Source organism: Rousettus aegyptiacus, unplaced genomic scaffold (genome assembly GCF_014176215.1).
Source record: "Rousettus aegyptiacus isolate mRouAeg1 unplaced genomic scaffold, mRouAeg1.p scaffold_m13_p_16, whole genome shotgun sequence".
In the NCBI taxonomy this organism is placed as follows: domain Eukaryota; kingdom Metazoa; phylum Chordata; class Mammalia; order Chiroptera; family Pteropodidae; genus Rousettus; species Rousettus aegyptiacus.
The window spans coordinates 3,253,318-4,406,750 of record NW_023416291.1 but is presented as its reverse complement, the minus strand read 5'-3'; the positions used below and the strand labels follow the sequence as shown (position 1 = coordinate 4,406,750).

General features: G+C 40.0%; 2 protein-coding genes, 4 long non-coding RNA genes and 3 pseudogenes across 10 annotated transcripts; 4 read left to right on the top strand and 5 right to left on the bottom strand.

The window, feature by feature from the left end:
* The first annotated feature begins 45,442 nt into the window (after positions 1 to 45,442).
* Positions 45,443 to 45,561, top strand: LOC118612789 (annotated as a pseudogene).
* Positions 45,562 to 138,321: 92,760 nt separating this feature from the next.
* On the bottom strand, positions 138,322 to 267,859 carry FAT4 (FAT atypical cadherin 4). The gene is made up of 17 exons (XM_016160221.2): positions 262,159 to 267,859; positions 206,302 to 206,433; positions 198,731 to 198,992; positions 197,350 to 197,700; positions 190,627 to 191,549; positions 189,840 to 190,014; positions 175,354 to 175,534; positions 172,829 to 173,079; positions 166,492 to 170,841; positions 158,253 to 158,357; positions 156,220 to 156,527; positions 153,229 to 153,314; positions 152,244 to 152,423; positions 149,237 to 149,361; positions 147,382 to 147,599; positions 143,090 to 143,351; positions 138,322 to 141,188 (listed from the first exon to the last, which is right to left on the bottom strand). Exons 1-17 carry the CDS (start codon positions 267,331 to 267,333, stop codon positions 139,396 to 139,398), a joined length of 14,877 nt encoding a protein of 4,958 aa, XP_016015707.2. The 5' UTR covers positions 267,334 to 267,859; the 3' UTR covers positions 138,322 to 139,395.
* Positions 244,247 to 244,365, bottom strand: LOC118612690 (annotated as a pseudogene).
* Positions 267,860 to 334,813: 66,954 nt separating the features above from the next.
* On the bottom strand, positions 334,814 to 894,030 carry LOC107518505. The gene is made up of 15 exons (XR_004954837.1): positions 891,946 to 894,030; positions 891,211 to 891,292; positions 890,863 to 891,081; positions 886,703 to 887,094; positions 880,310 to 880,382; positions 879,793 to 879,888; positions 833,089 to 833,140; positions 614,044 to 614,180; positions 550,817 to 551,005; positions 545,602 to 546,008; positions 525,106 to 525,188; positions 521,064 to 521,212; positions 491,218 to 491,301; positions 433,839 to 433,930; positions 334,814 to 334,871 (listed from the first exon to the last, which is right to left on the bottom strand). It is a non-coding gene; the product is annotated as an uncharacterized LOC107518505 (long non-coding RNA).
* Positions 537,237 to 566,779, top strand: ANKRD50 (ankyrin repeat domain 50). 3 transcript variants are annotated; one of them, XM_016160225.2, is made up of 5 exons: positions 537,237 to 537,431; positions 538,910 to 539,844; positions 552,531 to 552,760; positions 558,736 to 562,286; positions 563,782 to 566,779. In XM_016160225.2, exons 2-4 carry the CDS (start codon positions 539,333 to 539,335, stop codon positions 562,281 to 562,283), a joined length of 4,290 nt encoding a protein of 1,429 aa, XP_016015711.1. In that variant the 5' UTR covers positions 537,237 to 537,431; positions 538,910 to 539,332; the 3' UTR covers positions 562,284 to 562,286; positions 563,782 to 566,779. The 3 variants fall into 3 exon arrangements, with proteins under 3 accessions (XP_016015711.1, XP_036089369.1, XP_016015710.1); XM_036233476.1 differs by lacking the exon at positions 563,782 to 566,779 and having other exon boundaries at positions 558,736 to 563,111; XM_016160224.2 differs by lacking the exon at positions 537,237 to 537,431 and having other exon boundaries at positions 537,631 to 539,844.
* On the top strand, positions 821,501 to 821,617 carry LOC118612771 (annotated as a pseudogene).
* Positions 894,031 to 908,662: 14,632 nt separating the features above from the next.
* LOC118612411 lies at positions 908,663 to 945,624 on the bottom strand. Its single transcript, XR_004954836.1, has 6 exons — positions 926,511 to 945,624; positions 924,297 to 924,378; positions 919,977 to 920,246; positions 918,703 to 918,901; positions 911,596 to 913,203; positions 908,663 to 908,990 (listed from the first exon to the last, which is right to left on the bottom strand). It is a non-coding gene; the product is annotated as an uncharacterized LOC118612411 (long non-coding RNA).
* A 9,739-nt stretch (positions 945,625 to 955,363) lies between these two features.
* Positions 955,364 to 1,152,591, bottom strand: LOC118612410. 3 transcript variants are annotated; one of them, XR_004954833.1, is made up of 14 exons: positions 1,151,834 to 1,152,591; positions 1,086,498 to 1,086,608; positions 1,082,353 to 1,082,432; positions 980,455 to 980,670; positions 978,645 to 978,833; positions 978,355 to 978,452; positions 975,920 to 977,383; positions 974,690 to 974,905; positions 973,971 to 974,063; positions 971,845 to 972,659; positions 968,951 to 969,128; positions 967,415 to 967,521; positions 960,472 to 961,297; positions 955,364 to 959,880 (listed from the first exon to the last, which is right to left on the bottom strand). It is a non-coding gene; the product is annotated as an uncharacterized LOC118612410 (long non-coding RNA). The 3 variants fall into 3 exon arrangements; XR_004954832.1 differs by lacking the exon at positions 980,455 to 980,670 and having other exon boundaries at positions 971,845 to 974,905; XR_004954834.1 differs by lacking the exons at positions 1,086,498 to 1,086,608; positions 1,151,834 to 1,152,591 and adding an exon at positions 1,085,580 to 1,085,688 and having other exon boundaries at positions 971,845 to 974,905.
* Positions 1,147,173 to 1,149,643, top strand: LOC107518511. Its single transcript, XR_004954835.1, has 3 exons — positions 1,147,173 to 1,147,760; positions 1,147,914 to 1,148,026; positions 1,149,121 to 1,149,643. It is a non-coding gene; the product is annotated as an uncharacterized LOC107518511 (long non-coding RNA).
* Positions 1,152,592 to 1,153,433: the final 842 nt, after the last annotated feature.

The window sequence follows — 1,153,433 nt, the reverse complement described above, 5'->3', positions numbered from 1 at the left end:
CGTATCATAGAATTGAAATTAGAGACTTTCCAGTAAAAGAGACATGACTCCAAGAGCCTTTCTTTTTTTTTTTTTACTTGTGATTTTTAATAAAGTTAATTGCTCCTTGTTATTTAAAGGGTCATTAAGTAGATTGAGTGGGACAGTGGCCTAAGGTGCTTAGCACATGGCCTGGTACTCGGCGGCCCTCTTGTTAGATCCCATTACTGTTTTCTTATTACACAGAGTTTATTCTACACACATATTTTAAAAAGGATATTTTAATAATGCCGAGAGTAACAGGCCTGTTTCTCTAATAGTTCTGTTAGCAGAGGGACATCTCAGCTTATCAAAGACTGCAAACGCATGTGCCCTTGATACTGATTTAAGCCTTGCTCCAATGAAGGCTCCGGGAGCCACATGGAAGTTAAAAGGTGGACTCTAGAAGGTGATTCCTAACGGGACCACGAAGTGTGAATCCCACTGTCTTTCTTTTGTTGGTTCTTGGGAGCCGGTCTCCAGAAGAAGCAACAGTATGGAGGAGACTGTTGTTCTCTGCAGTCTGAGACTGAGTGGACATGAGGGAAGGCTTTGAAAGCCAGGCAGTAAGCCTCCATGATGGCGTCAGAGCTGCAGCAGTTGTGGGAGGTGTTTGTACTCACACACATGTTTGGGGGTAGCAAACACTAGCTAGACACTTGAGTTTACTTGCTTTCATTCTAAGGTTGCAGCAATGAACACGTAGTTTCTACTTTCTATGTCTTTAGTTCGGTCGGCAAGAAGACAGTATATCATAAAACTTAACAAATGGCACCCAAAGTTAACGTTGAAAAAGTATTTTTAAAAAAGAATTGGTCATCTTAATGTTGAGTGTATTCCAGTATGTAAGTTTAAAAAAAAAAAATCTAACTGAAATATTGTATTTTCCAAAAATCTATGCAAGAATATAATTAGTATTTATGCCAACTTAATTAAAGAGAATTATTTGTTTGTCTGTTTAGAAAAGTCTGTCCTGGCATCCTGATGTGTCAATTTTCAGTGCCAAGACAGAATTAATTTGCCTGATTGGGAGACCAGACACCTTCCTCTCTGGCGAACCTTAATTACTTGAAGGCAAAAAAGCAGGTGTTCTCATCTTGAGCCTATAGTCTCCCAGAATTTATTAGCTAAATGATGGAAACATTTGTGTAAACATTTTTGGGATAGAGAATCATAACTCTTACCAGATTTTCAAAATACTGACTGACCAAAAATAAAAATAAAAAACTAACATTTACTTAAGGATAATGCAAAGCTAAATACCAAAACTTAAAATTCTTTTTTAGTGATAAAAACATCACAATGACTCATATTAGTTTTGCTAACCTTTTGTCCCTAAGGTCATTTTTTCACTATTCTAAAATAAGATCAACTTTCCCTCATCTTTATTCCTGGCATTCACTTTTCTTAACTAAAACAGTTGTATTTTCCGTAATGTCTGCCTATTTCCCAGAATATCAAAGTAATGTTTCATTTCAGCACTATTCTCTAAATTTAATTTCCATCACATTCTATTTTATAATATTCTGGCTAGAATCACTAACACATTTTAACAATACTGTTTATTCCAAAATGCAACTACAACCATTATTCATTTCTCTCCTAAAAAAAGAGCTAAGAAAAAATTTTTAGGTATATTAATTTATTTTACAAATTTTTTATTATATCTTGCATAAAATACATTAAATTACAAGATGGCATTTATTTTTCTATTGTTAGATTTTATAAATTAACTCATTTAAATTTTGATCTCTGTCTTTGGCATAAGCCACTGTCATCCCAAGCATCTCTTTTTAAAATATAAGACACACTATTTTAGTGTGCTTTGACTTCATTTTCTCCTAAAATATTTGGGATGTGATAATTTTTAAGTCTGTGCATAACGTAATTATAAATTTTATCCCACATCACAAGTAGCTATTTATATTAGTGAAGTCCATCACATTTTCACTGCATGGCTTTTTAAAATGAATGTTAAAAGACTTGTTTACAGTATTCAACACTTGAAAATAATTTTTACATCTGTCCTGAATTTATTTTATTACTTTTTAAAGATGTGATCATTCCCTCAGGCCACTCTATAGATATCTAAATATATAATTAATATCCGAATTTCTATATATACTTGTAATATAAATCTCAAATATGAATATTACATAAATATAGAGATCTATTAAATACCTAGGGACTTACAACAGTAAGAGTCATTTTAGGCTAATGTATCTTCCCTGAATAGTACTTTTGTACTTATTAAAAAAATAATAATAATAATGAGAACACCCAGGAATTTAAGAGATTTGTAGAGACCTAAAAATGTAATTTTCTAAGAATAATTGTGGGAAAATGCAACTTTGTTTATTTCATCATGTATAAGATATATTACATATGGCAATTACTTTATTTACAGTATAATACTCTACTAGTTGTAAAACTATTTCCAACAAATGGTTCTTCCTTAGTTTTCACACACACAGGTAAATAATAATAAACTATAAATTTATAGAAACTGATCTACTCAGCATTCCAGAACTGACTTGACTGACATCCAGTTGTTCAAGTAGCACTGATGGAAAGGAGGCCACAGAGTAATTTTAAGTATAACAACGTTAGTTACCCATGGTGCATTGCTCTGTGTAGCTAAGATTTCTTATTATGCCTCTTTCGTAGGAGCAAAATTCACCTCAGTTTTTTTTTTCCTACTTATTCTCTTGTTTTTTTTCGCTCCATTTAGAATTTGTTAGGATGTTAGAACCAATTGTAGTTTTTCCTTTCCTTTTCTATGGTTCCTCACGACTTCACATGATTTATTTTTTTTTCAAGGAAGTTATTTAATGGTGATAATCACTAGGTATACCAGACTATAGTTGACGCTAATATTAATCAATTTGAATCTCAATCATATAGAACATCGATTAAGCAATACATTTTTTGCTAGCCAGTAACGTTAAACAATTACAGACAATGCTTTCACTTTTCTTAAAATCACAAAATTAGATACAACTTGACATAATCTGAAGAATTCTTCATACTGCAGAAAGGATTACATAGTAATATGATATGTAAAATCACAATCAAGGATGAAGTGATTTAAAAGCCATAATTAAACATTATATTCAGTGATGTTGGTGAAGATACAATAAGCTTATTGTCCTGCTTGTAAATTTCACCTAGAGCAGTTCCCCCCGCCCCTCCAGATGTAGGACATTTTCATATTAAAATGTTTTCTAATTTTCCTTCAGGTCATCATTTGTGTCATCAGAATAAGACACCAAGAATGAGTCAGAGACGAGGAAATGCAGACAATTGCACAGTTTATATGTCAGATCTGTAGTGCCAAAGGCTTTGCAAATCTTTTATGGGAGCTCTGGTTCTCTGCTAATGCAGCTACGACACCTCCAGGGTCTTCAACATCCTTTTTCATCTCACAAGTGGCACATAAATGATGGTTAAGAGAACATAGAATTAAAGAAAAAAGAAATAAAATAACCCGAGGGTTTTCTTGTCAGTCTTTCCAGTTTTATCATTTGAAACTAATTCTTTTTTCCTTTTCATTGGTTCTGCTTATTTGAGAGAAACAGTTTATTTAATGGAAACTTAGAGGCTAACCGGAGATCTAAGAAAGTTCCACTCTCTTTTCTTGTGTTGACAGTGATTTTTACGGACCTGCAGGTATAGGCAATGATATTCTTGTGCTGGGTGTTTTATGAGCAAGTGGAATATAAGCTTCACTCTTTCCCATCAGCAATGAAAATGAGCCTGGAAATGGACTCGAGTTCAATTAGGGATCGTCTAACTGACCTTCTGTTGAGTCAGTCCTAGTTTTCTTCTCACAGATTTTAGCTACAAAATGTATAGTGTCTGAAAATGTTGCTTTTCACACTGAATGTGAAAACCCTGTGAGACATGTCCCTCCAGAACTGCCGAAATCATGCAGAGTGAGCGTGAAGTTTACCTCTTTCAGCAAAAGGAATTTCCCTCCAATGCTTGGTCTACCTACTCTTAAACATCAAAACAGTTGCATTCTGTATCTTTTTTTTTTTTTTTTTACCTTTGTATGTTATGGTGGAAATAACTATAATTAAGCACCGCCATGTGAACATTAACATCCAAAGGTCCTTGGACACCTATAAGTCAGTAATGAAAATCAATATATAGATTCTATTTTTTTTCAAATGAGGATATAAGTTTCAAGACCTGGGATACTATGCATGATATATATGGTCTAGTTTCACTGATGAGACTTAGTCGCTCCATTAGACTAGATTTTTAAAAAATCCTGTCCAGTGTACCGCCGTCACGTAGGAATAAAGTATTTCCTTAGTTTACAAAGCTATAAATAATTTTTATAATACACAGCCTTTACAAATCTGATTACCAGTCATTATTAACCTTAACTGTAAATATATCGTAACATAAGAAATATTTCAATGTAGTTTGTTCGTTTGTTTTTAAATTAAGGCCCCTACAACAAAAATGCTAGTATACACAAAATAATGGAACTTTCTGTATCAGCTACCTCTTACTGTACAACAGATCACCCCATGAGTTCGTGGCCTAAGAAGTGAGTATATATATTTTTGATCAGGAGTCTGCAGGTCAGTGGGGTGCTTGTCCCAGCCTGGCCCAGCTCGCTTCTCAGCTGCGGCTCCCCGTCAATCATCACCTGGGCACCAGTGAATCACCTGAGCACCTACCTCTCTCATAGGAGGAGTTGGCTGGATGTTGAGTGGATGCCCTCTTTCTCTCCCCAGCTTAGGTTAGCTTTATTCGTCTGCTAGCTGAATGGGATTCGAGAGAGTGAAATTCCCTGGAAAGTATAACTTAAAAACTTTGTAGGCTTCCCTTGAATCTGACTCAAGTCCTGACTGGGAGACACTCGTCTCTCTCTGGGCTTCCGCGTAGCTGCGTTGACCATGGTTTGAGATTCTTGAGTTTCTTAGAAGCTCTTTTATCTAGCCGAAAGGGAACCCCCGGCACTGATGTAAGTTTTAGTAAAGGGTCCATAGTAACACACTTGATTTGATCTGATTCTCGCTACTCGTTTTCTATTGGGACTCTTACTGGTGGGGAGGACAGAAGATGAAGAACCATTTTGTGTTTATCCATTTATTTCATATCCCTCTATGTTCTCCTTGAAAACTGGCCATTTTTTTGTCTGGTTCAGAGATTGGCACACTAAGACCTATAGGCCAAATCCAGCCCGCCTCCTGTTTTTGTATGGTCCATGAACTATGATTAGTTTTTAGATATTTTTATGGTTCAAAAGAATCAAAAGAAGGATAATATTTTGTGAGACAATCCAATTATGTTGCATTCACATTTCCGTGCTCATAAATAGAGGTTTTGGATACACAGCCATACTCGCTCATTTACATGGTGGCTCTGGCCGCCTTTGTGCTAAAACAGCAGAGTTGAACCATCGACACAGAAACTGCATAGTTGCAAAGCCAAAAATAGTTACTCTCTGGCACTGTATAGGAGAAGTTTGTCCACCCCTGCTCTCACTCACATTGTTCTTACACTGCCTTATCATCTTAGCTAAAAGAGGCCAACTGACACTTTCAACATTTTGTCTGGAAGTCGTTTTGCCAAAGTCCAACAACTTATTAGAAACTTCTCTGTTGGTATAGTCTTGTCAATTGTTTTGTTATGTTATAAGGAGGCTCTGTGTTTTCCAGCCTCCAATAGCAATTTCTCACCATTTCCCAGCCTCTTCTAAATATTTGCTATGTTTCTATTCCTTGCTCACGGCTTCAGTCTCAAAGGGTCATATTGTAAGCTAACAGCATTCCACATCTAAGTCCTAGTTTGCATATCAGTTACCTCTGGCAGTATGAGAAACACAAAACTCTGTGGCTTAAAACAACAAGGATTTATTATTTCTCCTGAGTTTATGGGTCAATTAGGCAATAGTTCTGATCTTGCTTGCACTGCTCATGTATTCGAAATTAACTTGTAGGCTGGCTGGTCTAGAATGATCTCTTTCATGGATCTGTTTTTTGGCTCACTGTTGTCTAGAGCAGCAGCAGTGACTGGCTTCTGGTCCTCGGGCAGGTGGCCCTGGGCCTGTCCATGTGATGGTGGTGGAGTGATTCAAAAGAAGTGAACACATGCGATGGTTCTTGGGGTATGGTTAGGAACCGGCGCTCCACGACTTCCTCTGCTGTATGTTACCAAAAGCAACCCTCCCAGGCTTAGTGAGCGAGGAGAGAGACCCCGCCTCTTGTTGAGATCATCATGAAACCCATGCTATTGTTTTGCAAAGCTTTTGGCGTACAGAGCATACAGGCATACAGAGCATACAAGCAAATTTGTATTTGCTAATAGTCTTCAATTTTGAATATCTTATGCATGAAAGAATTGCTCTGACTTCCCAACTTCACATGTAATGAGTCATGAGACACTCAGCAAGCTATTAGTGTTGGTGAAGATCTTGTCTCAGATAGAGATTGGGGAAAGGATATGTAAAATAACCAAAGAAATATAAATTTAGGCAACTCAAAGATCATCTTTCTCTATTGTATATTTGAGAGGAAGGATTATTATTTTATTATTATTATTTTTAAATCCTTAAGTGATCCACCTAGAAGCTATTTCTCTAAATTTGAGATTCTCTTGTCTGCTCTTAGTTCCTCTGTGGGACACTCCTCATTCTGTTGATGGTTATCCCATAAATGTCTTTGCTATACCCCCTTCCCTTGAGATTCTATTTTCTTTTGGTGAGTGTCACTGGAATAACGCCTACTAGGTCACACAATTTTACTCTCTTGTCTCTTTAGTCTCCATAATTTCATGTACAAGTACTAAGGTAAAGGGATTAGTCTTTGCTGATTGGCACAAGTAATTACTCAGAGGAGGGCCTGAGAAATTGAACAAAAGAGAAGAAATATCGAGTGCAGGCTTTGTGGCCAAGAAACGAGCAATCTACAAGTCTCCTATTTATGCATTTTTACTATTTTCATACTAACAAAGTTTAAGAGGAGGAGGGGTGTGACTTGATTTTTATCACTTGTGGTGATCAGATAGGTGAAGATGAGGCAAAAAATATATACATTTGATGTCAGCCTTGTGAGGCTCAGGCAAACTTCCTCCTGAGGTGATAGGACACCTCTTGGTTAGGAAAATGAACCAGCGCATCAGGGACCTAGGGTCTAATAGCATGTGGGTCTGATGGGATTTCTTAATTGGGTTTCTTAAAGGGCCCTGGAGTTCATTCTGTTAGCTTCCGACGGTGCTGTGTTCTTCAAGCAGAGAGCTGTCACCAAGCTGGAAAGATTCCTTTTCCTTTCCTTGACACTTATGGGGAGCTCTCTCCAGGCTTTGTAGGGTGGCTGCAGAGTCACTTGTGACTGAGAGAGAATCTTTCCCTCTAGACAGAAGGAAAGTATCCAAAGAATTAGATGTTTTTCAAGGGGGTGTTTTCATGGAGAGCCTTATTCATAACTGGCTTCTTTGTAATTGGGGCTTTAGCTCTTTAAAAACAGAAGCTCACTTTGGGACATCTCTACGTGTGGGGTGAAAGGTGGTCTTGCCCTTTGTTCAGTTGCTAAGTCCTCCTCGTTTTCAGAGGTGCCCAAAGTATCACTTCCTCAGAGACTTCTTCCTACTTCCTGATTAAAAAAAAAAAAAAAAGTGTATTTACATCTTTATTTTTTAAGATTTGATTTTTTAAGAGCAGACTTAGTGACCCCGTGTGTGTTTGTGTGGAGCAACTCCCAGAGCCACGCTGGCTGTTCGTTGGTCACTTTCAAAAGACCCAGCAGACACGTTCACAGTTTCCAATATCTAAGGCCAAATCACCTCTCTATGAAGAGTGTTTCCAGACTAGACTTTGCAAATCGAATGGAAACAGTGAGAGGATTTATAATTCCCGTTGGTGAGATGCCTCAAACATGGGACATGGGCATGTGAATTGATCTTCCCCTTGAACCCGTATATTCTCTCCTCCGAGTGTAATTCAGTCACATGTGTATTTAATTAACTGTTCTGTCTCCCCCCTCCCCGCCCCCCGCCGCCACATCTCCCTCCCCATCCCCACGATACAAGCCTTAATCTGCAAGGTCATCTAACTCTTGAAAATATTTCTGTGAATAACTCACTTATCATTTCTAGGTCCAATTCATCCAGTCTACTGGAATCCTGAAAATTTTAATGTGATTTATGATCTTTCTTTTATTCATCAAATTTTTCAGGTTCTTCAAATATGTACTAGTAGGTAAAGTGCCACATTCATTTTTACCTACTCTTTATTGTTAATCTTTAAGTAGCCAAGAACCTGAAATTTGGTAGCATCATTATATAGAGAACTTTAAAACTTAGAAGAGAGGGATTACCAAATTAGATCAATTTTTAGCTGAAAATATGCTGACGACTAACTGACTCTACTAAGCTAAACATTTTAAGATAAATTTAAAGCTAGACAAAGAAAACAGCAATAGAAGCATTAGTTTATTTTCTTTAATTTCTAACTATTTAAAAATGTGTTAACTTTTTTGATATGTAGTTGTACATGTATGAACATGCACATTTCATAGGTGAATAGCTTGATCAATTTTCACAAACCAAACACACCTGTGTAACCAGCATCCAGATCAATAAACAGAACACTACCAGCAGCAGGAACACCTCCTGCTCATGCTTCCTTCAGAGGTTAGTACTTTTGAAGGAAAAAAATCTAATGCGGGAGCCAATGTAGGGGCACCTAACGCCCATCCCAGTTGTATTTTCTTTGCAAAATGAGTGGAACAACAAACATGCAGGAAGACGGCTCTAATAAATGTGATCTGCTCTGTGAAAACATGTCTCAGACCACAGCAAGCTGCACAAATAGACAATATTATCTTAATTTTCTGTAACTACAAAGTACCCATTGCCGAGTTCACCTTGGAAAAATGACCGCACTTGGCTCCAGCCACAAAGAAGAGGGAGCGTTGCTAGGGAACCCAGTGGGCTGCCTTCCAGCGGTCCTCTTAGTGTCTCATGACCTTAGTTAGGTTGAGTCTGGTCCTCAGCCTTTCCACACTCTGAAACCGAGTTGTCTCTTTCTAAAGGGCCTCATGATATTAAATAAGCTCAAGGGACTGATTATAAAAATCAAAGCCCGGATTTATTAGTTTACAATGAGGGAACCAGGCATTTGAGTCCCCTAGCCAGAACATTCTCTCCCCGCTGATACTCCCTTGGGGAAGCCACGCCGTACTCATTAGCTGGCTGGGTGAGCCAGGATTCAGGATCAGAATGAGGGACCAGAAGCCACTCCCGTCCTGTGACCCGGGTGCCGCTCTGCACTTTGCCTTTTCTCTTCATTCTGACGCAGCTGCCAGTCCAATGAGAAAGCACTCTGAAGTATCCAGCTTCCAAGAAACGAGTTTCATGAACCTTTTCGCAGGAGGAAAATCCTGTGCAGAGAGTGTTATTATCACAGAGAGCATGAGGATGAAGCCCTGACAGCATTTTGGGCTCTCAAATTAAAGATCAATCAATAAATAAAGCGATTTCTGGGCCTCGTGTGGGCTCACCAGCTGCGCAGCCTCTCTGACTTGGTGCCTGCCCTGCCCTCCTGCTGGTTCCAGCTGGGGCACCCAAAGCCTGTCCGGGCTCCCTTGCTTCCTCTGTGTGGGGTTACAGCGTTTCCCACGCCCAGCACGTAGAAGAATAACCGCCATCACCTTCTCTTGCCTCCGACCTTTTCTATTTCAGTGATTTCCTACCCTTATTCCCAGCCCCAACTGAATGAGCAGTCTTTTCTTTAATCATGTCAATATATTCACGCAAGAAACTCGCATACTTCTGAAGACATTCTTCTTGGCCCTTTGATAAAGCGATGTTTGTTTTAATGTGTGCATTGTAAATGTGTGCATCCATTGCGTGTTCCTGAGTTCATAATCGAAAATATCGATGGCACTTTTCATCTATTCGGGGTCAACCTCAGGCTTCTGTGAACTTCGTTTAGGCCATTTGTAAAATGGGGCTGTTTGAGGCTTTATTGAAATAATAAATGCAAAGCACTTAGGATGGCACCTGACACTATTTATGGATATGCTCCAAAACCACATTTTTGACCAGATACAAAATGGTTAATGTTAAAAATTCAGCATTTATTATTTGTGATTTGGAACTTTTTCCCTTTACATGAAATTTTGAGGCATTAAAAGTCATATTTTGCTTTAAATTTATCCTCACAATATATGAAAGATTCCAAAATAGGATTGTTCTTGAGAAATTTATGATGGTAAAAGTATTAAATGATAAATTATTAAAAGCATACTTTATAGGTTATTTTCCTACCTATGAAGCTATTGTAGCAAATACTTCTAAAAGATTGGAATGATAAGACATATTTTGTACTATACTACTGTATGATTTATATTAAAACGAGTCCCACAGACCATGTTTTAATATTTAACATTTAAATTAGTTTCCTAAAACAGTTATTTTCTCATGAAATAGTCAAAATTATTAAGATAAAAGAAAAAATTTAAATTAGTAAATATTAAAAATTTCTTTTCTTTAGATGAACCAACTCTTGGTTGATCTCACAGATAGCAAGGATCTTGTCAGCTTACAATCCCTTATTTTTAATTTTTACTTTTTTTTTTACGCCTACAGCAACTGGTCTTCCTAGGTAGTCTCCCATCCAAGGACTAACCAGGTCCAACCCTCCTTAGCTTCTGGGATCAGACAGGATCAGACTTGTTCGGGGTGGCATGGCCATAGACTAAAAATTTAGATCAAAGTTATTCTACTAAAGCTAAAATTTTTAATTAAAAAAAAAAAAACATTTAGTGGCTCAAAAGTATTGAAATACCCTCCTTAATTTCCAAGCTAATATACTGTCAATACATCAAGTGTTAAAATCTCTATTTTATTTCAAGTTGTTAAAGTTCTTAAAACAAAATTTATAGCATTGCAATCACCATCAAATATGACACTATTTTTTTCTTTTGTAAAAACAAAAATATTAGTCTACTTTAAGATGACTGTTTAAATTTTAACATAAAATACAGAAATTTTTACTTTATACCGATTGCTTTAAATATTTGAAAATACATTTTCAATTTTTAATAAAAAAACAAATAACATAGTAAATTACTACTAATAATAATTAGGCATGATAATGATCACAATCATCATTAATTATGAACAAGTCCAGAGTTTTCAGCAAGGACAGGACAAGTTGGCACTTGACTGTTTGGCAATCCACAGGCCAAAGCAAAAGCTGTGGGCAATGGTGGCTTTTTGCTACTTTCCTTTCATTTTTTATAAATTTTATCCACAGAGCCAAAGTTTAGGGAATTCCTGCTTTTTATAAATTTTATCCACAGAGCCAAAGTTTAGGGAGTTCCTGCTTAATAAGAATTCAGTAAGCTCTCACAATTATTAGTCTCGTGTGTGTGTGTGTGTGTGTGTGTGTGTGTGTGTGTGTGTGTAATTTTCCAATGATACTTAACAATTAAACAATAAACATGCATTTTAAAGAACTATGATATTTCTGTTTTGTTGGTTTAAAGTCTAGATTCAAAAGAAAGAATTTCACAAATAGAAAACAAAAAACAAACAATTCTGAATGTGGAGATGAGTATTTTAACATGCTATTAGTTATAAAGAACTGAAGCGTTTCAGAAAGGATTATTTGCAGACAGCATATTACTAATTTTAGTTGACACATTTTAAATGTTTGAATCTCAGAGAATAATATAACTGACTTAATGTTTAATCATCTGAGCATTTCCTTCCATTCTCCATTCCTTTTATTTGGAAACAGAATGTCACTCTTAGTATATTTTGATAAATGTTATGTCAGCAATTTAAAAAAGAGTCTTCTGTTTTTATAAAAACTGGCAGACACTAAACAGACAAAGTCTCAGAATAATTGATATGGACAACAGAAGAATTTCTCTCCCAGTAGGCAAACCACCTGTACAAACAACACTTCTAACTTTAATTTGAATTGCTGGCTTCTGAACACTCAATTATTTAGGACATTCAAAGGATTTCACTAATGGAAGAAATATCTACAAACCTGAATTACAAAGGTTTATTATTATTATCATTATTGTTAAAGATTAGGTTTCAATAATAAGTATTGGTATTGTTATATTGATAGCAAATGCCTTTTTCCATCAGAATTAGAACACTTTTATTTTAATATTTTGTTAACATGTTCATTGTTCAGAATGTTTTAATGCTATTTTGCTTTAAAATCTTTTGTCAGACATTTTTTAGAGGCAGAATATAAAAGACAGAAAATGACCATCCAGATGTTTCCACATTCCAAGGTTGTCACTGCATTGCCATCCAGACAGTCTGTTCTGGATTCTTAAGAAATTAGTTTGGGTTAGAGGGGTTAACTACTTGTACGGTGTTCTCTTTTAGCATTAATATGCATTGCACAGCTTGTTATTACAATGACTTGACTTAGAGCTCATGACATATTTAAAGGGATAATAATATGTTGTTTTATTGAGGAGTGGGGATTTAGATTATTTTTAAATAAACTTTTTTGATTATAGGACAGTTTTTGACTTATGGTAAATTGTGATCATAGCAGAGTTCTAGTATTTCTGTACCCATTTTCCCTTATTAGTGGCATGTTACATTAGTACAGTACATGTGATATATATCAATTAATGAACCAATATTGATATGTTATTAACTAAAATCCATAGCTTGTTCAGATTTCCTTCATTTTTGCCTAATATTCTTGTTTTTTGTTTGTTTCGTTTTGTGTTCTAATGCTCCTGGATCCCACCTAGGACACCACGTTTCATTTATCCATCCTAGACCCTTAGGCTTCTCATGGTTGTGGCAGCTTCTCAGACTCCCGCTGTGTTTAGTGACCTTGACAGTTCTGAGGGGTACTGGTCAGGTGTTTTGAAGAATGGTCCTCAATAGGAATTTGTCCAATTTTTTTTCTTCTTCTTGTGATTCTACTGAGGTTATGGAGTTTGAGGATACAGACCACAGAAGTAAAGCACTATTTCATCATGCCTTACAAGTGCTCATGTTGACCCTAACACATAGCTGAGGCAGGGTTTTTTAGGTTTCTTCACTGAAAACTTACTCTTTCTCCCCTTTCCATATTGTCTTTTTGGGAAGGAACTCACTATGTGCAGTCCACAGGTAAGGAGTGTGGAGACACGCTAAAAATCATTGAGGGCGCAATATCTACACAAATTATTTGTAATTCTGCATAGGACATTTATTTGTCTCTTCTCTCAATGCATGTATGTATGTAGGTAGGTAGGTAGGTATTTAATCATTTATTTATATTGGTATAGACTCATCAGTATGTGCTTTATACACTGGGTTACAGTTCAATGCTACTTTGTTTATTTTGTTGCTCAAATTGTTCCGGCTTTGGTGGCTGGGAGCGCTTCAGCTGACTCCTGTACCTCTTTAATATAGCTCCTCTTACAGGTGTGCGTGTGCATGCATATGTGCGCATGCACGTGTGTGTGTATGTGTGTGTGTTGAGCATTGCTTTAGTTTCTGGCTTTACAAAATACTGCAGACTCATCATGCGTATTTCCTGTCCCAGCCGTAGAATCAGCCATTCTCCAAGGAGTCTGGTTCCCTCTATTGGAGAACAGTATTAGAACCTGAATTCCAGGTGCTCACTGCGCACGCCACTATTAGTTCTCTAGTGATTCTAGGCCCTCTCAGCCCACAGTGCAAGGAAATGTATTTACGTGTGTGTGCTAACCTCCGAGTTTATCCATATCTGTGTTTGGATATGTAAATATCTGTGTCTGTATTTCCTAAATCTGAATTCATTCTGATGACTCCCATGCTAATTCATTATTAAATGGAACATTTTAGCCTCCTCCTTTAACTATCTGCAAAGTACCCCTTCAACGGTAAGAAATCTGGATTCAACCAAGCTTCACCCATTGACTAATTAATCAATCTCAGTGTACATATATGGAGGTTCTAGAATTGTTAACCTGTACACCCATAAGAAACAAGTTTATCAACTAGAACATAGTGATAATGTATAGTACCTTTTGACTTTAATCTCATAAACACTCATTTCCAAAGTTACTTAGATCAGCAACATTTTTGAAGTTGTTTCATATATTTGTAATACGCGAGATTCTTTTATTACTTTCTACATTTCACCTTGGGATCCCCCAATCTCCTAAACACACACACACACACACACACACACACACACACACACATACATACACATACATACACACACACATATATATATTTTTAATTTGCACACATTAAGGTTTACTTTTTGTTACATGGATTTTAACAAATGCACAATTTCATCTGCCTGCCGTTCCTGTATTAGGAATACTTTCACTGCCCTAAGAACTTCCCAGCACTCCCCCTCTCTTCTTTCCTCCCCAGATTCCTGGCAACCCCTTGATCTTTCACCATTGTCACAATTTTGCCTTTTCCATGGGTCATATAGCTGGAATTATAGATTACGTAGCCTTTTCTAACTGACTTTCGTCACAACGATATGCAGTTAAGATTCACCCATTGCTCTCCATGGCTCAATACCATTTGTTCTTATTGCTGGATAATATTCCATTGTATGAATAGCACAGTGTATCCATGCACCGATGAAGGATATCTTGGTTGCTTTCAGTTTTTGACAATTATGAATAAAGCATACAAGATTTTGGGTGGACAAATGTTTTCAAACCAGTAAGGTAAATAATCTAGGACCAGGGCTGCTGGATCAGATGGTACGATTATGTTTAGATTTGTAAGAAACTGCCAAATTTTCTCCCGAAGTGACTGTATCGTTTTGAATTCCCATCAGACATGAATGAGTCTTTAGCTGCTCTGCATTCTTGCCGGTAATTGATATTGCCAGCATTTTGGATTTTAGCCATCCTAATACATGTGTCGTACTAGCTTGTTATTTTAACCTGCAGTGCTCTGATGGCAGTGATGTCGAGCATCTTATATGTGCTTATTTGTCACCTGCATATCTTCTTTGGTGAAGTGTCTGTTCTGATCGTTTGCTCACTTTTTAAAAACGTTTATTTATTTTAGTCTTGTATTTTAAGAGGGCTTTGTATATATTGGATACGAGTCCTTTAAAAAATAAGTATTTTGCTACTATTACTTCCCAGTCTGTGGCTTGTCTTTTTATTCTTTTAACAGTGTCTTTTATGAAGCAAAAATTCTAATTTTCATAAAGCATGACTTGCCTATGGTTTTCCATGGGTTATACTTTTGGGTCGTGCATTTTTTATGTTTAATCAAAAAACTCACCACCAAGAAAATGTCATTAATAGGTATGTATCTGTTTTTGAATACCAGATGCTTTGAAATAGTAGCTTTCAAATGCCTTTCTCTTTCTCCTCTGTTTATCCATTCTCCTTTTTCTTACTCTTTTTTGATTTCTTTTTCAGTTCTTTTTTTTTTTCTTGCTATAAAGAGGCTAGAATTAAAAAAAAGTGTGGTTCAGATAAGGTGGGAAGTCAAGGGTGGCTTTAATTTACCCATTTATTTTCCTATGGATTATCACTTAAATGTTAGAAATACTCTTTTTTGATTTAGAGATTATATTCTATATGGTTGATAATAAAATGTCGTTAGCAGTAATTAGAAGAGACCCTAGTAATGCGCCAGTTAATCAAAATAAATATTTTAAAAATACTATAAATTAATTATCAGTAGAATAAATAAATGTTGTTATCCTATCAATTTTAACCCATCTCCGCTTTATCCCAAGAACACTCACTGGCAGCTCTTGTGGCTGCATCACTAACCCCGAGATAATTCACAGGTTACAGTCCTAACCTTACCCCCAAAGTTTGCCAGGAAATATCTCACTTTTATTATTATGCTCATATTGCTCTGCTATATTGATAGTCTTTGGAAACAAATGACATCATTCTATTTGTAGCACTCTGTTTCTAGTAGTGTTAGTTTCATTTACAAAATACAGTAATTTTTGATTGCCGAAAATGTCAAATCCTAGAAAACATAGTACTCCTACGCATGCTGTTAAATTGATGCTGGTAGCGAGCTGCATTTTTTTCTCCTAAGCTAGAAGTGGGTTAAATACTTATTCAAAGACAAATATCTTCTCAGTAAGGATTCCCTATGAATGAATGCAGTTAAGTTTTGTCACGTTTCCTCCTCTCAGTTTTGGTTCTCGAAATCTCATTGAGGAAGATAAATACAGTGCAATCAGTGGATTTTAAAAACTGTGTCCCATCGCGTGTAGTTGGGTGTGAAGGCACCGTGCCAAGGCTGTACACATGTAATAGTTGATGAATGTAGAGAATGGTGAAGGTTTTGTGTAGGAGAAAGGCTTGTGCTTGCCATAGGGGATGCGTGTAATATAGACGGTCCTCATTTAAAGAGGAAGAGATGCTGCAAATGAGGGAAACCATGAACACAAGTATTGGTGTGGCCATCGATTTGGCACTCGGGGCAGACCCGACACAACTCTGATTCACCAGATGGCTTTCAAAATCAAGATGTCAGGTAGACTGGTAGATTACATGTGGTTATCTAGAGGCCTTAAGTTTTTGAATAGATGGTTGATACAACCAAAAGAACATTTAAAACAGATTGTGAACCTTGAAGCTTCCCTTATGACCTAGGACACTCGGAAGCCCTTTCAGCATGTGGCATTCTCCTGTCCCTTGTGGTTGGGTCAGACAAAGATACATAATCTGATTGGATCTCACAGGGGGAAATGTATGGTTTTAATTCGATAGTATTTGAAGAAAAGTTCTCCCTTCTGAATAGTATGATGGAGAGATGGGACTCTTGAATTTCTGCAGTCACTTCAGTTTTGTGAAGGGCCTGACAAAAGAGGATGATGAACCACAGGACTGAGCAGAGGGTGCTTGGAGCCCAGCCTCCTTCCAGGCTATTATGTTCATCGAGCCAGTGCATCCCTACTATGTGCCTCCTTCCAGGTACACAGGAAATCCTTTCTCTTTCCCTCACAGCCTAAGTACAGCCTCACGTGAAGAAATTATTTCATTCTACCTTCAGAACATATTTACACCCTCCTACTTCTCCGCAGACCTGTGCAGTGGCCTGTTAGGACCTGGGCCGCACAGCAGGAGGTGAGCGAGCAAAGCTTCACCTGTATCTGCAGCCGCTCCCCAGCGCTAGGGTCCCCGCCTCAGCTCCACCTCAGAGCATCAGGCACTGGATTCTCATAGGAGCACCAGTCCCTGGGGCCAAAATGGTGGGGGAGCTCTGCCCTAACTGGTTTCCCTTCTCACTCTTGTTCTTTCACAGACAATTAACTACACAAATGCAGTGATTTTTAAATGCGAATAAGATCTAACTACTTCTCTGCTCGGCAATCTCTAAAAGCTGCCCACATGGGACAAAATCTAAAGCCCAGTCGATGGCCTGCCGGGCCCTGCGTGACGCGGGCCCCGCTGTTTCTTCAGCATCATCCCTTAATACTCTCCCCTCCTGGCCCCCCGCCACACGACTTTTTTTTTTTTCCTGCTTCTCAAACACATAAAACACGTTTTCACCTGAGGGCCTGTGCCCTTGTGTTTCCTCTGCTTGAAACATTATTTCGTTGAATATCGTTATTCTTACTTCGTTTTTTACATCAGAAAGGATTTGGCTTCCGTTTATGCCCACACTCTGGCCTCACTGGTACCACATCATATTTTCGTCATCCAGCTTATTTTTCTTTAAAGCGCCTGTTGCTACTCGAGACGCTGTTGACTTTGCTGATCTCCCGTCTCCCATCACTACTGGAATGTAAGAGTCACAGGAACAAGCCGTTCTGTTTGCTTTATTGACATCTCTTGAACCCGGAGCAGGGCAGGAGATACGTACTCAGTGTTCTTAAATTGAATCAAGCTATTCTTTGACTATTAAGAGTTCTTCTTATTTCTGTTAGTGTGTCATTTTTGCTCCTAAACTCACTTTTATTAGATAAATGCTAATCTAATTAGTTTTTGCTAAAATTTAGAAAAGAGAATACACCATAGCCAGATTGAAAAATATGTCGTAAATTACATAACAGTGCTTTACAGTGAGCTCTTTAAATGTAATATTTTTTTTATTAAAAGGAGTATATTATACAGCTAAGACAATTGAAATAGTTTATGGAAATCTTTTGTATTAGGAAAAGAAAAACAGCCAAGAATGAAACACTTTCCATTGTAAAAATGTGGCAGTTTTTACTAAAACAAGCAAATAAAACATCACATTATGAGAGTACTATAGTATAGTTTTATGTTTCGCAACAAAAAATTACAGTGGTGTGATTCAGGAGGGATTCAGTTACATAAAAGGTAGGAACAGAGGGATTATAAATTTATGGAGCTCATCTTAAGTGTCAAGCCCTTTGCTGGGCACTTTACAAATATTATCTTATCTAATATTTTCAAAACTCTTTCGGGTGAATATTAGTTATTATCTCGTAGAAGGAAAAAAGTGAAATTCAGGAAGACAAAAATTGTCCCCAGGGCCACAATTCACAATTGACATCTAAATCTAAAGCTTCGATCATCAAAGTTCATTAAAAAATAATGCTTTTTAAAATAAATATATAAAGGTATCGATACACATTAGCATTGCTAAAGTATTGTTTGCAAAGCCCTTGTTTGGAAAAATATTAAAAATCGTTTTGTAGTTTATCAATCTGTCAAGTAAAATTTTAATAGGTTACAAAGAAAAATAGCTCATTGATGTTTACAGATAACTTAAAAAAATTATGTAATTATATGACCAAGGAGACTAATAATAGATAATGATAGATAATGATACTTGCATATAAAATTTCATTAGCAAGTGCTAGAGCCACTTTAAAAAAAAAAAATATGTGTGCGCTGAGCTTTCGGATACAAACCTGCCCCCAGGTTCACACTAGGACAGGAACAGCAGGACCTTCGGAGTTAGCCCTGGCATGGCCCCCACGAGCTCTGAGGCTCCAGCAGACTGCAGCTCAGCGCCCGGCCGGCGCCACTCACCGCCCCCCACGTCTGCTCAGCGCCTCTCTGCGGTGAGCTCAACTCCAGGAGCATCCATGGGGTTCACTCCCAAAAAGCAAATCTATAACCGCATCAACATCCGTTCTCTGGGTACCTACACTCAGACTTAGCTGGTCTTCGAGGCTGGCTTTTCCAAAGCACAAACGCAACGTTAAAACTTGGACAGCAGGCTTGAGGCTCAATTTCGGGGCTGCCGCGGCTTCTCCCACTGTGGCCAGAGACCAGCGTGGTGCAGGTTTGCGCAGCTGGTAACATAAAAAGAGTGATAAAAGACGGATGTGATAAGAGGATGAGAAAGCCCCGGATGATGAAAATCTTCCTCGTGTTCTTTGCCAAGATATGGAAAATCTTCAGAAATTCGTGAAAGATGAAAAATAGATACAAAAAGAAAATTTTAAAGCAATGATTAAAGTATAAAATGATATTAGGGCTTTAAAGCAAGTTCTGCAATCGGCTGCCCGTGGATGAGTGAAAAGTCTCCTCAGCATCAACATACAAACAGAAATGTTTGCATAGTTTTCCGAAACTAGAAACGACTCCCCAGGTATCAAAACGAAAACAGCTCCGCGGACGACTTCGCAGTCATGGCTCGGCAGTTTCCAGCGTCCCTGCAGCAAAGCAGCCAGCAGATGCAAGAGCTCGAGACAGATCCCGCCCCTCAAGCAGAGTTACACGTGACCTTTCAAGGTTCGTCAAGGCTGCTGCAGAACACATCAGCATTTGTAGCTCTGGCTGGACAACGTCAGTCCGTCATGAGAACTGTAAAGGCACTCAGAGAACAATAATAAGAAAAATGTTGGGAGCTGCTGTAGGTATGTTTGAAGTCAGGCCAGTGGAAGCCAAGAAGTGGCCGAACTCACCTGGAGTTAGCAGCAGAGCCACCCTTCTGAGCAATATACAAATGACACAGCCATCACCGTGTCCCTGGGGCACAATTCGGTACAGATTCAGCGTGGGTATTGGCACTGACTTGTAAGCAAGTGTCTTGGGACCAGTTCTTGTTTTAGAAACAGTGCTAACAGGGTCACATTTGGATTCGGGAAAATAAATCAACCTCCAGTAATCCTAGTGCAAGCTTTGGCCGGTCAAGTGAACCTGCATTTAGCTTCGGCAATTCCAGCATCACAGAGCTGGAGGGCGGACAGACAGGGTGCCCCGTCCCGGCTCTGCAGATGTCGGACCAGGCGGGCGGCTCGCTCAGTTGAAGGAAACCTCCAAATGGAAACAAAATGAGAAAAATTGTAAATATATGAGTCGATGTGTTAGGAGACACCACGGCAGCGTTGTTCATTCTGTGAGTCTGCTTTTTCTAAAATCGATGCAGAAATTAAACGGCCCTTCCGGAGAGTTATAACATTTTGCTGTTTTTTCCTGGTTCTGGAACTCGAACTCTGTTCCCGTTTGCCGTGCCGGACAGCTCTTTCTGTGAATATAAAACATGGCTGTATATTTTCATTTATTTTGTGAACGCTGTGGTGATCACATCTCTGACCAGTAAAGCCTATCATTCAGACGCGCATTAGTAGCTGAGTTTTATTGAGAAGGTGGACGCTACATCAATAGATGCACGTTTGTTTCTCATACAGGTGCAATGGACTCATATTTAGAATAGAATTGTTTTGCTGTTTGACAAAGGCCCTTGAGCTGCACTGAATGACATCTTTTACACAGAATACCATACACATCCGTGCACGTGCATGCAATATGAATTATAGAAAGAAACTCTTGTCTCAAAGTGTTTTCCTTTATTAAGGATATTCCGTTCATCACAGTTTAAACTTGACAGCTTCAGCACATGAGAATGAAGAGCTAGAGGCACCAAGTCATTGAAATCGGTTACTTAAAAGCTTGTCAAAATAGCTACTGGCCTAAATGTTTGGCCAACTCAATTTTATTGTCTCTAGTCTTTTCCATTTTCACATCTGCTGTGATCTTTGCAGGCTGTCCTGAAGGAAGAAAGTGGTGAATCTTGTCAAACAAGCATTTATTATCCCATATTGATCATCTTTAGGATATTTATGTGAAGTGGCTTTTTTTTTTTTTTTCCATATCTAAGATGAACCTTCAGGAGCTTATTTGAACTCGTCAGATTGATTGCATGCAGGTAAAAGATGAACCGTCGCCTTAATGAAAACTTTATCATCTCTTTCAATGTGGAGTTATATTTTACATGGCTATTAATATTGACCCGAGATGGAGTGGCTCATAATATCTTGATTAATATAAAACAACATATTTAAAGGACATTCTTTGTAGCGACTATAAATTTCCCAGTCTTCCCACTGACCAGAGAGCCAGATAATAAGGTGCAGGTCGACCAGGCAGCATCTGGGTCAGATGCCTGTGAGAGCATATCTTAGGAGGAAGGGAGCAGGTAAAAGGGAGAGATGTTGTCAGAGGCTGCCTGCCTCAGCCCTGGCGTAAGGGAGGAGCAATTAGATCCACCCGTTTACCTGTCAAGTGCAATTTTCAGATGTCTTTCGAACATGGATCGTCATATAAAGGGTTTTTTTTTTTTATATATACTGAGTGCTTTCAGAATTATTTTCAACCAGGCATTATTTTGCTAGATATTGCGCATATGGATATAATTTTTAGTAAATGTTAGCTACTTTTGATTCTAGCTGTTGTAAAACACGGTTTTATTTATCTGCTAATACCAATGATTGGTTTTTCTGAATTAGATTTTGCACCCACTACATTAAAACTGTTTTTATTTTTTATACTACTCTACCACGACTGTCCCCAAGTCCAGGTTGTGGAAAAAGGCATAAAAAGTGTGATTTCGTGTTTGCGAATTACTATCATAATGAAGTGTACAGTCACGTCAGTATTTTTTAAAAAGGACGTCGCATCAGTCTGCAAAAAATCCAAATATACATCTTACTTTTTAAAATAGCATTTGCATTTTAATATGTTCAGGCACTAGAAGTTCCGTGATATAGTCAGTCATGGTAGGAGTTTACCTGGGTCATCGTCGTCCTCACGGGCTTCGCCCTGTCCGAGTCTGCCGTTATGTACACTATAAAATCTAGTATGTCAGTTGTTGCTAAAAATTAAATCCATATACTCAAAGCACACATATTAGAGAATTTGAAGGTTATTGAGTTAAATTGCGCCGTGTCAAGATGGCTTTACAACCTTACTTTCCTGGCACCTGGAACTCATGATAACGACCCCACGGCCAGACGACCCGGGCATCTGATGTCAAGGCCACCGTAATACCTATGGCCAGCACCACGGTCGCTTCATGGTCCCTGTGGGCTTATAGCACAGCCCACCACAGGGAAGTCAACCAGGGGTGGCGTTCAAAAAATTTCACTTGTCTCGGAGTGGCACGGCGTTTCACATGGAAGGACCACTCTTCCCTCACAAATTCTATAGCCCTCGAGGGCACTTGGCATCTTGTGACATTTACTGTGACACCCGCTCCAGAGGAAAGTGCTCCATTTTTTTTTATGTCAAAAATCACATAACTCCTCTAATGGGCTGAGAAGTTGGAAATAATCTGTGACAAAACGAGTATGGCTTATCAAGGGATGTCCCTACCCCCACCCCTGCTTAGCAGATAACGACTTGCAAGGTGACAGAAAACCGTAAGGGGACTGGCTCTGCATAATCACAAAGAGAAAATTACCCGGAGTGGCTTGGCCCCCAAAGCCCTGCTGTCTGGACAGCGTTCCCGTTTCCACCCAAAGTCACTCTCGATAAATGCAAAGTTTCTCTTTCGATGAGGAATGATCAAGGGAACATCATGAAGCAGCGCCCCGCACAGCCTCCTCTGCTACATCCTGACAGTGCAGCCTACAGTGAGGCTTTCTGTGGCCGAGGCATCAAGACCCAGATGCACAAATAAGACTCAACTGGAGAAACGGAGGGACTTTGCAGCCGGTCTTCCAGGGGGAGTGAAGCAGGTGGTCTGAGGCCGGGGGTCTGCGTCAGGGCTGGGCAGACACACCTGGCAGCAGGGGGCATCGCTTCCTACCTCACGCCCTCCACGGATTCTCCCGAACCAGCCTGCTTTTCGTTTGTTCATTAGTTTTTTTCTGCAAATTTTTTTTTTTTTAATTTTTAAATCTTTTAAAAACATTTATGTTAAGGCCTGGGCATCAGGACTGTTGAACATGTCACCGAGTAATTTATAATAAATGTTTTTGCTCTTGCCAAAGAATTTTTAAATTCGATACCATCACATTATCTTTTGTTATATAAATCATCTCTTAGTGATTCTCAAATTTTAATGTGTAGGACTCATACGAAGATCTTACTTACGTATAAATTCTGATTCAGTAGGTTTTGGGGGTGAAGGAGGTAGGTCTAAGTTTCTACAGTTTTAATGAGCTCCCCGTCTGCCGTGGCAGGTTGTCTGTAGATCATATTTTGCATAGCAAAGATTAAATGATCATTTTTCCCTCTTACAGTTTTTGAGTTTAGTACCACTTTCATCCCAAGACTGAACACCTCACTGTGCTCCTTGGAAAGGTTCATCTTGTGCTTCACATATCCTGTTAGACCCCAAACTTGCCGTCCTTCCTTAACGATGCCTTGTATGCCTGTGGTTTCCGTAACACTACGTTCTCCTAATTCATGGTCCTTTATGTAATAAATGTTTCTTGATCATCTACTATTTCTCAGCCACTGAAGCTGTATCAGTGTCTCAGTTATTTCAAGTTTCAATCTTCCTGTTCTAATTTCTAGTCTACCTCTAATTTCTTTCTTTCATTTATGTTGCTCTACCATTATTTTCTCTTTTGCTCACTTCAAACAGCTTCATAACTTCTTCTCCACCACTCCGTAACACACGTAGAGATGCAATGAGTAGAAATTGAGACTATATTTCATAATCAAATGTACATTATGGCTAATGGCCAATATTAGCAAGAGTCAGGGTGTTTGGTCTTATCTCCTCTACTCTAAAGAATCTGAAAGACTTCTAGTCTCTTCCTAAGATATAACCAACGTGGCATTTGAAGCATACTGAACTGGACTTTGGTTGTGCAGGTTAGAGACGGGACTAGTACGCAGGAAGAGAGGGTATTGGAAGGAAAACAACAACAATAGAAACAGATGAAAAGAGTTTCATAGAAATAGTTAAGGAGGAAAGAGTTAGGCAAGCAGAAACAAAGTATTTCTGAATTCTTGCAAAAAGCAGATTCTAGCAAAATAAAACTTAGAGTTAACTTCATGGAATAAATCGAGGAATATCATGCATAACCCTCTGGATTACCTGTGTGTCTGTGATGAGCAATTTTGAAAGATGTTCTACTGCAAAGTAATATAGTAATTCACTGATATAATAATGAAAATGTTTTAGATTCATATAGATAGCCCTAGATTTGAAGAGATGATGTATTTTCTAATAGGGATATCAAGAGAAAGTACCCAGGCTGCATTCTAATTGAAGTTCTATCTTCCTCGTTCAGTCTCTGTCAAGTAGAAATTATTTTATCTTAACACAGTTTTCAAAGAAAATAGAAGAGAATGAAATATGTTCCAGCTCCTTTTATTAGGGTCCTATTTCTATAGCAGTAAAAGTACAAAAGATGAAAACAATAGACCAAGATCTTCTATGAACTTCGATTCAGAAATCCCTCAACAAAATATTAACAGATCTATTTTAAAAATGTATTAACAATTATAAACGATGGCCAAGCGTAATTTTTCTTAGGAGTAGAAAGCTGGTTCAGCCTTTGAAGACCATCAGTGTAATTCACCATGTCGACAGCCTGAAAAAGTCCTGGATAGGGTCCACAGTGTCTTTTTGATAAACCTCAGATCTCTTGTTGATATTTTCAGATGCTTCAAACCAAAAATGCCGCTGTCTTCACTTTTCATACACTCGTTCTTTTTACATGTAGCTATGGCTAAATAGACAGATGCATATTCAGAGCTTCTTTTTCACGTATTTCCACATGTTTACAGCTCAGACAATGAGCATTGTGAAAATGTCTGGCTAACACTACTTCATCTCTGTAATGCAAACATACTCCTTTGCTTATGGTCAAATGCTGTTTTAAAACTCAGTTCAAGTCAAGTTTATGAATGGAGAGTGAAGGCATGAAAATTTGTACAAAACGATAGGATAATTTACACAGAGCTAATACAGAGTTACAACTGTTTGGTAACACAGGAATAGAACGTCTAACTCTGAAGTTCGATTTAAGTCTCGGTATAAGCAGCGTCTGCTTGCGTAACTCCATGATCCCTGCGGCGGAGACTGTACTGTGCCACCCGGCTACCTCTAGAGAATAAAGGACTTATCCCCTAATTGCTGGGAACATTACTGCACAACTGTCCTCTTTCTTTGGGGCACCAGCATGCTGGGGAGATCAAGCTCAGTGCCCTTGCCAGATCTGACGGTCGGAGGCCATGCCAGGTCAAGGACACCCCCACCCCGCCGTGTCTGCCGAGGCCTTTGGGGCTGCGTCGCAGCTCAGCGTTGCCTGTTGGCGCTTCTTCTCCCTTCCTTCGCCCATCTCGCTCCTGTCTCCTCCCTTCCACAGGCGCCGATCCCAAGCGCGCTTTCTAATGCCACGCCTGCAAACCTCCATATCAGAGGGCTAGGAAACAGAACCTGCCGTAACCTTAATATCCCTACCTGCGAAATGGGGCTAATCATACGATTAGCTGTTTTACTGGTTTCGTTTCTCAAATGAGAAAGCAAAAATACTTTACGGGGGAAGTGTTATTCAAAATGAAATTAAACCCATTTTTATAATTAGTTTCATCCAGTTTTTTGTTTGTTTGTTTGTTTGCCTAAACCAACAAATCTCATTAAGCCTTTAGTCAATTTAAAAGAAATTCCATAGTAATGCTAATGAAAAAAAATGTACAGCTACACCATCTCCGAATGACACTTCCTATCGACATCATTGTGCCTGTGTGAACACTCAAATATCCTTCGGGTGTGTATAGTATAGTGTTTCCCCTACTAATGAGTTAATTCTCAAAACACAGTAAGTATTTATTTTGCATCATTTTGCAGCACAGAGAACATATCTTGCTATAGGCTATCTGACACAGTTCCAGCACCACAGAGTAAAAATTACAATTTTAAGGTAGAGCCAGTGTGTGATTTTCAGGGAACTTTTACCCCCTTCGCTCTTTTAAATAAACTCTCTCAGATGCAGGCCACAACTCTTCAGCTGATTAGTCTTTAGCGCCTTCATGCAGGCGATTCAGTGCTTTGAGCAGTGTTACCTGGAATCTCTCCCTGATACCTGCTGGGTTCTGGAGGATGCTTCTCAAGAAGAGAAGGTTTTTCTGTGTGTGTATATGCTCTTGGGTAAAATATTCAGCTTTAAAAATACAATCTCAGATCTCCAAGTAAACCATTTAGAAGGTCATTCTCAGAGCTTACTCTTCTGTGAGCAATTATGTTCAAGCTATAAGCCAGGAAATTTTTTTCAATATGCAGTTCAATCAGCCTCTTTCTGTTGCTATGGTAATTGATGAATTAATGTTCATTAGCATCTGCTTAATAATGAAGAAATTGAAATGAAGCACTGGAAAAGAAATATTCATAAGCCTTCAATTAGCACAAAATGAATTAAAAGTGTAGATATTTTGACTGAAATGAAAACCTGATACTTAAAAGTATCTTTAAAATCGCTTTGTACAGAAAATAGGCCACAAAGTCCGGACAGCATCCCAGTTAGTGAACTGCTTTCAGGCTCAAATTAGCCACACAAAGATAAAATTCAAACACGGCGAGAATAGAAGTGATCCGCTCAAGTGTTGTATTCACACGAGCATACAGGTCCTTCGAACCACTGTGGGAGGGGTCCATGCTCGAAGGTCCCTTCCTCTCGGTGGCAGATGCTCGTTCCAAACGACCCGAGCATCTTCACGGTCTTGGGCCTGGGCGTGGTGACCAGCATGCCCACATCAATCCCATTTGCCTGGACTGGTCCGCAGCGAAAGCTTTATGAAAAAGTTTTCAAATATGAAGTTCTGTACTGACTGCATTAAAAATGTTATGGTGTCAAAACAATGATGAACTGAGAGCAATATTAAAATATTAATTTTAGTTTAATGTTAACTAGTATTAAAAAACTAACATTAAACATTAGTTTAAAATGTTCAACAATTGAGAGTCGATAAAATACCCAACCTATGGTCAGTTGCTTGTTCTGAAAGATGTGATTATACTTGAAGAAATATGACCACAACAATATTAATATTTTTAGTACCACAACATACAAGAGCATTATGGTATTACATAATGTGCTTTAATGTGGATTAATATATAATTATAATGAAGATACTATGGTTTTTATATAAGATTTTAAAGTTCATGAAGAGCTTTGAAAATGCTTCATTTTGGTTTCAATATCTCTAGAATTTAATGGGTAAATGAATAGAGTCCAAGAGAAGAATAATTACAGATGAGCAATGTCTTTAACACTTGACCGAACCTCTCAGTAAGATGGAAAAATGTGCATGGCCTAGAAATGGGGGCCAGCAGCTGCAGGGCACAGAGCAGGATGGGACTGGACAAGTCTCAGCCTTTGACACAGAGGGACTGAAGGGACCGCCAAACTGACTGGGCCCTGCCCAGAACCAGCTAGTCAGATGTCACGCAGAAGCGCTGCTTCTGCACCTGACAGTGACGAGCCGTTTCCCAGGTCTGAGTTGCACAGCGAAAGAGAACAGTTTAGCTCGAAGAAGTGACAGGTTTGGCAGAACAGACTTCAGGAGTAGCTTGTGAGAGTTTAGATTTTCAGTAACTGCCTTGGATGATGAATGACTAAGGATGTGAGAATTCGTAGGATTTAAAACAGTCGTTAAAGTGTTAAAGAAAACTTTTTAAGATCACATTGATCAATTAATCAGTTGGATGCTAGTTTTTATGCGAGAATTCAGTTGGTCTTTTCTTTCTGTAAGTTAGACTCAAACACGTGGAAAAGTTGATAGTAGAGCAGGGTAAAAAGTACAAGGCGAGGAAAGATGAGGTTGACTTTCCCCTCTGGTTCTGTCATAGCCTGTGTGACATTGGTAAGGTCATATGATACAACGAAACATTTGTTTCCTAATCTTCAAAATGGAGATAAAATTATACACCCCACAGGAGTTATATAACTCATACATTTGAAGCATCAGGTAAATTACAGTTAAATTATAATCAGGGAATTATTCTTAACTACAGTGTTTAAATAATGAACTTCATTCGCCTGTTAGTTAATGATACATATCTGACCACATGGTGACTGGTTTTGGTCTTTCTTTCCTACCGAACAAGTTTTTCTGCACTGGAGCCAAAGATGCACCACACCCCCTCTGAGACACAGAGGCCGAAATCTCTGTTTCACGGACTCCCTTAAAGATGGACTTAAATTGAGATGACATGCCCAAGGGCTATTTTTTTCAGACTCCCCGGGAGTTGTTACCTAGTTAGTTTTTTTTTTTTTTTTTTGGTATGCATTTTCCTAGGACCATAAGTCGACTGCACTCAAATTCAATTAAATGATAATGTTAAAAAAATTAGAGACTGTAACAAATATAGCATTCAAGTTGATTTCCCTTGTCAAATGAGAAAGAGTATATAGAAAGAGAATGGAATTTTTTAACCGGATAATGGTATGTACAAGAAAGCATTAACAAGCATTGTACTCCACAGCAACCTGTTGAAAATATTCCCTTTAAAGTCAATAACAATTTAAAGGTGCCAGTCACTGTCATTTTTATAAAGTGTCATACTGGATGTTCAAAATGTTATATAATTCAAAGAGATAAACGAATCTAAAGATTTATGGGGTAAACAGAAGAAACAAATGTCATTATTTACAAATAATATGTCTTCACTAAAAAAAGTCTACCTATACAGTTCATCAATATCATTAACATTTACAAATCAATGTCATTTCTGTACACAATCAACTATCCATGTGTTTAAATATATCTGTAAAGTCAGATACATTTTAAATCATATGTAAAGTGTGTGCGACTATGTATAACGAAGCTTAATATCTTCTTAATAACAAAAATTATAAAACTACTCAGCAAAAAAATGCCTACCTAAATCAAAAGCTATACCATGTTCTTTTGTATATTTTACAAAATACTATAAAGATGTCAGTTTTGCCCAAATAATATAATCGATGTACTTCAAATCAAAATCTCAAATATGTATTTTTACTCCAATTTATGCTGAAGGTACTTCTCTGAAATCATCTGAAGAGAATCAATTCTTAATTAGAAAATAATTCCCTAGGGAATTCACTTAAAAAGCATTATAGTCATCATAAATTGCTTGAAATATTGACAGTGGAAGAGAAACAATTTGCTGGGTTACTATAACATGAGCACTGCTACAGGATCTTCCTAGTAAACTCCTAATATTAATACATAATAATATTTTTAGAGTCTGCTGAAATAATTAAACCCTCTAAATTTGAAGACATGATCTGTTGGAAATCAATACAAAAACAAACAAACAAACAAACAAACCAAAACCAAACAAGGTGTCTCCATGTAGTTGAAGAACAGATAGAATGTGTTAAAATTTGAAAAAATTTTCATCCAACATAACCAGTCAGCAAAGCCAAGACCTCAAAGAGGATATGGACTAACTCTTCCCTTATGCAGTGTAGGTTGGTCTGCAAAGTATTTAAAAATATGTGGCAAAATGATTTCTTTTTCCCTTTTCTCTGCTCTATACTTCTCTCTCTTCTCCTCTTTTCTCCTCTCTTTATCTTTATGGGGAAAAAAATGAATAAGGAAATGAGTCATTAGCCTTCATACTCTTTCATCCTTTTGAACTTTCCTGGGCCTATCTCCAACAGCTAGAGTAAAACAAATTTAATTGTCAGTCCTCCCAGCCAATCACATGCTATACATTTATCAGCTAGAGGCAATTAATAAGATTCTAGTATCTATGACTATATGAGATAATGTCCGTCAAACACGCAACACAATCCCTGGCATGTTGTAGGTGCTCCATTAATCTTTCATTTCTCACTTTTTGTTGTTATTCTTTCTGAATTCGATCCAATACCTTGAATACATCTCAGGGCTTTGGTCTAGAAATTTATCAATTTCTAAAGAAACTCTGAAGATAATGTGAGTGGAGTTTCTACTTATTATTTATTAATTTTTAAATAGGCCGTAAAAGTCTCTATTATTCAATGGGGCATGATAACTTTCTTTTTGGACAAACAAAAACATCTAGAATGAAAACAGATTACCGCCACACACAAATCGTGGAGTTCGTAGAAGTGTGGACTGCAGCCCCAGGCTGAGCCTCCTGACCCGTCTTTGCACAAGGCTCTCTCCACGCGTAGCGGTAATAAGCGGAAGGGGGTCTTTTCCTTGTCAGCTGCCTTTGCTGAGCGTCCCCTTGGTCCTGAGTTCTCATCTCCCTCCTTCTGGCTTTCGAGAGACCGAGGCAAAGTGAGCGCCAGGTGTCTCCTGCGGAGGGGCCCTGACCACCCAAGTCAGTTCCACTTGGGATCATGTTTCTAACGAGTCATTGCATTGACAGCAAGAAACTGTCTCTTTAGGAAAATCTAGCAATGCTGGAAAAAAATGCTAGTTTTGGAGAATCGCGTTCCCTTTTCACTGCAGTCCTTCACATGGGTCGTGTAATGAATGAAAAGCGTGTGACGGGCAGCCGAGGAGGTCTGCGCCGGTCATTAGCTTGTGAAGGAAGTCTCCCTGAGTCTGCGTGAGTAATTTGTAAATGAGACAGTACCAAGCGATACGTCTACCCCCAGCTTTGTTTTTATTCCAAATGGCTGGAAGCCCCTTGGTTTAGGCATCAGTTTGGAAGTAGTTGTGGAATTGGACTTACGCCGCATCCAGTGAAGGATTGACCCTGTAGGTGTGAGACTGGGCAGCTGAGCTACGTGGAAAACACATAAGTAGTCGAAGAGAAAACCTGCACACAAGCAGGGGTAGGTGCCCGTGGGTCCTTCCCACCCGCGGCAGCCACCAAGGGCTGGGTGCTTGGGGTAGAAAACAAGGCATCGGGCACTGACTGCACACCCCGCACACCGGCAGGCACGTGTCCCGTGGAACCCCGACGTGGGATGTGAGGGGTCTTTTTTCTCTAAAGACTTTGCCAGGGATAAAAGATGACTCTCGGGGCAGTGGTCTGTCATGCTACTTAGTTGATATACTGACGCTTTGAAATAGAGGGTAAAACAGGAAATCAGGGAACCATAAATAAAATTTCACAATGGATCGCTACCTTCACAACGTTAATCACACCGCCTTCCAAATGTAGGTACTCAATAAATATTTGTTGAATTAAGCTGAATTCCAAAACAAACAGTTCTGCAATTTTTATTCAGGCTAAGGACTACTCAGGCTTAGTCCCAAGGATAATAAAAGGGAATACTTTTGAATTTTTCCTATACAAATGAGAATCATCTGAGTAATTTAACTTTTAACAAGCTGAGAACCTGACAGTTTGCGAGTGGTTACCTACTCTAAGTAGAGACTGTGGCGTGAGTCCTAGGTGTTAATTCCATCACATTACTGTCCTTTTAATCTGAATGCTATGATGTTGGCAAAAGAACAGCATGGTTATCTGCTAAAGTCAGAGGTAAATGGTGATAAACATGTTAGGTACTAGAATATACTGGTATTTACGTTTGTAGTTGAGAAGACGCTGGGGGGACTGTGTACCCCTCCCTTTTCAGACGAGGGATCTGAACTTGATCATGAAGAAGGGACCCAAGCACTTCACTTACCATCATACAAGTGCGTCTCTCAGTACATCAGGCAAATACATCAGGCAAATACGATGTATTTCGATGCACTGAGGGCAAAGGGAACCTGGAAACCAGGGGAGCTGAAGAACAGTATCAGGCAGGTGGCTCAACAAAGTGGGTTCTAAAAGCGTGCCATTTGAAAGTAAACACTTGCCATCTATAAATTGCATAATTTTTGACAGATTCATTATCTGAGTGTTAGTTTCTTTGTCATGCTAAGTTGTTACTGGAAACAATTTGTGAAGCAGCTTGCTGTGCCCTCAGGTATAGACCCAGTATGACTACTGAATATCATTGTTATTCTCCCAGAATACCTATGGTGACAAGGTCTTATGGATGGAATGTTTGTTTCCCCCCCAAAAAAAATGCATATGATAAGGGCCAATCCCCACTGTGACAGCATTTGGAGGCAGGACTTTTGAGAGATAATTAGGTCATGAGAGTGGAGCCCTCATGGCTAATATCACTGTCTCTGCCTCGTGAGGGCACGAGAAGTCTGCCATCTGGACTGGAAGAGGGGTCAACAGATCTGCCCATGCTGGCGTGTCTGTCTTGGACTTCGAGCCACCAGAGCTGTGAGAAATAAATCTCTATGGTTCATAGGCCACCCAGTCTATGGTACATCATCACAGCAGCCTGAGCTGACTAAAACAAGAGAAACTGCAAAGTTTCAATCTCATCACCTACTAAGGCCCTTTATGATCCATGCTGCCAGAATATATCTGGAATCTATCTTTTGTAACATTGAAGGAATTTAAGATTTGGAGGTACAGACGGTGTTGACATCACTTCTTACAATTGACATGATGATGTTAAAAGCAAGTACTTTTATATTGGGAGTGAAAGGCTGAGTAGAAATTTTCATTTGCTTCGCTCTTCTGTGTAATGAGCCTCTTCTTGACAGAAAAGACTGAGGCCACCAGATGTGGTTCCCAGGACTCTCTGTCCTATCTGTGTTCCTGTCCCCTGCGCCAGCATCTGCCCTTAACTGTTCAGCAGCTCACCCTCTGCTTGTGACCTTCAGCACGTCCTCCACAAGGTCCTTCAGAACCGGGTTCCACGGAGACTCGTCCTCTCCTCGTGTTAGTCACTGCACGTCCACCGAAATATATTCCTTCACCCATTCCTCTTATTTCTGTCACCAAAGATACTTCTGAAAAGATGGTCGGCTGTTACAGGTCCTCAAGTCCTGGTCACCACTCGTTACACTGTCACTTCCGTGCCAACCATCAAATGGCTTGAGGAAGATTATTTGGGAAATAGTATTGTAAATACAATACAATACAATACAATACAATACAATACAATACAATACAATACAATACAATAGTAAGAAGGAAAGAAAAAGAAGAAAGGCTCTTCCTGAGACAGTAACTGTTACTTTTAACCACGTTCCTATGTGGTCTTTTTGCAGCGCTAGACACTATTGGCAATCCTATATATTTCTTCTGTAGCCTTGGCTTCTTAGAAACAATTTATCTGTGTTTTCCTATTATTTTTCTCCAGGTTTTCAGGGGTTTTTTAGTATCATTTAAAAAAAATCGATTGCCTTGTTAAGCAATTTTAGAGAGTCCATGAACACACTAGTTATGGTGCTCATTTTTCACGGGAGATGGTCCGTAAATTTGATGAGTGTATCAAAAGACTTAGGAAACTACATACGTCCGAGGCTTTCTCGATGTGCTCTTTATGGATAACCTCATACTTTGGTGTCAAATTCTCTCCTGAGCCACATTCCCATCTGGCATCTCTTCCCCGTGCGCCACGGTTATCAGAAATCAGATACCCTCAGCTCTGCTATCTCCTGCCCCTTGCCAAAAAGTGGAAAACGAAAACAAAAACTAACCAGTTTTTCAATGTCTCATTTCAGTTTATGGTGCTGGCAATTCTAAACTTGAAAATGTGTGCTAACATTTGACTCTTGCCTATTTTCCTCCTGCATTTCTTTCTTTTTTTTCAAGCATTCAGTAGTTCAATGGTCTTTTTATTCCGTTGTGCAACTATTGCCACAATTATAGAGCATTTTTGTCATTCGTCTCCCACAGACAGCCTGGACCCGTTCGCAGTCACTCTCCTGCCGCTTCTCCCTCCCTGCCCACCAGCCCTAAACGACCACGAGTCCTTCTGTGTCTATAGATCTGCCGATTCTGGACTTTTCATATAAATGGAATCGTGCATTATATGGTCTTTCGTGTCTGGCTTCTTCCTCTTCGTGTAGTGTTTTCAAGGTTTACCCGTATTGTAGGATGTATCAGCACCTTATTCCTTTCGATGGCGCTCCTGCGTTTCTAACCAGTCATGAAGTCATAAAATTGCTCCCTCAGAGACATCTTTAAAATACATTTTCTTTTTTTCTATCATCGTGAATCATTTTTATTCCTATCCATTCTGCGTTCAGAATCATTGTTATATTTTCTTTAAAAATGGGAGGGATGAGAAAGAGGTAGAAAGATGAATAAGAGAGAAAGAAATCAATGACAGTACCCCTCCCCTTATTTAAAAATCATCTGGCTCCAATCTGCTTTCACGATGGCTTAGTTTGTTTGGCCTGCTATAACAAAGTACCACGGACTGGGTGGCTTATAGACAACAGGAATCTATTTCTCACAGCTCGTGACCGATGCCTTCTGTGTCCTCATATGGTGGGAGGAGCCAGCAAGCTCTCTGGGCTTTCTGCAAAGCGCACCAACCCCACGCAGACTCCAACTCACATGCCACCACCAGACCAAGTCCCGCAGACTCATCCAGGTGCCCAGATTCTGGGCAAATGCACTGTCCTGAAGAGCCAGAGGGAGGGATTGGGCAATGGCAAGGGCTCGCAGCCCACAGGGCTCACTGCCACCACATGCGCGCAAGCTCAGGACTATTCTAATACGAATGCCATGTTATAAGAACTCTTCAGGTGATAGCTGCCCTTTCTCAACATCATCTTGAAGCTAATTTTTATATACAAGTATTTTTTTAATTATCCACGGTTGAATAGTAAAGTTTAACACAATATTCATCTAAAAAAAGAATCATAAGTGTAACTTATAAAGATGAATTTATATTTTGTCCATGTTGCCCATAACAAAAAATTATAGTGAACCAGCTAATATATACTAATATATGCATGGTTATACCAAAATGTTATTTTATTCCAGACAATATGGGTCATTTATTTTATTGAGTTAGAGGCTATTTTCCACAAAATAGAGACCACACAAAACCTCAAGTAACATTTTCAATTTCTGTTAGCTTCAGAACAAAGCAATGTATAAATGCATATTTTTGCCAAAAAAAAAAAGTTGATTTCTCTAGTTTCCATAGATTCAGTAGGTGTGAAGCATAAAAAATAACAGATGGAAAAGTCAGAGAAAGAAAAAAAACTGGGAAATGTTGCAGATAATTTTATTTACTATAATAAAACAGTGTTAAAGAGTGGCCTGTTTATTTTTACTTTTCTCACTGAAATAATTAACACAGAGCAGAGCTCATAGCATTTTCTGGGACCTGAGAAAAAGAAACTATTCTATCTTGAAAAAAATTTCATTTCACTTCGCACAGTTTTGAATGCCGACAGAACAGAATTTTTAAAATATATCTGTTACATAGAGTAATGAACAAATATTTATGCCTGCAATTTAGTCATTTAACAAATGATAACTTTATATTTTAAACTTTTTTAAGCTTTATTGCAGTATACTTGACAAATAAAATTGTAAGATATTTCAAGTGTATATCGTGATGATGGACAAATGACAACTTTAAATGTTTCTTTCACTATATGTTTCTTTCCAATATTGGTAAAACAAACATTTAAAACAATGTTTTCATTTATTCATCAAAAATCGGATAGTTTCATTGACAACTGCATAATTTAGCTACATCAATTTCTTTCTAATCGCCAAAACAGAGAAATTGATTGTTCAGAAATGCACATCATTTTTTTTTCATATAACTTTATTTTTTAAAAACTTATTTTGAGAATGGCACTGGCGCACTTCCAGAGACCTAGATTAGGAGACTGAAGAGTTACAATTAGTTGCCCCTTCTTATGTTTGTTCTGCATCCGGTCATTCCGTGCCTTGTTGCTTTTTACCTAAAAATATCTCTTGCACTCACTTTTTTCTTTCCACTCCAGTTATCCTAACTTACTTGCTTTTTTTTTTAATAGTATGCCTTGATCATGGAATATCCTTGAATGACCTCTTGACTTAGATTTGGTCCTGAGTAACTGACACTTTACGTGCATTCCAGAAATATATTTTTAAATTGTTGGCTATTTAACTTACTTGAACAGTTTACATGACAGGTAGTCTACAAGAAAGTAAAAATTCCATTAAATATCTTCCAAAATCTACTCAGTGTATTTCCAGATTTTTCTCCGTTTCCTCAATACAAATGATCTGGTCTCCAAACACCGTTCACATTTTCCGAGCATCTTCCTGATCCCCTTTGCATGAGCCCAGTATCCCAAAGACGTGAGACTTCCTTGCACAATCTCAGCTCTGGGAAGCGGCTCCCACCAAACCTCCCCCTTAGGATGCTACTCAAAACCCACGTTATTAGCGTGTTACTCTTCTAGTACCTTATTCCGATATTATGACTTTTGTAAAGTCTTCCCTTACAGCTCAGACACAAACATTTTTCTTCCTTCTTAAATCTCCCCTTGTACTTTATTTATGGTATTCATGTAGCACATTACAGACAACTTTGAGTGTGGATAAAGTATCTCAGCATATCCCCCCTAAGAAATTCTCAAAAACTATTACTATGTCCTTTACATCATCACTTACTATCCCTTACATATAATAAGCACAAATATTATTTTAATATTGTTATAATGCCTAATCCCGTTTGTCTACTCACACACGTATGAAAACTTTCTAAAATAAACTACCGTTTTGCAGACACAATTAGCAGAAATGGACACTGGCAGTATTAGTCTCTTTAACACTGTGCGGGTTGGATTATATGGTAGAGGAAAAATTTGGGAAAACAATTTGGCAATAGATACTTTGAGCTTTAAAACCCAGTGCCTGGAAATTCAAGTTTAAAATGGCATCTGGCCAGCATTCACTGGCTCTCTTTTCTAAATTCCTACCAAAATAACAGCCAAGACAGAATTTAAAAAGGAACACGCGTGTGTGCCCACGCATGAGCACACGCTGAAAATTGGGGTCAACATTCAACCAATTTTCTTTATCTAGAAAAAATTTAGACTAACAGCAAGACTGGTAAAAGTGAATAAAAATAATTTTAATTAATTCCAATTGATTCATTATATTATGCTCTAGCGACAAGAGTACCAGCCTACAGCAAAGTGTGTAGGGAGAACCTGGATCTTTTTCCAACTGTCTTCTCTCTGATTTAGAAACACAAGATGTACAGTAAGCTGAGAATTATTCAACTTCCCAATCATTTTATGGGTGTTCTTTAAATACTGTCCAAATTCTACAGGAACTTCTTTATATGTAGACAAAATGTCACTTTCAGAATAAACTCGGGAGAAATAGGGTCATGGGGGCAGGCCTCGAAAGCATGGCAGTCTTCTCAATATAAGGTAAGCATGAGTACTCAAAGACTCCAGGCATACCAGTGTATGTGCGGTCTGTGTATTTCCAGGGCCTTGATGTACTCTGTCTTATATACCTGTGAACTAGGGGAAAAAACAAAGTAGATTACCTGATTTTACCAACAGTAATAGATTCTAGCATTGGAAATCTGATTAGATGCGTCTGCCCAACTGTATATCCAAGAAAAGGGTTTGACTTAAATGAAGGGAATAAGGGAGGGAGGGAGGAGGAAAAATCCTGACAGCATATTTCTTAATAAACAAACATCAAATCTAAATAATGTCTTCATTCATGGATGAGTAACAGAAAAATAAGAATTCAATAAAAAAATGATTTTCAGAAAAAATATGAATTATCAAAGTTTCCTTGAGAAAAAATAAAACTATGTCTTGAATAGAACAATGACCACAGAAAGATATACACCCAAATGTCGGCAGGGATTTTGGTAGATGCCAAGAAGGAAATGAATAGAGAACTGTGGCAGAGAATACAGGGAAAGAGACCTATTTTAGGTAAAGTGTTTAGGGAAGTTCTCACTGAGGTTAGCAGCTGGTGACAGAATTATAGCGTTCTAGATAAAGTGTATTTTCTTATTCTAATAAAAATGTTATATTATTTCAAATTTATATAATGGACAATAGACAATACATACTATTATTTTAAGGTTCAATCCCTTTGATAGAGTAATCCCATTTTCTAAACTCTAATCTTGGAAAATGACACAAAAGGTTTAAACATTTTTTTTCAAAGTTGAATTTATTACTTTTTGATAGAAAAATAATAATGGTAATAAAGGTTATTAATAATTTAACAATACTATAAGTTGTATAAAAATTAGTTGGAAAATCTTACTATTCATTATCGAATGATAGAAACATGGGTTATTTTCTTATTTTACTCTTTCGTAGTTCCCTATATACTACAAAAAGTATTAATATAGTCAGAAAATATTAATATAAACTTTATTTTTGAAAAACAAAAATTGTCAATTAAAAACGGAAATATCCATCTAAAAAACTGTAGTTGTTCAAGCTATCCAAAACCGTTCCATTTTCCTCCAGTTCATCTTTCATTAAATAAGTCTATGCTTTCTAAATCATCTATAGATGTATTTTCTGGAAAAGAACAATGAAATATTTTAGAGAAGTCCATCCACAGATATCAGAAGATAACAACAGCGTTGCACTTTATCTTAACCCTATGTTCCTGAAAGCAGCGATGATAGAGAATTTCCCATCTTTTTTTGTGTTTCTAGAGACGCTGGCTGCACAGGACAACCAGGCTTTCACACGTTGAGATAGGACCCATCCCTGCCCAGCCCCCGTGACTCAGGTACGGCCATCTCCATCCTTCCTCATCACTCCCATGAGATCGGCTGATGAAGCCGTTGGTTACCTGCTTCTAGAAAACCCGAGATCTCCCTCCTGTTTTGGCATATCCCTCATGAATGGACATTTTTTTTTTTCCTATTGCAATTGCCTGAATAAAAGAGTATCTTTAAACATCCAGAACATAGGTTTTCACAGTTTTTGTGCCATGATTGGAATGGTACATATTGGACCTCACCCTCCGGCCTCTGCTTACTCCATCCAGGTACTCCATCCATTCCTGACGAGCCATCGGGGACTAGTGGCAAGTCCAGCTGCTGACCCTGCATTCCACGCCTGGGTAGCACGGTAAGGGTTTGATTTTGATTATTTTTCAGTACTCACTTGATTTCAGGCGCCAATTTTGTTTCCATATTCTAATTATTGTTCGATCTCTGTAAATGGATTGATGGTTTAGGCAGCTCTTGTCTCTGCTGGGTAATGGATGACAGAGGATATGATTCGTTAGAGTTTTCTGTTTGTCTATCTGTCTATTTTGGCTCAAATCAATTAAGAATTTCCTCTTCACTGGGAGGCGGATCTCTGGACTGGTAAGTTTTGTATTTGTTTTTATGTTTTCTGGGCTGAAATTTTAGAATCAAAGCTACAAACTTCGCTCTGTCTGTGCCTTTATCGTTCATCGTACGAGCGTGTAGTACGGTGCGCCTCCAGATTGTGTTGCTAAGGGAGATTATAAAATCTCTCAAATGGGATATATTCTGATGGCCTTTGAGATAAAGACGTGCTTGCTTAAATGTTCCTAAAGAAATTCAGAAAATAAAACTGAACTAATATTTTTAATGTACTAAAAAAAAAACATTCCGTGGGATCTGAATTCAGAAAGATTTTAACAATTTACATTTGCATAATTTAGCATATGTTTAGCAAACAAAACCACATTCATATTTATGGTTTACTAAAAACAGCTATGTTTGCTCTGACATAATAGTATTAAATATTAAAAATAATACAAGTGCACATTTTTATTCAAGAGGGGTATGTTCTCCCTAAACTTATGCAGATTTACTGATTGAATAAGCTAGCATTAATTCAGTTCAATGATAATATTAATGTTAATTTGTATTGAATAATGTAAAGTTGTGTTTAATAAGATGGAATCATTATTTTGAAGAACTTTATTTCACCAATTATTAAGTTTTGTAGTATGTCACCTTGAACATAATTTCCAAATTCTCTTAAAATAAGCGGATGATTCTTGGTTTGTCTGGCTTTATAAAACCCCAAGCCTCTTACTTTTCTTTGAGGTGTTACTCATTAGTGAATGAAAATCAGCGCACTAGTCCAAACTACTAAATTTGAATCCAAAATCGATTACGTTTTTTAGCCGATTCTGAGCAACATAAATTCTGCAGCTTTGGAGACGGGTAGGCAGACTCTTAGTAGGGGTGAGGCGGGAAGTCCCTTCGCCACGCCTCCATTTTTATTGTGTGATTCACCTGGACCGAAGGAATAGGAATGACAATAGGGGTAACAAAGGAACGCTACTCTGTTGCGCCTCTTAAAGGAGCTCTTAGAATGAGGTGACCCTGTTACGTATACTGAGGACGCACCGGGGTTTGGGTGATGGTGCAGCGAGGGGACAGGATCGGAGAACACGCTAAGCGCCCTTTTTCCAAAAAAGACACACAACGTTATTTCAGCGATTCACCACTTTTTTACTCTGCATGGGCCAATGATAGGAGTGTGTGATGAAAAGCGAATTAGGAAGAACCCAATTCTGCGTGAGGTACAACTGAGAAAAGGCAGAAACGAGTTTGGGTATAAATTCCTCACCCCTCCTCCTGCGAACTCTCTCCTAGCATAGTCAGTTTCTCTTTAGCTAAACTTATAAGGCAAACGTGCCAGGCAGTTTCCCTTGGTGGTAGTTGAATAATTCGGGCCATTCTTTTTCTACAGAGAGATGAGGGAAAAAGGGGAGACTTAATAGCTTAATGATACCTCCCTCTAGAGTCTTTTTCAAAAGGGTCACAACTGGCCGAATTTCTATTGGAATTGAATCTGTGGGACCACAGCACAGAGTTTTCCCGTCATGTAGACTTAAAGTCCGGTATATTAATTCAGTAATTTTCTCGGTCATAAAACTGAAAACTCACTGATACCTCGACCATTACACGAGATTTTATTCTGCGCAGGTGGGACAGTGGTGTAGAGCCCCATTGTCCAGCTCAGTCATCCCAAGCCACAGGTGGCATCATGCACTAATCTGAAATAGGATGTACAGGAAGTTTAAAACACCCATCTGTTTGCAAGGACAGCATGCAGGAAAGAATGTAAACATTTCATCAATGATTTTTATTATCAATTTACATTATATTAAACAAAATGCAGTATTAAAGTTAATTGCACTTATTTCTTTTTTAAATATGGCTACTAGAAATTTAAATTTTCATCTGAAGTTCACATTCTATTTTTACTGAATGTCACTCATGTAAATAGGTCAACATTCCTGTAACTAGTGAGCCTTCTTCAGTTATTAACTTTCTACTCCACTGAGTGAGGAAACTAGAAAAAACAGACAATTTTGTTTTCAAATTCTAAATTGCCAAAGCAATCCTTTCATGGAGAAAACTGAAAATCATTCCTAAAAGGCTATTTTTAGGGACAGAGGGTCTGTCTGGTGATTGCAACTGATCACTCCAGAGAGACCAATGGGCCTTAATAGAACAAACTAGAAGAAAACATTTTCACCCATCTTTCATTGTTTGCAGGCGAAAAATAACCTCTAATGTTGTTTCAATCTAAAATGATTTTTCATTTCTTTTTGCTTCCAACACTTTCTTCGTTAAATGATTCATTGATTCTAGTTCTCTGTCTTATTGTGTATTCCTTCAGTGGGCTAGATAACGTTAAATCTTACTCTTCTCAACGATGTTACACAATTTGAAACTGCTCTAACTTTCAATTGGAAGATAAAGATATCTTTGGCTCTTGGAGAAACTTGATCAAAATACAGTGTTCGTAAATTTTCGAGACTCTCTTCTAATAAAAGAGATTCTCTCACATCAAAACTTTCCCATTCTGTTGTGAAAAAACCTAGATGAGTTGCCATCTTTTGTTTATTAATTAGCATTTGTTCAGTTTCGTGTACAAATCTTAGATGATCGCCAGCAAGACCTAGGCTCACAGCAATGTAATTTCTCAGAGACTATTTCTCCAGGATTTCTCTTTGTAGCAATTTTCCAGCCCTTCTCCTTTTAAGATTTTTTTTTTCTTCTTTTTTTTTTCTTGTCCCACAAAAAATTTTTACATCCAGTGTTAAACAATATTGCATTTCATGCTTGCTTGCTGCTTCAGGTCTAGTGACCACATTTTCTCTGAACCGTGTAATAGTAAAAGTCAGATTGGTTATTTGCTTTTTGATGTGAAATGGTTATTGCACATGACTGAGGTGGCACAAATTATTTCGCCTCTGATCATATCACACATAATAAAACAGGAAACACTCAGCCCAGAACACAGAGTGACCTACAGTTTATGGAGGGTTGCCTTTGTATGTAAAATTTACTACTAATGTAGAAAACTAAGAATGGAGAATTACTTGTTCTCCCCCAAATCTTACAATTTAAAAACAAATAGAACCAGTTTAAATATATATCCGTACATGTGAACACACACAACACACACACACACACACACACACACACACACACACACAATCCAGGCTTAATATTAACAGTGTGTTTACTGTTGAAAATACAGAGTTCAACCAAATCTCGGTACTTAGGGAAGACGTATTGTGAAGCTAACCCAAATAGAGTAATGGGAATAGCGTGTTAGTGGAACAGAATAAGATGATAAAGGAGTAATGTATTTAAGAAAACACGAATCAATAATATTTAATTGATACAGGGAAATGAAAAAAGTGCAAACGGGGAAATTGAATAAATACACATACACACAAAGACACTTTTTTTTTTTTTACCGTGAAGACTGCATATTTTCTGTTTTTATTTGTTTGTTTTTGAGGAGAAAATATGTATTACCGCCACAATGAGAGTATACTTTTGCAAAACCTGAGAAGAAACTGGCATACTTTGAAATGAAAGATTTTATAAGAATAAATTATTTTTAAATAAAGAATAGCCAATTATAAATAGACTAAAATGTCCACAGCACAACCATCATATAGACTAGGGAAACCCCAGCTAAAGGAAATTCTCCGATATAGGGATTACTGATATTATTCAGGACAATCAACCAAATTTTGCTCCCTCCCCCAATACTTTGGGTAATAATGTAATTGTGATACTTCTTTTCTACACACCCTGATGTGAATATAGGGCTCATTACAGTTCTGAGAATCCACCTAGGTGTTTTACATCAACAAAACTAGAATAAAAAGAGCAGGGTTTACCTGACTAGAGGCATCCCCTGTCCATACGAGACACACAGTTGTGTCTTCTCTTTCTTGAAAAAGTCACAGAAAGGAGATACTTTGCCTTGGGAGTTGAAACAGAGTTGGAAGAACATTTAGTCCAAATTCTTTGTGTGCGAATCCCCTGTACAGTAACTCACCGAAGTAATCACAGACGCTTCCTGGACTCGTCCGGATAAAGAGAATGCTCTTCTCACTGGATAAACGTATCTTTTACATACTTGCTATTGTCATCAAGTTTTTTTCCCAAAAGAGTCAAAGTGTGTCTTCTAAAAAATATTAGAAGTCAGCTTTTTTCCTCCCAGAAGCAGTATATCTAATGTAGTTGACTTCCAGAGTGGGTCATTTTTAATGCCCTGCCTTTATGTAACAAATTATATTTAATAGTCATCAGAAAGTGGTAAAAAAAAAAAAAAAAGTAATAGCCAGAAAAGAAATGCAGTCATTGAAAATTTTCTTTTATTGGCCTTTACATATGGAATTATATAGAAATTTAAATTTTACGTTAAAAAAGGGATTTGACTAATATATTTTAATTACATTAATGTATGTTTTGAAAAAAGGGAAAAAACATAACTGCATATTGGTCAGTTACATTAATGAAAGAAAACAACACAGTTCCTGTTTTTAGTTTTAACACGTGCAAATGTGTCACTATACTTGTTAAAATGGATCTTCTCACATTCTGGATAAAATAGAAAGTATGGACAAATTTTCTAACCTATCATCACTCACAGAGATAAAAGAATAATTTTAATTAATTTCAAATTTGAAAAGTTCCTTTTTCATGCATCCTCAGATGTACAAATACTTAGGAAAAATCTTAAACGTAAGGATAACTTTGGCAGAGATTTTTGAAAACCTAACTTCATGGTGAATTCCAGAAATTAAAATACTATCCATGCTTTTCTTTTTTCTTTAGGTTTATTCTAGCAGCTTTCATATGTCCAAAACTTTTAAAGGCTAATAACAACTCCAGGTTATCATATGGAATGACACTTTTGAAGGCACTCGACTTCTGTTTCTTAGTTTTAAATTCTAGTGCTATCATTACCTATATGAAATTACTATTTAAAAGCAAGTATGGTGATTGGAGACACTGTCCTGGATTCACTATTCAACTATTCTGAACCCCTAACAGTGTATTTGCAAAGAAAAAAAAAAAAAGAGGCATATATATTGCTGAATCTGTGCTTTTCAGGATGATGATAAAACCGGGAATTTTCAAAATTAGCTTTGATGTAGCATACAATGTATCTTAAAGGATAAGTAATAAAAAATATGCTATTTTGAAGTGCAGTATTATCAAAACTCAGCAGTAATGACAAGAAATAGTTAGAATTTAGACTAACAAAATTTCTTTGGGGAGCGTACTTTATTATTGGCATTGCTTGGAATTGCCAACGTACAGTGATAATGGAAGTTAGGACCACCTTTTAGTTTTATTACCGTTTTTAAATTGTCTACCAACTCTTCACCCCATCTCTGCTGGTACCGAATAGTGAGTGCTCCCACCTTTTTCTTCAAATATCTTTGCTGTCGAGTTTCTGTGGGCAGGCTGAAGATTCTCTTTGTCTTAGGCATTCCTTCTTCCTTTACTCGTGTATCAGGTAATAGTACCCCAAGTCTTTACCATCCCAGTCCTGTCTTTTCAGTGTCGTTTGATAATCAGATTAGTGATAACTTAAGCTGATAGTGAACTTCTTTTTCTGTTATAAACCGAAAGGAACAACACATTAAATGCATTCTTCGAGCATGGGATATTACGTCTATAAAGTTCCGTGTGGTTTTCACTGTTATCTCTGTTACCACTAATATCAGCAGCTCCAGCTCAAGTTATTTTATGAACTGAAACCACCTCACCATATTTATACCTAATGAAGCAAATCATCACAGGGAAGTAAACGGAATCTACATTCTTGTGCAATTAACGTTCAACAGATCCATTCTCGTGTTCATTATGCCCCATTTCTCTGCTCTATTTCTCACATAAACTGAGTTAATCGGCATTTTATATCTCTTCTCCTTTTGCCATAATTTTGCATCCACCTAATCGTAAATTCCCTGTTGACATCAATGAGGTGAAACATTACAGCTATAAGAGAGTATTAAAAATTAATGTCTGATGTATTATAGGCTAATATCTGGGCTTTATCTGCAAAATCATTTCTAAATGAAATACTGTTGTGTGAATTAGTCCTAATATTAAGGTTGAAATTTTAACAAAGAACATTCTGTGATATCAAAACACAGACCTCTAGAACTGGACAAAATCTTAAATGTAATCTAACCCAATTTCCTAAATTTAAAGAAAAACTGAGAATGATAGATATTAAGTGGTTTTGAAGACAACCACTCGGAGTCATGAACTCCAACCATTTACTGAACGTGTAATTGGCAAAGGAGTGATCCTCCCATCTGCAATACTGTCTACGGCCACACCACCCTGAACAAGCCCGATCCCGTCTGATCTCGGCTGCTAAGCAGGGTCGGGCCTGGTTAATACTTGAATGGGAGACCACCTAGGAAGACCAGGTGCTGTAGGTGTAAAAAATAAATAAATAAATAATAAATTACATAAAGAGATTGTAAGCTGACAAGGTCCTTACAATCAGTGAGGTCAATCAAGGGTTGCCTCACCTAAAAAAAAAAAAAAAGAGAGAGAGAAAAGAAAAAGAAAGAAAGAAAAGAAAATAGCAATACCTTCCTTGTGCAGCTGTCGTAAGGGCCAAACAACACATACAACACATTTTCCCACAATGCCTGGCATCATTATTTTCTATTGAGATGAAGCTTAACAGAGTGAAAGGCTCGATGGAGGATTCATTGCCCTTTGATTCTGGAGCCGGAACGGAGTGTTCCAGGTTTGAATCTTGGTGCCTCTGGCTCGTCCCTTACTCTTCAGTTTTCTTATTTGTAAAATGAGGAAATAATAGTACTTTGTAGCTTTATTGTGAGGGATAAATAAGTTAATATGTGAAAAATAGAGCAATACACATTATCTGAACGCTAGTGTTACATATGTGTTTATATTCCAGTTATATACGTACATATATATGACTACGATTAACCACCACTGCGATTCCCTAAAATGTGACCTCCTTTAAAAATGCCTAATTCTGTGAATGAGTGAAGTGTTGTTGTTGTTGTTGTTGTTGTTGTTGTTATCATCTTGCTATTTAAAGCTAGGGGAAAAAATATTACTGCTGCGTGTTTCCGCATCCACAGAGAACCGTATGCCGAGGGTCCTGCAGATGGTGTTGGCACGAGTTCCACACGGTCTGCAGACATAGCTCGGGGGAGAGGGAGGCAAAGATCTATTCTTTTTCTTTATTTCTAAACTCACTTTTCTTCTTAAGGTAAAAAAAATAATAATAATGACAACTCGAATACAATAGCGAAGTCTTTCTCTATCTTCTTTTATAACCATCTGGAAATTAGCAGCTGGTTAAAAGAGGAAAATGAGGAAAAGCTTAATGTCTAAATTGCGGTCAAGAAGCGCCTCAGGCGTGGGCAGACCGGGGTGCAAGACAATTAGGGGGTGCAAGACAATTAGAGGGTGTCTCGCAGGCTCCGATCAATGGCCCTCACCCCGGGGCCATCTGGCAAAGTCTGGAGCGATTCCTGGTGGCCACAGCGTGGCAGGCACTACTGCCGTCGGCGGGCGGAGGCCAGGGATGCTGTTCCACCGTGCGAGGGGTGGGCAAGCGCCCCCACAGCAAAGGGCTGTCTGATCCCAAATGTCGGTCCTGGCCAGTCCTGCTCGGGGTGAGAACCCTGCTGCGGACGCCGGCGTGAATGTCTCCGCGTCCTTCATTTCAGGGAGTGTCTGGGGCAGTGTGACCCCATGCACACGTAATAAGCAGCCTTGATCTGGTTGAGCCGAGATTTCTAATGTCAGCCGCCACTGATGAGGAGACACTTCCTGGGATGCTAAAAATAGTCTGTTGACAACAGTAATGTGACTTTAGTACTGTTATTTTTATCAGACCCCAGTTGCCAGGAAATGTTCTTTCTGTAGATTATTACCGCATATTTATGCACATTCCGCTTGTGAAAATTATGCGCTTACTTTTAAAACACTGCAAATATTTGCTCTAAATATATATGCGTGTGCGCCTGTATATGTAATCTTATCTTTATAACATAATTATGCTCTGTACCTCTTCTAATGTGAGTTATTATGATTATTAAAATAATATATTTATGGCCAATGAAAATTCACATGCTCTCCCATCCTTTCCTCCTTTCGACAAGTCCTACCCCTTCACGTTCACTATTTAGTGTTTGCTTCATTTTTGTAAATCCGCCGCCTGTCCTCTCCCTTGAATGCGTCTGTCACCTGCATGGGGCGACTTCCCATCAGAATACACAGCAGGAGGCAGGCTGGTGGATTTCATCACTGCACATCACAGCTTCCAGGTGAAAAATAAGACAGGCTGCAGGACTTGGGCCTCAGCCCTTAGGAAGACTGGTGGGGTTAAGAACAGGGCTCCGCTTGCCGTTAGCTTAGGAGCAGTAGCTCGTTGCCGGTGGCTTCGCAATCACAGGCAGGGGAGGGGAGCTGGGTAGTGAATGACCGACCCCTTCCCTAGTCTCTCTTAAGTCTCAAGGAAATTCTGGTTTCTACTCTCCTTCCCAAGTATGGCCTTTAGTGTGCAGATTCCAAGTTTAGAGTCTCTATCGAGAAAGAGTGAGTCCCATCTCTAATCTCAGTTTTCCCCAATGGGGTGGGTCTCTTTTTTTCTTATTTATATGTAATTCAATTCCAGTTCTTTTCACTTTTAGAAAACGATAAGATACTTGGCCGTATGCTAGATACATACACTATATAAAATATCTTCTTACCCTGAATCGAGCCATCATATCTTGGAAAGATAAAGAACATGAAAGAGAACTATCGTTTTTATAGATTTCTGAAACACGACTTTCTTAAGTCCTTAGAATTATGAAGAATGAAAAAGTAATTTAAAATAGCTGTTGTATATTATTCTCTCTAAAACTTTCAAGAATGCCATCAAATTCATAGTTTTTAGTTTTGAACCATCGTAAAACCTGCAGTAAAGTTGAATAAAAGGCAACATGGGAATTCCCTCAGAGAAGCCTCTGAATCTGGGCTGTGGTTTCTTACTTTTGCGTTCTGGTGTGTGTTACGGAAAGTGCATTATGGAAAGGCCCGGTTCATTGGTTCTAAACGACACTTCATATATAATTCATAATTGCGCCTAAAACATAAATATGGAAAATGACATTATATCTGACACACAATATAATTTGCTTTATTTTATGATCTGGAAGGAAACTCCACGGGAACATTAAAGTGATTTTGCATGTATATATGCACAAGGAGTCAACGAGGAAGGTAGCACTGTGCTAAAATTCATGACTTATTGATCAAAATGGATTAGGTAAATAATGTATGATTCAGTTTTACAATTTACATTTAGAAAAAAATTACATTACACATAGAAAAGGGCATAGTTTATCACTAAAGAATTACCAAAGTAGAAATAAAAATGAAAATCTGAAAACTTTTGTTGAAACTTGTTAATGGATTAGAAAATAATTTTATAAGTGTATCTCAATTATTTTTATCCTTATTTTCAAAAACAAGGATTGTTCTAAAGAAAAGTATAAATAGAGAAAATAAAATTGGGTTAAATAAGCAGTGTAATTTGGGTTCCATGCTCTGGGAAGAAGTTCCATCTTAGGAACAACAAAGTTACGTCACCTGTTAGATTTTAGGGGATTCAGCAAGGAATATAGGATTTTTAAACATCATCACCTATTGATCCAAACAGTAACAGTGTATCTTATATTATCAGTTTTTATTTTTCAGAATAATCTTAATAAGTTTAGCCATCTCAATACTTTAGATAAGAATCTTCACATCTCTGAAATATATAAAACTTAGGTAGCAAGTTGGTTATTCCGATATATCTGGTTAAATAAGATGAGACGTGTCAGCAGAACTGTCAGCAGTTATTTCCTTTCTTAGAAATGTGCAATGTCGATGTCCATGAATATGTTCTGACAGTTAAAAGACATTTCACAACTAGTAGCGACCGCCGCCTGAAGAATTACTTCCTGTGATGAAGCCCGTGTTCTTTGTTCTCCACAATTACTCTTGATAACTGGTTTTCTAGGACGTCAACTATAAATAAGAAAAATAAAAGCATCCTAATTAATTTTAAAAATATATCTTAATATTTGAATTTATATTACCAAATATGTGTTATCACTTCTATTCAATAAAAACTCAGACATTATGTGGGAAGTGAGCTTGTTTATATGTGAATAGTTATTAACTAATGGACCCCATGCTTAAAATTAAACAACATAAAATCCTTTAAACATGCAGGCGCACGCGCACACGCACATACACACACACACACACACACTCACACACCTACACATAGAAAATGGCTTTAATGACAATTGGGGAAAATTCCCTGAGTGTCAACTTAGTATAATGACTATCTGTTGATGACCATTAATTATATAGACTTGCTTCTACTCTACTGCTATTAGATACAACCACTTTAATTGTGTGTCCATGTGTGAAGAGATATATATCTATACATATATATGTATTTTGCTTCTGTACATTTAATTGTGTCTCTGACCTACCTTATACTTGTTCCTGGAAAAGCATGATAATGTAAAGAAGAAAATTGGACTAAGATTTAGGAGATACAATTCTAGGTTTTTCTCCATCACTCGAAGCCTTGAAAAGGTCTAGATGAACTCAGATGTTCCTATCATTTCTTACATTGTACAGCTTTAGGTACAATTGTGACAAAGCACAGATATCCTCTCTGAATTTTTCTAAATTCTTTAAAAACCATTACTGAAAACTCCTTTTTTTTTTTTTTTGAGTTTTAATCTACATTCTATTAAATTTAAAGATTCTTTCCAGGATTTTTTTGTCCAAAAAGTATATGTACAAAAAGCAAATTAACAACCATTAATTTTTGATAGAAATAGAGTGATAGCTCAGTATCATAAAGGTAGCATCATTATTTAAAAATATATATAACCATATAGTCAAATATACATAGCCATAAAGATATTTTATTTTATGCCATATTTTTATACCCTATGTTTTTGTTGTTGTTGTTATAATATTTATTGTGTCAGAAACCAAGCAGTGAAGCAATTTATTTTTAGCTAAATGAAGCCAAAAAAAACACCCCACACTTCTGTTAAAGATAAATAAATAAATAAAAGAATATATATGTAAGAAGATAATGTCTAGAAACCGAACTGCTTGGTGGGGAGGCTGCAGAGAAATAAATGGACCTTAAGAAGGAGCAGAGCAAAGGGGCCTCCTTCTCTGACTTGGCCAGCGTCCCTTCCTATGCCTCATTGCAATGACAATTTCTACTGCGCTGTCCTTGGAGAGACTCGCAGCATCTCTCGCGGGAAGCCCTGTCTCACTCACTTTTCCTCGATCGTTCTCACTAGCTGCCCCTATTAGCTTAAGGCCTCAGATTTTAATTTATTCTCAGGAATGTCGTTTTGCCCAGATCTTCCCCCTCCCCCTCCACCCCCATTGAGTCTCAATGTAGTCTTCATTCTTCCTTGCATTCTTCATCAGGGGTTAAGCCACCAGATTATGGTTTCTTGGTCAAAATCAGAAACCCAAAGTGGACCGTCACAAGAATACTGAGGCTTTTTGCCTTTGACATTCATTTTGGAGGAAATAGAGATCGAAACCTTAGCAGGAGAATCTCTTCAGAAAATCTGATTTTTCTTTAAAAGGAAGCAATTCTAAATTAAAATAAAAGCCTACTTCAGATGAGGCAATGGTGAGTTAGCAAAGAGCACAAGCCTTTGCTTCTGCGAAGGTCTGCAATCATCATGATTAGAAAGAGCTTAGGGCTCATTTGCTTTTGATTTACAACTTTCTTATGGTGATCGCCCTACAAGTGTCTCCACTCAGGGCGTCTGGATGAGGATTCTGCTGTGGCTGAGAAAATCCTCTCCAGTTATACTCAGGAATTGGTGGGAATATGGCCAGGCTATTTTGAAGTCTCACTGGACCTATCTGCAAGTCAGATTATGGTTAAAAGCCCAATATCTCTTCTGACCGTGTCTGTATCATAGGAGCATTTCAAGTCTTGACAAATCGAGGTTAGCACAGAGCTATTTTCAATAACCCCCAAAGGAATGGGACTTTAACTTTCCACATGACTGCAGCTCACTGAATGAGCCATTTACTGAGATGCACTTCAGGGACGTGCATGAATAAAGCTGAAATTGCTGATAAAAAGCCTGGAAGGACCTTTTCTTAAAGTTCAAGTATTTGTGTTTGCAGTATTTTCAGTTCTGAGTTTAGTTTTGCACGTCGTTGGGGGTCTTCGAGATCAGAGCACGCTTCAATAAGCATTATTCTTCTATAAACAGTTTCTCTCCGGTAGTGATGAGGTGCCCAGGGAGGTTTCTCAAATTTATTAAGCCACTAGGTAACCATTTCGAAGATATTAAACAGTATTAATAATAATAAAAACATAGGATCGGTGGGTGGGTAAGACCGTACAAATATAATAAGGTAAGATGCCTAGGGGATCAAAGCAACAAGATTGTAAAACCACAGTTAAAGAAAATTAGTATTTTATCTGTGATGATAAAAGTTGCAGCATAATTGAATTTAAAATTCAATTCAGGATAGCTTAAGATAATTCTATGAGCATCCCTGATGGACTGCAACAATAATGCACTAAATGGCTTCATCATATCGTGGAAGACACAGTGATATTGTTCAGTATCTAATAAATTAGATGAAAACTGGAAGACTATTTCTGTACATATTAGAGTGTGACGTTTTGCTGCACTTTAAAATACCACCATTTGGGAAATTATCTGAGTAACTTGGGTCTATAACTCTTGACTGAAATTATCGAGTAATCAAGAGCAGTACACTGTCTCGAATGATCTGTTTGGATTTGCATCTGCTTTTCCCTTTTGCCACAGAAAAGCACAAGCTTCAGCACGAGAAAGGATGCTCTCTCATGATTAGTATAGGATTCGTGACCCATAATGCCCCACTGAACTAAAAAGCACAAAAAAATGTATAGAATGTATGTAAAGGGGGTCTAGTAAATGTGAATCAAATATAACTTATCAAGGTGAGGAATGAAAGCTATGCATTAATTGCTTAATATATGGGTCATTTTATTAATGGTAAATTAGAGGAAATTAAAATATTATTTTCTACCCAAAACGTGAAGTGAACCATGAAAAATATGAAGGAAGCAGGGTGTAAATATATTTAAAAAATCTTTTGGGAATTTACAAACTAATTATCAAATGAAGGAGGTTTCTGCACAATGGGAGAAATGTGGGACAAAAATGGATGTGCTGTTAAGTTTTAGGCTATTTATAAGTTTACGAAGGGTGTGGGAGAGAGGCCAACCAAAGAGGCCAACTAGAGTCAAGTGGAACCCAGAATAGTGCATGTCAGCAGAGTTAAAACACAAAGTCCACTTGCAAAGTTTAAAACAGTGATGTCCTTCACATCCTTTTAAGTCAAACTCGAGTCATGTCTTCCAAGCCTTGACACATATCTCCAGTCAAAATGATCTTTTCTTCCCATGTTCTGTCTTGCAATTGGTCTTTAATTCCATATTAATTCTTACCGTGACCTGTATTGGATGACATCTCTGTGCATACATAGGTTTTCATTTTCCAAGCCGTCGTGTGAGCTGCCAGAAGGTAGGGCGCGCTTTACTCTTCACAGTAACAGTTGGTGGAGCAGGATTAACTGACTTGATGAGAGTGTGAGTGTGATCTGGCCTGGGCGACTGTCACTCCATTTCCTTCCAGAGCTGATTGAGCTGATCTGGCAGCCCGGGCTGGACTCCTGTGGCTTCCACATAGCCCTTTGTTGTATGATGCAGACTTTTCGGAGAGAAAGTATATACTTTAATAGTTTATTTCATCTGAATGACAGTGATGGCCCAACCCGTAACTCGTTTGGAGGTGAGAGTTAGAGGATATATATATATATACCCTGCGGTGTACCAAGATATTGTCATGACACGAAGTCATGGGACAGCGAAAAGCAGCACAGAGACAGGCTTCATTCCCTGCGTATGAGTGTGCACATGGTATGTCAGATACTCACAAGTATGCAAGCTATGTCTAAAACCCGCATATGCAAAGCATAATTTTTAACTAATGAATTTTATGCTTATGGTGCAAAACGCTATATTATTACGTGCCATCTAGATGAGTAATTGAGAGAGTATGATGGATTCAGAATATGGAATTAAGATCTTGTTACAATCAACTGAAGCAATTTAAATTGAACTATGACTATTGCGCATCAAATCATAAGGGGTTTCTGGAATCCTGAATAGAGGAGCAATATTCTAGGCCTGTTTCAAATGAAATAACATTTTAAAAAATGTCTACTATGTTCAGTACTTGATTCATTGGTAATCTGTATTGTTTAAGGGGTTTTAATGGACTGGGACTAGTTCAAATTCCCGAGCAAGAATATCTGCTTGGCCCAGCTAATCGTCATAATCCCTGTTTGAGTAGATCTTAAATACCAGACAGCTTAGAGATCCCTGGTCACCCCCTGTGTTACTTGTCATCGGGTCAGGAGCCCATAGCAGACCTGCTAGCGTAGGTCTTCGGGTGGACTGAGGTGTCGAACAGGGGCCACTCTGAGGCTTTGCTCATCCAGGGAGGGGATGGAACGGTCCCACAGGGGGATGACGATATGGCAGAAACCAAGATCGATTTGTCCAGTAAACATATTTTTATGCACATATTCAAATGCGGCCAAGCTATGCACAAGCCAAACTGGAAAACCATCTTCGAATCTGTAAAACATATGAAAATCTGAAAGCTAAGTACCCAGTGGAATTTAAGGAGAAAATAATACATCCCATTAAAAAAGCTATTTTTCTTAATTGGCAATATTTCCCAGTGTGTTTCTTTTTATCCTTTCCAACAAAGCATAAGTAAAGCAATTGACACCTGGAATGTTTGGCAAATGCATCAGCCATGGCACAAAGAGAGGTGGATACTTGGCAGGCACATACTGAAGTCTGGCATGTCCCCAAACCAAGAGATGCCTTGATGCTTGCGATATGACTGCTTTCCTTTCTTACCTAAACCAGGCTTTGTATTTAACTGCATTTAAATAAGAACAGTGATCTTATAATTTTAGGAAGCTGCAGGGGTATAGAACTCAGCATTAGATAAAGCCTTCTCAGTAAACAGATGTACTGTATTATTGAAAACAACTGTCTTCAGCTGAAAAAGGAGTAGCCCCGTTTCACTGGGAGATTTGATAAGGAGATTTGAGAAATTCAACAACCAGCAGGATGTCGCTCTGTCTGTGTAGCACAGGAGATGGCCGCTCACGCTAGGTATATCAGAAGCAGTGAGTATATATAGTAAGTAACACAAGCACATTAAAAGGTACTTAAAGGTACATAAAAGTTGTTGTGATCCAATCAATAACCATTGGATCACAACAACTGCCCCTCACACCGTGACACTGGTGACAGGCCAGTCCTCATGGCCCCGGCTGCCGCAGAGCCCGGAGTCTCTGCGACCTGCCTGCCACGAAATGGCCTTCATCTCACTTTCATCTGCCAAGTCTTGCACAAGCGAATGTAATTGTATCCAGAACTTTCTCCCTGGGGAAACCAGGAGACGTGCTTGCTGGAAGAGGCACGGAGTAGAGGTGGGAAGGCGCGTTCCCCGCACAGGGCACCATTTCTTCCTCTGATACCGGCGCTTTCGTCTCCCGTTCTTACATTTACATCTTTCATCCACATCTTACTTACTTATTTATTTATTTATTTATTTATCTTGTACTCACTATTCGTTTGCTTCAGGTTTTCAGTAATTATAAGTTCAAGAAGTGTCTCTTTTAGTTTAATTTTATGACAAATTTTTATAATTAATGAGTATTAAATTTATCCATCCATACTTGTGCTGGTTCCATTGAAATAAGCACGATTCTTTCCTCTTTAATATGCTTATTATGAAAAGTTATATTAGTAATCAAAGTACTTGGTTGGAAGATCTTGGTTAAGAGAACTTGATACAGTTTTGGTGTTAAGGTTTTACCAATTCGTTTAACAAATTTGAAAAGCATGCCATTGCTTTCTGTTTCCTTTCTACCTCTTAATATTTTGACAGACTCTTCAAAATATTCTTAATATTTTGACAGACTCTGATAGGCTGTTTCTGTTTTGTTTTGTTTTTCCTCCCATGGAAGAATTTTAAATGAATGGCTCGATCACTCCTTTTTCCAGTATGGAAATAGCCAGTTCAGTTTCTTCTTGTTTAGGTTTTCTAAGAATATTTGTCTTATAATTTTTAAATTGAATCTAATAAATGTATTCACATCTTTTCAGATTACCTTTTTATATTAAAGATGGATATTTTTATTTTAATAGTTTTCTTAGCTTAGTTTTTCACTAAATGGAAGGTGAGGGAAAGCGTGTGTTCAGGTAGTTGGTTTTAGAATTCGGCCCAAGTACCAGGAATGAAGAATCGGGGAGACTGATAAAGGGGCGGCAGGCATGTGAGTGGAAGCGTAAATCTTCCGCATCACTACCTGGGTTTATAGGAAACAGTTCTTTCTGCTAAAAGCCTCCTGATAGCTGTGGAGCCTGTACCAAAGCTTATATGAAAACCTCAGCAAGGGATCCCCCGAAACGAGAGACACCAAGCCATTGACTGCAGGCGCTAGGGACGTTTACACAGATTCAGGATTGGGTTTGGCAGTTTAGCATCTCACAGATGGGCAAGTGCAGTGCAACAAGATATTTTGAGCGAGCGAGAGAGAGAGAGAGAAAGAGAGAGAGAGAGAGAGAGAGAGGAAAGGAGAAAGAGGGGGGAGAGAGAGAGCGCGCGCGAGCACATTCATATAACTCATTATAGTATGTTGTTATAATTGTTCCATTTTATTATTAGCCATTGTTGTTCATCTCACTATTTCTAATTTATAAATTAAACTTTATCATAGGTATGTACATATAGAAAAACTATATATGTACATATATAGGGTTTGGTACTATCTGCGGCTTGAGGCATCCCCTGGAGATCTTGGAACAGATCCTCTGAGGACAAGTGGGGGACTAACTAATGTATTGAGTTTTATTATTTTTGGAATCAATTTTATTTTTTATTTTGGCAAGTTTTTTGTCATTATTTTTGTAAATAATATCTGTCATTCTCTCTTCTCTCCTGTATCTCCAGCTAGAGATATGTAGATTAAAAAAAAAAATTGTTCTCTCTATTCGCAGCACTTCTGACACCAAATATGTGTGTTTCTTGTTTTGTTTTGTTTTGTTTTGTTTTTACCACACCAACCAGTTCTCCAGGTTTCTGCTAATACTGGCTGGGTGTCCTATAATTTAATTCAATTCTGACACTAACAGCCTGAAGTTAGCACAGACCCCACAGGTTAGAGGCTCAGGCCCACCTGACTGCACCCCACTTCAGATGCCTGGTGCAAGTAATGGATCCCTTGGGTACTGACTCTTCTGTCCAGCTTGACTACACCCAAACACCCCACCTTGGTTTGATAATTTTGCTAGGATGGCTCACAAAATTCAAGGAAACCTTTACTGCCATTTTCTGGGTGTTGTAAAGGCCACAGGTAGAGAGCCAGGTGAAGAGGTACATAGGGTGACATGAGGAAAGATTTGAGTGCAGGAACCCCTGCCCCCCTGGAGCTGAGTGTAGGGCTCATAAGGAGGGTTTAGTAGGCGTGTTTGATTAAATCATTGCCCCACTCTCCCCCGCCCCCCAGTACCGGAGGTCGGGACTATGGCAGAAAGGTCCAGCCTCTATTCACATAGTTGTCTTTCTGGTGACTAGCTCCCGTCCTGAATTGGTATAGGGGCCCTCAGCCACCAGTCATTTCATTAGCATAAAAAAGACACCTGTCGCTCAAAGATTCCAAGGGTCTCAGACGCTCTTATGGGGAACCAGGGACGAAAAGCAAATATTTTAACAGGAGATGTTCTTATCACTTTATCACTGAGAACTTTACAAAACTTTTAGTTATCTCTATGCCAGGAACCAGGGAGGAAGATCAAATATACTGTACTTATTACATCAAATCATCACGGTAGACTTTGTCATTCTGTACTTCATGTGACAACATTTCTTTCATGTTTCCTGTTCCTTTATCTTTCTGTGCTGAATTCTGGGAAATACCTTCAGCTTTAAATTCTAGGTTATTCTTTCTTTAGCTGTATATCATTTGTTCTTTCTCCCATTCTTTGCAGGTTCCTGACCCCCCCCCCCCCCAATTCTCTTTGACTAATTTTTTATTGTTGCTGGTCACTTTGGTTTTGTTTACAATGTTTATTGACTTAATCTTTTCTCTTTTTAAATTGCTTCATATAGATCCAGTTGACATTCTTTATCCAATAATTTGATTTTCTACCAAGGATGTTTAAATAGGTTTCTTCTTTTTTCTATTGATTTTTTATTCTCATGGTCGCCTGTTATTTTTTTGTCTTATATATATTTTGCTGCTGTTGTTCATATGTAATTGACCTAAATCTTAATTATTGAAAACTTAACTTGTGACAGTCCCAAGGGGCCACAGGAATGCTTTAGTTTGTTTCTTCCTAGCATTGAGGGACTCTGCCAACCTAGAAACACTTCAGTATTATTTCCCCAAGGCGTGGTGGTAAGGTGGATAATATAATTAGACGTCCTGATCAATCTTAGAGCAGACCGATGGTGAGAAAATTTGGAACATGGTGATAAATTAGGATGATGATGATGATGATGGTGGTGGTGGTGATGGTGATGGTGGTGGTGACAAGGTTCACCACTCAGAGAGCCAACATAGAAAGACAGGGTTTTCATTCTTGACAATAAGTAGGTAACTCCTAGCTCCCCATTTACTGAGGACGTAATATATTCAATGATCCGAGCTTTATACAGTTAGTTACTGATGTGCTTCTCTTTCCCTCACATTAATAGTGTCGCCATATTTAAACGCTGGAATTCCAGTGCGCACGCGACTGTTACTTTCCGGTTGCAGTCACATGTCTTTCACCATGCGCTTTACCGGGCATCACCTGTAGCATCTTAGTTCTTCATTTGCCTTATCATTTCCTATCTTTACATTTTCATAACACACAAATGATTGCTTTATGGTTAAAAAGAAGAAAACATATGTATTCTAAATTGCCTAGTACATTATTCTGTGTACTGTTGCAGACAAGCACAGAACAGCAACATAAACAAGGGAGTTCAAACATTTTCACTGTCTGAGATTTAAATGCCGCACTTTGGAGTCAGGTTTTCATGTGTGTAATATGACCATCATGTCCAAAATTTCATTATTTTGTAAATGTTTTAATGACATAAAAGGACATCTAAGAATAAAACAGCATAAATTTTCAGATATTAACAAGAGACACTGTTACTACGTGGTTCAAAATATTACTGGTATTCTTTAAAGGAAATAGTTTTTTTTATGAAATGTCTTATTAACAACCTATACCAACACAATTTTTTTGAGTACAGCGCAACAAATTTCAAATATAAAATTTTTAGAAATTGCATTTGTATTCAATAAGAATTTTTTTTCCGTTTCGTAAAATATTCTTCTCTTCTTTCATGAACACTTCAGTGCTTTTAAACAATTAGTAAATGAGACCTTGGTTCCAAGGTAATTTTGTTAAGTATCATGATGTATATGAATATAACCTTATCTGAAAAAATAACTTACTCTCTTGACATACAAATGGCCGACAAATATATGAAAAGATGCTCAACATCGCTAGCTATTAGAGAAATGCAAATCAAAACCACAATGAGATACCATCTCACACCTGTCAGAATAGCTATAATGAACAGGACAAGCAGTAACAAGTGTTGGAGGGGATGTGGAAAAAAAGAAACCCTCATACACTGCTGGTGGGACTACAAATTGCTACAGCCATATGGAAAACAGTATGGAGGTTCCTCAAAAAACTAAGACTCGATCTACCATATGGTCCAGCAATCCCTCTACTGGGTATTTACCCCAAAGACTTGAAAACTCATATCTGAAAAGATATTTGCACACCAATGTTTATAGCAGCATTATTCACAGTGCCCAGGATATGGAAGCAACCAAAGTTTCCTACAATAGATGAATGGCTAAAGAATCTGTGGTACATCTATACAATGGAATATTACTCAGCCATAAGAAGAGCTAAAATACTACCATTTGTGACAACATAGACAGATCTCAAGATACTCATGCTAAGCGAAATAAGCCGAACAGAAAAAGTTGAGATTCACATGATATCACTTGTATGCGGGATATAAACCTAAAAGCAACAAAGGAACAGGACAAACAAACAGAGACTCATGGACATGGACAATGGACTAGTGGTTACTAGAGGGTAAGGGGTGGGGGAGGAGGGGGAAGGTACACGGGGTAAAGAGGTTCAAATATAGAGGCTAGGGGAAGAAAAAAGTGGGCGAAGAGGATCAAATATGTGGTAGTGGAGGAAATTGGACTTCGGGTGGTAAACACACAATAGAATTGACAGATGTCAAATTATAACATACACCTGAAAATTATATAATTGTATTAACCAATGTTACCCCAAAAAACTTAATTTGAAAAAGTTTAAAAAAATAATAATTTGCTCACTTATCATCTGAAAATTAGTCTTAAAATCTAAAACGTCCCCATTATACTTTAGTTATATACAATGATATAAGCAGTAGTGACATAGTTCTAAGATCAATTTTTCCTGCTGTTCTTTAGAGTTAATCCTCACCAATTTTTCTGTGAAAGAAAATCATTGAAATAGTGTTTTTCAATTAATCACTTAGATATTAGAGAATGGATTTTGATATGTATGGATCAACTTGCCTCTACAAAAGTTTTTTTTTTTTTTTAATATATATATTCCTGGAGGCAAGACTGTTTAAATGTTAGATTTTTATTAACCTCCTTAGGAAAACTTAATAGATTATTTTTATTTCTTTAAAATTATGTAAACTCAGATTGAAATATATAGTGAGTTTTCTTTTCTTTCACTCCTTTCTTCCTCTTTTTTTCTCTTGATTTTTTAAATCTTCAAAAAAAGAAAAAAAAACTGAAATGTAATTTCTTCTGCAGTATTTTGTGTTGACACTGAAAATTTGGCCAGAAACAATTCTGCTTTAAACATTCAAGAGTGTGGGTCTGTTTTCAATATGAACTGAAACGTTGGGGAAAACATTTTAGACTTGCACAGTCTTAAATGGTTGCCTGCCAGGAACTCTGAGCAGCTGCAAAACTCACTAATGAACATTGGGACCACTCTTAACAGAAGTAGCTATCGAATATCCTTACACGTAAAAAATAGAGGTGAACAAAGTTAACAAACTCTATCGTGAAATAATGTGTATTTCTGTGACTCTCTCTCATTCTTTCCATCTCGACAAAGAGAAGGTGAGTTAATTTTGCAACCGTCACAATGATGGGTGGCAGAGATTAGTCACCTCTCACTCATGTCACTCACACTCAGACCTGTTCCAGTTCGCATCTGGAAAGAGATTGAAGAGATTTTAAAGTCAGGATATCCAAAGCTGAGAATACAGCTTTTTTTCTTTGGATTACACAGAACTGATCAAAGAGTGGGGAATTATACTACATCACAGTGCTGTGCATTGAGGATTACGAAAGGGTTTAAGGTGAACATTTATTTGGTCTCCCACCCATACGGAACTCCACTTCTGTGACTAGAAAAATATGTTACCAAAGGACAATAATAATATTTCATCTTTTGGGGGAATTGTGCATATGCCTCAGAGTGGAGGCTGCAGGGCTGGGGTCAGAATGAACATAATAAAAATATAAAGGACATGATACTCCATATTTCTCCCAGTTAGTGCCTTTCCACAATCACCTAGTTGTACAGCTGTCTTACGTAATTGCAGAAAGATAACAAACAATAAGTTTGAAACTGCTTTTATCTAAGATTCTGAATGTTCTTCAAAAATTTTATCTCATAATACTTCAGTGCACTATACTGTAGAAATGCTTGAAAGATTATTTGTGTTTCTCAAACTCCAAATGTGAAAAAAACGAGAGCCAAATAATATAGAAAACATTTTCCAAGCTGAATAGTATGTAAGATTGAGAAAGCAGTTAAGTAGTAAGACGTATGCCGGAATTAAATGACTTAGCTCTAAGAAATGACTTATTTCCAGCAATTATATTTAAAACGCACGTTTATTATGCTTTTTTTTTTAATTATCCCAACCAAATTGCATCTTACTGCTACCACTGTGATCTCCATGGTGGCTTCTCACACTTAATGTCCATTCAGACCTCTAGAGGATCTTGTTAAAATTCATATTCTGCTTTATTCTCTGAATGGGGACCCAATGTTTTGCATTTAGAATGAGCTCCCAGGTGACCCTGACACCGCCGGCATTTCTATACTTTGGATAAAAGTATCTTCAAATCCTCAAATGACTTAACTGGGATTGAAAAGGAAAATATTAGATATTAGATAATTAGATAGCAGAGTTTGTGTTAGTTTGCAAGATCAAATATGGATTATTTTTAATTCAAAGAAATAAATTGAGTTTTCATAATAATTAGTGTTTTTCACATCTTCTGCATTGTAAGAAAAATGCTTCCTCCAATCAGATAAAAATACACAGTTATATTGTCGTCTGGGTATCTGTGTTCGAATGAGCTGTAAATATTTGCATCTCTATTTCGAATGGATACTCTGTTAGAACATTTACATGGCTCTGGATCTGAGAGTGTTTCTGAAAAATTGGTTATAAGATATCCTCCTAAAACCAAGAACCCACAAAAGGCATTTCTTTGCTATTAAATGACAAGTTAAAAAGTTGATAATCTTCAATAGTGACAGTCTGAGACTTCCCTGACACAAAATACTATGAAAATAGAAACATAGTATCTTCTTAATTTTTGGCTTCTTATTCAGAATCTCATTCCATAGAGGAATTATTTATATTTTTTTCTCTTGCCATGGAAACAGTGCCCTCAGCACCATTTTATTGATGCTGTTACCATATTTTTAAATAGAAATAAAGCTGTAGGTGTAACATTTACCTAAAACTGTGGTGGTCTTGCTTTATCCGGGTCTGCCATCCAATGCAATGCCAGCTTCCTCGGGAGTAAACATTCATGTCCTTCCCTTCTCCTACCTGCCCACAGTTATGTGTCCTTTGCACCTGAAATTCTGTATAACTGGGCACCGGAAAGGTTTCAATTTCTAAAGTTACCTGCACCAAAGGAGCAAGGTTTTATAAATATATATTAGATTTTTGGGGTTTTGTTGTTGTTGTTGTTGTTGTTTAGAATTTTAAACCCTGACAAGGCAAGACTTACTTGTGTTGCCAGCAGAGAGAGAGCCTATTGAACTTTAGATGTTTTATTTGTGATTATTTTCAAAATGAAAATGTCTACTGGTTAATTGAACACACAAGACAGCACACCAAGGGTGGGATTACAGCTAGACATGTTAAACTGTTGCGTCAAGGCTGAGGTTCATGGTCAAGCGGCTGGCCTGAGATTAAAGGCCCCAGTGAGACAGATTAGGGGGCAGAGATGGGAAAGTAAGAACCTTGCTTGTACATTCATGTCTCTATTTTCGAAGTCCCTATTTCACTTATGTTTGATGAAATATTAATCTTTGGATCAACTAATATATTTCAAATGCAAATATTTCTTATTAGAATTTTTTTAAAAACAATACACCATAATATAGTTTAAATTTTGGCAAATACCATCTTAAAGCTAAACACTTGTGTTTTTGCAGTTGTTAGAATGAGTTAATTAGTAATAAAATTTTTTCCTAATGTTCTTTCTAAAAGTTCTATTTAATTAATACCCAATTTTAATCATTCATTTTAAGATTTGAGGTTTAAAATCTTGACAATGAAAAAAATAAAATTCAGAATGTTAATATTTATTTAACTTTTGTGGATGCCCTATATTTAAGAAATACATTTCTAATTAATTAAATTGTTTTATTTTGGTTGCTGTAAAATATCCAAAAATCTAATTTTGTACAATTATCCAAAGACTAGTCAACTTATACAGCAAATGTTCCTTCACAATTTTACATTTTAATCAGAAATATTAATGATTTCTTTAATGTACAATAGAGAAACTAATCAAAGTTTTGTGTTTCAATAGTTCAAGAAACTATTAGTAAATTATCATAGCAAGATACTCCTGCTAAAATGATAAAATATTGTGTAAGAATTAAGAAGTTTCTAGTGTAAGTACTAAAAATATAAATGATACTGGGATAGGAATTCTGCATCGTTTTCTAAAATCTCTTATTGTTTTCCTTTTCTTTCCTTTTGCATTCATTCCTAAAGTTTCTTAAGGAATTTCTGCCTCCATGTAGACACAAAGATAGGAGAACAATCACGCACTTAGTTCAGACTGAGTACGGAAATGCTACAGTGTCACCAAGGCTCTGTTGTTTGATAAGAGAAGACATTTTTTTCCTGGCGTCATTCCCAGGATGTAGAACGTGCCATATCCATGTAAACGTAAACTTGATAAATATGAGGTTGTTGATAGGCTTTTTGCAAAACCCAATAGGCATTCCTTCTTTCTATACCATCATCTTACATTCAGTTCTAATGGTATCTATGGTCAGTCAAGCTTAATTTATCAATAACTCAAATATTTCAACTCACATCTTTTCTCATCCTACTTTAATTATGGATTTCAACATCAGGTTTAGTCAAAATAAATTATTGTTGGGAAAAGAACAGCATAATTAATATCAAAATTTTAGCAACTAAATAATATCTTACATAAATATATTTGGAGGAAATTCAGAAACTTAGCACTGTAACCTTGTAAAGTATGTGTCCTGTAACTTATGCCTTCAAAAATATTTCTCTAGTTTTGTGTAATTTGAAGATATGACTCTCAGAAATTCTAAGTTAAGGGAAAGTCAATTATGTAATGGAATAATGGAAGAGGAATTTTGTGGGAATTGCTGGTTGTAATTACCTCAAAATACAATGTGATCATCAATGCCGTTTTTAGATTAAAGTTCATTATAATGACCAAGAACCTCAAATTTCACTCTAAATGATAACTACATCTTTCTCCTTTTCAAGTCTCAGAGAAGGACTATCTGCCACTGAATGTAAACTTCAGTAAACTCAATTCTAATTGTAATCGCTAATGATGAAATTGTCCTTATGATAACTTCAAATTCTTCTCATCAGTTCATTCCTTTAATTGCTAATGAGCAACAAGTATTCAAGTTCTGACTTACCTAATTTCTCAATATTCTTTCAATAATCTCATTTTATTCTTTATTGTGCTTTTTCTTATTTTGTGATAAAAATTCTTGATTAATCATCTGTTTTCTCTGTCATATCATCCTAATCCAGAACATGAACATATCTTTTTTTCTATTTCTCCACTCCACTTAATACTTTCATTGAAGTCACATGGTACCTCTTTTGTTCAATCCAAAGGCTTCTCTTCTAATGGTTTTCAGTCACGTTCCTGTCATTTAGGCTCTTGATCATATTCTTCTTAATGCATTTTTTCTTGATATTTGTTTTATGATTCTCTGGGCATTAGGTACGTATTAACTCATTGATCTGTCTTCACCTTTGAAAGGCATCTTAATTCTTTGCATCATTAACTACACATTTCAAGATTTATTGCACCCTTTCGGCTGTTCAGTGGTCATAAAGCCGTATTGAATATGATTCCTGTTCTCAGACCATTGCGGTGTAATAAAGAAAGTAAAATCATGTATAAAAGTGTGGATACTAATACAAGGCTACAGATAAACCTAAGTGAATGGGTCAGTTCTGTGGTACCAGCATATTTTCCTCCGTTTCTTGTTTTCATATTAAGCAATCCTGTAGAGGCAGTTTGTTGGCCTTAATCGATTTAGGAAAATATGTTTACTCTATACATTTTGCTTATGATTAAATCTTTCCACGGAGTCTTGTGAAAAAGGACCTGAGATATCCAGGTAAGATCAGCTTCAGAACAGCAATCCCCCTGTGAAACTATGAAAGAATCAGCATGGCCCGTGACTGTGGGCTTTTGCCACCAAATATTGTGATCGGGGCAGCTGTGTGACTCAGCTGAGGTCATAACAGTCCCCCAACTGTCATTTCAACTTCTTGAATGATGCGAAACCAGCCTTCTTACTGCTATTTAAAGTAATTTCCCAAGGCGTGCTAGGGCAGGGCACACCCACAGTTACTTAATTTATAAATCTAATTGTAGTAGCATATTTCTTATCCTGCAAAGGGAAGAAGTCTTCCAGTTCCCCTTAGAAATATAATTTTCAGGAAACATTCTCCACTAGCTTCTTTTTGCTTCTATGAAGCAAAGCTTTAAAAAAAAAAAAAAAAAGTAAAAAATCATAGGACTTCAGAATTAGAACTTTCCAAACAATCCAGTATATACTGATAGCAAACTAAACATAGGACATAAACTAGGATACCTGACAATATGACTGTTAAAGATATCAGAGAAAAGATAGTTCTGAGGAGCGTAACTTGGATTTCACAGGCTGAGCAGCCAATCGGGAGAGGAAGAGACCTGCAAACACACGGAAGTCAGGTTTTGAAGCAGCATGCAGGTGAGCTGGGTAGTGAGTCCCGGGAAGCACGGCCAGTCCCTCAAGCACTACTGACCAGGTGATCCCAGGGGCCAAAGAGTGTGCACATGTATGCAGGGAAGGGCGGCCAAATCGTTCTGGAATTTCTGGGTTAAAAAAAAAAAAAAAAAAAGTTGTGTTTTGTAGCAGGACTTCTCAGGGACTTCACTTACTTGGAAATGTAAAGAAATAAGTGTAGCTGACCACTACTGTTTTTTAAAAAGCAAATTTAAAAGCCTATTGCAAGGCAAAACAGAACTGCAGAGAAGTCTTGTTTATGACACGAGGACAGAGTTGTTTGAGAAGCACTTCTCCCAGCGCCCGTCACGGAGCCCCGCGGGCAATTAGCTTCAACTCCCCTCTTCTTTCAGAATCCACAGATCTCAGCCTCAGAATCCAGTGGCCACTGCTAAACTCTGGCTTAGCCTGCCCTTGTCCCACCTTTTGACTCATTTCCGACGGGAAGCTCTGAGCTTTCCTCTTAAATCAATCAAAGCTTGTGGATGTGTTCAACGTGTTCTCTCAACCCCATTGTCTGAACCTCACAAGGTTCACACATTTTAAAAAAGAAAAGAAAAAAAGAAACTTGGCTTCTTTTTAGCTGATCAGAGAGAGACGAATTTAGTTCATTAACATCTTATATCTAGGTCTTATATATACGTAAAACATCCACTCCGAGCTTGGCGATGCTGAAAGTCCATGAGTAACAACCGTTGCCTCGATTAATGAGGGAGGGACGGCATGAAGGGTGGAGAGACTGGACCGACCCATTTTTGGGAAAAAGCCCAGAAGTTAATATTTTGTGTATGGAAATCTGAACTAAACTATCTCTTGAAAAAACAAAATTTTATTATTGAGAATGTAGATAGAAGTGAGTAGAGAGACTAGTACAATCCAATGTGCTCATCATTGTAATTCAGTAATTGTTGAATATGACCGATGTTGTTTGAGTTACACCAGAACTTCTAGCTTATTTTATCCCAGATCCTATATTTTTTCATCAGTAAATACTTTAGTATGCATCTCTAAAAGATATGGATACTTTATGTAAAACTACACTTATTACATCTAGATGATCATTTATTATTCATTAATACCATTAAATATCCTGTGTTTTCAAATTTCCCCCCACATTTCATAAAAGTTTTTGGCAGATTTTGCTTTATTATTTTTATTATATTTTGCAGTGGAACACAGGGCAAGAGCCTTACAAGTTTTAAAACAGAATTCGAGTTATCAGTGCTCTCGGAGATCATTTTGATTGTAATCCATGCCGTGTAAACCGATCCAGCCTGATTAAAATGGAATTTAGCATTTGTTTCTGGGTATGTGGAAAAGTTTTGGTTCACATAAAAAGTGTGCCATTTTTTCAATTACTTGATTCGGTTGAGTGGTTCTTTAAAAGCGATAAAGAAAAGAAAAAGAACATTTTCAACTTGACACTTTCCTGTTCAAAAAAACAAAACACCTCAGTTGACTAAAACGATAGGATCCACAGAATTATTCCTAAGGGAACAAAAATGATGAATTCTCTGGTCTTTTGGTGGTGACCTCTTCGAATTTCAACAGATTTTCCATGTTAAAAAGAAGAGCGAAAATTCTAAATCTATTGAGAAACGGTCTACTCAGGGCCGCTGGTCACTCACCGAGTGACTTGATGCATAACTTTCTCAGTACAATCACATGGCGTTGGAATGAAACAGCAACACTTTTATATTGAAACCAAACAGACAGAAAGAGCCCTGAAGGATTATAATCTGTGCACAATTTTTGACCAGAACACTGTCCTTAAAACTGAATTTCCTGATTACATTAATCTGAAAGAAAACATTCCGAAGTCATTTTTCCTGTTTGTTTTCGTTATTATTTACTTGTTTTTGATTGCTGCTTCAACTTTATTTCCGAAAGTCATGAAACAACTTTCAACTTCCCTCCCAGTACTGAGACTCTGATCCTTATTTCCAGCTTTTATTTTTAAAATGTCGTATTACCTGAGAAAGAGCAATTAGCTTAACTAAGTCTGTCTGTCACATTACCCTCCGGGAAGAGAACTTGATTGTGTTTTCCAAATAAGGACGAATGAGATATGCTTTCCTCTTCCCCTTGAGCAAGGCTGGGCAGGGCTTAGCTCCAGGAGGCCAGAGGATATTCTGATTTGGGGGGAGACCTCTAGCTTATGCTTCCCAAGATCCATGCTCATGATGGAAGAACTGGATTGTGGGGAGGAGACAGGGGCTTGAAGCTTCACCAGAGCAGCTGCCCGGCCTGTTTCCGAAGGCAGCATCCCTGAGAGAGCACGGAGACAGGTATCTATCTGTAAGGTGTCGCAGGGAAGAGGCACCTCCTACATGCAGCACCCTGGATTGACTGTGGTTTAGCTCTGGGCGTATTTGAGAAGCTACAGTTTCAGTTGAGAAGACACCAGCAATGCCCCCCACACTGTGGAAGACCAGCGCCTGTCAGTGGCAAATTAGCCACAGAGCGATGAGTCTCTCACCGTGAGGTTCAAGGCCAACGATCCCCCCCACTCTCCCGTGAGAACCCCCAGGAGTCTTATCTGTGAAGGAAACAGAAGAGACCTCCTGTCAGGACCTAAGAAGTATTTCCTCACCCACCCTGGCAGGGCAGGCTTAACTTGATTAGAGTATTTGAATCTCCTGGAGCAAACCCAGAAGATTTACATAAATTATCTTTCAGCTAGGCCTGCCATTTTTCAAGAACTGCTGAAATGTTCAGTTCTCTTATCTATTCTTTCCATCTGAAAAAATAAAGTAGAGTTTAAACCTAGTATATATTCCAAGTTTTGTTTCTTAGCTAAGAAGTCTAAGGACAATCTCAAATTTTAGATGCATCAATAATTAAGAAATTCTGTTTGGTTACTTCATTCTTTTGTGTTCTGTCTCCAAATTCTTGTGTTACCTAAGTCTTATTTTGGAAATAGCTGTCATTAATCAAACATTTCTGTAGCTGTCTTTTTTTTGTCATGTGTACTTTGGATAATGTTCTAATTTGTTCTGAATTTATTCTACTTGTTTTTTTGTTTTGTTTTTTCTGGGTTTTTTTTGTGTGTGTGTGTGAAATCTCTTCCAAAATATGTTGACATTAGTGATTGTAATCCTTGCTTGTGATTTATGGTTAGAAGTTAAACTTACATATTTGAGTAAGTATTCAAGTATCCACATTAAAACACACAAGAACGAAATTAGCTGGTAACGTGTTTATCCGTCACTGGATCATGATCTCATAATCGTCGTATCCTAAATACTAGCCCTCGGCCTGGTAGGTGGCACTGTGTGTGATAACTCTCGTTACATCGAATGGCTGAATGAATGAGTGTACTGAGGCATGTTCCAACTTTTTATACATAAAACTACATCGTTTACAAAGATTCACTGAGAAAGTATGTATTCTCCTGTTTCACATAATTTAATAGCCAGAAAACCAGTTTAACGCTGTCCTCATACTAATTAACTAAGCTATTAAATTTTGGAAAACAAAAAGGAGAAGAAAATAGCCATTCTGAACATTGGAGAATATTAAACAAATACAACTATTTTCCAACAGATTTAAATTTTCTTCCCTTTAATTTCATGTCTAGGAAACGACCACGTCCTTCTCTTTTCAAAGTCTGTGTCCAAACGTTCCGTTTTTAGAAAGCGTGCCTAGTGACATGCTCAGTGCACTGGACCACGTATGGCCCTTGTAACTAACAGGTACTCAAGCCAGAGGTTTTGCGTCTTGTTCCTCTGCAGGTCACAGTCCATGGAATGGTGATTATAAGCTCGTGGGTCATTAATGGAAAGCTTTTAATGTATATGGGACACATGGTAACAATCCTATCTTCAAGAATGGCTTAGAAATTTTTTTTGACTGTTTCTTTGGCTCTCCTGGAATCAGGATACAATGAAATCACTCATGTCAGGGACAAATAGAGAAGGTCATTGCAGGCTCCTAAAGGAAACTCAACAACTCTGCAGCGATGTGGAGCAATTCTCAGGACTCGGCAGAGGCTACCAGGCAATTGCCAAACGCCAAGTCTGTTCACACCGTCTCTGGGCTTCCTCGTCACCCTGACTCAGTCACCCTGATCCAAAGAGGGAAGAAGACCACAAGGCAATGAGCCAGCTGAAAAAGCCAGATAACTTCTGCATTTACTCCATAAAACAAGCATTTCAAACAATGTCAAAGTAGCGTTTATTCTTATTCAACATTTAGATCCATTTGTTCCTTCTGACTTTTAAGTATTTAATGAAAATTTCAGAAATAAGCAATTGATAAGTTTTAGACGTGGCCGTTCCCGCTGTTCAGTGCCCCGTGCTGCGCATGCTGCCCACCCGTTAGCTGCTCAGCCGTCGCGATGCTCAGGTGGTCTGTCTCGGCCTTGCAGTGCCGGTGTTCGAGTGGCCTGCCTTTTACTTAAGGCCACGTTCACACAACGTTTATTTCAGTTTTTTGTTTTAATGGTTCTATTTTTTTATTAGTCCTGGCATTAATCTCTTACTCTGCCTAATTTACAAGGTAAACTTTATCGTCGTCATCTATGTATAAGAAGAATCATAGTACGCATGAGGCTCGGTGTTACCTGCGGTTTTAGGCGTCCCAGGGGGGGCTGGGATGTGTCCTCAGCAAGTAAGGGGCGGCAGCTGCATCTTCATGTATGAGGCTCACGAGTGATAGCATCACGTATACATACATGAACCTATATATATGTAACCATTTCAAACCAAACTCTACGTAACACAAATCGTTCTAGTTACATTTCTTTGCCATATTCTAAATGCTTCTTTATATACTATTTTGACTTCATTTAATGGAAATCAACTCTATTTACAGTTTACTCAGAGTTTATACATCTTACATCCTGTGCCAGAGTTAAAGCTCATAAAACCTCTTTTATGCTCAAAATTCAAATTTGTGGAGGTGAAACGGCATACTTGATCAAAGAAATTATCTCGAGACTATGTAGAGAACAGTTGGATTAATAAATTTAATGAACATGTTTCCTGTTTCAGACCCAACCCACACTCTTCCTCTCCATTTTCATAAAGGCATGATCCTAGTCTCTATGGTAGATAAGTCAGATGATAACCTAGTAAGTATTTTGGTATATATACACATAAAAATGTGGCCTATCTCTTTCCAAAGTAAACAGCTGCAAGATTATGTGAAGTTGCGCCCACAATATTTCAAAAGTTAAGAAAGGAAGAAGATATCTATCATTCAATTTTTTCCTGTTTCCTTATATTCAGAACAGCAGTAGACATGAACGCACTCACGCACGCACACTTAGTCTCACAAACACCTTTAAAATGAAGGAGCATTTCAACAGGAACCCCTAACTGAAAGTCTTTAAGATTACTCTAAAGAATAATATGTTAGAGAACATACAGGCTGTTGTGATTAGAAAATACAGAACAAGTTAGAACTGAGAATGTCAAAAAATATGAAAACAAAGCATGCTGGTGGAATCCTGCTCTCTGCTGTTTAAAAACTTTGGCCACCTTGATAATGAAACTGGCTTTTATTCCTTTTCAAATTTTCTTTTTCATTACCTACTTCCCTTCCTCTCTCCCTCTCTTTCTCCTTCCCTCTGCATTCCTCTCTTGCAGCCTCTCTCCCGTCTCCCTCTCTCTCTCTTTCTTCCTCCTTCCCTCCCTTCCTCCCTCCCCTCCCCCACCCCGGTCGAATACCATGTGTTAAAAAGCATTAAAAGAAACACTTATTCAGTTGATCCTTGGCAGTATGAATCCAGAGGCCACATTCTTAGCCCCTAACACATAACTGCCTCAGGAGTTTCATTTTTTTCCATCTATGGCTTCAAAGAAATAGAGCATAATATATATATATTTTTACTTTCATGCCATGTAGTGCCTTTAATCTAATTTAAACCAATGTGCATGTGTGTGTGTAATTTTTAGGACTTTAATTTTCCTATAGGCTTGTATATAGGCATGTATACACGTATATGTATATCACAAGTGTGTTATGCATATATATATATAGGTGTACGCATTTCTTTTTCTTCCTAAATTTGATTTGGGGTTCTAGTTGTTTTCATTGTCCTGGGCTGGTGGCAGGCCCCCGCCGTAAACTGTGATCTCAGTCCCAGCTCTCTGCCTTTCCCTCGAGGCCACGTCTCCTGTTCTGGGTGGCGCTGCCGCCTCAGGCCTTGGCCCTTAGGTGTCCTTTCCTGCCCTGATGCCCTTCTACCCAGCGGTCCCCAGACTTTCTGGAGCTAGGGGCCGGTGCTCCCATGAGCATCTAATGCCCGATGACCTGAGGCGGAGCCGAGGTGGTGATGCCGATGCTGGAGAGCGGCTGCAACACCGATGAAGCTTCTCGAGCTTGCCCGCTGCTCCCCTCCGGCTGTGCGGCCCGGCTCCTAACAGGGCACTGACTGGTACCTGCCCGCGGCCCTGGGTTGGGGACCCCTGCTCATAGGCACCGTTGCTGTATTGGTATAAAAACACACTGCAAGCTTATTGCAAGTTTATTGCTCTAATTTTAAGTTTCCTCTTCATCTTGGCTTCTGGGGACTTCTGAGATTTTGTGTTTGTGAAAAATGACAATTCGTAGGTGTTTGTGCTGGAGCCCGGCCGTTTATATGAGCTCAATCCATTATACACTGTCGGCTGCTGTGCTGTCGAACTCCCCCGAGTGTCCTGAGTCATTTGAGCCTTCTTCCCATGGGCTTCTTCACATTTCAGTTTTCATTTACGATTTTAGTGTTTCTCACTATCTAATATTGAAGAAAGATCTTCTTTGTGGGTAAGCCTCTAGCTCTTCCATACTTAGAACAGAAACATTTCATAAAAATTTAAGAATTACTTCTCCAATAATGCAGTTCATTATGCTATTGCTGTTATATTAAGAAAGATTCTTTAATTTTTTTTCTCCCCTCTGGTATTTTATTTCTCTGCTCTTTTCTCTTCTTACAAATTTAAATACTAGGCCATTTGGCCCTCTTTTATTTAAAGAGGAAGGTCACACTATCAAGGAGAAAAGGGGGCTCTCTCCCCAACTCCAGAGTCTGAAAGCTAAAGCCCTTTAGAGAAGACAGAGTGGCTTCCAACCTGGATGAAGATCTGAACAAAACATCACAAACTAGAGCCTGGCGTCGGCGCCCCACCACTCAGCCAAGGATGTAGGACAGACACCCCGAGCCAGGGCTGGTGGAGAAATGTCAGTCATGTGGATGAAGGCGGGTCTCATGGAGGGAGAGACCCCGCCCCTGAGTGCGGGGATGAAGCCCGGGACAGAACAACATGCGCAGATAGGTTTGTGGGTGCTGACAGCCGCTCTGGACAGCTCGCCAGAGATGCCGGAGAAGCAGAGCCACTTCCGTGTGTCCACGAGGCCCAGAAAATAGTGGGCAGAAGCAGAAGCCATACAGAGAAACGGAAACATTGCCGCAGCATGGACCAAGGGCTGACATCCAGAACGTTCTATGGTTGTCTCAGCAGATGCCGAAGAGGACAAAGGACACAGACGATGCGGTCCCACTACTGATGCCTTATTATTCCGTAAGCCGTCCTAACATTATGTGTCTCTTGAGAAAGAGGGTTGATCCTGACTCGAGCGAGGTTCATTTCCAGGACTGCAGAAGCTCCGACGACGTGAAAGGACGTGAAGCTGAGTTACAGAAAGTCCCGGCAGGCGGGGCTACTCCTGTGACCTGAGCGTAAACCGGCACCAGATGCAATGCCTCGCTCACCCCACGCTTCCCTTGTACATTTGTTTATTCGATTCGAAACATTTTACCTGAAAACACCCAATGTTTTTCTTTTAACAGCAAAAACATGTGACACTTGCTATCTACGTGTTCTAAAGCACCGATTGCAAACCCGAATCTGAGGCCAGAGCCCAACACATTCCCTCGCTCACCTCACAACGGGAGGCTGGAGGCTCATCGGACTTGCTCCCGACACTCGAGATGCGTTGCACATTTCTTCCCAGCTCCATGTTTGGTGATGTCTTTCTTCCAGGTGGCTCAACACTGGCCTCAGTGGGAGCGTTTACACCATAGGAAGCAGCAAGCGCTATCCATCAGCGCCTCCCCCTCCCCGAGAGCCGCTGCTAAGTGTTTACCAACGGGCCACTGATCCCGCATCGTTAGCACTGGAGGGCCATTTTTACACTTCGCGTGTTTCTGCTACAACTAAATTTATTTTTAGTTTTCGAGCAGAGACTCCCCAGTCATACAGGACATTTTTCATGAATCCTGGGACTTCCAGGTTTCTAATTTGGTAAGAGTTGTGTTTCCTGTTTAAAAAGACTTCAAGTACTGGATTTATGAAATGACTTCCGTGGGGCTGGGATCCAGTTGCCAACCCAGAATCTTACACAGATCTCTCTCTCACACACACACACACACATACACATCTGGCCACAGCAGCAGCCTCAGAACCAGGGGCCGCTGGTCAGGGACAGACCACCAGCCCAGAGGGTCGGTTTTATATTTTTATATTCTCATGGAGAATAGTGTACAAGAGATCATGTCATGTAGATGTTCTGTGGGTAGATATACAGTTATAATTTTTCTTATCCTTTTTTGAATACTGACCCATGTCAGACTTTTAAAGAAATTAGTGACCAGGAAATTAAAGGAAGGAAATGAAATGTACTGAGACACTATGTCTACTTTATCTAGCCTCAGAGAATTCAGAGATAAAGGATGAAAGACTTGTTCTGGAAGCAAAGGGTGGGAGTTGCTTTTATCAAGTGAAATGAGTATTAGTGAATTAAAAGATCACTCAGAAATGACTTTGTTTATCATCCAGCTCTCCTGTGTTTTATCTTTTACAGAAAATAACAGTTTGTGAATACTCTGCAGAATTTCCTATATGACAAGGGGAAAGGCAGTGGTGTGAGGAGTGAGGCTAAAGACAGGAAAACAGAAAGTCAAGGAAAAAAATAGCCTGAGGGTTGCCTGGGGGTGTGGGGAGGAGGGTAAGGCTTGCAGAAAAGTGGGCGCTTTTCAGACCCCCCACCCCCCACACACACACTTCCTTCAACATTCAACAACAGGGAGAAAGCCTCAGGATTTCATAGGCTCAAAGATTTAGACAACGTGAGAGAAACTGAGGACTGCTGGCTCAGAAACCACGTTGACTGTCTCGACTCTGTAGTTGATAACAGTCGTTATATTAGCCCCGATGCCAAAAAATAATAAATGCGAGATATTTCCCTAAATTATAATCCATTTTCGTTAGCAAAGGGTCTATCTTATAATATTTTCCTCTCAGACTGATATTTTTATTCAATGTTTGAAGCTATTTCCCAATATTTTTTTAGTCCAGACATACAGAAAGCATACTAAAACATGAGAATGTTCAAAATAAAGTACAACTATTATTTTTATGTACTTTATAATTTATAAATTAAGAAATCTACATGATTCTAGAAACTGCCTATGCTAGACTGAAAAAAAATATATGCTAATTGACATGTACTGGCTGAAAATGTTTTAGTTAATAATATATTAACTTTTTTTAAGGAAAATATAGAATGAAATATTGCAGAAACACACACATGAGTAAATTGTAGCTATGCACGGGAAGTCAAGATTTGATCCACTTCCCTTCAAGAATATATAAAATAACTCAAGTGAAACTTGATTGAGTAACGATTCATATTAATAGTAATTCAAATTAAGAACAAGTGCAATGAGTAGAGGATGAGAGATTTTAAGACACGATATAATGAGAAGGAAAAAAAAAATCCCACGTGGTAAATTCTCTTCCTTACAATCAGTTAAATGCAAAAATTGTTTCAGATTAAAGATTTTATTCACTCATTCGACAAATATTCCTTGGAGCCTAATATGTGGCAGGTACTCTTTTAGGCATGGGAAATACAGGAGGGAAAAACAGACAGGAAAGGAAAAAAAAAAAGATAACGTCAGATTATTTCCCTCGGTGTTTGACCTGCTAGGCCCCGGAAGAAGGTAGAAGGCCCCCCACTGCGTTAGGCACAGGGCGTGCCAGCATCTGGAGAGCACGAGGGAGCTCGTTCGGTCCTCCTCTCTGTACTGTCTGATTTCCTGGAGGAATATGTGGGCCCCACAGCTGAGAAAGGTCTGTTTTTCTTTTCTCCCTCAATGTGCAGAGCAAAACCTTTTAAAATCCCAAAGCATGGAGTCAGAGGTGGATGTCTCTCTTTTCTTCCTAAACCTCTGATATTAGCTCATGGCTTGATATTTGCCTGAAAAGACATCCCATCAAAACTCTCATATGAGAAAGTTGGGAAATTGGTTCAACTCTCTTTAACAGAGTTCTATTTGAAGAATTCTGCTTCCATCGGCGTCCTTAAAAATTAGCCTCAACGTCACAAGTGATCTGGATACAAGCTGAATGCATTAATCCCCGCATGCTTTAACCATTTGTCATTCAGACCCAGAATACCTTTGGCTCTTGAGTTATCCTCTAATTGCCTTAGAATCTAATATTCTATTTTATTTATTTACTTTCTTTTGTTTTCACTTTTTATTTTATCAAATGTAAATGAGACAAGACTGGAGGCATGGATTTCATGCTCCCTTCAGACCAGGGAGACTGGCTTCAGCTCCGCACTTGGCATCACGAAATGCCAACTGAAATGTATGTATGCCTTGACGGTTTTAATGATCAAATCTGTTGCGTTTGGAACTTTATAATAAAATCTATTTCCAGAGCGTTAGCCATCCTGGTCTCCTTTTTCGTCCCGCGATTATGCTAGCCTCTGGCCTGCTCCCAAGCCGTTCCTATGCCGAGTGTCTCCTAAAACCCCGGCCGTGGCGCCCGCGGGCTCCAATGTGCCCCGCCCATCAAGCTTTCCGTAAGCGTCACCGTCCCCTTCAGTGCAGGCTTGATTTGTTTTGTCATATATTTTCAGAGATTCACGTAGCTTTCCTGTCTAGCATTTAACAACGTATAGTCTTTCACTCATTAATAATAGAAACTTGTAGAGAGAACAGTAGGAAGAATTCCCAGGTATCATCTATCACCTTCAGTTTCAACAACAGCCATCCATGGACGATTCTTTTTTTCTTAAAAATTTAATAATTTTTAGCAATTTTAAATTTAAAAGTTGACTAATTTTGTCTAATGCGTATAGTTGTATCATCATCACCACTATGATCATGATGTGGAACATATCCATCGTCCTAAAATGTCCCTCTAGCCCCTTTGATATCAATGTTATACCATCTTCTCTTCAAGTTGTTTTATGACTTATTATTATAAGTGGTAAAATCCTTTATACATTCTGGATTTAACTCCTTAGTCAGATATATTTTGCAGATATTTTGTCCCAGACTGTGGCTTGTGTTTCATTTTTAACAGTTATTTTGGAAGATCAAAAGGTTCTAACATTTTGAAGTCCAACTTATTAATATATTTTTAGTGTTTACGCTTTTTGTGTGCTATCCAAGAAATCTGTTCTGACAAACCCAAAATCATACAATTTTTTTCCCCAGTACTTTTTCTAGAAGTTTTCTAATTTTAGGTCTAACCTTTAAGTCTATGATCAGTTTTGAGTTAATTTTGATATACGATATGAAGTAAGGGCCAGGGTTTCATTTTATATGAGGATATTCAATTGTTTCAGCATCGTCTGTTGAAAAGAATTCTTTCCAAGTCAAATACCTTGATCTTTGTGGAAAATCGATTTACCATGTACATGTGGGTCTATTTCTAGATGTGCGAGTTTTTTCTTTTGACATGCAAGTCAATGCCACATTGGCTCAGTTACTATAGCTTTAGGAAGTTACATCCATTTCAATTAGTATAGTAAATCTTGTCATTAGATAGTATTTATCCTTCAACTTTAACCTCCCTTTTCAAAGCAATTTTAGCTATGTCCGGTTCTTTGCATTTTCATTTGAGTATTGAAATCAGCTCGTTGATTTCTTCCAACAACAGCACAAAAAGAATCCACTGCAGTTTTGATTGGGATAACATTAAATATTTTGATCCATTTTTATAAAATTGACATTTTAACAATATCGAATCTTCTAATCCATGGGCATATATCGCTCTCCATTGACTTAGATCTTCTTTAATTTCTCTCAGAAATGTTTCACAAGTTCCAGTGTGTGGGTCTTGCACATACTCTGTTAAATCTTCCATTCAGCGAACATTCACCAGATGTCAGAACCCGTGGCGAGAGGAAGGCTTTCGTGCACCTCATTTCCTCGTGTCTTCTTGGCACCTCTGTGAGGCAATCATTGCCGTCGTTATTTCGCACATGGATTAATTATCTGAGGGCTTTGGAAGAAGTTGCATAGCTTGATCCATGACACAGAGTTAGTAAATAGATCAATAAAAATCAGATCTGGACCACAGAATGCTAGAAGCCAAGCTGGCCATCTTCCTCTTCCTCTCATATATCTCTCTGCTCACATATCCCACCAGTGACCATGACAGGGTAGCAAACTCTCTATTGACAATATCCTCCCTTTCCGCGCCCTGAAGCGGCAGGCTCGCCCCGACCTCAGGACCCCCGCGCTGGTGCTCCCCTTCGCCTGAGAAACGTTTGTTTCCTCTTGACCTTCCTGAAATGCAACTGTATTTGAATTTTCTGTTTTGTACCCGGATATATCTCTGGTGTTTGGGAAAATGGCAAGCAAAAAGCAGGTGCTACGTAAATACTTGTGCAATAAATGAAGGAGTATTTAGCTAGAAAATGGCAGTGGGGATGCAGAGATGGATTTTTTCAACCGATGCCCCAGGCAGCACTGTAGTTAGTCCTGTTTATTATTGATAATATCACAAGTGAAATCATACTGAAAACCGATATACTTGCATAGTTTATTTCATATGAAAAAAAAAAATAGAAGGAACTCTGGAGTTGGATAAGCCCGTCGGAACAGATAGCTAGGGAACTTGAAAGCCACACGACCTAACGCAAGTTATAAATGTCTTTGTCAGCTGCCTCCTGTGTGAAAATTAGAACGATTGTGGTCTGTCTACGGCACGCAACTTTTTTCTGTCATACACCTATTCTGTTATAGGATTCTTATTTCTCTTTGGTTTGATGTGGACGACTGACAAGTCGTGGGAAGAAAGAAAAGCACAAAGATGACTATTTTGAGATATAACCTCGCTGTGTGTGTATGCGTGCACGTGACACATAGGAATGTTCTGTATTTATAAGTGGAGATTAGGGCTCACTTGTAGTCAAGTATGCATTTAAAACGTCTATTAACCTCATTCACATTCACTTTTCCGGAGAGCTTTAAAATCATTCCTATTCCAGATTTCCAGGGCCAAACCTCGTCAAGTCTTCAGTTACGTGTACGTGTTATACAATTCTCCCAAGCCAGCCACTGTCGTTTAAGAATGCCCGGTATTGAGGAAGATTTAGGCAAACAAAATATTTTTCTTAGCTCCCTTCTTACTATATTACTAATTCTTTCCACACAACATATGTTCCCACACTTGTCCCAGTTTTTCCGTTGAACTGTTGTGAATCTTCATTCAAACAGCAATAACGAAACACATGAAAAAAATGCAAATCTTGTTCTTGTTCTTAGAAATGGTTCATCTTCTAATCCCACCCCATGTCAACTAACACTCCTTTTGTCAAAAGGCATGAGGACTTTCAACATCTTTTCTTGGTCATTATATTTTTTAAATGATTCGTGGATGGGAGGATTGAGGGACAGGGTACATGAAAAGGGAAGCTTATTATTTTTAGTGAAGTGCAAGATACATAACCTGAAAATTTAAATAAAAATGATGTGTTTTTGTTAAATGCTCGATATGGAGGTTCTTTGATTATTCATGATTATAACTGCATCTGAGTCTTTCCTTAAAAGTAAATATAACAGTATCAATTTAGCATATAAATTGGTGTAGCCAGTAATTTCTCATCTTTTTATTTTATTTTTTTTCAGTTGTATCTTCTGTTAATAAAGCTATTCAGTCATTCAAACCCCTGTAAATTACTTGCTGATGAGTGATTACGCAGCATTTTTAAAACCGTCACGGTAGACCCTCCGACCCAAGGTCCAAGCACACCATACAAGGACAGCATCTTGGCGGGAATTCACTCCACCCAGGTCCAATTTCAAAGTGTTGACGCGTACATATAAGTTTTGAATCTCAGAAGATTTCTCATTTCTTTGTACAGGACTTTTGGCTTGTTCACATTTTGCTACTAAAGTTATATGCCATGTGACCAATTTAAAAAAAGAAAAATAGGGCTGAAAACCTTAAACTTGAAGTAATTTGCTTTCTGTAAAACTAGGATTTCTGTAAACAAAGCCCAGGAGAAAGGTGAGCTAAAAAAAATCCTTTTAAATCTTTCTGCCTTATACCAGAATAGGATGTTTTGGGTCCATGAATATGTTTCACAGAATTCTTAAGGGTCAGAGAGTGCAGCCATCCAACTTCCGGAACTTGAGGTTCTGTGATTTCAAGGTTGCATATTTTCTAATGACATCAGGACCAGATAACTCACCTGGGCCAGATAGCTTAGTTTAAAAGTTCCTAGTTGTCAAAAGATTGGGAGGAGGGTGAGACAAAGAAGAATTCCTTTCTAATCATTTATCAATAAACTTCCCCATTGTAGGAAATAATAAATGATTCCCAACAGAATATTTGGAATAGCCAAAAGCAGAAAGGAAAGAAAAAGAAAATATTATCCATAGTCTTCAACGCAGACACATACTCTTGGTATTTTGGACATTTCATCATGTGTTTTTTAGAGTGTAGTTGTATTTATATAATATAATCAAAATTAATACTGATTAAACTTCATTTTGGTTTAATTTGCTGGCATAGCCATATTACTAAGTGCTGATTTTAAAAAATTAATATATTGCATGTCATTTTGTATTTAGCTTTTGTAAATATAATTATATATATATCTATATCTTTATATTTTTTCTGATGAAAAATGTAATAGAAATTCTTCAAGGGCCCAGAACTTCTAATTCTTCTTGAAAACAGCAAAATTTTTAGAAAGTAATTTTTAAAAATACACAAGTGATACTTGTCTTAATTTTGCATAACTAAAGATATGTGTATCGTATTCATATGAAATTTCTAGCTCACACACTTTTTTCCACAACATTATCTAGATACTAATATGTCTCATTCTGTCATTTATGGTTGCACAGGGCAGGTACGATGCTAGCTTGTTTCTAGCAGTAAAACTTTGTTTCTGTTTTCACACCTGAATAATATTCTTCCTTTCCCTTGTCAGCAAACATATTTTGCTAGCATGTGTCTCATTATGCGTTTTTACATCTTAATGTCCCTTGAAAGATGGCCTAGCTTTTTGGGTTGATACGTTGTGTTAAGTCAGCTAAGGAAAGGTTTTCTGTTGTTTCAAGGTTCCTTGCTTCCATGCTTTCTGCTCTTCATAAAACATGAGGTATCTTTATTCTGTTTCCTCCAAATCTATCAAACCCTATCTTACTGTTTAATCTACTGGACATTGTTCTGTGTTTTAGGTTTCTCAATCTTGCTTTTACATCTATCAGTATATATTTTTATTCGATTTTATTTACTTTAGATTTTTAAAAATACCTCTTTTGCTTATTCATTTTCCCTTTTTATTTCATCCTATTGACTTTTTGTCTCAGATAGTCTCTTTACAACTTTTTTAATTCCATAATCATTAGCTTATTAGAAGATATTTTATATAAAATTCTTGTTCTTCTGAAGACTCAAAGACCAATTTTAGTTAATGGGTTATATCTCATAGAGTTGTTGACGTCCATTGAAAGTATTAAACATTTTTCCAAAATTTGTTTTGGTACTAAAATAGATGATACTCAGCGGCAGTATACAGAAGTGATTTGAAATACATAATAGGAGAATGCTGGGTCAAATTTGCTTCCATTACTTAACAGCAGAGTGACTTTGGTCAAGTTACTTATGCCCTATTTCCTCACTGGCAAAATGGAGATGATGCTAATTTTCATGTCATGTAAAGCACTTGACACTATACATATCAATTGTTCGTCAACTGTTAGCCCTTAATGTCATTAATTACTCTGGCTTTCTAAAAATGTCAGGACTCAATCAAACAAGAGTATCAGAATGGATGCCAAATATTTCGGTTAACACGGAATTCCTTTAAAAGTGGGGCAAATTATAAAGAGAATGTGTTTCTTCTTTTAGGCTAAAACCTAAGATAGTTTTTCTCAGTCTAACTCCAACTCTCCAATTCTGGCATTACTTTATTTAAGAGACCTGTTTTCTGATAATGTCATTTTGTACATTTCCATTTTATTTGTAGATATTTTGAGGGAAATGTGGTAGAAACTGCTATTTTAAATCATGATGCAAACCAAGCCTGTGGAGTATTTATCATGATCTTTTTATTCAGCTACGGAGTTCTGCAACAGTTATCCCGGGCTTCTAAGAGACTGAGTCTGATATTCTCCTGGGGGGAAACTTCAGCCTTTATTTTTGCCAGGGGACCAGAAATGGTGATTTTAGATATGAGGTTTTTAAGCCTTCCTGGCAGATTGTAACGGGATGAGCTAGGATCCAAGGGCAACTCGTGTGGACTACAGAGCCTCTGAACTTCTACACAGTGTAGATTCATCAAACTTTTGACCATGCCCTAAAGAAGCAGATGCATTTTACCCAGTGCGCACACACACATAGACTGAAACTGAATTTTCCTAAAGCCTTATGCACTTTTATGACATGATGTACTTTTTTTTTTTACTATTTGATTCTATTTCATAAAATAATTCATAAGCTATTGATTTGAGTCTGTTGCCTCTAAAGATTTGTGGCATTTAACTCAAAAAAAATTTCAAAAATTATTATATTAGAGCTTGAAGTTCTTAGGACTTGCTCCCCTCAAATTGATTCTTTTAATCTCTATTGAAAATAATCAAAGATGAGATGTGTATAAATGATATAAAAGGAGATTAAAACAGATGTCATGATTGCATAAACAGAAAAATATCTTTCCTCTATATTACTTTCCATACCCAATTAAACCCCCCAGAAAAAAAAAAAAAAGAAATATTGCCGATAAAGAATAAAAAATTGTCATATTTCTTACCAAGCGAAATAAATAGAAAAATTATTAAATATAAAAAGTAAATATGCCTTGAAATCTTGCTCATACTTCTTATATGTAGATTTATTTTCTGCAGTTGGACAACTGTGGTCCCATAGACTAGAATCTGAAAAGAAGAAAGATCAACTAAAACAAATACATTCACTTTATTCACAGGGACTGACAGACAGAATCTTCCAGAGGCATCAGAGTTTGTAGACTCATGGTAATGAAGGTTTTCTAAACATTTATTCTTTCCACTTTTAATTTAAGAATAAAGAATCATCTGCCATTAAATTTTTAGGAATAAATAAAAGTAAAGGAAAATAATAACCAGACACCAAATGTATCTGGCATTCCTGCTTCCGTTTTCTTTTATGGGCAAATAAATTATTATAGCTGAAAACTGGCATTTTGCTCAGTGTCATGACATGTCACTGCTCTGAGATTTATATAGAGTTCTAAATTCAACTTTAGCTGCGTTAAAAGCAATATAGGGCTTATATTTTGTTCTTAATTTTATGAGCTAAAAAATTGACATGCGTGTTATTATAGCTGCCCGTTCTTGCACAGCAGGATTTACTGTGCCTGCCTGAGGAGACAGCTGAGAGTGCCATGAAGGAATCTTCAGGCGTCTCTAAGTAGTTTATTTAGCAAGTCTTTTCTAGTTATTTAGCTTTGCGAAGGCTGCTGATATAAGGGCAGTGAGTATCAGTTTTCAAGTTTAACATTGGCTCATGGTCAAAAAATAAAAAGAGAGAGAAAGATTATTTCTTTGTCAAATTAAGTCATTTTTCAAGGATCCCTGGGGGTGGATACACTTACTAGCTTCATATAACAGAATTTGGTAGGGAGGTTAGGTCAAAAATATTGTTCCGAACTGAAGCGAGAAGTAACAGCTGAGAAACGTATGTTTAAAACGGAGGTTCACATGAAGTGTCAGAAGTTCAAAGTCAGCCTTTGTTTCCATTTCTATGTTTTCATCTCTATTGAACTAAATGACAGAAGTAGTTGACTATTTCGAGTAATTTGTACTCCGTGTCAGGGCGGGGGGTGGTGATTAAGAAGGGGCCTCTCACGGACACTGCGGCGAAGCGGGCAGCTCTTTGCAAGCTGATAAGCCCCTTTTCCGCTTCCTGGTCTGTCTGCTTCCAGCCACCGGCGCAGCCGATCAAATGAGTTTTGCAGGTTAGTCCCAAAGGCCGTCTCCTATAGGCAGACACTCTAAGATTTTTTAAATTTAAAGTTTATGTACATTTGTGCTCATTTTGGTCAAGGTAATTTTCTTTTATACTATAAAATTTGACAAGACTACTTGAGCAATTTTCTTTAGGGTCTTTTTCCATAGCAACTCATGACATTGAATTTGACTATTTCTAGAATGAGAAAAATACATGGTCTGTTATACTTCAAAGATATCAAAAAATTTTTAAAGAAATGAGCAATTAATGTGTGAATATTTTTGAGGGCATAGAATTAAATTATTTTGAATTTTTCCTTCTGCCTTAAAGGAGAAAAAAATGAGTATTATAGAAAAATAATTATTTGTCTCCATTTATTTTTCTCCTCTTGGGTCAGCTGAACAATACTCTTATTTATGAAATAAAACACTCCAGGATTAGATTTAAAAGAACAGGGGGAAAAAAGGATAAACTTTTATAAGTTATCATCACATATATCGGGTGCTCTATACTTCCTTTCTTTAAGACATTTCTTTAGCGTCACTATTCATTGTTTTTCTTTTTTATGTAATTTTTTAATCCATGTAGCAAACTCTTAGCATTTCCTCATATCTATTCTCCCCTTTTCCCACATTCATAACGTTTTCGCTGGGTACATGGTTACCACGCCAAAGCCTATATTTCCCAGCTTCCTTTGAGACTAGTTATGGCCCCTCAAACATTTTGTGCCTATTGTTCTCATCTGTGAAATCCTATAATGGCTTAAAACAATGCCTATACCTAGTTCATGATACATTTTAGGAAGAGGGAAAATGTTCATTTAAAAAAAAAAAAAGCAAAAGAAAGAAACACTATTTCCTGGTCTTGCTCTAAAACAGGTAGGCATCGAACCCCAAGTTTCTTACTCTCTTCACTAACTTGAATGCTGGAACCAAAGCAAACATCATGGGCTCCCATGTCAGCCATGGAAAAAGACAGGACCAGCCACTGTCCAGGCCCCAGGGGCCTGTCTACCCCAGGTGACTGTGAGCCTGACACAAGTCAGTAGTGCAACATGGCTGTGTAAAGCTCAGAAGAGTAGCAGTCCCCCTGTATTATCACGTGTTACCAGGCTGAGTAACACATGAAAATATGGTTAGTTAAACAGCCAAGCCTTTGAGACTATTTAAAGGCAATCGAACAGGATAGCCAGTTTGGAGACCCTTCCATACTTAGTTTTGAAGAAGAATGCACGTGTGTGTGTGTGTGTGTGTGTGTGTGTGTGTGTGTGTGTGTGTGTGTGTGTAGCGGGGGAGGTATGGGGGTTAGATTAGAAGTTATGGCATCCTACTGCAGGTGTGAAAAGAAGGAATTTTAAAATATTTGAAAGGATACCATTTTCACTGATTCCGCCTAGCTCCAGAAAAGAGACCTGGGACTGGTGGATAGAGGCTGCAAATAGATGGGTTTGGACTCAATAAAATAAAGAAATTTCATCTGTACTAAATTGAAATGAGCGAAACTTTGGCAGACTCTTGATCGCCTCTTTAGGGTTGTTGTGTATGTCATCTCTGCTTTATATCAAAAACCACATGACCCTTTTAGGATGCTCTGGAGTGAAATCGAAAGCAGTAAATTCTGACTGAAATAGAAGCCACATCTTGGTTGAAATCTTCTGAAAGTAAACGTATTCCCATAGTATATCTTAGCTAACACATTCTCTAAACCTCATTCTGCCAACTCCTGTCACTGGGATATAATACATGGAGTGAGAAGTTGTACAATTTTAACTTCAAATAGTCTTCCAATACTAAGATTTTGTCTTGTTTGTTCTTTTGTTATTTATCAACATCATCATCAATAACACTTTGCTAAATCTTGGAAATTGGAATACAGCTAAAGCAGGGAGTATCAGGCCCCCACCATTTCCGGAGGATGGGAATTTAGGGCAGTCAAGGGGGATGAAAGCTACCAGGTCTGCTAACTGCCCGGTCCAGTTGAGATGCTGGAGTTTATATATATATATATATATATATATATATATATATATATATATATATATATATATATATATATATATATATATATATAAAGCAGAGAGAGCAAGTACCTGGACACACTGGCACACCGCCTTGCTTCTCGTTACTGGTAGCCTGGGCTTGCTGTCTGCCCAGCCTGTTTTTGGCTTATATTTCAACAGGAACATCCAGCTTCATTTCCTTCTGCGCGGCTGTCTCTTGGTCCCTGTACTAGTTGCCTGACTGCAGGATTCTGGGCTTCACTTGCTGGTCTTGACCTCAGCGCGCCTGTGATCTTTGTAGCTCCGCCTCCTCCCTTCTAAGCACTGACCTATACAGAACATTTGGCTTCCTCTCCACTCCCATCCTTTTCTGCTTTTTTTCAAGTTTTCTTGAATTTCCAGGGTCCACCAAGGGATATAGAGATAGGATAGTGTATTCAAAAGTCATAAGCAATACACTTCTTCCAGAATATATATATACACACACAAACTCCCCATACTCGGCCACCCTGGGATGTAGTCCCAACCTCAACATGCTGCATCTTTTCCAGCATATTAAACTTCTGCATTTAATAATTTTTAAATTATCAAAGCTAAATTATAAGCAAAAGATGCTTTGAGGAAAAAAATAAAACTATGGTATCGATTACTTGCCATCCGTAGGCTTTTCAGCTTGCATGGACAAATAAAATGCGCGTATGTGATGAACTGAGTATTTTGCACAAAATACTATTTTCACAAAAATATTCATACTACGAGAGTTATTTATCTTACTATTAACCTATTATTAGATTAAAAATTATAACATAACATAAGTCTGTTTAAAGGTCATGATGACATTTAAAACAATGGAAAAGTGATTTTTTATCTGCTCAATTTCTATTATTTTTACTCTAAAAATCTAGTTTTTAAATTGTGCATCTTTCCCTGGAAATCAGTAATATTCTATATGCACCGACTGGAGTGACAAGTAATTGTATTTTTATTTAATGTACGGCCCCAGAAAGCAAACAATTGAAAGCAGGGGGAGAAAAGTGTATTCGTATATACACATGCGCAAATATGCACACGTGTATCCGTACACATACACGGAGAGACAGACGAACACAGGGCCAAAGACAGAGACAAGCGCAGGGAGCAGGAGGGAGAAGATCCTAAAAACTTTACTCAGGCAAATTGTAGTCATTGCAGCTCAATACGGAAAGCAGTGTTTTATATTTGGAAAATAATTGGGTGATTTCTCTTGACATGCGAAGATTAGAATAATTAACTAACTTCCAGTTATTCATTAAGTCAAAAGATACCCTGCACAAAAGATTGAGTTTTTTTTCCAGTGTGTTTCGTACGCATGAAAATTTGTCTAAGATTGATGATCGTCAGTCTTTTTTTTTAAAGAGATTTCGATATACTCTAAAACCTTGGTAAGTTTTTCTTTGTCATTTCTTCTACTCTTTTCATTTAACCTTTTTAAGTAATGTAAATTTTAGTGGTTGGACATGGCTTAGGGGGTATGAGAGCTGATCCACAGGCAGGGAGATGACCAGATGGAAATAGATGTGTTTACGTGGCACGGCTTGTGAACTCGAAAACCACTCATCGTTCCCTTTCTTTGTACTTTTTTATCTGCTGATAGTTAATGCGTTGTTTATACTTTATAAATGGAAGGAAGAATAGATTTTGGTTTTCTTTAAGTAGTTTCAGTTAAAATTTGGGAGAATATTGATTCCTCATGCATAAACATGCAAAAAATTCTGACTCAATAATCAGGAAGCTGTTTGCGTCGTTGTTAACAGGTAGTGATTACAGGGAAAAATCTCATGAAGGAACAACCTTACTCAAAGGTTGGTTTCCTCGGGTGAGGTTCAAAGGCCAACCAGGTCAACCCCACTCCTTACACGTCTCTAAATCACCAACCAGGCAACTGTATAGTTCCCGCCGCAGCTCTGGTCTCTATCTGTCTGACCTTTTCACATACGTTTTCACTCACCCACTAATTCCCCCAGTGCCGCCGCCACACCGTGGGCCATCACGACCTAACGTGTGGAGCAGAACGGCATGTATGGCATTCATTAGCCCTGCGCTTCAGAGTCAGGTCATTGGTACCGCTGCTGCTGCTCTGATTTGGGACACACATCATTCACTAAGGTTCGTTTTCTGAGGCTCAGGCCCCGTACTCTCTAGATTTCGCTAGGGGATCCCTGCCCTTGAAGCCAGGGATTATGATGATGACAACAGGGAGAGGAAAACAATAACCTTTTTCCCACTTTGCCACTGTCCCAAATTCTACATCAAACCTAATTCAGGAAGCTGTCGGATAAGACTAATAAAAGAAATATAGTACACTTTGCCAAGGTTCACTTAAATTGAAACAAAAATGCTGCACCTGGAGTTCAAAGAATATAGGGATACTGAAGATAATAAAAAGTAAGGAAAGTGATGATTATGAGAATTTATAGTGACAGTGAATTCTCAGCAAACAAGAAAAAGAAGTCATAATGGAAGAAAGTCTAAAGGAAATCCAAGGACTCATGAAAATTAGAAATACTTATCAGATGATGCTTGCATATGTGTAACAAACACTCTGCCTATAATTCTGGGAGGAGAATTGCCTAAAAATCCCAGTTATACTCCTCCTGATATATTTTAGAGAGTGGAGGGTCTCACCCAGGCCGCTTCCTCTGGGCAGCCAGCAGCCTTTTCTTTCGTCAGCTTCCCATCCGCACCCTGCGCCTTCTGTTATCACCTTGTAGGTGGGCCCCGAAGAGGAAACGATGGCGAGAGCATCGTTGCGTTGCGAACCTCTCTGTTTCGCTTCATTATAAATGTTATGAAACGGTTTCGTCAGATATGGAGTCTCCTTTTTGGTAACTGAATTTTCAAAGCAAAATATTATTTAGAAATAATAAATTAAGACAAGACCTTGTAATAAGTTATGTGCAATGTCTTTGTGCCCTTCAAAGCCCAGAAGTGTACATTATATTACCATCAGTAAATTTCAGATTTTCATTATTATGAAATGAAAGAGCATAACTACCCATTTATGGGGCTGGACATTTTATTTCCCATTTCCGTCACCCCATATTGAGATTTCCTCCAATCAAAGCTCATACCTAATACACACACACACACACACACACACACACACACACACACACGTATGTATATAATTTTCCATCAGGATGGCAAGTTAGTTTTACAAAGATATATAGTAAGTTAAATAGAAGAAGCAGTAACATATTAAAAGAATCTTGTTCTCTTAAAGAAAATTAAAAACTTGCTAAAGATGTGAACCCTTTGATAAATCACTTGAAATTACGTTTACTGTCAGTTTTTTTTTAAAAAAAGAATATGCAATTTAATTGTCTTATTAAGGAAAAAAATAAACAAATGCTGTGAACTGACCCACCAATACTAGAAATATGTTTAGCACCTGTACTGAGCGTAATTCAACAGAATATAGTAAAACCAGAAATTGGCATTGTAATGAAGAAAGAAAAAATGCTATATTGATTTATAGGAAAAAGTCTGTTTGTTATTTTATTTTATTTTTTATTTTTTTGGTAAGGAAATAAAAGCACCTGTTACTAGAATAGAATGGAAATGCCAAAGGGAATAGTTCTGTCCATATAGTTTTCTACTTAGAACTACAAAACTCAACTCAGTAAATCAAAATTGTATACAATAAAAGAAAAGCCAAGAACAAGTTTTATTGTGAAAATAGTGTTTTAAAGGCTCACTAGACCATCAATTCTATCACCAGTTTACTATCCAATTGGCCTTTTCTTCCAGAACAAATTTTAAATTGGATTCAAATATCATTTATATATAATATCCTACTGAGGTTGACATTTGCCGTATAAACTTCCTGGTTGCTACTCAAATATTCGCTGCCTGCCTCTTCTCTTCACGTCTCTATTTTTCCCTTCTTCTCTAACCCCTTTCTATTAAACACCAACTACGTGTGTGACCCTGATAAGTCTTGGGAGAAATCAGTTAAACGCTAGCCAGGGTCGCAGCAATGGAGACACCGGTACATCACGCCCAAGGTGGAGTCTCCATTTGGTTAGTAGGATCTGGACAGGAGAATGTCACCGGCCCCTCCCAGCCGCTGGCCTGGGCCTGAGCCTGGGCAGCAGGTTAGCTGGGGAAGGAGGAGGGAGGCTGGTCACGCTCCTGCCAGGACGGAGGCCCTCTGACTAGGAGCCAGGCAGGGCCGCCTCTGAAGGGGAGTCGGCCTGCAGAGCAGGCCACGGGAGGCAGAGGGTGTCTCTGTTCAAACATCACGGTGTTTTGCTTTTCTTACGAAATTTTCACAGATTTTCTTGAAGTTTTTTTTATTTGTTGTTTGCCCTCAGGACCACTTTCACGGGCTCTGAGTGGTTGGGTTTTTAAAATAAGCTTCACCATTTTCTCTAGTGAGCAGGTCAGTGGACATCCTCAGGTTATCTTGCAGGAATGCAATCTTCTCCTCATTTTAAACTGCAAATTTTCAGTCAGTGGGTGAAATAGACAACTTTCTGAAGAGCTGTTAATACCCTTTGTCTGTTTTTCAAATGAGTTACAAACCTTCCTCTAATGATACATCAAAACTCTTTAATGAAGGAGATTATGCTTTTGTTTTGTATTTTGCTTCTTTCCATTTTTCTTTCATCTTTGACTTTATTTGTAATTGTTTGTATATTTTTGCCTCAGTGAATTTTAAATGCTGCCTAATTGATAATCCTTTTTGTTTATTGATTCTGAGTGTCAAATTAATTGACTTGTTTATTATATATTTAACTCTACTTTTTTTGTTGTTCAAAACCCCCAGTTTTTCTGTTATAAATCCGGGCAAAATCTTTATTATCACACTCCCTACAAATCGGTGTTCTGCTTAACCACTGAAGTTAAAGCCACTATGTTTGTGACAACATAATTTTTTTAATCTAGGATTTCCAGCTAACCTTGCATGGCCAGGCCTCTAAATATTTATAGCTCCGTGGCCATCCAAAGTTTTTACATTCTACAGCCCCTTTGTTGGGATAGCACCAATATATGGAGCATTACTCGATGTCCTTTATAATTCCTGAGCCCACCTCTGACAACAGGGCATTTCTTTCGGCTCAAGGTCACCTCCAGGTAAATATTCTCAGGACTCCAGTGACAGTCATCAGCTCTTCTCTTGGGTTTAACCGTCCTTTTCCTGGTGTTTTCTGGTGTTCCTGGTCAGGTGACTAGGCCACTAATTCCAACATCACCATCAGAATTCTTCCCACATGACCTGTAGCAGTTATGTAAGTAAGAGCCTGCTTGCCAGTCTGGCGACTCTATATTTCCCAAAGATCTCTGGCTGTAAATGTAATGACTTCAAGAAATCTTAGGTTCATTTTGTAGGCACTCAATGTCCTTCTGAAAAACAAACAAATAGAAAGAGGGGGAGAGAGAAAAATGGAAAGAGAGGGTGAGAAAGGAAAATGAGGGAAAGAAAGAGAGACACAAAACTTAGTGAACGACAAATTAGACTCGTGCAGGTACTTTTGCTGTGCACACTAAGCCCTTTCTTGGGTAAATTAATACATAATATGCATGTTTTATATACATAGTTTTGTCATGTATTAAAAATAACATGCATATGAATGATTTATTTTATTTAAATATTCTTAATTCAGTGCCTCCAAGGCTGTAATCTCCTGCAAAATATTTAAGTAGTCCCCAGCAGTTAACAGGTGCTCAATACATACTTAATGAATTTTGAATTTTTTTGAACGTATTTTAACAATAAATGAATAACTCCATTATGGCCACCACACACTTTGAGCAAACTTCTTTGACTTGGTACCACTCGCCCTAAAGAAAAAAATCTAGAGCAACGTCGAGGAAGTAAATGTTTTAGAAAAAAAAAATTTACTGATCCAGAAGCATTTAGTTAATGCTAATTAACAGCTATCAATTTAATTTAACTCTTTTTTTATGATATTGCTATTATTGGTCACCATCTGGTCTAATTAATAAAAGTTCTTCTTCCACTAGTTCTGATCATCAGCCAAATTTCATTTTCCCCAATCTGGCTTTATTAAAAAATATTGTCACTCCATCTGTAAGAGCCTTACTTTTTAAAATAAGCCAGAAGCATGACTGCTGGTTATAACAATGAAGCCAACTCTGGCATCTCTACTGAGTCTCCATCTTGCCATTTGAAAAGGTATGCGAGAGTCAGAAATGCCTTGAGATGCCTTTTTCAGAAAAAAAGATCTCTACATGATATAAATGTAATTTTAGAGGTTGAAAACTAAACATGCATTCTCTAGAAGTCAGTAACGATATTGAAACATGCATATCAATTAAGCATAGAAATTCTAAATCATCAACAGGCACAATACTGTCGAATGAATAATATCTTTTAGGTTGTAGAGACAAAGGCATACTTTTCATGGGGACATGTGACATTTATCTATACGTGTACTCACAACAATAAATATTCTTGTAAGGAATTTCCAACAATACAGTTTTTTTCAGAATGAGGTTTACATTATAGTAATCTAACACCTGACATTATATATATATATATATATATATATATATATATATATATATATATATATATATATCGTATTTAGCTGCAGATCCGTTTCTGCAGTCTGTTCGGTCTGAGCGTACTCATGGCCAGGTTGGCCATACTGTGGATTGCATGACCACTGTGATTATTACCTGCTCTCTCAGTGCGATATTGGTGCCTTGCGTATCAGAAGAATTAGTTTTGACAATAAATCATATAATCACTTAACATACAGCAATTATTGTCATTGTATTCACCAAACATGGCCCAAAACAACTAAATTACAAACAAAAGGTCATGAATAAAACCTCAATTTCAAAATTTCAATAATTTTCATCATTTTAAACTAAATTAATTGGCACTAATCCAAAGTTACTTTAAATGAAAATAAACCTATATTGATTACTGATGTCTGGAATTCAAACAATTGGTGCCTGTCCTATTTGCAAAGAAGTTTTAGAAAATCTTTCACTGGCCAAAGAAAGAAGGCAGCCCATTTCAAGAAAATCACTAATAAAACGACTTTATTTCAGTTATGGCGATTAAGGCCATCGTTTTCTCCTTTTTGTGATTTGCCTTTTTTATTCCAGCAGGTTTGGGTTGACAGTACAGTGAGGGGAAGGCACAGGGATTTCTCTTACACCCCCTGACTCCACACAGTCACAGCCTCCTCCGTCACCAGCACCACCCACCAGGCTCGAACACGTGTCTCCGAGGATGAACCTGACACATCACAGTCACCCCAAATCCACAGTTTACCTTAGGGTGCACTCTTTACGTTGTTTAATGGCTCAGCTCCGTCACGATTACGTCATACAGAGTATTTTCACTGCCCTAAAAATGTTCTGCGCTCTTCTTACTCAGCTCTCCCCTCTGCCCCTGGAAGCCACTGCCTTGTTGCTGCTGCACGGTTTTGTCATGTCCTCGGGATCGTGCAGCGTGCATAGCCTTTTCACACTAGCTTCTTTCGCTTCGTAACGTACATTTGTGTTTCCGTCCTGTCCTTGCGTGGCTTACGAGCTCATGTCTTTTTCGTGCTGAATAATATTCCATCGTCCAGGTGTCCCATGGTTTGTTCATCCAGTCACTTGCTGAAGGACATTGTGTTGCTTCCAATTGCTAACAATCACGAATAAAGCCGTGATATGCATCCGTGTGCAGATTTTTGTGTAGACATAAGTTTTTAACTCATTTGGGTAAATACCAAGGCGTGCAATTTCTGGATCGTATGGTAAGCATATGTTTCATTTTGTAAGAAACCAAATTACCTTCCAAAGTGGCTGTGCCATTTTGCATTCTCATCGGAAGGGAACAAGAGTTCTTACTGCTCCATGTCCTTGCCAGCACCTGGTGTCGTCAGGGTCCCTGATTTTTGCCATTCTAAAACGGGCACAGGGGTATCTCATTGTTTCAATGTGTATTCCTCTCATCACATATGATGTTTGGCATCTCTTCGTTTGCTCACTTACCATCCGTATTATTCTTTGCTGATATACCCATTAAAGTATTTGATTCATTTTCATTAGGCTGTTTTCTTATTGTAGAATTGAAAAAGTTCTTTGTATATTTTGGATGACGGTTCTTTATCAGATATGTCATTTGTAAATGTTTTCTCCCAGTCTGCGTCTGGTCTTCTAAATCATTTGATAGTGTCTTTCACTGAGTAGAATGTAGTCTATCTTGTAAAGGTCCATTTGAGTTTGAGAAAAATGTGTATCTGCTGTTGTTGGATGAAGGAGTCTATACACGTCATTAGATCAAGTTGATCGACAGTGTTGCTCAGCTCTTTCCTTACTGATTTCTTTATATTGAGTAGTAGGTTTTATTGGCGTTTTCTATTTTTTAGCTAATCACAATCAAATTACTGGGTTTTACCATGTAGCCCAATTAACTTATTAACAGAAAGTAATTAACATAAGAACATTTGATGAAGAGAGAGACATTTAATTTTCATCCATTACCCCTTTGATGGAAATACAAAGGAAAGGTGAGATCTGTTCTAGGAAATACACCCATATATATACTATAAATATATATATATATATGGAAATATCCCTTATATGCCTATTAGCTTTGATCCTTACGGCATCAGAGGATACGGAGGTGCCGATCGCGAAGCATCGGTGTACACACGGACTCCTGCTTCCTACCCCACCCACACCCTCTCAGAATCGTGTCCCTATTGGCAGCCCCGTGCTTGTGCCAGAACCCTTGGAATCATATCGATTTCTGTCTTTTTCTCACACATCACATCCAATCTGTCAGCAAATTCAGTTGGATTTACTGTTAAAATTTACCAGGACTCTGACAGCTGCTCATCACCCTTCCCTGCCAATCTGGTCCAAGCTACCATCTCTGTCCTCACGTCTTCAGCATGACGGTCTCGCTCTGTCCATTTGTAAACCACAGTTTGTTCTCACAGGACAGTCGCTTCACAGTGTATACCAAACTCCGTCCCTGTACTGACCGGAGTCATTTGATGGCTTTACGCCTCACCCGCAGTGTAACCAGACGCCCTCACCAAATAGACCTACATCGTCTGGTCCCCGCTCTGCCTCGACTTCAGCTTTTACCACTCCCCGCCCCTTCCCCTTCCCTCCTGTCTCGGCACATTGGCCTCAAACGGAACGGGGACTCTTGTTCTTAGGGGACTTAGCATTTTCCTCTACTTGGAATACGCTTCCTCGGGTGATCTTGTGACTTTCTTCCCTCCCGCGAGTCTCTGTTCAAATGGACTGTTATTGAGAGGCCTTTCCTTAACAGAGTCGAAAGCTCCCCTCCCAGAGTCACTTAAAACAAATTGTATACTACTTCTCCGTCTCTCTCTGTGTGTGTCTCTCTCTCCATCTCTATCTCTCTCATAAATTATTCGTTTCCTACCATCAGAATGGAAGCTCCATGGTTAGGGGAAGACTGATTCGTTTACTGCCGTATCCCTAATTTTTAGAACAACGAGTGCCATAGAGTAGGCAGCCAATAAACATTGGCTGAGTGAGTCTGTCTCTACTCTCAGCCTGGTCAGGATGCAGCGGTCCCCTGCTGACTCAGCCCCACCTGGATTCCGGGTGGCGGTACAGCCCATTCCCGAGGTGGCCCTGTGATTCTGCTCAGCTCCCCCTGCACCGCTCAGGCCCTCTCTGTCGCACCGTTCACTCCAGCCGCTTGGCCCTCCCTGGCAAACTCGCCAGCCCCCTCTGTCAGCCACCAGCCCAGCACACACGTGTGGACTTTTGACTTTCCCATGCCACTCAGGAGTCTGTGTGTGCAGGACGTGGGGTTTGGGGGGCGGGGAAGAGTTAGGAAATAAGCATATGCTGTCCATCTGCTCAGTCGCATCAACTCTAAACTTGACTCACTTGTTTCTAAATTGAAGATCTGCGAGGTAACTCTTGCCTCGCCTTTCCCAGACACAGCTCTAGGGGTCCGACCAAGATGCAGGGGCACCTGGGAGCCCCGTTCCGGGGGACACACACTTGTTCTCTTCCGGCCCCTACTTTCGTCTTCTGTCCCATTTCCCTTCCCATAATTCCCTTGGACTAGAAGTTTGGGTTTTTCAGCTTCCTTCCTATTGAAACCTGAGTTTTCTCTCATACAGTGGAATTCTAGCTCAGCTTTTGATATGTTAAATAGAATGAAAGTAATATTGAAAAACCTTTGTCTTTTCAATAAAACCTGGAAACTATTTTCATTTTATGGACTTCACAAAGTCAGTTTGGGGACCCCAAGACGATCAGCGATTCTTTTTTTTCCCCAGGTGAGACCTTCCTCTACATTTCTGAGCAAATAAAATGCTTAGATCAGCCTTAATAATCAAAGGCCATAAAGGGATATGATTCAAAGAAGGAAAGGAATTATATGTTTATGCCTAAACTATTATCCCCATTATGTCTATTTAATAGTAGTGCAAAAATTCTAACTAGTACTCCGGTTTCTTTCTTATTTCCTGAAGTGCATGCATCTGACATCTATAAAAATTAATTATCTGAAGAACAACCTCAGATGATAACTACAAAAATACAGTCAGGATGAGAAATCCAAATTGTGATGTTCTGTAAACTTGGAAATATGCATGTATTTAGTGCATCTTCTATTTCAGTAAACTTTAGACCTGGTGTAAAACGCCTCAGGAAGTGTCCCCGCTGCCACGCTAGACGGCCCTTCCAGCTCCGATGTCCTTTCAGTCCTACTTGTTGAGTCAGCAAGCACCTCCGTGCAAATCCCGCCACCTCTGTTTCTGCCGTCTCTTAGCCACTGGCATACTCGTGCGCCTGTCGCGAGTGAAGGAGCATTTTCACAATTCCTGTAATAACCTGCACCCCACCCTTGCCTTCTCAGACATGCCGTCTTTACCCATTTGCTTTTCCTTTTCGAGTCAAGGGAAGAAGCGGCCTTCTTTCTCAGGGTCGTCTTTGCAGTGAGCACTAGATCCGCCTCTCGTCCCCTAGCATGGTCTTCTCTCTGCCCCTCCTTCTGTCTGTACGCCTTTCCCTGGCACTGTGCACTCATCTTCAGGGTATTTTGCCGCGACATCATTCCCATCATTCTCTACTTGAGTGGACTGTGTCTTTATGACAGCATTCCCTCTTTCTCTGATTTTTCACTGACTTCCACATCCAAAGATCTCAGAGATCTCTGACAGCTGACAGCTCGGCCATCCATTTGCTTCCTGGGCTCACGCTGGTGTTTCCGCTGCACTTCTGCCCTGGGCTCGGTCCCTCTGACCAGTGGTCCTTCGGCGTCGTGGAACACACCTCTCGGAAAGTTAATAAGGAGCTCAGAGGCCCGGGTTCTTCAACGGGACAGGGCTAGTGCCTCTGTATTTGTGTACGGCCCCCAACATGGCTCTAAGACACATCAAAGTTTGAGAACTATTGTGTTTGTGATTTTTAGCATAACAACTTAGTCTGTAAAAGTACATGATTTTTTTTTTTTTCCACTCACTTCTCTAGCAGAGAAGTCCTGGATCCGACTCCACTTGGGCAGTCTTACCCCCAGCAGACTCTCAGGAAATGTTTGTTGAAAGGAACTGTGTAAACAGAGCCTTTATGAAAAATCTGGTCTTTAGTCTGCTTTGCTCTAACTCAAATTTAATTTCCTTTAGAAATTAGCCTAAGGTTATTGCTTTTGCAGAATAACAACACAGATTTTGCTCTTCAGTTTTATAAGCAAATCATTTAAAATAAAACTCCAAATACCAATAGAATTCTTTTCCCTACCAGGCCATGTTCATATTGGCATTTAGAAAGGGCAACTTACATGATGACAAATTTGCCTAAGGAAAAATTGATTTAATATAATTTTATAATGCTTTATTGCTACTTTGCTGGTAAAGAGATGGAGAATGCAGCCTGTGGCTCTGACTCACAAATTATGTTTCTAATTCAAGGGCATATTCAACCAATGAAATGGAGTTTTTAGTTTAAATTTCAGAACATATTGAAATATTTGATAGAAAATTGAGTTTTGGGGGCCTATGGCTCTGTTCCCCTCAGAGGATCCTAATTGAAGCCAAATTTTAATGAAGCTAATAAAAATTTAGTAGATTGACATTTGATTGCAAGAATACGTTTGTTGCCAACTTACTAAAATTAATCTGTTCCATATGTAAAAACAGCATATGAGGCTATTCTTCTTCTCCTGAACTCATGTTATTTTAGCTTTAATACCTACGTTAGGATCCAAGCGTCCTCACAAGGTTCTCTTCCCTGAAATTGCTGGTGGTAATCCACACGTGGATTTCCATGGCTACGCAGGGCTGCGTGTGCCTTTTAGGCGTCCTGTGTACGTGAGTCCACACCTACGTATTCACACACACATGCTCCCATTAACAGATCACATGCATGGACGTCTAAATGTAGCAAAGTTTTATCAGCGTTAAGCCTGCATAAATCAAGACATTCAGAAGCTGGGTTCTCACAGCAACTTGAAACTAGCAGTGCTGTTCTGTGCTGTGACAGGGTTTTTCCATTACACAATCAGATAACCCTGTAATGTGACATAAATATTTGGCAGATCTTCACTTTGCAAGCATACATTTACTATGTCATGTTGTACAAAAGGCTTCCATGATGTGGATGATACTGAAAAAGAAAGTTCTTGGTTTTATACATTATATGTAAATATTTTGCTTATGAGACACACATTAATTTTGGAATCATAACAATATACAGAATTGCTCTTTGAAAGACAGCATTTTGTTTAACTGTGTATTTCTAATGTCAACAAAAAGAACAAATGTTGAAAGATTAAATAATAATCACAAATGGTAAATGAAGCATGCATTTGGTAAACATAAGATAAACAATATCTCTTTGCTCATAAAAAAGTTTGATTTTAGTTCATAATCTTATAAAAAGTTAGATGCTTAGGAATACAATAAGCCTAAGGACAAAATTTTAAATGTGGGGACGGAAAATAAATGTGAAACCTTAAACATCAACTTATTAAAATTCTTATTCTGTATACGTCAAATATATATTTGAAATAAATGACATAAATAACATTTTATTATTTCACATATATTTTATAATGAAAATATAAATATTTACCAAAAAAATAAAATATTCATTGAATATAACTTTTTAAACATCTCTAGTTTATCATCAACTTGCATAAGAAAAAATGGCACTGAAATGTAGTTATTTGCATTTTGGGGTGTTTACAGTCTTAATAAGACTAAATTGAAGCATAGAAAACTACTCTTAAATTACTAACCCCCAATTTAACTAAAGTTAATTAAACATAGGACGAGTTACATATCACACAACATGTAATACTCGCCCGGAGTCACAGCAAGTGAGAGGCAGCTGCTTACTCATCATTCTGTCATCTTACACCAGCCAGCCTGGTCTTTAACCGTTCGCTGACTCCGCGAATGTCCTTAGGGGTCCCCCCCACCAGTTCTGTGCCAGGAGACCTCAGGGTGACATAAGTAGACAAGAGTGGCTTCTCTCACAGTGTCTTCTGTCCGGCTGGGAAAACATAGTAAGAATCTTCATACATGTTTGAAGACACTTTTTTATCATTCATATTAGAATTTGTAATAACAGTTAATATGTGTTAAAAGTTTATATCCCAAGAATCACATTGAGGATTTTACTGATATTAATTTGCTTATTCCTCACAATGATGCAATGGGGTAGGCGATATTAATCACATAGGATAGCGGAGAACTCAGTGGAACAGAGGTCCACTGTGGAATGCTTAAGATCACAAAAATTATCTGGCATTTATTTATATGCAATACACAGAAATGCAAATTAATTGTGGATGCAGAAACCATAAATTACAAAAAAATGATAACACTAATGTTTTATACATATATGTGTGTGTGCATATATGTGTGTGAATTATATATATGTGTGTATATGTATACACATACATATGCACACATGTGTGTGTGTATGTATATATATATATATATATCATGAACTACTGGAGGCTTTTTAACTATTAAAGATTCACCAAAAAAAATTAACAAAGGGCTAACTTCTCCAATTTAGAATGACCACTAAGGTATAGAAAATTCAATTTTTAAATGACCAAAATTATGCTTTCTGAATTTAAATGTTTAAATTTGTATTCTATGAGAACTGCAAACTAGTTTTTACCTATTTTTACTTTTTGTGCTATAACTAATAGTATATAATTATCAACCTTCAGACTGATCCTGTAGATTTAAGTTCAAAAATAATAAATTCTAAGGAAATGATTATTTTTAGGCATTAACTACTATAAAATATTACACAAGAAAAATCATTTGACTCAGTTTCCCCCACAACAGGTTTCCTTCATGTAGTTCAGACATTCATTTAATTACTTGTTTATATTCAACTCTATATTTCATTTCAAAAATAATATACAGAATCATAATTTTTTTTCTGGTAATTGCATACCCTGTAAACATAAGTGCAAACTATAAGGAAACATTTCTATTCTTAAATGGCATTGGAAAAAAAGAAAGACAACACCTAAATTTTTTTACAGACCTATTACAGAACCAAGTTACCATGGAAGTGTCAGTAGAAAGATCTTTTCCATGGATGGAAAATTACCTACACTATATGAAACCAAGAATAGAAATAAACAAGAACCATTTTTAAAACATACTCCTCAAATGCCTTCTACTCTTAGATGCTAGGTCTCACTTAATTTAAGATTTTTACAAGGAATATGGAAGAAAGGGCCTTCAGAAAATCTTCGCATCTGTAGAAGGTGCATCTCCGGGTAGTTAAATGTATGTCGAGCCAGTCGAGGGTTCTATGAGAGGGACCATTTAGATAGGAGAATAAGGGTGGATAAAAACCTGACCAATGCCCAACTTCATGGTCAAAGAGAGGAAAGAACAGCCAAATGCTATGAAGAGCAGACGACTGCTTAGAACTGAGCCAAGAATGTTGACATTTGAAAGAGCAAGTTCATTCGCCAGAGGGAAAAGTCATTAAAAGGTGGTAGAAGTAATGATATACTTTCCCCAAACATTCAGGAATGCCTGTATACTTTGAAGTCCAAACTTCTTGAATATTTTAGGACTTTATTATCTAGACTTAAAATACACATCCATACTTACATCCAGTTAGTCTCAAGTATCACATGAGCGTGATGACTTTAAATTCCTAAAACTCTCCCAATAACCTATCGGCGAAATTCCTTTCCTCAATGTCTTCTCATGCATTTATAAAGCTCATTACAAAAAAAAAAAAAAAAAATTGACTGCATGTTATCTCTTTTCCCTTTTAACTTAATTTCTATTTGTATAATTAATAAATAAATAGGTATGGCATCATATCATTTTAGTCATAAATACATGTTTAATGGATATGGTTTTTAAAGATTGCCTTACCCACCTAAACTAAAAATAGTTCCTCAATAACATTACACAGCTATTCTGTTTTTTCCACAATTATCTCAAAAATCCCTTTGTACGGTAACCTTTTTGAAGCATAATCTCAACAAGTTCTATTTTGCAATTGATGGGTATATCTCCAAAATCTATTTTAAGGTTTTCATGGGTTTCTTTTGTAATCCGAATCATTTGTTCTGGAAATTTTCAACATTGTGCATTTTTATTTGGCTGAATGTGTCCCTGGTGTCATTTAATATATTTTTCCGTCACCTGTATTTCCTGCACATTGGTAGTTAGCTCTAAAGCCTTGACCATATTTAAGGCTTTTTCCTTTTTCTGGCTGCGAACCTTCTCTTCCCCGCTCTTGCTACTCGTCACATCTCCTCGAGCCCCCACCCAAGCCCTTCTCCTGTCTGGTTCTTTCTCTTTTCCTTCCAGCAGAACTCTCACTCCCTCAGGGAGCTGTTCCATTACTGCCGTCTCCAAATGCCTAACCCCCACCTCGGCCCTCACTCCCCACCCCAGCATTCTCAGGTCCCCTCAGGACACAAACCCCGGTCTGTGTATTTAATGACTTCTTGGTTTACTTGCTTGTGGATCTTACTCATTTCTCTGTATCGATATTACTAGCGGAATTCCAAAGCTAACATCTTTCTTCTTCATTTCTGCCCTTTCCGGTCCCCCACTCCCTGACCCCTCCCGCAAGGAGGTCTGCACTTGCTGTTTGCTGTAGCTCGTTTTCTCTGTTCCTGCCCAGCCTGCCGTCCCTTCCTCCCGGTCCCTTCCCCCCGTGAGGTGGAGTCACCGGCGGCTCCAGAGAATAAAAGTGACAATGAGGAGGGAACTAGGACAACTAGAGGTCGAAGTTGTGTAGACGCTGTGTTTCTTGCAAATTCATGGCTCTCTTTCAACATCTGAGGTTTCACTGTTTTCGCTGAGAAGAAGTAGACACATATCAAATGTAGCATGCATATTTTTAATTGTAACAGTTTTGATAAAATTAGCATAATGTCCATTTATTGATTTCAAGTGAAATATCATTATGGGTTGGGTATTTAAGGGGAAAAATATAAAAGCCACATGCTATTTAAAGATTTCCTGATTACCCAATTATCATCATGTTGACTGAAGATAAAATGAGAGCGATTAATCTCAGTGATGAGAGGAATTCGATGATTAATACTATAGGCTTCAGAAGAATTAACCACAAGCACCTAACCCTCACAAATGCTCCTCGCCTCTCGGCTCACAGTAGCCACAAGCTAGCTTAAATTTTGACGAAGACCATTTTTCACCATTTTTCAAAGAATAATACTCAGGCAAAGAATAATACTACTTTCTGGGTCTGTAACCTTTGACTATGGTTACAGACCCAGAAAGTAGTAATCCCGGAAACTCTGAACATAGAGAATTTGACTCCAAAGCTCCAAACCAACCATGATAGTCTGCACACGATGTCTGAGGTAAACGTATCCCTCCCCCAAACGCACACACAGACATGCATGTGCACGCACACATGCACACACACATACACAGACACACGTGCACACACAGGCACACACAGGCACGTGCTCTCAGTTGTTTTCAATAGCATGATTGCCACTAAACTTGCCGCTATGTATACATTGTATTTTTTATCTTCCTAATAACACTGCAAATAGGTATTATTCTCATTCCCATTTACAGTTGAGGAAACCGATATGCAGAGGGGTCAATTAATTCATCTAGACAGACGCTGAGCGAGCGAACAGCAGAGTCAGGACCCGAGCCCAGCACTTTCTCTCAGGTGCCGAGGCCTCATTCCTGACCAGACGCTGGAGCTGTCTCTGGTGATTTTTAAATAAAAATCTATGCAAGACTCCACTTGAAAGATTTCAAAAACTGGAATGCTGGAGTATAATCATATCATTCTAATCCATTCTATATCATTTTTTTGTGTGTGGCTGATATAGCAAATTACCGTAAATGTTGTGTCTCGTAAAAGAACAGAAATGGGTCCTGGAGGCTGGAGGGCCGGCGGCTCTCCCCGCAGAGACCCCCTTCCTCGCCTCCTCCAGCTTCTGGTGGCTGTCAGCACCGCTTGGCTTGTGGCTTCATCACTCCGATCTTTAGGGCCACCCTCCTCAGATCTCTCTGTCCTGTCTGCACATTGCCTGCTCCTCTGCGCGAAGTCTCCCTCGTGCTTATCAGAATACACGTGAGTGCATGTGTCAGCGTAATGTCACTGGGCCCACCTGCGTGATCTAGAGGAAGCTCATCACTTGAGAGTCCCTGATCACAGCTGCCAAGACTCTTTTTTTTGTCATATAAACTAACAGTCATAGGAGCCAGGGATTGGAAAACGGATTCGTTTTTCAGCCTATCGTATATTTCGATTCAAATTTATTAATAGTTTGGCCACAGTTACCACCTTCGTTTGGACTCCTAGAAGAGCATGCTTATTTCTTTGCAAGACTAATCCTTCCACCTGTACTAGTGACCCCATTCCCTTTGGTCTCACCCCAGGATATCTAGTGATCTCTCCTCCATGTATGCCCCTACCCTAAAACCTCAAATCATGTGTGAAGCTGCCCTACCGTTAAAGACAAACAAACAACAAAAACCTGTCAACCTTCATTCAGATTTACCTTTTCATCAAGGCTCTGCCCCCTGTCTTACCCCTTTCACCATCAAATTTCTTAATTATGTCAACATTTATAATTCTCTGATGACATCGGACGCTTCCTTATTGCTCTCAGGATTAAACTTCAAGCTCTTTTTTACAACATTCAAAACTGCTGCACTTACGATTCCCACCTGTTGTCCTTGGCTCATCTCATGTGCATGTGTGGATTAAGTAGGGATGCTAATTCCTTTAGCAATACATACGCACACGCGCACACATGCATGCGCGCACACACACACGTGCATGTGCATCTTTAATCTAGATAAGCTATGCTGATTATTTTTATCAACGCAAAATGATGAGGCGACCCTGTGCCCGGGCTGAGGCCCTAACAGAGGGGCGGCTTCCGTACCCGCCTCTGGGAACTGTCTTCCCAGCAGTCCCCAGCCACGTGCACGCAGCCCGCCCGCCTCGCAGCCGTGCTTGAAGGCCATGCGCCGGTGCCGTGGGCAGTGGCCCCAGCCGAGTCTGCCTCCGCTGCTGTCTTTGACGAGGAGTCAGACATACGAGCAAAGCCACTCGGGCCCCACCAGCCGCGGCTGGCACCCAGCCGGACACCGCGGCATGGCCTCAGTCAAGGCCACATGGAGCAGGAGATTTGCCTAGATGGTCCCTGCTTGTATTTCTGACTCATGAAATCATGAGATAAAATACAATTCTTACTGCTTTAAACCTCTAATTCTGGAGGTAATTTGTTGAGCCACAAAAGATGGAATTTGTAATCTGGGAATATTACTGACTTTTGGACCACGTGGCAAGCAAATTTGGATGGAACTACAAGAGATTCTTAATAAAAATCTGGAAGGTTCTCTCTAAGGTTATTGGTGACGGCTGAGAGGAATTCGTAGTCGGTGGTTAGAGAAAATGATACCCTTGCAACGTGTGGCCGGAAATTTGGCATTGATGTGGAAAATAGAAAGGGTCCTAGTTCACCTATGAGCCTGGCCCTGAAGATGTTCAAGCAGAAGGCGGAAAGAGCCAACTCATTTCTCTCAAATGCCTGTAAGGAAATATGAAAGACATTTATGAGCTAAAGCAGGAACTACACAGCTTTTGAGCACAACATACAGGACATACAAATGAGCAAGGACTTCCTGGGCTGCAAGATCAATGTATTTCTCATTGGTATTCTCTACCAGCTAAAGATCGTCAGAGTAAGAAATGGCTTTTGGATAAATATCGAGTCCAGAACGGGGCTGAGAGAGCCTTCACTAAGATCTTAGAGATGTGCAGTGTGCACCGTTTCTGTGAGCCGAGGGCCTCCTTCTCTTCTGCACCAGACCACTGCTGAGAATCCTAGAGACAGGTCTGTCTGTCTAGCAGAGTGACCTAATGATATTCATTAGAAACTGGTACCACTTTTAGGAGAATTAGATCATCAGAAGCAACAATAGCTTGAACTGAAAGGGACAGAGATAGTATGAAATGAAGAGATGCTACAGCCCCATTGTTGTCTAATCAGGCACAGAAAGCCATGAGCTTGCAAACATGGGCCGAAAAAGAAAACTCAGAGAGCAGAACCAAGGGCCCACGGGGTAGAGCTGAGAGCCAGAGGAAATACCCCCAGGGAGCAGGACCCAGCCCCAGCCAAGGCACCGATGGCGTCTCCCAGACTGAATTTGAGTGTTTCTATGCAACAGTGACTGCCACATGCCTAAAAGTTTTCTTCTTCTTGACTATGAACGTCTGTTGTGGTTATTCTGCCTCCGTCTCATCCTCATGTAGTGGTGTATCAGGGAGATGGGGTACAGCAGACCTACCGAATTAGTTCACACCATTTTAAAACAAGTAGAACCATACTCGAGAAATGATCATAACACCGGGATCTGACACACGTGATGAGACCCGGAATTTTGAGCTAATGAATTGGAACGGAACTTTAATGGTCTTGGAATGGCGTGGATGCACACTTTTGGGGGAAGGAGGGCAGCATGTAAATAGCACGTGACCAGAGGGAGAACGATGGTGCGTTAGAGATGACCAAGCATTTCTGGGCTCTCCTCCCATCAAGACGCAGGCCTTGCTTCCCCACTCCTTAGCCTGGGGCAGTTCTCACCGCCTCGACCCACCGAGTAAGGCAGAGGGAGACTGCGCCAGGTTCGTCGCCTCAGCCCTGAGGACACCGACAGCACACCCGCCCCACCCTTCGAAAGCCTGGCTTTTAGGTTCCAGTGCCCTGCGGAAGGAAGGCACAGCCACGCGGGACCGCCACGTGCAGGCGCTCACGGAGACGTCCCCGAGTCCCCACAGGGCAGCCAGAACTGACCACCAGCCCTGCGAGGGAGCCGTCCGGGCACCCAGCCCAGGTGAGCTGTCCGAAGTTTTCAGCTCTGATCACTAATCATAACCGTGAAAGACTCCAAGTAAGAAAGAGCCATCTGCCCCTAGACAGCCCCCGTGCCGTGAGAAATAATTACAAATTCCAGTTCTGAGCCACTGTGCTTGGCGGAGGTATAGTACACAGCAGTAGGCAAATGAAAAAATAAACCGATTCCGTTGCCATCAAACAGTCTCCGCAGTCTCCAACACCGTGTCGTTTTTGTGCAGCCATCGGCTACATCGTGTAGACTTTCTCTTATTCAGGGATGTCCATGAGATGATGTGAATGTCAGCAGAAACGAATGACCGTATTCGCCATATCTCTGCTCAAAATTTAAAGTCCACTAGAATAGCTCATTATCATTTTCTTGCCTACACAAACATTCCTTTTTTTTTTCTTTTTTTCTTTTTTTTTAAGAATCAGTTGAAATTCCACCTTCTTCTAGAAGACCCATTCTTCCGCAGAGTAGGATGTCACAACTTTTTCGTACCTCGGGATCAGTGCGTCTTTCTCTGTGTTCTCATCACAACTTAATATCATGATTTTTAGTTACCTCGTCATAAGTAGTTGAGTTAATCTCCCCATTGTTGTTTCAGCCTGTCTAGACTGCTGCAAATAACATAATATCACAGACCGGGGGCTTTAAAAATCACAGACATTCATTTCTCGCAATTCTGGAGGCCGGGAAGTTCAAGATCAGGGTGCCAGCCTGGTCAGATAAGGGCCTAATTTACATCCTCACAACTGAAAGGGGCCAGAAAGCGATCAGGGGTCTAATCTACTTGTGAGGGTGGAGCCTCCCAAAGGCCCCATGTCTCAGTTAGGCTTTTGACATGAATTTTGGGGGAGTTACAAACATTCAGACTATAGTGAAAATGTTAACATCTTGACATCAAAGAATTAACTTTCTAATATTACTTATCCCAGAGCTCAGATACATAGTAAGGATTATAAACATGTTGAATAAAAGAAGAATACATTAATTAGCTACAGTCTTCATTTAAATCTCTTAAACTCTTTTAGGTTAAACTTTAAAAACCAAAATTTAGATACTACATTTTATATATATTTTTTAACACTAAAATAAGTAAAACATTTTAAGAAATACATTGGTGTTTTCTTCTATAACATAAGGTCTGAAACAAATTTACACATTATTGCTTTGGGAAGATGCAAGTGAAAAAGATGGTGAAACATATTGAAAAAATTACTTGTAAATAAATTCACTTCAATAATCTCCTTCCAAAAAAAAAATCACCAAAATTGTAAAAAATTTAAAATCATACCAACAAGTTAATAATATTATATTTGAACTCATATCAACCATACTGCTGTCAGTTTTAAGATTTAAAAGATATTGATATTTTTAACACTATTAGAAAAGAATCTCCATCTTTTTATTTCATTTTTTTTTTTTTTTTTTTAGGCAAGGCAACCCTTGGTTGACCTCACAGATTGCCAGGACCTTGTCAGTTTACAATCCCTTATTTTCTGTATGCCTACAGCACCTAGTCTTCCTAGGTGGTCTCCCATCCAAATACTAACCAGGCCTGACCTTGCTTAGCTTTCAAGATCAGACAGGATCAGGCTTGTTCAGGGCGGCCTGGTCATAGACCGTCTCCATCTTTTTTTATCACAACTTCTGGCTGAATAAACTTCACTTCTTCAGAACTAACTAGATCTCTTTCATCTACTTTAAAAGTATCAGTACTATTTTAGATAGAAAACAGAGAAAGAAAAATTTAAGCTTGAAATAAATTATTTATTTTATATTTATCATAGAGAAACCATTCATCAGTTTAGTCCATATTAGCATGTGTCCTTAAGGTTTTTATTAAAAAAAAGAAAACATACACTAATTTGAAATGTTTCTTCCTTAAAGCTGTACATGAATAACATATATATGAGAAAACTCAGTGTTAGGATAATAACTTCAAATGAGAGACACAATTTATTTAGTCTCGTTAGTTACCTTACAAGGCTTCACTGTTCCACTACACCACGGAATGTGGACACAGATTATCACTATTTCCCAAAGTAGACTCTAGAGCCTCAGACCTTTCCATCTGAATGGTAACCCTGTATCATTTCAAGTCAACACTTGGGACCAAGGCAAGGAAGGAAGATCTTGTCAGCACCCTGAACTTGAAGTTAGATGAGGGGAACCAGTCGCAAAAAAAAACTCTTTACATATTTTTTTTCTTTCCAAAGTTTCTTTACATTTCAACATTGTTAGTTTTTAGAAAAGTAATGTTGCACTCTGACCTATAAAAGATAAAACAGTACTCTTTTGACTAACAACAAAGCACTGCTTTTAAAAATATAATATTAATGTGGTATTCTCTAATGTGACGTGTACGTGAATATATACCTAATTATTTATCCACCAGGCTGTGTAAGATGCTTACGCAAGTAAAGTGATTAAATGAAAATGTGCCTAGAGGTAGAGTTGATACTTTTATACTTTTATTTTCTGATACTTAATAGATATAACTAATTCTACTTTGAAATTCTCCTCTTATGAAATTTAGTTTGGATACCTTACTATTATACAGAGCTAAAGAATCTAAACTCACTTCCCTATACTTTATTTCATGGAGCATATTTTTCTTTCTTTCTTTTATTCCTCATCAAGTCTTAATATATTCTTAATATGTAATTCTATTGTCAACATTTTCATACATGCCTTATGTACACATATATATGTTCATTTATTTGGGAGTAAAGGAGTAATGTATCTCCTATGGGTCTTAAGATATGTATATTACCAAATGAAACAGATCCAGGCAAATAATGTCCCATGTGGTTACACCTATTTATACTCCCACTGGCAGTGATGACAAAATTAGGTCATGGCAGTCTTTTTTAATTTTAGCTATTCTGTGTATGTAAGAATATCTCACTCTAGTTCTAAGTGATATCTCCCTAATTATTAATGAAGTCAAACACCTTTTTCTTGTTTTATTTTTTCAAGTAGGTAACTTTAGTGAATGCTGAGTAGAGTCCCATGGCCATTATTTATGGATTTTTTTTCTTTCTTTTTTTTTTTCTCATTGATTTGTAGATTATATGAGTTGTTTTGTTGTTATATGTCCTATAGTTTACAGTCCATTTTTATTTTGTTAATGCTGTTTTTGAAGTACAGAATCTCTAATCTTTAATGTAGTCTATTTTATCTTTTTTTATTGCCAATGAATACGTTTTGAATTCTAAAAAATATTTTCCTACTTAGAGTTAATGAAAATATTCTCCCTTGTTAATTTTTAGGAGTTAATTGTTATATCATCTGTGTTACTCTATAATCCAACATAAATGATTTGCAGTACAGTGTGAAAGATGCGACCAAATGTTATTTATTTTTCATACCTATACTCTTTATTCTGGGAGTATTATTGAAAATATAATCCTTCCCACTGTTTTTCAGTACCAGTATTGTCAAAAATTAAATGCCCCGGTCTGAGTGTGTCAGTTTCTGGATTCTGTTCTGAAATTTTACTCTTATCATGCCAGTGTTGCAGCACCATAATTTGCATTACTTTCTAAATCGTTGTGATACTCAGTAGAGTCAGCTCTCCCATCTTGCAGTTCTTAAAAAGTCTTCTCTGATTTTGACGCTTTGAACTTCTATATACGATTTAGAAATAATTAATTTTACAACTGGAAGAGCAGTTTCCAGACTGAGCCAGACTCTAAAAGGAGGAATTGGTGCTCCTTCAGTAATACTCTTAAATTCTCTTTCTACTGCTAATGAGAAAGGAAGACTATGAACAGTGACTTGAATGGCAGCTCAAGAGGCCAGAGAATCACACAGGCAGCGAACTCAAGGGTGTAATTATATATCATGCGCTAAATACCAGTTGAAGCAAAAGAAAAAGACAGTTGCATGACACTTTATAATTGTTTTTTAAATATGTGGTTTGAGTAGATAGCCGATAGATACATTCATGTGTCAATCATTTGTAATCTTCTCTGGTTTCAAAGAAAAAGGATAATGTGCACAGAGTTGTTGCTTTGGAAATATCTCAACTTTTACATCTTGCTAGAACTGTGGAGTAGTGCCCAGAACCTCAAGTAAAAACAAAACAAAATACAACAAAAGCAAAGCAAAACAAAATAAAATCAACAACAACAATAAAATCTAATTTAATTAAGAAGACAATTGTTAAATATCGGTATTGTTTCAGGGTTTACCAGGCGTTGGATAAATTACCTAAGAAGCTTTTTCCTAAAAAAAAGTTCAAGTTGCATAACATTTTAAAATATAAAATGAATGGAGGATATTTATTTGTCTCCTAAGCAAGTTGTTAGAGTTAAACATAAGTGGAAAACCTTTACCTAGTTGGAAGCAGCAGTTGAAAAATTATAAGGTTTCTACTAACTTTCAAATCCAAGTTTTTTATTATATACTGAGAGATAATCTAGTTTGAAACAGTTATTCCCCACAGTGTAATGTTGAATCGGCAGGCCTTGATTACTCACTCAGTAGGATGCCTTTGAATTGGTTAAATCAAATAACTGTCATGTTGGACAATTCATAGAGGACTAATGAAGTGTATGGAAATGGGAAGAAAGCCAAGATAGACTTTTGAAAAGGAAAAACGATGACCATGAAAATTATATATCATTCAGTTTAGGTATAAACATCCATCTCTCTCTATTATGTTGTAATAGTTTATCATTCAAATGCATACTTTAAGAAAGAATCTCAACTGATAAACAATTGGTTTAGATTCTAATAAACACCAAAGAAAAAAGATAATCATTTCAGTCTTATGCAAACCATCTGTGTTTGATTAAACTGAAAAATTGGAGTGAAGAAACTTATAAGAAAGAATAAGCTTCTGTTAAAATTTTCCATTCATAATAAGGAATGACCAGTCTCCCAAACAAAAGTTCATTTTACATTTAATTACTTGCTACTGGCGATAAACATCAATTAAAAGTAAAATTTTAAAATATGTTGAGCATTATAAAATTTTTGCACAAATAATATTAAGAGTACATGAATTTATAGGAAATGTTTATGCTAATCAAAAAGAAGAATGATTTCTTTATGACAGGGAAAGCCATTTCTGGATTAAATTAGTGAACTCAATAATTTAATTTACCCTCTCAAAATCAAATTAATGGATTTGATTCAACTGACTATTCCATATAACATTATTTTATTTTATTTTATTTTTTACTTTTTAAATTTACATTGAAGTTTAGTGAAATTTTCTTAATGGTCTATGGGCTTTTTGTTATTGTTGCTGTTTTGATTATAAGCTGTTAAGTAAAAAGACATTGATCACTCTAATCTACTATAGTTAAAAATGACTCAAAATTTCAGCAGAGGAAAAAGTTAAAGATGCTTCATATTTTAAGTCAAAGTTATTGAAATTTAAAAAGTAAAAGAAAAATTAGATCTTGAATTTTTGTCAATTCCTTTATCATATTTTCATTTTTTTCACTTTCAAACATTTTTATTATTAGTAACTCAATACCATTTCACCAAATACTTGGGCAATTGTTGTAAATTCTTAACAGACTCTATCTTCTTTCGTTATCCTTCTATTCCAATACAAATTACATAGTCTTTGGACAATAAACCTTTAAAAGTTTTTAGTAACACTAGCAAAACATTTTAATAATCTAGCAGATCAAGCCATAGCTGTTAGCCAGGTATTAAACTATTTCTCAAATTAGCCTCAGTTTGTGTAATTAAACTTATTTTGAATTTTTTTTTCTGAACAAACACTTCGTTCTTAGACTTTATTTGACCCCTGTATATATGTTCCACAATTTTAAGCCTCTTGATAGCTGTGGTCAATTTTTTTTCCCCCTAAGTATAGTAGCAAATAGTATTCTTGCCAGCAATAGTGACGTTTTTGTACATTGTTGCCAAAACTGCATAATTCTGTCTGTTTTCAATAATGTCATCTTCTAATTATGGATTTATATTACGATTGTCCTCAGAAACTGCTTGGTTTGAAGACTGTTAATAATAAAATTAAATAATAGAGAATAGATGTAAAATATTAATATAATTAAAAGATAGTTTGTTATTTCAGAACAACTAAGCTCAGCAGTCTCCATGTATTCATGCAACGACTATGCTCAATAACTGTTTTAGTGTTCAAAAGAGATAAATGAGATCTACGAATGTAAATGATATGCCCAAATTCACAGAACTGGAGAGTGATGTAGATGTAGCTCAAGCCTGTGCTTAGTGCACATTATACTATTGAGACTATGAAATGGGACTTCATAAGTAACTGAAATAGTTCCATTCCTAGAATGAATGAAATACCTACAAAATAGTAGCTGAAAAAATATAAATTCTGAACCAGTTGTGCAAAGAAGTGTAGCTTATTAATTCTCATATCTGTCACCTCAAATCAAAAAACTAAAACCAAAAGTGTTTGATAAATATGGATGTCATTGAAGTATTTTTCTGTCTTATATCCATATACATACATATTTTTTTCTTTTTTTAATTTCCCAATTCTCTCCCCCAAACTGAAAAACAGAGCATTTATTTTCAACAATAAGAGTATATGCTTATATCAACAGTTGTCTGGATTTATTGTAGGAAGTTGGATCCATTATTCTTAACTTGTTCATTATTTAATAAATATTTATCAAACATGTATTATAGCTCAGACACTGTTCTAGATGCTGGGGAGACAGGAGTTCATAAAAAAAAAAAAAAAAATCCTTGGCCCGATGGATTCTAGATTCCAACACAGGACACAGACAATAAAGCCTCACTAAGCAAAACGCATACTGTCTTAAGGAACGATAGTGACAAATGCTAAGAAGAAAAGCGGAGGAGGGAGAAAGCTGAGCAAGCGTGTGGCGGTCGGTGGCGGTGTGGAGTTTTAGATTTGGTGGCCAGCGGAGAATGCACCGAGATCATCTAGCAAAGACCTGAAGGGCGAGAGAGATCCAGTCTCGTGAACTTTTTCAGACAGAGAAGGAAATACCAAAGACTAAGATGGGATGTACCTAGACTGTGCAAGAAACAGTAAGAGCCCAGAGCAGTGAAAGTGGGAGGAGAGGGGGGTCCAGGCAGGAGCGGCGATGGGCAGATCACGTGGCGCCTTGGAGCCCATCCCCAGTGAGGTGGGACGCGGGGCTTTGAGGAAGGGACCCATGCAACCCGATGTGTCTAGATGGCGCTCTCTCATTTCTCCGTATTTTTTTTTTTAATTGAAAAAATGTTAAAGAGGGAAACATGGAGGAAGAGTGACCCATTCAGGTGTTTTTTGTTTTTGTTTTTAATAATGTAGGCAGAAACATAATGGCAGCTTAGACTCAGGAGCCGGGAGGACGATGGGCAGGAGGGGATGTGATCCTCCCGTAAGCGTGACACACGGGGATAGAGAAGGAAAGCAGTCAAGGGCGATTTCCAGATATTTGAACTAAACAATGAAAAGAATGGAGTCCTCATTTTCTGAGAGGGGAAAGATCATTAAGGGCGTTACCAGGAGGGAAGGGAGTGGGAGGCATGAGAAACTCCATCTGGGGCCTTTTGATTAAAGTAGTAAACCCTGCTAGAATCCAGTCACTCCCCCGCCCTCCTCTATCATCTTTCCATGGATTACTGCAGTAATTCCTCTCTTGCAAACTCGAACTAATTAACATATAAAGGCCCTCAATTCCCCAAGTTGCAATATGCATATTTTCAAGCACATTTAAAACATAAGCAAAACAATGATCATGAGCCAATTCTAAAGCTCATTTCAGTAAATTTCAAAATTATAATTGTATGGATTTAACCTGACAGTATAATAAAGCAAGAAATCAGAAGGAAAAATTAACTACACAAATACCATATGTTCTTCAATATGATAACAGCTTCCTAAATAACTCAAAAATCAGATAAGAAATCAGTTGATGTTGGAAAATATTCATAAACAGATAATAAGACATAAAATGCTTTCATCATGCTTAAAGAGAATTATTGCCTTACATATGTGTACTAGGAAAGAAGAAACCATAAAAGTCAATTCAAAATTTAGAAATAAACTAACAGCAATTTAAATTCAAAAAAAGTGAAAGAAAAACTATAATGAAAATAAGAACAGGAGTTAGTGAAATAGAAAACGACCATTTACTAAAGTAATTGACAAAGGCAAAGTTGTTTTATGAAAAGATTTCAAAAATGTTAAACCCCTAAAAAACTGTTAAAAGAATAAAAGAAAAAGGTGCAAGTAACAAATGCCAGTGATGGGAGAGAGCACTGCAAATCCCAATGACAGTAAAATGGTAATATATTCTCATAATAATTATTATGTTATTATAGCATTGATATATACATTATATATAATAGATAAAAATATATTTACAATAACGTGGATAATCTTATGCAAGTCAGTCTGCAGATTTAGATGAAATTGAACAATTCTAAAAACAAAACTAAACTAATAGTGATAAAATAAAAATGAAAACATGAATATTTCCATTGAAATTAAAATATTTGAATGCCTTATTAATAGCTAGTCACAAAGAAAACTCTGTGCTTAAATAACTTCGCCAAAATTTGCTACTAAAATCTTAAAAAAATAAATAATGCCTTTTTTTTCACAAACTCTTTCAGACAATAGAAAAAGAGAGAACAGTCTCCAAGTCATGTTTATGGAGCCAGGTTTTCATAGCAAAACATGAAAAATAGTATAAAAAACGTTGACACAATATTCCATTCATCAATTGGATGCAAATAATTTAGATAAATGTATAAAATCAAACCCAGTAGATATTTTTAAAGGATACTATTGTTTTACTCTTGGGGATTTATTTTAGAAAAACAAATTTATTTCAAAATTTTTTAAAAAATGAAATTAATTGCATTAAGATAACAGAAGAGAAAGTCATGCAATTAAAAAAAAAGTTTTGATTAATTCAACAACTGTTCACAATAAAGAAAAAGTTACAAAAATAATATGCAGAAACTTATTTTTTATGATAAAGTCATTTAAAACATTTTTTATGCATCACATTTTTTATGATAAAGTCATTTAAAACATTTTTTATGCATCACATTTAATGGTAAGGATGACCAAGAAAGCACACATATATATATATTTCCTTTGAGAAGAGCAAAAAGACCAGCATGTCATTTGTCACCCTTTCTCCATTCACAGATGTAACAAATGTTCTTGCCAGTGCAGTATGGCAAGAAAAGGAAATAAAATGTATTTAAGTGGAAGAAAAAAAAGTATCATTATTTTAAGATTTTATAGATGTGTGGCTTGAAAATTTGAAAGTCTACCAATAAATTAGAATTAACATTAAATTTGCAAAACTTGGCTCAATATAAAGGATTTATTGTATTTCTAAATATAATTGATGAATATTTAGAAAATGAAATATTTATTTATATATACCTTTACGATAATTTTGAAATATTTCAACTAAGAATGTAATAGATGTGGAAGATTTCTCACAGCTCTATGCAAGAGAATGAAATGTTGTTAATAGAAATGTTAAAAGACCTAAAGAAAAAAGGAGAGAGACAACATATTCATCTTTCAAAGGACTCGGTGGTGTAAAGGTGTCACTCCCCATGCTTACATAATCCATGCAGTCCCGATGCAAACTTCATAAGCTGATCTAAAATGACATAGCAAAGTACTAAGGATGACCAAGAAAGCACACATATATATATTTTTTAATTGAAAGGATTTAGCCTAATCAACTTTAAGACTTATTATTTAGGTTCCAGTGAGAAAGCAGTTGTTGAGGAGGGACTTCAAAAATGAGCAGGGAACCAGCAACCGAGAGTAGATTTCAATAATGCCCAAGATGGGGAATGAGGGTCTGAACAGGAGGGCGGAAGGAGAAACAGGCAGAAAACCATCGCAGAGATGTTTAGGGAAATAAACAGGCAAGCCTTGATGACTGACTAAAGGTAGGAGAGGCCAGAGGGAAGAATTTATTTAGAATGATTCGTGGGTCTTGAGTGCATGGCTGGGCTGGCCAATAACAGGTCGATGGCTAGAAATAGTAATAGATAAAATGTATGTCCTGGTACAGAAAGAGAACCGGAGGCACGGGTAGAAATTCAAAAATCCTACATTTCCTTCACCAACTGTTGAAAATTAAGCATAAGGCTCAAGTATGAGAACAGAACTCCTCGACCAGAAACACCCTGTGAACTGGGCTGGGGGAAACAGAAGGCCCGGCCCCACCGCGGTCGAGACATTCCAAGGCAGCTTGCAACGTGGCTCCGATCAATAATCACGTTTCTTTACACTACTCGTAAAAAGAGAGCACAAAAGGGGTAAAAATGATTCTTCTTGGAGGCAGTTGTGTCTAATTAGCTCTTTATAAGCGGCGTAATAATTGGCAGCATTCAAATCGCTGACAGCTCTGCTTTCCCCTTCCTCTCTTTCTCTCCCTTCGTTTTATTCCCTGAGATTCTTTCAAAGAAAGATCAAAGCCTTCAGAGCCGAGTGAATGCTAATGGTGCATACATTTATTTGAAAAGCTTTAAGCCCTCGAAAATCTGCACATAACATTTTTTATTCCCAAATGTCTGCCTGTAAGTGTTTTTGATACTATTCAACAATTTATCTCTACTGCCTCCCCCCCCCCCCCGCTGTCCTTTTAAAAGAAAACATGCCTCCTTTAACATTTCGGAAAAAATGATTAAAATGAGAGTTACATAACCTTTTCCGACCCTTCGCTAAATAGATACTTTGACCCCCAGACTTGCGGTAGAGTTAACGAGTCTCTTCTTCATGCACATGTGATTCTTGCCACATCATAGGAAGGGCCTGTGCCCACCACACAGCTTGGGAAATGATTAAACCCCTTGTTGGGTGGGTGGGTGTGTGTGTAAACTCCGACAGGTGGGAGGTGTTGCTGCTTAAATTTGCAAAGAAAGAATAGAATTGTTCAGTTGGACAAAAACATTTCCCGGATTCTTAAGAGAACAAAATGCCTTTTCACTCTTCTCAAAGTAGGAATTACCCCTGGCAGCTTTCGTAGTAGTGGCCCAGAGCTCCTTCAGAAAATGAGAACTGATAAATGCTCGTGCTGGTAGGATGGATGGTTTCAGAGGAATCAACTTTTCTGAAGCTTTAGCTAAAATTTACAATGTTTGATTTTTGGTTTCAATCTCTGGATATTCATCATAATAAAATACTTAGAGTTGTCAGGGGGTTATGCTTAGCCGAATTTCAGGGGTACTATGTGTACCTGGACTCTTTGAAATACAAAAAGTTTTACTTTAGTTGCTCTTGTTACTTTTGTTTAAAAAAAAAAAAGAAAGAGGAGGAAGATGGGGGAGATAAACAGGGTAAAATAATAAAAGTATATTATACATTAAGATTGCTTGGAGGATTAGAATCACAAGAGGGAATTTTATTATCTGAGAGTATCCAGAAACAAATCTCTTACTTGTATTCAGAAAGGTTGACAAGAATTATCCCTCAGAAAATGTCTATCATTAGAGAAGAAAATATAATTTCTGATTACACCCAATGAGTCCCACTTATTCAACGTACTGATTATACTGTATTTCAAGGACCAAAATTTGCTTTATAATTAAACCTGCACCATCCTCCATGTGTTTTACTCTCTTTCATGCCCATTTTCTGGCAAAATTAAATCTAATTCAGGAATTGAAACAGGAGTGTCTTGTCCTCAATTCTATTCTTATTGAGTAATGTTTGTTATTGAATACGTGAATATCTCTATAGGTCTCTATGGTAACAAAGAAGTGTTTTGGCAGTGACTGGAGTGGTTCAGATGATTGAAAGGGCGATAAGAATTATTATTTTTAAAAATTCCAGGCCCCCTGCCAACATTTTAGAAACTGCCCCTTTCCAAGCTTATGATATTATTTGACTAAAAATGTTTTAAAAGGAAGAGCTTCCTCAGTGGAAGGCTACTTTGTCATGAGGACAGTTGTGAAGCATTTTGTGACATGCTGGCGAAGAATTAGTGTTAAGGTGTTTATACTTTTGTTAAGCTGAGATTGAGACCCAATGGACAGAAGGTGGAATGACGGATCCGTACTGACTGTTTACAGCGCGCCAGGCTCTGAGCTCAGCTTTCCACCCGGACCCTCTCACTTACCCTCACAGCCATGCGGGAGTTTCCCCCATCATCAGCCTCTTTACTTAACTGAGGAAACTGGAGGGCGAGAGTTGGGCGAGTCCGTCAAGGTCGTCCAGAATTAGAGTGGCGCTTGGTCTGCTCCTCGGTCCCGCAGTCATCGTCGGGTTGTGCTGGCGCTCTCATTTTCCCGTGTCTCAAACACAGCTTGGTAGGAGCATCCAGGAATCCTGATGAAATGAACGGGCGCTCTTTCCATGGGGTTGAGTGTGAGGCGCGTGATGTGTCTCGCATAACTGTGACCATAATGCACGTACGCAACCGAATCCGTCCCGTTAGGAGCCCGTAGGATCATGTTTCTTCTTCATGACTCTGTCCAAAGCAAAAGTAGCCGTCTCAAACAGCGATCCCTTCAGCGTGGGGTCCGCTGCTTCTGTTAACAGGATGATGATCGCAGCGGGCCCGCCGCGCCGTGAGATGGAGCCCCAGCTCCTGCTGTCACGGCGGAGCGGGAGGGTGTGTGAGCTCGGTCCTTGCCTTGCCGTGGTGGCGTGGTCCTCGCTCAGCCCACGCTGGCCTTGGACTTCAGGGGTGGCTGCGATGCGGGCGTGGGGGCCCAGGACCGGGGCGGGCGGGGCGCCTTCTCTGGTCAGCCTGGTACCTGATCTGCAGCACGACGCCCGCCTTTGTCCTGGGCGCCCCGCTGTCCTGTGCAGTTCGAACAGGGTGGCCTCACTCTGGGCGGACAAGGCCGGCACCCGCAGGCGGCCCGCCGCGGGGGGCCCAGGTCCGGTCCCGCCCCCAGGCGGGCGTCCTGTGCACAGACGCATGCAGCCGCCGCGCCTGCAGACCGACGCAGCTCCCCGAAACGGGGCCCCCGTGTCTCGGGTGCTTTAGCTTCTGGCGACCGACAACGCTCCGCAGTCGCGCCTCAAGGTCAAAGAACCCGAAGTGGGACATATGCAGCCAAGCCGGATGGTGGAAACAGTTTGGGGGAGAAAACAGAATTTGCTCCCTTCTGTTCCCCCTGCGCATTTCCAGCCCACGTCCTCCATGCCCCCTTTGGGTGTTTCACGCTTCCTCTCCAGCGTCCTCGGCTTGGGCCGGTGTCAGAATCACCCGGAGCACGTGGAGAGCAGCGTGTCCTCGGGCGTGGCCCAGACGGGTTGGCGGGAAACGCCCTGGGGAGGACCCAGGCATCTGTACTGTCAAGTGCGTCAAGCGGTTCCCGCTGACGTGAATACACCGCGGAGATGCCACGTAGTGTAAGGCTGACACTCCGCCACCTGCCCACCGCGTCCAGGCTGTAATGAGCGCGTGCGACTTAAGTCGTGTATAGTGGACCTTTAAATTATATAGCAAGGTCCATTTTAGTATTTCAGAATTTGTAACTATAAGGTTCAAGTCAATTTTATCCTTCCTCGGCAAGGTCGTCAAAATGGCTTACTCCACAATGTTGCCAGTTAATGAAATAACACGTCAGGGGCATCACAGTTTTCTTGCTACAAAGTCCTAGCAGAGGAGCAGCAAATGAACGTTACCCGGCTGTGAATGAAAACAGCTTTCCACAACGTGAATATTTCTGAAGAAATTATTCATCCTAGAATAGTCTTGTTCCTAGCCTTTAACTGTAATAATTAGCAGAAAGGAAGGAGAGCATGTAGCAGCACTGAGTTGATGGTTCTCTTAGGAAGTAGCCCTTTACGTAACTCGTAAGCGACCCGTCTGCAGAAGACAGGACGGCACAAACAGCGGCCGTCCCCAGCCCTCGGGACTCACCGCAGCGTATCAGCAAACCACAATTAGCAGAGCAAACATTTCTGGCTGTAGAGAGGTAGCTCTTCAAACACACATTAATCTCCTTAATGGGTTTTCCTTACCTTCATGAAAAATGCATTATGGGCTCTCAAGTCACACTCAACACATTGTTAGGGTTTTTATATGATGTGGAGTTGGCACACAGATGATTTTCCTTTCACACTGTGGGTAACAAAAACAATGAGCTGGGTGGTTTGGAGCCAGGCCGTTGAATCACTGAGACTGGTCACCAAGAGAAGCTGCCTTATTCATCTCTAAGCTCCCCTCTTCTGCAAGAGCCCCTTAAAGTTCGTTGAGAGGTAAAAACAAATTGCATTAACGGCTTAATACTTGTCGAATTTGGAAAGTGTCAAAAAACTTGCCCCAGTTGACCTTTTTATTAATCGTTCTGATTTTCTTAAAAGCTGATTAAGGGAAAAGAGCCCCAACCTGACAACAATGGCTTCTGCCATGCCCAGCCGTCCTTTCGTAATGACAGTTATTTCTAAGCACCGTTTCCTGCGCGTGTGACGTAGGTGTAACACGTAGATGGAACCGCCAGGTCAGGGGCATCAAGGAGCTGGGTTTTTACTGCCTCAGATGCACCATGAAGGGCAAAGGACCTCGGTCGCCATGACCCTCAGGTCTGGGGCAGCCAGCCGCGGAGCTCGGCGAGACCTTCGGAAGACAGACGGGTGGCGCTCAGGGAGCTGAAGGACACGTGTGAGTTCCGTGGCAGGATGCACCTTGCCTTTTCCTCAGTTTCTCAGTGTCGGTGGCGTAAAGCTGTTTTAAAGCCACCGGGTTTTTGTTTTCTTTCAAGAATTGGTCAACAATCAGCCTTCGCACGCTCAACAGAGATACTTTAGAAGCAGTTAAAAAAGACGGCTGGTGTGTGTAGAGGGGTGAGTGCCATCGGATTTCAGTGAGGTGTACAAGATCATTTTCAAATGACACGAGATTGGAACCAAAAAAAAACAGAGGAACCTGCACCTCGGGATATTTAAGCAGGTTAACAAAGTTTCTGGACTTGCAGAAGTGAGGAATTAGTCACCATAGTCAACACGAGGTGACCCTAGGAGTGACCATAACCTCTCCTGGGAGAACCCCCTTGGTGGCAGAGCTGCAAGGGAGAGAACTGTGACCACGTGGGGAGCGTCCCTCGGGAGTGACAGGAGCCGCATCAAGTGCCCGGCACGATGTCTTTCGGAACTGTCACCACGGCCAGCGGTGCCACTTACGGGATCTAGATGCGAAGCCCGTCGGCAAAGCCAAGGACGCGTCAGGTCGCCCAGTCTCAGACAAAGCGCTTTCCGATCGCATCCCACAAGGAAATTATGTGGCCTCAACGTTTCGAGTCGCCCACCTGAAGTAGGTCTGTGTTTCATCTACAAAACCAAGAGAAGATTTGTTAGGAGGGCGTTTCACAGTTGTATGAGCATCGATTAAATAACGGTGCTGGCACAATCTCATTTCGCTTAAAGAGGCGCTTTAAATTATGACGCAGCACTGCTGCCGTCACTGTTGTGTCTTAAATTAATGGGCTTTCGTTGCATAATGTTGAAACTTTTTTTTTCAATTAATTGTGTGCAGCAACCCATGCATTTTCTGAGAGTTTACAACTGAACTCTAAACTCACGTGAAATCTAACGTGTAGCATGACTTTAATTTCCCAAATTTCACAATTAATGACTTTTCTAGTATAGAGGCTAAAAATCAATGTTCTCTTTTACAGTGAGCTAAGTTAGTAAAAGCATTTTATCTCACAAACACCAGCCTAATTGTTACTTGTTTAATTTTCCAAAGGAATATGTGAGAATGTAGAAAACAAGTCTTTATTTTTTATCTTCCTCCACTCCAACCATGTTCATGGAACAATTGAGATAAATTAGGTCATGCAGATTTCTTCCTGAAAAAAAAAGAAAAAGTCAAGGATTTGTCTTGGTGTCAATAATAAATTCAAGCTTTACACGGGAGCCTAGGAGCCTACACAACTCAGAGCAGATTTCTTCCTAGTTCATCAAGCTCTGCAATCTCAATCTCAGATCACCGGTCCCTGCAGCGAGCCCAACAGTGGTGCCCCAAATGCCCACACACCTTGCTCCCAAACCTGTGAGTGTATTACCTTACCTGTAATAAGCACTTTGCCAAGTTGAGCAGAGATCATCCTACAGTCTAGTTCTATCTGATCAAATAACTTTCTCTTGGCTCCAGCAGACAAAATATTGGCCTTCTTTATTAATTTTCATACAAAATTCTTCTTAGAAACACTCTAGCATATGCTATCACTCTCAGAGGCGATGAGTTTGAGCTCGTCTAATTTTACGAAGCGCATTTTCACATATCCACATATGAGCACCTATATGAAAACGCATAGGCTGTTATTTTCTGTGTAAAGCATTAAGAAGAGCCATGTTTAAATACCTTGACATGTAATTTATGTTGCTGTTGTTTTTTAAACTATGATTTTAAAGATTCGCATGGTTATTTTTAAAATGTCAACTATACTTTGTGTGAAGAAACAATTTTAATATTTATATATATTTTTGATCAATGTACGAACATAGGCTATATTATTTTATTTGACGAATAATACTTATACCAGGTTCAAAAGTGTAAGGTTGTAAGGTTTTTCTCTTTCACAATGATGTTTGAAAAATATGGACTCTTTTGAAAGGAATACTTATATTAACCTAAATTTTTACAAACAAATACTATTTCCCTCTAGCTTTAAAAACTTTATATTTATTAAAGTCATACTGTAGTATTTCTTATGAACTAAAAGTGAGAGGTCATTTTCTTTGGGATTATTTATGGAAACTCTTGCAAAATTATTTTAAAATCCCAGACCTTCTTTTAGTTCAATCTAGTTTTACAAAAGAAAAGTTTATAGAAATATCTTACCTAAAAATTAGGTAACATAATCTTTAAGATATATTTTATTAAGAGTTCATGGGAGCTTATACTGACTTCTTGATAAGGGAGAATGACTATAAAACAAAAAATAATAAAAATACAAAATAAAACAACAAAAAAACTTAAATCCAGACTTTTCTAAGAAGGGAAATGATAATAGTGATCAAACGTTTTCTTTGAGTAGCTTAATGCGAGTCACAAGAACACAGAGAACTATTTAACCATTAAAAATACTCATCCCCAGAAAATCTTAATGGAAAAATTTCTGCTGAGCATTTAAGACTGGCAATACTTATCTCCCGGGATGCAGAACATCTAATGATTTTCGGTTTTGTACTCAAGTTTTTTCTCTGCCCCATCAGAGTGGCGCAAAATGTCAGCTTTTCTTCTACCTTCTTTACTTTTTTCCTCAGAAACTCTTGGCCTTTGTAAATTGTTGAGAGGAAAAGATTACATCTCTGTACAAGAAACCCAGTTTAGTTAAAGATCATATCAAATGTACAACTGTGCATTTAAAAAATTATCTGGTTTGCTACCAAACTACACAACTTCTGCTTGCTCAGATTACATCTGCGTCTTGGAAACGAAATAGTCGGGAGATCAGTTTGCCACTAAATTGAGGGCGGGGGAGGCAGGAGTCAGCCAGCGCCAGGATGAAAATCATCTTTTATTCCAAATACTCCCTTTTTTTAAAAGGTAAGCAGAGACCAGTTCATCAAAACATTTTGAAGGCACCGTTTTGGGACGTTTTCTTTTGAGCCTTTTGGTTTTTAATGTCTTCATGTCCCTGACTTTTTAAATAACAAAATTAATCACCAGTTTTTAATTCTATTTTATCGAAACCGCGATATCTGCTAAGATTTCTGGAGCGTTGCTGATTGTCCTCCCTTTCCGGGAGAGCCACTGGGGAACTTTACATATCGTCCAAAGAAAATTCTGTAATTTTGATCCCCTTATTGATGAGAAGACTGAGCAATACGAGAGTCAGGAGGAAACAGAAATGTCTGCCGGGGACCGTAAGCCGCTCGCTTTGCCTGAATTAAGTGTGAACTTCAGACAACCAGCCCGAGTGCCCTCGCTAAATCGAGGAGTCATTTCGAGCGTTATTACTGCGTATACAACACAGGCAGCTAATCGCCCTCTGTTGAATATTTTAATGCGTTCCTCTGTAATACGATTTTTAATGAGAGAGAATAAATTAAACTTATATTACAGGAAGAAAGAGAATCTACAGACTGGTGCATCTTAATTGTCACCGAAGGAAAAGCAGTAACAAAGCACGGATTCAGGGAGAGCATTAATAATTCAATCAACAGATGGCTAAGTGCACCTCCGAAAAGTGCCGGCAAATGAGCTCTCATTCGCTCTCATCTGTTGGGAGATGGCAGCAGAGTTATGACCTTCTATCTCAATGCATTTACCTTGCTTATATGCCAAGGTGTCTGAGCGAAACAGCCTGATATGAGGAATAAACGAGTGTAAAAGGTTATTCTGCTGTTTTATGCCACACGTCATCTCCATTGCCATTTAGTTCTAAGAATGTCTTACATCATCGAACTTGAAGTTCAGAACTATTCAAGCCTTTGTTTTTTGAGCCGATCTAGATCAGTAAGCTTTCAGTCACCTATGCTGCAGCCACAGATCACCCCACATTTCGGTGGCCCGCAGCAAGAAAGGCTGCTTTCTCACCCTCAGCGATGCTCAGGGCAGTTCTGCCCCGTACGCTCAGGACTCCAGTCCCCGGGTGGAAGGTGCGGCCTCCATCTCCCGAAGGCTGTCCTGGTGGATGGCAGATCCCAAAGATGCTTTTACAACATTTACTCGGAAGTGTCATTCATCATTTCCCTTCATATTTAATTGGCAAATGGAAGTCACAGAGCCCAGCGTCAATAAGATGAGAAATAAATTATTCCTATGGGGTAAATCCCGCAAAAAGGTACAGCAGAATTTTTGAGGGTAATACATCAATCCCATAATTATTTCCCTAAAAACAATTTATAAAACTTCTCCCCAGTCCTGAAACTAAGTTCTCGAGGCTTTCAGAAAGACTCAGAAAAGCGAGGAATTATTACGACCGATTATAAAATACGCGGCCATTTATTTACATGATCCCAGATTGGCTAAAAGTCCAGAGAACCTGATATTGTCATTCAAATATCTTCCAAGAATGGTAAGCACTCTTATTATTTTCTGCATATAGGTTTGGTCTAACGCTTATCTTTCCATATCAAAGGTTGTAATGAGAATCAGTTCACTTCCTATTCTGAATTTTTAATCGGTAACATGGACAAATATATAAATAAATGTATGTATCATGTATTAACAGGCTGAAAAATTTTGGAAATAGGGACAGTGATGTGGCTACCCTATACTTGCAAATAAAGAGATAAAGATATGAAATCTATATGTTAAACCTATATTTTAATCCCAGGAGTGGGCTCCTCTATAAGCGTTGGCAATATTTGAAGAACAGCTTACAGTTTACTAAATACCAAAGCACTGTCAGAGCAGGAAGACGTTGCTCCAACTATGAAGTCATCCACAGAGCCTACAAATTCATCACCCAAAGCAATCAAGACTCGCTCCAAGCCGAAGAAGTGAGGCTGGCAACCGACTGCGGCTGAAGTCAGGACCGGCCCCAGGAGCTTGCTCCCAATACTCATAAAGAGAGTGAAATTTATTGGTGTTTTAATTGCTATCACATCGTGACCAACAAAGTTAGTTTAATACCCCAGCAAATCTTGGTCTCCATACTATCTCTCCGTCTGCCTTATTTCTTGTCTGAGAACCCTAATCATCTATATAAGCCAAAAACGTAAAGAAAAAAAAAATACAGTAACTACACCTCAAAATACCTTCTTTCTTTTGCATTTAGAGACCACGCATTATGTAACTTGATAGGTAGAATTCACTAAGAATTATATTGTACATTTTCTGCCTTAGCCTTCATTTCTCACCAAGGAAAATCCAAAATAGGAAAATATAACTTACTACTTTGAAGCAAATTCTAATTAGATGTCTTAAATTATTCTCTTTCACTCTGAGACATGATTTATCCAGTCTTCAGAAAGATTTAGAAGGAAGAATTCACATGTGCAAGAACAGGGTGCTGCGAGGCAGTTCTAAGTGTATTTGCACTCGTGCTTTCCTAGATCCTGTTTCATCAGAGTCTCTCGGTCATTGGGAGGCTTGGAGATCCCGTCACCCAGAACACGGGCAGCTAGATTCAGTGGCGAGGCACCTTCCTAAAGGAAGATGCTGCGTGACAGTGAAATCGGGCTGGGGGTTCGCTCCTCGCCCCAGCCCCACAAGGCTGGGCTGGGTGTAGAGGGTTCGGTAGGTAGCGTCCGGGGAGCACACCTGAGCCCTGCCAGTCCTGTTACACACGAGGTACAAGCTTCGTCAGGAGACGCCCCGGCGTGTTAGTGTGCTTTATATACAGCATTCGAAACAAATGTTTTTCTTCCTTCCCCAAAGGCGGGCTTTTCAGGTGTATTCGTAATCACTGGAAATATCCTTTCACTAAACTATAAATCAGCACAATGAGCGCAAAACGTGCCACTAAACGAGGGAGGGGGCATTCTGGTGCGGCGTTTTCATAGCATCGTAAGAATCTGTGGAAGATCGGTGCCATTTTGTATTTAGAAATCCCAGCTTCCGCCGATGTTAGTATGTGATGTTAGTATATCTGTAAAGCACAGATTTTGGACATGAGAAAATTCTGGATTGTTTAGTAATACAGTTTCCTAAATAAGTGTGCTCTTTGAAAGTAAAGCTCTTTTGTTGGTTTATTATCACTGTAATACCCTATGACCCTTAAGGGAAAGTAGGTTTCACAAAGTAACTCATAGGACTCACAGAAACAGGAAAAATATTAATCTACAACAGCAGCCAGCTAATGCTAATCTAATATTTAATGCCAGTTATCTTGGATAATGTGCCTAGCGAAGAGCAGTTACTAATGTGGGCATCATTACTATAATCTAACATCACTTAAGTAAGAACTAAATCAAAATAAGCACTTTTGAGCCAAGTGTGAAAAGTGTTTAATCCCTATAAATTTTTATTTCCGCAACTTGCTTGAAAGTGTATGCTCTCTTTGTTCAGGATATTTCTTTTCTTTAGAATTTATTTGTAAAATACGAAACGTCATAAGAAGAAAACTACTTTGGAAAATTGAAACCACCTTTTCCAAGGCATTGTCATTTCCCTAGCTATTGTAAAGAGCATCAGGGAGACTTTCTGTCTTGAGAGTGCCTCTACTTTGTTGTTACAATGGCACCTTTCAGCAGCATGTTTTAAAAATCGGCGCTTTTAGGTTTCAATGTTTAAATGAACAGCTGTATTTTTGAGTGATGACTGTCTACATAAAATCCTTTAAGGAAAAGGTAAAATATCTATACGTTTATGAGTAATTATTTTTTTAATCTAAGAAAGGGCTTATAAACATGTCAGCAAAGATTCATTTGTAGTTTTTTATTTGTTTTACCCAAGCATTGCATTATTGCTTTTTCTCTAGTTTTATAAGATATAATTGACATATAACATTCTGTTTGTTTAAGGTGTACAACATAATGATTTGATTTACTTATAGATTGGAAACTGACGACCACAAAATTTAGTTAACATCCGTTAGCTCAGGTAGCCACAAATATTTTTTTTCTTGTGACGAGAACTTTTAAGATCTACGCTCTAAGCAACTTTCAAATATCCGATACAGCACAGTTAACTGCAGTCACGTGCCGTGCCTTACATGTCCAGCGCTTACTCATTCCATGACTGGAAGTTCCTACTTCCAACTCTATCCTCATCCTCCCACGCACCCCACCTCCGTCTCCGGCAGTTACTAATCTGTTCTCGATTTCTATGAGTCTTTTTTTTTTTTATGACTCCACATATAAGTGAGATCATACCCTCTTTGCCTTTGTCTGTCTGACTTATTTCATTTGAAACTTTAAGTATTCTATTATTTCACAATAAAAACTGATGAGCAGTCATATTAAACACACGGTTTCCCTTCGCAAAAACAGCGCCTCTCCCAGAGACCGTAGGATGATTTATAACTCTGGTACTTGAGAAAGATGCAAAACTGGCTGCTCTCGAGATCATTATTCAACGGAACTGGCTTCCATTTGTGCCTGGCGTGCAACTTCTCTGGCTGCAAACTGCAAGGGAAACAATCTCCTTGCAATACAAGAAAAACCTCAGTGTTAGGAAGGTAAAACGGTGTGTCTAGAAGTGGCTTTCTGAAAAGAATACACTTCGACAAGAACTATTTGAAAATTCGAAGTCATTACCTCGAGTCTAATGGAGAGGACTGGCGTAGCGGTCCATCGCAGTCGCTCGGGCTGGTCCACATGCACACCCCTGAGCCGTTCCACTGAGAACCTTGTATATCAGCTGTCGTGGAGGCTCATAAAGATGTCAGAAAGATCTTTCAAATTTGTTTGCCTCTGTTATGGAGTAAAAATCCTCGACTTACAAACAGGCATAGTAGAGGATTAGTTTAGTACCTCTCTACTCATTTGACTAGAGGCCAGATCATATTCTACTAGTCTGATGATGGGCTCTGCAGCCTTGGGATTAACATCATTGTACGTGCTCATGAGAAGATTGAAATGATCAGCTTCATCCTTCCAGTTGTGGATGGAGTTCTAAGTATGTGTGAGGCACTTATGTTCTAGGCACTTTACCTGAATTTATCCGCTTAATCTTTGCAGTACTTATGAGTAGCTATTGTTGTCACTTCGATTATGCACATAGAGGAACAGTAAAGAGGAAGTAATGGCAGATTCACACCAGTTCAGGGTCAGCCTCTTAAGTAAGAAGAAAGGGGAAAGAGCCGGATATGTCTGCCACGCGGGGGTGGGGGGGGTGGGCACCCAGTAAGGACACACCCTGCGAAGAACTGCAGGCAGAGGTCTGGGCACAGCCACGGGAGGGGGCCGTGACTACCGTGAAAGCTATCGATGTGCTCACGAGTGACGTCGACTCTGAACGCAGAGAGACCCGGGTCTAAATTCCAGGTCTACTCCCTGTCAGTTAGACAACCCAAGCCCTAACCCTTGATTTCCTCACAGGCAAATCAGAGAATCAAATTACTACTTCTTCTGGTAGTCGTAAGACCTACGCAAAATCAGTTTGTTAAATTAGAGAAACGTGCATCAGGTGCTTTGCAAGTTCTGAAGATCTTCCCTACACATTGCTCTTATTTTTAGCTTTTTGATGTCATAGTTTCTCTGTGGCTTCTTTAATATTGATTTCTAATCTTCAAAGCCGTTCGCTGCTGCCAGATTAATATTCCAACATCATTATTTTTAGCATGACAGTTCCTGGCCCAGTGTTCCTCAGATGCCTGCTGTCTAATGTCAAAGATGTCATACTGGCATTTCACTCTTCCCCCATTTATTATATTATTATATCATAATTTATTATTATAGTATATGATTATGTCATAACATGCTGGGGAAAAGACTCCAAATGGGGTTAATAAGTCTATTTAGAGAGAAGCGTTAATTCCACCAGTTACTAACTACAACTTTGAGCAAGTTCTTTTAAGTCTGTATTCTCCTCCTGGTAAAAGGTGATACTCACTTTTGTCTGATCCACCCCACAGGTGTGATATAATGTTCAGATCAGATAACTCATTTGATAACTCTTCGAAAACCAAAGAGACATGTATAAGTTCAAGGGAGTCAGAGAGAAAGAATGAGCTTTGAAATCTAGTTTGAGCGTAGTTCGAATCCTAGTTCTGGCCATATCGACCTTGTGGTAATTAAAAGTCATTCGCTGTCTTTGATCCTCAGTATTTATAACTCAAATTGAGAAAAGTACTATCTGCTTTCAGAGGACTCAGTCTTGTTGCCAAATACTGTTCTGTTTGTGAATTTGCATCAGAAGGATATGTGACCCACCAGTCCAGTTGTCCCTAGGACGTGGATGTTTGTTGTTTTAAAACATCTTCATGGTCTCTGTGACCAGCACGAGCCGGCAAATGCCAACAAAAACCATAACCACCAAACCCGAACGAAACTGGTAGAATAGCGATCATTATTCTTTAAATGTTTAGTCAGCACCTACCCCGATTCTTGTACATTCCTGCTTCTGAAGGAACCCGATTCATTGGTGTCTTAGAAGAAATATGAAAGGGAAGTTTCTGTTTGTTTGGTGGTCCGCGACGATGTAGTTATGGAGCACAACTCTAAGGACTGACAGTGTGTTTACCATGACACGATTTCATTGCGTTCGAATGGTCTAGGCAGCCATCAGGAGATGGGGTGAGAGGGGCTGGGGGCCAGCGGCAGGGGCCGGCACCAAACGCCGGCAGAGCCCTGGACCTCAGAGGAGTGAAGGGAGCCAACAGCCCGGCCTGCTTTGAAGCAGGAAGGTTTCAGTTTAAACCAAAGAATCAGTAAGGACGCTGAACGCCGAAGGCAGGGCCACGGACGGTGATGGCAATGACAGTAAAATGACGGGCTCGGAGAGGAATGGCTGACGATCGCATATCAAAGGAGTATGTCAAGGTGAATTGTGTGAGGACTCCCATCTTGGCTCATTTAGTGCAGGTACTGAGAAGATTAATTTCAATGGTTGAAAAAGCTAGATTACAAAAGTGAATTAATAATGGCATGTCATCTCATAGGTATTTGGATCTCGCGTGCGTGCTGACTAATCAGCCCTCGGTCGGTCTGTGGTTTGATGCCGTGGCTTTCACGGGGCGCGCAGCGACAGCTCGGTGGGCGTGGGGAAGGGTGGCCAGGCCTGCGGGCATGGCTCCCGGTGCGCGTGCTTCCAAAAGGACGCGCATAAGTAGCTCTCACTCGTGAATCGCCTCCTCCTCGCCACTCTTTTTTGCAAGGCTGATGCCAAAGGTCACTGTCATCAACACCTTATATGTATCTTCTAAGATTAAAATAATAATAATAATAATAATAATGATTGTTACTTTGAGCAACTAAAGAGTAGTTGAGAGTAACGGGTCTGTTTGGCCAGGAATCGTTAAGGTAGTTTAGAATCGAATCCAAATGCACAAACGCACGGGACAGACTCCTCCTCTAAATCTCAGCCTCAGTAACCACGCCTTCCAGCCCATCACAGTCTTTCAGAACTAAGGGACGCGCCGTACACTCGCTGCACATTTATTCTCTTTAAATCCTTCTTTTGAGCAGATCGGAGTATTTCCTCCAGTCTCAATAGTATCAAACTGCCAAAAACGCTCAGGTAGCTTCAGTTTGAAAACAGGTCAGATTCCCTTTGGCAGGTGCATGTGAGTAAGGGTCTGTGTCGGAGTTGCCGCCACATGATACCACATCTAAACCGTCAGATCCGATGCTGTCTTTCACTTCTGTGATGGACTAGTCTGGTCTGTATAGTAATATTTTAAAAAATTATATTAGGAGCAATGTCGAAAAGGTCATCTTAGCTTAGTGGACCTTAAAATTAATATTTTTGTACTTGTCTTTGAAATCTCTCCAAAATTCTCAGTTATCTCAAAAGTTAAAAGACTTTACTAGGGCACATCGTGAGAGCCAATGTTTTAAGTACTTCAAAAATGTTTTCAGTGTTGGATATTATATAGAAAACGTTTTCTTACTTTAGGTCACTCAGGAACACCCCATTCATTCATTATTCTGTGTTGTCTTTGTTACAGAGAGTTATTACGAAAACTATGATAGTATTTTATTGGCCTTTGCTACTTTTAACAAACTGTAACTAATGTTGGTAGAGCCAGAAAATAAAGCTAGGTTCTCTATCAGTTTTAAAAATAGAGCAATGACTTTAGTTATTCTAAAATGCATTCGTAGTAAAGTTCACTATAAAAAGATACATTTTGATTTGTGATATGAATGATAATAATAGCATTTATTCCCTGACCATATTAGATTCTACTTTTCGATGAACTCACAATGATTACAAAAGCTATAAAAATATATTTGCAGCGCCTTCTAGGAGATATGACTCCGCTTAAATAAGTCTTAATATGTAATATGAAATTATGTTGGATACTCCAAAGGAAATTTTCAGGAAAAAAAGAGGACACAGTGGTATTTTATTCAGTTTCACCAGAACAATTAGAAAGAAGATATATGGTTGGAAAAATAAAAGTGTCAGGAGAAAAAAAAGAATCATTTGGTTACTCCTTTTTTCTTCAGTTTTTAATGTCTTCTTTCTGCAGAATAAGCCACACATATAACCTATAACAATATGAAAGGGACCTAGAGAAATAAAAATGGAAAATTAAAAGCACTGGAATTAGAAGACAATGAAACTTTGAGACAGCTAGACAACTTGCCAGAGATAATTATTCAGTAATTTTACCCAAATTATATATTGGCCCTATTTACCACAAACTCAGCAAAATGTGGTGAATCTGGAAAACCTTATAGACTTATTACCAAATTCTGTGAAAATCTCATCCTGAAATCAGATGAACCAGCTTCACAATGAGTCATATCTGACAGGATGAAGCTGATGATAGTTCAGGGCAGTAGCTTTCAGATATCACGATTTTAAGTAAGGCTTACATAATTCGACAGCACAGCTAGGAAACTGCCTAACATGTCCTTTAAAACTCGCTAAATCCATTACTTTGTTACTTTGAAAATGCAATATATGACTAAAAGCTTAGGAAGTTGTTGATTATACGTGGGAGCCCGCATTGTGGAGCCCACATGAATACACGCAGAATTTTCTTTGGAAATATTGAAGTAATTCTCTGAAAACAGCTATGCAGATTTTGAAGTGTTTTGGAAAAGCGTCTCGTTGCCCCAAATTGCAAGCTCTCTGAAGGCAAGAGATGTCTTCATCGCTTGGTTTCCCCCAGGGCTTGGCACACCCTGCCCAGCAAATTAAAAAACGAATGGATGCCGCCAAGACCCAGTTACAGGCTGACTGACGGGGAATAGCGATGCTTTTAATCCGATGTCCCACAAACCTCTACTCGAAGGCGGCCGTTAAATGCAGAGTGGCCAGGAACTGTGCTTTAATCTGGATAGAAAGCCATCTATCTGTAAACTATAGATAATTGCTGTGGCTTCTTTAAAGTCCATTGAGCATTTCTCGGACTCATTCGGTTCTCGATCTGAAGCTGCGTAAATGAAGACAATTAAACTGCACGTTTGCTTGTTTCTGTCGCATGGTACCGACAGCCCAAACCTTCCTCTTTAAAGGGAATACCGTCCTATGCTCGCTGTCCATAAAGCTTACCAGAAAAAAAAAAAAAAAAAAGAAAAGCTGGTTGGGATTCGCTCTGCAGACCCGTGCGTGGGTGTGCGCAGCACGTGCTGTCGTAAGCCTTTCACATGGGTTACATATTTTTAAGACATGAATGGTTTCCTGTTAGATAGTAGACGATTGCCAACTCGAGCTACTTGATGACAGTTCCTCCGGGGTGAAGGAGGGCAGTCCTCTTTTCATTTTCTATTTATTGAAAGCCGTTTCCCAAATTTACGTCCCCCGTGGACGAGCCTTTCTCCAGATGCGGTGCAGGACACCGTTTCCCTCCCTCAGACCCAGCCGTCAGGGAACCCGCACGTTCCGGGGGCCGGCCATGCCTCACTCCCTTGTCTTAGCCATGCCGTTTTTCCGAAGAAGCATTTCTCTAGAATGTTTCACCTTTCGACCTCAAAGCGCAGTATCGGTAACTGGTGTCGGCAGCATTCTGGCCACGCGTGTGGTTGTATGGTAAGAAGAGGATGGCTTGAGCGAGCAGACAGAATCTTATTTTGATCAGCATCTGTACCCCAGACAATGTGTTTTTAATTTGGAATGGGGAACTCAGCGACCTTGCCAAAGAACTTTGTGCGTTGTTGGTTGTTTTGTTTGGGCTAGAATGGTATTATTCAGTAATTTTAAGATCTGAACTTTCTTCCAGAAATCCATGATGACTGCACTTTGTACTCTGCCACTTGATTTGGGGGGGTTGGCATATTAATTCGTAAACTAAAAAAATTGGAAGTATCCAAATGGGTCACCTGGAAATTATCTGCTGTTATGCAGCACGTTTTAAATGCTCTGTGGGCTTTTCCATTTTAATTATATGTCTTCGGATATGGAGACTCTCTCACAAATGTTTTTAGTATGTCTACCTTGACTGTATCACAGGTTATATGAGGATCTGATGAGTCTGTTATTCAGTATATTCCTTTAATAAGTTCAAAGAGTCCTCAGGTTACCTGTATGATGTCAATTACACATTGGTTAGAATTGCCTACGTGAATTCGAACATGATTATGTGTCTGACATATGCACACTGTACAGAACATAAAAAGATTTCCTCCAAGCGTTTTCATGATAAATGCCAAAAGTATGTCCTAATATCTTAATCCCAGTTCACCACACTCTGGATCCTTTCTGAAATGTGAGCATATTTTGACAATGGTTTATTAGTGATGCAAAGACGAGGGTTAACTATACTCATTATGAACGAATCAACAAAATCTCATTAAAATGTATTTGGACAGCCTTAGCTGCCTTGAATTCATGCGTAGATTTACTGTTGTGTCTTAGGGACCTTTTTTTTTTTGCCATCTCTCTTTCCCACCAATACGCATCTCTCATTCCATCTGAAAATTTCTCTCTTCAGATGACCCATTTCATTTAAAAAAAAAAAAAAGTTGATTTTTTAAATGAGAATTTCTGCAGTCTTCTAGCGCGTAGGTATTTTGTGCATTGGATCTGTGAATGCCTCAGCCATGAGGAATGGACTGCTTTGCTATCCTCTGTCTCAACCTGCTGCTTATCAATGCGCCTGCAGGTCTGGCTTGGTCGTAGAGGGTTGTGGGACCCCGTCCGCGTTAGCACAGACATTCATCTCCATTACGCAGGTCTCCTTCTGTCCTCTGGGTCTCGGGCCCTGGTGCAGAGGGAGTGCAGAGCCACTTTCTCAGGGTTTACTTTGCATATGGAGATGCTCTTTATTTTGCAAGATAACAGACATGCATTGGCTTCAACAATGATGCGGCGTCTGGGCCTGTTCCGAATTACTGTTCCGACTCTTTATCCTCCCGTTCCTTCATCCCCAAGGCTTTTGTGGTGCAGCGTTTGCGAATGTGCTGACATCGGCCTGGCTTGTTGAGTCTCTCCCTGTCCCTCCAAGAGAGTGTGCTTCCCCTCCACGCCTGCCTGTGCCACTGCCGCTGCCTGCGACAGAGCCACCCATGCGTGTCCACGGCTCGCTCTGCTGCTCATTCAGCAGCCTGCTCAGATGTCACCTCCCCAGGAAGGTCTTCCCTGATTAACCCACCTAAAACTGTGCTTGCACTCCCCAGTCGCCATCTGCCCCTCCCCCCCGCCACCCCCCTCCCCGCCCTGCTTGCTAGCACTTGGCTCCCTAGATACCGCGGGCTCCCTAGATACCGCGGTACATAACGCACGTCTTCGTAGTTACTGACTGTGTCCTCTGCTGGAATGTGAGCTGCATGGAGGGACTGTCTCTTCTCTTCGCTGTTTCAGTGCATGATCTAGAAGAGTGCTCAGCGTGTAGCGGGCACTAATTATTGTCGCCGACAGTAACGGGGATTCACCAGGCCACTGAGCTTCTTCATAGCTCAGTTAATTTCTCTGCTGGGGGATAACAGTGTACTTTATGGTCTTTAGTCAGTGATACATTTGGTTGCAATGGTGGTGTAGGTGCGTAGGCCATGTTAGGGTCGACTCACGGGTATGTATCTATTAGAACTGTGCGCCTTTCCCCCTCATTAACTATAAATGAAAATACTGGATTCCTTTATAACACTGGCCTATAACTCTTGGACTGATAAACCATTAAAACTACTAGCTGGTTCAGTACTGGTAACCATATAGATTATTAATCGTGTGGCATTTCACTCCAGTTGTCTTGAAGAATTATATAGTAATCATAAACTCTAATGTTTTATATCATATCTAACAAACGTATGCTGAGATACATTTCTAGGCTTAATTTTTCTTAAGGAAATGTAAATTTAGTCCTCTAGAAAAGTTAGGTCTTTTAAATTGGATCTATGACATAAAGTGAAAAAATTTAAAAATATATATTTTCACCTTCAACAGATTAATTTTACCGTAATGTGGAATTCAAGTTAGTAAAAATGCATTTTCGTGACAAAAATGATTTGTTCTTATATGGAGTGTCTGGAAGTAATAAAGCCACCTAGGGATATATTTCATTTGCCTTATAAATGAAGTATGTATAAAGGACGTAACTTTCAATAGTTTGTCAGTTCTCTCACCAGCCTTGACATTGGTAAATATTTTGATAACAACATGTAAATGAGAAGAGGTCTGGGCCCTCCCGATGGCTCCATTTTCTTAAAATGATTTCATCTGAAGACACTATCGATGAAATCAGCTAATTTAGAAAATTGCAGACGTGATCAACGTGCCGCTTCTTCAGCACTGTGTGATCTGAGTCCCGTGCCACGTAGCCAGTCCAGGCCACAGCTCTGCGTGACACATGGCCACCGAGGTGCTGTCAGTGGCCATGGGAGCTAGTGAGATTGTTCACAGCAGAGACGCAGGGCAGGCCCCACAGTAACCGTATTCCGGGCAATCCTGTAAACCCTTCCGGGGGCTGGAATAAAATTCTGAGCTCGTGGTTTTATGTGCAAACACGTAAGTCACTATTAACCGTTTCTTTGAGCGAATCGTGACCTTGTCAGTTTGCCCATAACCACTCGCAGCCACAGCACATGCCGTATCACTCCATTTCCCTACGTGTTGGGAAATCTCCGCGTTAAGTGAGATTTTCATTCCATACATTTTTGATTTGTTTTGGTATGAGTATTGTTCTCATTTCAATGAAAAAAGATTTCCAAGGAAAGCCAAAGATGAGAAATCGTCCTATAAAAACTCTTGTCTTATGCCTAAACTGGGATTGATTAATCAAGGAAATTGAGTTTCTCTATCTCACAAAAATTCTTAGAGAATTAGAATACAGAATCTTGGCATTGGGTTCTTTCCCCTTAACCCTTAGCTATAATCATGTTTATCATTTCACGTTCAGCTCTGTTCTCAATTAGAGTGTTGATATCTTTGAAGACAATGAGATGCTTCAGTTTCTAGAGAAAAAAAAAATGTATTCTGTTTTGAGTTATGTGAAACAATCAACATGTTCCCATATCTGGCTCATAAATTTATACTACTAAAATGCAGAGGGAAATACTAAAATGTGTTGCCTTATCACAGGTGACAAAAAATTTTAGTGTCTTATATTCAGTCTCTAAACCACAATATAGGAATGTTATAATTTAGATTAAACCCACATTTTCTTTCTTATTCTGAAAAAAAAAATAATCATCTCAACATTATTAAATGACAAAATAATTCTGACCGATATTTCAATTTGCTGGTATTAATTTTAAAAGTGTTCTATTTACTAAGCTATTTTATTTATTAAAACTTTTACACATTGTTAAAATCGCTATTTGTTGTGGGACAGTGGCACAGTGAGAGCATATTTTCAGCAAATATTAGGTGTGAGAAGATAGTTACAGAAAATTCTGAGATTGTGCGGTAATTCGCATAAATCCTGTTGTTTCAGATGTGACTGTTATTACGCAAACGGATCCTGTCCTGGGCCAGTCTCCTCTGCTGAATCCTTCCACCCTTGGGTGAGTACCTGATAACAGATGTTTGTCTTGGCTAAGGTAGCATGTAAAATACGTTTGGAATTTGTGCAACAGGATGATCAAGCAGTGACAGGTGTCCGTTGCAGAGCATACACTGTGATTCTTCCTACACCATTGGAGTTTTAGAAAATTTTGGAGAAAATGAGACCCAAGCATGTTTTCTTAATCAGCTTTAATTCATTGCTGTTCTTAAAACTATAATCCTGGCCTTTGGTAAACATACTTTACTGGGGACATCAAAACGATTATTGCCAGGATGCTTAAACCAGATTCATAACAAAGTTAGACCCCTAAGACAAGGGTCCCAAACCCTGGGTGGCCTGTTAGGAGCCAGGCCGCACAGGAGGTGAGCGGCAGGCGATCCAGCGAAGCTCGTTCTGCATTTGCAGCTGCTCCCCAGCACCAGCATCCATGCCTCAGCTCCACCTCAGATCATCCAGGGTTAGATTCTCATCGGAGCACCGGTCCCTGGTGCGAAACAGGTTGGGGACCACTGTCCTAAGACCCAGCCGAGTCGAGACTCATTATGCTCTACGGTAAAATCCAAGGACTGAGACAGGTAGACAGACATGCACTAAAGCAACCTCAAAATATGTTCTGGCAATTACCCAGACTCATGTTTTTTGAAAGAAAACCGTGTTGCCCACCGGTAGTTCAACTCGCCACACCCTACTGACAAGAAGAGAGTATTCACGATTGGGCATGAAGATAGCATAGAGAGATGAAAATCTAGTATCACACTATGAATGCAACATATTTTAAATAAATATTTTAATTCTATTGTTGGCATTTACAAGTAGAAAGCATACAGTATGTTACAAATATCAAAATGTGAAAAATATGAATGTTACATAAGTAACAAATGTAAAAAAAGTATTTTCTTACCTTCCCTGAAAGTAAGAAAACTATTCAGCATAGGAAAATATCAGTATCAAAAACACAGCTTAGGTGTAAAAAAACGTTTTTACACGATATTAAAAAAATGACCTACAAAACGACAAAGTGTTGAAATTGGACTTTATATAAATTATAAAAACTGGGTACTCGAAGTAAATGTTAAATGGTTGGGAAAAAAAGGTCCAATCGTAGGCTTTGCTTAGGTCAATTCTTTAAAAATTTTAAAAGCATAGAACATTTTTCAATAAATAATTCATTTTTTAAAGTGTCTCTGAGAAGCGCTGCTGAGATCATTGTTCCACAGTCGGTAGGTGGCAGTGTTCCGCGGACAACACACAATCACTTGTCTTCCCAAGCGGAAGCCTGGTGAGAGTCAGGAGACCGTCATTGTTCACAAAAAAAAAAAACTCCTAAGTTTTAAAACAATTTGTAAGAAAGTTTTAAAGTGCTGAACAAAATGACTTACTTTTAGTACCCACTGTCATGTAAAACTTATGCAAATATTCAGACGTTTCTGAGCAACGCTGAATATGGACTCCACAAGTCTGAGAAGTGTTAATAATACTTAGTCTTTCATTCCAGGGACAGGAGGGCTCTTCTTCTACACTTTACAAGGATCCGGCAATGCAAACGCGACAATAATGGTACAACGATACACACCCTGCTGGGAAAGCACAAGTTCGTGTCTGCAATGGCAACGGTATGGATTCGAAAACACACACGCCGCACATCGGTACAGAGGGGACTCTCCCGGCGCCGCGTGCCAGGTACGGTACACAACACGATGCATGCAGGACGAGAAGTCCAGCCAAGCGCTTTTAAATTAGGGTCGTTTTGAGTCGGTTTCAGCAGCATTGTGGTTATTATTTTTTAAAGTTTCCCTCCGACACCGGTCGGCAGGGGCCGGGTCCGCGGAGGGGACCCGCGGCGCTCACACGTACTGCTCCGCCTCCCCGTCTTTGGGGGCCGGCTGAGGCGCCCCGCTTTTGCCGTCCTCGTTCGCTGCTGCTTTTTCTGGGAGAGATGCCAGATCTTTGAACACGTCCACGTAATGGCCGAAGCCGGGGCCCCAGTTCAGGAGGTGGTCCCAGTTGAACGTCCCCGCGGGCGGCGCGAGCTTCAGGGGCGGCGCGCCGTCGGCCGTCGCCTGCGCCCCCGCGGGGCCGCCCTCGGCGCGGCGGCCGTGCGGCCGGCGCGGCTTCAGCCGCGCGCCGTAGTTGTCCTCGTCGTCCGCGTCCGACTCGTTGACCTGCGACAGCTTGGGCATCCGGGACGTGTAGACCATCGGCTTGTCGCGGTCGTACTCCATCTCCGAGCACGTGAAGGACTCGTGCGAGTCGCTGTCGGAGGACGACTCGGGCGCCGGGATGCCGTCGGCGGGGTTGCGGGTGCGCGACAGCGGCCGGCGGCAGTCCTCCTCCGACGACGAGCGCCCGTGGTCGGCGCTGCAGATGCTGGCGTGGCGCGCGCGCGGCGCGTTCAGCCGCTCCACCTCCTCCAGCGACAGCCCGACGGGCGGCGCGGCGTCGGGCGCCACGGGCGCCGCCGGCTGCTTCAGGCGGCTGCCGGGCCGCGAGGCGGGCGCGCCCAGGCCCTGCGGGCTCTTGCTCCGGCGGCCCAGGCGCGCGGCGTAGGCGAAGGCGCCGCCATCGCCCAGCGCGTCGCCGTCGCGCGCAGCCAGGTGCAGCTCGCGCGCCGGGCTGCCGCGGTAGAGCGCGGGCGGCCGGCCGAGCGGCGCGGGGCCCAGCGCGCCGGGCCGCAGGCCGGGCCCGAACGGCGCCGCGTAGGCCAGGCCGCCGGCGCCCAGCGGCAGCGGCGACTGGCGCGCGAAGCCCAGCGGGCTGCGCCGCTGGATGGAGAACTTGGGCGTGTGGCTGCGGAACTGCTTGTAGTGCTGGATGATGTCGGCGTCCGACGGCGCGATGCTGCTGGCGTTGTCGATGTCGTAGTGCTCCGGCTCCTGCTCCGGGGCCGCCAGCGGCGCGCTGGGCACGGCCTCGGGGCCGCGCGGCAGGTCCGCCTCGTCGTAGATCAGGTACGGGTTCTCTCGCTCGATGATGTCCGGCTTCGGGTTGCCCTCCGGCTGCTTCCGCACCGTCAGGTCGTCCGCGAACGGCGGCAGGTGGTCCGGGTCGTCGAAGGCCACGTTCTCGCTGCCCTTCTTCTTCTTCTCCTTCGGCTTCTTGGGCTCCGCGGGCTCCGCTGCCTTCCGGGCCCGGCACTGGTTGCAGAGGATCAGGCTGAGCACGAGCAGCGCCAGGACGGTGGCACAGCTGCCCACGATGGCGGGCACGGCCCACAGCGGCAGCGACAGCTCCTCGGGGCCCTGGCTCGGGACGCACACGTGCCCTCCGGGGCTGCCCGCTCTGCACACCCTGCCCTGCGGACAGAGGACGCCGAGGCAGGCCACCACCGTCTCGCAGGTGCGGCCCGTGTGCGACTCCGGGCAGCTGCAGGTGAAGCCGGAGTGCAGGCCGGGCTCGCAGCTGCCGCCGTTCTGGCAGGGGCGCGACGCGCAGTCCCCCGGCGGCACGCACTTGTACGCGTGCCACTGGTTGACACACAGCAGGTCGCCCCAGCACGGGTTGCTGGCGCAGATGTTGGGGCCGCGGCATCCGGTCTTCACCGACGGGTCTGTCTTGGAGATGGAGGCCAGGCTGTGCCTCCCACTGAAGGGCAGGCTCTGCCCGCCGTACAGCACGGACGCGATGCAGCCGTCGAAACCTGCGGGGCAGAGGGGCAGAGACGCGTGTCACTCACCTTCCTCTTCGTTTCCATCTGTTTAATCTACATTGGAAGAATTGCATGTAGAAATAACTTTTTAAAAATACAGAGTTAAAGAAAAAAAACGGGCCAAGAGCTTCAGTCACTAGACCATGACGTCTCACTGGATTTTCTCCCAGGGACTTGGAAGTCAATTTTTAGGGAGCAATGGAAAAACCTTGGTGTTTGGGTCTCCCAGGGCAGATAGAGCGTAACTGTGGCAGTGACGTTTCATGAGGTGGGCACAGCAGGGCTCAGGAAAAAAGATCTAAAATGGCTCCTTACAGGGAGGTGATTACCATTTTGAAGCTGAGAAACACTTTGTTAGACGTCATGTGCCAGCGTCACTAAAGCTCCGGTCCCAGAGCCCCAGAACGGACCGCGACACTGACCACGACGCATGCTGCACACGCACGTGCTTTCCCAAACGCCCCGCGATCTGTCATCCACATCCTAAAGCTAGCTAAATGCGCACAGACTTGACCTGCACTTTGACCTCTGCGCCCCAACTCCATCGCCCTTCCACACACTTTTCATTTTACTGCCGCATCGTTCCATCCTAGTGACCTCCCTGTCCCCGACCCACACTTCCTCGTCAGCTGTGACGCCTCCTGCTCCTTCCCCTCGAAGCCAGCACTAACTCAGGTGCCCTGGCTTTTTGCACGGTGCACCCTCGGGCTAGGGTGTGGGATCCGTGCCCGGGGCTTCCTTGCCCTATCGGGCAGCGGGTCCCTCCCGACCATGTTCCCAGCTGAAGTCCACTCCTGATTCTGCCCCATCTGGGCAAAGGCCTTACTCAGAGGTGTCCTACACCCTAAATGTCGCAAACCCGAATCACAAAATCCCCCAAGGCATGCTGCTTTTTGCCCTGTTCCACAGTTTCCTTTCTCAGTGGCGGCACCCTCGTCCTAGATGAAAAGTCAGAAACCTCCCTGAATTTTACCAAAATCACCAACAGTTCAGTTGAGTTTAGTTTTTAAACTCCTTCTTCCCTATAAACGTCTTTACCTCTCCTCTGCCGCCACGCCAGCCGTCCTCCTGCATTCTCCATGCTGCAGCCCGAAGAGCTTCGCTATTACCGTGTGTCTAATCTGGACCCTCCTGTGACTGTGTTTGGTTTTGTTTTGTTTTTTAGTGACTTCGCATTGTTCTGAGAGTAAGACCAAACCTACAGCCAGTGTAGACGGCCCTGCTTCATTCTCCAACTCCACCTTTCACCTGTGACATCAGCTTCCAATGTGCCAGGTCCTGCGATCCTGACATAACCTACCTTTTTTTTTTTTTAGTTCCTATCAATATAAATTAATTTTTCATCTTCTCCCATCCTTATCTCCCTATCTTCATAGTTCAGATTTAACAATAAATGTCAATTTTTCCTGGAAAGTTTCTCTTTCTCTTTTTTTTTTGAGCAGTCTCTTAAAATTCTACATTCTTCCTTCACATCATTAATCATAGCTCAAAATAATCTATTTACATGGTTAATGATGCAATTACCATTTGCCTCCCTTAATGGGCTGTATGTTCTAGGAGGAGAGGGGCTGCTCAGCCCACTGTCACACTCCCAGTGCCCAGGACGGGGCTCAGTAACACCTGCTGTGTGAAGGAACACACGAGTAGGTGAATAAACATATAAACAGATGATGCCTGGTGGACAAGAAAAGCATCGAACCCCCATGATCAGAATTATGCACCCAGCAGAACGAATGCAAGTGGTGAAAGCCAGCGATGGCTAATAATTCATCACACGCTTTCTAAGGAGAGTGATGCTGGGCTTAGAACAATCAGATTATCAGAGACCAAACTACCTTTAAATGAACAATTTGACCTTCCTTTCTTTGTGACTGCCGAACACAAGCACTTACCTGTTTGAGCATCTCGATGAGCCTGGTTGGGCGGAATTCCTCCAAGGGATATAGTGAGCACCTCGAGGCCACCAAAATCCTGAGTAGGGTGGACGATGTCTCTGTTATAGATTCTGTCGACGGACAGCAGTGTGGCTGTTCCATTTTTTCCAATGAGAACAGCATGCCAGTGGCCATCTGCGACGTACACTTCAGGAATATTTCTCTCCACCTTCCCAGCAATCCCTGCATCTGATGTAAAATGGACTTTGCCGTTCTTAATCTACAAACATAGTGAAATAATGCAGAATTAAACCACGCCATGCTGGAATAAAATATTTTTAAAAATTAAATAAAACCTTAACATATTGACCAATTTAAAGTACACAGAATAAATAAAGAGAATATATTTATCCATCTGCCTCTATGACTTTAGGGACTATATTCTTTCAAACATAATAGTTTTAATAGTTTCAATAATTCCCAAGGTGTTACACTTAATTTTTCAAGATGCAGAGAATTATTTTCCAGAACACAACTAAGATAATGCATGATTATCCATTTTAAGATAAGTACAAGTTTTTTGTGATTCCTTATTATTTAATGGCAATGGCAAGTCTAAAAAAATTAGTTTAATAAATAGTCCATAGTGATCAAAAATGTTAAAACTGCCTGCTAAAAGAAAAAAAAAAAATCAGTGCTTACCTAAAAATGAAGCGTAGTTGGAAAAATAAAGACAAAAGTAAATTGTTTTATTTGTCACTACACACTGGAATTTTAGAAAAAAATCTTGCCTGTTATTCGTATCATCTATTGAGATAAAAACTCCGATGAATACAGGGTGAGTTGTTAATAACGAGGTGTCCGGCCAAGCCCTCACTTCGGCTCGCTGCCCAGTTCGTCTGAGGGCACTCGGCGTCTGTTACTTGGCCCAGCGGGGCCCTGGGGATGGCTGCGCCTGCGCCAGTCTCCAGCTGCCCGTCTCCAGGACTCTGAGGAGACGCGCTAGTGTGTACGATAACTGACCAGGCGGGATGCACATTTGGGTCAGGGAGCGTAACCCCATCAGACCGCCACACAGAGCAGGGGCCACGGCAGCAGCTGAAGCGACACTGAGTCTCCAATGGCAGGAGTGACGGGATGGGTCGCTTTTTGTTCCTTCCCAGATCAAATGCTATTTCTACATGCAACAAACACATCTGGCAAAACTGAAAATCGGTTCTTTTCTACTGGGGAAAATATGCCTAACACATTTACATATGTTCTTCATATTCTGATATTTTATTAAAGCAATGTTTCTAGATAATAATATATTTCAGTATCAGACTCAGAGGTAGGGGGGAGAAAGCTGTAGTTAAATGACAGTAACATTTCACCAATGGGCATCATCTCATGGCATAGTAAAAACAGCTGCTCTTCCTTGGTCTAAGCAGGGTTCTCTGGGGAAAGAAGCCTTAGGAAGGGACTTCCCAGCTCCGCATTTCCCTCTGCCTGGTCACAGCACGTCAACCTTTCATCTGCACAATTCTGATGGGACAGTCTTTAGAATACACCATGGACAGGACTGATAAGAACGTAAGTTTCCTTTTCCTGAGCAATACTCTACTGGACTCCTGAATTCTTCCTAACTTTCAAAATACCATGCTCTTTTTTTTAAATTTTTTTTATTCTATAGCGATCTGAATCCCTCATCTCAACACTGTACGATAAAGCCCAGCCTCACTTAAAAACAAAACCAACCAGAAAACTCAGCCCCCAAAACAACAGAACTGATCTAGAGTAGCGAGTCCATCACCTATCATACAGAACTTCTCATCTTCATAGAGCAGATCACAATACGCCACGAAAGAAGATGTGTGCGCAACGCTCTACCTGTGGTGTGAGCACACTTGCACGCGAGCATGCTTTCTTTTCGCTTTCCTCTCTGAAATTTCTCTCCTTAACTTCTTCTTTATCTGAACAGACCCCGTCTACTGTATATGCTCGCCTCTCCTCACAGTGCTGTCGCTACCCAGTGCTGGCCCTCTCTCCTAGGACCACATAGCACCCTGTTTACACAACCTTTCTTTTCATTTTCACAAAATGTGTGTGTGTGTGTGTGTGCGTGCGCGCGCGCGAGAAAGAGAGGGGTGGGGGGGGGGGGGGAAGCTGACCAAATCAGAGTATGTAAAAAAAGAGAAAGAAAAAAAGAAACTGTCAGAAAGTGAGCCAAAAGAAGGAAAGAGGAAAACCAGGGCCCTGGGGCACTGATAAGCCGGCTGATAAGTCACTGTACTTGAGCTAGACTTCCTAGCCGTAGGAGCACACCGTGTTCCTGTCATCCACGTAACGTACGTGCCTGCTCACAACGGCCACTCTCTTCCCTGACTGGTTTTTTTTTTTTAAATCTACTTACTTGACCTACCAAGCCCCTTAATCTCCTAAAAGCTGCTTTTCAAAATTTCATTCAAAAGAAAGAAATGTGCATTTTGGTCTGCATTAGTCATTATTTTTATTCATTAGCATTTACTTTTCTAAGTGTTTGCTACCAACGTAACAAAATGAGAAGCTGAATGCTTCCATGCTATTGGAAATGCAAGAATTTACGGTGACAAAAATGGATCCTGACATTCACCTTCTTCCTTAAGGAAGGAAAAATTCTGTCTCTGATTTCTTCAACCACATTGCATTTTGTATCTCTTGGCTTACAGAAATACTGTCCAGAGATATTTCATATGTCACTTAAATGGCACGAAGACTTGGAAGCAGCCTGACAGACAATGCGCAGACCTCAGTGTCAGAGCCTCTCAGTGCGTATAAAGCATGTTCCTTGTAGACCATGAAGGTCTACTTCTCTCTGTATGCCTTTATTTTCTTGGCTTCTAAGACACTTTTTGATGAGAATTATAAACACTGACTGATAACAGTACACAACGGTTTCTGTGCTGTCTTTGCGGCTGCTTTACTAACGCCGGAACGAGGCCGTCCGCATCCACGGGGGAGCGGCGGCCACAAGCCGACCATGTCTCCAGCACGGGGCTCGGGCAGCGTTTCCCAAGCTCAGCACCACTCGCGCTGTGGACTGAGTCCTTTTCCCGGGTGCTGTGCCGTGCGCCGCGGGACGGTTAGGGACCCGCGGTCCCTCCCTCCACACCGAGCCGGGACAGCAACACAGTGTCTCCAGACACTGCCAAATGTCCCGGCAGGGTGAAGTCTCCCTCAGTTGGGGGTTATGATATGAGAATTTTAAAAAGGTTTTTTACTACTTATTAAAGATAAGTGCATGAAATATAACCAGAGTTGGCTTAGATAGAGAGAAATTTTGAGAATAAGCAGGCTGAAGTTTAGAGGAGAACATCTGTTTTTGTTTTTAGTATCAGAAGTGAATTAAACCTAGCAATTTTCTATGTATATTATATTTTTCTTTATTAACTAAAGTTTTAGTAATTTTCAAAGTACTGACTTATAGGTGAAAAATAAGGAAATCTAGATTTGTTTTCTCAAGAATTCACCGAAATTTGTATAAAATTATGAGTTAAATTATAATATACAAAATAATATTGAAACCAGTCAATATAACTAAAGAAAATGATGATCTAAGAGCTAAGATCTTATTTGTGGGAAAGAAAGCCAAATAATAGTTTTAGAAATTAAAAAACCATTAAGAGCTAATGAGAATTGTGTATTCAACGAAATTATTCACTAGTTTGGCATCTCATGTACAGTCGAGAAAAAAAATTATGTAAAAGCCTAATGATAAACCAATCCATTGTTCTCTGAGCAGAATTTAGCTGTACTTTTGCCTACAATAATTCCAAGATACTTAATTTCACAGTGTTTACCTGTGATGGCTAAGTACATTGACTACGTGCTACAGACTAAAGCTAGATAATTTCAAAATGTTTTCCCTTATTTTAGTCCTGCCAGTTACTATATACGCAGTGTTAGAAAAAATTCTTGGAGGAAATGTTGTTTCCATTTCAAAGACACATTATAATCTTTGTTTTACTTTGTTTAAAAGTAAGGGGACAAGCAATATAAGTTTTTATCAGACAAAATGGATCACGACAAATTCTTTCTATGCCGGCCTACCTAGCTGTGGCCTCTAAACCAAGACAGAAAGAAGTGTTTAGAAACCAAACCATTCAGACCTTGTTCGTCTGGCCAACGCCTGGGAAATAGTCAGGATAAGATGATATAGGAATCGTGCCCAGCATTAGTCAGAACTCAAACGGATTGTAAAACAAAAGGGGAGAAATTGTGGGAGAAGCGATTTAAACCATGGCGCAGCAGGCGGTCTGACCAAGTGACATCACCGTGAACTTGCATCTTACCTTCACAGTAGTGTAATTGCTGCTCTCTTGGATATGGATTAAAATGCCATTCTCGCTTCTCGTCCTGAATTTCACCTCCAGGCTGTTCACACCAGCAGGCTCGGGCGGGGCCCCACGCATGCTCTGTCTCAGCAGATACTCCCGCTTCTCATTCTGGCTCATGTGGTAGTCCAGGCGCCCCCTGCCTTCCAGGGACAGGGCAGTGTCAGGGGTGACGGCTGCATGCCGCCCCGGGAGGGGAGAGAGAAACAACCGTCATTCCTTAAAGCGGCCACAGGTGACAAACGGCATAAAAAGAGGCCTTAAAACTCCTAAGGTTTTGCAAATAATGCCCCCCAATCCTCCTCTTGAAAAACAAATTTCCACTTGTGAATTACTGTATGAGTTGATTTCAAATACTTAAATCCATCTCAGAACCATGAACTAAAAAACATTTAAAAACAGGCATTAATCATTTGGGAAATAGTCATTAAATATTTGGTACCTGATATAAAATATGAATACCGGAAAAGATAACTATCTTTAAAACGTTTGAAAACAGTATTTGTTTACGATTTTCACTGTTTCCAAAATTCATTAATGAATGTTTTCACAGTTAAAATTGTTTCTCATCTTTAAAGTATAGCACATTAGAAATTTGAACAAAAAGTGACCAATCTAATATTTGTAACTAACTTTATGATTAGTAATAATCCTGTATAATTTAATTCATCATCATGTATGATTACAATTTATCTTAACCTGATAAAATGTCCACATTCCTGAAGTACAGAAGTTTGCTGTAGCAAACTATCTAAAGAAGAGACACAAAAAGAAATGAGCTCAAGAGAGCACCAGCACCAGATGGCACACTTTGAAAAGGAAAATTTTATTGTATGTGAATTGTACCTGTTTCCTTTAAAGACATTTCTCAAGCCAATGAGTCATTTCATATTCCAGATGTAACTGGGTTCTTACCAAATACTTACTACTTTAAAAAAAATCATACAACAGGGAGCTTTTCCTGCTTTGATTTTCTCCTAAACAAACACCTCTGCACCTAATGTCTTCTGTATTAAATTGTATCCTTAATTTAATCATGAATTTACTCATTCTCATGTTATAACAGAATCAGATGCCTCTTTCAAAAGCAGTCAGTTAAGTGCAATGATTTAAGGTTTCAAAAGCAGTCAGTTAAGTGCAATGATTTAAGGAGTAACTGCTAATTTGAAAGTGAAGCTTTTTTATAACAGAGACCTCATTAGGGTTAGGTAGTTGAATATACAGCTTGAAATTAGAGGACTCCATGCTCTAATGAAGGTTCAGAAACCATTAGTGCCTTATTAACAACAATATCGGGGTTTATAAACAAGTAACCAATAAAAGGATTTAAAAAGTAACATTCAAAACCGATTCTGTTAATTGCAAATTAAAATTCAAGTATCATCTTAAATGTAAAAGATTATAATTCAATTATATAATGTTTTGAGCTCCATGCTCAGTAATTTATTATTTATACTTTTCTACCAAATACAAAATATTCACCAGAGAAAGATCCTCTAAATGTAGATAATATTAAGCCAAAGCCTGAATATAGCCCCTGGCCTTGTAAATTGCCTAGCATTCCTATAGGTAAACCAAAAATAAATGATATATTTATATAGTGGAAATCAATGATTTATTTAATTAATAATTCTAGCAGGATGTCACTCTTCCCCAGGTAAAAAATAGAATTTAACAATATCACTATATTTTCCAGTTTTTGTCCATTTGATATTTTCAATGAAAACATGATTCAATTACATATTTAGGTGCATATATTTATACTTTTCACGGTTAATATAACTTGCAGTGGAAGATGAAATGGCTTGCATACATTTTTCACAGTATTTCCCAGTCAGCCCTTCTTTGCAGTGACATTGCTGCCATGACCAGTAGTCTGTACACGTGCCACCATGCTGGCAGGGGCTGCGGGTGCAGGCGCCTTCTAGTCTAGGGCACCTAAAATAAAATCACAGCAAAGACTCATAAAGCACGAAACAAGGTATAAATGCTTATTAGCCCATTTAGTTTCTGCAAATTGATACAGCTACTGTGGAAAACAGTATGGAAGGTCCTCAAGAAACTAAGGATTGATCCCCCATATGATCCAGTAATCTCTTTACTAGGTATTTACCCTAAAGACTTGAAAACTCATATCCGAAAAGATATTTGCACACTGATGTTCATAGTAGCATTATTCACAGTGGCCAGGACATGGAAGCAACCAAAGTGTCCTACGATCGATGACTGGATAAAGAAGCTGTGGTACATATACACAATGGAATATTACTCAGCCACAAGGAGAGAAGAAATACTGCCATTTGCGACAACATGGATGGACCTCGAGATAATTATGCTAAGCAAAATAAACCAGACAGAAAAAGTTGAAAGCCATATGATACCACTTACATGTGAGATATAAACCTAAAAGCAACAAAGGAACAGGACAAACAGAGACTCATGGACATGGACTATGGACTAGTGGTTAGCAGAGGTGGGTAGGTAGGTAGATGCGGTAAAGGGGGTCAAATATGTGACAGAAAGAAATCTAACTGGGGGGGTGAACACACACTGTGTGTGTGTGTGTGTGTGTGTGTGTGGGGGGGGGGGGGGGTGTGTGTGTGTGTGTGTGTGTGTGTGTGTGTGTGTGTGTGTGTCTGTCTGTCTTACTGGTAAAATGTATAGCTGAAACTTACTGGATTTCGTTAACCAGTGTTACCATAAAAAAATAAATTGAAAAATAATAAGTCTTTAAAACTCAAAGTGCAACTACATTTGTAGCATCAAATCAAACTAGAAGGTATCCTGTAACACATTCATAAAAGCGAAGATTAAACAAGAAAGATCTTACACAGTGAAGGAAAAGAGAGGATAAGTTCTTCAAGTTAATTCTTATTAGAGCAAGACACCTTGATCAAATAGTCGCTTTGGTCTCTATGATCTCTGGGCTACGTGTGGATTGGAGTACACACGTCCTTCACCAGAAAACTGCCCGACTCGTGTGTACGGAATGCCCACTACATGCCAAGCACTATTCTGAACACAGAGATAAAGTGATGAAAATACCCATTTGTTCATGGAATGTTTATTTTTTCTTGTGGGGAAGATAGGAAAAAAATGCGAAAACTTAGACGGATGCGTAGTGTGTTAGAAGAGGGAAGTCCGATGGGAAACTTGAGACAGAGAAAGGGTGCTGGGGGTTTGGGTGGGAGCTGGGTCTCCAGGCGGTGAAGGAAGGACCCATCCTCATAAAGACCTAAAGAAAGTGAGAGAAGGAAGCATGTCTGGTGGATCATCATTCCGGCAGAGGGAGGAGCAGAGAGAAAGCCCTGGAGTGAGGGTGAACCTGGGTGTCTGAGGAGTGCCCAGGGCCCCAGGACACTTGGGCCCAGGATGCTTGGAGGCAGGCGGAAGTGGTAAGGGAGTTCACGGGGGAGGCCGAATGCCGAGACCTCGAGGCCTCTTAGTCAGGGTAATAACTGACTTCGTTTTTAAAATGTCTGGCTGGTTCCTGGTGGGTTGGGCATGAGGTTTTTCAGTGAGGGGGTCAAAGGTCAGTCTAAACGGCTGGCTGAGCAGTGGGTCACTGAGTCACCACTGCCTGAGGGAGGGCCATCATGGAAGTAGCGGGTAGGGGATGAGTCGGGAAGGGGTGCCGGGAGTTCGGCTCTAGACCTGGGTTTGCAGTATTCATCAGGAGCACACACGGGACCATGAGCAGGCCGGTGGACCCAGGGGTCTAACGTTCAGAGGAGAGGCCACGCTGCCAGCCAGTTAAGAGTCACCAGCTTTAGAGACAGTTAAAACCAAGGACTATAAAAGTGACTTAAAGAATGAATATAGATACAGAGGGGAGAGGCAGAGGAGGTGAGAAGCAGAATCGGAGCAGAGAGCCAGGAGTGCCCCACATGCTGGTGGACAAACCAACCAAGTAATATTCGGGGGGTGGGGGGGTGAAGAACTGTTCCTGGCAATGCTGGAGCTCGAGTAAGGTGAACACTGACCACTGACTGCTTCGAAACAGAGGTTGTCGGTCGCTTTGACAAAGGACAACTTTTCAAAGCATTAGATTGGTGGCTAGAGAGGAAAATGGGATTAATGTCTATGGTATGTGTATATATATATGTTAGTGACACAGTAGTGATACTGGACGCACTGAAGGGGACCAGCGCAGTTAACACGGGGCGCGTCTGTGTTCTGGAACCGCGGGCAGTCATGGACGTGCCCATGACCTAAGAGTGTCTATGCGGAGTTCGTTTATAGGCTACTTTATATTTTTCTGAATTTTCCAAATTTTCAATACAAATTAGAATAATTTCTTAAATAAAATGTTATTTTCACAATTCCTAAATCACTGCTGGGAACCTCACCAATAACCAAATAGGAAAAAAACAAAAAACAAAAAGCAAAAAACAAAACTACTTTACAATAAGTCAAATTATTACTTGTTAAAGATGTATCACGATTTGGGAAATGTATATATTTAGATGTAAAACTATTTAATTTCAAGTATATATTATTGCTAACACTTATGTATCATACTGTGATAGGCTTCTTTCGATGTGATTACCTACTTAATTCTTATCATCTTTACAGCACTCTCCACGGTAGAGTACATACACATATTGTCTTAAAACTCTAGAAAATAAGAATTAACTTTCTAATCAAACATTACATTTTAGGCCAAAATTTCACAGCTATAAATAAATATTCAAAATTCAAAACACCATTAACTATTTGGTATTTTCAGGGCTTTGGGTACAATAATTTCATCTTTTGATCTCAATTAGCATACACGTTTTGCGTTTTCTTTAAAAGTGTAGGAAATAAAACTGCCATACATGTCTAGGATGCCTTGTGCGGCCAAGGCCTGGCTGGGCTCCAGGGGCCTTCCATTGACTGCGAACTCCATTATGCACCCGACGAAATCGTGGCTTTCCACGTGTCCCCTCCTCTGAAGGACTGGATCTAGAGATCTGATGCCTCCGACTGTGACTCGATTTGGCTGAACATCAAGAGTCCTCCATTAAAAAAAAAAAAAAAAAAAGGCGTATTAGTTCCGGCACGAGAGATTTCAGCAGGATGCTTTGTTTAATGAAGAGTGAAGATCATTTTTTCTGGCATGTGTGATAACATGGTAAATTTGAGTGACAACGTTACCCGTTAATGCATGTCCACCAAGCAGGATTATTAGATATTTAAGGTATAAAAATAATAAAACTTATGCCAATGATATTTTCAGTTCGTCGGATGGGATGTATAAAACAATACTGAATTAGCAAGAAGGACCACACTATCAGAAAGAAGATAAAATTCAGCAGATAACATTTTTCCTTCACCACAGAGATAAGGAATGCTAATAAATTTATTAATCCGATGGATTATGTGTCACTATTTTCCGGTTTGTTGTATTTCTATTCAAAGCACCTATGTTTTACGGGGGATAATACTGTGTCTCAGTTTGAGGTGCTATTGAAAAAATCTCTGTCCGTAATTTTCGCATGCGACACAGAAAATATGCTTAAAAGAGGCGGGGCCCTTAGACTTGGGTCTCGTGCAATTACTTCATGAAGCTCTGCCATGAGTCCATGTTAGTCTTTCCTTTCTTTAGCATTATTCTCGTCTCTACCACTTCGTTTCATACCTTTTATTGCACATTTTGTATACTAATCATTAACTTTTTGTTTTACAGTACAAAAGCCCCTTTGGAGAGGATAAAATACTTTAAACTTATATATAACACTTAGCATAATACTACTACTTTCAATGTACAATTTCCTTTTTAATGTCAAGTGATGATAATGATCAAAGTGTTATTTTACTCACCAGTCGTCTGAAACCGCCACGTTGCTGACAGTGCAATACCCTGGCTCCTGGCTCTCGGGACAGGCGTCCACCGTCAGGGAGGCGGCCTGCAGGCCGAGAAAGAACGTTCACCCTGGGCTCTGCTGGCCCCGTGTCAGCCCCCGCTGCCCAGGGCTGGCGTCCACGTGGACGTGATCTCGAAGTTGCGATAAGCTTTTGATTTAGTGTATTATAATAAATACAACATTAAATTGTGGACACGTGTTTCTTTGGTATATCGAAAACTAAAACTGCGAAGTAATTACATGTAAGGGGTGGGAGGGTACTTTCGAAAACCTTCTCCAACTCCCTTGCTTTACAGATGAAAGAATGGAAGTGTCAGTAACATCTCTTAGAATATCATACTGTCGGTCTGGGACGGCTTCCTGGGTTTACAGTCTTAATCAGCCTGCTTATTCTACCATCCAGATAGTCTCACAAATGGAAAACAAAAACATTGGACTTCTGATTTTCAAATGTCTTTTCCAATAATATATCATGCATATATACAAAAGGATTCCGAAAGCACAACATAAATATGCTATTATAACAACCTATGAATATCATAATACCTCCATTAAAGATAAAATTTGAGATAATGTAAAGAAATCAATAAGATGCTATTTTCATTTATAAGAAACACAAATAGCATACTAAACATGCATAATCAGAATGCATTATCACATAGTCTTACACAGTAGAAACTCCCCCAATATTTAAATCACAACTAACAGTAGTTGTTTTTACGTCCTAAGAGATAGATTACCCCGAGACAAAAGGCTTCTGTCTGGTAGAATATATGAATGTTCCACATGATCGATAAACAAAGTCAACAAGTTATGGTCAAGAATATGACAGAAGGCAGAGCCTGTGTCGGGCAGTGGCCGCCAGGGCTGGCTGCGGTCCAGTTTAAGACCAAGGTCGTTGCACATCGATGTTATTCTGAGCCCTACAATGACGGTGCGATGCCCCTTTTTGCTCCCCAAGCTGATGCTGTAAGTTCTACAAATGACAAATCTTTGCATGTTTTGGTTGGTGAAATTATAAGCATGATATTCAGAGTGTGGCATTTCAGTCCATGGCCAGCGACTCACAGGAAGCGGCCTGACCTAAAATGCAGGGGGCCCAAGGGTGTCTCCCAGCGTGGACATCGAAGGCTGCCAAACTCCGAGCACCAGCGCCACCCACATGTATAGCAATGTCAACAGCCGACCCCTGACTCTCGCAGCGGGGTTGACCCCGTGCAGCTGCAGATGTGCATGTGACTTGTGACTCCTCCAAGACTTAGGCTGTCACTCAGTATCCACGCGGGATCAGTTCCAGGGCCCACTGCGCGCACCACACCCCGCGGGAGCTCCCGGCGTAAACGGCAGCAAACGGCGTGCCGCATCTACGCGGACCCCCGCCCCGGGGCAGAGCAGTGTGGTGTCCACCAAGGAAATCCACACACGGGTGGCCAGCGGGGCTGCCCAAGTATTAAGTTATAAGAATGTCATTCCAGGTCAACTTTAATAAAAGCAAAGCAAATGTAAGAAACAGCAAGTTAACCAAAATTACCTCTACTCACATGAAAAGGCATTTATCTGGTTTTCTGTCTTCCTGAATCAGGTCATTTTCATTATAAACAGAAATTATTCATTTCCTTAATATCCTAGTTCTATCAGTATTGCATGATTTTGAGGGATTGTCAATAAAATACATATATTTAGATGACAGATTTATAAAACTGCATCTTAAATATCTCGCATTTCAGAAATAATGAAGGGGATCATTTATAGTTATTGTGCATCAGATATTACTGGCTAAAATATTTTAAAAATATTTCTATCAGTTAATTATTATAACTTACAATGATTATAATCATTATAGCTTATAATGATTATAAACTCCATTATAATCATTATAGCTTATAATGATTATAAACTCCATACACAGAACTCTCATGCGCCATGTACATTTTTTCTTGCCACTTTATGATAAACACTAACATCTTTAGGAAACATCTACACTCTGCATTTAGTTTACTCTTTCCATAGTTAATAATTTTTTTCTAGTGATCTATAAAATTGAGTGACATTCAATCTCAAAAGCAATATTGGGTTTTCATGGTACAGCCTGCGTGGCTTGACTATTTGATTTAAGCAGAATTCCCTTTATTTCTAAAGTAAACGTTAACACATCTCTCTCTGTGTATACTATGCGAAGTATTCATCCATTCTAGAGATTCCTCAAGTGATCATGGAGTATCACATAAATACTTATGAATGCCTCAACTAGAAAAAACAGCTGAGACCACAGTATCTTATTTTGGTCAATCTTGATATTTAATATAGTTTTTTGATTTTCTAAAACCTTGGTGATACAACTGAAAAAGATACCTGAGGGCAAGTTTTACTTAAACAGCAGCTCATGTAGTTTAATCTTCAGAGTTCAACGCACCTTCTTTTACTGTTGAATTTTTCTACGTACGGCTGTAAACTGAGATGTTTCTATCCTCTCTATCCTCTCTACAAAGCTGAGAAGTTAATGATTTTGCCAGTTTGCAACAAAACCCTTTTGAACTGTAGAGAACAGATTCAAAATCCAGTCAGGGCCTTATTTTGGACATTTTCTGAAACAGGGAGACACTTTCCCTCTGACAGAATAATGCCAAGGAGTTTTCCACATTTGGCGTGACTCAAACCTGATGCCTGGGGCCACATACTACGAATTACTGTCTGTCCCTCAGGCATGCCTCACGCCACCTCTCTGCTCTCCCTCCTGCTCCCAAGCCTTGTTTGATAGAGTTGAATGCTCAGGAATTTTAGAGGGACCTTGGATGTCATCAGGTGAAATCGCCTACTCCCCAGGAGTCCGCTGACAACATCTTAGCCATCCAGTTATCTTACCCGCGCTCAGAGAACAGGGGTGAGGTGGTGCCTCCCGTCCCCCGTGAAGGTCACCTGTTAGCATGAGGAAATCACAGAGCCTTACCATTCCTGCTCTCCGGGCAATCACCGTGTGGAAATGTCCGTCTGACACCTTCTTCATGGTGGTGAGTTTATATGTACCGCTGCCTAAATTATAAGAGAATCTTAGTCTTTCTTCAGCAATTTCAAGGGCCAGAAATTCAGCCCGGTCTCCCGTCTGGTTGTCATAATTGTAAAGCAATAAAGCATGGCTTTTAATAGTTGCAAATTTGACGTAAATATAGTTGTTATTGGGATCCAAGCTGGGAAATTCCATGTACGATAACTCCTCAAATCCATAGCTGTTCAACTCGCAGTGTTTTCCAAAGACACCTGCAGATGGGAAAATCGACAGACACATAAGCTCCAGTGATGTTTTACTAAGTGACTTAAAGATATTTTTAAGTTACGATGATGAGTCACACTTAAAAAACATTTTTAATTACTCTCCAAAGAACACCATCTAAATTAAATTGAAATAGAATAAATTGATGATCCTAAGAATATGTAACAGAAATAATAAACTGATGCAACTGTTTTGGGGGGGGCCAATTAGGGAACATATCTAAGTATACTCCATTTCCAAAAATAAGATTTACTGGAATGGCATATGTCTCCAAAGATTTCTTTCCTGGACACCTTTCAAAATTAGTTTGTCAATCTTTTGAAAATTTTAATATGCTCTAATTTTCAAACAAGATACTTCCTTCATAATACATAATTCTTAAAAACAACTTTAATTCAATTGAAGACAGTAAATCTTGTTTTGACTTAAAAAAAAAAAATCAGCCCCTGTACTCATGCTGTTTTCAAGGGTCAGAAAATCAGGAAGGAAATAGCTGTCTTAGTTTTTATCTCCTTCTTGGTTCATGCCCACTTTGGGTATGATTTATACCAGGCTACTTGGAAGTAGTTTTCTATTTTTCCAAAATCCAGCATTCCCACTTGTTTGTGCTGGTTCTTTTTCAAACTTGAAAAATGAGTTTTATTGACGTTACAGTGCTACGCCAAAATTCTTTTCCCACAAATATTAGTAGACTGTAGCAAATGATTGGAAAATTAACCCATGCCAATACATCACAACTCTTATTAACTTGCAGAGGTTTCATTCCTTAATTTTGGCTGCACATCCCTTGTAAATGCGTTACATTTAGAGTCAGGAAATTGTTCAGCCAGAAGAACCAATGCCATCGTTTTACAGAATATGTAAAACTTGCCCAAGGCCACAGAACCATGGGGACGGAGCCAGTATTTGAGGCCAGATCAGCTAATTGTCTGTTTGGCTATGCCACATTTTATATCCAAATGCTCTTTAAATTGAAAGGGCCTAGAAGCTGGTATAAAATCATGGGTATTATCTTTTCTTTTTCTGTCAAAGCTGAGATACAATTCACTATAAATAAGTAGAAATATATCTAATTTATGTTCTCAGTGCTGGGAACCCGAGTGACACCTGAGGGGAATCTTTTAGTTCATTCTACTCTGTTGTGTACAAAAATCATGTGTGTACAAAAAAATTCTAACACCTTTTTTCCTCAAGAAAACACATCAGTCTGAATTGTGATTAGTTATGTTGATACTGTCTTCAAAAGCCTATCATGAAAACCGTGTGGTCAGTTACTAAATCCTTCTAATATAAGTGGCAGAATTCATGTAAAAAACAAAAGCAAAACAAAACAAAAATCATTTTGAATATTTTTTTAAAGATTTGAAAGAGAGACTGATGTCAAATAGTGCCTGAAAGATTTTTTATTTGACTGGCTCTAGGGTAAAAGGAAGGCATCTATGAATATCTGAGGGTAAATATCCTGAGGACACAGCATCAAATTCAATTATCTTGAGTTGATTATGTTTCTAGTAATGATCAAAGCTGTATGTTCAATGGGATTTCCATAATTAACTTTTAAGAATATTAAACCTTTGAGATTTTTTTTTGCTAAAATCTCCTGTGTGAAACATCCAGTATTTTTTTAATCTCTCGAGGCACAGTGAGATTACAATTGCTAGTCTGTAGTCAGACAGCTGGACGCTTCACACGCACGTCCGAGCTGCACTCACCAAACGGGCAGTGACAGTAGTACGGCCCCGGGCCGCTCCGGCAGGACCCGCCATTAAAGCAGGGGTTGCACTCGCAGTGATCGACTGGAGACTCGCACATCTTCCCTGAAAAGCATCAAGCTCAATTTTAAAATTCGTACGCATAAGTATATTAACGCCATCACTGCATAACCATAAATAGAAATCTACCCTGAAAGATTATATCTCAAAGAAATATGAGAACATTTTACCTGACATGAGGAAAACAGAGTATTATCATTTTAATGTTTGGAAAATAATTTACATATCCATTTGAGAGGAACTACTGTTTTCAGGGAAATCACAAGTGGTGAATATATTTAAATGTCTTCACTAAATTTATCTTCTCTTTTCAATGCCACTTCGTTTATTGCATTTCATAACTGAAGAGTTGAAACTTTTAAAGTAGAATTTTCACTGTAGAGATTTACTTGACTCAGATTTGTTAAAGGTAAGAATCACTGTCATGCAGCGTAACTGTAAAACTACGATCCTTTCACTCTCAAGAAATAGCCCTTAACGTGTGCACACACACTGGCTGTGAAGCAGAATAACACGTAAGAAAATACATCAAACACATTTTCAAATACTTACCAAGGTTTATTCTCAACTATGGACTATGTACACTTTGTCTTTTTTTCTGAAACAATAAGATCTAACCAGCATAGTTTTCAGTCTATAAAGATTTTTCTCATACCTCATCTTGGTTAAGTTAAATCAACTATTATTGACCGAGTGCCTATTATGAACCAGGCATTTTAGGAGACTGAGATGTGACAGGCAGGTGTCTTAACACAGCGCTTTCACTTTAATGATGCTCTCAGCAGGAAACATTTACATTTCACGGACGGAGAAGAAGAGGTCATTGGAAGCAAATATCTGGCTTAAGAAATTAGAAAACTATGACACGGACCAATGTAGACCATATCTAGGTGTCACAAAGTTATAGTTAATCACTTGGTAGGCAAAATTTGGTTGCTGTTAATGGTGTTTTTTTTTTCCTTATATAAACTTAAATGTGTTTTAATTCCTGTTAATTACTATTTAATAAAGTAACATACTTATTATCAGATATGTATTATATATAATTAATGAAATAATCTAATTCTGAGAAACACTGTGAAGTCAGTGAGTTCTTAATTTCCTTCGATTGACAGGAGGGCTTAATTATTTATTTCATTAAATAGAGTCTGTTTTTGTTAAGCTATTTTCTACTTCCTGGCATGATTGCGCTAATACTTTTATAAAATGTCTTATGAAAACATGTAAATTTTATGTGCACAACTAGACTTAATGTTAAGCATCGATAATCCATAGCATCATAACTATGCTTAAAACATAGTCAAAATTTTCGTTTAATTTAGTTCTGTTTTCGTGGCTTGATTATGTAGCCACAATTGTTCTGGTTTGAAATTACGAGTGTGAGTCAGACCTCATGACACTGCTAACAAACATGCTTCTCTACATTACTGGGTTATAAACACAACATTTTTTCCTTTATAAATAAAACTGGGAACCTTCCCACAAGGGAAAAGCTAACGATTTCAGAATACTTTTCTATCCTAAGGGGAAACAATGAAATAAACAAGTTACCAATTTGAAGTCACGGAAATTACGTTTCAGGGATTGTACCCATGTGTTACGTTTGACAAACACGTAGGACTTTACAGAAACCCTCTGTGAAATCACCCCCGATAGGTGCTGCATCCTAGAAGGACCCTCTCACAGGCTGCCTTCCAGCCAGATTTGTGACAGATTTTTCTAAAGAAGGAAGCTTTTTTTTTTTTTCTTAATAGAGTATCAGTGTTGCCCAACAGAGAATAAATAAGACCTATACTTACTGGCTATACTTTCGATTATTTATTTGCCATGAGGAAAAGTCACAACTTACTTCTACAATTTTCTTCCACTACAAGAGCAATCATAATTGTCCCGCATGCTACTGGACTAAGTAAGGTTTCATTTTCTGTGTTTGAAAATTTAGAGTTGTGTTGAAAGTAGCATGTATTAAATTCATAGATTATTATACTTTATAAATATTATCAGTGTAACTTTTAAATTGTGAAAACATGTGAGTGCGTTATGAAATTACAGACTTCACTTTGCAAAGACTGGAAATGGGGGAGCAAAGGTTAACCAAGGGAGGGGACATTGTCAGGTGTGCTTTACTCAATGAGTAAGAGGATAAAAAATTCAAGTCGCTGACCCTGTAAACCTCAGCTACATCCTTTTTGGACTCTGTTTGGGGAGACCAACGTTTTAAATGCTGATTTAGGTAACAAAAGAAATGTAAGGTTTGTGGGGGTGGATTATATAAATTCATTGTCTCATTCACCCCTTACAAAATGAGATTTTGAACAACTATCTGAGTTTAATTTAAATGTAAACTAAAGGCTATTTCAGTTCATCCAAAGTGGTGGGTGGAAAGAAACTCTAAAATAAATGAGATTTATTCATGCATTTAAACATTCAGTGACTATGGAAATGTCAGAAGAAGCTACAAACTATGAAAATATTAATTTGCAAATGAATTTCTTTTAAAAGGTAAAATAAATTCTCGATAGAATCTGGTTCTTTCACTATACAATATAAATAGACATCAGGAAAAGAAAAAAATTCAACTTTTCAGTTAACATTTTAACTTAAAAGTTTGCTTTCTTCTTTTTCCTCAGTAGATAATTATCAAAAAGGTAAGAAATTACTTAGGTAGGAGTCAAATAAATGAATTCATTGTTGAATTTAGGGAAACAGTAGTCTTATTTGTTGGTATTAGAATATGTAAATTATTTACCATCCAAAGATTCTGTTAGTACTCCAATTAATGAGTATTATTTTTTACTATTAGTGAATTTCAAAGAGGCTGCCATACTAGAAATTGAGATTCAAAGATACAGTTTGAAAAGTCAATATTGCGATTTAAATTATGAAAAGAGCCTTTTGTGTTTCTTTCATGTGAGAGGAAGATGTCATAATTCTACTGATGAATCCAAAGAAAGCCTTCCAACGCGTGTTTCTCAGGTGGGGAATGCGCACTCTGCCACCGACCACAAGTCAGCAACAGGTTCTGTGGGTGCCTGCCCACTCCAGGTCCAGCGTCACGGGCACAGAGGTTATCAGAGACTGTGTTCTGATGTGCTTCTGGTGAAAACATTAGATGTTGGAGCACCCTGAAACAAAGCGTTGGATCCCTAACACAATGCTGCAAGTCAGTCAACACTACTTGTCAGTGCCTTGAAGCGTGGGAGAAACTGACAGGACTTGCGCAAAGGAAAGCGTCTCCGGAACTCAGCCTTTTTGCTGTTAAGAGATGTTAACTGTCATGGCAGCTGTATAGGAGGATGAACTGATCTCACTGCTTTGGCTTCATCAATTGACTGTGTTAATATGTATTATTTATCACAGGCAGGAGGAGCTGTGTGTGCTTCAGGAAGTGTAAGAATGGGAACTGCTCACAAAGAAAATGAACGCATAATAGGTGGCCACAGAATTGCCAGGGTTCCCGCAGTTTACTGAAGAAACTGAGTATCTAGCTTCATGTACTGAAGTGTTGAAAATAAAATGAATCCATGGTGATCACGTGCGGTCTTTGCAACAGGATGTATACTGGAGTTTGACTCATTCTGATGGCACATTTTAATGCTGGATTATGTAGAGCTGAGGTAAGGTTATTCTCACGCTATGAGGATACGATGACTTCTGATGTTCTATAGTCTATACAGGCATCAATTTAATGTCTTAGATCATATATACATTAGGTCACCACAAGTATTCTTTTTTCATTTCTTATGCATAGAGAAGGGAGACTGTGCAACTACCAAGCCTGTTTTCTATCTAAATCAATATTAAATCGATATAATTTCATAATACATATAAGCTATTTATTCTGAATAATTATGCATATAAGCATTTTTATCATGTTAGCAAAAAGTAGCTGTTTTTTTTTTTTGCACACTATGTAAAATGATTCCTCTTATTGTAAACAGCACTATGAAGATTGCTCATCGAAATGTCCTCATCAAATAGCATTATTTTTTTTCATATAAAAATAAAGCAAAATGTCATGTTTACATACAGGCTGCTGGTCAGAAAAGCTAAAGGACAAAAAGTTTTACCTTTGAATTTTAAAAGATGTACAAACACAGTCTCAACGAGATTACAGATGATTGTATATGACATACATAATATCTATCAAAAGCTTACCACTACATGCTTATTTTCTGCAGAAGAAGCATTTAAGCTACTCGAAATCTGTTTTTAACACTTTAATAGGTCAACATGTCACTTAAGGTAAACTGTCTAATTCCACTCCTGGAAATAAAATCAAAACGAGAATTAAACCTTTTATCCTTTCTCAGATGAGCCACTCACTCCTCTGCATGCCACGGAAAACGTCATTCCGTAGCTATTCACTACATTTTGTTTATATGCGTTGGTTTCCTGGTAACATGGTCATTGATGACATTGTTACATGACCTGTGATTTAAAAGAATAACTCAGCTACTACTCTCGTCTTCATGAATGCGAACGTTTGCCAAGTTTCTCAGTAAGTTACTGTGCACAACCTGTATGTAACTTTCTATGTTTGGGGAAAAGTCCTATTTATGCTGTCAAGTGACATAAGAGTGACGGATGACAAACCTCACCCCCTTGAAACTCCAGGACTTAACTTGAGAGCACAGGGAAGCTTCGCCGCATGGACACCAACCCCTGGGGGTGCTCTGACAGCCACACCTACGATGCACCCAAATGTGTGAGAGTGGGTGGGAAAGGCTGAAGGGGCCGTGGGCGGATCCTGTTCCCAGAGACTCGGACTCAGGGGTAAGCTCCAGCCCCTGCTGGTTTACACAGTCCTGTCCTCCTAGGAAGGACAGATGCTCAGCATGCTACAAACCAATACCCAAGAGAGAGCAGAAGACTCCACGTGGGTTCTGGTTAGTGCTCTGTTATGTGCGACAAATTTTCACTTGCCTAGGAAAAGAAATACTGGGTTCGTAGTTACGAAGTTGCTGTTTTCCTCCCGGATCCCCTGAATTTAAGGCATGAACAATATGGAAGATACTTTCTTTTGATTAACTGAGGAATACTGCAAATGATGTAATTTCCAGTATTATTATACTTTGTGAAAAACTAGAAATTTCTCAAATGTCCTATAATTAAACTATAGGAAAATATTCTTAATAATGAAACTTGAAGTGATTATAACAATATGAAGTCCCTACTATATTTTTTTAATTTCCTTTTGATTTTTTTCTAATAACGAAGAAAAAGAGATGAAAAATACAAGTTATACAAATTCGTTCTCTCCAAATCACTCAGTCATTCAAAAATACCCTTATTCCCTATTTATTATGGGACCCTACTGTCGCGAGTTTGAAAATAAACTGTGTGTGTGTGTGTGTGTGTGTGTGTGTATAAAATCTTCCTGAGTCAGGTTACCTGATATATATATGTATGGAATGAATAAATGAATGAATGAATGAATGAATGGAATAAACTGGTGGCAATATAATAACTATATCCCTTCATATGTTTTCATTGTAGTTCCATAATTTCCATTTTCGTCCTTGCCTCCTTGGGGGGGTGGGGGAGAGAGAGAAAAGGGGGAAGGGAGAGAGATATGGGGATAGTGATTGAGAATTATTTTAAGCAGAATTGAAGAAAATATCACAGTTCCAATTTGTAATACTACAAATTTCTTAAATATTGGAAAAAAAATTGCAGGTGAAAGTCCACAAAAGTAAATAGAGTATGAAAATGTAGGTGCTTTGAAATAATTCTGATGATTCAAAAACTATCGGAACACACAGAGGCTTTGAAGAGGCTTCACTGAGGCACTAGCACCTGCTTAATGCTAACAGAAGTGAATCTAGCTCGAGTATTTTCAAAAACTCGCCCGACGAGGCACATATATACTTAAATGCAAATTTTGTCTAGTGGCTTCTTAGCTCTGATTAGCTCTCTAAGATGTTTTCATGCACTAACTCCATCCTCCCGAGTCAGGGTACCTGGTAAAGACTAGGTAGAAAGAGTAACTCATAGACACAGCACTTAAACAAGATATCCCTATTTTACTAATTTACTGTGTGGATTAACAATTTATCACCATGTTTTATCTGTTTGTTTATTTGTTATACTGTTTCCTGCAAGACAAAGAAATAAAACTGTCAGACATTAATCATCTGCTAGTTTTACTACATGAACAATGGATAAGTCTGAAACAACAAATTGCATGAATTCGAAAAACGTAAGATTCATGTTAATCAATTTCATGTTTGTTTGCATCCTTCCTGATCATTTGGATTATCTCCAATTATCCAAATGGAGACTAAAGTGAGCTCTGAAGAGGAGCAGCATGTAAAATTAACACGTAATTTCAACTAACTTTCCAGACAGAAAGCAGCTATGATCCAGCCTTTGGCAGCTTGTGTCTAGAGTCGCCAGTGGAGGCTCAGTTTTCTACAAGGTAAAATCGGAGTAAAGACCGCATCTTTCCGAGCCAGACGTTATCCGCTGACGCTCAGCACTCTTTCTGTCTGTCTGAATTGCCGGCACTGGAGGTCGGAAAGTGGCCTTTCCCAGACTCCCTTGCAGCAGGACTCAGGTTTAGATTCCGCCAGTGAGCAAGAGGCGAATTTTCCTGACCCTCACTCTTAGGCAGTCCGAAGATTTTGTAAGCTACTTCCTTGTACTAAATGCCTTCCTACCTAAAGTCCTGCAGTCATTTTAGTTCCTGACCAGTCTCAGACCAATACACTATCTCACAGGCTTTTTGTGGGAACCAAGTGGAATAATGGACAACGAGTTCTGAGAAGACATCAAGGACTGACCATCACGCCCTACGGCAGGTACGAGACACAGTGCGCGGAAGTGCGGCAGGCATGTAAAGCAGAGGCCCTGGGGTCAAGCCCACAGCCGGAGCCCGGTTAGGCCTTTTCTCTGCCATGCTGGAGACAAGTTATTTAACCTCTCTTCATCCCTCTAAGGCCCACTTGTTTGCCTTTAAAATGGGAATAACAACATTTCACAGCGTTGTGAGAACTAAATGAATAAACGGATAATGATGCCTGTGATGCAAGGAGCTTCAAGCAGCGCTTAAACAGCCACCTGACAAATGGTATTCGTATTTCATAATGCAGAGAAAGGCATGCCTAAAATTTCAACCGCTGTATTTAGAAGAACGTACAATGCACATTTAAATAAACTAGAGAGAAATGGCTAGTTCTGTGTCGGAAGGGAGCCCTGTCATGCTGGAATCAGCTCGGGGCACCTTGACTCACACCCCTGGGACTTCCCCGCCCCCATCTACCACCAAACGCATTCACACTTTTTCCCATTCTGGGACTCAGCATAAACTCACTCTAAATGTAAAATCGAATAACTATTATACTTGAATGGGACAAAGAAACAATCTTTATTGTTGAATTCTCAGCGGAAGCAACAACATTTTTTTTGGTGGGTGGAAAGGGTGATGAGGATGAATTTCTTTGAAATCGTGAACTCACAGCACGGATAAAGCCCTATTACTCATGACCTAAGACGAGAACTCTGGTGAGACTCGCCCTTGCCCGTGCCATCGAGCCTTCCTGTCTTCTCGGTGACTTCGTGGCACACCCCTATGGCCACCACTGTCAATGACAGTGCTCATCATCACTGCTCCATAGGAGTGCTACAATCTGCCCTTGGTGTTTTACGAACATTATTTTTACTCATTACAATGATCCTGAGAGATAAGTACGATTATTTCCATTTTAGGAATGCCTTTCTTTGCATTATGAAATATGAGTATCATTTGTCAAATGGCTATTTAAGCACTGCTTGAAGCTCCTTGCATCACGGACATCTTCACGGGTGGGGAGACAGAAAGTCAGCGAGGTTAGGTGACGTCCCCAAAGCTTAAACTCTGGGATTCACCACACGGGCTTACATCCTGACTCTGCAGCAAATTACCTGGGCCGCCTTAGAAAACCGACTCACCTTCTCTCTCCTTTAGCTTCCTTATCTGCAAACTGGAAAATATTTACCCCTACCTACAGGTTTCTTGCGAGAGATGAAACGAATGCAGGTGAAACACTCACCACAGCGCCTGGCCAACAGCAAGCGCTCAAGGCGCTGGCTATGACTACGCCCACCTTTTTGATGCAAAGCCATTCAAAAGGGGCAAAATTCACTACTCTGGCCGGCAGGGCTGAGGTCGGGGCGCACCGCAGCGGACGTTGCATACCTGTGTAGCCGGCTCTGCAGACGCAGCTGAAGCTGCCCGGGAAGTTGTGGCACACGGCGCCGTTCCTGCAGGGCCCGGGCAGGCACTCGTTCACGTCGCGCTCGCAGGCGCGGCCCGCGAAGCCGTCGGGGCAGCTGCACGAGAAGCCGCCCACCAGGTTGTGGCACGTGCCGCCGTTGTGGCACGGCGCCGGCAGGCACTCGTCCACGTCGGCCTCGCACGCGGCGCCCGCGTAGCCCGGCGGGCAGCGGCACAGGAAGGGCGGCAGCGGCTCGGGCGCCACGAGCACGGCGGGCGCGCTCTCGCGGCTGCGCAGCGCGGCGCCCACGGCCAGGCGGCGCACACAGCTGCCGCCGTGCCGGCACGGGCCGCGCGCGCACGCGTCGTGGTCGGCGGCCTCCAGCCGCGCGCCGCTCCGCCGCAGCAGCAGCTCCTTGATGCTCTCGAAGAAGGCGGCGGCGCCGCTGCGGCCCACGTACTGGCCGCCGGCGCGCCGCACGGCCGCCAGCAGCAGCGTGCGGTTGTCGCGCTCGAGCGCGCCGTACAGCTGCACGGCCGAGCCCAGGCCGGCCAGCTGCGCGCTGGCCGTGCGCAGGAAGGCCAGGTAGTGGTTGCCGAGGAAGTCGCGCACCGTGGGCACGCCCAGCCGCAGGACCACGCTGCTGTCCACCGTCGCGTTGGAGAAGCCCGCGAAGAACACGCGCACGCTGCTGGTGACCGGGCTGTGCAGCCCGTCGTCGCTGAGCACCGTCAGGTCGAACGTGCCGTCCGCCGAGCGCGGCTGCGCGCTCAGGTCGCAGGTGCCCCTCGGGATGCTGAAGAGGCCGGCCACGCCCGAGGTCAGCGAGCAGCGGAAGGTGTCCAGCACGTCGGGGTCCTGCGGCTTCACCGAGCCCAGAGTCCCGCCGGGAAACACGTTGCCGAAGTAGTTCACGAATATCTCCACCGTCCGGGGCTGCGACGGGTTGTCGTTCTGGTCTATGACGGCGACGTGCACAGTCCCCGTGGAAGACATCTGCGGCACGCCCGAGTCCCTGGTCACCACCGCCAGGTAGAAGTCGGCGACCTGCTCCCTGTCGATCTCCCGTGTGGTGCTCAGCACGCCCGCCGTGCTCAGGCTGAAGCAGTTGGTGGCGGGACCCGAGCTCAGCAAGTAGTAGGTGAAGGGGCCCTGGTTCGGGGGCAGGTCGGGGTCGCTGGACTGCAGGGTCGTCACCAGCGTTCCCGGGCGCTTGTTCTCCATGACCTCGCCTTCGCGGACAGTCAGCACGGGCCCGTTGTCGTTTATGTCTTCCAGGGTGACCAGTAAAGAGGCGCTCCCCGTGGCAGAGGGCGTCCCCGAATCCACGGCCAGAACCGTGAGGTTATAGACGGGCAGAGTTTCTCGATCTAGCTCCGCGGTGACCGTGATCTGCCCCGTCTGCGGATTGATGGAAAAGGCGCCGTTCTCGTTCCCTGACCCGATAAAGTAGGAAAACCTGCTCCAGCTGGGGACGGAGTCTGAGTCGAAGGCGCTGACAAAGGTCACATGAGTTCCCGTCGGGACCCCTTCACTGATCTGAACGCTGTAGACGCTCAGACTGAAAATGGGTGGGTCATTGGCATCGAGCACCGTGATGTTCACAGTGACCTCGTCTATATCCGCACCCCTGATGCTGCCGAAATTCTTGGCCAGGACCTTCAGAGATACCCTTTCTTCTTTTTCTCTGTCAAGGAGTCCAGAAACATAAATCTGTCCGGTCTTCTGATTGATCTGGAATCCCTTCTTTCTGCTGTTACCAAAAATCAGATAGTGTACCTCGCCGTCGGTGCCCAGGTCCCGGTCACTGGCAAACACTTCTCCCACCAGCGTACCTCGAGGAGCTGCCTCTGAGATTTCAAAATAGTAACGTTTGGAAACGAAACGCGGCACGTACTCATTTGTCCCTTTCAGCTGAATGTTCACAGTGGCGAAGCTGCACCTTTCTTCGTCGGGGACATTGAAAGCTTTCACAGTCAGGTGGTAGCTCTGCTTGGTTTCAAAATCCAAGAAGCCTTGAGTGGTGATGACTCCTGTGTTGGGGTCGATGACAAAGAGGTCACTGTCAGATGACTGCACAGCATAGGCGATCACGGCATTGGTTCCAGAGTCGGCATCAGTTGCGTTTAGGTGAATGACGGTGGTCCCGCTGGGGGCATTTTCCAAAACGGTCGGCGAGTACTCATCAGGAAGGAATACCGGAGAATTGTCATTCACGTCAATCACACTGACGGTCACACTGCAGTAACCGGTTCTTGCAATCCACCCTCCGTCCGTGGCGCTGATGGTCATTTCGTGTTTCTGGCATAGCTCGTAATCCAGCGCTTTGGCGAGTGTCAACACGCCCGTGGACGAGTTGATCGCGAAAACGCCCCCCTCGTTGCCCGAGGAGATGCTGTACCTGATCACGCCGTTCATGGCGGCGTCTCTGTCTCGTGCGGACACCGTCCTGACCACGGCCCCGATGCTGTGGCTCTCAGGGAGGGCTGCGGTCACGTGGCTCTGAGAGAATTCGGGCGTGTGGTAGTTCTCCTCAGTAACGACTATCTGAACAGTTGCTTGGGAGGAGAGTGGCGGGTTCCCTTTGTCCTTGGCAGAGACAGTGATCAGAAAGTTCTGATTCAAGTCAGAAATCAGGGACGATGCCACCGAAATCCACCCCGTGCTGTTGTCCAGTTTAAACTTCCCCGAATGACTTTCACCAGAAACGAAGTACTCCACTTCAGAATTCAGCCCAAAATCTCTATCATCTACCGCAGTCACTTTGATTAACTTTGTACCAACTTTAACATGTTTGGTGACTGGAGTAAAATATTTACTTTTAAGAAACTGAGGTGCATTGTCATTACTGTCCACTATGTTGATGGTGACAGTTGTCTCACTAAGCAAGGAAGGGTTGCCTCGATCTGAAGACGTCACTATGAAACTGTGTCTGTTGATGTTCACATTACTGAAGCCGCTGACATTCTGGTACTTTAAGACCTGTTTGTTGAAAATCTCTCCTGTGGTGGCGTTAATCCTGAAATACTCTGACTGAGATTTTATAAAATAAAACACTTGTCCATTTGACCCCTCATCAGGATCCGCTGCAGACACCTGAGTCACTTTAGAGCCAATTTCAGAAAGTTCGGGGCAATCTAAATAATAAGAGGGTCTGCTGAATCTTGGAGCATTGTCATTGACATCTGTCACAAATATTGTGACATCTGTACTTACAGTCCAGCCAGAGTCTTGTGCAGAGACTTGGATTCTATAACGGTCCGTATCCTCTCTGTTCAAAGGCCTACTAATGACAATATCCCCCGTGCTGGGATTAATTGTAAATGGAAGACTTCTGTCCACTACAGAATATCTACTAATGGCATTTACACCGATGTCTTCATCAGAAGTTGTGACACGTGTAACTGTGTATCCTAATGGGGAATTTTCAGGAACATGGGCACTGAAGATCTGAGAAAACCTGGGGGCATTATCGTTTTCATCTAAAATGTTAATGATGACTTTAACTGAGGTACTCTGAGAAGGGGACCCTTTGTCCGAGGACTTTATGGTCAGAACATACTGCGATATTTTTTCCCTGTCTAAAGGTCGAATGCTTCTAATTTCACCAGTGGCATGATTGATGCTGAAACTGTGTTCTTTGTTGCCATTTACAATTTCATAATCTATCTGTCCATTGGGCCCACTGTCCTTGTCCATCGCTGAGACAGTAAGTATTTTTCGAGGAGAAAGATTTTCCAATATTTCAGATACAAACGGATCTTCCTTAAAAACCGGGGAATTATCATTGACATCTAAAACGGTGATGTCGAGTTTCTCGTAAGAGGAAAAGGGAGGGAAACCTCCGTCTCTGGCCTCGATCCACACAACAAACTTTTGGATCCTTTCAAAATCCAGAGGCTGGCGAATGGACACCTGTCCTGTTAGCTGATCGATCTGGAACGTGTTGCCGAGATTCCCACTTGCAATGTAATAGGACAAAGGTTCGCCTCTCAAGGAGGACCCTGTAACAGTGGTGACGTGAGTGCCCACCGGCTGGTTTTCGGGGAACATGAACGTTCGCTCTTTGGCTCGCACTTTAGGGAAGTCTGCCTTGTTCACAAACCGGACAGTCACCGTCGTAGAGTCTGTCTTTGGAGAAGGGCCACCGTCTTTCACATGTACAGAGAATGTCACTTCTGAGGCTCCGTTTAGTGGTCCGGCTGCCATGATAGCTCCCCTCAGTGGGTCAATGTGAAATTTTTCAGAGTTTCTACCCGAAAGGGAGTAATGCAGTTCAGAATTGAGTCCAATATCAGCATCTGTGACTGTGACGGCAAAGACGAAGGAACCTATAAAAGAGGGAGCACGCGGTTATCATCACGGGGACCCCACGTGGGCTCCGCAGGAGCCAGTGCGCATAGAACACTGCACGGCTGCCTGAGTGGTTTTACTTCCCGTGGCTACTAGGGGGAAACAGTGTCTCCTACATCGTCTCTGAGGTTCCCAACTCAAAGCTACTCAACGGTGGTCCTCGGGGCCGGCCTGCTGTTTTCGGCCTGAAGCCCACGCGGTCTGCGGCAGTTCACACCGCTCTGCGTGCCTTAGGGGGAAGCAGAGCGAAGAGCAACGGCGGCTCGCCACACGGCACGGCTCCCGGGGCCGGGGCGGGGGGGGGGGGGGGCTGTACTCACACGGCTGCCGACAGCATGCCGGCACGTGACCTCGGACGGCTGTGCTTCCGCCCGGCGTGAAAAGATAACCGCTCTACTATTTCTTAAAACATCTTTGCGTGACCACACATGTGAGTCTATCAACAAAAATGATGTTGAAAAATGATTGTTGACTCCCTATACCCACTGTTTCCTGCGAAATTCTTTTACCTGTGAGCTGTTATCTCATGGAGGCAAAGCATGCGCATATGTGTACATATAACTCTATACATCAACTAGAACAACTGTAAAGTGCGAAGAAGTAAGAGCTGAGAAGGGACCTCGCGCGGATTCCACAAGAGAGCGCTTAGGACGCACGTCAATGAAACGGACGGTGGTGACGTGCAGAGATGCTGCCGGAAGGACGTGCTTTTGAGATGCTCATGCAGAAACCTTTCCCAAACCTGCACGCCGAGCCCTGCAGAAGGGTTTCTGACAAAACTGAAAAGTCATTTATTAAAAAAAACAAAACAAAACAAAAAAAAAACAAAAAAAAAAAACGGGCAAGCGATTCTGACCAATCACGTCTCACGCGGAGCAGCTGTTTCGGCCTCCACTCTCAGGAGAGAGGCCACGCCACATCGCCCCGTGGCGGACGTGGCCGGGCGCTGCGGCCAGCGCCACTGCAGACGAAGGCCTTCGCCAAGGACTTACGACTCACATACGGGCGCTTCTTCAGACAGAAAGCTGGCACAAAAATTTATGGACTGTACCCTTTCCATTGGTATCAGTTAGACATTCCCTAGTGAATACAAGATCAAAGGTCGCTGAGAGGAGGAATCTTGGTTCCGTTTATTTTTTTTTCTTCTAATTAAAAATATTTTAAAGCAAGGAACATTAAATTAATTATGGCCTTTATTTGTATATTTTCCTGTTTGAAAACTCCTCTCACAAACTACAGAGGGCAGATGATTTGTGCAGTTCCTAAGAGAGTATGCCATTCTTTTCAAACAAGCAAATCAAACCAAACTAAATTTAAAAGCGATGCAGCATGATAAATACATATTGTCACTATGAACGTGGTTCATTAATGGCTCCGCAAACTTGCTAACAAACCTGCATCCCTCAAAACTGGAATAAAATCATAATAGTAATAATAATAATAATTTATTAGGATTCTTCATTCATTAGACATTTTTGAAAATATATCTATGAAGCACTGCAGTAACGTATTCATTTTCACTAACATATAGAGTTGAATGCCTATTATTCCCCAGATGTTTCAGGTGCTGGGATCTGGCATGTAAAAAAGAAACAACGTCCCTCTTCTCAGAGGACTTGCACACAAATTACATCTCCAGGTAGGACCCTCTTCAACTACAAGGTCATTTTAACCATCTAACTGTTATGCTACTATTCTAATTATCTAACAATACTCAAGTAAGACTAGGAAATAGTACTAGGAAAGATATGGCAATTACAAAATCTTAAACAAAGCTGGTCTAGAAAGGAAGAATTTATGAGATTCAATGTTCCTTTCATTTTCTTAGCCAAAAACGCTGAATTTTAGAGCATATGCAAACTTAAGATATATCAAAAATAAATGTGTTAAAATAACAGAATGTATCAAACGAGCATGCCCAATGCATAGTTTCTCTTCATTCATGACCCAGGAGTTGACGAGTACCTGGAGGAGTCGGAGACGGGATGTGCGTGACGTACGGGTGATGCTGAAATCTCGGGGGATTGTCATTGACGTCAGTCACCGTGACGAGCACGCTGGTGGAACTGGAGAGAGGCTCTGGGGCCCCGGCGTCACTGGCGACCACCACCAAGGTGTAATTCTCTTTTGCTTCCCGGTCCAGCAACGCGCTGGTGATGACCTGCCCCGTGGAGGGGTTGATGGTGAACTGGGAGTTCCCGCCGATGATCCTGTAACTGAAGCAGAGCGCAGAGGGGCCGTGGTCCCTCCAGTTACAACGCTGCGCGGCAGCTACTGTAATCCAAACACCGAGCAGAAATGCACAGAAAGACAGTATGAGTGAGATCACACAACAAAGAACACGGCCAGGAGATAAACGTTTCAAATTTTATGTGAATATCACATCGACAGTCTCTCCTGTGAGATGTCCAATGACCTCGAGCAGATCCTCTCGAGGTTTGTGGGCTTCTTAAATCATGCAAGACCCCAAAGTACACCCAGAAGACTGCCGCGTTTTAAACAGACAAGCCTAAAAGCATAAATCACAGCATTGCTCTAATATTGTGGTTAATGGCCAGGATCACAAATGAACATCTGTTAAATGAATCTAAAAGATATTTTTCCGCTGTATGCCATAACATCCCAAAGAAGATCAGTTGACGATCTTATTCTCTCAAGTCAAAACACTGTATTTGACACTTGTCGGCTCTCCAGAATGCCTAAGGAGCTGATTATTTATGCAGAGCATTCCTAGTTACTAATTCTTTCATTTGTCACCCCTCACACAGCCATGCTGCTTGGCTTTCTTACTGTCAGGAGAGGTGTGGCATCTTCGTGGACATTTTGATGCTAACCAGATTAGTTAACCGACTGGGCTTTCCACTGAGAATAGCTTCTCTCTTCTTTCTGAAGAGGAAAACTCTCTGTATATATTCCTGAGAGATTAGATAGGGAAGAAGATCCTAAGTTTGAAGTTTCAGAAGCTGGCTGTGGTCCATTATTTTTAAAGCTGGAGAGTAGTAAAGAAATAGATGTCCTTTACATCAACAAAGAAATGCCCTTGTTGGAATTAAGTGCATGTTTCTATAGTTTGGTTTGTGTTCACTGAACACATAGCAACAGCACGTGTCTGATAGAAATAGGAAAAAAAAAAAAAAAACCCACACTGCAGCCAGCAGAGAGCACATTCCTCCTATTCAGCTCACGGCTTCAAACAAAGAATTCAGAGTTCGTATTTTCATCCTTTTTGAGAGGAATAATGAACTGTTGGGAAGCTTGTATTTAAGAATATAAAGGCAAAAACAGAGGCAAAATGATAGCAAAATCAAAAAGAATAGAGAGGGAGTTTGGTTGAGAAATTATTTTGATATTGATAAAGTACTTGGTATCAGGTTTTTAACGCCTTTTGGCAGAAACCACAGGCCAGGATCAGGAGGGAGAGAGAACAGCCTGGAGAAGAAATGAGTCTTCATAACCACAGCCCTCAGATAGCAGAGAATAGCTATTCCCTTATTAAAACAAAAATATAGGAGGTTTGCAAATAAATTCTTAAAGTTAGAAATTCAGGGCTCATGAAATAATCAAATTGCCTTATTTTTCTGAGAAAGTCTGCTGGAACCTGGACTATGAGAATCGTGTGGTTTTATTTTGGGAAATCTTCTTTCTACTGGTAGATGTAGAAATTACCAAATAATTTAGTTAAAAAAAGAAAGTAATTCATAGTGCCCCAAAGAGTTTTATGACGGCAAATATCAGAGTTCAATTAAATATTTGTTCTTTCAAGCATTCACAAATCGAAATAAAAGAAGGACGATGACGAAAAATGCACGCAAGTTTGGATTTGGAGGTTTTGCATCTGACAAGACCGTGGTGTCTCAGAAAGAGCAACATGTAGAGTGTTGAACGGTGTGAGTTCTGGTCCAGGCTCAGGTAAATGACCCATAAAGGAATCCTGCACTGTAAATTCGTATTCTTTATTTAATGCTGTTGTACATGCTCTGGTCCATATGACTATTTAAAGGTAAGTAATATATTTGTTCTTTATAAGATGTATAGTCATAATAATATGTGATTAATTGTTCTAGACTTTACTTGATTCTGAATTATACCAAAGGTATACTTTATTTTGCTATTTTTAAATATGAGGCATTCTGTAATATCTCCTAATATCTATAATATCAATTGCAAGCAAATTTATACCTGTAAGTTAGAGAGAGAAAGAGAGAATCTCCCATTGAACCCTGTTCTAAATCGTGACCTACAAAATTATGAGTTATGATAAAATATAAATATGATTAATAAACAAAATAAAATTTTAGCACAATAAATAAAATCATTATTGTTTTAATTCTCATTTCAAGCATAGTTGGTTGTTCAACAATAGATAACTACAATAAGGCCATGTGTTAAAATCACAAAATTTCTAGCAAAATTAAACATTATATTCATTTCCTAAAGACTAATGTTGAATGAGAAAAATAATCCAAATTCACAAAGGAGAATGCACTGACCTGATGACTGCGTTTGTTGAAGCGTCGGCGTCCGATGCGTTCACCAGCAAAACGTCTGTTCCCGTGGGTGCATCTTCAGGAACCGCGGTGAAATACATTTTACTGGCAAAAGTGGGGACGTTGTCATTGACGTCGTCTACCATGACGTGGACCGTCCCGGTTCCAGTCAAGGCCGGAGATCCTAGATGGAAATGAAGGTCAAGTTTCGAGAGTTACAAATTACAAAAACAGCAGCAATTGAGCAATAATTAGCTGTAGGTAACACTACTGAAGAGGATTTAGAAATAGCTTAAATTTCTGACCACGGACAAGTGATGGAATGAATTTTAATTTTGCGACAAAAAATGCTTTCATTCATGAAGTTATAGTTCAACTCTGTCGCACTGATGCCGCGCAGAGAGCATGCCGACGCCGCGCTCTGTCCCGAAGGTGCCGCTGCGGCAGTGCGGAGGCAGCGCCACCCCTTCAGCGCCACAGAAGAGGCACTGCTGGTTTCTCTGAAGTCGCCTGAAAATGACTCAAGCCAGATTTGGAGAACACCGCTGGGCACGGAGGAGCGGGCGCACCTGCTGCACACAAAGGCGGTGTTACAAACTGCATCACGAGCGGTGACTCTCGACGCTCATGTCAAAAAAATGTCTGCTGGATTCCTGAGGTCTTCAAATTCCTGTTTCTGAACTGACAAGAGTCTGTAGGAAAAATCGGCTTGAGGTTGTATCTCAAAACTGTAAGCTTGCGGGAGTTATGTTGTGTCAGGGGGCTGACCTGGAACTACTTTCGTTGCATCTATTTAATACTCAACGTAAAAGCGAGACGACTCGTTCTGACCCCAACACACAGTGAGAAGCCGACACGTGACGGGACGGTGGACACACGGAGCCAGCGGCTCCTCGTGGGGAAGGCCGGGTGCCCTCCCTGGTCAGTCTCCGCGCTGTCCCACAACTAAAAGCCAAATCATCTGCCTTTACTTGTGTTTTCGAAATCACTTTTAAACTTTAGTTGCTGTAAGTAGAAACTCCGAAGATCTGTTGAACTGTATTTATCTAAAATAAAATGAGGCCACAGACCTAGTGAGGAAGCTGGGATTTGATCCCCGTGGCTCAGACGCGGAGCTGTTTACCACGGGCGACGAGCCAGAAGGTGTCGCGGGCAGCTGGGAGCCCGACGGGCTGCGCCCAGAGCTCAGTACCAGGCACGAGCTCCGTGCGGTCACCTGTGAGGGACCCTCGCTATTTGCCCGTTGACGTCTGTGGGCCATTTGAAGACAATAATCTTGTCACAGAATTTGAATTTCTCACAAGGGACATATTAAAGCTAAAATAAATATTTTCAGGAGTATTATTGATGGCCAACATTTGGCCTAAATCTCCTGAATGTGTGTTTAATTATATACAGTTTGGCAAAATGGAAATTAATGGTCTGAATCATGTTAGTATTTCTCCCTCTGGTTGAATCATAAAAAAACTCAAACTAGAGAATATCTGTTGTGTGTGAGTGCGTGTGTGTGCGCGTGTGCATGTGTGTGCACCTGTGCGTGTCCCTGCGTGTTTGTGTGTGCACGTGTGTGTGCGTGTGTGTGTGTGAGTGCGTGTGTGGAGGGCCCACCACGGGGAGTGGGGGACATGGGACGACTGCAGAGGGGGGGTAGCTAGGCCGGGGGCCTGGAGGAAAAGAGTGGGGCGTTCGGGGCTCTCATCTCTTACTGACATCGCACTTCACTCACTGAACCTCAGTCTCCTCACCTGTAAGATGGGAGTGAGAAGAGAACCGTCCCCAGAGAGGGGTTCGGGGAATGTAACGTGCTTAGCTCATCATCAGAATGTGTCCTGAATTGTTTTACAAACAAGAAAAATGAAAAAAACTGACACATAAGTGATCCGTCTTTAATCTAAAAATTTGTGCCATAGCTCTCAGAATGTTTGTTTCCCCCACAAAAGTTTTGACTCATCCCGCTGATATTATTCAGGATAACATTTTCATCATCCTTTCCTCTTAAAGATTCCCCTGTAGTATAAATACATGAGACGTCCAGCTCTCAGAAATTTCCTGGTAGCCTTGTGGAAGGTGTACTGAATTGGAAATTTTAAAATGCAAAACTTGAATCATTTTGATGTGCACACTGCTATCTAATGGACTCATGTGCGCTCGTTAACGAATAACCTGGTAACCGCCAAGCAAAAGTTTTATCTTTGGTATTCTAAAGTGTCTGATGACACACACATGGAAAACCACATAGAATTATGACTAACTCATTTGGTCAGAAACATGTGATTTCTTTCTTTGTATATAAACTGCATAAACAGTGTTGCTGATGTGTTCTCTAACTCAGTGTGCAAGCAGAAACACAGTGTTTACCCAAGACAGTAGTGAGTAAGCTCAAACTCACTGCCTGCGCACCAGAGGAAAGCTAACGGTTTTCAGATTCTCAAAGCACTCCGGGGACCAGAGACGGATCCGGCTGCAGAAGTGGCCCAGTGGCGGTCCTGCGCCCCCGCGGGCCCCCTGGGAAGCACGCATCGGCCCCGCCCCCGGTTCTCCGCCGCCAGGGCCACCTTCATGCGCAGGCGGGCTCTTCCCTCCCTGTCCTCCCCCCGCTTCACGGAGGGGCGACGTGAGGCGCGACCCGTCTCCTGCCGCCTCACGTTTCCTGCGCAGCTGTTTTGTTTGTTTTTCAATTTTACAAGGAAAACCTAACCAAGACATTATTCCAAAATCCTAAGTCTCTTTCTGAGATTTAACGACTCTCAAATTTGAATTCTGCCTACAGTTATTTTACCCGTGCGCCTAACGCCCCACCCCGCACTCCGGCCTCGTGCTCGTCCACGGTGCTGCGAGCCCGAATGCACCGCGGGCCAGCGTGGGGCGGGGAGATGGGACCGCGGGCGACACACGGCAGCTCGCTCTCACACGGCGGACGCCCTCCCATGCCTGCTGAGTCGGCGGGGACGCCGCGTTTCCGTTGTTCCCTTGCCGTCTGTCTGCTGGCTCCTCTCAGCTGAGTAAAAACTGGTCTAAGGTGTGTAAGTTCCTGGTCCCCAACATCCTATGGTTCTCTCTCCTGTCAAGTGCTGCAAGACCGTCCCTGTGACTTCGTCTTCACTCCAGAACTTTCTGCTGGCTCCAGGCTGAGACATCCAACTCTCGAGTTACCACAGAGCCCAACATTAGTATGTCAAAAACTGAAATCACAGTATTCCCTGTAAACTTGGCCCACGAATTTGAATATAAATTGAATACATATGTATGTATACAAAAATGCATGCATATTTGTATACACATATTATTAAACACTTATTTGATACCAGTTACATGTATGAGCATTTTATACATGCATTCCTCATTTAATTGCAGATTTAATGAAGTAGTTATTATTGCTTTTTTTTTTAAATGAAGAACTCGATACAGAGCACTTAAGCAGTTTACTTACATTCAGCCACAGTGGGCAGAGCGCGAGCCAGTTCGGAACACTTAGAAAGATCCCATGGCTCTGTTCACTGGGCTCAGATAAACGGCCGCTCCTGGGGCAGGCGTTTCACTCTATGTTGTTGTTATTAATGCTCCTCTGCCACATCCTTATTAGGCTGTTCGCTAACTGAGAACAGGAATAACTCTGTTTCATCTACCTTTACATAAACCCGTACTGCGTAAGCATTAGGCCCTGTCCCCAATCTGCATTAAGTCTTCCTTCGATTCTGTATATGGGAACCTGGTCTAGTGATTATATGGCTCACAGTTCAATAAGCTGAACACTTCTGGCAATACACATCTAGGAATACAGCCTTTAGCCCAAGGCTGGATCGGAGAACAAGACTGCGGACAAAGGTCAGCGTTTTGGAGATAGCCTCCTGCTTATAATCGGAGTCTCAATTAATCCTGAATCCCATGACAAGAATCCGACTAGCTGGGGCTCATGTTTAGCTTGGATAGATCCGATAATGATGAATTATATAGTTAGTGGCGTAATAGGGCAAGATTGTTCAGTTTCATCTGGGATTATTTATGAGAACCAGATGCTATCAGAAAGAAGAGGCAGAATGTAAATGCATACTCCTGGTGGAGGACAGTGAGTCAATAAAAAGGGCAGAAGAGACAAATGAAATAAAAGGTCGAGGTCTCAGAAATTAATAATAGTAGAGGCTGGGAGGGTTCAGTGGACATTTGAAATACAGTTAAAGTAAGATAAATTTAAAATTTCAATTTGTAAAATTATGTCTATTGTGTGTATATATATATGTGTGGACGTATGCATGTATGTAAATGCTCTACATAAATATAAAATAAACATGGGTAAATTAATAGGAACCTTCTGAAATTTTTAGAGCAAATAGCAAAGAATACATATGATTCTGAAAAGCATTTTTGAAAGACTGCAAAAGCAAATCGCACGCACACACACATACACACACAGAGGAAGACTGATCACGGCTTAATCTCCCAATCGCCCTTAATATTGTGGGTAGTCCCATGCTTCGTCAGAGTCATATTTTACATTCTTGAATTTGGGAAAGGATTAAATTAGTACTGCCTTTTAACACTTATACCTTAATAAATTCAAGCACATCAATGAACACAGTTCAAAGAAATTTAAAATAAGATTAAAAAAAAAGTTTGAAGCAACTGCTCTATCAGAAAATACATCTTTAGTAAATAAGCATAATGAATAAGTCTAAATGACTAATTAAAGTTCAAACTGCAGGCAGATTACTATTTTTTTTAATGTTAGCTCCTATAGATGAAACATACATTCCTGAAATGTGAAAAACTATTCAGCAGAAGATAGAATTTTTGCTTGACTTAAATCTGTTGCTTTGCAACAAAGCCGATTTCATTCTTGACATCAAACATTTGGTGAATGGGTCCCCTGACTGGTCGTGTTTGTTGTAATAAAGTATTAGCTTCTTTTTTCCCATGAAGTGAATGTGTTTTTCTCACAGTAAGTAAGCCATCCACTGAAAACACTAAAATTCAGTCATTCTTATTAACATTGAAGATTATGTGTTTAGATTAAAATTTAAGTCCAGAAAATGTACAAAGCAAATAAGTATGGAATATTTTAAATATGATCAACTGCTTTGTATTTTAAAAATTCCATTTTTACTAATTAGTTCTATAAATATTTATACAAATTAGTTATATACACACTGAAGTAACACTTGATTTTTACTTCTGAAAAAAATTTTATCAAAACCAATACATATCCTTAAAAAAGTTCTTATTAAAATAGAAGTGACAAGTGAAACTAAAGAAACTATTTAGTAACATTACGAAAATGATAATATATAACAATGTGAATGTATGTGATGCTGCTGAACTGTACGCCTGAAAATGGTTATTAAAATAGTGCATATTATGTTATCCACATTTTACCACAAAAACGTTTATAACACACAATATAATGTTAACTAAATATTTTATCTCCCACATAAAACATGTCACAAGCAATTACTCTTTAGAGGACATTAAAAAAAAATTCTCAATACATGTTTGTTGAAACTCTGAAGCCCTAGAGATCACCACCAAATTCTAAACACAACCTGCCTCCTGCCTACTTAGTGAAAATATCAAATTATATATTTATGGAATACTTATCAAAATAGGCTACAAAATGATAAAGTTTTAATGGGACGAAATTAGAAGACTTTTGAAAAAAATTCTTCACTATGAGATCAAGTTATTTCCTATAGTATTAAATGTTTATCATTTGGGTAATATAAACTTCTTTAATATTGCAAATTGCTTATTTCTGTTACAGAGCTGGGTTTCCTTGGCATACTCTGACTTATAGCTTATATGAAGTGAATGAAGAGTCAAATAAAATTACTTTATCAAATTTTAATTTTAGGTAATATAATGGCAATTCTAGCTCTGATTTAATAAAATTTTATTAGCTCCATTTTTTTGGTGTATTCTTATCTGAATATACAAAGGAAATTCTATCAGAGTAGCTGATTCAAAGAAAATTATTCAAGCAAGTGATTTATAATGATGCCTGTGTCACTAACAGGTATGGTGCAGAGATCTGCTAGCAGTGAGAGGAAGGAAAACCATCACCAGTTATCGTCACCCTTGGAGACAAATATTCTCCATCACAGTCGCCAGATTAGGGCCACCAGGGAGGGGCTCACGCCGGGCCCCACACCGACAACCCGACAACCCGGAAGCTACGCTGGGCGCTTGGCTCTCCCAGAAAAGGCGGGGTCAGCCGAGCAGCATTTGCCTGTCGCCCGTCTGTCCCCAAGCCTTCCCTCGCTCCCGTCAGGGAAGTAGCCCTGCTCTCCTCAGCAGCAAATGCCGGGACGGCCCCCTAGTTCCCGGCACGCGGCCTTCTACTTTCCCTCTGCTGGGCTGCATGCCCCTGATTCATGAACTGCTGGGGGGGCGGGGGGAAGGGGCAGCTACGTCGGTAAATCACGTGTGGACATTGTTTTCTTTTAAGAACTCCACTGGAAATAACCAAAAGTGCCTTAAACTCAAATATAGAAGGAAATTCAATGCGATCACTTTCCGGTAATTGAAGGTAACCCTAGCACTGTCTGATGTACGGAACCTCTGGTGTCCATGAAAAAGTTTCAAGTCATTCTCTTTATTAAAAATGGTCATCAAAACAGACAAGGCACGCTCTTCTCCAATACTTTCCCACAAATAATAGTGACAAAAAGCAACTGTCTTCAGATGTAAAATGTCATATTCCGCATTTCTGACCTCTCTTTTGATTACTGCGCCATTACAGTGCAATGACCCTCTCAACTAAACAATGTGACAGACAGTACTAATTCAAAATGCCATCACATCCTCACCAAAAAATAGAGCATGGCAATTACCCCTTTTAGCTTTAGAATTAACTTTTGCAAAAGCATGTTTCCATCCATTAAATAGTCATTTCCAATCCCTGCATAAGAATGAAGCCCATTCCCTCCCTCAGTCAGATGATAAATGCCCTTGATTAGAGATCCTGATAACCAAACTTCTCCCCTCAGCCCTATTCATCATGCTGACACACAGACACTTCATAACTAAACCTTTTGCCCAAATCTATTGCCAAATGTCTCTATAACCTTTGTTAAGGGGTGGGGGTGGGGGGGTTCAAATGACCAACTTCTGCTTGCTTGTTTAATGTTTAACCAGAGTGTAGTTCTAGGAGATATTCTGTGAAAAGATATGCTAATGTTAAGGGTGTAGTTATCCTGAGCAAAGATATGCTGCTAATGGCTAACTCCTGCTTCTGTAAACCTGCTTGCTTGTTTAATGTAATTGTAGGCTTTTTGGCAACCTCCTCTGAAAGCTCTGGGCTGATTCTCTAGTGGGGAGAGTCAGCCGCTGGCCTGCTAATAAAGGCTCACAATTCATCTCAATTGGCGTGCGGGGTTTGCCTTCTCTAATACTCAGTTTTGTTCTTGTTCTTGTTTTAACCCATAAAATGGGAACAATAGTGTCAAACTTACAGATCGCTTGGGATAATAGAGCACAAATGCTGACACGGACTAGCGCCCCGTATCCACAGGACAAATGTCGCCTGAAAGTTATGACTTTCCAAGTTCTCTCTCTCCTCAAATATCCTCCCTGAGAACTAAACTTTTATATCGATCTACCTGACGTCTCCTGGATACCTCATAACACCTAAAATATAGCATATTCAAAAAAGTTAATGATCTGTCCGAAAATCTTTTCTCTCCCCATCTCCAAATTCCTCGGACTAATAACGTAGGATTCATACTTGAGTCATCTCTTTCCAGACTTCCTACACCTCCGATTCCACAAGTCCATATGGCTCAGTCTTCGAACCGGATAAACACACAACTACTTGATACCACCTTTCGCTGTCGCCTAATTTCAAACACTATCGTCCTCTCAGGGATCATTGTAATGGCCTTTTAATCATCAGCTCAATTTCTATTCCTGCTCCCCACAACCACCACGAAACAGATCTGTTCAAACTCTCCTGTTGCTCCCCATTCAAAGCCCCAACGAGGCTCTTGGCAGTCTGAACGAAGCTAAAGCGCCTGCCCTGACCTTGCCTGCCTTCTTCCACGCCACTTTGCTTTTATCCTCGGCCCCCTTGCAGCTCTCTGGACGGGACAAACCCAATCCCCGCTGCAGGGATGCTTCATCTGCAAGCAACACTGTTCAGCTCTTCCACTTCCTTAACTCTGTGTGCTCATTATCTGAAACACCACCTCCGATCCCTCGCTCTCCGGCCACGCGACCTGCTTTCCTAACTTCGTCGAACCACATGTCACGCCTGGTCTACACGTCATACTCTGTTGAGTGTCCATCTTTTTGACTGGAGGGTGGAGGTGTGTACTTCTTCACTACGCTGCCTCTGGTACCGAGAAGGACACCTGGAAGAGTCTGTTCTGTCAATATTCTCTAAGAAAACTATACCAAGGTACTTGTTATGTATTAGCACAGCCCATAGAAACATGAGAGTCTCATCAACTATAATCAAAACTTACTTATAAGGTCTATTAAATCATAATTTGGCATCACAATTTGATTTTAATAAATGCAAAGTGGCAGTTGGCAGTGAAAATCAGCAATATCATCATCTTCTACCTGTAAAGCCTAATGCATTTTTAATGTCTTCTACTTAGCATTTAATTTGAACGATGCCTAAATGTAAGCCTATTTTCAAAAGATCAATATTGAAATTACTGATTTCCACTTAATTTGGCTTAACCTAAAACTATTTGAAAACATATATTTATTTATTTGGAGAATGAAGAATGACAGTTAAATGTTTTAGTCATTAAAGTATACTGAATAGCAGATGGGGGGGGAAAAAAGGTTTCTTAAAATAGCATTTTTGGAAATCTAAGTTACACGGAGAGTCAGCAGATCCTGATTTCAAAATACAGCACAGGTAAGCGAGCACTCGGCCGGTAGGCAGCCATCCTGGGTTCATGCTTGACTCTGCCATTCCCCGGGTCGGGACTCTCTGGCAGACCACCTAACTACTCCGGCCTCAATTCCCCTCCCAGGAAAAGACGGGGAAGGGGGTGGCTCGCATCCAAGTGTTCAGGCTATCAGACCGTCCTTTCAGTCGGATTTCCCTAACTTACCATGTTTTAAACATGTAGTTCTCTTTTCAAATCGCCCCGTATCACACACTGAACTCTGACCGTGACCTCTCTCCACTGTCACGGCATCTCCTGACTGCTCTCTCACACACGGACGCAGTGCCTTGGAAGAGCAGTGGCAGATATTCTGAATTTACTGGTGAGGGTTTCAGATCAGCTTAAGTTTTTTCTAAGAGACCAGGAAAATACACTTGTATAGATGTATATTTATTGGAATAGTTTCTTAATACCGAAATTTCCATAATGAAACAACACGAGCAAAACTTTTCAGAGTATGTTTAGGTAATGAGTCACAGGCCCTTGTAGGTAAGCTATACGAAGCCAAAAACCACATCTATTTTTTTTCTAGTTAAAAAAGTGCTTGGGGGTTTGGGAGACCGGAAAGGTAGGTAGCACAGCACGGAGGAGAGAGAAGATTTACCTAGAAACATCTAATACATAACGAAATTGAACGAGAGCCAGAAGGTGCAGCAGAGTCATGAGAATACAGCCCGAACAGTATTTTAAGCACTTGAAACTGAGTTAAGGCCATAAAATGCTCCAGTGGGTCCTTATATGTGACTGCCATCTGTCACAGCCCACTAAGCATCTCAGAGCCTGAAACCTTTGTGCAGCTTTTCAAAGCAGAGGTCAGCCTGAATGACCACAACCGATGTAGCCAAAAACTTCTGGAATTTCAGCCGTGAGTTAAAAAAAAATCGGCGCTTTTCATTGCGTTGGGTCCTTTGAAAAATCTTGCAGTGCTAAATATGTAACGGCAAACTAGATGTAAGTATGGTAAATGCATATGAAATAACAGGATGGCGGCTAACCGATGACTAATTATCACTTTTCACTCACTGCCTCATTCATTCAACAAATGTGAATGAAGTACCTGCTACGTCACAGGCTCTGTTCTGGGTGTTTCTGGAAATTCGGTTTTGAGTAAGACAGTAAATTCACATTCTAGTGGATAACAGATACTGACGGAGTAAACGAATCACACATACTCGTACATGTTATATTGTATGTGAGCATGCAATTTGAGGTAGCAATCAGTGTAAGTGGTGGGGCGTGACCCTGTAGAGGGGGCGTGGGGCCATCAGACGGGTGGTCAGGGTAGTCCTCCCCGGGCAGTGGGCATTTTACCTGGATGTAATGACAAGTGACCAAGACGCGGATGCGTTCCCCCTTAAAACGACAGCCCAGCGGAACAGCTGGCTACGGAGCAGAACGCTCCGGGCGGAGCGGACCACCAGCGCGAAGGGCCAAGGACAGGAAAAGGCTGCATTTTTAAAGAGTCCGGATTCACCGGCTCTGGACATCTGCAGTAATGTTCAGCAACTGCTCTCCGCAAGCGAGTCACCTCAGTGCGTAATATCTGCTGATCTCTGGGGTGTAAATATTCCCACACTGGCTGAATCGACCTGCCAACGTGCGGGCACTGAACAGAGTTGGGAGGTGACGATGGCTGAGCCAGCCCGGTGCACCATGGCGGGCACATGATCGAGGGGGGAAGCTCGGGCAAGTGGACAGAGGCCAGGCCGCTTAATGCCATGCGGTCCACGGTAAGGAATTTAGGTTTTATTCTTGGAAACGACTAAGGGTTTCTAAGCAAGCAATGGGGCATAATGATCTAATTTATGGTTTTTAAGTGCATGAGCCGCTCGCTGGAGAATGCACCGTGAGGCAGAAAAGTGAGGCGTTAGGAAGCTGTCAGACTAGCCCCTGGCTTAGACTCAGGCAGTGGCGGTGAAAATGAAGAAAAGTAGATACATTCAGGACTTTTTGAAAAATGTATGATTAGAAGCGGTCTGCTTGGAAGTGGATTTGTTGACTATGGGATACAGAGAAAGACGAATGAGGAATGACAACAAGGCTTGCCTCACATTGCACACAGGTGATTTATGGAGCTCAGGGAGGCAGAAAGAAGGCAGAAAGTTTTATTTGGCCGTATGAAGCCTGAGACGTCCAGCAAGCATGGGGACCAACACTAACAGTTAAAGCAAGCCCTTCTCTTATTTATCCCTGCCGACAAATTGTTCAAGTGGGGTTGGTATTTACGTTCTGTAGATGTGAACAAGCCTAAGGTCACCTAGCTGGACCATGGAGCAGATGGGATCTGAACCTTTTTCTGAACTATGGAGCTATGTATTTCCTTCTAGGATAGACTTCCATTTTGTACATTAATTCTCTGAATTAATCTTTTTAAAGTAAACTGCTCTGGGTTATCCGCTAACTCCCGGCTATTTGCTACATATTAAAACCATCATCTTATTTATTGCACATGAGAGACAATGGTAAGAGACTCCCCTGGAAGGAGGGTGACCTGGGAGCAGGCCGAACCACGCAAAGACACCAGCTGCTTAGCCCCCCCACCCCCGCCCCCGGGGGGTACCGCACAGCGCTGGGCTCCCGCAGCCCCGGGCGGCCGTGCCGGCCCCCTGCAAGCCTCTACTTGGCCCTGCCCTTACGCCTAGAAGAAAGGATGCAGAAGAGGGTGACACACGGTGAACACAGAATAGTCGTACTTTAAATTACAGTTAAGCTAAATATCATCTTTAACTGAGTTGTAGTCCCAAGTCCTTAAGTTGCTGTTTAGTAATTTAATCCTATAAGAGGAAAAAAAAAAAAAAAAAAAAAAAAACGAGGTAGAATTATGATACTGGGTTCTGGTTTTGTTATTTAGCAATTCGGTCCCCTACATACATGAGAGTGTGGTTGTAGCTCATTTTAAGCTGTAGACAGGAGTATTTAGAGAGATTCCAGATGTGCTACTCTGTAGCCATTCAGTCAGTAAATAAAAACATGATGATGGTGGAATGCTAATATTTTCTCCAAAAAAGTATTCAAAGATTTAGAGGTTTGCTGATAAAAATGACTGCTGCTTCAGTTTCTGCCACACTGCCAAGGCTGACCCATCTCTGGATTGACAGCAGGTAAGAATTTAAAAAGGGTGAAGTAAAAGTGATTTCTGAGCTAAAGAATAAAACCGTCAATTTTTTTTTACTTATTTAGAACACTTTGATATTTTCCTGGTTCACAGAAGACTACAAATTTGAGAATAACATGGCATCTGGGGTCTAAATGCTGCCACATTTTTCTGCATTTTCTCATGTCACCTACCAATCTGACTTTTAAATCACTGCAGTGAACGTGTATTTTACATCCTGTGTCAGAGACTTCATTCCTGAAATATTAAACTTCAGATTCTGAAGCCTGACGTCTAAAACTCTCTCTCATGTTCTTCGCTAAAGTAGTTATTCGTGATACCAAAATTACGTCAAGGAACTGAACGTAAAATGAGAGTCACATGTGAGTTTCAGTGACTTTAAGAGAATCTAGTCCAATCTCCCCCGCCATTTCTGACTGCTTTCTACGCGATCCGTGTTAAATGATCAGACACCTAACACTTCACTCTAGAGGCCTCAGAACCACCACCAGTCCATTTCAGGGCAAGTCAGGAAAAAAAAAAAAAAAAAGAAGAAGAAGAAGAAGGGGGTGGGGGAAGGAGGAGGAGGAGAAGGAGGAGGAGGAGGAGGAGGAGGAGGAGGAGGAGGAGGAGCAGCAGCAGCAGCAGCAGCAGCAGCAGCAGCAGCAGCAGCAGCAGCAGCAGCAGCACTTATAAAAATCTGTGCTTTGGGGTGCAGTTCAATCAACTCTCTAATTTCCAGGACTGCCAAAACACTGTGACCTCAGGCTCCAGGGCCGCTGAGTCTTGTGTATGCGTCCCATCATTCTCCTGTCTGCACGTTTCTCATGCAAAGGCAATGGTCCTTCGTGGAAATTGGTTACGCTTCTATCACTTGTCCTTACATTAAGAATTCTAGGCCCCTGATCTTCCTCGGGGGCGGGTGGCATCAGGAGCTCGCACTGTTGGCTCCCTGAACCAGGGTCTGGCTCCTCCTCATCCCGCACGTGCAGACCAGGCTCACCGCCTACCCCCCGTGCCTGCTGACCAGGGAGCACGGTGCCGACTCCACGTGTAATGACACGTCCTACAGGCCAACCCGCGTTCAGGTTCACGTGGTCACCACACTACATTCTGCTCGTCATTCCTCAGGATTTTATAGGTGCATAAACTGTAACATGGTCATTCACACACATCAAAAAAAAAAAAAAATACAGAGAATATCGCTTTCTTTCATAAAGCAATAGCCTCAGAAAATCACACTCCCAAAAGTAAATGCAAGTGATACACAGAGAGAGCGGCCTCAGGTAACGCTGAGTGGCACTGTCATGGGAATACTTAACAGGAATCTGTCGTTCCTCATCATCTCGAAATCCCTTCCTTTTGTATGACAAATGGTAAAATAACACGATATACTCTGAAATGGGTCTTACATAACAAAAAATATTAATATGTCATATTCATAAAAAACATTCAAAAAACAGTAAAAACAATTCATTTGAAAACTCAGAGTTGTTCTATATCGGGGTCTACACAGCTACATGAGTGTGTTGAGTATTTATATATATTATTTCATGTTTGTGTGTGTGTGGGGGGGGGTGTATAATTCCAGTCATTGGACGTTCCAACAAAATCTGCCTTGGCTCAAAACAATTTCAATACAATTTTAAAAAATATGTCAACATTATTAAGTTCTATAATACCAAGTGTTACAATTTTTATAAATAAATGTTATACCAATACAAGAACAATGTTCCATAATTCGTTAACATTTTGGAAATCGATGGTTCATTTAATCATTCATTCAACAATATTTAAGCAATACCTACTTTCCTCAAGGCATAAAGATTCCTTAAAATTGTTTAATTGTTTCAATTTGAATAAATGATACTTGTGAATAGAGCCAATTGATGCACTAGGAGAGTGGTAAACAGTAACATTACTTTTTTTAGACCGTATTCTGGGCTACCTGCTATACAACTTTACATGATCACGATTTCCAGCACTACAGCTAATGCTTTGTGTCCCATTGTTTCTGCTGTGACCCGTTACACTGCTCAGTGAGAACCCCACGCGCTTGTTGATTCTTTCTGGAGCTCTCTGTGGCTTCATCAAATGCCTATTACAGCTACCTATAATTTTGCAGAACCTAAAGACCAGCAAAGTAGAATTTGCCTCCACTCTCTTCCTCCATAACCAGTTAGAACCGTCTGGATCTTTAAGTACTAGAAATGCCCCACGTAGCAGAGTATCAGGTCACCCCCAGAGGTACTCAGGCAACTTACAGAGCAAGGACACATTCTGTCTTACAGGGATACAGCTTAGACTGTAACGCGCTTAAGCTCTTACCACTGACATGAATTCCGCCAAGTGATATGCGTGCTACAAATTATATGGATACAACCAGAGTGCCCAGCATTAATAAATTTCAACCAGTATTTAACGGCAGAAAAAATGCTTTCATTTACTCGTATTATGAAGAAAATTTTCGCAACTGAACGAAGTTCTAACAGACCCACCTGAATCTGTAGCTGTGATCATCAGGACAAAGTGCTCCTTCGTTTCACGGTCCAAACTCTGTGTGACCCGGAGCTCCCCGGCGGCCGACAGAGTGAAAGCGCCGTCTTCGCTGCCCGCAGCCAGAGCGTACGCGAGTTTGCTGTTAAGACCCTGATCGTCGTCTCTCGCCACCACCTGTGGGAGAGGACCGTGCGTGCCGTGAATGAGAGGAAAACCAACACAACGGAGACCGCAAAGTAAAATGTTCCAATAAAATAATAAGGCAGATGTTCCAAAGACGTAGCGTTACAATTCAAGTAAAAAATTCAAGTGGCACAGAGGAAGGATGTACTATTCTTATAAAAATAGGCGTAAAGTCAATGCATAGCATTTTTGGCAAGCGTCTCAAAAATTTTTAATAGCAGTTTCATCTAGGTGGTAAAGAGGGAAGGGAGGACCATGTGTGTGACAGTGTTCAAACGTTTACCCCATTTTATTTTCTTACTATGTGCAGCTACTACTGTTATAGTGAAACAAAATTCAAAACCACAGATCCATGAATGTGTGCAACATGAGCATACAGGAAAGAACATAACTGAAATGCCATATTCCACCTACGAGGAAATCGATAGGCTCTTAGCTGTGATTTCCACAAACCTTTCCTTTTCACTGTTTGCTGTATCTGCAATTAGTGATTAAGAATGAGAACGAGGAAGAGGTAGGGGACGCGTGAGCAGAGTAAGTAAATTAGGTGTCTCCTGGAGAACACCTAATTAATGAAGCATTTGCTTCATTAAATATACTGACCTGAAGAACCGTCCTGGGCAGCGCCCCTAAATTCTCAGGGACACGTATAGAGTACGGAGAGAGCTCAAAGGTGGGAACGAAGTCATTGCTGTCCAGAAGCACGATGCTGACAGTGGAGGTGTCAGTCCTGGGGGTGCTGCCCCTGTCTGCTGCCTGAACAGTTAACAGGTAAGTGGGAGTCTTCTCCCTGTCCAGGGGCTTGGCCACCGTGACGACCCCGGTGACCGAGTCGATCCGGAAGTCCTGGTCGGCGTTGCCGCCCACAATGCCGTAGCGCACCTGCCCGTTGGTCCCTTCGTCGGCGTCGGCCGCGCACACCTGCACCACGTCCGTCCCCGTGAGGGTGTCTTCGCCCACCTCCACTCGGTACAGGGCTTGCGCGAACACCGGGCTGTTGTCATTGATGTCGAGCACCACGACCATGACCTCGGCCGACGAGGACAGCGCCGGCTGCCCCTTGTCGGTGGCCAGCACCGTGAGCGTGTAGTTGGAGATGGCCTCGCGGTCCAGCTCGCCCGTGAGCCGCACCTCGGCGTCGATGGTGCCGATGCTGAACGTGCTCCCTGCGGGGCTCAGCAGCGCATACTCCACGTAGCTGTTCGGGCCGCTGTCCGGGTCCGTGGCCTGCGCCTTGAATACCACCGTGTCGATCGGCGTGTTCTCGGGGATGTACGTCAGCTTCGGCGACAGGAACGCCGGGGGGTTGTCGTTCACGTCCAGCAGGATGATGGAGACCTGGGCGCTGCTGCTGAACCGGGGGGCCGGCGGCGGGGCCAGGTCGTGCACCTGAACCACCAGGTTGTAGAAGGACTGAGTCTCCCGATCCAGGGTTTTGAGGACCGTCAGCACACCATTCTTGTCCACCGCAAACTGCCCGAGGCTGTCGCCTGAGGCAATGCTATAAGCCAGTTGGGAGTTGATGCCTGAAAAGGGGGGAAAAAATTAAGTTTTCTTAAATGTGTGCTGATTGTGAACCAAGCTGCACCAAAATTTTTATAACGTGAAACTGCACATTTGATATACGATGCCTCCAAATACACCTGATGGATGACTTAGCTGCAGTGAATTTTCTTTGTCAGTAATATATACGCATAATTCTTTCCCTGTTAATTTTTCATCTGAAAAGATGTTTATAATCTGATGAACAAATGATATATATACTGCTTCCTATTTACTATGGTGTTGAAATCTTAAATTACACAAGTAAAGAGGAAAAAATATTCCGGGGAGAGGATATTTTTCTATACGTTTCCTTATTTCTATCACATAATTCCTGAGGGTTCAGCATTAACAGTACCGCACTCTGTACGATTAGCCAACAATTTACAACTTCAGTAATTTATTGGGGCCGACACCACGTTCAGAGGAGGGCAGTAACATTTTCCAATGCATGGCATTGGTCGTGGGTGCTTTAAGTCAACGTCTACATTTCTTGTCAGACTAATAAATACTTTTAATTCCTATTAGGCACCTGACTAATGGCCTTTGTGAAAATAATTCTCTCAAATTTTATTATGTACATTTAATGTGCTTTAAAAGTACTCTTTGAAGGAAATGTTAGTAGTAAAATTATACATTAAAGGCCCCAAATGTGAATGCTCACATTATTCTCAATCTATATTTCAATAATTTATCTACTTTTCCTTGGAACATGTTACTTTTAATTTAAAATGTATATGTATAAATCCTTATTTCAGAAAATTATTGCATTCTAACAGAGACAATGTGGAGAGTGAATCAGTCTATTGTTCCAGTAAATAATTTAAAGCAAGTAACAGCAAAGCAGTGAAAACAAAGAAAAATCAGATTTCCTGACCCAGAATAGCATAATCTTCACTGGTCCATAAAAGCATGTGCATTTTTATATTTTATCAGAAAGATATTAGGATATTGCAGAATATTACAAGACTTGCTAAGAAATGTATTGTGTATCTTAATAATCCATCCTTAATAACAATTTTATAGTCTGAGATTTCATACTAGGGAAAATATATTGAGTTATATAAATTGCTTACAAATAGCTCTTATACTTCTGAAGTTAATTTCAACCACTCAGGTATCAGAAATAATTTCCGCTCTTTGCCAAGAGTCTTCCAGAACAATTTGATCACCCTTTACTCTTTTATCTTTTCCTTGAAAAATATTCTTTCTCACGATTCTATGAATATGAGTTAGCTTTTGCCTTTTCTTGAAACTCATCAAGCTTCTTACAAAAGCAAGTTTTAATTGAGTAATGGGATTTTCTTTTCTGCCAGGTAGGGCCTGCCAGTTCTTTTTGAAAAATGCTAGAATTACTTTTTTCTTGTTATTTAATGGTCTCTGTCTAATGGCCTCTGACTATATATTGATACAAAGAAAAAATATTTATGAAGATAACTTTCAGGTACCAGCTCATTCACAAAAATTTCTAAAATAAACAATGGTTGAGTAGATTTTTGAAAAGGTAGGATTTCCCCTCACCCTATCATTATGAGCTGTGGCTTGTAATCCCTATAGTTTATTTAGGACTATTTCACAAGTGAACAAAGCAGAGGTTATAAAGTTCAGAATACTTAGGACTCTCGGAATTAGGAAATATATGAATAAATAAAGCTATTGGAGGCCACAGGTCAACTCACCAGCAGGAGATAAAGAGAATGTTAAGATCTGGATTGAACAATGTCGACAGCCTATTTCAATTCCCCAACTTAAAATTCCGCAAGTCTGGGGGACAGAAGGACCCATCCACTGGTGCCAAAAGAAGTTCCATCGGCAGGTGCAATATATGACTATGTTACTTTCTAAGGAGATCTATATCTCTGAATAATTAAAGGTCATTTGATTTAATATATATTCATAGGGTATATTTATATATAATATATATATTTTTGAATCAAACTACTCTCTAAGAAAATTTTCTGTATGTCCTGTGACTAAATCCATCAGTAATTATTGAATTCTTATTCTTGGAGGCACAAATTAAGACACTATTATTATTGAAAAAAGTTATCAAAACATCTGGATGAAAATAAATCCAACAAACAGAGATATACAATTTAGTTCTATGCAAGCCTATAAAATCTTTCATGCCTAATATCAAAAAAAAAAAAATTTTAAATACTGACAAATTGCACATGGCTATAAAGTAATGGAGTGACATTTCTACATAAATCAACCGGAATGCAAGCAGCTAATGATTTGAACACCCTCAGTCCACTGCATATGCTGCTTCCCTGAGTAAACAACTAAACTGCAGAGGCAAAAAGAGAACATGATACCAAGATTTTATAGCCTCTTATAAACAGTGGAACAGCCTCTTTTTAAAAAAAAAATAAAAATAAAAAGTTTAGTGGAGTATGGGTAGAGGAAGTAATAACTATTAAACTTTAACTATAATCATGAAAAAGAAAGATTTAATTTTATCTTCAAATTCATACTGATGAATACATTAGGTGATAATATTAAAAAAGAACTGACAATAACTATCGTTATCTTTGAGAAAATGAATGAAAAAATATTAACTACTTTTGCACAAAAAATCACAACACCATCTAAAAACCATGTCTCGTCTCTGGAACTGAAATCTTACTACCGCAATAACAGGCCTTGGAAGTCATCTGGATCTCCTTTACTGTAAAGAAAAAGACTTTTCGTTTCTGATAAGTCTAAGTGACTTGGGGCATGTGCTCTACATCCAGAAAATACATGAAGACATACTGAAACTCAAAATTCTCTGAACATTTGTCGTCTCCTGAAAAATAGAGAGTTCAGGCCATTTTTCTCTCTATGCTTTTTACATCAAATATTAGATTCAGGAAACTAAGTACATTTAAAATTCTGTAATTCATCCAAAGTACTTGGACTTGAATTTCATGGGCTTTCATAGTCCACCAGATCTTCAAACTTAACACAGTTTATATTTCTAACCATTTCTGTCCCATGTTCTGAAAGTGGTTTTAGTTACACAATTCTTTCTGGCAGCTTTATTGGGTATGTGTGGTTGTATTGGAGTTTTTCTTTTTGTTTTTTATTTCAGTCTCATGAATAATTTAGTTTCGGGAAACACAGCACGTGACTACAGGTATAAAGTTCTGTTATAAAATGTATACATTTATTTACAATCCATAAAATGTTGTCTGTTTCTGTGATGAACTAGTATTTGTCAATTTGTCATACAGCTGCATCGCATGCACTGTTTCAGAAAGGATCTTTATGAAGTAATTCCAACAAGGCCATCAGATCACTGGGTTATGAAATGACCTGCACTGTGTACCAAGCAACAGATTCAATAATAATTACAATCATTTTGTTCTCAAAACACCCTATGACTCCCCAATATTTTAAAGAGTATTTAAATGTATTTCTAGAATAATAAAATAATTATCAAAGCCAGACTATTTTCATGAAGTTTCAATTTATAATAATTTGCCTCAATATAGTACTTTTTAAACTGTATCATGGAAGCCTTGAGATTAATACATACACTACTTATCTTGCGAAAACAGTAAAATGTTTGCTTTATTCTTATGAAATGATCAAGTGAGTAAAATTTTAGGTTGAACTCTTGGAGAATCTACACATAGATAACAGAAAATCTTAAATTTATTATATAGAATTTCTTTATCTAAGAAGATGAAAATACTACTTCATCAGGAACATTTTGATCAGAGATTAAGATGAATTTAGGAGATTTTGAAAAGTCTGAACAATACTGTTTATGAAGTACTTTGAGAACTATTTAGTATGACCGAGTGGATAATTTTGACAAATAAGGTTACCCTGGTATAATCTTATTATTATCCTTGAAATTCAGAAAGAATAGGAACTGTGTCCTATATTTTAGGTCAAGGTACAGGAAATTACACTGATAAAGTATTCAAAACGAAAACAATGGGGAAATGTAGCTTGATATTTTTTTTTTTTTACCCAATACAATTAAAGGGGAAAAATATCCATGAAAAGTAACTTGAAGTCCACGGTTAAACTATGTCTGTACATACATGTGCATAGAACATTCTAGCATGTTTTCACCAAAAAAGTTTCTCATTTGCCATTTTCCCAGTTTCCTACATTTAAAATTTAAGGATAAATCAAATTTACTCCAGAAGAACACAGAATCCTATGAAATAATGGGCTCTCTCTAGCACATAATAAATCAAAAGAGAAACATGGCAGAAAATTCTTCACGCAAGATAGTCAGGACCATTCGATCCCAAGGACAAGCAAAAAAATAGTCACATCCAGGGGGCAAGTACACGGATTAGGTTATAATAACAGAGAATCAACTTCCAAAATAGAAACTGGTCTCAACTGTTTAAAGACGTGTAACTGGAGCCCAGCCACAGAGCTGGCTGAGGAGCGTGGCCCAGGACGCATGGTGGTCTTGGGCCGGGGCTGGGAGCCCGCCAAATACCGCACCCGACAAATGTCGGTTACTGTCGTGCGTGTTATTAGCAATGTAGCGGTACTGATGATACGGCCACTTCTACTTTACGTATGTCCTCATGTGTCCAATATCAATCGTGCTTGAATAAGAGGAGGATATTTCAATAAGGACTTAATCGATTCTAAAAGAAGCATTTCTGATTCCATAAATTGAAACATATAAAATACCATGCTTTTTGCCTCTCATATCTGTGAAAGGGACATTTCTAGATACTCCTGAAAGGAAACTAAGTATAGAGCAGAATACTGAAATAGAGGGGTATTCCGAGATTACATAAATCATGCCAGTCAGGGAGAACCAGGAAATTCTAAATTAAGGTTGATGCCTTTGTGAGTATGCACATCCTTGGGCGAGAGCCCAATTTCCTCTTCAAAGTGCCCTTCCTCATTTTCTCTACTGACAACATTTAGCTCCATGCAACGTGAGGGAAAACAAAGTATTATGTTTCCAAATAGTTTAGTTAAAGGCTGATAATCTGTACAATGTTATCGTTAAGGCTATATTACCTGATAAGTGTGTTTCCAGAATAGGTCTTAGAAGAAAGGCCTGGTACACATTTTAAAAGAAAGCTCATCAAATGCTTTTGCAATAAATAAAAATCAAACACATGTAAAGTCTATGCAAAATCTCAACTTGATTTTATAGCATAAGTTAAAGAGCTCTGAGACTGTCCTTTTGAATCAAAGCATGAAAACTTGCTGAAATATTAGCAGTTTTCAGTCAGAAATATAAAACTATACAGTCTTAAGTATTTTTTGAAAATTTTCATTTACTTTTTTGCTTCCAAATGTTATCCTTTTTATGTTAAAATAATAAATGTAAATAAATATTTTTATTTGACAAAAACCTATCAAAAAGCTGTTTTATGACTTCTACATTACTAACCTTCAATACTGCCACACAAAAAGAAGATAAAACAACGATAATGTATAACTGTTATAAATAAGAATCTAGCTGATAAATTAGTTAATTTGCATAATCCACTATAGCCAAATTATTGATCTATTCCTCCATTTTGTACCTATAGTCACAAAATGCAATTTTTAATTAATTTATTTTTATGGTGACATTGGTTAACGAAATCCAATAAGTTTCGGCTATACATTTTAAGAGTAAGGCATATATATTTACACTGTGTGTTCACCTCTCATACTTAGATTCTTTCTGTCACCATGTATTTGACCACTTTACCCCGTCTACCTCCCTCCTCCACCCCACCCCCCCACCCTCTGGTAACCACTAGTCTATAGATCATGTCCACAATAAAGGTTTTTAAGTATTATAAAATGAGTACATACCATCGTCTGCGTCGGTAACATTAAACACGAGAACAGTGGACCCCGGAGGCAGATTCTCCATTAAAGACGTGCTGTACGAATTCAAGCTGAAGACAGGTGGGTTATCATTTACGTCCAGTATATTGAAGTAAACCCTGATGGTGGTAAATTGCCCCCCACCGTCTTCAGCTCGAACAGTCAGGATATAATATTGCTGTGATTCATAATCTAATATTCGAGTCAAATTAAAGACTCCAGTAACTGGATTCAAGAAAAATATGCCATCTTCATCATCTTCATTCACAATATATGTAATTTCTCCATTCACACCAGAGTCGTCATCTGTAGCTAAAATAGCTGCTACCAAAGAACCTATGAAAAATGAGTAAATTAATAGTCTAAAATTAATGAGGAAAGGGGCGTTACTAAGAGAATATGTACAAATACACCAAAGTTTATTTGCACAGTGAAATATTTTAACTAGAGAGTCACTAAGAAAATATAATGGACAAAATCTGCTGATTTCTACATTTACACCGATGCCAACATTTCCGAATATCAACGAAACACAGAGCACATTCAGCATCCAGTAGGTCTCGTGTGGCGGTGTCAATGTTCTGGGGAACTAACACCACTTCTGGCAGGACGTTCTACCTGGCACTACCAATTCAGAACCACACACTGACGCGGTCAGTGAACGCACACTAGGCGTTCCCGGCAATAACAACACAGACTTATGCCCAGGGGTATCGCCTGACAGCTCGGATGGCCATCGCGGTAATTAAGGCAAGGAAGTCACCGTGACGGGGACTTCACGGTGGACGTGCACAACTCCTCTGGGGGGGAGCAGGGAAAAGCGTGGTAAGGAAGACATGTCTTCTGCAAAGATTCCCTTCTGGATTAAATGAGTTTCCGTAACATATACCTTATGCAAACTCGTTCCGAATGCAGTACAGAATTAAACTGATAAGAAATTCCGGCTGTGAGGCGCACACACCAGAAACGTGGGTACTGAGTCCTCGACAATCACGACATGGCAAGTCCACAGAGGCAAGGTGGTAATTCAGGATCCGTGCTCTGCTAACATTTCCTGAGTACCTGCTAGTCCTCACACCCCACGCTAGCAGACTACTTCTACATTCTGAATTAACCTTTTACCCTAATTCTTACAGGAATGGCTGTGTTCATTTTACAGAGAAAGGAATTGAAGCAAAGAGAAATGCATTAACTTGCCCTGGGTCACACGGCCTGTAAGGGTTACAGCCACTAGTCACGGCGTATATATTTTCGTACCTAGTAGCATATGGGAAAAACTAGCTACTAATTAAGAGCAGCCAAAACACAGTCCACAACTGTAGCCAAAGGTGATCCCTGCAAAACACCCCAAGGGCGCACCCCCTACCTGGGGTTGTGTCTTCTGGGATGTCAAAAGAGTACACAGGTCTGGAGAACTTGGGCGAGTGGTCGTTCACGTCGCTGACGGTGATGTTAATCCTCATGTCTGAAGACTGAAGGCCATCGTCCGCACGGACCAGCAAGGAGTATTTGGAACGGCGTTCCCTGTCCAGCCTCCTGGTCGCTATCAGATCTCCAGACTCAGGGTCAATGCGGAAACTGTCGTCAGCTCCGCTAATGATCGTGTACGTGACAAGAGCATTTGCACCCTGAGAAGAGAAGACCGGCATCTTAACTGTCAGAGGTGGAACAGGACAAGCATCGCGCCTTCTGCTGAGTGTGCATTTGACAAAGCAGGGCTTCGGGCTTCATTTCACATGATACTATCAGATTTCAAAGGTAATGGGCCAGTGGAGCATGTCACACAGTCTCTCACCATTCATTCCATTAATTCCCACAGAAAATCTCAACCTTTGAGATCATCTCTATATATGTTTAAATTCATACATATGCACAGGGAAAGGAGCAAAGCTGCCACTGTCACAGTGCCAACGATGACACGTCTATCAACCACGTGACAAGGTTTGCTGAAGGCTTGTTCTCTGCAACGCACAGCGACAGCATGCATTATCAAGTCACAACTCCAGGAGGCGCCAGTTCTCAAAAGAAGACACGGCTTCCAGCATCCCGGTGAGCTCGCATCTAGTCACACTGTGTTAGTGTGGGTTTCAGACCCCAGTCTGCCCTACTGAGCTCACATCCCTGATTCAGCACGAAGAGGTGACTTGGCCAGGCAAGCACACAGTGGACACGCCCTGAGAGATTATTCTGATTGATTCATTTGGGGAAGAAAAAATGGAGAGCATGTGTGGAACTGAACCGGGCTTTGAAGAATGGAATTATTATTATTATTTTTAGCAAAACCTAGGGGAAAATGGTTGCGTCTAAGCAGAAGTGCAGAGGAAAGAATGGCATACCCGCCTTACTGTTGAACAGTTCGGTTGTGCGGACGGTTTCAGTGCCGAACAAAGGAAGATAGTCAAGCTTAAATCTTAGGTTGTGGGTCTGTTTTGGAAAATCTCGACTGTAATACATTTCGGCTTGAATTCTGTAGCCAAGAAACAGCGCTGAGCTTGTTTCAATTGAAAACGGTCTTTTAAAAGGCTCTCGATAGTGCAGGATGGACTAGCATGGGGAGATGCCATAGGGGAGACCGTGCGGGGGGAGTCTGAGCCCCAAGCCTGGAGCTTCACTTCCTCAAGGGGACACTTGACAGAATCTGTCCCCTTTCAGGTTTCACGTCCCTGTCCCGTGAAATGAAAGCAGGGATGTTTTCTTGTGTTCTCTCAGCTTGATCTTGGCCCCCAAAACTGTAAAGAGTGAACTAGGAAGTTGGCAGAAGGCATGGAAAGCAGAGAAAAAGAGAACATTCATTAAGTGTTTATTAAGTGCTAAGCGCTGCTCTGAGCACATGGCTTCATGGGCACGAGGTGACCTCATCCTTCAAGGCAACCGGTTAAGTAAGAACTATTATTATCCCCATTTCGATGGTAAAGAGACAGAGACAGAGGAATGTAAACCCTGGCCGTCTCGTTCCGAAACTTAGACTCTAAATCATTACGTACTCAGCATCATACACCGGACAAATCTGGAGTATCTGACAAGTTATTGGATATAGAAATAATAATAATAATACTCTCATTTGTTCGACATTCCCATATATTCTCATGTCCTACTTTTAACAAGTCTGTGTGGTGGGTAACAGTGAAAAAAAGAAAAAACGTTTTAAATATCACATGACTTTGGCTGTGAATGAGAATGCTCCTGCGGAAGACATTTCAGGACAAGATCTGCTCTGACACAGGACAAACTACGCAGCGTGGTTTGTTACAGGACTGAAGGACAGTGTCACAGAAAATGGTTATGTGGCAACCAGAGACTCGAGAAGAGTTTGAGAAAAATACCTGAAGGTCAATATATGGCGTTGGCAGCTGAAGCCACAAGATTTGCTGAGAATTTCAATTAGAACAGATAAAGGAACAGCAGTATAAGGACTGATATCATCACTGTAAGAGCTGGAAGGGGCAGGGGCTGAGGGAGGAGGGAGGAGGCCCAGGGAGGATCAGGCCCCCAGCGAGGCTAAAGGGCCCTGGGCCACAGGCCGGCAGCAGTCCCTGGCCTGTCAGGAACTGGGCCCCACAGCAGGTGGTGGCGGTGGGTGAGGGAGCGAAGCCTCATCTGCATCTGCAGCTGCACCTGGCGCGGCATCACCGCCTCAGCGCCGCTGCGGAGCATCAGGCATGAGACTCTCTTAGCAGCACCAGCCCCTGGCGCCAAAAAAGGTTGGGGACCGCTGGTAAAGGAAAGGTTTCAAGAAAGAGTAAGTTTTAACAAAGTCAAAATAAAGAAATTAAGGAGAATTAAAACTAAAGCACCTATCCAGTAGATTTAAACTCCACAGTATTTTAAATCTATTATAAGCTTATCTACATATTGTAGAAATTATAAGCAGTTTGACTTAGATATGTTAAACGACGTCTAACTGAAAGAACGAGTTAAACATTCTACACTGCACTGGTTGAGAGCTGACGCTCCGGGGTGTCGCTTTCGGATGAAACCCCTGCTCCACTGCTTGCTAATGGGGTCGCTGGGCCACCGCTCAGCCTCTCCGAGCCTTTGTTTCCTTATCCGGACTATCGGGATGATGACATTACCTGCCAGAGAAGGCTGCTGCAAGGATTAATGAATTGGTACATGTAAAGAAGTTAGAGCGGTCCCTGAGAAACAGTAAGTGTGTGATGGTGCTTAGTCATCATACACTTAGGTGTTATTTTTATTCCTGTTTTTAACATTTTTTTATAAGAGAAATATAATGGGTTAAGTATCCTTGATAATTGAGATGCCTTCAAATGAGAAATTTAAATCAAACACAATTAGAATTGCTATATATTCCAGGGGAAATATATTTCCCGATTTCCTATTACATATAACCATTGAGGTATAAGTAATATTGGAATTGACTTCAAAATATACTTTTTGATTTGAAGATGCACACATAAAACACATATATCTTTTACCGTTGTTAACCTCTAGAAATGGATTTATTAAAATATCCAGGCTAAGAACTGTCAAGGATACTAAGAAGAACATAAATTTAGAGTTTGTAGGATAGAAGGCTGACGTGATGGGAAATTACAGCGATCACAGTTTCCATGTATCTTTTCCATCAGAGACTAAATCCGCTTAACCTTCACGGTCAAGTACATAAGGCAGTGATTGCTAACACTCAAAGTCAAAAATATTCTTTCAAATGTACGTTTAACGGTATTGGCTATATTTCCGTACTGCGGTCCCCAAGCCAACCTTAACGTTTCATTAAGTGAATGCCTACAAGCACATTTTAATTTAGTAACGAAACTGCTGAGTTTAACATACTGCCCACACTTATCTTGTATATTCAGGTGTACGTGGAGTATCTAACATTTATTGTAATTTTATGGTCTAACGAAAACATTCAATAAGAATTTTAGATTTCTAGTCTGACCACATTCTGTACTATTTGTTCTATTTCACGAGGAATTCCATTATTCTAGTAAAACAGTCCAGGTATGAAAACAGCTACATTCAATTCTGACTTGTTAAAATGGTAGCTATTTGGAAATTAGGGGAAAGCAAAGAAAGAAAACATATTTAAAGCTATTACACGAATGATTTGAAGTTTAGAAATGTCCTATTTACAAAATGACTGTAATAATTAATACTTCTAAACTTATGATAATTCTGAACAGAGCAAAGGTATCAGACTATGTTGATAAAACAATGTTTTTTGTATTCAAAATTAGCAGATGTGGTGAATTAATAATTCTAGTAAATAGCTGAAAATGTCTGGCCAAGAGTAATGATTTAATTAGGTCTTTTGAAAGTCTATTTGTTTAATGCCCAAAATATGCAGTATCAGCAATACCACAAGAAACAAATATCATATTTCAGCTACAGCGCAGTGGGAACAATGCTGGTTAAAAATATTCCACTCTCCCGAGGAACCACGAGAGACAAAAGCACGTGAAAGGAATTTTAAAAGTAAATAGCTATAAATTGCTAATGCATTTTACAACCTTAAATAGTATTTTCAGAAGCAACACGGTACCATGAAACAAAGTTTGAGCATCCTGGTCCATTATAAGCATAATAACTGTTTATAAAGAGAAACAAGAGACTAACAAAGTCAGGTACTTCCAAAAGATGTCTATCTCGATCCAGTACATGTTTCAAATGGCATTTAAATTGGGCTGAACTTGCCCGTGCTGCTTACCAGAACTGCCTTCACCTGGGCCTCACTCCCCAGCGTCCGACTTGAGTTTCTCTAACATATTCGTGCATTTGTGCTTGATTTAATTATTAAGAAAAAGTAAATAAATATCGATACATTGAACAAGAACTTTCGGATGACCTACACAATCTTAATGTTTTAAAGAATTCTATTCATCTTTCAAAATCAGTGTACTGGATAGTTGTGAGGCAATTTAACGGTGATGAGAAAAATGATATAAACAGAGCCATTCATTGCAAAATGGAGTCGGAGCGGCCACACGTGAGAAAGCGCCTGGCACGTCTTTCTCCTTGAACCTCCAGAAGGTTTGAAGTGGGCAATGTCACCTTTGCATGGGGCCAAACCAGCACTGTCTTCCGAACGATGGCCCACAAAGCGAACAGGAAAGCAGACGCCATGACCGCAAGGACCCACTGTTTAGAACTGGTCACTGGCCACGTGAGCCCAGAGTGACCTAGTGCATCGGCTCCAACAGAAACCCTGCCTTCTATTCATGGACTCACTTTCTAGTCTCATGAAAAATCACCAATAATTGGGACATAATACAGGTTTCTGCCTGAATCTATGCCCCTGGATTGCATTTTTTTTTTTAATCTCAAATAAAGGCTTGTTACCATTTATTTTGGCATTTTTTATTTTCAGCTCAACACTGACTGCAAAGTAGAAGAAACACTTTGTATTTCAATATTGAGTCCTAGTCAAGCACGGTGAAGAAAGAAATGAGCCGTGACTCGGTAAGAGAGAAAACACACCATACATACACACACGCGCGCGCACACACACACACACACACACGATTTTCAAATTCGGCTAATAGGTAAGAAGCTGAGAATAGAGTAGGTTTATCTAAAAGCATTAATATGAATTTATTGTACATCGCTAAAGAAATTAATAGCCAATAATTCTAAATGCCACAGGCAGCCTTAGGTATCTATCCTGTTTGGCACTGGTTTTGTCATATCAAGACTTGAAATAGTCAGTAGTCATTAAAATACTACTAAAAATTTTAAGATAAAATGTATTCAAGAAGGAAAGAGAACTCACGAGCTTAGTCTTCAAAAGAAAACGTACAGTCCAGAAGCAGTTTCACAAAAAGTCCGCCTTTCCTTTAAAGCCGCAGGTGGGCTTCCAACCGCCCCTCACCGCCTCCTGCCGCTCCCCTCCTGGCTCAGGCTCAGGCCTGCTCACAGAGGACTCGGGGACCCATATGCTGCAGGCGCAGGCCCACCTGGGAACTGCTGCGCCCCTAGCTCCCCTAGAACTGCAAAGGGCCCCCCACTCTGCCCCCTGGTCTGTCCCCGCTTTATACCCCTGCACTTCTCTGCCCTTGTCTCACCAAGGGCACTTCTGCCATCCTAGATACACCTCGCGTTCCGTATTTTTTTAAACTAGAATGTGTAAGTGATAACCCTGGCATGGTTACTGACATTTAAAAAGAAAAAAAAAGCACAATAGAAATAAAACCAAATGCAGTAAAACCACGTGGATATACATGCGGAGAGATGTAAAGGCCTCCCCAGCCGTCCTCAAACCTCACTGTAAATACAAACGTATCTCAAAAGCTGAAGGCCATGCAAGTGTGTGTGTGTGCACGCACGCACGCACACACACACACACTGCGTGTGCACTGCCCCTTACCTGCCATATGTTAAAAAGAAAAAAAAGGGATGGCAATAACAGTACACTACAGTAGAAGTAAAAGGGTTGAAAGCTGGCGTCGCTTTCTAACGATCGATTTTAACAGAGCGGTGTGTCCCATTACGACCTGTATCTGACGTGATTACTGGTTACTCTGAATACATCGCTTCACATAAATGAAGTTTATTTGTCCTGTCCCTCGAGAGCACAGCTGATAGAACAGTCATTACAAGAATTTGGTGCGAAATGTCTTATAGCAATTGCATGAGCCTTTTTCCGCTCTTCTACTAAGTGAAAGTTAACGAAATTTTATGAATTGAGCTACCTAAATATATATTTTAAATGATGAGTTTTTAAAAATGCAATATTTCCTAAATTATTGCTGATGTTACCTCACATTAATTAATAATAATAGAAATATTCAGGCATATAACTTCTTTTAAATTAAGTTTATTGAGGTAACATTGGTTAATACGATTTTATAATTTTCAGCTGTATATTAAAATTTGACACCTTTATATTCTGGGTGTTTACCACCCAGTCATATAACTCTTAATGGTAGCTGGAGGTATATTTAAAATAGCAAATTTTTGTTAATGGAATACTACAATTATCTAAATGCCTATGCTTTACTTTGTCTCCTTTCCCATAGATTTTGGCAAAAATTTATAAGGAACTAAGTCATTACATTTCTGAACTGGCTGTAAAAATCAGTTTGTTTTTTTTTTTAATTTACCTTTTTAAAGTTAAGGAAATGAATTTATGGATATACTCCTCATAGGCCAGAAATCAAGTGTTCAGATACTTGTGGAGTTCAAGGTAAGGGAATTCTCTGATCTGGTTTGGGCTTAGTTTAAGGGGGAAGGGGACAGTGGTGTCTGGGGAGGTCACCCATCTGTCCGAAACTCCAGAACAGCAGCTAATCTTTTGCCTAGCAAGAAGGAGAAAACAAGCAATGCTTGTTGGTGGTTTTTTCCCCATGGGTAAAAAATAAAGTATCAATTATATAAGTCGCCATGCCATTTGGAGCATGATCACGCAGCTAAATTTAAAAATATAAAGACGGATGACAGCGATCTAAGTTGTGCTCCAAAATTTCACATTCACCACTAGACAAGAAATTTCTGTTTACTAATGAAATTGAAAAAGTAATTTACTTAAAATATATAAGGCTACTGTGAATTGTATATTTTGTTACATATATATATAAATTCAAATTAAATTTAAAAATTATAAGATAGCCTTAAAATTTTTAAATTTAAATTTGTTTAAAATTACAAATAAAAATAAATCCTTGGAGGCTATAATATAGGACACTTGAATAATAAAAGCATAAAAAATTTTGTATTGTGAATTAAAAATAATATGGCTATGAAATCTAAAATGGAACCAGCAATTAACTGAGCTGTGAATTGCTGATCAAAGAAAAGATACCTCTTTATAGTCTCTATTATATTTTAATAACACACTTCGACAATTAATGTTCTTAGGAAAATAGCACACAATGCTGAATCTTAGTTGGGTCATAAAAGTTGTTGTCAATATACTAGAAATGTGATAAATCATTGGAACACTAGGTTTTAAAAATTCAGAGACAGGCTCTGAGTTACCTCGTCAGCATCCATGGCTGTCAGCTGCATGATCTTGGAGCCATCTCCAATGTTCTCCTCCACGGTGAGATCCAGCATGTCCGTGGGAAACACAGGTGGGTTGTCATTGATGTCCTGAAGTGTGATTTCTACCTATGAGAACAGAAAGAAACCACCTGTGAATGTCTTCGAGCTACCAACTCAAATCTTTACCTAGAGTCTACTCAACTAGGCCTTCCAAAAAGAACCAGGACCTTTATACATAACATCCAAACAGCAGAAAACATCCTACAGAAAGTTGTGAAATCTTTATAGAGAAATATAAATTCAAGCCAAAAATGTTTGACCTGTTGATAGTAACTGATTTTAAATGGCTGTTGCCTTGGAGTTTCTATTAGAAAAGGTTCACTCGCTGATCGACTGTCATTTTAATCCCCAGATTTATACACCAGTGAAGAGCTGCCCAGATTTAGGACCGGCTTTCATTCAACCATTAAATGTCACTTGACACAGAGGAGACGGTGTAAAATTTCTTCTTGAAATATTTACGCGTTGGCAACTAATGTCTGGGGGAAATAAAGTTCACATTGTTTTAAGAAACACTCAGCATTTCCCCTTTTAAAGTTAATTCTCAACCTGTGTGAGAAGAAAAATACATCTACTTTTCTATTGCCACTTCTACCATCACTTCCTAACGTAACAAGCTAAACAAGCATTCCTTTCAGATGCAGTGTTTATATAGACCACAAATATTACAGCTTTGTTTGAAAGATCCTGGGCAGAGTTGTTTGTTTGTTTGTTTCCCTACTTAAGAAAAAGTGTTTGGAAGAAAGGATTTGTGAAGTCTAAATAATAACTTCAAACCATGGGCTACATGCTAAAAGCTGAATGTCTGATAAGAAAGGAGAACCAGCTGCTGATAAAACGGCAAGTTCCCCCAGACAGGTCACAAAATTCAGTCACGGAGGAAAATCCCCCTATCCATTTAGCATAGGATGCAACCGAGACATCTTTCTCATAGAACGCACCGTCATATTTATAGTTATATTGTAAGACTCCATCAAATCCAAGAGTGATGAGGATAACTATGAAGAGAGGGCAGAGAGCAAAATAACTCTGGTTGTCTCCTCTTCCAGGATTGGGGCGGTGGGGTGGGCTTACGGTGGGGGGAAGGAAAAAGCAATAGGCAGGACTGTCATTAGTCTGTGACAAGGAATGAGAGGAAAGCAGAGGGGAACTGGACAAATAAATGAATAAGCAATTGATAAAAAGGAAAAAGAGAGCAGTACATAAAATTAAGTACTAAAGAGTTGTTATCCCTGAGGGTTTCGATCACAGCAAATGGTTCAAATAAGTAGGGAGGAGCTACAATAGGCCATCTCAGCGGTTAGAAACCTACCACTTCTGGTTTGGGCAAGGATCATTCTCTACACCACTTCCTTAAAGAAAAGGTCCACGTTAACTACGTGGCATTACAGGGGCGTGTCCAGCTTCCTCCCAGGGTGGTCCAGGGCGGGCTCTGGGCAGGCACTGACACAGAAAGACAGGGGCTCAGACCCTGACTATGCAGCTCACACAGCTGGGCAAACGGGAGCACGTATACCGCTCAGCCTTCTCTGCTCATCTTAAAGTCGGAATCTTAAAGTGTCTTCGAGCATTTTATGAAGACTAAGCTTTGATGATGTCAGAAGAAGTGCTTAGCACAGAGGAAAGTGTTTGATAGAAAATGGATCTTGGTTTTCAAGCTGCCAGAACAGAGCTAGGAGCTCCCGGGAGACTCTGAGAAAAGAGATTCCATAATCAGAGTTCCAGGTCCTATGACCCAAGTCAAACCAATTCAATTCATTGTTCAGTTCTGGTCCATCTGAACATGTACTAAACTTTCATGTAGGCAGAGCCTTTAGAGACATGCACACGCATACATGTGCTTCAAAAGGCTGAAAACTATGAATTTAGGAATCAGCAACTCTGCAACTGGCACCAATCAAATATATGTCATCAAAGATACACTGGAAAACAGTACCGCACACTAGAAACATGTTGGATTTACCAGTAAGATTTCTTACTGTAACTGGTGCACGCAGGAATTGAGCAAGCGCCTTCTATATTTTAATTATAACAAAATAGCCAAAGCACATGTGCTAGACATTGTTTTAGGTTATATGCGTGAATAGACATATACACACCTCCGTATATACATAGAAAATCCTCAAGAGTCCTGTGAGACAAGTGCTATTATCTTCCCATTAGAGAAATGAGTTAGCAAAGGTACAGAAGTGCTCCATGCCACAGAGCTAGCAAGTCAGGACGTATTCTTTACTGCTGTGCAAAACTGTCCCTCATGCATGTATAACTAAACAACCAGTTAGAAACACAGATCTAGAACATGTCACTGTATTCTGATGCATGTAAAGGTTATATTTTTGATTACAGATACCATAGGCCATTCACTGAATAAGTCAGGCTATCCTTTTCCCTAAAATCAATGGCAGCTTGCCAAGCAAAAAGTTAAGAACTTCATATTCCACTTTTTTGAAAAGTCAGTATATTATCTCCTAATTGTCCAGTCTCTCTTCTCTATCCCACGAATCCTCAGACAGTCCAGAAAATTGTGGCTTTTCTACATTCTCACAATAGCCTGGGGTATAAATTATACAGAAGACGAAACCCGAACTCATTGGCACAGGTAGATGTTATCTTGCAATTCCATCACCTCTGAGCCTTGTGCGATGTTTCCGGCTACCAAGAATCCAAGACTGTGGACCCTGTTGGCTTGTGAGGTGATCAATGACTCCCATATTTATTTGTTCAGTATTTTATTATCTATCACATAACAGGCACACGTGAGTCACTTAAAATACAGAAGAAAATGAGACAGGTAACCACATCTTACAGGGAAGAAGTGAAGTTTGGTAATAAAAACATGGACAAACAGAAATATTTTCTGTCCTCTCTGGGAGAGCACACTGTCGACACCCTGATTTCAGGATGCCTGTTCCCCACACCATGAAAAATTCTTTGAACTGCTTTACGTCTTGCCCTTGGCAGGTACCATCCTTCTGAAAATTCCAGGTCTTCAGCATGACTGGCTCACTCTTGGATCTGCCGCCAACCTAAGAGCCTTGTGCCATTCCTATACCCTCTCTGGACGAAGATTTGGTATGCTTTGTTTTGAAATGTTACCATATAAAACACAGGAATCGAACATTAAAAGTTCAAAGAGGATATTGGGAAACAAAAATTAAGACATAATCTTTAAAGACTTTTCTTTCTGTACAAATTAGATCTCTTTAAATAAAATAAACAATGGCTACTAGTGGTTTAAAATTCTGATCTTTTAAAATAGTCTAAAATATTACTCCTAAACTAAAAACAAAACAAACAAACAAAAAAACTATATAAGGTGAAAAGTTCATTCTATTCTTTTAAAAGACAAACCAAAAACCACTGCATAGCTAGGCTTTTATTGCTAGCATTGCCCCAACAGTGTTTTACGTTTATCTTTACATTTGTTTAGACCTGAAATAAGTAAAATAATTGTATTTAAATATTCACTTTGCCAAAAAAAAAAAAAAAAAATCACATTGTAAATTTGGAAGCTTCTCTTCACAAGTGGCTGTATTCTAAATAAAAACTGTCAACTAACAGCTTCCATAATCTAAGTCCAGGGGGTATTCAAGGTATCAGTTTTGAAAGTTTATGAAAATTTACCCTCAAAGAAGAATGAAGCATTACACCGTGATGATAAGGCACTTGCGTATCTTACGCCTGCCTATCGGGCACTGACCTTTGTGCTTGGACTTTTGGCCCTTCAGGGGCATGTGTGGTTTCACCTGCGACAATCACAGTGGCAGCTGGCAGCTTTGTGGCTGGTTTATTCCTCACAAAAGCATCAGCTGCCCTTAACCCTGGAGCCACAGGTGTCACCCACTGCCACCACTTCTGTCGCCACTTAGCGACCATCTTGGCTGAGACACCTGATCCCCAGGGAATGAAACCCCGGGGAATGAATGCTTATATTTAGGGACAAAAATACAGTTGTGATTAAGGGAGATGATGACCAGATAACTCAAAATGAGTTGTTTTTTAGTAGTTTAATAAATATAAAAGTTAAATTTAAAATATAGCTTTAAATATTGTCACCAAACTTTTTTATTCTGAAGGAACAGAGTCCTTGCTATTTGGCTTGCTGAACAGTTAAACAGATATTTAAAAACCAAAAACCTTCTTGTGCAAATAGTTTCTATTAAATCAGTATAATGCTTTCCTATTTTATTTTATTTTTCCTTGAATATGTAGTCTACACTTTTATGTTGCACTGCATCAAGAATAATAACATATTTTGGGGATTTATTTTTAATTTTTTAAGTGAATAAATCAGAATACAACTATGTATCAATGAGCAATCATTAATAAGCAATAATTATCAAATCATTACATACTTATAACTATAAAACATGGCATTTCACTGACTTAAATTGACGTTATGAAAGTAATGCATTATAGTCAAGGCAGAAGAATGGACTAAAAGAGCCAAGTCCAGTATAAGCTCATCCCCTAATTAATAAACTCGCAATTGCACTGTGGTCACTATCTCAAGGACAATTAAAACCATAATCTTAAATTTATAACCTCTCTGCAAGCTAAGTAAAGTGGTCCTTAATAACTCGGGATGAGAAAAACCTAAACATATTTTTAATTCACAAACTTCCTGCAATCTATATAAAATGATTCTTAATAAATAAAGGTGAAAAGCAATCTACTTTTTTTTTCCTTTTGAGAAACTACAGGATTTATAGTAGACCAAAAGTTCATCAATCCATTCATTTGCAAGGAGCTGTATTAACCTTTTCAGAAGGAATCTTAAATGCCATCAAGTCCATCTCCTTTATTTTACAGAGAATCCAAAGCAAGGCATCAGAATGTCAAGTGATTTATCTAAGAAAAACAACGGTCAGCCGCCTAACTCTAGTTCATTCATTGATTTTTCCAGAAACCTGTGGAGTGAGCCAGAGCTAGGAGCCGAATGTCTGAGACCAGTGCCTCTAGTCTCTGCATGAAGACAATGATCTTCATACAAAGTATGCATCTGATGGCAACAGGAAACTGATTTTTGAAGAAACTAGTAATAATTGGTTGTCTATTTTACAGACACTATTTTATCCACATTTTTGTTTACCTTTAAGTTCTTTCATATTTACATTAAGGAAAAATAACCCCTGTGGGTTTCTAATCGATGCCACTGGAACAGGAAGGTGGTGAGCATATGTCACAAATAAAGAAACTATGGTTAAATTCTCTGTGGATACTGTTCCAAGTTATTGCTTCAAAAACATACACAAATAACCTGTTTCTTTTTCTTAAAAAATTACAATAATATTCATTTTAAAAAATGACTAGAATCTAAATGATAGGTGAGATAGACATAAAGTACACAAATTAAAATAGTAAAAGAAGATGCATCAAGGCAAGAAGTGCTCTTTTTGGTGGCAAAATGTTATGATTTACATTATTGTCTTTTTATTTTTATGAAACTAACACCCCAAAATTAAATTCCTCAAATAATACTATTATCTAAATCACAAAATTATTATCTAAATGACAAAGCATTGCACCAAAAATAATGCTTAGAGTGTACAAGTATTATCGGTAAAGATGTGATAACGCCATCAAGATTGTTTTTAAATACACCTTTTAGTTAACAGTTCGGCAAAAAACAAAACAAAACAAAAAACAAACAAAAAAAAAACTTATTTCAATAATTGTATTCTGTGGCTCTGATTTCTTTAATAAATTTATATATCAGAGGCCAGAGCCCCGCCCCAACCCCTGCAAGAGCAGAGCCACATCAGGCCAGAGGAGTGCCCAAGCCCCACCCACCTAGTGCACAGTCTAAGAGCCAATGCTGGGACGAGAAAGCGCTCCACCCCCACCCTCACAATGCGGTGACCAAGCTGTGACCAGGCGGGTGAGAACCCAGAGCCCTGCCCACCCTCTGCAGTAGCCGTGACCCTATCATGGCCGGCGGGCACACAGGAGGGACGACTGAGCACCTGGCTGTGGTGCACAGGGGAGGTTATGCTTCTGGGCTACCCGAGATATCTCCTGCCCAAGGTCCCTCCTTCAAGACTGAGGAGGTCGCCACTGCACCTGACATCTACAGTCAAACAGCGAGACAGGCAAAATGAAGAGACAAAGAAATATGTTGGGAACCAGAGAACGAAGCAAATCCCCATAAAACAGACTTTAATAAAATAAAGATAGATAACCTACTTGGTAGAGAATTCAAAGTAATGGTCGTAAAGATGCATACTGATATCAAGAGAAAAATGAACACAGTAAAAACTTCAACAAAGATAGAAAATACATGACAATACCAAATAGATATTATAACTGAACTGAAAAGAAAAAATACACAAGGGAGTTACAATAGCAGGAAGGATGAAACAGAAGTGTGAATCAGTGAGCTGGAAGACAAAGCAATAGAAAACACCCGGTCTAAACAGCAACATGAAAAAAATAAAATAAAATAAAATAAAATAAAAAATAAATAAAATAAAATAAGATATGATAAAATAAAATAATAAAGTAAAATAAAATAATAAAATAAAAAATAAGTGAGAATACCTTAAGGATCCTCTGGAGTATCGAGCAGAATAACATCTGAATGACAGGAGACCCAGAGGGAGAAGACAGAGAGAAAGGGCCAGAAAAATTATTTGAATAAACAATGGCTGAAAAACTTCCCTAATTTGGGAAGAAAGCAGATATCCCGGTCCAGGAAGCCCAGAGAGTTCTATAACAGATGAACTCAAAGAGACTCAGACCAAGACATATCATAATAATAATAGTAAAAGTTAAGAATAAACACGGAATCTTAAAAGCAGCAAAACAAAACCAACTTATCACATACAAAGTAAGCCCCATAAAGCTATCAGCAGATTTTTCAGTGGAAACTTTACAGATCAGTAGGGGGTGGCATGGTATAGACAGAGTACTGAAAGAAAAAAAAAAGATCCAACCAAGAATTCTCTCTGCCTTCAAGGTTGTTTAGAATTAAAGAAGAGGTTAAGAGTTTTCCAGATAATCAAAAGGTAAAGGAATTAATCACCACTAAACTGGCCTTGTAAGAAATGTTAAAGAGATGTCTCTAGCTAAAAAAGGAATTAAAAAGAAAACATATGAAAGTAAAAACCACACTGGAAAAGCTAAATAATAAAGGTAGGGAATCAACCTCTTAAAAAGCAAGTATGAAGGGTGAAAGACAAAAAGTAGTAAAAATTAATTAAAAATAAAATAATTGCTTAAAGAATACACAAAATATTAAGACATAAAAAGGGTCACCCAAAACATAAAACATTAGGGCCGAGGAGTAAAAATGTAAAGCTTTCAAATGTGCTCTAATTTAAGTTCTATCAACTTAAAAGACACTGTTATATACATAGGATATTATATGTGAACAGCATGGTAATCACACACATACACAAAACAGTAATAAAGATAAAAGAAAATAAGAAAGGAATCTAAATATAACACTAAAGAAAGCCATCAAATTACAAAGAAAGAAAAGAAAAAGGAAAAAATAGAGAAGAAATATAAAAACAGCCAGAAAACTATTAACGACATGGCAATAAGCACACACCTATCAATAATTTCTTTGGAAGATGGGTATAGAAAATGCCAATTAACGCCTACCACTATTTCAGAAGGCGCTACACTGAACAAATGCCATGAAAGGCATGAATAAACCCGAAAGCATAACTGAGCTCGTGCAAACGTGCATTTCCCTTAAACGGTCATTATAATGTCACTCCAATAACACTTGGCTAAATGACACCCTCGTATACAGTGTGTATGTGCTATAAAAATTCAGTGAGGAAAAAAAGTCTAATCTTACACTGAAAACAATTTTTATTTCGTCAGAATGAAACAAACTGCTGAGACCAGCGACTTAATTTTCTGTACGGAGGCTCAAGTGAAGAGTTGAAATGGAAAGGAAATTAGCCAGACTGAAACCCACTCCAGGGCCAGTCCGGCCCCCGTGCCTGAGTTGTCACTTCCTTTGACCCTGAAAAGGAAACCTCCACCTTTCCTGCCTGAGCAGGGTGTGTGTGGAGGGCAAACTGGCCTGCTTTGCAGTGACAGGCTCCGCGCAGAGGCACAACTCAAAATCACTGTGTCGCAGGGGTGTGGGCAGAGGAACCTGCTGTGTCTTAATGTTAAAGATGGAAATCAGGATCAACATTTATTAGACAAAGGCATCAAAATAGAAAAAGCAAAACCAGGTAAATAAATAATCAAATTTGTATTTCAAATATTTGGTAATAGCTCCTCATGCTCTCTTCAAATGAAGCCAGATACAACGCATTTCATTGAATTCAATAGGATCGACACATTTTGCTGCTTTTCGGCTTCCAATAATAAGCCTCTATTTAGTAGATTTATGTCAATGCCTCTCTCTATATATATATCTACTGAGATTACGTAGCAGGAGGTCTAAATTTCAGCAGAAAGTTGAACATTATACATTAGCTTTTTATCGTTGATTTTTTGTTTTGTTTTGTTTTTGTAGAAGAACTAACCACATCATTTCATTTAGTGGAACACAGATCTGATGTCTTTTTAAAATTCCAGTTTCGAGTTCAATTCAGTCATTAGGAAAAGGAAAACCCAACCGCTCCTTGCACTATTGTTTATGGTTTTACACCTCAGCACTTTTATTTCTTGACGACGGCGACAAACGGCCCTATTGCCATGGAAGGATGGTGCCAGCGTCTGCATATTTCCGTTCATTTTGTTCTTCACTTCTTTCCCTATTTGGGGTCACCACTGGGAATTCTGGGTGAAGTGTTTCACTACTTCCAGAATGCTTCATCACGCTACAGAGCCAAAATCTATTATGGTCTACAAGTGACTCACATTTTAGTTATGAGAAGGCCCTAGCAAAGAACAGTTTACATTTCGGAATCCTAAATGTCAGGGACGCAATGTCTGGACTGCACAGGTCTGCAAGGTCTGCTCACACTCTGAACGGCGTGTTTAGGTATTCCTTTATTCATGATGTATAACCAACTGAATTCAAGAGTCTGTGGTAGTGGTAGCAACAGTGAACTTTCAAACTGGAATCTTGAAAGAAAAGGGAGAAATTGAACTCTGGAGAAAAGGCCTATGATGCCATATGAGAGAAGCCTGGCGGGGTGAGGTGTGACCTCTTAAGAGGACACAGAGCCACTCCTGCAAGTAAGAGGGCACCAGGAATTCTCGAGAACACAGGCCCGTTGCAGACTCCACTGAAGTTCAGGGTTCATTGGAAAGTAAACCTATGCATTTGGCTATAGTTTTTGTTTAGAATGACAAAAAAAAATTTAAAAAAAAAATCATTGCCTTTTCCTAGTTGAGCAGTAAAATATCTTATATATACCTAAACACTATGTTACTATATTGTTTTACAGAAAACACTTTAGCAAAAGGAATAGGAGATAAAGATAATATTTGAGAAAGCAACACTTACTTTGGGAATCAGAATAAGAATTAGAATAATCCTTTTGGAGTTTTAGGCTAGAAAATATTTTCTCATTTCAAACTTTATACCTTAAATTCAAATTATGTAATGGGCAAATTTAGACATCTGTGCATTTTTCTCACACAAATTTGTACTGTTTTTATTCCAAGTATTCTGGAACATGACGAAAGAATGGTGGATATATATTTTAGATTCTTTTGAGCTTAATTTTTTAAAGCAAAGTAAAAATAAACATAATGAGTTTTAAAACAGTACATATTTCTCATGTAAACTACATATATGTTAACTGTGACCAATTATAGTTCTCAAACAAAAGCAATTACATTAATCTCTCACAACTAAAACTCTTCCAGCAGTCAGAAGAATACGTCCTTAGGATTCCCGTTCCTTACTCGGTAAGAGATGCACACAGGGAGCGGGCAGGCTTGGCGAGTAGCCCCGAGAGACACGCATGGCGGCGAGTGCGGACCAGACAGAGTTAACTCTGTCCGTGAAACAAAATGCTGTCCGTAACTCGCTCAATGTGTGGTGACATAATAAAAAGCTAGTTCTGTTGTGCTTTCAATATTGTTCAAATTAGAACCAAATAAGGTTTTCTTCTAAGGCAAAGGCAATCATGTGTAACCACTCCGACTTTTCCTGAAATCAATACTGCATAATTTCTGTATTTTAACTGATTCTTAAGGACACCCAAAAGTAAATGCAGAATAAAAGATCACATTAAAATATGTGTGGTTGCATATGAAACTTATGGAAATTTTTATACTATTCCTCAAAACAAACACTCTGCAGAAACATCCCATTGTACACTCCTCAGGAGATGTTGATCTGAATGTGGTAGACACATCTCAAAAGGAAAATGCATATAAAATAAACAAAAATAATCTATGATCTTTTTCTTCACTTTTGTTTTGGTCCAGCAGATACAGGCTTTTACGAAATACATAAGGCTCTATTAAGACTGCCAAAAAATAGAATAGTAGTTGATTCCCATTAAGGATACCAGCTGTGGGGGCGGGAGGGGTGCTGAATCACGGACCCCAATTCTTCGCCGCCTCCCCCCTCCCCCGTAAGCAACTTCGCAGCCCCTCGCAGGGATGGTGGGCCTCTCTTCCTGCCTCTTGACCCTGGACTCATCCAGGAAATTGTTTGGCCAATGGGATATTTCCAAGTCTAGCACAAGCAAAGGCTTGACCTGTACTTGACCTGCACCTGCTCTCTTGTACCTCTGTCGTAGTCCCTAGAACACGTTCCCGCCAGCCCAGTAGTACCAGACGGAAACAAGCATTGAGCGAGGGGGCATAACTGAACTTGAGACTCGTAGCCTGAAGCAGAGCTTCCTACGCAAGCCCAGCCGTAACCTACCCACAGAGGCATAATGGCAAGTATGTACCACTCTAGGCCTTTGAGATTTTGTGGCTCTTTACTATGCAATATTATTGTGGAAGTTGTTAACATACGCGTCAAAGTGACTATTTTACTTAATTTTCATGTTCTAAGCAATGAAACACTGTTCGATCTAAAATAAGAGGCAAAAAGAAGAGGAAAAAAGTTATTATATACTGATATCTGTGATATGCCTTGTACTGGGAGGTAAGTTTTATTACTATGAAACTATTAATAAATTTTCCTACTTTGTAATAATTTCCATTCTCATTCACTTAACATGCCACATGCCTGTTTTTTAGAAACAACTCAACGAGACGTGACCCTCAAGCTCCTCACGCCCCTTCCACATGCCAAAGATCAGGGGAAGGAGGTGGGAGCACCTGACCCCAGAGGGCCACGTCCTGCCAGGCTGAGTCAAACATAATGTCTTTCTTAAGAACGGAAAATCATGAAAAACTGGGAAACACTACAGAAAATATTAATTGCACAACCATAATAAGAGAACGCAGCCCCATGAGTAAGCAGACTATCTTCGGCAGCTTTTTCACGCCCATGTGAGGCTTGGCCAGACTTTCCTTGAGGAATCACTGCGAACCGGACCAGCGCCTCTGCCCCATTTCACCTTTGCACATTAGTCTCCAATGCGGAGGAAATGTCTAGTACTTGATACGCAGGGCACAGTTTTGACTTACAGCTGTTTTAGTTGCTTATTAGTATATTACTTTTGTTTCCTTATATATTTTTAAAAACCATCTCAAGCTGTGAGATTAAAGTCTCATTTTAGAGTTTTGTGGATTTTTTTAAACTTCAAAACGATAACAATTTTCATTTCTATGTAACAGTATTAGCTCATTCATAAACTGAAATACAGTTTTTATCTGATGTAAAATGTAAACTATATGCTCTGAAAATCTAGAACTCATTGTCAAAACAGAAATTTGCAGCGCACTATAATTTGATTTAGAAACCCTATTTCAATGAAATCGGAAAGGCAGTTTCTCCTCTGAGCCTCCAAGAGGCACTTAACATATGTTTATTCAATGACCTAAAAGCCAATATGTTCATCGCAGTAGCACATTTTGCTGTTACATGCACACAATGAAGAGAATGGTGATTCTGTGCAAAATTAAGAGCGGAGGACGTGAGTGGGATGAACCATCAGCTATGACGATAACATCGAGTAACGGAAGTCCTAAGAATGACCCTCAATGGTGACCAAAGTAAAATAAATAAGAGAAACATTTCTAAAATGTCAAAAATAAGAAACGAATGACAAAATAAATGTTCTTTAAAAAGATGTTTCAGTATGGAACGCTACTTGCCTACTTTTTCTCATTGTCAAAGACGAAGTACCAAAGTTTTTTAGTGAAATAACAGTATCAAAAGAAACTTAACAACTTTTAAAAAAATATTTCATTTTCAAGAAATCTATGAACTGCTACATAAAGTTATTCTCCCCATAGAAAGAATAAATTGTGCAAAATATGACGGAACATCTGTATACTTACGAAATTTATTATATAAGACTAAAGAATAATGAAAAACACATGCCAATCGTAACTTAGGGACTATGACTAACCGTCTACATAAAATAGCATGGCTTGATTATTTTGTCCAATCCGCTCTCACGCCTCAATTCATGACTATGTAACTATGGGTAGGATGATGTCAATGTATGCTTTGATTTTATTTTTTAAATAAAAATTTGAAAATATACCTATTTTCAAAGATGTAATCTCTTCACTGAAACCATAAAGAAAGAAAAATGTTTCATATAATATTCTACTACTAGTTTTTTTTTCCACACTTCTATTTAAGAAACTACTATATTTTTTAAACACCTAATAAGTATACAAAAATTAAACTATTGCTGAGTAAGGGGTTCATTGGAACCAGAATTGCAAGCACTTCAAATCTGTCAAAACTAATAAGGAAGACGAAAGAAACATTGCAATTCTGTCTAGACTAATAGAATTCTCACAGTCTGCATATGTTAATAAATGTTACAGGAAATCAATACCCTTCCTCTAGTGGTTATATTTAGATTCAAGCCTGTGATTGTTTGTTCAGTTAATCAGAGAATAGTTTTTAATAAGAGACTAAACTACAGTTTTAATCATCTTCATTAACATTTTTAGTAATACTAAAAAGTGATTAAGCATTATCGGCACGTTTTATTGAGAACAATTTTTAATATTCTATATATTATATGTGAAAAAACATTGCAAATTTTCACACAAAATTCCTTTTATGAAAAAAATGTACATTTGAAAGGCCCTTATCTTTAAATGTGTTTTTTGAAAAAAAAAAAAAAACACAACAGAAACTATTCATTGTGACGAAAATTACTTGACTTTGTCAGGTTAATATTATTTCAGTGTTATTAATAGTACTCAAAACAGCCAAAGTTTACTTCTTTCAATTTCTATTTTTTTAGTAGATAATCCTCCTTACCTACCTAATTTCCCTGAGTAAACTTCTTAAAAGCATGGGGAATACAAGTTAGAAATTTGGTTCTTTAAAATATAACGAGTATGAAATAAGTTCAAAATGTGAAGAGAAATATTAAGTACATACAATTTATATACTAGAAAATATCAATGTGTTTCTTTTAGAATTCTATAATTTATTACTTTCACTCTTCAAAAGTTAGCTTATTAGCATATTAATGTTTTTCATTCTCTTTAACATATTTTTAATCATATCAATAAAAAAGTCTAATTTTTTTTTAAGTGTATTCTTTGTCAAAACTAAAGCTTTATGTTTCCACATAACCACAAATTCAAAGAAATGGAACGGAGCCTCTAACCGGTTCACACACTTCACTTAATCAAGGGTTTCTGTTGAACCTTGTGTAGATACAGTTCTTCTTCACAAGATGTATTGTTATTTGTACACAATGGACTCTCGATACAACCAGTGAAGTTGCAAATCAAGCAATGTTCATAAACATTTTATAATAGAGGAGATAGTTCCTGGTTACTTCACAGCCAAAGGAACTACCTTTTAGAAAAATTTATTCTCAGTTCGGTTTACCTCCATATTTAAAATATTCACAGTAGCAACTGAGAAAGTAATCTAAGTTATATTTAGCACAATGGCGAGTAATGAATCTGGAATTTTTCTCTTAGTTTATTGAGTAGTGTTTTGAATGTTGTTAAATGTAGAGAAATTGCATTGCACAGTTTGGTTTGGCGGAATGATGATAAATATTTACTTGGTCAAATGAAAAAAAATAAGCTTACAAATCCAAAAACTAGAAGATATGAATAAAATTACTGAAGGCAAGAATCTAAAATAACACAATTATTATTTTATTAAAAGGAAACTCTTTACAGTTAAAAATTGTCCATTTGGGGACCTAATTTGAGATTGTTTATGATTTTCAAATTAGTTTATGACTCATCTGTGAAAAGGAACAAAGCTTCTGACCCCAGTACTCATCTTGGCAAATAACATTAAATCACAGCTCATTTTTATATTAAAAATGGCTGATCTGTCAAATATTATTAGCTTTATGAGCAACAACTATGCCTCTGTAATTATATTTCATTAATTTATCCAACAAAAATTTACTTAGGGTCTAATATACAATATTCTAAGTGGCCGACATATAATAATGAACAAAACCATATTTTCTGACCTCATCTACCTCACGTTCTGACATTCTTAAAGAGCCCTTTATATTGGGCTCTTAACGATGACATTTTGCTGCAGACGGTTTAGGTTGAAAAAGACTACATTCTGAAATGCATTGGTCCATATGTCCGATCAGGACAATCTATACAACCAGTAACACAGCTAACTCCTGCCGCAAGGCTGTGTGGGGCGGGGCTGGCATACTTATTGTCTGGTAACACCTATGCCCACGTCTAGGAAATCTTATAAATTGTAAGATTTGAGCAGAGGGGCGACTGTGTCTGGCTCTGCATGTCCCATTAGTCGTTAGGACCCCAGGCCCACCTGCCGTGTTCCTCCAGGTTTTCTGCAAGAGCAAACTGTTTATTAAAGGAACAACAGAGAATTTGCACTCGGTTTCCTACCAGAAATAATGGTTTTGTGAATAAATGAATGAGGTTTTCTCTACTTCTAATGCATATTTTTAAAACATTAACTTATTTTTTTCTATTTGCTTAGGTAATAGTAAAATCAAGTAAAACATCCTAATTTAGATTTTTTTGCTGAGTGTTTCCCAACATTTTGGAATCTGTTCATTTATGATTAGAGTAGATTTTAATTCTTAGAGGTTCAGTGCTCTGGAAAAGCAAAATTTACCTATAAAAAATCCAAAATTTTAAAAGCTTAATGGGTTAATAACTTGGCTTTTTAAATGTGCATGATTATTCAGGACATATGTAACAAAAAATAAATAACCACTTGAGTATGTGTTCATTAATATTCATAAAATAAATATATTTAAGAGTTTCTAGAGACTTAAGGAAATCTTAGAAAAACCCAAAATAACTTGTTTCGACCCTAGTTTCAGAAACAATATTCATTGTTAGGTAAGAAAACATAGGGGTAGGGGAAGAATAACAAAATTTGCAGTGGAAACGGTATGATCTTAAATATGAAAAATATAAACTTAGTAAACATTTTGTAAATGTATCATTCTTATACAAATGAGGAACCAATAAACATTGCAAATTAATTGCATGCCCCATAGAATTCAAATTAATAGCAATAGCTGGATCTGGCAGAGGTCATGCTGCTGCAGGCGAGTTCTGCATCAGTGGGGTGAGATGCCCACAAGCACCTCTGGGTTACCTGTGTTCTGGCCCTGAGGCCATTGTCCCATCACCCGCCACCTTTTCAACGCTTCGACTTCCTCATTTATAAATGAAGGCCCCCAAATCCCCCCAAAATATACAGGCACAAATACAACAATGATCAAAGTAGGTTTTTATATAAACGTGTGCAGGTGGCTGTAAATCTAAGTAATTATTAATAATCATCACACATCGATATGCCTGTTAATAAAATCTTATGATTGGTTAAAAGTAGTAATTAAGTTGTTCCTTAAAATGCTTTTCTGGATGGCATCAAAAGTCAGAAAAATCTTTTGAGCCAAGTTACAAAGACATCTATTGGAAAATAAAAACTACTGAACCCAGGGCAGAGAAATAAAAGGGCTTACATACTTCTAGTGCCATGGTTTCAAACTATGTTTACAAATTAGAATCGCCAGGCAGAATTTGTAAAATACACACTTTCAGGCCAAAACAACGGGGAACCTCATTCACCAGGGCACCCAAGTAGGTCGCCAAATTCTGAGTGAAGACATAAAAACAGCCATTCAGTGAGATGAACACTCAAGGAAATGCTCATTGGAGCTACAGGTGAAACAAGATAGAAAATATAATCTTCATTATTTTTTCCCTTTTCTGTAGTAATAACTGCCTCAAGGAAACACATGCATGAGAAATACTTTAGCTGCTTCACCAAAGTGTTGTGTCATTAAATTTTAAGACAAAGGAGATGGCCAGCAAAAATGTTCTCGTTATACTTTCAACTTAGGATCACCAAGAAGAAGGAACTTAATAAACTTTTTTTTTTTTTTTTTGCCTATCGCTAATATGCTGATCGGTTTTCATATTATGTGTTTGATATTGTAAATGTATCTCATTATGCTGTACACCTGAAACTTATATAGTGCTGTATGTCAATTATCTCTCATTAAAATTGAAAAAAAAAAGAGCTACATGTACAATATCAAACATACGATTTGAACCATCTTTATTTTCACTGGTTTTATAAATTGCTAAATCGCCAGCGCATGCAGTTAGCGCTCATTAAGGGAGCACTGACAGGACTACCAGTCACACTGAATGGTGCTCTGCTGAAGCGCCACTTGTGAGCAACACAACACAAATATTCAACATGCACGCACACACACACGTGCGCGCACACACACAGATGCTGGTAACAGAAATAAAGCTTCGTTTCTTAGAAGGTCTAGTTTTACGCACACAGTAATAACTGTGAACATTTTTAGAAATCTGACCCTCATTCTGATCTCTCAAACACCTTTTGGATAAAGCATGTCTTGTTAGAGCAATTAAGATAAAATCAAGACAAAAAAGGAAGTAAGGGAGAACGCTCATGCTGACTCGCTCACGTGCGTGAAGCTACACCATGGCGACTCTGATTCGAACAGTCCGTGGAATTATTATCATCATACTAAAATGAAGTCAAACAACAGGTGTGAATCAAGCCATCATCTAGCTTTCACAGAAATTTAAAAGCACATTTCAAATCTGTGTCATTTAGGAAAAAAATTGTTTGTTTATTCACACTAGATTATTAATGGTGGTTATTCCTATTATGTTCTTTTGTCTATTTCAAAATTCAATATAATAAAAAGTTAACATTTTGTTAAAAAGAAAAATCAATACATATTATTAAAAGTGAGGTTTAGAATTTAAAAAAATATTTTGACTACATGAAATCTATAAGAACATAGATTAGTAGCATTCTATCTTAGATGAAGAGCATTCTATCTTCCTAGTTACTATTGTGTATGTATTGATCAAGACAACTTTTCTAAACTTTTACTTCCTTATACATAAACATAAATACGATAATATTGTCTTAATGACTGGACCTTTGTAAGGATACAAGCATATATCAGAACTCTTTGAAATCAGTCCACTACTATTATATAAATAAATGTGATTTGCATTCTTAAAAAAATTCCACACTCAACATTAGGGAAATCATGAATCATAAACCCCTATCATATGTGTAAGCCCCCTCCCCTCTTTTAAAGCCAGTGCTAGCTGTGTGACCAAACTCATCAAATGCAGTTAACAATTCCTATCACACTATCTCAGGTAGCTCTAAAGATAAGTAAAATATCTATTAAAATGTTTTCATGGCAATTCACGCTTATAAAGCATTATCGCGCTCCGCTTTGTTATGTCTCTTTACTATTGATGTTACTTTTGTTGATCAACTGTTGTTCTTTTTTCCTTAATAATACGGTACTTATTTATCTTCCCTCTTTCAAACCCTGAGCCTCCCACTTTCCCCAGGTGGCCTGGGGAGATGCAGGGAAAGGAACCTTGGGAGCAGACGAGACCCGGCCCTGGGGCGAGGCAACAGCTCCCTCGCATGGAGAAGACCTATTCCCTGTCCTTCCCGTGCTCTTCTCATCGTCAACAAACACTCAGTGAATGTCTCTGCGCGAGACGCTATGGATATAAGAGCCAACAAAAGAGCGTGATTCTCCCCGGATGAGGCAGAGGGGTTGAATGACTCCCTTCTCAGGGAGGCGTTTCCTAATGACCTTATCTAAAGGGTATGCTCCACACACCTGCCTCATTCTCCATCGCAGCATTATGATTACTTTTATTCATAAAATACTTCATTATCCATCATTATCCAATTTACACATTTGCCTAATCTTCTATCTCTCCCAAAACTGATCCTCCCAAAAGAGACACATTTCTTATCTTATTTATTAAAGATTCATGTATTAAAAGTCAATGCACACAGTGGCAAAAGACGGGAGGGCCCCACGTGCCCACTGATGGATGCATGCATAAATATAACGTGTGTATACATATGATGGAATATTATTCGGCCTTAAAAAGGAAGGAAATTCGGACATATATTACAACATGGATGAACCCTGAAGATATTATGCAAAGTGAATAAACCAGTCACAAAAAGAAAACTATGGTATGATTCTGCTTATATATGGTACCTAAAGTTGTGAAATTCATAGAGACAGAAAGCAGAATGGCATCGCCAAGGGGAAGGGTTGGGAGATATGGAGAGTTAGTGCGTAATGGATACAGAGTTTTGGTTCTGGGGGTGGATGGTGATGGCAGACCTGTACACGTAAGAAAAACAAAAACAAAAACTCAATGCTATGCCAAATTTTCAACATTTGCATTAAGCAACAGAATGAATGAATGAATAGAAGGAACAGTAATCTCTCAAATTGTTGCAGGAAACCTAGGCATTTTTCTTTGGGGTCCTTCCTGGCTGTAGACAGTTGCTCTCTCTTCTTTAAAACACCATGTTGATAAGATTCAGATTATTACATTAGATGAGAGATCTGCTGATTTTATATTATTTACCTGATATCACATCTCACTTACGCCCTCCAACCACAGCATATGTATATCAGGTATCTGAAGTGTATTTATTTTAACAGAAAAGCCAAAGACATACAGATTTGACTAACAAAAGGAGAGATACATATCATACATGGAAAATATAATTCAAGCTACATAATATAACTCCCCTGGCATATTTGTTCTTAAAGTATTCTAAGACTGCATAGTGCCAAATACAATATATATATATATATATATATATATATATATGTTTTTTGTCATCTCGCCAAAGTGAAACTTGACCGCCTAACTCTTAAGGATGTACAACAATGACGCACAAATAGATGAGACTTTAAATTTACTCAAGTAACATTTAAGGCCAAGCAAGCATGGGAAACCTGATTACCTTTAAAAAGTTAAGTTTCCAGAAATTCTCAGAAGAATTCCTCAGCAGGCATTTGGCTAGAATCCAACTTTCTCTTTTCCTCAAAAAAAAAAAGTTTTGGAGATTTTCCTATCTTGACATTTTAGAGAGATCTTAGCCATTGCCAAATGGCATGTGTGCATGTGGTTATTTTGTACTCATACTTCTTACAAATCTTAATTTGCATTCAGTTTGGGTTTCAGAATGAGGAAAGTCTCAAATTCAATGGAAAGAGTTAACATTTTTTTATCCAATACCACATATATATATCCTAACTAGAGAAATATCACAGACATTTGGCTCCCCTCCAAAGACTCTACCAGTCAGACTCATTGGCTCAGTTCCCATTCTACTCTAAAACGTCCTTTTAGTTTGCTTTTCTTTGTCTTTTTCATATTTTAACGGCATAAATTGTTTACTACTAAAGCTATGAAGCTTCCCTCCAAGCAATTCGAATAAAATACCCAGTTATTTAATAATCACTAGGTCCTGCTGGAAAAACCGACTTTTTTAATCATACATTTAACTTCCACAAACCCACACTCAGTCTCTACAAATCTGGATTTGCACTTGAATCTGTGCAAGCTCTTCTGCCACGGTGAAAGGCCGTTTCAAGATTCTCTACAGTCTCTGCCAAAGTTTCTGTCTATAAATACTTAACACTTCATATTGGCTCCAGAAAAATAATTTCCAAACTAGTAACAAATACTAAATTGACTATTTAGGTCATATAAAACGTAAAACAGAAGGGGGAAGAAAAGCTGGACTGGCAGATTCAGAAAGCTCTCCACCACCGGCCAGGAAATCGTCTCCCGCTTTGTTCATGTCTACCTGCCTGAGATGGGGCAGGATTTACACACACACACACACACGCACACATGCACGCACGCATGCACACTTTCCCCTGATTTAAAACTATGTAAATCTGTGAGCAAAAGTCACCACCCCGATTTTTGTGTGTCTCACGTAGCGGCGGTTCCTTGCGTGATACCTAAGGGGAGGTGACTGCTGAAGATTCTGATCATCAACGGTAATGGTCGCCCTTGAGTTTCTCCTATGAAAAATCTTTTTTACTTCAACCATCTCTCGTAAAATTCAACTGAAAACAACTAAATAACTTCTTAATTTTCTCTATGTGGTTTTGAACTAGATACTGAGTCTGTTCTTTGTTTTCCCCTACCTGATATTTAAGCCTCAAGTGTTGGTTGGTTGGTTGGTTGGTTGGTTTTCAGCTTTACTGAAGTATAATTGACATGTAAAGTTGTAGGGCGTGTACAGCACACATCATGGTGATTTGGTATACGTACACGTCGTGGAAGGACTCCCCTCATCAAGTTAACTAGCCCGTCCATCACCTCACATAGTGACCTCTGCTGTTTGGGGTGAGAACATTTAAGTTCTCCTCTCATACGCAATGCAGAGTTATGCCTTAGGTCCTCAGACCTCATTCATCGCACAGCTGGGAGTTTGCACCCTTTTACCAACTCCATCCTATTTCCCAGCTCCCAGGCCCTGGCAACCACTTTTCTACTCTGCTTCTATAAGTTTTAAAATATTATGTGTGCTTTAACATAAGTTTAATGTATGTATTAAATAGCTGTGTGTGTTTAGCTATGAAGTCATGCATGTCTGTGTATCCTACTGTTCTCAGTACATTAGTGGGTGCTTAAAACACATGCGATCATTTATTTCCTGGACAAGAGTGCAGACCCTGATCCTAGAACAACTGCGTTTAAATCTATTTCTGACAGTTACGAGTCACGTGACCTTGGAAGAGACACACTATAACCTTTCATCCTCAATTTTCTCATTTGTTAAACATGATAATATAAGTGTCTCACAGAATTTTATAAATATTAAATAGTTTAATATATGTAAAGTATTTTTTAAATGTCAAATGCTTATTCCTAGCTCTAGCAAAAATTGCTTCAAGTCAGCTTTAATTAAAAGAACCGTCAGTGACAGATGAGGCTTTTGAAGAGCAGTGTGGTAAAGCAAATTGATAGCATTTGATGCAGGTTCGCTACGTTAAGAACAAAGGGCAAAAAAACAGTCTAGCATACGCGCGTCCTGAAGCATTTCTAATGCACCCCTAGGGGTTCTAACCATTCCCACACCCCACCTTCCTTAGATCCACCCATCTGCCTCCCACCCCGCAGCTACCCCTAGCTCCCCGCAGTGGCCTGTGACCCTCCGGGCGATCGTCCTGCTGCCCTGCACTCTGCAGTAGTGCTGGTGAGAAATAAGAAGAAACTGGTTAGAAACAGGTTAGAAACTGGAAACTGGAATGATGGTGTAAACGAGAAACACCAGAGAGAAAAACTGGTAAGACTAGACTATCAACTAACCGGTTCACACGTGGGGAGCCAGAAAGGAGGAGGGAGAGGACGCCAGGTGAGAGGCCAGGCCGGGGTTCTGGGGTGCGACGGCGCTCGCTCACCCCGGAGAGCGAGGCAGCCCTGCTCACCCCCGAGGGCGAGCCCCCCGACCGCCCCGGACAACACGCCTGCTCTCACACGACGCCCATGATCACTGAACCCCAGATCTGCATTTTAACCCAGACAGCTCCGTGCGCTCCAGTTGCCAACACTCGCCTGCCTCACGCTGCCCTCTGGGGCAGTGCCTGCAGCAGGTGCAGGTGGCATTCGCCGCCCCGCGGCCAGGGCTCCCTAACGTGCCACCCGCTGAGCTGTTCAAGGCAGAAGCAGCCGGCATCTCACCACTTCCGTCGCCTTTCACACCCACCTCTGACTCACCAGAGACACCGGCACCACCTGGCCACGTGCCCCCCACCTCGCTGCCACCACCTTGTCCGGGGCTCCGGGTCCTCTGTACCGAGCTGCCACAATCTCCCCAACGTCTGACTGGTCTCTGCGTCCACTCACGGTTCTATCCGGCTAAAAGCCTTCTTATGAAATGCAAATCTGACCGAATCGATCATTTGATGGAGAGCGGCTTTCCTTTAGGTGTGAGAAACACAGAGCAGTTCCGCCTCCTCCTGGAGCTCTGCGCACACACCCGGGCACACCGGCCGAGGTCTTCACAGCGGGCCCTCCAAGTGCTAACTCAATCAACTTCTTTCTCCAATCGCTCAGAGTCCCACCCGCCCGCCTCGGGGCACTTATGTAAAGTATTCTTTCTGCTTGGAACCTGCCTCCTGACCACTGAACTCTGCCTGGTCAATTTCAAGTGACCCTTCGAGCTGCAGTTTACGTACCACCTCCACGGCGACATGTCAGTGATCCAGGGTCCACGTGCGGTTCCCTTCCAGTGTGTTCTTAAAGGGCCCTGCTGCCCCCCTACGACGCACGCGGAGCGCACTGAAGCACCTAGCTCATGACATTGTCAGCAGATGGCGCGGACCTGAAGTGGCTTGGGAGCTAAATTTCCAGGTAGAAATTTCCAGCAAATAGTTGGAGCATGATGGTGAAGAAGAGAGAGAGGTAAAACGTGCTCCACACAAACGCGACGGCTGACACCATGAGTTTGCTACGGAGACGCTGTAGAGAGAGGAGGGTCAGTCCAAAAACGGGCCTTTGAGAGAACCTCCATTTAATGTGTAGCCAGAGAAGGGGGAGAGAGAAAGAGGAGGGGAGAGGGTAATGGCTGAATGAAAACATTCGGAGAAGGAACCCCGGCCCCAGGGAGCAAACGGCAGACACCCGTGCCCGTGGCATCATCAGTGGGTGGTGCCTCCAGAGCAGCGTGGCCAGGGCAGGCACAGCAACTGGGCACCGGAGAGCGGCGTCGGACTAAGTCCACGTGGATCGTCAGGAAAACAACAGAATGGAAAACTCAGACCGGAAACGCTCTGCTCAAGTGGTCGAGGGCTGCGTGAACCCAACGGCCTCTCTCTCACGGCCCACGGCAGTGCCCGGGCTTGAGGGTGACCGAAGGCCACCCCGGGCAGTCTGGGACTCGCACGTGAGGACGAGTGGACAGGGCTCGTGACTGACGTGGGCCACAGGAGGACAGCAGATCAGCACACGTTACAGGGAGGAAAACGGTCACCTTTCTACCGCGGTACTCGCGACTGCCCGCATCTCTCCACCTTTCCCGACTCTCCATCACGGAACTCCACCCCGGGCAGATCCTGCTCTACCACAGGTGTGAATGAGCCCGCCTCTGTGTGGCTTTGGCAGTTTATAATATCCCAAAGTCTGCAAATACCACAATTTTCAAATCAACCGTGTAGTTGCCTGTCCTTCCTACTCGGGCGAAGTTCATCGTTCTGCGTTTTCTTTTTGATGCCATCGAACGCAGGCCCCGCCCGCGGCAGCAGGCCCTGCGTGCGCACCTAGCAGCTCACGTCTCACACCCCCTGCGCGCCGGCCACCGCGGCTTCCGCCCGCAGACGGGCACGGGGCCTCACTCGCCACTGACCACGGATGCCGGTCCCCGCACGGCGCCTTCCCGATCGGCGCGGTCTGGTGGAGCGCGGCCCCTTTATTCCCGCCGCCCCTTGTCTAGACCTTCCGTTCTGCAGGTGACACTGAACCCGTCATGTGCGCAACAGCGTCATCTGCTTGGCTAGTGACTGACTGCACCCCACGACCACAGACGCATTTTTATTATTTTTGAATTCCTCCCAGCGTCTATCCCAGTACCTCGCAGAGAGGGCCGAGATCTAATCCACATTCATTGCAACTAATGGGGTGAAGCTTTGCCCCATAGGGGAAAAATGCAATATTTAGCCATTCAGTAACCAGCAATTTGACACAGAAGTTAATGAAAAAAACTTGAAACAATACACATTAGTGTACTCATATCCATAAATATTTATCCCAGAATTAAGCAGAACCATATTTTACATGTTTATAATCGTTAGTAAACTGAAGTTTTAATGAAGTAAAGATGATCGTGCCTCCTGCATGATATCTAGGACCCGTGCCCCTCCCCCAAAGGCATGTTGAGTTTTTCGAGCACAGTGGGGGGGGGGGTGACCACAGCTAGGTGCATATGTACTGTCTCTCACTGCGAACAGTGCAAGCTCACTGACTCATCCCTCGGCCTCCCCTAGGAGGCTGAGCTCCCTGAGGACAGCGCTGCTTCCAGGGCCGCGGGCATGCAGCCGCAGTCATCGGGGGAGAAGCAGCGGCCTGACAGGGGGGCTGCACTGAGCGAGAGGGACAGCCGTGGCCAGCGCGCGGCCTCCGTGTCTGTCCGAACGCTGGAGCCGTGACGTGGTTTTAGCCTCTCTATGTGCGAGCCTGGGGGGACAATGCTCCCACCCGCGGGTGCAGGATGGGGCAGTGAACTGCCGTGCTGCGGCCACAGAGTGTGCACTGTGGAAGCCCCACGGGCGGCCGCAGGTCTCCGAGTGGGGAGGGAGATGCCCCCCCCACCAGGGTGACAGGAGTGCCGGTGCTGGTAACGTGGGGAGGGGAGACACTGTGAAGGAAGCAGGAGCGTTTAGACTGCCACAGGTCGAGAGAAAAGCGTGGAAGATGAGCCGAATTCAAGTAAAGGCACTGAGGGGAAGGCGAGGGCAGGCGGGAGAGAAAGGGAGGGCTTCGGGGCACCCGATTCAGGATGTTACGCGATACTGTGTGAAAATCCATCTAGGAAATGCGGCGACCGGACTCGGCAGAGTCAGTAAGTAGTATTTTGAGGGTGAGGCTTAAGGAGTATAAATTTTGGAATTATTTCTCCCCAGAGATCCAGGCTAAGGCCTATGAGTAAAAGAAAGATAAACAAGCAAAAAAATAAAAACCAAAAAAAAAAAAAAAAAACACTACAAAATAGGCAACACATAAAAGTATTCGTTCTCTGAATGCTAATATTCCAGGCATGCTGCAATATTAATTTATGTGCAAGTATGATTTTCCTCTGATGATTATCCCTATTTCAGTTTCCCTCTGAAGCTTCTGATTTTCTTTCGGGTTACTATACTCATAAAAACAGAAGGTACAAGTTTTTGATTTAAAAGGAAAATTAGACAACAGAATTATAAATAATGATCTCGTAGTTATGTTTTCAAGACTGATAATTCTTATATTACTCATTAGTCAATATACTGAGTAGCAATGACGAGCCATAGTGAAAAAGATCATTTGCACTTGAACATATAGGCAGAGAACTGTCTTAAACTGCCCACTAGCAAAGATGCACGAACGCAGTATATTTTGGAGACATATGGGCCTTTAGCATGTATTGCTAGCTTAGCTTTCTAAAACGGAGAACTCAGTAGAAAAACCATAACATCTCTAAAACCAAGGGTATTTAACAAGTAACCTAATCTACTACAACAAGATTTTTTTTTTTTTTTTTTTTTTTTTTTTGCATTTGGCCCTAACGTCCTTGGGTGAGTTACCTCCACCCATCTATGACCCTTCTCATCAGGAAACTGGAGACGGTCTCGGGACCTGCCCCAAGGACCTGCGGGGCCGTGAAAGCTGCTGCTCTGTGTCGGCGTGCTCAGGACAGCCGGTGAGATCGTGCCGCCACTTCTGTCTGGCGACACTTAGCTACGGACTCTGGCCATGCGCTTAGCATACAGCAGCGGTGATCATTACTCATGCACGATTAACTACTTTCTGAAAGAAAACGATGCTAAAATACTTGACCGCATTTTGTATAGCAAACAAGTGTATGTGAGTTATGACACCCAGAATGAAAGTACCATGTAAACGGTTTACTTTCCACTTCTAGTTGCCTTTTCTTTTCTATTGGATATAATTTTGTCTCCTGAATTCATGACCCCGCATCAAGTCCTCACAAAATACAGAATGTGCAGATGTAACTGGTAATAGGAAATCAGATGTCACACAACATGGCAGATGACTTGTCTATAATAACAAGTCCCAATAATTCCAAATACAGAGACTTTAAGTTAAACATAATCCTTTCTAACAGAAAAAGGCTAAAATCAGTCAACTGAAGTTCCATTTACTGTTTTCCTAACTACACACTCATAATAATAGTGAGTTTTGTCCTCCTTGCTGGCTTACTTAAAAGAACTCTAGTTGGATTTATGTATTTCGAGATTAAATGACCACAGAAGAAACTAACAGCAAAAGGCAAGCGGAAATCCTCACAGCCCCGTGCAGTAGTGAGCCGTCCCTTCCATAAGCGAAGGGCCAGGGGCACATGGCCCAGTTCATTAACCAAAAGGACCTGACCAACGAGGCTGAGAGGTGCCCCGAGACCGCGTCCCAGGACGGACGTCTGTGGTCAATGACAGACTGCAGGAGGCAGGCCTGGCCTCCTGGCAAAGCCTCCTGCTTCAAACCTCTGCACAGAGCACCGGCCAGCAGTTCAACGATGCACGCGTTAGTCGTTACACTTTAAATCTGAGCTGCAATGAGGAGATCAAGCATTTTGTTTCTCTTTAGTGAAAGCAGTAAAATCCACAAGAATGAGCAGGAGAATACACCTCCCGTGTCTTTGTGTGAAAGCCTAGTGTTATCAAATACAGCTGAAATGGTAAATCTATTCCATTTAGTTAAATGCTAGGAGACAGATCGGTAAAATAATTTCTCTGAAAATTCCACTTGACTCCTTTGTTTTGTTATTACTACTTAATGGTCCGAAATTGCCTGGGTTGAAATAGAAATGCATCTCAGATCTTGTTCTGTAGGTCTTTTGGGCTCAATAGGAATCTGTATCAATTTAAATGAGCAAACAATTTTTGTTATAGATCAAGAGATTATACAAATACCTAAATTCCTCATAAAAAATGGAATCAAGAATATCTTATTCAGACATATGCATTCAATAAAAACAAATTTAGCATTTTTCTCTATGACTGCTCGTGAAATCTGACGGGTTTCAATGCTTTCCATTTACAGAGACTCAGAAACACACAGTTTATACTTGAGCACACTGACGATCAATTACCCCGTTCATTTGAATACTGCTTTATGCTCATTTTATACAACACATCGTATGGCATGCTCGCTTTTCATCTTATTCATTCGTCACCGTTGCCATGTGCCGTGCATGGCAGCAGGCGGTGGCAGAACTGGGGGGTGGGAGGGAGACTGCAACGCAGAAGAAATGCAGTGACACAGCCACATGCTCAAGGAACTTAATTTTCATATCTTTAAATTCATGATTGTTCAACACGGAACTAGTGGCGAGTCAGCGCGGTGTCTCGTCTGTTGGTGGATGGCTCTCATCTGTACATGCGCTGCATTAGACTAAACCACGTACAACATTCTGAAGTTCAACTGTATGTTACTTATATCATGTGGTCTTATCACTTGTATTGCACAGTCACTTTAGAAGATAACTCTAACACAGGACATTTTCAAATATGTAGCTACTGCTCATGGCCTAGAAAATGTCAAAAAAAAAAAAAAAAGATCTACAATAGTAGAGCGGAATGTGACTACTATAATGATCTTCCCCATATGGAGAAGACTTATTTTCCTCTTTTCCTACCCCTTTAACTAATCAAACAAAAAAACCCTTCTGATTGCTTATGTAAATACCAACCTCTTACACATTAGTTCAAAAATCTGTATAAAATATTGATTCAGACATTCTATAAATCTATAAACAGCACTTCTGTGCATTTACTTTGAAGACAGATTACCCAGGGAGGTAAAGATGTCATTCCCTTTATCACAGATCCAATTTTAAGACACGCCTAGGAATAAAAACGCATAACACTTAGGGGACTCTGCTCTTCTCCAGTGGAGGAATGCAAGCCAGGGTGCACTCTTCTTACCAGACGACAAAGATGAGACCACCCCGAGCAGCTCGTGTGAACACCGTCACAGCTGCTTCTGCTCTCTTTGAAAACATCCAAAGTGATGCATGAAGATGAGGCTGCTTTTATCAGCCTCCCACTCGGGGTCTGCTTAGCCCACTGAGGAAAATGCTTGTGAAACAATGCTGACAGAAAACAAAACATGATCCAAACAGCAGGGCTGCTGCTCACAGGATATCATTATGTCAATCCAAGGAAGCAGCTGTGATAGAGAAAATCTAACACAGAGATGTTGGGGCAGGGAGGTGGGGGGAGAAGAGACAATTCTTGCTTCTATACATCGGTATTAGGAAAATTGTCAATGGCCCTGTAGCGAGATGAAAAACAGAAACCAAAAACATCCCGGAAACCGCTTTCATCATCATCAGCATCCTTATCATTTTTCTCTCCCACAAAGCACCATCCACTCCACTTGAGTCCGTTAATTAGTGAAGGAAAAAAAAGAAAAAAGAGAAAAAGAAAATGAACCATCATCTCTACATCACCAGAAGCAAATGGGGTATAAAGATGTAGAATATTCTACTGGTATCGTAAAAGGCACTGTTATGTGTGCAATATGTAAATTACATCCTTAAACGTTATGAAACCCTATATATGTTTTTCCCATTTCACAGGTAAGAAAACTGAAGTTCACGAAAGTGAAGTCGACTGCCCAGGAGTGTGATGCTGGCCAAAAGAGCTGAGATCCAAACCACGTCAGTGATAAGTTTTCCATCCCATCGCCACAACACTAGAATCAGCTTTTTTTTCTATTTACTTAAATGCATTCTGTAATGAAGTGGGTTACAGGAATTTCTATTTTCACTGTATTTTGTTAAATTAAAATATGTGGAGGCTATTGATTGACTAAGAGCACCTCCAAATATGGTTAGAGCTAGCCAACTCTAATAGACATGGTAGAAGCTATTTAATTTTACTGCAGAGAAATGCATGTGTTTTCGGATTAGAGAATAGTAATAACTGCATTTATAAATCATTTGCTTGGAAATGAACATTTTTTTAAAAAGGTCGCTCACTCTCTTATCAGTATCAATACACAGTATGAAACTCCTCTAAAACTAAATAGGATAAAAATATTAATTGCTGATGATATGCAGGGAATTCTTTGTGAAAAGTGAATTACTGAACTTATGAATAAGTAGAGGCTGTACTAAACTCATTTATATACATACTTGATGAAAAGGATGATTGATTATATAACATTTCTGAGACCTTTGGGTCAATTCTATAATGATGGCTTGGCAAATTCTCAAATGCCACAATTCAACTTAAACATAACTGACAGTCTTTATTCAGAATTTTTTAGTTATTAAATATTTTACTCTAAAGATTAATATGTAACAAATGTACATTTATAAGATGTGTGTGAGTCACATTATGGAAGCAAACAGACTTCCTTAGTGATATATATACACACACATATATGTATGCGTATATATATATTCAAAATTTGACCCATAATCAAATTTTGTAAATATAAATATATATATACATGTGTGTATATGTATACATACTTATGTGTGTATATATATGTATATATAAAAGTTCCATATATGTGCAACTATAACCTCTGTTAGGACATTATTTCATTCTAAAGACATATATTAATTTTCGTTTTTAAAAATATTATCAAGTCTTAGATCAACTAACAGACCGTCAAAGGATAGTAAATATATTATGAAAAGAGTTTATTTTAAAATGTATTTATCTCACTTCTGGGGCAATTCCAATGGGGCAAAATACTAGTTTAAACTAAAAAGAAATCAATAATTTTTAAAATTTACATCATATTCTCAAACAATATAAAAATGGACAAGTCAATAGTGGGCAGATGTTGCGATGTTGCCTAAGAAGCAATGAATAATTTCTTTGTTTGTGATGAAGTAATGTTTTTGTGAAACTTCCGTAGACTATCATAAACGTGGGCTGGTTTGCATTTTCAAATCATTGTAGAACTGCTAGAATAAAGAAGCCATTCTAATCGAATGCCAAACTTTCTATAGAACTGGACGTTTCTTGAAAAATGAGATCTGGTTTGGGTCATTTAAAATCTTTATTAGTTGTTAAGAATGCACCTTTTGCATTCTTCCAAGATTTGCCAACTTTTACAATTTCAGAAGGATTTCAAAACATCTTCAAGTTAGAGCGGAATCATATTTTAACATGATGATACTGAAGAAGGCTAACGATGAATTAAAAACATATTCCTCGGGGCCTATTAAATGCAAAGCACTCTGCTGCGGACACAGCAAGGACTCATTTCTACTGTCTCAAAGGACCAATCCTCACAATTCATTGCCCACAGATACACATCCATCAAGTAAAGATGGAGTACAATGGGATTTTGAAAACAAGGGTTACACCAATCTGACCGATGATGACCATGCGCAAGTCCACTAAAGGCTGGCGGTGCCTGGCTGCTGAGTGGTACGCGGCCTGGGGCCGGGCATCTTCTAATGAAAGACCTCCCACGCCTCTCATCCCCTCTCCTCCAGTGGTCACGAAACACCACCACCAACAACAAATTTAAATGTCCTTTCATTCCAACTTGGCAGAATGGAAATATGATGAACCACCCTATGGGTCAGGCAGTCTTCAGATTTCATGGACGGCCTTTCTAGGGAAGATGAGTAGATAACCTCACTTTTCTGCTTAGTGTCTGCCCCTGGTAACACTGGACGGCGTACAGCAGTGCATGAGGGGAGGGAACTTTCAAGGAGAGCAGCGGGACCTCTGCGAACTCGCCCTGTTTTCCTGTGGATGACAGCCAGCACCCATTTCTCCAAGCTCACTAGGATCCAAGCCTTCCTGGAGGCCAGTGCTGGGGACAAAGGTGCTTCTCCAAAGCTGTTAGATAGGCACATTCAGACTGAATGAAAAGCACAGTAAACAAAAGTGAAAACCACCAACTCCAAACACTGGCTACACAACACATACTTCCTTCCTAGTCTTTCACTCCTTACAAAGACCAAACTGGATTCTTTCTGCTGCACACAAGAAATGAAGTCATTGAAACTGATTAAAAAAAAAAAAAAAAAATCAGCATAAGAAAGAGAATTTGGAAATTTCTAAATAAAGTATGATGAATTCTGGATTTTTGTACTTGGAAAATCAAGATAAAATTATAGTGATTATAGGGCCAACCCAAAATCTACATTTTTTTTTCCTTTTGGATTTACTTAGCCCGACTAGAGAAAAAGCTTCCAATCCCTCATCTTGGTGGAGAGCAAAAAAGGAAACACTGACTGTGACCAAAGATAAACACAAACAAGTTTCTTCAGCATTCAACTGGTTCTAAAGGGTGTGACTTGCTGGAACTGAAATTTACTATTTCTTTGTGCTCCTTCAATGGGCTGTCCTACCCAAGAGAAATCATGATATCGATTATTCACTCCTTATGTGAAATGTGCATTTTTATGAAGTACCAAATACCCAAGCTCTATCAGATAGAAATTTAAGAAATTCAAAATTTAATTCAATTTAATGGATTCACACATAAAAAACCTGAGCATAGTTATAAAATAAATTTGATGTCATTGGTAATTGTAAATTCAATATGCATGGAATTTCACATTGAGTTTACAGCCCTATGAAAACTCTAAATTGTATTAAGCCAGGTTTTAATCAATTTTCATTATCTTTCATCTTTGGAAAAAACCTAGTAACAGTTGTTTATTTCTAAGCCTTTGTGTATCTTTATGTAATTTGAATCTAGTTTATGTGACATATGACTGTCAAATAAATGACAATATTCTAGATGAATCCATTATTATATTCCCAACTACATTGCTGTCATGTTTAAAGTTTAAAAGGGGACGTATATGTCAAATTATGTCATGGCGCATGTTATGTGTGTAGTTTGTGTCACGTGCTTGCTGAAGCCCCTGTAGATCTCTCAATTTAACCTAGCAGGTGAGACCACAGCGCACCAGGTCCATACGCCCTCTCTGACTCTGGAGGCACAGGGCCATCTGTGCAAGAGCGTGCGGCTGTGCACAAACTAATTTAAACACCTTTTAAACTTATCTTTGAACACATATTGTCTCTTGTGCTATATCGGTTTAATTCAATCCATAACATGTTAATTTAGTATGGATGATAGAATACTGTATATCATATTACTTTTCTTAAATACATCTCTTTCAAGCTACAAGTGTTAGCCATTATCTTTTATATCCTTGACAGTTCTGAATAAAAGCCAATGTTAGCAATATTTTAAATAATTATATAAACTTCATGAAAAATGCCTTTTTTATTTTCTTCTCTAGCCTTAAAAGTCCTAAATTTTATATTCTCATTATACACTTTTAAACTCCTTGGATAATTTATGTTCCTTCCTCAGTATCATTATTTATTTCTCGACTTAAGCAACCAAAACTATATACAAATTCCCAATGCATGGATTCATTATTACTGATATGATAATTCATTTCATTTCTAATCTTCTTCCTAAATTTGGTGGGAATTTTGGAAAATAATTATTTTCAGAGATAATCTATATGGTACTCCCAGATCCTACCATATTCTTTAACACCATAAAATATGTCTGAAGTTTTCTCTTAGATGTGATAATTTTAATATATATTATACTCATTTTTATAATTAATTCAGCACACTCCTTTTTTAAAATATGGCTTGCTTCAATAACAAGTAAAACATAGCATTATCAACGTGAGTTGGGCTTGAGTTTATCCAGGTAGACAGCATTGTAATGGTTCCAAGTTTGAATATTTACTTAGATCATTTGTACATATTCTATGGGGTTGTAACTTTAAGGACCCACACAATAAAAAAGCAGCCCGCCAGTATGCAAGTAGGTTAGGAATAAATTAATATTTAAGAATAATATTAAAGAATATTAATTAATTTTCTCCCACTCTAATGCAGTAATATTTATTCACTTCCTCAATAAATCATTATTGATTCACTCTGGCTGCCAGGTTTTAGACTCAGCACAGGAGATACACTAATAAGCAGGACAAATGAGGACAGAAAGTGCATGTCCTATATAGAGAGCTTATTGCTTATTGCTTATTGAAGGTGTAGGTGCTTTGATGTTTTGTTGTGATGTTCTCTGGCCTTTGAAGTTATGTGTTTTGGAGACCATTTTATAACATCAAAGGATTTGTTCCAATTTCTGTGGTATACAATTATTTCCTTAAGCACGTTGCTCACAACATAGAAACTCTGTATTAGAGATCCTGCTACATTAACTAATTAGGATACACAGTGACTAAATAAGGTAGCTATTAATATAATTATTTTATGGTTATAAAAACTGAGGGTCAGAAATATTTGGCAATTTTCTCAATGTCATAAAGCTAGTTCAAAGGCCGAGTGATGTAAAAATTGAACCCTGAGCCCACTGACTCCAAAATGTGTGAACTTTCTAGATCATTTGACATTGATATGCTGTAATTCTTCTGAATTCTAAAAATCCCAAATAGTAGATGAAAAAGATGGTATACATCAGTAAGATTATCATCAAAGAAATGCTAACTCTTAAAAACCAGTAAACCCAACTAAAATGGGTAAGTAAATCGCCTTTATATCCGAATCTAAAAGTCAATAATTTTTTAGTCATACATTTCACAGGTTCAATGATTGAAGTTTTGGGTCTTTTAAAAATCTTAGAAAGTATGTATTCAAATCACCTCAGCATTCTAAGTAAGCTATACCTACTTTAAAAAGTAAAAGCAATTATTATGCAATCTGATGAACAACAGATTAAAACTGCAACAAAAATATATCAAAGTGAGAATTCTTACAAATTGCAAATTATTACTAGCACTTATTCATGATTTGTATTGTTAAATATTTTCCATATAATATTCAAGTTATATATCATATATGTATTTTTTTCCAAGCGAACAAATCAATTTCTCTTTTCTAAAATGAATGGTTTTAGTTAAGGGTGAGCAGCCATCTCTTAAAATATCAACAAACCGAAGAGTGACTGGTAAAAAGAGGTCCTTCTAGAAAACTATTTTTCTAGAAGTATAACTGAGAGTTACTTTTACTTCTAAAAATATCTGTAAATGTTACCATACTGTTTTTTTAAGCTTTCTTTTTTTTTTTTTTATCTTTTTTAAATATCACTTTTAATTAGCACCATTGGTGGGCTGGCCTTTAATCCATATGTCTATCTCTACCTATAAAGCAGTTAGGTCATATGACTAAAATACATACAGAGAGATAATATGTTTCATATATCCATGTGATATAAAGTATATATTATATATATATAGTTGGTAACATATTAGCTATGCTTGATGGTCATTAATTAAAGCTATAGAAACCAAAAATAAAGCATTTCTTAACAGTTATTCTCACAAGATGTCAATTCAAAGAACAATTTTGGTCATCAGTTTTCAGAGGGCTGCTTCGTTAAAAATATTCATTTTCATCACTGCACAATATATAACCACTCATTGAAAACGCCACAAGCCTCTATATTCACCATTAGCCACCAGTTACTCCATCGCCTTGTCATTATTTATTGATGCTCTTCCTCATTGAACACAAGCATTTATCAAGTTCCCAGGGAATATACTGGTAATATCTGTGTTAGATCCTGCCTACACCACAGCATTTCCATTGAGTTTTGGCAAAATTAGTTCATAGAAAATGTCATCGATTAAGTTTACATGAAAGAAAAAATGCCTTTTAAAATTCACTAAGTCAATGAGTAAACGCAGAGCCACATCTTACATATTTAATTTGTATTAGATACAAAATACAAATATCCAACTTTATTGGTATTAAGATTTAAAAAATCACGCAAGGCGATTCATCCCTTTGGTAGGTGAAAATGAGCCTCTCGGCATCTAGAGTTCCACGCACGCCACGACCCGCGCTGAGGCCGGCTCTCCGGCCCCTGCTCGGCTGTGTCATTTGCAGCTCATGGCCCTCACCTTGTTTTCCCGGAGAGCAGGTCCCTCCACCGAGAGTCACTGAATCATGACTTAAACACTGCTCTGCGCACAGCGCAGACTTCATCCACAGGGAAGGGCGACGCCTTCACGAAGCGCCGCAGAAGTCAGTCAGCTTCGAGACACAGGGCCACTGTTCCTATTCACAGCTCTGTTTTACATCTCCCCTTGTGTGTCCCCAACAAACCATGACTGGATGCGGGGCGCGCCCCCGCCCCCCTGCCCCCGGCGCCCAGTTGTCAGGCCTGTGAACATGCGAGCAGGCTGCAGCCGGCCTTCCCATGAAAATCGAGTCAATGCCCTGCCTCTTCGGCTTCTTGTGAACCGAAAGGCAAGCGTAAGTTTCCATCCTTTCCACTCTCACGTGTTGTAAATGTTCACTCGAGTCCCCGACCCAACACAAAATGCATTAATTCTTCCCAAGTGAGCTCGCCGTTCATGATTTAATTATAGCCAATTGAATACACTTTGCCCTTATCTTTTTGGGAAAAAAAAAGAATTCGAGGATATATCACTAAGAAAATTTTCTTTCAATAGTTTTGCACTACCCCTACTACGTAATCATGAGGAAAAAAATGAAGTTTTGTCCTAATGGCTTGTTAAAAAGCAGCAGAGCTGTGAAAGTTTAATCCACAAACTTACATCCTCAAAAATCCAAGTTCAGTCAAGTAACTTCTCTATTTCTCAACACCTGCTGTACGCCAACTTGATAAACAAAAAAGAGGAAAAACACTGCTACCGCTTTTATTTTAATCCCTCACATTCTGCAAACGGTAAAGTCAGATATGCCAAATTACACAGGTTCCCAAGATTTGCATTTAAAAGACTGTATAGGAGCTTTGGTACAGGTTGCTTCCCCGTGGCCATGGAAACATAAGAAAAGTTGGAAAATTCAGTCCACTGAACTTCAAATGACTTTATTAAAGTGTCACTAATCAGAGTTAAAAGACACAAGGTTTTAGTGTTTGGGCTAACCAAGTGAATAACTCTCAAAGTCTAATGACCTACTAAGAGCATTACTTAAAAGTAAAAAAAAAAAAAAAAAAAAAAAAGTCTGCTTGAAAGCAAATTAAATAGGAAAACCTTCATTGCCTTCTCCAGAAGATTAATCTCATACAGAGAATGACGGCCCAGCTGAACTGCAACACTGAACACAGCGCTCTCTGCCCGGGCAACGGGGAAACCTGCCTGGTTAACACTTAAAGCACCAGGTGTGTAGGCTTTACTTAAAATGCAGATGTTGGCAATGCTGTAAGAACAAATCTGTAACTCCATCTATGCTTAATGATGTAAGTTATATAAGCGACAACCCTTCGAAAACTCTTACGCGCACTCAGTTTGATTAAAAGGAAATTCCAACATGCAAATGAGAATTAAAGCTCATTAATAATGCATGCCAGAGCAGCCTTCAGAAGGAAAAATCACTGAGTCCGACTAAAAGTCTAGAAAACTGTTTTTCCACTGGAAGTATAACTGATATTTACTTTTACTTCTAAAAACATCTGCAAATGTTATCATACTGTTTTTTTTTAGCTTTCTTCTTCTATTTTTTTTTAGCTACAGGCTTGAGAATTAAGATTTTTAAGTACTGCTTTCTGCTACCACTAGGAAATTGAAGGAAAAATAAAAATATATTATGTATTATTTTTTTTTCTGACATCTAAGGTAATCTTTAAGATTAGCTATATTTCAATGGCTATAACAACATTAACAAAATACCAGAAAAAAATTTAAAGACAATAATTTACTAAAAGAAAAACAGTATGTATCGTCAGCGCCACTTTTCCTTTTTTCTCCGACGGTCCGTAAGAGGGCTTTCCCATTCCTCCCCGGCCTTGAGAGAAGGTAACAGGGAAGACACCTGACCTACACTAGAGTCATCTCAAGTCCCCATGTCAAAAACACACCACTCACTATTTTTCTTCTACCGAGATTTTTTTTCACTGTTCTCCTGTTCAATGTAAAAGATACGTTCGGCGATGAACCACGCAGGACAGTGACCTGCTTCATTCAGTTTCCTCTAGGACACCTGGACATTGCCCCTGACCACCGATTTCACAAACGCTTGGTGATCACCTGTAAATGGAAGTGTTGACTACTATAGGACTTTACATAAAGGAGGACCATGTTGCTGTCAGCAATTCAGACTACGACCAAATTAAAAAAGCTCCTTCTGAAAGAGGCGCATAGTGTGAACACGACAGGTACAACGGCGCCAGGAAAGCTAAGCCCGCCGTGTCCGCAATTCGCTCCGGTGAGCTCGTCCCGCCAGCGCGCATGGACGGCGGCCACGTGCCAGGCGCCACGGTCCACACGGAAGGCACGGGGTGCCCTCCCACAGTGCGGCTCCTCAAATGCTCTGGCAGATCAGAGCCAATGTTTATTTTTAATTTATCTTTCTGAGCAGCGAAGTTCTTAACATATGTAGAGAGTCAATACTCAAACTCAGATTTTCAAAATATGTTCAAAAGCCTGAGATAAATGAAATTGAGAACCACTATTAATACTATGTTAAGAAATAAAATGAAAGTTCCATGATTTTTTTTTTTAACCGAATGGAATGATAAATAAGTTGAAAATTCCTGACTGATCGGATTTCCAGGAGGGATGGCAAGCGAACGGCAGCGCTCGCCGGTGGCCCCAGCACTGCGTAGGACCCTTCAAATGTAAAAACTCAAAAACCCAAGTTTTCAGCATAAAAAGAACTAAGAGAAATCTTTTGTACATTAAATAAAAAGTGGTGCGTGCTACACAAAAGTACCCTCCTAAATACATATAACATACTTCATGTTCTCAATAGTAAAAATAAAACTTTTTAAATTTAGTTATGTTTACATTTAAACCCAAAACACACTATAAAATTAAATAAAATATATCATGTAACTATTTACTTATTTTATTCTTATTATTATTTTATGCCTCCAGCACCTGATCTTCCTAGGTGGTCTCCCATCCAAGTACTAACCAGGCCCGACCCTGCTGAGCTTCCGAGATCAGACGAGATCAGGCACGTTCAGGGTGTCATGGCACACGACTATTTAATAAATTACCTAAATGTTTTGATTGAAAGCCTACTCTTACAATGCATTTACTGTAGGTAAGAACCAATGAAATACAAAAGTATATTTTAATTATTGCTTTTTCAAAATAATTGTATTTGTTAATATTTCTACCAAATCAATGTGTTTCTCATGCAAATGTATAATGAAAAGAGAACTTCACCAATTCTCATATCACTTTGTCTTAGAACGATAAACCAAGTAACTACGAAATGTCACTACAATTATATTTATTGGTGGACTTAATGGATGCTCTTCAGAAGATAAACTGCCTGTTAATTATTATAGACACCATACGATAGGCTTTATGCACATATGACATGGTGTTTTTAATATGTGGCTTTATTTTCTATCCACGATAGATAAACGCCAGTCAGGGAATGGGAGCTCTCTGATCAGCCAAAGAAGAGCTAATCGATTAAATTCATTCACTTTTAAGTGGGTGTTCAGGGTGTTGCTTGTGGTCCTAAAATTTTTTTTTCCTGTTTTGTTGGCTAAACTCTTTTGCCCAACCCTGTCTATATAAAAACCATCTAATTCATTTCACTATGGAGATCTGCATGTGTCCTGGACAAGAAATAACAAAAATCTATCTCTCTGGTGACTACTCTACATGAACATTTTATGTTAAAACAAGCATTTGAAGAAGTGACATTAAATAAATGGGTTTTATTTCGACTATAATGATAAATTTATAATTTCAGTTATATAATTTTGATAAACATTTTCAAATATTTAAAACTTAAAATACTGAGAGCTATTACAATAAAAATAGAAATGTCCTATTTCATAACATAAAAGCTATATCATTTGAACTATAAGGTGTAGAATTATTTGTGTTGAATAAAAAAATTGTAATTTAGCTTAATTGAAAAAAGACTCTCAAAAGTGTCTTAACGCAAAGCACTTTGTGTTGGTAAGACCGGATCTGCTTGATGCTTTAAGTTTATCAATACCAGTCCATACTGAAATTGTAGAAGTTTATACCTCAAAAGTTAGAATCACTTTACAGTACCTTTAATGTAATTCATAAAATAAGTCATGTGGAATATTAAGAAAACCATATATTTACTCATTCAGTCATTTGACATTCAATAATGCCAAGATCATTTATATTTTGTAAAATCTGATGAATTTTTGAAACATACTTGGCAATATTTCCTGTCACCTTTGTTCAGAGAACCTCAAAGGTTTCATCTTGCTTAACTATATGTATTCATTTTATAAAACGAAGGAATTAAAGGACATTCAGGAAATCATCAATCTTTCGTATATGAGGGAAAGCCACAAATAGTCTCAATAAATCAATGTCTTTGGAAGACACAAAAGATTTCTGGTTTAATTCAAAATCCTTTATTTAAAATGCCAAATGTCTTTATATTATGCAGGAGTGCTCCAGATGGCTAGGCACGTTTCAATTAAGCCAAATTACAATTTTTGAAGTGTTCTCTTACTCTGCTACATATAGAATGTGACATCTATAGCTACTGATTCTATCTTGAGTGTTGCAGGTAAAAATATTCTTTGTGAAAGTAAATGTTTTTTAAGGAAGGGTGAATATACATGAATTAAAGACGTTGCATATTGTATTATGTCAGAATGTAAAATGATGTTGAGCACATGAGGGATCCTACATTTTTACATTATTAATCAATTTCCTTATAAGTGGTTATTATAATATCTCCCATGATTTCACTCCTTAGAAGACTTCGGAAATAAGAAATATTTTGGGACTCTATACTCTATAGTAATTCCAGTTATAGAACTATAATAAGAAAACTCAAGTAAGTCAGTAAAGTCCATAATATTTCATATACTATTAAATGCAAACCTCTAATATTAGCACAAATTCCTATATACCTACTGACTCAGGTCACCTCATGTACTTAAAAAATTACATTCTGTTCTAAGAAAAGAACCTTTTTTTAGTTCCTTTTCAGTAGGAATGACTCGTGGAGCTGTACCTTATACTGAGAACACTACACAGTTCTTTCATATCGTTCTTCTGTCCCGTGTATCTCTCAGAAATATTGCTTTTCCTAAGAAGATTTAATCACTTAAAGTTTGACTTATCCCAATATAAATCTATTTTTTTCTAAATTTACAATATCTGTAAAAATAAATAAATAAAATTATCCTGTGAGGGGGGATTCTGATAGCTATACGGCTACGTATAATCCACTTACACAAGTTTAATCGACAAATAGGGCAGTGCGCATTTTTGTTTATTTCAATTTCCATTTCATTATTCCACTAGTTACTAAATTACTCGCCATGGCTTGCTGACCACTGCCAAAGCCTCACAGTATTCCTGAGTAGCTATCAAATTGAAAAAGGTATCGTTTGGACTCTGCATGTTGATTCTTCTATTTCCAGCGCTGCTACTACTTCACAAAAGGGATCTCAAATTTGCAAAAATGTAATTAATCTCTTATAGAAAACCTAGCCTCTCAAAGAAGAATGTTCCTTGCAGTGAGGTCTGTGGGCGATTTGCATCAGAGTCACTTGAGGGACTTGTTAAAATGAAAAGTTCCAGGGACCGTCCTTGAATCCTCTGAAAAATAATCTACATTTTAAATAAGCATCCGCACAAGGGATTCTCCTGTGCAATAAGTTTTGTGAACTAATCAAACTAAAATATATCACCATATGAAAACTGAATATTTTTAAAAGTTTAAATTTTGCTTAAATTGAATAGCTACAAAACAGAAACAATAAAAGTCCTTGAAAAAAAAATACGTTGAGGAAAATGATGGTATCATATATACTGATATTTTGTATGGGTCAGTGATAGATTAAAAAAATTTTTTCCAGATCCATTTGACTAAAATCCTGTTTTTACAGTTAAATATTTTTTTTAAATTTATTACTCATCCCAAAAGGATTTAAAGTAATATCTTTAAAACTGTCTATGCTATACGAACATATAAAATAATACAAATAATATAACACATAGAGTGGAAATATTGCTTTTTTAAAAGGTTCCCAGTTTATACCTTTATCAGAACCATTAGTCCCAATGTCCCATTGGCCAGGATGAGTTTTGGACTGAATACCTGGGCTCCAGACCTGGGCCTGTGCTTTGCTAACTGGTTGGCTGGCCCAACAGGAGCAAATTTGTCCCCTCCTAAGCCTGAGTTTTCTCATCTGCAAAATGGTAATAACAACTTCTATTTCACAGCATTATTTTGAGATTTGAATTAAAAAGCACGAAGTCACCTGTTCTTAATAAGCAAGTTATGTTGTTTTAGGGGTAATTGGTATTGTTGTTTAAAAATTGTTATTTAGTAATCATGCTATTACTGTTTTATAAGTATTAGCACAGATAAAAATAATGTTGAAGACAGATGAATGAATGATCTTTCTTGATGGAGACATACCAGCATGTCGTCAAGCACAAACAAGCATGGCGGTGTCTCAGGGCAGAGGTGGCTCCCAAGGGCAGTGGCGGTGATGCCCAGGAAGGACCTGGGTGCACACAGGAAAGGGGGGGACGCACAGTGGGACCAAGACGCAGCCTCATGGCGGGTTCCCTGGCGGACCTCGGGGACGAGCCCGAGGTGGACATACTTGAAATCAAGCTCCACTTAGGTACATAGTGATACCTCATACCAAATATTCTAAAAATAGGAAGATAATAAAAGCAGGTATTGCTTTATGGGATTTTTTTTTTTTTTCAGAATTTTAGACCAAGAAAATGACTCCACTTCAAATAAACTAAAATATGTAGATAACCCCTTAGGAAGTACAAAATGAAATGCTTGAATAGGGTAAATAATCGCGATTGTGTGAAACCAGTTACTATAATCAATGGGTAGTTTTTCATGGCAATCGCCTACATTTTCTGATAATGGTTATGTGAGTTTGTCTTCCTATCAGACTGCCTCCTGAGGGCACAGATCCGGATTAAGCGCTGGGTCTGAGCAAAAGTTAAGGATAGGAAAGCAACGCCAAGGCAAATAAATTGTTCACAATAAAAAATAAGAACAAGGCCCTAGTGCTTGTCGCTTCTAATCCAGAAGTCTTTGGTTACCGCCTAAGTGACGATGTGCAGAAACAGGAGTTAAGCAAGGGGAACGCAGACGTCCCGGCAAACAGCCAGGAAGATGGTTAACATCTCCTTCGTTTCCGTGTCTACTTCCATCTCAGAAGAAAAGAGGGAACCCTAAGTAGGTTGGATTCTGTCCTGGGAAACACAGTAAGGAAGGTCGTGGACTTGTCCTCATGTAAGGGCAGGTGTGAGAAGACCAGGCGTCAGTTCTGCTGCCCTGAGTGTTGCATCTTTGCATCTCGCCTGATCAAAGACAACAGCAATGAAAAAGGTGGGAGAAAAGTGAGCTGACACTTTTTTGAGTAAATTCGCAAGGCTCACAATGAGGAGGCAGCAGCCGGAATATTTAAAGGTCTGTCTGTGTCTGTACTACATGAAACGAAGGTCTTTTAGAGTCTAAATATGTTTGAAGTCTAATTTATGGCATACTTACTAACAAATCGCTCACGCCCTATCTCTCAATAAAGTTTTTATTTTTATTGTTTTCCCTAAGAAAGCTGCCTATAACTTCAACATTTGATTCTCTAATGAGGACAGTCTATAAATAGCAAAACACATATCTGGCTTTGCATTATAATAAAATTTAAAATAGAATCCTGTCATTTACTTAAGTTACATGCAAAATTAGCATGTTGAAAACTAAGTCCATTTCCCAGGCTTAACTAATAGCCTGTCCTTCCTTAGGTCTTTCAGCCCACCAGTCTCTGTCATTTAAAAATTATTTTTCTACTCAATATAGTATAATGAGGAAAACTATCGCAGAGGTGTTTTTTTTTTCTTTTTTTTTTTCTTTTTTTTTTTTTAATGTGATTCCTCAGGAATTTCCCTAAAACCAGGAAATGTAATTTGTAAGTTTGGTTTTGTTTCCCAGTCTACATGGTATCATTAGACACATCATCAGAATTCCTGCATGAACAGTAGCTATCTACATGCCCAGTAACAGTTTACACTCTCTTTCTCTTTTAATCTTTGCCTTCTGGACCACACACGGAGCAAGCAACTGAATGTAGCATCATAAAAGTGAACCAAACAGTCCTGTAAGGAAATCTGCACTGCTATGTGTACTAAACATGTTTGTCGTGACACTTACTAAGTGGTTAGAATTCTCCCCCTTTAATAGATGAAGGCACTGTAGCTCAGAGAAGTTTAGCTTCTGCCTCAAGGTCACACAGCATGAAAGGGTAAAGCAAGGATTTGAATAGAATTATTCTGACTTCCAAATTTATGTTTGTTTTAGTACTTAACCCTGCAGTGCACAACTGCATTCTATATTATGAATGATACAGAATTCCTTCAGAAAGCGAATACACATGAAATCCTTTCACTGAGGTTTAGGGGGAAAAATTGAGTTTAGGATGCATTAAGGTTATGAAAAGCAAATTTTAATTGCAGTTTCACGTCTTCAAATGTTTGCCCTCTGCATTATCACCTAATATTAACTAATAGAATGCGTTTACTCTAGGCCATTTTTCCAAACAGTGTTTGAGGAAGAAGGCAGAGACAAGCTAAGAAGTAAATGTTCAGTGTGACTGATTTAGTTTCAGACGTGTAAAAGCAACATCCCTCCCCCCGGCCTCCGCTCACCGCTACCACCGCACGCTAACAGCAGCCCACCTTCCACTCCGATATCCGCGACTGATTACTGTTCCTTTCTCTTTCTTTTTTTAACAAACATGGAATCTCTCAATGTATTTTCTCTGGGTTTCTGAGCAACGGATATTCATTTAAGTGTGAACACACCGGCACACACATACACACACACAAAACTGCTGAGAAAAAAATACAATAGACACCTCTATGAGCTTCAGCCGTCTGTGTTCAGTTTGACCCAAATTTTTGGCTAACTTAATTCATCCCTCTCATCACAGACTATCTTGTCCCATAAAGAAAATTAATTTCTACTTCCACATCCTTCATCTTCCAGCAATTCGGGGGTCAAGTGGTGAGCTAAATCTGTAGGGTCTGGACTTGAACTACTAAGGATCTGTTACTTACTTGTAACTAATTATAACCTCAAGGAGTAAATAAATAACTTTCCCTATTTTATTATGCAAAGTAATAAAATATTAAGCTGGCTTGCAACACAAGCAGTTCTGTCCCACTTAGTCACATGCATGAATTAGTACTTTAATCTTTTTAGTGGGTAATTTAATGTACCATCTTTTTAAAAAACAGACTCTGAGTCGACTTTCTAAAGCAATTAAAGGACTGCCATACAGCTCCTGGTGAGGAAAAAAAGGCTACAATAAAGCAATATAATCAAGTCAAGTAACATTTCGGAACTCCAAATTATGTTTCTAAAAAATAGTTACAATCGAAAACAGATTGCTAGATTCGGTCTAGTGTTTTAACCAATTGCCTTCATTTAACCAATGTTGCCTTTAAGTATACAAGCAAAGTCCCCTGGTGGAGTAAGCTAAGGCATTACTGAAAACTGAAAACCCCTTATAGTCAGGTTTTCCCTATGATATGCTGCAGATATGCTAATGCAAAAACCTCATTAGGAATGTTCTCTGTGTGGTTATAAAATATTAACCCACTGCATGAACAAAGCCAACTATAAGCACTTTCCCAATGGGGAGGCTCTTTTGATCCATAAATAAATAATTTGCTAGAATCACACTGTTACAATTTGCCATAAACCCACACTAAAAGACATCACAATAGATGTTGAAAATCTGTGATTGTATAAATAAGGAAGGGTACCACAGAAAGACTCATCCCTTGAAAATAGATCTCTTTTTGAGCACCTGTGAGATAAAGTCCTCTTAAGTCCTTGGGTTTAGAAAATCTGCATTTCTTTTGTTAACTCTCCTGTGTACTGTTTCTTTATCTAGGACACTATGACATATACGCAATCTGATTTCTGTGTTTGATTTTGCCTTTAAAAGCCTAAAATAAACTCAAGGGCTACCTAAATCATACAATTCTATACACTAATCTTATATATTCCAGGATTAACTTTTAGTTATACGTATTTCTACTTCTTAAAGATTTATCCTTTCATTGTACGTGTGTGCGTGCACGCACGCACACACATACACACACACACACACACACACACACAATGAAACCTGTTTTGTAACCTGTTTGAATCCACTGTAGAATGAAACAAATGCATGTATAAATATAAACAGTAATTATCTTGGTTAAAGAACATACAACGTTATACCATCATCTTTGGGTGTTTGCTTATTTTGAAAATTTCAGTAAGTGATAAAAAATATTTTCAAAATAGGTTCACAGATAAACACATGACTTCACTAGCATCACTGGGAACTGGGAGATGAACGCCCACTGCAAATCAGAGGCTGCAAAATGAAATGTACCCTGAGTGACTAACACTTTAAATTGCTTGTTTTATAAGCAGCTAAACCTCTCTCGACAGATTAGTTTCTGGATTAACAAGTTACTTTCCTTAAAGGACTATAACGATTACTGAATTATCTCAACAACAATAAAATGATATGAAATGATGGGCAAGCAACATTCACTCAATCACAGATTGAGCAGTGTGGTTTAAAGTCAAGTTTGTTGACCCAACCCAGAAAAACCTGGATGTTAGTCTAGATTTGCAACCACACCTAAAGCATAAAATTCTCCGTGCCTTTTCCTTAAAATGAAGAGAAAACGCCTGACCTTACAGACATGTTAGAGTAATCCAAAAAAAAAAATAGTGCTCTAAAGCCAAGTGTGTTTTACTATTTATATTTTTTGTGCATACCTGACCTTTGGAGAAAAGAGAACAAACTTCACTGAGTACCTTTTTTGCCCCCTCCTCACAAAAAGCTATGAAATAGGTACTATCGTCCCATTGTACAGATGAGGAAATGAGATTCTCAGAGTAGCTTTGATAACGTTTGAATCAAGCTTCATCCAAAAAAAAAAAAGGCATAGTCTTTCAACTAAACTTCAGTCAGGATGAATTAGTAAGCATGACTTCTTTGCTACATTTGATTAAGTTTACTAATATAACTGATGCTAAGTTTTGAGCAAAGATTGATTCAACTTATCAACATTGAAAAGAATCATTTTTAAAAACCGTCTATGTACTCGCCTTTTTGCTGAAGAGAAATATTGTTCACAAGAAGTTAAGATTTGCTCTGTAAAGTAAAATTAGGTAAATTCTAAGGAAATGAGAAGATGTGGTCAGCATAACACACATCATGATATCCATTCTAAAATGTTCTACTTTACCAAAATATTAAAAATAATCATTAGCAATCTCAGTGTACTTCAGATTCTAAATATTTCTGGACATTCGGTTAGAAGGCTCTTAGTCAAATAATGTAACCACCATCATTTTACCCTGGAAAATCAGTCTTTGCCAGTTCACTAGCTTCACTGATGTCAACGGAAGCTCCCCAATCTGGCTTGAGAAATGAGAAGTGACTCGTCGACTTCGGCCTGCACACAGAGCCTCCGGGCCACAGCGACACATTCGCCCTGTGCTACAGTCATTCCTGCATTTCCCAAACATGAGCTTCCGAGCTCCCAGCCAGCCCCACGGCAGGTGCTGGGAATACACAATAACAAGCAGGTGGCGACCTTTTCCCTCATGAAACAGATCTTCCAGAAGGAAGACATACCACAAGCGACGTAAAAGAGGGACCTAAGTGGTACGTTGGGTGATGACAGAGACTAAGGAGAAACGAAAGGGAGAGAGAAAAAGGAAGGTGGGGGCCGGAGACCTTTGCCAGGTGACCTGGAGAAAGGGCGTGAGGGCCGTGCTGGGAAGGAGGCAGCCAGTGGCGAGCAGGGCCAGCTCCAAGGCCCTGCGGCAGGGCCCTGTGCTTGCTGAGCGGGCTCGGTGCCCGGTGAGCGACAGGCAGGGAGCAGTCAGTCAGAAAAGTAACTGACGACAGCAGGTCACACACGGCCTTACGGGTCACTGGACAGGTCCGGCTTTTACCGTGAGTGACATGGAAAGCGATGGATTTTGAGCAAATGAGTGAAATGACATGACCTGCATTTCCTGGTCACTCCAGCAGCTTGATTAGACTGAAGGGGGCGAGACAGAGGCAGGGAAGCCAGGTCATTCATCCATGAATGCGGCCAATCGTGCGACAGAATTTTATTGTGTGCCTACTATGTTCTAAGGAATGTTCTAGACTCTTGAGGCACATCAGTGAACACAGCTGGTAAATCTACCTGCCCTTGTGGAATTTCATTCTAGTGGGAGGAAGATAGACAAAACGTCATCAAAATTACAGATCACTAAATCACATCACACACACATTTATACATGCATAATGTATACGCTGTATTTAAAATAATAAGATTGGCTGAATTCCTCAGTGTACTAGTGCTGATTAGAATGAGAGGAGTTTCAAGAACTGATTCTGGGGCTGTTCCAACATTTTGCATTTAGGGAGGTGACAGGAAGCTGGTGAAGGAGGCCGGTAAGTACTGGGGGGAGGAACATGAACTGCAACAGGAAGCTGTGGATGAGGCAGGGCGAGGAGTGGCTACAGGTGCATGCTAGGAAAGGAGGGGTGATTCTCCCTTCCAATGTGAGATATAAACAAATACCTGAAGCATGGGAGGGAGTCTCCCCAACAGACATCTGGAGGAAAGAGCATTCTGTGTCAAGGGAAGACCCAGGAGCAAGCGCTCCGAGGCAGGTGTGCGCCCAGAGAGTTCTGGAGAAAGCAAGAAGCAAGCGTGGGTAAGGCTGATAAGCAGGAAAGGACAGCAGGATAGGGTGCTGGGGAGCAGCACGAAGATGTCTTCAACGACGCGTATGAGACCGGGCAGCGGCGGAAGCGATGCGAAACAGTCACTGTCTGGATGCGTGTTTCAGAGGGAGCCGAGACTACCTGATAGGCCGTGCCCGGGGTGGGCGTGAGGGGTCCGAGGTGACTCCTGCCGCGCGGACCTGAGCAATGTGAAGACTGGACTCTCCGTCGGGTGAGGAGACGGCTGAGCGGGCCGCGGGGCGGGTCTTTCCCGGGACGATGCCGGAGCTCAGACCTGGGCTGCTGATTTAAAACACCCACTGGGAAGCTAGTTAAACGCGACGAGCACGGAACGCAGGAGAGACGCGCGGGGCGGAGCCGAAATTCTGGAGTCATCGGTGTTCACATGATTTAAAATCATGGGACCGACTGAGATCCTCAAGGGAACAAGTGCGGATTGAACAGAGAAGAGTCGAGAAACCCGGGAGAGTCCACCACTTAGAAGGTGAGAAGAAGCGAAGCTGGCGAAGGAGACGGGGGAGGAACCGGTCCAGGAAGCACGATACAAAGCCAGAGCGTGAGGACCGAGCGGCACCCGCGGAGCGCGCTGCACTGGGATGGCCGGAGCGGGAAGCGAGCGCCGGCCACCGGCCACCGGCCACCGGCCACCGGGCGGGAACGCGGCCGCCACGGCGCTCTCGGCAGGGCGACCCCGGGGAGCGGCAGAAGCCGGGCCTGACGGGTGCAGAGCTACGAGACGAGAAGGAAGAAGGCGGGTATGGACGACTCTCACAAGAAAGTTCTCTGAGAAGGAAAGAACATAAATGAAGCATTAACAGGAAAAAATGGAAATACATTTCCACCTCACGTTTAAGAGAGTGACATGAAGAACTGACGGAGTATGGGACCATTTATTCAAGCCCAACCTAAACAAAGACTAAAGTGGATGAAAGTAATCCTACCAGGGGGTCGTTACCTGAATGTCACGTTATCCTGTATTTCTTCAGTCATCAGTGTGAAGAAACACAGAACTGCATGCCTCTGAGAGCGGAGTGCCCGCCGCTCTCGGAACATGTCGTGTTGGCCAGTGCCACGTCGGGATCAAGTGTGCGCTTCAGTGAGAGACTGCGGGTGCGAATCCTACGCCCGCCACACACCTGCTTCGCAGCCTCGACCTCCACCAGCCCGTGCGCTCACTGTCAGAGGACGAGAGCTCGAGCGCACCTGCCGGACTGCCGTGAAGGCCAGGCAGTGCCTGGGGCCTGCCAGTGTCTGACACGATGGAAGCGCTTTATAGGCGGCAGAGTCTATAAATGATACAAACATTTCAAAAAAATGCCAAGTAATCTGAAACAATGCCACTGGCTCCCAACTGCCAGTTGTCAAGCGGCGTTTTTAAATCTCAACATTTCTTCAATACATTTGGATTTGGTTTTTACTCACGGATTGTTTCTTAAATATATGTCTGGAAACTAAAAAAGAGGGTGTCCCTATTAACACATATGTGTTACCTGCCAATCAGATTATATTTCATGTTCATGGCTTTATTTGTCCTGTTTCTCAGTATATTACACCAGGGAGGATTCACCAGTGTTTGGATACTGGATGCATATGTATTAATATAGAATATTTTATACATGTTAATATGATACATGTATCTCATAAAGAATATTTGTCTAATAAAAATTAATTTTAACATTTTCACTTGTCTAAAATCCTTATACTCGCTCCTCCTTATTTAATGTACTCCTACAATTGGCCACTGCTGTCACAGATTACTTAAAGCCTGAAAGCATTAGAAAATATTGGCCATATGCTATATCTAGGACACTCTAAGGAGCATGTTCTTTCATCTTGGCCTATCGGATCTGCCTATCGTTCTTTTCCTATTTCCATTCGCAAGCTCCTAATGCAGAATACTGATGTTTTCATGGGCATTACGAAGAGCTAAGCCCTAGATTTATTAATTCTTGGACCAGAGCATCCACCCCAGGGCCTGTGGAGCCCACTACAGCCACTAACAGCCCCTCACGACTAACAAGGCCCTCACGCAGCTTCTCGGCGTAATGATGACAAAGTGCAAGATGCAGACAAGGCAGTAAAAACTGATTCCACAAAATGTTACGTACATAATTAGTTTTCAAAACTATTCCTAGACTAGTTGCCTCAAACTCTAATGGAACAATAGAGGATTAAAATCATTAGGGTTTTAATAAGGCAAAACAAATAATATAATCAGAAGATAAACTGTCTATAGACTCTTATTACCAACACTGAGAAACCAAACCAGGCATCCCAGGGCCATATACACAATCTGCAGCAAAGGTTAATTGGCCATCAATATTTCCCTTAGTAATAAACATTTGTACATATCTTTAAAATCAATAGAGCCCTTTAAGTCACAGTAAATTTAAAGTCTAATAAATTTAAAAATAAACCAATAAGAAAAAAAAGAAAATCAGAAAATAATCATAAGATTTTTTTTTTTTAATACATTGTGGAGCTCTAAGCAGAGGAGCGATACAGTGTCTTCCGCCTCCTAATATACTCTTCACATTCATCCACCCCAGCTCCGCCATTACTCCTTAGAGGAGAAAGATTTACACCTGAAAACCCCCAGGTGGGTTCTCCCGCTTCCTAACTTGCAGTGGCAGCTCCCACGGTGCACAGACTGAGGAGGACAGGCCCTCTGCGTACTGGGGCCCTTCATCCACCCTTGGTCCCTCCCTCTCACAGGCTCACCCTCCTCCCTGCTGGGGAATGGCCACCACGTTCTAGCTGACCCATCCGCTGATGGCCTTGACTGAGCCACGCAGAAATCATGTGTCCCTGAGTTCAGACAATACATAATATTCTAGTTTTCAAAGACTTTTTTTAACAACAAGCAAGCACATGAAAACAAGGTTGGTAAAAGCATGCATACTCATTACCTACAGAGTGAAGAGCCCTGCTCGTAACTGAAACCACGGACGGCCCTGGATATAGGAACAGTAGCTGTGAGTACAAATAACGGACTTACACAAGCCTGCATGTCACTGTCCTTTCTCTCTGAATTTGAGCACTCATTGAATGTTTCTTAACCTGTTTCCATAGCTATGAAGTGGGAATAATACTATTACTAGTGCTGCTGTGAGGCTCAAGTGATAAAATCCCTAAAAGAACGAAAAGCACTGAGTTCGGTGACTGACTGCAGCAGCACTCAGTACATCATCATCATCATCCACCATCATCAATCATCATCACTACTACTACTATATACCTAGTTCGGTTGCTTATATTTTTGCCTGTGAGGGATGATACACAAGACACACAGACATTCAGTCCAAGTTGCACCGGCTCTGATTCTAAACCCTGCTGAAGAAAACCATTTCCTGTCTCGGTAGTCAGCACGGACCTCACAAATGTCTCCATCATTTCTCCTGGAAAATTGATGGTTTTGTTGTGAAAATAAATTATTACCCAATCGCTAAAACTCATTTCTCATCTTCAATAAATCATAATCCAGCCACCTAATATTCTAAACACACTTCTGATAGAATGTCTCTGGTGGCTTTCACTCTGTTAGTTTTTTACCAAATTGCAGCCACTGTGCACACCAGCTCCAGGCATCCCAGAGAGTGACTGCCCTAGGGGCCCTGGCGAATCAAAGCTGCTGTCTTTTTTACTGTGTTGACATTTACACTAGAGGTGCAAACGCAATGGTGGGTAAAACTGCCGATGCCACAGCACAAATCAAACGACACAATTATTCCAGCAGTAATTGTTAGTCTTCACTGCCAGGCACTTGTGGTCAAAACACAAGTCCAGTTTCACTTAAAAACTGAAGAAACGTCTTTGAAGAAATAGTAAAATTTTAATTTGATTAATTCTAGACTCTTAAATCTTGATGTCTATTTCATGTTTTATGTGACAATGGTGAAAGGTACACAAAGAACCATCGATCTGTCCCTAAATATACTGTCATTTCAGAGAAACTATGTGTGAGATTGAGTTGCGAGCTGAACTAGCTGCTCTATTTATGGAATATGATCCTTAAAGGCAAGAACTACTGACAGAAACTTTGCTTTTTCTGACTTGGCTACTTGGCAGACATTTTCTTGTTGTTTAAAAATGAACAAAGGAAGCCTGACACTTCAAGGTAAACGACCAATAATATATGTTACTAATGATAAAATCTGAACTGTTAAATGAAAATTCAAATTTTGGAAAACTCTAACCATCACCACAAGACTGAGAGCCAATACACTTAGAGACACTTATTATCACTTACATCAATATTTTCCAAATGACCAATGCCTGATATTTCTAAGGCATACATAGGTAAAAGGTCCATTCAGAATGCAAGACAGATCAATATTTAAAAAAAAAAAAAAAAAAAGGTATGAAAAGTTCACCAATAGGGTTTCGGATTTCACACTGCAACTGAGTTTTAAGAAACTACCACTTGTGGAGTTCTACTGTAGTATCAGAAGAAAACTGACAGTTACCTAAAAAGGACATCGAAGTATCTCTCCCTCACCCAACTCCACATATCTGAGTAAGGATCAATTCTTTTCATGCGCTTTAACCAAAACAACAGACTGCAATAGACTGAATAATATTTAAGAATCCAGTTGTCTTCTCTTAAACCAGATAATAAAGAGATAGATGAAAATGTAAAATAATGTCTCTCTTTTCATTATTTTTTGGTTGGCAAAATAGTTTTATCGCATTAAAATGTTAGACGTTTAATGTGTTTTTTTAAATAAAGTCATGAACATTTCAAAATTTTCTCAATTTTAATGTTCAAATGATAAATATCAGCAGATGAGACACACCTAAGCAAAAGCTCTTTGAATCCTGGACAATTTCTAAGAGTAGACAGTATTCCTGAGATCAACAAACCTTGGGACCATGATCTGCACACATATACACTATTTCTTTCCACTTAAACCCTCAGTTCTGCGGGAGACCACCCAGCCAAGTTCCCCTTTCCTGAGTTTTCTGACCATTCTCAGTTCCTTTGGAGGGCAGCGATCATTGGTATGTCCATATGCCCTTCATTCAATGAAGGATCAAGATCAGATTTACTCTGTTCCCTCAGCTTCTCTCTGTTACTTTATTTCTGAGGCACAAGTGCACATGTTCTGATCTCAGCTCCTCTGCCATCTCATCCCACAAACGCGTACAGAGCACCTGCTACACCTCGGTGGTAGACTAGGCTCAGAGATGCTTACGTTGATGAAACAAAGCCTCTGACCTTGATGGGGTCCAATCCAGTCCCTACGCTGCATGTTCCCATATGAAATATATTGAAAGAAAAATGCTCATTGAAGTACAACATATTCAATTTTTGTTGAACCTAGACAAATGGTACAAAATGTATATGAGCTACTCTAACACAATCAAGACTCCTCTGAGAATATAAAGACACAAAATAAAAGGATGAGGAGTCTCTTGTCTACAGCCCAGAAGCCATCCTCCAGAGAGAGAGTCCTGTTCATGCCAGTTTTGGATGGGGGAAGCAGGTAAAGGAAGGTGCCCGGCTGGACCGGCCACTGCGTTGGGCCCCCGTGGGGCCTCAATCCCAGCTCTCTTCCACGAGCATCAGAGCTGGACAGAGAACGCACATTAAGCCACTTCTCTTTACCCACTGACCCTCCGCTTTCCCAGGGAATGTGATCGGCCATGACTCCAGCCAGGAACCTGAGCAAGCGACCCAGCCTCCCCTCAGTGAACGTGAATACATTTTTTCAAAATGCACTGAAGCGAAGTTTGCACTTGGAAACAAACAACTGAAAAATCACCTCTGACAACCAGAAGTAATTTATAACTTCTTTTAGCAGAATCATGGTAAACTAATTGTTTGAGCAGAAGGGAAAAAGTACTTTATTGTATATTCTTAAAAGATACAACCAATAATAATATGAAATTCTAGCTCCCAACCACTGCTTTCAATATTCTTAGGGGAAACACATTTGCTTCTAATTTAAGGAGTGGTTGGACCTTGGGAACTCAAACTTGGTGTACGATTTCAGCACTTTAGTTCACAGAAGATACTCTGACAAATAATTTTTTTCTCATAAAAAATCATCATAATGAATTCTCACCAGATTTTTAAGTAAATATTGTATAGTAAACATAAATAAGTTTTCATATGGGTGTTATCTCAGGGTAAATAAGTATTATCTCCTATTATGAGCAAAATGATTTAGAATTATTATTTTTGAACGCACAGGCCCATTGCAGAGATAGCAATAGTTAACGAATTTAAGCTAAGCCAGTTTTTGCAGATCCAATGAGTAAATAACAAGAGAAATACATCTTCTAATGGTGACAATGGGCATTTATTCTCAATCTCCATATTCTCTAATGAAACGTTATGCGTTAAGCCAACCAAGACCTAATTTGTTCTACAGGTAAACAAATTTATCTAAAATCTAGAATGACCTAATTGCCTATCTTTAATAAATATTTCACTTTTCAACTAAGTAAATCTCTTCATCTAAGAAATAATGCCAGAGAAAAAGGGAGACAGAGAGTGGGTTTAAGGGAGGAATACATCAAATCAGAATAAAATTATATGTAAATCATAGCCCAAGTTAAACCAAATAGCTCAATATATAAGACCCATGTTGAGCTCTTTAAAAAATTAATTGGGTAAAAGAGGGCATTTGGGTTAGAAGTCCTTTCAGGGCCATGTATAAAAGATAAAACTGAATTCCACTTAGAATTCTATCTCTAAGAATTATATCTCCATTAAGAATTATTACTCTAATTATACCTCTAATATTCTCTAAAACATGAATGTAATGCTCCACCCACAGACTAGACATAGCTGGTATTATAAAAAAAATTCCAGGGATTGGGGAAGATAATAAACGAGCATTTTAAATGAAGAAGACCCCTCACCTTCCCCAGATAGAAAAGAAAGCAAGAAAACAAACACACGAGCCTCAGTCCTCCCAGCATGTTGTATCTGGGTCAGTGCCAAGTATCACAAACCACATTTGATATTTTGTGTTTTTGGCTGAGTGACACCAGAATGTCTCTGACGGGAGGGAGAGAGAGAGAAGGAACTTAGAAAATGGCAAACAAGAGCTTTCCAGGGCACAGCTATATCGTTTCCGGTTGCTATCAAGACATTATTGGGAGCAGTTCAATTAAAAAGCACACCAATGATACGTGCAGGGAGCAGCCTGAAACGCGGCCCAGGGGTCGCCGAGCTTGGGACTCCCTTGGCTCAGGCTGTGGAACACCAACGTCTTCCCGGTCAGCGGACGGGGAAGGACGCGGACCCACAGGACACCAGGCAGCGGCAGCCAGTGGCTGGGTTTGTAGTCTCTGATCGTGCCCCGCCCACCACATGCTTTAGCTCAGCTGGGAAGAGAAGGGGTTCACACTCTGCGTCAGAAGACAGCCCCGAAAACGAAAACGCGAAGGCAGGTGGAGTCGGGGCGCTCCCCGGACCTGGCTCTGTGCATCAGCATTATCAGCATGGGTCGCTGTCTGTATAGAAACTGCCGAGACCACTGAGGAGGCGGAGGTCAACCACTGGGCTGCTGTCAGGTGGCAGCCTGTCCTCCACGGCCACGCCCCCGAGGCGGCTGTGAAGTCAGGCCGCTTCCCACCTCCATTCTCCACGGTGGAGAAGAAACACCCCATCCTCTAGTAAACCTCCTTGCTGACAGGTGTTTAGCACAGGGATTTAGCTTAGACAAATGGATGAGGCTTTTTTCTTTTTTTGCACTTCTAAAGTAGCTAAAGATTTCTCCCTACCCTTATATTATTGATTTCTATGGGACGAAATACAGAAAAACTGTTCAGTTTAGTTTTGACCGACATTAAACCTAAATTTTATGTAATTCTTGTTAGTCTTCACGCCAGAATATTTTCAGATACTCCCGTCAGTAAAATTAATAACAATAAAGGTAAATAGTTATAGAAAGAAATTATGTAGACTAAGTAAATATAGAGTAATTAGCATAGGAAATATAAAGAAAATGATCTTTCTAAAAAGCATATCCATAAATCACTCTTAAATGACTATAAAATCGTTACCTCCGCTCTCTGTGTTCTGGGAAAAGCAGCGGATTTTTCTATGGCATAAACCTCCACCAGGTAGAGGCAGGCCCCCTGCTCCCGGTCCAGAATGGCCGCGGTCTGAATGACACCAGTCTGTCGTCCGATCGTGAAGAGGCGGCCCACGGTCTTCTCCTCGCAACGAACTGAAACGATATAATACTCCACTGGGGCTTCCGAGCCCCTGGGGCTCGCTGCTTCTATCGATATCACATTGGTGCCAATGGGTTCTCCTTCCTTCAAAATGGTTATGTATTTGGGTTGAGAGAAAACAGGTCCATCAAGGCCCTGAAGAATGACGGTCAGCTCAGTCGTCGATTTCCTCCTCTCAGGACCAAGGTCTGTTGCTGAAACGATGAGGTTGTAGATCAGCTGCGAAGGCACCAGCGCGGAAGCCACTCTCAAGTCCCCACTGAAACGGTCCACGATGAAGGTGTCGGTGTCCCCGTTGATGATCTCGTACTCCACCTCTCCGTTAGCGCCTTCGTCCGGGTCGGCGGCCGTGATGGTGGTCAGGACAGAACCAATCACAGCCGACGGGTCTGCAGCAAGGGCGTTTTGCGAGGTAAACATCGGGACGTTGTCATTGAGGTCCGTGACCAAAATGGTCACATTTTTCAAAGCATACCGTCTAGTCTCGATAGGCACCGCCTGATCATTGGCTTTCACAGTCAACTCGAAGAGGCTGGCAAACTCCCGGTCTATTTCTGCATCAGTGTAGATAGTGCCTTTGACTTCATCTATGCCAAAGTGGTTGCCCCTTGGCATCTGCTGAATGATGGTGTAGGAGAGCTGCCCATTAATGTCTGCATCGGGGTCATGGGCGGTCACTGAGATGACAGACGTTCCGATGGGAACATTCTCAGCAATGGACTTGAAAATATCCCCGGGAGGAAAGCTAGGCGGGTTGTCATTGAAGTCCCTCACGTATATGACCACGGACATCGTAGAGGAACGAGGAGGCCTTCCTTGGTCTTTGGCTGTTATATTTAATTTGTACAAAGACTGTGTTTCAAAGTCCAATTTTTTGGCAAGAAAAATACTCCCAGTGTTGGGGCTAATGCTGAAAGTCCCGTGGTTGTTAGTCCCAGTAATACTGTAGTGTAAGTCAGCATTGTCACCCGAGTCTGAATCGGTCGCGGTTACAGAGGACACAAGCTCACCGATTCTCATGTTTTCCAAAACATCAACAAATAGTGTTGATTTGGGGAAAGAAGGGGTATTGTCATTTTCATCTAAAATATCAATATTTAAGGTACAGGTTGAATTGAGGGAGATTGTCCCTGAATCCACCGCTTGAATGACAAGGGAATAGGCAGCTGTTGCTTCATAATCTAATGTGCCAATTAGTGTCACCTGACCGGAGGTGCTGTCTATAGCAAACTGTCTTTCTTCATTTCCTTTCATGACAGAATAACGAATAAGTCCATTACTACCTTCGTCAACATCTGAGGCAGACACTCTTAAAACCTGTGTCAAATTGGCTGCAGACTCTGATATTGTGGCTTGGTAAAAGTCTTTGACGAATTTGGGGGCATTGTCATTTATATCCTTCATGTAAACATGTACCGTGGCCTGATCCTTGAGGGGCTGCGGGAGCCCCCGATCTGTCGCGATGACTGTAAAGCTAAACACTGCAGTCCCTCTGCGCCTCATAAGAGACTCCCTGTCTAACTGATGAGTGCTTGTAATTTCCCCACTGACGGCATGCAACTCAAAATCTGGCTGCACCATTTCAAAAGAATACCTTACTTCTCCATTTGGCCCAAAGTCTTTATCTACAGCACTTACTTTGCCCACAAATGACCCAGATTTCTGCTCCTCTTCAAAGTAAAACGTGTAATTGGTGCTGTTAAAAAGAGGTCTGTTATCATTTACATCTTCCAAAATGACAGTAACATTCACAGTGGCACTAAGGGGTTCCACTGCTCTGTCAGAAGCCACAACCAGTAAAACATATCTGTCTTGAAGTTCACGGTCCAGTTCACTTTTTATATACAGTTGACCATCTGGAAATATGCCAAAAGCGTCCCCTGTGTTTCCTTCAGCAACACTGTATGCAATTTCACCATTTGCTCCTGAATCCTTATCAAAAGCTTGCACTTTAAAGAATCGAGAATTCACAGGTTCTGACTCAGAAAGGGTGACCTCGTAAGACAGTTGGTCAAACACTGGCGGGTTGTCATTGACATCATGGACGTGAACCGTTAAGATGAAACTAGAGGAGAGCTGCGGCACCCCCATGTCAGATGCCAAGACCTCTATCTGATAGGAGCCGGCATGGACATCCAGGGGCCCCAGCAGACTAATGGTACCGTTCTCCTCATTAATAGTAAACAGGTTCTTGGGGTTTTGCTTCAGGCTATAGAATACCATGCCATTGACACCCTCATCAGGGTCCACAGCTTGGGCTTGGAAAATGCTGTGACCTGCCTGCCAATTCTCCACCACATTCACACTCTCCACCGCCTGAAGGAAATGGGGAGAGTTGTCATTCAGATCCTTCACTGTTATGTTAACCATAGTGTCTCCAGTCACCGTGCCCCCACTGGCCACCACTTTCAGCTGATAAAAGGACTGCTCTTCTCTATCAATCACACTTGCTGTGGTAAGCTGCCCAGTGACCTGGCTGATAGCAAACATACCTTTCTGATCTCCAGTAGTAATGAGATAAGTGATGTTGGAATTGAGGTCCATGGTGGATGCAGACACACTACCTACGTGGTACCCCAGAGCCACATTCTCAAAGACCACGAAGCTGTAGGCAGCCTGGCTGAACACAGGTGGGTTGTCCTGAGTGTCCAACACAGTGATGGTGACTATGGCCTGGTTGGAGGACTGTAAATTGCCACCGTCAGTAGCCACGATCTGCAGCTGGTAAGCTGTCTTTTCTTCTCTGTCTAGAGCCATTCTTGTAGAAATAACCCCACTCTGGGCACTGACCTGAAACCGAGACCTGTCCCCAGCTGATATACTGTATTTGACAGTTCCATTGAGACCCAAGTCGGGGTCAGTGGCAGACACCGTGGTGATATAGCTACCTCCAGGTTCATTCTCCTGAATGCGAGCAAAGTACTGGACTGGGTAGAACACGGGGCTGTTGTCGTTCAAATCCAGGAGGCTGACATTGACGCGGGCCACGGAGGACTGGGGAGGGGAGCCCAGATCTGTGGCCAGAACCAACAGGGAGTAGAAAGCTTGCTCCTCTCTGTCCAGGGAGGAGACAGTACTCAACCTTCCAGACACAGGGTCCAGGCGGAAGGACCTCTGGTCCGTCTCAGCCTCTTGCAGGGAGAAGCGCACTGTCCCATTGTCACCCAGGTCCCCATCAGTTGCCCCAACCACCAGCAGTTCTGTCCCCGCTGGGGCATTCTCGACCACAGACACATGGTACCCTTCTGGCTGGCTAAATACCGGCTTCTCATCATTCACATCCAGGAGAGTTACTATAAGCTGGGCGTAGGAAACCTTGGGGTGAACGCCCTGGTCCCGAGCACTGATATTCAGTACAATCTGGGATGCGAGTTCCCGGTCCAAGCCCCCAGCAGCCCCAGTAGTCACCAGGCCGCTGTGCTCACTGATATGGAACCAACCTAGCCCATTGCCAGAGACGATGCTGTAGCGCAGATTCGCATTGAGGCCCGAGTCGCCGTCGGTGGCAGACACCCCACTCACATAGCTTCCCGGGGGGGCCTCCTCGCTCAGGTTCACTCTGTACACTTGCTGTGCAAAGACGGGAGGGTGGTCATTGATGTCATTGACGAAAATCACCAGGCTCGCCACAGAGGAGCGCGCCCGGACCCCTGCGGCAGGGGGCGCCCCGGAGTTATCCGAGACGGAAACGGTGAGGTTGTAAGACGGGATGCGCTCGCGGTCCAGGGCGCTGGCCACTTTGATGAGGCTCAGGTTCGGCACTTTGCTGCTCTGCACCTCAAAGTGGCGCTGCTCGTTGCCCCCGAGAATCTGCACGGAGATGTTCCCGTTGGCCGCGGGAGAGTCTGCGTCCGTCACGGTGAGCAGAGCCACCACGGTGCCCACCTGGGCGTTCTCATCCACCGAGGCGTAGCGCGAGGTGGCAGGGAAGTAGCGGAATTTCACCACCGGGTCGTTGTCGTTGACGTCCAGCAGCTGGATGAGCGCCTCCGCGCGCCCGGTGAGGGAAGGCACGCCTCGGTCCAGAGCCTGCACCGTCAGCGAGTACTGGCGCCGGGCCTCGAAGTCCAGGGGCTCCCGCACTGTGATAAGCCCCGTTTCGGGGTCCATTTGGAAGGGGGTCCCCTCGTCCTGCAGCCGATAGCGAATGTCCGCGTTGGTGCCCTCGTCCGCGTCCGCCGCCGCCACCTGGAGGACGCTGGAGCCCACGGCCGCGTCCTCCGGCACTCCCGCCTGGTAGTGGGAACTGCCAAACACCGGGGGGTTGTCATTAATGTCCTGCACGGTCACGTTTACCTGAAGGTAGCCCCGCCGCCGGGGCTCGCCCTTGTCCTCCACTTCCACCAGGAGCTGGTACTGTGGCGTGACCTCGCGGTCCAGTCCGCCCTTGGACACCAGATGCAGGAAGGCGCCCTCGCCGCTCGGGCTCAGCGTGATGTCCAGGCGAAAGCGACCCGCCTCGTTGCCCTGGATGATGCGGTAGGAGCGGTGGTCCACGCCATTGGAGCCAATGTCCGAGTCGGTGGCCGTATCCAAAATGACTTGGCGCCCGCTGCTACTGTCCTCCTTGAAAGTGACCACGATCGAGGGGTCTGGGAAAACGGGGGCGTTGTCATTCAGGTCCCACACCAGCACGCGCACCTCGGTGGGGTAGGTGGGCGAGCTGGAAAGGACCACCAGGTTGATCACGTCGCTGGGGAGGCTCTCGCGGTCGATGGTGGCGGTAGTGTACAGGGTCCCCGTGCTACTGTTGATGGCAAACAGGGCGTGGCTTTCGCTGAGCCGGTAGGTGAAGCCGGGGCGCGTCTGGATGGTGCCCACCAGCGTGCCGGGAGGCTGCTCCTCCAGCACCTGGAACACCTGGCGCTGCTCGGCCCCGCCGACCCGGGCCGGCCCCGGGAACAGGGACAGCAGCCCGAAGACGCGAAGGAGCTGGAGCACTGACGGGGTGGGCAGCGGGAGCCACGGGCGGCCAGCAGCCCGGCCGGCAGCCAAGTTCATGGTCCTGGCTCCCTGGAACGGTGTGGTCAAGAGAAGGACGATGCGAAGCCAGAAGAATGCTGATGACCAGAACTGAGCAGTCCCAGCCAAAACGCAGGCGCTGGCTCTGCGCGCTCCGCTATCTCAGGGACACTCCAGCCCAGCAGAGGCGAGTTGCCTCACCGAGAAGGCTCCAGGTGGCCAGCCATTCGGAGGTGTCGTGCCAGGGAGACGGGGGGATGAAAGCGGCCGGGCATTCCGCGGGGCGCTCCGGAGCGCTGATGAGTCCCCAAAAGTTCCCCAAACCTCCGATATGTCCCCCTCCGCGTGGTTTTCGAATCCGGAGCCTGAGTGTTTTCGCCGGGCTGTTAGTGAGGTACGAGGAGTGGCCTGTTTCTAAGGTGTATGAGCCGTCACTGCAAACACCGTCTTCAGAAACTTTGCAACTCGCCCTCCGCCCAGAGGCGGGGGAAGCGCCTAGCGGCGAGGGCCGGCAGGGAGCGGGCGCTTGCAGAATCCCTTTCCCCAAAGCTGGCGGCGACCAGCGGTCTCCTCGCGCCCCCGCTGCTCGGGAAGCCGGCGGCAGAAGCGGCCGCCGAGGCCCAGGCGGCGGGCGAACGGCGCTCGCGGCGCGGGCGCTACGGCTGCGGCGCCCGCGCGCGCTCAGCCTCGTCCTCGCCCGGCAGCCGCCGCCGGCCCTGCTGCGGGCGCAGGCAACGCGCCGCGCTCCTCGGCATCTTCACTGCGCCTCCGCCGGGGCGCCCGCCGGCCCGTTACTTGTACATCCACACCGAGCGCGAGTCCCCCTTTCTTCTCGGCCTGGCGGGGGTCGGGCGGCAGCGGCGGCGCACGGTCCCCGCGTCCCTCCCCTCGGCATGCCGGGGGGACGGTTCTCCCGCGGCCCCGTCGGAAGCCACTCGAGCGCGCCTCGCCCCTGCCCTGGTGATCTGCGCTTCACTGTCCCGGTCAGTTTCACTTTGTAATCCACAAGGCTTGGCACCGCGGCTGGTGCCCTCTCTCCGTCGCCGTCGGCGGGGAAGGCGGGGGCGCCGGGCGGTGGCGGTGGCGGCGGCTCGGGACGGCGCCTGTCAGCGCGCTGCTCCTCGGCCGCCGGGCGGCAGGCTGTGCAGCGGCGGCGGGCGCGCCCGAGCCCCTTCGGCGTCCACGGGGCCCGCGCTCTCCCCGCCCCTTCCCCGCCAGGCGCGCGCACGCCGGCGCGCCGCCGACCGTGGCCAGGGGGCGGGGACCGCGCGCCCGGCCCGGCTCCGAAACTTCGCTCTTCGCTCGGGATGGCACTCGCGCCCGCGCGGACTCCCCCGGCTCCCCGCCCGTCGGCCCCCCCGGCCCGCCCCGTTGGGCCCCGCGCTGCCCCCGCCGGCGCGCCCGGCTCCCTCGGCCGCGGACTGGCTGCTCGGGACGCTAATCGCCCCGCCTCCGGGGACTGGAGGCGGTCGGGAGTCGGAGCCCAGCGAGTCGGAGGCGCTGAGAAGGGGGGATTTCTTTTCTATTCTTTTCTTTTTTTTTCCTTTTTGGTCAGATCTTGGCCGGCGTCAGAGCAATAACAGCAAAAGGCTGCCGCAGAATAGATGGGGGTGAGGTCAGGTTTGCAGATAAATAACTTCGGTGGCGGGGTCTGGGGGAAGACCGTGCGGTTGTTATGCTAGTAATAACTCAGGGGTAAGGGGGTCGAGAGAAAGCAGAAGAAGGCGGGGTGAGGGTCTGTCGGAGCGGGAGGAAGGATTAAGCAAAGCCTGTCTGGGAATGCGCAGCGCAGCTCGGCTTTAACCGTTTCCTGCCCTTCTCTCTGGACGGGAGGGGAGGAAGCTGCTGTACACCGGGATCCGACGGCACCAAACCACCGCCTCCCAGGCCCCGCTGTCCGCACGGCGAGCTCCCGCACTCCGGAGCCGGCTCCACCCGAAACCCGCACCCGCTCTCCCGCCCCCACTTCCCAGGGGCCCAGGGGCACCGCGCCTCGGTACCAACCGCACTTGGACTTCCTATAGGAAAAGCCAGGGGAGCTCAGTGTTTGTTTTGCTTCCCTTCCCAAATGGATCCCAGGTGCCAGTAGCCAAACCTAGAGTTTCAACAATAACAATGGTAGCCCTTCGGAAAGATGGAGATCTTTTCCTGTTGCAAAGTTTGGAATTTTAATCTCTGTTGGAATATTTCCCCCTTGACTTTTGTAGCCAAAGGAATCCTAACGAAGTTTTTTTTTTTTTCTTTTTCGTCTGGGTAAAGGATAGATATGAGAAAAATATCAATAAATACAGTGAACTTTAAATTTGAAAAATGCTCACGTGCCATGTACCACACTCAGATTAAATCTCCTGCTACTTACTGTAATTTTTGTGGCAGTATGTCTATTGCCTCTTCAAAAAAAACAACAAAAAACAAAAAAAACACGTGACTAGGAATCAGGTCAATATTCCTTTCCCTTTAAGGGAAACCCGTTCGAAAATATGAATACGAGCCAAGCAATGCAAATACAGTATAGGGCATATGTCATACATTTCTGCCACAGTGACCCCTCCGAATTTAAAACTTCTGAGCAGGGACGCGACTCAGCCATGAGTAAATACTGCCCTCTGCTGGTCTTTCCATTTAACGTCTTAAATCCCCCGGTTTCTTGCTTAAAATTAAATGCAGAGACTAGAAGGATCAGATTACAAGGCTAATTCCTCTTTCTTGCCTGGGGATAGTGGCAAAGAAAAAAGATCCTTAGGAATCTTCTAGTGCCTTTCTTCATTTAAGGTAAAAAAAAAAAAAATTAAGAGTAATAGAGCAAACAGCAAATTCAAGTCCTCGTATGCAGAAAGCCTATAACCCGAAACATCTATGAAAACCTGAACACCAACAATGCTATCGCCGGTTCCTTTGTTTAGGTTAGAACATTAGAATATTCACTTTTGCATATTCGTCTACTGTATACAATGTCACATGCAGAATTGGAAACAGACAAGAAAGTTAAATTTCACCATTCCATCTTTTTAGAAAAACTTAAAAGCATTGAAAAACTCTTTTAAAAGAGACATCTCTAAGCTTTTTCTTAAAACTGTCTCTGCTAACAAGTTACAATCTTAATACCATTATTTTGGAGTAATTTAGTCAACAAAGATTTGTAATCATAATGGAACCAAAATTTTTTACTGACCTTGGCTATTGTCTGTGACTTCAGGATTTTTTGTTTGTTGTCGTCTGCTAATGCACCACAATTCAATCTTTCAGGTAGGAAGGAATAGAAAGAAAACATTTAGATACTTAGAGATCAGGTACCTTGGAGAGCCTATAGAATAATCATCATATTTAGTATCTATAGTATTACATTTATATCATTTATGAGTGCATTTAACTCTGGGGAACACATGAAAATCATTTATTTGGTGGAATGGGGAGTGTTCATTCTGCATAATTTATTTTCTATATAATATATATATTAATTTTAAAAAGACATGGCAAAATTAAGTAATACAGAAAATGTGTATACATTCAGTACATAAAATAACTTCACGGACAATTTGAAAAGATTTTCAAAAATGGTTTAGATAATGGTTCGGTTATTTGAATAAATGGAAGTTTTCCATGATAACGACTTTAAAGTAACACAGTCATGTATAGATAAAAATCTATAGATAAAATTACAGTTTATGTATATATAAATTCATAAAGTATGATATAGAGAATAGTTATAGTGAAAGCTAAGCAATGAGGCCATTGTATTTCCTTTTTCTCCTTTGCATTTCAAAAACTGGTAATATAATGCATGATAAAAAGTAAGGACGCCCCGAAAAGGTAAAATGAAAGAAAACAAAGACATATAGAGATTGTATGCATGAAAAAACAAAGTTTAGCTTATTTTTCCTTTTCCATAAAAAGCTTAATAACTTTAAGAAAAGGATTACTTATACAAAGCTTTCAATAAACATGAAATTAGATGTTGCTAAGAGAAGATATTTAAGCAGTTTAAATAGACCATATCGGGAAAATTATAATTTTATGTCTGGGCATGAAAGAAACCAGAGAATCAGCCCATTTGAACTTCAGAACACACATTAAAACAAGCAGCTTTTATAACTATTTGTTATCCTGATCTGTACATATTTGCTATCTTTACTTCATAAAACGTCAAGATTTTGTTTTTTTTAATGTTTTAGACCCCAGGTGAAGAACAGGCTAATCATACTCTTTAATTTATAACACACACATTAGCAATATTATTCCAGAAAAGGATTCTTCTCCCGACTTCCTCCCTTTCTCCCCTTCTCCTTTGCCCTCCCTTCCTATTCCTTCCCTTCTCCGTTGTCTTCCCTCCTCTTCCTCCCCATTTCTTCCTCCACCTTTCCCTTCTCTTCCTTCTCACCCCCTCTCCTTTCTTCTCTTTTCCCTTCCCCTCTCCTCCTCTAGACTTTCCACCCTGCCCTTGTCTCCCTGACCCTCTCCTCCCTCCCTTTCTCCACTGGGTTATAGTTCTCTCACTTTCTCTACTCTACCTTACTCTCCCCTCCTGTCCTTGTCATCCTTCACTGCCGTCACAGGACCCCTGGAAACAAACATTCTAATGAATGGGTTCTCCTCTTCTAGACTTTATATGGTAATTCCTAACTATCATATCAAGTCAGTTCTTTGATCTTTTAAGAAAAATATTTTAAAATTTAGTAACTTTAGTGGTTTTTAGTGGTAATAACAGCCTAGCATATTACCAGGGAGCCTATTTCCATTATTACTTCAAATATTTTCTTCTTGCCATTATTTCGTTTTCTTCCTTTGAGAAATTTTATTATTTGGTACTTATTCAGATGCCAGGTCTCTTTAGCTTTTCTTGCTCTCTCCTGGAAAATCCCTCAAGCTGATGTTCCCATCATTCGGTTACTCTTCACGTGTATCCAATCTACCACTGATTATTAACCCTTTGTTCTCTTTCTATCAACTCATTTTTTCATACGTAATATTTCTACTTCATTTTTAAATGAATTTTAATTCTCATTTTTTTTGCTGACAGTATCTATTCATCGATGATCTATATTTACCACACATTTTAGGTTCTTGTTCCATCTGTTAAAATTCTTTCCTTATTGTGGTCTATGTGGTCCAGTTTGTCATCCTCTGAGGTATCGCTTTCCTCGTGTGTTTAGCTATTTTGGCTTGTGAATCTTGTCAGCAGCCCTGGTAATGGGTGCTGACGAGGGGGTCAAAGACCAGACCTCAGTCTGTGAGTTTAGAGCAGGGGCTGGCAATATTTATCTACAAATATTTTATTTTACGTTTTAAGGGCCAGTCTCTGTCACACTGCTACTTAACCTTGCCTTTGTAATGTGACAGAAGCTATAGGTAATATGGAAGTTACTGGGTATGTATGGCTGTGTTCCAATAAAACTTTATTTACAAAAAGAGGATGCAGGTCCAACTTGGCCTTACAGGCTGTCAATTGCTGACCTCTGTTTTAAAGCATAGGAGACAAGACTTACACTGAAAACTCTACTAGATAACCAATCTTTTATATATATATACATGGATCTATATATGTGATACAGTCATATGATATATAATATGTACAATATATTACATATAATATATATGTATATATAATATGTACAATATAGTACATATACTATATAAAGTTAGTAAAGTCAATACTTGACTGTGATTCAAAATGTCTGTTTTATATCAACTGCATTTTTTTTCTTTTGATCATTTGTAATCTTGAATTTTAAACTGGCGTGTAGTATGACTGGGAAGTGACAATGTCCCTGAATTGTAATCCACAATCCCCGGGGATTTCAGAGAGGAGCATGGGATATCCAATGCCTAAGGGCTGCTGGCCGGTCTGCGCTGATTTCGTGAGGACACAGAAGTCTTGGCTGCTGCTGCCAGTTTCCGTGACGACCCAGCAATAATGGCCTCGAGACAACACAGGCTATGGGCAAAAGCTATTTTTCTTAAACATCGCCCTTTCTAATCTTTATAAAAAAAGTCTGGCCATGATTATTTGGTCCTTAGGTTTCCCTTTCCATATCCACCCATATCTCGTTATATATATATGTGTGTGTGTGTGTGTGTATATATATACACACACATATATATGTATACATATATATCCATCCATATCTCATATTATATATTATATATATCACATATATATGTATAGATATATACATATATAAAAACATATTTTTTAACCTTTTTCTAGCCAATATTCGATTTCCAAAGATTATGTGGAAACACCAGTGTATATAAATATATCTGAAACTACATGATGGAAAGTAAAATCATATTTTTAAAATCACACTTATGGGAGAAAGAAAATAAAGGGTTAGCTTTAAAATTCTTCATAATATAGTACATGTGAGTATGTGAGTAAACCCACTGGAATGGAAATTGCTTATACTAAATGTGAGACGAGGTTTCTGAATATTGTGGCATTTGCCACAAACTAGTAATTACCCACCATAATTTGGAGAAACTGCTCAGACCAACAACTGTGACAATCTACCCTTTTGTTGAAATATATAATATGTGGATTTGGGGTCATATTTTATTCTTTACTAGGTTTAAGTATCCAATCTCAAACTAAAAATATATTAATGTGGATAACAGTCAAAGACTGAATTAACATTAAAATGAATCTGACATTGAGTTTCAAGCTCAAATATAAAGAGAATAAAGAAAATGGATGCCTGTAATTTATATGTAATATATATATGCTTGTCATGTCTGAGAAATAATAAGTTGAATGATATGATATTCAGTCTAGGTTTACGACACTTTTAGCACATTAAGGACTTTGAAAATATAGAACAATCTGAACTGTAATTTTTGTCATCTACAGGTCATTGGAGAATTAAGAGAGTGCTAACAAGGGTTGATTTAAAAAACACAAATGAAAAACCTATAGCTAACATTTTATTATATTTTCTATTTTAAAATTTATTTGAGATAATGAAGTATTGACTGCTGCAAGACCACTTTATTTTGTATTACTGCTTAATGAGCATTCCCTTGACATGATAATAATTTTAGAAAAATATTGTATTGGCTGATTAATATTTTGCCATATGAATGAGGTCAAAATTTACTCATTGTTCCTTTACTGTTGACATTCGGGATTTTTCTAGGTTAACATTTTACCATATTTTCTATTTTAAAATTTATTGTTGGATAAATGAATGCTGCTTTTATCATTATTTATTCATCCAACAAAATTTATTGTAAAGTAACTATATGTCAGGTACTTTAAAAGCTACAGAAGATACAGTGGTGAATAAAATAGACACAGCTTCTACCATGTTTAGTCAAGTTACAGATATTTTTCAAAAGAATTTAAACTTTTAATGATCCTCATTACTTATCACTAAGTTGCTTTCCAGAAATGATATACCAATTAATAATCAAAACTGAAGTATCTCCTTCCAGCAAAACAAAACAAAACAAAAAATACCTATGAATAATATCTTAAATCCTGGCCCATTTAAGGGGGATAAAAAGAATGTCTTCCTGTAACATGTATTTCTATTATATTTTTCATATATTAGGCTATTTGCTTTCTTTAAAAAAAAAATTGTTGCCAATTTAATCAGTTGGGGTCTTGGACAATGTTTCGGTTGTTGTTGCTATCATTAAAGCTATCTGTGTTTCCTTTATAAACACATACCTTTTAAATTTGTAATTTCCTGCTTTATCCAGAGACTAACTATTCCTAAAACTATAATTCTAGTTTCTTCTTTCTGTTCCCTCTACCTCTCTGTCTTAATTATGGTGTATCAATTAGGATAATGCCTAAGAGGGAGGGAAGATAAATAATTTTGTCTTACCTGAATCTAGCATGATGCCTGGAATTCAGATACTATTCAACAAATGTCTGCTCAATTTCATCCTACAGTAAGATACCTAAAATTAAAAGAAATTTTTTTTTTGAATTCCACAGTTTAAAACCTTGGTTTCTAAAGTGTAGTAAAGAGCAGTGTGATTTCAGGGGGCTCAGAAGAGGATATTGAACGGTACAATAAATGAGACATTAAAAATAAGACAGACGACACTATGGTGGGCACAGCGCCTTGACATCCGCCTTCCTCGAACACTCCAGCCTCCCTCTAGTGTGCATTTCTAGAGGCACCTTCTCAGACACACTCCCACCCAGCGTTCTTCGTGCACTGTCCTCTGGGGACGCGCACCGCATGGAATCTTAAGCAAACCCATGGCCGCCTGTCCACACTGGTGTGCAGGTGTCTAAGGTGTGTGAGTTGTGACGCACCAGTTGAGTCATCTGTAGCTGTAGCAAATCCCTGACCTCTGGATCACAGTTCCTTTGGTGTGCTGGTGAAGTTAACTATTCCAGTGGTAGCCTCTGATCTGTCCTCCTTGCTGGTGGTGACAGAAGTCATCGTGCCCATAGTGGGGCACTTCTGTTTCTGTCACCATCCCGATAATTCTGAAATTGCCTAACTCCCTAAATGTCCTTCAAACAGCTGCATTTCCTAAATAGTTCCTGCAGCTGGACCTTGACTGACACGATCGTAGATAATGAAAATTATGTCGTTTGAATTTTTCTATGCAGTGAGGAGAACGTGTACGGTTGGAGCAGGAATGCTTATTTCCCATCAATGCTGCATGTCTTCCTTGCGAATGGAGAGTGGTCTAAGGGAACTGTCATATACGGCACGTGGAATTCATCAGGATTTGATTAACATGATACTGTTTGAAAACAATATAGATTCTCTTTAGTAAAGAAGATTAGAATCTAATGAGTCAGAAGTAGTGAACATAATACACATTAGAATAAAAATAAAACTCAGAACTTGGCATATATTAGAAGACAAAGGAAAAATAACAAAGGCTCTCAGTAGTGCTTAAGCATTTTGATACTTTATGGCACTCAGAGCCCTTAATAGAAGAAAGAGTGCAGTATCTGTACTATTGAGTTGGAATATTCCAGATGTCTCTAGTCTTTATAAACATATCACAACATCTTAATTCTTTGTTTGTTTGAATTGCTCCTTAGTCATGTCTCTTTCTCATTCCATTCTTAATCACTGAGTCTGTGATTAAAAATGGCAAACATGTGTTTTGAGAAGAAACTAAGCTATGATTTGAGTTGTGGGTAGTAATTTCAGAATGGCAATATATTAACCCCTTCCTTTCCACCCTACTCCTGAACTCATAACAAGACACAAGGAGACAGTAAACAGAAAATAAACAAATAAGCATGGGCAAATAAACTACTTTTCAGTTCAAATACTTGTGTAGGGTTATAATAAGGAGATATTTCTGGTGCAACAAACTAATACAAATAACAGCTTAATATTTAAAAAACAATTTAAATTAATGTAAGCCATTACAATTAGGATTTATTGTGGTTAATACTCTTAACTCTTGCTCTTAAATAAAGATCAGTTTTAGAATCTGACAATCATTGAATCCAGTCCTGACCCTGCTTCCTATTCTCTTCAGGGTCAAGTGTAAGTCAGTTCAACATCCCATGACTGAATTCTTCATATGTAAAATGAAAAAAGTCTGCTTACATGGTAACTGTAAATTGATCACCATCTGCCAGAGTTTGAGACATACCTCAATTTATGAAAAAACTCTAGATGAAATTTAAATACTGTTAGTCATACCTATATTGGGGAACATTTGAAAATATAATTTTAATTTTTATAGAAGGGAAACAGTTTTATTTATTTAAAAACACTACCGTCTAGTTATATACATAGAATTTCAAGATTTATAGTAAATTTCTATAAGCCTTGGAGCAAAACAAGAAAAATAACATAAACATAGTAAAGTATTTACAAGTAAATAAAGTCAAATACCATAATATGGTTTCGTTAAAATAAATACTAATAGTGTATTTATTTTAAAATAAATTTGAATAAATTCCAATAAAGTAGATTCAGACAGGGCAAGGTGTTAATAAAATTTAGTTCAAAGAAATCAATAAACTAAGTAAAGTTGAAAAGGAGCCCATGTAGGGAGTCATAGGAACACACGGACTAATATTTCAGAAAAGCTAAAAGTTTTACTGACTACAAATAAAATATATTTGAAGAAATTCCAACGGTACGTTAATATGTCACTGAATATTTCTATATCACAAGTAACCAAAATACTGTTCTATGGTCCTATCGCCAGCTGCTCCTGGAAATCCATATATGAAATTTGAACAATACTTTATATAAAAGTGTTTTGTTGCTTCTGAGTCAGGAGGTTGGTAATCATGAGATTACATCAAACATGTTAAAAGGATTGCTCAAACTCTTGGATCCCCAGTGGGCCCGTGACACATTTTTTTTCTTTTTAAAAAGATTTTCTTTAAACAAACACTACAATTTTAAAATAAACATCTTTGCTTTGAAAATTCGCGTTTCATCTTTGCCTCCTGGAAGATGCATTATGATTACTGCCTCACTGCAGACAACTGCTTGTAAATGGTAAATCTGTCTGTTTTTCATTTCTTTTTGATGACTACATGTTATCATGTACTTACAAAATTCGACATTAAATTGATGCTATTAAGAAGGTTGAAAGAGATGAAGTGGATGTCATGCTGATCCAAAGCCAACTGTCTTTAATTATTTTGCTAAAGTTTGTGACAATTTCACTTGTTCTTAATATTGTTATTAATAACTCAGTTTTATGCTCGGTGAATTCTAATCCTTACGGTCCACCAGATACCTCTTAGAATTAGTGCTTTTTATCTGTCCTGGAGGTACACTGTGACTTTCAGAATGGCTGATTGATTGATTGACTGGATGGTGCTGGAAAGGTGTATTGGAAAATAGAGCTGATGAGATAATGCCCCCAAAAGTGCTTAGTGCATGCTTGGTGCCTAGGAAGAGTTTAATAAACGTTAGCTATTTTTTCTTTCATGTGGCAGATTTCAACAGGATTGCTCATTTACAGCAAAGGGATGAAATCATCCACAGGAGTTAGGTTCTGTCTTTAAAGAGAACATTGTGAAACTCAGGGTGTCAGTTACCTCTTTCTGTTTGACTGCGGTACCGCAAACTTAGTGGCTGGAAACAGCACACGTTACTCGCCAGTGTCTCTGGGTCAGGAGTCTGACCATAGCTTAGCTGAGTCTTCGGCTTCAGGGTCTCACAAAGCTGCAGCCAAAGCATCGGCCAAGTGGTGACCTCACCCGAGGCTCAGCTTCCAAAGTCACAGTGATGGCAGAATTCAGGCCCTTGCAGTTTGTTAGACTGAGGGCTTCAGAGTCCTGGTCACTTTCAGCCAGAGGCCACACTCAGCTCCTGGACTCGTGCCCTTCCCCACGTGGCAGCTTTCAACATGGTGGCTTCTTTGAATCCAGCGAAAGAGAGAAAGAGAGTCTCAGAACAAATGGGTTATCACCTATGGTAATATAAATGCATAATATAGCACATCGCGTCACCTTCGCCATGTTTTATCAGTTAGAAGCAACCCGCAAGTCCCACCCACACTCCAGAGGAGCAAATCAGACGAAGCGCGACCAGGGGCGCAGGTGACAGGTGCCACCAGAGTCTGCCGACCAGTCGACAGGAACGGCAGTCCTAAGGCAGGAGTTGTATTCCACTGTTTAAATTCATTAATACCCTTCTTGGTGCCCTTACAAAATAAAAGGTAATATTTTGTAATGAAAACGTTTGAGGAATAAAAGCCTCCTGTAATTATTTTTAAGTACTAAGGCACTGGAAGGAGATAATATCTTGGGTTTGCATATTGCTTTAGAGCTCGCCATGTATATATTTATGAACATTATTATTTCAGACTAGAAAACGGAGGATAGAATATCAATTTCAAGCGAAGACATACTTATGGCATCCTGCTGTATACTTGATGACTTCAATATGACCTCACTCAACTATGCCCATTCTATTAAATAACTCTTGTAATAAAAAATAACTCATACTGGGTAAAATGGTGGGTAGGGACGTAAGCAGCGGGTCGGGCTTGCACCGTGGCCAGGGAAGCGCTGGGCCCGGGTCGTCAGGGCTGAGGGTGCTATATGGAAGGCATCAAGACGAGGTGTGCCGCAGGTCACCTGGAGAAACGTATGCTGAGGGTGAATGACATCAGTGACACAGATCATTTAATGTCTTTGTTTGAAATACACGTTGTGAGCCATTATCCGGGGCATGTCTACAAGCCTTGTGCGTAAACAATCTGGTGGTCCACAGACTATTTTAATGGGGGACATGAAAACCAGAACCCCATGCACACCTCTGAAAATACGGCCGCCTTCTGTTCTCAGAATGGCTCTGCTTATAACTGGGACTGTACCTCCTGGCCCTACAGCAAACGAGTAGCACACGCGCTGTTTACAGCCCTTCTATCTGGAATACTCTCTTCCTGCAGACTTTACCTTGACTGTGAAGCAGAAGTTACCTGGTGTCTCTGTGTAGCCACCGCTTAGCTCTTCGTCCATGTGGCTCCAAGTAACAGTCACACGGCCTGGGTCTTACCAAGATTTCATGCCTTTCTTTCACCCACTAGTTGATCTCAACTCAGGTCCACCAGATATGCTCTGTGCAAAATGCAAGTGGAATCATAAACAGTTGTTAAGTATTCATGTATCCATGAAGTGTCGAAATCGCATCTCCGAAAGCCAGAGACTGCTGTATGGAAAGACGCTCCGTTTTGATACAGGTAAGATGCTTGGCAGTGTCCCGATACGCACTGCCTGTTCGTTTGGTGAGTCTGAATTGGAAGATACGGTGCAATTAGCTTTTCTCCATGGAATTCTTCCACCCGCGGTGAACTCGTAGGAAGATGCCTTCTCATGCAGAGAAGCCCAGCGCCCGTGACAGTAAATGTGTCCGTGTTATAGGCTCCGGCCTGAATGCCAGTGTTTAAAGAGCCCGAAGGTCAGCATTCCTGTGTCCACCCACAACAAGGAAAATGAAACCAAACTGAAAATCGAAGACTTTCCCTGGACTCCTCGGAGAACTGAGGATATGAGGAAACTCGTTACCCTAAAATCAGGAGAGACGGGCAGTTCGAGTCTCTGCGGAGATCTGCTTACTTGGGCCAGAAACTCCTGGGCCAGAACTGGGAGGGACGCTGAGAAGTTATTCTGATGGACCGCTAGAGTCTGGACGTGGACTAGATGAAAGGCAAAAACTCTTCCCTGCTCCCCACACAGTGTCGTCGTGGGCATGTGCATTATAATTAGGACAGTATGTACAACTAAATGCACTTATTGTTCTTTTTTTTACACAACATGTCTCCTACTTGGGCACTGGGAGCCCCATTAAACTGGTTCCTTTGTCCTCTTCCCATTGTTGCCGTTGTCCTTCCTTAGTTCCTGGCACATCGAGATGTCAGACGCTCCTGCTGCACCTTCCTTGCTGAGACCCCTCGTCCGCCATCTGTCACCGATCGGGTTTCCTCTGATACAAAACTGTGTTAGGGTCCAAGATCTGTGTGTGGATGTGCTCACTGCTTCGGGAGGCTAGTGTCTCTAGGATTTTCATTGGATAGGCTCAAGATCTGTATTTTAGAAAACAAAATCGTGATTTTTTTCTCAAAGTTTTATCTATAAGCAAAAGTAGAAAACCATGTATATGTCATCAAATTTTTAATAAAATTTAGTCAATTTCAGCTAATGTTAAATAGTTCATTTTGAACATTAACTCCAATCTCATAGATGTTTCAATTCTGCTATTACCATCATGAAACATGAATGAGTACTAAAATCATTGTGCTCAAGTTTAGCTTTTGGAATATATTCATCTCAATTTTAATGGAAATTTTAAAACATACACAAAAATAGAGACAATAGTATCCAGCTTCAAAAAATCAACATTTTGCTAATCATATTTCATCTACCTCTTTGAAAAAACTCTTTTAAACTTTTGTCAGGTACAAATGCCAGTCATTATGTCATTTTATGCATAATCATACAACTCACATCTCAAACTGTTAAACCTAGTTATTTTTACATATACAGTATGCTATTACCACTTAACGAAATTAAAAATAACTCTTTACTATCTTCAGACGCCCAGTACCTACTGGCCCAGTGCTGTTTTTGTGCTTACTTTATGCTAGGCATTATAGTGATCACTCTACTTAGATTATATCATTTAATCCTTATATTTATGGAATATTGATATTCTCCCCATTTTATTGATGAGAATACCAAGAAAATAACCAGAGAGTTTAACCTTCATATACTTAACACATTCATAGGTAAATTCATACCTAAATGTATAGGTATGTCTGCTTCTGAAATCCATGCTCCTATCAATCCCGTCTCCAGACTGCGAAGTTCTGGAAGGCAAGAGTCACCTAGCAATACTTATTGAATGGATAATCAATGACTAATATTTTGATGACCATTCACTGGTACAGGCAGAGACAAACAGGTTCTTCATATAAGCTGCCAAATGTCTCCGAGAATGTTAAGCACTTCTGTGCACACCGCAACACCATATATGGACCATCTTCATCAGAATTACCTGGAATTCTTCATGAAAATACATCTTTCTGTACTTCACGGAATCAGGAACTCAGAAGCTGAAACCCAGATCTTCGCTTTTTGCAAGTGCCCATGAAAGACCAAGGACCACAGACGCCTACAACATCGCTTTGCAAAGGGGACCCACAGGGCATCAGGCTGGCTTCAAACAGGAGGGTGTTAGGAAGATGGAATCCTGGACTCAATACTTGAGTGTCAGTATTTACTGAATCAAAAATGCATTTTACATAACGCTGAGAAGTCCTTTAAAACATACTGGTTTACATCAGCCTTAATAAGTGACAGTCCAGTCTTTCAACTTCAAATTTCTTAAAACAGTTGGGCAAGTGACCAGTGCAAGAAAAAAAGCAAACAAACAAAAACACATAATAAGCCAATTTGTGTCTATCTTACTTCTTTGATCCAATTATCTTATTTTCCCCCTTTCCAAACTAGATTCTTCCGCCAGGCCTTTTAACTTCTCAGTTCTTTCTGGCTCAATGCTCTTCTCTCAGGTGTTTGTATGGCTCACTCTTCCTTATCACGTAAGCCTCTGGCTAGATGCTCCCTACTCAGAAATCCCTTATCTGATTTCCATGAGGACCATTGCCTTCCAACAGGCCCTCACTATAAGAGTGTTTTGCTTAGTTTTCTTTAATGCGCTTGTCCTTATCTGAAGTTATAAGGTTTATTTGTTCACTTGTTGACTGTGGGCTCCACTAGAATACAAGCTTCATGGGGGTGGGAGCCTTGAGTTCAAGTTCTATCTCCAGGTCTTAGAACACAACCTATGGGAGAGAAAATTTCGACAAAGTGTATCAAACAAATAAATAGGAGGCACAGCCTTCCCAGCTCTGCCCTCCCCATATGAACTGCGGCAAGGCCCCTTTCCTGCAGCGTGAGACTGCTTCCCTGCCAGTGGCTGCAGACAGTGAGAGACGACTGTGGTGTGCACTGAATGTAAGCAGAGGTGCGACAATGATGTGCTTTTTAACTAAAAAAAAAAAAAAAAGTGTAACTAATTGATCTCTCTAGTGCCAAACCAACTTAAAATCCCGAGGATAGTAAATGCTAACAGCATCATAACTTAGCTTTTTGAGGGAATATTTTAGCCTTAAAAAAAGTGGAGAAAGATCAAACTAGAATAGTAATTCTCGAATCTAGTGATTTTCATTGTCGTTGTTGTGTCTTTGGAAAAAATGTATTCAAATTTCTCAGACTTTTCCTAGAGATCTAGTCCACAGTTCTTGCAATTTTTTTTGGCGGGGGGGGGGGGCGCGAGGGGGAAAGGGTTAATAAAAAGACTAAATTTTTATTTTCAAAGCTTTGGACTTTCCTCTACCTAGAATTTTTAGGAGGAGGGTGGGCCTTCTTTCTTCCTTTCTGGTATAACATTATAAAGAAGAAGAAAGAAAAAGCATTTCTAATAGTAAATTTGTTTTCCTTGAATAATATTGTACCCGAATTATACAATTGAAATAATTTTACAATGAAAAATAAAGCATGTATGATTAGCCCTTATAGAAATAGTCTCTTGATCATACGATTCTATGAAATGACAGGAACCATTGTGGTCCATAGTGTGAATAAGTCTGAGGATAAGAAATAGGCGTTCTCGCCTTATAAAAATTTGTGGGGTCTAAAACATTAATTTTAATAATCCCAAATCAAAGTGTATTGTTGTAGGTTGCTATAACATAAAACTAGGAATACTTTTTTTACACAGTAATACTAACTGCTCATCTCATTTCAGTAGGAAGTTTGTGAAACAAGCATATTGTATGTATTTATTGGTACCATATTTATAGCGAGTGTTATTTTTATTATTTTTTGTTATGGTTCATTTGACATGATGTGAAAAACACTTTGAATTCTTAGGCACTAATTCCTAATCAAAAGATAATTACTTGTGCTTCCATTATTAATACTATACTATGCTAATACTAGTACCACTATTCATTTTACATCGAATTCAGACAAAGTCAAGCTTAGATATTTGGTCATTGATAAATATAGTTAACGTACTAAAAGTTGCTAGAGGCTTCAAGGTGTGGGGAAAAAAAAGCTCAGCCTCTGATACATGTCGTTTAAGACAGAAGTGGGTTAAAATCCTCTACCACACAGTAGTCCCATGATGCTGCAGCAGTAGGGTGCAGCCTGCTGACCTCGGAGACCAATCTGTAACGTCCTGCACTCCTGCCCAGGACCTGTGTCCATCCCCCATTTACAGGGTGCAGGAAACACCTCCAGAAGCAGAGACATCAACTGTACCTACCTCAGAGGCCCGTAATGAGGGATAAAGAATTCAGGCGGAACGCTTCGCACGACAACACCGCCACCACCACAGGCGCTCTGCGCTGGTCTCACGAGGCGGGCCTTGCTGGAAGCACATGCCGTGACTCTGTACCCTCCTGGCCTTCTAGATCCAAACGCTTCAGAAGACTCACTTCTAGAGGTGTTGCTTTTCAGAGTAGCCACTTGGGGGCAGACTTTCGCCAGAAAGGTACAAAGGGTTTCAAAAAATCATTTGCAAACTTTTTCTTCAAAGGATTGTAAAAGCCAGGACAGGCACTATATCTTGCTCATTTTAATAGGCTAAAAAGCTAGAAATGGGATTTCATGGATTAAGGGGAGTTCTGTCTGGTGTCGGGTGGGGGTGTCCCTCCCTCTCGCCTGGAAGGTTCCTGTGTATAGGTGGAAGCAGTCACGTCTTTCTTTTCACTGGGCACATTTTCTCCTGCTGACCCAGTGGAGACAGGTTCTGCCTAATAGAAAAGAAAAAAACAACTGTATCATGAGAGTTTAAGACGTCAAAATCACAAAGGTTGGTGGGTCCTTACTCTGGTTAACTAACTTTCTTGAGTGGCCTTGAAAGTTTCTTACCGCTCCTTGCTGTCAATTTTCTTAACTGTAAGATGTGAATAATGAAAGCGTTTGCCTGGAAGTTCCCTGGGAGAATGGAACGTGCCTTCGGCTAGCAGAGGGTCCGCTCGTCGCACACACGTGAAGCCCGCTGTCGCTGGCACAGGAGGGACAGGCAGGAAGGGCTGCGGAGCTCGTCACCTCCATCTGAAACCCAGGGAAACAGCAGAGTCCACTTGATTTGCAGATTTATTTATTTTTAATTTTTGGAATAGCTCAGCGTTTGGAAACCTTACACTGGCCCCTCTGCTTGCCAGCTGTCCCTCTGCTCTTCTGTTCCTCGTCCACACGCCTCCTCTGGTGACGTCCGATGGGTACACAGAGCCAGATGCACTCCAGCTGCAGCGGGGAGAGGAGGGATGTTGGCGAGTATCACACCTGGAAACATCAAAGAATGAGATCACTATGGTGAGAATTTTAAAACAAAGACAGTTGTAGCATAGAGATATTGTATCGTGATCTGCGACACACACACACACACACACACACACACACACACACACACGGCGGGGGGGGGGGGAGGGAGAGAGAGAGGGAGGTTCCAAAACAAATGCCACCACCTCAAATCTACCCTCTTCTCAGTTTCTGCTCATACCCCCTTGGCACAGGGAGAGATGCAGAGGAGGAATATTTGTATACGGGACTCATATTTTCTATTCTTCTCAATTCACTGGAAGTGGTAAAATAAGATAGTCGTTGGGCCCAAAAGTTATGGGGAGAAAGGTCACAAAAAGAATGGCCATCGAGGAACAGACTGGCAGTTGAAATTATACATTTACTTCAATTCCTCTTATCCAAACTAAGAAGGACATGAAGTAAACTCAAGTTTAAATGGCCATTAGTTTAGCATGGTTAGATATAAACATCTTATTCATTGCTTTCCTTCATTCATTTATTCATCTTTCTATTCACACAATAAAAACAGTATGAGACCCTGTTATGTCTGAGAAGCTGGTGCGTGCTGTTTGAGTGTGAGTGTGTATTTGGAGCAAACATGAGACGATACTTTAGTGATGGGGAAGGTACCGAATAACATGGGACACTTGAGGACCAGAGATAAGATGGAAGTTAACTGAGCACATTCAGATAAACAATGAAACAAAATATAACAATTCCTATAACCGAAACAAGTATATAAATAAAAAGCTCACTCCCTGTAATATAAAAATTAACAGTGATTATAGGACACAAATGAAGCAAACTGCATTTATAAAAAAAGACCATAGCACTTTCTCCATGGTTCCAGCATTTAATGATCACTGAAAATTGAAAAAGTCCCTAGAGTATAAAATATTTGCCTTCTTTCCCTTAACACATTTTATTAAAAATTCACTATTACCTGTTTTTGAAAATAAAAGTTATTTCCATCACAAAGTCTTCTGAATGCTGAACTCACATAGGAGTCCGTGACACAGGATGCTCAGCAGCCTGCCACCAGCACAGATTACCCTTTTGCTGCATCAAAATAATTTTCCCGGCTGCGTCCCCTTCCACAGGTGCACAATAACCACCTCTTCTCTCCCGTAGTGGATCTGCACCCCCTCCAGAGACGCTCGGTGTCCCATATGGAGGTCGTTACAATAGTTTAACTTTCAAAGTGGGATTACAATGTGAGAACTTCGATTGATTTTAATCTTATCCTTTGAAGATGTATATTATATGTGTTTTAAAGTGTCAGTATGGTGTTAAGACTACTAGAGAAGCAACTACAACATAAGTAATCAACTAGGTAACTGATCTAGTAGAATTCGGCTTTAATTATCTCCATATTTGCGGGCTCGGTGGGCCCTGTCGACAGTCTGCTCTTTCTCCAGTCAGCAGGGTAAAACCTGGTGAGTTGCAGAGGCGAGGGCATTGTCCAGTCCAATCCCGTCCGCGATAAAATCGGACTCTCCATCAGCGTAAAGCATCTTGTGTTGTCAGCCCGGGCCGGCCTCTAACTCACACAGGACAGTGTGGCGAGAGGGCGCTGCGGACAAGCCCTCCGTCCTTCCTTCCACGTTTCAGAGACCCCGTTTCCACATTTGGAGGGTGGGGGAAGCAGCAGTGAAGGGCAGAAAAAGCCTGCGTGAGTGGCAGAACTGTAACCGGAGGTGACAGATGTCCACAGCCGCCTTCTCCCTGCGCCTCTCAGAGGCTCCCTGCGGGGCCTTCCGCTGAAGTTCTCTGCGTCCGCCCTGCGTTTTGCAGCTGCCCACTGACAGCTCCCACCCCAGGACTGCACTCGACATTGACCTTCGCGCTCTCTCCACTGGGGTCACCTCCCTCCCGTCAGGACTTTCCGAATGCCTCTTATTCCAGCACGCTCGCTTTCATCCGGCCGTCCACCTGTGACCCACAACGTGCCTCTCCCAAGAGAGTAGCGCCAGGGGAAGCTCTCCTGAAACCCTCTCTAGAAACCATCCCTCAACGGCAGACTCTCTAGATCTGTCCCTTTCCTACTCAAATTCCAGAGCACACACCTGAAGCTCCCCCTCCGGCTCACCCCTGTCCGCACATGGGGGTGAGGGGGCTGGGGAGGGCAGGACACCACCAGGCTCTTTAAAATTCAACTTCAGATTTGCTCTGGGTCCTCTTTTCTGCGGGCTGGGTGTGGGTGATGGGCCGAGGGGGACAGAAATAGATTCACGGTGTTCTGAGGAAGTGGCCTGTCATCTCACTTCAGAATATGAAAGTTTTATGGGTTTATTATATTGACCTCAGCATTTGGGACTTTGGTAAAATTATGATAAAATTGAAAAGTCCTATTTAAAATTATGTCATACCTTTTTGGATTCTATTAAAGATAATGTGAAATAATAATAATAATAAAAAATTAGACCAGTATTGTAGCAGTTAAAAAATATAAAGTTATAGTTGGTCTCAGTTTGAATGCACGATGAGATTGTTATTAGCTGCATGACCTTAGGCCAGTTACTAAGCTTCTCTGAACCTTACTTTCCTTATCTTTAAGAGAGAATAATAAATTGCCTGTTAATCATAGAGAATTAAATGAGCCAATGCATACAAGTTCTTAATATAGCACCGATCGTGATAAGCACACTTAACAAACAGTAGTTTTAAAACCACCTCCTGCAGCCACGCGGTCACGCCTCAGAGCGGCTCTGCCGCCGGCCAGGCTGGCTCTAAGCATCTCACATCTGCCAGTCGTCCAGGTTGCCGTTCAGTCAGATGCGGACGCTACAGTCTGACCCTCGGTACCTTCAAACTCTCCACCAAGCTGTGTCCGGCTATAGCTAACACTCTCTCGACTCCCCTCAGTCTAGAATGTTCCACGTGCATTCCTTTCTCTCTTTTCTACTTTGCTTATACTGTTTCCCCTACCAAAAACTTGCTTTTCCTTAATTCTCCAACTTTCACCCATCTCAAAGCCAAACTTCAGCCCACCAAGGTGAGGAGCTGGCTCCCAGGGCATGACCTGGACCAGTGGGAAATGGAACCTAGATGGATGTGATTTCCTCTCTCTCTCCTATGGCCGTCTGAGGACGAGCTCCAGTCCCCAGCCCTCTGCAACGGAATTCCGGCTGCTGCATGAACGTGCCGCCGGCGACCTGCTGTGTCCGGCATTGTCTTGAGCGAAGGGGCCTGTACGCAATGCTTCCTTTCTCACCATGCGGCATTTTGCCTTTCGCCTATCCGAGCCTGGGCCCTTTTCCTCCCCATCATCCTCGCCCGTCTGGGCTTACCCATCCCGAACAAAGGCCAGCACTTCATCAGCAGGCTCTGAAGGGCCTAGGGCGAGACAGCTGTGACAAGCCTCTCGGCCCCGCCTAAAATCATGTAACATCTGCAGTATTCATCCGGCATTTAACATGTTCTTTTCTATGATTTTGTATGTATTGTTATTTACCTTTCTTTTTTTAATGCCTCCAGCAACAAGCCAGATTATGTTTTCTTTATAAGTAGAGTTCATATTATTTACTTCTCTTTTAATACATTGTCAAGTAACATTATGCCTGAGAAAGAAGTTCACTATATATATTTTAATATAAAATATATGAATAATGGGTGCTGTTTACATTCATTCAGTTATAGCAGTTACACTAGGATTTTACATTAGAAATATATATTTTTATATAAGAATTTCACTGCAGAGAAAAAGATTTATCTTTGTTTATAGATCCACAATATTTATAGATTTTTAAGGTTCAAATATTCTTAAAGGCAAAGGCAAATATCTTTATTTAAAACATACTTTGTAGTTCTCTATTTCTTACTTACCTTAGGGCCCCAAAATGAACCAGCAAAGATTAAAAATAGCAGTATTTAGGGAGTAGCGACAGTAAACCAGGAATGGAGGGCTTAAGGTTTATCTGTAATAAAATAGAAAAATGAGGCTCTTAGCAGGACAAATGAAGAAAAGCCAAGGATGATAATGGCTCCATTACAAGGCACTTTAAACATTTCTCTGGAATCGTTTTTACTTTGCTGTAAGCCAAATTGGCAAATTCTAGAAAGTTAAAAAAGACAAGAAGATAACTTTTGTAAAAGTTTTTGGATGTTGAAACCTAGTGAATACACATCACTATGTTGGGTGGATGGTATTATGACACAGTCTGCAGGTTCGTATCTAGAAATCTTAATTCTCTTAAATGGGAATACACGAGGATTGGGATTGGGAGAGACCTAAGAAATAACCTACTGCGGCCCACATAGGGAGCCTGAGGCAGAGAAAAGTAAATGGCGAACCCAAACCAGGCAGCCAGTATACATTTATATTTCCGTACTTCCTTACATAAAATCCTTGGGACTAGATGTGTTTTAAAATTTAAATTTTAAAAACAATTTGGAATGATGTTATGAGACACATATCGTATATTATTAGAGCATTTCCAATCATGTCTTGGGTGGCACCCCGTAATGCAACCCATTAGTATTTCTACAGGGGCTTGAATGTATAGGCATCTTAAATAGGATAAATTTAGATTATGAATAACCTCATGTCTAGTCAGATTAGGTTTTCTCTCAAAACAAATTCCTGTTAGATTTACAGGAGAGACTGTAAATATTTATAATCCCATAACTTTTTAAAAGGCTGTTAATAAGCAATAAATCTAAAGATGCACGATGAGAAACGGTCTGGATGGAGCAAAGAGGAAGCCAGTTCAAAAGGCCAGCGCTCTGGAACCCCGCGACTTCACGAGTGGCGTGACGCTCCAGGCAAGCAAGAGGCCTGCGGGGTGACAGTCCTGCCCAGCGTCTTCTGTGACTCTCAAAGGCAAACCAGGCACAGAGCCATGTGCAGCCTCTTGATCAAATCCTGACGTGCGTGCGCCGCAGGCATGCAGCTCTCCAGGAAGCGGCGGGTGTGGACGGAGCTGTGCTGAGAGCTGAGGGCTGACTGAGTCACCCAAGAAACCAGCGTGGGAAAATTCTACTCTGCAAACACAAGGAAGCAGCGAGAAGGCGCTGCTGGCTGATGGATGCGTTCCCGCAGGTAGAGACAGGCACGGTGCAGTCTGCTGGTCACACACTCTCAGGAATATTGTGAAATATGAAAAGCTTGTATTCTGGGATAGGTTTTGACCTCTTTGGAAGAATTCAAAGAACTGATTATAATTCGTATAAAGCAGTGTTTCTTTGCAATCTCAAGCTGCATACAATAAAATATATTCTCTCCGAAAATCAGATCCATCTCCTTAGGTCCACATTATCATTAGCTACCGCATGGGCGAACTAACCCTGGAGCCACTGCTTTCCAGCTCAGAGGGCTCTGCCACAGCCTTTGACGTCTGGTGCAAATCGTCGTAAATTGAGAAAAATGGAAGTTTAGAGCACATGCTCACATGCATACCTTTGTCTGTTTATAAATTACATGTAATAATTTTAAGTGTTTCAAATTCATCGTCCGCTCTCAACTGGCTAATCTATCCCAGCATAGTTTTATAATTTTTGCAATGTGCTTAAGCTTTGTGTACTTTATTTTTTAAATTTTTCTTTTTTTTATTTTTTAAGTATATTTGGTATATAATATTATATTAGTTCCCAGTATAGAGTGATTTGACATTTATATCTTACACTGTGAACAAAGCTAGTCTAAAACAACATGTGCACTATGAGAGTTTATCAATAAGGGGGTCATAAGTCAAAATCCATACAACAAAGCAGAGATATAGATGAAAAACCAGAAAACTTGATTTTATTCCTGATTCTGTCACATTTGAGTCTTATACTCTTTTTTCAAGTGGTTTAACTTCTTTGAAACTATTCTGCTTTTATCGAAGAATTATGGTGAATGTGTTTGAACGCTGGATAATGACTCTGAAAATGTTTTATAGTAAAAGTACTGCTATCTTTCATTCATGCATTTATCAAACATTTCCCGAGGCCCTTAAATGCCAGGCCTTGCTATCTCCTGGAGTACACAGGCTTTCAAATGAGCATTTTGAGAAGGCGGATGGCGAGGAAGAGGTGGGGTACAAAATGCCTGTGGGATATTCCAGAAGCGGACACGGCACACACGTTGTACCCCACATTCTACAGCAATATGTGTGTGAAACGGAGAAGAGTTTATTTTAGTGGAATAAATGTGGGATCATTGGCTCGATACCGCATTAGGTGATAATGCTTACATAGGGAAGATACTGGGGAACCTAACAGAGATGTCAACCGCTGCGGTATCCCGGGAGGAAGAGCCGTCTCCAATGAAACCAAAATGAAAGAGTGTCCAAACTAGGAGGAAGAGGAGAACAACAGACTGATATGGGCTGGTGTGAAATTTTACAGTCCACAGACAACAGCATAAAGAAGATGGTAATCCAGTGTGTAAAATAAATGCATTGAGGTAACAAACAGATGTTGGAAATGATGAGGAAAGCTTTTTGTAATGTGACTACTAAATCAAGTGACATTTTACGCTTTACACATCCTGGGTTTCTTCTTTTAAATCACCTGCTGGGCATCAGGCTCACTTACGAAGCACTGAGCATGGAATCCTAGTATGAGGCTTCCCCGTGGAAAACATCACTGTAGAATGAAAGTAGTCTACATAGTTATATGAAAAGTTTGTCAAAATACTTTGCTGGTGAAACCATGAGAAATATGAGCATGTTAACACGTATCTGAAAAAAGTATGAATTAAAACATTTCTGAAAGCAACTGAAGAATTGAAGAAATGCATATTCTATGATCCAGTAGTTTTGCTTCTAGAAATCTAATTTACAAAAACAATTTATAAAAAGTCTTTAATGACATAGGTTAAAGAGTACTGCAGCATTCTTTACGCAGATCTGCAAACCATGTACTAGAACACCTGGAGCCGTAGGTATGTAAGAATTTTGATGTTTTGAGATTTTTATAACAATAATATAAAACATATTTCATGTAAATGGGGCTTGAGGGGGGACCTCATAATCAAATACATTCACATTTCTGAAAAAAATATTAAACGGATACTTATATAAAAATATTTACATTAAGTACGTTAAATGAAGGTTATAAATAGCCCCATATTGCTTCAGGCCAGGTTTCCTAACAAACGAATTAGAAAAAAAATCTTAATTTTGTTAATTTCAAATAAGTTATAGTGGACCTATAATTAAAATAACTTTTAAAAGAAATAATTTGAATGTCCATAGAAAATGTTGTACTTTTATTTAAAATATTAGGTTAGATTTATAGGTATTGATCTAGAAAAATGACTGTTACATTTTGTAATAGGAAAAAATAACTTTTCAGATTAACACAAGTAGCTTAATTCCATTTCTGTAAAAAAAAAAAAAAGCTGTATGTCTATATTTACATCTTGTTATAAGCATGAGGAAAAGTATAGAAATATGTTTTGACAGAAATTGGCTATGTAATATAATCTTTAAATACGATATATTAGAAAAATTAAAAAGCAAAGCAGGACTTACTGAGTGGATCATAATCTTTTGTCTCACATGCTTGGCTTGGCACGATGTGGCTATTTATAGATAGCTTGCAGCCAAGAGTGCAGATAGTGTTTCTTAAAATTCTCTAGTGAAGCAAGCAATTCACCAATGTACGATCAACATTTAGGTGTAAAAATGTATTAACTCAATTAATTAACATTGTAAAGAAAGCGCAATTAAAAGGTACTGGAGTAAACATTTCAGCAAATCATTTAAATTATTTTCCTTGGAATGGTTTAGAAACTTCTAAGCTTTCATTTCAGTTTTCGCATCACTAGAGGCCACTGTTGTCTTTTAGATTTATTTCAGAACTTTAAAAGTCTTTAAATACTACGTCTGAATAACCTCAAAAGCGATCAGTTTTTAAAATAGGAGGAAAACATGTGACTATTATCTTTTGTACAATCAGCCTACTTGAAGTAAAAATAATGAGTTTTAAGTACTCGAAGCAAAATGTGAAATTTCCCTTTGAAAAATATCCTTATGTTTATATACAAATATAGATAATAATCCCCATAGTACATTTATTTTCTCCAAAGTCTGTGTTCTTCAATAGTTTATAGAAGGATCACAAGCCTACTTTCGATAAAATATCCATGCGAAACAATGGAGTCTAAAAGATACTTATAGAAACCAAAGATAGAGTGGAATGGTTCAAGTCCTTGAGCACCAAACATCGTCCTGAGAATGTTACACTTGTATGACATTTAATTTTTTTTTTTTTAACACCTACAGCATCTGGTCTTCCTAAGTGGTAGTCTCCCATTTAAGTACTAACCAGGCCCAACTTTGCTTAGCTTCCAAGATCAGAAGAGATCAGGCACGTTCAGGGTGGCGTAGCTGTAGACATGACATTTAATTCTATAGCAATTGCATGAGTTACCTGCCAATGGTATTTTCAATGTACAGTTGAGAAAACTAAGGGACAGAGAATTTAAATAAATGGCCCAAGACTGCATACCATTAATGGTGACATTTATTAGATGGACCTGTCACTTTTTAATTTTTTTTTTTTCAAGAAGATGCATCTGGTAGCCTTCAACTTCCATCTTATTAGTCAGATTCATGTCACACAGCTGTATCGAGAAGCAAAGAAGGACTGGAAATTAAGAAATTGTAACAGGACCCATTGCTACCCTGAATTTAATCATGTCTATTGTTAATAAAGAAAAAAAAAACCTAGAGAATGGATAAGTTAATAGAAAAATTGCACAGAAAAGGCAAAAGAAGATAAATTCTTATATCCAAACCTACGCCTATTTTCTAACTATATGTAAAGCCTGGTAAAAGCAGGCCTATACCTAGTTCATCTTTAAATCTATAATTCATAGTAATGCTATGTACATATAGATGTTTGTTAAATGGATAATATCCAACATCTCAGATTTGGGAAAGGCTTCACAGATGATCTTCTGTTCCTCATGTTACACGAAGCACAGCAGATTCATGTAAAGAAACCAATGTGCACAAAATACATAGCAACTCAGCCTCCTGGTCCCCTGTCCTTCCAAATCCGGCCATGTAGTCTTTAAAAAAATTTTCACTCTGCCTTCAAAGCAGAGGGCTCACTGCGCAGCAGAGTTTGGGAGTCTAGATTCGGCGAGAAATAGTTCTTATATTCAAAGTCGTTCTTATTTTGAATATCCTTACCACATATATATCTAGTAGGTGGATAGCCGAAGAGAAACTATTTAGAGAACGAGAAAGGGCTCGTTTCCCTGAAGCAGAGAACTTGCGCGGCAGAGGCGAACGCGCCCAGGCGCACGCCAGCACGGGCACGAAACTGCCCTCGCGCGTGTCGGGGACGGGGCGGCGCGAGCACACGGAGTCCACGTCAACGGCGCCCCTGCGCGTGCGGAGGCGGCGACGGCAGCGCCGCGTGGAAACGCCCGCCTGGCAACAGAGGGGCAGACAGCGGGGACGCGAGCCTGGCCCACGGCACCGGGCACACGCCGGCGGAGCGAAGCGATGCGCGGGCGGAGCCCTCTGGGGCGACGCGTTTATTTAAATTCATGCTCATTTTAAAGTTTCAAAATGTGTGATGTTTTAAATTATATTAACGATTTTAAGCACATTTAATCTATTTTACAGCAATAAGTCTTTTGTATTAACAAACATGCCACACATGTAGTTGGACTAAGATGAGTCATCTCCAAAACTGACCTAATTCTTGAAGTTATTGAAAATCATTTTTATTGTAATACAAAAGAGTGCTGTAAACACTGCCCCCCCCCTCCCGCTGCATTTCGTTGTCATTATGACTCTACCTTTTGAAGTGGCTAGGGTGATTTTCTCATATAATTATTTCTCTTACATTTTTCACTAATACTCAAAGAGTGATATTTAAAGAGAGCCAATTAAAATAACGGTAAGGAACTGCTTTCTAAGTGACGTTCTTGCTTTCATCCGGGCTCTCTATCCACATGGCTTCTTAACTTAGTCCAGATCATTTATAAAAACCAAGCTTATATATAGGTTTCATGTTATAATACACAGTCTTGACTTTATTTGTGTTGTAAATAGGAATTCTGAGTTTCTCAGCAAGCAAAAACGTATTAGTTTCAAGTCTGTAATTTCTCTGTCAGTCAGTCGTCTGCTTCAGTACAGTCATTATGAGGAGGGGAAAAAAAATTGTAGCTACCATACTTACTCCACTCCTAGGAATTCCTAGATGCTATCAACCAATATGGGCAGACAGGAGTCTGGCCCGCCCCGCTGAAACCTTATAGCCCACCTGGGTCACGGCTACTTCTATAGCACTTAAACTTGAAATCTCTCCAGTACTACAGATGCATATTCTGGCAATAATCTGGAATCAGTCACGTTTTTTTTTTTTTTTGGTAGTGAGATTGTTTCTCAACCAAATTGATGCCTAGCAGCTGTGAATATCAAATTTTGCATGAGCTTCTGAAAACAAAAGAAATAATTGTAGCACATGCTTCTAAAACCACATAGCAAGTCAGCAGGAGTTCCTGTCATACAATTACAGATACTTTTAGGTCAAATTGATAAGGTCTGTTTGCTAAATTATCAACAGCTAACATTCCACTCTTGAAAGGCTAGAAGTCACAAGCCTCCAGCTATCTCGATTGGTGGTTACTGTGTAGGGAACACGGAGCCATATAGAGAAGTAGGATGAACAAAAGAGTTGGTTTGGATCACCTACTCTTACAAATATTATGGAAAAAAAGGAAACGAAGATGTTTATTAACTATCATCTATGATGTTAAAGAATTATCATGATTACGCCAAGTAGCAAAGAAGGTAACAGCACACACTCAAGGGCGGACCTTCGGAAGGCGTTTACTTGACCCGCCCTCCTGAAGGTCACCGGTGAGGCGCTGAAGAGGGTGCTGCTGTGCCTGCCCACAATTCCTTACGCTCGAATGCTCTGCGACTCGCACGGCCAGACCCTGGTTTTGTAACTGTGGACAATGGTGCATTATTTGTTCGAGACCCTGACATGTGACACTCGGAGACGGAGCCAGTGGAGGGGAGCAGCTGCTGCTTGCTCGGCCACTCCGTCTGAAACCCCTTCCCTCCCGCTGCCATGCAGGGTCTCCATGCAGAGAGAGAAACGAGACTGAGTTTTCAGTAACAGTAGCCAGGGAGGAAATGTTCCACGTAGCATGCGAATACTCTGCCAACGCAACACGAAGGGTTCACTTAAAGCTGACTTACAGGATCCCATACATTTTTATAAATAACAAATATTCTAAATAAGAGAAGGGTGAATTTTTTGCATTTGCATATTCTAGCTTCGCAGGAGGTGATACATAATAAGTTATTTTTGTTTGGAAAAAGTTCACATATTAGCACAATAAAATGTCCATGGAAACACTGTAACACCCAAGGTTATATAGTCTAGCTTCATTTTAACTCCTAATTTTTTCACCTTTTTAGTAAAAAACTAGAATTCTATTTTTAAGAAATTAGTTTGATTCGTAAAAACAAAAAAGTACTATTTCTCTATGAGTAATATGCCTTAGCATTTTTCAGCATAGCGCTGAGCTATTTTGATAAGTAAGCTGCTTAAGCATGAAAAGATGCTGAATTGAATTCGAACAATGCAGGGAGGAAGAAAGGATGTGAATCTAAAGCAGGCACCACCTGAACATAAAGTCTTTGAATAGAGGAAGAAACAGGATTTGTTATAATTGCTCAACTAAAAAACAAAACAACGCTGAAACAGAGCAACTAAATAAAACAAAACAGAAGCCTTTAGGGATGCACCATGCCTAGCCTTTTGCAGAAATGTTCATTTACATCTCCCTCTAAAAGGTACTGCCAGCGGATATGGTGGGCAGTGGTTTATCCCTGTCCTAAGATCACACAACAAAAGGGAGGAGACTTGGAGTCCATGTCCCTCTCCCTTCAACGATCCCCACGTAATGAGCTGTCTGTTACCTTGGGTATGTTACTAAGTCTTTCAAACCTTCACAACGAAGGTCTAGTTAGTTGATCCTTTGAGGTTCTTTTCAACTTTAAGATCAATAAATTTCTGCTAATTAACCATAATTTTATAACGTGTGCTCTAAGTAGGTCATTTTTTGTAGTGCAAACTGAACGGCATCTGAGAAGTCACTGCTTTTCTTTCACGAAGCGCGTAATTTTCCTACATGTACATAAGTTTTGCAGGTCTAAATTTAATTCATTGCTAATTTTACTTTAAAAATGTTATATAAGTCAATCCTTTGAAAACATGAATAGCATTTTTTGGTAAAGTTCTTCAATCACCACTTTTAACTTTCATTCACGTAAGTTTGGATTTTTATCCATGAGGTCCACTAAAAACATGCTATTCCAACGTGGGCCTCGAAGTCATATAAAACTCTTAAACTGAATCCTCATGTTTTGGACTCAATTGCAAAAAAAATGAAAAATGACTGGCCGACACGGGTTGCAGGTCCTGTTACCTGGGCACCTCGGGAACACACACACAGAGCCGCGCCACCGCCCCCCGACTCCTGTTTACGACGGGACGCCCTCCATCCGCCGCCGCCTGCGTCGGGTTTCGCACACAACGCCGTGGCGCCGTGTGTTATACAGACCGTCCCCCCAACCCCCCCCACCCCCCCATCCCCCCCCCCTCGCCGACGCAGCCTCGCGGGCCGGGCACGCCCGGACGGCTGCAGAGACTCGCACCTGGCTGAGCGCCCACGCCACGCCGGGCCCTCTTCTGATGACCAAATACGACAACGAAGTGGCAAACAGAAATCCCGGCGTGGTCCGTGGCCTGGTTCCGCGTGAAATCGTCACGCGGTCACTCGCTGTCATCAGTGTTCTTACCCCGCGGCCTTGGCGGTGTGTCAGGGGTCCCCGGGGGCTCGCCAGGCTGTGCCTGGGCGTTCTCGGCCAGGGACCCCGCGACACTGGAGAGCCGAGGCGAAGCAGCCCAGGAGCGCGGTGAAAGCAAGACGCCAGCAGGCGCGGCGAGGAGGAAAGCGCGTGGGTGGCGGATCAGAGACGAACACGCGGGGTTACGCCAGAGCCCGGATCCGGGAGAAGGACGAGGGAGCATGAGCGAGCAGGCACGCACTCGGCTGGGGGGCTTAGAGATGGCCGCTGAGGGGAACCACGGGGCTGCCGCGGTACAACACTCAGGGGGGGCCGTCAGGCCTCAGGGGCCCGAGGGGGAGCAGCACGCATTTCCCAGGGACTTGGCGGAGATTCTGACCTTGCTTCTAAACAATAATTTGACATATTAATACCTTATAGCATTATTTTTTAAATATAGGCTTGGGACTTGAAAGACATAGATTTTACTTTATTCGGTTTCTGCTCATTCATAAATCATGTAGCTTATTTGGCTCTTACTTGGCTCTTACTTTAAAATGAAGGATTATAATGTTATATGGAAAACCATACCTTATTCTAGGAGTCATCTCCCTATAATAACCTTATGCTATTCATTTTGAAAACAAATGTGATCTTATAATTTAAATATATACTTTGAATATATATCTTGCATTTACAAAGTAATAACATATACTTAATACATTTTGCAGTTGACATTTTTTCACGTGACAGCAAGGCACTCAATAAGTTAAATCTGTCCTTATTTAGGAAAAACTGAACTGCAGAAAGACATTTTTAGTTAGTAAATTAATTTTATGGCTCTCATAGAGTACACATATGTTTTGGCATGAGCGTCTGATCGTATAGAATGCTTAATTTTTTAAGGTAAACTTGTTTTAAGTCGCCTCAGTGAAAGCATGCCATCCCAGCTCCAGGTAAGTCAGTGGGATGATACCTAACGTCCGCTTTCAGACAACACAAATGTCAGCCCTGCATTCAGTTAGATCAGCCGACCCATCCTGCTTCTGCCCCCATCAGGACCTGCCATTGCGTGGAGACGTCAGGAACCAAGTCCAAACGCTTTCAGACACTCTTTATTTTGCATTTGATCCTTCCCCTCGTTTACTCCACTTATAACCTTCAATACGAAACTATTTTTGATAATTGGTGTCCAGAGGCTACTGGTCTGGAATCCTATGGGTACTTCTTATTTTGACAGTGGTGAATCAAATTCCAAATGAGGGTGGCTTTTTACTGCCTCTGAGAATTTTGACATTCTTCGGAATGTACCTAAAAACAGAAACTGAATCCCAGAGTGTTTTTAGGTGTTGAATGTATTTCAGATGCTGTATTTCTAACTTTTGGGTCGATGCAGCATCCTCTAAACATACTCCTCTTACTTGTAGCTACACTTTGCTGAAAGGAATGGTTTGCCACACTGCTATTTTGTTTCTTCTTAAGTAGTTTAAGCTTTCACTCATCCTGAAGGACATTAACTGTACGTGTTCTTGTAACAAGCTATTATTTTCATGCCAAGCTATTATTTTCATGCCATCCGTATGAGTTATCAGGAAAGCTCATATATCTTTCCTCTCCTCTTGAATTTGGCAACAAACTGCCCCTTTGAAGCAAGTTCAACGTTGATGCTTCTTTTAGCTGGGTTGCCTGAGAGTGGTTAATCTCCATCGTCATGTGACAAAGAATAACGCTTATTAATTTATATGCATTTACGCTTTTTCCCCCTATATACTAATGTGAATTTTGTCTTTGTGTATTCGACTCTTCATTCTACTGCCCATCCACTGTCCTCTAAGGGAAGGCCTGTTCCCACCAGCCTAAGTCTCAAGCTTTTGGTGACAAAAAGTAGAAAATATCAGCATGGAAAAATAAGATCAAAGAAACAACTGGAAAGACTATAATAGTATTGTTTGTTAGGATATTTCCCAAGACTTCCTTTATTGTAGAAAATGTGAATAGAAAACAAAGAATAAGAGAAAGTAGAGTTTTGTTCTTTCAAAACAAAGTACAAAGAAAATAAACCAGACAAAAACCACCACCACCAAAAAATCAACAAAGATCCAGAGATTTTTAACTTTTTAAAAATAAAAATAGAAATGAGACAGAGTGTACAGGGAAGGTAGCAGCCGATGTGAGGATGTGGAGGATGTGAGAAAGTCCAAGTGCGCAAGGCAGTGGACATGAAAACAGGATTTTAAGAACTTTCATTTTGGGTTATGAATTGGATATGCCTTCATCTTCTCGCAAGCATGTGCTTCAAGAGTCTTAATTAACTATTGCTGGCAACTTGACTGGTCCTTAGTTGGGTCACAAACGTGCGCCAGAGCCACACGGGAGCCCATCAGGGGTCCTCCGTGGCGTGAACACATCACCACAGCTTCGCCGGCTGCTGGATTCGGCGGGTTTGTCTGTCTGTCCCCGCATTTCCTGATCTGCTGGCAGAATTCGGCAGGATGTGCCACTCTGTCCTGCGGAAACACTGTCCTCTCTCTGACCTTGGCACCATTTTCTTCTAGCTTTTCTGCCTCACTGGCGCTCTGTACTTGAGGTGCGCCCTGTCCCTAATGGAGCCTCCCCTGAGGACGCAGCCCTGGCCCGCCTCCTCCGGACATGCTCGCATGTGCTGGGCTCTCCTACCCATGGTTCTGAGGTCGATCTGTAGTTCAGTGATTCCCAAGTTCACATCAGCAGTCCAGACTCTGATGGTTACATACTTGAAATTTTCCTTGGAAGCCAGGCTAGGATCTCACAATTAAAATTCTAAAACTGAGGTTCTGCTTTTATCCTTAAAGACTCGCCTAGTGTAGTTTAGCAAACAGCACTACCATCCATCGAGTTCCAAAACTTACATTCCTGGAAGTTGTTCTTTCTTCTTTAAACTCTCGGCCCCACATCCGGCCCATGGAGTCCTGAAACGTGCCTCACATCCACGCCTCTCTTTCCATCCTCCCCGGCATGGACATAGCCGCGTCTCTAGATTCTTCCTCTGTCACTCTTACTCAAACTGTTCTCCAACAATGATGGAATATTATTACACACACACGCACGCGCGCGCGCACGCACGACCATGTGACATCCTAGTGGTTTTCTAATGGCTTCCTATTTTCCTGAAGAGAAAATCTGAATTTCTTAAATCGGCACACAGGACCCTGAGCGCTCTGGCCCATCTTAATTCACGCGGTCTGATGTCATTTTCTTCTTCCCACATTCCAGCTACCTTGGGCTTGTTTACTTCTTAAAATGTGTGACCTATTTCTCTTGCTAGAGCTTTTCAACATATAGATTTGTCCTCATAAAATTCCAATTACTTTCCATTGCATGATTGTTGAATTACTGGATGCCGTGAACTAGTACCTCCTCAGAGACTTTCCTTGATCACTCTTAGTAAAAATAGCTCCTGCGCATCCTTCATAGCACTTGGGCACTTATAACTGGTTCTCTGGTCGCCGTCGTTGTCTTCCTCATCGAGTGGCAAGCTCCAGGTGGAAGGGGATTTGTTTAACTTATCAAGTGCACTGGTTGCCATAAAGAAGGCATCCAATAAAAATAAGATAAATGAATAGCGTTTTTAAAATTGAATTTACTTACTTTAGTCTACATAGGTGTATTTGCTGGGTCTTCAACACGTGGATATTTCTTTAAAGCACAGCCTTTTTAAAAGGACCAATTTCTCCGCTAATGCTGTGACCATCGATGCAAGGGAAATTTCCAGCCACAGCTCGAAGCTCTGTCACAAGCTCGCTGCCACTGACCATGGTATCACTTCTGTCTCCATGCACCTAAAAAACATACCGAAGCCAAGAAAGGCTGAGTCCATAGTCTTCTGGAGCTGAAGCAGGAAAGCAGATTTCCACGAAACCACAGAGCTTCACAGCGCCCACCGCTCTCGTCTCAAGGTCATTATCCTGGGGTCATGACGACTGGATTCTCCGTCTCTCTTGGACCCCCTTGTGTTCAACTGAGGAGCTCGTCACTTGCTCCCATGGGAGTCCATGCTCAAGGATCAGGAGGATGTAGACGCAGTCTCCAGTCTCCACATTTTTCCCCCCTCTATAACACAGATGTGAATCGAGGCCCCCGTGTTTACCATGTAAGTCTCTTTGATAACCTCTGATTGCCTGGAGGGGATAAAGTTTAAAAGAACTGCTTCTGCAGTTTACTCTGGTTATCAATACCGTATGTTACTATTTTCACTTCACAATCATTAATGTGTCTCGTGAGACATCCAGCATTCTCCATTCAACACGTTTTTGTAAAGGACAAACACTGTTTTCTCGTTTTAGAAAACGGAACGGCCAGTCGGGAGAAAAGGGTCTCCTGTCTGCACTCTGGCATTTCCTCTTAGCCTGTGACCAGAGCAAGACCAGTGTTCAGCCTGAGGCGAGTTTAGCTTCCCCTGAGTGGGTAGCAGTGAGGCCTGAAGTCCTGGGGTGGGGTGTGTGTGTGGGGGGGCAGTTCTTGCTGACATTTCCAGCTTTTCTGGTGCTAAGGAGCACCGCACTGATCCCCGCCCACCAATCGCAGTTAAGAAAAAGTTCATGCTCAGTAAAGTAACTCTGAGAAATTCCTGTAAAATAAACAAGGTGTACACCGCCATGCCAGTACATTAATTAAATTCAAAATAGTATTTAATGAGCAGTTTTTGCTTTCATTTAAAAATTTTAAAAAATAAAACATTTTAAACTTAAGTCAACTAAATCTATAACATAGGAGCTTGAAAGTGGGTTCTTTCCTGACATAAATGAAATCATTCTCTTTTCTGCAATTTATCATTGATAACATAGGGAGAGGTTACGCCTCTTTTAAAGAAGTCAAACTGAAGATGCCCAAAGTAGGTAAGATATCTTAGGTTTCTTGCTGGCGTTTATGGATCAGACTTCGGTTTCATTCATGACCTGTGTAGTAGTCGCTAGTCTCCACAGATGAACCACGCCTCCCCGTGCCGACTCTGGTGTGTGTCCTCTACCACCTTGGGGCTGAGTTGACTACGTCAATTTTTTTTTTTTTTCACCCAACACAATATGGAGATTTCCAAGGCCAGGATATAGGAAGCCTTGAATCTTCTCCCTGAGTCTCTCAAAACACTTACTTTGGTGGCCATATTTAAGAATTCTTACTTCCCTGAAATTGTCATGCTCTGAGGAAGGTCCAGCTGGCCACCTGGAAAGGCTGCTGAGAAAGACAGCTGCCTGGCCAGCCTCCAGCTCCCCCCGCAATCCTGGCTCTGCTGTGGCCTTCTGAGTAAAGAAGACAGCTTGGGTGCTTACAGCAATACAACCTTCAAATGCTTCCAGCCATGGCCTCCACATCATGTAGCTCCATGACAGAGCTCAAATGAGGACTAGCCTGCCAGGTTCTGCCAACCCTCCCAACGCAAAAGATACTAATAAACTGTCACTTCAGCTCCTAAGTTTAGGATGGCTTATTATACAAACACCTCAACACTAGTTTTTTAGGAACCACTTGTTGCAAATAGACATAGATAAAGAATGATGGGAAATGGCTCTCATCATCTCTCCAAGCACGGTTTGGGTTTCTTGGTAATGAGGTACAGATGGAATGCACGCATGTAAAGTGAGCAGGAACAAGGACAAAATTAAACGCTATTTCATAAATAACTCAAAGAAAAATCAACTAAAACGCCAAGATTCAGGAGTTTTATGAAAGAAAATCTATTAAATTTTTCACTCTGCTAGGCTGCCAGAGAAAGAAACATTTCCTCATGCCTTCCTTTTTCTAATTAAGAGTTTGTGAGATGGGTTTGACTTGGAGCTGGGAGATACACTTCGTGCCTGAGCACCAAGCACGGGCGGACGCCCTTCGCCATTCACCGAGCCCGCAGGTGACTACGGCAGCGCAACAGAGGGCGCTTCCTCCGCGGAGCGCCTGCACGCGGTCTTGAGTAGAAAAATTCTTTTCTTAAACAAAATAACAAATACAGAATAGAATTTAAGGCTCAAAATATAATGTTATGTTTCTTCTGGTGAATAGTAAATCTGCAAAAAGATTTCAGGATAAAGGAAAAAATATGTGATGGAATAAGTTTTTAAGACAATTTTATTGAATTTTTAAAAATGTTTTTTAACAGTTAATCTATTTTTATATTTAAAATAAACAAATTATGTGATTTTTATGTTAACACTTTTTTAACTATAAAATTATTTCCAAATCTATCTATATCATTAGATTTATAGCATCTGTTCACATTAATATTGAAAGTGGTGGGTTGGCTTAAAATTGAAAACATCCTCCAAATTCCAATGAGTATTTCAATACGTGATAAATATTTTCTTAGAATTTTGGCTGATGGGTTGAGAAAATTCTGATTCTGAAATCAAGTATAATTTGTTGATTTACAACAGTTGTTTCTTTTGCTCAACTTGGCTTTCTGCTTCTAACACAAGAACAGATGATGTGGACATAAAATGAGTTTTTCTCAGAAGTGAAAGTTTCATAAATTTATTTTTAAAGGAGATGTTTCAAATCTTTAATCTTAATATACTCACAAAATAACACTCCTGAAATGACAATGTTTCTGTACAGACACTGTCTGGAATTAACTTCAGAACAAGACTGGCCTTGATGAAAACAATGCTTTATTGTTGCAACTAATATTCTGGACTAACCACACTTAAAACTCTGTAGCTTAGGAACTAACCCGCAAACCAAATAACAAAGAATGAAACACAACAATAAAAAAAAAAAAAAAAAAAAAAAAAGAGCAGTAATTGCGAATCCCTGGAAGGGTATAGTAACCTCGTACTCCTGCTTAGCTAAATAAACGCTTTAAGTATTTGAAAGCCATTTCTTTATTATAAGTAGCAGATACAGAAATCAAGTAATGACATTTTCAGAATTTGCCCCAGAGTTACCAGAGAAAAAAAAAGTTCTTATGTAAACACTGCATCATGCATAATCAAAAGCTATTACTACTATCTTCAGATATGTTTCTAAGGGTTTTATATTTATCCAAACATCCTGAACACACACCATCACATAGTCACTGACTTGAATTTGCTCTTGTCTGCTATTACAAATGTTTTGTGTCCCCAATTGTAACTGTAAGAATCCATCTTTATGTTAATCATAATTCCAGTAAAAGCTACTCCTGAAATAAATGAAAAGAGATAATGTGAGGTAGAATCATGTCCTTATTGAATTTTTTTTAGTTTTCTAGATGTTCTTGACTCAATATAAATGGGGGCCATGTATAACTCTGTGATGGGAACAGCAAGAGACAATCATCAATCTCTCCTGCTGGTCCGGAACGACAGGAAGCCCACCCAGTCTCGCTGACTGGCTAGTTCATGTAGACTGTATCCTTCATAAACTTCACAGTTCATTCGCTGAAGATTGTGATATCTTTGTGAAGATTTGGATAAGATGCATATTCATAAATTTCTTAAGATCAGTTGAGGCAAAGAAATATCCACTTTAAGACATTAAAATATATTTGAAATAACCACTACCAACACATGACTTTTATAGCTTGCATTATAAGTTCTTTGAGTCATTTGGAGAAGGCTATTTTTACCAAGAATATCCTCCCCTTAAAATATTCTCCCCAAAAAGATGAGTGAAGATAGATTTAAAATAGCAGAACCGCCAAAAGAGACGGTACGCCGTGGTCTTAGATATGTTATCATACATGGCCTAAGGAATCAGAGTTCCGTACTGCCATTCAAGTTTGTGTTGGACAGGCACAATGCCTCGGACTTTAATGTCGTGTATCTGGAAAGTTATGTTACCAATTTTAGAAAAAGGGTTACCAAAAATATAAGTCAGAGATGGCTATAAAGGGTGCTAAAAAAAACTTCCTGACTCCCATGAAAACATCAATGAATTTATTTGTATGTAGCTTGATTTTCTATTTGACATTGTTTGTTATGAAGTAAGCCATTAGTGCCCTGATAACTTCTAGTATCTAGTAGATAATCAGAGCTCCCTACACCAATTTCAGTGGGAGCAATGGTGGTTACCAACAGCCATTCAACCTTCTTACCATTTTCTCTTTCAGCGACTACTATGGCATGGGATACTCTGCCCTTCAGGGAAAAAAAGCACAACTGTCTTTGAGACAGTGTGAAAGAAAACGCATTCTTCCTAAAACAAAGAAAACTAAGACCCTAAAGAGAAGCATGGAACAACTTATGACAAATTTCAAAAACCAAATGTGTCATAAAAAAGTCTTTCGATGTCCCAATTTCATTGGGACAGAAAAATAATCTAATAATACTGTGGGCTTTCTGAAAGTGGACTTATGACCAGTATACTTAGCCTTTGTTCTAAGTACAAATTTACAAGTATAATAAGAGGACATTAATTCTATTACAGAGTTACACCATCTATTTCAACATTGCAACTTTTGATATTATTTAGATAATTAGGTCTTTGATGAGAATATACTTCTCTTTTCTAAAGGCGACCTGAGATGGAATCCATTCGAACCCCCTTCACCAGGACTATGTAGGACAGTGGGCAGGACTTAGGTCTGGCTAAGCCAACCATGTTTTGAGCCTCCGTTCTACTACTTTCTAGGTGGTGCTAGAAAGGGAAGGTGCTGAACTTCCCTGTCACAGGTCCCTCGCTTGTAAAACTGGAAGGGTGAATTCCCAAGGACTTGGCAGACGGAGAGCACGCAGTAAGGAGCAGCCAGCATCATTACACACTCGCAGCGAACCTCTAGTAATGAGCAACACTTTTCAGTACTCATTTTTTTCCTTATCTGTCACTAGATCACTCTTTTCCAAAAATGACTAAAAAAGACAACTTGTGGACAGTAGGTGCACAAATAAAAGCATTTCTGCTATTACAAATAACTTAAAAATTTGGATGGTTAAAGATGACCACCTAATCTCTACACAAGGGAACAGTGTCTTATAAACAATGGTATAACTTGCAGTGCTTTGTTACCAAATCGTGTGATGCATTTTTAAATCTCCATGGGACCTATATAGAAAAAGAATTTGTCCAGTATTGCACAGTATTTAGCACCGAGTAGAGATGCTCGACTGTTGGCTGGATGTAGGAAGAAAATAAGGAAGAAGGGAGAGAAGGAAGAAGGAAAGGAGGAGAGATGGAACGAGTCCTCAGACTTTGCAGTTGTATCTTTAGACTAACAAGTTCCCTAACAATGGAGCAAAAAAGGGGTTCGCTGGTCTGATTTTCTGTGGAAGGATGTGGAAAATATTGTGGCTGAGGGAAAATAACATCAGCTTTGGACTCAGAGCTGAATCCCAGTCTCCATCCTGCTACTCATAAGTTCGCCAAGGCACCCAGACCCTAAAGAGAGGCATGAACTTATCTCTGTAGAATAAGAGTATTTTAGTATCTATGTTAAGGGTAGTACAGGTATTAAGTGAGCTAATGATTTCAAAGTGCAAACAATTGTGACAGGAATCAAAGAATTCAGTAAATATAGAAAAGCTGGCCCCTGATTTAAAGAGGTTACAGGCAATATGGGGAAAAAAGGTAAATATAACTGACTGCCACATAACCCAATCCACAAGCAATATAATAGTAACAAATGTCTTTATAAGTTCATACTGCTGATTAAAGCTAGCATCATAATAACAATATAATTTGTTTACTTTTTCTATATGTAATGTTTCTTGGGGCAAGATTTGCTTTATATAAAAATCCATGCAATCCTGTATTAATGGAATAAAAAGTTTTTACTGAATAAGCATATGCTAGAGTTCATATACTCTCTACCTATACTACAAAGAGTAAGTGGAAAATGCTTATTATTTTGTCATCTGTATGAAGTGATTATTTTTAAGACATTGGAAGTTTAAAATTTTGGGTCAAAATAAATTGCTATATAAAACAAGGATTGAAATCCATTATTATTCAAAGATTTTTCATCTTGGAGTTAGTTATATTTTCATTTCAGGAAATTTTATCCTTTTACTCCTTGTAGTCAGTGGATCTGGAGGCTTGATTTATTTTTTAATAACTTTTATTGGTAACGTTCAAAACTTAAATATCTAGATAAGTGAAAAAGAAAAAAAGATAATATCAATAAATTCTGGAGTAACTAGCAAAGTGTGATTGTATCTATGTCTTTCTACCTGATGAATCAACCACATCCAAATAGTGTATTCAATTCAAAGAGATCATAAATTGAATAATTTTAATCATTTTCTATTTAAAATGTGGAAATGTGTATACAATTTTATGCAAAATATAATTTTCAATATACATTATGAATTATGTGTGCAAAGTATACAGCATGTGTGATATGTATATTATGATACTAGTATGCACAGTCTGCATGTTATGTATGTATATTATGGCATTATATACTTAGTCACTCAGTTCTTTCTCAATATAAAATGGTAAATAAGCCTAGATATTAAAACAATCAATTTTTGGGTCCTATTTATGCTTGATAAAATGATATGAACTAAAGCAACAATCATCCAGGCAGGTCATTCTAACCTCAGGCTACTTTTCTCTTCACACAAAGCATACGACCAGGTGTGCCGCCCAAAGCTTGGCCTACAGGGCACTTTCCTTGTCACTGTCTTTCAAGACCAGGCTGTAGTCTCATGTGCCACACCAACCCGCCCACTGAAAAAGCGCAGCCTGTCTCCCTCTCTCAGCAGGTCCTCGAGGTCCCTCCGTGCAGCTGCGGGCTCGAGCTGCCAGGGAGGCCGCTCCACCGCTGGACCGCGCAGGGCCACCAGTGTTGCGCTGGGACGGCCCGCCACGTCCATCTCACGGCGGACTGCTGCTGCGTCTTCCCGCTTCTGTTTGGCAGGTCTGACACGGCAGGTCTGGAGAGCAGCACTGGGCGTCCCGCGCTCAGACGGCCCCCCCACGAGCAGGTCCCCGTAGTACAGCAGGAGCTGACCTTCAGGAGGAGTACAGTACTCTGCACCTGGCGTCACGGCCTCGGCCCCGGATCACAGCGGCCGTTCCAATCCTCTCGCTGGGTAGCCATCCATCCCGCACAGGTGTCTTCTCCCACCACTGACAGCTCCGGCAGCGTGACGTCTTGTGTAGCTTATGTCCGCAAACTAGGAGACGCTTGCACGGAGCCTAGGCCTGCTGTGGAGACAGGGCCCACTCTGGGTCCCTCGCAGAGACAGTGGCTCTCACGGTTTTCCGTCTGTCGCCCGGAGTGTTATTCGTAGCCTGAATCCTTGGACCACTCCGGTGTCCAACTCGCACAGGTCGAGCTCTCCAGAAGGAGAATTATGATGGAGTTCGGTGTGCTGCACATGGGATGCCTGCAAAGGGCATGGCCTTTGGGCGGGGTGGCTCACTGTGTCTGCGGTGGACTCTGCAGGGGTTGGCGGTCGGAGCGGTCTGACAGGTGGCTGCTGCTGGGAAGGCAATCTCTGCAACCGCCACGCCTGGCGTGGATCATTCGCTCAGTGCGGTTCCTGAGCATGGAAGGCTGTTGCCCTGACTTCTCATGGGACCGGTGCCTGCTCACGGTTCATGTGTTAGCTAAAATGTCACTATTGTAGCTAGGCAATTCTAGACCGAACAATTTAAAGTGGATTAACATTCCTTCCCTTTATAATAACGCTTTTTTTTTTTTGGTCTGTTCATACTACTCACTACAAATTTTAATTATAGATGTATTTGTCTACTTCTTTTTTGTCTCTCTCTCGTCAAGCAGACTGGAAGTTCCTGAGGTCAGAGGTCATGCAGAACACAGGACCGGACTGGACCGGTTATGTAATCTGCTGGGCCAAGTGCAAAATGAAAATGTAGAGCTCCTTGTTTGAAAAGTACTAAGAATTTTAAGACAGCATTAAACCACGTGTAAGGCACCTGAGCCCAGGGCCTGCCAACGGCGAGGGTCGCCTGCCGTGAAACCAGCCCTGCTGCTGGCAGATGGCAGGCATCACTACGCATATGCCAAATGAACGCACACATCGCGGAGAGTAAGAACCACTGCTCTGAAAATGACTACTTATTCTCTGTCGGGTTCCTTTCGGTGATTTAATATTTTTTTTTTTCTGAGACCATTTTCTGAGAGAAATTTAAGAGGCAGACAGTTTTCACTCTAAGCCTAATAGATAATTTCAATACACACTAAAATCCTAAGAATTCAAAAACAGGTATATAGATTTTTAAAAATCATCTCTACTATAATCAGATCCTTAAAAAAAATGGATTTGCCTATAAATATTGAGTGTATAACTACATTATCAAAAATGTCCAAAAATTAATATTTGTGTTGACATATTACAAGATTAAAATTTTCCATCATTTATAAAGTGGTTAGAATCAAATGTATTCGAACTTTTTGTGCTCTTAGTGAATCATGAGTCCTTCTTCTGAAAGACATTTCATTAAAAATAATTTCTTAAATTTTGTTTGGAACATCAAGTTTTTAAAGTGATAGAAATCTCTGAGAAAAGGTTCAGTCATAACTTGATTTATGTCTGTGGGAAAAAATATACATTTTAAAGAAGAACAATGCAACTACTTGAATCATAAAAAGAGGTTTCATGTAGAATAAATGCCTCTTGAACTATAGGGAAAATTTCTTCTACATTCAGGAAAATGAATATTCTAAACTCCGAACAATTTCCAATTTCACTCAAAGGTTTAAAAGTCAAAATAGCATCTCCATCATCCTCTCCTTTCAGAAGTCCACTTGGAGTGGACTGGTAGGCTTCTTGTTGGTTCCCAGCAGAAAGGAAATTACCTCACGTCACGTCTCTGTTCCACGTTGGCCCTGCCCTTTCTAGGAGCTACGACGGCAAAGGAGTGGAAAGAAAAAAAACAGGCATAGTGTGGAGAGAAGTCTCAGAGTCAGCCCTGACAGTATGAGCAGAGAGCTGCAAAAAAATTAAGATATGGGCATGGATAGACATACGACATTCCTCTGCACCTCGGTGTCTCAGAGATTGGGAGGTATGCCTCTCTCTTTGAAAGATCAGGCTCAATCTATCTTAATAAACTGGAAATTGTTTCTGAGGACTCATGAATATGAATTAAATGAATGAATGTGAATTGTCAGTGTTCAAAAGAACATTATTTGATTTCCCTCTTCTAAGCAATGTGGCATTCCCAGAAAATGTTATTTAAATGACAAGTCACAAGATAATTTCTGTCTATCACAGCTCACCCACCAGAGGGAGGGCAATGCATAATGCACTTATAATCCCTCCTCCCAGCATCTTCTGCAACAACGGGAAACCAGCCCTCTCACATGGAAAAATTGTTTTGCAACATTACCACAGGGCCAAAGAAATAACAAAGACTTAGTTATAGGAAAACAGTTGCTGACAGTTGTGTGAATATTACCCACAGATAATTTAACAGGGGATTTTCCCCACTAAGTTAATTGTTACAAAAAGTAAGGTTGCATTCAAACGGCTGATTGATGTAAACCAAAAAGAGATTCTAAGAATTTCTTGCCTAGCGAGCTTCCTGCAACCTTATAACAAAGTCTCCGCATTACTTAGAAAAATCAGATTTCTACCAACTGTAGGAGAGTGTGTGAACCTCTAAACCTGCTTTATCTAGTCAAGTTAATTTCATTTCTTCTGATTCTTATAAAACCTTGGAAGAGCAATTTGTTATTCATCAAATCTGCAGTGTTCTTTCCAGCCCGCCCCTCTTTGTCTACTCTGGAATTCCACCAAAGCAGAAGAGACAAACGCCTTCTCTCCTCCCTTCCTCTCCCCGTTATGCGGGACTGTCGGCCAAGATGCAGCCCACGGCCAAGTTCCCATTCCTCACAAGAAGCAAGCACAGGAACGTCTAGCTTGAAATACAAGCAAGGATAATAATAATAATAATAAATTAGAAAATTAGTAGGCAAAATTCCCTTACTTTTACTTGACTTCCAGTTTAATCAATTCTCATGAAAAGAACAGGAAGAATAGAATAGGACTGCACATATGGAAATCACCCTCAAAAAAAATGGCCAAATATTTATTTAAGCACATCCTTTTATGTGTGTAAGTTTAAGATAAGGAAAAAAACAATTGCTCCTTAAAATAAAAATTAATTAGGATTCCTTCTCTGTATGCTCTCTTGTCTCAGAATCTACTCTCTTCAAAGTGGAAAATTTTCTTCAGGATCACATTGTTTTAAAACAATGCTCTTGACAAAATAATGAAACTGATACATGAAACATGTCAAAGTCTTCATTACTGATTGGGCCTCCAGGGATTCTCTTTCTGTTTCTTAACCACACTAGGCATAAACGACAGAAGACACACCTACCTCTTTATGCTACCAAGAGGAGGAAAGTTAATACCTCAAAGTAAGTGTTGTGAACGTATTATGTTTGAATAGCCAAACTCTTGGCTCTTTGCAGTTTATAATATTTAAACGAAAGAAAATGACAAAATGAAAGTTTGTGTTAAATATCTAATAATAATAATAAATAATAGTATGAAACACCTAATTTATATATATGTACTAAATATACAAAATTTATAATATATTTATATATAGCCATGTCAGACATATAAATATATAAGTATATTATATACATTAATTTGCACTTACACAGATATATACACACACATACATTAATCTATATAACATGTCTGACAGAGTTGTTGATAAATATGTATGTGACACATATATAACATTTTATATGTGCATATATAACATATATCATGTGGGTATATGTATTGTATATGTATATATTGCATCTATATATGTATATAGAACACTTATACATATAAAATATATATACACACATCTGAAATTCCGAGAGGCCGCACGGCAACCTGCACACTTCTGTCCAGTTGAAAAGATTATTTCTAAGATTCTACAGGCCACTGACCTGTACAACAAGGTTGTCTGTGTGGCTATAACTCAGAAAAGCTTTCACTTTTTTTAATGCATGTGTGAAATATTTTCCCACTGCTGTAAATATTATTAAATATTATCATTTTAATAAAAACAAGCTATGTTCTGACTATCATATATTTTTATGTGCCTACATAATCTAATAATCCCCACCAAATACCAGAAAATAAAGAAAAATACTTTTTTTTAAAAATATGATAGCTTTAAAAACACATTAAGGAAAGGGAATTATCTTGCCTACGAATAATCAGAAATGTCACAGGTCACTCTTGAATTTTTATCCACAGACTAGAAAAATACTAGCACCGCTAAAAACAAAATAAAACACGCAGTCGGAGATTAAAAAAAATAAAAATGTCTCATTTGCATTCCTCAAATTACTCTCATTTAATATAATAGCCATATTTGTTAATTCATGCCATAACTTAATAAATTTAATTTGTCCACTTAGTACTTTGAGGGAGAAGGAATAATCTGATGAGATCCTAGTCACTAACACATTTTCTCAGGAAGAGTTAATTAAACAGTGAAATTGGTGAATTAACAGCAGTGAAATAAAGAATATTTAAAGTACGAAATATTTAAAAACACTAAATTGAAAAAACACCCGGTCAGAAAAAAATGAAGCCACTGGCATCTCTGTTTTGATTAGCTCCTTGGCGGGAGTGAAACTGAGCAGTAGAGAAGGTACCGCTATAGCGGCAGCAGGTGACATTGGTGGTGGCATGGGACTTACAAGGGGACTATGCTGCTCTGGAGCCCACGGCCCTCCCCCACGGCAGCCTGGCCTTTGCCTGGGCTGGGAGTGGTCCCTGGGATCCCCGAGCACTTTCCCCTCTCCCGCGCACACCCAGGAGGGTGCGTGTCTTTCCTCTTCCATTTTCTGTTGTTGTTGTTTATTTCATTTTTCGTCCTGCTTGATTCCCGTGGTTGTTCTCAGTCCAGTCCTATATGTTAGGCGGCCCCTTCCTTAAGAAATAAAGACTTGCTCCTCCTTCACTGCGGTGTCAGGAACAAACTGGCAGGCGGCCTTCAGCGCAGGTATGACGTTTGCTACTGCAGTAATTACACAAACCTTTTTACCATATTTTCTCGATTACTTGGGTGGCCTGCTCGGCTCTGGCTCAGACTAAGCGTTACCACTATTAGCCATCCATTTTCTGAGACTCTCCAAGTGCACATGGCATGGAAAAGAGTCCTAGAGGGAAACGTGCCAAGCACGGCCCGAAGGAACTCTGAGCCATTTTCCAGACGCCCGGACTGGCATTTCTGGGATGTGTGAAGCAAGGGAGGGCTGTTTATGGTTCTCCCGGCTTTGCTGAGATGCTGATCCTTCTCTCAGAGTTTCCATTGTGGTTCTGGGTATCCTGGATACTGAAGATATAAAAAACTTCACGCAGACCTGACAGCTTACCTCAGATCTGGAGGACTGGAGGTAACTCCCAGACACACTGCTGTAACAGTAGAGAAATCACGGCCCTGAGATCCAGAAACGCCCGTCTCAACCCCCAGCTCTGTGACCTACACCCTTAGTCATCCGGAGCGATCCTATCGCCTCTGTAGCCCTCATTCTCCTCATGCATAAAACAAGAGTGATAACAAGTATTTCAGAAAAATCATTAGAAAACTGACATGAGGATGCCCACAAAACACCTATTCCAAAGCCCGAGATGCTGAACACGTGCAGACGCCAAGCATAATTACGACTCATATCGATGGTGTATGATTCTGCTTTACTCAGGAAGCATTCTCAGGCCCATCCCCAGTACGCTAGCTGTGAAGGGTTAGTTCTAAGGTGTGCCCTAGCTCACCCTCTTAAGCAAGGTGAATTCTGCACACACACCTCTCTCCAGGAAGATAGTGTTGATGTTCACATGAGCTTTCTTCATTTCTCTTGAAATTTTCACAATATTTTCATCGAAAACTATTCATATCCTTTTGGTGATGCCATCAAATATAGAAAATCAAGAAAGAGTAATAAATGTCCATCGTTGTGTGTCATTGTTGCAATGCCACGAGGCCAAAGCCATGGCTCACACAGGTAGACTGTGAACATCAGCCTGAGAGAGCTAGTTAAGAGAATCGCGTGTGATTTCTCCCATAATTCTATCCATCTTCTTCGGTTCTTGGTTGCATCCTCAGATCCCCATTGAGTCTCTAGGCTGTACCGCCAAATCCTTAATATTCCTCCTGAGTGTCTCATGCAGGTGACCACAGCTTTTAAACTCTCTGATATGTGTTTACTCATCTTTTTTTCCCAGGAGTAGCTTTGGTTCCCTCCTTTCCAGCTAGAGCTTCTGATGTAATTTTTGTTTTCCTGGAGTCTATGAGCTTGGTTGTTTTGATATAATCCCTGGGGGAAGGGATCCAAAGTCTTATGTGGGAGACACGCATTTCCTGCAGACCTTACCTCTGGAAGGAAAGATGGAGGAATGAGTGGAACTGGCCGGAATGCTCGCTCCTGGTTTTCCACTTTGTTTTATTTGTAAATGAAACAGTCATTAATTTTTTTTGGAAAAGGAAGACAAGTGACCTCTGCGCATGAGAAATAAGAAGTGAATGTCTTTCAGATTTGTGCAGGTGCTTATGCACGTAAGTTAGAATTAAAGGCCATCCCTCTGTTACTTTGCTGACATTTTGCTTGACCAGAATGTACTGGGAATAGTCATTACCAGTGTCTATGCCAGTCTGTGCCCTGGCCTCAGGCCATGGAAGTCTGCACAACTAATTCTCCAGGCTCGTGACCTTAACTGCCTCTGACTAACACTGACAAGGAAAGTTACACGGTGAAAAATCTCCAGGACTTATTTTGTGTTTCTTTGCCTTTCAGCTTGCAGTCACAGCGGTAGTCCACAGGCATAGATATACCCAGCAGGAGCATCTGCAACCTCCGCCTACCTCCCCTTGAGCTCTGAACCAGGACTAGAGGCCTATGCAAACTTATTTTTTACCTCCTTTTGATTAGGTCTTCGTATTTATTGAACAATTTGAAAAGGCGCACAGAGTAACTAAGGAAACTAGCGTTTGCTAAATGCTACAATGAGGGGACCAGTGTGCTACCCGCTTTCCATGATGCTCTCCCCACTGGTTCAAGTCACCTAGGGGCTTCAGCCAGCATCCAGGAAACTGCAATGGGATGGGAATTGAAAACCCATATCCTTACTCTCCCCCAGCACTGGGCATGAATCATTTCCTTCCTTTGCAATAAGAGCCTGGGGAAGGACTTTAAAATAAGATGCATCAGTCATCCTCGTGGCATGAACAAATATTAACAAATCAAGTTCTAACAGGAGTTAATAAAAAATGTCAACTGATACATAAGAAGGCATTATGAGACATAAGGAAGAGAAGGAAAATGGTAATGACTCAGAGGAAAGTCCTCTCCTGAAATGAATTTAATTCACGACAGAAAAGAAAATATAGAACACATTTGTTTCTTATTCTTAGTAATATAAAAGAAAGCTTTAGTTCTGTTAAACAAGGACAGCCGTGGATAAGTATGAAATTGAATGGGAAATAAAATGGTCACTGAAAAGAAAACAGATTTAAACTAAAGAAATCAAAATTTACAACAAATAAAATAGACTTACAAAGCATTTCCAGAATCTAAAAAAAATAGAAATAAAAAAATATGAGTGAAGTGAATATACATAGAAAACTAACCATAGAAATCTAAGTTACAATTGAAGAAGAACAAGAAAACTTAAATATAAGTTAATTATCAGCACTAATGAACACAGATATAGGATAACAGGCCTTCCATGGTCAGCTTGGAATGTGCCAACTCCAATGACCCAAAGATCATACACACTGCAAGCCCAGACTGTGTTATTAACATCGCGTTTGAGATGAACGCCTACCACTTGGAGCCGAGAAAGGTGTGGGGACATGCCAGAAAGCCAATCAGTTATCAAAAATAAGTAAGAGAGATGATATTAACTACTTTAAACACTTTTAAAAAATGATTGGCTATCGAACACTAAAATCAAGTTGGATTCAGATCTTTCCTTAGGTAAAAGAGATTCTCGAAGAAAATCATATAATATTTATTAAACTTTAACTGCAAAGAGTTGAGTAATGATCCTTTTAAATACCACCAAGCATTTGAAAATACATTCAGGTATAATCTGGCAAAATGCTCAATGACACACTAGATCGCTGTAAGAGAAATAAGAAAAAAATAATTCTATGTGATAATTTGTGTTAAAATAAGGATTAAAAGATACAGACATATACAAATAACTTTTCATGTAACTAATAATTATAAGAATTAAAAATCAATGCTGATAAATCTGCATTTTTTAAAGTATAGAAATAGTTTAAAGTCTAAGGCAGGCAGGGAAAAGATTTCTGAAATCGAAAAAGCCACACAGATGTGGGTTTGTAGTGAAAGTGCTATTTAATTTTAGTCTTATTTTATCGAGGGGCCACAGATCGCCACTCTGGGTCTGGCAGGAACCCACTGAAGACGAGAACAACACGTTTTTGAGAAATACAGGTAGTTGGGGAGGTTTAGCCCTATCTTATCCAGGAGGTCTGGTTTCCAGTGAGCATCCCTGACCTAGACCTATGTCTACCAAGGACAGTAGGTGTCCACGGCTGAAGGAGGTGTATCCTCCTTAGATTTACACCCATAGATCTAAAAACAACATGAAAAAGAGAAAAAAGAAATTTATGAAAAGACCAGTGAACTTAGATGATAATAAAAATAAACTAGAAAGTTGAAAATCTTGAGCATAGAAAGAAGGAAAGCGGGAATGCAATGCCTTTTGTCACAGGGATTAAAGATTACTGTTCTGCTCTTTACTGAGATGATTAAATACATGCAAATCAAGAATGCTTCTGAAAATGCTAATTATTAGATTAAAAGCACAGCATCTAGGGGTGGCTCCACAGTGCAGTGGTTACATGTCTGCTTTACATGCAGAAGGTCCTTGGTTCACGCTCCAAGTGGAGCCACGGACCGTACCCCTGGTGCGCCAGGCCCCGGGCGCACGCCGCGAGCCCATGGAAGGAGACGCCCCGCTCTCAGAGATCCAGGTCTTAAGGAGAGATGGCAACATCCATGGGTCAGGGCTGGAAGTAGGGGAGGGAAGGAATTAAAGAGGGGAAAATGAGAGAGAGAGAGAGAGAGAGAGAGAGAGAGAGAGAGAGAGAGAGAGAGAGAGAGAGAGAGAGACAGAGAGAGAGAGAGAGAGAGCGCGCGCGCTTCAGTAATTGCACCTCAAAATTATAGCTGAGTACATGAATGCCAAGGAAATAGCTACGTGCCCCTGTTCTCTTTCATCTAGATGTGAAAATATAACTAAATTAAGAACAATGGGCTATAAATGAAAGAAGTGACTTAAAATCAGGATAACTGTTTTCAAGAGAGGGACTGTGCCTTTCTCCATCCCGTTTCTCTTTGGGGCTGGCTGAAGTGAATAAAGTACATAAGTGACCTATAGTTCCCTCTAGGGAAAAAAACTGTTATAAATGAAAAGAAACCATATGCATCCACGTGTGCATGCACACTCATGCACACCCACACACACTTCTACTGTCCTTACACGTGCTGCCCCAAAACAGAGAATCCATATTGCAAAAGATATGACAAATAAAGCACCAAAGATAGAACAAAATACAATGACAAAATGAGGTCAAGTAACACCGTCCATAAATTATCAAATAAAAGTTAGAAATTAAATAAAAACTTAAACCCTTATCAAGTGATTTAATATTTACTGAAGATAATACTATTAAATATTTTATTTTTCACCTATTATTGTGGCCAAATCTGTATACTTCACTTTAGCTATTTACCTTATCCTCCACTTTTTTTTTTTTTTATTGGTTTTGTTCTTATCATAGACTTCTGCAGATTTTCCTGTTGACTCCTCAGATCATACCTCATCTCTTTAGATCCCTGTTTATATCTTTAGTGATTTTATATCATTGAGCTTCTGTAACTACTGACTCTCCAAAATAACACTACATATAATTTTTAAGAGATTAAACCTCTTGCAGGACACTTGGTCCTGTCCAAAGTGCTAGTGGAGACATTCAGTCTGCCCAGCCCATCCACTTACCCACTGTGCCGCAACCAGCCAGGCTGCCAGCGTAAAGGGTTATCATTGGCAGTACAGACACACACAGTTATTGGACTAGGAAGACATGATAGCATGTTATGTATTAATCCTGCAAATAAACGTTACAAGCCATTTCAACTCAGGGATGTTTTCTAAGCATTGATGTTTAGGACGGGACCAAATTTCAAGAACCTTCTGAAATGAAACAATATCTCCACGGACATTTTGGGCAGAAACATTTTGTCCATTGTTAAACCTTGACAGAGAAATATACCGTAATCCAAATATGCACATACTAATATTTTCTACATTTCTTGGCCTTTTACATTAAGAACCTCTGAAATGTAGCAGGTGGTGGCACATGTGGCACAAAAATAAGTCCAGGTAAATACAAAGGGAGTTTGGGAAGAGCTGAGAACATAAATTCAGAAAAGGACGTGTGCTCAGTTTGGAAGAGTGATCATTCAAGGGTAGAGAAGAACGCAGCTCCAGGAAAGAAGCAGAGAAATCAAGTGCATCATGTTTTCTCGTGGTAGCAGAATGGAGGACCCATTTTCCACTAGGGAAATGAAGAAAACACGAAAATAAACTGAATACAAGAAATCCGAAGAAAACAACAATCATAGCATAATAAAAAATTTAAACCTTCCAAGTGTAAAACAAATTTCCAACACATACACGTACTCACACATCCATAAAACGCACCCACACCCACAGACTGTAATCATAAAAATTCATGCACCCGACAAAGCTTTGTAAACACCCAATAAAGAAAAATAGAATATTAAGACATTTTATTTAATATTTTTGTAATTGTATCTTCATTTAAAATCAATATAGTAACTGTGGTACTTTATCTTTTGATCCCTGATTATTTTTAAGAGCTGTTTATATAATAAATAACTTTATTCCATGTGATGAGTTCTGTCAGTTATTTTGTTTTTTGAAAGAAAGATTAAGAATCTTGGCAATAAAAATAATTCAATAATTATATTTACAATTATTTGATTACCTCTTGATGCTAAAAGATATATTTATTGAAAGTTTAATGTTAACATTTCTTAGTTGTAAGTTGTACTTCTTATAAATGAAAATATGTTTGAATTAGATTTATTATATTTGATCAGACTATTAAAATGCACTTACTACTAAAGCAATATTTCTTTACAAAGTAAAAGCCTCAAATAATATTCTAAATAATATGCTGCATTTCATTAACAGTTAATTTTTTTGTAAAATAAAATTTACTCCTGGGAATGGAAGTCCAAATCATTTTCTCAAAATTATCGCATCAAATTTTACTTTTAGAAAACTGACCTTGGCATAGTAAACCATTCTCAATTCATCACGGCTTTATCGTGGCTAAAAGGATAGAAAAGTTACATATTCTGAAGCATTCATGAATTCCAAACTACTTGTCTGGACACCGCTTTCTACAAAGCGAGGGGGGCAATTTTCTACGGCCTTTGCTATAAGGCCGACATTGTTCTCTGGGGCTTGCACAGGAAGCACTGGTATAGAAAACTACCCTGACATTTTATCAGATAAACATGATATGTTCACCTGACTCTTTTAATCTGCATTTTGAGCACGGAACATAAACACAGAAACGCAGCTGGGCCACACAGCCAATTCAGTCAGCAGCGAAAGAGGAGAGAGCTCTGAGAGGCCTCAGACCTCCATCATTCTCTGCAACGATTCAATTAGCGTAACATCATCCCTGGACTCCTTCGCGCATCAACGCATCAAAGTTCACACCAGCCACTCTGCACCGTGAGTTCGGGGCTACTGTCCCCTCCCAGGTGGCTCCTGGATAAGCAGGGTTAAGGGTCAGAGTCAATGGACTCCAACATGATCGAGCTTTTCTTATATTCAGAGGAAGAATGGGGGTGATTTTGACATAGGAAAGGAAAAGAATGCCTTTGCTTTGTAGTTAATTCATGACCTCTCTCCTTAATCCACGAGAGCCAGCAGTGTAGACTTGAAGGACCACTGATTCTGAAAGATGTTCATCACCAGAGTATCCCATAGCTTTTATCTTCCATGCTGATCCTGATTATTTAAGACTTTTTTTTTTTTTTGAGGCTATTTTCGACATTAGAAGAGAATAGATTTCATAATTCAGTCTCCATAACGAAGGAGGAATTGTCATCCAGGATTTAGTAACTTGAACTCTGACATAAAATATTGGTCTGTAGGATTTCGCATTATAGCACCATTTTTAATAATGATGGTACTAATAAAACAGTAAGTGAATTGATTTTGTTAATAAAATGAAAGTCATTTTTACAAAGTGTCATAATGTCTCCTTCTGATCTTCATTTTTAGCCATTTAAATAATAAATTTGGGTCAATGTATTCCTAAGTCTCATAAACTTTATGTGTGCAATAACTGAGTTTTACACTTAATATTACCATTTTAAAAATAATGAAACATTTTAGTATTTAATGATATTTCTTAAGTATAGAGGTAAACTTACCTTGTGCTCCCTGGTGATTAGTGTCATGAAATATGGTTACACTTTCTCTAAAATACATTCTAATTTTTTCCATGACACTAAGCCATAAACATAGTTTGGAGCAGTAATTTCAATATAATAACTTAGAAACATGTGTCCCTCACTCTGGTTAAAAATAAATGCCTGGTTGTATTTAAATTCTTTGAATAAAAAAAAAATACTTAAGCATATAAGGTAACCTCAATAAAGAGTGTACATTTTGAGGCAAGACTGTTTTGCTTTGACACTGACCAAATAAAGAATATGGTATACTTTCAAGCACATTCTATAGCTTTCAACTGAACGTTGTGAAAAAAAAAAAAAAAAAAAAAGTATTGACTATCCAGTTATTTTCTCTACGTTAAAAACAAAATAAAACAAAAGTAAGCTTTAAACAAGGTTTCAAGAGTAGAATAATCACAAAGATCACCTCGCCCTTCCCCCCACCCCGAAAATGTAGCTAAAAGAGGAGTAATTGAGAATGCTGTATTCGTTCATGGTAATACGTTACTATATCTTGTGGATGTTTTTTCAAAACGCAAAACGATGATGATAAACCTGAGAGATGAACGCTGTTTTGATTACATTGCTTGCTTTCCCTGCTTTCCTCTTGCATTGTTATTAAAGTACTCTTACTTATCTGTAGACATGCATCATCAGAGTAGCATTGTTTACTTGGTATACACATGATTTCTTGAGGGCAGCAATTTAGTGTGTCTTAGAGATTCTTTTGTTACCAATTCCTTGAGCAGAGTCTGCTGGACACAATACACTCAATGAACGTTTGATAAATAAGTGCTTTAGTGTGGAGGTAGCTTAAGCAGAGCTTGCATCTTCCAGAATGGCATATAATTCAGTACTTAAATATTTCTGGCCATAAATTTTTTAAAATTCTAATTTACTTTTATCGAAAATATAGAAAAAAACCTATATAAATTGACAGCAACATCCTGATAATATATTTTTGGAAAGTGCCATATTTGGAGTCCTATACTTTTACAAATTATAATTTAATACAAGCAACATGTACGTTATGGAGGTTGGCCAATTATACATCTTAGGTGTATAATTTCTTCAATAAATGAACTCAATGAATATCTGATAATTTTGCAACCATTCAGTAACACTGGCTTTCATGAGTAATAAATAATTATTGCTATTAATTAAAGATATTTTATGTGTCAAAACACTTTATAACTGTTTTGGTAAGGATTCAGAAAGATTAGTGTTTCAACACGTTTTGGGTCTACATTAAAGAAAATTTCCTGTTCCCATTATGACTAAGTCTGTTGTCATTACAGGTTATCACTAGGGAAAACAAAACAAAGCAAAAAAATCAAATGTAATATTGCAAAATTAATCACCAAAAACTGACTTAACATTGCCAAATTTGTTTTATGCTTATGATTTCACATTTTGCTTTCTCTTATGTGTAGAAGAAACTTACAGATATCTGTAAAGCAATCTGAGTTGAGAACTCTTAGAGATTTTTATAATTTTCTTACTGATATTTTATGGTTATCTCACCCATACCTGTTTTATCAACAACTTATTTTGAAAAAAATTGCTATTATTTATCATTTCCATAGTATTTAAATTAATTTTTATGAAAGTAATTCTCTTCTGACAACCACTTATTGTTTTGTATGATACTAAGTTATATTGCAAAATTACAATTTGAAGTGACTCTGGTACACAGGTTTGCAAATAAACCCATGTTCAACGAACTCTAATAAATAATTTAAAAAATTTGAAGCCCACTAGCCTTGAGTGTTCAGCATTTCATAGAGACAATGGAGACTTGGTTTCTATGATATTGTGATTTATAAGAAATACACATTTGTTCATTCAAATATATTTCACAGTTCCTGGCTCCCAGCTCCTAAAACTTTGGAATTTCCTAAGTGATGAGAGTGCAAAAGTGTCTTTTGTTATGTTAATGAGATGACTTCCGACTGCACCTAAGGATGGGGGCTTTCAATCCTGAGAACCGAGAACTAGCCATGAGATTAGAGGGCTGGAACTTTGATTCTCCTCTCCAACACCACCCTCTGGGAAGACGAGAGGGTCTGGAAGTTGAATCAATTGCCAATGGACAATGACTGAATCAATCATGCCCATGTAATGCCATCTCCATAAAAACCCAAACAGACTGGGTTGGAAGAGCTCCTGGGCTGGTGAACAAGTGGACACTTGGGGAGAGCGGCATGCCTGGAGAAGGCATGGAAGCTCTGCGACCTTTCCCTCAAACCTGCCCTATGCATCACTTCCATCTGGCCGTTTCTGAGTCATTTCCTTTTATGATCCACTAGTAATCTAGTAGGTGAAATGTTTCTGAGTTCTGTGAGCTGCACTAGCAAATTAATTGTACCTGAAGCAGTATTGGAAAATTCTGATTAATAGCCATTTAATCAGAAGTACAGGTAACAACCTGGACTTGCAACTGACATCTGAAGTTCAAGGATGGGGTCCTTGGGACCACCAATCTGTAGCCACTCTGTCAGAAACACAGGTAATAAGCTGGGCTTGCAATTCAGCTAGCAGCTGAAGTGGAAAGGGGCAGTTTTGTAGGATTAAGCCCTTAACCTGTGGACTCTGATGCTATCTGAATAGATAGATAGTGATGGAATTCAGTTGACTTCTTGGACAACCTACTTATTTCCAAAAATGGCTTGTTGGTGGTGGGCCCTCACCACACACACCCCCCCCCCCCCCCCCCCCCCCCGCAAACACACACACACTGGACATTTGTCTCAAAACACGAAAGTTACATTTGGTAATAAGCAGAACTCAGTAACAGAGAGTTTCTGTAATGCTTTCCAAATTCTTCACCACTAATATGTACTATTTTGGTAAACTGGCAGAAGAACTTGCCTATCATTAATGATCAATTATATTTCCTTTAATAACCATTAGAATGAAACATACTCACAAGAGTCACAGATTACCTGCATTTGATGAATAGAAAATAACCTGCATCCATGCTATTTGAGCCATGTGTTAAATTTATGAGATATCCATATTAAAAATGATGATAGAAACAGTCACACAGGCATTAAGCCAGACTGATTTTACCTATTTTACATATAATCATTGAAAATTACTAGTTTCAGTAACTCTGTGATCTTTATAACAAACAAGAATTAACCTATATGATATGATATATTGAAATATTAATTAAAAAGAAAATAAGATATATACATATAAAATGTATCATAATGAAATCAAGAAGTTACTATACTGAATCAGTGTTTTGTGTACCAAAGATTTTTAAACATTTAGAAAATTTATAAAAGTGGCAAATGCACTTTAATATTCTGCCTCATCTATCAGAAGGTTGTCAAAGCTAACACAATATTCATCACTGTAAAATGTTCTCAGAGTTCTTTTGGAAGAGTCATAAAATTCTAACGAAATACTTAGTGCTAAAATGCAAGATAGAAGTCTTGGAGGAAAACAATCTGAGATCAATAAACAGGACCTGATGAGGTCATTTCTGACTCTGAAAAAATGAAGTCAGGATCAAAAAGAAACTGGACCACCATCTCACACTATATACAAGAATAGACTCAAAATGGATTAAAGATGTAAATGCAAGACCCAAAACCATAAAATTTACAGAAGAAAACATAGGCAGTAAACTCTCTGATATTGCTAACAGTAATTTCTTTTTGGATGTATCTCCTCGGACAAGGGAAACAAAACAAACAAACAAACAAACAAACGGATGGGACTATATGAAACTAAAAAGTTTTGTATGGCAAAAAAAAAAAAAAAACCAACAAAACAAAAAGACAACTGATTGAATGGGAGAAGATATTTGCTTATGGCACATCTGATAAGAGGTTAATATCCAAAATACATAAAGAACTCATACAACTCAACAACAAAAAAACAACGCAATTAAAAAAATGAGAAGATCTGAACAGCTATTTCTCCAAAGAGGAAATACAGATGGCCAATAGGCATATGAAAAGATTCTCAAGGTCACTAACTATCAGAGAAATGCACATTAAAACCACAATGAGCTCACCTCCTACCTGTAAAATGGCTGTCATCAACAAATCAAAGAACAAGTGTTGGCAAGGATATGGAGAAAAAGTAACTCTCATACATTGCTGGTGGGATTGCAAACTAGTATAACTACTATGGAAAACAAATTAAAAATGGATATTCCTTTTGACCCAGCAGTTGCACTTCTGGGTATTTATCAAAAGAAAACCAAAACAATCATTCATAAAGACCTATGCACCCCTGTGTTCATGGCAGCACAACTTACAATAGCCAAGATATGGAAGCAACCTAAATACCTATCGACAGATGTTTGGATAAAGAAGTTGTGGTTCATATATACAATGGAATATTACTCAGCCATACAAAACCGAAATCCTGCCATTTGCAGCGACATAGATGGACTTAGAGGTTATTATATTGAGGAAAATAAGACAGAGAAAGATAAATACCATATGATTTCACTTCTCTGTGGAATCTAGGGGACAAAAGGAACAAAAACAGATTCACAAATATAGTGGACAATCTGATGATGGCCAGAGAGGAGTTGTGGGAGGGCTGGGGGAATGGGGTGAAGGGTTAAAGAAGTACAAATTAGTAGCTGATAGATGGGCACGGGGATGGGGAGCACGGCAGAGGGAGTGCAGTCAGCATTAGTGTAACAACTGGGTGGAGGGCCGGGGCAGAGAGGGAGCAATTAGGGGGATCATTTTATAGACCACAGAAATGCCTGCCAATGGACTGTATACTTGAAACTAATAAAATAAAATTTAAAAAATGAAGGCAGGATCAAATAAAACTGCTTTACAGTTCTGCTTATATAACTAATTAATATACTCATGTGGTTTTTGTTTAATTTATTTGGATAACATTTAGGCTATCTTTGCAAAATAATTTAAAATGTTTATGTTATTTTCTACTAAAATAGTTTTGGTGCATCCAATATTAATTCTCTATACATTATTGAGATTATTGCTAGATTTTATTTTTTATGAGAAATACCCATGAGAAGGAATAGATAATAATGAAATGTCCTCTCACTTTCCTCAAAGTTGTAATTTTAGTAAAATTTAAATCTAATATTTACTACTCACTTCATATTTTTTATTCCATAAAATATATTTTTGAAAGACTTTACCACTGATTTTTTAATAAATAAGAAAAAGTATTTTAACATCATGAAATGAACATGGTCTTCAAACAAAACAATTCACAGAAAAAGGCATTTATTCTGTGATAGTCTTAGCTGTTCAATTCATACCATATAACACTTCCGAAAAACTGCCATATATGACAAAAATATATATCTAAATTATACATGTGGTACATATTTTCATGAATATACATGCACATATGTATATCCAATAAGATGTCTTATATTTTTCTCAGACCCAGGAAATACATTTTAATTATGTTTAAACAAATGACATAACCGGCCTACTGGCAGAGTCAGGGGCTGGACGCCTGGCCCACAATGACGTGCATTCCTGGCCTGACGGGGAGAGGCTTGTGCCAGCCCAGCCCGGACCCCACGAGCGCGGCAAGGAGGGGGCGCCGCGTCCTGCGAACATGAGCACAGCGCATCTTCTCGCTCGCGGCCACGGGAAACTCCCGGAGCTTCCGTTCTGTAAAGAGGTCGGTGAGAAACGAACGAACGGATAGGAAAGCCCCGCCGGGAAATGGAGACCGGTGCTCCCAATTCGATTGGGTAAAATGAGAGTTGTGTCACATCAAAATCAATGGCTTAAGCTGTCTCCAAACGCACAAAACTCGAGGCAGGGACAGGCCGCGCCCTGCGCCGCGGCTCTGCCGCCGCCCGCTCTCCCGCGCGACATGGTGGCTGCACCCACTGCGCCCGTCGCCGTCCTCAGCGCCGCCGGGCCTCTGCGGTGACCCGGGCCGGTGTCCCCTCGCACCACCACGCCCCGTCTTCAGAGGAGCGTGACCGCAGAGCCCTTCGCGAGCGCGGGGCGTCCCCCGCCCAGGTCCCCGCCGTCCGGCGGTGGGAACGACCCTCCGGGCGCGTTTCCCGCGGCGGTTCGGGCCGGGGAAGCTCGGGGACTGACTGCAGCGCCAGCAGGGCGAGGAAGAGCACGGTCACGCGCAGGCCTCCGTCCGCTTTAGCGGCCGAGGACAGCCAGCGGCAGGCAGAGGTGGGCGAGGGCGGCCACTTCCTCCACAATCTCGGGGCCAGAGAAAGGCAAAACCGGATCTCAGAGCCACCGTCACCGCACGTTCCCATACCGTCCTCCTTCTCCTTATGACGAGGTACAAAGTCATGACTACGTTTCTTCTGCAAACTCCGTTTCGTTTCAGCTACCTTCCGCTGGGCTCTGAACGCGGCCTGCATGGAAGGGTCACTTGCAGATGACGAGACAACAGATTCCATGGTACTTAGGGTTGAATGAGGCGGCCTTCTGGACACAAGCGCGGATGGGATTTGAACTACAGATAATACTCCCAAGGTTTCTAGAATTTATCCACATCCATGCGGAGGGCAGATATCTTCTAAAATGTCTTAGCTGGTTCCCATATTGGCTTATCTCCAATTCAACCTCAAATAAGAGCTCGTTTTTAACAACTATCAAGCTAACTTTAAAAAACGACCATTCCACTAATGAATTCCCCATTTCTGAGATTCATTGCACCAAGTTAACGAAGTCTCCTATGCTGAGGACAGGAGCAATTCCAGTAGGGGTGACTCTGAAGTCACTGTAATACGTCTTGTAACTTCATTGTAGTAAGATCATTCTCATTAAAGTCACCAAAAATCTCCCAGTTGCCAGATTCAAAAGATAACCTCAGTCCTCATTACACTGTGACTCGCTGTGCCACGTGAGCACCGCGCGCTCCAGCCATCTGAGGTTTCATGACCAAGCCCTCCTGGGTGTTTTCACGCCTCTCGTGAACTCCTCCTTCACTGCTCACACTTTCGTTTTCTCTGTCCCCTAAGATTCACCAACACGCACATGCTGCTTGGCCAACCCCTGGCTCCAGTCACCAAGGACACACTGCTGTTTCTCAGACGCCCTCTCTCGTCCTGACCTTTGCCTGAGCTGCAGCATCCTCCCCAGACACTGCACGTACATGCTCGCTTCAAAGCCCTTGTATGTGCGGTTATACTCAGATAACCAGGGGTCCAGGGCCTTTTAGCAGAGAGTGGCTAAAAGGGTGTGGACCGTGATTAAAGAAATGCTGTGAATGGCTCGGACAGAAGAGGGTCCACAAGTTGAGAAATCTGAAGAGAAATTTCTGATAACTGACAATCTAACTTTTTGTAAATGACTCCCCTGCTCTAATGACTTATGGATGATGTAACTTTGATGGTCAGGATTTGTAAGTGAATCATAATGAGGATAAAATGAATAAACGGAAAAGTCTCCTGAAGCCAGAAGGACACTGTTTGATGGTATCGAACACACAGGGGTAAATTCATTTATTTCCACCCAGAGGAAGATCTGGTTTTAGCTCTGACCCCATCAGGAAGTTACTTCCTCTACCATGCAGAATGGACTATAATAAACTTCTCTATCACTACAGTGTGACAGAGAACGTCAAAGGCACCAATGGGATTAGCACATCAAAAGCCTGAGAAAAACACCATCCCATGGTACCTAAGATTGGGAACAGGCATTTTTCACAACACGCTGAGGGGTATAGTTCCTTTAGCAATGCAGTTGGTACTATTTTATTCAAAATCTGACACCAGAAGTACTGCAGTAGCGTTAACACAAGGAATCACCGTTCTGATATGAGAAAGTGACACCCAGGGCAGACCGAACCGGAAAGGGAGTATGATGTGTCATCAGAAGAGAAACAGCAGAACTTGTACAAAGAGAGAAGAGGAGGAATCTGGACTGAAAGAGACATATATTATGTCAGCCTCTGACGAGGCGCTTTACTGGATCCTCGGTAAAGAAAAAAACAATTACTATGAAAATGCTGTATATAATTTACATATTTTTTCATAGTATTTGACCAAGTTACTAAGAGGAGGACTCTGAAATGACTGAATTTCAGAAAAGTTATTTGATTCTGACAAGAGGGATCTGGTGGAATAGTTGCAGAATCAGAATCATTTTTACATAAATTAAGATTGATTTAAAAAAATGACCACTAATCATAATAAAAGACATGACATGATGGAATCATCAGTGAATGTGCTACTCTTGTCATCAAAACTAACCAAGTGATGGACTAATCTTGTACGCCCATTTGTGACTGACCAAATATCTTAGAAATGGAGCAAGACTTTCAATAATCTAGTTGATAGATGATTGGGTCTTGGGCTTTTCTATTAGCTATAGAGTCAGAGGAGGTGGACAAAAAAGAGATAGGGAAAAAGACATGTTATTGAATAAATTCATTGACAAAGACAACATATAAGTCATCTGAGTCAGCACGAGGCACCAAAAATAAACTATAAATAATTTTTCATGGTAGAAATATTTTAGATTCCTATATTACTAATGCAATACCTTTTAACTGAATAATGTACTTGAAAGAAAATAAGTCTTAAAATTAAAAATGAAGGAAAAAACCATTTTGGGTCCATATTAGGTTAATTCATATTTAATCCTCCCAAATCTCCTTTGATATTAATCCTGTTTCTAAAATGAGGAAACTAAGGCTTAGAAAGATAATGTGATTTGTCCCCAATCATTTAACTAGTAAATACTATATCTGGGTTTCAAACAGTAAGCCTGAGTCAATTCCTTCCACTTTCATTACCCTCAATTTTAGTTTCATCTTCTTCTCGGGCAAATGATATATACATATGCTATATATATGATAAAATATATGTAGTATATTAAAATGTAGATGAGATTAAAAAAAAATCCTCCTCAACCACATCCTAAGCTTTATGATAGAATTAAATGAGGCAACTGTGAAATAGTACTTTACAAACCACAGAACTATATATTAGAGACACAATAAGATTTACAGATGATTTTTTTTTTACATTTTAAAATAATGAAACTGAATTACACATCAATTTTCAAAGGGTAATTTTTGTTAAAATCAGATATAAAACAAACAAACATAATAAAAATAGTAGAAATTATGACCGCCTGGTGAATTTTAGGCAAACTATCATTTACCTAAAAAAATTTAGAAGATGATCAACAGCACATTTTCAACAAAAAAAGTCTCCCATGTCTGTGAAAACATACAGAGAGATGAATAAATCGTCATGAATGTAAAGCAAAAAGCTGGCGAGAGTGAAGGAGACTGAGAATTAGGGACGAAGATACTGACGAAAGAGTCTGATGACACGGATTTTAAACATGGTTTCACGGGTAAGCAAAAAAAAGCGAAATGTCTGTATTTTTAACTCATTTGGAGAGGAAGCCTTTTACGTCCCCCCTCCCTCCCCCAATAGACCTTTGGGAGAGAAGTCTTCTGAAAAGTCAGTAGGCTTAGCAATCTGAAATGTCAATTAAAAACTTACTTTATAATTAGTCATACTGTGCAACCTATTGATCTGGTAGCTAAACAATTAAAATTTATCGATAAGGTAATATCATTAAGTTTTATTATATTTTCTTTGATCCTTAAAAATAATTGCACAAAGTTCACATGTGTTATTCCAAATTGGAAATACATGATTATAAAATGATGACCTGATTTCTATCATCTCAGAAATTTTAAATAGCACAAATTAAATACATGGTGTTTGCAATCTGGCATGAAGTAAAAAAACTGTTTTATTTCTTGTCATTCTGCTAAAATAACTATTTTTATTCAAAATATATTATTTCAAATGCAAAAGTATTTACATAAAAATAAAATACCTGGTCAATTTAAATCTAGCACTTGTTTTGCTTATATAAGTTTTCTATGTCTCACTTTTCTCTCACCTATTTTGAATTTTATATCCATTTTTCTGTTTACATATTAAATGTTTATTCAGAACAGAATGATAATCTAGACCAGTAAGCATTCACATAGTAGAGTATGTCATAAACCAATCTGTGATTTTAAAACTATAATATGTTCTATGCATAAGTATCAATAGTTTATGAAAAAAAATATAAAAAACTATGAAAGGTGTCTTAGTTTAAACCACATGACACGGGTAAAACACGTGCACAAAGAGAAGCACAGTAATATTTCCATGGAGTTAAAATTAAGCGTAATCAGTAACAGAGCATTCACATAATAAAGAGCATGGGATCCATCTGTATTATAATATAGATAATAGAAGCACATTAGAAATATTGATGATGGACTTTCCATGAGATGTGATGACTCCCCTATAGTCGTTTTCTTATCCATTGACCAAATCTGTTACTACTAAATCCTCCAGCTTTGCCTTATATTTTTCCAATCACCAACGCTAAAAATTTAAGGCACGGTACTGAAACTGGGTTTAAAACTGCATCATGAAGCATGATTCGGAACTCTTCCAAGTAAATATTTGCAGTAAGTCTTTTAGCAGAACTCACAGAAGGTTAGTCACACTACTTGAATCGTACGTCTGAGCCATGGGAAAGAGAAATAAAAAACAATCCTCCAGAATGCGTTAAGAATTGGAGAGACTCAAATTGTTTACACAATCCAGAATATTTAAAGAATTAGAAGCAGATTCTAATCTGCAGCCTTCTCACGAAGGCAAGTACAAAATATAAGCTTATTTATGGCCAAACTTGGAGATTTTTTTTTCTTTTTATGGGTTCATTGTATTTATTTCTGTATGTGACCTGCCATATAACCTAAAACCGGAAAACACATTCTGAATCTTTTGGGAGACATGACATCCTTCACATGCGAATTGTGGGGCCTCTTTGTCTTTCTGCTAGTGTGCGTATGCTTGTAGTAATGGTGATTTGTGTTAAGATTATCTCTTTATTTTAATATTTTGCAGAGTCCACAATGGTCACTAATACAATAAATGCTACGGAGCATTATAATAGCCTTTACTCCCAGAGGCTGATTGCTTGGCATGATTAGATGTGAGCAAGTTTCAGTCATCAAGTTATTTTCCATCTCTTAGATAACCTGTCCTCATCGAAAGCAAACAAAAGACACAACGAAAACTTTTTAAAAAAGTTATAGGGTCAGTAAAAGGAAAAGAGTTACCATTACGATTTTAAACTATCAAAAATGTATTTATTACTATAGGCATAGTATTAATCAGAATTATATTTAAATACTGTTGTACCTATAATATGTAATATCAATGTAACTTCACGCATATGTTATATCAATATAACAAAGTCCAAGATTGACAGCAGAAGAGATCATTTAGAGTAATGATGCTCAACAAAGAAGAGACAGCATTTCTGAAGCATTGCGGACTCATGCCAACCTCCAGACCTAATTCTTTTGAACTCAAGTCAGAGAAGCTGAGGAAATTTCACCACAAAATTGGATAAGATTTCAGTCAGGAAGAAATAGTTGAAGAAGTCATAAAATCACAGTGAAACGGCTGGCTTCTATCTCTGCCCTTTTTCCCCACTAACAAACACAAAATTAACTGCAAAAGTCTCTTTCCCACACATCAGCTTTTATTCCTTTTTATTTTTCTAATTGCAGGATTTTGACCTGACCATGAAAATAAATGTTACCCATTTTTAATTTGGCTCTTAAAAGTACTTTATATTGAATTAGTAGTAATTTCCTTGTGATTTTTATAAGATAGTTCCTATTTTAAAATGACCACTTGCGTTGTATAATTACCATGTATGAACTGGAATTACCCGCTGTGGTTCTGGCTATTTCGACATCTGCTCCTCCCCAACTGGCTAACGTCGCGTTTAAAATTAAATACGCCTGTTCTAATCAGGTATGCTCTGATGCCTCGTACCCCCTCAATTTTGCGTAGGTTTCCTATGCAAATATGTCATTAAATATGAAATTTGTAATTTTTGATGAGTGGCTACAATGTTAAAATACTTTAAAAAAAAAATTTCTCTAGAAAACACAGTTTAAGTCATAGTGAGGTACTAGAACGGGCTGGGCCTTGGTTGCCACAGACCTGAGTTTCAGTCCTGACTCAGCCACTTAAACTGTCATGTTGGATGAGCCCGGCATCCTGAGCTTTCTGTAAAGTGAGGCCACGTGTAATGATGTCTACCACACAGTCACCAAGACGCTTGAGATGATCTACGTTAAGATACAGTGTCTGCTGCTCCCTCGGCATCCATGAAAAGAACACAGTTTTGCTGGTGCATGTTTCACAAACAAGAAGAGTGAGTATTTGAACATCCCATATATTTATTCACTTAAGGCTGAAAAACATGACAGTTGAGTGTAATATCTTTGGTATAAGTTTCTTATATTTTGCTATTCTTATTTATCTTCTTCCTCACTCATAATTTATTCACACATCTTTTTTTCCCTTTGAAAAACCAGGACTATGCACAAGTTCTTGTATTCGTATGAGTGCTTGTGGAGGGCTGGGGCGTGTTGGCACTGGCTAGAAGTCACAGGCAATAGTGACAGCAGCGAGCCGTCCCTGTCGCTTACCGTGCTCAGAGAGGCATGCTCCGGCAGGACGCAGAGGGACCCCTCGGGCTCTGTCTGGGAGAGGAGTCTCAACCCCCCACGGGTGCACAAGCACAAAAATGGATTTGCAAGGGGCGTGGTAAACGCCTGGGGACCCAGGACAAAGAAGACTGAGTTTGGGTGCCAACGCTCAAGGAGAACTCTGGGAAATGCCAGCTGCCTGACACTAGGCCTCTCTTGGTCTCCTTGCTCACTCCGGCTAGTCCTTCAGCTCAATGAGAGAAAAGCCTGTCTTGTGACACAGAGCCTCCAACGGCAGTGGAGGAACAACAGTTATAATTGCCACGGGTCACCAACCAGGGGTACAAAATGAGGGAAGCACGCCACAATTCTGTATTGCGGTGTAATTCTCTGTGTGAATGAGTATTATATCAACGGCGATTGGACAGCTGGAACCACGAGAAGTTAGCATTAGAAGCATCTGGGTTTTTTTGGCAAAGGGCTATCACAACACAAAAGCCTCAAGGCCTTATGTGCAACTCTGCCCTGGTGAGTGTTCTGTAGGTAACGTTTAAATGTCACAGGTGCCATCGAGATTATGTATGAAAGTGCTTGGTGAACTCTAAAGGGCTATAAAACATTAATCATTTAAATAATACTTCTATAGATTTTGAAAGAGACATAAACTCCAGTGTTTGAGTTAGTGTTCAAGGCTTTGAAAAAGACAAATGATTTAAGAATAATAATTATTGTTGTTATTCTTTATATTATTAATAGTAGGATATTTAGATTTGTCTCTGTCCTAAGTTTTACTTTCGGTTATTTCCAACAATGTAAGTAAACAAATATTATTTTGTTTACCCTGTTAGATCGTTTCTATAATATTGAGAAATATGACAATAAGTTAAGTAAAAATAGAACAAAATCCTCACAACCAAAAGTATTAACAGTGGCTTTCTCTGGTAAGAGGACTTACAGAGATTTTATTTACTTCTTTTACATTTTTAATATATATATATATACATTTTCTACAAATTCTATTTGTTATTTTTATGATAAAAGATTTGTATACCATATAATATAAAATATAAAGATACTCTTATATTCTCAAATATTCAAAATGTATATTGCCTACCTTGACTTTTGTTCTGCTCAGCGACTGTGTGTAGAGGCCACCATCTGTCTCCTGTAATTTCAAGAGATTTTATTGTATTGTCTGTTTTTAAATAATTTATGAAACATAATATTAAAAAATTGTTAGTATCATTTGTTCTCGACCCTTAGGTACATTAAGATTTAAGGGAAATTTACAAACCCATTGTTTATTCACACTGTTTACCGAAGATGCTTTTCTCTACTGGATACATAACTTCGATCTCTCGTTTTAACTCCTCATCTTATGATAGGTTTGAATATAATGTCAACCTAAAGAACTGATGCTTCGCCAAGTAGACAATGAAGGTAATGTTCTTTTTTCCGAATGCTTTCTTATTGCTCCTGTAATAATACTCAATATTCCTGAGTAATTTCTGATGCTATTCCTCCTACTAATTTTATAAAATAAACACAAATCAGAGTATTACTGAACATATTCGGCGTTTCTTAAAAGTTTTTCATAAAATTCTATCTATGTATACACGCGCAGAGCAGGTTTTTGAATAGTACCATTTTGTTGGACACTGTTTCCATGAAAAGTTGCTCGGCGAGGAAGCTCGCAGTCTCCAGGATCTATCTGACTCATGGAGGGGAGGCTTCAAGCACACACAGCAAGAAGCACTATGGACTGTGCTTCAGGAGAGGGACCTAGAGCCTCTGCTGCCTTGCAGGTTAAAAAAAAAAAAAAAAAAAAAGTGGAAAGGTGATAGGGCCACCCTAACTGACGTGGAAGACTGCGTTTGCAACAGGGCCTCCAGTCTTGCTGGCACAGGAAATGCCCACTCGTGAAATGCTTCTCTCCAGGGGAGCTGCATAATGAATCTTACATACATACATACATACATACATACATATATATATCATATATATATATTACATATATATATCATATATATATATATCATAAAATTTCAAAGTGTTCAGAGGTACGAGATCTCATTTGCTCCCCAAAATAACTTTGTTAGGTAGGCTGTGGGCAGGAGACACCGTCAGTGTGTCGGTCTCACGGGAACAAGACCAGGCTTCAGAAGGGTCTTTCTGAATGGAGCGTCTGTCGGATGACCTGCCAGGCAACAGGCTGGAGATGGGGACAACCATAGTTCAGGTGTGATAAAATGAAGGCGTGGTCATTTTTATTTCTTATGGCGTATTAAGTAATAAAAACTAATATGAATATAGCACTGACGAAGCCCTAAGCACTTCTCCAAGCACTCACATGGGGTAGTTCATTTAAACCTCACAGCTGATTCTTGAGTAGCTATTATTTTCAATCCCATTTTATAGATAAGGAAACTAAAGCATATGGAAATTTTAAAATTTGCCCAAAATCACACAAGTAATAATAATTGGTAAGGCTATCAATCTGGATAATGTAGCCTGACTTTAGAAATCATAACTATACAATACTCATATATGATTTTGCGAACACAAAAATAATCCCCTTGGATAGCTATTTGGCAAAACATTTCATCCTATATATGCATATGTGCTATATATATTTATTACTGCTCTGAAACGATGCATCTGCATTCACTTGGAAAGAAGGAAAACACTTTAGAAAGAAATGGTGTCCATGGACTGCTGGGCTCATTACCGCTCTCTGACTTTTCCTCATGATTTCAATGGTGTTTACTGAGCAGTTACTGAGAGACACGGTTCTTGCTCTCATGGGCCATGAGCTCTTTACGTTTTAGATTCGTTGTGTGTCCCAGCACTGTTGTGGACTTGCCACATTCTTCGTAGAGCAATCGTTACTATAATTGTCTGCATGTTCAAACTGGTGCCCTGTTTAGTATCCTATTTAAGATACTAACACACCATACTATAGACAAGAGACGTTGAAGGTTATGAAATGCTGAGTCTGTCAATGTTTCAGTGGCTTTCCAAAGCCCTCTGGGACTCTGCCACCTCTGCCTCACGTTCAGAGTGACCTGATGCTAATGTTCAGGCTCAGTGAAGTACATATGAAAAATTAAAGATCGTAGGCAACTGAAAATTATGGATTGCTATTAACAGTGTTTAAATCTATGTCATGAAAAAAAAAATGAATTCTTAGCCACATAAGGAAAGGGGTTCTTCAGTTAAAAGTTTCATGATATTGAAATTGAACTGTCTAAAATTGTTTTATCTATTTATTTCTTTGGCTGCTATGTATTTTCAACTTATTTGATAAGTAATTGCTTCCTTACAGTTCTTTTTGCTTATAACTAACATTGAAATGTATATGACTTGTTGAAAATTTTTTGCAATGAACATTTTTTTGCATATGTCAAAAAATTATGACATTTCCACATCCTACTCAGTGTATTCATCTCACTTGTAAAGTTTTCTTAATTGAATATCCCATCTTATATCTCTGCGAAAGATATTTTTCATTTACATATTCTTCACATTTATTCTTTCAATTTATAGTGCACACAGAAAGCATTTTATGAAAAAGACTGCAAAAAGTTTAAATGACAAATGCTCCGGAAAACGTTTTGAAGAAATGAACGTCTGAAGCTCCATTATGTACATATCCAAATCCTGAAGGCACCAATTTTTCATAAAATTTTAACATGTCACATTGCTAGACACAAGCCTCACAGTTCAAAAGCAGGAGTAAAAATCATCTTGTCAGTGCTAGGCAGTCCCTGAGCTTTAATATAGAAATAAATTTCCCAGTGACTTTATCAGCTCCTGGAAACTACTCGATTATAAAAGAAACCATGATCATTTTGTCTTGCAGAATTGCTTTTTCTTTTTTTATAATAGAAATCAATACATAAGTAATTTTCCCTCATTATCTTTTCTTACAGAGTCTTGATTTGCATACGGCTAGTGCACCATTTAACAACTGGATTTTCCTTTTATGCACCTAAAAATAGCTACTGCAACATTATAGGCAATCATTTTGTACCAGACCAGGCAAGTCATTTGTGAAAGAACAAATCCTTCTGTAAGCAATGTCACGTAGTCTAGTACACATTAGGAAAAAATGACTAGCTGTGAATAAGAGGCCCAAAGATAAAAAACTATACTTTTTTATAAGTCTAGAACAAAGAGGGAAAAAAGAATTTTAGGTGTCTGGTACATTAATGTTCAAGAACATACTAAAATTTATTTTTTTTTTTGAGGATAATTTTTACCCTGCAAACATTTCACATTACTTCTTAATATGAGAGGAAAAAAGTGACCTTCACCCAGCTCATTACTAGTGGCCGCATATTATAACAGGAGACATTTTATCTTGAAACAGCAAGAAATTTCCCATCTCAAAGCACTTCCAAAGATGGAAGGAAATTACATTTCTTTCACTTTATGTTCTCATCTCTAATCACTGACTTCTGCAGTTAGGTATGAGGGGGATGGGCTGTGGAATTGGGAAATTTCATTTTCCAGTAACCTGCTCACAAAAAGCATGCCAAAGAAAGTCATTAACTTCTCTTCAGAAGTAATGGAAGGAAGCTAACTTCTGTCTGAGTGGAGGTTACATAGGCCCAAGAAGCACAAATGCCAAGAGTTCTTTGCCTGATCACTAAGGGGACAGAATCTGGGGTTTTAAAAGAATCTTCCACAAGGGCAAACTTTTCTACAGGTAATGACGCACATCGGAGACGCTCAAAATTTTGGTTGAATAATAAGAATGGACAGTAAGAACATGGTTTTATTTGGTTCTATCTTAACATGAGTTTCCCAGTGAGCCATAGACTTTGTCTTCTCCACTCTTCACTCTGGTCCTGACTCATCCAGCTTCTCGTAGGGTCTTAGGGACCTCCCTCTGTTCTCTCCCTCATGATTTCATTATAGTTCTTACCACACTGTATTTATTTTCTTATGTCTTAGTGTTGAATTCCAAAATATAAATTTCTCTAGGCATGGATGCTCTTTTCTGTTCATTTGTCCCCATACCAGTATTGTGTATTATTTGGGGTTTTCCCCAAAGTCAACTTCGAGCCAAGGCTTCAAGTGTGAGTAGTTTATTTGGGAAATGCACAGAACTCTGGTAGGAAGGTGGGGTAAAGTGATACAAACAGAGGGAGTTATTAATTGGTTAATTACTAAGTGAACCACTGTATGTTAAATGTTGGGGAAAACTTGAGAAAATGGTCCAAAGCTGGCCCTCAGGATTCTCCCTCCCGAGAAAGAAGGGAGTTGGGTGACAGCACCGAGCACTCAGAGTAATTGATGGGTGGCTGCCAATCTCTAGTACATTCAGTCTTGCCATTGTGGACACCACAGCTGTTCAGAGTTTAAAGAAAAAGAGCCCTCATACTCGTCTCTGCACATATCGGCACTTGAAAGTCTACCTGAACGCATGAAAAGGTTCAAGAAACGTGTCGCAGTGCGTGGTGAATATCGGAGTGTGCATTTCGTGCAGCTCAGATCCATTCCCTGCCTCTCTCTCCCGGGACTGCTGCTTTCACACGGCTGCAGGTCACCGCTTCTGGGGAGGGTGAGATGCAGTAAGAGGGCTCATGGAACAAATCACAGCTCCCGCTACTGCCGGCGATATTCATCCCCTGTCGTGGATGCTCCTTAGTAACCATCAGCATGAGACACAGAGAGCCACCATCTCTGTGCCGGACTCCATAGCTACATTCACACGTCACGCCTCCCACCCTCCCCATGTCATGGCTCGTGTTTAAACGTTGTCTTCTCGGGTCCCTGGCCACCTTGCGAAGCCATTTGGGGTTACTCAAGAGTCTGTGAGCATCTTCATCCTCCGTCAGCGCTTGCACACGCATTTGATTATGTGAAGCTCTGCGCACTGGGACGCGTTTCTCTCTTCACTGTCCTTGAGCGCCACACTTCAGCAGTTTATTGACATGCAAGTGTATGCCAATATGTCTGCCTAGACGTAACGAATCAGGCTTTAGTTTGTCCTTTTCCTCATGTGGAGTCCTCAAGAGACCACACCCCCCAGGAGACACAATTAGAAGGCACGTGCCCTCTAAATTTGATTGGTCCGATGTGAACGTTTCATTGCACTTCGATGATGGGTTGCTCTGCATCTGCTCACTGCTGGGACTTGGTGCCTTTCACGATGACAGACAGCTCTGGCTGCATTGTCACCGATGTGTCATGCTCAGGCGCCCAGCATCTACTAGAGCTGTGTAGCAGGTTAGGGTCTGCTTTTAAAACAGTGACTCCTTCTTTGCTGAGCTGGCATGTCCTTGCCCTGAAAACCCAAGAGTCTGTGCTATGGCACTTTTAGTGGCGCTTCCCAGAGGTTTTGGAGTAGCATTTTAACGTGCCAGATAACTTTATATCAACAGCTTCCCAAGCTGTGTAGGGAATGGAGTGGAACTGTATTTTCAAGTGTATGTGACATCTGCAAAATAAGAAGAGGCCTATCAAGCCCTGTGCCTTGTTCTTGGTGGCAACAACTTGTCCTTTTTCTTGGAGGAGATATCCTGGCATACCTCTAATCTCTGGATACTTAAAAAGTACACTTGAGTGACATATCCCTGAACATCGTTTATGATTTATGTTAAACCCTATTATCGTCACTTACTTTTCTGCAGGTCATATTAATAGGGCACCCTCCACATAGTAGGTCAGTGTGATGTAATGTGAAATGTCCAGATGATCAAGGTCCCTTCTGACTTTATTGTGACAAGACAGAAGAGTTAAAATAGTCATGTGATGAGGCTGTGAATCAGTACTGCTGTTTATTCCAGGTGAATGTAAATGATTCTGAATCTTCATGACAAAAATGAAAAGAATATATTTGCTAGATCAATAGCCAGATACCAAGTCCCAGAGATTACGTAAAATATCACGGTGAAGATACCACATATAACACAATAGCTGCAATTAAAACTAACACTTAGAATCTCTCTTACATTAAGCATTCATCCAAATATAACTACCACAAAGAGGAAATCATTGATATATACTCATAATATTCAATAAATATCAAAACCCTCCATAATCAAAATGACTTGTATCAAAAACCTTAGGCTTATTTTCAATGTTTACAGAAATGTTAACGATAACAAAGATTTCTAACAAATGAATAAAAAATAAAAATTTCTAAAGACGAGCAGTCAAAGACCATATACAGCCAATTCACAAAAGAAGAAAGGCAAATAACTAAAGACATGTAAAAGTAACCACTGTCAATAGCATCAAAGAAATCTATATATATATATGTATATTTATATTTAATGTCACATCAAAAATAATACTTTCTTTTCCTGGCAAAATGACACAGATTAACGAAAAATTAGATTGGTCACCCTGAGAAAAGTCACTCTTCTAAACTATTGATGAAAGTCGTGATGGTACGCCCTTTTCGGAGCATTGTGGGAGCTAAGCATCGAAACCTTTAAAAGCACAACATCTTTGATTCTGAAAACTTTACTTATGTAAATAAAGTAGGTATTCATAATTATTCATCTTTAAGTACGACCAACATAGAGTTATACAAAATAAAAACAAAATCCTGAAACTGAGAAACAGCTACATGTCCAGAAATACACGAGTGACTGCATATAAATTATGCATCTATTGATAAAATATACATCTATGTAGTCATTAAAATCACACTTTGGAAATATATTAAATTATACAAATAATTATGATTACAAAATGAATTATAAAAACATAGCATATATTCATCTTTTGAATATGGTGTCTTAAACCAAGGAACTTCTGCACAGAGTTCTTCGCCTCCTAACCTTTTCTCCACCTAACTCCTTCTCTCTGAATGGCTCCCCCATCTGCTCGACCCAGGGGCAGATGGATTCCATCCTCTCTTCTTCACCCGCTCCTCTCATTACTTCATCTTCGAAGTTTCGCGACTCTGCCATGAAAAGCAAGCTCAGTCTTACCTCCTTCTCTTCATCTTCACTGAGCCTCCCAGCCTAAGTCTCCTTCATCTTCCATCTGAACTACAGAGCAGCCTAGACCTCAACTCTCTGCGCCTGCTCCCCTCCCACGCCAGTCTCCAACCTTAGGTTATATATATAAATCTGACATAGCGCTCTTCTGCTTATTAGTTCTTTAATTACCTTTTATTTAAGTCAAAATAATATCTAAATTGTTCGGGTTTGGATTTTAACTTGAATGTAAAATAAACCATATGTTCCAGCAACCACACTTCTGTGTATATAGTCAAAAGAATTGAAATCAGGACCTCTAAGAGATATCCGCATGCTCATGTTCACTGCAGAATTATTCACAATAGCCAAGATATGGAAATAAGTTAAATGTCCACAGATGAACAGATAAAGGAAATATGGTATTTATACATTGTGGAATATTATTCAGCCATAAAAAAAAGGAAATCCTGCCAGTCACGACAACATAGATTAACCTGGAGGATATTATGCTGAGTGAAATCAGTCAGTCACAGAAAAACAAATGCTGCATGATTCCATTTGTATGAGGTATCTAAACTAATCAAACTCACTGAAACAGAGGGTGGAACGGTGGTTACCAGGGGCTGTGGGGGAGGGGGAAGCAGAGAGTTGCTGTTCAATGGGGAGAAAGTTTTACTTATGCAAAATGAGTAAATTTTTGAGATCTACAGTACAACATTGCCCTTAACAGTGTTATACTGTGCACTTAACAGTTTATTAGATATCATGTTAAATGTTTTTATCACAATAAAAACATTTTTAATAAAATATAACAAAATCCAAACATCTAACCTTGTCCTACATAATCTGGCTCAACTACTACTCCATTCTCACTGTTTTTTGGTTGTTTGTTTCACGTTGCCTGGAGACTTTCTCTCGTGGATGGCTCCTTCCCATCATTTGGATTCTGTTTCAAGCATTATTTCCTCCTCCTTCCCCGACCATCTAATTGAATTACACGCTCTCTACCTTCCCTCGTCACGCTTTTTGTTATCCTGCTGTTGCTTTTTTTCTTCCCAGGACACTAAAATTATCAGACATTTTGTTGTCCTTACATTAGTTTATTTTCAGTTTTCTTCCCACCACAATGTAGGCTCCAAAAGCAGAAGACTGACTGTCTAGAATAGTGTTTGCATGTAATAGGTGCTCAGTAAATAGCTGTTAATTAAATGAATATGTAAAGAGCAGAAGTATTGAACATCAATATGTTATCAGAACTTATGTGTAGGTAGTAAAACAATAATTTCCCGTTCTTTATCGTCTCCTGATCTTCAATATTTCCCCCAAGCAACACACACCATATTTCTATAAAGTAAATTATAAAAAGTATGCAAGTAATTTAAAACTTTTAAAATGTCAATTTATTCTATTTAAAATTTTACATACCGAATCAATATAACCTCTCCTTTACAGCATTTTGAAATGTCTCAACAGAGGAAAATAGCAATTTGATGTACCTGATGACTTATAAGACATTTTCTAGACATGGTGATCAAATTCCGTAAGAGATGAGTTTCTGGTCAAGATGGCGGAGTAGGTCAACTCTGCATTTGCCTCCTCTCACAACCACGTCAAAATTACAATTACACTACAGGACAACCATCACTGAGAATTGCCTGAAATCTAGCTGACCAGAGTCCTACAACTGGGGACATACACAAGAGGCTGGTAGGACGGGCGGGGTCACGCATCAGGCTGGACCCACACCCACGTGTGCGGCAGCTGAGACTCAGGAGGGCTACCTCAGCTACAGAGGTTCCCCCTGAGGAGTAAGAGGTCCTGGTACCGCACTGGGTCCCCCAGCCCAGGGTTCCAGTGCCAGGAAGAGAAGCCCCCACAACTTCTGGCTGTGAAAACCAGCGGAGACTGTGGCTGAGTGAGATGGAGGGCGGCTGGAGTCACAGACATTCCTCTCAAGGGTCCCGCGCGTGGACTTACTCAGTGACACTTATCTCTCTCTGCTCCAGCTCTGGGGCAGCATCTCGCCAGGCGCCAGGGACATCCCGGGAGGAACTGAGCAGTCTGGCTTCAGGACGAGGGCTGGAGGGGCAGCTTTCTCCCAGACAGAAGTCCTGTCAGAAGCCGTTGTTCCTTTTTGAGCTCGCTCCCCCTCCTGGTGTGCAAACCCAGGCGGCTGCTAAATCTGAGTCTCCATTGACCTGTCTAACACTGGTCGCCCCACCCCTGAAACCCCGCCCCTCCCAACTTCCAAGCCCACCCAGGCCGCTTCCAGTGTTTTTCCATATAAGTAGCCTGTCCTGGTCATGCTGTGGACTTTCCTAAAACCTCTCAAAGGTTCAGAAAACCCATAAAACCAGCATCTGGCCTCAGTGCGCCCTGTACCTCTTGCCGACCAGCCCCAAGCCTGATACTAGCGTCACCTGGCCTCGGTTTGCAAATTCATCTCTCAAGGTACCTCTAAGCCCAGCACAGGTGGTGGCCATCAGCAGATTGCTTGATGATGACCCTTGACAGGTGGTCCTGGGCAGGGCACAGGCTGTAGCTGAACTTGCCCTGCAGCTTGAGCCCTTCCCAAGAGGCCGTGGGGCCACACGCCCAGTGGCTGGTTGCAGACTGAGCCAGATCATCACCAAGGGCTCCATCTGAGGACACACAGCCAAAGAGCAAACTCAGCAGACACCAGAGCCCTGCCAAACTGGATCCTGCTCCACAGAGTCAGCCCCTCACCAGCCAGTCCTTATAACCAATCAGCCCAAGGGTCAATCCCTCCCACTGATGTGCAAACAGCAACTAAGGCTCATCTACAACAGAAGGGCATATAAGGCTCATAAAAGGAACACACCTGAAGCGCTCGGCCCAGGTAACCAGGGAAGACCGAGCCACTGGGTCCCATAGGACACTTACTATATAAGGCCACTCTACTAAGACTGGGAGCCAAAGAAGCTCTACCTAATATACAGAAACAAACACAGAGAGGCGGGCAAAATGAGGAGACAAAGAAATATGTCCCAAATGAAAGAATGGAAAAAGCAATATTCATCTGACAATGAAAAAGATAAAATTACTCAGTACAGATCATATATCTACATATCTATCAAATAAAGAAAATGGAGACAAGCAATCTACCAGATATAGAGTTCAAAACACTAGTTATAGGCCTGCTTGGAGAGAACTTCAACAAAGAGATAGGAAACATAAAAATGGAAAGAGAATACATAAAAAAGAACTAGTCAGAAATGAGGAATACAATACCTGAAATAAAGAATAACTTAGAAGAATCAACAGTAGGTTAAATAAAGCAGAGGACAGAATCAGCAATTTAGAAGATAAGGTAGCAGAAAACACCCAATCAGAACAGCAACAAGAAAAAAGAATCCAAAAAAATGGGGATAGTCTAAGAGGCCTCTGAGACATCAAGCATACCAAAATTTGCATCATCGGGGTACCAGAAGGAGACGAGAGAAAGGTATTGAAAATTTATTTGAAGGAATAATAATAAAAAATCTCCCTAACCTGATGAAGGAAATAGACATACAAGCCCAGGGAGTGCATAGTGTCTCAAACGAGATGAACCTGAAGAGGCCCACACCAAGACATGTCATTATTAAAATGCCAACGGTTAAAGACAAAGAAAGAATCTTAAAAGCAGCTAGAGAAAAACAGTTACCTAGAAGGGAACTCCCATGACCGTCAGCTGATTTCTCAACAGAAACTTTGCAGGTCAGAAGGGAGTGGCATAAAATATTCAAAGTGATGAAAAGTAAGAACCTATAATCAAGATTACTCTATCCAGCAAGCTATCATTTAGAATCCAAGGACAGATAAAGAGTTTTTTCCAGACAAAAAAAAAATCTAAAGGAATTCATCACCATCAAGCTAGTATTACAAGAAATGTTAGAAGGTGTTCTTTAAGAAGAAAAAAAAAAGGATCAAAATATGAATAATAAAATGTCAATAACTACATTTCTATCAAAAATTACTTTAGATGTAAATGGATTAAATGCTCCAATCAAAAGATAAGGTGGACAAATAAATAAGTAAACGAGACCTTAATATATACTGTCTACAAGAGACTCGCTTCGGATTGAAAGACATATACAGACTGAAAGTAAAGGAATGGAGTATGATATTTCATGAAAAAGGAAACAAAGAAAAAATCCACTAGGGTAGCAATACTTATACAAAATAGACTTTAAGACAAAGGCTACCTTACATTTCCTGATTTCAAAATATTTTACAAAGCTACAGTAATTAAAACAGTATGGTACTGGCATTAAGGGGGACATATAGAAAAATGGAACAGACTACACAGACCCAAAAAATAAATCCATGTATACACAAGCAACTGATTTTTGGCAATGCTGCAAAGCACACACAATGGGGAAAAGGTAGTCTTTTCAACAAATAATGTTGAAAAAATTGGATATCCACATGCAAAAGGATCAAACTGGACAGCTGTCTTTTACCACACACAAAACTCAACTCAAAATGATTGAAGACCTAAACGTCAGACTGAAACTGTGAAACCCCTAAACGGAAGCATAAGGGGAACACTTCATGACATCGGTGTTGGTAAGGGTCCTATGGGTATGACACCAAAGCACAGGCGACAAAAGCAAAGCCAAGCAAGTGGGGCCACCCTGAACACAGAAAGGCTTCTTCGCAGCAAAGGAAACAGTCAACAGGGTGAAAGGGCAACCTTCGGAATGGAAGAAAATATTTGCAAATCAACAAACGAACGAATGAATGAATGGAAATAAAGCAAAGGTTATAATAAGAGACAAAGAAGGACCCAGTTATTTCACTTCTACACATTTACTCAAACAAACCCAAAATACTACTTCAAAGGGACATGTATGTCTATATGTTCACTGCGGCATTATTCACAATAGCTAAGATACGGAGGCAACTTGAGTGTCTATCAATGGATGAAATGGATAAAGGAGAGGTGGTACATACATACAATGAAATATTTCTCAGCCATAAAAAAGAATGAAATCTTGCCATCTGAAATTATATGGATGGACCTAGAGGGTATTGTGCTGGGTGGAACAAGTCAGACAGAAAAAGTCAAATGCTATATGATTTCACTCACACGTGGAATCTAAAGAACAAGACAAACAAATAAACAGAAAGAAATTTATAGATATAGAGAACATTTTGACAGTTGCCAGATGAGAAAGGGGTTGGGGAGTCAGTGAAAAGGGGGAAGGGATTAAGAAGTACAAATTGGCAGTTACAAAATAGTCATGGGCATGTAAGGTACAGCATAAGTAACATAGACAATAATAGTGTAATAGCTATGTGTGGTGTCAGATGAGTACTAGATTTATCAAGGTGATCAGTTTGCAAGTTATATGTTGTACACCTGAAATTAATATAATATTGTATGCCAAGTGTAACTAGAAATTTTTATTTTTTTTAATTCTACAGATGATAAATCTAGAAGATGAAAAAAAGATGAAATTACTCTAAAGATCACATGATCCAAATTTGCCATTTAAAAGTTCCCATTATAAATGTAGTTACTGTGCTTTCTCTTTTGTTTTTATGTGTTAAGGGTAAGCATTTAATCACTATTTGAGAATTTCCATTCATTTACTTCAAGTAATCACAAATTGATTCTGCAGGAAAAGTAGAACCATGCTAATAATTCAAGTGTTATGAAAATGAAATTAAACCATTCTTTTTCATTCCTTCATTTCTTGGATCTCAGAGCTGTACATCTTGCTTTACACTTCATATTTTCCAGTTTTCGTGAAGTGAAATAAAATTAATGGGAAAAAGTTGTAGTAGCGGAGCCCGAGCTAACGTCTGTGAAAACCATTACTGGTGTTCTAATCATTGACGCGTGCCGTGTTCTTTGGCCAAATACGTAATTAAGATTATCTTAAATAATGAATCATTAATTTCATAGAAGCACAAATTAAGCCCAAAGGTAATAAACATCAAAAAGGTGAGTCATTTTCCATCCTTAAAAGAAATTTGGGAAATAAAAGTTAAAAAATAATAATTTAAGTAAAATATATTGCTGTATTTCTATTGATTTGTAAAATAGATTTTTCTGGTATGAAAAATCACAGACCTACATGTTCTTCAGATAAAATTTTGACACCCACATAAATAAATAATTTAAAAAAAAGAAGTATTTTATCTTTCTAAAAGCTTCTTATTCACAGAAATATTTTACAATCTTAATTATGAATTACCTTGCTTCTCATTTAAACATTTGTTGATTTGGTCCAATAGTTGTCTAACTTTCTATTCATACTGTATGGTATGAAACAGAAGATTAACAAAATCAATAGATAGAGCAGAGGATGAAATATTTTTAAAAATCGTCTCAGCAAGATTGTTTTTGGACGTCAAAACCAATCAGCAAGAGCACAGAAGGCACTGTTTCCATTTCATTTCGAGTGAGAGCAGGAGATGAGGAGAGAATTAGTTCTTCTTCTGTACTGCCTAAACTATAAAACTATGAAGCATTAAATGTCTTCTGGGAGCTCACCCAATTTTTGGAAAAATAAAGCTTGATTCTTTGGAATTTGTTGCATTCCTTTCCAGAATATAAACTCGGCCAGCACTAGTGTACTAAATGAAAGCTGGAATGGGGTAAAGAGAAAGGGGAGGGAAGCCAATAAAATAACTGATGATGAAAAAACAATGCGCGAGTGCCGTCCACGTTAATAACACTCATTTTGCAGGATGATATTTAAGGAACCATGAAAAGAGAACCACTGGAGAATTGAGATTAAAATTAAATCACATGCTTTTTCAATAATCATTAGAATAGAATCTAAACACATTTATTAGCAAATGCAAACGATACTTTTAATTAGACATCAACAAATGAAGGCTTGTAGCAGAAGCCAAGCTGTCTGGTCTTGATAGATTTTTATTACGAAAGTCCAGTATCTCAGCAATATTTCCCTGAGTTTCCTTCGTAGTCACACACAAGGAATATCAGTTTAAAACTATTTTTAAAACTAAATTTTCTCATTACTCCAACTGAATATTTTGAGCATTTTACCTTATTTTTTCTTATTAGTTAAAAGGCAATAAGGTGTTTATCAATTATCCAACAAATTCAATCAATATAAAATTATAGTCTGAATATTCCATACTATCTGTGGCGATATGCTATTTAAGGTCAACACATTTACAATGAAAAATATTTTCAGAAAACTTCTCATCCTCGAAAACTGATGAGTTTAATTCAAAATAAAAGGAATTAATGGAATTCATATTCTACAAAGGAATGGGAAAATAATATATGCATATCTGTATATAAATGAGGTAGCATCTTTTGTATTATTTGCTTTACACATTTTATTTCATTAAAATTTCCCAAAAACAATAAAACATTAGTGATATAACATATAGTAAAGTGTTCTAGTTTACACGGCTACTAAGCTGAGATTTAAAGCACTATATGACTAAGAATCTCATGTTATCCTAAAATGATCTAACACAGAGATAGAGAACACTTTTTTTTTTTTATCCATACATTAAGTTCTAACACTGTTTAGTAAACTTTTTGCTTTACATCATAATTGAAAATCTAAGCCTTAGTAGGTACCAAGGTGAATGATCCTTATCAACACACCTAAAACTGCCTCTTTTCCAACATCCCCTACCCTACCTCAGGAAGTGGCACCACATTACGCTCAATTGAGTAAATCTGAAATTTCACTCATAATTCCTTCTTTCAAAATTCCCAAATAAAAACAACACTGTTATTTCTCTCTCCAAATATCTTCATGCCTTACCTTCCCTGTTCCCCATTGTTCCCCATTTCTACCTTTAAAGTCTATTAAGCAAATGGCATTATTTACAATCACAAAAATTCAAAGTCTAGTGAAATACCAACTTTAGACAAATTGAACATTCACAATTAACCTATTAAAATAATTTGTAATTTTTGATTCTTAAGTCACTAGTTTCATTAAGTGCTAAAACTATTTAACTATTATGTTCCTTTTAGTGTATAAAAGAAGAAGGTACAAATAAATTTTAATACATCTATAGATTTGTTTAACCTCTACCACAATCAAAGGCAAAATAAATTTTGTTGTTCTTTATTTTTAATTTGTCTTCCATTGTGCAGGTACACCAGAGTTTGTTTATTCACTCATCCATCCATGGATGTTTAGGTTGTTTCCAGTTTGGGGCAGTTATGAATAGAGTTATAATAAATATTCATGGGCAGGTCTTTTAATGAACATAACCCAGAAGTGGGATTGTTGGGTCATATGGTAAATATGTGTTTAACTTTGTAAGAAATTGACAAATTGTTTTCCAGAAAGTTATACTATTTTGTACTCTCACCAGCAATATGAGAATTCTAGCTGCTGCAAATCCTAGGCCTCATTCGGTATTATCATTTCCTGATATTCCAAATTAGCTTTTGCTCTCAATTCCCTCACTGGAAAACTTCATATAGTTCTTTTACATGAAGTCTAATGCCAAGAATTTCTCCCAATTTTTCTTCATAAAAATGCCTTAATTTTGTCTTGATACTTAAAGAATATCTTCCCTAGATATTGAATTCTGGTTCTGCTTTAGCAGTTGAAAAATATTATTTGGCTCAAAAGATACTTAAAGAAAAGTAGAGTCATAATAGCATAATATTAGGCAATTGTGAATTAAGTATTGAAATGGAGCTTAAAACTTTAATCAGAAAAAAATGATTATAGATTAAAAAAATGAGGCCAAGTTATTTTGTACATAATTTCAGCATTCAGTAAAAAATTTTATTTGCTAAAAAAAATAATAACTAAGAGAAAAATCAGGTAATTAAAAGACACCCACCCACAGGTTATCTGGATATTACAATTATCAAACACTAAAACAACTATGAATAATAATATACTCAAGAAAATATGTGACAAAATGAAATCTAAAAAAAAAAAATGCACAGAAATAAAACAAAAATATACAACTAATTAAGAATTCAACAGATGGATTTAAGATTAGACTCAACAAATTAGTATTAGTAAATTTGAAGTTAGATCAGAAATATTCAGACTGAAACGAAGATATATTAAGAAGAAAAATAAGAAAATAAAGTAAGAGACAATGATTCACAAAATAAAAGGTCTAAGAAGTGAGACTGTGTCTCTGAAAAGCAACCTGGCCACAGAGCCACAAGTTTAGGGAACTGAATATTTTATGAGCTGGAAGTAAACCTGCTGGAACTCTGCCCTGAAATGAGACATTATCTTTATTGTAGGTGACAGTGAAACATCTGCCCTTTACTCAGCAGGGAGACACCATCTCTTTCTTCCAAGGCTGCTCACTACATTTACGTTTGTGAAGCTAGTCCCGCACAGAGGCACCAATGCTGCGACTCAGGAGATGTGTGATAACATGAGAGACCCAAGGAAAACCAGCTGCTAATAAAGAGAAACTTTAAATAGTTTGATAATTCTATATGTATGAGAGAAGCTCAATCCATAGCAATTGTCTCTAGTAGAAAACGTGAAAAAAAAAAGAAAAAGAAAAAGAAAGCTTAGACCCAGATAGCTTCCCTGGTGAGTTATTCTAACATTTAGTAATTTCACAACAACAACTATAGAGAAACAGAAAAAGAGAATATTTCACTCTTTTATGAGATCAGCATATTGTTGATATTACACTAATATCAACATTGCATAAAGAGATGATTACAGGATGATCTTTTTTTATAAACATATAGGAATAATTCTAAGTAAAATATTAGCAAATATCTAGAAAGTTGGGTTTTTCTAAACAAACAAAAAATTTGTAGTGACTTTCAACAGATCAGTTGTTGCGTCAGTAGAATAAAGAAGAAAAATATCAACTCCTTAATAAATTCAGAAAATCCTTTGATAAATTTCAACAATCTTTCATGAAAAACTCTTAGCAAACAAATAATAGTAACTTCCTCAATCAAATTCAAGCTTGCTATAAAAGACTAATATGCAGGTTTTAGCTAAGATAAAATTTAAAAAGATGCTTGCTATTGCTACTTTTGTTTTGGCTAGTAAAATAACAGAAAAATACATAAAGATTAAAGAAAAAACTAAATTGTACTTTTTTGGAAATAAAACAATTATACATATACATATAGAAAATCCAAAAACATTAATAATCTATTAGAATTAATAAGTAATTCAGGAAAGTATGCTGGATAACAAAAATGATGTTAAAAAAGCATCTATATACACCAATATATTACAAACAAAAGATAAAATTTTACAGTACATTTTGATTGTTTCAAAAATAAAATGTGTAAGAATAAAGATATATTCCTACATCTAATAAAAGAATAAGATTTCTAAGTAAATACGTTTTTAAAAATACAGAGTGAAATTAAAGAAGACCTAAAAATGGTGAGATAGATGTTTACAAGTTAATTTGTTTAAGATGTCAGTTTTTAAGAAAAGCAATCTATTGCTGTAATGCAATCTCATGCGAAGTTCCAGCAAGGGGTGTGCGTGTGTGTGAGTGTGTGTGCATGTCGCACACTGTATGACATCATTTAAAAAGCCCAGGAGTCAGCCAGTCTTTCTGTTTCTTTGAGACTCACAGACTGAGAAGCAAACAGTGAAAACCACCCACCATCAGCACCAGCGGGGCGGGGCACTACTCAAAATAAATGCTTTATTTGGACCGATTTAGATAGTTGAGGAACACTAATCCGACCAAAAACACATTTTCTTTTCTTTAAAATACAATAGGCATCCCAACTGAAACCGATTTTCAGCAGCATTTGACTTTTAGCTAAATAAAATGGGTTCTGTGAAATATGAACAAGGACAGTCTTCTTGACGAAGCCAATTGTGGTAGGAAACAGAAGCCCTTGCTTGTTATCAACGTAGCTTTTGAGGCCTGATGCCTAAAGCTCTCTATCTAAAACAGAGAGAACTTAACTAAATCTTCCTGTGGAAAGCTTTATTTAAGAAAACCTCATTTAAAAACCTACCCATAATTATATTTTATTGAATAGCCTAGAAAGTCTTGAGAAAAAAAATTTCAGAAAGAGACTATTATAAGCCATTAATCCGTATATGAAGTGTATCACAAAAGTCAGCTATGAGAAGTGACTTTAATTAGTTTGCCATCAAAAAAAGGTTTCCTATTTGGTCATTCTTACCCAGTATTTGAATCATCCTGTCAGAAAACATGACGGGAATATATTCCTCTTTTTCCTCCATGCACAAGTTTGTGCATTCATTGTGAGTTTACCTTAAACTCTAACTTTGAGTCAGTTCTTAGTGGATATCAAATTCTACAAGTTACTTTTAAGTGGGAGTAAAGGAATTAAAAGAACATTGGGGGGTTGGGGGACTCACTTGTGTGGTGTCAAGCATCCTCCTCTTTTATATGCCAGAGTTTGAGAATGCTCACTCTGGGAGCATTTACCTGAAAGCTGAATCTTTGAAAAACAGCCCTCAATGCCAGCTAGATGACCAGTAAATGCTTCCATGCGTGATAAAAGCAAAAGCTCCTATTTTTTCCTCCAGCTAATTAAGAAAAGCAAATCTTTCCTACACAATTCTAGTGTCGAGACTGAAAGCATCGATAGTGCTGTCAGAAAGACCTTTGAAGGTTGGATCCAGCTGAGTCACAGAGTAAAGTCACATTTTCTCCCATTCTCCCACATTTTTCTCACAGTGCCAGAGCATTGTCCTGCCATGAGTTGACTATGTGGCTACAAAATCTGTAAGTAAATTAGTGAATATTTTAATGTTCATTAGCTTGAAATCCTAATATATAGAGAAGAATACCTGATAATGTTATTTTCATCAGTATTGTATTTTTTTCAAACAACTTTATAATAGAAATGATTCCAAATTTTACATGCATAATTAAGAAACAATTACTTTTTACGATTTAAAGCAAACTTCTAGACCATTCATTCATGTGTCTATTGCAGAATAGGAAATTACCCTAAAATTTAGTAGCTTGAAATAACAGTATGTATTAGCTCAGAGTTTCAGAGGGTCAGGAATGTACACAGTTTAGACTTGTCCTCTGTTTCTTAATCTCTCAAAATCAAGGTGTGAGCAAAATGTCATCTGGGACTGCAAACACCTTAAGGCTCGCCTGGGGGCCAATTCTCCTCTAAGCTCACTCAGGAGGCTCTGGCCAGGATCCAGCTCCCTTTGGGTTATGAAAGAGCCTCGGTTGCTCAGGAACTGTAGGTCAGAGGCCTGACTCAGTTCCTCACCCCATGAACAAACAGCGTCAAAGTTAACTCTTCAAATTTAAAACAAACTTTGCTTCTTTTAGAATAACTCAAAACTTAATGCAAAAATTGCATTTCATATTTCTTTTTCAGAATTATACATTTTTAACTAATAAAATGTTATCTAAGGAGTGACCCTGTGCTTTTATTCTCTTTGAAATTTTAGTAATTTTTCTATTTTCAGTCCAATATATAAACCAGTTTTGGATCACTCCCTTCTAGCAGAGTCAGACAACAGCATTGTACAACAGAGCAATCCGTACTCATAACGATAACGATGACATCTCATTTTAAGGGGACCTGTCCACATTTCAATGAATAAATGCATGAAGTTTCACCGCTGCATGACCCCATATCTATGGTCTTTTTTATCTAGTCCCATTCTATCGCATTACTGTCATAATAAAAGCAGCAATTAATTGTTTCACTTCTGATCTTTTCTGCCCTTTAAAGGTAGAAGAAACATCAAAATAACCAAGAAAATAGAAAACTCACTTTTTACTTTCTCTGAATGGCTAATAAGCTCACTTTTTTATTTTTTTCAGTCAAATAAGTTCACTCAAAATAATCATATTTGCTTTTTCAACAGGGGATGTTCTTAGATTTTTGAACTATACTGATAATATAATTGCCACTCTCTTCAGCTAATTTTTTCCAAAGATGTCTTTCTAGTGAGTGAAGTCTCATTATTATGCAGAAATTATCTCAATGATACCCTAAGGATGGAAGGTAAATAGATGAGCGTGTGAACCGAGTACCCAACGGGAATCCACGGGATCAGCACCGAATCAGTGAAAGGCTGCTGAAGGCACTCTAAGTGCCGGGGAGCACTCTGCATCGTCAGTCACCGCCCTCTTCCAAATCCTGGCCCCTAAAATCTCGCTAATTCACATTTCCATAAAGGTTCGAATATACTATGAAATATTTAGGATCTGAAAAGCATGAGGTGACGTGTGATGAAATCGGCTACCTAAAAGTTGTAAAAGAAATCAGAAAAATGTGGCAGGTTTACTACAGAGAATTATCATGTCTTCTTATCATAAGCTCATAAAAGGAGAGTGATAAAAAGGTATAAACACATAAGGACAAAGAGAACATGAGATGACACAAGAGATTTTAATAAATCTTTGGAACACAGGTAGTGGGGGAGAATTGGCAAACTACTGAGGAAGATGGAAATAGTTGTTACCTAGGAGCTTTCAGAGCACACGAGGGAAAAGCAGCAAGGATGACTATTTTTGCGCCACAAGGATGACCCGGGACATGGAAGCAAGAGACACAGGGGAGGAGGGGCTGGCACTGTAAAGGGCGTAGCCTCGCAGCCTCACGCACCACGCACCGCACAACGCACCACGCACCACGGACGCCTTTCTCCCCGGGTCGCTGGGCGTGTCTGTCTCCCTCGCACCCACCTGCTTTACTCTCCCTGCAGCTGTTTAGTTTTCATTTTTCCTACAGATGCTCTGGATTTAGAGATGCAAAGTACGGCAAAGATGGAGATAAAAGATGAGGCTAGAAAACGGAGATTAAGTTGGGATCCCCAGGTCCTTACTCCTGCCTTGCTATTGAAGTGCCTGGGGCAGGCATGCACGTCCCAAGAAAGAACAGAGAGAAAGCAACCGGTGTAGAAAGAACGCATAAACTGGAATAAAAGAAAAGAAAAATCAAGTGGGATAATCTTAATGCTATAAACGCAGAGGTATTCAGAACAATCATTATCATTTTATTTACCTTTAATATTGTCGTAAATATAATACAAGCATTTTTCAAGCAAAAATGCAAATCTATCTTCTATAAATAAATCATCCGGAATGTAAATAATGTAGCCCACTGTGTTTGTTAAGCGAATAATATAAAGGACAATGCCTCTGGTTAGCAATTTCATATGGTAGCGAGAGCCTATTTAGGGTACAAGCTATTGTAATGTTCATCTCACTGTAAGGGAATTTTCAGTGAGGATTTACTCTTTTTTAGCAAACTTTAAACTTTATTAAAGTGAAAAATAAGCTTTTCATTTGTCATAATTTTTTTACAAAACATGACAAATATTAGAAAAATATATATACATTCAGTGCATTGTTACATCTTATTTCATCTCTGAAATGCCCTTTGTTTGAAAGGATTTGATAATAATAATAATCCTCTATTGACTATCTTCCTTGAAAAGAGGCCCCCACAATTTTAAAAACATAAAAGATTATGCCATTAAAGACAATTCTTTTCCTTCTGTTTGGTTGCCATTTGTCACGAATGGCTGCTCAATGAATAGATTGAGCAGAAAAAAATCTCGAGGAAAAAGGTCATAAAATATTATTACTAAAAGTATATTTCTTGGTGTTTTATTTAAATTTACACTTTAACAGATATTTCTGGTTGCACAACTGTTACTTTCTAAAATCGCTCTTTCACCCTTATGTTCCATGCATACCAGAACAGCTCCTTGAACTGTTGTGATGAGAAAATTGGTCAGATAGAAACACTCTGACCTCTGTATCACAGACGCGGTGGAAAACAATTATTTTTAAATCTATGCTAACAAAGTCACATGTTTCGGTTATCCCCAAAGTGGAAAGTTAGGCAGAAAATGTCAACCCTTTCCATGTGGATCAAGTTTTCAGGCCAGGGCATCATTTAAATCTCTTTCCTAACAAGCCGGTAGAAAAGAATGTGCTTATCTATCAAATCAACCAGAAAATAAAGGGTTGGCAGATTCTGGGGAGAGGGGCAGGGGTGAAAACTATGCAGGCTATCAATTCGATATTACCGTTTTTTATAATGATTAATCCATTTCTAACAATATATGATGCACTCTAAAGGCATCAATAAAGTTTAGTTTCTCTTCTTTGCGATTTACATGGCTACTAACTGATACAATATGTCAAAGACACATAAGTAGTATCACTGTGTGCAGAATGCCATAAAATGCTAAAAAGTGATTTTCGTCTCATTTCTTATTTCCCTCAGGACCCAAAGGAGGAGAGAACATCATCCACAAGAATGAAAATCTGTCTGGTATAGATTATGGTAACTGAATCCACCGCCAACAGTTAATCCTTAAGTAAGCAGATGCCCCACTACCCACTGAGGCATTTAAATGAATATTTTGTATTTGTACTGATCCAAAAAAATCTAATAAAACTGTGTCACTGAATGATGCTTCATACATAAATATTTCTCAAGATACTATATTTTCCTCTGATGCTAGAATACTGTCTTAAAAACATAAATTTAGGAATTTTTCATCAGGGTTAATCTTTTTTTCAATATCAAAATTCTGGTTGTATTTTAGCTATGTCAATGACCAACATTGACTTTAACAAAGTCAAAATTTTTTTTTTATTTTCCAGTTTCTATGGTTATTGTGAGGTTGGCAAAATTCTTGTAATGCAAAATGAAATGTCTATATTTTTATTTTACCCACATTTTAAGAAATACTTCATATTTCATCATCATGGCAATACTAAGAATACAAATTTTCACTTAGTTGGCAATAGATAACTTTTTAAATATTAACTACCAAGTTCAAACATATCTTTCTTAATTTAGAAAAACATGTTGCTTTAGATTGACTAACATGAACATTTTAAATAACATCTTTCTATTATATCCATTTATTGATATAGTGGTAAACCACAAAAGGATACTCTCTCATTCACTTTCAAGAATAAAAGCTACCAGTTTCCGAGTGCTTGCTATGGGCCAGAAAATGGTTTGCACAATTTACGTATTCTTAATGTATAATTTACAAGTGCATAAAGGTGAGGAAACTGAAATTCAGAAAAGTCAAGTAACTTATTCCAATACAGTTAGAAAAGGAGAAGCCAAGGTTTAACCTCACATCAGATTCACTCCCAGACTCTGCCTATTGACTAGTCCACACTACGCCTCTCTGACGGGGAAACACCACTGAGAGTTTCACCATAAGACTGCAGGCCTGCTAAAAATCGTCATGACACTGAAAAATCTTAAGACTATTTTTAAAGTGCTTACCAAAGTGCAATGTATGTGATTTGCTTAAAGAAGGACACACTTAATACTTAATACTATGAATAATATATTTTCATTCTTAATACCATTTTGCTTTTTCTTAAACTGCCTTTTTTTAGATAAGTTAACTTAATTCAGGCTGCATTAATTTGAATAATTAAATTTTTCATAATCATTCTGCATAAAAATGCAGATTGTTTTTAAAAGTATTATTAAATTATGTAAAGTGATTAAGGAATAATTATCTTGATTTCTGTATTACAAAAATGGAAATAAAACTTGAAGTTGGTAGTTGCAAGGTGCTTACTCTGTATCTTTAAAGTCATTTAACTAAAGAGAAGTTACTTCTTTTGGAAAGATATCAAAAAAATATTAAAGCAATATAGTCTTTGAAGTTTTCTTTGTGTTATGACAATTTAATCTTCCAAGAGCTTATTTCACTCCACATTTGTCATCTGTTATATGCTGAGGCAGTCTAGTATTCACCTTTTCCTCTCCAAGGTGTTCAAATCTACTAAGCATACCTACACAAATGTAGGTGCATAGAAAACTCATGAACTTTCAGGTCCAGGAGAGGTGACGTATGTATATATACTTATAAAATAGAATTATCCTTAAAATACTTGACACATAGGAGTGAGATTAAACTGAAAGTATAATTCCGAATGAGCAGAATAAAGAGGTAATCAGAAAAAGATTGAAGTCTTCAAGAAAAAAAGAGGATTTTGATCTCCATTTCTAAATAAATGACAAGGAGAACAAACCAGAAAAGGAAGATTGGAAAGAACAATCTTCCGCCAATACCACCAATTTCCCAGGAAATAAATTTGTTCATGTCTTTCTATCATTCAGAAAGAAAATGGAATGAGTTGCTCCTTATCGTTTCTAACTTAAGTCTTCACTACTGTACAGCCTGTGTGGCCGTGCGGGGCTGCAGCCAGTTCAGGCAGAACTGGCTCCTTCTTCTTCCTCGGGAGCCACTAAAAATGGTGCTTTCCAATGAGCGGCACCAGTGTGAGGTTTACAAGGTGGAAGAGAAGGTTAGTCCACGTACTTCAGGGGTGGCTGGATTAGGGACGTGAGGGTGAATAGACAGCAGGCAGGAATTTTGCTAATGGTTTCAAAGAGAAACCTTATAGCAGAGACATCACTGACAATGGCTTCTGTATGGGGGTTTCTGCATTTTCATTTCAAATTATAGTGTACATGTTCAATACTTACTAATCTGAAACAATGCATGGAGAATATGCACATATAAAGTATAAGCTAGGTATTCCATTTTAATACTAGAAAAATAGTTTTCATCACATATTTTTAAAATAAACCCTTGAGTTCTATTTTTAATTAAGAGTTATTCTCTCAAATCTTTGAGATTTGATGCATAAGACATCATGGCTACAAGAAATTTCAAGAACACTTAAATCTCTAATTCTCAAATTGAAGTCATTTTTTAAAATGAGCCTGAAATAAGAAAGGGCAGCATCGTTTTTACAGTCTACCTTATGCTATAGTATAATGCTTTAAAATCTACCCTGCCTTATCACATTCTCTTATTCAGAATTAAATTATACAAATACGGTTAATATTACTGAACAAACTTTTGTCAATAGTACCTCCTCTAACTGAAGGGCTATAATTAATTCACTTAGTAAAATCTGAATTCCTATTTTAAACTTTCCCAAAAGAGCTATATTAAAAAAAAAAAAAAGCATTAAAAGCTTGACAGCATAATCTCAGTATGTCACTGCAAGAACTGTAAACTGCTGTCAGATTCTGCTGCTTTTGACACTCACAGAACTGGTAGTACAAGGATGAAGTGCTTCAAGAAAGTGTCACATTTCATGGTACCTTGGAAATGAATACTGAGAGGAAGAATAAACACAATTGCACTTAAAAGATCAGATCAAATAAACACTATAAAATTTAGACTACATGTACAGAATCACAAACACACTCTAAAAAGCTGATTGCTTTGTAAAGTATACAGTCTATCTATCATTGCTCAATCAAATCCGCCCCCATTCTGAACTGATACTCAGTAAAGAAGTCACTGAATTCCCTTTAATATTCCTTCTTTTAATTGTTCTAATGAATGGTACACTTATTCTTGGCAGAACAAAAGATCAAATTTGTGCATGAAGCCTTCCTTCAGATGAAAGGTCATAATGCCTATTCATCCACCCTTATGTCACTGTCCATCACGCAAGAGAGGATGCCATGAATGCCATCAGCAGATTCAGCTGGGGCAGAACATGCAGTCACAGTGCCCTTGCCTCCATCCGTTTCCGCCAGACTCTGCCTCAAAGACTGCGCAAGATCCCCACGGAATAGGTCAATTCCATTGCAGACGCTTTCCTTCCCTGAATCCACGCACGCCGCATCTCATCCTACATTCCATGGCATTAGAACATACATTTGCTGCTTCTCTCTCTCTCTCCAGTTCACCTTAATTCCTCTGAGCAGCTCTGGTTTTCTGTCATGACACGTGGATTAAGGAGTGGGCCAGTTGGGCGGATGCCAGAGGCGAGCCATCTTGAAGGGCTGTATTCCATAAGAGGCAACTACCTCCCGGGCGTGGTCCCGGGGGTGGGCACAGTGCAGAGCGGGAAGGGAAAGTGTGCCAGTCCCTCCAGTTAGAGGAACAAAGTGCCGAGTCTTGCTCAAGGCTGCCAGTTGGCAGTTGGTCAATAACTTGATTTCCGCCAAGGGTAGATGTCATTAGAGACCAGCTCTTTTTTCCTGCTTTTTCTTTCTTTCTTTCCTTTTTTTTTTTTTTTTTTTTTTTTTTTTTTTGCAGCTTTGCCCTCTGGGATGGTGCGTCTTTGACTAGCAGAGGAAAGACGTGGCGCGTCAATTCTGCAATCCCTCGCCAGCCACACCGCCGTTTTTCCGATGAGCAGAGCCGGCGAGAGACTTGCGAGCTGGGGTCAGGGCTGAGCTGCCTGGGGCCAAGGGGAGACGGCAGCCTAGTGCTGTCCCCTCACTGCCCTCAGGTATACGCGACCTCCCTAAAAACATCCACAGATCGTCACTACAATGAGATGTGAAATGACCGGTGAACCCGGTTCGCATGAGCGTCTTCATTCTTGCCGGTTTTTCCCTGTTCTCCTTCTGTGATGAGCCTGGCAGGAGAGTGATGAAGTGGATGGGAGACTCTCGAGAACCAACCATGAAGAAACTCTCAGATGGACCCGTCCTATGATTCAAGTCGTGACTGCTCTACATAACCACAGCTCTGAGATGGAAACGATCATGCAAATCAAAGCCCTTGTTATTGCAGGGGGCTTGCGGGTCCAGCACGTGAACTCAGCCAAAAAATTAGTAGTGGATATAGGATGATAAGTCCTTTTCCAAATGTGCTTTAGGCTTATTAGGGGTTCTCCTTAAACACCTGAGATATATTCAGTATAATCCATGTAGATGCCTGGACAATATTATAGCCAATAATGTATCCTTTGGGATTTAATATCATATTTTGTTTTATTCTCAAAAATTATCCCCCACTAAACTGGACAAAACTGAATCAACTTCATAAACATGTTTGTCCTTTATTTTAAGCACAGATGACCTATCTGTCAGAATGCTTACCAGGTATTTGTGACACCATCAATTTCTAGAATGTCTTTCTACATGCCTTTCAGTATTTCCTTATTTTACTTTTATTTAAGTCTTTAGCTGTCCTACTGTTACTGATACAAAACAGTTGTCTTCTTTCTACCTTTGTTTTCAAGAGTGCTGTTACCCATACAATAAGTTTAGCTCAGAATAACAGCCTCTATATTACAAATCATTGTGTGTGCACATGTGTACACACATGTATGCTTTGAGGAGGCAAGTGTGAATTTCAGATGCGTTGTCCATCATTGAGGATGGAAATATGAACGCAGTTAACGATAGCCCAGGTATATAAATATATCACTTTCATTGATGTTGAATAAGACCAGATTAGATGACATTGACATTCCATATAAAGTAGTGATCATTGAATAATCCCAAGATCTTTGAGGTGAAAACTCTAAATCTACCTAAAAAAATTATTCATTAAAGTATTTTTCTAAGATGACCACGAGGTATTAAGAAGTATTTTGGTTGTTAAAAATTGTGAACAATATTTGTTACAATGGTTATAATTTTTGCTGATTTTATTTTACTCTATATATTTATACACTAAAAAAAAAACATTTACATTAATAGGTTGTAACATTTTCTGGCACATAACAAACCTATGATAGCTAATATTATCATGGCAATTATTATATTGGTATGGGTTAGTGGTGGAACTCCAGGAGAAAAGAGTATCTAAAGAATGAAGGAACGAATGAATGAACAAATGGAAAGGCTTCTTTTCTAAGGCAATGCTAAGTATTTACTTTTTAAGCATTTTACATCCACTTGCAAACATGAAAAAATCTCAAGGCTTGTTTTCCTTTTATTTTCAGATAGATAACGCAAAAGAGGATCACCAATTTTGAAATATTTATTTACATTGGACTGAATAGGAAAAGTAGCTTCTCCTTACTCATTCTCAAAACAATTTTTTTTGTTGTTGCAAAGTTTTAAAATATATTTTTTCACTTATTTTTCTGCCAGCGTGTAAGCATACATACTCAGAGTGGACATTATTATTCAATACACATAATTTATTTTTAAAGCATTTATCATACCTTGAATATTGCAGATGTATACAAAATATAAGTTTTATAACAATTTGAACAATTGTTTCTATTCTAGTTAGTACTGACATTAAGCACTTGAAAGAAAAAACTTAGCTATGTCTTCCACTAATTTATTTGCCTTCTCTACTTAGTGATCTCCGTGAAAGCGCTTGACAGCTTAATCTTCTCAATGTGCCACGGCACAAACTGTGAACTGCTATCGTGTGTCAGTCTGCTTTTGTGACAGGTAGAAATGGTAATACAACAGTCGGATGCAGGAAAATGAAAACACTAAATATTGATTAAATCTACCTCTATTGCTAAAAATTATAATTTTATACTTGATAAAGTATAGTCTTAATTATTGCGATCGTTATTTGATAATTCAATACACGGCATTTCAGAAACTGTATCACTGAATTAGAAAGAACTCTCTTAGGAGAGGGCCAGCAGCTCTTCCCCAGGAATCTCTGCACTTGCCCCTACTGCACCACGTCTGCCTGGAGATTTCTCATGTCTTTCTACACATAAACCTCTTTCCTCGTTGTAAATTCTTCCCCATTGACATAACACATGTCGTGTATATGTCAATTACCCTTCACATACTCGCTCTCTCTTTCTCTCTCCTTTACCATTTCGAATCAACTAGCTGGACTTTTAAGTTTTCGAGTTATACAAATGTCTACTCCTCTCCATCCACACTGCTGCCAATACTGTCCAAGCCACCATCTTCCCTCAACGTGACCATTCTGGAGCACGGTAATTATTCATGCGAATTAAAATACTGTAAGGTATCAATTAAAATTTAAAATGCTCATAATAAAATGTGAAGAATATTGAAAAGTTTAAAAAGTCAAACTGAGCTGACTATTTAGCAAATAGTGTGGCACCTAAGGACACTCTGAAAAACACACTGATTGTTTTTACTTTGTGGTTTAAACTGCTATGTTATTGTTCTTTGGTTTTTCTTTTTAAAAAAATTGTCCTTCGCCCTCCTCCTCCAAAAAAAGAAAAAAAGGGAAAAATTAGATTGTAAGTTCCGTAAGAACTAGGTATGTAACTACTGTTTGTGTTTTTAATTACCATTCTCTAGTCCCTGGAGGGCTATATGATACATGACAAGAGCTCCATAACTTTGTTGAATTAATTAATATGTTAATGAATAAAGTAAAACAAACTCAGAAGGCCAGATATATTTAATTAGAGTAGAAACCTAATAAAATATACTTAGATTATTTTATATTAGAAGAATTCTAGAATCTCTTGTCATATAACAGACAATGGTTATATTATATATGTGTAAAATATATAATACGTACATATATTTTATTATATACAATGCATATTTGTATGTATACATATACTTTTATATCTATATTAGAAATGGGTGGTGTTAGAATTACTCCAGTGTTTCATACAATGGTACGAACTTTCTGAGGGTAAACAAAATATAACCTCAGATATACAAAGATGGAGAAAAATGAGGCAGCTTTTAGGGCAGCCACATTAGGGCGACTGAGGTGTGATCTACCTGGGACATGACTGGATCAGGGTTCCAGAGACTCGGAACCTAGCTCCAGCTCTGCCACGAACTAGTTTTGTGGCTGCGGGCAAATCAATTACATTTTCAGACATTATTTCTGTCACTTATAACTTGAAGTGAATAGATTTAATTATATCCTTGAGTCTTTCCAGCTCTCACATTCTATGCCTACTGGAAAATTTTTGCTTCTACCCTTAACCAGGTGAATTTAAAGGGTAGTAATAATAATGATAATACATACTTAGCTTCAGTCTTTCTTTCTGCTTAATACTTAAATCGAGACTAAAAGATTTCTTACAGAGATTTAAATTATCTTAAATATTGCTTTAAATTAATAAGTGTCCAAAAACTGCAAATAAGGTCGAACTGACAGATTTAAATTTCACAATACACAATAGCTGATTAGGCTAACCTTGCTGTCACCAAGCCCCATAAGCTTCCTCTCTCCAGAGGAATGACCCACACCTGCAAACACATCTTCCTTTGGTTTTCAAATCAATTGTATCCTTAATTAATACTTAAGAAGTATTAATTTTTAAAGTTAGAGGGCCCAGAATTGAATTAAATTTTATCTTATTCCTCTTCTTTCCTTGTTTCCCGTTCCAGCAACTGGGCTTCTGTTTTTGTTTTGTTTTGTTTTTTTAATTTTTATTTGTTCTTCTCCATGGGGCTCTAGAGCCAGGAATTGAATATTTTCCCACCACATTCTAAAGCATAGATCCTGATTTAAAAATAAACAAATATTTTGTATTTCTTTCTGTCAAGATATTCCAGCTTGACTTCTAAGTTCAAATAAATTATTTGAGAATATTATTTTTGACAAAGTTACTACTGAGCGTGAATGTCATTAAGCAAACGACAGAGTATATTTTGTTATGCAGTGATATTTGTACAAGACAGAAGAATGATGTGTGTAGACATATCTAAGACGTGTCTGTGTATATATGCACACATAAAAATATACATGCATAGACATATATACACATATATACATATTTCCATTGATCAGAAATTTAAACAAAACAAAATATGATGGCCATTTATCTGTTTTTTGTTTGTTTTTTTTTCGCTTTTCTTCAATTCCTGGGTATTTACTAAACAAAATATTTTGGAAAAGAATAAATTCTATATTTTAGCATAGTTTCTATTTAGAAAACAAGGACCAATAAAAGCTGGCTAGAAGGTTAAGTGGATAAATATTAAGCAGAAAGAAAGACTGAAGCTAAATAATACAGAGCAGAATGCCATGCAGTTTATACCGATAGCGGCAACAGCTGTGGTACAAGCCTGTGTCCCCACTGTAATGACCAATAATGCCATCTTTTAACTCCTGAAAGTGTCCTGTTTAGATGTTCACTTTATGCTCACTTTACTTACACATTATGCTGCGTTAGCGGAATGGACAAGCAGGGGGTTCAGAGTACGTGGGGAAGGCATACGAGTTCATCGTGGGAAGAAATTACTTGCCTTCATTCCACGTCTACTGCTCTGCGAACGACGAGGCCAGACTCAGAGGTCACGTCTCTCACTAAGCCGCGTCGGCAGGCTCCACTGCATACGGAGTGTAATTGGGTCACTCTCGACTTATTGGTGAACCATTATTCCGGGGACCATGGACATGCATTATTTTCATTTGTTCTAGCTCAATGTTATAATCCATTGAATAATGCCTGTGTCTTATTTCTATCCTCCACAGACTAGAGGAGTGACTTCTTCAAAGATGGATGGTGAAGAATAGCTATGTTTGAACTGTGTGAAGGTCATAGGCCTTGTACATGTGTGGGATACAGCAGACTGGTCATCCACGAGCTCGTGCTGGCTTCTCACCAGGCTAGAAATCACATTCCGGCAAAGTCAGAGAGCATAGATGGAGAATACAGAATGTCTGGACACAGAGGGTCTGCATTTGTTATGTGAATTCACTTAACGTTTGTTTCTAATTCCTCCGAGTTTTACATTTCACAGACAGCCGGCTCAGTGTGAAGGCTATGAAGCTGTTCCAGAATCATCCAAAAGAAGCATTTAGTAACAGATGGCAATAAACAGCACTATAATGGGTCTTATTTTGCTTTACTTTATTAGATCAAGGTTATGGCCACAGTTATGAACTTAATCTGTCTTTTTTTATAGCCGTGATAGCGGTTTGCATCGCATTCATATTGCCAGCTGTCTTCGGTGAATCAAGTGCTCTTTGCGGCTCAGTGCAGAGGAGCAGTGGAGCAAATAACATATGCAGTGTGACACACTGTTCGTCTGAAAACAGGGTATTCTAGTAAGGCGATTTAGGGCATGGATAATGCACACACTCAGTTTTAAGTCGGATGCATCTCTAGAGCAAAACAATAAAAAGTGTAAATAATGAAGGAGTTTTGGCAATATTCCTGACTATATTAAATCAAGTGAGACGCAAAGGGGAAACTTGTACGACAACAGGGAACAACGAAAAGGGTAAGAGAATCGAAGAGAAGTGGATCATGTGCTGTGGCGTCCAAATTAAATCAGATCGTCTCGCTTTTTAAATAAATATCAGTAGGACAAACTCTTCTTTAGTTTCCTTTTAGATTTGAATTTTTAATAATTGTATTATTAAAATAAACAAAATGTCATTTAATGTGGAAAAAGGAGAACCAAAACTCCTACAAAGCCAAATGGATCCAGCAACGTGACAGATAGCATACATTGCTTACTAAGACCAAGAAAATTCCTCACGTAAAAGACAAAGAAGTAAATTAGAGATATTTATAGTAGTCTAGAAAATGACATTTAATCAATATACAGCAGAATTTATACAATCAGTACCACTGATTGCAATAACATGCTGAACTTCTTAAAAACCCTGGCTTTGCCACCTTTACGCCCACTCCATTTCTATTTACTTCCTATACAAAGCAATTTAGCTCTCTGCTTTTCTCACTGGCCATCCCAAGCTCGCTCTGATCCAGTCTGCTTTCCAGAATCCCTGAGACCAAGAAGGGGCCGACACGGTACCACACAGGAGTGTTTAACCCTCGTCAGGGCCTGAGGCGCACGCTTTACCGGCATTCTGAGACATCGTGACTGAGTTTTGTTAGAATTATTTAGGATTTGAAATCCAGTTTAAACTATGATTATACTGATGGATTTTAGTCTTCCAACTCAGAACATTGAGGATCAAATGCTGTGATCTTGAGGGGCACAAAGTCTCCTTCCTGAATTACAACAGCCAGTGTCAGAGATAGAGAGATATGGTAAGTGCACTAATCACAAAGTGACACCCAAATTCTGTTAGTTACCACTTAAACTTGCACATTAACCTCCTGTGCAGCTGATTACAGTAGTTATTTTTTTAAGATGGTCAACAATTCCTGAGTTTATAGTTCCATCTACCAGTTTACCTTACAACAATCAACCGCTAGAGTGAGATGGTTTAAGCCCTTCCACTGCTCTTTATTCGCTTTTGATTACGTGGGCCTATGTGCTGAGGCTTTCCAAAAATAGCAAAAATGTTCAGTTCAGTTATAATTAAAATGCAAAATAGTTCCCAAGTTATATTTTTAAAACAATTGTTTCAGTCGCATTTCTATGATAGGTAATAGAATTCACGAGTTGCATTAAAAACACTCACTTTAGTGGGAACAGAAAATTGGGTTCGAGAACACTATTAAATTTTGAGATGGAAAAACTGGATAGCAAAGACTCAAAGACAAAAATGGGAGCGATGTTAAGATTTTCTCACTGGCCTCACAAAGCATGTGACCATGGTTTATCCTAGCTTCAATGAGTTAACCTCCCGCAATCATCTGTGACATGAAGTGACAGTGAGAAGCCGCCCTGGCTGGTGCCCGACCTGCAGGGAGCCGACCCGGGTGCGCTCCGCAGGGAGCCGGAGGGGCGCCTCTGAGCACCGCTCACGCCCGCCTCGCTCCGCGGCCCCGTCAAGGCTCCGGAAACAGACGCATGGCTCCGCCGATCAGCACGACTCGCTAAGACGGGCCGCTCAGAGAACTCAGTATTCGCGGCCGTCCTGGCTGTGCACGTTTTGTTGAAGTGACCACAGACCCCGAGACGGTCTGTAGGTGGGAAAGGTCACTGTGAGTGGCCGGCGGAGACTCTGCGAGCGTGCAGCGGGCCCCGGGGCTGTGTGGCCCGGGTGGTCGCAGAGCTCCGCCAGGGGCTTTAGGGACCTGGTTTAAGTCCTTCCACTGTTACTAGCTCGGCTGCATCACCTGTCAATTAGAGAAATGACCCTCACCAAGCTATGTCACAGGTTGAAATAATCTGCTACAGTATCTGGGACAGATTCAGGGGAAATAGTATTCTCCCTAAGAGAGACTGAGAGGAATTTGATCCCCCAATTCTCCCTATTTTTGAGGGTCCTTATATAACACACCCTGGCACGGTCTCTGGACCCCTTTCCTTACACGACAGTGTAACACACACCACATCCCGTACAGAATAAACATTTTCATCACTGCTGAAAAATGGATAGTGTTCAGAACATTAATTACAATTTCAGCCAAGATATATACATTTTTAAATATTCTGATTAACTAAATACCCGGTATCATTGTTCATAGCTTCGCTGTAGGTAGAAGCAGTTGACTGGCTCTTAGCGAAGGTGGCTCCCGAGCGAGGCCCGGAGCGGCAAATAACTAACATGGGCCAGAGGCGTCCCCGCCCCAGTGCCAGCCGGAGCTGCACAACTAACACAGGCACGCGTGACAAATCTCTGGGACAGCAGAAAATGGTGGGCAGAGCTGAGGCTGCTGGGTCCGTGCATGCACCGCACAGTGGAAAATGATGATTTTGGGTGTACCCTTTTTCTTACATTTCTCTGACGGACAGTCGCCTCTGTGAGGGCCTGGCGAGGGAGCACTCTGCGAGCAGGCTGGGACAGTGAGGAGACAGCACAGTGACCGAGGCAGAAATACGTCAGACCAAGCACAGCCAGACCTGCCGCCCTAAGACCGCTTCCTTTCAGAATCCCTTTCCACCCTGGGAGTAAAGTTATTACCATTCAAGGAGAAGCTCTTGGGGGCAAAAGCGGAATCCCAGCAGGTCTAAAAACGCCGGAGTTTTCTGCGCTGATGCCTATGTTCCCTCCTCCTAGTAAGCACCCTAAATTCATCACATGGGCATAAGGTGGGGCACAGGCCTGTAACCCTCACACAAAGACCCGTCGCCAGCTGAGGCACTAACACCTCCAGGGACAAAGAAGTTCATGAGGAAAGTCACAGCCCATTAGGAGTATGAACTCTGTCTTGAAATACCACAGGCAGAATCAACAAACCAGAAAAGAAGGAAGCAAGAAGTATCACACAGGCTTATTTAAATCTTCAAAGATTAAAGACAAGTAATGGTAAGGTGAAGCAGAAACAAGAAATTATGAAGAACAGTTTTCAAGGTTTAAAAGTTTAAATAAAAATTCAGTAGTAGGTGTGATTTGAAGCTGGCAAACAAAACGAGTCCTGAAGAAAATTCAATCAAACCTTTTTCAAAATAACAATAGATATGAGATACAAAAGTCATTTGGTCAAGATGTATATGACATATATCCTGGAAGGTGAGAAAAAAATATGAATAAGTGTAAAGGAAATCCGACAAGTGAAGACTGAAAATACTGCAAGGAGATGTATATTTTAGGTTAGGAAGAAGGGGGAGGAAGACAAAGCAGAGAGCGAGGACGGGGAAGGAGATGAAGTAGGCCATGATGGAAATTCTATTAAGAAAGACAGCAGCCTAGATTAGCAAGAATGAAAGTCTGACTTTGTATCACAATGAAAAATCAAGCTAGAAACGTGAGGGGCCAGCTAGTGGAAAATACAGAATCCCAAACTGGAAAGCAAAAATTTAATCTCGAGGATGATGAAATTTTTCACTGAATGTTTTTCAGTAGACAAGTAACACAATCAAGCTATCTTTTAAAAAGATAACTTAAGCAGCAATATTTGAATTGGTTGATGGGAAAGAAGCCAGGAAGGTATTAAGAAGGTATTAAAACAATTCAATCAAAAGTTTATAATGCCTTAAAATAAGACAGTGGCATAGCTTGTATGACAAGGACAAGGAATAAATAGGAATGTCCTTTAAATTGCCTCATCTAGGGTAATGCTAAATTGTATTACACAGCAATGTCACTGTGCTATACAATAAGGAAAACCATGGTTTTCTCACACCCCAATGAGAAAATTTCAATTCAAGTAGAAGATGCAGAACACACACACACACACACACACACACACACACACACACACACACTTCTTAACAATCACCAAACTATTTTAAAAAGAGGGAGATCTGTGACAGTCAGAAAATCATTAGAGTGATAAAGAAGAGGTGATTAACATTTCAAAATGTCATGGAGAAGACAGAGATGAAGCCAAACACCCTGGACATCTAGAACTTTGTTAGTTTCCAGTAGAATCATTTTATCAGTGTAGTTGTTTGAAAGAATGACTAGAAAATGGAGAAGTAAAGAAGTGGCTCTACCTTTTTTTCTTCTTCTTCTTTTTGGAGACAAAAACAGGTTGACATGATAAGTTAAAGGAATTAAGATGACATTTTTAGGGAAGCAACAATTCTAAGAAAAGGTTTGTTTGGCTAACATAGGCAAGACCTGGATGAATTAATTAAGAAGTGTGAAGTGGGAAAAGGTACAAACATGCAAAACAGAGAGAAATTAGACTGCGATCGATTATTGACTTTTTCTTGTGACATATTATACAAATTCTTATGTGTATTTTACAGAGCCAAGATATTTACTAGAAAGAGGGATAAAACATGGTGCTGGACATTAAAAGCTTACAATAGGAGTAGAATTCGTGTTTGTAGTTAACTGAACAAGCCAGCCATAATAATCTGCGAGGTTGTGAGAAGAATCTTTTCCACTGAGCACATGAGGAAAATGAAACATGAGGAAAAAACAAAAAAAGCCTAGTTTTTCATACCCAACTGAGTTCACAAATAAAAAGAATAAATAAGGCGGAAGGATTAGTACTAAAACAAGAAACAGCAACAACAGAAAATTAACTCTGAACCCCTGTTCCTCAAAGAAAGCACTCTGGAGCAAAGGAGGAATATCAGGCCCTTGTTAAGTAATTTTATACTTGTAAAGAAACTATCTTGAAACGTGCCCCATATTTCCGTTACCACTGCGTATATCATCCACTCTCTCTTAATTCTAATCCAGAAGCACATCTCTCTGTTGAAAGAGTTCCTTCATAGAGTAGCATTCCATCTGATGATCCTTGAATTTTTACTTAAAGCATCCCAGATGTAGGTTGTTAACTGCCTCAGAAATAACGCATTCAGCATCAAGTAAGCTTTTGTCAAGGACAATTCCTTAAAAGGAAGACAGCGGCAGCAGTCTTAAAATCGTCTTAAAATAGTTAGCTTTGGCTTTTCTCAACTATTGACAAACTAAAACCTGTTGATTAATTTTGTGTTGATGTCAACAACCTAATTTAAGTTATATAAACAAAATTACACTGAGCGTTATAGATATTTTGGATTTTGTTGACTGATCCTTTCTAGTCTCAAAGATATACCTGTCAATGAAAAAGGATGATTTAAACCACCGTAACTTATTTTCTGGTATCAATTGTAGGCGCTTCATGCAAACCTCCTTCTCTAACGCACAGAGGCTGCGCCAGGTGGTTTCTCCCGTCCACTCTGCCTTTAACGTTCCAGAAACCACGTTAGTCTCTTGCTTTTCCCTAAAGGAAGGATTTAAAGGACACTTGTATTTCCTGCAGCACTTCATCTCACAGGCCTTCATAAGTAAAGGCTATTTAATCAATATTAAAATTATTCATTTCTAATGAGAGAGTTATGATCCAAGGAAAGAGCTATAAATAAGTTCTGAAGCTACATTTTATTTCCCACATCAGTCAAATATCAAGAGATCCAAGAAGAGATATGTCCCATATCATCCCACTGACATTTAGATATTAATTAAAAGAAGCATCCATCACACAAGCACAATTTTGATTTTATGAATTGATAATTTCCTCTTGATGAGCATATTTTATGCAAACTAGCTGCCTGTAGAGATAAGCTGCTGATCACATTGTCTGCTACGTGGGGAAGCATGGCACGGCGTGCAAATGAGATACCAGAGTCCTCTCTCTCAAATACACTTCTCTGCATTTAAAAATAAGGAAAGAAAAAAGAATGACCTGCTTTCTTGTATCGTCGGTAAGAGTAACTTTGTGAGGGCCAGTTTCTGATGCCTGTGGCCAAAACCTGAGTCCCCTCGCCTACAGTGATACAGCAATTAATTAATCCTGCTACTACGAGTCAGGAATTGATACCTTTTGTGTTCTACACGCATGCACATGAGAATGACGACTCCCCTGGGCGATGATGCAGACAGTCGCACGGTATATTTTTCTTTATAATCTCTAGGTATCAGCTTTATAAACCCCTCTCACCCTGATTCTATCAAGGATCAAGATTTTTTAAAAGGTGCCTGGACTTCTCCTTAATGTCGTTGTTCTTGGACGAGTCCTGCTCACTGCCACATGTAACATGCTCACTAATAAGAACTTCAAGGGACATTTTTTTTTTATTACAAGCGATGTATATCATAACTGGTTATGTCCTCCTTTTCATGACGAATGCTAAAAACATAAAGTCAAATACGTGGTCAAACTTTCGTCAGTTAACATTAGTTTAAGTTAAAATTTGCCCAGGAGAAAGTAAACTAGACTAAGTGTGGCTTACACAGACAGAGGTGCGTTCTTCTCCCATAACGAGGAGCCTGTGGGACATAATCACTGGTATTGGTTTGGCCGATTTACTGACTTCAAGGCAATAATCTCTGCCATTCTTATGGCCACACAGTAATTGCAAAAGCTCCAAACACGACTCTCTCATTTCACAGTCGAAGGCAAAAAGAAAGGGAGGTGGGCCAGAGAATAACATAAAACTATTTCACAATTATTAGAAAGTAAAATTCTTCCCAACAAGTCACTCAAAATATTTCTGCTCAATCTCATTGACCAGAACTATAACAGTGGTAACCATTAGCTGAAAGGTAGGAATACACAAGAGTTAAAAATGGCTCTCGAAAGTCAAAGACTGCCTGTCTGCCCACGCAAAACTTCATAAAAATGTTTATACTATCCTCACTCCCGGCTCTATTTTCCTTTTTACTTTTATTTTCTGTTTACCTCATTTTTCACTTTCAATGAATTTTTATCTTGCTTCATTTCATGTAATTTTACGAACCCTCTTAAATCTTTCGGGAACGTGATATCTATCTATCTATCTATCTATCTATCTATCTATCTATCTATCAGCACATACGCATACAAAGTGGACTTGATCCAGCTGCTTCTGTGTAATGTACTGTACAGGAGCTCATTTGGAAATCTTTATTGATTTAATTTCCACAGACATCGATAAAATCTTCCTGTTATGCTGGAGTAAATGTTATACTAACAAATGGCACGGATAGTTTTACAGTTTGTGAAGAGCAAAGAACAACGTTCTTTTAAAAGTTAGCAAGGTTTTCAAATATTGTTCATAAATGGTCTCATGACAGGAACATTTTCATTTTTTCTGTCACCCTTGGTCATCGATCCCTGTGGGCCTGTCCCGAATCGTGAGATGACCGGTCCAGGGAGAGCGGCCTCCGAGCGCTGTGGGCTCGCAGTTCAGCCCGGTAACACGCTCTCGCTCTCCTCCCTGCCCCTCCTAGTGGGTGGATCATTCTGTTTTGCTGCTTTTTGGCACACAGTTGTATGGGTTTTGGATAAGAGAGAGCTGGTCAAAGCGGAGAGAGACAAAGAGAGGATAAAACCAAAAGTTTTTAAAGATATTTGAAATTTTGTGATTTATTGTAAAAACAGAATATTTATAAAAACTATAAAAATCCACTGAGGAAAAAAACTAGCACACATTAATAATCTATAAGAAATTCTAATGAACTGAATGTTAATAAGAAATATTGATTATAATATGGTTATATAGAAAAATACGGATGTAAGGTAACTGAATTGGTAAAAAGAAAATGCCATGAATAACTGTTACAAGTACATTTCTCAAAGCTTTTGTTTTGTCTAGCTACAGTAACAATTCTAAATTAGTTTGTGGCACCGCTCTTTATGTTACAGAAATTGAAGCCTTCGAGAAAAATTAGGTTCATTTAACTTTAGTTATAGGTGTTGTTTTAAAGGTTCTTTCAAATGTTCTTAGACTTAGAATGATAATATGTATTGATTAAAACACAATTGAGATTACATCTAAAGGATGATGACCACTATGTAAAATTATTTATGCACATAGATAAGCACTGGTTGGCAATATTAGAAAAATTCAACACTCACATGAATATATTTTTACTTTCTATTTTTACTTCAAAACTAATATGTTGCTACTAAAATTGTTCTTATTGAAATAAGTAAAATGTTCAGAAATTTCTTAACACTGTACTATATACTGTATTACACAATTGATTTAGCACCTCATAACTAACATCTCATACTATTTGAAAATATCTTTTTATAGAAAACTCAGAGATATTAATTTTCTTTCTGGTGATTCACAGATTTGAATATCTCTATGTTGAGAATCCATTCATACAATTAAAAAGAAGGAAGAAAAATGGTCTTAGGTATACTAGATATCTTCCCTACAGGCTCTTGTTGAAAAGCCATCACCCACCTGTGAGCAGAAAAGGCTAGTTCCCTGGACTGTACTAAGTCGCGGAGGCGCATCCCTGGGAAGTGAACCTGAGCTCTGGAAATACCCCAAAGTCACTGGCATCTAGAGGACGAGTGCTGAACCCCCTTCCAACTTGCGGTTGGAACAGGCTAGTCTGTGGCCTTGGCACGGTCTGGACAGAAGCTCCTCCCTAGGGGAAGTTTAGGTTCTCGCACATATCTGGCCTTTACAGCCGGGTGTGCACGAGCCCATCCTCACCAACACGTCTGGAAGTCGGCGGCTTCAGCGTAATTCTGAATATACCTCTAAAAAAAGGCTCAATTTTCTGGATAAGTGGCAGTACCGCTTTTTAAAAATCTACACAACCTACCAGCGTGACAGTTTTGAAGGTGACACTCATGGATCTTTGGATTCTGACTGAGACGCATCCCTCTCCCTCCCTCCCTCTCTCCAGTTTAATATGAACTACTTCTAAATGCTTTAACTTACTATTTTATTTTAAATGCAAAAAAACTTGATATATTTTATGTTTACATATACAACACACAAATATAGTAATAAAGTTCAATACAGTAAGCATTATTTCTGTCCTTAGCTTTCCATATATTGTCGAAGACAGTACTGCTTAATTATTTAACTCGATATAAAAAAAGGCTCATTTTATTTGACACAGGCCGGGGTAGAAGCAAACGTAGGTAACTTTGAATAGAGTATGTGAAGATAGTCACTTCTGAATAAACCTTTGTCAGTCTCAATGCTACTAAGTTCAACTAAACATAACTTTATGAGCAAGAGCAGCCATGACGTTTGCAGTAGCTGCGATCCGGCTCGTATCCGGGTATAACTACGCACACGGCACGGCGCGCTATACGTTCCGAAGCCCCACACGCTTCTTTATTTTTATAACATAGGTACAAAGAAGACCTCATTGCTTCAGGAGTATTGTGCATAAGGTTCATGATCATTTGCATCAATCTCTACTAGGCTCTTGTAGCATAAATTCTGAAAAAAATAATATGTCATGAGACCGGTCATTTGTTAGGTGGTAGTCGTTACTAAGACAGAGCCTATGATTTGTTTCCCAGATCGGTAGATAGGGGATGATAAATAATCATATTTGTTGCCTTTTCACAAAATATATTTCCATAAAGAAAATACTCGAATTTTCTAATAGCAGTTCTGTCATGGTATTGCATGTAATTTGGCCTTTATTTTCTTAAACCCAATTCCTGTTTTTACTGTGTGGCTCAATTTTTCAATCTCTGCTATATGAATAAACACGAATGAGACAGCACAATCTTCGTTGAGAAGAGTTCTCTTTTTATTAGCACCCTTTTCAGGAGGGAACTCATCCCCGGCTGCCTGCTGCTACTGAGAGTAATTCAATTTCATAGTAGCTGCCCTTAATTTATGGCAATGTAGGGAAATAATCACATTTAAAATAAAAGCCGCAGCTTTTAAATGAATATATATGCCACTGTGGCATGTCCCCAGGAAAGGGGACTCACTGCCACTCTCCAAGGATGACACTGGAGGTATTTTTTCCCCTTTACTGCTATCCATTTTCACTTCTAAAAGAAAAGTAATCTCTTTAATGACAATATTACTCTCCTCCTGACAAGTGCACAGTTTCTCTTTCATCCTTAAATGACTATATTTGGCACCATGTTTTCTTGCTGTTTTTTCTAAGACATTTCCCTAGATTCTGCTTTGCCATTTTCACCTGCTACAGAATAAAGCATTTAAAAAATAATAATAATTTGCCTCTTAGAATCTAATGAGATATTGATTTTCATTGGATTTTAATTTAGATAATTTATGTCTCAAAATCAAGAGAAGGCTGTCCTTGTTAAATCATTCTACAGAAACGGTGATACTCTGCAAAGTCATGAGTAGGTTATTTATTATTTGTACTTAGATAAAAATGAAATAAAATTAAATTGAATAAATAATATAAATAATTACTGAAAAATCTAAATAAATTGATTTGTGGTCTTATTTCTTTTCAAAAGCAAAGTAAATAAGAGTAATATATTTTCAAGAAATAATGTTTCTAAGATGTTAGAGACATGGTTTTGATAGTGACTAATATTAAAATGGAATAACAATGGAGGCAAGACATGTGATTCTCAGTGGCTTTAACTAAACATTACATTTCTCATATTGATGCTGAATTGGTCTCACAGTACAAATTCCGGAGAGTATCTAAATTAGATATATGCCATAAACAGATAAAACATGTTTCTTTTATTACATACCTTAAACACATATATGTAATAAATATCTTGTGTAAATGTATAATACAAGATATGTATTATGCATGCATCAATAATACTATATATGATAGACAGACAGATAGATAATGCAAGACAGAGAGTAATGAAGTCAATGGGACTTAATGTTTGAAAGTTCAGAAGCTGAGAATTCTTGGTATAAAGTAATGACAATGATGCTTGGATTTCAGAACTTACTTAAGGATTCACCTTTGGTATTTCTACCCCATATACTAATGTAAATCCCTTAGTACATTATGTAAGAGATGCATTCTCTGTCCATTTATAATAATTGCAGTGAGTGGTAATTATGCTTCAATCAATAAAAATATTAATATTACAAAATAGCTCACTTTTACAAGTTATATCCTTGATATACGGATAATATATTGTTTTTACAATATTATTTAACAGTACTATTTATATTCATAGACAATTAAAAGGCTATTTAAGAAGAGATCATATTACTTCCACTATTTATTACTACTATTTGTGGTAAAAATAAATAAATTTTCATTTTCCATCACATAATGAAAGACCCTTTAATGTTAATGAGAAGAAATGAGAACACATGAAAGCATAATGACCATTAAATCAGAATAAGAGATCAGTTGGCAAGACCTGATCATGTACGTATTCAAATAATTTAATTTATAAACATTTAAGGGATGGCTTTTGCCTAAGTTGATAGACTTAAGTAACTGATAAGTATTTTTCTATTTCTACACAAATACATTTTCCAAACAGAGATATTCTTTTATGCAGTAACTAAAATCTGGTCATAACTATAGTAACCTATCTATTTTCTATACAATTACAAGGTGAAGATATGTGTATATATGAATTTGAAATAGTCTACAGAGATCATTTTATGTTTATATGCGAGAAATTTATTACTCATTGAAGGTGATCATTTTGAAAGAGAAATTACTCTGTTGACACATTTTTTTATGATACAGCCCAGGAACGCACGACAAACTCTAATGGAGGTCATTATTTCCAAAAGCTCATAAACTGAGAATAGTTTATAGCTTTGTAAAGTCAATTTATTATGCAACGAAGAAAATGTTCAGATGTGTATTTTTATCTCAGATATTGAAACTTTTTCCTTAATAAAATGGAATCTCTTCAAGAACTATACTTAGAGTAAATTTGCCATGAGAAGAAGGAGGCTAAATGGAAAAATTTTAAAGCTCTTAGATAACAGATTACTTCAGAATGTTTTATTTCAAGCACTTTTATTGTGCTGAAGTATATCATCAATGTTCAATAGTGAAATTAGAGAAATTACAACTATGTTTCTACTGTTTGCCTGTTTCTAGAAAAAGAAAGCAAGAGAACTGCCTTTACTTCATGACGGGCAGTCGGCTCTCACACAGTCCGATGAACTTGGATTGCTGAGGGTCCTGCTGAGGACAGCGTGTTTCATTTTCACATTCCTATCCGAGTTCTCAATACCGCAGTATACATTTGCATAATATTAATATTCATTCTCATTATTTTATATGTAATAACACATGACTTTCTTTTCTGGGAAATAAGTGACTTCCGTAATTAATGGCAATCGACTCAGCCAGTTGGACGCCTCCCATAAAGAGGCAAGCAACATTTAAACCATAAAAATGAGAAATCACAAATGTGGGTTTATAAGCTTATCTTTTGGTACTTAATAATAGCGAAAGAGGAGAATTCCATATACTAAACTCCTGAGCATGAATTTTGTAAATATTTTCCAAAAGACAAACATTCTTACTTTTTATATGCTACTGCTGTAGTTTTAAATTGTTAAATGTTGTGTTCATTTGATTAAAAATATTAATTATTAGCAATTAGTAATACATATCTGGAGTCCCTTGGACTAGATTAAAAAAAAAATAGTTAGTATGTACCAGACACCACTCTAAGCTCTGTTAATATACTAACCAATTTAATTTGGCTGTAAACACGAGATTTACTCATACCTATTATGACTGTACCACCATAATCTAGCATATAATGGTTTATCTGACTCTGACTCACACATGAGAAGTCAAGAAATTTATCAGTTGAAGCGGTAGACAGAGAAGACTTTAGTTTAAACATTCAGACCAGCAATCTTTGTGCAGTTGGACAAGAAAGGTCACTTGGAAAGAAGATAGGTATCAAGGGGTAACCAGGACTAAAATGATCAGCTAGGGTGGATACTATGAATTGAAATAATTATTTTCTTTACATAAAATGCTTTCATTGAACACACAGAACAGTGCTATATGGCTTATTAAGATTCAGCGATTAAAATAATATAGAACCTATATGAAGGCTGCAGTAGGTTTAGATAGAGAATCATAGTCTTACTCTGATTATAGTCTTACTCAGGACACATCCAATTTAGGGACAGAGTCATGACGAAGAGAAGACGGGGGGGGGGGGTGCATCTATTTGTAGATCTCTCTTTGTTGGTATTTTACTGCTCCGAATCCGGTCTCCTTGGCAGCCCAGAGTGTCACCAGTTTTTTCTTTAGTCCTGGAGGCTCGCTGCTCTCTCCTTGTGCTCTGTCCCTCAGCAATGTCATTTGGACAAACCCCTGAAGAATAAAGTTCAGGAGGATGTAGAGTTCGCCTGTGTACCCTCTTCCTTGCAGGGGTCATAGCTTCTTAAGTCATACTTGTTTGATAGTTCTCCGATACCTTCGGATGTTTCTTGAATATATTTTGTTCAGCTTTCATAGTTGTTTGCAATGGAAGTATTAGTTCTTTACCGAAATTTCTTTGTCATAGCCAAAACTGGATGTTACTCATGGACCTTTAGCTTTCAGTTAATTTCAGAAAAAATTAATCAAGTTCCTCAAACCAAGAATTTTGAATGCATCATTGAGTTTATGCTTTAACTCGAGAAAAATCTAGATCCAATATTAATTCATTCCATCAATGTCATCAAAAATTCCCAATATGATTTGATTACATTATTTTATCTTTACTAAAGTTTTAAACTTTCTCCATAGAGATCATGTGTATACTAGTTTTGGTAAATTCTCAGTTATTTTATAATTGTTGTTGCTGTTGATAAAGAAATTTTAAAATTCCTTTTCTAATTGTTAAGTGTCAGAGTAAAGAACTGTTACCACTGTGCTACAGGCAGGCAGAGCCAGAATTTTTCTAAGAAATTGTCAAGTCACTCCAATTTGGGAGCCATAGTGCAACCGAACTGTCATAACATGCCACGTGCTGGACCAGGGAGGACTTTGGGTGCAGACAGCTGCCCACTGCAGCCACGTGACAATCCCAGTACTGCCCCCGATTTGCCTTGGCTCCCAGTTTGTCGTTGGTGGGGATCTTCCGTTCAGTTAATCTACCCATTTCTTATATTCACGTATACATTTTTATTGGGAATATTAAAACATTAAGGCATAAGGCACCTCAAATAGATAAAAATCCTCAAACTCTAATTTTGAACATTATACCAAGAATGCTCTGTTTTAAGATATTAGAAGAGGAAACATAATAGACTGTGTTAAAATATCCTTAATATTTTACTTATTCATGATCAACTACAAATAAGCATACTTCTCCATGAAAAATATATGAGAGACTATTTATTTTCTTTGTATTAAGATTTAAGAGTTTAGGTTCTGATCAAATTTAGAAAAGCCGCCGTACAATACAAAATAAAGTGAAGATTTTTTTTTGCCTTTTTTAACTATCTGTTTAAATCCAGTAACTAACTGAACTTAACTGATCTCAAAATTTATATGCCCAATAAAATATAGGGAAATATTTCCCAAATGAAGTCCTTCTGATGATAAAGTTTCTCCAGCTTTTATTCAGGAGAGAAGATATAAATTTTGCTGGTTTTGTTCTGTCCAATTTTAAGAGTTCCCTTTTTTGGTATTATCTTCTGTGTATGTGTGTTCTTTTCGAAACAGTACCATCTTTTGCAGTGACTAAGTTTCCCATATATGGTTTTCTAAGAATCCAATTGCCATGTGTCAAGTGAAATCTAGTGAGTCAGTACATAGATGTTGCCTTAAATGTGCTAACAGAATAAATAAGTATACATTTTGATAATAAAGAATTCCTTTCTACATTAGCGAACTCCATCCTCTTGTGTGTTATGTGTGAGCAACATATAAATAATTTCCATCATAATTTGATGTCTGTAACATACTCCACTGGTAAAACATGTTCTTATTCTCAGCCCTGGGTGAGTACAAAGCCAACTTTAGGATCCCAGTCCTGGGGTGACCAGAAAAAAAAAAATATGTGTTTTCACTTAAAACTTCGAGTTAAACCAAACACCTCTTCTCAGGTTTTGAACTAAAAGACAAAGAGAGACTATCTAACTAAATGGAGAAATACACTATTTTCACAGATTGAAAAATGTAACAATGTTAAAATACATATTCTTCTCAATTATTCTATATATTCCAATGAAATTCAAATCGCTCTCCTACCCGGTTTTATGTAGAAATTAGTAAGATGATTCTAAAATGCACAAAGAAATGCAAAGTATCTAGAATAGCAAAATCAGTTTCAAAAAAGAAAAAAGTTGGAGAACTTAGACTACTTGACATCAAGATTTATTATAAATCAATCAGTGATCAAGAAAATGTTCTACTGGCATTAAAATGGGTATATAGATTCAAGGAATAGAATCAAGGGTCCAGAAATACACACACACACACACACACACACACACACACACACGGCCATTTTCACCGAAGGTGACAAGGGGAAAGGATAAAATTTCAACCGCAATCATCACCTCATACCATGCTCAATATTTAACTCAAAGTGGATCCCAGAGGCAAACACAGAAGCAAAATCTGCAAAATTCTAGGACATAACATTCTTGACTTTGGGGTAGGCAAAAATCTCCCAGTGATGACACAAAGTCACTAACCATAGAAGAGAGCAACATGACAAACTGGGCTTGGAATACCAAGTGCTGTTGAACATGTGGAGCAAATGCGATTCTAACATATTACCACTAGGAGTACAAAATAGTGCAGTTCCTTTGGAAAAGCTTTATACTTTCTTATGAAGTTAAATATACATTCTCTATCGGATTCAGCAAATCTACTCCTGAGTATGGACCAAAGAGAAGTGAAAATACATGTCTACAAAAAGGCTTGTATATAAATGGCCACGCCAGCTTTATTCTTAATAACCAAATACTGGAAACAACCTAAATATCTATTAAGAGGGGTCTAGCTACACAAATTGTGGCATGTAGATACAATGGGATTTTACACAGCAACAGTAATAGTGATGAATTACTGAGCACCAAAAAAATCAATGAATTTGACAAGCTACTGAGTGAAGGAAGCCAGGTGCCACGAAAGTACAGCTTAAATGCTTTTTTTAATAGAAAATTCTCGAGTGTGCAGAATTAATCCCTAGTGATAGAGACTCTAGACCATGAGTTACCAGACTCAATTAGGTATCCGCGGGGGGGGGGGGGGGGGAAGCTAATTTTTATTTCTATGTCATATCATACACAAACTCAATTATACATAAATTTTAGATCAAGGTCTGAAGGGTTAAAAAGACCAACCATCTAGAAAATAACAAGTTGGAAGAGATCACTGGGGTAGAAAAAAATATTTCTTCAAAAGGATATAAGAAAATTAATCTAAAGAAAAATATTAATTGAATGGCCTACATTGAAATTAATAACTTTCCCTAAAAGCCACTCTTCAAAGAGAACTGAAACCGCTATATATCCAAAGATTGCAATGCACATAATCATAAATGATAGGTTTCTAAAACAGAAAAGATTTCCTACAACTGGAAGAGAAAAAGACACATAAAAGGACCAAGAAGCAGAAGACTTGAAAATCTCTGTGCAGAGATTCTTTTTTTCTCATGAAGAGTAGCTCATCCTTATTAGTCATCGGGGAAAAGCAAATTTGGACCATGAGACATGTCTGCGCGCCCGCCAGGAGCTATATATAATTAAGGAGACTGATAGCACCGCGCAGGAGGGAGCGTGGGGGCAACGGCTCTCCTACGCGCGGCCGCGCAAGCTAACAGAGCTGCTCTGGGAACCCGCTTGCCGGAGGCGACCAGCGCCGGCTTAATACGCACGAGGCCCAGGATCCCGCCATTCCACTCCCAGGAACATACTCGAGAGAGCTGCACGTACACGTGCAGCAAAACACATGGACTACAGTATTTGTAACGTAATAGCTAAAATCTGCATAATAACTAACTACTCCTCAGAATGGATAAATGGTCTCATAATTATACAATAAAATATTATGCAGCAATAAAAATGAACGAATTACTGCTGACACACATCATGCATGAATCTTGAAAATACACAATGTTGAAGAAAATAAGCCAAACACGGCAGAAGACTGCTGGATCCCATTCAAATGAAGACTTAACCAACCTATGCTGACAGAAGTCAGAGAACACGGAGCTTTCTGAAGTGCTAGTATTTTTTGATCAGAGTGGAGGTTACAGGACGCAATTATATGTAAAAATGGTTTGAGCTTCACATTTTAAGATTTGTGTACTTTATATAGGCTAATACTTTAATAATTTTTACTTTACAATGTAAGAGGCTTTTGTGCAGTTTGAGAGACAGTTTAGCATTAAGAATTTAATGCATACTTTAGCTGGCTTTAAGATACGTTGTATGATGTTCTCCTTTTACCCCCCCAAAAATAGTTTTCTTGTAATAAAAATAAATCAGTGTTTTTTAAACATCATTAATTATATTTTGCCACTTCTCATTATTAGATACATTTATTGCTCACAATTGCACCACATTTGATGTTATGCTCTTCCACCACTTAAACATCTAACAAGTATTTTTCTTCCTTAAGATTTTAAGCAGAAAGAATAAAAGTGAAAAGCTCAAATTAGTACAACCACCCCTGACATGTCTTCTGGGCACCCCGTTCTTGACACTGCTGATGCTAGACAACATGAGACTTCTTGAAAAAGTTTACTGCGTCCTTACCTAGCACAATAAATACAAGAGACAAAAAAAAAAAAAAAATGCTACTTAATGTTTGCGCAATGTATAAATTTGCTACTTAAAAATTCCTATTTTTTTATTGTTTTATGATTATTATTTTTTAATAAAAATGTGGAGCCTGCCGAGGGCATTTGCAAATAGAACCACGAGTAAGGCACGTTTGACTTGACTAACGTACAACATTCACTAAAATAATTAAATTAGGAAATTTTAAAATATGCCAATAGCTTTCCTTTTGTTCCTCGAAAGAGCTAGTCCAGTTATCAGAGGCCTGTTTGTCGGCTACTGAGGCTGGATGAGCTAAGCCAGTCTCGGGGCCTACGTTTTCCCGTTTGGAGTTGGGATTGCACTACTAACTTTCAGGGTTTGGGTAACTATGAAGAGCCAGATGGGTTGAGGTGTGCTAAAATGCTTAGTGCCGTATCTGGACTATCCCACGGGTTCCACAGGTACTAGTCATTACTACATCATCATCATCATCATCATCATCATCATCATCATCATCATCATCATCGTGTTCCTTCGCTAAATTACAAAAATATCCAAAGTGGAGAGGGACATCATTTTATATACTGTTTGTCATTTGAAGCTGAACTTTCCATTTAATAAAAAGATGAGAAAATAGAGAGATGTCTTAGAAGAATTTGGCACGGGTGTCAGAACTCTCGTGCCACTGAACTGGAAGAACTGAGAGTAAAGAGACTTTCCTGATTTACTCGGGGTTTTAATAAAACAGTTGCACACCTCAGCTCATATTCCATATATCTCATAATAGAGTCAAGGTCACATTACTAGACTATGTGGCTCTACAGCACACAATGACAGATTTCTACATAAAAGGCATTCTAGACACTTTCACATTTTCTGAAATTTATTCGTATTTGTACTCTACATCTAGCCCACCTTGGCCTTCACAGCTGCGGGGCCAAATCTCCCTGGCAGCAATTTTCTTCTTAAAACATTATGTGCCTTTTCCAGTGAGTATATGATAAGAAAAAGTCCAATCCATCGTTCCAAATTATCTGATGCTATTTGCCATATCATGTCACTATTGCTATTTGCAGGATCTAAGTAAGCTGTTCCTCTTTCTTTTGACTCTGATATAGAGATCCTGCCAATGTTTTATTCATTTAATTCAGCATTTTAAAATGAGTTCATTTTTTCCATCCTAATATGCATAAGATTCATGGTGCACAAAGGGGACAATTTTTCTCAGGATTCTGTACATGAGTTTGATGTGTTCTGCACAACGGATTATACCACGGGGGCTGCTGGCTGTTTTAGTCCAGCTGCGGTGCCAGGAAGCCATGCACAACAAATCATGAGAATAGAAATCATAAACACGAAATCAAGAGCAATGACTTCCAGACTTTTTTGATACTAAAATGGTTGGAGTAAGCTAGTTTTGTATTTTTTTTAAAAAGGTTTGCAACTAGATCATTTATTTACATACTATCAGTTCGACATAACCAATCTCTGTAAGGTAGGTATTATTATTATTATTTCCATTGGCTCAATAAAAAAACAAAAAACAAAAAACATAGTTACTTGCTGTCATCCAGTTAGAAAATGGTGAGACTGAGGATGAGGCCCATATATATCCCTTTGTCTGAAATACACACTTTTGCCTCTGAGGCTGCCCTGTGAAACGGCTCTGTGAGGAAGAGTCACAAACTTGCGGGAAGAATAGTATTTCCTGAGTGGGTGACACTCCCCAGTGTGGGAATGAATTTTAATTGCAGCTATAATTCATGTAGTACTGAGAGCTGGACAAAACAATTTATGTCAAGCAAACTGTCGCGAGTGAAGATTCTGAATAGCTGGAACACCCTTCAAGTCACTGAAGAGGAGTGTGCCTAACCGCCCCCCTTTAAAAAAAATCAGCATTGCTTCACCGACTTACATTGTAAGAACATCGTGATCTTTCCTACAGCTGAGCTTTACGTGTGATGTTCCACTGGCCCCTTTGCCCGTCCTACTTCTGCTCTTTCTGAAAATTCAGCTTGGAGAACGTTTCCATGCACACACAATACGCTCCATAATCCTCTCAATAACCTATGGAGTTGGTATTATCTCAATTTTCCGGATGGGGAAAACAAAACCTCATTGTTACCATAGCTAGAAAAACAACTTTTTATGCTAGTGCCAAGAATCAAAAGCCTAATTAATGAACTACAAAAATAATCTCTAGATTTCATACTTGGATATTTATTAAAAGCTTAGATATTTTGTTGAGCTTCTTTCTACCTAAGATACTGGGAAAAAATACTAAATTATGACATGCAAAATGGTACACTTTACTAAAGAACAAATAGACCTCTTGTCAACAAATATTCATCATCTGAAAATTTCAGATTTTTGCATCTAAAAGTTCTTAATAGTAATTTGTAGCATGTTGCATTTTCCTCAGCGCTGCGTTAAACATGAATTTCTCCTTTATTACGTCTCTATTGGATCGAGAGAAAATTAAAATCCTTATAATAGAAGGTTTGACTAATCGCTTAAATCCTTGAGCTTTGCCAAATCCTGAATTACTCCACTTGCTGTGGGTGCCTCGTTAGCGTGTGGGACTTACCATCCTTTCTGTTATGGGAAGAGAAAAGGGTCAAGTATTACAAAATATACCTACTTTCTCTGTTTCCTAATGCTGTTTATGCTACAGAGACATCGGCGGAATAAAAATTAGTCTTCTTCCTTGCCCTCGGCTGGAGTCCTGACTTTCGCGTTCTGGCACGCAGGAGGCAATCAATAAGTATTCGCAGAACTGTCCATCTGCCTGGTCTAGACCCCCGCACCCTCCCCACCCCCACTCCCTACCCCCCGCCACACACACACACACACCTGCGGCAGTCCTAACCCTAACTCTCGGTTACCTTGAGTGCCTTGTTAGTTTCGGTCTCAACCCTGTTTGGCCTGTTACATGCTCCTTCAGTGAAGCAGGTTTTACAAGTTATCCTCAGGAATGTGGTCTTGCTGGCACTCTCTTGAACTTTACTCGTCTCACAATAGAAAATATGGATGAGTTTTATCAAAACTATCTTACATAATCTTCATAAAGTTAGTACTTTTGAACCACTAACTTGCTAAACATCAGCATTCTATGATTTACACGTCTACCTTCATTTTCTAGTCATAAGAACCTCTAAAAGAGTGTATACATTTTATCGATCTCTCAGTTTATCTAAGAATGGTTAAAGCATTTTTCTGATTAAAAGATTGAGTTCAGTGTTTTTAACATACAAAAGCTAATTATGTAATGAAGAAAAATATTACATATGTGAAATACATTTAGTATAAGGTAATAGCTGGAATGGGATAAGGGCACAGAAAATATAATATTAACACAGGCAGAGCCAGCTCTATGTCCTCGTGTCCCGTGCAGCCATGCAGGGCCCTGCGCAGGGAATGGCCTTGACCTTGGTTTACAGCTCTGCTACTGCCCTATAGAAATTTTCATTGGTTTTAAACGAGGGCTCTGCATTTTCACTTTGCATTGGGCCCTGCATATTATGTAGCAGGTTTTGAATACAGTTCACTGGTTTACTATAAACTAGTAATCAAAATCTGAATCACATATACACATATGACATGTCACTTAACGTGTGTCAAATATTTCTCACGATTCTTAGAGATCTGAATTTTCATATGAACATGGAAGACAGAGGTATTCTGTCATTACCTTTTTTCACTTTTAGACCTAATTTGTGATTGTGGAAATATGTTGGCTCCTCAGATCTTGTGATATAACTGATCTTCTCAGAAACAATCATTTGCCGAAAAGCTAAAACTTAGAAAACAAAGTAAGGACTGTGCTGAAGAACATGGAAAAAACAATAATTGGGGGTTTGAAATCACCAAAGCCATGTTGGTTTTAAGTTTAAAGGAAATTCTGACATTGACTGGTGGGGGGTCTAGTGAATGCCATTCTCATATGGATTAATTTCCATCTATGTCCTACCCATGTTCCCTAGGACAAAAGTGAATAAAAGGATAGTATAGATAATATATGAAGAATTCTTATGAACTGATTAAAAAATGGCAAATAATTTGATAGAAAAACAATGATATTGACAGACAATTCGGAAAACAGCTAATAAATATGAATACTCAACTCCAGTACTAATCAGTCATGCAAATCAAAGCTACAATAAAATAGCATTTTACTCCCATTAAATATAAAAATTTTAAGTGTCTGAGAATACAACTTCTTAGGCAAATTCTTATAGTAGTTGGTGGGAGTGCAAATAAGTACAACTACTTTGAAGAGCAATGTCACATTCTCTAGTAAATCTGAAGCAGCCTCTAGCCCATAATGGAATAATTCTATCTCTAGTTATATGCCCTACAGAAACCCTCACACGTATGGAAAAGCAAGTATGTGCAAATTTTCATTGCGGCACTGTTATTGATAGAAAAAAATCTTAGTGACTTAGGAAAATGGACACATATGTTGTATTATATTCATATGATGGGATATTACATGCAGAGCAACGTCAATCAATAAGAATAATTTTTAAAAGTGTTAAGAGAAAAATGCAAATGGCAAAACTATATAAATGTGATAAAATTTATGAAAACTTTATAAACACAAATGCAATGTTATTTTTAGTTTTTGAACACTTGACACATATATAAATATAAGCGCATGAACAGAAATGATATGCCCTTGAAGCTATGATTACATCTGGGGAAGGGGGACCCATGGAGGCAACAAAGGGTTCACCTTTTATCTGTAGCATTTGATTTAAAAGCAGACCTCAGAAAGATATGGCAGAATGCTTATTTGTTAAATAGGGAGAGCAAGATGAAATAAGCATTCATTTCTTATGATTTGCAGTGTGTTTGACATCTTTGGCTTAAGGGAGAAAAAACTCGAGCAGGGTGTGGGGAATAAATGCATTTTGCACACACCATATCCGTGAGCACCTCCTGACCGCTGGGAACGTCCACGGAGCACAGCGTGGTGGCTGCTCAAAAGCAGAGTCTGCCACACGGTGAGTGCCATCCGACGCTTGTCTGAGTTTTGTCTCCATTGCGATCATCTCTGCCACCATTTATGAGGCCTAAACCCACGAAATCATGGGGACTCCACCGGGAGACGGCAGCACAGGCGCCAAAGGAAGGGCCGCCCCTTAGACACCTAGAAACCAGGACTTCGAGAGTGTTCTCTGCTCTGTGGGGGTGGAGGGCTGACTTAGGGGGAGCTCGGGCTCCGGACGCAGCCTGTCTCTCCTCACACACCCCCTCTAACATTCGACAGCCACGCTTGCCATGAAAGGCGGGGCGAGGGCATCGTCTGCCAAGCTTTGGGGCGGCTTCGTGCCAGCTGTGCGGTGAGATGGGTCAGGGCAGTCTAGGGGGTCGGGGGCCGGGCTGTGAGCAGCTGTAGGCTGTGCACGAACCCTCCCTGACGCTGCGGCGCTCGGGCCCCAGAGTAGACAGTTGGCTGTCACAGGTACCACTCCTCTCGGTGACACGCGCTGCACACGCTGGGGCTTCGGCGTCTGCGTGTGCATTTGATGGCAGGTAATTATGAGAACTTTCACATAAAAGGAGACACAAAGAAACCTCGGAGATTAATTCCCACTGTCAGCATTTCTGGAGGTGAAATCTACCCCAATACATCTGCTTCTGTTCTAATTAAAGATAGTCTTGGAGACAATTTTATCAGATGGGAGATGAGTGTTTTTAAATATAGAAACGTAATTTCCAAATATTTAAAACAAGAAGAGCCTCGAGTTGCTACAGTATTACACACATACACTTAAACACAGATGGATAATTTTGCATTTAGACATACATTTCCTTCCATGTTTAAATTGTTCCTCAGTTACTGGACATCATGTACAAAATATTACTCGTGGCAGAGTCTGTCATGCTGTATTTTACTGCAACGGATTATGACTTGCTATTTAACACGTGGTGACAATGTGTTAATGGTAAAAACAGGCCCATTTGAGGGTGGGGCACAGATCTGGTATTTGACCATCATTTCATCGAACGATTATTTTCGCAGTAAGTGCTTCTTCAGTCCATCTGGTAGTGATGCTTATGGGTCGCTACCATAATCTACGATGACAGGTTGCTTTTTTTAAAAAAAAAAAAAAAAAAAAGAAATATAGATATCAAGTGATAAGTATGTGAGGGATGTAATTATGATCCTAACCCTAATTTAGGTTCATAATTTTAATGGTCCAAGGTAATTTGATCCAATGTGGCAAAAATTAACCAGTGTCAGAGATTTTATTAAAAAGGAGAAATGACTTGACAAAGGTAGGGCAGGTCAGTTGAAGGACCCTGCCCTTTGAGATCTAAATGAAACCAACTTAAACACCACCCCAGGTAGAGAGAGCATCAGACTCTCCAAGTTCTAGTCAGGGGTTCTGGAGGTGGGTAGTGTGTAATTATTAATGGGGCCACGGCCCGTGTCCTTGGATTGCCATAAAACATTTCTGAGGGTGCAACTTCTAGCCACCCATCCTTTCCTTTCAGTCACTTGCTTCTTCCCAATAAAGGAGGAGCTCACTAAGGATCTGGGCAACCCGGACGCTCCGCCTCTCCTGGATGGTCATTGGGAAGTGCTCCTGTCTCTGTGCCTGCCAGCTTACCAGGGAAGTCCCAGTCGCCCAGGAGGCTGGCCTGCAGCTTTGAGCTGCGGAGCTGGATCCAAGGGGAGCGTGTCGGCAAGACTGCCTGTCGCTGCAGGTCAAGTGGATTCCTCTCCAGTTCGGCTTCATCAGCCACAAAGCAGAGAGATCGCTCTTTCTCTCACTGACTTCCGTAATCTAGTCCATTAGATCGCAAGTCCAGAGAACATACTGGTTTTCTTTACCCCTCCTCATTTAGTGCATTCGCCAAGAAATTTTGAGAACGATGGGATTATCATTTGGAGACCATAATGATACGCTGAAGGCTGAATTTTCAGATGGGATCGAGAGAGAAGGTTCCGGTGCCATGGTGAGAATGGGTCTTTGCACCTGACTCGCAGCAGCTGACAGTGTGACTGGTCGCACCCCATCGTGGGGCTGATCAGGAACAGCTCCGCCTGAGGCAGGCCTCCGCACGCCCCCTGGTTCAGCCTTGGGCAGGGCAGGACAGACGCGGCAGGGCAGGGACCGGAGGACTTCAGAAGAGCTCTGCTCGGCTTCCACGGGAGCTTCGCCCCCCACCACTCCTGCTCACACGCGCTGCTCAAGCCGCACTGCCTTCCTCTGTGCCTTGGGCAAATGTATTTCTGCCTCAGGATGTTTGCACCTGCTGTTACCTTCATCTGAATTATATTCCCAAACATATCTGCAGGCCTGTGTTCCTCCCTTCATTTAAGTCTCTCCTCAAATGCCTTTATTTTTAAAATTATGCTAGAATAGCACAAAGTCTCCCACTTCGCTTTCCCTTTTTCTTGCTTTACTTTCCTCTGTGAAGTGGACTGACCTCAGATATTGTCTTACGTATACGTTTTAATTCAATATGTCTGCATGACAAGTCTCTAGAATATTAGGCCCCTGAGGACAGAAACTGCCTCACTGGCCACTGTCGGCACAGGGCTTGACATAGCACGCGCTTAATAAGTAAAACAGTTAGCCCTGTTTTTCTTTTCTTTTTCTTCCTCTTTTTCTTCAATGAACCAAAGCATGTTGTTCAAAATCAATTCAAATCTTCCCTGAACAAATTGATTCCTGCAGCCTCCAGCCTTTTTAAGGCTACTTTTTGGCCTGAGGCTAATGATTTGTCATGGTTCTCTCAGCCCAAGAAGATGAAATACTTCCTATCTAGTAAGGTTGCTATTACTTCTTAACTGTCCATTCACTTTTGTGAGTGAAGCCTCAATCAGAACCTCAAAAATCTGAAACTGTGGTCATAGATTTTATTATTAATAAGTCAGAGTAAACATGAGACCGTAGATTGCAGGAAAGTGGAGGGGAAGGTGACATCTCCCTGAAGTCGCATGTGTAAAGGCATCTAGATCTCCAGTCCTCGACTTTTATACAATTCCCAGGAAGACTGAGAAATCTGTGTAAGCTAATCCTCTGCCACCTCTAACATCTGTCATTTAGCAATATAAACGCCAGTCCATGATAACATACAATATTCTGATAAAGTCAGTATTCCACACTGAAGTCTGCCTTTTGATCTTTAGAGAACAGGACAGCTGAAGAATTGAGAAGCATCCAGCAGAGAGGGAAGGAGATGTGTCACACCCTCCACCATCCGGCTAGTCCAAAGCACTGGCTGTTTTGAGCTGAGACTTTACTGTGATCTCAGCCTTGTCTTGGCCACGTTTATCACTATGCAGTTCAAGCTTAACCATGGCGGTCCACATGCTGAGGCCAGGTGTCTTACTGAAGATCGTGCCAGTTAAAAAAAGAATCTGTACAGCTGCACAGCTCAGTATGAGCTGTTACAAACTGCCAAAGGGTAGGGGCAGGGGGAGCCCAAGCTGACTGAAGCCTAAAGACCGAATCTCACTTGCTGGAATCCTACATGCTCACCAGCTCCAGTGCTGGGCAGAGCAGAAGCCTCACACTCCACATTTTCTTTTGAGCCAAGATGTTTCCATCTCTCACGGTTACTGGCCATGCGCCAATGCACCACAGTATTATAGGGATGTAGAAATAACACCCCTCTCCTCTCCTTTTAATCTCTGAACCATTTTGAAATTACACATTGGTGTAAGAGAAATAGAGAGTTATTATCAACTTATCATGAGTATGATTAAATTAGAGAATAAGTGCAGGAAACTGCTAAAATCAGACTTCTAACATTTCTGGATTAAACCTACCTCCCCTAAACCTCTGCTCTGTGTAGCAGCCATGGTCTCAGAATGAAATCAAGGTCATTTAAGTGAGGTCAAATAAAGGAGCTATTTAGATATCTTTAGACAGAACATAGGAATGCCAAAACCCTCGGGCTGGTCACAGTAGAGCTATTTCTAGCCCTAGGCACAAAGCAGTCAGAAAACTCAGAGAGTCATGTAGGGAGGTTCGCAGCTGAGAGGGTTTAGATGACCCATTAGGGAGAAGGCTGAGCAACAGTCAACTTGATCTCCTTGCTCTGTCCCTATTCTATCTTCTGCCATACCTTCTCCATGGCCGCATCCCCCCAGAGCAAAAAGGACCATTTGATATGTTCCACCCAAGGTGACCTCCTCAGTAAACACCAAGCCAAAAGGAAGCAGAGAATGGGGACAGAGGGCCAAACAGAAGGTATCTGGTCCACCTGGAAAATATAGGAAATGGAGGCGCCACTCATACCCAGCTCCCTCCCAGGCTCTGGAACCTTCTCTGGGAAAGGAAGTCTACAAATTTCCCCCACCTCGTCCCTTCTGCACAGTGGAGATCTCTTCCCCATTACAAACAGGCAAGACAAGGGGAACAGGCACTTCCCCTAACACTCCCCTAATAATCACAAGCAAGTGGCTGAGAATGAGAGCCTGCTCAGCTTCCCCCTGAGGAGGACAGCTACGCCCCTAGAGACCAGAGCTGTGGCTGTCACATCCCATGGGCTGACAAAACAAACACCCGAGCAACACTGGGGTGGACCCTGGCCTGGCGACAACATGCTGCCCTGAGAAGACTTCCTAGAGACCTTCCAGTCTCTCCCTAAACAGAGACAAATCATGAATCTCTAGACTATGACCCAATAAAAAGGAACCAGGAATGGAAGGAAAACCCATCTGGGTTTCCTTTGGGAACATCTGTCCCTGTCCTGTGGACAAATCCCCTCTCTGCCCTCAAGGGCAAACTTATTTATGGAGAAAGCACCGCCCCGGGAGGCCTAGGGCCCTGAGCAGAGACAGGGAGGGGGACCCAGGGGCAGACGGCAGGGCCGGGCAGTGACTTCCCCAGGCCAGCTGACCCGGCTGTAAAATACATGAAGCAGTGCCAGATTTTAATGTCCTTCTGTCCCACACGCGAATCCATCTCTCCGCTGGTCAAGAACGTAAGGGAAGGTCAGTCATCCCCCCATCTCGCCGCCAGCAGAAGTCTGCCAGCCTTCTCTGGTGCTGAGGTTCGGCTTCCAGGGATTTTTTTAATGGAATTTTTTGCCCATGTGTAGAATTATTTTTGTTCACCCTCTTGTCACCCTGAGGCAGGGTGAGGGTGGGGGTGCGGTAGGGGTGGGCCCTCTCACCCTGAGTAATCGCGTGCTTGTAAGGAAGCTTTCACCAAAGGCTGATGGAGGAGGAGGGAGTTACTGGCTCTAAAGCAGAAATTAGAATAAACCGTTACGTTTAATGAATTAAATATATGAGTTGAATATTAAAAATGCTTAAAAAAAATTCTTCAGCCATTATCGGCCATATTTATAATTTCATCAATACTTTGCTATTTCATGTGACTAGGTACTGCCTCTTTAAGTTCTGTGCTGCCTTCTATTTTTTCCTTAAATCAAATGCTTTGTATTTTGTTTTATACAGCAATTTTTAATTGTTTTATTCAGCCTTTTCCTTCTACGTTCAGGCTTTGAACCTGTCTTTCAATCTCCAGCTGGACCATTAAAATATTTTCTGCACAGAGACTGCATCTCAATAAAGAGAATTCTGGCGGCCATTATTAATTATGCTTTAAAAATCACAGTAGCTACAAACTCTTTGAAATCCTATTAGGTGGCAGGCCCCTGAAAGCGGGGACCACAGCGTCACTGTGAACTAGCCCTGATTTACAGACCGTTCGGTAATTTGTCCAAGACCCTGAAGCTGGTCATTGTTAAATAGAGAATCTGAAAATTAGTCATTCTTAGATTTTAGAGCTTAATGAGTTAATATGATTGTTTACTACAAAAATCAAGCAGCATTATTTAGCTATATGCCTTATGGCTAATGACAAAAACAATGTGGTTTAAAAATTTTTTCAATTATAATAGTGCAGACTCAAATCCAAATGTCAGGTTTGCTACATGAGCATAGTACTTTTTGGGTACTGAATCTTTTTAAGTAGTACATTATTGAAAATTCAGTATTTACTTTTCTAGATATAATTTTTAAAAGCTTATAATTAATCATTCAAGAGCATTTACATAAAATATTGCACACACTGACCAATTTCAAATGAATAGTATAGACTCTATAAAATTTCAAGCACAGGTAGTAAAGAGAATTAAATAGTATGATTTGTCTTTTTTTTTTTTTGATGGGAAAATCAGCCTGTAGAGAATGTGTTCTATCTGCATCCAATAAAATAACTTTAAAGAAAACCTACGAATAATTTTAAAACTCTCAGTTTAATAAAATCAGCAAAAGTCTGAAAGGGCCTTAAGCATTCTGAGGTGTTTACCAAACACTTTCCAGGGTGTCGAAAATGTCCTGTGAGTCTTGTATAACTGTTCTTACATTTTTCACAACCAAGTAAGCCAAAGCTGAAGGTTTCGCCTTGTATTTAATTTTTAAATCCGACCATAGTTCATTTTAACGCTCATTAGCTATTTGAGATAGAATGGGAGCTGCTGTTCACACTCTAGCTTGCTATGAACCAGCCATTTTTTATGCCCTCAGGTTTGACAATATTTGAAAAATAAAAATAACTGCCAAGAAAAACCTCCATGGTTACCTTTATGCCTTTGTCTAAGATCACAATTAATGCAGATTTTAGTAAACACAGTTATATACTCAGCAAATCCTTGTGACCATGGCACAGGTCATCTGAGTTGAGCAGATACTCAGTCAGTGGGGCGAGGCCAGTCTAGATGTTAAAGGATTTTATTTTATATTTATTTGTATACTAAGACTAAACTATAAAATTTAAAGGATTCTTTTTGCCAAGAAAATTACCTACATTTTTGTCCTGCTGCCATTAACCTCACTTTATTTTATAAGGCAAATTTCCCATAACTATAAATGCAGAGGCTTATACAGTTATCTCGCAATCTCATAAAAGAAATCTGCTCTGGCGTCAAGTGTGCGGACCGGCTTCCAGGGGCATATTATTACAGGAAAATTATGTCGCTCTTCTCTTTGCTTTGGCACTGCTGACACGGATCACAACGATTATGACTTGGTGAACCTTTGAGAAATATAATCACTGTTCATATTTTTATGAAGTAAATAATTCATGGAAAAAATCTTTATTCTGTTTTTGACATAATAAATATTTCTGCATCTTAAGAGTTTACAAGTTATTTCATTTTCTCAGATTTAGAGAAAAGTGTTCGAGGGTGCTTGTGGCAGGGCCAGTGTCAGAGAAATATTTAGACGGCCCTTTAAATAAACCTGGGGAAGACGAGACCTAGGAAATGGCAAGTGGTTTGATTTTAGTGACTCAAACAGGCTTGTGCTCATCATCTGTTTCTTTTCCTAGACACTTTAAGTGGAACCTCTGTGTTTTCAGATACTTACATTTTTATATCAGAAATCCCTAATCTTTGTACAGACTTATCTGTAAATAGAAATTTACATTTATATTAATCCTATGCCAGTGTCAGGGTCCCTTAATCTTCCTCACTTTCTGACAGTTTCATTGATTCCAGAGCCTTCAATCTATTTCTCTGAAATTACCTCAGAGGATTCTGAAGGCTTCTAAAGAGGCAAACAAACCTGGGGGGAAAGGCGAGAAATAGCAGAAGATCGATACCGGCCACTCTAAGGCCCTAACAGGAACGAAAGGTCTTGCTTTAATTCAGGTGACCAGTGATCTGGTACAAAAGAAAGAACTTTTCAACTCAACCCTACTCTGTACCAGAAATTATTTCTGCATTTGGATATTCTACCCTAAAAAATAATCCATGGAGAGGGTTTTCAACTTCCCTGATGCCTGATAATAATAAAATGAGCATTGATCTCTTCTAATTTTAAATATGGAATTAACTGTTAGAAATCAGATACTAGAAACAGAAGCCGCCGTGTCTCCCTCGTTTGGAAAGGTTAGATATTGATTTCCTGTTTTTTAGTTTTAGTGGCTGAGGTGTGTCTTTTGTGTGCATGCCCGTGAATACGTGTGACTGAGTCTGCCTGTGTCTGTCTTCCCGTCGGAGGGCAGGGCAGAGACGCAGCACCAATTATCTGCAGTGGAAGTACGCATGGCCTTTGAAAACAGCCCTTGAGGACAAGAAGAATATAAAGAATGAGAGGGAGACAGGCTGCATTTCATGATGTCAATTTTCCCATTTGCTAGGAGGCAAGTGGTTCTATAGATTCTGCCTCTGCCTTGTTCTTTTACTTGATACTGAATATAATGAAGAAAGAATCTACAGAGAACATTTTAGAAAAATCTGGAAGCTTAGATTTAACACAGCTAATCAGCTAAAAATAAAAATCGTTAAAGCTTGATCAAACCAACCAAATATCTGGGGTCAAACAGAAAACTAAAATGCTTTTCTCATGCCATTTCAAATGGAATCTGAGGTCAAAAAACAACAATGAACTCCTTCTTCCATTCAAGAAGCTTTTAGATTTTGTAGCCGTTGTTTTAATTGATCAGCAGAGTCCTGAAACAGCACTGCTTTGTAACCCTCTACAAAAAGAAGGGGAACAATGCTGAAATAGTGAATGTCACTTTACTCACACTGCGACGCAAGATAGATTTAAAGAAACATAGCTTTTTATAAATAATGCATATACCTAGCAATATTCTTATATTTTTGCATGTGTGTATATTACATATGTGTTTTATATATATATATATATATATAGAGAGAGAGAGAGAGAGAGAGAGAGAGAGAGAGAGAGAATCAATGAGGAGCACAGAACAAAGTCCCTGATCGAATTCATTCATTCGATGAGTATTTTCAGAGTATCCACTACGTACAAGGCCTCGTTCCAGGCACTGGGTATGCAGCACTCATTGAAAAACGAATCCTGGCCCTTATAAAGCCTACGTTCTTAGGTGGAGCAGCAATAAATAAGGTAACTATGTAAACTATATTAAACAGATTACATACTAAAAAGTGGGAAGTGCTAAGAGAAAATATATCATAGAAAGGGAAGAGGAAGTGTGTTGGGCAAGGTGAACTTCTAGATGAAGTGGCCTCTGAAGTTCTCACTGAGACAATGACATTTTCCTAAAAATCTAAGAAAGAGAGTATAGATCAATGGTTGAGCACAGTAAATAGAAACTTCTGTTATTATGTCGAACAGAACGAAATACTGAATACAGAGAATTGTGTAGATTCATGGAGGCCTGGCCACTGAATGAAGCAACCAAAGGACACACCGTCTTAGCCGTGATGGGGACAACAGGAAAGGGTGACTTGCTATCTCGGTGATACCACCGCAGTGTCTCCATATGCATGAAACTGGGGACAATTTCAAGGACATGGAGGCCAGCACTACAGCTGCCTCGAAGTACTCACACAGAGCAAAGAAGCTGGCCTCCACCGCACTTACACATTTTTCATTGGTCACAAATGCGATTAACTGGTGGAAACCATCACAGGCCAGACTAGGGAACCCAGGAGCCGCAGACTTAGCTTCTGACCACTGCAAATGGAATGAGGGTGAAATCGAGGTTGTGAGCACCGGTCCAAGGGTTCTCCCAGAGGGGCGTCAGCAGGAGACGTTGTTGAAGAGGGAGCACAGTGTCTGACCGCATGGGAATTCCCAGGCCCCTGACACCTGAGTGGTGTCAGCGTCAGGCACTTTCAAGAAGAGCGACATGGTTCAGCTGATGTTTTAATGAGGCAGTTTTGATCGACTGTTATGTTCTGAGAATGGAAAAAAACCACGGAGAGGGTAAAAGAACCCAGGCAAAACATGCTTTCCTAAGAGCGGTGCATTTGAAAGTGAAGAGAAGAGGTAATATTCTGAATGTTTTGAAGGTAAGGTGAACCAAAAACACCTTTAGATCAGATGTAAGTTGTGAAAACGAGAGAGAAAAATAAAGGATGTTCTCAGGTCTCTGGCCTTTGCAGCTGGAAGGATGGACGTGACACTGACCCAACTGCCAGAGAAGTAGGGCTGTGGGGCGGGGGGTTAAGGAGCTCGGTCTGACGCGCGTTACGTTTGAGTCACTCGATGCTCACTCACGTGGGACGCCAAGAAGGCGCATGCACACGGGAACTGGTAGCAGGAGAAGCGCGTGGCGGGAAGCAAGAAAATGGGACTCATGAGCACACAGAAGGCATCTGAGGCAACAGATTGGTGAGGGCCTCAAAGAAATGCCCGTATAGACAAGAAGGGGGATCAATCCGTTGAGGGCCTGGGTGAGGATGCCCCACCACCGCGGACAAGGCACCAAAGGCTTGAGTTGAAAGGAAAACGTGGTCTGAGAACGGGATCCTCAAAATTGAGATTATGGAGTGACTATAGTTATTAATAATAAGAGCTACACTCATGAGATAGTGAGTTTACAAAGGACATGGTTATTGCAGTAAAAAATAAAATAAAATAAGATTAACAGACTGAGAGACTAGAAATGAGCCTGTTCGTGGAAGTGGAAAACGAAGCCACCAGGAATTTGGCAGGAGTGACACGAAGTGGCAGTGAGGCCGTCAGGGCGGGAAGGGGCCCGGATAGAGGGTGAGAGCCGCACCAGCCCCCAACTCCCAGCCGGGGAGCACGGGACGGACTGGACCTGGACGGGGAAGGAGTCGGCCTGGAGGTGCCTGGGCGGAGCAGGGAGAGAACAACCCCCTCCTCGGCGAGGGAACCCGCAGGCCTCCACGGAAACGGCCGCCGCCGCCCAGGGGAATCCTGTAGAAAATCCTGGCTCTTCAGGGGCGAGCCAGGTCGGAAGAGGGCGCGCCTGGTCCTGACATCGCGGGGTGGCTGATGGAAGCAAGCGTGGCCAGCATGGGGGCCACTCCTAACTGCAGCCATGTTCAGGCCACCGGGAAAAGGTGGGGAGGGGGGGCTTCCTTGGAGTAAATTCAGTTCTGGGCTTCTCTCTTGAGCCACATGCGGGGAGGAAGACATTTCGCTCTGCCCTCAAGGCGCTTTCGGCTGGTCTAACGATCAAGACATGAGACGGGTCAGCAAGAGGAAGTGACGCGCTGCCTGGGCAGAGGGGCCGGGGTACAGGGGAGCCTCCGACGGGTGCAGAGAACACCCGATACTCCAGCGCTCGCCGCAGGGAGAGCGCGCGGTCGGTGGCCAGCAGTTTGGCTGCCGTCCAGACAGACAGGAAAAGTCATTTCTTGCGATGACTTACTAGAGCCAGTTTCCTCATTTCGACTTTTCTAGGTAGTTAAGGGGGGTGGAGCAGAAGTCCTTCTTGAGCCCACAGGGTCTTGGTTGCCTTTAGCTCAAAATAATTTGCTTACCGTCGAGGTACATGTTAGGGTGGCTCATTCTGAATCCCCTACACAACCAAAAGAAGTGTGGAGGGCAGCAGGTGATTTCTGTTTAAATTATTTTCATTTTGCTGCCAAAACAATGCAATATGTTTTCATTTTTAGAGACTGTTTTTCACCTAATCAACAAAAGCTTATTGTATCTTCACCTTTATTTCCCAAATTGCACAGATTCATAGATTATGGGATGGGTGAGAAAAATTAGGAACATGGTTGGTTGCAGAGTCAAAAATAAATGTAGTGTTAATAAGTCACAAGGGGATAGGACGATGCATCCTTTCAGAGGTCATAGGAGTGGGGATCAGAAAAGACCCGTGTCACGGCTTCGCCGTGCGCTCGCGGTGCTGGGCCAATTTGACCAAATCGCTGAGCCAGGACTCCACGGCCCGCAATTCCCTTTCTTGCTGTTTTCAACTCAGCCCTGGTCACACGTGCAGCAGGAGCGACCGTGGGACAGCACGTCACGCACGCCGTCACGCCTCTGCTGGCATCTGAGGTCCCTCTAGCCGCTGCACCTCCCTCCACTTCTCTGCCTCCTGGCTCACGTGTGTGCTTAGCTCTGTGACGAAGGGCACTGGGCTCCCTCAGGCGTCACTCTCCTCATCAAAACCGGAGGCTTGGGGGTGCAAGGCTGACACAAGCTCCAGGCAACCCTGCCAGAGTCCAGTGTCGCTGATGCGCTCGGGGTCCCCTCTTTCTTCCGTACTTCAGAACTGTCATCTCCTCCGACTGTCTGCCCTGCAGCATCGGAGGGGTGGCCCTTACGCGGGTCATTAAGCCAGCTCCCACGAGTGCGTAAGGTCCAACTGATATGACAAATTCTTACTATGCATCATTCCTAGTGGTTCTGATATTATCTCTTAGTTGCTATGTGATCATCTAAAAGTTAATTAACTTCTCTAAACCCCAATTCCCTTTACTGTAATTTCCTAATCATATATCTACTTCAAAAGACTCTTGTGAAAAATTAAGATGATGATGGAAAATGCTCAGCATGACTGCCGGAACCTAATAGTTACTCAGCAAATAGCGGCAACTATTCCGGGGGTAAATAAATCTACACCATCGCCTAGTTTGCAGTCAATTCTATGTGCAGTTGATGGTTACCCCTGATGTAAGGCAGCATTTGTGTTCTTTATTCTTTTTATTTTCTTCAGGAGCTGAGGAAGATAGCACACAATATTCATGCAGACCGTTCCGCGGAAGAATATATACCAAGAGATACCATTTTCCGTCAGTCAGAAGTTGTTTATAGAATAAGATATTGTCTAGTAAAAACTGTATCATAAAAATGTTAACAGAACATTTTTTAGGTAGAACCAAATAAAAACTATGCTTATTTGGGAGAAAAGGTCTGCAATATTAGAAAAGATACAAGTATTATTCAGATGGCACAGAGGTAAACTAAAAAAGTTAAAAGCAGAGACAAGGACATCAATAAATCTCTGATCAATCCACTTTTATAAATATCCTAAAGTATGCTATTTTTAATGTGGACTTGTTTTTCAATTTTAGGGAATTTTGATGAAAGCAGTCTTTTAATAATCAATCCACATAAAATTATTTTCAATCCACACACAATTATTTTTACTATTACAATGTTTTCTTTTAAGACAAATTTTTGTTTTTACTTTTAGGTTATTATTCTAAAGTAGTCATATTTAATGATAACATATCAGTTTATCAAAATTTCCTTTGCTTGTTGGCCAAGCATGTTGAATATAAAAAAAAGTTATCCCTTGTCATTAGCCTATAGAGAACTTTTCCTTTCCTTTTAAATTAGTTCATGGGTTTTCTTAAAAAAAAAAAAAAAAAAAATTTATTTAATGACATTTTTAATGAATATTTAGTTGGTTGACCTTTTGTACCATCCATCCAAGTCTGCAGAACATTGTTAAAAGACTAATTAAAAGTTAATATGAAGAAGGGGATTGTTGAGCATTGGGGAATTTCTGTTCCTTTCAAGTAGCATCTTCGGTAATCCTGAAAGCAGGATGCTTCAGCCACCCAGACACTTGAAGCCTTAATCCCTCCTGTTTCAAGAGATAACCATTTATTTCCATTTCTAAGGGAGGCCATCTGCTCCCATGGCCTGAGTTTAGAGGAAGTAGAATCCAGTATGCGGAGGAGAAGCGACCTTCCTTGTCCCTCAGCACAGGGACAGGGCGGCCGCAGCTTTAGTGCTCAGGGCAGCAACGACCCGGGGCTCAGAGATCAATGACAGACAGACGAGAATATAAATGGGAGCCTTTGACTGAGCGCTGCTCTACGACGGGGAGAAACGCGCACGCTCGCAAGCACTCAGGCAAGGGACACAGCGGGAGGAAGGAAATGAGGGGGGAAAGTCACTTCTTTCAGAAATTTACAACCACAGAGAGGAAAAAGACAAAATTCTATAACTATAAAGTAATATGAAATTGTTATTACTCTACTCAATTTCCAGTTGATCTATTGGTTTGCTTTTAACTGTTTATAAGAATCTATATTATTTCTCTTCTGAAAATAATAAGTATAACTGCTTGAGTTATTATATAACTATAAAGGATTCTTAAACCACTAATAACACATCAGCCTAAGAGTGGAAAACTAACCCGATGGATAAATGAGGTATTAATGTGGACGGGGTAGAGGAAAAGGAAGCAGGAAGAAGAGCTCCAATGACCAACAGACCTGACAGCTAACTCTGCCCCATGCTCCACAGGCAGCATTAGAAGGCCGAGGGTACTGGACCAAGGCAAGCAACAAGAGCGTCTTGAGATAGAGGAAGACTTAAAATGTTTTCTAAGTCTTTTCAAATAGCTGTCTCAAATGAAGAAAATGAAAATTTCAGTAACTTCCCCAAGGTAAAATAATAATAATAATAATAATAATAATTAATGAAAGTCTGGCTTGGAAAACCACACTTCTAACGGGTTCTATCCAATAACACCGTTTGGGGAGAAAGACTTCAAGTGGGAACCAGGAATCTCAACATCTAACTTTCTGACTCATAGAATAATGGCATTCTATAAGCTGAGAAGACTTCACATACCACTGAACCACTGAGTCAAAGCTTTTCAAATGAGGACCTTTTTTAAAAACATAATATTTTTCCAGCTCCCACATGACTGCACTTAGACTTCCGACCCTAGTGATTGTGGAAGTATATAAAGCATACGAATTCAAGGCCTCCTTGCAATTATTCTAAGGTTCATAATTTGGAAACTACTGATTTAGTCCAATCCTCTCATTTTACAGAGAGGAATTCAGAACCCAGAGAAATTAAATGAATCGCCCAAGGACATAAACCAAGCTATTCAAAGGACCAGGAGTGTGACGACTCCGAGCTGCCTTTCCTCCTCCTCCATTCGGGAACAATTTCCTTTTTGTTTCCCTCTTGGCACATTGTGGCTGTAGTTATCATGAGATTTTAACTCTATTTCGAGTGCTTGGTTGACTTGGCAGCACTATTTCCATACAGTCCCCACTTCATTACAGCGGCGAATCCAGTGACTGCTCTGTTTTCTGCTACTGATTGATAGAGTGCCAACATGCTTTGAGGGAGATTCAGAGAAAGAGAAAGTCATTCAGAACGACTAAATAAAATTACTAGGAAAAATAAATTTGGGGTGTTTATCTTTGCCGACATTTGAATGATAAATGAAACTGAGTGTTTCCATTAATTCCATTCTTTCCTTTGCACTTTGGGGAAAACCTTTCTACAAGGCCTTGCAGAGTGAAAAGATAAACCAAATATTACATGTATCTCACACATCTTTGGGATTATCTTGTATCTAGGCGTTTTCTCAAAAGTTATTATATTATCATCTCACTTGGAATGAAAGAAGTCATATCAGCCTATATTTTGGAATTTCCTTGCACAGTAGTCATAACTTTTGCACATAAAAAATAGTACTAAATATGCATTTTGTTCAGGCAATGACTTTGTTTTGTGTCAGAGGGAACAATTACTAAAAGAACAATTTTTATTTGGTCACTGTGACTCACACTGAGTTTTATTTACTAATAAAGTTTGCGTCCTGAAGCATGATAAAATAGCTGTGTCCAAAACGAAGGACTCTCAACTCTCTGACTAAATCTAGGATCTCATGGAAAAGCTACCAATCAGGACCAACAGATGACAGAACGAGCTGGGGCCAGAGTAATTCCAAGATTCTGTTCTACAATTTTATTACGTAAAATGTTGTATGGGACAAATAGACTTCACCTTATTCTACCGCCATTTAATTCTCATAACCCTTAATTTAAAATAAACCAAATCTGGTTATTGACATCAAAACAGGAAGTCAATCCTATGAAAAAGAAATCATTAAATTCCTTACCTAACCACCTAATTTTTTGGCCCAACAAGCCATTCAGGCAAAACCATCACCAAGTATCTTTGTACCAAGGTAACTAAGTCTGCTAAAATTCTCTTCCTTTGCAAATTTTTCTTTAAAAATATAAATAATTCTTCTTCTAAAAATCCCCTACTGTCAAAACTCACAGTAGTTCATCATCCCATTGTCATTTCAAGGTAATAATCAATATTTCAGCTCCTGTCCTGCTGAAGGAAAATGTGTGCTCCCTAAAGCCACCCCGGGCTTACAGTGTGAAGGGGGACTGTTTGTCTCCTTTAACTTTTCCCGACCACTGATTTTCTAAACCTGTTGCATATGGCTCACAACATTTTTTATATGACTTCGTCCAAAAAAATATTTTAAAAATTAAGTTACATAAAATGCCTAATTCAGTTGTTTTCTTTCTTGCTTTTTCTTTTTGTCTCCTTCTTCTCCATCTTCCCATTCCCCCTCTCCCTCCTTGCTCCCTCCTCCATCTCATCCTTTTATTTTTAAATAAATATCAAGAACGAGTCATTTTTAAAGCCAGACCTTAAAGTCATACGATTTGCTAGCTGAACAGGAATCTGTGAATCATCTAGTGTAACTGCTCCTCCTTCCTTCAGCCAGCTCACTCAGTGTAGGGACTCAGACATTGAAACTCAGATAAATCAAGCAAATTGCTCGGGGTCTTATAAATGGAGACATAAAAATTATTTCCTGCTGTTTTTTTTCTTCTTATTTTACAGTGCTGATGCAAAACAAAACAAACAGAAAAACCACGCAGCTCTATGTCCATGTATATGTCCCCCAGACCCTGACTTTCGTCAGAGCACAAACACTGACTGCTATGAATTCCACCCCCCTCTCCAAAATTAAAACTTTATGCTTCTGTTCATGAGAAAATATGCCATGGTAAATACATAGAAGAACCTAGTAATCCTCACTCATCCCAGAGTAAACTAATAGAGGAAGAGAACATGGCGGCCAGAACGGAAAGTTGTATGAGATGAATTAATGACAAGACAGGCAACAATTATGATCTAAGTAGTCAAAATGCAGAGTATGGTACAGCTTCAAAATTGTCACTCAGGGCATTTGTTGTGTCTAAATTAAGACGCAGTTTTAAAAAATGTCAATTCAATGACATTTGCACAATTTCTTTTCTAATCTAAATGATATTTATCATTCTTGAAGACAGCACTTAAAATCACTAGTGATTCCTATAACATATGTTTCTAATTGATCAAAAATATCATGGTGTATATAGTACTAATACATAACTATTTTTCAAGTGTACAGTGGATCTCAGACAACTTTAAAAATAAAGTTCGGTCGTCCAAAATGTGCTAAAGGGAATCGATAATCAAAATAGGTTTGTTTGTGAAATAAGAGAAGGGCATCTGTCTTAATATTTTGGCAGAGGCTTGAATCAAGACTACAGCTCAACAAAGCAGCATTATGTGTATATGTGTGTGCATGTGTTGTGTTTTAATGTTAAGAAGTTTGGGGTGAGCATTTCTTTTTAAATACAGAATGCATGCTGTTAGGGTGATGAATAATTCATCAAACAATCACTGATGTGTGCAGATGTATATTTAATGTGGAAGGTCATCCTCTGTTTCAGAAGGCCTTATCCTAACTCCACAGTGCTTCTGAATTCCATTTATAGAAACACCATAAAATGCCATTGTCCCTTGATGTGACAGCCTGTAGTTTTAATCATTACTATACCTTCGGGCTCTTCCAATTAGTCTTAGAGCAAAATACTATAGCTTAAATTTAATTTTTAGTCATTTATATTTCATGCTCAGGCTGTTCATTTAGAGAAATTGAAATCGTGACCTAAGTGACGTGTGAGCCTTGCCGAAAGTCTCTGCCCCGAGTGCTCTCCGGGCTGCTGCTAGTAGCCTTCAACTGCAACATTTCATCTGCTAACTCTTTAAAGTAGAAGAGGCAGATCATACGGTGGCTCTGAACTAACAACTTAATTAAGAAGAAGCCACGCTGAAGTAAAAGGTATCTGAAGGGAGTAGGTGCTGTTTACTGAACAAGGAAAAATGATGGTAAGGATAAAAGAGAGAAATCATCTGTTTCGGTTTTCTTAGATAACATCGAAATTTTTGAGGCAAAGAAAAAACATGAAATCCCTTTTGATAGGCCATCATGCTAAGGCCAGAATCACAAGTGTGGGACATATTTGACTTGACATTGCTAGAAAAGCCAGCAGCCAGAATCCTTGATTGAAACTAGCTTGTTCACATTATTTTCAGGAAGGCCTTCACCTGATATATCAAGTCATCCTGCATAATATCAGAAGGTATGCTGCACTTGAAGCTATGCAACTCCTGAATCTGCTTAAAATATGAGCGAACCTTTGAGATGAAATGACCGGTAAATGGTATGTCCTCCTCTACAAAAAATAGTATTTTTGCAGAAAATATTATCATTATAATAAAATTACCATTATGCAAGATAACATTTTATTTTCTAATTTATTCATGTTAGAAGACTATTCTAAACCATAGAACAAAAATATAATCCTACCTTCAAATTCCGTCTAGTAAAAATTTTATTCATAATTAACTTAGCCCTTTTGAAATAACAGATGTTTTTAATTCTGTTAATTTATTTCAGGATACAACTTCGTAAAAGTAAAATTATTATTTTTTTGCTGTGACTGATAAAGATTTGTTGGAATATTTTAGTAACTTGCTCTTTAAAAAGACCCTCTACGAACTGGTTAGGGAATCAAGTATAAAATTTATATATGCAAACCAATGCATACTGCGTCTTCGTAAAAGGTAATATAAAATTTATTATAGAAATTCCAGTTTTAACCATTGGCTCAACAAATAATTTATTCATTCGGTCAGTCATCACCTGACTAAACATCTACTGTGTGACAAGTTGTGCTGTGTTTGGTCCATACCCGTGAGAGTACAAGCATTCAAGCATTACATTAAATATCCTTTCATTGGCTAAGGTGGGGAACCTCAAGCAGGTGATTAAAAAATAGGATATTTTTGATAATCTCACTTTTCAGGACATCTCTGACTATGAATAGTATGCTCATAAATTAAGTAGATAAAAATAGCATATTAACAATTACCGTTGATATATTTATTTACTTACTTACTTATTAATTTAGAATAATGCTACTTCATCATCCAAGCCACAACCTGATCTTATTCTAAAACTCTCTATTTTATTTTCAATGAATCAGCAACCAACTAAATCTCATTTAGTGACTTCAAGTCTGGAGTAAGGGCAAGGTCTCTGAAAATGTATGCCTGCCCCTCACGGTACTCTAACCCCAAAACGGAATGAGTCAAGACTAATTACGGAATAAATCTGAAGACTAAGAACGTACAGTGGTTTATTTATTTATTTATTTTAATGCTTGTGGTCATTAAGAATTGTTCTGGGTATTTTTTTTTTTGTATTCTCACATTTGATTTCAAAAAAAGATTTACTATTTCTTGCAAAGTCCCTGCAGCTTTTTGAAATTCCTAGAAAGGAACCATAGAATACCCAGATAGATAATAATACTTTTCTACTTTTTAAAAGTATAAACAGTTTGAAAATTTCATGCAAATTTGAATGTTGTTTTAATTTTTAATCAATTCTATTAATTCTGTCCAAAGACCGGTTAGGTATATTATCTTATACATGACAATTCCTATCCTAGGTCTTTGAGGTAATTTCCTTTATAGATTACATTTGCAAATCGGTCCGCTATTAAAAGTAATGGCAATTGATTATTAAAAGGCAAACAACATAGACGAATAAGAAAACTACAGAATCTATGACCTCTCAACACCCCACATAAAGCCACTATTACAAATTTCTTGGCAGCTGATTTTACTGGCATAAAAAAGGAAACTTTTTTTTGACAATTATAAATCATGCATACATTTTTTTCTGTACTATTCCCTCTTCTTATCTGATTGAGTTTTTGTCCAGAGCATTTGGTATTCACTCAGCTCTCACAACCCCAATTTACTGGGGAGCACCGACTTCTGAGAAGTTCAGGTGGGGGTGGTACCCAGGCACCGGGTGGGCCCTGGGCCGGAAGTAGAGAGCATTTCAGTGTGGGGTGGGGGCAGCGAATTGGAAGGCTGACACTTGAAGTAAACACCAACATTACATTAACTCAGTTGGCTCTATTTATAAAATCTTACTGGGGGAAAAAGCCTCTCTAATGGCAATAAAACTCAATGTATTGTTTCTGGTCTCTAATTGAGTTACAAAACTATCAATTAAAAGAGACTAGATCAAACATTGATTGAATAACCCCATTTTATGTTAAAAACAATGGCCACGTTATTTTAATCTGTTTATCAAAGACAGCCAAAATAAATGAGATAAACAGAGACTGTATTCCAATATAGCTAAGGTCAAGTTTCATCGTTGCTTGCTGGGGATTAAATAGTAAATCTAAAAGCTCATCAAAGGAAATTTTATGGAAGAAACATGGCCAGGACTTTGTTTTTGCATTGCAGATGCAACGCTGCAAATAACAGCATGGATGGATCTCAAGCTGAGAAAGCATGTACAATTTAATACTTATGTCAACTAGCTAACGTAGTGCTTCAGAACAAATAAGTAAACTGCTTGATGCTGGCTGACAATTTGCAGCACCGAAATTAAAGGCCAAACTGGAATGCTTTCACGTTTTCCTTTTCTTTCCTGTTGGGCGACACAGGTATGCTCTAAAAGTGTTTTAGGAGGGAACAGCATCATAAAACAGCAGGTACGTGGGTTGGTTTCTCAGGTAAACAGCCACGCTCGGTGAAGGGCATTTACAACAGACAGCCACTCGCCACCCAGTGTCAGTGACCTACTTCCACTGCATGGCCAAGGCTCACGCCACAGGACTGCCAACACCTGGCCCAAACACAGCTGTCCTTCCCAAGGTTTATGGGGGCCTGCCAGGCTGTGTGAGACGGCATTTTATGGCGGCAATTACTTTCTTTCTGGTTGTCAACACCACGGTGGAAGCGCAGTCACGTATTACTGCTCCCCGGCACTCTGCTCCGTCCAACCGCCTTGTTACTCCGCTGTTGGTCTTTTCACTCCACAGCGGTGAGCTGCCTAATTGTGCCCCTGTCACAGCTTTGCATTCTAGAGTTACAGAGCAGGCTAATGGAGCAGCAACTTTCCAAATGACAAATTCTATCCTGTGTGAGGTCTCTCTTTAGTCTCATATTCCTGTCGGTAGCAAATAGCTACAATCAATTTTAATGGCTGACAATTAAACCTTTATGTTGAAGTCAGAATCCTATGAAAAGTTACTATCTCTTCTAACTCTTGACAAAGGGGAGAAAGGAAAATCAGAAAATGTAATGGCTGCAAAACCAGAATGACTCATATTATTACTATAATGTCACCCAGATGAAAAAAGGATTTTCTATTAAATTGAAACAATGAATCCTATTTTTCCCCATGCCAGAGTCATTTCTAATGAATGGAAGGGGCATAGCTGTTCTTCTTCTGTATGAGAGGTTAACTGAGTCAACTAATGAATTTAGTCGCTGACTTTAGGTGTCCAAAAAAGAGAATGCGTTGCTTCATCACCCAAAAAAGACTTAATCACTCAAAAAATGAGTTTGAATTGTTTTATTTTCCATGTCAGCGTATCTCGATTTACGCAGTAATACAAAACATTTGTCATTTTCTAGTTTTGCCTGGCGCCAGCATCCATGCCCTTCTCCACCTCCTACCTGATTCCCCTCCGTGCATGTATACCTGCCACTCTCCAGAGGGGGTGTTTCCCTTCACGGGAAGGACCTTGCCTTATGGGTCTTTGACCCTCACCACCTTAGACCGATGCTTAGAGAGCAGGAGGTACCCAACAAATGGATGTTTGTTAAATAAATCGCACTTGACAAAGCATGGTGAATCAGATCACTTAAAAATAAATACTACAGATAAAAATATGAAAAGCTGCTGTGTCATGGTCTAATCATGTCATTTTGCACTCTGTAAGTATTGCATCTGGGTAGAGAAAACATAAGAGCTGCCTTATAAAATGGCATTCACTACAAAAATTATTGTCTTTGCAATTTATTTTTAATTTCTGACAAATTATTAGAAGTGTAATAAGAGGGCTTTCAATAGCATAAAAACTCAGCAACATAAATAAGTAAAATGTTTCAGTCTTTCCTACATTAAATGATCCATGTCTTGAAAAATCCATATGGTTAACGTATAACATTCCTGATATATAAGTCATTTTCGTGATTGAGAAACAATATTAATTTTATATTCTTCCTTAACGTTTTGAAAGCTGCTTATTTTAGTTTCTCCTAGGAACAAAAACTCACTCCTGAAGACTAGAGAGCATCATCCAAAGGCCACCACAGCCGATGACTGCAGAGATACGGCCCTTTCTCTTCATTAGTCACACACATTTGCCCAACATCTGTTTGGAATTCTCCTTTGAACAGCATTAAATTTGAAATCAAGTATGTATGCAATTGGTAAAAAATCTCTGAGATTTTATCTAGTAGGTGGTAAATATGGCTTTGTATATAAAAATTATTGTGAGATAAATTACCATGTATATCTTTGAGGACAAAAGTTAAGCAGGAAATTTCTGGAATAACTTAAGACCCACATTTCTTCGTCCATCGGGCATGCGCTGCGCACCTGTCGTGACTGGAACCACGCCAGACGTGCCCCTGAGCCACCCAGACGTGCTCTCAGGCGCGCACAGGCCCAGAGGGCTCTGAATAAACCTGTTTCCAGATCTGTAGTTTCTTTATGTCCTCTCGCCTAGACTGCATCAGGCCAGAAATCTCCTCGTGATGTGGCTTCACAACCATCCTCCCCTTACTTTCCAAAAGGAAGGTATACCTCGCAGCCCTCTTGAATTTTACCAGACCGCACCGCTCAGGTGTGAGCCGATCTCGGGGACACTGAACAAAAGGGCATCGAAACATTGAAATCGAGGTGAGAAATCACACTTCTGAAATACTGGGACATGAAGCGCCTGCCAATCAGAAGATTTACAGCCTGACAACCACTAATGGGCGCAGAAAATGTCAGCTGGGGGCCTGTCGCATGGATTTCAATACCTCCATGTGCTTCCTGCGCACACGGAAGTTTGAGACACCTTGGTTTATATACTCTTGTTTTATTTTGTTTTCAACAAGGAGAGGCTAACCTAGCTGTCAGCTTATCATTAAAAGTCATTTTTGATGTTAGGCCATCACATGATTTTTTCACATAACAGAATTTTTAAAATCACCAAAAATTATCTTTCACAACCATTTAAATTTATAATGAAACAATTTTAATCGTCATCTTTCACATGTAGGGGGCATATTGTTTTTCAAAGTCATAAAAGACTATATGAGCAAAAATGGTAAAGACCACTGATCTAAACCAGCCTCGCCACTGCCGAAAGGGGCCACTAGGATGGAGAGAAGAACGGCGACATCATGAGGATGATGTCCAAGAAACAGATGCTGGCACCAGAGGAAGGGGAACAGATGTTTCATAGGACTGAATAGGAATGTGGTGATTAGTGATTCTCAATCTACATCCACATATTGAAAAAATGTTAATTTTTTTTTTTAGTAAGTAAGCCTGCACCTTACAACTGCAATTCTGAAAATAGGTCTGAAGTAGCATCTGTATTTCTAAGTGGCTCTCAGAAGATCCTGATGGCCAGCAGGCGCTGTGTCCCTGGTCGCTTTCTGCACCTCCAGCGTGCAGGAGAAGTGGGCGGGCATCAGGGGCACTGCCTTCAGGGCTGAGACGCTCCCGGTGAAACCCAACTGCAGTAAACATCTTTATTTCTACAAACTCTGCCCACTTATCTTCCAGAAAATAAGAGTCAAAGAATATTTCACAAAATTTTGGCTAGATGCATTAGAAGACTTGACTTTGTTTTATAAGTAGAGTTATGGGAAGAACAGATAAATTTTTTTTTAAAAATATTGCAGGGCTTATTGGACATGCGAAGAAAGACACTGAGTTGGATATATGAGTCTGGATTTCAGGTAACTGTGAAGATATAAATTTGAGAGTCATCTGCGTATATGGGGTGTTTAGTTTAAGATCTGGATGAGGCTGCCAAGAAAGTGAGTGTAGATAGAGAAAAGACCTACAGACACGGATCGCTCTGGCAACGTGGCACCACGCTCAGTGCGTGAGCCTTCTTTCTCATCCTAGCGAGGCTCTCAAGAACATTTTAACCCAGTAGTTCATTCCCTTCACTTTTCCTGAAATACATTTTTTATTTTATATTTTTGAAAATCATTTGTCTGATTTTCCTTCTCTACAATAATTTTTTTGTTGGCTCTGAATCTCTCTGATTCTACACGCATGCTCTTACACACATACACATACATGCACACATGCAAGTATGCAGTTGACAGGTAAGTCCCTAGTCACACTGATTCATTTCAAATTGAACTCACTGTGTAACAGCAACTCTTCTTAAGATCTGAAATACTACTCTAAACAAAGTCCCAACTCAAAGGAAACTTATTCTAACAGAGAAGAAAGATGACGAAGACATTAATAAAGTATATAATGTCTTAGATGGTATAAGACCAACTGAGAAAAATAAGGACACTGGTTTATAAAATCTTGAGGCTTTTAATAATCAGAGCAATGTACTGACACATATCAATTATATAAGCATCCTTGATATCAAAAAAAAAAAATCCATTGATTGATTTCAGAGTTTCAAGGACAATAACTTATTTTAAAAAGTGATCCACAAAATAAAGAATCAATTATTTATCTTGCCCTTTCTGTATAAACTATTTTTTACAGAAACTAAACAGTGATGAGATAAATGTATTCTTTATAGAAGAATTCTAACTTATAAATGCCAAGGAATGATCTAATTGGAAAATTCCTACGTTGCGGCAAAGAATAAAAGAATTCATCTGGAAAATGATCAAAATGCTAGAGTAATTAGATGAAAGTTTGAGAATTTTACAATATATTGTTCAAACTGACAACACCTGAACAAAATGATAGATTTCATATCATTACACATCTCCTGATGTCATAGAGTAAGGAGTATACAGAATTACCTATGAAGTATTCTTGCAAAAAAAAAAAAAAAAAGCTAACCTTGAATTTAGGCAAGCCTCCAAACATAAAAAGTAATTTACAGAAAATACGAAAGATAGAAAAACAAAAGGACACTACAAGGTAACACTCAGCTCAGTCGATAAGGTAGACCCTAGATAAATAAACCAACTGTAAGAAGGTATTGTGAAGGTGAACTTGCAACTATGGCTATTTCCTGGGTGCCACATTATACTAAGAAAGTATTGCTAAGTTTGATAAGTACAATAAGTTATCGTGGTTATTTTTTTTAAGTATCTATAATCCAGTTCAATGAGTGCTTAATTCGTCTCTCCCATTGTTTTTTCTTAACTCCAACATTTTAAATTTGAGTTACTTTAAAGCAAATACCAGATGTCACAATTTAAATATTAAAAAATAATTCTATATGTACCACTAAGAGAGAGGACATGTTATTTTTTTTGGTCATAATTGCATTTCTGAATTGTTAGACAAAGAGTAGGACTTCAACAAAGAGAAAGGTTTTCCTTCATACCACTATCAGTTTAGAGGGACACATCTGGGTTCTCTGGTCATCTGCACACAAGTTTGGGATTGGCCTGAGTGACAGTACTGGATTCAGCCTGCGAGGCAGTGTCTAAAATGGCCTCTGACAGTCCCTGCTCCTGGTCACCGTGTCCTGTGCAGTCCTCTCCCCTCAGTGTCAGCTGGATTTAATGGTTCATCTCTAATTAATAGAATACGACGGAAGTGATGAGATGTCACTTCTGAGATCAGACTACCAAAGACTGTGGCTTGCACTGTGAGTGCTTCAGCGCTCTCTCTCTCTCTCTCTCTCTCTCTCTCATATCTCTGGCTTCTGGGGAAAGCCATCTGCCAAAACATGAAGAAGGCCGGGAGAGAGACCGCCATGAGAAAGGTTGGAAGTAGGTCTGAGCTTTGCCCAAAGTCCTGTGAGTTCAGAAGCAGATCCTCACCCATTCTGAACTCCTGATGACAGGAGAGCCATCCAACAGTTTGATTGTTACTTTCTAAGAGGCATATACTCTAACCAGCAGTCCCCAGTCTGTTTGGCACCAGGGACCTGGGTGAGAATCTCACGCCTGATGATCTGTTGTGGGGCTGAGGCAGTGATGCTGGTGCTGGGGAGCGGCTGCAGACACAGGTGAGGCTTCACTCCCTCACCAGCTGCTCACCTTCTGCTGTGAGGCACAGCCCCTAGCAGGCCACCGACTGGCACCAGTCCATGGCCCAAGGGTTGGGGACCCTTACTCTAAGCAAGAACTGCCTCGTTATATACTCTGGGGTTTCTGACCCACAGAATTGTAAAATTATAAATGGCTGTTTCTCTCACTTGCTAAATCTGGGATACTTAATTAAGCACCAATAGATAATTAATGCAATCAGGATAAGAAAGGCTAGTCAGAAGCCTCCAGGGAAAATAAAAAGTGGCATAGGCAGAGGAGTTTTATCAGTCTCTCATTTTCTAGGTTCTACGTGTCACGAACCCATGCCATTGGCGAATGTCCTCAGATCTCTAACTCATACACTTAAGTTTACCTCAGGCTTCACCTGTATTTATCTTGCCTCATGCCTTTCCTTCTTTTTACTGTTATTTTCCCATACAACCTACTTGCTTTCACTCAGTCTTTTAAGATCATGAAATCACTTAAGAAATGACAATGTAAGCTGTTTTAGGTATTAGGAAAGCATTACACATTTTATTATAGTAATATGGAAGTTTCCTGTGCCTGTGGTGAGCAATCCAAAACAGGGGGTAAGTATTTCACACCTCGGTGCTACATCAGGCAAGGCATCAGGCAAGGCATTGTCTTTTTAAAGATGAAAAAGAATGTTACTTCCTGACCGTATGGGGGGCGGGGTGGGAAGGAACTAGTTCGATAATTTACTGTGGGTGTTTCAAAACACTAGTCCTCAGCTAGCAAATTAGGATTGCTTGGTCGCAAAGTTAAATCAAGATGCTAATTCAGGAGAAATATGAAACTCTTTGCTGTTTGATTTAATATCATAGAAACCGATCTACATGATGTGTTTGTTTTAAAATAATTTCCCAACAATGAAAGCACTGGCATCACTATGCTGCTTCACAACACTTTATTGTAATTTGTTTAAAATAGAACTAGCATCATGATTTTACAACACTAAGTCAAACGGCACATCCATCTTGAGGGAACAATACCGCTGGCACAGAGCCCACAGAGAAGGGGCCGGCCAATGCGTAACTGTGCCTGCATCCTCCTCATGTGGAGCTCAGCAGCCCACGGGGGCTCTTCTGAGCATTCTCTGTCCCCTGTCTCTTTTAAATCTCAAAAGGAGCCTATGAGGTAGGTCCTACGGTTAGCACCATTTCAATATAAGGAAAACGAGACAGAGACTACTTCCCCATGGAACAGAGCTATCAAGTGTGTTGTCACATTCTTCGTTTAATCATTTTAAAACAAACACAAATAAATACTCTATTTAAAGCAGTATTTGGCTTGTCTGGAATCAGTATTAATAGGATCTGAACCAAGAGCAATGAGTCTATACCAGCGAGACTCCACTATGAACAGAAATGCAGAAACACGCAAGCACATGTGCGCACATGTAATGTCCTAACATACTAATGAGTAATATTTCTGCATGTCTGACTTGTTTACAAAGATGTCTTTAAAAAGGCTTGTTGCCAAAGAATTAAGAACTGAGTCATAAATCTTCATATAATATCATAAGTACGGTCAAAAATTATAAACACCCATTAATGAGGAGCAATTAACAGCTTCACGCTTTTTCTTAATTAACATCTTGATTTTAACTTAAAAATGAGTAATACCTTTATTTTCTATCTAAGTAATAATTATCTCCAGATAATATTTGTTAATCAAGTAAACATGCTGTTAATGATCAAAACTATGAATAGAACATTTGGGTTTCCAGTTCAGAGGATCATTATTAAAATGTATTTGTCTTCAGCAGATATTTACCATATTTGTAAAAAGTTATTCATACTTGTGATTTATAGTAAAGTCTACATTTGAATTACGGTTGGCATTTAATATTTTATATGAGTATCAGGTACACAACATAGTGGTTAGACATTTATATAATTTACGAAGTGATCCACCTGATCGGTGGAAACTAAAGAACAAAATAAACAAAACAGAAACAGATTCATCGATACAGAGAACGAACTGACGGTGGCCAGAGGGGAAGGAGAAATAGCGAAAAGGTGAAGTGATTAAAGAGTACACAGCGGTCCCAGGGATGCGCAGTACGTCAGCACGGGGGGCACGGTCAGTAATACTGTCATACTGTGCCCGCGGGGTACTGGATTCTTGTCATTAAGAGAAAAACACAAAGAGCATGCTTTTACTCTTCATCCTGTACCGCCGTCGATATTTGTAAACACTACTGTTATTTTTTCTGTTTTCACTTGAATATTTATTTGCACTACTTAATAAAGAGATACGCAATACATTAATGAATGTTAGAGAAACTAATTCCACTGCATGGGCATCATATGATTTTCAAGAATTCTACTACCATCATTCTTGAGAGAGTGCAGAGGTAATTGATGCGTAGCAAAAAAATGAATGCATTACTTTGAGCCTGTACTTTTTCTTATTTCTCTTTTATTCTATTAGCTGCAAAGTCATTAGTTATGAGAGATCATTAGTTGCGCTGCCACTGTGCATCGCAATGGGAGAAGACTACCTTTCCTGCTAGCTGAGAAGTGAGAAACATAAAATACTAATATGTTTTATGTTGCCAAACTCAGAATGAAATTAGAGAATGGAGGTGACTCCTGAGGAGGTCCTGAGTGACGTACTCGGGGCGCCCTCCAGTATTGCTCGTTTTATTTACAAATGAAGGAGGCATCCTTGTCACAGGGTCAATGCGATCCCGCGACTGTTTTTAAATAACTTGGACGATTTCTATTTTGCTTTGATAGTTAAAACTTGGCCACTTCAGATTCTGTAAATGAAGTCCGAGCTCACTGAGCTTAAGAGGTGAACATACATATCAAAAAGGTTCTTCTTTAAATGTAAATAAAGGAGGTTTCAAAAAATATGTTAAATAATTTGAGCATAATACACATTTTTCATTTGTTCATGTACAGCTTCATCTATGAGAATCAGAAAAATTTAGATTATTTTGCCCTCTGGAGTTTGTCAGGTGTATGAACCTGATTTTCATCTGTAATTGAGTACATTTTAATTAAATGGAAAATCTCAGGGCTGAATACAATGCCTCCAGGTGAGCTGGTAGATTAAATAACACTTTTCTCTCTAACTTTTACATAACACACTTCTGGTTTCATAAAGTGTATCAAATATTGTGTGGGGGCTTTATGCTCTCATGAACTCTTGAACTCACTGAGCTAATAAGACTGAGATTCCAACGAGTTAGAGAACAGCTCTATTTAAATATGTCCACAGACCCGTCCATCTCCTGCCCCCTCCCCACAGGGCGGGGTGCTGCCTGCCCACAAATAAACGTCTGGTCTTCTATTAGGTGGCATTATGGTCTCCTGGTACCAAACAGGCTTTAACAAAGAAAGGAAAATAAACCTCATGCCTCATTTCATATACACACACACACACACACACACACACGTATATATACACACACATATATGTATATACACACATAAACTTTATATTGTATAGTATGTTACAAAACCTTGTACATTTACCTTCTGTTACCTTATGTTCTTATCTATTACCTTTTACATTTACATATGTGTGTATATATATTCACACATACACGCACACATACACAGCAACAGACGGACAAATTCACGGTTTGCAATCCTCACTGCTTTTAAGCTCATACTATGAGGCTTCCTCAACGCGAAGCTCCTAACTGTCTAGATGCTTGCTAAAAATAAAGCAGGATTCTCTAACCATGGGCTACTAAATCCACGGGACGGCATTCACTGAACATGCGAGTCAGCACACCTGATGGGTCGGTGAGCTAACAGCTGTGTCCATGCTCTCAGTGATCACCCCTCTCCTCCTGTGGGGACTGGCCGCTGGCCGAGCAGGCCGGAGGAGGGACAGCCCTGCTCTGATCCCTCTAGGCCCTGCTCTGGTCAGCTGTTTACTGCCCAGTTCCAGTTTTCCTCAAAGTCTAAATTTTCTTCATTTCTCTTTTCCAGCTGGAGTCTGACTGTCAATGTCAGGCTCATCCCAAGTGCTACTCCAGCTTCTGCGACTTTATGGGATTAAGAGCCATGGGGTAAGGCACAGGGGAGGTAGAGGAGACGAGAGCAGCAAGTGCCGTCAAGGGCAAGGACGGTACACAAGGATGGGAGATTTTGGACTGTACCTCCCAGAAAGTGAGGGGTGGTGCCAGGCCTTCCGGCCTAATTTTTAGAGCAGGTGCGCTGGAAATGCGGCATCATGGGAGCGACCCAGGAGTCCCATGTCACATGGTACGCATCATGGTCTGAGTACACACAGAGAAACCTCAGGTGTCTTTCATGGGTTCGCTGACACCCTTCAGTTGGAGTGAACAAATATGAACAAAGACCTGCTACATGGATGCGCGCGCCTACTGGGAACAGAAAAGCACACAGACTAACACAATTCTCCCCCTTGAGGTGCCTTAAAAACACTGCTTTATATCGAGAAGAAATAGTTAAACCTCCAGTAAGCAAAAGCCTCCATATTTTCTAACTGCCTGATCTTGTGGATGTTTAGTAAATATGACAGACTGAAAGACTTCTCAACGAAGCCAAGGGCAGGCTCAGGGGGACAAAAGAACATGTCCGATCTCTGTCTGGATAGCTTCTGAGAAAACGTCAATTTGCAGAAAGCTTTCTCCCAGTGGGAAGACTCGCCCAGCAAGGGCTCCCTGACCAGTAAGTCCGTGAATCTTTATTTCCTCCACAAAATCCATTTCAATTAAGTATGGGTCAAAGGAGTGTATTCTTGTCTTTAAAACACAATGTAGTTAATTTCCCTGTTCTAGAAATGTTTCCAGCTTCCCATTGCCATGCAGTTACAACTGGATATAGACGGTGTACTTGTTCCTCCTGATTTCTTAGATCATAAACATATGGCCAAGGTCAAGACTGAACGTGAGTGTTCTATAAATACCTAACGTGCTGCGAGTATTCCATTTACACAGTCTCTCAATTTTCGTGTTGTTTTTTTATACTAATTACTAGGTCACAAAGACAGCATCAATTCACTACAGAATTAGGTTCTATTCACTCTATGGAAAATTAAAATTTTTTCATAACTAGTGGACTATACTGTATATATGAAGTATCTTCAAGCGAGAGTCCATGTACGGGACCAGACCAGAGGACGATGTGAATAAAAGGTCCTGGACTGTCCTCAGGATGAGCCTTCTCTGCTAACACCGGCCCAACACGCCCGAAGCCCCCAGTTCTTGCAGCCCCCCTGCCCCTCCCCACAGTGGCCCAGACTTCCACGCAGTGGCCCTGCTTGAGCCGCACCACCTGCCCTACAGGTTCTCCTGCTGCGTCCTGAGCAGAACGCAGCCTGGGCTCCACTAGGAAATGCATCCCACGATCACAGACACACTCAAATCAAGTCTTTAGGACCAATTATTTTTATACATTAAGTAAAATAAATTTCACATTTACATTGAAATATACTCGACACTGCTTAAAAGCAGGTAACACCCATCCACTTGGATGTCGAAGGGACGATACATGCCTGACAGCTGGCTATCGTGGGGCCACGGGCGAGAAGGGGACCGTGTGGTACAGCCCTGCTGACCCGCGACACAGACCCCCACCTCCGCACCAGAGCGCGTGCTTCATCTTTATATGGTTCTCTGACCATCGGAAAACCTCACACTAACGTCCTCTGGAAAGAGCCAAATGGGATTATTAAACTATGAAGATCACATTAGTTTACTTTCCATGAAATATTACAGTATGAAGCAAAATAAATTATGAATTGGGGTTTTCTCTGGTGAAGACCAAGTTTCATTAGCACCTTTATGACTCAAATAAAAGAAAACGGAGTCACCGACGGTCATCTCAAAACGTGGTGACGAAAGCAAGCTACGGACAGAATGAAGGTATGGCGCTGCCCCCAACGGGAGCCTCCTGTTTAAGCTCAAGCCTTCCGCTGCAAATTCCAAATAACGAATGTCAAAAAACAGCCAATCATTATGATAACGATGCTTTTTGCTAATAACACAGTGTTTCTCGGGGGAAGTGCTTTACTGATAATTAGAGCTTATTAAGGAACAAGTCTGCTTTTCTCTGGAATTATCTTTTTCTTGGAGTAATGATACTTTTCACTTCTTACAATTCCACACGCACTGTGATCCCCCTGGCCGCAACCCCCTCTATCTTGGAGACATGCAGTGCTTTGCACAGAACAGACTGAGAATTCAAACTCTCGCACTGCTGAGGAAGCAGAAGTCAGGCAGTGCCTCACGCGCCTCCTCACGACCTCCTACTAAAATACCATGAAGACATTTAACAAAATGAAACGAACCTCCAAATACTTTCAAACATAAGGATAATGCCTATTGTCGGCCATCCTTAATTAACCTACTTAAGACGTTAAAGCTCGGCGTTAACTTAAAGGACAGGGAACAAAAAACAAGCAAAAAAATGAAAACACACACACAAGTCTGGGGTGAGGGCTTGGGGCAGGGGACACTGGGTTGGTGGATCCAGACTCTCTCTGTCCCACCCCGAGAACAGCCTGTGCAAAGCTGAGCCCTAACCCAGGCTGTTTCTCTCTTTTTTGCGATTCCAACATATTTTATAAGCCGTGGAACGCTGACGTGTGGCAGGTTGACTTTAAGGTCGTATTATGACTAACAAATATTTGGTCACATCCTCTTACCAGTGAGCCCTATGAATACAAACAGAATTCAGTCCCTTAAAGAAATTTAGACTATACTGTCACATTCCCCCTTAAGAATACATTGTTTTCCTGTTGTTATAAAACAAAAAGCAAACTCCTCTCCACGCTTCCCACACCTGGGCCCCCTAAGTCTCCCTCCACGCCCTCTCTTTGCTGCTCCACATCGGCATAAGAAAGTTTCCAGAAAATCTGGTAAGAAATCTAAGCAGCACCTGTCTACCACGAACTGAAAGCCGGTGCCCGCAGAGGGGAGAAGAATCAGTGGGTCCGTTCCAACCACCTAAAGACTCCCTCTCTCGTCTTTTCTACCGTTGGCAAACCCTGGGTCTGGAGGCATCCTCGCCCTCGAGCGAGGGCACGTGGGGCCACGCATGCGGCGGGCCTGCCCCCGCCGCTCGCCAGCCTCTCTCCTGCGACGAGGGAGCTCGAGGATGCGGTTTCAAGCACCGCGGACTCTGACAACGACGCGGGATCCCTCTCTTCCCACGACTGCTTCCACTTTCCGCCCTCTGCCTCTCAACTGAGAATCACCAAAATGGGAGCCCTGGCTACATCCCACTCACGCCTCAAATGTCAACATCCTTCAAATGACAAATACGTGTGAATGGATAAGTAAGAAATTTAACCAACATCTGTAAGGGGGGAAAAAATTAAAAAACTAAAACATAAGCTAGAATTGAAAAAAAAAGTCTTCTTGATTCTCATTAATTTGCCATTCAGGAAGCATCAATTATCCTTGAAAGTTAATTTTCTTTCCTCTTTTCTTAAAATCACTGAACATTTTTTCTTCTCGGCACTTTTGATTCTTACTGCCCCTGCACTTAATTTACCATTCTAGTATGTATAAGGCTTGTAAAATACAATTTTCATACTTGGATTCCAACCATACTTGTAATTGAACTGTAAAAGCTAAGCTTTCAGATCAAGTGAATCAGACCTCTATGAAATGGAGGGCCTCTAGTCATGATTGAACCTTCGGTATTCCCCTTACTTTTAAAAGAGAAAGACATTCTGCTGTGTTTTCTCTTTACAAAAAAAGAAAAGCATCCTCTGCTGAGACACAATGAGAGGCGTGTCTCGGCCGATTTCTGGCTACCCTGCTCTGCTGAAACTTGTTCTGTCAAAGTCACTGACAAGTTCATTAGTGGTTAACTCCAAAGAATACGTCTCTGTCAGCCACCACCTTCCACGAACGCTGGGCTGTGTCTGACCTCTCCTTCCTCCGTCTCCAGGTCACTGAACGCTCTGGGTCATCCTCCCAGCAATCAGGTGGCTCCTTCTCCCTTGTGTTTATATCACAATCTTGTCTTCCTCCTAACAGCTATCAAGTGCTGGGAGAGATAACTATGGAAAGTGGAAATTTATATAAAGCTCACATTTGGCCTTAGATTTAGGGGAACATATATAATACATAGAGATGAGTGAGAGGTTCTTAATGGTCATGATAGAATTAAAAATATCTGTAAAAATAGAGAATGAACAACAAAGGAATGAAAGTGGGGAGAAAGCCCCAAGACGCCTTTGTCTGGCGACAGTACACAGTCGGCTCACATGTGATTGGTAAGGGGGAAAGATGACGTTAGGGCAACATAAAATTGGGTAGTCTCATAAACAAATTTCCCTAGGCACGAAAGGCTGGTATAGAAGGAACAGAATTATAATCTTGCCTACTGCACTGATAACAACATGTTTAGCTATAATATAAGAATATTAAGAACAAGCTCCTGCCCAGGGACTCTGATCTTGAGCTTAGCCTGGCTCTCTCTGCAGGGTGCTCTCCCTTCAAAGAACGCGGACCTCGGCTTGCGTCTACATCACGTCTGTGGCCCCAAACACCTGCTTCTGTCTCATTGTTTTCGCATCTATTTGATCTCCCTAACGTAGCATCCCCGGGATAAATGATTTCATGACACAAATTATCACTATCATCATCACCATCATCATCAACATCATCACTATCATCGTCATTGCTTTGGTTACAAAGTGACATGTGTTTTGGAAAGTCTTTCCCCAGGCCTGATTTTTCCCATAAGCCCTGCTATCTTTAGTGCAGGACTCTTCAGAATACAAAGATTTTCAGGAATGCACACTTGCTCACATCCCAAGTATGTCTTTACAAGTTTAATGGGAATTAAACATGGAAAATATCCTGTACTTTATTTTAAGCATATGCTTGAATTCTACGAAGGTGTTTTTTTAAAATTAGTGTCATACTTTGTCTTCTTAATACCACGGTTCTTCAAACAAGACCAAGCTCACATTATTACCTGTCTGCCGGGCCTGAAGCACGCACAGAAAGCTATTTTTCAGTAACATGAGTTATATGGTGTGAATCTAAAAAATCTCTTTCTTCCCATATTCAAAGATTGCACACATACATGAGTGCATTTTAATCAAGAATGTACAAAGGAATTCATTTTTGGCTGAATTCCAAGCCAAAGAAGTTCCACTCTCTATTTTTTTTTTTAAATGATAGAACGAAGGGGGGAATAGGTTTGAAGGGAAACATAAACTTAATTTCAGCCACACTGCTCTACCGTAATTTCTATGAACATGAAAGTGGCCCCTAGGTTTAAGCTCTCACTGCCCAGCCAGTGAGCCACGTCGCTGAGCCTTCTCCACAGGTGCCCTTCCCATTACCACTCGTCAGGATTCACGCTCACCTTTCCTCCTCGGCGCCCTTTATCCAATGTCATGTCTCCAGATTTAGTCTGCCTTGGAAATTCTATTTAGACTCCAGACATTATGAATCCAATTGCCTTCACAGACTTCCAGATCTCTGTCTTATAAAATGTTGCCAACTGATGAGTTACAGAGATGCATGTAATCCCACCAGACAATGAAGCCACTCTCCTACGATATCCTTCTCAAGTCTTAATGCCCCAAAACTCATGATCCTGGGATTTGAGAGAACATCTTTCCTTTGTCACTCTCTTGTGCGTTACGCTAACTCCTCAAAGAAAAAAGCAAATGGGATTTCTGTTTTCATGACAAATAGTATGTAAGTAAGTTCACCGCATTATTTTGAAGAAAGTATCTACCTTGTTCACATGAAAAGATTTCAGATCAAGAAATAGCTCCAAAGAATAAATGGCCATAGCAGCTGAAGCAGGAAAAATGATGACCACTGGCCAGAAAACAGGGAGCTAAATGATAGAATTCATATGACCACGGAGATATGTGGCCATGGGGCTACGTGAGATACTCAGGTGGTCTGACCTGGGCACGTTTCATCTGAGAAATCTGTTGATCCTTGTATAAGTGTATGCTCATGCTAATGTAACCAAGATGTTATTTGTAATCGATTTAAAAAGAGGTGACAAATATTTTAGGGTTGGCACGCTTTTAAACTATTTTTTCCCTTTTTTCATAAATAAATTTAGCATAGCTTTAGATATGGTTATAATAATAGTGTTTGCATTTTCCTAATTACAGCTTAGGATGCACTGTAAAACACAAATAAAATGAAAATTAAAAAAGTGTTGACCCAGATAATCCAGCCGATATTTTTCACTTCACAGAATTCCAACATGAGCCCAGAATTTAAGCGATGCAATGCCGATCCGTAAGCAAGTACGATTCAGTAGACATAAAAAAGTACTCAACGAAATTGCTATAAAAGTTCCTAACCACTTACTTTCAATGTCTGTACTTGTCCAGTGATGGACCAGCTGGTCTGCAAACCATAGTCTGAGAAGCGTAAATCTAGCCTACTTTGTTTACCAGAATGCTTACTAGGACCGTCGGTGGTTTACAAATTCAAATCTCACATAAAACAATAATAAAAGTTGTTATTCAACTTGGAATTTTATTAAGTCTCATATAAACTCCATGAATATTTTATCTCCCAGTAAACATGTACATATAACCTCTGCATCCATTTGGGTCAAGGCTGGGTTCTTTCCCTTCATACTTTTCTACTTTTCTTTTGTCTCCCACATTGGCCACTTCACATGTTCGCTGTAGGTATTTTTGCCTTTTTTTTTTAAGTGCCTTTCAATTTTTGTAGATTATTTTATGTTATTAAGAACATCAGTTGTGAAGATGACTTTCAATTGAATATGCATCTACTGACGTCTGTGGACCTGTCAATCCAGAAGCAGCTTCTTCCGCAATCTAAGGAGTCTCTGCCTTTGCTTTTTGTACTTTCATTTTCTGACAGTACCAATCTTCCTTTGGGAAGCAGGGGGAAATTTCGTGATTGGAGGTAAAGCTACAAAGGGTCTTCCCCAGCCCCAGTTGAGTTTAAACGCAAACTCCATGCTCGTCCTGGTCGAGCTGTGCTGAGCCCCCGAGGGGCACATGATGGCCAGCTTAGGGAGCACTGCGGTTTGCTGATGCCAGGCCCAGCATCAGGAGCCACGGGTAGATGTAAGGGAAGGAGGGGATTAGAGAGGAGGGAGACACTCTAAATGAGAGCATACGCATGAAAAATATTGAAAAGATGATTGCACAGAAATATTTTGAACTGGAGATGTTCATATATTTATTGAGGTTGAAAAAAAAATCCAGGTCATCGCCTCCCTATATTGCTTTATGTGTTTACATGTACCCTGCCCAGGGAGATTTTTCAAAATCTTTATTTTCAAAAGTATTTTATTTCTGCTATACGTCAGTACAATCTGATCATTAACAGGCATGGGGCATATTTCCTGAAAACCATTTGTGTTTCCTCCACGTGTCAGAGGGGACAGCCCTTTGGGTGGATCCCTCTGGGGGTGTCTGTACGCCCAACACAGCTCTCATAACCGCCAAGCTGGGCTCTGCCCTGGACCCAGCCTCCCCTAGTGACGCTGACTCACAGGAGCTGCTTTGCTAGTCCTGGCCTGGCCTCCGCAAATGGAGGGTGTGATTACAGTCGGCAGGGTGTGATTACGGTGGTGGGGGGGGGGAATTTGATCAGAATTTGGCGTGTCCCCATGCCCTGCTGGCAATCAGTTCACAGGCTCTCTGTCAGCCTCTGGACCCCTGACTCCACTCGGGCCGAGCGTGTGCACAGCCACTCTCGAGACAGACGTGGCGGCCGCAGGACCGAGCTCCGGGCTGTGACATGTGTGCGGCCAGCAATGACTGTGCCGTCTGGCACTGAGAGCAGACTTTCCCCCTCCCGTTTTTTCCTTGCTCTGTAAGTTCTGTCATTTTATTTTGCATGTCAGAAAGAGGAAGACAGACCAGGGAGAAGGCAACAAGGAAGAAGCTCCACCTGCCACAAAGTCTTCAGCTCAGAGATCGCATTGTATGAAAATAGATTACCTTGCTGATGAGCTGTATTGTCCTCTCTGTTCTACCAGTATTTCCACACGTCTTGCAGTGAGCAGAGGACGCAGAAAGTGATCAGGAAGCCCCCACCTCTTCTCTCTCACCTGCCCCAATCACTCATCAATGCGCGCTTTCAACTCTAGTCACCCAAGTCTCCGTACTATTTTCTGAAATGCTCTTTTTTGCTTCCAAATTGCTAATGTATTTTAATTTTGATCTCCCTGACTCAAATCAACTCTCAGATCAAAGTACAGAAAGCCAGGTCACTTCTGTCACGGCTGCCCTTTACCAGTCTAACCACGATGGCCTATTCATGCTCAAGGGAACCTGCCCTGAGCGCCCATGGTCACACACCGCTAATCACCCTCAAGCACTGGATCATTGGCTCATCGGCTGAGTACCCACGAGTGTTTTTCATTTTGACTTTGATCTGCAGCAGGATTTACAATGGAAAGAAAACTGGGCTCGGGGCTGAGAGATTCTACCACTAAGCGATACAGCGCAGATCCTCGCACTGGCCTCTCATGAGCTCTCAAGTCCTCTCGCTAAGCTGGACACGACAGCAGCTGTTTCTTAGAATACCAACTCCAAGAGGCTGCAGGCGGAGCTTGGAAGTTCTGCCGAATTCCGCGCAGAATGTATCGCTCACAGTTATTCCAGGCCTGCAGCCTTTACCACTGGCACAGGCTGGATGGCTCAGGAGGCTGGCTGCTCGTGCACAACCTGATGCTGAGCTACACGAGCAGACTCTCTTGAATTTGCATTCATGCCTGCACCTTTGTGTACTAGTGTGTCCTTTGTCATGGTACCGTTTGTGCCATGACCATGTCTGGCCTTGCTTTTCCCTTTCTTCTCACTAAGGTCCTGTCCTATTCACAGAGGAGAAGCTAAAAGAAGCCCAATTACAGTGAAGGAATTACAGTGAAGAAAACGGCCTGCTGTGTGAGCATAAATTAAGACCTCTTCAACAGACACACAATGCCAAAGTGGTAAGCTTCCCAGAGAGAGATCCTCTTTAAAGCCATTGGTTTGCATGGCAAAGCAGTCCTGATTAAACAGGCCCAATAAATCAGGCTCGACAGCACCTTTAGGTTTGGCCTTTGAAATAAAGCATCTGCATGTTGTTCGGAAAAGTGACATTTTATGCTATCAGAGAAAACACAGCATTCTTCTCTTATTCAGTAAAAAAAAGATAGACATATACTACGTCCTGAATATAATAAAGCCATTCTTAAAAAATTATTTAAAACATAAAAGTCTGAATGCTTGCATATATATATATATATATATATATATATAAATTTCTATGATCTGCATACTGAATTGATACATATTAAAATTCTTTGAGGAACGTTTACTATAATAATTAATATTAAGCATTTCCTATGTGCTGAGCTGCAAGTCCTTTGCAATTGTTAATTATTATTCCCATTTAAGGACAAGACACAAAAAATTAATTTACCCAAAATGACACAAGTAATAAACAAGTGACCTTGAAATCAAGTGACCAAGAAATCAAGCGGGGACTGAGACTCAGAAGGCAGGAAGAGAAGAATCAGAAAGATCACCAGGAGCAAAGACGTGTCACTAGAGACCAAGGCTAATGTAACCCACGTCCTCACAGTCCCAGTTATTGTGTATGATGTGTAAATTGAATAGTGAAGAAGGCTGATAGGAAAAACAAACAAAAACCTGATTTGTTTGAAATTCGGTATTGGAGCGGAGCTCAACAGACATCCTAGACACCCAGAAAGATGGACAAGTGTGTCCTCGAGTGAATTCAGCCTGAACATCACTGGAGGCAAAAGTGGCAGCCCTGAAGCTGCCCCACGTCGGGCACGCCGCGGGAAGGGGATCCTCGGGAAGGACACCGGAGCGGGGGAAACCGCGGCGGCGGGAAGGACGACGACCGAGGACGAGATGGACCGACTCCATCAAAGACGCCCAAGGCACGAGCCCACGGGCGCCGAGCAGGGCACTGGGGGCGTCACTCGTCCACAGGGTCGCCGGGGTCGGAGCCGGCTCAGCAGCATACAATCTCTTCTTTATTGATTAAAGGTATTGTGTTCTCAAAAACAAGTTAAAAGGGCTTGTCTGTTTCCTGTATAATATTTCATGAGATATCATCTTTTTCTTACACTTCCCTCAAAAAGCAAACTCATTCCTGCAAATGACCTAACATCCTATAATAAAACTATTGCTTCAGAAATTACTGTCTCTCAGCAAAATGTAGCACTAGAATTTATATCAATTAGCCATACTCAGTAAAAAATAGCTATGAGTGGACAGCTCGTAAACCAAATATGTTTAATAGAATAAGGAAAAGCAAGTTTGGGATATATACAGTGACCCACACGACCAACCAATGACGAGACTGTATGGAAATACATGTTGTAAAAATTGAGCAAATGAAGTATACAAAAGGGTTAAACTACTAATTCATCTGAGTGCATCTGTCAGGAGTTGTGATGCAGCAAGAATCAGAAACCAGTAACGAGAGACAGGCAAGCTGATGGCTTCGGCGAGCAAGGACAAAGCGCTGGCCAGGATGGCATCATCAGTGACGAGTACAATAAAAAGTGATGGAAATTTGAAGAACCAAACGCACGAGTGGTGGCCTACGGGTGGTTCAGAAAGCTCGCAACTGCACCAGTGGTTAGCATGTGTGGTCACTGGAGACGGTGGCTCAGGCCACCCCAGCGTCTGCCAGCAGCTCACTGTGCACGCCTTTCACCTGATTGTGTGTTGGTCTTGGTTAGCAACTGCCTCATAATTGAAGGGACTGAAATAGCTCTTCTCTTAAAAATTTGCAAAAAACACATTTTCCATTATCTATGATATAAAAAAAAAAAAGGTATAGGCAGAAGTGACTATATGACTCATGATAGTGATGTTCTACTTGCTCATGAAGTCTCATGGGTCAAAAAAAAAAAAAAAAAAACCAGAAAATTTAATTGGCACCCCTAAAATTAGACTACGTGCCCTGCTACATCTGTCCACAAATATGTCATCCAAATGAAAAGGAGCCTTTGTAAGTATGGAGCCCACCTCATAAGGTACCGAATGATAAATCTGTCTAAAACTTGTTGTTAAAATGTTCCAATTAAAAAAATTAAACAATAAACTGAGCATGGCTAAAAAATCAATAGAAGAGGGAGTATTAATGCCTATAAATCAAGGTTGAAAGGCTACTCTATTTCTTACCTTACTGGGGTTTCAATTTCTTTTTTGGCCCTATTAGGACTTGCCTTTAATTCCCTGGCAGTCAGAGTTAGTCATTATTAATAAAATATAATAAGAATTGTTCTCTCTATAACTGTTTAGTGACTCAGAACAAGAAATATACATATATACACATATATTTTCTCAACAATCCTGATGTAGATTTTCATAAATACTTTTCCTGAATTTTTTCTACTGATTCCTAAAATAGAAACAGGCCCTAAAATAATGATAACTAAACAGATTTAGAAGCACAAAGAATGTCAAAACTTCTCAGGCATTCTATCTAAAAATATGAGATATAAAAAGAAAACCTATGGACAACGAATTCTTAGAATAAGAAAGCCAAAAAATTCATTTCGGTCAAAAAATCTACTGAAGATGATTTGAAGAGGAAAATGAAGAGGCTATTTCCATTTCATGTCTCTTAGCCATTTTTTATAATGCATAGATAGTGTCTTGAAAATCAGCTGTAGATGTTATTTTTCTAATACATTTTGGAAACTTTTTCATTATCGAATACGGACATGCACCGGGTCATCTCCCCATGTGGAGGATAGTTCCCGTATGCTGCAGAGACGTGTGCACACGTGGCTCCGCTGTGTCCCTGAGGGGTGAAAGGAGAGTGAGCAGGCTAGATGCAGCACTGGCCCACTCCACGCCTTGAGGACCATCCCAAGGGCCATCCCATTAGTGTTTGGGAGGTGGTTACTTTCCCTGGCCCCACACAGTCAAAACCCGCTACTCTTAGAATTGTCTTGGTCCACAAAATACATGAAATATTTTTAGAATGTGTAATAGTATTAGAATAGTTATCTGTTATAATAATTATCTGTTATTTAATGGAAATTGTGCCACAGCTTCAAATGACAGACTCACTGTATGCTTTTAATTTAGAAAACGGTGATGATAAAATAAATGTACACAGAAAGAACATTTTTTAAAACCCAGGAAAGGTATTTTTAAATGACTTATTAAGAGTAGCAATTTACTCCATATAAAAGTCATGGATTTTACACATAGCCCTGCCTTTAAGAGGATCCAAGGAAGACCAGACTTTTAATTCATTAAGCAGTACCTAGGATTAGATATGGTTTTCCAAGCGAAACCCAAACCCTTCACAAAACATTCTTGGTTTCAGATATCACCAGAAACCACCACACTGTACGAAGGGTCACTCAGAGGCTTCCTGAGGTTCACAGACCTTTAAGCAAACTCCAGATTTTTTTTCCAAGAGCAAATGCCAAGTTTTAGCTAGCCCTAGTTAAGTTTCATGGGAACTTTACTGGCATGCCGAACCTGGACCAATTAATAATTCTAAGGAAACACTGGGCAAAGCTTAACGGTTTCAAGTTAAGTCCTGCTGTTCTTCAGGTCACAAGTTGTAAATATCACACAGATGGCGCGAAGTTTGTCATCGCACCCAGAAAGCTGCAATACGGTTTGCATTTTCTTTTTCATTTTATGTGTCATCGATGACATCTTGGTCAACATTTTCAAGAAATCACTGAACGTTATCTTCCCAAAAAATACATGTTGGCACATAAGCCATTTAAACACGGGGCGTTCTCCTTCTCTGCTCTGGAATGCACCTCTCCTTTGTGCCCCATCCACAGAGCTTCCAGGCTGAGGGGACGAGGTGTCCTCGCTCCCAGCGGGGCTCACATGGTCTATACAAATTCAGACACGTTTCTAGGGTTCAACTCCCCAGGCCGGCAGAGGGCTGGGGTCATGCATGTCTGCCCCATACCCTTTACCCACAAACTGGTGGGGGTCTCCAACAGGCGCCAACCAGCAGTGTTTACAAGTTTGTTGAAATTCTTGATAAAGAAAATTAATACTGACATAGCTACATTAAAGAATACAACTAGAATTCTTTTTTCCGTAACAGTAAAGAATGCCCTTCCAAACTAAATGGTTTTCATGATGCTATTTGGATGACCAGCCAAAAATATTTTCAAGTAAAATGTGTATTGAACACTTCCCAATTACTTTTATTGTCTTTTTCATTTAGAGTAAAAATGAACGTGGCATGATAAAAAGAATATTAAGATGAAAAATTAACCTTTCAGAAGCCCATTGCCACAACTCAATCACTTGGTGGATTTCTATGGACTTTCGCTTTCCATTAAACATTTACATATTTATAATGCATTTTGGTTATAGTCTTAGAAGACATTTTCTTTTATTTTAAATGTTATTTTTTAGTCCCTAAATATTATTCCAAAGCTAATAAAAGTATGCTTTTCACTCACTATGAGTGTAATAACTATTTAGAACTGTTTAAATTGGATTCACTTCTACTTAGATATAGAGTCATGCAAATGTCAGATTATAATGTATTACAGTACTTTAGAGCCCAGGGGCCGCTGAAATCAGAGTTATATTTGAAACAGTTTTAGAGATGAGAACATAGAAGATTCTCTGTGTCTACTTAAATAAGTCTCCGAGTCAACACAAAACAGTTTCCACCACCATTACAACTGTATTTATTCCTTATCAACAGCAAAATGCCAAGGGCAGAAATTATATCACGCAAATGGCTTAGGGTCTAACTTTTAATGTGAACGCTCTCATGACATTATATATACATACATCTTCCTATTTATATATATATATTTATATAAACCATGTATTTTGCATGTATTTCTATATTTCCCCTTTTACATTTCCACAAAAGGTAGACATGCTTTCTTCTAGGAAATAAAACAGAAATTATATTCTAAAGTCAGATCCCATGTATGATGAGCAACTCCTCCACTTTAATTGTAGATTCAAGTTTCCATAACTGGTGCAAACGGTGGAGACCAAACCAAATCTTGTCTTACTCTAATGTTGTTCCATTTAGCAGATGGAATAATATCATTTAATAACCACATATCACATCTGACCAAGTAGTTACTAGTTTAAATACTTGCTACTAACTACATTTGCAGCAAAAGAATCACAGGGAAGCACAACAAACACCCTGAACAGGTCAGCGAAGCTTTACTGAAAGGTAAGCTCTAAGACACTGATAACTCACTGCCTAAGTGCCCCAGCAGAGCTCACGTTTCGGCTGACACGGATCATCAGCAGGAATGTCTAAAAGCGATAAGGGGACATCCAGCACCCCTACCCCCATGCTCCAGTGGAAGTACCACGGGTCTTCACTGGACAGGGTTTATTTAGAAAAATGTTTTACCCAAAGGCAAACTCTCTCTAGATTTGTTAAATATATTGTTATTGCAAAGGCTTTTTAAAAAGTCGACTGACTTTGCACTATTTTTTACTTACCTCTCTTTATCAGGCAGACATTGGCTTAGACATATAAGACTTTTCTCATTATTTGCTTATCTAAAATAATCACTTTGGGATTAACAATATGGAATTAAGCTCTTGTACAGGTAATTTCTTGGCATGACTTTTACTTTCTCCAGAAAGACATGTAGGTGTAAGATAGGGGTGGGGTTAGTACTCACAGGAGAAAGAAGAACCAGCTATGGCTGAATGATAGAAAAACTGTGCTCTTTGTCCCTATTCTTATAGGACAGTCAATGTAAGAAATCTCAATGTAGCCTCTACTTACCTGTGTGGCTCCGGCAAGCTGGGGTTTACATTGACCCATTTAGTGACTGTGAAAGGCCTCCTGCCCTTCTGCCTGCCTGGCCCACTGATCTCGAGGATGCATGAAGTCCTAGCATTACATTTAGTTCCTCATTAATTGATCAAATCCTTTATTACTTATTGAAATATAAATTACCATAGACAAGGAAAAACATCTGCACTTATCAGTGATTTGGAGGTGAGGTTAGGTTAGCCTGGCCTGGCCCTTATTAGGCTCTCCCAGAGTCAGTGAACTCTGCTCAGCCTGCCAGTCAGAGACATCCACCCATCCTTATTAGGGGAGACTCAGCCAGGGATCACTGGATTTAGCCAGGTTCCAACCCAGTGACCAGAATGCTGGCAGCATACACATACCTTTAAGTTTATCCCTCGGAAAAGCCCTGGTTGGGGTCCTTGGGCGGGAGCTCTCTTCACCCTCCAACGTGGATTTCATCTAGCGATTCACACTGTGAATAAATTAAAGGTTTATTAGTCAGATAAATATAAACATATTCTAACAAATGTGAGCTAACTTTTGAATAATATTTCTAAAACAGGGGCTTTCCAAGAAGAGCCTAAGAAAGATGAAGAGTGAAAAAAATATATAACAGATTCCTTTCCAATGGGCAAGAAACATTTGTATCTTTTTCTGTATAAATTTCCCATTGGTATCATTTGCTCATTTACTGAGAAGGGGTCATATTAATTTGTAAGATTTTTTAAAATATATTATCTGAATCCTAATTTTTCATTAGTGTTTCTTCCTCAATTAAAAACATTTTTCTCATACCAGTCTTACTTTCTCATTGGACCCGTAATAAATTCTTTCATACTCAAAACGCCTCAGACTCTTCAGTAGATAAGAAGTCTGTCTTAAAAGCATTAAATAGCCAACACAAATAGTCTTTTTTGATAAGTGAACATTGCTCTTTTTAATGCCTCTCATTACCACTTATCCTTAATCCTTCTGACAAAAGCCTGAGTATCTGTAATTGCCACCCTCTTTTACTTTGAAAGATCACACGAAATATAGTCTGAGTCTTATCAAGTTTGTCTTGACAGGAATTATATGATCGATGAATTCTCATATTAGGATGCCTGCATACTGCTGATTGTATATGGATGTATACTTCTGCATCGGAGTATGAAACCAGTCAGTCCTCCCACTCCCCAACACACATACACACCTAGTAAATTCTCTTTTTTTTTTCGTAGATTTTTCCCAGAAGCATATTTAGTTTTCAGGCTTTGACAATATTAACAGAAGTAGATTCTCACTCGTGTATGTCCCTCCATTTCCTTCCATTCGATGACAGTAAAAAAAGAAAAAATATGAACCCCTGGGGTCCTTTATTAATCAGAAAAATGAACCAGATCTCCCCATTAAAAGTATGGCAAAATGTTATTAAATCCATAAAGAATCAGAGGTATCTCATTCTAGAGAGAATAGAGACCTTGAGATAAGACTAACCCTGATTTGTAGATTGCATAAAAGTGTTCTAAGAAATGTATTCTTCTGGACTCAGAAAGGCAAAGGAAATTAGTAGAAGTGATTAAAAGAACAGGTGTCTTGAAGTATACCCCTGAAGGAATGAATGTGTTCTAAGATAAGGCAGCAGGCATTCAATCTCAATTTCTAAATAGATTTGAAGTATGACCAGAAGTCACGCTGACTAAAGAAAATTCCAGCACATAATATTTATCTAACTTTGAAAGTTTACTTTCTCCCTTCTTTATATCAAAGCTTTCTTGGAAATACTGCTGCCATTTTGTTTTCGTTGTTAGTTTTGTTGTTTGTACGTCAATTATTTGCCTTCAGACACTTTAACATTCTAGCAAATTCTTAGCACTCATGCACATAATATACATGTTTAATCTTTTCTTGAATCAGCTATTTGTACTGTTTATTTTATTTATTTCTAAAAACTATTTAATTTTCTTATTGAACCACTAACTCCTCAGAAAAGGGGCCTCTGATTTCCACTGTGTCACTCAGCAATATAATAGAAAAGCTTACAATGGATGTGATTTCTGATCCAAAATTCAGGAAATGAGGTCTGAAAATATGTTTAGTCATGTGACTCATGATTTGCTATGAATCTTAGAATAACTTTGGGGATTTTAACCCAAGTGAAATGAAATCTTATTAAATAAGAAAATATATCCTTACTGTAACAAATATTTAACACTTTAAAACAAATTATTTTTATTGACACCATTTCATTTAATCTTCAGAAAATTATTTTTAATAGGTATTTTATCTTTCTCCATTTAAGACATAAGAATATTAAGTATTAGGGGATATGTGACTTTTCCAGTGTCACACACCTCATAAAAACCAGACATGTATTCTAATTCCAATCTGCACACCCTCTGTAATGAATACCTGTAGTAATGAATTTCCCTTAACACACTGGACAAATTGATCTTTGATGAAAATAATGCCCTGCAGAGTAAAGACTGATATGGAATTGCGGATGTCTCCTTGTGAAGAAGAGTTACGAATCCAGCACAATGCAACAAACAGTGAGGGATATAAATGGCAGATACATTTCATTATGTCCAGAGGAATTCTGAAGAGATCACCTCTAAAGTTATTAATCCCCAGCAGAGGAGTCTGTAGAGCATGTCCTCTTACAAAATGGTTAACTTTAGTGAAGCCAAGCTCTGGACAAGTTGTTATTGGCTGAATTTCCTTGTTAGTCCTTATTTACTTGACTCACATTCTAACAATCGCATGGGTTCTGATGTGAAACGCAGCTAAGACAGGTACTTGCCCCTACTGAACAAAGACCCATGTTAATTAAATCGGCCTTAGTATCTTCTATTAAGTGTCAGATATGCGGTACCCAGTGACATGGAAGAAATGTTACTTTTAAAATAACTTATACAAGCCAAAAATACACCTTTTAGATTGCACTTTGAACACCAGGACATTATATAAAGTAGCCGTAGAAAATAATACATTTTCTTCTCATAAATGCAGCCACCCTAGTATACGTGTTATAATTCCCTAAGTCATCGAGGCTTTCATGTGTTAGTAAAATACTCTATATTCCAGTACTTAAAAAAGGAATCTATCATAAAAATTGATATTCATATATAAGATAATTTATTTTTCTAATGATTTGATTTTAGAAAGCTGATATAGATAGATGACTGATGAAATGAATTTCTGTAAGAACACAAAAGAATATTATCCCTAGTGATGGCAAACTAGCATATATCACATGAACCCAATTTATAACAATTACGAGCTTTGAATAGAATATAAAAACATGCATTTGAAGGCACATAAGAGCAAACAAAAATAGGTAGAAACTAGAGAAAACTCACCTTTTTCTTATTTTTTCCCCTAGTTTTATTGAGAAATAAATGATACATATTGTTGTATAAAGTTTACAGCATGATGCTTGGATTGACGTAACTTGTGAAATAGAACCACAATGGGTTACATCCATCATTTCATATAGATATGGTAAAATTAAAAGAAAAAAAGTCTTGTGATGAGAACTTTTAAGTCAGAGTCATCTTTTGAAACAGGAAGTATATTGCCAACATTGACATTTCCATAGGTTTTCCCCTGAGGGCACAGCGCTGTCCATATGTTTCATAAGGAATAGTACTGAAGCTAAAAACAGAAGTCTCACTGGGCTCATGACTCCAAGTTCAGAGTCTGAGACTCTGAGTGGGTTAGAAACTGATGGGGGACATCCAGGAGCCCCACATTTGGATGAAGTTGCCTTCATGCCATTGCTTGGCTCCTAACTGTGCAGGTACACAGGCAAGAATCCAAGCAGCCACTAGAAGGAGCAAGAGGAAGTTTGAAAGACCTGAACAGAGATTCCCCAAACTGCCCATTGCTGGCCAGAGCAATGGAAATACGAGCTCTGCCAAGTGGGAGAAGAGCAGACAAATGAGGATTTCCATTAAAACCTGAGAATAACTACTCCTTAGAAATAAGATCCATATCCCATAATTAAAGAAAACAATGAAACAGACATATGGTGACAAAACCTAAAATTAAGACTCCATAGGTCCAAAGTGATCCACAGACTCTCGTCTAAACCCAAATTCAACACTCTTTAGAAGAAATCAGAATCCAAAGTCACTATAACGCATCACTCAAGCATCCAACATTTACTCAAAAACCAACAGATATAGAAGTAGTAGGAAAAGATGATGCATACTTAAAAAGTCAAAGGAAAGACTCTCAGATATCCCATATTTTGAAATTTAAAACAATGGACTTGAGATATGCAAAATTCTAAAGCGGACTCTATAAAACACCTATAACCATATAAAACACACAATATCTAAAAAAAAAAAGTCTCTGGATTACATATTGCAAAAAGAGAAAATAAAGGAAAGGACTAGTAAATCTGAAAAGAAGCCAACAAAATTATACAAACTGAAGTATGGGGTGAGAGAGTAGCTAGAGAATGAAAAATATGGACAGTATTCACTGATCTAACACACATGCAACTGGAGTTTCTGAAGTAGAAAATGAAGTTAATGAGGTAGAAAATATTTGCAGAAATACTAGTTAAAATGTTTAATGTTTAAAAAAATAAATGCAAAGTCAGGAAGGTAAGTAATACCCAAGTAGAATGAGTACAAAAAAAACTTGCATTTATATATATTATAGCCAAATTATTGAAAACCGAAGGTAAAGAGAGAACCTTAACACCCAGAGAGTACAGACATATTACATATAAGAGGACAAAAATAAGAACGATAATGCCTGTTATCTCATTAGAAGCAACAAAGCTAGAGTAAGATAAACTATTTAAAGCATTGAAATAAAAAAAAAAGAAATACTGTCAATATATAACTTTACATTAAGCAAAAATACCCCTTAACATCAAAGATGAAATAAAAACACTTTTAGATAAACAGAAGCCTAGAACTCTTTGCTGAGGAACACAGCCACCCTACAGACACTTCTGAAGGAATTTCTTTAAGCAGAAGATAAATGGTACCAGATAGAAATTTAGATGTGCAGGAGAAAATGAAGAGCGCCCAAATGGTAAATGTGTGGGTAAATAAGCAACATGTTTTTCTTGCTTTTATTGAATTATTTTGAATCAACTAAAAATAGAAAACAAAAAGCTCAGTTAATTCCTTAAGTAAAAGTAACAATATGTCATGGGGTCCATAGCATTTGTAAAAGTGAAACACATGATGAAAATAATATAAAGGGTGTGATAAATTTCTAGCATTATAAAGTGTTATAATATTAAAGGTAGATTGTGATAAATTAAAAATTATTATAATCTCTAGAGAAAATTCCAACCGTATGCTGTTTACAGAAGAACTTTAAAGACAGAGACCTATTGAAAGTGAAAGAAGAAAAAAGAGATACCAAATAACACTGAGCATAAAAATATTGGTGTTTCTGTATTAATATCAGACACAACAGATTTCTGGACAGGAAGAACTTTTAGAAGATTTAACACTGTTATCAACTGACTTAATGATATTAGTAGAACATAACACTCAATAACTGCAGAACATACTTTTTTTTTAATCACCCGCCATGTTCACTGCAATAGGCCATGTGGGGAGCTCCAAGGAGGACAGTCACTGAGCTGCTTTTTAGCTCTGATCATTAGCAGAAATGCCAACAGATTGTCCTCATAGTTTTCTGAACTTCTCCTAAATGGACACAGTTGTCTGAACTTTCCTTATGGTTTTCTGACCTTCTTTGTAAATAGACACGTATTATGCTGATTGAAATAAGTCAGACAGAGAAAGACAAATGCCAAATGATTTCACTTATTTGCAGAATCTAAGAAACAAAAAGAACAAACTAATCAAAAATAGACTTACAAATACAGTGGATAATTTGGTGACAGAGGGGAGGGGGCGCAGGGCTGAGAGAATGGGGCGAAGGGTTAAAGAAGTACAAATCAGTAGTTGATGGTTGGTCAGGGGAAGAGGAGCACAGCAGAGGGAATGCAGTCAGCATTAACATGATGCTTAGGTGCAGGGCTCCGGGAGGGAGGAAGCGACTGGGGGATCGTTTTATGAACTATATAGATATCTAACCAATGTTCTGTATACTTAAGACTAATTTAAATAAATAAATGTTTTTTAAAAAGTGTAATTTTTAAACAAATATAAAACTTTCTACTATTCCAACCAAAGAAACCCAAAATTTCTATTTCTTGGGTTTTTTTTCTCTTTTCTTTTTTTTTTTTTTTTCCATCTTACTTAGGAGTATAGATGAAAATAAGTTCAGTATTTTGTTCATGGAGTTTATGAGTCTGTGGTTAGTAGAGAAGAATATTTACTCTCAGGAACCATGCTGCTGTGTGAAGGGTAAAGACCACCAGCAAGTTCTAAGAAGCAGAGGTAAAATACTGGCCTAATTGCATCTTAATGAGAAATGATCAATTTACATAAAATAACCTAGAAAAAGCATATATATACACACACACACACACACACACACAATCTATATGTACGATTCTTATATATGTATATATATACATATATGATTACTTTTAACGGTGACTGAGACTGGCAAATTCCATTTAAAGAAATTTCTGCTCCAATTTTTCAAATTAAAAATTTATATGCTCTAAAGAAATATAGAGAGAGTTGAGGATCATATTCTTAGAAAATTCATTAAAATCTTCTGTGAATTACACCATCCCAGTCATTTCCTGATGCTATTCATTTTTTCCACAATAGTTTCAATTTAAAAAAAAAAATGTATGCATCATGTGTTAAGGCCATTTAAGGCTGTCAGGTGGCAAGAAAATAAAAGAAATCACTTAACTAATGATTCAGGGTTTTTTTTTTTTTTAAATAAAATTCCTCGTAAAATTTCTCTGGCTTTGTCTACGTCATAAAATGAAAACGCGAACCTGGGGAAATCAGGCCAGCAGAATCACGTGGGGCAAAAACAATGGAGAGAAAACAAAAAGAAACTGGCTGGTGGATTCAAGAACTCGGGATGGGAAACTATGGTGAGAGTGAAAACAGTAATGTATTACATGAAACTAATGATCGTATGACTCTTCGCGAGAAAGGGAAAAAAATGACAAGAGAAACTATCCAAATCTCATAAACACAAGGACTGGAAAATTTGTTTAAAATCACTTAGTGTCTCTATACGACAAGTATTATACCAAAATATATAGCCTGCCGACTCTCTTTCTTATTCCTCTATCCAAATTTTGGGTCTTTTATATTCATCTCCCTCAAAAAAGCTGTTCTTAGACAGGAACTGAGGATATACATATACATTTTAATACTACATATTACTTTTCATGAAAAGGAATGAATGCATTACCTCTATGAAAGGTTCCTACATTTGATGCATCACCTTGCCAGAATCTAAGCCTAATTAATTTCGTTTTCTTGGTGTTCAAAATAAAATAACTTACTCCTCAGAAACTGTTAGATCTGCAAGTCTCAATGTGTCCAGAATCACATCAAGTCCATTCGTTTCCTTCCACGAGAAAGTATTTAGTATCCGTGAGGAACTGCTCCCTTCTCTGGATTCCTCCAGGAGGGCGATTCTTCCTCCCACTGCCATTGTCCCCCTAGAGCAGACGCTCCAGAACAGCAGGAATGTTTTCTGCCTCATTCCTGTTGCATCGCTGCAACGCCAATGGCCACTCGCACACAGAGAACACAAAATAAACGTCTGCTGAATGAAAGAATGAGCCGACGGAACTCTGTTGCTCCTGAACTCTCCAGATCATTGAACACACTGTGCGACTCACCGGAAGTCATCTAATCACTCTTTCCCTTCGCTTTCCTGGCTGTAAAACAGCAATCATAATACCACCTCCTTCGTAGGATTATTGGCAAGGTACATTGAGCTGTCCTTGAGTTGTTAGACTCACTTTCTCATTGATCTTTACTCTGAGCATGGACAGAACTTGTAGCCCTTAAAACTTCAAAACAAAGATGAGGGCAGACTATATGCATAACATTTATTTTTAGAATAACTCAGGCATAGAGGGAAACAGAAATTAAGTTCATGTATCAGTGTTGCAAGTTGCTCTTAGAGCCCACAGGACCCCCACTGAATCTCTAGATCCCTGCCGAGTTCTCGAAGGCTGCCATCAAGTATCTCTAGGGCATTCCAGCATGGAATCCACTAACTCCCTACTCTTCTATTACAAAACAAAAGGGAGAACCCGCCTTCTCCATCACCCAAGGCGTGCTCCATGAAGAACAGCAGGAGCACGCATCTCCTTCAGGAATACGCTCGTTTCTGATTTCCACCTCCAATTCAGTCCCTAGGACATGATCTGATCGCTGTGACTCCCTACGGGACGCAAAGAACAATTATTTTCCCAAATTTGGCTCATTGAAACTTAAATTTAAACCAAGTAGAACTCCCCAAAATCTAGCATAATTATTGGGCACAAAATTAAAAAACTGTAACTGATGGGCTGTTAGACTTAAAAACTCTGCTGTGAAGATTAACATAAAAATAATATAACATACACAAGTGACAAATGGTTCTGGCAGCTATTTGCCAGAGGACAAACAAAACAACATGAAAAACAGTCTAGCTAATTAATTGGCCAACTTAGACACTAAATTGGTCACTTAAAATTTTAGTTTCTCAAACCTTCACTTAGGTGTGTAAGTTACATGATGTTTTTCTCTAATGCTGGATAACCGTGATGACCATCTGCTTTACTTTTGTGAACCTAGCGGACCCATCCCAGTAATTTCCCCCAAACAAAGGGCAGGTGTGTCAAAAGTAAACAAAATTTCTACTTCCAGGAAGTGAAAACTGACAGCACCCCTCAAAGGAAGCTCCCCCACGGACACAATAATAATAATGTAATGGATTATCACCCTTCCACACTGGGTAACCAAAACATTTATAGCAACTTCCCCTTCTTCAACATCACACATAAAGGCAGACGTGGGCAGACTCTGGGAGCTGCTGAAAATAGGCCTTGGGCGGGCAGCCACTGTCATTAACACTTCTCACTGACAATCAACGGACTTTTTTCCAATTTCTAATTCGGTGTCTAAGGAATGAATGGTAGCATTCACGAAAAAACTTGTTAGCCAGAGAAAACTGATACAAATCCTTCTGAGTGCAGGAAAGACTCTCCTCACGTGGGGGACCTGAAAAACTGCATCAGGCTGGGGTGAGGGCTCGGCCAATGTGGGTGGGTGGGGCAGGGGCCCCGGTCACTTCTACAGTTGGAAGCGGAAGGGTGGTGGGCCGGAGAGGGGGAGCGACGGCGCCTGGTGCGCGTGCTCGAAGCCTCCAGCCGGGGATTCCCTTTCTGTGCTGAGGCGCTGGCCTAAGCGATTATATGATACGTATCTAAGTGTGTTTAAAGCATGACATAATTAATTTTTTATTTCTACAACAACCCTATTTTCTCATTACATTTGACTTACATATTCTCCATTAAATCCTGGAATGTATGCAAATTATAAATTACAGTCATTAAGTTCCTATGCACAGTAAATCACTTAATATTGAATCAACCAATACAAGTTTCTTTAGAATCTCATTAATTAAACAATTAAAAGGTTTTCTATTATAATTTACTGGATTTAAATAGGGCATTTTTGTGGAGACTTTCTGTTTTCCTATTTGTAGATGTGTGATGATAATAAAAACGAACTATAAAAGCAAAATAATTCAGACTTTTTCAAAGCAAATCCTACCATAATTAAAAGTCTACATTAAATTTTAAAGAAGAAATAAAGCTTTCAATCATATCTAGCATTTTCTACATGAATTTAAACACAAAAACAAACACCAGGCTGAGGAGCATGAACGTCATCTTTCTCCAGCCTGCCCTTTCTCTGCCTCAACCTCTCTGGCAGCCCCTGCTGGTGGTGCGGCCTCTGCTTTAGCCCTTTCCGAAGAGGTGCCTAACTACGGGCAACCCGTTCTTCTGACAGCGAAGGACAGGGTTTGCTCATCACAGCAACGAGGTAAGAAAGAGCGGAATTCCAGCTTCCCCCCAAGACACTTCTCTTCTTCTTACCAACTGCACTTCGACTGATTCTCTTTCTGACACAATGAATAGCACTGATGATCTTTCAAAAGACAACATAGAGGATCTTCACCTAGTTGTGAAGTATAAGGACACTGTTGCTTTCCCTAATACGATAAATACAGACCTACCAAGCCTGACAGTGAAGAGAAGCTCTCCAAGTTCTTTGGGGACCCCTCGCATCTAAACCTGACTCCTGAATCTCATGGCTCACTTCTTCCTCGCTAATTTCCTGCTAATAGTCTTCTGTCAAGGTTCTATAAGCCTCAGGGTGGGGGACAAAAGGTTTAATTATTTGCAGACATCTAAAATGAGGGGCAAATTTTACTAAAATTTAGGTCTTGAAGTAATTAAAGGATAATGTACAAATTGATGATGTGGCTTCCGAGATTTGACTTTCCCTAACTCTGGCCTACTCACGGGGACTTTCTATAACGCCCCCTGTCCGTCAGCATTTTCTCGAAACGGAAGCCTGAAGGACGTGGGCTATAGGCGTGCTTCTTTGGGGCATGAGAAAAGGCTTGGGAAGTGAATGTGAGGGTCTGAAGCAGTTTTAAATTATAGTAAAAATTACGAAGTAAAGTTAGTATCAATTTAATCGCATAGCTATATGTGCAGTCTTTCCTTTTATAGGAGTTTTATGACTCACGTGACACAGGAAAATTGGAATAATAAAACTTAGTTACGTTTAAAAGTCTGGAAAGAGATAACTCAAAATCATGTAACGGACATAATACCAAGGAAATAATATTAGACATAGAAGAATATAGATTGTATGGTTCCATTTGTATAAATTTCAAAACAGCTTTATGAAAGAAGAGGTCAGAGGGCAGTTAGCTATCTCCTGGGGCAGCTACCAGAAGAGGCTCGAGGGAGCTTTCTGGGTTAGGGCTTCGTTCTGGATCTGGATCTACACGGCGGTCACATAGTTGTAACCATTCATGAAGTGGTCCGCTTAAGATTTTTGCACTTTACTACATGTGACTTATGGGGGCTAAGACAACTACCTTTCCTCCCACCTTTTAAATTCTTCTAACTGGCCTAATAATCAGTTTACAGAGACAGATTAACAGGAGAAAATGTCCAAAGTTTACTGTGGATGCCATGCTGGAGGTGTCATAAGATATGGGACCCCAAAATACTTTGGGCAGTTGAGGTTTCTACGTCACTACAGACAGAAGGAAAAGAGGGTGGGGACTGAGATTTCAAAGCAAAAAGGCGATTTACAGGTAGCTGAGGAAGAGCAGAACACACGTGGCAGGTAGATTCTCATGAGACAACCCAGAAACGATGGGACACGAGGGAGATCCAGCCAGCAGCCCCTGCCGGGAGCCGCCCCACCTGCCGCACCTAATCCTAGCCAGGCTGGGGCGAGTAGGCTCAGGTCCCTCCCCGGACCAGGCCTTCCCATCTGAACCTCTAGGGCGGCCCCGGGGGAGGGTCAGACGCCCTTTCTGAGTCTTGTTTCTCAATAGCCAGCTTAAAACCACCATCCCGAAAGGCAGTTTTAGGGTGGCAAGACTTTGGCCCCCTGCAGAGTTACACATTAATTAAAAAGCTTTTAAAAACCATGTTTTTTTTTGTTTTTTGTTTTTTTTTCATACAATCCTGCATGGGCAATCGGCAATATGTGCTAAGGATGGGGGAAGGTAAGCAAGCTCAAACAAAATCTAGAAAAAAGTAAATGAACATGTTTTGGCCAGATAAGATGAGCTCTGTGGATTCAAAAAGATGCCATTTAGAAAGAGCCAAGCTTTGGTCGATACGAAGTCGTCACAGTTTCACTGCGACGGCATCCGAGCAGCGGCCGCCGCGGTCTCTGTTCTCCTTGGAAAGCGTCAGGCTTTTAGAATACGCAACGCGACATTGAAACGCACACAGTGCAGTGCACTCGAGTAAGACACAGCAAGTCATTTTAGAAAATGCTATTTGTTAAAATTATTATTGACGTTAAATATAAGGTTGGCTTCTTCTAGTATATTTAGAATTTACGGCATTTGTTGCACCAAAAATAAATTTTTTAAAGAAAGAGATATAAAAGTTTCCCTAAATCTAAATGGGTAGAATAAAATTTAAAAAAAATAAATAAAATATATTTGCAGATTCTCTACTTAAATTTTAAATTCCACACACCCAAGTTCTCAAAAATTTCTCTCAATTGAGTAAGCATTCAACTGTGTCCTTTGCTTACTTCTCTTTCAGCAAGTGACACACTGATAATTTCCACTGTCAATTCTATGTCTTGAACACTTCATTACTTGGTGACAGCCATAGGACTAATCGGATGTCATGCTTTTGAAGGGAAACAGATAAAGCCTTGGGTCATCAGACCAGAGGAAGGCAAGAAATTCCAAATAAGCAGAAGCCCCCTCCAAATTCCCCAGTCCTTTCCTAGACTTGCTCACACTTTCAAATCCTAAAGAATGTGATTTGCATTTTAAAGTACTTGCTATCTCTTTGGCAACATGTAAACAGAATGGCGCAGAGGCTCAGCAGAAGGGTCACTGAAAGAGGGACAAGAGATCTGACTCCTGGCATTACTCAGTAATCGTGAGCCCTCCAGCAGAGATGAAAGCTGTATACGGTCATATAAAAACATCCGAGACTCCAATGGCCTTCGGTGGCCGCCATAAAGGCTTTAAGGAGATTCCAGGACTTGTATGTGAATGAACGCACTCTCCCCTTCACACGTGCGCTGCCCGCGTGTTGCACGCCCTTTTACTCCTGAAGGGGAGACAGCTTTCCACATGGGCATGACTTGGTCCCATCTCTGTGTTTTCTAGGTAAGCTGCCCATCCAAATGAATAAAACCTTCATTAATGACATGGATTTATGCCGTTTACGCAGAGCTGCTGTGTTTATATAGGCGGGCTCTTTGCTCTTCAGTGCCTGTTTCCTGAGCTATCCTGTGGGGAAGCCACCAGGGTGGAGCAGTGATGCTGCAGCCGCAAGAGCCACGCGAAGGCCACGTGGCTGGGGGACTTGTCTGGTTTGGGACCACAACCTTCAGACATTGCTCTGAGGTCCACCTGCCACACATGTCTGAACAACAGCTTCCCTTCCCCATGCAGAAAAAGGAGACAGGTTACATACAGGCGATTCTTCTCAGGTTCTGGGGAAAAGAAGGACCTCAAGAGTTTCGGCTTTGAAATTATTATTTTCTATCGCAACCACATGCGAATACCTAATTCACAGTGGTATCTCTAAAGTGCAGCACAAACTAAGAAGTGAACTTGTAATTATATGTTACTGACATGGCATCGATTCAGATACTCGAGGGCACTTCCAGTTAATATTAGATAATGTTTTGATGCAACTACACACATTTCATGCAAGAAAAGTAAAGCAGCTTGCATCTAGAGAACATTGCTGAGACAGCCCTGCACGTGGGGAGACCAGTGAAATGACAGCTCTAGGAGATGGACAGAGGCAAACGCCTGAAACGTTATTCATCACAGAAAGAGGTTGTTCTTTACAACTTTCTGCAAGCATTCGGGCCTGAAAGGTTGAAAACTGAGTCAGGTGCATTTGAAGACAAGGAAGTAAGCACTGAAGTGTGCTGCTGCCAGCCGGAAAGGGAACCCCGAGTCTGCTTCGGCGAAGCCAGACAGCAGTGACGCAGGACGGGGCAACCCCCTCCCCGCCACGGGAGACGCCAGCCCCGGCCTGAGAGAGAAGAGGGTTCTTGGCGGAGTGTAAGAAAGCATTCCAGCACGTGCCAAAGCTAGAGTCAACACTCCGTAGACAGAGCGTGGTCTCGGAGGCGGAGAATGAGAGAGCTTGAGACTCAGAGGGTCAGAGAAAATAGATGAGGACGGCGAGAGAGACAGAGCGAAGACACCGAGAGGGACTCCAGTTCCCATAGCCTTCTCTAGTTCCTGGGAGTTACAGTTTAACGACTTCTTTTCCCCATTTGATGAGGACACGCAGCGAGGAAGGGGACGGGGAAGTGGCCTGAAAGGTACGAACGCCAGCGTGAAAGGCCTGCCGCAGATCCCAGCCTCCAACGCTCGAACGATTTTATTTTGTGTGGGGGCCACTTAAAGACTGTTCTTCCTGTCTCCCCTTCGGGGTGCGGGGAGTGCTAGCAACCCCAGCAGAACTCTTCCTTCGTTCTGCGGGCTTCCTCTGGTCCGGCTGCCAGCTGGTCAGCACAGCGCAGCCCCTGAGCGTAGCCCGATTTGACACTTAAGTTCTCTTGCCTCCTCCCTATGTCGGCAGAAAGCTGAGGGGGCAGCCGAGAAAGCATCAGGCGTCACACAGAAACACATTCTATGCGCTTTCCTGACTGGAGATGACGAAAACTATGGAATCGTCAGCAGTCATCCGAAAGGGACGCGCGCAGACCAGAGGCACGACCCAAGCTGTCTCGCCCACTGGCACTCATCTTTTAACATGAGTCTACCGCGGAACAAAAGGAGAGGGCAAGAATCATTTCACATTTTATGTGAAACTTCTCACTGCTTGAAGGGACTGACAAAATGCTCCATGAAACGGATTGACTCCAAGGACCAAAGTATGAATGCTCTGGGAGTTTTCTGTGTCTTCTGAAAAATGCAATCTTTATAGACGTAAAGGGATTTTCTTTTTCAATACAGTGGTCCCTGTGTCTCTGCTCATACACAATTTCGGTCACGCTCTACCTTTAGTAAAGGTACTAATAGTGAACGGATGGTACTTTCCAAATGATGTTCCTTTAGGACAGAGTATCCAATTACCCTTCATAAAAATATGTGTGTGGGGGCACATGGACCCTCAGAGATTATTTCATAATAGTATAAAAGACACCTTTCTACACTGAGCAGCAGACTCTGTGCCTTGCTGGGTCCCCGCCCTGCCCCATCTGAATTCAGGACTCGACGGCTATGCCAAGGCGTTTCCAGTGCCCACGATGCCCCTTCGTCCCCTCCCACCTCCTCCCCACCTTCACGCTCACCTGGCTCCGGGCACTCTCACTTCCATTTACTCTGCCAACCACACCCCCTGCCCTCCCGATTCCGGGTGGGTTCACACACCAGGAGGCACGTGCAAGGAAGGAGAGCCGGAGAGGCACACTGAACAGTCAGTTACTCCCTCGGCTGCTCAGGCCCCAGCTTAGGGCCACGCCTCCCGCCGGAGGTCACTCACTCCCCTGCAACTGCTCTCTCGGTGGCTCCGGTGCTGCCCTGGGGTGTCCGGCCACTCAGTGTCAGCCTCCCCCGCTCCTTGGCACACTTCGTATACAGTCCCTTCACGAAACTTTCTTCATCACCCCTTCCGTGTGCCTCCTGAATATTGTCCAGCCCCTAAGCTGCACACTGAAAGAGATTCCACGCAATGAAGACAGAACTATGTTGATTTTACTGCACAGTTAACAGAAGAAAAATGATAAAGCACAAACTTCAGATAATAGGCTGTGGGGTTCTGATTCCTAACTCCCTTCTTAGTAAGGAAAAAAAGTCCTTCTCTCTCTCCCCCACTCTCTCTCTTCCCAGTATTGCTAGATGAACAATCTCTGGAAAGGAATATTAATTTTCGTAAGCTTTATGAGCTTTCCAGTTGTGTATATTAATAACAGATTTTATTAATTCTATTCTTAAGTGTGGGTGGGGAGTGGCTTCTTCTAATTTTCTCAGCAAAATGCCTGCCACTAAATATATGTAACCACAAAACTCACTGTTCTATTTGTGTGGTCCTCAAGTTTTTAATCTTTCCCTAATTTTAGGGCTTAAAGTTTCTTCAGCAACTGCTTCAGGGTTATTCCAAGAGGCCGTGATGAGAACCTTGCATCGGAATAACTTTCCAATGCAATCCAGGCGGGGAGAAGCCCCGCCCCACGCGGTGCACACCCCGCCCTCCTGACCGCCCTCCCGCACCTGCTCCCACGCGGGCGACACAGGCGGCACGCTCATTTATGGCCCAGTTATAGTTTCGATTTTCACGCTAAGCTTTTCTGGATCACATTTGTTTCACTTGCAGATTCTTTGTTAGTCTCTAGTTTACTGTTAATATTATGAAATAAATGTGTTTGAGATTCCCTGAAGTTGGTACCTACGTGCTCTCCCTTTTCTTGGGTTCACTTCCCAGGGCAACTAGGAGGGCTTGTTTCTGCTTTGGTCCTACTTTTGAGAAGTGACATTGAGAGTGAGAAGAACAGGGACTCTGTTTCTTAAAAACATGAAGCCTCTCATCTGCTGAACAACAGCATGTGTTCTCTGGCGCCATCGGCTCCCAGGGATGACGACTGCAGAATTACCTGTGCGTCATTCACCTGATACGTGAGGCCATTTCCACGAGAGAACTGGCTTGCACGTCCTTCTGTTTAAGTCACTGTTCAGTCCTGAGACGTTTTTGAAATAGTTTAGCCTATGTCTTCACACATAACATGACTGCCAGAGCATGGAACATTCGGCCGGGTTGGAAATCCTGTTGTTTGCTGGTAAGGACCCAAAAGCCACACAGATTCGAACTATAGTCCCTAGAACCACAATACACTACAATATAACATATTCATGAGAATGAAGTTTCTGTCACAAAATTTTCCCATAAAAGTTAATTGGAAAATACTGTATTACGTTAGCTATTCAAGTGATTTAGTGCCAGTGTGCGCATATGCATCGTATATGACACGTGCCAGTGTGTCTACATATACACTAAGTGACACAAGCGCCAGTGTGTAGCTACGCACATGCAGGACCTGTGTGTGCTGGCATACAGGCAGCTCATCAGAAATCTTTCCCTTTGGCCCCTAAACAATTACAGATAAAATTGCGTCAAGATTATCACCAGGATGATAGACTCCCTTCAAATTTTTTTATTTTCTCTTAGATGATTCTATAATTTCAAGATTTAACACTGTAGAAGTGACTTTTCTCTACACGGATAGCACTTCTCTGTGTAAGTACCCCAGAACGGTGACTTCTCAGCACACCTTCCACGTCCTCGGCTAACTTTGTTAGCCACAAAAACTGAAAGCCATTCTCTTGTTCACACTGATTTAAAAAAAGACTCTACACATTAACAGCAATTCCGTCCTTACACTGCACAAAACTGAGGGGAAAGGCCTGGCTCGGGGCGGGCGCAGAGGACGGAGTGGGACCAGCTCCGCTGCGGCGTGTCCCGCACTGCGGCCCCTCCCGGGGCAGCCTGCGCGCACGGCCCGATCACACAGCGCCCCTGCCAGCCCCTGATGCTGACCTGAGCGAGTGCCTCCACGCTCTCCAAAACGGGGATTTTAAGAGCACCCGTCTCACAGGGTTGTCATGCCTTAACATTTCAAACTACCTAAACCTACTCTGTAGGTGGTAAGTAAGCCGTACATTCTGGTTTAGAATCGATGATCTTTCCTCTACATTTGTAAGATTTGAGTCCTGGCGACTTCTGCCCAGTCACCACACCACACAACAGGAGACAGAGGGCTTCCACATCTAAACACGGGGCTTTTAGGGTAGCAGCAGAAAGCATGATTGGTATTCCTATCATGTTTTGACAAAGTTCCATATTGCTTTTACGATTCAAAATGGGGAACCTCTTTTAGCAGCTGGCCACATTCTTGCCTTTCACAGTAATTCATCTTGGCATAAAAACTTTTTAAGTTCCTCCCTTGGCCAAAGTGAAGCCTAAATCATGAGTATACCTGAAATATAAAATCGGCAACATTCTTTCTGCAGTCCAGGAGTGTAGATTTTAGGATTTTCTCAGCTATCAGAAAAATGATCCTACTAAGAAAACATTCACGGTTTCTTTTTAGTTGTTTTTTAAAATATTAAAGAAAAATAAAAAGGAAAATGTTTTCTTTGCCTCATAAAGAGGGGAAAAACAAATTCCACAGTGTTCGAAATCTCCCTTTGGAAATATGTGTTTCATGGAGTTAAAACGTTCCAATGATGTTGTTTTGAGATCATTTGGCTTGTTTTCACTCTATGTCACCTACAAAGAATTCTCCCACATAGGATGAGAAAATTGGACATCAGGTTTTCAAGCATCTGCTTTGAGATGTGACTTAAGCACTTGTTTCTTAATAGTTTAAAAGTCTCCAGAGTCCCAGGCTATGTGAAAATGGGATAATTGTTCAAAGATTATAGAAGAGCAGAATCTGATCTGAGCCTAAAAGCATTTTAATTGTCCTGATGGCTAATTAAAAATTTGCTAGAAAATTTTGGGGGAAAAAATGCGTCCTCAAGCAGTTTTCACTGTTTGGAGACTGTATCAACAGGCAGAAACATTTTGGGGGGGATTGTTACATAATTTAATATGTGTAAAACTTGGCAAAATGTTTGACTTAGGAACCTAAATATCTGAATGGTGCAGGTTACTGATTTTTAGATGTTATAGCTTATAAAAATTTCTTCTTCACTAATTATAATAATTCTGTCAGAAATACCTTTTTCCCAAAAGCACATCAATGCACATTCCATCACTGGCGCACTGTTAACCTTGAAGTGGTTCGGCGTGCATGGTGCTGTCAGCAGCACTGACTTCGTCCTTTATGTAACAGGGAGGCACCTGGCGAGGTTCCTGGCATCTCACTATGAAAATTGCTCTGTTTTGATCTGACAAAACACTATGGAAATAATAAAATTGTTTTAACATTGATTGCCATATTATTGCCTGGACATATGCTAGTTCTTTTGTTGGCATAACAAAATATGTAAGAAATTAATTGCTTGCTTCTTAATTCGTTCCATGCCATCGAGTTCACATGAAGCACTTTTTATATTATACTATTTTGTATTAAGTATTTTATATAAAGCTAACACTGTGTTTTTGAGCTTCTAACCATAGCAACAAAGATCATAAAATGCCGTGACCTGAGAAGAAAATATTCATCTTTTTAGCATTTCTGGACTTAAACATAAATTCGCTTAAGCACAGCCTATTTCTTGATACTCATAATGATAATAAATCTAGCCTTGAATTATAAAAGGCTCAAAAATTTTGAAAGGATATCATTACAATGACCAGACTTCAGAATTCATGCATACAACCTAAAACCTTTAGCGGAACTAATAAAAATAGATTGTCTCTCAGAGTAAGTTCTTGTTTGTTCTTCAGAGCAGCCTGAAGCCAATTCTATAGCTAAAGTTAAGCTCCTTAAAGCTAGGTAAAGGGTGCAAGTCTAACGTTTAAATTGTAAAATATCCATGTATTTTGACAATCTCTTCTCTCTTATCTGCATGGTAGCCGTTTTTGTTTACTAAAACTCTACAGCCTATTGATGATAAATCTAACAACAACTCCAAACCCGGCATTGCTTTTATTTTGGCTGACCCACACAACTTCTGCTTGCTTGCCCAGTGAATGCAAACCAAGCAAGTGGAATAAATGGAATGAATGTTCGTAAACACATCTACACCTCCAGCCCCACTGCGTTCCAAGGAGCACCATGAGACGTCCCCTCTCCCCTAAAACGAGGCTCAATTTATTATCCTCTCTTATAGGCCAAACAGCTGTTAATGTCCTGTTGATGTTACCTCGTCAGCCGCTCTCGAGTTTATGCCATTCCCACTATCAGTACCTACACTGCGCTCGCTATTTCACATTTAGCTTATTTTAAGAAGTTTTTCAGCCTACTTTTCCACATCCTAAATCATCCCAAATTATGACTACTAGATTAATCACCAATAAAAAGAACATTTAATGTGTCATTTGCCTTTAAAATAAATTGTTCTTAGGAAGGCAAAATTTGGATTCTTCAAACTAGAACCAAAACTCCTCATTCACTGCTGCCGCCTATAGGGTGCAGCTCAGCAGCAGAGCGTTGACTGCGCTGAGGCCCCCTTACCTGCTGAAATTTACTTATTGCTTCTCCCATAAAATGCCCTTTCCAGCTGATCTTCACCTCCACGCCGGAGCAAAACACCCGTGCGCACTCTATCACATCAAGACACCACGCCAGCACAACGACCCCCGCCACCACCATGACCGTCACCGATTCTTACTCCGCATCCTTTTAGAAGTCCTGCTTACACTGACCAGGTTTAAGACTTCCTAAGCACTCAGTAGATATTTCTTGAATAATTACTGTGTCAGTCAGGATTAGATGAATTTCTGCCTAACACCGAAATCTCAGTGGATTCAAACAATACGGGGAGAGCTAGGATTAAATGGAAACTTTTATAATTGTCAGCAAACAATTATTTTCCTCTTATTTTAATTATTTCAGTCTTATACCACTTTCTCATTTGCTAACACAAAAGATAATCTCAATATTTAATTCTATAATAGTATAAAAGTCTCCATGTTAGGAATTGTGTTATATCTTCCTTTTTCTTTTTATTACTTAGAGTAATTTCAAACCAACAAGAAATATAAATTAAGTTTCTTAAGTGATTTTATGTCATTATATTTATTGTTTAATATATTGTGTATATTTCTGTCATCTGAAAAAAAGTTATTTCAGAAACCCAAACAAAAGGTAACAAAACAAAGCACAAATTTTCTGAAGTGTAGAACCACCTTAGTTCTTATTTTCTCCCTATAAATGACCAGATTTTTTTTCCAGTGTAATTAAAATATATAACAGTAAGATATTTAGAACACTTTACATGTGAAATATTCTTAAGCTTTTTGGGACAATACTCAATGAGATTTTAAATTCTTCTCTTTCCATGTCAGAACTCACATAGGAATTCATTCAGAAAATAATTGAAAGCATTTTCTGTCTATAAATTCTCAAGTGCATTGTAGAAAACTTATTTGCAATCTGTTGAATCATCAATGAAAAAGGGCTATTGTTCCTCTCTCTGATCTAGTACTTTGCTAGTGTTAAAATGAGAATACTTCTTGCTGATTTTTATCTCATTTGTGTGTGTACATATATATCACACACACATATGTGCACAAACTCAAGAATATTTTTACCTTCCTGCTACTTTTAGTCTATTTTCTGCCCTTGATCCATTTACATACATAATTTAAGCTAGATCTCCAGATATATACTCATTTGTTAGCTGACCTTTGTCAGATGAATATTACGAAGCAGCCAGTATTTTCCGTCTGTACTGTACATTTACAAAAAGAGACAGAATAAAGTTTAAAAAATACAGTAATGCATAATGTATCCGCAAGCTGAGCAAGGTTTCGGGCCTCTATGTTTCTCATTCCTCTTTATAAAAACCCATCGCGTACTTCCATAACTACAGTTAAATTGAGAATGAAAATGACACATACTGCATTGTTCTAGTGCCATTAAACTACACAGAAACTACTGTACTGGATCCATGCTGCCTTTCTTAATTTTAAGCTTTTTAAAATAATATTAGTTTATTTTAATGAGCAAAGAAAGAGGAAGAATGAAAAAAATTTCTATGACCTCACTAATATAATCACCATGCATTTCCAATGGCTTCAAGCTAAAAGCAATAAAACTATGACCAACATACACAGATATGTGTAGCCAAGTTGCTTGAAATATCCATTACCCCCCAATTTTTCGTGCTTCATTATGTAGTTCTGACTTTCAAACAACAGGTCGACAAGAATTATGCTGAACACGAACGGGTTTATTTCATAAATCAACTCACGGTCAGGCTGAAATTTTCACCCTTTAAGGATCAATTACCCTTTAAGATTGATTACTCAGGCCCACTTAATTTGTTATTTCTGAAATATTATTCCTTATATATAAAGATCTGCACCCACACATGTAGACTGGGATTCAGGCATCGTTCTATCCGGGCCTGGCTCACTCTCTCAATAGCTCCTTCACTTCTTCGGTCCTATGTGTTAGCATGCTCTTTCGGTTGGTTTCTGGCATTGCTAGAAGATGGATACTAGCGGCCATCGAAGGCAATGTGAATTATGTCTAGGAAGAGAGCAGCACTTATTCCTACAATCACCAGAGTCCCAAAATGCACTCTGACTAGACTATTCCCAGTCATTCCCTATGATCAGGCAACTGCGATGTACTAGTTTTCTAGCCGTGGACTATGTGAACCTGTGACTATGACAAGTTAGATAAGAAATGCTGCTGCATAGTGGGATAGGGATACAGTGGATGTTGGGCCAAGATGGCCAAACGTTCATTCTCTGACGTAGATCAGCCGTTGGGCGTGGCTGCTGGGGAAAGGGGTATAATTTTGGTGGCTCTCTGCAGGTGAGCTAATTCCTGGGGGGCCGAAGGCACCTGATGACAGGAATCTCAAGTCCTTCACTCAAAGGAGACCTGGGCAGCACATCACCATGCCTGCCTCATTCCCTACGGCCCCCCAAAAGTAATGCGTGAAACTCTGTTCATGAATATATCGTGTGGATGAGTTGAACTTGAAAGCTAATTATTTCCCAAATTGACTGCGGAACTCAGATTGGTTTAATTAATTCCATGCTCTTCCAGCTGATTGGAGTTAGAGTGAAACAAAAGGAATCATTTCCTCTCCTGTCCAACCATTCCATGTCAAGCTCACGCCCTGAAGAGGCAGAACACAGGGTCAACATCCACCTCACACCTCAGCTTTAAAAACATCGGTGTGGGGGTTACTAGCTGAGTTATGCAGCAGCATAAAATCCTCCTCCCCACACTAATAAAATGAACAAAAGTAGTTTTTAAGTGGAGAGAAAGGAAAAATAATTCTTCATAAGTAGCAACCAAATAAGGTAATAAGAAAAGATGAAAGCCAGAAATCTCACAAAGTGAAGCTAAGGGAAGAAACAGAGGATTACGACGTGACAGGTGGTATGGTGTGGGCCTCTGAGCCAGCTTTCTTACTCCTAGAATCAACCCTGGAAAAAGAAAATAACTCTACAAAAATTCTCTAAAGTCTCACTAAAATCTTCCACTTGGAAATATGTGCAGAAGCAGACCTTTTGATTTTTTTTTCCTTTCATTATTCTATATTGTTTGAGTTTTTTTTATAATGAGTGAGCATATATTACTTTCATTAAAATTGAGGTTATTTATGTAAAAAAATCAAAATAAGAAGTGAAAAATGTCCCACATATCACATAAATAGTACTTATGTAAAAGCATTAGGACAATATGTGGAAATCTGAGAGTTGAACATAGCCGGTTTATTTTTTGCTCATCAGGTCCTCAATAGACACAGTTCCAAAAAAAGAAATGTTTGATTTAAAACAAGTAATAGAAATTATACTATGCCAATTTAACTTTTCTCTCTTAAGACCTTCATGATGTACCGTTTGTTCTGTAAGTTTACAGTCTAGGTAGTATCAGTGACAAGTGAAAACCATGCATTTGTTTAATTTTCACTGCCATGTGTTCTTGCTCCCCTAGCATTAGACACAGCGTGAATGTCACTCGAGCTCAGACTTCACTTTTGATCTCCATTAGCTTAGCAGCTCGTCATTTTGCCCAGCACTGTGCAAGGCACTGTGGGAACCCGTGAAACAGTGCCTGCTCCCAGTGAGCTCGCAGCAGCTGGAATGAAGGAGCCCCTGGAAGCCACCGCATCTGCCAAGAGCAGATGCTCTAGAGCGAACCACTAGCTTGGGTTTCCCCTAAGAGCAGCCACTCAGGACCGACCACTGACTACTAAAGCCCAACTTCCATGGCTCAAAACAATGGTCCTGGAGGCCCGTCTAGTCCACATTCAGAGGTCCGGGAATTCTGAGGTGCAGCAGATGATTCTCCTTTCTCCACTCTCCCCCTTCCCTCCACCATGCTCTAAGTGGCTAAATGTAAAAAGAAAGAAGGGGGGAGAAGGAGAAGAGCAAAAAGATAACTTGGATAGAAGGAGAAAAGAGTGCATGTAAGTGAACCCGGTCCTTAAGGACCATCCTCTGTGAAGACCATCCTGCCATCATCTCTGACCTGGGCAACAATGTCCAAGGACAGAAGACAGGCGTCTCAGCTCCAGCAGGGAGAACCTTTGCCCTTCCTTTGCCTTTCTGTCCTATGGACCCTCCACAGACTGGCTGATGCCCGGAGCGCCGGTGAGGGGGTTCTGCTCTCCTAGGCTAGGGCATGCAAAAGCTGATCTCTCCGAGACACACCCTCCCAGACACATGCCGAGATGCTTGCTCAGCTGTCTGGGCACCCTCTACTCCAGTCAGGTTGATACATAAAATTAATCGTGGCACAGAATTAACTCCTCCTGTGACCCTGGTAATCTTCTGGGCCTTTTTATACCTGTTTCTTTATCCGTAAATTGGTGATAGACAAGGATTTAATAGTATTAGGGACGATAAGAGAATTTAATATCCGAAACCATTTTACAAATGGTAGCACGCCAGAAAAACAACTGAGACAGCCTGTTGCACCCAACGCAAACCAATGTGGAATAAGTTTGCCAAGTCGGATTAATGAAGACCACTCCAGAAATCTATCTGCATGTGTTAGTGTGCAGGCAGTATCCCCAGCTGACACGTGTGTGTGTGTGTGTGTGTGTGTGTGTGTGTGTGTGTGTGTTTAGCATCAAGGCTAGTCTGGGGTAAGGGAAGTAAAGCAGAAGAACTGAGGAAATAACTGGGAGTCTGTTTAGAAGCAGTGTGAGAGGTTTCTGTCCTCCAGCGAGGGTAGGGATTAATGTGAATACTGAGGAAGGTGTTCATAAGAAAGTCTGTGCATCTCTAAGTCCTAGAGTGGTGGCATGGTTCTTAGCTCAAGCGACAAATGTGACAAAATTGGGAAGCAGGCTCACTCTCTGTGTCCTCAAACTACTGTAGATCCTTGCAGTGTTTAGGGCCAAATTCAACCAGCAGGAGAGAGGTGCTGTGCTTAGAGGGGACAGCGGACAGACGATGGCATCTGCTCAACCAGCACTCCCATGCGGGGTGCCAGGGGAAGTGGCCACCCCCCTGCAGCGGTCTGCAGAGAGCAGATTCCCTCCAGGAAGCCACACTGAGAAGTACAAGCAGACCTGCTTCTGCGTATGTAATGGAAACCCTTTTAGGTGCCTGAGGCCTGCATGAGCAGATAGTGAAAACTAGAGAACCTTAGGCATGATTTTAATATGTGTGCGCTCAGGTGAGTGAGGCTTGAGAATTACAACAGCCTATATAAACAGCATCTACATAAGAGAATGTCCATGTTATGTCGCCATTTATGGTTTTTATGGATTTAGTCTTTTATGGAAAATAGAACATCAACAACGTAAATGATTCTGTGTAGATAATGACATATTTTACTGTACTCTGCACATCCTATGCAACTGAAATTATGCCCTGAAATCTAAAGTCATAAAGTAAAAATTTTCAAATTTTGAAGACATGAAACACTTTTCTCAAATGAAATATCTTGAATCTCAAAATGAAGTGCAATTAAAAGCCAACAAAATGAGCAAAGAAAATATCATTACCTTTAGATCTGAGAGAGAGAAAGAAATATGTTTTATTGAGAAATAAAACAGTGGCAATTCTGGGAGATTCTATGCTTCCTTTGTCCCTGCAGAAGGTCCATGTGTGGGCTGGGGCCAAGCATAAGCACTAGTAAAGAGAAAAAGTTTGCTCCTAGGGCCATCTGGGAAGGCAAAAAGAGAGACCTACTGGGCTCATAAATGCTTGGGTGCTGTTTTCGTAAGCGTATAAGTCACTGAATTTTACTATCAGATGGAGGTCAGAAACAGCATATACATTTTTACGAGCCAAGAGATAGAGATGGCCTTGGGAATTTTCAAAAATAATTAATAGGTTTTAAATGACCAGGATCTCTTAACTTGGTGTTGGATTGAGCCAATTTTACTCACTTTACTTTCTGTGGGAGGTAGGCCTGAGCTAACATTCAGAATGCAGTGGTGAAAGCTGACCCCTCTGATAGAAATGTATGCAGGGGCCCAGACAGCCATGCACTGGGCAGACTCAGTCTGTCTGGGTGTCTCCTGAACCATCTCCAAACACCCTCAGGGGGAAAACAAAAAAAAACAATAAATTAGATAACCATTAAAGTTATTTCCAGAAAAAAGAAGTGAACTGAACTTTATAGATTTGGCGTAAACTTTTTATTTCTATGATGTGTTCTTTTGTTGTGAGTTACGCCAAGTTCAAGGATCGTGCTCTTGGGCTGTTGCCCTGCCCATTAATGCATGTAAATTGGATGAAATCTGGTATATTATTGGTTGCTTTTCTGTGTCTCCCTCTTTTCCACCCTAAGACTACACAAGAAAGAACTGTAATTACTCAGAATTATAATGAGCCTACCCATTTCCTACAGATGTGCAGAACTAGTCTTTGATCAGACATGCAAGCTATCCCTGTGAGTTGTTCATTCAGTCATCACTTTGAATGCTAAGTTCAAGATGCTACGGGAAAGGCGGGAAATGACATGGGACATAGGTTTACCTTTGATAAATCTCCAGTCTAGTGAGGAAGAAAGGCAAAAAAAAAAAAAAAAATCTATTATAGCACAACATGATACCTATTACAAAATAGGAATAAATGTGTTATGAAAATACGAAGCAAAAAAAAAAAAAAAACCAAGAAAATCTGTTTGGAAAAGTCATCACCTGCTAAAAGAACGCTTCCAGATCAATCTCAGAGGCTGTGTGGACGTGAGTCACACAGGGAAAAGAGAAAAGATAATGAAAGATGGAGGTAGGTGGACACGGTCTGGACAGAAGGACCAGCTTGGACATAAGCATGGAGGAGCGAGCAGCCCAACAGGTCAGCCTTACAAGTGACAACCAATCGGGCTTTCAAGTAAAACAAAAAAAAAAGTCCAAACTGACAAATCTTTATCATCTTTACTAATAAAATCAAATAAAAAGTGTCAACCTTTTGCTGTCGTTACCATTACATTTTTATACTGTTTTCCTCTGGAGAACACAACGCACCGTCTCATTACATTTTCCTCGCTGTGTTCTCCCGAAAAACGTCTGGACTCAGGCAAATCTCTTTCTGAAATTTTGCCAACCCTTTGGCCAGCAAACACCAACCATAGACATGACAACTAAAATTTGACATTATAAAGTTTTCCGGCTATATTCAAGAGAAGTGGAATAAATCACGTCAGGTTTCAACATGCTTACACGAAGAGCCTTCAACCACTTAAGATTTCACTCAGCATTGCTAATTATAATTCTATATGTTGTCGAAGGCTTTGTAGTTCAACTGTAACATTTTGCTCATGGCTGACACTTGGGCTTTCCTTTCCCTTCAAAGCTTCATAAGAACTAGAATCAGGTAAAACCAGTTTAGCAGACTTTGTAGAAGGTGAGTTACAATCGCCTATACTGTCCCATACTGCAAACACTTACCCCAAATTGATGGGCCCTGCTGCTGAAATGTCAACATTCTCAGAAATACTGTCAACAAAAGCAGGGCTGGTCTCCAAGATATTCAAAGCAAGCCTGGATAAGGTACTATTTTGAAATTAGTACCTGATTTTAGAATTATTGACCACATGTAACTTCATTTATCTGGCCTCGCTCAGAGAGGAAACCTCCCAGAGCTGTGTGCATTGATAATGTATTATTTATTTTCTTAAATGATAGGTCATGAAAAATTGAGAGGGTAGTGGAATTGCCTGGAAAGGCATATAAAATTATAATCATTTGTAATTCTAACCGGCAAAGAAAAAGACTATCCATAAAATCCCACGGGCAATCATGAGATTAAAAACTGGAAAATGTGCTCGCTTTGGCAGCACATGTACCAAAAACTGGAAAAACGAAGCATTTTATTTCTATTCATTTTAACGTGTTGATAGAGAGTGGACCTTCAGAAGACTGAACGAACTTAAGTGCATCCTCACAGAGGCACAGAATTCTAACGGCGGGAAGGGTTCAGACACCATCTGCACTAAACTTTTGATTTTATACTTGAGTAACCGAGGTCCATAAATAAGTGGCAGGTCGACATTCATTAGAAGAGCTGCAACTAGATACCAGATCACCTGACTACTAGTTCTAGATTTTTGACAGATATTATGTAGAGAAATACCTTTTGGAAATATTAAACTATACAGTTTTTTATCTGTCTTATCCTTTTAACTAAGATACTCCTTTCAGGTGAAAGACGGAGTACTATCTTCAAGAAACCAAAGTCTAAGGGGAGCACACCTTGGTTTTCCACTGCAGGCTCTGGTCCAGGTGAAAAAAGGGTGACGAAGTGTTAGATGCTTAGGGAGAACTAGCTCTTCGTTCCCCCATTCCCTCTCTTGCCTTTACATATAAAGTTAAAAAAATCTAACCAAAAAAAAAAAAACTTCAAGATGAGGGAGGAAGGAGAGAAGTGGAGACAAGGACAGTTAAGAAGCAGACTTAATTAGTGCTTATTTCGAGAGGAAGATTATAAATCAGCAGACAAGTTTGGGGATTTTAAAGCAAAGAGGATCTGGTACCTGCTCACAGGGAGGCAGTAACCTTGAAGGAACTGCCGACCTAGAGGACAAAAAAATGCCACCTGGAGTACTGCAGAGAGAAGGCCTAAAGCAATCTATGCAAGACAGTGCAATCCACGGGGGAAGACTTGGACCTTCTGTCAAACTCCAGAAGGATACAGAAATTGAGATGGCAAGTCCACAGATCCAGTGGTCTCATGGCCGGGCAGACACCAGCAGAAAGGCGTATGGATACTGTAACTATAGCTCAAAGAGTGGCTGATGGCCAGACTAGACAGACACCTCTAGACATGCTAGAGAGCCCAAAAGCTAACGAAGCCCCAGCATCGCCAGCCAATGCCATGGCTTCTACAAGCGCTGCCCACCTGCTCTGAACTGAACTGTGTCTCCCATGTTCAAATGTTTAAATGCGAGCCCCCATTACCTCAGAATGCGACTGTATTTGGGGACAGGAGTTTTAAAGAGTTAATTAAGTCATCAAGGTGGACCCTAACCCAATATAACTGGTACACATAAAATAACAGGAAATTTGAATAAAGACATATGCAGAGGGGAACACCTTGTGAACACAGCGTGAGCCAAGGAGAAAGGCCTCGGAAGAAATTAAGTCTGCTGACACCTTGATCTCAGTCCCTAAAACTATAAGAAAATAAATTGCTGTTGCTATAAAACACTCAGTTTGTGATGCCTTGTCCTGGCAGCCCTAGAAAACTAAGAAACCATCCTCAGCTGGAAATGAGTTTCATATGATTCATAAACTGGCTATGATTAAATCCCCCAAAACTTAACTTCTTGGAAATTACAAGATTCTATGTTCTGCCATCAGTAGAAATCACAATAGAGATTAAGGAATATTAAAAAAAAAAAAAAAAATCTCTGCTTTTCGTATTATTATTTTGCACCTCAGAACCTATAAATTATGAAAGTCAGAAGTATGAAATAAGTGGCTATTTGGAGAACTATGAAACTCTTTAAAAGTACAGCAATATCTATTGACAAAATAACTTTCCATTTTTATTTGTTAGATTACTGGGATGGATTATCAGTTAGTTCCATTAGAAAGCTAAATGAATCTAAAAACTGGGATAGAGGTTTTTTTATATAGTTAAATACTTTTTGGTTATTGGTTTGACTATAGACCCATTTCTAAGTCAGTCATGTATCTCACATGGAAGGCAATATGAATAAAATTTGGAGTCATAAAGAATGGTAGCCTTCCCTGTTTTTTCACTAGAAAAATTTGTGATCTTAGACAAGTTGCCAAACCTTTCTAGACCTTCACGCCCTTGCCTGTAAAATGTTGATAATAATAAAACTTAATTCACAGGGTTGTTGTGAGAATAAAATTAATGGCGGTGAAAAAAATACATTAAGTGGCTGAGATGAATGAGAAATTAGTTTGAAATATCAACTAGGACCAGACTATGGAGAATTTATGATGTCCTCAATATGGAGTTTGCACTTGATTTTTAGGTTAAAGAAGAACATAAATACAGAAGCACTGTGACTGAGAGGGCCTATTATTCTATATTTTTTTACAATTATATTTTAAGGATAATTGTTCATTGTTAATCTCTTGAGTTCGAATTCGATGAGGCAAAGCATCAACGCACCTGTCATCTAAGGATAAAACAGTCATATATTCTACTTTCCTACTCTGGGAAATGATCATCCTGGTTTCAAATACACATTATATCCTACCCACCCAGAACTATCATCAGCTGTCTACCATTTTGGGGTACTGACTTCACTAAGAAGAGCCACTTAACCCAAATTTATAGCCCCAGAAGCAGCTTACAGCTCATGAGTGCTGGAGGGGTCCCTTGTGAGTGACCGACAGAGGAAGCGGAGAACCACCATGAGTCATGGATGGCTTGGCTAAGTATGTGGGTGCAAGTTGGAAATGGCTGGAGGTTGCACTTGAAAGAAGGTAACCCTATCAAGAACTTAGTGAGGGAAAATATCTCCAAAGAGCAGAGCTCTAGCCAGCACAGCTGGTGAGCTGTACCGTGCAGAAAGGGAATGCACACCAAACTAAGCAGACAGAGCCATCAGCCAGCGATGTGAGCTGTCCTCATCCATCAGTCATCCCAGTGGTGTAACGACAGCTGCATGACTAGAATAGCCACAGGGATGGAGGCTCCGCTGGGCCAAACAAGACTGGCTCTCAAAGCAGCAGACTAAGTACTGCCACAGCTACATGGTCAAAGACCAGCGATGGAGACCAATAATGATCCCCATATGACACACACCTGTGAGCTCACCCATTAGCCACATGGTGGTAAATTGAGTATATTGGACACTTTCCACCCAGGAAGCAGCAGTGATTTATTTTGATAAAAACAGACATACTCTCATTATGGGTTTGCACTTTTTGACTGCGAGGTCTCAGACAACAGTACCATCTGAGGAGTTAAAGACTGTTTAATCTACAGGTACAGGACACTGCTTCACAGCAAAGGCTGTGCGGCCATGAGCTATGACCATGGAATTCATTCTCTCTATGCCACCCAGAAGCTTCTGGTCTAATAAAATGATAGAAAGAGGTGATGAAAACACAGGAGAAGCACCAGCTCAGAGTAGTAGGGAGGATTTGAGGCCAGCTTCCGAGAGGCAGTGCACACTAGGTCAGCGACTTTAATACAGCGCAGTGTCTTCAGTGGGTGCACTATCAGGACCCAGAATCTAAGTAGTAGAAAGAGGACACACTCTGCTACTGTTCCCACTAGTGATATGATTCAGGATGTGTGCTTTTAATTCTTGGGAGTATGATCTGTGAGGGCGTAGAAGTCCTGGTTCTAAAAAAGGGAACACTTCCATCAGGAGATACAAAAAGAATTCCATTTAACCATAAAGAACAGTTGCAAATGGATCACTTTTGGCAACTTATGCCAAGAGACAAGAAACTCAGAAGAGGAGTCACCATCTTAGAATGGATAATTGATTCTGAGGATCAGGTAGGGCTGCTACACAATGCAGGTGGGTACAAACGTGTTCTGACCAAGGTAATCTCCTTGGTGCCTCTATGCATTCCTGTGCAAGCTTTTATGCGCAACAGGGGGAAAAAAAAACAGTGTAGGAGTAATGGCAGGAAAAAGTACACTGAACAGGGCTCAGAGTTCAGGGAGGGAGGCCTGGGTCATATCACCAGGTGTGCCACAACAGTAGGGAAGCTAGCTTAAGATCCAAGAAATCTGAAAAGAATAGTGGAGCAGGGAGACAAAGTATCTGCTATGCCTCAGAGACAACCACCGTCGTGGGTCCTCTCACTATTTTTTCAGGATTAAAAGTGCTCAGAAACCTGAAGGAGTTATTCCTAAATTTCATACAAATATATGAATCTGAATGGTACAAGAAGTGGACCTCTGCACATGCAGTGATTGTCGGCTGTTTTCCCTTTCTACAGCGAAGGTCTCATTCTTCCATCTGTGGGGAGTGTTTCATGCAGAGACCTCTTAACAGTGAGCCCCCTTCCAGAGGTACCTTGTGAAGAAAGCTGCCTCACCTAAGGGCACACTCTCTTCCCCGGGACGCTCACGTTCAGTGACTGATTGACATGGAGGATAAAGCCTGAGTTCCTCACACCAACTCATGACAATTTCAAAGAGTCATTCAGGCTTCAGACCTCTCCATTTGACTTGCTGAGACCTTTGTTGAGACCTTAACACAGCTCACGTTTCCCTTTACCTATTCCTATTTCTTCCCCTTCCCTTCTGTGGTTCCAGGTGCACCCCTAATAAACCTCCTGTGTGATAACCTCTATCTTAAATCTGCTTCGTGAGAACTAAACCTACAAGACATACAACTGTGGGGCAGAAAAACCAGCCAGCCTCAGAGAAAAAAAGAAAAAAGGAGAAATAAGTGAGCCTTAAAGTTAGTAATCAACCAAAATGAGGTCAAGCAGGTGAAAAGCGATCCAAGCTTAGAATTGTTCCCACATGTTATAAAGTCCGATATTAGCAGCAAGAGAAACTCAATTTAAAATATGAGAAAAGATAACTTCAGTCAAGATAATGGAGTAGAAAGCACTGTGCTCACCTCCTCTTACAACCACATCGAAATTACAACTAAACTACACAACAACCGTCATTGAGGACCACCTGAAGACTAGCTAAACAGAAGTTCTATAACTAAGAACATAGATAAGATGCCACATTGAGACTGGTAGGAGAAGCAGATACTCGAAATGAGCTGGTCTCACACTCACAATTAAAAATTGGGAGAGATATTTTGGCTGGGGAGGTTCTCCCTGAGGAATAAGGGGTCTCACCCCATACCAGCCTCCCCAGCCCAGGGTTCCAGTGCTGGAAAGAGAAGTCCCCACAACTCCTGGCTATGAGAACCAGCAGATACTGTGGCTAAGTGAAATGGAGGGAGGCTAGAGTCATAGACATTCCTCTTCAAGGGCTGTGGGTGAACTTACTTGGTAACAGTCTCACTCGCTCTGAGCTCCAATGCTGGGGCAGCAGCTCAACAGGTGCCAGGGATATCCAGGGAGGGATTGAGCAGTCTAGCTTCAGGACGAGAGCTGGAGGGGCAGCTTTCTCCCAGAAAAAAGTGCTGACAGAGTCCATTGTTCCTTTGTTGAGCCCTCCCCACTGTGGGTGCGCAGAAGTAGGTCTGAGTCTTCATCAACCTGGCTACTATTAGTTGCCTCATCCTGGTAATTCTCTGAGACTCCGCCCCTCCCAAATTGCAGGCCTACCCAAGCTGTTTCCAGTAGCTTTTTCATATAAAACACCTGCCTTAGCTCAAGGTGAAGACTTTCCTAAACTCTCTAAAAGGTTCACAAACCCAAAACATGCAGCACCTGGTCTCAGCATGCCCAGTACCTCGTGATGAGCAGCCCCGTGTTTAGCACTAATGGCAGCTGGCCTCGGTTCGCAGCTTAGCCTCTCCCAAGCATCTCCAAGCCCAGGATACGTGGCAAACATCATCAGATCACTCTGTAGCTCATATCAAGTGGCTGTGGGCAGGGTGCAGGCAATGACTGACCTTGGTCGGTGGTAAAGCCCCTCCCAAGAGGCCCCAAGACCAACATATCCAGTGGCCAGCTTCGGACACATCAGAATGCCACCAAACCACATCCACAAATGACACACATAGAGGGCAGAACAGGCCAGGCACCAGAACCTTACTAAAGCAAATCCTACTCTGTGGGGTCACCCCTACATGAAAGCTCCTCCACTACAGCCAATGGCTTGTCCTCACAACCAATCAGACTGAGGGTCGATCCCTCCCACTGATGAGCAAACAGCAACCAAGGCTCAACTACAACACAAAGCTCAACTACAAGGTTCATACACAACAGGAGTCTCAACTATAAGGCTCACACACAACCCCACAAGGGGCACTCCAGGAGTACCCAGCTCAGATGACCAGGGAGACAGCATCACTGGGCCCCACAGGATACCTACTACATAAGGCCACTCTACCAAGATCAGGAACCATAGCAGCTTTTTCCTAATATACAGAAACAAACACAGGGGAGTAGCCAAAATGAGAAGACAAAGAAACATCTCAAATGAAAGAACAGAACAAAGCTCCAGAAAAAGAACTAAACAAAATAGAGACAAGCAATCTTGTCTCTGTTTTGCAGAGTCCAAAACATTGGTTTTAAGGATGTTCAATGAACTTAGAGGAAGAGTAGATGAACTCAGTGATAACTTTAACAAAGAGATAGGAAACATAGAATGGAGGGAACTCAGTGATAACTTTAACAAAGAGATAGGAAACATAGAATGGAGGTAGAAAACATAAAAAAAGAACTGATCAGAAATGAAGACTACAATAACTAAAATGAAGAATACATTAGAGTGAATCAACCATAGATTAGATAAAGCAGAGGACTGAACCATCAATTTGGAAGGTAAAATGGCAGAAAACTCCCAATAGGAATAGCAAAAAGAAGAATGAATTCAAAAAAAAAAAAAATGAAGAGTTTAAGGGGTCTCTGGAATAACATCAAGTATACCAACATTCACATCATAGGGGTACCAGAAGAAGAAGAGAGAGCAAGAAATTAAAACCTATTTTGAGAAATAATAACCAAAAACTTCCCTAACCTGGTGAAGGAAATAGACACACAAGCCCAGGAAGTGTACAGAGTCCCAAACAAGATGAATCCAAAGTGGCCACACCAAGATACATCATAATTAAAATGCCAAAAGTTAAAGACGAGTAGGGGAAATGAGTGGAAAAGGGAAAGGTCTTAAAGTACAAATTAGTAGTTATAAAAGTCATGGGCAAATAAAAGTACAGCATAGGGAATATAGTAGTAATATTGTAGTAACTATGTATGGTGTCAGATGAGTACTTGTAGGTTACATAAATGTCTAATCACTATGTTGTACACCTTAAACTAATATTGTATGCCAACTGTAATTAAAAAATAAAAACTTATTTTAAAAAACCTGAGAAGAGAACAGAGCATTTTTTCCATCTTCTTGTTACACTGAATAAGAATTTTTGGGGAGTGTTGGGAAAATAATGGAGTCATATCTTAGCCCTGATTGCTTATAGATTCATCTAACTGTCTGGGAGTCCTTTCATAAAAAACATCAATCTGTGTTGCCTCAACGGGCAAAAGAACGCACAATCCAACACTATACTATTAAAAAATAATTAGAAATAGTTCCAGTCATTTCCCCAAAGTTTGTGTGTCTTAAATAAATAAATAAATAAATAAATAAAACAGATCATATCCTGAGGTATTACTAAATGTATAAACCTAATGGATTTTCCAATTTCTCTGTAAGTGAAAATAATTCTAACTATCCTACAGAAGGCTCTCCTCTGATGGATATTAATCTCAACTAAGCAATAACAGTCTGAGCTGCAGAGAACTCTGTCACAAATGTGTGTGCTCATCGAATTCTCATAAATGCACTCAAGTCTATTTAGTTTGCATTGGGATTCCAATGAAACAAATTATAAAACATTAATAAGGAAAATCGAGTTTATTTTCTTCAAAAAGTTTACTTGCTTGATACAAATAATAAGTATTTTGCAATTCAGCTACTTCAGAGTTTTGTTGTAAACTGAAAGCTAAGAGTCTTAAGGACATTTTATTGTTATTAGCCATTTGATATTCGAAATTACTTTGTCACAACAGCAATACTTTATTAAAAAGTTAATTAAAGCAAATGTATAATTACGGATTGAATTAGCTTTCCATTGAGAATCTGAAAAAAGCACCATGTAAAATCTGATTTGCATTTCCTTTAGTATTTTAGGTGCTATTACGCACAAAATATATAATATTATTTAGTGCGTGAGAATTCGCATCCACCACATTCCAGCTCAGGAGACATATCTGTATGCTCCGTATATTTCCAGTCTTCCAGAAAGTAATTCTTTGGCAATGATACCGTAAGGGTGACAAGTAAAAGATCATCTTATACTATAAACTTACAACACAAGGGATCAAAATTAAAGAAGATATTGTATATAAAATTTCTGACACAGGTTAATAGTCAATAAAGAGAAAGCAGTGTCAAGGTCCAAGCGGGGAATTTTTTGAAATGAAGAGGGTTTCTTTACTTACAAGCACACATTAGATTTCCTTACAAAGAAAAACACCTAAATTTGGCTACTAGTCTTCTGTTTAGGATTTCAAAAGATGGAAAGAGGAACATTCTCACCATTTTAACAAAATTAATAATAAATAACCTACAAATTAAAGTTTTTCAAACTCATCAGATTGCTGAGGCCACAGATCAACAAACAGCTGAAATCTAAGGGAAGACAGGTGCCTCGAATGAGCGATGAGACATGAGCTCACTCACCTGGGACAGATGCCATTGGACACCAGGATGAAGAATTTAGATAAAAATCTAATAACGTACTTATGGGAAAGTGTAAGTGACCGAGAGAACAGTGAACTGGAAATTCCTGGAAGCAGATGAAAGGGGAATTTGCACCCACTCACAGTCAGCTCTCACTGGCTACTCGGGAGAAGAGCGGGAGGCAGGGCGCGTGCCTTGAGAAAGCACCCCTGACCTTGGGACGCAGGCCTGGGGGAGAGGAGCGAACAGCCAGGCGGGAAGGGCGCGATGCTCTGCTGGATTTCCATCTGTCCCCGCGGGGAAGAAAGGCCTAGGACAGAAGGCAAAATGCTGTCCCAGCGGCCTCTGGTGAAAACGGCAGTAGTCAGAGGAAGGGAGGAGTCCACAGGGGAGGGGCCGGGACCTGCCAGGACTTGCGGCTTGAGACAGGAGGCCCGCCCTCAAGACCCAGGTCTGCCGTTATTCAGGGCGACAGAACCACCCCTGTCCCACCACCACACACGCTCTCCGTCCCCCAGTTAGCAAGCGTCAAGTATCGAGTACATCGAGTAGCGGGGTGTACCCCTGGGAGGGGGGCAGGAGCATCCGGAGATCTTCCCTGAGGCGCAGTGCAAAGGGACGGCTGAAGGCTGCGGGTGGAAGACAGGAAGGGCATACTTCAAAAAACTAGCCCCGCCTCAAATACAAGTCCATGCCTGAGGAATCTGAAGTGTGTGGGACACTGAGGATTACCATGGGAACGAAAAGGCCAAACCCAGATCAACTACTCATGAGATTTACTGAGTACTCCCAGAAATGTCCACAGAAGGAAAAGGGTGCTCATATCTGGGCATAGGAATTACTTTCCTCCACCTCTCCTGTCCTGCATAAAATGGTTTTGTCAAAAATTACAAGAGAAGCAAAGAAGAAAAACAAAAGCACACTGTTGAGAGGCAGAGCAACCATCAGGCCAATTCGGTTATGACATGGATACTGGAGCAGTTAGACCCAGAATTAAAAGGGCGACTGCCAATAGGTAAATTACTCCAGTAGAAAAGGTGAACACATAGATGATCAGGTGGCTAATTTCAACAGAGAGATAAAAATATAAGCGGATCAGATAAAATTACTAAAATAAAAAACAGTATGACGGATGTAGAATGCCTTTGATAGGTACATATGTAGATTGAGGAATTAATTGAGAAGCCTGAAAAATAGGTCAATAAATTTACTCAAAGTAAAACACACACACACACACACACACACACACACACACACACACACACGGAAAGAGCATCCAAGAGCTATCCGATAATATCGAGTGATCTAACATATATGTATTTGTAATCCCAGAAGGAGATTAAAGAGAGACCAAGACAGAAAAAATATTTGAAGAAATAATGGCTGTAAATTTTCCAAAAGTTAATGACAGATATTATACCACAGGTCTCGGGATCTGAGGATACAAATTGGATAACCATTTTTACAAAAGAAGGGAATTTAGGTGTATCATATAGGGTCTCCAAACCATAGAGAAAGAAAAATCATTAAAATAGCCAGAGAAAAAAGACACATCATATATAATGCTACAGAGCAGGTTTCATAACAAAACCTACGCAAGCCAGAAAACGATAACATGACATCTTTCAAGTACTGACAGAAAAAGAACTCTCAATGCAAAATGTTGTACACATTGAAAACATATTTCAAAAAAGAAAAAAATATAAGCTTTTCTCAGATAAACAAAAAAGTGGCCATTTTTTGTCAGCTTCTTTGATAAACTGAGTGAAAACACTGTCACAGCAGTACGAGAAATGGTAAAGGAAATTTCTGCAGGCAAAGCAATAAGATATACGCCAAAAACTTAGATCTACACAAAGAAATGGAGAATGTTGAAAATGGAATAAATGAAGATTATAAAATTCATTTTTGATTTTTATTTGCTTTAAAAGAAACTGTCTAAAGCTAAAATAGCTCAAGATATTTTGAGTTGACAGCACATGTAAAACTAAATATATGACAATAATAGTACAGACAGGAGAATTAGGAGTATACGTTTGTAAGATTCTCCTCACACACATAAAATTCTACAGTGTGATCTGAATATATACTCTAATTAAAGATGTACAGATGTCTACTGTAAACCTGAGGGCGACCATTAAAAATATTTTTAAAGATATAAATAATAACTAGTAGAGATTAAGTGGAATCCTAAAAATTGCTAACACATGCCAAAAGATGGTAAAAATAGATGAAAGAAACAAAGAGATGGAACAAATAGAAAACAGCTAACATTATAATAGTAGGTTTTACTCCAACTACGCTAATAACATTCATTATAAACAATCTAAACACACCAATTAAAACACAGATATTATCACATTTGATGAAGAAGCAAAATTCAACTACATACTTTCTACGAAGCGTGTTAAATAAAAAGTCGCAGGTTGAAAGTAAAAGGATGAACAAATTATAGCATGCAAACACTAATCAAAAGAAGCTGAAAGGCAACATTAATGAATTATAGAAAGGGAAAAATTACAAAATGATAAAGGCATCGGTTCTCAAAGGAGATATAACAATCTTAAGTGTGAATCTAATGACAGAGCTTCAAAATATGTAAGATAAAAAATAACGGAACCAAATGCGGAACGAGAGAAATCCTCAGTTACAGTATTACATTTCAAAAACCCTCTCTCAATAACTGAAGGATGAAGGCAGGAAGCAGTAAGGACCCCGAAGACCTGAACACTACCAACCAAACTGACATTTATAGAAAACACCGCCAACAGGGGCAGAACCCACAATAGTCTCAAGAGCACATGAAACATCACCAAGATAAATTATATTATGGGCCAGAAAGCAAGCTTTTAAATGCTTTTCAAAGTAGAAATCAATTAAATTGGACAACAAGGAAATTAAACTAGAAAACAACAGAAAAATACCTAGTAAATCTCAAAATACTAGGAAATAAGCAACATATTTATAAATAGCCCATTTGTCAAAACTGAAATGACATGGTGTATTAGAAAATATTTTAATTGAATAAAAAGTAAAATAGAATACTAAATTTGTGGTTTGCAACTAAAACAATACTTAGAGTAAAATTTATAGTATTTAAGATTTATATTAGATGAGTAGAGACATTTAAAATCAGTAACCTAAAGTTTCAACTCAAAAAGCTAGTAGAAGAGCAAATTAAAATCAAAGAAAATAGAACGAAATACTGATAATAACAGAAACTAGTGAAATTGAGAAAAGAAAAACAATACAGAAAATCAATGAAATCAAAGTTTATTCTTTGAAGTAACTAATGAAATTGATCTTTATCCAGAGTCGACAGAGAAAAATGAGAGGAAACACAAAAATACAAGTAACAGGAGAGAAAAAGGAAACATCACTATATAGCACACAGATATTAAAAGAATAAGAAGAAAACATGTATAACTATATAGTAATAAATTTGAGAACTAAGAAGAAATGAAAAAATTCCTCAAAATCATGGAAAGATAAGAAACTAACCCTCCGCTTGTTAATTTTGAATTTCAAGTGAATTGCGCAATCCAGTCAAAAAGCTGTTCTTTTTTGTGTCTTTAAAATTCTTCAAGAAGAAATTGATAACCTGCACATAAGGGGAGTGGACGGCAAGAATACTGAAGGGCCTGGGAGACCACTTGCTTAAGAGCTTAAAAATGGAATCAGCAGAGAAATAGAACAGTAGCGACGAAGGGAAGCAGAGCGAAGTAAAGGCTGTCTGCTCAAGGGGAATGTACAGGTATGAGTATGCACGCAAATATGTCAAAGACACAGGGTCCAAGGTGATGCTGGAACCCAGTGTGTGTTAGTGTAGCTGAGTGCAAAGATTGAGAGAGATAAGTTGTGGTTTGACCCCACTCATTTAATTGTTAAACTTCCAGGTTGTCATAAGAAAATTCAAAAGGATGATACTGACTTTATAAAGGCAATATATTGATAATTTAAAAGATAAGGAACATTGGAATTATTTAAACTCTTGAAAAGGAGGATGAGTGGTTATGCCTGAACTTCTTTACATGCTAAAATACTTCAAATATTTGAAAATAATATGATAAAATACATTAGTATAATATTGTCATATTAAAGCTAGGTAATGAGTGGAGAGAGACTTATCAAATATCCTCACAGACTAATATCTCTGTCAAAACCAGTCATGGCAAAGATAAAACTAAGCTTCCACTTCAGCAAAATGAAGTTCCAAGTGAATTTCAGAGTTATCAGCAATGTATTATTCTTCCCTCTTCTATCTGAGCTAGAACAACGGTAGAACACACACACACACACACACACACACTTTCTCTCTCTCTCTCTCTCTCTCTCTCTCTCTCTCTCTCTCTCTCTCTCAAAATCGGAATGGTTTGCTCTTTAAAATTTAAAATTGTGATTCATGGCAGCTAAGTGATATTATTTCTGAGTGCAATTCAATTTATTTTCCATTTGGTGGGACTCCTTTTGAAGTGTTGAAACGAAGCCAGTGCTAGTTTGGACTGCTTCTAACCAAAGGGAAAGCAATCACAGCTATTCATAAAGCACATAAGATAACGAAACAACAAACAACACTATTTTGCAAATTTAAAGAGAATTTTTTGCAAACAATCTGTGAAATTGGCTCTATTGAAACGATCCCCATATACAGCACATTTACGCGGTGTTATTATTTTATTTCTAACTCTGCCAATAATAATACAACAGAAATACTCTGATCGAATGCTCTGTGGGAATGCTGCTGATGACGTACACGACGGTGGTGCTGCTCCAAAGATCCATATGAATGAGTCATTTGTCTCCATGAAAAAAATTAATCTTAACTTGCTGTTGTTTATTGAGCCTTAGAGCAAGTTTGAAGACATGCAACATAACTTTTATGAAAAAGGACTGCTTATAATTTTCTTGATTTCAATTTGGCATTAACTCTTATAGAAACATAAAGGAGAAATACTACCGTAAAGAACTAAACTGGAGGTGATCAAAAAAATACTCTTTTAACCCAAGTTAAAACATCCATGTCCATCAATAGATGAATAGATATTTGGTCTCTAGCATTCACTGACTGACATTCACGGTCATCAAACATTATCGTTCTTAGGAAAAAATGAAAGTGATCGAAGATAATTAACAGGATGGCATTTTATTCTCTGGAGAGCAATGCCATCAAAGGATATATTAGTTTTGTTTTTAAGTTTTATACTTACATACATATTAGTTATTTTTTTAATATTTTACACAATTGACAATATTAAGATTAAATTATATTTAATCTTCAGTACCTTTGAAAGATAAGACAATGAAAAGGAAGTCCTGAGTTCTTCAGACTGGGACCTCACATCCCCAAATCCTCCCTTTCACGTCACTAGATTAGAGACTGCAGATCTAGGAACACTGTCCATTTGCCTCAGCAGATGGGACATTTGAAGCACAGAAGCTCGATATCAGGAAGATTCTGTGGATTTTGAATTTGTCAGGCTACTATTACTGTTCAGAAACTAATCTAATTTCCAGAATTTGGGCTTTACTTATGCCTCACTTAGCTGAAAACATGTGGATTCAGGTTGCATCTTTAGTGCTCCTCAAATTATTGCTAAAAATTAACAGAAATAGCAATGGCAGCTTTCTTTGGTGTTTTTGTTCAAGGTTATCCTTGTACTTCTATAATTGTTTTCTGTTTTCTTATGGCATTTCACTGGTTTTCTCTATATAAAGGCATTATTTAAGTACCATTTAGCATATAATGCCTTCATGTTGTATATATGTATATATATAAAGGAATACACAGATGTATATAGATATACATATATACACATATTTGAATATCAATATAAAAAATTATGCTTAAATGATACTCAATAAAGCCTTCATATATGATATATAATATATACATAAATTTGATAAAAGACCTATTAATTTTCATAAAAATATGCTGAAATTTATTACCAAATACATCTTTATTTGGATCTTGAATTTTCTTGGAGCTCATAATGCAACTATGTCTATTTATAAGGAAACAAAAACAATATATTTTCCAGCCAGACTCTAAACATCAATATATAGCAAATAAAATAATTAATTTTAGAGTTCAGTGTAAGAACAATAAACAAAACTGCTCCCAGGAATTTGGTTCAATTGATTTATCAAATAAAATAACTCGCATTGAATTTTTTTTTAATGCAACAGTATTTAAGAAATAATAGTATGTGAAGTGTGCATAAGTCAGAGGGTATTGTTTACCACTGTGACTTATTAGAGATATTTTATTATATTGATTTTAAGAAGATTTGCTATTTTTTGTTTCACTAGAATTCTGATTCATCTAGGTTACTTTCATCTAGTTTAAACTACAGTAAAGTACTCATTTTGTTTCTAGCAATATGCAGACTTGCTGAAACACATGGGAAATGACATATTCTGTCTATTAAGCTGCCGGACATCAAAATGAGAAAGCCTCAAGTCTATGGGCCCTGGTAAATGATAGGTATGTTTACCCACTACCCACCCCCAGGAAGAAAAAAAAGTATATATTTTTTGAGTAATATAATTATATAATTGAATAACATATATACTTATATATAATTGAATAAATACTTATATAACTGAAAATATATATAACTGAATATAAAATATGTAAATACATACGATATAAAAATACTTATAGATACATATGATCGAACACTGAATAGCATGACTGATATCCTAAAATGTGCAGCAAATACCAAAAGTCAGTCCAGCTCTTACGTAAAACTAGATCACAATTAACAGTCAGTTCCTAAAATTATCTTCTCTAAATCCTAAGTTGCCTCAATGTTCAAAAGCATTATGTTTAAAAAATTAAAATACTTTATTGAATAAAGCTAAGAATGAATTCATTAAACGTAATTCATGTAATTATATGTGTAGGGTTCGGAAATTTCTCTAATTGAAATTGAACACTTTCCTTCAAATGATCTTTTTATTGAATGGATAGTAGGATGACCTCGGCTATTTACAAGGCTAATTGATTGTGTTTTGTTTGGTTACTATTCAGCAAATTTTCACTCCCACAGAAGTGCATTCATGGGAGAAGTGGACATTCCCACCCAGTGATACTGGACTAGAACACGTGCCTTGGCCGATGTAATATGGGCAAAGGTGCCAGTGCGTGTGCCAGTCCTGAACAGCGCTTGTTTCCGCTCACCTATCTGGGAGCCTCTGGCTTCCTAAGACCACGCCCTCCTCCACTGAGGGGTCACCCAAGCCAACCGATATACATACGAGTGGAAAATCAATACTGCCATATGCCCCAAAAGAATTTTCTAGTCGTTTCTTACGTAGCAAATGCTGACCGGCACACTAACCAGTACATGTAGTATTAATTAAGGTATTGTTCACAATAATAAAATAATACATAATATTTGCAAAGAAACTTACAGAGGAATATATGAAAACTCTGTCAGAAAGGTGTTTTTAAAATGCAGTTTAAGATGCTGCTCTGAATAAATGAACGGCATTGCATATTCTTGATTTAAAATTATAAAGATGTCAACTGACCCAAATTAAAATGGAAGTTCATTATGATCTAAATTAAAATCTCAGTTAATATTTTTGAGAAACAAGATGTATTTATTCCAAAGTTCACACCAAGGAATACCATTCAGATAATAGCTAAAGCAACCTTTATATAAGAGAACAGCACAGCAGAAGAATGTTTAGGGATACATGACTGTATACATAAGTACTACAGACAAAAGTGACCTCATGCATCAGTGCAGGAAGGTCACGTTATTTCATAGGTTGGGGGGAGGAGGTGAAAGGCTCTTACCCAGGCAAAAACAAAACAAAATTCCAATCAAATACAGGCAAAAATTAAACAAGATTCCAATCAAATACCACATATAAGAATGCACTGCAGGCAGAAGAAATATTGAAATGAGAAAAGTCAAAATATAAAGTAAATAGAAAGAAAACAGGCAAACATCTTTTGTACTTAGTGGCAGTAAAAGAATTATTGAACGAAACTTCAAAAGTAATAAGGCAAGGAATGAATTGTTTAACTAAACTAAGATAAGGATATCTGTTCTAGGAAAGAAACCATGAAAAAAATGAAAAGTCCAATGAAAAAATAGATCAAGATATTTGTAAGGTCTAAAAAAAACAAAGTCCCAATCTCTTAGATATACAAGAAGTTTCTGAAAAGCAAGAAGATGTCAGCAAACCTAATAGAAAGTGACAAGAATCATGAACAGGTAATTTACAACCAAGGAAACACAAAAGACCAACATGCACAAAGTGCAGTTCAAAATCAATTGCAATCAGAAATATGTATATTAAAAATAGATTTCATTTTGATCTATTATACAGAAAAAAAGGAGAAAGCTGGATAATTTCAATTACTGGAGAGAATGTGGTGATTTAAGAACTCCACACACTGGTACGCTCATACTGGAGAGAATCTGTCTTTACTTAGGCAAGTAAGGTATAGGCACAGCCTCTGAGAGTCATTCTGCTCCCACAGACTCAAAGGAACTCTCACACACGCAGGCAAAGAGAATTTGCCAGCATCTTCCTCACAGCATTATGTGTAGCAGCTGCAAGTTGGAGGCAACTTGGGTGTCCGTCACTGGGAGAAAAAAACAGATAAAATCTAGATGAACACATGAGTGTACACAACAAACAGATGTAACAGAGAGATATGTAGATTGGAACATGAATGGATATCAAGCACATTAGTTGAAAAGGGAGTGTTTATTTCACAATAAGATTTAAATAAGTCGAAGTACCTGCATACACACACACACACACACACACACACACATATTTTCTAAGAACACATACATGGAGGGGATTGTACATTAAACCTAATAGAATGGTTATTGTTCTAGTTGTTATGCTGAGTAACATACCACTCTCTCTCAAACTCAGTGGCTAAAAGCAACAACAATCATTCTGCTCACAAATCTGAGAGTCAGAAACTCAGGCACATCTTGAGTAGGTGACAGACAGCTATGCCCCTTGGTGTCCACAGAGATCATCTGATGTATTCTATTGGTAGCTGAGTTGGTCTATAGTGTCCAAGACCTCACCAGTCACATTCTGACACATTGGCAGAGATACTAGAAGGCTTGGCTCAGTGGGGACACCCTCCTGCTCCATTCTACACTCAGGGTCTGTCAGTGTGGCTCCTCCAGCAAAGCAGTCAGGTCACGAGAGCGAGACAGAAGCCGCCAGTCCTCTTACAGGCTGGTCCTGGAGTTTACACAGCCCCGCTGCCCTCACAGTTAGCATGACACAGTCAGAATCATGGAGTTGATCGTAGGTCAACTTGGATTCAAGGTAAATAAAAGCAGTCCCATCTTTTGAAGGGATACATGTCGAAGTATTTACAGTCATCTTTATTCAGTCATTGTCGTCTACAGAGAAAGAGAAATGAGAGTAGGCTTCAAAGATAAAGGGAATATGTACATTAAATAAAAGACGGTATGGAAAAAAACAATGATAATGTGCCATGAACTGAGGAGAATGTATCTGATATTTTAAAAATCAGATTCAGATTTTAAAGAATGGAGACTCCCATGATGCTGAGGCTGCCTCTTGTCTAATTGTTTCTTTAGGCCCATTGTTTTCACCTAAACATTATGACCAATATTTCCATGGCAACAATAACGCATACTTTAGTAGGGTCCAGTCGGTTAGGATAACAATGTCCTCTTCAGTTTTCCAGATCAGAGCAAATATTGTAAAAATCTTAATTTATGTTAAACCCGTGTGGTGTTTCTCTGAGTATATGCAATATGATTTTAATAACTTCCTGTGAATTACAAACATTTCTTAATTTTAAAAAATTAGCTTCTACCACTACCAAATAGTCACTTGGGAAAAAATTAAATACCAACATTTGAGTGGGTAAACAATATCAAAATTCTGAAGGAAAAATAGTTAATCCAGTTGAAAGTATATCTAAAAGTAAACAGAGGCACAGCTACATTTTGTAAACAAAAGCAATTTGCACACTTATTTTCCTCAGCTTAACATGAAACACAAACACATACTGTTGTTTTGGATTTTTTTTAATTTTTAGTAAAACCATAACTCACTTTTTAGAGGAAGATTACAGTTTATAGCTAGAACTCTATAAGACTGAGTGTTCATTCAATTATGCATTGCATTGCTGAATCCAGAAACTTGTGTTTAAATATTAATAACAAATGTCTAAAGAAGGCATTTATTATAATAATAGATATTTTTACATCAATCAGCACATATGTATCCAACACCTGTTATACTCGAGGCACTTTGAAAAGCCTCTGGAATCTGTGTGTAACGGACAATATGGAGGAGAGTTTACTTACTCTCTTCAAGTCTATTCACGAGGGGCTGTACTACAAATCTCCCAAGGTCTTTGCCACAAAAGTTTCATCCTTAATAAAAAGTCTTAGCAGAACTAACAGTATAATTAAAGCTACTATATGATAGAGTCATAAATTAGATCATTGGGTTTCATATATATATATAAAACCTCAGAGGAGGGATGATATTGAAAAGCTGAAACTAAGCAGAATGAGGGGCTAAAAATTGACATAGAATTTGAAGAACGATGTATTTGAATAGGTACAGAGGTCAGAGAAGCTCTTAAAGTTAAGCAAACTTTATGAGAAAAGCTAAGGAAACAGGAATGAAGAGTTGCCTGGGGCAAAGACAATACACCAACTTTGAGTGGGCAGAGGTTGCAATCAGTAGCTGAGTCCTGCCGTTGGATTTTGTTGGCAAGCAGAATAGTTTTCAAATATTTGCCAGTTGCCCACATTAAAAAAAATAAAAATAAAAAAATGGCGACTTTACCTAGCTCTCAAAGTATCTGACAAAGTTTGCCCTCAGTCCCACATGGCAAAACTCAGCTGTACCTACACAGATCTTCCCACCTGTAGATGGTGTGTTCACTCTACAGGTGTCTGCAGTCCCTGCTCATTTCTATTCCACTCCACTGGTTTTACTGATCTATATTCCCCACCTAGTCCTGTTGACATTTCAATGTGTCAAAGCCACAGAATGGGTCCATTTTTAAGAAGATGTAGTATTACAGTCACCAGGCAATACAATTTCAATTCCATCTTATGAGATTTTACTATATGCATTCTATGACAAGAGGTTTATGTTTCTGAAATGCATTCTTTTGAATATCAAATAAAAGTTACAATTAAGTGACTCAAGATGCTGGAATCAAAGAAAGTTGTCCTCAGGAATTGAGAAAAGAGAGAATCATGAGCCAAAAGGAAGTTGATTTTAGAGGAACATTACTTTCTCGGAGGTAAGAATATAGAAAAAAAAATAAGGTCATGAAAGGCAAACGCTAGGCAAGCCCTGGACGACAAGGGGCAAGAATGTATAATTTTACACACCAAATTCTCACGCAGGTGCGTCTCCTAGGTGATACGCTGTCTCCATGAGCTGCTCTCTTCCTGCATGGAGATAGTTTTATGAATTGAAACTTATTTTATCTACAAAAGGGAAAATTTATACTTTATTTTTAGGCAGTTTGTCAGGGAAAGTAAAGAGTTTTTTCTGCATCCATGGTTTTTAACGGCCTTTAGTTCAAAATAATTCGTATGCTAAAGTGGCAGGCATATTTTGTGGTGGCATATTCATTCGAGGACTCTTCAAACTGTTCATGCTCGCTCTTATCCTCCCGGCAATTTTATCTACAGCCAGTGCTCTTGGAAATAAGAGAAACTGGTTGAAATTTGGGATGATTAATGCATATTTACCACTCTTACTGGACAAACAATGCAAAAGGAATTCCTGAGAGTCAAAGCATCTTTTTTCTTGGTAAAAGCAGTGTGTGTTCATTCGTTTGTTTTAACAGATAAAGGAACTGAGCTTTGTTTGCTGAAACTTAAGTGAATTCTCATGCCTTGAATATTGCAATTTTAAATCTCTATTTTCCCACTTGAATGTATTCTGCATTAGGGATAACTTTTTTTGATCAATCAAAACCCAATTATCATAAACTCAGAAACCTGTTTATCAAGATTACTAACAAAAATATTATTTTAAATTCAGTCTATTTTCATTTTTAGCCCACTGAGTCTGAATGTTAAGGGACTTCATTGGATCCTCCAAACAACTTTGTTTCAGTAATGTGTTGATGAGAGCTATTTGCTGGCTCAAATTTAAATGTTCTTTGCCTGGGCTATTTAAATTATAATTGGCACTGACAGCCAGTGGTCACAAAGAGACCATAGTTACACAATGTGTATTCTTAGCAACAGAAAAATAATGAGAGAAAAAAAAATCACTACAGCTGAAACACCAGAGGACAGACTTAATATGTTAATATGGTCTGATGAACATCTAAAATATGCATTTAATATGACAAAAATTATACCAGTCTCAATAGTAATATTCCTCAGCCTCATTACTCCTACTGTTAAGATGACAGTTAAAAACTGCAATAATTATAACAACTTCTGAAGTGCCATTCTCTTTTGTGATGATCTAAATATGATTTATTACCTTTTTTATTTATATGGTTTTTGCCAATACTCACCAAGCACCTACGCTACTCTGAATATTTTATATAAAATAAAGTTTCAATATTGCAGTGGAAACTGTCAAATTTTCTGTTTCCTTTTTCTTTGCCACCTACATTTAGATTATGCCATCGGTCATTTGAGCACTAACTATTAGGCTGCAATTTGGTATATGCAATCAGCTGTATGTAATCAAAATTTCTCCATTCTCTTCCAAGTGATTCAGATAAATTTAACGGACACAACACACACATAAAATAAGATGAAGATTAAAAAAATTCTTTGCTTCTCATGAAAATGAACGCTAAAGAAGGATGAACTGAAATCTAATCAATGCAGTGTGCTGGGGCTGCAGGCATGCCCTTCGTTACAAACTCTAAATAACTCTAGCAGTTCCGAGTGACAGGGGCAGAGTGAGCTCCTCCAAAATGTCCCTCGTTGGCATACAGAGGTCTGGAGCTGATGGCCAGTAAGAACCAGCAGATGCAAGAAAAGCTCTACAACCAGGATACAAGTTTTCCTTTTGTAAAGGACTTTTCCATTTGTTGAGCTGTCTCCTGTACCAGAAAGAGGAAGACTCTTTGAAACTGTTAGTAAGAAGTCACCAAGGTGCATTTGCAAAACACACCTTACCAGACGGCCCTGTTCACTGCACTCTTCCTGGTCACCTTCCCATCCCTTTCTCCTCCACCCAGAAGCCCCTAAACCCTTTTTCCTTTGTTTAGCCTACATACAAGTTATTTTTCTTACTATTATTTAAATTAATTCTATATTGAGAGACATGGATGTATCTAAGATCAATTTCTTGTAAAGTGAGATGATACTAAAGATTTTTTAAAAACAGGCCTCATTATAAAGCCATTTCAGCAGGATAGTAGAAGGTAGCTATGCCATAAGACGCCAGCTAGGAGGCCACTTCAGAAGGCCATGACTAAGGATTCAGTCCTGAATCCATCTGTGGTTCTCAGAAATAAGTTAAAATAAGAAAGACTGAGAGAAAGGCCTACCCACGGGTTGCCTCCAGACATTAGAGGCTGAGTTTTAAAGGAAGATGGATACTTTGTCTTGGCTAAAACATGTGAATTCATCTCACTGTGCTTCCTCTTAACGATCATGCTCAAAGACCTCAAAGCGGCTATTGCTGTAGGCATGAATGCAGTCCTCTGAACTGTCTTTACCTGAGATTTTAAGAATTACACTATTTTGACATTATAAGCTCAAACTCCCTTCTGATAGTATACTTTCACTACATTTTGTTTTTGTGAAAGCACCATTAGGTTAGTACACAACTGGGTGAAATGCATAAGGGATGTGGTTCAGTAGCTGTAACATTTCCGCTTTTAATTCTTCGTCATAGGCAAAATGAACAAAATAGCAGTAGTAAAGCCTTATGGTTAGATATATCCTGAAATGCTAAGTCATAAATAAAATAATTTTGATACAATATGAAATTAAAAAATAAACATAACATTTGGAAGTCTGGGGGTACAACAAAGAAATAATTGTCTATTTAACTGCCCATGTTAGTGATTACATAATCAGAAAAATTCCCAAGGAATGCTTCACACTAAAAGGTTATTCAATCCCTCTCTCTTCTTTTGCAGGCCATTACTTTAAAATGAGCCATTCACTTCGAATTACAGGTTAGGCTTTTTTTTCCTATAATTCCATGTTGATGGTATAATAATCAGGAAAATGAGAAGGATAATAGATGAAGCAGAGAAAAGACAAAAAGAAAAATATGCTTTCTTATTATCTGCTTTTGACCTAAGGCTTAATGGAGGTTATTTACAATTAAATTGGATCAGAACTTTTATTTTAAGCAATATGTAGAAATTTTTAAGATAGATTTGGATTTGGTAATTTTTAAAAATTCTGATTTCCTTTGCCTATAATTTTTTCCTCACCTACATTTCTCCATTGCACTTATGCACACGAGCCCCAGTTGATTCTTAGTTTGCCTTTCATGACATATTTTTAATTTCCTTTATCTTACTTCAGCGTATTTGGTTTTCAAAAACATGACATAGCTTACATTCTGCTTCTTTAAAAATCTCATATGATCATACTCAGTAGTGTTTCATAAGAAATGGTACTCTCACGTCAAAGAATAGCCTTAAACCAATGTGTACTGTTTCATCTGTAATCACCTAAGTCATAGGCACTTTACCCTCAGCCCCTCCTTCATCTTCTCGTGATTTTATACAGCAATAGCAAGCCATTTTCAGGAGGACAAGAGTGCCTCTGAAGGGCTTCATAATTCATACATGTCTGACAGTTTATTTCATTCATACGATGGCAAAAATACCTGAGTACATCAACCATTGCCATGAAATTTTATCTGTGCAGAGGGGAAAAAATCTGGTTTGTTCATTTGTTTAAGATTTATTGGGTACTTACTATGTGTCAGGTCTGTGCTAGGCAAATGAGGAGAAAATGTACATAGTAATATCTGGAACCCAATAGATTTAGGATTAGAACTTGGTTCTGATATTTATTAGCTGAGTATATAATAAAGAACTTGGCTGACCTTTGTTTCTGATTCATTGGAGGTGGCATCTAAACTCTTGAATTTCCCTGAGTTATAGCAGCGCCTTTCTTATTCATGGCGGGCCCCTGGGACTACACCTGGATTGTCTATGCTAACAAAGTTCCCTAGACAGTATATGTTAATGAGGTGTAATCAGGATTGGGGTCGACCTCACTCAAATAACCAACCACGTGATGAGAGAGTTGGGACTTCGAGCCACTGTGATATCAGTCTGACCTTCAGGGGGACTGGACAGTGAGTTCGACCGTTCTGACGAAGATTTCATTAATTCCATCTACATAAGGAAGCCTCAGTAGAAACTCTAGACACCAAGCTTAGGTGAGCCTCTTGGGTGGGCAGTATCCTCGGTACGGCTCTTCACACATCGGTGCCAGGAGGTGAAGTATTCCTGGTGACGTAGAAGCTTCACCGTTGGACCCTTCTCTATCCAAGACTCTACCCTATGCACCTGTGTACTCTTTGCTTGTAATAAACAGGACTGTGAATGTAGGAGGTTTCAGTGATTTCTGTGAGTCCTCCTAGTAAATTCTAGAAAGTGAGGGCAGTTTTGGAAAGCTGATGAACTTGTAGTTGGTGTCAGAGGTATTGGGAAGACTTGGAAGTCTGGAAGACTTCCCCAAGTTCAGCTAACTTCAGGTACTAAGCAACCTTCTTTGACAAATTACTTACTTTTTAAAGTCTTAACCTTTATACCTTTAAAATGGGTAAAATAATAGTATCTAAGATAGTACATTGTTGTAAAGATAAAATAGTTAACTCCATGAAGTATTTATCATATGGCTTGCACATAACAGTTGCTCACTAAATGCTTTATTATCATTGGCTAGAAATTAAAAAATGCAGCCTAACACATTATCTTATGAATGAAGACTCTTGTGGCACACAAGCAAAAAATATGGCAAATTTCATGCACCAGGTCTCTGACTTGTCGATCTTGCCAATGAGATATGAGAACTCAGTCCCGTCTGTAACCGCTCATCACCAGGGTCAGAGACTTCAATATATTAGGAATATTAGGCCTATGACTAATGCTTTCATCTTAATCTCTTGAGATTTTTTTTTTAAAGCATGAGAATTACAAGACAGAGCTCCATTCTAAATATCTGAGATTTAACAGAAAGGTAAATTATTCTGGGAAGTAGTAGCTGAGAAACCATGGCATCACAGAAAACTCAGTGGATAAGAAACACTAGACCTTACTAGGTGCCTGATGTAGGCGAGATGTCCTCACTCGTCCAGCTCTGTGACACTGGAAGTGGCCCTTGCCCTCTGAAAATGCAATTGGGAGGCCGACTTCCAGAGCCAGAGCAAAAGCTAAATGAAGCGGCACATGTAAAAGGGTGGCAGAAGCCCCGATTATGTTTGATTTCATGTGTATGATTATTGATTTGGACACATAATACTATTCTAATATGTAAGTGAAATACTTTTGAGCAGTGAGATAAAAAGCCAATCGCCTGACTCAATAAAGGTCAGAGACTTGGCTAAAATAAAGTTGGCACAGAGAAATAAACCCCTGTAGTTGTAATTAATGTAATTTAAGGATTAATCATAGTATATAAAAAAAGAATAGGCTATAGGCCAAATTGCCCACAAATATGTTCTAATTAGTCTGCATAGTTTAAAAAAAAATCTTTTTAATTTTGGCTCTTTGTTCCCCAGTGGCAACCATCAACTGGAAATAAATGGAGTCACTTCCAGTTTTTCACAGTTCTCCCTCAGTTCCCATTTCTTCACTTATATCACTGACCTAGTGCCTATGGCCACGTGAGCCTCTGACATATTTTACAGAGTTGAGTAACGTCTAGAATCAGAGCATTGTGAATGGAGAAAACCAGGAGACAGATGTGAACAAGGAGGACAGAAGATCAAAGGGCCTTTGCTGAGAACAAAATGACGGGCAAGTCAGCGTAAGGCCAAGCAGGCAAGAGGAGGGATTACAGGTGAAACCCCCAGAAAGCCCTGTGACACGATGCCTATTAGCACAAATCTCTTGCTGGATCTGCAGAACAGCCAATGACCATGAGCATGACCGGCCCTCCAGGAAGCCTGCCTGCAGGCGAGGCTGGCCGGAAGGCTATAGCGGTGGCATGCACCTCTCATCGTCCCATCCACCCAGATCTCTGACACGCAGTATTTCTGATTTGGCATTTGTTAACACATATGTCTGTAAAGACTTCTTCCCAATGCTTGCTGAAATAACACCTAAATTATTCTGATAATTTAGGTTGTGACAATCTCGAATATTTTGGTAATCGCAATGAATACGTTCACACCATAAAGGGGCCAAGAAATCTCCCTTTTGATGCAGGCTACCGAGTGCTACTGAATGCCTGCTCCTTCCCTGGGCACTGCTCTAGCCCACTGATATCTTAGGAAACCATAAGCAAGAACTTATAATGTGGTAGAGAAACGGAGACCTGACTGTCAAGTGGGAATAATGGTGGTGGCTAAATACACGTGAGTGAACTTGAACCTGACTGACCGCACTGCACTGGAACGTGCAGGGGATGCGGAGTCACTGTAGAGGCTCTGCCCCTGCATTGCTCACCTCCAGAGTGACGTGGGGAAGGCAGGGTTGGCAGACGTGTGCACTGAGGCCCAGGCTGGCAGGCCCGGCAAATGTTCATATTTCTGAGGTAGATGATTCATATTCATAGCTTGTACTATATTGTAAGAAAAATAAAGTAGACACTAAACTTCACTCATTTATTCAGTAATTTATCCAAGAAATATCAGTTTATAAGCTAATATATGTTTGCTGACAACTTAAAGGATTACTTCAAGGAACTTATAATTTACTAAGAAAAACAAGACTGGTATCTCCAAAATGTATATAAGCTTTTGTAATTAAATACCTACAGAGCATTACTGACAAAGAGCCCTACCAATTTCCAAGCAGGAGGAAGGCTGTAGATTTGGCAGGTGCACTCAGAGAAAGTGAAACTGCACTGATGCGGCACTTGGGTAGCAAAAGGAAGCAGAAGATGTGATATGCAAGACTTTGCTTAAACTCCGTTAAGATTTACCAGCTCCAAATGGCGAAAGACTTTCTATAAAGACAGTCCAGATGCCGAAAGCCTGGTTCCAAGCTAAATCCCAGCCTGATCTGTGACTGCTCCCTGGCTACGTCAGTCCTTCCAGGCGCCTGCATCTCCCAGACGCAACATTTTCAGACCTCCACGTCAGTGCTGGTGCTGCCCCGGCTTGCTTCGTGAGGCCCAGCTCGGCCTTCAGGACGCAGCTCAGATGCCTGCACAGTGGAACCTTCCCGAAGGGCTGGTGTCCACAGGGAGCGCTCATTGGCTGGACCCGGCGCTCATACAGAGCTGCAGCGGCAGAAGCTATGCTGGTGTGGGAGAACAGCACCCCAAAGTCTCCTCAGTCACTCCTACTTCTTACATAAGAATGGATTTTTCAGTTTGCCATTACTAGCTATGCAACTGTATCTTCATGGTTTCGTAGTATATACACATTAATAACACGGCGCTTTTCCACTACATTTAAACTAGTGTTCAGTTTTCTCCCCTTTCACATTGTGAACTCTGAATTTAACAAATATTTTTGAATGGTGACTGTGCCAGGCAATGCCCCCAAGTAAGCAACTACGCACTTCTGTATGGCTGTCGCCAAACAGGGTCCTAGGAAGTCACGCTCACCACAGGCTGCCTGTCATCCTCCCTCTTCTGTAAGCCGCATGGACAGGAATCTGTCCAAATCCCTTGAAAACAGCACAGTATCAGCTACACATTAATCTCACTGAGTGTTTCTTCAATGAATGATCAAGCAAATCACTTAGGAGAGGCAGTGAGAAGACCCCTCTTTTTGGGTCAGTGTATTCACGTTGCAGTAAAGTAAGAAAGTAAGTTTGAACTGGATTTGGGTCATGGATTACGTTAAATGCTAAAGAAATCATACTTATCTTGAAAGCAATAGGTAACTATTTTGTCTTTTGAGCATGAGTGACAGCATTACAGGTGTGGTTCAGAAAAATGTGTTCACCACATTTTGAAGCCCATCACACAGAAGAAAAAGTTAGGGTGACAGGCACTCTTAGATATTTTTCTGTAGTCAAAGTTTGAGATGATCAGCCCCTAAACTAGACTGTAACCAGTTTGAATGACTAGAATCAGAAAAATATGGAAGACAGACAATGCATAAATGGCAATGCCACTTTTTAAATTCTAGATCACTTCGGTGATGATAAAGAGATATTAAGTAATGTGATGTAGATGTTAATTCCCATTTTGCACATGTGAAGTGACAAGTGACACTTGGGTATCCAGATGGAAAGGTATGGTGAGTAATGGAAGGTGTCAGGACAACGCTCACTCAGTAAACTTCTACTGAGTGTCCACTCAGTGCCACACAACTCACTGCACGCTGGAGACTCTGAATTCAGTCAGACACTCCTGATTTCCTCAAGGGGCGGTGAGCGTCCAGCAAGAGACAGCAAGCAAATAACTACAACTGGGTAGGATGATTAACACAGTCAAAGTTTGGAGAGTTGACATGGTAGTTAAAAGAAGAAGCATTTAAGTGTGTTTTGGTTTGAAGGTAAAAGACAGAGCTATGAATTTGAAAACTGACAGAGCTGTGAGGCAAGAACTTCACAAGGAGGCTGATGTCTTCATTATTCAATCTAAACATTAGTGAAGAAAGAATTTGTATGCAGACAAGTTGGGAGCAGTTTTAGTAAAAAAAAATATATAAATATGTAACGTGTCATGAACTTGTACTGGAATAAGAAATTTAGATTTAAGAGACAACTACAAAAATGTTCCTCTGAGTTATCTACAGTACAGAGAAGAGGAAAGGGTCAGACAGTGAGCTGTGGGGAACGGCAGCTATAGCACGAAGGTAGAAGATACTCAGGGAAAAAAAAAATGAAAATCAGTCTGAAATGCAGCAGCAGTGTTTGCGAAGAATGAGAGCTGAGAAGCCTTCACTGGGGAGAAGGGACACCAGAGTGGCTCTCAGAAGTGAACGGGCTGTGAATGAAGAGAAGCAGGAGGTACAGGCAAACGTTTGAGCCGTTTTCCTATTAAAAAACGAGGGAGGGGACACTAAGATTATGTCACCAATTCACAATTTACTGGTGACAGGTCGTGCGTTTTGAGAGAGCGAAGGCCCCCATACGATGGTGCTTAGGCCTAGAGAAAGACCTCTGTCCGAGAAGACGGGGGACCTCCCCGTGCTGAATCAGGGGGACAGGACAAGGAAAGGGGCCAAGTTAACACGCTGGCTCCTGACCGATGGGATGAGGGTCCCCGGACGAGCGAGCCCTGGAGAAGGTGTGAAGGAGGGCGCCACGGGGATTTTCCCAAGGAAGACAAGGGTCATTTCCTCCTCTGACTGAAATCAAAGGTTAGTCCCCTTGGTTGCCATTTTTCCCATGATGCATTTTACCTTTTTCTATTTCCTGAACATGGTGGCACATTTATCCCAGTGATTGTCATCGTGTCTAATTATCCCTCAGGAATCATGTAAATAGAGGTTCTGTGGTTACGGATATTACTGAGTTGAATAAATATCTGAATTCTTACGTTATTTAATCAATGTACATGTCGAGAATGAGAAATCATCATTAAAGCTATATAGTGAATTTCCTGGTTTTAATGAAAAATTCACATATTAAGATTCTTAGATAATTCGACTTTAGATATAGATTAGCTTCTCACATATAACTCTATTAATCTGATTTTTCACAATAACCTCCTGGAGACTGCATGCAGCAGGAGGTTATAACCCTTAACCTTTGCAGCCAGAAACTCCCCTCACTGGGGAATTCATTCTTCATTTGGCTTATTAGGCATTTTAGAGTTATAGACACATATACTTCTAAGGCTCTGTTGAATTTTAAGTCTCATACGATACAAGATCTTATTCTGTTGATTTTTCTAATTAGGCTTTTCAGTTAAACTATTATTTTTACAAATTTTGTTTCTTATTATTTTTATAAATGTCATTTTAATATTTTACAGTTTTACTTTTTTTCCTGCAATTAGAGCTGAGTCAGCTTAGACAGAATGCATAAGAATGAGCTTCCATTTTTGTCTGAAATATTGCCAAATGACACTTTTTCATGCTGAAAATAAGCATGGCAACCTATAACTTTCAAAGACAGATTCAGAAAGCTCTATGAATAATCGAAAACATGGTCACAAAAAGTTAATTATAACCTGTTGTTTATTTAAGAATCAAATATAGAGTTATGCAGAAGCCCCTTAAATAGTAATTTTCCTAGGTTATCTTAAAGCTAAAATAAAATTATATTTTTTCAAAAATTTATTGTATAAAAGCTTTCTTATGCCCAGTAGATATAAAATTACTCATTCTGGATGCCACACATCAGGAGAGCCTGTAGTCTTCCAGGTGACCATTATATTTCCTAATTTTTCATTGTATTATGACACATAATGTAAAACAAAGAATATCAAAAATATTTCCCCCAATATTTTAAGTTAAAAAATAGTGTCCCCGGAAGGAAATACAGGTGCTTCTCAGTTTATGGATGGTGAGGTCACGTCGCAACAGACCCACGTAAGCTGAAAAAGCATTCAGCACACGTAGCCCTCCGAACATCACCGCTAGCCTCGTGCACCTGAGTGGTGCTCAGAACACTTGCACTAGCCTGCAGCTGCGCAAAGCCACCTCACACAGTGAACACACTGTAGGTAGCAGTCATTTACCTGTATGGTCGCGTGGCTGGCTGGAGGCTGCAGCTTGCTGCCTGCCCGGTATCACAAGGGAGGATCATACCACATGTCACTAGCCTGTGAAAAAAACAAAATTCAAAATTCAAAGGACAGTTTCTACTGAATGCATATGGCTTTCATATCATTATATAGTTGAAAAGTCATTAAAGTCAAACTGCAAGTTAGAAACCGTCTGTATATTGAAATAAATCACAAGTTTTCTACCCAATCTTCAAACACTGTAACTTGAAGTTAACGGCTTTTTCTAAAGAAAAAAGGCAAATGAACGATATCCATTTTAGCAGATTTCTAGTTTTTTTCCCCAGTCTGTTCCTCCTTTTCCCATAATCACCCAGTTATAGTCTCCTTTGAAGTTGTGGCTATGTGGCTCAATCCTTCATAAGATAAAGAAAAAGAAAGTGATATTCATAATTATCACATAGTTTGCCTAAAAAGAAGTGATCTTCCTGGAGGTCCATTTTTGTCACCTTCCTCCCAGTGGGCAGATGGAGGTGTCAATAGTCCAGTGCATACAGAGCGACACAATGGAGGAATCTTGAGTCCCCAAACAACCTGGTGGAGCAGAGTTGCTCCCAAGGCCCCCATGTCCAGCTACCGCATCAGAGAAGACAGAATTCCGCTTGCCAATCCATTGCACTTTGGACTCTCTTTATGACAACTCACATTCTACTTTGATTAATAATGCTACAGAGCTTAGAGATTTCACTGGAAAATGCCATCTCTTCAAAACCATTACATCTCCACTCTCTTCTCTAAATCAAAAATAGCAATCTATAGTTCAAGATTATAGTCGGTGAGTCATAAATACAACACATTAATTTTAAGATTATATATATTCTAAATAATGCCATAAATCAAATTTTTCATTATAATTTCATATATGATTTATATATTTCATTATATATGATAGCATAGTACATATTACTTATTATACTACAATTAATCATAAAACTCCATCACTGTAACCACAAAATTATATTGTGCAAATACTCGACAGCTGCATGAAACCGTAGAAAAAGTATGAGGACTTCTAACAGACCGCTCTCTACAATCATTTTATCTACTCCCCATTCCCCAGCTCCATAACATTGTTTATAGCTTTTGGCTGGAGTACTAAAAACTAAAATAAAAAATTCTATAACCTTCCTATAATCTATGTCCATAATTCTGAAGGATGATTTACTTCCCAATAATTAACTCGTTTTTTTCTCTGCAGTTATTTGCCATTCTACTTAATGTATTTTTTAAAAATCTGAATTTAAGACTCTTTCCTGGTTAGACAACATTTTTGGAAGCCTAAACACCAGAAAATTATTATGTACAAGACAATTCCTGTATCCTCAGGAACGAATGACATAGTTTATAAAGCCCCTTGGTAGCCTATGTGATTCTTAACTTCCCTTTTTTAAGAAACTATCCTAATTAGATGAAATTATTTCAAAGTTCTACTACATCATTCAGTATGATTAGAAATAGTTTCTAATAATTTGATAGTATAATATAGGCAAAGCACTAGAGACATTTTGGGATGAAAAGGATTAATGAAATTGAGTCAGGATAAATATGGAGGCTTAAAATGATTCTATCAAAACAAGAAGAAAAATAGGAAGGTAATTCATATAGGAAAAGTATCATGAACTTTAAGAAAAATATTTTCAAAGTTAATGGAAGAATAACATGAACTTGGAACATAATTTAAAACTGGAAAATTATGACTCATTTTAGCAAACACTTTACAAATTTCAAAACATACTTCTTTGCCGAACATCTAAAATATTCCATTTCATATAGATATCAAATTAACCTTTGAATATGATTTTCTTAGGTTTGGATTACACATTTCCAATCAGTAACAAGAATCACTAGGACTGACAGAAATAGAACTTTGAATTGTCTATGTATGACATATGAGCTGTCATCAACTTTTACCAAGTGAATGTTAAATAATCACATTTCAAAGCAGGTTTTTTAACATATATCATTTTTTAAAAAAAACAGGCTGATACATAAATATTCTCTGATGGTATGTGCGGGAAAATAATTTCAGTGATATATTACTCCTAAAATTATCTTGCTAAAAAAGAAACTAAATACAAGAGATAGGCAAACTCACAGAAAACTACATGTTAAGACAAATAAGAAAACTGGTTTTGCATAAGTAAGAATTTAGCTAAAATTTCAAAATGTAATTGTTGCTGCTTTATTTCTTTTAACTATGCTGACTCATTGTCATCACATGTAGTTTCAAGGTCATTCTAGCATTCATTTCTTATCTTATTGCTTCACTTCCTGAGACTCTACTCAGAAAAATTTGCTCATATAATTAGATTATGAGAACATAATCACTATACAATTTAAAATCTGACACATTTTGCATTTTAAATCTATAACACCAGCCTTTAAAATTTATATAAGGTTTTAATTGCAAGTTTCTATTATTAAAGTTTTCGTGTCAAACTTATATTTTAGGTCGTTAAAAAAAATTTAATTCACCTAGACCTCAGGATTTATTAATAAGCATATGTTTGTCAATGAATCATAAATTCACATCTCAAGAAGCTACTTGAGATACTGCAAAGAGCAGGTCTTAGAGACACGAAGACCTGAGTGTCAGTCATGGCTCCATCAAGTTCTAGCTGTAGTTACTCACACAGCTCTCTGAAACCCCAATAGTAAAATGGAGGTAAAATCACCTTTTGCAATTAAAAGTGTTTATAAAGCAAACAATACAATGGAATCACTGAAATACTGGCACACTATAAACACTGGCTATCTTTCCCTTCTATAGAGAAAGATATCTTTAAATTGTTTAGTTTTTAAATATAATATTTTGGTATTCATGTTGGAAATCGATGGGTTTAAGTTTCGTAACTGCTTTTATTTATCTATTTACGGGTAATAAAACTCAACGTACACACACATAAATACCTATTCAGGTTACCTTCAGTTGTAAAATATCCCAATGACACTGACATTTGCAAAGAACTTTGAAAAATCAATATTTGGAATTTCCTTCACAGTATTTTCTTTTGAAATTGTTCAATGATGTTAAATATCCACATTTCATGAGAATTATTTTTTTAACAAGAAATAGGCAGAAATAATTCAGAAAAAAAGCAGCAAACAATTTGATGAAAAAAATAATCGTATAAATTTTGTTAAATATTATAAAGTATCTAAAATAATAAAGTTGTGTTTATCAACTATAGATTCACTTTGCCTACTAGCTAGATAGAGAAATCTTGTTTTGTAACTATGTGAAATCAAATTAGGTATATCTGCTTTTATAAAAAGGTGTAGATCAAATGATGTGCAACATATTTCACAAATTGTATAGTTACCTTGAAGACATCGGGGTTTGCGTCCTATGCATACTAATGGGAGAGGTGTAGAGGAGTCACGCCTCATTCTGGGGTCTGGGCTTGTGTGGAGAGCCCCTTCAGTCTCTGGACAACCCCTAATTCTGAGTAGTAACTATGAATGTAGCCAAGGGGGGAAAAAAAAAAAAAACATGATAGATGAGGTAAAACACAGTTGTTGGGACCATATTGGGGAAAATTCTCCTTGTAAATGTAAGAGGGGATTATTTGTAGTCTGCTTCAACAAGTATTTATGGAGCATCGGCTCAGTGTTCAGAACTGTGCTATTTGGCACTACTTCTTTTTCTAAACTTGGATATTCCGGCTAAAATTTCTAAGTGTCAAGAAGAAATATTGAGTCTTTCATCAGCAGTCATTGCCAAATTGCTTGAAATGGTATTTGAACATATGGACAGTTTCATTTCTAAGTTTGAGTAAACTTCTATTTTAAAAGGTAGTCTTTTATCAATTGTAAAAGCTCTTCCTACATTATTTGTAAGTCATAAAACTGTAACAAATAAGTCATAATTGTTTCTATAACCTGGTTTACAGGATGTTGCATGGAATAATTTCTGAAGCATTCATTAAATATGTTTCAGACAGCAACAGCAGAGACTTTATCTTCCCAATGCACACCCAGTACCTTGAATAATAGCTGGTACATAAATACAGGCATTTAATAAACATTCCTTGAACTGACCTGAACTGAACATCAAGTCAGAATGAGTTTGCAGCATGTGACAAATCAGGGAAAATTAAATGCTGTGATCCAGATCAGTATTTCACGTCTAGGAGACAGAGGGAGCAACAGAAACAGCAATCACACCTAGGTCACTGTGTGTATGATAGAAAAGATCATGTGTACACACACACGCAAGTAGTTTGATTTCCCATTTGCTATAGGAATCTTCCAGGAAAAGCCTTTCCTGTTCATTTGATGTGCCTATACATGCATTTATGAAACATCAAGGGAAGGGAGAATAGTGATTTTTTTGGAGATAATTTAGTTTGCTTTTAGTGAAATACTTTCCTGAGTTGTGTTTTTAAGAGAACAAAAAATTAAAATTAAAATTAAAAAAGACACAGACATTGTTTTGAGATAATCTATTAAAAATCTGGACAGGCCTAGGTAACTCCACTGATTTATTCAATAACTTACGACAAGGGAATTTCAAATTTTATATTGATAAAATCCTGGATGTAGAATAAGGCACAACACCCAAGGTGGCAAGCAAGTAACTACCAAAAACACGACTAAGTAACTTACACAGTGAGAAAACCAAGGCGCAGTTAGCCACTGTTTGGCCTCTCTGATCAGAGGGGAAAGAACTGCCTTTCTCCCTGTGCCACAGCTTGATCCACACAGAGATGGGGCCCTGTGTGGGGGGCTTTCATCACACAGTGGAAAGAGAAACACGTCTCACTGCTTCAAAACGCAGGCAGCACTTGTTATTTCTGTGCCATGTAATGGAAAATGAGTTGAAAGTATGAAAGATCAATCAGTCAAATAATATTTCTTCTTTTAAAAAGATAACACATTAGAAAGCACCACAATGTTATTTCTCATCCAGGAGTGTTCCAGATTTTGGTTAGAACACAACTTAAAATAGCCTGATCTGAAATTAGAAAGAGTGGTGAACACTGTGAAACCATGTGCTCAGGATGGAGTGATGAAGATTCAGTCTTGAAAAGCACCCATGAGTAGAGAATTCCTAATTTTTCTACTGCAGTACATTTGACATAATATTCATAATGAGCACAGTATAATCCAAGGAGCATTCCAAGATTTTAGCAGAACACCCAAAATATTTTGGTCAGAACTATAATAATCAGTTATCACCACTGGCGAGCAACTGTTGATACAATTGACATATTCGCAGCTGTAACGGAAACAGGACAAGCTATGGATTACACTACATTCCATCTGCCTATATTGCTCATTCTCTCACCCTCAAGCAAGACACTTGAATAAAATTAAGAGTGATATTATTTTAGGAAAATGCCGAAGTTGTTCTTGACTAGTACCTGTATTTTAACTTCTATTAGTAGCATATTTCTTGTGACATACTTCACAGAAAATACTGACACCTAAGAGTAGTGCCCCATACTGGGAAAGTTAAAAGCCTGCGCATTTCTGTCATAAATATGTCATTAGATAGAAGAAAAGTTTTCATTACAATAAATTACAGACATCTGGGAGAAAAGTGTCACGTGTATCATAATTAGCTGGTCCATGCTTAATAAATTTTGGTCATTGCAATGTGAGACATTGGTCGAATTTGTCAGAAAGAAAATTCTAGTCCACGTTAGCTTAAATTAGATTAAAATTGCTTCTTAAATTATTTTAAGCATAAAGCAGCAGCTGATTTAACACCCTGGGTCTTGTGCCACCAAATACCACTTCTAGCACCAAGATTCCCATTTCACCACCCAGGTCGATGCAGGGTCTACGTTGGGTGTGTTTGGATGGGAGGGTTATATGTGACTTATTTCATCTGTCATGCTTTTCTGGGCTTGCCAAATTTTCTACAAGGACTATAAATATCATTGCATATGACATATATTAAAATAGGTTTATGTACATATATTCATATATTTACACATATAAATGCATATTATATATGTATATCTGTGTACATGTGTAAATTATAATTAGATGAAACACTTAACAAGACCATTTCTAAAATACTAAAAATAAAAAATACATGTTGAATACCGATAATTATTTTTACATTTGTTCAAGTGGAGTAAGCACATTTTCTTCCTGCTTGGAGACTGAGGCTTATAGATAATAGTGAAACTGCTGAATACAGTGTACTATGTCAAAGGCTAAGGACCAGGACAAGCTGAATAGTAACCATGTCTTCTATACCTAGCACGCACTATGCAATTTATTTGTTTTTCATATATATAGTTATAATACTAGGGTTAGAAACAATTTATGAATCTTTGGATATAAAAGGAAATTGTCAAATGTCAAATAAACAATAGATACATATTTTGGTTCTTAAAAGGCTACTTAAAAATTGGAGGCATGCATACTGAAAACAAGAAAAGTACATAAAAAAATAACTTGACCCAATTGTGTATTTATTCTAGTCAGAAAGTATTCCTGAGAAGTAACTTATTAAGAATTATACTCTCTACTGCTTGATAGACTGCACACAGTAAAAACATACTTGCTTGAATAAATTTTTTATCTAACAGCTTAAAACATAATAATCAGACTAAGGAACTCTACATTATCCACAACGTACTTCACAGGTAATACTGATTCCAGCTGGCATTCACTAAGCAGGCAGAAAATTGTGACAATTATTGAAAATTATTGGGTTTTAAACACAATGTACTGAACTCTCTCCTCTCATCCTCCTCAACCACATGCAAATTATATTAGGTAACTAATATAATTTATTAGGAAACTAATAAATTATGCTGCTTCAGCACAAGCAAGATAGATTTGGGAAAATACTGATTTATATGTTTTTTATTGCTGTTTGTTCCAAAAAATACACATGCCCTTCCCACCCCCCAATCCAAATCATGGTTTTTACTTTTCACTAGTTACCCTATGGTTAACATACTCCATATTTAACTATCCTTACAAAAAAAAGTTATAACTCAAATCTTCATCCTAAAAGAAAGTCTCTCTAATTTCCCTAACACAATTTCGTACTTTTCTCTCACGCGTTTTCAGTGTTGGTCGTGGCTCCACCGGGCCCTGCTCGGGCAGCGAGCGCATGTGTCCCGACTACAGGGCGAGCACTCGGTGGGGCTGGCGTGAGGCACATCCTCTCTGCCCCCAGCAACGCCTACCCACTCACCTGCCCACTACTGGAATTCACTGAAGAGACAAAGACGCCTCAAGCTTAATGACGCAGAAAACAAAAATACCTTATTCTCCTTATTAATTCCATAAGAATTTATTTTTTGCTATTTACTTTGTTTTGTTCTGAGTCAGATACAAGGATATATGGTTAGATGATTAAAAACGTTAAACTAAAAAAATATATAAAACTATCATGCCATTGTAAACGAACTTTATCTTTTTAGTTATTTTCTAGGGCAAACTATGCTTTAAACTAAGCTGGCATGTCATTTCAAAAAAATAACAACAATTCTAAGTGAATTTCTACCTACTAAATTTGACTAATCACAACAACATGCTTTTTGAAATATAATGCTATTTATAATAATAAAATATTCTCAGGAGTCAACAGTTAAGTGAACATTTAGACTTGATGGTACACATTCCCCTGGATTTATTTACCGAGCCAGCTTACATGATGCTCCAATGCTGTTCTTTTTCCATGAGAAAGCGGAAGGCTGCAGTGGGGATGAAGGAAGAGGGACATGGGTTTGGTTAGAGTGCCACATTTCTGCTTGACAACTGGCGCTTTCCAGTCCTGGAAGGATAACCAATGACCTTTCCAGAGATCCTTTCTCATCCTGATATTTATTACCAAGTTTTGCAAAGAAATTGGTGGCACAGTTATCGGTTAGAGTATCCTTCTTTAACTCAGCAAGATTAGGGTCAGAAAGGCCCCCTTGGGTCTCTAAAGCAACAGACTTCCAAACAGCTGTTCAACTAGCATGCAGTTTGCTTGGCTACAATAACCAACTGGGGTTATTAAACCTTGGTGTTAATCTGAACCTGTGAAAGGTTTAGGATGTGAATTCAGAATTGGGGGTTGAGTTCCAAATTTCTGAATTCTAAAGGCCCAGTTAATCCATAGGCCATTGCATATTTAAATGATATTTCTATAATTGTTCCTAAGTGTGAATTTTAGATAAAAACAAGGATTTTTTACCATGTAGAAAGCATGGGTTTATTTTGATCAATCCTCAGGAAATCCTGGATCAGGCCTTCAGTACAGGCATTTTAGTTTATGTATTGGGATAAGTCTTGTTCCATTGCATTTCAACTATCCACTTAAATGCTATACTATAGAAAACAGCAGAGAATTTGTGCGTCAACCAGTTAAAGAAACCCACAATTCCATAGCATTTCTCACTTTCATGGCTTGGCCTTAGCCTTTCTCTCTGCCTGGAACAGTCTCTGTATTCCCACAGCGATCTACTGAAGCCCCAGCCTTCTCAAGGTATGATGGCTCTGAGGTCATCCAGGCAACTTCCAAACTTGTCCTAGCGAGATGCATTCATTCTCTTCTGTTCCCATAGTCAATACCACTCACAAGGTATGAACTGCCTTGTATTTGAGTCAGTTCACTACTTTTCTAGGTTATGAAGTCCATCAGTGCTTGAATTGTGGGAACTACCATGTTGCAGAGTGTAAGATATGCAATATGTACTCAATGAATATATACAAGTAACATATTATTTGAAGTCTGGCTTTAAAACTAAATTACAACCATCCCAAAATTGGTTTTACTCCAGGAGGTCATTTTCACTGATGCTAGGTAATGGGTTTGCAAGTGCTCTGCATACCGATTATCATAGTAGAAATCAATATTAAGCATATTGCCTACAAATCACAACTGAGGGTGTTTGAAACCTCTGGAGGGAAAAGTTAATGTTGAAAATAAGTCAATAAACTCTTTAATACCATTACCGGGACATCATTTTTTTTTTTTTTTTAATTTAGCAAGTGGTTTAAGTAGTCTGACACATAATTTATTTTCAAAGTAGAAAAGAAGAGGTACAAACACTGATCCCTTTGTTATTTAAAAATGTAATCTTCACAGTCTGGTCAAGATTCATGTATAAATTATATATATCATATATACTATATATAAAATAAATCACAGTACAGTAATCATTATCCAAGGCAAAGTAAAATATGTGAATTTGAGATAAGTATAGAGCATCCGAGTGGTAAAGTATATAGACAGTAAAGTATATAGCGAGACATATGAAAATAATAGGCAATGGGAAACAATTTGTATCTTTTTAAAAACTAACTATGGTTATAATACACTTTATAGTTCAGTGACAATTACTTATCTCCAAAAGGAATTATTCTTTCAACAGAAAAACCAGTTTGGTAATCAGTTAAGAAACACAAGGACCACTAGATACAGCCAAACAGGTGCCACTGAGATGACCAGCAGTAACAGAAGCTCTGGAGTCGCTACCAGCACCCGGGGAATAAAGCAAAGTCCTGGCGAAGATAATAAGAAAAAGTCTGGCGATGGCGGAATCCAGGACACAGCCGGGGCCAGACCTGTGGGGACGAGCACACGTGGGGGATCTGCACTGTGCTGCTTTGTATTTTAACTGATTTCCTTCACCCGAAAAACTTCTTAAACTCCCCTTTAAGAACATGAGAAAAGAGATATTTACAGACGAACACAAAATTTCCACTAAAAATTGCTTCAAGGATGTACTTTAACAAGAATAAAAGTGAACAAGTACATAAAATGGCTATACATAAAACAAAATTGAGCATAGGAATTGAGAAATATATGCTGGTAAATTTAATTACTATCAACGATAAAACAGAAATAAACATGTACAAAGAATCAGTGTATATTTCTGCATTCATAATATTAAAATGCCTATTCCCTTACTAAATATTTATCCACTTTCTGCCACCATCTCACACTTTTCTCCCTCACATTCGTCCTTCCTATTTTTTTCAACTCCTATGAAACTCACTGCTTCTGGTAGGAAGCAGACCTGGGTTTCTTTTGGCCGTCAAGAATAGAACATAAATGCCAGGATATCTGGCTTCCTCTGCTCTGACAGTTAACAGTCACATTTCAACCTTTGGCCTAAGTGAGCAAAACCAGTCCTGAGCCCAAGATAATGAGACACTATCAAGGAGGGCAAGACCAAGGGCTAAGACTTTAGCAAACTTCTGGCCACAGCCCGTGAGCCTTCCCTTGTGTTAACAGTGCAAACATCGAGTATGATGCTTATGCTTTATAAAAACTGTGCAACTATAGCATGCTTTCCAGACAAAAGATTTCTTACTTTACTTATTTCTCTTAATTATATGATAACGCATAGTATTCATTTAGAGATTACTCTATTTTCATTCCCTTTGCAAAAAAAGCGTTAAAATACAGTAGCTTTCAAACTGGCATTTACTGATGCCAATTATCTCAGTCCACACTAGACTTGCTTTAGCAATTACTTTCCGTAAGAGGATTCAGTTTCAGGGCAACTTATTTGTTTCCCTCCTAAATCAGGCATAACATTATGAACCGAATTTTCAAACTCTGCTTAAAACTCTGCTTCAAACTGAAATTCATTAATAATTGGGTCATTAGTTCCAGGTTTAAATCACTGGTCTCCTGGACTAATGTTGGTTTTATCATCATACACCTAATATCAATAAAAAAACCAATATATTCCAACCTCCTCAAAGCTGCAATAAATAAAAGTACAGTTCATATACATTAAATGCAATGACATAGTCTCCAAAGTCAATTCTTGAACTAAACTCAGGAATGACAAGCAAATTAACAGACTACTATGTTGGTACCAAAATACCCATGGTGAGAGAATCTTCCAAGTGTGAGCAAAAATAAAGATATGTTTTTAAGAGATTAAATTTATATATAATTTAGTAGGATTAAAGTTAAATTACTTTCAAAATGAATAGTAAAATGAAAAAGTTAAGAATCCAAAGTGTGGCAAGAATGCAAGTTTTGCATGTGGTTTCGGCTCTGGGAGAGAGAGGTAGGCATTCGGCTAGAATGAGCAGCTTATCGCTTTACCAGAGAACATACACAAACAAAAATTAAATCAGAAATTAAACACTCGTATCATTCCCAAAAGCCTTTTGGAGGGTGGGGCTCATGAGTTACACAAATGATCCACTTATTCTTATGAAATTTGCCTATTAAAGAAAAGCCTGGTCTCTATCACCTCTTCAGTTTCTCTTCTCTCCTTTAACACTGTTTATGAGTTATCTTATGAGCGTGGGCATATCATTTAAAATATTTAGTTAACTGAATAACTAGTTGCAGACCTCCTCTAATAACCTATCAACCACAACTGAAATAGGACACCAAAAGCAAAATAAGGAAAAATAAATGTAAATAAAAATAGTTCTAATATACAATTGAGATATACAATGGAAGCCAAATTACACAAAAAGACTAATAACTCACAGAAATGTAAATGTCAATAATTTATCCTAACTGTTCAAAAGCTCTGCACTCAGAACATCTGACACATCCTTCTTACGGCATCAAAGTGACAGTGCCATATGGAGAACAGAATGAAAAATTAACAATGCACTATGTGCTCAGTCAGATGAATGGTACAATTATTAGCAAAGCTGGTGACTCCGAGAAAATAAAACACAAAGAGTCTTTTGGTCTCTTTATGAGCAAATGCTTTCTAAGAGTATTAAAACAGTCATAATAAGATTCAACTCACCCAAAAAAGGGAAGATCCAAAGGCCCTCGAGTTTAAAATATACAGATATCAATAGTCCATATGTCATGTATAATATGAAATGTTTATACTTCAGTGAAGCTGGCTTATAGTGATCAGAGATAGATTCTATTTCAGTTAGCAAAATAGCAATAAAAAGGGCCTGGCTTTTGTGGGCACCAAAAAAAAAAAAAAAAAGTAAAAGCTGATATGCATTGGCTCTCTTTACCAGAGCTCTCGGCCTTAAAACCAGGGTTTTGTGACTAAATTACATACACTGAGAAGTCTGGCTGGATGGACATATAAGGAAAGTGAAGTAAGCTTCATCGCTGAGCATTTTTCTTTCCCAAAGGCTCTGAGTACGTTGTTGATGTGCTCTCTTTTCTCCATTTGTTATGTGGTTTTAAGAGTGTGGATGGACACACACCTGCATCCAATTTGAGTAACATGAACACATGGCCTTGCTGGCAGAAGAGAGAAGCTGGAATGCACAGAGGGTTTTTCTCTTCTCAGAGATGCCGGTTGCCTATCTTCACTGTCTCTTCTTTTATGGAACTAAAGAATACTTAAGATTGCAGAGTAAGGCAGGAAAGATGAGATTTTTTTTTCAAGTTCAACTAGAACCTGAAAATAGCAATAATAATTTATATTAACATAACTGCCGTCTATTCTCCTAAGTCTTTAATGTTAAAGTAAATGACTCAGTTTAAAAATAGCCTTACATGGTGTGTGTATGAATGTGTGAGTGTTTGTGAGAATGTGTGTGTGTGTGTGTGTGTGCTGGTTCTTATTTCATAATATGTGAACTAATGCACAAATAGACTAAATGTTATGAGAGAACATGTATAATCAAAATTTTCATTTTTCAGTATTTCAGAAGTCAACTGAAATAGCTAAAAATTGAAGACTCTTAAAAATGTTTAATATATCTTTTTGAACCAGCAAAACAAAACAAAAACTTCTAGTTTACAACTAATTAACATAAATTGATATTTGGAAAATGTATGCCTATAAATTAGAAGATGAAAAGTATAGATAATATAATATTTTTATAAAATGTGGGAATACCCTATAATTATCCATTCTTGATCAGATTTTACATTTAATTTACTGTAATTCAATTCAACTATTTTTGGAGTGCCGAGCTCTGAATCCCATATTGGACGTAGCAAATGTGAGCTAATAGGCAAACTAATGCACAAACAGATTTCCTATCTCTATATAAATATAACATACACATTATTTTCTCTATACATTTATATGTATATACATACACATATATATTTCTTCTTTCCATTCTCACATAGTATGAGCCTTCAATAAATATTGTGCAGAAAACTGCAGAATTTTACGCAAATAACGAGATTTTGTGGTTTCTACATTTGTTTGTTTGTTTTGGAGAATCTTTAACCTCCAAGACCTTAAGTCTTTCATGGTCTGGCTGTGTGTGTGATTATAACATATTTCTTAAGTTAAACTAAAAAATAAAATGCCATTTATGATTTATTTTCACCCCTAACTTTCTCATCATTTTAGTAAAAGGTAATCAAACTTATCATTTATTTAAATCATCAACATAAAAATCATAGTCATATCTTTTAGGAAAAAGAGAAAACACTGACTTAGCCTCATGACAGTCTGATAATATGGAGACAATAAAATCCACAGCTAGTCTCCTCATGAGAACATGAGGAGTCAGCCTGGCTTAGGTTCACGTATTTCATCACATGTAACATAGTCAGATTCTCTAAGCCTGTTTCCTTTGCTATAAAAGAACATGAGTGCTTCACAGAATAATTATGAAGACTAACCAAAAGAACATATGAGAAGCATTTTAGGACTCTAGTATATATATATAAATGTACAGAAAGAATATATATTAAAATATATATACAAATACATATATTTCTTCCTTCCATTCTCAAATGCATTCTTCAAACTCCTCCAAAATCCACTTTACCTTTTCAAATACAGTAAGAATTTATGAAGTCCCTACTTAAATTATTCTAGATACTATAAGGATGGAAAAGAATTATTAGTTATGTTCTTAATTTTCCAATATTATTGAGGAGGCAAATCACAAACACATGAAATGTTTAGAGAACACCATATAATATTATTAAAATTTTAAAATTGAAGAGGTATGGTAAAGAAACATAGGACTATTAGAAGGGAAAAAAAATCAGAATAAACTAGAAGTTTGCTAGGAAATTCTAAGCCAGTTTGCTAGACACTGGAGAGAGATTTTTATTTTTCCACCTCATCTCTCCAAAGGCCTGAATTTCTACAGTTTTAGATTCTTTCATTAGTATTACTTTTCCTTTGTCTGTAAAACCCATCATGATCTCCAGAAAGCTTGAGTTTCCTCCCTTCATTTCTCTAAGAGGCTGACCTCCCAGCTGTGTGTGTCCTACTTCCATTTTACCACAAAAAAGCAAAAACACACACCACCAAAAACACAATTTGCGGGGGGAGGCCTAAAGTTATAAAAACGATTCCATTTCTAACAATGACATGGCAGTTATATCCTTGGCCTTATCAGAGGGGTACAGTACCCAGTGGTTAGCGTCAGTCTCTGACTGGACACAGAGCTAATGACATGTACAGAGGCACTTTCTGTCACCACCAGCCTCGGGGCTGGTCCAGTAAAAGATTTCTCTTAAATGTGCTTCACTTTTTTTACAGCAAAAAGTTTTGCAATTTTACAAGAGAATTTGTTTCTCATGATCAAAACCTCAGTACAAATTATTTTAAAATTAGAAAGGAAGTAAAAATGGACCAGTATAGTTTGAATGAAATTCACTACTATCTATAACAGCGGTCCCCAAACTTTTTGGCCCCAGGGACCGGTGCTCCTATGAGCATCTAATGCCAGGTGACCTGAGGTGGAGCTGAGGCGGTGATGCTGGTGCTGGGGAGTGGCAGCGAATACAGATAAAGCTTTGCTTGCTCACCTACCGCTCACCTCCTGCTGTGCAGCCTGGTTTCTAACAGGCCACAGTCAACAGCCAGGGGTGTTGGGGACCCCTGATCTATCTATAAGATGTCACAATGGACCCTGGTGGAAATACAAAGCTGGATAAGACTCAAATCCCTGTCCACATTACAGTAAGGAGGCACGATTGTAAAGGAGTAACTATAATTTAAGCCACAATATGATAAATAATACTGGGGCATCCAAAATGTTAAAAAACAATGAAACAATATTCGTTCTTGCTTAGGGAGAGCAGAGTCATCTTCGTTAATTGCCTCATCTTCTCCCTGTTCTTGAGAGAGGGACCCCACCCCAGGGTCATGGAGATAAACAAACACGGGGCACCTACCCCTGAACAGACGAGAATCACAGCCTTGGGGAGAATGCATGACACACAGGGCCACAAGAGTCACACACAGGGGCAGAGGGCACGACTCGTGGCCATGGGAGGCAGAGCAGCAAGAGGGCAAGACGCCCCAGGGCTTCCACTGGAGGATGCCCTTGGCTTGTTTGAATAATTCCATGAGCTGGCAGGTAACGACACAGCTGCTGAGGGATGAGCAGGGACTCTGCCTGGTCCCCTTGATAAGGAGTGTTGTTTGGCTAGGGGACCATGGGAGCAGAAAGGGAAAATTTTTCAGTTAGGCCATTTGAGTCACTCTTGGTTTCACCAGATGTCAAGGCAGCACATGACACTGAACCTTAATTTTGGGACTTACCCCACAATGCAATCTGTATTCAGGGGGTTACATATAATTATTAAGTCAGATGAATAGTGATTCAACAGATACAGATGGAAGAAGGCAAGAAACCACCTTAAGTCAATGCATGGAGAATGGGGAAAGTTGGAAATGTTCAAGAAAGTTAATTTTTTATGAAAGTACATTTCATTGCACAATGGCCCCTGATATGTGTATTCTTCCAATTTTAGTAGATGTGCTACTTATGCAAAAATCACCTTTTCATAAACTATAGATTGTTAGTAGGAAAAAAAATTATGTGTGATTTAACGCCAATATTTGAGTAACTGTATAAACCCTATGAAGGCAAAATAATTTACATGGGAAGTATGAACTGAAAGTTAATGTTTAACTATTATTATAACTTGATAAAAATTTATTTTAGCCATGACTGTCTGTTCCAACTGAGCCCCAAGTCTATATTTATGGCAACTTTGTGGATTAAAACTAAAAACATTAAATCTTAGAGCTGGAGACCATGTTTATTCTAATCGTCCCCTAAAAATTTTGATTTACAGATCATTCCAGCAGCAGAAAATGAACAGCTTTGAGAGGCAATTCACTTCATTCTTAGATGCCAAATCGTGTTCTGTATTGAGCTGGAAGTCTCCTTTTTACAACTTCATTTACTAGTTCAAATGTACTTTCCGAATCTACATAGTCTGTCCTACATGTGGCTGAGAAAACACGAAATGGCTCTGGCAGCTGACATCTAAGCCATGATGTTCCCAACTGAATATGAACTTGATCGCAGGATATTAATGACATGAACCATAACTATGATGGAATAAGATAGAGACACTGCCCCTCAGGGACCATGTCCGAGGTAAGATAGAGACGAGGACTCTGCAACCACGAGACTAAGCAAAACTCTGTTCTGGCTAACGTAAGTGACTACTGCTTCTTTACCAAAGACGATGCCAACCCCACTTCAGTACTCGCGCCTTCTAGATAAAAATTACCCAGATATCCAATCACCAGTTGTCCCCACTTCCAGACACAGAAGGAACTCGACTTCCTTTGACCCTCGTTAGAATCATGCAGCATAATCCCAAACCTAGTGATAAGCCCTTCTCTACTGCCTCTCACCATGCCATCCTGCAGTCTCTATGATGTGCCTTCTCTCCTGCTGCAAAAACTCCTTTGACTACACAATCTATTCCTGGTGGCTGACTGGTGGCCTGTGACATTGCCGTCACACTCCCCAAACCCAACATGCAAGAGAGAATGTAGTGTTACAGTGGAATCGGCACATTCCTAGGAGACCTAGGTCCCAGTCCAGTCAGATGGGATACCTTGGGTGGGTCACCAAATTCTGTATGCCTCAGTGCTAACAACTACAAAATGAAAAGTTTAGACTGGCCTGGTGTTTTCTGACCGCTGAGGGTTTGAACCCCAGAGGCTATGGGTTATTGCAAGGGACCCTTGAGTTGATGTGACAACTCGATCAGTGTATACTGAAACTACAGCTACTCTAATAGGGGGTCTTGAACCCTTCATACTTGCTACTGGAAAACTGGACTCCTTGTAAAAGTTCATGTAACTGTAACCCTGCAAATGAACGCTGTAGCGCTGATGTAAATTCTGTTCCACCTTGGAAAGTAAAGAGAGTGTGTGGGGAAGCCCACAGAGTTTCTGTCAGTGCAATGGTAGGTGAAGTATCACTAGCAATCTAAGCCCCAAATGCAAAGCACAAAGCAACTTGATAAGATGCCTGTAGGAGTCTGAGACCCTGGCATGGTACATGCTGCACAGAACTTCACTCATTTCCAGTTATGCTCAGAGCCATGATAGAACTACTGAGACTAACGGGCGGGTAAGTTCTGTGGCCAAATGCAAAATCCTACCCTGGCTTGCTAAGAAAGGGAAGCCTCCCTTGGAAGAGTTAATTCATGAGTTGTAAGGTTGATTATTATAGGCATACTTTAAGTAAGTCATTACGGTTTAGAATTTTTTAAATCCCCAATTTAGCCTGGAATTAACCTTTGCATACAATATCTTATTTTTCCCTCCAGATTCTCGAGCTTTCAGCCATCGTTTTTTATATACTACTTTATGAACCTAAAAATTGTCTCCTGAATGCAGTTTTTGTGCTACATTTAGCAGAAAGATGCTTCCTGTTCTTCCTCTGTAGATATCCCTCAATGGGTGCAGTCTTTACGCACCAACACTATGAACAGTCTTTCTTTAGACACAGCATCAGAAAGAGCTTCCCATTCTGTTAGGGGAAATTTATTTGATTTATGTGAATATATTAAAGGGAACTTGAATATCAGCATCTGTTCTTTAGACCATTAGGAATTTACCCAGATTGTTGTTAATCATTTTCGTGCTTTTGCAATGGAATCAATGCTGGTCAAAACCTTGACATGATTCAAACAAAATAGCTGCAGCTTTAACTGCTTCAGTGGAAATACATTAAAGTTAAAAATTTTTTTAAATATATTCATTTACTGGCTTTATAAAAATTCAGGATAGGCCTAAGGATACACCTATGTTTATATTGCATAAAATTATTATTAATAATAAATTATCATTCAAAAAATTACAGCAAAAATTTAAAAATTGTTATCTGGCAAGTAATTTGAGTGCTTGGGAAAAATCTTAAACAGATAATTTAATTGAATATTTTTAAAAACAAATTATTAGATTGGCTAGATTATATTATGTATAATACATAATATCATATGTAGGTATATGTGTGTGCTTATTATGCATGCATAACATTGAAGAGGATGCACCAGATTGCAACCTGACAAGAAGCCTACCAAAAATACCAACTTATTCTACCTATGAAAATTGTTTTTATTTTTATCTCAGACTTATGTCTAGCACTGTTCTTGAGATTTACTAGCAGAAAAATGGATGACCAAATTGATGACCTCCCTTTAGTTAACATTTTATGTCTTTAACATCACATTTGGGCAAAGCTCAGATGTAGTAAATGCTTCTCTCAGTATTTTACTGCAATTGTCTGAAGGTCACTATCCACATTCCAATGACCAAATTCAAAGGATTTTTGTCATCACTCACCACCCCGTACCTCTGGAAAAGCTGGAATAATTTATCAATTATTTAAAAAAATCTTATCCCCAGCCATATCTGCTCTCCCATTGTCTTAGGAAAGTTATAGCCTTTCCAAGTCCTTCACTTAACTTCCTGCCTTCTGCATGTAACATTTCTCTCTCGCGTGTTTTTATCACCTCCACCTCTTATCTTCTTTCCCGTGGAGGTGACACCTGCCATGACCTTATATCCTGATGATTTCAAATTTATTTCTGCAACCACCACCTTCCTTTGGAATTCTTGTCCCTTCCCACCGCTTGTCCATCCCATGACTTGGAAGACTTCTCAGCATCTCAAATTTGATTGATCCAGACTGAACTCATTATCTTCACTCTAAAATATATTACTTTGTGACTTACAGACTTTTGTTAATGGCACTACAACCACCATAACGATGCTCAGGGTTAAAAAAGCTACGGCGTGAGACCGCAGCGCCACATGTTCACTCTGCTGTCTTCAGGAAGGCTCTCGGCACGGGGCTTACCACAGTACATCCCAGCAGCGTCTCAGCCCACGCCCGGCCTAAGCTCACAGCGGCACACGGCTGTCTTCCCGCGGCACGGAGCGAACCAGCCTCGCCAGCCACTCGGCGCGTCCCATGTCTTACCTCACCACTGAGCAGTGTGCAGACCCCATCGTCCTCTTTGACATGACCTCACACTATCTTTTTTATTTTGGTATCGTTCACAAATACTTCCCCTCCTCCGCCCCCAAATACCTCACATAATAACTTAATGAGACTGGTACACTCTGAATATGTTCTATGATGTTCTGTCTCTGTGCATTTCCTTATATAGAATTAAATTACTAAAATTGGAAGAAATTACCTCCATATATTTTAGGCACAAATTCTAAAAAATGTAAAACAGCTGAATCTTATTATCCCTTCTAATAATTTGTATCTAATAATTTGGTTCTATTTTAGATTAATTGAAAGCATGTTGTATTAGTTTGTATGCAAATGAATGCTGTGTAACAAATCAGCACAGACTTACCACAGGAGTATCACAACATGGACAGGTTCTCTGCTCAGGGTCTCACGGGGCTGAAAGCAAGGTGTTGGCTGAGGTTGGGGTTCTCTTTGAGGCTCCAGGCCCTCCTTCGAGCTGTGTTTGGGCAGAATCCATCTCCTCATGGTCGTAGGACTAAGGTCCCTATTTTCCTTTTAGCTCTAGACCATGGATCACTCCCTTCCCCTAGGTGTCTCCTGCAGATTCTTGCCATGTGGCTGCCATAAGCCATTGCACAACATGAATATTTGCTACAATATGTGTCACTGACTTCTACTAATGCAACCAGCTAGAGAGAACTTCACTTTGAAAGACTTCACGTGATTAGATCAGGGCACAGGCTAACCTCCCTATAATAAGTTCAACTGATTTGAGACCTTAATTACAGGTACAAAATCAATTCACAATAGTACCTATATGGAGTTTGAGTGAATAACCAGGAGGAAGCATGTAAACGCCAGGGGCTGGGAATCTTAGGGATTCTGTTGACACTGTTGACATATTTTACTATTTACATTTTTACTATTTACAAATTATTACTATTATAAGCCAATAGTCCCATTCCGGGGTCAGGAAACAGAAATCTAACATGGTAACACAGTTCTTTCCATCAAATTCTTGGGTACTGGTGTTCAATGTTTCACTATCATTTGAAAAGCACCCTGTAGTGTGTACCCTTATAGGTGAATCTCTACGTAATTTCATTATGACTGATTTAGAAGAAATTCTTAGAAGAGAAATTGAGGGGCCAAAATATACACACCATTGTAAGCCTTCTAATTTGTATTCACACACCCTCCAGAAAGGTTATGCCAAGTCACAGCAGGTCGCAGATCCCCAGCTGTGCTGTGCTTGAGAATGCGCTCCTTCACCCTCATGATGGTGGGCATGTTCTCAACCCCTCTCGCTCTCGCTCTCGCTCTCTCCCCTTTCCTTGACTCTCTCTTCCCTACAAATACACATCAATCACCTACTAAGGAGATACATTTAAAACACAAGAGAGAGTTTTAAATCAATTTGTCCAGGGTTTACTTAACCTGACTAAAAAAAGAATGAATTAAATCTAGGGGGCTTGTAAAAATCCAAATTTCTGGGTCTCTAAACACAACCTTTAAGGGAAGGCACAGGAAAATTTATTTTTAAGAAGTGCCAAGTTTTTTCCTTTTATAAGGCAGAGAAGGAAAAAACCCAACCTATCCTTGGAAATATCTGTTAAAATGCTTAAAGAACAGCAAGGCATGGATTGTACAATGCACTGCTATCAAAAAAAAAAAAAAAACAAGAATAATATTTATGTGCTGTCTTAAGCATATCAGTGAAGCAAGTTTACTGTTCTACAGAAAATGTCAGGTTTCCTGGGTCTAATACTTAATGACTTTGAAAAGCTATTGCTTCAAGGACCTGCTTTGTCTAAACTTTGAGAGTGAAATTTATTAGAAAGTTCAAGAAAAAGCAGGTCAAACTGGTATCACTATTTCTTTTATTTATTTTACTTTCTTTGACACAAATTGATGAATGAGAGAACAACAAATTTAAATCGGTGAAGCAATTAATGTTTTTCTCACTATGTGAATATTTGAGTAGGAAGTAGCTATGCTTTACAAGATAATATGTATTCAATATTTATGAAACATGTATTAGATTTCTACAATGTACCAGATTCTATGTAAATTTAAAATAAAGAGGTGAGTGTATAGTTTCCTGCAACAGAGAGCTCACTATCTGATCTGGGGACAGATTTATTTTTTAAAACATTAATATAAGATAATAACACACTGCAGTGGAAATGTATTCAAAGTACTGTAGGACTACCGAGAGCCCAGATCAAAGACAACCAAATGATTGTACTTAGAACATTGTTCAAAATAAAGAGAAGCTCAGTTTCATTTAAAAATCTAAATGCACAATCAAAAAAAATGGTAATTTGCAAATTAATTTCATCTATTAGCATATTTGAATTACATTTCTAAAAAAAATTATATATATATATAAAATCTTAAAGCCCTATAAAGGCTGTTATTTCATTTACACAGACAAGCGGCTTCCGTTAGGGAGGTAGTATCTCTTAGTGACACTTTGTCCTGAGCAAGCAGCATTCACTAAACTATTTATTTTAAAGCAAACCTGGTTGGCTGTATAAAGGAAACAGCACCAGAATGAACTATCGCGTGGACGATGTCTAATTTAAAGCCATAGGTGTATGTCTGTGTGCTCACCGCTAGTCTAAAATGTGTGTAATCAACTGTCTTTAATGCAGTGAGACATGCTCGTCTGGCCTCAGTACAGCTTTCCTTAGTCTGTAAATCTCACGCACCAACACTACCTAAATCAGCTCCTTAATCTAAACACTTGCAGTTTATCTATGTAAATTATATTTTTAGTTGTCCCATGACATATTCAGAACTTCTCTATCACGTTAGCCCAGAATATGAAAGAATGTGTTATATAAAACTCTGTTGTTTCTTCCCTGTAATAAATCCTTATCTGCAGAATGCCTATGAATATTGGCTTTCAGTGAGATCGTTACATTTGCAGCAATAGTTCCTTAATTAAAATATGATCATCAACAATCATGCAAATTTTCAAATATTTTAACATCTCTGTCATAGATTCCTATTCAGCTAATTTTGTCTTTCTTTTAAAATTATTCACTACAGTTCCAAGTAGCCCTTATCAGTTATAACTAAAGGAAATTTTCAGAATAACATTCCAAGAAATAATTCAAAAAAGCAGTGTCTTTTGGTGTATTTCAAAGATAAATTTGTGAGGAAACCAGAACACTTTAGAATGAGTTAGAGTTCTTCTGTTTGTATAACTCCCGATGTGTTAGCTAATCTTGTTTTAACAGTGGCCAATAATGGTGCTTTCACTGCTTCCTCTCAGAAACTAGGTCTACACAACCATCCAAACTAAATGGTTTTGCAAATAGACAGTGAGTTGGAAATAATACGAAAGTCTCAAGCCAGAGGATTTGGGGGCTCCGTGTAAATATTTGACTACTAGAATATTCCAAATGAAGCAGATACTTGGGCAGCACTCCACTCCGCTGGAACTAAATCTGGCAGAGGCTCCCTTTGTGTGACAAATGGAGTAAGTACAGTGAAAAGGGGCACATACTTGCACGGAAGCACATCGCTGCTAGGGGTAGAGACCAACTGCAGATTTTTGAAAATTCTTATATCGTTATAAATACACAAAACTTTTAATAAATATTTTCAATGGAAACCCAGTGAAAACCCATGAGAATTACTAGCTGATGGGAAGGTTTAGAGGAGAAAGAGGTGGGGCAGGAAGAGATGGTGGGAACTTTGGGACATGGGTTGATAACTAGTAAACATTTTCATGGGTCTGTTGCCAAATAATTTGCGAATTACGACTGTACTAACAAACTCTTTTGGAAATTTTTGACATGAAAGTCGTATTTATTTCTGAATTCTGTAGATGACCTGGTCAGAAAAGATTCAGCTAAGAAACTGATTTACCAAACATCCATTTAATTATAAAAGACTTCAGTAGTAATGTGCTTTAAAGTTATGGATTTAGAAATGTTTATAATATATAATATTTTCAAACAAATAATAAACCATTTTTATTATTTGTATGTAATTACAGGCATCCGTCTTTTAGTTCAAATAGCTAAAGACTTCAGTGTACACCTGGAATATGCATTTCGTATTTTTGAAGGTTGCGTTTTCTACCCAATGCCAAATCCAGACACTGTCTTGGCATTGTAGTTGATAACTAATGCAGTAGCTGCTACATTTTTTGATCCAGATGATCAGAACTACTGAGATAAAATGAAAACCTCAGGGCTAAATAATGTGCTCACAGACTCCTAAGATAACTCTCAGAAGACTAGAAATTTCTCTGTGAAATCAAGTCACTCCTTGAAATCAAAATTTTTCAGTTTTACTCTCTGCCCCTCTCATCCTCACTGCAACTGACTTCTTCTCTGGTAATATATCCCACCCTCACTCTATTTCCCTACATCGTTTGTTGCCTAAATCTGAGTCATCATACTTAAGCAGAATTTCTTCTCTCACCATTAAACTATTTCCCATGTGATTCAACTCATTTTATCTGTGCTAAATATTGGATGATTTAGCATTTTCTGCCATCTATAAATGTACCATCTACTAGATATCAAAAGAAAAGATTAGGAAAGGACATATAATTATATAAAAGAACAGGTAAGCACATAGAAAGTACTAAATTCTACAGAGGTTGGAAGGAAGAGACTATATTCAATTTGTTTAGGAACTAAGAGAAGACTACATGGATACAATGAGACTTGAACTGGACTTAAATATAAATAGATCCCACAAATTAAAGAGAGAATGGTTTACGGTAAAAAAATAAATAAATAAATAAATAACGGAAAAAGGGATCACACCACTGTCTGGGTGAAAGTCCTCCCTGAAAACCTATAACCGCACAGCCTCCAGAATCTGATGCAAACGCAGGAACACAGGATGTAAGGTCCTGCATCGTCTAGGCCCTGCCTGCACCTCTGCCCCTCGTCTCAGCCCGGCCTCACCCTGAAGACTGTGCTCTTGTCACACAGAACTGCGCGTGGTCCCACGCAGAAGAGAGCGCTCTTGACTTCGGACCATTTACTCTACAGCTGCTGCTGCTCAGAACGTGCTCGAGTTCTCCTCCTTCTGCTAAGTTTCCCTCTTTACCACCGGCCAGTCAACTCCTACGCACCCGCACAAAGCCTGCCACACACCTCATCTCCTCTGGGATCCCCCCGCGACAGCTGTTTTCCTTGAACATGTGTTCTGGGCTGTGCATGTGCTCATTCCATGCATGCTCTCACAGGTCCCAACAAAGTGTCTCTCCCACTGCAGGTTCTTATTTATCACCTTTTAACTCTTCGCATGCGACTGGCGCAATTACTTATTGTGCTTAAGAAGAATCATTTCTATTTATTTTTACAAAATACACACACACACACACACACACAGTTGAGCACATGTACCTAATGCACCTACATGTGTTGTTTCGAAGTTCTCACTGTTTCCTACTCTCACCAATACTATGTATTTACAACCCACCTGTGTTGCTCTGACTCCGTGTGACCCCTTATTCCCAACTGCTGTATGTAGTCCATGGCATGATCACTCTCCCCATGCAGTCTGAGGCGCCTTGACAAAACCTGCCATTACACGTACACACACGTGCACACGCACCTATATTCATACTCATGTACACACACTTGCATGCACACACCCATGCAAATACACACACATACACATACACATACACATACACACTCACCTCACACGTGCACAAATGATGCGATGACAATGCTCCTACATGCCCCGTTTTGAACACTGCTCTCCAGAAACGGTGGGGGGTCCCCAGAGCCTCACCTCCCTGCCAGCGTTTGGCATCATTCGGCTTTCTCGTGTTTCCAATGTAATGGCAGGTGAGGGAGCCTTACTAGAACAGCTCCTTGACTCTTGTGCTGGATTCTGTCTATTTATAGCCTGGCTGGCCTGTAAAACCACAGAGGCCATTAAAACAGAAATTCACGAAACATATCTGAAGAATAGAGATTTCAAGAATGCAAGGCTAAGAGTGAAAAAGAGAGAATATTCTCAAATTCATTAAACTAGAAACTGGCTAAGGTAACACAGATGTAATACAAATTCAATTCTAATTCCAGGCTCCTTTCCACATAGCAGAAGGCAATATATTTACGTCTCCTGTCAAGACTCATGATAAATATAAATATGTTTTTACATATTTCACTCTTTTGGTGACAGTAATAATCAATGGCCCAAGGCCCTTTAGGTATCTCACTAATTCTAACATGCCTCTGAAATGTGGAGTACTACTTCTCACAGTATCAGAAACAGGAAACAGGCCAAAGTGAGCAGTTAGGAAGCTGTCTTTGCATGGGTCGCCTGAGCCTCTTGGCCTGAGGTTTCAGGCTCGGGGACTCTATCTGGCTCCGCAAGGCTCTGCGCATCTGCTTTCCTTCTCCAAGGTCCACGACATCCAGTCTACACACCAGCATGGCCTGCTAATTCAGGGATGCCGTGATGCCCAGGGACTTCTGTTTGCTCTATTCTGACCTTCTCAGAGTTCTCATTAACTTATCCCTTCACAAGGTAGTTTTGAAGTATTTTGTAATAAACCATTTAATCTGTTTTTCATTGATTTACATCTTGCTCATTCTAAAAGGAATTTTAAGTGGCCAACAGTGTATCACTTTTTATTTCAATGACATATCAAATTTTACATCCTGTTCCTATGAACAGGACATTTTTTCCCCTCATGCTCTTTGTTCCTTCTTAGAGAAAAGGTCACAGTGGTCCTCCATGACAGGGCCCAGCGATAGCCTCAGGGTATCACTGTGTTACACATACATCAGCTTTTCTCAGAAATCTGCAACTTTATCCTTCACAAAACTAAATAGGATTCTTCCTATACTCCAGCCCGCGTAGCAGAGAATTTCTAGATCTGTGTGGCCTGACTGGAAAGAGCGGCACATGTGTGGCTGACAGACTTGAAAATCAGGGAACTATTCTCTCTCTTGTGAATTCCACTCAATGCTTTGGAGCACTTGATAGCAACTCTTCAATTCCCTTGTTTGTAACTTATAGTAATACACTTGTATATTATTAACAATTGCTTAATGAACACACAAACCTTTTACAAAGTTATGTGCAAGATGCAGTTCTTTCAGTATTTTACACACATAAAGGGCTCGTACCTTCAGTCAACTCTCTTAGGCGGGCGCTGGTATTATCTCTGCATTACAAGAGAAGACCTCAAGGTCAGATTGGATAACCAACTCCCCCACTCCTACACAGCTTGTCAAGGATTCTAACCCTGGCAGTCTGGCTACACACTCAACGGTCCCGGCATGTTTTTAAGTAAAGGTCCTAAAATACAACATACTCTTACTGGTTTCAGTCAAATTACTATGTAACAGGAAAAGCATACTCTGTGAAAGGGAAGAGAGATGCTACTCCATGAAACCAGATCCTATGATGTGGCTTTCTCCACTTTCCTAGTTAGTTTTGCTCCAATGAGCTCCTAAACCTGTTCCATGGATCACAGTGCTACAGGAAAGGCTGGACAAACCCCCGACCCCTCACCACCCTGCCTATCTTAATTGTCACTGTCACTCAATCTCTTTGAACAAAAAAATACATATTTTTACATATTTCACTCTTTTCACTCAAAAATAGAATATATTATGTCATAAATTAAAAGCACTTCAAATTTCATCCAAGAGAAAACTGACCCAAATCTAACAATCATGGCACCAAAGCTTATATGTCTGTTACTCAGTTATTTGGTGTAGAAACCTAAAAGTAACCTTTCCACTGTCAGTATCTCATATATTTCTTAAAAAGACAATAACACATCGTTTACCTTTTTAGTATAAAGAGGCCATGTCAATAAACACTCACCATGTATCGTCTGCCATGACAGGGACTGAGAATGACAACATGAATAAGGTAATGCCTAGCCTCTAAAATATGTACAGAAAACAGAAAAATTAGAACTTGTTATAGATTCTGGAAACCTATGACAGTAAACCAAGGTTTTTTTTTTGTTTTTTTTTTTTTAAGAATTTATTTGTATTAGAAGCACAAGATGCAAGACTTAATTTTTTAAATAATAAAATGGCAATAAAAATTTATTTTAACTAAGGATACATACTAATAGAGACTTTCTTTTAGGTTTTATTGAATGAAAATAAAAGGACTTGAAGATCTAGATTGCTTTCCAAGATCAGGTTAAAGACATTTTGAAAATAACTTTACTAACTGAGTTGACACATTTGAACAATTTATTCAAATAAAAATTCTATAGAAAATTATCTAATTTCAGGCCTGATATGTTGGAAACAATACATTTTTGGATGTTTCTGATAGATTTATGTTTTGATCTTGTGCTCATTTGAACTCCCACATTATCCATCAGCGTAACCACGTCTCTCAGACAGAAACAATGTAGTGATGTCATGGTAAGAACCAGAAAGGCTTTGAAAACAGAGATAACAAGCATGTTCTGTCTAGCATACATCACAAATACAGAGTCAAACCAAATGGAGGAAAATCTGTATTAACCTCGTGACCTCAGTCTGCAGTGCTCACAGCTGGTTATTACTCATTCTTCAGATCCGGCCTTGCAATCTCTCCAGCGAGGCCCTCCCTGATACCCTATCTAAAGCAGGCCTTTCATATTCTTGTAAATAAACCTGTATGTGAATAATGCTGCATTAGTTAGCTCTGGCTACCATGAGAAGGTAGCTTGGATGGCTTAAACAGAAATGTATTTTCTCACAGTCCTAGAGGCTGCGAGTCTGAAATCAGGGTGCCGGCATGGTCTAGTTCTGGTGGAGTTTCTCTTCCCGGCTCACAGATGGCAGTCTTCTCACTGTGTCCTCACAGGGTGAAGAAAGAGCCCTGGTGCCTCTCTCTTCTCACAAGGCACCAGTCCTATCGGATTAGGGCTCCACCGTTGTGACCTCATTTAACCTGAATCACCTCCTGAATGGCCCTATCTCCAACACAGCAGGAGGAGGGGTTAGGGCTACAGCACAGGACTGGCGGGGGGACAGGGGGGTTCACAGAGGAAATTCCGTTCATAGTACCACCTTTTTTTCATCAACTAATAACTTATTTATGTGATGACTCTTTCCCCAAATCAATTTTAAGCTGTGGGGATCATGGACTCATTTGCCTTGGGTAGCACTGAACACCCAGCGCTCATCACAGGACCTGGAATAAATCACTCTGGTTGAATCTTCAATGAATCCAGTTAAAGCGGTCGTGATCTGCACGATCCTCATAGGGCACCAAATTTCCAAAATTCATCTGCTGATGAAAAGCATTCTCCACACTAGCTTCAGGATTTATGTCCTACATATACCTCTATGCATACATTATTCTTTCCCATTTAAACCTTTAAAAACAATGTAGTGCAAAATAATGTCAACTGATCATTCAATTCACATAATGCCTGCCTTATTAATGTCCAACTTTAATCTTTTTTATGAGGGAGCTTTTCCGGAGGTAAGAAGTACAGATGAAGAAACGGTAGTGAATAGAGTTTGTCTTTTGATTGAAGGACAAAAATTTGTTGTTTTAAAAGTCTCAAAATAACTCTCATAAAGAATATGGAAAATTAACTGCATCGATTAAATCAATACCTCACAAAAAGTAAACCTATTTATCTTGGACTGTTCAGCCTCAGAACATAGAAATGATCTAAGCAGTATCTGAACAGAGGGATTTGTGGCCCTGATTATATCCGGCACAGGTTGAACAAAGCACTCCTGTGATTTATCTTCCTATCCTATTCTAAAATTTCAATCTATGTATTTTGAAGTTCTATAGTCAACTTTATTCAGTTCCACCAATAATTTCAAGGTTACATTTTTCAAATTTATCTCAGACAGGCTGCATTACTTATACTGAGAGGAACATCTGGTTCTAAGACTCTGAGACACCCAGATATAATGCCAAAACTGCGGAGCTGCACTGACACGAATTTCAGCCTTAGTGTTATCACTTTTTATAAACTAAATCTGTTACTTTAATTTTCCTTTTTACCCATATCAAAAATGAGGCTATTGTTAAAATTAAATGAGAAAATTCGCATAAAGAGCTTTTCAACTGCAAAGAACTTTACAAAGTTAGGCAATTATTGTACTTATTTTACCGAAATGCTATGAATTAATGCACTAGCTTAAAGGATTTATGTTCATAAATTTGTATGATGTGTTAGTGGCAGAACCATTATTTCCCACTTTACTATATCCTCCCGTTATGACACTTCTAACCTCTAGCTTCCCTCTCCCTCTCCCTCTCCCTGTCCCAGGTGAACTGGACCACTAACCAGACTGTTGAGTTTGGAACAAGAAACTCGGCCCCCACAGTTTAGCCCCTCCTCCCTCTCTCTTTTAGCAGTGAGTTCTATTGTAGAAAGTCATCCATTTTTCTCTGCTATGTTCTCCTAGGGGCGAGTTCAGAGACCGATGAGGAGGCCTGCCCCTCCTGGTGACAGGTGTGGTAGCCAGCATCCAACAAGCCACCAATGATTCACGCCTCTTAGAATTCTTGCCATTGTGTTGTCCCCTCCCACACTGAATTCATCTTGGCTTGTGAAACAAAAAATAATGCAGAAATGACAGCGTGTAACTTCTGAGGCAAAGCCATAAAATAAATTACGACTTCGATCTTGCTCTTTCTGTCTTGCTCCCTCTGAGGGCAGCCAACTGCCAATGTCATGAAGCCACTCGAACAGCCCAATGGAAAGAGACCTAGGCCTGCTGTCAACAGCCAGCACTCACCTGTCAGAGCTGTGACTGAGGTCTCGGTGGGAGCAGATCTGCTAGCGCTGGTCAAGCTTCCCGCTGCAGCCCAGGCCAGCGTCTTGACTGCAGCCTCCCTGGAGACTCCGGCTCAGAAGCATCCAGCGGGGCCACTCTGAATTCCTCGTCTGCAGAAAATGTGATATAATAAGAGTTTATTGTTGTTTACGCTGCTGTCTTGAGATGATTTTTGCACAGCAATAGATAATTAATGTAAGAGATTAAGTGCTCTTAAATTTTGCAACTCTACATTCTCTAATATTGGCTAGAAATATCAGAAGTGAAATTTTACCTTCCAAACACTGAATTTTTTTTGTCTTTATTGTCATTACTTCAGAACTTGAGCAGGGAAGTTTGATTCCAGTTATCGAGCCCTCTCAAACATCTTAGTATCATCCAATAAGCATTCTATTATTGAACATCTACCGAATTCCAAGCACTGTGCAAAACCTTTCAATGCTGAAGGATTTAGAGCCTGAATAAGAACTTCCACCAAATCTGATTGTCCCATTAAAAAACAAAAAGGCAGAACTACGAAAAACTACTAAATGATATCACAGAGCGTTAAATTTCAATTAACTCATCAGGGAAGAATAATGGCAGGAAGAGATTTCAGCAAGTGTAAAACTGATTTGATATATGTAATTACAATCACCTCCTGCATGTATGCAGCATGGGTGACTCAGCACAGCTCCACGTGTTACCTCTCAGAACACAAAGCAGAGTGTTGAGAGCACAGGCTCAGGGGCCAGACTGTCTCAGGTTCCACCTTGCCTCCTGCCTCTTGGGACTTGTGCGATCTTCCACTACTTACTTAAACTTTCTGTGCCTATTTCCTCAACTGTAAAATGGGGTTAAATGAGTTAATATATGTTAATTATTTAGAATAGTGCCTAACACTATATTATCATTTCATATTATTATCAAGATTTACAAAATCATTTAATTTTGTTGACCATGGTTAGTCTCAACTTCCTCAGACTGATTCACATACATAAGAGTCAAGTCATTCATTAATGCTATATTCATTAATTAGTTTGCCAAAAGATATGTTAGAGACATCACCTAACTTTGAGTGATTTTTTACCTTTTAATACTATTTCTCAAACCTGGACAAAAAATGCAAAAGAAATAAATCATTTATCTCTTTCAAATAAAAAATAAATCAAGCCATGCCTAATTCATATTTTAATTCAAGCTGTTCAGTAGTCCCTTCTTTTTATAATTGTTCTAAATTGTTACCTATTTTTCCTGAATGGAAAGCACCAGATTTTTTTTTTTATTGGATCAAATATTTTAATTACTGAGTTGTATATCAGGTGAGTAAGAGAAATTAGCTTTCCCACTCTGCATTAGATACACAATAGCAGGTTTTGCTAATCATGGTTCAAAATACAAGCTTTTTAAAAAGTGTTTGTTGATTCATGGAAGTTGCAGCTTTTTTACTGATGCATTGTCTATTCTTTTGACTGTGGAACTGTAAAGTTCATTCGTATATCCCTAAGTAATCAAGTGTGGAGTGACATCAATATGGTGATGGAATGGGCGTTTTCTACCTTCTTTCCCCAAAGAACACCAGTCTAATAATCACTCACAGGTAAAAATAACTTTTAGGAGTCCAGCTAAGTCCCAGCACACCATTAGAGCAAAACAAAACAGAAGAAAACAAACACGCTGAGCATAGGTGCACTGGAGAGGGTAGGAGGAAGAGTTTCATTTTACCCATGCCACCTCTCCCTCAAGGCAGTCCAAGCTGGTGCCAGGAGAGATCCCCTCTCCTGCAATCCCTCCCATGGGGAAAGTGAGAATGTGTGAGCATCTGGCTTTCCCAGCTGTGAGGATGCTGACAGAGGCCCACGTCTTTCTCACCCCATTCAGAATACTGAGGTGAAGCCCATGACTACGGTTCATGGAGAGGCTGGGAACAGGGCCTCAGCATCACTGATCATCAGAAAAAATGCAAATAAAAACCATAATGAGACATCACCTCTCATCTGTTAGGACGGCTATCATCAAAAAGACAAGCAATAACAGTGTTAGTGAGGATACGGAAAAGAAGGAAGTCCTGTGCACCCTTGTGAGATGGTATACTGGTGCAGCCACTGTGGAAAACAGTATGCAGGTTCCTCAAAATATTAAAAATAGAACTACCGCGTTATCAAGGAATCCCACTCTGGGTATATATCAAAGAAATAAAATCACTACCTCTAAGAGATCTCCACACTCCCACGTTCAATGCAGCATTATTCACAGTAGCTAAGGTATAGAAACAATGTCCACAGTGTCAAATCATTATATTGCACACCTTAAATATATACAATTTTATTTATCAATTATACCTAAATGAAGGTGGGTAAAATTATGAAAAAATAAAATGACAGTAACCACAAAAAAAAAAAGGTATTGTGATATAGGCATGAATAGGCATAAATACAGTGCTAAAGAAATACAGAAGACAGTAGAGACAGTCCCAGAGAATGTGATATTTTGGCAAGTACTTGAGTATTTGATAGCCAGCTGTCAGGGTGAAAAAGAAAAAAGAAAAAAAAGGAAGAGGTAGAGAATATTTTAAAAATTAACACTTAAACAAGCAGGAAGGAGTTAATGCCCAGGGAGAGGGATGCTGTAGACGGATGTGTAAGGATCAGTATTGACTTGTTAGGTGGGTTGTACTTAGCTTATGGCCCAGAGTGGCCAATCTTTTGCCCCGTGGAGCAAATCCGACCTGTAGGTAAAGTTTTACTGGAACACAGCAACGTGCGTTCGTTTAAGAAACGCCCACGGAAGCTCTCACACTCTGCGTGCGGGGCGAGTCACCGCCACGGAGGTCACGGAAAATACTACCCATGTGGCTCTTCGCAAAATAAGGTTGCTGAGCCCTGCTGCAGACAACGCCACCAACAACGGTCTGAGCAGAGGAGTAACAGGATAAAATGCTTAATGAGCTTTCCCCTTAATATTCATGGAAGTTGCAGCTTTGAGAAAAAGAATTCTTATAAAACAGAAAAACTTAAGCACGGTCATGCCCCTCATCCTTGGTGGGGCGGGGGGGGGCGGGGGGAGGTCCAGAACCGCCAGCGAAAGCCTGGGGGCCGCAGACACTGCCGAACCCCGTATTCGCTATGTTTTGGGGGCGCGCACACGCCCTCGAGAAATGTACGACCTGGGCACAGGACGCGGCTGACCACGGGACCCGGCAGTGAACAGGGCCGATCTGCCGGGCCCGCGAGGCGGAGCTGCGCGACTCGGCCCTTTCCCGCCAATGTCGCCGGGGCAGCACTCACCGTCCTCGGCGCGGCGTCGAGGCGCGACAGCACGCGCAGCACGCGGCGGGGCCACCCGTGCCAGCGTCCGGGCCGGGGCTTCCCGCGGCGTCGCGGCCACGTCTCCCGCCACCAGCGTGCCGCCTTCCCCCGCTCCCGCTCCGCAGCCCCGCGACGCGCCTCCGCGAGTCCCCGTCGCCGCCCCGTCCCCGACGGGAGCACCGCGCGGCTCCTCGTGCCGTCGAGTACTTACGACGAGCGGGGCCTTAGCACGAGCGCGGCGACGCAGACGGCGCACCTGGGGACAAGATGGCCGCCGAGAGCGAGCAGGGGCCGCGGACGTGCCGATCACGTGCTCGCGGGGCTCGCGAGAGTTCGCCGCGCTCCTCGGGACGGCCTGCGATTGAGAACGGAGTGTTCGTTTCTGGAATGTTCTATTTCTCATTTTCAGACTGAGGTAGAGCGCTGATAACTGAAACTGCGGCAGAACTGCGGATGGGGCTGCAGTGGCTTCATATGTATCATCTCATTTAGAAACTGCAGAGAAAACTTTTATAAACGCGTTGCATTTTCTACTGCATTGTCAATGCCTCAATAAAAATGTGTTTTATCTAGGTGGAGTAGGTAGCATCCTATCCAGCATACATACCTACTTTGGCAAAGATGGAGACACTGAAGAAATGAAAGGAATTAATCGCTTTTAGTGGAAAACAAACAGCAGAGGTGACTGGGGAGAAGAACTGGAAAATGGGGATTACCTGTAGAGAAGGGCAGGTCCCAGTGGAGTCCAGAAAGAAGCCAACAACAGCTAGACAGGCAGAGGAATAAACTGAGAAGGAAGCTGCCAATAAAAATTAGATAAGAGTCATGAGAAAAAGGCAGGGTATTAGAGAAGACAAACCACCCACATCACAATTGTTCCTAGAGTTTACTCTAAATTTACTGGATACTTTGATGCTTGAAAGACCTGCATATAATAGTTGCAAGGTGTTAAAATTAATTAAAATTTCAGAGCTGATGGTTGTTTTTAGTTACAACAGGGACACCTCTAGTTAGCGCCAATGTCATAAGGAAAAGGAAGCTGATGAATCTTAAGAAACCTTGGCGGGAACTAGAAAAGCGTATTAGTACACCTCAACAAACCACGGCCATGAACAGCATCTGCAGAAACAATCCTGAGTGGAATAGATCTTGATTCTTGTTATTTTTAATACTTGAATCATATTTTTATTCTGATAATAATAAAAGCTTATCAACAACAACAAAAAAAATAGATGAGTATGAGCAAGAAAGAATCTCAGCATCCAGGAATACCATTGTTAATATTTTGATGTATGTCTTAAATATTTTTCTATTCACTTTTTTGTTTACTGAGTCGAAATCACATCATACAATTACACGTCTCACGTTCTCCATTTACCATTTTGCAAATTAAGCAGTCTTCAAATTTTTATTTCAAACTCTTCATTACTCTTTGTTAACACAGTAGTCCATCATCTCGATATACTACGCCTTAACCATTCCCGTATTCTGGACATTTAGGATGCTTTCAAGTTTTTACAGCTGTAAATCATACAACTTGATGATGAGCATCTCTATGCCTGAATCGTTAACAACTTCCTTAAGAGATTTAGAATGACTTCTTAAGACAGATTTCTGGATGTATGTTTATTAGATAAAAGGCTGTGAATATTTTTTAGGAATTGTGATCTTTCATGCCAAAATATTTTCCAAAAGAGCCGGGTCATTTTACATGATCTCCTCCCACTGGTGCAGGGGAGTAAATAGGCGGCATTTTGATGTGAGTGAAACCAAGGTCGAAAAAGGAAAGACAGAAATTGGATTCACTGGCAAATTTTAGCCTAAAAGGAAAGGTCAGAAAGGGACAGTAAAGTGTCACTTCTTGCAGAGAGAACAACTTTTGCAAAAGGGTTACATAAATAAGAGCCTATCAGGACTTCTGAATCAAATGGGAAGTTATCCGTTTTTTCTTCTGCTCACCAACCTGGGCTACTCCTATCCACCTATCCTAGGGAAGAGGGCTGAGCAATGGCACCAGCCAGCTCCCCTGGGGACAGATGACTGCCCACCACAGTCATCATCCTAAAGGCAGAAACATACCAGTAGGAAGAGACCTAACAATTCTTCAATCCAATCCCTCACTTTATTTGATCAAAGCCTAAAAAAACTAAGGCAAGTAAACATATAAAAAGATGCTCACATCATATGTCATCAGGGAAATGTAAATTTAAACAATGAGATACCACTACACATATTAGAATGGCCAAAATCTGAAACACCGACAGCACAAAGTGTGGGGGAGGATGTGGAACAACAGGCGCTGTCATTTGTCGCTGGTGGGAGGTGATGGTGCGGCCACCTTGCACGATGGCTTAGAGGTTTCTTACAAAACGAAGCAATCCAGCAATTACACTCCCTGGCATTTTCTCAAAGTAGTCGAAAACTTATGGCCACACAAAAACCTGCACACAGATGTTTATTGCAGCTTTATCTACAATTGTCGAAAATTGGAAGCAACTGAGATGTCCTTCGGTAGGTGAATGAATAAACTGTGGTCCATCAGAACAATAGAATATCATTTAGCACTAAAAAGAAATGTGCTATCAAGCCATAAAAGACCTGGAGAAAACTTAAAGGCATATTACTACATGTAAGAAGCCGATCTGAAAAGGCTGTATGATTCTTCAAAGGCAAAACTGTGGAGATGGTAAAAAGATTAGTGGTTGCCAAGGGGATGGGATGGGGGTGATGAATACGTAGATCAGAGAGAAGTTTTCAGGTCGTGAAAATACGCCGTGTTCCTATAATGATGGATACACGTCATCACAAATATGTCCAGACTCGGAGACCATACCACACCAAGAATGAACCCTACAGAAACTATGGGCTTAGGGTGACCATGCTGTGTGCAGGTAGATTCTATCAATTGTGACAAATGCACCACTCTGGTAGGGGATGATGATAATGGGGAGACTATGCATTTTGGGGGAGAGTCTCTGTGAAATATCTCTGCCTTCTTCTTGAATTTGCTGTGGACCTAAAACTGCTCTAAAAATAATATTTCGAAAATAAAATACATCAAGTTGTGTTCCTGTGGCAGGAGTATCATTGCATGGAAGGGGGCATGTTAGAACTTTCCAAGTGATGGAAATGTTTGTCCCGTATTTTAATTGTGGTAGTGGTTACATGGGTGTATGCATTTGTCAGTGACGCACAATTAAGATTTATGCATTTTTCTACACTGAAGTTAATTTCTTAAAGTAGCAACATGTAATTGGCAAGCCAAGAAAAAGAAATGTAATAGCATCTATGAGATAAAAGAGGTAGATGCTCTTTGAATGATCAGTATAAAATAGACAGAAAACTTGAAAGTATAGAGACTGGTTAAGAAAAAAAAAAAAAAAAAGACATTTTCTCCTGGTACAAAACATGTTGTCAACATAACAGCTCTCACATAAATAGTCGATATTAATCAAAAATAAATAGGGACAGAGGTTTAATAGGGAACTGTGCAAGCGAGGTACCCTGAAGCTTAAGGTTCAAAAGCGTCACGTTGAATTCACCTTGCATTTCTTATGAGTTGAAATAAAAATTCCATAAAGTTATATCCTGTGAAATCTAATTTAATTGCATCTGCCTATTCGGGTTTTTACTGAAAATGTGTTTATGGCCCCATTTGTTATACAATGAGAATAATTTCAAATAATCATTTTAAGTTTAATTTTATTTGCAAACAAAATCGGAGTTAAAGGGAGGAAGAAAGGACAACTTTGCTCAATCAGATTTGCAGCGTTGTAGCCCAGGATTTAAAAGGACAAATCAATGGGAAGTGGTTTGTGATTTCTTTTTTCCTTTTCCAAACACATTGCTGTCATTGATTGAACACCATTAGTAATCCTGTTTAAAGCGTTTTCTCGATGCAATGCACAAAGGACTTCGAGTTTCTCTTTTCGAATCTGGAGAATGAAAGGTCTTTAAAACGACGTAACCGAAATATTTTCGATGAAGCTCAAAGTGTGGGCAGATAAATGTACGTGCTGCTTCCACGACAGGACCGTCCCCGCGTGAAGACACGCCTCTAGCAGCCTGGAAAGTGCCTGCAGCGGAGTGGGAGCTGGGGAAAATGAGAAAACACAAACCACCCTTTTCCGCCTCCCTGGCCTTTTCTCTACTATGTGTTCAAGTCAACTACAAAGGAGTCTCCGTGGCACACATACCTCTTATAAACAAGTAAAATAGCCTTGGAAACCAGGAACTGAGCATCGATAAGTTTAAGATGTGAACTGACCTTTAGCGACACAGACCTTGGAAATAAAATGATAAAGGATATTGAATAATCTGAATACCACTTGCAACAACAACAACAACAACAACAACAATCGTCTGTACACCTGCATTGACAGCATTCACTCCTAAACTTTAAAAATAAAACAATCTTCTCTTGGCAAAGCAGGCGGCAATCCATGCCGTGGTCCTCTATAGTCCCCACCCGCCGCGACTGTTTTCTCCGGGATCTCGCCTGGCTTGCGCCAGCAGCCTTGCCTGGAGAGTCCTCGTGCTGGACCGCTGGCACTGATACATTTGAATGGAGGTGGGCACAGCCTCGAAATAAGTGTTTCATTTTCCCTTTGTTTCCAAAAAAAATCCTGTGCTCGCACATAGACACAGGTGGCTGGGGCAGAGAGAGGTACGTGCAGTGTGGTACCCACCCGAGATCCTCTGCGGCCCTCGGTGCTCAGCAACTAGAGGCATCAGTTTAAATGGTAGACATCCGGATCTTTGAGAAATTGATTATGAAGCACATCATTTACAAGACTAACTGGAAATCACGCCTGGCCTAGAACAGGGGGATAAGACTGCGCCCTAGGTTGTTGTTTGGGCCAAGAGAAAGAAGACTCATGAAGGACAAATGGAAATACTTCATTTCATGTCTTTATCTTTGAGTGCCTGCACTATTCAGGATGACATCATTTTAAAAGTGTTTCCAAATTTTAGTTACGTGTGTAGTGGACCACATTTAACGTGTTTCTTCCTTTAGGAAATAAAACCATACTTATTGACTACACAGAAAAGAGAGTTCAAATGCAAGAATAATAATAAAAAAAAATATACGGAATTTTTATTTTCCTATTAAGAAAGCAAAAGCCTGAAAACTTGCGAAGGAGTCAAGAAGGAGTAACGTGGATGCAGCCACAACGTTCGTAAGACTGGCTGTGACGGTGAGCAGATCGGGCCTTGCGTACATGTTCTCATTCAGAGCCTTTCCTGTGAAATGCAGCTTTCATTGTTCCACTTTCTAATCCACTAATTTAATTAAATGCATCTGCCACACTAAAGGGAACTGCAAAATCATAAATACACATAATGCTGAAAACTCCAGTTGCTCATCAAGCATATTTGGCCATTTCCCTCACATAGTGGCTTTATGAAAAGGAAACTACGTCTGGGTTATTCATCATCTAAAGTCTTATTGAGAAATATTCTTTTCTTCTTTCTTCACAAGAGAAACACACATTTCTTAAGAAAATGTGAAACAGCATACTCTTTGGGCATGTGCTCTGTGCAAAACTGTCACAACAAAGGGTGGCATCATACAAAATGGGTCACTGGGACAGTTCCCACAGGCTGTCCTTGCTGTCTTTAGTCCGTTAGAATTACTAGATTTTATTTTTCTCTTCAGTTAACACAGCTCACTTACCCTAGAATCTTGTACGAGCCAAGTGGAATTTTTTGAAAAGAATGATAGCCCTACTTTTAAAAATTTTTACTCATAGCGATTAACATAGCAATGAGCCCGAGAGGTCTCTGCCCCGAACAGGCCAGTCCTGACCCCATCACGTGCCGCCATCTCCTACAGGATACAGTCCAGCAAGATAAAAACTTTATGAAGTGGAGATTGCAAAGTAGTGATCAGATCCAATATTAAATGTAACCTAAGAAAAGTAGAATGTAAAATGAACGTAAATTTAGCTATCGTGGAGAAATAAAGCTTACGACTTTATGACGGCAAGACTTATGGAGCTTATTAATACTCTAAAACTACTTAAGAGTATTTCAGGTCTATAATGTGAGAGCCACAAATGGGATATCGCCCAATTCAACTGTCGTGGTGTAAAATATACTCAGCTTGATTGAGGTAGAATACTTCTTACTACTATGATGTATTTTTTGTTAAGTGCATAAAATTTGCATGCCATCCCAGGGACACACACGCCTTCATCCTTTCTCTTTAACAGATATAGATTTTAAGAGCACCAGGATGACAAAAATGATGATAATTATTATCGAAAAAAGCCAACTCAATGATCTTCATCATTGAAAATGAACGTAAATGTGTTTTAAGGTGTCACAGTAAGAAACTACAAAAACTTGTTTTATTAATTTCACCAAACGATAAATTTAGACATAATTTAGCATTCTATATTGCTGTTGATTACTAATCTTACTTCTCATTACTGAAGGAAATAAAAATTCCATCTATATTATGTCATAATTTTTATTCATGGCTATTCTTTTCCAGTGAACAAAGGTAATGCTTAATGCCCTTTTTCACATCCCAAGAGATGATTTGAGAATGGAATATATGACTCAAAGTTTAAGAAATACAGTGGTTTCATTGCCTATAATTCATATTAATTTATTTCTCAATTCTTATCCCCAAGACTTATCAGGTGCCTATTGAATGACTGTTTGAAATACATTTTACTACATTTTAAAGGTGCATGCTAAAAAATCAGTATCCCCAATGAGTCTAATGGCAAAGTAGACAAACACAACGTGACTGCTTGAATGGAATAGGCATGATATATATAACATGGACAAAGAGGAAGGGATAGATAGCTAAGACTCCTGGAGGAATCAGGAAAGGTTGCACAAAGAAGCTTAAGGCTGGAGTTTATGTAAGGGTTTTCCTGGTGAACTGAAGATTTGAGAAGTATTCTGCAGAGAGTGCTTCCAAAGGTATGGAAGTATTGAGACCTCAAGTAATTCAATGTGCCCAGAGAGTACATAGGGGAAAGACCAGGAGCTAATTTGGCCTGCTGGTTAGGCGCGCTCTCATAGAGCTATCCAAAGATGCTTAGCTCTCGCCTACATTAGGGGCAGCCGGGGGGGGGGGGGGGATTAACGAAGAAGCATGATATCAGATTTTTGTATTCAACAGACCAATGTGGGGCAGAAGATGAAATGCGTAAGGTTGAGACTGGAAGTAGGAAGAGGAGAGAGGTGAGAATCTGAACTAAATGGTAATGATGAGAAGGAGAAGTAAGGGCCGCTATGGAAGATAGTTGGGAGAGAAACTAGAGTTCAGGATGAAGAGTAGAAGAAAGGAAGATGTGTGGGGTGATCCCGAGGTTCCCGTCTTGGGCAACCGAGTTTTTAATGTAGCCAAACAGTAAGAGCAAATCCAGGATGAGGAACAGATTGGTGTGGGATGGGAAGATCTGTTCATTTGAATTAGAATGAAAATACCATGCTCTGGGTGTGTTAAATGAGGTTGCTTTTTATAACAGTAGCTCCGCTGTCCTCTGCATTTATCATGGCGCATTTACTCATCCAAGCATTCTTGTTGAGGACTAACACTGCCCGGCAAGGGGATGGGTGAGGGTGGGAGGCACGAGGTGCGTGGTCCCTGCCCTGAGTGGGAGAGTGGCCGTAAATTACACACATAACCAGCTTGTATCATAAGAGATGTCTGAAACGATGACGCGTAATTCTTTTCATGAAAGGTAGATCCTATTTGCAGCCGAGTAGTGGTATCAGCCCCTGCCTCCTGCCTGAGGCCACGAGTCTCTTTTTGTTTCATACGCTTTCTGTCCCTTCCAGTCCCGGCTGGCAGTGCTCCTGCTGATAAAGTATTACCAAGCACCTTGTGGATTTCAGGGGGGATTCACTCCATTAGACGAAAGGCTCAGCCATAGGTTTTTTTTTTGTTTTTTTTTTTAAATAATTCCTTTTCTAGTTTTAGCTTCAGCTGAGGTGGCCAAGGGACCTGTCACTGAGCTTCTTTGAGGGTGCCTGCTTTGACTGGGATCTAGGAAGCACACCTTCAGTCTCTCGTGATGGGACGCCCGGACTTTTCGATTCCTCCAGGGCTGCAGGCAAAGGGTGTGCAGCCGCCCCACAGCTTCTACTCTGTGCCACACTTTCTGGAGCAAGCTTCTAATTTTAGTATCTTTTGCCATCGCAGTAGGGTGAGAATTTCCCAAATCATCAAGTCCTGGTTCCTTTTTTGTGTAACAGTTCTTTCTTCGATTTCTTTCTTTCTTCTCACATTTTTTTATAAGCAGAAAAAAGAAATCAGGCCTCATCTTCAACACTTGGCTTCAAAATCTTCCTCAGCTCAATATCTAAGTCCACCATGTAAGAGTTCTGTTACTACCTAACTGCAGGAAACAACTTTCCTAAACTTCCCGCTGCCGAACATGGATCTCTAGGCCCCTGGTTTCCGGCAGCACGTTCCTCCCTTCCTTCCGAGGCCTCGCGAGCAGCGTTCTTAAGTGTCCACATTTCTGCTAATGGGCTTTTCAAAGCGAGGAAGGCCATTTCTATCGTGCTCAACTGACAGCCTCAGTTCATTACCTGATTCCAAAACCCTCTTCACATTTTTGGGTATTTGTTATGTTACTACCCATGGTACCAAAATCTGTATTAGTTTTCCATTGCTGAAAAATTAATGATCACATAAAGGAAATTCCAAACAACACTAACCGATTATCTCAGTTTCTGCTCACAGGCAGCGCAGGCAGTCTCAAGCGGGTTCAAGGTATTCACGGCTGAAACGAGGTGTCTGGTGGTGGTGTTTTCATCCTGAATGCAAAGTCCTCTTCCAGACTCATTCTTGTTATTGACGGGACTGAGTCTTTTGCAGTTATGGAACTAAGATCCCCATCTCTTTGTTGGCGGTTGGCCTGGGTCACTCTCAGCTCCTCGTCGCCATTCTCCAGTCCTTGCATACGGCCTTCTCCATCTTCACGGTCAGCAGTGGTGCACCAAATCCTTCGAGCTGGGAGTTTTCATTTCCGTTTAGTGTATAATTTGTGGACTTTGATTCTGATATAACCTCCCTACGATGAACTTTTCAATAATGATTTCTGCCTTGGTCTGAGAGCGTACCTTGATTAAGATATTTTCCTCTCTCCAGCCTCTGGCTTTTGTTATCAAAAAGCGGCACCCTGTTCCTCTCAAATTGCAGGAACCCTGTGAGGGTTTCCTTTATGTGACTTATGCACATACCTGAATGCCTTGCTTTTATCTTATCAACTACAGATTGCAGGGTGAAATGCCAGGCTCTTACTCATGTGACATTTCTAAATTCCCCTGGAAGCAAATAATAAATGTACATAAATGAATAGAAGCAATAAAATAAAAGTCTTTATTCACTGTAATTGAAATTTAGCCGAATTAAACTACCATGATAATGCTTGTTCACATTTCAAAGACTATATTAAATACATTTTGAGGTGTTACAGATGTCAGTTCCTAACTAGTGCGAAATCATTTTTGAAAAATGGTTGCGTTGATGTACATTTCAATGCACAATAGTTAATTCACTAGTTGGTTTCTTAATAGTTAACTAACACTAAGCAAAAACTAACACTAAGAAAAACTCTACTTCATCTTCCTGTCTGAGGGAAGTTCCTTCATCCCCCAACAACTAATGAAGATAAAAATTTGTTTTTAATCTTCTTAAATTAAAAGAATTTAATCAGAAATAGAACAACAGGTTGATTAAAATCAGAATGTTTTTATAGAACTAAAAAAGAAAATACTGTCTTATTAGGTATTAATTTATAAAGTAATATTTCATTCAAGTTTTCTGAGTCTTAACTTTTCAAAGTCCAGTTACGTTGAGCAAAAATGAAATTTTTGATAAACATAGAACCTCATACTGAAAAAAAAGTGCAGATGAATATATTCTTTATATATATATATATATATATATATATATATATATATATACACATATACACATTGGACTGTATTTCTGTTTATTCATGTTAAGTGGCACACTGAATTTAAAGGAACTTTTTAAGTCAGGGTTTCTTGATCTAGAGTCCTGTGACATAGAAGGGCACTATTCTTTTACAATAACACAGACTTTGTATGTGCTTGAATTTGTGTGTGTGTGTGTGTGTGTGTGTGTGTGTGTGTGAAGTGTTTAAAGAATTTGTCAAATTCTCAAACGTTTTCATTTGTGGAATGTTAAAAACATGATCATAATATTCTGCACCTCATCCATTGAAAGGCGGAGTCTATTCTGGCCCTTGAATCTGGCCTGTCCTTGTGAATTGCTTTAATCCCTTAAACACGGCAGAAGTGACACTGAGTGAGTTCCAGAGTAAGGCCTCCAGAGGCTCTCCAGATTCTACCTTAGCTCTCAAGGAGCTCTAAGACCACCTTGTGAAGAAGCCATGGGGAGAACATCTCATTCTCTGCAGCCAAATTAGCTAGTGGCTGCCCATGGAGGCAAAGCCAGCTGAAGGCAACTGCCTGAGAGAGCCCAGGCGACACCGGAAGAACCATCCAGTTGATCCGCAGAATCGTGAGAAATCATAAACCAGTATTGTTTTAAGCCACCAAGCTTTAAGTCCTGGTACATGATGAGGCAACAGACAACTGGTACACTAAAAATCTAACACCCCACAAAAACTGACTTAGAGGTGGAAAGCAAGTTCACCTTCAAATACTGTTCCCTTTACTACAGAGCCTTTTTGATAAACGTGCTAGAAAAGATGACTTTGGTCAGTATTTTAATGATATTTTTCTTCTACTAAGTGAAAAGGTGGTAATACCGATCTTCAAAAACAGTATCATTTTCAATATTTTTGTAATTTTTAAAAATATATTTGAATTTTTAATAAATAAAAATTATGTATAGATTTTTATCTTTGAAGAAGTCAAAATTTCCAGGCTCATTTATCAACACAAGAAGAGCTCACAGGCCTAGGCCCATATTCTCCGGCTTAAGCAGCTATTTTTGCAGATAATATTTGCTTTGTTCTGTTATTGTCTGGCTTCTCCTTTTTTTTCATTTTTCTCTTTGGCTTACGGAAGTAATAAATCCTTGAGAGGAAAAACTGGTCTATGCCAGTGCAGGAAATAAAGCCCAGCTCTGGGAAGTCAGTCTTGCTCTAAAACCTAGAAGCAAGAGTTACGTGCCTCAGCAGATGGCAAACGAGATGCGGCTACGGCACACTGACTGGGAACTGATCGCTTTCTTTAGCTACCTGGTGAGCTTATCTTGTTATTTTTCTTCATCCCAAATTCTTGCAATGTTGTCAGTGGAACTTCTTGACCTTCTTTATACAAATATATGGAATCTCCAATTCGAACTTTTGAAAGCTCTCATGTGGGAGGAGTCTCCCTCTGAGGAACTGACTTTGTTCAATGTGTCTCGACTCAAAAACAATTATGTATTTATATCATGTATTCTATATTTCCTTTATCATTTATTTTATCAGAACAAATGCGTACGAGTTTCAATGTGGTCTAACTTAAATAGAAAGTGATCTCACTTCAGTTGCCACTGATGATTTACAGATAAATGGTGTTGCTTTTCAATCCATGATTCATTCAATTGCAGGTTTTTAAAAATCAATTTAATCATCCTAATTCAGAGAATTTACACTGCTTTTTGAAATTTGTGTTTTGGAAAAGAACTTCAGAATTCACAGTAAATGAATTAAAGTGAAAGTTAGATATTAAAACCAACAAGCCTCAGAACGCCACGGTAGGACAGGAATGAGAATGGAAAAGTAAGCCCAAGTACAATCCATTTGGTTATCTGTTTTTCTAGTTAAGTGTGGTAGCTATACTTTGAAATTCCTAAAACCAGATGGGAGATTTTCTTATTATTTGGGAAATAAACACGTTCGAATTAATGGGGAACCCGTGGATTAGCATCAACAGTAAAGACAGTACATTTTCCACTCTATCAGTTGACAGTACATTTACTTTCCCAGCGGAACTCTGAAATCTAAAGAGATCCAGGTCCACGTGAGTGCCACCGACCGGCCCACTTAGCAGCAACTGCCTGTGGCCATGCCCTCCAGGGCAGTCCCTCTGACCCCACATTCGGACCTCCACCACAGTCTCTTTCCCTTATAGTGGCCCCTGCGGGTTATCAAACTGTGCAGAAGGGCAGAGGCCAGAGACCCAATCACGACCGCTTTGAACCTCCATCTGGCTCAGTCCTTGTCCTTTTCGTGAGGCAGGTGGGAACGCCACCCTATGCCCCTGCTATTTTTATTTTTGCATTCTTCCCAGTCCCTTCTTTGCTCCTCTTAGTCCAAGGCTAAGAAAGTAAAAGCATTACTGGAATTTAATAGATTGAAAGGGGACTCAGAAGAGTGAGGACGACGGGTCGGCAGTGGCCTTTAACGGCAGAGGGGTTACGGGAGAGGCGAGGGGCTACTCTTCCAACCAGGCTGCCCCTCCTACGAGCGGATATGGCCCCCAAAGCCAGCAAGTCCCTCCGGCCTGGAGACAAAGGAAGGCTCAGGGCCGAGCGGTGACGGGGTGGGTGGGAGCAGCGACTCGCGTGAGCTCGGGGACGAGAGAACGCAGCCCCGCCCCTTCCCCTCCCCCGCCGCAGGAGGGCGGGGCCCCGAGGCCGCCGGTTGAAAGGTCTCCCCGCGGCGAGAGCAGCGGGTCCCAGGCGGGTGCACACGCCCGGGCACGGGCGGCGACGGGCCCGCGCGGCGGGGGTGGGGGGGCGGGGCGGGGCGGCGGCGAAGAAAGGCCGCCGGCCGGGGGGCGGGGCCGCGCCGGAGCGGGGCGGGGCCTGGGCGGGCCGGGGGCGGGGCCTGGGCGGGGCGGAGCCCGCGGCCGGGCGCTGAGACAGTCACTGCCCTGGCGGCGGCGGCGGCGGCTGGCTGGTGGGGGCTGGGAGGAGCACGACCCAGGCTGCCGGGGCAGCTGGCGCTGGTCGTGGCCGGGGGCCGAGCGCGGATCGGGAGCGGCGGCTGCGGCTGGAGTGCCGCGAGCGCTGGCGACGGCGGCGCCTCGGGAAGCGAGTGTCTGAGACCGAGTCCGCGGCGGCCGCGGCGGCGCTGGGGCCGAGGTAACCGCGCGCGGCGGCGGCGGCGGCGGCGGTGGAAGCCAGGCCCCCCTCAGGTCGGGAGCGCGGGGGCTGCGGCCGGCGCGCGTGCCTCCCCCAGCCGCGCCGCCCCGCCGGGCTCGGGACCCGGACCGCACTTCTCCCCTCGCCCCGCCGAGGGCCGGGCGGGGGCGGGATCGGCGCGCGGGTGGGCACGGAGCCGGACGCCGGTCGCGGGCGACCCCTCAGCGGGGGTGGGCAGGGACGTCGGGCACCCCTCCCCCTTCAGGACACACCCCGACCCCGCGCGCGGCGGCGGGGCGAGGCGCGCCCAGCCTCGGCCGGGGAAGACCTGGCGTGGAGGCTGCGCCTCCGTCCGTGGCCTCGCGTGGGTGGCCCCCCTGTGGCTCCTTGGGGCCGCTCCAACGGAGGTGGTTCTGTCGCTGGGAATCCCGGAGTCCTTTTGTCTGTCAGCTGAACCCCGAGGCCGGAACTGTAGGCGAGCTGTAGGCAGCGCCGAAGCGCTCGGCTCGCTGGCCCTTTCTGCCTGCGAGGGCGCTCCCCGTGCAGCCTCTGCTCCGTCCGCGGTAGTAGACTGCACTCCTCACCCCCGTCCCAAACCGTCATCTCTGGCGCAGGGCAAGGAAGAATTCACGTTGTTCTTGTGTTTGGATTCATCATTCATGTGAGATCATCCCCTGCCTCCCCCTTTTTAACCCGTTGCCGTCCAGCCTCCACTCTGGTTGATCATCCCCTAGATTCTGCAAACTATCAACAAAGAAATGTGGCTGGTCGAGTAAACAGTTCCTGCCTGGCTGGACCGTGCAAGTTAACAGAGCTTCCTTAGCTGGCGCTATTCTGCCAAGCCGGTGGAAAGACGTTTCTGGCTTGACTTAAGATGTTGTTGTATGTGCACAGTCTTTTTCGCTCCCTTTCAACAGTGAGGTTTAAGAAATCTAGGGTAACTTGATTAAAATGTTGCTGTTTGGGAAATGTAACCGTAGAAGGAAAAAAATACAGAAAAGAAAATGTTATGATTGGGGTAATTCCCCAACTTCTTGAAAGTGCCAAAGATGAAGTATATGGACTTTTGATATTACTTTAACTGGTAAATTGTATCCTGTGATAAGTTAGCTTTTAATATATGGTAAATGCCACCAAGATATTTTTGTTTGTTTTATTTTAATTACCTGTGGAAATTGTCAGTTACCCAGGACATCTTACAAAGAGAAACCTGTGAATAGGTTCATTAAGAATCTAGCTTGAAAAATGCATTTTTTGAATGTTTTGAATTAAGGAGTGTTAACAGTGGTCTGTCATTCCTGACACCTAAAACCGTTCCTTGCCTGGCAGTTGCCTGCATGCCCGACAGTGGCAGGGTCTAGTACTTTGAGTGGCCATCCTTCGACAAGAAGTATAGTGCTACCACCTACCTACTGTATAGATGTGATCTCTGTGATGACATTCATTATAATGGACGCATTTCTGCATCTAATTTTCAGATACTGAATTAACACTTGGAATCTGGAGAAGCATTTTGTACAAATTGAAAGATTGGGCTTTCTCTTTAGTTTTCCAGATGTATTATCTCATCTGCATACTTGAAACATCCACAGTCACATAAACTCTAGTTGTAACCATGGAGTTATGTGACCCATCAAGATATAGGAAAACTGTTGCCGAGCTTTGGAACCGGGCCATTTTCTACCAGTTCAACCCTTAAACTAATATATTCTCTGCTGATAATCAAGAATAAAGAGCCAAATAAAGTCATGCATATTCTGTTGACAGATGGACTCTATGGCTGTTGAATTTTACTATAATGGGTTACTCTGTCATTCCAATGCAAGTTACATCCTGATGGAGGTAAAGACCTATATTGATGTATCCCGATTATAGCAAGTGTTGAAGATAGGAAACCTATTATGACTAATCCTTGGGAAGAGAAAGTCTCCAAAATGGCTCAAACAAGTTTACTGCAGGGGAAGCCGTTTTACTGTAGGGAGTGGGTTTTCCACAAGCTTCAGCATTGTCTTCAGGAGAAAACTAACTGTTGCAATAGTGCTGTCAGCACACCACCCCTTTTAATGAATTCTGGGAATAATGCTAGTGTTGTCTCTGGAAAAGGAGCTGCCTGGGGTGTGTTGCTGGTAGGAGGGCCTGGCAGTGGCAAGACAGCCCTGTGCACTGAGCTCTTGTGGCCAAGTTCACCTCCAAGCCTGCAGAGAGGTTTACATCGCCAGGCTTTGGCCTTTCATTTCTGCAAAGCCCAGGACTCTGACACTTTGTGTGTTGGAGGGTTTATCAGGGGTCTGGTTGCCCAGATCTGCCGCAGTGGACTGCTCCAAGGATTTGAAGACAAGCTGAGGGACCCAGCAATCCAAAGCCTCTTACAGCCTGGAGAATGCGAGCGGAACCCAGCGGAAGCATTTAAAAGGTAACAAGAAGAATGCCATGCTGTTCCAGTTTCTATGCAAGATTTAAGTTGTTGCTTTTTTTTTTAGGTTTTTTTTTAACTTTGTGGGGTACCTGTACTACTGTTGTAAAGTTGAGGTTAACCTGCGGTGGTGAATAAACCTGTTTATTTGAATACTGAAGGAAACAAAATTTAAGCTCTGTATTGCAGAAGATATGGATTAAAAGTATGTCTTTTATTTAACAACAGAATTTGAAGCACTGCAGAAACATTATTTTCAAATTCATGCCAATCACTTACTGACTTTTCTAATATTAGTGGTAGGGGATATTTGTTCCTGTAGTGGAGATACTTAGCTGCCTGGAAACTTAGGCTGCATTTTCAGGAAGGGTGAACTATACATGACAGTGAAATTGGAGGACCCCTCAGCATGTAACAACTACCTTTTTTGGTTATAGTATCATTATTTCTTTAAATAAGAAAAGTTTGCTTTGAAAGAGACCACTGGCTATTGAAAATTTGAAGAAAATCTCCTAACGTGTTTTAGGATTTATTCCTCTATCAAATAAACAAAAAGTTGTGCTCTGTTTTGAAATATGCGATATGTATAAAATAATGAAAATTTGGCATCATTTTATTACTTTTTTAGTGAGTGATATAAAAAATGATTTTCCGAACCTTAATTAAGCATTTTTCCATGGTAAATGGATTGGTCTAAGAAATGATTAAATTGCTTTTCAGAATAGTTCTAGATTCAAAATGTGTTTTTTTCTTTTTTTAAAAAAATACTTCCTTGAAAATCATTTTTGCAAATCGCCCCTCTGCTCATTGCAAAAGGAGGCAAATTGTTATTCTGTGCTTGCTATTGCCTGTCACTGCTGCTTTAAGTAGTCATTTTGCCATATACGTTTTCCCTTATACACTAAGTAGTTCTTAGCAGGCAAAAGTCTGTTTCTCAAAGATGCAGGTATACTCTTCACTGCAGGTTAGCGTGTCGGGGGAGAGGCGGGGAGGGGAGATGAGGAGAGGGGAGGGGGAAGAGCATGTACGTGTATCTGTCTCTGTGTGAATGTGTCTCTAGGAGTCGTTTTAACAGGATTTGAATTGCTACAAAGAGTGATATTCTTATGATGTGCTCAGATCTAATGGTATGAAATCTATGCATTTTGATGTGATATTGAAAATAACCATTAGCATGTACTTTGTGTCAGCTACTCTTCCAAGTTTTTTTACCAGCATTAAATCCAGTCTTCATAAAAGTCCCATGAGGTAAGTACTGTTATTAGTCCCATTTTATAGATGAGGAAGCTGAGGCACAGAGAGCCCAAGTGACTTGGTCAAGGTCATGTGGTATAAGTGGCAGAGCTGAGATTTGAAATGCATGTGTGTGTACAGGTTTGTAATCACAGAAAGTTTTTGGAGGACTTGAGGGGAAGAAGAGTGTTTAGGAGTTTGTGGAGACGGGGTGGGGGTGGCGGTCACAGTTGTGCTTTGAGTGTGGTTTCCAGATCGCTCGCATATGAAACGAGAGGCAGTCTGGAGTGAGGGTTATGAATAGCGGTATTGAGTTAAAACATGGGAGGGGTTATTAAGTCGGCCAAAGGAATGTGTCTGAGAGGCATGAGGGTCTTGCTCACTTTTTCATGAGTAGTTGTCATCCAGTAACCCAGGGCAAATCTATTGTCTTTTGTAAAACTATTGTATCTCACTTAAGCCAGTGAGGAAGTCTGCTTAAGGGATGCCAGTGGCACAGGTATGAGGTGCCGGGTTTGATGGACGGTTCAGCGTGCGTCGTGTGTGGAATCGGTGATGCGGTCTTTAGTGTAAACTTCTACTTCTTCGAGACTTCGAGTCTCTGCACGTCAACTACTCCTGTCCTCTTGACTTCCTGCACCGTGAGAAGAGCATCGTTTCCAAGGAGTTAATATTTTGAGGAAGACAAGAGATCAAGGTAGCTAATTACACCAGAAGGAGCAGGGAGGGCTCCAGGTGAGGGACGGAGGGAAGGGTAGTGGCTTCGGGTCCTGTGACGGGTTTAGAAGCACAACTGAAGATGGGTATTTCATTCCGCCAGATACTGTTTTCCAGACCTTACTGTCATGGTCCCTGAACCCCAGGGTCTCTTTGGATGTGGAGCTGGGATACCAGCCTTTGTTCCTGACTTTTATTTCTGTTTAACAACCTGCAAGACCAGGTGTGGGTTTTCTATGTGTGATGTCAGTTTGTCCTATGTTGAGTAAAAAGTACTTTCTACTGTGTCATATTGACAGTGTTGGTTAAAACATCTTCGGGGGTACCACAAATTAAGTGTAAATGGAATGAAATTGTGATGAATTAAGGATGAATGATTCTGAACTTTGAGTGCTTAACAGAGAAGTTGTGTTAATGGTGAAGGTGGCGGTGGCTTGTTGGGTCTGGAATGTGGAAGTTCATACTCTGACCTTTGATTCTTAAGTGGTATGGGAATCCCTGAATGACAGAATCACCTTCTTTCTGTTTATCTCCTGCTTAAACATTTACAACTCTTCGCTTTTTAGATTTTGGCTTCTTTTGTAGTTAAGCATGTATCTTCTTGTCTCCTCTGTTAGGCTTCTCATGACATTATTCATGACTGATTAATTTTTTACATTTACCATTGTGCTTTGAACATCACTTTTCATATAGTAAGTGCTAAAAAATTATCATTTAAATGACTGGATAATGCTACTTGCCCGTCTAGAATGTGTTTGAACCTAACTGAAGGACATCTGAAACTACTGCATAAAGAAGGAAACTGAAATGTTGTATCATTTAGGTCAGTTTTCAATGCGGATGGAACTGTTGTAGTGATTATTAATTTATTAACCTGCCGTCTGCTCCTCACATATATGAATATGGCACTGCTCCAGAGAGTTTTAAGCGGCCAGATGTCTATCTTCTGTCTCAACTGGCTCCAAGTATTTTTGGCAAACTCAACAAAGAGACAAAAAACAGAATGGGACTGGAACGTTTGCTTCCTTCGTACCCTCTGTTGTTGGGTATTTATTTTCAAGGCAAAATATTCCCTTTCCTTATCTGTCTTGTATAACTAATATATTTAAGGTAACTGTGTTTATGCATTCTGATATATTTGTCAGATTAAAAGATCTTGTGCAAGTGTCTCACATTTTGAATAAATAAATACATATCATTTTTATAATTACAATTCTACATTTCTTTTAGTCTAAGATTGTTAGTTTTCACTGAAATGTCTGTTGTTTCCAACTCTTAACTATATCATACTTACTTTAGGAAGGGCCTCCGGTCATTCAAGCCCTCCCACTTTCCCTTCCTACAATCTCGTCTTTCTACCCTAGATGGGCCTTCTCGCTTACGCTCCCTAAGCGCCGCTGCTGCTGCCTCGCTTGGTTCCTGGTACGCTTTATTCACTGAACCAGCCCTCAACTTTAATCACTTCTGCATGCCAATGGCATAAAGTATCGCTCCATCTTTATACTGTTTAATATTCGCCACAGTCTTAGTTCTGCTTGGCCATTCTTTTGTTTACATACTTCTTGATAACTCAAGATTTTCTTGCTTAGACCAGAGAGAGTAAAGTGGTGCCCTATAGGTTGAATGTTTTCTTACCCCATTCAGGAAATTGCACAGGCATATCCAGATTTTTGTTTTTTTCTTGAAAAAAAATTGGATATTTTGACAACATTCTGTTCTCATTGCTCTGAAGCAGCAGTCTGGTTGAGCTCGGCTAGCTGCTGTCTTTAGATGGGGCTACACACTCTAACCGGATTCACCCCCTCCTCGCCCTGCCCCCCACCCCATTATTCTTTCCCAAGACCCTTTCGTTTGCTTATGTTTGCCAGCCTGGCTCCTAGAAGCATTTTCAAACATGAACATGTTTCCTATTCCTCTGGAAAAATAAGCACTACGTATTTTTTATCTCCCTCTAAATTTGCCTTCGGATGATCTCAAATTTGCGTCTGCAAGCACTACTGCTCTTCCCTCGCTCGCATTTCTTCCTAACCTTCTAAAGTGTGACTTCTCTCTACACATATTCAAAGAAAGTCGTTTAGGTGTTGTCATGCCTGAACTCACTAGTCAACGTATCTTTAGCCTTAGATGATGTATTTGGATTCCCGCCCCCGCCCATTTGTACTTTCTTCCTTTCAGAATCCCCTATCGCAACTACATCCTTTGGTGGCCTTTCCTCTAGGTTCTGTCTGGGTGTTTGTCCAGCAAGGCTCACTTAGATCCTCCCCCTTTATACTTACTCCTTCTTATAGTGTATTTACTTAGATGGCTGCCAGTGCTTACAACTAAACATGATAGCAATTGAATCTACACTAACAGTCTTTATTTTCACTCTGGTCAATATATATCTTTTTTACTGGACTCTCCCTCACTTACTTTTCAATCTTCAAACCAGCATCTCTGCCAGCATTTCTGTCCACTGACTCATTCATTCATTTCTTAAATATTCAGTGCCTACTATGTGCCAGATATGTGCTAAATGACAAGACTAAAGTGGTGAGCCAAACAGAACACTGAGTTAAGCGGGGGAAAATACATTTAACAAATAATCACAAAAGTAAATGTGAAAATGCAGCTTTGATAAATACTAAGGAGGAAAGACGAAGGATGATAAAAAAAAAAAGCACATAATACGAAACTTGCTCATTATCTGCAATTACGGGAAAACTAATGAGCTCAGTTGTCCCATAATTACTCTTATTTCCTAGATCTTTTTTAGTTAAAAAAGGTGACCTTAAGATTGGCAGCATGGACAGCGCTTGGGAGGCGGCTGGAAATGGAGAACCTCAGGCTGTGAGTCCCAGTCTGCCACTCAGATTCCCACAGTGAATCCTGTACACACTGAAAGTGGAGGAGCATGACCCTAGGCTAGATTCTAGAGTTTTCTTTGACTATTGTCTATTATGTTACTCTAGTTTAAGGTATTCAATCTTTTTCTTGGAATGTTTCTTGAATTCTTTTACTAATCTAGAATTTTTATTCATCTACTCCTAGTCAGTCTACTTAATTTTACCCCCACTATATTCTCATTCAGTTTGGTCACAGTTGGCCAATCAACTCTAGTAAAACAGTGCTCTATTAAGTCATTCCTCTGAGCTTCTGATAATCTACACAAGTTCAAATTTCTCTGCTTGGCTTTAAAAGCTCTCGATAGTTTGGTTCTGCTCCATCTAATGTGTATATCATGTGTCCAAACTTCATCAAAGCATATTAAGCTCATTTATTTTTTTTTAATATCTATTAACATAGAGTTAATAGATATTAAAAGTTGATAGGAGATATGATTAAATTAGTGTTTGGTAAGAACTTCATATACATAGTAAGGATATAGCCTTTTATTTGTTATATATGTTATAGATTTTTTTTTACTTTGTTTTTTAGCCCTATACTTTTTTAGCAGTTGTGCTTTCTTAAAAAAAATTAGGAAGTAACATGGTTTCTATACACTAAAATGATTTTATTTTTTGAAGTGAGTAAATACTTATTTTTCTGTCCTTAAAAAATATGTTCGAAATGTATTCTGATTGGTGGCCTGTCTTTACTCTCCAGCTGATCTACTGATGTCTTTGCCAATACCATTATAATTGTCTTAAGTTTCAACCAGTTTTTCTCTTTCATGTTATCCCAGTCTCAGAAAAATTCCTTATCGTTTTTTCCTACTATACACATGTAAAGCGAAATATGGTTATTGGTAATAAAATAGAATTTGAAATGTTCCCATAATTGCTTAATAAAAGTAAGTGTTAATTAAAAGGACTAATTATGTCTTACCTGTGGTTATCCTGAAAAAGGATTTGGAGCTTTCCAGAAACTGGAGACCTTCTACAGCTGACTCATGACTTGAACACATGGAAACTGTGGTAGGCTGACTCATTTGCTTTCGGTCTTCATCTCTGCGTGCGCCTTAGCCTTTGCCGCATGCTGTGGCTGGTCCTCGTACTAGAGGAGAGGTGGACTCCTCTGCCTTTTGCTTTCGGCTCAGCTCTGTGATGTGCTTTGGCCAGGGGGATGTTAGCAGGCAGGATCCAGACAGAGGCTTAAAATGCCCACGAAGGGTTGGACTTGTCCTCTTCGCGTCTCCATCGCCATGAGAAGGACATGTTCTGGCTGGCCTGTTGGTCCGAGGAGGATGACAGGCGTGGAGCAGAACAGACCCAGCCTGCGGCAAGACTCCAACCCTAGAGTCACGAGCAGACACAAATACACAGGACAAAGCATAAATGATTGCCATTTTCAGCCACCGGGTTTTGGGATGGTTTGAGATACGCTACTTTTGTGAAAATAGCTAACGACACAAACACTAAAGAAATAATTTTCCAAATAGGAAATCGTTCCACTTATGCCTTACACTGATCCATCAGTCTCCAAGACGAAGCGAACCCCTCCGCGTTCCCCATCTGCAGTGCTGCTGCTCCCCGTTCTCTTGCCCAGACTCCCCTAGTAGCCTCCTAACTGGTCTTGTTGTTGCTTTTGTCCCTTTTCACCAAGCAGTTAGAGTATCAGATCATGATGTTACCCAAGCTTAAAACCTGCTCCTGGCTTCCCACTAGCTAGAATGGAATCTAAGCTTCACCTTGCCCAGCCCTTGCCTGACCTTTGGCCTCAGCTCCGACCGCTTTCATCCTGGTTCACTGCTCCTCACCCACACTTCTTATATTTAGAAAATGGTCAAGTTCTGGCCAGTAGCTTTTTGTATGGCGACTTGCTCTGGTAGCACTTAGGTGTGCAAGCTTTAGTATCACCTCAGAGAACCCCCCTTGTCCACTGAGTCTTTAGAAGTCTCCCTACCTGGTCATTTTCTTAAGCCACATCATTACTTTGGTTTTTTCTTTTTTTTTTACTTCTTAACGTTCAGTGTCTTTCATGATCTGGAAGCACTTTCTGTATTCGTTTACTTTGACTTCCTGCCTACTTACTGGAGTGAGCAGAGCACTTGCCTGTCCTGTGTGCTTTTTATCTCCAGGGCTTAGAATATAGTAGAAACTCAGTAATGATTTCTTGAATTAATGGATAACTACATTTTAATTTAAAACACTGTCACATTGATAATTTGTATTTTATCATCAGTTAAAATTCATTTTCACGTAGAAAGGAGAAAAAACTTTTGTGGTTTAAATCTCAGTTAATATGTTTGGTAAATTGCTACTTTAGAGAGAGAAGCATTTTGCAAACCCATGGACTTCACAGGAATTGAAAGAGAAAAACCAATGGCACCAAAGGGGAACAAATGGTCGTTGAAAAAAATGTGTGGAGGATATGATGGCTTTCTCCCACCCCCAGAGCGTTTCGGTTATTCAGGAAAATAAAAAAAATAGGAAAACAAATATGTATGTCGCTACCCATTTTACCATATTTGCTTTAAATCTGCATTTTCCATTTTTATTTTAAAGAACAGTAATCCACATTGGAAGCCCCCTACGTATCTCTTCTGATTCTGATCTACTCACACCCCATTCGTGGGCCCTCCTGTGAATTTACATCTGTGTTATTTGACTAGTGTACGCAGCTGGACTCATAGGGAAATCTGTATGTTTACACACATGCTTGTGATGGGCTCTAATTCAGTACATTTTTTATTCCATGATAGCAGTTCTCAATTTTTTTTTTTATTCTAGGTCCCATTTACACTCTTAAAAATTATTTAGGACCTCAAAGAACTTGTTTATATGAATTATGTCTATTGATATTTAGTTGCTTAAAATTTAAACTGATAAACTTACAAAATATATATTATTTAATAAATTATTACATTTTGACATAACATTTTAATGAAATCGCTATATTGTCCAAGACACACACACACAAAATACTTAAAAGAGTGACATTGTTTTACATTTTTTCAAAACTTTTTAATATTAGGTTTAATAAAAGGCAGCTGGATTATCATATCCACTTCTACATATAGCCTCTAGAAAACTCCACTATATTCTTGAGAGAGAACAAGAGTAAAAACAAGACAAATAACTTCTGGGTTTTATTGTGGCCCTGAATGGGTCCAGAGTGTGGGAGGCTCGGGGACCCGAGACCACACCTGTGTGGCCAGCACCGGTCTGCAGCATGCTCTGAGTAGCACTGTGCGTGGCCTTGGGTGAAGCCAGGTGGTGGAGATGGTGAGAAGTTGGTAATGTGATTTTTTTCTGTGCCCTTCTTCTGTCTAATAATTTTTTACTGTGTGTTAGACAGTGTGCAAATGATTGCAGAGTTCCAGAGAATGCCTTTCGTGAGAGTTTTTCTTTCCTGGGTGGAGCAGATCGGGTGAGGGGCCGAGGCAGTCGAGGATCAAGCTGGGCCCGCGGCTCCTTTGCAGTCTCAGTGGCACTGCTGGCTTGTTCCTCTTATTTTGGGCTGGTTCTTCTGACCATTTAATTGAGAGTTTAAAAAGACTGTTGAAAATTTGTTTCTTCCCCAACAAATGCTATGTCTAGGTCTTTATACCCTGCCCTTTAGAGCTCCCGATTCTAAAAAATGCCTTGAAAGTGATGGGTTCTGTATTTGAAGTAAACACCCTCTCTTCGGCAGAATCTTGTCTCCGACATACAGACTGTGGGAGACTCCACGCTGGATGTTAGACTCACTTGGCCTAGTTGCCCAGCTTTTTTAAAGCAAAGCCTAGAATTTAGCAAATGTAGTTTAGGGAAACTCAGGCTCCTGTTTGGGACTCCATACCCAAAACCAGTATATAGGTATATGCCTCCCAAATAAGCAAAGGACCCCTGAGAAGTCAGCAGGGTTTTTTTTGTTTTTGTTATTGTTTTTGCTTATTTTAGAAGAATGTCCATCCTCTGGAGTTTTAATTCATCTTGTTCTCGTGCTTCATTCATCAGCCCTCTCATGTCATTAAAAATATAAATTTTATAATTTATCTATCTTTTTTCTAGTGGCTGCAGTGGGAGTTCGGGCCGCTGCCACCTGCTACCTTTCATCTGGCAGTGGAAGTCCCGATGAGGAAGACTTCTCTTGTTCATGCTTTTTTATATGATCTGTGCTTTTGCTTATTGAATAACTTTTTTTAAAATGAATTTTACACCCTCTTTTATGCCTCCGAACATCACAAATACATTTTCTTTAAATTCTCTGCCCGGCTTGATAAGTTGCTGTCATCTAGATATGAACGCATTCTGATTGCTGAGATTGCTGCTTTCGTTTTGAGCCCTGTGAGCTGTGTAATGTTTTCCTCACTCCCCTTTCTGGATCCCCCCACCGCCATCACCATCTCGACCCCTTTGCTCTCCCCGCTCCGATTGCTGCCGATTCCCTCCACCACTCCTCACACTCCGTGTGTTCTCAAATGAGTGCTAATAACTAAGATGGAAGCTCCTACTCCAAAGTGATGTGAGCAGTTTTGTAGATTGTCACCGAGCCATGATCTTTTTAGGTTCAAATATTGTCCCCATTTGGGCTGGCTTTGTGTTCTCCCCTATGCTTCTAAAAAGCCACAGCCTTAGGTGGCGGCTGACAGTGTTTTTTGTTTCTTCCTTTCAGTATCTAATGGGGCGAGCCTCTGCCCCAGCCTGAGTTTAAAGCAGTGTGAGTCCTGTTGCTGGAGGCGGAGAACTCGCGGTCCCTTCTGGTCCACCCGCTAAGCTCCAGGCTGCTGCTGCCTGCTTTGTTGGCTAACTAGAGTTTTGGGCTCACTCACAGTATTATGCTTCATTTCTGTTTGTATACTTTGAAATGTTTATTTTATTTTTGATTGCTCATAGTTTTCTTTTTTCCTTTTTGTTTTCTTATTCCGTCTTTCTCAACTATGTTTTAGCATAAGGGAAACAGTTCATAAAAGCAGGGAAACTGTAGCCTACAAACTTCTGACCTGATTTTAATTATAAAGTATACTTAACTCGATTATAAAAAATGAATACGTAATATTTGATTCCTGATTGAAGATAGTGATTTTTTTTTAACCCTATCCCATGTGCTTTAATTTATTGGATAGGTAATTTTGTTCCTAGGAAAAGAAAATAGGGAAACAACCTAAGTATCCATAGAAAGATGAATGGATAAAGAAATTGTGGTATGTATATACAACGGAATACTATTCAGCCATGAAACAGAAGGCAATCCTGCCATTTGTGACATGTACGGACCTAGAGGGTATTATGCTAAGTGAAGTCAGACAGAGAAACAAATACTGTGTGTTACCATGTATATGTGGAATCTAAAACAAACACAAACTCATAGAAACAAAAGTTATGTTTGTGGTTATTTTGATGTTAAATTTCTACCAGATAGTAGTAAGATTTCAACCTCCAGAATTCAAAATGAGTAATCTGGTAATGATAGGTATAATTTAATTCTAAAAGTTCTTTAAATATCCAGGTAGGTGACAATGAGTGTAGAAAAAAATAGATACTTAAAATGAAAAGGATATAATTCTGAGAGTGTTTTTTTGGTCAGTAACCATCCATAATTCTGCTGTGTCTAGCGTGGTATAAACAGGGTAAACTGAATAAAGTGAAACACATAGGAGCAACCTTTATATATTGAAAAGAAATAGTGATATATCACAGAAAATCAACTACAGGTCCCAATCTAGTGAATTGAGGACCCATAAATAATTTAACTCCTGACATAAATTGTATAATAATTTCAGCAGTATTATTAGGAACACCTATCATATAGTAATTTCCTGGAATTTCAGTATTGAGACGTGACTTTTAGCACAGGACTTGTAGCAGACAAACATGAATATTTAATATTTGCATAAAAGTAAAATTTGAAAAGTAGCACATTGAGTTAGGAGACTTTAAATATAGAATTTTGTTTCTTCCATGAAAATGTTTTTGGATAATTTAAATGCTAAACAGTTAGCCACTTGCCTGGTTTAGTCAGGTGGTTCCAAGAACTTTCTTGTTTAAATATATCATATATAACTTTTTGATATTTTCAAGCGCAGTTTAGCATAATAATTAAGAAGAGAAACTTTGAAACATGCAATTCTGTTTCCACTCCGGCACTTACTGCTCCTTTCACTTTGCAAGCTACTTACCTCTATACCTTTGTTTCTTCATCTGTGAAATGGAAATAATAGTATCCACGTGACGGGCTTGATGTGAGGGGTAAACAGGTGAAGTCCACAGAGATTACATAGTGTAGTGCTTCATGCTCACTGAGCCGTCAGTAAATGTTAGGATGAGTGTGTTTATTTCGTAGTTTTACATTTTAAATATCTGGTCTCCTAGAGAAAATTAAATTAACATACTTATACATATATTTGGTTTAGAAGACGAATGCATTATTATATCCTGCTAGCTAATCCTCTGCCATCAGAAAGCTGAACTGCTTTAACATATCTAGCGGTTCATTTTCCAACCTGTACTTTGGTGTCTGATTTTGAGTGTTTAGTACTCGAGAATTCTGGTTCATATTACTATCTGCCAGAAGCAAAGCAAGTCTCATTAAAACACTGCTTCCTCGTAGGTGGGAACAGGAATTCCGATCGCCGTCGCGTGGAAGGTTTGAGTAAAATCGCTGTAAACATCCGCGTAGACTCTGGAGCGGCCAGTTTCAGGCTGCAGGGTGGATCCCTGGGAGGGGGGCTGCTGGGCATGGCGTGGCGCAGGTGCACGCTGGAGAGCACCAGGCTTTTCCCGAGCGGCTGTGCCACTGGGAAACTGGCCGCGTTGCCGCTGGCCGCCAGGGCCAGCGCTCGCTGTTCCACGTTTCATTTACTTCGGCAGGCTCAATAGGTGTCTAGTGGTCTCTTCCTGTGGTTTTAATTTGCATTTCCCTAATGAGTTAATTACATGATGAGAGAAGGGAAGCACTACCAGGCAGAGGAGGCTGTAAATGAAAAGGCCCTGGTACATCTGCATCTGATGAAAGCCGCTGTGGCTGGAGCGACAGTTTGGAAAGGGTACCCTGGCTGCAGTAGGAGCTCTGGAGGGGAGCGCTGGGAAGCAGGTGTTGCGGTGGCCCAGGTGAAAGAGGATGGGAGCTTGGACTAGATGAGGATGTTACAGGTGAGGTGGGCTTGAGAGATTTTATAAATATCAATAAGACAGTGATTGACTGGGTCTTGGTTGCTGCAGCATTGGAAGATTAAGATGACTATCTGTAAGTTCCCGGTACTCATCACTGGATGGATTATGTCCTCACCACTGCTGTATCTTTCAGCACCTTATTTGGCACATGGTGCGCATTCAGTAAATATTGAAAATGACAGCATTGTTTTGGTTATGAAAAGTTGTAGTTGGCTGTAATATAAATTATATGCGTAGAAAATATATTCAGTGAATTAAACCCAATAATTTATACCTTACATTGAAATTTGAAAATATATCTAACGAGATCTCCACTATAGTTTATATCTGAACAGTCTTTCCAAATATTTGTGTAACAGGCTGGGCAGTGCAGTCAGTCTATAAGAGAAATGATGGTAAAAGACAATGCGAGCTTTTTATCAATTCAAAAAGTTAGGAACAGAATATTGAAAGCTGGTTTCCTCAAGTTCCTACTGCCCCCTTAATTACGCCAAATCTCTCTCACACACTTTATTGTGGGAAATGTTATCGGAAATGTGAACTGTTTTTGGACCAGCGTTCTCCTTAAAGTAAGGAATTGTAACCTGTACAATATCTTTATTCTGAAAACTTCATTCATTTCTTAAAACGTATTTACAGCTAGTAATGCTAGCGGTCGAGTGCCGAAATTAGCATCACAGCCAGCAACACTCACGCTGCTTGTGTGGCTGTGTCTTACAGGTGCGTTCTGCTCCCTCTTTTGGGAATGAAGCCTCCCCAGCAAAGCCTGTATCTGCTTGTGGATTCTGTTGACGAAGGCTGTAACGTCACTGAAGGTGAACAGACGTCCACCAGCTTATCTGGGACTGTGGCAGAGCTCTTAGCTGGTCACCATGAGTTCTTTCCACCATGGCTATTGCTTCTCTGTTCTGCTCGAAAACAGAGTAAGGCTGTCACTAAAATGTTTACCGGTAAGCATGATAACTTCCTACCATCTGCAAAGGTTTTCCTTGGACGAGCATGTGTGTTTCTTTCTTAGAAGAGAGTATGCCTTTGAAAATCTCCTTGCTCTCTCTCTGCTCTTTCTATTAGCTCTTCTCAACCATGCTTTTTTAAAGTTGTATTAAAAATAATCCATAGTGTTTTCAGATCCTTTACTATTATTACACCTTTTTCAAGGTTCTTCTCCTAACTTCCTTAATAAAGGTTGGGAGGATTTCATGCCATATTAGCTGCCGTATATCTATCTGTAGGGCTGCCTCTGTTACGCTCTTGTGTAACTATAGGTTTATGATCTCTCTTTTAGCTAGATTGAGCCTCCTGAGAGTAGGGAATATGCCTTTTTAAAAAAATCAGTGGCAAGTACCGAGATTCTTTTCCTGGTGTGAGAGGAGAGGCAGAGTCAGCAGCCTATTGGGATACCTCTTGAAATATATCCTTTTTAAAAAAACCCTTTCTGATGTGTGAATGAACAATCTATAGAATGTTTAAAAAGTACATGATCAATTTTTTTTTCATTTTTTTTTCTGACTTGTTTTACTTTTCTTACTACCACAATAAAGTTGAGTTTACTCCTGTTAGATTATATAAAGCATTCTTTGCGCTTTGGAAAATAAAGAGTGTAAAACAAGGACCACTCACGGGACTTAAGTGTAATTGGAGAGAAAATAATTAAGTTATTGGTTAAGTAGCCATCTTGCTTTTAAGTAGTTCTGCACATTTACAGTATGGCGAGACCTTATTACTTCGTTAAAATGATTTCCTGTCATCAGCTTTACTCCCTCTGTCACGGTGTCTCTTAGATTTCTTAGCTACTAATGGCAGCTCTTTTAGTTTCCATGTATAGTATTTCTTTTCTGTTGCTTTTGATGAAAATGCAGTTGATAAAGTTTGGGGATAAACGTGACAACAGCTAACCCTTCTGTAATACTCAATATGTCAGGCTCGACGAAGCTGGAGCCCCGTTTGGTCTAAGTCCTCTCTAGTCCCTTCTCTCCTTCCTTCGGGGCAGCCAGCGTCAGCAGTTGACTTTGTATCCTTTCAACTCATGTTTATATTCTGTGTAATTTTTGTAGTTTAAATTAGTGAAACATGCATGTACCTCTTAGCCGTGTGCTGTGACCTTAAGCAGCTTACATGTAACTGCCAATGCCTTAGTTTCCTCATTTATAAAATGGGGATTGTACTTGCATATTACTTTCCTCAGAGGATTTTTGTGAGGTTAAATACCCAGTACATTGTGAGTGTGTCATAGATGTATCGCTGCTATTCTTATTCTTATCATTATAACCCTTCCTCATAGAAAACATTATTTCGGAGCCCTGTTCCCATTACTGCTTATAAATACAATTCATTGGTTTTAACTGCTGTATACTATTCCTTCCCATGAAAAAAGCTCCAGTTTTTTCCCCCATTATCCTATTCTATGGAAATTTAGACTGTTTTAGTTTTTCACTATTTTTTTTTTTAAAAAATACTTTATGAACACCCTCGTGCACATCTTCTTATGCATGTATGCTAATGGTTTACATTACAAACCTAGACATGGAATTGCTGGGTTATAGTGTATATTTTGAACTTTAGTTAATTTTGCCAAATTGCTATCTAGTGTGCTTGAAATAATTTATACTCCTACCAACAACATATGGGATTTCCCTTTTCCCTACATTCTCATCAGTTAACATTTGTTATTTTCAGGTCTGCTTCTTTTCTGCTTTAGTTTCTTGTGTGTGATGTTCCCTTCTTCTGACTGGATTGTTCTTCCCCGAACTTCTTATTGTCTTAGATACCTGCTCAAATGTCAGTTTCACACAAGCTGCTTCTAACTACGATTTTCCTATTCCACTTCTGCTTTTACCTCTCCAGATATTTAATCACATGATATATACATATATATACATATATATATAGTTTTATTTTCTTCATGCCAAATTACTGTTTAAAATTGGTTTATATTTTTACTTAATTGTCTGTCCCCTCCACTAGGACATAGCCCCCACAAGAACAGGGAGTTTGCTTGTCCTGTCCACTGCTCTCTCCCCCTAGTATTCAGAACAGAGTTTGGGACAAAGCTATTATTTAGTTATTTGCAAATAAATGAATTTGTATTTTCTCTGAACCGTATCTTGGCAGAAAAAGCAATGAACTAGTAAGGAATCAGCAGGAACTGGATTACATTCAGATTCTTTGACCCTGCTCCTTCTCCTAAAATGTCTATTATTAAAAATTCTAGGCTATCTATATATATAACCATTTGACTACATCTTTGTTGATTAGATAGACTATTTCTAAAGTCATTAATGTATATTGTCAAATTGCTTTCTAGAAAGGTACATATTATATTCCTACCCAAGAGTGTTGATTTCTCTGAACCTCCATGGTATTGAATTATATCTTTTTTAATATTTGCAAATTTAGTATGTGAAAGGTGGTATCATTTTATTTGCACTTCTTGTTTAGTAGTGAATTCTTTCCCCCTTATGTTTATTTTATCAGTTTGTCTTTTTTTTTTTTCCCTGTGAATTAATGCTTGCTCACTTTTACATATGTTTACTTCAGGAAGTCAGTGATATTCATATTGATTTTTTTTCACTTTCATATTATTAAGAGGGCTTTTATTTCATATTTTTTTTAATTTTTTTGCAACTATTTTCTTAAGCCTTTAAAATTGTAATACAGTAGGTTTCCCTTTCACTTTTCTGCAGCTTCAGTTACCCATGGTCTGAAAATATTGAATGGAAAATTCCAGATATAAACAATTCATAGGTTTTGAATTGTGCTCCATTCTAAGTAGCGTGATGAATTCTCCCTCCATCCCGCACCTTTCTGCCCGGGATGTGGACCATCCCTTTGTGCAGCGCACCCAGCGTACACACTACCTGCCCATGAGCCACGCAGTAGCCCTGGGCTGGCAGGCCGCCTGTCACTGTACTGCAGTGCTTGCGTGCAGGCCACCCTACGGCAGGTCGCCTAAGGCTGCACCTCAGTGCCCGCGTCATCTGACCTCATGCCGTCTCATCTCGCAGGCACTGTGTCACCTCAGTGTCGCAAGAAGGGTGAGTGTGGCACAGGAAGACATTTCGAGATAGAGACCACATTCCCCTAACTTTAATTTCGGCATATTTTTATACTTGGTCTGTTTTATTAGTTATTATTGATAATATTTCTGTACCTAATTTAGAAATTAAACTTTCCCATAGGCACGTCTCTGTAGGAAAAAACAGTGCATAAAGAGTTCGGTACTATGCACTGGACGTCTACAGTAAACTTTTTGAAGTCTTTTATATGTATTACCTTTACTAGGATATTTTACCGAACCACCAATTTATTTTCAGCACTATTTATTGAATCCTTCTATCATTAGTTGACGATGTTTCTTGTATCGTACAAATCTGAGCACTTTTCAGCCTTATGAAAAATTTTAAAGTGTTCTGACAGCAGTGTACTAAATTTTGCATGTTCATAAAGGAATTACATGTGTAATGGTCAGAAGTTGCAGTGTAAAAAGTTATTTTTAGTAACGTTCACTCAAGATATTCAAATTGTTGATTAACATATGAGCTCTGAATTAATGAACAGATAACTATAATTAATGATGAACACAATAATTGATTCTATGTAAATCCATATTAGTAAATATATTCGGATTGGGAAGAGCTTTATTCTTTTAATTGCAGACATTCTGTATCTATACTTTAGGAAATTTTCTGCTTTCTTTTAGAACAGGTCCTGTGTCTCTACCCTTCACTCCCCTGCCAGGGACTTGCATTTTCTTTCACGACTTTCTATGCCCTTCCCCATCTTAATGAAAAGAGCAAGCTGCAAAGTCAAACAGTCAGAACCCTGGATCTGTGGTGTACAGTGGCACTACTTCCGGCTGTTAACTGGGCCTTTCCAAGCTCTAGCTTCTTCATTTTTATAGCAGGGAGACTTCTCTCACAGGCTCGCCCAAAAACAGAAGCTGGGTGAGATAAGTACTTGGAGCGCTACTTTAAAACTAGTTGACTCTCAAAAATTGTTGATCTCTTTTATTTTATTCTCAGGAACTGAGCCTTACTTTGGAGGTTTAGCCTCGAGTCTGTTCTAAGTATCTCAAGTGTCAATTGTGATGTTTTCGTTAAGGGTAGATATTTATTCATAAGAGGTAATATGATCTTTCATGTAAATCAATCAATGTCTATAAGATCACTCTGGAAACTTTAAAATACTGTATAGCATAATATATTATTTTTTAAAAGGTTCTTTATTAGCAAAATTGCCAGGTGTTTTCCAACTTAAAATGTTTTTATCCATTTAAAAAGCCAAGAGCAAATGAACACACAGAAAAAGATTTGGAGGCAAGTTACCTCATGTCATTTGTAAATGTAGATTGTTATAATTTTAAACTTTCCTTAGATCAAGAGTGTCCTTTTTCATAATTAATATTTATCTTTTTAAATTAATTCTGTTGGAAATGATCTGTTATATGTATGATTAATAATTGTATGTATGTATGCAATTAAGATTCCATTTTTATAGATTTAGAGCTATTCAAATTTGTTTCCTCTTCATGTGTCATTCTTAGCAGATTGTGTTTTCAGTAAATTTATCCATTTCATATAAGTACTTCAAGCTTAGTATTACAAAACTGAATTCACCATCTTTCTCCGAACCTGTTGCTTATCCTTCAGTGATCTCTTTTTCCATCCTGTTCCATCAAGCCAGAAATTAGTGTCAATTCCTACTCATCTTCTCTTTCTCTCTCCAAACTTGCTGATTTCTGTGCAATCTAACTCTTACCAATAATTCCCAAATTCATATTTTATTTTTGTCTTTGCTGCTGCTGTTGTTCTGGCCCTAAGTGATTCTTATCTACACTTGTTCACAGCCTCTTTAAAAGGTTGCCTGTTTTGACTCACTCCAGCTCATCCTCTTTAGTGATGTTAGAATAGTCTTTCAAGATGCAAATCTGATCACATTATCCAGTGGTCAAAATTCCTGACTTCTCATCATAAAATTCTCATAGTACCTGACATATAGTAAATGATACACACACACACACACACACACACACACACACACACACACTTTATTAAGTTGCATAAAAGAGTATTTTACTCAGCATTAATTGACCATCACGAATTGTTGGTAAGTTTCTACATTTATATCTCTTAAGGGAGTTCATTCACTCTGCAGTTTTTTCTTCTGTAAGATGAATACACACTTGTCTAATAAATTTATGTCTATAATTCAGGATATCATCTCCCTTCTGCATATGAAATTACAGTTCCTTTTAAAGAACTTTAAAGCGACTTTCACATAACTGTAAATAGAATGTTTATATGTTGGTTTGAAATTTACTAAGTTGCTTTATTTTCTCAGTGCCAAAGTTTTGTTAGCATAATTTGACTAAGTTGCTATTTTTCGACAGTCTGACATTTATTTTAATTTGATAACACATAAAATAATGGTATTTAAAAGCAATGACAGGTGATATTCTAATTGATATGAATAGTCAGTCCCTTAAAGCTAGTGTACATTTAGTTATATGGATGGAAATATATAAAAAAGATCAGCTTGTAAAAAAAAAACCTTATTAGTTATGTCTCCTGCAACTTTTTTTCTTGATCATCTAAGAGTTTGAAAAATCTTAACATGCTTTTATGGATATCTATGGAAGACTCTCGCATGCTTATTCACGTTGAGAGGAGCACAGAGCCACCGAAGAATAAGTTCTGTTTGTATATAAGAAGATGAAATTGTTTATCTGCCATCGATGTGCTTTTACAAAATGAAAACTGATTTATATATACTAATAAATATTAATTGATTAATTAGCATTAGTTGATTTATTGTTGGTTTTTTGCTTATTAGTATATTATATGTAGAAGACATTTTCCTTGAGTCTATGGTAACTTCTATATAATCATTTTCAACTGATGGTATCAACTGTTTGTCTCTTTTCTAGGTTTCCGAAAAATAAGTTTAGACGACCTTCGGAAGGCTTACATCGTCAAGGACGTTCAGCAGTACATCCTGCATCGTCTGGATCAAGAAGAAGCTTTGCGGCAGCACCTCACAAAGGAAACTGCGGAGATGCTCAATCAACTGCACATTAAAAGCAGTGGATGCTTTCTCTATCTAGAACGAGTTCTAGATGGCGTCGTAGAAAATTTCATTATGTTAAGGGAGATCCGTGACATCCCAGGAACTCTAAATGGTCTGTATCTCTGGCTGTGTCAGAGACTTTTTGTAAGAAAACAGTTTGCGAAGGTTCAGCCTATTTTGAATGTGATTCTCGCAGCCTGCCGACCTTTGACCGTAACAGAACTGTATCATGCAGTATGGACCAAAAATATGTCCTTAACCTTGGAAGACTTCCAACGCAAGTTAGACGTCCTCTCCAAACTTCTCGTTGATGGACTAGGAAATACTAAAATACTATTTCACTACAGTTTTGCAGAGTGGCTTCTGGATGTGAAACACTGCACTCAGAAGTATTTATGTAACGCAGCAGAAGGACACAGAATGTTGGCTATGAGTTATACCTGTCAGGCCAAGAATTTAACACCATTGGAAGCCCAAGAATTCGCACTGCACTTAATTAATTCAAACTTACAGTTGGAGACAGCTGAATTAGCCCTGTGGATGATATGGAATGGCACACCTGTCAGAGACTCCCTGTCGACCTTAATTCCCAAGGAACAAGAAGTGCTGCAGCTGCTGGTTAAAGCTGGTGCTCACGTCAGCAGCGAGGACGATCGCACCTCGTGCATAGTCCGCCAGGCCTTAGAGAGAGAGGATTCCATTCGGACCTTACTAGACAATGGAGCTTCAGTCAATCAGTGCGATTCCAATGGGAGAACGCTGTTGGCCAACGCTGCGTACAGTGGCAATCTTGACGTGGTGAACTTACTCGTGTCTAGGGGAGCCGATTTAGAGATAGAGGACGCTCACGGACACACGCCACTCACCCTAGCTGCTAGACAAGGACATACCAAGGTGGTCAACTGTTTGATTGGGTGTGGAGCCAACGTCAATCACACCGACCAGGATGGCTGGACGGCACTGAGGTCCGCGGCCTGGGGCGGTCATACCGAGGTGGTGTCTGCGCTGCTTTACGCTGGCGTGAAAGTGGACTGTGCCGACGCCGACAGCCGCACGGCCTTGAGGGCGGCAGCGTGGGGAGGACACGAGGACATTGTCCTGAATCTGCTGCAGCATGGCGCCGAGGTCAACAAAGCCGATAACGAAGGGAGAACTGCTCTGATCGCGGCGGCATACATGGGCCACAGGGAGATCGTGGAACACCTGCTGGACCACGGGGCCGAGGTGAACCACGAGGACGTCGACGGCAGGACCGCGCTCTCGGTGGCGGCGCTCTGTGTGCCCGCAAGTAAAGGACACGCGTCGGTCGTCAGCCTTTTAATTGACCGGGGTGCTGAAGTAGACCATTGTGATAAAGACGGCATGACTCCGCTGCTGGTAGCTGCCTACGAAGGGCACGTCGACGTGGTCGACTTGCTTCTGGAGGGGGGAGCAGACGTGGACCACACGGACAACAATGGTCGGACACCCCTCTTGGCAGCGGCCTCCATGGGCCACGCTTCCGTCGTGAACACGCTGCTGTTCTGGGGCGCGGCCGTGGACAGCATCGACAGTGAGGGGAGGACCGTCCTTAGCATAGCCTCCGCCCAGGGCAGCGTCGAGGTGGTACGGACTCTCCTGGACAGAGGGTTGGACGAAAACCACAGGGACGATGCCGGGTGGACACCTTTGCACATGGCAGCTTTTGAGGGTCACAGGTTAATATGTGAAGCCCTTATCGAACAAGGTGCTAGAACAAACGAGATCGATAACGATGGACGGATACCTTTCATATTAGCTTCGCAAGAAGGTCATTATGATTGTGTTCAAATATTACTGGAAAATAAATCCAACGTTGATCAAAGAGGCTACGATGGGAGAAACGCGCTGCGGGTCGCCGCCCTAGAAGGGCACAGGGACATCGTGGAACTGCTCTTTAGCCACGGAGCCGATGTTAACCACAAAGATGCCGACGGTAGGCCGACCCTTTATATTTTGGCCTTAGAAAACCAGCTTGCGATGGCTGAGTATTTCTTAGAAAATGGTGCGAACGTAGAAGCAAGCGATGCTGAAGGAAGGACGGCGCTTCACGTCTCCTGCTGGCAGGGCCACGTGGAGATGGTCCAGGTTCTCATCACCTACCACGCAGACATTAACGCCGCGGACAACGAAAAGCGGTCCGCTCTGCAGTCGGCGGCCTGGCAGGGCCACGTGAAAGTGGTGCAGCTGCTGATTGAGCACGGTGCCGTGGTCGACCACACTTGCAATCAAGGTGCAACTGCGCTCTGCATCGCAGCCCAGGAAGGGCACATTGAGGTCGTGCAGGTTTTACTGGAGCACGGTGCTGATCCAAACCACGCGGATCAATTTGGACGCACTGCTATGCGTGTTGCAGCCAAAAATGGACACTCCCAGATCATTAAATTATTAGAAAAATACGGTGCATCTACTTTGAATGGCTGTTCCCCATCTCCCGTTCACACAATGGAGCAAAAACCTCTGCAATCGGTGTCTTCAAAAATGCAGTCGCTAACGATTAAGTCGAACAGCTCCGGCAGCACTGGCGGAGGCGACGGGCAGCCTTCGCTGCGGGGCTTACCCAACGGGCCCGCTCACGCGTTCAGCTCTCCTTCAGAATCTCCCGATTCCACGGTGGATCGTCAGAAGTCGTCGCTGTCAAATAATTCCCTGAAAAGCTCAAAAAATTCATCTTTGAGAACTACTTCATCTACAGCGACGGCCCAAACAGTGCCAATTGACAGCTTTCATAACTTGTCATTCACGGAACAGATTCAGCAGCACTCACTGCCACGCAGTAGGAGTCGGCAGTCAATCGTGTCCCCGTCCTCCACAACGCAGTCCTTGGGACAGAGCCATCATTCACCAAGCAGTGAATTCGAGTGGAGTCAAGTGAAGCCCAGTTTGAAGTCAACGAAGACAAATAAAGGGGGGAAATCAGAAAATGCCAGCAAACCTGGGTCAGCTGGGAAAAAAGCTAAACAAAATAACTCTTCGCAGCCAAAGGTTTTGGAATACGAGATGACCCAGTTTGACACCAGAGGGCCTGCAGCCAAGTCAGGGACTAGCGCAGCACCTAAGCAGACGCCCGCAGAACCTCAGTGCAAGATTATGGTACCTTCAGCTCAGCAAGAAATCGGTCGATCTCAGCAGCAGTTTCTTATTCACCAACAAAGTGGGGAACAGAAGAAGAGAAACGGGATCATGACAAACCCAAATTACCATCTTCAAAGCAACCAGGTTTTTCTCGGTAGGGTGTCAGTCCCGCGGACCATACATGATCGGGGGCATCAGGAAGTGCTGGAAGGGTACCCTTCCTCAGAGACGGAATTAAGCCTTAAACAAGCCCTGAAGCTTCAGATCGAGGGCTCTGACCCCAGCTTCAACTATAAAAAGGAAACCCCGCTCTAAAAGGTAACAGCTCATCAACACAAAGAATAAAATGTCAAAAGTCTAGTTCCCGCTACTTAAGATGCGCTTTTCCCTAATATTCCCATGGCCAGTCCCCTGTCCCCTCAACTAATCACGAGTGAGTGCCATCTTTTCCGCAGCACCTCCTTCCCTTATCACTTGCTGGGATTTGAGTTCCCCCACCTCCCATACCCAGTCCCATCCTTTTTGTTATCCTAGGTACTTACTATTTAACATAGTTTATATATTTTATTTATTACTGTGTTTATTTGTCTCTTCCCTACGTAGATGTAAGCTTTGTGAGAATAGGGGTTTTTATCCATTTTGTTCACTGCTTTATTCCATATCCTTAGGAAACTACTGCTGGGACCTATACTAGTTTCTCAGTAAAAATGTATTGAAGTGAGTAAGTGAATGAATGAATGAATGAATGAATGCACTATTTATGGATCTCAGATTAAAAATTCCTCCCTATACAGTTTCCTTCTTAAAAGTTCTTTGATGGTAACAAAGGGAGGGGCTATTTCTGTAATACTCGCTTCTTGGTTTGAATAAAATAGTCTAGTGCTTAGTCGATAGTTAATAAATGTTAATTTCTTTTTCACCCTGAAAGAAGTCAAAGATTTAATCAGCAAAAGGTAATTTGTACTATGAAAGATCCCTTAAGACTCTTCTAAGCAAAGACTGCACAGGCCAAGAATAGGTGTTGAAAAGATGATAAATTGATATGTTGGCCACAGAGCTTTTAGGCCTCACTATATTTAGATAAAAGAATGAAATGTTTAAACCTCAAAGTCATATTTATTAAATAAAAACATTTTTTTCTTCTTTCTGCCTCAGTGGATGCTTTATTAATTATGTAAGTGAAGTTAATGGTAAATAAATAATTTTATATTATGAATACTTTTTTAGAAGCACATTTCTCATATTGGAGATATATCAAAGATTTCATTAGGAATCTGTTCTAACTTTTACAAGTATGTTTATCCCATTTTGCTTAATCATTTTATCCTCTTAACAAAATTGTACTCTTTCCTTGTAGCAAACCCAAATCTTTCATTTGTCTATCTTTGGAGATATGTTTTAGGGGTATTTTAGGTGAAATACTGTCATAAATAAATTTCTATACCTTCTCATAATAAATACCCTTCAGTGTGAATCTAGGGACGACTGGTCAAATCTCATTCAAAAATAGTTTGTATAGATTAATTCACTCTCCAATGTGATTTTATTTTTAAAATATTCAGTTCTAATGGTGCAACCCTCCGATACTCCTGATATTTTTTGTAAAGACAAAGTGTAAATCTGCATGTTAACAGCAAAATACATAAAAGAAGATGAACATTTTATGGAATCTTTAAAAATGTTTTGTAAATTAAATAATCTCTAATAGATAAGTGTATTTTGAGCTTTACATAGTAAATATGTTATATAGGGTCTTAAAACTCTAATATAAATATAATGTAGAAATTAATACTTTTTTTAACTTTTGCATTAGTTTCCTATTCTGTGAAACAGAAGACTTGTGATTGGAGTGATTCTTCAGCTACTGGATGAAAACATAAATGCCTGTTGATTGCTGAAAAAAAATGAAGAATGTGATATCTGCAGTACAGTTACCTTAATTACTGTAATGTGCCTAAATAGTAAGGCTGCCTTCTCAATGTAACCCTGTGTGCTTAAATTTTTTCATTTTGTGTGCTTTGTATTCACTACACAAGAATAAGCACTTTTTTTTTTTTTCAAATGCAGACATATACTGCAGTTCCTTGATAAAAGGTGAAAAAGTTTTTGAGTAAAGTATTTTAAGTTAAGATTTGATAAATGTGCATGTGCCATGATCAAATATATATGAAAAGGCAGTGTTCCTTGTATTTATTTTTTTTCTTTTTGTGGCAAAGGAAACGTAAGTCTACTGTTTCGGTCACATTTGCATTGCTGTAGTGTATGGCTTGTTTCTTGTATCTTTAAAAATGTCGCTCAATAAAAGTAAATCACACAACTATTCATATTTACTACATCTTCAGCACTGGTTAAAAATGAGTTCCTATTTAATGGCCACACTGAGGTGAAAACATGATTTATTGACACATTTAAAAAATAATATTTCTAGTATTTCGGGGAGCTGCTCTAAGTAGTTTAACCTGGCATTTCCCAGTAGAATCTTGATCTCTAACTAAAGCTGTCAAAAAAAAAAAAAAAAGACGACGACTCTAGGCAGAACAAAGTTCTGTTTCATTCACCGGGTGCAATTTCACCTTCCACTCACTTGTCACTCCACCTCCGAGGAGACGGACTCATTCCTGAGGCATGAAAATTCTCAGGGACAAAGCCATGCCTCAGCGGTGTGTGTGTGTAGAGGGAGATACACCTGTCTACCTGAGGGCAGATTTTTGATCCCTGAACAGTTCACTGACAACCCTTATCTCTTCCGTCCAGTCAAATAAAATATGATTTACCAGTGTCAGTCTTAGTGCCAGCTTCCTTCTCACAGTCTGTTTTGTTAATCACTGCGTGATGGATATGGCCCCCACCCAAAATCAGCTGGGTCAGCGTGAGTGGTTCGTTGGATACATACTCTGGCTGAATGTCAGTATGTGCTGGCCTCCGATGACGCCACTAACCTGTCAGTCAGCACACGTGTACTTTTCACTGGTAGTGGATAAACAGTAATTTTTGTCCATGTACTCTTTCTTGTTTTCTTCTTTGGACAATTACTTGTAGGATGACTGGATGCCAGGGTTAGAGGTGAAGTCTGTGACCACGGAAAACAGTTGACTGTCTCAGATGAGCATGTGCCCCATGGCCTTGGCCTCCGAGTGGATTCTAACCCACTAGGGCCGGTTTAGGGGGGTATGCGTCTGTCTGGAAAGGTTACAATGTATTTAGAAGCCAAGGTTGTGCTTTACTCTTTGCATAAGACCCAAGAATCTTACAAAACCCAGAAATTTTATCCTTTCCATGTATTGTTGGTAAGGAAGGGAAATGAGGAAAGAGACTTTGGAGATTGAGCACAAAACCATTGCTACCACTGGAAAAGAATCTTAGAAAATGTCTTAGTAACAGAGGTCAGTAATGTCATCGTCATATATGAAGGACCCATGTGATGCATTGTTCACAGAAACGTGATGAGTGTTTCACTTGAATCTTTGTGTAAAGCTTTTATTTTTGCTTTTGTTGTTTAAAGTCAGCAAAACTCATTTTGTTTATGTCATCAATAAGTCATTATCAGGAATAGGAGATAAGTTCAATTGATAATAAGGTGACATGGCAATATTGATAACTCGAATGTGAATGTTTCAAGTATTGAATTTTTGTCCCTATGGGACATTTATTAAATACACTTAATAGGACTTTTGCAAAGCAGCCTTAAAAGTGTTAATGATTCTATTAATAAATATGAACACATGCTATTGTTAGAACCAGTCACACATATCTCGAGTACAGTACATTTATATTACTGTAGAAGATGAAGCTCTAATTTCTTATTAGGTGTATTTTTTTTTTTTTTTTTTTTAGAAAGAGATGCCTAAAAGCTGCCAGTTTTTCTATTAACCTTGAATTATTGGAATTGTATTTATTTAATTTTATTGTTTTTTTTACAAAAATGCACCTTGTGGCCAAAGGGCAAAGAGATATGACTCATTACATAAGGGATTTATGTTTTTCAAAGAGCTAAATGTTTTAATATCCACTTGAAACAGTTGGTAGGAAGAGAACCTGTTTGAAAAAAATATTTTCAAAAGTAAGTACTCCTCCGGATGTTCTTATGTTACATTATGTTTCGGAATAGACAAAAATGCCTTTTAGTTGGGCTAGGGGCGACAAGGTGCGGGGAGGCCCGCTTTGCCAGTTTCTTTCTGTGGGGGATTTAATATGGCTGAAAGTGGCTTTTGCTCCATTAAGGAAGGTAAAAACCGTCCCCCAAATAGAAAACTCCTAAATAGCTTTTTAAAAATGAAAATTTCTATAAATCGCCTGACACACTACGCCTGTGAGGCCATGAGCTTACGACACTTATAATCCACCTGTGTCCATCCCTAAAGGATAGCTGATAATTAGGGAAGTGATAAAACACATAGTAATGAAACAAAAATCTGAGTGCTGGTAGGAAAGGTTCTGGAAGAAAAACTGGCCAGAACTCGGTGTGTCCTGCAAAGTACAGCTGTGTGTTTGCCCCTCACACTCACCCTCACCCCTACTGGAATTGTCATCAAAAACAGTTTGATACTTAAAAAACAGGAGTACTTTTCTCAATATTGTCTAGCTATGCAAGTGTTTGTTTGGCTTAATGTCCTCCATTTACACGTCTCAGCAAATGTAGTTGCAAACGAATGCTTTCTTTTTATTTTTCCATTTGTTTGGGGTATGTAAATAGCCTACAATGTACATTGAACTTCACATTGTAAAAGTTTTATTTTATTCCTTGTATTATATTAAGCAAAAATCCCTATGTATATGAAAGTGCATAATAAATATATTTGCTTTACAGAGGATATCTTGTTTTAACTTTATTCTTGAGTCAATAAAATATGTATGATGTGCTTACAATAAAACAACTGTTAGTTGTTTTGAGTTAGTTACTATTTTAAATAAATACTGAGCAAATGAATTTGGAAACATTTTACTAGGAAAAAATGAGATCTCAATACTTTCCAAAGGAAGGTAGAAAAACAAAAAGCTCTAGCCTATAAATCGTCCTGAAGCTTCTATAAGGACACAATGTATGTGTTTTTCGGGGTGGACAGTGTACTAGATCTCACCATGTCAAGTTTCAAGCCTCTGAAAGTGCCGTCATCCAGCAAATTGTGTGTATACATGCTCCTTGGTCATCAGAATATCACGGCCATCCTACATTTGATATTTTGGGGTTTTATTGCAAACATGGGCATTCATTTTCTAAATAAATTTCTATGTATTCTTCCCTCAGTAAACTTGAGTCACTTCTTCATGACCCACTTCCCCCACCTGAGCACAGGCAGGCGCATGCGTGCGTGTGTGTGTGTGTGTCTGTGTGTGCACGCGCAAGTGCACACTTTACTCCAAAGAGAGGTTTATAAAAAGGCTACCGAGGAATTTTCTGTTAGGTAAATTTTATGATAATTACATGGTTCTGCAGTAACTACCTTACATACTGTATAAATTTGCTGGAGTAACAGAAATCTTATTCTAAAAATGTTTAATGTTTAAACTCAAATGGGTGATGTACATAGGAGGATTTCAGAGCAGACTGGATGACTAAGTGAGCGGAGTTTTCTAGGTGCTGGTCCACGGGAATACCCTGAGAACCTGGCAGTGACTCATTTTTCCTCCCGGCCCCAGCAGCTGGTAGGAGTCCAGCTAAGAGCTGTGCGACGCACACTGAAAGCTGATTCCCGAGTTCCTGGGAAAATCTCAGTCATCATGTGAATATATGCGCTCATCTTACTTTCAGGAGAAGGGCCTCTGCTTGTCTCTCACTATTACAGTTAAATTAAAATTGCCCATTATTAAAATGAGTCATTTGACATTTACTGCATGTTTAGATTTATACTCTTAAAAACACTGTCATCACGACACTGACAAAATTTAGCTAAATTCTGAGAATATTTTTAATATATTTCTAACATTTAGAAGACACTCCCTATGGATTTATAGTTCTTACTTATCCCAGGTCTACGTGAGTGAAAATTGATATAATGGTATGTCCCCAAAGAAATGATGCTATATTTTTAATGTGTCCGGTACTCCCATTTAGTTTATAAACTTATGGTGAACTATAACATACATAGGAAAATACGCAAATCCTGTTGCCGCCCTATACATTTTCCCACGTTGAACATACCTGTTTACCCACCAGCCTGTTGAAGATGTAGGCACAGCGCCACTCAGAAGCCCTGACCCCTTGGACAAACTCCTCCAACAGAGAAAACCCCTCTTCTGACTCTGACCACTATACATTAGTACTATTTTTTTTTAATTTTATATAAATGGAATCGAACTATGGCCCTTTTGTGCTGGTTTCTTTCCCTTAACATGTTTGTGAAATTCGCCCACTTTCTATAACTTTTTCATTGCTATATAGTATTATCTTTTTAAAACTGTGATATTCTATTGTGTGAATATGCCATCCTTTTAAAAATTCATTTTACTCCTAGTGGGCATCAGGATTGTCTGCAGTTTTTGGATCTTAAGAATACGGCAGGCAATAACTTTTTGTACACATTTTTGTGCCCATATGCATACGTTTCTTTATATTTGCCTGTCCCAAGGTCATGACTGTAGTCTAGTTGTTTTCTTTAATAGTTTTATTGTTTAATAATAGCATTATCTATTTCTCAGTGCATTTTAGTATCACCTTTGCCTTAAACCAGGAATCCTTATATAGGTGGGTCTTTTTTTCTATTCTTGAGCCAATTTCGGACCCATTTAATTACTGTGGCCGTATAAGAAGTTTTAAAATCTGCTGGTGTCCTCCCACTTTCTCCTTCAAGATTGCCTTGGCTCTTCTTAGCATTCTGTATTTCCACAGGACTGAGAAAACTGGCTTCTCAATTTCATTAAAAAAAATAAACTTGCCAAGATTTTTATTAAAATTGCACTGAATTTACAGATCACATTAGAGTTGGGTGAACTGATTTGTTTATACATTTAGTCTTCCAATCAATGAACTTGTTATACCTTTCATCTATTTAGATCTTTATTTACAGTAATGTTTCATAGTTTACTGTGTAGACGTGTGTGCATTTATTTGATATATTCCTAGGTAATTTGTTTCTTTTGATGCTGTTGCAAATGGTATTTTTATTTCATTTTCTATGTGCTGCTATTTAAAAAATAGTTTATCTCAGTATATTGATCATTTATTCAGAAGTCTTGCTGAACATATTTTTTAAGTGAGGTCTAACTTTAAATAAAATTCACATTTAAAAAGGAAGTTTGATGAGTTTTGACAAGTATATACAATACAAGCACCACTACAATTGAGACGTAGACTATTTCCATCAACTCAAAAAGCTTTCTGTGCATGCCTCTTTAAAATCAGTTCCCTCCTGCCACTTCAGCCTCTGGAAACCACTGGTCAGGTTTCCTAATCGTTTTGCCTACTTGGAAATGTTGCATAAATGAAATCGTATAGGCACTACTGTGCGCGGCCACTTTCACCGAGCGTAACGGTTTTGAGATCCATCCTTGTCGGAGCGCACAGGACTAGCATGGCTTTTAATGCTGACTGGTATTCAGTGTTCCACGATACTGCGGCATCCGATATGTTTATCCATTCTCGAGTTCATAGACATTCGAGTTGTTTCCAATTGTTGGCCATTATGGATATTTTCATGAGCATTTGTGTTTAGGTATCTGTGTCAGCATATGCTTTCATCTGTCCTGGGTAAATACCTAGGAGTGGAATTGCTGGGTTGCGAGGTATATTTATGTTTACATTTATAGAAACTAATGAAACACTTTAAAAAGAGACTGTACCATTTTGTATTCTCATCAATAATGGATGAGATTTCCAGTTTCTCTACACTTTCACTCACACTTGGTATTGCCAGTCTTTTTAGTTTTTGAAATTTTTATCGAGATGGTTGTGAACTCACATTGGGTTCTAAGAAATAATACAGAGAGAGTCTATGTACCAGCGCACTCTATGGTGACATGATGTGAAACTGCAGAACAATGTCCCAGGCACGACGCTGACGTTGTACGCCCCACCAACCTCACTCAGGTCCATCCAGTCTTACCTGTACTCGTGTGTGTGCGCGCGCATGCAAACATGCACTGAGTTTCATTCTAGTGCATGTCTGGGTTCCTGTATACACCACGACAGCCCAAACACACAGTTAGTTCCCTGGCCACAAGCAGTCCTCAGGCTGCCCTTCTGCAAGCACATGACCACGCCCACCTGCTTCCCCCCAGCCTCTCCACTCCCAGCTCCTGACAATCACTAATCTAGTTCCCATTTCCATAATTTTACTTCAAGATTGTTACATAAATGAAATCATAGGGTATGTGTACTTTCTGGATTGGCTCTTTCACTCAGCAGAATGCCCTTCAGATTATTCTGAGTTGTGCGTATGGGTAGTTGTTTTCCTCTTTGTTGCTGAGCAGTATCACACGGTTTGTACACACCACAGTTTGTGTGCACCCACGGATGGACCGCGAACTGTCTCCGGTTTCGCGCTGTTACGAATAAAGTTGCCATCAATGTCTGTGCGTAGGTGTTTATGTGAACGTAGATGTCACTTCTCCTGGAGAAATGTCCAGGCGTGCAATTGCTGGACCACACGGTAACTGTATATCTAGTTTTATAAGAAACAGCCAAACTTTCCTGGGGCGACCATCATTTTACATTTTCATCAGCAATGCAAGAGTGCTCTGATTTCTTCGCACCCTTGCCAGCATTTGGGGTCGTCATTTTTTATTTTAGCCATTCTATGAGTGTGTAGTAGTCCAGAATCCCGCTCTTGACCAGCGCTCCGCTCCTCTGTGCTGTGCCCTCTCCAACCACAAACCGATGGCAGATAAATTCTCTGAAAACGCAGCCCTGATCGCAGCACCGACGCTTTGGCTGGCCTTCAGTCTGTCCCTGTGGCACATCGCTCGGCTCATGGCATACTCGGAACCTCTAAACCCGCGGTGCCCCTCACTTCTTACAGAATGGCACAGTTGATGCACGACAGAAAGAGCGCTTCGCAGACGGCCCTGCACCGGGCTTTCCAGCAGCTACTTCTCCCGCATCCTCTACCGCTCCAGGCCACCGGACATGGGCCAAACGCTCTGCTCGCATCTCCCGCAGACGCCCTGGCGCCCGCTACAACACCCCGAGCTCCTTCGCAGCTAGGCTTCCCTACTCACACTGATCTCTGTCCCCACCTCCAAGCCAGAGAGCTCTTCCTTCTAGTTACTGTTGTATTTCATGGTTCTTTCTCTGCATTATGCTGAACAGATTGTCTCCTCTTCTCTCGCTGTAATCTCTTGGACAGGAATCAAGTCTTACTTGTGTTTGTATCTTCTGAATTGTGCATAGTGAGTATTCAATGACTATTCTTTTTACTGCACTTTCTTTTCATTCAGAAACAGCTGTGTAGTGAGAAACATTCAAATTCTGCTATTTTAGGCCACTTGTTAAAAACATACTCTAGGCTTAGCAAAACTCAAGGAGGGATCAAACTCAGTACAAAATGGTATCTATTTTCTTGTCACTGATTTCCCATCTGTTCTATTCACTCAGTTTGTATTGAATATACTAAAAACAGGCAAATTATTCATTAGTTTGAACATATGTAGTTGACTGCTTGATTGCTTTTAACTGATAACCTGACCTGACCTCTTTGTATCAGAGACAATTAAGGTGAATTTAGTTGATTTTTTTAAGAACTTGGTAGCTGTCACTAAAGTCAAGGAGACATATCCATGTGTCCTTTGATCACTCAGCAAGCATGGAAAATCAGCGGTTTTTAGGAATGTGAGGAGAATAAGTAAGTGCTGTTAGCCCCATTCCATGTCACAGACATGGCTTCCCGGCCTTACCAACCCCTTCTCCAAGAAGCCCCCAAAAGTTCATTTGGTGCAATAACAGTTAGTATTTGATCGGAGACCTGGTAATAAGCCATGTGATGTAAACTTTAATAGACACTAAAGTGGAACTCACGTTCGAGGGGACTAGAGGATGAGAGAAGATGAGGGACACGCAGCTGAGCAGTTTGGGTTCCGCGGGCTGAGCGAGGACAAGGTGCCGACGCCGGTGCTGGTGCTGGCGCTGGAAGGGCCCGCGACCCTGCCCGCCATCGGCCGCCGGCACGCGACAGGCAGGCGAGCGGCACCGACAGCGGGCAGGCGCTTCGGCGGCGCGCACCTCCCTCTGTTTAGCAGGACGTGGACAAGTACCTCAGTGTGTTTATGAAGAAGGTGGGGAGGATGGAGCTCAGGTGCGGCTCCCTGGGCCGCCTCGCTGACGGAGCAGGGACGCGCCCGCCCTGCGCAGTGCTTCGCTGTTAGGCCCGGAGCGGCGCCTGGGCCAAAGACAGTTTCCTCAGGGGGAAGAAGACTGGCCATCGTGCTTTGAAACAGTTTCCCCATTTAGCCTCACTACATACCATGTAGGAGTCTTCTCTGTCCAAGCTCACAGGTACTTCCCGGAAGAAAGGAAGCCCAACTCTGCCAATGCCAGTCCCAGCCCTTTCCCACAGGGCAGTGACAAACGTGTTATAAGTGTGGGACTCAAGCCAAGAGTGACACCCTAGAAGCGTAATGGGAGAAGATGGGCAAGTGCAGGCAATGTCCTTAGTCATCCTGCGTTTATGCACTTTTCCTGTAATGTGACATTTTACGAAAATGGCATTAAAAGAGGAAATTGGCTAACAAAGATTAAAGTGTACAAAAGACACAAAAATTGATGCGGTTAGATTTGAAAATGGCAAGAGCAAAGCAAAGACAGGATGAGATCTAGGCCTGCATGAAGTCATGGTGCAGACGCTATTGGAAAAGTCTGATGCATATAAAAACCAGGCTAAAGTTCCTTTAACATCTTTTAGTTTAAAATATACTAAGGACAGGAGGCCACTATGGTTAAATTATGGACAGTATTTCTGAGGAGACTGAACAAAACCTTTTTCATCGCCAGTAAAAGTTGGTTTCATTGTCTCAAAAGTTGGCATGAATTGATTAAAGTTAAATTGTCTGGTGAAATTGTTAGCACAAAGAAGGATGCTGCTGTCAAATTGATGCCCAGGTTCTTAGGATCATTAGCATCACTCTGTACTGTTTTAGTAAGCATGGCCATTTTTACAGATTCACACTACGGAGAAAAATGAGGACGCCTGTGTAACCTGATACCAAAACGTGGCAAAGATCACATGATAAAGAAAATAATACGCCAATAGACTAATCTCGTTTATGATTTTTGATGCAAAAAAATCTTAAGTAAATATCAGTAACCAGAAGCCCACATCACGTTAAAAAAATATTTTATCCAGGGATTCAAGCGTGGCTTAATATTAGGAAAGCTATTAATATAGCAGTTGTTTCAATTATATATTTAAAGAGAAAAACATATGCTTCTTGGATGCCGAAAAGCCATTTGAGAAATTACAACAGTTCTTAATATAAAGCACTATAGAAATAGAATAAAATATATTTTTCTCAGTATAAAAGTCAGCTTTATGCTCAGTGAAGAAATATGAGACATCTCACTAGTCAAGAACAAGTCAAGAAATTCACGATCGCCATCGTTATTTGATATGGTTCAAAGTTAGAATCCACTACAATTTGAAAAAGGAAAAAGGTTGAGTTCGTGAAGAAGGTAAAGTTGTCACTTCGAGCAGACCCTGTCATCCTATACTTGGGTGTCCAAGTGTATCAACTGGAAACGCACCACAACCAGTTACAGAGTTCAGTGAGGCAGTGACGAGCACGATTGATATGTATTTACAGTAGTTTTCGCATACACAAACCATAACCAAGTTCCACACACAGTGGAAGAAATACAATAAAACGACACTTTTCTGGACCATCAGAATGGCCAAAGTCCGAAATTCTGGTTTTTGAAACCTTTCTGAAGGCCCGTGAGAAAATGGGCAGGCGCTGCGGGCGGGAAGACGGGCGGCCGTGGTGCCACGGAAACCGCCTACCCGCTAAGTAACGAAACTGCAAGTCATTTACTCTGTGATCCCCAAACCCCTACGGACACGCCTGTGCACAGCGGAGGCGATGGCGGCACACGCTCGTTCCCTGGGAACGCTGCCCGACGGAAACGAAAGCACGGCGGAGACACAAACGCTGAAACGGGACGAAAGCGAGCCGCGCCCCGCCGGGAGGAGAGCGGCCGACGGCGGTCTCCACCTGGACGATGAAGCGCGGACTGTGAACGGGAACCAGGCCGCGCCCCGCGCTCTACCAAACGGCGCGGGTCTCCCGGGCACTCTGCCACGTGACGACGAAGCTTGCTGCAGAACCATGTGCGTCTTGCGTTACCTTCCGCAAAAGAAAGATGACGAAAGGTCCGTGTGGAACAGACCAGGGGGCGGAGGATGGGGACCCAGCCCATGGGTTCAAGGTGGGGACAGACTTTTTCACAGGAAACCTCTTATTTATATACCAAGTGAATAGATTCCCAATTCAAAAAGAAAGTCCGAGGAAACATAATCTGATTTTTCTTAACTTATCATCCAGCTCGATATTTTAAAATATGATTTATTTGTTCAGGGCTCATTTGATCTTTTCCTGCATCTAAGCAGGCCTCACCTGCCAACACGCACGCGGGCTGGAACCGCATCAAGATGACTCATTACAGCATCACCTTACGGTGCCCTGGCTGCAGCCCCACGAATTAGCTAAGGCTGTGGAACTGCTTCCTGCCTGGATGGCGGGCCACACGGAAGGTGTGAACGTTTTCGTCAGACTTAATCTCAAATCCAGTATCTGCCATTTCCTAGCATTACGCCCTCAGGCAAATGACGTGAGCTTCTTAGCTTCCCTTTCCTTTCTGCTGAGGATAACGCCTTCACTAGGAGGTTGCGAAGATTAAAAAAGTCAACGTATGTGAAACACCTATCCAGGCACAAAACAAATGTTGCCTTTTTAGTTTTCCTTTTCCCCCCACGACTTGCTAAATTTATCAAATGACATTCTTAATTAACTGACTTGAATCTAATAATTGTCCCTGATTCATTCATTAATAACTTTTGTAGACACTGATGATCAGAGTAAGTGTGAATAGTTCTAACTCTTTAGTCTGAAGGGGGCCAAAGTCTTGCCACCCTAACACTGCCTTTCGGGATGGTGGTTTTAAGCTGGCTATTGAGAAACAAGACTCAGAAAGGACGTCTGACCCTCCGCCGGGGCCGCCCTAGAGGTTCAGATGGGAAGGCCTGGTCCGGGGAGGGACCTGAGCCTACTCGCCCCAGCCTCGCTAGGATTAGGTGCGGCAGGTGGGGCGGCTCCCGGCAGGGGCTGCCGGCTGGATGTCTCTCGTGTCCCATCGTTTCTGGGTTGTCTCATGAGAATCTACCTGCCACGTGTGTTCTGCTCTTCCTCAGCTACCTGTAAATCTCCCATCTCCTTGGAAATCTCAGGTCCCCACCTCCCTTGTCCAAAATCACATATATACCCAATTTTACCTCACTGTCTTTGGAATTTTCATGCTTATGTGAAGTCCCCATGTACACGTATTAAAATTTGAGTTCCACCTGTTAATCTGCTATATGCTGTTTGAATTACCAGCCCAAGTGAGATCTTAGAAGGTGGGAGGAAAATTTTTATTTTTTTGCTTTTTCTAGTATTGTGACAGACTCTAGACACTGCCTACATACATTTCATCTTATGTAAATGGTGCTGTATTCCTTCCTAGTGAGCTGACTGATTGATGGTTTACAGAAACCTTGGGATGAATTAATTCCATCAAAACAGCTAAATGGATTTTTGTGTACAGACAAGTTTTTTTTTTTTTTTTCTGACTAAGCAGGATCAACTGTAATACATACAGTTAAACATTTTGATTTAGTGACTAGAGGTAGCACAAAATTTTACATGTGATGAATGCCATGTTAGTAATAAAGCAAAAATGTAAAACAGATAAATAAGAAATGGAAGTAGATTTAAAGCCAAATTAGCATTTGCAATAAGGCTTCTCTTCAAAGATTAATAAATATTCTGAAATATTCTATTTAGAAACATCAAACTGCAGGTTAGCTCTCCAGTGTGAGCCTGTGATTTGTTTGGGATGTCCACGAAGAGACTGCTGAGACTGTGGAAACCAGTGGTGCCGCTCACACCTAACAGTCAAGATTTACAGAGGAGACAAGGGCACGCACTTCCTCCCAGCGATAGCATCTGGCCCCTCACATAAATTTCTGAAGAAGTATTCTGAAATTTCATTTCATAAGCAAAAGTTATCTCTGAGAACAATCTATAATGATAGTATTGCAAGATTTGTAGTTGTGTTTGATTTATCACAGTATTAAAATATGAAAAAGAGCCAAAGGACGACAAAAATGGTAATACAGGCCAAATGAACAGAATGAGCGTTCTGTTACTCTCCTCACCTTGCTTTTATTAGATGCAGGCACACCGAGTTCTGAGGAAAAAAGATATCTTCAGAACCACATTGACCCATAATAATATCTCAAATGGCCCCTGTCATTGTCCCTACATAGAAAAGGAAAGGTAAATGTTCAGGGCTATTATTTTCAATTTTATTTTATTTGTAGTGAAAGCTTTATTTATTTATTTATTTTCATGAGAAGAGTCTCCCCTTGATGCTCCCATTAGCCTTTCACAGAGGCCGTGCGCCTGCACTGAAGGTGGATTCTTTAAATCAAATTATAGATGGAAGGTCAAGGAAAAGAAGAACATTGTCACGGGGCTTTTACGGGGCACAGTATTGAAAGCATAACCTGCATTTGTATTTTCTTTCAATCCAACAGCAAAAACTTCCATATACCTTCCCAGATTAAAGTATCAAGTCTTTGGAATTAACTGGGAAGAAAATTAAACAGTATCTATCAGTTTTCTACAACAAGGAATTGAGAATTTTTCTGTTTTCTTGTTCATCTTAAGTTGTAATGTTTTTCTTAATAAAAGGAGACTTCTTTTAAGAGTTAGTTCTACTGGGGATCTGAGGATGGGGCCGGCAGGAGACGACACCCTTGCTGTTCCCAAGTCCGTGGGGAGTTAACCCATGACGGTGTGAGGCGACCGAGCCATCTGGTTTTACAGCTCATTACCCTTTCACTCTCAGGAGCAGCATGTTCATTCGGAAGGAGTCGCCTTTTGCTTGCTGTGCAGTTGAGAACAGACACTAACAATGGGGTTGAGCTCATTCTGCGGCCTGCAGGCTTCCGCCCGCAGGGTGCCCCCAATGTGAAGGGCAGGCACATCAGATCAGGAGCCGGGACTGGCAACAGCAGGCAGAACACAGGGGTGTACAGGGGGTGTCGTATACAATTACTTTGCATTTAATTCCCATAACATTTTATGAAATCGGTTTTACTATCCATATTTAATGAACTAAGGAAATGGTTTTAGAGAGATCACTGTCACCAAAGCAAGTAAAAAGACAGACCTAAGATTCTGTATTTGTCTATTATATATTAAGTTGAAGGAAAAGCTGAAGAAATAGGTGGCAATAGAGGGTTTATGGACAAGAGTCAAGCAACCTGAGATTGTTCAACATGGAAAATAACAGGTGAAGGGTGACTCAATATCACCTTCGAATTTATAAAATCTACAAGGAAAATGTTAAGTAGTTATTCTGTAGCTTACAATAGAAGGAAAATATATGCACAACTTACATTAAAAAAATGTTTAGTATGAATGATTTTTGTATTAGGAAGAATTTAGAGGTGACAATCCTTAGAAAACCTAAAAGATAAAAAAGAAAAGAAACAACTTACATGATTTTAATGGAAAAGATCTGTCTGTAGGAAGGATTTGGAAATAAACTCTCTCTTAATTGTTATCTCTTACTATTGTCTCTTAATTTTGAGATGGGAAAAGGTTACCAAACCCGAAGACACATCAGTGGAAGTGAAAGGAAGGCCAGATGATTGCACGAGTTTCTTCTTGTTTTATAAAATTTGGATGCGGAGATCTTGAGTCACCAGGAAAGCCTCCGGGAGGATTTCCAGCAAGTTTCGGGAAGGGAGAATCTGCCCTGTTGTCAACACGGCTTTGAGTGTGTAGGGAGAAGGACAGTTACCATAGGCATTTGGTTATATCTGAAAATAGGAAAGGACTAAAATGAAAAGTTGATAAACTATTAAATGCAAACTGATTTTGGAACAGGATCTTGATCCAAACTCAATGCCCTTACCAATATAGACAAGACAAAGCAAAACAAACAAACAAAACATCTACTAAAAAACCACACAAATCCACAACTGAATGTCTTTTCATTCATTAAAACTACAACAAGAAAACGTGTCCCACCTTTTCACAAAGATCTATCAATAAGCAAGGATAAATAAGTCATTCTTAGATGCCCTTCAGTGAAACTTGAGGATTAATGGCATTGTGCTGCCTAGAGAAGAATTCTGCAATGCCTGAAATTAAATTACGTTTGGCAGGAACTGAGAGAAAGACAAAAATAGTTGACCAGTTAATAGTTGTGGGCCAGCGAACAAAAGACAGCTCGCATTCTTAAATTATGCTGGCGCTTTGAATCAACTTTTGTAGGACCACGAGAGGCCACCTCATCCCGCATGAGCAGGCATCTTTGGGACTGTTGCCCACCACCAATCAACGTCATAAATATTTCTTCCTTACAAACGGAACTTCCTAGCTTTACCTTTTCCCACCGTCCTTATCTGAAGCCAATATAAATTCTTCCAGAACGAGTTACATCTTTCTTCCCAATAACGTCTAGAAGTGCCTGTCAATGCCAGGACAGTCGACGTGTTTGTCTTTCCCATCTGGCCCTAGTGCTGGTGGTTTAGACCTCACACCCCAGGACCTGGACGTTTTCTGGCTAGCAGTTGCCTCAATAAACCATTTCTTCCAGAAAAGCTTTTGCTGTAAAAGTTTCTGTTTAACAGTGCTTTCTATTGGCACGAAACATAAATTCCATGCACTAAGAATTCAGATGCTAAATTGGAAAAGCGTTTACGCTTAAAAGTATTCTTTATTCCTGGCAAAATTCTCTTTAGCACCAACGTAGAAACACTTAAAACGACAACAACGAAAATTTCGTTTCTTGAGTTTCCATAGGGACCATTCTCTTGGAGGTTTAATTTTCAGAGAAATATTTTTTAAATGGTATGTGATGTGTTAGGAAGAGCGCTAAATTTCCAGGTGGCCTGAAAAGACATCTGTGCTTTGCTGTTTTCTGTTCCACGTCACTTCCTGAAGCACTGTTCTATTGTCTATAAATTAGAAATTATCCCTGTTCTTCCAACTCTTCATAGAATCAGAAAAAAAATATTTTACAAAGCTTTAAATGAGAGATAGATCTAGATTTTAAATACTGGTGATTGTTAACACTGAAGACTAAATTTAAAATTTTTTCTGAACATTAAGAAAATGAGTATGTTCAGAATCAAATTTGCATAGCGGTAAATTCCAGTATATTCCCAGTAACCAGGTGATATGAAACTTCAAATATTTACAAAGAGAAAACATGCAGGCTGCAATGAAGAGAGAAATTCGAAAGCCACATTCAAACAGCGAAAGGGAGTTTAATTTAATGACAGCAGCCGATGATCTGTTTGCTTTTCGTTCAGTTAGCCTCCCCGTGACCCTGGACTGTGGCCACGTTGCTTTGCGTTCCCCATTCCGTAAGTCTTTTCTGACATTTTGGATGACTTCAGGATCATCTGGATCCCAACAGTTCACCTGTCACTTTTACCCTCTCTTTCAGCTTACGCTTGAGGTCCACACCTCTCTTTACACTGACTGCGCCAGTCACCAACAGTTTCGAAATCTTCCCTAATTTTGGTAAGACTAGAGAAGGCACATGTTCCCTGAAGAAGTTCAGTCAAAATCAAAGAGCAATCAGGATCTTTAAACAACTCTTTTTTCCAAAACACGTATCTTTCTCTTTTTCTATGAAACAGTATATTTTGATTATCAACCGGCACAAGATTCAAGAACATACTCCCCCAAAAGGAGGTCTCAAGGACATTTCAAACTCGAGTAAAAGGGTAGAGAAAAGCTGAGTATCTGGAATTACGTAGCCTTGTTTTTGATCCCTCACATAAGCTTTCTCATATTGGTAAGTTTCTCTTTACAGTGACTACATCGCAGGCACCAGGAGGGAAAAGCGCAGAATGGAAGGCATGCATTTTGCCCAGGGCACTTAATTTGCTCTAAATGGAGCCTGGGCCCCAAGCAAGCGTAACCTTGGAGATCAGATTGCAGCTGCTAGCAAATCAGTAGGTTTTGGGAATTCGCTCATGGGGAGGCCTGCGGTGGCTGCTCAGGCCCCTTGCATTTTGTCTGTGGTCACTGAGCAATCAGAACACTTAGAATTCTCACAGAAATTTGCCTGAAACAGGCATGAACATACTGGGGTGTAATGATTAGGCCCTGACGAGAGGCGTTGCCCTAAGTTTGGGAGTCTGTTTTGGATTACCCTTAATGGGAGCAAAGAACACAAAATTTTCTGAGCATGTAACTATTGCCTTTGTCACAGAATATGTGAACAGTCTATCTCCTTACATCAAAATGAAGGCACGGATGAGGCAGTGAGTTTGGAGCCCCGTGAAACAAGCCGTTGAAAGTCTCTGGTTGTGATGTGGGACAGGGTGCATGCCCCCAAGTGGGGACTCGAGTCCTACACCGAGACAGGGATGGTCCTTGACTGTGAGCAGAAAGGAATTCAAGCTCACACCAGAGTTAGAGACAAAAGGAGAGTTATTAGAGAAGGAACAACGCTCCACAGACAGAGCATGGTCTCCTCTCAGAGGCAGAGAATGAGAAAGACTGAGAGACGCCCCGGGCGTTTGGGAAATTCAGTTTATTTGTCATTCTCAGTTTCTATGAATTACAGTTTAAAGACTGTGATGACCTGTTCTCCTTTGATGACACGGGCATGCAGCATGAGAGGCAGGCTGCGATCTCAGCCTTTGTTCTGTAGGTTCCCAGTAGGGAATGAACGGTTAGATTTATTTTGTGCAGGATACGACTTAAAGACTGTTTTCCTATTTGCATTTCATGGTATGGGCAAACACCATGCAGAAATCTCCCTCTGCCCTGTGGGTTCCCTGTGGTCCAGCAGCAGCACGTTGCAGGGTCTGAATACAACTCATCTGCATCGTTCTCATGCCTCTTCCCTGTATCAGCTGTAGACTCATCATAAAATTCATGTTCAAATTTACTTCTACATATGACATGACTTGTTTATAGAACTGTGCTGTTCTCTGCCCTATCACTCACAGGAATACATTCATTGTAAAATTAATAATGAAACCAAAATGGGTCCTGTGCCCCCAACCTTCCCCTCCCCCATCCTATAGCCTTGAAACCATCACATTAAGAATACTCTTTGATCTTTACTCTTAATGCCCCTGGCTGATCTGAATATAAGTCCTCTTTGATCAGAGGCCAAATTCAGACCAAATCTGAGGGGCCTGGAAGAAGGTGGGAGACAGGCTCACTCACAGTAAACCTGAATGAACTTTCTCTTTGGCTGAGAGGACAAAGTGACCTACACAGACCCTTCATCAGAAAACGTGAGTACAGACAGGTAAAGACTTCTAAACTGAATGAGAAAGGCCAATTTTAGCTACAAATATCTTCTAAAAGGAAAAACCATTAAGCCTTGAAACATGTTGGTAAACCTGCTTCCTAGGACACGTTTCCAGAGGATGACGAGGATAGATTTGCTTCAGATGATGTCAGTCAAGCCCTATGGAAAGGTCCCGCTAAGCAGACAAAGAGAAGCTGAGGCCTGACTGATGGAGGATCTCATAAAAGAAAGGAGATCCTATGACACACATACACTCATTTTGAGATCTCCACGTAACAGAAATCCATTCGAATTTTTCCGGCAAAGAGGGGACTTTATTGAAGGCAAGGTACAGGTTAGCCTAAGGGGTGACTGAAGCAAGGAACCTGACACCCTCCCAACGGTCTCTCTTCTGTTTGGAGTCAGCTTCTTCCATAGGTCGGGGTCTTCAAATCTCATAAAACTGCCACTAGCGGGGGACTGCCTGTCTTCTTAGGGGGGAATTCATATTGGTCCATCCTTGGATAGATAAATCAACTTTGACAGGAAAGGTTGAGTATTAGCACTGTCAGCAGGCACTGAGAATTGAAGGCAAAGTGGAGGAAAAAAATAGCTTTGAAAATAAAAAAGGGACAGTTCCCAGAAAAAAGACTAGTTACTGTGCAGAAATCAAACTGAAGGTAGATAATGCACCTAGAATGAGAAAATAAATGATCAGTTCTACTCATACTGAGAACCTAGGCAAGATGCGAATAAAAAGATCAGAATGCGGGAAAAGAGTTGGGACTAATTTTTCTGATAAAGAAGAATCAGTCAGTATCCTGTTCTAGCGACCAAAACACAAACCTAGGAAACTATCAAGCTAGTGAGGGAAAGAGCAACTGAGTGTTCTTCAGAAACAAATTAAGTAGGGCCAGTGAATAATTTGGGCTTCAAAATGTAGGTGACTCAGGACTTCCCTGGAATCCCCAGTGGTCTTTAGGGGATAGCAACCTCAGGGCCTGTGGGGCCTCTCTTGGTCCCCAAAGTACTCGAGCCTGTGGTGGAGCTATCCACTTGCCTCTCCATCTCTGTGCCCCACCCCCGGCTGAGGATGCCTCAACTTCCTCAGCAAACGAAACCCAGGTAAGGCTGTATTTTCAACAAATTCAATTGAATGACCCACACTCCGTTCTTTTTCTTTCCTCTTATTAACTGGTTAGATCTGAAGACAAATTAGAAGGAAGAGCAAAACAAATTCGCTAAGAACTATCTCACGTATTCCTTCCATTCTGATATTGAACTTTTTTAACCCTGTTTTTAAAAATAATTTCTTTTGCCTTTTGTTTAGAAAGTGCAGTGAATATATGAGGCTGATACAAATTTATTTCTTGGCAAATTACTTGAAGAGGTATTTCTTGAAAGATGGCCAACAAGCTTCTAAAAAAAGATGTTCGACATCACTAATTATGAAGGAAATGCAAAACCACAGTAAGGTATCACCTCACACCTGTTAGAAGAGCAAGTATCAAAACAAGACAAAAAGCAAAACAACAGGAAACAAGTGTTGTCCAGGATACAGAGAAATAGGAATCTGTGTGCATTGTCGGTGGGGATGTAAAATGGGACAGTCACTATGGAAAAAAGCATGGCAGTTCCTTAAATAATTAAAAATCAGATCACTGTATGATTCAGCAGTTCTACCTCTATGTATCCAAAAGAAATAAAAGCAGAATCTTGAAGAGAGAGTCACGCACTCATGTTCATAGCACACTACTACTCACAATAACCAAAAGGTGGAAAACCCCAAGTGTCCATCGGTGGATGAATGTATAAACAAAATATGGTGTATATATGCAATGGAATATTATTTAGCCCTAAAAAATAAGAAAATTCTTACCTATGCACAACATGGGGAGGAACCTTGAGGACATTATGATAAGCAAAATAAGCCTTCCACAAAAGACAAATACTGTGTGATTCCACTTATATGAGGTGTCTAGAGTAGTCAGATTCATAAACAGAAAAGGGCATGGTGGTTGCCAGGGGCTGGGGGAGGAGAGGAAGCAGAGAAACCAGAGCTGCTGTTTAATGGGTATAGCGGGTCTTGCAAGATAAAAAAGTTTGGAGACTGCTTGGTACACTATGTTCACAAATAGTTCACAACTATGTGATCACACTTAACACTACGGAACTATACACTCAGAAAGGGGTAAGATGGTAAATTTTCTGTTACGTGTTTTTTACCACGATAAATATGTAAATTGTGATTAGAATTTATTGACGTAAAAATATTTGGATTATTTGTGTATGTAAGAATGCCTCTGTTAATTTAATATAAACAGGTTTTATTTCTTGTAATTTATATCTTTTATATTGTATAATGTTTTATTTTATTACTTATATTTGGGCAATTGCTGCTAATTTTATAATTACTGCATTTGAAAAATATGTAAGATACTTATAAACACTACTGATTCTAAAATTGAATTTTTCTTCTGTAATTCAGCTTTCAGGAAATGAAGAATAATGCATTTTAAAGACTATTTAACTAAATCATAATTAATTATGTTCCTAGATACATCAACTAAGCTCAGCCTTACAACTAGAGAGCTAATTATACTGAAAATGCCATTTCACCATGTCTCTAGGCTTGTTCGGTTATTGCTGGACTCTTGTTTAGACACACAAGTATTTATTTGCTGCTAGGCAACACCTAATACAAAATTTTAAGTACATGCAAGGATAATTATAATAAAAATGTCTTTGAGAAAGACCTGAATATAAAAGTAGGAAATAAGGGATTAAAAAAAAAAAAAAAAAAACAGGATTCTTGAGCGATGGTACTTGAGGCCATAGAAATTCAATGAGGCTTTAAGTAACTCTTTGCATTTTCATAATTACTAGAGAAAAACAAAATCATCAACTTCCAGAGTAAAGAAGTTGTATGAGGCTTCCTGGAGACGCCTGAAGCCCCGCCCTCCCTGAGGACTTAATGTTCCTCATCTCTCCCAGGAAAAAATGAGGCAAAAGTTTCTTTTACATTTGTTTCCCACAAAATATCTGAGTCCTCTGCCCCTCCAGACTTTCCTCAGAACAACATGGAAATCTACACCCCAGACCCCACTCCATTTGCTCACTTCCGATCGCCCTCCCAGCCTTTTCTCCTCTCACCTTTCCCAGTTACTTCACATCCGGGGCAAGGGACAAGAGACAGAAGTAGTAACACTCCAAGTGAGTCATCTAGTACCTTTGGGCCTTGAGTTCCCTTGTTGGCTAGATTTTGCACATAAAAAACATAGGCTTTTGATCTCAACGGGCTGTTCTTTGATTCTGTCTGCACATTTTCCAAGGAGTCAACAAATACCACATTGTTGTGTGACCCTAACACCAAAGGGTCACAGAGTAGCATAGAATATAAGGGATGTACATTAATACTTCACAATATTATTCCACCACAACAGTGAATGCCCCGACCCAGCGGAGACACAACTTTATGCTTTAATATAATAAACAGGACAGGAAAAATAGTAGCTTTGAATCATATGAAACTGCTACCAGTTGACCATTTTGATGAGAATAGCAGGGAGATATTTCAGCACAGAAGCATGGTATCTAGTGTACCTTTTCAGGGCCTGGTTCACGTACCATCTGCTTCCGAATCACAAGTGTCTGTGTGGTGAGGGACCAGTCATTGCGATGGCGCTAACTGCACGTCCCCCAGGCTCCCTAACCAGAAGCGCTAGGGGCGAGCTCTATAAATTTATATTTATAACGTTCATCCCAGCTGACTGTTTCTTCCGCACACTCACCAGCCCCTCATTGGAGTTTTTATTTTTGGATGGTGCAGATGAACCTCAATTAACCCGAGTGGAAGCAGATGAGGTAACACATCTTTCTTGGGGAGCCATCCTTCTGTCGCATTGGCCTCCGCCTCGGTGGGCTTACATCACTCTAGCATAAAATCTTCAACTAAAAACTTAATCTATATTTTTATTTCATTGCTTGATGGGTGACTCATTTTACTTGCAAACAAGGGAAAACTATTCTTCCCTAGTAAAGCACATTTTACACCAAAGAAATGCACAGCAGAGTCAAGAAAACTCAGACTGTTTCCTTAACCATTGTTTGTTTAAACAAGTAAGTAAGAATTGTGTTTACATTTAGCAAAAAGAGAAAAAGGAAAAGAAAAACTGGAAAATGTAAGTTGCATTTATGTAAAATAATATGAAGATTAGAATGTCTGTCCCTAAAGCTGAAATTACTTATGTGGCATAAAGTGAAATATAAAAGGACTGACAAAAGGATTGGCATTCATGTTAAAAATTTCACCTGATAAATTAGACTTTTAAGAAATAGATTGCCAATGCAACTTTTAATAAAAATGTTTAAATATATAAAAATAACTAGTGGAAAATTTCATATAGTTTACTAAGTAGAAACTGTAGGTTGGGGGCCATATTGACTTGAATTTAATTATCAGCAAGAGTGAAAATAAACACATCACTTGGAGCAGCAAAACAAGGTGCCGTGTAAGCTGGTCACGTGTCAGCGAACAAACAAAATATGCTGAAGAAATTGGAACTTACAATTAAAATAATGCTGGCAAAAGAAAACTCATTTTCTTTTCATGGATTGGTTATCTAACCACTGACTTTAACGTAGTATGTGGCCTCAAAAGAAAGAAGTTAACCAAGTTTGTGGGCCATTTTAAGCACTTTAGTTCCAGTATAGTCAATCCTGATTAACTTTAACCCATCTAACTGGATCCTTTAATTAACTTTTTTTCTCCTCAAAAAGTTGGGGGAAAAAATGAGGTAGCACATAAAAATGAGCTTATATCAGAGTTTTACTTTGAAAACTTCCACTAAAAACTTCTAGGCCATACTTTGATGTCAATACCTATTCAGAAAAAATTTCTGATCCACTATTCTCTTAATTATGTAATGATTACAGTATATGTGCCCTACATGACTATTCAACATTCTGAAAAAAAGAGTCTATTTTATTTATTATAATCTATTCCCTAAGGCAACAAACTAAACCAAAAAAATTAAGCAGAGATACAAAATAAGTGAATTTGAGAGATTAATTGGATGGCGGGGAATCACTGTATGGTTGCGTGAGACACAGCTGCGAAGTGGGATAGAATTCAACACATGGAAATGGCGAAGAAGGAGATGTCATTTTAAGAAGGAGAAAAGATTAAGACATGTGAGTATGTTAGAACACTGCAGGAAAGGCCTGGAGTGCAGTGAGTGACGGCTCTAGCTAATTCCTGAGGGCTCAGCCCTGTAAGGGATGTAGGATTCAAGAAATGGAAGGTTTGATCGCTATGAGACCTTGTGATCAGATTTACATTCACAGGAGAATTTACTAAGGTTACTGAATCCAAGATGTTATTAGATATTCAGGTAGATAGATCATGAGGTAAATAGAGATACAAATCCAGAGTGGGTCCCTGAGGGAGGTCCATAAATTGGCAAATCTTCATAACATAGATGGGATTTAAAATCTCCCTCTCAAACAGGAAATCACTAAGCAAGTGGGAGCTGTATAAGAGGCTCAAGGATTGAGCCACGTTGCTCCCAGAGTGAGAGAGCTGAATGGGAAGCAGCAGAGGGGAAAATCCACCCGAATATGTTGTGAAAGCCAATGGAGAAAGTACGAAGTATAATCAATCATGTCAAATATTGATAATGACTCAAGGAAGACGTGAGCAGAGATATGTGATAATTCAACGTATGAGATATGTGTCAATTAAATTCATTGGGAAAGGAGTTATTATTTTATGGGTGCTTACAAAAGTAAATATCCATCTGGATGAAAATAATATTTGTCATTATCCTACTGTAAATAAAGCCTCTTTGTTTTTAACCTTCTCATGCTCCTTATTTCCTAAGGAGGGTTAGAGGGCATCACCTTTTAGACTGATGCAAAACACCATTTTAACTTATTTCCTAAGTTTGAGTCTTTCTGACCTACATTTGTTTTCTAACTTTGACTTTTCTACATTTATGGATTTTTTAAAATGTCAGACTACCTGTATGATGACTCTTATCTCGTCGTCTTACCACATCCTTATTTAAGCAATATAATCTAAATCATATTTTTTTGTCTAAGCTGTGTCACGAAAACATGTATCTGTTTTCTTTTGAGGCAGCTGTGATTAGTAGAGAACGCCTTGGGTTCGGAATGAACAGGTTTGAATCTCAGTTCCCACACTTGCCGTCCGTGTGAATGTGGGGCATTTTCCTAACTTGTTTAGACTTCATTTTATCACTTGGAAAAGAAAGGTGGTGAAATCTTAACAGCTGTTGAAGAAGTTAACCATGTGAAAATGTCCATTTAGAAATGCTTCTTAAACTGTTTTATGTTTTTCATTTCAGACAGTGAACTCAAAAGAAAACTTACTCGCCTCATCTGTTTCACATGACGTTTGTCACATGGTGTGCACGTAGTGGCCAGAGCCTCTCTCACCCACTCATGGAGACTGAGCGGAAGGAGCTCTCGTGAAGGATTTCAGGGAGAAGCAAATACTTTTCCCGTGTCCAAGTGAGGTACAGGGCTGTGTACACTCCTACGCAGAGTAGCCAGGTCTTGAAAATTAAAGTAGTAGCTCTTATTTTTCCAGTATGAGACTTCCCTCTTTTTGATAGGTGATATCAAATGACGTGCTCCTTCAATGTACAGAGCAATTCTGTCTTAAGGGGAACACAATTTCAGTTATAGCAAAGAATGAGGGAAGTAGTGATAATCCTGCACACTTATTTATTCATTCTCCTTGAGTGTAATCACTAACCTAGGCAAAATGTGTCTGTGTGTGTGTGTGCGCGCACACACACGTGGGATGATGAAAAGAGAGAAATCAAGAAGTAAGCGTAAGGGTTACTTCTCTTCCAGAGATTATGCCCAAGAAAGTAAGAGAGAAAACAAAAACAATGTTGTAACATATTCAACATGACGAAACGCCATGCGGACTGGCCACGTGTGCTGCCGCAGCGCGCACTTTGGGATGTTCCCGGTTTGGGGAACCAGCCAGCAAGCTCTCCTGCAGAAAATACACGTGGAATGTACCTTTAAGAGGGAGGATGAGATGGATTGAGAGAGACAAAAATAGAGAGCTTTCCAGATAAGAATCTTGGGAAAAGATTGAATGTGTGGGAACTTAAGCAAATTTGCAAGAAAAGAGAAGTGATGGGCGGGAGGGGAGGGGGGAAGGTGTGTGCTACGGGAGCCTTAGAGAAGACAGGTCCCTGGAGGACCCTTCAGGGTTGGCTCTCGCCCCGAGGATACACCCGCTGTTGGCAGCACCCCTGCCCCATCTGGGCTCAGCCGGAGGGCGACTGTGCCGAGTGACGCCACCCAACTGCCCGTGCAAGTGCTAACAAATGCCAGGTTGTTCCGTGTGTCAAGCCACACAGGCAGTGTGAGTAGTGTCAATATGTTTTTTTAAAGAGAGAACTAGAAACCTGGGACGCCTGTACCTCATCTCACGGAGAATCCGAAATGCTTTTAAAGTCTACGACTTTGTATCTTTAGATATGTCTTGAACATAGAGAATATTTTCTTTTCCTGGCAATCAAGTTTCTTGTTAGCAAAGCATATCTATAATCCTATACGTCATGGAAAGATTTGGAATATCTAAAGAGTAAACATAGGTTGTACTAACAAAAGATTAAGACTCAAGAAACCTTTTCAGGAAAATTAGAATGGAAAAATTCATCTCTCTGTGAGTGCATGTGTACTTACACGGGTATACATGTGCATAAAGTAAGCTTATTACAAATATATAAATTAAACCCTACATTTACAATTAATACTTAACAGAAGATAGATAAAAAAAATTTTGGAAGAAGGGAATAAAAGATGTTCTCTCTCCAGTCCATAAAATGTAAAGGGAAATTACCTGGTAATGTAATATTAGGATATCAACTATCAATTGAAAATTGGATAGGAAAAAGTTTACGTTAGTGCTTCTCTGACTCTTTATGATTACAAATGTCCCTGTAAGATTTTCAGTCACTTAATGGCTTAGATCACATGGTAGCTAAGAGCATAGACTTGTCAGAAAGACCTGGATCAATTTTTGGCTTAGATAATTCACGTATTGTATAATCTTGGGAATGTAACTTAATGTCTTTAAGCTTTATTCTAATATATAAAATTGATGTAATCACGTTATCTAGTTCATAGGGTTGTATTTAGAATTAAATGAGATAATCTGTTGAGCCTTGAGCATGGTGCCTGAGGATTAATAAGTATTAACCATTACAGTCTTTGTCCCCAGAGATAATCCTCAAGAAATTTTGCTTCTAGTAAGCTACTAATTTATTTTAAAATCAACTATCGATTTGAAAATATCTTTTATTGAAAAAGTTAAAACATTATCACATCAAATATATATACATGAGTTGTAAGACATTGATTTGGAAGAGTCTGAAATTGTAAAAAAATGAAAAAAGTCTTAGACTCCAGAAAATATGGCATGTGACATCTGCATTGGAGGGTGCTCAGCGCCGCTCCACTTTTGGGACTTCCTAGACTCCCCACTTCAGTATCGCATTGTAAATAGCCATAAAAATGTAATAATGTAATAAAAAGTGGCAAAATAAAAAATACTGATAGGTATAAAGTTTAATATTTAAACTTTAAAACAATGTAGAATTAAAGGAATGAAAGTAGGCTATAGAGTTTTTTTAAGGGGTGAATTTTTATTTTATTGGTATGCGCATGTAAAATCATTAGGACTCTAAGAATTTTTTTAAGTTTTATTGAGATATAACTGACATATAACACTGTATTAGTTTTAGATGTATAACATAAAGATTTGATGTATGTATGTGTGTGTATGTAAAATAATGCAAAATTCTCACCACAATAAGATTTTTTTTAAATTCTTCACCTCTGAGTTACAAATATTTCTCTTGTGATGAGACTTTAAGATCTAGTCTCCCAGCAACTTTCAGATGTACATTCTAGTAGTTAATTATAGGCGCCATGCTGTACATACATCCCCAGAACTTATTTATCTTATAACTAGAAGTTGTGACACCCTTCGACTGCCCCACACTCCACCTCTACAGAGTTGCTTAAACAAAGCGAACATCTGCGGGGGTTAGTTGTCTCCAGGAATACTAAGAGTCAAGGTTGTGATTTAGCTGCTAAACTGTCAACTCTCGAAGTCACACCGAGAGACAAGAGGGATGGGCGGAGGACTCTCAAATCAAGAACTCTAACTCACTCCTCCTTGTCACGTTCTCTTTGCTCTCCTTCTACCTCACTGGCTGCCTCTAACTCGGCCTCCTTTGCTGGCTCCTGCTCGTCTTCCAGAAACATGATGGTGCATTGACCAAGGGCTCCATCTGGGTCCTCTTTTTCTCCCTTGGTGATCTCATACAGTCCGTGGCTTTTTAATAACATCTATGTGCTGATGACTCCAAAATATACATTTCTGGCTCAGATGCTGTTTCCTATTTCAGGTTTATATGCAACTACTTATTTGACATGTCCACATGTCAACTTTACACACCCAGGAGCATAGGTAAGGAGCACTTGATCTTCTCTATCAAATCTGCTCTATCTAAAGTCTTCACCATCTCATTTGACAGCCACTCCATTCTTCCTATTGCTCTGGCCAAACCCCCTCAGAGTTCATCCCTGATCTCTAGGTTTCTCTTAAACCTAAATGCAGGAAATTCTGTTGGCCCTGCCTTCTGAACATGCTAGAATGTGACCACTCGTCATCTCCACTGCTACCATCCTGGTATGGGCCACCATCCTCTGTCACTGGATCACTAAACTAGGTCTCGCCCACCACAACTTAATTCTCAACGTAGCCTGAGTGTGGCCTTTAAAGCCAAAGTCAGGCATGCCACTCTGCTCTATAAGAGGGAAAGTCAGCCCCTACAATGGCCTGAAAAGCTCTGTGTCCTCTGGCCCCGGCCACTCTCTGATCTTCTCTCCCCCTTCTCTTCCTGTCATTGACTCCGCCCCAGAAACACTGTGTCTCTGTTACTCCTCCACACACAGGTATGCTCCTTGTGCTTTGTCTAGCTATCTCGGTTTCCCCAGAAGGCTCTTCTTTCCAGATTTCTTCTTAGATGCTTCTCTTACGTCCTTCAGGTTTTTGTTCACATCTCACTTTTGCAATAATGCCCATACAGACCACTAAAAATAATGCGGCAGTTCATCCCATCCTTCATACTTCCGAAACCCTACCTCTGCTTTTTCCCCATAAAACATCAATTCCTAATATATTATGATGTTATTTATTCACTACATATATATAAATCATTTGTCTCCCCTCAACAGAATATAAACTCCACATAGGCAGAAATCCTTAACTGCTCTGTTCAGTGACACATTCCAAGTGCCAAGGACAGTCCTTTGCTGAAAGTAAGTGCTTAGAAAGTAACCTTTGGATGGACAAAGAGACTACTAGCACCCAGTCACACAGCAGTGTAGTTTCAAGAAAAGATCAGTCAACAGTGTCAAAACTTACCAAGTAATAAATTATAAAAAGCACTTTGATTTTTATTTCTAAAAAGTCCTTTACGACTGCAATCAGGATCGTTTCGCTGAAATGATGGAGGGGAACAACTGAGGCCCAATGATTAAACTGGAGGCAAAGAATATTTTTTAAACTAGGAGACACATGATCGCACTTATATGTGTGGAGAGGAGAAACCCCATGTAGAGGAAGGAGCTTATGTCTTTTGAGGAACTTCTCTTCATTTGTGTCATCTCATTTCCAGGCATAGCATGGATAACGGGTTGCATTATGACCCCAAAATCCATGTGTGTAAGTCTGCCTTGGTCCTCGTGGGCTGTTCTAACAAAATGCCGCAAACTGGGTACATTATAAACAGAAATTCATCGCTCACAGCTCTGGTGTGGGGAAGTCAGTGCCGGCACGGTCAGGTGAGAGTCCCCTCTGGGCTGCAGACTTCTGCGCTGTACCCTCACACCGGTGGCTCTGCGGGGCCTCTTTTATAAGAATACAGATTCCATCCATGAAGGCCCAACCCTCGTGACTTAGCCACCTCCAGCAGCCCTACCTACTAACACCATCACCTTCAGAGGTTAGGGTTTCAACACACAGAGTCTTGGGAGGGCACACCCAGGCCGAGGTAAGCACCACGTGAAGTCCACAGCTTGAGCACTACAAAATGTGCACGGCAGACTGATGAATGTGGATGAAAGGCCTCGGAGGCCGAAAAGCGCACGGCGTTTTAGAAAGTGAATCAATCTGGGCCAGAGTATTGTTTTTGTTAGATGGCGTATACAAGGAAAAACATTTCTTCATTTCGCATGGGATATAATTTCCTGCAATTTTATCCTCATTTCTAAAGCTTCAGCAAACTATAATTCTCAGGCTGGCATGACTTCAGTGGGTGCTGACTTACTGAAAAAGAGATTTTTAAAAATGGTTTATTTCTATTTTCTGCACTACACTGGGAAGCGCCCCTGATGTTTTGTTTCTCAGAGGCAGGATTAGGGCGCAGATGGAAGAAGAAAGGCATGAAATTCTGTACTTAAAAATATTCAGTCAAGAGTTATATTGTATCTCTAGTTACCTGGTTCCTCTATAATACCCGTCATTGGAGAATTTCAAGGCCTCTGAAACCTCACAATTGCATAAATAAGTAAAATTTTTAAACTATTATCTGTGAGAATAAAAATGTAATCAAACTGCATTGATTGCATTTAAAAAACAAAAGCAGTCCTTTTTGTTTGTTTGTTTATTTGTTTTGTCCCTAAGGTCTAATGTCAACTAGACTTCAATCAGTTTCGGAAGCATCAAAGCCTTAGTTCTTTCTCTTTACTCTTGGCTCAAGTTCAGTTAGGCCATTGACAATTAAGGAAAAATACTACTTTCTCTCTCATGTGTCTTACATATGCATCCATAGTACAAAATAATGTGCACCACAACCACATCAAACACTTTTATTTTTGGTTGGCCTTTTTATACTTAACATTTTGGTAAATTATAATGTAACTCTTCCATAAACATTCTAAAAATACAAGATAGCAGCTATCCCCCTAGAAATAACTTTGCCAAATAGGTCACATTTCCCTTGAAAATGCAACTGATTATAGAAGATGGGTATTTTTCAAAAAATTAATATATTATTTTTTAAAGTAAGGATTCTATTATACTGAAAACTTGGCTATGGGAAAGAAACAGGTTATATCATAAACTATGTGAATTTTTAACTTCTACTTAAATATTTTATGTGACCAAATTAAATACATTTTGGTTGACTCAAATGTAAAAAGGAATTTGTCACCTCTCTCTGTCAGGTCTGGTTGGGAACAGAAGCTATTCTGTATACGCTGGGGTGACGAGTTCAGCTCGGAGCTCGGAGCTCACGCTGCTATGGGCGGAGCCAGTATGCAAGTCAGATGGAAGAGCGTGGTGAAGGCCAGAGGCCCCAGGGGAGAGTCTCAGCCCAGCGGGTCTCCACTGAGGGCCACTTGTCCCCAGGGAACATCTGGCACTGTCTGGAGGTACTTTTATAATTTTCACGACAGGGGTGCAGAGAGCAGTTCCTGGCTTCGAATGGGAAGGAGTTTGAGAAAATGGCAGAATCAGGATGGTTCTGTCCTTCCCCCCTCTTCCCTGAAACAGCCCATGTGACACGCACCCGAAGAATGAAGATGTTCACTGGAGATGCAGAATTGGGAGCCAAGGAATTGGCACAAATAAAGCCAAACCAACCCCTATACTCCTAGTTACTACTTAACCATTTACCACCTCCAGCCCGACGCCCCTTTCAATTCTTTACAAATTTCCTGGGTTTTTTTTTTTTTTGTCTAAAAGATAAAGAAGCTTCTTGCTCTGATCACTTCTTATGAAGCAAGATGGGACACGTAACAAATAAATACATCTGACTGGTAACTACAGAGAATGAGTTGGCCTCCAGAGGTAGACGAAATCTATTAAGTTTTTAGAGGAAAACATCAAAAATAGACAAATCTAATCAATATTTTTGTCTTTAGGATATTCAAGAATATATTTTTACTTTAATAAGCTACAGAAAGGTGCTAAGAATAGTTTGGGAGAAAAGAGAGAAACCAATAGTTCTTCTGGCGGGATTTTAAGTAGAATACAGCCGGCCTTGCACTCTGCGGGGCCCAAGTGCCCACTGCCCACGAGCAGCTCGGATCTAAACTGTGTCTTTATAATATAGTATGTGCTTAATGAATTTCAGCTGGTAAAAGATCATAAAAGAAACAACGATAATAACATTAATATTTGAATCTCCTTGAAATTAACATGGTACACTGTTCTCTGGAAAGGAAGGATCCATTTGACAAGTTGTCTAGCTTCTCATTAATTTATTATAGCTATAGAGATGATTTCCACATTATAAAATAAATATGAGTTTTTTCTAAGTATCACCCTTATTCAGAAAATGCTTTTTCTCCCCCTGCCCCTTGTCAGTCTCCACAGTTACTACACCTACCCAGGTGGGAAGTGATGGAGTTCCTAATTCTCGAGGTCAAAGTTGATCATGCTAGTCATCTTTGTGGCCTCTGAGTAGCAAAGCTAGGCTGCTTCATTATAAAATATGGAGTTGACTTGTCTATGAAATCTATCCAGGTGGAAATATTCTGACCTGAGTCGAAGTCTGATTAAGGTTCTAAAATGTGGAATTTCAACCAAAATCGGTTATTTGATATAAACTTAATTTCTTCATGGAAAAATTGCAAAACAGACTTTCTATGCACTTGTATTAAACCCCCCTCAAATGATGACATCATTCAGGATTGCTTCATTTTGAGCACCAGCCTCTCCTTACTGCACATTTTCAGGTGAGCCACTCTTGTTCTTCAGGGCTCCTGTGCACTAAGTACCTTTATTTCATGCCTTCTTCTCAAATTTACTCAATCTTCTCTTCTTAGATAGGACTTTGCTGCTCTAAGAATAAATAGCGATTGTACATTTCCTTCACCTCCAGCTTTTTTTTTGGTGCTCCTTTCTTTTTCTCTATTTTTTCCCATCTTTCAAAACCATTCCTTTACTCTAGTCTTTGCATCCTAACTATGACACAGCGTCCACATGTCCCTCTGTAATTTCTCCTTTCCACAGGTGGTACCAGGGCACACTTCATTGAGCAATGACCCACTAACTCCCTACCACACATCAAACACAGGTGTCTGGGAAGACACCTCCACTCTGTGGCTTTTTAAACCAGCTCTAATAAGTGCACACCTGACTTCTCCTGGTTGCTTTTCTACCCTGCAGTTTTTTTCTGCCTCTTTGTATGGATTTATTTTCTGATGCAAAAAAAAATCAGTTATTTTGGAAGGAAAGCCTCAGTCTCCAAGCACAGTACCTCTGATATGACCAACTCCACAGGACACTGAGATGTTATTACAGTTCAGAGGTCGAGGTTTCAGGTTAGCAGGTGCATTTCAAAAATGCTTGGAAAAAACACAATCATTGTCTTGTAACTCATTTTGTAACACAAAGGCATTCTTGGCTAAAATGTTTTTGAGATATTCATGTTGCTTTAGGAAGAAGTCAAAACTCCCTAATGGACAGCAAGTTCCATTGGATCTGCCCTCTGATAACTCTTCAGCTTCATCTATCAAATGGGCCCCCTTCACCTTCAGTATTCAAATGCAGAGTTACTCCTCAGTCTGAGATGTATCCCTTCCTGTGCACCTCTTCTCTGCTACACTTGCTGTTCTGTGTATGCTGAAGCGCTTTCTCACTCCTCTGACTTTAATGCCGTAACTTCTCCTTTCATCTCAACATGTGCGCCCCTTTCTCCGTGAAGCCTTCCTTGAATTCTCAAGATGGTACTGAATGTCCAGTCTTGTGCTTCCACAGCAGCCTGTGTAACACCCATATACAGGTAACATTCAGTGAATGAGGATAAATTTGTTCAATGAATGAGGATAAATTTTAACATTGGTCACTAAATGCATATTTTAATGCTGACCAGTGCTGCTTTATTTTTGCATTGTTCAATAGAATAGCCAAGACTGAAATAGTGGGATATCTGATTGCATTTTGATGGCAGATATTGACCAATTAAACTAATTCAGCCTCGGACTGCATAGAAAAAGTAGAAAAGAAAATGTATTTATTAGAAAGTAACATATAAAACTAATTTTAAAACAGTCAAAAATGAAACCATAAATGATCTGCAAAGATTCTTGCAGATGGCCTAATTCTTTTTATTAGTAGACTTAAAGGAAGAAATAGATTGAATCACAATAATAGTAGGTGACCTTAACACTCCATTTATACCAATGGACAGATTATCAAGCCAAAAAGTCAACAGGAAATATCAGCCTTATACCAAATGCACTTAATACATACTTACAGAACATTCCTTCAAAAGCAACAGAATATGCAACCTTCTCAAGTGCAGAAGAAACACTCTCCAGGATAAAGCATATGCTGGGACACAAAACAAGTCCCAGTAAATTTAAGAAGACTGAAATCATATGAAGCATCTTTTCCTACCACAATGATATGAAACTAGAAATCAACTACAAGAAGGAAGCTGGAAAAGTCACAAATATGTGACTTTAAACAACATGCTACTGAACAAATATTGGGTCAATGAAGAGATAAAAGAAATAGAAAACACATAGAAACAAATAAAAATGAAAATATATCTAAATCCTAGTTATGCAACAAAAGCAGCATGATGAGAGAAATTTCTAGCAATACAGGTCAACCTCAAAAATCAAGAAAAATCTCAAGCAATCTAATGTTACACTTTAGAAAAAAAGAACAAATGAAGCTCAAATTCAGTAGAAGGAAGGATATAATGATAATCAGAACAATAACAAAAAAGATATAGTGAAAAGATAATAGAAAAGGTTAATGAAGCTAAGAGCTAGTTCTTTGAAAAGATAAACAAAATTGACAAACCTTTAGCTAAATCCGCTAAGAAAAAAAGAGAGAAAACTCAAAAGAATAAAATCAGAAATGAAAGGGAATTTTATCTTTATCCAAAAATGATATTCCTTCTCAGCCAACCCACCTTGTTTCAAGCTCCTCTACTCCAGTGTAAGAGAATACACTAAAGGTATATACTGTGTTGCCTGAGGTTTTGCAAGCAAAAATAACTTGACGTGTATCTGAAATGGAGAACTAAAGGGACTGTGTGAAATCTAATTTTTGCAAAAAGATACACCCTATTTTGAGGGCAAATATGCCATATACTTGGAAAACTCAATAAACTTTAAAGGAAATGCAACAAAAATTCCAGATTTTTTGTTATTTTGTTCTTTTTAGTTTAAGTTGTATTTTCTAAACTGTAGTTAATTCCTACTTTATTAGAAAAAGAAAAGTTTTTAGAAAGCCTAATGAAATATTCTCACAAGATTCTCAAAGTTATAAAATATTTGGCGACAGATTGTAAGACTAAACATTTTTAAAGGTAATTACAATTATTTTAATTTTTAATATGTAAAGTAAACAAAAGGCTGTATAATCCTAAACAAGTTAATTCTGTTAAAAAAAGTTTTGTTACATAAAAATATTGTAAGAATAGGAGCAATACAGAAATATTTAAAACTAAAAGAAATAAAATATCTACCTTTTTCCAATTTCTTTAACTTTTACTTCTGTTCACTAAGGGTAATTAATATCAAAATTTTTGTTACCCTTCCTGAAAAGAAATGCTTACATATTTCCAAATGCATTTATATGTATTTATTCTTTGCTTTTAAACATTAATAAAATGTGGATATTTGTCTAAACCAACACATATAGACCTATTTCATTCTTTTTATTATCTGAACAGTATCCTAAGGTTTGACTTTGTATAACTACTCTGCCCATGTCCATTATTTCTGCCCCACTGCCATTACCAGTCTTCCTCAAATTTGTTATCCGCACTGCAACCAAAGTGGTCTTTTTGAAATTAAAAAAAAATAAAATAAAATAGGTCACTACATAAAATCTTGTAGACTCCTTATGAGTTTACATTATACCTGACACAGAGTAAACATTCAGCTAAATATTTGATAAATGAAAGGAGGGAAGTTAGAGACTTCCATTCAAGGGGGAAGGAAAAAATGAAAGAGAAAAAATTTAACCAGTTGTTTTGCTTTTTAAAAATTATTTATTTATTTTTTGCTATTTCTGGTAATCTTGAAATGAGTGTACTTACTACATGCATTTGCATACTTTTGTAAAGATGTACTTGCAAGGATATATAATATTTTTGCAAGACACACAGTAAAGAAAGCTCTACTATTTTAAGGGTCCATATAGTCAAATAGCACCCGTTTTGACTCTCATCAATGGTGTATGTTAATGATCATTGCTGTATATTCTGACCAATACTGGATACTATATAAAATTTTAAAACTTTTGCTAATATGGAGGGATATTTTATTTCTTAACAGAATGAGACTGAGCATCTTTTCATATGATTACTGGTCACCTAATTCCTTTTTTTCTCCCCAAATATCTCTTTATATCCATTACACTACATACGGCTGATGTTTTCAATTATGCATATTTTCTTTACAGTACCCATATGTTTTTGGTTTTAACAAGTATCTAATGATTAAATAGTGTACATTATTTGTTGATGTGGTTGAAAATATGTGTGTTTCAATCTGTTTCAATCATTTGCTCAGTGTGTGGTATTACGGAGGTAAATATAGATTTGATAACAGTATTGAGGTAATCTGTTTCACCTCAAGGGGGATACACAACCACTTCCAGCAATCCTGCATGCATGAGGATGCTGCCCTATGGGAGATGATAGATGAAACCCATAACCTATATTGGCAGAACAAGACACAGCACTTGAGGTTGAGTAAATAACATCGGCCCTTATATAAGCAAATCACTATTTTAGCAATATGATGAATAATGCTCTATAAAAATTTGTATTGTTTCATTGTATTTTTACCTGTACACCTCAGTTTTCCTAATGTAATTTTTGATATGTGAAAAATGCTACTTTTAATTGATTTATAAAAGACACAACATAAGATTGTTTATTGTTAATTATTTTTCATATTTATAGAGTCTGTGTTTCTACATATTAGAGGTAACTATTACAATGCAAAGTAGCTATTGAGGTGATTTTTTCCCCAATGTTTAATGGAACTGGAGATAATAGTACAGATTATATAGAATTTTTAAAATTTATTTTAATGAAAGAGAGATGATGCCCAGATATTTTTAAAAATGCTAACATCCCTGCCCCCTAATAAAAAGATTCTGTTATGAACTGGTAACTCATAGTAAAAGAAATATGTATATGTGTGTATGTATATATATACGCATATATATGTATATACACACACACATACATACAAAGATTTAATGAGGTCTCATGTTCAGTGTTGCAAGAGGGGAAAAATGAAATAATAGGAGCTGTATAATAGAAGTAAATGTAATTACATACTGTGGTTGACTTTCCTTATGTACAGTAATTTTTGTAAATTTGATCTTCAATACTCTATTTTCCAAATATAGTACAAACAGAAATATGTTTAATTGCCGTCATTGAAACATTAATGTGTGTATAAAATTAATGTTTTTATTTATAAAAATAAATAGTTTATTTTTAAGGAGATTATTTTTTACCCTGATATTTGCATTATTAAAAGCAGGCACCATCATTTTTAAATTGTTATGCTTTGTTTTATGACAGAGATTGAAGGGACTAATTTGGTTTTTGATATGTAATACACATTGAAGAGACATTCCTCTTGGTAACTAAAATTACTTGGAAGTTTAATTTCTTATTGCCGTTAAATATGATCTGTTTTAATTTAATTAGATTTAAATTGGTCTAAATTTACACTTGATAAATATGTCCCATTGTGACTATTCAATAGTTTTCTGCACTCACACTATCTTGGCTTTAGAAATGGAGCAATTTTAGAAGAGATCTGTATTCATAAAAGCACTTAACCATGCATTAATAAAAATGTATTTTCATTCACTCTGAAAGAAACACATTTTCAAATTTAGGCCAAGAAAAACTTATAATACTTCCTTAAAGAAAACCATTACAAGGCTTATGTTTAATAGAAATTATATTGTAGCTAACCATCTATACATAAGGCAAAACAAAATAGCAAATGCCAAGTGTTGTAGAACCATTTCAGTTGCTGCCAAAAATAAAAAGAACACTTTGTCCTTTTGAGAATCAGGTATACTTCTTAAGAGAAAAACATACTGTTAGCATTCCCCTGCTGTAAAAATCAGGAAAATTGGAGAGGAGATTTAAGAGTATCTTGGGTATATGAATATAATAACCTGCCGAAGGCGATGCTCAATGTAATCTGATTTTATCACGGGGAAAATCACTGCTTGCTCAGCATGAACTACAGGGGAACAGCTGTAGACTCCTGAGGGTTGTGCGACTACCTTAATCTTCTGGCTGATCTTCAAAGAGGTTTCCAAGCAGGGTTCAAAATCTAAAGCAAGAAATTCTCCCCACAATCCAGATTAGAGGCTGAATCTGCATACTAAATCCCAGGTAAGAGGTAATCAGAGTTGGTGATTGCTAAAGGATTAAATGGCAGCTGTTGCTTTAAGCAGCTTTCTAGGGCTGTCTGAAGAGAAAGATGCTTTATTTTATAGGGTCTAGACATTTTGAAATTGCTAGTATGACTTTCTCTTTCATGGATTATAGCTTTAGCAAAATCATGCTTACTTCTATCCTTGAGGCAAATATCTACTAATTTCAGTATCAGTTATAATTCTTGAAACTGCAAGTAATACACAAGTCGTATTTACTTAAATAGTAAAAACACTTATGTACTCCATAAGCAGGTCTGGTTTTAGAATTAGTTAGCTCTTCAGTTCAAATCTAAATGATCCAGATTCTCTTTTTGCCTTTTTGCTCTGTTTACCTGCAATGCTGGCTTCATTTTAAGGCTGAACGACCTCATGGTCATTGTTGCCAGTGCTGTTAGGGTCTGAGCCTCGCTCATCATGTACAGCGGAGACAGCTCATCACTTCCCGTCATTATCTTTGAGGAAAAACTTTTCCAGCAATCTGCAGGAAGTTTTTCTCATATCCGTGGGAAATGAGACATATGGCTCATACCTAAATGAATCCATGACAGGTATGTATGGGGAGATAGATTTATACTTAGATCAGAGCTGATATTAATTCTTCAAATACCATCTTTACGACTTAGAGGGTGATGTGCAGAATGGATATGAAGGGAGCTTTCTCAGCACACGGGATGGCCTGGATCTTTATCTTCCAAATATCCATCTAGGCTGCTTTTCCAAATTGTATGGCTTTCAGAATGTTCCTTTCACACAAAATGTTTCATCTATCCTATTTCGGGTCTGGTAAGAGCTCTTTGGCCTTTTCTTAGTTGAATTTTATTTTATATTTTAACTTGGTTTTGAATTAAAGCCATGTGCCTTTATTGTCATTACATCTCAGTTAAGAGTGTTTTCAAGCTTGTCTTAAATGTTTTCCCCATATTATCTGTAATTTTCAACTGTTGTAATATTTATCATCACTTAGTACCCCGATTCCTTTATTCTGGATCTCAAAAACTAGAAAATAAACCTAGTTAAATTATTTTTAAATGTTAAATGTAAAATATAAAACTTCTTAAAATAAAAAATAAACAGGATTCTAATCTCCACAAATATAAAATGACATTTAAATCACAATTAAAAAAAATTACTAAATGAGTTGAAAGTTAAAAATTTATTTTAAATTTTATTTATTATGATATTTTTTAAAAAACTTCAAAATCTCAAATAACTTTTAAAATATGAACGGCTGGGGTATTTTTGTACTGAACATCTGGTGCAAAACTGTTCTTTTTCTATTATCTGAAAATTCACCCGTTAACTTCAGGTAAGCTATCGACTAGTTTATTTAAGATGAACATAATAGATGAATCTAAGTGTAATGGTATATAAATAGAAAGCACTTAGATGCAGCTAATTATTTCCCCAAACAAAACACACATAGAAAAACACAGATCTATTTTTAAGGGTCATTCCTCTGAACGTCTAGTATTTTATTTCTCAGGCAAGTGGAGTCATGTCGTGTGAGGCCGATTCAAAGCTGCTTAGGTGGAAGCCTGTATTCTGACCTTAAGTGGTTTAAGCCTGATACTTAAATTATATTCTCAGTGTTACTTTTAACATGCTTCTTATTGTGGACTTTTTCTCTTCTTTTTAAAAGCAAATTAGTCATGAGTTATAATTATGTCTCTTAGTATAGTTAATGTAAATGTGGTGCACAGAAGAATCTGAGAGGGATGCCGAAAAATGCCTTCACGATCCAATGTAGCAAATTCCCAAGGGCACGACAAGACTGCAGCGTGTTCTACAGCACTCCGCCCTCCCCTCATCCCGAAGGCCAACCTAGGTTGGGATCAGTGAAACATTTTTAATTCACATTTCAGGAAACTATTTTTCAAATCTAAGATTCCTATACGCCCCTCAAAATTAATCTTTAATGTTTAGATCTGCAGAAATGTAGCTTCAAAAGTTAAGGAGTAAGGTTCTTTGCTTCTCAGACAACAGTTTCGTAAGGATTATGTATCTGTGTCAAGAATTCAGAATGAATTTACCATTCCATCATCCTTACCATCTCAAGTATTTTTAAGGAATGAATAGTTGACATTAGAGACTTTTTTCAAATATTATATATATTGTATACTGAACAATCACTGTACTCTATACATTGGTTTAAGTGTTGAGAATAAGTAGCGAATAAAACAGATGAAAAGGAAAATTAAGCAAGAAGGAAGATGCGAAGTGTTTGCGTATATTTGTGCGTGTGCCTGTGTGTTATGTATGTGTGAGACGTGTCACAACTTAGATAGGACATCCGGAAAAGACCTCACTAAGAATACGGCCTTTGAGTGCCCCTCTGGAGAGGCGAGGGGACGGGGCCCTTGAGGCAGGCGTGCCTGAGTGTTTGGGGGAAGAGCTGGGCGACCGAGGTTGCTGTGGATGAGTCAGGGAAGCTGTAGAAAATGAAGTCAGAGGCAACAAGAGGCCTGACTGCGGAGGCCATAATGCAGTGAGAAAAACTGATTCAGCTGAGGAGCGTGCTGACCTGTCTGTTAAAGGATCACTCCGATTTCTTGGTCCAAATTGGACGAAGCGGTCAAAGGCTGACATGGAGACAGCAGATGCGAGGCTACTGCAGTGACCCGCGTGGCCAGCGGCGTGGTTCGGAGCGCCGCGGTAATGGAAGAGGTGTCGAGAAGCAGTTCTAAGTATATTTTGAAACTAGAATTGTGAATCAAATATTAGAAATGGAAATGTGCATTTACAGTGTTATTTTTTTTAATAGCATACCATAAAAATTGGGGAAGGATAAAAAATAAAAACTAATATTTCAGAATGTAGAAAGAATACTGGGCTAGGGTTTTATAGACACATATCCCAGTAGCTTTGAGAACTTGAGCAAAGTCCTTTAAGTTTTCAAGGCCCTGGTTTTACCGGCAAAATGAGGGTAGTGGTAAAACTGGCCAAATCATCCCCCTGTCAGTTTTTGTACATAAAATTGACTGGAACGAAGCCACAGTCACCTGCTACTGTATTGTCTCGGCTGCTTTTTAACTACAGTAGCAGAGCCAAGGAACTGCACGGAGGCTGTGGAGCCCGCAAAGCCCAAAGCATCTACTCTCTGGCCTTTACAGAAAGCATTTTCTGATTCTTGGACAAGATAATAAAAATCATCAATTCTATAAATCCAATGAAGGCAGAGTGTAAATATTCGAGGTTTTAAGTAATTTCTATATTTCATATTGCAGAAGACTTATGAAACTGCATATTTTGTATGCAATCGATAAAAATCAAATCATGAGTGAGAGGTAGCTAGATTGCAGTTCAGAAAATATAAGCGATTTTTTACCATTAACACTGCATCCTAATGATAATGCATTTCTAAATTTATTGCTCTTAAGAGATGATCGGTTTGTTGTTGAAATAAAAAAAAACAGGTGCTCTCTGTTTCTCTCTCTTCCTCTCTTTCTGTGTGTGTACATGTACACATTTTCTTATTCTATTAAATTACTCATTTATTCATTCACTTATTCATACCTCATTCATTTATGTATGTGTATGGGCTTAGAAACAGTCTGAAATGACATATTTTGCAATGCTAACAAAGTATAATAATTGTTGATTTTATTATTTTTGGTCATTTGTATTTTCTCATTTTCTTACAAATAAAGGCAATACATGCAAATATTAAAATAAAAGCCCAGTGAACACATATCTTGTCCCTGAGCCCTCTAGTGATGTAGAGCTGTAAGGAGAAGGTCAAGGCTAAGGGAGAAGATAGATATGAGTGGCAGACTATTTACGATGATGAATTATCTAGTAATTAAAATTAGTGTTACTGACCATGTTAGCCTATTCCAGGCAGCACGTAAGTACATTTACATCACTAAGAAAATAAACTAATAGATGAAGAGAGAATGGTAAAGGCAGAATTCCTTTCACGATTTTGCCCTGGGTGCCTTAAAAATAACAGGTGCCTTATCTGATCACATTCCGGCCCTCTGCTACTTAGTCTTTCCTTTATTCCCCCCTCCGACCCTAGTTACGCATATCATTTAAAACAATATAATTTCTCAAACTTTGTATTCATAAAAATGTGAAGTATTCTTTTCTTTTTGTGCAATCTTTCTACATAAGGAGGCATACTTTACCATTCATGACCAAACAAACAAACCTCATACAAAAAAAAACTTCCAAAAAAGCAAAATGAAAATGTTTTCATTGTATTGGACTGAGCAGCGGGCAGTTGTGAATAGTCTCTTCCTTCCAATGTATTTACGTTCCTGAATACAGGAGGGGGACCTAGCTTCCAAGTTCCTGTTTCTACACATATTCAAACAACTAAACAATGGTGGATAAAATTAGAAAGACATGGAAGATGTAAAGCAGCAGAATGTGAACTAAGTTAAAACCTTCCACAGACCTGGGGGAGCAACAATTAAAAAAAATAGTTGAGGCTGGTTTTCCATGACAAGTTTCAAAGGTAAAAGTAAACACAGCACACACTCACACACACAAATGTGATTTTTTTTTTGGCTTGACTAAAAATATAAAATTATACCTAATAATCTCCATCATTAATGATTCTTCTTTTATTAAGTCAAGCATTTATTTTGGTGCTTAATTTCTTGTTTCATTCGTTCGATAATTTGATAACTATTCAATGGCAACATACTATATCCAGTGACTCTGATACCAGTGTTCTCAAGTAGAAAAAGAAAAACATTCAGGACCTCCTACCATCAAGCATTTACTGAGCACCTGCCTTTCAGCCACATCCAATAAACGTATTAAGGTCATACTCATCTGTCAGATTTCCCATCTGTGCTTTTAATCACTACCCAAATTGCCCATCTTCAGTATCAGTCTTTTCACATTTCTAACCACATTGTGAAATATTTTTCCATTTTATTGAGATTTAAGGCTATCTATCAATTGGTAGTATCAACTGGAACATGGAATGAATATTATGGTGAGGAAGATAGGTATGTCCTTATAACCACGACAGTGATCTTTTCCAGTACAGGTAGAATTATATATTTTGTAATAACAGTGGTTCAGCCACTGTTCAAAGTTCTTTCCATATAGTAATTCCGTTAATCATTATACCATCCTAATAAGGAAAATATTATGACTATTACCCCAATTTTTACAAATGAGCAAACTAAGACACAGAAAAGGAAATAAATGCCCGAGGTCCCAGAGCTTGCCGGTAGAAGTATCAGAATTAAACCTGAGCAGTCTGGCTTCTGGATCCATGCTTTTAACCACTAAGCTATAAACTAATGGCATGTTATTAATTTCTCTAAAATCTTATTTATTTAAATAATTTAGGTAATATATTTTTCAATTTATAGGAGAACAAATTTTCATGTAAAAACTTGAAAGTAACTAATTATTCTGCCAATTGTTTCTTTTAAAGACAATATCCGATATTTTTCAAATCTCTCAGATGAAAGAAAACACTCCCAACATCGATTATAAAAACTTTTATTTATATTTCAATTAAGCAAGTCAATTATAACCTTAAAATAATTTTACAATGGTGTCTGCTTTTAGCAAATTAAAGATTAAGAAATCATTTTGATACTTCTTGCATATTATTTTGTGCATAGTTTTTGAGTAATGTGGTTGTAATCCCTTAATGTGGTTGTAATCACTGTTTTAGGCCACTGTGGTGTAATTATATGTGTAGCTTTCCATAATTTCTCAAAAATGCCTCCCACATGTCATAAAAGAGGGAAAACCTGAGAGAATGCTAGTCGATTAGCTTCAATATTTTATCCAGGATGTCATATAGATGCTATCGTGCAGCACGTCGCCTTTTAAACCTGGCTTCTTTCTCTTACTATAATGCACTTGAGATTCATCTATGTTTTTGCAAGTATTAATAGTTTGTTCCCTTTTACTGTTGAGTGGTGCTTGCAGTACACATAATGTACGGGAGGTCATTTAACTACTCACAAGCTTAAGGACATTTGAGTTGTTCCCAATTTGGGACAATTATGAATAAAGCTGCTACAAACATTCACATGCAGATTTTCATGTGAACGTAAGTGTTGATTTCACTGGGTAAGTCTCTAAGAACGATGGTACTGGGCCACTCGATAATGGCATTATTAATTTTAAGGACACAGCTGGCGTGGCCGGGCCTCTGTGCTTCCCAACAGCGGTGTGACGCTCCTCATCCTTCCAGCACACTCAGGAGCATCAGTGCCTTCTTTTCTCTCTTTTTCTTCTTAATGTTTTTAGCCGTTTAATAGGTGTCTAATGGTATCTCCTTGAAGTTTCATTTGTATTTCCCCAATGACAGACGATATTGAGTATCTTTTCATATGCTCATTTGCCGTTGACAAATCTTTTCTGGTGAAGTGTCTTACGTGATATATATATATATATATATATCTATATATATATATATAGATATATATATCACCTTAAATTATAACTAATACTGGATAACAGTATATATTTGTTTCCTTATTATTGAGATTTCAGGGCTCTTTTCTGGATGCAAATCCTTTATCAGCTATATAATTTCCATGTATTTTCTCCCACTCTGTGGCTTGTCTTTTTAATGTTTTAATGGTGTCTTTCAAGCAACAAAATTCTTAATTTTTATGAAGTCCAGTTTTTTTCTTTTATGACTTACTAAGTACTTATTAAGTACTGGGCAAGTATTGATCTGTACATTTCATTATTCAACTCAGTTAATCTTTATAATAACACTCTCAGGTAAATTACAGCTGTCATCCTCACTTTATAAATAGGGAAGCACAGGCACGGAGTTTAAATAATTTGCCCATTATTACACAGACTGGCATTATAGATTGATGTGACTGATTCTAATTTCATTTTCTTTCTTGGAACAGGCAACATACATTCATTTAGAAACACTATGCCCTAAAAACAATCTTCCCATTTATCTTGGGCTTCAGTCTCTCTTCATCAATTTTATTCTACCATTTCCAGACTGAATGTCCTTCTCATAGGTAGAAAAGTCAGCAATAAAATAGCAGAGCTCTGACATTCTCTGTCGGGCCTTTTTCCATCAGTCTAAATCCCAAAGTCTATGATTTTAGCCATTCCTTAGAAAATGTCCTAAACCCCTATTTTATTGTTAACCATGTATCAATCTAAATATTTTCTTGTTAACTCAATTTCTGAGATATGTTCGGAAAAAATCGACACCAATGAGACTTGAATCACTACAAATGTAAGGTTTTCATTTTTCGCTGTATTTAAAGTAGTTATTGCTTTGCTGTGGTTATTCTGAGTCTGTAAGCACCTACTCAGGTCCAACTTCAGCCATCTCCCCACCACTCCCTCCAAAGGAAGACGACCTTGCCTCCTAAGTTAGAGTGGAAATTGAACAGAACATGGCACGCTCTTTGCAGACTGTACTCATTTCTGCCCGGCGTGCCCTGTCCTCGCGCACACAGTGGATGCTAGTGTAGAATTCACAGACCCCCGTGCCAAATGCACACAGCATGCGCTACTGCATTCGGGAACAGGGCAGTGACTTAAAGTGCAAACTCTAAAGCCAGACTTCTTGGGTTCAACACTGGTTCCAAATATTTGTTTGCTGTTTGACCATGGGCAGATTTTTTAACTACTTGTGACTCATAATAATTGTTCCTACTCATTGGGTTATTCTGAGGTCTAAGTGAGTAAATAAGTGTAGACAGCTTGGAAAAGGGCCTAGCATATGAGTAGAATGGTGGTTACTACTATTTTAATTACTTGTCTTTTAAGAATCACTTCCAAGTTTATCCTGTCTCTGATTCCCGCTGTGGAGTTAAATTAGCCTCTTTACTTCTGTAATTCCATATTTCTTCGTAGACTAGTTTTACTACAGCACATACCACCTTAAATTATACCTGACACTGTGCAGTAGTTAACGAAGGTTTGCTTTATCTTTGTATACTGACCACACTCCCTTCTACCAACTCGAAGTCTCAAAAGAGTGTTGAATAAATGAATTAAGATTATGAAACTAGTTCTCATTGCTAACTGAAAAAAATATTATTAATATGGAATGATTTAGTTCTTCCAGATATTATTACTATCTGACACAATTATGTTTAATTAGTAATGAATAATATTATGTTTAATTTTAATTCAGGAAGTAAATTATCCCAATAAAATACTAAATGGACATATTCATACTTAAATAAGTCTAGCTGCATTTAGGGTATACAGTTTTTCATCCTTATGCAATTTTGTGAGCTATTTCTAATGTGAGTATTACAGATCTATGTGTAGCTATAAACAGAAAATTTCTAACTCATTTATAATTCCTAACTTCCTTGAATGAACATTGAATGACAAGGTTTCAGATTATAATCTTTTCATGTTATAAATCAGCAACCTCAGAGTATAATTTGTGGACCCCTATGAGCTACTCAGACACTTTCGAAAGTAAGCTCAAAACTATTTACACAGTAATATGATGACATTATTTTCCTATTTCATTGTGTTAATATTTGCACTGATGGTGAAAAAGCAACAGTATGTGAAAGTGCTGTGTGTTAGTGCAGGGGTCTCCAACCCCCGGGGCCGGGGACCAGGCCACACAGCAGGAGGCGACGCGCCAGTGAGCAAGCTTCATCTGTATTTGCTGCCGCTCCCCAGCGCCAGCATCACCGCCTCAGCTCAACCTCAGATCATCAGGCATCAGATTCTCATAGGAGCACTGGTCCCTAGTGCCGAAAGGAAAGGTTGGGGACTGCTGCCTTAGGGCAAATCAAGGCAGTTGCACCAATTGGTACCATAATCATTACATCCTTCGTTAGCACATAATCCCAATCTTTAAAAATGTCAGTTTCACTTAAGGATGTCCTTGATAAAGTGGCAAATAGGACTAATTACCATTAATTCTTCATTCGTGAGAACACATGATTTTTTTTAGTGTGTGTGTAATAAAGCTGGGGTATGCACAGAGCACACTTCTGCTGGATGAATACAAAGATGCAGCTGGACAAGTCAAAGCACTAGGTGCAGCCGCTTGAGCTGTAAGCTGAACCAGCTGCTTTTTCCATGGAACATGATTTTTCCTTCAGCAAATGACAGGCAGACAAACTATAATTATTCAGACTTACATATCTGATTCTGGCAGATATTCTCTCAAAAATAAATGATGTGAGCTTCTCACTTCAAAGAAAAAACTGACAGCATTTGTTGCCAGTGAAGAAATTCAAGCTATCAAGTGAAATTTAGGACCTCGGGAAAACTTATATTCACTACTATGAAATCTGTGGCTTTCAATACATGACTTTCTCATGAGGCTGATGATAATATTAATAAATTCTTTTAAAAATACTGTATAATGAAAGAAATTTGTCAACATCGGGAAGATTGGTATAACTCAGTAAACTTTCCATATGATAAATGTATAATTTTACAAACTCATACTTGGTAAAATAGTCATTCGAAGGATAAGTTAAGCTAGCGGATTTTAATGTAACCAAGTTCGACAAGTTGGCTGAGATGATTACAGACTCCACAGTGCAACTAACCTTTAAGAAATTACCACTTGTCAGTATTGGTGAATCTGCAAAGAATATGTGCAATTATCTTAAAAGACTGTTAAAATGTACCTTCCTTTTCCAAGTTAAAATCTGTATGAGGTCATAGTTTCTTCATAAAACTTCAACCGAAACAATATATTTCAAAAAATAAGTCACTATTCTTACCAAATTGTCTTTTTTTATTTTGGAAAATGTAGTTTTTTTTTTTTTTAACAAAACTATGTTATTTATATTCACTTAAAGTGGGTTTATTGTTATTTTTAATCAATAGTTCTCCTTTAACTTATAATGTGATAAATATTGACAGATATAATTCACACAAACAAAAGCTCTTTGGGGATCCTCGACTTTTACGAGTAGAAAGGGGTCCTGAGACCAGCAGGTCTGAAAACTGCTGCTCCAGACAAGTAGTTCAGGCAGCATTGCTGAGCCACACTGAGGGAGAAATCTATTTAGGCTGTCTGAAAATTTCTATTTATGCTCAGATATATTTTGCAAAGGGAGATGGAACACTTAGTGTAAAAGGTTCTTTAATGAAAAGCTCTCTTTAAGCTAGCATGAGTGTGTAAGTAGTGCCCCATAATTCTGATACAACTGCATGAAAAGGAAACACTATGCTTATTTTTGCCTATTATGTGTAGACTATTAAGGCAGAGGTTGCTGTATGTAAAATACTGTGCTGCTCAAAAAAAAAAAAGAGGGTAGAGCATTAAAAAGTTCCTTGAACACAACAGCCTTATTCATTGGATAATCCGCTTTGTCTGTGTCTTCTTTACTATTTGATTAAACATAAAGAAAGTTTTCACTGATATGTAGACCTAAACACAGGCTGAAGAAAATGTTTTCTATTAGAGAAAGGAAATCTTTGACTTGACAAAGAAACTTTATATTATGAACAAATTCTTCAATGTGAAATTCTAAAAGCATATTATAGAATTTTTAGTATTGAGAACAATATGTTATGAAATTTGGTTTTACAAACACCTGGAATGGTTAAAATGAATCACATGTTACTGCACAGATTTTGTTATCCATTTCCCCAGCTTCCCCTCCATTTCCTGCTTTGTGTTCATTTTAAGAAAACTACTTCGAGGATGTAGATGCTGGTTTTTGATGTCAAAATGACACTTCCCTTGTTTCTTTTGATTGAGAAGAGGCCTGGAAATTTCATTAGTCCCTCATTAGGGTCTTCAAAGAGCTCAGCTATTGATTTCATAAAATTGCTTTCCTGTACTTTTCTGCAAGTGCATACAATAGCTGCTCCACATCCTCCTCTGGAGCTACACTCGGTTTTTCTAGAGGAAGGCAGACCCTCAACTGGCAATCTGACCTTCAGAATTCCTACATGATGTAAGAGCGAGCTGCCTGCTATTCAAAGATTTTTCCCCCTCCTACTACATAGCTGACACTTAAAATCGAAATTTCCAAGTCATTATAGAACATATGGATAAACAATTATAAAAAACATCCAACTCTTGATTTTTCTTGATGACATGAGGGCAGTGGGCTTGACAACTCACACAAGCTAGCACTTAAAAACTACTCATTGATTTCTAAATAATAATAGCAATTAGATTTCCTAGTTAAGTATATTCGTTCCCAAGACTATGTTAAGGGTTTGTTAAGGTTCATGAACTCTCTGGGGTCAAAAGGGTAATAACTGGCCTTATGTAAAAGAGAAGCTATATAATCAACCTTTCTTGAAGTTTTTCCTTCTATAAACTGTTTAGGACAAAATTCACAATCTAATGTGTTGCAGTTTCCTACACTCCTGATTTTGATCCCTCCCTGGAAGTCCACTGGCTTCAGCTTCCTCCTCTGTTAAATAAGAATAACAAAACCATAGACACCTTTCATTGCAATACAGTTTTTCATATGAAAAAGATAATGCAGATTAAGAGAAAGCAACTTAAATACTAACTAATCCTCTATTCCCTTCCCGAACAACACTAAAACAAAACAAAATAATAGAATTAAAAAATAATACTGTTTCAGGATTCCTATTAAAGTAGAGGTAAGAACAGAAGATTGGAAGTCGAAAGACTAGAATATGAGTTTCAGTTCTTACAGTTTTGTTTTTTTCATTTAAAATAGGACTAAGAATATTTGTCATAATATCTTGTCAAGTTACTGTGTAAAAAAGTACCTATCACACTGTAAAGCTCTAAGAGTAGTAGCTATGATTGCCACGGCTCTTCCCTTTACCTATTCAAATTCTCTCCGTCCTTCGAGATACAGATCAAATCACCACACACACACACACACACACACACACACACACACACACACACACTCCTATTTAGCCCCAGATAGCTCATCCTCTTATGAACTCAGGTTTTATAGCGCACATAATTAATCAGACAGTACTCATTCATGACATCAATTAACTAATGAGAATATGGTGTTGACTCTTTCTGTATTCATTGTTTTATAGCCGAGAAAAAACTTCACTTCTTTAAAATGACTTCCCTTTTCTTTCTCCTTGATTCCAACTGGCCTTGCACTCACTTGCTTCTTTTCCTTCCTTATCCTTCTGCCTTAGCATACACTGCACAACCATGTCTTTAGTCATTAAGTCCTTAGGACATCAGACTTGGCCAGCATTGAACAGTCTTAGGAACAAAGCCTCAGGTCTACTGACCACAGAAACAAAGTTTCAGTCAAACTAAAGATCTTTAGTTTGTTTCAGCTCCAGACCCATGAAAGTAGAACAACACTACCTGCCACATCCCCTTGAGACCAGACAGAATGATGCCATGACTGACACCAGGAATTGATGGAATGATCAACTGCCTCCTACCCTTGCCCCAACCAATCAGTAGAGACCATGACTCCAAATCCTTTTGCTACCATGACTAATGACCTTTCCCTTCTATAACTTATCCCCTACAGACCATTCGGGAGCCATGTAGGGGATAGGTTATATAGACCTGGTTCCCTAGAGGCCATCAGGGAGTCAGGTCTTTGAGTACTAGCTCACCTGTGTCTCTGAGTTTTGTGTCACTGACTTAAATAAAACCTTTACTTTCTTTGCTGAAAATTCCTGTTTATATTTCATTTGGCTTTGATGCACATAGGCAAACAAACTCCCTTTTAGTTTGGTAACAGTTTTTCCAATTAGATTGTATGCTCCTTAAAGTTATTAAGAATTTCTTATTTGGCAGGGGGTTATAGCTGGCAAGGTCTTGTACATAAGTAATAAACTATCAGCATTTGTTGATTATTTTATAAATGACAGACTTCATGAGATTTTTAGGAGTACATGAGATTCTCTCATGGAAGTATTTAAGATACTAGAAAAGAAAATAACATAAAATTGCCTCTTTTTGAAGAGAAATAAATCATTGTAGTTTGGAAGAGGAAATTAAAAAACAAAGCATCTAGTTTAGAATTTTATGTTAAACATAAGAAAACTGGAGCCTAAGAAGGTTTTGTGTATCAACTAGAATCAATATATAAATCATCATAATTTTCATATTACGCAACTAGCTATCATTTCATAACTTTATGTAATCATTTAAAACAAATTTTCAAATAAGTATAAATGATTTAAATGTGTATCTTATATGAGATGTGAGTTCTACATCATTTGATGTTACTTACCTTTTCATCCTTGTCATAAATCTAGATATCGAGGCAATTTCTTGATTGTAAGCTGTTTTCTTCTTTAAGGAGGGTAATAATTTCCGATCCCATGTTTTTCTTCTGAAAAAGGTTAATATGTTTTGTTCCTGAGGATTCTGTGGAAGAATAATACAAACATAACTTAAAAGTTGGTATTTCATATATGTCACATGAAGATTCACTTTTGAATCAAAAGGGAAAATAGGTTGAGGAGATCTAATCCTGGCTGGTTTATAAGGATAAAGAGACACGCAAAGAAAACAATCCTTCCCAGGAATGAGAAATCCGTCCTTACTATTCCTACATCTGTCTGCCGTACAATGTAGCATTGAATTCATTATAAAGTTAAACTTGAAATTCTATTCACCTCCTGTACTGTTGTGCTCAATCTATATATTTAAGCCATTCGAAATACAAAAGCAACTTCATTCCTCAAGGGCATAACAGGAAAGCCACCTCTCCTACATTTTTATGCTACAGACGTTAATGTGAACTTTTCTTAAACAATGGCAAAAGATTGTATCACTCGTCCAAAAATTAAGTTGAGGGAAAAAGCTGGCTTATTTGGTTGGCATTTTTCTTTTTTAACTCAAAAGCAGTGCCAAGATCAGTGAGCCCATTTTAAAAATACCTCCTTTTAATAAAATATTAGTTTTCTGGTACAGAAATTATTTCACCAGGCTGGGTAAACCCAGTCTTACAAAATAGTCTAAACTGTTCTTTTTTAAAAAGTAATAGCTGATCTAAATAGGTGGAAGTCTTTTGCTTTTTACGGTGCTCCACAAACACACAAACCATGGTCATTAAAGAAAGCTCCACAGGGAAGAAGAGTATGGCAAAAAAAAAAAAAAAAAAAAAAAAGTTCCTGATGACGGAAGGGTAAAGGAGTGGTCACCTCTAGGGAAAGATGAGACCCTGACCGGGGCTCCATAACTGCCATGCAACAGTCACAGACATCACACCACATTTCAACATCTCTGTCAAGCCCCTCACTGATGTATGAGAAAACTACTCAGAAAGAATTGTGCCTTGAAACAGTGCCCCGGAGATCGCAAGCATGTCCAGGCACCACTTATTCACTTGATAACCAGATACTGGACATACGCTTGGTGCCAGCACTGTGCTATGCACACCATCCTCTTGGGCTCAGCTAGTAAAGCTGAGGAAAAACAAAAACGACAAAAAACGAAAAAAGGACATTGGGCACTAGTGTTCCTGGGATGGGGTTTGTCCCCAGGTGGGGCTTGCAACAGCACTGCATATCCTGCCGCAAGGCTGACAGCCAGAACCAGTTTCCTGGGATAAAACGACTGATTTCACTTTCAAACTCTCAAATGAACTCAGTGCGTAAATGAGAGAACGGGCTGTAACAGGACGGACGTTGGAAATGAACTTTAGGGGGACGGATTTAAGGCCCAGCTCCGCCAGGTACTGCTTGTCATCTTGCACCCCCGTTGCCCACCCGTACTCCCTCGTCGTGGAATGCAACTGAATCTCTCTAGGCATCATCCTCTCAACTGATAATATCGCCATAAACCTCTCTATGTACAGTTTATACAGTTGTTAGAATTAAATGAGAAAATCAATAGAAAAGCACTTTAATATTTTTAAACATGCTGCAAACAACAGTTTTTCTTCAAGGTCATAAAAGAGACAAAAGACTCAATTTCAGGAATATCTTTTAATCGAATACTACACAAATGCATTTTACAGTTTCTTTATGAATATTACTATTTTTAAATAGTTTACACCAGCTTGGTTTAATAAGCTGTGAATTCATCAGCTTTGGTTGTCAAATGTATGCCTTATAATCAGCAGATTATAAAAATAAATAAAAAATATAAAGTGATATGGAGAAACTGCAAACAATATGCATACCCATTTAAAATATACTCAGAGTTACACACGATCAGAAATGAAAATGCCATATTTTGGTGTTCTGTTAAAATTAAAATATGAACTTAGAATACAAAAGAATAAAACCATGTCCCAATTTCTAAAAGGAATAATTTTAAAAACATTTGGTATATGATGCTCGATGATTAGCTGTGCATAAAAGTATGTAAATGATACAATTATAATGTATACTACCAAAGACTATTTCCTGGGTTTCCCATCCCATTATCACATTTAGCTTTGGAGATATAAATTAAAAAAAAAAAATTAGAGCATCATTTAAAAAGAATAAACACATTAATTTGAGTCTGGGCTTATACAAAAGAAAACATCAGGCTGAAAATGACTGCCCTTTTTCTGATGATTTCCTTGATGAGGTACGAACTCTGTACAAAGGAAGCTCAGCTGGAATGTGAAGTGCTTGACTGTTTTGTTTGGAACACACTCCCCCCTACCCGCCCCCCCCTTGCCACAGAGAGAGAGAGAGATGAAATTCTGCCTGGTGAGCGTAAGAGGGAAAGATAAGCCTTCACGTCGAGAGTTTCTGCTAACCTTGCTACATTCAGTATCAGAAAGAAAGTGGATATTTGCAGCTTACTGAATTCTGAAGCCAAGAACATGAGATGAAAGAAAAAAAAGTTTTTAAAGAAAAACTACACACATTCTGTCTTAGTAACCTTGTCTGCTTCCAGGGCACTAGATAGTTATAATAGGATTAACTTCTAGACAGTTTTAATAAACAGAATTATTAAGTTATCGGATTCATGTTATATCTTACATACACACATTTTTTTGTGTGGTTTAATTGGAGATTGGAATTTCAGTCCAATAGGTCTCCTAAATGTACTAATGATAGGGTTAGAGGAAATTTTTCTAGTCAAACCGTTTTCTCTTTCCCAGTCGACTGCATTTGAATGAGGACACTTCTGTTTGTTTGGTATAAGGATATTTTATTTATAATCTTAAGTAACTTTCATGATGCTCATTTTTCACATAAAAACAAAAAATATTAAAAATTATCGGTGACATTTCTTAGTTGTAAGAAATGGACTTTACCTGATTGAGAAAATTAATCTAATAATATAGTGGAGCAATTATGAAGTGCTTTTTATGTGCCATAGAGTCTTCAACATTCTATACACTCATCAAATCCCGTATTATCATTCTGTCTGTCACAAACAATAAAACTGAAGTACACGGGACTAAGTTACCTATTCACGGTCAGACAGCTAGGAAGTGGCAGATCTGGGCCTGTGCTCTCAACTAATACTCTAAACTGAGTCTCCGACTTATTAAAATACTATTGGGGGGGGGGGCTCACAGAAATATCAGGGGTGCCGGAATATCAGACCGAAGGCTAAGCGGCTCAGAAGCGCTGCTGGAAACCATGCCGATTAGTGTACTGCCGCTGCCGCCACCAAACCCGGATGCTAAGCCTGCAAATGAGTGCAGCTGTAACTCGCATAGGACTTCCGCCTCTGCCACCACCGGTGTCCTCAGCAGCCACTGTTACTGCTGTCACCCCAGAGTCCTGACTCAGGCTCTGCTGAGGCTGGAGGTGCGTAGGCACGCTGGGAGACAGGCTGCAAGGAGGGCTGGGAAAATCTCAGGCTTGTTCGGCTCGTCTGGACCGAGAACGTGTCTTGCTGTCTCGTCCCCACCAGGACTCAGAGGCTGAGGAAGCCTTCCCACAGAGGAAGTCTCTTAACTGTTGGAAAACCAACACCAATAACAAAATCCTACATTAACTGTTCTGAAGATTAATAGAAATAATATACAGAAAGGGCCAATGGTTTACTGATTAACTGTTTGCTGTCAGACTGCTTCAATTCGAATCCCAGTTTTCCCTCAGAAGTTGTACAACTTCAGATAAATCATTTTATCTCTCTGAGTTATTTGCTCATTGTAAGTTTTTGTGAGGATTAAACAAAATAAAGCATGCAACGAATTCATTATATTCAGTACCCCAAATGCACATATAAAGTAAATCTAGCCATACACTCTACGCAGTACTAAAATAACTGGTTAGTTTTAAAAAAAGAAAATTAATATGCTAATTATTTTTTACCAGTTGAAAGATTTCTCTGATTCAGGTAAGTACAAAGTTCCAATCAGTTTTTCTCAAACAACTGGGAAAATGCCACTGAAATTTTATATTCCTTTTTAATTAATATTTTAAAGTTTAATGAAGTAGAAAATTATCATAAAACAGTAAATTTAGGTCTTGAAACTACTATTCAATTTGGAGCTGAGTACTCCCCCAAAACACTTTGCCTAACAAAACCTAACAAGCATTATTAGTATTTGAGGATTGACAGAAGTCAAAATATAGTCTAGAAGTTGAAGCTTTTTGAGTTGCTCTCCTATAATAGGAAAAAGAAGCAAAAGGTATAAATCCAATATACACTTACTCTAATAAGAATACACATAAATGTAAATGCTTGAAATGACACATCTCTCTCCTGAGAAAGCTTTCAATGAGTGTATTGCTGGGCTCTGTTCTTGATCTTGCCTTGCTCACTGTTTATGCCAATTCTTATCAAGTACAGACCTGATACAGTGCTAAGAATTTTAAAGCATAAGAAACTCTACCTATTATAAGTATGCAACACAAAAAGATGAAATTAACAAGAATAATAAAATAAAAAGTCTGGTATTTATAAGAAAAAAGTCCAATTATACAAGTATATGATTGTAAGTCATAGCTTAGCCTGTTTTCGGTACAAAAATGTGTCATCTTAAAAGCCATTTCCCTGTCATTTACTGAAACGAGGGGTGCCACATAACAGATCTGGCAAGAGCTGTGGTACAAGCCTTGTGGGCATGTCTAGAAAAGTTTCATTTCAGTACCACGTAGGTGCCACACTGAACCGTTTCCAGCACGGCGTGGGCTTTCTCCCCCCAGTCCTTCCATCTTCCTTCCTGGCGTGTGGCTGTGAAACACGAGCGATCGGCGATCTCACGACCGTGAGATGCCTATGGCAAGATGTCCTGCAATATTTAAACAACTGGTCCAGGTGGTCGGTACCAAAACTGCACGTCAGCGCTGCCACAGTTCCTCCTCCCAGGTGGCCACATCCTCACTGCTTAACCTGGAAGGGAATCTCTGCTGTTCGCTAACTGCCGAAGGCACTTACAGGAAGCGCCAGGCTGTCACCTTTTCTAAATAGAGCCCCAGTGACTCGTCCTGATAAAGCGCCACACGGAACCCTCTGCTCTGCGTCCTCTGTCTCTGAGCCCGGTGTGCCGCAGATGCACTCTCGCCCCTGCGTCAGCCCTTTCCCAAAAATGGTTAGAGCTGTGGCCCTTTTGAGAATTTGATCCCATCTCCTCTATATTTTTTGGAATTCTTCAAAATTTTTAGTTTGCTAGTGGCACTATCTGTAGTTTGCTAGTGGTAATATTGATCTCGTTCTCAAAACAAAACTACATCCATCATTTCTAAGAATTTGAGGTAGGATGGAATATAAGCACATTCGCTTATTCTGCCATCCTGAGACAAGGAATTATCTGCTCAAGCTCCCCCCTGAGAACTGCTGAACTTTACATGACTACAAGAATTGAGAAACAGATGCATAGCAGTTTGTTGACATGCTTTTCCTAGGGGTACAGGAAACAAGACATGCAAAATAAAAGGGACAATGGGTAATGTTTGAAGCCTGGGACTGAATCTGAGTTTTGCCGGTGAATAATTAAATGCCCTTTTGTAACTCACCTGTCTGCTCTGAATCTCTGTTCTCTCATCTGTAAAACAGAGATAATATCTACCTGAAGAATTGGTACAGTTGATAGAGATAATGCATACATAAACAAATTTGTATCTTGGCAGTGAGCATTAAATTGTAGGCCAAGATTAACTACAAGAAAACGGACAAACATTCGGTTTACTTGATCAGTCCTGGTTTATTCCTGTTTTCCTAGCAAAGTATGATTAGTACTTCCTCCAGTTCACAAAAGCATCCCAGTTTGGAAGGCATTATATGACAACAGTAGCATTAAGTACACCGGAGTGTCTGTGATTCTAGGATTCCAGGGTATAGCTGTGTCAATCAGTGAAGAAAAATGTTTTTAGTAGAACTCCAACAACAAGGACTGAACCAGCCTTGTTCTCAGGCAAGTACCGCCAAATAACTTCTAACTGGAGGATGGATAGTGGCTAAGCGATCAGGTGCTAGGTCAGACAGGCATAGGGTGTGTTTCAGCCTTCCATACATGTTGGCTCTGTGAACTTGAACAAGGACTCAACCTCTCTGAGCTTCGGTTTCCTTCTCAGTAAATTGGAGACTCACAAAATTGTTTGTAGATTAATGAGATAATGTATACCCAATGCTTATCACATTGTTGGCAAATTTTCGACAGTGTATACTTTCTGCAGAAGACACCGCACAGCAGGAGATCTGTTACAGATTTCGTAACTTTGTCATTTGTGTGGACTGGCTTTGGTATTCACCTTTGTATCGCACTATCCCCCACCCCCGCCCTGCAGTGTGAAGTAAATCATGCATTTTCAACTAACCAATGCTCTGTTTTGGAGCACGTGTAATATTACGTTGAGATGAACTAAAATAGCATGGAGTCTCTCTGTGATGTTCAGGAGTAAAAAAGAGAAGCTGAAGCCTCTGTCCTCCACAGATCAGATGAGATGTTTCCGCTGGCTTCTGTTCTTTTCACAGACCAGATGAGATTGAAACAATGGGGTCATCAGGGTCCGCCCGCAAAGGAAGAAAACTCATGTTGACTTCTGATTTACTGATCCCTTCCATTATTCCAGCTCCCGGGTTTAAAGTGTCAGCAAATGGAATGGTTTTGTTGATGTTTCTAACAAGGGTCCCTGGCCCTTGAAGATGCTTTCCATTCAAACAGGAAGTCTGCCCTTTTTGCACCAAAATAAATAGAACTGGCGATGAACAACTGCAGGCAGCTTCCTCACGAAACCCCTCAGCCCATGGCGTCCCTGCCACATGGGCCAAGGACGACAAGCAGCTGTGAGAAGAGAAAGCTGGCTCTCATTTCTATGAGAGCCGCTCAGAGCTTTGACTCACAGCATTTTGATAAAGGCCAGTGCTCCAAGGTCACCTCCAGGGAACCATGAGACTCTTCTTTCCAGTCATCTTGAATATTTCCCTTTCTCTTCCTTTTCAGAAATTTTCATCTCTAATTTTCATATGTTACCTATTAACAAAACATGCAAATATGCCCATGGAATGCAGACTCTCTATATTTCAAACATTTCCAACCTTCAAGGATGGGGGAGAATTAAACAAGGGAGAAGGCTGGCTTCCAGCAATAACACAGCTTTAATAAATACATGAAATATTTATAGAACACATAAAGAACAAAGGAAATTGAACACTTCCTCTGTGTATACTTTCTCTCAGTGTTTGAGTCAGCCAGGTCTCCTGCCACTATTTTTTCTCCTGAGATGTCGTCTGAGCAGTAGCGAGTGAGATGTACCTGGTCAATGTACTTACTAAGCAGGTCGTCTCCTGATTTTCCAGGAGTCTCAGACTTAAACGCCGACGGCACCAGCATTTCCCTTGTGAGCAATGTTTTTTGGAGGAAATGTAATGGAGACGTCTAAGACCTTTAATCACTTGTATCTATTTGGAGACACTATATAATTTTAACTGAGAACAATAACAAAAGTTGCTCAAATATTACAATTATTATTATTAGCATTAGTTATGTATCTACATAATTTAAGAAACTGGATGACAGTTATTTTCTCAAAGTCAAAGAGAAAGTTAGTGGCTTCACCTCTGTAGTTCACTGCCGGAGATGCTCTTATTTACCTAGAATTTAGTTAAAAGGCTTTGTAAATAGAATTATGTATTTACTGGCATCAAAAAATCTATGTCGTTTTGTGATGAGAAAGAGAAAATGAAAGCATGGCAGTCATCTATTTTTGGGTAAAGTCCCAACAAATCCTGTCCTCTTCAATAGTAGTATTAGTGAGTGTCTCCCCCGTATGTCATTCCCCAAAGTCATCTCTTGTTCTCTCTTTCTAACAGGTCTTGCATTTATGCACTATCATTACAATGATACTTATATTTATAATTAATTTTCACGATGCCAGTAGCTTACATTTATTGAACCGCGAGTTGTGCTAAGTGCTTTGCACACATCATGCCATTTCATATCCACAACAGCCCTATTTTACTGGTGGAAATAGTATTCCCATAAGAACACTGAAATTCGAACATTTTAAATAATTTGACCAACATCAAAAAGGGAAGAAGAGAGCTGTGCATCTATCCAAATATCTAACTCCGTATGCAAGCCCACAGTAATATGACCTTAGGTCACATTATTTCCTCTCCCCTCAAAGCAAAAGTGGTCACTGATTCAGGATAGTCTTTGGCAGTATCAAATCTCACCTGTCGATGTCATTCATACGCACAGATACATGTTGGATAGACTGACCTAAGACAGTAGTGAGCATAACATGTACATGCACATTCTGGAATCGCAGGCTGCTGCCATGGAAACAGCCTCCTAGAGCCCCACCTCCAGTTTCTGGGCCCGCCCTCCTTTCTTCCTGGAAGACCTTGCTTCTGCTGCTCCGTTTGTTTAGGGGCAGATCAGTTTTCACTTATAAACATTTTCTCCACATGTGGGATTCAAATTGTCTGAACTCGAGGACTGTTGGGAGAGATGCTGTATAAGCCAGACAAGGTCTTCAGAGAATCAAATGTAAGGTTGCTTCTTAGCAAACAGCTTAGAGAAAAATTCAGCATGAACGAAGAGGAAATCACTATACACACACTGTACTTGGAAAATTAAATGATCAAAGCAATTTTAAGCAAACTTATTCACTTGGCTATAAGGATACAGTAGCCTAACTTATGTCTGTGGACACAGAGTAGAGGCTAGAAACAGATCTGTTATAAACACATTAGCATGAAAAGCACACATATACAGTCACTTTTTATTTAATTATTCTACTGTATGATCTAACAGCATGATATTTTTTATGATGCAAAATTACTGTAAGAATATTCTTTAAATTTGGAAACCTAATTTCTACAAACTCTATCAAAATTGGTTGATATTTTAATAATGCGATGTGTATATAGTGAACAATTCCTCTTCACTTTAGTCTTTTTCCCTTATGAGAGTCTCAGCATCACCCTGAAACTAACAGAGAGAGAGAGTCTCAGAGAGAGCGTCTCGGAGTCTCTCCAAGGGAGAGTGAGTCTCAGAGTCGCTCTCTCAGAGGGAGTCTCTCTCAGAGATAGAATTTCTCTCAGAGAGAGAGAGAGAGTCTGTCTCTCTGAGACGAGAGAGAGTCTGTCTCTCTGAGAGGAGAGAGAGTCTCAGAGTCTCTCTCAGAGAATCTCAGAGAGTTAGAATTCAGTTAGCCATAGCTGCTTTTATTATCAGTGGTCAGATGGATGTGGACTTCATTTTCCTCTCCTCAATTCACTGAAGGGTTACTCTGACTATCTTAGCTAAGAAATGGCATTTAAGAACACCTGCTAAGGACACCATTAAAAAAGTAAGGAGATAGCACACGGAGTAGAGAAAATATTTGCAAATGGTATGTCTCATAAGGGACTTTAATCCAGAATATACGAAGAATTCTTATAACTCAATAATAAGAGATAACCCAAATAAAAAATAGGCAAAAGATCTGAATTAGACATGTCTTCAGAGAAAATATACAGGTGGCCAATAAACACTTTAAAAGATGCTTAACATAAAAGATGCTTAAAATTGAGGAAATGTAACTCAAACCACAATGAGATACTACATCATATCCACAAGGAAGGCTATAATGAAAAAATCAGATAATAACAAGCGTTAGTGAGGATTTGGAGAAACTAGAACTCTCTTACACTGGTGGTAGGAATTTGAAGTCATGTAACTGTTTTAGAAAACAGTTTGTTAGGTCTTCAAAGTATGACCCAGAAATTCTCCTAGCTGTATACACAAAAAAATGAAACCTATGTCTACATAAAAATTTGTATGTGGATGTTCATAGCAGCATCATTTATAGTAGCTAAATAATAGAAACAACCCAAATGTTTACTGATTAATGAACAGATAAAATGTGGCATATTCGTACAACAAAATATGACTTGGCAGTGAAAAGGAATGAAGAACCGATACATGCTGCAATGTGGATAAATCTTGAAAACAGTACACTAAGTGAAACCAGTCATAAAAGATCACATATTATATGATTCCATTTATATGAAAAGAATAGCCAGATCATAAGACAGAAAGTAGACTGGTTGGTGGTTCCTTAGGGCTAAGAGGTTTGGAGGGAAATGGAGAGTGACTGCTAATGAGTATTTTTTGGGGGAGAGGGGTGATTAAAATGCTCTACATTGATTTTGGTGACTGCAATACAACTTTAGGAATATATTAAAAAGCCATTGAATTGTATACTCTAAGGTAAAATTTATTATCTGAATTATATTTCAGAAAGCTTTAAATAAAGGAATGCAGCTACAAAAAAATATAACCATAACTAAAATGTTCTTAAAGTGACTATAAACATTCACGCTGTGCCAGCCATGCTTTAAATATTGTGGGCTATGAAATGATCCTGTCCCTCATTTTAGGCTGGAGAAGAGTGTTTTGTAGAGTTGTTTCCCCTTGGCCAGCTGTAGTCTGCCAGGAGAGGTGGCTTTCTTCTCTGATGGGTGAAATATCGTCCCCCCTGCTCCTGCCACGACAATTTTGCTGTATAATATGATCATAGTTTCATTGGTGTGCTTGCCACATGCCACATTGTGCTGTGACCCCCACACATTCGCTCAATAAATAATTATCATTCTGCGAAGTTCTCCTACACATGACATTCAGGCTATGCTTAAAGAAATGCTTCCCGTTTTGCTCTCTGACATTTCAAATATTATATTTGGTTTGACTTTTGCCTAGTTCCTAGTATGTCACTTTTGAAAGGATGACACAATACTTCTTAATTCACCTATTTATATGTTCATCATGATGATGGAAGGATGAAATCACCTACGTATCTGAGGCACTATGAGTTTTAGAGTGCTTTTACACCAGAGACTTTATTTAGCCTCTATATGCATGGAACCGTTCGCCACTTTATATTTATTTATTTATTTATTTATTTATTTATTTATTTATTTATTTAGCAAGAGAGAATATAATCAACTTTAATGCATACACACATGTATGGGAACCCTGCATATATGAGAGTCAGAAACTGCTCATGAACGAAAGGTTCCTTACCGTTTGTCACTTTAAAAGAGTGAGTTAAGAACATGGTGCTCCCAGAAGCCCATACAGTTGGACTAAATAATAATAAGAATGTTTCTGTAGCACATCGGCTGCACTAATATCTGTAATATTTTACAATACATGCCATTTAAGCATCTAAACAATTGTCTGCTGTGTTGGCACTGAGGATGCAAGACTAAGCCAGAAACTTCAAAAGGCATGACCTTAAGGCAACTCACAGACCCAGGAGAGTTTACAAACAAGTAACAGTTTGGAGGTCTCTCTAAGGCGCTTTGGGAGTAGAGAAGCCTTAGGGAGTGGGGCTGGCTAGGAAAGCTTACTAGAAAAATTGATTGTTAAATTGAATCTTGAAGATTTAGTAAGAGTTTGGAAACTCAAAGGAACGGGGAGGCCCAAGGCAAAAGGAATCATTGAAGTCCTGAGAAAACATGTTGAGATAATTCTTTAAGTCAGAGGTTCTCAACTCCCAGTGATCTTCTGTCTGGAGTCCTTTCTGTCCTCACAGCTGGGTGGGCAGGGCTGGGCAGGCTGTCGGTGCTGACATCTAGTGGACAGAGGCCAGCCCTGAAAATTCCGCACAGGACAGCCCTCCGCAACAGTCCTCTGGTCCCATGTGTCAGTAGTGTCGCTTTCGGAAGCCCGGCTTTTGGTAAGACAACAGCTTCAACAAATATTCGTGGAGTCGATGGAATTATACTGTGTTCTTTAACTTGAATATGTTCATGAGGTGTATATTTTAATAAAAGTGTAACAGCTGCATTGGTTTTGGTGCAGGGAATGATTTAAAGCCAGAATGTGAAGGGCTCTGTCAGGGATGGTGCGTCGTTCATGAACTCTACTGCAATTCCAGTGTGGAGAGACTAGGAAAGGAAGTGATTTTTTGAGAATTTAGATAAAATTAGTAGAAAATGGAGTGGATAGAATTAGAAACAGCATTTCTTGTATATAGGCTTCTGTGTTTTTCATTAGTGTAAAAATTTGCCCTATAGATGATATTGTTGATAGTGATATACTAAAGGCCATATTTTATATTGCTTACAATAAATATTTAAAAGAAAAATTTGAGTTGACATTAATATGAATTTATTCTTAAAATACATGCTGAAGAACACTAGAGTGTGAGTCATAGAAATGTTTTTAGTGTTTGAACAAAGCTGTAATAAACAATTGAGTACAGGGGTTTGTATAGACCTGTGTTTTCATTTCTGTTTGAATAAATACCTTGGGAGTGGGATTGCTGGGTCTATGGGTGTGTGTGTGTGTGCGCGCGCGCACGCATGTGTGTGTGTGTGTACCTATGTGTATGTATATGCACACATGTATGCATACGTGTATATATGTATATACGTATATGTGTGTACGTATATGTTTGATGTTTAAAAAATTGAGTTGAGATTTCTAACATAGTTTTATCCTCCCACCAGCAGTGTACGAGAATTCCAGTTTTCCATCCCTTTACCAACTTTTGATTATGTATTCTTTTCCATTTTAGCTAATCATGACTAGAGATGCTGAGTACCTTTTCATATGTTTTAATAGCCATTCATAGTCTATTGTGAGGTGTCTATTCAAATATTTTGCTCTTTTGAAAAACTGTTGTTGGTCTTTTTGCTATTGAATTGTAGGAATTATTTTAAGTATTCTGGATACAAATCTTTTAACATGTTGGCTGCCTCTAGTCAGTAAGCTGTCTCCTTTCATTTTGGTATTATTGGCTTGCTGACTGTAATGGCCATATATATTATCCCACCCACACCTTCTCCCCTTTAATACTAAGATAAAAAAATTAAGTTCTTCATGAACTTTCTGAGGACCTCCTAAAATATCTCTCTCCAAGCCTTGGTTACCATAGCAACTTATGGTACCTCTGAAAGAGCTCCTCTAACCATGTGTCTTGTGTTATATTTAAGATTTCATATACTCAGTCTCTGCCACTAGTGTGAATGCAGTATGTAAATAGAAGAGGGGTGTGAGATTTCTACTACTCCACTGACCAGTGATGTTAGCACTGACTCTGTGTTTACTGGTCATTTAAACTTATTTGCTAAATAACAACAGACAACTTTATATTAGTTCACTGAGTGTAAGTAATGAGATCCAGATCAACTTTGTTCAGCCTAAAATTCTCCTTAAGAACTAAATTTAAAAAAAAAATCACCACTCTTTTGCCTTGAAAATAAAAACTGAAATTTCTCTCTCCAGAAGGCAACTATTAGAATTACACTAGTTATATTAGTCAATTGTACTAGTCATTATACTAGTCAAAGTAGAAAGCAAGACTGGTGGGTGCTACTGAAGCTCACAGAACGAGCCAGAGACAGATGAGGGCAGATGTGTGTGGCGACTGCAGAGAATCACCATCCCTACAGAGATTCCAGTGACCCTGACGTTTCAAGGGATCACAGACCATTTTTAGGACTGCAAAAACGTTAGTCACTAGACTCTGTAGTCTTTAGTGGTAGGTTGTCTTAAGAGTGAAAACGTTGGGAGGTAGGGTGTGTGTGTGTGTTCTGGGAATGGGAGGTAAACACATTATTAAACTATCAGTTCAACTGTGTCCTAATAGGAACCCTTTGCTTACCATAAAGTGACCTGATTTAACAAAAATTATGTTATTTAGTTGAAACACTTAGTGCTCATTTTAGGATGAGAGTAGAGGAAATTTGAGGCCAGCTCTGCACGAAAGGTGATGAGGACTGTGCGCATCATGAAGCGCAAGCGCGAGGGGTGGGGGAGGAGAAAGAGCAGTGCCATTAGCTTCGTTTTCTGTCCTTTCTCCTAGCTAGCTGTTGCCCGTGTCAGTCACCCAGGAAGACGTCTATTCTGAAATTTGGTCTGCAAACCCTGGTAAAGGGGATTAGTTCAGAGAAACTCCCTGTAATGACAAAGGATGGAAAACATGAGAATTACTGGGCCCCACCCCTGGACTGGTAGAAACATTAAAGAAATCAAAACATGCCAGATACTGATTTTGAATGACTTTAAGATTTTGGTCAATCCATGCTGTTTACGATACTGTATAGGAAGTAGTAAATTACATTGATCCAAGATTTCCCAGCAATTATAAAACATAGAGGAGTAGAAAAGGTAAAACAAACAAACAACCAAACACCCTCTAAGGCTAGGGGAAAAAAAAAAAAAAGAAAAAGAGGGGAAATGAAACATAAATGAAAAAGAGTAAAATAGTAATTTGAATGTTAGGTGGCGGTTGAATGCCAATAATTATTTCCTCAGAGGCTAACAGAAAACTTTTAATGAGATTTTTTTTTTCTGACTTGGAGTAATTTGAGGAGTCAATGTGATGGTTATTTTATGAGGAAAACTACTACACCCAAATAAACAACCAACTATCCAATTTTATTCCAACAGATCAAAATCAAATCTACTCAAAATCACCATGGGGAAAAACTGTGACAATACAGTCCTATGATCCCAACATCTCTTTAGCTGAGTACTCTATCAGGTGAGTGTTTAAAAGGCATATGTTGACTAAGTTAGAAATGCTACAATTTACTAGGCTATAAACTTAAGACCACTTTGCAATATTTGTTGAATAAATTATTTTTGTGCCTTCTAACTCAAAATCTGAGTTTTCTTGGATCCCATTAGAAAATTCATCTTTCCTTTTTCTACATATTATATTTTTTCTAAGAAACCAAAATCAATTTAAACTAAATTTGATTGCATAAACAAAACAATACTTAGGTTGAAATAAGCTTTTAGCATTATTTATGCAAGTATAAATATGTGAATAAATAACATATTTCTGTAAGTCTTCAGTAGCAACTATTTTGGGAGATACGAAAAGATTTAATTTTGAGTAAATTAGATTTTGAAACCTCAAAATTGAAATAGGTTTGGCATCTTCTCATCACTGGCAACTACCCGTGTTATTAAATAAGAAATCTGAGAAGTATATTTTCCATGAAATTTTTAAAATGCCCACAAGTGACATTAAATGATATTTGGTCATGTCAACACAGCCTCGAGTTTGAAATGCTATCCAAAGACAAACGATGCTGATTTGCCTGTATGCGTTTCATTCCCTCCATTCCCTTTTTTTTCCCTTCAAAAACATGTACTGAAGATAAGTCCCAAAACTGCTTTCTTAATAAGTATAATAATGGTCACGTGTCAAAAAAGTTACATGTTGCGTGTGTGTGTATGTTTAAATACACACAAGTTCTTCCTTCTGTGGAGTACCACGAGCAGATTATATTATTCTAGTTCACTGAAGATTTTCCATAAATGATAAAGCTTTGCCGTTCCCATCTGCTACTATGGAAAAACGAATAATTTTAAGTAATCATTTATTGAAAAACATGTATGTATTAAGTGTCTACTATGTGACTAAGAAATAAGACACACTCCCTGCTCTCAAGGAATGCATGACCCTGTTGGGAGGACAGTCGATAGGGTGTCGTAGTGCAGCAGAACAGCGTGGTGACAGAGGTTCGAGTGAGGTGCTCTAAGAGTTCAGAGGAGAAGCATCTAACCCAGTGTTAGGGACAGGAGATGCTGAATTCTCATTGAAAACATCTGAACCCACAGTGAGAATACTCAAATTTTAAATTATGGTGTGTCAATATATGTACAGATAAAGGTTAAATCCACCAGTTAGTGATGACCTTGATCAAATTCCTCATTTCCTACATTTGTTTTAAAAATAGGAAGAGTACTACCTATTACAAAGGATTTTGCTGAATATTGAGTGCCCATTGCCTTTCACTTCAAAAAATCTCAGTGTATTTTGTTTTCAAATTTGTATATAGAGGTAATAAAAACTGACTGTACATATACTTAAATATCAGGGAAACAACTGAAGCATCATGAGAATCAATGAAAAATAAACTACTTTATCTATCTTTTCAGTGATTTTATGTTGCTCTGTCTAGAAAAATTCTGTGATTACATCAGAAATAACAATGTTAACGCGAGCCAATTTTCACTTGAATGCTATTATCTTTTAAAGTATTTATGATGGTATTCTCATAAATATACTCTGGGATCAGTAATTTTTCAAAAATTATAGAATCAATAATTTAGGATCCAAAGAGCTGTTTAACAAGATAGAATTACTTTGTTATTTAATGGAATATTTGTTAGTAGAAAAAAAATTCAAATAGATTTACATGGTTTTAACAAAACACATAGAAAGCTTACAAAGTGTTTGACATCTTGAACTTTGTCTTGACACTCACATGCATAAAGATTATACACAAGCATGTGCTCCCTAGTATATCTTAGGTGCAGAAAGAGATGTAATATGCTCCAAGAACTGATGTGTACATAGTGGACTATTAAATGGCAAAACATCGGCTATAATGTGGCAGGAAGAACATTGGATATCGATTAAATATAGAACTGAACAGACAGACACCAGTGTGCTGCTTTTCCCAAGATCTTTTAAATTCCTGCTTCCACACTGTTCTCCTCTAACCAATTTTCTACAAATTTATGGCACAGTTCTTTAAAAATATTTATTATATTATGAAAACTTCTTGTGAAAAACGCTGTGATAGTTCATTGAATTTGGAAAGTAAGACTAAAATAAGTACTATAGTCTATAGATGCTTCGTCATCTGGGTTCCGCCTACCTCTCCAGTCTTCTTTCTAAAGACTTTTTCCCTTCTTCGTTATGCTTGAGCTCATATAGCTGTTCATTCTTCACAGGTCAAAATACCTCAGGCACTTACGCTTGCTGTTTCCCCAAGCTTTTTTAATGTAACATTTTCTCATAACTATTTTCTCATATAATTAAATACTTTTTTAACAACGTGACTTTTAATGACTACATAGCAATTTATCACAATTTAAAAAATCATTATTGAGGGAATATCTTTAGTTTCTGTCACCTAGAAAACATTCTCCCTTCTTATGATAAATTTCCTTTTACTTCAATTTTCCTTTACTCTCAACTCATGATTTAGTTTGGTGTTTCTGTTCTAAATTCCAGGGGGAGATCTTACTTAGTTTAAACTGATCAAGAGATCGTTGCTCCCTCGCCACAGACTTGTTCAGGGAACATCTGACGAATCGGAGTCAATGTATTGTAGACACAGGAATGCTTTTCTGGGGCTGCCACTTAGAAAACCAAGCAGCAGACTGCAATCTAGAGGTGAAGATACACTGAACTCTCGACAGCAGTTTTTAAATTCTGAGTCCAACTCATTCTGAGACAAACTCTTCTATTCTTTTCATTTAAAACTGCATTAAAATGCTGCAGATAATCTCTCAGCAATCTACCTTTGTCCCCATACCTGATGGCTGCTTTAAGACCAGGTCAATATTTCAAAGGGCAAGATCATTCTTTAAATCTTTTGATACATGCTCCCAAGATGTTTTCAAGACGGTTGGTAGTAATTTTTATTTCCAACATCAGTGGGCAATTCCTAACTCAAAAGGAAAGGGAAAGGGAAAGGGAAAGGGAAAGGGAAAGGGAAGGAAAGAAAAGGAAGGAAAGGAAGAAATTAATTCATAAGCGAGAAAGCAAAATATTTATCTTGGACTTCTTAAGTAGTTATTTATAGAATGTACTAAAACTTAAGTTGGAAATGATTTATATATTAATAAGTAGATAAAATGACAGAAAACTGAACCTATTTGAGGGCAGATTAATTCCAAATATTTCCAACAATAATGACATTTAAATGATTATGAACAGATGAAAATTAGTTCAAAAATATTGGGAAATATAAAAAAAAATTAAGAATATGTAGTCTAGACAGCTAACAGATGTAAAGCAATTAGCCAACAATTTCCCAGAAGCCAAATACACTCCTTGGAATGATCGATTCATAAAATTACTTGTTCCTTTTAAGCATTTGATTTTACTTGACTGTTGCATTTCGCCTCATAATAATGATCTACGCAATATTCTATTTGGTTGTGTCCCTAGGCCTGTTTTGAGCACCAAATGACACCCAGGCAGTTAAAATTAAATAGCTACAGAAACAAGTATTTTGCCAAATTGGTCATTTGGAGGATTGCCTGTTTGTTGACTTGGCTTTTTAAGAACTGGCTTTTGGCAAAATGACCAGACACAGGTTGAGTAGGTCAGTTTTTACTATTTTAGATTCTGTGAACAGTCTTTGTTTATGAGAGACTTGCTAAGGAGCTATTTTTTAGGTCCACGAAGGACCACATCCAAACCAAGAAATGAGTATGAAGTAATTTCTAAAGTTCCATTCCACAAGGACACTGTCCCTCCCAGTCCCAAAGAGAATGGGACAGACCAGTCAAAGACACAGCGACAAAGAAACTATGATGGATCCAGGCATTTCTGTGGGGAAAAGCATCCAGAGGGACGTGACCAAGGGGAAGCCAGGAGCTCAGAAAGCACAGGCCGGGCACGAGAAGGACCAGCTACAAAGATTTTCCACACCTCACACTGTTACCGGAAGAGGAGGTGTGGAGACAGAAGTATGATGCCTACGACAGATTTTCCAGATGCGCAGACTGAAGGGGACACTTGTGAAAGGGATTTATCGAGAGGATGTCTCAGGAGAAAGGGAGTAAGGGAGCAAGGCAGACGGCAGGAGAATGGTAAGCGTGGGTGTGGGTTCAACTGGAGTCTGGCGTCAGCTGTTAGCGTCAGCCAGCCTGACCCGAGTGGCAGTCCTGGCCCACAGGTCGCACCAGAGTTGGTCCTTCCTGAGCACGCGGGCCGCTGTAACACTCCAGTAAGACGAACCTCGCTGGCCAGGAGCAGCTGTCCGCAACGGGAACAGCTCTGAGCTACCAGTGGCCATTAACTGTAAGAAGTGGGCAGCGTGCTCGCTGTCCGAGGGCATCTAGGAAGGGCGCCACCAGCGTCTGCTGCTCTGTGGGTTTCATCAGACTTGATGCATTCTCCTCTGGGCTCTCTCAGTAGTATCAGAAGTGTTTAATAATTAATTACTCTTTGCTAACGTTACTGTTTAACTGCTGTATTATGGTTTCTCAAACATTGTCATAGATGTATTTCTGAATTCATCAATGGGAGTAGAGTGGACACTGTGAAGCAATCTGCCATTTCCTTGAACTTCTGTGTTTCATCGTTAAAATTCAAATAAATTTTGTCTTCTACTCCATATATATTTATACCAATTTGGAGGAGAGAATATGTGATTTATAATCACATGTAATATATAAGACAAGTTAAAATTCTTAACTTGTTACCAAATACTTGACGCTTCAGGATGCCTAAGATCTGTTTTGTGGCTTACTTTTGGGACCTGTGGATGTTTACACCCACGTTCGTGAAGCACAAGGCAGTAGTCTGTAGCCATTCCTACCTCTTATGCATGAAGGAGCTGGTAAGCTAAGGCAGTGAGATTGTCTCCGAATATTTTAATGCACGTTACATAGCAGAGCACAACTGAGACATTGCTGACCTTCTTTGATTGTCACTAAATCATGCTGTTGACGTTAGGGCTATAGAATTGTTTTTCACTACTAGGTGGTGTATCAGCACACTCACTGACTTTTTAAACGTACATATTCTTTTCCCCTAAATGTGTTGCATCATTTGCTCCATCATAGTATATTTAGACCTCTGTGATTATCGTCCTTAATATATCTTGTGATTGTTTACTCCAACGTCACTGTGACAAATGCTGTGGGACTAAAAAATGATTTTAACTGATCCTGTTTACTTTGTGGAGTGGCAGATGAGCTGAGTTACACCACAAAGAGCTGAACTGGATTTGAAGATTGGCGAGGTTAATTCTGACTGACTGCAGAAGTGTCTCATTTCAGTTTACCACTGACCAGCAAGCAAGTAATGCAAAGGTTGCATGAAATGAAGATACACATAATTGACTGGAATGTCTCTGCAAAGCCACCCGCCATTTCTTAAAGAGACATGCTCATGGTTTAAGAGCAGATATCCTGGAGGTCTGAGAATCCTGCCCAGTGACAGTACCCAAGAAATGAAGGTGTTTCATCCTTCAAGTTGGGGGAGAGGCCACTTTAGCACTCGGCTCTCTTCTTACCAACATATAAGGTAATTCTTTCTATGCTACAGGTAATGTTCAATTTCTTACTGCCACATTAGGCTTCTCAGGGGCCTACACACAGTCAGCTTAACTGTTGGAGATCCTGGGTGAGCAGGCTCACTGTGGGGCCAAAACACACTGAATATATATATTGTTCCTAACAAAGAAAAAAACAACTATATAGAAAAATTCTAAATTATGTGTTAAAGACTGGCTCCACCAACCACAAGACTGGTCCTTAAACTGGCCAATGCTAAATAATCAGTATGAATTAGCCAATATACAAAGATTCAGTGGCCACTTAATTAGGAACAAAACTCTTGAGATATGAGTAAATTATTTTATGTGGCACAAAGTAACAGTTGCTACATGTATGTTGCATGAATTGTTATATTTTCTGTGTAACTCCACTTCAGGAAAAAAAATGTTCAAATATGTTTTAAAAAATAATGCATTTACCGTAGACTGCAGTATATATTCTGCCTACCCAAAGTAAAGGATCATCTTTACTTTTAGTCTACCAACTAATGCCAGGCTATTATTATCAGGAAGTCTCTGCTGCCAATCAGAAGTCTTTCAGTTCCCATCCCACCGAGCCCAGGGCGAAACCTCAGTTTTCAAAATCTATCTCCCGTCTATCTTTTCTCTTCGTCTGTCTCTCTGTCACACTCATTCTCAAATATATCTCCTTAGGAAATTAGATTTATATCTCCAGTTTTTTTGGATTACAATTCCTTCTATAGAACTTCCATAGTTTATTAAAAATTCATCAATGACAGGTCTGGCTGATTTGTATGTATCTGTGTATTTATGCACTAATCTATTCATTTGTCAGTGATTGCTTATTCTAGATATAATTTAGAATCAGGTCAATAGTTGTGTATGCTGTACATTTTCTTTTGTCAACTAAGATAATTTACTCATTTCGTGCATTTCATTTGTCATTTATTTGTTTAGAGATAAGAACTTATTATATACTCATTTACTACTAAAAAAATAGTCAGGCCTGTTTAAGATAATTATAGATTACTCCCGGAGGGTAGGAGCATAAAATCCAATTCAATTATTCTGTTCTTTAAAATTAATTGTACCTATGTGGAGTAAAAGAAAGTATAAGTAAATAATTTATAATTCATTCTTCAGGCACATTTTAAGAGAGACCGAAATAACGAATTTGATGCCCATGACTTCTTTCGTATATTGTTTGAGGAAATGTAATGAAAATTCTTAGCATTATTTTACTAGATTAACTGATTTTATTAATGGCAAAAGCATTTGAAGATTTTAAAATATATATGTCAAATTAAGTTTAGAAAAAAGTAATAGTCATTGGAAAATTAATTTTCCTTTCTCAAAAAACTGATAAGCCATATTTATAGGTGGAAAGAAACCCACTGTCCGGGCCACTTTACCCTGTTTGGGCAGAACAGTGCGGACTACTTTATTCTGCAGCCTAGGAAATCGCCCAGTCATAGGAGAGCTGCCCACCGCATTTCTTCTGCTAATTTCCTTCAGTAAGTGACAGAGTTTAGATTAAACAGAAAAGACTCTGGCTCTTCACGGAGATGCAAAGTTCCCACCTCTATCTTATTCAGACTTCACAGTGTGAATGGAGTTTCTCACAGCAACCCCTCTGCCTCTCTCTGGGGCCACAGAAACTGTCTTCTCTCCTGTTAATCAAAGCACAGCTCCTGACTCTGTCTCCGTCGGCACCTCCACTTGTGACCTGGATCAGTCCCCCTTTGCCTCTTCAAGGTAAAAAAAGAAAACACTTGTTTTAGAGAGTAAGAGAGTTTACTATGTAAGCAGACTGCTTCACAGTTTTAAGTGCTTATTCGAGATTTGCTCTTAAATTTGAAGGGAAGAGTCAAAATGCAAAATTTTCTCTAGCCCTGTCCTGTCATGTAATACGTGCACTTATGCAGTGAGCGAGTAGTTGGATTTAGTAACTGTAGGGTTTTCCAAAGTGAGCCCTTCAGAAAGAGGGGTAAGCCATGATGTTTTCATGGGAGTAGCTATGGCGGTGGGTCATGAAATGTGAGCTAAACAAGAAGGAAAGTGGAATGTGAGTGATCAATGTCAAAAACACTTGTCAGTTCTGTTCATTTTGGCTTCAAAAGCTTTCCGGTATTAAGTGGGTAGAATATAGCTTATTGAGGGCTTTGTTTAGTGACATCTGAAGGGAACCTTAGAATTATTTTAATAGCAAAATAAGAATGATTAAATAGAAACTTTCTAATAAGACCTATATTTTTATATGGCATATAAAATGAAGTATAAATGATGGATAATATGTTTAGATTTTCCTCTAATTCCGTCTGAGTCTAAACCATTGATAAACTTCAATCAGTGAAATTACAAGAATAGGTAAACTGTGCATTCTAAGTTGTTATGTGGTCTAAGGTGGTGGCTTCTTGCTTTAAAGACATTATTAATAATCACAGAATGCCCCTATTCTCTGTTCCGCAAATTTGAAATGGCTCTGAGGTGCTGAAGCTCCATCCCCCTAGTTTCTGATCTCTACGTATCCATGCTCTCGTTGGTCCCAGTGTTTGTCCCTTAGAATTCCCACTCTCTGTTCTTTATGGTACATAGAGAAAATGCATAAAGAACCTTCTTCAGTAGCACTAGGGAACACCTTCAAGACAAAACAATCTAGAACAGGAGTCAGCGAACCATAACCCACAGGCTAAATCTGCTTTTTTACATAAAATCGAATTGGAGCACAACCACGCTCATTCGTTCATGTGTTGTTTACACCAGAGGTGAATGGTTGTGACAGAGATCATATGGATTGCAAGGCCTAAATTCACTACCTGGTTCTTTACAGAGGATAAAAACCTCTGGTTTAGAATAGCACTGTGTATATACCTCAGGTCTAATAATGGAAGGCACCATTAGTCTCTCTTCAGAGGTGACGACAGGGCACAGTCAGAAAGGCAAGTCCCCAGGGCCCTAGGTTGGCCTACATGGTCATCCACTTTCAATGCTCTAACCACCTTCTGACAGTTGCCCAGGGTTGCTTGAGTCCGTGCTGCCTAGAGGGACTTCTGATGGCTCTTGATAAAAACTAAACCTGTAGGCAGCATGTGGTAGTTTTCTAATTTGAGAGACAATGCAGATTGTTCTGTTTCTAATATTTTTAACTGTTGTGTTTTCCTGTGTTTCGGGGTAGGGTAACATGAAGAAAATTTCTTCTGCTAATTTCCTTCAGTAAGTGACAGAGTTTAGATTAAACAGAAAAGACTCTGGCTCTTCACAGAGATGCAAAGTTCCCACCTCTATCTTATTCATACTTCACAGTGTGAATGGAGTTTCTGGGAGTATTATGATGTTTCTTCTCACAATAGGTCTAATTCTGAGTGAAAGCGCTAACTGAAAAATCAGAAGAACTTTGTCTTTGAGTGTTCATGTTAATGACTGCATTCATCCATTCGAATTCCGGGTTTCTGCTGTGGAAATTCTTATCACAATGGCCTGACTCTAACTCGTGCCCTGCTTGTAGCTTTGATTTATAATGGACTTCTTGTTTGCTGGCTCTTTTACACTATAAAATGGAAAGAAAATGTTTCAACAATGACTTATCCAGAAGGTGATTTCTCGGAGCTTCAGATGCAGGCTTTGCTCTCTCTTCCAGGTTAGACACCAACTCGGGCTGCGAATAACTGTGGCTTTTCAGGCACATTAGGGATTCTGGACAGGTTCTATCCAGACACCCTCGTGCCCCCCGCCGTTCTACTGGCTACATTTGTCTCTCCATAGACCCTAATCACATTACATTTAGGGGAAGTGATTTATTTCTAAGCTAAAGCTTTCCAAAAGCTATAATCACATGACTTAACAGAAATTAATTTCCCATTGTATCCTGTTCGACAGTCTATGGAGAATGAAAACTAATCTCACTTATTTTTTCTCTTGGGTCCCCTTGAATTTTCATCAATTCAAGTTTTTATCATACTAGTAAAAGTGGAGAAAATAGGCATCAAGGTAGCAAAGAAAATAGTTGTAAAGGGAAAATAAATCGCAAGGTTGAGTTTTGTTTTGTTTTTAATTTAGCCATAGGAGAGATTTAAAACAAACAAAAAAAAAAGCTAAATAAAAATTCACCAGGCTTTATGACTGTGGGGATGAAGATTTGGGCAGCATATTCGTTTAGGCTCTACCATACCATACATGTGCTGAATTAAAGTAAAAAGTAGATTGCCAGGCAGGTTTTCTCTTCTCTATTAGAGAAAAATCAATACATTATACCTAGAAAAGTCTTTTTTTTACATTTCTTGTTTGTTTTTTGTATGTTTACTGTGACTTAAATAGTTATATATTCCATAAGGTTTCTTTACCCTTCTTGGCTAGAACAAAAAGTTCATCGGCAATAAAATTGTGGAAACACTGACTTCAAAAAATCAGAGTCAGAAAACATGTATCATAATTGGCACAACTGAAAGTGAGAACAACAGTCTTAATCTACTGCTAAAATGCCCATACTAGCCAAAGTAATCTACAGATTCAATGCAATCCTTATCAAAATACCAATGTCATTTTTCAAGGAACTAGAATAATCCTAAATAAATATGGAACCATAAAAGGCCCCAAATAGGTAAAGCAATCATGAAAAAGAAGAACAAAGTTGAAGGTTTATGCTCTGAGATTTTAAACTATACTACAAAGCTATAATAATCACAATAATATGGCACTGGCACAAAACAAACAAATGCATATGGCTCAATGGGACAGAATAAAGAGCCCAGAAATAAACCCATGCTTATATGGTCAATTAATCTATGACGAAAAAGGCAAAACTATACAATAGGAGAAAACACAGTCTCTTCAACAAATGATATTTGGAAAAGTGGACAAATACACGCAAAAAAATAAAACTAGAACACTACCTTACTATATACTCAAAATAAACTCACAATAAATTCAAGGCTTAAATATAAAACTAAAACTATAAAACTCCTAGAAGAAAATGTAGGTAATGACCTCTTTGAAATCAGCCTTTGCAATACTTTTTTGGATGTCTCCTTCGGCAAGGGTAACAAAAGTAAAAATAAACAAATGGGCTATACCAAACTAAAAATCTTTTGCCCAGCAAAGGAAACCATTGAAAAAACAAAAGGCAATCTACCGAATGGAAGAAAATATTCACACATCATATATCTGATAAGGGATTAATATCTAAAATATATAGAGAATTTATACAATTCAACATGAAGAAATAAATTCCATTAAAAAATGGGCAGAAGACTTAAATAGATATTTCGCCAAAAAAAGACATACAAATGGCCAAGAGACACATAAAAAAATGTTCAACATCACTAATCATCAGGGAAATGTAAATCAAAACCGCAATGAGACATCATCTCACACCTGTCAGATTGGCTATTATCAAACACAACAAATAACAAGAAGTGTTGGTGAGAATATGAAGAAAGGGGACCTTCGTGCACTGCTGGTGGGACTGTATACTGGTGTAGCCGCTATGGAGAACAGTATGGAGTTTCCTCAAAAAATTAAACATATAATTAAACATATACTATCCAGCGATTCCACTTCTGGACATTTATCCTAAGAAAACAAACACTAATTTAAAAAGATATATGCACCCCTATGTTCACTGCAGCATTTTTGCAATAATCAAGATAGGGAGACAACCTAGGTATCCACTGATGGATGAATGGATAAATAAGATATTTTATACACACACACACACACACACACACACACGGAATATTACTCAGCAATAAAAAATAATAAAATCTTGCCATTTGCAACAACATGGATGGACTTATAGGGCATTATGCTAAGTGAAATGAGTCAGAGAAAGACAAATAACATATGGTCTAACTTATATGTGAGATCTGAAGGACAAAACAAATGAGCAAGCAAAACAAAACAGAAATAGACTCATAGAGTCAGTGAACAAACTGATGGTTGCCAGAAGGGATGGGAGGGGGAGATGGGCAAAAAGGGGGGGTGAAGAGATATAAATTTCCAATTATAAAGTAAATAAGTCACAGGGATGTAATGTACGGCACAGGGAATATAGTCAATAATATTATAATAACTTTATATGGCGACAGAGGTCACTAGAATTGTCATGGTGATCACTCTGAAAGGTACATAGATGTTGAATCGCTGTGTTACACACCTGAAATTAATATTGCATGTCAACCATACTTTAAAACAAAATAATTAGCATAAATGATAGTTTGGGATTTAAGTATTATCTAGTAATTTAAGACAGTTATACTTTTTGATGAAAAGTTTAGGATTATATAATTTATTTGTTTTTATGAAAAACATCTATCCCAACTCAAGTATTTTATTTACTTAAATTAATCACAGACTTGACAATAAAAATGTAGATTATGGGAAAATTTCTGACTTAAATGGTAATTCACCTTAAGTTGGGAAGCCCAAATTCAAGTGAGACTTGTTTTATCCAATGAAAACGTCAGAAAAATGAGATCTAAATTCTTGGTCCCCTCAGCACTTCATGATCCACCCAAGATTTTGGGCTTTTTTAATGCTCAGAGAATATAATCACAGAAAAGATTAATGTGATTCGAAGTAGAATATCACTGATATTGCAACTATAATTACAAATGATTTCATTATAATCTGTTGACATCTATCAGTCACTTATTAATATATCGATCATTCAATAATTATTCAACGTTCACTCATTGCCAAGTATGTAGCCACCTAACAGAGACAGAAATTTGAACAAAATGTTTCACCCACCCCTTATTCTCAATAAGCTTAGACTTTTTTCTATGATGCAGTTGAATTAACCAGAAGGCCAAAAGAAGTCCAAATATCTCAGTTCTCAAAGTAACCATATATTTCTGATCAGGCAATAATCAATAATACAATAATTCCAGCGGTTAGGCAATACTTTCCCTGAAATAAATTTAGTTTTTCACAAGGTATTGTAACAGGTCTAGATGTGGAGAAAAGTGGAACAATTAATAGGTATGGCACCTGAATGTTTATTGTGCACCAAGGAATCATTTGGATGTTAAGTGAAAAATATAAGCAGAGATTATAAATACGTAAAGGGAGACTGGGGCAGTAGAAAGGTCGATGGACTTATGTAGTTTAAGGGGTTGGGTAATTCTTCCTTCTCTAGAACCACAGGCTACTGTGAGGCAGTGAGAAATCAACAGACTTGGCAACATACCAGGCTGGGGGACTTTGGGCTGCAAGTCACATATTTCTGAATCTGGGTTTTTGGATTTTTTTTTAATAGTCAAATAGTATTCACTTTACTAAGTTACAGGCAGAATGAAGAGCTATAATAAGCAAAAACATTTGTAAACCTTAAATTGAAAAGATTATTAATATAAATAATCAGTTTGAGGATATATTATGTATATGTATGTGTACATGTGTTTTTTGGTTTGGGGGGATTTTTTTGCACAATCTTTTACAATGTACAAACATTCCTTTTTAATTTTTTTCCATTTTCCCCTTTCCTCTGTTTGGCTAATTGCTTTGATTGATGACTGCTAGCTGACCCTTTCCTTATCCATTTTTTATTATATTTATAAGACAAAATTTGATATTAATTATGACTGATAAACCTAATCACAGAGTTAAGTAATGAAAGTAAAGTCATATCTTAATGTAAATTTTGGTGCAGTAGATATCTCAAACCTTAAAATCTTCAAATATATTTCTTCTTAATTTTCTCATATTAGGGTCTAAAAGTAAATTGAAAGTCCTACTTATCATCTAATAATAACTTTAATAACTTTTTCTCTCTTTAAAAAACTTACTAGTATTACAACACAATTTTTTTGTCAGTTCTTGTTATAAATATAGAATATTTTCCAAATATTTTGGAATATTTAGAACATTTAAAGGGTTAGATTAGCTTTATTTTGCTAACCTGGGAACCAGCCCCTGTACTCTCAGCATTTTGCTTTTAACTCTATTACGGCATTAAGCATACTTGCCTTGTAAGTTAAATGCTTATCTTCTCCCTCCTTCCTTCACCAGTATGGGAATTAAGTTCTCATCCTCATTTAGACCATCAGAACTAATCCAAATGCCTTGCAATGATGTTTGTAAAACAAATCCTTTTTTTTTTAATGTAATATCTATCTACAAGTAGCTTTTCAATGACTTTTAAAAAAGTGTTTTTATAAATAGGGGACTTTTTATGACAAATGTATGTGGATGTTCATGTTTGATAATCATGTTAGACTTGCCAATAGCTCTTGAGTTCTTGTTGGGTTTTAGCAGAAACAGTAATGAATTTACAGTGACATGCTCATAATATCAAAACTAGTTAATTTTGTTAGCAACCTGGAGCACAGATAATTTTAGGGTTATGACAAATATGCCATATTATAAATTTTGGTTGTAAAAGAATATTCAAGTGAAATCTACAAAAATCCTAGACTTCCCACCTTATTAAATGATATAAAAGTTTATTTAAATAAATTAAAAAGCATAACATATTATCAGAAATATAATAAAAATATCAGTTTTGCTTAAACTATTCTGTAATATAATATAATCCAAATTAACATTTTAACATGACTTTGGTGAAGGTGGTCTTTACAAAATTATTTAAAAGTTTATTTGAAATAATAAATGAGCAAGAATAATCCAAAAACTTAAGTATGTAATTAAGTGGTAGGAAATGTACTGATAGCAAAAACTGGTAATTCTAAAAATTATTAGAACAGATTAGTACTGTTCTATAAAAGAAACAGAAAGTGTCATTTCATTGTACTACTATATAAACAAACAGGTAATAAAATAAAACATAATCCACAAATTGAACCAAGTATGGCAGCATATAATTATATATTTACTATATTAAAAAATGCTTCAAATTAATAAGAAAGTTTTATATTACTGAGCAACATCTTTTTCTTCATAAAAAATTCTGTAAAGATCATGAAAAGGTAAATAGAAAACTAGTAAAAATGATTATGGGATATATGGTAGCATAGAATTAATAGTTTCAATATATAGGAGCATTGTCAATCAATAAAAAAATGATGACCACACTAACAGCTGAACAGGCAAAAGGCAACACAGGAATTTCAAACAGAAGAACTACAAAGATGTCACAGATTTATGAAAGCGTGTCAACAGCACTAATATTTAATACACAATTAAATCAATTGTTATTTTTTGCATATTAACAATTTTTAAAAATTCATTTTGATTAGCTAGCTTATATATGGGGAGTAGGTCTGCTGAGTATCTAAATATCATGAAGAAAGTAAACTTTCTACCATTTCTTGTGACTTACAAGCAAATAGAAAAATAAAAGTAATTTTTAAATGCAATACCAACACAAATAAAGAAAAAAGAATAAAAAAAAATGCCCGGATTGAATAGAAACAGAAGTATATAGTTCTTTTTTGGAGAGAAAATTAGCTTCATTTACCAAAATCTCTGAAAGTAAGCACTTCCTTGGCCTCCCAAAATTATATTCTTAGGAATTTTCCTTAAGGAAGTAATTAAAAATGAAAGCAAATATTTGTAGATGTTCTACAAAACATTGTTTATCGTGGAGGAAAATGGAATCTAGTTAAATGGCACCCCATAAAGAGATTAAACAAACATAGTAAAGTCTACAATGGAAAACTGTACTTTCACTTAAAATCACATCATAGAGGAATATTTAATAATATGAGTATGGCTATATATGTTAATGTCTATGTATGATATGATGTAATATGCTATAATATATGAGATATGAATAAAGCAGTACGTATGCAATATGATTTTTGCAAGAGGCTCATTACACTAGGAAAAAGGCAAGTATAATGGCGGTAGTTATAAATGGGTGTTATTTTCTTCATACTCTGTATATTTCCAAAATTTTCTAACTTAAAATGTATCTTTTTTATAATTATAAAAAAATCTAATATTTTTAAATAAAAATAAAGGTATGAACATTTATGATATTACTGATTTTATTTTTAATTGTTTTTATGATGGAGATATTTGCTTTTTTGCAAAAGTTCAGAGAATGTACATGTTCTGTCTTGTGCTTCACGATTTCCAAGTTCTACTTCTCAGAGTTTAGTGCTACTAGTTGCAGACAGATATATATCTATATAGACAAAAATACAGATACAGATATTTAGACATAGATAAATGTATAGATATATAGCCATAAATACATATAGACATATGATACAGATGTAGATGTAGACATATATATTTATATGTGTATCAAATTCATCACCCTCTAAGGTATTTTATAAGTTCTCATGTGTATATTTTGAGGAACAAGCAGAGTTTGGCCATGTGTAGATTGACTGAGACAATTTGCAGATGACTACCTTCATCGCTGGCCTCAATGTTAGAGTCAGAGGGACTATTATCCAGAGATGTTCCATCTGACTTATGCACTCCCCAGGCATTCCTTCCCACAGAACCAATCTGTCCTTTCACATTCTACTCCTGAGTGGCGAAGCCAACACCTCCCTGGGCAATGAGTGCCCACCTGGCTTATTCTCTTAGGCATGACCATCACATCCATGAACTTGCTTTGACTGAGACTTTAAAAATGTTCTGAAGAAATCTGAATTTCTCTAGAAATCACCTGGGAGAGAATAAACTAGTTTAGACATTTAGTTAAAAACAAGTTTAACTATTGCTCATTGTTGTTTAAAACAGAGCAATGAAGCTCTAATTGCATAGCACATAGGACAAAAAAAGCATTTCGAAGAAATAAAGAAAAAGGCGAAAAAACAAAATATTTATTTTACTTTTTATAAAATCGTGTTTCTTACTGTCGACAAATTGTGATAGGATGCAGTTCTATAAAGTTACCCATGTTACTGCTTATTAGTCACTGTTGAAAACTAGCGCGTTTTAGTGGTATCGTTTCATAAATGAACATCATAATTTCTACAATTCAGCATCTGGCATGGTGCACTGTCATCAGTGACTTGGCTAAAGAATGTAATGTATCTAGTAGCTTTGATTTGAAATCACCCAGATTATTTTAGTGTAGCCAAAACAGATTTTTCAGAACACTTACATTATTTAGATCGTATATGTTTTAAGGGTCTGTTGAGACTCTACTACTATACTCAAAGCACCATTCTAGCCCAATACTGTCCATCTCCCTGGTTCAAATTCATGTCTTAGGATTAGGATACCCTAGGTCTTGCTGAAAATTCAACGTCTTTAGTTTCCTGAAAGCCAGGGCACTTAGCTGGATGGGGATGCTGGAGCATACTGTCAATGAAAATGATCAATTGGCTCTGAATCAGAAAAACATTTTCTCTTCAATTAATCAGTAATTGCTCTGGAATTTTCTTCATTGATCTTATATGGAAAATGTTCTCACTGAGCTAATGCAATGCCAAGTCTGTGATGTAAGATGCTTTTATTGCTTTGACTTTGTAGTAACATGAGAACGGCCACTTACGAATTCTGAAGGAGGTAAGCTTTCATAAGCACAGAAGATGCTCCCAATAAAATGGAAATGTGCTTAGCCTTATGTTAGGTGATGATGATGCCCCTTGATAATGTCAGATGGCACTGAGTCACACGTTTTTCTTTTTAAAAATGGCCTTCCTATCCAAAGGCTGAGAGGCCACCCAATTTTATAAAGTATCTACTCCATGTCGGGAACACTGAGCAAGGAACTAACAGTACAGACACGAAGGAGAATGAGATCCCTGTTCTTGAGAAGCTCGCATAGGGGTGGAGAGACAAAAGAGGCCATCTTGATATAACAAGATTTTTGTTCTATTTACAGACATAGGGACAGAATAGATATTTACACCCGGGAAGGGTCTGAGACATCTCTGTTGAGGTGCTGAAGAAATGGAGGAAAGAAAATGGAACGAAATGGCATTTCAGGCTGTGTCGACCACTTGAGCAGAGCCACACCTGAACAGCTCTGCCTGGTGGAGGGAAAACACTCCACACGACCCAGCCACCCGGGGTGACGGCGCAGCCACCAACAACCCTGTGGTGGCCAAGGTCAACAGAAAAGCCCGCGCTTATCTCTGGCCACACACCAGCTGCATTTGCCCGCCTCTGTCACCTCTGTCTCTGAGCGCCCTCTGGGGGGTGGGCGGGGGGCTGTCTTTCCTGTGTGCTGAACCTTTTTCTCCAATTTCCTTTCCTCCCATTTTTGCACCGCATTTTGGGGGATGGTTGCTAGTTTAAGTTGTCTTTCCTACTCAATAGTGTTTTTTCTTCCATCATTGCTGGAGGTTGAACCAACAAGTTCTGCTGCTTCTTAATTATATTTTTAATCTCTATAGGCTTATAACAGAAAGTCTTTAGTTCTAGGCTGCACAAAAAGAGAATGTGAGAGCAGCAAACAATACACAAAATGAAACCATTCATAATTGTTTTAAAAAAATGGGAAAGCTAGCAGCTGCTCAATTCCAATTATTTCTGTTATCTGCAGAATTTCTCACAGAAGGCAAGGATAATCACTGAGCACAGCAGCTTGGGAAATGCAGTCTTATGTAAAACACAGACTCTATCGCACTACAAAATGACAGGAAGCTGAGCCACACTTGAATACAGGGAAAAACTGAGAAGAGGGAGAAACAGTGTCTGCGGTTTCCTCAAAATAGCACTATGTCCAGAGGGCTTTCGGAATTCACCAACGCCTGCACTGTCTTACTGAAGATATTAGCCCCACTTAATGGATGAGAGAACCCAAGCACTCAGCATGTTCAAGTTCATATAGCAACTCAGCAGCTAAAATAAAGTACAGAATTCCAATGTCCCAGTTCCCAGGCCCACGATGTATTCCCCCGTGTCACTGCTCTTGTTTTTCTCACACAGTGACCTACCAGATGGCAGCCGCAGCTGAAGGCAACATCTGAATATTCTTGTGTCATGGCTCTTTACTTATATAAATGCCATGCGATACTGGCATTTTCTCTATTAACATGGACATTACTTCTGTCAGGAACATCTCTCCCTCCCCATCTTCCAGACATACTTTTCTAATAACGTTTAATGTTTTGTAATCCTGAACTTGCAGATAATAGAATACCTTCCCCAAAAATTTATTTTTCAATTTCCTATGACAGATATTTGCCATTATTTTCCTTCTGTGGGCTAGTGTGTCTATTTCAGAGATTTGTCTTAGCAAGTATAAGAAGATTCCTCTTTAGCTTTTGCCAATACGGTAGCTGCTTCCAGATATTGGACTGTGGGTCTTGTTTCCGTGCTTCCCGCTTCTGTGTAAGCGCTCTCCATCCACCCCTATATCCGTCCATCTCTTCTTCTGGCCAAATCATCTCTTCTTCTGGCCAAATCAATAGTCCCTTGCATGTGGTAAGGAGGCGGCTGGTGAGAAATAGGCTCCAGCAGAGAAGTGCGGCATGAATGGATGCGCCTCCCAGAACTCCGTGAACATCCTCAGGTGTTGGTTTTTAAAGCCCTCTCTGTCTCCTTGGTAGAGAAAAGATCAGACCAGTGATTCCCTAAATATTCTTAGAACCAGCAGAGTATCACCTGAGAACTTGTTAAAAATGAGAATTCTTGGATCCTAGTGCAGAACTACTAGATCGAAACTGGCGGCGACAGGGACTCACCAAGGCGTCATTCCCCAAGCCTTTCAATGATTCGCATGCACAGTCGAGTCTGAGAACTGCCAGATCACAGAGGGACAAGGCTGGAGGAAGAGAGATTGTTTAAGAGTTTGGGGCAATAGCCCCTGTAGGCTACGTAAGTAAGTCCAACGTGAGCTCGGAGACTCGGGTGTCAGATGAGAGGCACAGTCAACTGCCACGTTTGTTCAGATGAAGCGAGGGAAGCTGATTTTAGGGGAGAGGTCATTTGAGCACTTACTGTCCTATGTATTCCTTTTTTCCTAACTATATTCCTGATATTTGTGATGAAAAAAATTTTAATTGTCGCAGTACTAGCTTGATATGAACTGTGACTAATGAGTTATAATTTTCCCTAGTGAATATTTCTCAATAGAATATTTTATCATGAAAAAATTGTGCAGAATCAATACAGATACATAAACATATATGTGTATATATGAACACATACAGTCATGACTAAATACATATGCATAAAAATGCATACCCGTTTTCATATACAGTATTGCTGTCTTTAGCATTCGCGTGATATTCATTCACATAGTTTGCCAGAGGAATGAACTGTAACGTTAGGTGCACATAGCATTGTGTCTGTTTCCTTTGTTTCCTTTCTCCTCCCACCCCTCCCTCTCTTCCTTCTTTCCTTCTCTTCTTCCTTCCCTTCTTCCTTCCTACCTTTTCTCCTTCTTTCCTTCCATCTCTGTGAGCTGTGACCAATCAGATTACAAATTCTTAAGGTAAAGCTATTTTCTTTTAATCATGTAACACAGAATTAGTGCAAAGTGGTATTTGAAATTGCATGCTAGTCTTTTTGTCTATAGTCAAATGGAAACTTTGCGAATTTGTTCTTCTTCATTTTCCCATAGTTTCTAGCTGGCCTGCCAAAATAAAATCTACTTTTGCTCTTTATTCCATTAACTTACCACTCATTTTAGTAGACATTTCTGACATTTTTTAATGCCTCGTTATACCTGATTTGCTAAAAGTAACATCTGCAATATTTAATTCTAGAAATGGTGATACTGGGGTTTTGATGGACCAAGTTAAAAAAAAAGTCTTGGAACTTCATTTTTGTATATGTATCACATATATTTTAATTTCTTTTCTTCTTAGTTTAAACGTTCTTGTGTAAATAAGGCCAGTGTAAAATATTCAGGAAAATCCTGCAAGGATTAATCGTAAGAAAGCTGAACAAAGAATAAACTTTGCCAACTCTTTTAAGAAGCCAGCTGTGTGCATCTGCTCGTTAGCATGTAGCACTATTCTGAGCTGGGAACTGTGTACACTTCACAGTGTACGTGGGCCATTTGTCCTGGGAACATATTTTGTGACTGCCAAAACTAAACAGAGTTAGCAGTTCCCGTGAGAGGAACATGATGCTTCTGAAACAAAGAGAAAAAAACTGAGAAGAGAGGACTGCTCTCATTGTTCCGTGGGAAATGAACTGGAGAAAGAAAACAATAATCAAATCAGCTTAACTACTTTCGAAACTTTTAAATTTAATGATTAGTAATAGTGACAAAATACTGCAGCATAGCATTTTTTATTTTGGTAAATACCTTGATAAAGAAAGAGTATGTTTAGGGCAGGTTAAAGATAGTGTATGATATTAAATGATGTAGTACAACAGACTATGACCTGAATAAAAGATACTAGTAGTTTAATTTTTAATTAAAACAAGGAATTGCTCATCAAAGCTAAGTACAGAATGAATCCTAGATTATTTATTATGTTACATGTTGGTCAGGATTAGGTTCAGATGCATACAGCTAAGACAAACAATCAATAACAGAAAAGTCCAGGCAGCTGAGGCTTAAATGAACGAAGCCCAGGTATGTGGTCTGAAGGGACTGTCCCAGGGCTGACGTGGCAGCTCTGTTAGGTGTTCTGGCCTCAGACACCCAGCCCCAGGCACCAAGGTGAAGGAAGCCCCTGCAACTCAGGAATCCCTATCAGAAAACAGGATGGAAGAAGCAAGAAATAAAGGCATCCTCTCTCCTCCCCGCACCTTCTCCAGATGCGTGTACTTTACAAGCCGCACTTGTACTATATATGTATTGTCATCCTTTTTTCTTATTCATAATTTTTTATATCCATAATTCTCATTGCAATTGCCCCTTCATTCTCCTTTGAATGAATGTTTCATACATATTTAACCTTTGCCCTATTCTTTGCCCTATATTTTTTGACTCTTTTCACTTTTATAAATAAAATGCAATAAATATCTTCATATAGACAGGGTTTCTTGTGTGTTATTTTCAAAGGGTAAACCTTACACAATGAGAATATTACAAAAAAGCATACAAACATTTTTATAGTAATTGCTGTATATGGCCAAATTGTTTTCTGAAAGGACAGTGCTGACTCACTTTGCTGTGAGCAAAGTATGAATGACTTAATAATTGCCGGTATGTTCCTGAAGAGCACATGGCTAATTCAACAAGTGAAAAATAGTGCCATGCTGGTTTTTTCTAATTCTATTTATTGCTTATTATTGAGATTGCAGACTTTTTAACATGCTGGTTTACTAAGTACACTTTCTTTTGAGGGAACTGACTAATCATATTTCACACCTAGTCATTAGAGTGTGCGTTCCAATTTTCCAATCAACTTACATTTAAAAGTACAAACTAATCTCATATTTGCTGTAAATATTTTCTAGATATTTTTACCATTTTTAACATTTTACAATAGTTTAGAATTTTTATACAGCTGAATGTTGATTATTTACTTTAGCATTCCTTCTATTGCTTCTATGCTTAGAAAGCTTAGATATCTGTGAGCTTACATATTCATTAGCTCTTCCTCAGAATTGATGAATATTTAAGTTTCTTCTTTCTGTGCACTTTAGATCATATTGAATTTTATTGAATGGTGTATAATGTGGATTAAACTGCTTTATCTAATTGCTATTGGGGTAATCTAACACACTTTAGAAAATAATATTAATATTCTTTGTTATTTTTTGCATCATATTCATCATGCCTTAAATGTTTATGTAAAATTAAGTCTTTTTGGAATTTTACATGTTCATAGTTCTTTATGACTCCATGTATAAATACTTCACTTTCCATTAGTATTATTTAAATCATGTGCTCATTCATTATTCACTCTTGACTGATTCATTCATTCAACAAGTATTAACTGAGTATCTTCTTTGTGCCTAGTGCTAGGTATGAAGTGGTAGATGCGACATAGTTTTGGTTCTTGTAGAATTCACATATTTTCATTTGAATACCCTAACTATATAGATTACAGTTCACAGGAACATGACCCTAGACAAAGAGAGCCATGACAAAGAAGTAAGGATGGCTCCGAATTTACACATTTCCAGGGATTCTATTTGGAAAAACATGTCTCATTGTGAGAAAATGTCTATCACAGGTTTTTCACTCAGTGGATGGAAAAATAGGAAAAATGCTTGAAAAAAGAAAGATATACTTTACGGGTCACACTGACCACACACAGAATGTATGCTTTCAATTTTACTAATAAAGATGATCGATTTGGACTGATCATCAAGGACTCTCATTTCTGATATGATTGGACTGTTTTTCCGCATCATGTCCCTTAGTGACTGTGGCCCTGTCTCCTACTGAATGTGCCAGTGAGACACTGTAGCAATGATGGCACCCTTCATTACTTACTTAATTAGTAATTGACAAGTAATTTAGTCTTTCTGTGATAATACTAACATTATGCCTTTGCACCTCAGGCAACTAGCAAATATTTACTGGAGAAGGAATGAAAATATTTGAGAATCCTTAAGGCTATCACTATGAAAAATAATATTACTGGAAAGATGTAGAATTGTCAGAGGATGTCTTAGGGATGGCCATGGCTTAAAGGTACACTGGTCCAGCCAGAAAGTGACTGGTTCCCATAGTCACTGCACCATTTAATGTCATATAGTTGGGCAGTAAATAATATAATTTAATAAAACAGGAATATTAGTTGGGGACACTGTCTTAAAAGAAATTTCAGCAGATGGAGGAGACGAAGATGAAAGATGAAAAGATGTGAAGATGAGAGATAAGAACTAAGTTAATGCGAAAAGTAACCTATCAAATGAAAGAATTATGGCACTGGCATTAGGTCCTTTTAGACTCTTGGATGGAGAACTCAAGTTATATCCACATTTCTTCGATGTTATTTAGTATTTTGGAGTGTTTTCTACTAACCAAGAATTATTGGGCAATGTAATACCCTGAGGCTATTGCTGTGAAGTTTATTCAAGATTGTAATACTCATTTTATTATTGTACCAGAGACTAGTAGTTCTCTAAAAATGCTTATCGAACTAACTATATGCAAATCAAGTGTTTTTCTTTTTGTTTATGTTCACTGAGTATGGCACAAAGTTGTTCCTACAAGTGACCTCTGCTTTCAATGAGCTTTAGAAAAATGTTAAACAATCACAATTTCTTTAAACCAATATTTTAAAAATACATTTACTCTGAATTAATTCTATTTTAAGTTAGATAGATTTTTTTGTGCTATATAGTTCATATTTATTACTTTATTAGGAAAGTGATATACTATCTAAATGACTGTGAACCTTAGCAGGTGATTATAAACTAGTCTGTATTAGAGCATGATTATGCTGGAATTAAAAATTACTGGCTTTTGGATTCTCTCTTCTATAACGACTAGATGATGCATTTAATTCTTTAACATGGTTTTCTTTGAATGTAGATCATTGCTAATTCATTGAACCATTGTCTTTGTATAAAATGTGACATTAACTTTAGACAAGGAAAAAAAGAGGAGACAGTAAACCTGTTTCTTGGGAATTCCCATGGGCCAGGTATGTCTACTATGCGTCCAGTTAAGAAGCCCTTGAAATCACATCAGTGCATATCACAGCGTAAATATGCAGCTGTTAGCCCTTCATCTATAAAAGGAGAATGCCTCTTTAGGAGAAAAATGTTATAAATTCAAATGAGTTTATTCAATGTTCAAGCTCAGTTTTATTTTGATATCAGTGGAAAGCAATTTCGAGCTCATTGAGAGTTATTTTGTTGTGCCGGTGATGATGGAGGTAGAGGAGGGGAAAGATCAGGTGTAGGCGACTTGGATTTGTGCCACTTTAGATACTATGTGATGTGCAAAATCTAAAGAATCTGCTGGCCAGGTAGACTAGCTATTCACAGGAGAGATGCTACAGACAGGGCATGCTTTCCAGAAAAAAGGCAGCTGAGAAGAGAGGCCATGATGGCTCCCCACCTGGCCTGCGTCCTCAGGGCCAAGAGCTCAGCAAAGAGGATTATCAGCAGCCAGCAGATGGGCTCTGTTAGCCAACGCTGACTAACAACAGACCGCAAAGGAAAGCTGCCACGGTGTGCTCAGACAGGGAATATAGTGGATCTGCTGGGAACCAGTCCTCACAAGGAGGAGAAGTGGGCTGAGTTTGAGAGGGGTATTTCCTTAACACAGCTCTGCCCAGACTTTTGCCATCATCTAGGGGCATGGGATATGAAGCTCTCCCCTGTACTCAGCATCTACAAAAAAAAAATTGGTTTTCATGGACATTTTTATTCATTCATCCATTTACCTCTTCCTGAACATTTATTGAGTGGCCATCTTACACTATTTAAAATACCAGTCTAGGGGACAAAACAATCAATAGGACACAGCTCTGCCCCAAGGATCTCACAATCCCGTAGAGGAAACGAACACAAAGTGACAACCAAAAGCACGAAGAGCGAGTGCAGTAAGTGGTGCTGGCTGCGAACCAGACATGCCGCAGGAGCCCCGGCTGCGCCCCTCACACCGTGTTTCATTTCATTGTGAGCGACAATTCAGATGCGGTTTTAGAGGCTCCCAGTCAGTGGCGACAGTTTCCCTATCGCCTGAGAAAATAATTACTCGACTAGTTTTGGTTTTCATTTTAATATCTAAGGCTTGTGGGAGAGAGCTGAAATACCTAATAACCAAAAATATAAGTCTACACGACAGGATGGAGGACATCATGCCCCTAGTCACGGAGTGGGTGTACTGCCACAGCAGCACCCGTGTCAGGGGACGATGGCGTCCCCATCACCGCGCATGGGACAGTGGTGAGTAAGGCGTGGATGAAGGGACGGAAGAAAAGAGGAGCGAGGGCCACACGCATGAAGTTGCAGGGAAATGTCGGGCACGATCTTTGCTCCTGTCACAGAAACTAAACTTTGGAGATGGGAGACATGTCTCCGGTGATTTTTAAGAAGTTATGCTGAATTAAGCGCCTTATAAATCCTCCGAATGTCTCCTGAAGGCAAGCCCATAGTAAAGATACCTATGACTTTTCAGAGTTGTTGGAATAATATTTCCTTAACGTGAATCAGTGCCGAGATGAGGCCACAGGTCTGCTTAGCTGGGCGCGATTACGCAGACATTGCTGACTATGTCCTGCCTGAGAAAAAAAATGGTTTAGAAGTGAGGACACCTGTGTCACATACCAGGGTCCGAGCAAGACGTTTTCTCTTTCTGGGCTTGTTATCATGAGAAGTAGGATTTTTAAAACTCTAAAAATTCCATCGGTCAGACGAGAAAGAATGATCTGGCGAGGAGCTTAGGTCGAGGCTTCTCTGGTGTACGTGTTCTTTAATTTTAATCTTTTGAAATGTTCCTGTATAAGCCCAATATCTGTACACCAAACACTCAAATAGAATCTTTGACAATGTGCCCAGAAGCTCGAAACGGCTAGCTTAATACAGTGTCCTTTGTGGAAACTACTAAGCCAGGCTGGATGTTGCCATGAATAATGAAAGATTTGGGGGCTTAGCAAAAGAGATGTGTTCACCGAGAGCCAAGCTATGACAGACACCGTGCTAGCTACTTATACTGTAAAGTGCTTTACTTAACATCTCATGTAATCCTTAAAACAAGCTACTCCGTGAGAGCAGAGACACATCCATATTCTGACAGATGAAGACATGTCCTAAAGCCCCAGGGCTCATAAGATCAGAAGTGGCACAAGAACACTGCCTTATGATCATCCGGCCACCGTTCTGTTTATGTTTCCCCATCCCATCACAATGCTTTTCAAAGAATAAGGCGACTTCATCAGTACCTGTGGTGTCATTGAGACTGTGAGCTGAAGGGCAAGTTCATTAAGATGCTACAGAAATCAAAATTACCATTCACCCATCAGTCAGACATTAGTTTACCTGATGAAATGGCACACACATTTTCTTTATGAAACAGTATGAATAATTCAGTATTATTCAATCATGTGTAGACATCATGCTTACGGTATAAAAATAACATTTTCACGTCATTCACATGTAAAGTTATTTTAGAATTATTCTTGAACTTATTCTAATTTATTATCTTAGATGAACTCGCAATTACTATTTTAAAAGCCATACAACCCAACCAGTAACTATGTAGAGCTGTTTCCTCCATCACCATTCCGAGATGGAAGACAAAAAGCTCTGTGATTCACGCGTGTCTGAAAAGCTCTGTGATTCATGCGTGTCTGCAGCGGAGCACACTGCCCAGAACCGGGCGAACAGTGTTTCTCAGCAGCAGAGGTAACAGCGGGGATGCAAGTACATATATTTTTGTATCATGTTCTCTTAAATACATGTACAGTAATTGTCACTGAGAACAAGTAGGCCTGGTAAATAGCATCTCACATTAGGCAAGATTTTAGGGCACAGGCTCTTCAATCGGGTGCCCGCGTGTAGATCCCATCTCTGAGACTCACAACTACATTTTAGGCAGGCCTGATGTCCCGTGTCCTCTGACATGGGCTGATGGTTGAACAGGCCTCTCAGAGTGTTGTTGTGAGGTCAGGATGGCTGATATCAGTGAAGTGCTTACTTGAGTGATTGTAGCGTGGGAGGCATTAATATCATTATTATGTGAAACAATTAGGCTCTGATTCACTAACGCTCAAGGAAATGCCTCATGCTACACTATCATTAAAGATAGAGAAAAATAACTTCTAGGCTAATCCAAAAGGTCATGTTTTCCCCTTATTTTCCAAATCCCATTTTTGAAAATGAAACCATGGCAATGAGAAGAAAAAAAGGGATTAAAGTGTACTTCAGGGAATCATATACTTTCTCATTATTATTCCATTCTCCCTGCTTTCTAACTTAGCCTCTAAGTTGAGCTGAAACCCCAAGCCTCCTCCAATCTTTTGATCAACTTAGAGTTTAATCTTTTCCATTTTAGTTGGATTTGTGCTAAGAACAGACGGTGGAATTATAGAAGACAACTCAATCTTCACTAAACATAGACGTATTTGAATTTTTTAAATATATATTTTTTTAATTTCAGGTGATACAAATGTGCAAATATCTTTCTGGATTTTATAAGAGGATAGAAATATACAAAATAAAAAATGCCTATCAAAGTAACATGAGATTAAGTAAAAGCTCCATGAACGGAAACTACCAACCCTGCTTCTGTGTTAGATGTAAAAAATGCTGTCATTATCTTTTTATTAGAACCTCACATTTGACAATGAGGAAATAAAGTACCCAAGAAAACATTTTCCTGACTAAAGCCTTTTATATAAATAAATATGTTGCCCTCTTCCTGTACCTCTCTACCAGAGTTAAACAATGGCCACTTAGAAAGGAAATGATGTCAATGCCCTATTGATAAAAATCAAACTGCACTGGAGGAAACAGCAAAACACAATAGCAAACACACAGCTTTCTAGCATCTGTAGTGTGTCATGGTAACTCCTTGAAGAGCAGTCAATTATTAAATTTAAAGTGTAATTCCATTATACCCCCGCATGGACTTGACTTTATTATGTTTTTACAGCTTTTACATACATATCTTTCAGCAAGGATGACTAAGAAATCCAGAGGAAAGATAAAAAGAAATTGTCTTTGGCTGATAGAATTTAGAGCTTTAAATGTGTGCAACTCTTTTTATTTTTTGATTAAATCTTAAAGTTTGACTCATTCCAACACCTTTCATAGCTATATATTCTGGGAAAGTCAATTTCAGCAGAGCTTACAGATGATTGTGGAAAATATCTTGAAGACCATTTATCAATTTAATGATATTGAATAAATGCTTGGCAGAACATTCAGACTATGGATAAAAGATACTCTAAAGCACATGAAGACAGATCCCTCGCCCGTGGCAAATTCGCAGTGTTAAGAGTTTGACGTGTTGCAAACTAATCTTACTCTCAAGGAAATGATTTCTCCCATAGATGTTCTAGTTCTTGCTAAACGAGTATATACCTAGATGGCCTGTTCTGATAGCTGGGGGAACCAAGAAGTTCAAATCCCTTTTTAGTCTTTCAAAGCAAAGCCCTAATTCCTTTTTATTAAGTGTTCTTGTGCAAATTATTTAGAAGAATAACCATTACGATAGTGAAAGGCTTTATATATTTTGTCACCAACATTTCTATTTGATTATTAACCAGATGTGGTGATTATAGGAAGCTCTCTATTGTATCTTAATTTAAATATTTAAACCCTTTCATGTAAATTCTATATCAAAGCAGAGCCAATCCTGTCATTATAGCCGTTTTTCAGATAAGACAACGGTGTCCACAACAGCAGCCCTGTGTTTGAAAGAAGAAGAATATTGTTTAAAAGGGATGGTGTCATCAAACCACTAGCTATGGTAAGATGCCATAATTCACTCCACGTCCCCAGGGTCCAAAGGAAGTGGGAAATGTTTTCCATGTCGGAACTCTGTTCTTTATTTCCTCCGATATTGGAGGTCTTGTTTTAATTACAGACCAGGCAGCATGGAGGACTCAGTCCCCTCTACAATTTGAGAACTCGAGGAAACAATCAAGCTAAGAAGACCCCCTTCTAGGGAGCTCCCTGGGCCCCCTGAAAAAGAAAGAAAAGCCTCATTCTTTCCAGCAGTTCTAGGTTGCGCAGTGTCTAAAACATCAGTTCTCAAGACAAAACAGAATGGAATGTTGGTCTTTGAAATGACCTTGGAGATCACTCAGCTGGTTCAATGCTCTCTATAAAAAGACCGAAATGTAAAATAATAACAGTAATAATAACACATAACAACAACTTATTCTATGTAACATTCTAAGTAGATTTAGTCTATTTTCATAGTGAATGAAAACATATAGAAAAACTTAATCCATGTCACGTTCTGAGACTGAACTCAGTACCTTTTCTACTATAGTATCTTGCCTTATCTCCTTAAATGTTAGTTAAATCAACATATAATTGTTTAATTATAGCCTCATACTTTAAGAAACGACAAAGGCATCAACAATAGGTTTATATCTCATTTAGTTATGGCTGTTAAGTTTTAAATGAGGAAAATGAACCTAAAATACCTTTCAACACGGTAACAAGAACACTGGGCGCGATCACGAGTTGCTCGTAAGGACCCTGGGCCGGTTCCTCCGGCGAGGAAAAGCTCAGCAGATTGCACGGCACACTGCCTTCTCCTAGTCTGTTTTTTTTTTTTTTTTTTACTTTATCGATGTTTGGTTATTCATAAGAAATCAGCTCTCTATTATGCCACCATTATGATAAGTCTGCAACCCTGAAATTCTTAGGAGAAATTTAATGCACCTGAATTTCAAGGAGACTTTTACAAAAAAAAATTTTCCAGAGACTTGTTAAATTTATTTCCACAGATTTTGAAACTGAGGAGTGAGATATTAAAGATCATTTCATCCAGAAAATAAAAAGTTTTTATCTTCCCAATCTTTATAGAAATGCCTCTCGACTTAAATAAAATTTACTTTTTTATAATAATCCAGTAGCAATCAGAAATATATGTAAATGACAACCTGATATTGATTAACTGCAGAAGGAAAGAAGGGAGGGAGGAAGAAGGGAGGGAGGAAAGGAAGACGGAGGGAGGAGGGGAAGGAGGCAGGGAGGGAAGAGATTAGAAAGCGATATGACCCAGAGCTGAACTGTATCTCAGTTCTTAAACGTCCATCTGCGTCCATGTCTGCAGGTAAGAGGCAATAATCTCCATCTTTGTCGTGAGGCTTAGTTAATATAACATAGCGGACTGACTGACACGGTGCTACTTGGCTACCCTGTCTGCTACAGAGATTCTGCATGACAGCAAATAACCTCTGTGCACTGTGGACGCAGGCAGAGCGGACAAGACGTAAAGCGTCACCCTGAGATCTTGTTTGCAGGTGAGAGTCGAAGGATTTCAGGAATGTGCTGGTGGCCACATGAACTAAGGAAAGCCAAAGTTTCTAACGAACTAAGCAAACATTCTCATTTTAGAACAGAAAACCAAGGTCAACTTTGACCAGGTGTGGGGAGTGACCCACAGGGATACACAAGGAGCCAGTCCGGCTGCCCCCAAGAGGGAACCTGCGGGACAAACGTGGGAACGGACTTAATTTTCACTTTCCCCTGTCATAGACTGGATGTTTCTGTCTCCACAAAATTTATCTGCTGAAAACCGCCCCCTCGTGTGGTGGTCCCGGGGGTGGGGCCTTTGGGAAGTGATTAGGATTGGATGAGGCTACGCGGATGGAGCGCTCACGAACCGGCCAGTGCCCATCCAAGTCCTGGAGAATCTGCTCCTCCCCTCTGCTCGCTGCCACGTGAGGACAACAAGAAGTCAGCAGTCTGCAGCAGAAACGGGCTCTCGCCAGAACCGGCCCATGCTGCCACCCTGATCTCACACGTGCACCTCCAGCACCATGAGAAATAAACGTATTGTTTACAGCAGCCTAGTGGACGACTCTTTGTTGCAGCAGCCTGAACTGATGAAGACTCTTTCATAGCTCTATATTTCAGTATCCGTGTGTTTATGTTTCATTAAAATTATTTTGTTATTTTGAAATAAACAAATCAAAGAAAAAATGGCATTTAAGGATATTAGCACAATACATTCTGAGCAATCGAGTCTTCTACATTTTGGGGAAAACTTCCATACTTTCTAGAAAATCAGATGAGAGTAGAAAAGTCGGCCAAATTCTTCACAGACATGCTTTTTTTTATGAATTAAAGTAGTCCTATGTATTCAAGTACTCTAAACCTTTTTATTATACAAACTACTATCAGAATTAGCTGTGCAGTGAAAATTCAACTAAGTAGCAAATATTTTTAAAATTCCATAAGCAAAGCTCTTAGCTGGACCTTAGATGGCGAAGAACCGGAAGTGATAAAAGATCTTGTCAATATGGTTAAGATACAGAACTGTCTGTGTTCTAGATTCTGAGGCAGTGGAGAAAACAGAAACGCACGTTTCAATGAACAGTAGGGCATTGTGCCATAGTTTTACAAATGTATAACATTTATAAATGCAAACGTATAACATTTACAAACGTATAACAGTTATAAACATTTATAAATGCAAACGTATAACATTTACAGACGTACAACATTTATGTGACTTGGAGGAGGGAAATGTTTTTTGTGTGTAGGGATAGTTGAGAAAGTATCTTTCAGAAAGGAGTTATAGGAACGGACCTGGAGGGTATCTGCGGGATAAAAGGCCTTTCGGACAGTAAGTCAGCTTGGTCAAGGGGCAGGGGCTGGAAAGCAGGGCGTGCTGAGACAGGGAAGGGGACTGGGCGCGAGGAGAAGGGCAAGTGCGTGAGGAGGCAGACCCCGCCAGGGAAGAGCAAAACCAGATCGGGATTTGCACATCAGGTTGAAGACTTTGACTTTTTTCTCTAAGAAAACGAGAGCACTTGAGGATGTTTCCAACCAAGTGCACATGTTCAGATGACAACTGTCTGGCAGTATAAGGCCAAGACTGGTGTGAGGAGCAGCTCAGGGCAGGGAGACGCGAGGAGGCCGCTGGGGTGGTACTTGATTTTTCACCTCCTTTATGTGAAGTGTGGTTGTGGCCACTAGAGCAAAAGTAATAAAATGTGACTTCACTCGCAAAAAAAAAAAAACAAAAAACAAACAAAAAAAAACAGAGAGACCCATCTCCTGCCTCTTTCCCCAAATTTTGAATCTGGAATTTTTGTTAATACCGTAAAGAGAAACATATGTCTTGCATTACTCACGACTGCTTTAGGTAAGGAGGTGACTCAAAAGCAATCAGCCAGCTCTGTTAAGGGGAGCATGACCAGGATTATGCCAGAGCCCTTGGCCACCTGAAGCAATAAAAAGGGAACAGCCGACATGGTGCCTCTTTAAAAGTGTTCGGGCAGACCATTCTCAATATCCACATAATTCCAATCAAGGAGAGTTTTTCCTTTGAAACTGGGTTTGTACCATGAAATGTTGTGTAGTAAGCTTCCAAGGATAATTACCTAAGGTAAGGTCTTATTTACAGGTTCTCATTCTTTATATACATGAGAAATCTTTCTTCGACTCAAGAAGCGAAGGATTACTTCTGGAATTCTTTGGAAAATTACACCAGTTAAGTATGCGGCTTGCACTCTAAGAAATGCCCTTCGACTTGAAGAAAGCTTAAGCAGAGCCTTCTTGGCTGATCTGCGCACAGAGTCAAACATCAGAGGGATTTTCCAATGGGCCTTGAAGGGTTCAGTATTTGCTTTAATTAGGAAGACACCTGAGTGCTTAATGGGGACTTTTCAAGCTACAGTAGAACTAGAGTAAATGATTCTTTGGAGAAATTAACAGTGTCACAGATGCTCCATAAAGTAACACATACTTGCAAATGGGAAGTAAGAGAAATAACAGAAAAGAAATGTGCATCAAAGAAAATTATATCCATATGTGTGTTTCTTTTACCAGGAGCTGTCAAAATAACAAATATCAAGGAAGACAAAAGGGAAACTATTTTAACAGGCTATCCATAAGGATATTTGTTATATTTAGCTAGAAATAGGTTGTATTATTGGTAGAATTTAAACAATTTCCAGCGACACAATTTTTCTTGTTACCAAGAAAGCCTTTGTATTTGAGTTTGTTTAGACTATGAGCTCTTTAGTTAAGAGAGAAAACCAATAAGCCCTTAAAAGTTGAGTATGCTCTTCAAGTCTTTAAAAATAAAGGCTACAATAACAATCCAAGGTCCCTTTAAGAAACAGATTGCTGTCAGAAGGGTCTAGGAAGGAATAATTTTGAAACAGCAAAAGGCTGAAGAACTTAGAAAAGAAAGTACTTTAGTGTCTATCAGCTTTCATGCCTGTTGGCTATTTTAAAGGACAGGGATCTCTCAGAAAAGTAGAGAAACTAGAGGAAATAAATGACCCTCTGAGAAGTCTGGGTAAATCTGTAAACTATGTCACCTCCTGAAAAGATTTACATGCTGAGGTGGGTATTCCTCTTCTACCTGAGGCCACATGGATCACAAAGCTGTAAAAATTTGGAAACCGAGGCTGGGTGAGCGAAGAGCTCATCAGAAGGCAACCCAATGGGGCAACTTAATGCCTTGTCTCTGACTAGTTGGTGGTGGTGGTGCTTAAATACTTCCCCAACGAATGTGGAGAGAGCGTCTGTGGATGTTCTATCAAGGCCGTGCCAAAGCAACAAAGCACTGACTCTGGCAGTCCAAGGTGTGTGTGTGAGTGACTTCGGATTGAGGAAAATGCCTTGAATAAGTAAGAACAAGATTTAAATTTGCAAAGGCTGGTAAGATGTAGAATGTATTAAAATTTTTACTTCTTTGAAATGTGTTCTCAGTATTATCATTTTATAATATATGTGTAATGTGAGTCAACACTTAAAATGTTAACTGCTGTTTTATATTATTTTAATAAAGATAGTGGGTGGGTAGAAAATAAATAGATATGACGAAAAATTTGATACTGTGACAGTGGTGCAAGGAAAAGTGTTCGATACCCACTTTTATCTGGTGGCAGCCACTCGTGTTCTGTAGAAGTTATGCAAAATGTTGCTTAGCCTAATAAGCTCCCATTTATGGAGACATGACAGAATAATAAGACGTTATTCTGGACAAGTGTAAGAAATGAAAGTTGTTAGCTGTTCCATTTCTCTGAGGTACAACAGTCTGAATTTCAAATTTGGTCCTTTCAAGTATTTTACTAAGCCATAACTTCATGCTGAGGGTTTATCTCTTTGCTTTTAAGGGATTATTCATGAAACTCAGGGCCCACAGGACTCACCAAGTATAACACTTCACTCTGAGGGGCTCCTTTTCTCCCAAGTCCTTTTTATTGGTGTCATATTACTAACCTCTCAGCTTCCCTGGGAGGTATGTTATCGATGGTCCTATATTATTTTTGAAAAAGTTCAATCACAGAAAAACTGGAAGCCTGTCCTAATTTACAATATATGTGAACTATATTGTCTTGTAGATAGTATTTGTGATAAGCATTTGCTTCTTTCTTCTCATTTAACAAAATGCATAACCAAAGAGACCAGATAGAAGTGAAGTAGACAATTTAATTCATCACCATCAGTTAAAAAAAGATGGCAAAACTGAGTCCTCGCGAATCTCTACACCATTTACTTGGATTTAGTTCTATCAGGCTGTCAAGCAACATAACAGAATTGCCATATGAAGAGCCACTATTTAAACATTCTTCATCTTGGTAAAATCTAACTATAATAAAGAAGGGAAATTTTAAGTAAAACTTTATTTTTGTTAGCTGAATTTGAAACAAATTTGTAATTTTAGGAAAATAAGTTGAATTATTTTAGTTTCCTGTCACGCAGGGTTGAATCCAGTTTTTGTCATATGCTGGCTTCTACAACTGGTTATAACTTAAAGAAAATACAAAAGTTGCAAGTACAAAATTAGCTCTCTGTAAATATACATTGAGAATAAGAAAGAATAGCAATAAACTCTAAATTTCTCAAGTTTACAAATACAGTTAAGTACCAAAATGCCAGAAAAGCATAATAGTTTTATTCATTTGTTGTCTGTCTCTAATATTTTTCTCTGTATTCTTTTACATTATAATTTTATAATATTTTCTCTAGAGAGAATAAGAAGATAATTTACCGTTTGTTTAAGCATAATAGAACATAATGTTTTTCCAAAAGTTTAGAAATTTTTCTTAGCTCCACGCATCATTATTAGTAATGTTATACAGGGAGAAAGATTTCAGAGAATTTCAAGTTTTGTTATATAGTGTAGCCACAATGCTCTTTGAAATGACAATCAAAGGATTCTGACTGTGCCCTTTGACTCACGGAAGCCTCCCCTGCATGTGGACGGTTAGCGATCACTGACCTCAACACGGCAGTGGCCATGGACCACATAAGTGTATCCCACTAAACCCAAAGTCAAAGTGTCCTTTTCAGCCAGATCCCAAACATGACCTGCCTCGGGGGGCAGCTGGGATGGAAAGAGACAACAACTTCAATCAATTATGGTTAACATGGCTTACCACTGCAAATTTCACAAAAATTATTATAACCTTGTGAACTCTGCCAGGGCTCCTTTTGCAGAAAAGTCCGTGTAAGTGAAGAACAAAATCATGGTAAATTTGTCTCTGCTAAATTTAGCAAAATGATGAGCTACAGATTGATGTGAGATTTTAGAGTACTAATATGGGCAGAGATTAAGATAGGCCTTTTTATGTTATGTAATAATTAATGACGTGAGTTGATTTAAGTAACATGTGTACTGTATCAATATAAAGTGTGCATGGTAATGTTAGCAACACTAGGAAAAAATTTTATGAATGAACAGTATTTTTTTTTTAAGTTTGGTAGATTCTAAACTCTCCAAATTAAATTTAAAATAATTTTAGTAGTTACAAGGCATTACCTATAGCTGAGGTTGTGGAGCAAATGGCCAGTTAACTAAATAAAATGTTGAAGTGTCTGACTACCCTAATGAGAAATCTGAACGCTTTTAAGAATATGTAGGTAATCCTGAGATGATTAAAAAATATATACAAATAGCAGCTATCAAAGGTCTGAGTATATAAGGAAATACTGTTTGAGGTCTTCTGACAAGAGATGACATATACAAGAGGAAACTGCTTTGCAGGTGAAATCTTTTTGGCCACCATTTATTAAGAGACGGAAAATATAAAATGTTCAGTGACATAGTGACCTGAAAAATCACTACTCCAAAATAAGATTTTTTCAGTTTTTTTGTGACATGAATATAAACATGAAAATGGGTCAGACGATTATTTTACTGCCTACTCTTTCCACTTTGCACCCATCCACATGCTTGATTCCAAAGGTCATTAGTAGCCGCCAAACTCTAATTTTTTTTCTGCCTTCTGCTCATTAAAAGAACAGTGAATGAGACAGTTAAGTACTTAACTGCTCAGTTTTCTCAGTGATAATTTCCTTATTTTGGTTTATTTCCCTCAAAACTTCTGTCATTTTACCTCTGCGCTACCTCAGACACTAAGCACCTCGACATGAAGAGACTGCGTCTGCGTGGGGCAAGTTCCCTCCCCTCTCTGGTGTTCAGCCTCTGGGTGGATCAAACTCTACTTCGATGAGAACGTGCACCTCCAATACAGCAGCCCCCTGCAGCAGCCCCTGAGTGACTCCATCTCTATGATAAATAGAAGTCATCCAAAGAACACTAACACAGCTGCTTCAGTTTTCATGGGATGGAAATGAAGCTTATTTACTGCAAGTCTGCAGTGCTGTGTGATTTTTCACAAGTTTCTCCTGCTTAAACTCAACGCATTATACATAGTCTTCGGCAGATCTAAATACTGAAGCTGAACTCTCTATTGCTCTATCCGTATTCCTATCTCTAGCTCTATCTCTATTTCTAGTTTTCTCCTTTCTTTGGAGAGAGAAGGGAAGTGAATAAAGAGTATGTGGACATTAGAACTTTCTGCAGTTAAGAAGGCAGTTAGAAGATTTTGTTTTATTTTATTCCTAAACTTTGCACTTTAAAAAAGATAAAGGAGCGCTGTTCCCTCAGATTCTTTGCCCCATTAGCTGCCAAGGGCAACATACTGTCAGAGACAAACAGGAAATGGTGGGCCACAGGCCTGCTCTCCTTGCCTGAATCTTCTTTCCAGGCCATATGTTTACAAACATGCTGTGTTCCCCATGACAAAGGCAGACCCACACACACAAGGACATCAAGGCTTCCCACTGTGTGTGTGAAATGCTTTCATTTAAGAGCTGCTGTCGATTTTCAGACAATGCAGAGGAAGGAGAGGGAGTGCCAGAGGGGGACTAAAAGCTAGCTTGGGCAGGAGGCCTAACTCTTTGGGGACGCGCATGCATGCATGCACACGCACGCGCATACACACACGCGCGCGCGCATGCACGCACACACGCACGCCCCTAAATGAACAGACACTCAAAACTGGAACTTGTTCTGGGAAAGATGGCTCAGTTTACACGGCTGTGACCTGAGCCAGAAGACACTGAACTTCAGAGTCAGCATCTGCGCTTCTCCGACACCCTGCAGCGGGCAGGAGGGGCGATCTTGCCCCAGAAGTCAGTGTGGACATAAAGGACAGCCTTGTCAGTGCCTATCAGTCCCAGGACTGTTCTCTGCTCCTTCCACGACAATGGTCAAACTGCCTCATAAACCTGGGAGGACTGACACCGCGAGATTTCTTTCTGTTTCCCTCCCTTAGGCTTCCAACTCAGGAGTCGAGAACCAGTGGCACAAAAGAAAACATCATCGACGACAAAACCACTTAAATCCCACATCTCTGCCGCAGCGCTGTGGCCTGGCAGGGCAGTTAATTACTCAGAAGACTCCAGCCGGGCGCTCCCAGGAGGGACGCGGGCTGCTTTTCCTTTGTCAGTGCTGTGCGCCCCGCAGAGGCTTCTGCTGTGTTGCTCAAGGGTCTAATCCGCCCTCAGCAGATGTTAGGCTGGGGCGGGGGAGGTGGGGCGCTGCTGGGAGCTCAGAGGATTAGTACATCAGTCTTTGCCAAAACCCGCCTAACGGACTGCATTTCTAGGACTCTCAGAGGGGCGTCCGATGTCTGCATGTGGGGTCAGGGTGGAGGTTAAGATTCCCACTCTTTAATTTCAGGATGGGCAGGAAGGGGCAGACAGTTGATAGGGAGGATGAGACATGTGTGGGACTAAGTAAAATTGGAGGCAGTCTTGAAAGAAGTATTTCAAGAATAAAAGTACAGAAACTAAACATTCCCCCGGATGCCTGCAGTTATTCAAGCCTTTGGCTGAAGACTTATCTATAATGCATGCATTCATTCAACAAACATATCGAGCACATATTAAACACCAGGCATTGCTCTAAACGATGAACATGTAGTGGTAAGTAAAACAGACAAGGTCCCTGTTCTAAAACTTCATAATTCAAATCTAATGACTGAACATGAAGGAATTTGGATTTTTCAGTCAGCAATATCTTACTGATTGTGAATTCATCAGCTCTTTTCTGTAGGGAAAGCTTTAGGAATGGTGTAGGAGAGAAACTGAAGAATGAAGTTTCAAAATCATTTCTTGGTATATAAGGGAGGTACGTGTGTGTGTGTAAAAAGAAGATATGATTTCTAGAGTTACTCCCAACCTTGTCATTGTTATCCGACGAGAACCAAGCACAGTTGAAAAGGTTGAGTTTGGATTTGAGTGAGAATAAATAAAACAGAACATTGAAGACAGCAGACTAAACTGATGTCTAAAGTTTGTAGATACGTTTAAAGGAAATGTAACTCTTATTAAGAAAATCAGCCAGAGAACAATATGCTTTGTTGCTACCTCTCAAATCTACCTCTAGCAAATCTCCTTACCTCAGGAATCAGGGGACTAAATTACTGATATACTAAGATGTGGTCAGAAGAAATAGATGGTTGTATCTCAGACTCTTCTTCTCACAGTGAAAAGTGAAAACCCAGAAGAAAGCTCTAAAACTAAAAATATGACTGATTCAAGAAGAGTTAATTTAACACTCCCTATGTTCTTCCCTACACTCTTATATATTGCACATATGTATGAAGTGGAGAAAAAAATCCTTTTTTGTTTTTTGATTCAGGGCTAAAATGTTGTCCAATTACTTGATACTATGATTTTTTTTTCTAAAATAAGTTTATAAGTTAAATATCTAGCTAAAGAAGTGTTTTTGAGTAAAGATAGCTAATTAATTATATAGAACATGTCTTGCTGATTGATTTAGGACATAAAACATGAACTTAAACCAATGAAGCTTTAAATTAGAAGTAAAGAATGTCAGTCTTCCTTTTCCATTTATTTCCTGTGCAGACCATCCACGCATTTTGGCAGTTCATCACAGGGGTTTGTTGTTTGTTTGAGTCAAGATGTTTACATGTCTTGAGTCTTGAAAAGTAAGTATCCATTATTGAGATTTTGTTTTCTAAGACTGGACATGACATATTCTTTTGCAGTCCCCATAGTTCCTGGTAGCCAGTAAGCAGAAAGTCCACACTTATTAATTGAATTAGTGAGTCAGATGGAATCACTGTGGTAAAGTCGTTCTGAAGACAAGACAGTCAGTTAGGCCATGGAACTGGAAGTTTCTTCTAAGATAAGACTCCCTGGGTCATATTGTTTAATCTCTGGCACTTTAGTCAAGTATTTTTATCTGAATCACATAAATAGAGTCAAACATCACACATGGACCCTAAGAAACCTAATCAGTGTTTTAGTAATCAATTCTCGAGGAATGTGGAAAACATGTAGTGTATAAACCTTCCAGCTGCTCCCTTTTGGAACTGGAGGTTTAGGTGAGTGGGTGTAAAAGGAAATAAAACACCATTGTAGAGGTTCAGATCTTGACAACTAACGAATAATTTATGAGAATTAAAAAAAAAAAAAAACCGAATATGAGCCATCCTTTTGTGTTCCAAAGAAAACGCCCTGGAGAGGTTATGAATAAAGAATATCCATGAAAGCAGAAAAATTCAAAAGGATGCAAGTTTCACAATTTCAGTAAGAATTAACATGTTTTTATGTTGGCTTATAATTTTTCTGCAGATGTTACTTTGAAAGTTTGGACTTCTGCTACATCTTAGCATGTAATATATATCTTTGGTCCAATCACTGGGATTTGGTTAGAGCAGGCCAGCTGGAAATCTCTTCTGGAGAGAAATCTTTATGTTTTCCCAAGCTGAGCATAATTTTTTTTTTGTTTTGGTATAGGAAAGATCGTTTGTAAGTCAATCCGCTACAGCAAAATTATAGCATAAATCTAGCTGAGTGTTCTTCAGGGAAGCAGTAGAACCAGCCAGATTAAGTTGACATGCTATTTCCTCTGCCTGCACCTGACACTGACCGATTTCAGCTCGTGTCCCATCGAGTTTATATTTGGATTCGAGTAAATCTAAAGGCATATATAATCAGTTGTTACAGACATTAAATCATTTGTGCTTTCCACTGGAACAAATAGTTACCACAGAATTATTTCTATTTCTTATAAGATGATTGGATATTACTTTAGGAAATGCAGTAAGAACAAAAACATTGATAAGAAACATGCTCAGAAGGGAAATGACGAAGGCGTGCACGTCTTACACTCCCTCGTGGAGTTGTGATTAGTGAGAAGTAACGCTGAGGGGCTTGGGCACTTCTGTGGCTGCTACTGCTGAACCTCACATCTAATTCTACCAGTGAAATGAAGAGAACAAAACACAACAAAAACAAAAACTGATGAACAACCAAAAAAAAATCAGGCAAGTTTTTCATTCAAAACTTTTTTACTAGTCATGGACTTGTGGGAAAGGTTTTTCATATCAGTTTTCTTATTTTTATAGAAGAGAGAAAGATGAGATGCTAATAGTTACCCTTTGTATCATAAATGAAATTTTGTTTATATCACTAACAAGAAAAGCAATTGGCATATATCTATAAAGTAGTATTATTCATTATTTGCTACATACAGTTAGTAGAATAAGATATGAACTTGACAATTTGAAATATTATAGTCATACTTGCTTTTTCTAGATCAATATAAACTCCCAGCAGTAAATAAAACCCTTAATGTCGCGCCAGCATCCTACAATGTAGAAGAAAACTAAAGGTACGTTCTGTTGCTTTAGAAACATCGTCGCTACCATGTCACTTAAAAACGTTTTGGTTAGGTTTAAACATGCTACATTTGGTATTTCTTCTCCAAAAATTATTTTTCACCTATCTGAATGCTTTTATTAAAAAAACCTCTATATAATATTTATATTTTTCTGTATGGAGCACACGCCCCTTTGTCATTTCACATGGTGCTCACTGTAACCCTGGTAAAGTATGCAGTGAAGCACTGTTACGGACTAATATGTGGTCCCCTCACAAAAAAGACATGCTGCATCCCTAACCTCCAGTACCTAACGAAGGACCCTTACTGGGAACCAGAGTGGCTGCGGATGTAATCAGTGAAGAGGACAAATACTGGACTAGAGTGGGCCCCTAATGCAGCATTATTGGGATCCTTATGAGAGGACAGCCAGGTGAAGGCAGAGACACAGGGAGAATGCCATGTGACAGCAAAGGCAGGGGCTGGAGTGCAAGCCAAGAAACATCAAAGATTGCTGGCGAACTACACGAAGCTAAGCAGGGGGAAGGAAGAACTAACTCCCTGCGAGTTTCGGAGGGAGAGTAGCCTTGTCGACGCCTTGATTTCAGACTTTGGGTAATACATTTTTTGTATTTCAAAGCCACCCCGTTCGTGGTACTTTGACACGGCAGCCCTAGGGTACTAACAGATGAGTTCATGGCACTAGCTAACATTCACAGAATGCTGAGAGTGTGCCATGCACTGAGAATTCTGTCTGTAAGCTATTTCCCAGCAGTACTTATATTTTACAGATTAAGAAGTTAAGGTTCAGAGAGGTAAATTAGTTGGGCCAAATTTGTATAACTAGTACATAACAGAACCTGATTACAATCGTTTCTGATTCATGACCTGAGAAGAGGAATCTTTAGTCCACTTTAAAGATGAGGAAATTGAATCAAAGAGATTGACACACTCGTCATCTTATCTTTTTGAGACTAGATGTTGTTCATTTCCTGTAGTGTTTCTCCTGGGCCCATTGACCCAAAACATGTTCTTTGTTGTCTTTCGCTTTTTCTGTGTAGCCCTCACGACCCTCATTTGTGGCCCCTAAACTGCGTGAATGATCTGATAAAACTATGATCAACGGAGCATTCAGAGGATGCCCCTGCTGTTCATATGTACTTTAATCAATCCAGCACTTGTTAGGGCCATTCTTGAATAGCGGGTGCATTTAACGCCTGTTTCTTAATAATATTAACCATTTTTATAATTGTAATCACCATTTATTGAACTCTACTAAGTATTAGCCATTTTATTAAGTTCCTAAATACATGACTTTGTTTAACTTTTGCAAACATCCTACAAGATCATTACTATTATTTTATTTGTAGTGCCACAGAAGAGCTCCAGTAGATGAAAATAATGTTTCACCCTCTCAGGTGGGTCTGGCACACACAGGGAATACATTCTAGAGGTAAGTGACTTATATAGGGCCATTAGATAAATCAATAATCATTACCAGGCCATAACTCGAAGCCAGAGCTCTTGACTTCTAATGTAGAATTTTTCATACCAGTTCTTAATTATTGATCACCTAAAGAATTACTTGAAGAGTTTGTTAAAAATATAAAAGACTGCACTCTTTTAGGGTAGGGTTCAAGAAGTTAAATTTTAAACATTTCCCAGTAGAGTTCTTAAGTGATCTAAATTAGTAAAACTACGGTCTCCAGGAAAACATATTAGTCACTCCACTGCAGTCAGAGGAAATAGTCCTGGAGATGATAAGTTTTAAAGGATGTGAGTGGAAGGAGGGGAAAAAAGCGAGAAATCCTGCATTTCTGTCTTGCCAACTTTGAAATATGAGTTGAAAATTTTACATTTTCTAAGTTTTGATAATTTCCTAATATTTATTCACCCATTGATTTCAATTTTTTTAAAAAAAATTGTCAAACATAGAAACATAAAAGTTACAAAGAGATTTCATTGTTACACATTCATTCTATGAAGAGCTGCAACTCTTACATAAGCATGTGCCTGGAAACAAGACAGATTGATTGTGGGGAATAAGAAAGTTCTCAGCATCCGTCCAGCAAAGGACCTCTTTATTCAAGAGGGTGTGTAAACTATATATTCCTTTCATGCTCTTTAAACTGTACTTCTTGTGACAGTCTGTGAATCTGTCAAACTGGATTTAAGCGCAGATGCTCCATCTCCCACTCAAATTCCCTGCATCTAATACTAGGCTAGCCTTTAATTCTTCATCCCCATGACATGCCATACTTTCAGAAACTGGGCACACGCACAAGACTTATGCTAGAATTAGAGATTTTCTAGCAGGTTTTTTTCTTTTGATTACACAGTGCAAGGACTTTCATAGATGTTCAGCTCTCAACTCACTTCACTTTCTTCTAAAATTTTCACTGCTAATTCAACTGGGAGTTGGTCTATTAAAGTCACTTCAGTTTTGTAACAAAGAGCACATTCAACGACTCTCCCTACCTTGCTAACCTCCACAGTTGTCTCTTACTATCCCAGGACATGGTTTTGTAAAGAGTAAGGATTCTAATCCTGGCTTAATTACTAATTAGTTGGGTGATCTTATTCAGGCTCTTTAAAATAAGTATGCCTTAAGATCTATACGTGAAAAATAAGGTGCTTACAAATAAAAGGACTTAAAGGTTTTTTTCCATGGTTCTTAGATTAGGAACTAACCAATATATTCTGGAAGATTACATTGGATTCTTTTAAATTGCGAATTTCCATATTATGCAGACTTAAGAAAGTATCAAAACTATATAGAAAATAAGATAAACTGATGGACTGATATAAGAAAGAATAGTTGGACAGATATGTGGTAAAACAAGTAGAGTAAAATGTTAATTGTAAGTGGTAGATATATAGGTATTCATTGTTAAACTATTTCAATTTTTCTCTATGTTCCAAAAATTTCACAGTAAATCACTGAAAAATGGTATTATTAGTATGTATGATACATATATAATACATGCATATGACATTAAATCCTAAATACTAGAGGCACTCATAATTGAAATTCTTTAAAATAATTATACTCACATATTCTCTAAAACATGTCTTCTCTGATTTTGTCTAGCATGGTAGGCTACAATTTTTATTCCTTAGGCTTTGCTCGGTATTTCCAAAGGATGTGGAGCATTCCATGGTAATTTCAGAGCATGTCAAATTCACTGCAACTGCAGAACAGCTGGTGTAGGCAGCTCGCAATGGCACTGTGAAATATGCTCTGAATTGATTAAAAGCTTGCGAATTGACTATAAAGTTTATTTTCGGGTTTAATGATGTTAGGGGTAAACATGGGCAATAACATGATACTATTATATTACTTAGTGATTCTTAGGATTAAAAAAAATTGATACTCCATTTGAACGTGATTAATTTATAAGATGTCTTTGATTTATTTATGACATATGCATATCATTTAAGTTATTTAGTGAACTAAACTGAACATTATTTGGTGAACTGCAGCATTCTGTTCTTTGAGTAAAAAGACCGAGATGGAGACATTCTCTGTGCTCGCACATACAGCATGCCATGGCTGTATCACATGGCGGTTCTGGCAAACAGTTTGTCTTGCCGCCTTGAAAACAACCCTATGGACGTGGTGGAAGTATTTGTACCTCCCTTGTTCTGAGGCCTCCCGACAGGAATGGCAGTGGCTTTGCCGAGGGGGCTCTACTGTGAAAGTGGTGGCAAGGGCCAGAAGAAGGGGCGGGAAGGCGAGCAGGGCCCGTGGAGACAGCATGCTCAGTGAAAGCAGAGCTGGCCACATACAGTGTGACTCTGAAAGGAGTGGCCGGGTCTAGAGGGCAGAGAAAAGATGCTGCTGCTATCAATTGGCTGAAAAGACTTGTTTATGTTCAGCGAAACATCCCTGAGGACAGGTGTGAAATACCTGAAGGTTCTAGGAACAGGATTTCTACACTATTAGATGAGGGAAGGAATCGGTGATTCATAGACCATCATTCCACCCAATTGGTAAACGTAGGTAGACTTTAGGGAGTCTATGTACTTCCTGCAGCTGTATGAGACATGTTTGCCTGTGTGCATAAGTGGATTTTCCTGGAAAAGCATTCTAGCTTTCCTCAGAGTTAAGTGGTCCATCAACCTCTCAAACAGGAGAACCACTGACCTAGAATGGACAAATCGAGATGGTTCCAGGTGAAGTAATGAATGTTGGCAAGGGCATCTTTCCACGATTTACCTCTGGATTATCTATTTTTAAGTCTTTCTGTTGGAGAAGCCCATATTTTTTAAAACCTTTAATTTCAGTGAAAATCTAAAGTCTATTGTTTATTTCATTCTAAGCTTCATAACTTCTCGACCACTTTTCCTATTTCACATCATATCTGTCTCATTATTCATCTCCCCGTAGCCATAAACTTTGCATGTAATGGTTAGATTTGAGAATCAAATGTATAATGAAATTTCATGATTGATTCTGAGCCAGTGTTGTTTCATTCATCAAATATTTAGTTGGGCTTATTATGTTTTATTGAGATTACTAAAACAGGAAACAGAGATATAAAGATTTAAAAAAGAAAAAAGACTGGTCTTCTCATCTCGAAGAGTTCACAATTTATCTAGCATTTAAAAACATTAATGTATATACGCATTACCTGGGATCATGGTTAAAATTCAGACTCTATAACAGGTGGAGGGGGACGGGGGATTCTGAGACTCTAGATGTGTAATAAGTTATCAGATGATGCCTATGCCGTTTGGTCTGCAGATGATATTTCGTATAGCAAATGTTTAGTGCAGTCTTTCTCAATCAGATCTGGAAGAGACATAGGTCCTAATGCTCTAATCATCCATTTTATGTAATAAATTGACTTCTATTCAGTGCCTCTAGACTGGTACTGGTTATATACCTTCCTTGAGAGAACTGAGAAAATAGTCTTTGAATCATTTTCTGTCTTCCTGTTCAAGTGGAAAATTGTATCAGGATTGAATTCAGATTTAAGCAACCAAAAGTCTGTTAAGTGACTTAGACAAATAGAGGTTAGTTATCTCGGACAGCCAGAAGTCAGGAATTAGTGCTCCAGGGAACTCTCTCTCATTTGAACTCTTCTGTTATTCTCGGCACATACAGGTAGGGCCTCACAGATGTTGCCTCAAGGTTGAGAGATAGCTGCTGCTTTGGCCAGCTCACATCTGCTTCCAGGTGGAAGCAGGAAGAAGCGAGAAGAGAAAAGCAAAGAAAAGCGCTCCTTATAAACGTCCCTTTTTAAAGGTTTCCCAACAGTTAAGTCCGGTGCCTTCAACTTAATCATTCTGTATTGAACAGGGTCCCATGGTCATCACTAACTATGAGTGATTATGGGAACATAAATATTTGGACTCTAGCTTTGGAGTTTCCACAGTAGCAGAAAATAAGAGGTTGCAAATGGCTTTGGAATAGTCGATCCATAGCATTTGCCACACTCGGGGAACTGATATGTCTCAAGTGAAACAAGAATTATCTGAACTAAAATTTAAAACAATAATGTAGAGCAGAAATTCTTTTAAAATGTCCAAGCTTTCTAGAGTCTCAAAGTTATGATGCCAGACACTGCCATTCACTGCCTGTACTGATTACACACAGGTTCAGCTGTGCCCGAACCATCACCCAATGCAAACAGAAGTGCAATTTCCCCCTTTGGTTTCTCTAAGTAATTTCTTCATTTTACAAATTCCTTTATAAATAGAAATACGTTACTGCACATATAGACATATATTTCACTTTTTATCTATAAAATCCCAGAAGAGACAGCACAGGCAGTGACCTAGAAACTGCACCTATGTGTAGAAAAACGGTTAAATGCTGAGCAGGAAGCGCAGCGTGCACAGCATCCTGATTGCCTCCAGCACCGGCAGGAAGCCCTGAAGCGGGGACAGGGGTCAGAATATTTGATAGCACAGAGTGGGGACCAGGGGAAACACAGAGGCCACGGAACGAGGCAGGGCACTGGGCTCCCGCTGGACACAGCCGGAACAGAGCCGCCAGCCAGCAGCCAACAGCATGCAGAGCGCCTCCGTCACCAAAGTGGCAACTTCCGCAGGAAGCGCAGACGGTGCCATTACATCCTTGTTTCTCTCTCTGTCAGGGATGGATCTGATGACTGAATTCAGACAGAAGACATTGTAGGAAGAAAAATTATGGGGCACAGTTTTAGAAAAAGCAGACAGGTGCCTGAGCCTTGCTTGCCTAACAGCCTTTTCCTGCACATTAGGTTTCGAGGTTAACATTTATTGGAATTGGAACATAAGACGTGAATTTTGATATCAATATCTAAGGAACTAGACTGAAGCGTTTGATGTTTTTGCATTTGAAACTGACTATCATGGTTCCTGAAGCTCGTGAAGCTGAAACTTTAGCACCTTACGAGGTCATGCATCTGATTTGGCATTGGTAATGTTGATTCCTTTCAAACTCCATAGAGAATATGATTTATAAAGATATTCTTATAAACTAGGCAGATGACCACTTGGCTTACTTCATTGTTACTGACAGATCTTGAAGTTGGAACACCTTCTTGCTAGCTCTCTGCCAATTTCAATGGCCACAAATCCTCCTACAGAGGCTAAAAATTTTCAGACATTTTAACATTGATGAAAGTTTCTTTGAGCTGAAGACTTTGGTCAAACTATAAGAAATCCACTAAATGGTGGAGATTTTATATCCCACTGAAGCCGAGACAGTGACCCTCTGGGCTAAACAGCGCAGAATGTCATCCATTCTACACGTGATCGCCTGGGCACGTTCCAGAGCCACTGGTGGTTCTTGTCTCTAGACCAATCGCAGCGCTTTGTCCCAGAAGAGGTCACAGGAGAGAAGGGTTTTCCTGATTCCTAAAGACTTACTGGGGACTATGGGACTAGCTCGGGCTCCAGGTATGCTGTCTGACTGGTCCCTCTAAAGACCCATATGTGTTCAAAATATCTGGGCACTGCTCCTGCACCTGCAGGTGAAGGTCTAGCTTCATTCTGTGCTTCCTCCAGAAAACGCCCCATCAGCACAGCAGCCCTCACTCGGTTGACATTTTGAGATTCTATAGCATTTTATGTCAATATTACTCATCCAGTACTTAATCCTATGCTATTCTGCAACACATTTTTCTCCTGTCTTTTATTTAAATACTTTTTGTGTCTTTTCCCCAAGTACAAAATAAAAACTTCCAGATCAAAGATCATGTTTTTCCACTTCTCACCACACTTATCACCCATATGCTTAATGTAGAACACCATTTCATTAAATAAGTACATGTAGAATGTGAAAAAAAGGTAATTTAATGTAACAAAAAGAAAAACGCAATGCCATGTGACTACTCAGGGAAACTTCAAAAGCAGCACTGAAATGATAAGTTGTTACGTACCATTCGGGTACTGTGCCAGGCAGAACTACAGTGGTGTACAAAAGGCAGTAGGTCCGTGATGACAAGGAGCTAAATTCTAGAGACGAAGAAGTATATAAATAAGCAATCATGCGCCAAATGGAAAAATCAGAAGTCTGCTAAGTTGCTGTGAGGGAACCTGACCTGATCCGCAGGTGGGGCGTGGCTTCCCTGAGAAAGTGATATCCGTCCTGTCACCTGCAGCGTGAGGAGATAATTAGGTACAGATAACACCCATGTGCAAATGTAAAGTTGTAGCTGGAGTCCAGTGGACGATGACAGAGAACGAAACTGGAGGAAAGGTGGGCCGGAGAGAGCTACAGTTTGCTGTCCATTCCAGAGTAGCAGAGCATAGCTGCCCAGCCACAGACTACATTTCCCAGTTTCCTCTGCATTAAGAATGGCCACATGATGAGTATCCTTCCGATGGAATGCAGAGAGAAGCGATGCCACCCCATCTTAGTGTTTTAAGACAGTGGGTATGCTTCCTCCACGTGCTCGCCTACCGTTCTGAGGGCCCCAGTGCTGAGAGCTGGGTGCCACTGGCAGCTGTGTGATAAGGTGGCTGCATCACCCCGAATGAACACTCACAGAAGATCCTAAGCCAACCTGGAGCCCCTGTCCTGGGCTGTTACATTGGGAGGAATAAACCTCACCTTTAAGTCATTAAAAATTGGTGGGACCTTTGCTAAGATTGCTTATCTTAACTAATGCTAAATGTTAGGAAGTCATTTAAAGATTTTAAACATAGCTATATCATCAGATCAATATTTTGAAAAGATTTCTCTGTTCACAAAGTGGAGGATATATTGGGGTTTGGTGAAAAAGGATTAGGAGAAAGCAAACAGAAACCCTATTGCAGAATCTGTCTAAGTGAGAAAAGTTTGAGGCAGTGGAAACAGAGAAGTGGATGGATTCGGGAGCTCTAAAGTGACACTTAGATTTGGTAATGTGTAGAACATGAAAACTTTGTAGGCATCTACAAAGACTGCTACCTCTCAGGCTTTGGGCATTGCGTACTTGGTGGTGACATTCTCTTAGAAAAGAAACACAGAGAAGAGACCCAAGTTCATGTATGCATAAATGCACAAACAGACATTCTTATTACATACAAAGGACAGTCTCCTATACCACCAAAATGAGAGCTGGCAGTACCTAAGGGTTAGCCTCAGTGAGGTACCACTCTGAAACAGTGTTCATGGTTCAAGTTCTCAAGCCCAGAGTTGAACCTACTCCTTAACTAACTCACTGGGTCACCTAGGATGGTTGTTTAACTCTTGGTTCCTCAATTTTTATCTGAAAAATGGGGAAATGATCATTCCTGCTGCATAGGTTTATAATGAGGATGGAATGCAAGAATACATATAAAGCACGTAGAAAGATGTCCCCCTTGGTAAAAACTCATTCGCTGTTGCTTCTTAAGCAGCAGCCACATACTCTGTACATTACCGAGGGTTTTAAGTGTCATAGGCATATTGTGTGCTCTTCGGGTAGCAAAGTGTATTCAGCTAAGGAACTATTAATTTTAGAATGCATGCTCTATACAATAATAAGTTAATTTCATGGGCCCGCTTGGTCACCGAATATTTTAGATAGAGCTTAACACTAATGATCCAATTATTTTCTACTCTCATTTTGGCTATTTAGTTTTCAGCCCTGATTTTCAGATACATTCAAACCCTAACCTTTTCTTACAGGGTTCCACATTTAACCCTCATTACAGATAATGTTCTTACATAGCCACCTAAGTTTTGACCTATTTTCATCAATTCTGAACTCTGCACCCCCTCTACAAATACTTTATCTAATTTATTCACTCTTTTGATTTGGTTAACTTTCACGAATCTTTGATTCTTTCGTCACTTCCTTCTTAAATGAATCTGTAGCTGCTCAAACCTTCCTGCGCAAGATCTATATACTTATATAAATCTCATTCCCTATCATTCCTGCCAGTATCCTTCCCATTATCCTTCTGGCTGGTGCAGTGTAAAATAGTCTCACCTTACATTCCTTTCAGCATGATGAAGACAGGTATGTAGGGAGAACTAAGAGTTTTTTAAAAAGTAATGTAACAGCAATACATACATTTAAGGAAGTAATCTCTCCATTCAACTATACACACAAATCCAAATATTTCAGTGTTCTTTGGGGAGCATTACAATCCAATGTTTTAGGATTATTTATAGGAGATCCTTTCAAGGTATCAGCTCTGTTCTCCATGAAGTAATTCTCTAACTTTCCCTTGGGAAAAAATATCTTTTTGCCAAGATTCTATGTCTTAATGCAGATTCCACTTTTTTGATATATACCACTTTAGAACATTAACTAATTTGTACCAAAATATTACTTTTCATTTTCATTCACATGAAGTTTTAAAGAAAGTATTTATTTAATTTTTATGTGTATACAATTGGACTATAGTAAACCTTCGAGGAGTTCCAAAAGGGGACAGATGGAGCAGGACAGGATCTGTGTAGTTCAGATTATCTGTCCAAACGGCCTCGTATATCATAACAACATCACACCTTCGGAGCACAGGACTACGAACTGACCAAAACATAAATTATCAATTGTTCTCTACAGAAATACTCTAAGGGGAGCTTTTTGTTTTTGAAGAGGATAACTGACAGAATTCAAACACTGCCAAATTCACTCACTCCCTCATTCCCTCTAGTCACTTACCCACACACTCATCCAGACATTCATTCTTATGTTAAGTACCAGTTGACCACTCTGCTGCATGTGGAGTTAGGCAAATATGACATATTTCTCTATTCTGAGGATGTAAAAAATCTTCTAGATAACAGTAATCCAAATAAACATATATATATTTATTTATTGTAAAAGTGTTCAGAGTTAAGTGATTTACATAACCTCACCCACTACTCAGTGACAGAGCCAGGATTTAAATGGAGACATCTCCCTCTGTTACAGAGTATGTGCTCTAAGTTACCATACATTAGTTTCTACTTCAAATTAAGTTTTATCAAATACAAGAAAACCTAGAAATGTTCACACCACAAACAAAAAAAAATCTGTATTCTTCATAAAATTCATAAATTGATTTTTCAATCATGATTTATTTGACTTTTTCTCAAGACGGCTATGTGTAGACACATACTTTCTGGTGGGCAAATCTAATTCATTTAATGACACTTTCTAATGGGTCTTAGAAGACTTCTTTGTGCCTTTTAGACTCTTATTCATCCTTCAGATTCCAGCTCAAAAGTCACTCCTCTGTAAAACTTTCCCTGACACAACTCCCAGGCAGCACAAATCCTTTCTTCACAACCAAGCCTTTCCGCCATGAAGGACACATGAGAGTCACAGTGCCAGATTACAGTGGGTGGCATTTGTGTCTGTGTCCACACACCTGTCTGTCCAGATTAAGCATGAGTCTAACAAGGAGAGTCATATCAGAGTCCCCCCCCCTTTTCTCATAGCACTCAACACACTGATTCCACACGGTTGGTCCTAACTGAATGGTGACTTGGTATTTGACAAAGTAGGGTTGTGAGTCCAACCTCAACCAGGTATGCAGTTCCCTGCTAAACCAACCTAAACTGTGGGACATAAGAAGAAGGATTTTTTTGTATTACCTGCCAATACTCCCCTTGACATACAAATGAACATTGAGAAAAGATTATCTATGTACTGATTCCATTTAACTCATCAGTATGGATATTGAGCTAGTGACTAGAAGGATACATATATCTAAAATAATGTTTTATAAATGATTTAATAAAGGCATATAATATAAACAAAGGACAATGTATAAATAAGAAAGAGTTGACTGTGGGTATGGAAAACTAGTACAGGTTAATGTAAGGTATTGTTCAAACAATTTTTACTTAAAAGGCCAATGTCCTTATTCATAAAATTTCAAGGTACCAGACTGCAAGGGTTCATGTGATGTTCTCTGTAATCTGACTGCCTGGGTTGGAATCGCGCCCTTCACTACGTATTAGCTTAGACATTTTCCATGTTATACCCACTCATGCGTTGTGAGAATTACATAAAAAGAATCTGCCACCATCCTCAAGGAATCAATTGTTTATTGATTCATTCGGACAAGCATTTTGCAAACAGAGGACTACTGGTGAGGAAGGATAAAGGAGGGATTACGCATGAGAGCAATTTCCAAAGTTTCTGAAGGAAAGTACACCAAATCTCTCCATGAAGCACTTGCAGCATTCTGGGCTTCCCTGCAAGCCAGGTTCCTATCTATATGCTTGTGCTAAAAAATCTTCGCTCCAAATTGCAAAGTAAAGTTAGGGAGGAAGTGTCCTGAGACAAGAGCCTGTCTCCAAATTCTCTACTAGCCCAGCTCTTTGCCAGTCGCTATTTGGTCTTGAAGTAAAGCTCCTGTGCGTTAGAATACAAATAGCTAGAAAAAATTGATGTTTGACCTATAAATCGATGTGCCAAGAAAAAATACATCAAGAAGCAAAGAAAAATAGCAACCATGAGAGAGGCAGGAAATAGAAGAGGAATTCCTCCATGAAACAGATTACACTGTTCACTGCCACATTCTCTGTGAAATTAGAGAAACAATTTCCTCTTTGAAATAAAAGCTCAAAGAGAAGTTAGAAAGATTCAAAGACAAGTTGATATGCAGTAGAGGGAAATAAATATTGGATGGCAGATCCTGTTAGGAAAAATAATGATGCCCAGTAGAGATGGCAAAAGTGGTGCCATTCAGGTGGTGATGACAAGCTCTCACAGTGAAAGGTGATTTGGACAAAAGACGAAAAAAATAGGAGCGGCCACATGGCAGCTGATCGGATGTGTTGGTGAGCATACATTAAACACCCCTGCCGCGCCTCAAAATTAACTGTTACGATTCTGAACTAGTTTGATGCTCTGTTTTAGCAGTTGGTGTTAAGAAGCAGCTAAATCATGTTTACATGGAGTAATCCCTGACTCAATATAACTGTTTTGTTTGATATGGAAATGGACATTCCACAATTGAAAAATTAAAACTGAAAGAAAATGTAGAATATGATATATTCATCTTATTAATGTTTTATCATTTTAATTTTTGTCTTCCAAACATAGTTCAATAGTAATGGTTGGGTCTAAATATCTAAACCTAACATAGTATCCCAGATTCAGGCAGGATGCACACATCTATATTAGATTCTGATGAGATTTTGGTTACCACCCTACACGGATAAAAATGGCCCTGGCTACACAGTCAGGAAAGGGCTGCTTCCCATCTGTCAGAGTAAAGCTTTAATTAGAAGTATTTACTGCAGGTTCTTTGCTTCCTATTCTCCATTCAGAAGAAACACAACTATTGTGCAGCATTAACATTTCTTAGGGAAAAGCAAAGATTGAAAGTTTCTCCCAGTTCAACAGAAAGATAATAAGGAATCAAAGAGTGACTGGCAGAAATTCAAATGAGTGAGTAAGTTATGTTAAGAGATACAGTAAGAGGATGTTAAATTACAGAGAAGTATTCGCTGTGTTTATTTTTTTAACAACTGAGATAGCATTTTAAGAGAACAAGACATTTCCAGTTATTTAAATGTCTTTGATGCACAGCCTTCTCCACCGCAGGGGTTATAAACTCTAGTCCCTTTCAAGTTCAAATAATTTTAATCTCTTGACTTGACTTTTCTACCCTCTTCAAGAAAGGGGTAGAAAACTCTAAAATTTTACAGTGATATATAGATGATGTAATCTTCCAAAGTCTCTTTTCTTCCAACCAATTTAATCACTGTGTCTACCTGTCTAACTGTTTTTTTGTTGTTGTTGTTATTTATTTACACTGTTATCTACTCATGCTGCAGGTCAGTTGTTGAAAACCGGGAAACTAGGTGCCACATATCTGCTATTTGTTTATTCAATAAGCAGATTCATACCAAAGACTCAATGCCGATAACCTTAAGTAATGAAGCTCAAACAAATGAATCCAAAAATCTGAATTCCCAAGTGTTGACCTCTAGTTAATAAGTTTGAATGTAGGCGAGGATGGTATTTTAAATATGCATTCAGTTTTACAATCCCAAGTAGCCTTCAACTTTTTGAGTATTCCAGAGTTGCACAATATATCCCATCTGAAAAGGAGGCCTTGACTTTGAATTCCATGTCTCTTAGCCAAATTTTACAAAGGTCCCTCATGAGTTCACTGCCCTTCCTAATGCCCATAATCTCTCACTAGAGACCTGTTCCATTTTGGAGGAACATAAAAGAACCACAGATCTACTCAACACATTTCAAAAAAAAAAAAAAAAAAAAAAAAACTGTTTGAATGGGACCAATCTCTCACATTCATAAAACTTTGATTTAATCTAGCAAAGTCTCTTTTCTTCCAACCAATTTAATCACTGTGTCTATTTGTCTGTGTTTTTTATATTTTTTTGTTATTTATTTTATTACTTTGTTACAAATTTATTCTCTTTTTAACCTTAAATCATTGGATCAAAGAATACATCTTTTACACTGTGATGCACGTTGTCGCACTGTACTCCAGAAAGATGGTGCGGCCACACTGCTCTGTCGCTCCCCAAATGCACCCAGTAGCGTCCTCCTCCGCCAGGGACCAGTGTCCATGTTGATCACCCACTTTCCTATCAGAGGATTCACATTTTGTTTATTAGTTTTAGAAATGCTTGATATTGAAATATTATCAGATAATCTTTTTCTATCATATAAGTTGTATTTTCCTAGTTTGTTGCTTATGTTTCTACCTTGTTTATAATTATTCTATATAGAAGGTGTTAATATTTGTGATCAAATCTGTCTTTTATTCTTAATCGTTTTCCTTTCTGACTTTGCATTATGTTTAGAAAGTGTTTTTTTAATCAAGAATGTAAAAAACTTTTACCGTATTTCCTTTTACTTATTATTTTTTAATAGGTGATAGCATAGAATAGTGTTTAAGAGCACTAACACAAATTTGAGTCTGAATTCTGCTCTGTAATTTTATACCATATGAACTTGATCTCATCACTGTGTCTAAAAAGGGAAGAGAATTTCTGCCTCTTGTTGCGAGAGTCTGAAAGAAGACACTATGAAGTACCTGGCATAGAGTATATATTGTGATGTGCCGAGCATGTTAGAAGGGCTCTATAGGCACGTACTTTACAGTCATTATTGTTTATAGTTAAATATTTGATTCATCTAGAATATATTCTTCCATGAGAAGACAAAAACGTTTTTGCAAATCTTTCTGACACTACCTATGCTCTTCAGAATGCAACCTTATTCCCTCACCTGTCACTAACAATCTCACAACCGGGCTCCACACTGAGGGCCCGCCCAAGTCTCCAAGTCTCCCACCACTCTTTATTCCCAGTCTATTCTCCTGTCACACTGACTTACTTGGCTTTTATTTTCCTTGATCACACTTGACACCTTCGAACTTTCTACAATTTTTTTCCTCCCTAAAATGGCCCACTTTTTTCCCCTTTGAACACATAATCGTTTGAGGCCCAGTTGGAGAACAGCCTGCCTTCTTGATGAAACTTTCCCTTGTTCCTCCTCCCCACCAGAATAAATCGTTTCCTCCTTTGATATCTACAGAATGTCTGACCCTCTCTCAGCACTTACAGTACACGTGGGCATCAGTATCCTCCACTAACTAGCTCGTAACTTCTCTGTGGGAAAATATTCTCTCACGTTTATCAAACTTGCCTGCCCAGTGTCTGACAGAGTGGGAATGAAAAATATTTATTGACTACTGAATACATTACACAATTCCTATCTTATTTATGTCCACGAATCGCATTACTCAGTCAGAGATGGCTCTCTATATAAAACAAACAGTATATGTGTGTGCATGTAATTACATACATATATAATTTTTCTATGTAATATTTCTTATTGCATATAAAACCTGGGTTGGTTATATTTATCAAGTGAATCAATCATGACACATATTTTTGGCAATTTCATTACATCTTTCAGGTTTCAGAATGTCAAAAGACTTAACATTTTTGGAAACAAATGCATTTTGTGCCCAACTTAAGTTGGCACAAGTTTTAAGATACACAGAAAGGAAGGTTGACCTGTAGTTGCCAATGCTTCTGGGCTTCAGAACAGCTGGCCTTGTGTTCATATTACTGTGTCATTTCCAGTATGATACATTGAAAATGAAGATAAACCATACTGGTATACATAAAATGCAATGAAATTAGATGTAATAAACCCCACCTTGTGGCTGAACACTATCAACAGATCACCATATTTTTCAGACTGTGTTCCCTGAAACGCTTGTCTTAGGAGCCATTAAAATGCTCTCCTCAAAGAGAAGAATCCCACGGCACGTAAGTTTGGGGTATGTACACCACATACTGATTTCTCCTCTAAAGAGTCACAATGTCACCAACACATCATTTAACGCACAGTTCTCCAAATTTATTTGAAAATTGAACTACTTTTTCTAGCAAATACATAAAGGACTTGGAAACCCTAAGGGAGTTTATTCCCATTAATTTTTTCTTCAGCGATTTTGTCAATAAATATTGTACTAAAATTCCTACTTTACAAATAAACCAATGGAGGGTTTGCCAAGTGTCATAGGCTGTGACAGGATAGAGCCAGGGATTAGAGTCCTTATTCTTATTCTAAGACTCTAATACCCCAGGTGCTCCTGTGAACACTAAAATCACTGTGGCAATTTCCTTATCTAAGAAACAGCGTATTGCTCTAGAATTACTAAAAATACTTTTCTAGGCTTTTGCCCACCTGGAATACCACCCGTGCCCCACCCATCACCATCACCTTTTTGTTTCCTTCTCCCCAAATCATGCTGGAGTCCTGTATTCGCCCTGAGTTTTACTATGACGACTTCAGCAACTTCTTCTTATGCAAAATCAGGAAGAATTCTCTGAATTCTGCATTCTGACAATCACTGGGTACTGGTCATGTTGTTACAGAACTGTTTCATGTGCGCCTGCCCTGTCTATCTAACATCAATTTGTCTCAATCTTTTTATTTTTCTGCTGTCAGTGTTAACTATTCTATATGTATAGTACTTGCTGAATGAATGAAAAAGTAAATGGTAAGTGGATTATGTAATTATGGACCCATAATATGGACAAAGTGTCCTCAACACATACTAGTTTAACATTCCAGCTTTTAATATCCTCATATAGTGGGGACAGAGTGGCAAAATGGGAGGAAACATGGACTTTTTATTAGTTCAGTGTGTATTGAGCCTGTTAAACCACAGGCTGATGAGCCTCAGTTTTGGAGTTTCTGATTCAGTAGGTCTGAGATGGGCCTGAGAACTTCTATTTCTAGTAAGTTCTCAGGTGATGCCAATGCTGCTGGTCCAATATCCATACTTTGAAACAAACTAAGCAAAGATAAATTTGACAAGCGAATTCAACTACTGGGTTTGCTACTTTCAGCAGTGTGACTGAGCAAGGCTCTTAAATAGTTAGCCTTAGTTTTTATTGCTAAAATGAGCTTAATATACTGAAGTTGTAGAGTTACGATGATATATTAGAAAGAGCCAGATACATGAGAAGTGATTAGTTCATATTACATGGCTTCCTCTCCTCCTTCTGAGGAAGGAGCTGAGCCTGCTTCATACTGCAGTGCTTCCTTTTCCTTGTCTCCGTCAGTTCTAGAAACGTATACTATGCTATTCTTTTATAAATGTGCCAAGTCCAACAGCACATGCCCTGGAACCAAGATATTGAATAACAGAAGCAATAACACAGACCTCAGGAGCGGAATTCATTATAGCCCATGGTAGTTCTTAGTTCATGCTCAGTAGGTTCCAGTTACAAATATTCTCCACTCGAGTACAGACTTCTGCTTCAAAACAACTCAGAGACACCGGCCGCTTTCTGTTTTATCTCCCATAGCAGCGGCCGTGCTTAATGCTATCCCCCATCGGATGCCATTCTGTCTCACTCCACCCGAAGACACAAAGGAGCCCTATCTTTGCTTTATTACAGTTTCCTTTCAACATACACTTTGCTTGGGAAAGAACAGAGCTGAGCTTGAACGATACTGCCTCACTCAGAAATCTGACCATTAGCAAAATTAATTGGGGAAAGAGGAACTCTGGTAGTTCAAAAATTCTCTGGTACGAGAGTTCTTCTAATTTTAAGTAGATGAATTATAATGATTGTGTGCCTCCCTTCAGGCTTGTATTGTCAAAATGGTAGCTTCTAAAGTTAAAAAAAAAAACACTACCACTTGCGACAACATGGATGGACCTCGAGATACTCATGCTAAGTGAAATAAGCCAGACAGAAAAAGTTAAAAATCACATGATATCACTTATGTGTGGGATATAAACCTAAAAAAAAAAAAAAACAAATTAACAGGATAAACAAACAGAGACTCATGGACATGGACTATAGACTAGTGGTTACCAGAGAGTAGGGAGTAGGGGAGGAGAGGAGAGGTAGAGAGGGTAAAGGGGGTCAAATATAGGGGATAGGGGGAGGGTGAAGTGGGTAAACAGGATCAAATGTATGGTAGCTGAAGGAAACTGGACTTTGGGTGGTAAACACACAATAGAATTTACAGATGTCAAATTATAGCATACACCTGAAAATTATATTTGTATTAACCAATGCTGCTTCAATAAACTTAATAAAAATAAATAGAAATATAAACAAACAAACAAATAAATAAATAAAAACACTGTATTTTGTTGGGTTGTTTCATTATCTAAATTACATATGAATTATATATTTTTGAGTCATCCACTCCTGACAAAGACTATATTTACCCTGTTTGCAGCTGGGTTCTGAGGCTGAGCCCCAGATCTGAGTCACAATCCTACATATTACAGCTCGACACCTTCATGTCACAGAAATCACCTGCAGCCAGGGGTGGGAATGGACCAACCTGCACTGAGTGGCGCTCGTCTCCCAGGCTCCCCCAGGAGGAGTCTGAGAAGCAACAGAAAGCGCTTGGGGCGCCTACCATGCGAAAGGAGTCTCTAAAGTTTGACTGAGACCTCCTATTGCTCTTGGAAAGACACTTTACTCTGTGTTTGGGAAATTAATTACTCCCACTTGGTTTAATTTCTGAGAACTTTTCTCCTCAGGTTTCTGGCAATTCTATCCCCACGCATCAGCACGACAACCGGGCTGAATGAGTCTGAAACGCTGTCAGTGACAGATGAGCGGACTTATGTTTTGGTGACTTTGCTTTCTTCACTTTGGCATACAGCTTCTTTTCATCAAAGAGGTAAAAAAACCATGGAGAACATGAAGAGAAAAACCCTTTGTCTCTCGTCTGACACCAGATGGATCACCTCCTCCCTGCAGTAGCCAGACTGGAGAAACAGGAGACAGGGGAGCTGGGATCACACAGACCTTTTCCTCCGCCACCAGGCAGCCAGTGCTCCTGAGAGGAAATCATAAAACCACCTGCATCGGTCCATGCCAGATAAACGCTCTCTGATGTCAACTGAGCCTTTTGGCTGGTGAGTAATTATTTGATCCATCTCCTGTTGAATCATAATTTTATTTGCTATCGTAGCTATTTCAAATTGTCTCCACATTTTGTGTTTTGAACAGTATCCCGACATCCTCCAAACAAGCATCCCATTCTCCCTCTACACTAGGAGGAACATCAGGACCACCTGTCAGCGGTTTCTGCTGCTTTCCCTCCCGCTGCTCCTGTCCTCTCGATTTACCACCTCTTCTGCATACTCCCTAAAGGTCCATATACTTCTCCTTTCACAGAGTCAAAGGCTTAGCAGTCCACAGGCCTGGGTGGAATCTGCAAACCTCCATTGCTCCCCCCCACCCCCCCTAATATTTACCTTCCCATAGTTTGCTGCCCTGGGAAGCATAAAACTGCTTTCCTTTCCCTTGTCCTTTCTGCACAAATTTATTGTTCTTTATTGAAGATACTATATAGGCCAGAGTTCTGGCTGCGACTTTGAGTTACTAATTGTCACGGTTTCTCCCACGTGACGTGTGCAGCACACATTAATGTGTAAACCTTCTCTTTGTTAAAGAGTGCCAGCTAAAAACCTAAAACAGGTACAATTTTGCCTCCCCTACAATGGTCAGAATACAGGATATATAAAAAGAGAAAAAGGCATAACCCTGGCAAGGTGGTTTTGGACTATGTAATGGGTGGGCAGGGAGTGGCAGGGCAGGAGTTTACACTTAATTCGGCATGCGGCGAGGAGCCACTGAGGTTTTAATTGTGGCAAGTGACTAGATAAGAGATGTACTTTATGGGGTTTACTCTGGCAGCGGTGTTTACTCATTCACAGGAGCTTATTAAGCAATTATTTTAATAATAAAGAAATATACAATGAATGCTGTGAGAGACAAACCTTCTGCGTAAGGAGAGTGCAGTTCAGAGAGCCATCACTAACATACGCCATGGCTGAGCTGCCTGATGCAAGTAACGAACATCCTAAACGTATGGAAGGGAACGAGTGGGGGGAGCAACTGCTTCTGGTCATTTGGAAGACCAATTAGGAGGCTAAAACGAGAGGCCAAGCGAGAGGAATTTAAACATTTAAACTACCACAGTACCTTCAGCCCGAATAGAGCGTGCAGAGTGAACACATGCTGTATGAGTGAACACAAGAGACTTGCCTGCCGTTTTGATTGTGGGGTTAATGGCAAGACGAGTCAAAATAATTGACGTTTTCAAGGCTAGATAACCAGGAATCACTTATTCATTTTCTTATTCATTCATCTGGCACATATTATTTTAGTTGCTATGAGAGGGATGAACAACCTAGTCCTCATGGAACTTACTGTGTAGTAGGGGAATAATAACTTGAACGGAGGAATAGTATTGTAATTTCTCGGTTTTCTTTATTACCTTTAAACCTTTACTTACTGGGATGTGGGCAGCAGCTGAATCATTCAAAATTAATTTCATAAATAAAATTTTACATGTGGCAGTGTTATCTATTCCCAGGTTGAGAGAAAGAAACGTAGGGCACTGTCTAAGCATTGCAGACACTGGTCCCATCGGATGGCGTTCTAGAGTCAACTGGAAGCCCTTCACGTCAGTCACCAGTCATCACTGCGTGACCACCCAAGCATGGCCCTAGGCTGTACGAAGCTGGTCGCACAGATGCAGCCCTTGCTGTTGAGGCGCTTACAATCTGAAACTTTCAAACACAGTCGTGCTCTCGGGATCTGCCAAGATCAAAACTCCGCATGCTGGTTCTCTTCTCGGGAAACCATTAATTAACACCTCTCCACAAACAGAGCTCCCTCTGACTTCCCTTCTGCTGCCTTCTTCATTGTCTTATGATCCTCCTGAAATAAACAGGTAGGATCAAAAGCATCACAGCGAGCTAACTTCCACATCGCCCTGGTACCCATGCCTCTGCCTACCAGACAAGAGTTTTCTTTCGTACCACCCAAGAGTATATTTTAGTGCGCATGTGAGCTGCCAGGGTGCCAGCTGACACTCCGAAGATGACGTTAAACGATGCCAGGGAAATACTAAGAAGTATCCTACTGAGAAAGTCATCCACTTACTAAAGATTAGAAACATGCGGACAAGCCAAACATGCCCAATAGGAAGGAGATACATAAAAACGAAAGGTCAGAAGATGCAGGGATGAGTGACTGAAGGAAAGAAATAAACAAATCAAGTGACTCGGAGCCAATGAATCCTCTAAAGCCAATGAAAATAAAATCGCACATATGATTGCTCCGTGATTATATAAAAGTTGGGGAGTTATGTGTAAACCTAAAGCTTTTTATTCGAACCCCATCAATACTTCATCTCACCTCTTTTCCCATCTTTGACTTTGGGCAGAGTCAGGTCCTTCTCACTCATTCACAGAACAGACATTCGTGTGTACTCCTCACTTCCCTATGTTGACTAATCTGAGAAAAGGAAAAGGGGCCACTGGCTTAGCAATGACTGCCAGATGACAGCCGGGACCCAAACGCCCCCAGGCATCTCAAGGAAGTAAAGAGTCATTTACTGCAGGTGACAACACCACTTGACACAAGGCAAAGCATGACTCAGAGATCTGAGAACAGTGTGAACACTTGTTTGGCATTAACCAAGACCTAAACAAAAACCGACTCTGAACCATCAGGGGAAATTAATGACATTAAATCTATTCTTCAAGATGAGAGTAAGCCATTCGTAGATTGTAGCTGGGGCCTTTGTACCCCCAGAAAATTAGCTTGTAAACGCCTCTGACAGGGTTTGTGAATAGCTCAAATGAATACAGCCTCAGTTCAATTTGGAATTAAATTACCATTTACAGTTCCACTGGCATCTGTGCTATGCTGGCCTTTAGACAAGTGCCTTTTCTCTCTGTCTCTGTCTCTGTCTCTGTCTCTCTCTCCCCGCCTTCATTCCTCCCTCCTTCCCTATATTCCTCCCTCCCTCCTCCTTCCTTCCTCCCTCCCTCCTCCTTCTCCTTCTCCTCCTCCTTCTCCCCTTCCCTCCTCCCTCTCTCCCTCTCTCCCTCCCTCCCTCCCTCCCTCCCTCCCTCCCTCCCTTCCTTCCTTCCTTCCTTCCTTCCTTCCTTCCTTCCTTCCTTCCTTCCTTCCAGATGCTGCTAATGAGATGGGCTTGTATGTAATTTGAAAGGCAGAATATAGAACCCAATTCTCCTTTGTCAGAGGAAGAGCCATGGACGCTTTGGCAGATGTGAGTTCTCGAAGGGGCAGTTTGAACCTATTCCCCTGCCAGTCACTCACTCTGAGGAGTGTGGGAGCAGCTGAGGCACGGGCAGTCATATCCTGCATTTTTCTGACCTCTAGTGGCAGCACCTTCCTGACTTTCTGGATCACAGTTGCGTCGTGCGACGTGGCCTAAAAGCTGGTGACAGGTGCCTTACATTTGCCTCCCTGGTCCTTCCAACAGATTGGTGTGTGTCTAATTCTCTGTGTTAAATCCATGTATGTCTCAGTAACGCTTGGGAGGTCTGGAAGGTTTCTGTTCCCAGTAAACTAGGCCCCATGCCACTTCTGCAGTTAGAATCTTAGAACGTTTCTCACACATCATGGTAAACTGACAGCTTTTTTACCCTGTCGCTTATTTTTCAACATCTTTATTCAATATAATTCACATACCATAAAATTCGTTCTTTTAAGATATGTGATTCAATGAGTTTAGTTATTCGGAGCTGTGCACTCATCAACACAGTTGATCTGAGAACAGTTTCTTAGCCGCCACGAGACACTCCGAGCACTTTAGAACCCTCACTCTGCACCGCGACTGGCTTCTTTCATTTGTCATAATGTTTGAGGTGCATCCATGCTGTAGCATGTATCCGTAATTTGTTACTTTACAGAGCTGAATAATATTCCGTGAATAAAATCACATTTTATTTACCTATCACTTGATGAATATTTGAATTGCTTCCACTTTAATCTTTTTCTATTACTATAATCTTTTTCTATTACTTTTTAAAGGAGGGTTAGTTTTGCTTTCACACGCATGATAAAAAAAGAAGTTGCTTACAGTGAAATAAAAAAGGAGAGTTATTCTGCATTGTAGATGATTTACAAATAATTAAAGAAATGACTAAGAACTATCTACATTTCTGAATGCATTGTCCTTGCAAACAAATATTTAGAAATAATAAAGTCTAATGTAAAAGTAAGTTCGCTGTAAAATCTTTAATAATTCATGTTGCATATTAAACTATAAGTGATAATTCGAGCATAACAACGTACTGGTTGCTAATTGTTATCTACTCTCAGAGGAATAAAATAAAATTTTCTATATCCATAGTAACTAGCTCACATTTTTTAGGTAACTATAAAACAAAAGAAAGCTAATTTAGTTATACTAATTTCAGAAAAAAAAAACCAATAAGACAAAACATATTTCTAGGGTTGCCACATAAATGACCAAAGTTTAAATTCATCAAAATAGATAACAATTTTAACTTCTTTTATTTCCAATAAGCTAGCCTCAAATTATATAAATTAAAAAATGGATAGAATTACTGGGAGGTTTAGATAAATATACTAATACAGAGGGAAAGTTCAACATCCTTCTATTAATCACTGAAAAGACAAATAGCCAAAAGATAAGTAAGGATATTAATTGAATGGTAAAAATAAGAAATTTACTCTAATGGATATACACAGATTTCTTTGCCTTTAAATTAGAATAAGCACATTTTTCTTGACTGCATATGGATATTCACAAAATTTGTCATTTACGAGGCCATAAATCAGGTAACAAATTTTAAAGTGTAGATATCATGTAGATTATGTTTTCTCAGGACAACGAAATGTAGGCAAAAGTGTGAAAAAACAACAATAAAAGAAGAATAAACCTCCACATATTTGGACATTTTAAAAAACTTATCTGAACGACTTACGAGAAAAAAAAAAGTTGACATAATGTAAATTTAAAAGAATACTTAGAACTAAGGAAGTATAACCATACTGCATCAAACTCTGAGAAAATGGAGAAACAATGTTTGAAGGAAACGTATAGCCTTAAATCTTTACAGTAGTGTAGGGAAGAAAAAATAATTTTTTCTCTACCTTCTAGGTTCTTGGCTGAGACAAACTTCTCCACCCCTGCTCCATTCTATAATGAAAGACAGATTAACAGAAGAAAAAGAAACAAAAGTTTAATAAAAGGTGTACTTCCTGTGCCCATGGAGGGTCCCCAGAAGACTGAATAGCTCCTAAAATGGCCCAAACCACCAGCTTAAACACCTTCTCCAGCTAAAGACAAAAGATGGCGGGATTGTGGGGGGGTGGTGGGAACAGTTATGGGAGTTATTAAGAAAAGCACAGTAAACAGGGATGAGGTTGTTATACAGATTTAGTTCCCTGCCTTCTCCACTGATAGCAGTTCCTAGAGATTCAGTCAACCTCCTCTTTCTGGTACAGAGAGGAAGACACCCTTACACACACAGAGATGTCCCTTTGAAATGTACATTTCTTTCATAAAAGTTTAACTTCTACCATGTTTTCAGAGATTCCCCAGGGTCTGCTGTTTCTTAAAAATAATGAGCCTAAAATAATCCTTATGCTAAAGAGGCATATTTTGGAGTGACAAATTGTGCTCCCTCACTTAAAAGAAAAATGGTTTAAAAATAATAAACTTTCTTATAAAAGAAGCACTGACAAAATCCCAATGAGAAGGAGTATCGGTAGCAGATCAGTGAACTAGAAACACATGCACGTGTGTGTACCACTTAGGGATATCCCATTGTGGTTTTAATTTGCATTTTCCTAATAGCTACTGATGTTAAAAATCTTTTTATATGCTAAATATTTTATCCTAATTTTTTCCTAAAAGTTTTATAACTTTACATTTTACACTTAAGTACATTACCCATTTTGAGTTAATAAGAAATGGAGATACAGGCATGTGATCAGATCTGTGAATCTTGAAGACTATCCAGATGAAGCAAGGTATGATTTCAAAGCCTTAAAATTTACTATTTACTTGCCCTTTAAAAAAAGAGAAATCATACTTTGATTTTTATTTCTCTTAAACATTAATTTAGCAAAAATGCATATGGGGAAATCGAAACTTTAAACCACAGACTTCTGTAGATAATTTCCATTTCTAGTCAACTGTCATGTATTTGCTAACAGTAATTCTCTTAGCGAAAAAATCATTTGTTCTAAGTTGTGACTCTTTAGATAAAGAATGCCATGTTTACTTTGCTGCTTGAATTTTCCTTTACCAAATATGAGTGTTGGGTATTGGGTGGGGGAGGGGAATGATACATGAATAAAGGTCAGGCTCCTGTCCAGGCACAACTTTGACAAGTGATTGAAATTCAGTCATTTCCAATTCCACACTGAGACATGTCTAGAAACCCACTGGCTACATGATCTAATTTCTGACTTTTCATCCTTTGAAACGTATTTATGATGTGCAAACATGCTGAGACCAATGTGAATGCGAAAGAGCATTCAGAATAGTTTCCACCGGGGCTTTGTTTGTCGATGACAGGCATCACCCTGAATTTGACTGCAGTACCGGTCACGTTCCCCCTGTGCTCACGCATACGCTCAGCTATATGCCACCCTGCTACGTGACAGCTGATGGCAACAGCTAGAATTTGTACAGAACCTCCACTCTGAAGTTACTGCAGGGTGAAAAATATTGCAGTTTAAGGATTACACAAATTTTTCAATTATAATAATATGAATTATGATATTTCTCTTTTAAAGAAATATTAACTATTTAATGCTACTACATATTTCTCATATAAAATGCTTTGTCACAATTTTTCTCCTAGGGTTTGGAGCTTAGAAGATCAAATTATATTTCTGAGTAGGAAATCTGGTCTATGTTTCTCATTACATTCTCATTACACTGCTAGGCAATAGGTGTGAATGTTAAAATTTTATAAATGAGGACTAAGACTAAATGTTAAGGTATTTGAGAGGATGAAAAAAGACTGATAAGATTGTTAATGTGGAACTCATTTTCTTTCCCATCACATTAGAATTTTGCCATTTTGTTTTTAGAATGACACTGATTTTAACAGGAATTGAAAATAAACAAGCGGAAACCCCAGAGCCTGGTCGCATGATAAAATACTTGGAAAAACTAGGTTAATATATGTTGCTCAAATTTTTAAAAGTATGATACAGTGCAATGTAACCCCACCCACCCCCAAAACATATAGGCTTTCTTTTTTCTAATAGCTTAAGATGTTTCTTTTTATAAACATTTCAAGGGAAGTACTTTTCCAAGATACAGAATTTGAAAGAGATGCTGCTTCTAAAGTAGATATACTTCTCAATGAAGTGGTCTTTGGGGGAAAAAAAATCTAGCTCACTTTCAAAAGCAGAGTCACACAATCATTTTTTTCCAAAAGGTGCTGAGGAAACATTGACTTTGGAGGGACTACAAGTACATGCTGAGAGTTACGTGTATTTTGTTCTTAATATTTTCTTAAAACCACAGGAAGGGATTAGGTTTTACACATTCTCTCAGATCCTCACATCTTTAAAGGGAGACAAAAGTATCAGTGTAAGCTATGGTTTATTCTCCAGGGGATTTCTATTTGCATTTATAACCACTCTTGTTTCGGTATTTAGGATTTTCTAGGGTAGACAAGATGCCTTGAAAAGATTCTAGAATATGGCAGAGCCTTTGATAAAAGGGAGGCAGACTGTCCTTCAAGGGGTTTCCACACAGACTGACCAAAAAAGTTTTTTTTTTTTACTTTGTCACTCGTACCTTGTTTATTTCCACACTCTACCCTTTCCATCCTTTGTCCCACACATGCATATACTCACAAACAATTCCAACACGCAAAACAGGAGAAGTAAAATGTGCATTATGACAATATAGATAAGAATGCTTTGAAATCTCTAGTCTTGAGCATTTTAAAAGAAGCTGCTACACATTTTTTATCGTTCTTGTGTATTTCATTCAATTTGATTATATCAATATTTATCAAACTTCTATGTTCCAGGGTTTATAATAATATTAATAATATAATTATAATAATAATAAAAGGCCAAGTATGAACAGGATAGAATTCCTGTAGACACAAGGCTTAGGGTTAAATATGGACATTGAGCAGGAAATCGAAGTATGAAGTATTTTAGGAAAGAATTCAGGGTACAATGCGTCGATTAAAACTTGGGGATTTAAACTTGTCTAGGGATGACAAAGGTTTCCTTAAAGAATTAACTCAAACTGATGAAAAAAATTAATGGGAATAAGATGAGGATGAAGGAGTAATCGTATCCTGTACAAATATATTTCCATGTTAAAAAAAAAAAAAAGCAACCCAGAATGAATAGATTCTGTAAATAATGCTTGAAATCTGAAAGAAGGTCAGAAGATTCATAGCTTAAATGACAAAGGTAAAGTGACAGGAGATAAAGCTAAAGTTATACAGACCAGACTGTGGATAGTTCTGTACGGATTTGGGGTATTTTAAGACAATGCAAAGCTACTACACAGTTTTTAAGACAATCAAGGATGAGATTAAGTTTGTCATTCTCACAAAGTTCCTGGGTCAAGAATGAATTAATAAGGGAAGCACAGACATGAGAGAGTAATCAGAAAACTCCCACAGTAATAATTCTTTGAATTTCAGTAGCGATAGTATAAGAAGTAATGTTAATATTAATCTTTCAGATGTATTTCTGAGGTAGGAAAAACAATTTGATGAATTAGATGAGGGATATGAGGGGACTTCCACTTTCAAGGCCGACTGGCTTGGGGCGGCAAAAGCAGCATAGAAAGGAAAATATGCCTCTTGAGGTGGTGGATAGGCTGGTTAGTATGTTGAATTTTAAGTCAATGACCTAGGTTCAGCCTGCCCAGCACTACAGAACGAATGAGACGGCACAGGGTGCTCATGGCTGCCTCACTCCTCCCCATTCCGGCACTGACCCTGTGCTCTGCCCTTCTCATTCTATAGTGTTTGATTCAGGATCATAAGCGTCCGCCCTAATTCAGTCTTTGAAGCAGTGTTAATTCTGAACTGGATTCCAATATTGAGTGCAATGCACAAACACACATCTGCTCGTCTTTCATGAGTGCTGGCATTCCCCAAAAGAGTATCAGCTAAAACCTAGTGTGACTAAGTAAACCTTCACGAAAACTCATCTCTCTGCTGCTCGACCCGACATCACTGGTGGTAAACACACTATCCCGAGTCTCACACAGCCCATCTGAGAATCTCCTTTTAAAAACACTGCATTGTGCTTTATTTTCTTTCTGAAACTACCAGATAACATAGCAGGTGTAAGTACAGATTTAACTTCAACTGAAACTCTAAGGTCACCAATCATGATAGTGACAAACATCTATAGAGTGCTTCAAGTAATTCTCGGTCCCTTGCTGTCATTCACAAATTCAGACTGGTATCTAGTGGGCATAATCAGATATGCTCAATCTGTCCAGCTGTACTCTAATCTCATAGCAGAAAATCAGATTTTCATTTACAACAGTTTAACCAACTTTTTCTAGCAGAGGGAAGCATGTAGTTACTTCTAAGTCTAGAATCAGTGTGTAATTCTTGGACTATGAGTGGCAATCACATCCTTCTGGGACTCTAGTCTCTTATGTCAACTTCAAGACCGGCCACCTCCATCCGGAGCATCTGTGGCTAAGGAGCAGCAGTTCTCTACATAAGGGCGATGGAATTCTGATTTTAAAGTTTCACAGACTCATGATGAGAAACTTAAAAAGAGAGTAAACAAAATAAATGGAAAGACTCACTAGAGATTGATTAGTTCTTATCTTTGACCTTTCCTTTCCAGAGTTTAAGTTATCTTTGCTTTCTTTACTGGATAAAGATAGCAATTGGAAAAATAAAGAAAATCGAAATTTTAAAGGAAAGAGTTTGGGATAAAATAAGAGAAAAAGAAAAAATTTTTTCAATAAATCATACAGTTTTTATTACCGTGCTATTATGTTCTAGTCTGTAAAGTATGTGTCATATTTGAAAAATTAGTGTCAACCACTGGACCAACCTGGCTTCACCACATCTTGCCAACTGAACTCATGTGAAGCCAAATTTCAGATCCAAGTACAACTGGAAAATCAGGACTTCGGTTGCAGCGACGGCATATCATGAAATCAGTTTCACTGCCTGCTGTAGTTGCTGCTTCTGTAACCATGACAACAAACCATAAACAACAGTAAACACAACCGTCAGGGCTTCTAACCCACCACACTACCAAGAGCGTATGGAAAAACTGCACGGGAGAGTACTTTCGGCCCGGAGACCAGGTGGCAGGAGGATTTCAGAGAAAGCGGCTCTCTGGTGGCAGACGCTGAACACGCGAGCTTAGATTCCTCGCCCGGAAAGGTCTGTGGGGTCGTACCGTCCGCCGCTTCATCTGCGTGGAATAGTCCACGTAGGCCTGAGCCTTGGACGCTAGAGCGCTTCCTAAATTCATGGCCCACTGCAAAGCAAATTTCATTCTTTTAAAAATCACTGCCTTGTGTGTCTGTCCTTTTAATTTTTTGAGGATGGGGACCACTTATTTACAGATCAATCAATAACAGTGGGACTTTAAAAAGTAAAAATAAAGTTAAATCTTGAAATTATAATTGGAGCAATTTTTATTTAGTTAGTTAATTTTCTTGAATGTCAAAAATTGGAAAAGTTGTTTTTCTACTGTACCAAAAGGGTTATATGAAAGAGTGTGTTCACTAACCCTATGTCTTTCCACCTCAGACAACTTCTCCAGAGGAAATAATTCTAAAAGATTCCTCATGAAACTGCTTTCATATTTCTAAATATTATCTTTCCATTGCTATTTAGTGAGCAGCAATTTGACTTTCATCTACTGACTCCTTGCTAGGCTAGCTCTATCTCTCTCTTTAGCTTGACTTCCCCTACCCTCCCAATATAATTAAATGACTATTGATTTATCAAATTAAACGATCAGTGTTTATACCATCATGACTATACATTACTGTTGACTACAAAGCCAAATACTGTACTATGACTGCATTTTTATTCATATAAACCAGTTTTCCTTAAATCGATAATTTCCTCTTTTTTACTTGTCTTTCTCTCCTCCTCTCTTCTCTCCCCCTTTCTCCCTTTCTTCCTCCCTCCCTCTCTCCCTCTCCCTCTCCCTTTCTTGGGTCAGAGCCACCCATTCCTGTATCTTATGTCTTTATCTATCTTAGTTCACGTTACTGCTTCCTCTAATCACCCCTGAGAAGGACCTCATAGGGGCAAGACTTCTGGGTCCTTACATATCTCAAATACGTCTTTGTAGGTTACATTTATTTGAATTAAAATATGTCGAGTTATAGAACCATAGTTTTCCAAATTGTTAAAGCAGTTCTTAAATTTGTCAGTCACTTACTTTTAAAACTAATTTTACTAAATATGTATGCATCTCTGAATAATGTATTATGCAATTTTGCCGCTTTCGAAGTTTAAAAAGTGGAATTATATGAATTATTTTTGAGGCTACCCCTTTCTCTTCCATAGTGGTACATATAACTCTAGCTTTTAAAACTTTTTCATTGGTATAATAATTCCAGTGTATAAGTATTCCACAATTTATTTTTCCATACTCTCAAAGGTTGAATGGATTTTAGATTTTACCATCATAAACCATGCTGCTATGTCTATAACGTTACAACCATGTTGTAAAGATATGTCTTTAGTGTTTCAAGAACACATGAAGGAGTAGGGCTGTGGGACCACGTGATGGTACATGTTCCACTTCACTAAGTAACGTGATACCATTTTTAATGTCGACCCCTTCTGCAGTTCCCACTGATTTATGTCCTCACCGACAGGGGTCTGTCTTGTAAAATTTTCCCAGTCTGCCTTTAATTTGATTATCCAGTTCCTGTTCTCTTGTCTAACTGTAATCCCTCTGCCTCCTTTCCAAGTTGTTTATTTTACCTGGATTCCGAAATATAAATAAAACACTAAGATCTTGTCTTTGACCATCGTCCCTTATTTCTTTAAGCCTCCTCTTCTTCAGAATCACCTACATAGTCCTGAGGATGAATTCACCTCTGTTCTGGCATTCTCTCTCAGCTCCTGTCAAGAACCTTTATCTGTACATTCTGTAAGAATCTTAAATCCAACTGACCATAACCCTGAGTCATTATATCTGCCACTCTTGAACCGTGAAAACACTCCCGGTCTTCCTTCTCCCGCTGACACACCACCATCAGACCAAATGTGAATCCTGGAAACTTGGACTTAACACTGGCCCTCTCCTCAATGGCTCATGTTTAGCAAGCTCCAGGTTCATCCATTTTTATTAAAAAATTTCACTCAACTCCAGTCCTTCCTTTTTATTCACATTTTCCACATTAGTTAATCCTTAGGATTGTTTGTCAGAACCATGGCAATTACCTCCTGTTTGCTCTTTTAGGTTCTAATCTCTATAATTCAATAATCGTTCTATATAATTACAAGAACAGCTTTAATAACACCATTTATTTCCTCTTTAAAAAACTTAGAGGCTTCCAGGTACCTACTAAATGAATAAATATTATATTTTATTCCCTTGAGGTCCAGAAGTCAGAATTAACATTAGGAGAACTGGTATCAACATACATAAGTGGTTTTTTTTCTTTATTTATTTAATAACAGCTAACCAAGGGTGCCTCAGCTAACAAAATACTTTTAAGGGACTTTTTTTTACATTAAAATATACTGGAACCCATTGGTTTTAAAGTAAGGAAAGGACTTTGCCTTTTGAACAAATTTACAAAGATTTACATTATCTTTTTTATTATACAATGTGTAAGATTTATATCAGCTATATTATATAACTACTTTCCAGTGATCATGGGATTTCCTTTACTGTCTTTATTTCTAAGTACGAGTATTACAATCATCTCTTGCTCATACTCATGACATAAGAAAAAGAGCATTTATTAGTTTTATACAATGTTTCAAGAAAGTTAATAAATATTAGCTCAGTATTTACAATAACCTTGTGTGATAAGGATACTGAGAATATAACCAAGTGATCAATAATCACAGTCGAATGACTCGCCTAAGGTCACACAGCTAGTGAGAAGAAAAGCTGAAATTCAGACAACTCCAAGTATTCATTTTCTACTACACTATGCAATTTCTACTGTACTCTGCCGATGTAGAATATTTTACAGGAAACAAGAGAGCTTAATTCTAGTTCAGCTCCTGCCATGGATTCTTTTTGTAGCCTGAATTAAATCTAGGAAGTCTTTTTCTCTTATTTGAAAATAAGGAGTATTGCAGCATTTAGTAGGAAATAGAAACGATAGGCATTTTGACAAAGCAGTTCTTTATACTGAACACTCAATGCTTATAACATTTTTGAAAAAGCTAGAGATGGAGAGAAATCAGAGGGCTGTCACTAGATGTCAAAATAATAGTACCACAGTTGCCATCCACGAATCAGGAACAGCAGGGAACTGCTACCAACTTAATGGCTGCCACTACCCAGAAAGTTGGTGACTAGGGAATGAAATGTAGAGCACGACCACCCCCAAAACCACCAACACAGGACACGGAATGGCCTCTGTGTTCCTTCTGCCTTCCAGAAAAATCACACAGACGCGTCTTGCTGGCAGGACCTCAATCACATTCACAAGCCTACTGGCCAAGGAGTCTGGAAAATTTACTTTCCACCCTCCCAATCCCTGCACTACAAAGGAAATGTTATAAATAATGAATAGGGATCTGGCTGCCGATAGGCAGTATGTAGCACAGGAAGTAGACTCGACAACTTTTGTGCTGTTTCTAACATTCCTCCCTTAAGAGCAGCCAACAACTATGTGCCGGCCTCGCCCACACGCTCACACACTACAGCCAACCTTCATCCCAGCTCTCTTACTTTTACATATATGAAATTAGTAGAGGGGAATAAGACAAGAATACAAAGAAATGGGTAACTGTGATGATCCTACATCAATCCTGTCCAGTAGAGCTAAAATGCAAGCTGCATATGTACCTTCTTAGTACCACACTAGAAAAAGTAAAAAGAAATTAATAAAATTAACTTTAACAATATATTTGTATCCCAATGTATGCCAAATAATTAAAAATATAATTAATATAACATAATGAAACATTTTACTTTACTTTTTTCATTCTAAGTCTTTGTAATATGGTATACATGTTACATTTAACAGCACATCTCATATCTCATTTTGGGCGCTAAATTTTCAGAAGGAAAACTTAAGCCATATTTAGATATCATAAAATTAATATTTAAAATAGTAAATTCACATACTCACATTGTTCCTAAAATACTGTTTTCAAATACTGACCCTAGCCTCCCTGACCAAATAACTTTCCTTTAATAATTGCATGTACACTGAGAAAACCAGTTTGTACTTCTTACATTCGCTGATAAAGCAAGAGCATATCAGAATGATGTTCCTCACCCCAAGATGTCCACATCTCAAACTCTGGATTCTGTAAATATGCATATTATGTGGCAAAGGGGAATTAAAGTTGCAGACAGAATTAAAGTTGCTAATCATCAGACATTAAAATAGATGATCCTGGATTATCCCAGTGGGTCCAATACAATCACAAGGGTCCTTAAAAGTGGAAAAGATAATCAGATAAGAGAGCCAGAGAGATGGCAGCTTAACAAAGACTCATCAACGCTGCTAGTTTTGAAGATGGAGGAAACAAGGTCAAAATCCAGGGAATGCAGTGGCTTTTAGAAGCTGAAAAGGGGAATGAAAAAGAACTCTTCAGCTTCCAAAGGAGTGCAGACCTGTAAACACCCAGACTCTGCCACATAAGCTGTTTCTGACTTCTGACGTCCATAATTATATTTGTTTTATTTTAGCCACAATCTGTGTGACGAATTGTTACAGCAGCTACAGGAAACTAATACATGAGTTTGAGAATTAGATCTTTCCAAGTTAAGCAAATTCACTAACTCTCAGGTCAATTCAGTAGTATAAAAATAGAATTTAGTCTTCCAGTTTCCCACCCGGCACGTAAGGATCTCGGAAGTCTTCAGTCTAACCTAACAACAATTAACAAAGTGAACAAACTGAAAAACCAAGAGTTCATTTTAACTGTTGGAGATGTGAGGTCACAGGACAAACCACTACCCTTCGAACTGAGGTGAGTACAGAGAATCACATCAGCAGAAGCCTACGTGAGAACCGGTACCAAGATAGAAAAAGATAACCCGTAACTAACACTGGAGGCTCAGCGTGGACAGTCTGAGAGTTAAAAATTCCAGGGGGGATCTAGTCATGGGTGGGGGGGCCAGATGCCACCGTGAGTTTTACCACTAGATGCTCTAACATGTTCTCACCATGAAGATCTGGAGGAACCACTCTTGTGCTTCCAGTAGGGGTGTGGGGGGTGGGGGATGAGGTGGGGGGTGGGATGTAACCATTTTGAAATATTCCAGAGCATTTGGTTTCTCTTAACAAGGTCTGCCTTCAGAGAAACTACTTCACCAGACCCTGAACTACTGGGGTTTTATTAGGCTCTGGTTTTATTAGCCTAACCATCCTGGGTGACAGGACACACCCAATCCAGCCCACTCCGGTCTTCCACATGTGGTAAAGAAAATACCCACCCTAGCCCCCTAGAGCCATCCTGTCCTAAGTGGGGAGGGGGCAAACCAGATAAGCATTTGTAAAGTTCCCAGAACAGAAGTACCGGCTCATGAAAAGGCCAGGACAGAATCACAGGACTACAGAACACTTCCCCTCACACATTACTAGCAAACCTCCAAAGGCCTATTTAACAGATTCCATTTACCTAGCACACTATGTATTCAACACAAAATCGCAAAACATACTAAAAGGCAGTAAAAACAAAACAAAACAAACAAAAAAAAATGAAGTTTGAAGAGACAGAAAACATCAGACTCAGATATGGCAAGGATGTTGGAATTGTCCAAATGGAATTTAAAGCAAGTATGATGACGACTCTAATGGATAAAGCGAACAGCATACAGGAACAGACCAAGCAGAATAACAAATATAGAACTATAATTATGTCATTAATATTGCTACAATGGCAATCATATTACAATATATAATTGTATCAAAGTACTTCACTGTAGCCTTAAACTTAAACAATGTTACATGTTAATAACTCTATTCTATTAAAAAAGATGGGCAATGTAAGCAGAGAGATGAAAAATCTAAGAAAGAATAAAAAAGGAATGATAGAGATCAAAAACACTGTGATAAAAACGAAGAATGCCTTTGATGGACTCATTAGTAGACAAAACATGGCTAAGAAAGAATATTTCATCATGATGATATCTACATAGAAATTTTGAAAACTGAAAAGCAAAGAGGAAAAAAAATGGAATAAGAAGGACTAGAATATCCAAAAACTATGGGATAATTACAAAAAGTATAAAATATGCATAACAGGAATACCAGAAGAAAGTGAGAAAGGAACAGAAGAAATATTTAAAGCAATAGTCACTGAGAATTTCTCCAAGTAAATGTCAGACACCAAACCACAGATCCAGGAAGCTCAGAGACAACAAACAGGATAAATGCCAACAAACATCCTGTAGGCATATTATAATCAAAATGCAGAAAATCAAAGATAAAGAAAAATTCTCAAAAGAAGCCAGAGGGGAAAAACTCCTTATCTATAAAGGAGCAAATATGAAAATTACATTCTAATTCTCAGAAATTATGCAAGCAATATGAGAATGTAGTGAAATATTTTAAAATGTTAAGAGAAAAAAATCATCCTAGAATTCTGTATGCTGCGGAATTACCCTTCGAAAGTAAGAGATGAACACTTCCTCAAACAAAAATTGAGAGAATTTGTTGCCAGTAGAATTACCTTGCGAAAAATGTCAAATGAAGTTCTTCAGAAACAAGAAACATGATATAGGTGAGAAACTTGAGGCAACATATAGAAAGGAAGGGTGGGGGTGTGGGATCCATCTCCTAATACAAGAGCGAGGTTTAGGTCCGGGGTGGGGGAGACATTTTCCACCCCGGTACCCGAACTACAAGCTGAAAGGGGGACTGTCCCCTCAGCCCCTGTGCCACGTACGCTCTCTGTGGCAGCTTCTGAGGCTGTCCAGCGCTCCAACGCCAGCCCCAGCGAGAAGGCCCATTGCTTCTGCTGATGGGGCTATCTATCCCTTTACAGCAATTTGCCTACATTGTATCAGATTTTCTTTTAAAATTTTTCTGGCAAGACTTAAATAATTTTCATTATATAGACATGTATCTACTTAAATAAATATAATTATTTAAATTCATTTTTAGGCTTCTCTTGAATAAAATTATTATTTTAACGTCTTTCACTGTTATTTCAAATAAGCAGTTTGGTTTCATGGAACAAATACTGAAACTCAAGTCAGAGAGAGGCCCCTCTTTGCTGGCCAGATATATGACCTGAGCTACAGTTTTCTCAATGATCAGGGGAGCAATGACACCCACCTCTGAGATTACTGGGAAGCCTAATTCATAGTGTGCACACCAGATGCCAGCCCCTGGAGATCTGAAGTGAGAACGATACCATTCTACTCTCGGTGCTCAGAGTCTAGCAGAGAACTCAGAAATGCGGGCCGAAATTATGCTGTGACATAAGTTATTTCAAAAATATATAAAACACAATGAAGTAGTAATTTTCAGGGAGAGAAAAGTTAAATTTTAACTAATGTAAGGAATATGTAAGAGGTGTAGTTTTGCTAGGTGAGAAATTGGTATATAGGAAAAACAGAAAGATGGAGTAATGTAAAGATGAAGATGAGAACTGGAGAAAGGGAAGAAAGTAATCAAAGAAATCACTAAACTTTCAGAGGGCACGTGAATAGATAGTAAGAAGAAAATGGTCCAATTTGTGCAGGTCCACTTTCCTCATGTTTTATTATAAAGCCCAACTACCGGGCGGGTATAGCGATCAGTGACAGACATGTCATGGGGAGTAAGGGGAACAGTGAAGAGCACCTAGCGTGTACCCTGCCCGAAGCAGGAGAGAAGCTGGAGACAAGTATTAACCGTGGGAAGATTCCAGCCGAGTCTGATTGAATCGGACTTTGATGAGACTTTGATCAGACTTCATTTTTTTTGCAGGGAAGCTGACATTCAGATTTTTAGGTGAAGTCTCCCAGTTTGTCAAGGGTTAGCAACAAACTCAAACAGCTGAAAACATGAGAGGCAACATGTTCGTTGACTGAATCCAGTTAGGAGGCAGCAGTTTTCAAACTCTATTCAGACAACAAAATGTCATTGTGTCTCGTAGACGGGTAGTGAAGTGACCTCTCTTTTGCCTAAGCTGTATGAGAGACAGGGAGAAGTGAACTCAAAGTGAGAGGACTGCTGGACCAGATGCAAGAGCAGCAGAGCATCGTAAGCGCCAGCAGGACTAAGCAGATGATCAGACAAGATAAGGTCTGGAGTGGAAGCCATGGGACATCACAACAAACGGAATAGAGGGAATTAAGTGAGAAGGAGACAATGATGGCTCAAAATTCCTGAGATTTGACTGAGTGTATGGTGATGCCATCAACGAAAAAGAGTGAAGCCAGGAGTAGAAAAGTTGAGATTTACTGAGTTCCACTACTTAATACATTGCATTTGAAATAAAGTTATGCAGGTAAAGATATTCAATAAACAATTAGTAATAAAGGTTTGGATTTCAAGAGAGAAATGAGGCATGGTAATACTGATATTTTTAAAATTTCTTTTATTTATATTTTAAAAAGTTAGAGGTTTATGTAATCCTGAAGTGATCCACCAATTACTCCAGCACTCATCTGGCACTGCACATGACCGTTAAAACAGCATCGACTGCATACCCTGTGCTGTACTCTAGATCCCTGTGATTATTTCGTAACTACTAACTTGCACTTCTTCATCCCTTCACCTTTTTCATATTTAATTATTTGATGAGAAGACCATATTTGGCATTTTTTTTATGACTAATGATGTTCATCACCTTTTCACATGCTTATTGGCTATTTATATATCTTATTTTTGCAATCTAAATTTTTAGCCACTTATTATTTTTCAATTATTGCCAATTTGTAGGAATCTTTTCTTGAATATATGTATTGAGGATATTTCCTTATAATCTATAATCCTAATCACTTTCTTAATAAGATATTCTGAGGAACAGAAATATTTAATTCATATGAAGTCCGATAAATATTTTTTATGTTTAGTAACTTTAAAATTTTGCTTAAATATCATTTGCCTTTTCCTATTAGGCTGAAAATCTATCTCAGGTTAATATTTTGTATGTTCTAATGTAGGAATCGAGGCTAATGCCTTTTTTCATGTGATTATCCACTTGATTCAGCATCACTTATTTAAAAGACTGCCCACTGAACTGCATTGGTGCCTTTGACAAGTATTATTTGACCTTGTACAGATGAATCTATTTATGTACTTTCTGTTCTGTTCCATTGATCTTTTATTTATTCTTATGGCAATATCACACTATCTTAATTAACATTACTTTGAAAATATAGATTTGTTCACTGATGTATAGTCAAGCTAATACATATATACTTTTTATATGTGCCAAGAGCAAACCACAGCTTTATGCAGCAGGTAGAAGAAAAGCTACCTAAGAAAAATAAAGGGTACTCAGAAAGACAGAAAGAAAAACACAAAGAAAATATGAACACGGAAATTTAGAAATGAAAAGGTTTTGACAAGAAAGTTTTCAGAAGGGTCTCCTGCTGAAGAAAGCTATAAAGATTTTTTTAAAAGGTCATTTTGACATTTACAAGAAGTCATTCATTGATTTCCTACGTGAGGGCAGTTTGAGGAGTGGTGATGGCATAGATTTATTCAGTGAATATTTATTGATTGCCTAGGCATATTGCAAAGTGCTAAGAATAATACATACCATCAGCCTTTTTGAAGTTCATGGTCCCACAAACCCATAGGAATTGTATTCCAACAAAAGAAGAAAAGAATGGGCGCTGCTGGAAATAAAAACCCAAGGAACAAAAGTTCTTTAGAGTGGCAATGAAAGAAACAACATTTGATGGTTTTCTGTAAAGACATGGAGAAAAGGATATTGTTTGCTTTAGTTTCAGGACGTGGACTATTTCCACCAGGTTTTAGGCAAAGGAAAGGATAAGAGCAGATAGAGAGAGACTGAAAAATATTCTGAGGAAATTGGAGTAATGATTAATTAAGCCACATAACGCACACAAGGTGGAATTCCTTCAAAAAAGCAAAAGTAAAGATTAAGTTTGGGAAAGAAAAGGGGGTATTTGTTTCTCAAAATGGCAAATGGAAAGTAGGTAGGGATGAGCAGACCGAAAGTAAAGTTGGGAGGAGCGTATATGCCATTCGTGAGTCCTCCACTGCTGGAGAGGTGATTCTGCTCACAGATGGAACTACATGAAGCACCATTTTCTCTAGACTCCTTCACTGCTGGAAGGAGTGGGAGGTTTAGGGGGGTGGGGTAAACCTGAGCTGAGCCTGGGTGAACTCTGCTGGTCATCATGGTGCACAGAGAAAGGCTAGGGAATTTGACCCTTTTGGGAGCGGCGTCTGAAGTGATTGCCAATAAGCTTTAACACAGAAGACATGAAAGTTAGGATAATGAACTGAGAGAAGACAGCAATAGTTAAGAGATTTGAGATTAGAAAAACAGTGGGGGTAAGGCATGAGGGATGTAGAAATATGAGTCTATGACCCAGCGGTGTGGCAGAGCCAGCTAGCTCCGGCTAAACAGAGCTAACTGTGAGCATTTCTTCCAAACTCCGCATTCAGAAGATCATGGTGGTACCCTGAAGTCAGCCATACCATGATAATGGGCAACAACTACAGGTCGAGCCTTCCTTTCCTGTTTTTCTCCCAGAGATTTAGTTGTTAAACATTTACCAGCACGCCACTGCTGTGATCAGGTAGTAAGACTGTTCTAATTTGCTTTTTTTCAGAGACGATAATGAGGATTAGGATGTGGCTTAGAAAATAAAGTTGAATTTACTATCAAGTAGCTATGTACTTGTAACAGTACACATCTAGTAAGTATTGGTACTAAAGTCATCTAAGATGAGGTCAGCCAGAGAAAATGGTTGTAAATCAAGAGTAAAAACAGTCATGAATCTGGAGGAAAGACCATGTCTTTGAATAACACTGAAGTCAATGGAGAGAAGGTAGTAGATTTGGAAAATGTAAATTTAACAAAAAGAGAGGCTAGTAATAGTTGTCAGTGAAACAATAATATGAACACCATGTAATGCTTTAGAGGTATCAGTTGAGCTAGTGTAACTGGAGCTCTCAGCACAAAGTAGGCTTTTCATAAATGTTTTGTTGCTTTTGTCTAAAATCCTGCACTAAGTTCTTTTGCCAGCTATTTAAACAGCTAAGAAAAAAGGATTGTGACTTCAAACCCAAGAATATTTATTCATTCTACTAGGCAAATTTTCTTCCATCTTTAGTTGTAAATACTTTTACTGTTGTAACAACTTTCCAACACTTGAAATGGGCTCCTAGGATAGCACCTCCCCGCCCCCCACCCCCAAAAGAAGCTGCAGTTCTCATGCTCACTTCTGTTTTCAGTAATTGCCTGAGGCTTAGTAATAGTGCATTCTGTTTAACACTGAAAATGTTTTAATAATATTTAGGGATAATCATTTTGTCTGCTCGAAAGCCTAAAAGTTAAATACAAAGTAGTTATTATCTACTATACTATTAAGAAATTAAAAATCTAAACTTTAGAGTAACAAGATTTTCTTTCTGTGTTATATTATTTTCTGGGGAGGGGGTGGTTCTCTTCCAATGTTCTCTTACATTAAAATATAATCTATTGATAATGAAAAAGATTGATTTGCTCACGGAAAGAGAAACAGACATACTCGTTTTCCCAAATACATTATTAGAATCTTAATAAACACAATGGGAAAAATAATAAATAAATAAATCCTAGCACATCTTAAAACATAAAATAGCTAAAAAAAAAAAAAAAAAAGCGTTCACACACATCCCCACATGAATTGTATTTCCTGGAGAAGAGCTGAAACACCTGGCAAATTGTCTTGAAAAGGGGAAATTAATGTAGGATGTACTGTTTTGAATTTAATCTCAGGAAACCTTGAGAAAATGCTCTTGGGCAGGCTTTGTGTATTTGTAACTATCTCACAAAACTTACATACATGAGACTCATTCAATGAAGCACCTAATACAATCACCCAAGGTCCACTTGGACTTCTCACCCTCTTTCTGAAGCCTCGGCCCCTTGAATCGAATGTTCTTGATAATCTTTTCAACATACCGAGCACAAACATAAGTGCATCATTAGAAAAAAACTGCACATGTTCAGGACACTTCAAAATACTGAAACAAAATCCACAATATATATCCCTGAAATCTAAATTGCATTTCATAAAAGAATGTGCCTTTTCACTCTCTCCCTCATATATTACTCTTTTCTCCCTTCACTTCGGGGCCTATGAATTCTCAAGCACGGCGGGAAGAGAAACCTCCCATCATCTCTTCCTGAGCCAAGCTGATGATGCTCAGGACCAAAAGCAAAGAATTGCTTTGGCCAGGAAGTGTTCAATGGCTCCCAGCTCTGAACTTTCTTTTGCAGACTTCAAATGACCCAGAAATTTCTCAGCAAGATTTAATGACACTTAAACTGTTTTAAAGCTTGTTAACAGTGGGGCGATTGAAGCCAGGAGAGTATGGAAGGAAAAAAAAACAACAACATAAAAAGCCTTGAATTTCAACCAATTCCTATACCCAACTATTCCGTACCTCCACTCTACCACTCCCCGACCAAGATTCCCCAAACTTTTTAAGCTTCCCCTGAAGCTGAGAAGGCTTTCTCTCCTTCAGCAGTAGAAATGCCAGACCCCCGACACAGGGATGTAGGAGAATTCGCCAGACCTCAGCTTGCGGATACGGCTGAGTGCTGCCCACCTTGCAGATACGGCTGAGTGCTGCCCACAAGGAATATGTACCAGTGAGTTCCACAGAGTGCATTAAAAATAATATGGAACCAAGAGTCAAAAGTCAAAAATCTCTGCTTCAGCCAACTAGTATAATTTTTCACATCTAAAATACGAATTGTGTCGACTGCTGAGTGTTACCCTCTACGTCCTGATACACAAACCTGCATGTACGTGTTGCTGTGCATGCAGACGTGAGCACAGACACGTGCTCATCTGCTTTGGACGCTGTTCTCCCTAGCTTTCTTTTTATAACCCGGTCTTCTGGATTATATAGCCTAAGATTCACTACTTATAACGCCTCAAACCAACCCTTACACTATTCATATTAACCCGATAATTCTTTCACAGCAGGCATTAACACAAGAATGGTTTAATCAATAGGGCATAAAAATGGTTTTCTTTTCGCAAACATTTTAAATTCAGAATAGAAAGCAACATCAATATTTTCAGACATAATCATTATTTTTTATAACATAGCCCCATAATCTAGAAACGGGCAAGGGAAGTCAGTTCTGTCAAAGACATGATTATCGAGGTATCTTAAACTGGGACACACCTTTGCCTCAAATATCTATATAATTAAATTAAGTACATTTTAACTTAAACTTTTTGGAGATTTGTTTTTATACAGCAGTTTATATGTGAATGTGGAAATCATACCACTTTCTCTCTTACTCTTCAATTGTCTATTCCTTAACGAAGATGTAGTAAACTATCACATATCGGGCATTATTCTATGCACTGGGAGTTCTGTGATGAAGAAGATAGAAAAACTTTTGCCCTCATGACATAAATTTCCTTACCCTGGAAAGTCATCCTTGAGTTCCCCAAATATAGTCTACTGACTACTTACTAAGACCTCTTCTGTCCCTCTGTATGTATCTCTACTCGTTATTTTCTTGATGCACAATCTGTGAACCCCAACGCTAAACAGACTGCTTGCCACAAGCAGGTACACATAAATAAGTATGATGTGAAGAATGAACAACTGAGTGAATCGGAGTTACTAAGAGTTCAAAATGATTGAGTCCCTATTTAGACATTTATTCCAAATGTTACCCAGGAAAAGTGTATTTAAATAAGTCCCTAAATATGTCCTATTACATCATGTTAAGCAGTGGAAATGTAACAACGAACAAGATAATCACAGTCTCTGCCTGCACAGTGCATGCAGGTTAGCACAGCACACAGACAATAAGCCAATGGAAGCACAGAACTATGGAAAATAATTTTAGGACATTGGACCCAGAATTTGGTAATCAGGAAAGATTTTCTAGAAGAAGCACGGTCTGAGCTGAGACCTGAAGAATTAGTAGGAGTTGGCCAGACAAAGAGGTGAGGGGAAGAAGAAAACACTGAGGCAGAGGTCTGGAGGTTGACCTGTCCTGACCAGAGAATCCAGAACAGGTCACTGTTGCTGCAGGCAGAGGAATCAGGAGACGACAGTGGCAAGAGGTGGAGCTATGGAGCCTTGCACTGGAGGAGGACAAATGAACACACGGGATGGCAAAGTGGAGAGACAGAAAGAATGTGAATGTGGGGTAAAGACACCAGCTCCAGTAGGTCTAGTCTGGATTTATTTATTTCAGCTACTTTCGTACGGTTTTTGTTACCAAAAAATAAATAAATAAATAAGGAAATCGTTCACTTAGAAATATAATTAAATGTCTGAGTGACATTTAATCCTGTGTATGTATGTCTTGCCTAAATGCATTTTACTTGGGATTTTCCAGATATAGTGCCCACAAATCCTTAGTGTCTCAGGATTTGATGGGCCTTAAATGATCATTAACTATAACTATGGCCCTAATCGAGGATATGATTATGTAATTATGTACAAATTATGTAATTCCTTAGGGGACCTAAATATTTTTAAAGAGTGGATCTTTGGTTCTTAAGTCATATCTTTGAATTATTTAAAACATTAGTAAGCTTTTCAAAATTATATGTAAATATGCAAATTTCCAGTCCTTCATAGTAACATGTTTACTGTTTACTGAGAAGCGAAACACGCGTTACTAATGCCTGTACTAATTCAAATAAACTCTCCAAGCCCTCAAAGAAAATACCAATACATTTTCAGTGTATTCAGTAATATAATTTCTTTCCATCTTAAAAAACAACCCCCCTCCCAAATTTTCTAAGTTTCTATGACTGTATGTGGAATGTTAACATGCAATGTTAACTTCTGTTAACATTTTGTGAATAATTCCAAATACACTAGGTTACCTCAGTACTTCAACTGCTTCTACTAAATCTTCACATATTTCAATCAAATAAGTAAACTGATTATGTAGATGGCAGTGGGGGAGGGGAGGAGGGATATCAACCTAAAAAGTTGACAGAAAAAAAATGCACATTGTTAAATGTATGCAATTAAAAAACATCTCATAAATTCCCCCAAATTGCTTCAGTTACACAGAAACAAAGAAACAATTCCACGAGATGAGTAACACTCCATTGTTTTAGAAACCTGAGTAAATCTTGTTTGAAGTTATAATCTATCCATTGAAATGAGCCATTGGTCGTTTGGATTTAACACCTAAGTTTGGATTCAGTGGCTTCAAATTTGCTTTAAAACTCTAAAAGTCCCCAGGTTATTGTGTCTGCTTATAACAGCTTTCATTAGGCAAAGACTTTTTTTGTTTTAAGGAGTAATTAATGACAGAATTTAAGATCTAATGTTCTCTTTCCCATTTTACTCAGAAGATGAAAATAATTATTAGTTGTTTGGGTTAAAGAATGCTAAAGAAAAGTATGGCAAGTTTAAGGTGTAGAGTAAAACTACAAGGGGATAATTTTGAATATGTTTTTGTCATTTATTTAGTTTTCTGTCTATATACTACCTATACTAATAGAACAACTGACTGTTATGTAGTAACAAAGAGTTACTACATAACATATGCATTTAATGTAAGGAAGAGCCAAGAGAAAGTGATAAATCAAGCTACATTCAGAGACTGCAATACGCTGGTCAGCTCTGCAGCCAGGCCACAGGACACCTGCAGAACAAGGGAAGATTTCTGCTGGGATCGCTAACAAATCATTTCCCCACACCTGTGAGGGGGAAACAGGAAATGCAAAGTCTTTAACTGGCCCCTACACAAAATAAAGTCGTTCATTCCCTGTGGCTGAAACCATAGGGAACCTAAGGATTGAAGGCTGGGATCAGCCAGCAGGCCTTTCACGCTACATATTCTTAACTTTTCAGGCCACATACATATTTTAGAGTGTATTCTTATTATAATTTTCTTGTAACTGTTTTAAAAATGGATATTTGATGTCCACTAATAAGAGAAAACTGCAGTTTAATAAATCTGCTCTATAGCTAACTTTTTTTTGCTATAAGATTATAGTAAATTATTAAATATTCTTTTCCAATAAATCAGTTTAAATTACCTTTAATTTTCAGAAGTGGGTTGATTGTATTTACATTCTTTTATGACGCGTACATAAAGAAAAATGAATTACCCTATCCTCAAATCCCCATTTCCTGAGTGCAGTAGCCAAACGACTGTCCGATAAAAAGGAATGACCCTCCACCACACTGTGGTTCCACAGCTAGAAGGCACTTACCCCAGGGCTGTGTGCAGACTCGCCTGCAATCTCAGAGACCGCGGGCTCCACCTAGTGGCATTTCCACCAATTGACATTAGAGTTCTAAATGTAGCGTTTAGCTTTCTGTTCAAGGCATTCCTGTTTTAATTTAAACTGATTTATTAAAATTATAAAATGACAACTCTGTTCTATTTAAAGTAATATTATTCTATAGAGTTGTAGTTTCCATACTTTTCTGATTATACAGCCTTATTATTACAGTCCTTAACATCATGCTTTTATTAGTTTATGCTAAATGAAAAGAAAATGGGATCATTTTTAACGGTAAGAAAGTGAAGAGATGTATACGATAGCATTTCCTAAAGAGGGAGTCTATTAACCAGTCTGTATACTCTCTAATATTATGTTAAACGAATTAGTCTAATGATTTCATAACTCAAATTTCACAAAGCGGTGATCTCATAATCATGGCTTTATGATCGCTGCAGCTTTTTATCTGCAAACTGTTGCTCTTTAATATACCTAATTTCTTCACTAGAATCTCTTATTTTTATATGAAAAGTCGTAATTACAAGTGGCTCACATTTACATGAAATAGGCACTTGTTAAATGCCAATTAGAATTTCTGAAATGATGATCTTTTAGCTCACTAGACAAAGAAGATAATTACAGATTCAGATTCAGCAGCCTATTGAGAAAGCACATGTCATTTTTACTGGGAAACGTGGGCTACCAGACAGGTCAGAGAGTGCTTCTAAACTCTGCACTGCCCAGCTCTGAGAAGCGCCGTCTAGACCGGGATCTACATATTCAGCCTCAGTTCCTTTCACTTGTACCTTCCAGTGCTTCACTTCCCTCCCCAACTTCCCTTCCACTCATTCACAATCCCATGAGCGCATGCACATGCAGTTTCCCTAGCTTTTCTGATTACAACCAGAACACACTCAGCCTTTGAACTCATACCAGAGAGAGAGAGAGAGTGAGTGATGGAGAGAACACTAGGTCAACCAGGGGTGGGGGCCAGGGATAGGTGGAGGACATCACTTCTGGCGGGGGCACTCCTTACATCTTTCCGGGACCAAGTGAGGTCTGCAGCCCATTAGGGCTTCCGGGGCGCAAGAGTCAACACGCTCTCGCCGCGTGGCTCTGGGGAGGCAGAGGGTGCGGACGGTCTACACCCCAGCACCCTGCGATGCTGCTGCTGCCCACAGTACACAGCGCCTGCTCACTGGCCCGCACAGAAGACAGCTACACCAGGAAAAGCCAGCATAATGACAGGATGATGACACGGGAGGCACACTGTTTTTCTGCATCCCTGTAGAGGTGTAGTCCCTGGCAAGCAGATGATCAGTGACAACTGCAGTTTAAAAAAATAAAAATAAAAGGGACTTGGCCCCTAGCCCTTGCTTTACCACTGAGTTGCTGTGTAACTGTGCCATTTCATTTCGAGTTAAATAAAACGTAAAATTAACATTCATACATTTGCCTGCGTTATGTTTAAAATCTACACACATCCATGGAGGCGCTGATCACGTGTAGCTAAGGGCGGGCGTGCCTTCCTCAGAGCGCTTTAGCAGCTCGCTGGCGGCCTTCACGGAGGAGGCCGCCCCCACAGCGCTCAGGGAAAGCTCAGGTCTCCGCCCCCGCTCCACCGCAAAACTTTTTGTGCACATTCGAGATCCAGAAAAGGGGGAGTACCTACTTTCTTCCTTCCCCCCTCTTTTGTTCAAATGTAAACAATTCATATATGAACTAAAACCAGAGAGCACAATTTTGAACATTCGTGTGATGAAGAATTTAGGAGTCATATATAAAATGTAATCATATGCACATGCTTGGTGGGGCACACAGGAGCCATGTGGTTCTTACGGTCAGTGGTGATTTCATATGAGTCTAGAAACACAGAGCTTTGAATACAGTTGCCATAGAAACAAACAAGCAATTTATAGGCTCTCAAACCTAGAGGATTAATGTTAATACCCTCCATCAAGAAGCAGTACAGCTCTGCGGCTGACGGCGCAGGCCCCGTGCAAGGCTGCCAGGCTGCACGGCCCCACTCGGCAGCAAGTCATGTGCGTGTCCTTGGGCGAGGTAATTAAACTCTCTACCTTGATGTTATTATCTGTCAATCTATAAAACAAATACAGTAACAGTGCAAACATGTTTGAGTTACGTGAATTCAGATATGATATATTTTATATATGTAAGTATGTATACACACAAAACAGCATCCTGCACAAATGAGGGTACGATACATATCTATTAGTGCACGTCATTATTAAGTCTTGTAACTTCTGCTCACCTGCTCTGCAGAAGGTATCTGTATATGTGAAGGAGACATGTATCCAACACTGTATCTGTCTGACCTTTCTATATGCAACATCATTAAGTTCTCAATATATAAATAAAGGCTGCTTCTTGGCCTCTTCTCCATCTTCTTGGCTCAATTACTATACTATTTTCTCCCTCTTAGACGCTGACTTGCAGAGGACAGGATGCTTAGCCATTTTGGCTGTGAGATATAGAATGGAAGCTTGATGTAAGAATACGTGTGCAAGTGAAAAACACAAACCTCATCAACACAAATCCCTTCATCAACAGGGATCTTAACAGCTTGCCATTTACGTGACTATTACGTCTTATTCTCTGCTATCATTTAAGTGTCTTCCCTGTCTGTACTAATGATAGTTGATTTCCTCCAGTTTTCTCAGTCCGATTCAGGAAATAGTAGCTTTGCTCGTAATCATTACCTCAAGGACAAGGTTGGCAATGCCACCCTCCTCTGGCCAGTCTCCAGATTAGCTACACCTGCTCCCAAGGCCAGCCCCCAAACTTCGCTGTGCACTGGAATCCCCTGGGGGGCTTACCAAAACATGGGGAGCTGAGCCACGCTGGGATAACAAAGCATCAAATTACAAAGCAGTCTCCCACTGTCTATGGGGGACACGTTCCAAGATCTCCAGTGGATAGTACTGAACCTCATAGATATTATGTTTATTGCTATACATACTATGGGAGCTAAAAATATATATATTTTTTTTACCTATCTTCTAAGATCTGAGAGCTGGGCTAAAATTCAAATTAACAGAAGAAAATCAAATTTTAATGCATGCTCATAGGGAATTCACATAAGCATGAAAATTCCAAAAACAGTGAGGTAAAATTGGGAATATGTGTCTTTTTGGACAAAGGATAAAGGAAGGGACGGTGACGGGATTTCGGAGGAAGGAGGCAGTGTACAGGTATTGAGGAAGAACAGAATATAAAGGCAGCAATTCTTGCCTCAGTGGGACAAGGAGAAATCCAGCTGGCAGGCCCTGCTTGGTGCCTTCCTACCTACCATGCGTAGTTCAAATGAGACAAAGGCGAACACCCCAAGAGTTCCTTCCTGAAGTGGGCCTTTCCATCAGACTCTCTTAGGCAGGAAAGGGGGGAGGGTCAAAGGTTTTTCCTGAGTCTTTTGTTCCTTAAATACCAGCTTAAAATCAGTATCTCAAAAGACAAACTTTGGTCCCTTTCAGCACACCCACTGTAAGGCTCTCTTTGGCACAATCGAATTGCTAACATCACCACTCTTCTGCTTTGGAGCCGTTATGAAGTAAAATCAGGGTGACCTGAACACAAGCACCACGATCCCTGGCTGCAGGTGGGATAAGCCAGGCGGCCACTCGGTGACTAACAGGCGGAGCATCTACAGCTCAGGACACTGGACAAAGGGACGATTTGCATCCTAGGTGGTATGGAGTGGAGCACGAGATTTCCTCATGCTACTCAAACACTGTGCAACTTAAAACGTATGAACTGTTCACTTCTGGCATTTTCCAGTTACTCTTTTTGGACTGTGGTTGACCACAGGTAACTGAAACCACACACACACACACACAAAATTGAACTGCAGGTAAGGGGGGACTCCTGTAACTCAACAAACCTTTTCAAAAATTAAGAGCTAGGTTAAGGCAGGTATTCTCCCCCAGCCCAGACTCCCACTGAGAGTGGCCCTCGGACAGATTTGTGACCTCATTTGATTCATTTCCTAGACTCTAAACCACGTTTAGTTAACCTATGACTTTCTGATCTTTTTCTGGAAAATGGTTGCATTTCACCTACATCCACACATCGTAGCGGTCTGTAGCTATTAGCTCTCTCGAACATACCTAGGAAGCTCTCCTTCAGTATTCCAGTATCCTGTATATTCATCTTAAGAACATAGATAGGAAAATAATGCCCTATGAGTCATTTGTCAGTGAACACAACTGAAAAAGACACAAAAATAATTTTAAATATAAATGTTGATATGTGGAGTTTACTATACCCGGGATTGATGTTTTCTTCTTACCTTACGACTCTAGTTTCATCATCTATTGGTTTTCACAGAATTTTAATGTTATGGTGCATACTTTACAAATTAAGTTTTAAGTAGTAGAAGCCATTTTCCTGAGTAATAATTTTAATAAACCCAATAAGTGGGACAACTAAAAGCAGAATTGCTTTGTTTGAAACAAACACAAAGCACCAAGATCCCATTGGGCAGCCGTCCTTGTACGCACTCTAGCGGAGAGCTAGCTCCGAGGCACCGCCTATGACCTTGGGCTCTGGGAAGTCACTCTGGAAACTTCTGGCCGAGTGCAGATGGTGAGAATGCAACCCTTCCCATAGCAGTGGGAATTAGATGAATGTCCCTTCTGAGAGTCAGTCTCGTCTAAAAACGGGCTTGGAAATCCCTAGCTAAATGAATTGTTGTAATAAACTCGAGTATACAAAGTCCCTGGAAAATATTTCATAAACATTAGTTTCCTCCTCTCTTTATTCTTTGAGTTTGAATTGGAAAGACTGAGTGACACACAGAATCATCAAAGTTCACATGTTAGTTTTTCACAGGCATTCAAAGTCCAAGATAAAGCAATGTAAACATGATACCGACAGAATTCTTAGAATTAGATTTTAGGTCAAGAGGAATTTGTCCATCCATCCTTCCTTCCTTCCTTCCTTCCTTCCTTCCTTCCTTCCTTCCTTCCTTCCCCCTCCCCTCTCCTCCCCTTCCTTCCTTCCCCCTCCCCCTCCTCCCCTTCCTTCCTTCCTTCCTTCCTTCCTTCCTTTCTTTCTTTCTTTCTCTCTTTCTCTCTTTCTCCTCTTCTTCTTTTTACCTCTTAAGTATCAAAGTATGAAAACCATTAAATAGCAATGAAGATCCTTCTTGTATGTACTGTCATTTAAAAGATAATCAGAACATATGCCTCTAAGTCACTTAAATTGCTATGTCAAATAACATTGTTTAATATTTGTGGTGATCCACTGTAGACCTAAAGTAAATAAATTTCTAAAAATTGAATTAAAAATACTTAGAAAGCTCAAAATGCAACAATTTTTCTAGATCAGGTTGATAATGTGCAGTTATTAAGGAAATTCTTCTTTCTGAGCTTCTCTCTCACTTTTCCCCAGGCCAACACATCTGTCAGTCTGGAGATGAAATACAGTCAGATTGAAGACACAGAGGCATCTGGAAATGGGAAGATTTTGCAATAAGTTCAAAAGTATATTAATTTTATATCAGCACTCTGTGTAGTTATTTGCACAGCTAAATGGCTACATTGAAATGCATATTATAGATAAGACACATGTTCTTTTAGATGAACCGGACTGCCTAAGATGACGACAAGCAACCATTTCTCCTAGCCTCGTTAGGGGCATTAACGTGTGGCCAGCGAAGGAGGCTCTAAATGGCAAGGCTCTGTATTATTCCTGTCAGTGCAAGAGGGATGCTCTCACGTAAAACTCCTCTGCTCATCACGTCTGAAGTTTGAGGCACAGCCTGCGGCAAAGGCAATTTGTAAAATGTTTTCTCTGTTGTGTATCAGCTACTTCTGCATTTCTGCATGTTTGCATTTGAAAGCCATTTTTGAAGAGAAAAAGCATTTGTCCAGATTCAATGCTCTGCTCTCCAGATGGAAAACACAGCCAAACAACGTGGTTCTACCCGTGGGCGGACGGGCCAGCTGCATGATGATGGCGCAGCCCCTGCCTCCAGCTCCCCCCTGCATCTCTCTCCTTCAGAAGCCCCTTCGGCGCCCCGGACGCCCACGAGAGTTGGCCCGCTCCTCCTCGCAGCAGGGCCACCACCTCTGACTCCCCTCCCGCCTCAGTCCTCCTCATTCTTTCTCTGTCTCCCGTCAATGTGGAAATCCTTCATTCATTTGAAAGCACATGGTTCCAGTTCTCCTTCTCTGGGCAGGACCCGTAACTAGCAGAATCCGTCGATCCGTCTGGGTAGTCCCACTCAAGCGTCATCCCCCAGCAGGAAGTTATTCCTTCAGGATGCCTGAGTGCCCTTCCTGCACCTAACCACCATCACGCGTCCACCTTCCAGGCCGCCCTCCTGGAGTGGGGGCCTAGCCAAGGGCTCCTGGGAAAACGCCATAAGCGCCTCTGTGTACCTGACAGACCCAGAGTGAGCGTGGGGTTGGAGTCACAGAGGGGCAGAAAATTCTCCACAAAGAGACAACCAGGCCCAAGCCCCTCCTCCCAAACTACACTGCAGGTTCGTGATGGTCCCAAGCACTGGCGGGGGAGCTCGTAATTGTGAAGAAGCACTCAAAGCAGCAGGACCCCTGAGCCCAGGCACAGGTCAGGCTCCGTATTACTTGGAGTCTAAGAGCCCAACAGAGGTCCAGCTTTTCAAATTTCTTTTTTCAGCCTCAATTAGCCAAATTTGGGCAGTGTGGGGGCAAGTCGAAGGGGCAGTATATGGATGCAGAGGTACCTGTTGAAATCCAAGGGCAGAAATATGGCTCGGCCAAAGATTGGAACCGCAACAAATAATTAAAAGCTCTTCAAGTGTTTCTTTCACTATCTCTCATTGCTGCTCCTTCTCTGCATTTGCTTCCCTTTTTCCCCTCTGCAGCCTGGCCTTGCCTGCCCCTCCGTCCACGGCGAACTAGGGCCTGAGCACAGCCGGAGGTCCGGCCTCCGAGCAGCTCACTTCCTAACTCACAGTGTCGGACCCAAGTTGGGAGTGGGCCCAATTCTAAGTTTCTCCAAAACAAAAGCTGCTTAGCTACCCATGCCTGGCTAGTCAGCTACATGCGAAGGGAAGAGGTCACATAGCAGAAACAACACTCGGGGCCACAGTTATTACAGAGGCGTTTCTGGGGCCCCACTGTCCTCACCGACCTCAGGCTCACGCCATAGGGCTACCCACCTTTCTAGTTCGAGGGAACTGGAAGTCTCAGCTGCTCCACTACATTTAGGTCCCCACCACATATGAAGGACCCACCACACTCTTGCATCCCCGAAATCCCTGAGCTACTGTAAAATCCTTCCATACTGCCTGCTCCATGAAGTGTCATTTCTCTTTTTCCTTTCAAAAGGCTATAAATAGAAGGTAAGGTGATGGGACGCTATCTTTTTACCTTCAGTAGGATACAAACTAGTAGGTCTCAAAATATGTCCTCTTCATAAAGCGGCGCTAGGAATTGCAATTTTACTTCATCTCCCGTTCATTATCACCTCTTGTCCGAGACTCTGGTGCTAATCCTAAACGAGCTGGGTTGGAACTCCATCTGCCCTCACCACTGTCTCCCTTGCTCCCCGGGCTACACCGCAAATTGCTCTAATGTGCTGAGAATTATTAGTGCCATGGACCTGGCCACCACAAATTTTAAAATACCCAACGCCTGTTTCCCGCAGTGAGCTCCTCACCCCTCAGGACAGTATTGCCCTGTAAGGCCCACCTGGCAGGTCTAGCACTGATTCGGTGGACAGTGGGCCCCGGTTTTAAACCCTCAGAGAATGTGTCTCATTTGGTGCAACAAGAAGGGATACGACACTCTTCTTCTTTATGAAACTATTTCATTTAACAAGGTAACCCGAAGGGTTAGCAACCAGTTTATCAAAAGGTGTCCTTTATACTTTCCCTCCTGGTTTCCCTCCCACCACGACCCGGGAACTGCTAGGTGACGCAGAGGGACACCGTCGCCACGCCCGTCCTCCCCAGGCCGCGGGGGGCAGAGCCCCTCGCCCACGCCGCGCTTCCTTCCAGCAGCTGCTCTTCATCTGCCCTTTCCTCCCTCTCCACAGACATCGCAACTTCTTCCAAAAGACATTTTCCCTCTTTGCCAAACTTTCCATATGTTAGTTAGACTAAGGAATTATTCTTTGAGCCCTGGGGACTTCTGGTTTTCAGCTTTAAAATTTGCTAAACAAGGCTTCTTTTTAATTTATTTCCCTTTTAAACAATTTAATAAAGAAATCATTTTCTCTCTCCTTCCTTTCTTTCCTTCTCTTGCTCTTGCTTTGTGATATTCCGTATATGAAAGCATTCATTCAGCACTGCGCACTTTTTAACTATCCTGGAATTGCTAAATCTCATTTTTTCCAAATGCCTTTCTAAAAATTATCTTACCCTATATGTGCATAAGTTCTCAAAATACCTGCCAAAAGCAATAAAGAGAGCAGATGTTACTCTGCTCAAGTAAAATTCAGCATTGTGGTGAAATTTAATGCAATTCTACTTGAAACAACAGAAACAGATACTTCTCCATTTCTCCGTGTGTCCACTAGATGGCGAAGTACTCCTCCCATTTTCATTTCTATGGACAGGGCCTCTTACGGCTAAGAAAGTTTCTTCTGGGTACAGCATATTGTATTGCTCAATTTATTTTCAAATTCTAGACTTCTGATTATCTGTTAAGTTATTATAAACAAAGACAGAAAAGTGAGCATCCACCACATATGTCTGTTTTATATAACTGACAAAGATACTTTAATAAACTTCTGACTGAAGGTTCAAAAATGGTTACAAGCACTTTTATTTCTGTTTCTACTCAAAGGTAAAAGAATGTGCCAAATCAATATGTGGAGAGGATAATGCTATTTCTGGGTCATATCACCATTCAGCAGAGCTGTCTGTTCTCACTGACTAAAGGAATTATTTGGATTTTTAGGAATAAAGCTTTTAAAAAGGTTAAGTACTGCAAAATGAAATGTCTTGATTATATCCATAAGCAATGGCAAGGTGACTAATGGTTTGGATTTTCTGGTAAATGACACTTAATTTTTTTTGAACTTTCTAAAACTAAAAACAGGTTCTTTTAAATAAATCCTACCAGTATTTTTTTTTTAATTTTTAATATATAACACTGAATACTGAATCAAATATATTCAACTCTCCAATAGACATTGCACTAATTTGATTTAAATTTCTACTCAAATGGATGAAACTGGGCCCTGCAAAGTGCTGAGGGTTCTCTCCACCTAGACTATGGAAAAGGTCTGACACTACGTTCGCTCCCCTGTCTCAGTCAGAGTATGCAGACACGTATCCCTTCCTCATACGGAAAACTCCTTCCCTTTGAACAAAAAGTTCTGCACCTAAGAAAAGACATTTGAATGTCTCATTAAATACAGGCCAAATGAAAATCATTTGGTATATATAAACTTAGCATTCTATTTTTGCCAATAGGGAAAAAATCTGATTAATTTTGTAAAACTAAAATTTAAAAAAGGTTTCAAAAAATTAAAACAAGACAGCAGCTATCACATAGAAAAGCAAAGCTGTTTACCTAGATTTGTGGCTGCAGTCATCTTGTGATCATAGCATGAGGCTTCATCAAACACACTCAGGGCACAAGGAAAGTGAGAGATCTGAGAAGCACAAACATGCCCTTCTGCCCGACGCGGGGCCTGGTTCTGTTACAGGGGGTTCGAGGGAGGGCTGACTCACACACACGTGTCTGCACAGAGACATGGTCACTAGAACCCATTCCATGTCTTGGGAAAGCCGATGTGCGAGCACTGGGGACTGCAGGGCCTTGTCCTGAAGCGGACAATTCTTTAAGCCAGGTCTTTGGGGTTGTTAAGTGCTTCTGTTGCTTCTCTTGTACAGCTCTCATGTGAGTTCTACAATAGCCCAGAGACATGTCATTTGAAAGGAACAATTTTGACCTGTTAAATGAGTTAATGAACGTTATATCTCAGAGGACAGTCAATTGTTCTGGAAAGATGAAGAAAATGTGATTGCTTAAGAAACATTACTCAGTAACGTGGCTTAGCTTCTGAAACAAATCTCCTAGTTTCACAGAATGAATATAATAAGAACTTATTTCTTCCTTGTAACTAATATTTTCTTAATTCAATTTAAATCGACATTTATTGCTCTTCTGTGGAAAAATATTTAAAAGGACACAGGTAGGTACAAGAGTCTAATTACCAGCAACTTAAAGTCCACTCAATGGCTCAGACTGATAAAGACACAATTACTGCACTAAACAGAGTGGGATGGCAAGAAATGTACAAATGACATGCACTAGAGTATGGGATAATATTCTGATAAAGAAAAGGACAACACGTTTTAGGTTTCGTGAAACTATTCAACATTGCTATTGTGTAAAAACATCCACCGACAATATATAAACAAGTAACTGGGTTCCTATACAACTTCATTTACAAAACAGGCGATGGGAGCTGGCCCTCAGGCTACAGCTCGCAGACCTTGGGTCCAGCGGATGACAACAATGTCAGACCTGCTCACAGGAGTCCGAGGAGCCTGATGAGGCTGAAGCGGCTTCAAGAGAACACGTGATGCAGCACCGCAGGGAGGGCCACGTCCGCGGGGTTGTGTCAAAGCAGCCGGCCACACCCACAGATTCGCTCACTCCTAGATACACACCCTCACACACCCACGCACACACACACTTTTTCCTCTTCCTATTTGTTGCGTTCTTCAGTTTGCTTAATCAAAAGCTTAACTCTGGCATGTACTAGCGATGCCACTGATTCTGAGATTTATTTTCCTCTTACGTAAAATATTTATAACAATGGTTTCAAGTAATGGAACTATGAGGATGAATAACAGAATTCACGCTGAGCACCTAGCCGTAATCTCACACTGTAAATGACGGCGCAGCGGTGAGAATACGAGGATCGTCGAAGGGCTGATTTTTTTCCTATGACCAACTCCGAGCGAAGCTGATACAGGTGTATGTTGGCCCCAGCTCTGAGGCTTTTCCCTCTGACTCAGGGGGGGTTTAAGTGAAGGTGGTAGTAATACAATAAAATAATTTAATTCCATGTTTATAAGGTTAGTTTCTGGGAGCAGGAGGCTCTCCGGGAGGGTTCCTTGATTGAGGGCAGACCGCTGGGGGAGCAGCCCACTCCACAGCGTAATCACAGACCTCCCTCTCTACAAGTGACCTTCGAGCCCCACATAAACCTGTCAGAATTTCCTCAAGATATAGAATGGGACAACAACATTAATATTCTAGGCCTAGAAAAGACATATTTGTATATATGCATATATATATACACATATAAAAGTTATATATCTATTAATGAAGATATCTTTGTAATAGTCTTTAAAAAGCTTTATATTTTTTATTTTAAACTAGAAAATTTGGGGTTTTAGTTGGCTGATTAGTTGATTGGTCTCACTGATAAAAGCAAATGATTTAACTTTATATAACTGCAAAACAAGGATAATGGACTCAGGATATGACATAATTCATTGTTAATTCTTCATTTTGACCACTGGGAAACAACTAGAGGTAAGTAGCCCAATTTAGAAAAAACAATGACAACAGCAAACCTTATTTGGCCAGTAACTGTACTTAGGAAAGTAAAGCAGCAGCATAACTGAAGTTACTGAAATGAAAACCAAGAAAATCAGTCTCTTCATTTTGAGAGTATGAGAAAAGGTTGAGTCAGGAACCTAAAAAGAATGTTTACTAATTGGATGAGCAAATAATTGGCTCTTGTTTTTTCCTCCACTTATTACTTTCACATGGGTCAAAAGATTTCAAACATGGAATGTGTGACTGTTGTGCTGCCAATAACAATCCTGGAAATATTTCTCTCTCTAATGAACTGAACTGGTAGCTAATTAGGTGTGGTTTAATTTGTCTATTTATACCGCACAGTTGAGGCACCCTTTACTACTTGGCCCATAAGTTCACTTTTAATGATGGGGGAAGGGATGCCGGAAGCCCTTGTCCTATGATCTGTCATTTATGATTGGACCAGGACATTTAAATTGTGTAGATCATGAATGCAGCCATATTTCCAATGAGTATAATGATACTCATATGCACAAAAATACAATGAAAAAGAGCCAAGATAAACATATTTGAGAAGTATTTGCATGATCGTGATTTCCAAAGTGCCTTGTGTACAGTGGATGGCATGGTCTGAATGTTTCTCTGTCCTCCCAAATTCACGTGTTGAAAATCCTCAATGTGATGTCATTTGGGAGATGATTAGGTCAGGAGGGTGAAGCGCTTGCCAGTGGGATTCGTGCTATCATAAAGAGACCCCAAAGAGCTTAAAGCGACTTCCACCATCTGAAGACACAATGAGAAGTCTGTGACACAGAAGAGGGCTCTCATCGAACTGTGCTGGCACCCTGGTTTTGGACTTCCAGATTTCAGAACGGTGAATTCTGTTGTTTATAAGCTACACAGTCTGCGTTACTTTGTTCTAGCCACCTGGATAGACTAAGGGTCTAGAGTAACAAATGTAATTGTTAAATGGAACATGTTGAAAATGCATGCAGTGCTTATGATCCAAAGTAAATATTGTATGACATATGGTGAGCTTTTCCCCCTTTCTGGTAAGTGGGGTAGTACTGAAAATTTTGAGGGTTTTTTAGTTTTGTTTTTCAAATAAAACCTGATCATTGCTTCTCTATATTAACAGTTGTCTCTTCTGAATTTTTTCTTTATATATAAAAGCCAATGTTGTCTGATTCGGTCTGTAGAGTTAATCATCCCACCATATTCAGCAGGAAAAAGTGATTAGTAGATGAATTAATCATGAGTGTGTTTACCTTTACAATATGGAAGCTAATCAATTTGGAGTTGATATGAATAAAGTCATTATTGTTCATGAATATAAGTAAACTATCTGAATGTCAGTGACATCTGAGACTCAAGCAGTTAGTTATAAAATAGAAATAAAGCCTCAACCAACATTTTCATTGCTACCACTCATAAAACACAATTCCCTTCCACCTAAGAAAGCTTTAAGTATATAATTAAAACTACAATGTTAACTCATTAATATGTATTCCTACTCCTAAATATTGAGTTGAATTTTTATTTAAGAACACTCAATGATGAATTCTATTACCTCTTGAAAGCATGAAAAGTAGAGATATATTTCCTAAAGGCCATGAATTCTTATTAAGTATAGCTTTTGCTGACAATCTGTCCATTCCTTTCATCTGTATCCATTGAAAAATATGTGCCTTTGAGTTCTCCACTACTAAATTCAAGGGACACCAATAAAAGCAAGCTTTGAGGATGCAGTTCTGTCTTGTGTTAAAGCAATGTTTCTCCAAATGTGGTCCCAACAAACAGCATCAGTGCCTTCGCTAAGACCAGAAACATTGGGGCTGGAACCTAGCAATCTGTGCATTGACAAGCCCTCCAGATGATTCTGATGATTCTGACAGCCACTAAGTTAATAATCACTGATAAATTCTTATTAGGCTAACTCCTGTTCTATGAACTGGTCTACACTATCTCAGCCCTTCTAAACTTGTCAACCTCGAGTTCCCTTAAAAGTGATTTTATCTGAATCTGCCTCCTCAGTGGGGACTGATGTGGAAAAACTTGGGGACAAAAAGGAGATAAAAAGAAAAAAAATGTTTATGGTAATAAGCATTACATAAAAGTAAACTGAGGCAAAAGATAGGGTGGCTGGTGGAGGTGGGCGCTGATGCTTAGAGAGGTTAGGGGGCGTCGGCAAGAAAGTCAGCTGTTTTAGCAGCGACCTTAATGACAAGCAGGTCGTCTCTGATGACTGGCAGTGACCAGAGACATTAAAAATTAAAGAAAATTCTCACAAAGATCAGGAAGTCTTCTAAGGAAGTCCGCTTAACAAACGCTCCTGCCCGACTGGGCAAGCTTTTAGATGTTTTGGCTCAGTGTCCAAAGTTCTGAAGGCTTCAACTGACCAGCCCTCCCAGATCTGGGGTTTCGCTTGCCACATGGAAAAGGTCAAAGGATGTGAGCGTGGGAACATTTCTCTCCTGAGAAGCACACTCTGAGTGGCATCCGACAAATTCCTCCTCTGATGTGAGCGAATACTTCCTTTACTTTGTGTGCTTTAAACTGATGCCAGAGTCATCAAACGACATGTCTTTCTTTCCATTTTGTCTCCATTTTCCTTGTCTGCAGGTCTTGAGCGCATTCACAGCCATCATTAACTAAGCGAACAGGCATCACGGCAGTCTACGCTCAGGGCTGTCCCTGTGGCCAGTCTCCTTATGTGAGCCCCAGTAAGACACTCCGTACTCTGAGTACATGTTCCTTATAAAGAGATTTTAGTTTGTAACTCCCATAAATTTAATGAAGAATTCATTCTTCACTCTGTTTTACTTTGTTTACGAATAAGATCAAGAAATTGACATTTTACAAATAAATGTTAACCAATTAAAAAGTAAATGAATCATGTAACTCTTTTGCCATTTTAACGTATAAATATATTGGCCAGATGCCCACATTTAATATAGTAAAAGAAAAAAAAAGAAAACTTAATCCTACTCAACATGTAAATGAACTGCATGAGCAAATTGGATTTCAAAGTATTTATATATAAATACGTCCGTGCCTCAAATGTTGACACACCTCTTCTTTACTCTCAATTTATTTGTAGAACAACAAAATTGCTATATAAATTCCTGCCGCCAGCTCTGTCCCTCCACTTGGTTCTGTTGGCGAAACTCTGGTATTACCTTTTAAAAGCATGAAGAAATAGCTAAAGAGAACTACCCGTAAAACGCTTAATAAATCGTGTCAAAGCGTTCACGCTGGACAGTGGAGCTGTGTGCTGTTCCTCCACCGCTGTGACCTTGCACAGCACTCTGAGCGCGCTCTCCTGGAACAGAGCTCGGGGTGAGGGCAGGAAAGGGGCGTCTGGACCCGCCGCTGCCACTGCAGTCTGTGTGGACTCCAACATGCTCAGCCTTTCCCGACTCCACTTGCACAGTTTGGAAAAGGACGGTTTGGGCCACCTGACACCCAGGTTCTTCGTGGTTTTAAATTTCTGACCCTAAGGTTTCCCCTGGCCTGCTCAAATCCTCCCCGATGACTGGTGTAGGAGCCAGATTCACTGCTCCTTTACCCCGGGATCTGTGGATACAGAGGAAAGGTGGAGGCCGGAGCAGGAGACAGGAGCAGGAAGGAAAGATGCCTTCGGGGACTCACAGGCCTTTCAGCAAGCGAGAGAGCAATTTGCAGCCATTTCCATCCGTGTGTAAGTCTCAGTCAGGAAAGCCCCTTGGGGTGAGTTTTCACGGAGGAGCTGCTGAGCCCCCCTCTCCTGTAAGACTCCTGCAGGCTCACCTCGCAGACCCGCCTCGCAGACCCACCTCGCATGTGGAGGACATGCCCCAGAGTGGAGAGGGTCTCCTGCGTGGGAGAACGACATCGGAGCGGGGAGGTTCTGTGCAGGCGTCTATCCGGGACCGTATGGAAACGCAGTGCAGCCTCATGCTGTGAAAGCTTCACATTCATAGTCAGAATGCTGAAGACGAGCCCGCGGGTCCATATGTGAATGTGAACCTCTGACTGATGGCTGATGGATGTGCAGTATTTTTTCAGTAAGTGAAACTGGATGCCCTCCCACCATCTAGAGTCTGATGGGCATTAACTCTAAGATAAGAATGGATAGTTTACAGTTTTGAGTTATACTGACTGTATTTAAAAACTTAAGTTCAGTCGAAACATTCTTTTCACATGTTAAACATGTTCTGCATTTGAAAAAAAAAAGTTTGCGTATATGTTTTAGGACATTTGGCATCTACGATAAGATAAAATACCTGTCACAGGCTGTTTGTGTTGCCCCAAAATTCATATGTGGAAACTCTAATACCCAGCATGATGGTATTTGGAGATGGGGCTATGAGGATGTAATTAAGCCACGAGGGTGGAGCCCCCATTATGGGATTAGTGTCCTTGCAATAAGAGAGACTAGAGGTCTCTCTCTGCCATGTGAAGACAATGCGAAGGCCCTCTGCAAACAGGAAGAGTGCTCTCACCAGGAACCAGGTCTGCCTCCACCTTGATCTTGACTTTCCCAGTGCCAGAATTGTGAAAAATAAGTGCTGCTTAAGCCACTCATTCTACGGTGACTTGTAATGTCATAACAACCCAGGCTGACATTCATGATGACCTCCGTTCACTCCTGAGAGAAGGCAGTGGCTTGAGAAAAGACGTTCTGTGCCTGATCACAGGAGTGATCAGCTGTAAAGTGTTTCTGTCTTCTACTCGGGAAATTACCATTTGGGTTTATTGGATATTTTGATATTTTAAATGAGGTTTCCTATTTGAAAAGTCAAACTGGAAGATAAGACACCTGCTTCTGAAAAGGGCTGAAGTGTCTGTGTCATCTGGTTGAATAGGTCTTTTTAAGTTTTCAAATGTAATGTAAAAGCGAACTACATGAAACTTTATAGCCTGAGAAATTAAAATATTCTACCTATAACTACTAGATATTTCCTTGTCTGGCCCATTTCTTAATTGTTTGAAAAAATTTCCTAGTTCACTGGGCTTCTGATACCTAATACATGGAAAGAATTACACTTATCACTTGAAGATTAAGTATCCAGTCCCTTCTCTTTGCCAGCAATCCAACTGTAGTCACACTCACTGGTCTGCTTCTGGACAGGTGATCGACATAAGAAACCAGATGTGACACTGAAACTCCCTTCTAATTACCATTATCGGTGGAGTGAAATACCTATTCTCCCATCGCATTTCACCATCTCAACACGTGTGCCAAGAATCCACCAGCTCATTGTCTTGCTCTGAATACACAGAGGAACAATTAACACGGCCACGTTAGGGCATTCGGAATCTTCATTCACTGTGTCTCCTCCCTACCACGAAAACTACACAGAGCGCCGACAGTACAGTTATTAAATACAGCCCGAGGCAGAATACTGGGGCTGGCACTGCCAGACACCAAACGCCCCGTTCGTGAGCTCACTGGTATCAGTCCCCTGAGGGTGTTGCTCAGGTAACCATGGTGAGGTAACCATGGTGAAGTGACCTGTTTTGCTCATGCTCATACATTTTTTTAAATAAAATTAAAATCATAGCTCTTCATGCTTCAAGAAAATTTGGTTTCACAACTCTGAGTCTATAAGAAGCTCAATTCTTTTGGGGTAGAAATGTGTTCAAATATGTTAATTTTTGAAGAAATTGTTTCCAGGGTCTACTCAAATTTGAATTTCAATATGGATCTATCTTCCCATTAGGTATAAATTTGTAAAAACAAATAGAAAGTTTTTGTCTTTAATTTCAGTAACATTTAATGAAATCCTGTGACAATAGGCCACTCCTGCATCCAGACAAAACCTCAGGAACTTTTTGAGCTTCTGATTTTTTAATTCCAGTTTATAATGGTTGTATTCAAAATCATTAAATGTAACATAAAACAATAAAATTTGGACTATAAAATCCTCCCTTGACTTGACTGGGTTTTCATTACTGTAAAACTAGGTCCCACATGTAGAGCCACATATGCCATAGACACTGAGGCACACCGTTAGCCCCAGGACGCAGGAGGGCTCGGGATCGGGGGCACGCGCACCTCTTCAAGCCCCCTTGCGGTGTCTCCAGGGAGTGTGAGGTCTACAACTACAAAACGTACCCTATTTTACTTTACTGGTTTTCTGATATGAAGTCTTACACTAACAGACTCCTTCCAATATCGGACCGAGAAGCCCATACCAGAGTTCCCAGTCTGAGAAATACAGAAATTTATTGGTGAAAGGGAAATCAGAAATAATACTGAATGACCTTTCGTTTTACAGAGAAAGTGAATGAATTGCTTTTTATCACTCAAATAATTCACTGATTTAACAGACATTACTGATAGTGTGTGTATGGCTCTGTGCCAGGAAGTTAAGTTGGAAAGATGAATAATATCCCAAAGCAGCAACCCCTAAATGGAACACTAAACTCACTGGGATAGGAGTGAGGACAGTAACTTCTAGAACACAGGGAGGATACCTAACCCACCTTGAGGCAGTCAAGAAAGGCTGAGCAATCTGCGATGGGCCTAGAGCATAAGCGGACAGACACTGGCCTAGCGAGCACCACAGAAAAGGCTGAATTTCGGAGGGACAGAATGTCACCGGCAATGACATGGTGGTTAGAAACAACCTGTTTCCATGACTTTGAAATATTAAATAGAACTGAGGTCGCTGCAGAGGATGAGGCTGCAAAGAGAAGCATAATGTGATCACGAGAGAGAGTCTCAGCTATTGCGAACAGAGGCTAACACTTCTGATTTCACTGAAGAATTTTTCTTTTTTCTAATAACTTGTAAAATGTTTTCAGAGAGCCTCTTACCTTCACTAATGCATCGGTCCTTCCATTCCCCATTCTCCGATGGGACAAAATTAACCTCTAATCTACTTTTCTTTCCTTTCCTCTACTTCCCCATTCAAGACTTGAAACAGCTTTTAAAAAAAAATCTCACATCTATTATTATTCTGCTTAAAAGTTTAAAACTAGTTGAGAGTGCTTCCGTCAGCCCAAATTGATCAAATCTGAACAATGTCAGCACTCCAGAATTTGAAATGTGTAACAACAGAGCACTGCATGACTTTGCCTGACTCCGGTCAGACCAGAGGAGCTAACGAGACCAGTCGTTGAGTGATGGGTGCACATGAACGGGAGCTGGACATGTATAGAGAGAACAGTTCTCATCATAAATGATTCTTGCTGTTAATGGATCTAAGACTTTTTGAGCAAAACCCCATGAAGAGAGTTTTCTTCCTACAACCCACCCCAGACTTCAAGATTTCCCAGGTGTATGTTTTCATTATGACATACATTTTAGTGTTGAAAGAAAGCTATTAACCCTGTTAGTGGGAAACACTGAAGCTGCTACTCTTAAGTGCCATAAAGCCACTTAGCCATTCTTGACACCAAGCAGTGAAAGATGAGCAGTTAAACTCGTATAGTTTCAGTGATACGGACCCCCATGACCATGTCCATGACACTCTAGAGCTCATTTTGAGGAGCTGTTACATTTTGTGAAGTTGGAAATCCATCAGCCTTCTATTCCTTCACAAATAAGACTAAATTGGAAATAAGGCCACATTTAAAAGCAGAGCATCTATATATTTCCCCATGGAGCTACATTCTATGATCTATGGGAGACAGTGTAGCAATGACATTAAGAGTTATGGAAACAAAAACTTGAGAATGAATCCTTCCTTAGTTATCCACTAACTTTGTAACAATATTTCAACTAATTATTCAACTATCCTAAGCATACATAATTCTCATGAAAAATTTGTGTAAAATCAGCAATTTTTCTTTCTCAAATACTCAGTAGGGCTCTTTTGTAAGACTACCTAAGCTTGGAGGTTTCTTATGGGAAAGTTTTTATTATAAATTTAATCTCTTAGTAGCTATACGGATATTTAGACTTTTTACTTCTACTTATGCTAGAAAAATAAGTGGAATAAAAAATGCTTTTTTAGGAATTTTGCCTTTTAATTGAAATTTTCAAATTCATTGCTATAAAATTATATCACCTTACAAGCTTTTGTTATAAGGATCTAAAGGACTTCCCCTCTTTTAAAATTTATATTGGTGATTTTCAACCTGTGTCATTATGTTTTACCTATTCTATACACTTTATATTCCTATGCCAGAGGGCAAGTCCACCACCTAACAACATAGGACTTTTTAATCCAATTATGTAATTTTTGTCTTTTATCTGTAGTAATTAGTCCACTTTAATTTATTCTAAAGCAATAATGTGGTGATATATTTTGTGATTAAAGCCACCATTTTACTGTTCTTCTCAAATTGGAAGTATTTGCATCTTTCCATGTTCTCATGAAAGTTTTATACCACATTTCTCTTGTTATAGTGGTTATCCTAGGAATGACTATACATATTGAGACTTTTATCCTTTTCCTTTTAAAACTTGTAAAGTTTTAGAACAGTAACTCCAAATATGCACGTTATATTAATTATAAGTAGAAATATATTTTAAATCTTCCAAGATGTTATTGTTATTATTCTATACATCAATGTGCATTTATATTCAACCATGAAAAATTAAACTTTTCAAGATTAAAAAAATTGTACTTTCAAAGACATCATTACGAAAATGAAATGCAAGCCACTAGTAGGAAGATAATGTTCATAATACATAGGTCTGATAAAGGAATATATAATTATTTCAATACAATGTGATAAACAACCTACTTTTGAAAATGGGTAAATTTGTCACATAGATTACAGAAAATGAGATTGAAGACAAAAAAAGTATAATGGTAATATTAATAGTCCAATAATAATTAATAATGTTTTAATTTAGGTAGTTATTGAGAAACACTTATGGAACAAGAAGACATGGTGACGTATTTGCTATAGTAAAGAGTGAGTCTTGGCTTCTTGCATTTGACTGTAATAACTGTACACAGAACCAAGGAGTAGAAAGGCAATATACTAGGATAGAATACAGGATGGAAAAATGAGTTGAATTTTTGAAAATATTAAGTCTTTAGGTTCCCAATCCAACATTTAATGGATCTGCCCATTAGGCTGACTAATTGGTGACAACCTGAAGGAAGTTTTCAGAAAAACGAGAGAAAAAAAAAAAAAAACCTGAGGATGGTGTTATGAAGTCAACAAAAGAAAAATCAAATTTTGAGTAGCAATGCAATATCAAAATGAGCATCACATTTGGCAGGCTCTGGTTATTTTGTGGGAGGAATTTCATCGGAGTGAAGGAGGTTGTGTGAATACGATATGAAGAGAACAAGAATTGTTAGGCAACAAGAATTGCACATGGACTCTTTCTTCAGTGACAATGATTATAAGTAAATTACAGAATGAATAAATGAGATTTCTCTCCTAAGAGGTTATAGAGAAGATACTACCAGCAAAAGCATGAGTACAAACAGTGCTACAGAGATGGGTGCACTGGGGGACAGTGTTGCACAAAAGGAACTGATGATAATATTTTTAAATGACCAAAATCTGAAGATGCTCTTAGTAGGATTTGTCCCAGAGCATACATTAACAATGAAAGTGTATGGAAACAAATGTTCAAAGTCCACCAGGAATTTCCAGGCTGTGGCTTCAGACTTTCCTTTCTTTGATATCCACTGAACTCTAGATGAAAAGGACAACTGATCTAAGCTGCTTTAAAGTGATGAGTGGGGATTTATTTTTAAAACACTTAGGTATTAAATTTAAATAACTTGCTCAGGTGTTGCTGCCTCCTGGGAATTTTTGTGATAACTGCCCATCTTTGTAACTTAATCACAGTGATAATTATTGGAAACAGAGATATTTTATTTTTAATTGTAGAAATAGTATTCGCTCTTTCATAGGCTTTAAATTCCACTGACATTTAGTTAGAATACATTTAATTAGAAATGGAATGGTTTATGTTCAGAGTAGTAAGACTTCATCCTCTAAGTAATTTATAAGTGATATGGAGAAGTTTTAATATATTTTAGTTTTGAACAGTGTGTAGATATCTTTATTATCCTTATTCTCTGTTTCCGAGGAAACAACCTAGTGATAGTTTATTCTAAAACTATATATTTTTTTCTGATTAGAAAATAAAGAAAAATAGAACCTCCACCCCCAAATTTAGTAAAATCAAGTAGTAATTTTAGAGATCTGAAATAAATCTCTAATCCAGCCAATTATGAGGAAATATCAGATGAGAAATTAAATTAAAATATAGATATTCAAAACATTGTTCTATTTCTTCTCAAACATTCAGGAATACCAGTAATTTGTTGAATTACGGGTACTACCAAGGACAAAATTATGATTCTCTGGACCTCACTGCACTTAGGCAATAATGCTAGAAGCTAACATGTTAGAAGGATAGTGAATAAGAAAATGTACTTCTCCATGGATTACCTGGAGGGAAGAGAAATATATGCAATTCTTTGACATTGGTCCCTGATCCTTCACCTTTACAATGAAGTGGGAATGTACCATCAACAATACCCTCAAGTACCTGCCTAAGGCAAATCACGGCCAGTGCCACCAGTACCATGGCCATCAACTTCCCACATCCGTTCCACCTCGCCTCACCCTTCTCAGTCATGGTAATTTTGTGTTCACTTGGTTTACCTCATGAACGAAAATGTATACTCAAGATCAAAGTGGAGAGAAACAGAGAGATGTGTTTAGATTTTGTCCTTTAAGACTGAACCACAGCAGGAGACTGTCCCTCTCATACACAACCAACCGCGCTTCGACACCATCCTACGCCCGTGACGTGGACCAGCACTGGTGGCCAGTAGATGCAAGCACACGGAGGAGCGAGGTAGACAGTGTCTGTGCACCAGGCACCACTGCTGAGCACAAGCAGCACCCAACTCTGAGACCTGGCTTACCCTGGCTAACCAGCTGAGGAGCTGGTAAGATTTCTTAATGCACAGCCTAGTCTGTTTCAGGCTTTCAGTTACCAAAGCTAAAAACATCAAAATGATGTGACTCCCTTCTCTCTTAACATCGTTATACTACCGAATTGTAGTTTTAAGAAATACATTCAGGAAACACACAATGAGAGGTGGAAAAGTAGATGTTAAAGAATGTCAGACAAAAGATGTAAGTCTGTTGTGGAGAGCAGGGTGGGCGACTGCAGGAGGAACGGGATGGAGAGGCCGAAGAGTGTCATGATCAGAAACCAGCCCTGGTATATCTGGCCTAACAGCTGGGTGCTGGTTGGACTGAGATGAACTTCCAGGTCATTTTTAATAGTAACTTGTGATGACATTTCCAGAAATGTTCTGGGAAGGCTGACAGCAGGTGCAAAACAGATTTCTGGATGAGGCATCGTCCTAACATAAAAGGAATGGCATACTCAGGGTCTTTAAAAATAATTTAATTAAGAGAATATTTATGCAAGTGTGGCAGCATTAATGGAACCCACAAGGGATGGTGATACACCTGGGGACAAACAGCGGGGGGGAAACATTACTTTCTCTAGACCTGATGGGCGAGGAAATGTGAGGATGACACTGAAGTTGAACAGGAGCCGAGTGGAAGAATACAGACCCCACGCGGACAATAAGTATGCTCCCACAAGTACGCTGCCACCAGAACCATGACACTGAAGAGAGGTGGGGAGCGAGTACATCCCCTGAACCACCTCCTCGGACACTATGGTCTCCGTCAGTGCCACTCATAAACCAAGACCACTTAAAGCCCCAAATCTTGGAGAGAGACAGCATTTAGAGCTCAGTTTCCCAGGACCCAGAGTAGTGAAAAGATCTAGTGAGGTTACAAAAAGGCGGAAAATCACCCACATTTTCCCTTTAAACATACAGTCAAGCATGGCCACACTGACTTGCTACCTGCTGGAAAGATTCTGGTGCCTACACAGGGTCGAGCTGTGTTCAAAATTCTGGGTAATTCACAGAGTTGCTTAAATGTCAACAGTGAACAAGTTATGTGGTGTGATTTTGAAAAGCATCAAGTAGCTGTGTCCAGTCTTTGTGTTCTAATGTACAGCAATGACGGCACCATTCCGAAGAGTCACGTAACTCCCTAATTGTGAAATCCTTCTTTAAAATTCCTAGGACTATACAGTGACTAAAACTTCAGTAGGAATCAGTTAATTAGTTCATCAGTTGCGATTCTGCCCAGATAGTAGAGGCCCGGATATGTTATGGAATAATGAGGTGCTGGAAATACTACTAAAGGTTCATTTTGTAATACTGTTTTGAAAAGTGTTGAGATGTGAACTCTCTGTGATGCCATTATATCTCTTTGATATTAAAAGTGTGAAGGATGGAGATTTATAAAATTAATCCTTTAAAAACTGTGTTGACAAACTCCTAAACACTGAAGCAAAAATCTACAAAGTTTAATTACTTAGGGAGGGGTCTCTAAGAAATAATCCACCACCCTTGTCCAAATTTCTTTAGTTGGTCCAAAGAAAATGAAAAAACAAACTTCTGTCATGAATAACATTTCCGTCTGCATGTAAATGTGAAAGAAATGAAGCTTCGTTTTTTCAGTTAATCAGGTGAATTTCTTGTAGTCTCCATTTAGTTTAATTGTAAAAATAAATGTCATTCAATCCTCCAAGATGTCAGAAACTTGATTCCTTTCGATCGAGAGTCTCCCTCACTCCCTATAAATTCTAGGGCCCTTTCAGAGAGACACCACCAGGTGCGCAGGGCGGCCCCTGGTCGACCCCGTGTTCCGCACTGGCTGAGACACACACCTTCTCTTCCAGCCCTCAGCCCTGCTACACTCTATTTGCTGTTGCATCCCCTCACCTGGCCACATGGCCTCTCTTCATCCTCAGAATCTTCGCTATACACACACTACCTTCAGACGAATGGGAAAATTTCCTCATACCATCAGAGGAACAAGGACCACCTGTGAGGTCCACCTACCTGACAAACCCCATACAGACACTACACTATGTACCCATACCATAGAACAAGGTTAGGTGCAGAGGATTCCCTGGAGACTTTCAGCCTCCCAAATTATGTGAGCCACAGTAGATACCTGTTCTTGGCTACCTAAATCAATCTGAAGCTTCTACCTTCCCTACTCCTAAAATTCAGCCTTATCTATCACCTCAGTTAGGTGACCTTTGGGCGTGAAAAGCAGCACTATTCAGAAATGCACCAGTGCAACAATTATAAACCAGGGCTGTAAGGGGCAAAAAGGGATCTGAATGTTAACACATATTTGTATATAAACATACAAAATAAAGTTATTTTCCATTTTACTTTGTTGAACTAAAATGTACCATATCTTTAGGCTTAATTTAGGTCAGCTGGCAAGAGTCATTCTTCACTGAACACTAGCATCCAATTAGCATGGATTTTGAAAGCCTTAACTTGTTTCTGTTGAGATTTCAATCTCAGGTTCCTCTTGCTACTTCTTGATTCGTTTCTAAGCCATGGAATTCATACTGAAATCAACATGTGGTTTTGATTGGATTTCCTCCAATATGGCAGCAAGGAAGAATAGTTTTAATTCCAATAGGAGAAAAGATTCTGCATACAATCCAAGAAAAAAAATCACATTTCAGAATACTGAATTAAGTTCACATTCCAAATATTTCGTGCCAAAGCAAGTGTTTTTAGGCTTTGGGATGGTGAAATAAGTTTGTCCTGTATCTATCCCTCAAAAGGGGGAGAAAAAATTGGATTTCTTTTATTTTGTAAAAGTAAAATAATTTCTTACAACAAACTAAGAAAGAAAACACCATTAATATTTATGGAGCATAACTTCATATCCCAGAAGAAAAAAGGGAGCCTCAAGTGTGAACCAGGCCCCAGCCAGCACAATTTATTCATTTACATCACACAGAGACTCTACCCACCAATTCAGAGAACCTGACATGAACGATGCTCAAGATAGTGGTCCCAGCCTTCTCTTCTTTCAGAGTTTCCAAAATGTTTGGCACACTGTGGCATTCTGAGTGCCCCATAATATATAATTATCACTTACTAAAAATCCAAGAACAAAATTCATTTCTAATTAAGAGTGTGTAACTAAGGAAATAAATCAACATGCCAAATGATAAAATCTTTCCATTAGAGGTTACCAATCTAGGCCCTGTCTTAAATATTTCCTTTTTTTTCTAATTCACTTCCTTGTTACTTAAAGTTTCTGTTTTTACTTATTGCTTCCCTTACCACTTTAAAATTTATACTCATAAAACTTCTTCCTAGAAAGTAAAAGCTATGAAAAGTAAAATTCAGAAATTAATAATGCATCTATAAATTTTATTTAATTGTCAACTTTCCATCCCATTTTACTATAGATAATAATTAAAGTATAAAGGCATAGCCAAAATAAAAATTACTAAGAAAACTATAAGGTAAAATTACAGATTATATTAATGATAACAATCGATCCAAAATATTTTCTTGTCTACTATGTGCTAGGCATCATACTCAGCATATGTGCACATATTTAGTCAACAAAATAATAAACAGCTACTGCCTGAATTGGTTTACTTTAAATATTAATTAACTATAAAACATTCAAACATTTATATAAATATGTCAAAAATTAAATTATATATTATTTACATCAAATAAATGTGTAATATCATTTAATATAGCAGCACTTAATGAAATAATATTAAACATTATTTAATAAATTTAAACTGAAAAAATTTATAAAGGTGCCTTTTCTCAGCAATAAAGTTGGTTTTACTTACATATATCACTGTTCTCATTTTCAAATTGTTTATAACATTTTAAGTTTAAAATGTAAACTGGTATGTTAAACAACAAAAAAAGCCTAAATTCCATTCTCTTACTTCATCAAAAAAAAAAAATGAAGTTATGTAAAAGCTCGTTCTGGCCATCAGAACTGTATAGGAGATCAACATAAAGGTCCCCTTTGGTGTGTAACCCCTTAGTCAACGCCCTTATAATGCATTCTATATTGATGGTTCAAACAGTGAGCCTCTCTTTCTATATTTTCTACATTTCTTTTTGATATTTGGTATATGGATTTACCAAGCACTAGGGATTTTTAAGACAGCATTTAGGCAAACTGCCTGGATTATTTTATCTGAAGTCTCAGTAAACTAAGATTTAATTCTCTATTGAAGATGTGGTAATGTGAAGTAGTTGTGATGCTTTTGAATGTAAGAATATTACTGTAAAATCGGTTGTTAGTTACATGACACTGCTATCAGAAACAGATCAAGCTTTTTAGAGCACCTTTTGTTCCAAGCATCACGCGGCAGGATGACTGGGGCAAACTGCACATTTGGCTCCGCTCGTCTGAACTGAAGCTCACCTGAACTGAGTGAAGCAACAGCACAATGTGGTTTTATTTATTTTCAAGGGAAGGAGAATAAAAGCACACACTGAAAATGTTCTCATCCTTTGTAGGTCCCCGGAGGGAAACAGCAGCTCCCTTCATCCCCAGCACAGGCATAAAAGCTCCTTCTTTCAGCCAAGCTTAAAGTAAATTACAAGAGGTGCTTGCCTAGGCCAAGTTCAAATACCAGCTTTTAAGAGAAGCTGCCTGCCAATCTGCCCGCCTTTAACAGGTTTATTCAAGGAAGATGTAAGTGCAGCTTCCTGAAGCCTCAGGGAAGAAACAGAAAAGGCATTTCTCAGCAGTTTTATAGGAATCACTTTGATGATCAACTATTCATATGTATTTGCAACACCATTTCTCTATGGAGAACATGCTAATTCACCTACTGTGTTTGGCAGTTCATAAAGCCTTATAAGCTGGATAATGTGGATATATGAACAGCCATCTGCCACCATCATTGACTTATTCTCATATGTCACATTATCCGTAAGCCCTAATTTTAATGAGACATTCAGTGACCAATGTGTTTTAGTTTTTGCTACGCATTAGAACTTAGCAGTTTCTTCAAAATACCCAATTAGAGTATTATCCTTAGAGTTTAAGTTATTTGGTCTGGAATAGAATACTGATATCACCACTTTTAAAACCTCTCAGATGATTCTAATTCACACACAAGGTTGAGAATTACCGATTTAAACAAATTTTATGATTTTTAACTATATGTTAAATTTTTTGCAAGGCTCTAGGAGTGAAAAGAACAAAAGAAACCAGTTATCTTGTGAGTATCAAGACATCAAAGAAAGTAGAGAAATTGAAGAAAACAGTGAATTTATAAAACGGCCCCTGAAAAGGCTGGACAAGGCTGGCTTAGGTACTGAATAGTTTAGCTCAGCTTTCAGACCAAGCATTTTTAGTGGCAATTTTCTCCCAGTTGCAATAAGCAGTCAAAGTATAAAAGATAAGAAGCTAGACTGTGGAATAAGCAAGTATCAAGTGACTTGCCAAGGGCATAAGCTTAACAAGAAGCAATATGTGTCTACATTTTTTTTCTAACAGAATATTGAGGGTCTTTGTGAAAAAGTATTTTAAGCCTTGTAAATGGGATTCACTGTTCAAGAACAAGGAGGATCACAAAAGAAGGCTTAAAAACAGGAGAAAAGGAGACATTAAATTGGAGAACTTAATGATGTATACGTAACAGGAATAAGAAAGAGGAGAGCTGGCATGAGCATCAGGAAGAAATGTGGAGACATTTAATTTTAAGAACTAATGTATGAGAAAATTACACATGATAAAATTTTATCAAATAGCTGTGGGTACAAGTTAGTAAATTGGAAGATCCATACATGTATTAGAGTTCCTGAAGTCAAGAAATATGAAAACAGAATATGGAAAGCCCACACAGATACTGAAACTCCCTAAAGGGAAATAAAAACAAAACAAACAGAAAAATAAGCCTTTTAGCCAGTACCAAAATTCTCAATTAACATGTGGTGATCGGAAGCCTATGACCGTCCACAGTGGGAAGGTGCTGAGGATATGAAAGGGATCCCGGTTAGAAACAATTTGATCATGAAACGCTTTTAAATTCCTATGACTCTCCTCCACCCCTCAGTTTCCCCTTGAGTGGAAGAGGGACAGGGTAATAAGAGTCTAGAGAAGCAAGCAAGGGACAGAATACACAGGACAAAGAATTTGTCTTCTATCCTAGTGATATAACCTCAAAGACTTTGAATAGCGGATAAAACAGATGCAAAACCACCTGAAAGGTACTCTGACAACTCTGTATAGATCACATTGAGACTGCAAGAATAAAAGTAGAGAGAATTAGAGAGTTATTTCAGTCATCTAGGAAAGAGGTAAAGCTTAGCATAAAATGGTGGCAATTAACAAGGTAAAAAGTACAGAGATGTGAAAAACGCTTTGTAGGCAGGACAGGCTTTGGAGGTGGAATGGATATGTACATAACAGGCCAGTGTCGGGGATTATTTGCAGGCTTTTGGCTTATGCACCTAGGTACATGGAGGAACCATTTATTGGGAGGAATAAAGAAAACACTGGATCAACTGTGGGTAAGATCAAAGGTGCAGCTTTGAACGTGTTAAGTGAGAGAGCTAAGTGGAGATACCAGGTAGGCTACTGCATGCGTTAGCGTGAAGCTCTGAAGTCTTACAGTGTCTCTGCAGCCTAAGAATGACTATCTTTTTGAAAGCAAACTTTGAAGAAGTTAAAACATGTTCACGTTTGCATTAATATTTAGGCAACAAACTTATTTTCCCAATAGTTATCAGAAACTGTGATTTAATTATCATGTTAATGTTCCAAGTTGCACCTTTGAAGACAATCAAACTATAGTTAACACAGTACATTAAACGGCCATGATCTCTGGCTAACAATAAGCCAATAACCAGCTTGGTACTGCTTCCAAACCCTTTACCCTGCCAGATGGGAAGGTACACATTTACTTTTTGTACGTTCTTTTAAAATTTACCCCAGGATCTGGCTACTTGGTCTGTCATATTGGATATTAATTAACTACAGCCAGCCAATTGATGAGATTTGTCGGTTTAAATCAAAAGTCATTCTGACTTCCAAAATGGATCTATTTTTCTTAGTAATTAAGAAAACCCATTATTATCATAAAACAGGTTTTTTTAATGTATACATTATTTGCCACACAGTTCAATAAGCAGTAACATGGTCAAACATCTAGAATAAATTCATAGAAAATTTTTTTAGGGAAAAACAGAATACTTTTTTCTTTCTTCCTATACAATACCCCACCTAACAAAACAAAACACGGAGGGTACTTTAGAACTTGACATATATCAGGTTTCCCTTTCTTCATTATCATATCAGCACTGGATGTCACTAAAGACATTTCTGATACTTTTAGTAACTAAACATCTTGGGACAAAACTCTGAAACCCATGCTATACCAAACTGTTTTTCAGAGGCCAGGATCAGGCAATATTTTTGGCCATCCGCTCCAGGAGCTGTCATACAAATTTTGTTCTTAGATGAGGCATTTAGTGGAGAGGAATCCTTAGAGTTTCTTGTTACCTAAGTGAAATGCCTGACATCAAATCAGAGCTTCCTGGCACCAGTCTGTGTTTTTTACACATGCCATGGTCCCTCCCTGTGAAATGCTCTAGGTTAAGCTCAGTTACAGCTCTACAGATGGCCACACCACTAAAGAATAAATTCCTCAGTCTTCCTTGTGGCCAGTTGTAGTAACGTGACTAAATTCTGGCCAATATGATATCTATAAAAGAGATTTGTGCTATTTTTGAATCTTGCCCTTGAAACAGTTGTATGTGCATTTTATTGTTCCCTTTCTCTTTTCTATTGGCTAGGACTTGATGAGAACCAGAGAATCTGCCTCAAACCCACCAACAGAATCCTTATGTTGAGGATGGCAGAGACGTCTACAATCTAGGATCAGCTGCCTATATCTGGATCACTACAGGAGAGAGGGAAATATTTATCTCTTTTTATAAGTCATTGTGTTTGATGTCTAATTAAGGCAGATCTGTACAAGAAGGAATACACTAATGTAAAGGTAAATGTGTGCAACTGGCTTAGCAGGCAAGCAGCAGGTGTTGAGAATACAGAAATTACTGACTGGAAATCCAGTTATCCTTACTATATTATGCCCATTAAGCAAATTTGTTCAAACTGTTACCTCTAATAATTTGGAAAGAAAATCAAATGTCTAGGCTAGAGTCCATATTTTAGTGAACTTTTCAGAAAAATTCTGAATACTGTTATATGCTGGCTATAGTTTGTAGCATTTAGAAAAATAGGAGAGAAATAAACGAATAAATTTCAACTAGAGATGGTGGGAAACGAGTTCAAATGAGTTCAGATAAAGGAGATTCTTTGCTTGCAGCCTGCAATCTAAAAAAAAAAAAAAAAAAAAACTGTGAAAACTTCGAGGGAAGGCAAGTAATTTTGTGTCCTACAGTGTTGGAAAACCAAGGTTGCTAACCCTAAACAAAACCAGACAAGATTGAGGTGCAAGTCTTTTCAGAAGGCCTTCTGTCTGACTCACGTGATCTTGGCCAGACAATGGGACTCAACCCAGATCCGATTACTGCAGGTGCTGCTTGCTAATCCACTGTTTCAGATGGCCTCAAGGTAACTGCTGTTAAACAGAGGGAAAGAGCTGGGCCAGCAGCAAAGGCCAGTAACTAAAAAGGATTCAGGCAATTTGAAGATCTATGATTAGACAAGATCCTTGGCTGTAGTTAATTCACATACAACTTACAGTAACCGAATAGGCTGGTTTTGAGGTACTTGTATTGACAAAGATATTGCAAGCCTATATTACAAAAGTTTATAGTTACTGTATTTCTAAAGAAAACCCTGAGCCTCCAACCTACAAAAAGAAATTGTTGCGCCCTCCAAGCATACACACTCCCCAATGCAAACTTTAGATGTGTGGCCAGAGACAATTAGGGCCAAGCAAGAGTCCCAAGCTCTGATAGAAAACAGTGGACAAGAAGGTTCTTCCCAGAGAATAGAAACAAGTGATAATCAAAAAACATTCTCCTGGCTTGATAGTCTTCACAATATCTGCTTCTCAGGATCTCATTATCGTCATACTATGTATTTTACGTTTGTCCTTTTTCAAAATGGGAATTTGTAGCCATCCTATCTACTACTGTATACAGCATAAAAAAGATGAGGACTTTTGGGACTTTACAAAATGGATGCCAGGGAAGCAATGCCAACATGCCCACAAACGGAACGCCTGTAGAGTGTGACCAGCTGGCCCAAAACCACAGAGGTCAGCCCCATCTGCAGGAGCCAGTAAACAGGAGGCTCCTACCTTGTAAGGACCAAGTAAGCGGAACACTCAGGATGCTCAAGCCTGACCCGTGAGCATCACTGACCATGCACTCAGGCTGAAGACTCTGACCTTCTGACCCTTCGTAGCCACTGGCTTGGGACCGATGCACAGCTCTCTGTGCCTCCAGTCAACAGAGCTCGCTTTGGTGATGCTAAGGACTTTCATCCCTGCGCTTTGTCGCATGAGACGCTGCACTTCCTCTCCCTGTTACTCTGAGTGGGTACCTGATCGGGTTATCTGAGAAGGTTCCACTCAGTAAACCCGGGCTTGTGGAAAGACACAAACGCGTTTAAGAATGGTACTCCGGTAGCCGCTTTTCTTGCTCACAACAACTACTGAATACAAAAGGCAAGGATTGTTGGTAATTGTCTGCTATTTTATGCATTGTTAGACACATATCCACTCCTAACTAAAAATTCTGAATATTACTCAAATAATATGGCATAGCTGGATAATAACTGGCTAGGATTTTGTGAGGGTTCCTTTGAAACAGTAAATAAGTGAAAGGGATACATATCAGTATTTCCATGATCAGAGAAGCTATGGCACATTACTACTAGTATCCCAGTATACTGTTTTCCTTCTTCTACAATAATATAGTTTTAGTTAAACACAGATTTACACAACCAAATAGTACAATTCTCAACTTTAACCTAAACGTGGCAATGTGACAAACTTCTGTCCTATGAAATTTGAGCAGAAAAGATTTGTGCCATTTTTAGAATATATAAAAATATCTGTTAGAAATAAGTAAATTTAGTACAAATACAAGATTGATACAGAAAAAGCAACTGTATTTTGTTAATTATGAATACTTTAACTATTCATGCATGAAATATAGGATAAAATAAATATGCCCTTTTAATAGCATGAAAAAGATGAAATATTTAGTATAATAAAATATGTTCAAGACTTGTACACTGCCAGCTAAAAAACCTTAGTTAAGATAAATTAAAGAGGTCTATATAGAGATATATATCATGTTCACTAATTAGAAGACTCAGTGTTAAGATGTCATTTTCCCTCAAACTGATCTACAAATTTAACAAAATCTCAGTTTTTTTTTTCTCTCTTAAACTTACAAGCTGATTTTAAATTTATAAGGGAATGCACATAGTTACAAATAGCCAAAATATTTTTAAAATGAACAAGTCTAGAGAATTTATATTAACTGCTTTTTAAAATTCTTACCAAGAAGGATTTCTCAACTTGGACACTTTTGACATTTTGGGCTAGACAGTTCTTCCTTATGCGGAACTTTCCTGTGCATGTGGGCTGGCTATCAGCATCCTTGGCCTCTATACAGTAAATAGCTGCAGCATCTCCCACCCCCTACATTTGTGACAACTGAAAATGTTTCCAGACACTGCCAATTGTCCCCTGCAGTATGCCATCCTCAGTGAGATGATTTAGATGATTTCACTCAGCTACAAAATTACACAATTAAGACAGTGCGGTATTAGCCCAAAGTATAAAAATATTGCTAAGTGAAAGAAGTACATCTGGAAAGACTACATACCCTGCAAGTCCAAATACATAACACTGGAAAAAACAAAACTACAGAGAAAGTAAAAAGGTCAGGGGTTTCCAGGGGTTCTGCAGGACGGCTGAATACGTGAAACACAGGAGATTTTCTGAGTGGTGAAATTATTCTGTAGGGTACCACAATGGTGAATACATGACATTATTCATTTATTAAAACCCACAGAGCTTTATAGTACAAAGATTAAAACTTAATGTAAATTTTTAAAAAGTTATTTAGGTGGTTTGGGGAGCCCATGATAGGATCCACACTGTGACAAGAGAATATAACTGCAGCATGAATGTATGGAATAATTTTACCGAATAGAAGGAGGAAAAGATGATGACTTAAGTCAGTGGTCTTCTGGCACCAGGGACCAGTGCTCCGATGAGAATCTAATGCCTGAGGATCTGAGGTGGAGCTGAGATGGTGATACTAGCTCTGGGAGAGGCAGCAAATAAAGAGGGAGCTTCACTCCCTCGCCAGCCACTCACCTCCTGCCGTGCGGCCCAGTTCTTAACAGGCCATGGACCGGGGCTTGTCCATGGCCCAGGGGTTAGAGACTCCTGACTTAAGTAACTTTGGAAATAAATGGAGTCTGTAAGACTTAAGGCGATAAGACATGGACGTAAATACTACACTCTAGCTAATAAAGGCTTTATCCCATGGGGCTACAGGTGGACAATTCTGGTACTGGTATAAATGCATACTGGAAATGAAAAACTAGGTAAATGAAAGGCAGATGGTGGGAATCAGATTTCTCACTGCTGAAGTGAGAGTTTACAGATAAGCAAGTGGTGGGAGGGTGGGGGGCGGTTGCTAAAGTAATCTATGTGGTTATGAATTAGCATTTGAGACATCTGTATGAACTCATGTTTAGGATAATATAGACACAGATGGTTACCTATAGAAATATTTGTAGATATATATATATAACAAGTTGGTATACAGACATAATTGTCCTTGCTCTGTCTGCTGAAGTTCTTAGAAGAAACGATACCCCAGTAGCAAAGAGCACACTTACAACCAAAGGTCTTGACCCAAGCGGCATGCTCATCACTGCAATAGAGCATCGGGGGCCAATTCCATCGCCCCCTCCCTGTCTTTCTTTCCTTAGCAACTTAGTTCATGTCTACAATGCATCAACGAAGAATACAGTTCTGCGCATTCCTCCTCCCAAAGATTGGCGTTGGAATGAAATTGTATGTCATCCAAAAACACACTTAAACTTTTATCAATTATGACATGACTGATGGAAGCACTGATTTTAGTCTGATGAAAGAGGAGTTCTCAATATCTTTAAATCATATCACTTACAAATTTCACAGATCTCACTTTGAGTTTGGGAGGTTTATAAAATATGCCAAACACTAAATGTTAGGCTACTCATAATAAATAGTAAGAAATAGTAAGTATAGTATTTTGGAATAAAATTACAACATAGTAGTAGGAGTAATAATACTATCTATATTTTATTGAACTCCATATATACTGGACATTTTCTAAGCCTACTGTGTACATAATTATATTAAGTTCTTGCACAAATTTAATTTTTATATTTATAATATTTTTTAAGTGAATGTAATTGAGTGCTCACAATCTTATTTAATATTCACAATCCCTGCAAGACATCATGCCAATATTTCCATTTCCAATTTACTGATGAAACCACTGAAGTTTAGGAAGATTAAATAAATCACCTAAGAATCATGTGGTATCTGGTAGAAATAATATTAAAATACACATCTAATGCCAAAGCGCAGGCTCTTTACCTCTACCCCGTGTGGTTGCTATCAGTTATACACACTGTCTTCAGTAATGAGTATTCTGATCCTCAAGGAATAAAAAATAATAACAATAACAATAAGGAAGGAAGGAAGGAAGGAAGGAAGGAAGGAAGGAAGGAAGGAAGGAAGGAAGGAAGGTAGGTAGGTAGGTATGCTGGTTGGTTCTGTATATAATGTTTAAGGGTACCTGAAAAAAAGTTTCTACGATCAAGTATTTTCGTAATATTGCCTGCTATCTGGTTTTAACAAATAATTTATGTGTTCAGCAGAGGTATTCAGCAGAAGCCTGGCTAAGCTTCGTTCTAATAAAGACAAGCTCTATATTTTATTCTTGGGTTCACGACTGACTCATGGAGTTTAATTGGATAAACTCGTTTCAATTTCGGGAGAATCAATGTGATTTCAATAAAATGAGAAGGTATCTGATTTTTAAGGTCACCTCACATTTTCAAAGGCTACAGTTGATGCAATTCGAAATCTATACAGATTCGTGTTTTTCCTTTGGTTGACATGATAAACTGTAGAATTGAGGTCAACTGATGGGGAAAATTCTGAGATTATTAACTTTTTGTTTTCAGTCTTCATTTGTTTTTGCAAGGAGGCACATATTTCTCTTTATCAGGATTCCTTCTCCCCACTAACAGGATGTAGCAATCAGCAGAGGGCAGCAAAACTCTAGCAATGAAGAGAGAATACCAGCTCTCCACAGGCTGCTTCTGCATTATTATTGCGTAGATTTCTTAACTTGTTTAGTTTTTATTTTTAAAATTCATGCACAAGTATCTGTGGTGTGTAACATCAGTAATTAGAAGTTAGCTATGATCAGTATAAATATTTTGATGTAGCATTTTAAAAAATCGGTTAATTAAAAACAAAAATTAAAATATAGTATATACAACTTCTGTTGTATAAGTCAATATAGATTGAGTTCTTGTCTAAAGAAATCAAATTATTTCAGTTATAATGAGAACAATGAAACTGGCTCTTTTCATCAAATAGGTAAATGAGAATGCTATTAAAAGAAATATATAGATACCTACACAGTGCTTACAATTCAAAATAAGCATGCCTCTTGCGCAGAATTTTTAAAAAGTTTTCCTTTAATTTTGCATCATCTGTGAAGAATCAGAAATGAGAGAACGAAAAAAGGAAAATTCATTTCAAGACATCTCAGAGAATTTAACTCTATAAATGTGCTGCATGCAAATTTGAGGAAATTTACTTTTATGCCCATTTAATCCTTTGTTTCATAGCTTTCTGAGATATAATTTATGTAGAATAAAATCTGCCCATTTAAAAAGGATATGGTTCAATAAATGTATTTACTCAAGTAAGAAACATCCAAAAAAAGTCAAACTTTTTTTTTTTTTTTTTTTTGACTGCTTTCCTTCTTAAGGGCAAACAGTTGGACAGGTCCATAGATTTGTTTTACTCTACGGTTGCTTTGTCTTCACGACATACTAAGATAATTGATGTCTCCCTTTAAGCATATGCTATAGTGGTTGCAACAACTTGTCTGGAATACCCAGCTATAATAGTTATTTTATTTATTTGTTTGATTATTTTAGGTGACATTGGTTAAAATCCACTAATTCAAGTGTACAGAAAGTCATATACATTGCATTGCATGTTCACTGCCCATAGATTTCTGCCACCATATATTCGGCCCATTTTACTCTACCACCCCTCTTCTTCCTCCCTTCTGGTAACCACTAGTTTCCTGTCCATATCCACAAGTCTCTGTTTCTCATGTTTGTTTGATGCTTTTAGATTTATATCCCACATATAAGTGATATCATGTGATTTTCAACTTTTATTCCATCTGGCTTATTTCACTTAGCATGATTATCTCAAGATCCATCCATGTTGTCACAAATGGCAATATTTCATCTCTTCTTATGGCTCAGGAATATTCCATCATGTATATGTGCCACCGCTTCTTTATCCAATCCTTTATTGTAGGACACTGGTTGCTTCCACATCCTGGCCTCTGTGAATAATGCTGCTGTGAACATTCAGTGTGCATGTATCTTTTTGGACATATGTTTTCAAGTCTTTGGGGTAAATACCCAGTAGAGGGGTTGCTGGATCATACGGTAGAACAATTCATAGTTTTTAGAGAAACCTCCATACTGTTTTCCATAGTGGCTGTACCAATTTGCAGTCCCACCAGCAGTGTATGAGGGTACCTTTTTATCTGCATCCTCTCCAACACTTATTACTTGCCCTGTTGATAACAGCTATTTTAACAGGTGTGAGATGGTATCACATTGTGGTTCTGATTTGCATTTCCCTAATAGCTAGCAATGTTGGGCATCCTTTCACATGTTTGTTGGCCATTTGTATGTCCTCCAGAGAAAAGTGTCTGTTCAGGTCCTCTGCTCATTTTTTAATTGGATTCCTTGTTTTTTGTTGTTGTCGAGTTGTATGAGTTCTTTGTATAGTTTGCATAGTAGACCTTTATCGGGGATGTTGCTTACAAATATATTTTCCAGTTCAGATGATTGTCTCTTTAGCTTGTTGACAGTTTCTTTTGTGGTGCAGAAACTTTTTAGTTTCATACAGTCCCATTCATTTATTTTTGCTTTTACTTCTCTTACCTTTGAGGTCAATTCATAAAATCCTCTTTAAATCTAAGGTCCATGAATTTAGTTCCTAAGTTTTCTTCTATGCTATTTGTTGTTTCAGGTCTTATATTCAGATCCTTAATCCATTTTGACTTAATTTTCCTGTGTGGTGATAGACAACAGTCTAGTTTCATTCTTTTGTAGGTGGCTTTCCAGTTTCTCAGTACCATTTATTGAACAGGCTTTCCAAAAGTCAAGTATTTCTATCACCCTGAAGTGTCTTTATGTGCTCCTTTACAAACAGAAAATTCAGTTCTGGACTTTCATATAAATAGCATCATCCAATATAAACATTTTTGTGCTTGGCTGCTTTTGCTAAACAGTGTTTTTTTTTTGGATTTGCACATGGTATATCATGCATGAGAGTTTTTTCTTATTTCCAGCTGAGGAATATTCCTTTATATGAATATACCATGATTTGTTCATCTGTTGAACATTTGGGTCATTTCAGTTTGGGCCATCATGAATCAATCTGCAAGAATATTCATGTGCAACTCTTTGGTTGCATATATATTTTCATATCTTTTGGGTACTTACTTACAAGTACAACCATTGGGTCCTGTGGAAGGTGTTCATTAACTTTACTAGAAACTACCCAGTAGTTTTTCTAAGTACTTGTAGTAGTCATTTCCAATAATGCATTAGAATTCCAGCTGTCCACATTATCACGGACACTTGGTATTATCAGGCATTTTAATGTTGGCCATTCTAAGTATAGTGGCATTTCATTGTATTCATAATTAGTTATTCCTTGATTAATGATGCTAAACATCTTTTTGTTCTGACCATCAGTTTGGCTTCTTTTATGAAGTATTTGTTCACGTCATTTGTCTTTTTTTTTTTTTTAAATTTGGGCTACTCATCTTTTTATTCAACCATAAGAGTTCTTTATACATTCTTTTTATATGTTCATAAGTGTTGTAATTTTAAAAAAATATGTTCTTAATACAAGTTCAATACTGAACACAGTGGTGAGGGTGAAATCCCCTTTTTATTCTTTGCTTAGGAGAATGCATTCAGTACTGCACCACAAAATATGCTATTAGTAGTAAATTTTTTGGTACATGACTCGTCATATTTAGGAAGCTCCCTTTATTCCTAGCTTTCTGAGTTCTTATCATAATTGGATTTTGAATACTGGCAAATGTTTTTTCTTCATCAATTGAAAGGATCATAGTTTTTTATTTTGTAATACAGAATTATAGTGATTGCTATTTGAATGTTAAAGCAAATATGCATCCTTGGGAATAATCTTACTTTGCCGTGACATATTCTTCTTTTAAAATAGTATTTGATTTAATTTGCTAAAATACTGTAAACAATTTTATGTCTATGTTCATAAGAGCTGCAGTATTTTTTTTCCTTTAATGTCTTAGCCTGTTTCTGGCATGTTCCAGCATGGTAATGCTGCCCTCAAAAAATGAGTAGTAAGTTTTTTTCTCCTTTTCTTTTAAACAAGTGTGCATTAGATTGGTACTATTTCTTCTTGAAATGTCTGACAGAATTCAACAATGAAGCTTTCTTTCTTTGTAAGGAGAATTTGCATATATATACACATATGCACTATTATTCAGATTTTCTACTGCTTACTTTGAGCTTTATTTTTCCTCTCTAAATTATAAAATGTATTAGTATAAATTGGTTCATAATATTCTATAATAAAAAGTCTGGCTATTTTTTGATGTATGAGTGTTGACAGCTTTTAAACCTCAGTCCTCTGTCTTTCCCATCTGCCTCATACCTGGGAAAGCCAATGAGAGAGCTTTACACTCTGCTTCCTTTGATTACAATAGGAATTTTAAAGCCTGGGAGCCTCTGCATACACAAGGGAACCTTCATGCAAACCCCATCCCATAACCACAAGACAAAAACTGAAGTCAATTTCCTTACCCTGATCTCTCAAACCATTTCAATTAGCTTGGGTTCCTGCCCTTCTCTCCCCCAAAAACCTCATTATGTAATAAAAATTTTCTTATGTTCTTAGCAAGTGTGCGCATCATCTGTGTTGACATCTGAACCAAATTTTGTGTAGCAATCTATCCTGCTTCTGAAGAGTCATCATAATATATTCACTTACTATTTTTTAATGCCTGTTGGATTTGTAATGTTACTGTTTCAATTCCTCATAATCGGTCTACCTAGAAGTTTATCAATTCTACTGATCTTTATGAAGAACCACTCTAGGGTTCATTTTCTCTATAGATTCTCTATTTTAATTAATTGATTGCAGCTCTTTTATTATTTTCTGTATTTTACTTACTCTGGGTTTAATTTACACTTCTTTTTTCCTTCACTGTTTAAGTTGTAATCTCATTCTTTAATCTTATCGGTTTTTCCTAACAAAAATAATTCTATGTACTGCTTTATCTCACAGATGCTGTTAAACTGTATATTAAATAATAATTCATTTCAAAATGTTTCCTATTTATAACTTTTAAGAGCCATGATTGGATCAGAAGTTAAAGAGGTATTTGTTTAATATAAAAATATTTGGGTTAGTTTTATCAATTTCAAATTAAATGTTGACTTGGTACAAAAAATTTATTCAGCATTGTTTAAATATGTTGAGACTTTATGTCCCTGCATATAAAAGAGAACCACATGCTCCTGGATAAACATTCCAGACATCTTTATGTTCCATATGCACTCTCTTGGTAAATGGTCTACCTTGGTCAATGTTCCAGATGCACTTAAAAAGCATGTGTATCTCTCTGTGTTGTTGAATTGAGTATTTTATAAATTTCAAATAGGTGAAGTTGAGAATACTGTTCAAGTCTTATATATCTTCACTAATTTTCAGATTATTTGTTCTATCGACAGAGTCTTTATATTTAAAATGTTTAAAATATGTTTCTTATAGATAGTACAGTTAGGTCTTGTATTTTTAACCATTTATACTTAATATAATTATTGAGATGATTCAGTTTAAGTATGCCATTTTGCTACTTCTCTTCTACTTATCCTATCTATTCTTTTGTCCTTTTTGTTTTCCATTTTTTTCCTTATTTCAGGAGTATTTGGGGGGGGGAATTCTTCTCTATCTTCTTAATTGGATTATTACCTATAATATCTGATCATCTTAGTGATGAGAGTTTAAAATATGCATATTTAACTTGTTAGTTTGTTTTCAAATATCTTAGCCTTTTACCTATAATGTAGAAACTCCAACTGTATCCATCAATTATTCCCTCCCCTTTTCTTTATGGTAACACTGTCATAATCTTTATATCCACAAAATTTATAAACAATAGACTGCATTCATTTTTGCTTTATACAGTTGATTGTTTAACAAAATTTAAAAACTAAAACTTTTGTTACACTTACCATTTTAGTTATTTTTCACTCCTTTCTGCATATTTGAGTTTTCATATCATGTACTTTTCCTTTAACTTTATTTTTTGGCAGGCAACTATGTTACTTGGAGATCTGCCTGATCCTTTACAGACCTCTTTTAAAGCTCTATTAGTGCATGTCTAGGATAGCTCTTACTGTAGTACTAATTTAGCTAATTTGATTCAGCAGCAAATGTGACCTTTCAGGGTCTCTCCTGAATGCCCCTAGTGTTTATAGCTCTTTCTATTCTGATCATTTCAAACTCAATCATCACTCAACCCTTTGGAAACTGTGGAAATTGTTGCACCTCGTTTCCTGGTCATTGTTCTTTCTCTGATAGTCATTTTGCCTCAACCCATGTTGTCTCATCCTGAAAATATGAAACTTAGAATTTAATCAAAACTTTAAGGGGAATCCCATATAGATCATTTGAACTCTATTTTCTCAAAACTAACTACTCTCTATGTGACTCTCTTCTATACACTCCCACTGCTACAACCTCCCTGAACTCTAATCTTTGTCTCAACTCAGGGAGAATGCTGTGCCCTGCCTGAGTTGCCGCTCGCTATACCATGGCTTAAAAGTGCCCCCAGCAAGAAATACATCACATAGCTTATGCTCCCTCTTTTTTTCAAGGATCACAGTCCTGCTCTTCGTATTGTCCACTATTTTAATATAGTTGTTTCATATATTTTGTCCACTTTCTTGTAATTTATGCAGGAGGGTAAGTACAGTACCTTTTATTCTATTATAAAAAAGCAGAAATCCTCACATTCCATCAATATTTAATGCAACTACAAAATTCTTTTCTTTGCTTCAAACTTCCTGAGTGGAATTTGTTTTGGTTAACTAGGTGATCATGCTACTTTAAAAATACTAAGTTGAATAAAGTTAAGAGTCTATTATGATAGACTGTCTCAAAAAGAACTTTGTAAACTCTCCTTTTAAGGATTTCTAGGCAGGCATTATGGTTTTGTCATATATCTTCTTCTTATATGTTTCATATCTAGATTATTGCCATTGTTTCTTTTCAAATTTAGGGACCAAGTTTGCAAACCTATGATGAAAATCTCGACTCTCCCAGGGACTTGTCTGTCTGTTCTGTAAGAGACTCTCACACAAGGGCTTCAATCAGATCACTGTTCAGAGCAGTGATCTCTTTATTACTGGAATTTCTTCTACACTGGGGTTTTATCTTGATGTCCATAATTTTGCCTAGCAAACCTTTTTTTTTTCCCCACAGCCTTTTAGAGTCATAAATTAGACCCCAAGTAAAACAACCATCTACTGTATTTATCTACTTATCTACCCTGTAAGAGAACAAGTTATCATGCTCTCATGCTCTAGAGAAGTCCACACATTTGGCCATTTGAGACTATTTGAATTCTGCTAAGAGACTGAATGGTACAAGACCAAAACTGAAGCAGTTGCACTTGGGCGGCAAATCTGAAGGACAAATCACATTTGGGTACAAGAGCACTGGGTGTATTTGTTGATCTAAAGATCCTAGGCTACCCTGTCAAGCCAGATTCTACAAAACTATTTTGGATAAAATTGTATAATTGTAAAAGAATGAGACTTCCACTCAAAATTTTTAACCTAGGAGCTGGATTTCTTATTTAAGTAGATAAAGCTTCATTAAACAACACATACTATTAATTTTATACAGAGCTTTGGAGAGAAGATTGTTTCAGGTTCTTTTTGTATGGGAACAAGAGGAGCTGACATGAGCCTTAGAACCATTTTGTGTTGGTTACAGAAGCATGTTTTGGGTTGGTTGCAGAGCCAGTGTTGGTTCAGTCTCAGTCTTAGAAGCATGATCACTGGCATGAGATGACTGCCAATTGGATGACTTTCAAGGCTTGAGGTTATTACAAATTGATTGGCCTTCAGGGGTAGATTCACTGAAGCAAGTTGTCATTGCTTAATTAGACAGATTAAAATTCAATTCTGAGTTTTACTTATAACTATGACTATAGAATAATCACTGATTTATTAGACAAGTAGAAAACCAGTCCTGGCAGTTAATTTATTTCCTCATGGCAATGAAATAATTTGGTTTATTTGTTTGGTTTTGGTTTTTAAATTCACACAACATTCAACATCAAAGGCCCATATCACTTTTGTATTTCTCTAGGTCTCAGGTAAAGAATAATAAAAACAAGGCAGTACCCAAGTCCCAGAGGAATAGTAGTAAGAGGGTTGAGTACTTAGTACACACATAGACAGACAGACAGACACACACACACACACACACACACACACACTCACACCCTTAACTGCTGAGGGATTAGAGATCAAAGTCATACTCTAAAGACATGAAGCAGATATTTAACCATAGCAATAGCAATTTTTAATAAAATTATTTTATGCACACTTTGCTTCAGATTATGTTAGGTACTTTATGTATACTACTCCAATTCTCTGTACTTCTAGAGGTTAAACATCATAATAACCATATGTATATACAAAACTGATAACTGGTTAAAGCCAAACACAGCTTACAAAAAGACAAACCAGGTGCACCATGGTTCACATGCATTCATTAGGTGACAATACGTTCACTGAGGACCATAGTTTCTGTGTTGCTTCAATGTGTTAACCCCAGAGTCCAGATTAAAGTTGGCCATCAGAAAAATCTGTGTAAGACTTGGGAGATACAAATGAAGCAGAAGTCATTTCCTCTCTGAAAATCAGTATAGGGCCAAGCACTGTTGTAGCTCACACAGTTAATGTTCATCTGTTGGCTCATCTGGTTAATATGGAGTGGCAGCCAGGCCCTCAACTCCTTCACCTTCTCAAGTCCTGATCCAGATACACATGCATCTCCATGGCCAATGGTATCAGCATCTCCTTCAGATCACCATATAACCCAGTTTGGAGACAGCAAGAAACAGATAAATGTGGGAGTTCGTTAAGTCTATGCAAGATCTAATCCTTAGAATTAGTCCCTTATTCTGTATTTCTCACAGTGGTTCTGCTCCTCTCATGGAAACCTGAGGTATCTATTCAGAACAGGAATCCTTTTCCGTTTTGATCACTGGTGAGCTACCAGTGAACGTGCACTGGTAAACTTGCACAGTTTCCTGCATATTTAATAAATATTTTTGCTGGAATAAACAAATCTATACCCACTCAACTTTTTATTCGTAACAGGCCTGAGTAAATACTATTATAATTCAATTTAACTGGTTTTGTCTCAACCAAGATAATCTCATGCTCCTGACGCTTGATGATTCTATCCCAAGCCAGGGGAATAGGGTTAGCAGAGCTCTTTTGAGACAAGGGATGGTGCAGTCACAGACCAATGTCTCCTTTCTCCTTGATTCAATTGCCTCAATTTCCATCTGCATCTAATGACAGTGAAATTTTAGTTATCCTCTTAAAATTAATTTACATTTCAATGTAAATTGACTATACTATACAATGACTGTGTATGATAGAATTGGGCATGCTATTAAACAAGTTAAATTTGTTCATGAAATGTGACTTTGAAAGTGAGATGTGTTTTTTAATGAATGACAGAGCTAAGGATGAACTTTATACTGAATCTGTAATGTGGATCTATGGCATTTTTCTTTTAGAGAAACAGGAATCATTTGAGGAGTTATTTTCTTTGAAATTAATGCCATGGTGAATATTATCATTATTATCACCACAAACAGTTAAATCAAATTAGAAATAAGAAATAAACTTTATCCATTGTATTCATAATTTAATTTAAAACAGAAAGTGGAAACACAGTTTAAAACACATAAATAGATATTAAGTGGAATGTCTAACCATTCTCTGCCTTCAGCTGATGTAGGGATGCATGTCAGTATCTAAAAAGAAAATAAAAAGCAAATATTTGCCAGATTCAACAATCTTTTCAAGGGATATATGGGATGAATATTCTATAGGGACTTTTTCTCTTTAAACAAAAATTCCCCCTCAATAAACATACTTAGTAAATTATCTGTGAAAATTAATAGCTAACCCAATTAGCCATTTGCCCAGAATATTCCTACTCATCACCTCCAAAGCTCTATTGAGAATATGACATAAAGCCAAATGTGGTAGGATTTTAAATTTTTTTTCTATTATTAACTTTTCCTTAAATAAAATGGAAAGGCTTGTCATTAAGCCTTCCAGGGTAGACAGAGATGTAGGGAAGAAAAGGAATGATCTTTATTACCCTTTATATTTTGGAGGATATTAAATATTTTCTATTTTGTGGAGACTGCAGGTAAAGATAATAACAATGAATTGTTATTACAGTGACTGTAGTTTTAGTAAAATATGTCCAATGCTCAATCTTAAGTGAATTCCTCAAAAAAATCCAGTTTAAATAAATTGATTAACTTGTATTTCAAAAGTACTCAAAAACCAAAGAAGATACACAGATAAAAATAAGCATATAAAAAGATGTTCAACATCACATGTCATTAAGGAATTGCAAATTAAAATAGCAATGTGATACCACTACATGCCTATTAAAATGGCCAAAATCCAAAATATTGACAATACCAAATGTTGGGGAGGATGTGAGACAACAGCAACCCTCATTCTTTGCTAGTGGGAATGCAAAATACTACAACCACTTTGGAAGATAGGTTTGCAGTTTTTTACAAAACTAAACATGGTCTTATCATATGATACAACAATCACACACTTTAGCATTTACTCAAATGAACTGGAAAGTATTGCCCACACAAAAACGTGCACACATGTTTATAGCAGCTTTGTTCATGATTAAGAAGATTTGGAAGTAACCAAGATATCCAATAGGTATAAACTAATACATTTTGACATTGGAGTATTATCCAGTCATTGTAACAATCAAATAATGTAACAGAGGCAAAGCACTTAACATGTTTCTCAACACATAGCATCAAAAATATAAATACCTAAATCAAAATGTTAACAGTGTAATTCAAGAAGGCACTGATACTAGGAATGACTATTTCTGTATTTTTCAATAAACATGCATTATGTAGTAATAATGAAATATTGAGGTTATAAATCAAAAGTAAATATTGATTTGGTTATTATTGTTTTATTTTTATTTTTTAATGGAGGGAAGGGCTATGACTCATGATCCCCATGTAGCAACATTCTGCTTCTAGGTCAATGGAAGAAAGTTAATGATCTCATCTTTTTAATGCATTTTCCAGTAATTATTCCCTATATCCAGTGAGGGGGCTAAGTAGATTTCAGATAGATAACCCATGATGGAGAAGCAATAATTCTACTTCCTTTTATTATTTCTTTTGCTTTTAAGCATGATAATTTTGACCATCAATATCTGAAATGTTAAACATGGTCATTTAATTGTATCAAATACACATGCATGTCATGATTCCCTCTTTATGAATATGAAGAGAAATCCAGATGATTTGGGAAAATGTTTCCTAATAAACTGTAATACTCCATCTGGTACCTTTATAAGAGAGACACTAACATTTGACTGGAGATTGTGCAATAGATAATCTCTGTTAGAAAACAATAGAATTCACAAGTTTTCAAACTGCAGAAGTGCTCATGAAACCTTTTTTTCTTTCTTTAATGGAAATACAAAGGCTGGGTAAAAATAAGAGGCTGAAGACCCTTTGGAAAAGGTCAAGTCCTTCTTTAGTACATACGCACACATGCACTCACACATGCACACACAAACACACACAAACTTATAGCAGGCAAATTACCTCGACTCAATACAATAGAATCTGTGATAGATACCTTGAAAATGTAACCCTTTTATTTACTGACATCAAAAAGCAGCATATTGTTACGAAGCTAGTGAACTAAAGAACTTTAATATATTTATAGGTAGAACTGACTTGAAATTGTTTTTCAAATAGGTTGAGTTTGTAGAATAAACCACAGTAATATAGAGATTGAAGCAATGAAAGCTGTCCCATCAGCATCGTGTGGTCATTATTAACAGTTTGTAAAGGATTTGATAGTAAGACATTTTGTATTCTCAAAGGAGATCTGTTATGCAATGCAAAATATAAATGTAAGTTTCCAGGGTTATGATTCTGTAACTTTTTGAAATTAAGAACTCCAAAGTTTAAATCAAGATAGCTTTAAAGAAAACATTTACTATAGGGGTATACAGTGTATACTGAAGCTATTTTACCTCTGCTCCTTAAGAAAACCTCTGAAAATAAAATATATTTTAGCTCACTCTTCTTTTCTGATAAGCATATAGAACATATAATCAAGTTCTATCAGTACCTAGGCTATAAGACCCATAAACACAAGTCTCATGTTGTTTAATGCATACTTAGCACTTAGCAAAAGGATCCTACAACTTGTGGATCTCCAGCATTATCAACTGATCACGATGATAACTTGGCTATGTTGATAAATCCACTCCCGAAACACTCACTGATAAAGAGACTGAGATGCCAAGTGATTATGCTATTTATACACACTTCAGGGTTATTTTCAACCATAATGTTAATAGTTGGTTATTGATATCCAATGCTCATATACATCACAAATCTTTAAAAATATATATAATTTATAATCTTTTTATTCCAATAATTTTAGTTGGTAAATTTGCAGCCAAAATTTTCTTCCAGAGTGTGAGTGTCTGTTTCACCATAAGCCCAGAGGCCTCGCCTCCAAATACCTTCACCTTGGGGATTAGATTTCAACGTACGCATTTTGGAAGAACATAAACATTCAATCCATAATGATAAACCAAATAAAATACAGTATGATTTTTGAACTTCGATGAATCATATGCAAAATAATCTATTTATCTTTATATTTTTTAAAATGCTCTTCCTGTAGAATTTCCCTAACTTTCTAATTGCCAATCACTTTTAATACCTCTGGACAAAGCATAGACATTTTAATTAGGGGCACAGAATAAAATATAACTCTTAAAAACGTGAGTAATGTCAAAGTATTCATGTCTCCAGAGAATTTGGTGATGAAAAAGCCAGCATATACGTAGAGCTAATCTCATAAACTTTCTTCACGTCAAGAATCCCAGTGCCTGAAGGCCTACTTGTTTCAGTTGTTCTTTCATGCCTTCATATCTTTCACAGATGTTCTACGTGGGAGCTCGTTTGATACCAGCTGTACCATCATGTTCTAAACCCGAAGTCCACCAGTAACTCTTTTCTTCCTAACTTGGATAGTCATTTAAATTTATGAACCTACTTTACCTATTTGTTTGTTTATAATTCATATATTCGTTTCATTCCAAGTTCAAATTAATTCTTGCTGAAATACACTCTTTAATAGTTTTTCATCATATGCCCATGAGTGGGAAAATTCTTAGACTTTGAAATTCCTGGAAATAAATTTTTACTATTATTACATATCTAAGTGTAGTAATTTTAATTTTTTAATTTTGCTTGCTTGGGTCTCAAGCTTTCTTTTTTTTTTTTTTTTTTTTTTTTTTAATCTAAGAATGCATGTCTGCCTTTATATACGTATCACTGGTCATTATTTCCTCAAATATTGCTTTTTCCTCTTTCCTTTGTCTCTTCTTTTGGAACTGCAATTAAATGTGTATTTAACTTTTAATGCTCTATCTCTCCTAACTTCTCTTTCTTATATTTCATCTCTATATAATGTATTTTGACTCATCTCTTCAGACCTATCTTCCAATTCTTTCTTTTGCTGTACTTTAATGTTTAATGTATTTTAATGACCAAATTTTCCATTATTGTATATATTTTTTTGATTCTTGTGTAAGCTCACCTGTTCCTTTTCATAATGTCCATATTTTACCTTCTAGATTCTATGCCTGTGAAACATGTATACATTTACTTAAAGTCTCTCAGAGAGTCTCTACTATCTATAATTCGGTGTGTGAATTCTGCCATTTTTGTGTCTACAGTCCTTCACTTGGCTATTTATAAATTTTTACTAAGCTCATCTTCGGTGTGTTTACAGTCAGATTTACAGGTTCTCTGGAATAGGAAGAAATTCCTATGATGTGGTTTTACAATTTCCTTTTTCAGGACCTGACATATTTCACTTTGGGAAACTGGGATTTTTATGGTTATTAATGTTAATTACTCAGCTTCAGGTTACTGCATTGCATGAAGAGTCTTGGCTATGATTCCAATTTCTCTCTGGGTGAGTAACTCTTTCTCCAGCCACGTCCTGAATAAAAGGCAAGCTCTCTTCCTGTTTCTTATAGCATGTTAGCACTACTGGGTGAAGATTTTCTGAATCTTGTTTCACGGAAAATGGACTTCTGTCTTTTTGTAGAATATTTAGATTTACCTCCTATCACCAATTGAGCAAAAGCTACATGTGTACATTCAATCCCAGGTCAGAACTATTATTTTCCACAACTCAGGAGCCATATCTTACATTTGTGAACATTTGTTATTCAGTGTTACTGAAGCACTGCTCGAGACTGTGCTCTGTATATCTGATTGGAATACACTGTGGGATATTTGGCTTTAGATATTTCTCATTGTTTAGCTTTTACTTTCTCTTTTAATTTCCAACTCAAGTAGATATTTTTTTTTAATTTGGTAACATTTTATTTGACATTTCTATATGTTTAGAGGAATAGGACAGATTTCCCTAATCATATCACAGTCCACTGATCATGTTACATAACACATTTTAAGTGGTAAAAGAAAATAATTTCCCATCATTTAATTTTTCTATGATTTTCATCTTTGTCATCTAAAATAAGGTACTCAGGTTTCCTTCATGAAAGTTTTTTTCTTGTTTGTATTTGTTTTTATTAGAATTCTGAATGAATTTTGTTTTGGGATTCAGGGGAAAGGGTCTGACAGTCTGTCTTACGCTTACTTGGCAAAATAATATTTTCTACTAGCTCACAGATTGGCTAAAATTGTCTAGTCTCTTCATTAATTAAAATGTTTATTCTCCCCGTATCTGACAAATGTGAAATGTGTAAGGAATTATACCCCTTAATAACCTAAAGACATATTTTCACCTTAGCCTTAAAAATACTAGCCTTGGCTATAGTTGCATTTATTAATAATTATAGGAAAATATCAAGTGTTAGCTATATGATTTTATTACTATAAATGATTTCCTTTTGAAATAAATTCTACCTCTATCAGTCATATACTCAACCCAAGATGATTCCCTTCAGGTTTCTTTAACTGCAACTTTAATTATATTTGTTAACCTACGCAAATGAAATGTGAGCATCCATTTATTATTAATTTTAAAAAGGTTTCCATCACTTTCTGGAAATAAATATATATTTTCTATTTAAACTGAAGCAAGCTTCCATTTATTAATTCTATTTAAATATAACATTTCTACTTTGAATCATGTATTACTATCACATAATATTTTTAGAAATACATATTATACCCTTTTAAATATTAGTTATATTTATTATTTCCTATTCTATTTGTAATGGTAGTAAATGATTATATAACTGGATTACAGATGGGAGCATTTACTCTTTTCAAAGTACTCTGACATAGTTTTGTAATCATCACGAAACCTTGAAATGCGTTCATTATCTTCGCAATTTTGCTCATGAGAATATGAAGAGTTTGGAAGGTCAACATTCTTGCCCAAGATCACAATGCTAACAAAGTACAAATCAAGTCCCTAATATAGAACTTCTGTCTCTAAAGCCCATATTATTTGCAGTCCAGTAGAATGCCTCTCATGTTCTCCAAATAAAATACTACAGTTTGGTGAAATAACATCTTATATTCTCTTATATGAAATAAATTTTACAACACAAAATGTAGTTCTACTAATAAAATTATGCCTTTGGTCATAAGAAATTCAAGTTGTTTAAGTAGGTAAAGTTTCATTACAAGTGACAGTTTTTTGTCAGAATGTGTAAGGAATTATACCCCTTTTGATACAGGCTGATAAATTGTCATAACTACATCTTGCATTTGGCAAATAAATAAATAAATAAAAATCAGTGACAAACTTGAAACTTAAGAGGACAAGCCTACAGCTGTGCACCATGTACAGCCAGCCAACTGAAAGCCATCAGTTCAAGGCCACTGAATAACCTATCTCATTCCCTGCTACAGATGCAAACTTTTAGAAAATGTGTGCAGAGATCTAGTAATAACAGAATATTTCTCTATGGACCAGGTTTTTTGTTTTGCTGTGTTTTGTTCTGTTCTGTTTTGTTTTGATAAATGCAACCTATTGCTAAAGATTCTTGTTCAAATGCATATATATTTCCCCCCTTGGAACTACAATGACACTATGGAATTCTCTAAGAAGTGTAAAACAGTATTTTTTACTGTTAAGATATTTCAGTATTTCCGTGTTGCCTTAAGTAAATCACAGGACCTTATAGCTTACTGAGTCTTGCAGTACTGGATTCAAATAGTTCTAAGATTTTTAAAAATCAAGAGCTGACCTTTTTGAGTTTTTGGGATCCTTCTGCATTATCTTTCATCTTCTGGAACTCTAAACTAAGATATTACATTGAGGTTGAAATCAAACCAAAATAATCCTGACACCTGTGAGCAGCAGTCCCCGACCTTTTCGGCACTAAGGACTGGTACTCCTATGAGAATCTAATGTCCGATGCTCTGAGTTGGAGCTGAGGTTGTGATGCTAGCACTGAGGAGCAACTGCAAATACAGATGAAACTCCACTTGCTGGCCTGTTTCTCACCTTCTGCTATGGGGCCCAGTGTCTAACTGGCCACACAAGATAGTGATCCATGGCCTGGGGGTTGGAAATCCCTGCCTATGAGAAAACAGCCTTCTTTCTAAATATTATTCTAGAGGCATTTCATGGAAAGAGCACTCATCTTACAGATCACCTACTAAATGCCAAGTGCTACCCAAAGTGCTTTAATTCCTCTAACAAATCAATAAGGGAGACAGACTATACCAAAAGATACTGTGGCTCAGAAAGTTCATAACCCATTTATAATCACAAAGTTAGTAACTAAAAAAATTGAAATTCAAACACACAACAAAAATAACTCCTAGGACTTCGTACTACTAAGCCTCTATTATCTGTTTCCAAATGATAAACAAATTCATTACACAACCTCTTGGGCATCATTCAAAATAAAACTTGGTAGTGTGCTTTGATACTTCCCAGTTTTTATTCCCTAAAACTTAGCTTTCCTTATGAGAATGGACTTTACCCTCTCTATAGAAATAGGAAGACAGAGGCTCCTAGTTGAAAAATCTTATTCCCTCAGCCATAAAAAAATCCACAGCTAAGTCTATCCACGCCTCCTTCCGGATATTCTCCTTGGACAATACATCCATCTGCCTTGTCACTCAGGCCAAGTCATCCACTTTGCTTAGAAGCCTTGAAGGCTTGCACTTGCCTCGACTTTAATGGCTCTTTCTCTTCATGTCTCTCCCATTACTAAAAACTCAGCAAAAGAAAAAATATAATCAGCAAAAATAAACCATAAGAACACCAACAAGCCTTGTTCCCATAAACACTTTTAATCATTGCTTTCTTTTCTGTCTTTATTATAAGTTTTTGTTAAACATATATATTTTTCAGTTTACTTTTCATCCATTCATTTATATCTATGCTATAATCTTATCTTCCCTACTATCACCAGCTAAAACTATTCTACTAGGGTCACCAATAACCTCATTATTGTAATATCAAGAGAAGGACTCATCTTCCTCTTCTCATCTACATCTGATGTGCTCCATTAACTCTTCCTTCTTTGATTTTCATGGTAGCAGAATCCTCTGAAATTCCTACTACTTCTCTTACAATTTATTCAAAAATATTTAGAGAGATCTTAGTATTACAGACTAAATTATAGCAAAAAAGACACAGAAAGTTTCTTCCCTCATGCTGATTTCAATCTAATGGTAAATACAGATGAGACAATATTATGGAGCCAAGACCATCATAATTGAGGGCTAAACTGAGTGAAGGAGCACAAAGAGGTGCCCCTAATCCAGGCTTTCCTTGGTGACACATGTATCCCCCTTAACTTCAACTATTTCAAAGAATGATGATTTATAACTTTTCCTCCAGCTCAGAACTCTCTCTGGAGTACATACTGATGTGACATTCTGCCTACTAGAAAGCTCCATGTTTATGTCCCACAGATACTTCAAATTCAACATGTCCAAAACGGACTTCAACATAACCTGTCAAAACCAACTGTTCCTTATGCATTCCTTGCATTGATTCATGGTGTCACAGATTTTCCAAAATTTCCAAATAAAAAAACCTGGCTGTTATCCTTAGCTCTTCTCTCACCCATATAGCCCATATCAGTAGATTACCAACTCATTTTGATTCAGCCACCAATGTATGACATTTTTCTTCATTCCTATAGCGACCACTATTATTCATGCCACCAGAATTTCTCACCCAGGTAAATGTCCCAACTGCTGTCTCTTCGAAACTAATTTATGGGCAAAAGCAAGCCCACTGCCTATTTGGGTAATAAAGTTTTATTGGAACACAGATACACTCATCATTTACTGATATGTCAGCTTTCACACTATAATAACAGAGTTGAGTAGTTGTAATAGAGACCATATACCACATAAAGCCAAAAGCATTTACTATCTGGCCCTTTACAGAAAAATTTTGTTGACCCTAATCTAAATTGACTTTCCCCAATCTCTTTTCCACACTGCTGTTAAAGCATTTCACCTTAAAATCAAATATGATCATTACGCTCCATTTAAAATCATGGATGTTCTCTGTCTATCCTTCAAACTATTAGAACTTTTCTTCCAGTTCGGAATAATGATTGATGGTTGGCCCAGGATTAATGGGATCCCAGTACTGCTGCTGGATTTTTAGAGCTGGGACTCTGGACCAAAGGATAAAGGTGCATGTAATTTTACTAGACATTTCAATTTCTCAGTTCTTTTTGTATTCCTACATAAATGTATGTGTTGTTTTCTCACTGTCTTATCAACAGTACACATGGTCACCATCAGGAATTTTTGCCCTATTTTGTCACTTCTTTTGCCACCAGAGTTCAAGTGAAGGTGGTAAAAAATAGGCCATGCAGGCTTCTAACAGGTTGAGGCTGATTTTTAATTTTTGTATACACTACAGACACCCTTTACAAAAGTAAAAGACTCATATAATGCCCATTTAATTCTCATATAATGTTACCTTACACAATTCTTGTTGTCAATTTGAGACTTATTACTCTTTCTTCTTCCAAGGAAGCCACGCCCCTGAAGGCAGTTTGCCTAGACCTAAAACAACACCATTAAATTCTTTTATTTATTTATCTTCTCCCTCTGTTATATTCGTAGGGGAATGGTGATGGTAATGCAGGAATAAGACATCAGGACACTTGGAGCTCTGTAAGTCTGGTCATATCACAGTTTAACATTTCTGGAGCTTAGACATATACATATTCTAGAACAGTTGAGTGCAAGTTCTCACACCAAACTTACTAACCACCACAGCATAGAAATTCAAAATCCCTGGGAGATGAAAAACCTCCTGCTTAATTTTAAGTTCAAATTTCTCATCTTGTATAATAAATAGTACACTACGAGCTCATTTTCAAAAGTACAATGTGCCTTTTTTCCTACCCTGTGTTCATGTCCGCTTGCCTCCTCCTCTTTGCACGGCTAATGCCTTCATGCTCCTTAAAACCGCCTCAGCAGTGCTCGTCTGCCCCACTCCGCCCCCCCGCTCAGGGCTGAATGGATGTCCTCTGTCCTCTCAGAGTGTTCCGCACTTGCCTAGTGTTTCCACATCACGTTAAATGTCTACACTACTCTTTGTTGTATATGCTGTAGATTATAAAGTTTTGTAGTAAATAATTACAAAGTAATTAGGTGAAATAATTTGATGGGTCTATTTGTAAGCCAATTCTTTGCTCCAGTGTAATGAATGGACTGGAAGGAACCTAGGAGGAGGAGAAGAGTGACGGAGGACATGGGGAAGACTTAGTTGACAGGCTATTACTGCTCAACACCCATCATCCCCTGCTCACATCACACATTAGCACACGTTTCACTTTTTCCTTTCAATCAGGATAGTGTAATCAACATGCAGAAGACTCTGGAGTTAAATAAGACTTGAGTTCACATTCAGGCTCTGAACTTAACAACTGGGTGGCAACTGCCTGATGCAGGAACTGTAGGGTAATGCACCTATGCGGTTATGTGGTCACGCTGATAAATATTTTACCCTAAGAGCCTAGACATAGTTTATAACAGGAAACCAGAGCTTCCTTTTTGAAAAGGACCAGGTCCATCTCATTAAGATGAAGAACAATTTTCTAATGCTATATCTGAATTAAACACATATTTAGTACTTAAACTTTGCCCTGAAATAGACTTGACATTTTAAGTTGTCACATAGTGAAGGGAATTTTAGATACTGTTGAAGACCCTTCGCTTCACTTCTCTTATTATTTCAGGGCCAAGTCAGTACCCTAGGAAATGGTTGTGGCCAAGAATATGAGTTATTTCTCGTTTTGATTATTACAGTAGCTCGTTTTACAATCTCATCTTCCGCCACTAATCCCAGATTTCCTCATTTTTTAAAGTAAATAATTGGAATGTACAGGAGAGGATGATTTTTTCTAAATTTGGCAAATGGAATACCAGAAAGCCAAAGAAAAAGTCTGTCAGACATATTTTCTTCTGCTTCCTTGATGACATTTCTGTCAGGTTTTTGGAAAGGCCACACCATACAGACGATAAATGCTCAGCTGGAATTGAAAATGCATGTCCATTTCTTGTGGTCAGCAGTGAATCAAGCGCTCTGTCTGCAGCTCTTGCACTGATTTTTATGAAACTGACCACACTGATTTTTACATTAAGGTGGTTGAGCAATAAATAAGGTCAACACCTCCATTGCTTTGCTGCAAAAATAACTCTCAGTGTTGTTTTGTGTGGCCTAACAGGAATCAGTTTTTAATGTCCAGTTCAGTTGTAGACTGATGTGGAAAAGTAATCCATGACTCTGTAGTGGGAAATTAAAATTACTACTAATTGTGTGAGACAGATTGCTTAAATCACACAAGGACACTGTCTTACCATATTTCAAAAAGTGGCAAGTATGCTGATTGCACACACAAACTCCTGAAAAAAGATACAAAAAAGAAATAAATCATGGGATTCAAGGCCACTCTTTAAGCACTGCCATTCTTAATATTAACCTAGTAACTTCAACCAATATGGGGAGCAAAAAAAAGTGTGTGCTCTCTACTCAGCTCTAAAGGTTTCTAACATTCTACACGTTTTCAAACTTGTTTATCACTTTTATACTTTTTGAAAAATCTAAGATGGAGAAGTTGAGGTTCCTTCTTTCCTGGATTTATCCACAGTGAGTGAATCCATCCAGAGCAATTTTTCTATTAAAATTCAATTATTTGGAGCTATTTTTTCTTTTCTTGTCTAGCTGAGTATTTGTAGAACGTTAACACCCGACAGGTCTACGGAGAAACTGGCCACCCTAATGTGCGTACTAGACACAGTGCCGAATCCATTCTCCCCCTCAGGGCAGCCACAGGCCATGCTCTGCACCTCATGCTCATCCTTTGAGCACCTCTGTTCCCAGCCCCCTCCCTCCTTTAGCATTTAGAAGCAATGTTTTGGCTCTTTTTACCTCATTAGGCACTAAGGACTTTATCAAAGGAAGTTTTTCAGGAATATCAGTTGATTTTAGAAACTACGATATATTAGGACTTCATAAATGTCCTCTTTTTTCCATTTCCCTCAGAAAATGTAAAATGCACAAAAATGATGCTATTATTAAGTTCTGTGATGAAACAAAAGTGAGATGGTTAATTATACTTGCATGAATCAGGAAATTCTTTACTGACAGAAAAATGATCTGAATCTTGAGAATGAGAAGATGGTTGTGAGTCTTACAGTAGGGAAAAATAAAAAGGCGACGAAGGGAGAAAAAGTTGTCCCGGGTCTTCCCACAGAAACTTGACTAATCGGTGTCAATAATTTCAAACTAAGAAAGAATTACAAAGAAAAGACCACAGTTCCACAGGAGGAAGTAAAATGCAATCGACATTTCCTTTATCTTGGTCAAGTATAATCTCTGAGATATAGGGCATTAATTTGGGCAAACTTCTGGCTTGTTAAGCCTATTAAATACATAGAATCTGTTCAGTTAATTGTTGTTGTTGCTGTTGTTGTTATTATTACTAGCTGAAAAAGAAAATCCTTGAATGCACTCAGTAAAATGAAATAAATTAAGGTTATCTAGTGTTGAAAATAAGGGAAGATCGAAGAGGAAAGGAGAGTTTTTACACAGCCGAAATTCTCAATTTTCTTTGCAAAAGGTTTGGTTAGGGCAAGATAATATTCAAAAATAATAAGAATCCAAACCTAACTTCTTATTTTATAAATAAACTGGAGAAAAATGATTTTTTTAAACAGAATACTGATATGGTATGTTTTACCTCCAATTGCCCCTCATGTGGTAGAAACTACTATATAATAGAATAGTAACAGAGAAAAAAAGACAACTATATTTCTAAATTATAATTCTATAATTTTATATACATAACTTTACTGGGTTGATTTAATATTATAAATTTTATGAGATTATCTAAAGTATGAGAAATCTAGACCATTATAATATAAAAAATAAAAGCTATACATAACTTACCCAAATTTTATTATTTATTTTTAAGATTAAGCATAAATATTTTTTAGATCTGTATACTACAAATTAGACCTGCTGTGACAGCAAGTTCTGAGGTTATTTGTCATGGGAATGATCAGGATTATGTGTTGGTGAAATCATCATCCCTAGCAAAAACAAAGATGGCTGATAATTTATTGGGGTAATTGTAAGAGAGATTTGTGACAAATATACGATTCTATATTCTCAGTAAATAGATACGAATGTATAAACAGACTCTGCCTTGGACTAAAAATAACATGCACCGAAGTGACTATTTTAACTCAAAGGATAAGGAAGACAGTCTTTGAGGAACAATCACATCTCAGCTATCTGCAGGCATGGCACGCTGTGGGTTATGCCCCACAGTACAACCCGAAGCTTCCACCACACCTCTCCACTGTTGTACTCGGGTAACACAATTACATTTGATTACCTAATTTAAGCTTAATTTAAAAGGTACATCTCCCGTATAAAATTGTAGTAGGCTTATGAATGTCAAATATTTAGGAATACGCATCGTTTCCAAATATCAGCCACCTCACAGCTTTTGTTGGGTAATCAAGGTTTGACTGCAGTTTTATAAGTCTTTATCTGTAAAAAGGTTTTGCTTTTTGACAGCACCTTTAATGGTCATGTGGAATGCAGCTGTTGAACATATAACTTAAACAGAGACATGGGATATAAATAACACTCAGGATAACTTTCCAAATGCAAATCACTGATATCCTACCACTACCCTGGAATAAAACTCCTAGCAAGAAATTTGCACAGGAAGTTTCAGAAAGATTTAAAAAACAGATTTTCTCCCTTTCTGTCTGTTTCTGTACTAGTGATTTTCCAGACATGATGTAGAGGTTCTGGTTTGAAACAACCTTAGGCAGGGCTTCAGAGAGGTTTTATTTCATAAAAGCACACTATTTCCATTAAAGTCCAAACTCAAGCTGAAAGATACACCATTCTTTCAGAGAAGCAACACTCATAAATCCTAATAACATAAGCAATTCTAAAATAAAATCAAATTGAAGCACAGAACCATTTGGGAGCTGCTTTTCACATATTTTTTGAGGAGGCAAAGATTTCTAAATAAATAGGACTGCATTTTCGGCCTGCACAATATCTCACACCAGTAACACCTGTTATTGCCAACCTTTCCATTCTCAAAGTGATGTGTGAGCATAGTCATCTGAGTGACCTGTCAGAGAACCCCAAAAGTTTTGTGATAACATAACTAGACCAACTAAACTGCTGTCCATGTTAAAGTAACAAATATCTCTGTCAAGCTTCTTAATCTTCAGAATTTTTCAGACTCTGAAAATGCAATGTGATTTATAGTTCTGTAAATGTCATTGCTCCAGATTTTCATTTTTCTGTCGTCACCGCTATGAAAGGAGAACTAAGAGGTTCCTTCTAAGTTTTTCTTTTAACCAAATAAATGAATGTATAAATAAAACACAGCTAAAACTTTCACATGTGTGGAGTCTCAGAAGAGCAAAATGGTTGGCTTAGAAAGAAAGGAAAATGCAATGTTTCTTGATATGTTACAAAATGAATAATAAAAAGATTGTGTAAAATAGTGTATAAAAGTGCTGTGTATGTGTGTTGGGACTGAAAGAGAGAGGCTGGGGATTGAGTAGGGCTAATGCCTAAGCATGGATATAAAATAAAATGAAATACCCTGCATACAAAGGATTCAGACTTTAATCCTTCAGGAAACGACAGTGAAATGCCTAACATTTCTAAATAAAAGGACAACATATAAACGGACTTATTGATTTAGAATGATCATGTTCAAGGAAAATCAAGGGAAGGAAGTGAGGCTAGTAACAGGGAGGTACAGTGAGGGTCATCCCAGTAATGATGGAGGCCAAAATTATGGAGAAACAGTAGAAATGGAAGGAAGATATAGATTTAAGGGAGAGATCTGAGGTTTATGTATGAGTCAGGTTTTGCATATTAGTTTATATATTAGTCAGAGTTCTCTAGAGAAATAATCAATTATATATGTGGGTTTATTTTAAGGAATTGGCTCACATGATCATGGAGGCTGGAAGTCTAAAATCTGCAGGGTAGGTCAGCAAGCTAGAGACGCAGGGAAGAGCCAATGTTGCAGTTCAAGTCCAAAGGCTGTCTGCTGCTAAAACTGTCCCTTGTTTGGGAGAAGGTCAGTATTTTTGTTCTATTCAGGCCTTCCTTCAACTGACTGAATGGGTCCCACTCACATTAAGGAGGGCAAAGTCCTTGAATTTAAATATTAATCTCTTCAAGAAAGAGTGTCACAGAAATACCCAGAATAATGTTTGACCACGTATTAGGGCATTGTGGCCCAGCAAAGTTGACAGAAAACTACCACTACACGTATGTAATGAAAATTAACTGGAAAGAACAAGCATGAAGAAAGCAAGAATCTGAAGATGAATAAGGTTTTTCTCTTGGTCCTGGGAGTGGCATTCTCAGAAGAGGGAAAAAAAAGAGATAGACAATAAATGGAAGAGTTAGAGTTGAGTAATGAACTTGATGGAGTATACTGAATTTGAAATAACTGTAGATAATCAACCTGAGGGTGTTTTTTAGAAGATCTGAAGTATGGGTCTGAAGCCAGAGATCAGAATAAAGATGCTGAAATCACTGGCTTATTTGGCTGAGAGTATAATTTGTTAGGATGGTGATTCTCAAACCTTAAGCTCAAAAAAATCACCTGTGAAATACTTTACAAATGTTGATGCTGGTGTCCACCCTAAAGACACTGACTCAGACTTTTCAGAGCAGCAGCCCAGGCACCTGTATTCGTAAAGTCTCATAAATGATTCCGATACACAGCCAATTTGTAAGTCACTAGCTTAAAGTTTGAGAATTGCTGGCTTAAACCTTGAGTCAAGCTAAATAAATAGACTGAAGAAGGATAAAATGTAGAGAACAGTACATTTTAAGGAGGACAGGTTAGGAGAACCCACAAAAATATTGATCAGTAAGTCATGCAGGAGTAAAGTTATAAAATGCCAAAGAAAAATAATTTTAAGGAGAGCTGTGTCAACGGTATCAAATGGGGCCGCACTGTAAGGTGATGATAAAGAATGGAAAAACAAAAGGCATTCAACTTGGTTTTCATCAGTCAGAGCTCATCTGACCTACTGATAGCAAAAGCAGTGTTCCAGGGTTAGGGGTACTAAGCCCCATTTTTACCACCCAGTCCTAAATACAGGCTCTCAGAGCCAAAGCAGCTGTGTCACCACATGGCAGCCGACTAGGACAATTTTGGGTCCACTGACCTAGGAAGCAAGACAAGCATAAAATAAGATATGGATTCAAAGAAAAAGACTAAATAAACTATATCATAGACATCAGCCTATTATGTTTAGAACCCAGCAGGATGACATGCAAAAGTCACTGTATATATCTTCCAGCTGGAGAATGTTTCTAACTAACTAAAGGAGGCCAGAGAATTTCCAAAATAGTTGTTGAGACTATGAGTTGTAAAGGGAATGTAGCAAACCTTACCTCAATGTCACTACAACAAATGTCAAGTTTTATCTTGAAAAAGGCCCATGTTCATCTTAATTTACACTGAAACTTTACATCAGAGCCAAGTCCTACAGGAAGATGCCATAGAACCACAGTTAAGATAGAATCAAAACATGTGTCTTAAAGCTTATGTCCACGTGACTAAACCTCTCAAAACAGCTAACTTAGAAAAACAGACCACTGGCCCCTCTGGAGGGGAACGCTAATTGATAAAATTTTGTCCTCATTCTGGCAGGCCAGCAGTGCATGCAGTGCTTCCGTTGGGAAATAAACGAGAATTCACTGGAATTGAATACATATTTGCAGTCTGAGACCTCCAGTTCCAACCTACTAGGTAACTGATATATTTGAAAATTACTGTCAGAAATTTAGGACACCTGGACTTTTTTAAAATTCTTAATGTGCTTATTTATGTACTCATATGTACACAGGTATATAAAGCTGGGAAATCTCTTTCTTGGAAAACTGGTGAGGATCACTAATCCTATTTCTACCTTTTTTTAAATAATTAATTATATTAGAAATATTTCCTGGTTTGGAAGATCAACTGAAACAAAATATACATAATAATACATTAAGGAGAAAGCTCAGCTGTTTTTAACTCAGAAGATTCTCATACTGCTGCTATTTTCTTTGGATTAGTCAAATTAGTCTCGGAAAACTATTAGCCCACCATTTCAGTACTTCCCTAACTCAATCCAAAGTTTATTTCTTCCTAATTCAGCTCTTCTATATGCTAGAGCATTTTCTATTTGGTCTTTGGGTTATAAAACTCGTAATACTGAAGCTAATGCTTTCTCTATACCAGTTTAATCAAATAAGCCGCGTTCAGGTTTCTATTTGAATATCAAGATCTTGCCTCATATCCCGAGTCTCATTCTCACAGTTGATGGTTGTGCCATTCACATTCTATGTTCTCATGAAATTACTAAGACTAAGACCCACATCAACGGGTATGCTTCAAAATGAATGGTCTTATTGTATTACTCACTATAGACCCTCTTAGTTACAACTCACCAGGTAGGCCTGCAATTTAAAATGGAAAGCTAATGTGGGCTGGGGTGTCCAATTCCAAATTTTCAACTCCTAGATGTAGAACTGGAGGGTTAGAGCAAAGATGTAACTTACCTAATGTCCTACAACCAATGAGAAACAGAGTCAGGACTTGAACTCAGGTCTCTCTCCTTTTCCATTATGTCAAGATACTACAATAGTGACTCTGAACAATTTATAACTCAACAGTTCCTCCATGTTTGACAAGTCCACACTGCTCCAACTAGTCTATATGTTTCCCTTTTGTGCCTTTCCTCAGGATGTCTTTTCATTTTGTCCCTCTGGCAGCTCCACTCTCCATCTCTTCAATGTGACTTATTTGTTCCTCAGTGTGTCTGAACAGATTTACATTTCCATCCTAAACTTCAACACTATTGTCAAGATAAAGCATTCTGGCTGGTTCTCGCCCCAAGGGCAGATAAGATCCATAGGGGTCTAAAGTAATGTGGGCATGAAGTTATACTCTGGGGTAATCCTAGTCCCTGGAAAAAAACATTTTCTATTCGGTCTTTGGGTTATAAAACTCTTAGTGGTATGATGGAGATTTGGGAGAGCTGAGAATTTATAATAGATTTTATATATTTCACCTTACTCCAAATTAGGATAGCTACGTTATGTTTAGACTGTTGCCATGTAAAATAATTGTTCGTTTCTTTGTACAAAGGTACATGTTCTGGGCTAGCAGTTATTTGTATTGCTCGGTAACAGATATTCTTCTGATCCTGGGACACTAAGAAAGGGAATGTGAGATAAGCAGATGATCATCTCAAATTCCAGAAAATTTTCATGTTACATGGTTTCTGTTGAGTTGCAAGTAACAACAGAAACACACATATTATGATTCTTCCAGAAATAAAAAATAAGAAAACTATATCTTTATAAGTAATTCAGTGATAAAAGCCTTAATTTTACACTGACAAGCCAGAAATATCCTGTTTTCGCTAAAATCCTAATTCTAATTGTTGAATAATTAAGACAAAGTACACTGAGGTTCATGTCTATACTATTTGATTCCTATATCTACTCAGAAATAGATAAGGGACAAATGATTGAATGCTTGGGAACCCCTGCATAACCTACAGCTGGCCTAAGAAAAGAAATCAAATAATGTAGCTGTAAGGCTCAAGAGTATGGAGATTAAAATAAATAAATATTTTTTTAAAGAGAGGGCAGGCTTTAACATTCAGCAAAATCTCACAGCATTTGTATTCACTCACTTGAGTCACAGTGGGAATGTCACATGTGTCAATCCTTCACATTTCCTCTCACTAGACACCTAACGAAAGGAGAAAAATGCCAAGCAAAGAGAGACCATTGGACCACCTGGAAGCTGCTTTTTCACTGGTTGTGATTGATGGTGACAGTTCAAATCTACCTCCGTCTCGCCCATCACATCCTTAATGCTAGAGCTGCCTGTGTGCTCCTTCGACCCAGCTGCACTGGGTTTATAGGTGCACACAGAGCAGGCAGGCAAAACAGAAGCCTGGCAGCCTCATATGAATGCAAACTGTACAGCTGCATACAGTGTGGTTAGCCTTAACAAGCAAGAAAAATATTTGTGTTTTTCTGATAAGCAAAAGCCACACTGAGCAAGCCTGACATATAGATAAAGAAGAGTAACCACAGTAAATGTGTGCCAGGACATGTATTAGGTGACTAATTGTCTTCATGGTCAAATATAAAAGTAATCCCAATACATGATCAATGGTTGCCTTCATTCCTGACTTTTTCTGGTGAAGTTCTCATGGAAACCTGAGCCCACACCCCACATTCAAACATCTGCTCTTGAAACTAAGTTACCACTTAAATAAAAACATCAAAGAAGTACAAGTATGAGGGAAAAGACCCATTATGTCATTCCGCTCACTTCCTTGCCAGTAATGAATTTTGCCCTCAATTCTCTTCTCTAAGAGCTGGTCTAGCCCTAATTTTAAAGCCTTGGAGATGGGCATCCATCCTCTCCCTGAGAGGGTATTTATTCCACATTTTAATAGTTTTCACAATTAGGAAACTTTTCCTGAGAGTCTGTCCAATTTTTCTTTAATTTCTTTCCTTGGCATTAGTAATGGCTCAGAGTTCTGAAAATCATTCAAAGGCAGTTGATCTAAAAAAAGTGTAGCTGCAAATGTTCATGATGCTTGTTAAATAGTGAAAGCTTTGGAGACTAGTGGAAATATGACTACCATGAGCATTTGAAATCACTTTGATTTCCTCTGTGAATTTTATTTATGTGTTTGCTTTATGACATATGACTTCTTTTACCGTGAACTTGAGTCAACAGAAATTATCTGAAACCTTCAATGGCATATTTTTTTAGCTTTAAAAAAAAATCAGCACAGGTCGCAGAATACCACCAAGGAAAAGATCAATAATTTGTAGCAAACTTCACCAATGTTGTGGTCCTAATTTGTTCCAGTATGGTAGGCCAAGGTATCAAAGACATAAGTCGCTCAAAGGAATACTTTCCTCCTCAAGACAGCCTTATATGCCCAATTCAAGGAAACTGAAATTTGATCTTCTGATGAGAAATACATATAAACACACACACCAACTAATTCATGCTCTACATTCTTAGATTTTATTTCCTCAAGCCCTTCATCTCTCCTGCCTTATAACAAACTAAAAACAATAATAAATAATAAAAACTCAAAATGAACAAAAAGGCCTTAATTTAAACGTCTCAGATAAATTCTAAAAATATAAAAGCCTAGAATAAATTGCAAAAAATTTTATATTTTGCATTGCCTTATTTTTGACAAGTTCATGGATATCCAAAAATAGGGAAAATATCCAATATAGAGTATGTTTATCTGGAGAACATACTCTTATTTTTCATATTAAGATTTCCTCTAAAATATAATTTGATATAAAATGTTCCTATCAAAACTCATTATTAATTTAAATGTTAAAAGCAATTAATGTTAAAAGCAATTAAATGTTGAAAGCAATTTAGGCACACGAGTTGTAAAACAATTTTGAATGCTTCTGATTATAAAATATCTAAAACATAATGGAAATCTCATTAACTGCAATATCAGGACCTGTAGTTTTGTCTTCCTAATATATAATGAAGTATATTCATAATGACTTCAGATATTAAGAATCCTTCTTTATCCTTTGTTGGTCTTTGTTATCACCATAGGGCTGCTTGTCCATGAGTTTTTCCAATCTCATGGAGTCCCTACAAACAAGGGAATCATACTGGTGCTAATATGCAAAAAGTATCAGATTATACTAAAGTTAATGCTAAAATTGCAGGTAATAGTGCAAACTGGAAAGGTAGCACAAATGGGAAGCACTGCAAAAAGGTGCCCACTCTGATCAGACCATTAGAAAATGGTCCCCTTTCCTTTCTTCTGGCCTGAGGCTGGTTCCCAGGGCAGGACACAGAGCATGGTAAGCAGAGTGTTCCCTGGGTTTTAGCTCATCGTGCCTGCCTGGCTTGGTGCCCCTGTGCACAACACAAGAGAAACAGTGATATGCAGTGTCTCTAGATTCCACGTGACATTTCCTGGGTTACCAGTCAATATGATGATGGACAAAAGGAAATGCCCACCAAAGAACTCCAGTTCCCAAATTACTTACATTCTGTTATGTAAAATATAATCTAGTTCTACTGTCACTTGAAAAATGTGATATTTCAACTAAAATAATGAGAAACTGCCTCTTCTCACAGGGGCTTACATCAGCATGTGACACTGGAAAAAAAATTAAAACTCAGGAGTTAGGTGGATCTGGAATCCGAAACTTAATATTTATTTACCTGTAATGTCATGTTGGTCAAATTACTTCAATTCTACTAACTTTTCCTGTTCCGTTAAATGAAGATAGTAGTTGAAGGGCTAAATGAAATAACATATGAAATGCTTATTAAACAGTCCATAGAAAATAGTTATATTCAGTATCTGGCTTTAATCCTACAAGGAAAGATAGGGATATATAATAATCTGGCACAGCAAATTGGCTGTTCCTTTCACTAAAGCCTGATTTTGTATATGAGTCATTGTGTGGTTGCTATGGAAATCACTGACTAGTAAAGGCAATTACTTTAACAAATTCTTTTGTCAAATATTCAGTGCAAAGTGCTTCTGTTTCTGAGTAGCCTGAAGTATATGGTTTCTCTTGGAACATTCTCTAAGCAGTTTGTCAAGTATCTGAATTCATTCCTTCTTCCCAACCCCATATGGGATATATGTTTATGAGTAAAGCAACAACAAAAATGAATTAAATACCATTAGAGATTTACCAAAAAGACTAAACAAACTATTTTTATATGTATGTTTCACATTGGACAAACTGCCTAATACTTCTGCTTCTTAAATATTTTGTAGCACAGTTTAATACTCAAAGACTTCCCAGCAAATTCTACACAGAGAATCTTAAGCAAATGGGGTTGAGAAGGGTAAATATTGTAGATTATTTTCTTGAGGAAAGTGATTTTAGCTGACTACGCAGTGCAAGATGGGCATTTGATTTTGTTATTTTTCTAATATAATGCTTGTTCTTAAAAATCGAAGTTATAAAATTATGAACAGTTACATAAATTGAAAAGCATTTAAAAGGCTTCATGAGAAAAGGGCTATGTTAATCTGATACAATATACTTAACAAATATATCTGTTTAAATGCTTCATGTTTCCTTTCTGCTAAATAGAAAGTTTAACTAATGAGAAAAGATCTAATATGGGAGAATCCTGGCTTGAGGCTGGCTTTGGGGACAGATTAGCAATAGGAGCGATGTGAGAAAGCTGTGAGTTCTTACCTAAACTTCCTGCTGTGTAGGAAGGTTAGATAAGTTTATCTAAACAATCAGTCCTGCTGTATAGAAATCATACACTGCGAGCACTAACAATGATTATATCTAAATTTAGTTTTCATGAGGACTCATTTTTTCTTGAATGACTTTCTGACATTTTACTTTACCATCAGAAAGGTACACTGATGTTTATTATTCCTTAAGATATTTTTTTAATTGTGCCAGTGTAATTAGAATATGGAGTTTTAGTAGTTAATTACAGTATATGTTTAATAGAACTACCAAAGAGCCATTATCCTCAGGATTCTAAAAGAAGTTATTTATTTCCCAGATAAAAAGACTCATGAAACTTGGGTTGAGTTCATTCACTCCATAAATATTTATGGAGTGCTACACTGTGCTGTGACTGGAGACAGGCGTTAAGCAAAGCGATTGTGCTGCCTTCTTGCCCACATGGAGCTTCTGATCAATTAGGGCAAACATTTATTAATTTCATGATCGCACAAAATTTAAAATTACAACTCTGTAAAATACTCTGAGGGAGTGCTATGAAGTCCTATTCAAGTTTGTACTAAGGGGTTTTAACATAGTGTGGCCAGAAAAGGATTCATTTAAAAATAATAATACTGGACAAATATCTGAAGTAGCTAGAAGAAGAGCAAAGAAAAATTGGGATCCTCCTGTCCACAAAGGCCCTGGGACAGGGAGAAGTACTAGAAACTAAAATAGACACAGTCTAACTGAATCCCAGGGAGTAGAACTTTAGAAAACATTTTAAGGCTTTCCATAATTACTCTGAAAGAGAGAGAAAGCCACTGGAATTTTTAAACCAGCATCTGATGTAACAGATCACTCCTTTCTTCTTAAAATATTGCTTCACCTGTCCTGCTCAGACCCTCACGTCCCTCTCTGTCCCCCTGGCTGGCTCTTCCTGTCCCCTGGTAAGCTGCAGCACTTCACACCTTCTTCCAAGGACTCCTCTTTCCAGGCTTCATCCTTAGATGACCATGTCTAACCCTATGACTTTAAATATATCTACATACTGACAACTTTTAAATTAATACCTTCATTTCTAACCTTATCCACTGAATTTTTATTATGGGTCAACCATGCCAAAATATATCTTGACTCTGACCTCCACTGCTGACACTATTCCAGGCCACCATCTTTCGACTGTAGTGCTTCCTACATTGTCTCCTCACTTTCTACTCTAGCCTTCGAAAATATTAATCAAGTCATATCACCCTTTTGCTCAAAGCTTCCTAAAGTCTTTTAGTCATCTTAAGTGTAAAATCCAAACTTCTTCTCATAACCTACAAAGTTCTATGTGATCTGCAATCTGCTGTCCCTTGACCCTTTCTATTCTCTTCTTTGCTTGCTTCAGTCCAATCACACTGGTTTCCTTGCTGGTCTTAAAAAAAGCTAAGGAAGCCAAGAATGCTGCATTTGCTAATTTCTCTACCTGGAAATCACCCTCTTCCCAATGCCACAAAGCTATGTCCCACAGTTCCCTAATATCTTTCTTTAAGTATGTTTATATATAAACTTTTTAGACCACCTCTAAAAAATAATGCATCATCCAAATCTCTGCCTTTTACTCTGGCTATGTTTCTCCTCATGGAAATTATCCCACAATTTATCCTGGATGGATTGATGGATGAATGGATGGATGGACAGATGGACTGACTGATTTATTATACCTCCCCCCAAAGATTGTGAGCTCTATGAGGCCAGAATTTTTGTTTTGCTCATTATTCTATGAGACAACATAGATGGTAGGCACACAATAAAATGTTTACTAAAGAAATAAATCCATCAAATCAGATTAAAAATAAAATGGCTGCTAAGAATTTGAACAAAAGTGACATATACAGTAGTCAAAAATGAGTTATTAATAATTATCGACATATATTATTATATTTAACTCAGAACTCTCACATAAAAAAAAAATGAGGCTCAGGGAAAATTGTAAATTTGCCTGAGATTCCACAGTTAGTACTTATGAGTAAGGAATCCAACCAAGGTCTTCTAACTCCAATAAACAACGTGGGTATTGCAAGCAGAATTTGACCAACTTTGAGTGTTCAGGTAATTATATATTAAAAAAAAAGATCCCAGCACAAAAATAAGATAATGGTTTATGGAATACAATAAGGATAGTCAGAAAACGTCCATGTCAAATTCTGGCTCAAGCAATACACCCAGGTTATGACCTTAAACACACACTTCACCTCTCAACTTCAATATCTGCCTCTATAAACTGATAATCTTAAAACTTGCATAGTACACAGTGAGATACCAATGATTAATGGTTACTGTCTACTAAGAATCATCTAAGTGCTAAGCAATATTATCATTACTAACAGGCTTGGAATTCTGGTTCGGAACATTTGGCTGCTTATTCAAACTTTATCTAAACTATTTTAAAGTCTAGGGTCTTTAAAATTTGCCATACTAAAGCTTTCTCTGCTTATGGTTTAAAGTAACCTATTTGTAAGAGAGTTTATTCTGTGAATCTTATAAAATTTTGAAATATGTTTTTAAAGTCATCCCTCAAAAGGAAGTAAAAAAGTATTTCTTAGGAAAGCAGAATCACCCTGCTGGAGAAGGGATTCCTTTTGGACTTCCCATTTGGTCTCAGCATCCTGTAGTGAATACTGCTAATTTTCTGAATCTGTAGTTGAGCCAAATTTCACGATGGCAGTGGAATTCCTAAACACTTCCTACCCAAAGGGATACAAAATCCAGGTACATGAAGCAAGAGAAAAACTACTGACTGAAAAAATGAAAAAAAAAAAAAATCCAATACAGCCATTCAGTAATTTTCCTCGATAAGAATTTTAGACAATTCACTGCAGTACCAGTTTAAGTGCTATTTTTCTCAATGTATATTATTTTGACAATCATATCATGAATATTATGTACACTGTTTACTTAAGTATTTGTTGATTGCTTAATAGATGACAAAGACTTTGTTAGAACTATAAAAATAAAAACACAGCCATTAACATTACAAAAAATGCTAATGGAAGTAAACACAGGAGCTTGGATGAAAGGCCCTAATTTGAACTGAGAATGTAATTCATGTGGCTTTTGAAGCAAAAGACTCAAGCCAAACTGCCTGGTTAAATTCCAGCTCTGCTACTTACTAGCTGTGTGATTTGGGGCAAGTTAGGTAACTTCTCTGTACTTCACTTCTCCAGTGTAAAATGGAGTTATTAATGGAACCTACTTAATAAGACTGTGAAGATTAAGTTTGTAATACTTATAAAACACTTACAAGGTATCAGAGAGAAAATGCATAATTACTAATTGCTATTATCCCAAATATAACGGTCTTTCCCTGTTACCAATATATAATCCAATATCCATGGAATATCTCTAAGTAACTGACAGTGTTAAGGAGTTCTTAATGTGATTGAGTATTATTTATGAGTTTCATTCAGGGCTGTAGCACTTACTAGCTGAATGAACTTAGATAAGTTACCTAACCTCTCTGTACTTCCATTTCCACAACTGCAAATGGGATAATATTTGTACTTCTGATGAGAGAGGATTAAACTAATTATTAAAAGTAAAGCACTTAGAAAAGAGCCAGACACAGAGTTAATAAATGTTAGTAATTATTATTGCTAATGTCAGAAAATAAATTATGATCAAAAGGAAAGTGTTCAAGGTTTCTAGGATTAATTAACAATATAGTTCATCACATATCATTTTAAGATGCAAAACACTTCTAATATGAACATTGTTGTTAGTAAGAAATAATCAATTAAAAATAAACACTTATGTCTATGACAGAGTAAAAAAAATTACACACACACACACACACACACACACACAGCTGAGAGCTAATGAACAGTATGGTCTTTTAAGAGTGTAGTTAGACAAGCTCCTGTGAGGAGACATCAATCTTGAATTTATATAGCACCTACCAACTAGTCTGAAACCTCTAACAAGCTGCGACACAGAATGATTTAAAGTAGTAACAAGGAAAAGAAAAACAAAATAAGTGGAAGGAAAAAGGGCATGCTACTCTGCTGAGTTTCACAACCTGGCCAACGGCCTCTTTAAATCTTAAGAGCTATACTTGAAACCGCTGTCTTGTATAAACAGTTAATTCTAAGTCCCAATGAAGTTAGAGATCCAATGTCTACCAGTAACTTTTTATCATAACTTACAGGAGATCTATAATAAACATCAAATATGTTTGGGGAAGATTATTTTGTTACATACTGGCAAAGTGTAACAAAATCCCCCTCATCTTCTCACAAATCGAGTGATTTTCATGTATAGTTTAAAGTATTATCACTTCCTCCATTGGTGTGTGTGTAAACAATGCTGTTTATAGTACCATCCACCCAACTCTCCTGTGCTTTCTAAACTCACTACATTCTTATTTACAGCCTCCCCAGTCCCTGATATACACTGGCCTACCTCCAGCTCATTCCTAAGAAGAGATAGTATCTCCAGGTCTGTGCACACTGAATATATTCAGAGAAGATTTTGCCCTTGTTAAGGCCAGGATAACAGGAAATTTCCTATAATTACAGCAAATGAACTGGCCTTTACTTACTCAGCATAGCTGACAACAGTCCTCTTACGCTGGAATGAATTTTCTAGGGGTGGCCTGGCTCAGAATCTAAAAGCCAAATAGTTGCTGTGGGACAGCACAAATCCTACAAAATTGTGTGTGGTTTCCCTTTAAAAATGGTTTATTAAAAGCCTTACCAATAGTTAGAACTATCCCAGAGATTCTGGCGAGGAAATTCTACTTGTACAAATCATGGAAATATGTGAGTTTAGGACTTTTTAAATAATAAACTCAAACTGGTTTATATTTTGTTGAATTTATACTTGTTAAAAAATAAATAAGGCAATCAGGTCCTCTTTATTATTACCCAGCCAACAAAGGTCATGACCAAACTGGTTTGATTCAGACAGAACGGAAACTGCACATACCCCTGTGTCTAGGATAAGACTATAAAACTTCGTGAGCGTAGAAGCAACTAATCCTTGATCTGCTTCTCTTCTCTCCTTGGACTGTAACTGCTTGTTTAAAAACAGAACAGCAATTAAGGAATCTGCCTCCACGTTGAAGAAAGCTGTGGGAATTGACACAAAAACTGCTAAAAAACAGACATATGTATATTTTACTTTCCTGATCCCTCAGTTTCTAAAAAACTCCCAATTTAAAGTGGACCACCACCAACAACAAAAAATGTTAATCCTGTACTCCCGGCTAAGTATTTTCTCTACACCAACGATCGTTTTCTTAGTGGTAACCCACGTATTGCTGCTCGATAAAATAATCTATTCCAGATAGCCTCCTGGTGTCTCAATGAAATCAGAAAAAAAACAAAAACTAGTCGATGTGTAGAAAAAAATATTCAAAATAATGTTTAAAAGAGAAGAAATAGTGTTTCCTAGTAATGAAAGAGTAGCTTTGAAAAAGAGATAAAATACATTATTTTGAAAATGTTCCTTTAAAACATCTAAGTACAAGTTACTGTTATGGAAGAAATACAGTTTAAAGGATTAAGGTTTACACGAACCATGCAAAAAACACCTTGCTAAACAGCTGCATATCAATTGAAAGTTGAATATTTAAATGCATAATATCTGTTTAAAGAATTCTGCCATTAAAATAAAGTTCTTTGTTTTTCCATTTTCTGTAATAATGTTGTCAAAATTTTTTAAAACAAGGTACAACTATGATATAAAAATAAGCAAAATGGGGGCTGGGGAATACCTGTAACCTATCGATTAAGTAATTATAATAAAGGCTATCTAAAACTGAAAATGGCTGGAGCAACTTTCTGTGAATTCTTCTCTCATAGAGTTTTCCATCCTTTTTTACGAAAAGTATTTTAAAGTTGATGTGGTCTTGCTACCTATGGACAGCCCCAAATTCCATCTCATACTGCTTTCTTCCTAATGGCAGGCCTAATGGAAGAGTCTATACTGCAGCTCCTGCAAGTAAGAGACATAATAGTTATTCTCATCTGCTCGAAATAGAAGTTAATGTAGAGTATTTTTGAATAAGGACCCAGTATAAATGCATGAAAAAATAAACCAGCCTCATGGTGAGTATATGGAACACAATTATAACACAGTTTCAACATTGGTAATGTTATTATTTCTTAAATCTTTTTTCAAATAGAGACAGAATGTACCTTCCTTCCAAGAAGGGATCATAAAAGTGAAACAGGAACAAAGAAATGAGAAACGATGCCTTTCTCAGGGTGCCGCTTTTATAAGGTCCTGAACACCAGGTTATTTAATCACTTTGTCTACAGCAGTACTTCCCTCCCCGCCAGCCATTTGGACCAAAAAGACTATAACAGTAATTGGAATGAGTCACAGGATGTACTTTAGGTCAAGAAAGCACTTAAGGAAAGCCAAGTCAATACTTTTGCAAATTGTAGAAGTTTGAGGGATTTTTCTTTTTTTGTTGTTGTTTGCTTTCATTTTTTTTTTTAAGTACTGATTTTATGTTTTGGTCTCAAGTTCTTCATGCCCCTAGAATATGGGCCAGCATTTTAAAAAATCATTGGGATTTTTTTGTTGGTGATATTGTAGCTGTTTGTAAATAATTTTAGAGAATTCAGTTACATGTGGCTGAATAATATTGCTTAGTCTTTTCCTGATCAAAGGATCTAAAGATTAGGATCTAAAGTTATCCTGATCTGAAGTTCAAGATAAAAAATTATTTCCAACTAGAGCACATTTAAGTATAATTGTGGCCATAGCTTATTTCATGGAATAAAACATATTCGGCAGTTTCAAGTTACCTAAATTATATTTCTAGAGATCTTTTTATTGAAGTCCTACTTTGAAAATCAGAATTCCTCAGATCAGGAAGCTTTTTTAACTCGTCCAACTGATTAGAGTCAATATGCAATGAGCATTCATGGTAACTGTCAGGACGTGTATTGTGCCTAGGGACAAGTGTTGATACGTTGCTGGCACTGCAGACAATTTGGGGGGTGGAGGGGGCCTAAATACTGTGTCTGGCAATGTTTCTTTTAATTTCCAAGACACCTATCACCATGATGATGAGCTCTGTAAACAGACATTAATTTAAAATCAGTACATAAGTTGCTAACTTTACATTCTTTGCTGCAGGAGCCGGGGGCAGGGACGGAAAAGGAGGAGAGTATGTCATAAATCTAGGAAGTGTGACTAAGAGGAAGCACTCTCTGCAGGCCCTGGCTGCACCATGATGGCCTATTTTCCCAGCAATCTGGTTGGTCCTGGCCAATGGGACAGAAGTGTAATCAGGACACATACGAACCAGGAACTCTCCTAAGTGCACTTAGTAAAAACTATTGCTATTGGGATAGATGGTCCATTACTTTGCTTTTCAAAGCTCATTTTTGGCAGAACTGGGTGAACTGGAATGCACAGAATGACAACTAAATGTAAAGAGATACTTTGGATTTTACTCAGGCCTCCTGAAGGCAGGAAAAACTTCTCTAATTTCCTTATGATGTTCGCTTGTTCATACCTCTCATTCATAGAATCACTGAGGGAATCTGTTATCGTCCACGAAATTCTAAAGTTAACAGACACCCTGTTAGAGGTTTTCCGATCACTTTAATTTGCTGACTATAAACCTTCCCTCGGCATCCCATTATAGAAGCAGGCCTCAGTTCTCCCAGTCCCACTGAAAAAAATAAAAGCCTGCTCTTAACATTGGCCTAACTAGAGCGATGCTGATTGTTGTGGGTTGTTTTCTGTTTAGTGACCTTTCTGAACTTTTTTTGTAAAATCTATACTCTTTGGCTTGTGTGACCACTGAAATCTATGTTCCACTAACTTAGTGGTCATAGTGTTTTAACAGTTTCCTTAAACCCTCCACACCTAAAAAAGGAAAAAAAAAAAAAAAAAAAAGCTTTCCTAGTCTTTACATGTTGGCTCTGTTTTATTCTGTTTTGGAGCACTCCTTCAACATCGGCCAGACTGTTTACAGCCCTGCCTTAGCCTTCACTGTCCACTTGTGTGGAGCCTGAAGGTGAACCAGAGGTGAAAGCCTAAGGTTCTCAGGATTTTTTCTGAGCATGTTTCCAGCACTGGGCATGTGCATGGACTCCTCAATTATCCAATACAAGCGGGAGCTTTTAAAAGCTTTTATTTCCCTACATACCTCCTTTCCCAACCTCTTGCTTCCTAACTTTTGGTCTGTCCATTGCTTGTACTCACTACAAACCCTAGCCCCAGGCTACTGTGACCAATACTTTTTGCCTTTACATACTTTCTGAAAATACCACCTTGCCCTGGGAATATTCCAAATCAAGCAAAATGATGGCAAGCCCTTGCACTGGTCAAAACTCACAACCACAATTCTTTGAGAATAAGGTCTATTTTGCTCCCTCTGACATTAGCAACCTGCACCAGGAGTGTAAACTGCCATCATCACAGGTATTATTGATCTGGGAGAGGGGACAATAAAGCAGGCAAAATGCCACAGCACTCTCTCATTGCAATGCAGAAACTTCTTTCCTCATTAAGCTTTCCCCTAGTTATGGTAAATTTTTAAGAAGATACCATAGTTTTGAGAAAGTTGATTCTGACCATTTCTACCAGCCTATTGATTGCTTTTGTGGAGGGATTAAGCCCTGAAATTCCCTAATCTGCCTAATCAATGATGTCATCAATAAAGCCATTTTGAGAATAGTTTGACCTTCCACGAAATGCTTAACATGTTGCTTTATGACCCAGTAATTCCATTTCTAGGTATACGCCTGAGAGATTTAAAAATATAGGCCCACAGAAAAACTTGTACACAATGCTCATAGCAGTGTTACTCATAACAGCCATCCCACCAAAAAAATGGAAAGAATCCAAACGTTCATTAACTAATGAAATGGATAAATGATAAATACTGTTCAGCCATAAAAAGGAATAAAGTACTGTTGCATGCTAAAACAAAAGTGAACTCTAAAAATATTATGCTAAATGAAAGAAATCAGACACAAAAGGACACATATTCCATGATTCCATTTATATAAAATGCCCAAGACAGGCAAATCCACAGAGGCAGAAAGTAGATTAGTATTTGCTAGAGGCTGGAAGGAAGAAAGAATGGAAACTGGCTGCTAATGGGTGTGGAGTTTCATTAATGATTGATGAAAATGTCCTACAAATAGATGATGGAAATAATTACACAGGTTTGTTGCAAAAATTTCTAAACTGTACACTTTTTAAAAAGTGAATTTTATGGTACCGTATTATCTCTCGATTAATTTTCTCATAAAGTAGTAATGTATCAAAGTTTTTTCATCTCCTAGACATATTATAGAGCTCTTAAACAGCATGGTGTGTGTGTGTGTGTGTGTGTGTGTGTGTGTATAAAAGCCACTTAGTGTATACACACACACACACATATACACATATATATACACACCCATATATATATGTATGTATGTGTGTATGTGTGTATGTATATATATACACGTGTGTGTGTGTGTGTGTGTGTGTGTGTGTGTGTATCTCCACCCATGGTATTTCCTGTTGGTAGTACTTACTTGTAAGGAATATACTCCAAGGATGCGTTTTCATGGTGGGGCTACTTTTTATGCATTTTTTGTTTTGTTTTTCAGGAACCCATAACTTTTCTTATGCACAAGTTGATAATATCCTAAATATGTACCATATCTCAACTATATGGAATTAGAAAAGTTATAAATATTAAAACAAACGTGGCTCTAATACTAATAAACAATGTATATAAAACAAGCCAAAGAAGGTGTTGCTATAATAATATTGCTACTTTTACACTTTTAAGATCTTTTATTTGATAATGAACTTGGCAAAATGTATTTTGACAAAGGATTTTTTATGCCAGGTATTAGCAAATAATTTTTTAAGTTTAATGTTAAAAACATTGAAAACTTTCCCTCTAACATAAAAATGAATTTATTTACAATATGGTTCACTAAATCACCAGAAAACAACTCAACATATTAGAAGTGCTCAGTCCCACTATGTTTTCACATACTAATTACACTGTGTGCCAAAGAATGCAGACTTTACATGGTATTTCTAGCAAAGACTTCAACATCTTTTCTAACCCTTTTCATCTTTTCTAACCTCTTTCATTCTAAAATGAAAATGAAGAGATCATTTGCCATTCTTGAATAACACTTAGAAAAATGCTTTAACATGATTTTTGATTAAACACTCTGAGGATTAGTATATTTTGAAAGCCTTATTCTCTTAACTAGTTATTCCTAATCTGTGTATTTCTTGTCAAATATGCACTGTTATGAACTGAATGTGTGTCTCCCCCAAATTCTCATAGTGAAGTTCTAACCCTCGATGTGATGGCATTTAGAGAATGAGATGAGTTCATGAGGGTGGAGCCATCATGATGGAATTAGTGCCCTTATGAGGCATGAGTTTGCCGCCAGGGAATGCCGATCTACCATGTGAACTGGAAAAAGAAAAAGCCACGTAATGAACCTTCAAAATTTCTTACATCCAAGTTGACTAATATTTTGTATATCCAATGATGCACTTGTTACTTTTGTATCCATAGTTACTCTAGAAGAGTCTCTCTTAAAAGATAGTTTAGGAGACTCAGAACAATTAATACTGTATATCTCACAATGTTTAAAATCATGTTATGATTACTCGGTCATTTGAAACTGGCTTATTCAGGGTTAATTTTCAAATACTTGATAGTAAAAAAAGAGCAGTTTTCTTTTGGAGCAAGCATTCTGAATTTTTGATAATTCGGTCTGTCAGTCCTGCCAAATTTTGCTCTGACGCATTTCATGGAGACAGACAACTCCAGCAGGCTTGAGCAGGTGCTATTTGTGAAACCTAGGGGGATTAATTCTCTGTAGTTTAACAAGCACAAGCCATATTATGCACTAAATCATCTCAATGTCAGCCTCCTTAAGAATTTTTTAGCTTAAACAAACTATAATCTGTTGCTAAGAGAGATAAAATAATAATTATTATTATATCGAGGAGATGTTGTAACCTTCTGACCACAACCTTGTTGACATTTCAGCTTTTTCCATGAACTGAACTTGTCAAGTTTATATAGACAGTGTTTGCACTGATTTCATTTCACATGTGTATTGCAAAGCTTATATTTTTCGAACAGGGTATAAAGAAGCCTGTCAAATAACATAGAAAATCCTAGTAGGACATATGCTAGATATTCATGATAGGTCAAAACAATAGTTTTGACTCTGTCTCATTTTAGTGCTATAAAACTCAGGACTTAAATAAAAGACATTTTATAATGGGATTTAAAACTTTTTATTTTTGACTGACATTCAACATACTCAATTGAGAAATAAGCCACAAATTATATCCTGTAGTTTTATTGAGCCTGCAGTATGCTCAAAATGCTTCTCTCGTATAAAACTAAAGTACAGATACCGGCTGTGATTAAACGGACCTGCAGCCTTCAGGAACATATGCACAACCATTATTTACCTTTAGTGTTTATGTACAGGATATGCTTCAAGTGTTGTTTAAACCTGGAGAAATTTCACAGTTCACAACAGTGTTATATTCAATACAAATCCTCTGGTGTAGCGGTTAAGCAATTGGATCAGCATCAAGAACAGAACATTTTTAACTCTGATGATGTTCTAGCCAAGCACAAGGTTCCATGTGGAACCCAAGATTGCTATGATAGAAGTGACCAGTAAAAGACAAAGTTTATACCAAACCAGGAATTAATTAAATGAATGAATGAAAAATAGCTTTAAAGATTAAGGAATTTCATTTTAAAAGCCTTAGCAATAGGCACAATGCAATTGATAGTTTCCATACATTAATCACTTCTATGTATTTATGCCAAATAACTAAATGGTCTTATGATTTTGAAAATGCTATTGTTTATACTGTTGGCACAATCAGAGGCTGTACTATTTTCCTGTTAAATGCTATACAAATTGTTGGTAACCACAATACCATGCGTGTTTTCCACTTACTTAAGTAATTGTTCTTCACTTTGATTTACCACTGTGTCTCATCTTTTCTGTTGATTTACAGTTGTCAGGATTGCACTACAAAGGGGCCAAGAAACCATGATAAATGGAAATACGCATGCAATAAATAGCAGACTGAAGTGATGCATCTGTTTTTAGAGAGCTATCCTGCCACTTGGCTAGTTTCATTTCCTGAGTAAATAACTATAATTTTCCTATTATAAACCTAACTGAACTCATGTTCAGGCAGCTGTAAACTTCTATAGTTGCTCCACCGAAGGATGGTTTATTAACTCTTTAATATACCTCCTACTCTAAAGTTTCACAACAGTAGAAAAAAATTTCAACAACACACCTATTAACATAATGTTCAAGTATTAAAACTGAGGATAGTCATGAGTCTGCTGTTCTAACACGGAAAGTTTGTCAGCTATTTGATTTTGAATTATATGTCAACTTTAAAAACACAAGAATATTTTTTGAATAAAGAATTTTAAAGTCATCTAAATCTGTTTAAGTAAGTAAAAGCATTTAATTTCTCAGGTAACACGAAATCTAAATAGGAAGAACTAGGTTGGTACAAAGAACAATGAAGAAATCAAATGTCTGGGCTCCTTCTATTTTTCTGTCTGGCTATCACTGCTGGCATCTTAAGGGGAAAAAAAGGAGGAAAGAATAGATTTGGGATAGGTAGCTAGCAGTGATTGCCACAATATTATAGGGGTTAAGAGTTTGGTTTCTGTAATTATTTTCTCCAGGTTAAATTTTTTGTCCTGCAATATTTAGTAACATGACGATGAACAAATTATTTCACCTCTCTCTGAACCTTAGATCTGTCTTCAAAAGAACCTACCACAGAGAACTGATATAATACTTACAAGGCATTGAAAATAGTAACTGAAATGTAAATATTGATGCTATTATTGCCATATAAATTCAGTTATGTTCATTCCTATTGGATTTTCATGAAAAGCAGCATCACAGGTAATATCAATTCTGGTGAGTTTTCTATGCAGAAAAGAGGGAATAACTAACTAAGGTATTTCTGCTCTGCCAAAATTGACTTGAAAACTTTTTTAAAAGTAGGAAAAAGTTACACTAGATTATGTTGATAAAGAAAGCATAAGCTTGTTTGCATTTTAACTTCCTTTGGCTTTCATTTCAAAGTTTTCATTTTTAAAGAAATCTAGTCTAAACATGGTCAAAATTATTGACTGATCCAACTTAAAAAAAAAAAATCAGCCCTCATTCGATGAAAGTTCACAAACTCTGGCAAAACCTTTGTTGAACCTCCCTGAGTTTCCAGTTTATCTGAAACTGAAGCGAGGTGGGTTCTCAAAACAAAATGCGTCACAAAGTTCTACAAATAAGACATGATTTACAAAACATGTATTTGATTACCTGCTGCTAAATCTTCTTCAAAATTTCTCGATATTTATATCTGACTTTTTTACTCTTTAAATAGTAATTCTCAGACCAATTTTTCTTATACGTTTTTAAAGTTTATTACTAGGAACAGGAATAAATATACTACTTTTCATTTCATGATAAGGTGAGTCATTGACAACTTCTAGAAATTCACTCCTTCACCAAGAAGGATAGAATCATATAAGGATTTCTTCCTCTTAAACACACCTTAGATAAAAACACGATTTTACTTAATATTGTTTTCAATCTTTACACTTAGAACTGCACATTTATGAATCTTTCAAATTGATCAGCTCCAGTTCAGAGTAGTTTCTTTGCATGAGTTTTCTATATACAATGACTTTAATTTTCCACATTCTCCATTTCTTGATAAATACCATACCACTTACTGACATGTCATTTCCTATTTTAATACAAAGGAAGAGAAATGGTGACAAAAGTGTCATATTCTGATTTGTTCATTACATTATGTTATATATAACCCAAGCACAAACATTTTTTAATTTTTATAATTTATCTTGTTTATATCAGTGAGAATAAATCAGTGACAAAATCCCTCTGAATATATATTTCATAATTATGTTAGGTAGGTACCTAAGTATTAACGGGTTCCAAAATCTCCATTTGCTAGGTGACATGGTATAATGAAGAGAGCACGCTTAAGCAAATTATCAGCCATCCAAAGTGTGCTTCTACCCCTGTAAAATGTCTGGTGGAAAGGACAGATCATAAAAGGCCCTTGAAAGACCTGCAGTAACATATATAAGAAAATAAATCAGTGAGGATAGAATTGCATAATGCGAATTAAATAAGTACTAAGAAAATACTATCTAAAAGCAAGAAAACTGGTTTTGAGTAGGTTCTTTGAAGGAGTTATCCATTAATCAATTTTATATGCAGACCTTTCTGAAGTTAGCATTGAATATTTACCCAAATATGGATCCCTTACAATTGCCCCGGCCAACTGTTTACATACCCTAATGCTGAGAATTTAATGTCTTTTATGTGTGAATTACTTCACTAATTTATGTTACTTGCTTGGATCCTTTAAGCATTTCAATTTGCTACTCCATCAAAACTGATACAGGAAAAAGAATAAACCTGCATTATTATGTGAGTTTTACATGTACAAAGTCAATGCTACTACATTGCGCAAATCCAGATTTCCTGATGAAGCCATACAGAGGAAGGAGTCAGATTCAATTAGTTTAGGGAAAAGAGCCATCCTTAAGAAAAATACTGATTTCTCCCTGCAGTAGAAATACATTTCCTGACACCTGGAGAAGCACTAAAAAAGAGGAAACAAAATAAGGAAATTAGAAGAATCTGAATATCCCTCTGGAGGAATGTTTCGATGAAAAGTATTGAGGGAAAATAATAAATAGTTGCCTTCGTTTTAGGATTACGATACCTTAGCCAAGATGTTATACAGTAGGTCTGTTACCATCAAAATTTTGGAAGGAAATAATATCCCAGATTCTCTCTGTATTTCACATATCACCTCACTCCACACTCGACCACACGCAGAGCAAAATACTTTCTTGTGATGTCAACATCACATAAGATACCAACAATCTGACCTTAGGTACTAGGCTGCCACAGAGTGCTGTGCAGGTCACACTTTCCCAACTCCAGAGGAGCCAACTGCCCACTCTAGGGTGGGCAGTCACCAATCTGTCGACTCAGCAACTTTGCTAGCATGAGTTAACTCACACTTGTAAGAAACAAAATCAAACTCTAAAATTTTATAGGGCTTTCATTTTTAGGTTTGAGAATATAATCTACCATTGATTTTATTATAGTAAAAGATAATGCAAATGTGAATTTAGGCCAGTTGAGAGGGCAATACTTTTTTAATTTCCTACTCCCAACTTTTACTTTCTTAACTTCGACATTTTCATTCTTTACTTGTATGTTTCAATTAATAGTCAAAAGAACTTTGAAACAGAAAAGCATTTTGCCTGTTTCTCTAACCGAACTGACAAGTTCCCATCTGTCCTCTCAGAAAATGGCCTCTCCCTCTCACAGAGAACACTTCCAGCCAATGTTTGCAGCCAGCTTCACAGCCCAGGCTCCTCTGCTCTCAAGCTTTTTTTCAGGTTCAGTCTGGTTGGAAAGCAATGCCTGCCATCTGACCTTTGTATTGCACATCTACACAAGCTAGATGAAGAAACAGAGAATGGGTCAGGAGGAAGAGAGAGAGACAAAAACAGAGTCGGGGATCCAAGGAGCCCAAACACTGTTTGGTTTGGCTTTCAGACATGGCAGCTCAGCAACAGGAAATGTCAGCTTATTAAAAACTTCACATGGCATCATCAGAGGACAGCCATTAGACCCCTTGGCGAAGTTCCCAAGATCATACTAAAGGAAGAAAAACAATATGAACCAATATGAATATCTAGATTTCCTTTCTAAGACAGAAGAGTTTACTAGGCTGGCTTATTTGGCAAGCTGTTAACAGAACTAATTTGATTGCTTTGGCAAGGATAAGAGGATGCAGAAGGAGATCTCTTGGCTCTGATGCCAGCTTTGAATTCCAATGATTATCTTATATGGTGTTGACCTGGTGTCGTTGAGGAGATGGGGTGGCTTGGGTTGGTGACTGCTGAAACATCACAAGAAGTAACCACTGCTAACTGAAATAAGCCATTTGTATAAGAAGAGCCTCTCCTGTCAAAGGCAGGCAAGAGCTATTACTTTCAGGTCAAGTTTCCAAAAAGATGCATTTACCATGCTTATCACACCTGTGAATGTGCCACTTGTGGTATCATCCTCACAGTGTATCACTTTTTGCTCTTAAAACCTCTGACTGAAAGCCCTTACTGTTAGGGGATAGATCTTACTCACCACAAGGTCAGAGTCTGTTGAAATCTTTGTTGCATTAATAGAACTTCAGTTTCTTCTTGGCCCAGGGGAAAAGAAGGACACTCATCTCTGGGACTAGTTACATGGCACCATGGTGTTTCAGCCCTTGTAAAGCCCTTCAGGATGTATTTATACGCTGTATGAAACTCTCTATTGACTAGGCTGTATGCTTGTTTCTCTTGGCACACCTGATCAGCTGCTTTGCTGACCAGTTTCCACAGCCTCTGAAATTTTGTTTCTATTGAAATCTGTATCTGAACATGAAGGAGCAAATAGAAATTAATATAGTCTGTCTTCACTAGGATTTTTAGAGTACACCCGAGGCAACTTCCTCACTCATTACAAAATGCATATGCCACTGAGGCAGCAGACACGAATTCATCCATCACTGAGAAACTTGCTTTTGCTGCCAATGTTCCTGCCAGCATCCTTTATTCCTCTTGGCATCTATCCATTTTAATAAAACCAAACCCAGAAAGCCAGGCCAGGCAGATTTAGTCATTGAGAAAGTCCACGGAGATCTGCTAGCGGCAGGTAGAAGGGAAGGATGTTTGTGGCTGAGCAGGGAACTCATCCAAGGTGTTTGCAAAGCTTCCTTACAACTAGTAAACTTTAGTGAACCATAGGACAATTGTGAATTTCTCAGAGGCTCAATACTGTAGGGCTCTGGTTATTGCTTCCAAAGATATCCTAAACTCTATGCTATATTTGAATATATGGTCTATTCCTCCAAGGGAAATTTATTTCCCTTATTTTATACATATCTACCTGTCTCTGGTTACTTTCTCAGTGCTATAATGCTCACTACCACCCTAGCTTTGCTCAAATACTCACTACTCCGTATTTGTTTACATAGAATAGGTGGTAAGTTAAGGATCTAGAATATATTTTTAAAAGATTTATTTAATGGCATGAGTCATATTCTTGTTCATTCAGCCAAGAATATTTATGTAATTCACACTATTGTGCAAGTCACATAGTAAGAAGGGAGATAAGTTAAAAATGTCTTAAGTTTTCAGGCATTACTGAAGGAAAAAATTAAATGTATTTTCTCTTAATAGGCCAAATTACTTTACTGAAGATTAAAACTAGCATTTATTCTTCATGTGGCAGGATCCAATCATTGATATACGAGTCAAGGCTCTAAAATGTGAGTAACAGAAATAATCTCTCAACAATTTAATCAGAAAAAAGAAATTAAAGTATGCAAGATAGCTCATATAACTTCCAGGAAGGCCAGAGAAGGCTGGGAGGCTATGCATGCAGTCAGAATTGACATTGTAATTCAGAACCGTACATTGAAGCCACCACTGCTGCCACCACTGAGTAGACCCTAGTATTATCACTAGAAAAGTATTATCATCTTCTATTGGCCCTGAAAACTAAAGAGTTCCTTTTACCCACAGCAAAATGAACTGTACATGGCACCTACTTTCAATCATTAGATCCTAAATCAAAGTTTGGGGTGAGAATATCCAACTGAGAGATTCTCATTCATGTGCATATATCCTAGCTGCATGTAAGGATAGAAAAGCCTGTATATGATATTTCCATCTTTAAATTGGCAGATGGACATTGCCAAAATTAAGAGAGAGAGAAAAATTATTTGACAAAAAAATGTGTAGCTTTGCTCCAAAAACCCAGAGTCTCTGCTGCTATTCCCTTATCAGGGTTTACTGCAAACTCCGGGGAGATCCTTATCTGCCACAGACTCAGTAGTAACATCAATTCCTGAAGACCTTAGTAGCATAGCCTGAATAGCCAGAACCAGAGAGGAATACTTCTCTTGCTCTGAGCTTGACTGAATGTTGGTAGCTTTGGCATCAATCCAGTAAATGGGATGGAGAAATCTACCCAAATAAAGTGTATGTCCCCTCCAAATTCTAAAGATGTTATCCAAACACTGTGTTTTTTTTCTTAGCAGTTTGGTAATGAGGTGCAGCAACTCACCCTTTACTGTGACATTTTCAGACCACTGGATCAGTATTACTAATTTTTCCTTTTGCCTTGGTTACCAATATGGCTTAACGTGGTATTATGAATCCTGTCTTTATTTAAAATATTCATATATTTTAAATCATCATTGATTATTGCATTAAAATATTCTCTATCTCAATTACTATGCTATGTAATGTTCTCTTAAATTGTGTGTCTTTGATGAATGCCTCACTAATGCTGGGCCTATTTTAGATCCAGCCTCGGGGATATTCAACTTCCCTGCTTACAGCAGCTCCTATTATATTAAAGGAAATAGATATAAAATGAACGTTTGGGTAGGAGTCTGTACATATAAAATAAAATGGCAGGGTGGTCTCAGAGAGAAGTAACATTTGAGAAAAGACATAAGAAAGGAGAGAGAAGCCAAAATTTGTTTATACAGATCAGTTTGGACCTTAGAGGGCTACTCATTGATGTGTACTTAGGGAACTTGTTCAAGTGACAATAGCCAAATACCTCTCAAGATGACATGTTTGGATTATTATCCAGTCATGCAGCCGAGATAAACTTTCCCTCCTTGCCTCAGTAACTAAGGCCTCTGCTCCATTACTTGGCTTCTCACATTCAGGAATTCTGGTCTCCTCATTGAAATCTGGCAGCCAACTTAATACATAAACTCCCACTAGCAACTCTGGCTAACATAAAACACCCATGCCCATCCAGGCCTCTAACTATAATCAGTTTCCAGAATGTCCTGAGGGCCAATATCAAAGTCAAATCTGAGAGGAGAGGATTTACATATTTAAAAATAACCGCCAGATTTTGTAATTTTATATGTGTGTATATGTGTGTATACAGACATATACGCATACATACATGTATGTATATATACATATATAGGTAATCTGAAGGATGCATATAGAAATAAATTCTTAGGGAGCTAGACCAATAGGGAAGAACATAATTTTAAGGTGAGCATGTTTATCAATACACGCATGTATTTATGAGAGAGTCTGAATATGCAAACTCAAGCAGCTGGGAGTGGTTTTAATTTGACTCCTCAGCTGTTTTTAGTAAAACCTGACCTCAATAGTCATCTGCACTACAAAAAATGAAGATGTCAAAAATTCCTTGGAATAGTATAAGGGAAAATCTAAACACTTAAAAGATTTTACCCATTGGAGTATATTTATCATAGGTAATCCATGCATCAACCCGCAAACTTTCTGCTCAAGAAGGCTGTGAAGTCTGTCCTCAAGACATTGAGGTATAGGTTTTTGAAAGACAGGTTATTTTATTATAGATATATTTGTATTAATATGGATATTTTCAACATAAACTTTATAAAATTATTATTGCCTGAAGAATACTTGGTCCCACAACTCTATTCAATTTATACCAGAAACTAGACAGAACTATCATACAGCAGGATTTGTCTCGATTTATAATTGCTTTGAAAAAAATAAATATAAAAAATTAGCTCTCTAGCTTTAAGAACTGGTAATGTTTCTCCTAATAATATTTTATGTACCTTAATGTTTTCACTATAAAACAAAAAAAATTATTTTTATTTTACAAAATATTATAAATTAAAGGAATTCTCATTGCAAAGATGATGTCTATTTTTCCAAGTCCGTAAATAACCATCCTGAATTCTAGGAAAACAATACTGATTTACAGAACAAACATTTAAACACTAATATAAATTCTAAATGAACGTGTCACAGGAATAAGGAAGTCAAGTAAAAATATCAGTTTTCTGATAGATGTTTCTCGAATCATCTTAAAACTTCTCACTTCTGCTCCAGTTGCTTCAAGAATTCTCTACTGCAATTAACACAATAGGACTCCAGATCTCACCATTTCACAAGCTGAGGCCAGACTCTCATGCTACATGTGAGTTACCTGGATCTAAAGTTCTCATCAACTTCAAGGCTCTTCCCATAATTTTGAATTATGGTCATCATATCAGGCTTATATTGGTTTTTACCTTTTCACTTTCTCTAATGCATTACATTTCTCTTATGTGCAATGACATTTTTTAAATCAGCGTTTCCTAACTCCGTAGGCGAAAACCACTGCTCAGTAGGCCATTATTGCACCTTCCCCCTGACTATTAAGGAAATTTCTACACCGTATACTGTCTTCACTCTTTTACTCTCTGTTCAGAATGATCTCCAAAGATAGTTCCCATCCTCACGTCCTGGCTATTTACCTTGCCATTAGTAGTTGTACCTCACTTCTAGTCCATTAAATTAAACCCTTCTGCCGGATCTTCAAGGAAATTTAACAACTCGTGCTCTTTCTGCATTGTGACGGCGTTTGCTTTAATCAAGAAAATGTGCCTCACCGGGAAGGGGCCCGGGCTGCCCGCGGCCTGCGCGCGCCGCCAGGCCGCATCCCCAAGCCCTCGTGAGAGGCCAATGGCCCAAGAGCCGGCAGCCTGCAAGGAGCGGGGCGGAGGCTGAAATGTCACTTCCACCAGGGAAACCGGGAAGAGACGGGCCTGGTGACTCGAGGTGACGCAGGGCCAGGCCCCGCGGACGCGGTTGAGAGTCCCATTCCCGCCCCCGGGGGTCTCGCCGCCTGGACCGGGACAGGCTGGGGGACCGGAACGTTAACCGTTCGCGGGTGGCGGGGAGGCCGGCTTCCAGAAACCCCCGCCCCCCGGGCAGGCCGCCGGGCCTGTGGCCGCCGACGACTCACCTCAGCGGTGACACGACTGTGGTGACGCTTCCACTCCGGCAGGGCCGCGGGGCAGCAGAGGGGACCCCGCGACTTCTTCAGGCGCAGCAGCCCGCGGTCAGCGGGGTCAGCGACACACGGCCTCGCCTGCGGAGCTCCCGAGCGGCCGGACCCACCGCGGACCCGCGGGAGGCCGCTTCCGGGCGCAGCCGAGACTAGAGGCCCGGCGCGGCCCAGGCCGCAGCTCGCGCGCGGGACGGCGGGAAACGCCGGGCCTCAGGCCGCCGCGCGGCGCCCCTGCGGCTCCACGTCCGGCGGCCCCGCGGCCGCGCGGCCAGAGGGACCGGGCCGCGGCGCCTGAGGCAAGGCCAAGGGAAAGCCGGTGTGAGGCGCCCGGAGACGCGGGAATGCAGGGAACTGAGGCGACGTGCCGAACCCAGACCCAGAAGGTTCTCTGCAGGCCCGGATGTCGTGGGAAGGCCTTTCTCCGGCCCCCGAGCGGTTCGCGGACCAGAAGTGGCTGATGACGAGTCAAGGCCGCCACCCGGGGGAAGGCTGGCCGCAGCCACGCGTTGAGGTCGCCACAGTCCGAAGTGACAGGGGACGCCAGGGACGCCCAGCGAGCGCTGAGCCCACGGGGAAGGGAAACCCAAGGTGGCCCCCGAGGGGACGGCCCAGGCCCCGCGGAGGCCGGGTGGCCACGACTCGCTGCAGAAGACCACTGAGCAGAAAACTAAGGGAGACCGTGACCTGACCCCGAGTCCCGGCCTGAGAAGGGCTGACGCGTGAGCCCCTGGCCGGTGTCCGCCCTCCCTCCCGTCTGGCGACTCTGCTAGAAGGTTCCATGGTCCATCCTCTCTCTGAACCGGCACCCATTTTTAAACTAGATTGCTTTAAAAAGACTACATAAAACTTCCTTAAAAAAAAAAAAAAATGCGCCCGACGTTTCCGATGGTACTTCTGAGTTTTTGACTTCATTTTCCTGTGTTTCCCGGCCTCTACTTGGAATAGTATCTCCTTGACTTGAACCTCCTTGTACCGTTTTCGTCTTTCCCAGCCCAGGTCTCCGATCTCTGTGTTCTCATGTGCACGGTGTGCATCGGAGCCCATGTTAAGCCACCACGTGGACGCAGCCCCAGGACTTGTTCTATATGTGTGTACATTGCTTTTCACACAAGACCACCACTTTCCTAAGAACAAATGACTCCTACTAATTTTTTAAATACTCTCAAAATGTTTAAAATATAAGAATCAAGCTACTGCATTCCACCCCAAAAATCACTAATTTTAATATTTAACATAAGGCCCAGGGCCCCCAGATAGTAGATAAGTTTCAGAAAAGTCATGACCCCTTTACACACACACAGACACACACACACACTTGTATTATGTAGCAAAGAATGTTAAATGATCTAACAGCAGTAACTTTACAAGGAAGAAACCGAAATGTAAGGTCAGAAAACTAACTTATCTGAAGGGAATAGACTTTTTGAATCCTTGTTCCTTTCAATTCTTGAATTTAGTTACACGTGTAAAATCCCATGAAAGTTCTTCAAAATCTATTACCCTGCCTACAGGCAAAAATCTGTCATAAAGATCCCAGCAGCTACAACCCATGATATTAAAGATCTCCTAGGAAAGTAATTTCATAATTTTCTTCAGTTTACATTCACACAAACACCAAATTGATGTCCACTTAGAACAACCACTTTATTATATTATTTATCTTTCGTATATCCTGAAACACACACACACCACACCCTAGGGCCTTCCATTTAGGAGAAGATAAAAGAAAAGTATCATTTATTTATGCTCTCTACCAAATATCATTTAAACGAGCTTTATTTGAATATGAAAATCAATTTCAAAACAACAAATTCAATATTAAATTAGTTTTTAGGTTTTTGTTATATCAAAACTGGTAAACACATAATCCTCAAAGCCTTCAACCAAAGAAACAACTATTTGTGCTGTTAGCAGGACATGTTTATTCTGTCTTTGTAGAGTTGGAATTGAAAATTGAAATCCTTGCCCTAGCCTATGCTCCTGGAGTAATTATCAACAGGAGGACAGTCTAGGGAAGCTATGGTCTCCCTAAGCCATCTACGGACTCCAGGGGGCCTCTTACGAGTGGGTGGGAATACAACACAATTTTCCTTCCTCTTAAGTTCAAATGCCTTCCCTAGTGTCCAGGAATCTCTACTCTTCTTTCATAGTCTATCAGGCAATTCCTTCTTACTCTGTAGCAAAGAGTAGGATTTTGAATGATTGGCACCTAAGTCCAAGTGAAACTATTTTAAATCATTCCTGTTTCCATCTCCAAATGTCTAGGCACAGGGAAATAATAGAAAAGATTGAATATGATGAATAAGAGTCAAAGTAAATCTCCCAACAGCATGATTCTTCAAAATAATATTTTAGGCTGCTTTATATACAGAACTGAAGGAGCTGAGTTTAAATGTAGCAAACTTTTTTTTTTTCAGCATAAGTTATTATTGAGATTATTGGGGGCAAAATGAACTGATCAAACAAGTATAATCCTCAATCTACAGGCACAGTGAAAGAATAGACAATTTAGCAGTTGGAGAAGTAAGAGCTTAGAGAGATGCATCAAATAAATCCTAGCTGCTGCTAGGAAGTCAGATGACTCTTTTAGAATTACAAAGTTCAAAAGGGGAATTCAAGCTTGACCTATAACAACTTTGAGAAAGGATGTAGAGCAGGCTGACAGAATCATTGTCAGAGAGAATTGTTTGAATATGGACATGAGACCAAGAAGTTGAATAAGAGAGTTGGCATAGATAAATGGCTGGAAATAAAATCGTGTTCCCTTCAGCAGGTTTCACATACTAGGAAAAAGGTGTTTGAGAAAAATAAAACATCCTCTTTCTTTCCAAAGGGAGATGTCTTTGAGAGCTCTGCTTCTCTCCCTTCCTGAAGTCCTGGCTTCCTGAAGAGATTGTTCAAGGTTTGCACTGTTACATTTTGGAAGATTGTCTGTACTCTGAAAACACTGTGATTGAGTGCTGTCCAAGCACAGAAAAGTGAGCAGTCAAATGTTGCTGTTATTTTCTCAGCATTCTTTCTCTGTCAGGGGTGCAAAAATAGCCATTTTCCTTTTTTCACTGACACTATGGTAGAGTGAAATGGTTGACTGGACATTAATAAGAACTATAATTGGGAAATTACTATTCTCATCATTTTAAAGTGTCTTTTGAATAAGGCTTGGTCTGAAAAGGGGAAATGGAAAAGTTCCATATGAAGAGGCAGTCTGTGTTTAGATTACCCTTTCTAGTATTTGTTTTGCATAGAGTGAGAAATGTCTTCCTAAAAGAAAGTCAAAAGTCATTATTGTCTCTTCCTCCAGCACTGGTCTCCTGCTAAATTGCTTAGAAAATTGGTAGCAAAAGGCGGAGTGTTGCAAGCAGTATGTTGGCCAAGACATATATGCACCAAACAGGGAAGCAATGCTTTCTTTCCAGCTTTTTAACATTAAAGCATGACTTATTGCTGAAATTTCTCAGAGTATTTTTGTAGTCTCTTTTTTCTATTGAGGTATAATTGACATGCACTTTATATTAGTTTTAAGTGTGCAATGGGATTTAATGTTTGTATGTATTGCAAAATAAGCACCATAACAAGTTTAGTTAACCATCATAATCCTAAATAATTACAGAATTTTTTGTGATGAGAACTTTAAGATTTACTCTCTTAGCAACTTTCTAATGTGCAATATAGTATTAACTATAGTTACCATACTATACATTACATTTCCATGTCTTCTTTATTTTATACTGGAAGTTTGTGCCCTTTGCTCATTTCCCCCACTTCCATCTCCCACTTCTGGCACCATTAATCTGTTCTCTGTGTCTATGAGCTTTATTTGTTTTTTTTCTTATTTTTTTTAGATTCCACATATTAAGTGAGATCATATAGTATTGTCTTTCTCAGTCTGACTTGTTTCGCTTAGCATAATGCCCACGGTCTATCCATGTTGTCACAAATGGCAAGATTTAATTCTATTTTATGGCCCAATAATATTCTATTATATATATATATACACACTATTCTATAGAAATATTCTAAAAATGTATATGCCATTAATATATACACATATATACATGTGTATGTATGTGTGTATATATGTTCATGGTATATGTGCATATATGTTATATATGTGTACATATATGTATGTGTGTATATATACACACACCATTTCTTTATCCATTCATCCTTTAATGAACACTTAGGTTGTTTGTTTACCTTGACTATTCTAAGTAATGCTGCAGTGAATACGGGGATGCAGATATCTTTTTGAGTCAGTGTTCATTTTTTTAAAATAAATACCCAGAAGTGGAATAGCTGGATCATATGGTAATTCTCCTTTTAATTTTTTGAGGAGCCTCCATACTGTTTTCCATAATGGCTGTGCCAGTATATATTGCCACTAACAGTGCTTAAGGGTTTCCATTTCTGTATGTCCGTGTCAGCACTTGTTATCTCTTGTTATTTTGATGATAGCCATTCTGACAGGTGTGAGGTGATATCTCACTTTGGTTATGATTTCCATTTTCCTGGTGGTTAGTGATGTCGAGCATCTTTTCATGGACCTGATGACCATCTGTATGTCTCCTTTGGAAAATTGTTTATTCAGATCATCTGCCCATTTTTTAAACCAGATTGTTTGTTATTTTGTTTTTTGGGGTTTTTTTGCTATTGAGTTGTATGAGTCCTTTATGTATTTTGGCTAAATCCCAAGATTTTCTCATTAAAGTTTAGTAGAAGAGATAATATTCGGTGGGTCATTAAAGCCTTAAAACATTTATAAATTTGGCAGAAAGAAAATGATTTAACAAGTTTTTATACACAGTTAAACTTTTTATATTTCATTAAAGCTCAGGTACTAATTTAAAAAATAAGTTAAAATATATACTAATTAGTGCTTTTTTTTGCTTTTTATATATGCAAGAGAAATTATTACTATATAATAAAACAAACATTTCAAATAAGCTTTATTTTAAGTTTTACATTTACACTTTTAGATATATTTTGGTCTTTTAAAAATACATGACTATCTTTTGAGTGAAAACTGTGAGCCCAGGACCAGGATACTGCTCAATGAAAAGAGAGCACATGGTCCCAACTCAAGGACCTTAAAACTTATTTGAGAATATAAACTTACTTGTATGAAAATGTTTTATGGTAACATTAAAATTTCCATGATGTTTGTAAAAATAGATTTTGAAATGTAGAACAAAAGACAAAAGGAGGAGTAAATTCCATGGCATTAGATAAAACATTTCTCAAGAGAGCTGACAAGAAATGAAATTGATGCCACTAAGAAGAGAAGGGACTGACATCTAAAAACACAGATATGAGAGCATGCTGTCATATCATTTCAGGATTCAAAGAGATTATAAAAGTGACCTAATTGAGCCACCCCTCAATATCATGCTTGAAGGCTAAAGGATAAACTGTGTGTGTGTGTGTGTGTGTGTGTGTGTGTGTGTGTGTGTGTGTGTTAGAGAGAAAGAGAGAAATAACTAATGCTTAGTGAATGCTAATTTAATGTCAAGGACTCTTCTAAGCACTTTAAATTTATTATTTTATTTAATCATTACAAAACTATGAAGCAAGTAGTTTTTAAATCTGATTTTACATTTGAGGAAACAAAGTTCATAGGGCTTAAGTCTGTCCAGGTTACACAAGAAAAGTTTCAGCCAACATTTGAATCCCAGAGCCTGCTCTCTCAAATAGTAGGTTATTGCAAGGCCATATGGCCTGAAAGCATGCGGTCTAGATCAAGGCTACTTGGGTTTGAATCTCTGCCTTACTATTTATATTCCCTTATTCCTGGCATTAGTCACTCAAAAGCTCTGAGCCTCAATTTTTTTGTCTGCAAAAGGGGAATAATAATGGTACCTAACTCACTGAATTGCTAAATGGATTATATATAAATAATATAATGGTTGCTAATTCATACTAAGTACTTTTAAAATGTTAACAGTAGTGTAGTAATACTGCTATATTAAATCTTTGCAAAACATTTAAATATTCTATATAGGAAGAGGCTGATTAATTGTAAACAGAGTTTTATCCCTAAGGTAAACAATGTTTCTGCCGTTTACTGTGTCCACAGAACTTGTGGTATTGTTTCTAAGTGCAAACCTGTCTATCCTGGTTCATGGAACAACATTCACAGTCAACTCTACCATTTGGTGAGTTTGACTGTCTTCACTGAGACACAGTGGTAGACACCATCCTCACAATCTTTAGGGAATCTTGGGTTGGTCCATCGGCACCAGGTGACAGATACTATTCTTGCAGGAACCTCTGTCTCATGTTCCCACCAAATGACAGCTAAGAGAAGACTTTCATTTTTATTCTATGACAGGGGTCCCAAAACCCCAGGCCACAGACCGGTACTGGTCCATGGCCTGTTAGGAACCAGGCTGCACAGCAGGAGGTGAGCGGCGGGCAAGCAAGCAAAGCTTCATCTGCATTTGCAGCTGCTCACCAGCACTGGCATCACCGCCTCAGCTCCACCTTACAACATCAGGCATTAGATTTTCATAGGAACACCCATTCTTCGTCCCAAAAAGGTTGGAGACTGCTGTTTTATGACATAGAATTGATATAGAAATGATCATATAGTTCCCTTCATGACAAGATCCATGAATGCATCACCAGAGGGCTTAGTCAGAAGTAATTCCAGCAGTAGCTCCATTTTAGCCTGAAACCCTGCTTACCTCTGGTGATTAAGCCCAACCGCTATCATAAGCTAGAGCTCTTCTTTTATGCTGGGTTCTCTTTTGGATTCTTTAGAAATCAGGCTTTTGTGTTTATTTAGCAGCAACTTTGATTTTTATGGGCACATTTAGTTTTTTTTTTTTCATTATTCCTATTAAACACACACGGACAAATGGTAAGTTTCTTATCTAGATCCATTAATTTTTAAATGTTAATAACAAGTGAGAAGATGATGAATACAGATGAGTAAACTGCCTTATAAAAGTAGCCAATTCTGAATAAAGTATAATGAAAAATAAATAGGTTTTCAAACATGATTCTAATCAGTTTAAAGGAAAGTCTAAAAGCCAAACATTAAATATTATTAAATATAAATTTAATATAAATGTCTTCCTCCAACTTCTCATATTCTGCCAGCATTAAATTTTTTTAAAAGGTAACAACAAAGCTTAATGAAATGGTCATGCTAACAAAGTATCTCAGTTGGGATGTTTGAAAGTAAACTAGCTAGTTAGTAGGCTTGTCCTTTTTGGACTAAAGAATTAGTGATGAAGGGTTGAGAAATGATTGAATTCTGGTTCTATTTTAGAGTTTTACTTAGGGATAGAATTTAATAATTACTCCCAAGTTTTGGCAACTGTGGCAACTAGAATATAGTTTGTAGGATGATGAACATGACCATGATTGAAGAAGAATGACACAGAAGAGATACTTGATTAGGAAAAATAAAATTCTTCTATGTTAACAGATTGATAAAAGATAATATATTTTATGCTTAAAGTAAAAATTAAAATTGTAAAATAAAGTATCCTTTTTTAAATAATTACTACAGTTGGCTGAATTTTTCTATGACTCATTATGAAACCTAACCTCATCAATAAAGAGGTTTATATGATTTATTACTGCTGGAATTAAAACGATGTGCAAGGGGTACATTGTTAACATGATATTTTGTGGGACATATATTATGTGACTTCAAAATGTACTTTTTTAAGTAGGGTTAATGCTTTTCTACTTATTCTTTTTGTCATAATCTAAAGTTAGTTTCTAATAAACTGACTCCCCGTGTCTCCCCTCCCCTACCGTTGACCGGTTCTTTTTGTCATATTTTTCTCTTTGCCCTTCTGTCCCTGGACACTGCTTTAGTAAGTTCTTGTTGAAAAGGTACAAGTTCCTTGTTATCATCACTCCTCAACCCCTTTTTACCCTGCTGGCACTCCAAACCACACTATAATCAATGTAGATATATGTTGTAAAATTATTTCTATAACAAAGTAAAATGAACTCCACTTAGGTTTAAAAAATAAGTGTGCAGGGCTTCTGTCTTTCATGCAAAAGAGGTTGTTTATGCCTCACAACACCGAGGAATTTGCACAGTAGAAAGGTGAGGGTTTAAGAGATAACTGGGCAAGTGTGTGGACAAGGAGTAGACAGAGCAGTTGTCTGCATGAGATATCAGTAGCTTCAGTAGTTCTCTGAGAGTTCCCGAAGCTTTTGAGCACCCCAGACAAGATGTGAAAGCACTACAGAGTTATCCGGAGAGCAGAGCAGCATGGCTGCATCAGTCATCGTAGAACCCAGTTTTAGATTTTATGCTAAAATTTCTATTCCAGAATAACAGGAGGTTCCTCAAAGATAGAGATCACCAGAAGAAAATAACAAGAAATGAGAACCACCTCCTGGGAGATTACGGTACCTAATATTAGCCTCCCCAACTTCTCTTATAGCATTATTTATTATCAAGTAAGTTTTAGATATGCACTTATATTAAACCTAAAACTGAAGGAAATACAATTTCTGTCATCACTGTGTTATTTATGTCCATGTGGATGATGGCCGAAACGTTGGCGTTTGGGATAAACTTGATTCAGCCACAGGGAGCAACACTGAAACTGATCCACTGAGAAACGTATTCCTATATAAATTGTTTTTGTTGTATTCGTTTCCACTCTAGCTGCCATGACTTAATAGCTGTAACAGACTCATGATATCATGTTGTTTCCAAGAATTGCTTCACTTGAAGGCCTGTAACACACAACTAAAATATTAAGTGTGTGAGAGTCCTGCATGAGCTATAAAAAGCAGAAGGGAATTACCATCAACACCAATATCTTGGCTGAGTGTCTAAATGTTATCTTTTGACAGTGGCAGGCCATTAAACAATTTTTTAAAAAGGCATTTTCCCACCACAAGGAAAACATTCATTTATAGAGACTTTAAAACCCAGGATTTAAGGCTTTAAAAGAAAATATGCTGTCTGTACCATGGGTTGTCTAAAGGCACTGGAAGGACCTGCCAATATAGTTGGCTTGAGGCTGGAAGGTTTGAAACCACTTTAAAAATAAATTTTAAAAAATGTCTAAGAACAAATGAATCACAGATAAAAGGCCAAACCATCTCATTTTGGAGGAAGTAGGAAATGTCAAAGAGCAAAGATTGCATAAGAAAATGTGAATAAAAAGGAAAAGAAAGGAAAGATTACTTTATTCCCATTACCTTCTGCTATTCTATAATATCATCTTAGACACTTGTTACTCTTTATTTGATGGTAAGATTCAAATGTTTTGCAAGCCAAGGTAGTGTTCCATGGCTTCCCATTTATTGGTTGAATATATTTTATAAAGATATGTTAACAAATGTCTGTTCAACTATAGCAAGATAACTAACAATGTGATTGCATTACGTACATCAGAGTTTCCCAACAGGCACTATTGCCATTTTAGGATGGATAATTCTTTGTGGTAGGGCACTGTTCCTGTTCACTGTAGGATGTTTAGCAGCATCTACGTATTAGGTGTCAATACAATGGCATCTTCCTAGTCAGACAACCCAGAATGTCTCTAGAGATTGTCAAATGTCATCTTGTGGCAAACTCACCCCCACTTGGCAACCACTGATCTAAATCAAGACATTATATAATAAAAATTTTGACATATACATATAATGTGCACACTTGTCCAATTTTATCTCTCTCACATATTTTGTAAGACTCTATAGCTTAACAAAATTAATTTATATTACATTAAGAACAATTTTAGTATCACAAGTAAAATGTTTTATGTGGATCATACTTTTAAGTAAAAAAGCTTCTCTGTTCTTAACAAACTAAACAGAACTATACGAGTAGTCCTAGTCCTTAAACTCAGATTGTGTGTAGGTTTACAATCTCCAAATGGCTACCAAATTAGAGGTCTGTGGAAGGAATTCAAGGAAGGAAGATTAAGGTTTGAAGAGAATGAAAAAGGAGGAGGAAGTGGAAACAGCAATTAAACATAAAATAGAATGAAAAGCTGAGTGAGGAAAGAATGATAGAACTATTAAATCAACAGATTTGATGGTAATCAAAGGGCAATGCTGGAAGCTTTTCCCTGGAGATATAAAGCCGAAATACCAGATTTAACACAATTTAGCAATATTGTCCAAGTCACAGATACATGTTTCTCTCAAGCTATTGTGCTGAATGAAATATTGCAAAAAAGTAACCAGAAAGAGTTCTAATAAGAGAATGTGGTGCTCAAGCACATGGCTTAAGACACAAACTTCCAGGAAGTCTCTGGCATTCAAGAATCTCAGTCCTTTCAAGAGAAATTTCCATAGATGAAGAATCTATAATAACATTTTAGTATCAGAATAATTTGGATGATATTTTGAGAAAAAATGTTAGAGAGGGGATAAACAAATTGTATGCAATATATGTTTCCTGGTCTGTTTGCCGGTTTTACTCCCTCAAAGTCAAGGATGTGAGAGAGAGAGAGAGAGAGAGAGACACACACACACACACACACACACCCCCACCCCCATGAGGGTTACTCAGAGATAGAAGCAAACTGGGCTATCCAACTTCAAAGGTGATAGAGGCTGTGGAAAGCTGTTTGTAGACACTGCTAATTCAGACCAAATACTCCTTTTAAGCAGGACTGGTTGAGATCTAATTATTAGATACGCTCTACCCCACCTCCCACCCCAACCATTAATCTTTGATTTGGCTAAACAAAACCAAATGACACTGAAAAGAGATTCTGTTTCTTAGATTCATAGAAGGCTTTTACAAATGAATTTTGTGGCCAAGTGCCAGATGGATGAATTTAGGAATAAATAAAAGGCCTCTATCAATGGAGTAGATAGTGTCTATATTAAATTTAGAAATAAAAAGAGACAAAAACATTGAAATGTGATTTTTCTTACTATTGAGAAAAAAAATAAAGAAAAACTAGGGACATGAAAATTATGGTTTACCCTAAAAGGACATTGTATGAACTGGCCTACCTGCTGAATTTGGAGTTGCCAATTATGTTTCAAATAGGACATCGTGAGGCTTATTTTGATGTGGTGAGGGAAGGGGAAGTTTAAGGAAAAACTTCATGCAGATTCAAATTAGAACTCCGGTTGCTTTCAGGGTCACCTTTCTGGACCTCAGTTTCCTCATCTGAAAAATGCAGATAGTAGACTTAGATAACTATTTCACAAAGCGTATTCCATGGAATATTACTTCCAGGAGAATCTCTGCAAAAAAAATATTCTTGGACAAAGAGACACACACTATATTTTCAACTTTTATGTCTAATCTGTGGGAAAATGAATCCAATTTTTTATAAAAACTTTTCTTAAAAAATATCAGACATCTGCATATGGCAAATTTATGAATCTAAGAGGAGATATAGGAAAATAGCTTAAACCAGTGAGTGGGTAGAAATCTTCACACATACCTTGTGCTCATTATTTGCATTCTTATTTGTATTTAATAACAGGACTACTCTGAAATTAACCAATATAACTGGTCAAACATACAGCAAAGAATTATTCCCACATATTCAAGGAAATGATGAGCTCATTCTAGTGGTTTGGGTTTTGTTCCCTGGAATTATTTCTCAATGTTACATGAAAAGTCCTTCTGGGTAGCCTTGGAGGACCTAGATTCATATTTTGATCCATTAACTAATATTGGCAGAGATATTTTTACATATCTCTTTTTTTTCTCCCCAGAATTTCTCCTGATTTCAGCCCTACCTTCCAAGGGAGTTAGAGTTAGATAGTATCTCTTATTTAAATAGATGGATGGATGGATGGATGAGTGGGTGAATGGGTGGGTAGGTAGGTAGGTAGGTAGATAGGTAGGTAGATAGATGAGTACCTTTTTCAAAGAAAAGGAACTTTAATTTCTTAGCTTTCTGTAACTAAATTCTGTTCCAGTACAGTGCCCTGTTTTCTCCCCTTGATCTGTCTCAAAGCCTTTTCGAAGACTTTCTATTCTTCCACACTAATGATATACAAGATCCAATTGTAGCTTCATTGCTAATAGAAAAAGAACATGTCAACATTGCTAAGTGTGTTTGCCATGGATCCCATTTGTCTCACAGAATGTGCTTTAGGAATATTATGCTGGCCATATCAACAGGATTCAGTAAACAACCTGTGTGAGAGTAGAAATGTATGATATTTTTAGCTATGGAAAATTGTAGTTTATTTTGTTAAGAAAAATTATCTAAAATCTGAAGAGAAAGCAATATGTCTTTTCATGGGTAGATGAGAGTAGCATAGACACACCCAAGAAGCTCTTATGAGAATACGTTCTTTTTTTTCAAATTCTTGTATATAACTGATTAAATTCTCAGACTTACCGAACCTACATAATAACCTGTAGATTTTTGTTTGGTAGATATGCAAATAATTTTTACCCATAATAAAAAGGTAACCCCATAGATTATGGGTTTTTTGCCCTTTAGGAGATTAACCAACATTGTATCTAACCTTGCAATCTTATTCACACCATCCTGTATTAAGTTGTTTTAGATACTCAACTCCTTAAAAGCTCTCTAACTAGTCTTAGCATCTGATTCCCTCTTTAATTAATGAGTCGAACACAGTTGACAGGTGTTCATTTTATATTTGTATGACAGTTATGTTTCAAATTATGGAAAATTGTACTTTAACAACTTATAAAAAAATGGTGCTGTTACAAGAAGGGAGTTTTTCATAAAGTAAGATTTCACCATTAAATATTTTGCCTTTGAGATGTTGGAAATATCTTCCTTTTGTACCAAAAATCTTCATTGTGGCAATTCTCTTTTGCTTGAAGCATGCATCCCCATAAAACAATAGACTTTTAAAATTGTAGCTAAATTTATTAGAAAAATTTAACAATTTACAAAAAGATAATTACTATGGCATCTTTTGTGACTCTGCCTTTCCAATATCTTCCACACATGTTGAAGTTTGTAATTCTAAACCAGTCTAGAAACCTCAGTACTTGCAAAGTAACCTCTAGATAAAGACTTCTTGGTCTTGTGTGCTATCTAAAAATGTATTGCAAAGCTCATTACCCACATAACTTCTCATTATAGGGTCTGGTTGGAAACAAAATATCTTTCATCTTCCCACACTGGGATGAATAAAAACACAAAAATAATAATGACCAGAAGTTACTTCATTGTTTTTCTGCAAATTAATTTTAGTGACAGACACTAGCCCAGGGATTACATTTTTTTTTTTTTTTTAATGTATCTGCAACAAACAAAATCTTGGACAGGCAAAAGGCAACAAGATGGTTTTCTAAAAGTAAGTTGTTGTTTTAAGAATTTGTTGGCTTAATAGATGAAACAACCTAAGGCTGAACACATGCCATAATGATTACATTTTGCTGGAAAAGTTTTTGCCTCTGGCTTTTTTGTTTTAGAGCCAGAAGTAGTCCTCTTTCTGGGTTGCAGTTACAGCTCTGAGCCATTCCTCCTACCGGAGATAAGAAAATAACAGGCATATAAAAATAACTAACTGAAACAACATGAAACTGACCCAGTTGAGTAATAGAAACAGTCTATGATTGACAAAAACACCATTTTTTATAATATAGTGAAGATTGGTAAATAGTTTCTTATGCCTAAAGCTGTTGTTTAATTTAATAAAGCCAGCCATAATAATTTGGCAGTACTCCTCCTCTGGATTGAGACTCAGTTATGAAAGTGGCTATGGATCTCTTCCAGACGCCCTTGGTAATGGTGGTGATGTTGAATATGTGTGTCCACACACATGCACGTGTGCACACACAAGTATGTCATGCTAATTGATGTAAAAAATTAGATGTTAAAATACAGATGCAAAAATTAAAAGATAAGCAGAGCATATGCTCTTTGATTCTAGGTTCATTTCTATCCCCTTCTTTTAATTAAAAGTCAGTATAATCCATAAATAGGGACCTAAATTAAAATTTTGTTTTCAGCTTGCAAATCATTTGACTTTAATGGGCAAGGGTGACAAAGTCCTACTTCATAAGAATAGCACTTCAATATGTTATTTTAGTAGGTACTTCAGGAAACTAGTAAATTAAATATATATCTTAGATTATGGTAATAATTATTAACATTTTTAATGCTTATGTGTAACTTGGTTAAACATTTTGTATCATTATCTTTTTTGATCTTCAAATTGTGAAGTAGATACTGTTATTTTATTCCAGTTTATAAATAAAATATTGAAGTTTAGAGAGATTATGTAACTTGCCTAAAGTTACACATCCACTAAGGTAAAAATGGGATAGGAACTCAGGCAATCAGGCTTTAAAAGTAGATCTCTAAACAGTAGGCTTTATGGTCTCTTTTGATATCATTTGGTATCTGCGTACATTAATCTTGGCTAAGAAATTCAATTAACACTTGGTTACCTTGTTCCTGTATTATGTGTCTCTCGCTGCAAGGATAGTGATGATTATAATGAACCAAGATACCATTCAAACCAACAGGAAAGTACAGTTAGAGAAAGAGAAATCTAAAAGTTATCATGATTAATTAATAGTCATTTCTTATGGGCATATATTTTAATTCAATTTTTTATTTCCTTGAGTAAATAAAGTAAAGAAGCTCATAATTTATTATTTTATTTCTCCCCTACCCATAACACACCCACATTCTCATAGGAAATTAGTGCTATTTTTTTAATCAAAGCAAATGTGTTTTAAATCCTAAGAATTCTACTGTTCCCAATCCTGTTTTATTTCCATTCACCCATTATAAGTTCTACTATTTATTATTTTAATGGAAGATAATTAAATTCCTAGGTTCCTTTTTCTACATATGTTCTCTCAAAAATACATTTCTTTAGATATCTAGAAATTATCTTAAAACAACATTTTTATTGTCTTCAAGATACCTAAAGTGGCACAGAAACTCCCCATGATGTGAGTTGCCTCAAAGCTTTTGTTGTGGTTTCTTTGTGAAGTTTTAGAAAGTTGTGACTTCCTGCACTGACTGGCATCATAGCCCAGGCCTGCAGGTCCCCTGCCTTCGTTACCACGGTGTTCCAATGGGCTCCACACTCACGACTCTCCAAAGACCCGTGACCGACTTGAATGAAATCTCTGCTGCTTGGCAGGAGTAGTCAGAACACATAAAACCTGCCAGCTGTCAAGGATGTAAACGGTGATTTTGTTTCACTTTTTAATGAATTAAAGCAGGATTGAAATCTATCCAAAGACAGCATGTTTGGCCTTTTAAAGGAAGAAAAATGAAAGGGAGAAATGTTTTTCTCTCCCAGCAATGGTGTGCAGTGAGGTGTTGACGATTAGTGTGGGTAGTCAACACTCCAGGAGAGCTATCTAAAGACTTTTTGTTTTGGGTTTCTTTTTCCTCTGATCAAATGCACTCTGTTGGCCAGAGGCAAAGAGATCCTCATCATTCTTTAGAAAAATTTCTACACCTCTGAGCTTTCTCAAATGCAAAAACTAGAATGTTTCCTTAAACATTATCATCTCTCTCAAATCATTCAGCAGGGTGTGGTAAGGAGGAGAATACCTTTTTAATTGGAATTTTTGGTTTTTTTTTTTTTGGCTTTTTTTTATTTCAAAGCCAGCGACATGTAAAATTTTTTATGCAACTTTGAGTCACCGAACCACAGCAAGTACTTGTGGTAACTGACAAAACTCAATTCCACATCTCTCGAATGCACTCAGAATTACATTATTTTGTTAATACTTATAGGGTATTTTGTGTACAACTATTTAAGTTTTACCCAATTTACATTTGCTTATAAAAGAAAATACATAGGTTTGCTAGTGTCACTTGTGCCAAAATAGCAGGAACTTTAACTCTCTATACTTCAGCTTTTTTCTTTTTAATATGATAACAATCCAGTGATAATTTGGTCAAAAGCACAAGAAAACTTGTGATTTTATGGTCATCCAGTCTTCATTTGCATTTTCTCTCAAGGATGTAATAATATGGGGTTGGCATACCCTCATCTGCTTTCCTCAAACAAATATACGCCTTTCAAGTTCTTTAGGTTTGCTTGCCCAGTTTCTCTCTGGAATTTTTATTAACTTTCACTATATTGAAAATGATGGTGTCCCTTATCTCTGCATTTGTGACTCATCTTAAGAATCATTAAGGTCATTCAACATTTAACCACTAGCAGGTCCTCATCTGTGGTCCAGCATCACACGCTCTATTTGACAGAGAATGGATAAAACAGAATTGGGACTTTATTCTCATTGATAAAGAACATTTCCACTGAGCCTTAATCATATGTATTAAGCTTGCGTTTTGAAGTGGCTTTTAGCCGAGAGGGTGTAGAGATTAAGTAGTCAGGGCCCTCTAAGGAGAAAAAGCAACTACTGCCTCCCTGAAAACTGATCAGAATCAACAAAAAAATCATGAAGGAAAAACTGAGACTGTGTCCTCTCCATGCAAGAGTCGACTCAAGGCTCAGCAGTAACCAAACCAAGCTCCCTTGTACCCAGGCACTTCTGAACCGAGGCAAGGACTTGCTTAAAAGAGCCATCACCTTTGCTTACGCAACTGGGTTGCATTTGCCTTTTGAGCCTTTATTGCCTATGGTTGGAGAGACAACCATTCACAGAGGCTTCTCTCCCAGATGCACTTTTTGGTTTGTAATCCTCATGCTTTACACTGATCACCTCTGAATTATTCCTCACAGCTTAAAAGTTTTTATTGTTCTACACATAGAACAGTGACCTAGACATTGCTTATGTTATTTTCAAATTAAAAAACTATCTCTCCTCAGTCTTGGTCATTTTCCAGAAATTACGAAAGAGTCATATCCTTAAAGTCAAGAAGTGCGTGACTCTGGCCATAATAGAGTACACCCAGACATATCACAATCAAATACCAGAAGCAAAGCGGGGGTAGAATGAAAAGGCAGCTGGGGCGAAAAAGGGGGATCAACTGCTAAGGGACGTCTGTTGGACTGACTGCTGACCCTCCACAAACAACAGTAGGACCTCCCGTAGAACCATTAAATGTACAAGATAGAATTACTGTGGAACTAGAACTATATGTCCAATGGTACTGTTTGTTAAGATGAAAGCTATGTGAAGACTGTCAGCACTGAGCTGATCAAGAAGGGAAGGTTTCAACTGGTGGCGAGATGTCCAGTTGAAAGAACGCACGAGGAGCCAACATGAGAATGAAACGGCAGACACTGACTTTATGGAGGGGAACATGCTTCTGCGCTCGGGGACCGCATGGGCTTTATATATGTCAGAGAACAATAGTGGCATTCTGCCACACATACGTGATACAATAAGCTGAATCATACATAAGTTAGGCACAGGCACCCTACTGCATTAATGAAACCTTCCAAATCCAGAGTTTTATCCCTAGCCACAAGCCTGGATCACCGCCAGACCTGGGACCCACAAAGATATATGCAAAGAAACCAAAACTGCGCAAGTGTATTACCTCAGACTTTCTCCAAAAGAACTTCCAGACCCTAGAGTGTAGGCGGTGTACCTGAGGAAGCAGGAGAGAGGTGCTAGAAAACTAAGACAAAAAAAGCAAAGATGCGAGGATAACATGTTGAGAATGTGGGCCTAATCAAATATATTGATGATACAAAATATTTATTTTTCGAGGATCAAAAAAGATAGAACTAAATTAAAAGTCACAAGTAACGAAGGATTCTAAGATTCTTATTTGGAAAGATGGAAAAGATGTTTGTTGATCAGCTTTAGGTTTTGCTAAGAATACTTGTTAAATTTTATAAAATGGATCATTTTACACTAAAATACATAATACTAACAAATTATGACGACGAAGGATTACTTTTTTTCCATTTATGTATTTTATGGATTGAGTAAGACTGGTATCTGTGGAGGGAATATATCTGCCAGCAGGCATGAGTTTGCAAAACTGGTAAAGAGAGAATGACGAAAATCATTTAAAAATAACACAACAAAGAGCAATAACTAAAAAAAAGTGAATAACTTCTAAACTTATGAGGAAGGGAAATTAAAATGAGGAAAATTAAACATATTAATCAAGAGGCTACAAGGACGGAAAAGCAGTCATGGACACAGCGAGACGCATGGAAACTATCCAAATATAAATATTTACAATAAATGTAAACAAACTAAGCTTTAAAGTTAAAAGGAAAAACGTTTTTCAGAATAGCCCTTTTTTAAAAATTAGCTTATATGTCCTTTTCGGTACAACTTTAAAAAGTTGGAAAGAAGATTTAAAATGTGAAAAGTGAAAGGAGATAAAAGCATAGGCAAATATTAACAACAACAACAAAGAGTCTATGTAGCTATTTTAATTAAATAAAATGTAAGACAAAAACTAAGGAAAAAACTATGACTAGCAATAAAATTAATTACATAATAAAAAAAGGTGCAATTCTTCAGGAAGACATAACTATTCTGAATTTTATTCTTTCAACCAAGTAGCTTCAAGATGTAAACATATCTATTCTCTCTATAAATATGTATTGACACATAAATATACAATATATTTATACATCTTGAAGGCAGTCCTACAAGATGAAATTAACTGATCTCTCAACTGAGAGATTTTAACACAACTCTGTCAGTATTTACAAGGCACAACCCCTAAAAAAGATCTCCTTAAAAAAGTGTAGATAACGTTTCAATTAGAAAATTAATTTGGCTGAGTAGAAAGGTCCCTGGACATATTCTTAAACAAATGAAGATTTCAAAAATTCTTGCCTAACTATATTTGAAAACTTTTGCTTCTCAGTTTAAAAACTGATGAAATGGTATACATAACAAACATTTTGCCTTACAAATGGAGAATATAGCCTTTCATGCATGCAGGCAGCATTTATAAAAATTCACCATGACTAGCCTATAAAGCGAGTTTTAATTAGTTTTTGAAAATGCCTAGTATACAAATATAGTCTCTGCCTAAACGTAAATAAGGAAGAAACAAAATGTGTACTTTTTAAAAAATTATTAAAATAATAGGGAAAAAAACAAATTTATAAATAATTTAAGGGATAGAAATAGATTATTACAGGAACTCAAAAAATACTTAGGAATTTTAAATAATGAAAAAATATAAATCAGATCAATTATATAATACATATATTTTCTTTGGTTTTACAGAATTCATTGTTTGCAACCCTTTATTGCATTTCTTCTGACATTTATTTATCCTAGCATAATCTATGGCCATGCTACCCTGAACAAGCCAGATCCCATCTGATCTCAAAGCTAAGCAGGGTCAGGCCTGGTTAGTACTTGTATGGGAGACCACCTAGAAGACCAGGTGCCAGGTGTAAAAACAAAAAAAATAAGGCATTGTAAACTCATAGGGTCCTTGCAATCTGTGAGGTCAACCAAGGGTCATCTTGCCTAAAAATAAACAAACAAATAAATGAATATTTATCCTAGTGTGTATTATGGGATGGGGATCCATTTTTACCCCAAAATGTCGACCAGTTTTCTAATAAAAATTTATTGAGTAATTCATTTTCTCCAGCAGTTTTTATCATTCTGCAACTCTTTTTATGCATTTAATTTTGTTTCAGAACTCTTGATTCTTTTCCATTGGTTTGTCATCACACTTTTTGTAAATTTTAATTGTATAATATTTTAATAAATCCGAGGAAATGTGTTTTATTTTTAATGAACGATTAACAGTATCACCAGTTTCCAGCTGTTGATATCTTTACAAAATTTACTCCATGAATAGTTTAGTTACTCTCTTTTAAACTAAATATTAGATACATCCATACTAGTTTTTTTCTTTATGCACAGATTGTCTCTCCTAAGTTCCTACTGGGAAACCTTTGCCTACTGGGAAACCTTTACAGTTCTTGGGGCTTCCAGTAACCACTTCCTTCCCTCACCCCTTCAGGTGTGACGATGGTAGTGGCTTCCTGCTGGTGCTGACCTGGACTTTTTCACTCCCTCACTGGCTTCCCTTTAACTACCAGCCCCACTGCCCCCACCACAAATCTATAAACAGTTCCTTTCTTTAAACTCGCTTCCATCAACCCTATTGAATGTGCCATCTTTTTCCATCCAGATCTCTAACATAGATGCACATTATATTATAAGCCCTATTTCTTTTAGAGAAAGCGATGCCCACAAAGGTGAAGTTATTTTCTAAGCTTGCACAGCAAGTAAAGGAATTAAAATCCAGACTTGAATCTGTTTTCGAATGCCAATATCCATAGATCTCACCATGTGGGGTGGTAAAGACTGACCTATAGATGATACTTGGTCCATTAAAAGGTTACAGTATAATAAAATATATTTGTGCAATATTTTAGAACAAGCAGTGACTACTAGGAAAATATAAGTGTTCTTGGCTATCTGGCAAGGCAACATTTTCCTGAGAGCTAGCCATATCACAACAAGATCTGGGACATTTTAAGGAAGAGATTTAGTGCAAGAGGCAGATATCAGAAATAGCATGTTTCAAAATGTGAACTTCACTGAAAATGAATGTCCACAAAGAAAGCCCAAGAGTTTATTGCCTATTAGCCTTCTTTCCAATTCCCATAAATCCAGAGCAAAATTGCCAAAATCTCCATGTCACAACAGATACAAAGGGAAACATATGGTGGTGGAGGGGGAGAAGATGGGTACTCTCCCACGTAATAGTTGGCTAATTTTCTGGAAAATAACAATAAATTTACCAAACTTAATCTGAACTTGGTCGGCTCCCCCGAGCCTTTCATCCATAATTAATGTAAAGTTTTCACCATCACTGTATGGCCTACATGTGTTAATCTCACTTTTTTTGTGGCTTGATAATAAAAACCACAGCCCTTCACAAGTGCACAGAAAATTGAATAAAGCCTTTAATAAGATTATGGTTTTGTGTGGAATATAGATTTCGCAGTCTGGAATAGGACAAAATGGAAATTTCAAAGGAATCTGAGTAAGTTAAATCCACAAGAACCCCAAATCACTGAATCTATTCAACCAGTTCATCCAACTTGAAACTACCAAACACACAATGCCGGTGATGGCCCTACTCTTTACCTGTACTAATACTGGAGATTATCTTTTTTTCTCGGCTTTATTGAGCTATAATTAACATAACATTGTGTAAGTTTAAGGTGTACAACATGATTTGATACACATGTATACTACACATTGATTCCCATAACAAGGTTAGTTAACACATCCATCACCTCGCACCTTTTGTTGTTGTTGCGAGCTCATTTAAGATTTACTCTGTTAACGACTTTCAGGTATACAATACAGTATTAACTACAGTCACCATGCTACATATTAAATCCCCAGAATGTATTCATCTTATAACAAGGTTCGTACCCTTTGACCAACATCTCTCTATTTCTCCTACCACCTCCCCTCAGCCCCTGGAAATCACCATTCTACCCTCCGTTTCTATGAATTCAGCTTTTTTTAGATTCTACAAATAAGTAAAATCATTTGGTATTTGTCTTTCTCTCTCTGACTTACTTCATATAATGTGCGTATACATTTTATCCATTCATCCATTGACTGACACTTAGGTTGTATCCATGTCTTGGCTCTTGTAAATAATGCTGCAGTGAACATGGGGTGCAGTTATCTCTTCAAAATAGTGATTTCATTTTCTTAGGATATATACCCAGAAGCAGGATTGCTTGGCCATATGGTAGTTCTCTTTGTAATTTTTTGAGGATCCTCCATACTGTTTTCCATAATGGCCATATCCACTTACAATCCTACCAATAGTACACAAGGGGTCCCTTTTCTCCACATCTTGACCAATACTTGTTATCTCTCATCTTTTTGAAAATATCAGTCTAATAGGTGTGAGGTGATATCTCATTGTAGTTTTGTTTTGCATTTCCCTGATGTTGAATATCTTTATTCAAAATTCTATATAGCTAATTTGAAACTCTATATTATTAAAAATAACTTCATGTAAAATAACATCTATTTTAACATAAATAATTGATTTTTCCTCATAAACAACCACATTTCTACTTCAGGTATAGTTTATTTTATTAATTTTGAAATATTTAGTGCAGTCACATAATATGATGTTCAAAAGTTACCAGAGATTATAAAGAGGAAAGTATGTTTTCCTTCTACCTTCTTCCCTAGCCATGAGGTCTTCTCATTGGATACCGCCCTGATTACCAATACTCGAGTATCCTTCTAGAGACATCCAAGAAATATGCAACAAGCACCTATGTATGTTGTCCTATAAGTGTATACATAGTGGTACTTCATTTATCATGAATGAAGAAAATGCAGTTGTCTGAACATATCACAATTGTAATACTAGCAAAAATTTTTAAAACATTTAGTGTAATTTTGGCACTGTTGTAGTACTTGAACCAATTCTTAGTAGTACTATGATTGAATTCATTTTATGTATGAGGAAACTGGGGAACAGAAAGATTCATTAACCCACAGAAAATCACAGAGATGGAAGATAGCGGAGGTGGGATGGTTTAGTTCCAAATCCTGAGTTTGTTGGGAGGCAGTTCTCCATGGTTCTCCTGTGTTGCTGCACATCTTGTGAACAGAGGCACTGGCTGCTTTTACTCCAGACTATCTTTTCAAGAATGTTTGCATAGTAAACAGCTTTGAAAATAGAGATTGTGAATCTGACAGAGAGAAGATTCCCTTACTGTTCAGGATAATAAAGATAGCATCTTCCTTCATAGAAGAGGGCAGGTTTTTCTTGCAGCTAATTATAAAAGATTTGAGTTCTCTAAGCTTGGGGTTCATAGGCTGTGATGCAAAGCCCCTGTGTGCAGCATCCATACCCACCCCCTCCACTTTGCTTCCAGAGAGCTTTTGCTTATATCCCACTAGGAGTGCTGGTTACACTACTTTTCTCAAAACATCCAGTGGCTTTCTATCTTACTGCGAATGAAAGTTATCTGTCCCTGGCATAGAGAATCCTACTTGACCTTTCACCAGGGCTACTCCTCCCATCTCCTTTTCTTCCACTCCCTCCTTTTCTTACTCAGCACCAACCACACTGAGCTCCCTGTTTCTCAAATGGACCAACTGGTCCCCAATTTAGTTTTTTTGAAATTGTCTTCCTTGTAGTTAGATTACTCTTCCATTAAATATTCCCATGGATCCTCCCTCACTTCATGTATGCCTCTACCGAAATATTGCTTCCTTAGAGAGTGTCTTTGTCTGACCATTCCATCTAAAATATCCCCCTCTCGCATCACTTTCTGCCCCTGAGCCTACATTACTATTCTTAATAGCATTGATCATTGCATGATATTACAAGTTGTATTTGATTATCATCTATCTCTTCCACTAGAATATACGCTCAATGAGAATAAATTTCTCTTTCACTCCAAGGATCTAGACAATTACCTAAAGCATAGTAGGTGTCTGAATAATATTTTTAAGAAATGAATGAATAAGAGACTGAAGTAAACTTTTCAAATAAGACCATCTATCCAAATCCAATTTGGTAGACCCTATATAGTATATAAAAAGTATATAAGAAATTATATTTTTATACATAGAAACCTTTTACTTTCCCAAAATACATGCCTAAAGTATAGAAAGAAACTGGACTTAATCTGAATGTTTTCATCTCTCAAAGTTCATTCTCTAATCTATATTCCCATTGCATTTGCCTCTCATTTTTTTTTCATGATTTAATGTTAATTAGACTAAAGCCTTCTGAAGCAGTGCAGAAAAGAAACATCGGATGATAAGGATCAATTTATAAATATCTCTTCCTTCAGGAAGTCAATACAGAAGAGAAAATAATAGTACACATCTCATGGAAAATGGAAATTTTTATACAGGATGAAAGTAAAGTCAAAGGAGATCTTTTGACAACTCTGTATATTGAGTATATCCATGTGGATTTGATATAAATATAATGGCACAACTTTATTGAAAAGTACTTCTCCCCAGAAAAGTCCAGATTATTTCTGGCATAAAAGATCTAGTAACTATTACTCTTCACTTGAAATTAGTAAGCCCTTGTGTCTCTCCTACTGTCCTTACTCCCACATCCAATTTGTCTATATTGTCAGTAAATGAACAATTTTTACCAAACCAAAGATATTTTACCTCCAGCCCTGAAAAAGTTTGGCTTTCATAAATCCATTCTGAATATTCAAATCCCATCACACTCTCAAACGTCTCCAGTGTTCTTTCTTCCTTCTTGTGCTATTTTAGTAGCCTATCGGCATGTCATATATTTCACTCCTATTTGGCATCTGCCAACTGTGTTTCATACATAGTTTAAAAGTAGAAGTCTGAAAAGCACCAGTGTGTACATTTAATATGTGTGTGTGTGTGTGTGTGTGTGTGTGTGTTGCCTTCAAATTAATTATTGCTGATACACTCTTCCGTTATGCCTTAAAAGGTTGGCCAAAGTCAAATTTTTATGAAAATAAAATCTCTCTCTTTTTATCATTACTTTATTTTAAATATTTAATGGTCTTTTTCTTCTTGTTAAAGGTGAACTCTAAAGACAGAAAAGTTTAGGAAAATTTAAATGTTTTCATGAAAAAAGAAGGATGAATGAGGGTTTACAAACATAAAGGTCTTTATGTGTATGTAAATATATATTGTCAGGCACTTTTGTCAAAGAGAGCCAAGGAAGAAAATACAAGAAGGCATTGTTTTGTTGAGCCACAAAACAATACTATGAAGTGTTCTATTTGAATCATTTTCAAATATCATGAATGTTTGTTAAGAGCTAGAAGAGCATGGGAAGATGAAAGAAGCAGTGAAACAATATTAAGGTAGTCAAGGTTCGTGTGTGTGAGTATATATTTTTAAAACAAAAGAATGATGTAGTGGTTACACATATGAATTGGAGCCAGAGTCCTCAGGCTGAATTTCCATCTGACTTGTCAATAAACTTGGAAGGGGAGTTTCATAGCGACACTACTTAAACTTTTGCCTCTTCCACCCTGAGCAAATAATGTTGATAGAATCCACAGGACTAAGTCAGGGGAAAAAATATATTCACATAAATATATCTTGTAACTGTAACAGAAATAAATTAAGAAGATATTTGCTAAAGAGGGTAAGAAACTCATCCTTTATCTCATTAGGTTATCTGTAATAAAAATGCTTTCTTTTTCACATCTTACTAAAAATATTTTAAAGAAGAATTTGAATATTTGAATCTTGGGTTGATTAAGTGTCTTATTATAAAAATGCAGTCCATTATATTATTATTCTCATTTTACTCCTATTTCCATTTTATCACAATGTCCTTTCGTGGTTTAAAGACTCCAAACTCAGTATGTATCTCCTACAATCTTAAAGAGCCATGTCTTTAGAATTTGCCAAGTTAATCTATTCTCTAAGACTTGACTGAGAATATTTAAGACTTTGGGTTAGAATTTTGGATGCCCTTTTTGAAAATAGCATTACACATTTTATGAAAATACTGAATATAGTTGAATATGTTGAATATTTTGTTTAACTGCTACAAGTTACAACATGTATTCAGTCCTTCCGGGGCCATCAGAACATCTTCTGTGCAAATGCTTAGTCCTATGAAAGGCTTCCCTGAGCAGCCAAAGTGGACCCTCTGTGGAAGTTTACATCCCACTCTCTGAAACGTTCCTCAGGGTCCCTCAGTTGAAATAAACTTATGTGGACCAGACATCATCCTCCCGGTTGACTGTCCCAGGGGAAGATCAACCTAGGGTCTTGCCACTTTGGGCTCTGAGGGGCATCTTCTGAATGAGCTAAGAAGATGCTTCCTGCACCCTGACTCCCAGCACTGGAGAAACAATGGCTACTGCTATGGAGCACTGACTGTTCTTGAAACAAAATCCACATTTCACCGCAGTCACTTTGTCCTGAGATCAAGTAAAACTTCATGAAAACACAAAAGTCAAATCAATAACAACAGTGATAAAAAATGTTGAATTATGTAATTATGCATATTACATAATTAAATCAACATTTTAGTTATTAAAACATTCAACAAACAAACAATTCAACACATACTTATTGAAGATCTTTTCTGGGCTATCACAATCCAATGAGGCAGTTACTACTGTTTTTCTCATGTTATAGATGGAGATGCTGAGTCCTGAACAGCATAATATTTTGCACAAGATCACATGCTAAGTAGATGAGGATTTGACCTCAGGTGTTCCTGATTCCTAATACCAAAGATAGAGCACCTCGCTGCCATCTTTAGCTGCTAAGCATGTTTTCCCAACCTCGCCTAGTTCTCAGATATACTTACATTGTTTTGGAAGAAAGCCCATCCAAACATTTGCTGTGACAATGTAGAAAGTTCAAGGTTTGAGATGTATTTTTTTTGCATACCATTTTTCTCAAGCCACTGTTTGCAAATTATTGCACAAGGTGCCAGGATATTCCCTGGCTGCACCAGAGGCAATTTCTTAATAGATCTAGTTCCTACAATAACAGCCACAGGTCAGAAAACGAGGGAGTTATGGAACGAGTGGTTTGGGGCCTGTGTTTTTTGGCCTGGCACTGGTGAGAGTGTATAAACTGGATAGATGTTAGCTTTCTAAACAAACATAACCTCTGGTTGCATTAAAGGAGGAAATAAAGTTTAAACTTGTCCTCTTCGTTATACTGCTTTACAAAACTAGCATTTGTTAAGCTCAAAATGGTCATTAAGCTCAAAATGGTCATTAGTTCTGATGAGGGAAGATGATCACAGGCCTGATGGAGCTACCAAAGTGATTTTGTCTTTACTTTTCTCAAATAATCAAGTAGATGTTTGACTATTTAAATATCACCTTTAAATATCACATAAAACATGGTAAACTTGTGGGTGTGTCTGTGAAACTGTCCTGGACTAGAGCTGCGTTTTAACACGAAGGCTGGCTTCGTTGATATTTCTTCTCTTTGGAGCCCTTCCTTGACCAGATGTTACCAGTAGGATAGTCGTAATTTGCATGCCTCACCTTTTTCGACAAAGGTTTAAAAGTCCGTGAAGGAAAAGAAAAGAAGAAATTACCGAAATGAGGCAGAACTTATTTGATTAATGGTGAACAACATCATAAAGGAACACGGTGAAGCAGAGTAGGTCCAAACCGTGACCTGTGTTAAAATGTTACACTGTGGGATAGAAACAATAGAGGGGAAAAAAACACTTGTTTCTATTTTTATTTCATGTCAATGCATCATATTGTGAAAGGATATGAGAAAGAAAAATTACGGACTAGCATGAAATTACATTTCATTCTCGAGAGAATAACGAGGGGGGAAAAAATAGGGAAAAATAGGCCTGTGAAATAAAATAAAACAATTTATATATGAAAAGAATTTTAGACAAAGCCTGCTGGCAGCTCTTTTAGCTTAGTCCCGTGGGTTTGAAAGTCACCATTAATAAGACGAGGATGCAAATATATCATGTTCTTTGCTTGTTTCCTGCACTTTGAAAGTGTCAAGCTCTAAAATTATACTATTACTATGAAATAGGCAGTAGCCTAATAAAAGACAAAATGCAGAAAAACACGTAATTTCAATGCCTGACTGGGCGTATTCAGTACTGACACTGAGCACAGAAATCAGAAGTCTCATATGATCAGTGCTTCTTTTACCACTGATACTGAGGGACATGTGATGTCCAGATACTGATAAATATTTAGATCTTCTCAGCTCATTTATGCAACTGAAATATTTATTAGAGCTTGAAAAAAATATGTCTGTGATTTTATAAGTGACCTCCTTATTTTAGTATACATGCTGCCGAAGCAAGTGCAGTAGCCTACTTATTAATAACTCACTAATATAAACTAAAAGCAGTCACTGGTAAAGAACGATTTATTAATGCTGGAAAAGAAAAAAAAAGTGTTGAAAGATCTTAGGATAGATCTTTCTGCTAAAAATCCTGTATGTATTTTTTAACATTTTCATTTTTACGAAATCCTGCACTATAATTCACAAGATTAATGTGTGTAATAACATTGAAGAAAACCACTCAAATCTTTGTAGCTTTGCAATGTGATCAGTAAACAACAATCTCAGTGATAATGCTAGCATAGATAAAGCTCCACAGACATTTGCAACCAGAATCAAAGTCCACAACTGATTCTTGCATCTTTAAACCCTGGGTTTATGCTTTTTCTTTTAGAAGTGGATACTGGAGGGCATTTCATTGAGACCAGTATTACTAAAACTAAAAATGTGATCTGAGAGGTAAATTTCTTCGTCACTTGCTATTTTTAAGCTTAGGGAATGTCTTCACAGCTTCCCCTGATAACTTAATTCTACAAAGTATAGTAGTTTTTGAAGCGCATTCCACAAACACATTATTACAAAACAGTTCAGTGTGATGTGTTGGGAATGGACAAGATTTGCTTCACACAAGATGACCAAAAGTAGATGGAGCTAAGTTTCGTTTTGTTTTGTTTAAAATCAACTTTAGTAATATAGATTTGCCATCCAATAAAATGCATACCTTTGAAGTTAGTGAGATTTAACAAATGTATTATACTTGAGTCATCACCACCCCAATCAAGATCCTTTAAATCCTGTGACATTTGAGTCCTTTAAGTTTTCGAAGATAGTACTAGTCTCTGGCATCTCCCCTGGAATGAGCTATCGGTTTTGATTTATTGCCTTGGTGAGGGAAGATGAACTCCTTCAGGGGTTTCTCCTCGGTCTCTTTCTGTTGCAGTAACTCCCACTATAGAGCTCAAGGGACTAATACAAGGGTTCTGCCAACAGCTAGTGCATCTGTCTCAATTATACATTCTGAACCAGGTCATGTGCGGTAGGTGGGCCTGCAAAGCCAACAGTTCCAAAGTGAGATGGACCCGAGCAAAGATTTTATGTATTATCTGACCCTCTCTTCTGTCCTAGGACTACCATGACAGCACAATGGGGCAACATGGAATTATCAGACCCAGTATCCATCAGTCCTCAAAAAATCTAGATATTCCCTTTTGTCCAGCGTACATTTGCTGGAGTAAATGGCAATAGGTCCCTTCGTAAAAGAACCAAAGTCACTACTGTATAGATTTGCCATGGTTTTACAGGGTTCTTGCTCATGGATATCCGGCTTCTCTTTTAGTTGATAGGTTCTGTGTCTAACCACTAACCCAGGTCTGGAAATTGGACAAAGACTTTCCATTGGAGTGATTGACCTCAGTCTTCTGCTTATCTGTTTTTTGATCTCTTAATTATATACCGTTGTAGTTTAGCCTCCCCTGGATCCCTTTGCAACCTTCTTGTCCTTTAAGGTTGCTTCTGATAGCTTAGTGCTGCCACGTGACCTCTGTATGGTGACCCCATCATCCCATTACTGTTAGGGAGCGTGGTTTTATATCAGCCTCTCCTACTCTCTACCCTGGAGAACTAATACTGCACTGATGACCTCCTCACTAACATGTTCAATTACTATCTCGATAAACTTACTATCCCCCATGGCATCCAAGAAACATAGGCAACTGACGAATAGGCTGGTCTTTTATAATAGACAAGTTCTAGCATACCCACTTCTTTGACCCTTTTCATCCTTTCTTCCACAGTTTGCTACAACAATTCTGGCATCTTCATTGAATGTGGGTCACCACCTTTTCCAAGCTTCCCAGAGCCATTCCAGTATGTATTAGGACACTTATGGCAACAGGAGTTGTTATCCTATGGGGTATTTGTCAAGCTGTTAAATTCCAAATTGTAAGAAACAATTTATAGCTTGACCAGATCCCCCTTTTCTATCTTTATGTTTTCTCCTCAATTCAGGACCTTCAGGATCCACTTCCGGGCACACCTGACACCCAGGTCCCACAGGTCCTCTGACATACAGTTTCTCTTCTCACTCGGCAGGTCCAGCACCTCCCAAGTTGACTGATGCTAAGATTTGACCCTCGTGATCAGATAGGAGTTCAAGAGCAGAGGTCAGGGTAGATACTAGGGAGGGAACTTACTTCCATTCAAAGCCTCAGTGCAATCTTTGATCAAGGGGTCTCTCATCAAGGGATCTGAGCCATTCGTGCATCATACACACACATACTCATCTACATGCTAATACGAATATGAACGAGCCAGATTTTCACCAGTGCAAGTGCCATTCAAATATGGGCACTAAGCAAATCTTTAATATACCCCTATACCTTGCTACTCTGGGTTTCAGTAGGGTTGGCTTTTAATTGCTGTAGCCTCTAAAAGTGGCTGTGCCTTTGGGCAGTTTAGTATATGTGCTGTTGAAGCAAGAACTGCATTTGGGAAGTTTAGATGAGACTCAGCCAGGTCTCAGGTCGAAAGCAAATTCTGATCATTTCTCCCACTATACGTTCTTAAATTTTTTGCTAAAGCAAAACTTCTACACCCTGCCCTGCACAGGTTCTACCATGCAGACTTTCAAGAGCCTACTAGAGAGGAAAATGTGATTTTTGCATTTCTACTATGACAATCCTAATCCAATTCAAAACAATGTGTTTGTTTCTGATTGGCAAGGTCATACAAAAGTAAAAAAAAAAAATAATGCAAAGATGAATATTTCAAGATATTATCTCTTTGTGTACATGTGCACACAAATGTGCCTGTGCGCCTGTATGAATTATTACTTATCTTGCTAATAACCTGAATTTATTGCAAAATTCTGAAAGTAAGGAGAAAAGATGTTAAGCCAAAAGAATATTACCAAAACAAAACCTCCCAGATAAATGTACTGAATTAATTATCTTCTTAGCATGGTCCAAGCTGAAAGTCTGTCTTTCAAAAGAGCAACATCAGAATGTTCTGGCCACAATTACCTTCTTCTCTGAAACGCGATCTTCCCCGCCGCGCCTCCCGCCCCCCCCCCCACAACTCACACACACACTTTCACTCTTGTACCTTATGAATCTCGGAATCACTTCTCAAAAACTGCATGTTCTGGAGGTAGGATCTGCAAAATAAAATAGAATGAACTCTTTGGTATTTCTCTAAAGATGTGTAACATGAAAATTTTCAGCAGGTGATTGATTGTATAACACATTCACAGAGAGAGCTACATGTAAGATCCTCTATTCAAGCCTTGGAACAAGTTCATCAGAGTAGCCTGATACTTACATAGAATAGTAGTCTTTACAGTGAGGGGTGTACAAGATAGGATCCATTGGGGCGCCAGAATTATAAGAAAGTACTGAAGCGTCCTAATAGTTACTATGTGATCAGGCCTGGTGCCCCCACTCTTTGTCAGTGTGCCAGACAGTTACACGTCCCATTTGAGGTAGGAAAGGGGGGTCCATAACTCATAGAAGTAGATGGAGGCCTTTACTCTGATCTTCACTTTGAGTATTGTAATTTATGAGACTTCTGTTAAATGGATCTCCAGATTCATTTGTTTAAAGTAATCAAGTTCCAGATGAATCAGATGGAAAGTAGCAACAAAAATCTCTTATTTTTTAACCATAGAGAGCTTCACTGCTAATCTAAAGCATTTCCCCCTTGGCCCTCCAGTAGTACATAGCTTTGGGTTAATCACATTTCTCTGTTTCTAACACAACTGTAACACAAATGTCCCCTCTCTTGTATTATTTATTTACCAGTTTATCTCCATGACATCCATCTACCATAAGCAACTATTCCAATACTTTTGATATAGTAGGGTTTTTTTTTTTTGTAAGTACTCTTGTATTACAATTCTGTGCTCATGTATTTTAACTTAAATAAATATTTTGTGATTCTTGCTTAATTGTAGAATCGAGATTATACTAACTCTGTAGAATAATAAAGAGAATCTTTCTTAAAAGTTTGAGAACCATCAAACTATTTTGAAAAAAATTTTGTGAAATTAATGCAAAACAATCTGGATTTTTAGAAGATTTTGGGAAGTTAAGACTATGATTACCACTTCAATTTTATTAATACTTACTGGTTAAGTTTTTTATTTCTTCTTGTAACTTTTGGGTATTTTATATTTTTCCCCATAATTTATCCCCTTTAATTAAGTATTCCAATTTACTAGTGAGTTCTTGTTTATAATACTCTTTATATTTCCTTTTTATTTCATTGAGTTATTTTACTTCTTGAAAAATATTTATAAAGCTAAAATTTTTTTTCTACATATCATTTAGCTGTCATACAGATTTTATCTTTCAGTCTATTTCACAGTTTTCTATATTTTTCTATTTTGATTTAAAGAATATATGATTTTTCTTTTCATAAATGTGAAATTTTGTTAGCTATCTTTTTGTTATTAAATTTTATTTTTATTACATTAAGGCCATAAAAACATAGTTTATATGCTTGTTAGGTTTTGGAATTTTTTTCAATATTGCTTTGAGCAGTAGTAGAGGTCAATTTTTATAAATTATATATGATAAAAATATGTATTCTCTTTATTAGGTTTAAAGATTTATAAATATCAATAGTTTGAACTTATACATTACATTACTTACATCTATTATGATTGCCTTTTTTTTTTTTTTTTCTGTTTGATTTTCTTAGTTTCTGAAAGGTAAAATTAAAACTAGGATAATTACTATATCTATTTCTCCATGCGTTTCTGTTCGTTGTAACTTTATGTATTTTGAGGCTATGTTACAGACTATGTCGTCATGGTGAACCAGTATATCTTTCTCCTTTATTGCTCCTTTTACCAGGTACAGAAAGGTTATCTTTGTCTCTTTCGATCATTTCTCATTGTGAAGTCTGCTTTGCAAGAGATTAGTACTTAAAGATAAATTACACACTTCCCTTTAAAAAGAGACTGATATTCAAATTTTCTGACATGTTCCCTGAAATCTTTTGAGTATAGGTTCCCTTTTAACAATGAAGCAGACAAAAATTGCTTTTTTAAAACAAATGTGTGCTATGAAGAAATGAACTTTGAAAATGGATACTTGGAAATTTTGTTTGTTGTTTTAGATTTTGTTTACCAGTAACATAGAAGGAAAATGTATTTTTCAGAATAACCTTGTGATACCAGTCACCATTGCAGTGCCCTGCCTAAATTTCTCACCCACAAAATTATGAACATAATAAAATAATTGTTATTTTCTATTACTCTGTTTTAGGAAGAAGATTTGTTTCATAGCAATAGAAAATTAAACAATCGAGTCAGAATTTGTATATATATGTATACACATATGTTTATACATACATGTATATGCATGCATACATACACAAGTATATATAATGTGTGTATGTATCCTAAAGGAAATATCTAAAATAGATTTTAATTATCTCCTCAATTTTTGAGATATAATTATCTCAAATTTATAATATTATACATGCATATAGTATTATAATAATTTTCAAAGAAATTATATTGTCATTTAATTAGTATCCTCATTTGTCAGATACCTGGAATGCATGCCAAATAAAACAAAAAAAAATTAGTTTTTTAATTCTCATCTGATTGACTTTCCATCAAACCACATTGTTTTTCCATTTCTTGTGTTTTATAAATGTCATGCAATTTTAGAATGGACCAGTCTAAAACACATTTATTCCAAAACCTTCGTTTTGTTTTACATTTCTACCCGTTACGGTCTCCCTTTCTTATAAAAATCTATCATCATATAGAGCAATGGATTTTATTTGAAATTTTTTTTGAAAAATTACTTTTAATAACATGAATAAAATTGCAATTCATTAAAACGAAGCAGTGTTTTGAAAAGCATTTATATGAATATAGAGATTATTTATAATGCTGAAGGTCCTCATTTGTAAAAAGGCTACAACATGATTTTAATAGAAATATTGTAAGAGTTTGACTATTTTTTGACATATCTTTGACTAGACAGTACTTCTATTGGAGAGAAAACTAAATTATGAAGAAAGTAGTGTGTAGATATAAAAATGAGTCAAATCTCTTAATTATAGATACGTTCTCTCTATTTTAAGATGGAATTATAGAAATAGGCACTGATGTGCCTTGAAAAGGAAAAAAAAAACATACATTTTGAGCACTTAATTCTCCTCTGTAAGTGCTATTGATTCTAAGTGGAAGAGGGTTTCTTTTCCAAGATCAAACGTGGTACTAATAAATAACTCTTCCTCCTGCTGCTTGCTTCTGAGGTTCAAAAGAGTACCAGGTGGCTTTTACCAATCTACAGCAAGCAAAGGATTTTTGCCTCAATTTAATGGTACTTTTCCAATCTATTTGTGTAGGGGATTTAGGCATTCAAGTTTCTAACTCAGATTAATAGGTGTGACTAGATTTCCATTCACCAATTAAAAATGCACCTTTTCAGCTGTCTGAACAGTGACTCACAGGATTTTGATCTTCTGTTAGAAGACAATCACATAAAAAGTGTGTCATGGTTAGCCAGTTTTAACTTACTTTGTTTCTGCTTTAAGTAGTCCTACAAACAAATTGTCCATCTATTCCCCTGAGACAGATTACATCCCTTTGTGATTACTCAGAGTGGCCACTAAAGGTCACTCTTACTCCATTTTCTCAGTCCAGTTTTGAAACCTGGACCCAGGTAATAAATCTATGCAAATCCCATCTTTGCTCTAGTAAAGGATACACTTGGGGCCAAGAAGTACTAGTTAGCATACCCATCCAGTTCAACAAGAAACAAAACCTACCTGTGTATGTTTAAATCAATGTTTGTATTATATCCTCACATTAATGCATTTCTAGGAAAATTATCAAGATTCATAAAAAGTTCATTTTAAAGTGAATACAAGACAGATGTGAAATTTAATGAATATATTCTGGTCCAGAATTAAAATGTTTTATTTAAAAGAGAAAGAAGTCATTTTTAAAAAACACATTTAAGACTTCAAATGCTTATTGTGTTAATAAATTATAACTGATCCTATTGGAAGAGGGAGGGGAAAAGTTTTGGTAATAGCACTTGCCAAGATTTCAGCAGGTTTAATACCTGTAAAAATAAAGGAATTACATACAAGAGCCATTTCCTTTTCACACATAAGCGTTTGGGGTATTTTGGAAATGCACATATTTAAAAGGAATCAATTTCTTTGGTAACAGAAAGACCATATCATTTCAAACAATTTACAGGAGAGTTTAACTTTTAAAATGTCAAATATTTAAACGGGAAAATATCAAGTATTCATATTGTGACAAATCAACTACATTTTTACATTTTTCTGGGATTGTAAATAAGTACTTAACTTTGACGATAGCTAGTAAAAAGAACATGAATCCTTTTGGACCTAACAATTTACTTCCGGGGCACACTGATCTTATGGAAACACTCATTTGTACAATAAGTTACAGTGACAAAAGTACGTGGTGAGAGTATTCACTAGCTCGCTTGCTAAGAACAACATTGCAAAACTTCTACACAGATATGAATAAGATATGTTAAAGCAGAAATTAATTTCTAAAGAAAATAGTCATTTTCTTATTTATGTTTACTCTATTGGTTTGAATTAAGAGAGTATCACTATTAATTACGAATGGAAAATATTAATGACTGTATCAATAATTATATGTCAGAATTTGATTCTAAGAATGTACATTATTCCCATTTCTAGTCACTACACCCCAAATATAGGATCTTGTTCATAAACTTCTGTCACATTAGTCCATTTTCTGTCCCCAAAGGGAAATAAGATAGTAGAGAATAAAAGCTGTCTTTCCAAAGAGACATTTAAGTAAAGAAATAATCTAATTCCTTACACATCTCTCTAAAAGAAAACGACAAATAACTAAAATGGTGTAAGATTTGCCAGAGTCCAGAATATCAATAATTTGTACCTTGACAAATAACGGGATCTTCTTGCTTCTCTGTGCAGTTAAGCTTAGTTTCAAACGTTTCCTTATACAGAGGTTTCGATTTAAAATTTTAAAGAGCTTTCCTTTTCCTAATATGTGCTATTACCACTAAATATTTTCAAAGCAGTCAATTCAATATTTAAGGAAATCATTGTTTCTGTTTCCAAATCAATAGTAACTATAATACCCGTACCAAATTTAAGAAGGTTTCTAAGATTACCCAAAACTCCCAATCTCTGTTCTTTTTACTAATGACTTTCTCTACTCAGTCTTATATCTCCTTTCCCAATAGCAAAATAATTTTATGATCCTGGGTAAGGGATATCATTCTATTAATGACATCCTTTATTAATGACATTAGCAATGTCACTTCATTAATGATAATACCTGTATCTTAAACTTTCTATTATTTTTATCCTACTGATCAAGGAAACATTGAAACTATGATGTAATCAAGTGTTTGAACCAATCATAAATATGAGAAAATGGATTGTGCTTGGGTGAAAACTGACTTTTTAGAATAGAATATCTTTGTAAAATCTTTACCAATTATACGAAAGGCTGAGAGTGTTAGTAGAAACAGAATAGCGCATTTATAAAACCCCACACACATGTGAAGGCCTTCTGCTTTATAACAGGCAACTTGCAGTAAAGTGAGAAACATGGTCTTATAAAAAAAAATGTGCTTCTTCCATTGGATATTTATATAGAGAAAAAATATCTTGACATTTACCTCGCATCATACACAAAAGTCAATTTTAGATGTACAGAAGATGTAAATGTGAAAGGCAAACAATAAAGCTATTAAGGTGGTCCTGTCCAGTACAATAGCTGCTAGCCGGCAATTGTTGAAATACAATTTAAAAAGTCAATTCCTCAGTCACTCTAAGACATTTCAAGTGCTCAGTAAGTAAATGTGACTAGTAACTACTTGTAACAGGTAGTGTTATAGCTGGGGTGGTATGAAATCCAGTGTCGCCCCCTAGCGGCATGGAGCGGAGGGGGTGGTGGCGTGTGTTGTGTGCCAATGCAGCCAATTACAGGTCAGCGAGACTTAGAAAAAGTAAGATTTATTAAAAGTACATTTCAGAAGGAGGTGGGCTGTGCTAAGGAAGGCTGCAGCCCTGTGGAATTTGGGAGGTGAAGAGATAAGACAGTCCCCCCCAAAGGGAGAGCAGATTTTTAGCAAAGAGAGCTATAACACGGCAGAAGTGGGAAGGTCTGCTTATATTTGGGCAGTAATGGGAGGTCCTAGGATGATCAGCATGCGAGGTCACCTTGACTGACATTTGGCTGCTATTTAATACTTTGTCTCTTGCGCATGTGCTTACCCAGAATTCAGCCTGTTATAATTAGATTCATGAATGTCCAGGCATAGTCATGATATTATAATGACAGTATAATGAGCATTAGATCCTGAGTAAATTAGAGTATTACTTTTTGCACATGCTTTTACGGCTGGTTTCGCTAGCAGCTTTTATGGTCTTTGTGCTCTAGGATTTGGGGTAATTTATAACCCTAGAAGGGAGGCGTTTCTGGGAGGTCCTTAAGGAAGGTCTTCAAGGGAGGTTTCCACGGTTACAGAGCTGGGCCTTAGCTCCTGTCGCTCACTCATGCCTGACCAACTACCTAACACTAGGACAATTTCATCATCTAGTAACTACCAGGACATTTTAATCATCACAGGAGGAACTTGCAGTAGGCAACGATGTTTAACAAGAAATAAAAGAAAGTGCTAACATAAAGGAAAAAATTATATACAGATTACAAATTAAAATTAGAAACTTCTATCCATATACTTTTATAAAATTATAAAAACGAAAAGAATTTTAGTGCTGTGATACTAAAACCATCATTATGTAAATGGACATTATCAATTTAATGTGACAAGTGAGGTGTTTTACATAAATTAATTTGCTATATTCATTTAAGAGTAGAAAGCTGTGGATTCAGGTTCAGTTCTATTTTCAAAATTTTTTTATTTGAATTTCACTAATACTAATACCAACCAATTCCTCCCCAGGTTTGTACCATTTTATTTAGAAGCACTACCATTCATTTTCTCTAGTTGCTGAGTTAAAAATCGGGTGGTCACCGGTGATTCTTATTTTTCTCACACGCATTAAATCCATTTCTGGATGCCCTGAGGGCACTATCTGCATTCACTACCAGGTTTATCTATCAATAGGAAATTTTTTGAAGTAACAATCCAGATATAATAATTTAGCAGAATTTGTTTTTCCCTCAGGCAGTCTCTTGATAGATGTGTAATGAAAAACAAGTGAAGATGGTCAGAAGCCAAAATTTCAAACATTTCAAACAGACATTTCAAAGTTCAATTTGTGCCATATTGTTCTTACCACGCTAAATCTTTTACCACTCACTTGGAAGTGAATTTATTATGTTCAAAGAGGTTGCTCAGATGTCCGCTGTGTTGGTTTTTAGCAGTACAGAGAGGCTGAGATGAAATAAATTCATGGGAGAGCACTTCAGAGGAAGGATCAAGCGGTAAGCCTGTAGAGACTCTTTACTCTGGGACAAGACGAGGGAGAGCCAAGCTGAACAAGAATCACACCTCACTCTCTGGTGGAACCCCGGAAAGATGCGCCGCGTGATGGGCCCACCTCCCCGTGAAGGAGTGTGGCACAGCATCCCGTCCGAGCTCCAAAAGAGCTTCAGATGAACTCATCGCAACATAAATGCTGCTGGCTTTGACTGCCGCTACAGATCTGATGTCACTGTTTGGCCTCTAGATGTGAGTCGGACAGGCTAGGTCTGAAGTCTAAAAGAGGGAGTTGTGGAATCTCTTGAAAATTGGAAAGGGTTTGACCAGTTCACCAACAAATATTAGTAGTTGGAATATATGTATTGAACTGAAAACAATCTCAAGGGCTTATATTTGATCTAAGTCACTTAATAAACAGATATGGATATAAACCTCTCTCCCAAGTTTCTTAAAAAGTTTAGTCTCTCTTCTTCCTTCTATCCCTAATGAAGTGTTAAACTCCTTTGAAGACTCCAATATAAGGTTTCTGCAGGCTCTAAAGTTCCTGGGTTTAGTCTGAACTAGCGCCTTTGTATGTGCTGTGTGTACTCTTTTACACGTTTAGAATGTGTAATGAACAAATATTCAATTGAGCAAATTTAAAGATCTAATTGGTTTTATTTAGTAATTCATGAATCATGCAGCATCCCCTCTAGTCCATATAGAGATGTTCTAGTTATAGAAAGTGGATGGTTTTCATAGGCAGAAACTGGGTGCGAAAAGAAAGTTATTAGCTAAAGAAAAAGGGTTGTTTTGGTGGGGAAGAGTGACAGGGGTCTTATCAGGCAGATTACTTCATTGGTGTTGATCAGCAAATTCCAGACCGATTGGTTTCAAGTCAGGTTCCTGGGAAGGACTGAAATTGCAAGTAAGTCTCGATTCGTTCTGAGGGCAAGCAACTTCACCTGTTGTTTCTTTAACAGGAATTTTTTTTCTTTGATAGTCTTAAATTTCACTATATTGTGTCCAGACAAGGTTTCTCTCCCCTTGTCTTTCTTCTTAGGCATGCTATGGACCCTTTCGATTTGAAATTTTTATTCCTTTATTAATTCTGAGAACTGTTTCTTTATTGTTCCTTCAATTACTTCCTCCTCTCAGTTTTGATTGTACTTCTTTCCAAGCAGAGTCATTAGGATGTTTCATTTATGTTTTTCTCCCACGTATCACTTAACTCTTAAGTTTTCTGTTTATTTATCTTATTCTGATTCCTTCTGTAATTTTCCTGGGGGGTGGGGATAAGTTTCTCTCTATCCTTCTAAATTCTCAGGCCAGTCTGAAACTCAAATTGACGAGACAGAGTAACAGGAAAAAATGACCAAATTTATTATGTATGTCCAAATGGGGATTCTGTGAGATTAAGAGGCCCTAGGACAGACTGGGCAGGTAAGTTTATATGTTATCTTAAGCTAGGGAGAAAGGTGGGGTTGGGGTGCAGTTGTGGTTTGGGACTTCAAAAGGGAGGAAGGCAATTCACATGGCGATGGAAAAGCAAATGTTTAGTAAGTAAATGTTTGCTGGGCCCTCTTTAAGAATGAGACACAGAGAGGACTTAAATCAAAAGGGCCTCACCGGGTTCCTTCCTGTCTATAACACACTAACTTATATTAAGCAATAGTTATCTATGATAATACCTCCCCTTCCTAGAGCAGGTACTCTATCTAAATTATTTTAGCCCCTTAGGAAAAGGGTCAAAGGTTTTTCCTGAATCTTTTCTTTAAAATAACAAGCTTAAAATAATCAGCATCCCAAAAGGCATGTTTTGGGGTAGAAAATTCTACTTCCCCTCATTCCGTAAACTAAACTTCCAATTCTGTACTTCATGGATTATTTATACCTCCTATTATATTCTTTATTTCATCTGTTATACCTTTCACACATAATATTTCTTCTTGGTTCATCTTATGGTTTCTTGTCTTTGTTTCATATTTTAAATAACTATTTTTAATCACTAGTTATTTTGCTAAATTATATTATTTGCTTCCACTGGAATAGGAATTCCGGTTTATTCATAGTTTTAAAATAGTTGTGCTCTTTAAGTCTTTATCGCTCTCCCTCTCTGTGTGTGTCTGTGAGATCATATTCCCCTGGGGTTATTGGATAATCTATCTGGAAATGCATACGGGGTAAGGGAGGTGAATCCTGCAGTCTCTGCTGGTTCAGTATTTTGGTAAAAATTGTAACTGAAACCTCTCTTCTATTCTTTATGCTATTTTCCAAATATGATAGAGAACATATGCTCTGACCACAAAGCAATAAATTTAGAAGTTAATAATAAAGAATATAAATAAAATTAACTTGTACTTGGAAATTTTTAAGAATTGCCAACTCACGAGTTAGAAAGAAATCAAAATGGAAAATTTTAAGCGTTACAACTATGTGTTAATAAAACACTACATATAAAAATGTATAGGGCTGCATAAGCTATGCTTTAAGGGAATGTTGTTCTTTTAAATGTATACATTCGATTAGAAAGTAAGAAAGACTGTAAATTAATGAATTAAGTGTCCAACTTACGAATTTAGAATATGAGTAATAAAATATACCTAAGTAGAGTATAAAGAAAAAGAAGATAAATATGGCATAAATTACAAAATAGAAAACAAAGGTGCAATAGAGTAGTGGTGACAAGCAAAATGGCAGAATAAGAAGCCTCAAACCCTCCTTCCTCCTGTGGAGAAGTCAATTCAACAATATATCGACCAATTCTTCAAAAAAATATAGGATATCAATTTTGAAAATTTATTCGAAATGGACAAATATTTTGAGAACTGTAACTTACCCAATCAGAATCAAGAAGAAATTAAAAGCCTGAATAGTCCCGGAACTCCTGAGGTGTTGAAGTAGCGTTCTCAAAATAAAACTGGAGGTACAAATAGTCTCATCGGCTATTTTATTAAACTTTCAAAGAATACATGACCCCTAACTTATGAATCTAAGAAGTTCACATTCGTAGGATAAAAGTGACTGTTCTATAGCGACGATTAACAAGTAAGCACCAGAAGTTGCTTTAATGAGATTTAGTTGATCGGTGATTACTCACTTAAGTCAACCTGTGTCTGAAAACCTACCAATGAGTGACAGCCTCACGCTCTGAACATCAGTCAATTGACAACAGACTCACTGCAAATCATGCTTCTAAAACAGACAGTAACCTACTTCTACCTGTGTGATCAACAACAACGAAAAACGCACTTAGGCAACTGACAGAAAACATACCTCAAAGATTGATAGGAGCCCACTCCTGCCTCAGTAACCATTATAAACCATGCTCTAAAAATGTCAGCGCCCCACTGCTGCCCCTCTGCCCAGCATAAAACAACCCAAACTCTTTGCCAGAATCATATAAGAACAGCAGTTTATTTTCCTCAACTAGACCATGCATGACTCCCTGAGCCCTTCACTTTGTAACATTCTTTCTTTGTAATCCTCAGACCAAATAGTAAGTTAACCAGATACCTTGTGCCCGAATTCCATTTGTCCTTCAAATTTGCTGCCAGGTGAGCCTATTAAAACTGAGTACTTAAAAAAAAAAAAAAAAAAAAAAAAAAAAAAAAAAAAAAAAGAGTACTCACTTGATTTGTAGCATTGTTGTTACTTTTTTTTAATACTAGAATTTATAACCAATAGGTCTTTATATAAGGCAGTTAGGCCTAAATCATAGTTTATGGCAATTAGGCTTTTTGGTATAGAAGGAAATTATATGGTAAAGAAAAGTAGATATAGACCCTTGTATATAGATATTTTTGTTGTAGTATTTGATAATTTTTTTCAATCTACTTATTCTTTTCTTTCCCTTTTGTTTGACTATTTGCGCAGTCTAGCCTCATGTGTTTTAGTTTTGCTCTGAATAGTATTGAATATATAAGAAGCGCTTCATAGGGAAGCTGGAAAGAAACATGCTAATAGATCATTCATTTTAACAGGTTGTAATGACTAAAGTCTTTACCGATTCTTCATGGAGCAGAAAAACAAATCCGTGGAGATAGTCAGGATTCGGCCCCAAATTCGGAAAAGAGGCAGTGGGAACACCCAAGTGGTAAAATGCATGAAGTTAAGATAACACTAGATAGTTTCAAATCGGCTCTTGACCAGCTCTTCTGTGAGTCAGCCCATCATATTCGACAGGTTGGCTTTCTTAGGAAACAGATACAAAGAATTCTTTTCTAGGATGGCAAAGGATATCACCAATTAATGCCTCGTCTGCAACTTTATTTCCTTGATCAGGCCTGGGAAATCTTCCAGAGAACTTTCCAGTCCCTTTTTATATTTTAATTGCATTTGTTTCATCACAGTCATTTAATGTTATCTAATAACTATTTCCAAAGTATTAAATTATTCTACATAACCTTTGTCCCAATAGATGATACAACAAATGACTCAAAGCCAAAAACAGGATAAAATCATGCTGACTGAAACTCCATGAAAAAACAGACTTCTGCAGATAGAACCACGTGTTCAAGGGGGATCAACAAAAGTGGTGGGAAGCCGGACTATCCCCGATGGCCTCACGTGCAGCTTTGGTTGACAGAAGGCAGAAAGGGGGACCCGAAAATTTTATAAGCTCTCATGAAATTGTTGATTCTTCTCTAACCATATGTGGTATTTTATATATATATACACATATATATATAAATGCACATATATATACACATATATATATACACACATACATATGTGTATATATATATACACACACACATATATAGTCTATATATATATAGTTTCTATATATATAGTCTTGGCCCTGTGTTCTTGGCACAGAGCTTCAAAAACCTTTGGAATTTCCTGAGCGACAGAAGTATCTTTTGTTATTCACAACAAGCCCATTTTGACAATGAGTTTATGCTAGCAAGGTGACTCATAGTGGGCCCACAGAAAATTTCAGCGGAGGGGTTGGCCAAACCTATAATTAGAGGGTTGGAACTTTCAGTCTCACCTCTCAGCCTCTGGGGAGAAAAGGGGAGCTAAAGGTTGAATTCAATCATGTGGCCAATAATTAATCGTATTTGTGTAATGAAGCCTCAGTAAAAACACTTGAACAAGGAGGTTCAGGGAGCTTCCAGGTTGGCGAATACATTGACGATTTGGAAGAGTGGGGCGCCTTGCTGGCTTCCAGGAGGAGAAATGTGAATACCCTCCCCCACCTCCGCTTTCCGGCATCGTCCTATGCCTCTCTCTTCCATTTGGTAATTCTTGAATCGTATCCTCCATAACACAACTATAATCTTAACTGTAGCGCTCTTCTGGGTTCTGTTAAGTTTTTCTAGAAAATTATCAGATCTAAAGGGAAAATGGTTGTGGAAACTCACAGATGTGTAGCAAATCGAACAGAAGTACTGGTGGCCTAAGGACCCAGGGCTTTTGACTGGTGTCTGAAGAAGCATTGGTCTTCTGGGACTGAGCTCTTTAACCTGTGAGATCTGTGCTAAATCCAGGCAGTGTCAGAATTGAATTGAATTGTAGATGACCTATTTGGTGTCAGAATATTGGTATAAGAAGTGATTTTAACCCTGTTTAATTAATCAAGGGCAACTTCTGCGAACATTCCTTTAAAAGTTCACCAATCAATGACTGCCGCATATTACGAAAGTCAGCCTATTTTCGAGCTATCGCCTAAGGCTAATATGCCACTCCTACCTCTGTAACCAACACAAACCATGTTTCTGTCACACTGATATTCATCTGCTTCTATCCATTTATCCATCATAACCCAAAACAAATTTTCCCCAAAAAACCATATGTCATTTATCAGCTACTTGTTTTGTCCAATGTAGCTCTCTGTCAGTTAAACGAGGCATGTAGTAATATTTTTGGCCAAAGATATTAAGTCGTAGTCTGATATTTTGACAATTATGTAAACTCTTTCATGTATAGTAAAAGAAGGAACACTCCTTAGCTTATTCTAAGAGGTCAGTATACTCTTTAAAAAAGTCAGAAAATGAGAATACAAGAAATAAACTTTACAAACCTAATTACCTAATGACTATAGATGCAAAATTTCTAAACAAAATATTAGCAAATCCAATATAGCTGCATAATAATAAAATACATAATGGCTAAGTTCAGTTTGTTTGAAGTATGTAAAGATAGTTCCATATTAACATTAACAGATTACTTCATATCAATAAATACAGAAAAACATTTGAAAATAATGTAAAAGCATACTTAAAATTTAAAATAAATCTTTGCGAATTAGGAATTGGAAGCAACATCTTCAATTTTATAAAAAGCATTTATGGAAAACCTCCAATAAATATGATCCCAAATGGGAAAATTTTTAAAGCTTTTCATTTAAAAATAGGGCAAACAAGGAATTCCTGTCATCGCTTCTATTTCACATTGCATTTGAGCTCAAAATGCAAAAGACAAGAGAATAGCATTACTATCTCAGGAATGAAAAAAGGAGAAAAGAAAATTGTCATCATTGGCAGATGATATAATTCTCTACATAGCAAACCCAAAGAAATTACAGCTAGATTATTAGAAATAATAGGAAAGTTTAGAAGGTGGATGGGTACAAGATTAATATAATATATAAAAATCAATGATATTTTCACACAGTAGTTAGCAGTTTAGAGGGCATTAATAAATATTGTTGTGATTATCTGTGATTTATAAAATATAGGTTAAAATGAATAGCATTGAATTTTTTTTTTAAAAAAAGGACTCCCAGTTTTATATACTTATTTTTAAATTTTATTTATATACTTAATTTGTTTAAATCAGGTTTTTAAATTATGTATTGCTTATAAAACTTAAAACTAGGAAGAGGAATAATTCTACAACAGGTGATATCCATCAATAGGTAAATAAATGAAAAAAGTATTTCATCTCATTTAGAAATGCGTAGTAAATAATATTTTACTTGTTTAATATGATATATAAAATCTTATAATAGATTAATGTTTTGTTTGATTTTATGGTAGTATATTTATAATACTAAGTCTAGTAATAATTTCAACCACTTCAGAAAAGCCAAACCCCGTTCACTCTTCATTGCCTGGAGGGACCACGGGTCTCTGTGCTCCAGTTGCCTTGCTATAGCTTGAAAAGTACCCCCAGGCAGAGAGCCAGGATGACTTTGGAGGTCACTTTTTATATTTCCTTTCTTGCAGGGATCACAGCCCTGAACTATTTGGGGTCCAATGCTTAAAAACAGTTGCTTTTTTTTTTTTTTTTTTTGGCCCAGGTTTATAGCTATTTGCTCAAGGGTAAGCTGATACCTGTTACTCCCTTATGACTGCAAATAGAAATTAACAGTAACGTTTTTACATGCAACTTTTTATAACATTCTTAAAACTATATCCTGTGTAGATATTTAATTTATGATGAAATATTTTAGATACAAACTTAAAAATGTGCAAGTGTTTGAGTGAGTTGCAGAGATTAAGATGGGGAAGTATGAAATCTATTTGTATATTTTTGTTTGTGATACTTACAGATAAAATCAGTAGGCTACAGGATTTGAGGTCTTGAAAATCGGAAAAGAATTCCCAAGCTAAAAATTGAGATTTTGGAGTTGTTGGCATAGTTTCATTTTGGAGTTCTCTAAATGGGTGAAATTACCTAATTAGAGTCAGTCTATGGAGGAAAAAGAGATGAGCCTAGCAGCAGGTCCTGAGGAACACCACATGTAATTGTTATTTGAGGAGGAGGAATCAGATACGTGAGGAATAAGGAGAAAGACATGAAGGAGAAAAAAGATAAAAGTGCAGTTTACAACGGCGTAGAAGCAAAGGGAAAATTAAGAAAGATAAGCGGTCCTAAAAGTGCCGCATAATTAAATCAGACAAACTAAAAGGCCACAGATCTTGTACTGGGCAATAGTTCTTCGTACAGGCACACCTCAGAGGTACTGTGGGTTTCCTCCAGACCTCCACGACGAAGCGAGTGTTGCAATAAAGCTTTTGGTTTGTGGAAGGTCTTGCCTTCAATTTCTTTTATTTTTTTTTAATTTTCACATCTTTCCATTATAATCGACACTATAAAAAAGAATGAAATCTTACCATTTGCCTTCAGTTTCTAAAAAATAAAATGCAACACTGCGAAGCACAATAAAGTGAAGGACAGTAAAGCAAGAAATGCCCGTGTATTTCAATTGCGATGCTAAGCTTTCAGCAGTGTGAAGGTGCAGAAAGGACAGTGCCACATGCAGGAATGCCTGGGTGGCACAGCGGGAGGTGGTCCGCAGCAGCCATGACCAGGCTGGCCTCAGATAGGAGCATTTGAGCAACGCAGTTCTGGAGGGGTTAAAAATACCTGTCTTTAACCTTTTTAAATCCATTTGTGTATCTAGATGTAATCGAAACACTCTTAGCGTCGAGTACGTTTTTTTTTGTTTTGTTTTGTTTTTTTGTTTTTTTTTTTAACGAAGATTACACTAACTTATTTTTTGAGTTGAAAAAGATGCGGCACCGCCACCCACGCCACCTGTCTCCCCGCCCCGGCTCTAGCGCAGAGCGTGTTAGCAGCTCAGGCATCTTTCCCTGGTTGTTTGGCCTGCGGTAAGATGCTATGTTAGTAATTTATCTTCAGCCTTGACTTCTCCATGCTAGTGTTGTTTCGTTTTGTTTTGTTTTGCTTTGCTTTGTTTTGCCAAACTTCTATTCAGAAAAATTCACACGGGTCAGACTGGATAGGAAGACATTATTCAGATAAGGAAATGCCAACTGCAGCAGTCACGTCCCATTACAGTTCTTCTATAAAGTCCCTGTCCTCCCTTTCTCCTGCCAGCTCATGCACTTTAGAGCAGGGTAAGCTTTCCAAAATCTCCATCTTGCCCAAGAGTGTTATATCAGAAGCAGGAGCTCATTTCTCATCAACTCATTTCTCACTCACGAAAGCAGAGAATATAGTCTTTATTGGATAAACAGGTTTATCTTGCTTAAGGAAACAAAATTTAATAAACAGTGGAAAGAAAACCATTGTGCTAGATATATTAGGATTTACTTATTTATTTCAATCTATTTTAAGTCGAATATGTGACTTTTATGTTTTTATCAAGGAGAAATATTTATAAATCATGTTTCATATAAAAAGACGTAGATTTATACTTTAGGTGATGGAAAGTTTAAACGGATCTGGTTTTATTGCTACTGCCTTCCTTGTGAAGTAAGAAGCAAGATAATTTGCTAAGAACTAAGAAAGTTGAGCCAGAGTGTCAAAGTTGAAGAGAATGGGGTGCGTTTAAAAGGCGCTCCTCCAAGTTAAGAGAGGCACGGCTGGAACGGTGAGGAACTAGCTGGCATCGTTATCATTCAGCTATATCGATACCGATCCGCCGTCTGTTTTATTTTTCCCCAGAGGTGCTCAGCAGGTGACGTTTAGGAAGAAAGCAGATAGTCGAAATCATAAAAACTAGAATTTTTTCCAGGTGAAGTTAACGAAAAAATATTCTAGCAATGTGGTTCAGGGTACTGACAAGACATTGATGAAGACAAGAGAGGGCATCTGAACTTGAGGTACGTTGAGTGGCCAAGAAAGGAATAAGATGGCAGACGGACAAGATTAGCAGGCGAAGCGGAAGGATATCCAAGAGATTATGTGTAGAGAGCACATGTCAAGAACCATGAAAGATTCGAGGTTTTACCCTGTATGCAAGGTAATCCATGAGCTTGCCAACTGTCACAGAGGTGTGTAGAAGATACAGACCCTCGGTTCAGAGATGAATGATGCTTGATTAATCACAGGAACGAATTTGCCAAGGTATAATCAATTGTTTACTGGTTCTCCAGGCCCCGAGTTCCACAGAGCAATACAAAGGGCCAGAAGACACTGACGTATGCAGTGGTTTGAGTGTAGGAAAGGAACTTGAGTTTGGGTAATCCGAATATTTTATAATGGTCAGTGAGCATGCCTGCCCTTTGCTCTGTTGGAATATACTGTATTTATTATACTGGATGGTAACCACAAGTACCATTTGCTCTAGAGGGAGATACTACTGACCTTTCCAGGCTGTAAGCAAACATGCCCCTCTTCTGGAGGGAGACTCATTCTTTGAAGTAATTGTCTCTACACCTATTCTTTTCAAGATAGTTTGGAACAAAGGACAATAATACATCCCTTTCAAGATGGGCAGACACATGAGACAACCATGGAGGCTTGTCTTCTGACAGTGGGCATATAACTTATGGATTATGTGAGAGGAATAATTTCAGGTGATGACAATTTCCTGGCTTTTTTTTTTTTTTTTTTGAGAGTTCATGGCTGAGAAGACAAGTGAACCAAGAGTTGGATGTGTTGCTTCTTTGAATTGCAATTTCTCAGGATGACGACAAAGATTAAAATCGAAAGGAAGATAGGAGACAAAGTCTTCAATGGGAAGTGTGGGGCGTATGTGTAATAATGTACATTCCATGATATATGCACGTGTCTGAGACATGCGTGACACAAACGGCGGGGGTTGGGAAGAGTCGAACGGCTTACGGCTAGATAGGACGGCCTCAAAAAAACAGGGATTTAACACAATGAATATAATTGACGACACGAAGAAAACTGTTTTTACATTAACTCGAAAGATGCAGGTGAAGACGACATTCTTTTGAAATGTCACCATTGTCCTAATTCTCAAGCTTTAGTGGCTGTTTCTGATAACGCCCACTGAAGACAGTCATTTGGGAATGTGAGACCACTTAGCACATCATCTTGTATCTAAGATTGAAACAGATTCTGCCGAAAGGCGCATGTAGCAATGTCTAGAAGACATTCCAAAGCTACCCAATTCTGAAATGCTTCTAGAAAGTTTCCATGTTGCCGTTGTTCTCTGTACACTCTTTGAATGAATAATCACTCATTTATTCTCTCCCAGAAAAGGTAGCACTAGATCTAAGTAAAGGACTAATACATTTTATTTATTAAGAATCCAGGCTTTAGAGGAAGGCAAACAACTTCGAATTCTCTGTCTGACACTTCATTCTTGTTTAACCTAGAGGAAATCTATTAAAGTCTTTATATATTTTTTTATCTATATAATGAGATAATGAGAGGATATTGATGATGATGACAATGATGATAATGACGATAAGATTGTTTTAGAGTTAAATGAGATAAAATACAAAGGTCTCGATAACTGGAAAATAAATCCAAAGCGATCATTATTATCACGTTATTTTATTGCTACGCCGACGTAAAGTTCCTCATGTCAACAGATACACGTACTCTCACCATTCAGATTAGAAGATTAAGTGCCCATCTCTACGGAACTTAAATCACACCTGGAACTGTAGCGGCTCCTCCTCACCAGCTGACTTGGAATACCCCCTTAGCACTTCGATCTCAGTTTAAATTTGTTCCGATCAGATCAGCAGATCACATGTGGTTTTTATTTATTTTTTTTGTTTTTACAGTTTTATTTTTGTGTACCCATTCACTTAACAGTAACTAAATTTCTAGGCCCGTTTCAGACAACTGAAGAGGCTTTCATAAATAGTTTATATTGTCTAGAACCAAGGTATGCTGCCAGCCCGGGCTAGAGCAAAATGGGAAATAACACCTTCTAAAGACAGGCTTAGAAATTCTGACCTGGTAGGATGAGATGTTTCCTTTTTCTGGCAGCAGGACTGAGGCATACCTGGCTGCTAGGCTGCCAGCGGCCATTCCTATTCTGGGTTTTTAGAAAAAATATGTGAAGAAATTGCTGTACCACTTCATGAAGAATGCAGAGTGTATCACATGCTATGGCACAGATGTTATCTCCCAGAACATCTCTAGTTGATTCATAGTAACTGCTTGAAAGAGCTCTTAAGACCACATATAAATTCCACAGGAAAAATTGCCATGTTTATTTTGAGAGTTTGCTAAAGATAGAGGAAGGTTAAATGCATCGTAAGCCAAATAAGAGCAGAATGAGGTAACGTTTAATTTTGCCTGCTGAGAACAGCTTTATTGCCTTACTGAGAGTTTGACATTTGAGTTGAGCCTGAAAAAAATGAGTAGCTTTAGAGAAGAAAAATTGAGAGAGTGTTTCAAGCAGAGACAATAAAGACACACATGAGATAGAAAGGCTATCTAGTGCTTGGAAAATAATGTCATGAAAACACAGAGTATTCGTAGAGATGGACTTGAATGACAGGCTAAGGGTTTGGACTTTATCGTGAGATAATGGGAGATACCAGTGCACTCAACAATAAATGCAAGAACAGAAGAGTATTTAAGAGTACTAACAACAAGGCATGTGAAATACTTAAAGGAATAGATGCTGGAAATGAGATTTGATACTAAAATATTCAGTTAAGAGATGGATAAGATCATCGAGTAGAATAAGCAGTAAGAGTTCAGCCTTGGTGACCAATTAGACATGGGAACTACAAGGGAAAAGGTAGATAAAGACATTTTCCGAGTGTTCAGTGAAACAAGTAACAGCAGCGGTGCTAAATAAATCTCATTTGACCATGTTGCGTTTTTAATCCGCCGCTTCTCCTGTGCAGTCAGCCATGTTCTGGGTCAGGCGTCAGCAAACTTCTTATTAAAGGACCACATCGTAAATAAGTGTTTTAGGCTTGGTGGGCCACACATTCTGTCACGACTATTCAGCTCTGCAGTGACAAAGTAGCCATAACAAAGAATGAGAGCGGCTGTATCCTAATAAAACTTAATATGTAAAAACAAGGCTAGGGACCTGTAGTTGAAGGAATGCTCGAAGATGTGGATGTGGCAAAGTTTACCCAGCAAAAAAATATTTAAAGAGGAAAACGAACATGAGTTATGTGTAGGGTGTGTGTGTGTGTGTGTGTGTGTGTGTGTGTGTAGAAAGCCAAGAAAGAGGAGATAATCAAAGACACTGGAAGAAAGTAGTTAGACATGTGAGAACTCAACCAGTCAAGAACTGGGTCGTGAAAAAAGAAAGAGCGTTTCCAGGAGAAGCGGCCACTACTGCCCTGTGTTTTAAGGTTGCCAAAGTGACCGCATCGGGGAGCGAATGATTCAGTCAGTCAAGTTGAACTTATGTCATGTTTTCTAAGGTAATCCAAAACAGAAAAAAAAATTTGTAGTACTTTTATTTGTGCTCAGTTAATAGATTACAGTAATGATTTTTCTCCCGTGTCAAACACATAATATCGCAATTAGGAGGATGAAGGCAGGGAGTCGTGTGCGGATGTTCACTATGACGGGACGCTCCTCTGTGACCATGACAGAGGGATCAAACACCGGCAGGGGAGGTTTGGTCGTCCCACGCGGGTCGTGATTCAGTTCCACATCACAGAACTGCGATTAGAAAATTTCTAATACGAATAGTACTGTTGATTATTTAGGGTGAACACTTGTAAAATTATTTGGAAGCTATATCATGTTTTCTAAAGCATTCCCTAAGTAATACTTTTGTTCTGAAACTATGCTGTCTTCACTTCTTGTTTATCATGGGAATAGTACTCAAATAATTGAGTAGTAAATGAATGAAAAAATGCTTCCTTTACTAGAAACAATATACTATAAAATATTTCACAAGTATTAAACCAAACAGGACAAAGAAGAGAATTTATAAATCAATAATCAAGAGTTGGTTAAACTTAAATGCATTTCCTTCCTGAAGAATGTATGATTTCTATTCAAGATTTCAAGATTTGTATTGTGTACCTAAAGGAAGACATAATCCTACATCCTATTTGTGGTAATGCTTTCATGGGAACCAAAGGAAACACATAATAAGGAAATAACAATCCTGATTGCTTCATATTCTGAACCTTGTAAAAAATGAATATTATTCACTAAGGTTTACTTAGCCACAACTCCCACTGGCTTTAATGGGAGCTTTGCCATGGCTGACGACCACAAATAAGGCCTGCGTTTCTGGTAACAGAAAGACTGCCCTGTTACTGTGGAGAAACTGTTAAACCACAGAGTGAAAGAAAACAGTTTCATGTCACTGGAGAAGTCTCCGAGTTGACTTCCATTAGAATGTAACCTTATAGTAGGATGTGGATGATTAGAAAGAACTTAGGGTAAAGGACAAATGTTACTTTCCCAAAAGAGAGATTGTGTGTTTGAGTGAACGGAGATTGTAGATGGGATGCCTAAGGATACTGGCTCCTTTCCCATTCTGACACTTCCTTGACTTGTCTTCTTTGGCAAGTCACACGCAGGCTTTCCCTCGCCCTTGTCCTCTGTGCAAATCCAGGCCCTGGCCATCTCAGGGTAGCTGACTGCCCTCACCCTGCCCTCCTGCAATCCCTGCCTCTAATCTCTCCGCTCCGATCCACCTAACACTGCTTTCCTGCTCGCATCGTCTCCATTCCCTGGCATCTAGTTCTTGTCACTCTTGTCTTTAAAAATCTCTTAACGATTTCCCATCCTTACTTTCATAAAAGTCACTTTCTCATTTTTGGCTTTCAATTCCTCAGTGACCGAAATCTGCTGTCTGTTCATCCTCACGAACTGGTCTATTTACATGGGAATACTGACAAATCCACAGAGAATGTGTGTTGAGAAAAATCAGCCCTTCTGAATTCCAAGAGCGAAAAAATAAGTGTCTTAAGCAGTTTGGGATTCTGTCCAGTAGGAAAATGAGCATCCTAAAGCAATTTGTTAGGGTTTTTTTTTTTTTTTTTGGTTCTTTTTATTTTAATGTCAAAGAAGATTTTCATCTAGGTTTGATTACCCAAAGCCTTTGTTTTTCTACATAATTAAAACCATAGAGGTTTTTTGTTTTGTTTTGTTTAGCTGGAATGGACTTTTAGTATTATCTAGTCTGTGGTTTGAAAACTGTTACTGTTTTCACAATAGAATTATTTATTAGAGATACATCTTGTACAAAAGAAAATTTAAAGGAAGTCATGCCTTGAACGTGGGTGGGAGACCTTGACTCCTACTGACCTACCCTTATACAGGTCCTGAGAGGTTGTTTGGGGCCACGAGAGCTCCACCAGCATATGCCGGCTTTCTCAATTTACAACTGAGAAGACTGAAGCGCAGAGAGTATAAGTGGTTCGTAACTATGGTTAAAGTAACTAGATTCGTGGCCTGTGTCCGAGTCTGGGGCTGCTACTATGATCGCATAACCATTCTTCTCTATTGCTTGTTTGGAAAACCGTCGATTCACACTGAGTGATTCCACAGTGTGTTTTAGCACAAGTCATGGGCCTAACTCCATTGCCTCTAACGCAGTTCTATGATGTCCATACAAAATGGCTCAGACTTTCCCTGATCACCAAGCCAACGGTACAAACTCAGGAGCTCTCTTAGTATTATTGTTTCAGCTAATCAAATGACTGAATTGGAAGTTACTAGCCTTCACATAAAAACATAGTGAACAGAATCCTACCCACAAAAATATGACTAATTGATAGAATTCATAATATAGGGCTATTTGAAAATGATTTACGTGGATGAGAAAAAGAAACATTTGGGTAGGAATAGTCTGTCAGGTCCACCCCTAATTTTGCATGCAAAAGCACGTGGAAGACTACATGTGGAAATTGATAGGTCATATATGTAAATATGTTAACACTGGAAGTCAAGCTAGACCCATAACCATGCCTAAGTTTCTGTCCTCCATGAGGCCTGCTCTCGCATCCCCAAGGCTTCAGAAGTCCTAGGCTCTGTCCTGGTCCAGGCTTCATCCTGCAGTTGGATCTCCTGGGACAGAGCTCCTGGATAGGGTCCAGATCTGTTAGAGCCCATGGGACTGACCTTGTTAGGCTCCTCAGTGATCTGAAATAGACAATTTTTTCTCCTCAGCCTCTCACTTCTCTGACTCAGCACCTCTAGGTTAAGCATTTCTCCAAACTGTCTCCTGTCCTGCAATTCTTGATTTTTACATTTTCTCAGTAAGCAGAACTCTGTCAAAAGAATAATCACCTTGACACATTGGACAGCCATTCCTCAATAAGAAGACGGTAGAGGTCTTCATGGTTTAATTGGTGCTGATATTAATTAAATTTTACATTTAAATACATCTAATGGAGTCTCCTTGTGTGTGATGCAGAGGAGGAATTCTTTCCCCTCCCCCCACTAAGAATGAATAAACAAATAAACAAACAAATATCAGGTCGAATGGAAACCTTCTAATTTTGTGATTTCTGAGCCAGAATATTGGGGATTTTTCAGTTTGGGGCTACAAAGCATTATAGAAGCAATTTGTTAAATGGTTCTACATTAACTAAAATAAGAAATGTTTTTTTTTAAAAAAAAAAAAATGAGTTTATAAAATAAATATTCATACTTAGTTTCTCCTGACTAAATTACATGTGAGACTTCCATTCCAAAGAATGACAATAATGTGTATTCCATATAAATCTTTCACTCCTGAAATCACCTTATTGAGTAAAAAACAAGAATGCCTTCAACCATTAGCTAAATTCAGTAGCTCACGTGGACATTTAAAAAAGTTTAGACACACTAAAGCATTGGTCCTTTAACATAAGAAATGGTTCTGTTTCTGTAATGTTTCCGCTCATGCTGTTATTTTCCACTGACAGGTAAGAGTGAGGTTTTGACACTCTTAATATAACATAGGGTGTTAATCTTATAATCACCCTGTCAGCACTTTCTGTCAGAGTGTTAATGGCCACCTTTCAGCCACTCAGAGGCTCTTGCCAATAAAAATAATACCGGCATCCAGCCAACGAGAAGTTATTCAACTACCTTTTTTTCTTCTTCTTCTTCTTTTTTTTTTTCTTTTTAGCGATGAATAATTTTTTTTAAAAAATGTACCAGCCTTCGAGGCAGAAATCTATCTCTGTGTGCTACTTCCCTATTCCTGCAGTCAACTCTCTGGTAATAAAATTCAAACTTTTTCCTTGGTTTGAATCTTTGTATTACATTTGAACTATCCAACAAGTATTTCTTAGTTTTCACAAAAATATTCCAAGAAAAAGGCCTATCTTGACTGAAATCGAAAAGCATCTTTCCAACCAGATTGAAAGGAGCAACTACTAATATACAATGAAGAATCACCTATGAACCAGTGCATTTGAAAGCAACAACTAATATTTATATAAGTATGTTTATTATATAATGGAAGCATCCAGAATCATTTCATACGCGATTTTGAAATAAAACAAAGTAAAGGAAATTATAGTGACCTAACTTGCTATATTCTGGATTTGATCCTTTACTGAATCAAATAATGGCCTACAACTTTTGTCTCTGACCAATTAGTAAGCAAATAAAAAATTAAGAGGCAAAACTAAGAGTCGACTGTGTAAGAAAGGTTATCGTACTAGCTGATAGTTCCTTTCTCTGATTTCCACTCCACATTTTTTATTTCTCTTTCCTCCCCTACCCTTTAAAGACATTCATTTGGGTCTGAGGACTTCCATTCTGTGTTTACTGCTGTCGTCCAGCTCATATAAATTATACTCAACCACTCTGTATTTAGATGTTCAAGATCAGTACGTGTGTGTGTGTGTGTGTGTGTGTGTGTGTGTGTGTGTGTGTGTCTATATGTTTTTGTAGCATCTTTGGCAAGAAAGTAGCTCTATGATATATAATTTCTTGTTGAAATACCAGGATACTAAACATTACAAATACACTTTTCCCAATAGAATGCCTATTCATAAATCTCCGAGTATCATAACCACAAAGATCAGTATGAACATCTAGTACATAGTGAGCCGAGTTTCTCACTTTTTTTCACCTTAGCTGATGTGCCTTTCATATCTCTCATGTGTTAAGTTCTAAAAGAAGTGACAAGTATGCAATAGTTCTGTGGGTAGGATCGATTAAAACAAAGAGTTTCTGCAAAATAAATCTATCCTGATTTATTTTATGTTAAGGATAAATCTGTCACGGTGACAGATTTGCAATCATAACACTTAGATGGTGTTTTATTTTTCCTAATGGCGGACTGCACATGGAAAATAGATTTCTAAGAAATAAAATCCAAAGAAATTTGCAATATCATCTTTTCATTGAAAACTAAGAGAACTATATCGGCAAATCTTGCACTTGGGTTTGGCAGTAAAACAGAGAAAACAATGAAGTACCAAGTATAGAAACAATTTTATGAATACATGGCTCACATACTTTTCTGAAAGAAACCTCCTTTCCAAAATACTGATTAAAACAAACTCAGACTAAAATCTGAAGCTAAGAAACTCAAGTTCGGTTAAAAAAAAAGAATAGCAATTTAATTGAGCTTATAGTATGTATGATGTTTTCCCAGAGACAGAAGGTAAGCACGGGAGGAAATCACTGAGTAGAAAACTTAATTATGAGATAAGTTCAACTGAATGTCTCACTTTAAGCCACTATATTTGTCTCAAAGAAAATCTATTATAATTAAATTAGTTCTAAGGCTCAGATGTTTCATAGGATAAAATTTTAGTGAAATTATGGTGTATACAAATAACCTGGTTTCTAAGGTATTGTGTATAGATTGAGTCTTTTTAAGGAAGAGAAAATACTAGATGCAGTTTCCCTTAAGTCCTTCATTTCTTCTGTGAAATGAGATTGGATTAGGTGAGGGATATCCTACTTCCTCCAGAGGAGAATCTATTTTTAACTTCTCAAAATCTCTGGGGTTTTATGAGAGAAGAGGAAGGGTAAGAGAGTTGTGGAAGTAGACATTATTGGGATGTAAAGTGATGACATGTCTTTATTGTTCACTGAGGACATAGGGGAGGTCAAGATTTAGAGTTAAGTTTAGTAGAAAGAGGTAACCCAAACCACTAGGTAACTGACACTGGTTTTTTGACCCAGCAATCAACTCTGTTAGACTTAAAGTAGTATAAAGCACTGTCGAACATGCTCAACATGTTCTTTGAGGTCCCTTCACATCATACAACCTATCTCAGACTATAATTTGTTTTATTCATCAAAGACATTTTGTAACTCTATCGAGTATATACCACTTTTTTCTAAATGTATGGAGAAATTTTTAGCTTTCCTTGTCTTATTTTTAAATTGTATTAAGTGGTATATTTTACATTTCTACCCACTACTGCAAGTGTATAATCAATTATTATATTCTTATCAAAGCAGCGTTCATTTAATTTTAAAAAGTCCTTTATATTTCTTTCTCAGTATTTCATAACTTTCTCATCCTCACAATGCGGGAAACTTCACTGTCACTCATCTTGCTCTTGGTCCTGAATCCTGCAGCAATTCCGAGTGTCTCTTGTTCCCCTAAGTCATGTTTTCTGGATACCAGAACACACAGCTTAATATTAGAGGGTTTTTTTTGTGGTTCTTTGTGGGGGGAGGGGGTTGTATTTAACATATGTTAAATAACAAAAGTAAGTAATGCCTATTAAATGTAAAGGCATATAGCTTTGTTTTGTAGCTATATATTGGCATATACAGTAAGAGACCATAATAATAATGGTGAGTATATCACAACAATTGTTTGTTGGCAAACAAAAATAACAAAAACTGACTCTAAGTTGGCTTGATAAAGAATGACTCTGTTTGACAGATTTGAGTGAGGCCAGAGGATTGGGGGGGAGGCTGATGACGAACAGCTTCTGAACTGTCCAGAGCCAATCTTGGGAGGTAGGCTTGCTTGAGTCTTCCTGGGGAATGAATGAAGTCCAGCTCATTCTTTCAGCCTTGCTTCACATTGCTCAAGCTTCAAAGTCCTTGGCCTTGCCAGTGCAGGAAGATGCAGAAAGAATTTCCAGTAATCTGAAGACAGCTTCTGAAGAGGAAGGCGGACACCTGAAATCCATGTTCCACCAAGATGACTTTCAACAAGGAGAGGCACGTCTGCAAATTAACTTGTGCCATTGGGTGGCCAAAATATTAAAATCGTTATGGTAATATTTATAAGTGAAGCACTATAGTTTCTCACCAGTGGCAAGGAAACTCATATAAAAATGTGATGGTTAGGTAATGAGAAGAGAAGAGGGGAAAGAACTTATTTTTATGGATACTCTAAAGCCAACCAAATGAAATCTTACGTTAACACACTCTAATAACAGCAAAACAGGAATGACTGAGAACTCGCAGATCCAAGTCACCAGAGACTAACTGGAAGAAACAGATGTTAAGACATTTACTTCAGCTGATGACAGTTTGCTACTAATTAAATCATTAGCTGAGGATTCTGCAACACCTTGGCAGTACTCAACCTGCTTGAATCAGTTTCTCACACTAGTTTAAAGGAGTGCTCTTGCTTTCTTTCTATCATTAAACAAACTTTACTTAATTAGCAGTTACCTTCTTAAGTTTGCCAAACATAGCTTGGCACGTAGTCTAACTAAACATGGGATAAACTAAGAACAAACTTTAAGAAAATTATAGTCTTTGATTAAATGTATGGAAATACAAAACAACACAAAACAAAACAAATCAAGAAACAAAATCTCTACAAAGATATGAAAAATAATTTTTAAAACAACATGGGGGAGAAATGAAAAGAGAAATTGAAAAGTTTTATGTAAATGAAGATTCAAAAATGGAGTAGATGATATCAGTCACTCATTTATCCTCCTACAAACAAACTGAAAAAATTGAAATAAGCAATAGTAAATCTGTTTTTCATTATGTACCATAATGTACCACAAAAAACCAAAACTTTCCTTTCTCACCTACTTGGTCCAACTGAAGAAAATATTCAAGCTTCCTGATTCTCAGAATCTAATTTACATTATATATTATCAGGAGATAAGACCAACCTATGAAACCTCTAACTGAAAAGTGACAGACTGAAAGAGACGACCTTTTAAGGTTGGCCAATCAATTGACATGTGCTTAGAAAGAGGATTTATGTTGTGAGGCTTGAACGAAATGAAAAACGGCCTCTGTTCTCAGAGTTTAAAATCTATTCAAGAACATAAGAGAGATTTTGGAGGAAACAATTAACTAAAGATAAAACCGAGGAAGTGCTTGAGTTGTACAAGAAAGTAGGAAATTGAGTTGAAGTTTGAGGATGAAATAGGATTTCAGAGGATGGAAAATAGTAAAGGGAACGTTCAGGGAAGGCAGAGGTAGTTACAGTGTGGAGCCAGGTAGGGCCTGCACTTATATTTGGGAACAGGCGTCTGGAGAAGAAGGCTCAGGACCCCATGGTGTGGGACAGGAACCATCGTTTTGCGTGGACTTGCAAAAGGTTCACCTCGCCAGACCAGGAGGCCTCCAGTGACAGAAACTGTTGTTGACTAGTGAGGGTCACATAATGGAAAGCCTCGAAAAGCATACAGAAGGAATGTGGAGATATTTGTACTTGAACCAGTAGGCTGTAGCAGGATAAGTCTATGAAATAAACCAGAGAAAAGTCTGGAAAGGATTTGCAGGAAGAAGGATATGTCTACCTTTATGTTTCTTTGACATGACAAATACCAATAGATTTAAAATAAAAGCTGCAATCAACTAAATCATAGAGACCAGAAAATGTACTGCCAAAGAAGCGGAGAACCCACAGTTACATCAATGATATGACTAAAACAAAAACCAAAAAGATTTTTTTTTTTTTAATAAAAGGGCAATATTTAATCAAGTGATTGAGTGGACTGAACTCGTGCCGCCCAGCCCTAATCATTTAGGTCTTTAACCTCCAACCCGAAGGCTATCTAATCTGAAGCCAGTTCTTCTGCATAGAGTAGGGAGTATTTTGGGATCCTCAGTCCCTATGTCTGGCTAAGCATCAAGGCATTCGTGTGCATTTATCACTTCTCCCTTCTCAAATCCTCCTAAGTTCGCAGAGAGGGAGAGGGAGGGGAAAAGGGAGGAGGAAGGGATGGAAAGGGGGAGGAGGAAAGAATGAGAGAGAATAAGAAAGAATGAAAGACAGACAGGTGAACATGAGAAAGCAGGAGAGGGGCCAAACAAAGACCAGCACTTTCAGCTTTTTAGCTGCTTTGTGAAAGACGGAAAGCACGTGGAAGGGTAGTTATCAGAGGAGAAGTTACAAACTAAATGTCTGCAGAGGGGAATACCAAAAAGAAAGGAGATAATATTCTCATGAAGAACTCTGAGTTTGGAGGTGATTAACTGCCAGAGAATACAAGATAAGGTGCAGACTTGAAAACAGCTGGACTGCTTGAAAAAAATCTGTGCGCGGAACAGTTGTCACCCCCAACCCATGCTCCCACCATTTCCTCATATTTTTCAATGTCTGGAGCTAAGTGACCGTCCTTTCTAGGGACTCCCCTGCCCCAAGGCACATTTCTGCTCTGGCCATGACCTCAACATCGTGAGTCTAGTATTCGGAAATATTGAACCAGGAGTTTCCAAAATTAGGGACAGCACAAGGAAAAATGGTGAGGTGCCATAATGACAAATGGGAAATTATGAAACAGTCTTTAAAATTGACACTAGGACCTCCATCCACCACCCTCAACCCTTCTCTCGGAATATAAATTGCTGAGGACAATAACGCCAGGCAGTAAAAGAGACAATTCTTTTTGAGAAAAATATCAAGGTTTCAGAAAAATTATGTATAGATATTGACATTTGGAAATCTCCTAAGAAAAAGTCAATTTATTATCTTATCATCCTATAAAAAGGACCTCCAATCACAAGCCCAGCCACATATGGTATCTAATCCCTTTCTAGAGATCCCTGTTTATATCAGTGAGGAACAAAATAGTATTCTAGAAAATCCTGCAACATAAAAGAAAGAATAAATCAAATACACACTAAGCATCATTAGCTGTATAAGAAAAGCTGTTTCATCTCTGACACACTAATAGAGAGGTGAATAGAAGACATGGACGGATCGACAAAGGATTCTTGGAAGTTAAAAGTGCGGTTGCTGGGACTGACATCTTCTTAGGACATGGGCGTTGGCTGCCCCTCAGGACTGGGAGGGCCTTTTCTGATGGAAGACACATTTTCCCAGCAGAGCTGTGTCTGATTATATTCTGCTTGCGTTGTGGCTGTTTCTGGACTCCCAGGAACCGAGAAAACTAACGTCTCAGCTGCCCTCCTTAGCTCCTCAACCATTTTCTATCACTTGACTTTGACACAATGGAAACTTACTTAGGTAATAACGGGATCTTTCACAGAGTTGTGTTTTGACCGCTCTCGGTCATTTTTCAATCTTAAAGCAGGAAGCTTCTAAGAATATAAGTTGTACACGTGTGTGAATGCCATTCGTAGAATTGCAGTAAGAAACTGGACTAAAAGGACATACTCAGGATGTGTTCTTCAAAAACACTTAAAAATTTTGAAGTTCGAAAATTGATTCAATATGTGGAACATATAATGTTAACATTTTAGTGTAATAACTTTTTGTTCATAAACTTGTATAAAATATAAAGCTTAAGTAGGAGAGATACTGACAAGATATATATTATATTGATTGAAGTTAGTAAACTAGAAGTTATTAAATATTTAATTAATTTTCATTAGTAAGCCTTCCTTCACATTACTCTCTGGTTCTGGAGTTTCATTTTTGAGAAGAGTTTAGTATTATCTCTTTATTTCTTTTTAAGAACTAACAGTAGCTACATTTATTTAGTACAGGAACCATATTAATTTGTAATGTTCAGTCATATCTTGTTCACTCTTCATCTTTCCAAAAGTTTAGAGTTTTAATCTGTTTCTATAAAACTCCATCCATCCAATAAATTTGCCTTTGTAGACAATTTATATCACCATCAGGGGCTCCTGAAATACAGTAGTTAAAACTGTACCCAAAATATTCCAAGTAAAATAAGACTAGAATTTTGTACAAACAAAAAGCATTATGTTAGGTTTCTGATAGTTTTTGTGACTATCACAAAATATAAGCCAGCATCCTCAGGAAATAGGTCGTAAACTATTTGATTATTGTTTTTCTATAATTTATGTTTATCACGAGTGAAATTCATTTATAAGTATGCTAAACTGGAAGTCTGGAATTACGAGTTACAAGCTTATGTACATAATTGATCTTCTACTCTTTTTTCTTCTCATTTTCTCAAACCATTAGTATTCTGAGGACGGTATGCATTTATTCCGTATTTCAAGAAACTTCTTTGTTGTTGGATATCTAATACATAGAATTTATAAATCTAATGAGCAAGTCCAACTAGATTGAGAAGGCATGGAGAGAACAGATTAAAACTTATGAAGGCATCTTTTCCACAGGTCTAAGCTTAGTATTTACCAAAGGTTAGAGTTTGTAGTTAGGTTTCATATCGACTTATCTTTTACTAATGAAGTGTGATGCTTTCTTCCTTTATCAGTCAAGTCCAGCCGTATGAAAGAAAAAATGCCATAGGAATTTCAAAAAGCAGGCAACTTAATACAGGAAATGGGATGTTTATAATATTATTGGAAGAACTGAAGGAATGGTAGTCAGAGACAGCTGCCATTCAGACCTCCGGAGAAGACATGGAAATCCCACATTAAATAAGATAGCATGTATAAAGCCACCAGCACTCGGTATAAAAAATAACAAGCTCTTTAAAAAATAAATTCTTTAGTAATGGTACTAGTTAAATATCCTCTTTAAGAATACTTTTCTAAAGAATGTCAATATCTGGAATAACAGGTTATCACTGACTTGGAAAATTAATATGAAGAGATAACATGTCCTTCCCTATTATCATCAAACTCTCCCTAGTGCCAAACCTGGAGACTGATGAGAGTTGGTCCATAAAATATGGTAAAAAGGAAAAAAGATGAGTTTCACATGGATTTTTAAGATAAGCATGAGCTTTAAACCTGACTTCAAAAATTAATAACTATGAGATCATCTATAGGTTGCTTGTCTTCCAGGGCCTTTGCTTTTTTATTTATAAAACCAATTCGAATACTTCACAGGGTTGTTTTTGAGAAGTAAATGACATAATGTGTCTTAGCATCGGTAAATGACTGTTACATTTCTTTTCTCTATCTGAGTATGTAGGACATAAGCAGATGATTACTCGTCATGGTAGAAAAGAGGGTACAATGACTGCTGTAAGATACACAGAGCGGTGAAAGACGCAGTCGGCGGCAGATGTCGTGGTAGAAGAATGTCAGAGGATGAATAATAGCTGCTCCCATCTAATGACCCACACAACGTGCGGGGACAGCACCAGCATTTTTTAAAATAAATTTAACGTAATGAATAAATAAAACGATGAACAGGGAAGGGTAGAGTTTCAAGAAAAGGAAACGTTAAAAGCCGCAAGAAGATTGAGGAAGATGAAACCGAGGTCGTTAATGACTTAATCTTGGGCTCTCTCAAATTACAGTGTTGGTCGTCTCCGCCCCCTGTCCTGAGCATTCTTACAAGGTTCAGGGCTCTGGCTGAAAACTGTTTTTCCCACTCGGGCTCAAAACGTTTGTTTGTATTTATCAGTGTCCCCTTTCACATGGTAGATTTGGCAAATAAGACTAATTCTTTTACACTTTGCAACAATCGATGACAATTACTATCTATCTATACACACAAACATATTTATATAATATTTATATATTAATTTTAATACATATTTAATTTGAATACTATATTACAGTTTGAATTATATGTAAGTTAGATTTACAAATGAACTACAGTACTTCGCTTACGTTAGGTATCTTACTCTAACTACTTACATAGTCTTGTTAAATTGTTCTGAAATTTAGCCACAAAAGTTGGCTTCTCTCAGGAGCTTAATGTTTGCTAGAAAATTTATGACTGCATCTTCCTTTTCCAAACCATTGTAATAATGGTAAAATTACATATGTTCAGTACCAATCCAATAAAATCCTGCTGCAGTATTTATTTCTCAAAGAAATATTATTCACGCTTCACATACCCAGTGTTTACCATTACATTTCCTCTAATCCTTACTGAAACAGTTTATTAAAATAAGTATAATATTGGGTGTGAGCTTGTGGGAAAAACTTTTTTAAAGTGTAAATTATTTCTGCCTAACAATCGAGGGGGAATTGACAAGTTCTAATCTTATCGAACATGGAACACGATATATAAGAGAGGTTCTTTTTGTTTTTCTCAACAAGCATTGCTGATTTAGATATTTAATAATTCTATTTTTTTGTTGTTGTAATTTTGTTGAGCTTTGTTCATGATTGTTTTTCAGAGATTTCCATGTACCAAGGTCATTGTTTATGTGGAGTCTGTAGCTCGATTTGCCTGGCCTGCCTAGCAGAGTATGTCCAAGGTTAATGCTCGCAAAGCTACTTAGAGATTAAGGTCTCCTGTTCCTTCTGGGGCCTCAAGCTCTTGTCTGAGTAAGCAAAGAAGGCTGAGCTGTCTCAACAATTCTCAAAGTCATCAGTCCTTGTAGAGGTAATGGTGACTTGTTCTTGGTTATTAACTCACCTTCCACCAAGCTTCCTTTCGCTTGTAGTTCAATATTCTGTGTCTCTATTCTATGAATCGAGTTTCACATTCTTTGGAATCTTATCACATGTGGCCTCATCACCTCCACCACTTGCTGAACTACTCCCCAGGGCTATCAACAAGCTCCAGAGAACAAAGTCCTCTCCATGCTAATTTTCAGTTTCCTCATAGACTGTTCTCCATACCTCCCTGAGGAGCCAGCTCACTATTTCCTGTTTTAAAACTGTCAAAGTTAAAATAGTGAAATCAAATTTTATTCGGTAACTACTGACAGTAAGGAAAAAAACTGAGGTCCATTCCGATTTGCAAAGAGGTGGCCGAGTATTTCAAAAGGAACATGGGAGAGCGGGAAGAGGGAGTGAGCAGAGACTCAGACAGAGCCAGGAAAGTGAACAGTTACGAAGGCTCAGTCAGTGAAAATTCAGTTAGGTCAGCTGTATCGGTTAGCTGGCAGTTATCAAGGTTAGCATTCGGCCTTTCCGGTCTTTCCGCAGAGACTAGGCCCTCTCTTTCCTGATGATTTCACTTCAGAGGAATGGCTTTCAAGTCCTTGGGAAAGATACTCTCGAGTTGGAGGAGATATGTATGCATCTCATATGCATCTCGAAGTGGCAGTGGAAAGATTCACAATTGTATGCTGTTTTTAGTAAATGCTCTAAGAAAGGAAGGTCAGGGTCCTATAATCAGGTGTGGACTAGAACAAACAATAAATTCTTTAATAGCTCTGAGTTTTTTCAGACAGGAACTAAGAAGGAGGCCGAGTCTTCCCGGGAGCCTTAAGCTGCTGGAAGCCATGTTCGAGTTTGACCAGATCTCTTGGTGCAGAAGTTTGAATGGAGTAGTCCTGCCGAGAGCTTTGCAGTTCTCCAAACTGCCTCGCAGAGATGGCCATTTCCTAAGAAGTGCTGTTCTTCGTTTGTCTCTGGTTTTGCAAACTGGACCATGGTGAGAACAGCATCGTCCATGCCCATCACTCTGAGAATCGCATTTCAGATGGAATAGCGACTCCTCGCCTCCAGGAATCATGCCCGGATTATGATTCCATATTGTTTATAAAAGGTGTTTTACTGAGTCTCGGTAAATGTTCTACCTCGTCCTTGAGTGGCGGGTAAGCATTAGTAAACCAACAGCAGAAAGAACGACATTTCATACCGAGGGCCTCCATGTGGCTAAAGTCATAAAAGCCGTGCTTTGATTCGATGAGTAGCTGCCAGGATGGTACATCTTACATTTTAGTTGACGTGTTTTTCAAGAAGCCATCATCATCTGTATCTGTTATTTTCCTTTAGCATATACTTGCTATCAGTTTAATCTCAAACCTAATTCTGAAATGTTGGAGTATAGCTATTATCACCTTAGCATCATAGACTGCCTTGGTCTTATGCAGCCTAGACAACGTACCCTATTAACCATTCACATTCAAAGAGTTACAGTTCGTGGGAAAAGTTTAATATATCGAGGCTCTTTGAAATATCCAGTGCAATACAGAGGATTCAATTTTTCCTTTTTTAAAAAAAATTATCAGATAGGTTTAAACGAAATCTCAAATAGAATAGTAATATAAAACAGACAAAACATGAAACAGCTCTGGCAGAAATTGAAGAAAGAACCCACTTGCCCCAATAGAAAGTGCCCCTCTCCCTCCGGAAGTCTATTATACAGCTCCGTAATTCCCGGGATTCCACAGAGAAACTTGACAACTATGGGATTAGCTGCCAAGTGTGCTTGTGGGTGAAGGTTCCCGGGCTTATGCCCAGCAAGAGCAGAGGTTCCCATCCGGTGTCCTTCCCAGGCTGTTTGCAAAAACAATGCCCATGAGGAAGCACCCGGCACCCATGGGGTTGAGGACCCTGAGATGGGGCCCTAATGTTGTGTAAAGTCTTCCAGCTCAACAAGTTTTCTTTCTTTAGGTTCTTTACCAAAGTTTAGTGCTGGATCCTTTATAGATGTTCTGCTCCAATACGTTTTCTCCTTGCAAATTCCTTAACATGTAGTCTTTTATTGGTTTAATAAACACTTAAATAACATCATAACCTAATGATAGACTCCGAAATTTCTACCTTTTATATGAATATTGGGGCCTGATTTAAATATACCTAAAGGCTGTTATTTAACATATATCAGGACTCAGGAACTTATGAACAGATCCTTCAACAAATCTTATGTTTTAAACACACTACTGTTCTAGAAGTATATAAAAATCAATTTTAAAAAGTATCTCCCAAGCACTAATATAGTAAAGAAATAGCCTAATATTATAGAAAATAAACAGATTCTACTTCAATGGTCCCAAAGATCTGATTTTTAAAGTGTTCTCAAGAGGCTGGAACCTGCTCTCTGCTTGGGCAGAGCAGAAGCAGAGAAAGGAAGCGCAGCAGTCCACGGGACAAAGACGGTGACATGGGAGGCTGCCCAGCACACTTCCTCCCGCACACACGCTGCAGGTCCCGCTGCACGTGGAGCAGTTCTCTCCGAGAGACATCCAGAAACTCGCAGTGACCGCTCCCTGTCGACAGGTGAGAACACGTTCGCATCTAAACAAGCAGGAAAGGGGGGGCACGCCGTGGTCATAATCTGTGTCTCTGGCATGGTGCCGTGCTCTCAGGGGAGGGGGACCCCAACTCTCAGATTCTCCCTGAGGATGGGAAGATGCAGACGCTATGTCTAATGTCCCAGCTTTCAGGACTCACTGGAAGGATGGGCTCCCTAAATGCCCAGCTCTGAAAGCCAGCGGGACCCACGAGACGGAAAACAAAGAAGTGATGTATAAGCCGGGGCACGTGTCATGGCGTACCCCCAGGCCTCAGGGCAGAGAGGGCAGGCAGAATCACCAGCCCCTCAGTCTCTCCTGCGAACTTTAGAAGCAGCTTCCTGAGGGCCAGGCTGCTGCGTGGTGGACATGAGGGGCTGGCTGGGATCCTCCCTAGAGAGAAGGTGCAGGACACTACTCCCACTTTCTCCTAACAGCCCCCCAAAGTCACCCGTACCCCCTGGAAGGAGCCTGTGCACACACATCTGGTGCCCCAGCTTTTGTAGAAGACACCCGAGGGACCAGTCTTCAGACCACCTGGCTCTAATAGCCAGTGGGATTTGCATGCACAAGTCCCACAGTGCTGTAGCACACAAAAAAGTTTTTAAGGGGCAAAGGCACACCCGCACCCCCTGCCCCAGCAGCTACAGACAGAGGGTCCGGCTTCTAATCAGCCTGCATCTAGAGGCCAACTGTGGTCCTACCTCTGGGGACGCTGACACCCTCAATTCCTCGGAGCCACTGAGAACAAAGAGGAGGCTTCCACAACTACAAAAGTCTGAGAGACAACTAGAAGCATGCTGGGCCGATAAACAAGGTCCTGCTCTGTCAAGGCTGGGCGAGGAGGCTGTTTTGTCAATACACAGAAAGCAACACAGACTCCAGGAAAATGAAGAAACAAAGGAACATGTTCCAAACAGAAGAACAAGATAAATCTTCAGGAACGGATCTTAATGAAATAGAGGAAAATGATTTACTGGATAGAGAGTTCAGACTAACAATCATAAATATTCTCACCAAGGTCAGGAGAACAGTGTACGAACAAAGTGAGAATTTCAACAGAGAAAGAAAATGTAGAGTATTCTCCATACCTTTCCCTTATTGAATCAGAACGGCAATATTCATTCCTTTTTTTAAAAGAATAAAAGAAGGAGTAAGGTCTGTTTTTAAACATATTCGCAAATGTCTGAAAATCAAATACATGGTTTTCGATATTTTTATATCAGAAATACAGCTACCATACGTCACTCTGACATATCGGATATTGCTCAGAATATTTAAAAATTCTGGTAAGCTTACTACGGTTCAAATAAAGGAGTCTAAGTGTCTTAACCAAGCAGCTGTGGTCCCTATTTGAATTTTAGCCTAGATTATTAAAACCTCAAACCACAGAATCCCCCTAGGAAATCTTGCGTAAGCATTGTTCTCATTGAAAAGGGCTGGGATCAGAAAGGAAGCAAGAGGTTCATGCTTTAGTTGGCTTTAGAACATCAAAAACCAAATGGTCAGTTCTCCTTCAGATGTGTGTTCATAACCCCTTTTAAAGGCAGTGGAAATTATATGTGTGGATTTGGGGAGAACATACCCCCAACTAAGCAAATTAAGAAATGCCAAAAACAACCAAATTTCTTTGATTCAAAAAAAATTGGCTTAAACAATAGTTATTTTAAAGATAATTTAATGCAATATGTCAAGTAAATCTATTCATCAGTGATAGAATTTCTATGACCAATTTGAAGGAAAGGCTTAAAAACTACTTTAAGCATATTTCTTCTCTAGTTTTGACCAGAAAAATACAGTTGCTAAACCTTTTTTGGGAAAGCAATTATTTACGATGCAGCAAAGCAAGTATCTATCTCATAATTCAAAATTGGTTACTTTTCTTCCAGGGCCTGATGGGAACATTTCACATTTGCTAATGACATAGCATGTAATAGAGACTGTGCAAAGAGCTTATAGAATAGCGATGCGCTAGACATAGATTTTATCATTCCGAGAGATGAGGTAATGTTCTTAAATATCCCTGCGAAAGTGGCTGACAGACAACATTAATTGAGCAAAGGAGAGGTAAGGGACGGATAGATAGAGGAGTTATTATTTTTGAGGATGTGGGTAGGGAGTTCTGCCGAAAATACTCCTTACTATATCCAAACCACGAAGGTTTACTAAACAGAAATTTAAATCAAAAGGCAAACAGGATGTTCATCTGGAACACATTTCTGGACACATACTTTTAATACCACATGAAAGCTGCATCATCCAGATGTGAAAGCCATAACATTTAAACAAAACAAACAAACAAACAATGATATACGGAGTGAGACTGGGTGATAGCCTGCAACACAGAGCACCCCCCTGTGAAGTCAGGGTCATACACCGTGGGCTTACTCTCTGTCAGAGGTGGGCAGGTCCTCTGAGCCTGCGCTTTCTCACGGTGGAGGAAGTAAAGGAGTAATCTGGTTTCAGGAAACACTGGGCTTTGGCAGCCTCTGCTTTCTGGATTTCTTAAATTATCTATTTTAGACTGAAGTGGAAACTTATGAAAGCCAGCACTTGAATATCAGATCAGCTTCAGGAAGGAAAACAGAGAAAAAATTGCTGGTACAGATTGTACCCGGAATGTTATGAGCATGAACTGAGTAACAGTGTCTGTGAGCTACCTAAGACTAGCCGTGGACTCACAAACACAAAATGATAATGTCATTAAAACCCAGAGCACTTAAGAATTTGGAAATAAAGTCTTTGCTAAGACTTAAGAAAATAAGACACATTACAGTAACATAAAACTACTATGTTTTGCACACAGGTGGAAGGGAAATTTTTAGAGTATCGCTTAATTATTTTTCAGTTTCTTAGTTTTAATATCTTAAATCACAAGTGAGAGTTAGCTAGGCAGCCATGAAAGTCATGACTTAAGTTTCATGTGTTTTTAAAAGGGAAAAGTTAAGCATTTACATTCTCCACATTTCTTAAAATAGTCCAAAGTCTGTTGACGGTGTCCGGCTTTCTTGTCCAGGTTTTGATGAACGCTGGCAGATGCTGTCTCCCAAATTCCCAGATTAAGTTCCTGTCATCTGCTGAATTTTTTAATTGAACATAAGAAATACATATTGGCCATTTGGACTTTTTCCCCTACATTAGTTTTGGAGATCAGAAATTAAAACTTCCAAATTTAGATTATTTAAACATTTGTTTTACTTAAGCTTTATCTGCTATATTCTTAAAACTTAAGGTGAAAAATATTTTAAAAGAGGTAGAGTTATTTTTGATAGTGACAAAGTTATATGTTTTATATCCTATGAAGGAAGGGAAGGAGCTTGGGAAAAGACCAGTTTATGAGACGTAATTATTCCAGAGAAGTAAAGAAATAGATTATTGGTATTGGATGATAAAAAATCTTAGAATAATTTGAAATTTGCCTTATTTGCACTAAAAGAAATTTTTATTTTGTATAACTTTTAAGTATTTTTAACATGGTTTTTCTTTCCTAAATAGAACAGTGATTAAACTACCATAGTAGTTTACACACATTACAATTTTACAATTACTGTTCATTCTTCATTAATTTGTCATGTATTTTTCTCATAACAGCTTAATTTCCCTGTTTTGAAACCTAAGTTATTTAAGATATCATCAAATTTCCTTTAATGCTTTGAAATTTTGCTTTTCTTAACACATTCGTTTGTTCTTAAAATTTTGAAGGTTATGTGACAGGTTTTGTTATACTAAATGCATTGTAATATATTAGTGCCAAACTGACGCATATCACAAATGTAGCAGTTCCAAACAGCCTATTACCTCACAGTTACCGTGCGTGAGGAGTTCAGGCACACCCTAACCATGTTGTCTCACAGAGGTGAGCAAACCCAGGTGTAGGCTGGGCTCCATCTTGTCTGAAGCTCAGTGCCTAGCCCCAGCTCACGTGATTGCTGGCAGACTTCAATTCTTTGTGGTTGTAGAACTCACTTTGCTATTTTCTTAATGGCTGGGGGCTACTCTCACCTTTTAGAGGCCGCCATGTTTCCCTGTCAGGTGACCCTCTCCCAGCCTGGCATCTCGTTTCCTCACAGCTAGCAAGAGAGAGACTCTCTCACTCTGGTCCGTTAAAGGGCATTTTACATAACAGTACAAGCATGGGAATGACATCCATCATCTTGTCCATAATGTGTTCCCTAAAAGCAAATCACAGGTCCTGCCCACACTCATGGGGTGGGGAGTACATACCACTTAACAACAGAGAACGGGGATCCTGGGACAGCCTTCGAACTCTTCTCCCACATGTAGAAATTGATATTGTTTTACTAACTCAGAAGGGCACTATTAGAAACTGTTTCAGGCAGTCAAAATAGTACTATAAATTTGGGAGATGTTTACTTTCTTTTTCACATGAAATTTATTAGTATTCTTTAATTTAATTTGATACTAACTACACACACATTTAAGGAGTAAAAGGTCCAGATATAACTTGGCTCTCTGAACAGGAAACCACACTGAAAATATTTGTTTCAAATATTACCACTTAATAAGAATGCTTTTACTACAAAAGTAATATACTTTAGCGTCCCTCCTCTACATGGTTTTGAAATTCATTTCTTTGGAATATCCTTTTTATAGAAAATGAGATTTTTTTACTTTGCATTTTTTCATTCATTTATTCAACAAGAAAATATTGAATCTCTTCTGTATGTCAGGCTTTTTGTTAAATTCTGAGATTGTAAAATTAAAGAATAATGAAGTTATATCTTTGCCAGTTACTAGCAATACAATATTAGACAAATCGATTTAGTTTACTCAACTTTCAAATAAATATGTTTAATGTTGATATCGTTTCATTTGCAAAATATTCTGAGATAAAAGACATATTACTACCTTTTAAAGTTTCAGCGTAGTGAGGGAGAAAATATCTCAGAGTTAATACTGTTATCATTAAAAGAAGCACACAGGAAGACATACAGAGTGTAAAATCTGAGATGGGTTTTGATGGATGAGTGGGAGTAAGCCAGCTGTGTCAGATGAATTTAATAGCAAATGCAAACAGGTGCATGAGAGAGTACGTGTATTAGGAGAATGGCAAATAAATCAGTTCAATGGAATGTGGTGTGTGGACAGAATCGTATGATAATAAAGTATCTAGATAAGCACAGACCATATCAAGTAAGTACTGGCTGAAAAGCTCAGACCGTATCTTGAATAATAGGGAGCAACTGAAAGATGTTAAACGAGAAGTAAAACAATTATCTCAATGCTTTGTGAAGCTTATTCTTCAGAAGGTAGAAAGCGTAGAATGAAAATCTCATACTGATGTGTTTAGGAGGCTGTGATAGTAAGCAAGGCCAGAGGAGAAGAACGCCTGGTAAAGACAGTGAGGATGGGCTGGATGTGAGCCATTCAGGAAGCAGTGTATCTCGTGCTTCCTCGCTGATTAGAGATGGGACATGAGGATGAAAAAAGAGGAAAAGGTGACTTGTGGGCTTTTGATTGAGTAAGGTGCTGGTTAGTTCATGATCCGATAACGGGAATAGATGGAGAAGAGAAATCTGGGGAGGAGAAAGATGAAGTTTAATTGGGGAGTATGAAGTTTGAACTTGAGATATCTCTGAAACTTACTAGGGGGAATTTCTAGCACACGAGATGATATATAATTATAGATCTTAGGATAAATATATTTGCTAAGGTATGTATGAGAGATTTGTCAGTGTTTCTATATCTAGAATGTCTGTAGATTCATCCAGATGACGTGAAATAAGACTGAGGTTTTAAAGTGATACTAAAGGTGTGTCAGAGGGAATAGAGCCCATGATGTTTCCCGAGAAACACCGGCCAGAGTTCCAGGATAAAAACAAGGCCACGGAAAAACCACAGAAACCAAACTGTTACAAAGCATCGAGATGGAAATTACAATCACATATCAAATGTTATAGAGAGATAGAGAAAGAAAAAATATAAAAAATGAGACTATTAAAAAATGCTTTTCGTGACCTTGAAAAGAGGCAGATTCGAGGAATAATAGGAGAGGAAGTCGTATTGCAGTGAATTGAAAAGTGGAAGAAAAGGGATAAAATGGAAAAAGCAAACAAGCCACGCTTTCAACAAATCTCTAATGGCAAGGGTAGGAAACAAAGCAGTGTTTACGAACAGAAACAAGGTGGAATATTTTCTCAAGACATACGTAGCTAATGATTTACTCATGCGCTATATATAAATAGACCTGTCTATCTTTCTATCTAGATATTTATCAAGAAATAAAGACATGCAGACCTTTATAACATATAAAGTTATATACATATACGTGTGTGTGTATGTGTGTGTGTGAGTGTGTGTGTATCTTTATGGCAAGACTTTCTTCATGACATATTCTGACTTTTCTCTATCCTCGGTAAATAGAAAATAGCTATAAACTAGGGCAATGAGCCAAATACTTAATACATTAGTACATTAGTGGAAACTAGAGGGTTTTAAAAAACTTTTTTTCTCCCAACCAAGCCTGGCTTTCAAAACTGGTCGTGCAGTCGACTCAGATATTTTATTCCAAAGTCCCAAGCTGAATGGTGCTTGCCTCCGACTCGGCGCGGTCCAGCCCCCAGTTGCAGTTCTCCCCAAGGCCAACAGACGACTCTGACAGAACTGAGGGGAAGTCCTCCTCAGGAAATGCGCAGAAGAGGATACCCGTTTATTTTAACAATATCGCTATCACTCTACGTGAAAGAGGCTCGGCATGTTTGTATACCAAGAGTAGGAGGCAAGCAGATAGGAGGAGGCCAAAGTCGGACCGGGGAGAGCCAGTCGTTAGGTTGCCGTGCTGGGGACAGATGGCACAGTATCAAAGCCAACGAAAGGAATTTGTCTGAAAAGGGAGCCCTTCCACCGAAGAGAAGGGAAGGGCTAGGGGCTCTTGGTCATCAATCATTCCCCTACTGCCTCTCTGCTGTCAAAACGTTCTGTCTGTAACATACAATAGTTATTTTAAATGAATGCTGTCGCTGTGAGAAAATTTCCCATCCTCCTGTGATCCTTCCTTCAAACAATTTAAGTCGTTTTATTAAGAAAATAATAACCCTGTCCATTTACAACACCAGTACAAACGTCTTATTGTTTTCGCTCGGATGAAAACGTTAGCCAGACCCAGAGTCACAAAGTGGCCTTTTCTCCACATCAGCCGGTTTGGGTTCTAACCAGGACAGACGCCTTGTCTTGTATTTTCTTTCACTGTTTCCTTTTATTATGTTTCCTTTAATGAATTTCTTTATTCGACTGTGGATATAAAATATGGCAACCAGATTTTCGATGATTAACTCATTCAATAGGAAATATATATTCCTGTTTCAAACAGCGCATCTGTCTGCTCTCAGGAATGTTAAATAATAACAATAGCACAACAACCGAGCAGCTTGGGATAGGAAATGAAAACCACCATGAGCTCTGGAACACTTGGAAGGACACTCTGGGCGGAATGTAATTAAGTAGTTGGAATTTGTGGTTGAGGCCACCAGGATTAAAAATATGCCTCCTGAGCAAAGCGCCTCAGAGTTTTCAAAGATCAAAAGCATTGGCACATGTGATGGGAAGATCAGAGCCTCCCCCTTCCAGGTGTCTCCGCCACAAATAGAGATTCCACGCGCCTGATGGGGCTCTGTGTTCTCCGTGAAAGCCAGAAAGGAGAGGAGAACGTGTCTTCTTGGGAAGAGAGAGAAGAGAGTCCTGTTTGTTCCTGAGTGGGAGACACATACTCCAGTGACCGGAGCTGCCATCTTTCTACCTCATCTGCTCAGCTGAGAGAAACAGACCCGCCACATTGTACTTAACGTTAGTGGGACGATAAAAAGTGAGAATGACAACTCTGAGACGCATCTTCTTGGAGAGCCATTTTTCTAATGCAGCTTCATTGCCTGCTACAGCTCCAAAAACAGAGCAGTCAGAGGACCTGGGCAGCGCCACCACACAAGAAAACAGAAAATGAACGAAAACTTGTCTCTTACATTGCCCCTACCATGGAGAGAAGTGAGAGCGAAATACCCAGGGAAAATTAATGCTGATATTGTGGGATTACTACATGTTTTAGGCTGAATAATGGCCCCCAAAGGCAGCTAGGTCTTAATCTCTGGAAACTGCGGATGTTAGTTTATGTGGCTGATGAGACTTTGCAGATGTGATTAAATGAAGAATCTTGAAATGGGGAGATGTCCTAAATGATCCAGAATTGTACCCTCATAAGTACCTTTATAAAAGGGAGATAGAGGACAGTTTGACTGCAGAAGAAGAGGAAAGGAGGAAGCCAGGGTCAGCAGAGTCAGAGAGACGGACCTTTGACACTGGCTCTGAGATCAGAGAAGCCGCATCCATGGCCTCGAGTCCCGGGCAAGCTGGAAAAGCGAGCAAACGGCTTCTTTTCTCCCAGAGCCTCCGTATGGAAAAGAGCATTTCAAATACGAGAGTGATACCAAACAAGACAATTAAGAACAGAATAAAGGAGCAGTGATGGAGGGAATTTGGAGCCATGAGCACGGAGTTCAAGGTCAGAGTGCAGGAGATGCAGAGAATGAAAAGCTAGAATATTGGTTGATTTAACACATGTGGAAGCCACCTTGATAATGTCAGAAACTTTGGGTAAAGAGGGAAGTCATGTCAAACCCTTCAGTGATGGCAGGACTGCCAAGGGCTCAGTAAATCACAGACCCCAGAAAGATAAAGATAATATAATGGATTTTTGAGCCTGTATGGAATGGGAGAGTTTACATATCCATGAGGGAAGATGGTCTGACCCTGTGAATTAGAGAAAGGAGGACATCAATCCTGTGTCCTGACCTGGGGAAGGAGTAGTAGTAAACCCTGAAATACTACCTGATCCCTCCTCTTAAGTTTCACGTAAACGTTTCTTTCTGGTATAGAATGTATTTCATCTTAAAGTTCAATGTGAAGAATATGCTTTCAAATTTTGAGTAATAAGTCATGGACATTATGAATTCTCCTTTACATTCTGAAAGTGACTCTTGAGAGTAATATATGCTGCCAGTGAAGACCTTCTTGCTTGATGAGAGTTCTTTCTCTGTCATGCATACAATATCCTGTACTTTGTTCTGTGGCATTACTAAGTGCTTTCCACCATACTCCTTCTTATGAGTTTTTATAAGAAAAGTGTTTCTAAGCCCTAAAAGAAGACTATAGCAAAGTCCTTAGAAACCAGACTTTGGAGCCTGTCTCGGTTTGAATCTCAAGTTATCTCAGATAAGCTATTCAGCTTATCAAAGCCTTAGCTTTTCTCATCAGCAAAATGGGGTTAATAAACCCTATAGTACATTGTGTAGCACATAAATATAGCTGTTACCTTAGACTTGTTGACTTCACATACCTATTTCTACCTCGTTTCTGATTTAAGGATGTTTGTCAAGAAAAGATAGAGTTTCATCTATGACATGCATTCAGGAGGATATTGCCTAGAGAAAAAAGTTTTGGAACAAAATTTTTGCAAAGGGCGGAACCAGGTCAGAGGCCATCGTCCTTGCTCACAGCCACATGCACTGGTTCCTTTCTTGCCAGAAAGTGAAGCTAGCTCCACACAGACAGTCATCGACTTTAACTCAAATTCTTGTTGACGCGTTCAATTCTCAGGATGCTTCTAAGCACACTACGCTGGTTGGTTATCACAGGTCTAGATCTTTTCTTGCCATGGGTTTCCAGAAGTCTTTGCCATGCCACACTGTCCTTAAACATCATGCGCCTTTCATCTGTTCATAAACACGCCTATAGGTCTTTGCAACTACTGTTTCTCTGACCCTGCTGCCCTTTCCATTTTCTCTGTCTAGTGAGCGCCCACAGAATCCTCAAGACCCAGATTAAAAGTTGCCCTAAACCAAATGCTGCATCTCATCCTGAGTTGATCATTTCTGCTGCTGAATGCTAGATCATCTTTATGTGACTCATTGGCATGCATGTCGGAATCAAAGTAAAGCTTTGTAAAACTCATGTAACTGAAGGGAACAGGCAAGCATGTATGTTTTGAAAAGAATAACAATAAAAGAAATTCACATATGTTTCTGTGGTACATCCCTGGGTAAGATAACTGTCGTAGCATAATATATATAAATAATAACTATTGGTTTGTAAGTTTTCCTTCCCGACTAGACTGTTAGCTCTCGGTAGAGAAAGATCTGGTTCTCCTTGTTTGTATCCCCAAAACCCAGCATGACATTTTATAAAACACACTCAATAAACTTTTTAAAATAAGTTAATAAATAGAAGCCAGTTTTACCTCTATTAGAGCAATTGCTTAGATATTCAATGATTATTACAATTAAGGAGAAAAGCTGTAGTTTTTCCATTGTTACATATTCAGTTCAAGGACTTTTTTGTCCGAATATGAAAACTAAAATCTGAACTTTGCAAATTGCTTTGCAAAAGTCACTCTGGCTTTAAGTAATATGAAGTGTTATTAGCTGCCTGGCCCTGTATTAAATACTGCTGTCAACAGATGTTATTGTGGGCCCTGTGTCATGTCTATACAATGACAGAGCAAGACCTCAGACCACACGGGTCGAGGGTGAGATTGGATGGTATGGTTCAAGAAGTCATCACAAAATGAGGTTCTCTTAATAGGATTTCTACTTTTTGACACTCTTTTGAAATCAAAAGCTAAGCGATTTTTTTCCTACCTTTCCGTGGCTTCATCCCTGGGTAGCTGAACCAGGCGACATTGTAGGATACAACTTCTGAAAGGAGCTGTACCAGCTCAGTCGGTAGGCTGCATTCTGTGGGTAAGGAAGAAATGGCAGCATGAATTAATGTGTAGTTAGTGTCATGTCTGTCTCTTAAAGACTGAGATTTGAGCAACTGCTGGTGGAGACATGGAATTTCTCATAGTATTTGTTGGTATTCATATTTCATAAAAGAAAGTAACCAGCTCCACCTGAATTAGCATGAGATCCTAACCCAAAAGGAGAATTGGTAGGTGTCATAGAATCAGGAGAATTAAAGAAACAAAATATCAAGACAGAACCAAGAGAAAGACAGTTCCGTTAAACAAATCTGGACATAGATTTCAACAAACAGGAACTTTGATTTTTTTTTTTAATAGAACATGTTCCAAGTGGGGCATGCCACATGGAGTGTTATTATTCTAGGTTAATATGAAGAATGTAAGGCAGTGAAAAAAGTGGAAGGTATTCTCACATCATAAACAAGGCGGGGTCACGTTGTCCAACTTGGGCATACTCCAGTCAATCCAAAGCATCCTTGGATGAGGCTTCAGAGATAATGAGGAAGCAAAAATGAAGAGATGAATCACCAACCAGTTAAACTATAATTTCCTTTTTTTTTCCCACCCAATAACAGGAATGAGATGAGCTATATCAGAAGAATTTCCTTTGCTTTGTTTTCTTAACCATTATCTCTACAGGCTTATAACTAATTCTTCCTATAGTATTAGTATTTATTTTCATCATCATAACAAATTACGAGTTCTTCAAAGTGAGCAATTATATCTTTTAATATTCATGCGTCTCAACAACACCATCTCTATTCATCTGTTTATATCCAATGTACAGTAGATGATCAGAGATAATGCATTATCAAATCTTATTCTGACTGTGGAGTCATAGCTTAATCACCTGGCAATAATTGGTAATTTTTCGAAGCATAAAGATAAATGACAAAATCAGCAAAAAGAGAAAATCACGAAGCCTACTTTGTGTTGCTACTAGGAATAAGTGGATTACACTGTGAACTGGATCTCTTAAAATAAAATTATATACATATATACATAAGTGTGTGTGTGTGTGTGTGTGTTGCAGTCAGACTTTGAATTAAAGTATCTTTCTTCTAAACAACAACAAAAAGACAAAATTCTCCAAAAGAATTTAAATTGGGTTCTTGAAGAGATATCTGCACTCCTATATTTATTTTATTTTGAAATTACAATGCTATAAATTGCTGCTAATTCAGAGATAATATTGAAACCTAAAGAGTCCTGTATGATAGCCATCTCCATGGGAAATAAATAAATGGGATTCAAGGGGAGATTAATTAGACATAACAAAGGTTTGCTTTCAGTCTGACTCATGAAAAATTTATTAGAAATTGTTATTCAAAAAAAAGAGAGAGAATGAGAATAGCAAATAACGTTGTTATTTCCAAAGTTATCCTGGAAATGACATTTAAAAAAAACCATTGAATTGAATAATTCTATCAGAACTCAAGAGTTCTTAAAGTTTAAGAAACTGCTGACCACTCTCATCTTAAATACAGTATTAACATAGCACTTTATCTCGATTTTTATGGGGACAACAATAAATATTAAGACAGGGTCCTATGCATATGTTCCTTCTTACTTTAAGTCTAGAAAATAATACATCTGTTTAACATCAGGACTGCTCTGGAATTCTCATTGAAAACTTTTTTAACAGAATATTCCAAGAATATCTTTTGTTTCCTCTTACTGGGTAGTTTTAAATCCACTGTAAACAATGGAAGCTTAGCCTTTCCTCCTCTCCTTAATACCCTTTCTGATAAAGCGGAAAGCAGAAACATTTTAAATGATGTGTTTATATATTAGATATTTAGTTTATCAATTATTTCTTCCCCTAGTCATTCTTCCAGAAACAAGCTGAAGATAGACATAGACGCAACAGGACACTTTTTGTCAGCAGTTTCGCTGTTAGTTTGCATATGTGCTTAATTGTACAGGATGTACCGAGTGCCGTTGCTATTTTGGTCCTGGTTTCTTTACTGGAAAATGGGATCTGTTTTTCGTGAGGCTTGACCATTCATATTTGATCGCCTGAAGAAACTCGTTGCTTGAATTCTGTCTAATATTTCATAACCTTCACCTTGCCCTAATTGTTCTGTTTTTCTCTATCGTCTCACCAACTTGTACTCCTTTTAGAAAATGGCATCACAATACTACAGTACTGTAGACAGCATTTTAGCACGGTGTTATTAGAATCAAGATGGTCCACAAAGTCATATTCACTCGTACCATTTACTTTTGTAGCATACAAAGTAAATAAAACGTGATTTTGTCCTAACCTTTCCTGTATGATTTCACAATTGTTTACATCTTTCCTCCTTAAGTTTAGCGTATCTCTTTTTCTTATACGAAATCCAAATTCTACATGTTTTAATTATTATATGGCTGGTATGCATTTGTATATAATCCCTTTTTAGATATTAACACTATCTACTTTAACGTAAAAGACAATTCTATTAAAAATCCTCTTCGAAATTACTAAGCAACTAAACGATGTATAAAACTACACCTACAAACTCATTAAAACTGAGACGAGTGTAGCTTCATGCTGCTGACGTTTATATCATGGTTTTATGCACAGTCTTTCAGGTATTGGTGGCTGTGCGATTAATGTAGTATATTTTGAATAAACTGCTGTGTACCGAATGTTAGGTTGCTAATTTCTGAGCTTTATAATCAATCATGAGATGGCTGAAAGCCCATACATTGCATTGTACCTGCCGTTCCACAAGCTACTGTATGGCACCCACAGCACTTGTAGCCATTAGAAGGGGCCTAGACACTAAAATGTTGAACGCCAGTGGAGTGAGTGTCTGGTAGAGTTGCAGGATACAGTTTCTCCAATTGCCAGTTAGATTCTGGCAAGGGTAGCCTCTCTCAGTGTCAGTGAGAAAAAACATATTCTTCCTCAAAAAATAAATTGTATCCTTCCACTATAAAAATAGCATAATAAAAATTTTAAGTGTCTATAAGCAAATGCTACAGTGGAGGAATGAAAAACTAAATCTGAAATATCCAACATGGCATAGATAGAAGGGAAATCTCAGATGAATGTTTTCAGAGTCAAGCATATAACAAGGCCTTACTAAAGCCGGTGCCACTCAAGGAAACACCCCAGGAAACAAAGAAGAATTCCTCTTTGTGGGGAACAGTCAACACATCTCTGAGACTTTGGGGTAGGCAGAACCAAAGAAATAGAGGGTTGGCTTAAAAACTCCTCATTAACTGATAGAAAAAATAAAATTAGGATATTTAATTATTAACCAAGAGATTCGCTTTAGCAGTCAGACTTCAGAATCTGAATTTGTCAATTATAATCAAAGTGTCTTCTAAACAGCAATATAAAGACATAAAATAACCACATCTTGAAACGCTCTCGATATTTATTTTCCATTCGTTTCATGGATGTTGTATTGAAGCGAACAAAGCACATTCATTGTTAACACCAGAAAAAAGTATGTATTGGAAATTTAACTAAATATGCATTGTACCTTATTGGTATTATAATACTATGAATAGGTATATCTCTAAATTTAATTATTGTAATATAATACTCATAGTATAATATTCTATATCTTTAAGTATATAATTTTTATTAAGAATAATTTTCCTTTTTTTATTCAGTGATTTTGAAAATGCAACCTATAACAACAAAAAGATGACTAGCATTCAGAGTCTATATAATCTAATAATCTAATTATCGTAGGCAAACTTTGGCCTATTTGAAAGCACAATTTTATTGCGCAAACATAAAATAATCAAGACTATTGATTTAATATTTTAAACTAATATTATTGAGCTCTTTTTTATAGTTAGCAGCTATACAAAGTAATTTACAAAATTGATTTTTTTTAAGAGCCTTAAAATTTGGTAAAACTACTGTGCCGATTTTGTTTAAACTTAGTGTGAGAACAACACAGACGCAGTCTGCACGGTGTTGGACATACAGCATTATTTCTTACATAAAGGTTGTGAGAATAATATTTACTCAGCTAAGTATGATTGTGAACAGTTATTAATAGAAGTTTTGTAATTTTAAGCATCTCTAGTAAGCAAAAAGTTATTTATTATTCCCCATAAAGTGTTTCTATTTTCCACTTTTAACATTTTCTTTGTTCTGATTTTTATGTTTTCTCCTTTGGATCTTAAAATAAATATATTCTGAGATCACAGTTAATTACTTAAGTGCATATTTCTGTTTTGAATCATACTTTGGCCAAGAGTGGAAGCAAAGGATGAAGATAGGGTTGACTGACTTTCCTCCAGAAAGAAAAGGGAAAGGAAAATTCAATATAAACATAATTGTTCAAAACACTACGGATTTATGTACTTTTGAAATCCTGGAAAGAGATGAACTCCACGTGGCACCCCTGGACAGTATCTGTCTGTGTGTTGGGTACGGTGCAGATATGAAATACTCCTCTCTAGATGGCAAGGCCTGACTGGAAACATTCTGTCTGCCAGCTCTCCATTATCCACGGGCTATGATTACATTTGAAAATTAAACAGAACCTTGCCTTCTCTCTCTTTATACTTTCTTTTCTCTCTCTTTCTCTCTCTCTCTCTCTCTCTCTTTCTCTCTCTCTCTCAAATTTTCGACAATTACACTGACATGCAGTTCTCCACCAAAAGTTCTACCTTGGAAAACATAAAGAAAAAATCAACCACTTTGAATCCTGTTAATGGACCATTTAGGATTTAGTTAAGAGAAGAAATTAGCTAACATAACACCCCACAAATTTCCAAGGGAAATCTTGTCATATCCTGAGTAGTTCACAGTTTAGAAAAATAAAATCCTTTCGTTTGAGGCTTTGCAATTGTCTTAATAGTTAAAAAGGCCAGCCAATAGTAAGTAAATGACGATGCATAATATTCTTTGGCTGGTGTAAGTTAGGTATAGTCTTGCAAATGAAGGTCCTTTTTCTTATCGAGCAGACATTTTACCTGCAATACTGTTTTTAACTTGTTCAGGAGAATTTGTCATCAATAAAGGGTTTCATTATATGTTACTTGCAAAAATTTGGCAAGGTTACTATCACAAAGAAGTTCATTGCATAGAAATTTTAAAGCATGTTTTCCAAAAGAACAGAATGTTTAGAAACAAAATATATGGCTTAGTAGTCTTATTTAAGTGACTCAAGTGAAATTTCGTTTTCTTTTGTTGCCTGAAGAAACCAGATTATATATTCACGAATTATTTTTTCTAACTAAAAAAGCCTCTACTCATTTGTTCTCACAAGAGTTCAATAGGGGTCACTCTAAGGGTAGTGGGAAGTCTCTGTGATTTCTTCCAATTCTAAGGTATTTTAGGCTGGTTCCAACCCAAGGCCTGTAATCTAAAGGAAAGGTCTAGTCTGAGTATACCAGTTACCCAATGGTTAATCAAGAGATCTGTGCAATTTCTCACTTTTAAATTCAGGTACCATTAGGTACCATGGAAATACAGACATAATCTTAGGATAGTTGACATAACTGCCCAAGGAAAGCCCTCAATGATTTCTATTAGTGAGGAGCAAATGAAAAAAAGAAAAAAAAAGATGATTGGTCATTTTTTACTAAATCTCTAACTTTAACTGACATAAATATTTATATGTATTCAATTTTAAAACAATACCCAAAATATTGTTAAAATAGATTTTGGATCAACACTAAACATACATACATACATATATATATATATATGTATATACATACATATATATATATATATATAAAGTGTTTATTATCTTTTTCTTATTTCAACTTTTCAAGGCAGGTACTCAATTAAGAGCTTTTCTCTATTTAATGTTGTTTGACAAATATTTCCTATGTATCTAATAAGATGTTAAGCATTGTAGGGATATTGAAAACTAGGTTTTGAGCAAACAACTTACATACTGTATACGAATCACCTGAAACTAATGTAAAACATATATCTAGTCTGAATGCACAGGAACTTGACAGAAGAGCGATCTTAATGAGAAATCAAAAAGAGAGCAAGAAATAACCCTACTAAGGATCATCATTCTGTCCCCACACGGCACCAGACATTTGGGAAGGTATTCAAAAATACTTAGTAAGTAGAGGACTTCGAGGACTGGGTGATTGAATCTATATCATGTATCCTCTACACTGGACTTCGAATATAATACTTATGTGAACCCAGTGAGTTCTGCAATCCACAGCTATGTGGCAGTTATCCAGCTCTGATAAAGATGAGAGAACTCCAACCCAAATCAAAAATCTCTGGGGCGCCGCTAACGAGGAATCATGGTCAGTAATTAGAGAAAGACCAACGGGCATGAGCACAGGATTACAGAATTTTTTGTCTTACTGTCAAGGTCCCACTTGGACCTCTTAGAGTTTTAAGGGTGACATAGATGGGTTGATTAGAGAGCAGGGAAAAAAAGGAACCTGTCTGACACTCAGTGTATAAAGTTCTATGACATTTAAAATGTATAATTCTTAACTTTTTTCTTTTTGTAAATTTTATTATCAATTTAAAGTATACCGCACATTTATATAGTTCATGGAATGATCCTCCGATTGCTTTTTCTCTAACTTTTTTTCTTTTTTAATGCATTCTCTTGATTTTCTGTTTCCTACCCTGGTTCTTTCTTTCTCCCTACCTCTCTACCACCAGCACACTTACACAAGTGAAAACAATATTTGAAATTATACAATCTGAAAACAGTTTATTCTAACAGTAGTGTTTAAGTGAGTGCTACTTTTAAAAGCATGGTCAAGCCTCTTTTGTTCTTGCCTAACTACAGATAAGAAAAACATTTCATGCAATAAAAGTAGTTTAGTCTGCTCAATGTTCTGGGAGTGATATTTACCCAAAGGCCAAATGTCGCATCTTCAGAGCAGAGGCGTCATGCAGTTACAGTGTCATCACAGAGTGTGGAACATCTGGGAAAGCGGCCACTCGCCACACCCTTTTCAGAACACCGCTGACAAAGTGCACATTGTGGGGGTCTGCCATTCCCCAGCTGCTGGCCTGACGAATTTCCCAGCAGACCGTTCAGTTAGCTGGCTCTTTATAGCCCGTTCCCCACAGAAGATGCAAAGGGCCAACACCTGCTTGCTTTGAGAGCGGACCGAAAAAAAACACAGGTGGTGGGAAAGTCTTCATAGCACGTGCGGATAAAAGAGTGCGACCAGGAAGCATAAAACATGGTCTGCCGATAGGAAGTTTCCAGTGGCATAAGTTTTTGGACACTTATACTGACTGAGAAAAGAAAGGAATAAAAGATATATTTAACTCTCATTGTAAGGTCGACCAGACACACAAAAAACTGACTCATTTTGGGCAAGTCAGTGTTTGAGTAATTCTATTAGGTCAGTGTGGATAATTTTAATTCTGTATTCAAACAATTATCTGTAGACTAGTCACTCTTTCTACTAAAATTAAATTGAATTTTATTAAATTAAATTGAATCCATGGCCGCACCTTATATTTACCTTTTTTGTCAACAAATTTCCTTAAAAAAATGCCATATTCTTAGATTTTTTTTCCTAATAAAACTAAATTCAATGCATGTAAATTTTTTAAAAAATTTAAACCGGAAGTTAAACTTTTTAAAGCATTTTAAGGTAATTTCTACTGACTCACGCTTACCAAGTGTTTGTGTCTGAAGAAGGTGATTTGAAAATTCCTCCTGGAAATGGGGCATCACTCTTATGTCATACAAAATAGCAAATGTAAAACCATACTTTGGGGAAAAGGAGAATATTCTTTTACATTGACGACTCTAGAGTTAATTTGTTTGAGTCTCTTACAGAAAATGAAGAATACCAAATTCAGTTTCTCGTTAAAATAGGTATATGTTCCCCACTCTTCAAACGTGTCTGTTTATGTGTATATTTTTAATTTATATTATAAAGTCATATTTTAGAAAACAAGCACTCAATGTTAAAATTTACACAACATAGACAAGTTAAAAAAGAAAGGATGTGAAAGCCCTATCACCTAGAAATAAAGTAAATTTGAGAAAAGAACATCAATCTAGACTTATTTCAATATCTGATCTAGGAATATTTACCCATCTTCATCTGTGTTATACATACATGGATACACAGATAAAAAGCCTGATAGAAGCTTTATGACAAAGCATCTATATTGTACAGACTGTTTTAGAGCTGGTTTCATTCAATATTTTCATTATGTCTGTATAACAGAACTACATTGTTTATTTTGATATTTGAATCATAACATAACAATTTCTTTACAATTTTGCCATCACTGGGTATTAATTTTTTTCCAATCCGATAGGTAAAAAATGATATTTAATTATTTAATTGAATTCCATTTCTCTGATATTTAGCCAAATTAGAACATTTTCAGAATGTTAATGACTACTTGTATTTACTTGTTTGGGAAATTACCTATTTAAGCTCTATGACATTTTTTCTATTGTTTACTTTTGTTCTTAATTTCTTAAAACTATTTGTAAATTATTGATCTTAAGCTCTTCATATTCCATGTCTTCTAAAGAATATTCCCAGCCCTTTATTCGCCGTGTGGAAATAAGTGCACATACAGTCATCTGCCCTGATCTTCGGGGAGTGTGTTCCAAGACCCCCAGCGGATGTCTGAAACCACTGATCATAGAGTGCCCTATATATACCATGTTTTTCCTCTATGCACATATCTATAATGGCGTTTAGTCTATATTAGGCACAGTAAGAGATCAACAATAATAATAAAATCAGAGCAATTATAATAGTATACTATAATATGAATTATACGAATGTGCTCTTTCTCTCAAAATATCTTACTGTACTGTGCTCACCCTTCTTCGATACTAGAAATCATTTTTCTTGCTCTTTTTTTTTTAATTAACTGTACATGGCTCTGTTCTAATCCATTATTTAAAGTTTAATTATCAGAGTATCGTGGCCTTTCCAAATTATGGTGGTTGCTTCATGTTTTCTCCCAAATATCACTTAAAATGAAAGTTTTAAAATATAAACTTAACATTCATTAGTAGCAGTAATAGAAAATTTTTAAAATTCTTGTTGTATGATGCCAGAAAATAGTTATTATGGCAATAATTGCAATATTTAACAACATATTGGAGAAGCAGATAAATTTGATCAATACTCTATAGTATTAGTAATAGTACAGTAGTATAGCGTAGTAGAGTGTAGTATAGTATAGTATAGATGCAAATTGTTTTAAATGAGGTATATTCAAAGAATGAAAAAAAATAATTTCTGCATAAAAATATTGAAATATAGGTATACTCAGTGATAAGACTGCATTTTTTCAGAGCCCAATCGAAACTTCCAGCCTTATAAATTTTATCAATATTATTATTTATTACTTATACTTCTTGTTCAAACTTTGTAAAAATCCGTTGTTTGTTTCTGCAAATACTGGCCGATCAATCATACTGGGGACATACTGGGATTTGCCTGTTACCTTATTTTTTCTCCATTCTTCTGATAAGGACTCTAACAAGTATTAAGTGGCCAGATGTAAAACACCTAGACACAGAAAACTCTAAAAAAGGAAACTCCTGGGTCTCCTGTTTCAGAGTAGCTGAGGGTGGGCCCCTGAGCACAGCATTTTCCAGATGCTCTTCAGGGACTCTTTTGTCTTTGCTCGCACTAAACCCAGCTCTTTCGGATGGTCGCCAGTTTTAGGAAACTTAGGCTCTACTATTAAATAAAAACTCAAGCTGATTTCTCCATTCATATAATAAAAATAATGTGTGCTGTCCCAGGTTCAGGTGCTCTGGGTTTTTTAACAAATGCAGTAAATTTGATAATTAACTTTGGATAAGGAAGCATGCAGGATATAGAACACGCTTTAGGAAGAAAAAAATATATATGTGTGGTTTCAGCAGAATGGGAAGACTGCCCAGAACATGTCCCCTGCTATAAGATTAGTTTGGGAATTAGGGATTTACAGCGCTTACCCCCATCGAGAGGGGACTTGGCGATATTCCCTAGAACTGCAGAGATAAACGGGCGGGAGTGAAAGAAATGAGTAAAGGCCAAAGGCTGCTGGAAAACAGGCTTTCCTGTCACTAAGTCGTGATGTTGTAAAGGGTTCTGAAGTCAACCGAGGTTCCAGCCTGGGAAAGAAGGTTTCTGCACGTTAACCGGAGTAACAGCCGACTGATTCAGTCTCTCCGCGGTCCGCCTGAGACGCGCAACAGGAAGGTCTGAGCTGAAGGCAGGCGGCGGGGGGGGGGGCGGCCCCTCAGCCCAGCGCTCCCTGGCACACCTCCCGCTAGTGTCTGTCGTGCCCCCGGTGGAGGCCGGAGAGCGGGACTGAACGGTGACAGTGCGGATGACAGCAGTAATGAATGATGACAACGGCGGACTCGGAAATGACTAGAAGACTACTGCAGGAGGCGAGACAAAATATAATGATCTTTGAAAAGTGTCTGGATACGTGAACGTGAAGGGGGTGGATACGAGACACTGGCAGAGAGTTCCTTCTGAAAGGAGATCCGTCGGAATTCGCTTCCATGCAAACATAAAGCAGAATGAACAAGGTGGTAACATAGGAAAGTAGTTCCTAAAAGCTGCTGTAAAGATAAAATGTTTGAATTCCGAAAGGGAATTATGTGTAGTAAGCAAAATAAAACAGTACTTAAGGGTTCCCTGAAAGTCCCCTCGTCTGTCCCTAGACACCACTCCTGACTTCTTATTTTGCTCTCTGTTGTCCTCTCCTTTCCTGCTCTGAGAGAAAGTTCCGATTTAATATCCATCATTAATGGTCTCATTTGCAGTGTTTTCAAGTAGCAGACATATGTTCTTTATTACTGCTCTCCTTTATGTATTTCTTCCTTCTCTGTGCTGTTTTGATTTCTTTCATTCTTTCTTTCCCTCCTACCTGTCTTCTTTCTTCTTCTCTTTCTCTCCCCACCTCCCAGACCCTAGAAGAGGTGCAGGAGGTCAGAAAAGCCTGCATTTCCTCAAGTCACAGACATTCATCTTGAAAGACTTCTCTTGGAAATATAAGGAAGGAAAAAAAAACCACCTCCAACGTGGGAATGAATAGGTGTGAATTCGGTTCCAGCCTCTGCCTGTGGGCTTCCTGGGTTGGCTGCTTCTCCATCCTCAGAGCAACAACTTTCAGGCCATGGCCACACCTGGCGTTTAGTCCTGCTCCAGGTGTCAGCGGCTTGGGCCTGCCCCGGTTTCTCCAGCGTTTGGTACTCACGGATTTCAGCATTACGTCTTAAGCCAGAACACCTGACTTGAATATAGGAGGAGTTAGTTCTACCTGTAACAGTCTGTGTGACCACCAGTGACTGCTAATGTCGACTACTCTATAAGATGATGTCACGCCTTACAACGACATCTTTATAGAGATCTTCACACTAACCTTTTAAGATGCGTTTGGTAGATGTTTCCTTCAGCTGCATGCTGTCTTTCCCAGTGCAGACATGGGCCTCTGTGTTTATTGCCTAACAATATAGAAATTTTCTTTACACTTTGGCTATGCCATTAGGGAATATACTAAGACTGGATTTGTGCAACTGTGGCGCAGTATTGATTTATACATGAGCAAGGGCAACTTGTAAGAGCTGGTGTACACCCCGCAACCCCCACCCAAAACAGGATGGAAGGAGATCTATATTAAATACCTACATACTCACTTATAAGTTCTGAGCACTGTGTAGAGCATGGTGACTAGAGCTGAGAATACTCTATTGTGTGCTTGAAATTTGCCCAGAAGTATTCTTATTTTAAAAAAAAAAATAGTAATATGGAGGAGATGGAGTTAATTAGGGTTGTGGGAATTATTTCACAAGGAATGCATATAGCAAATCATCACATTGTACAGTTTAAATATGTTATATTTTTTCTCGTAATCTATACTTAAATAGGCCTGCAAAAAAATTAAGTCTCATCTTCAGGTCCTCACTTTTCTCTAGAGTTGACAGATAAAGCACAGAATGCCTAGTTAAATTCCAATTTTACGTAAACAAGAAAGAATTTTTAGTATAACATGCCATATTTATATTTGTTATTTGTTATTTATTTGTCAATCCTATATAACTTGCGGTCTTGCATTTTTTCCGTCTGTGAAATCGGGCCTTCCCACAACGTAACACACCTCTTCCGACTACTCCCTTGCCCTTCTTCCGGCTTCTTTGCTCTGATCATGCCACCTGGTATTGCATCATGCATTCATTCTTTCCTGTGTCATGGTCTGTGTTCCAGTACTGAGATGCTAGCTCTGCGGACGCAGAGATGTTGCCGTTTGTCGTTCGCAGAAACTGAAGCCTAGAGCAAAGCAGAGCATATATTAGTTGCTCAATAAACATTGACTGAATTTATTGATTAATGAAGGGACCATCTATCTCAAAAACCTGTTTCTCGCCCATCAGATATGCAAATAATTTATGTGGATAACTAAACCTATATTATTTGCTATTCATCTTTTGCTGTTTTTTTCCTAGTTAGATTGAAACTATTCAAAGATATGGATGATGAGTACTTACTATGTTCCTGCATTCTAAGTTTTATATACGTAACACAAAAATCTTATGAAATCAGTACGATTTTTGCTCTTAGTTTGGCAGCCAGAAACATGAGGCCGAGTAAATAATCATGTCCAAATCCATATAATCTAATTATCAAGCAAGACTTGAGATCTCATTTACGATTGTCCATTGGATAAAACATTTTCTTAGTATTTATTTTATGCTTGAGGTAATGGAAACTTAGAAGACACACAAACAATATTCTTGTGTTTTTAATAATTTATTTTTACAAATTCTAATATACTGGCAAAAAGTGAGAAAGAAAAATTACTTGTGAACAACTAACTTAAATGAACCTTTGGTAACAGATTAAAAGCAATCTAACACTTCATTTTCCAGAGGTGAATTATATGGTTCTTTAATTAATTTTTCTGCACAAATTATAAGTAATTATACATTAAACAATACTATTTCACAAGAGTTTTCATTTAAGGTTTTACTAATGCAATTCTACATATATTCAGAGAAAATGAGAAGAGAGGGCAGCAGTATATTTTCTTATGTTATTTAATCTTCTGCAGGCTTCCATCCAAACTAAGCAACTAAAATGAAACACAGCTTCCCTTCCCCAGAGGGTTTCACTTGTTTCTTTCCTTGCCTCCTTTCCCTCTACCCCCTTGCCTTTCTTCCTGTGCTTTTGACTTTCCTTCTCTTTCCTTCCACCCACAGGCACTTTTGAAATGGCCTCAGAGGGGAGGGTGAGATCAGAAATGTGCCTATAGAACTCTCTACATGCTGATTTGGCAAGCATTCAACACAAACGCAATTAGAGAGCTTACCCTTGCATGAAATATTTGCTTTCCTGATAGTTACCAACTTGAAATTTTAGGAATGCTAGGGCATAATGTTCCTGTGTCAGAGCTAGGACCCTCAGCTTCTCTTTTCTCCAAGTTACTGTTTTTAAAGTTTGTATATAGTATCAAAGGCTCACCGAGCAATAAATAGGAAAGCATTTTAATAAAATCCACTTGGCCAACTGCAGACACTGCATCTGTCACTGGTATTCTTTGGCCAGAGTCTGAGGAATTATAGCACGCTCACTCACAAGCACTTGAGAGCACTGTGCGTACGATAACTGTTGACCCATGCGTGAGCACTGCTGAGCCCCGAAGCCCACCTTCAGCGACGGACACAGCAACCGACCAGGTGTTGGTGGATCATTGATAAAGGTGCTTGATCTTACCTCTCCGCTATAAAACAGCCACAAAAAAAGGAGGACTTAATAAAATACATAGGAAAACTTATTTGTTTTGCTTTGGGCAAAGATGAAAATATTCCAAATGTACAAACTGGGTCAATTCATCAACACTTGGAGAAAGTATTTGTATTTGTATTTGTACACACACATACCATATGTTAAGTATTTAAGTTTAGAAATTGGGGGGAAAATTATTTACCTTAAATTAGTTAAAATGGTTATACTATTACAGAGTCATTGATGTTAGTCATCATATTTTGCTCTACACTGTATCCTTGGAAACTAGTCTTAAAAATAGATGTTGTTCAATTTGTTAAATTGAGGTTTACTAAGAAATGTTACAGTATATGTAGAAGTGTTTGATTTTCAAAACAGAGAATAAAGTGAATAGACAAACACTAAAAATATTCTACAAATATAAGTAAAATTTATTGGGTGTCCAGGATGTCCCAGACACACTGCTAAGGACTTTGAAAGCATTAAATCATTCAGTGTTAAGATAACCTTTATAGGTTAGAAATCTTTTTGTAGATGATACACTGAGGTTTAATGATTTTAAAGAAGTCACCCAATACCACATGTAGTAAGGGGTATGCATCAGCCTCCTGTAGCCACTGTAACAAATTGTCACAAACTTGATGGCTCAAAACAACAAAAATTTATTTTTTCAGAAGTCTAAAATAAATATTATTGGGCCAAAATCAAGAGGTTAGCAGGGCTGTGCTTCTTCCAGAGGTCCTAGGAAAGAATCTATTCCTGACCTTTCCAATTTCTCATGGCTGCCGGTATTCCTTGGCTTGTGGACTCATCACTCCAACCTTCAAAGCAGCATCTCCAGATACTGCGTGGCTCCATCTTTACAACACCTTCTCCTCTATGGGCATACATCTAATCTCCTCTGCATCTTTCTGTTAGGACATTTGTGGTGTCATTTAGGACCCATCTAGATAGCCTAATAACCTCCTCACCTCAAGATTCTTAATTTAATTATTTCTGCAAAAACGACCTTTTTTGACCCGATATGTTTTAGGAGCCATCATTCAGTCCAAACTCGGATTCGACCTAGGATTTGAGCAGGTCGTCTGTCTCTAGGGCCTTTACGCTTAACCACTATGATATACCGCATCCCCAATATGTAACTTTTATATATACAGGAAGAAAATACAATGGATGAGGACCTAAAAAAAGGGCTAGACTAAGGTAAGAGACAGGTGGGAACTCCTAGGTATCCCACAGAAGGGAGAGGCAGAGCGAAGCTGGCACGTCAGCCGGATCGCTGTATTGTGGCTTGGAGTGTGGTGTAAAATGGGCTGACGCTGTTGCCTAAGAGAACAGACAGGAAACCAGGGCAACAGGTTACACACGGACGGACGGAGATCTGAGCCAGGGCGATGGCGAAGGAAGAGGAACGTTCGGGCAGGAAATATGAAAGAAGGAATGCCGAGACTTGTGGCCGAGTGGATCAGAAGGCGAGAGAGATAAAACGTTGCACTGATTCAGGGACATTTGTAAGCACTGTCTATACACCAGCCATTGCTGGGGTCCGAATATAGAGAATTAAATCACAGTTATTAACTTCAGAAAATTCAATAAAAGATCCGAACAAATAAACAAAGGATTAAAATAGAGTACGGTGGGAACGATCTCCTAGGGAATGTGAGGACGCGGTAAGAAAGGACCGTGCGGAATGGGCGTGCGTGTCAGGAATGGCGTTATGTTTTAGGTTCTTCCAGAATCAAGCTTGATGCAGAGCTTCCAGGATAAGAAGGATGTGAGGTCAGGGAACACACGTGGGAGAATGGACAACGGAGGCAGGGAAAAGGGGGAGGCCAACAAGCCAGTTATCAGTGTGGGTAACTGGAGCTCGAGCTAGTTGGGCCTTGTGGGAGCCAGTGCAGACAAGACGCCACGGCCTTATCCCACCCAGGACTGGGGGCGCCAGGAGATGTAGACACCAAGTCCCAATGAGAAAGTAGAGAATTCAGTTGTTGTCGTTGTCACAGAGGTGCCATAGCATCTGGCTGAAAATCAGTACTGATTTTTCACATTTAAGTCTTACTTTACTAGCCTTTAAAATAGGTATTCAGGAATGGTGAGATGTTCTTATTTCATATCATTAGAGAAAAAAGAGATTCATTAATCCTGAGAATTGCATCAGGAACGTTGATTCAGTAATCATTGCTGTATCACAGAGCCTCTACCTGCAGCATTAAGAGTGTATTTATTTGTTTCTCTGCTCCCTAAAACGCCCCTTCCCTGGGGCTGCCCTTGCCACCTTCTACACTTTGGGGCTCTAGTTCGTACAGTCTAATTCTTACGACTGACTGAGCGAAGGCGGCAGCAAATATCCAAAGGAACATTCGCTTCTCTTTTACTTCGTTTCTTCGGAGGTCCCACAGAAATAGTTGACTTCTAGTTTGGAAGGAGGACAATCCCACCATATGACAAACAAAAATTGTAATTGGATTCCTACAAACAAAGGAGTCACAAGGCCCGGTGGCCTGTGAGCCGGTCTTGTCTGCCACCTCGGTGTGGGCCCGGCTTCCTGCAGCAGCCCGAGAGGCCTTCGGGACATCCGTCCCTTCGCCTGAGACTCCCCGCTCCCTGGCCCTGTGTGTACTTCCGTGGCTTGTCAGACTGGTAGAGCGTTGGTCCATTAGGAATCTTATCACCTGCGGTTTTTATGGACTGTTCAGTAATGAAAATAGAGCGGCGTTTGAACTCCCTGACATGGAAACCTTCAAGAAGCTGTGGAATGTGGTCACTGGTATTTCTGGTATCTTTTAAATGTCAAGAGAGCAGAATTTCTCTTGTCAGTTGTCACAGCAAGGCTAACAATTAAAGCCATCTGCACTTCATTTCACTCCCCAAGGGCATCTTTCATTTTTCACCAACTTCCTGTTGTTGACAGCACAGTTCCTCCCGATTTCTCTCTGCGACTGTGAGGTCACCACCAGGATCAGGCCGTTCGGCGATCTGCTGGCTTGGTCCAACCCCCAAAGAGTCCTTTGCCACAAAGGCTGCAGCCTCCAGGAACCGGGCCCCGCACAGACACAGAGCATGACCAACAGCCCCTCCCAAGCAGTGCTGAGGAGGGCGGGGGGCACGCCTGTGCCCGGACCGCCATCGCAGCAGACGCAGCTGTGCACAGGGCTTTTTTATTCAAGAAAAAAAAAAGAGAAAGGAAAAGAAGAAGTAGGGAGGAGGGTGATAAGGAAGGAAGGAGGGAGGGAGGGAGAGGTGAAAGGAAGGAAGGAAAAGAAAGGGAGAAAACAGAAGTTCACGAGGGGAGGGAAGGGAAGGGGAAAAAGAAAATCAAGTCTGTTCATTCCGAATTCGGGCTCGTTACTTTACTGTCAATCACAAATTCTGGGTGCCTTTATTGTCGTGTTTATCTCAATGAAGGACGGTGGCAGACAGAAAAGAGCAGAGTGTATGTAGAGCAAGTTCATGGATTTCATAGCGTCTTAGAGGAACCTCAAAACTGAACTGATGACAATGATTCGAACCAGTAATTTTGCCGGTTACTGTACTCGAGAGGTGTTCCTTTTTCGAAACAATTAGAGGAGTAATCCTGTTGCTGAGAAGACAGTTTTTTTCCAGTTCTGGGGATATATTTCTTTGACTGTCTGATAGTCAAGGCCAACAGATATTATATACTTATTAAAATTATGAATTCGTAATGTCCATTTTGAATTAACTTATTTAGCAACCCAATCCAGACAAAAGCAGAGTTTCTAGAAATTCTTTCAGCATGAAGATTACACATAGGCTAGGGAAATACACACTTGTTATTTCAAGTAGAAATTTAAAAATACCTAATCAGGTTTAATAGGCTTTTCAGTTTTATATGCACAGTTCTAACCAAAGCAAATGAACAAATTTTAAAGAATAATTCTCTTTGGCTCTATAGACAACAGAAGCAAAGAAGTCACGTCAGGGCTCCAGACATGTAGTGTTGTCCCAGTATAGACAGGATTTGGTCAACTTTGGATTAGCAAACTAGTCACTTGAGAGGTTCACTAATTTAGGTCCCTCAGGTACTGTTCAGTAAATTGCTGCTGTGCCCTTTCATAATGTCATATCCCCTGTGAAGAACTCTGCAGTTTGCCTGTTTGGCTCATTAAAAATAGAGTATAGTAAACATCCGTCATGTAATCGTCCCTGGATATTTCTGAGCCCGTAAAGCACAAAGTGCCAACACCATGTGTGAGGTTTAAATTTGTGTCAGATCATGTCTACTTTACACAGTTTTTGAAAACACAGCTAAAATCACAAAAGTCAATAAGACTTGAGAACAGATTCTGCTCTACACATATCCAGACCGTGAGAAGCTCATACAGCATTTTTCCCGAATAACCAGCAAGTTGTAATTTCTTTGAATCTTTTCTTTTATAAGCTGGATTAAAGTTATTACAATTTGTTTTCTAGATCCTTCTTGGTTCTAATAGAGAAAAATATTTTTCTTAAACATGTCTAAAGACACACTTCTGAATAAACTGTATCTTTGGGGATACAACCCTATAGCAACCTCAGGGTCAAAATAATTAAGCTACATAGCTATTTATAGTGATATAAATGTTTTCCCCACCTTCTGTTTCTAACAAAATGACAAAATACTGTGGCCCCTTCTCTAAGATCTTATTCTAAAAGAGTCAGAAATGCAAGAGGGACATTAATGAATCATGAAAATTAAAAATTAAAAAAAGAAAGAAAAGAAAATTGTGGTGCTTCCAGCAGTGAGGGAGGTCTAGAATGGGAGCAAGCATTTGCATGAAAGAAAAATGAAAGAGGCCTTGTACAGAAAATGGTGATAGTTGGCCTTGAACTTAGGTATGTGATTTACTTACCTCTTTGTATCAGATGTCCAAAAAAAGTAAAAACTCAATATGAAAGAGTCCAAGATGAGAGACTGAGTCCACATATACTTAACTTCACTCTTAATATCAAATGAAAATAGAAAAATAAGAGTAATATTAATTCTAGAAAACAGAAAGAGAGCCATTAGTGGAATTTCTGGAAGATGAAAAGCAGATGGAATCAAATTAACAACAAAACAAGCAAAGAAAAAACAACTTATTGAATAAAGATCTTGTCATTAACAGAAGCTTTAAAAGGACCAACTATCAAATTTTTTTTCTATTTGATTCCTATAAAAATATCTCAGTGCAAACATGCAGAGGCTGGAAATGCGAGCAGACCATGGGGTTGTCGGTACCATAATATGATGGTTCCTCCACCAACATCGACATATGCAAAACATCCAGCCACACTTTTACGAGATAGGCAATCTGTACAGGAAGACATTCGTGAGTCTTTTTGTTCTAAGAAACAACTAATAATCTGCAAAAATAGCTAGATTAATGGGGAAATTTTTGCCCATGGATGCTGAAAGGTTAATAAAATGCAGTATTACGAGATAACAGACCCTTAGCAAGTCAGGGATGCAAATAAGGAAATTCTTCTCAGGATATCTCTTTTACATGTGAAGTGAGAATAGGCAAATCTATTCTTCTAGATAGATGTCCTTTTAAAAACACTTTCTTAAAGCCTGCACTGTGACTTGAACCGGATGAGAACAGCAGCTTACCATTTCCCAGCATGGTTCAGAGAGGTCACATTAGGACTCCTCATTTATTGGAATTACATTAATTTATAGGTTAATTTGAGCAGAAATGGCACCCTTACAATATAGTTTTCTGATTCAGAAACATAATACATGCTTCCGTTTAATCAGCAAAACCAGATGGACACAGTTAAAGAAACGTCTCTAAGGTTCGCCTTTAAGTATCATATTCCCTGCTGGTTTTGGATAAATACTTATTTGCAAACCTGACCATTAAAACCTCCATGTTTCACCGTCTTCCCATTCCGTGGCAATTTTGAAAGCTGTATGTTTAAGATGGCAACACTTCAAGACAGAAGCAGCCCGGAGTCACTGCTTGGAGGAGAGATGCCAAAAAGAACGTCCTAACCCACTCCAAACCTTAAAATTATCAAACAACAAACTGTCATTGGACCAAGCTACCGAGAGTTGGGGGTTTGTTTGTTACTGAGCATGGCCCGTTCTGTCACGTCTAGTCCAGAAATCTGTTTTAGCACCTTGAAAAAGCATGCCGATGCAGCACCCCCAAAACACTGGCTATCGACTTAGCACTGAGGTAGAGTCAGCAAAGGAACTGATGTGAGCGTCTCAACAGTTGACAGTCTATGTTACACAGTGGCAAAATATTTGGATACGCTGTCTGGTGCAATAACCCGAGAGGCAGACCATGTGCCTGCCGCGAGTGAAAAACTCTAGGGGGACCGGGGGGATATACCGTGCTCGCGTGTTTTGGCTGTGATTGGCTGCGTTTAACAAGTTATTACAGGAAAAGGATGCATTTAGAATAGAATTGTCTAGTTAGCCAATGATTCTCTTGGGGAAAAGAGCTTGGGGCATTGTAAGTTTGGAAAGTCTAGCTCTTCTGAACTCAGGGGGTTGGGAAATGGATTTTAAGAAGGCTGTAAGTAACACTGTCCAGTAAAATATTTCTCAGTTAAATCAGGTGGAAAGATGAGATTACGAGTGTGTCCTCCTCATCTGTTTTGTTTGCATACTGGCCTACCTCGAAGTCCTTACGTTGAAAAAGAGAGGATTGGAAACGAACAAACAAACAAAGCAAAGCAGTGAACTGAATAACTAGTCTTTTAATTTATAGGTGACCGCACGGAGAGAGACCTCTCATCCCAATAACAGAGAGCTTTCTTACCTCCTATGATACTCAATTTTTTTTAATTCAGTTTCTTGGGGGTAACATTGGTTAATACAATTATATAATTTTCAGGTGTACATTATAGTTTGACATCTATATATTCTATTGTGCGTTTACCACCCAAAGTCCAGTTTCCTTCAGCTGCCATATATGTGATCCCCTTCGCCCACTTCGCTCTCCCCCTACACCCCTATATTTGACCCCCTTCTACCCGTCCCCTCCTCCCCCACCCCCTACCCTCTGGTAACTGCTAGTCCACTGTCCATGTCCCTGAGTTTCTATTTGTCATGTTCATTTGTTGCTTTTAGGTTTATATCCCACGTATGAGTGATATCATGTGACTTTCTACTTCTTCAGTCTGGCTTATTTCACTTAGCGTGATTATCTCGAGGTCCGTCCATGTTGTCACAAATGGCAGTATTTCATCTCTTCTTATAGCCGAGTAATATTCCATTGTATGTATGTGCCACAGCTTCTTTAGCCAATCATCTATATGATACTGAATTTTATGTCTCAAGTTGCCTGGGTCACAGTGCCCAGGGATTTATTCGATCAAACATTTTTCTGGCTGTTTCTGTGAAGCTGTTTTTTAAGTGAGATCAACATTTTAATCAGTATATTTTGAGTAAAGCAGATTACCCTCTGCTTTATAATGTAGGCAGGCCTCATTCAATCAATTGAAAGCCTTCATAGAACAAAGACTGACCAAGCAAGAAGGGATTTTAAATACAAGTAGATAAAGGAGTTAGTGAATGACTGAATAGATATACTACTTATTGTGGTCTTCACAAGGGACTTTTAACGTCGGATGAACTTCAGTCTACAGTAGCCTGGGTAACTAGAGACAACTGCTAGATGGATATGGCTTTGCTAAGATGTGCCCTCTCTGCTTATGGCCAGGGAGGCAAGTTCGTCGTACTATTAAAACTATTTCCCCCTTATTCTCAAGTTACTGTGCTGATTGAGAATGGAAAGATCCAAGAGGTGCTAGAAGTTTCATCCTTTAGCTCACTAAGATGATAAATGCCCCGTTGTAAAGCTCCTTTGTCCACATATTCCCCCCAAGAATTGGTGGGGGTGCAAAAGCAGTGGAGCCCCTATAAGACAGTGCTTTCCAGGTCCCTATCCGGGAACTCAGGATGCTTCCGCGAGGTCCAAAACAGGCTGCAAGACTCAATCCATATCAATACCACTTTCACATGACTCGCATTTGAAATACCTTCGTTCCCTTCCCCCTCGTCACAAACTTCATTTATCCTCATGAAATGGCGTTCACTCAGCGAAACTTCTTGCTTGATTTTTGTTGCAGAGGCTCATCACCGAGACAGGGTTTTGGAAAAGTGGGGAACAAGAGGATGGGGGACCAAGAGAGGGAGAGAAAAAAGAAAGAAAATAAAATATCTTCCCTTTAAGATTAAGGTCTGATTCTCATTAGAGCCATGTTTTTTTATTTCTTTTAGTCCTTGGAAACATAAGACCAGCAGTTATTTTAATGGATGATCTAATTCATGCCGCTGCCTCCAAGAAGAATAAAATCTAAACCATACAAGATAAATAATAGCCTAGCCTATTCTTAAAATGGTCCAAAGAAAGAGATTCCACAATTTTCTGTCTCCAGATTCATATAAATAACTTGTTTCTCGCTCGTAACTTAAATTCTATTGTTTTACCTTCTTCTCTCTTCCTTCGTCCCTCCCTCCCTCCCGTTCGTCCCACCCCTTCCCTTCCCGCATCCCTGTCTCTGTCCTTCTTCTGTTTCTGTTTCTTTTCCCTTTCTTCCTTCTTTCCCTTCTTTTGTCTGCCTCTCGTTCTCCTTCTCCATTTATATTAGTCTGCTTAGTTAGGCTGCCATAACAAAATACTGAAGGCTAGCTGACTTAAACAACAGAAATAAGTTTTCTCACCGTTTTTGGAGACTAGAAGTCAAAGATCAAAGTGCCCTCAGAGCTGGTTTCTGGTGAGGCCTCTCTTCCAGGCTTACCGATGGCCACCTTCCTGCTGTGTCCTCGCGTGGCCTTTTTTCTTTCTCCGTCTCTCTCTCTCCTTCCCTCCCTCTTTCCCTGTGTGTGTGTGTGTGTGTGTGTGTGTGTGTGTGTGAGAGAGAGAGAGAGAGAGAGAGAGAGAGAGAGAGAGAGAGAGAGAGAGAGAGAGAGAGAGAGAGAGAGAACAAGGGAGCACAGATCGGGTCCCCACGCTGTGACCGCATTCAAATTTAACCACCTCCTTAAGGCTTCATCTCCAAACAGAGTCACATTAGGGATTATACTTCAACATATACATTTGGAGAGATACAATTCTGTTCTGAACACTACTATAGTCAGATATACCTGGATTCGAATTCCTGCCAGCTCAACGACTTCAGACGAGTTGTCTAACTCCCTCAACTTTAGTTTCCTATTCTGTAAAGAGGGAACAATAAAACTGAACATTGAAGGGCCTTTGTGACAATTAAATAAACAAATTGTTATGCACCAAAGTGTAATGGAAAATGAATACCTAATAATATTTCTCCTTAACTTACTTTAAAGTTATTATAATGACTTCTTTCAGCCTTTTCTTTTCCAATCTATATAGCCAAAACCTTTTTTCATTTCTCCGAAAAAGATGCTTGTTTAATATTTTCATAATTTCTTTTGTTGACTTAACAAATACTGTTTTCTTTTTGCGTGACATACACTATACTAGGCATAGGCTATAGTGTTGAATGAGACAGTCTCTGCTCACGCAGCGTCCTGTCTAGATGGAGGAATGGACAATCAACTAATGAAAACACCAGTAATATGCAATTACAAGTCAGCTGAGAGGAGCGATTCTAGTTTATTGCGGCAAGGTCATGATTATATGGAAGAAGGGTCAGGGGAAGCCTCACTTTTGAGGGTCTTATTTTCTCACCTAGATCTTCTTTGAGTCTACAATTCAACTAGTGTTTGAAAAACGAAACCAATACCTAAGGCTAGAATACTTCAGGTGCATTAAAATAAATAAAATGAAAAATAAAAAGTCTCAGGATGTCTAGAACACATAAATCAGAACTAACGCAGTAAAACCTTTGTTGTCCTGTGAGTGATTCACTCATAGACAGATCAGATTTTCAAAGAGACAGTTAAAATTCAATGGTTAAAAAAAAAAAAAAAACACTAGGCAGAAAATAGACGCCTACTTGGAGAATCTTGTCATGTCAGAGAAAAGACTGCAGTAATCTACCAGTACAAACGGTACTGTGAATAAGGGGGCAAAAATTTAAAGCATACGGACATAATTGTAACTTGTAAAATTGCGTATTCATAAGAGAATTGCCAGTCTGGAAATCAATGATATGTGAAACATGTGTTTATTAAGAATATTTTTAAAGTCCATACAAATATTCTTTTTACAGAAAACTTGATGTGTTATTGTGCACTACCTAACTAATGGACTAATGGATGATGTAACCAAAAGATAATCCAAAGTAAAGATAGTAGGATTTTAAAAAGAGGAAAAGAAATGAGAAGAAAAAGATAAAGATAAAATTCATATTAAAAAACATAATTGTAACAGCCCATTCAATATGATAAGGCTATTTTCAGCTTCGTGATCCCATTCACATTAACCATTCTTATTAATGAAAACAGCGATAATAATAGAAACATATAATTATTGAACAATTGATATGTTTCTATGTTTTTGTCCATTTAGCTATCAATCTGTATAGTAAAATGTTGGAGAGTATAAGGAGATATAGATATTATAGATCATTTGCTATGGCCCTCCTTAATTTATATTAGAGGATATTGAATCTTAGAGCTGTAAGTGGCCCCTGTACAGGTTTTAGAGTTTAGACCCTCATACCCCAGAATAACTTTCTCCCTCCGTCCGCTCAGAAGTTCCCTCATTTTCTACCCAGTGGTTAGACAAGTACCATGACAATCATCGGTGAAATATTTACTTTTTTGCCCAGCAGTCCTGACAATCAAATACCATATAATTTCCCGAGATCTAGGCTATTCAGTTTCATCTTTATATCCATTGTATAGCAATATAAATAAATACTATGTTAACAGAATTGTACGCGTGTGAAAACCCAAGTAAATTCTGAATGGTTGCTGGAGAGTCTGAAGTAAGAAGGAGGATGACTCTTTTTCAGAAAAATAAAAGTACTTGAGGTTAATACAAAATTATATTTCTAAAATAAAATCTTCAAAAACATGAAAAATCACCAAGTACAATATTAATACACATTCTGGATAATGCACACAATTGAAGATAATGCAAACAGAATTTTTATAAACAATATGAAATTTTTAACGGTTTAGTCACCAGTTTTCACTTAAAAGTATGTCATTAGTATTTTAATTATTATGTTAATGGTTGAATAAAGTTTAACAAATTTTGCCAAAATTTATTGTTTCTCTATTTTTGGATTTTTAAGATTCTTTCCAAATGTTTTCTATACTTAGATTTCTATAGTAAAATAAAATTGCAAAAACACCATAGCTTTTTTGCTTTGATTTTAATAGACCATGTTTTTCTTTTTTAACTATAAAAGAAAAATGCACACTGTTATATACAGATGCATATAACATAATTTGAAGAAATTTTAGCTTTTTTTGGGGGGGGGGAGTGTACCATAAACAAATATTTCCAAGTTTAAAAAAACTTCCTGATAAACGAATTTTGTACTTGTCACTCATGTCCAGAGACCTAACACTTCTGTCAAGAACACAGGCTTCTAAAAATTACAAATAGAAAATTTCGTATTATTAGGTCTTTATAGTTTATTCTCTGACTTGACAAGATTATTATAAAGAATGCATATTTCTTCCTAATCTTCTTTAAACTGATGAATGAAAATTTAAGCGTCTTTATAAAATAAAAATTTAATTATACACATTATTTTCTCCTCAGTTCTTTTCACATAGTTCTGTAAACTGAATATTTTATATGTCATTTCTACAAATTATTTTATTAGTATTCAGTGGCTATGTGATAATCTCTCAAGAAGAGTCCTAAATTAGGTTTTTAGACATTATGAATTATTATGAATAATTCTGGATTAGCATCCTTGAATTAAACATTCATCCATATTCTTGATTGAATTCTCAGTGTCTAAGTGAATTTCTGTGCATTGATACTACCTTCCTTATTTAAAGCATAGCACATTTATTTCATTAATTAAACGTTAACATTCGACATTACACAAGTAGCATCTCTCTAAATAGCCACAATATTTATATAATTAACAAATAAAAATGTATAGATTTAACAAATTAAATTTCCCCATTGCAAATACACTTAATCAAATTCTTCGAACATTTAATTAAAACTTTAAATCTAGTGTACCTATTTCTCTCAAATGCTTTAAACATCATAATTAATAGAAAAACAAATATTATTACATGGAAACATTACAAACTTATTAATGTTAGGGATTTAATATTTATTTTCATTACTTTAATTTTTTTTACTAACATTGGCTTTTAACATTTTTCTGGACTTACCTTTCTAATAATGCAGTAATTCTACCAGACTCAAAAAAAAAGTCATACCATCTCAGACTAGCTGATGCTGCGGAATCCTCAGTGCCAACCTATTGATTCTTGGTTGGGTAGGAATGTGAATGCAAGGTCTTGAGGCGATGCGCATCGGAGCCTCTTAAACAGCATCTCGTTTTCTGAGCAAGTCTCTGGTGCTACCTCATGGGACTTTTAAGTCTGTGCCTTTCACACAAAATTTAATTTTTAGAAGCTTGAGGCCTCTGATGTGTTGCTCTAACTTTTAATTTTTGTCTGACTGCCAGAACTAACTCGTTCTGCCCCAATGCTGTGTGGGTCTGGCCCGTTAGGATTATCGCAAACTTTCCATGCCTTATCAGGATCTTGTCACCATGTTCATCGACGGTGATGCTAGCTGTAAGGATTTTGTAGATATCTCTTATCAAATCGATGAGGCTGCCTTCTGATGTTGGATAGCTGAGGGTTTTTATTACAAATGAGTATGGAATTGTAGCAAATGTTTTCACTCATTATTGAGATGACATCATGGTTTTCTTTTTTGTCCTGATAATGATATACATACTACACTGCTCATTTTTTAATGTTTTACGGATCTTGCATTTGTAAGAGAAAACCAGTCAGTTTGTACTAACTCATAAGAGCCAATCGTTCAATTTTCAGAAATTCTGCTAGCCATATTTCACCTTTCAAGTTAAAGAGCACATAGCTATAACAACAGGCAAGATGTGCCATCTTCAAAGTAGCATCTCATTTAACGCTCACATCAATCTACATGTATTGTTTCCTACTTACGAGTTACAGTTACTGTTTTCTTCAGTTTTATTACCAAGAAAATTGAGATTTAGGGGGAAAAAAGTGACTTCTCCAAGTGATAGATAGTAAACGACAGAACCAGGACTTGCACCTGAGCCTTCTGAGTGCCACATACCTGCTCACCATGTTGTGGCAAAGGTTACTCGAGATAATATGTGCAAAGCAGAGCGTCCACTGCAGAGTGTGTGCTAAAAATGGGTTGTTTTATAGGAATTCTGCCTTTGGTTTTTTCCAAAAGATGATTCTTTCCCAGAAAGCCATGAAGATCAATGCCTCAAGCATATAAGTTGTTGTTTTACTTAAATCTGTATATTTCAGCTTTTTCGGGCTCGGTAGTCCCTTCCTATTTTTTTTTTTTCCTGAAGTGCAGTATCCACACGTGGCAGTGCCAGGAGTCACTGAATCTCTTTTAGTGTCGATCACACGACAGAGAACGAGAGGAGGAAAAGCGCAGCGCATCTCTCGGTCAGAAGCCAAGGTCGTTGAACATTGCGATTTGACAGAAAAACTCCACAAAATCTCTCTCAGCAAAAATAACCTCTGAAGAAATTGTGCATGTACAAGAGGTTTAAGTCCCTGGGTAGCCCAGTGGGAAAAAGTAGCCCACAGCTGGGGAATGAGTTGTGCCCTCCCCACGTTCACATATCGAGGCCCTGGCCCCTAACGTGACTGAGTTTGGAAATAGAACTTTCAAGGAGGTAACTGAGATTAGATGAGGTCATGAGGGTAGGTCCCTAACCTGATGTGACTGTGTCCTTATAAGAAGAGAGGTACCAAAGATGTGCGTGGACAGAGGAAGGACCCTGTGAGAACACAGCAAGACGGTGTTCATCTGCGCAGGAAGGACAGAGGCCTCCGGGGAACCAAACCTGCCGACACCTCGATCTTGACTTCCAGCATCCAGAAATGTGAGAAAATAAAAATCTGGTGTGTAGCTTCCTAGTCTTGGATATCATGTTATGGCCGCTGTAGAAGCTAATACACCTGCCGAATCTAAAGTACATTTGAAATTAATAATGGAAAATTGTTTGGTTGAGTGAACGTACAAAATGGGTTTCCTGTTTTGGGGTTAAGATTCCCTGTCTTGTAACTAATCTTTACCATCGATAAATCTTTCGACAGGTCTCAGTATACAGATGATTTATTGCATAAAAACAGCGTAGCCAGGGACTTGGATTTGTGGCTAATTTAAATAATCGATATTGACAAACTAACATTTCATCCCAATTCCTCATATATCTCAAATCCTTGGCCTTTTTAAAAAAAATCTTTAAGATATGTTATTTTAACATAGATTCCCAGGTGCAGAATTTCTGATTTGAAGGATAAGTAGATATTTCAAGTCTTGGCCATTACTGAAAGCAGAGTTATGCAACCATTTAAACTCCTGTGACAAAGGGAAGATAGTGGGTCAGAAAAGACCTTTTCTGGTCGCCAGCAGCAATGGCAAATTGTCAAGCTGTTCTCTGTGTGTCCTGCCCAGCAGGCGGCCTGGCCTAAGGCTTCTAGGCTTCCAGATTGTCTGTTTTCAAAGAGAACAACGCTCTTTCGCAAAGGGCCCCGAACCAGCAGAATGAGGCCCCTTTGATGCATCTACTTCCTCTGGGTCATATCTACCTCAGCAATTTTATGCACAGAAAGGAAAGAACAAAGAGGATATTCAGCTGCAAGACAAGAACGAGATTTGTCACTTCCTTTTAAGTACCTGAAAACATAGCTGAATGGAGAAGGATTATGGGGCAGTAAAATACTGTTTAAAATATTCAGTGGATGAATAGCATGAGACATTTATCATAAAAATAACAGTGAGCCGAAGAAACAATTCTTTCACTGAATACAATCATATCACTCTTACTACTGCTGTGAGCAATCTGCTAATAAATGGTGCCGTACCGGTCATAAACCTTTTTACTCGTTTGAGTTTTTAAAAACCCTCCCTTCATAAAAGTAGTAATCATTTGTCACAAGCTTTATTGTTAATTCTTGGAGCAATTTTCTAGAAAAAGCCACTGTGGTTTAATCATTTAACTTTGTTTTTTTTTTTTTTATGGTTAATGTAGTTTTAAAAATCTAAACCTTGAATGTGTTGATTTTACTCTTTAGGTCCAGAGAAGGCTATCACTATTTGTTATGATATTCTAGTTTTCAGAGTCATGTCTGGGCAAGGTATAAATAGTATTTCGAATAGTAGACTATTAGCCAACATACAAGAAGGAAAGACGCTGTATGGTTTTTAATTCCTCCTAAGAGAAGAGAAAGGCAGGTTCCTGAGGGAACAGGACTGATCTCTCAGCGGGCATAGGAGGCAGTCCGATTATATCCTTTCTGTCCATGAACTTGCTTAGCTGAAGAGTAGGCTGTGTGGAAAAACAGACAAAACAAATGGTGGTTCCTCTGAAACCCTTGTGAAACGTTTCTGTACTCAGTGATGTTCGTATGGAATAAGTATGACATATGGAGAGACAGTTTCCCCCACTTCTGCACGGAAAATAGCATGGTTTCCGTGCACGAATGGCTCCGGCAAATACAAGATTGCTCGGTGCACCCACAGTTCCGCCCGCCACCAGCAGCAGAGGGCGTGTGACATAGCCCAACGAGGACACAGCTCCCCTGGCGTGGATGCCCGGTTATCATGGTGGACTTCCAGCAAGCGACATCATCAGACCAGTTTAGAACTACAAATAAAGCGCTTCAGGCAAAGTGGTCTTAGAAAAAGCACTGGAAACAAGATAACGTTACACAATGTAGTTTTCCAGATATTTTTCAATTCTGAGTCTCAGAGCCAAGACAGGTGGTAGGGGGCAGGGAGCAGGGGGCGCGTCCCACCTCACAGGGCAAGTATGCTCTCGATTTCCGTTCCTCAAATTGTCTTCTATGGGGCATTAATTTCCCACAAATTAATGATGGAAAATTTAAGAGTTTGCCAAAATGTTAAGAAAAATACAAAAGGTTTAAAAAAATCAGGATAAATTTGTTAAAAAAAAAAAAAACAGAAGAATGGAGAGAAAACTAAAAATTTTAGCCATTTGTGAATGGAGAAATGAGAATAATTTGAGCAGAAGGAATCAAAAATAATTAAGGAAGCTTATCTGAACTGAAAAATATTCTCTTTTAATATATGCTCTTACTATGTGCCTGGCACTCTGCTGAGTATTTTAGCTGAATTGTCTCATTTAATTCTTAAAATAATCCTCTGAGTTAGTTTGTGTTGGTCTAATTTAAAGCAGAGGAAAGTGAATCATAGAATCATTAAGTAGGTACTCACTAAACTGCTCCTAGCACTACATGACAGAGGAGAACATATTCTTTATGTGTGTGTGTGTGTGTGTGTGTGTGTATGTGTGTGTGTGTGTGTGTGTGTGTTATGCATAAATATTGAAAGAGCTTGCCATAGACTCCAGGAAAAATTTTTTATATCAAAATATAGCTCAGTCACATTTTCATATGACTACACATAAAAGTAATCAGAACTAGTATATTTATTATCAAGGAAAAATAGTGGAGCAATAATTATGTAGCTTTGAGAGAGAAAGACAATAACCAACGGGTCCTTTGTACCTGAAGGCGACATACACCCGAAGAGTCATAATATGTGACACGGGTCATTTTTTAATATGTGAGAACCTAGAGATGAATGAAAATTAAAAACTGAAGAATGTGGCGATGTGATATATTTAAAAATAGTTAACCATATAGATGAGTCTAAACAATTGTAAATCTAATTACAAAACTAAAAGCACAGGTTTTAAAAGCATTATTAAAATAGAAAATACATGATTTCAAATGTAATAGTTTAGTATTCATCTGGATTTAAAATAATAAAGTTTCGTATGTCATGTGAAAAAAAGTTTAACCCTATTTTTTTACAGCAGAAATTCCTTTAAAGTTATAGAGTAGTTAAAATTTCAAGCCAGAGAAAGATTTATTAGAGGCAAAGGTTATGAAACCAATGCAGACAAAAGACATTTCAAGGTAAAAAATATATATGTACATATATTAAACAGGACAGAGGAGATTATCTAATACTGATAAGAAGAGATATAGCTATGTAAGTTTACAAGTAGGATAATATTTTTTAGAGATATGCAAAATCAAAACTTGCAAAATGAAATAAAATAAACTGACAAATATTATAGTGGGGACTTTAATGTATATTTAAATCTTTTATGTTTTTGGTAGGCCCAAAATAAATGAAGACATAGATCTCTATGTAATCTAAATAAGATTGCTTAATAACAGATATGCATAAGAGAGTATACTCCAAAGTGAATAAAGTATTTACTGAGGTGCCATGGTACATTAAGAGATGATAGTCTGTCACAGGAGAAAAAGGAAACCACAAATCCAAAAATGCTGAAAAGATACATATTTTCAAATGACACAGAAAAAATTTTAAAGTTATATGTAAAATATTAAAAAGGGCCAATACATATATTTAGAATTGAAAATGGTCCTCAAATAACTCAAGTGCAAATTACAGCTAAAATATATTTAGAGACAAGGGTGTGAGTGCTACATTTCTTACACATGGGTTACCTAAAGCTGTGTGCAGAGCCGAAATCGTATAAATGTTGGCTATTAAAGAACCCCTTGAACGGACAAATCTCTTACAGTCCTGTTTCTGGCCTGTTCTCACTCCCACCTCCTGCTGAATAGGAGATCCTCATTGTTATAGGTAATGCCTTAACACCTTCTGGATTTCCACTGAAATGTCATCTTCACAAGGAAATCCCACCCTACCTCCCAAACCATTATCAGTTCTTGATTTTATATATTTTCATACCATTATTTGTAATATATTTTACTGATTTTGATTACTGATTCATAAAACAAGAACAGGCTGCTATGAAAAAGGAATAGGAAAAAAGGAGTTAGTGTAAAACTACTGCTACCAAAATGTAAGAGTAAACACAAGGGCTAGAAGATATATTGGGGGACTCACTTGCAAAGGGAAGAACTTACAGAAATGACCGAATCAGCCAGTTACAGATTAATCACACCCTATAGATAGATTTCGGAATGGCTTTCTGGAAACTCTTGTCACACCTACAAGAGAAATGATCTGTAAATAGATAGGACTGGTGGTCCAGGAATTCCTTCCCCCTTGCAACTCCCACCTGAAACTTACCCCCTCCATCCTGAGTCAGGAGTCAGGAGATGCACATAGAACCTCAGACAAGGGAATCACTCACTCCTTGCATGGATGCTGCAGGGTATCTAAGCTGTAAGAAATCTAACCATGGGGAGCTCGTGCTTTGGTGCTGTGAAAACCCCACACACTCTGCTGGCAATAAATTCTCCTTCCTCTAACAAAGTTGTCTGAGCGCCCAATTTCCTCCGTCGGGTGTCACTTCCTGCAACAGAGTAAGGCTTAGAGGATTCTTTTCTTTATCAGATTTGCTTCCAGAGTAGTAGAGGTATTTTCGTAGATATCTTTGTGTTGTCTGTTCTTTCTCTTTGTTCTGCTTATGTGAATTTTTTTCCATGTAGGCTTATTTTCCATTATCATTATGTGACATGCTCTTTTTTTTTTTACTTTGTGACAATTTTTAAAGCCTAAGATGATGCTAGATTCCTCCAGAAAGTATTCACATTTGCTTCTGCCAGATACTTGGGAATACCAATAATTTTAAAGATTAAAGAATCATTTATAATTAAGTTCACAGTTTTAGTTGTGTCTAATAGTATTAATTAGTACTGCAAATCCATGAGAGAGCTGGCATGTGGTTACAATTTCTCAGGGAGTTGTTTTTTCCTCTAGCTTGCCTCAGGGTTGAGATAGATTCTTTGCAATTTTCTGGAGGGTAAAAAGAAAAGGAAATAGTTTAATTACTCTTCACCCTTATCCTGGGGACATAGCTTTTGGCTTCAACTCTTTCCTGGGCAGGGCTGCGCCTTGACTCCCCGCTCTAGGCAGAGCCTGAGCCTTGAATCCAGCCCCTTCTCTGCCAGTGCAGATCTCAAAACTGAAGGTCAAGCTCATCTCATTCAACAAAGGCCTTCAAAGTAAAAGTGGCTTCAGTTGCTGACTTACTGCTCTCAGTGCCTACCTTTGATTAGAAGTGTCCTGAGAATTCTTCTTATTTTATTTGGTTATTTGACAATTTTAGGAATTTTTAAAAATATACTTCACCCACCATTTTTACCTGTTTTCAGTGGGAGCGCTTTTTCAAATAACTTATTCATATTGCCAGCAATTGAGGTCACCGATAAGTATAAAAATTATTTTCGATATTAAATTTGCAAAATATCAAGGGGATTAGAGATGGGTTTACCTGGCACACTAATACTCACCTCACCTGCCTCACCTGCCTCCACCTGTCTCCCTGCTATTTCATTTATATTCTCTAACTCACACGGGGACCGATGAGCCAACTTGAACCACGCACTCAAAGTTCAAATAGTGGTTTTTTAATTAAAATTCCAATGGCGCTTGATTTCCAGACATTTTATTTGATACCTGGATAGCTCTTCTTTGTAGCAAAATATTCCTTGATATCAAAATAAATTTTCAAAACGGTATCCCAAATGCATTTTGCTTGATGATTAATATCTTTTAAAGACAAGAATCTGACAAAACATATGAGGTAATTATAATAGGAAGAATAATAAAATGAGGATATATCTCAAGCCATAAATACCAAAGAAAATGAGGATCCTCTTCTCAAAAACTTGTGGTGCAAAGTTAGATATTAGTCAATGATCGGGAATGCAAAACAACCCCGGTCTTTCTACGAGTACAATGTGAAGTTATAGTATTTGCACGCCCTGTTTGTATCCTTTCTCATTAGTTCTTCCTTTGAGAAAACTTACAAAAGAAATTCTTCGTACGTGATGTCTCCTTCATGGGCTCTTAAAAATATTGGCACGATACACGTGGAATGTACCATGAAACATTCCTTTGTATTGTACACAGTTTCATGGGAAAGAACTTATGCAAATTACAGTTACAGACAAAACATATCCTGGTGACATCATGATATCACTGAACACTTTCCAACACTAAAAAAAAAAAAAAAAAAATCTTCCTCCCATCTTCACCCTCCCCCACCAGTGGCGACAGGCACATCCAGCTGTTGTTTTCACAGAAGGGAGTCTGTCACAGCGCTGCCCTGTTTTTGCTGGTCCCATCCTCCAGCACACTTTCAGAGGGCTAGCTAAAATCAGTTCCTCATGGTCGAGGCTGGAGTGCTTTGTTCTATAACTCCTTTCTGATTAAGATTTTCAAGAAGTTAGTAAAATAATAAACAAAGAATTCAGAGCAAATGTTATTAAGGAATACACACATATTCTTGCTTCTCATCCTGACAAAATGCTAAACGGTTTCAAGCTGTTATAAAAATGGATATATAATTAAAATCATAAGCCAAATAAATTAGAACCATTAAGAATTTCAACATAATAAGATATATCAAATTCAAAACAAAATTTTAAAGTGATTTTGTTGGGAAATTGAAAATGTCATACTTCCTAGCTTCATCATTGTGGTTTGAAACAAATTATTTTGGCTGGTGCAGATTTAAAAGAGTGAATACAATTTTTTTCTTAGAGGAAAGTATTCCTACCAGTGCCATCACTATTATAGTACCTAGTAACAAAATCTTCACCACTTTGACCCAAGATCCTGAAGAAAATTCATAGAAATGCAGAGAAATGTTTTCTGATTATATGACCAGGTAGTTTGCACTGCACCCTCCCAGGCACAAAAAAGAAATTTCTGAGCTCCCCAGAGCAGAGGCCACAGGCACCTGACACAGTGTCTGGCAGTTACAGTTTTGTGCTACATGTTGTCACATAATAAGTCACACACCCTACTTTGAATATGTAGGATTCTTGGAGAAATAGGTAAAATGTAGAGGTACATGTTGTTTTTCCAGTGATCTTTTGGCATAAACAAAACTTCAGTCTGAAATAATGTCTGTTATGCAAAGATAATTTTAACTAAATATATATTGTATAATAATTAATTAGACTAAAATTCAAGAGGAAAATTTCTTAGTCCAAGCCCCTGAGTAGCCCATTTCTTTAAAGAATAGCCATAGTGATATCTTATTACCAACCTGTGGAAGCTGAGTGAGTAGATGACTGGCGGGAATACCACGAAAAATAAGTAAAAAGTAAGGTTAAGCCTTTGATGTTCCTTTGAGCCTTCAGTCAATTTTTCTAACTTTTGCTAGGTTTCTTTCTCTGTACGATTAGAGAGTTAGATTTAAACTGGTGGTTTTCCAGTCGTTTTAGCCATGCGACAGTTATTCGAAATGTCCTGACAGAAACCGTCACACGGCAGAGCTGCTGTGCTTGAAGCATCGCCGCGCTCAGAGCCTGGCTGCGGCTCCTGCTTCCCCGTGGCGGGGGCTGAGGATGCTCGGAATCCGGCGTGATAAGCCATGCGCTAGGCCATGAAAAGAGACTGCGCACATTTATCATCTTAGAAGAAGAGGAGGAGGAGGGCGGGAAGAGAAAATGTGTGCCCGGTGGGTGCCTCTCTCCAGCTTTAAAATGCCGCCATAAGTTTACCCTTTTATAATATTTTGAAACAATGGTTGAAATTTTTTATTGTCGCTTTTTAGAAATTATTTTTCCATAAAATGGAACTGGAGGATTTTCACATTCTCCAAGTTGTGGTGGTTTCTTCATATCCACCCCAGGGAAGTAGCTGCGATAATGCCGCTTGGTGCCAGCCAGCATCAATTCCTCCCACTTCCTTTCTGGCAAAACCCTGACGTTTCTCAGGATGGCAACGTGCCCAGTTAAAACTGATCACTTCCCCAGACTCTCTTGCATGTTGATATGGTCCATGTGGCAGAATTCTGGCCAGTGAGATGAAACTAGACTACTAGGTGGTGGTTTCATGGAAGCTATTGTTTTCTCGATTAAAAAAAAAAAGACTCATTTGTGATTAATTTGTTGAATGAATTGGTGGCATAATATATCCTTTGCTCTCCACCCTTCTTGCTCATTTCTGCATGGACTGTGGGCATGATGCTAGAGGCGCATCAGCCACCCTGCAACGATGAGAACAAGATTCATAACCTCCAGATGACAGACAAATGGAAAGAGCCTGGGTCCCGAAAGGCATTGTAGATCTACCACACTAGCCATGTTCTAGCTGAGAAAAATAAACCCTAACGATTTAAGCAAGACTCAATTCCTAACTAATATAGAAGTCACGCTTTTCTTCTATCCTCCTTCCAAGAAAAAAAAAGTCCTTGGGTGCGCTAAGATAGCACCGCTGAAAACACCGATTAATAACTTCCGAGTTACGGAACCAGAGCTGGTCACCGGAAGGTGACAACGCTCAGCCTTATACGGAAGGAAGTCAGAGCTGAGTGAGGCAGAGATTCACAAAGACAAAGGGATTCAGGTAGGTCGTGGGGGAAGGTGGCAGTGGGGGCAGTGACCAAGACACAGTTGAGTATGGAGCCCCGTAATCGGATGAGCATGGGGGGTACGAGTAGAGCGACTGCTTGAGGAATGGTCGAAAAGCAATAATGGAGGCATGTTCGGTAGCACAAGGAATCAGGGAGAGGACAGGAGCCTCCAGTTATTACGGATTTAGACCTGTTCCTGGGCCCTTAATAATAGAAGTTCAAGATTCTCACATGATTATGGAAATTGAGTTTTCAATTAGGAAATTAGAGGAAGTCTCAGAGAAAACTACAATTGATTTTTTCAAATTAGAAGAATGTGATCCATCCTTCACCCTAGAAGAAATTCTTATATATTAGGCTCGAACATGCAACACGTGATTACTTTCATTTGCAAAAGAAATGTAGCTTTCTTATCTCTCTTTAATCCAACTATCCTCTCGGGGTCCTGGGCAGCCTCCCTGACAGTCAGTTGTCGGGCTGATATCAATTATCTAGACACTGCTACTTCATAGAATCAGCTTGAATTGTGGATTGGTCTTTAACTGTTTCCGATTTCCTGGTGCCTGGTCAGGCGCCTGTGAAGCTTTGCCATTGCCAGGAATTCTTTCCTCTTTTTATTCTTTTCAATCCATAGTATAAAACATGTGTTTTTTGTATGAGATAAAATTCAGGGAGAATAAAAATGTTTACTAGCATTATTTTTTCTATTCAAAATAAATACGGCTTTTTTAAAAAAATTTATTCCTGGAAAATGTAGAATTTTCCACTATGTATATGTCTACTTTATTCAATGAAAAAATTCCATTGAGAAAAGCGACAGGGTTTTCACCCATCATAATGTACTTAGCATTTTATTTGAGAATGAAAATATGAACACCATGATGTAATATATATGTATTTTATATTTGTATATTATTTTATATGTGTGTGTATATATATATACATATACACACACATACATATATATGTAATTGCCATAGATAGTCATAGAAAAAAAAGGAAATAATTTAATCAGATTTTGTTTTCTGATGAATATAAGGCATTTATATGTCCTATTTTACTTGGTATCAGGTTTGGTAAGTTGTATGTTTTAAGGAATTTGTCAATTTTATTTATGTTATCAAAAGTTATTCATAATTTCACATAAAGTCATTCATAGTATTGCTTTAAAATCCTTTCAATTTCTGTAATATCTATAGTAATATCCCATCTTTCTATACTGATATTAGAATTTGGTGATTTCTCTCTTTTTAATCTCTACTCATCTTACTAAAATTTATACATTTCATTAACATTTTCCAAAACTGCCTTATGGTTTTGTGAAATTTTTTCAGTTCTCTTTTCTATGTCTTTGATTTTTGCTCTTAATCGTTAATCTACCTTTTGAATTTAATTTTCTAATTTTTTTCTAGCTTCTTAAAATAATCTTATGATTATCTTAAGGTAATTACAATGGCTTCTTAATGAAGAAACTTAGATCATTGATCTTAAGCCATTCTCCCTTTCTGATATAAGCATTTAAAGGTACAAATTTCCCTGTATTATATTAGGTACATGCCACAAATTTTGATATGTTTATTTTCATCAGCATTCAGTTCAAAATATTTTAGAATATTTTAGTGATCTCTTCTTTGATCCATAGGTCATTCAGAAGTTGGTTGTTTACTTTTCAAATATTGGAACTTTTCTAGATAGTCTATTGATTTTCATACCACTTAATTCCATATGGTCACAAAATACAATTACTAGTATCATCTAGTCCTTTGAAATTTATCGAGATTTGTTTTATGATTTAGTACATAGTACATCTATCCTGGTTCATAGTTCAGGTGCACTTTAAAGAATGTAAATTCTTTATTATTAATTGTATCTACGTGTATATAATTTTTCATCCTTTTTACTTTCAAATTATTCTTGCCTTTTTTGTTAAAATGCATCTTTTAGAGACAGCATATAGTTGGGTCTTTCTGCTTTATATGGATTGACAGTTTCCCTTTTAACAGGAAAACTTAGTTCATTTACATTTAATGCAACTGTTGATAGGGTTAGATCTAGGTCTGCCATTTCTTTTTTATCTTTTTTTCTCATATGTTTTGTTGTTGCCGCTCATTTGCTTCTTCTTTCTGCCTTCTTTTGAATTGATTGGTTTTTTTAGCATTCCATTTTTATTTCTCTACTGGCTTTTAGTAGTTGCTCTGAGAATTACAATATGTATCTTTAAGTTATTACGAACTGAGTTAATACCGAACTACTTTATACACGACATATAGGAACTTTGTAACAATAATTCAGTTTACTGCTTCATGTTCTCCTGCTTTACTGACTTAATTTTTGCTTTATGTAGTCATATATCTTTCAAAGCAGTTATATTCCACCAAAAGCTAGTTTGCCTCCCAGGAGATATTTCACAATATTTAGAGACATTTTTGACTTTCACAACTGTGAGAGGGACACCGCTAATGGGTGGAGGCCAAGGGCTCTGCTAAAAATCCGACACCGCACAAGGCGGCCCTTCAGAATAAAGAATTATCCATCACAGAGCATCTACGGTGCGAGACAGTGACGTTTAAACAGATAGAGCTTACTGCGGTTACTTAGATTTCCAGCTAATAAAGGACATTTCTTTACCATAGTCCAAGTTCCCCCAAACACCACATTTATATGCAAACCTTAAGTGTTAAACTCTCCAAATTCATACCGAGTACTTTTAGCCGATGATCAATCACCGAGTTTATTGCATGAATTAGTCACGTTGTGCAGCTCCACGCGAAGCGTTTAAACGCAGCTGGAAAGGGGCCAGAGAGCGGGGCGAGGGGTCCGCCTGACCAGCTGACTTCTTTCTCCTTCCCCTCTCGGTGCGCGAACGCCAACTCAGGGCTCGGTGTTGGGGTGTCTTCCTGTACGCGAGAGGTGAGAGGAAAACATAAAACCCTGACGAATTATACTTGCACATTAAATAAACCCTAAAAATGTAAGCCCTTTTCTACAGAATTATTACGCATTTCTTCAAACACACTATATGGTCCTTTTTCAAATGATATTTATCAGCTTTATTAGACACACTGATAAAATGACAAAAATTTCAACTCTGACAACACAGGATTTCAAGCTGGGCCTGGGTATGAATCTCTAGATGTATCGCTTCCTAAATTCACAATACTGTCCTTCAGCCCTCCTCCAAGCCTCATCTTATTATCATTTTTTTAATCTATAAAATGGAGATAATACCTATCTTGTAAGGTGGTTGAGAAGCCGCCTGGTCTAATGCAAAGAAAGAATTTAGCCGGTCTCAGGCCTTGCTCTGTCTCGGAGACTGGCTTGTCAGCCCTGTGACTTGGCCCCGCTGGCCTGAAGAATATGCCACTAGCAAAGCGGAGTCTGTGCTGAGCTGCGAGCTGCAGGGGACCGCACTCGTGTCCCGAGACACACCAGTCCGCACTGCTGAAAAAGGGTGCGGATGCGCTCTGTCACAGATGACTCGTTTCAGTTAGCTCACAGTGAGCCCAGGATGGTGAGGGGCGGCCGCGGCGCTCGTCCGCCATCTTCCCAGGGAAATGCCACGAGTTCATGCTCGGGACAGCCTGGGCGAGCTACGAGCTGCGCAAGTCAACTCCTTATCCAGGCGCCACTGAGGCCCGCAGCTCCCAGACCTGATTTGCTCGAGGAAGGCCTGGCCGCCCGGGCCTTCCGAAGTCTGCGTGGGAGCATGGAGTCTAGGCCCGGGCAGTAGGCCCTGTGTTTCCCACGGCGGCCTCAAAATCGGCAGCAATACTCAAGTCTTTCATTTTCCAACCAGCCTCAAAGGTTGATTAGAGGGGCCTTCTCTAGTCCTGGGAGAACCGTCAAGTCAAAACACACACACACACACCCCACACACCTCACACACACAGTCTCCCTCCCTCTCTCTCCCTCTCTCTCCCTCCCTCTCCCTCCCTCTCTCTCTCTCTCTCTAACAAATGGCCTATCTCCCACCTCGTGCATTGACTGCCACAGCTGCCGTCCCGACAGGGCCTTCAATCACGCACATGTCGTCTGTCTGAAGGCCGTTTCCACCTCCAGTCGGGCAGGTTGTTTTCAGCACATCTGACAAAATAGGCCAGACCCGGCAGCACCCTTCGACGGGAAGTGCAACAAAAGACATCCAGCTGTGCCGAATTAACCGGTCTTCATTCATCACCCGCGGTCAGAAAGCACAAGGAGGCTGACGCTATTTGTAAGAAATTCAAGGGTGTTATTATTCACCTGTAATTAAAAAGAATGGTTTGATTTGGCTTACGGCCTGGAGGAGAATGAATGCTTTTATTCTGCCAGGTTATGAATTTTTCCAAAAACTGCACAGGCTCTGAGAGCGAAGCAATGAGATGGAGAAGCTTCGTAAAGTAGGATTCTCCTCAGTCTATATTCACTGGCTTTTATTTAAAAAATTCCTTTGTTTGGGGGGGATTGTTTTGGGGGGTGGTTTGACTGTTGCTGCTATTGCTGCTATTGTTGTTGTTGTTGTTGTTGTCGTCGTCGTCTTTGCCCTTCTGCTTTAGAGAAGTGCTCCTAAGGAATCAAAATCAAGTGGGTTTCGAGTCCATCAGCATGAGGACATTCATGTAAAAGATTTCAGATGTCCCAAGAAGAACAAATCTCAGGAAATGTATTATAGAAGCACATAGTTGCTTTTCCCAGATACCTTACATATCCGGAAAGAGTAAAGAAATCAGGGTTCCTGCGGTATGTAGAGAAAAAGATATTCATGCAAGAAAACTAGAGATAAGTCTTTAAATATTTTTATACATCCGGAGTTCTGGGAGACGGATATAAGGATTTGCCAAGTAATTTTTTTAAAACGATTTCTTCTCCAGCCATGCTGTTTATTCCAGGAAGAGTTTAAGGCAACTTTAAGAGACATTAAGACATAAAGTGAATATTCATGGGATGAGAAAAACAGAAAAAAAGGGAAAACAAAGTAAGAAATACGAGGCGAAGGTAGGATTGACCAGGGTAAGCCGTGCAAATGTGCACCCAGATTCTAGTGTTTACTTGGTAAGCTGCGTGCGTCGCCCTGAGTTTCCAGCAGCCAGTGCAAAGGGGGGCCGAAGACCTGTCATGTGGTTTGTAATATCCGCAACGTTGTAACAGGAGAGGCACGTGCGTTTCTCGAGTACGCTGATCAGCGTGGACTGAGAGGCCTCGGCTTTCGGGGGAAAATAGTTCCCAAAATTGTATGCCAGGAAAGTTAAAATTTTTTTGTCATAATTATGTTTTTGTATTTTTAGGGTATTTATGTTTTTATTCTGATATCAATAACGATGAAAACAAAATTTCCTTCTTAAGTGCCAAAATCGTTGTTGGAGGTTCATAGAGTCTATGGTCCTTGGGCAGGTCTCACGAGTGTGAGCAGCCGTGGGGACAGTTTGGGGCAAGGGCCTGGGCAGGGTAGCCGTTTGGGGTTTGCCTATAATCCGCCACCCTGAGCAGGGCACACTGAAAATGATGAGGCCGCTGAAATTTAAGCCGCCTGGATGCTCTATATGATATTTGGTATTTCGAAAACACTGTACACTTGCCAGTAAGTCAGTCCAGATGGGACTCAAATAAGTTTAGCCAATATCATTATCCTGGCTTGCTGATGCGGAGTCGAGTCTGATCGATTTGCCTAAGGCCTTTTGATCCCTATAGAGCCACCATACAGCGTTTACCACTTCCTGTATTCCAGCAGCCAAAGAGCCCCGGAGGGGAGCAGAGCCTTTCATATTTCCTGTCCCTGGCTCAGCCCAGCAGGTCACGGAATCTTCCAAACAAAGGGAAAATGTCTGTCCTTATAGCCTGGCTGCTTCCTCTTTCCGCAATGTCTTACAAAGCAGCCCTTGGCCAGTTTCTTCAAACGTGCTGCCTAATTTCTGTTCGGAGGTTGTGGTTAGTCTCAGGTTATTTTCCTGAACAGTTATGAAGAACAACGTTTCCCAATTTACTCATCAGAACGAGAGCTGCGTAAGAATCTGGAACCCAACTCAGCGCATACACAATTTTACGTTTGCGTAGATGTTTTCTCATTTCTAAGCAAAATCAAAATAAGTTATTATTATTATTGTTATTATTGTTATTTTGCTATTTCCAGGACAGACATTATACATTTATTCCCTGTAGTAAGTTTCTTGAACTTTCCTGATGAGGAAAATCACCTCATTTGGGCTGTTTGTTAAATAAATACATACATACATACAAACGTACAAATTCCCCAGCCCCACTAAGACTTCCTGAGTCAGAGTATTTCAAGAGGCTGAGGTCTGTTTACGTGAAAGTATGACATCAAAGACTCTGGAGCCTCCTGAAGCCTCCATTCAGATCTCACCCTGCTGCCTAACAGTTCTGTGACCTTGGGCAAGTAGCCTTCTCTCTTTGTACCTCTGCCTTTCCATATGTGAAGTGAGGACTTGCTCCTTGAGAAAGCCCAAACAGAAAGGCCACTTAAGAAAGAAGGACCCAGCAAAGGAAAATTAGGAGGAGGCAACAAGAGTATTTGGATCAGTCTATTTCTAAGAAGAACTATGTTAAAAAATACCTACCTTTTGATTAGATAGATACAGGCTCTAAAATGGCTGAGAACGAGACTATAGTTTTTAAAACAAGGGCGCATTCTCAGACTACTTCTAGGAAGAAAATGACCGTCACCCCTAATCACACCGAAACGGAGCCCAATTTGGAAAGAAAAGATAAATAAGTCAGTCTAGCATTGCACCCTGTTTTTGCTCACAGATATTCCCAATTTTAAATCTAAACACCTAACAACAATGGGACTTTATGAAATGTTTTAAGTCGCTCATTTTTAAATACCTTACGAAATTACAGAAAAGATGTCCATTTGTTTCACATGAAAAGAATCTTCTACTCGAATGCACCGCAAAATTATCTTAAGTGGAAACTTTCTCAGAGACGACATGGTCAGGAAGACACAGGCGGGGTCTTCAGTGAAAACACTGGGTAAATGTGTCAAAATGAGTGATACAGTCAAAATACATAAATAATGGCCACGTTTCTTAGCGACTTCACTAAAACTGGATGCCGGCAAGCCAGATGGCACAGGTCGTTAGTGCCTTTTGGTGTCTTCGGTAAGGGAACTCAGGACTGCAGACTCTGGGCTGGCAAAGCACCACTACTGGCAGGGACCCTCGAAGCAGAATGCACTAAAAGACCCTCCTGTAGCTGGGGAACGAGGCCTCCGAGTTCCTTTGTTATTCTGCAGTGCCTCCAAATTCATGATGAGTCTTGTCCTCTGTCACCCGAAGGCACTTTGGGGACTTAAGTTATTGTTTGCAGACCTGGGATAAATTCAGTCGCATCACAAAGGCAATACATTTAGTTCCAAATGTTAACACACACCTCCCTCTAAATTGTAAATCAAGATTCCCGTTGTTTCTGGAACAGCAAGATAATTGTAGGGTCTCTTTCTAAATAAAGGAGCCAAAATAATACTTTTTTAAAAAAGCAGGAATCTTTAAGTAGTTAACTTTATTATGCAACTTGTTTACCGAGCTCCAATAACTTCTCTTTAAAGTATAAAAGCAGTTGATACCAGTACATAATTATTGGCAAAACAGAAGGCACTTAAGGTGGAAAATAGGTAGATCCCAAAGGTAAACCTCAGGACCAGGGCATCCTTGTCCCCGTCTTAGTGAAGTCTCTGCCCCGATGCTGAGCCTCCTTTGGGTGTCCTCCGGAAGCCCTCGTGCTCCGTGCAGATTGCACTGCCGGGGAGCTCTAAAATGTGTCGGATCACTACATTATGATAAAGGCTCCTGTTCCTCTTATTGAGTGAGTTAGTAATAAAATCTGCTCTCTGATTAGAGAGAGGCCATTCTTTGTGTCTTGAAGAAATCTCACGCCGTCGTTTGTTGACGTGATGAGCAAACCCAGGGCGACACGGAACTTCGGTGGGACATGAGGCTCGGGCAAGTAAGTGCAGGTCTTGTGAACCCCAGGCTGTTCTTTCCGGCTTCCCCCTCTTGGCTGCAAAGGCAGGGCAAAGCAGCCGCAAGTCGTGCCTCCTACCTGGTGCTGGCACTACGTATCCTGCAAATGTGAATGGAAACGGTGGCCAACAGCCAACAGGGCCTAAGCCTGTTGCGCCCATGCAGGAAGGCTCTCTGTATGAACTCCACACGGGCTCACGGATTGTCACATATAAACCATTTGAAAGCAAGTTTATACCTTGGCTAAGGTCTGCATGGTCCTTGCACATTTCCTCAGGCCGCCCCAGCCCTCTCAGCTGATGTTTTATTTTGTGCCAAAGCTCTCAAGACCTACCTGTGTTTGCAGAGGCTGGTCCCTTTCCTGAGGTCTGCTCCTTCGCTTGAGGCCTGCCACCTCCATGGACATTGATACTTGCCTGTAAAACAGTGTCACTTAGCATAGACTACAATAATCTTTCAAGGTGAAAATCTTATTAGGCTTATGCCTAAATCCTAAAGCCACCTGAAAACCCAGCCATGCTCCATAACATAATACAAATTATAGGTGCAGAGTCTTATACTCAAATGCAAGGCTAGAAGCCCTGACTCTTCCCCAGCTCTCTCCATTTGCATTTTTATGTACAAATTAAATGTCCCATTTTCTGTATTTCACACGGTTCGAAGTGAATGAATCAAATATGCCAAGATGAGGTTAAGGTGGTCTGATAAGAAGTGTCCTTCTCATCCACCTAGCTTCTATAGCAATGGTGAGATTAGAAGACTTGGCAGATGAGACCCAAACTCTTGTCGTATTATTGTTAAGCAGGAGGCAGTTGCTTGGTGAAGCAGAGCGGGCTCCCGCTTTGACTGGTTTGGTCTTGAAACATTTATCCAAAGGAGTTTGTGACTTTATAGAGCAAACGCGTTCACCCAGGCCATTGCCCCTCTCTCGACCTGGTAGGGTAAAAAGGAGAAGCAAGAGACCAACCCCGCATTCTCGAGAATCTAACGGATCAGTCCCATCTGGCTGAGCAGCAGTGTACAGGGACAGATGACTGACAATCAGGTCATCCCTGTGGCCTCCTGGGTGGGGCCGAGACACTCAGAGAGCGACGAGTGGCCGTCCCTCCACTCGGAGAGAAACGTTTAGCATCAGAGTTAAGCATTTCTGCCCAAATACTTAAGATCTATTTTTTTAAAAGTGTTTCTTTGATTCTAATTAGAGAATTAGTTCTGCAGTCTATTATATTTTAGCATTTTCCAGAACTTCTAAGAAGCTTAAAGCTAAGTGTATTTGCTCAATTATAAATAATAGTTGTTTTTATCGCCTATGGCCATTTGAACTTAAATACAAATAATGCATCAGATAATTTAGAGTCATTGTTTTCTTTTATAAATTTAAGCCCACCACATTTCAAGATCTTATAAGACTGGTTCCACTCGGAATAATCAATCAAATGCGATTTGCCATGATGGCACATTCCAGGATAACCCTTCAGGGACACGGGTATTTTGTCGGTACAAACAAAATCCACTGATTTCATAAAAAATATTATTGACATTGACAAGTCCTAAAAATAAATAGGTGCTTTTTTTTTTTTTTTAAATTTAGACTTCGTGTTGTCAGGAATCAAGGAAAAGTCAGAAGGGGTGATCAACAGTGATGAGTTAAAAGATAGTTTTGGAAGTGTTTTCTGATTTGAAATATCTGCAAAGTTTCTCTGAAGATAATAAGAAAAACGGAGGCGGATCAAAGATACGAAACTACTTTTTTGTCACAGATCAGTTATACACACTAAAGCTCATTTCTTAGAATGGCTCAAATTATTTGGTTAAAATCGGCAACGTAAATAGAGGGGATAAAAAAGGAAATTGTCTTGAAAGACGTGTATTTGATTTACGTCCTCCATATTGGTCAAGCGTCAGCGTGGTAGCAATGTTTAGTCTTTGTAAAATCCTTGCAGTTTGGTCCACCAGCGCTCAGTTTCCTTGCTCTCCTGACCGAAGGCGCTGTTTGGGATCGCTCCGCGAGGCCAGCAGCTGGCGCCTTTAACCTGGCAGACGTTGTCCTGTCTCAGCTGAAATCATCCCACAGGCAGAGGCCAGGATTTTGTTTTTCCTCACACCCTTCTCCCGCATGCAGAAACTTCCTTCACAAGACAAAGGGAGCGTGCATAACGAACACCGCAGGGTGTGGATGAGTTTAATAAACCCCGTCTCCGGTGTATGAACAGCCTAACGCTGTCCTAGTGCAGTAGGATTACTCAACATCCACTGAAGTAATTTGAAATGGTTCCTATAAGACCAAAACCCGCAGCCAACAGAATCACATCATCATCGAATATTGAACTTGGATAGGACCAGTACAGTGTGCGTCAAAACTGAGTAATATATGGGCACTTTTAAAGGAAAAAGTTATTGAAGCTCACTCTCCCCCTCGTGTTGATTTACACTATTTTTGTTTTAATGTTGCTTAAGTATGTGCCACCGAAAAGCAAAGCGTGAACTTCTCATGCCTCTAGCTGCTTCACCTCCTGAGGGGGCAGAGATTGCAATAAGTTTCACTTACTATAAATTGCGATGATCTTTCAAGGTGAACATCGAGCCAAGGTGACGGTATGCCTCGGTGTGGCCCCAACCTCACCGGCCGTGTAGCTCTGAACAGTTGCTCGGCCAACACGGTCCTCACCTGTAATGCTAGACTCCACCTGATAGGTCGTAAAATGAAATCAAGTAATATATAAGTAACAACACATACCATACAGTTAGTAGTACCCAGGAAGTGACAGTGATTGTTGTCGTTATCATTTGTTTTCAAAATCACACAACTGCCCACATTCAAAGTTTATTTAATTTAATGCAACAGACAATGTTTTTTAATGAAAGTATATATAGAGAAGGTGGGTTCACATACCATTTTTTTTATCAGAATGATATTAAGAACTTCAAGAATGTATTCTCAAGTTCAGACAAACCAGATCCCATATACAATCCAGACTCTGCCAGTTAACAATTTTAAAACCAATTTTAATAAAGTGACACTCTAAAGTTGTTTTGTCACTTGAAGTTCAGGTAAACATCATCCCATTTTTGAAATCTGCATTAAATGCGTAGTTTAACCATTTCTAGAGTGAAGAGGAAAATTGACATACTGCCTGTTTAGCATTACTTTTAGAGCCAAAGAAAACAAAAAAATCTGGTAGATTTTTAAATTAGACTTAATAGAACGAGACTATCCATGATGTCAATATCTGAGACCTTGAAAAACGACCAAAAAAGTTAAAGCATATCCGATACCCTGAATCCTTTCCAAAGTTTTTTTCTTCTATGAAAGGCTGAAAAACAATTTGATAACTTTCTGATATGTCGCAAAATAGTCAAGTTGGCTTTCTTCCCGTGGTGGTGAAGGAAACTTTCCTGCCCACCGCGAAGTGGTAACGACATCTTTTTAAATTAATACTGACTTCTGTGTCCAATGGTTTCTCCTTCTAAACCTTACTGTGCATGAAAATAAACCATTCACTTGTTTCAGACTGTATGTATGAGATCTACAGCTAATGGGAAAGCCCACATGAACACAACGCCTTCCTTACGGTCAGATCCATAAAGCATCGCTCACGTTTTCAGCAGTTCCCATTATGTCATGTTGTATTACAGTGTTCAGATTTATAAACAGATGTTTTTAATTAACAATATGCATCAATGATTCCCACATCGAAGCTCTCCAATTATGAGAGCTCTCACCTAGCTACTTGGGTATATCTAGAGCTTACATTTTGAAAGCATGTCCATATTTCTAATCACTGATATTTGCATCTGATTTTATGAATGCTCTTTAAGTACCAACTAAGAACACACACAAAAAAAATTCACGGAAAAAATTTCAATAAATGAAGATCCATTAGAAAATAAACCTTGAAAGAAAAACATGTTAGCCTAATAGAATTAATGCATGCATGCTGCCTTACAAGAAGATGGCCATGCAGTCTTTTCAAAACACAGATATCATTGAAGCCCTTGAAAAGCTTTCCCTTATATAAGGATAAAACCCCGAGTCCTTACTATGGCCTATAAGGCCCTCTGAGGTCCAGTTCACACACTCAAATATATGTGACCTCCCACACAGTGAACAAAAACATACAAAGGAAGGAGGGCATGTGACTAGAGCCTGAAAGTTTCTCTCAAGAAAGGAACTTCAGGCTGAAGTTCGAAAGATCTGTGACTGCCATGAGTTGGGAAAAGGGGGTGCATATTTGCATCAGTTGTAATTTCACATCTACTTGCCTGATTCATTCTCGTTGAAGGCTGAGATCCCATTTGTTCTTCTCACGATTAAATCCTTGGTGCCTAGCATGTGACTGGCAAGTCCTTTAGCCCAGTAAGAAATTCTGAGACAAGATTAACTTCTGGACACCTAAGGAAGAACTAAAATTTTGGACCTATATGAACATTTAAATATTTCAGAATCACACTTAATGTGTGAAACCATTAGGTTTAAGACATGTGACATATGTTTCTGGGCTTTGTATCAGGATTGAGGAAATCAGGGTTCTAGGACTAATTCACCCCTGACCCATCTGTTCAACATGCATGGCCTCAGTTTCCTCATCAGTACAGTGAGAAAATCTTTGGAAATGGTATCTAAATGTCTTTCCAATATTTTAATGTTATATGACGTGATTCTGAGACTTGAAATAAGCAGAAAATTTTAGCATGGGGTACTCTCCTGTCAGAAGTGAACACATCATACATTTATCTTTATTTGCTTTATATTTATAATGTGTCTTCAATTTAAGTAGCCACAAGATATAATTATATATATAAATCAAATTGCTCAAAATGTTAAATGTAGAGACTTTTCAAAAACCCAGACAAAATAAAAAACAAAGCATAGAAGAGTAAACATATAACATATAAACAATAGAATGAAACAAAATTAAACAGCAGTCTCTTCATCCCAGCTAATACACTAATGGCCCTAAATCTGGGAACTTCTTAGATGCCTCACATTGAGAAACATGCTGAATTTCCACAAAATTTAATACATGGGACCTGCTCATAAAGCATCTGCAAAATCCCAAAGTCAAAACAGGCGCTCGCTTCAGCGGGAACGTTTCAAAAGAGTGTAGCCCAGAGGCTGTGTCCCTGAGCCGAGTGCGTCAGGAAGCAGCCGTGCCCCTGCGCAGGGCAGGGCTTCTGCGGTGCTTCTCAACAGGACGTCGAAAACGAGCAAAGCAAAGAGGCGACACAGCAGTGGGCATTTTTTTTTTTAAATATGCTTCAGATTTTGCTCAAACAAAAACAACATATGGGATTCTGAAGTGACTCTATAATGAATAAAATAAGAAATTCTGAGCCTCTTTCTACTCAAAATAATGGATTTTATCTTCATGATCTGGTGAGGCTTCTGAGGGAAGTTCCATCTTACTCAGGAATGTGCCTGACCTGGGGCATCAGAAAAGCAAGGTCCCAGTTCGGCTATGGGATGTGACCTTAATTTCTCAATCCGCAAATGGAAATGGAAAGAGGTGTAAAAGAATAAAGCCCGGAGGCCGCCCGTCCGGCTTTGAATCCCGACTCCCCCTCAGAGAAAAATGTGCCGCGTAACTTCGTCTTTGATAAATGAAGTGTCAAGTATTTACTAGAGTCGCTACCAAAGAATAAAAGGTTATAAATTCCAACCAGAGTATGAGGGGAAAATTCAGAGACAAAAAAAAATCACACAATCACAAAGGAAAGCAGAAAAAGCAGAAAGAGCAATATGAAACGGGTCGTGCAAATCACGCAAAAAAGATGGTAGAACCTAAGACAAAATATGTCAGTAATGACGTTAAATATAAACGAGCCATTTGTTGCAATTAGTAGAGAGGTGTATTAAAATACAGGAAGACTAAAAATCTTAAAGTCGGAAATATTGATTCCCCTCCCCCTCAAAACCGAGTTTTAGTTACAGCAATGTCAGAATAAAAGATGTTACGGCAAATGCGTGATCATATTTCAGGTCACTTCACAGTGAGAAAAGATGTGATAGACCACAGGTCGCCAAGAGCTTATAAAAATTTTAAATTTTACTCCATCTGACAAAATGGACTGGGGTGCTTCGAGGAGGAGCGAGGGGCTGGAAAGGACAGAGAGAGAGAGCCGTTCTATGCTGGGGCGTGGACAGAGGGCCCGAGGCGGGGCGGGCAGCCGAATCCGGCGACCGAGAGGGGAGGTGCCGTGAAGAGCATCGCACGCTCTTAGGCCCACCTTAACTCGAAGGCACTGCGGCATCCCTGAGCGGCTGTTTTGTTTATATGGCCGGTGAGCATGTGCGCCAGTTTCAGCCGACCCCTCCCAACAGCATGCTGACCTCTCTGCCCAGCTCGTCAGACGTCTGAGGAGCGCCTCCTGGGCCAAGTCCCCCCAAACCCTGTAAATCAGGGCCCCAGAGTAAGAAATAGAAGTGCCTTCTATTAACATGGGGCCCAGCTTAGCACATAGACTTTTTTCTCATAAAACAGAAAACAAATGTTCACAGCAGCAGTGGGTTTGATCTAACCAGCGTAAAGGAACAGAGGGAAAGCCAGTCCAGCGCGGTGGTGGCTCTCCTGGACTCTGCAGCCACGCTCCGGGCTTCAGAACACCAACGCTCTCACTTCCGGAAGACACGACACTGGACAAATCTCTGTGCCCAAAGGCTCTCGTCTGTGGATCTGGCGTGGTAACGGTGCCTCGCAGCCTGGCTGTGGGGGTCGAAGGAGCTAATAGCGCTAAAGCGCTTTGAGCAAGGTCAGGTACCTGGCTGTAACATTACTATTAATAATATTAGTTTTATTACTGAGAGAGCTGAGAAAAATAGTCATATGGCTTATACAAAAAATAATAATAATTTCATTCCATTAGAACTTCAGTTTTTAACATTTATTTAAAATTCATTTTGTTTGCCAAAGGTAATTACTTTAACATGAATCATCGGCACATGCCAGCGAATAGTTAGAATTCATGGAGACCTTCAAGTCGCCAAGAAGCTGAAAAGCATCCTTACCTTGTCTGCAGACTCCGGGCAGGGCTGGGACTGTGCTCAGCGCCCACGGCCCTGGTCCATATTGAGGGCAGAAGACACTCCTACGACCTTTAGGCAATTGGGAATGTAAAGATCTTTTCACTGTGCCTGAAACTTTGGGAGTAAAAATGCTTGGGACTTTTATGGCTGCCCAAAATGAAGGTCCACCAAACGCTGGAGACTTATTTCCAAGGTGGTTTGTCACACGGGTGCACATGTCGTTAGCTCCAGAGTTAAGAGTCACATACAGGTTGCGGAGAGGCTGCTAACTGCCCACCAGATGCCCATGCTTCTCCTCTTTCATGAGCAGCTTTCTGGCAAGGAGAGACTTTTCCAACACCTCCGATGTTGGGCAGGGCCCTGAGACTCAGTTCCGGTGCGTAGAAAGTTGACCGGAGCGGTATTTTTTTTTTTTTTTTTAATTCTCCCATGAGATTCTCTACTCTCTCTCCTCTTGCCTGAAGGTTGGAGTTTAAGGCTGAGCATGATTCTGGATGCTGAGTGTTTCCTGAAGCTGATCCTTATGTGCTTCAGACAGGGGACCCTGACTGCCCCATAGACCTGATACGAGTGAAAAATGAATTTCCATTACGTTAAGCCACAAAGCATCTGCTGTACTTGTTTCGGCCGCTCACATTACATTGCTAATAAAGGGGTAAAAAGAGAGAGCAGCCCTGCCCAGGAGCAATGAGGGTCTAGCCGCAAGGCCCAAGTCCGCACTTGGCCAGTCTTACACAAACAACAGACGTGTAGATGTCTCATCAGACGGGATGAGGAGAAAGCATCCGGCTACTGTGAAAAGTGACCGAGAGGTCTGGTTTCATCGTCTCCCAAAGCGACCCAGAGCTACCAATCTTTGCAAGAAGCTACTAAATGATCACGAATTTAAATGTCTTCCAGACCCATGAGGTTCAGATAAACTTTGAATAAGCATCCAAATGTCTGGGTGCTTATTTAAAAGCGAAATAAGTCCCGAACGCTTTCTAGGCCTTTATATTAATAACGACTATCATTATAGTGGTCATGGGATGAAATCATCTGCCACTGGAGGAGTTATGGAGCGGTAGCTACGCCGTTTCTCAGTCGAGGGGATGTCGTCGGGCTGTCATCCTGGGGTCACTTTCTCTTTGTAATTATGTCTAAATCATTACCTCGTGTCACCGTTCACTGCAACAGAAACCCAATTCTGCGTGACTCTAAAAGAGATAGAGTACTTGTCAAAAACAATTATGGGGGCTGAGAAAGGGCAAACATCTGATTTTAGTAAGAGAAAATGTTTATGAAAAGGAAAAAGATTATGAGAATTTAATAGATTTAGTGCTACAATAAAGAACGATTAAACAAGACCAATGTCTGCGAAATCTAGTAAAACGTGCAGCCCCCCTTCCTTAGTAGACCCCGTCTCCATATATAAATGCTTAGCAAAAAGTCAAAGCACTCGAAAGGAAGGATCTTTACTATCCTCCTGCCGACTCAGCTTTATGAGCCGTTCGCTGGCCTTGTCCTGTGTCTTGTCAGGTGTGCATCATGTTTATCACACCTGTCAGCGTTTCTTCTCACCTTTCAGTCAGTTGTACCTTTTAATGCATTGACAGCTTCCTTCATCAAAGTTAATGGCTTCTTCCAGACAAAGGGATAATTGACTAATCGGATCTTCTTATTTGCAATAACCCAAAGGAACTAATTTCTTAGCGGTCCCCCAGACCGTTAAAAGCATGTCCCAGGCCTATAAACGAAGGCAACGCAGAAATCACCAAGTACTTGTCGCGCCCTCGGAGCAGAGGCCTGCACACAGGGGTGACCCTTGGTCGAAAAACGCCACCTCGAGCCCTCTCGCTCGTTATCGTCCCCTTGTTATTTCCAACTGATGTGAATTTCTTATTTTATTGCAAGTTAGTTTGTCTTTTTCTGGAAGACTGTCGCAAGATTTAATTATTACAATGCAAAAAGGCAGCTACCTTACAAATATTTTGTCAATTATGTATTCAGAAACATTTCAAACTTAAGCTCTATAACGTTTTATTTCGAGAGCACAAGAATGCCTCAATTTCCTGACAACGAAGAATGGAACCAGGCCTCTCCCACTGCGTTGAATGGCCATTTGTTGGTTCATGCTTCCCAGTTCTGCTAACAACGTTCCAAATGTGTCCTAGATGAATCACACCCCTCCCCCAGTCCCCATCCATGGAATGCACAGAAAATTGACACTATTCAGTTTTAAGGATAGGCTGAACAAAGCACTCTTTCTCTCTGGGAATAAAAGCTGCTTAAGGCAACACTTTCCAAATTGTGTCCATAGTATCACTCACCAAAAACAGTAATAATAATAATAATAACAAAAATAGAATGCCGCATTGAGATAAAAGAACGAAACTGTTCATAGCAGCGAAAGATGGAGAAAGATGCTTAAGGAATAGTTAGATTCCCTACCGGCCAACATGCCTTCTGCTATTCCATGACTTTGGGTGGCTACTCTTTCTGCATCCATGAAGAAATCCCAAGTTTTCATGTCTGAGAAAGATAAAATGGAACTTATCTGAAAAGGAGGCTTCCAGGCACAGTTAAACCCCCGAGTCCTGAATGAAAGCATGGAATCACATGACGCAGAAGCCGTCATTCGTCCTTCTGGATCACCTTGCAATGAAGTTCAAAGTTGGCCATCTCATCCACATGCCCAGTGCGACGAATCCATTTTACTCCCCCGTTCGTAATCACGACTGGAGACCTGGAATTGCCATCTGAGAAAATCTTCTCCCAAACCAACCGAAGGAATAAACAAAATTTGGAAGGAATGGAAAATATGCAGAAATATTTTTTAAAGAGTTCTTAAAATAACTGTCATTAATATCAGCAGAGAGATAAAATAATAAATGATATCCATGAAGCAAGGTGGACATCCTCTAAGAAAATAAATATTTAGAGAACAAAAACAAGCTCGTAAGATGTAAAGCACTATAGAAAAAAAAAAAACGTTTTAAAACATATAGGCAAAACAGAATAAAATTTTTAAAACTTTAATTTAAAAACATTATGAAGTTAAGGAAATTATCCCAGAATGCAGGTCACGTGCAAAGGATGGAGAATCAGAATGTCTTCCTATTACCACCAGGAGTTAACGATGATATGGCGACTCTCTCAAAACACTGAAGGGAAATTACTTCCAACCTAGATTCCTATCCTCATCCAAAATAGCAATCAAATAGAGGAAGATTAAAACAGAGGCATTTTAAGACCTAACTTATCCTTGAAAGGTTATTCCTCCTCCCTCTCCTGGGAAGCATCGGCGGGGTGCTCCACCTAAATGAAGTTGACCACAGAAGAGAAATACGTGAGCACTAGAACGTGGATCCAAGAGAAGAGAGCCGCGAGGGAAGGGGACCGACACCCTGGAGGACTGTGAAGGGGGCAGCAGTCCGGATGGCATGCCAAAGCTCCCCCCTCGTCGTACATGCCAGCGTCCAAGCGCACGAAAGTCAACAGTCCTCGCTGTTACCGACGAGACTCACATTGGCCACGGCCTAAGACTGAGACTCAGTAGCGGAGAATAAGGGGTGATAGTCATGCCCTGCTGTCTCTCTTTCAGCCAACAACTTGGCAGAACCTTTTATCCTCACAGACTGCAGCGCAGAAGCAAGCACAGATCTTCCCACTGAATGAAATTCCCGTACGTAGCACCTTACATCCAGTCTAAGGGGCTGGGTCGTCCAATGCCTACATCTTCGCTAAAGAGTAAATAAATGAAAAGTAACCCACCCCCTGCAGAGATGAGCAGGAAAGCCAGCATGTCTCAAACTTGACACTGCTTGGATGGAAGAAAAATGACCTCCGCCTGGCATTCCAAGCACAGACCGGTACTCGCAGGTTTGCAGAATGAATCCACATTATCGGCGTGGTTCAAAAAACAGACTTATCACCTCGATCATGTGGGGCGGTCTCAGGCTGGAAGCAATTCAGGTGATGGGCAGTAGCGAGTGCAAATCCTCTAGAATAACTCAGTTTTAAGAACCCTTGATTGTAAGATGTGTCCCAATTTCACAGTTAAAAAGTGGGGGGAAAATGTACCTTAGAACCCGTGACACATGGTACACGAATGCTCATAAATTCAAAGCATGTCTCTGAAAGCTGAGAAGCAGCTGAGAAATGGTTCCATCTGCTGAGAGGGAGGAGTTAGGAGACTCAGGAGAAGGGGCGTGTGGGCAGTTACTCTCCTTTATCCCCCTTCATTAGCTTTCTATGCCACTTTAACACACTGCCACAAACTTAGGGGTTTAAAACAACACAGGGTTATTATCTCATGATGCCACAGGTCAGAAGTCTGACAAAGGTCTCGCTGAGCTCAGGGCAAGGCATCCAGAGAGAATCCTTTTCCTTGCCTCTTCCAGCTTCTAAAAGTTATACGTGTTCCTTGGCTTGTGGCCTCCTTTCTCCATCTTCGAAGACAGCAACGTCACATCTCTCTGGCTTTCCATTTGTCTTTGCCTCTAACTGTAGCCAGGCAAAGTTCTCTACTCTAAAATTTATATGACTGGACCAGGCCCATCCAAATAATCCAGGATAATCTTCGCATCTCAAGGCCCTTAACTTTAGTCACATCTGCACGTTTGAGGTATCAAGTAAGGATTCTCTTCAGTTCCTCCTCCCGCCTCTCTTCCACTCGGAAAAAATATAAGGAATGCCGATTTCCCGGCAAGATAATACTTTGCCCAAAATGCACACGCACACCTTTGATTGAGAAAGCTGCCTGGGAAAGCAGTTGGGGGAAGAAGTTGTTGGTGTACTTGTATTTGTCTTTGAAAGTCTAAACTTAAAATAGCAATCCAGTCCTGAGGATTCAATAATTTTATGAAGTGCGCTTAATAGGCCTCTGTGTGCCCAATCATGTTGACCAAAGCTTACTAGGAATTCATGCCAAATGTGATACCAAGAAAGAATCTAATAAACATTGAGTGCTTTTCATAGTTCAGGCAAATCCTAATTGCTTTTCATATCTTGCCTCCTTTAATTCTCAAGAAAACTTTCAGGTCCACTTGACGATTGAAGAAACTGTAAGAAAACCTTTAGTCTGCCTTAGGGTGCAACGATAGACAAAGCTAGACATTTTAACCCCATTGTGTTTAGGTCCAAATCCTGTATTTTTCCTTCCTGAATCAATCGCACATTTATTGTCATTTTTAAATGTGTTGCTTTTTCCATCAGTCGTGTTTTTTTCTAGAGAAGCTTCTTGTTTTTTTTTAACATATCTTATTTTTTCATTCTATAGACCTTGATTTGGGTATTTGGTCTCTGAAGATCCCGACTTTATCTCTCAGCTGTTACTAAGATTTATTTCCTGTTAGAAAAGCAGAGACAGATGTCAAAGGGCTTCTGTGGTGTGTGCTGGCTGTTTCTGGAGGGACATAATTATTGAGCGCCTTTGCGATGCATTTCACATCTGTTTATAAAAGTAAAATTGCAGTAATTCTTGTTTTTAAATGGGCTTTCTTTCAGCAAACGATGTGTTCTAGTCTGTTTCTCCTTTCCTGAGTTTTAATGGCCACATCCTCCGAGCGACCAATGTAGAATTATGCTCCAAACTCCATTTTCCAGTCTGCTGCCAACCTGCCTGCTTTTTCCTTAGCTCTGCAGAAAATCTGATGTGTTCTCTCTAAATCCTTAAAGTCTCAAATATTTTCGCTTAGAGAATATCCAAAATGAGGGATGGATGATCGATGGACAAGATAGACAGACAAATGGATGGATGAATCTGGTACACATTCACAAACTATTTTGACCATTCACAAAGATTCAAGATTATTAATGAAAATCTAGCAACTATAAATACTGAGTACCAATACAAAAAATATTCTATATTAAATTTATTTTTTCTTCAAGCGTAGGAAACATATGAACTCATGAATATATTTCGATAAATGACATGGAATTGTTATATTGAGCCATGGGTTCAATTTTCAGTGTGCCGTGCACGTGAGAAATTTTCACTCTGGAAAGCAATTAATCTTATTAATATAACTAAAAATAAATGTGTAGCTGCGACTATGAGTAAGTTTGGCTTTTTAAGTGGTGTCTTTCCTGTTTGGAAGAAATGTTCCCTCCATTAAGGTAGAGACAAGAATCTCTTTTTCAAGGATCGCTTTGAAAACCATTTCCTCAACAGCTCCGTACAGGTGTTAACAGGAAAAAAGAACATTGCTGGAAGCAATTCTCCACGGAACGCGGGGAGGTGTAACAGGATTCTTCGTAAATAAAATATGGTCTTGATCCAGCGGCAGGAAGGGAACTATGAATCATCGAAACCGCAGGTGAGAAAACTGGATTTTGCTCATTAAGTTGTTGAAATGTGGCATTATCAGACAGGCCAGTCCACGATGCTAAAGCACTCATAGTTATCTCATTGTAAAATATACGTGCATGTTTTTTTTTTTTTTTTCTGGGGCATTTTTGTTACTAAACTTAAGCTACAATCGGCGAGTGATGTTATGAATTTCCATCCATTAGGGTAACAACTGAAAGCAATTGACATTTTAGAAAAACCATATGCAATTGTGAAATGGCACATCAGGGAATTAAACATGTAAAATGATGTTAATTTAGTGTGGTTTCCTCAGGAAGCTGGGATGGAGAGGATGCGAAGTATATTTGTTTCAAAATAGATGTTTATGCTTTTTCGGTTTTATTGAAGTGAAGAACAGTGGGAATCAGTATAGCATCTCTAATAAATGCAGGTGAGACATAATTCATGAATCTGGTGAAACCGGCAATATTTGGCCATTTTGTACCTACAAAAAAGGCAATTTCTGTAGTACCCTAATATATCTTACAGTGGATTTTATAAATACAGAAACGACATGCATACCCAATTCTAAAAAGATATATATGAGTTATTTCAGTTTTGGGAGGAAATTCAGTAATGTTTTTCCTGTACCCAGCACCCATGGAAGCACTGGATGGGGTAAATCTGCATTCTACGACAAGATAGGACAGGAATTATAGGCATTCTACTTGCTCCAAGAGAAAGAATCAGGGATAAAAATAGAGATAAGCGAAAGAAGAGGAATAAAAATCAGAAGAGTCTATGGACAATAACTTCATCTTAAATAATATATAAGTTATTTATAAATATAAGAAAGGAAGAGCTCATGACTGGTGTTGATACTAAGATTTAAATGAAACTCAAAAGGAAGTCGAAACCTTTGAAGGACATCCAGGAGTAAACTTGGATGCTCAGGCAGTGATTCTTTTCGAGCCGTGTCCGCTTGTCCCTAGAGGATTTGGGGGTTGGTGACTTAAGGCTATTAATTCTTTACAAGCCCCATGAGATTAAAATATAATCGAGCCCAGTAAAGAAGAAGTCTGGGAGACAGGAATACGCCACCGTTCCCAGCCACCCTGACCGGAAGAGCGCCTGGATGTTTGAGCCATTTCACAGAGCACACCGCAAAATACAGAATTATTAAACCAGATAAACACTAAACTTAACCTAAACGTGTGTCTGTGCCAAACCAAATAGTGCATTAGATTTCCTACAGAAAAATGGAAGAAAAAAAAAAGTTATTGCAAAAAGAAAATTGGAAGAAAGTATATTTTTGATATTGCCTGTTCCTTTACTTGACTTTCACAGTAAATATATATATATATATATATATATATATATATATATATATATATATATATATATTTGACCTGGTTCTATAGCATTTGAGTTCCAGAACAACTACTCCAACACATCCTTCATAGGATTGCATGGATTTGTAACATAAAAATTTGTTTTTTTAAAAAAAAATACTTTCCATCTTTAATGTCCTGTCATAGATTTTGTTTAGAATTTTGCAATCTTTGTATTAATTGCAAAGAAGATTCTCCTATGAAAATACCACTTTTTAATAAGGCTTTGAGTGCTAAGCAGATATTAATCAGAGAGGTATTTTGATAGCTAACTGTAAGACAAAAGCAAGGCTCCCTTATGATGTATCTCTTCCCTTCGCGGACTTGAAATTGGATCAGAAGGTTTATTTTACTTAGAGGTTCCATACTAGTTTCTTCTCCATTCACTTCCTAATTTATAGCCCTACTCGGAAAAGCTGGCTGCTCGACTAGCTATTTTTAATGTGAAGGAAGCTAAACAAAAGCCCTTACAGTCCTGCTCAAATATCTAAAATATTAAACAAATGTCTATTGACACAGAAAAATAACCAAACAACTGCTAATGATTTTCCTGTAATTTCCGTATTTTCAACCTGGTTTTCCTAAGGCACTAGCCAGATTTCGGAGGGTGTTTGGGTGCACTGGCCCGGCCGTTGGACCGGTCCGGGGGTGCAGCTGCCGCTCGTTTTCAGCGGGGTGTCTACACACCCTTGGGCCGAGCAGGCGCACTGCTCCTCCTCGGAGACTTTTCTGGAACTAGTTTAATCGGCACATGGAAAAGCAGCTCTCCTGGGGTGGTGGTCAGGGAGCGGAATGGCAGTGGTCTGGAAGGGGGAAGGGGTCGTGCGCCAGCAGGGCACGTGAAGGTGGCAGTTAAGGATCCCCACCGTCCCGGGGGGGTCACTGCTGGCCGGCCGCAGTGGCCGTGAGCCGAGGCACATGCGGAACGCTGGGACACACTCCCACGCTGAGGGGCAAAAGGCCATCACGCTGCAGTGTCCTGAAATGGGCACCGACGTGTCTTGATTTGGCAGATAAACGTAATCGTTCCTATTTCTAATTAAGAATTTTTGGGAGAATCAAAGCGCTCGCCTTGAAGCTAACTCTGTTTTCCTTCTTTCAAGTGCCTGACAAGCCCATGCCTAAATGTTTTCTTTTCCGCTGTTCTGCTTTGTAACAGTAAATGCTTCTCTCTGTGGACAAGGGCCTGCATTTCAATGTGTCACACCAAAAAAAAAAAAAAAAAAAAAAAATAGAACAATCTCACTATTGTCACCTGGGTGTGGACCAGACGCGCTCTGTACCTGGTTTTGACTCCTGCTCTCAGGCTCGGCCGCCATCTTCAGCACATGAACCATGATGGAGCAGGGGAGGCGCAGAATGGTCAGGAGTGAGGGCCCAGGGCTGCCCTCCGCCCAGCCGCAGCTCTGCTCCTTCTGCGGCCCGGTGGCCCATTACCAGCGTTGTGGCTCCCGCAGCGCCGTCCTTGGTAGAGCCTTTACCATGGCCGCTGGCCAGCCTGTGGACTGCAGCCACGTTATGGCTGACACTGGGTGCCCTCGGAGAAACTTCACATTAATAAAACCTACAAAGCACAGTTCTGTTCCTTTGAAGTTCCTACGAAACATGTAATATTAGCTTGTGAAGCATTAGATGAGGAAATGAGCTCGATAAGGACTCTTGTAGTAATAGCTCTAAATTGATTATTTCCTTCCCAAAATAAACTTGCCAGGCAGCCCTGTGGGCTTACGTCCCGAATACTTGCTCTGCCCAGGAATCTTATCACAAGGACGTGAACAGCAGAAATGCAGACACAAGGCGATAAGGCACATTCGCCAGATATTAATACAATAATGAGATGCAGTCTTTTCTAAATGAACCTAAGATCTCTTGAGCACTGCCACAAATTAAATATTCATTGATGGCTTCCTCAACGTGGAGAGAAGAAAGAACAATGTCTTTTAATGTTATTATGTTAAATAGCCAAGCACAGCAAATCTCTAGTTAAGAAGGCAGGCAGGCTACTTCAAGCCTCTGTGCACTGGAGTGTGCAAAGCTTCACATTTAGAAGTCATATAAAAAGCAATGTAAAGATCAGTCTTTCAAAAGACATCCACAGCATGCATCCTTGAATTTAACTTTATTTGGATTCACTCATCTGCATCTTCTGTTTGAAATCAGAGGCCAAAAATTACATTTGCTCTTAATAATCCATTTTTAAAACTCTATTTTGATCTTTCGGGTATGTAACTACATAAAAAAAAAATAAATATTCCTTTAAAATTAAAAAGAAAAGAAATAAGCCTATTTAGAAAATAGCATTTTCTGCATTCCTTGGACTTCTTCAATCAGTATTAGCCACAAAAGAAAAAGAAAGAATTTGGAACTGAGAATTCTTGTGGTTTTCATTTCTATGAAAAGAAGGCCCCTTATTATTCAGAATTACTAAATGCCGACGTTAGCTCCAAGTACATTGTTGCTACAACTGTTTTGTGGATCAATGTATAAATATTGATTTATATAATTCAGATTGCCTGACTTTCTATCTAAACTTATAGTTTTCCCCACATTTATTCTGATCCGAATTGAATCCAGTTTGCTATTAGATCATTTAAAGAGAATTGTTATTCTAGTAAAAAAAAAAAAAAAAAAAAAAAACAGAGTTGAGATCACCGGAATAATTATCACTCTTTTCTCTTTTCATAAAATGTATTTGTGGGAGTCTAGAAACATAATTTTAATTACAAAAAAAAAAAAAAATGTTCAGAGAAAGCAAACCTGGATATGAGCCCCTGCAATTCTCATTGAAACAGACTGACAATCACCATGGCTTTCTGTTTGCATTTTAGCCTTTGAAGAAGAATCAAGAAGCCAAAGTCATGTCTTTCTTGCACTGTATAATTTTGTAATCCTTTATGTAGACCTTAAAACATGCAGTTGGCTAAAGCGGCAGTTACTGAATATTTTTTGTTCTATCAGTCTGCGTTTCAGTAAGTACCGAGCAGAGATTCCTTTATGTCTTCTTATTTGCCAGGGCCTATGTTCTCCTTGCTACACTCTCGCTTCCCAGAAGGCTCGCCAGCTACCACTTCCACACCTTCCCACCGAGGAAACTCAGCCTGTGACGCACAAGCAAAGTCCAGCTTGCTGAGCCCGAGAGTGGAGTCCACCCAGGTGAGAACCACTGGGAAGGAGGAACGAGGCTCCCTCTCGAAGGAAAAGTTGTACTTGCCAGCTGACCTTGAAGATGGTCTCCAAGTTAGAAAACATGTCCCCTTACTAGAAATCCTCCATCAACCATTAATAATTTTGAGTTTGACACATTCAAGTATCCTGAGCGAGAAAATACATAGGAAATAAGCAAGCCCATGCTATAATCTGATCTTTAATTCAAATAATCGTAGGTTAAATATTGCCAGTAATGAACTTTCTCTATAGATGGTCCGCTCCTCCTCACATCCTGAACATAGTTAAGGCAGTACCATCAGCCTCATTTGAAAGATGCAGAAAATGAAGTGTTTTGCCTAACGTAACAGCCAGCAAATGGAGGACTAGGAATTTAACCCATAATTTCTAACAGCCAGTTCCACCCTTTCTATTCAAGTAGCAAGTATCAAATTTACCTTGATTGATAAGATCCAGCTATCCATTTGACAAATATCAACTAACCACCTATCATGTGCCAAGCACTCAGGATATGGCAGTGAAAAAAAAAAAAAAAAAACTAAAACTAAACCTATCTCCAAGTTTTCATTCTAATGTATAACCAAGATATATAAATAATATGTATAGTATGTTAGATTGTAACAAAGACTTGGAGAAAAATGAATCAGGAAGAGGGCTAGAAAGCATGAAACGTTAGGCTGGTAGAGAAAGATGTGCCTTAGGGAAAGTGGCATTTGAATATCTACGTAAAAACGTTCCAGGCAAAGAGGAGAAAGGTAGGAGCAAAGCCGAGAGGCAGGAGCTCGCCAAGGCTGTGGGAGGAACGGGAGAGCCCTTACAGGGTGACGGGGAGAGCAAACGTCAACAGGGCAAAGGGACGGTGCCGGTGTGTGTGTGAAAGACCCGCAGTGATGAGGACGCAGCCCACAGAGCCTCTCCAAACTGAACGCAGTCAGTCTCTTTAGCCACAGACTTTCCATATTAGTTCTACATTTTTCTTAATTGGTGTGAACGCTGTTCCATGGGAAATGTTTTCATCAGACAAACTGAATGGACACTTAATTCTGAAATCCTAGTAGGCAGAACTGTCCCTTTTTTCCCCATCATACGCAGCACTTTGTGTAGACTTCATTTCCCTGGGTAAGACCCATTGGCCTACAAGATATTAACAAAAACCGTTATTACTGGAGCCAAAGTTCTGATTCTAATTTTTAGGCAGCGTTTTTAAATTTTTTGGCAGGGTGAGAGAGTGTTAAAGACAACTTTAGGAAACTTATAAAAGCATTAGACCCTGTTCCCTAGGGAAAAAAAAAGAAAGAAACAGAAAAAAAAAAAACCCACCAAATGTTTGCATAAAATCGTGGGGTGTACTGGGTCTCCTGGATGACATCTGTGAGTCTGTGAGTGCACACTCCTTACCCCAAGGGTGGAGATTTCAGAGATGGAATAGGAAGACGATAAGGCCGCCACACACACACTGGGGAGGCTTCTTTGAAAACGAGGAGTCTGTGTTCTTCTGACAACTCCTTGCAGATGGAGCCCAGGCAGCCAGTTCCTAATCAGCCAGCCACCAGATAATGAAGCTTCCTCTCTGATGCTCTGTTTCTGCCTGGGAAGGGTCTGAGAAACTGAGGAAGCTTGAGAAGATTCTTAAAGATAATGAAAGAGTAATTACAATCATCTCTGTTTTACCAAAAGTCTAATTGAAACCAGTTATAGAGAAAACATGTGTTTCTTATTCTTTAGTTGTTTTGTAATCAGCAACAAAAATGAGAAAGTAGCAACTCAGAAGACTAAGGAAGCAGGGACATTTTGTGTGTATTATATCAACAGGGGACATTTGAAAGAAAGCAGCCCGAGGTACAAAGTAAAATCTTTGGCACGTAATCTGCAACACAAAGCAAAAATGATAAAAATGAACATTATTAACATTTTTAGAGACCTTCTTTTTTCATGGTCCATGATTATTTTGTTAAATATATACTCTTAATTCATTGCTCATTTGAATGATCTTCTTTTGACTGCAATGATGATACTTATTTGAGCTCTTTGTAAATCAAGGAAATTAGACTTTTTCTGCCAGTTGCAATTTCCTGCCCCCCAAAAAGTCAGTCGTGTTTTCTTTGTTGACAATTCTTTTCACCAAACAGAAGTTTACTTCGTTGAGACAAATGGTTTTCTTTGGATTTTCATGGACACTTTATGAATCCTGGGTTTAAGAACCCTTAAGAAATCCCTTCGTGCTCTTAAACTAATTAAGTTGTAATTGTTTTCTTCTAGAATTTTTCTGTTTTTATTTTAAATGCTTAAATATTTGGTATAAGGAGTAAGCTAAAGATCCAAGTTTACTTAATTTTTTCCTAAATATTTAGTCAGTTTGTTATAAATTAAATTCCATATGTGTTTGGGACTGTTCGTAGATTGTGTTTTGCTGCTATTCATTTGTAAAGACTAAGAAATTTTAACTTTTCTTGCTTTATTATATATATTTTAGAAACAGTTCCTTGTTAATAATTTTCTCTTTCAGAATCCTGAATATTATTGTATGACAATCCCTCCAGATGAGTTTTACTTATATTATCACTAAAAAATATCATGTAAGCATTATATTAATGGCGATCATGTTGAATTTATAAATAAATTTAGATATATTGATATCTTTACGATACCGATTCTTCCTACTCAAGAATATAGAGTAACTTTGTATCTATTCCAATGACCCTTTATGTCTCAGAAAAGTTTTCATCTTTATTTAGGTACTACACATCTCATTTGGCATATTTCTAGATATTTTAGTTTGGAGTTGGAAATAAATGTAAAGGAAAAAATTTCTCCAATTTTAATTTCTGCTAGACTATTTTTTGCAGGTAGAGTAACTTCTCCTTAATTAACAATTTTGAAAAGAGCTGTTACTCTGAATTTTCCTAGAGACTAAATATTTTATTGATTCTGTTAGATTTTGGTTAACATCCAATTTTGTAATCCGGGAGGTGTACACACACACACACACACACACACACACACACACACACACACACGTATGGATATATAGATATATATGTCACATATATATATATTAAATAGACTTTTTTTAGTTTTATTCTTTCTAACTAGATCATCATAAAAGCTAAAGTAATGGTTCTTTTAATTAACGACCATTAACTGTTCACTTTCCTTTAGAGGCAAAACTATTTTTTATATTAAAACCATAAAAATCACTCATTTTAAGCAAATGATGTTTCTTCAGAAATTTACAGTTTTGTAAACATCATCACGATTTAGTTTGAGAGCACCCCCATCTCTCCTGGAAGGTCTCTCGTGCCCATTCGCAATCAGCCCCTTTTTCCACCACATTTTGGGCAACCACTGATTTGTATTCCAACTCTGTAGGTTTGCTCTTCTGGACTTTTCATATAAATGGAATTATATACTATGCAACATTTTGCATCTGGCTTCTTTAACTTAGCAGAGTATTTTTGAAGTTCATCTGTTATACAGCACGTTTCAGTCCATCGTTCTTTATTATTATCAAATAATAGCCTTTATATGGCTATATCATGTTTTGTTAATTCATTCAAAGGTATATGTTAGTACGTGCCTAAATTTTAGTTTTTACAGATGTTGTTTTTATAATTCATTTATTAGTTACCACACAACTATTTACAGAATTATTATGTAAGACTTTAACTAAAAGTTCAAAGTGTTAGGTAGCTATGGAAACTCTTGAATTAATTGTGCTTTTGTTCTTTTTTATACTTTATAGTTATTTTATTTATTTTTGTTGTTTATTTCCTTCTATTTTTATTTTTTCCTTTATTTTGTTTTGGTTCATCTTTAATTATTCTATTTTTAATTTCTTTGTATTTTAAAGCTACATGTTTACACATATGAAATTCAATTTTAAAACCTGTCCATTATTATTTACTTCATTTTTATGAAATTTACTAAAAGTAATTTTATTAAATAGAGGAAGGGATGTGAAAAACCGATTCACTTCAGATGTCAAATACATTAGGTATGCCAATGAAATTTGATAACTAAAGGGAACCAACCCCTTGAGGAATTACTTGATGATCAAAAGCCATTTGTCCCAAGGCGCCTTTTCTACTCTTCACAGACATCGAGCACTGCCCACTTCTTTTAACGAAAAGAAAAAACGGAGAACCATTGAGAGTCCTACCGCATAGTAGAATGGAAAACCAGTATAATGGGAAGATTGAGAGGGAAAAAAAAGAAAAAGTTGAGTACGGGGAAATGCCAGCTTCAGGAGGTGAATGTGGTAGAAGTGATGACCCAGCCCCCTGAAGCGAGGTCAGCAGAGGGCACCAGCTTCTGGCTCCTGCCCGGTCTTCAGCTGCGGGGACCTGCCCAAGTCACCATCACCCCCAGGTGGTAACAGCCACTGTGATGACTGAGTGCGGCAGAAATACAAAGGCCTGACATTCAGCCCCAAAGAGGACAAAGGCCCAGCCACTTTGGCCCCGAAGGGACACTGTCTGGATGGCAGTCCCTACGTAGGAGCCGCATCCTGCAATTCGCATGACGGCTGTGCTGCTTCCTCTGCCAACCCCATTTCCCCTACCTTCCTCTCTCAGATGTGAATCCAGAGACGCCACAATGTGAACCCGACGGGGTGTAGATGTGTGGTGAATGGGAGAGCATTACACAAAACGACAGGACCTACCTGATGCAGAAGTCAGCAGCATGTGAACATATCTCGGTTAAATCCAAGGATGACTATGTTGAAAGATCTAATGTGCAGGTGACTATTAGTCAAGGTAAGCGATACCTACTCGCCGCTATAACCGGCAAACCTCTCGACCTCCCTTAATCTGATCTTTATTGCAGGACAGTCGCTCCAGTTAACTGAAAAATCTTACTGAGTCACTCACGATAAATTTTTTAAGTGTATTTCTTACCACAGTGGGTCAGAAGCAGTCCTTGACCCCTGAACCTTCTGCATTTCCTTTCATTTCTATTTGAAAACCAGCCAGTTCCTTCCGATAATAAATCACCGAAGACAGCCGGCGCGGCCAGCCCACATCATTACCATGACCATTAGGAGTCGGGTTTCCCACCAGGCATGTGGCTTGTCCGCTGAGTCATCAGCAGGCATCGGTGTTCGCAACGCATTCTCCAGCCACCCTGCGTCCGCGGCGTCACCCTTGGAATCTGACGACCACCTGCTCTGGAGTTCTCCTCATTCCAGCTCTCCACCGCAAGCTCCTGACTTCTGACTTGGTCGAGGTAAGCGAGGCCAAGTGCTGTTCCAGGTGACATCCCAGCTCTCGGCGAGTCTGCGTGGTCATCTGTTTCTCACGCGCAGTCAGCTCCAGGGGGCCCGGCGCGTGGACAGCTCTGCCCACGGCCACGCAGGTGGCTCCGTGCGCGTTCAGGACCCTGCGAGTCTCCGCGTTCGGCCGGGAGAAGGGGGAGAAAACGAGGACTTGTGAGTGAAGATTTTTATAAACCGGCCCTACCAGTACCGGCCTCACTTCCATTCGTTTTCTGTCCTCAGACGACGGACACGTGGCCGCGGGCCAAGGAGGCAGAGAGACCAGTGGGGCGGGCAGGCCGGGAAGAGGGGGCTGGCCACGGGCTGCTCGGACCCCCAGGGCTTGCGAAGGGCCCGGGCACAGCAAAACCTGAACGGCGTCCTCCCCGAGGGCGCCAGCGGCGGACGCGCGGGGACGGTGTCGCCCGACCTGCCGGCCAACAGAGCGCGCTCGCCCGTGGAGCCGGGGAACGCACGCAGCGCGCGCGCCTCGCCCGGCGTCTTGGCTGCCTCGCTCCGCTCCCGCCAGGCCGCAGAGACTCTGCTCACGCGAGGTCCGAGAGGGGGCGCGGCATCTACCTTTAAAGGACTACAGTTTAGGGAAAAGATCTACAATCTTTTCAACAAAGATTGCAAGGCAATAGGAGCACTTTAAGTAAGATCTACAAAAAATAATAAGCAAGAATCACAAAACGAATCATTTTTTAAAGTAATTCATTTTAAAGTAATTCATTGGAGGAAATAAAAGGAAATCCACTGGGTCATTGAGCTACTGCTGTTTAAGCAGTCATCCCAATAAGAGTAGTATTTTCTTATTGTTGGTACCTCTACAAATCCACTGGCCTCGGCATGGCTCCTCTGGGGAGCTCGTCTGTCACTGCGTGTCTGCCATGGAGCTGCGTGGCCTCTGCTCCCCGTCTGTCTTTTATCCTCGTCTGGGACCAGCAGGCTATCCAAGAACATCCGTGGTATATTCTCCTCGTGGCACTGGAAGAGATGCAAGAGAAAAAGCAGACATGCGGGGTCTTCGAGGCTTGGTCTTGGACTACACACCGTGACGTTCACCCGTTCCTCATCCGCCAAAGTAGGGCACACGGCCAAGCCTAGGGACGAGATGGAGGGCGTCCACTCCCCCCATGAGGACGAGGCCGCACAAGGGAACTGAGGCGAGATGAAGAATTGAGAACAACAATGCAATTCATCAAATTTCTTTCAACGAAATTCAAGTAACTTAGCTCCAAAACAAAAGACGGAAGAGATAAAGGGATCGTCTTTCTCTTTTCACCAGGGTACTTCCCGACGTTGGTGTGGGACTCTTTATACGTAACCTCTTTACATTTTTGAATTATTTCAAAAAATTTTTTCTACTAATGTTTCTTCTGTTCAGTATGTGGTCAGTATGTGGAGTGACATGAGACAAAGAAGGGCTGGCAAATGGGAAGAAATAAAAGACCAAACAAAAAAAGGGGGAAATGCTATATTATAAATTTTCTATTTAAAATTAATTCTAATTTATAACCATACAGAGAAAACACATCAATAGTCATTGATATAGAACATTAACTTAGAGGAACCACTTTTAAGTTCTCTGCCAAATTGCAGAGGGAGGAAAGAAAACAAACAAGAAACAACAGTGAAGGTATCAAATTGGAAAACAACAGACCGGGATCCACATTTGATAAATGATTCTGAAAAGGGGAACGGAAAAGCACTGAAAAGAAGGATTAATAAAAGAATTGAACTGAAAGACTTAAAGAGGTAACATCTGAGAGGAGAAATACCAACATCTGGATAAGCCCTGGTGGAAAGAGAAAGAAGACAAGATGCCTAAAGGCTGGAAAAGAATGCGACCTAAAACGAAAGACAAATCAAGCTAAGGCAGGGCCTCCTCTATCGCACTGAAAGCCGGAAGAAATGAGAAAACATATCTACAAATGCATCAGGGGAACACACTTTAAGCTACATGTTCTATAGCCACCCAAGTTTGGCTTCACGTGTATAAGTGACTAAAAAGATGTCATCCATATATCTGTCCCGAAAAAGAATCACCCAAAAAGCCGCTCATGAAAGTATCTACCAAGCTATATCTGAACACAAGGAGGGGGAAATGATGATGTAAGAACGGAAGAAAGTATTAGAGAACATTAAAACATGGTACGAGGTATAAACAGTTGTTTTCACAATATGCCAGAATGTACACTGTCTCAAGATTTGAAAGAAAAGTAATTGAGCCATTATGTAACATGAAAATAATACTTTAAAACAAGAACCTGGGTACAAATTATAGGTTCTATTTTTTAAAAGATATGGTCGGACAGAAGAAATAAATTTGACATGAGATTATACCTCATAAACCTTTGAGGTGAATAATAAAATACAGAGTTATATAAATCAAAATCTGATTTAAAAAGAAAAAAAAAAAGGAAAACATCAACAGTAGCAGGATACTTCCTCATAGCTCTTGGTCTTTGTTAAATCAGGAAAAACAAACATGAATGAAGGTATGGGTAGAGAATCAGGATTCTTTGGCCAGTAACAGAAAGCAGAACTCAAAATAATGTAAAAATCAGGGAAAACATTTCTTTCTTTTTTCTTGGTATTTAATAAGAGGAAGTTTGAAAGAAAGACCGTAACTCTGTGATATCAGAACAGACCAACATGTCTTTAATCTTCTACTCTGAAATGTTCCCTGTGGCCAACTCCCCTCCCGGTTGCAAGATTAAAATGGCAAGGCTCATCCACACATGCACACATGGCAATGTCCTGGGGCAGGAGAGGGGTAACCAATTCCTTATTATCCTTTTTTTCTTGTTTTTGTCTGAAAATATCTTTCAAAGCCAAAATCCCTCCAGCAGGTCGCTCTTCAACTTGATCACTCCTTCAGCAGAGACCACGTACTATTATACAGTAAAAATAAATTAAGAGAGCACTCTGCTAGTGGTTAGGAAAATAAAACAAAATAAACAAGAAAAAAGGAGACTAAGAGTTAATAGAGATTAAAGCAGATATTGATTTTTTTAAACTGTAAATCAATGCAATCGATAAATAATCACCTTAGGTGTTTTGCGAGAAATCAAACCAATAATAAATAAGACTATTGCTATAATAAAAATGTATAAATTCACAGAATTAGGAATAAAGATGGAATATAAACAGGGAGCATTTTTTTTTAAGTATGAGAGATACTTAGCAGAATACATATAATGAACAAATATAGAGAAAGAAAGTTTCTATTAGTAACTCTTAGTTTCAAAACACAAGGACACAAGTTCTGGATCAACCAAAACTCCTAAATTGCAGTGAAATGTAGAATCTGGTACAGTCGCGCTGGGAGTCTGGGATGTGTGCTAGAGCTGACACGTGCTTCCCCAGCAATTCTGCTCCTAAGTACAGAGCTAACAGAATTCTGCACGTCAAGAGACAAATAACAGTATGTGGATAACATTGTTTGGAGTAGCCCTCAACTGAAAACAACCCAGATGCCCTCTGCTGTCAAATGGAAAACTGTGGTTTATACATAAAGGGACAAACCAAAGCTAAACCCAACAACAAATCGGAAATATAATGTGGAGCAAAAGAAGCCAGACGAAGAGTGCAGGCCCCGTGACTCCAGCCATGTGACGTTCAAAATCAGCGTCCAGTTTATGGTGGTGAAAATTAGACTGGAGCGATTGATGACTGTTTGTAATGGATGGACATTACAGGTATATGTTTATTTTGTAGAAATTCACAGAGCTATACATTTGTTAGTTTATACATTTCTCTACATACATTATACTTAAATAAAAAATTTTTACTAAAAAAAAATCTCCAAATAGCTTGGTTTCAAAACCTTCCACTACTTACTAGAGGAGTGAAGTCTACACCGAGCCCTAAGACATGTCTTCGGTATGAAATTTGAATGTATTAATCATAGTAAAGCTCTTGCTATCCGATTCAAATAATCAAAAGATTTTAAAGCCATCTTCCTGATTTCTATTCTTTTTATACTTTACCAATGAAGTCTTCAAAAGAACAGAAGAATGTTCTGTGGATTTTTAATTTAGGGCGTGTTATGAGATGATCTTTCATTTAACTATTAATTCTATTTTGTAAATGATGGGAAAATATATATTGTATTCAGCCATAATAATTGTATTCAACTATAATAATGCCAGTTTTTAAAATCTATCACAATTTCTTCATAATTTATTCAATGGGCTTAGTTTCCTCATTCCTAGATGAAATTCTATTTGGTCCACAGCCTTCCTCGCAAGGGGGACCAGTGGGCGGCCTCGAGGGGTGCCGAGGAGAGACGGCGGGAGCGCGGCAGGTCAGGGGTCTGCTCTGAGCCCAGGTGAAGCCGCGGACTGAGGAATCATCAGACTTACCTGGGGGGCATTCTATGAGGGTTACCTCTAACAGTAAGGCTAGCAGACACTCAGATCGTAGCGTCTTGGATTAGACGCCGAGGGAAAGTTGATGGACGGAAGCGGGAATGACAGCGATGGGCAGGAGCGAGGCCTCAGTCCACCCGCCCGTGCCGACCCCGCCCCTCTGCACAAGAACGACTCTCATCATAAACGTTTCCCCATGCGTTTTTTCCAGTATATTTTCCCCCAAATGAATGCCAGCCTAGCTACTTCAGAATGAATTATGACTTGCCGTGCATTTAGGTCCACAACCCTGCCCTTTCCATTTATAAGTGAGAAACACGGACTATCTGCAATGACGCGACAGGACCGGTCCCTGCAGGGCCATCGTCCCTTTTCGAAGCAGCCGCCTTTGATAAAAGCAGGTTTTATAAAGCACGACACAGACACTTTTATCTGCCAGATCCAGTGTAGTAATTTAATAGCCATCAGATGATAGAAATAAGTAAAATTTGTAAAAAAATATCATTATAAAGCCTTTAGCTTCCGCATTGACTTAGAAAGTAACATTGATTCTGACAGAAACAGTGGTCTGGGATTTGTTTGAAAATTACATTCTCATTCAAGGGAAGAAGTTCTGCCTGCTGCCCGTCGTCCAGAAAGGAAAAGCGTAGGAGCGGATGATGACTTACTAGTTAATATCGCAAGCAATTCCGCGAGTATATGGACCGGCTTACGTCTATGTAGGTGTTTATGGTTATATCTTTCCTCCTTTACTAGACGGTCCATTTTCTTTAAAGGAAAACTCATATTCCAAACCAAGATCTTTACAAATTTTCCAACCCCAGTTGAGCTTTTTTTTTCTTCAGAACACGACCCAACCCCGAGACCCCGATGGAGGATTTCATTGTATACTCTTTCTTACTGTGTTTCTTGTTCATGTGAGTTTGTTATGTACCTCCGATATCGTTAAAAGGTATCTGACAGGGATGCTTAGGTCTTATCAGGTCTTACTGACCCATGTACAATGCAAGCCTATTTGCTATTATAAAAACTAGATACTATTTTTATAAGATTTCTTTTTAAAAAGCTGGAATACCGGTGTATATATTTCATCGTTAACAAATAAAAAAAGAGCTTCCCTCGGCACCAACGTAGTCCGAGTCACGTGACCAGCCCCGCTCCCCCAAGATACAGGGATGATAACGGCACCTGCCACTTATTGGGTCCTGCCACGCCACGCACTGTCGCGCACAGTAGGCAGCTCACTCGGTGCTCACAGTAGCCGGTGAGTTGGTTTCTGTTCATCATTTTTGTTATTAGGCACACCCACTCAGAAACTCACATCCTAACCAGGCGATTTGTACCTGAGTTTACAGCGGTAACTACCTGCGGCATGAGTTGTCAGTCCCAACGTCAGGACGGCGTCCTCTTTCCCTCGGCCGTGGACAGGGTGACCCGACCTGAGCTTCCCAAACAGGGAACCAAGACAGGGCAAGTGACACAACATTTCAGAACAAAGACAGCTCTGCGGCCCCACAGCGGAGGGCCACGGGGAGAGAGGCGCCGCCGGAGCTGACTCACCGACGCGGCCGGATGTGCAGAGCCCACGCCTCCTTCCTCCCGTTTGCTTCCACAGTAGGGAACACTTTGCCGGTCAATGCCTATTATCGATAATCGAGGGAAAGTGAGCGACTGATAAAAAAAAAAGAGAGAGAGAAAAGAGTCTTAATAGTCAAAGTAAAAAAATGAGAAAGAGCAATATTTTTAAAGGAATCTAAGTAGCATAATAGGAAAAGATAGTCTCAAAATACGGATGCTAAACAGAACATGTTCAGAAAAAAACATAAGAAAGTACCTCAGTGTTTCTCGCGTGGCAGAGCACAGCTCAGCGCAGGGAAAAGCAGACCGACCAGCGAAAGACGCAGAGGTTCATAGCATCTCGCAGCGCGGTCTAAAGCCTTGTCACCCAGGGTTAGGGGCCAGCGCCTCCACTGGCTGTCAGCATGGCCTTGCACGAGCCCCTCGATTTCCCCGTTTACGCAATGGGACTAATAATAATACCTACCTCTTGGAGTTTCTGTGAGAAGGAAACGCGTATGTTTCTAGAACAATACATAAAACCAGCAAGCACTGTTACCTGTTATTTAAGGGTGTTATTTAAAGGTGGCTATTTAAGAGTGTTACCTGTTATTTAAGTTGTCCTGCATTTTAAAAATTTAGCCATGTTTTCATTTTTAGAATGTTTACAGATGTGTCAAAATCATTTCCATATACCGAATGATATGAGATTCTAATTTTGGTTTTGCCTGACATTCCCTAAGGCTGACTATCAGCCATTAAACTATACTATTCTCCAACATAATAAATAAAATCAAATCAAGCTTTCGCTATTTTTGAGATTCCCTTTAAACCAATGTTATCTTTTCCTTTCCTAATGAATAAAATTTTGAAAGTGAAAATACAGGTTCGCGAACCACCTTCGGCTTCAGCTGCGCTGGGACCTGCTGGTGGGAAAGAACTCGCTCTCCGGTTCCTAGCTGCCACGGTGCTCGAAGATGCCCCTGTGCTTTCTCAAGACCTTTCCTTGAGTGCTTAATGTTTCTTATTCCCAAATTTAGGAAAATTTAAGATCAACGAACGCTCAAAAACTAGAAGAAGCCGCGTTTTAGTCGTCTTGGCGTGGGCTGTCGTAACAAATGCCACAGGCTGTGTGGCTTAAACAACAGAAATGTGTTTTCTCGCAGTCTTAGAAGCTGCGTGGTCCGGTTCTGCTGGGGCTCTCTTCCTGGCTTGTGGGTGTCCTCGCGTGGGAGGAGGGAGCCGGGGGGAGGGTAAGCACGACCTCGCTGGTGTCACTTCACGTAAGGGCACTAGTCCTGTGACCTCACGCAACCCCAATTACCTCGCAAAGGCCCCAGGTCCAGATATCAACACAGCAGGAGGAGGGTGTCAGCATATGAATTTGGGGGTGAAGGGACAAACATTCAGCCCACGCGGGGGTAAACTGAGATTAGGAATATATATGTGTCATACGTGATCCTGGCCTTAGGCTGGTGGACACGGCTTGACCCTTTTTGCCTCTCTTCAGAGAAAAACCAATGAGCTGACTCCACATAGTGACATTTGATGGTAGAAGAGACACAGGAAGCCTATATCAAAAATCTAGGAACAGGTCAGAGAATTAAGATCGTAAAAATGTACGAGGCTATATCCATATAGAGAGCATTTCGGAAAACCCTTCATTTGTGTAAGAATGTACACTTATGTGTTTGATTTTAGAGTGAAAAAACCAAGTGCTGTCTGCATACTCCCTGCGAAAAATCATAAAGGAATTTAAGGAATTTACGAAATCCCATTATTCCAACTTACTTGCAAATTCCAGTTAAATGGAGTCAAGTGAAACTTTTTTAAAAACAAAAATATTTAAACATTTAAAATGTTAACATTTAAAATAATTTACTTGAAACGGAGCATGCAAAATCATATTAATTATTTAGCTATGCTGCAGTGATTAAAAATAAAAGCATATCAACCTCACATTATGAAAATTGCAAAGATTCTTCGCTCTTTCAGCATCATGTATATTATGAGTTACAGCCAAATTATTTGCCATGGGAAAACATTTCTCAATTTACAGTAGAAATACATGAAAGAATACAGTCTAATGTAGGCAGAATAATTTTATACAAAACATTTTCAATAACCTCTCTTATTTAAAACATGGAATTAACATAGCCAGAAGCAGTCAAGATGCTGCGGTATCATGTAGAGGTTCCCATGCGTTCAATCACTAGGCAGATGCCAATCCAGAAAAGAGTTCTCAGCAGGATCTATAAAAATAAGAACTATGGACAATGTATTGACCATAAAGTTAAATATATTCAGTTATATACAGATATGATTATAAATTAAAAGCTAAATATATTCAGTTTATTCCGAGGTTATAATTGGGGATTTAAAAAAATATCTTGATCCAGGCTTATGAAGAATTCCAAAATTGCTTTGAAATTTTAAAGACCTGAGAATTATAAAATTATAGGAACCTTTGGTACAGTAGAAAATACATGAGATTTCTTGGTCATACAAGACCGGACTAAAATCCCGACTCTCTTATTTGGATGATTTTGCATTAATAACTTAACAGCTCTGATCCTTAATTTTGTCACCCAACATAGACTTGTTAGTGACTACCTCAAGAGTTCCTATAATGCTGATGTGAAATTATATTTCAAACCCTCTTAACATGCGCCTATCACAGTAACCACTTAATCAACCAAAGTTCTCACTGTTAGAGGGCTGATTGGCTAGAAGAAATAGTAACAAAGATAATAATAGTAACGGATATGCCCTTTCTGCTACTGTGGAAAAAAGTGAAACTTTTGAGTTGCTAGTCACATACAGGATTACAGAAACAAAAGCCACATGTAACATTGTTTCTCAATAACATACTTCTTTTTGTCAATGAATGCTATGGCCAGTCACCATTGTACACATGAATGCATCGTGACTTCTGATTAACTCTTTCCAAATAAGTTCAACTCATATCAAGAGATTAAGCAAACACATATGCGATTAAGCTAAAGCATATGGAAGGCTGGTTTCCTCTCTCAGCACAGCTTCAGACTGCTAAACCCAGCCCAGCTGCCTTCATGACCAGCAATTCTCGTCATCCAGAACCAGTCCTCGAGGCATGGGAGATTACAGAAGGAATGCGATCAACCAACACGAATTTTAGATTTTCAGCAGGTTTATTTCAATTGCTAATCAAACTCATTCCCAGAGTTTTTCCTGAGCACTTGGCCAAAGAGATTAAAGAAAACTGAGTTCAGAGAATCTAACGGATGAAGACTTTATGCTGAAAATCCCAAACCATTTCCTTTTGTTTCTAATATGTATGAAACTCCTCAAAATGATCATCCTATCTCCATAATTTAAATAATTTTTGGAAACCACCTGCCCCTCAGTTCAAAAGATAAACATGGAAAAATATCAAAGAAATGCCTTAACGCATGTAAATTCTTATAAAGAAAAAAGTATTCAATTCTAAAGAAGGGGACGATAATATACACTGTATTGTGAGACTTCGTCCAAAAATGATAAAGTGACTTAGATAATATTCTATCGTAAGTGCTATTTCCCAAGACGACATGAATCGACTCATTTAAAGCACACAGTAACATGAAGAGGCAGGTGATAACATTATACCCCATTTTCCAGATGGGAAAACTAAGGCACAGGAAGTTAAGTGTCCCTAGATGGTAAGCGGCAAATCAAGATTCACATTCAACAGTTTGTCTCCTTGACTACTCGCCCGTAATGCTTATTTTATGATGATTTTTTTTAAAAGATTAAAATCGAGATAATCGAGCAATCATAAATCTTATTTTTCGTATAGCGACAAGGTAGCTAAAAAATCACAAGCTGCTTAGTCCCACTAACGTGTTACAAAGCAAGCCACTCCTTAATAAAGTAACTTGCGCCTATCCTAAAATTTCATCTTTTTTGGTTTCATCCCCGCTCTTGTCCTCACTCTTTTCTTCCCAAAGGGGATTTTGAGTGTCTGTTTCAAATTTCTTCTATGTTCCTACTCTTCATTGTCTTCTTGTGTTTCTGGTTTTCAGTTGCTCTGGTTGTATGTTATTTTCTTTGGGAAACTGTATTGTTTGACTCCTCTGAGTCTCTTTCTTAGTCTTTTCTATGGTTTGCTCCATTTGTCTCCATTTCAGTAAGTGCATTTGCTTAGCTAGCTTAGGTTTACTGGTGAATCTTAGAATGTCTGAATGAATAACCCGGGTCATCATTTCAGAAAAAAGTACAAGATATTTAAAGAAGAAAAGATCCTGTATTTGGTACTTTCCTTATTCACTGTACTCTTACCCCAATCCTGAACCCTCGGTCCTGGGTTTAGGGTCAGGGAATGTGCTGATGAGAACCTCGACCCAACTACAAATACAGGAAAAAAGAAATAATTTCTGTATTTGTATTGCCATTGGAGCCTGAAGATTCAAAGGTGTCTGTCTATTACATGTGCTTGACTCAGGTTAAAAAAGCTCTAGTTAAATATAAACCATATTCAAAGGAAACCTAATCAAGAGAAGTTTTTAATCCAAAAGAAAGTCCACGTCTCCAATATGTAGATCATGTGACGATGGACATGCCCAAGTGAGAAAATGCCAAATCTTCTTTTATAATATAAAGTGACAGTGTGCAAAAGCATTTACTGAATTTGATCTGTTAGATTCATTATCTTACATAATGATCTTTCCAGGTAAATCAGCAGAGGGACACGAATTGCATAAATTTGTTCACCAGGCTGTAAATGTGCCAGAGGAGCTGTTTTTCAGGTATCTGAGTTGACTCAAAAGCTGAATGCTCACTTCTGTTAGTACGTAATAAAATACTCATGGCTGGACCTCTGGTCAGATGCCAAACTAATTATCTATTACCTGATATTATCCAGGAGTTCTCCTTACGTCCTTCTGATGCAAGCAGGTAAAATACTTAATCCTTCCTCCAAATACACTAATCCACGATCAGCCTAGATAAAAACAAAACTGAATAATAACCGCAGTTTTAAACAAGATCACCGAGTAAGTTCACTGACATAAATCCTGAGGCATTGCTGGTGGAATGCTGATTCTGTCATTTCTCACACTTGGAGGCAACCTGTGGAAAGAAGGGGTGGACGAAACAATAAGGCTAATTGATCCATCGGTGTGGTTACTGACATAAGAAGAAAACAGGATTCATGTTGTGTTCTTTGCTATTAAAAAAAAAAAAAAAAGGTCCAAGACTACAGAATTGGGGATGAGGGAACCCAGAAGAGATTTGAATATGTGACTTATTACATTGCTTTTTTTCAGCCTTTATTTTACTAAATAGATGTTTCTTTTTAAACTATACTGAGTATTGCACTGTTTAAACCATTATAAGATCACCAACTTATAACTAGAAATCGTGACCCGAATATCTTTTTATTACAAACATTACTTATGCAAAAGGAAGAAATCCTAAGGACATTCAAATAAGCCTGTTCTTCATTTGCTTATTACTGAACAAATACAAATGCTGTCTCTTTTTTCTCTTAGGTGTAATAAATTTGGAGGAAAATTTGAGCCCTGGAAATATACTGTCTGCTACACTTAGAGCACTTATAACAGTAGACTCAAGGCAGCGCCTAAGAAACTTCGCAGCGCTTAGATGACAGAGAACAAGCCCTGAACAAACAGTAGGATCCTTCGTGGGTGTGACCCTTAGCCCTAGCTCCCTATGGACCAGGAAGTGCTTGTAGCACATCTTCCTGAAGTAAACATCCTGTTTTATTTTCAATACTAATTATTTTGTATTGTTTACATTATACAAGTACTACTTGATTCCTCATTCTTTATCTTTTAATCTCTTGAACATGTATCGATTTAATCCTAGACACCAAGTAATATACAATACTGCGGTAACTCTAGACTTGCAAGTAATCCCTCTAATGATTCAGCTGAACTGGAATTTAAATAATAAAAGCAGACTTAAAGGTATTAAGAGATTGGTAGAATGATAACATAAACTCATAAAAGGGCACCAGTTTAACCAATTTACTTAGCTAGATGATACCTAGGGATAGAAAATAATATTTAAGATGTGTTTGTGTCACTTTTAATGCAGTTTTATCAATACGAATTTTCTTTTTGAGTGGCAGTAAGAAAAGAGTACCCATCTAAGTATGTGTCCTCTTCATCGCTTTTGAAATTAATTGACAATATGTCATATTGAAATTTAATATTTATAGAAGCACTGGAAGATACATGCTGAGGAGTTGATTGTAGGAGGTGACATTAAAAATAGGAGTCATAATCACTAAAACGCTGGAGAATCATGTACTTTTATGATTCCGTGTTAGTTGTACGTTAATTCGCTCACCCACGTTTATTGAATCCCGCCTCTCCTTCAGGCCCCTCGCTAGGCCTGGGGTCCACAGCAGTGCGTGGAACTCAGAACAGCTGACTATACAAGTAAATTCAGGTCTGCGCTCAACAGAAAGAGGACATCAGAAACATCTGGATGCAGGCGGAGTCGGGAGAAAGGGGACCTACCAGCTGGAGACGTACCAAGAAGAGCTGCTGCTTCTGCAAAAAGCAACCGTAGCTCGATTTGTCATTTCCGTGTGCCTGCTCAGTCCTGTCAGCTCCAACTACTGAGCCGCCTGGCGACACGGCCCATTCGGGCTTTGCAGGACTCAGCAAACCTGGACGCTAAGCCTCCTCCGTTTGGTCAGACCCCTGGCCCAGCGGCTGACTTTGTGCAGATTGCTCAAAACACACCTGCTCCGACCTGACCCGTCCAGGGGGGTCCCCTCTCCCTCCTCACTGGAACATTGCTTGAACGCGACCCGGATTCCTCTGTCCTCCTCAGCTTATGAATCTGCCACTTTGCCCAGTGTGATGTCTCAACATATCGCTCCAACCACCTATGAAAATAAGAAAACCACTTGGTACCTTGCCCATCAGGAGATTCGCGTAAGGTCACTAGGTCTGTTTCATAATCTGTGAATGAAAGAAAATGTTGGTCTCCAAGCCATGGTTACATTTTCTGTCTGACAAAACACCCCTAATTTAGTAAGGCAAGACAACAGCCATTTTAGTGTGCTCATGGAAGACATGATAGATTTTATATTTCTAAAAGAACCTTATTTTGAAAAAAAAAAATAAATTGTTTCAGGGCACGTAACTGTGCGCTAGGCTTGGGACACATGAGATGCTGGTTCTAAAGGATTGCTGCTTAGTAGATGAGGAAAACATCATGAACAGAAATATAAATATATAAAGACAAGAGCATAGAAGTCACTCTCTTTAGAACGACTTAAGGAGAGGGATGGCCAATAGCCAAAAAGCTTTAGTGGAGTGGGAGGATCGTAAACCGAGATTTGGTGGAGAGATCGTGTGGCAGACTGAGCGGAGGACAGATCTGGAGCAAGGGCGACCCATTGAACTGAAGGACCCAGTCTCCCTGTTTTCCTTCGCTACAGAGCCCTCAAGTTTTCGCTGGGTTGTGTGGTCACCTGGAACAAAGACTACATTTCCCAGGCTCCATTGCAGCTGCACATGGGCTCGTGGTTCAGTCTTAGCACATAGAATGAAATGAAAACCTCGTGTGCAATTTCCTGGGATTGTCCGCAGCGGGAGGGCACCTGTCTTCCGTCAACCTTTCCTCCTCCTCGCCGGCTGGAGTGCTGACAAGATGGCAGCGGCGGGAACTCTGAAACGGGAGGCAGGAACAGACACGAGGGTGGGGAGCAGCAAGACCGCAGAAGGCTGGGGCTCGGGCGCCACGCTGCGTGCCCCGCGTGCTTCATTTCCATGAGTGAGACACGAACGTCTGCCCCATCGAAGCTCCACCTTGGGGATTTTATACAAAATAAAATGGTATCCGCTCATCGCAGATATATAGCTTAATGGCAAAGTCACCCGCTTAATAGGAAATCAGAACTATGGGCACCAGAATATATTTCCAAAAAGGAGTGACCCCGTAATGGAGTTAGACGCCGGTTATCCCCCGGGGCCATCCAGGCAGGCTTCCCGCCGAAGACCAAGGCAACCGGGAAAATATCCGAGACCGACTGTAAATGAGCCTGTCATTGAAGAGATTTGTTTTCAAGGAGAGATCATCGGGTCAGAAAAGAAAAATACGGATTGTTTGCATTGAAATAGCTCCAGCTAATTCCCACCAAATCAGGCTGAAAGTAAGTACACGAGTCGAAGTCGCAGTGAAATTCAATGTCGCTTCTAGGCCGTCTCTCCGAGCCCTTGAAGGCGGCCGTCACGGAGTGGTGGGATACCCAGCAAGACGGCTCACGTGGCGGCCACGCCGTTTTCTCGAATGTCAGTCTGCACAATGAAAAGATAATTAAATTACGGTACTTTCAACAAAACCTAATTTGCTGGAAATTTAACATGTTCTTTTTTTCCCTTCTGACAAAGGCCGAAATTTACAAAATTGAGCATGACATCAATTTGAAAAAAAATATATTAGTATTATTTCAAACAAAATTTATTTGCAGATATTTGTATTACCACTATTAAGCCATTGATAGCACCCTCCAATCAAATCATTCCAAAAAGCACAGAATAAATATTCCTTAGCTAATCTTTCTATTCTTTTTGCTTTCTTGCTTTTCAAGTTGCATTAATTTACTAGACTGGTATTTTAAACTTCTTAAATGGTATCATATTTTTTTCATTAATTTCTACCTATATCCACAAAAAAAATTTACAGAAAGTTGGAAACTTTTACTCCAATAACATAATTCATGTTATGGTTTCGTATTCGTGAAAGGTCAGTAATTCCATGGCTCACATGGAAGATCTTTCTGGTGGGGGGCCAGGGCTGGCCGTCTGGCAAACCCTAGGCCAGGGTGGGAGCTGGTAATGGTCTTCATACTTCCTCTCACGTGCCTTGAACAAGACGGGCCACCCTGACTATTACATCTGGGACAGAGGCAAAGCTCGCTTCGTGCCGTGGAATCAATGAAAGGAGATGTTAGAAAACAGATCCGCAAATTAAACCCTCCCGTAGGTCTGTGATTCGCACAGTTCCATCTTAAGATGAAGTCTGCTGTCGAAATCTGTTCAGCTTAATATTTTTTTTTCAAAAGGTAATAAAGCAAAATAATACACCAAATAGACACATAGAGAACCCAAAGACACTGTTTTATTTATGTGTTCTTTACACGTCCATTTATATAACACTGACCGGGCCACTCGCTGAGACACAGCGTCTCTGCTGTCACCATTGCGGAGCGATCAAATCACTCTTCACTCCAGAGGAGGGGTGATCAATAACGGCCGAATCCTGAAACCCACCAGTTTATTAGTTCTTGTTCAACATGACCTTTCCGTGGCCTCTGACAGTGATGAATACACTCTTCTCCCAGAAAAAAACCTCTTCCCCCTTGGTTTCGGTAGCACCGTTTTCTCTTGCTTTACCTCTCATAGCTCCGAGCAATCCTGAATCCGCTCTGCCACAGTCCCTGGAGGTAGGTGTCCCTGGCGACCCGACGGTGGCATTTGCTTGCCCTGCACATTCTCACGGTTCGAGTACTAGTCAGCTGTTAAAGAACCCTAATTCTGTAATGTTACCCATCTCAGCACACTCTCCCAGGAGTCACTGATATATCTGTTGTATTCTGGGTTTTTTTGTACTTGAATGCTCCAAAGAAATCTATCTGTTCTAAGCTAGTCTTATTCCTTAAATCTCTTCCTTCCTTCATCCCATCTTCATCCAGCCACAAAATCCTAATTATTCCATGGGTCGAACATCCTTCATATCCATCGTTTTCTCTTCATCTCCATTCCCACTGACCCCTGTTCAGCGATCAGCCGGACAATTGCAACGATCAAAAGAGAAACAAACACGAAACCTTTAAATAGCCTTCCTGCTTTTAATTTCATCCCGTTTCCATTATACAACAGCTTAATATGATTCTTCTAAAATATCTGCTATAGCCACTTTCCTGTTCAAAATCTGACAATGGCTTTTTTTCACCTAAAGGTCAACATCCATATCCTTAGCAGGGTGTCAGAAGCTGTTCATACTCTTCTGGAGAACAAAGGGAATGTTTCCTCTCTCTGCAAAGAGGAAATGAAGACTAGGGAAGAAGAGTTCTCATATACTTGCAAGAGCAACGTCCAAGTGACCTCTTAGTATACGACTGGCTTTAAATAATAGGAAACACATTCCTGCCTCTTTGGAATTTTGAAAGAATAAAAAGTCAGCAGCTGCACTGGATACCAAGCTCTTCCTTTGGGATGACTCGTGTTACTGTTTACTCGTGCGCCCGTGCCTCCAACAAACATTTAGTAAACATCCACCATGCCCCTGGCTCTTTTCTGTCAGCGATCAAACACAAATCAGCCTCTGTGTCCCTAAAGAGCTCTAGCTGGACAAATGGCCTATTAAATAATAATAATAATAATAATAATAATAATAATAATAATAATAATAATGTGCTACATGGGATAATAGAGGCAGGAATATTATACTATGAACCCAAAGGTGAAGGAGCAATTAATTACTGGAAGAGAGGAAAAGTACGTGGTGGTAACATGGTCAGCGCCACAGTGTGTCCTGACTCGGGCGTTGAGAGCCGAACAGGCGTTCACCAGCGGAAAGTGGGCGGGAACATCCCCCGAAGAAGAATGTCCGTGGGCAGAGATGCGAACATCTGAACGCACAGAGCTTCAGACAGCATTAAACTAAAAAGAAAGCATGGCGCAACATTTGATCTATGTAAAATATTTTCACATTTAACGTCAAGTTTTGTTTTGTTCTGTTTTGTTTTGTTTTCATTTGACCTATCACACGAAGTTGTCTGCAACCACTTTACAGCAGGAATCCAAAAATGTTGGAGAAAAACCCAAAGTGCACACTAGATCTAATTCTCATGCACAACCAGGTGTCGCGATGTTTGAAGGTCTCTGTGTGTAACTTGTTTATGCCATTATAAGTTTATTTGGCAACCATCAGTCATCTATAGCTATGGGTCTGTTTCTATTTTGTTTATTCATTTATTTTGTTTGTTTCTAGATTTCACGTATAAATGAGATCACGTTATTTGTCTTTCTTTGACTTATTACACTTAGCATAATACTCTCTGTATCCATCTATATTGTCAAAAATGGCAAGATGACATTCTTTTTCATTGCTGAATAATATTCCATTGTATATATACATGCTGCATCTTCTTTATTCATTCACCTGTTGATGGACACTTAGGTTGCTTCCATATCTTGGCTAGTATTAGTAGTGCTACAATGAACTTAGGGGTGCATATATGTTTTCGAATTAATGTTTTTGTTTTCTTAGCATAAATGCACAGACGTGAAATTGCTGGGTCGTATGGCAGTTCTATTTTTAATTTTTTGAGGCACCTCCATACTGTTTCCACAATGGTTCCACTAATTTGCAATCCTATCAACAGTGTTTAGGGTTCCCTTCAATCAACTCGAAGTTTAAGTTTATTGAAGCAAGAAAACTTGCGCATAATTTAATATGATTACAAGAACCTAGAGGTGAAGTATTTAGAACTAGTTAATAATAACCGAATGATTTAGGAGATTATGCATTAACCATTAACAACAACAAAAAAACTGGATCTCTCATCTTTGGTTGATTTCCAAAATCATATCTCAGAGGTCTTGGCACTTGATGTCTGAATTTAAGTTTTTGTCTACAATATAAGGACCCAAAATATTTTGTTCTGGGTCATTAAAATCTTTAGAATACTAAGCTATTCTCTCTCGGCTTCTCTGTTCAGGAGAACGTCACTCAGGAATGCGTCCCTATCTGAATTCATGGGAGAGATAAAGCAGAACTTTTATTAAGGAAATCCATTTCCTCCAAAAGGGCAAGGTGTGGCAAGGCCCTTTCTGCCGGCTTAATATAAATCTCATAGCATCGGTGTGCGCTGTGCCATGCAAACTTCCGAACGGAGAGGCACCTGCAGGCTCTCTCCGCAGAAGACCCGCGCTCAGAAAGGACAGGTGTTCTGTCTGCCTCTGCTGGGGACATCCTCCACGCAGCAACTTATGGTCCACGCTGCCGAATCCACCCGTGGCTCCTGGAGTCTAGTCCCTGTTGGCTGCCCTCTCTCAGGACGGCTAACGTCATGAGAATCTTCTTGTTTTCCTTTCCCATCTCTCTCTCCGCAGACGCAGCGCCGGCGGTGGAAAAGCCTGACCCGACACCCACCGCCACCTTATCAAGGACAATCTCTGAGGACAAGGTCGACGTTATCTCAGCCCGCATCCTGTGCAATTATGGTATTTGGCTGGCGTTGCCGAACGGAGGCTGAAATCCATCAGGTTCTAGTTAATCGGCCTTGAGTAACCACAGCTGGTTGGCCGGAAGAAAACGATTATGAAATAAAGTTGTTTTGTCTTAGTAATAAAGATTACTGATACGCAGGGCAACATGGATCTGAGCGAGGTTAACCTTTTCCTATATATAAAGGCTCCGTATGATGTGAGGGAAAAGGAATTCTTTCTGTAAAGCCTTCTTTATTTCACAGTTTGTGTCTTGTCCTTTCTTTTCACCCTTACCTAATTTCCCGCCAGTCTTGCATTTTTATTACTCTTCAGTGGAACACATATTAACCCTTTGGATGTTTTCCAAACAGACCGAACTAAAAATTTAATGGACATGAGATCAGCTTCCTTCTTTTTAATTAGTCTTCAGACTTAATCTTGTCTTGTTTTATTAAAAATCAGTTTATCTTGCTCATGGTGAGGCTGTGAGCTGTTCGCACTGCAGACAGGGGGCTGACGGTGACGGCAGATGGCCTGTCTGGTGGTGTGTGGCATGGCGCGGACCGTACGGACAGCCCACGAAGGAGGCTGACAGGGCGCGGGGGACGCCCCCTCACCGTCCGCACGACACAGGCGACAGCACACTTCTGAGCCCGTAATCCTGACTCCTTCCGACCGTGAAAGGCGATCGTCAGCGACATGTCTGGCAACCGTGGGAAGGCATGGATGGCGGCGTGGTGGCTAACAGCACGGATCCCAGCGTCAGGCCCGGCTCCGCCACTCACTAGCTGTGTGACCTTGGGAAAATTGCTTAACCACTCTGTGCCTAGGTTTTCTCAAATTTAAAATGAAGGCGATAATAATATCTGCCTCATGTGGTTATCATGAGAATTAAATGAGTTAACGTATGTAAAACACGGAGAACGGTGCCTGCCATTCAATGACCATGGTAACGGTCGCCGTTGGTAACACTAAAATGGCTAAAGAAACAGAGCTGGCCGGGGCGCGATCCCGTCGGATGGTCACTGAGCACAGCTCGCAAGGCCTTCGGCTCTGAATGCCTCTGCCTGATACTTGGCTTCGGGCTACGAACATCTAACCGGGGGCTCATAAATAAGATGGACTGTGGTCAAAGCCGTCACGTTAATGCGTCTTCTCATGAGAAAATAAGTAAGAATGCACACAGAAATGGTATGCCATGGGTTTCGTCTGGCAGGGTAGCATGGGGGCCAGAGCGGCCAAAGGAAAACGATTCGCCAGAGGCCAGTGAGCCCGACCGGGAGGCTTCCAGGGGCTGCCCGGGCCACAGCTGTCCCGGCCCCGGCAGCGTGTGGCCACAGGGCCTGCAAGCTCCTCCCACGAAGACGCATTTCAGGCTCTGGGTTTCCAAGCGCACTCCGGCATCCAGGCCTTGGCTGTTGCGCTGGCTCCTCTGTCTTCATAATTACAACTTTAATGTAAATGTACCACCAACGAGCCTTAATTACATCCTCTTAATTACACACCGACTGCAGATGCATGCCAACACCCCCCCCCCCCCCCCCCCCCCGCTGTCAGCGTTCAAGTCAACTGGTCAACACTAAACAAAACAAACACAGAGAGACAGAGGAATGATCGGTGGCGGCCGGGGGGTCAAAGGCATGCTGAGGAATGTGTGGTCTTAATAATTTCTCTTCATTTTTTGGTGTGCGTTTAAGTTTTTGGAATTGGTTTTTAGTCGTGTCGCAACACCTCTTTTTCATTTTTATGACTCTTCTCTGATTTTCTAAAAGATGACAAAGGAAGACGTTTCAGGACAGACTCTAGGAGTTCACCGTGTGTTTGCTTATAAAATTTCACGATACACATCATACATCATTTGTGTATTTTCATTGATCTTGCAATATCTTCTTTTAGCTAAATATATAAAAGTCAAACATGTCAAAACACATAGATCCTCTTTAAATACAAAAAATGTCGACGATTCATTATTATGAGTCATTATGATGTATTTTACAGTCTAACGTGAATTTCTGCCTAAGTACCTATTTCTCACCACAATAAATGTGCATAGTTCTTATTAAACTTATTCAAGGGGCCTAATGGAAAGATAACTTGAGAATAAATGCAGTTTGAAAGTAACAACCACCGTCAATTGAAAGAAAAGGAAAACTTTTTTTGCTTTTCCTCGAAGGTTGATGTGATGGGCGCAGGGCTTACCTGTATTTTCAGTTGCTAAGAAGAGACTGTTTTCCAGGCATCATCTTTTTAGATGGTGTTTACAACTGGTGGATTTTAAGATCATCTTTTGCTGGTGAATTATGTCCCTAGATGTAAGGGAGGAATATGTAGAATTAAATAATTTTAGCAAAATATTAGAAAGTTGAACTATTTTAAACATATCATTACAAAAATTGGACTTTCATAAGATCTTCACTTTTTTTTAGCAGTGTATTTTTTTTTCTTTAATAATATTCAGTGCCCTTGTGTTTCCATTTCTATAGTGAGCTTCCTAACATCTGTTTTCCATTTTTCTTTAATTTCCACTCATGACCTTTGGCCTATTCTCTGTGTTTGGAAAAAAAACAGGAATTAAAGTTGACATTATCTCCATGCCTTCTCCAGAATGCATAAATTCACATTTTTAGCCTGCCTTATATCTAAGCACAGGCTTTCTGACCACAAAATCAATTTCTCTGTTGTTCAGTAGGAAGTTCCATAATGTTAAAAATAGAGATCTGTGACCTCGAAGTTTGGGTTTCGGGGTGCAGCCAGAGCTTCAGAGCACCAGAGTATTCGTTCTAGAAAATCCCCAAAGCATGACACAATCCAAAGTTCTTTTTATAATTATAATTTAGTCTCTAGCATGAAACCGAAGAATGCAATGCTAATATAGTATAAGAATTACATAGTACGTGTTTAAACAGCGTTAGCTAAATGAGCAGATACTGAATGATCGGGCTTAAGAAGCCAAATTATTTACCAAATCTAACACTGAAATAAACAAAGAGGAATTTGATGCTATACTGATGCAGATTCAACATCTGTACACAGAATCTGGGCTATACAGGACCCAAGGTAACAAATATTCTGAATAACCAAGTGCCTAGGTGAGGAATTACCCAAAGGAGCCCCACCTTTTTTAAATGTTGCTGGAGGTAATGTAACAGGCGCTTTTATTTTGCCTTCTGTTAATTGAGTTATAATTTACATAGAAAAAAAGCGCACGGATCTTCTGTATAAAATTGGGTGGATTTTCCATAAGTATGTGCCTGTGTTCTATACCCTCTTAAATAGAACATGCCTAGAAAAGATTATAGTTTTCTTGGTATGCGTGGCTCAGAAACTATTGTTTAAAATACAATAGTGACATCAAGTTCTAATAATGCAGCTGGACCTCTTTGCTCCTGCATTAAAAGATGGTTGTGCTTTATCTTATTGGTTTCCTGTAGATTTGCTGCCAACTTTTTGTTTTAACTTAGTTATCTTTACATGCCTGAGCCTAACACAGGGTCAGATAAGATGTTCAACAAATGTTTATAGTGGTGAATCAGATACTGAATGTCCAGGCTTGTGGGCATTGGATGTATAGTGAATGAGAATAATATTGAGAATTTTTGTCCTAAGGAAACAAGTCTTAGTAATGTTAATGCGTTCTTAGAGCTTGCAGAGTGTCTTGCTCATCCGGACTGGGGTGGGCATGCTGCACTGATGTTTTGGAAGCTCTGCTGACATAGAACTACTTGTGCCACTGACCGAGACTCTCGAGGGACAATCCTGCCGGAGGGGTCAGTCCCTCGGAGCTTCGTGCAGACAAGAAGACTGCTCCCTAGGGGCAGACGTCGCCTTACGAACGGGCCGGGTCCCGTGACAGGCTGCTCAACAACAGCCTGCTCCCGCACCGCAGGGCCTGATGCGAGGCTGTTTCACATTTCTGAAAGCGCAGAGACGGTTAGCTTTCTCATGTTTATAACTGGCAAAGATCACGCTGCACGATCTCGAAACGTTTCTTTGATTTTAACAAGAAATATGCTCAACTGGGATGGGCCGAAAGCAACGCGCCACGATCTCAGAGCAGGTTTGCCTGGGGCCCATGTCGCCCTCCCCCCGGCCCCGTGTGTGCTGCTCACGTGAGCACGACGGAGAGAAAAGTCAAGAGCCCCTGACCTTCAGCCTTCGCTTCGGTAAAGGTCATCTGACAGAGGATTTATACAAAGTCCCTGCAAACCAGAATTCCCTGAAAGGCTGAAACCACAGATAATTAGGTGAATAATTATTACCCAGAACTCACGGTGGAGAGAGAACTATGTTATTGCCCAAGACAGATGGCTTCGGGCTGCCGCACACTCCACGCCCGCTCCAGCCTGCCCCGACCTGCAGGGGCCACTTCGCTACAAGTAGAACTAACCAAAATCACAGCTTTTCTCCTCCTTCTGGCATCCGCAACCAGTTTTACGAGTTTTCTTAAAAGAGTGCATTGCTTCCTATTTATCTATACAGAGTGCTTTTCATACAGATTTTGCCGCATACTTCAACATCAAATAAGGCATTACCCTTGGAAAAGCTCCATCTGTGGGGAGGGAACACAAACCATCCTGGGAAGACACAGGTGAGCCCACAACAAAAATATGGACCTCATGATTTCTCCTATGTTTATAATTTAGGATCATTTTTTATTCATTATCTACTTGTAACACTGCCTGGGTGTCTGGATCTGTTTCTTCAGATATCTTCATATACAGTTCTTTGAAGTTATAATTTTTTAAAATTTATTAATGCTTTTCTATCTCTAAAGAACAATATGAAAGTAACCAAAATATTTTCCATGATGTAGGGAAGTATATAAATAAATCAGAAACCCTACCAGAGGCTAGCTATTTCTGTTCCTCATCATGCTTGAAGACTAGAAATTTATTTTTGGTTGGCTTTGTATTCTTCTCTCGTGTGTCATAAGACTGATTGTTCCAAGTAACAAAGATGATCTTTTCTTGACACCAGAACTGTAAAATATGGGACACAAATCATTTTATCTGGCCAACCATCCGTACAAATCTTTGTTTAAGCATGGTTACGTCCTTTTTAGCATTCTGTACCTCTGACCCTTGGCTCTTCCTTTCCAAGTCTCTTAGTTTCTTTTTGACTATATCTCCTTCACAACAAGGTTTGTGTATCCGGTTTTTATTCCCACTTTCTTTTTTTAAAAAGAAATTAGTCTTGGCATAGCACAGGCATACTTTCAATGTTTGTTCCCTCCTATTTCTTACAACAAAGGTTCAAAGACAATTCCAAAAGAACCAGGGATTCCTGGATTCTCTGAGCAGCTAAGGCACTTTGTGGGGGGGGGGGGGGTTCTATTTTAAAATATATATATTTTTTTATTTTTAAATTACGGTTGGCATACAACGTTATGTTAGTTCAGCTGTACGACTTACAGAGTGATCACCGCAGTAAGTCTAGGCCCATCTGGCACTACACATGGCCATTACAATAGTACTGACTATATTCCCTGTGCTTTACTTCACAGCCCCAGGACTGTTTGGTAACTACCACTTTGTGCTTCTTAATCCATTTCCCTTTTCCACCCATCTCCCAGCCCCACACCCATCTGCCAGTAATCAAAATGTTCTCTGTATCTATGAGTTTGTTTCTGTTTTGTTAGTTTATTTGTTTTGTTCTTTAGCTTCCACAAGAGAAATCACATGGCATTTGATTTTCTCTGTCTGACTGACACCACCATACCCTCTGGGTCCATCCACATTGTTGCAGATGGCAAGATTTCGGTTTTTTAATGGCTGACTAATATTCCATTGTATATATGCACCAGCTCCTCTTTATCCACTCATCTAATGATGGACACCCAGGATGCCTCCCTATCATGGCTATTGTAAATAATGCTGCAAGGGATATATAAATGCAAATGTCCCTTCAAAGCAGTGGTCTGCGTTTCTTCAGATAAAGGCCCACAAGCGGGATTACTGGGTCTTTATCTCTTGATATAGTCTTTGTTTTAAACTCTATTATGTCTGATGCAAGTACTGCTACCCCAACTTTTATTTTCATTTTCACGAGATGACTTTTTCCATCCCTTCACTCTCAGTGCGTGTGTGTTTTTCGGTTTGAAGTGAGTTTCTGTGGGCAGCTCTTGTTTTCTTACCCATTCTGCCACCCTACGTCTTTCGATTGGAGCATTTACTCTTTCACATTTAAAGTAATCATTGATAAATATGCATATATTGCAATTTTATTATTCATATTTTTTTATCTTCTTTTCTTCTTTTTAAAGAAGTCCTTCTAAGATTTCTTGTGATATTGGTTTGGTGGTGATGAACTTTGTTCGCTTTCTCTTATCTGGGAAGCTTTCTATCTGTCCTCCGATTCTAAATGATAGCTCTGCTGGGTGTAGTAATCATGGTTGTAGTTTCTTGCTTTCTATCACTTTGAATATTTCCTGCCAGTCCCTCTGGCCTGCAAAGTTTCGGTTCAGAGATCAGCTGACCGTCTTATAGGAGCTCCCCTACAGGTGACTAACTGCTTTTCTCCTGCTGTTTTTAAGATTCTCATTTTTCTTTAACCTTTGGCATTTTCATTATGAAGTGTCTCGGTGTGGGCTTCTAAGGAACTTTTTAAAACAACCATCCAGCATTAAATACCGTTCGTCCTGGACCATCCTCGTGGCTCCCTCCATGGCTCTGCCGCTTGCCCTGCTGCCCACAGCTGGGGCGCCTCGCCCCAGCATCCCCTCATCTTCCAGCAGCACGGTCTCCTTCACAGCTGGAAAGTCGCAGCAAACGATCTCCGACATCTACATCCTACCCACGGGGCTCATGGAGACTCTGCTGGTCTGGGGACTGCAAGGAAGGGCATGAGAGCAGAACTCGGAAGTGCAAAGAATTCAAAAGAGAAAGGAGAGGGAGACAGGGCAAGGAAGAGGAGCTGGCAAATACATTCGGTTCTTCCTTCTCTCACATCCTCAGTGCACGGCATCCAACGCTGCTTTGGGGAGACACACAATTTATGTGGTCTTTTCTTATTCAACTATGGCCGGCACAGTAATGGTACGTTCGCATTTACTCTCCCTCCTTCTCCCACTCACATCCACTTTTCTGTCCTCCTTGCTCCCCTTGGGATTATGTTGCTCCAGAAAAGCATCAGCTCGTGATCTCGCCCAGCGCGTGGTCTCGCCCAGGGCGTGATCTCGCCCAGCGCGTGGTCTCGCCCAGCGCGTGATCTCGCCCAGCGCGTGGTCTCGCCCAGCGCGTGGTCTCGCCCAGCGCGTGGGCTCGCCCAGCGCGTGGTCTCGCCCAGAGCGTGGTCTCATCCACAGGCTCCAACCGGGGCTCGGGCGCCATGTTTACTCTCATATTTGTTTCGGTTTAAATGTCTCTGTATCCTTCACAGCACCTGGCATTGTACAAAATACCTAATAGGTGCTAAATAAATATTTCCATTTTCTCCAGGAGATCAACTTTAGTTTAAAAAAAGAAACAAAAAGTGATATGTGTCTAAACACCTCATGGGTATCGCAAATTAAAGGCTTGTCTTTTATCATTTATCTTTATAAAAAGAAGAAATATTTGCATTGGAGCATTATTTATCAGGCAGTCCCCATCAAATAGATAACATTTTAAAGCTATCTATCTCTGAAAATGAGAGAAGTAATATTTGTAGTTGAAAAGCAGAAATATCCACTTTTATACCTGCATTCTTAACTTGGTTATTACTAAATTTTCTTCACACCATGTTCCCTAAAATATGAAAATATTGAACTGGAATTAAAGGTATACAGGGCATTTATGAATCTACATAAAGTATCTTTTTTTTGTGGAGCTATTTTTACTGAGGGCTCAATCATCAACGTCTGTCTTTCTCTATGCCAAAATACAAATTCCTTCTCCCCACGCTACTACTCGTTTTCTGGATCTTAGTTATGCTCATTTTCTTTCTCTCTCTCTCTCTCTCTCTCTCTCTCTCTCTCACGCACACACACACATACACACACACACACTCATCACACTCACACACAAATTTGTTTTTTCACTTGAGTATCTAAATATCCCTTTAATCCTGGTTTTTATTTTACTTTTTCAAAAACGAGAACGGAGATTCAGAGATTGCTTAGGGCGCCAAAACACAGAGTGGCAATATTAGAACATAAGTTTCAATTCTGAAAGGTGCCTTTTTGTCAGGCGAGAGAAGGTCCCGTTTAGACACTTGGCGGCTCTTTCAGAAGAAGTATAACTTCTACAGGTGTAGCTCTGGCCAATGATCTCTCCTCCATAGAGAGTGTATTTTAACAGTCCCTATAGAGTCAAGACACTCTCGGATCCTTCAGTTTTAAAGACATCAAGGGAGCGTTCAATACACAAAGAAGCAGCGGGAGTCGAGAGTTATCTGCTCTGTAGTGACCGTGGGTATCCTGGGAACAGTCTCGCCGTGGTAACAGTGATGATGGACAGTTAGCACGGAGGATCTTGAATTACGTGTCATGCGAGCCCTTGGTGATAGGTTCTGACTGCACATTATAGAATATTAATAGCTTCATATAAACTTTGCTAAAACCTTGAATGGAAAGTCATTTTTCTGTAATCTCACGCTCACGTCACGTCGGTAGTAATTTATATGTATTTGTGTTAGTTGAGGGGTTTTCTACCAACTCGCTCCCTTCACATACCTAGAAGACTGGAGAGTACACTTTTTAGGGTCTGCTGACTGGAAATTAGGGGGGAAATTTTATTAGAGAGAGCCGTAAATGCCAGAAGTCAATCTAATTACTTACATCAATTAAGGACCTTGTAAGGAGTCACTGAAGATAATGTGGAACAGGATCAAAATGATCTTGAGCTTCACTTAGGAGCAGACTTTGGTGTGTCTACAATGAGTAGAAGTGAGAAGGTAATCTGAGATGCTACTGAATTGGTCCGTGCAACTTGGACTATGAGCACGGGACAGAAGCTGGCGCAGTAGAGTACAAAAGCTCTGTGACTTGATTCCTCTCTCTTTCCTCTCTCCAGCTAAGGCTCCAGAGACCTCACTGGTCCCACCTCCGCGCAGCCGCCCAAACTGAGGTGAGGGGCGGACGGAAGCCATGCCAACTGCTCACAGCAGTCCTTGGGACCCAGAGGTCAGAGCCACACCTACAGCCCCTCACGTTAGTTTGAGCTGCAGTTGCTCTACGCAACATTAAACGTTCTATTTTTTCCAATGAAAAGAGCTAGCTGTAACTTCTAGGTTTTATCATTGTAAATCCGAGGTCTAATCGTAAGGCTCTCAAGCTCCAAACAACCTTAGCCTCTAACGTAGTAGCGACGTGGAGGGACTCGCCTGGTATTTGCCTGTGGGTGTTGTTAGTGCGCACTGGGGGTGCGCACACATTCTGCATCACTGATTTTACCACGGGTCAAAATTCAGTATGTTCCTTCGGGTTCCCCACGCCCTCTTTTAATCAAGTGTGCTGAAATGACATTTAAAAATAATGTTTAGATATTATGTGATAACCTTACGAAATAAGCTCATTGCAACATCTTGTCATCTTCTGTAACTCTCGGCGGCAGTAAATCAATCTCCATTGCAACGATCTCTCTTCCTTGCTGCCTAAACTTTGACTTTCTGAACAGATGCTGCCAACGTCGAAGTATAATTGTGGGCCGTGAGCCAATTCCAACACCTTTTTGGCTTAAATACTAAGATGGCTTTTCTTTATGTCTCCAAGAACTGACCTCCAAGAAAAAGAACGAAATGAACAGACAACCAGTATGAACCCCTCATTGTAAGAGACGAGCAAATAGTGGCCACTTAGCAGATCCTAGTAAATCTGAATCAAATTAATACTTATCCAATTCAATTATTATAACATTTGCCTAAATGCTGCTTTCTTCCTATGAAATTTAATAGTTTAACTGAATGTTTCCAGCCCAAAGAAAATAATTTTATTATATTGGCCACTGATCCATTCTTTATGAAAACTACTGGGTAGAGATTGAAAAAAAATGCCTTATTTAATAGTTCCTATAAGAGAAAAAAATATAGCGTCAACCTCTGTATTAGCATATAAAACCCTGCTAAGATAACTAAATATTAATAATGCCTTCTCATTCTTCAAATACAAATTGAGGGGAAAAAAGAACTTATAAATGAAAATGTGGAATCACTGAACCAAATGTAGCCAAACACAATGTGGCTCTTACTCTTCAGAAACAAGAAACCCGGATTCACCTGTATTACCACAAAAATTTTGATTCAAGGTAACATTCACTGATTTCTCCATATCAGGAAAGAGACTTCATCTTTTTGACCATCTCCGACCACCACAAACAACTTTAGAATGAGGAAAAATGAAGATGACAAACCTAATTACTTAGTAGCAGTATTTGCAAAAAAAAAAAGTATTAAAAAAAGTGTGGTCTCTATTTTAAGTTCAAGTTTTATCAAAAGCCATATTTCTCTAAATTAGTTAAGCAGACAGCAGCCTCCTTGATCTGCTATTACTTTGAAAACATCGTGATCTGATCTTTATTTTTTAATATTTAAAACTTAAAGGCCAAATATAGTCATTAAACTGCTTTTACTTCTCTTACAATTTCCATAAGTTGTGATCTTTCAAACGTGCAAATCAATCTGTCCCCTTGGTACAGTCACGTGCATACCAGGCTCTCACCAACGCATTGGCACGACACAATCGTTCACTTCACTTTTAGGTCTGTAAACAGAGAAGTTACAAATGCTCACCTGGAAAAGCCTGCATCTCTATTTCAAGTTTGACGACCTGAATGCTGGGACATTCTCAAGACATCCTCCTCAGGTGTCCTGGGGGCATGGGGTGAAGGTGAGGCTCCTCAAGGTACGACATCACACTTAGACGCAGGCACGTAGAAGGGGCACAGTGGAATGTTTCACTTCTTCACACCTGCGGAGGATCGTCTTTTGTGCGATTCTTAGCCTGTGTTTGACGCATTATTTGGGAGCCTTCAATTCTGCTATCTGGACGTCATGAAAAAAATGGCACAGGGAAAACTCCTAAAAAATGCCAGAGAGTAAAACATATTAAAGGGTAGATTGAACAAATGGAACATACAATGTTTAATATAGATAAAAACAGTGAAACGAATGAGAGTTTAATTTTTAGAAAGGAACAGAAAGACCAAGCAATAAACCTGAAACATTTATAAGGTACAGCTCATGCCACCTCAAACTGACGGCCACCAACACATCCCCCAGATGAGTTCTGCTTGCAGAATGCAGATAAGAGCTGTGGCTGGGCAGCGAGCTGCGGCGGTGGCCAGAGGCCGGCCCTTGCCCTCGCATCTCAGGCAGAGGAGTGCGCGTCGTATTAAGGCACCTGTCACCTGCCGAGCTTCCTTGCTTCCCTTTCTACTGATGCCATATAATTGCCACAGACTTAGTGGCTTAAAACAACACAAATGTATCACCTTGCAGTACTGTGGGTTAGAAGTCCGACGTGAATGTCACCGGGCAAATATCATGGCGTCAGCTGGGTCGCGTCCTTTTCTGAAGCTCCAAGGGGAATCCGTTCCCTTGCCTTGACTAACTCCTAGAGGCCACGCGCGTCCTTTAGCTAGCGGCCCCTTCCTTCATCGTCAGAGTCAGCAGCAAACATCACTTCTCTCTGACCCTACGCCCATCCTCACATCTGTCTCTGAGCAGCCAGGAAATGCTCTCCAATGTTTAAGTATGTATGCGATTGGATGAGGCTCCTCTAGATAACCCAGAAAAATCTCCTTCATCCCATCTGCAAATCTCTTCTGCCATGAAAGACAACATAATTACAGGTTCTGGGGATCGGAGCAAGCACGTCTTTGTGGGGCGGTCTGGCCACCTGGTTCTCGCGACCACGTTGTCAGCAGGGAGGGCCAGGTCATGTGACGTGCACCACCTAGGACTTGAATGGTGTGGCCTTCTATCGGCTCACTCCCTGTTCCAAGTGTGTCAATCTGCTCAGTCCCCTTGCTGTCCCTATATATTTGCAGTTTATGTAACAAACTGCGCAATCTAAGCATCTTCATTTGGTCTGTCTTTCTGTCTCATGAGCTCTGGAATGATCAGCCTGAGTACCTGGAAGCTACCGACGAATCACCATCGTTGCCCACACAACGGGATTTCCTCTTAGCCGGTCCTCAGCGGAAGCCTCAAGCCCCACAACCTCATATGTGTAAAGCATTTGCAGTTGATCAACTGCAAATGAGAAAATAAATAATTGGCCATTTATAAAACAAGGTTTTAACTAAAAGAATAAAAGATCAAAAAGAAACTTTGAAAGCTGAGTAGGAAGAAGCAGATATAGAAAGGGAAGCGGTTTTAATTCGGGAGAAACGAGAAACCAGAGGGCGTACTGCTTGGATGGCCAGGAACGATAACTTTGATCGAAGCCTGGAGTCAAAGAGGGAAATAATTTGTGGTAGACGAGAGAGGCCAGCCTCAACATAGGGAGAGTTTAGAACTAGAAAAATAACTCTGACTTTTTAGTAGCGCAGGCCCCCATATAAAACAAAACAAAACAAGACAAGGCAAGAAAACGCTGATTTCGGCATATTCTGGGCCTGAATGAAGACAAGCTCACATTTTTTGTGTCTCGGGGTTTTTTAGTCTTATTTTTTAAGCTGACTGCTGAATCTACTCTAGGCACCCATTATTTGCTGATCTACATTAACACACGAACGTTTACTCTATGCCTGTTGTATGCAAAGCAAAGCGTCGTGCTCCATGGTTTACGCCTGGCTTTGGAAAAACAGAAACTGAAACTGATGCCTGTGGCACGTGGCCTTGGTGCCCTGGCTCCCTCTAGCCCTCCTCGCCCCCTCCCCCCACCCCAGCTTCTCACGCTCGCTTTCCCCTGACTCCGTCACCCTCCTACCCGCCGTTCGCACACCCCATGCTCTTGCCACCTCAAGGACTCTGCCGTCGCCTCCTCCAGGATGCTCCTTTAAGATGCTTCTCCAGGCTGGCCATTCCCTGTGTTGGGTGGGTGTTCGGATGTCACCTCGGAGAGGTCTTCTCTGGCCACTCCCTATAAAGTACCGCCGCCTGCACCCGCAACAGCAACGGCCTGCGGCGCGGCCTCTTCACAAGCACCTGTGGCAATCTGCAGTCCCCTTGTTGATCTGTTTACTTGGAGTTTGTCGATCTGCTTCTTTGTGCCTACTTACCGGAATGCAGACTCCAGGAGACAGGAATTCCGTCCATGGCCCTCGCCATTCTGTCCCCGTCACCCATCACTCCGCGTTTTGCACACGTCAGATAAAATCTAAATGACGAAATGAATGACGAGGCGAATGAATGGGTGAATTAGATCGTGTATTCTGGTAAAGTCAGAATTTATCCTGCGACTGAGACATGAGATATGTACATATTTAAAATGATCCAGTTTCTAAGAGTGTACGTTTGCAGTTCCCAACAGTATGTGTTCGTAGTTCCCAAACTGTGTGCCAGAACTCACCGGGGAGCCTCAACGAGCACGCGGAGGTGCCGCTGGGTCTTTTCAGCCTTTGCGGAAATCAGAGCAGCACCTGAATGCACCGGACACCACGGGAGCCGCTAGATCCGGGCGGTGCACGGTTTCAGCGTTGGATCACACCACACCTTTGGATGATGTCATATCTTTTTGAAGCTGGGTTTTCTGTAGTCGCTGTAATAAAAAGCAAGCGCCATGCAAAAAAATCAGCATGAAGCAGGAAATGAAGTTGGCACATTTCAGTCAGACTCCAAGATTCGAGAAACTGTACAGTGCCCGACAGATAAGCAATCCCAGTTATTAAAATCTGAACTCTCCAGGAGCCGCATTAAAAAAAAAAAAATAGTAAAAAGAAGCAAGTGAAAACAATTTTGATGATATATTTTATTGAACCCAGTATGTTTAAAATATTACCATTTCACGTGTAATTGATATAAAAATATTAAGGTCCCATTTTTAATTCCTCTCTGCATCCTAAATCTTCAGTTCAGACTAGCCATGCTCCAAGTGCCCACACACGTAGCCAGTGCTGGTCTGTAGCCATAAAATGCTCAAGCAGGAGGCCTGTTCCACCACAGAATTCTGAACTGCAATTTTATTTTTAATTTAGAGAAGAAAAATTTAGCCAGATCTTATGGCAAATACCGATAATGGAACACGACTTAAAAGGGAATCTAAGAGGATAAAATATTGTTTGCATTTATTACAAAATAACAGTCTGTCAATTCCATGTTTCATTCATCTGATGTAACGGAATTCTTTTAATGAGATAATCTGTTTAAAGCATCTACCTAGTACGTGGCCGAAGTAAAATCTGGCTAGGTATTGTCATTACTAATGCGAACGGGAACATAAAAGTCTGTCGCTATCCGTGAGTGACCAAGAAGTCAAAGGACCAGGGTACAAAGTCCCCATCAACTACTTTTAGGCTCTTTCTGGTAAATGCAAGCCAAATAATTATGTCAGAATATGTTTGTAAATTCAATGCAGAAGGTGAGTGGTAAATTTAGCATTTCTTAAGCATTTAAAAAACTTTCAGGATTCTGAGCCTTATTGCATTATGCAGTTCTGAGGGTCTCAAAAGACAAGTCTAAAATCTATCTTTACTGTTTTGATCAAGACTAATCAGTGTTTCAACCAGGAATTTTTAGAGTCTGCTGTTACTCATACCTCCTCGGTCTGTCCCGCGTAGGGGCAAACTCTCTGTGCCAGGGTTTTATTTCCGTGCTCTCCATTAGGAAGCCCCACTCGTCACCCATCCATGATCCTTCCCACTTGGGCAGACACGCGGCCACTGTACCCATCCTCACCCTGGTTAAGGCAGAGCGAGCATCCCTTTCAGGCGTGAATTAACGCTAACCTTCGTAAGGATGTATTTAACCTCTTAAAAACCCTGCCCGTTTCTGAAGTAGTCATTGTACTGAAATCAATAAATCACGGAACCCCACTGGGAGGGAAATTTCCTGAGGTCCCCGAGGCCAGGCCTGAGTGGAACTAGTAAACACTGGTTTCTCACAGACATGCAATTAGAACATCTGTTTGTGTCTTCTGTGCCTATTAAGATGTTTACCCTGTTAATTGTAGGCATCACATGGGGACCCACCAGTTTTCGCCCCCACCATAGGAATTCAACAACAGACTTCTAACCCCAGCCAGCCACCTCCCCGCTCAATTAGCAACGTGTCCTCTTCAAGGGAACATAAGAAACGCGCTTCGTTGAAAGCAAAGGAGAAGCGGTGAAAGACAATCATGAGAAAAGTCTGCGGAAGTTACAGTGCGGAAAACTGAATCTCACCACCGTCGTAGTATTTAAATGGTCCTGAAGTTTCCTGATTACGTTGATTACATCGAAAAGCGCCACCTCTGGGGTCCAAGCATAGATTTCGAGCCTCTGCCAACATTTTTAAATGCAAAATCCATTAACCTTTCCAGCTGTGCCATTGATAATCCAGCTCGGGTTTTTCTGCATGAATGGGTAGTAATCTTTTGTATTGTCCTCAGTCTCAGAGTACTAAGAGAAATAGAGAAAATGTACCCCCAAATGCCTGAATTAGAGGTTACTGAAAATTAGTAGTGATATATCAGTAAATCATCTACATTTTAAAGTTATACTAAATAGAAAAATCATGAATTCATAAACTTAAACCATCTGAAAATGTTGAAGTGTTGGTGAGATTGCATTATATAGGTCACAGATTATGTTCTGATAGTCTCATAACCTTTAAAGGATATTTAGCACACCAAAAATTGGGTTTCGGCCATCTGTCCGTAACATTTATAAATGCACAAACTACTTCATCAGCCTTTAATGTCGTCTACACCTGGCATTTCCCCTTAACTTGTTCTCATTTGCAAAAATATTTATATAATAGCAAACATCTATAAAAAAATCTCTAAAACATTTTTGACATTTCACTTACACGAATTCCTATCAAAGAATCATTCTAATATTCTAATGAGGAATAAAAACAGCGTGAATTCCATCTTCATTCATTATTCTGATGATAATGAATCACGACGTTGGTAAAGAATAACGGCATCGGCTAAGGATAATGATCACAAAACAAAAGCGTGCAGTGGGAGATATTTAGCAACCAGCTTGCTCGGTGCATCCAGCACTGTCTCTGAAATATAACAGCTGCTAAGGACAGTATTTCTATGGCACCAGCCTTTAAAAGAGGAAATTAAAAAGAACATAATACTCACCTGAAATTAAATTTCAAGATGGATTTCACATCACTACTTAAGTTAAAAATTCCGAACCTCCTCGAAGGTAAGCACAATCTAAGCAAAAACTCATTGGTTAAGCATTCTGCCTAAAAGTGATATATTTCAAACATCTGGAAATACTCCTTTGCTCCCTTCTAAAACTCTGAAGACCTACTCATTGCCGAAGCTTGATGAGGAAATTTTATTTAAATGGCTATGGAACAGGTATTCTCACCTTGGAGCTGTATCACCACAGGAATTTTCCAGTTCACAGAATACCCTGGGCTGTTTACGGCTAAGACGTATATTTTGAAAAGGTGGATGGAAACCCCCCTCGGCTCTCAGAACCAATTCTGCCGTCACACAGCTTCCGCACAGCTTACCGGTCACTTTATGCGCCGCCGCCACGCTCAGGAGCTCCCGTACCTTCGAGGAGCACATTAATCCTTCGTCCTTATAATATCACAAGTTCCGTCTCTGGGTTAAACCAGGACGGTAGCTGCGCTGGGGGTCGGATCCACGCGGGAGTGATCTTGACCTGTCCCTGTTGTCCCTTCCTCAAGGACAGAAGGGGAGGAAAGAAAACATGCCTGTGTGTATATACTGTTTTTGCTCACGCTGTGACATTCGGCAGAGATGAAAACAGAAAAGGAATACCAACAGCCTGTGGCCCCAGTGTGCCCACTCTCAGCCACTACGCCAGTGACCTCTTCTTAACAGAAACGGCAGCACCTACTTTAAACACCCACTGAAGCACATTTTTATCGGGACTCTGACCAGAAAAAAAAATGGGATTCTTCTAAATAAGGAACCCATTTTAAGGATGATGTGAAAAGATTGCCACAAAAGTTTCATGTTGTTCCTCAAAATGCAGGCATGCAAATTTGGGGGTGGGGGGGAACGCAATGTTTATAATAAAGCAAATAATTTGGTTTTGTTTAAAATTAGTATGCACATGTGTATATGTCTCTGAGATATAAATACACTTTAGTGGAATAGTTTTTCTTGATGTAAAGCTACAAATAGAGCTACATTCCTCAGAGAACACAGCAGACTCTACAGCTGTACAACTGATTAGGCGTGATACGGCCAACTCCACTTATCATAAAAATTGACCAGATTTCCAGCATGGTTTTGATAACTACAATATATGAGAAAGCATGTCATATTTCACATTGTTAATCTAGACTTAACCGAAACTCAGCAGTGTGGAAAGAATTAATTTATATAATAATCATTACATCAAAGTTGAGTACCAAGGTAAAAATTTACTAAATAAAATTTCCGACACCGTCTCTAACACATATGGGGCTAAGTTCTAGAAAATGCATCAAAATCAGAAAAATAGCGGTGGGAGGAAAGAGAACGTCATTTATTCTTTAAACTTTGTGATCCTTAGAAAACAAGCAGCTAGATGAAATTTTTTCAATTGCAGAATAACAAAATGTCAGGATTGGAAGGGAAATAATTATATCTAGTCGGGGACATCATTCAGAAAAACGACGTCGGATTTTAAGGTTATATAAATTTATCATATAAATTTGATGATCATACACGAGGAGAAGCTCAAATCAGAATGCAAACACTTAGGTCAGATTTTTTCTTAGCAAGTCATTGTACGTTTTTAAACCCTCTGCACAATCTCAAGCTGTTTTTACACCTGTAGTGCCTGGCGGCCTGGACGGTGTTGCCGTGTGATGCTGCTGTTCACCTCGTCACACAATAAAATTTTTCATTGACTTTCCAGTCTCCTCAATTATACTGTAAGTACCTTAAGGACAAAAGCAATATATCTTCTTTTTTCTCCGTTGCTAGCATCTAGTGTACCATTGTTCTATAAATATTTGTTGAATTATACTAAATCCAGCATGGTAAGTTTTAAGGACAAGGAACATCTATTTTCCTTTTTTTGTATTACACATTTACACGCCAAGGGAAAGTGTGTGTGTGTACTACATACATACATATATAAATTAGATGTATTTATATATGACGTGTAAACGTACATTTATATGTAATGATATATAACAGTATATATCATTACATATAAATTAGATGCATATGTATATTAAAACTGCTCTGTCATTAAACTTGAGAGTTTTTATTCTTGAATAGTACGGTTTAGAATGGAGAAATTATTTCAAGTTATTGATAAATATTTTGGCATCATATGTGGTCAGACATAGAAGTTCAGGATTTAAGTCCTAGAGCCCAAGTCAAAATGTTTCGAAGGACCCCTTCCTTGTGACTCAGCCCCCGAGGCTGGGGCCCGCAGGGAATTCAAGCATTGCGTGAGAAGGAGCTGTACCTATACTGACTATAATGGTTAGGAAAAAAGAAAGGACAAGGAAAAAAATAAACAGAATGAAAAGGCAAGCCTATAGGTTCTCATTAAAAATAAAAACTGAGTTATAGAGTCAAAAGAGCCATAGTTTGAATAAAATAATGAGACGTAATCATGATTGTCAGCCTGCCCTCGATTTTGAAGTATGTAAACTAGTATGATTTAAGATGACCGAAGAGCTAAAAGAAATCACTGCCTACTTATCCTGACTGGCACATATTTTCTAGAATTAAAAAAAAAAACCCTCCTTATTTGTACAGTATGTCGATGTAAGACACTGATAGGACTGACAATAGGTGTCTACTGAAAACCTTCCAAAACCCCTTTATCCCCTTAGACCCTAACATGACTCACTCTGTCAGAAGTATGTAACAAAAACGAAAGAATTATCCAGGCGATGTGAGTTTTTCCTCAACAGCTTTTGTATCTGGATCGCTTTTCTTTTGTTTATAGTCTGTACTACCATATAAGCAAAAGAAACCCACTGCCCTATGACAAAAAAGATTCCCCGCCCCCACCCCCACCCCCGGCCCCGCCTGGGCCTCCGAGGGAGGGACCCCGCCTGACAATTAGTTCTCTGAATTCACTGAACCTAAACAAAGGCCAGGGCCAGTTTCCTTTGGTCAAAAGAAGCAGTTCCCTTTCTGTATCTAAGGGGATCCTGCAGGAAAACTAAAAACAAGAAAAGACAAGAGACTGACCTTTTCAATAAATAGTATATGCAAGAAACAATATGAGATAAGGGTTTTTAGGTTTTTTTTGTTTTGGGGTTTTTTTTTTTTGCTATGATAATTTATACTTGGAAATACAATTTAATTTGTTTTTCCAATTTTTCTCCAGGTGTTCCCATGAAACACCAATTTTCTTTGGTAGCCTATAGCCACTACCATCCCATAAAACGTTTTAATGGATTCGGATCTTCTGACAGAACACTATAACAAGGCCGCACACCAAAAATCATGACAATGCACACAAAAACTTGTGTGTTGAAACAATTTTGAGGAGTGAATTTTATTCAAATAGGAGCAGCCACTGAGAGGCGGTGTGTACAGTGCAAGAAGCGTGTTTATTTATTTTTTCTTTTATTAAAAGTAATTACTAGTATTTTATTATTTTTTAAATTTATTTTTATGGTGACATTGGTAAACGAAATCCAATAATTTCCGCTGTCCACTGTCACCACATTTTTGACCCCCTTTACCCCATCGACCTCCCCCCGCCCCTCACCCCATACCCTCTGGTAACCACTAGTCCATAGTCCATGTCCATGAGTCTCTGTTTGTTGCTTTTAGATTTATATCTCCATATAAGTGATATCATGTAATATTCAACTTTTCCCGTCTGGCTTATTTCACTTAGCACGATTATCTCGAGGTCCATCCATGTTGTCGCAAATGACAGTATTTCATCTCTCCTAGTGGCTGAGTAATATTCCATTGTATATAAGTACCACGGCTTCTTTATCCAGTCATCTATCATAGGACACTTCAGTTGCTTCTATGTCCTGGCCACTGTGAATAATGCTTTTATGAACATCGGTGTGCAAATATCTTTTTGGATATGGGATTTCAAGTCTTCGGGGTAAATACCCAGCAGAAGGATTGCCGGGTCATATGGTAGATCAATTCTTAGTTTTCTGAGAAGCGTGCTCATTTAAAAGGTAAAGTCAACAAAGAACGCTTCAAAGTCTTTGCAGGGTTTTCACCCACTGATGATCGTTCCAGAGCTCAGATTCTGCACCAGAAAGTCACACTGGATGAAGAAAGGGACAGCTCAAGATGACCAGTTTCACCCTGCGCTCTTGATCTAGAGTCTCCTCTAACCCCTGAGAGAGTTTTTTGGCTGATTCGGGGAAGCGTTTTTACTGACACATTTTGATTTTACTTCGTTATAAGGAAAAGATTTTCACAGATAAAACATGACTAAGGGTGACCAAAATATTAATTATTTCAGCTAGTGTGGTGGCAATCACTTGTTCCAAACTTCTGCTTCACATTTCCAAAACAATAGGGCCGCTTTTTCAGTGACTAAGTAGTTTGTGTACATATGTTCCCATGCTCTTTAAGAGGAGATCTTAAATCACTTTTTTAAAGTTCATTATCAGGCGAGAAGTTTCCCTACAGTAGTTCTGTGATCTCTCAGATCTTCATATGGACAGGGAGTGTGTTATCAAGTGGTATTTTCATGGTATGTCATCCAAGAATCTTCAGCTGGCTCAAAAGCAATGCAGATAACACAGCGGGCGCCCTTGACCTCGCCAGTCAGCCCCGACCCGATGCTCCAAGCACCAAACCCGCAATGAGCCTTGAGCACAAGGGCGAAGAGAAGCCGGCGGATGTCAGGGAGCCTCCCTCCGTCGCTCCACGGTCATCGAGCAGAGACGGAATGTCTGCAGAGAGGAACCACATGCTTCATGCCCCCAAGGGCGTCCGGGTGTCCTGGCTCAGCGGAACGTGCCCGAGGGGCCCTCTGATTAGGCACAGTCAACCATGCAAACCCTGAGAGCCACAGGGAAGGCCTGGGCATCCTCCCCGTGACCTCCAGCAGCCCAGAGGACCCGCCTGGGAAGTCGCTAAGTGACTAAAACCCTGATCCTTAAGTTGAATCTATGCTGGAGTGGTAACATTTTTTTCTTTAAAAAAATGTGTGTGTGTGTGTGTGTGTGTGTGTGTGTGTGTGAGCATGTGTTTGTCACATCCACTGCCCCTCCCCAGAGTCCGTTTCATCATAAACTACCAAATTCATTCTATGGCTACTATTTTTAAAACTTCCTCTATTACTGGGTAAAAATAATTATGACTGTTCACTGGAATCAGATACTATACATAACCAAACACCGAGGCATAGGAAATAGTGGAACACACTCATATCTGCTTACACACTTCAAACGGGCCTACTTAATCCTCTTTTGCATATTTTATTTATATTTGTCATATTTGTCCGCATAAACCAGTAGCGCTGTCATCTTCTGCGTCCAGCACAAAAGCAGGAAGAGGAAGGAGGGGGCCCCGTTCGCTGCTGCGGAGATGAGATCCCGGGCACCGGCCAGAGCAGAGCGCGGAATCGGCCAGCCGAGGGCTCCATATCTGATCGAACCCTTAACCTCACTGTCTCCTTCCCTTCTCCGAGTATTTATTTTTACTCTGGATTTTAGTCTTTGGCCTTCGGTGCCAGAAATATTCTTCCATGCTCAGATAAGGCTCTTTCATCCAGCTCCAAAAATGTTGAGGGGCGAGGGTCAAATCCGAATTCCTGCTTATCCTGGGACAAACGTCTCCAACGCGACGCGCGGAGGGAATGTCTTGACGGATGGCCGTCTCCACGGCCGACGGGAAGCTCTTTGCTGTCGTGTTTCCTTATCTCCACCATACCCCCTTTTTTAAAAAAAAATGTACATAGCAGCAGTGACAATAAGTCGCTTTGGGTTCTTCCCGCTCCCTCCCGAGCGAGGCCGAGGACAGAAGGCCCTGCTCTTTGGTTCGGCTCGACCCTACCTGTGTCTGGCTCCCACCCCTCGACCAGGTCAGCATCCCAGGACGCTGGGACAGTGCCACGTCTGCCACCCAACGGGAAACGGGGTAAGCCCGGCGCTGACGTGGCCTGACAGATGTGTTCCTCAGGCGGGAGATTTGACTCAAGGCTCTTTCATGGACGTCGTTGACACAGAGAGGAGTAAAGGAGAGAGAGGCGGAGAGAGAGCCGGGGTGCCACGGTGGGCGTGTTTCGCACCCCACAAACGAGTGAAGCGACCTCGCCGCTCTCCCCCTCCTCATCCGTCCTTCCTGTCTGCAGGTAAATGCTTCTGAAATACTCTCGCAGCTACCGGCCGAGCAGCGACACACAAACCTGTGGGTCCTCGAGGAACACGGACGGCTGCGTTGAGGGGGTGAAGGGACGAAGCCCGTGGGAACACGCGGGGCCGGGGCACACCTGTCTCTGTCTCTGGCATTCCCACGGCACGGGGCAGAGCCCGGCCGCCGTCCGATCTGCGGCTCACTCGCGGCAGCCGGAGGTGGCCAGTAATGTCCTCGCCTAATAACAAACGACAACCCGAAACGGGGGCCCCCCTCGGGCCCACGGGCCGCACTCCTGTACTCACGACGGGGCAGCCCGGCCTCTGCACCCGCGACTCAGAAAACGCGCGCTCCAAACGGCGGGGTCACAGCCTCCGCCTCCGCCACGCGGGCTGTGCTTGGGTCACGATGAACAGCGACCCCACAGGGGAACACAAACCTGCCGCGAGACGAGGCTCGCGGCTTCCGAAGGGTTTCTTTTTCAATTAGCGCGTGCGTACAAGTCACATTATAATCTGAAGATGATCACAGGACCAGATTAAAACGCTAATTATATGATTTTCCTTTCGGTGGTAGCAAGCATCTCTTCCCACAAGCGTGGTATTTCCCAGGTGCAATGAAGTAGCCACTTTCGGGATCCTTTTGTGTCTTTTTCTGCAGATTTAATCTTTTAATAGAACCGGTTTTAGTACACAAAGATGCTGTAGTAATGATAACATCTTCCTCTTTCTTCCTTAGGAAGGAACTGTGTGAGAGATCACGAATTCCCGATATCCTATATAATAGGCCTCCTCGGTATATTTTTCTTCATAGATGAGCCACTACAAAGAGCAATAAGCTATTCCATTAAATAAAACTACATACATGACTTTAAGATAAGCGACACGTGTATTTTTTACCTTCGGAGGAAATATGACATAGTAACCAATGAAACAGACGTGGAGTTCACAGTTTGGTGCATTTAGTTAGGATCATTCCATAAAAGCCAAGGAAAACACGTTAAATACACACTGGGCATTGTTTTAACACGTAAGCTCTTTCCCCCACTTTTTTAAAGAGCACAGGCGGTCTCTGAGTCTGTGTTCTCGTGAATTTAATGAGGGCTCAGGGCGAACGACTCGGGAGGCCGACGGCAGATGCCACGTCGGTCCTGGCCCTAGGCTTACACAGCGGCCTGCGGCCTCACTCACGGATGCACGGGCATGACGCTCCCTCTCGGGTACTACGGATGTGGTAAAAAAAAAAAAAAAAAAAAAATCTAAGGCGTGATAAGGCTCAAGGTCTTTTTTCATTTTCCTTCCCATTTTTTCTATTTATCTTACAAAGACACCCTGACAATCTTCAGATAAAAGCCCTTCAATAAATTCAAAATATCTCCGTCTCTCATGCTCACACAACCGACTTCGACCCAAAGTAGAGCCTACGACAAAAAATGAGGATAAACAAGGAAACAGGCAGCGAGGTGGATGGGATTCAGACCCACACTGGCCACACAGTCTTCCCCTGGCGTAATCGCACGGAGGTGTGGAGCCTTTCCTTCCCCATCCTCCCAGATCTGCTTCTCTTGCCGCCTCCTCATTATTAAACGTGACTCCTTTGACCAACAAAATTGCCACTCGGTGGCCACCTCTGGTACATGTCAAAAAAAATCCAATTTAGTGCTCTTACACTTGTCCCAAAAAGCTCAAGGCAGGTTCAAATTTACATAAAAGCTATTTGCTAGACATGTCGATGAAAAACATATTTGAGCAACACAGGTAGTTTTTTATTAAAGTTGGCCCTCAGTGCTCATTTTTAATAATTTTCATTACAGGAGCCATAAAACTAGCAAATTTAGAACAATCCCACTCAATAAAAGAGAGTTGGATTTAATACCCCGACGTTATTGCCTGAACAATAACAATTTTAAAATTAATAAATAAATTCCCAAACCATGTGTGATCGGGCACACTGACTCATTACGAGAGATCCAATTAACCTTCTGAGCCTTAGGGGCCAAATGACTTTGCCAGAATGTGTTGTAAAAGAGTATTGCAAAAATATCACTGATTCCTCTCATAGTCCTTCAAAACCGGGGAGAAGCTGATTTTCCAGACCTTAGTGCAAATGCATAATACATCAGTGAAATCTTGATCTTCCCCATCAGCACTTACAAGGCAGAGACATTAAATGTCCATCCTAGGATACAGGGGAGGCTCACGCTGCTGGAGGTCAAAGTACTCAAGGCAGCAGTGGTCACAACACCAAAGTCAACATGACTTCTGACTTGGATTTCCAAGAAGGGGACTTTTCAAAGCGGACCATCTCCATTCTAAAATGTGGATGGACATCTGTCATATGCAAAACTGTAATAGAAAACTTGGTCTGATTAAACCACAGTACTGTGTCTGCTAGAATGTAACCTAACACACTCGGTAATATTTAAAGACAAACACAAGAACAACATAAAGTTTCTTGGTTCATTTTGAAACTTAGGCAAATAGGAATTCTTTAAAATATGATTTAATACAATAAATCCAGCCACATGTCATCACACTATGATTAAAGAAAAAAAAAATGTAACTAATGTACTCTGCACACGTGGTCTTCTGCCGTCTGACCCCAGACTGGCTCTGCAAACTCCGCCCTCACCCCCACTGCCAGCCTCGCTTGGGGCACCCCACCCCCACCACGCTGCCCATCACACACACACACACTCACTCACTCACTAACACACATACGCCCATCACCCGAGGCTCCAACCCGAAGTGAAAGCATCACCTGCAGCTTCAGGAACACTTCAAATTCTCTCTCGCCCCGAATTCCTATAAACTGATTCCTCCGCCTTACCTCGCTCCCCTTACGCCCCCACTGCCCAAACTCACGCCCACGTTTCTTTCTTTGACGTCTTCTTCTTCGCCCCTCCAAAACATACACAGGCTCCAAAACTGCCCCAAATGTCACATCCTGCTTTACGTTACAGGGTTTGCCTCCGCACAGAACTTCACCTGGGTAAATGAACAAATAAACGGCCCTGTCTTCTGGCAGAGAAATCCATTAAACCCCAGAGCCCTCACAGTACATTTCATTTCATACTAAATATTCCACACCGCGTATCGTACTGACATTCTAGCCTTCGAAGTTATTGTACTTTTACCATCCAGATTATGTTTCATTTCCAAATAAGTCTCCAATTTCATGGCTTGTGGCGTATTTGATTTGTTGCTTAAGCAAACAATAACGAAAGGCACATCTCCCTACATCATAAAATTAATAAAATTACGTTAATTGAAATTCGTAGAGAAACTAAATTCTTAGAAAAACCACGTATAATAAACCCTCCTGCTTTTGTCCTTAATAAGTAGACAAGCCTAAGAACGTCCTGATAAATGATAATGTGAAAAACAAAAATATCAAAAATATGAGCCATTTTTATTCTGGCATTTTCCTTATAATGATCATTATCGAATCGCGATTTCAATTATATTATGGTGTTAACGTTAGGTTTGCTAACAATACTCATCATACTTTTTTTTCCACTAAAAAGACATTCTCCTGGTTTAAAAGTCATTCTCGAGGCGGGGCCTAGGCAACCGCACCAAGGAGCGTTGATAATGCGAACACTGAGTGTAAGCGAAGCGAGGCTCGCTCGCGTTACTACGCCCAACGGAAAGCACACACTCGCCCCTCTTAAACGACGGAACCGGGGGGCCGGCCGCCGCGGCGTCGCGCTCGCTTTCAGGGTCCAGCCCCTCCGCGTGCCCTAATTCCTCGACTCGGGACCTCCGCGCCGGCACCCTGTGCTGCCTCCCGAAGCGATGCACGAGGGAGGGCGAGCGCACGAAGCGGGAAAGGGAGGGCCCAGCCCCCCGCCACTGCACCCCCGCGCCTCGCACCCAGGCCGCGCTCCGCAGCCCCCCGTTTTGCAAGCGACTCGCACACGCGGCGACCGCGCCGAGGCCCGGAGGCCCGGAGCGCGGACCCGGCGGCGCCACCTGGCGGCCACGGGCTTTCCCCGCGCCGAGCCCGGCCCGGACAGCGCAGGACCGCGGACGACCAGCTGGCCAAGGCTCAGCGGCGCCCTCGCAGGGATGCGAATCGCTCCCCGTAATTGTTCCCGCTCTCGAAGCCTCTGGAGGCCCCGCTGGACATCTAAACAGCCACATGCTCGGCGCACGAAGGCCTCTAAGCGCGCTGAGGTGTGCAGAATCGGGGCGACGCAGCCTCATCCTCGGGGCGCGCCGGAGGCCGCCTCCTGCCTGTGCCGGAGCCTGAACTCGTGAATGGCGGGCTTGATGGGGATGCTGAGCTCCGATCGGTAATGCTGAAGGGTGATTTATCGGCCTAGAAATATTCGGTTAACCACTGAAATGGTCGTTAGTTTGCAAGGTGAATGCGTTGCTCAGCCTTAACTTAGGACGTACGTTTGCCTAACGCTTGAGAATGACAGCGCTTACTTCTCTTCATTATTTTTTCAGGTAAATATGTAATATAGAAATGCGATGAATACTATGGTTAATATATGTTTTCCACGGTAAATCATGTGAATAATAGTTATTTCACGTTTATATAGTTCGAAATTCTTTCCTATGTATGATTTCACTAAATTCACAAAATTGCTCTCAGATAGATTAATGTTCTGCCCCATAATCCTTTGAAAAAATGCACAAAAAGAGATCTTCTCTCTCAATGGTGATACCAATCCTAGTTGACTATTTTGTCTATATTTAAACCAAAAATTATAGATCAAAAAGAAATCTCTTAATACTTTATTATTGTTAAAATCCTGGTAGCGAATGCATCGAGTAGATTAGAAAACAATGTGCTTACAATTAAAAATGTTTTATCCCAGAAGAGAAAAATTACCTTCAAATAAGGTGGCAATTCACTAATAAATGTTAGGCAGAAAGATTTAATTAAAAATCGAACAATCAAAAAAAATTTACTTAGATATATATATCCTTGACTTTATAGAGATTAGCTCCTTTAACATTAAATTTAAATAAAATAGTTATGAATCAAATATATAAATTACATTTAGTTATAACTAATCAACAGTTTATGATAAACTCTTCTGCACAGACTATTCTCCTAGAATCAATTCTCAACTTTACTTGTTAAGTCTATATTTCCCCATGTGTCTAAAAATAATAAAATTACTTGAGATAGTTGCTTCATGGTCTCAAATAGAATAACAATCCCCATAAAACCAAGGGTATATATTGTATAACCAGGGAGACAAGATATCTCTATGCCTAAATATCGAAAGTCACTTTTCAAATCAATATTTTAAATATAAACAAGCATGGAAAAGAGAATGTTTTTACAGTAATACCTAGTTTAAAAATATTTATGTTTAGAAGTATCCCATTGGAGACTTCTGATGGGGTCAATTATTGTATAATAAACTTCTAAGCGCTTTTCTGTGAAAGAAGTCAAGTTATCAAACTCATTCTTTTTCCAATCATAGAAAATACTTTTAAATATCAGTATTTATTTGTGTAATGTCATGAAAACCTATAACATTTGTTAATAAAGCAGAGTATGTGTTAAAATCTAATCCCTATTCCCCCAGAGATTTATTTCATACTATACTTTGTTTTTGCTTTTATAATAATAAATACGGACATGAGGAGTGCACAAAGCCTTACTGTGCTTTGTCGGGGAGCCAGCCAGACTAACACAATTGCTCTGATTTTAAACCATGTTTTACTTAAGACTAATTTTTCATCAGTGTTAGAGGTTAATAACACTGTTATTTCCTCTATTACCTGGATTTAATAAAAGCAGTGGGGCATAACATTCTGCAAAGCCAGGCAACAGGAGGAAATAACACAAATGTTAACCTCTAACATAACTATAATGGTAATTACTCCAGTATAGTTTTAAAATTAATGCCTTTGGGAGTCTCCCAAATGCCCTCCCCCCCCCCCCGCCCCCCACAAAAAAATAGCTGTCTCCTCAGTGTTTTAACAACTACCAAGATCCAAGGTCAAGGGCAAATTCTGCGATCCGTTTATATGCTTAACAGCTTTTATGCACCATATCACCCTGTATTATGAGAGCATGTTATATTAGGAATAAAACATTGTAATAAAGTAATAAAACTGTAATAATAAATGAGCTAAACTGACGGACACGCGGAAAATGTTAACAAGAAGATGCTGCAATACGAGAAAGTTGATCCACCTCCTTATATGTCAAATACGAAATCGAGTTACACACTAAGGTAGATCAATCTCCAAATTAAATACTTAAAAAAGGGAAGCAGGCAAAACAGTTTCCTCTGTATCCAACCAGCACTTTCAAAGAGGCACTTATCAAGTTCCCATTGATCGGTTCGTGTCTTTGTAAAAATCACTTGTGGGTATTTTCCTGTATGAACTTGAGCAGTTATTTCTAGTTGATAAGCATACTTTCCTAATGTTTTGGCAGGAAGAATTAACGTCAGTTTTATTACATGTCAGCTCTGCCTTGCGTAGCACCAAGTCATGTCAGCAGCCTCTTTGGGAACTGTCGTCAGCAAGTTTAAGATTAATTTCTATTAATTGTCTCGGATCCTCAAGCCGTATCGTGTGTGCACCGAGAACCAAATTTCAGAACTGTTTTTCGCAACCCTGCTAGGTCTCAGCGTTCTGCCGGCCCACCGAAGAAAAATGGTCCATGCCGTCATCGTTCAGACACAGTCACTCCTATAGCGAACCTCGGCCATCTTTCACTTCCTGCCATCTTTTCATCTTCAATTTCCAAAAGCAAAAACTATGTGTCCGGAGAGCTGCCCCGGAGTTCGTCAGGATCCTTTCTAAGTAATAAATTCCTTAAAAACACGGATCTGTCACTCATTTCCTGTGTTCTTCAAAGCATGGGTGCTTGGTGGGCACCCCAAAATATTTACTGATCAGTACTTACCAATAGTGGAACCAGGAAGGAAAAATCTTTGTTCAGTCGGGTTGTTCCCATAGATATACCATGTAGCTTTTATCTTCTATCGGAAATCTAACTGCTGTTCGGCCATTTGTGACATAGATTATGACAGTCGAAGCCTACGCACTGAATTTGTCTTGTCCTCTGACAGTTGGCAGGTAGGGTAGGGACTGCAGTGGTAGCTAATTCTCTAACAAACAATTCTAATTAGCATGACAAATAGAATTAACGATAGCAACGTCATGTTTAAAAGAACCTATCGGCTTTGTCTTTGGAGAGTTTTAAGTCTTTATCGCCCCATAAAACACAGGGAGGAAAAAACTTCAAATGGGCCTACAGAAAGTTTCAGAAAGGGATATTTAGGATGTGACGGATGAGAAGGATCACCAGTGGCCCAGAGCCATGAACAAGGTCACCTAAATAGCCAGAAAACCCTGCTCAGGTGTGGTTTCTTTGCTGTGCATTCACACTGACTCCTGTATGGAGAGGAGGCCTCTGTGGTCCTGAAAATTGCCAAAAAAACCTCCTGGCTGAGTGAAGCAACAAACACAGTCTGTGGTGGTAACCGCTGGGGCGCTCCGTGTGCACCTCGCTTCTCTAAGAGACCTCTCCGCAACAAGGCAGAATAACACGAGCTCAGTAGGTTGGGGCTTCAGGGAGCAATGAGAGACCCAGAAACAGCGGCCAAGGGCAGCGAAGCCACACAGTACATTGTTTTAAAAGAGTGGGCTGTGTTAACGTCCCCAGAATCACTTGCCGGGTATATTACCGCGTAATTATTTCAACTCTCAAAGTTTCCTCACCGATAAAATTAGGATTAAAACTGTGTCTGTGTCAAAAAATCAATAACATAATCTATGCAAAGCAGTGATGGGTACCCAATAATTGTTCTCATGCATTAAAGGCTCCCTAAAAGCCACCGAGGAAACCCAGATTGCCTTATCAAATGCAAAACATTCATCTGTTGTTATCAAACCAAGAATTCCAGGACAAGGCCTTTGATTTAGAAAGATCCAGAATATTAAAGAGATTCTCAAAAGACAAAAGCCATACCTGCCCCCACAAAGAAAATGCCACCTTACTTAGTGAACTATCAATAGCTAAACATTCGAAAAAGAAATGATTGTTTCCTCTTATAAATTTTTTTTCCAGAAGGAAATAAAGTCAAACTGTTACTTATTGAAAATATTCAAATTTGTATGTATATTTGCCAATATAACAAAATCTGTCAAAATAAAACAATGGCAATTAATACATGACCACTGTGCCCGAAGGTTTCAGAGGCTGATGCCGGGAAAAGCTCACACAGAAGTAACCAGCACCGACTGCTGAGTGCACCAAGCAAGGGGATTTAGAGCTTCTGGAGAGGAGTCCGAGGGACAAGGAAGAGTCCTCGGAAAAGTGAAATAGGCCCCAGACCTAGAAGACTGACTTGGGCCAGAAGGAAAATGTATTTTGTCATTCCCTGAAGCGAGATCGTTTTGCCTGCAGACTCTAGGAATATAACCAAGTACAGAGCTGATTGCGCCACACCCTCCCCAATGAGAATTACCCAAATGGTGGAGAGAATTTGGCCCACGCACCCCACCATCGCCACGATTACTTGGGTAGGGAGGAGAAGCTTCTGAGAGAAAGATGAGTGCCTTGCTGCCCCCACACAGCTTGGGAACTGCTTAGAGCCCCTCTTCTTACTTGGCTTTGTAATTTTTAGCATGTGTAACAAAAACGGATGTGGACTACTTCGAGAGCCAGCTTCTTGGCCAGAAGTCCCTAAGTTCGTGGCATGTCCTCTGTCCAGAAGTTAATCCTTGCCACTCACGATGGCCTCTTGCCTCTGGGGAACCAACTCTTATTTCGGGAAGACTTCTGCCCTGGGATCAGGCACTCCACCAAAAGAAGGGTGGGTTTTTATAAAGAAAACAGTTTTTACCTTCACAGGTCCTTCATCTCTGTAAAATGAAACTCAGGACTTCCCCCAAATTCACATCCATTTTCTAAGAGGAGAAGGTGACGATATATAGATATCTCAATGTAATAAAATAGCCCAAACATGTAAATATATCTGTTTTTATGCCATTACCGCACTATTTTGATGATCGTAGTTTTGCCGTGTAGTTTGAAATTCGGGAGTGTGATGCCTCCTTTCTTTCTTGAGTTTTCCTTGGCTTTTCAGGGCCTTTTGTGGTCCCATATAAGTTTTAGGATTAGTTGTTCTAGTTCTGAGAAGCAGGCTATTGCTATTTTGTAGGAACTGCACTGAATATATTGCTTTGGGTGGTAAGGACGTTTTAATAATATTAATCCTTCCAATCGACGAGCATGTCTATCCTTCCATTTATTTGTATCCTCTTCGATGTCTTCAGTGTCTTACAGTTTTCAGACTTTAGGTCTTTCACTGGTTTAAATTTATTCCTAAGCATTTTATGCTTTTTGATGCAGGCGTAAATGGGATTGTGTTCATTTCTCCTTCTGATAGTTTCTTATTGGTGCAGAGAAATGCAGCAGGTCTCTGTCTATTGGTTTTGTGTCCTGCGAATCAGTGAATTCACGGATCAGTTCTGATAGTTTTTCAGCGGAGCCTTTAGGGTCTCCTGGATGTAGTGTCACGTCATCTGCACATAGCAGCTGCGCTTCTTCTTTTCTGATTTCGAGGCCTTCGATTGCTTGTTTTCTGCTGTGCCTAGGACTCCCAGTACTATGTGAAATAGAAGTGGTGATTGTGGACAGACTTGTCTTGTTCGTGATCTTAGAGGAAAGTCAGCTTTTCACAACTGAAGAGGTCAGCTGTGGGTTTGTCATATGTAGCCTTTATTACGTTAAGGTATGTCCTCTATACTTACTTTGAGAATTTCTATAGTGAAAGGATGGTTTTTGTCAAAGATGTTGTGCTTTTTCTGCAATACGATTTTTTCCCTTCTTTCTTTGATATATCACATTGATCAGTTTATGGATGTTGAACCATCCTTATATTTCTGCCATAGATCTCACTTTGCCATAGAGTATAATCCTATAATGTATTGTCGAATCCAGTGTGCCAAGATTTTGTTGAGAAATGTTGCACGCATGTTCATCAAGAATATTGGCCTGTAGGTTTCTTTTTTTCTGAGATGTTCGTTTGGTGTTGCTATCAGGACAAATGCTCATTTTGTAAAATGAGTTCGGAAGAATTCCTCTTTCTTCAATTTTCAAAATAGTTTACGAAGGACTGGTATTTGTTCTTTAAATGTTTGGTAGAATTCACCTGTGAAACATTTGATTCTGAACTTTTATTCATAGGAAGTTTTTTGATGACTGCTTCCATTTCATTGGTAGTAATTGGCCTGTTTAGATTTTCTGTGTCTTCTTGTTTTAGTCTTAGAAGGTTACATGCTTCTAGAAATTGATCCATTTCTTATAGATTGTTGAATTTGTTGGCCTATAATTGCTCTAAGTATTCATTAATGATTCATCGTATTTGTTTTTCTTTGTTTGTTCTTCTTTTTCTATTCCTTTAAGTATAAGGTCAGATTGTTTTTGAGACATTTCTTGCTTCCTGAGGTAAGCCTGTATTGCTATGAATTTTCCTCTTCAGACTGCTTTAGGTGTGTCCCATAGATTTTGGGTCATTGTGTTTTCATTTGTCTCAAGGTATCTTTTGATTTCCTCCTTGATCTTGTCGTTAACCTATTCATCGTTCAGTACCATCTTCTTTGGCATCCATTTGTTTGTGTGTGTTTGGATTTTTCTTGTATCGATTTCTAATTTCATACCACTGTAACTGGAGAAGACTCTTGATGTGACTTCAATCTTCTTAAATTTACTGAGACTTTTTTCGTGGCCTAATGTGTAGTCATTTTTGGAAAATGTTCCATGTGTGTTTGATAAGAAGGTCTATTCTGCTGCTTTGGGGTGAAATGCTCTAAAAATATCAATTAAGTCTATCTGGTGCAGTTTGTCACTGAATGCTGCTGTTTTCTAGTGGCTTTTCTGTCTGGCAGATCAGTCCACTGATGTCAACAGAGTGTTAAAGTCCCGCACTGTGAGAGTGTCATGGTCGCTCTCTCCAGTCTGTCGGTCCATAGTTGCTGTATTTCGGTCCTCCTCTGTTGGGTGCGTCAGTGTTGACAAGGGTTCTGGTTATATCTTCTTGGAGTGATCCCTGTGTCATTATGAAATGTCTTTTTTCGTGTGTCTCTCGTTGCCTTTGTCTGAATGTCTGTTTTGTCTGACGTAAATATTGCCACCCCTGCGATCTTGTTTACATTTTCGTGAAATACCCTCTCCCGCCCCTCGACTCGCCGTCCGAGCGTGTCTTTTGATCTGACGTGAGCCTTTGCTAGGCAGCGTGTCTGGTTTTCTTTTGCCAAGAATTATAATCCCCTTGTTTTCTTTTTCCTCCCCAATTTAATTATTTTTAAAAATGACAGTTGACATTCAGTGTTCTTTTATATTAGTTTTAGATACACAACATAGTAGTTAGACACTTATAAAATGTGTGTGATAATCCCCATGATTAGCCTGGTACCCAGCTGGCACTATCCGTAGTTGTTACAGTATTATTGACTATATTCTCTAAGGTAGACTTTACATCTCCATGATTACTTTGGAATTACCGCTTTGTATTTCTTAATCCCTTTGCCTCTTTCACCTAGACCCCCAACCAAAAGTTGTATTAACTCTAAAAGGAAGCACTGGAAAATACAAATATTCTGAGTTTAAACAAATTTTTACCACGTGAGCCTAAGATCATTATCTTTCCTGAAATACATGAACAATCTAGCCATATATAAATATTATTCACAAGCAACATTTGCGAATGAACAATTTACTACGAAGAATTAGAGAGGATACTTGCCCGGTGGGCTTGGAATTTAAAGTTAAAAGCAAAATGGAAACTCGTAAAAATCCAGAGAGGCTGAGCTATCTGTGTTCCTTGTGGGTAGGGAACAGAGATGATATCTTCGCTTCCCGCTTTTGATTCGGTCGAAAAGCGAAGGGCCATTATTAGTCCATCCATCAAATAAAACCATCGACAGGCGCTGCCGCCACCGGCACTGGGTCTTTAAAAATGGACTTGAAAGAACATGGAAAATCAATTTTGATAAACATTGGTACTAGAACAATAGTAGCTCATCCTGATGCTGCTGTCCTAGGACTTCCCCAACTCGCCCAACCAAAGCAGGTAAGTGACCCCAGTGCAGGGACCCAGGTGGGGCAATTCTGGGAATGGAAGAACCCACAGCCACAAAATATCACTGTGAGAGCCTAACGTTTGTATGATTCTTTAACTTTAAAGAGCAAAACTGAAGTGGAAAACAAAGTGTCCTTATTAATACTCATCATCCTCTCGGTAACCCTGTGAGACAGCAAGGATATCAATTATTTGACGGATGAGGCATAGAAGACTCCACAAACTTGCCTAACTCGTCCAAAGTTCCAAGACTTACTAGAAATTTTAGAACTGAACTGATGTCCTCCAATCGAAGTCCAAGGAATCCTTCTCTCTCCCAAACTGCATCTCATCGTGTCCGTAGTCTGAAGTTCACGAGCAACCGAATTGCTTTGCCTTCTCCTTGCAGGTGTTCCGTAGAATTCCACTATTACTTAAAACAGATGTAACATAACCTTGGCCGAAGCAAGATAGAGGAGCTCTGAAAATTATTCTGCATCTGTTTTTGTTATACATGGTCACCTTTGTCACACAAAGAGACAAAAAACATCCATAGGCCCTGGTTCTGCTACCAGTAGTTGAAAATCGGTATTTTATGTCCTCGATGGCCACATTTGATTTTTTTCTAAGAGACAGAAAATAAACAAAAACTCTATGTGCTGTTACCTCTGTTTGCAAGAACTGTGACCTTTGCCTCTTATAAATCTATTCAAAGCTGAAGTCTGGAGATTGGGTGTTTTTCAGGGATGTTCAAAATAGGCCTCATGCTTTACAAGAGCTGCAAACTTTTCTTGGCTTTTCTGATCCACTTTATTTGATAAAACTTAACTAGTAAACAAAGTGGCTGCATATCCTCTACAAAACATCCATTAGGTTATCTTGGCTTTATAACAGACTACGGTTTGTTTGCACAAAGAATTAATGAGAGAGGTTATTGAAGGACTTCAGTCTCCTCTTTTCTTCTCCTCTGACAAATTGTTTGCAATACCAGCACTAATGAATGCAAATAAAAGTAACTGACATTCGAATGAAGAGCTTGCTTTAAGGGATTCTAGCTCCACTGTTAAAGTAGAGAAAAGATGTTTCTTTTTACTAGGCCTTTGAGAGGCTTGATATTACGGCAGTGGAAATTTCTATCAATGGCTATGTGGCCATATTGCCTCAGCTAGCATTGAGTGAGCCCAAGCTCAAAAACTTGATGCATAAGGCAATTTCCTTAAGTAGCGGTTCAGGCTCGCCATTTAAAATGTGGCCCTGTAACTACACACTTCTCATAATGAAGGTCTTGTTGGTATTTAAATTAGTTGGAATTAACATAATACATTTCTATGCCTAGAAACATGTCAAGTTCAAGAACAGCTTCCATAGCTAACGTTTCCAATGGTATCGTGAGAATTTGCTGTTGGACCGGAACCCCGAGCAATGTTGCTCCATCCCACTTGCCGCAGACAATGACAAGGTTGAACTTCCTGGGCGAAATCGTGAGTCCTCAGCGTAGAAACAGAACCTCTTACTCCCATCTGTCAGGAGTCGTCGGAAAAGCTCGTTTGACAGCCAACCACCCTGGGCCACCCGCACCCGAGGGGGACAGATTTCCAGCCACCCTTGTCTATCAGAGCATCGATTTCTAAGGTGGCATGCTTGCCTTCCAAGAGACCCATGATGTGGTCTTTTTATATTACTTTTTAACTTAAAAACTAAGAAAGAAACTAAGTTTCCTAATATTTAATATACAAATTGGAACTGGTTCCATTATTAAGTTTAAGGGCAGAGGAACTAGGGATTGCATGATAGTAAATTTCAGGATGACATTTCATTGACTAAGAAAATATTTACAGTAATTTGCGCTGAAATGAGGAGTCAACATGAAGATTCTAAATATCATAGAGTCTAGTTGTCTCAGGGTAAAGTCTTGAAAAATGTTAGAGAATTTGAAGATGAGTTACATGTTTTGCTCTTTAAAAAAAAACTTTCAAATTTCTGAACTTTTCTATGATTAAAAATGCCTGCTTAGCAGGATTTAAACACACACATGTACCCTAAATACATCCCAGTGTAAAAGAGGCATTTTTAATAAGAAATGAGAGAATGACTGCTTTGGACAATAATTCCTGCTATCAAGACAGTTTTGAAAACAGATGTTTGGCAAGGTTTTCGTCACTATGCAACTTTGTTCCTGAAAACAGCTTAAGTGTGTCAATTATAAAACACTCGTCAGTATCTTTTGAAAATTAAATGTTATATATTTTATAGAAATATATAATATTTGTTAATTTGTGTTAATGTTTTACATAGAATTTTACATCTATGCTTATAAATGGGATCGGCTCACATTGTCTCTCTCTCTCTCTCTTTCTCCACCCCCCGCCCCCAACTTTGGTGAGTTGGGAAACTTTCCTATTCCTCAATTTTTGAAAGTACGCCCAAAATAGATTTTAACATTCCTTTGAAGATTTAGTAAAAATCTTCAAAGTACTTAAAAATTGTCTGTTTTTGTGCCTGTTTTGTGGGTAGTTTCTTGACTGTTGATTACTGACTATAATTGTTTTAGATTAATTTCTTTTTCTGCCAATTTTGGTAACATAAGAGTGTCCTAGAAAATTGACCAGTCATCCAAGTATTAGTAAAAAAAAAAGTTCCTTATACAGATACACTGTACATTTCTAATATTTCTGTTCTGCACATAGTCATGTGCCTAGATGTAGCTTCTTGGTTGCTGCTTTAGGAGGTGGGGGGGGGGATTTACTTTTCTTGGTGTTCTCTGAGCTTCTTGAATCTGTGGTTTAGTGTCTGTGATTAATTTTGGAAAATCTCAGCCATTTTTATTTCATATGGTTCTGCTCTATTTCCTTGTTCTTCTCCTTCTGGCATTTCAATCATGCATATGTTACATTTTTTGCAGTTGTCTCGCAGCTTTTGGATGTTCTGGGTTTTTTATTTTTATTTTTTGCATTTTAATTCAGCAAGTTTCTGTTGACCTATCTTCAATCTCACTAGCTGTATCCTCAAAGACACTCCTCATTTCTGTCTTTGAGTTCCAGCCTTTCCTTTTAGTTCTTTCTTATAGTTCCCATCGCTCTGCCTCCATTACTCATCTGTTCTTGCATGTCGTCTACTTTTTCCTGTAGGGTCTTTAATTTAGTATCATAGTTATTTTAAATTGTGATCATCCAACATCTGTGTCATATCCAGGTCTGATTCTCATTCTTGCTTTGTCCCTCCAGACTGTGTTTTTCTTGCTTTTTTAGCATGCTATGTAAATTTCTGGGGCGATGGGAGGGGAAGCCAGACAAATTATATTAAAGTTTGCTATGAATGTAAGTGCTGGGGTACTCGGTTTCCTCGAGTATCCTTATCTTTATCTTCCCCGCTGACTTTGGGCTTCCATAAGTCCTCTTCTAAAGAGACAGTCTTCATTCTACAGCTGTTTCCATTACAATCCACTCGTATTTCATTGGAGCCCTGCTGGTGTGGTAATAAAGTGTGGGAGAAGAAAAGCATTCTGTAGCCTTATAATTAAATCTCGGTTTTAGTAAGCCTGGGCTGTGACCTTCACAAGGGCTTCTCTATGGTATAAGCTCATCCCCCTCGGGTGAGACCAGAAGGCCAGCTAGCATGAGAATGCCCTCCCTTGACAAGGCTCTGGTCAAGTCCTTATCCTCAAGCATATGCTTTTCTTATGGAGAACTCTTGGAGAATATTTCGCAATGATTACTCTTCCCCTCTCCAGACAAAAGCCACAAGGGGGTCTTTCTTGGATTTTAGCCGTGAGACTGTGGTGAGGTTCCTGGAGTTTAAAGCTCATGGGGACCCCATAAAACTGTGGACCGCACAGGTTTCTGACTCTCGTGCCGGTCCTCACTCAGCCTCCAGCATTTCCTCAAAATCGCCATTTAAGAGTCCCCACCAGATTATGGCATCAGCAGCTTCCCCTCAGGTAAGTAAATCTCAGCTATCACTCTGGATTTGCCCTCTTGCCCAAATTTGGGGTGGTCGTTTGCCCCGCTGTCTGATGGGTTCAAGAAAAGTCATCAGTTTTAAGTGTGTTTAAATTCAGTGTTGTTAAGGACAGTAGTGACCGCTTCCAAGCTCTTTGCATGTTAGGACTGAAATCGGAAGTCCTACTTTTAACTTTCTTTTTAGTTGATAACGCTTCCCATCACACGAACTGCTCTCATCCCTTCTCTGTGCGTTGGTCTCGCATGGTTTTGGCGTGCCGTGCAGTAAGAGCGCATGTGAGTCCTTCTCTCAACGTGGAACAAAGTCGGCCACAGAAGTCAAGCCTGTGGAGCTTTTCCGAAAAACGCACCAAAGCTGTATCTAGAAAGCAGAGGTGGCCAGGAACAGAGCACTCGGCCCTGCAAGTCGAAGAAAGAGGAGCACCATCATTTTTTTTAAAAAAAGGTTTTCTAACAAAGCCTAAGATGCTCCCCGAGACCGATTTACGAGAGCGGACGCGGAAGCAAGGTCAGGGTCGGATTTCCTCCCGCATACCCCTGTGCCCTTCTGTGTTGCCCTTGCCACGCAGATTCAGATCTCAGGGTGTGCCCTACAAGCGCTTAAGGCATGTTCCCGTAACGCTTTACTGTGTGCCAAGGCAGTCATCATCTCTTGCAAAGTAGCGGTGTCTGGGAACAAGTTATCGTTCTGGAATAATAAAGGCTATTCATTTTATTGACATTTAAAATGCATGAGAACATTTATGACCATCTCGTATATATTTCTCACTGGGAATATGTGGCATTAATTATCAATACTGCTCCAGGGAAGGATATGTTTATAACGTTCTGAAGCAGACCTTTCTTTTAAGTTAAGGCTGCTTGCATTTGGTAGGAAACTATAGTATGGGTTCATTTGGCCTGGTCTCCAATGACAACCTTCTGTGACCATCGACGTTTTTTTCCACAAGTTACATTTCAGAAATATTTGGTAGCACATTCTATGTAATGCTGGTGGAAAGTTATTTTTAATTTTGTAAAATATTACAAGTTAGGCATTATTCGACTAGAACTGGCTATCTGAGTCAGATTTCATTTGAAAACAAATGTGTGACCTGTAGTAAAGGAAAAAGAATATGACTTATAATAGATACTATTACCTCATATAAGATGCGATGGCCAAGTGACTATTAGCTGGCATGCCTACAAAGACAATATAATATTAATATTGCTATTAATAATATAGTGATATTTCCAGCCCTACGTTAAAATGAAAGGCCTTTGATTCTTCTTCTTTTCACAGCAGTTCGTCATCAGATATTTTTGTGAGAAGCAGAGAAGCCTCGTAACGGCCTTACATCACAAGTTGATCCTTAGAGTTCTTTCCAGATTAAAAAGGCAACGGCCCCATGTTTATAGGTCAGGTGAGTAAAGACTCAGTGTGGAACGATCTACTGTAAAACTCTCAACCCATAGAGTAGGATCAATTACTGAAATACGAACCTTCAGTGCCAGAGCTTGGAAAATGTAAATAAAATAAAAAAGAGGTTTTGAAGCATTTCTGTACTTCATTAGAATTAGCCCTGTAGAAAACAGATCTGAAGATGTTGGACTTGGCAAAGGGCGTGAACGTTTCCTGCCATGAGTTTCGGGGCTCTCGGTCCAACGCTTGCACTTACTAATTACGTGTCCCAGACCACGTCTCTGAACTCTCTGAGCCTCATTAAGAAAGCCTCTCCATGTCCTCATCTCTAAAATAAATTTAACGGCAGCTTCCGCCTGGGCGGTGGTGACGATTACATGAGGAAACACGTTGAAAAGGACAGCAGAACGAAGCCCTTCGGCGACCGCCTCGGTGCTCGGACCCTCCTCCCGTTCGCTTTCCTACCTCTCAATCCAATTCATAAAAACATTTTCAATTTAACAGGCTAAGAAGTTTGTATAAAATTCCCCCTGGAGCTGCATTTACTTAGAAATGCCCAGATACGTTAAATATTTTGTTTAGTGTTTCAGGGGACACGGTCAAGATTAGACACGGTTCCAGGTGCATGATCACGGTTTAATAAGGGGAACCGCGCAGACGCACTTCCCGTCTTTAAAAACAGAGCTACGGTGATTGCGACAGCGATGAGTAGTTGAGAGAAGCCAGAATGACATGGGTGGTGTGGGGGTCCCCAGAGGTTAGTGGAATTGTCCTGGAAGAAGTGGGCCCCACACTGTGATTCGAAGGAGGGGAGGGCAGCGAGGAAGCCCGGGAAAGACGGAATCCAGAGCAAACGTGGGGGTTGATGGGCGCGTCAAGGTCAAGCGGAGCCCGGCTCTCAACGCGGGCAAACACCGGCCCAGGCAGGCGCCCAGGACTCTCGCTGTGCCTGATGTGTATCCAGAACTCCCAGGTAGGAAGGACCTGGGTCTGTCCCCAGCCCGAAGTCAACGATGCGACCACCTTTTCTATTTCCTTCCCTCTCCCTGTTCCTTGGAGCGGCCTGTTCTGTATTCGAGCACTGAGATACCCTCTCCTCTGTTTTTAAAGCAGACCAAGCTCACCTGACATCATAACATTCACTAATATGAGGTGAACGTGCTTACGAAATACAAAATCCACATTATCCAAAAAGAGTCATAATATAAATTTTAACAAGTTTTCCTAGAGCTATCCCAGAATCCACAGAATAAACACAACCTGTAAACAAAATATTAAAATTAAAAACTGACAGAAAAGTATAAAACAGTAAGTTAAATGGGATCCATTTGTTTACTGTAAAATATATCTATTTATATATAAAACAGTGTTTCTCTGAGGAACAGAATTATAATTGAATTTAACGTTCTCTTTTTCCTTATCTGTATTTTCTACTTTCATTCAACTAACCTCTATTACTTATGTAACAAAAAGTTTTAAATTAGTACTAATAGAAAATGAAAAACTTAAAGGGCAAAATACAGAATTTCTTTTGCCCTCTCTCTCGTAGCTTAAAATAAACAAACAGAAAACTCCAAATTTAGCACTTTAGAATTAAACCAATCACCAATGAGCACAAGTAATATAAGTAAAATTTAATCATATTTGACATATATATATATATATATATATATATAAAATGAAAGAAAATCACCAGATTTAGAGGAAAGAGAAGGATGTTCATATATGACTTTCTGCTAAATTTCCGGTTGATCTTGGGCAAGTCGGAATTACAGCTATCACAGTAACAGAAGATGAGAGAAACAGATGATTTCTGAAAGCCCTTTCAGATCTAATATTCTATCAACAAGTGGGAAACCCTCTTAATCTGGATTATACCCTTAACTCCCTTAGCCATGGCAGGCCCCACCCCAGCTTCAGTAAGGTCCCCTGGGCAGGGACTGTGTCTTCCATAAATATTTACCCTTTAAATAAGTCTCCTTCAATAATAAAAGCCCCATAAGTACTTGGCAATAAATCATTCTTGTCATATTCATATTTTCCTGACCTCAGAAAACCTGTCCCAAACGTTGACTTGTCTGCACAAATAGCGATGACTAAGCTACTCTAAGACGCAGGTCTAGTGCAAAAGCTAATTATAGCAAGCTCGGCACACGGGTTTTGGAAAAGTTGTTCCCACTCGGTCCTCAGCCTGAGAGGAGGGGTCTCCGAAAGCCACAGCCACCACTGCTAAGGCGCAGAGGCACCTCCCGCCATGGCTCTGCGTGGGCCCGCTCCGCGGCGCGGCCTTCTCTTGGCTCCTCCGAGGAGCACGGAGAAGAGCCGTCACTGCACTAAACCCACGCAAGTCACATGCCCGCTGTCCCTGTCATTGGCATTTATTTATTTAATTTTGGATTGAATGTAATGTGTGGTTTAACTAATAAGATAACTAATAAGATTAATCCACACTTTCAAGACTCCATGGGGCGATCATTTTGCAGTGTATACAAATATCTAATCATTATTTTGTATACCCGAAACTTATAGAATGTTACATGTCCATTATACCTCAATAAAAAACAACAACAAAAAAAAAAACCTTGCCATTTTCTAGTTACCATGTTGTGCTCAATGCATTATAAATTATTTAGTAGAACTAAAGATTTTTATTTAAATAGCATTGTATTTACTTTCGAAAAAAAGGATCGGGAAAGAGATCAACTACTAAAATAAATATGGCAAATTATCTGAAGTAGAAAGGTCCAGCCACAGCAGAAAAACGTCGGCGAAGGCAACTGTGAGTGTTTTCTGGGACTCTCCACGTAACAGTCATGGGTTCAGCTTGCGGTCCCTTTAATTCTCCACGTTATATCATAATGGACTTCGGTTTGGAAACCTTTTGTGCTCTTACCATAATCAGTTATGTGAGTCAAATCAGCAATGCCCAAAAGCATCTGTTGTTTAATTCTTGGCTATGTATAGAGACACCAAATATTGTACATGCGTACAAATTTTTTTCCTTTAGGAGTATACTATTATTTATAAACTCAAGCAAATGTTTATAATTGTGGCTATGCAAAAAATACACAATGACATCTCTAATAAAAGCCGCTTTTTGAGAAGTAAGCTACGATGGTTGCATGACATTGCATATATATGTATGGATTATACAGAATACATGAGAATTTAAAATATGAAGTAAAACAGACCCCGAGTAATCAATTTTTAAATATATGTCATCAAGGGATGCATGGAATTTGAAGAACACTGCTGATCCCTGCAAGTCTGCTTAAGATGCTGCCTCTTCCACGAGCATCCCAATTCACCCCCTGGAACTGATTTTTCCTCCCCCAAATTTTATTTTCATCTCGACTCTTCATATGTTAGATATCACAGGACTTATTTTGCATAATTTGGTTTTCAGCTAGAATATAAACTCCTTGAGGGAAAAGGATGCAACTTAACAATGTTTGTAAACGCCATCCATACACATACACATCTCTTACCATGTTCTAATCACTTAGTAAATGTTTGTGGGATGGATGCATAGCTTCTTTTCCCCTGGACAGCTCTGAAGTCACAGGGGCAATACTCTTGACAGCTTTTATTTATTCTGATTTTCTCCTCAAAAGGAACGTCCTAGACCTCTCAAAATCCAGTGGAGGACTCTGAATAGAGTTGATGAAAGACGCACAACTTCTCCCTGGGTCGACCTGGAGAGGAGCAGCTCTCTCTGGCCCCGTGCGCTTCTCAGCCATCGCTGGATGTGACTTGTGATAGGCGTGCATTCCGTCATCCGAAAAAGAAACTCTATCACTGTGGAAAACTTCGAAGATTGCAATGACCAATCAGCCAGGGGCGATGAAGAGTCTGGGGTAGAACAAAATGATGAAACAGGGCCTGGTTCCCACCTGGATAGACGCCTGGCCCACTGAGGGGCCGAGGGCCATGTTAGGCACAAAAGAAAGACTGTCGGCTTGGGGGTTGGAGGCCTCGATGCCCGTTCTTGCCAGCTTTGAGGTGATTCTCGATGGAAGGGACCTCACTTAATATCCCTGGGCCTCGAGGCGCTGTAAGTTCCCTTACGTGATGCATCAAAGAAGGTAATCTCGGTAGGCTCCAGTGTTCCTATGAGCCATGAAATTCTATGAGTAGGAATCAAATATAGCTAAAGCCTCTTAGAAACTATTCAAACTGTTGTACAGGTGGGGGAAAAAATGGGCACAGAGGCAACAGTTCGACGTCCCAAGGTCACAGAGATGGAGAGTAACGAGACTCCCAAGCCCGTGCCCTAACTGCTACGTAGTATGGTCTTCTGCTGGATGAGAGCCTAGGGTGAGTCTTTAAGGACTTCATAAACCAAGGTTTCTGGGAGTCGGCGCTCTGACACATGACTTTGGCTTCAATCGGTGCATCATGGGTAATAAGCTTTAAAAGCAGCACGTAACAACCATAATTCAAATATTAAAATTGAATAACAGAAGAGTCATTACCAAGGCCCCACGCTGTGGTCTTCGACCTTCAGCCCTGCTGGGCTGGCGGAGTGTCGTAAATGGAGAAAGGCTAGAATACCAAAGCCATCTTTGTACATTAAGCCTGTTCAAGAAGATACGATGATCACGCTTCCCTGGAACGTAGCCTCAGAGGCTGTGATACAATTGGATCTCATGTAAGAAGAGTCACGTGGGGGTGACGCACAGGACAGGTCCTGTGCACGGGCTCTGTGCTCAGACAGGCGTGGCTACAGGTGGCTCTCTTGGCAGCTCTATCTGCTTAGGCAAGCCCGCCGTCTTCTGGGGGTCCCAGTCCCCTTACATGTCAAGGAGGAGTAATAGTCATATCAACCTTGTATGTTTTTTCATGAGAATCAAAAGAGTTCGTGTTAGCTACTGCGGTTATGGTATCCACATACTCAGTGGAAGCAAAAGGTATTCACATACCCAGAGGATAAGAGGTCTGACACCTGACAGGATCGTTCACGTTATTTTTCAAAGAACTCGCCTGGCCTGCGAATTCCAAAGGAGGCCGCAAGTCTCCCTTCCCAAATGGCTGGCTCAGGACTGCGTTTCAATGCTAACAGTTAACAGTAGCAGCATTTTCAAGCAAAAAAAAAAAGGGGGGGGCAATGACATAACTTTGACTTGTTTCTGTACGTTTATATAAATAACTCAACTAATGAGTGTCTTACAAGAAGAAAGAATGAAGATGGCTGCCCTGGTATGTGGCGATACGCGTACAGACTCAGCCCCTTCGCCAGCTCACAACAGCCCCTGATGATCTGAGCATTTCCTCCCTCTGTTTGGATGACTCGAAGGCACACCCACCCCAGCAAGTAAACTCACTACATTAAAGCGATGTTCATTCCCAATTTACACCAGATTTCATCCCGTCATATCAACAGCCCGTGCCGCCAGAGCGAGGGCTTTCTTGCACGTGGTTTCCATGGTGTTGATGTGTTTCTGTCCTAAAGAGACAGATGCAGATGAAGCAATGCATGTTGATGCCGTTATGAGGCTGGGACACGGGCAGAAGTTTCCTTACACACTCATGCGATCACACACATTGCGAACATCCTGTTTATTTGGCTCGTCCTCTGGCGATTGGCTGTGGCGTATCAGCACATTACTGACAGCTGGGAATCTCTCCAGGGGAACATGCTTTTCCTATGACACACACCCAAGGAGCAGCGAGAACACATGCTGCCCGCGGTGTCCACGCGAAGCGGCCCGGTTTCTCCGGACGCAGAGCATGCTGGGTGCGTGGGTTCCGCCGCGACACCACCGAGCGGCCCCGCTGACCTTCAGAGGCCATACGAGATAGCACATTCCTGGACCCCTATTTCTGGACTGCTTCGGGCAAGGGCGGCATGGCAACCACCCCACTTCCACAAGATCAGATGTTACGGCAATTCCTTTTAGCTAATGTGTAAGGGTAAAGGAATGCCTTCAAACCTCATCTAGGCCCTGTGGAATCTGTTGAAAATGCATGACAGCTGTGGGCTTTGGCGAGGCTGTCTGTGAATGTATGAGATTTGGAAATGATTCAAAGCTAGAAATAACTGTACAGCTCAAAACCGTGTACCCCTGCGTGCTCTCTCTTGCTCCCTTCCCCTCTCTCTCTCTCTTTCTCTCTCTCTCACTCTCTCTCTCTCTCTCCCCCTTCCCTTCACTCACTTCGCGCACGCTGTACCTGGGTCACAGTCTCATGCTCATGACTTTCATGCGTTCTTCATGGCCGAGGGCTGTGGGTAACACCCTCCGCACACAAACACAGATGTGGAGAGAAGAAAGAAGCAGGGGCGGGGGTCAGAGCAACAGAAGGATTTTAATAAGGCACAAGAACAGGAAATTGAGAAAGAGCCTTTTTTTTAAGGATCCAATTGGGAGTTGGGAAGCAGCAGCAAACACACACGCTCGTTTAAAAGCCCATCTGCAGCTAGAATCATCGCCGAGTTTTCCAATGATTTACAGAGGCGCTCATTTCTTAAGGCTGCATTGTTTTTTAAGCCTGTGACTGTTTACGCTTAGCTCTTGCCGTTTCCACACAGAGTCCATGCTACGGCCCCACCATTCGCTCCCACAGCGAGAGCTCGCGCACAATGCTTCGGAGAAGAGCGCGTGATTAGGAAAAGGGGCCGAGAGAAAAGGGGTCCACTCTCCAAGACTCCGCTTTCTTAAATCGGATGACTAACATCCAAATACCTTATCGCCTCTGACCTCGGAATCCCTGCTCCTGACATTTCGACTTAAATGTCATTTCAAGATTCAAAGGCATTCTGCGACCTGACTCCTCAATAACGTGATGCCCTAGGACACACTCCTCCTCCTCCTGTGACTTCCGCTACCGCTATGGATATTTAAGATGGTACCTCGGTACAGTCACGTGGTCCTAACAGTTTTGCCTTCTAGTTAACCCCAGCTGTGACACATATGGTGGCTCTGTGTTTGTCATTAACGACACAGACCCTTAGGTGAAAATAAGCCGCCCGTTATCATTATCCAAAGTTTGGCCAAGAACTCCCCGAGATGGAGGTTTAAAAGGCAGGAATTCTTTCTACAGCTGACATTATCCCATCAATATCCTAAAATGAAACAAAAACACATACAATATTTTTTTTCTTAAGTTAGGGCATGGAAAACAATGCAAAGGGTTGGGGCGGGGAGGACAATTCCCATTGAGAATCCGTTGGATTCTGTCAAGCACCTCGTCAGCCAGCTGGATCTACTCGGGTGTTCGGAAGCAAAGAAAAAAGTACTCCGGCTGTCCACGCACTGAAACTTTTAACACCTAACTAACTCAAAGAAAAGATTCCTAAAGAAACGCACATGGGGGACCCGGACGCTGGCTTGGGGCATTTGCTCTTCCATTCGGATCGGTTCTAACAGGCTGTGTTACTTGGATTCCCGGACCACAGTGGATTAGAAATGGCACGTTAAAGAAAGGCAGGGTCTTGGTAAAAAAAAGAGTGTGCTGGCAACAGCCAGACGCGCAGCTGGCCCGCTCCCAGCGCGAGACGAGAGCGACAATTGAGCAATGGCAGTATCCGGGGCATTCGGGGCTGAGGTCCCAGGCATCGCCACATAGCACGGAACGACAATGAACTTGCGCCATGTTGACCCCGGGTCATCCAGCAAAAGATCCATTCTACGTAAGAATTCGTGGAGGTCCACAATACATTTAAGGTATATTTGCCTCAAAACAACACAAGATGAGAGGTTTTAGAGGTGCTGATTTCCTTTATGTCTAAAATAAATAAACGTGGAATACTTCGTTGGCCCCAGATGACAGATTTTTTGTATTGCTATATCTAAATACAGAAGACTTCTAAATAAGAATTTGGGGTGGGCAGACACTATTTATTTTACTACACCCATCCACATAGTGACTTCCAAATCAGGCACATTCTAGAATATGATTCTATACCCATGGCCATGTATAAATATCCCAGGGACAGACATCTCTGGAAGCAAATTAGTCCTTATTCAACAGACATTATTCGCCTTTCTTGTCTCATCTTGGATACCTATCTCCAAAGTTTGCTATGGAAAGATCCAGATACTTGCTCTCCCAAGCTCCTTGGAGCCAGGGGTGACTGGATGACCGAATTTGCCCAAGAAGAAAAACAAAAGTGATTTAAGGTACCAGGAAGCTAACGCGGCTTCAGCTTAGGGTCTCTTACTCCCGATGCCCTCAACCAAGCCCCTGGGTCTAATTTCATATTTCTAATATTATTCTATTTTTCCTAAAGGGGACCCTCAAGACTGTGTTAGTTTGGGCCCCGCTGAACCTGAAATGCAGTGGTTCCCTCCTGACAAACAGAGGGTGCCACACGGAGAGTTTCTTTTTTCCTGCCTCCTTTCTTCCCACTCCAGATCCTGCCATAAGGGTACGACGATGACAGTAACAGCAGCCACCCTTCCATCGTGAGTGGCACGCCGAAAGGATCCTAGACATTCTGCCCCTTGATATAATTCAGTTCTGAACCAGCCCTGCAGTGACCGCCTTCCAAATTTCTTGCTATGTGAGAAACATATACAATAAGAGGTTCTTTAGGTTTTCTCTGTCACACAGCAAAAACTATCCTGACTGATGCAGCCCTTGACCTAGGCTGGGCCAGCTAGAGCCTTGTTAGTGTCCCTCTGTCGGCTGAAATCACGAGCTGTAAAATTCGGAACCATTTGGCTACCTAAATGCTTGCCGTGTGGATGAAACCACTCTACAGAAGGAGAGGATGGACTTGCCGCATGCGGAGGAGCATGGCAAAGAGACAGAGAAGAGCCTGAAGCTCTGACGCCTGCATCTCAACATCAGAAGCTATCGTGACCTTTCTCCAGCCGTGGCTGTCCAACGACTTCTTAGCTTATCCTTCCATTAAAATCCTCCGATTTGTTCGACCGATCCGAGCTGGGATTTCTTCACTAATAAGTTAAACAGACTAATCAGTAAGGCTTCCTTTCCTTCTCCCAGATGTTACCATTCCGTTTCGTTTTTCCCCCCTTATTTCCACCTTCTGCCAAGGAGCCGGAATCCAACCCCACGGCTTCACATGCCCTTGGCGATTAAGACTAAGCTGCGCAGTCAGACACACCTGGGCTTACTTCCCGCTCTGTTACGACCAGCAACGAAGTGCTGGCAAGTAACCATCTCAAAGCCTCGTTTCAAAGAGAGAGGTCATGGTCATATCAATCCTATGTGGTTCTAAGAAACAAGCCAGCTGATACATACGGAGTCTTTAATAGAATGCTTGAGTCTAGTAAACGCTTAGGAAGTACGCTATCATTGTACAGGGAAGTATTATCATGATAGTTTCTGAACCACAAGACGAAAGCCTTTCTAACCTCAGTCTCTGTCTTGCATGCTAACCCTGCATCTCTTATTTCCTTCTGGATCTGTCTATTAATATTTACCAATTCCACCTTTAACCAGGCTGATTCCCACTTTTCTTCTTTCCAGCAGTCCTCTCCTACCCACCCTGCAGGTAACAGTCACCGTTCGGTTTGTGACACTCATGTCATTTTTTCAGTCACCCAGACTCAGACCTCAGATAGTTATTCATTTTGTTAATTACAGGTATGTGTAGATTAGTCCTAACTAAAACAAAACAAAACAAAAAAATAATAAACATTATGAAATACAATTGTATTTTTCTTTTATTTATTTAGTTTAGCTATTTAATATCTTTTAAAGTAAATTTAAGACTCTGCAATCTAGGCACAGGTGGTGGTTTAAAAACAAACAAGATGTCTTTCATTGGTCATAAAGAACTTGTCTCTTTGAAGAGACATAAGTGGGCAAACTGTTATTGTATTTGTCACATTTTTCCAGGCATTAGAAAAAATGCAATGCTTATGGATTTCAAAATCATTGATCACTCCCACCGTAGGCAGACGTTGTTTTAGAGAGTAGTACACTTTGGTAGGAAGGATTTCCTCTTTGGTGAGCCCTACATATTACACACATACAAACCAAACCTATAAAAGGATACACACGTGCCCTGTCATCTGGGACCAGGCAGGCAGGGCTGATCTAGCCGAAACTGTCGTTTTAAACACTGGCTCTCATGTCGAAACTCTTTCACTTCCCAAATAATGATGTTCGCCCCAAAATTGGTGATGTCTGCGTGGCATGGAGTGGCACGAAGGCGGCCATTACTGACTTCACAGATGAAACCATTCTGTTATGTGGGAAAGACCCACGTGGCGAACTCGGTGAGGTGAGAGAAAACACAGACTAATCAACTGGTGGTGTCCTCCTCCTCAGCAGGGATGCGACAGATCCTCGCACGATAAAGTATCCTCAAGTATCCTCCCCCAGCCGTCGCTGAGCATCCGCGTTCTCCACATGATCCCCGTGTGCTGTCTGGACGTCGTCCCACTATAGTAAATTCGTGTATTTGCATCAGGTGTACATGGAAGCCGAGGAATCATTTGCATTCATGTCAGACCTTTCTTAAATTCAGTATAGCAGGTCTAGAAGTAACGTGCCTGATTTGTGATACCTATTGTTTATATTACCATATGGATTTAGATATTGCTTTAAAAGATGGTAAAAACAATACTCAGCCGATAGCACTTTATTCAAGCAACTTAGAATACTTAAAATATTTTCCGTGATGATATTTGGTCATAGGCCTCCCTGTTAAAATGGTTGACCACAATGTGTAAAATTTATGGTTGTTCAGAATCCGTTTAAAGAATTTTGTTGACCATTCCAGTTATGATAGCCTCAACAGAATTCTTCAAATCGAAAAATTAAAAAAAAAAATCTAACGACTACGGTGACTCAAAAACCGCTGTCTAAACTGGAACCAATGCCAATATAACACAATTATGTAAGAAATCTTCATTATAACATTACTGATTTTGCCAAAATAAAGAAGGAAAAAAATTTAAGAAGTATGCAATAATTTATTAATTATGTTTTTATTTAAATACTTATTCAAACAATGTCAGCTGATCTACGGAGACTACCCGGATCGGCACACTAATAGTAAATTTAGTAATCTTGGATGTCATGCCAACTTTCAGATACGTCAATTTTGACCCGCTATGAAGGTTTTTAGCTAAATTTATATCTTTAGACAAATGGTATGTGGCTCTCATTCATGCTTCGGTCCTAACTAAGCCTTGCGAATGTCCACAGCAAGCCCGCTTTTGAAGGTCCTTTAGGGGTTAAGGACAATCTGAATTTAGCTTTGACATACAGGTGCCAGTTGTGAATACACCAAAGTTTGGGTCGGACAAGCACGTTAGGGAGCAGCACCGCGGACGAACGAATGCGCGGAGCGGGGGATGCCCAAGGTGTGCCGGGATTCAGGGCCCACGGGGCCGCAGTGCGTCGGTTTTGTTTACTCATGTCTTGGCGTCGAGAACAGCGCCTGGCTCACAGAAGACGCTCGACAATATCCGTTGCATGAAGGAAGGAGTAAATGATAGCAAAGAGCCTAATTTTACTAGAGCGTAAGATACGTAAAAGATAATTGTGGGAGACGAGACTTAAAGGAACAGCTGATGGGAGTTAGAAAATAGTTCGAATGATGTATTCTTGAATTCATCAGAAAATGGTGCACTGTTTAATAACGGAGATCGATAGACGTCCTCTCCCTTCTAGCCCTTCTTCAAGGCGAGGACGATGTTGTCCCAGAGCATGGACATTTTCACTGAATGGAGTAAAGAGATCACTGAGAAAAAAAGAAAAGAGAAGGGAAGAAAGGAAAAGGAAGAAAGAAAAACTAAATACGGAGGACCTTTGGGAGACTTCAGGAATAAGTCTAGGCAGAACTCTAAAGGATTTATCTGCGTAAGGGTTCAACACGCTCCCAGGAAGAACAGCAAGAAAACGCTTTGGGGATGATCGTGAGCTTTAAGCCTGGGATGTCGAGACAAGGCAGAGGAACGGAGGCCACGGCTGCAACTCTTGGGATGTGTTTCCCTAGAACACAAGAAGCTCATCCTTCAGTGCGGGGTCATGCCACCAAGCTGTGTCCTTGCCCAGAGACAGAGGTCAAAACCGTGTTGGCAAGGAAAGAACCCTGCAGTGCAAGATTGCTGGGTTCATTCACTGTGTCCTCTGATTCGGTCTTCGAAGGAACTCTGATGAGGTCCCCATAAAAGAGAGATTTTAAGGGAAAAAAAAAAGAATGATGCAAATGAAAGAGCCATGACCTAGAAGGTAAAAGTAAAATTAAGAGACCTGCCTCTATAGAACCTATCAAAACCTTGTAACGCAGCATAGAAGAATTCATGTGAGATTCTACAGATAAAACTAGAAAGAAGAGGAAAAATGAGAGCAAATTTCTCGAAATGTGCACTTCTCCCAAATATTCTAAGTTGGTTGGTTAAGTTTTAAAGTTTTCTACTTAGGCACCAAGTTTCTGTAGAATTCTCATAAATATTTTTCTTTTAGTTCATAAATATTTTTCTTGCTAAAATTGAGACTTTAGTATATGCCTCTTGACCTGGGTTCACATTTTATAGCTGAAAAAATATATAAAACCTCAAAGGAAATCATAGCCAAATTGTTGGGGTTTAGTTGGTTTTAGGTCAAAGGGCAAGAATTCATCGAATTTTATATACTTTACACCTAAAATAAAGAAATACCCAAGTTTGCCTAAAACTTGGCCCTATTTCTCATTCTATCTGGGGCCAAATTTTTCAGTTAACCTGGCACAAATATAGTTTTTAATGATACCTGAGACCAGGTGATTTTTTAAAATGATTTTAATGCTAAAATTTCATAAGTCTATAGAAAACAAACATTTTCCATTGCCCAAATAATCACTTGATGATACTTAAGGACAGGGACTAACGTTTCTGAGAGTAAGCTATCACACAGCACAGTCCCTTTGTATTTTCAGCCGATGGCTTCTCCAAATCAGGCATATAATAATTTCATGATTCCACATGGCCGAGGTCTCAGTTAAGACTTTGGAACATGGAATCAAAGTTCAAACAATCCTTTCCTAGTTAGTGATTCCTTCCATCCAAATTTCCTAAGCCAAGGTCAATAAGAATAAAACACATGAGTGAATGGAGGGTTTGCAACAACAACGGACTATTTATACCATGGTTGTGATTAAGACATAAGGAGGAGACATAAAATGAAATTTAATAAACCGGCTTCATGAAAGCTGACAGTTTTCTTGAGCTCAGAAATTAGAAATTCCAATAGGAACACAATTTACTTTAGTTCTAAAGCATTAGTCAATCATTGAAAAGCAGAGTTAGATTTCCATTTGGAGAAAAATAGTAAAAGATAAATATAAGCCAGACTATCTTCCTTCCAAGATATACTTACATTCTAGATGTTTCCACTGGGGATTAAGTTAACAAGTCTTTGGCAAGTTATTTCCATATTCTCAATACACACCCTACAGGAGACGTGCCTTCCGTCCTTTGAGCTGTATAATTTAGGCAAACTGGACAAGTGCTGGCAAAATAGATGTTGAGCCACAAGAACACGAAATAATCTATAATCCAACTGCTAAAATGCACAGAATAAGGATTTTCGAAAATGTCAAAGAAAAGTTATGAGCTAAATTTATGCAGCTAAACAAACAGGTCTTGAGTATGAGACTCACTGACTCTTGTTCCATCCTTGGGGAATTACTATTACTTATAGGTACCGTGCCAGGTTGTAGAAAGTTGAAGATGACAGAAACCACACTCTACAAAAAAATATCTATGAAGGAGCCTATAAAGGTGGGGAAAAGAATTTAAAATTCAGTAAGTAAGAGAAGTATGTTCCAGGCCCTATGAGAGCACAGAGAGAAGCTACCAGACTCGGCATGGAGTAGAGGTGGGCGGGGAGCCCACTCAAAGACATCTTGGACACCAGCTGTGTCCTTATGAGAGCAAGGCGGAAAGATATTTGACATGGAAGAGAAGGCAGAGAGAAAAGGAGGGAGCACCGTGAAGACAGATGCAGAATGTGCAATTTTGCAGCCGCAGGTCAAGAAACGCCAACAGCTAACAGACGCTGCAAGAGGCGAAGAATGGCTTCTCCACTAGAACCCGCAGAGAGAGCACGGCCTAACTGACCCCTGATTTTGGACTTCTGCCCTTCAAAACTGTGAAAGGACAAACTCGTGTTGTTTTAAGCCACCCAGTTTGTGGTCGTCTGTTATGATGGCACCGCTAAGCGAGGGTCTGAGTTCCACAGTCTTGGCTGCTCTGATGGGCAATTGTTTTATTTTGCTGTTGGAGGTGTTCAAAACCGGGATGCAAGGCTGACTGGGAGTTAGGCGAGGCATTCTAGAGAAGGATGAACTATTATAATAATTCAAGAAAGAGCTCATAAGATCGTTGTCAAATGCATAATTTTTAAAATCTTAAAACAGTAAAATTCTCATACAAATACATAGTCAAAGTTTTACTGAACTTATTAATAGAAAAGGCAGCAGGACACAAAGGCAATTTTTCTTGCTGGTTCATTATACTGAACCATACCAACCAATGTAGATAGAGTCAGTGAATGAAAAAACAAAAAACTCCATAATGAGATTGCTAAATTACAACCTCCGACACAACAAAAACAGATTCTTTTTCCTCATGGCCAGAAATCACAACCTTTGGTTCATCTCCTTTCCTGGGTTGCAACTATCAGCATTGCTACCAGAAAGAGACATGTATGCACATTGGGGGTTTTCTACAAATTCACACCTATGCTTACAAAGTTGCAGAAGGTTCTCGCGCATTCTAGCAAACATCGAGTCGAGGAGAAGTCCCATTCTTAAGACAGATCGACTTCAGGGGAGATTGTCAGATGACGCCATCGCTTAACAAAGAAGTCGTGTAGCTATCTTTTTGCCTTACTTCCAAGTTTTGAATATTTCATTCTTAAAACTTGACATTCACATTGAGTCAACAATGGAAGGGGAAAGCAGGTACTTTAGAGACCTTGCAAAGAAAGAACTTACAAGGAAAGACTAATACTTAATCTCACTGTTAGGAGATTTGGATAAATTAATTCCTGCCAAGACCTAGGAGGGGTGCCTTCTCCAACATTCCATCATTATCTAACGTTATTCTGATACCACGTGGAAAATCTTCCAGGAGGACATATTTTTAATAAAATATGTTTGTCTTCCTGTATTCAATAACCTCTGAGGATATAAAGTTACTGTGTATATAAAGTTACATGATATGTTCCTTCAAGGTCTTTATTGCATTACTAAGGTCTGAAAGTATTAAAGGTTTAACACAGAAAATAATAAAAGAACGAAATATCATATGACAAGCGTTAACTATATTTAATCGAGTGTCAAAATGCACGATTCCCTGCTTATGCGGATCTTAAATGCACAGTAGTTTCTCGGAGAATTTTCGTGAACCAGGGGAAGGTAATGAGACATGATTACAAAGCTAACGAGACAAGAGATTTCATAGATAACCAGGGAGAAAAATCCTGATTTTTGCTTGAGTAGAATGTAGAAAGGACAAATTAGGGCTTGATGAATTCCATTCACATAATTTGTCCTCAAAACAGACTCAATAACAAGATAAGCTTCCTTGGAAACATGGTACAAACAGAAGTCTTCATTGGCAGTTGGTAAAAATAATACGATCATAACTTTTTGTGTGTGAAATAAAATAGTTTGATGATTTTAAAAGAAACCGTAAGTATACTGGCAACTTCTATTTTAAGTGGCTACACATGTCAATTTATATAAACTTTGATTTTAACATTGGAATTTGTCCAGGACTGTACATATGATGTGACAAACATAAGAAATTTGCTTCCAGAATGTCACTTCTCACCCACGAATTCAATGAAAGCGCTCAGTTCATAACTGTTACGGCATTTATCATATTGTAATTTCCCTTACTGTCTCTCCTCGGAGACAGGAACCATATTGTTCTCATCACAAGGTTCACAGTACAATGCCTGACACACCCTAGAGTCTCAATGAATAGAAGTTAAATTGTAAATGAATGCATTCATAAATAAATAAAATATTTGAGGACATTTTCCATAAAATGAGGTTAAGGTGAGTTTGCTAATATTATGCTACTTTATATTATTAATAAATATTTGGTATATATTGCTAATATATATTATTTGCTAATATATACATGTATATATAATGATATCTCTAAAGGTAATTTATCTCATTTTGTCCCATGATTATACAAAAGTTCCCTCAAAAGATAATATCATTAGGATTTTATAAGCCAAATCACCAAACCATTTACCTGAATATAGAGAAAAGCCAGACGGTGTCGCCCCAAAGTCTGCCACTTCAGCATATTGATTATTTTGAATTAAAGGCACTTAAGAAACAGCCAGGGCAAGGACTCTCTGACTCTTCCCCATTTCATTGGGTCTCTCACATTCACCCCACCAGTGACTCGATAAACATCAAACAATCACCACTTGCAACTTTAATGTTAAAGTCAAAGTTTACATCAATCGGCATGTGTAACCACTAAACTAGGAGTTGCCAGTACACTCAGGGCTCCTTTTAAAATCATCGAACTATTTTGTTTTACACACACACAAAAAATAGTTCCTAAGGCACACGAGGCTGCCATTTTCACTCTGTACTGAAAAAATAGCTATGCATGGATGGTTAGTTAGGGCTCAAGACTAAGATATGTAAGCAATAGTGTGAGTTAGTCAAACTTTAGGAACTACAGAATTCAAGAAAAGGTAGGGAATCGGGGGAGTTTCGATGAATCAGGCAGAGGCAGGAGAGTCAGAATCAGGAAATCTGGCCGGGGAAACACACGTGGTGACCGCCATTTTGTGAGGAGGCTTTCCTTCCTCTTCAATGACATTTTTTTTCAGACTTCGGGGAATTTGGGGAGCCCGAGCATCCATCCTCCACGAGCAAGGAAAAGAACAGTGCACTCCGAGACGGTGCCCGTCTTAAATTTTAGTTGTGTTTGTGCTTGTGTATGTACATGCATGTGTGTTTTAAGTAAAGAGGATACATTTTATTCATTTCCACACAAGCCAAATTAATTCTTGAAAATATATAATAAGAAAATCTATCTTTGCCCTGAAAAATTAGAAACCAAAGGGAAAAATATGAATAAGTCAATTAAGAGGGGATTACACTAAGACCTGATTTACAGCCTTGAGTACACAGTTCAGATATCCCCGGCCACATATTTCCTTTGTGTGATTTCATTTTCATCACACAGAATGGAACAGAGCAAAGGTTATGAATAACGAAAGCTCAAGTGAAAATAGACACACACCGAAAATACCCCAAACTAAACGAACAAACAAAACAAACGAATAAAAACGATCCAAACTACTTTGGGGCTCGGCGCTAATAATTGTATTTCGTACGACCAATTGTATGGCATTTGTTCCTAGAACCGAAGACTGTAAGGCTGCCACAGTATTTCACCCTTTGGGGTGCATTTACGGAACAGACTGGGGGAGAACACGGCTATGTCAGAGTCCGGCCAGGGAGAGTTTGTGCGATGCCTCCAAGTTTCTGATTGTATAAACATTCGTGTTTCCAAATGGCACGTAATAATTAAAGGAGCATGTCCCACTTCAAGAAAGCCCGCATTTCACGTGGGACGTCCCCCAGGGTGACGCGGACGAGGCGCGCATTCTCTGCCCTGCTGCGCATGCTTTCCGTTGTGTCTAAAAACGATACGGCCATGTGACAGCCGACCACGGAGCAAGGGGACGGAAAAAGGCCTCGGTATTCTAACATCGCTTTAAATCATTTTTTTTTTTTTTAAATCAAAATAGATTCAACTTTACGTTTAACCAGGTTGGGGCTCCCTCCTCCCAGCAGCACAGCCTGTGATAATCCAAGTGACCCCTTATTCGTGTCATAAACGGACAAGAAGCAGAAGTGCCTTTTGGGCTAACTTCCACGTACTTCCCTTCAGTGAGAGCTCTTAAAAGAACCTTACAGAAATGTGGCTACGAACCCGGGACCAGGCCATTGGTCCCTCCCGCTCGGCTCTCTCACCCGCACAGGCAAGGCGCGTGGGAGACGGGGAAGCCACCTAGCGCTTCCGAGTCGACGGAACGAAAACTGCAAAATTAGCGAGCTGAAATGGGATGATTTTTTTCCATAATAGCTACTACCTCTTATGGGGCTTCCACCAAATACCAAAAAAAGTGCTGGACGTGTCAAATGCTGTCACCAATCCTCGTCACTAACCACCTTGTGATACACACAGCAGAGACGGCTTCGAAAGCCAGGTCTCTTCAACACCAAAGCCCACGTTTTTTTCCGCCATGCCAAAGTTCCTCCTTTGGGGCCCATGCGGGAGCTCCAACGAGGCACAGAGTTCCCGTGTCCCTCCAAGTGAATTACACAAGTGAGCAGAACAGGTTTGCATGCTCAGCAGCCAAAAACAGAAGGCAACGTCTTAACCACATGGAAGCGAGATCTCTGTAAGATCAGCCGTACTCAACTCACATAGCACGATGAAAGAGATCACCTGCAGGCACGTAATGGAAAAGCAGCTCTGGTCTCGGGATGTTTAAATGCGTCATCGAGGGCGTGCGAGCAGCCCCAGGTGAGGCCGTTGCCTGAATCGCATGGCTCAGGTGGCCAGCCTAGGATGCAGGAAGGGCACGATGTCAGCTCTACCCATTCCGGGGGCTGCCGGACGTCCACTGAGTGTGAACGATGCCGGTGGCATGCCATCCCACCTGCAGTCGGTGCACCTTCCCGGGAAGGTCCAGCTTTGCTTTCACAGAAACCCTAGGCAGCTCTAAGACGCTGCCCTTCCCCTCCCAGAGCACCAAGCTTTCTTTGCCCGTGCTCGGCATGGGCCGGCTGACAGTTTACCTAGCTTAATAGATCAAATAAATGCTTCTTAAATTTCAGAAAGGTCTTCCCATAAACAGAAGGAGAGTTTTCTTAAATTGAGCAGAACCTGGTTACTATTATTTATTTCCTTAACACTAGAATATTATTGTAATTTTTGCTGAAACAAATATTCACGAAAGAGACGAAGGCCAAAGGGAACTCTTCAGTCTGATTTATAAGGCGACCTGGGGAAATGACTATGCTCTAAACGCCTCTCGCACCACGAGAAGGTGAGAATTACAGCAAATTGGCCGGATAGGATTGTTGAAACTCATTAATGAAATTCCCCAGGAACTAAGCCTTGGTATTTTAGCATAATACATAAAATAATCCTAAAAATGAGGTTGTTCTTGGTTTATTCCACTGGACTCATTCAAATCATTCACGATGTCTAATGGGAACATTAATACATTCTGAAGGCTTGCCATGAAATCACACTCATTATTATAAGATAAACATACGGTGAGAGAGATTTGGAGCTGACATTTGTGTAATGCTTCAACACTGGACAAGAATCTGATGTCAATTTTTTATAAGTGATGATAAAGACAATAATTTGGACATGAATTTGTTCCAGCTGCATGTAGTATTGACATCATGGGTATGAAATAGTCCTACAAGAGTCAATCAGACAGCAAGAAATGGGCTATAATTAAATCTTCGTAATATAAAATGCTATGGTGAACATTTTTCTTGGGCACTGACTATCATATAAATATTTTCAAACATTTATGCGAAGCACATTTCTATTATTCATGTCGTTGAGAGAAGTGCCACCTTAAACTCTCCGAGAAATTTCAAAAAAGATTAAAAGCTCTCTAGCGACTATGAAAACTAATATCACTTCTGCCGTCTCCAACTTCAACAGCCAGATTCACAAGTTTCATCTGATTGTCAACAAAGAATCTTCTAGGTTGAAAATTGCAGTTCCTCGTAATAGCTAAGGTTTCTAATAAGCCATTCTTTAGAAGTCCGGTGTGATGATGACCCCGAGCCCCACAAGGAATGCGGTATTTCTATCACACGCCGAGCCGCACACCTGCGACCCTGCCGCAGCCCAGCCTCCTGTCACCTCCACGTGAGGGTTCCAACCCCATTGTGTCTTTTGGGTCTCCTCCATTCATAGACAGACACAAATGGAAACGTTCTGATGTATGTTAATTGATGTTTGTCCAAGCATTATGAAGTAATAATCCACGGGAGCCACAGAAGCTTTTACAAGGCAAAGTCAAGGGAACAATCAACGTTTGGAGTGGATTATTGCCAGTCCACGCCCAAGCAAAGCCGACTTACAGCTTTTCATCCTTCCACAATGATACTATAAATAAAGCAAAGAAATTTTTGTTCTCGTCTAATCCCCTCTATTATGCGGTCTTGTTTGCCGTCTCACGCAATTGGTGCAGTCTACACTGCGAGCTCGCCATGAGCCGGGGAGTAGGGGACAGGGCTTCTGCTGGCCTCACACCGTAACCCAATGGGACCTCGAGAGCCTGGCGTGTTCCTATTAGGCAAATCCCTGAGGCGTAAGGAAGGAACTCATGAACCCGAAGAAAGAGAAAGGTTTATAGAGTTGAAGTTAAAACGCACCAAATTCACTTTCAGGGATAAACAGAAGTAAGTGACTCTAAGGGGGCGCCCAGTGGAGTACTCCAGCTCTTACTTCTGTTTTAGCAAAAATTAAAATAAAGAGCACTCACGTGTGTAACGCGGTTTCCTATGCTTCCCCTTCAAACTACAGACGGCGGCACCTCCGGCGGCCCGTGACGCGGAGTGAGCAGGCGGTGGTCACCGGCATGGCGGGTGCGAGCGGCCGCACGGTCACTTCAGCTGCAGCGCTCAGTGCGCCTGAGACCACGAAAAGGCGTGAACTGACTCCCTCCTGTGGGCTCCTGATACTCTGCCCTGTCCTGGCAAAGTGTGGGCGGGTGGTCCATGTCACAACACAGTAGCCTCAGAAACACGAGACCAAGATGCCAAGCCACAGAGTGGCCTCTGGTTTAAACACGCCGAACAGGGAGTTGACACCCAGCGCATCCCTTACGACCTGCACTAATTTTCTTTTGCATGGAGGACTCAGAAAAGGTGATTTGAGTGGCAGGGCCAGTTTGCTGCCCAAGCTGTGACCCAAAGGAAGTCAAGTTCTTCGACAGACCTGGACAGGGAAGGCCAGCAAAGAACGGTGCTCTAGAGGCTTCTCCTCTCTCCCACTGGTGCGCAAAGTCAACGGGCAAGCATAGACGGAACCCTGGGGCTGAGAAACGGAGCAGACCTGGATTTAAATCCTCGCTCTCCCAGGTGCTGTGTGTAAAGCAGACCTCGGATAGGCCGATAGCCCGGGCCCTCGAAGCAACGTCATTCCCGGGAAATCAAACCTTTGATTCACCTGGATCCACAACAAGCACTCAAGAATCTGCTGAGGTTATTCTGCACCAGTGATTTGCAGAGGGTCACAGAGATTTAAAAAGAAAAAAAGAAGAAGAAGAAGAAAGAAAAGGAAGGAAGGAAGCGCGTCTGGCAGAACCATCACACTGCCGAGCATGGATCGGCCGCACCTGGGCCTCCTGCTCTGTGTAATTGGTACCATAAGCGTCTGCATCTTTGTGATTAAAGGAACTTCACGTCCCCTCACTGATGTCTTCGGTGTCTCCCCATCAATCATTTCGCTACGCTGTGATCGCACTCTTGTGACAACCGCGCATTATCTACATGACCCTAGACAAATTACTTAAACTTCTGGATCCCAGCCCTCATCTGCAGTGCCTGGCACGAAATATCAGCTTGACGAATGGTAGCAATGATATAAAGTGATTTTTTCATAATCTCTCAACTTCAGCATCTTTAATTTTTGTTTACGTTCTTTCTGACTTCATCTACTTGGTCACCAAGTTGCATCAATTCATCCTTCGAGATATTTGTTCTATGAGCTTTCTTTTTCATTTCCATAGGTTTATAAGAACACTCTTGGAAATTTACAATGCATATTAATATGTTAAAGACTAACAATCCCTAAAGGGAAAAAACTAGTTTATTTTAGTCGGTATTTGCCAAATGAAATTGCCTCTGAAACTGTTTTTTCCCCTCTCTAATGCCACATTTCTTCAAAACTTTCAAAATTCCTATTTCCGTGGGACACAATTTGAAAAAACCAGGTGTATCTACTGAAGCCCAAACTCCTTAATCCATAACCCAACGATCTTTACCTCAACCCTCTAGTCTGACCAAAATCTCATTTGATGCACCATCTCCTCTACTTTCCCCGTAAAACCTCCACCAAACTTATTTGTTAATTATTTTCTGAATAAAATCTACATTTCATACATTCAATTTTTTCTGCCCAGCCCCCTGCCCCCTCCTCAGCCTCTGATGGAATGCCAGTGCCCCATGCTCCAGCCCTTTGAATCCTGCCTGGGCCCTGAGAATCAGCTCAGCCTGACCTCCCATCCCCATGGGAGTCTGGACTTGTAGACCATTTAATTTCACTTTTAAGTCAATATTTCTTGGTTATTTAAAACATGAGCAATTTGATAAATTCTGTCTCTTCAACTAAATTATTAACTCCTAATCATACATCTCCATGTCTTCATATACCTTATAGCATCTGACACAGTACCTAACACATAATATCAACCCAAAAACTATCTATTCACGTGTTCTAAGGAAATCGTCTTCTCTCTACTAGTGTAAATAGGCCTGTAGGAGTTTTGCTACTGCATGAAATCACATATGTTTGGCACTCTGTGGTGGCTATAGTTAGACAATACAAAGATTCAAGAGTTGGATTAGAAAGCTTTGAAAAGAAATTGAATTATTCTGAAGCTTTAAGCACTTCCATTGCCAAGAACAATCTATAAACCATGAAAAGTTTTGACCGAAGAAAAGATTCAGAATAAATGAAGGTGATTTTCTACTTTACAATGATAAGTAATGGTACCAAAAATTGATGTTAGGGGGCAGAGTAACAGTACTTTCCTAAATGACTTTATTATTTCTTTAAATTTGATTCACTTTTAACTTGACTACTCAAAGTAGTTAAACCTTATACTCTTATTTATACCGTAAATTTTACTTTAAAAATCTGCCTATGACCAATGTCATCCTCGCTTTTCTAAATCTAGCAAGAAATTCCAACTAATGATCTCAACCCAAGCCATCTGGTCGCCGAGGCAGGGTTCTGTGGCTCCGTGACTGCTTTCACACTACACGTGAGAAATCAATGTAAACCTAGGGAAAGCCAAGATAACATGCTGTCTTTATGTAATTGCATGTTCAAAATAGAGCCATTCTAAAAGTAGATGTCATGTGTGTGGGAAAGTATCAGGAGCCCACAGCGAAAAGGCAAGTTATTACTACTCAGAGATTGGAGAGCAGAGTCAAAGATAAAAGAGGCAGGGTAAGGTGGCAGTTAGCTATAGATTAAGGGTCAGTATGTTTATAGAAAAGTTAAATAGTTGCGGTTTTATACAGGATTAAGAATTTGTTTTTATTCTGGTTCTGGACGACTTTAATTTATAAATAGGAAATTTCTGCTGTTATTTTAGCTAATGTTGTCTTTCCAAATGCTTCCCCATCATAGAACTATTTTAAGTGTTTCACGAAAAAATGAATACGATAAAAGCAAAGAAGCAACATCCATTTGGTAATCCACTAACAAAGAAAGACTAGATACGATGTTTCTTCCAGAAGAAGAAAGATTGGACGTGGTCCTCAGTGAAGCAAACCAGCAATCGTAGCGATCTACACGATATATTACATAAAATAATTTTCGTCCTGTACATTTTTGAGTATTCATTCCTACAATAAAGTTTTACTGAATATATTCTTTATGAGAGATACTATTTTGGGGATATGTGGTCTCGGTAAAACATGGTGGAAACCTTCAGTTAAATAGCAATTGTGGCCAACAAGAAAAGTTGCTTAGAGAAGAGAACCATAAAAAATGATGCATACATACCTTAAATATTAAATATTTTGTTCTAACTCAAAACACATAAATGTATATTCATTTGCCAATCTTTTGATGTGGAGCCAATTTTTTTTTTGTTTGAATCCATCCTTTTTCTTTCCAGCATGAACCATACTCAAACATGTATCATCCAAGATTTCCATTTGTGCTCTATAAAGTGAAAACTTAAATATATTTGAGAAGCAACATAGATATGTATCTTTCTTGGAAGTTTACAACATCTTCCAATATTTTACAGTTGCCTTGGTTACAATGTTTAGCAGCATTTTTTAGTTATTCGTCTTTCTTGCCTTTTAAAGCAATACTGTTTTCGTTTGTTTCGCATTCATGTCCCACTCATTTCTTTAATCTTTAATTAAATACCGCCTTTCCGTAAGAAAGCGTAACTGATAAACTTTGATCTCCGAAGATACTGTCAGAAGCGACCTTAGTCTGGGAGAGTGGCTTTACAGAGCAAAAACCAGATTCTTTTCTACGACTACGAAGCCTCTGTGTAGACAGCAAGTCTGTCTCACATGCCACGTCGCTTCCTTCTGTAACTATAAAACGGTCGTTGGCGGAACAAGGGCACCCGGTCGTTGGCCACTCTTTACTGTACATGCATCAAGTTGTGTGCCACCTGCCAATCCTTTTAGCAGGTGACAGGAGAGAACAAAAAGAGTACACGCACTGCGGTTTAACAGACCAAAATCCAGATGCCCGCGTGCGTGACTCCTGGCGAGTCATTTAACCTAAGTCCGAATCACTCGCTCATGTCGTAGAGCTAATAATATGAAGCCGAGGGCGTTGTTGTAGAGATTAAATAACAGAATGTCCTGACAGGGTGTCACTTCTCTCCCATAAACATTCTACACTCGACACCACCTCAGAGTCTCGCAGGGGGCTGATGACAGCCAAAGCAGACCCGACGGGGAGCATCAGAGCTAAACCGGGCCATCAGAATATCCCTCGGTAAGGCCGAAACAGCGGGGTTGTCGTCTTTGCTCCTTGATCAGTCGCTGGGCCTGGGCCACCCTGGGAAGGGTATGATCTTCACCAACGTGGCTCTGTGCCGCCAAAGAAATCCCCGAAGGGGCTGGAGCCTGTGTGGACAGCTGCCCCGGAGGCTGGGCCACTGACTCTCACTTGAAGGGGACATTACAGTACAAGCGTTTGTGTGAAAATACGTTTCCATTTCGCTCTTAAATACCGAGGACTACAATCGCAGAATTCTATGATGAGTGCACTTTAACTCACGAGAAACCGCAAACTGTTCTCGAAAGCGGTCGTAGAGTTCTGCTTTCCCACCAGCCAGGGACGAGCAAGGCCCCGCCAACGCTCGGTATTGGGATTTGGTTGTTTTGAACGACTCGTGATATTGAATATCCTTGCATGAGCTAGTTGCCATCCGATTGTCTTTGCTAAAGTTCCTGTTTAAGTGTTTGCCCATTTTATTTGATTTAGTTGTTTGTTTTGTCATTATGGAGTATGGCAGGTTTTTTTTTTACAGATTCTGTATATGAGTTCTTTATTAGATATATGTTTCGCAAATATTTTTTCCGGTATTTTCTTTTCATTATGTTAAAAGTTTCTTTGGAGAGCAAAAACATTTAATTAACTAGTAATCATCAATATTTTCTTTTAGGGATCATTCTTTTGATGTCATGGCTAAGAAACATTTACATAACCCAAGGTTGCGAAGATTTTTTCTATGTTCTTTAAAATGTTGTTTTGGTTTTACATTCAGTTCAATAACCCATCTTGACTTAATTTTTACAGATGGTACAAAGTATGGATAAAGAATTATCTTTACATACGAGTGCACCATTGTCCCGGCACACACAGACACACGTACATATTTCTTTATCTGTTATGTCCACTTGTAATCCATGGAACTGTTGGGCACCTTTGTCAAAAACCAATAACTTCCTGGACTTTCTATATTGTCCCCTTGATCTCCATATCCATTCTCCAATAGCCTTGGTCTTTTTTTTTTAAAAGAATCTTGCACTAAATATGAAAATTTATACCCCCATTTTTGTGCTGATCCTAAACTTATAGTGTAGATGAGAATGGAAATAATTTTCTAAAGAATATATTTTCACTCTCTATTACTATTAAACAATCTCCCTCCAACTGTTCTAATAAATTTGTAGACTCTTTGAGCTCTTTTTTTCACTTTTTTAAAAATTCAAATGCTTCCCATGATTTTGCTGCAGAAGAGGCTTTAGAGTAAAGTTATCCATCTGCAGATGGAAATAAAAGGAATCTCTCCTACATAAGCTAATCACGGGTCTGAGAGGTGCTCTATCTTTCACTTGTGTGCCCAGTGACCCTCAACCACCCCCAAATCCACAGACACACACACAGACACAGACACAGACACACACACACACACACACACACACACACGGCACAATTCTTGTCCCTACCTTTGTTCCGTACTCTTCTTTCAAATTTCTTTTCAATAAACCTGCTCTCATCTTTAAAATTCTCTCTGTCCTATCATTACTTTCTAGCCCAATTCTTACCTTTCTTTTTTTTTAATTAAATGCATGTAAAAGAGAAAACACTCAAGCTAAATATATAATGCATACAATAATTTTCTAGCTATATTGTTAAGTGACATTGGTGGAAAACAAAATATACTAGAAAGTGGATGTCATAGGACTTTAGAAACAAGAAAATAAAAGTACAAGATATTCTAAGAAAAATGGGCCCCTGTTCAAAACCACAAAGAAAGGTACAAGGACAGTGAGAAGCACACAGTTGCACGGGACACCAAATGTCGTCAGAGATGGACTGGGGAAAATATCATGGACTCTCCCATTTTATAATTACATGACAATGAAAGGGCCTCCCCGGGTGATCCCATCAGGTTCTGAGCAGGCAGCTCCCCACAACTGCCCCAAGGGAGGGACTGGGCAGGGTCTCGAGTGGGAACAAAGGAAGGAGTGTTTCACGGCTTTGCATAAGTACGTGAACCCAACCGTCAAACTCCAGGCATGTCTGAGAACTTCTGGGCCAACTCAGAACCGTGGCTTTTCTGCAGTCCCTGGTCAGGTGGGCAAGTCATCAGCCATGCAGCCACCTGCCCAAGTTGCCGCGTCTGCTCTGATAATTGGTTTGCATTAAGGAAGCCCTGGACCAAGAACAGCGACACACGCATCTCCAATGCCCCGGTCCAGCCAGCCCGTTAAAGAAGAAACCAGAGCAGACTGCATCTTAACGTGTCCTCCTGGCCCTCGTCCCCTCCCCGGAGACATCGACGACCCGGCGAGGAGAATGCAAATGTGACTATTCTCCTCTTCATGTCGCCCTAACGGTATCCACCGCGTTCTGTCTGGGGGGGGATAAAAATTTAAAACAGAGATCATCGTTACGGACACCAATCGCCGTGGACACAGGAGCACACTCTTCCCCGACTCGGGCCCTTACCCCGACATCCCTGCGGAGGCAGGTGTGACCTGAGTCCTCGTTTAAATTCTGGAAACAAAGACAGTGGTATTTTCTTTCAACAAATAGAAAAACTGGCAGAGCGGTTTGGTGAAGGAGGTACCCTAACTCTGGGGAAGAGTATCACAGGATGACAGGGGAACACGGGTCGTATAAAACATACCTTAGAGTTTAAAAAAAAAAATGGCCAATACAGGTGATCTCCTGCTTGAAAACCATCTGGTCCAATATTTTTTAAAATCATTTTAATAAATAAATAAGCAGATGGCCCTGAAGAACCGCTTCGCCGACATGATCACAGGTAATTTTATTAAATTCTCAATAACAGATATCTGCCAGGCCTACTCATGCGAAGCCTTCTGCCATGTATCCTCTAGGCTGTCACTGCACTTGTCTTCAATATTAGGAGAGTTTTAAGATGCCGGCCAAGGCAAGTAAGTGTCGAGAGTGAGTCAAACACCGGAAGATCTAAACCACCATGCCGGGAACAAATCTATGAAGACAGAACGGAAGAACAAAGTACCCTGTGGGGTTCGGAGGGGAGGGGGAAGCGGACTTAAGTCTGTAGACGAAATAGAAATGGGAAAACGTGGAAGGAAACCCTAACGCCTGGTTCGCACGGCCAACCCCTTGACGAAAATCTTCAGCCCTCCAGTGGGTCCTCGCAGATACTTCTGTTTTTCTTCACATATGAAATGTGAGAGTAGTTTTCTTTGCCCCACTGGCAAAGACGTTCTGAGTCACAGTCAAGATATTCCACGAAATCACAGCGAAATGTTGTGTCGGGAAATCAGAATTACTTCACGAAGAACTTAAATAGTTCAGTGGAAATACACATAGAAGGTATCTTATAAATATAAAGCGATATATACATGTGGGTTGTCACTAATGGCCATTATAATCATCATCTTACAGGGAAAAGGTCATTTGAGAAGCTACAAATGAGTCAAGGTTGTAATATGCCAAATACAGCGTTAGGTGTATAGTTTATCTTTAGGGTCATTAGATAAAATTTTTAGGTGTATGGTAAGTGTCTAGATCATCAAGTATTAGATAAAGTTTTATGATGCATCTGATGTAATTAAAAGGTAGAAATTCAAATAGCAATCAGGGTCTTGATTTCCTAGATCTTATTCCATTAAATCACCTAGTCTTTAATCCTGAAGTAGTTAAGAACTAATGTAATTATAATGATCGAACAGAATAACACAATTAATAAGCACCTATCATTCCCCCCACCGTCCCTTCCAAGCTTCTCATTCTCCCAATTCACTGTCAAATAATAAATAAATAATAATCTTATTTGAAGTAAAAGATTATAATGTGAAAGGAACGATTTCATGCCCGTTAAGTAGCCCCACTGAGGCAGGGTGCCCCAGCCACACGATAAATTTCTTTTATGTTTAGGTCAGAATATTTTTTAATGTTTTTCTTCCAGAAGTCTCTAGGAAACTGCATCCCTTCAAGCATTCAAGTCACCCTGGTACCTCTGAAATAAAACCAGTACAAATGCACAAATCCGAGAGTTGACCGCTGTGTGTCTGTCAGAGAGAGAGAGCTGCATCCCAGATCTGGAAAGAAAAACGGGTCTCGACCCTGGCGGGAGAGGGTGCACACAGGTCCCCAGACTCTTGCTCTCACCCAGGCTTCCCCCAAGCCGCAGTCTCCAGTTAGGAGTCAACCGGCTAGAGAAACTAACCTGAACTAAGAGCTAAAAGTTTCAAAACGATTTGTTAAAACAAATGACTCTCTAACTGGTAGGGCGTAAGGAATTTTGGGGGAGTGGGTGTCTGAGGGACAGGATTCCTGAGACCGTGATCCTGCCCTTCCTCTGTCCACAGCAGACCCTTCCCCTGGCCAGCAGCAAGCACGTGAAAGGAGGTAAACGAAGACTCAGAATGCGACCACCGCAGGGATCAGAGAGAAAACAACTTGTTGGTCTTGTCATCAGACCCGACCTCCAGATCACTCAGCATCACATCTAGTCCCTCGGTCCCCAAGTGTGCTGCACGGAGCAACGGCACCACCATCTCCCGGGAGCTTGCTAAGTTTCCAGGACATCTGGGCTCTCCCTGCGACCCGCTAAATCTCCCCACATTTGCACAACATAGTAAAGGCGGAGAAGCTGCTGTAATTTACAGAGCTGAACACCACCTGTAAGTTTTTAGCAGGTGACACATGGTTACAGCAGGTGTGTGAGCGGACCTGCTCTTTTTACCAGCAGGGCCCCCGGGGGATCTGCAGAGCACCCTTGCTCCCATCTGGTCCACGCGAAGTCATGGGTGAGGAATGTGCTGGCAGCAGAAACAGCCGTGGCTGGAAGCGAGCCTTGCTCGGTGCCCTCCTCTCTTCCTGGCCGCTTCGGACTTCAGAAACGGACTTTCTGGTTTCGACATTCGCACCATGTTATAGTCATTACGGCAGAACGACATCCGGACTCCGCGTAGGCCCTGCGTCATGGTGCACGGCCGAAACCAGACCTGAGGGGCATTCGACATAATGACAGAAATACCCGAGCGTGGTCCTCGGATGGGCCTTTCCGTTGCGGAGGCACGTGGAGAGGATCTTGTTACCCCTGGCAACCACCAGATACTCTTGTCGTGTTCATTTTATACTCTGGGAAGTAGAAAGCGAGGATGAGAGGTGCGCCGACACACGTAAGCCGGCCACGTCACCCGGAGCAAAAAATCGTCAAGTGGCCCCCAAACAAGGAACAAGGCCAAGTCTCACGCGTGATTCATGTGTCTATTTCTTTCATTTCGAAGGGCTGTGTAGGCCACGCGGGCTGATGACATGGCAGCAGGAAGGGTTCCAGCCTCGGAATCACATTTGGGAACCACGAAAGAGAATTTCTGTCATCTCAACAGCTAAGTCTGGTGGAAGAATTGCAGATTTTTCTCCCTAAAATTCTCCAAGCCGGCCTAATGTGAATACGGAATAGCACGTAGTGTGTATTTCTGCATGGTTTTCAGTGAACGAAAAAGAAGCCGTAATGGAGATCGAGATGATTTAGAAATTATAACAAAACACATTCTACCCCAGCAGAACAGCGACCTGGTCGAAACCACATCCTAGTAAAATATTTTGCCAGCATCCCCTGTGCGCTAAGCCCCTGTCTTCTTCCCTGTGGGTTTTCTCATTAGAAATGCGAATATTATGAGGAGGGCTGTCTTCCCCCAACCGTCTCCCCACTGGCCTTTCCCCACCGGCTTTGGTGAAATCGAGAGGAAACAACTGTGGGAAAGGGGTAAGTGTGGGCCCCGACCCGCGGCAGCACGTAAGTGCGCACAGAAGCCCACCCCGCGTCCCCAAGGCTTGTACCAATGTCAGGAACCGCGCACGGGAAAAAAGGTCCGGGCCCAGGACCCACGAGCACGTGGCCCCTGTGATGTGTGGTCTTCCCAATAACCTGTCCTTGATAACGGCCCTCACTCCAGCTCTGCCGCAGTTACTCCTTCCCCAGCTCTCCGCCCGCCGCACACGCCTGTGGTTGCCGTCCGCGTGAGGACGGCCACCGGCGAGGCTCGTGTCTCCCGAATGTCCCCACTGCCTCGGCTCAGAGGCGGGCGCCTGCACGCAGAGCACTCAGCGGGCGCTCATTTTATTTATTTATTTTTTAATGCATGAAACTCTCGTAACTTCCCAAGGCGGGAACTCGAGGGGGAGGTTAAATGGCCTTCGGGTGGAGATGCAGGGTCGTGTGGTGACCGCTGCCGGCTGAGCGGCAAAGCCAGCCACGCATGGAACTCCACGCCCGGACTCCAGGCGGGCCGAGAGCACGTTGTCGGCCGGGGCCCCCTGAGGCCCCGGACCCTCCTGGCAGCCACCGAGAGGGAGGTGCGGCCATGCCTTTACCCCGGCTGGCTTTCACCTAGTCAGGAACATGCCAGAAGTCAGGCCCGCATTGCTAACCCTTTCCCTGGGCCCCCGAAAGACAAGGCAAGAGACCCTCATACTCATCCTACTCACTTGTCAACATCCCTGAAAATATGTATGAAGGCAGGGGAGAGAGAGAAAGATGAAGACAGAGACAGAGAAGCAAGCCCATCACCCCGCCCCACACACACACGCACGCACGCGCGCGCACACACACACACACACACACACACACACACACACGACGTAGACCGGATCTACCAATCTGGCTTAAGAGATTTAACTTAAGCTGCACTCTGGCCAATGATGCCAGAAATTTCCACTTTAAGCAGCCTTTATCGTCACGGCTTTTTCCTTAACTACGGCATCCTGTTATTTTATTTTACATGCCAGTTCTGCATGATTTACTTAGCCGTCTCAGGAAAACGCTCTGTTACCACACCGCGTGAGACATTAAACGCCGCAGAAAGTCCTCTGACATTTCGGTCCTTCCTTTTACTGCTCAGCTTTCTTATTCAACCCCCAAAGAAACAGTGGGTAGAGTAAGAATGTTTAATTGAACCACTTTGAATTTTGAAAATGATTCAAAATTATCCCCCGTTTGTACCGGGGGAACTTTTTCAGTAAAGTCGCTTCACTCGGCAGTGAATGTTCGGAATGATGGAAGATCAGAGAGCCATGACCAAGTTCAAGGAGGCGAACGAATGTCCTTCCTGGCAGTGGACTGCCTCCGGTGTCGCTGACTCCGGAGGGGACAGCCCGCCGGGCTCCCTGTGGCAGCAAGCACACGCTCACATCATCAGGAGCACTTACAAGGAAAAAGTGAAAACGCCCTCCGTTTTGCCAAAACTTGGTCCCAGCGCCACCCCCGCGGTGGCTTCGCCATCTCTCCTGGAGCCCGGGCCTCGCCTGTCTCAATATCTCAACAATGAAACACCCCTGCTGTCCTTGGCCTTGACCTTTTTCGAGTCTGCCCCGTGACGTCCCGTACTGACCGACTCTGTGAATTCAAACGCCTTCCCTTAGTCTGCCCGGAACCAAAGCGGACCCGGCCGCCCCCACCGACGAGCACCCCGTCCTGTTCGTCTTGCTCGTTCTCGTCACCCGTGGGCCCGCGGCGAAGCCTCGGCGCGACCCTGCCTGTGAGCGCCAGCACCTCCCCCCCACCAAACAGGGGCCACCCCGAGCTTCTCGGAATCCATCGCACACGAATCGTTTGAAGAGTCCATCTAAACGCGCCCTCCAGCGTTGACGAACATGCTGCTAAAATTCCTCCGGAGCGGAAAGTGGTAAAAAGCCTTAAAAGGCGGGAATGGCTCGGACGCCGTCTTCCCCGGCAGCTGGCTCATCCACCTGGCCACACGGACGCTGAGACTCGGCCGCGACCCAGGCCCCGGGGGCAGTCAGCGCTCCGCCTCCTGCTCAGCTCCATCCCTGTGACCACCAGCGACCGTCGCCCGCCGAGACCGGCACGGAGCCTGCTGACCAGTCCACGTGCCAAACCCTCCTTAAGCCACCTCCCGCGAGCACTGGCGTTCTCAGGCTCCCCCGCCCCAGCTGTGGCCAGCTGCACCCAGCCTCCGGCCCAGCCCGGGGTACGTGCCACCAAAAGTACTAGAAACAAGTACACTGTCCTGCTGAGAAATCGGACCCACCGAGAAAGGCCCAAGGAACGTCGGGACCCCTGAGGACCAGGCAGCCTTTTCCTTGCAAGCTCTTGCTGGAGCAGGTGCGCCACGAGCATCGGCAGCCCTGGGACCCCTCGGCACACACTCGTTCTCTGGTTCCTTGTTTCTGATTTTGTTTATTCCCGGCGGGAGAAAGTTTGAGAGAGGAAGAGACTCTCTCCTACTGTACCTGATACGCTTTCCTTCCTTCTCTGTCAAAGGCCGTAAAAACGACTTAGGATTCGCTGCTGGCACGTCGTCCCAGTTCTGAATTTGGGAAGTGATATCACGGTCGGCCGTACAGGACGCGGAACAGGCTCCACGTGGTGTAATGAGTAACGCTTTTTAAAATTCAGAAAACTGACCACCTCCTGAGAACTACCTGGGTCCAGCCAAATATTTCCATGTATAAGAAAGAGCAGACAAAGTGCAAATTGCCGCTTTTGGGTTGGTAACTGGAGCCCCACATGGCAGTGGATGTCCTCAAGGCAAACGCCACGTAAGAGCCTTTGAGCACCTCGAGCCTCCCCGAAACGTTTCTTGGTAGAGGCCCCTGTTGGCCTCACTGAGCTGCTGCCATTCCCTGCCTCCTTCTGCTCTGCGTCCTCTCACGCTCAGCGAGCGGAACATTCGGACCTTTTTTTTTTTTTTTTAAGTGAGTGAGGGAAGAGACTGAGGGAAAAAAAAATAATCAAAGAACAGGGTTACTCTCTAGCAGTAATAAATATTTAACTTGAAAACTGCCTAAGAATAAACCTCACCTACACGGGCAGACCCGAGACTGCGGCCCCTGTTTCATTCACACACAAGATTAAAAAAAATAAATAACCCCAGTGTCCAACGATGAAAAGTTGAATGCACCTCTATCTGACTCACTTTTCCCCCATGTGCCTGAGGTGACTAAAGTTTTCCTTCTCCAGGAGTCGAGTGACCTCCTGCATCTTGTCTCTCTACTTCCTAATTATTTAAAAAGATGATTCAATGCCATGTTTGCAGATGTGAGAAACTTTTAGTACCGAGGGTCAATATTCAGTGCATGGCAAAACAGTTGACTTCATGATACTTCTTAAAATTCTTTTCCCACTGACAAATTTGGCCCTTTCTCAGAGGCTGGGTCAGTGAGCTTCTGGAAGGAGAGAGCCTCAGGTTTGCCAAGGGTCCCCACTCCGGGGCTGATGACACCCATTAAAACTCCAGAACGGAAAACCCTGCAGAGGTCAGGCAGCAGGAGTGTGGTCCCAGGTCCCGACTGTTTCTCAGTCTGAAGTGAGTCAGGCAAGGGCACACCAGCGTTCCAGGTGCCTGGAGAAACCGCAATTGTTTTGTAACTCTCAAGGTACCCTCGCGTACCTCATTCAAGGGAACAGGTCATGCAGAGACAAAGCAACTGTTTCTGTGAAATTTTAGTGAGACCCAGAGCAAGCCACAAATTCACTTGGCACTCCTCTTTGTCCAACGCCAGTCTCTGCCCACATTGTGTCTCTCGACATTGAGAGGTGTTTATGTATCTCAGAAACAAGTTGGAAAAAAAAACAGGTTGCGTGAAGTCATGCTCATTCTGGATAGAAAGTTCCAGACATGTGGGACTTGGGGCAGAGCGAAGCGTGAGAGTCATCCGTGGCAGGAACCACTGCCGTCAATCTTCACTACGTATTCCTTCATTTTCTACCGTCGTAGAATTTCTGGGCTAGTTGGGCTTTTGGCCACCTGACATGAAGATTCTTTTTCTCAGCTTCTTTGCATGTAAGTGCAGCCATTTGTCTAAATTCCGGCCTCAGAGATGTAAACAGAAGTAATATGCACAACTTAGGACAAATATGTTTAGACAGAGAGGGGAGGCGTATCTCCTTCCTGCTCCTTCTTTCTGCTACGTGAAAAGAGACACGATGGCTGGAGCTGAGGCAGCCTTCTTGGACCATAGGGGCGACCTTAAGAGAGAGGTCAGATGTGGTGCCACACCGAGCTGGGAGGCAGCTAGAGCCCTGAGGGCTGCGTGGAGCACAGCCCTGCTAAGAGCTTTGGACCTCTTTCCTCCAGACATAAAACAGAGACGTAAACTGTCTCATTTTGAGTTTTAGTGTTGCTTTAAACCAATTCTTCTCCCAATATATCATCCAACACATTTTTTACAGTGTCTTAGCTCAAAATGTTTCCAGATGGAGTTTGTTTTTGTTTTTATTTTTAAAAATATCTCCATACTTTTAAAAAGGGGAAAGAAAGAAGCAAGGAAGGAGGGAAGGAAGGAGGGAGGGAGGGAAGGAAGGAAGGAAGGAAGGAAGGAAGGAAGGAAGGAAGGAAGGAAGGAAGGAAGGAAGGACACTTATCTCCAAGCAGAAGAAAATCAGGGATTTTTTCCCTCTCCTTTATTTGTCCATTTACTCTCACTCCACATCCCATTTCCCTTTTCTTGTCCAGTCTATACCCTGGAGTATTTAGCCACCTACAGGAAAATTTTCAGCAAACGGTTATAACATGTACAAAAATGAAGAGTCCATGGAGCTTTAGAGACCTCTGAAAACACTTTTTTTTTGAGAATAGCCATTTCAGTACTGCAAGGCTGTTGATTAATTAAAGGGTTGGAGATCAACACCAATATCTTCTGGGATCAAATTTTCAGCCTCCAAACTTAAAAGAAACTTATTGAAATTAAAAATAAATAAACAAAAGAAAACAAAGTGGGGGGGGGGGGGAGTCTAAGTATTAATCAGTATTCCCCGAATGTATTCATTCGTGTGAAGAGCTAGTCCTGGGAAAGTTATTCATGATCAAATAAAGTTCCTTATTTATGTGCATCCTACACACACACACACACACACACACACGCACAAGATTTATGAGGTCAAGGATAGTGTCTGGCACATGTATTTACTCAATAACTATTTGTAAACCAAGTCAATGCAAAGCCTCCTGGGCTGTTATTTTTATTTGTCTGCATATCTCTTCCATTCTCCTTCTGAATCTGAATTGATGATGGGGAGGAGAATGAGAGAGACTCTAAAGACAGACTTCAGGATAATTAGAGTAGAGAGGGCCACCCAGCGAAATTCAAGGTCTCCCACAGTCTCCGTTTGAAGGGACTCCACCAAACGCGAAGGCGGTCTCTGCCACTGTGGAAGCACACGCTCAGTTTAGACTATTCCAGCAAAATCTGCACATTGAGCTTGTCACATAATACTTTAAACCTTCCATATTTGGCAACTGAGTCACCAGAGCACCATTATTTAATGGTAGAATAGTTGAAAACAGATTGGGTTTCGAAGTCAGGGAGACCTGGATTCAAAGCGCTTTCATCACCAAGTTGAGGAAGTGAATTTACTCCTCTAGTCTAATTCATTCACTCTCTCCCTGCTAGCCTTCCCTCTCCCTCTCCCTCTCTCGTTAAACCAGAATAAAATTAAATAAAACACCGGTAGAGTGTCTGGCCCTTGGCAACACCCAATGTACAAAGGATGGTGGTTGTGTTTATGCGTTCGCGTGACAGGCTGCCACAGTGCTTCTCTGGGATGTGACTGACTGGTGTCCTTGGGCGGATGAACGGGCACATGTCGGGTCAGCTCTCTAAGTCGAGGTCTGTCTTTCTCATCTGAAAATGAAAGACTTGGACCAGATAATTTCTAGACACTGTCCAACTCTAATATTTGATTACTGTGTTATTATGACTCTTTGTTAAAATAATCGAAAAAAATTAAACGCATAATTCTTTTTTCTTAATCAGAATTTAGGGGAAATAGCATATTTGTATTGGACGTTTCTCAGCGTGAGTCACTTGTTGGATGACTTTTGTCAAGTCTAAATATATTAAACTTCATATTCCACATTTATCAAATAACTGGGAATCCTGTGATTCACATCACCGATAGGAATATTGAGAAAACCATTTAGCAAATGCAGAAGGAATTCGTGCAAAAAAAGTTAGGTTTGTTGACTAAACTGTATGATTTAGTAGTTTTAGATAAAACTACTCTGAAGTAGTTTTATAAATTTAATATACAGTGCAATGCATGAGCTATATCAAATAAGTATGAGTTACAGGAAAATATGTGTATAGATATCTATACAGATACAGAAATCTGCGTCCAGTTCCTGGCACAGAGTTTCTGTGACTCTTGTAACTTCCTAAGTGATAAGACGTTAGGAGCATCTTTTGTTCTAATATTGGTCTTTCACCCCATTTTCTGACACAGGGCTCCTGAAACCCTCGCAATTTCCTCGGCGACAGGAGTGCCTTTTGATCTAATGAGGTGACTCTTGGTGGCTCCTGAGTGGCTCTTGGATGAGAGCTGAATCACCAGAAAGACCAACCATGATGAGAAGCTTGGGATTTTCAGTTCCGCCCTCCACACTCTTGAGAAAGGAAGGCTGAAAAATTGATCATTATTAATGATTGATCATGTCTACGTGGTGAAATCACCATAAATTCCCAAAACTGTGGAGTTTAGGGAGCTTCCAGGTAGGTGAACACATCCACACTGGAACAGGGTGGCACTTCCCAACTCCCCCAGGCTAGACACTCCCAGGCCTCTGATTGTTCAACTGTGTCCTTTATCACATCTTCCCGTAAACCAACAAACGTGACTACGTGTTTCCCTGAGTTCTGTGAGCTTCCCAGAGAGGGAGCTCTGGGAACCTCCAATTTCGTGGGGGGGGGGGGGGGGGGGGACAACCTGGGCTTGCGAAGGGGAGGGGCGGGGAGGCAGGAGCAATCCCGTGGGGCCGAGCCCTCGCCCTGCAGGGTCTGACACCGTCTTCAGGTAGATGGAATTGAGGGAAGTCGTATGGCGCCCGGCCAGGGTCACAGAGCGTTGCGGGCTGGGGCGAGGAGAAACCTCGACGTGAGCGTGAGAGCTGAAGGGTTCCGCGCCTGACGGGGAGGCGCACAGGAAGGAGAAACCCAGGAGCGGGGGACGAGGGTTTCTCCTGCGACGGGGCGGAAGACCCGGCGTTTTCCCATTTCGATACGTGTATCACCTGCGATCCTAAACAGCAATTTCTCTCGGGCAAAGTAGAGAATATGATAAAGACTTTACCACTAAAAACATGAGATTATGGGGAAAACAGACGGTGAACAGGAAGCATTTTGCTTAAACTGAGGCATATGGGAGTCTAAGTGACTTTTCTATCACCTGTGTCAGGAAACAAATCGACCTGGCACGTGGTTCCATAAGAATTGGACACTTTATCATTTGAAACATCTGGCGTCCAACTTGCCACCATTAAAAATGGCTAAAATAAAAATCGTGAGTCAAGCACAAATCCCTGGGGTGCCCTTTGTCCCTGAAATACGTGGGGCTGAATGCTCAGAGTAAGTGCAAGAAAGAAAAAAAAAATAGTTCTGCAACTTTTGGACAAATAAGGAGAATCACTCTGAGCAGAGACTAAATTGGATTGGAACATATGTTTGGTTCATGCAGCCAAAGTACATAATCAAGTATAACAAAACAAAAGCTTGAAACCGAACTTGCCAGAGAACTTGTTTTGTCATTCTGAAATCTGCTCCATTTTAAGCAAATCTTCCCCAAACCAAAAACAAACATCGAGTCACACACTATACGATTGGTCCAGGTTCACGGCAACTGACTGTTAAGATGGAGTAGTCCACCATTCAGAGAAAGTCCTGCATACTTAGGTTCGGTTTCTAATTGAGAAACTAATTTAAATGTATCATATCTACGTACATATCTACTCTATCCTATAAGATATACCTGACAGATTACTAGAAATCAATCAATAAGTCAGTCTCTTTATGTGTTCGACCCAGAAGCAGCTACATTGAAAGACATAGAAGACGAGGCCCCTGTCTTCAAAATGCCAGGCTTTCAAGAGAATGATATCTTTTATATTCTTATTGAGAAGAAAAATGAGATGTATTTTTTTTCAGCTGGAAAACATTTTAAAGAAAATTTTAGATGTCTTTTTCAAAAAAATACCTTTTAGTGTATGTCTATAGGGCAGAACATGAAATTTAAGATCTTTACTAGTCTGGCCCCAACCTGCCTCACCAGACTTCCTTTTCCACGAGTCCTACACCCTCCTCCCATTCTCTCAACCTCAACCCCATAATCTACTTGAAGATTAACTATATATGATTCAAAGCCAAGTTCAGGTATCACCTCTTCCTTATAAGAGTCAACTGATTCCAAGTAGGAAAAAAAAAAAAAAAAAAACATTTTATGCCCTCAGTGATAGCTGTTCAGATTTCTATCACGGCATCTATAAAATAGAATATGCATTATTTGGCAGTCTGAACTCTTCTTCCAGAATTGTCCTCCCCACCTCTATCCATGTAGCTATTACTAGAGCAGTCAAATTATTACATGACCCTCTCCCAATGGCCACGCTTGGCTGATCTAGACTTGGATCCCTGATTTAAGCCAGGATGATCAGAGGACCTCTCAAGAATTTTTTAAACCGAAGCTTCAAAAGTTAGTTGATCCCTCTCCTTTGCGGAATTCATGGACTTGATAGTTAAGAGTTGCAGGGTGATTGGCAAAGGAAGCTGTGACTCTGAAGAAAAACACAGAGGAAATTAAGCCCTAGAAGAAATTACTGTGGCCAGCTGTCCCCAAGGCTTGGTTGCAGCTCCGTCTTCCTATGCTTTGTTCAGAACTTCACCGGACCCTGTAGGCCAACTAATTCCTCATTCATCTTGAAGCAGCTGAAGTTGGGTCTCTGTCACAGGCAACTCAGAGTTCTAACTATATAATTGCTCTCATTTTCTCACATGCCCATGTCCCTTCGACAGATTGCAAGCTTCTGGAATGCCTGAGACATGTGGTGTCCATCCCCGGCGCTAAGCACGACTTCTGGGACAAGGCAGCCAAAGTCATAAGCAAATGAGAAGATGAATGAGTTAAGTGAACATACCATAAATCAATGAATCCAGACGAGTAGCTAGTCGTTCTATCAGTGACAGCTGATACAGCTTCGCTCTGGCCATGACTGGTGCACTGTCCCTGGTTTAGAGCCTAAGGTAACTAATTTAAGCATATGATCAAGTGAAAAACGGAGACAGAAAACATAGACAAGGATAAACACAGAAACACGGTCAGTCACGGAAACAGCTACTTATCTCGTTCATTGGTGGTTAAATAACAATCTATATGCGGTAAAAGTAAAACCAGTGTTTTCCAAGCTTATCACGATTTTAAACCTGGGGACCATTATGATACCAACACATATGTTAGGTAAAAATTGCTTATTTCCTGTTTGACTTAATATCAATGTGAACACATTTGCACACAGATCTTTAGAGACACAGTAATTATAATATCGATGAAGGCTTTAAAATATGATACAAATGTCACTGTAATGACATTTCATGAAAGCATTCCTTTAAAAGAGTAACAAAATGTTTCCTACCCAAAGATACATTTTAAGAGACTGAAAAGGATTTTGAATGAAGATAGTGTGGTTGGTTTATATTCGTTTCCTACCAAAAAAAATATATACATACGTATGTATGTGACGGGCGTTGGGAGTGACCTGGGTCCCACAGTGCTGCAAGATGGCTAATAATACGGAAACCACACAAACCACCCACACTGAGCTGTTACTCTACTCCCTTCCATGTGAGAGAAAAGTAAAATGATAATGATAATAATAATAATAATAAAGAGAGTTTTAGGCTTCCAGACTTCGCGAGTTCTCTGAGATTTCCACTTTGCTCCTGCTTTTGTCCAAATTATCTTGCATTCCAGAATTCCAGTCGTAGCCAAGGCCAGATGGATTTTTCAGGTTTCCTGCAGTATGAACTCGAAGCCCACAGGAAACGCTGCGAGCGGCCTCAGGGGTGGAGATGCCGACCAGGGCTCTCGGGGACTTACAGCCAAGTGTCACCTCACGCGGCTGGCAAGGGCTGCAGGCGCAGCTGCGGGGAGGGCCGCGGGAGGCCCCAGCCGGCCGCGTCACCCGGGGAGGGCGACCCCCAAGCCACCCCTACTTACTCCGCCAGGTCTTAGTCCAAATCTGTGAACGGGAGATTTCCGAGGCCTCCGAGAAGCGATCTGGGGGCCCCCTCTGTGACCTGCGATCATCCCAGATGTCCGGAAATCTGGATTTCTAAACTCAGCGCCTCGTGTTGCAGCCCAAGCCCTTTGCCGTGTTCTCCCCGGAGGGAGGTGACGTACCCAGGGTCACCCCCTGGGGAACGGCGCCCCTCACACTGGACGGACGGTAGCTGCGCCTCCTGGGTGTCTGCGGTCTTGTTTTAGGGTCGTGTGTCCACGGGACCCCGCGGAACCGGTTCTGAGCTCTCCATACACCGGGGTGCGGCCCTCAGCGGGAGCCCAGCCCGCGTCCCCGCCCGAGGTCGCCCGAGTCGCCTTTCTGCTGGGAAGCCTTGGGGCGTGCCCTACCCTCCCGTGCACACCCCGACGCTGCACGGCCCTGGGCGCCACCGCGCCCGGCAGAGCGGGGACCGCGCAGAGCCACCTGCACCCCGCACGCGCTCTCCCCGCCGCGCCCCACCCGGGAGGGCCCATGCGACGCATGCTTCGCGAAGTTCCCGACAGGATGCACTTGTTGAGAGGGACTTGGGCAGGCTGACGGCACCCCCGAAACGCGCGCGTGAGCAGAGGCGCGCGTGCACTGCAGGGGGCCGCGATGCGGGGCGCGCGTCTCCGGGGCCTGCGTTCCCCAGCTGTTCTGCGCTCGTTGCGGGCCGCAGTGGCAGAGGACGATCGGCCGGAGGCTAACCACGTGGCTCTCAACTCCCGTCCCAAATGGAATCCGCACCAGCGAAACTTTCCTGGGCTCTTACGGTTTACAGGAGGTGGGATGCGCCCTAACCTTTCTGAGGTACAGCCCCTCATAATCCTATTCTCAGAGGCGGGGGTCCTCGCGCCATCTCAGACAGTCTAACGACGCCTCTGTGGCATCCGGGGCCACCGCTGTTTGCCAGCCCAGGCACAGCACCCTGTCACCTCTCCCCAACTGGGGGTTTGGGGGGCAGAGGTCCTCTCGACCTACTTAAAAAATGCTGAGCTCCTGCGGTAAAAATACACGCCTAAATACGTACCAGATGCGCAGAGCAGATTTAAGGAGACCAGATTACGAATACGGACTTGTCAGCAAGGCCCTCACAGTCACATTTTCCCGTGCTCCCATGTGGTGTCCACCTGCGGTGCGTTGTCAGTGGGTTTCGTTAAAACCCAGTCGGATCCCGCTCTGCGAGCTGGCTCGGGGCCCACAGGACTTTGTTCAGCTTTGTTTCCAGCAATGCGCCTTACCGTAGGATGGAAAACCATCTTTTAAAATAAGTGCCTCTTTACAAACTTGTCTATAAAGGCGAATTGTTTTCATGTTACCGTCGGAAAGATTTTAGCTGGCCTCGTTCTTCTGCCGTTAATAACATAACAAAAATTACATCAGGACGACCACGGGAGCATGGCATTTTATTTTAAGACCTACACTCCCAGATGAAAATGCTTCCTATGCAACGTGTACCAAACTCTTTTGAATAGAGCCTCAAACTTTTTTTTAGCTATAGCTAAAACAGAACAAAGAAGCAGAGGCACTGAACGAAGCAATACGAATCTGGGTTCACGGCCAGGTTCACCCTGGGGAAACGAACCTATTCCTCAGTATGAATGGAGCCTCTACCAACTGGGGGCCGGGAAGCAACGCCAAGGACCTACTGGGCCGAGCATGAGCAGAACAGATGAGAAGGGCTGGAACATCTCTGCCGGGTTTAGTGCTTCTCCGTGAAGGAGTCTCACCTTGCATTTACTCATATGAAGATCTCCACGAAAGGGCCCCCAGGTTCTCTGAAGTTCTGAAGACCAGCCAGTCTCCCAGCTGCGACCGCCGGGAGGTGGGGTTATCCCCCAGGAAGTCAAGTACGTGACGGGCACACGGCGTCTCTACCTCTTCAGTTACACGGTTTACTAAATGGAATCCGAGTGTGCACTGGCTCCATAAGGCACGCGGCTGCTAGAGACCTAGAACCCGAATCTTACGTTGTTTAACCGAGAATGAAAGAACTGAAGGAAATGAACTTTGAACTCGTCGAACAAATCGGAAGATTCCTGCGTTAGCAATCAGTCACGAGGGCCCCCCATTCTGCCCAAATAAACCGATGCCGCCTTGTCTTCCCTCTACTGCTCCCTGCCGCAGCTCTAGGCAGGCTGCCAGGACATCTCGTCTAGGTCATTACGATAGCCTCCTACTTGTTTTTCCTGCCATCAGACTGGACCCTTCAAATCCATCCTTCCCACAGTGATCTTTATACAGCATGAACCTAATAACGTTTCTTCTGGAATTTGAGTCCTTCGACGGCACCCATAAACTTGTAGGCGAACTTCGAGCACCTCGTCCTGGAATCTAAGGGCCTTGAGAACTGCGAGGTACCCACTTCTCCACCCTCGCCCCCTGACCTTCCCACACTTTCGTCTTCCCTCAGGTAGCCTGGCTCTTTGAGTTGGGATGGGCGGCAGGTGCATGGAGCCAGAGGGCAAGTAGCAAAACACATCCAAGGACAAAAAGTGTTCCGGGTCAGAGACCCACAAACACATTTCAAAACAAAGGATCAATGAGGCGGTCACGGGGGCCTGTGCTCAGAACCAGGGGGACTTGCAGAGCGAATAAAAAATAGAGAGCAGACTCAAGTATGCAGGATGAATAAGTTCTGGAATTCTGTTGTGCAATATTTCTATTTTAAAAATAAAAACAACAGACTTTCTTGATTCGACGGTGTGGCATAAGGAAAAAAGTTCACGTAGGGCTTACCGTAGTTTTGGCTGATAATAATAACGTAATTTACATTTAAAAAGAAAATATTTTCGTCTCTAAAAAATGCTCCGTTTTCCTCACTTATTTTTTTAAATTGAGGTAAAAAGTCATGTGGAACCAAATGCACATATTTTGAATATGTAATTCAATGAATCTATAGAAACACGGCACCCACATAAGATCAGTCAAACCAAGATATTAAACATGTCCCTTCCCCCTGAAGATGTCCCTGGCCACTCGTCCAGCCAGCCTGCATCCCCGCAGGCAAATCCTATTCTGATTTGGATTGACATAGATTAGATTTGTCTGATCTGAAACTTCATATCAATGAGATCTAAATATATAAACGAATCCATGTTGTCATATGTATTCATAGTTTATTATTTTTATATTGCTGGATAAAATTCCACTGTATAACTATGCCACAATTTGTGTACTATAAATAAAGCTGCTATAAACATGTTGTTGACATTCTGTGGACAAGTATTTTCATTTCTTTTCCATAAACACCTAATAGGGAAATGAATGGCTGTGTCTTAGGCAGATGTACGCTGAACTTTATAGGAATTGCCAAATCGTTTTACAAAGTGATTGAACAGTTTTTCATTTCTTCCAGTATTAGAGTTCTGATTACTCCACCTCCTTGCAAACAATTTGGTGGTGTTTTAATTTTGTCCATTCTACAAAGACTAAAATGCCATGTCATTTCGCAATCTCATTGGGATTTTGTTTCCATTTGTCTGTTGGTTACTGATGTGAGCCCATTGTGTATACCCATATATCTCGTATGGAGTTTCTGTTCAAATCTTTTGACCATTTTTAATCAAAGTTTCTGTTTATTATTACTATTATATTATTTCATGATTATTTTCATTGGTTGCAAGTCCTTTGGAAGACATGTATTGAAAGTCAGTCTGTCACTTGATTTTTCATTTTCTTAGGATGTTTTTTAATTAACAGAAGTTTTTAAATTTGGTCAGAGGTATACTTATATCTTCTTTTATGGTTAGTGGCACTCTAAAAGTCTTGTGCACGTACAGTGTCCTAAAGACACTCTCCAGCGTTTTCTTCTCTATAAAGTTTATACTTTTAACTTTTACATTTAAGTCCATGATCATGTTGAATAAATTTTTATGTTTGGTATAAGGTAAGGACCCAGGTTCTTTGTTTTCAGGTGTCTTTAAAGTTATTGTAATTTTTTAAAATTCCTTCTCCAATGTTTGCTACAACTATAAAGGAATGTCATTGAGTTTTTTAATATCTGGCAACCTTGATAAATTCACTTTTTAGTTTTTAGATTTTGCAGATATCTTTGAATTTCCTGAGTAAACAGCTTGTTGCCTGTAAATAAAGACGGTTCTATTTCTTCCTTTTTACTATCCGTTTGCCATTTTTTCCTTGCATTTTTGCAAGCCGGAACTTCTAGACAATGTTAAGTAGAAATGCCAACTGATTTCTTTGCCTTTCCTCATTATTAGGAGAGAAGTGTTCAAAATGTAAGATTAATGTTAAGTAAGATGCTATCTATAAGCTTTTCATAGATATTCATCCTCAAATTGAGGAAGTTCTCTTCTATTGCTAGTTCTTAAGAGATTTTTTCATAAATGGAGGTTGAATTTTGATAAATGTTTTTGCTGTATTTATTAAGATAATTGTATTTTTCCTCCTTTATTTTGTTAATTTGGTGAACTGCAATTTCTTTTTAGATGTTATATCAACCTTCTGCTGCTAGAATAAACCCCAACTGATGATGTCTTAACCTTTTTATCTTTCGCTAGATTCGATTTGCTAACATTTTATTAAGGACATTTTCATTCATGTTCAAGAAAAATATCAGTCTATAGTTTTGTTGTAATGTCTTCTGTTTTCTTTAACAGGCTAATATTGGCTTCATAAAATGAGTTGAAGCATCTTTCTCTTATCTGAAAGTTGTTTTTTTTAAACGGGCATTTTTTTTTTCTGATGTTTGATAGAATTTATCAACGAGGCCATCTTGGCCTTAGTTTTCGTGGTGAGAAAGTTTTAAATGAATATTTCAGTTCCTATAATAAATACAAAGTGACTCTGCTTTCTCATTTCTCCTTCTGAAATTGGTTTTGATATTTGTGACTTTCAAGGGGTTTGTCCATTTCATGTTACTTAGCACAGGTTATTTCAAGGACCCCCTGTTCTTCTTTCAATGCCTATAGAATATGCAGTTATGTACCCTCTTTTAATTCTGATGCTGGTTATTTACGTGTTTTTCCTTCATTCTCACTCAGTTTTGCGAGGGGTTTGGATGGGTTCCCAGGGCTGCGAGAACAAATTGCCACAGATGCAGTGGCTTAAAACAACAGAAATGTATCCTCTGAATTTTGGAAGCCGGAAGTCTGAAATGAGTCTTACAGGGCCAAAATCACGGTGTCCACAGGGCTGGTTCCTTCTGGAGGCTCGAGGGGAAAATCCATTTCTTGCCTCTTCCGGTTTCTGGTGGGTTCTGGCTTATGTCAGTTGATGGTCACCTCACTAAAATTTTTGACTTCCTTGTCACATTCCTCTTCCACAGTTCCTCTTCCAAGACCACCTGCGAGGACATTTAGGATCCACCCAGATAACTCGGGATAACCTCTCCACTTCAAAATCTTTAATTTGAGCATATCTACCAAGTTCCTTTTGCTACTCTGCTCTATATTTTATCGGTCTCTGGGTTTTCTTGTTTCTTTCCTTCTTATTACTTTGGTTTAAATTTGATTTTTTTTTTTTTTAGCTTAAAGTGGAAACATGGATCATTGATTTTAAACATTTTTTTTTCTTTTCTGGTTAAAAATGGGAGCTGTTAGTTTCTCTCTATATGCCACTCCCTCCCACCTTTACAATGATTCTCTAGATGGACTCAAGGGACCCAGCATATGGGTCACGGCTACGGTCATTGTCATGGCTATGACATAACTGCCAAAGAAAATACAGCAAGATCAGCAGAAAGAAAAGGAACATGGAGCGAAGTCCATGAGAAATCAAGGATGTGCTTCCCACAGTCCCCTCTAAGGGAGTCTCGTGGGACGCACCACATTCCCCAGCAGTAAGTTGTGACAACACGGGTAAATGATGCCTACCAGAGGAGCTCGTCAGGGACCCAGTGCCCAACACGCCAAAGTTCCGGCCTTCTGCAAGGAAAGCGGATGTTGAGAATAAACCGCATGTTTGCACAGTTTGGGCGCAGGCAACCTCTCTCACCAGTCAGGGTCACCAGAACCCTCCCGAACTCCAAGTTCCCAGACGACAGCTGAAGGCCAGCCTTGCGAGTGGGCCTCTTTCAGGTCTTCTGTGGTAATGCTTTTCTGCATGGTATCTTTTAGAATTTCACGTACTATTTGGTTTGGGCTGGTATGCTGAAAGACAATCGAGTTTTATGTATTGATATTTTATCCAGTGACCTTGTTAAATTTATATAATAGTGTAGGCGTAGATTATTCCAGATTTTCTAAGTACACAATCATGCACCTGTTGACATTCCTTTTGATGGAATTTTTTAATTCCTTCCCCCAGGGTGGAAAAAAATAATAATCTAGCGATTACATCAAGGTTTAATTTTCTATTGTGACATAAACACAGCGTGAAATATAGTATAGAAAAGAACCAAATACTTCCTTCCTCTTCTCAAGATATAAAAATGAAGAAAGAGAGGTATTCACAAGTTTTAGAAAAGCAAGCAGGCCTATTATAAAATGGTATAATAGTATGAGAATATAGTACAATGATGTAGTATAATGCAGTATTTAATATAACATATTATAATATGGATATACATATCTATTTAGCATTCTTAATCAGGGACATTTGGGGGCACAATCTGCTAGGTATGGATACAAGGTCTTTTTAATTTGATTTGCGATTGATGGTAAAATTATCTCACCCCAAAATAGTTTGGGAAGGCCTGCTTGAGGCAAAAATGGAATAAGCCATTTTTCTATATCCTCTAATTACGAGCCCTCTTCACAATCACTTTCTTTTTCTTTATAAAAGGGGTCGACAATTAATATATATTAGTTCAGACTCCCTTACACAAGCATCATAAAATCTGTAGCTTAAACACAAAGGATATTTTATTATTTTAAAAATGGCGTCTCTCAAAACCAATGTATCGGATTAGGGCTGCGCCTCAGGGGGGCCCTGATTCTCTGACCACCTCCTCCAGTCTGTCTTTCTAATTTGCTGTTTCACTCTCTCACACTCTCCAAAATGCTTTCTCAAGCTCTCCGATGCACATCATTGAAAATCCGGCCTCAAAAAACTCGAGTTGTAGCATTTTAGAGCGTCTGTCATCAGAGAGATGGTCACTTCCTTGGTCTCTCAAATCCGAAAAGAGCACTAACAGTATATAATTTATCTGGCACAGACTTTATCATACACGTCGCTATCATGAAGACGATGACTGTGATGGTTGCATTAGAAGCCTGTAGCCCCATACTTATTCATGAATCTCAAAGGCCAAATTTAATTGCTGTCACTCTGATGGCCAGTGTAGGACCAGGTCCCACCTCCTCATCATGCCAGTCGCCAGTCGTTGATGGAAAAAGAAGACCCTTCACATGATCAAACTGGGTCCCATTGGCTGAAGAATTGAGCATGGATGATCCTAGATACGGCAGATGTCAAGATCCACACCACAGTGAGTGCTGTGGAGTAAACTGTGACTCCCAAAATTCATATCATGAAGCCCTAACCTCCAGTGTGACTGTATTTGGAATAGGACCTCAAGGAGGGTATTAAGGTTAAATGAGGTCACAATGGTGTGACTCCGATCCGATAGGATTAGCAGCCTTATAAGAAGATCTCTCTCTCTCTCTCTCTCTCTCTCTCTCTCTCTCTCTCTCTCTCTCTCTCTCTCCATGCGCATATGCCAACATACAGCAGGAAAGACCATATGAGGATATAGTGAGAAAGCAGCCAACCATGAGCCAGCAAGAGAGCTCTCACCAAAATCCAAATCAACTGGAGCCCTGATCCGAGACTTTGGAAAGCTTCTAGAACTGTGAAAAGATAAATTTTTGTTTTTTAAGCCATCCAGTCTGTTCTATTTTGTTATGGTAACCTGGGCTGACTGAGACAGTGGGCAAAGAAAAAGACCGAAAAGGTCAGCTGTAATTGAAAGCAAACAAACAGACAAACTAACAAACGGAAGACCAGCAAAGGTCCCTTGCAAGTCTGTCCAGTCCTATCCCAACGTCTTGTCATTCCCGCTTCTTGGCCTGAGTCTATCGGTTTCCTCAGTGACCTAGACGGGGCCCTGCTGCCCACCCATCCCCTGAGCCCACAGGCCTACGAGCCACTCTGAGAAATCCATTCTCTTTTCACAAACTCATTAGTCATCACTGAACTGCTTTCTCTACCGAGTCCTCCCATTCGGGGAGCCATTCGATTCCCGGGGTTTCTGCCTTTTCTCCAGTTTACCATTCTGAGTCTTGGGCCTGCGGCCGGTCTGTCCGCGTCCTGACCCACGCTCCCACCTCTGCAAGGCCAGCGCAGTCTACGTGCGGACAGCGCTCTTCACAGCCAGGAGCAGAGGGAGCACCGGCTCCTCCCCCGAAGGCGGAGGGGCCCGGAGAGGGAGAAGGTCGGTCTCCAGACAGTCACTCCCCACAGAGCCTGGGAGGTGTGACAGGTCTGGCCTGCCCCTCGCTTATCACAGGGCATCTCTTCCCCCTCATTCTTTCTGCCTAAGACCCTTAAAACGCCTCCCTTTTCAGTATCTTCAGGCTAATCCCATGTGAGAAACACTTAGAAAAACAAGTGTGACAGCTCTGCTGAGGCCCAGAAAGAAGGCTCCTTCTGAAAGGGGGCCTTTCGATGTTTTCCCAGGTAAGATGTTGAAGACTTGATCCCTGTCGCCTGAATTCCTTTCTCACCACACCCAAGGTCATTTTAATGAAAATTCCAACGTCCAGGCCAAGGGGATAGAATTGCTCTTAATCCCTCGGCACTGCAGTCACTTGATCCGTAGCCCCGCTGGGTGATTACCGCGGGCCCACAGAGCACGGCTAAGCAGACTCAAGGAGGAAGCGGCCGCCGCCACAGGAGGCCGGTCTCCTGGCCCTTCTCGCCGTGTGGGTGACTTGTCACTTCCTGAGACCCAGTGGCCTGTGGCACCCCCCCCACCCCCCTCACCGACCTTTTTTCCCCGCGGCCTCAGGAGGAGGCTGACAGAGAGCTTCATGAGTTCATTGCCGTTTTGTTAATATCATCCATTTTCCCGAGAAAGTAGAATCAGAGTATCATTTATTTCCTGGTTTCCTCATGCTCAGAGGAAGGCCAAGGTTTGCGTGTGACACACACTGATGTTTCTCAGCACCCTGAGCATTTCCTTCGAATGTTAAAAAAATAAAAGTAAAATAAAATTGTGCCGTAAAAGGACATGGAAAATGAAAGAAACAACTTGGGTGTTTTTTTTTTTTTAATTATTTCTAGTTTGTTTTTATTTTCTTTCTAACTTCCTGAGAGATGGGAGGATGGAAGGGCTGACGACCAAGTGTCTGGCACGTTCTGAGACCCTTCTGTCCCCTGCTCCAGATATGAGCGCATTCTCCAGTGCTGCAGGGACTAATCACCAGCCTCCTTCGTTCCTGACTAATGACCAGACAGCTCGGCCCCAGCTTCCTATCACTCTGGGCTCTGGAAGCCGCTGCGGGCCGGCCTGGCCGGCCTGGTGCCGGCCTCCAGCCAACCTGCCAGAGGCGTCCACTTCGGTATTTTCTTGCCTCTGAAATTAAAGGGGTAGTAGACCCTTGCCTGCAACTGGCTGAACAGAAGGGGGTGGGGAATCTCTGCTTTGAGGGTGCAAAACGGATGTCTGTCTTTCTTTCAGATCCTGGCAGGAAATAAGCCTAGAGAATACCCCCTCTCATGGAAGAAACTTCCTTTCTCTTAAAATACTCAGGCTTAACAAGATTGGAAGCTTTAAGAGACTTTTGGAAACTGAAAATCTGAGAAAAGATAAAACTTGAGAAAGGATGATTATGTCCTCATTTTTTCCCACCAAATACAAAAGTGCTTGGGCGAGATAAAAGTGAATCTGATTATTTTTCTCACGGGAATGATAGCAGATCAATCTGTAACCCTTACATTCTTCCTCCTTCCTCCGCCCGCCCGCCCAAAATGTTCTCCCACTGGCACTATTCGAATATAATGGGAGGCGGGAAAGCCCAGGCAGTAAGTGGCCATCCCAGTCTCTCACGGCCTGGGACATGCAACGCCCTCTCCAGGCCCCATGGCTTGCTCCTCCAATAGTCCCCCGGATTTTGACTCTCAAAAGACACAGTTAAAAAACTGACACTTAATTTCAGGCTGTGTTTGAGCATCTTAAAATACTGAGGAATATCCCTATTTTCCTTAAAGAAAGTGAGAATGCGTACATTTTATTCTAATTATTTCAGGAAAAAAAAGAGAAAGAAAAAGTAAAAGAAGATCAATATTATTTAAGTCTACCAAGAACACACAAGACCGCTATCCCAGGAGACACTCTGGGAACTTCGCTGCCTGTCCACGTACACGGAACAGTGAAGTCATTTCAACTCTGCTGCTGCTCTAGTTGTCAGACCTTGTCAGGAAAGCCAAAATAATCCCCTCCATATACTAGTTGGCAACATACATAACCTCCTAAATAAACCAAGAAAGGCTCTAACATTCTTTGACTGTTTTCAAGTCCTATGTTAACTCATCTGGTCCTCCGGACACCCTATGAGATGTGACTTTACTTTTCATTTTACAGAGCAGGACCCGGGGCTCGGGTGAAGGCAATATAAATATCTTAATTAAATACACCACATCGCTTTTGCAATATTTGCTTCTCTTTTTAACTATAGGCTGTGTGGGTTTTTCACTAGAATCACAAAAATGTGACACGCTTCATTCTGCAAAGGATCAACAGAGACAATAATAACATCTGCCCCCCGAGGGGCGTCACGTCACAGGCTGAAGAAAAGACAGAGGAAGCGTGGCCCCTCTCTGGACCTCTGCTGAGAGGTGTTCTCACAGCGCGCGGCACCATGCCCACCCAGGCACACGCTCAGGGTAAGACACACAGACGCAGGGTGAGCGCAGGGTGCTGCGGGTCACTCAGCCTGCGTCGCTGCTGGCTCAGAGACTCTGAGCGCTGCCGCCCCTGAAGCCTGCTCTGCAGTTCAGAACGCCAAACACGGAGAGCCCTGATGAGACAGCCAGGTAATTGATGAGGCCAAGGCCGTTTCCCCTCCCTGCCTCCACGTCGTAGTTAATTTTTAACACGAATTCTCGTCTTCAGCCATAAGTACTTCCTGCAACCTTGAGGAGTGTGGCCAAGCGGAGCCGTGCAGACACGTTATTTGCATTTTGTGCATCTATTTTTTCATCTTTTAGCTTACGCACAAAAATATATAAATATATTGTCAGCACAGCCAACCTTTTTGGTTTTATGGTTTCTCCTTGTCTTGGCATGGCTTTCTTTTTCTTACAGAACTGACTTCATCTTCTAGTTTTATAATTAGCTCTTTTTTTGTTGTTGTTCAGGTTACGAAAAGTTGAGATTCTCCATGCTATGAGATATTCCCTTGCTATAGTTTAAAACGATTTGAGCGGTGGGATTGTTTTTGTCAAATAAAGTTGTATGCGGACCCCGGTATATAAAAACTAGATCGAAGCTTAGCCATAGTCTAACGACGAGTTGGCACCGGGGTATGAGCCCATCCGTGCCAGCTCACCTCTTCCCTGGACCCGTAAACCGCCCAGGCAAGACAAGAGAACGTGGGTCAAAGAAGAACCCTCTGCTACGTCATTTCTGCGGAACGCACGGCATTACATATCACTGGCGAGTCAATCCAAAAGCATTCGTGAACATTGTTTCACTCCTTTAGGTAAATTATTCCGGCGGCCAGAAGGAAACTCAGTAGGCTCAGAATTCCATATGGGGCAAAATCATCAACAGCTAGCTGGCCAGGGTCAGAGGTGATGTAAAAACGCTTACTCTGCCAATCTGCTTCCTTCTGGATCCTGAGCTAAAGTATTTTTACAGTTCGAGATTCTGGACCTTGTCAGAGGCTTCACGTAAGCCAAGTTGCTATGCAATCATTGAAATAACAAGGCTTTGGAAACACTAAGGAGATAAATAGAGTAATTTGAGGGTTTTTTTTTGTTTTTTGGGGGGTTTTTTTTTGGTGTGATCATGGCAAGCCACCTTTTGAATTACCCATACAGCCACACAGAGCGTAATTTCCCAATGAGACTGTTCCTCAGCAGAGCCTCTCCTATGGCAGCGTGACCTCCCACCTGGTCACAGGTCCATTTGAAAATAATGAGCATCACACAGGACAGTGGCCCCCTACGGAGCTTCTGAGTTCAAAGGTCTAACTGAATGTGACCAAGTCCCACCAGCACTCCAAATCGTAACGTTAGTTCCATGTTCTGAAGAGACTTTTCTGATAGACTATCTATCTGTACGTATCCGTAGGCTCAGAACTCAGGAGATTTCTGCCACAGTAGGTGGCGAAGAGTCACGCAAGCGTGCGGAAAAGAACGTGGAACCCTTGTGCCCTCGGACAGTTCACGTGTGGTGGGAGAACTGGCTGGGCTTCTCTGAGATATGACCAGAGCTGTTGTCTACCTCTTAGACAGAACCTCTACCATTCATTTCCCAGGAAAAAATAGGAATGCGTGTGCGTGCGCGTGTGTGCACGTAGACAAATGCTTTACGCAATAAATGTCATTCCTCCATAACTTTTGTGTCTCGTTATAAAAAAGAATTATGCCAGGCTTCGGTTGATATTTACTTCAACTTCTGATCAAACAAAATACACGTATCTATCATATTCATATCTTCATTAGACAGTAACAGTGAAAAATGCTACCTTCCATGCATTAGATTTTGAGTACAACAGCAACTAAATATTCCTGGAACCACCTGTCGAATGAGAAAATGTACGATAGACCAGGGATGGGTTATGAGAAAATGAAAGAAGGGTTCAGAAATCAAGGGAGAAAATTAGACGATGGGAATGAGAAAAAGAAATGAAAGCAGACGAAAATCTGGAAATCAAGGAAGAAATCAAAATGTCCTTTAGAAGACTTGAGCAGAAGAAATTTCTTAACCTTTGCCCCAGTTTCTCCTCTTACACGATGCATCTCAACTGTGTCCTCGGGTCGTTCCCAGGGGTGAACGAGGACCTGCCTCCAGTACAGCCTCAGCAAGGTCATCAGAATGAAGCGCGTGCTCAATACATGCTAGCGATTACCATCCACGTCACTAACAGTCAGGGTATTGTCATGATTCTCATAACTTACATTACATGTTTTAACGTAATTGCATCTTTCGTCTTCTGAAAGTCAATTACTCTGAGTGTCAAATCTTGACATTCTTCTTTAAAAAAAAAAATGTTTCATACTGGTCATAACGTATATAATATGAAGAATATTAGGGGAAAAATTTAGTAACAGTCAAACCAGTTCAGTATACCTAATAGTGATCTTCAGCGCAACTCTTTAAATTAAATTTTTCCCATACAAATAAAGCTGAGATAAATGTCCTATTTCTCGGTCCCTTGCCCAAACGTTGTCCAGATACCCCAGGAAAAACATCTAAGTCTCTCTCCGAAGTCTGCACTCTTCCCTGAAGCTTCTTCTTCACTTTTCTACTGTTTTATATCCCAAAAATCCTTCACAAAATTAAAAATCTCACTTTGCGCCAGTACTTGTCTTAGAAGGGGAATAATTTAATCATTCTTTCAGAGTCGTTCTCACCTTTAAATTTAAATTTACATGGATCTTCTTCTAACCTGGCTTTCTTTAGTAAGAGTGAGCGCGGGGGGCAGAAGCTGTCCTTCCTTCTTTCACAACCTTAACCATCCCGAACCTGTCCATGGGGCAGATAATCAATTAATATGAATTACTGAATAACATGCTCACTAAAGAGAAAGGGCTACGAGGCAGAGGTTAACTTCCAAGGTCACCGATTTGAGATTCCTAACAAAAATCCACCGAGTCTTTGGGATTTCACCTTTTCCACCGAGAACGGAATGCCACATACAAGGCGAACAGCCTGCTGGCCATCTGCAGAGACAATTGTGCCGGGCGACTGGAAGCGATTTTCTCTTGGGTTGGAGGTTTAAACAAACAGGAAGCCCTGTTTAGGATTCGTCTTTATCATCTTTCATCACAAGTCAGCCGACTTCCTGGTGAAGAAATGTGGAACTATTTGCAGAATCTCCGCCAAATTAGACAGAAATGCCAACCCCACCATCTCCAACTTTAAATGCAACGTTGCCATTTCTGAACGTCCCATCTCCATCAAACCTCAAATCTCTAAGTCGAATGCTGCCTCCTAATCTCTACGAGCAGTGGGCAGAAAATGAGCCTTTGTTGGTTAAAGGACTTCATAGTTAAAGGACTTCATTTTATTTTTACTATCAAGCATCAAGAGGGTATGAGAAACGAACCATATGATAGAGAATAATAATTCATAATCGCAAACCCCTTCGAGGCTTTTCTCTCAGTATTCATGAGATATTTTTCAGTAGCTACTTAAAAAATACTATTTATGAGATAAAACTTTAAAGACTTTCTTTCAAAATCTGATAGTCATTTCAGGGTGGAGAGTGCATAATACCTCGAAATTTGTCTCTAACTCGTATACCAAAATTTGTCTCTAACTCGTATACACTTTTGGAAGTTAGCAGTTTCCTCTTAAACATTATATTCCATGAAATTATTTGGGTTAACACTACCGTTACTAAAATAACAAATGCACCAATTTTCAGGAAAAACTGAAACTTGAGGTTTTTTAATTTCAGTAAATAATTTCCTATTAAATCTCAGCATGAATTGATAATTCTTCTTACATGAAAAAGCTAAAGTTAAAATTTGAGTCTGAAGTCTCAGAGGGCACAAAGAGCAAAATGACTAGCATTTTATCTAATAAAAAAATGGAAGAAGAATACAAAATCAGGCCTGATATTACTCTAAAAATTATAATGAATTATCAATTCACACAGTAGGCTTTTACCGGCTGGGGATAGATATACCTATTATTTCACTTGATGAACTTGCAAGAACTATTCTCACTGATCTCTCCAAATACGATTTATTGCAAGGCTCCATTTACATAGTATTCTCAAAGACTTTAGACCAATGCAGGAAAGGAAGACGTACTGAAATACAGAGAGAGAAACCAAGAGCAGATTCATCAGATAGGATCTGTACCAGACTAATAACCATGAACATCTGCAACTTAAATAAAGCCCGGCTCGATTAAATTCTCGAGGCCATTGGTTTCCCGCGCGAAGCCCAGAAGACGACGATGCAGGCAACCACCACATCGCAAACCTTCCAGATGCTTCTTATACTCGCAGCTGTCGCCCCTCAAACGGCCTACGACAACCGCCACTCAATCTTCTGCATTGCCTTTCAAAAGTCCATATTTAATATTTATTTTTAAAAAAAAAAAACAAAGGAAGCAAAGAAGTCAGAGAAAAATAAACTTAAACCAAAACATAGAGTTTTCTGTCCAAGAAATTAAAATGCGCATTTGTTGAGAAACAGGAATGAATTTCCTTAGAAGATGCAACTCCTCCCCGAAGAGTCAGGGTCATCACCATGGGTGGTAGGACGCTGAGCTCCCCACAGGAAGCGGCTCAGGTAATTGCTTGTTTGTTTTTGGTCCAGAGGCATTCTGTGCTGTGTTGCTTCTGTGAGAAAATCTGCCGCATGGGGCCTGTTTGTTTCGGGCATTTCACAGGCATTGTCTCATGTGTTTAGAACGTCCGTCACCTTAATAAGTGTTCTGTAGAAGAAATGACTAAATGGGAAGTACACGCGTTGTTGGCAAATGGGCTCTGTTACAACAGAAGAAAAAGAGTTTATAAGTAATATAAAGAAGGGTTAGATTACCTGGCCGGTTAATTCCAGGACCGAGGCCCCTGCTAGGCAGGCCTGGGGAAGGAAGTAATGGTTACCCACCCTGCAGATCCCGAGGAGGTGGGTTCAAGAGTTTTACAAACAGCTCTGACTTGCACACGCTGTGCTACGCACCATGCCACAGGGCGGGGTACAGACTCAGGTACTGTTGGGGCCCTGCTGTCATGGAATTTGGTCCAGCAGAGAAAGTGAGGGAGGACACAATGACAGAGTGAGTCCCAGCACACGGTGGCATCCAAAGGAAAGAGGGGAGCTCGGTGCTCGGTCCAGTGTGAAGAAGGGAAAGGCAATCCCGGGGGGCTTCCCAGAGGAAACAGCCTGAGGACTGATCTTGGAAGGACGTGTTGGAGAGACACAGTCGGCGAGGTGAAGGTGGGCAGAGGACGCTTCCAGGTCACCACAGTGTGAGCAAGGAAAGGTAGGTTCAAGGCAGAGTGGGATGTGCTGGCCGCTACAGGCCATGTGGTATTATCGGGGCACAAATTTGAACGTGGGACGGTAGAGGTCGAAAAACCTATCAGGCCCATGTCTCAGAGAACATGTGCGCCATGCCCAGGAGCTCAGATGTTATCCGGTGTGTGCCGGAAGCATCTGGAAAACATAACTCCTCCAGGCCCTTCCCTGTCCCTTCCTGTCACCAACACACAGGACAGTTGTGAGTCCAGCACCTCAGAAAATGGGGCGGGGGGGCGGAGGAGAGGCCTCCCCACCCACCCGGTCCTGATTAATGTCCACTCTGGATGGACTATAGGGCATTTAGGACACAAAATAGAGATTACTAAGCAGCCCAAAGAAGCAATATTAGAAGAAATGTTAATTCTAACACAAGGAAAATACACATTGTTAATAGCTAAAACCAGAGAAAGAAGACGACAGAGTCGAGGAGGGTCCCGTGTAGAGGTCTGGACGCAGCCCTGCGAGGACCAGATGGTGAATACCCAGGAGCACAGAGAAGAACGAGGGGACTGAGGTTCATCTCACAGGTAAAATATTGTTTCGAGGCTTCGAGAAGTGGTTCCTATACACACTGTAGGCGGCGTAATGGCAATGAGATCTGCTCCCAAACCCTCACGTGGCGGCTCTGCTCTACATCCCTGCGTGCAAATAAATAAACCGGAAGACGGAGAACAAATGCACCTGGAAGAGCTGAGTGACTGAGTCGGTCTGAGAAAAAGAAAAGCCGGAGAGGAAGGAAGACGGAGGCAGGGAGGAGAAACACAGGCTCCGGCGCGATTATCAGCCATCGTCAGTGAAGGTCCGTCACGTGCGGCGCTGGGTACGGGCTCAGGGCCCCGACCGTGTCTCGGTTAATCCCCACACCGCCCTCCTGCGATTACCCCCATTTTACAGGTGAGGAAACTTGGGCTTTGAGAGGCGGGATGGTCGGTGGCCCAGGTGAAGCCACGTGGGCAGGACGGGGCCTGCGACCCAGGCCTGGGGCGGGGTGGAGGCTGCTCTAGCACGAAGAACAGCTCCGGGCTGGAACCGTGCATGTAATGAAGCACCCCAATCCAAAACAAAAAACAAAAAACAAACAAACACGCTTCCCTAAACACGAACATCACGAAAAAAGAAAACAAAAACAAAAACTAGGTGTAATTCTCTTCGGCATGTCTGTGATAAAACACACTCGCGCCCGTGTGGTTTCCACCCGGCTCCGAGTGTGCCGCCCACGGTTACGAGGTGTCAGTAACTTGTCACTAATGACAACCCGTCTCGTAAACAAAAATTCTGTGGGGGGAAAAGAATAATTTTGCACATGGAGAAAGAAGCTGTAAACAGCGCATCTTACTTTACGTGCATACACGTCACCCCGTCGAAAAAAAATATATCGCGTGCATGTAAGGCCAGGCTACGAAAGAAAGAAATTTGCCAAAAGTTATGACAGAAGGAGCGGAAAAGTCACTTTGGAGAAGGTCTCTTGTCAGCAAAACGCATTTCTAATTAGCTGTATCTTTCCATTAGCTAATGAGAGCGACCAATTACTCTGACCAGGAGTTTATTTACGCGACGCTTTTTATTCAGAACTAATAACCTCTACAGCTTCTTGGGTCTGAATGTTTGTTCATATTTGCACAGGCTTAATCTGACTATTGGTCTGATTTCTCTATAAAAGCTCAGGGCCCCGAGATTTGTCCTATTACATAAATTAATTAAGCTAATAAACAGTTTAATTCAAACATGGAATAATGTTGGCTTTCAGAAGACCAATCTGTGTCATTATTTTTATGCTTCTAATGCCTATACTAATCCTTTTAATAAATAATACCTTTATTATCATTATTAATACTTGTTGGCAGCTAATATTCCCATGAAATAATGAAAGCACAGTTATATTTCAAACATCTTAAAATTTATTCATGCAGCAAATCTTGATCGAATGTCTAATAGGTACAATGAACTGAAGAGGAAGTTTTAGCAATAAATAAGGTTTTGAATTTGAAATGAAGAACCTTACAATATACTCAGTGCCTCTTTTTACCTACTAACTCCCATATTCGAAGCATAAATATCTAAATAAACGCGCAGGCTAATTTTTCATGATACCTGCAGGAAAAGTTTATCTCCTAAAAGATAATCTTTGTTCCATTTTCAGTGTGTCTTAACCATATTAAGAAACCCGGCCCACATAATAAGATTTCTATTTCAAAGACAGTGGTGATATTTTTACTTTTTATTTCTAAATGCAGCTCGGTTCTAAGTGTTCCTGTGGAGGAAGAAAACCCACAACAGAAATTATTTGCTTTTTTTAAGTTAAAATGTTACATCGTCAAGTCACCCTCTCCACAATGAAAACACGTCCGATTGTTGACATGCTCCACTCTAGCTGAAATGACACAATCCTTTCAAGCCCCTGAATTTAAAATTGAAATGTCTTTTTTCTTCTTTCAGAAAAGAAAGAACCACCCTATGATTAAAACTTCCCACAGTTGCTTTTAACGTGCTTGAACTTAAAAAAAAAAGAAAAAAGAAAAAAAAGTTCTCTATTTTTATCAGAAATTATCCTCCCCACACTAACACTGTGGCTAGCTCGAGCGCAGCGGATGAGTTGCCTGCAATAGTAGCCCCCTGCCCCCGCCCCCATTCCCCTGCTCTTTCCAGGAGTGCAAGTGGACGGGGGCCTTTGAGGACTTCCTCTCTTTTCCCACTGCCCCCCCAAACCCTGGTTCCTCTCCCCTTTCCAGCTGTGGCTCCCCTCGAATAGCTGAACTGCACAGAATGTTCTTTTAATCCCGTACTAGTTGACATAAGAAATGGAGTTTTTAGATACGTCTAAACAATATACCTACTCGAATCCTTACAAACAGGAGTTATCTCTGAATTGCTTTTGAGGTCATCATGTGTCCACCGGTACGGGCAAGATTAGTTCGTTGGTGCTATTATTAAATTACATATTCCCCCCATGCTTATTGAGTATCTATGTTATACAAGTCACTTTCCGAGGACCTGCAGGAGAAAACTTGTGAAATGACATCAAGACGGTCCTCTGGGAACTCGTAGTCTAGAGGAGGTCGACACAAGCCTGCACGGCTCTCATACTGACGTGCTACTGACATGCTACTGACATGCTACTGACATGCTAGAACAGAGGACAGCAGAAGGCGGGGCTCGGGCGAGAGCAGGACATTGCTGGCATTGGCAAGGGAAGATTTCACTGATATTTTGAGATTCGGCTAACTGAAAGATCAAAAAGCACAAAAATACCGAAATAAAGTAAAGAGGGACCAAAGTCCCACACAAGGAGAATACAAATTGGCATTCCTGTTTGGAATGAGGATCGGTCCAACGATATTTAAGTGTTTATAGCTCCAAGGGAAACCCACGAACTATGTCTTAGACCGTATTTGCTGTGTTATTTGACTGTTAAAAGAAGGTCAAGAATTCTAACTAATTAAGGGGGGCAAAAAGTGAGACCTCTTAATGCTGTTTTGTTCTAGAGCACAGGAAAGCAGTTAGTCTCTTTAAATAGCTGAAAAGAAAACTGGAAATATGCATGGAACGTTAAACGACTCTCATCCCTTTGAAGCAATGGACGTTTCTGATAAAATGAGTCAGGCACGTTCTCCATGGAGTAGTGATTCTGCTTGGAAATTCCAGCTAATAAAGAATGAAAGAAAAAAATCTCATTTGATATGCTAACTGGTGAAGACACATTGGCAAAATAAATGTTACGTCTACAATTGTAGGCCTGTTGTATAGAAACAAGAGGAGGGCCTGAGCAATTTACTGACTATGGAAATTTTATTTTGCTGCTAAGGATCTGATGAATGACTTCATCGAAATAATATATACATATAATGTATATACATAATGTATCTACATATCATGTGTATATATATATATATAATGTGTGTGTGTGTGTGTATAATAAAGTTCTTTTTAAAGTATAGAGAAGGGGACACAATGAAAACTGATGCCTTCTCCTAGCCCTGATGTCACTTGCCACCATCGACGATTTCTTAGTCAAATGCTCCATGCATAAACCCACGCATACTTTTACTCAAATGTACAGTGTTCTGAATCTTTCTTTTTTATTCGACAATATGTTCGATGATGTTTTTCCATAGTCACACAGAGAGAGCTCTGCGTGTTCCTTTTGAATGCTGTCATTTAACTTCGCTTTGGGTTATCTGCAGTTTAATAAGCGAGGTGTGAAATTTCCTTTACTTGAGGATCTGGTGTCCGCGCTGTTGTAGTTGTGTAAAAAAAAAAAAAAAAAAGTGGAAGCCTTCTTCCACTGAGTTCTGGAGCAGTGTGTATAGAGCTCGAATATCTTTTCTTGAGGTTTGAAAGAGTCTCATTTACAATATCATTAGCCTTGACCTTTTCTGAAGAGATGGCACTTGCATAATTTTCTTCATTGCCTTCCTTGTAGTTGTTCTGTTGGAGTTTTCTGATTTTGGTCACATGTACTTTCCTAAGAAAATCATCCATGTATCCAGGTTTTCGAATATATTCATGCAAAAACACAAAACGAAAATCTTAAAAATTTCTTATAATATCCTGTGTATCTAGTTTTTTTTCCTTTGTTTCTAATTTTGTGAGTTTGCACTACCTCCTTTTAAAAAAAAATAAATTAGTTAGGGATTTATCTGTGCTAATTAATTTACCTATTAGTTCTATTAGTTCTACTGCTTTTCTGTATTCCAATTTATTAATTTTTGTTATCATTTTTAATAAATAAATAATATTTTCTGTTTTCTTAAAGATTGCTTTGCTGGTCTTTTCCTGATTTATTCCGTTAAACTATTATTTCATTTGTGCCCAGGGCCGTGCATTTTCTCCCAAGCAGGCATCCAGCTTTATAACGTAAGTTCTCATGTGCGGTTTTTTATTGTTGTGATTTTCTACATGCTCTGGGACTTCAATGCTCATTTTTCTCCTTGATCTAAAAGTTGTTTGGAGGTGTTTTTGTTGTTATTGTTGCTTTTAAGTCTGGATTGTTGGAATTTTATTTTATTCTTGTAATACATTTTTAGTTTCAGTATATTGTGATCTGTTACAGTATTCTATACTCTTTCTAGTTTACGGAATTTATTGAGGCTTTTTTCTGCCCAGATATATTTGTCTGTTTGTTTTTAATATTCCAGAAGTATTAGAAATGAGATCACTTTCTCTGATTTCGAGTCAAAGAATTTGTGTATATGTGTGTGTGTGTGAGTGCATGTGAGTGTGTGTGTGTGTGTATAATTTAGATTACATCATCTTGTACATTTTTAAAGAAAGATATGTGCATTTTTTCCCCTTGCATTCTTTTATGTCTGAGATGGTCTGTTTGTGTCCCTTCTACTCAAACCACTTGGCTTGGGCCAAAATTCTCAAGTTCTCTGAAAAGAGTTTCCTTCATAACTTTCTCTCCTTTGATTCATTGTTTTCCTTCTGTGACCTCTCATTTCACGAAAGTAATACTGTCTCTAATCTGTTTGATAATGCAGAGAATTGTAGGTTTGAAATGTTTTTCTGCTTGTGGGCATAATCCTTATTCCGACGTGAACTGATCATCTGCCTTAAATAATGATAACTTGTCGAGAACTTTCTACACCCCACTTTACCCGGATTACCTCCTATTCTTCTTCCCTTTGTCTTCGATATCTGTGCATAGATCCCACGCGCATTCTTTTCGGAAAGCGACATATGTGAATGCTATTTTTCAGGGCCAGCTGAGATTGGTGTGGGAGGAACTTGGGAGGAAAGTCCGGACTGCAACTACCTTGAATTCAAATATATTGTCCCAGCGGCCTCACTAATTCTGAAGCCTGACTCTGTCTCCAGTTACATGTTCTCTGCGTTCAAGTTGCTCGGCCTCCATCATTTCTACCCCACGTCCCAACACAGAGCGAGGAGATTATCTTGCTGGGGCGATGTGAAGTATCTGTGCATGTCAACCACTCAACTATTCTAAAAACGATGTACACATTTTTATAATGCATACGCTTTTGCATATTTTCCTTTTCTATACACATACATAAGCTCATTATAAGTTTTACTGATATAAAGGATGCATAGCACACAGTCGATTCTCCCAGAACGCTTTCATTGAGTTTTGCCAAACTCGTCCCCAACCCGGTGGCCGTGGCCCATAAGCGTGGTGCCGACATGACCTTGAATGATGTTTCCATTTATGTCAACAAGGAGGACGAAAGCGAGGCAGCAGAGCCAAGCACACCCGGGGACTTCCCTCCACCCGTGATTTGGGCAACACCGTTGCGGAATCAGTAACAGGATCAAACGCTGAGAGAACACTGCCTCCATTCTTCGTGCTACCGACACCACGCTGCCCGTTTGAATCGGTGCTTTAAGTATTTTTCCATCACTCGAAGTCTAACTAACCAAGAAAACAATAAATCAAGTGCTGATTTGCAGCATTTGCAGATTTTCGTGGTAGAATACATCAGGGCATTTTCACATAACACCTTCACAATCGGATGCGATTGATGTAAATACATGAAGAACATAGATAACAGTAAAATACGGTCATTGAGGAGCGATGAGTTTTGAGTACTTATTACTTTGGCTTTGAACACGATCATTATACATTTATAATTTCATTTTTCATAGTGCCTGTGTGTAACGATCGACTTGCAAACTTTCAAAAAGTGGCTGACCGGCGCTAGCGAGCGGCCGGCACAGCTGCCGGTGATTCCCTCGCAGCGCCGCGCCTCGCGGCGGCCCGCGTGCTGTGAGAAGACGGTACGTCCCAGGAACTCTGTGTCTGTGCCCTTCCCGTGTAAACCTGAATTCAGTGACCTTTCTGCAGTCAGGTCAAAGCGCTAGACTCTGTCATTCCAGGGGAGACCCTGGGTCGGGCCTTTCGGGACGAAGCACCAGCTCGTAAAGGGCTCGGCTTACTGCCAGAGCTCACGGGGCTGCGTGGCAGCGGGCTCAGGCTATCTCGGTTTGGTCCTAATTTCCCAACGTTTGGCACCCAGACTTTGTCATTGCACGGTTTACATGCGCTTTGTTTCACTGAAGATGGCCTTTCTCATTTGTTTTTCACCACTTTTTAATTATTATTATTATTATTATTTTAAAGAATAAACAGGGATACAAATACATTTCTTCTGCCATCTTTAGTCAAAAATCTGCACTTGGTCTTAAATATAAACATTTTTAACTTGAGAGCCAAGTTTCTCTTTACAAGCAATGCCCTTGAGATACATAATCTAAAAGAGGTACCACAAGAAAATTAAGTACCCAAATAAATGTCCCTCACGAAAGAGAGCGCTGAGTATATAGAGAATGATTACAATAGTGGTGGTGGGGAAAAAAGAAAACATCTCTATGTTAGGACATTTGCCGATCGCATACGAACGTTCTAAGATCCAGCGCTTTTTTAGTCCTCAGCTGAAAGACATTACACACTTTGTTTAACGATGAAAAAAAAAAAAGAAGAAACTATCTGCATGTGTTTCCCATATAAACGGAAGAGACAATTTTTAAGGAGGGAAAACAAGGACTTTGACTCACTATCAAGTCATTCCAAAGTGGTGAATTCTGTGGTATTTATTCTCTGTGTGTGGAACATTTACAATTAAAACACACACACACACACACACACACACACACACACACAAAACAAACAAAGCCCACATCGTTCCCACGACATTTTCTTCTATTTGCTGAAAGGAATCGTCGGTGACAAGGGCACCAGAAACAGAGGTATGTCATTAATGGTCTCAGGGTTGTTTTTTTTTTAAATACGGATTTATCTCAGAACACTCCGAGATCTATACTAATATTGAAGGCGGAAATACTTGAACAATTGCCCACAATGGCATGTAACGGTCTTTCTAGATTGACATCCAAATAAGAGAAAAAAAAAAAAAAAAAGACAAGATGACCCAAAATGAGATAGAGAGAAATTTTTGTTTCTGGGAGGGATGGGTGAGGGTACGTGAATGCGAAATGCTTATCAGGCCAGAAGTCATCTGCCTTCCCATAGGAAGTCGTAGGAGAGGAGACAGTGGCAAGCCTTATCTTCTAAAGGAGACAGATGGTCCCTGGAGCAACAGTGAGTCCGTCAAGTAGTTTTCACTGAAGAGTTCCCAGATAAATAATGCCTTTCCGCAAATAATTTGCTCTCGAAAGGCAGCCCCCAGACATGGGAAGCAGAAGGAATGGCTAAGGGCCATGGCATTTTCTGAACATGAACAGAAAAGAATGTACGTCTTTGTAATTGAGAAATGAGATCACTTTGGAAAATAAATAAATAAATAAGTATCTAGCAACGAGTCTAGGGTACAAGGAGGCACATTTTTTGGAGCCTCAGAAAAAGTAGATTCTCAGGATAGATCTTTATATCTGTTTCCAGAGGCTCCATTGAAAAGCTGACACTTTCGCACAAAGAACACACTGGTGCTGGCTGTGACAAGCAGGCGGCGTGGCCGGCTGTGTACTAGGGACTCGTACATCTGTGGGGGACAGCGCAAAGCTGGTGCACCCCCCCACACACACACACTAAACCCTACAATCTCTTCTTGCCCCCCAAGTTTGGGGGCTTAGAGTCAAGAGAGAAAATAAAAGGGAAATAGAGTGTGAGAAGAAAGTAACCTGATATATAAAAGAAAAGGCAAGAGCAGACCGGATTATGCCAGCGAGCCTTCTGCATGGCTGAAGTCTTCCTCAGGCAAAAAGGAAAAAAAAAGAAAAAAAGGGCTTCACTGTCCCTGAATCAATTGCTTCCTATTCACAGGCTCTCCGTTCAGGGCTCGATTCAAAATGGCTCTCGGGGAAATTCCTGCCAATCCTGTGGTCTGATTTTAGGCTCTGTTTCCCCTTTCTTTTTAAGACCCAAGGATGTACGTACGTCTGAGCCCATAACCTTGCCAGCATTCACTGGAATGAGTCAGAGGGACCTGGCATTAAATCACAGGGATTCGAGTCGCTAATAAATACGGCAGGCCCCATCCATTGTCGATTAATTCTGACTGAAAGCTAAACACCAAACAACAAACACTCCTCTGAACTGCTCTGGTGCCCATTAGTTTGATGTGTTTATTAGACGGGGCTGTGTTCTTTCAAGTTTATTAACAACAGATTAAAAATCTGCAAACAAATCTAGGATTCTTTTCATGATTTGAAAGCGCGGGCACCATTGACTAACGTTTTTAGGGTTGACGGTAAGTCCAAACAAAGCTAAAACACACAATCATTTTGGTTAAGATCACGGTGCACAGTATGAATAGTTATTGTCAATGAGCAGCTTCCATTATTCAAACAAAGAATCAAACTTTCTACTTAACTTTATAACTTTGAGAATTGTCTTTTTTTTTTTTTGTAAATCCATTCTCGAACAGGTAATATGATTTATCGCATCTCTTTAAAGATTCTAGAGGTTGATATTTTCATGGTATTGCATTATATTTATTAGATAGCAGCTTCCTATATAGTAGGTTAAGTCTGAATTGGGCCAACTAACGCATGGTCATGAATATGCTGTATATTATTTATTAGCAGAGATTAAAATTTTTTTAAATGCAAGCAAATGTACAGGGTGATACCAAGATAACCAGTGATGCCTCAGTATCAAGGATTTGAGAAACATAAAACATAAAAAAGTACAAATTTTCAAACTTTTTGAATATCTTAACTCATGTGAATCCTTGAAAATTTCTAAGGTGTATCCTTTTAACAACCTAGCAGAAGATACAGAAGACCCAGAGAATCTCAAAAAGGCCTAGTTACGACTACTTCAAGTTCACCAGTGGAAGCAAAGATATAGAGATACATAAGCCATATATAAAGCTCAGGAAAATGATCTTAAAGAATGTTTACCTTAACTCAAGCTGTCTAAAGACTATAAATAGATTTTACTGGCTGAAAGGCCATATAGTTAGGTCCTGTTGATAGATTTTGCAAACCACGTAATCTTAAATAACTCTTAAATAATGCGTTAAGTGGAATAATTTTCAAGTTTTGGCGAAACAGAAAGTTTCTCACAAATGGAGGGCCTGGGGACAACCATCGCGTCCTGGGGTCATGTGAGGCAACGTCCTGACGTGAAAAGCCTTTCGAGAGCACGTTTGCCATCGCATCTGTGAAATATTCCACCCCGGCTCTGCCAGTTTCCCCAGAGCTTCTCGGACCACCAGAACTCGGCCCAGCGACTCCCAAATGAGATCGCTGCCTCTTTTAACCCTGAACCACGTCCTCCTAATGTTTGCAGCATGTAAACTACTAAGCTTTTACTCTCCGCTGTTTTTTCATGAATGCATAAAAGCCACGATAGTGAAGCTCAGAAGACGAGTATAACAGATTATAAAATTAATTGGCCGATTCAACCCAAAGGTTACTGTTATTATGGAGTTATTGGTGCTGATTATGATTATGTGAGCCAAGAGTAATGCTTGATTTTATGACATCTATAAACAAATCCTTTTTGCCAAAAGGAAGCATTATAAACATTTCAAAGACCATATGGAATGAAAAATACAGCATTGTGCCTAAAATGATAAAGATCCATGCACCTCATTTAAAAAATGAGCATTTAGCGCATGCTTCCATGAATAATTGATGGATTGACGATCAATTGAACAGAGAGAAGAAAAGGGGAGAGAAGGGGGTTCGAGAAGAGGGGAGTGGGGGGAGAAGCAGGGAGAGGAAACGAGGGGGAAAAGGAGGAGGGTGTGCCGAAACATATCATAGCAACGTAAATCAAATAATATTTCCCGTCGATGATCGCTAATCAAGAAAGCTGAAAGAATAAAAGGATAAACGATACTGATCATTAATAATTCATGACTAAATGCTCAACTATCAACTAGACAGTTAGCACTTTATAAAACTAAACCTGGCATTCTCAGGTCTTTGAAAAACAGATTGCTTATAATTAGTATCTTGTTATCTTTCAAGATAGATGTAGAAAAATGGGAATCTTGTGGAAAACTCATTTAGTTTTCTTTGACCTACTTGAAACAAAATTTCGGTATCATGCAAGAATTATATAAACCAGAAGAGCTTAAAACTGTGTATACGGCTTTATCCTAAAATTGCACCAAGAGCAGAATTATTATAGGAGTTCTGGTCTCTCAATGGAAAATGAATCTTCTAGATCCATTAACTACTTCTTGAGTGCCTACCATATTGGAAGTACCACTTCAAGGTGTTTTAATTAACCGGCACCCTCTCCTGTTCTCCCAGTTTGTTCTAAACCACCACTTTGAACTTCCGCTTTGACACTTAACGCATTCTGCCTTTTTTTGGTGGGTGCCTAGAAAAACACACAGAACGGACACACAGTGAGACACACTCACAAAATTTCAGCATACTGAGGCAAAGATGGCAGGGAAACATGTCAAAAACAAAGAATTGGGAATTATAATAGCTTCCGAATCCTCTTTTTAACAGGAGAAACAAGAAGAGAATGAAACGATGGCATCGAATTTCTGAAAGACCATTATTTCCAACCCGGAGTTCCATACTAAACTCCTAGTAAAGTATGCGGAAAAAATAAAAATATTTTCGAACACATGCAGTCTCAAAACACGTACCTTTCATTCATCCTTTTTCAAACAGGTACCGAGAGCTGCATGAACCCCAAATAGAGAGTAACCCAAGGAAGAGAGGATGTGGTTTCCAGGAGCAAGAAGCCTGACATCAGAGAGTCACGGTGGGATTGGGGAGCGATCAGAAATAACACGTGCAGAGGAATTCTGCAGAACGCTTTCTACGTTAAGACATACTGACAGGGAGGTAGAAAAATGACCTAGAGTTTGCAGTCGATGAGAAAAAGGAAAACTGACCAAATACGCAATTGGAAAACCAAGACAACGGTTTATTCCAGGGAAAATAAAAAGTCGTGCTAGAAAGAAAGATTAATCATTTGAAAAAAAACTGCATGGCTCAGGTAGAAGTGGCATTTATATGATCATAAAAACAGGAACTGCTGATGTCGGCCTCAGCAAAAGTTTACAGAACTATATTGAGAAAAACGTAGGACCAAAGTGTGTGTGCGTGTGTGCGTGTGTGTGTGATGGGGGTTTGTGAGAGAGCTAAAGGCTCTTCCTCTTGGAGGGAATTAAGAAAGCATGCCAAAACCTGAAATATTAAGCAGCAGCAATAGAAATGTGCCATTTAAAATAGAAAGAATGAGCTTACTTTGCTGAAAATGGTGGCCTCTGAGAAGGGAAAAATGAGGGGCCCATGGTTTTGTGTTAGAAAATTCATAGAATAATGGATTCTTTACACATATTATAATTTCGACTTAGAAAAATAAAACCTAAGAAGATTTGGCCATGACTTCTATTTGGGAGCATAGTATGGGACACCTGAACGCTATAAAATTTGAACACTTTTATTTTCGTCCCGTTCTGCAGTCTTAAACCGACCTGAGGCAAGCCCACTGCCAGGACACCTGTATCACAAGGATCTCAGGTTCCACTGGACGAGGGAGGGAAGTGGGCCGCGGCGCCACGTTTCTCTCGGCCTGGGTACCGCCTCCAGATACACCGCCACGTGGCGATGCTCAGTGATGCTCCGCCGGATGCTCCGTCCGACCGCACAGCAGGTATGAGAGACACACACGGCGTGCCAGTCCTGGGGACATGCCCAAACGTGCCAACGGAAGGCACTCCGCACCCACCTTGGGCATCGTCCTCTCTCTCTCTCTCTCTCTCTCACAGTCCTTCAGGAACTTCCTTCCCGCAGAGTGGTTTTTTCCTGCACTATGTCTATTGTCCTGAAAGTATTCTCTCGCCCATGCCCTCGTTCCGATGGGGACCCCCGCGTGGCATTAGTGAAGCCGTACCCTGAGCTCGGGGCGCGGAGAGTGACGATGCTCTCTGGAGTTTCCGCGACACAAATCATTTCGTGTGTTTCGCATTTGAGGAGGTTGGACTCCATCGCTCACTCAATCTCTCTAAAGCTTTGCTGTGTTCTGGTGCCAAGCCCATAATGACCATAAAACAGGTTGATTTCAGGCTGAATTGCACTGGAAAATGACATTTTGCATTTTTATTGGCACTTTGAAGAGAACATACTCTTCTCCAGTTATTGTACTTTTAACACTAAAATACTGAAAAATAGTCTTTCCATGTGTATTATAAGAAAAAAATATGTAAAATTTAAGATTTATTCCCTACCCTTGTGATTTTTATTAGCATTTTAAGCAAGTTCAGTGCCCATCAGACCTAAGTCTCGTTATTTTTATTGATGCCATATAGACAATCCATAATCAAAACCACCAGCTAAACTGCCATGTCTCCTCTGCTTCTGCCAGAAAATTGGCAGAAAATTCTCATTTAAAGCTTGCAAGAAAAACCCAGAGGAAGCCTGCGGAAATCCTTCATGCTATATTTTCCAGCGACAGAATAGATTCCTGCTTTTAAAAACTCACTTAAATTTTACTTCACCAAAAGCGCGAAAACCAGGTGTCTCCCAGCAATCCCGCCCCCACTCTGGTTTATCCTTATGAAAACAACACCGCGATGTTTTGCAACAAATAGTAAAAACCCCTTCTGACCACCCTAGCGAAATGTTAAGTCGGGGTCCACAAGTGTGGAATGGAATACTGATTTTTCCCTCCAAGCATGAAAGAAAGAAACTTGACTAGAGCATAAATCTCTTTCTGCTCTGCATACTCCGCCAAGAGAACAGTCTCTTCTGCCACCCGATGTGGCCCCATAATCATCTTTGTGTCCCCAACTTGCCTGGGTGCTCTGTCCCTACGAGGGATGCTTAAGTGAGCTCAAGCCACGTCTTGAAAGAATTATTGGCAAATCTGAGGAATCTCAACGTCCTCGAGCTGTTCGTCCCTTAAGAATGACCAAGACCTTTTTAGGAGGGAAGAGGATGGAGATGATCCAGGAATCCAGGCAGAGGACCATGGCTGGAGCGACGAGAGGAGGTGAAACAGTACGAAGCTCTTTAAGAGGTTTGCGAAGAGCGAGGAAGAGAAACGAGGGTTTGATTAGAGATCTTCGAGAGAGCAGGGTGAGTGAAATGGAGGCCAATGGGCCTACGAGGGTTTAAAAGCGCTTATGTGGGCCGGAAATGGAGGAGCAAGCAAAGGCCTGTCATTTTTCCGAGCTGTCACATGAGCTCACCCTTCCTCGCTTCGAGGACCTCCGGAAATCCCACTTCTTTCAAGAAATTTCTTTTAACAGGAGGAAGAGAAGAGGGACACTCTCGCTTGCATTTCCTCGAGCATCACCACAAACTGCCACTAAACATTAGAATATTCTGGAGCGTTTCACATCTTATTTATTCAACATTTGCTTTTACATAATCAGAGGCTTTTAGACAGGCAGCAAATCAGAGAAAATAGCTACGGTTCTGAATTATTGATGATCGAATCAATATGCCACTACCACTCAGACCTATCCTAAGAAAGCCAACTTACACAGAGCCTTAAAACGCCGCGTTCAAAGCTGAGCCCGTCTGCCACCCACTGTGTGGCGAAGTGGCCCAGCCTCTTCCCCGCTGTGTCCACTCTGTCATTCACAGCTTGTGGCCAGGACACCCTCTCTGCTCAAAACCATTTCAGGTCTCCTCTACCTGCAGGAGACGGTGAGCGTGCCTAAGCTTGTCCTACAGGGACCTTCACGATACAGTCCGGCCCCAGCCAACTTTCCAAAATTACCTTTTAAAAGCCCCACCTGATTTCTTGTGCCATTTCCTCCTGAATGAAAGCCAATCTCCTCCTTCATCCGGACTTGTTTCTGTGGGATGCCTCCGCCCCGGCCCCCTCCATTTGCCCATAATTGAGATTATAGATTCAGTGTTTACTGCAGTGTCTGGCAATACTGCGCGCTCAACTATTTTTCTTCTTCCTTTTTCTGAAGATGCCCTCAGTAGGCATTTATTAATGAACCGTGAACGATGACCTAGTTTTTATTGTATCCCGTCTGGGTCTTGCATGATTACTTTTCTCTGCTTATCCTTTTTCAGATGTCTTTTTTTTATTTATTTTTAGTTCAAGTTTCCTAGAAGTAGAAAGTCTGTTTACTGACATGTAAAGCCAGCACCTTAAACTTTTAGTCACCCCATAAATACTTCTGGATGATAATGACAGCTCATTTTCCTTAAATGAGTTAGAATATACAATGCATGCAATTAATTGAATTATAAATCTGTTATCAATCATAGGATTAGCAGACAAGTAAGCCAAAGGATTAAATTGATGCTAGTTATAGAAACAGGATTCCACAAGAAAATATACCTTTTGTTTATTTTTAAAAATCAATGCCATCTCCCAACAACTTTTCGATTTCATCTTATTTCATGTCACTATGAAAATTACGTCTGGGCTTCAAAAGATACCCTAAACTTTTTAAAGTTCATATTCTTTTAAATCCAACATTAAATATAAGTTAGTATTATGCAAAATTGCTACCTATCCTCCAGTTTAGGCAAATCCTATTTTCCATACAATAAAATATGCCTCTTGTACCTAAAGGAAGATATATAAAATCTCTACTTTCTAGCTTTCCAATAAGTTCCATTTTCTGCAAACTTATATAATGTTGTGGTCTTATTACTCTGTTTAACTGGCTACATAATAATGACATAAACATCCCTGACCCACATTTATGATAGAGTAGCACCATTTTTCACACTAAAAATAACGGCTAGTAAAGTTGTGCAAGTTTCACTGATTGCTTCCAAAACTTTTGGCCATCATTTTCCAACTGCTCTGTTTCACGACCATAAACGTTTACACCAAAGACATGCGGGATGAAACCGAAACTCTGCGAATCAAAGAAGATGGGAACAAGAATAATGAAAGTTGACTGATTCGAAACCCACAAATCTCTCCCAGTTTTAACCAAAAAAACTCGATAAGATGACTGTGCTTTCCTCTCCTCCAGCTCCCCCTGCGAGCAGCACACACGTCCCCAAGCAGCACCTCCCGCTGGTCTCCGTGATCGCGACTAGACCGGAAACTCTTACCCTCCTCCCACCTCTTGAGAAAATGAGGAAAGCTAGACAGCTGGTCTAGTTAGCAGCAAATCCCAAGCGTAGTATTGTCTGCAGATGGCATGTGATTAGTATCGATTAGTTCTACAAACACCAACTGAGATTCGTTTTTCTTGAACATTAGCAAACCTTGCCCGTATCGTTGTAACACCACAAATCAGTTAATTAAAAAATAAATAAATGAATTTTAAAAAGATTGAAACACTTGATCAGCTATTCTGTCCATGTAGCAACACACAAATTTTTTTTTCATTTTATTAACCCATGGGTGTCATGCAGACATAGAATAAAACAATAAAAAGCGGGTATCTTCTTTAAGGTCACACGAGTAATTGACGGCATTCAAGCAGCAGGATGATAGCAAGTACTCAGGCTGTTCCATACACAACATTGTATTTTTTAAAAGAAATGAGTCCAGAATTTTATCCTCGATGAATTAAAATGGGGATATAGTGCACACAAAACCATGACGAGTCTCAACCCTGTTATTTCTTGTCTGTTCCTCCTTGGGCTCACCATGTCACCGCTGCGGGCCTTCACAGAAGCCTCGTAGGCAAAAGTGATATCCTGGGACTTCATGAGCTCTAAATTGACTTCGAAAATAGGACCAAGAGTAGGATGCCAAAAAAATAAAAATGCAGGAATCAAAAGAAATAATAGTTCAACGCAGTATTTTCAAAAATGAACAAACTATGCACCAATGGGCTAGCTGTTTGTTTTTTAAATAAAGCTTTGTTGCGACTGGGGCCAGAATTAGAGTGAGGCAGAGTCGAACAGGATCTGATCTTGTCCTCATCGAAAATTTTGATCATGTTCATCACAGACCCTTCTTTTTTTTTTTTTTGGCATTAATCTTTTTTTTTAAATAAATATATTAAAATAGCACTTATCTGCATTACTGAGGTTTTTGAAACCCCCTTAAATGGTGTGCCTCAAATGAGTGCTTCACTTACCTCACCTTCAATCCCGCCCTATAAGCCTCCCAGAAACACCAAAAATAAAACACTAGAAAATGCACTCTCCATATAATACATTTTTGAAATTATTGGCCAGCAAGTAGATACTAAATTTTATTTTAAACTTACAAAGCTCACAAGCAGCCTCATACCATTAAAGCTCCAAGTAGGAAAACCACCTCCAGAGACAACGCAATGTGTAAAAAGATTTATTAACGAAACACTGACAACTGCAGCAGCTGGTTCTTGGTTTTCCCACCTCCCTGGTGCAACTGACTCGTGCTTTGTCCAGCTGCCCGCCGGGCAGCCAGATCGTCCGGAGTCACAGGATGAGACCAGACGCCTCGCAGCCACCCACCTCTTAGAGTGCCTAGGAAGATGGCCTACTTAGAAAGGCACGAACAGTTTCAGGTCTATTTTAAGTCAAATCTCCGGCTTTTCTTAAAAGACAAACCCTTTCTCGACTCCTTGGAAACGCCTGGTTTCCCTGGTTTTTGCTTCTGTCCAGAGCCGCCTTCCCTGCCCGACAGAGGCACCAGGTAAGTGGCCGGCCGTGAGAGAGGTCCCCACGGGAGGCAGCGGAGTGAGGACTCTGAGGCCAACCACACAGAGGTGTCTGTTCAGACTGGGGGAGGCGGGGAGGGTCACTGAGATTTGAGATTTATTGCTCCTCTTAGTCCCCCTGTCCATATGCATGGCCCCGACTGAGAGCTATCTCTTCCGAGTCGCCTACCCGAGGTCTAACTCCTCTAACACATAATTTAAAGTTACAGAGAGTAGTTTGAATTAGTATTTAGTGCACTAACAAAATCGGCGCATGATGGAATCATTAGCACTGGAGCATTACTATCAAAACTGTAACCGCGTCTAACGAATAAAGGAGCATGAGTGAGAAACTCCTGAGACCCTCGTCTCTAAATAGAGTCGAGGGGCAATTGAGGGGAATAATGTGAAAGCGGACCAGATCGAACCCCGCATCCTGTCCACCAAGAGAGAGAATACGAAAATGTCCTTAATGAAACAGAGCATTTCTTTACTTGTTAATTGACTGATGCTTATTCAATTGTCATTGACTCGTTATCTCCTAAGTGGATAATGAAAGAGTGGAGTGAATGAAGAAGTGTCTACAAAAAACATGATTATTGCCAACAGTTATCTTCGACCTCTAGTTCAACCATGTGTCCAAATAATGGAACAATAATTATAGAATATTTCATTATACAAATTTTCTGCAAAGCTTACAGGCAAATAATGGTAGGCAAAATAAAATTATCTTTGAAAACAGTTACCACTTCACATCCTAAAAAAATAATTCTTCTATTATTTACATCTCTCAAATTCAATCATCCTTACTTTTCCAACCTCACTGAGCTTTATCCTAATAAGTCTAAAAATCAGAAATAGAGCCGTCAGTCACTTAAAGGTACAGCTAACGAAAATATTTTATTTGAGCTCTAGGCTATCCAGACCTGTAACTTTCAGTAAATTTACCTTAGTTTCTCACCAACACTTGTCTTAATTCATTAATAGAACTCGTTCATGCTTTTAATCTTTATGAATATTTATATGAACCCAGTGAACAACGAAAACTATGGAGAAAGGTAATGCATTTGTTTATGCTGCTATCATTTTAAATTTAAAAAACAAACAAACAAACAAACAAACTTGCCACAACCTAAATGTCTATCGACAGAGGATTTATTGAAAGGAATGAGCTCATTCTCTACATATTATCATGTGACAGTCTCTAGAATACATTATTAAGTTCAAAGAAGGAGGGATGAGTAGAGTATGGTTTACCTAAGAAAGGTACATGTAAGTATATACACATCCTTGTTGATAGCAATAAGTGAAAGACGAAATCATATTTTTTAAAAAATAACCACTGGTGAGGGAAGGGGCCGGGAGCAGAGAGAAGGAGATGGGGTAAGAAGCTGGACTTCTTCCAATATTGCTTGTTTTGTAGATTTGACTCTGGGACCACATAAACATTTTACATACTTATAAAACAAAACTACATTTAAAAAAAGACACCCTGGAAACAAAACGAAATAAACACGTAGGAATGTACATCCAGCCTGGGCGAAACTGCACAGGGAAGAGCTTATCAAATAGCTGTGCACATTTTCAATACCAAGCTCATCGCTGTAGCATCGGCGTTGTGATCCTGAAGTTGTTGTGTATGTATGTGGCATAAAGGACACGGATCATTATACCAGTGTCATCGAGAAGAAACTGAAGTTTCAATGAATGAAAAAAAGCCCCCAAACTGGAGGCAACCCTGTTGCCCCAATTTTAAATTCCAAGTACCAGGATGAACTCACAAGGCAGTATTTTTTTTTTTTAATCTGTATTTTTAACTCCGTTTTTGTAAAGGCTAGAAGCAATGACTACCCCGATAGCAACGATCATCCCCAGTGCTCAGATTGCACGTTCTGGAAATACTGTTGACCACTAAACAGAACCAGGGCTTCTTGGGAAAATCACTAACTTCAGACACGTACCAGGAGATGTGCCACGTGATTCGGGAACACTGTATCACACGCCAGAAAGCCGGGACACTATCAGAGACTCACAGGATCACGTCGCGAGCGTGCAGGAGATGGTTCGCATAGCCGCCCCTCTAGCCGAGGAGGGTCCAACTCAAACACCAATAAGAATAACCGCAATATTGAAACAGAAATTCTGAATGCATAACAATGACGATGACAACGACGACAACGTGAATGGACCACCTCTGGAGAATCCAAGGCAACTAAGTCATTCACCGACAGCTGATAAACACGGGGAAAGAATTAAGCAATTTGTCTGCTTGTCCTGTATGAACTGAACCTCATGATAGCAACATAGTTGGGGGAAAAAAAAAAGTTTCTCTTTATAAAAAGATTATAAATAATAAACAAATAAAAAATGATAGAATAATAGCATTATCATTTCGCAGCTTTTAATGAATTAACGAGTCTAGCACTATGCTACTCAATACGGTGGCCAATGGCCACACACGGCTATTTAAATGTAAAGTCGTTAAAATTTTAAAAATTAAAAATTCAGTTTCCCAATCCCGCTAGCCATATGTGGCCAGTAGTGACCATGTTAAGACACAGAACAGATACACAATATTCCGTCCAAATATAGAGCGTGAATGGCACTGAAGTGGAACATTTCCATCGCCACAGAAATTTCTACTGGGAGATGCTGCTCTAGAGTCTGCCCTCGACACAGAACTTCGCTGCTGCCAGATGCGAGTGGTAGATGTACCTGACCGCACCTTGGCGGGGAGGGGGATCCCCAATAAAAGCGAGCCTCTGGATCTAGCCACCAATGTGCAGGAAATACAGGGACAGAGGAGTGCATTGCACAACGCCGTGGGGACCCAGTCAGCAAATTCCAGATCGTGGACACTATGCAGAACAAAACGATGCCGTTTCGGTAACAAAAATATTACCCCCAAAAAATAAATAAATAAATAATGAAGGAAGTTTTAATCCCATTAATTTCACGAGATTGGAGACACATACATAATTACCGACATAGCTCTTATTAAAACCTTGTTTCAAACAAACCGTAAAATAAGTACTTCCAAATTTTAAAACGATCGTGAAAATCTGAACGCCGACTGGATATTTGCTGACGTTGAGATGCTATTGCTGATTTCGGTTAGAGATAAAAATGATATAATGGGAATCTTTTAAGCATTCTTACCTTTTGGGGACACGCGGAGGTAATGACCGATGAGGCGACTCACCGTTGGACCTTGCTTCAGGATGAGCGGGATGCAGGACCTTGGGGAAGCAACAGAAGAAACGAGACGGGTCATGCCGCGCTCGCCGAAGCTGGATAGTGGGTGCACGGGGATTCCTCATATGTGTCTCCATTGTGTGTGCGTGTTTGAAATTTTCCGTGATAAAAAGTTTATTAAAATGTTCCATTGCATCAGCCAATTATATCCACTGTCCTATAAATCTGTTCGTTGCGGATGAGCTAGCAACAATACGTAATCGGCCCTCATCTGTGATGAATCTCATGTCGGCAACACTTATCGTAACACAAATACCCATTATAGCGTGCTTAAACTTTATGTTAAGAGTAAGGTCCTTTTTTCCCAAATAACCAAATAAAACATTCATTTCATTAGAACCTTTCTCAGTAACAAGAAAGAAAAATAAAAGGCAGACATTACTCTTAATACAATACCAGTAGGGGGAGGTAAAAGCTGCATTTCCTCCGGGAAATTTTTTTCAAGAAATAATCCGTGTTTAATCTGATGGTCTGGATGACTTGGGGGCTGGGGGAGAAGCTGGGAAGGCCCTGCTCTACTCCGTTTCAGGTGAAAAGGGTGTCTGCATCCTCGATGGTTTAGTCTTTCATTCCCAAGAAAGGAGTTGTTCGTTCTGCACCACTGTAATCTATTTTCCAATCTGAAGATGTGTTCAGATTACAGCGCTAACCCCGTCCGCCCGTCTGCTCCTGTCTGTCCACATGTCCTTAATTTACTTTCTAGACATCATTCAAGTATTTTTTAAAGAGTAACCTCTTTTAATCTCCCACGTATAATTCCGATTTGACATTTCGGTTAAGCTAGTACTCTTATAAACAATGTCATTCGTTTATACAAGCGTTTCTTGAATCTCCCGCATGTTCAAGGTACTGTGCTCAGGGCTGGAGTCGCCATGAAGAATAAGGACCAGTTCGTACCCTCCGAGTCATCTGCCGTTTAGTAGACAAGCAGAGCACACGGTAGGATAAGACAGATGAACGTGACAGCGTGGGAGCCCTCGGTAGGGCCGCTAACCATCCTGGAGACTGACTTCCCAAGTGAAACCTGCAATCACACCGTTCACTCATTCGATAATTTGTTTCATTACTCAACGTGTATTTATTTTATCCATTCCACAAACACATACTGAGCCTCTTCGATGAACAAGATGTACTATCCTCTCGACTCCATCCGCCATAAATTCTTCCTGCTGAGGACAGACCACCTTTAACAAGGCGGCCTACTTGTAACAATGAGCGGTTCTAAACAATTTTTCTTCATTTTGTGAAATCAGTGTTTTCTACATAAATTCCTCCCTCTACTGAATAATAATGGTTCTGGGTGTTTCGTACTCATTTTAAAAAATATTTTACGTTGCATCCTGATCTGAAACCAAGCACATGCTAGGTGCACATTATCGTTCTTTAACAATTACACGGTTTCTCATGGTGCTTAACTGATTCATGTAAAATGGTCTCACTGTCAAGACCGTAACTCCACAGACAAGGCTTCTGCGTCGGCATTCTCCCTCTTCGCCGAAACTGAGTTAACGTAACATAGTCATGTCATGGTCAGTAGGGGGAAAATTTCTCTTCCAGAAACGACATCCCTTGGGTAACAGCCTTTCACCACTGTCTGGGATCCCCAAGTGTTACCCCCTCCTCCGCTCCAGCTACAATCCAGCAGATAGCAAAATATGTACATAACTTTTCTATTTCATGAGGAAATCAGAGTCACAGAATAGTCCCTACGTGGCAACAGTCTTGGGGAATCAAACAGTTCCACGACAGGTTCTCTCATGCCATTTTTTTTATGTCCCCAAAAGGCTCCTCTTTGCAGACTTCTGGGCTAGTCTCTCTTCCTTCCTTCCCCAGGTCCGAGATGCTGATTGCTCTGAGATTTCAGAGGGATCTTCACCCACTTGGCGTCCAACCCCCCATTTCCCTGTCCTGTCACTCAGCCCTGGCGCCTCAGTCCATGTCTCCCTGAGCTGTCCTTTCACGGAGTCTCTGATGAGCTCTTAATGTTTTTTTTATTTTTTTAACATTAAGTTCCACACTCAGTTTTTCTGTCTCCAAAGAGTTTTCTGAATTGTTTTTCTCACATTCTTGCTTCTACGTTCTGTTTATAACCTGCCCTCGGCCTTGTGTTACCTCAGCCCTTCCATTATGAGTCATCTCCATCCGGGTCTCTCAAGCTTCCTTTTTTCTCAAAGTTTCACTGACACGCCCCCTCATCTTCTTGCAGCTCTGTCCTCTGAGACACCTGCGGGTCTGGTCTGCGGCTCACCACATGCTCCCGTGGTAACTGCCGGCAGCCGCCAGACGACGACTTTCTAAGGGGGGTGGTTTTCTCCCGAAGGCCGTTCCTCTGAACTTTCCCCTTTCTTTCACCCTGGCCAGTCGTCTGCTAGGATCTAGCACGCACGGACCCTTAAAGTGTACAACTGTTTTCACCACAATAAAGGGACGGTTAGGGTACAAACTGTATCCAGATGAGTGAAGTCGGAAGCGTATCATTCCGTGAGACTTGGCTTGGCGGAGACTTAAGCATTAGTCTCTTCCAAGCCCTCTTGTGTCTACAACATTGCTTGTCACAGGCAACTCCCCTGACTCTCATCCTTGGGTGGGGGTCACTGCCTTCGCTGGTTTCTTCTGTGTTCACTTCCTGCTGCAGGCCATGCCACCCTCTGGAATCTCTGGGTCCTTCTCTACCTTGACCTTGAGGCTACTTACTCAGCCTCAGGTCGCAACCGTCCTTCTCAGGTCGTATGCTCTCAGCAGCACCCCGCTTTCATCGATTTAACCCTGTCTGCAACTCTGCTGCCAGCATCCCTAGCCTCCTAGATGAACAACCACCAGAGTCAAACCTGGCACGTCAGCGTAGTGAACTGCAGACCCGCTCACACTCCCGAACTCTGATCAGGGGTCTGACCGTACAAATACCCTTTGGACTTTAATTACCTTTGTCCTGAAAATAGTCTATTTCCATGCTGTCACATCTAGTTCCTACGTCGCAGCATTTTGAAGGGAAGTATATTTTGATACAGTTTTTTTGAGAATCCCTTTGCCATCCCATGGTCCACAGACCATGGACGTCGAGTTAGAAGAGAAGGAACCTCCCAGGAGCAGATCTCCATGGATACAAAAGAAAGAGTCTAAGTGCCACTCACCCGTTCATTTCCAGGCAAAAGCCCCACAGAAATCGGGACGGAAGAATTTAACCTACATTCTTTTGCTTCGCAGCGTAGTTCCAGAGATGGTCTTTGGCTTTGTTTTCATGACGAGTCATGCTGCATTTCAAATATTAGTTGTCTAAAATAATACGAATGTCTAAATATTAATGTCGAAGATAAAAAATCAATGTTTCTATCAATTTCTAGCTGTCGGAGTGTCTTTTTCAAGGTCTCATCTAGCCCCAAATTCTCCATTGATCCATGGAGGTGACTCTTGACTCCATTTCTCTGTTGCAAAGCATACGAGGCCTTCAGAGAGGCCCCCTCCTCCTCTTCTGAGACAAACTCACTTTGGACCAAGAACCAAGGCCTCGGGTCTTCCAACTGGATCGCCCGCCGGTAAGGATCGGAATGGTAATGCCCAGGCGGAGCGTTTTCTACATGGTAGTTTATTTAATTGAAGGCCAGAGCACTCTGTCAAATCAGTTTTCATCTCCACCTGCTGTATGAGAGGCGTCAAGAGATTAAGTTGCCACAGGTCACAATTTGGTAGAATCTGGAACTCGTAAAATCTACATCTTCCTGACTCCAAAGCTTGTATTCTTTTCTCCCTGCCATACTACCTAGAATAAAAAGTGAACTGTGTACAAAAATCCCACTGCTTGACGTTTGCAGAACCTAAGAAGCCGAGGAACACCGAGCCCACCCACAGGGAACGGGGAGTGAAGCCTGGGGTCGGGTGCCAGCAGCCCCCTGCATTCAAGAGCTGCCTTCTCATTGGCCTTCACGATGCTCGACTTTAATTTAGATCAATCACCAACATTTAAAACTGTGCAGAATTCACGTTAAAATCAGGGTTGGAGACTTGTATTCAGAAGCCAGAGTAACTGGCACCACTGGACTCCACGATCTCACCTGGTAACTGAGGGAAGCTGAGCCGCAGGGGACCCTTTGGCCAGGACACCTGTCTCCCACACACTGCAGCCTGCCCTTCGCCGACCTCGCTGGTGTGCCTGAGCATTCAGCCTAGAGAAAATAGAAGGGTGAAATGTTCTCAACTTCATGAACACACGGTGTGTCCAGAACAATAAGAAAAGCTGTAACTTGTACCCTCTCCTCTGTGGTTTCTTCTTGGGAGTAACCCAGAGATTGCGAGGGTTTGGCGAGCAGCCTCGGGCCTTCAATTAAAATAGTTTTGTCTTTGGTTACTACCGGAAGAAACCTGTGAACAGACAGCTGTTGGGTGCCAGCTGAAATTCTAGTCTTGGGTGGGATGGAAGAGGTTTATGACTTCAGATGAGAAACAGGCAGAAACAGATTATATTCTTAGGCCAAGTTTCCTTCTTTATTGTCGTGGAAGCAAGAACAGAAATGGGGAGAGGGGAAAACTGTGGGGCCGGCGTCTCACGCAGACTGTCTGCTGGGCGTCAGGAGCTACTCGAGATCGTGCAAACACTCACATAGGAACATCAGGGCTACAGAAAGCCCTGAAAATTAAAACAGAGCTGGAAAAGAATAAAGACCACTCATTTGCCTTAAAACTCGAAAGCGGAACCCCTGGGATTTGGTGTTCTATAACAAGGCTGGAAACATTATTAATGTTAATAAATAAACATCTGGATTGACTTGCAGTCCAAACGCAAGCGTCGTTAATATTTCAGCTCTATTATAACTATGCTGCCTTGTCTTACACTCACCAGTGTTTCTTCTGTCTTTAGCTTACACTTAATTTTCTCTGACTCTTTTAACGCGGGTCTTGTTTTCCGTGAAAATGGACCCTGTTACATAAATGTTTAAGCACCACATGCCCACAAAAAGATTGGAAATTGACACTGATTTCATCTCTCAAATTCGCGCAACGTGGGTCTTTTCAACGGAAACCCTACGATCCACCGTTTGCTTCTCTTTCATTTACCACGTTGTGCTACATATAACTAACTCCAAGAGTGCCAAAATTTGCCGACAAAATTTTTGTTGAGCTAAAATTAAAACTTAAGACCGTCAGGAAGCTCTCTGTTAACTCCATTTTTTTTTTTGGTGTAAAATGTAGGCAGTGTTAGCCTAGCTCGGGATCGTATTAGGGAGAAAACGTAAAAGACAGAGGCATGCACCAGATTAGGCCATGATCATGGCCGAGTTTCACTTGGATCCTCAACTGTACTCTAGAAGCAAGGTCATTTGTGAAAGTAAAGGCCAGCACGACACATCTCCACCAAGAAAAGCGTAATAAAACCAACGCAAAATTACATGAGCCGGCTCCAGAGAATTCCACTCGTAAATACAATGAGGGGCTTCCCCGCCAACTTCAGCGAGAGTGTCTGTCTCAGCATCCCGGGCTGCTGCTGCGGCCCAGAGCCTTTTTCTCGTTGTAAACTTGAGAGGTCGCTATGCAAAGTCCCCATGCGTGGAACCAGTTAATTGTTCGCAGGCCCTTTGCTTGAAATAAGATGCTTTTCATTTATTTCTCCTGGCTTACGGGAATAATGAAACGAGCAAGCAAAGGAGATAACTGTACTGTTAAAAGACAATCCCTTCGCATAGCTATTGTCTAGAAAGCAAGCAAAACTCCAGTCTGCGTTCAGTGACTAGCCTGACATGTATTTATAGGAGATTATGCACAACAGAGCTTCAAGTCATTTAGAAAGGCTCCCAGTCCCCAGGGCCTCCACTGTATTTATATGCAGGATCTCATATTATTTTTCCCGGTGTTATGGCAACAGAGATTTCAGTGTTTACAGAGCTATCAGGTTCTGACAGGCCAAGCTGGGGACTTCGCCTCACTGGCTCACGCTTGAATGGAGCCAGGGACAAGGGAGTCAGCACAGGCTCTGCTACGTGAACAGCTAACGTCTGAGCTGGACAGAGGAGGAAGAGGAGGAAGCAGGCGAGGGGCGCTCGTCAACTCACGGAGCCACCCTCCCCTGGGAATTCGCCCTCAGGATCCTGTGGTTTAGGAATACATTACAGAGTAGGCTGAGCCTAGTAAGTCAGAGTAAACCCCATGGAAAAGCAAACCCCAAGTTCCTACTAACAGTTTGTACTGGGTGTGGAATTTCAAAGCTCTGCTGAATACTGGACCTCGGAGACCATTACTAGGGCCCCCAGGATGGCTGAAGGGGAGGGAAATGCAGTGGCTGCAGAGAGGGCAGACCCAGGGCCCTCTGGCCGCTGCGCTTTTAAGCACACAGTGAAGAGCAGCACCCCACCCCCTCCCTTCGCACCGAACTTAATCACCGCCCAGGGCTCAGTATTTCTAGGACGCTCCAATCCTGGGGTCACTTGCAGTATGAAGCTGGTTAGGAAAATGTCCCAGAAATATTTGTATCTCACAAGATTATTTTGAGAACGTGCCACCTACTCCATGGAAATAACTACGTCTAACGGGACCTCGCAGCCCGAGGTTCCCTGCGTTGATGTTTTCTGGAGTTTGCCCCAACTCTTCTGCACTCTGCGACTGAGACGCAAAACTAGACATGGTTAAAAAACCAGCCCTTCCAAGCATATTCTTTGGACATCTTGGTTCTGGTCGAGGCAGGAAGTAAGAGCCACAGTGTTAACCTTGGACACAATAAGTCACCACTTCCCAGAGGAGATGTGGGCCAGGGCAATAATCGAGTCGGAGAAAAATCAAGCTGGAGGAAAACAAAACGGGCTCTAGGCCAAGCTTCTTTGTTCTGCTTTTCCTTGTGTGCATGTTCCTAGGGGTATTGATGTTTATTTGGTTGCAAAAAAGCAGGATGGACTTTACAAATATGTGCCTGATTTGGGCGGCGGGGGGACAGGGTGCTGTTTAAAATTGTAAATAGCAAGAAACACGCATATTTCCTAATACTCAAGACAAACATTCCAGCCAATAATAAACTGTGCCTCACCACATAACATAGGATATGTGATGAAAAATGTTTTGTTCCATGGTATGGACTTCCCATTCATGTAAAATAAATTTTAAAATATGGGGGGTGAGCTATAATAATAATTGCAATAAATGCCTGTACGTCTTTCTAGATAAACTGGAACTGTATAAGGAAACAGCTAGAAATACGTCGGCGTGACATCATGGTCTGTCCCTTGGGAAGCGGAGGACAGCTGACTTCGCTCACCCTCTGCCGACTCCCCGGAGACCCTGGCTCACAGAGGAGGCTCCCCGCGGCCTGGCTTCCCAGCCCCGGGAGATTAAAGGACGTTGTTCGGAGCTGCGTTTCAGCCTGTCTCCCTTTCCTTCCATCCACCCACTTCCCATGACCATGCGGCAGCTGCAAAGGCAGCTGACGTTATCATTTCCATCCTCGCCACGGTCTTCCTTGTCATGAAGAAAAGGAAATGCGTCGCAGACACAATTCATGGCCCAGTCATCTGGCCTAAGGACTCTCGAGAAATAGACACAAGCTCGAGCCTTGAAATGAACTCCGCAAATGCATTCATCACTCATCTGACAAGTGTTTCCTACCCCTTCACTTACGTGTGGCTCTGTACAGGGCACCAGGGGTGTGGCGACGGGCAAGGTGAACGGGCGACAAACACGGGGACATCTACGACTGCCAGTGTCACGGGTGCTAAAGAGCAAACCGAAAGGACGTCATGATAGAGGACACGGAATCCCTTCAGACACTGGGCGCCTAAGCCCGTCTTCCACGGATGACGTGGGAGAAGAAACTTCTTGGATAAGAAAATCATTTCCAAACTAAATGAACTGGAAGCCTTCCGCCCATGGTATTTCTCATGGCCTCTTGGCGACTACTCACTCTAGAAGTCCGATGAAATATACCTGATACGTTTTAAATGTCTCAGTCTTCTGGAAAAGTGCACAGGATGATGTGGGGGAGACATGCCTTACCCCACAACTCGATACCCCGTTAACGCATCCAGCCTGTTGACCTCCCGCCCCGTGGACGCGCCATGGTGTCTGTGGTCAACGCGTTCCTGCCGCTGGCCCCGAGAGCTCGGGCCAGCAGAGCACAAAGCCGCCGAAACGGGGCGCGCGGACTCCGCTCGTGGGGCCCTGGGCAGCACCCCGTTTCCACCCCTCCCTCCCGGGCCCGCGACCCGCGACTCGGCTGCCGGAGCAGCACCGCGCAGAGCGAACGCGCCTCGGGAGCGCCGCCAGCCCCGACGGGTGCCCGCGCCACCGTCCGCGCCCCGGCTGCTCCGGGGCGGCGGGGACGCGGCAAGCCCGACGCCGTGCAGCAGCGCGGCCCGCGCTGCGCTTCTGCCGCCGGGGGGTGCGGGCGCGGCCCCCGGGACCCCGCGGGCCTGGCCGCGGCCGCGCGTCCTGAAGCTCCGCCGAGCCTCTCCCCACCTCCGCGCTCGCCGCGTCCCGCTCCTGGGCAACCAACGCGACGCCGCGGGCCGCAGTCTGTGGCGCGTCGGGATGGCCGCGGCCCCTTCGAACTGCGTGCAGCGCGGCCGAGGCCAGAGGCCAGCGTCGCTGAGGGGAAGTCGGTGGCCGCTCACCGTCGTGCGAGCCAGTGACCCGCTTCCGAGCCGCGGCCGCAGCAGGCGCCGGAAAGAGCGCGGCGGCCGGCCCGGCGGCCTCCCGCCGCCCGTGAGGAGCGCTGCTCGCCGGCCCTCGAGGGGGCGCCCTGCTCACCCGTCCTCCAGGGGGCGCCCTGCACGCGGCCTCCAGGGGGCGCCCTGCTCGCCCGTCCTCCAGGGGGCGCTCTGTGCGCGCGGCCTCCAGGGGGCGCCTTGCATGCGCGGCAGCGAGGGGGCGCCCTGCTCACCCATTCTCGGGGACGCCCTGCGCGCACGGCCTCGAGGGGGCGCTCTGTGCACGGCACAGAGGGGGCGCCCTGCGCGCGGCCTCCAGGGGGCGCTCTGTGCGCGCGGCCTCCAGGGGGCGCCTTGCATGCGCGGCAGCGAGGGGGCGCCCTGCTCACCCATTCTCGGGGGCGCCGTGCGCGCGGCACGGAGGGGCGGCCTCGAGGGGGCGCCCGGCACGCGCTGCAGCTGCAGCTGCATTCAGGTCGTCGCCTAGTTAGGTTTCCGTCCCCCGTCGCCTGCCGTGATTCGCCCGAACGACGTCTTAAACGGGGGTGCAACGGCCCGCCCTCCTGCACTGGCCGCCAGCCTCTGGGGGCGGTGCTAACCTCTGCCACCGCGCAGGGACGGAGAGACAGAATTAGTCTTTCGATTTGCCATCCTGACCTGGGTGACGTCCCCTTGGGCTTTGCTACTACAAGAGCTGTGACTCCCCAGGCTGGGACGCCGGCATGGCTCCTCGGCCCGGTGGCAGGTATGTCCACCTGGTTATTCAGCCAGGAAATCGGGTCGTGGCCGCCAGATAGGCCCGGAGGCCCAGGGGACCCACCGTGCGATGTCCTGGGCCAGAACTTCATTCGTCACCTCAGGCTAACAGGAAAGTCACAAGAGTGTCTGGGTTTCCGAGGACCGGTGTCATCTCAGATCCTCTCTCCAACAACCCTTTACCATATGAGCATTCCCCTGACCCTGGGACACAAATTCATAGGCGAAGGATCTGTTAAGGAAGTGCCCTCGGGAGGAAAGGCACTGGAAGAAGCAGAACAAAGAGGAGGAGGAGCCTAGCGGAGATGTGATTTCAGCCGAAGACTCAGCCTTGTGCTAATCCCGGGTGAGCGTTCAAGTGGAAAGCGACAACTGAGCACGAATTACCCGGACGGGAGGCGAGCGAACGGGTGCCCCACGTCCTGCGCCCGTCAGTCACTGGCCAAGGGCTTCTAGGCACTTCTGGGTCTCCCGAAGTGGGGTCGCCAGGAGCAGTCACCAGAAGAGAGTTGCAGGCAAATCACAGGGAGGTCAGGGCGGGGGTACACACGTGACAATAAAAGGGGCCCAAGGGGTGCTGCCGAGGCATCAGCTACCTCCGCCACAGCAGTTAACTGGGCTCACAAAGGCCAAAGGGTGATGAAAGTGGAAAGAAATAAAAAGGACCAAAAATTGGTGCAGAGGAAAAGTTAAACAGGGAACTGTGAGCTGAGGGAAATGGATGGCCTGAGACAAAGGAGAGTGAGAAAGGCCCCTGACTGAGCAAACATCCACCCCTCCCCTCGCATCTCCCCAGCAGCTGCACCCCCCGCCCGCCTGCCTGCCCCAGCACACACACCTCCTCAGAAGAACCACCAAACAACGCCCACACCGGGTCATCCCATTAAACTTGTTTTACTGGTTTCCTTGCCTCTCAAGAGGAAACATTTCCTCAATAGTGAAGAATTTAAAGTACTGAGGGCAGAAACCCTGGTTTGGGGGAGCCGAGAGGCCTTGTGCAAGTTACTTAACCTCTTCAAGCCTTATTTTCATATTTTAAAAGGTGGTTAATCATACCCACGATACAAGAATTTTTGAAGATTAGGTTTTGAAATCGGCAAGAAATGACAAGCACGATGCTAAGCTTGTAGCAGGCACTAAATAAATAATAGTTGCTCAATCCTTCAGACATTTCCCCAAATTAGACTGTGCTTTTATTTTCTTGAAATTCTTCAGAAGAACTAGATTTCTGCTGTGACACAGTCCTAAGTTGTTATGGGGTCAGGGGCAGCCTATTGAAAACCCAAAACCTGAGTCGCAAAATCTGAAATAACCCTGGCAGATCTCTCAGGAAGAAATTCACGGTTTTCCTTTATTTTAGTTTCCATTGTGAGAAGAGGTTTACTATTACAGGGTACATGAACTAACAGAACTGACTCGGGCTTTAAAATACACGAAGCTCACTTAATGTATGATTTTGTACCACCGTTTCCCACCTGGGTATCAGGATGATGTTAAGTTTCGGCCAATAGGAGAGAGTTCTCGGCTAGCACGGGGACATGAGGTCCGCTGTGACGACCTTCTCCAGGAATCTGTATTTCCAACTAGTCGAGGACCTAAGCACCAGCTAGCAGGGAAGCAAAAGTCCCACCTATAACATCAACGCCGAAATAAAAAGCAAGAGAAAGCATGTGATAAGGAGAGAAAAAGTTAAAATGTATAAGATATGGGGATGGGGCAGAGGAAATTACGTGAATGGATAAGAAAGTAGTCAATAATTATTGCCAAGGAGTTCTAGCTTACTACTTGTAATTGCTAAGCCCAAAATCAGTCACCTACAGTAGGTGGAGAACGAATGGAGAGATAGTCATAGATATTAAAGATATCGCCATCGATCGATAGCTGTTGAAATGAATTATGAAAGGAGAACACAGTCCAGCATTTCCAAACATTTCTGTAGACTGCAATTCCCAGAGGGAGGCTTTATTTTTCCATGCGTCTTTGTCATTTTCCTTCTATGTGTCACCACCTGGTGCCCTTTTGTTCCCGGCCTGGCCCTGCAAGGTTTTAGGTTGCTTGGCAACTGATTCTTCCACTCATGTGTCTCAAGGAAATAACCCTCACTCCCAGGACGTTGCGCGATCCAAGTTATTACAGTAAGCTCCGGTGTTTACACCTAGGCTGGGAAAGATAATCCTCGTTCACAATGTTTCCACTGCAGTCTATGAAAATCCACATAAAAGCCAAAAAAGGTAAATAAGAGCTCCAGGACCTGTTCCTTCTTTCAAGAACTGTCAATTTGGTAATATACGGACAGATCTTGGTAGAAGTCGGTCTAATGCTGAAATACTCCTGGCTCAAATGTAACCAGGAAAATGTGTGGACACTTGTAGACAAACAAGAGGACAATTATTAGATATTTCCAGGATTCTAAATAATAGAAGTCATATAATGTGGTTGAAATACTATTCGTTTGTTTTTTTTCACTTGAAACCTTCAGCCTTCCCAACCCGAAGCTTACACACACACACACACACACACACACACACACACACACACACACCAGGAAAACGCAGAGGAGAAAGCAGTATGTTGTTTGCGTCAGAGGTTTTAGGGCTCCAAGAGCTAGAGACAGACGTCATCTCATCAGGAGCTACAAGGCAAGGAGAAGGCAAAGCGTCCATCAGTTGATCTGGACAAATTTATTAGCCAAACGTACGCGCATCTGCTGAGCGAGATGCGGAAGGGCGGCTTGGAATGTTACTGTCCCCTTCCGAGTCACATATCCTGAAAGGGAAGCTCCCACGCGTGGCGTGGGTTCATCTCATCACACCCATCACAGCAAAGACATTATTTGTAAATTATTTTTTCTCTTAAGAGGCATGTTAGCATGGGTAGGGACTCAAAAAAATACTTACTCCCTTTCCCCAAAATGTAACCATTTAGCCTCTCGTATAGGGAGCATTCTTGAAGCAAAGGAACCTCCTTATGTATTAGTTAAGAAGAAAAAGTATGAGGGATTGAGTGAGTAAAACCGAGACACATCTACTAAAGCTTTTTCCAAACTAATAGGTGCACAGAAATGGGGCCGTTTGTTGGCACTCTTCACAGTTGATGTGACGAATCTATATTTCGTGAAATATTATGCAATAATGAAGTCTCCCTTATGGTCTATAGTAAGTGGTATGATCTCAATCCACCCCAAATCCAGCAACAGAATCAAGACATTTTACTCTGAATTAAGAATATCGAAAATGTGTACAAATAAATTAAAATAATCAGATCCTTTTTTTCAACCAAAAAATTGGTAAAAGATTTTGAAGGCTCATGCCCAGCATAGCGGAGAAACTAGAAAGATTAGCATTTCCATATTCTTTTAGTAGATGTGTAATATGGTGTAAACTTTTTGGAGGAAATCTGTCAATATAAATCAATATGTGTACAGTTTAATCTAGAAATTCTATTTCTAGGAATTTATACAGCAAAATTGGGTATAAAATAGCTGCAAAGATGGCCACACAATGTAGTTTACAATAATTAAAGAAAACTACTTATAACTTCAGCAACAGGAGATTTGTTTAAACGTTTATTCAAAAAAATTGGGGGCACACATATCATTCTTTTTTTCTTCCTTCCTCCTTACCTCTTCTCTTCCTTTTTTCTTTCCTTTTTTCCCCTCTCTTTCCCTTTATGCAGGCCTGACTTTGAGACTGATAAGTCCACACTTAACAAAGCAAATCCAATTATCCTCTGGGTGCTTTGGCTTCTCGGTCCCAGAAAGGACCCGTGTAACAATTACCCCCTGTGACGAGAGATGACAAATGCTGAGGAGGATGTGGAGAAAAGAGAACACTGGTCACCATTGGCGGGAATGTAAACGGGCGCAGCTGCTATGAAAAACAATTTGGAGGTCCCTCGAGAAATTAAAAATAGAGCTACACACGGCCCAGCAATACCGTTTCTGGGTATTTCTCCCAAGGAAAGCAAAACCCTTCTCTTGAAAAGATACTCATATTTTTGTGTTCACTGCAGCAGTAGTCACCATAGCCAAGGTATGGAAACAACCCAAACATCCGTCAACAGATGAAGATCAAGAAAATGTGGTACACGTATACAATGGAATAGTATTCAGTCTTAAAAAAGAAGAAAATCCTGCCATTTTCAACGACATGGATGAACCTGGAAGGCACTGAGTGAAATAAGCCAGGCAGGGAAAGACGAATGCTTCACAGCTTCACTGAAATGTGGACCCTAACACACCACCACCATCATCAACAACAACAACAACAACAACAACAACTCATAGAAATGCAGAGTAGAACAGTGGTTGCCGGAGGCTGGGGTGAGGGAACTGGGGAGAGGTTGATACAGGGTACGAACTTGCAGTGTCCAAATCAATAAGGTCTGAGGATCTACTGAATAACGCGGTGACAATAGTTGATAACACCGTATATTCTATAACTGAAATTTGCTAAGAGAGCAGAGCTTGAATGTTCTCACCGAAAGTGGGGGGTAGACATGTCAGATGATGCATGGGTTAATTAACTCAATGGGGAGAACCTTTCCATAGCATTAATGTACACCAAATAACCACGATAAATATCTTCAAATGTTATTTGTCAATTATAGCTCAATAAAGCCGAGGGAGGGGAGGTTAGATATGTAAATAAACAAACAATACCCCGATACTTCAGGGTCCATATCTGTACTTTCGTGTGGTAAATTGAATCCTATGCTTCTCTGAGTCTTTGGGACTTCCCAAGGGCGTGGCACTATGACATCGGTGACCACGGCCCTGTGCCCCGGCCGCTGCCCTTACCACACTGCCCACCCCCGTCCTTGATCCATTCAACTCACGCTCGGCCAGGCAGCGCCCGTGCTCAGCGGTACATGTGCTACCGATGAACCAATGTTTTCACAGGAGGAAAATTTTAAGACTCTAAAATAGAAAAAAATAAAATAAAATAGACCGATTCATAGTAAGAAAGCATCAACATCCTCAACACTAGATAGAAAGCGCTTCTGCTTCTAGAGGGTTTTTCTCACTCCTTTCCAGAGAGCGTCCACGGCGAGAGGGATAACCCTTAGCACATTTCTCCTAAAGACACCCGAATGTTTCGATTCCAGCTCAATCCTGACCCAGTACGAGGGAAGATGTTGTCCCAGGGTCAGAAGTGTCTCTGCTCATGCACTGGAAAAATGGGATTTTTGATTTTTCAGTAAATTCCTGATAAAGTAAGTGATCGTGAACAAATCCGCAAGCCAGAAATGTCTGCGAAGCTGAATACCAGCACGACCCACATCTGTCTCAGCGCGTGGGCTTTCTGCGACTTCGTCACACATCCTCTTCCTTAGAAGTTTTTGGGAAGGAAAGGTCAACGAAGCCTGCTGCAGCACCGTCTCGAAAATGGCCTTATGACTGTAGAGCCCATCACAGTCCTACAGACTAAACACGATGATAAGTTCAAAGGCCTCGACCCACATATCCTCGCCCGACAAAGATGGTTCTCATAACCTTCTAAAAGAAAACACGAAACGTTCCCGAAATCTTAGTTTCATTTCTGAGTTGATTACTCTAAAATCTCATCATCAAAAATAAAAAAGGGCTAAAGCTGGACCAGTATCATTCACTTACCACACATTTACAATGACTAGGCCCCAGACGGCGCCTTCCAAAAGAAACCGTTCGTTTATAGAATCACTAAACTCTTGCCAACTTAGTATGAGATGTTTAACCACTCAAAATTTATCTGAAGTGGGGTGGGGATATTTTCCGGAATCGATATTTTCTTCAGACAGTTCTGTGCATAGAGTGCCAAGTCAGCTGATCGATAAAGAAAATTTAAAACGTAGAAATTTCTACTTGCCTATCTCTAAGCTCCTGAGAAAATGAAAATTAAGGTCCAAAGCGACAATACGGCCATCAGGAATCCAGAAATCACCCTGAACCTGTGCAGCGCAATGGTCGTGAGTATTCGGTCGCCCGGTCTGGGCGACGTAGGCATCTGAGGGCTGTGTGTTATCACGTGCTCTTACTTCATCACGGCTGTAAGCTGCACGTAGGCATTTTTTGTTTGTTTGTTGATTTGTTCTCTTCGACCTCCGTTCTAACTTTCCATTTAAAGCCAAATAAGGACATCGAATTAAAGCACTAAGTTAAGAGGCAGAACAGGCCGGAAATTCCGAAGCTGAGTTTCTCGTTGTAATTTTAACTTCCCCGTGATACGTATTGCGGTACGAGTTAGCATCTCGCATGTGTGTGCAGCTTTGTATAAAGAGCCGGATTCTGACCTCAGTCACACTCATTTTATTTTTACTAAAATGTAAGAGGGAGCAATGAAGAATCAAAGCAGGGCCAGAGGTCAGCGGGCTGGAAGGCGACCGATGAAGAAGAGAGTTACGAGAGGCACGTGAGTTTGGGAGGCTGGAAAAGGAAATAAGGCCCAGATGGGCTTGCGTTAGTGAGTGTGCGACTGCACCTCGCGATTTTTTAACATGCATGTTTTCACATGCTTCTTTTCAAATATCTGTTAAACAACAATTTGAACCGCATTAATTTTTAAATTTTTTTTTTTTAATTTATATACAACTCGAGCGTTTGGTTCTCTTTGATTTCACCTCTTGCTTATAAATCTTCGAACCGGTCATTAACTGCTTGTAAAGCCCTGGCACCTCATATATTGTCACTTAATTATGTTTTACTGCAGCGCACTTCCTAGGAGGCAAAAATTCTACACAAAAACACTTATAAAGAAAGCTAGGGCAGACAGCCTGACTAAGCCAGTAAGGATAAAAACGGTTGCTGACGAGCGAGTAGAATTGACAACCAAAGCTTTCTGAAGCAAGGGGGAAGGCAAATAGCCAGGATGTTCGAATGATTGAGGGAAGGATGTTTCAGTTGGTGGGGTGGGGGGGCAGGCGGGGGAGGCAGAGCATAAAACTGGAAATAGAAGATTAACCGCTAAGCCTGTTCAGAATGCAGCATAAAGAGAGAAAAGGGATCATTAGCCCAAAGGATCTAGGCAGGAAGGGCCCAGGGCAAAGCCTCCTGGTACATCCGGCCTTCAAGTCTATCTAAGATGCTGAAAACTACCCCGTCAGAAGAAGGGCCTGTTTGGTTGGTGTGAGCCTGCCCAGGACGTGAGGGAATGAGGAAAGACTGGAGAAAAACGGATTCGAACTGCAGAGCACACTGCTCAATTGGAAAAAGGTGCAGCCATGTCCAGGGTCACATGCGACGCCAGTTAGGAGGTGGCGGGGCGCGTGCCTGCCGGCTCCCGGGGGCGGCATCGGCACCCACGAGAAAAGTCGTTAAAGAACGTGTATCTAGAAACATAAAGCTGCTATCGGCTTTCACACAGAACTTCCTGTTTTTTTTTTTTTTTGGTCACTTATCTTAAAGATATACCTAAAGAAATACAGAAATCAAATATAGGAAAATCTCCAGTTATAGAAAGAGTAAAGACAACACTACATGTAAAGTTAAAAAATGGAAACAAACTAAATGCGGAATAATGAAAGACAATGTAAGTATAATTTTGTTGTTTACACACTCAATGAAATATAAAGGATAAAAAAGCACGCAGCTCCGCTCGTGAAGAATTCCTGCCCTCTCCAAAAAAAATTAATTGCATCTAAACCTAATCAAGCTTTTAGATAAAACTTCCGGTTTACCGGACATACCACGTTGAGAAGAACAAGTTAAACTGTCCATAAATGAGCGATCTATAATTATGGACAATTGACCTAGTGTCTTCGGTAATTCAGTGGCCTGACGGTGAGTGGGAGAGAGGTCTGCTTTCGAGAGCTCGCTGTCCAGTAGAACATTCTGCAATGATGGGATTCACCTGTTTCTGGGCTGTCCCGGATGGGACTCGCTACACACATGGACTCTCGGGCCCCTGAAATGTGGCCAGTGAGACTTATGTTCTGAGTTTCTTAATCACATCTAATTTTAACTCATTTAAATTGTAAAAGCCACTTGTGGCCAGTGGCTACCAAGTTGGATGACACAGTTTTGGATTTAAAAGATTTAAGAAATACACAACTACATGCAATGTGTGGATTTTGCTGTATCCTGAAGCGGACCAATTTAGAACGACCCGTTTGAATCTTCGGGGGAAATTTGAATAGAGCCTGAGTTAGATATTAATTTTGTCAATTGTGATAAAGGTGTGAGGTTATGCGAAAAACTACTCATTTTAGAGACCCAGGCTGAAATGGTTAGGGGTGAACTAGCAAAAGTCACGATGTCTTAGATTTGCTTCCAGCAAAGGGAGAGAGAACAGAGAGACAGAGCAACTGTGACAAAACGTAGCTGATCATTTAATCCGGGTGAGGGGCACGTGACGTCAATTCTATTTTTCTCCTTTTTGGTGCATAGGTGTACGCGTGAAAGATTTTTATGCTAACAATTTCTAAGATTCATAATTACATGAAAAATGCTCATAAATGCAATTCAGCGAGAGGACAGAACACAAACCAGCCCGTTCGGCATGGCCATAAACAGTTAACTGGTAATGAGCTAAAAGGCTGATACCGAGGCGCAAGTCATCAATTAAGATGTTCAGATTTGCAGATTATTTTATTTATATTTCACCGGTAGAAGTAGCACACGGTCGGGAGGCTAGGACATGCTTATAGGAATATTTCGAGCATGCTTAAGTAAACACACATTAAGTATGGCAGAAAAAAATAGTTTGAGAATCACTGTGGCTAGAACACACACACACACCCATACGTGCCCATACACAGGAAAAAGACCAAACGGAAACACACTGTGTAGTTTAGCCCATCGCGGTGGTTTTGCTCATGGGGATGAACTAAATAAAGAATGGACAAATTTTTGTAATGTGGTTATGTTACTTTTGAAATGAAATTAAAGCCGCAAAATTTAAAAAAGTGAGATCTATGGTTTGGTATATGGAATTATTCTTAATAGATCCCGACGTTTACTGCCAAGACACGAATCTATTTCTCCACACTCTACTGCCTTTTGGGGGTTTTCAGAAGATGTGACTAGAATAGCATAAGGATATTCATAAATATATTTGCAAATGTAACGTGAAAATTTAATATCATGTGAAGAGAAAGGGATAATTTAGATGACCTTAGAAGTCATATAAATTTCTCCCTTCTTCCGACTTCAATGGTAATATTTAATATTATTCGATAATTAACTAATTAACGGTGACATTTAATATTTGCCATTTCTATAGTATACAGTATATTTAACATAGTCGGGCACTGTTTCAGCACCAACCGTCACTCTCACGACACCCCTTTGGGATGTGGGGTTTTACTATCCCCATTTAGAAGCTGGTGAAACTAAGACACAGAGAAGTTAAGTAACTTGTCTAAGACCACACAGCTAGTAAGAAATAGAGCCAAGATTTAAACCCAAGAAATCTGGCCCCGAGTCCGCCCTGTCAGGCACTAAGCTACACTCGTTCAGGTAATACCTCTGTTGCCTTTGTTCCTTCACAGGTGAGAACTGAGCATCTTTGTCTCTCGCTGTGACACGTGCCCCTTCCCCACAGCCCAGGTTAATTTGCTCAGTAACGGAAGTTTAGTCTTTAAAGAGACCCAGTGTGTGGGGGTCCCCTCTCTCCATGACGGCAAGCGGAACACTGCCGTTAGGCGAAGCATGCAGAATAGAACGGAAGGTTTTCACACCATCGAGGATACCGTGCGGCCGCGTGTGCAGGGGCTCAGCACGTCGCCTGCCCTGGGTCGCAGACGCGCGGGGTTTCCCAGCGTGCATCCCACGCTCTGGGGCAGCTGTGCTCCTCGAGTCCCCACGCCCGCCTCGCACAATAGTTCTCTGACGTCTTCAGCGGAGCTTATCGGTCGTCCTATCAGTTGGCACGCCTGCCGCCCTTATTTCTGCAGCAATCATCCCTCTCCTTCTAATTTCCGGCCTCTAATTTGCTGGGGTTTGCGAAACCGTGTAAGCGTGCATGCTGCAAGCATGAGTCTGTGAATGAATCCATGTATGAACGTATGAACGTGTGGATACACATCCCTTTTCACCGAGGATCTGAGACAGCTTTCCTTTTAATTGATGCAATTAAAAAGGTAATGAAATTTTTAGGGAGTTTAAACAGTAGGAAAATAAGAATAGGTAACTAGCAAAGCCAACAGTAATAACAAAACCTGCAGACCCTGTCCTCACTAGAATCACTAGCACTAGGTAGCAAATAAAGCTCTGAACTTCCTGGGAGTCCTAGCAAACGTGAAAAAGGGATCGATTAGTTATAGGTCCACAATACTCAGAAAATAAAAACGAGTTAGCTGTTCAGAAAAATTACTAGCACCTCTTGGCATGAAGACCTCAGAGGATTTTTTTCATGGTGTTCATAAAATGGATGACGTAAGAAAATAGATAACATCTCCGATGGCATTCTGATGATAGATAGTATAATGCATTTCAGATAATGTTCCTTCTTAAATCCCTTAAGATAAGCCAAAAGCAAATACACAAGAAAATTAAAAAGACCTATAAAGTAAGAGTGAGCACAATTGGGCTGAGGAACTGTGAAACTCAGAGACATGCACAAACTTTATAAAGTTACGTATGAACTATTTTCCTGGATCGAAGGCTGTGGTACATATTCCTGATGGTCAAATTCCAGAGATGTAGGTGCATGAACATCTATACCTGTTTTTTGGTGAAATCTATTCCCTTCAGGGAGCACTTATTTAGAAGCCGTCGAATACCCCTGGCTATTCGATCTAGTTAGTTCTCCAACCCCACATTCTTCATTTTCTGAGAGGGGATAGAGAAGTCTGAACATCTGAGCTTTCTTTACACTCCTCAGCTTCCAAAACACCAATGAAAAGATAAGAGTGAACGATTTTTTTTTTTTAAAGAAAATTTCTAAATTTGTAAATTAGCAGAGCGAGTTGAACAAAGACATACTGGAATTCGCACATTAACCAGGAGATATTCTTTCTTTCTGAGCTGTTTCTCTGAAGTGAATTTAATCAAAAGCTCATTCGGTGAATTTCAAAGCAAACCCACCAGCTCACTTTACCTTCCATTTACGTCCCTAACAACAGGGCCCGGGGGCTGTTCCTGGCTTTCGGGCTGTACACGCGCAGCGCCTACTGTACGCGGGGAATGTCTGCGAGTGCGGGTCCCCGGCGCCACACAATGAACGGCCTACGCCACGCCGCAGCGCAATCGCTCGGCTACGGGGGTTGGGAGGGGGGGAGCTTTTTCATCCCACGGAGTTCAAAGTTCAAAATGTATTTCTCCGCTTAATGCAATGCTAGTGCAAGTGTGTTTAATATATTCATTCTAAATGCCATCAGAGGATGGTGGTGTTAACATTGTGGCTTTGTTTGGACTGCTTTTGTGCAAGTGCAAACACTGAGTGTACGACATCTAATGAGATTAGGCGCTTCCTGCAAAATTAAAGGCGGGAGACTTGACTTCAAACACAGTGCCGCAGTGCAAATCCCTTCCTTACTCTAGTTCTTGGGCCATTTCAGCAAACTAAAGTTTGAGAACCACCTTTACCCAAAGATTTCCCTCGTGGCAACCCTTTGTTAGAATACTTGATATTAAATACCTCCTAAAAAAGTACATGTTTTGTTCTGTTTTGTTTTGTTAGTTTTTTTAAATCATCATTAAAGAGTACTATAATTAAAAAGGATGACATTGAATCAAGACAAGTAAGAATTAACCAAAAGCTTTCTACGGACCCAGAATTAAACATGAATCCTTTAAAAGCTGTGGATTTTAAGTGTGGTTTTGTTTTGCTTTTACAAAAATATAGAAAACAACAAAAGAAATTTGATTCCATCACAACATTGATAATAAATCCTGTGATTTTTTCTTCCCAGCATAATTAACATTTAATGAGAGCTTACTTATGTCCCAGGCACTTTTCTGAGTGATTTTTATGTATCAAATTCATTCTAACCACAACCTTAGGAGACCATTAATATTATTAGTCCCGATTTACAGGTGAGAAAACAAAAACTTACTAAACTTACACCGTGGTTTATTAAACCAGAATAACAGGCCCAGGGTAAGGTAGGAGCTATACGCTAAAAAGCTGAGCAAGGAAGGACCTTGAATCTAATTACAAGTATTTTTAACTTCAAACAGGGATACAAAGACTCCCCAAAGAAGGGACAAAAACAAACCCATATTATCTGAGAATCACTATCCCAGGCCTAAACCAGATTATAAAAAGGGGCCATGCAAGCTTCCCTATGGCAATCCATGGATGACATGGTTAGGAAGAAGGAAAAATCAGAGGTCAACTCCGAGCCTTCTCAGTTGCAGGGGAAACGGAGGAGGAACGGAGGGATGGATGAAAGATGCCTTTCATGCAACACGCCTAGCAACCGAGCTCCAGAGCTGCCAACGGAAGTGAGAGGTTAGTTGCAGCAGATCAAGACCTGGAGAAAGTGATAACTTCCGTTCGGGGACCTAACTATTAGGTTCAGTCATATCAAATAGCTGTTTGACCATTTCTACCTGCCGAATTTCACGTGTGCAAGCCAAGGTGTTGAGACGGTCAAGCGTGGAGAGGCTCCTGATGACAGCGTTTTAGGTCAGACGAGGGTCCACCGCAGGGCCAGCTGCAGGAATGGATTCACGAGTCATCGGGACATGGCTGATCCCCTGGAGCCATGTCAGAAGTTGCATTTCCAGAGGTAGAAAAGAAAAGGGTGGCTAGCAACGCCTCCGGTTAGAAGAGAGAAAGAAGCCAGGGACATGTGAGGACAAACAAGAAATTCTGTCACTACTATTGTTAGGCCAGAAATGCTTAACGATCTAGAGGATGAAATCAGAGGGAGGACTCCGGGTGCACACAAAAACGTCCACGGGACAAGCCATTTCTGTCAAATGACAGATTACAGGGGCTGAGGGGTGGCGGGTGGATTGTCAAGAAATGTGATGTCAAATGTATATACACATTCCATGAACTTACCCTAGAGAGGAAGATAAAGATGCTGTTATTCTTTCTTAATGAGATTATGTTGTAGATAAAAAGGAGTTGAGACGACAAAAAAGACCCAGGTATTTTTAACGGCAAGAAAAACAAACTAGAAGCAGCAGAGCAGCGCGTGGTTCCCAAGAGAACATGGTAAGAACACGGTATCTACGTACGTGAGACAGGATAACCCCGCCTGTCAGAAGTCAAAATACCGTGGGGTGACGGAGCTTTCCATAGAAGACAGGCCGTTGCTGCTCTTTGTGACTTTGTGGTACGGAACCTCTGAGAAACAAATCCGATAGAATTTTTCAGCTAGAGAAATCCGCCCTCACACTCAGGCCGTGGTGTTCTCGGAAGTGATCGGAAAAGCGGTGTCCGGAGGCAAGCTCGCTCCGGTGTACACGCGGAAAAACGGCAGACTGGGACGGGGGAAGGGGTGCAGGTCGCGGCCTTCGCCGTCTCCCTGAATGGAGCGGGGCTGGCCTCTGGGACCGGGAGACCAAGGGTTTGCGAAGTCAATGGAAGAGGAAGTGGCTGGGAGAGAAACTCATAGAGGACCAGGAGTCAGTAATGTGCCAGCACCAAGAAGGATAGACTCAGAGCAAGAGGACATATCACAGCACCCAGCTTTGCTTCTCTCTTTTTAATCCCGTCTCATGACACTCACATCCTTACACAAACATACACGCGTGCGTGCGCACACACACACACTGACCCTTAGAGCGGGGATTGTTTCTCATTCATAGTTCTACTTTGCAAAAGACCCAACAGGTTGTCTTACTCATAGTAGACATTTACTAAACAGGTTGGATGAATGGGGTGGATTTATAATTCATAGACTACTTACTATGGGCTCAGTGGCACATGGATAATCTGATTTAATCCCTTAAATAATCCTAAAAGGTAGAGATTGTTACTATCACTATTATACAGCTCAGGGAAAACGAGGCTTAAAGAGGCTGGTGGCGGCCAAGGGTTCAAACTTGGCATTCTCTCAGAGCCGTAATGGATAGAGAACACCTGGGCAAGCACGAGGCTTCTGTAAGGTCACTGTAAGGTCACGCACGGAAGAACGTGGCCCTATTATTACAACGTGGGCCCCAGTGTGACAGCTAGCCTGCCAGCTAGCATTTGTCCAGAACTGTCCTGCGTGGCCTTATCTGAAGTACTTCCTATTTCCTTATCTGCATAACAACAAATCAGACAGGATCTTCAAAGTACCTTGCAGGTGTGAACTTCTGAGACTTTAAACCTATTCCTAATAGCGGAATTAAAAGTAGTTAAAATTCTTACATCATCTTGATTGGCTAATGCCCCTCAGAGGTACTGATAATCATATTCGTAAAACTGAAAGGGCTTTGTAACAATCTGGAGCTTTGGAAAGGCAGTTGCTGGTCTGTGAATTGATTGTCAATCTCAGGCAACTAGTAATGTTATCAAGAGACAATACAGCCAAACTCTTAAAAAAAAAAAAAATCACTTCTTTTATTTGTCTGAACAAGTAACCTACAATGAAACAGCCAGGTGGAAAGTACACACTCATTCTTACTACAGTCTCAGGAGTGAGGCCATCATGAATGAACTAAGACTGGGGGTCTGAGCACCCTGTCCCCAAACGGTCTCATGAAGTCAGCAGTGCAGTTTCACAGTCTCCCTCAGGAGGAAGTGTACATCTTTGAAGCACAAGGGACTCAAATGACATCAGTATTTTAAAATGTACTACCAGACACCCGTCGGACTCCATCCCCCAGGCCACCAGAAGGCAGAGTCACCATCACCTAAGTGGAAAATGATCTTCTTTACACCTGGAAAGTTCTGTCTAGCCCAGGAATGAAAAATGTACTTTCATTCCTGGGCTAGACAGAACGCTAAATATTCAACCACTTCCCAGCTCTCTACTACAGCTTATCAAATGATGCCCAGATGCCTCAGAAGATGGAAACGGGAGCTCGGAGACCTCACTGAGGTGGCGAGGGTCCTCCAGCCGCCGAGAGGCTGGAATAGCCGCGCTCGAGTGCCCAGGCCATGTAGGTATGCTTCATGACACCATCCAAGGTCATCAGAAAAGGACCATCGCGTTTTATTGCAGAAAGCAACGTCTGAGGCTGGGCGGATTCTGTTTAGTATGCTCAAGGAAGAAGTACCTCCCTCAAACGAAGCAAAGATAAAGTGTTCTTTTTGCTCAGTGGGAAGAAAGAATCGCAACTCTACCATATTTGTGGTGTTTCCTTAGAGCAGCTCACTATACGTTGACTGCACCTGAAGCGGACTGTCGTCAGCGACAAAAACCATCATTATCCTTGTCATCCCCCCCTCTTTGGCCCCGACCCCCAAATCACTTGCTCTGGCACAAACCTCCAATATTGCAACCATTTCTCCTTCAGGAATTGCAAAGCCTTTTTAAAACCAGAGATTGCCTTTTCTTCTCACTGCTAGAAGTGGAAACCCTGTGCTTTGGAAAGCCACAGGAAAATATTTGGTGGGTCACATAAAACACAAGAAAAAATGTACTGACGCCTCATCTTCCGAAACCACTTAGCACTTGGCTTGCAGCTCAAGTCGTAGGGAAGCCTTTGCAGACGAGCGTAAGGACAAGAGGCTACTTTGCTCAAGTTCACGGGTGGGGTGCGGAGGAGGTACGCGCTCGGCCCCCGTGTGTGTGCTGGCTTACTGGCAGGAAGTCCCACTTTCACAGGAAAACCACCCGCGGCACTAAAGATGACTCTGACCCGCCAGGTTGGCAGCTGGAGCAGATTCTTGGGAAGCCAGTCTCTGCGGTCGACCTCACTCCCTGATAATGACAGGCCCTTGCCTTACCCTCAACCCTGAGAAAGAAGAAGAAAAAAAAAATCAACATTCTAAAAATAAGAAGAAAGGAAAGGGGAGTGGCGTCCTCGCCAATGCTGTCCCCAGGAGGCCATGAAAGAGGCTGACAGAGAGCCTGGGTTCGCTGCCCGGCTCTGCCTCGGAAGCTGAGCTGAGAGCCGGCCAGAGGGAAGGGAGAAATCGCCCTGCAGGCCGGCCTCCCTGTGTGTGCTCGTAGGAGGGACTCACGTACATCATTCCAGCCCCTGCTTCCCCTGCTACACAGAGTGGCTTTTTGAGGTCAGTGTTTTTAAGAAAAAGAATTTCAAGCCGTATCTTCGAGCTTTAAACCCCGACCTTCTGCGTATCTTATACTTTCTTCTACCATCCAATCGAATTTATAGAACTGAAAAGATTGCTTTAATCGCTTTACGGGGCCATGTTTCCTTATTTGAATGACTATTAGCTAAGTAATTAGAAGCTCTGTTAATCCGCTATTCCAGAGTGAACCAGCTGTTTATTGAGAGTTTACACTTTAAAAAAGAAAGAAAGAAAAGAAAGAAAGAAAGAAAGAAAGAAAGAAAGAAAGAAAGAAAGAAAGAAAGAAAGAAAGAAAGAAAGAAAGAAAGAAAGAGTCTTCCCACAAGGAAAACCAGGCCAAATTCCTGGGATGAGAAACCATAATAAATATAACTCGACTACAGAAGTCAGTGGATCGAGGAAGCTCAAACCCTATCCCCAAGCCCCTAAATCATTAGCTCTTTAAAACAAAGTAAACGCTGTTATTGACACACGATTATTGGTGGACTTCTTTAAGTAGGAATTTTAACAAATATAAAACTTCCCCTAAAAAAAAAAAAAAAAGAAAAAGAAAAAGATTTTGACTTATCCTAGACTATGAAGCCTACAAAGAGACAGGGCGTGGCCGAAAGGGATTGATTCTTTCTCACTTTTTCTCACACACGATTATTCCCCCGCGGCCTCGGGGCCCAGTGCTCCATCCAGCCATCCTCCAAACGCTGCGACATTTGCAGATGCTCGCTGTTCCTCCCGGCCCCTCGGCCTGGGTAGACCTCTCCGTTTTCCCTACCTTCTCCCTCTGGTTCTCCGCCCCATCTGGTTTTTCTTGTTTTGGTGTAAATGTCACTTCCTTAAGACACTCTCCGCCGAAGTCCCAGTCTGTCTTAAGTCTCATGCCGCCCCGGCCCTCACCTCCACTCCCTGCCATTTGCTCTCATGCCCTTAAAATACTTGTGATAAATTAGTTCTTTGCGTAATCACGTATTTAACGACTACGTGATTTTTACGCAATGCCTGCTTTCTTGACTTCATAAGTTCCAACCCAGCGGGGTCCTGATCTTTCTTGGTTGCTGCTTAAGCATAATGTGAGTACTCAGTGAATATTCTCCGTGAGTGACGAAGTCTTGGCATAAAACGTTCACTACTATTCTACCGGCTCCATAGCATCTTTGAATTTTCTGGAGGCCCTGGAGTATAGGGTTGGGAATACTTCATCAGAAATCATCCTGTCTGAAGCAATAGCATTAAAATAATAATAATAATAATAATAATAATAATAATAATAATAATAATAATAATAAGGAAAACAGTCAATGGCTCTCTGACCTGTGAAAAAAGAATGGCCAATAAAATTACCTTGCTGAACCAATAGCCACTAATTGGTCTGGATGATAAAGCCAAGAGGGGAAGTTGGGAGCGAGAGGCCAGATTATGGAGAGTTCGATTCAGGCTTTAATATATGATAAACGATCGAAAGCGTTTGCATCGTAAAGTGACATGATAAAGCTGTGAGATTATTCCAGAGGTAAAATGTGATATCGATTCAAAGGGTAGAGGCTGAAGGCAGAGACCGGCGTAGAAACTAAAGTCGTCTGGTTTTGCTGCAAATAACCTCAGTGAGTGTGGGAAGAGTGAAAGCAGGAAAGAAAGACTAGATGCTGAGAGGTCAGGGGGGAAGCCGCCAGACTGGTGAGGGTGGAGGGCTGGAAGGTCCCAGAGACGGGAGCTGGGCGGAATGGAGCGGGGGCGGGGAGGGTCATGAAAAGGTCTTCCCTCTGTTCCCAGCTCTCTGGGGGCCCTGGGACAAACCTCTTCAGCCTCATCTTCACCTATTAAATGGAAGGACGGGCCCAGAGGATCAGAAACTTTCAGCTCTTCGCGGAAACCAGAGAGTCGGCCGGTCATGGGTGGGAGGAACAGCAGCACTGTGTTCCGTGTGGGGTACGCGGCGCCGGAGCAGAGTGAGAGGTCCAGGAAAAGGCCCCTGGGAGGAAAGGGGGGCTGCCCAGCAGCCGGGCCTCCAGGCCAATGGCAGGAGACTCAGCTCTCGGGGCGAGGGCTCGAGCTGCAGTCCAGGGGATGGGAGTGAGTCAGTCGGCAGCGGGAGAGTGTGGCGGGCAGCGGAGAATGGCCAGTCCGCATCTTCCCTAGTGCAGGGAATCCCCAGCTCCAGGTCGCCTGTGGCCACGAATCTCCCTTGGGGGTAAAGGGGTTCATTTCTGCTCCGGGACAGAGATGCTGCTCCCCCTCTACGTATGCTTGCACCTTCTTTAATTCAGACTGGTGGCAAATGGAACCCCTGAGTCAGGGGGGACCCCGAGGAGCTCAGAGCCTGCCTTCCCTGTGGGCTCCTGTGCCCAGCGGAGAATCTCGAAGTCAACTTGCAAATGTAAGAGGACCCTGTGGACCTTACTGGTCTCCACTAAAAAGCCATTTAGCCATTATGCCCTCTCTTCCCCATGCACCCCCTCCCCCCACACACACACAGAGCGCCGCAGTTACCCAGAGGCGACGCCGCGCACCGCCCCCCCCCCCCCAACAGCAGCGCCCACAGCATGCGTGAGGCAGTCTGGGGAAGAGGATCCGGGGCCTCCCAGCCATCGTCCCGCCCACCGAAATCTCACGTGCTACACCTTTAAAACTCCGTCTGCCCTTAACCGTGAATACTGCCGCATTGTCCGCTGCCACCCTTCCAGAGACGGAGCGTGACGCGCTGCGACAAAAGCCTGCGCCCCGGAGCCGCCGAGGGCACCGCAGGCAGATGGACACGGCCCGGCGCGACTGCGGACCCGCCCTCCTCCAATCGCATGTGGGAATGCTGTTGCTATGTGGCCTGGGCCAAACAATCCAAGTCACCTGACATCCTCCCGCCAGCATCTAGGAGTCATCAAACTTAATTTCCCCTTTGTGCAATAAAACACCGAGAGGAAGCTTTAAGAGATTGTATTATGTAAGGGCTCTATAAAAATTGCAGGCGCGCGCTGGAGCACTTCCTTCCTGGGGCCCGTAACCTACGCTGAAAGGATACACACCGGTTGCCCGGGCAACCGTGAGAGATGACACTAGGGGGAAGAAAAACAGCAACAAAAGGACCATTTTTTGGCTCCGTCAAATGAGGTCTGGCTTCGAGCTTGCGATAGAGTGAATGCAGACAGCCCGGCACAGTCAGAGGAAACCGGTTAGCAATTCTGCTCAGGCACCAGTGGCCTCGCAAAGCTGCGCTGGCTTTCACGTTTTTCCCTCTTGTTTCTTTTGAGAGAGAGAGAGAAAGAGAGAGAGAAAAAAAAGTCTTGCCTTAGTGATTTTATTTTTAATTCGAAAAAGCAAACTCTTTGATGAGAGTTGAAAGGTAGCAATCTGTAAGCAATGTGTATTCTGTTTTTTCTTTCTATTCCCAGGAGGTCAAAAATAATAATAACAATAATAATTTCAGTCACTTGCAATTGTCTTTTGTTTTCTCCTAGCTTGTGTGGGATTTGATTGTGCAGGAAGCAACCGGTTTAATGGCAATAACCTTTATAAGCAACTTCTAAATAAAGAAGTAAATTAGAAACGCTCAAGCCAAAATGCATTTTAGAAGTTGGTAAATAAACATTTCTGGGGTCCTCCTCACAGCAGACATCAAAGAACTTTGCTTTAACGAACTGTAACTGCTCTCTCCTGCCATCCTGAATCAGAACCCTGACATTTTATCATCATCGTGTTTCTCCTTGCCGATTGACTGCCAGGAAACCAGCTTTCTCGATATACCGAGAATAGTGGCTCAGGAGCTCCTGACGTGCACCGAAACCTTCTTCCTCTCTTAGGGAGGACCTGAGCCTCGGGGATTGATAAACGTGATCTGGACCCTTCAGAAACTAAAACCAAGGATGAATCAAAGGGGACGAATTTCAGATCTCTCATATAAGGCAACATCGATAGTTATTTCAAAGCCGTTCTTGAACTCAGTGCTCATAACTATGTAATGCACTTTTTATCCAAAAGATCTGTTTGAAGCCTCATCCAGTAAATGATTTATTTCCAGATTAGGTATTTTGCATGACCTGGCTACCCTCTGATCAAATGAGAATAAAATCCGCTAAAGCGAGGGGTAAAGTGTTATGTAAATCAAAATTGCTGTGATCATATTATGCTGTGAATGGGCAGGTCTGCAGGAACAAAGCCCCACCCCAAAATCAACTATGTGACCTTCAGAAAAATATCCTCTATCTATGCTCTCTCCAGCCTCTATTCCTGCCTCTACCGCCCTTTATGAGTTCATTGAAATCCTTTTAACCATTTGCCTGCTGTCAATGAACTAATATCAAGACTGTCTTCACAGAGGACATGGAGATTTAGAAAGTACTCATTTATTTTTATCAATGCATGTTGCCAAACTGGAGATTTTGGTCTCTGAAAGGTCCAGTTTTCCCCATAAAGTTGGCCGAATCACCTCTAGTGACCACATCTGGGCTCTTCTGAAGATGGACTTAGAGACAGATCACTCTTTAAACATCAGATGCTGTTAAAACACAAGACATCCTTTCTTACCAAAAGTGCAAAACTTCGGGCCTAAGACCTCTCAGACCCAGGACCCTTTGAAGAAAACATGCAGAATGCTGTGCCTTAAAGTCACTGGGCTTTATTTTCCCTTTGATGCTAAAGGTTTTTAAATCAACAGGTTTATGTTGCAGATAGTTGGGTTTTGCCCAGATCTTTATCTTGACCCTAAGAAAGGGTGGAAGAAGGCTTTGAAGTGATGAACATAGAGTTAGCAGTCAACTGGGGCTCAACTCCAGGGGAGAAGCCCCACACCCAGGAAATCAAGCAGTATATCTATCTGGCTTGGTTTTCTGGTCTGTGATTTCAATTTATTATTGCTTAAGCATCTGTCACAAAATAAAGCATAAAGGAGTTATGAGCCTTGGTAGATGCCACTGAATCCATAAACTCTTTTCAGTTATTGAAGAAATGCTAAGTAAAATTAAGCTAAGATAAATATTTCCCAAGCTTCGAGTTCTCAATTCAGCATCCCCTCTGATTACTTCCTGCGTGGACTACGTCAGCATGAATGATGCTGTCAATCATATGGCCATTCCTTTTAGAGGTTACGGAAGACATAGGACTCCACCTATATGTATTTACATTGGAGGAAAAGTACGTAATAAAGTAGGAGATACAGCAGCGGTGTTCACCGAAGCTTGCTATAAGCGAGGCCATTCTGCCTCGCAGGAACTTAGTCTAGAGTGGGATTTAACTCCTGACTTACGCAAAGACGACCAGCACTAGCCACTTGGCAGGCACTAAAGTCCGGCCACAGGGGTCCAGACACTAACCCCCATGGCATATTCGGAAGACTGTGGGAGACTGAGGGTTTGGAGGCGAAAATAGAGAGCTTAGAGAAGAGAAAAGCAGGAAACAGCATTATTTGGGTTTACAGGGAAGAAACTAAAAACCGTTGGGTGTGTAATATTGAGCAGACACCATCTTCATGTGATTTGGGGCAAGACTCTCAACTTTCGCTTGCTTCAATTTCTTTGTCTGTAAAATGGAGATAGTACTAATCATAGCGACGCTAACTTTACAAGGCCTTAAACGAAAATAAGTCGTCGTGTTCTCCAGGTCCCTCCGTTTACATTTTAATTTCGTTTAACGTGCCATTTCTCTGTCGATTTACGGTCTCGAGTTGTGATGTCAGCTTGGTGAGATGCGGCGCCCTCCAGCCCACAGCCATGAGGTCAGCAGGCAGGTGGACACCAGCGAATTGTTACCGCTGACCAGGGGGAGAGCCGAGACAGCGCTCCCTCCAGACCCAGTCGGTCCCCCAACGAGGTCGCACCATTTACTCACGGACGGACGGGCGTTCTCATCCCAGAGTGGCCGAGAGGACCAAAGGGTCACGGGGTCAGATGACAGAAAACCCCAGGGGCCCCTGCAGCCCACGGCCGAAGGTAGTGGGTGCCCAGACCATGGGATCCAGTTACTCAGCCTCCCGGAGTGGCTCCCGCCGCAGCAAAAGTGACTCGTGTGCCACCTGTGGCACTCTGTCCGGGACCCCACCAACAGAGAAGACCCCTTCCGCCCGTGCCATTGAGCACAGCTTCATTTTTGGCAACGTGTCTCTTGTCCCTGTGGCACGTCAAGCCACGGGCTCACGGGCTCGCTGACTTGTGACCCACTTCATTCCGTTTACTCAAAGGTTGTTTTCGTGACTTTGGAAGAGCCACGCTTGCATCTGGGATTTATAATTCTAAGTCGGAGAAAGACAGTTGTTATGTATTGTTTAAAATTTGTTTAATAAGAAGGAATTTCTTTGAAAACATCAGGCCAAGCTTATGATGTAAATGTACTGTCCGTAAATTTACAGTATGGTGACAGAAACTATAACAGAGTATGTTAATTGATCGGTGTTGTAAGAAACGTTCGCCGCAGCAATGAAAGAGTATATGGTGTTTTGTTTAAAAGATATTAACTCAAGATGAGAAATAAGATGTTTTTCTTTGGGGTAATTTTCCCTTTTATGGCGTTGTTCTGTTCTTTTTTGACTGGCTGTGTTTGCTAACTTTCCTATAATATAAATGTCTTACATAATTAGAAAAGAAAAAGCAAGCAAGATGTTGATAACGGGACTTCGGACTGCCCAGCAGGTGACGTGCCGCTGAAAACACCAGTCAGCACCGAAGGTCTCCCTGCAGACCTAAGAGAGCCGATTTCGGTAACTTCCTGAGGCCAAGCAAGCCCAAGTTCTTACACGATATACTTACCTCGTCCTGATGCGTTGGTGCTTAAGACTAATCGGAAATTCATGCCAGCCTTCGGCAGTGGCCCTCTAGACGAGGAAGGGTGACGCTTTTAAGGAGCACGTTCTCTTAAGGCCGCCAGGTCCACAGGTTCCATTAACATATGGGTTCGGCAGGAGGCCGTGAGGCTCTTTCGGAGACCTCGGCGTTGTCTGTGCGGCGTTTGTTCTACCTAAGACTTCTCTACGTGCAAAGCAGACCCCGAGCGACCTGTGCGGATCGCCATGGCCGGGCGGGCAGAGAGCTGGGGACCACAGCCCTCCCTCCGACTCCCCGGAGCCGACGCTGTAAAAGGACAGATGAAACCTGAAATGGCCGTAAGAAAATGGCCCAGCGACGCAAGGTGTGGCCATCATCAGTGCCATTCCCCGATGAGTCCTCCGCGCAGTGGGCGGGAGGGATTGCTCCGCCCTGGCCCCTGGCCGCCAGCTGTGGCCGTGTGACTTGTCCTGGCTAATGAAACGTGAGGTGAGGCTGAAGCTTGGAGAACCGAGGCTCAGCTCAGCGCACCCCGCCCTCCTGCCATGGCAACCCGCGTCCTTCCAGGTCGCGACGGCCCTGGCCACCGACGGCCCCGGATCTGAGCAGCGTGGCGCACAGTCCCCGACAGCCAGGGCTGGACTCGTCGTTGCAGGAAACGAAACTTTGCGGTTTGAAGGTATTGAGATCTGGGGCCGACTTTCCCTGCCGCGTAACCGAACTCGCCCCGGTTAATAAAGAGCTAATTCTCACACCGATTCCACAGTATTAGTTACTCTTATTATCTCCGTTTTACAACGTAAAGAGCTGAGCCACAGAGCAGAAAAGAACAGTGCCCACGGTAGGTCAAACGCCATCCTAAGCTTTATATCTAAGGAAACTGAGTCCAGTCTATAGTGCGACCTGCCTAAAGTTTCACAGACGGTAGGGAAGAGGGTCACGCAGAAACCTGTCCTCTTTCCATGAGGCGGGAAACGGCTGTGGTCAGGCGACTGGTTTAGACAACAAGGAGTGCCCCATGTGGGGACAGTCTCTTCACCTCAGAGCGAATGAGGACACTTTCAGAGAAGATGAATCTAATACACCTGGTGAAGGAAGAACCACAGGACCGGGCTGGCCAACTGACGGGAGACAGGCAGGCGGTGACGGTGTGTACGCACCTGCGTTAGGTAGAATACTGCTTTATGATTGCATCCCTGGGGATTGGCTTAAATATCCAATGCTATATATGTGGTGATTACTTATTTCACTAGTAGCCAAGACCTCGAAACTCTAGAAAAACAGACGGCAGCAGTGTAGTCAGAGGGGCATGGTTTTCACAAACTATTGGCTTGCCACTTTCTTCACCTGCGCTATCTTGGGAAATTTGGTTAAACCTTTTTTAAAAAATCTTTAAAGTAGACCTATAAATACCACCCCAAAGGATTGCACACGCAGGTATGTATAAGGACCCTGCAAGGTGCCCAGTTCACGGCAGGCGGCCAGTAAACACCAGTGTCTCCCGTTCGTCTCCCAGACTGGACCGAGGTACGTATGAACACGCAGCGTGGGTTAGTGGCCCATGAGGTGGCTCCTTGGCAACTCAGTGACCTAGAAACTGCTGAATTAAGAACCATGGAAGGTCATTAAGCCTGTCTTCAGTTTAGGAGACGTTTCCTAACGAACAAATACCACCCGTCGGGAGCGGAAGGGGGTCCCAGCGGAACAGGCTGGGTGATTCACAGCTTCCTTCAGCCGCTCATCCAAGACGAACAGCATGCACCTGCGGGAGGTGAACCTCTCTCTTACGTGACGAGAACCTGCTCCGGCTACGCGCTTCCCTAGCCCCGATACACAAGAAGACGGGCAGAGAAACATCCGGGAGATGGTGGTCTCAGCATCGGTGGCCACAGCATGGCTTCCACTCTGATCCAGCGGCCATATCACCATGAGGTGGTGCCCAGGGAAGCCAGCCCTTCGGCAGAAGAGACTCGCGCAGCTGGCCGAGAGGAAGGTCATGTGCTAAAGAGCGAGTTCGGGTCACATGACTAAAAACTAAGCAAGTGTGCGGTGTAAAGGTTGCGTGACCCTGTGCATGCTCTTCCCTATAATAATATCAATAAACCATTGCTGTACATGTTTTAGACACTACTTTTATTCCTTACAGATAAACTTTTTAAAAAATTCTTCGGCGTCGTAGGAAGGAATCCTTGAATGTGGGGCGATGTTGGCACTGCTTTGTTGTATCAAGTATAACTTTCCGGAAGGCTTGAGAAGTTCTCCGCTTCTGGGGCTACCGCATAAAATAGCTCCAAGATGTATCGCAAGCTTAATTCATTTTTGAGCCCTCAATGGACAGCAGTGTAAATAGTTTGATAAGCCAATTTTATTTTATTAATATAAGTTCCCACACCAGATAGATCAAGTAAATTCCTCAAATGAATTCCCATGCCAGACGTGAAAAAAAGTAACCAACAGTTATAGCGAATGTACTCAGAGATGCTACTATGGAACATTTCATCTTACATTTTAGAAATGAGGCACAAGCTCACCTTCCTAAACACAACACCCTTTTCTTACTAGACCTCGACACATTCCAGAATGAAGTTTGAGGTCACCGTATCTTCTGAATACCAAAATGTCAGAGCCTAACCACCCTTATTCACTGTGGTCCAAAGCACAGTTAGAAATATGTGGTAAATTCTACCAGTGATTCATTCAGACATTTGTCTCTTCCCTACTTTAAAGAATTACACTGTCTTAATCTGGAATTCGAATGACAGGAAAGACAAAATAGTTCTGAATAGCCAAGCGAGTTATCCAATATCCTTATTTTAAAAAATAATAATAAGGAATCTAGTTGACTGGGGGAAGAACATGTTCCTTAAATTGTAAAATTATTTTCAATAAACCAATTGCGGTTTACTGAGATTGCCCCGTAATTCATCTTCGCTGAGTTTATTACCAAAGAGCAACTGCAAAATTCCCACTTTTCAGAATCCAAGTGTTTTTATCTCTATCATGTTAGTTGTTGGCGATCGCAAGTTTACCACATTTTTTATTTAAAGGTAATGGCAACAGAATCGGTTACTGAGAAAGGGAATAGGGAAAAAATAAATGTCAGGAGGAAAAGAGATTCTGACTAACAGCATTATTATTAATAAAGCATGAAAGAAGGAAACCAGAAAATATCTCGTTAATTAGAATTGCTTCCAAGTAAGAATTTTCCAAAAGATATCATAGGTCTCAGTCATGACTGGTTCTTAAATTATATATGTTTACATGCACCGTGGTATTTTTTTTTTAAGTTTACCAATAATGCAAAAAAGCTCTGGGCATATGTACAAAAAAAATATTTAAAAAATACCAATTAAATTAGATTCGGTGGTAAAAAGGAAATCTAAACCTTAAACTACTCCATCAAAGAGGAGTAAAGAAAAAAATAACCCGTCTGGATCGTCGTAGAATGCCAGACCAGAGCTGACACTCTTGTCCCACGTCCCGAATATCAAAGACCGTGAGGTAGAAATGACCACAGGCAACCCTCACACCACATCCTACCTTCCCCTAGAGCCATGCTGTTGGCGGACAGACCCTACATGTCATGCTCCAGCAAGAATCACACGCGTAAGCTCATCAAGCACTTTCGAATGTGGGGATGACCTACAGGTTTACCACATCATCTCTGGTGAGAAAGACGAGGCCCAGGTGCGAAGCCACTTCCTGCCCTCGAACACGCTGGCCGGCACAACTTTCGGGAAATGATCCAAAGGGCCGTGGAAACCCTGCAACTTCCATTTCCTTCTCCTCCATTCCTGTCATTTACCAGAACTGCCACCAAGTAGCAAAACGCGCCGGTTTGAGTTTCAGCTTTCATGACTTTTCCTCTCCCACCCTCTGGTAGACCTGCCAGTGAGCAGACCTCCCGAGAGGCCGGGAGCCAGATCGCAACCGCCGTGCGAAGGGCCCTCCCGTGGGTAATCGAGATGATGGCTCTGGGAGGAAGCCTCACACATAAAACACACAGGATCCCACGAGGACCGCTGAGCTGTGGCCGCGGCAGGTCGAAACACACTCTGTGGGCAGGGCGGGTCATGGATACCGAAGCCGTAAAATACATTCCAAATGCCTGTTGTCCTTTCGAACCCCCGCTCCTAAAGCCACCAGGTCATCGATGGGATACAGGAAAGCAGAGGGCTGGAGAAGCAGAGGGAAGACGTCTGATCGTGGACAGTCTTCTTGCACCTCCTTTTCCGGAGGAGATGGAGAAACTGCTGCTCGATCTGTACTCGACTTGTGTCATAATAAATGCAGGAATGTAAGTAAGGCTCCTGCACAGCCCCTGGCTCGGGTGGAGAGTCAGTAACTGAAATCAGCTTGGTTCCTTCCTCTGACACCTGCGTCTGAGCCCCTGCAATCTGCCAGGCGGTCTGAGGGACACAAGGCCCCCGGAGGTCTCCTCAGCCCCATGGTCGCCTGAGGGATCTCCTTGGTCCCTGATGATGAATGTCTCCTGGAGCAAAACCGGAAGCCAGAGGATGGCCAGAGATTATGCAGCTGTTCCCAACAGAGAACTCACCGTCCCTCACCCCCCCACCCCGAGTCTCCAACAGGCCCAGGGAGCATGAAAAGGGCCACGCTCCGAGATTCTGTGAAACTCAGTACAAGGACGCTGCTAAACGGGTCGGAGGATGCCCGGTCACGGCACCAGCTCACGGCCGCACGTCTTCTTAGAAACGAGGCTTAGAGAGAGGTCCAGCGGCATGCCCGACCTCAGGTGCCTACGGTGGCACACAAAGTAAGGAGGAGAGTGAGGAGGGGACAGAAGGGGAGCAAATCGTGTCTGCTGAGGGCCGAGCGCTGTGCCTGACGCTACCCGATAAACAGCCAGTGCTCACCACGAGATGCAGCAAGGCGATGGTACCTCCGTTTGATAGATGGGGAAATCGAGGCTCAGACAGGTTAAGTAACTTGCCTAAAGCCACACAGCTAATAACAGGAAAGCATGTTCACTCACTAATCACGATCTTTCTACACCTGCCGCCTGGGAGAGATGGGCTCACTGTCCTTGGTAAGCTCCCAGTTGCCAGTGACCCCGCATCTGAAGACTCGTGGGATGTAAAAAACAGGAAAAACCAAGCGCTAAAGCCGAGTGACATTTCCGGACCTAGAAAAGCTCATATTGCTGGGGCAACGGTCTCTCCCACAGGCCGGTCCCCACAAGGCTTTCTGCACGGCTCCAAGTTTCATTTTCACAGTAAACCTCGACAGCCACCACGTGCCAGTATTCTCCTTCTAAACCCCAAAATAATCGACCGCTATTATATGATTATTCCTCAGCCGCCAGAAATCTCTTCAGAGGCCTTATTAGAAACGTCGGTAATCCTCCAGAAGGCCGACTGGCGCCTTTTCCAAACTGGTCTGCGAGCTCTTCTCCAGCACCGTCCTCCGCGAACACCTCCCGGAGGCTTCTGGTCCGCCTGTACGGGCTGCCCTCACTGCGCATGCGGGATCAGCTGCAGGTGCGCGGCCGGACCTCGCCGAGGGCAGGGCATGCAGAAGGAAACTAGCTGCGTATTCTACCCCCTCAAGACAGAGTCCGTTGATAGGAATTACCGATTAAAAACATTCAGACAGCTTCCATATCACAGACTACCTTCCCTCCAGCGATTATAGTCACCAATAAGATCTGTAGTCAAAATAAATCTTAAAATACGTGCCATATTTACGTTTGAAAATGCCTTCGGCAGAGCACGACATGTTGAATTGTTTCGAGGGCAGTTAAAAAGGAAAAATAGTAAATGGGTCACAGAGAGAGATTTCTTACCTCGCCCACCATCGATAAGACTGATTCTGAAAATCTTTTTTTTAATTAACGAAATAGTAGGGAAATCAGAACTCGGTTGTCCGGATCCTTAAACCCGTGTGGCAGCCCCCAGTTAATGGTCTACGCCTTAACTTCCCTTGGCCTGTGTGATGGGCCGAGAGGAAGAAGGAAAAGAGGAAGCGAACATGGTAAAGACGTGGAAATATGTATCTGTCAACGCCAAGTCTTGGTAAACCTTGGCCCTTATCGCCCTCGCACTGTATTTTCCAAGTTTCCTACTTTCCCCAAAGAATTCACAGCCGGACAGGAAGAGCAAAACCTTTTATGGATTTTCCCCAGTGTTAGGGGAGCCTCTCTGGAGAATCGTGCTGCCTCCCCTTTAATCTAATATTAATAAATGCTTTTGACCCAAGGGATTCTCGCCAGAGAAAGGGAGAAATAAAAGGTCCATTTAGCTGGCGTGTCCTGTCCTTGGACATCCAGGCAGAATAAACGGCACCTTGTGACAAAGGCGGACCACACGCTGACCGAGCTCCAGGCAGACTCTGGGGACGCAGTCTGTTTATCAGACAGCACATTGTCTTAACCAGGATGAGGCAGGCCTCTGGAACAAGAAGTATGCTAATGAGCTCCCCAGCGACCCGGCCCCCGGCCCTCTCCCCTTGTTCCTGCGGGAGGCACAGGCTGATGGTGGCTGTCCTGAGAACCGAGCAGAGAGCCGCAGACAGGCGAGGGGAGGAGGAAGCGTCCAGAATTAACCAGATTAGCCCAGCAGAACTTCGCAGGATACACACCCCAAAGAATTACAACCCCAAACCACCCTGCTTCCACAAAATAAAAATAAAACATTTAACTAGGATGCCATGGTTTTTTGTTTTGTTTTGTTGTGTTTTGATGTTCAAAATTGAAAAGAATTCTGAATCTGGCTCATTTACGCTGGGTGCGGCGGGGGGGGGGCGGGGGGGCATGCAATGAGGCTTTCAAGTGCCCCTTTTTTCTCACAAGAAAACCGTATCCCCGGACTTCAGAGAGTCCCTCGACCTCAGCTGCTCCTCTGTGCAACGGTATTGATAGGAGTGCCCGCGATTCTTGATTGCTGAAATGAAGTAACGAGTGGGAAGCCATGTAGCCCCGAGGCCGGCACGGAGCCCAGGCCGCAGGCTCTCGGCAGGCGGGATCGTGAGCCGAGGCACAAAGCGCGAGAGGCAGGTACACGTGGAGAAGAAGGCGGGGTGGTGACGGCCGCTGCGGGGAAGGGAGGGCGGTTCCCCACGTGGTAGTGTAAAGAGCTCCGCGAATTCCTGGTTTGTATGGATGTCACAGCCGGACCTGGTTTCACGTAACCTTGGACGAACTCCCCAGTCCTACCCGAGCCGCAGAGTCTTTGCCTGTTGCGGGAGCGTAACTCTCGTGTCACATGTAAGGGTCGTAAGGAGTAGATGAGACGACACATTCTATGCCTCGCACAGGCCGGGCCGACCGGCGTCACCCGACAGTGCTAACTACTTCCTGTTCTATTTACACAGCCCTATGGTTGGGTCCCAATTCACGCCTCGTCGCTGTGTGACACTGGGAAAATTACTTAACCTTTCTGGGCTCCAATTTCCTCATCAGTAAACCAGGGATAATAACACTGTCTGCCCGCCAGGTTTGCTGTGAGGATTAAGCCGCAAGGCTCTCGACCGGCTCCCAGCGCTACATGAAGACAGGCCATGACTGCTAATAATCATAGTCTAATTTATTACTTGATGCACATAGTTAATCTTGTTTTCCTGCTAAAGGCAGGGAGGCATGGGGTGGCCACCGGGCCTCGCCGTGATCGAACGGCCATTTCTGGCTGTTAGGCTTGCAGCGGGCAGCTTGGCACGCTTTCACATTGTCCCGAGGCCTGACGTTAATCATGCCTCATACTTCAAGATGATTTCTCCAAAGCAGGCAGATCTTGGTTTTCTCCTGATGGTTGGGGGACCTCCTTCCTGTCCCCTCGTTTCGCCTTTCATTTATGAAAGAATCTCTCTCTTAGCCGAGGTAAAGAAGTGGGAAACCAAGATCAAAATCATTTCAGAGGAAGAATCCAGTCTCATGTTATATATTGGAAAATGTTTCACCTTGCTACCTCCGTTTTTCTATGATAATGACGCCAGATACCAGGTAAACACGTGCTGATGGCCCAACAATTACACTAATGACGATAGTCCAGGTTTTTCTGATATATTTTTATATGAAAGAGTTTTTAATATAAATAAGGTGCCCCACTCAGAGGCTTTCCCAGCCTCCCTTAGATGCCTGGAATATAAAACTTAACAGGCTTAGCCAGGTATTTGCCTACCTTCCCACCTACAGAGCACCCGGAGGGGTCTCTGCCTTGGGATCTGTAACTCCTGTGAGCGGCACATAGCCGAGGAGTGTCTGAAGCCACCTGGGTTCAGATCCCAACTTTTACCATTTAATAGTTGTGTGAACTTGGCTAAGTCACTGAAATTCTCTGTCTCTCAGTTTCTTTAACTATAAAACGGGGAATGATAACAGCACATCCTCATGAGGGGCCAACGAAACTCAAAGGCCTAATACATGAAAAAGACCGAGAACAGGACCAGGCTGAAGAATCCAAGAAGCTGCTATATGATTTTTCTATTATTAGCGTTATCAGTAGAAGTAGTGATAACTCACAGACATGTTCCAACTCTCATGCAGCTTACGTATCACTGCCGGAGACAGACAAATAAATACATCGAAAAGACTAACCAGGGAGTCCTATGTGCTATGAGTCTAAAAAAAGAAGGAATGTAATAAAATGCAGTTGAAAGATCATTTGACTGGTTGGCAGAGAAGGCCTCTCTAAGGATGAGACCGTCGAAAGCAAGATCTGGGAGGAGCCAGCCCTAAGAAGTCATGGAGAAACGGCATTCCACCGACAAGGAAAAGCAGGCCCGAGGCCCCAGGCAGGAAGGAGCCTGTCCGGCTCTGGAGCAGAAGGAATGTCAGCGCTGGTTGGAAGTCGGCACAGAGGAAGGGGGCAGGAGGTGAGGCCGCTGGGCGGGCCGTGGCCAGCGAACTTGGCCCCTGCAGACGCGGGGAGGGGATCTGGATTTTAGCTCGAGGGAAGCCTTGGCGGGTCTTGTAGACTCATGTGACCTCGTTCGTATTTTTAAATAATCACTCTGTCTGCTGCGCGGATTAGAATCGGGGAGATAAATCTGGAGGCTCTTGCAATTATCCAGACCCAGACGAAATGAGCAAAAAAGAAGGTAGCTTACATTAGGATGGTTGTGGTAGGGACAAAAAGTAGATGGAGCTGGGAGAGGTTTTGAAGATAAAATCAACAGGATCTGTGCGTAGATCAACAATATAGGTCCCTGAGGAGAATATAGTTATTAAAGGAAAAAGACGTTCCGATTACAGTGTGCTTTTTTAAAAGGTGCTTTACATTTATCTCTGATTTAAAGCACAGAGTGACACAGAAAAGTCAAAACTTCTGAAATGGACATGAAAAAGGATAAAGCCACAAAAACATTCCCATAAGTATGGAGGGAGCCGAAAATATCAGAACTGGGGGTCCTCTTCCCCCAGCGTGCCCTGCGGACAGCGGCTCACCCCACCCATCCCACTGCCTGGTGCCATCCCCGGACGACGCTGGAGAAATAGGAAACGTGGACTGGCAGAACCTGGGGTGATGGACGGCTCCCCAAAGTCTGTGCAGCAAGCAGAATATCCAGAAGGTTTCATGTGCCCTAGAGGGGGCCCGGAAGAACTAGGCAGGCTGCGGGAACAACCGAGAGCCGGCATCGGAAAGAGCAGAGGCCACAGACGTGAGCATTTCCCAGCCCAGGGCCAGCAGCCACCCGCCCAGGAGCCCAACTGGGGTCCGCCCCGCCCCCACAGAGACCGACACGGTACGGGAGAATCTGCCACGGGACGCAAAATGACTTCATGTCCAGGATGCATCTCAGGGAGACGCAGGGCCAGGAGGACATCCAAAATCCTGGTGTTTCCGCAAAGGAGCAGAAGTAACCCAAAGGAGAGCGGAATACCGTTCATCGGCATTCCCATGTCCTTCCTTTCTAGCAGAATAAAGGCTTAGGAAGAAAATTAGCTCATGTGAAAAATAAAGAAGCAACAGTTCACTTGGTTCATCCGATGTATAACTATTACATTTGCTACACTATCATAAATGCTAGGTCACAGGAGTACCATGAGGCAGGTTAAAGTCAAGCAAAAGTATTAAATAAAACGAAAAGTAAACTTTATGGTAAAGAATTATCCACAATGAGATGATAACATTCTCGATGCCCAAAATAGTTATATTAAAATTCGTAATACACAGACCATAGTGAACACAAAGAAAAATAGACTAACACACAAGATTAGGAAAATCACAATTTTAGTTAGTCCATGGAAAACCAATTAGACAAAAAATAATTAAGAATGCGAGATTTCAATCATATAATCGATGAACATGAACATTATAGATATGGAGAACTTGCTAGCCTAGTAAAAAATAATGCACTTGCTTTCCAAAAATTCATGGGACATTTGTAACATTCTGACCATAAATCAAAACGAAAAGAAAACTAGAAATAGCAAAGAACATATTATCTGACTGTGACCTTCAATGATATTAAACTATAAATAAAGAGGAGAGAAAGACAAGAAGAAGAAAACCAATCTAATGAAAATTAGGAAATCAACCGGTCAAAGAAAAAGCCAAAACTAAGATTTGAAAATATGTACAAACTAAAAATGAAATTCACTACATATTTTTAAAAAATGGGATGAGCTAAAACTCTTAGAGTTCAACCCAAAATCATAAACACATTATTAAATAAGAAAGAGTAAAAATAAGCTGAACATTCAATTCCCTACATTAGAAAAAGAGAGAGAGAATAAAATTAAGAAAACATCAAACAGGAAGAAAAATTATTATAAATAAGAAAAATAAAGTTAATAATATTAGAATGACCAAAAAAAGAGTATTTAGTGATAAATAAATCTAAGAACTGATTCTTTGAAATAACTAATGAGCTGACAAAACTATGAGCTGGCCTAATCCGGAAAAAAAGGAAGTTAAAACTGTAAAGAAGGAGAAATCACCACAAGTATGGGACAATTTAAAGCAATCGCTAAAGACACTCAGACGAATGTTCATGTTCATACTCTTTGAAGTTGGCGTACAACGCTTCTTACGTATTACGTTTCTTTCTGGTGTTCATAGCGTCGATGTCGAAAAATGTTCTAAGCAAAAGAATTTTAACATTCTGAAATCAAAAAAAGCTTCAAGCCATTTTAAATACAACTGTGAATTTGGGGTTTCTGCTCTTATCAGTGACAATTTTTTTCCCCCTCAGAGCATCTCTCGCCAACTGGACTGATTATTTCATGGCAATCATTGGGCTGCATTTTTAAATGATTTCATCCTAAATATGGAATTCTCTGACAGGGGCTAAACCTTAGGATCAGCAGGAAATGATATGCTCGGTAAACTGTCATGCCGCCAACCACCCCCAAAACTACCCATCAAATAAATTCTACCAATTTACTCTAATTTAAGCTAAAAAGTGTTATGTGTGCTTTAAATGTCAGTCAATTCTGAGGTAATTATACCTGAAGGCAGGAATCCATCAAGGTCTCTTTTTTCAGAATTAAACTCAGATGGGAAGTAGAGGAGTCACGGATATTTGCAGATAATTAGTTCCATCCTTACCGTCCTGGGCTCTTTATCGGCAGTGGAATGATAGGCGGTTGTTAGAAAGAGACACCAGGATGTTTATTTGCTGCGTTATTTTTTCTCCTCTCTAGTCCGTTTTTTTTCCCAACTGGGTCAATGTCACTGCGAATTTTGTAAGAAACTGAGATTTCGATTTGAGGAAAGAATATGCAACTGAAAACGTAAGAGGAAACCCTCACACTTGCGGAACGCTTTCCAGGTCTCGAAATGCTTTCGCAGACACTACTGCATTCCATTCTCATAGTGGCTCCTAAGGTAGCATTATCTTCATTACAGATAAAGAAAGTGTGAAGATTCGAGATTGCGGGGGATCAGAATAAGCCACCTCAAGATATGCCACTTGGGCATGGGGATTGTTTTGAAACAAAGACAACTAAGAAATAGGAGGAACTCTCCACCTCCCCTTTTTCTTCCTCAAAGCAGAGCATAAATTTGCCTTTGTGACAGCATCCTCCTTTCCTTCTCCCGTCCCAGGCAGAGGGGAAGGGCTCGAAACCACCAGGAACGGCTTTGATCACTAGAGACAGCACCCCAGAATCTGCATGACAAACCTTACTAAAATAACGCCTATCTTCCATGAGTTTTTCCCATATATTTACCTTCCCACGATCTACCACCCCTAGAAAATGTTTGTCTTGTCAGTGTTATTGAAATAGGGAGAAAATGGTACAGTAAAAGGAAGAACAAATTATGACTCCTTCCTTCTTTTAAAAAGTATCTGGGGCTCTGGACCATTAGGCGCGCGCGCGCTCGCTCTCTCTCTCTCTCTCTCTCTCTCTCTCTCTCTCTCTCTTTCTGTGAGCCACGATATCATCAGATCTACGATGAGAAGTTAATAGCTGACAAAATACTCCCCTGCCGTATAAAATGCATGTATTTCAATAGGCCCTAAGCCAAAGAAGCGAGTTTTTTGAACACTAAAGAAAAAAAGATAACAGTACATAATCATTCCTTTCCTCGTCCCTATGCGTGGATCTGTTACTCTAAAATTACCGCCTCAGTAGAAGCTAAAATGTTGAACAATCATCAAATTCATGAACCATGCTTCTGTTTAGCCTTCTGTCAGGGAGGATAGCTAGAGTCAAAAACAAAGATAAAAATAAGCAGTTATATTAGGACTGCTGATCCATCCATCTCCTGCATTTTCTAAGTTTTATTTTGTCTGGGATCGCCCAGAGAAACTAGATGCTCAAACTTGAAAGTGGAAACAGGAAAAATGGATCTGATGAAAATTAGTCTTATCTTATCTCAGGTTGGGTCAATACTAGAGGAAAAAAGTTAATATACATACCCGTGTTTCCACAAACATTTGCTCGTTTAAACACACACAAACCATAAGAAAGAATCTGGCTTGGCTTAGAATGAGTCTGCCACCTGCCATCTTGGAATTTCTAAAACACTCTAAATAACCGACTGATGTCACCAAAAGGGCACTTGAGTATTCAGAAGTGCTCAGGAGTTTGATTTTAATTTCAATTTTTTTTTTGTCAGAGTAGTTCAAAAAGAAAAGGTGCATAATAACTAAAAGTAAATGGATCCACATGGACACTTAAAAAATTTAGATACAACTAAAGAGTGCACTTGCGGCATCAAAAGACATCGTGACCGTCATTACTATATTTTTTCAGTTTTCTCTTTTAAACACTGGTCTTTCTCTGGTCAGCGAGCCGAGGCTGAACTGTGGGCCACCGGTTCTCAAGCCTGTCTCCCTCCCTTCTTAACTTTGACACTGACCCTAACTCTACTCTCAATCGCATAATAGAGGCGCAATAAATGTTTGTTACTGAAGCGGGTAACGAAGTGGATGAACGCAGTAATCAGAAAACTCTAGCCCCGAGTCCAGCCCATGGCCTGTCTTTCTAAATACAACGTCATTGGGACACGGCACACTTGTTCACGTCCACAACACCGTGGCCGCTTTCACGCCACAGCAGAGCTGGGTCGTTGGGACAGAAATCTCACGGCCCACGAAGCCCAGCGTATGTATGATCTGGCCTTGTACAGAAAAAGTTGACAATTCTTTATCTGAAAGATCCCCTGGGAGTCATTAAATAGCTGGTCACTGTCCCAGAGAGTTTTCATGGGCCATGAGTCACACCATAAAAAGTGTCCTTCAGAACTGGGCATCTTCCTGTGAACTCACCCATCTCATCCTCAACGTCGCCCTGGTCTCTAAGGCCCTGATTTTTTTTTTTTTTTTTGCATTCGCCTCCTCTCCATATCTGTGATTCTTCACAAGATAACAGGGATGTATGCCATCAGAGATCGTTCTTCCCTGGTAACCACCGTATGATGGACACTCAGGGAAGAAGGCAGTCAGAAGATTCTAACAACGCATTAGGAGTAGGCAGCTGAGACTGGAAGCAACGTTAATGCTCATTTTACATGGGTGCTTAACGTCACCCATGAAGCATCCCTCTGTGACAAACCTAGAGGCCGTTGCTTTGAAAACTAAACTAGGAAAATCAAAGGAGAAATGCGATATACGGTCCAGCCGGTGATCAAAAAGGCTTGCACCTCTGTCTGCTTAATGACGTGTCTCAGTCAAATGAATGATAGTAGAATTAGAATGACACAAAACAACCAAATATATATCACTTAGAATTTCAAAGTCAAATGCTGGACAAGGTCAAGGATAATGGATGTTGTCTCATAAGAAATCTCATCCCTGAAGTGTAGCGATTTTTCACATATTCTGGAATTGAAAAAAAAAATCAAAATATCGATTTTTTTAGGGTTAATAGAAGATTTGCTTTTTTCCTCTGCAATTGTCACACAATGAGAATGATGAAAATGATTTTTCTTCCCTCAGAAGAGTTGGGAAACAGCAGAACTCTGAACTGGAGGGCTATTTGTCCAACTCTCTGAATATATCGGAGACAACTACGACCCAAACCACGCAACTTGCTAGAGACGGAAACTGAGCTAATATCCAGGTCTTCTGACTCTAATCCAAAATTCTTCGCTCTCCATCACAGTGTGTGAATTTACCTTCACCTCTTGGGTAGGTCAGTAGATAAGTTAGTTGTTAGGACAAAAAAACTCGAAGAGGAAGTTTCATTACAGAGACTTCCTTGATGGCGACGTGAGTCCGATTCGGTCCCGACGCTCCTGATTAACTGCAGAAAAACTGAAGCATAAACAGCTGTGCGGTGAGACGTCCTCCTCCCCGCACGGCTGCCCTCGCTGACATGCGGGCACCGCTCCAGACGCGGTCACCACCGTCCGCCTCTGGAGAAACTCTTCCTCCTTTTCTCCTGGTTCCTGCCACTGCCAGTCCTGTTCCCTGGAGAGCCCAGGAAGGACCGGCTGCCTTCTGAGTAACGGCCGTAGTCAGCTGTAAACCCGGAGGGAAGGAACACACGCCATCTCGATGTCGAGCTAGTGTTTGCTTAGCCGTTGCACTTTAAGTTGTGCCCGACCTAGGCTGGGCACATCGCGGTTCGCGCTAAGACGTTTTAAAAAATGGAAATTAACAAAACCACGGCACGGAACCCAGATGGTTCCGATGCCGGCAGCAGTGATTGAGACGCTCTCGGAGACGCTGCCAAGAGGCGGCCTCTCGGCGCGCGGTGGCGAGCCTCGGGCCACGGGCGATGCAGGCTCGGCCGCCCGTGCCAGGCGGACCACGGGCCCCACGCTGCGGCTGTGGCTTCGCAGCAGCGAGCGCAGCTCCTCCCCGTCCGGATGTGGACGGCGCTCCGCGGGCCGCAGGGTGCTTACCCGGCGCTACGTCCCGTCTCCCCAGCGTTTCGCCTGAGCCCTCGGCACCCGCGGTGTCCGAGTCCTGTGCGCAGGCCACGGGACCGCTGCAGAGCACGTCCGGAGATTCCGGCCTGCTGTGTGTCTTCAAATCTGGGTTTCGGTCTTGGTTAATGTTTGCCCAGAAATATGGAATTGCAGGTGCGCGGCATAGTGGTTGGACATTTATATAATTCGCAAGGTGATCCCCCACGTTGGTCCAGTCCCCACCTGGCGCTCTACGTGGTTCTTACGATATTCCCGGTTCATACTTCCGTGACTGTTTTGTAACTACCAGTTTGTATTTCTTAATCCCTCCGCTTGTTCCATCCGTCCCCCACCCTCCTCCCATCTGGCAGCCATCAGTCTATTCTCTGTATCTGTGAGTCTGTTTTTGTTTTGTTCATGTTTATTTTGTTTCTCGGATTCCACGCATAAGTGAAATCATATGGTATTTGTCTTTCTCTGATTTACTTCACTTAGCGGAATACCCTCTAGGTCTACCCATGTTGTCGCAAGTGAAATCTCACAATTTCATTCTTTTTGGCTGAGTAATATTCCATCGTGTGTGAGTGTGTGTGTGTATCATATATATACATATGTATCGTATATAACATATATATATGATACATACGTATGATATGTAATATGTATCAGATGTGCATGTATAAATAACATCTTCTTCATCCAGGTGTCTGTTGATGAACCTTTAGGTTGCTCTCATATCTCAGCTACTATAAATAATGCTTCGATGAATGTAGGGATGCATGTATCTCTTCAAATTAGTGTTTTCGATTTCTTTGGATAAATACACAGAATCGGAATTGCTGGGTCATAAAACAGTCCTCTATTTAAATTTCTGAGGACTCTCCATACTGTTTTCCGTAGCGGTTGTACCAATTTGCCATCCCACTGACAGTGCGCGGGGGTTCCCTTTCCTCCACATCCTCAACAGCCCTTGTCGTTCATTGATTTATTGATAATAGCCATTCTGATGGGTGTGGGGTAATATCGAACTGTTTTAATTTGCATTCCTTTGATGATTAGTGATGTTGAGCATCTTTTCGTATAACGATTGGCCATCTGTATATCCTCTATGTTAAAATGTCTATTCAGGTCGTCTGCCCATTTTTTAATTGGACTGTGTGTTTTTTTGGTATTAAGTTGTATGAGTGCTTTATAAATTTTGGATATTAACCCCTTATCAGATGTATCATTGGTGAATATCTTCTGTCATTCAGTAGGACGTCTTTTCATTTTGTGGGTGGTCCTCAGGTGTCATTAGGTTTTAACTGACTTCTGTAATCATCCTTCAGTTAAATCTCCACCTGGTATATGGATTTGCAGTGGCCTCGTCTCCTCACATTGACCGAACAAACATAAATGTTTGTTGAATTTATTTTGCCTCTCTCTTAACCTTGGGGTTCGTGTCGGGCCATCAGTTTCTGTTAGTAGGTTGACAAAAAGATCCTTTGGTGACATATGTCGCATTGCGGTACAAGCGTGTTAAGGGCAATGTGGCAGAATCGAGGCGATCGCATCACTACCAGCCAACCAAACCTCATCGCCTCTCCTCCGGGCCACCGGCCTCCTTAGGGGTTTCCTTACGAGTTTCTCCGATGTGTTTCGCCAGATTAAAATTGATCCACATTGCCAAAAATTGAGTTAATGAAATACCAGTTCCCTGTTCTGGCACTCAGAGCCTTTCAAATACATCCCCAAAATACCTCTTCAAGTATTATTTCTCCAGAAACCCCTAGATAGAACCCATACTCCAATTACACAAATCTCGGCTTTTCCTAGGACATGTTCTGCATCATTTCCTTCTTGCCTCAGTTCTCTGCTCCACCTGAAAACTTCTGCCCCTACCTCTTGTTCAAATCCAAGCAATACTTTTAAGGCAACATTCACATTGTAAGAAATAATGCGAAGTCCACGGTGGTAACGCATTGCGCAGAAAGTCCCAGGAACCAACTCGCTGTGCCAGGCAAGACCGCAACGTACAGATTGTCTGCATAACTGGGAAGATGGTGTCAGCCTGAAACGGCAGAAGTCCTCATCGTTCCTGGCATAAGAATCTTGGAAAAACTCCTCCCTCCCCCCACCCGGGATGTTACTATGCTGAAAAAGGAGACAGGACCCAAAATCTGTCAACTATGACCATAACTGGCTGTCTCATATGTACGGTTCTCATCACATAAGCGCAACCCAAGTGGTGCCAAAACAATCCATCATTTTGTTTTATTTGGTATTTTAATGCAAAACAGGTTTCTCAAAAATCTATCCAAAAATCGTGCTTTCCAGACCCTTGACAGAGAAACTTCTTAGTTGTTTTGTTTTGTTTTTATTTCTTCTGAAACCTCAGTAAAGCGATCGCAAGCACATATCTTGTATCTTTTATCTTTACAAGGGCTTTTTAAAAAAGACGGAAACCTCTTAGCTTTCAAACGTTTGTGCAAAAAAATCCATAGACAAGAAAAAGGAAAGTTAGACCAGATCTTAAACCAGCCATTACTCAAAGAGAAGTTGCTATATACTGCCCAAGACAGATTTATTTCCCAAAGCTTTCACTGGCTCCAACCATTTAAAAACATGCAAGCACCAAGCGCTGAGCTCAACGGCAGGAAGTACTACGAGCCCATAAAAGCAACCGTCAAACGGCGGCCACATGACAGAGGGCCATCCTCGGACATTCGCGAACCAACAACATCCACACGAAACGTTGACACGGCTGCACCACTGCTGAGCCGCTCAACTCCTAGGAGACAAAGGAAGTCCCACCGAGGATTACTGCAAATTTTATGTCCATAAAACTTGCCAGCAATGACAGCATAACAGCCACGGCCCTTCTCAGAAAAATAAGCCTTTTTTTTTTTTTCTTTTTGCCTCACATGACAGCTATTACACCCAAGATAGCGACTGGCGCTGGCTCGGAGACGAGTTCCCCACAGCGGCCCATCCGACGATGTGGCGTGGAGATTATTTGCCATGACAGTCAAGAGTTCTCGCTCTATGTCCTCAAGGAAAGCCCACTGCAAATGCAATTGCTTTACCAGGTGTGTAGCCAGGGCCGCAGGTACGATGCCTTCCGAAGAAGATGATGAAGTCGACCTTCATTCAGCACCTGGTGCCAGGTATGCAGCCCAAGGTGCTTGCACGGCACCTGGCTTCAACCCCACAGACCTTTGTGTTGGGCGCTATTACTGTTTATGTTTTTATAGATTGAGAAAATGAGGGTCAGAGCAATTAAGCAATGCTCCCAGGTCACAGCACACAAATCGGGGTCACCAAACCATCGGGGTGGAAGGTGGCCACGGCTCGAACCCCACGTCTGCAAGCACTGGCCCCTCGGTGCACACCCTGCTTCTCCGAGGCACGAGCCACAGAGGACTCGCCCCGTGGGAAATCCAGAGGCCTTGGGAATCATAATATGTTCAGTGTGTCGGAGCGAGGTGGTTTGCTGACATGACGGTCTAAGCAGAGGAGTAGCGCGCCTTGAAAATAAGAGAGAAAGAGAGAAAAGAAAGGAACTTTCTGATGCTGCGTGGGAAGGACCGCGGCCTTCTCAGACCTCGCTCGGGGCTAATTACAGCAGATCGGCTACTTGGCAAGTGTTTCCTTTTAGTGGAGAAAAATAATTCCAGAGACGAGCATAATGGGAAGAAAAAAGTACTTTTAAACAAAACTTACTCGAACTGTTAATTACCGTATTTCTGCTTAGGTCGGAACCCTCGAATGGCAATGCCCTGGCCAGCTGACCCAAACGTCCTGTTCATCAAGAAGTTACATTTTGCATAGTGAAATCATAAATTGGCCTTTTAATAACTAATAATCTAGTTTCTTAAAAATCATGTAAATGAGTCACATGGCCTTGCCCCGTTATCTCTGGACGAAATAATAAACTCAAATATCTGAATCTGCTCCATGGTGACTCCTCCCTGCTCAGAACTCAGAACCCAGAGCCACCAGCAGACAAGAGGCCAGTCTAGACCGTGACCCTTCCCTGGGTTTTGTGAAGGACCCTGTGGAACCCAAGTCTCCCCTCGCCATGACATGTGCATGCACGAAGGGACAAAGCCACCTTCCGATTAGTATCTAAGAATCTTGAGAGATGGGTACACATTCCCACTCTCTCAGTGAGGGAGGAGGTACTAGGAGACCTTGGAGTTCTGATTTAACTCAGGACATTCAAATGTCCTTTTCCGACAGAGTGCCTTTCCTCATCTGTTTGTACCGGTTTTCCTTAACGACATCCCCTCTTACTGTCACGTGCGTGGGAGCTTGGATCCCAAAATGCCAAGATGGCTCCCGAACATATCTTTAAATTACAGAGGTCGAACCATATGAAAGAGTCAGTAGCGAACCATTTTTACACACAAAAATGGCAATTTATATGTACAAACAAATAGGATGTAAAAATTACAATAGTTTCTGGTGTGCTGAGACATCTCTCTGCCGGACCCTCGCTTTCTCTGGAAGGTTCCAATGTTTCCCGTAAAGACGTCTCTAGGTTCCCTCCAAGCCCATGGCTACGTGTCACAGGGCAGGCCTCTAACTGCCGTGAGAAGGTTTGTTTCAGAGGAACTCTAAAGCAGGAAAACCCAGTCTTCTTTCAGGGGATAATTCTGAAGCCACAGGAAATAATGAGAGAGAGAAAAGGAGGACCTTTTAACTCAGGGCGGCGATAGAAACGTGTTCCAGAGGGCGAGCGGTTTAAGACGCCGTAGGACCTGGCTCTCGGGCCGCCACCAAGGCGTGGGTTCCATCCCCACAGAAGGGAAGCCGTGTCAAGACCCTCCCGGTGATTTAGCTTCCAGGCTAGTCGGGTCCTGTACGAACCGCGCCGAACCGTATTTATGAACTTCCATAAAGCGGAGGCATCGAAGACGCTCCGGCCCGGTCCCCAGGCGGGGCTGGCTCCAGGGCCGATGAGAACCAGCGCCCGGTCCTTTCGCTCCCAGGGCCCCGCCGCCCCCCAGACCCCGCCGCCTGCCGCCCCCCTCCCCCGCCAGCCTCGTGTAGACGGAGGGGTCCGGTTCTGTTTTCCAGGAGGGGCCGTACACGAACGCAGCGTGAAAACAAAGCGTGCACGGTAACGCGCTCACTCGGCGGGTGCAGTGTGTGCGGCTCGCTCGACCCCCGCACGTGCGACGCCGCCTCTCGCCGGCATCATCATCGGCCCTAGCGCCGAAACATGTGCCTCTCCGACCCCGAGGGCCTGCTCCTTCTCTCCCAACACCACCTCTGGGCCCCGCCACCCGGAAGCCCCTCACCGAGACCCCTGGTGGTCCCACAGGGCGGCTGACGGCAGCGCTGAATGGAGGGAAAGGCCCCGGACCTCGGGTAACAGGAGGTCTGGGGACCTGACCCACGCTCTTAATGCAGATAGTAAGAATTAACATTTATAAAAGATGGTCCAGCGCTACTGAGCTACGAACAACAGCAAGGAAGCAAGTCTGAAAGATGAAAAGAGACTCCTGTAGAGAAAAATCTCGACAAATATTAAAAAGCAAGCCTTGAGGGGGGAGGTATTTTTAGCAGCAGCAATCAAAAGAATACCTCGGAGTCTGCCATCCATAGCTGGCCTTTCCTTATTTATAGTGCCCAGTTATCACAGTTCTCAGGGACTGTCATAATTTAGACGCTTCATCAATATGCAACAGGTGTTTCCTGAGAGAAAATGCAGGTGCAGAGACCCACCCGCGCCCCCCCTCGCCAAATCAGCCTGAGGGATGGCAGCCCCCCGCCCCCCGCCCCCATGCGACCTCACACTTTCTGTGAGCAGGAAGGTAGGGCTTTGTTCTAACCGTGTTTCACAAGCAAAAGCGGTGGAAAGAATTCCATGCCTGATCTTTTCTTTTTTTTCTTTCCTTGAAATTCGATCGTATCCCTAATTTTGGTCATACCGCCTGTTTTCCTTTCTTTAATGGAGTGAAATTTATGTCTGTGATTAGAGAATTGGCTTGGGAAAACTGTTTTGAGTTTTAAAAGTTATACGTTTTAACAATAATAGATACGGGAACGCTGGAAGAAAACCAGTGTACTTTGGATGTTAATTCAGACATCGTGATGATTTGCTATTTCAATCCACAGTTAGTAGGTAATGGTGACATTAGACATATTCGAGGAGGGGAAATAGTAAGTTGAAAGTTTTCATAAGGATAGCGTAGTGATAAATTTAAAATTATAGCTTTTTGGCTAAGATGTCTGAAATTATTCTGAAAATAAAGAATAAGGTGACATGAATTGAAAGAGTAGCTTTTCTGGAAGCGCATTTACTGTAAGCGGGACCTCTGAACTCTAAGCATTCGCAGACTCACGAAAAGTAACCAAGTGCTCCTTGCCGTGTGCAATATGTGCAGCCATACTTTTCGGCGAATCAGGGGAACTCGCTGCCTATGAGATGGTGTAGTCAGACCTCGAGGGGAAGAGGGTGCAAATCCCTCTGCCTTCTTGCCGTGCGACTCAGAGCAAGTTACTCAATAGTTCTGAGCATCAGGACCACAGGATGGGGTGTTATCAGTACCTCGCTTCAGAGGGCGAGGTGAGATTTAAACGAGGTAGTGTGTGTAAAACGGAGGACGTTCGTGACATTTTAGTTCTTTGCCTTCTCCCACCCCACTGCTGCGTTGGCTTCGCTACTGAATAGGAAGAAAGGGGTCCAAAAGAAGACGAGGAGGCCGGTGCGGGGTGGCAGGATTCCATCACCCGCCTCTTCTCTTTCTCTCAGAAGGGAGGAGCTGGGAGTGGTCTGTAGGTTCTTGGAAGAACCACTTTGACTAAGAAGCGAAGAAACGCCACCCATACCTGACATGGAACCAGCGGCCAACCTGCCTCGCCCCGAAGAGTGCTTTTGCAATAGGAATAATTGCCTCCCAATGCTTTTAATCTTTAAATTCTTTAATCATGGGATGTCCATTCACATTCATGTAGCCGCTCACCGCTTACTGTAAACACATTGTTTACCTCACTTATTTAAATGTTATAGGCCTGTGACCGTGCTTATGGCAAAAGAATTAACATTTATTAATTCTTACGGCATGGTAGTCTTAAAAAAAATTTGTTTTCCAAGATATCCTAAGCAGAGCAAAAAATAAAAACTGAATCTGTGACCCCCCCCCCCCCCAAGCAGTTATTTCACACACAAATTCTCAAATCCCTAAACATCCCTATAGCTCGTAACAACCTCCCTCAGGTGCAGGCAAGTGCATTCCAGGAGCCTAAGCGACTCGTTAATGAGATTAAAAACACAGGGTTAAAAATTGTCTAAAATGTTTTCTGGCTAAGAACTCTCATTTTCTCAGACCTTCGTTTGTCACTTTCATCAAACCCTCAGGTGACTCTGTTTAGAGGTCCGTTTTGCACAAGGTACCAAATGGCGATCGCTTGACAGGAGTCGCGCACTGGCTGCATCCGCCAGGATGCGAGACGAACCAGAGTCGCACCGAGGTAGCCGAGCCGTTCATCCCCCGGCGCGGGGCTCGCTCCCACCCACCCGCCAAGTGGGAGCTCAGAGCTCAGGGCCCGACGGGGATGAAGATGGGCAGGTACCGCGGGCCTTCGGGAGGCCCCCGACGAGGCGCACCGGCCCGCGTCCGGAGGCCCAACGTTACAGACGCGGGAGGCGTGACACAGTCGCCCACGTACCCCGGCCACTCGCGCGCACAGGAGCCAGGGGCAGTGAGTGATTCGCGTGTCAGAGCAGTGTCGAGGCTGGCGTCGGGCAGGTGCACCTGCCTCCTTTCGAACGGAGGTGCACAAGAGTCCGGGCAGTGCTGGGAAAGCCGCGTCCTGCCTTGGGGGGCTGTCTGATGAGGGGAAAGCGGCCTGTACGCCCTTCGAGAGTCTCACACCCACCATTTCGCTACGCTGGGGTGCAAGAGGTCACTGGGTGAAAAGAATTTTCAGGTTCAACTTTTTGTTTATTCTCCACTCCCTTGACCCTGCCCCGGGCGCCTGGTTTCACAGACGATTTGTCATAAGTTGTTTGTGTTTTTTTTAAATTGTAACTAAAGACTACTGAAATATCTGAGACTCTTTTTTTATTCTGCATTGCAGAAACAAGTAATTCATTTCTATAAGTTTTTTTAAAATAGTCAATTCGGTAAAGGGGAAAAATTACGCGAACTCATTTATTTGTGTGCTACAAGTCCATACAACCAGACTGCCTTCCATGTTTTTTACAATGTTTAACTGGCTCTTTTGGCTTTATATAGACGCGTATTTAGATGGTTTCAAATGGCACCAATCCTCTAACGAAAATATTTAAATAAGATTTCATACCAACATAGCCTGATGCTTGCATTTCTTAAACAGACACAGAAAACACCTATTACAGTAAATTTTTCTGCTCCCCACTGCCACCAACTCTATCACTGCCCCCAGCCCCAAATGGCTTCATGGCAGTGGAATTACTTTATACTGCCAAATTGCTATAATTCCAGTTTCCAGGCTTGCGGGGAAGCAGCTCACACGGTCCGTTTTTCTGAAGCGAATCAGCAAATGAAAAGAAGTGTGTGGAGGGAAAACTCGGGAATTGGGAGAAGGAATTTTGGGGTGGGGGAGAGAAGGAAGCAACGTCCTCGGGCCCTGCCCAGACCCAGCCGCCACCCCCGCCCCGTGTGCCGCCTGGGGTTTGGTCTGCTCTTGTTTTCGTGGACAGAAGGACGTCGGAGGTAGTGGCGGGACTGTAAGAAGGTGATCGCAACTCGAGGCCGGGGCTGAAGAGTCTGGAAGAGCCCAGCTCTGCTCCCTGCCTTTTCTTCTCACCACCCCTAACGCCTCCCAGCCGGGTCCCTCCCGAGTCAGCGGTGGCCAATGCGGGGACCAGAGCAGACATTTTGGAGCACAGGACTCGCGGAAAGTGAGCCGTGAGCAAAGCAATAAAGCGGCCTCCCGTGAGCCTCCACCGGACATAGAAACTGTCCTATCGAACACGTCTCTGAAACGAGATTCTACCGCTAAACGCCCCTCCGTTTGATGAGGATGCGTTCGGAATTGCGTGTCAAGCCCTTGGAGGGGCACAGGGAGAGGCTCACGAAGATGAACTGACAGGAGCGGGGTCCAGGGTGGCCCCCCCCCGCCCTCCGCGTCCGGAAGGGGGCGGCGGAGGGAGTGAGGGGCTCTGCAGAGGGGCGTAAAACCCACCTTCCCTTTGTAGCTCTCTTTCCCTTTAATCAAGCCCACATGTTTAACGCCAGGAAACGAATGTGGCGGGGAGGGCAGGATTATAAAAACGATCACTTTCTTCCTACAGGTACGAGAAAACAAGAGCATGTCGCCATCACCTGACCACTTTACAGCTCCAAACAGCGCTAGCACGCATCAATCAACAGAGGGGCTCCTCGTGCGAGCTGGGGGAGGCGGCCCGGCCACTCTGCCGGTGCCAGGCGGCCCAGGGCCCTACGGGGGGAGAGGGGGAAGGGGTGGGGAGACGGGAGGCGGGGAGCCCCCCGCCCCCACGCTCGGAGCCAACACGAGTTCTCCAGCTCCAGTCCCTCCGCACCCTTCCTCGTCTTCTTAAGAAATGACAGAAATCAGGAAATATTACTTGGGCTTGCAGGCTTCTGTCCTGGCCTCTCAAACCCAGAGAAGGCCCAGCAAATTACTGGAAACTGCACTTTGAACTTAGCCCCTGGCAAAGAGCCCAGGCAAACAGGACTGTAAACGCTCCCTTCCTCCAAGGGGCCCCGCACTGGGCGTCCCCACAGACGCCCCAGAGCCGGCTGCAGCAGGTTGGAATGAGGCCCTGGGCCCGCAAAACAAGCCCTGACCAGTACGATTTCCTACTGCCTGTGTTGTTTCTTAAAAAGGTTTTTTTTGGCTTGTTCTCCCCTCGTTTTGTTGGACTGGGTTACAGGCTCAGGTCCCATCGAGGAAAAGATTGGCATCGTTTTCACAAAATGCTTAGTCCTTGTTTTGTCCAAAAACCGCTCCATCAGCCCCACTCTTAAGTGCAGGAAAGTAGGGGGAGGGAGGGGGGTGCAAGGCAGGGAGGGTGGGGGCTGGTCAAGCCAGTTGCTAAGCACATTCTCTGAACTCCCGGGGAATCCGAAAGTAATTAGCTTGTAAACCCTGCGGATCTTCCCACCCCCGACAAGGGAGGTGATATTTCTCTGCTCTACTCTCTGCTCCACTCGACTTCGCTCACGGTGTTAAAAGAAACCAACAGCGGGGCCTGAGCCGGTACGAGCAGCCTCTGCCCTGCCCGGCCCCATGGCTGCCCCCCCTCCCTCAGAGGAAATAACACATTGGCCTCTTTCTAGCTCTGTTCTCCTTCTCTCTAAGAAAACTCAATTTGCACAAGCAAATAAACTGACTCATTGTAAAACTAAGAGGTCAACGAGAGACAGATAAAACTCGAGGGTAGACAGCTAGGAAAACAGGCCTGTCCCCATTCCCCGGGGACCGGGCAGTGACCTGCGGAGCGGAGGGAGAGGCCTCCAGGCCGCTCGTGGGGGATCGAACATTCCTTTCTCTGGCCGGCAGCGGCCCGGGGGCCCCGACGACCCGCCATGCAGCTCTGCTGCGTCCTCGGTGGGGTTCTCCCCAGTGACATTTGCACGGTCTCGCGTGCAGAGCGCGGACAGCGTCGCCGCCCACTCTTCTGATCATCTGACCAAGAAGATTCCCGAAACGCGCTTTGCGACGCCCCGTGCTCTCCCTGGAGACCCGGCATGGATCGGTAGAACTGCCTGATTCACCTCCGAGCCCGCGGCTTCCCCCCTTCCCTCCTTCCTGACCGCCGACTGACCCGGATCGGCAATGATCGGCAGTCAGTGAACACCTCGCAGCTCCCCAAATAAACGCGACCGGGCGAAGCCTCGTTTGGGGGCACTCCCGGCTGGCCCTGTCATCGTCTAGCGGGGTCCCCACAGCTTTTCCACGCTGCATGTTCATGCTGAACTCCCCCACCTCCCACTGGCTCTGGGAGAAGTAACTCGAGAAAGAACAACAAAGCCAGACTTCACCTCCGGGGAACAACGCCGGTGTGCCTGGGCGGACTGCCCTGGCGGCTGCCTGTTCACTATGCGTTCATTACGATTTTCTCGAACAAAGCGAATCTTACCGTGTGTCCCCGCCAGGCTCTGTGTCCTCCTCTAGCAGTGACCTGGGACACACCACCCGACTCCCGGGGGTGTGGTGCCAATAGATGGCGGGTGTGAGTGGCCACGAGTCCCCGCGAGTTGTTGGAAACGGCAGATTTCCAGATAAGAGGCGAGAGCTGGAGGGGGCCCTGGTGCTTGGCGGGAAAGGGAAGCCCGTGGGCGTCCGAACCCCCTGAGCGCGCGGGCCGAGGACGTGCAGCAGAGTCGGCGCTGGGCTGGGCGGCTCTCGGGGACGGGAGGCCCGCGTCTCGTGCCGGGGCGTCCCCGGGGGAGCCCGACCTCCGGGCGGACTGCTCGGGGACCCCGCCCTGCCCCAGCAGTGCCCGCCCCGCGGGTCTGGTCAGGCCCTCAGCGCTTCTGGTGCTGGACGTCCACAAACCACACTTTGACAATCACCCAGGCGGAGAGGCGAGCAGAGCGAGGACTCAGCGGAGGCAAAACCGAGCGAGAGGCCGCGGAGGAACGGACGAAGCCAGAGGGCGCGGCGGCCGGTCCGAGAGCGGCTACGGGGGGCCGTTTCGGTTTATTCTGCGAAGGGGCTCAGACTCCGTTCAGAGACACCGTAAACAAGCACACACTCTTAAAGTTGGGCTACGTCGCTCCAACGCGCAAGCGAAAGCATTCAAAAACTCAAGGTTCTTGCAGGAGAGCAACCGCATTCGGTCGTCGAGGTAGGGGCCGCCCGGAGCCACACAGCGACATCATCACAGCCTGCGTGGAAAGGGCGGCGCTCCCGGTTATTCACCTGCAATCATCCACGTCTTCCATCTCTTAGTTATACACACCTGTTCTGAGCCACAGAGATGCAGAAAGCTGGAAGGGCTGAGTGTGCAGGGAACACCTTCCTCTCCACTCAGAAATCCGAGGAGCCAACGCACTTCGGGTGCACCCGGCCACGGAGGAACCTGGAGCCGCATGGGTGCTGACCGGCTGCGAGTGAGGGGGACGTGGGAGGGACACTCCACCCGAGTCCCCGTGCCGAAGAGCCTTCCCCGTCCCCGCCTCTTCTCACTGGGCCATCCTTCCGATGACAATAGGGGAAGAAACTGTTTGAATTGCCTTCTCAAGAAGGCCATACTAAGACCCACAGAGCGAAAAAGCAAAAGGAGAAAAAATGGGACAGAAACAACGTCTAGGATTTCCGACATGTGACGAATGAGATTTCCAGAAAGAGAAAGCAGAGACAACCTCACGGAAGACGTGATCGAAGCTGCTTTTCCCCGGGCAAGAGGTGCTGAGGGCGTCATGCTCTGTGCTCACGACCCCTCGCCGTGACCCTCGCTGCCCGACGACCCAGGCGGCTGACCTTGCTGTCTGTCCCTAGTCCCCGCCCGACTGGGCCCTCGCCTCCACAGTGTCGCTGTTAGTCTCTCTCCTAGGGTGGCCAGAGATGCCACCCCGACAGTGGGTCCGAGACAGAGAAGGTCACATGGGGCCGGGTGGAGGCTCAGAGCAAGAGGTGAATAGGGGAGTCTGCTACCGAGAAAGGTGTCTGGATGGGAATTAGAGCCTGTGCTCTGCCCATATTTGAGCTCGCCAGGTGGAACACCACAGAGGGATTCTGGGCCTGGAACGTCCTCCTTGCCAGTAACTCTAGGGGTCCCTTAAGCCTCGTGGTGGGGAAGGACATCTATGGAGCAGAGAAGAGGTAACCCCGTTGGTTAACAGAATGTCCCTGACAACGTAGGATGCCCCAGAAAGCATCTGAGGCGTTAGGACGTCCTAGATGAGCTGTATATTTGCTTGGAACCCCTCCCTCCCCCACCAAGCTGCAGCCCTGAGTGCCACCAGCACCACGAACCGGACATGCCCAGATTCTAACCCCGGACTCCCTCCCCTCCTCCTGCAAGCCCCTCGCTGTAGCCACTAGCACCACCGGCACCCCTTTCGCGTGGCTCCAAAGCCGGCGTGATCTCTGCACCCGCCCGCTCTCTCACACCCAGCTGACAAAATCCTGTTGGCCCTGCTCCCCCTCTCCTCTGTCTCCCAGGGCAGCCCCAGCTCAGGCCCCCCGTCCCTCCACGCCCGTCCACCACCATGGCCACTGAATAGATGGCTCCAGGCCCGAGTCCCCACCATCCTCTGCAGCAGGGACCACCGGCTGCCTCCCCGGGCCCATTTCCCCTTCTCGCGCTATCAGAACCCGGACTTCAGCCAGCCACGCCGCTGCCCAGAATGAACTGCACGCTCTGCGGCCTCCCCTGACACTGGGTGTGGTGACCGGACCGAGTTCTGGCCGGTGAGACGTGAAAAGCTGGGGTGTGCGGGCCGCTGAGGAGGCTGATGCACTGTAACCGACTCCGCTGGGCCGCGCGCCCCCCCGGACCACCCGCTCTTCCTCCTCGCGGCCTGAGTGCAGGCTCGGCGGGCAGGGCCCAGCAGCCTCCTTGGACCACGAGGTGACCGTGGAGGTGGACGGCGGCTCGGCTGCATTGGCAGCAGCAGCAAACCCAGGAGGGCCTGGGTCCCGGACGACCACGTGGCCCTCACGCGTCCTGAGGCTTTCAGGAAGGAATAACGCTTCTGCGCCGAAGCCGCCATTCTTCGGGTCTCTCGCTCGGCAAATCGTAACCGAGGAAACCGCGCTTTCAAAATCGTCGGTGGCGGCCAGATGCCAAGGAAACAGCACCCAGACTCCTGGGCCTGGCAGCCACGTGGCCCCCGACCCCGAACGGCCCGTCTTCCTCGTCAGTTCTGCTTTCCGTGACTTTCCCTCGCGCGAGACGTCACCCAGCCCGACGGAAAAGCCGTGATTCCAAGAAGCGGGGTCGCCACCCAACGCCGTCGAGAGGATCGTAGACGTCAGAGCCGACGACCCCGAGCCGCTGGGGCCCGTGGGTCTATAACGGTCGTTTCCGGTGAATCTCCCTTTCCATGTCTTAAGTGAGCATCTTACACAAAGCTCTAGTGTGTCAAGGATAAAAGCAGATCCGCTCGGATTTGATTCGAATTCTCGGCTCATTTTTCGTAAAGGTGAGGGAATAGCCCCCCGGGCGTGAGCACTGGCGTCTCGGTCGGCCCGAGGCTGTCCAGGAGGAGGACCTAGACCTCCGAGCGCCTACTCGGTCCTGTCCACTGAGTGAGGCACAGAGGGGCCTCACTGAGAGCAAAACTAAGGGCGGTAGGTTTCCAAACCCCCCATATTTCTGGTTAAAACGAAAGGGAGTTAAACTGAGCAAAGACTGCCAGGCCTTGTCAATCCCGGTCAGCGGGGATACAGCATAAAGGACAGCAGGAACAGGGTCCATTCCCATCAGTCTGGAATGTTCTGAACGCCAGAATTTTCCCATTCAGACCCATGCCCAAGGGAGCTGCTGTCATTAGCCCCACGTCCAGAGCTGTGGGATTATATGGCAGGTCGAAGGATGTGTCTCCCCATGACACTCATAAACCCCTGTCGGCCGCTGTTTCGCACTATTAAAAAGCATCAGGATGCCGGCTTGCCTGGGAAAACACCTCTGTTTGGTCCTCCATCGTGGCGGGGGGCGAACCGAGTTGGAGATGCTGTGCTTTTAGACCTGCCTTTGGGGAACTGGTAAACACCCTGAATGTAGGGGACTGTGTAAGGAAGGTCACCGCTTCGGGGAAAAAAGACGGGGGAACGAGCCACTGAACATCCAAGGAAGGAACTTGGACCACAAGTCCCAGTCGCTGAGGCGAAGTCCTGCTTTGTACACCTTAAGCCCTGGACTGTTTCGAATCAGGCCCCTTCTCTCGACTGGAATAATAAAGTCACGGAAGACAAGTTGGATGTCCTGGGCTAACACTACCCATGGAAAAACGAACTGAGCAGTGATTGTCGAGAATGGAAGACAGAGTAACGGGGAAAAACAGACCTGTGTGGGGTCCCGAACGCAGTGAGGACGAAAATGCCCCAGGGGGCGACCGCGGGCAGTCTCCCAGCTCTGCGGACAGACCGCAGGGAGCCGAGTCCGCCAGCAGAGCGCGGAGGCCGCGGCCGCAGGCACCTGCCGCGGGCCGCATGCGCCGGACGGTGCCCAGATGCGGGCTGGCGAGCGCCGCTCCGCCTGTGGAGGGCACCAGACCTGCGCGCATCGCCTGACAGCCGCGCGCGGAGTGGCGGGGCACCTCTCTACTGCGTCGCTCCAGCGAAGCCGTAAACGGCTTAGAGGCAGAGCCATACGCCCCGGTTCTGCACGGCGCGCGGGATCCGGACTCGCGGTCCCGGTGCCGATGACCGCGTCACGGGCCTCGGAAGAGCAGGCCCAGGTCGCCGGGTTCCATGCGACAGCACGCCCCTGAGACTCTCCCCAGAAGCCCTTCGCTCGCGGAGGCAGCGGCGAATCCCCGAGCCTTTTAAAGATTAACAAAGGGCGCCCCATTTTCTCCCATTTTGGAGATCAAAGAAGATAGCTGTCAAGGGCAAGAGAGGGACGAGAGCCAGGGGACAGAGGGGGGACTGACGGGGACGGGCCGGCAGCCCGGGCCTGCCGCTCGGCGGCGGGGCGCTGCGCCCTCCCCGAAGCCTCGGGTTCGGACTTGCGCGGCGGCCGCACAGAGCCCGCTGCGCCTTCGGCTGCCAGGACCGGTGGCCTTCGTCCTGCAGCCCGCAGAGCTCGGGCCCGGCCGGCCGTGCCCTTCCCCGCGGCGTGACCGGGCAGAGGCCGCCCCGCGCCGCAGCAGGCGCCCTTCTCCTGCACACGGGCTCGTCGACTCGCATGCGCGCTCTCCGGGCTCGCCGGTCCCGTGTGCCGGGCTCGCCTGTCGCTATGTTCCGGGCTCGCCTGCCCCGTGTTCCGAGCTCGCCTGCCCCGTGTTCCGGACTCACCTGTCCCGTGTTCCGGGCTCGCCTGTCCCGTGTTCCGAGCTCGCCTGTCGCTATGTTCCGAGCTCGCCTGTCGCTATGTTCCGAGCTCGCCTGTCACTACGTTCCGGGCTCGCCTGCCCCGTGTGCCGGGCTCGCCTGCCCCGTGTTCCGAGCTCACCTGTCGCTATGTTCCGAGCTCGCCTGCCCCGTGTTCCGAGCTCACTTGTCGCTATGTTCCGGGCTCGCCCACCCCGTGTGCCAGGCTCGCCTGCCCCGTGTTCCGAGCTCACCTGTCGCTATGTTCCGAGCTCGCCTGCCCCGTGTGCCGGGCTCGCCTGCCCCGTGTTCCGAGCTCACCTGTCGCCATGTTCCGAGCTCACCTGTCGCCATGTTCCGAGCTCGCCTGCCCCGTGTTCCGAGCTCACCTGTTGCTATATTCCAGGCTCGCCTACCCCGTGTGCCGGGCTCGCCTGCCCCGTGTTCCGAGCTCACCTGTCGCTATGTTCCGAGCTCGCCTGTCCCGTGTTCCGAGCTCGCCTGTCCCGCGTTCCGGGCTCGCCTGCCCCGTGTTCCGAGCTCACCTGTTGCTATGCTCCGGGCTCACCTGTCGCTATGTTCCGGGCTCGCCTGCCCCGTGTTCCGAGCTCACCTGTTGCTATATTCCAGGCTCGCCTACCCCGTGTGCCGGGCTCGCCTGCCCCGTGTTCCGAGCTCACCTGTCGCTATGTTCCGGGCTCGCTTGTCCCGTGTTCCGGGCTCGCCTGCCCCATGTTCGTTCCGGGCTCACCTGTCCCGTGTTCTGGCTGCGGTGTGCCCTCCCCCGGACGGGGGGCGGGGACAGTCACGTGGCCACCGCCGCACCTGGCGGGAGTCAGGTTACCTGGACACGGGCGCTCCGCGCTGGGCGGCGCCGGGCGCTGGGGAGACGCGGTGGAGAAACCGGCGACCCGGGAGCACGCGAGCGGGTTTCCTGGTTTGGGGGTGGCCGTGCTCCCCGCGCAGGTGGCGGAGGGAAGAAACGCGCCAGGTACTGTCTCGAAACAGGAGGAGGAGGGTGCTCTTTTTTTTTCCTGGCCTGCAAACATACGTGAAATACATACGTGGAGTGTCCTGGGCGGGGACGACTCCTCGGCCGCCGCGCCGTCATGGGGCGACCCGGGGCCGTCACGGGAGAAGCCGCGGCCGCGCGCCGGGCCCTGCGCGGCCAGCGAGGGGAGCACGGTCTTCCGAGAGCCATGGAGCGAGCAAGGCACGAAACCCCCGGTCGCGGCGGAGCAAGGCCGGGCGCAAGGCCGGGCGCCGCGCGCGGCTCCAGGTCTTGCGCGGGGCCCTCGCCGAGCCCCGCGCGTGCACGAGGGGGCTGCCGGCCGCGTGGGCCTCCGGAATCGCCCCACGCTTTTCTGCAGGACAAAGGAGGAACCGTTTGAGGCTGGTCTGCAGCGTTTGGGGAAATCGTTCTCGCAGCCAAGTTCCTCCCCCCACAGGAGGAAGCCGGTGGGGGAGTCAGCCCACGAGGGAGGCGGACACTTCTGGGGTGGGGGGAGATGGGGCTCCTCCCGGATTAAAACAACTGGGAAAGGAAGAAACTTCCTGCCATCCCCTAATACCTTGAGGAGTTCAAAGATTTTCCAGACCTGCGGCACTTGGCAATTATAATTACACAGTAAAATACCTAAGGTTAATGAATAACCTCTCAAGGAAGTTACTTCACATAATGACAGCAATTTCTCTGAACTAAATGTTAATAATAAGACCTGTAATACTCTGAGAAGGAAATGGTGGCGATTGGCAAATGGAACTCAGTTGCTTGGTAACGAGACCGGGTCTGAGCGCCCGGGACAGGTTTGGAAGGCGGTGGCCGTGCGGCCTGGCGCAGGGGACGCGTTCGTGCGAGCGCGCCGCTGGCAGAGGAGTCCGAGCCGAACGACTCCCTGCGAATTACCGGCAGCACCGTAAAGGACGCGAGGGCCGCCTCCTTCACGTTACCTGGTACGAATCGCCGCCACGCAAACAGACCGCGCAGCGAAACCCGCAGACGGCTGGAGCTTCCGCCCTGCCTCGCGCTCCTGCTGGTTCCGGCGGACGCGCGCATACGCTTCGATCCCTGTCTTTGTTTGTTTGTTTGTTTGTTTTCTGTTTTAGAGCAACTATGGCGTTTGAGAGATGCATTAGAAAAGAAATGCAATTGAGACAACCGAAGAGTGCAATGTTCCTTGCAGAGAAGTTTAGGATTTGAACCGCAGGAGTATCTTTAGGTGCGTGGTTACTGGCAGTCTGAACTGTATGATGCTTAGAGATACCGCCTTCCAGCTGGTCCTTCCTCAACAGGGAACAGCCCACAAGGAGGGCGTTATGACCTTAAACCATTATGGGAGTGCACTCAGTGAGAGGCTGCCATAGAACCATGAGACCAAGCTCGCAAATCCCTGTTGGTTTTATGGCCAGGATCTCAGATCTGCCGGTGTATCGAACACCTTTTAAAAATGCAGATTCCCAGGGCCCCGCTCCTGGACGTCCATAAAGTACCTGTAAGAGAGGCACCTGGGGATCTGTACTCAATTCTCCGGGTGTTCTGATCATCAGCCAAGTGTGGGAACCAGTGCTCCAAGTTATGTTAGGAGTAGATTTTTGGTTAGATGAAAGACAGAAAGCAAGAGCAAATGCTGTTTTGTACTTGGAATTTAACGCAGTTTAATTATTTCTAAGAAAAGCTGGGCTACACGTTTTTAAAAAAGAAAACTAAATCTACTCATTCGAAGTGCATTCTTTTTTCATGTTTCAGTTTTTAATATTAAAAAAGTTTTAAAACTGAATAGAATACCAAAAAGAATTGACTTTCAGATTATACTATCATTTAATTTGAGGCTATCCTGGAACTTTAGCCTCTTCCTGGGTAAGAAAATAAAATCCCCGGCTCTAAGGGCCTTAAAAGGCTCCCCTTAAACAAAACCGCGAAACAGGCAAACTTCGTCCCCGAGTGTGCGTTATTTTCCACGGAGTTCCTTATCAAGAATTGGCAGGTGCTTTCTTGAAGCCCTCAGGAGGCTTCCTTTTCCCAGTGTTCCCTTTTCCACATGCTCCCTCTGACCTCTCCTCTTTGGCACCCTAGTTTCTTTAAAAACAAAAATCTGTATTATTTAGCTAAGGGCTTCATGGGTTAATGTCTTTAGGGCTAAAAAAAAACCCATATCTTTACAAAAAAAAAAAAAAATGGGTGGGGGAGGGACTCAATTCAAAGGAATGACTCCCGAATAGAAAGAGGACATTCGGGGGACTCGGCTTCTGTCTTCCACGTGCGCTGAGCCCTGAGTCAGGATGTCTGCTTTTACTATGCTCTCTTCCTTTACAGCGGCCCCTCTCACGTCCGTAAAAGAGCCTTCCTCACATCTGTTCCTCTGGCCTGGCTCGTCACTCACCACTAGACCACAAAGCCCCAGTTGCAATTCTTTGCTGTTCCCGAATAAACACATTTTGCTGGAGAAGTGGAGGGCTTTCTATGTGACAAAGGTCGGCGACGCCCCTGAAGCATCCATGAAGAAGCCCCGATCTCTGGATGTCCACTCTTAGATGACCCGATGCCTATACTACCTCAGGGACTGGGCTTTCTCCTCCAGAGACCATGCTCCGGGAAAATTCTTATTCGTGAAGGGCGCTTACTCCTGCCTGAGGCCTCTACCATATAGCGCATATGGTCACTGCTTAGAGTAAACTCTGAACACTGAGGTGATATCAAAGATACAAAATGGATAATTCCCAGGTATCTGGGCTTCTTGAGCTTAAGCTAGACAGACACAGATTAGGATTTTAAAGATCCTGTTCAAATAATTCATAAAGATCTATGCACCCCAATATTCATGGGAACACTATTTACAATAGCCAAGACATGGAAGCAGCCTAAATGCCCATCAGCAGATGACTGGATAAAGTTATGTTTCATATATACAAGGGAATATTACTCAGCCATTAAAAAAAATGAAATCTTACCATTTACAATGACATGGTTGGACGTAGAGGTTATTATGCTGAGTGAAATAAGTCATACAGAGAAAGATAAATACCATATGATTTCACTTATATGCGGAATCTAAGGAACAAAAAGAACTCACATAGGTAGAGGACAATTTGGTGACAAACAGAGGGGCGAGGGGTGGGGGTCTGGGAGAATGGGGTGAAGGGTTAAAGAAGTTCGGATTAGTCGATAGTGGTCACGGGGATGGGGAGCACAGCACAGGGAATGCAGTCAGCACTAATCTATTGGCTACGTGGAAAACCAGAGGAGACAAGGAGCGATTAGGGGGATCGTTTGACAGGCTAAGCATCTTCCTTCCACAACTCTGTGCCTTCCCGGGATTCCACCCAACCCCACTCGTTTCTCCAGTTTTCCGGGCACACCTCCGGGTCTGTCCCCTGGAGCTGCCCCTACTCCACAGCTTCCTCTTCTCATCTCTCGAGCCCCCCATTTTCTGTCAAGCTCCACGTCCCCTCCCAACTCTGTTTCCCACGCGCCTGGCCACCCTAATGTGCCTCCAAACAATATATCTAATATTTTAAGCTCACTTTTTTTTTTCCTGATTTTGGGAATGACTTCTTTTAAGCCCTATACCTCCCTCAAGTAGCAATCTTAGCATAAACAAATCTAAAACCACTCACATTTTTATTACTCGTCAGGGATGGGATAACTGTGTCCTCATGATTTTTAAGCGTAGCCAAGATCCTACTTTCTTAAATTGCCAGTGGGTATGAGTGTCTTCAGGCAGTATCCCAGATACCGCCAACAAAACCGTCAAGGCCTAATCCGTTTGCAGTGTCCGGATTATCGAATTCGTTTGCTACAAATAACATTAAGAGTTTTTAGGTTTCCACTTAGAATAGTGTAGACACAACAGGTATCAAGGCTGATAAATTGAGACAATTGTCTCTCTAAAAATAATGTATTGAGCATGTGCTATAGCATCCTGTGAACTCTGCGTATGGGAGAAAAAATCCGTTACTCTCTTAGGATCGGTGACTGGAGTCTGAATTAAACTGATAAAAAACGGAGTCACAGGAGAAGAGGCTTATTTTCTACATACAGAGGGAGCTTTGCAGAAAAGCAATGAAAAGCCCAAAGAGGCAGTTAGAGGCTGGGTCTTACATACCCTTTTAACAAAGGGCGATGCATACTACACAAAGGAAAAGTGTGGGTGGGGGTAGGTTTTAGGAGGACGACTGCGAAACATACGGGAAATAAGGGGTGTTTAGTCAGGTTTGCTACGCGGTCTCAAGCCTTCCGAGGTGCGAAGTTATCTCACGGGGCCTGCGGCCTACAGAAGAGAATAACTTATCTCACGCGGCCTATGACAGAAGAGAATAACTCCAGGAATGGAATTTACATTCCTTGAGAAATGTAAATTTTCTTTACAAAAGAGAAATTTTGCCCTGGTTTTAGGCAGAAGAGGGGAGAGCAGAGAGCAACTCCTGTGTTTGCTTTTCTTAATTGCCTTCAGCTCAAAATAATCCTTATACCTGAGGCAAGTTTCAGAGTGCCTCGACCTGATCTCCTTCATGTGCGTAGATAGTAACATGCTGTCCTTACCGGCAAAGAATTTACGCAAAAATTTCCATAGATTTGACAAGAGAAAGAACATGGGTGGGGGGAATGGCACATAAGGCACTTTGTTTCAGTTAGGAGACATTTGCTATGGTTTAATCAAAATGATACCAAGTCGAACGCGTTTATACAGGAATGCCTCACTATCCCATTATGAAAAATACCTTGCATAGGAAGTTAACTCTTCCCTCAAAATGGGTTAGCTAACGTTTTGGACGGCAGGAACTATAAATCCGTTATGTTTAATGGGAAAAAACGAGGCGGTATTCCCGGCGTGTCTGAAAATCCCAACCGATTTCTACAAACTTCACTAGACACCCTTAGCCATCTCCATAACAACGCGTCGAAGATTCCTGCGTGCTGCGGGACATTTAAAACGCCAATTATCTGATTATTTAGCGCTTAATGAACCCATTAGTGGGAACCCTTGTGCGAGCACTTGCGGGGGCGTACAGACTCCGGGGTGACTTACGTTTTTCCTCCTGCACGGCCGTACACACAGACTGCAGTTTAAATCAACAATGAAGTGACAGGTGAAAGGTGCTTAAACGTCCGAATCAGACTCAGCTGAATCAAATAAACAAGACCGTTATTTCGGAACCGCGGGAAGAGGTGCCTCCGGGAGGTTTGGTGGCAGGAGGCAGAGTCAGTGTGTCCTCACCCATCCCTCGTGGCGGGGAGAGAGGGTGCGAAGGCATGGGTCGTCACGTGACGCCCGTCCCTAAAGTGCACTCTTCGAGACTTCCGGGGCTCACCCGATTTCCTCTGGGGCTTTCGCGCTATCCGAAAAGGCGTTTCACTTAATGATACGGAGACGACAAGATCGATAATGTGCGATCTGTTTCATCGACGCCCAGACCTGATTCTGTTGAGGGAAGAAACAGATGAAAGGCTCCTTGCTCAGGCTCCCGGACGACTTTAAACGCATTGCTGGCTTGTGTGCAGAATGATTACAGCAAATTGTAATTCGGATAATGAACCTCTTAATGCAGGAAGTTCTTAATTCAGGAAACAAGGGCTGGCGAAATCGAAACTGGTTTATTTAATAAAAGGAAAAGCAGATACGGCCAAGTCCTTGGAAGCCAGAGCACAGTGTTTCAGAGGGTTTGGAGGAGAATGTTGAGGGAGCTACGATCCTTCAACTTTTACCCTGTACCGTCTCCCTCGTACTTTGTTTTAATCCTCTGAGGTTGTTTAGAGAAAGTGTAACGGATATCTGGAGAAAGCGACTTGACCTCTATTTTTAAACCTTTTCTCGAGATTCAGCTATAAACACCAACGTTTAATCGCACAGACGGCTATGGTCTCTGTGGTGGCCAAGGCTTATAAATCCCCGTACAGCACTGTGCTTCCCAGGCTCCCGGGACCAGCCTTCCCCCGGCGCCCTGCAAAGAAAGCCCTGCCTTCCCCGGGCCATGAGGCTGGACCTGTGAATCTCCCCCAACGGCTGTGCTGTGGACCGCAGCGGGGACCACTGGAGTAAAGCCCCCTGGCTCTCGCAGCCGGGCCAGGAGTGAGCGCCCGCCCGAAGCTGGGCCTTTCTGGCCCTTTCTTTTTCAGCGTTTCCCCAAACTAAAGGTGAGAGGAAGGACTTCCTCTCCTTTGGTATTGCTAAGCTTTCCTCAATGATCGTCGTCTAACTCTGGGGCTGCCTGTGGCCGTCGCCATTCAGGAAGCCATCTGAAGTGACCAAGGATGAGTGATGAGCATGAAAGAAGCCAAGACGTAAGGCCGAGAAGCGGAAAGACAGTCCCGATGCTTCCGGTTCTAAATCTGGGCGACTCTGAGCTCAACGCCCCTTGGTCTTTCCCTGTATCAAGAGCTACCAAATTCCCTTTTTTGGATAAATTATTTTGAGATCCGTTTCTGTTACGGCAACTGAATGATTCTAACCAAAATACCTATATGTCCAACAAGATTGGCTAAACAAACCATAATATACTCAAAGGTTCGAACTCGCGTGACCATCAAATGATCTTATTAAAGTATAACTGTCAGTAAAAATGAAGAGAAGGCACCCAAAGGTGATCTGATACATTAAGTAACAAAAAGCTAGTTCCAAAACAGTATTT

What these genes read in the sequence shown, in the direction of transcription:
- FAT4 (XM_016160221.2), bottom strand. Translation starts at nt 267,333, where the DNA reads ATGAACTTGGCTGCCGGCCGGGCTGCTGGCCGCCCGTGGCTCCCGCTG. An exon ending in TGCCCAGGACGGTTCTTCAG is followed by an intron (nt 190,015 to 190,626) that starts GTCAGTATATTT and finishes CCTCTCCCACAG; the next exon opens with GTGGTGGCGAGAGACGACGA. An exon ending in GCAATTACACTACTGTGAAG is followed by an intron (nt 143,352 to 147,381) that starts GTAAGATGCAAG and finishes CTATGTTTGTAG; the next exon opens with ATTAAGAACGGCAAAGTCCA.
- ANKRD50 (XM_016160225.2), top strand. Translation starts at nt 539,333, where the DNA reads ATGACTAATCCTTGGGAAGAGAAAGTCTCCAAAATGGCTCAAACAAGT. An exon ending in CCAGCGGAAGCATTTAAAAG is followed by an intron (nt 539,845 to 552,530) that starts GTAACAAGAAGA and finishes TGTGTCTTACAG; the next exon opens with GTGCGTTCTGCTCCCTCTTT. An exon ending in TGTCACTAAAATGTTTACCG is followed by an intron (nt 552,761 to 558,735) that starts GTAAGCATGATA and finishes TCTCTTTTCTAG; the next exon opens with GTTTCCGAAAAATAAGTTTA.